The following is a 1,104,646-nucleotide window of genomic DNA, read 5'->3' as shown; positions in this document are numbered from 1 at the left end:
CTTCGCTCAACACAGGGAAGAGCGCGCTCAGGCGCGGGGTGGGGAAGCCACAATCAACGCTACAGGCTCACTTTGGGGCCTGGCTGTCTGCCGTTATGAAGAGCATCTTCTTGTCATTTTCCAGCTAATTATATTCCTCATTAAAGAAGTAGGTTCTGGCTAGGAAAATGGTTCATGTCAGAGCCACTGTATATTCTTTTCATACAGCTCTCCCGGTGCACTGGAACCCAGGATCCCTGCCAGGCGTGTACTGGACTACTTCTAGTCCAGGATAGATTGGATTGAGACATTTACTTTAGTTATACAACAAATTCTACTTCTGATTCCAGCAGTTACTGCTTCAGCTACCCACCTCAGTACTCCCCTTTCATCTCTTTTTCCCTGCGGCTGACTCTGCACCTATTTCTAGGTTGCCCCTTAAGCATGGCCTGTCTTCCAAAATCTATTTGTCTTGCTTTCACCTCATTCGGATTACTCCTATAACCAAACTTCTGCAGCAGTCTCAAACATTTAAAAAAATCACACATACAACTGAGCCAGGTGGTGTATCCTTGCCTAAACTGAATAACCCTACAGTCATATTTCTGTAGCCTGTGTCCTTCCTTGCGTCTCCTTCTTGCAATCTTTTATTCTCCAGTTTTCTGTTAACTCCAAAATGCCAGCTCTGTTCACTCTCCCAGAATAAATCCTTTAATCCAGTGGTTTGCAGAGCACTTGCTTATAGTCCATGGAGGGCTGACAGATCACATGGCTTTCCTCCTTATTAAAAGACAACTAAAATGCATTTAAAACTTTATTACTTTTCCACATAAGCAACCCTTGTAATTGCCAGGGGGATGTTATGTGAACAGGAATGAGGCCCTAATCCAACAAAGATATTTAAGTATGTGTTTAACTTCAAGCATTGACTTCAGTGGACTATGCACATGCCTAAAGTTTTATTACTAGATCAAAGCTTAAGAAAGGAGGCAATCTGCAAAATTATGCATTGGAAGGGAGGTGGTCCATGACACCCTGTAATGGGGCATGGCACCCACCTCTCACAAGCATCCCTTTCTAGTCAGGTGTATCTGCAGCCTTTCAGTTTATGGTGACCCATCAGTGGTTTCTCAGGCAGTTTTTCAGTGACTCAGCCCTCCAGTTGAGTCACATACACTGTCTGTATGTGAAACAGAACAAACCCCTTCTGCGATATACAGTCTTTAACTTGTCCTGGCCCTGGTATGGGCCCATACCCTCAGCACTTCCTGCCTGGAAACCTTGTCTTCTTGTGGCTGGCCCTCCCTGGGCTCAGTCCTACTCAGTCCCAGTATTCAGAGAAGCAGCCGTGTTAGTCTGTATTCTCAAAAAGAAAAGGAGTACTTGTGGCACCTTAGAGACTAACAAATTTATTAGAGCATAAGCTTTCGTGAGCTACAGCATCCGATGAAGTGAGCTGTAGCTCACGAAAGCTTATGCTCTAATAAATTTGTTAGTCTCTAAGGTGCCACAAGTACTCCTTTTCTTCAGTCCCAGTAGTCAGCCAGGAGCTACTTCTTAGCTCCCCCAACCCTGTCGTCACAGAGCTGTCCATGGTCCCGCTGCTCTTTCAGCGAGCCAGGACCACAACCCTCTCTCCTCCAGCTCCAGGCAGCAAGGGACAGGTGCTCAGCTCCTTTTATTATAGTGTATGTCTACACTACGAAATTAGGTCGATTTTATAGAAGTCGATTTTTAGAAATCAATTTTATATAGTCGATTGTGTATGTGCCCACTAAGCGCATTAAGTCGGCAGAATGTGTCCTCAATACCATGGCTAGCATCGACTTACGGAGCGGTGCACTTTGGGTAGCTATCCTACAGTTCCTGCAGTCTCCGCTGCCCATTGGAATTCTGGGTTAAGCTCCCAATGCCTGATGGGGAAAAAACATTGTCGCGGGTGGTTTTGGATACATGTCGTCAGTCGCCCCTCCCTCCGCGAAAGCAATGGCAGACAATCATTTTGTGCCTTTTTTCCTGGGTTACCTGTGCAGACGCCATACTGTTACACCCCCGATGACCCCCTCCCTTAAGGAATTTTCTGGGACAGCGAATTAGCATTGTATATTGCTAACACTGTTGCTTGCATTGCAAAGCATTTTGGGGAGGGTTAGAGGTGTATGAGTGGGGTGTGGAAGTTTATTTTTTTGCAGGTGCGAGAGGCCAGGGGGGGAGAAAGAAGAGAGCAGAGAACAGGTTAACTTAACACTGCAGTTAGCAAGCTCAGTCCAAAGATAAGAAGCTGACTTCAGCCCAAAGCCAGCTGCTACCTGCCAAGACAGAAGGGGGAAAGTCCAGCCCCCCTGAACAGCCACAAGCAGAGAAAAACTAAGTGGAGCAAAGCTGCAAAGATAACAACAAGAACAGGGAGAGCAAATGAGACACGACAGAGAAGGCGAATAGAAGGGAAAAGAAAGTCTCTGGAGCTGGGATGTTTTGGGAAACCAAGAAGGCCACAGCAAGCTGGTTTGGACTGACATAAAGAGCACCAGAAACAGAAGTCGTGGAATGGAATACCCCCAAAGAAGCCCAGAACTTAAAACCCTTCTGAGAGCTGGAGCAATTTGGAGATCAGCAGCAAACCCAGACAGCCTGGGCCCAGGACAAAAACTCCCATCCACCCTTCCCACCCCCTTCTTCTGACTTTACACCCAGGCCTGGCCAGCCTTGGGTAGTGCGTATGTGAGTATGAAAGTGGGTTAGGGCTTGGGGCATTAACACTTTCTTTTTTCCCCTGAGTGATGTGGGAGCATTCCCAGCACTCGCTGCAGTTATTTTATTATTTTATCAATAAAGCTTTAAAATTTAGACACTTGGTGTGCCTCGTTATCTCCTCCCCAAAAAAGATCCTGTGGCCCTAGCCTGATCAACTGTGCCCAGGCAGATTGGTAACAAAAATCTGTCACAATATCACTGCAAGCCTGGAGCCCACTCAGCTCACCGCTGCTGTTGTGAGCATTGTAAACACCTCGTGCGTTATCTTGGAGTATGTGCGGAACTGGGCTAAGAGACGCCAGCATGAGGACAATTGTGATGAGGACATGGACACAGATGTTCCTGAAAGCACGGGCTGTGGCTATTGGGACATCATGGCAGCAGTGGGGCTGGTTGATACAGTGGAACACTGATTCTGGGCCCAGCAAACAAGCATACACTGTTTTGCAAGTATGGGATGATTCACAGTGGCTGCAAAACTTTCACATGCATAAGGCCACTTTCCTTGAACTTTGTGAGTTGCTTTCCCCCGCCCTGAAGCGCAGGAATACCAAGATGAGAGCTGCCCTGACAGTCGAGAAGCAAGTGGCGATAGCCCTGTGGAAGCTTGCAATGCCTGACTGCTACCAGTCAGTCGGGAATCAATCTGGAGTGGGCAAGTCTACTGTGGGGACTGCTGTGATCCAAATAGCCAATGCAATCACTAACATTCTGCTATCAAGGGTAGTGACTCTGGGAAACGTGCAAGTCATACTGGATGGCTTTCCTGCAATGGGGTTCCCTAACTGTGTTGGGGGTGACAGATGGAACACATATCCCTATCTTGGCACTGGACCATCTTGCCAACCAGTATGTAAACCACAAGGGGTACTTCTCAATGGTGCTGCAAGCACTGGTGGGTCACAAGGGACGTTTCAATGACATCAACATGGGATGGCTGGCAAAGGTGCATGACGCTCGCATCTTTAGGAACTCCGGGCTGTTCGAGCAGTTGCAAGAAGGGACCTACTTCACAGACCAAAAAATTACCATTGGGGCTGTTGAAATGCCCAAAGTTATCCTTGGAGACCCAGCCTACCCCCTGCTCCCATGGCTCATGAATCCGTAAACAGGTAGCCTGAACAGTAGTAAGGAGCAGTTCAACTATAGGCTGAGCAAGTGCAGAATGGTGGTAGAATGTGCCTTTGGATGTTTAAAAGCTCGCTGGCACTGTTTGCTGACTAGGTTAGACCTCAGTGCAACCAACCAATTCCCATTGTTATTGCTGCTTGCTGTGTGCTTCATAATATCTGTGAGAGTAAGAAAGAGACGTTTACGGCGGGGTGGGAGGTTGAGGCAAATTGCCTGGAGGCTGATTTTGAGCAGCCAGACACCAGGGCGATTAGAAGAGCACAGCTAGGTGCGCTGCATATCAGAGAGGCTTTGAAAACCAGTTTCATGACTGGTAGGCAGACTGGTGTGACAGTTGTATGTATTTCTCCTTGCTGCAAACACGTCCCCTTTGTTGATTTTAATTACCTGTAAGCCAACCACCATCCCCCCTTCAGTCAGAGCTGGCAAAGGAAATAAAGTAACTATTGTTTTGAAACCATGCATTCTTTCTTTGTTAATTTTAAAGAAAGTGAGATAACTGACAAAGTAGCCCAAGTGGGGTGTGGGAGGAGGGAAGGACAAGGCCACATTCCTTATTGTAGCCACACTACAAATCAAAACTGTTTGAATGACAGCCTTCTGTTGCTTGGGCCATCCTCTGGAGTGGAGTGGCTGGGTGCCTGGAGCCTCCTCCCCCACCCCGTGTTCTTGGGCGTCTCAGTGAGGAGGATATGGAACTTGGGGAGGAGGGCAGGAGGTTATACAATGGATGCAGTGGGGATCTGTGCTCTTGTTGGCTTTCCTGCAGCTCCAACAGATGCTTCATCATGTCCATTTGCTCCCCCATTAGCCTCAGCATCACCTCCTGCCTCTGCTCTTCACGCTCACTTAATGCTTTCCTGGCCTCTGCCACTGAATGCCTCCATGCATTAAGCTGTGCCCTATCAGTGCTGGAGGACTGCATAAGCTTGGAAAACATGTCATCGCAAGTGCATTTTTTTCGCCTTCTAATCTGCGATAACCTCAGGGACGGAGATGATAGGGGGAGCAGAGAAACATTTACACCTCGGGGGAGATAAAAAAGGAGAGTAAAATTTAAGATGATACATTTCTGAGAACAAAAGGGAGACTCTTTCACAGTGAATCAAGCAATTCACAGAAGACAGCTCATGTGCTTTAGGTACAAGGTCATATTTTGCCCTTTATATTGAGTGCCTGCCAGTATGGTGACACATCACTAACAGAATTCGGTTTCCAGGCAGCCTTGGTAAGCCTTTTGGTACACGGGATTGGCTTCTTACACCTTCATAACATGTGGAAATGGTTTCAAACTGCAGCGCCATCCTTTCCCATAGCAAGCAATTCCGGTTGGGGTTTCACATTTAAAAGGAGGGGCTGTGGTTTTCGGGTGGATGTGCAGCACACACCTCCCTCCACCCCACCACGTGGGTATTCTCTGGGATGATCCCTTCACCCCTCCCCACGCCACATGGCTATCCTCCGGGATGATCCCTCTTAGCCAAGTGCAAACAACCTAGCATGAACGGGGTCCTTTTACAGTTCCCTTACAAAAATTCCCATATTTCAACTAGGTGACCATGAATGATATCACTCTCCTGAGGCTAACTCAGAAAAATAAAGACCGAATGTTGCTTGAATGTGACCAAAACCCAGGACCATTCGCTGCCATGCTTTGTGCTGCAATGATTCCAGACTACTTGGTACTGGCTTGGCGTGGTAAAGTATCCTACTATGGAGGATGAAATAAGACAGCCCTCCCCAGAAACCTTCTGCAAAGGCTTTCAGAGTACCTCCAGGAGAGCTTCATGACACGTTAACAGACTTTTCCAGTAGCTGTACTGGCCACAAATGCATCCCAATTCTTCAGGGCAAATCAAACATTAAACACTATTGCTTTTAAACCCTGTACTGTAGTTACAAATGTGCACTCACCAGAGCTGCCTTCTCCGGCTTCAGGGTCAGGGATCCTGCCTTGGGAGGTTATTGGCTCCAGGGTGATGAAAAGGACCTGGCTGTTGGGGAGAACGGATTCACCCCTTGCCTGCTGCACATTCTCCTCCTCCTCCTCCTCTTCATCCACAAAATCCTCCTCCTTGTTGCGTGAGACTCTCCCCTTGCAGGTGTCCACGGACAGTGGTGGGGTAGTGGTAGGGTCCCCCCCACAGAATGCCATGCAACTGATCACAGAAGTGGCTTATATGTGGCTCTGACCCGGAGCAACCGTTTGCCTCATTTGTCTTTTGGTAGGCTTGCCTGAGCTCCTTGACTTTCACACGGTACTGCTGTGTGTCCCTGTTGTAGCCTCTGTCCACCATGCCCTGTGCAATTTTGGCATATATATTAGCATTTCTTCTTTTTGATTGGAGTTCGGCCTGCACAGATTCTTCTCCCCATACAGCAATCAGATCCAGTGTCTCCCTTTTGGTCCATGCTGGAGCTCGTTTGCGATTCTGGGGGGACTGCATGGTCACCTGTGCTGGAGAGCTCAGCACGCTGACCAAACAGGAAATTAAATTCAAAAGTTCCCAGGGCTTTTCTTGTGTACCTGGCTAGTGCATCGGAGTTCAAAGTGCTGTCCAGAGTGGTCACATAGGAGCACTCTGGGATAGTTCCCGGAGGCCAATACTGTCAAATTGCGTCTGCACTACCCCAAATTTGTCCCAGCAAGGTTGATTTTAACGCTAGTCCCCTTCCTGGGGAGGAGTACATAAGTCAATTTTAAGAACCCTTTAGGTTGACGGAACAGGGTTGGTTGTGTAGACGCATTCATTTTTAAGTTGACCTAATGTGGCTAAATTCGACCTAACCGCGTAGTGTGGACCAGGGCTATGGCTCTTCTGGGTCCTGATTGGCTGCTCCCTGCAGCCTCTCTCATTGCCTGCTTCCCCACAACCATTCTAGGCTGCTTGCAGGACATCTCTTCTGCTCCTCTCCGGGTTGGAGTGTGGCAGGACCCTGAGGCCTCCAGTGGGGAGGCCTCTGGACCTAGCACACCCCCTCACACACTATTAAATTGCAGTCTACTCTTGTTTAATTTAAATATCTATTTTGGAATTACAAGAGTAGCTGAAAATGACTAGCTAAGGAGGGTCCATATAATCATTTATGTTTTTATATACATAAAAACACTGTAGCAGGAAGGTCTAATGACCAGATGCCATAGTGGTCAGCTCATGGCCTTACAGTTTCTGTCAGCCAAATCATCCCAGAGGGGCTCCCACTGCAGCCTCAACCACCCTCACTTGCTCCAATTTCTCCTCAGAGCTATCACTACAAAAAAACAGGGTGGTTAAGATAGGGGGACCCAGGGCCTCCCCTTCCACTGAGTTCAAATCCAGGGCCCTAGGGGTTTATTAGAGTGTCCATCTGTGACTGGGGTTCCAGAGGGGGCCAGCTGAGGTCACTCAATTAGGGTGAACTACAAAGAATGGGGAAGATAATCCCCAAAGCTGGTGGATATTTTCAATACTTAGATTTACCAAGACAGCAAAAAACAGCTTCTTTATTACCTCACTGGTTGCCCAGAAGCCAACAACACAGTTCCCTTGAATTAACCCAGCCTCAGGCTTCCATTCAGGTACCCAAGTCAAATATGATGAAGATTTCTGAAAATCTTATTTCATCATTTTAAAAAAAAGGTTCTACCAATCCCAAAGGGTTGGACACATTACCTCCCAGGTTAATGAATATTCCAGATCTTACCCAAATACCTGCTTAGAGCCAATTCTTATTAACTAAATTAAAATGTATTAAAAGGAAAAGAGAGAGTATGGTTAAAAGATCAATATACACATAGACATGAGTTCAATTATTGAAGTGCAGATACATAGCAGAGATCGTGAGCTTTGTAGTTGCAAAGAGTTTTTAGAATTTAGACCACATGTTATAGTCCAATGTCGAGTATCATATTCAGGGTGTTTCCAGCTGAATTGGGACCTCAATCTTGCAATTCAAATTTTCCCTGATGAAGCTTAAGCAGATCTGAGATAACAGGATCAGGACCCAAGGATCTTTTATACAATATCAAGCCTTCTTTGACAGGTTGGAGTCCCTCTGGGAACAATAGCTAATTAGGGTGACTTTGAAGTAGGTCCATCACTGGTACTTAACTATACAAATTAACATAAGGCAATTGCCTGTTCCTCCACCATTCACAGGTGTTTTGCTATACAGAGATAAATACAGCGATATCCCATGTTTACAATTAATTTAAATGCTAGAATGTTCTTTTGTTCTCTGAATTATCAGAATACAGCATAGACAGGGACTGTTTATTACATTGTTGACCACTACCCATATATATGTAAATACACAAAAACACAAACATTATCTCCCCATATGTCTTTAAGGGTTGAATTTGAATCATTCATCTGCAGGATGTTTAAGTCTTTGGGATGGTGTGACCATGACCACATGACCAGAGTTACTGAACTGCGCCCAAACTATGTTTCCGGCTGGGTCACGTCCTACCAACTCAGAAGCAACTCAGTTTTAGGTATGATCACTGGTTTAGCAGATTCTCCTCTGTCTCTTAGTGTTCTCTTCAGTCAATTACTCTCTTTTAAGGCTTTCAACTCTCCAAGAAAACAGGGTGGGGGAATGTCCAGGTCCCTATTTCTAAAGCAACCCTCCCAAACCTGTTGACACTCCTCCCACAGCTCTCAGCATCAACTTTGCTTCCTGGTGCCACATATAACTCATTCTCATTTCTCCTGGGCTACCTGTGTCCTTTTAAACTGCTCCTCCACTAGGAACATGTACTGCACCTCGTAAGGGGTGGAGCCTTTTCTGATGCTGGCAGACCAGGTCATATCACAGTGTATTCAGGCCAATTCACTTGTGTATTAGCATAGATCAAAACAATGGTTGTATAAGTGTACTGAGTGTTTAAACTTCATAAAATTAATGTAATGTTATGTGTATTGTTTTCTCTTATATGTATCCTCTTATGATGCAGCAAACATTTATATTGTAATTTCTCCTGTAACTAAATAACTCAGACATCAATGCAGAATTGGGAATGCTAATGAAGGACTTTATCAGAAAAATTGCTAATTCCAAAGCAAATGGCCATTGTGTTTGATGACTGAAGGTCAGAGACTCAAAGTGAATTCCTCACTCATCAAAGGAAAAACCAACATGGTTAGAGACACTGTCAGCGTGACTTCCATCAAAAGAAGATATAACAATGGATTCTAGGAAAAATCCTTCATCTCTGGACTGTTTACTTTCTCTTACAGGGAAGTGTACCAGATACAAAGTGGAGAGTACCAGAAACAATCTGGATGCCCTGGAAGACTTCGGGGAAATTAGCAGTTTATTACATCACTTCCACCATTTAGAATTACAAACTATGATTCACCTGTACATATATTTTACCTGCTTTAACCTCTGAATAACTCTTATTTCCTTTTCTTAGCTAATACCCCTATATAATTGGCTGCCAGTATTGACTTTGGTATGCAATCTGGAGTATCAACTGGTCTGGGGTATGTGTCTGGTCTCTTGGGACTGGGACCAACTTGATGTGGTATGATTTTAGGTTTAAGTGACCTTTTATCACAAAGCCCAGTTTGTCTGGATGGCAAGATAGGCTGAGAGTCTAAAGAGACTGTCTAACTCCATGGTGAGACTGGCATAGTGATCCAGGAGTTCACATTTGTCACTGGCTTGGTGAAATCTAATTACAGAACACACCACCGCTTTGGAGTGTCTACCCTGTTTTCTGACAGTCTGCCCTGAGATAGGCAATCACAGCTGTGAGCCACTCCAGACAGTGTGACACCCCCATAACCCAGTATTGCTTTACTCCCCCACTTCCTGCTTCAGTGTGGTTCCTGTAGACCCCCATCTCTCTCACACACACACACTCTATAATAAAGGAATGGATGCCATTGCTCTCATGCAAAGTATTATAAGATCTAATTTTGAACTAACGATAAAAATATATACCTGCTCCTAAATCACACTCTCAGATTAGAGTCATTTGCATGTATAGCTAAAGGAAGATTCACATTAATATAGTCAAATGTAAATAACTTTGTAGCCCATTTTTCCATAATGTAATACATGTAATCTTTGTTCAATATTCAAATGTATTACTAGCATACAGAAGAAAAAAATTTTTAAAAGTTTCCTTTAAGCAGACAATGTGCATGCACATTAATCACCTCAGTCAAGAATAATTTACATGTAGTTAACTTCCCCACTTGTGTTCCTCTGTGATTATTTTGAAATTACATACATTAAGCAACTCAAAAACGGTTGTGTTTAACAGCACAGAAGACTACATGTTCAAAAACTTGTGCATGAACAAATATTTATAGGCACAATATTATAAAGTGCAAGTGGGAAATAGGCATGCATGGACTTTCCTAAAGGGTAGGCTGCATTGTAGACATGGCCTCTGGGATGGGCAGATGCAGCCTGTTTTCAAAATTGCACAGTACTGTCTGGGCCAAAGCTGACAGAATGAGGATAGTCATGGTTTAGGCAGGTGCAGGTCCAGAAGTACTGGTGGAGATGAACTCCTATCAGATAACAATTGCTTTGATAGCCGCCCACTACAGTTCATAAAAGAAATCAGCAGAGAGACACTGTTAAATAAAAGGCAGATTCACCAGTACACCAAAGCAGAACAAAACTGTCAGAGCATACCAAAAACAGTTAAACTGACCCTCATCATCATCATAAGGGCAGCCAAAAGCAGCCAAATGGAACTGATTGCTCTGGCCCTTAATTTGTAATTGGTGTGTTGACTTAGAATAGATGGTTGTGTTAGTGAGACTCGTGCAAAGAGAGAGGGGACAGGAAGAGCCAAGTTCCTGAGTTCATATATCTCAGTGCTTTAAGGTCTTCCCCTGAGCTCCTACCTTAATTCCCCCAGCAGTGCAGCCTCAGTGCACAGCGGGGTTATGGCAGCAGTGCAACATATAGCCATGGAAAGCTGTGGCAGCTGGGCCAAATAACCTGGCAAGGAGAACCAGGGCCAGATTAACCTTTTCTGGGCCCCAGCACCAAACATATTTGCTGCCCCGATGTAGTCGTGGGCTCCAAGTATGGGTCTGGCAGTGCCATTGTTGCCATAGTATACCCGGTACTGAATCTCAGACACATTTTTCATTTTGATCACACACCTCTGCTGGACTATATGCATTTCCATACCCAGCTCCCTCAGCCCCCAATTTTTCTCATTGATCTGTACACCTATGTGGGTTTACCAGTGTCCACAGTGAGTAGAACTTTCATAGTGATCAGGGAAACTCCCCACAGATTTATCACCTTCCTCATTCAGACCTTCTATAGCCATGTCTCCAGTACCACCCTATTTCACCAGCCACAGTATGTGGTCCTAGTCTCAGCTCAAAGTTCCAAAGCCAGCAGATACCTGATCAGTTCTGACAAATCCCTTCCTCAACACCCATCCTGCCATTTGAGCAAGCCACTTACAAACACCATTTCCCCAAGGTGAGGACTAAGCCCTTGGGAATCTGAAGACACCAGCTTTTCTCCCTCTGCTCCCAGCTACATGCTAGTCTACTACCTGATCACTGCCACCTCTCCCCATGCTTGTTTCCTTTCTATTTTGGACATGCTCCCCAGCCAGCTGGGGCTATTCTCCCACTGCAAGCCTGATCTGCTTCCTCTTTCTCTGCTTCCCTTGACATTCCTTTCCTACTGGTGACCTCTGTTTCTTGAAGTTAATTCCAGTTTCTTTATCTGCTCTAGCTTAATGGCCCCCAGTAGTCATAGAGCCACCTGCAGCTTCTCTGGCTATAGCCATGGAGCCAATTGCCAGAGGCCAGCCTTAGATAGCTGTAGCTACTAGTCAAGGGAGGGGTGGCAATTCCAAGGCTGAGCATGCTTGAACCTTTCCAACGGCAGCACTAGGGACTCTAAATCCTCAGCGCTGGCCCTAGACAGCTGCAAACTCTGGAGTTAGGCGCTTCCCTCCTCTAGGCCATGGCTTTAAGTACCTGAGATGCCCATCAGCTGCAGCAGAGGCCACCAATTCCCACACACCCCTCAGTTAGCACATAGTCATGCAGAAAATTCAGCCTGAATGATTTTGGAGGCTGGGGTGCCAGGAGGTTCCCATACCTGAGCAGCAGCTCTGCAACAAGCTCACATGGCCCCCCCTCTGCTGTGGGACCAGGACCCTGTGAAGACAGTAGAGTTACCCTGTGTATAACCAGTTCTGTACAAAGCCTGTTGAAGTGAGTGGGAGTCTTTTCATTATCTTTCATGGGTTGTGTATAGAAGCAAAAGACTCTATTCTAGACTCTAGGAGCAAAGTGCATTCTATGCTGCACTGGTTTACTATTGTAACAGGAAGGTCTCACATTACCTAGTGAATAAGCAACACCTCCTACAGCACCTAACTTTTTCTGAGAGGCTTCCCACTCAATTACTAAATGTAAACCTGCTTTGCTTACAAGGGCTGAAAATATCAGGTAGCATGGTCACAAAAGCAAGGCACTTCTGAAGTCAGTAGGAATTTTGTATGTGCATAGAACACAGACAGGACTGGTTCCCACATGGTTACAGAACTGCAGTAAAATGGAACAATTTTCAGATTCTGTGATTGGGGATATCTGTATCCATATTATAAGACTGTCCTACATAAATGAGGAAAAGCTGAGGTGCCTTTCTTATTCTTTTGTTCCACAATTTGTTTCTATGGGGAATTTGCCAGTGGAATAGTACTGTCTTCCTTTTAAACACAGGAAACTAAAAAAAAAAAAAAAAAAAAAAAAAAAAGGGGTAATGGCTGTTGAAAATAGCAATTCCAGCCCTAGTTAGCGCTGGAGAGATGCTAGCATTTGTTGCTCAGTTTTACCCTACTTTTTCTACAGCAAGTTACAGTGGATCAGCATATTTGATCTGGAAGAAATGAAGTAACAGCAGCCTAAATTGAGCTTGAGCACTCCTGAATTTTGAGAGTGTTCAAATCTGGAAGGCAGGTGCTAGATTCCCTTTCTGAATATTAGATAAGCCTGGAAAGGAAAAGCCCATTTCTGCTTCCATGGCTCAGACACAGAAATCCTCCTATGTGCCTGGTTCTTTATCTAAAGCTGCCCAGGTCCTCTAGTAGAGCCTTCTCTCCCTTACTTTTCATTTTAACTTCTGGTGGGATCCACAGGCCTCCCTTGCTAGACTTCAGATAGAGAGGTGCACTGTCCATTTAGACCACCCAGTTCCTTCTTTGGGGCTTGCCAGGCAAGGTCACACCAGCATCCCTAATCCAGCCTGCGGAAGTCTTCTGAGGGTGATATCTGGGCCAAAGCCTTCTACTCCTTGGGCATACTTGTTCCCCATTCACAGTGCCACCCCATTCTAGCAGCTGCTCTCCATCCACAGCAAGCTGCTGCACATGGGGTCTCAGCTTCCCCACTCCCTCTCCTGTTGAGAGCTGCCAAGGGAATGCTGGGAAATGTAGTTCCTTCCCTGCGCCAGAGCCAGCTCTATAGGCAGGGAGCTGGCCAAGGAACTACAACTCCCACGCTGGATCCCTGCTGCTCACTCTCAGAGCCTCTGCTTCTGCAGCACTGCGAGAGGGGAAGAAGTGAGTGTTATGGGTCCCCTTCTGAGCTTGGGCCCGGCGCTATGGAGCCATTGGCACCATGGTAAATCCAGTACTGATGAGAACCCTTAAGACCAGTGTCTAGTCTCCCTCATAGTGCTGAGTCATTACAACCAATAAAATTGTTTCTGGCAAACAGTTATAGAGGAAGAGTGATAATTGGTTGAGTTACCTCTGATGTCACAATGGCCCCACTTAAGAGTTACCCTGAGCTGTTGACCACAGCCTGACTGTAGCCTATATAAACATAGCAATTAGCTATACTAAGTAATTAATCACTTCCTAATTATAACCTACTTAAAATATAGCCTCTGCAAGAAACTTCAATTAATTTTAAACATACGGAAAGTTTGAAGTTGAGTTATTCCACTGTTAAAGATCACACAGGACAAAGAAAAGACTGACACAGATTCAAAGTTTCTTAAAGGGCTCAGCTTTTAATTAATTTTAACCCAAACTAATTAACAGATGTACTTATACATTCTCAGAAAATTCATTCTGTAGTTGAAGAGTAAGTGCACTAAATTTGAGGATGATATGCTGTATTTTTCTTGCAAAACAGAAAGGTCAAATCCCTGTCTTAAGTGTAAAATGGAACTCCCCTATGAAGTTGTGAACAGCACCTCCATAATTAACACACTGGAATAGTTTCAGTGGGCCAAATTGACTGTATGGAGTTACACCAAAAATGAATGTTGTGCCAACTTCACCCAAATATATAGTATAAGGGCCTCGTCCCGTAAGTATTTACCACCAGGTAAAGTGCTTATTACCCTAGTTAATTCCTTAGAATTCAGTGGACTTAGTCATGGTAGGAAGCACCTAGTAGTACTTGTATGCTTGGGCCCTAAGAACTCATTTTGAGTCTCAGATTATGTGTGTATGTCATCAGAATATTAAGATAAAAAAAAACAGAGTGATACAGTATGAATAGTTTTGTTGAAGTTGTTTGTAATACTCAATAACATATATAATGTGTAAAGTTGCAGGGGAAGGGAGGCAATAAAAAGTGTATTCAATTTTTTCAGGAGTAACAAATCAAGCAAAGCCACTGTTCTAGGTCATTCAAAAAGCAGAAATATCACAGGCACAGAATAGCGGGCTAGGAAAGGGTGTTACTCAGTCTGATGACAGCTGCAAGCACACACCTGGCAATTGCAGTTTGTTATGCTTTTAAAAATTCACAGAATCTTGTTCAGGCAACAAGGCAATGTGCCGCCTTTATTTAAAATGTCAAAAGCAGCATATGCTTACACTCACACACGTACACAAAAGGTTCAGCAGCTGGTGTTATAGTTACCAGTCCTTATTGTTGCCCGAGTCAACCTAGTGGCCAACTAAACTGAACACAAGGAGGGAGCCAGGCTTCTGTTGGACACATACTGATGCTCTGTTGTTATTGCAGAATGTACCCAAAGCCTCCATGCTCTCACCCAGCTTTTATAGTAGTTGATCCCCATGTAAGTCTATGGGTCTTGCTGTGTCATAATTGGATCGTTAATCATAAACTGATTGTTTGCAGGACCATTCTCCATCTCCTTATCTTGTACTTTGTTCTTGTTTTTGGGAGGATACCTTAACACTTTAGGGTCGTTAATCTTCACTCTTCGGCCATCAGGACAAGATAGTGGCATCTTCATTTCTTCAAAAAGAAAAGGAGTACTTGTGGCACCTTGGAGACTAACAAATTTATTAGAGCATAAGCTTTCGTGAGCTACAGCTCACTTTCATCCGATGAAATTTTCATCCTTTTCTTTTTGCGAATACAGACTAACACGGCTGCTACTCTGAAACCTTTCATTTCTTCACTACCTCTTTTGTGATTAGGCCCATCTGCTGCTGGCATCTCTTCTTATCTACTCACATACCTCACTCACCCAAGGAACAGTCTCCTAACAAGCAAGTTTGTAACAGAACAGAGTGATTTCATATTACTAATTTAACTTATAAAACAAAGCAACTAGTAAATTAACAAATCAACAAAATCAAAAAGGTTTGGGGTTCTTTGCTCACAAATTCACATATAATGAAAAGTTCAAATACGCTGGCATAAGAAATCCCCTCAGGATCCAATTGCTTTTGTGGAGGGTGGGGAAAGTGAAAATTCAGCTCCCATAAACAGCTCACAATCCAGCAATAATACTTAAAGTGCCAAATACACTTAGAAACCAAACTGAATTTAAAAGAAAACCCAATGCATACTATATATAAAATGGCAAACATCTCTATCAACCTAGATTTCTGGAAGTTAGTATTCCCCTTTGGATGGGCTTCCAGCCTGAATGACATGAGGTCACATACCAACAAAACCCTGTAGATGATGGAAGTTCCTAAAAATGAAATAAATTAAAACCTTAAATTGAAATGGAAAGCATAGGTTTGAGGGTGCATTAAGGATATTGAGACATTGAGGTCTTGGGTCAAATAGAAGATATTATTCCAAATCTAGTGGGAACTGAATGTCTAATAACAAATGGGATGACTTTTGACTCCTAATTGTTTAGGAAAAAACAACATCTGATCATTCATATACCAGTTGAGAATCTCTGTATAATCTATATATTCCATATAAAAACTATGCTAAGAGAATATTATGGTTACAAAGTTAAGCAACAATCAGGAAATACCAGGTTAAGATTGCAAATACAACCATAAATCTTCCCCCTTGTGCATATGCATTACAATAGAGCCTTTAATCACATGAAACATTCTTCAGAGGGGTGTTAATGTCCCAAGACCCTTTACAGGGAAACAGAGTTCAGAGTAGCAGCCATGTTAGTCTGTATTCGCAAAAAGAAAAGGAGTACTTGTGGCACCTTAGAGACTAACAAATTTATTAGAGCATAAGCTTTCGTGAGCTACAGCTCACTTCATCGGATGCATCCGATGAAGTGAGCTGTAGCTCACGAAAGCTTATGCTCTAATAAATTTGTTAGTCTCTAAGGTGCCACAAGTACTCCTTTTCTTTTTGCGAATACAGACTAACACGGCTGCTACTCTGAAACCTAGTTTTTCAAGTCTTAGTAGGAGGGTCAAGATTTTTAAGTCCAAAGAGGGTTGCCAGCACAAAAAGGTTGAGAACCCCTGAGTTGGAGCAATGCTTTCAACCCACAACATATAGAAATGAACAGTGAAACAATGGAACCAGGGCAGTTCACCCTCAGTGGCTTTATTTATACTAAGAAGACTGAGGAAAACCAAAAGACAGAAAAAGGAAAGGGCAAGGATTTTTCCTTCCAAAGAAACTATTTTTTTAAATGAAAAATTTCATGAAAAATATTGGAATGAAACAGCTCCCCCCCTCCCCCAAGAAATATACCTACTTTGCTTTTACCAACTCTAGTCAATACCTGTAACTACATAGTCAATTCAGCTAGTGACAATCTTAGATGAAGGAAATATTCAAATTTGACCCCAGGTACAATTATAAATCTGGCAGGAAAACAAAACAACCAATCCTTCAAGCAATTACCATCAGCAATTGCTATTCTCCACAAAGGCATTTCTACATTGATATAATCTAAGAAGGTGTTGATATAATCTACATAGAAAGATTTTCTTACTCACATATAATACACACTTTTTTGTAAAGGGATTTTGTTAACCAGACATTGATCTACATATCCTGTCTGTTTTCAAAGCCACTCTATGAATACTTAATCTATTAACAGTAATCAAAATAATGTTAAAGAAACAACCTCCCACTTTAAAAAAGTGAAGGGGAAAATGAGCTGAGTACAATGGCAATAACAGTGATTTCTGGAGAATTCAGTGTCTCTGGGGAAAAAAAAATCCCTCCAGTTTGTCTATTTCAAATTGATTATGCAAATAAACACTTACTACTAGCTATAGTGCTTCTTCATGGGAGTATTCTCACTGTCACTCACCAGTGATCCAGGTGTTCTCATTTAACATTTTATTTTCAGATGTTTTCAGTTTAGGCTTGTCACTCTTACTGACACTCAAAATCTCCGATGAAGATGAAAGATCACCTGATGAAGTGAGCTGTAGCTCACGAAAGCTTATGCTCTAATAAATTTGTTAGTCTCTAAGGTGCCACAAGTACTCCTTTTCTTTTTGCGAATACAGACTAACACGGCTGCTACTATGAAACCTGTCAAAATCTCCTCCCACTGTTTACTAAAGATACTACTCTGGATGGAAATGCCAAAGACCTTAAGGTAGTATCTTACTCAGTGGTACTGCTTGAGGAATAAGGTACCACTCCCTTTGAGCAGGAGTATCAGAATCAGACCCTAAGGACTTTTCTGTGCACACCACTTTCATCAGTTTAATTAAGCCAGTTTAATTAAACAGGCATGTGTGTAGAGGTTTTTATTTCAGTGTCAAGAGTGTCTTATTTTGGATTAGCTTAATCCCAATCATAGAATCATAAAATATCAGGGTTGGAAGGGACCTCAGGAGGTCATCTAGTCCAACCCCCTCCTCAAAGCAGGACCAATCCCCAATTAAATCATCCCAGCCAGGGCTTTGTCAAGCCTGACCTTAAACCTCTAAGGAAGGAGATTCCACCACCTCCCCAGGTAACCCATTCCAGTGCTTCACCACCCTCCTAGTGAAAAAGTTTTTCCTAATATCCAACCTAAACCTCCACCACTGCAACCTGATATCATTACTCCTCGTTCTGTCATCTGCTACCACTGAGAACAGTCTAGATCCATCCTCTTTGGAACCCCCTTTCAGGTAGTTGAAAGCAGCTATCAAATCCCCTCTCATTCTTCTCTTCCACAGACTAAACAATCCCAGTTCCCTCAGCCTCTCCTCATAAATCATGTGTTCCAGTCCCCTAATCATTTTTGTTGCCCTCTGCTGGATGCTCTCCAATTTTTCCACCTCCTTCTTGTAGGGTGGGGCCCAAAACTGGACACAGTACTCCAGATGATGCCTCACCAATGTCGAATAGAGGGAAACAATCATGTCCCTCAATCTGCTGGCAATGCCCCTACTTATACAGCCCAAAATGCTGTTAGCCTTCTTGGCAACGAGGGCACACTGTTGACTCATATCCAGCTTCTCATCCACTGTCACCCCTAGGTCCTTTTCTGCAGAACTGCTGCCGAGCCATTCAGTCCCTAGAGGTACATGGGATTCTTCCATCCTAAGTACAGGACTCTGCACTTGTCCTTCTTTAATCTCATCAGATTTCTTTTGGTCCAATCCTCTAATTTGTCTAGGTCCCTCTGTATCCTATCCCTACCCTCCAGCGTATCTACCACTCCTCCCAGTTTAGTGTCATCTGCAAACTTGCTGAGGGTGCAGTCCATGCCATCCTCCAGATCATTAATGAAGATATGGAACAAAACCAGCCCCAGGACCAAATCTTGGGTCACTCCGCTTGATACCAGTTGCCAACTAGACATGGAGTCGTTGATCACTACCCATTGAGCCCGATGATCAAGCCAGCTTTCTATCCACCTTATAGTCCATTCATCCAGCCCCTACTGCTTTAACTTGCTGGCAAAAATACTGTGGGAGACAGTGTCAAAAGCTTTGTTAAAGTCAAGGAATAACACATCCACTGCTTTCCCCTCATCCACAAACCCAGTTGTCTCATCATAGAAGGCGATTAGATTAGTCAGGCATATCTTGCCCTTGGTGAATCCATGCTGACTGTTCCTGATCACTTTCCTCTCCTCTAAGTGCTTCAGAATTGATTCCTTGAGGACCTGCTCCATGATTTTTCCAGGGACTGAGGTGAGGCTGACTGGCCTGTAGTTCCCCAGATCTTCCTCCTTCCCTTTTTTTTTTTTTTTTTTTTTTTTTTTTTTAAAAAGATGGGCACTACATTAGCCTTTTTCCAGTCATCCGGGACCTCCCCCGATCGCCATGCGTTTTCAAAGATAATGGCCAATGGCTCTGCAATCACATCCACCAACTCCTTTAGCACTCTCGGACGCAGCACATCCGGCCCCATGAACTTGTGTTCGTCCAGCTTTTCTAAATAAGTCCCGAACCACTTCTTTCTCCACAGAGAGCTGGTCACCTCCTCCCCATGCTGTGCTGCCCAGTGCGGTAGTCTGGAAGCTGACCTTGTTCGTGAAGACAGAGGCAAAAAAAGCATTGAGTACAGTAGCTTTTTCCACATCCTCTGTCACTAGGTTGCCTCCATCATTCAGTAAGGGGCTCATGCTTTCCTTGACTGACTTCTTGTTGCTAACATACCTGACGAAACCCTTCTTGTTATTCTTCACATCCCTTGCTAGCTGCAACTCCAAGTGTGATTTTGCCTTCCTGATTTCACTCCTGCATACTTGAGCAATATTTTTTTATACTCCTCCCTGGTCATTTGTCTGATCTTCCACTTCTTGTAAGCTTAAAGTAAAACTGCTCTTAAATTGAACTAACGGTGTCTACACACATTTGCATCACTTTAAATCAGTATTCTGCTTTTCTTTTTAATTAAATAAAACAGGGACAGACCCTCAGCTGGCATAAATCATTGTACCTTCACTAAAGCAAATGAAACTACATTGATTTACCCATGCTGAGGATCTAGCCCACTGTGCTTTATTACAGAAGGCTAAAGTCATTCTTCAAGTAACTCCACTAAGTTCAAAATTCCTAGTAAAAATTCTTCCAAACCCCACATCATTATAACATTTGTCCTAAGATGCTGCAGATGTGAGCTAATAGAAATTTCAAAGCAAAGAAATTAACAGTTTACTTACAATTTCACAGTAAACTCTATTTTGAAGTACTCTTTTTATATTGTGCTATTAAACTGGGTGTATCCTAACTCCACCTTTAGGTATACCATCCTGTAGTGGGGTGGCTACCTGCTCTAGCCCTGGTAGGACTCAGGCCAGCCCTGGGAGAAGGCTGGGGCTGTGGGGAGAAGCCCAGGCTGATTAAGGGAGCAGCCGCATCTGTGGCCAGCTCAATCAGGCCCAGCTGTCCCCTACAAGAGGCTGTGAGCCAGAAGCCTAGTCAGTTTCCCTCTGCCTGGTGAGTGAGTGTGACTGACACTCTCTCTCTCTCTCTCCCCCCCGCCTCCCCCCCCCCATAGGTGCTGAGCAGGAAACCCAGATTGAAGCAGGGTTGTGGAACGGTCCTAGGAGCTCCAGCCTGGAAAGTCTCAGGCTGCAGGCCTGACTACAGGCCAAATAGGTGCAGAGTTGCAAAGGGGCAGCCCATGGATAGGCGGAGGCAGCAGGTCCAAAACCCCCTTTTCTATGATGAGTGGCCTATATACTGTAGTCAGCCCCTTGTATCGGGGCAAAGTGGGGACTGGCAGTAGCCCAGACTGAGATGGGATCAGAGGGTGGGGGCTCCCCTGGGTGGGGAGACCCAAACCTGAGGTTGGGGGTACTGCTGGAGGGGTAGCACCCCAGAGAAAGAGGCACTGGGTCCTGGGAGGGATATGGGGGGCCAGCGGTAATGCGGATCACTGGCCCACAGAGGGTGCTCTGGTGGCTGGATGAGCTAATTCCCATCTACTGTCACCAGGAGGTGCTGCAGGGGTGAGTCTAAACCTTTGCACATCCCCTCATTCATAATACTGTACATTTTTAAATAAATAGTAAGCTATTGACTGTGCCCTTTAAAGTCTGAAGTAGACCTTGCTACCAGGCTGAGCAAACGCACAAAATAGAGCACTACGTTTGAGATGCTGCTTTTGTAGTTTCCATTTTGGTTTTCTATCTGAGATTTTTCCCATCCACCAATGGGTATCTTTGTGCAAGTCAAATTAATCAAAGCCAAAGGAAAGCTGATAAAGACTAATTCCAGCTCCTCAATGAGAGGAAAAGAGAAGTATGGATGCTAGGTAGGAAGGAGCACGGGCTGAGGAAATTTCACTTCCACATGTTGTCCAGACAACAGTTTGGGGGAGACAGATAATCTGGTAGAAGGCAGCAGAGCAGAAACAAACAGGTCAGTATGCTAGCCAGATATTCTTGTTGCATACACAACAGCACCTTTTATTTTTTCTAGAAAAAATCATTTGTAATGAATGTCAGTTCCTGGGAAAGTTCTCAGTTGACAACCCTTGAGACAGAAGTCCAATATAGGCACAGTACACAAAGAATGGGCAGCAGAAATGTAAGGCTACCCATGAGTTTCAATTAACCCTGATATGGTGGGATCTCCTATAGGATAGAGAAGTCAGTTTAATCTCCAGAGCCTTCTGATTCCAAAGAGATAGACATACTAAAGAACCTAAACGGACTAGATTGTCCAGAATATGTTCTGGACAATCGATTGATATCCTCAAAAAATGCCAATTAGTTTCAACTGTCATGATGTGGACAACTATCCACTGGGACCTATGCTGAATATTGAGACCATCATATTTCATAGAAGTTATTGAGCAGCCATGAGATGATAAAGCTTTTGTTTTTTTTCTGACTGGAAATTAACTCGGAACAATTCCCTAAAGGTGAAAAACTCCATCTGCCCTGATCAGTCCCTGAAGCCAATCCAGTGCCTCAATGAAACCTTTCTGGAAGAAGATGTGAATTTGAGAGCAGATGAGAATATCTGTAAAATCAAAGGCACTTGAATCTGTGGTTTGACTAAGAAGGGATGGCACTGGGGAGAAAGAGCTCAGCCCCTAATGATTCTAAAAACTGTTAGCTCCTATGTATATTGGAAGTTAATGTTGGGGGAGGGGGTTATTTTGATTTGTTTTGGGGGGGGCTTTTGAGGGGAGGGAGATTTGTTGATATTTTGGGTCATTAATATGATATGACAATTACATGGTCTTGACACGTATAGGTACATATGTTAATACAGAATTAACAATATTAAGCAACATAAGGTATGTGGGGCATTCACAAAGGAAAGATTCAACCATATGATCAAAAGGAAAGTTATTTGAGAAGAACATTTCAATGTACTTTTTTCTAGAATGAAGATATTTTGCAGAAACAGAAGACCAGGATAACTCAGCAAATGGACAGCAGGGTTCCTGAGCCTGAAAGGCAATAGTGGTGGGCCCAGGTAGCCCTGCCCATACAGGTCTGCTGAGCATGCTCCAGCTGGAGGAATGGGTTACAAGGAGTGCTGAAGCCCACATTAGGAGCGGTGGATAGGTTGCAGGAGAGAAGCCTCTTTCTCCAGGAAGCCAGATAGAAGGGGGAGCCTGAGAGGGGATCACATGTCAGGTAAGGCCACTGACAGTTTCTTGTCCAACCACCACCCCTTTCAAGGCGGGTCTTGCCCTGCTCATTTGAGACTTTGTTTGAAATATAGGATCCATACCCAAAACTGAAGGGGCACTTAGGTAGGAAGTAACTCAAGGTGGCAGATTTAGGCTCTGTATGGTGAAGAGTCTGGCAATGTTACTTCCCAAAGGGCCCTGGGCTGGGACCTGGTGGAAAGGGACAGCCCTGGTCCCCCTACTATGCCCCACTTATGGGCAAAAGCTCAAACACTCACATTCTGGGGCAGGGAGCAGGCACTGCTACTGCTCCCTGACAGAAAGACAAGGGGGTTGTCATCTGAGTATCCTACAATTACTGACTCTCCTTTCTCACTCCCACCCCTCCTCCCCAAAAAATTAGACAATAGTCAGATTTTTGTATTGGACTTCCAATTCTTGTACTAAAATAGTTCAACTCTAAAATGCATCTAGATTACATATCCAAAATTACCTTGAAGATGTCATTTTAATATGTACAATTTGTTTATAACTGACGAGTACAAGTCAGCATGTTTTCCTTTGGTTTATGCAGTCCAATGGTCTACCCCAAAATAAGACTAGACAAGAGTCAAAATATTGTCCCTGGTTCCCTCCCTGCTTGGAGTATGGGTAAGTAAACTGAACCAGCTCTGAAACTGGGGTGGATCACTTCCCCTTCTGTGCTTGCTCAGCTGAAGGGCAAGTTGTAGAGGTGGAATCAAAACTCACCTTCCTCCCTGCCCTGTCAACTCGAGTGCAGGAGGGGGAGCACGGCTCTGTGGAGGCTGTTCTCCCCCAAGATGTAAGATGCCCATGATTTACGGGAAGTAGGAAGCATCTCACATCCCCTATAATCCCCTGGGCAGAAATGTAGGGCAAGCCACAATCTCACCCTATATTGTAATTTACCATCTTCACTGACTTGCAACTTTTTTTTTACACCATCAGTGAGTTTTCCATTTCTTTGCTTACTGATGTTCAGTAAATCTAAATAAACACACATTTGATACAAAATATGCTGACAGTGAAGAAGAAACCAACTCCAGTTCTTCAATGCACCCCCAGTACCAACATTCCAAAAGATGTCAAATTAAGGCCTGGGCATGCTGTGGCTGCCAAAGATCCTGTGTCTCTTTTTTGCAAGAGCAAAGTTGTAAGCTCAGATTTCTTAGTCAAATTCCACATTTGCAAATTAAGTTTTGTCTCCCTAACTTCTACCCATCGTTTTTAACTGGACCCAATACGTGATATCTTGGCCACATTGAATTAGTGGCAAAACTCCCATTAACTTTGATGGAGCGAGTATTTCATCCAGTACTAAAAATACATTGACAATGGAGTCATGCTGCCAGTCACTACCCTGGGTCTAGATTGTCCCCTGCAAACCTAGAAAAGGGGATTCTCAATGGAATAACCTCTTAACCCTGTCCTAATCTTCCCCTTTTACCCTCAACCTCTTCACAGATCCTGAACTCTTAAGAGACACCTGTGAGGTCTGGAACAGTAAGACTGTGCCCTGGACATGGCTGACAACCCTTCTGTGCAGCAGAAGGAAGACCTGTTTACAGTGGGGACCCTGCATATATTGATCTGGACAAGATCATTGTCTCTTCTGTTTATTCGCTCTTGCTGTTGTATGAGAACTCCTTCTAGGTAAACCCTATTTGTGACTAAGGGTGCCTGCCCTTCAATCTCATTGTCAGGGCAAATTAATTTTAAATTTTCAATATGCCCAAGTGACTTGGCGCCTAAGTGCCATTGCTGTTCACTAAGACTTAGTCCTAACCATCTATATCACTTTGGAAAATGGGACTTAGGCCTCTAAGTTATTTGGACAATTTAGAAAACGTTACTCATTGTGTCTTACAAAACTCAAACAGAATGTTAAAAGAAACATAAAGCAGTATCCCCTTTCCACAGGTGAGATAAGAGTCTTGAACATGTGGGTACATCTTACTATAGCATGGTAATAGCATGGTAAGGTGGATAGACGGCTGGCTAGATCATCGGGTAGTGATCAATGGCTCCATGTCTAGTTGGCAGCTGGTATCAAGCAGAGTTTCCCAGGGGCCAGTCCTGGGACCGGTTTTGTTCAATATCTTCATTAATGATCTGGAGGATGGCATAGACTGCACCCTCAGCAAGTTTGCAGATGACACTAAATGGGGAGGAGTGGTAGATACACTGGAAGGTAAGGATAGGATACGGAGGGACCTAGACAAATTAGAGGATTGGGTCAAAAGAAATCTGATGAGATTAAACAAGGATAAGTGCAGAGTCCTGTACTTAGGATGGAAGAATCCTAAGCACTACTACAGAATAGGGACCGAGCGGTCAGGCAGCAGTTCTGCAGAAAAGGACCTAGGGGTGACAGTGGACGAGAAGCTGGATATGAGTCAACAGTGTGCCCTTGTTGCCAAGAAGGCCAATGGCATTTTGGGCTGTATAAGTAGGAGCATTGCCAGCAGATGGAGGGATGTAATCGTTTCCCTCTATTCGACATTGGTGAGGCATCATCTGGAGTACTGTGTCCAGTTTTGGGCCCCACCCTACAAGAAGGAGGTGGAAAAATTGGAGAGCATCCAGCAGAGGGCAACAAAAATGATTAGGGGACTGGAACACATGATTTATGAGGAGAGGCTGAGGGAACTGGGATTGTTTAGTCTGTGGAAGAGAAGAATGAGAGGGGATTTGATAGTTGCTTTCAACTACCTGAAAGGGGGTTCCAAAGAGGATGGATCTAGACTGTTCTCAGTGGTCGCAGATGACAGAACAGGGAGTAATGGTCTCAAGTTGCAGTGGAGGAGGTTTAGGTAGGATATTCGGAAAAACTTTTTCACTAGGAGGGTGGTGAAGCACTGGAATGGGTTACCTGGGGAGGTGGTGGAATCTCCTTCCTTAGGTTAAGGTCAGGCTTGACAAAGCCATCCTGGCTGGGATGATTTAGTTGGGGATTGGTCTTGCTTTGAGCAGGGAGTTGGACTAGATGACCTCCAGAGGTCCCTTCCAACTCTGATATTCTATGATACATATCCTCCAGGCAAGTACCTACCTTTTATGAGTCATTCCCCTTCTCCAAAGCAAAACAGATGTATCTTACCACACATACAGACACCCCACTATTTCTCTCAATTACTTCTACACAGATGTCTGTGTGTTGTTGGTGTTACAATGCACTGATTTAAAAAGACACAAATCAAATGTATCTGGAAGGTAGAATTCAACCTCAGCTGTTGTGTGTCAACATAGCTGCAAAAACATCTTTACATTTTGTTGGTTCTGTGATATGACTCATGCTGGTTAACTTTACCACAAAATATGCCTTCTACACACTATATAGTAGCAAAAGTCATAGCAACAAATAGCTTTTAGTTTAAATATAAAGCCTCACAGTAAAATTGGGGACACTAGTGATCATTCACGTTGTCAAACCACATTTTTCCACAAGGGATCATTCATCTTGGAAGGTGGGTGTTTAACAGAATGGGAATACAGGAGGGAATAGTTTTTGTTTTCTTTTTTATAAAGATCTTCAATGTCTCAGATGCTCTGTAACAAACAGCGCAGAACAAAATTCTACTGAACATTCTAATGAATAAGTGCTCAGACTGAACAAATGAGAGACAATAAGGGAAATCAAATGCAAGAGACATGATGATTATTTCCTCTTCCAGTCATTCTATTTGACTTTATGTAATTTTATTTAAGCAGGAATATTGTAGGTAGAGGGTTTAATATTGTTTTAATTAAATATGCTCAATTAGTTTGTGAAGAAACACTTCCCTGCAAAATTCAACTGTGATGCTTTGTGAACTAATTCTTTCCCTAAAGCTACAATCAACTTTAATAGCTTTCCTAACTCTAACAAAACCTTTATGTAACTTAATAAAGGCTGTTTAGAACAACTGCAATAAATGAAGGTTGCAGAAAGAAGGTAAGTTGTCTTCAGGGTGCACTTACACCAAAAATGGGAAGAGAAAGGAGGCATGTCTTTGGAGTCTGCAAACTACTGCAGTTTATACATACAACAGTGAGCCTCAAAAGAGTCTGCTGGTTGCAGCTGGCTGAAGTCTCAGGATTTGAGTATTTTAAGGCAGCAGGAGCCTCCTTTTTATAGTTTGGGATGTATGAAATATTTCTATGTTTTGTCATTTTGATATACCCTAAGGGAAATTCACTTCATCTGCACAAAGCCAGAGTCACTTTGCTCTATGTGGACTAAGTGTGGATCTCCCCATTCCCATCCTGGCAACTTCAGACCCACCAACCTGAGCTCAGAAGTATGCAAGGCTTTAGAAATTTTGAAGGAAGGACTAATTAAAGATATGGAGGAAAATGGGATGAAATGAAACATTTACCAAAGGTAGATCATGCCAGACTAACCTGGTATCTTTCTCTAATATAGCTGATTCACTAGAGAAGCGAAAGGTGGTAGATCTAATCTATCTGGACTTCAGTAAAGCCACATGGGAAATTATTAGTTAAACTGGAGAATGTGGAGATTAGTACAAGAATTGTAAGGTGTGTAAGGAACTAGATAAAAGGGGAAATGGGTTTGCTGAGAGGGGAACTATCAGGCTGGAGGGAGGTTACCAGTGGAGTTCCTAAAGGATCAGTCTTGGGACTGATCTTATTTAATATTTTCATTAAAGACCCACACTTTCTGGACTCCTTATGCATGTGCACCTACCCCCTAACACACACACGTGCATGGTAGCTTGAATTTCTGCCCACTTTACTACAGCGGTTCACCTGCCACATTGTCGTATCTTGACAAATACCGATTCAAAATATGCCTTTGGAGTGCTACATGCTCATGCTGGCTTATGGAAGCAAAGGGGGAATGCTGACAGCTCAAGGCTCCCCAGTCAAGTACGGGCCACAAATCCTCCGGCTCCTAGAAGCCGTACAACTCCCCTTGGAAGTGGCAGTGGTACACCTCTTGCAAACAGCAGATACGCTTCATGTTTAGCAAATTGGAATTCTACCAAATCTAGTTTCATTTTCTGCTAATCCAGAAATGTTCATTATGCATATAGTTCACAAGTATGCCAATTGGACTCAATTTTGTATCCACCTGTTTCCAAAAGTATTACCTTTGTTTGAGCTGGGAATAAGGATTCCAACTCTATAAAAGCAATACTTCAGTACATAACTCCAGGCAGCAACTTAATAGCCAATTGCCTTAGCTTTGCTTGGAGCCACAAGGGCTTTGTGGGAGGTCCTTGCAATAGAATTTGAGGAGCACAAACTGACAGGCTAACAAGTCACTCCCCTTCTCTTCTGCTTTCCTACCTCTTCTACTACAGAATTGGCCCTTGTTTCTCTTCTCTTTTTTCTCCACACTCTCTCAGGCCTGGTCTACACTACACAGTTAGGTTGACATAAGCCACTTTAGCTTGAGTTAATAATATATGTGACTACACTACGAGTCTCTTCCACCTACCTAAGTGGCCTGTAAAGTCAACTTCTGTACTCCACCTCCAGGAGAGGTGTAGCACTTGATTTGACATCCCCGGGTTGACCTAGGGATAGTGTAGACACTGTGTTTTGTAATTTGAATAAATTGGCCTCTAGGAGGTGTCCCACAGTGCTCCTCTGTGACGGCTCTGGAGAGCGCTTTCAACTCAACTGCATGTCAGCCAGGTACCCAGGAAACAGCCGCTTCCCTGTTAAAGCCCTGTAAACTTTTGAATTTTCATTTCCTGTTCGATCAGTGTGGAGAGCTTGTCAGCACAGCTGATCATGGAGACTCAAAGCCGCAAACTCGCTCCAGCATGGAGTACACAGGAGGTGCTGGATCTTATTGCTGTGTGGGGAGAAGAGTCTGTGCAGGCAGTGCTCCGATCCAGCAGACGAAATGCTGATATATATGCCAAAAATCATGTGGGGCATGGGGGAGAAGGGCTCTGCTGTGACACACAGCACTGCCACTTGAAAATAAAGGAGCTTCAGCAAGCGTATCAGAAGACCAGGGAAGCAAACAGTCACTCTGGTTCTGTCCCCCAGACATGCCGCTTTTATGAGGAGCTGGCTGCATGCGGTTCTCAGCTGTGATCACACCACTATCCCAAAACGCTCAATGGATACCTCCCAGGAGCCCCAGGGCTACTCAAGCAACAACGAGGAAGACATTGAGGAGGAAAATGCCACGCAGGCAAGTGAAGGATCCATTCTCCCTGACAACCAAAAACTGTGTTTAACCCTGGAGCCCATCCCTTCACAGGATCAATTGTCGATGGAGCAGGATTCCAGGGAAGGCACCTCTGATGAGCACACATTTTCAATCAAACTGTAGGGGTTACATGCTATTATTTGAAATGTTTAATCAGAACAAAAAAATAGATGCAGAGGGTGCTCTCCGAAAAAGTGTGTTTATGTGCATGAGGATGGCCTGGGAATCCTCCATGGAGATCTCTAGGAAGCTTTCATGGAGGTACTGTGCAATCCTTTGCAGAAGAGTTCTGGGAAGGGCTGACTTATTTTGTCCACTATGGTAGGACACTTTCCCGCACCACTCCAGTATTAACTCTGCTGGCATCATTGCAGCTCACAGCATTGCAGCATAAGGACCAGGTCTGTATGCAGATGCTTGCAGCATCTGCTCCCTTGCCACTGCTGTTACCCTCAGGAGAGTGATATTGCTTATGGTCACCGAGGGGAAATGTGGGAGCTTTTAAATTCTAGCCCTTAAACCGCAAACAATTCAGCACGTAATCCACCCATTTGGTGAAATCTGTGTCACACAGCCACACTTTCCCAAGCATTCCGTGGGTGCAGTTGGAAGGGATCACCGTGCATTGCAACCAGCATTAAAAAAAGGAGGGTGCCAGCTTCCTGTTGTCTCCCTTCCCCCTCCCCCCAACCCGATGCTGCTTTTGTAAAGATCAAACTAGTTGTGTGTCTTTACACCGGTGCCTGTCCTCAAGCACCATCCAGGTTGCGAGGAGGATTTTCTGAAGTTTCAACCAGGGATCCCAAGGAGGATGGCTTCACAAAAGCAGCAGCACAAGACCCCTCACCCCTGCCTTGTGGCCTTACTCACCGTGGCTGGAGCAGCAAACCGACTCTTGCCGTAGCCAACAGTTGTGATTACATTGTGGCTTGCAGGGAAGTGCATTTGAGGGGTGGGAGGAGAAGGGGGGTTAACAAAAAATTAACCTTGCACCAGAAACAATGTATGCACTGTTAGTGCTACCCTTGTGCTTTGTGTTCTTTGCAACTGAAACCTTGTCCGTCGGCGCATCCTCCACACCAGGACAGAGACTTTCCCAGATTAGAAGGCGGAAAAAGAAGACTCAGGAGGACATGTTCAGTGAGTTAATGAGCACCTCCAAGAGTGACAAGATGGAGCTCAGCACATGGAGGATTACACTGTCTGAGAACCTGGACATGGATGGAGAGGATAGGAGAGCATGCAGGGAACAAGAGCGAGCCACACAGGAAGAGATGCTGCAGATTATGAAGGAGCAATGAGACATGGTTAGGTGTCTGCTTGAGGTTCAAGAAAGGCAGCTGGATGCTAGAGTCCCTCTGCAGCCTATGTTGAACCTGCTGCTATCATCACCCAGTTCTACATCCTCCTCCCCAAACGTCCTATGAGGGAGGGTGCGGGAGTTCGGTATCCCTTGCACTCAACTCCAGAGGAGGGTACAAGGACAAGAAGGTGCCCATTCCCCCACCTTTGATAGTTATTGCAGTGCAAGTGTAAGCAAGCTGTCCTTGTTTCTCCCTCCCCCTAATGTTATCAGCCCTTTTGCCCCAGGTTATCTTACTTTTCTTTGCTGTCTCTGGGCATTTGTGTGCATAGTAAAACTCAATGGATTGAGGAGAAGAGACTCTTTATTCATTCAGCACACGGTGGTTGGTGCGGGTGGAGTTTACAGGGGAGAAAATCCAAGGAAGGGGACAGCTTGTTAAGGAACAACACAGATAAGTGTCACATTACTCTGGCTCATTGCTGAAACTGGTTTTCAAAGCCTCACGGAGATGCAGAGCCCGACGCTGTGCTCTTCTTATTGCCCTGGTGTCTGTCTGCTCAAAACTGGCTGCCAGGCGATCAGCCTCAACCCCCCACCCTGGCGGAAATTTTTCTCCCTTTGTTTCACAGATATTATGGAGCACACAGTAGGCAGCAATAACAATGAGGATATTGCTTTCACTGAGGTCTAACCTAGTAAGCAAACAATGCCAGAAGCATTTTAAACGTCCAAAAAGGCACACTCCACCACCATTCTGCACTTGCTCAGCCTATGGCTGTACTGGTACTTATTGCCGTCCAGGCTGCTGGTGTACGGCTCCATAAGCCATGGAAGCAAGGGGTAGCTGGGTCTCCCAGGATTATGATTGGCATTTCAATATCACTAATGGTTATTTTGCAGTCTGGAAAGCAAGTCCCTGCTTGCAGCTTTCTGAACAGATCAGAGTTCCCAAGATGCATGCATCATGCATCTTTCCCAACCATCCCGCATTGATGTCAGTGAAATGGCCTCTGTGATCCACCAGCACTTGCAACACCATTGAGAAGTACGCCTTTTGGTTTACGTACTCTTTGGCAAGGTGGTCTGGTGCCAGTTAGAGGGAATGCGTATCCCTATTGCCCCACCACGGTTAGGGAACCCCATTGCAGCAAAGCTATCCCCTATGTCTGCATGTTGCCCAGAGTCACTATCTTTCTTAGCAGAAGTCTATTGATTGCCCTGCAAGCTTGAATCCCAATAGACCCCACTGTGGATTTATCCACTGTGAATTGATTCCCCACTGATTGGTAGCAGTCTGACATTGCAAGTTTCCACAGAGCTATCACCACTTTCTTCTTCACGGTCAGAGGAGCTCTCATTTTTGTATTGCTGTGCTTCAGAGCTGGGGAAAGCTCTTCACATAGTTCCATGAAAGTGGTCTTACGCATTCGAAAGTTCTGCAGCCACTGCTCATCATGCCATAGCTGCATAACGATGTGGTCCCTCCAGTCACTGCTTATTTCCTGGGCCCAGAAGTGGCAATCCACTGTGTCAAGATGATGCCTGACTGTCATCAGCAACTGGAATTGCTCCGCTCCATGGCTTCCAGCAGGGCTTCTTGCGTGGTATCACATTGTTCCATGCAGCAGCTCCTGCTTCAGCTGAGTAAATACTGCAGGATAAGGTGCAAGGTGTTTGTAATGCTTACAACAACAGGGTACAGCTAAGTGGTGTCCATGCTTACTATGGCGTCTGCGCGGGTAAGCCAGGCTTAGGGAAAAAAGGCATGAAAAAGGCTTGGTTTCTTTGCCGTTGATTTCAGAGAGGAAGGCAAGTTTATTATGGGAGGCTAATGCCACGTTCTCATAACCACCCGCACAAATGTTTTGTCCCATAAGGCATTGCAAGCCCAACCCAAAATTTCACTCTGCTACATGCATTATAAGACAGCTATCCACAGTGCAGTCAATGCAAGCCCTGTTAGTGAGGATGCAGTCCACCAACACAATGAGCATAGTGGGGACACACAAGATGGACTTGCTTAAATCGGAGGCTTGATGTCGACTTACATAAAATTGACTTAACTCTGTAGTCTAGACGTGCCCTCAGTGAACTCAGCCATTCTATAGTTTCAACCACCACCTGTATGCAGACAATTCCCAAATCTACTTCCCTACGCTGACCTCTCCCTCTCTATCCCATATCCCATCTCCAACCATCTCTCAGATATTGCCCTTTGCCCTATCTGTCTCCTTCATTCAGTTTTGTGCCTTTGTCATTCTGCTTCTTAGGCTTGAAGCAATCTTCCTTCCCTTGTCAGCCAAGCACTCACTCTCTCCTTTAAATCCTTAAGTAAATTCCAGAGATCCTTCCTACCTTGCTCTCCCCAGTCTCTCTCTCTCTCTCTCTGTGTCACCCGTGTCATTTTTTGTTGGCACAACTCTGGAAATAATTATTTTCAGACAGTAAAATATTTTTAGTGGGTATTTAAAATCTCATTGTCCTTTTTCTCTTGCCTCTTTCCTGTCAGTCATCTTATCTATTCACAATAATTTACCTACAATTTTATATTCATTTCCCAAACCCTTAGAATTCACCAGCACCCTGCCATTCCCTTTGCAGCTTTACAAGCTCTTGTTCTATATGTAGAGGCCACCTTAATCTTCCCTGGAACTATTCATCTCTGCAGATGACTTATCCTTCCTGCCACTGATTCACACTTTCCAGGTGCAATGTATTTGCACAGTGTAGTCATCAGCTGAGTTTCATGATGGTACTTTTTATAACCTTCGCTCTCATTTTTAATCTTGCCTGCTTTTTTTGTGCTGCTTCTCCTTTCCTTTTTATCCTGCTGATAGACAGCCCTATTGCAGAATTCTGTTCCATATGAAACTCTCTCCACCTCAGAGTGTCAGAATGCAAACTTTTTTAAGATTAGTGCATAATTCCCTAGACCCTGGTGAGCTATGGTATTGAAAGAGATTCATATCCCAAAGGTTTCTTATTCTTTCCTGTACTCCATGCTAATCAATCTCTTCCAGCCCCTGAGGTCTCTCTCTCTCTACGGATAGCTCTTTGTCAGTTTTTGAAATCTTTTCCTTTCCCCATTACCTTATCCTACTGTTCTTACATTCATTTTCTTTACTCACTAAAATATTTAAAGGCAGTATCCCTGTTGTTGCAGGATTAAACCAGCCCTTTGGAAAAGGGGATGGGGGGGGAGGGGAACAACAGGAGGAAAGAAATCTGACAATGTTTCTGCTGGCAAGAAGAAAAGGAGTACTTGTGGCACCTTAGAGACTAACAAATTTATTAGAGCATAAGCTTTCGTGAGCTACAGCTCACTTCATTGGATGCATTTGGTGGAATTCATCCGATGAAGTGAGCTGTAGCTCACGAAAGCTTATGCTCTAATAAATTTGTTAGTCTCTAAGGTGCCACAAGTACTCCTTTTCTTTTTGCGAATACAGACTAATACGGCTGCTACTCTGAAATCTGCTGGCAAGATGTGCTTAAAAAAAAAAAAGTCACGGCTAAGCCACAGAACAGCGTGGGCTACAAGATCCTAAGAGCATATACGTGCTTCTAGAAGCAGAGCAAAGAAGATATGGATCATGCATTGGTTCAGCTGGAAAACTTTGTATTTCCTGAATTTTGGTGATTTTGTACAAGGATAATAAACAGTCAAGGAAAATAATAAATGACTCCACAGCTGAAGCAGCATTGTTAGAACCTAGCTCACCATTAATGCACTTTCAGAACTACTTTCTGCAATGTAATGTCAGTGTTACAGAACCAATTCTCAGAATTACATCCACAAGTTTTAAGAAAAAAAATTGTTCAGTCTTTATCCTCCTATTTTTCCCCAGTTTTAAGCTCCTACTCGTTCTTCTTTCACTTTGCCAGCTCCATGTCTCTTTGCCATCTCTTTTTATCTTGATAAGAATTTTCATGGATATTTTTATATAGCTCCATTCATTCTGCTGACATAGAAGTCAGTGTTCTTCTTGCTATTGGTTTCTGCACAATATTAAACGTACTAAACCAATTTTAATACAGAGAGAAATTTTAATCTATGTAATAACACACTATATTTGTATGTATGTCCATTCCAAATATATGTGCACTGTTCCCCTGTAGCAGAGAGAATGTATAACCTGCTCAACAGTGTAGCTTACACATAGTGTGAAACATTCAGCCTTGTGTTCCTAACACATACATATGGAGCATTAGTAATACCTCTGATAATATAACCCAGGTTCACCTCACAGTTCTGTCATCCATGCTACTCAGGAGATGGCACTTTCATAGTCTAAAAGGTACTTCTAAATGAGCATTATCAGTATATACAACTTAGAGAGTAAAAAGAAAAGGAGTACAATGAGCTGTAGCTCACAAAAGCTTATGCTCAAATAAATTTGTTAGTCTCTAAGGTGTCACAAGTACTCCTTTTCTTTTTGCAAATACAGACTAACACGGCAGCTACTCTGAAACTTAGCTAGTGTTAGATTCTTAAACAATACCTGTCTTCTCTTATAGTGTGTTGAACCTGTGAGACCCTCTCTCTGGCTTGAAGGTGTGTTTAGTTTCACTGTCAATTCCTGCAATCTTCCAAGTTTTATTCTTTAGTTTATTTCCTTTTTCACTCGTTTCACTCCACCCTTTTTTGGCTTGCTATTAATTGGCACCAAAAGTGTCAGTAACAGACCCCAAAAATACCATTAGCTATGCAATGTTATCTAGTTATTAGAATATGTGATTGTGTTGTATTTGAGCTTAAGTATTTTAATATGGGTTTTCTGGATATATAGGGTCATATACACAAACAACAGATTTCAGAGTAGCAGCCGTGTTAGTCTGTATTCGCAAAAAGAAAAGGAGTACTGGTGGTACCTTAGAGACTAACAAATTTATTTGAGCATAAGCTTTCATGAGCTACAGCTCACTTCAGCGGATGCATTTGATCCGATGAAGTGAGCTGTAGCTCACGAAAGCTTATGCTCAAATAAATTTGTTAGTCTCTAAGGTGCCACAAGTACTCCTTTTCTTTTTACAAATAACAGAGGTATATAAAGCTACCTTCACTGTGACCTTTAAGAATCCAAAAATGCTAAACCGTGTTGAAAGAACTCGGATGAAAAATAAGAGCAATAAAGAAAACTAATATCCAGTGTCCCTGATGCAGGAAAGAATTTTCTGTAGTATCTGGCTGGTGAATCTTGCCCGTATGCTCGGGGTTTAGCTGATCGCCATATTTGGGGTTGGGAAGGAATTTTCCTCCAGGGCAGATTAGAAGAGGCCCTGGAGGTTTTTCGCCTTCCTCTGTAGCATGGTGCACGGGTCTCTTGAGGGAGGATTCTCTGCTCCTTGAAGTCTTTAAACCACGATTGGAGGACTTCAAAAGCTCAGACATAGGTGAGGTTTTTCGTAGGAGTGGGTGGGTGAGATTCTGTAGCCTGCATTGTGCAGGAGGTCAAACTAGATGATCAGAATAGTCCCTTCTGACCTTAGTATCTATGAATATTTGTAAGACAAGGCTTTATAGCAGTTGTTTTAACCTTTGACTTGTTCAGGACCTTTGCATCTATCATATGCCCACAGTATTAACTTTTCTCTTGAAAGAATTCACATTTGGCCTGGTTTTCTCTCACCTCATTTAGTTCCTGCCTCAAAATACCCTGCTCAGGTTTTTCTCAGTGTTGTGTGTGAATTATCCTGTGACACAATATCTAACACACACCATGTTCCAGGGATTCCTTCCAACTTCACAGCTCTTTGGCATCTTGCAGGAGTTGATGCTGCTCCAAAGGGCAGCCTAGTAAACTGGAACAGCCCCCTAGGAGTATTTACTCTGAGTAGTACATGAGATTCATGGCTCTATCTGTAAATAAGCATGAGTTAAGAGCACGTATGTGAATTTCTGCCTCCCTGCTCAGCAAAAGTGTCTTCTATATTTCACAAGGGGGATTTGCCAACTCTTAATTAAGTGAGCTGTAGCTCACAAAAGATTATGCTCAAATAAATTTGTTAGTCTCTAAGGTGCCACAAGTACTCCTTTTCTTTTTGTGAATACAGACTAACACAGCTGCTACTCTGAAACCTCTTAAAACAAGATCATTCATCTGAAATTACCCGCAGATCCTTAAATCTTCATTTTTCATGGCAATATTCACTTTGTTCTACCTTATTCACAATCCCTTCACACTTTCATGGCTCCAACCCGAGCTCAATTTTTGTTCTGAAGGCATAGGATGTCTTTCTGAAGCTTGGCTGGCCTCCTTGTTTCAGTGTTCAGGAGGCTCAGGTTTCCTTCAGCTTATCATTAGTGGTGTGATTAACACTAGCATGCTTTTGCAGAATTTATGTAACGTCATTTCCACGGCTGAGAACTCTGTGCTGTGGAATGACATAAAAACACTGTCACTTGAGCATGGAGCCATTCCTTCACAACAGCAGATGGCTGGCCTGCTCTACAACTAGTCATGATTGACATTTCAATCTGCAGGACTTCTACCAACTTTATTTCTTTTTTGGTGTACATCTCACACTAAAATGCAGTATAAATGAGTAGCATGGCTCAACGCGGTCTTTCTTCAGCTCTCCTATTCTTCAGCTAAGACTGTTCACCCTGGGTCCACTTGCATTTTTAAAGAGACTCCACCTTTTTCAGTCTTATCCAAACAAGATCTGAGCTTCTCTGGCATTTGCTTATTTTGCATGTATTCATAGTGGCTACATGAATACAGTCACTTGGCAAATATGGCATTAATTTGCTGTACATCACTCTTATGCTGGGCCATTTCTTCTACGTCTTTTCTCCACTAACACAGCATTATTCACAACGTGGTAATATGTAAGACCAATCTCTGTCAGTCAACATTTCTGTAAGATTTCATCACTCAGACCATACACCAAACGAAAACTCAAAATGTCATCCAAATTTTCCTCAGATTCACAGCATTGACTTTACTTCAGTTCTGTCACATATGTGCTTATGGACTCCACAGGCTGCTGGGTCTGCTAATGGAACATTTCTGGTTACATAATGACAAGAGGTTTTTGAAGACAAGGGCCTTTGTAAAATAGCTATCATTACTTTAGAGTTATTCTTTCTGTTCTAGTACTGCTGCAACTGTAACAGGCACAGGTTTTACTTCCCGTAAGACACAACTAGGATCATACCTTTGTTTCCTGTTATACTATTAGCATCAAAAAAACTATTCCAGCCTTTTGGTATGCGATTCCCAGTCCTTACAGGATCCATCATAGGGATCTGTGTTTCCAGTAAACCCAACCATTATGCCTGGACATAAATAAAAGCTTTAGGGCCGATTAGAATAAAGTTTACAAAAAACTCTCTCGACTGACCAAGGAAATAGCAACTTAACCAATCCTGTTTGTGCTGACAGCTGGGTTTGAACCTTGCACGTTCAGTAATAAGCCTCTACCTTTTGAATTAAATGACTAAATACTCTAGTTGATAGAACTATTAGACACAAACTCCTTATGCAGTCCAGTCATCAGGAAGGGACAAAGATCCACACTTTCCTTGTGTGGGTTACATTAACAGAGACTGATTATCCAGGAATCCCATCCCCATCATCAGTTTGTGGCAGTGTTATGCTTTCCTGAAGAGAAGCTACAGCATGAGGCATGCACACATATACACCCACACCACCTTGGATTCCTTCCTGAACTAAGTTTATTAACAAGAGACAGGGAAAACAGTCCTGTACACAGAAAATACTGAAACTTGCCATAACTATAGACACACCATTAGAGGGAGCTCTATTACTTATTCCAATATCTTACAAAATTAACATCATTTGTGTCACTGGCAGCATAGAAGCCAATTATCAAAGAAACCAGTTTCCCTCCAGCTTGAATATTGGACTAATATCAGAAGAGGACAATTTGTTAATGAACTACGTTTTATTGATTAGAGAGTTATTCCTATTGCTAAAGCAGCCTGGAAACTGACAGTCCATATGTTACACATAACAATTAACAATATTATGACCCTCTCCAGCAGAAGTCTCAGCAATGCCAAATTTAACTACAGTCTTTAAGTTTAGCATACTGATTAGCTAATGGGATCGATAATCAGAAACAGAGCCTTTCATGCCAACGCTATGTATGAAATGTGCTGGAATGCTAGGAATTTTAGGGCTTCTCTACGATTGGAAAAACTTACCAAAATAATTATTCCAGAACAGATATTTCTGTATAAGCCCCCCATGAACACTTGTACTGCAAAATAATTAACGGAGGAGAGAAGGCAGAAAAGGGAATGCAGAAAGGAGGCTGTGACAGATATGGTATTTTCCTGCAATATCCTTGGGAGACCTTATTACATTAAGTTTAAGTATCTTTGGGGCTCATTGTATTAAATGAATGGTTTATGTATTATTGTGGGCTGGGACTGTATGTAACCTCTGAAGGGATGAGATGTGACAGATGAGACACCTGGTGGCTTCAAAGGACTATACTGAAAAAAATTCTAGAGAAGAAGGGATTTTTTGAAAATAAAAAAAAAAGTTAAGTTGATTTCCTGGGGAATATCTAGGGGAGGGTAAATGCAAATTCCCCATCTCTCATTATGCAAATAACCAGTCTTTTGACGCTATGCCCTGCAGAGGGACCACTGGCTGCTGATCACCTGTTAAATGAGGCCACTATCAAAGGCACAAGCTGCATAGAGGAAAGACTAAACTATTCATGGTTGTTCTGGTTCTGAATATAGGCAGTCATGAATTTGTAATTGCAGGGAAAACCTACTTTGAGTTTTGAAGGGCTGACACCTACCAGAGACTGAGGTTACAATTGGAGTGACCTTTAGTAAGCTTATTATGGGTGTAGTTTCTTGTATTGTTAATATGTTTTCCCTGGACTGCTTTCACCTTCAGAATAAATGTGATTGCTTAGAAGTTACCAGACAGCTCTTTGTAACGGTGGGCAATACACTGGACATAGCCACTGGAGAGAAATCAAATATCAGGCACTGGCCTTTTAGACATTCTGATTTGTTGGAGATATCACAGTGAGGGCAGAGAACTGGGGAATGTAGGTGCAGTTGCCAGAACTGTGACAGAGGCACTAGAGGAGAGGGTGTAAAAAAAAAAAAAAAGTTCTTGGTGGTTCCTCTCACACAGGGCGAGGGAACCTGACCACACCCAGTTATCTACATCTGGTGGTCACGACACAGGCCCTACTTCCCTACCTCTTGCAAGGCAGGCTTTGCCCTTTGTGGGCTTACTTAAGTTTCTCTGGCTGGCGAATCAAAATGAAAGTCACAAACCCCACCCATTCAAGATGCTCCTTCCCGGCAGTCCTAGCAAAAAATAAATAAATAAAATAAATAAATAAAAGGGGGGGAAGAAGAGAGAAGGTGATGAGTCTATAGTGATACTAACAATCCAACCCCAACGTAATGGGTTTGGGGAAATTGCTCTTGCTGGATCTCTGAGACAGGCTCAGCATGTCTGACTTACTCTGGGAATCCGCTGTACTCTCCCTAGGGTTGGAGTGAACGTTTCCTGCCTAGGAGTTCCCAAAACAGGTTTGGGAGTTGCTCCTGCAGTCTGCTGCTTAGGGCAATCCATCTCCTTTCCCCCATGCTAACTGCAGTTTCCCCCTTATCAGGCATGATTGACAGGGCCAGAGAGGTGGGCTAGCCCTGCTGCCAGAGACTTTCTGGCCCCTGACTCATCCATGTGGGGCCTAATCACTCCCTCACAGGGGGAGTGAAGTAGCATTGCAGAGAGTGAATAAAGGCAGATTGTGGACCCTGGTGGTAGAGCAACTGTGGGAGGGTGGAGGAGGATCTAGGAAGATGAGGAGAGATGGAGAGGCTGGAGGACCGAAGGGATGAGGTAAGCCATTACTAGAGGGAGGTGATCCAATGATCAACTCTAGTATTGTTTAAACAGCAAAATAAATCTTATATGTAATGAAGTCATCTCAGGAGAATGCTCTTACGCCTCTAAAAAGGCTATTACTAGACTAATTATTATTTCCGTAAAATCAACAATGATGTCCTCACAGTACTTTTCAATCACATTTGAAAACACCCAACACAAAGGGAAGAAACCCACATTCAGGTTCTGCAGGCACCATCTGTTAAGCAGGGACACACAAAAGTACTGAAGGCTGCCAGCTGGCTGGCCATTCCTCACTCTTTTCAAACAAACATGCAACATGTTTTCAGTAAATTCTGAACATTACAACTTCTCTTTCTCCTACCTCCCTTTCTCACTTACAGCATAATAGAAATAGGGTCAGAGCACTATTTGTCTCAGCCATATTGTTCTTTCCCAGCAGGATAAATTTCCACTTCAGAAGATTAGTTCATAAAACAGGCTGCCCAGCCTAATATTCATTACTCATTTTATGAACTGTAAAGGGAGTTATTAGCGCCTTGAATGAGGCTAAAGAAATAAGATCTACTTAAAAGATCTCTTTTCAGCACAAACCTTAATTACTTCAAGGATATTTTAATTTTAGAGAAAGATTTTCATCCCAAAGCACTTTTGAAATTATATAAAGAAATATATAATTATTTGCTAACTCTGGCATGAGATGTGGCAACTAGGTAACTGCACTGCAACTTGTTTGGGCCAACAAATGCCTTACACAGTTATTGGGGAAGCAGACACCCTCCCAACACACAATTTGACTAGGACATTAGGGCTAGCACCCCAAACTCTTGCTAAAAGTCCCATAGGATCTTTAATAACCTCAAAAAGGCAAGACCTCAGTTTTACTTCTCAGTAGATGCCAATAGCCCCTCTTTCTCCAGTCAATATCTATCTAGGAAGCCACCAGAAAAGCTGGTGCTTGCACTTTAAGTGGAATGGAAGAATCAAATTAGCATGGTGAAAAGGGGCTTGCAATCCCACCACATGCCCATGAGCAGCTGAAATGCCATGCCCCACCTTGTCCATGTGTACCTATATATTTTAGGGTATTATACAGCCAACCATCCCCCTAGCATCTGAGTGCCTTCCATGTAAAGTCAACTGTAATTTTGGAGTCCCTAATTGGATTGGCTCTTCCCCTTTCTTAATATCTGGAATAACTCCACTAAAGTCAGTGCAGTTATTCTGGATTTACACTAGCATAACAGAATTTTGTCCCAATACTTTGTGCAAAGTACTGCTTTACCTCTTGCATTGAAGGTTTTTTACATTTTTTAAAAAATGTTGCAATTTAGAAGATGAAATATAGAATATCTGTGGTTGTACTCTGTTATGTTACAGAATTATCAGCTTCATGTTGTGTTTCTTCTTCCCAAAGAATGCTTCAGACTACACAATTAGCCAGGCTATAGATTCTTGCAAGTAGAGGGCAATGTGCATGTACATTGCCTAGCATAAAGGGTTCATGATTCCCAAGTAAGACCTGAAGGGTCTATTGCAATGTAATTAATAATAATCAGACACTCAAATTATATACAAGTAATTAGTAAGAGTTTTAATTGAGTACCAACAGTTAATTCTATGTCAATTACGGAGCTTTTTCTCATAATAAGCTAAATTTCTTCATCTGGAGTCAAGGCCCTTTTCCTTCATTTATCTTGTTCTAGATTAGCATGGCTTAGTTTAAAAAAAAAAAAAAAACACCCCAGTACACCACTCACAGCAATGGCCTGATCCTGCAAATATTTGAACATATGAGTAACTTAACTCAGACAAGCTATCCTATCACTTTAGTAGCACGACTTATGTGAGTAACTTTACTCACATGCATACATGTTTACTGGATCAGGTCCAAAATTAATGCCAGGAATGGTTTCACACTACTCAATAGCATTTGCTTGTTTTTATTTAGACGATACAAACTCCTGTTTCAAATTTATTAGACACTAGGGTCCAAATTCAAAGAGGCATTTAGGCACTTAACTCCCACTAATCTCAGTGGGAGTGAGGCATCTCAATACTTTTGTGAATCTGGGCCTAGAGGCTTGATCCAAACAAAGCCCAGTGTATTCCCATTTACTTTATGATGCTTTGGATCAGGCCATAGGGCACTTACATTTCCAGTGGGAGCTAGCATTTAACAAACCAAAAAACAAAACAAAAAAAACAACATTCTATCAACTTTTACACCTCCTAAAAATCTGTTAAGAAAATTTCAGAATATGCTTATTGCCTTCTGGTGAAGAAAGCAGTAATGTTAGTGGGAGTTTCCACTGAGAGAATGTAGGAGATCCACCACAATTAATTTTGTGGCAATGCCAGAGCCAAAACCCCCTCCAAATGTATAGGAAGGAAATGCAATTCACTTGAATGGCTAATTCCATTGTAAGAAATGCTTCACATGCTGACACTCCTGACACTGCAATTATATCCTCATACAACCTAAAAACATCAGGAAATTACATACCAAAACAAAAAAAAAAAGTCTCAAAATACCTCAGGATGGACTAAAACAATTAAATCAAGGAAATTCCATGTGAAGGTTGTCACTGCATCTTACAAAGCCGTAACAATATAAGTGTGTATAAATAAACTGATACATAATAAAGAGTAGATTTGCTGCACTGCACCCCACACAACTCATATCCTGTAGCATTATTTCCTGTCATTAATTACATTGTCTACATCAAAAAGTTATCAGCAAGCCAATTGGAAACAACTTAATGAGCTACATTTCATACTCTGGGGTCAAGTTCTTTCTCCTTCATTTGTCTTCATTAGCAGCCTCTCTCCAGGCTTTCTAAAAAGAGAAGACAGAAAATTAGTCAACAAATTTTAAAATTCTGTCTCAAGGATGCTCAGAAATTAAACATAACAGTTTTTAGGACCAATTTTGGATTGTTATTGTTGAATATGACAAAAACTGCACACCTTTTCCCTACTAGTTATTTACATTGTTGATATTAATGGTAAGGATCTCACATTTACTTAGTACCTCTACCCTCAAGGATACCAAAGTACTTTACAGAGTAGCAACCGGGTTAGTCTGTATCCGCAAAAAGAACAGGAGTACTTGTGGCACCTTAGAGATTAACAAATTTTATTTGAGCATAAGCTTTCGTGGGCTACAACCCACCTCATCGGATGAATGCTGTGGAAAATACAGTATATACAAATATATATATAAAATCATCCTACTGTATTTTCCACTGCATGCATCTGATGAAGTGGGCTGTAGCCCACAAAAGCTTATGCTCAGATAAATGTGTTAGTCTCTAAAGTGCCACAAGTACTCCTGTTCTTTCTGAAAGTACAAAAATCCTAACCAGCTGACAAGCTACAGCTAGAATATTATTTCCTACATAGGCTATTTCTGTGTAGCGGAATGGAAGTTCCGAGATTCCTCTCAGTTTCCTATACATTCTTCCACTGATGGAGGGGAGGGTTGCCCCTCTCCAGGGACAAAGTAGGTTCAGCCCCTTCAAACCAGTGAGATATCCCTCAATATCTGCACAGATATCAGGAGATCCATGAAAGCACGGGCCATCTGCACACTGATCCTGTTTCTTCACATTAGCCCCCAACCCCTTTCTGTCTCCTGTCACTGTTAGTACAGCAGGAGCCATGAAGACAAGAGCTCCTCCGCTGGACCCTGCACCACATGAAGGATCTGTATGGGGGGAAAAGTGGGTTAGTTAATGGTGACAGGGTTAGCATTTGTTTGCCTACAAAATTCCTATGGGGATGGAGGTACATAGGGGCTGCCCATCCCCTCTCTAGGAACAGACTCTGACCCCACAAGCCATCCACTGGAGAAGAAGAGGGGAAAGCAATGCCACAGAGGCAGCCCTTCTGTGTCCAGTGTCAGAATATGTTTGATACTCATGCCCTTTGCTCACAGCACTTGAGGATATAACAGGGCTTTATACTCAGAGGAATTATATCATACATCACCGAGACGCATGAACATGCGAGGTGAAAATGTGGCAGCTGTTTAAAAGCTCACTGCAATAGATAGAGACATACAACAATTTAGGACAGAAAGTGAAGGACATCGGCATATCTAATTGGAACTGCAGGGGGAATTTATAGTAGGTGGATGGAGTATGGAAGGAAGCCAGAACACCAGCATTAAATACCCTCCTCTTACATCAACTACCAGGGGATCTCTAATGATCTCAAGTGGCCAGGACCTCAGATTTGCATCCCAGGTGAAAGAAATAGTTCCTTCTATACTAAATAAAAAAGTGTTTACACAAAAGAGAATTTGAACTATGCATTATTGTTGTAGCTGTGTAAGCTCAAAAGTTTGTCTCTTACCAAGAGACAACAGAAGTCGGTCCAATAAAAGATATTACCTCACCCACCTTGTCTCTCTAAGGTTGCCAATAGCCAGACACCTGCTCTTTCATTTGAGCAGAATGGTAATTTACCCACAGGTATGAGGAAAGCTGCAAAGGATCAAACAGGTACATGTACAAAAAAAAATATACATCTCAAATCATCTTTTAGTGCAATCCTCTCTACCAGTAATGCAGCAGAAAAAGGAATTGGCAAAGCCATTTGAGCACCTGCATATATTATAGGCAGCAGGTTCATCACATGGTTTCTTCGTTGAGAGTCAAAGATTTGTCTGCTGGGCATTATAGAGTGTGGGAAATTTTCTAAACCTGTGAAGAAAGAGTAAGTGTTAGAGTGGTCAGACCAGATCATTGGGGGGTCTGATTCCTAGGTTCTATTTACAGCTCTGCCACTGACTTGCTGTATGTCCTCCAGCAAGTCATTAAAGGGGAATTTTCAATGAACTTCCTTTGCGTGTTCTGTAGGGGCCCTGCAGATTCAGAAATGAGGGGGCACCTCAAAATAGATTGTATAATCTAATCTTGGAACACACTCTTTCCATGGCTCACCCAAACTATCTGGGTGTGTAGGCCTGGGCTGGGGGCTAAGCCTCTGCAATTTTCAAAAACACATTGATATACGATGCTCTCCCCTCTTCACCCTCTGTCACTCTGCTTCTAAGGATCCCAGGTTCCTCTCCACCTCCTAGGCCAATGAAAACACTTCAGCAATCCTTGCATAGGATATCCCTGGCCTACCAGAACAATGCAATGTCAGAATCGGCCTTTGAACTGGTAGAAAAGACTCAATAGGTGGGACCAAAGGGAGGCATGCTTATGTGACCAATGGGTGCAGGGTGTAGAAAGTTCCTGCCAGGCTGCTTTGTCTAGGAAGCTATGTAAATCAGTCATAAAAAAACAGTTGCTTACTTTCTCGTAACTGTTGTTCTTCGAGATGTGTTGTTCACGTCCATTCCACATTAGGCGTGCGCGCGCCATGTGCACAGGCGTCGGAAACTTTTTCCCTTAGCAGCTCCCGTCGGGCCAGCGGGCCCCCCTGTGCCCCGCATATTATACCCCCGCCGGCCCGACCCCCTCCAGTTCCTTCTTGCCGGCAACTCCGACACAGGGGTAGGAGGGTGGGTGGTGGAATGGACGTGAACACATCTCCAAGAACAACAGTTACGAGAAAGTAACCATTTTTTCTTCTTCGAGTGCTTGTTCACGTTCATTCCACATTAGGTGAATTACAAGCTTACCTCTGGAGGAGGGTAGGAGTCGCGGAACAACTGCTCAGAGGACCGCTCTGCCAACTGCCGCGTCCTCTCTGGCCTGCTGGTTGACCGCATAGTGGGTCATGAAGGTGTGCACCGAGAACCAGGTGGCTGCTCTGCCCTATCTCTTGGATCAGGACCTGTGCCAGGAATGCCGTGGAAGTTGCCTGCACCCTGGTCGAGTGGGACATGACCACCGGGGCCGGAACACCTGTGAGCTGATAGCATGCCTGGAGGCAGCTTGTAATCCAAGATGAAATCCACTGTGCCAACACTGGGAGGCCTTTTAACCTCTCGGCTACAGCCACAAACAGCTGCACAAATTTGTGAACGGGCTTGGTGCACTCCAAATAGAACGCCAGCACTTGACGCACATCCAAGGTGTGCAAGCTGCGGTGACTTGGATCCGTATGGTGTTTCGGGAAGAACACTGACAAACAAATGTCCTGGCCCAGATGGAACTGGGACACCACCTGAGGGAGGGATTTGGGGTGTGGCTGGAGCTGCACCTTGTCCTTGTGAAATGAGTGTATGGTGGCTCAAAGGTGAGGGCCCTCAGTTCGGACACCCTTCTGGCCGAGGTAATGGCAACCAGAAACGCCACCTTCCAGGAAAGGTGGGAGAGAGAACAGGTAGTGAGGGGCTCGAAAGGGGGTCCCATGAGTTTAGAAAGGACCAGGTTAAGGTTCCAAGGAGGAACTGGGGGGCGGGAGTATGGGAACACCCTCTCCAACCCTTTAAGGAACCGCCCCACCATTGGGTGGGAAAACACCGAGCCCCCCCCTCCCCGAGAACCCGGGATGGAAGGCAGAGATGGCCGCCAGATGCACTCTGAGTGAGGACAGGGCTAACCCTTGCTGCTTGAGGTGCAGGAAGTACTCCAGAATGGCCTGCACCGGGGCCTGGCCCGGCCGCACCTGTCAGGGTTCACACCAACACGAGAACTTTTTCCACTTGGCCATACAGGCCACCCTGATAGAGGGCTTTCTACTGCCAAGCAGAATCTGCTGCACAGGAAGGGAGCACTGGCTCTCCCGGGCATTTAGCCACAGAGCATCCATGCCGTCAGGTGCAGTGACTGCAGGTGGGGTGGAGAAACCGCCTACTGTCCTGTGTAATGAGGTCCCAGTGTAGGGCAGGACTACTGGGGTGTCCATCGACAGCTCTAGGAGCTATGTGTACCAGCGTTGGCAGGCCCAGGCTGGGGCGATGAGGATCACCGCCTCCCTGTCCCTGCACATCTTGAGCAGGACCTTGTGCACCAAGAGGAGCGGGGGGAAGACGTACATCAAGCCCCCCTCCACGGGATCGCAAACGCATCCACAAGTGAGCCCAGGCTGCGGCCCTGGAACAAGCAGAACCGCGGGCACTGGGCGTTGGCCCTGGTGGCAAAACAGATCTACCCGGGGAAACCCCCACCTGCGGAAGAGCGAAAGCACGACGTCCGCCCTGAGCGTCCACTCGTGCATGTGGTATGACCTGCTGACGGAGTCTGCCAGCTCGTTCCGCACCCCCAGGAGATAGCCCGTGCAATTCACCTTGAGGCATCCTATGCAAAGGTCCCAGAGGAGGACAGCCTCGCGACAGAGCGGTGAAGAACGAGCTCCGCCCTGCTTGTTTATATAAAACATGGCAGTAGTGTTGTCTGCCAGAACTGTCATACTGTGACCACTCAGAGTGGTGTGAAAGGTCTGGCAGGTGAGAAAAACCGCCCTGAGCTCCTTCACGTTCATATGGAGCGACCGCTCTACCTCAGACAACAACCCCTGCATCATGAGGTCCTCCAGGTGAGCACCCCATCTGTGGTCTGACGCATCCGTCACCAGCGTCAGGTCCGGAAGTGGGGTGGCAAAGGGGATGCCTTTGCAAATGACAGGCTGGGACTGCCACCACAGCAGGGAGTCCAGCACATCCCTTGGGGCTCTCACTACCAAGTCCAGGGGGTCCCTGCCTGGGTGGTACACCCAAGCGAGCCACACCTGCAGAGACCAGAGTCTCAGTCTGGCATGCCTGACCACATGCACGTGTACTGCCATGTAGCCCAGCAGCCGCAGGCAGCACCTGGCTGTTGTTGTTGGAAACTGGTGCAGGGAGGCCACTGCTTGTTGGATAGCCCGGAATTGGGATACCGGAAGGCTTGCCCTGGCCTGCACCACATCCAGGGCCACCCCTATGAATTTCACTCTCTGCGTGGACTTGGGGATGTTGAACAGGAGCCCCAGCTTGCGGAATAATCTCAGGGTCACCTCCACATGGTCCCGCACCTCCACCTTGGATCAGCCTGCCAGGAGCCAGTCGTCGAGGTACTGGTACACCCGGATTCTCTGCCTCTGTAAGAAGGCTGCCACCATCGCCACGCACTTCGTGAACACCCTTGGGGCCGCGGTTAGACCAAACAGGAGAACCGCAAACTGATAATGTTCTCGGCCCACGGTAAAACGTAGGAACCACCGATGTGCTTGGAAAATGGCGATATGAAAGTACGCATCCTTCATGTCGAGGGCAGCGTACCAGTCCCCCGGATCCAGGGAAGGGATGATGGTGCCCAGAGAGACCATGAGGAACCGGGCCTTCACCAGCACGCACAGGTCTAGGATTGGGGGAAGGCCCCCTTTGGCCTTGGGGATGAGGAAGTACGGGAGTAGAACCCTTTTCCCCTTAGGCTGTGAGGCACTGCCTCTACCGCTCCCACCCATAGCAGCAAGTGGACTTCCTCCTCTAGGAGATGCTCATGAGAGGGGTCCCTGAAGAGGGACAGGGAAGGGGGTGGGAGGCGAGGAGGGAGGCAAACTGCAGGGAGTATCCATTCCGCACCGTGCGTAAGACCCAACAGTCCAACATAATGGTGGACCATGCACGGGAGAAACAGGACAGGCAGTTCAGGAAACAAGAGGGACGGATCCGGTGACTGGTCTGGTACGCTGTTCTCGAGCACACCTTCAAAAGCCTGGCTTAGTGCCTGGCTGGGGTTTGTACTGGCCCTGGTTCTGGCCCGGCGCATTATTGTTATTATTGTTTTTGCACCGTTGCCTGTTATCCCTGCCTCACCTACGGTAAGGCTCATGCCTATGGCGAGGCTGGTACTGGCATTGAGGGGGAGGCTGCGGCTTAAAGGGCTTCCTCTGGGTCGCCGGGGTGTGCATACCCATTGACTTGAGCTTAGCCCACGAGTCCTTGAGGCTATGCAGCCTCGTGTCTGTCTGATCCGAGAAGAGCCCAGACCCTTTGAAGGGGAGGTTCTGGAGCGTATTCTGGATCTCGGGGGGCAGGCCTGAATCCTGGAGCCACACCAAGCGCCTCATGACCATCCCTGACGCGATTGTTCTAGCTGCCGCATCTGCCGAATCCAAGGAGGCCTGGAGAGAGGTCTTGGCTACTGCCTTGCCCTCATCCACCAGGGCCATGAACTCATGTTGGGAATCTTGCGGGAGGTTGTCCCTAAAGCTTCCCCACCGCCGCCCAGGAGTTGACATTGTGCCGGTTGAGGATGGCTTGCTGGTTAGCAATCCTCAACTGAAGGCCCCCAGATGAGTACACCTTTCTACCAAAAAAGGTCCAGGCGTTTCACCTCCTTGGTCTTAGGGGCCGGGGCCTGCTGTCCATGGTGCTCCCTTTCGTTCACCGCCGAAACCACTAGGGAGCATGGACTCGGGTGGCGGACTAGGAACTCATAGCCCTTAGATGGGGCAAAGTATTTAGTCTCCAGTCCTTTAGCCGTTGGAGCGCTGGAGGCAGGGTCTGCCATATAGTCTTGCAGTTAGACTGAATGGTCTTAATGAGCGGGAGCGCTATTCTGGATGGCCCTTCGGGGCTCAAAATGTTCACCATGGGGTCATCCTGCTCAACCGTCTCCTCGGCTTGCAACCCCAAATTTTGGGCAACTCTGCGCAGCAGTTCCTGGTGGAGTCCAGAAGGGACAATGGCCTGGCGGCCCCCATTGAGATTGCCAGCTCCCCTGAGGGTCCGCTGTCTGGGCCCTGGTGCGGGTAGCTATAGCGGCTGGAGCCGATGCCGAACTGCAGCAACGCCAATTGTGGAGGCCATGGTGGTGCCAATGATCTGCGCTGGCAGGAGAATGAGTGGCTGAGCAGGAGCGGGACAGTCTGTGGGAGACCTCTGGTGAGAGCTGTCTCAACTCCTCCCAGTGTCAGTCTCTGGGCGGTGCCGGAGAGCAGTGTGCCCTTCCTGGCACTTCTCCGTGTCGACCTGCTGCCGGTGCCACAACCTCCTTCTGGGCCGCTAGCAAGTGCGAGTCCGCGGAGTCGGAGCTTGACCGGGACCAACTGTGGGAGCGGTGCTCGGATGGTGTCTTCGATTGTCAAACCATTGCCAGCTTACCCATCGACGGCACCCGAGGCATGGGTGCCAGGGGGTTCTCCCCATACAGGAGGGGGCTCACCGCCGACAGCTCAATGAGGTCCTTTGCGGCCTCAAAGATGCCAGGCATAGAGGGCTGATCCGTTATGCCCTTGAACCCATCGCCCACACTGAGCTCACTTAGGTCTGGGCTCAGTGGGGCTTGTGCTACCGGGACCGCCTGTGTCAGTGCCGGTACCGCGGCCTTCCTGCTCTTGTCGATGCTCGGTGCCTTGGAAGGCGACAGCCTCCTGTGCGGGGAACGACCACGCCTTCCTTTAGGCTGCACCGGAGGCCGCACCGGGGAGGACGATCAGTGCCGGGCCCTAGCCTGGCGCTTTGGGGCCAACAGTTTACGGTGCTTCGCCGGTGCCGGGTCTCCCAACGGCTCTGGGGCACTACACACTGAGGAAGCCTGAGCCGGCATCGGGCGCTCGGGGCCCAGCGGCAATGCAATGCAATGCAGCCTCCATCAACAGTTGCTTTAGGCAAAAGTCTCTTTCTTTCCTTGTCCTTGGTTTGAATGCCTTGCAAATCCTACTCCTTTCTCTGTCCCCAGGCAACGTAGACACAAGTCCTGGGGGTCACTAACTGGCATAGATTTGCGGCACATGGCTCAAGCCTTGAAGCTGTGGGCCTGCGGCATGCCCTACAGCCCAGGGCCAGCGCTGGAGGCCTCCAAGCACCTAATCACTTCAGTGTTCACAATCTATATGTGAACGAACTGATAACAGCTACTCTAAAGGCTCTCTTCTACGAGAGAGAGAGAGAGAGAGAGAGAGAGAGAGAGGTTGTTCCAACGCTGCCACGGGTGGTAAGAGGGAACTGGAGGGGGTCGGGCTGGCGGGGGTATATATGCGGGGCACAATGGCACCACTCAGGGGGCCTGCCAGCCTGACAGGAGCTGCTAAGGGGAAAAGTTTCCGACGCTCATGCACACAGCAAGCACACACCTAATGTGTAATGGACGTGAACAAGCACTCGAAGAACCACCAGGGAGATGGAGTTGTCGTCATCTGACTCTCTCTTCGGATCTAGTCATTTGAGTGGGGTCAGAAGCGGTTTTCTCACCCTGGAAAAAAACTTCCAGGATTTCAAACAAACTCATCTCAAATCAGAATGAAAAGTCAAAAATCTCCCACCAATAAACAATCCAAAAATAAAACTGGATCAATGTTTTGTTTAGATAATTTTAAAATGTTTCAATTTGTCCTCAATTTTTCCCCCTATCATTAATTTAAATTTCAAAATAAGTTTTCAAAATGAAAATTTCATTTGAAAATGTTGAAACATCCCATTTTGACCATTTCAAAACTTTCAAAATTTTCTAAACTAGAAATGTGTTGAAACTGACCTCTTGCCACAAACAGGCTTTGCTGGGGGAAAGGGTTGGCTTTGTTTTGACAAATCAGCATTATCTGATGAAAAAAACAGTGTAAAAAAATTCCTGATCAGCTCTACTAGTCAGACCATCTGTCAGAATCAGGACAAAAGTTTAAAGGGCATGTCTGGTAAATCCTGATGCCCCATGCATAGCAGTGAAGCTCAGTGACAGGGGCACTGCCTGGTAGGATCAGCCATCACTCCCCACCACCACCACCACACAGATTAATTTACTAAGAAATGTCCAAAGGGTGACAACATTGTCCCATCAAACAAGGCTAATCAAAATGAGTTTCAAATTATTCATACCTGGACACGTCCTTTCATCTTAAAAAGGTTCTGGTCTGCTGCTGTGTCAATTTTGTAACCTCGGAGTTTTGAAAACCCCTAATCAGTTATCTTTATTCAAAAAAAAAAAACCCCACACCTCTGTATCTGTCAGTTCTGCTAATCTAATCTGTTGTTTTGTTCAAGCCACTGGGCACTTACACTTCAGGGACAGCAGAGGACCTTCAATACTCAGCTCCCACTCAAATCCCAAGATGAGAGCCAAAATGGATATTCCCCTCCACCCAAGCTTTTAAAAAAATGTGGGGTTAGCCTCTCTCTACCTTCCTTTGCCATGACACAATAACCCTGTTTAACTTGCATTAAGGCAGTGTTTCCAAAATTTGGGATGCACCTCCCTACTGCCCCCTGGGGACATGAAGGACCAGCTTGGAGGGGGAGCCAGGAGGCTTTAAGAGCCGATGCTGTCATTCTCCAAAGCCTCTGCTTTATGGATTTTTAATTAAGTCCCTAACTGTTATAGTTGCAGAGAAAAACCTTCAAAATGGGAAGCAAATGCAACTGGTGCAGTGAAGTCTGCTTGAGTTTGCAGACAGTCTGAACCAGTAGTACTGAGGTCTGAACGTCATCCATTACAACAGATACTGACCCAGATGCCAATGACAATACTTTAAATATCAGCATTGTTAACTATTTCACTACTCGTTAGTGTAAGAAAGGGGGCATAGGACCATATTACAAAGTGTTTCATCAAGTGTTTGTGGGGGTGGGAGGTGCAGGAGGTGTACTAATTAAGAATTTTAGGCCTTCACCACCACATTTCAGGGTTGAAGAATGGATGCCATTGGTTTCATTTTCCTGAAAGAAGGCTCAGCCTTCAAAAATTTGGGAAACACTGTAATAAGGCCTGAATTCAGGCCAATAGTCGCATGGCCCCTTAATGATGCATAACCAATTGTGCTTCAGGCTGACTGATCCTGATCACCACTAAGCCCCAGGTAGAAATGGAGCTGAGGAACTCTACCTGCTCCTGGTCAGGAGACACGTAAGTGAGCAGTAAATTGATACAAGAGAGTCCATGAGCAGCCCTCTCTTGCTCCCTGTCCCTTTCTTTCCCTGTACTTGAATCATTATGGTAACAGCAACCCTAGGGCTGCAATAACTCCTGCATGGGCACAGGGGAATGTGGGGGTGGGAGCAAAGGAGCATCTATAAATAAACTGTTTCCTGACAATTCTCTTATGATCCACTTAGGACTCTGCAGATCCCAGCCAGGCTTCATAGCTCCAGCCAATTTTGCAGTAAAGAGACTCCAAAGGCCAGGATCTGGCAGAATAAACTTAATTCTGTATGGCTTTAGTTGTGGGCATAACTGATAAAAAGAAAAAAGTTTTTTAAATAAACTAGAGTTGGTGGATAACAGTCACTCATTTCACATGCAATTCCTTGCAACGACAGTGACTTGAGTATGGAGATGTAATGAGTCTCGTGCACACATGTTCTTTTCCCACTATTTCTAAAATCATTGCCAAAATGTATTATTTAAAACTGGCTGTGTGTAGAGGGTTAGTCTGAATGAATTGGCATGTGTTTGAACTTGGTTCCACAGTCTATGAAATTGCTGTTCTACGGGAACAGAATTTGCAAGTGAGTTCAGACAAATTCCTAAAGAAAGCGACAGTTTCAGTTTTCAGAGTAGCAGCCGTGTCAGTCTGTATTCGCAAAAAGAAAAGGAGTACCCGTGGCACCTTAGAGACTAACAAATTTATTAGAGCATAAGCTTTCGTGAGCTACAGCTCACTTCATCGGATGCATTTGGTGGAAATTAGTTTCAGTTTTGTCACTTTCCCTGAGGAGGTTGCAGGGATGCATGGAAATGGCCTGAAATGGCACAGGTCCTTCCTCTCAGACCTCAGACAGGGTGTTATGGGCAACTGTTGCTCAGCCTCCAGAGTCCTCACCTATAGAGTCCCATAGGGCTCAAGGAAAAGGAGTACTTGTGGCACCTTAGAGACTAACAAATTTTTTTGAGCATAAGCTTTCGTGAGCTACAGCTCACTTCATCGAATGCATTCAGTGGCCCAATTATTGAGAGAGTTGATGAGGAAACTGATGGAGTTCCAGCAGGGGACAGATGACATCCAGCAGTTCTGTTTCTCATTTAAGTCCAATATAAACACCGCTGCCTCCCAGCACTGCAAACATAGCACCAAAATCAGACCTGCACCTAGACAAAGCTGAATCCAGGCAAGACTGAGGTGGTGATGATAAAAAAAAAAAGAGAGAAGCTCTTCAAAGGACTAGCCTGCCCCAATAATCTCTCCCACTGTCACTGGCAGCAGTCCTCAGATTATCAAATCAGCCCACAACACTGGTGTTATTTTTGACTCCTCAATGCTTTTGGAGTCAAAAGTTAGCCATGTCAGAAAAACTTTCATCTGTAATTGGCTAGAAAATTAGGTCTGTGTCTCAAAATCTGAAAAAGCTCCAAGTTGTACAAAATGCAGCAGCCGATCTGATTGCTAACAGAGGTCTTCATGAACACACCACCCTTGTAAACCACTCTGCACTGGCACACCCCATTGAACATGGAGTCCTCTTCAAGGTCTTTCTCCTGATACAGGACTGCCCCTGGCTACCTAAGAAATTCTCCTTCCAGTGCAGTGCTCTGGCATGACAATTCCACTCTACTGGAATCATGAAATAATCAAACAATAGCAGGAGGTTCATGAAGGCAGGAGTCAGAATTTTAGTGGGAAAAGGACCTATACCATGGAATTCCCTCCTGCAAGAAACAGGAATGACCACTGTTCTCAGCAAGATCAAAACAAAATGCAAATATCACTTGACTGACTTTCCCTCCACATATTTTTTCATCCACACTAAAAAAAATGAAATAAAGGAGCTGTAAACCAAAAATTACTCAAACTACTTCTCCAGCAGGCTGGGAAGGAAAAAGGAAAGAGATTGTCTTTATTTTTAGGCACTTGCAAGGTGCCCAGATGCCATGCTGATGAGGCTACATAAATTCCTAAATAGAGAAAGTAATTTATCCGATTTAACTCTGAGCTGCAAAGGAAGAGCTTGAAAGAACTATAGGTGTGAAATGTTAGATACACAATTGTTTCTGTGAAAAGCAGAAGCTGAATTTGAACATTAGGTCCTAAGTGGACTTGCTGAGTGATATTACAAAGCCTTCCTCTTTGAGAAAGCCTTTCTACTATAAATGACAGTCACACTTTAAACATCCCTTTATTCCCAAATCCATACCAACTCCCACCCCAAAAAAACTCCTACCCCAAGCAGAGCTCTGATCCTGTAATAGAAATGCCAAAGACTCTAAAGTCCACTAAAGACTTTGCTGTTGCTATTGATTTCATGAGGAAGGCATTCAGATATTATAGGTTTCAGAGTAGCAGCCATGTTAGTCTGTATTCGCAAAAAGAAAAAAGGAGGACTTGTGGCACCTTAGAGACTAACACATTTATTTGAGCATAAGCTTTCGTGAACTACAGCATCCGATGAAGTGAGCTGTAGCTCACGAAAGCTTATGCTCAAATAAATGTGTTAGTCTCTATGGTGCCTCAGATATTATAGTGATGGGTGGGCAGTATAAAACCCTAAGACAGAATGGCAGAAGTCTGTTGCAGAGCCTGATATAGAGGACAAAGGCATGATCCTCCACTGCCTTGTAGTCATTTATGTCCACACAGAGTGAGTGTGGACTCTGACATGGGTACAAGTGAGTGGAAAGTTCTGTTTCAATAGCATTTTGCAGCCACTTTGCACAAGTTTAAATGACTAAACAAAACGCAAAGGGGTGGAGAATCAGGCCCCTTGCTTTCAAACCTCTATGGACTTGCTCCAGCCTCCCAAAGTTGCCAACTCACAATTTTATCACAAGTCCCACAATATTTGTTGTTTGCATTACAGTCCCAGCTGCCGGAGTGACATGATTAAAAGAGACTCTCAGCTTTGTTTTTAAAAAAGTTTTAGCCATTATGGTTGCAAAGAAAAGCTTAAAAATATGAAGGTTTCTAGAGGCTCAGAAGCCAGAAGGCAAAGAAAGGAGAATCCAGAATTTGTTAGTTAGAAGCATCTCATAATTTGGAGGAAGGGCTGACTGACTAATTTTGAATGCTCAGGCAATACTGAAGCTGTGTCTATAGGATACCCTTTTTTGTCTCCATCTTTAGACTGTACAGCCTTCCCGGCAGGATTGCAAGCACAGAACTAAGAAACAGAACCCATAACAATGGGGCCCTAGGTCTTTGAGTGCTACCACAAAATAAATACTACTACTACTACTAATAATAAATCAGGTCTAATCCCACACATACCTAATATTGGCCTCCAATGTCCATTCACATATTCTTGCTATTCTTGGTGACAAAGCCTGCTCCTCTGCAGTTATTGCTTCTTGGAGCAACCTCCCTCTGCCTCTGCTCATTGATTTGCCATTTCTTTTCAGACCTCCCCACAATTAATTTATCCTGCTGAATAGCACTCCACCTCTGGCATTATTTAGCTCTATCATTGTGATGTTTGACTCTAAGCGCCATTTTGGGGTAGTTTATATGACAGATGCTAAAGCCTATTATGTAGGTATATTTTATTGCTCCTGGGGCTTCTGCTTACATGCTGCATTAGAAAGAATCCACACATGCTGCTGGGCTCACTGTAAGGATGCCACCAGCTCTGTTTTCACCCATTTCAGTAGGGCTGGTAACAGACAACACTGGAGCTGTTTTAACCCCTCCACAAGATTAGCGGATTAACAGAGACAACAGTAACACTGATCGGCAGGAACCCACACCTCCTGAATAGTCAGGAATCCCTACTCATTACACTAAGACTTCAAGAACTTTACACCCTCTATTTCATTAAGAAGGGAAATGGATCATTCACAGCTACAGAGCTAGCAGCTTTCTCTAGACAGTTTTGTCCACCCTAACACTAAAGAAACACACCTAAAAACCCCTGCAGGGGCAAGTGCTGTTATCTTTACATATACTGACTCATCCCAATGAAAACCAACTAACAGTACATAAAAATTAATGATTTGCCTGAACAAAAAAAAACAAAAAACAGGCAATCCTGCTCCTGAATTCTCTGGTTCTTCCTCAGTTTAAACTAAACCAGGCTTTTCAATTTGCTGTGACATGGCTAACAGATGCGGGGGAAAACTAGTAACTCCAACCATCAGCAGTGTGTTTAAGGGAATAGGAGCAGGAATTGCTCAAGGACTTGCATATATGACTAGTTTTTCAGATGAGGACAATAGATGGCCCCCAGAAATGTGCAAAACAGCTGTAACAGACCTAAGTCTGGCCCAATGTGTCCAAAACTGAATTTCTCATCCTTGCTCCCATAAACAATCTTTTCCTTTCCTGCTCTGTCACTATTGACAGCTTCATTATCCAGGCTGACAACTTCAGAGTCATTTTCTACTCTTCTTTCTTATCCTACATCTGGGCATATGAATATTTGCTGAAAGACTTGGACTTGACAATGTCCAATCACAGTTGTGCTGTAGCAATTTTCTGCATAGTTCACACCACTGTTTACACTGTCCAGGTCCTTCCCATAACAAAATGAGCGGGTCACTATTCAACATGATTCATGAAAAACGTAAGGCTTTTCATCCTTTGGAAATAATGGCAGCCAGAAGGGAGAGCTCCTATGTTATAAATGGGTGATGGTGTCATTTTGTATGGTTCACCAGAAGGAGGCAATATATTCAACCTGATACAATGGGAGAGCATGACGTTTTGCAAAAAGCGCGATATGGATATCCTAGTGCGTGACTTACAGTTTCCTTAAACTGATAGCCAAGTCCCAGCTCCCATGGCTCACCAACTATCCAAACTGGATTCAGGTACTTTAACATTTCATTAGCAAAGTCTAATTGGATTCATTATAGCAGCATTTGCATACATTAGCACCACCAGCAATACAGAGTAGAATTATGATGTAACTGTTCTCATTTTCAACAGGCTGTCAGTTAACCACCTACAGGCTTGGCAGAGCACGTTTTGTTGGCACAAAGACTATTCCAACCCCTTTCTACTGTCATTTGACAAACATGATGGTACCATCCAGGTACCTTAGCTATCTGCCACCATGCTGACAAGCATCTGGTCTATCATTAAAGGAAACCTCCAAAAAAAAATGATACAGACATGATAAAATGTATTTTAGCAACTCATTAACCAAATTATATTCTGAGCAAATTGAACATATATTTTTCCATTAAGATATTCTTTCCATTTTCCAGGTGGTGATAAAAAGGACTAGGATAAGCATTATGAACTGCTCTCTACTATTTTGTATCTGTCTTTAACCAAAAAGGGGGAGTTTCAGCCAATTTTTCTAACATCAATTAACCATTTTTTCTTGAGAATGGCAATCCCTATATCAAAGTTGCTTAGCCAGTGTGGTTACTCACTGATAGGAGTTGTGATGGGACTTGGACAAAATATTGATGCTACTTTTAAATTTTTCAAAAAAAGTAGTTAATACATTTTGGCAGTTTCACTTTTCCCAGAGAACAAATTCAGAGGCTGAAGTTCCTAGCAACCTGATGTAAATTTGAGTATTGCAAATGACATCTTCATTATGCACCCAGAATGAGGTCAGTCTTGTTGATAGCAGAATAACTAGGGAGTATTTCTTGGCGGGGCGGGGAGGGAGAGAACACACCACAAGCTTAAATTAACTACTTGATACAGTTGCCTGGAATGCTTTGAATTTAAAATTCTCTCGTTTCTAAAGTTATTTTTGTTTTAGTAAGAGACATTGTCTTGTATTACACGTTCTGCACATTCACTTGTGTTACACTGAAAAAAACAGTGTTAAAGGACTGAAAAAAGCAGATAAGCATAAATTTGGCCTTCAGGGTCTGGGTGAACAGTATGGATAGTGAAAATACAAAGCAGCTATTAAGCCTGTGAAAATCTCTATTGCTTTGTAGAGAAGCAGCTTCCTTCTGCAACTGAAGACTTCATTTTAAAGCACTGGAATTCTAGAGACGCAAATAATTGACAGTCACACAAACTGTGTGCCTGATGAGTCTGTGGCCTCTTTCCAAGGTTTGGCACATTTGTCACAATCTTTGTGATAAGCACAAAACAACCCTTGATTTTAGTATCGCTGTGGATAAAATCAGTGATGGGGAAATAGAGAAGGTATGAGTTACTGTCAAATACCTGTCAAAGCAAAACACAAGCGTCATTTCCCAGACAGTGTTGCTGTATTAAATATGCACTCCGAAACAGTACATTATGCAAAGCAGGCACAAGATGGAGAGTTTGGCAGAAATTCAGTTACCTCAGGCGGGCAGATTCCTGCCAGTCTGTGTCGGATAAGTATTTTGCTAATTGATAGGAAAATTCCAGTGAAGAAACCTGTATGCCATGAGCCAAATGCAAATCTTCTCTCGATTAGTAGGACCTACCCCTTACTCTACAGTATGGGAGGCACGTAACAACATACTGTCCACTAGGAGATGTTTGGGGAAAGGCTACTTTCAGCCAGCTTCCCTCTCCCTTCAGACACAGCAGGATTCATTTGAGGATTCCATGCGACCATGCGTGACTCACTCTCCCAGGTAGGGACACCTCCTCTGTCATTCCATGGCATGTGCTACCCTTAAACACTACTCCTGTATTAGATCCCTACTTACACTTCTATAACACCTTCAGTCTAGCAGAATCCCAAAGCATTTGACAAGCTTTGTACAGAATTCCCTTCACTCAGAACTGAAGTGCAGTCACCTGTGGATTGTAATACAGCATTCTATCAGGTTAGGACAGGAAATGAGGAATTTCTTACTCAACTGATAATACAGGGATTGGTTTCCTGATTAGACTGATCAGGACACCCTTCTAAATATTCTGGAGGCAGGTATCTTCATGACCACAAGTGGGCAGGATCCTGTTTTTCTCAGCCAAAAGAGAATGCCACCAGCATTACAGTGCAGCCTAACAGCATGCATGTTGCTGCTTCAAAACTCACTCAGCAGTAGAGCTAAGCCTATTGGGAAAAAAACTTGATCAAATATTTTAATGAGAGTTTTGCAAAATTTGTCCAATAATTTATTCAGCCAAAGTATTTGCAATTTAGTCCCCCAGCTCTGCAATTTGGGCAAATAAGGAGAAGAAGTGTGTTGAAAAATAGCAAGATTCCTCATGATACTTCACAAACTTTAGTTATATGGATTAGCCCATTTACCAAAGTCAGACACTAAGTGGATAACAATTTCTGGTCACTGATTTTCACAATACAAGGAGTTTCTTAAAATAAACCCATAGTTCCTTCTTTGATTCTAGATTAGAGCCAAGATTGTAGGAACAAAAAATGCTGCAAGTTTTTTGTTGGAAGAAGGTGGATTTGAACTCTAGGGTGTACTGTTTTCCCCAAAATCCAGCTCTTGAGAACATGAGATTATAGAAATAAAGAAGTTGTAGCCTGTCTCATCTCCAAGATAAGGATGACTAAATTCATCCAGCAAGTTCCATTTGTTTGGATTTACCAATCCAAAACTTTTATTAAACAAGTATGACTGAGGCACAGAGAATTTCCTGGGGATTAGTGACAGACTAGGAGAGTTGGTGACTCAGGATGAATTAATTAATCCCAGTGTCATGACCTGCACATGGGTGAAGTGCAGAAGGTGGGGGCCCACAAGGCTTCTAAAAATTAATACTGGCCACTCCAGGCCAGTATTAAACTCCCAAGGTCAGAGCTTCTCTCTGACCTTGGATAGGTAGATGCTGCCACCACCCAAGTGCAACCCCTATCCCCTTTTGAGAACCCAGGAAGGAGCATTTAGGAATTCCTTCCTGTGGGGTACCCTCAAGCCCTTTCACCCCCCCCTTTGGGGAAGAGCTGAGAAAGAAAACAAAGGAAATCAGCTGTTGCCACCAGCTAAACAACATATGCACAAACCTCTTGGGACAAAAAACCCAATCCTGTTCTTAAAAAAGGTAAATTTTATTAAAAACAAAAAGAAATACACATCTGGAATTTTAGGCTATTGCTAGATTTAAAGAAGCAAATATAATAAGCATTAAGAATGGTTTTCTTGAGGTCTACCTTAATGGTTAGAAGCAAAATATAAGCATTTGGGGGTTAGCACAGAGGAGTCCACAAGCCAATAAGAAATAAAAGAAATAACCCTAATCTTCCTAGACATTCCCTGATTTACTTACATATCTGGGGTTTCACATAAGTAGTTCTAGGTACGATCTGATGATTTTCCATACCTGGCTTAAAGCTTCCTATAGCATTGCTGAAATGTGTCTCCTCTCCCCAGAGGAGAGACAAAGGGAAAGCTTTTTCCCCCAATTTTAAAAAGTTCTACCCCTCCCATTAGCTCTTTTGGTCAGGTGCCCACTCACTTCCTTTTACCTATGCATGTAGCCAGACTTTTTAACCCTTTACAGGTAAAGCAAGTAGAGAACAGTTACTAACAGGGATTTTATAGCTAACTGGCTGGCTGTGTGTCCATAAAAGGGAGCTCCCCACTTCATTTATCACAGGTGGTCTGACTTAGCGGTCAGAGCAGGAGTCAGGCTAGATCTGATACTAGGAGATCAGCATCCAAGACAGGTCAGAGGGCAAACTGGGAATCAGGTGTCAGGAGACAGGCAGCGTCAGGTTACTGGGAGATTGGGAGCAGGTATCTGGGGGAAACAGTCCAAAGCAGGGAAAACCTAGGTGCACGGACAACTTCCTATCCTGTGCCATGTTTATACAGAAGCTGACGCCCAGCATTCTGCTAATTGGAGGGGTCCTCTGTCAAAGTTCTGCTCCTATTTTGATCATAGGTGCTGCAACTAGTAGTGTGGGGTGTACTACCGCACCCACCTGAAGTGGTTTCCATTATATACAGGGTTTACAGTTCGGTTCAATGGCTCTCCGCACCCACACTATACAAATTGTTCCGGCACCCCTGATTCTGATAATAGTTGCCAGGTTGCTTATTAGCCCCAAAGAGCCCTGTGGCTCAACGTTTAAGACCCCCAGTCCCTGACACGCAGACAATTAATTCCCAAAGCACTGACTTTGGCTGCGGGCAATGTTATATATGAGAACACATTTTTAGTGTAGCAGGAGCAAGTTTGACTCATACTGCTGCTGCACTGGGCATATTTAGAGAATGGACACCCATCCAGCAGCCAATGAAAATTTTAATTTCCTTTTTGAGGATGGTCATCAAGGCATAATTTGTTTCAAAGGGAGATTATCAAGGTGGCTGAGCTTTAAAATGAGTCTGTTTTGACAGATGCCACATTTGGTAAGATTTCACCAAAAGCTAAACCTTATTCTTGGAGAACTAAATGTAAAAGTAAATCCAGCTTTCTCTGTATCACATAGAAAACAGCCAAGGCAAGCATAGTATGACACCCTCCCCCAAAAAGGAGAAGTTATATGTTCACTCCTGGTCCATAGTCTACAATTCTTAAATTCAAAGATACCAACTGGAGACAGTGTCTTTTTATCAGTTGTTGCTGAATTTTCTCTAGATAAATGGCATGTACAGTAAAATGTCAAGTGTCTGGAAAAATCCCAGCAGCAAGGGTCAGGAGTTATGAATTTGGTTGTTAGGAGAAATACATTCCCTTTTTCTATCCCACTGCTGAGAACTTTAGCCGAAAGCTATTTTCGCAGAGAAATTATTTCAAAACAAAGATGGAGAGGAAAAGATTATATGCAACTGTGAGGCTGCTGGGTGGACTCTTAAAAAGAAAGCAGCATGGGGGAGATCTGGCTTCATGTGTATCAGTAAATGTCCTTAGCTTTCTCTCTTCGAGATCCAGAAACACTCACTTCTGAACAAGTAAAATCCCAAACAAAAGATTCCAAGGATAATCTCAGCAACTAGAAACATTTAAAAAAAAGGACTTTGTCCTTCAGGATCAACTCCCATTGATTACCCAGGGAGTGTGGGTCTGAGCACAATGGGCATCATTCAGATGTTGACATTTACCATTTGAAAGTAATTCCTGTTAATTATGGTATCACATGTATTCTCTTTACTTATTATGGGTATCTCAGGAGTACCTGTAATACCACAGCAACAGTAACTACTGCCACAGGGTGACTGTCAACAACTTAAAGGCAACCACCATAAGAACAGCGCGTTCAGCTCACAAAGAGCATCTTACAGCATCAAATGAAGGTGACTGTTCTTTTCATATTTTTAAAAACCTGTGAAGCCCACAGATAACAGTTGTTATGGGCTCAAGACAAGACTCTTGATAGACAGACTCTCAGTTGTGAGACTGGTATCAGATCAACTGCAGGGTATCTGTGAACTCTTCAACTTTCTCAGTGAAAGCCCATGTACTGAGTTAGAACAATTTCACATTTGTTAAGTGCAAGAAAGAAAAATGACTATCTAAATATAACACCTTCTTACTCAAAATATATACTCCCTCTTGTTTCTCACAACCACATTTCCCTATTTTCTTACCAAACAAGTTTTACTGGCCAGCGCTGCAAAGCCAATACAGTGGAATCCAATGGGCTGGTCCTGTTGTTCTGCTTTGTGCATCAAATTGTGTGATAGCTTCTGACTGCCAAATTTGTTATCAGAATACAATCTGATTTTCAAATCCAGCCTGAGTTAGCAGGGTTGGCAATTAAAAAGACATCTTTTGGTTGGTGAACTGAGCAAATAGTATATGAAATCCATCATAAGAGAATAAATATGGAACCCACAATGTCATTTTTCTGACTACAGTCATGATTTAAACATTGTCTGTTCTGGGGAACTGTTGGAGGCTTGGGAGGTTGTTATTGGACTACAAAGCCTCTTAGGTCACCAGTTCAAATCCAGGCTAGATGGCATATATGAAATGAGTTGGTGAGCTCCTTCTACTTTGGATGCAGAAAGTATCCATATTACAAAAATCACCATCAAAACTGGCATCTTTCTTCACAGAGTCAGTCAATGACTGATTGGGCACAGAGACAGAACTTTTCCCACTCACTCCAGAAGTGGTCCCTCCACTCAGGGTTGAAGTGTGCTGGCAGAAAGGAAAGGGAAGCTTGTACTGCAATTGCATATGCTGTACCTATCCTATGGATAAACAAAGCAATTCAGTTGCTAGGGCTGTCAGGCCTGCATCTTTTGCCAGCACTAGAGGACCAGAGTGGATAAAAATGGATTATTTTTAAAAAATTGTATTTAAATTTAATACTGGCTTTTAAAAAAAAAACCTATTTGAAAATAGGACAATATATATTAAGCCTTCAATTTACTATAATCTATTAAAATATTTTTAAAAATAATATTAAGCAGTATCTGTTTACTGCCATGTTTTATAGAAAGTGAAACCACTGAACTGGTGGAAGTCATTGGCTAAGCACCTGCAACCAGAGTCTGACGGTGCTAAACCAGTTTTTGAGAGCAATATCCCCTTATGCAGGTACAGAGTTTTTTATTTCAGTTTGTTCAACTAGTTCAGGTCAATCATTAGTACATTCAAAGTTAATAAAAACTAATTGGAGTTGGAAAAAAAAGCAAGAACGCTTGTTTTCATCTTCCAATCCATGAAGAAAAACGAGGCATGAGAGTTACTAGTTCTAAAATCTTGAAGGACATGGCAACCTAGAAACAATCAATTCACTGCCTACAGACAATGCTTCCTTTGTCTAACAAAAAAGTTTTATATGCAAAACATGTTGATAAACTTTAAAAAGTCTTTAAGTATCCAGTACAAAGGCAATTGTTTAACAAACAAACAACTATTTTAAAGTTCCTATGCATTGACTTGAATTTCAATTTCCAACCTAAATTTGACAAGTCACAAGTTAAAAAAAAATAGAACCTAGTAAAAATAAATGCAACATTCACCATTTTCTAACAATGTAAATTAAGCAACTACATAGCTTAAATGTTTATATAGTATATCTTCCTGTTTACCAAAAAGCAGCACCAAATTAAGTGTAACAGCTATATTTAATTCAAATCAACATTTTAATGGTTAACACCGAATGAGAATCAACTTTTAAGAAAATAACTAAAATACACAAATACAAAACCAGATTAAATCAGTTATTTAAATCAGTTTCTTGCTTAGTGATTTAAATTGTTTTGATTTAAATCAATTCATTCTACTAAAAGCTAATCTACATGGGAAAGTTTTCAGTTTAGTTTATGACGGTTTGGAAGTTTTTGTAAAGGACTACTCAGTGGACAAGAATCACACTTTACTTACGGTACTGAAGGCTGGGAAGTGATGCTATATACAGACGGGGGGGTGGAATAAATTAAACAGGAAATAAGGGAAGTGTGGAGCATGATTCCAACCCATAATGCTCTGAGTCACCCAATTAACCTTCTGATGACCACCGTACTACAGAAGTAGTTCAAGCTAAACACAAAAATAGCCACTATTATTCCAGAATAGGCATGTCCATACAGTGTAGTACAGTATAACTATACTAGTGATATTATACCAATATAACTGGCAAAAAAGTCCTGTGTAGACAAGCCCTAAGTTAGCTAACAATAAATCAGATTTAAGTTAATAACCATCTTTGGCCTGTTTGCAAGTATATGGAGGCACAGGACTGGGAGAGAGAAGGCGGATTGTTCTGCTGTTGTGCAACTCTGCAGAACAGAATACACTTAGAGTCACATTTTGAACATAAGGTTTTTAGGAGATGCAATCAGGCTTTCACCCATGTATTAGTGGTGCCAGGAAAGCTGATGATACATGTAAGGGACTGCGGAAGACTTCGTTACGGCCTAGCTAGGGAATTTCCGCTTTCTCGAGCCGAGAGGTTACTGTAGGACATAGATAGTTACTGAAGGACACAGAAACATAGATAGTTACTGAAGGACACAGGAAAGCAGCTGGGACTGGTCCCCCTCTTGGGAAGTACCTAATTCTATATTCATGAGCTGTTTCTGTGTAGTGCTTATTAACGCTGATTGTCTGCCCCACCATTGGACTCCGTCCCAGGCAGACGGTGTGCTGGGTTCCCCGCCTTCGTGACTGCAACGCTTGGAGTCCCCGTTGCGGGTGGGTCACTAACGTTCAGTAAAGCCAATAACTCACAGCTGTGTGTAAGCCTCTTTTTTCTCAGAGTACTCCTGCCAGGCCTGTGGTGCTTCGAGCACCTTGGCCCAGAACAATACAGTACTATTTTTCTGAGAAAGTGGGTGGAGCTTCCAAATCACAATTTCAGACAACTTAATTTCCAAAAAATTAAAAAAACTGGTTTGGGATGGGGAAGGGCTTTCAAAGTTTCAAGACTGCATTCTCTCCCATCTTGATTTGATCAAATCCTTAATAAGGTAGCAGCCAGAACACCATTTGACAGCTATGAAGACTGAGTGTGTCCAGGTTTCAGAGTAGCAGCCGTGTTAGTCTGTATTCGCAAAAAGAAAAGGAGTACTTGTGGCACCTTAGAGACTAACAAATTTATTAGAGCATAAGCTTTCGTGAGCTACAGCTCACTTCATCGGATGCATTTGGTGGAAAAAACAGAGGGGAGATTGATATACACACACAGAGAACATGAAACAATGGGTTTATCGTACACACTGTAAGGAGAGTGATCACTTAAGATAAGCCATCACCAGCAGCGGGGGAGGAAAGGAGGAAAACCTTTCATGGTGACAAGCAAGGTAGGCTATTTCCAGCAGTTAACAAGAATATCTGAGGAACAGTGGGGGGTGGGGTGGGGTGGGGGGGGAGAAATACCATGGGGAAATAGTTTTACTTTGTGTAATGACTCATCCATTCCCAGTCTCTATTCAAGACTAATTTAATTGTATCCAGTTTGCAAATTAATTCCAATTCAGCAGTCTCTCGTTGGAGTCTGTTTTTGAAGCTTTTTTGTTGAAGGATAGCCACTCTTAGGTCTGTAATCGAGTGACCAGAGAGATTGAAGTGTTCTCCAACTGGTTTTTGGATGTTATAATTCTTGACGTCTGATTTGTGTCCATTCATTCTTTTACGTAGAGACTGTCCAGTTTGACCAATGTACATGGCAGAGGGGCATTGCTGGCACATGATGGCATATATCACATTGGTAGATGCGCAGATGAACGAGCCTCTGATAGCGTGGCTGATGTGATTAGGCCCTATGATGGTGTCCCCTGAATAGATATGTGGACAGAGTTGGCAACGGGCTTTGTTGCAAGGATAGGTTCCTGGGTTGGTGGTTCTGTTGTATGGTGTGTGGTTGCTGGTGAGTATTTGCTTCAGATTGGGGGGCTGTCTGTAAGCAAGGACTGGCCTGTCTCCCAAGATCTGTGAGAGTGATGGGTCGTCCTTCAGGATAGGTTGTAGATCCTTGATGATGCGTTGGAGAGGTTTTAGTTGGGGGCTGAAGGTGATGGCTAGTGGCGTTCTGTTATTTTCTTTGTTGGGCCTGTCCTGTAGTAGGTGACTTCTGGGTACTCTTCTGGCTCTGTCAATCTGTTTCTTCACTTCAGCAGGTGGGTATTGTAGTTGTAGGAATGCATGATAGAGATCTTGTAGGTGTTTGTCTCTGTCTGAGGGGTTGGAGCAAATGCGGTTATATCGTAGAGCTTGGCTGTAGACAATGGATCGTGTGGTATGATCTGTATGAAAGCTAGAGGCATGTAGGTAGGAATAGCGGTCAGTAGGTTTCCGATATAGGGTGGTGTTTATGTGACTATCGCTTATTAGCACAGTAGTGTCCAGGAAGTGGATCTCTTGTGTGGAGTGGTCCAGGCTGAGGTTGATGATGGGATGGAAATTGTTGAAATCCTGGTGGAATTCCTCAAGGGATTCCTTTCCATGGGTCCAGATGATGAAGATGTCATCAATGTAGCACAAGTAGAGTAGGAGCATTAGGAGACGAGAGCTGAGGAAGCGTTGTTCTAAGTCAGCCATAAAAATGTTGGCATACTGTGGGGCCATGCGGGTACCCATCGCAGTGCCGCTGACTTGAAGGTATACATTGTCCCCAAATGTGAAATAGTTATGGGTGAGGACAAAGTCACAAAGTTCAGCCACCAGGTTAGCCGTGACATTATCGGGGATACTGTTCCTGACGGCTTGTAGCCCATCTTTGGGTGGAATGTTGGTCTATGGTCACCTACAAGATCTCTATCATGCATTCCTACAACTACAATACCCACCTGCTGAAGTGAAGAAACAGATTGACAGAGCCAGAAGAGTACCCAGAAGTCACCTACTACAGAACAGGCCCAACAAAGAAAATAACAGAACGCCACTAGCCATCACCTTCAGCCCCCAACTAAAACCTCTCCAACGCATCATCAAGGATCTACAACCTATCCTGAAGGACGACCCATCACTCTCACAGATCTTGGGAGACAGGCCAGTCCTTGCTTACAGACAGCCCCCAATCTGAAGCAAATACTCACCAGCAACCACACACCATACAACAGAACCACCAACCAGGAACCTATCCTTGCAACAAAGCCCGTTGCCAACTCTGTCCACATATCTATTCAGGGGACACCATCATAGGGCCTAATCACATCAGTCACACTATCAGAGGCTCGTTCACCTGCGCATCTACCAATGTGATATATGCCATCATGTGCCAGCAATGCCCCTCTGCCATGTACATTGGTCAAACTGGACAGTCTCTACGTAAAAGAATGAATGGACACAAATCAGACGTCAAGAATTATAACATCCAAAAACCAGTTGGAGAACACTTCAATCTCTCTGGTCACTCGATTACAGACCTAAGAGTGGCTATCCTTCAACAAAAAAGCTTCAAAAACAGACTCCAACGAGAGACTGCTGAATTGGAATTAATTTGCAAACTGGATACAATTAAATTAGTCTTGAATAGAGACTGGGAATGGATGAGTCATTACACAAAGTAAAACTATTTCCCCATGGTATTTCTCCCTCCCACCCCACCCCCCACTGTTCCTCAGATATTCTTGTTAACTGCTGGAATTAGCCTACCTTGCTTGTCACCATGAAAGGTTTTCCTCCTTCCCCCCCCCTGCTGCTGGTGATGGCTTATCTTAAGTGATCACTCTCCTTACAGTGTGTATGATAAACCCATTGTTTCATGTTCTCTGTGTGTGTATATCAATCTTCCCTCTGTTTTTTCCACCAAATGCATCCGATGAAGTGAGCTGTAGCTCACGAAAGCTTATGCTCTAATAAATTTGTTAGTCTCTAAGGTGCCACAAGTACTCCTTTTCTTTTTGAGTGTGTCCAGTCAGTGATCAGTGGATGGAAGGAAGACCAACTGATGTAACCCTGGGAGAAAAGTAGGGAGCCCTTATTTGTACTTGTTAAAAATATAAAGGGTGGGGGTTAAGAAGCTCTGATTCAGTACTATACAATCCTTTTACCTGTAAAGGGTTAAGAAGCTCAAGTAACCTGGCTGGCACCTAACCAAAATGACCAATAAAAAGACAAGATACTTTCAAATCTGTGGGATGGGGGGCGGGGCAGGGGTGGGAAAAGGCTTTGTCTGTCTGTCTGTCTGATGCCTCTGCCGGGGACAGATCAAGAAAGTAAGCAACCCAACTCCTATAGAGTTAGTAAATAATCTAGCTAGAAAATGCATTAGATTTGCTTTTGGTTTTGGCTTGTGAAATTTGCTTTGCTGGAGGAAATGTGTATTCCTGTTTTTGTGTCTTTTTGTAACTTAAAGTTTTGCTTAGAGGGATCTCTATGTTTTGAATCTGACTGCCTGTGAGATTATCTTCCATTCTAATCTTGCAGAGTTGTTCTTTTATCTTTGTTTTGTTCTTCTAATAAAGTTGTTTTTTAAGAATCTAATTGAGGTTTTTATGCCCTAAAAAACCAAGGCTGGTCTGTGCTCATCTTGTTTATTCTCAAGCCTCCCCAGGAAAGGGGGTGTAAGGCTTGGAGGGTTATTTTGGAGGAAGATGTCTCCAAGCGGTCTCTTCCCTGAGTCTTTGTTAAATCGCTTGGTGGTGGCAGCATACTAAATCCCAGATATGGGAAATTGTGTGTCTTGGGAAAGTTTTAACCTAAACTGGTAAAAATAAGCTTAGGTGGGTCTTTCATGCAGTTCCCCACGTCTGTACCCCAAAGTTCAGAGTGGGGAAGGAACCCTTAACTGTACAGTTGCCTGAATTCTGACAGATGACAACTGGGTTTTACTAGTGATTTTGTCAGGGGATAAATTCCATTTAGTTAAGGCAGAAGAAGCTGGAATGCTGTTTTGAATTTTCTCAACAGTAAATACACTGGGGTTTTTTGCTAATGAGATTTCTCCCCCTTTAACGGAGTAATCTGAGCACTGACTACTTTTAGAAACTGCAAGATGTAAGCAAGCCTGACATTTAATCAGAGATTTCACACTTAATAATTTTAAGGTTCATTTAATTTCAGAAGAGTTGTTCACTCAGTAAGGGTATAAAATTATCAAGCAAAGAAATGACACATGCCCCGCCTTTCTTACTGAAGAACAAATAATCCCTGTGTCTCTCACTGCTATGTTGGTCAAAAATGTGAAAAAACCCACATGCCTAACCCACAGAACTATGCCAACAAAACCCGCAGTGTAGACAGAGCTATGCCAACAGAAGAGTGCTTAGTCACCACAGCCAATGTTGTTCAGGGAAGTGGTGTGCCCACAATGGCAGAAAAACTCCATCTGTCAGTGCAGATTGCATCTATGCTAGGGAGCTATGCCAGTATAGGCTCTGTAGTGTTTAAAAACAAAACAAAACAAACAAAAAAAACCCCTTAGTTCAAAGCCTGATCTCAGTTCTTCACTCTCTAGTCCAGGTGCAAGGGGACTTTCTGCTAATGCCCTGGCAGCCTGCACTGGCTGATCTATGCGGGAAGCAGTGTTCTGAATGTAATCTCGTTTCCCCCCTCAGTAGCACAATGATCTCATGGCATGGCCCTGGGATTGGGAGAAATATTGTCCTGCCATTATCTAGTGTTCCTCCTTGTTGGGCATGAGCAGTCAGCAATGAGAGAGGAGAAGTTTAAGGGAGGAAAACTGCACTGCACTGCCATTGGGGTGCAGCTTCAAGATACCTAAGACCTGGCTTTGAGGGAAACTGCTATAGAGAAACTATTTCACATTTAACACCAAATCTAAGAAAATATTTAGATACAAAACTCAAGAAAACAGTACATAAATACCCAACAGCCTGAGTCAGAATTTAGGGTGGTGCATTGTGATCAAATACCCATTTTTCTGTTTTTGATCAGGGTAATGTGTTGATTACATGGGCAGTGTCAGATTTAAGAGATTGTGTTTTATAAGTACTAAGTGATGTTTAAAAACTTGATAGCTAGTGGGACGAAGGGACTCTACACAGGTTCTGAAAGAGAAGGAAGTAAAACTCTTCCCCCAACAGATGGGAAGGTCAGCAGATGCCCATCACCATTCCTGTTCAGATTCTCATTGGCAGAGAGCTGATTCCCTGAGAGGTTGGGTATATAAGTCAACAGGAATGGAGGTGGGAACAAGAGGAAGGTCTGTATAAGGTATACATCTACGCTTCTGCCTGTAGAATAGCTGAAACAAGTCTTTTTTCCCCTAACTCTCACTTACATTAACATGATCAGCTCATATGTTTTCAATCATAATTGTCTGTGTCCACAGTAGGTGCTAAGTGGTGTGAGTTAAAATGTGTTAGCTGACATATTAAAATCCCAATTATTTTCCCAGTGTAGAATAACCCAGTGGTATCACTCCAGTTTTGATCAGCCTCTCTATAGTGAATAGTTCCTAATGTTCAGTTTCTCCTGTGTAAGACAGGGACTTTTCACTCTTGAACCATCAAAATTAAATGCCAGGTTGTCAATGTACATTGAAATTTCCACTCCACCCTCACCCCTCAGATAATGTCATCAATGTGAAGTTTATGTTAGAGCCAGGTATCCTTGTCACGCTGGTGTAAAGAAAGCAAAATGACTTCATACTCACAGTATGACCACTGCCACTGTGCCCTGGAAAGTGTTCCCACTGTGATGAACATACATGTACACCACACAGCAGCCATCAGAAAAACACGAGTGCTTCTGAGTTGTACATTGAGTGACTTGTACTGCAGATCCTGAGTAGCACTGAAGGGTTAACATTTATTTTGTTCATGTGCTGTAAAGCTCCCTAAATTCACTCAAGGACATTGTTTGAATATCCAGCATATTGCTGGAAAGCCCATAAATAGCTCCTCTTCAAACAATGCTGAAAGCCCAAAGTAATAAAAAGAGAAGCAAAACATTTCAATGCTGTAGTGCTTATTGTATTTTTTCAGGCCAAAAGCTGCAATGGCTGTATTCTGAGTTTAAATAAAAGCCAAAGTATTCAAGTGCTATATCATTCTTAAAAAGAAAAGGAGTATTTGTGGCACCTTAGAGACTAACAAATTTATTAGAGCATAAGCTTTTGTGAGCTACAGCTCACTTCATCGGAGCTGTAGCTCACAAAAGCTTATGCTCTAATAAATTTGTTAGTCTCTAAGGTGCCACAAGTACTCCTTTTCTTTTTGCGAATACAGACTAACACAGCTGCTACTCTGAAATATATCATTCTTGAGACTCTTAAAATGGGGCCATTTTCCTTCAGGTATCAAAAATACCCATGGAGCAGTAAAGGTTAGGATGTGAAAACAGCATAGATGAGCGGGGCATATGCAGTGCTAGACACTTAAACCAGGATGGAGGTTACAGCCAGCTGTTTCAAACATGGATACCTAAGACCTTGTCTACACTGGCAAGTTTCTGTGCAGTAAAGCAGCTTTCTGCGCTGTAACTCCTGAGGTGTATACACTGCCAAGCCACTTAGTGCGCAGAATCTGCGCAGTTGCAGCGCTGTAAAAAACTCTGACGAGAGGTGGTCTGGTGCCAGAATTGGAATATGCATGCCATCTATCGCCCCTCCGCAGTTAGGGATGCCCATTTGTGCAAAGCCATCCACAATGTCACGCATGTTGTCCAGAGTCACAGTCTTTCGGAGCAGGATGCGATTAATGGCCCTGAACACTTCCATTAACACAAATCCAACGGTCGACTTTTCCACTCCGAACTGGTTCGTGACCAATCGGTAGCAGTCTGAGGTAGCCAGCTTCCACAGAGCAATCGCCATGCGCTTTTCCAACGGCAGGGCAGCTCTCATTCTCGTGTTCTTGCATCGCAGGGCTGGGGCGAGCTCATCACACAGTCCCATGAATGTGGCTTTCCTTATCCAAAAGTTCTGAAGCCACTGCTCTCATCCCAGATGTGCAGGACGATGTGATCCCACCGCTCAGTGCTTGTTTCCTGAGCCCAAAAGTGGTGTTCCACTGTGGTCAGCACCTCCGTGAATGCCACAAACAATCTCATGATGTAGTTACAATGCGTGGTGAGATCAATGTCACACTCCTCTTGCCTTTATAGTTTAAGGAATACCTCCACTGCCACTCGTGAGTGTTACTCAGAGCAAGCAGCATACTGGTCAAAAGGTCAGTCTGCAGGAATGGATCCCGAAGAGGAAGAGCGCACAGTTCATAAATCATTGAAAGATGGTGCCAAATGCCGACGGAAGCACTGGAATTGCTGGGGTGCGAAGCAATGCATCACGAGGCATTGGGACAGGACCTACAATGCCCTGCGACCCCCTCCACCTTCCCACAACTCTTGGCAGCAGAAGAGAAAGAGGTGCTCCGTGGTATAGCTGCCCAGAATGCACTGCTCCGAATACTGCTGCAAGTGCCGCAAATGTGAACACGCTATTGCGCAGGCAGCTGACAGTGTGAACACACAACAGCAGTTTCCCTTCAGCGCTCTCTGAGCAGTACTAACTGCCAGTGCTGTAACTCTGCCAGTTTAGACATACGCTAATACTAAAGCAATGGGTACTCAGAATCTGTGAAATGCTGGCAACTTTTAATTAGCTTCTCGGAGGGTGGATGCTCAATACTTGCTTAAAATCAGGCCCCTTTAAGGCATCTCAAGTGGGGCACTGAAAAACAGAAGCATCCAAAATCACTGGTCACTTTTGAAAGTATTGATTTTGTTCTTTTATATGCCATTTCACAGGTTTGCACAGCCCCTATTATGACTACTTAGGAAGTCTGAAGACAAAACAAACCCTTTGGGAACAACTTTCCTAGCTGGATTAGAGTTGCTCACATGCAATTCATTCAACACCTGTTTCATTCAACCACCTGAACCAAAAACTCACCAAGTCTATGATGACCCAAACACTTTCAAGCTTTCAGAATGAAGAACGGAGATGGAGCACAGAATGATCATTTTCTTTGGATTTCTTATTTTGGCTACACCCTTCTGATAGGTTTCTTCAGACACTATCTTCCAGTGTTCAGAGTAGCAGCCGTGTTAGTCTGTATTCGCAAAAAGAAAAGGAGTACTTGTGGCACCAAATTTGTTAGTCTCTAAGGTGCCACAAGTACTCCTTTTCTTTTCATCTTCAAGTGTGCAATTCCATGGCTCTAATCTAAGCCTAGGCAACCAAGGGGATAGAGAAAAGCTATGTCTTCATGAAGGCCTCTTACCTTTATTTTAATATATTGCTTAACTTTTACCACCCTATACAGGTTTTATATTATAGTTATCAGAATGCAAAAGAGGCATATTTTTGCACTCCTGTTACTTGAAAACATGCAATAGAATGTTTTTGAACATCTGTACAACTAGCGTTAATGAGTTATTTGAACTAGATTACAATTTAGGGAGTGGGGTACTGGCACAATACTTGTTCACTTGCCTCTAGAAGAGACATTTTTGGCTAGACATCTGACTTGGTAATGCCTCTGTAAACATGTAGGCATCTGTGGCCCTCCCTTGCTGTCAATCTCCAAGGGGAGGCCATGCCTCTTGGCTATCACACCCCTGGAACAACAGTTTTAGACTGGGGGAAGTTTGATCCTCAAGGCTCAATCCCTCTGGTGGGGTTGAGCAGTAAGTGGTCCAGGGGCCCAAGCCTCAGACAGGGCAGGGCACCAACAGACTAAAGCCCAACCCTCAGGCAGGGCAGAGCTGTGAATAATCTAGGGACCCCAACACTCAAGCAGAGCAGGGCTCCAGCAGTCTAGGGCTCCAGCCCTCAGGCAGGGACGAGCACCCAACACAGTCTAGGGAGGCTCAGGCAGAGACAAGCACCCAACACAGTCCAGAGTCCCAGCTCAGCAGACAGTACACTCCCACAGGCCTCCTGACTGAAGGTGGGGTGGGTGCCACCCGAGGGGTGAGGGGATAGGGAAACACAGGCCCATCCAACTCCACTGCACTCCAGCCCAGGGCCCTAACAGTGGCAGAGTCGTCTGCCACTGGGTCAGCAGGGATCCAGCTGCAACACACTGAACCAGACTCAGGCAGCAATCCAGCCAGACCATAGTCAGCTGTCCCTGGGCCACTTCCTACCCTTCCCTCAGGGTGTACCTGGATCTCTGGGTTGTCCTCCATCTCCCTTGGGTACATTGCAAGCAGTAATCCCAGCCGCTCCTGAGCACCAGGCATGTCTGGTAGCTCAGGCAGTTTGGATAAGTGCTCAGGACAGCAGAAGTCCTCAGCATGCTCAGGCTCAAGCAGCCAGGTGGCAGCATCTACCTCACCCAGTGACTCCCTTTCCACCCCCCAACTGAGCTACAAGGCCTGGCTTTTATACTTCCTGTTCATGTCCCGCCCCTCTGCTTCCAGCCTGATGGGTGTGCCTTTCCTGGTTCTGCCCACCAGGAGGCATCTGGCCCTCCCTCACTGTCAATCTCCCAGGGAGGCCACGCCTCCCTACTACAGCCTCACGTTAATATACGGTTATATGTATCTAATTAACGATTTTCATCTAGGCCCTGATCCAGCAAAGGCCTTAAACATATGCTTAACTTTACAATGTGACAACTCACATGTTTACTCTATGGGATTACTCATGTGATTAGTGTTGAGTAAATCCTTAATTGCTTCATTAGATCAGAGCCCTAATTGGAAGCCCACTTCCCTTTTCTGTGTGTTTGCTTTTGGGAAGGCTAGAATCTCTGTATCCCACTCACCTTGGAGTGGACTCAACTAGGAGAGATGTATTTTGCTCAGTTTGGCAATGTCTGCTGTAAGTGTTAAGTAGGTTGTGGGACTGGCAATATCAGAAGGAGAATAGCTCTGATGATGCAATGATAAGGTACTAGAACTCCCTCTTGATGTGTCAGCTAATGCACCTAATCTGAGGAAACAATCACACAGGAGTGAAAAACTGTCAACTTCAAACTGCTAACACATGCATAACTTTGACAGAAGAGGATTGAAGTCTGTATTGTGCAAACAATTCCTTTCTTAACCCTTTGTATTATCTCTGCTATGACAGGGTACCATCCACTAGAGGGAGCATGTGGCCCCTTCATAGAATAAGGTTCATTCATAGAGCTTCAAGAAAAGAATATGGTTAATCTTATCCTGAAGTGTGAATAGTATTAATCATGAATGACATTAGGAGCAGAGCATAAGATTTTTTCCCAGGTGACCCAGAGTGAAGCTGACATCCCATTGCTTCAGGGAATACATTACAATAAGTAGTAACTTGCAGTGTGAAGCACACTGCAATCTGTGTAAATAAAACTTACATCCATAGATGTGGTGATACTATCTTCACTTTGTGGGAAAGATACAACCTCTCCCCTCTGCATCAACTTTCGGTGTTATCTGAAATCTCACTGCTACCCAGGTCAGTGCCTTCTGACTCACTGAACTCTTTGTTGTCCCATTTACTTTGGCATTCAGCACTTGGATCTAGACCTTGTACTTTGAGACATTTGTCTAATTCCTGATACTGTTCTCCTCTTTCCACCAATGGTTTGAATGGTAATTGTTTAACAAGGGGAATGTTTCCTTCATCCTTCCGCTATATCTATCACATTTGACACTTTATTTTAAGAAGATGAAAACTTGTGTTTTGAGTTTTCAATTTAGTTCTCTTTTTTGGATTTTATCCTGTACTGTGACAGATTGGCCAACCAATTTAGTCAAGGAAAGTGCTAGATTTCCAAGTATAATTATTATATTTATTTGTATTACTGTAGCATCTAGAATTCATACTCGTGGACAAGGAACCCTTTGTGCTAGGCCCTGTACAAATCAGAACATCCCTACCCTAGTGGGTTATACAGGTACAGAAAGCTCATGATCAAATATCACTTTATGGCCATTTTCTTCCTTCCATAACGCCTAAATTCAATTTCCTTGCCAAGAGCCCTGATATTTGTATCTAATCATTTCCCTGTGATTTAGGAAATTGGGTGGTTTATTTTATTTAATTTCAAACATACATATAATGCTAGAGCTAAAATTTAGGAAAATAGTGAACTAGGTGGTCCTTAAACAAAGATTGGGGCATATTCTCAGCAGGTGTAAATTGTGACCTCTCCACTTTGTCAATGGCGCTATGACAATTTTCACCAGCTGGGGATCTCTCTCTAGTAGTCTCTGAACCATCAAGACTATTGTGCTCTTTGGACATGCATATTACAAAGCCCAGAATCAAATTTGTAAGAGCTGAGGACAAACGGGGTCTGACTGTAGAACAAAGTTCCAAAAATTAGGCAAATCCAGAATCTGACCACCTTTAGGAATTGCTGGAAACACCTTCTATCTGACAAACCTTTTCCACCAGAACCAGACCATCAACCGTTCACACACAAAAGAAACCCCATCCCAAGTAGAGCTTCCCATTACCCAAAGAGGGAGAAAAGCCAGAGACTCCAGTCTATTTTATATGCAAGGTATTCAGATGCTACAATGATGGATGATGGTATGCTTAAAGGATCAAAACTGAGATTTCATTGGTTTCATCATGACTCAGATTGAGGCCTTTTCAGACACTAGCCTAAATTCAGTACCTAATTCTGTCTCTTTCTCCCTTCTTTATATCATGTTATTTGGTGGAGCCCATTCCCAAGGTTCAGTAATTAGTCATACTGGCCCCAAAGGAATAGATTTAGTTATAAAATTGCATTAAGAAATCAGAGCTAAAGATCAATCTGCCTCTTTGCCGGGATGGAGTCTGATAGGTTACACTCCCAGTCTCAGAAAACAGGCTAAGCTGTTGTTGATGTCACAAGCAAATTAGAATGTCTCAGAGTGCCCAGAGACCAAGCAGTGGTAAGGTGGGGGAATAAGGCTGGAAGTTGTTAGAACAGCAGTACAGAAAAGGAATCCCCAACACGCCAATGTGGAAATGGTGGGTGAAGAGAGAGCATCTTAATAGTGGTGATATTAATAGCTCATTTGCAATTTTTTACTAGAATCTATACACTTCAAAAGCTCAGCTTGGGGACAGAGGTTTTTCAACAAAACATTAGTCTCAATTAACTGAATGTAACTAAGATACATGAGCTGAAAGAGGAAATTGAAGCAGATAAAATCTATGAGGCCATTAAATCCATAAATGCAGAGAAGATGCTTAAACTTGGAAGGCTTCCCAATAGATTCTTCCAAAGTATTCCAAAGCAGGGTCAATATGAAGTGCAGGGGGCCTTCTTAGACAAATGATAGTGAGAGCCCAGTATTGACACAGACAGCTGAATAACAATGTAGTTCACAGCACTAATTGTGCATTATGGGGTTAGTTCCTGCTAAGAAGCTTTGGGTATTTGAATGGGTTAGTCCAACAACATGCAAGCATGAAAGTGGAACTGGCACATTCCCAATATTTCTAAAGAGAACCACCTCACTGAGAGAGTGAACACAAAATCTAAGACTAAGCCATTATGCCTTCTGGGGAGACCCAAAGATGACTATAATTGAAGTCTCTCTGCTTGACCATGATCTGCTTAAAATTATGCATGTGGTTAGTGCTTTGCTGGATGGGGACCAAAAAGTAAACAAACTGAAAAAAATAAAGGAATATAGTTTTTGCTCATTTCTGGCAGTGACATCAATCATAGGTGTTGCCAATAACTAGAGCAAGACTAATATTTTCAGATAGGCCATTATATTATTAAATTGACAGTACTCCTTTAAGAGGATATTGTCTGATGTCTTCAAAAAGATCAGTATCCTTGTCTTCTGGCCCCAAGCAGGTAAAAAGTCACACAAGCAATATCTTTGAGAAGGCAGGTTCTGCTCCTACGAAGTATTGCTGAAGAATCGGAGAGTACGTTGAGGGCAGAGTGAGTAAAATGATCACCAGGGAATAAGGGTCATGACAATGCTCAGCTGCCTTTTTTGAAATATTTGCAATAGGTTTATCATCCCAGACACTTCCCCCAGGAATCATTATACCCTCAGCAGAAGAACTGCAGGGGTCCAGCAGATGGCTATTGGGTACCTCTTACTGTCTGGAAAAGACAGAATAAAAAGGATGTGCCACAGAAACAGCTGATCTCTTAATAAAAGAATGATCATGTTTCCACCTGAAGTCACGGCAGGCTGAAAGGAGCTCCTGAATCCAACAGGATGTCAGTAGGAATGTGTTCTTTGCTCCGCTAAATATACTACGCTTTAGAATCAAATGGAAGGTGAGTATATTAAACAATGGTAAATTGATCAACTTAGCAAGAATCACAGACTACTGATCCCATTGTGAGGATGAAAGATGATTACATGTGTTATTCCCTGAGTTTAGTGTATGATAAACCATACACTGTTATTGTCATGTTTTTTTTTAAAATGACGGAATCTCTCATTGCAGGGTAGTTTGATTGTTTTCATTATGTTTTAACCAGTTTTTTATAATGCTGGATCTTCCAGGAAACCTAATAAATGTGTCTGATGGCTGGTGTATGCACCATATGGTGCACATTTTCAGACAATGAAATACCCACTAAACTGTGTATTGACTCTTTGTCACTGCATGTAAAACCCTTTGTTTTTTACGGGCCTTCAGAGAAAACCCCAAAACAAAAAACAACCTCTCTCCAAGCATGTCTAAACTGGTGCAAGAAGTATGACCATCTGAGGCACCCACCCAAGCACTGGAAAAATACAGTACATTTATAAGTGCTTTCAGATGGTGCCCAACATAAGCTCTGAAGAAATCACTGTAAAGCAACTAAACATTAAAAAGAGCAGATATGCAAAGTATTCCCACCCCCCCACCCCCGCAACAGACTTGTAAATGGTGATGTGCTCTTAGCTACTTAGATAAGAAGTCATTATTTTCGGCAGTATACAGTAGATCTCTTTAGAGATAAAGAACAAGTTGAAATATCTTTCCAAGGTAGCTTCAAAAGTCTTTCAGTGTTTCATACATCAGTGGCTTCCTTTAATTTTTCATTTTGAAAATGGATATTGCATAACTTATCTAGGTAGATTTCTATTATCTATTCATACATTTTGAATTAAACAAGACTTTTTACTTAATGGAAAGTCATCTCCTGTGTTCCTCACTGAAGAGAGTATCTGTTGTCCCAGAGGCAGACATGAATAATTGCTAGGTTACATCTCGTATTGTGCTTTGTTTTTTTACCATGAGTCTATTCCCTATGCAATGACTAATTAGCTGTTGTGAAAAGGAAAAAGTAGACTGAGTGTCGTGTTAGACCATTCTCATTCCTAGCAGATTGTCCTTATTTCCACATGTCCCAGTCTCACACAAGCTAAATCTCCATTCCACTATCTCATTTAGCAAAGGATTGACCAGCTGTTTAGGCCCTCTCAGTTCAGCAATTATGTTGCTTTGTACCAGTGTCCAGGGCAAATAACTATTCCCCTCAGTTAACACAGCTGAGATCTGACAACTGGATCAGGGGCATTCCAGTTACATCAATATGCTGTGGCAATATTGCCAAGCATTTATCCAGAAATAATCTGTTTGGCTACTGTTTTCACATCAGAAAAGAATGTAAAATAGGCCCAAATTGGAACTTGATTCCATTCTGTCCTACTTAGGTTCTCATACTATTCTCATCACTGGAGTACTAGAGTAATGGATCTGTCCCCCCCTCCCCCCCCCACCACCACCACCACGTTAGGGAAATTTGGTTTCAAATCAAAGTTCAGATTAGACCTTTAGAATTTGGGCATATTTCTAATGCAATAGTCACCATCAGGCAGATCTCAGGAAAGAATCTGTCCCCATGTATTTGCATGAATATGGGTATGTTCAGAGTGAATACTAACTTTAGAATGGTTTCAGAGTAGCAGCCGTGTTAGTCTGTATTCGCAAAAAGAAAAGGAGTACTTGTGGCACCTTAGAGACTAACAAATTTATTAGAGCATAAGCTTTCGTGAGCTACAGCTCACTTCATCGGATGCATTTGGTGGAAAAAACCTCTGTTTTTTCCACCAAATGCATCCGATGAAGTGAGCTGTAGCTCTAATAAATTTGTTAGTCTCTAAGGTGCCACAAGTACTCCTTTTCTTTTAACTTTAGAATGACTCTCTCTTGAGTTCATTAAAGTCTTACTAGGAAATTGAGGGAAATATTTTAAGCAACAACTTGTTTGATGTCCTATGAAGTCTTTTCCAGCCCTTTTCCCTATGATTCAAAATCAAAATCCTGCTCACCGTGAACTCAGTGGGAATACTCAGGTGAGTAAGTGTAACAGGATTTGGCCCTCATTAAGTATCACTTTTGGGTCTGCAAAAATCTACACCATTGAAACCTGTAGACACATGTGCTCTCCATGGGCCTGATACAAAGCCCAGTGAAGTCAACAGGAATCTCTCCATTACTTTCAATTGTCTTGAAGGAGGGTGGTGGGAGGGGTTATGATATGATAGAGGTCTATAAAATCATGACTGGTGTGGAGAAAGTAAATAAGGCAGTGTTATTTACTTCTTCTTATAACACAAGAACTAGGGGTCACCAAATGAAATTAATAGGCAGCAGGTTCAAAACAAACAAAAGGAAGCATTTCTTCACACGAAGCATAGTCAACCTGTGGAACTCCTTGCCAGAGGATGTTGTGAAGGTCAAAACTATAGCAGAGCTCAAAAGAGAACTAGATAAGTTAATGGAGGATAGATCCATCAATGGCTAATAGCTAGGATGGACAGGTGGTGTCCCTAGCCTCTGTTTGCCAGAAGCTGGGAATGGATGACAGGGGATGGATCACTTGAGGATTACCTATTCATTGCCTCTGGGGTACTTGGCATTGGCCACTGTTGGAAGACAGGATACTGGGCTAGACAGGCCTTTGGTCTGACTCAATATGGCCATTCTTGTGTCTTTTGATCATGTCCCATGATTACCAGAGTTTTCATTGAGCAGTAACCTTGCTATACTAGTAGAATAGTACTAACATTAAAGTTCCCTGGTCAAAGATGGTTTTCTACCTGAACTGTGCACTTTACTGGGAAAGTGCTGATTGCCAATCACAGAATTCTTTCTCTAATGAAAAATAAGCTAAAGTGAACAATTGTGATTTCATTATTCAGGCCATTAGCACAAGTATGGTAACTTCATTTTAAATGGGTGCTGCATACAGTGCCAGCAGACCAATCTGAAGTGTGTCCTAGCAATTTGAAATATGACACATTTCAAACATACTAGAGGAAACTAGAAGCAGAAGATTCCATTCAAAGGAGGCAGAGGGAAGCAGGGAAACATAAGAAGAAAGGTAGATGAAAGAAAGACAGCTGTGAAAAATAAAAATGTGAACAAATATAATTGTAAGCAGAGATGGCAGTGATGCCTGTAGCTAAGGTTGCCTCTCACTTATCATAAAACCCTGTTTCAGTTGCTTAGAACATTGCCAAATTTTAACCATTCAGACTGAAATTTTACATGTTGGATGTCTGCCTCAAGCTAAATTTGTTTAGGTCCAGGCTGGCGCGGGAGAATTGTGCATGATTATGTAATTAAAGACTATCATAATGCATATGCACAAATTAAGGTTGAACAGGTAATTGTAAATCTGGCAATTCCTAACACTTGAGTGCTGAAACCATACCATTATTTTACCATAGTTTTTGTATGTAATAGTATGTAGTTTTATGAGCTTTAGCCAAATAGTTGACAAGGCTCCCCAGGAACTGTGTCCCTTGTTGTGTTTCTGCTTCATTGTGCATGCTATGTGTGTGAGAGAAGGAGAGAATGAATAAGATATTAAATAAATGTTAAAGGAATCATTTTATTTATGTTAAAATGTATATAATCACTGGTTTGGGTAGTTGACTTTTAGAACATTAAGTTGTTAGTATAAGAATGGTTCAGAGAGGGGATTGTGATGTGTCAAAGAGGGTGCCATCTAGAACTGGGGTATCACTGAGACCCCCTGACCTACCAGCCTGGGCTCTTTTTACACTGTACTGTTGTGACCAACCTAAACTTTCACCAGCACAGATATAGGTAGGGACACACTCAGCTGCAGTTACATGCAGACATTGATCAGCTCTGCATGGGAAGGCTCCAGCTAAGGAACTTCCCAGCTACTCAGGCATACGCACCTTCCTGGAGTGTAAACCCAAAATTATACTGTCTTGTACTGCACAGGGAACTGTACAGCGTAACTCATGAAATTCACCCCCTCCCTCAATATGGAAGGGAATACACAACAACTTTCTGCCCCAATTTATGACTCCCACACACTGATTTTAGACAAAGCAAAAACAAGTCTATTAACTACAAAAGATAGATTGTAAGTGATTATAAGGGATACTAAACAGATCAAAGTAGATTACCTAGCAAATAAACAACAAACACAAACTAAGCTTAATATACTACATAGGTGAGGATTTGCTATTCATATCTGATCTAAGTGATGATACAAGCAGGCTGCAGATTCTTAAGGGGCAAGCTACACGAGCTTACAGCTTGGAATCCTCAGGTGTTCCATTCACAGGTTGACTATGCTTTGTGTGAAGAAATGCTTCCTTTTGTTTGTTTTGAACCTGCTGCTCTTTTCGGCCACAAATCTCAAAGTGTTTTCCAAAGGTGGGTCATGGACATCATCCCAATTTTACAGGAGGAGGACCTGAGGTTAAATAATTTACTAAGAACTCAGAGTGGCAGAACTGAGAATACTGTATAGACTAGTTAAAGTGGTTTCAAAGCAGTCTCCAAATATGCCTTAATTTTATTGCTTGCATTTGTGTCCCTGTGATAGGACTAATGTGGTTTTAGATACTGCAGTTTCATTTATATTGTCTCATTTAAAATGTGCAACTGATTCACACTCTTCAGGAATCCATATGGTATATTGCACTTGGAAAATGAGAAAAGATTTGTCGGCGAGGGGGGGCAAAGGGATATCTTATGTAAATTATTTCCAGTGGGTAATTTGTCACCTTTATAATTTACAAAGGAAGTTCAGCATCTCTATCAATTTTGTAAATACAGATTAAAAACTGCTTTCTGTTCAAAAGAATGGGTTGACTTAATTCCAGAGATGTCTGTTCCAGTGTCTTATTGGAAATGTACAATAGTCTATGTCATTTATATCTAAATATATAACCTCAAAGTTGTCTCCATCATTTTTAGGTTTGCAAAATACTTGAGAGATTGACAGAGAATCATTCCTACCCCTTACACCGAGATGAGCCCTACTGGTCTGGTTGAAGACTGAGCCCAGGGAGGGTTGCTGAAAAGGACACCAGCTGAGGATACTGAGATGGGCCCCAGCAGGGTGGTTGAAGAAGGCAGTGCCTCGGGGAAGAAGCCTAAGAGCTATGGTCCCATACCAGGGCTGTGATAAGAACTCGGGACTGTATACCCCAGAAGGGGGGATAGTGGGTGTGGCTCTGCCGGAGTGCTGAGCTGCTAAAGACCAGCTGGGGTGTGTTTGTGTGTGTGTGTGCTTGCAAGAGACAGATGCAACCCTGATGTAAGACCAAAAAAGAGAAGCAGGCTCATACCTAACTGAGAAAAAGGGGGCCATCCGTGAGAGGTCGGTGTCCCCCATTATCCCCATGAAAAGAACTGTGATTGCAGGTATATCACCCAGAGAAAAGGGGGTGCTCATGAGAGGCAGGTGCTGATCCTGTTACAGTTACCCCTTTGTGAGTAGTATAAATTGGACTCTGACTCTATGGATTTTGTTCAGCAGCCTTTCTGTCACAGGAAGTCTGAGCAGAGACAAACTTGGACACAGAAGTTTATCAGTCAGCATCATGTTGCCAACAGCATCCTTATACATAGCCTCCAAGAGGAAGCAGAGAGCCCTGCAGGGCAAAGCAGGATATCTAAACCCAAACTGAGAATGTAGCGTCTCAAAGGAGAAAAAACAAATAGTATCCTAGCTACTATGGTGGCAGTGGCTGCTCTGAGTGTGCTCTGCCCATATGTCTGCTTGGTCTGGGCATGTCCTGGGCTCAGTCTCCTAGGCTCAGCCTGCCTGCACTGACCGTTTCATGGGCCTGCTGCTATTCTATCCAGCCAGCCAGGCACCTGGTCTTCAGCAGTCTTCCCTGGGCTTGGTGCTGCCCAGTGAGCTCTCTGCAGTGAATTGTCCATAGCCTGCTGCTTATCTAGCTAGCCAGGCACCCAGTCCTCCCTCCCTCTGCTGCTTGCCTTTTATCTGGCCCTTCTGGCCCCTTTTTGGCCACTCCTCTGCAGCCACTGTAGACTGCATGGAGGACTTTTCACTGCTTTTTTTCTGCGCGGTGTGATGCAGAACCATGAGGCCTCCAGTAGGGGGCCTCCGGATCTAGTCCACCCTGCCACAGTAGCCCAAGTATTTGTGTCTAACATTCTTCCCGTTTGTCCACTAACTCTCCCATTTTGGAGAAATGTGTTGGATTATGTACAAAAAGTACAAACAAAACTAACAATGAGTTCTTCTTTATTAATATTTAAATCAATCAGTATTACTGGAAAGGCTCATCTCAGTTACATGTCAATCACAGGGTGGGAAACATCCCAAAAATTAACTTCTGATTTGTGATACCCTTTTGATTTTGAGTTAGAAGATACCTAGGCAATGCTACTTATTTTCATTGTACTTAAAAAACCCACCACAGCTAGCTTTGATTTCCTGCTAGCATATCTACACTCCAGAGCACTTCTCAAAGCAGAGCAGTTAGGATAGTAGGCTTCCAGTAGCCAGCTGTAAAAACTGGTGATACTTCTGAACAATACTAGTTGTCCATTTTGCTTTCTCCACCTTGAATTGAACTGCTAAAACACTGTGAGTTGTGGTACAGATAACTTGCATTGCCTAATACTACATGCACACACACACACCCCTCTTCCAACAAATATGTTCTGCAACCCCATTAATGGACAAATGTATAAAGAATTCAAATTCATTGGAAGGAAAGTAAGAATAGTGGGTTATGCTCTGAGTCTGTTGTAGTGGGGAATCATTAATACACCAGTACTGTGAGACTGTTCTCTCCCTTTGCAACAACTTTCTCTTCAAAATATGCTTCTGCCTATCTTTTTACTAATGCCATATATTAATGATTACCCTTTGTGTTGGGCAGTGACTGTTCCAGGTTCAGAACACACAAAACAGCACTTGATGTGCTTAGAGAATGGGTTGGAAGGAAGCAATTAGAGAAAGCCGCTCACAATATAATTATTGAATCATTTTATTTCTGACTGCCATTCTCTCTCTTTCCCACATGCAGACATATTTCTACAGTTTGCTCCAGTGATTTAATTAAGTATTCTCTAGGCAAGCGAGTTAGTTCACTGAGTGGATTTTCCCCACATCTTGCCCAGATCTAGTTCATGTAATGTGGTTCTATCTCTTGCCAGCGTCAGATCTCACTACTACTTTGTATCGAACATCCATAGTTTTGTACAGCATGATAAGCAGTAGGGGAAAGTCATCCAAGAACAAAAGTTTATAGGTCAAACTGAGGTCATGTCTTTCTCTGTCCATAATAAACAGCCTTCCAACATGACAGCCTAACTTCTTTCCAGATGAAAAAGCTTATTTTTATGGCTATCCTTTGTTTCCTGCTTTGTACCCAATTATCAGTCTAATGAGCCAACTTTCCACTTATTCCATTACTCTTTACTGTAGGTGTTATACTGTGATGTGAAGCTTTGCCAAATGCTTTTTAAAAAAAATCCATTGCATTCCCTTTCTATACCATAGCAAAAATATCTTCAAACAATTTCAATGCATTAATGAGCTCTGACCTTTCTTCCCTAACACTATGGTTGCTTTCCAGTCTTCCGCTCCTGGCTCTGTTAGTTTCCCATCACTTCTTTATTTCTCTCTTTTTCTTACAATAGTTTGTAAGAATTTCTTGACCACTTGGATTGGGAAGTTATAGATAAAGGTTTTCAATCTTTCAAGAATTCAATTTGATCAGTACTGCAACACTTCCTGCATTTGCAGTTACAGATCAAGTCCAGCAGGTGGCACCACGCTATGCAGCACAATGCAAATATAATAGCATTCCAACTTGAAACTAATTAATCAGATGCCATTTTCTTTTTAAGACAAACTGATTTTGCTAAGATGTATTATAATTATCAGTACTCAACATCACAGAACACTAAATAATCCCATTTCAAACTTTGCTGTCAAGGGCAATGTGTTCCCTCCCCAATGGTATCATTCAGCCAGGGATTTTAGGGTATGAAGGTGAGGGCATGGATAAATGGGCAGGGAGTCAGTAGAGATGGACTGGCAAGCACAGGAAGAAGTGGCAGAGCCCTTTTCTCAGAATGAGCACTATACAATACATACAGTAACCTTTAAAGTCTACAAAATCCTCATAAAAAGAGGCTTAAGACATAGCAAGCTGTTGGTACCTGGGTATCAGAAGCGGGCACTCTAGGAATGTGCTGGTAAGCTATATTTATTATCGCTCTTAAGACTTGCTGTAGTCAAGTCACAAACTATGCAAGTATAGCCAAAGTTTTACTGTATTTGTGTGCCATATTGTATCCTGCAGTGCTTCCAAACAGCAAGTCTAGGAAGGCTATTTACTAACCACTCCTAGAATGGAGTAATCGGTTTCAGGCCAATGGATGCCTAGCAGGATGCCAGTGCAGTAGAGGGCTTACTCCTCCTTACTCCTGCTGGATCCAGCAGGTTTACACAGCATGGCGGCTGGCTGGTTTGAAGGAGTAAGGGAAAACACTCCTCTGGGGTCAGAGGCCTGCAGCGGACCTGGCTGCCTGCTCAGCCCACCCCCTGCACATAAGAAAAGAGGCGGAATTGTATTAGTGGACCCTTATAAAAGAGAGCAGCAGCAATAAGGGGAGTGCAACATCCCCTAGGAAGTAGAAGTATTTGGGTGGGTGCCCCCAATGGACTGCCACCTGGGTTACTGCTGAAACCCCAAATGGACAAGAGGGGAAACTGTTTGGAGAGTGGCTTGAGGGTCTTCATGGCTTAGGTGGTCCCTGCTCTCTGACAAATGTGTTTTGTTTTTAATTAAAAATAATTTAGTGGCACTTTTGCCTCAGTTGAGAGGCCCCTTCTCTTGTTGCTAACATCGGCATTGGGAGCCTTGCTCTCGTGTTCCTCAAACCCTGAAGAGGGGTCAAGAACTGCTAACTAGCCTGGGATCAGTTCTCCTTTCTATATTCAGCCAGGGCAGATACATAGTCGAGAGGCAGGCAGCACTTCATGTGTGACGGCACTCCCAGCAGACCAGTCAGTGTCAGGAGGCAGCTGGGGGAGCACAATGCTGAATCTAAGGCACATCAGGAGAATTACATGTTTTGGTGGTTGTTTCCTGCCCAGAAAGGGGAGGGAGAGAAGTTGAAAATGATTTGACAAGATGGGAGAAAGAGTGTACAGGAGGGAGCGGAGGGAAGATGGGCAGAGAGAGAGAGTGATAAAGTGGGGAAAGGAAAGGCAGGATGGGATGGAAATATAAACATCAAGGGGACAGAGGGCAGGAGGACAACTTCATTTCCCTTTACCTGTTTCTATTAAGTGTTGTAGAGTTTAAATTTACACTACATAAGTAAAACTGACTCAACCATTTCACAAAAACAACATAAAATTAGCTAGTAAATCTACAGAGATTATCATTGCTATTGTTACCTACCAAGAAGGGGTGTTCTGAAAATATTTTTAAAATCAGAAATTAAAGAAAATTGGTTATTCAGCTGAAACAAACTACTAAAGAATCATCAACTGTGGTCAATTTCTTATTCCCAAAGTAACATAATGATTGTGATGTACTGAGGACTGTGACAGAATTGCAAGCTAGCACTTTAAGAAGGGGGGAAGCATCTTGGAGCAGTCAGTTCTGGAGCTAGTCAGCTTTAAGCAAGGTCGTGGTGAACTGTGGCTCTCTGCCTTAGGAAGTAGCCTTTCTTTCTTTTGGGTGTTTTGAATTCCAAGAAATAGAGCAGTGTTACGTTGCAACCTTCCAGCAAGAATATTTATATTTGCATCAAACTTGTGTGTATGCTGTGAATCTAATAATAATTGTACACTTCTAGCATTATGCCAGCATGAAGATCAAGAGACAGGTGGATTCTGAGATGACAAGATTTTATTTGAAACCGAGTGAGCTGGGTGTTATGGTCTTTCATCCACACACACCCTCCCTTTTCCACTTTGAAATCAGTGTTGAATTCACAAATCTCTCTCATTCATATTTGTTTTTCTCTTTTATTCCTTGTGCAGGATTGGGCCAATGCTGGTTTTCCTATATGGTGATGCTGCAGACTGGGAAATCTCTGTGTACATGTAACTGAAATCCTTTTCTTCTGGAATAAGCTTCTTGGCTTAGTGAGAATTTCTATATTACAAAACAAAAGGGAAGATTAAAAGCATCCCCCTAAATGTATATCTTGTCTTCATCCCTATACAGAGCTTGTGACTGATAGAGACCATTTAAGAACTTTTCCTCATACCTTTCTAATACTTTGTTTTGTCACCTTGCAAATTCAATTATTAATGTAGGACATAGGCTATGCTCTTTGGGCCTGAACTCATAAGGTGCTGAAGAGCAACTAAAAAGTGGTGAGGGACTTCAACTCCCACTAAAGTCAACAGGAGTTATGGGTGCTCAGTATTTTGGAAGGTCAGGACTTCTTAATGAAGATGCAGATCAAAACAGGCTTTGATACTTCTGCTATTTTCTTATTTTCCCATCAAATCCCTCAAAGTTAAAACTTAATTTTTCTCTTGACAGTCATCTTCCTAAGCAGTAAACTCTGGTCCAAAGATGTTACTTGATGCACACTTATTTTCTCTTACCATTTGTTTATTTGCTTTTACTTGCTATTTCTAGACCTCTCTCAGATCTTCCAAACCTTTCACACTTTTGCTATGATTTGAACTTTCGATATTGTTTCCTACTGCTTTGTTGAACTTGTTTAATAACTCTGGTCATTTCTTGATGCTCAATCACACACTGGCCTGAACATGCAATAATATAATCATTGCCACTCCTGATGATCTGTTTTGACTAAGCTTTGCTTTTCATGGTAGATTTGGGGTGGTGAGATAATCATTCATTTCTGCTTTTTCATCTTTTCCTATAAATCTGGACATTGTGAAGCTGTTGTTTTTGAACTTTGCTAAATGTAGCAATCCCATTCACCAGGCACCCTCCTGTGGCCAGAGGTGTTTCTGCAAGGCCCTCCCTCTGCTCCCTCTCTTCAGAACAGGTCCTTGGGAACACAATATAATCTTTCTAGGGCTAACACCAGCCCTCCCCTGAAACAGGCACTTGATTTTTGGTCCTGGCCAGAATCAAGAAGTGCAGAGAGATGAAAACATGTCAAAAGTTGGCTTTTTAGATCTTATAACCCACTTTTGTAATACAGTGTTAAATTTACTCTACAGAGGCTGATTTTAAATTCTTCTGCAGGAAAGGAGTAGAGAATTAAAAAGTTATGCTAAAATAACTTTATGATAATGGATGACCGTGAAGAATTTCCGTGCGTTAATAGACATCTGCTTTGCAAACACAAAAATTACCAAGGTGGTCTCAATGACACTCCAAACACCACTGCTACATGGATGATTTCTCCACCATCCTCATCTTTCTGCCCAGTAAAAATGATGTATTTACAAACTCCATCCACTCTAGCCACATCTAATCCAATTGCTCAAAAAGGGGGGGAAAACTGAATACAACAGTGAAACTAAAGTGACAGCAAACTCATTAGGGAAAAGACATAGGCAGTTAAAGGAAAGAAAATCAATTTCTGCCTTTGTGGTTCATATTAATAATAACCATCAGGCCCAAAAAATTGTCAGCTTAGCAACAGCAGATGTGCTTTTAGGCTTTTCCACTGATAGTTTTGGTTTATGAAGGGTTCAAAAGCAAAGCACATCATCCAACTAATACAGACACAAAACTCTTGGGACTGAGAGACCCTGCTCCTGCTTCTATTGAAATCAAGGGAAATTAGGCCTTTGAACTCATTGGGAACAGGATCAAGGCCAAAAAGTTAACCTTCATCTCTTGCACTCAGTGCAGCATCTGAGTTCACAGCAAGCAAGAGGCCCAAAGGTAGCACATGTAGGCATAACCAAACTAGCTTTGATCAAGCCATCCACCTCCTCAGCTTTCAAAGCCTGGGCTCCAGTTAGGGTTGCCAACCTTCCAGGATTGTCCTAGAGTCTCCAGGAATTGAAGATTAATCTTTAATTAAATATTATGTCATGTATTGAAACCTCCGGGAATACGTCCAACCAAAATTGGCAATCCTAGCTCCAGACCAAGCCCAGACATCTACACTTCAATTTTATGGCCCTGCAGCCTGAGCCTGACAAGTTTGTCAGCTGGCTAGGGCCTACCGCACTGTGTCACAAGTCTTTTATTGCAGTGTAGACAAACCCTTAGTCACAGACTGTATTGTGGGTATTTTTGTTTTGTTTTGTTTTGTTTTTAAAGGCTGGATAATTTTGAGGCCTCTAGCAGCATGAACTTATCTAATTTTCCAATTTAAGCAGGGATTGGTGATAGGCACTGCATAAAAACCTAAGACAAATAGATCAGACAGAAATCTTCCAAATCTGACTTGTGCTGGACTGATAAAAGGGTCTTTTGTCATTGATTACTAGCAGGCCTGCCAACAGCAATGGGAGCTGCGAAGTCTGCACTCGGGGCTGGGGCACAACGAGACCCGCTGCCCCCGCCCCCCAGGGCCACAGGGACATGCTGGTTGCTTCCGGGAGCGAGGGCGTGCAGGAAGTCTGCCTTAGTCCTGCTGCACTGCCGCTGCTCGGGGCCCCTGGGCCCTTTTAAATTGCCCAGGGCCCTGGGCAATTGCCCCCTTTGCTTTCCCCCACGCACCCTCATCGGCGGGCCTGATTACTAGGGTTACTGTTTTACATCAGCCACACTATCAGAGGCTCATTCACCTGCGCATCTACCAATGTGATATATGCCATCATGTGCCAGCAATGCCCCTCTGCCATGTACATTGGTCAAACTGGACAGTCTCTACGTAAAAGAATAAATGGACAAATAAGACGTCAAGAATTATAACATTCAAAAACCAATTGGAGAACACTTCAATCTCTCCGGTCACTCAATTACAGACCTGAGGGTGGCAATTCTTCAACAAAAAAACTTCAGAAACAGACTCCAACGAGAGACTGCGGAATTGGAATTAATTTGCAAACTGGATACAATTAACTTAGGCTTGAATAGAGACTGGGAATGGATGAGTCATTACACAAAGTAAAACTATTTCCCCATGTTATTTCTCCCCCCCACCCCACCCCTCACTGTTCCTCAGATGTTCTTGTTAACTGTTGGAAATAGCCTACCTTGCTTGTCACCATGAAACGTTTTCCTCCCTCCCCCCCTGCTGCTGGTGATGGCTCATCTTAAGTGATCACTCTCCTTACAGTGTGTATGATAAAACCCATTGTTTCATGTTCTCTGTGTGTGTATATCAATCTCCGCTCTGTTTTTTCCACCAAATGCATCCGATGAAGTGAACTGTAGCTCACAAAAGCTTATGCTCAAATAAATTTGTTAGTCTCTAAGGTGCCACAAGTACTCCTTTTCTTTTTGCGAATACAGACTAACACGGCTGCTACTCTGAAACCTGTTTTAGTCCCGCTACATATATTTTCATCTGATCCTCTACCTCAGTGCCTCATAGAAGACAGTATTACTGAAACATTGGGCTTATGCTTTGTAACCCTACCTGCACCATAGTCCACGTTCGGTTGCCCAGTGATATTCTGGAGAGGGCAAATCCTACCACTACTCCCATTATGGCTGCTCTTAACATCTAGCAGAATCTGCACAGCCAGAAGAGACATCCATGGACCAATGACTGCAACATGGGAGCCTATTGGGATACTTGAGTAACTTTATCCTATGTTTGCACTCCCTGGAGAAAGCATAATTTCCTGCCAAACTGCTACTAGCCAAAGGGTCTATCTGTATTAGGGCCACGTCTTCACTGGCAACGTTAAAACACTGCCGCGGCAGCACCTTAACATGGCTTGTGTAGCCACAGCATGGCATGGGGAGACAGCTCTCCCAGCGCTCTAAAAAAACCACGTCCACGAGGGGAATAGCTCCCAGCACTGGGGCACTATCTACTATCCACTATCTGGCACTTTACAGCACTGAAACTTGCAGCGCTCAAGGGGGTGTTTTTTCACACTCCTGAGCGAGAAAATTGCAGCGCTATAAAATGCCAGTGTAGACAAGCCCTGAGACTGAGATAGAACACAGGAAGACTGTGGCTTTGGAGGAATAGGTGGTTGTCAGATAACAAAAGTCATCATCTTGATTGATCTAGCTACTTGTCTGGAGCAGAAAACACAGGAATAATTCATCTGTCATGATTGGTTAGCAAAGTGGAGTAAAATAACCCATAGAATCCTATACACTAAATCTACCTGAATCAACACTTCTAAGAGGCACTGGCCAGGGGTGCCAGGCATATACACTCTACCTCCATCATATTGTCATTTTCTGTTTCAGAATGTTCCCTGACAAAACATAAAAACCTATTTAGCCATCCAAAACAATGACTGTAATTGTTGATTTCAGCCCCACTCAGGAATTGGGATTTGTAGACAATCAGCATCACAGATGTGTGTGCATGCATGTCTCAGCATATCCCTTCACTTTTCCTGGCACCTTCATTCTTGCAAGCGGGCAAGGGGTTGAAATTGATAGGATTCATGCTCTCTAAAGCTGGGACAGCAGGAATCTCATTAGTTTCATTACTCTCTGGACTCCTAAGAACAGAACCAGCTTGAGTACGGAAGACAGAAGAATAGCACTGTGTGCATTTAAGATTATGTGACTGAGACAAACTACTGTGCTGTGTCTGCTAATGGATTTGAAAGTCTTGGTGCTGGGATTTTAAGGATGGTGTATTTCATAGTTTGGAAGGCCTTTTAAACACGCGTGAACAATGACATTGTCTTTAATTGTGAGGGAGTGTAAAATACAGGGTCTGTCAGTGCTGAGTTGATGTACTGTAATATTCTGCGATAATGGAACAACCAAAAAAAAAAAGACTAATCCCAGTGTATCTATGTAGTTAATCAGTTTGGGCCAGATTCTGCTACCCTAATCACACTGACTAATAAATTCCTCTATGAAGAGATCCATAAAATCAGTGGAACAAACCCACAGAGTCAGGTACTACTTAATGTGAATAATGGTGGCAGAATTTTGAAGTGCTTTGAAAAAGAAAAATGCATCATTCCAGGTCTTAACATGGATGTAGTGAATGCTGGATGAGCAATTTAGGTACTGTATAGCTGCCTATCCAATGTAGAAAAACTCAAAACTAATAATTTAGTTTAGTTCATGAACCAGCCTGATTTAGCAGGATAAAAAATTGTTCCCATCTAATGGATGTTTGGTAGCCCCTGCATGAGACTGAGGGAATACAAGTCCAGCTGCCATGGCACAAACTCACCACGGTTTGCTAATTTATAATTTCCTTGGAGTAGGGACTGCATTTTGCTATGTGTTTGTACAATGCCTAGCACAATGGGAACCCAGTCTCACTTGGATCCTTTAGCAAGAACTACTGCAGCAGGGGCCAAAATCACCTTACTCACTAACAATGTTGCTAGCCTTCACAAATTTAAATTGGCACATGTACTTTGTGGGTGAACAGGTAGAGTTAAAAATCAGAAGAGGGCAGTGGAGGTTGTGTTAAATCTGCAAGGTTGATTTATGTTTGAACTTTTGTGGCTGGCATAACTTTGAACCTCCAGGAAATCAGGATAATACATGATGACTCTTTACCCACCAATTATTACTTCAGTTCCAGGCTCCATTGGCAGTAACTCATCCAGAGCTGGGAGAAAATGATACAAGCCACCTGCAAACCTCTTTTTGATGAAAGATTCAGAGCCAACCACCACAGACTGAAAAGGAATACCATTGCCTTGTTCCAGAGAAAATCCCAACTTCGAATGCAGCTGAAGCTATGAGTACAAAGGGGATAGAGGAACTGCATCCTATGCACCAGTCAGAGTAAATCTGATCCTCTATTATTCGTCTGACAGCTTTGTTGCTGTTAAATTTGACAATAGCAGATCGTCGATGCATGAGATCTGTGATAGTACAAACATAGGATCTTTGTTCCATTGTCCTGGAGAATTATGAGAGAACTCTCACTTTTCTGGCATCAGTGTCATGGTGAGAATTGTGTACAGAGTTCTTCGTTAACTGATTACTGAATTTGATCTCAACTTTTTCCAACTTCACCTCCACACAGAATTTCATCTTGGCACTACATTTTTCTGTTAGAAAATGCCTGTTTCTGTCCTGGATTTAATGGCATTCTCCTGGCACAATATTACCATTCTACCTTTCTTAAGGGAAAATGAGCTACGTTTCTTCATGGGAGGCTACAGCAATTAATCTGATGAGGAGAGAGAAGAAAAACACAACTACTTCCTGAAGGCATTGTTTTATCAGCAGTTCTCAAACAGTGGATTGTGATCCCATTTTAATGGGGTCACCAGGGCTGAGGTTAGACTTGCTGGGGCCCAGGGCCAGGGCAAAGCCCAAGCCCCACTGCCCGGGGCTGAAGCCCGAGCCCCGCCACGCGGGGCCAAAGCCCAAGCCCAGGGGCTTTGGCCCTGGGTGATGAGGCTCAGGTTACAGGCTCCCTGCCTGGGGATGAAGCCCTTGGGCTTCCTCTTTGGTCCCCGCCCCCACACACACACCTGGGGTAATGGGGCTCAGCCTTTGGCTTCAGGTTTCAGTCCCCTCTCCTGGGGTCGTGTAGTAATTTTTGTTGTAAGAAGTGGGTCAACACATTTCTAAACAAAGACTTGTTGACACCTATTTGGACTCTATTATACAACTGAATCTGTACAAGTGCAGAATTTACCAAACACATATTCATTATGGTAATGACCCCGTTCACCTAGGTAGTTGTGTGACTACTTCTATCTTGGGAATGTTTATTGCCTTCTTATCAGCAATGGATTGTGATCTAACAGATGATGTTGATCAACTAAAAGCTCAACAAATACATTTGTTTATTACCGGCAAAGAGTCCTGCAGCATCTTATAGACTAACAGATGTATTGGAGCATAAGCTTTTGCGGGTGAATACCCACCTCATCAGATTGGTTTATGAAACTTTAATAAGCAGAAAGTCGCAATGCAATTCCCAGTACTGGAGCAGCACTTTGTATATGTGTTTAGTAGTGTTAACAGTAGTGGGTTCTTCATACATATAACTGAGAGTCCTCTTTTTTTCAGCTGACATCTACATCATCTTCTGAGATACTAACTAGGGCAATGAGAGTTTTATAATGACTCCTTAGCTCTATGTCTATTCATCATTTCCTTCCATAGATAAGCATCTCTCAATAGCAAGAGGGTAACTAGAGTCAGAGCAAGACATTGCCAACACCACAAGGAAGCAGGTTCTTATGCAGTTCTTTCAGTAACAAGAAAGCTGCCTGCATTTGATTACAAATGAAAGAACTGATTTGGCTGTACTATTCTGTACTGGGATGTGCAGGGAATGGCTTATATATAAAAAACTATTCATCCAACTCCCTTTAGTTTGTGTTTATGGTGGGGGGGCATGTTAGAGAAAAGGTATATAATATTTCTATTACGTATATTGAGTATATACAGAAAGAATATACAAACCCATCAAAATCATAAATAATCTGTTCTTTAATCTATCTAATCTTCCTGTAAAAATGTGTTAATTATGAGACTGTTTTACTGAATGACAATTTTTTTAAATATAGGAAAAAATAAATACCCACTTCCTTATTTATTGTTTGAGAGAAGATGGGTACATCTCAGGATACTTGGAGAAAGAACATCTGCATAATGCCAGAGTAGCTTGGCAAGAACTTTCATAGTGCCAGCTACAGATGTAGCTACTCCTCTGTCCTCACAGCCAAATTAAATGATAGGAACCAAAAAAAGAGGGATGATGCTTCAACAGGTGGGCTGTACAAAGCAAGGGTATTCTGGGGCCCTGAGAGTTCCTTCAGCAAAGACTTATAAAAGAAAAAAACATAGTCAGTCTAACATATCCTTTTCAGCAGCATATAAAACTTTCTTTAAAAAGACCTAATGGTGGCAGTGCCATTACTTTAGTTTCTATTTTCAGCATAAAGTTTAAGACACTTTTTTTTCCTAACTGAAAAAAGGCACTACCAAAAAAGAAAATTGAAAAGATTAATATAATTGACCTCATCTTGCACCCAACAAATCAGACACAAACCTCCCATTGACTTCAGTGGTATAGAATCATGCCTTTAATGTCAACACTCAAAAAATAGAAGGTTAAAACAAACCATCAAGATATCTGACATTGTTCTTCAGTACTTGTGATGTTATCTGATTAAAATATAACCCCATAGATAATTGTTGCAACCACTGTTATATATTTGCAGCAAATATTGTACAAAGGTTGTCAAGTAAGATGTCTATGAAAAGGTTATGAGTTGCTGGTTATGATTATGTTATCTGTATGCATGTATCATTTTTGTATTTAAAGTTATAAGTATTGGTTCTATACCTGGATTTCAAATGTTTGTTCCTGGGGTAACACCCATGAAGTAATTAGCCAAATATGCCATGTAAGATATCTGCAAAGATATCATAATTTACCAGATATGATAACCTTGTTTATGTTTCTATCACCTTTTTATTATGCTTTATAGATATGCTATGCTTCTGGGTGACACCCCCATTCAGTTTGGCATCAGCACTGCCTATCCTGCTTGATAGCCCATTAAGGATCATCAGCTATACAATTGACCCATTGAGAAAAGGCAGATACATCTTATGACTCAGCAAGGCATGCAGGAAAATGCCTATGGAGAGAACTCTAAGGCTTCCAAGGCACGTGCTGGGCATCTTGTGTTTGAAACAGGAAGCCCAGGCCGCATGGCAAGAGACTATAAAAGGCAGCTGCATCGTCTCCATTTTTTTCGATCCTGCTTCTTACTTCTGGAGGAACTTTGCTACAAGTGAACCTCTGAACAATGGACTGAATGACCCATCCAAGCTGTGGATGTACTCCAGAGACTTGACTTAAGCCAGCAGTTTATTCCATTACTGCTACAAGCCTGAGCCAAGAACTTTGCCATTACTGTATGTAATTGATTCCTTTGACCAATTTTAACTCTCACCTTTCTTTCTTTCTTTTTATAAATAAACCTTTAAATTTTAAATTAGTTAATAAGAATTGGCTGTAGCGTGTATTTGGATAAAATCTGAAACATTAGTTAACCTGGGAGGTAATGTGTCCGATCCTTTAGGATTCACAGAACCTTTTATTTTATATGATGAAATAAGATGTACAGAAATTTTCATCATATTTGACGTGGGTACCTGGATGCAGGCCGGATCACTTTAAGGGAACTATGTTGTTTGGACTTCTAAGTAACCAGTGAGGTAATAAAGAAGCTGTTTTATGATGGCTTGGTAGATCTAAGTATTGGAATATGCACCAGCTTTTGGGGGCTTGGCTGTCCCATTCTTTGCAGTTCACCCTAATTAAGTGACCATAGCTGGCTCCCCACTAGGACCCAGGTCTCAGTGCTGTTCGTCTCAGTTCTGCACCCACACTAGTTTAATATGTTGCAGATTTGTACATGTATTTTGCCTGAATGTCTTTATTTTAGGAAATGAATAAGAGTTTTTTGTTTTTAACATGTAAAAAATTATAAGAAAGCTGCCAAAAGAAATAAGGGCTGGGGAAAGACAGGTCAATGTTTAAGTTTCATTTCCTCCCTAGATATAAATGAATTATGAAAAATATAATCTCCCAAGAAAGCTGTATTCTTTTTCAGACATCTTTAAAGTATGCAAATGAAGATTGTGTTCTACCTGCAAATCTTCATCTGATAGGCCATCACAAGTCTCTGCTCCCATTTCCACAGCAACCTCCTCCAAAAAAAACCAACATATTACTCACACCAAAGCTAAGGGACAGTATGATTTGTGCTCTTGACTTCAGCGCTCAGGATCTGAGAGAGAACTTAATGCTCTTTTCCCCTAGGTTAAAGCAGAAATTACTCAAATCTTGCAGCTGACAGAAAGCCTGCTCCAACAGCATACAACGCTGTTGATCTAATATGTTGTTTTCCTGAGCTGGAACAGCCACATATTCCACATATCAATTAACATGGAACAAGTCTCTATGTAAAAGAATAAATGGACACAAATCAGACATCAAGAATTATAACATTCAAAAACCAGTCAGAGAACACTTCAATCTCTTTGGTCACTCAATTACAAACCTAAAAATTGCAATTCTTCAACAAAAAAACTTCAAAAATAGACTCCAGCAAGAGACTGCTCAATTGGAATTAATTTGCAAACTGGATACAATTAACTTAGGCTTGAATAAAGACTGGGAGTGGATGGGTCATTACACAAAGTAAAACTATTTCCCCATGTTTATTTCCCCCCTACCCCCCACTGTTCCTCAGACGTTCTTGTCAACTGCTGGAAATGGCTCACCTTGATTATTACTACAAAAGGTCCCCCCCCTCCCCGCTCTCCTGTTGGTAATAGCTCACCTTAAGTGATCACTCTCATTACAGTGTGTATGGTAACACCCATTGTTTCATGTTCTCTATGTATATAAATCTCCCCACCGTATTTTCCACTGAATGCATCCGATGAAGTGAGCTGTAGCTCACGAAAGCTTATGCTCAAATAAATTTGTTAGTCTCTAAGGTGTCACAAGAACTCCTTTTCTTTATGGAACAACTGTGATTTCTGAATAAAATTTTTAAATTAAGTGTTTTTCCGTTCATTAAAGTTTTAAAAATAAAAAGCTCATTGCAAAAAAATTACAAATGTTTCAGCCCTTCATGCAGAACCCCCCAAGAAGTGCTGTAAAGCCTCATCATTAATAAACTTCTGTTAGGGATGCTATCTTGTGGTAGAAGCTGGGATTCTAGCATATCAAAAGCAAATGTTCACTTGGAAAACACCATTTCTGCAGAAGTCATCTTATTTTACCATTAAGAGCTGTTTATTATGCCTTTACAGGTCATTTATGGAAGAAAAATGCCCGTGAATATGGTTTCCTAATACCCTATATGTCTAATTTTTTTATGTCAAAAAGAAAAGTACACAGGAAGAATGGTGAAAATATTGCCCTTCTCTTGGGGGATTAGGTCCCAAATATTAAAGGACTGTTTATTTTTCAGCTATATGTATGGGACTGCTCTGCAGTGCTGACCTCTTCTAGCAGTTTAATCATTGTAGAGTTTTGCGCTGTTAAATAATAGAATACCATTTATTTAAATATTTTGGCTGTTTTCTACATTTTCAAATATATTGATTTCAATTATAGAACACAGTACAAAGTGTACAGTGCTACCTTTATATTTATTTTTATTACAAATATTTGCACTATAAAAACAAAAGAAATAGTATTTTTCAATTCACCTAATACAAGTATTATAGTGCAATCTCTTAAGTGAAAGATGAACTTACAAATGTAGAATTATGTGCAAACAAATAACTGCCTTCAAAAATTAAACAGTGTAAAACTTTAGAGCCTACAAGTCCACTCAGTCCTACTTCTTGTTCAGCCAGTTGTTCAGACAAACACGTTTGTTTACAATGGCAGGAGATAAAGCTGCCTGCTTCTTGTTTACAATGTCACCTGAAAGTGAGAACAGGGGTTCGCATGGCACTGTTGTAGCCAGCGTCGCAAGATTCATATGTCCCTTCATACTTCAACCACCATTCTAGAAGACGTGTATCCATGCTAATGACGGGTTCTGCTCGATAACGATCCACAGCAGTGCAGACTGAAGCATGTTCATCTTCATCATTTGAATCAGATGCCACCAGCAGAAAGTTGATTTTCTTTTTTGGTGGTTTGGGTTCTGTAGTGTCCACATTGGAGTGTTGCTCTTTTAAGACTTCTGAAAGCATTCTCCACACCTCGTCCCTCTCAGATTTTGGACAGCACTTCAGATTCTTAAACCTTGGGTTGAATGCTGTAGCTATCTTTAGAAATCTCACATTGGTACCTTCTTTGCATTTTGTGAAATCTGCAGTGAAAGTGTTCTTAAAATATACAACATGTGCTGGGTCATCATCAGAGACAGCTATAACAAGAAATATATGGCAGAATGTGGGTAAAATAGAGCAGGAGACATACAATTCCCCCCAACAAGTTCAGTCACATATTTAGTTAACTCACTATTTTTTTAATGAGTGCCATCAGCATGGAAGCATATCCTCTGGCATTGTGGCTGAAGCATGAAGGAGCATATGAATGTTTACCATATCTGGTACATAAATACCTTGCAATACCAGCTACAAAAGTGCCCTGAGACTGCCTGTTCTCACTTTCAGGTGACATTGTAAATAAGAAGCAGGCAGCATTATTGCCTGTAAATGTAAACAAACTTGTTTGTCTTAGCTGAACAAGAAGTAGGACTGAGTGGACTTGTAGGCTCTAAAGTTTTATATTGTTTTGTTTTTGAGTGCAGTTACGTAACAAAAATATACATTTGTATGTTGCACTTTCACAATAAAGAGATTGCACTACAGTACTTGTATGAGGTGAATTGAAAAATACTATTTCTTTTGTTTATCATTTTTACAAATATCTGTAATAAAAATAATAATATAAAGTGAGCACTGTACACTTTGTATTCTATGTTGTAAGTGAAATCAGTATATTTGAAAAAGTTAGAATAACAAAAAATAAATTTCAAATGGTATTCTATTGTTTAACAGTGTGATTAAAACTGTGATTAATCGCGATTAATTTTTTTGAGTTAAACGTGTGAATTAACTACAATTAATTGAGAGCCCTACAAACAACACATAATTCACGGTTTGATTTTCACTATCACTAGATACTAGGAAACTTGACTATTTGGGATGAGGATGGTGGTGGAGCCACAGAGACAGAGGGCAGAATAGTCGCATCTGGTTGCGAATGGGAGGTGGGGAATAGGATCCCAGAGTTCTTATACAGGGGGAAGGGAATATACAGTTTTCATTTTAGTTTAGGGTTTGGAGGCATTGGTTTCACAGTGTTGATTCTGGCATTTTTAATGTTTTTATAGTTTCCATATGCAGCTAATGGGAGATGCATGAGAGTGTTTGGAGAGCACTGTGGTTTTACTGGGGTTTGGAGACATTTATTGATATTTTAAGGGAACTTGAGTCCCACATATAGCTTATCCTAATACAGAATTTCAGTTCAGTGCCTGGAGAATGATGCCATCTGAGGTGCTGAGATACCACTGAGCCCACCTGTTCTGCCAGCATTGGCCCCCTTTTTACCTGTCTTGCTGAGCCAGGGTCTTAAGCCTCCTCCAGCACACGCACAGGCAGGGCCACACCCAACTGCAAAACAACACAAACACTCAGATCAGGTCTGGGAAGACTCAGCTTAAGGGACTTGCCCCAGCACTCAGGTGTTCTTCTCCCTTGGAATGCAGACCCAAAGGTATATTATGAAACCCTCCTCCCTCAATGTGGAGGAAGGTATGCACAACCTCTTATCCCCCTTCCCCTCCAATTATGGATTGCACAACCTGGGTTATATTATAAACAAGAAATAAGTTTATTAACTATAAAAGGCAGATTTTAAGTGGTTAAAGAGATAGCAAACAGAACAAAGTAGATTATTAAGCAAATAAAACAAAACACATAAATTAAGCTTGATTCACTAAAGAAGCAGGTTACAAAATGTAATTTCTCACCCTAAATGTTGAATTAGGCAGGATGCAGAGTTTCTGTAGCTCAGAATTTCCCTGTCTCAGTCTGGACTCACCCCTGCCTTTCCCTTCAGGTTAGTTCCTTTGTCACTCCAGGTTCTTTCAGCATTCCCACTTCTTGGGTAGGCAATGGAGGAGAGTCCCGTTTGCCTTCCTCCCCACCCTTAAATAAAATTTACATAAGGCGGGAATCTTTTGTTTCCCAAACTTGACCCCTCCCCCTCTCCTATGAGTGGAAAGTTACAAGATAATGTTTAGTATCAGGTGACAAGACCACCTGACCTAGTAATGTCACAGTTACATCCTAGGATGCCTCCCAGGAGGGAGAGAGATTAGTATCGTCACAGTCTTGTTGTTTCTTCCTAATGGCCCATCAAATCTGATGGGCTGTCGTCTGGTGGGTGCCTTCCCAATACACACCCAGTTGTAATTGTTACATAGTCCATATTCCTAACTTTAGATACAGAAATCATACATGCATATGAATTGGATAATCACATTCAGTAAATCTTAAACTTTCCAATGATGTCTTACATGAGCCATCTTATATAAAGTACATCTCAGTTATGTCATATCCATATCATACGCATATTTTCATAAAGAATATGGAGTGTAATGTCACAGAGAATACTTACTTTGTTTTGATATTAACTTTTAGAGTTAAAATATTTTAAAATCTAACATGTAGGAAATGCTCCTGGCCTTTCAAAATTTTTAGGGAAGACCCTTTGATTCCCCCACCTTGTGCTTCCCTTCCACTTCCCAGAGCTTCCCTATTTGGACTTGACTGGCTACAGGCCTGGGCCTCTTTTGATGCATTTTTTATTGTAAACATGAAACAATTTTTCAATATTCCACATGTAGATTATTTCATAGACAATGAGTTGAAATGCTTAGAGGTATGGAACAGCTTCCGTATGAGGGGAGATTAATAAGATTGGGACTTTTCAGGTTGGAAAAGAGACGACTAAGGGGGGGATATGATAGGGGTCTATAAAATCATGACTGATGTGGAGAAAGTAAATAGGGAAGTGTTATTTACTCCTTCTCTTTACACAAGAACTAGGGGTCATCAAATGAAATTAATAGGCAGCAGGTTCAAAACAAACAAAAGGAAGTATTTCTCCACACAACACATAATCAACCTATGGAACTGTTGCCAGAGGATGTTGTGAAGGCCAAGACTATAACAGGGTTCAGAAAAGAACTAGACATGTTCATGGAGGATAAGTCCATCAATGGCTATTAGCCAGGATGGGCAGGGATTGTGTCTCTAGCCTCTGTTTGCCAGAAGCTGGGAATGGGCGACTGTGGCACCTGGCATTGGCCACTGTCGGAAGACAAGATACTGAGCTACCTGGACCTTTGGTCTGACCCCCAGTATGGCTGTTCTTAAGTTAGGTTCTTATGAAAGTAGCTGTTGGGCCACATACTGCAGCTGAAAGGGAAGCTAGGCTCCTGGGCAATGAAGTAGGAGAGAAGTGGTCTAAATAGTCCAACAAACTTTAAAGCACATGGTGAGAAAGGGTTAGAAAAAATAATCAATAACTGTATTCAACACAGAAGACAACATTTTCATATCCATTGTCCTACTACATTTCTTGTTCTTCTATTATGAACTATTTTTCAAAATGAAAGGATATAAACCATCACAATATATATATTTATAATGAAATGAGAGACTAATGAGCCATACTGTTTAGGAATAAGTCAGGTCAGAGACTGCATTAGTAGACTATTAGCAAGTCTTAAATGATGGAAGGAACATGGCTAAACAAAACCATTAGCTTATTAAAAAGCACAGCTGCTTGTAGTTTACTGATATCTAACAGCAAGATGGAAATAGGTTTATAGTGTCTTATGTATAGCCAGCATCCCTTCTGATATGATTACAAATTTTGTAAATATATAAATCATCAAATTGTTCCATACTGAGATGGAATTCATAGATTATAAGGCCAGAAGGGCTCATTGTGATTATCTAGTCTGATCTCCTGTATCCAACACAGACCATATGACTTCTCTGAATTTATTCATCATGTTTGAACTATTGCAAGTCTTCTAGAAGTAATCCAATCTTGATTTTAAAGTTTCCAGTGATGGAGAATCCACCACAGTCCTTGATCCAGTGGTTAATTATCCTTACTGTTTAAAATGTGCATCTTGAATCTGAATTTGTCTAACTTCAGTTCCAGCCACTGGATCTTGTTATATCTTTGTCTGCCCAATTAAGAGTCTTCAGTAATCAAATTACAGATTGTGACCAAGTCCCCCCATAACCTTTTCGTTGTTAAGCTAAATAGAATGAGCTCCTTGCGTCCATCACTAAAAGGTAAATTTTCCAACCATTTAATCATTCTTGTGACTCTTCTATGAACTCCCCAACTTATCACTACTTTCTTGAATTGTGATACCAGAATTTGACACAGTATTCCAGTGGTCCAGAGGTAATAAAACTTTCCTATTTCAACTCAATATTCCCTGTTTATACATCCAAGGATTGCATTTGCCCATGCCAGCTGACTTGGGCTCACTGGGCTCAGGCTAAGGGGCTGTTTAATTGCCGTGTAGACCTGCAGGGTCAGGCTGCAGCCTGAGCTCTGGGACCATCCCACTTCACAGAGTACTCAAGCCCAGGCTCCAGACCAAGCTCAAACCTCTACACCACAGTTAAACAGTCCCTTAACCTGAGCCCAGCAAGCCCAAATCAGCTGGCATGGGCCAGCCACAGGTTTTTAATTGCAGTGTAGACATACCCTTAGTCACACCTATTGCACTGGGAGCTCATGTTCAGCCAATCATCCACTATGATCCTCAAGTCCAGAGTCACTGCTTCCCAGGATAGAGTCCTGTAAGTATGGTTTATAGTCTTTGTTTCCAGATGTAAGACTATATTTTCCCATATTGAAATGCATAGTTTGCTTGCATCCAGCTTCCCAACAGATCCAGATCATTCTGTATCCGTGATATGTCCTCTTCAGTATTTATAGGCTTCTCATAATTTGATTTTTTTAAAATCATTTCAATGGATGGTACCGATGCTTATTTTTAATCATTTTTAAAGATTTGTATTACTTTCATTTTTCACAGTTGCAGGATATTATTGCAGGGAGGTCAGACAATGATTTAATGACAGCAGATGTTGAGCTTCAAAAAGTTAAACCTTTATAACCATTAAAGCACAAATTGTCATCATCACATGTCTTAATGTACAAATAAGCTCTCAAGCAGCATTTTCTTATTTTGCCTATCTGTAAATTTTGATTACTGTATTACTAATGGAAATACGTTTTCAGCAGTTTGTGTGTGTATGGTGAAATTTTGTGGTACCCACAAAAATCTAATCCTTCTAAGCCTAATTATGTACCACTCCTCCAATCTTTGTGTCAGCTGCAAACTTTTCAGTCATGATTTTATGTTTTCTTCCAGGTCCTTGATAAAAATGTTAAATAGCACAGAGCCCACTAATAACACAGCCATTCAATTCCTGATCTACAGTTACATTTTGAGATTGTCATTTAGCCAGTTTTTAATCCTTTTAATGTATGCCATGTTGATTTTGTATTGATTTGGAGGATGGGACTATGCTTGTTTTCATAGCAATACTTTATTTCAAATGGAAGAAATCTAAAGATATTCTAAGTATCAGTGTCACAATTTGTAATTAGAACACTGGGACCACTATTTTCCATGCTAGGTAATTGATTTTATGAAGTGTGGGATACTCTTACAATGAGAAAAATATATTCCCATTAAAAACACGGGAAATGTTCATTATTTTGCTGTTTAGTTTCATTTTATTAAACATGCTGATATGTAAGCAGCTAATTCATCTATTTAATTATCCTTTGTTTAATGACTTCCCTATGTAACTCTTATTTAAGCCTTGTTCCCTGCGTTTCATACTTGTAATCACTATCTTAGCCCCACTCTGGTTCCCACACCTACTGCTTTGTGCCACTCTGGCCAACCACAACAGCCAGAAAGCTGGCTTCAACAGCTCGCTGGGAAATGATCTCAGAATCAGATTTGGGCTCTACATCACACTCCTCCCAGCTGCTAATATAGAGGACACAGGGAGGGAGAAGAGGATACAGTGTGTGGTCATAAGTCACCAAGGTCCAGCCATTCACAGCTGCTTGAATGGACCCTAAAAGCCACTGGTAGCTGGGCATAAATTAGAGCAGCCTTTGTGCTGCTATAATTGATGCAAGAGACCACAACAGGCCCAGAATCTGGTGGCCACAAAGGCAGCAAAATGGAAAGGGCTAAGAGGGTAGCATTAAAGTAATATAAGTTAATAAAACAAACAAAAATGATTGGGAGAGGAAAAACCTGTTGTATGATTTCTATTACTTTCTCTGTATGATATTTTTAGACTCAGTTTTTCAGAGCACAGCATCCAGCATGTTTAGGTTCCAATCCTGGCCAGGGCCCCCAGATGCTACTATAATACAAATAATTTATTTTGTTGAAGTGCCTTGCACACTTTTGACCAATATGGAAAAACATAGTAAAATTTAATCCTTTGCTCTTGGCTGAGGCTCCTAAGACATGTGCTAAAGTTGGTGGCTTTTGTGATGAGTGTATCTGTCTACCAGGAACCAGATAGAGACTGGCAACTCATTTCAAGGCCCATTCAACAGCTATCAGATTACAACAACTTTTGGTCACTACTGACCTGGGCCAATTTCAGACCGGTGACCTTAAAACAAAACATTCCATATCACCTGCATCATTCATTTCCCATAAGATTGTTTAAGAGCAACCAGTTCCCCTCCACAGATAGTAAATAGATGAGTGGGGAGGTTAAATGGGAATGGATTTGCTCATTATTTTCACATTGATTGTGAACTCCTCAAAGAAGAAACTTTTATATGTATACAGCACCATATAACCTATTGTGCAATATAAATACATTTAGATACATTTTGCATACTGCTAGTAATTTTTTATATTCTTCCTCCAATAGGGTGAGAGATTTCTTTTACTTCACTGACACACACAGATATTCACTACTAGATCATTTAGCATACACCCACTATTCAATAAGTCTGAATAGACTGCTTATGCGGGCCATATATTTCAAATCCTTTTATCACTATGAGAACTATTCTGAAACCATAGTTTACTTAGTAGATTTCATTTAGCTTTAGAGCATATTGATGAAGGCTTGACAAGTAAGACATAGCTGGGACTAAGTTATAAACTGCATCTGATGATTATGATAGCATAGGCTGAACTTTAGGTACAGTTTTGAACTATACTGTATGTTTGACAGTGGAAAAAACAGATTTGTCAGGAAAATTTAAAATAGTTGATCTCCCAATATTTGTTGGGGAAAATATATAGTGAATAGGAACAGCTATGTAGACAGTACAGGGAGAGTAGAGAATATAGTGTAGTTGAATAATTCTAACACTTACTTATGTTCTTGATGTTCCTGAATAATGCAGAGTGGACATTTTTTGGAAAACTGATTAATGTTCTATAGAAACAATTCTGCTAAAATATCACAATTTTTATAATATATACATAACGTCATGATATATGAAAACATCTGCATTTTTATTACTAAGGACATTCAAATGAAATCAGGACTGCCCCTTAGAAATTCATTTGCTTCTGCTGTTCATTCTTTTACTCAAGTCTGGTATCGCAGGTAGTTGCTGATAACAGAAACAGAATGAAAAGGAGTACTTGTGGCACCTTAGAGACTAACAAATTTATTAGAGCATAAGCTTTCGTGAGCTACAGCTCACTTCATCGGATGCATTTGGTGGAAAATACAGACTAACACGGCTGCTACTCAGAAACAGAATGATGACTTAAGGTGAGTTATGAGCAACTGGTCAGTTCCCAAGCAACACAGATCATATTTGCATGCAAATATTCATAGGTAAAAGAAATAATATAAATACAGACATTAATAAGCAGAACTCTTACAACAATTGTCCTTTAAAGTTCTCCATGAGATAGCAGTGGGTCAACAGAGGCTCATCTACACTCAGAAGTTGCAACAGTTTAACGAAAGATCTGATGCTACACCAGTTTAGGGAAACCAGTGTAACTTTACATGTGAACACTCATACACTGTGTAACCCTGGCTTACATCAAATTAACTTCCAACACCACACCTTTATTTAAACCACTGCAACTTGTGTGCAGTCCAGGCCCAAATAGTATTGATATTGTCCACATCACAATGTTGATGTTATGTTTTCCTGCAAATACTGTAAGTATATCATTTTCCTGGTAAAAGTAAAAAACAACATTATTGCATAGCACTAATAGTGCAACACAGTATTTGTAACACTAAATATGTTTTGCTATACCTTGCATGAAAGTGTTAACACATTGGATTGTTTTTTTAAAAAAATGAGTGAATTTAATCCTCATGAAAGGTATTGGACAGCTTGAGAAACTAATTATTTAAGGCTATGGCAACACGCCGAGGCTTTTAGCAACATAGCATGCAGTGTAGCTGCTCTTTGTCGGCACGAGACTACTTTGTCCTGCCAACAAAAAACTTCCCCTCTCCCCGAGTGGCAATGGCTTTGTCGGCAGGAAAGCGCCCCTACTGACAAAGCGCTGTTCACTCCAGCGCTTTTCATCGGTAAAACTTTTGTCGTTCGGGACAAAAAACCCTGAACAACGAAAGTTTTGCTGACAAAGTTCCAGCATAGACAAAGTCTAATAGTTATCTATTGCCAGGACAGGTTTAACACAGACAGTAGCTGAGGAAAGCTCCCCAGGCATTGCCTTTATGTCTCTCTATCTTAGCCTTAGAATTCCAAGTTTGAGGCTACGTATTCATTAGAAATGCTGCAGCTGCACTGCTGTAGCACTTCAGTGTAGACACTCACTCTAGCAATGGGAGGGGTTCTCCCATCTCCCATAATTAATACACTTGCTTGAGGGGCAGTAGCTAAGTCAACAGAAGAATTCTTCACACCCAAGTGCCATAGGTGGATCAGCCTAACTTTTTAGTGTATACATAGCCTAAGCATGAGATAATTAAATGTTCAGTTTAATCCATTTCCAAATCCATTCAGTTCTTAACCTCTCCCAGTGCCAGCTCTGATTGTGTTCATATTACAAGAACTGTCATCTAGGAACCAGACAATTTTTTCCCTCAATAATCAATCAAATTTGAGGTACTTCTGTGAGCTTTGAAATATTGGTGTTAGCCACACCACACTAAATCCTTCTGTATGTTGTACATAAAATATTTCTCTTATGAGCATAGTTCAGCTGTTGTCTGATTCCCTTATAAATCAACTATACCACTCGTACACAGGCCATTGACTTTTAGCCTAATGCTGTTTAGATTCTGTTTTCCTTTGCTCTATTGTTCATTAAATCAAGTTTCTTTTCTTAGATACTTTAAACCATAACGTAATAGTGCGTAATACTCATGAAAGAGATGGCAAACAGCAATGGTCTGAGTTTCAGTGCTGCAACCACCCCACCCTATCTTGAAACATCCCTATTAGCTTACTGCAGTACAGGTTTTGTAATGAGCACATATGGTAAGACTATCACATTTATTGTTACTTGGGACCAAAAGGAAGAATTCAAACTCAGAGCTTCAGAAGTGAAAGGGTTGTCGTGCACTAACATGATGCACTATCAACCCTTTTCAGTAATAAACTCGTACTACCTTTTTCTAATCCCCAATGATGTACTGCATTAAATGCCAGCATTTAGCATTTCATCACTTATTTTTGGGCCTCATTTCTAAAGATAAGAATTCAAAACATGATTCAAGCATTACTGTGGCAAAAAAATGTATGTGCGATAAAGCTAAAAACAGCAGAAAAAATAACCAGAGATATTCTGAAAAGCTATTAGAGAATAGCAAAGGAAAGGAAAAGAAAACTACATATTACATATGCACACATAACTTTGTAGTGGGATACACCTTTAATATACATGAGAAGCTATTATTTGTAGTATTTATCATATAACATATACAAACCATTCTTGTTTCAATCAGCTTATAATGTGCTTGGTGACAGTATATCGTAGCAGGTACTTAAACTTTACCCCTTTGATTGCCAAATACAATCTACAATTAGTAGATATATGGTAATCTCATCTAAGACAGTTTTGCACTTTGACATCCAGACCTATTATTTTTGATGCAAAAAACCTATTAAACCTCTAGTCATTAGCTGATACAGAAAGGATAACTTAACCATGTGACCTAAAATAGATTGCCTTAGCAAGGATGGATAAGGTGCAGTAGCATCCAATTTTAGAAGCTTTTTAAAAAAAAAAAAAAGAAAATTTGACTCAATCTTCGGCTATTCATTTTCTGTGGCTTCTCAGTTACACAAAAATCACGGGGATGACATGAAACTAAAAGTAATTTTGAATATCCCCAGAAGCTTGGGGGGGGTCCCGATCACAAACATAAAATTTGAGAAAAAGGATGGGAATTCAACAATTGAATATTTTAATTTACACTTATTCAAGAAGGCTTCTGATATTACTATCTTCTACTATTTGGTAAGATGGTGCAATAAACTTGTGAGCTCAAATAGAAAAGCCTCAGCAGAGGCTAATGGAATTTGCAAGCACATTCAGGGAAGAAATATGCTTTAAAAGGTGATAATAAAACATATAGGCTGGAGGCTAAGGCAAAATACTGTCCCCTATGGCAAGACAAAAAAAATGTTTTGACAGTGAACAAGAATACGTGATTACATAGTCAATACAAAAACAATATATATAGATAGAACATATTAAAATATTGTAGGATTGTATGGATAATAAGATATAGGTAATTTAACTTCAAGGATTCCAGTTTAAATATATCCAAGATAAAGAGAAGATGAAAGCTGTTACTACACCTGAAGGCTTTTCAATGCCCCGCGTGAGATTAGTTTAATGTTTAACTAAATTCCCAGTGAAAAGTATTCACTGCATATACTACACAACAAAACAACTGTAGCACTTGTTAGCAGTTTCAGACAGGATTATCCTTTCACCTTAAAAGTGCTCACTCCCAAGTCAGGATTGAGGAACACTGCCAGGGTTGTGTGGGGAAGCATGCACTACTGCATTTTTTCTGTAAAAGAGCCCCTCGGTCTCTTGGGCTTTCAAAGAAGAACCGTTCACCTGCATTAGAATTCTCACATGCATGCAAAAAATTTTAAAATCAATGTTAAAATGTTTTAGCTGAACATGAAAATGAGAAAGTATACTCAGAATATAAACTTGCCAAAGACTTTGTGTACTATGCATTTATTAAAACATGACTTTTTAGTGAAGAAAATATTTAAATTGATATAATAAACACCAAGTAAATGTACTTAGAAAACGTTCATAAACTTATTTTGTATTACAGTTTCTATATGTGCCATCATGACATTCACATCAGCAGCACAGATCTGATGTTTCTGCTTCTCGTTCTCTTTCAATGTCTTTAACAGGCCCCTATGGACTGGAGGCAAAGGACTGTAAGAACTCAGCAAGTGAAGCTGACTTAATGGACTCTGTTTTATTTCTGCAATCCTCAAAGCCCGCAAGATAGCAGGTGCAAACTTGGAATAATGAGCTGTAGATGAAATGATAACTGGACATGTTCTATCCTGTAATCGATCTGCAACTACTTTAGCAATAGCCGTGTGTGTGTCCAAAATATACCCTGTAGTACTGTATACAGAGTGGATAGCAGCAAGACAGTCCTCCTCAGAGCACCACCCAGCTACCAAGTCTTGCTGAAGCTTCTCAAGTAGATCTTTCTGCAACTGAAAATGACATTGCTTTTCCAGGTCACTAAATAATTGTGTCACCAGCTGTCCATTACCACTAGCAATCAGGTGCAAATGTCGTTCAAGGTTGGAAGATTTCAAAATATCTATTGCTGGTGATGAAGTCTGCATTAATCTTCTTCCCCTTAAATCATAAAGACCTGTTCTTATGAAATCGGTCAAAACATTATTTCCATTGGATGCACAAATACATTTTCTGATAGGGATTCCCATTCTTTTTGCATATAATGCAGCTAATATGTTGCCAAAGTTTCCTGTAGGAATACACACATCTATTGGGCTTCCAAAAGTAATAATATCTTGATGAACAAGGTCAAGGTAGGCAGAAGCATGATAAATAACTTGGGGAAGTAGTCGAGCCCAGTTTATAGAATTTGCTGCACTTAAAGCTGTTCCATATTCTACAGTAAGAAAACCAGAATAATCAGAATCGGTAAATATTTTTTTTATAGCTGTCTGGCAAAAATCAAAATTAGATTTGACCCCCACTGACCACCCATTTTCTCTTTGGCAGCCAATCATTTGTGATTTCTGAATCTGGCTTACTCCATCCTCAGGAAAGAAAGTGACCACAGCAATTCTTTGTTTGTCAGTATCACTTAGACGACTGAAACCATCTAGGACAGCACTCCCTGTGTCTCCAGAAGTAGCTACTAGGACCAAATAATTGCATCTTTTGGGAACACAGTATGCAAATAGATGAGGCATCAACTGTAACGCCAAATCCTTAAATGAGGCTGTTGGTCCATGAAACAACTCAAGGAGAAACTGGTTGCCTGTCAGATACCTAACAGGGGCAATTTTAGAACAAGCAAAGTTTTCTCCATAAGCAATCTCAACAATTTCTCCCAGCTTGAAAGCAGGTATATCAGCAGGATGTATAAATCTTTCCAATATAATCTGAGCTCTTTCAACATAAGTTGCTTCTACTAAGTTTTGCCATTCTCCAGCAGTGAATGTTGGAAGCCCCTTCTCAGGAACAAAGAGTCCACCATCGGATGCTAGGCCCTCAACAACAGCTTCAGTGAAATATTTAACAGAGCCTTTTTGCTCACACATTTCAGACCTTATATGTCTGGTTGAAATAAAGGTTTCTGATTCTGAGTCTTGATATCTCTTAACTGCATCAAGTACTTTATCTGCTACAACCTCTGCTGTAAGTCCACCTTCACAAAGAACACGGATATCGTACCATTTTTTATAAAACTGCTTCCTAAACTGAAGTATGTCTCTCATAGAAATTCCAGAATCCTGCCCCACAATACGATCCACTTTCATTAATTCCAGCCTATCTATTATGTCTCTTGTGGGTACATCCAGATACACAACAATCCCATTTTTCTTCACATGCTGCATGCTGGCAGCATGCATTGGATTCGACCCAGAAAGGGAAATTACACTTCCAGATGCTGAAAACTTTAACAGGGCTTTTCCTTCCTCTTCTATAAATTGCTGACTACCAACATCCTGCAATTTTTCTGACACACTCATATTCCAGGTTGTTTCAAGGACATCATCATCCACATCTATGACACGACAGCCAAGTTTGTGACCTACTATTCTCCCAACTGTTGTTTTCCCAGCTCCAGGAGGTCCCATCAGGACAATATTCTGGTCTCCAACAAGAGAGAGAGTTGAGAGCCATGACTTCCACAGTTGTACAAATGCAAGAGTTCTTGGAAAAATCAACTTTAGATGTACACTAAAACCAATGTTCTGGGTTAATTTTAGATGCTGATACCGGACAACATGAAACATCTTCTTTCCAATGCTTTTTCCAGCTAACTTGACAAGTAACTTAAATACTATAAAGAGAAAAAAAAGTAATTAATAATTCATAGAAACATACCTAAAAAACCTTGGAGATGTGAAATTTAAAAAAACCAGTCCCTTAGAATACAAAGCTAATTATGAGAGTGTCTCTCATAATGCCACAGGGGTAAATATTTATCAGTGAAATAATACATCCTGACCTTTTACAGAGTACCATCTCACTTTTAGTGACAAATCTTTCAGCAATGCAAGACTTTAGTAAATAATTTCCCCCCATACTATACCTGCATACAAAATTTAGTTTATTTTTTTTAATGGTGAAATGTTGCAGGATTTCTAAAGATGTTACCAGACACCCAAAACTCAATTTCTCAGATCTGATGTCTTTTTGACAATGTTCCAAAAGGAAGACGATCTGTAGTACACAACATAGAGGAATGAGTCTCTTTCTGCGTGCCCTAACTCCATCAGTAGGCTCAGCTAAGGGTTGTAAGCTGAACTACTCACAATTAATTGCAAAACGGTAGGTGTTGGATTGACACTCAATATTAACTTTTGAGGCCGATATCCTCAGGATAAATAAGAATTGTTGGCTGTTAAAACCGCCCTCAAAACCTAATGCTATAATGCTGAAACATATACTAACACGTTTATTTGCTACTTGTTAGTATATAAATATTCAACGATTGTTTCCTTAATAGCATAGATTTATTTTTAAACACACACAGCCCCTTATTCACAATGATGGCTGACTAAATGTTTATCTTTACACAACCTAAAAACATGTTATAAAATATTTGCCCTATATGTAGATGTTTGGGGTTTTGTTTTGTTCTTTAAGACAACAAAGTAGGGAATGCTACACAACCCATTTAAACTCATAGTAAACTCATGAACCTGCTGTAGGAATTCTGGCTCTAGCTCATCCAATTCCCTTCTAGGTAGACATGATACTGATCAAACAGTATCTCAAGTATTCCTAGGGTGGAATCATATTTGTTTTTACATTTGATGTAGATTGAACAGAATTAAAGAAAGAAAATAGAGTGAAGTGGAGGTCACAGAAGTGACTTTACTCTCAGAATAACCTTGGTGTGAGAGATAAATACTGATAAATCAAGCTGTTCTCAATAGCAGCGTCTATTTTGCTTGTTTTGGGAAATCAGTGCCAGTGTCAACATGAATTGCAGAGCAGAAATTCTGTGTGATGTTTAGGGATAGTCAAAATCTGCACACAAGAGGAAATGATCACCACAAAACTGCACAAAAGCCTTACTGAGCCTCTTTCCATTTTATACATGAAAAAAAATCTGCTGCTCTGTTACTGTTATTTGCTAATGGATATCAGCTAAAAATTATTATTTAAAATAAACAAGGTTGTCACAGTTTCTTTGGGAAATTAATCTATAATGAATCTAAAAAATAATCATTTACATATTGATGGTTACTAATGACTTTTTAAGGTCATTCCTGCCATGCAAGACAGTGGCCATACTGGGTATTTACAATTGCTATATCATTGATTATGTTTGGGATAGCAACATTAAAACTGCCAAGAATATTTTAAAATATAACTACAAAATGACCAGTGTTTATTTTCCAGGCCAAAAATTTAACTAACTTAACTCAGGATCACATTTTTAAAAGTTATCCATAACCTGTATACAGTAAAAGCCATGAAAACAAAAAATCCTCAAACCTACATAAAACAAAAATAGCAATATTTTAAAATATTTACTTTTAATTGCTAAAAAACCCACTGTGCTGGCATAGGATAGGTGGGTTCAGCTGTGGTTTTTTGGAAGGTTTTTGCACAGATTTCTTGACTCAAAAGCAAAATTAGACCCCACTGTTCCTAATAATTAGATTTTAAGTATTCAGTCTGGATGTCAATATTCTGCCTACTTGCTTAATAGCATTATATTTAAACACTTCATTAATTTTCAGACTACTAATTTTTGTGCCTTTGCATAATCTAGAATGCCAGAAAATTTCAGATGAAAATGATGCTTTACTATTACTAACTAATAAGATGGTTTCAGAGTAGCAACCGTGTTAGTCTGTATTCGCAAAAAGAAAAGGAGTACTTGTGGCACCTTAGAGATTAACAAATGCATCCGATGAAGTGAGCTGTAGCTCACGAAAGCTTATGCTCAAATAAATTTGTTAGTCTCTAAGGTGCCACAAGTACTCCTTTTCTTTTTAATAATATGGGGAAATAGATATAGTAATAAGTTCTAGTCCTGAACAAAGACTTCATGAAGGCAGTTAAGACGGTAATAACAAATTATAAAATCAGGAACCAAACATACTAAAACGCTGTACCTGAAAAAATTAAAAAAAACTCTAACATTTGAAACTCTAGAAATTCAAAAAATAAAGTTTACACAAACAAGTTTATTTCTGATCTTATAACCTATCACAAACTGTGAATCGGCCATTTTGTGGCTATAATAAATACTAAAACTACTTTTCACATTTTAAAATAATTAACAATTAAAAAGCAATACATTGCATGCACACAATTCCCCACTGTCCTTCACACACAACAGGCAAAGTTGCATAGCATACATTGCCTGTTTTACAGAATGAGATACTCTGATCTATGCCTAGTATTTGTAGACAGGATGAGGTCTGAGTTGGTATCTGTTGTAGGCAGATGACAACACTACAGATCTACACAGAGAAATAAAATTAAGTGTAGGGAGTTTATTTTATTTAAACCCACTATTCGATACAGAGATGAGCAGATGGAAGAGTTTTAAATATGTTGCAGACAGCTGCTTTGACTCTGTGACATATAGTGAATAGTAGACAGTAGTAAATGTTTGGAGATTCATTGTTGTGGATTAGATATAAAAATGTATATCAGTTACAAAGAGCATGGAAGACAGATAACACAGAGAGCCACATGAATGAGGAGCTTGTAAAATGTATTAGCTCTATAGAATCAAAGAGATTCTTTGTCCTGGTGGCTGTCTCTCTCTTTCAGAGTTTATAAGAGCCTAGAGTTCTCATCCTGGGTGGCATTCACTGGCCCTGATGGAGTCAGCTGATTTTATGTACTCACCCAAAGTATACAGCAAAGTTCAGCTGGCTCCCAGAGGAAGTCCTCGAGGGTTAAATAAAATGTAGTGTGTCACTCAAAAATCATCCCCATTTTTCAAAAACACGCAAGCCACTAGTCCTAAATGAGACCAAATGAATAAACAACCCAATGTAGAATTTCTAAATACCACATCTGGATGTTTGATTTGAAGTTAATTATTTAAAAAAAGGTTAAGGGATGACTTGATTATAGTCTACAAGAACATACAGGGAGAATAAATATTTGAGACTGGTCTCCACAATCTAGAAAGATATAACACTATCCAATGGCGAGAAGTGGAAGCTAGACAAATTAAGACTGGAAACAAGGTGTAACTTTTTATCAGTGATGATAATTAGCTAGTGGAAGAATTTACCAAGGGTCACGTGGATTCTCCATCATGGGAAATTTTTAAATCAAGATTAGATGTTTTTCTAAAAGATATGTTTGAGGAATTATTTTGAGGAAGTTCTATGGCCTGTATTATACAGGAGGTCAGACTAAATAATCATAATGGTCCCTTCTGGCCTTGGAATCTCTGAATCTATTGATTGTTTTTCCTCATTTTTTTAGTGCGTAACTTGAGATACTGGTACCTGATTTGCAAAAGTGCTGAACACATAACTGCAATTGAATTCAATGGGAATTCTGCTCTGAGCAAACAAAGTGCTATAGAATGTTAAATACTCTGAAAAAATCAAGCCTTAGATGTCTGAAATTGGACACTCACTGTTGGAAGACACTTCTGACCTTAATCTCTGCGTGCTTTAGTTCGTTCTTCATCCGTAAAATGGGCATAATACCATCATCTTACCTAACCATGGAGTTGTGAAGATAAATTTATCAATGTTTGAGAAGACTCAGGCCCAGATCCTTAAAGGTATTTAAGTGCGTAACTCCCATTGATTTCAATGAGAGTTAGGCACCTAAATACCTTAGGTTCCGGACCTCAGATACTAAACGGAAGAGCACCATAACAAAGCCCATGAAGAAATTAATAAATATGTTCAGTGCAGGCTATGAAGGGTGTGCAGTATATAAGCCATGGGGTCATACGCTGAATGGTCAGAATGCAACCAAATATTGAATAGCTACCTATTCAATGAGCACCATTCATCCTGTACATTGAATGAGGCTGGGGTCCTGTGGAAAAAATAATACATGATCATGAAATTAAAGACGATATCACAATACATACGCACAAGAGGGCCGAATTAAGGATGCACACACAACCTTAATTCTGGCACTTGCTAACTTCTGAATACTTGATGTTGCAACCTTAATTTTCTCTGAACGTAATTTTGTTGTATGTAATTATATATATCACTACAGGTTTATGTGATGTTTTACAGTGACACATAAAAGGATGAGGTCCCAGTGCTGAGGAGCTTTTCATATTCTAAAGAAAGATCCATTACAAAATGTCAACAGATATGGAAGGGAGCTGTAAAGAAAAAAAGAGGGAATGTAACTCAGAAGGGTTTTATCATCTCCACTGAGAAAAAGGCAGGAAATGGATACAACATAGATTCCAGGCTACACTTAGGCGTTTTTTCATTTTTCAATATACTACAAGCAGCAAACTATGTTTCAGAGAAAAATTAGAGTATATAGACCTAACTTCTTCAACCAGGCCTACCAAAGTTTTCTCTACTATTACTATGAAATTGAATGTATAATAAACAATGAGATATTGAGCACTTCATTTTAGACCTAATGGGGATGGGGAGAAAAGGCAGCTGCCCTGCTGCAATGGGGACCTCCCCCGCAGGGGGATGGTGGAGATACGGCTGCCCCCTCACTGCAATGGGGGCCTCCCCTTCAGGGGAATAGGGGATATGGCTGCCCCCTCACCGCAGTGGGGACCCCTCAAGGGGCGGAGGGATATGGCTGACCCCGCACGGCCAGAGGGACCCCTCAAGGGGCGGAGGGATAAGGCTACCTCGTCACTGCAACGGCTTTCGAAGACGGGCAGAGCCCCAGTAACTCAGTAGGGGCCCTAAAACGAGTCACTACGGATCAAACGTACCCGGGAGGGGCCGGGAGCGCGGCTCAGAACCCAGACTTGAACCCCACCGCAGGCAGAGCAACGCGAGATTCAACAGCCTATCCCGCCGGGCCACCCCTCGGCACCGCGCCAACCGGCTCCGGGGTGCGCATGCGCAGCACGCGCTCCCGTCGCCTCCCAACGCAGGGCAACAACAGCGCGTGAGCAATCGTTTCTCAGCATCCGTCCCACGTCAGCGCTCGTGCGCCTGCGCAGCCACCGGGGCGCTCGCACCGTGCCTAGCATAGTGCGCAGCATCCGTCTTCCCATTCTTGGTGTTGGGTACCGCCCGGAAGTCGCTGGCGGGCTCAGAGAGACGAAGTGAGGTCACAAATAGCCCCACCCCTCCACACAGGCGTTGCTAAGCAATAGTTTCCCATAGCAACTGAAGAGACAACAGCAGGCAAATCCCTAGCAGCAGCAGCAGCAGCAGCAGCAGCATCTTCTCTGAGCCGAAACCAAGCGCAGCAGGGTGAGGGAAGGAGGGAGCCCCGGGGACGGGTTGGGCGGAAGCGAGGGGTGATGGGGATAGGAGGGGAATGAGCGGAGAGGGGGAATAGTGTGCTGGGGAGGCGGAGGACTGAAGAGAGGGAGATGGTGTGGGAGAGGGTCGTAGGAGAGAAAGGAGGGAGCAGGGGAAGAGAGAAGGGCTGGAAAGAATGAGAGTGGCGGAAGAGAAAAGGAGGGAGTAGTGTGGGGGATGAAAAAACCAGAGGGAGAAAGGGAGGCAGATAAAGAGGAACTGAGATTCCTCAACAGTTCATACAGTGTAAATGTATTATCCCCAGGGGCACCATCAGGCCAAGGATGACAGCGCTGTGTGCCCAAGAGAGCATATATAATCTCCTACCCCGGGTGGAGGAGAAGCCTATCAAACTACCAAGGTACGTGGGTAAGAAAAAATCAGTTTGTTCTGTGACTTTGTCTTATACACTCCAGTTTTTATTAGCTCCCATGGGGAATATTAGCTCCCATGGGGAACTGATATGGCGAAGCTGTAAATATATATCCAGACAACACACTTGCTATGACTTATTACTAATCATTATTATATAAAAACAAACCAAATTTAATACAACCTTTTGCGCACTCCTTTTATAAAATAAATGGAAGTGTTAATGAGTTACCAGGACGAACATGTCCATTCTTTGCCCAACTAAGGGGTTCACATTGCTAATTTGTCACATTCCTGGGTTCTGTGCCATTAATATATGAAAAATGGAGCATGTTGCAGGCCCCTTCATTTTTCATTATTTATTATTTAATGTATACCAACAATGCTCTTGGCATTATACAAAATAGAGAGGAAGGTGTTTCCTGCCCTGAGGAGCTTTTAATTTAAATTCTGTTGCATTACTACCCTCAATAGCCCATTGTCTGCATCCTCCATAACTGAAAAATCATTTCCTTCACTTTGTCTTGTACGTTACACAAAACATTTAGCACATTAAAAGGGACTTGTCTAATTCACATTTGGGAAGAAAGAGAGGGAAATTCAATGACATGGTATAAGAATAGTCAAGGAGAGAAGCTAGCCTAAGACCTTTCTCCTTCTTCATGTCAAAAGATCTGCATTTCTTTTTCATTCTCCAGTTTTTAAATTGTATGAGAAGGAAGCTCTATCTCCTACCCAAAGTTCAGAGACCATAACCTCAATGTCTGGACCTCAGTAGATTAGCTTGCATGATTGAAGAAGGAAAGCAGATTCTTAAATGAAAAACCCAACAATTCTGAAAAATCCTGTCATCAATTTAGAGGAAATGCTAGGCATTTATTATTTACGTGATCAAAAACATACGGGACCACTAGAGGAAGGAAGTGGAAATTCACTTTAATTCTAACACCACTTTCTCTGTCTCTGGTTTTACAAGCTCTGAGCCATGGTAGTTGCAACCTGTTCTATCCATTCACTTTTATTCATGATCTGGTTGTACCTAGAAGACAACTGTACAGGATTCCACCGTAAGTCACACAATCGAAGTATTTTTCAGGCAAAACAAAATAGTACAGTACAGTACTATTTATCTGAAATCTCTTGAATCCCAGTCTCCCTGTTAACCTGAAGGTGATTCGCTGTCTTTTAGATCACCCACATCTAAAGACTGTAATAAAAATAAATGATCTGTCTGACACTTGCAACACTTTTCCTTCTGTGCACATTTTCATTAATGCTGCTACCATGACTCCCATTCAGCTGAACTTGTTTAACCAAAGTAATTCCTTCTGTTCTTTTTGGTTAACTAAATTGTACTATATATATTATCTTTTTTTTGCCTTTACCATACTTGAAAATGCATCACAGACTGTTGGGTAACAGCTTAGGGTTTAGCCATTTGGGAGGACTGCACAGTTCTGTGACTTTGTCTGATACATTCCAGTTTTAATCTTAATGTTATTATTATGTATTATTATTAACAAAAACAAATTGTGGGTACTACAATTTGATATCACAAGGGATCCGTATCTTGAGAATACATAGATGTGCCAATAAATCCACATGTCTTTTTTTGTTGTTGTTATCGTTCCTTTTAGGTTTTGTCACACAAGTAAGCATCTCTTTGAACAAACTAAGTTAGGGTGCCATTCTCAAGGAGAATAACCTTATTGCATTATAAATACCATGTCCAGAATTATGGACATATAGTATATAAATTCTTCCATGCCTTAAATCTAAATCTGCACTCACTGAAGCCAATGACAAAATTGCCATTGATTTCAGTCATTCAGGATCAGCCCTGTGCCATATAAGAAGTCCAGTAACTCCTTGCTTAATGTTGTAGTTATGTTCCTGAAAAATCCGAGTTTAAGCAAAACCATGTTAAGCAAATACAATTTTCCCATAAGAATTAATGTAAATGGGGGGTTAGGTTCCAGGGAAATTTTTTTCACCAGACAAAAAGCTATATATATATATATATATATATATATATATATATACACACAAACAGTATAAGTTTTAAACAATTTAATACTGTACACAGCAATGATGATTGTGAAGCTTGGTTGAGATGGTGAAGTTAGAGGGTGGAAGAGGGTGGGATATTTCCCTGGGAATGCCTTACTGCTAAATGATAAACTAGCATTCGGCTGAGCCCTCAAGGGTTAACACGTTGCTAATGTAGCCTCACACTGTACAAGGTAGCATGAATGGAGGGAGGGGAGACAGCATGAGAGACAGAGACACACACCCTGTGTGCGGGAGAGAGAGAGAGATGCCCATTGCCCCTTTAAGTACGCTGACCCCACTCTCTGTACACTGCCTTTTTAAGTAGATCAGCAAGTTGAGACAGCAGCTGCGGCCAGCAAGCTCTCTCCCTCTTGAGCCCTGTCTGTCGTGTCCCCACCCTGCTCTATATGGAGAAGGGGTGGGCGGGGGGAGGGGGGCACCCTGACATTAGCTCCCCTCTTTCCCCGCTCCCCCGCACAGCGAGCAGGAGGCTCCTGGGAGCAGCTGCAAGGCAGAGGGCAGGAGCAGCACATGGCAGTGGGGGGAGGGACAGCTGAACTGTGGGCAACTGATAGCCTCCTGGGCAGCTATGCACAGAGAACTTATGGGAGCGGGGAGCTGATGGGGGGCTGCCAGTCCAAGCCCCCACCAGCTAGCTGCAACGGGCTGCTCTTCCTGCAAGCGGTGGACAAAGCAGGCAGCTACCAAACAACATTATAAGGGAGCTTTGCGCAACTTTAAACGAGCATGTTCCCTAATTGATCAGCAATGTAACAACAAAACAACGTTAACCGGGACGACTTTAAGTGAGGAGTTATTGTGTATGATATTGAAACATAGAACTTGCTGTACTGGCTCCAACCAATGGTCCTTTTAGTTTAGATTCTGACATTAGCCAGTACCAGATCCTTCAGATGACGGTGAAAGAAACCCTGCAGCCAGGGGACAATTACAAAATAACACACCCATAGGAGAGGTTTCTACACAACCCGCATCAATAAGTGGTTAACATATGTTCCGAAGCATGAGGCTGTGTATACCTTTATAATATAATTTTAGCTTATCTAATGTAACTATGGATGCTGTCGTAGTCAATATAAATGTCTAATCCATTTTTGAAAAATAGCAAGTTTTTGGCCTCAATATAAGTGATTGCAATATCATCTAAAAACTTGTACAGTGCCTAGCATAGTGGGGTTCTGGTCTATGCCTAGGGCCCCTAGGTGCTACAGCAATACCAATAATAATAATTAATAATAATAATAACTAATAATGTGATTCTTTGCTCTGTCCATTGGCAGAAGCTGCCTTTTTTGGAGGAATGCTAAGTAAAGTATGTATTGTATATTGTGGCTTGCTCTCTCCCTATACTGTATATGCTCAACTCTGGAAAGTCCTATGAATGTAGTGTAAGTCTTCATTCAGAAACACTGTATGCATATTTTGAATGATCTTTGAACAAAGTATAATGAAGTTGATGTGCTAATCCTGCTGGATTGAAGACCCACAAGAAAATGTTATTGTAAGGTGCAGATGATTTAAAAAGAAAACCAAGCAATGTGTGTAATGCAAAATTATGCCTTAATCTCACAAAAATGTTGCTATAATGTCTTACTTTTTGTATTCAGTATCCAAAGCATTTTTGTGGAGCCACAAAATTTATTTGAATATTAGCTATAGACAAAGAGTGCAATATATATATATGTAATACTTTCTGACTTTCAACTACTTTCTGGTTATTTTTTTAATATTAAAGATATATATCAACATTTAGACCATCTGTGAAACATGAAATAAAAGAAAATAGAGCTCCATGGAAAACTATGGGACCACCAAAAATTGAAGTACCATCTCCAAAAAACTTTCTTCAGAAACATTCAAAGGAACCGAAGCTCCCACACAGTACGTTTTTGGCATAAATATGTGAAAAGTAACGTATGTTTCTTGTATTTTTAGGATTTGTATCAGTATTGAAAGTGAACCCATCAACCTGAAATCTAGTCATATTTATAAAGTTTAAAATAGTTCTATATAATATGAGTGCCCTTGTGTTCTCGCTAGTATTTGCGGTTTAATAATCATTGTTCTGTTTTTTAAAAAAATGTTTTTCTCCCTTCTTTTGCTATGTAAAAGTCATTTACAAACAACAAGGGAAAATGACTAACTAGCTGACTGGAAAACAGTACAACTGATTATGTAAAGAGCACTATCAAATGCACAAAGCAAACTGAAAATAGAGAAAAATAATTAATCTCTTTTGTTTACAGTAATCTAAGATATTAGTTGTAACAATAGTAGGTTAACAAATTCTAACAAGTGTGATTTTAAGGTTGATGTGTTTTATGTAAATATTTAATTTAGATTATACATCAGCCATTTTATAAATTGGTCATTAATATGAATATTTAAAATCAAATAATACAAATTAGAAAGTTAAAAACAATTTTTCACAAGAACAAGGAAATTACATATTGAAGTTGTCTCAACGCAATGATTTTAAAACTTGAAGAGATCTGGGGAAAGTATCTATGATTTTCTTAAGAATACTATCACCATGGGATTTTCACTCTTTGATACTTGCTCTTGGATCTCAACCTGTAGTGTGAGACTGTCTTGGAATACGCAAAGCAGAAAAGTTTTGGAGGGTTGCATCCTACAAAGCCATCAGTAAGTGGGATATTCAACTTTGAGAGGGTTTTAGTTTTTTTGTTGTTTTTTTTTGCCAGCAATCTGGCTTTGTACATGCACCCCTATCGTTGTTAGAGGGATATTGCAATTTTAGTCTCCACTCTCCTGACTAGTTGTGCCAGGGCAGTTAATTTACAGAGACATCATTCTCAGTGCAACCAGACTGCTGTAAGTGTGTCACTGTCAGAATTTGCTGTGGCATTGTGAGGTCTCTGGATGTGTCAAGCCTTGAGAAGTGAAAAGGTTCAGTGTACAGTAAACAATTGTGTCTGGGAGCAACATGGAAGTCCAGCATCTGGACCTATCTGGAGCGTAGGAGCAATTTTGGCATTGAAAATAGCTGTGGGGCTGGAAATGCAGCTTGGGAGTTTGATGACTCAGAAGTTTGGCCCTCAAAGCCTCAGAGTAGACATTGGTGACCTCAAGGCATCTGGAAATGACTTCAATGCAGCGACCAACTGTGAAGCCTCAGAATAAAACTTGGAACAGCTTTAGTAGAGTGTGGTGTGCATCAGAGTTCAGCACATTGGAATGTTGGAGCTCATTGCAACAGCACCTGACAAGTTCAGTGTATCATGCCTCAGAGCTCAGGACCTTGGCATTTTGGCACAGTGATGCCTCAGGATAGGCCTTAGAACAGGTGTAGGTATACTTGTACTTCAGGGCAGGCCCTAATGCCTTTTTTAAGGAATAGCACTTCAGCATGACTGTGCACTCTTATTGTTTAAGCACTTCAGAATAGCTCCAGTGCACCTATCTTACTGAGACATGACACCTTGATGCCCTATGAAAGCATGTTGAATCATAACCTCATGCCACAAGGGGCCACAACAGTGGTTCCCTTAACTCACCCAGCAGTATTGTTAATCTATCCAGCTATACTCTTAGCCCAGCAGAAGAATCTGTCCTATCTCGGGGCCTCTCCTTCTGCCCCTTCACCCCCATGAACATGATACAGTTCTGTGGAGACCTAGAATCCTATTTTCGATGTCTACGACTCAAGGAATATTTCCAACATACCTCTGAACATCATATTAACCCACAGAGACATTCCTACCAACACTACAAAAAGAAGGATTCTGGGTGGACTCCTCCTGAAGGTCGAAACAACAGACTGGACTTCTACATAGAGTGCTTCCGCCAACATACACAGGCTGAAATTTTGGAAAATAGCATCACTTGCCCCATAACCTCAGCCGTACAGAACACAATGCCATCCACAGCCTCAGAAACAACTCTGACATCATAATCAAAAAGGCTGACAAAGGAGGTGCTGTTGTCATCATGAATAGGTTGGAATATGAACAAGAGGCTGCTAGGCAGCTCTCCAACACCACATTCTACAAGCCATTATCCTCTGATCCCACTGAAGGTTACCAAAAGAAACTACACCATCTGCTCAGGAAACTCCCTGAAAAAGCACAAAAACAAATCCACACAGACACACCCCTAGAACTCCAAGCAGGTGTATTCTATCTGCTACCCAATATCCATAAACCTGGAAATCCTGGACGCCCCATCATCTCAGGCATCTCAGGCACCCTGACAGCAGGATTGTCTGGCTATGTAGACTCCCTCCTCAGGCCCTACACTACCAGCACTCCCAGCTATCTTCGAGACACAACTGACTTCCTGAGGAAACTACAATCCATTGGTGATCTTCCTGAAAACACCATCCTACCCACTATGGAAGTAGAAGCCCTCTACACCAACATTCCACACAAAAATGGACTACAAGCCGTCAGGAACAGTATCCCCGATAATGTCATAGTAAACCTGGTGGCTGAACTTTGTGACTTTGTCCTCACCCATAACTATTTCACATTTGGGGAAAATATATACCTTCAAATCAGCGGCACTGCTATGGGTATCCGCATGGCCCCACAGTATGCCAACATTTTTATGGCTGACTTAGAACAACGCTTCCTCAGCTCTCGTCCTCTAATGCCCCTACTCTACTTGCACTACATTGATGACATCTTCATCATCTGGACCCATGGAAAAGAAGCCCTTGAGGAATTCCACCATGATTTCAACAATTTCCATCCCACCATCAACCTCAGCCTGGACCAGTCCACACAAGAGATCCACTTCCTGGACACTATGGTGCTAATAAGCAATGGTCACATAAACACCACCCTATACCGGAAACCTACTGACCGCTCCGCCTACCTACATGCCTCCAGCTTTCATCCAGACCACACCACATGATCCATTGTCTACAGCCAAGCTTTATGCTACAATCGCATTTGCTCCAACCAATCAGACAGAGACAAACACCTACAAGATCTCTATCAAGTGTTCTTACAACTACAATACCCACCTGCTGAAGTGAAGAAACAGATTGACAGAGCCAGAAGAGTACCCAGAAGTCACCTACTACAGGACAGGCCCAACAAAGAAAATAACAGAACGCCACTAGCCATCACCTTCAGCCCCCAACTAAAACTTCTCCAGTGCATCATCAAGGATCTTCAACCTATCCTGAAGGACGACCCATCACTCTCACAGATCTTGGGAGACAGGCCAGTCCTTGCTTACAGACAACCTCCCAACCTGAAGCAAATACTCGCCAGCAACCACACACCACACAACAAAACCACTAACCCAGGAACCTATCCTTGCAACAAAGCCCGTTGCCAACTCTGTCCACATATTTATTCAAGGGACATCATAGGGCCTAATCACATCAGCCACACTATCAGAGGCTCGTTCACCTGCACACGTACCAATGTGATATATGCCATCATGTGCCAGCAATGCCCCTCTGCCATGTACATTGGTCAAACTGGACAGTCTCTATGTAAAAGAATAAATGGACACAAATCAGACGTCAAGAATTATAACATTCAAAAACCAGTCAGAGAACATTTCAGCCTCCCTGGTCACTCTATTACAGACCTAAAAGTGGCAATTCTTCAACAAAAAAACTTCAAAAACAGACTGCTGAATTGGAATTCATTTGCAAACTGGATACACTTAACTTAGGCTTGAATAGAGACTGGGAGTGGATGTGTCATTACACAAAGTAAAACTATTTCCCCATGTTTATTTTCTCCCCCTACTGTTCCTCACACATTCTTGTCAACTGCTGGAAATGGCCCACCTTGCTTATCACTACAAAAGGTTTTTTTCCTTTTCTGCTGGTAATAGCACACCTTACCTGATCACTCTCGTTACAGTGTGTATGGTAACACCTATTGTTTCATGTTCTCTGTGTATATAAAATCTCTCCACTGTGTTTTCCACTGCATGCATCCGATGAAGTGAGCTGTAGCTCACGAAAGCTTATGCTCAAATAAATTTTTTAGTCTCTAAGGTGCCACAAGTACTCCTTTTCTTTTAACCTCAGAACAGTCACTGTCCCCGTACTTGAGTTTGGTGCTTCAGGGTTCCATGGGGTCCAAATGCTTTGGTATCTCTTTGGGGTGTCTGTATATCAGTGCTTCTGAATAACCACAACACAACAGAACCCCCACTGAGGCTCAGTATTTGTTAAGAACTCATCTGGCTCTGGGTGCGGTTGCCAATGAGCTCCACTGGTCCAATAAACCCTCACCAAGTGTCTGTTCCCTGATTGGACAGAAGGGTCAACAGCTCACCATTTAAGCCTTTGTACCAATAACAGCGCTGAGGCTGTTCAGCATGTTTCACATCTGCATCTGCGCCAGACCTGCTTCCTTTACCAGCCCCTGCTCCTGCTCCAGCCCTGGTCCCTACCTTCCTCAGAACTCCTGACTCTTGGCTTTGACGAATGGCTCATCTCCTGCCCTCTGATTTTGCTCCGATCAGTAGGCTAGACTCCTGTTCCAACCAGTAGGTCCAATCGCCTACGCCCTGGGTATGACAGTATTTCAGTGCTGCAGTAAGGATTCCCTGGGATTGATATGTCATGGCCTCAGAATTTCTCAGCATCTTTATTAGGCACCAGTGCATTTATACCTTAGGGTGGACTGCAAGCTGAGGGTATGATTCCCAGCTCAAGGAGATATACTTGTGCTAGCTTTCATTGAGCTAATGTGCTAAAAATAGAGTGAAGCCCTAGGAGCATGAGCAGCAGGAGGACTTTCTTCCCCAAGTACATACCTAAGATCTCTGACCGGCTTGCACTCAGGGAAGATAGCCCCTCCCACCACTTGCATTGCTGCAGCAAAAACATTCTAGTTTTAGCACGGCAACTCAATGAGAGCTAGTGCAAGTATGTCTCCTAGAGCTGGTATTCACCCCGAGCTCAAATTGTAGATGTAGCCTTTTAAAGATTATGGTGCTTAGGCACCTCCTTTGAGGTATGGCACTTTGGTTCCATCCGAAGGCAGCAATGGTTCAGTTGTCTGCATTGGATCACAGCACTTTGGCCAATAGCTCTGTCACTTCTGTTATTGTTTGGTGTATCAGTGCCTCCTTTGGAGACCTGGTTCACTACTTTTAATGAAAAAGTGGGCAGTGGGAGATAGGGCTTTCTACAGACACAAGCAGTTAAGCCCTTCATTTTGCTGCAGGTGCAATGAGATATTGTCCTTCTTAATAGAGCATGATCACTTAGTACTTCCTTGTGGACAGTTGGGTCCATAATTGCCTCCATCTATACTTCTGGGCTTGCACTGATTTTGACTCTTTGTGCCAAACTCAGTTCCTGGCTGAAGAAGTAGAGGACTCCAGGAACAGCAACTCCATGTCATTGTTCTGAAAATGAGGGTGCATGCACTAGGAGCCTTCAGAGACGTGGTGTCCCAAAAGGTCCTGATTTAAATGGACAGTCAGATTATCATATGTATATAAACAAACAGGGAAGCAATGATTCATGCCTTTTCTGTTGGCCTTCTACGCATGTAGGAATGGGCTCTGTCCCATATTAAATTCTTGGCTGCTACTTACCTGCTGGGGAAGGAGAATATGATGTAGACAGATTTAAGTCAAACCATAATAGATCCTCCTGAGTGATCGCTGGAGCAGGAATTTCCTCTGGTGGAAACACTAGAGGTGGATTTTTTTCATCACTTATCAGCACAGTAAACTATTGATTTTCTGCTAATGGCAAAGATAAAAGAGCACACTAACAACCCATGGTTTCTCTGTCCTTTGGAGAGAGAGACTCATATATGCCTGTTCATCAGCATGTCTGGTAACAATAGTTCTAACTTAGCTCTGCAGAGACAGGCATAATCCCATACTATTCTAGACCAGTATGATTTTGGGCCCTTCTATTTGTGTCAATTAGTCATTTCAGACCAGGGGTCTGGGTTGGGCCTCGGATGTTGGCAACATCCCAGCCCAGGAACAGTGTCCTAATAGGGTAGAGTTCTGGAAACATTTTTTTTCTGAGTAGGTGTCTCAAATTTGGGTTTATTGGTAGGAGTCTTCCATAAGCATTTATAAGAAAGGTGTGGTGCCACACAACCCCCTTGATCACCTTCTTCTTTTGTCTGATTCTGGTCTTCAGACAAACTAAATCCTTCATTCATAGGAAACCTACTTCACCCCATCTTATTCTAGAAGAAAGGTCAACCATTATTTCCAGAGCACTGTATGTAGTTAATACGGGAGTTCACACGCTGAGAAACCTCTCAATAATAACTCCTTATCCTGTGGACTTTCAAGATATTCATAGTTCCAGGGTACTTAGCCTCATTTATGAAAACTGACTATGGCTTTCATTTGTGCAGTGAGAGGAAGATAGTCCTCTGGTTAAAGCCTGGACTGGGACACAGGAGATCTGGATTCAGTTTCTGGTTCTGCCACAGACTTTCAGTGTGACTTTGGGCATGTCACTTAAGGCTTGATTTTCAGAGATGTTGGAAGACCTCCAGCTGCCACTGACTTCAGTACAAGTTGTAGATCGGGGTGGGCAAACTACGGCCCACGGGCCGCATCTGGCCCTTCCGATATTTTAATCCAGCCCTCGAGCTGCTGCTGGAAAGTGGGGTTGGGGGCTTGCTTCACGCGGCTCCTAGAAGTAGTGGCATGTTCCCTCTCTGGTTCCTACACGTAGGGGCAGCAGGGGGCTCTGCACACTGCCCCTGCCCCAAGCGCCGCCCCTGCAGCTCCCATTGGTCAGCAAATGGGGCCAACAGAAGCTTCAGGGGTGGCGCCTGCAGACGGGGCAACATGCAGAGCCGCCTGGCTGTGCCTTCATGTAGGAGCCAGAGTGGAAATATGCTGCTGCTTCCCGGAGCTGCTTGAGGTAAGTGCCGCCCGGAGTCTGCACCCCAACCCCTTCCCCAGCCCTGATCCCCCTCTCTCCCCCTGAATCCCTCAGTCCCACCCTCCTGCACCCCAGAGCCCACACCCCCAGCCAGAGCCCTCACACCCACACCCCTCCTCCAGCTGGAGCCCCCTCCCGCACCCTGAACTCCTCATTTCTGGCCCCACCCCAGAACACACACCCCCAGCCAGAGTCCTCACCCCCACCCCAATCCCCAATTTTATGAGCATTCATGGCCCACCTTACAATTTCCATACCCAGATGTGGCCCTTAAGCCAAAAGGTTTGCCCACCCCTGTTGTAGATACTCAGCATAGACATGTTATGAAAATAAATTAATTATTAGGAATCACTTGGCTGCTATAGCAGTAGGGAACATAGAAAGTACCTTGTAATGGGATCTACAAACCCCATACTGAACAAAGGCAGAAGGGGGGGAAGGGGCGTCTCTCCTGCCTACAGGCAAGCAGCATCACCACACCTCCATGTAGCTGCCACAACTGCCAATCGTGGAGGTAGGCACTCAGCTGCAACCAATAATAAAAACAAGACCTGCTGTAAAAGGAGAGAGCTCAAAGAAGGAAAGGAGTCAGAAAGGCCTGGAACAATAAAGGGGTCACACCCCTCTACCGTGCTGCCTCCAAAAATGCAGCAGATAGGTACTGAAACAGACCACTAGGCCGAATTAGAGGCCAGAAGCCAAAGAGTGTCCTGAATGGGGGCTAACCAAAGAAAGCCGGTCAGGGAACAACAGAGACCCCCTGAAAGACTACAGCAAGGTCTAGTGACATATCTTGACAAATAAAAGAAGGTGAAACAGCCAGTAGAGTTTGAATGTGTCTAAATTTTCAATGTTCAATAAGTGCCAAAGCTTCACCAGGCCTGGGTGCTGGTCTTGGTGAGATGCTTCTCCCAAAGTTTGACATCAACACATCCTTGGGGTTCTGCGTAGAGCAGATTTGAGACAGTTGAAGTCATAGAATCATAGAATCATAGAATATCAGGGTTGGAAGGGACCCCAGAAGGTCATCTAGTCCAACCCCCTGCTCAAAGCAGGACCAAGTCCCAGTTAAATCATCCCAGCTAGGGCTTTGTCAAGCCTGACCTTAAAAACCTCTAAGGAAGGAGATTCTACCACCTCCCTAGGTAACGCATTCCAGTGTTTCACCACCCTCTTAGTGAAAAAGTTTTTCCTAATATCCAATCTAAACCTCCCCCATTGCAACTTGAGACCATTACTCCTCGTTCTGTCATCTGCTAGTCCATCCAAACTCTTTGTTTTTTCCTAACAGTTTCTTGAGTATTGTTATTAAAAGAGAACATGAGTAAGGATTGCCTATTACTAGGGCCCTGCCAAATTAATGGCTGTGAAAAATGCTTCATGGACCGTGAAATCTGGTCTATTGTGTACTTTTACCTTTATACTATACAGATTTCAGGGGTGAAAACAGCGTTTCTCAAACAGGAGGTCCTGATCCAAAAGGGAGTTATGGGGGTTTGCAAGATTATTGTAGGGGGGTCATGGTATTGCCACCTTTACTTCTGCACTGCCTTCAGAGCTAGGTGGCTGGAGAGTGGCAGCTGTTGGCCAGGCACCCAGCTCTGAAGGCAGCGCGGAAGTAAGATTGACAATACCAGACCATGCCATCCTTACTTCGGTGCTGCTGCCTCCAGAGCTGGGGAGTGGCAGCTGCTGGCTGAGGGCCCAGCTCTGAAGGCAGCCGTGCAGAAATCAGGGTAGCAATACCATACCAGGCCATCCTTACTTCTGCGCTGCTCTTGTCAATGGTGTGCAGAGCTGGGCTCCTGGCCAGCAGTTGCCGCTCTCCGGCTGCCCAGCTCTGAAGGCAGCAGCGGCACAGGAGTAAGGGTGGCAATACCAAGGCAATACCTCCCTACAATAACCTTGCCACCCCTGCCCAACGCCCTTTTTGGTCAAAACCCTTATAGTTACAACACCATGAAATTTTGGATTTAAATATGTGAAATCATGAAATTTATACTTTTTTAAATCCTATGATCATGAAATTGACCGAAATGGACCTTGAATTTGGTAGGGCCCTAATTATTACCATCTCTTATTAATATGATCTGGATAGTTGGTTCTTAGACGGTCACATCCTGTCTTACACTGTCAAAAGTAGATCAAACAGCTTTCGTTATGAACCTCAGGGATGCAGGTAGACAAATGCAGGTAGCTACGTGACCCTCCTGGCTTGCATTTATGTAGCTTATGTTTCTTGTGTCCTTCTGCTACCAGTAAATCCTTCATTGGCTTCCTCGGCCTATACCTCTGAAGTAAAGAGGTGTGAAGTCTCCCACTATTTAGAATTTTTGTTTCTTTTGTACTACTCCTTGTTTAGGTTGGCAAATTTTCTTTTTATTGGATTCAGTCTGGAAGATCTTTGTTTTTTTGTCTGATGTTCTTTGGAGGTCCCTGATCCTTCCTTTCCCTTACTTAAAAAAAGGAAAGAATGGAAAGAAACCTTACTAGTTGTTTATGTAACATGGATTGATATTTTCATCACTGCTGGATACAGTGTGTGTACTTTTTAGTAGAAAGGACAATCCCTCAAACTATGTGCACTATGAGAGTGAGAATCCTGGATGATGGTATCTTTAAAGAAGGAGAAATCACTTGCATTGTAATTCTGCTTCTTTACTGATACAATTTCCCAGGATTTTTACTCACTCTTCCACCTCCTAACAGTGTTTGGGGTTTTCAGTTCTGAGGGATTTTGCCTGTATGGATGTACTTAGTTGAATGTTTCACCTTTTCGCTCCAAAAAGTAATGACAGTTGAGTGCTCCACTGTGTTATACCGCTCGTGCTGCTGGAGAAGAGTGTTATACCTGTTGGCATTGGTGAATGGGTTTGGTAAGAGTGCAACCCTCAAAAACTCCTTAGTTTTGAGAGTTCCCAGTCAGTCTCTGTCTAAATGTATGAGACCCCAGAGTGAGAATCCTGTGTAATGATCAATTCAAAGAAGCAGAATTACAAAGGTGGTATGTACTATATGTGCTGCAGTGCCTAAATGTAATATGTCAAGAATTGAAGGTATTACAAATAAAACAGCTACTCTCTTGAATGATCGTACCTCCCAAAAGTTTTACAAAAGCTACTTTTACTGTTAGCCTTTTACCACATAATCCATTGCACAGAAACATACTTTTATTAGTTCTCAAACTGTGGTCTGTGGCCCACTAGTGGCCCTCTGAACACTTACTGGTGGCTCACAGAGAGCTGGTTGGTTAGTTGGTACTGCCTCTTCTCCTTGCTTCCAGCCGCCTCTGCAGTTGTAAAAGCAGCTGAAAACAAAGAGGATGAGCCATTACTACAGTTTTTACTAGTCGGCTGCTGTCACACAGGAGGAGGAGAGGAAACAGAAGCTACCTTCAGTGACTAAGGCTCCCAGTAGGACTAGAACTGCAAGCTGTCTTTCCGTGAGAGAGGGAATGAGACAACTTGACAGCATGTTCAAGCGAGAAGGAAGCCAAAAGCATGAGCAGAATGTGTAGGGAGAGAGGAGGATCGGGCAAGCATTTGCATGGGTTTAGGAGGAGGTAGAGGAACAGAGCGGATAGGAAGGTAGATGAAATGAAGAGCAAAATGAGACCATTTAGGTAATTTATTTTTAAAAAGACAAAACGGATTAATGAGAGCTAAAATATGTAAGTATAAACATTTAATATTTCTCTTCCATGTAAAGTAATGCATATGTTTAATTTTATAAAATATTATACATATTTTAAAAATATTTCTTTGAGGACGGTAAAACATAAGTTAAGTAGTATAATTCTCCTACAGCTAGCAGAAAAAATATGGATCAAGTCTTACACAATAGTACTTTTAAATGGATTTTACAGTGTAAAACTTGATCAGAAGCTATGTAGATATTCTGTAGGTTTTTGGTCCAACAAACTTTAAGTAGCTTTTCATTACAGTAATTCCCCAAGCTATTCTTATGTTGTTAACCAAGTTGATTTTCATTTAAGAATAACTCTGTACACGTTTTCTTTAGTTGTTTCTCCTACTTGAGATACTGGAGAATGCTGACGTTTGAAAATTACTTACTGCTTTATATTAGCTACAAGGATGTTCATATGCTTAATTCCACAGGAAAAAGAGATGAAGGAAGAAAGAAGTTACTAACAATACCATCAGTGCCACATGTGACAGATCACCCACTTATGGGAATTCGGAGTAAAAAGAATTTCATAAATACAAATGCAGCAGATGTTATCATGGGAGTGGCTAAGAAGCCTCAACCTATTTGTGTTGACACAAGACAAGGAAACAAATATCTCCTTGAAACTTCAGGACTTGTCCCAAAATACATTAATAAAAAGGTATGTTTTGTTAAATTATAGGGTTGCCTAACACTTTTCATTTTAAAAGATGCATCTGACTTTTTCTGAGAATTTCTAATACTCCATTGTTTGCAGCAGACATTCGAAATTCATCAGGGAGAAAGCCCTAGGACCAGAGAAGAGCCTTTTCTTTTACCATAAAATGTTGTTCAGGTTTGGATCAGATATAAGCTTTTGAATAGTCTCCTTCTCTTGTATTGTCAACAAATTAATAACCAATTTAATAACCAAAATAATAACCAACTATGAACATTCTAAAGAGCTAAGTGAAATTGACATGATTCATGTCATCTTCTGCCACTGTAATCCCTGAATGGCAGTCCTTAAAGAGAGTAGACCAGGCAGCAGTGAAACTCAGAAGAAACATATGAGAAGATGCCATGACTTCCAGGGTTTGTGGCTCCAGGGCAGCCTCACCATACAGACTGTCCCAGAGCTGTGGGCTCCAGAGCTTCCAAACTCCTGGGCCAGCTGGCCTTCCAAGCTGCCAGCTTCCACAGCCACTGGAGCCAGCTGGCCCAAGAGTCCAGTTCAGGACCAGAGAGTCTTAGAAGCCCTGAAAGCCCCAGCTCAAGTTGGGGCTCTCAGGGCTTCTAGGCTCCCTTGCTGCAGTGCCATGTGACTCAACCCTGACAGTCAGGGATTGAGCTGGGGCTATCAAGGCTTCCAGAGCTGTCAGGATCTTGACTTGAAGCCTGAGTAGCAATGACTGAGCTGGGACCTGGGGCTCACAGGAATTCCAGGCTCCCTGCTGCAGGTTTCCATTTGTTTTTGTGAAACATTTTGGGATCCATAGATTGGCATTTTCCAGCTAAACTGTTTTGTTAGAAAACTTCCAACAAACTCTAGTTACAAGCTCCCTAAGGGAAGAATTACAGTGGCTGAACTCACTCAGGCCTGCTGAGTAATTGTGGGAGATACACAAGGAGCTGTAACCCCAGGATCCTGGCCTAAGAGTGGGAGAATTGTGGGGCTCCACTTCAGGACAAAAAGAGGGTACAGAGTTGCAGTTAGTTCTCTACTGTGATAATCAGTTCTGGCATTTTCTACCTGTTGAGTGCATGACCCTGAAACCTGCATAACATTTTTTTTTTTGGAGGGAGTTGTATGTAATATTATTAATGACAGGGTTGAGATTTTAAATTATTTGAAGTAGAATGGGCATTGCTATGCATACTAACAAGAGCCATATTTTTACAAGGACTATCACCTAACAGCTGACAACATATCTTCCAATATGGACCAAATTCAAAAATAATACAATGAAAACTCCATTTCTAGTGAAGCAGAAATGAAAATCCTAAACTTTTTCAGTGTATTGCAGTGCATATTGAAACTCCTTTATTGTGAAATTCCATTTACAAGGCCATATCCTTGTGCAGCCTCCATTGGGCTCCAAAGCAGCTAAAAAAAATTCTAGTCCTGATTCTCCAGAATTTTGCACCTTGACTAGTCATTTACAACTGTGTAGTGAGGGTATAAAGTGCTATCAAATCAGAAAGCCAAGACTGCAGTGGAGTAAATGGCTGACTACTCAAAGTGCAAGTGAGTGAAAAATCAGGCCCTACATGATGACTGTGCAGAAGGAAAAGACAAGCATCAGACACTACACAGAGGGACTGTGATGGGGTGTATAAACCCCTCACTGACTGGAAAGGGGTCTGGGAGAGTCTGTGTACTAAGGTTGCTCTGACCTTCCAGCCCTGCCAATCATGAATGGTAGGGAGAAGGGTTTTAAAAGGAGGAAGCTGCAGTCCGCAAGGGAGAAAGCCCCAAGAAGGGAAAGTAGAGTGGCTCCTGAAACAGGAAGAGGAGTCCCTATGCTCAGAGTCCTGCGCAGATACAAAAATGTGGATCCACATCCATCAGAATCGACCCGCGATCCGCTATCCATCTTTTATGTGTATCTACACCTGCAACAGCAACCCGTGTCACAAGGGCTAGCGGGGTGAGGGCAGGGAGCAGAGATGAGTGAGTTGAGGGGTGGGGTCTTGCAGGGAAGAGGGGGCGTGAGGGCAGGGACGGGGGGTAAGGTGCGGCGTAACGGTGGGGGTTTCGACGACAAGGGGCAGCATGGGGGCAGGGGCTGAGGGGAAGGGGTGTCACATTGCATGTTGCTCCTGGGGGCTCATGAGTAACGCACATGCTACGGCAGCACCAATGAGTGTTGCATCACAGCAGGGTAGAGGGGTGGGGTGCCAAAGCTCACCTCCAATCCCTGCAGCTGTGGGCAGGCCCTGTTGCCCAGGAGCTGGCAGGCTGGGAGCGCAGCCAGTGCTTCTTAGGCGGGCCAGGCCATGGTGGGGACATTGGTGCTGCCCCAGGGGCCTGAGCTGCTGAACAGGAAGCAGCACAGCGAGCGGCTGCTGGAGAGCCCCGACTCCGGCCTGCCGCCCAACCACTGGCTGCTGGCCACCAGCTCCAAGCACACTGTGCCCCCCAGGCTGCCCAAACCAGGTGCCACAGGCCAGGCACTGCCGGTGAGTAGAGCCCCACACAGTTGTATCTTCATCCAATCCACTATCCACAAAAATGGTCCACATCCGCGGATGAAGATATGAAGCGGATATCCACGGATTTGCAGGGCTCTGCTTGTGTTGGGGGTGTGGTTCCCGGCCTGCACCGCTTCCTGCAGCTCCCATTGGCCGGGAAAGGCAAACTGCTACCGCTGGGAGCTGAGGGGGACCATGCCTGCGGATGGTCAACATAAACAAAATGTCTTGTGGCCCACCACTGGATTACCCTGATGGACCGCGTGCTGAAGGTTACTGACCACTGTCCTATCCAGTCATGCTAGGCAGAGACTGGGAACACTTCAGCGAGATCTTTTCAGAACAGGCAAAACCCCAGCCTTGGAATCTAGGACATGCCGCTACAAAAGTACAGTGGGTTAGGGTAATTGAACTTGAAGACCCTGATGAAGGACCTTCAGACTGGGGGTCTTGCCCCTTACCCCATTCTTACTCCTCACCCAAGGATGAGACATACAGTGCCTGGGCCAATATCCTTGCCCAAGACACCAGTTTTGTGAGGGAAGAGCAGGTAGATCCCACCCTTTTGTGGATATCCAACAAATTAGCTACAGTCAATGTGGAGGTAGTAGACCCCAGAGGGAGAGAAAGTGGCCCCACTTCAAGCTATGAGGGGAATGGCTCTATCACAAAAAGCAAAACAGGGTCCAGCTGCTAGTCCCTAACATTTTTCATTGGGAGGTACTAGGGTTGGCCCATGAGGTCCCCTGTGCAGGACATTTCGTGAGGGAGAAAACCTTTGACTGCTTCACAGGATACCTTTGCTGGCACGGAGCATTTCAAGATGTGCGGACTATTGTGCTTCTTGTCCGAACTGCCAGCTGTCTAGGGTTAAGGTGGTCATCCCTCATTCCACTGCTCCTAATGGAAACCCCTTTTGATAGGATATGATTGGATCTAGTTGGCCCCTTAAAAAAGAGTTCAGTGGGCCATCAATATATTTTAGAGGTAATTGGTGTATGCAACATTACATTACTTGGAAGCCATTCCCCTGTGATCGATTAACAGGAGCACAATAGTCAGTGAGCTGATGAAGGTGTTTGCCAGGGTAGGCCTGTTGTGGGAAAGCTTGACAGATCAAGGGCCCAACCTTACATCCCAGTTGATGCGAGAGCTGTGTAAGCTTTTGAAGATAGAGAAATTGAAAATATCAGTCTTCCATCCCTAAATAGACCACTTGGTGGAACATTTCATCAAAACCCTCAAAAAGATGTTGAGGAAGTTTGTCACCACTAACCCCATATGTGGGGGGATATGTGACGGAGCAAGGCCAGATGGCTATGGAAGAGTAGTGGGAGATAGATATATTAGCTCCAGGCTAAACAAATCTCTGGTACCAGGATAAGTGAAATGGCAGCTGCTACAGGTCAATTAAGACACCTGGGGCCAATTAAGAACTTTCCAGAAGGCAGGGAGAAGGCTAGGTTGATTGGGACACCTGAAGCCAATCAGGGGCTGGCTGAAACTAGTTAAAAACCTCACAGTTAGTCAGGTGGGAGTGCATGTCAGGAGCTGTGGGAAGAAGTTGCGCGGTTGGAGAGGCTGAGTAGTACACACCATATCAGGCACAAGGAAGGAGGCCCTGAGATAAGGATGAAGAGGAGCTTGAGGAAGTGAGGGCTGCTGTGGGGGAAGTAGCCCAGGGAATTGTACATGTCATGTTTCTAAAAGGTCAGCTACCATAGCTGATACTATTAGGGTCCCTTGACTGGAGCCTGGAGTAGAGGTTGGGCCCAGGCTCCCCCCCACCTTTGCCCCCTGATTAATCACTGAGACTGGGAGACAACAGAGACTGTGCAAGGAAGGATAACTTCTCCTCACCTCCCTCGCTGGCTTCTGATGAAAATGGCTCAGTAGACTGTGAACCTTGTCTCTAGAGAAAGAAGAGTTACGTGGAGGGTCACAGTGAGCCTCTGAGGCTAGCGAAATCCGCCAGGAAACACGGGACCCATGGAGGCAAGGACAGAGCTTTGTCACATTTGTTATAGGAGTCATGGGAAAACCGAGAACCAGAGGCAGAAAACTTGGTGCAATATGTCCTCCAGCTGCATGAGCTTATTAAAAGGTTGAAGACCTTCACTTGCGAAAAACTACAGAAGGCCCAACAATGTGAGGAGGCAACCTGCAACCAAGAAGCGGGGCTACACATGTTCAAGCCAGGCAACTGAGTAGTCCTACTGCTGTCAAGTTGGAGTCCAAGTTATTAGCCCAATGGCAAGGGCCTTTCAAGGTACTGCATCAGTAGGCCCCTAGATTATGCGATACAGCATCCGGGGAAAAGGATAGAAACTCAATCTATCATGTCAATTTACTGAAGGCCTGGCATGATCGATCATGTCCATTTACTGAAGGCCTGGCATGATCTATAATGTCAATTTACTGAAGGCCTGGCATGATAGGGAGGCCTTTTTAATCACTCCCCTTACCACAGACCCTGAGCTGGGTAGCAAGATCCCGACAATGGAAAGGACCAGTTCTGTCGAAAAGGGGGAGACCCTAAGGGCATATCAAAAGACTCATCTGGACCTGTTAATACAAGCATTCCCCCAGGCATTTTCAGTCCTTCCAGGACATACTATCACATTCAGCTGGAACCTGAATGGATGGTAAGAGAGATTGACCTTTACCCAGGAGGATGTGGGACACCATCAAGGCTGAACTCCAAACTATGCTGGACTTGGGCATGGTGGAGGAGTCACACAGTGAATAGTGAAGCCCCATAGTTATCATCCCAAAACCCAGTGGTATGATGAGATTTTGCATTGATTTCCATAAAGTCAGTGCAGTTTTCAAGTTTGATGCATGCCCCATGCAGAGGCACCAATTTTGTGATTTGCCGGGGGGGTACTCGACACTTGCCCCAGCCCTGCCCCTACTCCACTCCATCTCTCAAGCCCCCACCCCACCTCTTCCCACTCTTGCCCCACCTCATACTGCCGTGTTCCACCCCCTCCCCTGAGCATGCCCAGCCCCCGCTCCTCCCCTTCCCTCCAGCACCTCCTGCATGCCACTGAACAGCTGATCGCGGCGGTCGGGAGGCACTGGGAAGGAGGGGAGAAGCTGATCCATGGGGCTGCCAGTGGATGCTGAGTACCTGCTATTTTTTGGAGCACCCACAGAATAGGCACCTATGGCCCCATGCCTAGGATAGATACACTATTGGAACATCTTGTGGCAGCAAGGTGCATATATACAATTAATCTCACAAAAAGGTGTGGGGTAGATTCCATGGACTCTGGAGTCCAGAGAGAAAACTGCATTGGCCCACTAGTCAGGCTGTACCACTCTTGAACAATGCCATATGGGCTACGTGGAGCTGTGCAACCTTTCAAAGACTAGTGGGCTAGGTACTCCTCCTATGTGGGCGATAAGCCGCTGCTTATTCAGATAAGCTATTGCTATAATTATGTATAGCCAAGATTTGGACAGCCATCTTAACCGTGTTACCGAAATATTGCAGTCAGCCACCAGCAACAGCCTAACTGTCAACCCAGCTAAGTGCAAGATTGGGAACTCTGACGCCACCTGCTTGGGAATATGGTGGAGGTGGACATATATGCCCACTTGTGGACAAGATACAGGCTTTAGCCAGCTATCTGAGGCCAATGACCAAGAAGCAAGTTAGACAATTTCTGGGTTTGCCTGGATATTACAGGCACTTCATGCCAAACTTTGCAATCACCCAGCCTCCCTCACAGACCTGATGAGGGATGGGAAACCACAGAAGATGCAGTGGTTTGATGCTTGCAGTAAGGCCTTTAGAACATTACAAGAGAGCTTATGATGCAAACAGATACTCTTCAACCCACAGTTTTCAAACTAATTAGATGGACACAATTAATGTGGGGCTTGGGGCAGTACTCACAGGACATCGGCGGAGAGGAACACCCCATACTGTACCTGAGTCAAAAATTATTTCCACGTGAAAAGGCATACTCAGTAATCAAAAAGGAAACTGGGTATCAAGTGGGCCATGGATACTTTACATTATTACTTATTGGGGACCTCCTTTTTGCTGATTATGGACCATGTATCCTCTGAAGGCTGCACATAAGGAAAGACGCAAACACGAGTATCATGCATTGGTATCTAGTTCTACAACTGTACAGATGTCTCACAGAGCAGGCAAGGCTCATACAAACGTGGATTTCTTTTCTCAAGGCACAGACACTACAACTGACAAGGACAGCATACTCAATGCACAACATGAATCCCTGGTGTCATTTTTGAGTGGGAGGGTATGTGAAGGCATGTATAAACCCTGCACTGACAGGAAAGGGGCTTGGGCTGCTCTGTGTGCTAAGGTAGGTAGCCCCGCCCCGCTAGCCCTGCCAGTCACGCATGTTAGGGAAGAAGGCTGTAAAATGAGGAAGCTGCAGTATGCCGGGGGGAAGCCCTGAGAAGGGAGCGACTGGAGTGGTTTCTGAAATAGCACAGGGAACCCTCACGCAGAAACACTCCCAGTGAACCCCAGGGGCAAGCCCTATAGAGAGAAATTGACTTAGCTACTCAACCATAAGGACATCTGACAAAGCTGCTGCCCGGGCACCCCTGAAGTAAGGTGGTGCCACAGACATTTTTGCTTTTTATTGACGCCAGGAGGAGCTTGTTTTGTGTTGAATCTGAACTTTTGCTTTTCCCCCACCTGTAAACAAAGTAAGCAAACCCACAAGGGCGGGGCCCGCTGCCAGGGACTAAGAGTCTGTGGCCTGTACTGGGCCAATCCCGTGGTGGGAACTGGACCTGCTGAGTGGCCCTAGCCTCACTAGGGAGGTGCCCCAGAGACATTCCTTTTACAAGGACTCTGCACAACTATGGATGTCACAGAGCATTGGCTCTCAACCTTTCCAGACTACAGTATCTCTTTCAGGAATCTGATTTGTCTTGCGTATCCCAAGTTTCATATCACTTAAAAACTACTTGCTTACAAAATCAGACATAAAAATACAAGTGTCACAGCACACTATTACTGAAAAATTATACACTACAACACACTATTACTGAAAAATTGCTTACTTTCTAACCTTTACCATATAATTATAAAATAAATCAATTGGAATATAAATATTATACTTACATTTCAGTGCATAGTATATAGAGCAGTATAAACAAATCATTGTATGAAATTTTAGTATGTACTGACTTTGCTAGTGCTTTTTATGTAGCCTATTGTAAAACTAGGCAAATATCTAGATGAGTTGATGTACCCCCTGGAAGACTTCTGTGTACTGCCTGAGGGTACGTGTACTCCCAATTGAGAACCACTGTCATGGAGGAGATCTTTGTGGTATATCACTGCATCAAACCCCAATCATGGAGGGAGAAGAGTGGCCAGCTACTTCCCCATATCCTATAGTAACATCCACGTCCTAGCTGCTTGGACATGCTTACAAGTCCGATTTTCAGCTGTGTAACATTTTAGGGTGTAGCAAAGACCTTTTACTCATCTTTGCTCCATTTCCCAGGGTTTGGCTCTGTAATTACATTTTTCTATGTAAATTAATTTTCATTACGTTTTCACCAAAAACAAGCTTGAAATTTGCACAACATGCTATTCTGTGGAGTATCAGGGCATGTCTACACTAAAAAGGTAAGTCGACTTATGTTAGGTCAACTTACAACCACAGTAGTAATAGCGAGCCCAGTTGCTGTCCGGTGTCTCCCCGTGGGGAGCATGGCAGCTGCCCCGAGACTCCTGATCCCCACGGGGAGCCCGGTGGCTGTACTGAGGCTTCTGGCTCCCATCAGGAGCTGCCCAGACTCCAGGCCCAGAGCTCCCCTCCGGGTGCTAAGCTGCAGTGGGGAGCTGAGAGCCTGAGGGAACAGCCGAGCTCTTAGCGGAGAAGAACTGGGAGCCTCCAGGCAACACCAGGGCTTCTGTGGGGAGCTGGGAGCCTCTGGGCAGCTGTCCAGCTGGCAGCAGGGAGCCAGGTGGGCACAGCCCAATGGGAAGCCGGGGGGAAGCCAGGCTCTAGCTAGAGCCCCTCACTTGCCTCCAATGACAGCCTGACTTTCTTGTCAATTTCACAGCTTCAGCATGGAGCTGTGAAATTCACAAGAATGATAGTCAACAGCCAATGTAAGTAACACAGTGTCTACACAGACATTGCATTGCCCTAACTATACCTACATAGGCCCTATGCCTCTCATGGAGGTGGAGTTATCATGTTGATGTAATAGGGCAGTTACATCAGCAGAAGCAAAACTGTAGTGTGTACACCGACCTGATTAGGTCAACATAAGCTGCCTTACATCAACCTAACTCTGTAGTGTAGACCAAGCCTCAGAGTTGACTCACTCTCACTTGTCTCATAGGCCAGCTAAGGAGCATTGCAAAGGCAGTATGCTCAGTCACTGGGGAAACAGCGCTTCATGTTGCTCTGCAGTGACCCTATGCCATTTCAGGAGTGCTGTTGGTAGGCTTCTGAAAGAGCCCAAACTTTCCATTCACTGGATGGTCATTGTGATATGCAGCTTTGGGCCAAAGTGGGGGAGGAAATACTACAAAAAAGAAAAGGAGTACTTGTGGCACCTTAGAGACTAACAAATTTATTTGAGCATAAGCTTTCGTGAGCTACAGCTCACTTCATCGGATGCGAATACATTTTTGTGAATACAGACTAACACGGCTACTACTCTGAAACCCGTTATATGTAAGAAAAATATCTGGGATTCTCAGCCTTCAGAGGACCCTGAGCCTCCAGTGTAACAAAAAAAGCTAAAATTGAAATATTCATTGGTTCACTAATTGCAAAATTTCTACAAACTACAGTTTACAATCCACAATGTTACTGGTATATGTCTCCTCCTGATACATTTGCCTAGTATCCATAAATATCAGCTCACATCTAAATCATTGGATCTTTATGAAAGATGACGTGAACACTGATTAGGATTAATAATACCCTTATACTGTTATCTGCAAAAGTTAGGTAAGACTGAGTAAACTGCTGTATGCTGTCTATTTTACCCAGCCACACACTTTTCCATACAAATGAGCACCTGTTTTATGTCCAAAAGAGCAGCAATCCATCTTCAGATCATAAAGCTTGCAAGAAATGCAGAATTGCTGAACAGAACAAGATACTCATTTGAAAAACCTGACAAAATATCACAAAGGAAATTGTTGGAGAACACTTCAATCTCTCTGGTCACTCGATCACAGACCTAAGAGTGGCTATACTTCAACAAAAAAGCTTCAAAAACAGACTCCAACGAGAGACTGCTGAATTGGAATTAATTTGCAAACTGGATACAATTAACTTAGGCTTGAATAGAGACTGGGAATGGATGAGTCATTACACAAAGTAAAACTATTTCCCCATGGTATTTCTCCCCCCCACCCCACCCCCCACTGTTCCTCTGATATTCTTGTTAACTGCTGGAATTAGCCTACCTGCTTGTCACCATGGAAGGTTTTCCTCCTTTCCCCCCCCCCCCCCCCGTTGGTGATGGCTTATCTTAAGTGATCACTCTCCTTACAGTGTGTATGATAAACCCATTGTTTCATGTTCTCTGTGTGTGTATAAATCTCTCCTCTGTTTTTTTCCACCAAATGCATCCGATGAAGTGAGCTGTAGCTCACGAAAGCTTATGCTCTAATAAATTTGTTAGTCTCTAAGGTGCCACAAGTACTCCTTTTCTTTTTGCGAATACAGACTAACACGGCTGCTACTCTGAAAAAAGGAAATTGTGTTCATTGTTCGCTTACCCACCAATTTATGCAGAATTTTACATGTGAAACTACACTAGTACTTATGGCAGATTTGAAAGATCCATTAGAAAGTAAATTTTAGTCTGTAAAGCCACATTCCAGTCAAGGGAATTTTTGTCTGTTTTGTATATTACCTATGGAATTCATAGGAACCTCATGCCCAGTAGCTGGGCAAGTGAACAAATACAGAGGAAGGAGCAAAAAACATTCCCATCCCTTACACTACCTATGCAATGGCCAAGCACGGTCACTGTCCCTCTCAGCACCCATTGGGTCACAAGACACCCCAAAGATGGTGGGGAGGACGTGAGACTTTGACTGCCTCCTCCAGCAGATTTACCTGGGTGCAATGGGAAGACTACAGTGCTCTAAAGGATGATGTAGTGGGTGTGTTCCCCCTGCACATCTGGGACCTTCTGAAGGAAGTGTACCTCCTTGAAACACAATCCTGCCCAGAGAAACTGCTGAGGTTGAATATCACTCCTAATGCAAAACTATGTCTCTCAGGCATAACTGAGACATTCTGCAACACATTATATTAAACATTTTGACTTTTTTGTATGGAATATAATGTTATAACAAAAATCTGTACACATGAAAAGCAAAGGAATGCACATTTCAAAGTATGGCATTTGATGTCATGAAGTATTGATATAAACTAGTTGCACTATGGTTAACTGGTCTAAAACTGTTCAATAGGTGAGTCTTCTATCAATCCTTAGATATGGAGGTTTCCATTTTTACTTCCATCTGGTTCTGAGGCCTTATACATAAAATTGATGAGAATCATTTTCACAGTCTTTGGACAGACTACAGAAGAATCAGGCTTGATGCTTTTCAGAAGATGGCCCTGACGTGATTTTTATTGTTCAATAGTAATAAACCATATTCAAATCTACCTTGATAGATTTAAAATACCATTACTGATAATATTTATATCATATTGTTTATTGATTTCTTCTTATAAGTTTCTATAGGGAACTTTTCCCTTGACGTTTCAGGATTATGGTCTTACTCCCAAATATGTAATTAAACGAAGCGAGGAAGTAAAGAGAGCCCAAGAAGAGTATGATGCGTATGTCAAGGAGACTCTGAGGCAAAAAGCCATGAAACGGCTCTCTGATGAAGAAAGGGAAAGTCTTCTACAGGTATGCATTTTGATTTAGGTTTCATAGTGGTAAGTACAAAAGACAAATTAGATTTGTATTTCCATATAAGGAACAGGAAAATATACAGTGTATCAAAGTACTATGGTGTACAAGAAACAATGCATTTGGATTGGCTAGCTTTTCACTAGATGGAGCTCGAGAATAATTATAGGTAGGGCTGGGCAAACAATCTGATCTGACTCAAATTTCACAGGTTCAGGATGTTCTAAAGTTCAATTTTACAAGTATCTCCCATCTGGGGCTCCAGTTCTGGATCCCTTCCCCCAAAGCTCCAGTGAAGTCAATGAAGCTCCAGGCAGCTATAGGGATTCAACACCAGGGATCCAGCTGCAGGATTAGTGCCTTTTGAGTCTTAGATAAATACAACTTCCTCTTTTTTTCCAAATTCATGACACCCCATGTTTAATGTGTAATGAATTTCATACAACATATATTCCAAAATGTTTTCCAGTGTTAGATAATATAGGGGAAAGGGTTAGATAACAAATAATATCAGAGGAAGAGAGAAATAAAGAGGTATAGGCAAGGAGAAAAAGAGACTTTTTCAGCTGAGACTTGAAATAAGGTGTGAGGTGGAGAGATACAGACAGAAGACTGTCAGAGATATCAGGAACTGTCAACAAGAAGGCTTTCGCACCAATAATGGCAAAATTGTGTAAAGCAAAAGAGAGAAGGCCACTACTATTTCTCAGTTTGCACCATGGATTGTGAAAGTGTTGAGTCTTTTATTTATAACCTCACAATAATAGTTATAGAGGAAGCATGTTCATTGTAAGTGCCTATTTATTGGCCCTTTGTAACATTTATTTGGGGGGAACCCTATTATCTGGGATGGAATTTCTCTTGCTTATTCTTTTTGTTTGATAACATTCTGTTCTGACATTTTTCAGATATCAGAGTGTGACGAAAGAAGTACTTTTAGCTAGTTAAGAAATTTTCAGATACTTATTTTATTTGGATAATCCAATATCTTCTTTTAAATTCTTTATGATGTCACAACAAATAAATGGAAATAATTAGGGACAAAAATCTGAAATTTCTTTCAATTTGACTTACTTTGGGTATACTCTTTATGAGGAAAAAAAGAGCTTGAGAATAGATTCAGTTTATCTCAGTGATTCAGAATTCATAATTTTTTATATAGGGCTAGGTCATCAGTTTACAATCTAGCCCATAAGAAGGATCAGTACATTGTTATGCTGCCCCTGCAGCAGCCCTGGAGGGAGATTGTGGAGGGAGATTGAGGAGTACTTGTGGCACCTTAGAGACTAACAAATTTATTTGAGCATAAGCTTTCGTGAGCTACAGCTCACTTCATCGGATGCATGAATACAGACTAACACGGCTGCTACTCTGAAACCTGTCATTCTTCTAGGAAGGTTTCAGAAATCCTGTATTCATTTTCATATTTAAACACAAAACAGTAAAGAATGCCTCATGTCTGCTGAATTACTACTAGCTTCATACACATATTTTACTGCCTTTGATTGTAAAGAAAAATAACATTACAAACCAGCAACTAAACAGGCCCAAATTCTGCCTTTAGATGCACATGCTGCCATAGTCTTTTTTTTTTAAAATCATTTACAGATTACATTACCAGATTATCATTAAAGATTTTGAAAATACCCATTACAAATAAAACACAACCATGTACAGACAAATGCTACAAGTACACAGATAAAGCAAGTCTTGTAATGCCAAATGTAGTCACTTTAGAATACCATTTTAAATCTGTAATATATTAACGTTCCATTAAAATGTAAGCATTGCTTAGATCACCCTACTTATTTTAGGACATCAGGCCAAATTCATCCTTGCTATTACTACTTTTAAGAAATTAATAAATTGTGCCCATTTATTTGGCCCCATTAAATATCCAGATATTAATCAATTATTTTAACTTCTGTTGATTGTTATTGGGAGGTGAGCACATATCATAGGGCAAAATGTTTGTTAATATTGCTAAATACTTTATATAAATATAGCATTTCAACAAAATAAATTATTCTCATAAGTTTTCTTTTCATATAATGCATTTAGGGTCTGAAAAAGAATTGGGAAGAGGTACATCATGAGTTCCAGGGCCTTTCGGTAGACATAGACACCTTACCAAAGAAGATCCGTAAAGAAAGGCTGGAAGCACAGATGAAACAACTGGAGCATGACATTAGTATAATTGAGAAGCACAAAATTATCTATATTGCAAATAAGTAAGAACTGCCTTGCAAAGAATTTTTTTTACCCTGAGAAGAAAATGTAGATGCCTAGAAGAAGGAAGTGAAATAAGTCCACCTTATTCAGAGAAAGAGAAATAGCTAATTTATACAAATATAATAGAATTTTAGCAAGTTCTTACATTTAAGGAATTTTTCATCTATATAATTCACATATTTTTTCAAATAAAATTCTATATTAGTTTAATTTTCAGTGAAGAAATATGAGTTTTATTTGTTATTAAAGTAAATCTCTTTTATCTAGTTTTCCTATGAATGTTATATAAAAGACTGATAAAAGACACAGATAAAAGACACCCTAACCTGTTGGTCTTCTTGTCGCCCAGTGGGCTAGTTTGCCTTTGTTATATTCACTGCTACTGTAGCCCAGTAGGCTAAATTGCCTTTGTTATATTTACTGCTTTGCATTATATTCTGCTTTGCATTATATTCAGCAGTAATGCAAGAAACCTACAGGCCTATATCCTGTAAGACATTAGCTTCTGCAAGTTAGCATAAGGCTTGAGGCCTATGAACTTTGAACAGATAAACTTTGCACAGATAAACGGTCCAATGGAAAACCCCAAGTATTTGGGGAGCTGAAGATAGAGTTCAAGGGAAAGTTCTGACCACAGGTACATAATTCAACCGCAGAAGTGTCCTGGTAATGAACTGACATATATAACACATACATGAGATACATCTAAGGCTAGCCTGCTTGCTTCCCTATATATCTTTTCTTATAAGTTTCTTATTTTCTTATAGGTTTGATTATTTGTTTTATTATAATAGGTTTACAGGTTTATATTACAGTATATTTTGACTGTAACACAAGGGGCCTGCAGGTTACATCTTGTATGTTGAACTAAGGCAAAGTTAGCATACATATGTTTGGGACCTTTCACCTAGATAGATGGTGATGAGCTAAAGCATAAGGTCCATGCATGGCTGCGACCTTTAACATATAGGTCAGACCATCCACCCCCCAGTCATGACAGTTAGAAAGCTGCTAATGTACTCTTTAGGTCCTGATTCTCATTTTATGCTAAAGTCACTAGTCTGGCAGTGAAAAGGGGCCTTAATGTGAGTGAAAATTATAATTCTACTCATTTTAAACCCTGGTCCTGTGTTAATTGGACACGCAAAACTGCCCTTGAAGTCTGCTGTGGGAGTTCTGAGTGTGCAAGGAATATAGGATTGGATCCATTGACCTTGTTTTGAAGCAAGTATGTTTATTAATGGAGGATATCATATACCTTGCAAGGTGCCAGCAGCTGTTCAATGTGTAATTTACATCTACTTTTTACATAATTATTAATACTGTATATTTTAACAGAGAGCATATGCTATGGCAATGACTCAATGAAGTGACACATTATTTCTGAATTAAGTACACAGGCCTTTCTCAAAAAACCACAAACTTTATGGTTATTGTGGATGCTTCTAGTTTCCTGAGCGAAACAAAAGTAGTTTCCAATCTCGGGAGGACTGTGGAGGAACTGCATTCCATCCCAACTGCCTGGAGCATTGGACTGAGCTGGGCCACAGATTTGGATTTGGGTACCCCATTTGGCAGTACATTGGGCGGCCACTAGTCTGTTTGAGCAGCCATAATTATTTTATTTGTATAATCCACAATAGCACTTTTGCATACAGATTGTTGAGACTTGGAATATTCTCCTCTTGAGGAATGTGCATAGCTTCTGTAACCATACTGAGAGGATATAATCTTTCCATTCATTTACATGTATATTTTATGAGTATTATGAGAACTCCTGAGTGTAGATAAAATGTTATAATGAAAACCATTGAAATTACAGATAGAAGGAAAACAGTATTATCCTTTAACTCTCTCCAGCAAGTTTGACAAAATACACTTTGAGAATCCAAAGAATGTAGCTCTGTATTAATATGTGCAGGAAGTGCCAATGATTGAAGCTGCAGTACACTTGAATCAGCTTTATATGCACTGTCAGTGTAAGTAAAGCTAAAAAGGCAAATAAACTTCAATTATTGTCTCATTAGAATTGTTCCTTTATAAGTGAACAGAACAGAATAACAACAGTAGGAGAGAGGGCTGAGTTATTTTTATAGGTCAATCTGTTCTCTGATCTGTATGGCAGATCTTGATTCCAATAATCTGTTTGACATGTATGGAATTCCCGAGAGCAGAGTCAGGAGCTAGGATTCATGATGTGATGGAAAGACTGCCAAGACTCATCAAGCCCTCGGATTGCTACCCCTTCCTGCTTCTCCATGTGGGCACCAATGATACTGCCAAGGATGACCTTGAGCGGATCACTGCAGACTATGTGGCTCTGGGAAGAAGGATAAAGGAGTTTGAGGTGCAAATGGTCTTCTCATCCATCCTCCCCATGGAAAGAAAAGGCTGGGTAGAGACTGTCGAATCGTGGAAGTCAACGAATGGCTACCCAGGTGGTGTCAAAGAGAAGGCTTTGGATTCTTTGACCATGGGATGGTGTTCCAAGAAGGAGGAGTGCTAGGCAGAGACGGGCTCCACCTAACGAAGAGAGGGAAGAGCATCTTCACAGGCTGGCTCACCTAGTGAGGAGGGCTTAAACTAGGTTCACTGGGGGAAGGAGACCAAAGCCCTGAGGTAAGTGGGGAAGCGGGATACCGGGAGGGAGCACGAGCAGGAGCATGCAAGAGGGGAGGGCTCCTGCCTCATACTGAGAAAGAGGGGCGATCAGCGAGTTATCTCAAGTGTCTATACATAAATGCAAGAAGCCTGGGAAACAAGCAGGGAGAATTGGAAGTCCCGGCACAGTCAAGGAATTATGATGTGATCAGAATAACAGAGACTTGGTGGGATAACTCACATGACTGGAGTACTGTCATGGATGGATATAAACTGTTCAGGAAGGACTGGCAGGGCAGAAAAGGTGGGGGAGTTGCATTGTATGTAAGGGAGCAGTATGACTGCTCAGAACTCAAGTATGAAACTGCAGAAAAACCTGAGAGTCTCTGGATTAAGAAGTGTGGATTTTAGAAGTGGGACCAACAAGGGTGATGTTGTGGTGGGAGTCTGCTGTAGACCACTGGACCAGGGGGATGAGGTGAATGAGGCTTTCTTCCGGCAACTCACAGAAGTTACTAGATCGCAGGCCCTGGTTTTCATGGGAGACTTCAATCACCCTGATATCTGCTGGGAGAGCAATACAGCGGTGCACAGACAATCCAGGAAGTTTTTGGAAAGTGTAGGGGACAATTTCCTGGTGCAAGTGCTAGAGAAACCAACTAGGGGCAGAGCTCTTCTTGATCTGCTGCTCAAAACTGGGAAGAATTAGTAGGGGAAGCAAAAGTGAATGGGAACCTGGGAGGCAGTGACCATGAGACGGTCGAGTTCAGGATCCTGACACAGGGAAGAAAGGAGAGCAGCAGAATACGGACCCTGGACTGCAGAAAAGCAGACTTTGATTCCCTCAGGGAACTGATGGGCAGGATCCCCTGGGAGAGTAACATGAGGGGGAAAGGAGTCCAGGAGAGCTGGCTGTATTTTAAAGAATCCTTATTGAGGTTACAGGGACAAACCATCCCGATGTGTAGAAAGAATAGTAAATATGGCAGGCGACCAGCTTGGCTTAACAGTGAAATCCTTGCTGATCTTAAACACAAAAAAGAAGCTTACAAGAAGTGGAAGATTGGACAAATGACCAGGGAAGAGTATAAAAATATTACTCGGGCATGCAGGAGTGAAATCACGAAGGCCAAATCACATCTGGAGTTGCTGCTAGCAAGAGATGTTAAGAGTAACAAGAAGGGTTTCTTCAGGTATGTTAGCAACAAGAAGAAAGGGAAAGTGGGAGCCCCTTACTGAATGAGGGAGGCAACCTAGTGACAGAGGATGTGGAAAAAGCTAATATACTCAATACTTTTTTTGCCTCTGTCTTCACGAACAAGGTCAGCTCCCAGACAGTTGCACAGGGCAGCACAGCATGGGGAGGAGGTGACGTGGAGAAAGAAGTGGTTCAGGACTATTTAGAAAAGCTGGACGAGCACTAGTCCATGGGCCCGGATGCGCTGCATCCGAGAGTGCTAAAGGAGTTGGCGGATGTGATTGCAGAGCCATTGGCCATTGTCTTTGAAAACTCATGGCAATCGGTGGAAGTCCTGGATGACTGGAAAAAGGCTAATGTAGTACCCATCTTTAAAAAAGGGAAGAAGGAGGATCCTGGGAACTACAGGCCAGTCAGCCTCACCTCAGTCCCTGGAAAAATCATGGAGCAGGTCCTCAAGGAATCAATTCTGAAGCACTTAGAGGAGAGGAAAGTGATCAGGAACAGTCAGCATGGATTCACCAAGGGCAAGTCATGCCTGACTAATCTAATTGCAGTGGACATACTGTTCCTTGACTTTAACAAAGCTTTTGACACTGTCTCCCACAGTATTTTTGCCAGCAAGTTAAAGAAGTATGGGCTGGATGAATGGACTATAAGGTGGATAGAAAGTCGGGCTCAACGGGTAGTGATTAATGGCTCCATGTCTAATTGGCAGCCGATATCAAGTGGAGTGCCCCAAGGGTCCGTCCTCGAGCCAGTTTTGTTCAGTATCTTCATAAATGATCTGGAGGATGGTGTGCATTGCACCCTAAGCAAGTTTGCAGATGACACTAAACTGGGAGGAGAGGTAGATACGTTGGAGGGTAGGGATAGGATACAGAGGGACCTAGACAAATTAGAGGATTGGGCCAAAAGAAATCTGATGAGGTTCAACAAGGACAAGTGCAGAGTCCTGCACTTAGGATGGAAGAATCCCATGCACCTCTACAGACTAGGGACCAAATGGCTCGGCAGCAGTTCTGCAGAAAAGGACCTAGGGGTTACAGTGGATGAGAAGCTGGATACGAGTCAACAGTGTGCCCTTGTTGCCAAGAAGGCCAATGGCATTTTGGGATATATAAGTTGGGGCGTTGCCAGCAGATCGAGGGATGTGATCATTCCCCTCTATTTGACATTAGTGAGGCGTCATCTGGAGTACTGTGTCCAGTTTTGGGCCCCATACTACAAGAAGGATGTGGAAAAATTGGAAAGAGTCCAGTGGATGGCAACAAAAATGATTAGGGTACTGGAACACATGACTTCTGAGGAGAGGCTGAGGGAACTGGGATTGTTTAGTCTGTGGAAGAGAAGAATGAGGGGGGTTTTGATAGCTGCTTTCAACTACCTGAAAGGGGGTTCCAAGAGGATGCATCTAGACTGTTCTCAGTGGTAGCAGATGACAGAACAAGGAGTAATGGTCTCAAGTTGTAGTGGGGGAGGTTTAGATTGGATATTAGGAAAACGTTTTTCACTAGGAGGGTGGTAAAACACTGGAATGCGTTACCTAGGGAGATGGTGGAATCTCCTTCCTTAGAAGTTTTTAAGGTCAGGCTTGACAAAGCCCTGGCTGGGATGATTTAGTTGGGGATTGGTCCTGCTTTGAGCAGGGGGTTGGACAAGATGACCTCCTGAGGTCCCTTCCAGCCCTGATATTCTATGATTCTATGAGTCTGAATTGGGAGCTACTGTGCAGATCAATGAGCAGAATTTGCTCTTTCCTTTCTTTTTTTTTATAAAGAACTATGTACAAATACTAATGTAGTAATAAAAATGTAGGACCTCAAACATTTCTAACAGCTCATTTCAACATCAGAGTACCTCCTGTGGTTCTCATTTGCAGAAAAATTAATATTCTTCAGTAGGAGCCTGCAACCTGACCCATCTTGGGTACCAGTATGATATTCCGACTATTGCCAAGAATGTTAAGAGAGAAAGTCCACTGAGAGTTGTGAAGAAGATCTTGAATTCTGTGTTGGTGATGGGCTTTCCTGAATGACATATTCATCCGAGGAAAAGCCTTAAATGTGAAATTCTAAACCCACTGAAGTCAGCAGGAATCTTTCAAGTTATCTTTGAATGAAGCCTTAAAAGAGCAACTGACAGGATAGTTAAAAAAAATACACTCCAAGAATGATAATTAAGAGCTTGAAGACTTCCAACAGGTGGCAACTTGGTTAGAAGGAAAAGATGTAATTGTTTGTTTGATGCTACGTTTGGCTTTTCAGATTAGCTTTGCCAACTGCGCCCCACTTATTGCACAGGATAATTGAATCTTGTGCGGTTGGATGGGGTGGAGGTTCTGGGGCGGTCAGCGAACAGTGGGGGTTGGATAGGGTGTGGGAGTCCCGGGGGGCCTGTCATTGGGTGGGGCTGTGGATGGGGTCGGGGCTGTCAGGGGACAGGGAGCGGGGGGGGTTACATAGGGGGTGGGATGGGGGGGTGATTTGAGGTGGTGGGTCCCAGGAGGGGGCAGTCAGGGGACAAGGAGCAGGGGGGGTTGGATGGGTCAGGGGTTCTGAGGTGGACAGTGGGGGCGGGAAGTGGGAGGGGGTGAATGGGGGTGGGGGCCAGGCTGTTTGGGGGGCACAGCCTTCCCTACCCGGCCCTCCATACAGTTTCACACCCCAATGTGGCCCTCGGGTCAAAAAGTTTGCCCACCCGTATTCTAGTGGGTGAGGGGAAATGATATAATGTATGTGTACAGTAGTATGAATGAATAGGGAATGAAATAGTATTTGTAATTGTGCTGCAGTCATCATGTGGGTGTAGGCCAGATCCAGAAGATGGCTTTTATGAATTTGTATTATGCATTTTATATATTCAGGTCATGTGCTTCATCATGCAGTTTGATTTACTGTGATGGCATGGGTGAAAACTTTTATGCAGTTTATAAAAACTGGCCATGTACTTAAACACACAACTTAATTGTGATTAATGTTTTGAAACTAATGGGGTTTTATGCATGTTATTTAAACTGGTCATGTACTCCAAGCACAGCTTATGGATTACTGTGATCAAGTTCCTCTGAAGTAAATGTAATAAATCATGATAATACTACCTTGTGTGCATATGGAATGCTTTATTTGTAAATCATCATGTAATAGAAATTCACCATGTTAAAAATGTGATAGGCAGACCTGCTGCCAGCAAAATTTACAATACAACAAACAAAAACAGTACAAAGCCCAGTGAACAGTGGATATGAGGAAATGCAGTGCACAGTGGTACAAAACACTCAAGCTCTGTTCAGTGCCTCTCAATAACTATTTTGGGTGTTGACTGTCTCTGTTCTCCTTGGCTCTTTCAGTGCGTTTTGCACATGGGCTGCTGCTGGACTGACCTGGAGTGGAGGACTGCAGGGGGGAACGTTTGGCCATTCCAGTGATTGTTCCTTTCTTCTGAGATAGACCACCTCAGTATTCTCCAAATAGTGCATGGGCTGGAGGACATGGTAACATGGAGGGGACTCTGTATGTGGGGCTGGAACAGGAGGAGCAGCTGGAGCTGGATCCTGCAATCTTGTTGCCATAAGCACAAGCATCCTCTCAAACAGTTCTTTATGCTGTGCTCTACCTTCCTCCCTCAACCTGAATCCCTGCTCCAGAACTGTGCTGTCAGTCTCTCTTCACGCTATCCGGCCTCTCTCTCTTTCTTCTTGTCTTGCATCTTTCTCTTTGGTATTCCAGCTCCTTGTTGGTATTCTGCAAAATCTCATTTACTTTGTCATGGACCCACTTCCTCCTTGCCTGCTGCGTCACAGTTCACAACCCAAGGCTATTGGTTGCCTGTGTGTGCCCCCTAGAGGTGGAAGGACCTGCCAAGGCAAATGAAAATGCATTGTTGTCTGAGTGTGAGACAAGAATTACATTGCATCTGCTGCACAGGCAGGGGCTGCCACCACTTTAAGGTCAAAAGATGTTACTCTTTATCATTGTCTTGTTTTTTTCACACACAAAAATTCTTACCTCAGTCAGTCCTGTGAGCCCTCCTCAGCTGCAAGACTTCAGACATCATGGTAAGATGCACTTTACAAGTTCAATTTAAATTATTTATAAATACCCACCATTTTCCACTGGAACTAGTTTTGTGGGGTGGGTTCCATTCATTATTCTTTACTACCTATGGTTTTACTATCCTTTTAGGCTGAGCAACAACTACAATATTACAGTCCTGGAGATTCCAGACTGGCAACATGACCTTCTCTTTCAAGCCACTGGAGGTCATCCATCTATGCTAAAGAACTTTTTAAGCATTTGGTGACTGACCAGCACATCTCTAAACAGAGGGAGCTCATGAGCTGCAGAGGTGACCTAATAAGTATGTTCTGCCCCAAAATCTAACCATCTGCCTGGAATTTCTACTCCATGAGAAGTACGCAAGCATAAGCAGTCAGGAGTGGGTTAAAATCTGTGGAGAAAATCAATAAGATGCTGCTTTAGGCTGGAGACATATTTAAGCCTTCTTGAAAGCACCCTGCATTCACTCACATCCACGGACTACATACAGCCCCCTTGAAACAGTTTGGATTCATACTATGGAACCCATGGATTACCTAAACCCCCATCCTAGTACAGTTAAGAATACCCAGACAGGCAGGTTGGGACAATACAGCATGGCCAATCCCTACAGTGTGGCATACTAGCAGTGAAGGCATTGTAAAGCTCTTAAATTGGTTGCCCCCAACTTATTTTGATAATAATTGTAGTGTTTTGGGTAAAAATTTCATGATAACTGTTTAACTTTTGTTTTAAGTTCCCAAGATCTGTGGTAATTATTGGGGTCACTCTGTACCCCAAATCCCTAGGGTTCCAGTAGCATGCTGAAGTCTTTTGAAAAATTTGAGACAGAATGTTTCAGCCATTTCTGCAAATGAGGCTAAGAAAAAATATTTTGGTTTGCCCATGTTAAAAAATTTTTGATATCTTTTCTTTGACCAGATCTAGTATCCCCATGCTTTGGAGCAGGGATATGAAATTTGGCAAGGAGGTGGCCTTTGTGTCAATGATATACCTTTTGAAGTTTCTGTGAAAAATCTGTCCAAATATGACCAAGTTATAAACCTTTAAAAAAATCGCAGTTCACACATACTCAGAGACTTACTAGAACGTACCAGGTAAAAACTCTGAAAACTCTGTCCTCTCTGAGTATGCTCGAGCCTCTCACAGCTCTGAGTGCTGACCAGATAGTCCATGCTCCAGCCCAAGGATCAGAAGGAGTTTCCTTATAACTGCTGTTCTAAGTTGCTCTGGGCTGGGGTGAGGCTGGATATGGAGACTGAGAATCTTTCTCCTGTGCTCTGAATGATGCCTCTAGGCAGCGTGGGAGAGGAAGTCAGCTGATTCAAATGCAGAGGGGACAAAAGCCAGAACACGGGGAGGGAAAGGAGTAGATTAGGGGAAGGAGTGTGGTGAGTCTGGGACTGAAGGGGATGGGGAGAAACTGTGACTGAAAGTTGGTGGGTCTGGGACTGGGATCTGGGTCTGGGACTGGGATCCAGGAGGTGAGAGGGGAGGCTGGGAAAGGAGACGAGGACTGGGAGCTGTGGGGAGGGACGACCGGGACTGGTTGAGATAGAAGATGGGGATGGTGTGGAGTGTAGGTTGAGACTGGGAGCCAGGGAGAGAAATGGTGGGAAGACTGGAGACAGTTGGCTGGGCAGGGAACACTGAGATTGGATGAGGAGCTGCAGGGGATGAGGAGAACAGGGCCTAGCTGAACAAAAAGCAATAAGGGAACAAGGGAGGATTGAGGGGAGATTGATATTAGAGGTGGATCCTGGAGTGTTAGAAACCGGTGATCTTGCCTGGCCGTCACAGCTGGACTGAGGTGTGCTCACCAGGGATAGGAGTCACCAGGCTGGAGTTGGAGGAATTGCAAGGCCAGGTCCCATAAACAAGAGTCAGGGTCAGAGTCAGGCCAGGGTCAGAGATTAGAGATCAGAAGCAGTACCAGGTTGGGATCAAGAGGCAGGAATCAGGGTCAGAGTAAGGCCACAGTCAGAGATCAGAAATCAGAGGTAATACTGGGTTAGAATCAAGAGACTGGAATCTAGGTCAGAGTCAGGCTGGAGTCAGAGATCAGGAGACGAGGCAAAGTCTGGCATTGCAGCAGACTGAGATCTGTGTGATTGCCCAGGCAACCCCTAGGGTTAAGTAGGGGCACTTAGTCAATCAGAGGATGGCAAGGTACTGTCTCTCTGAGTCTCCTGGGCAGTACTTCCTGCAGTGTCTACTCATTGCTCCCTGGATATGCCTCTGCATGACTTCCTGGTGACACTATGGGAATATTAGCTTCCCCAGGATCTGCAACCCAGGCTCTGGTCCCTGGGTCCTTATGTAGAGAGGGAGACTAGGCGTGGGAAACTTGGAGGAAGGGAGCTACAGATCAGATGAAGAGCAAGAATGGGAGAACTGAGGCTGGCAAGGAGACTGGGAATGTGGGCAGCAGGGGGGATCTGCCACAGGTGGCAGGGGGGACCCAGCAGCAGGGGGAATTCCCGCTGCTACCAGCCACCATGGGCAGTTGGGGGGACCTGGTAGCAGGGGGGGGGGCCCACTGCTCCTGGCCGCCGCAGGCAGCAAAGGGACCCTGGCAGCTCCCAGCTGCAGCAGGCGGCAGGGAAGATCCCCAGAGCTCCCGGCTGCCACGGGAGGCTGGAGGAATCCCCGCAGCTTTGAGCCACCAGTGGAGAGGGACTCTCGAGCTGCCAGCCCCTCCCACTCCCCACAGCTGCCCAGGCTACCCATTTTGTCATGGGTATTTTTAGTAAAAGTCAAGAATTGGTCACAGGCTTCCGTGAATTTGAAATTTCATTATTGCCTGTGACCTATCCGTGGCTTTTACTAAAAATATCCATGACAAAAACTTAGCCTTATTTATAAATTAGGGAGAACAGTGTATGAAAAGTGTAAATAGTTCTGTCATAAATTGCACAGGACTAACTTTATATTTGTAATGTTACCAATGAATATCTATTTTCTAGCATCTGACTAGAAATAGGATGGACTTGAAAAATACAGTTTTCAAGCATTTGGGCATACAATGTATTAAATAATACTCTTGTCTGCATTACTAATTTTGGTTTCAGACCTACTAAAATCTTCTGAATGGCAATAGCGAATGGGAAATGCTGTACATGCCACACACATATGAGGTATTTTCCTTAGTAAGTTACTTTTGTTATTGAAACATTGGTGCATGTTTTCTTTTTGTCATAAATGTAATTGTACAATGGAAATAAAATATGCAAAATTAATTGGCACTTGAAAATGACTCAGCTCTTGTTCTTTATTCATATACAGCCACATGAGTTATTTCTCTTAAAATATATTCAGCGTTATTTTCTCAGTAGCTTGATATGTGCATCTTTGCAAGGGATTATGCTCTGTAAGTCATTATACTAATAACAGTACACTCTGGAAAGTCATAATCATTTTTACCAAAATTTCTATTTTATCTGTTTATGCCACTGACTAATATAACCCTCCTTCATTTGAGTAACCCCTACTCATGTGAGTAGTTCCTTTGACATCAGTGGGATTACTCACATGAACAATAACTTCTCACGTGAGTAAGAGGTTGTAGGAGTGGGTCCCCATCTTCCATTATCTGGGTTTCTTGCCATTCATGTTCATAGTGAAACCTTTTCCCAGTGGACACTATACTTGTGTGACAGGATAAGGTCACTCACTTAGTCCCTGTTCAAGATTTTCCTATTTTGCAACAAGGCTAGTCTCTTGGGGACCACATTCAACACAATCAGATGCCAAGCCAAGCTATGCAAACCTTGTGATAAGCTTTAGTTTACTGGCTCTGTGGCAGATCACCATACCTGGTGGCAAAACCGGCACACTAAAAAATTCTGCAACAAAAAACCATGTTCATGACTGCAAGCTGTGGAGCTGCCCAACTCCAATAACTGCCAACATCCAAGACTGTTCATCCTACCAACTGATGGTGTGCAGCTACTAATGTTGTTGGGTCACTCTAGCCCAGTGGTTTCCAACATGTGGTCGTGGACCCCTGAGGGGTCCGCAGACTGTGTCTAAGGGGTCCACAAAAGGTTGTCATTACCATAAAACAATGGTTTTCAACCTATGGACCCCCGGGGGTCCACAGACTATGACTAAGATTTCCAAAGGGGTTCAAACCTGCATTTGAATGTTTTGGGGGTCTGCAAATGAAAAAAAGGTTGAAAAAACCACTGCTCTAGCCTATCATTTGAATCACTTCATTACAAGGTCTTGGGTAAAGGCGATGAAAACTTGTGGGTCAGATTTAAAAAAAATTAGCTGGAAGAGAGAGGGAGGCTTCTGCTCGCACTGCCTTCTTATCAGCAAAGTGCAGTATGTGGCCTCCATTGCCTCGATCACTGTGGTGTTGTGTTGGAGTGCTCCCTCCTACTGCTAATCACTTTTTTGGAGAGTATTGTCTTTGAGACAAATCATCTCTTTCACAGTGACCTATGTGAAATTGTTAGACCAGGAGAGCCTATTAACTTTGGGCCATGCTCCCTTTAGAAATTCCTACTTCACTGACTGATACTGTCAGGAGAAAACAGCCAAGATTTTCAGAAGTGTCTAGTGATCTGGGGTGCTTAACTGGAGACATGTTAAAGCAGGGGTTTTCAAACTGGGGGTCGGGACCCCTCAGGTGGTCACAAGATTATTACCTGTGGAGTTGTGAGCTGTCAGCCTCCACCCCAAACCCAGCTTTGCCTCCAGCATTTAAAATGGTGTTAAATATATAAGAAAGTGTTTTTAATTTAAGAGGGGGGTTGCAGTCAGAGACTTGCTATGTGAAAGGGGTCACCAGTACAAAAGTTTGAGAACCACTGCATTAAAGGGATCAATTTTTTGGAAAATGCTGATCACCTGCCCGCTGAAGATCAACCACCTTTAAACTGTTTCAGACCTGGGCACTCAAAATCACTTGTGACTCTTGAAAATCTTGGCATCTGTGAAGGAGATGTCTGTGGCAATTCTTATCTCTGCAGCAGTTGAATTTCAGGAGGTGGCCACCACAAAAATTTAATATAATTAGATTGGACCTTTTAAAGGAGGATACATTGGGCCCGATTCTGCCCTCCAGGCAAGCATATCCAGGCTGTAACATGAAGAGCTGAACTACAGTCTGGCATAAAATGAACCCTTATGCTGCTAGTCACATGCTTCTTTAAATGCTTCATATTCTTATACTTTGGAGATTTTGCAGTTACAGAGTCTGTTTTGGAAAAAAAAATTTAAAAAATCAGATTAATAAAATAATCCGTAAAAAATCTCTAGCAGTTACATTCAATACATAAGGTCTGACCCATAACCTATTGACAATTTCCTGATTCTGTTTTTCATGGCCATACATGATTAATTTGTCATGGGATTTGGCAGGAACAGCTTTTTATGGAAATAACACTTCATCATTCAGATTTAAATATTTTTCTCAAAAGCGGAGAAAAAAATTGTTCACATAATATTGTTATCGGAAATAAATGCAAACAAAATAGAGTTCCTTTATTATAACACAAACTTTACATTTCAGCTAAAAGAACATTATATTAATAACATACAAACATGGATAGCAAAGCAATATCTTCAGGAGCCAGAGACCTGCCAAGTAAGGCTGTCAGTCATTCTAACCTAGCACAGTGAAATTAATAAAAAAAAATAAGCTAGCTTTGTATTAAAGATGCTTATCTTGGACCAAATAAGTCCAAGATGAAAGTTTTGCCAAGCAGTCTATAATATTCAGATTTAAAGGTCAGACAAAAATTTGTTGACATCTGAATGTCAGATTTCAACCTTCTATTGCAGCAGCTGTGCCATTGTATGATATAAGGCTGGACTGTGCAGCCTTTAACTAGGTTGTTGAGCACTGATACACACACAAGTAGCTCCATTGACTTCAGTTGAATTGCTCATTGGAGTTAGTGTTCATCCGTGAGAGTAAAGATTATACGTAACTGCTAAGTATTACAAATCTCACCTGTAGATTTCAGATGTAGTAGTTTTGCTGCAGTCTGGAGTTGAACAAGGTGTCAGGAATCCTCATCCTAGGCTGCAGAGCCACTCTATAGCTGATATCCTGCAGTAGCCACACTAACTGCTGCCTCCTCCCTTCTGTAAGTGGTAGGAGGTTGTCCAGTCCATCTGCCTAGTTGGACAGTTCTGCCCAACACCCCTCTGTGCTGCTAGATGCAGTAAAACTTCTTGGAGCACTGTTCAATGGTCTGCAGCGTGTGTCTAATCCTCTACCACAGTGGGACATTGGTTTTGATGCATTCAAGGTCTTCAGCAACCACTTCTGTGGGTGCAGGATTTGCTGCATAATTAATATAAAATGTTATCCCTATAATAGTTCAGAATTCTGTGGTATATGACAGCTAGAAAATCTGAAACCATATCTAAAATTACTGAGTTGATTATGCTGATATAGCCTGAAATACTGAACCTAGTACAGTACTTATTATTTTACATCTTATTTTTTATACATTAATTACATCTTATTTTTTATTTTATTCAGTGATTATTTTGTATGAAACCACCAAACTAAATGTCTTGGTCAACAACAATAATGGGATTTACCTGCTTTTCCGTGGCCAGGAACTACATGATGTTTTATAAACAGTAAGATTACTTTCTGTGCTGATGCCCCCAATAAATTAAGAACAGAGTTTCAGCTTTGGCCCTGAATTTCAAGGCTTTTGCCATTTTAAGCCACACACTTGACATACTCTGGATTTTCCTGCTTTCTTTATTTTTAATGCTTATTTAAAATCCACAAAGATAAAACATAACCTTTATTCATGTTACATATTGAAATGGATTTTTAAATATTTGTAATACATACTATTGTCTTTAATGCATAGATTCAAAGGTTACAACCTGCTTAAAATAAGAGGTTTTAATGGAAATGCAGAAATTAATATATTGTGTAATTATTTTTGCCTCATACTTTTATTACTGAAACTCCTCCTCAACCTTCTATCTTTCTTTTTTGCCTTGAGTTATGGCTATGAATAGATGGATCATGTATGCATTGCTTTGTGACCTTCATTAATAGGGCAGGAGGGGGAAATGACATTTAATTCAAATTAAACAGTTTGTTCTGTGAGGATCCATGAAAGAATTCTTTTCATAAGGGCCTCTCTTACAATACTAGCTGTATTCTTTGGTCATGACTCTGCTTTGTATCTTGTTTCCTAGTATGTATATTTTTCCAACTACTTCTTGTGGTTTTGGCTATGTATCGAGATCTTCTTTTTGTATGAGTTCACTGTTGTACTCTCTTCTCTTTATTCCCTTTGATCATATCCCATGATTGTGAATCTACTGGCAGTGTTTATTCTTTTCCTCCTCTTTCTAGCTTGTAAACAGAAGGTAAACAGAGAAAGAAGACTAGGAAAGAATCTCTGGAACTCCTGAAGATTTTCCAGACTTAAAGGTAACCATCAACAATCATGCTTTGGCTTTTATTATAAAAGGTATTGATGACTTACAATAAGATCATTGTACTTTAGCTGACAAATTAATTAAAGGTCATTATAAATTTTCCTTTCAACATATGCCTAACCATAACATAGAAAATCTTTGGCAGCTTTCAGTTCCTTATAGAAAAAGTGCATCATAAACACAGGGCCAAATTCACTCTTGTTATTATTCTGTTGGCTTCTGTGGGCTCACACATGGGTGAATTTGTACCATTGAGTTTGTACGCAGGCTAAACAAAATGTATTTATTACATAATATAAAACGTAAGGCAAATATATTGCCATAAATAAACTGAAATGGAAAAAATGTGATAGCCTAGACTGGTTATCCCTGGAGATAGCACTACTCTTTAAGCTGTACTCAAATTATGCTTAGCCATGACTCACTAGTTTTCTATTTCCATTACTCTTATTTTCTGGCATTGGCGGTACTTGACACAATTCAATACATTTCTGAAATGAACCCTGTTTGTAAAATTGTCCTGGGAAAGAACACTGAGGGGAAGACTGACAGAACATTGCCAGTTACCAGACCTTAAAGGAAAGAACAAACACTTCTTGCTTACATTTGTCTGCGTAGTGGTACTAGACATTTATTTTTTATTCTCTTTTCATGGTAATCTTGAGAGCTCTGCAAATCCACAGATATCTGCATCCATGGATGTGGATATCTGCAGACCATTTTTTGCCAATCACGGATCAGATGTAGATACAAATTCTGTATCTGAGCAGGACTCTAGTAGTCTCCTCCAGCTGTATTAGCCTTCTATCTTTGATTTACTGTAGCTAGAGAAAGGATGATCTCTTGTGCTGCTCTATGCCAGAAGTGGATCTTGTAGTGATAGTGTAAAGCAGGAAGGACTAGATTAAAAGGATAAAAAAATTTCTTTGAATTGCCACATGGTCCAAACAAGCTGAAGAAGAGATTCATTTGGTTCCAGAGACCAGCAGATATATATCAATGACCATATTTAATTGCAATCACAGGTGTAATTCAGCAAGCTTTGAATTTGAAAAGCCCAGTTCTGTGACAGAGAAAGCATGGGAGTCATGACATGGACACAATTAAAACATGAGTATATTAGATTTAAGGAGGAGTACTGAGGCTCTAGACTGACTTCTCACGTGTTTCTGGTCTATAAGAACTGAAAACCATATAAGTGCCTATGGATTTGGATCAGTGATTTGATTCAAAAATTTAAATTAAACAGATTTTTTTCTTAGATTAAGATTTATTGACTTTCTTCCTGATTATTTGCAGGAGACACTGACAGGAAAATGAGAATCCAGAGATCTGATGGCTTTTTATACATCTCTAATTATTAAGAAATATATTAAAGTACATATGTTTAAGAGGTGGGCACTTACTTGATAATGATACTGTGTCTGTGTTTTTTAAGTGACTTTAGTCTTGTGAAAGGTGGTAAATTGACAGCTAGCCTTGTAAACCCAGAACAAACACAGCATAAATAGCAGCAGTACAAACCTCCCTAAACTGGAGGGACCACTTTCAAGGATGAAAAAACCACAGTTCTGCTTCCACGCTCTTTCAACTGTTGACATCACTGCTCTTTCAGCCTACTACGGTGCCACTTGTGGTGGTATTTTTTATGTAGATATTTATCCATTAAATGGATGAAGACTACACATTTATTTCACACAAACCACCAAAAAAATCATCAAATGGTAACTTTTAGTCACTATACAATTGGACCAGATTTTAATCAGAGACCTTCATCGTGAAAAATCTTCATTGATACCAGCCCCATAGGTCAGCCACTCCCTCATATTTTGATAGTGTTCTCTGTTGAATGTCTTATGTTTATTTTCATTACTTGCTACTTTTTAAAAGTAGTGAACCAAATTAAAAATGCCTGTCTAGTCTGCCATTGGGGATCAGCTGTCAGGCCCATACCTTGCTATGGACCAATCTGTTATCACATACCAGTTCTTTTTCAACTAACCTACTAGGACTTGTAAAATTCTACCAGCCACACATTTATAAAATAAGTAATATTTTATAAATGAGCAAGTCATAGTTTGAAAAACCCACTTGACTCATTGCTCTGGGCCATTAGAAATTTTACCCAGAAGATTGAGTGGAGTGGGGCTGTCTCTTCCTCTGGATGGCAGGGTGGAAAAAGGGCAGAGCAACTCAAAGTTCATTCTCTTTTAACAGGAAAATTAGAGATAGACAGTGATCAAAGTGGCCCAAGAGGAGGATGCTCCTTTTCAGGAGAAGGGAAGGGCTGAAAGCAGAGCAGTTGTAGCTGTTACAGTTTTCACAGGATCAGAAGAGAGAAGGCAGGGAACAGAATGGCTCCCGAACTGCTGCCCCTTAAGAGGGAGGACAGAGAGAGTGAGGAAGGAAGACCCTAGGTGGAGAGAAGGAGCTGGGAGGCCAATGTCATTTTCAACACACCTGGATGGAGTAGAGGCAGAAGCAGCACAGGAGCTCTTCAAAGATGGAAGGCAGCATTAATTGATCAATGACTGCAACCACTTGCTATCTGGCCTCCCTGACACCCAAGTTGCCCCCGAGTCTAAACAAAAAGCTACTGCTAATATTATACTGCTTATCCGTCATTCTGACCATGTCACTCCATTTCATCTATCCACTGACTTCCCTTCCTCCACTACATCAAATCCAAGCTTTCTCCACAACTCTGTCCTTATCTGTCTCTTTTAAGTTGCCCCTCCTGTTCACTCTGCCAATGATGCCAGGTTTGACGCATCATTTAGTTGCTTCCCACGATGAGCTGCCCAAATCTTAATAACCGGTTCCCTCCTCACCCCACGAGACCCCTGCCCCATCCACCCCCCTCCCCTGACTGCCCCAGAACTGGGCAGGAAGGGTCCTCGTGGGCCACCGTAGTGGGTGCCCACTCCACCCACCCCTAAGAGCCAGAGGGACCTGCCAGGGGGTGAGGGGTGTGCTACAACCTCCTCGTGGGGTGAGGAGTCCTGGCAGTGCTTACCTGGGGTGGCTCCCAGGAAGCATCCGCAGGTCCCTCTGTCTCCTAGGGGTGGGGGGACGTAGCTGGGGGGGAGAAGGAGGAGTGGCCGCTCCCCCCACTGATCACATCAAAAGTGGCGCCTTAGTGCCAACTCCGTGGGTGCTCCGGGGCTGGAGCCCCCACGGGGAGAATTTGGTGGGTGCAGAGCACCCACTGGCAGTTCCCCACCCTGCACCCAGCCCCAGCTCACCTCTGCTCCGCCTCCACCCCTGAACGCACTGCCCCACTCTGCTTTTCCAGCCTCCCCACTTCCCACCAATCAGCTCTTCGTGCGGGAAGCCTGGGAGGGCTGAGAAGCAAGTGGCGGCTTCATGCTCAGGCCCAGGGACGCGGAGGTGAGCTGAGGCGGGGAGCGCTTCTCCTGTACGCCCCCCGGGTTACCCCTCCTTGCGCCCCCCCCACCCCAGCTCATCTCCGCTCCACCTCCTTGGGCCTGAGAGTGAAGCCACCGCTTGCTTCTCAGCCCTCCCCAGCTCCCCACGCAAACAGCTGATTCGCAGGAAGCGAGGGGGGCGGAGAAGCAGAGCGAGGCGGAGCGTAACTCAGAGGCGGAGGCGGAGCGGAGGTGAGCAGGGGATGGGAACGGGGCAAGGAGCTGCCGGTGGGTACTTTGCACCCACCAAATTTTCCCCATGGGTGCTCCAGCCCCGGAGCACCCACAGAGTCGGCACCTAAGTCGCCACTTTTGGCCGGTTGTTAAATTTAGAAGCCTAATTAGAACCAGTTATCCCTTGCGGGACAACCGGTTCTAAAAGGGCTTCTAAATTTAACAACCGGTTCCAGCAAACCGGTGCAAACAACCGGTTCTAAAAGGGCTTCTAAATTTATAAACCGGTTCCAGCAAACCAGTGCAAACCAGCTCCAGCTCACCACTGCTTGCTTCTCTTATTAATCCATCTCCAACTTCTTCTCCCACACCCTGTGCATGGAGCAGACATTACCTTTTCCTTATTCAAGTCTGTTGAAATGACCACTTCCACCATGACATCTACAAATAATTGTAAAAGTTACAATATTTGGGATTGTCTATATTCCCTATATAAAAATAAAAAGATTGTGTTATTCAAACTCTCTTATCAGGACATAGCCAATCATCATCTTGCCATCTGACCTGTTTGGTGTCCCTGTGATGGTTCTCAGAGTACCCAGGACTGAGAGGCACCTTGTTACCCCCAACTCTAGTGTGAGGGACTCTTGCCTGTGATAATTGGGTGTTTGTTCCCTAACACCACCAGTCTTTGAGCCATTCAAGCAGGGGTGAAAGTAACACAGAAGACTTACCAATCTGGGGGCCCAGCTCTGGGCTCCTGGAAGGGGCAGGTCCTCAGGCAGAAAGGGCGGAGCTGGGGGGGGGGTCAGCCTTCCTCAGCCAGACCATCCGCGCTGCCTGGTCCACGCCGCCCGAGGCTCTGGTGGCAATTTAAAAGGGCCCAGGGCTCTGGACACTGCTGCGGTAGTGGCGGCAGTGGCTGGGAGCCCCGGGCCCTTTTAAATTGCTGGGCCCTGGTGCAGCTGCCCCTTTTACCAGCCTCCCCTCTCCCTGTTGGTGGCCCTGCCGGTAGGCTCCCTACTGGCAAGGCCGCCAATGGAAGGTGGGGGAAAAGGAGTAGCAACATTAAAGCGCTGCCACGGCAGCTGCATATGAGCCGGTACCAGCGGCCACTTCTTACCAATATCCATACTGGCCTACTTTCATCCCTGCACACAAGCATTTTCTTTTGGGCTATGCCAGCCCTGTCTTGCTTGCAGGTTAACAAGAGGTGCACCCCAGTCCCCAAGTCACTTTGAAGTATTCCCCCATGATATCCAGCCCCTGATACTTGCTACTCACAGAAATTCAGATCCTCTGCCCCAAGGGAGAAGTGTACCCCAGTTTAGCAGTTTTACCTTAAACCACCGCTCCTGTATAGCACACAGCTCTTTTAATTAAACAAAAGAAAGTTTACTTAAAATATAATAGAGATTCCACTAGAAACAAGAGAATGATGGAAACAAAAGCTTACAATTCAAAACAAAATAGTAAAATGTGAACTAGGGCTTACACTTATTAATAGTTACCATTTGTATCTAATAAATTAGGTTTCCCCCCAAATTTCAGACTGCTGCAGAGCTATCTGGCTTCACAAGAACCAGGATACAATCTTTCATGAAAAACACCTCTGTTCAAGATGTCTCCTCAGTGAATGGCTCCAGAGGACCTCTCCTACCTCTGTGTTATACTGAAACAGTCTTTTGTCTTTATGAATAGACAGGGTGATCTGCTGTCTGTTATAATGTTCCTTTTTACCTCCACATGGTGTTAACTGTTTGCACTTGTCTTTGATGGTTTTTCCTTGATAGAAGAGTAGGCAATTGAACCATACATTACATAATTGGCTAGCTAGGGAGACTGAACATAATTCCTTCCCGTTTGAATAGGTCATCACCAAGACAAATGATTCACTGGTGACTACTCTTTCCTCCATGGGCATAATTGTCAATATAGTTATATTATTTCTTAAATATTGCCTGTACACACATCTCACAATTATTATGAGTATTGATAAGTTTCAAGTTTTCAATTAAGACCTTACATGTTATCCTTTTTGGACAAATACCCTGTAAGCAACGTATTTGATGTATGAGTTTGTCAGGCCTGAGGCTAGAGTTGTTTGCAAAGAACAGGGCCTTTGTGTCACACTCGCCCTCTCCCATATTCTGTGACTCTCTTTTATCTTTTCTTTCTCAGGCTATAAGCTCTTCCGGGCAGATAACTTCTATGTTTGAAGTGTTTGATGTACCATGAGCATTAGTGGAAACAAATAATATTTAGTAATAATAATTTAATGGGAATTGAAGCATTAATTAAAGGCATGATTAATTATTTGGAGATGCACAATTGACTTACGGGTGGGCAATAAAATATACCAATGGAAATTAAATATACATGACATTTGGAGGGTATAGCAGCATGGGTCTAATTTTTCATATGAAGCCCTATTGTAAGGAACTGAAATGTCAGGGTATAGAGCAGTTTAAGTACATTTGTGACATATATTGTAGCTTAATAATAAAGCTTGCTGACTGGTGCTTGTATACGCCTAGCACAATGGGCTCCTGGTCCATGAGTAGGCACTACAGTAACACCAATGCTAATAATATAATACCCCCAGACTCCAGAAATGAATTCACAGAAAGTCAATTTGTGTTTGCTGGAGGCTTTTGCTTGTAGATGCCCAAGCATACCCCCAAGGCAGATGTAAAGGGCTGTCAATTGTTTCTATCTTGGCACATACACAGTGCCTGCTCGCTGCCACAGCCCCTGAGCCTGAATTCATTCACTGCCATCAGAAGGGATTGTAAGTACGTCCCTCTGGATGGGCAGGAGTCACGTGAACACACTATTTTATTCCAGGGAGCCTATTTCCTATGCTTGGGGGGATGAAGCCCCAGTAGAGTTAGCCCCACACCCCACTATGTTGGGGTCTCTCTAGCAGAGGCCACAGGCTATATATGATAGGTTTCAGAGTAGCAGCCGTGTTAGTCTGTATTCGCAAAAAGAAAAGGAGTACTTGTGGCACCTTAGAGACTAACCAATTTATTAGAGCATAAGCTTTCGTGAGCTACAGCTCACTTCATCGGATGCTATGCGCTAATAAATTTGCCAGGCTATATATGCACACCTGGGTGGGGATGATGCCCCATCGCCGATTGAGGGGCCTGCAAGCGGTACGCTGGGGAGGGGGGTCCTCCGTGGGACCAATGCCCCACCCTCCCTCTGCATGCTGAGCGGGGCGCTGCCCCTTGAGTGAGGAGCCGCATCCCGCAGGCTTAGCGAGAGGGATGGGGAGGGGTCTCCTCAGTCGCGAGGGAAGGAAGAGCAGTAGCGGGCCCGGGCCCGCTGAAGGGGAGAGGCCCGGCGGGTAACACCTCCCCGCCGCGCAAGGGGGCCCCCAATCGCGGAATGCGGCGGCCCGCGCTCCCTGCAGGCCGACGCCTCCCCGCTCCTAGCCCCAGCGGCTGCAGCGGTTCCGCGCCGCTCCCCTGGCCACAGCCTGCCCTGCGTGCGGCGAAGATGGCCGGGCAGCGCGGCGGCGCGCGGCGCCGCGGAGAGGCAGCGGGGTTGTTGGTAAAGGAAAAGCCCCCACCCCCAGCCCAGGGAGCGGCGCTGCCCGCTGGCCCCAGACCGCTGGGTGGGAAGGGGGGGCTCCCCATCATTGCCGCTCCCCTTCCCGCCGCGGGCCCCAAGCAACTGCCCCCTGGCCTGGGCAGGGCACCGACGGTCTCACCCCTGGCGCCTCTGTCATTGTCTCCTATCACCCGCCTCTTTATCGCACCCCGGCTTCCCCAAGCGTTCGTCTCCTGGCCGCGCCCCCCTCCGCCGCCCCGCCGCTCATGGCCCTGGGTACCCACCCTGTTCTTCCGCCCCTGTGCCTTGATCGCAGTGCCCCTCCCCGCCCCATCGACTGGCCATGCGCCCTCGCCCGTCATCGTCTCCTCCTCACAGCCTTTGTGCCCTGACCCCCACTTCGTCCCCTCGTTCCTCCCTGATCTTCCCCCCTGGGCCCTTCTGCTGCTGCACCCTGGCCCCGGCCCCCCACATCTTTCTCCACACGGCCTTTGTGCTTTGGCCCTTCTGCACTATACCCTGATCTCTTCCTGTCCTAGGCCTTGATTCCCCTCCTCTTCCCTGGTCCTTTTACCCCTAGCCCCCATCTTCTCTAAACAGCCTTGCTGCCCTGCACCCTGCTGGTCCCTCATCTCCTCCCTTCTGCCCTGTTTCTGGTCCCCATCTTGTTCACTCAACCCTTCTACATCTCAATACTCCGGCTTTGCCCTGATGTCTGCTTCCCGGCTGCCTCCCCTGACTTGTACTACTTACTCCCATCTGCTCTGCTGTGCCTTAGGCCAACAGTTCTGAGATTCATCCTCCACATCTCACTCTTGCCTCCTCACCCCTGCTCCATTGACCCAATCCTGTGCTCTGTCTTTGTATCTCTGAACCTACTCAGCCGCACACCATATTCCACTCTTCTCACCCCTCCCTGTACGGAGTATTTGTGGGTGGCTGGTTGCTGGAGAGAAGTCCTAGCAGCTCACCAGGAGCTGGGGAAGTTTGATTTCGTGTCTGTGCCCTCTGGCTGCAGCAGTTATGATGTGTGTGTGCCCTGGGTGTGGTGGAAGCAAGCTGAGCAGTGACTAGCAAAATTGGCTTGTGGATTTAATTGTCGAATTACATTTGCTGGAGAAACAACCTAGTGATAAAAATGCACTGTTGGGCTGGTTTTATTTTTCATCTTCTGTGCACAGAAAGTGGTAATGAACTGTGCAAACTATGTTTTAGAAAGCACCATGAACATCTGTGGAGCTTTATAAGTTATGATAATAGCAAATGAATAAGCTAAGTTTTCAAAAGGGAAAAATGGATATTTCTTTGGGCTTATCCACATTGTAAAAAACACTTTGATATACTTTTATTTTACAGTATTCTTGTGACCGATCAATATTTTAACCAAGTTCCAGAACAAGAGTGGGGACTATTAGCTGTGATTTAACTAAAACTTTGGACAAGTCCTGTGTACACCACAAAACTGTGAGGGGCTACTGTGTTATAATTGTGTCCCCTGACACTTGTTTTTACAGTTTAGAGGTAGGCCCTAAGTGTACTTAAATTAAACTAATGTTGGCCATTTAGATGGTAATCTCTGTAATAAATGCTATTACAAAGCTGATGACTTTGTTAGCACTGGAGCAAAGTGGAGACATTTCAAAGGAGATGAGCTCTTAATGACTTCATTTCTTCTCTTCTATACACACATGAAAACAAAAAAAAAATCATAATGCAACATTATGACTGAATTTAAATTTATGAAAGATAGAAAATGTTATGGTTCTTATATTCATCTGGCCCGATCACAGAAAATTACATGGAAACAGAATTGGATCCTTATTACATACATAAATTAAAATTTAAGAGAGAGCCCCAGTTTTTTAAACAATATTACCATTTTTCCATTCCCTTGTGAAAGTTCTTTCAGTCCAGCGTATCTCAGTAGATGGGGATTATAAGGTATTTTCCTGTTTTCACCCCAGATGTTTTGACTGATAGCTTTCAAATATTGCTTTATGTGTTTCTATTTTTAGTCATTTATTTCTCCACCAACTTTTTTCAGATTTGGCACAGTATTTGTTCCCAATATGAATTCTCTACACACATTGATAGGTTTGTTAGGCCTTCTGCAACTGTGTTATTGTGAACAGGACTTGCCCCCTACTGAAAAACCTTGAACTTTTGAGGCTGTATGTAATCCCTTGTTCCTGTGAAAATGTGGAATGATATTGAGTACCTTTTTTTAATAACTGGATCCAAGCCTATTGCAGTCAGTACAAAAACTCCCATTGACTCCAATGGTCTTCAGGTCATGCCCTTTATTGTCAGGTTTTAAATATTAATTGGAAGCAAATGATGATTTTGAGCCAGGCACATTTCTCTAGGAAGTTGATGTTTGTGCTGCAGCTAAGTAACCATTGTTAGACAAATAATATTTCTTCAAGGTGTATTTTAGCACCACTATACTGGTGCTAGAGATAAATATACCAGTGCATGAAGGTAGAATCCGAATAAAGATGCTAATGTAGTAGCATAGGTCAGCAATCAGCACATTAGGCAAATTATTTGTGAAGGATTTATGATTCTTTATTCTAGTAGGTGAATCTGCTTGCAGTAGTTCGTAGTGTTTACTCTTTAGTTGAGGATTCTGTGTAGCAGAAATGTACACTGTACCACTTCAGAAGCAGTTCTCTCACCATTTGGTTCAGCCTTCTTGTTGATATTCATGTGTTTGAACAATACAATACTCCTGTGGGAATTCTGTGCCACTGCACATACGCAGATTTGTTGTCCCCCCCATAGATTTTTTTGCTTTCCTGCAGAAAAATGACTTCCTGATGGGACAGCAAAGGGAAGCCACAAGAGCGATCATGCAACCCTCCCCAACAGTATGTTTTGGGTGCCAGCAGAGAGATAAATCACTGTGAGGCAGGACTGGGGAAGACTGGGCTGGTGGCTCCAACCTGGCTCCAGGCTCAGCTGCTAGTCTCAGCTGGACTGGGGAGGGCGGGACTTCCTCTTCCCCTGCACGGCATCCAGGGCCGGGTCTGACCCACCCCCAGATTTCTCTCCCAGCTGCAGGAAGCTCTGCAAACTCCCCACCCCAACACACTTCCTGCACCCATTGCTCTTCAGGTGCAGGGGGAGGGATTCCTATACAGGGAGCGGCTCCCTCATGCATCCAGAACCTCTCATACCCAGACCCTCCCGCTAAACCTCAGCCCCCCTGCACTCAGATCCCCCCCCAACATGAGCCCCACTTGCACTGCACTTGGACCACCCAAGTGAGCCATGTGCACCTGGATCCCCACCCCACCAAGTCCCAACCAGCTACACCTGGATCCCTGCCCCTCTATCTCAGCATCTGAAACCCCCACTGAACCCCCCCACCCAGACCCCCCTGCCAAGCTCTATCCCCCACACACCCAGGCCACCCCCCCCCCGCCGTTGAGCCCCAGCCACCTTCACCTGGAGCCACTGTGCAAAGTCCCATTACCATTGCACCCAGAACCCCTCAACAAGCCCCTGTGCATCCAGATCCTCCCTGCACCCAGATCCCCCACTGAGCCACTCACACCCAGATTGCCCCACACAGAATCCTCTCAACCCACACCTGGATCTTTCCTGGGTATCTGGCTGGTGAATCTTGCCCATATGCTCAGGGTTTAGCTGATTGCCATATTTGGGGTTGGGAAGGAATTTTCCTCCAGGGCAGATTGGAGAGGCCGTGGAGGTTTTTCGCCTTCCTCTGTAGCATGGGGCATGGTTGACTTGAGGGAGGCTTCTCTGCTCCTTGAAGTCTTTGAACCATGATTTAAGGACTTCAATAGCTCAGACATGGGTGAGGTTTTTCATAGGAGTGGGTGGGTGAGATTCTGTGGCCTGCGCTGTGCAGGAGGTCGGACTAGATGATCAGAATGGTCCCTTCTGACCTTAGTATCTATGAATCTATGGATCCCCCACATTAAGCCCCTCCAGACTTGTCTCCTGCCTTGCTAAGCTGCCTGCTCACACAGAGAGGCAGGGCCTGAGGGTGTTTCTGGAGCAGGCCATGTCCTTGAACTTTGTTAGGGTGCAGCCTCATCACTGAGTCCGTGTCCCAGTGAGGGAGCTGCACAGTGATCTCCCACCTCTGTGCAGCCCAGTGGCCTGTGCTCCCCAATGCCATGCTGGAGCCTCCACATTTATTTGACAAATAAAATTTGCAGAATTTTAAAATATTGTGTGTAGAATTTTAAATTTTTTGGCACAGAATGCCCTCAGGAGTAAATACAAGTGTAACCCTTCTGCCCGTCAGAGTTGGCAGCAACAAGGGCCAGGTTCAGTATCTAGGGGTTCCATTCCAATAACACAATGCAAAACCGAGTCGAGCCCCCACCTCTGCTGGGCGCCTCCAAGAGGCAATACTTCCCCTCTCGCAAGCACATAGTCTGAGTGTAGCAAAAAGCCTTTTAATAACAGAGAGAAACAATGTGGCATTATGTTGGGGAAACACCACCAACAGAATGAGCAAAAAAAAACCCACCCCAAGCAAATTGGGCCGTGTCCTTTCCCTTTGGTTCTTGAGTCCAGCAACCCAAAATCACCCAAAGTCTCAAAAGTCCAACAACCCAAAAGTCTCTGTCCCTGGTCAGGGCAGCCCCAGAGTTTGAAAGTTTATCTGCAGAGTTTTGCCTCCCAACCTGGGTGGAGATGGGGGGGCAGGTTAAGGGGCACCTTACGTGGTCCAAAGCTGATTGCCCCATCTCTCCATGGGGCTCTGCTGTGCCATCCGCCCCCATGAGCTGCTCCAGGCATGCGACAAACTGCTCTGCTTGCCGTCCCACAAACTGCAATGCTCTGCTCTGCTCCACAAGCTGCGCTGCTCACCGTCCCGCAAACTGCTCCGCCTTATATCTTCAGGCTCCCCCACTACTGAACACAACGCTCAGTGATTTCAGCTCTTAGTAAGTTTAGCTCTTTTGTGATTTCAGCTTGTAGTAGGGGAGCCTCAGTGCTGGTGCACCATTAGCCCAAAGTGAATTCAGCTCAGCAGCCTGTAACTAGACTCCTAATGGAATCAAAATTAGCTCTGATATTCCTCAGTGGAGAGAGGAGGAATTGCAATTAGCATGTAAGGCCCTCACCAGGGGGCCCATGCCACCAAATATTAATACCTGTCTCCAGCCTCTCTCTATTCACTGGGTTTTGGAACCCATGACCCTTGCCTAGCGAGTACTGCTTTGTTGATGGTGAGTCCCTCCATCATAACAAAAGGCCGAGTACAGTTCCACTGTCCTTGATTCACATAATCAGGATAATAACAGTTTATTCCTGCCCCAATAACAGAGAAACTGGGGCTACTACAGCAGCCAAAGTGACCATCTAGGCAGGGTGGGTGTGCCTATGAAATGAGATCAGCCCCTGAAGTTCTTTTCCACAACCCACCATGACTTACCACCAGATGTCAGGGTAGAGCTCATCCTGACTCTGCTTACATAAGGAATAAAGACAAGATGTTGTGGGTACATATGACTGCAAAGACCATTAAGAAACCCGTGAGGTGGCACTCTTTCCTCAAAGTCAATATTGAAACAAAGCTCCAGTATGGTTGCAAGAAGTCCTGCCCTGTTGGAGGTGCTATCTTTACTATGGAACTGTTGTAAAGCTTGTCGAACCATTTCCATTACAGTCCCTCCTTTTTACATCTTAGAGCTTTCTGAAACATGGCCTTTTGAACTGACATTTGTCCTGCTTGATTTCTGCCTGACATTTATAAAGTTTTTGATTTCTGAGATTTTGGTATTAATCCAGTTCCTGGTTTTACAGGTGGATGGATGTGAAAAGCAGTACTAATACACATTTAAAAAATTCTTTAAAACATTAATCTTTTTTCTGTAAATATGTGGCTGTAACAGAGCGAAGACTCACTGGCACGGCACCTCCTGCTGGTCATCCAGGAATTAGCTCTTTTCCAGCCCCAGAGCGCCTCCTACTGGCCGGTGTCTCTCCTGCCTCAGGCCCCATGTCCCTCCCGGATCCCAATGCCCCTTTACCTCGGGGTTTTGCCCCCACAGTACCCACACACTCTGGGTCTCCCCTCCCAGGGGAACCCTCAACCCTCTAAGCCAGAGGTGGCTAACCTGTGGCTCCAGAGCCACATGCAGCTCTTCAGAAGTTAACATGCAGCTCCTTGTGTAGGCACCGACTCTGGGGCTGGAGCTACGGACGCCAACTTTCCAATGTCCCAGGGGGTGCTCACTGCTCAACCCCTGGCTCTACCCCCACTACACCCCTTCCCACACCCTCCTCTGTGCGTGCCATGCCCTTGCTCCTCCCCACAGCCTCCTGCATGCCATGAGGCAGCTGATCAGGAAGCGTGGGGAGGGAGGGGGAAGGCACTGATAGGTGGGACTGCTGGTGGGCGGGAGGCACTGGGAGTGGAGAGCTTATATGGGGCTGCTGATGTATTACTGTGGCTCTTTAGCAATGTACATTGGTAAATTCTGGCTCCTTCTCAGGCTCAAGTTGGCCACCCCTGCTCTGAGCCCACTGTGCCTCAGTGGCTATTGCCAATCATCATCTAGCCCCCTCTCACTAGGGCAGATTGCAATCTGTAAAGGCTACTCATCATTGGCAGGGGGTCAGACCAGCTGCCTCTGTAGCTCTAGTACCTTTTTAGGCCTTTAACAAGGCCTGCAGCCTGGGGGTTTAACCAGGCTGGGGCTCCAAGCTCCCTTTGCCCTTCCCCAGCACTGTGCCACTTCTGGTACTTACTCCCAGACAACTAGCCCTTCTCACTCCAGGGCTAGAGTGAGACTCCTTCAGCTCTTGGCGCCCCCAGCCCTCTTATCAGGGCCAGCTGGGCCCTGACTGAGCTGGCCACACCTGTGGTCAGTTGCTCTCACTGCTTTTCTCAGCTGCAGCCCTCTCCAGGATTTCTTTTATCCCCTGCCTACTGGAGTGGGGCAGATGCTTTTACTTTTAAGGGTGCTTAGAGAGTTAGATTGATGGAAGTAGACATAATGCACCCATGATTAATAGGCACAGGTGAAGTGGTAAATTATCATCATGTATTTTTGATTACATGACTCTGGAGTTAATCACATGGATATCACCATATATGGGAAGGGTGTGTGCATAGGGCTGATACAGCTAATAGTAGTTGCTAATAATACTGTCAAATCCAATGTAAAAGGACATAGTCTAACATTCAGAATATAATAACTTTTTATATTCCAAATACAATGAAGTGTTCTAATTATACTACCCTAATTTGCAGATTTCACTCAATTGGCTAGGCTACAGTTTGGATTTATTCACATATCCACAGCACTACTGTGGAGATCTGGAATATGTGCTCATACCTCATGGTATTATTGTTGACAGGTAAGAGTGCTTTGAATATTACTATATAAATATTTAACAACATTTTGTATACTTGTTATATAGACATAATTGGATACTCACAAACAATGTATATATTAAATTTCATACAAAAGAACTACTCTCAAAGAATATTATGTAGGTTTCAAAGGAAAGTACTTGAAATTTGGGAAATGCCAGATTTCCAGTAGCCCATGCAGCCTTAATTCTGCCACCTTATGGCTGAAACTCATCGTGTTGCGAGAGATCAAAACTGCTGAAAATTCTTGTAATGAGAATTACAACTAAATGCAGTCCATATTTTATATATAAACTGGGGCTTAATAAATCCCTGTCCGCACTGGAGTTTAAACTCTTACAAAATATTTTACTAAAGTAATCTATATAGTTTTGATTTGTGAAATACTTTAACATAATTAATTCCTTTTCACTCTGATCAGTTAAATTATGTTAGTACCCTGCCAGTAAAAATGAAGGTTAAACATTTTTTCCTGAAATAGTTTGAATTCTAGTGTAGGGGAAGCCTCAGGGACAAAATGTCAAGGTCGTTTCAAGTTGGAATAATACATGATACAAAGTATACAGTCTTGGACACCAAAGCTGGGGGATGAGATATTTAAAGAATCATTCAGCTTTTATTTCTGTTTCTGTCTACATGCTTGAAATGTAGAAGTGGCCTAAAGCCACCCATTTCTTTACCAGATCATCAAAATGTTTTGAGTATCTAGCCTAAAAAGTTGTGAAAAGTAGTTTTGTTTATGTCCACCCAATTACACAAAACAACAAAAACCCCTAAGAAGTTTAAAAAAAAATTAAGAAGGAAAAGGAGAGGGGGTGGGCAATTTATAAACAGAAGGCCAGAAAAAATATATGGGTAGACACAGATCACTAAGTGTCTTCCCTCACTGTCTCTGTGAAAGGCTTTCCCACAGTTTCAGACTTTCCTTTAGAGGAGGTAATGCTGAAGAAGGAGGAAGAAAAATGCAATTACCTCACTATTCGTGCTATTTTTACATAAACACAAGAGGAATTTAAATGTATTTGAGATCAGACTAGATGATATAATGGTCCCTTTTTACCTTAAAATCTATGAATATTCACTCTTTTGATCTATTTTTGATATATAGAATTTATTCTTTGTATTGCATAGATATGAAACTGAAAGAAGCTTTGACCTTTTTAAATTATAGCTAATTTATTGTTGGCTATAGAAATAAGAAAAACTAAAAGAAATATTGTCTTCTTTGGACTATATTCTTCCCTTACACATGCCATGCACATATAGTAATATCCAATGATTTTTTTGTGTGTGTTTATGCAGAGAAAAATGGACTCCTATGTCACTGTTAACCAGCAAAGAACAGTTTATAGCACAAATGTGGTAGTGAGATCCATATGATAAATTACAGAATCATATAATGAATTGCATTTGGCCTACACCTCTGATTTCCTCATTTGCGCTCTGGCCACTAGTCCATCTTTATTGGGACTACACTATAATGCCAAGTAGCTACTGTTTTGTAAGCGACCTGACAAAAGGTTGTTTTTCTTTTCTTGACAAAGTGTAGCATTTTTCCTCAAAATTACACTGGTCTCAGGTACAGAATGGCACTCTTGAATCTTGGATCAATAAGATATTTTCAGATGGGCTTACCAAAATATGAGGTACCCAAACTCACTAGTTAGTTTTGAAGATTTAAGCCAAGAACTTTATCCCACATAAAAGCTGGGATCTTACTCATTCTAATATGCCGCATCCTGTTGACAAAGGAGACACATTGTCAATAAGAATACAGGTCAGTAAATTATAAGATATTTAAATCCTCAAAGTAATGAGTAAATAACTCTGACTCTTCCTGTCTTGCTGTGTGACCTTGGGCAAGTCACTTAGCTTCTCTGCATCTAAGTTTGTCTTGTCTGCAAAAGGGGGATAATGATTTTATCCTTTGTAAAGTGCTTTGAGATCTCTGACTAACACTATGTGTTGCTTGTAAGTACTTTCATTTATTTTACTAAAATGTAAGTTTAGCTTTTTCTTTAGTCTGTGAGTTTATATAATTTCTGGTGTTTTTCTTCTTTATCTTGCACTTAAACCATTTACTCTTAGCCGTTTGCGTAACAAAGTGTGTGATCATAGAAAGAGATGTTACATCAGGGATCTCAAACTTAAATCACCATGAGGACCATATGAGGACTAGTACATTGGCCCGAGGGCATCACTGACACCTTTTCATACAAAGATACAAAAGCCCCCCGCTCTGCCCCTGGCCCTGCCCCCACTCCACCCCTTCTATGAGGCCCCGCCCCTGCCCCACCTCTTCCCATCGCTTCCGCAACTCCGCCCCCTCCCTGCCCCTATTCCAACCCTTCCCCAAATCCCCGCCCTGGCCCCGCCTCTTCTCTGCCTCCTCCCCTGTGTACGCCGCGTCCCTGCTCCTCCCTCCTGGAAAGTCCTAAGTGCCGCCAAACAGCTGTTTGGTGGCGGGAAGCACTGGGAGGTAGGCGGAGGAGTGGGGATGCGGCGCACTTAGGGGGGAAGGGGTCATATGGCAGGCCACAGGAAATAACTCCGTGGGCCTCATGCGGCCTGCAGGCTGCGTGTTCGAGACCCCTGCTTTACATGAATATGGGATGCTGTGTAAAGCTGATGACCTAGTTTGCTCAATCACCCGAAAAGTCTCCTTTATAATATTTATTGCAAACATTCTTCCAGTTGTGTAATCCAGGGAATGTGTCTAGTGATAATTCCCAATCTGTGTTGTTATACACATTTTGAATCTTGTATTGATCAGATTTCTTCTTGTATCTGCCTGTTGTGCAGCTGATCAAAAGCCCACTAAAGTCAGTGAGGGAGTTGAATGGGCCATGCTTTAGATCAGGCCATGCATGATTTCTAGATATTTTTGTATAACTCCATGAAAAACTTATTACATGATAATTATCCTTTATTTCAGGACAGAATGCTTGGCCAAAGGCATCATGCAAGACATTGGAGACAATAACATTGTGGTTCTCTGTGTACTTAAAGGTGGCTACAAGTTTTGTGCTGACCTTGTGGAGCACATTAAGACTCTCAGTAGAAATTCAGAAAGGTCTATCTCCATGAAAGTTGACTTTGTCAGACTGAAAAGTTACCAAGTAAGTCAACAGTTCAATTTTATAGATTATTTATAAATTAAATAGTAATTTGATTCCAGTAATAAAATAGAGATTTGTAGATGAAGAATTTAAAAACATTTACAATACATTTTACAAAAAGTATCAGTTTGAAAAATTCCTTTGTTTAAAAAAAAAAGTTTTCCTTTTTACCTATAATGCATTAAACATATGATTGTACTAACTTAATGGATAAATATGAGAGATGTATGAGACATCCTAAAGATAATTATTTTTCACTTGTGCTGTTTTCATTTCTGCATTCAGAAATTGACTCGAGCATCGAGTCATATAATCTGTCGGTCAGCTGTGGCTTTTTAGAAAATAAACGATTTCACATTCTTTCATTTCCCTCCCCCCTCCAGTAATTCTAAATCTTCCTTGATTTTTGCTGTTAGTTAAAGAATAGGAAAATTACTGAAATGTTTTACTCAGTGTGTCATAAAAATGGATAGTGTATATATTATAGTAGTCTACACCACTAGATGATATAGTGCTTTGTTGTAAAATTAAATAAGACATTTGGTCAAGTCCTGATGTCAGAGGCTAGAGCCTTCATTAACTTGAGAGGGAGTTACATAATAGTGATCCACTGATTTCAGTATGGTAATACTAGTAAGGGGGCCTATTTGGAGCTACATCCTTTTTGGGGACATAGTATGATTTCCATTTTTATAAGCTGCAAATTTGAATTGCATCCTGCATTTCATTATCTATAGTATGAGCCAAATCCTAGAAATAGTTTACAGCTCAAGTGCCAGAAGCTGCACACTAGAGATCTCACAAGGGGGGTTAGGATGAAGTAAGAAATACTTTCCCCTTCCATTAAGGAGTGGCAGTAGAACCTCTGTGACCTCTGTGCAGCCTCAGGGTTCAGTAACCCCTCATAATACCTGTGTCTCTATTCCATGGGGAATTATTGGTGCATCAGCATAGTCACAGATCCAGTGATGTCACCCCTTTTCTGACCTACCATCCCCATCCTGAACACTTGCTGCAGTAGAACACTGATTCCACTAGGTGACCACAGTCCTAGTGGGGTCAAAATTTGGCCCTCAGACTGTAAGTGGAATTTTCCACATGAGAACCAATTTGAGACATGAAGCACATGTATAGTAAAAAGATGTTACCATTTTCTGACTATTTAGGAGTATGCAAATGAAGTCTGTGAATTAGCTAAAAGCAGTGGCGGGAAAAAACTTTCTTATTTGAGGGCACATAGAAATTAAGTGAATTTTCAAGAGGGCTATTTACTTAGTTTACACGAATACTAGATTAATATTGAAGTACTGATTGTTTACATTGATTTTTACTTTAGAGGGGCACCTGGCAGTTGTTCTGTTGGGCTGCCCTTCATCATAAGAACATAAGAATAACTATACTGGGTTAGACCAATGGTTGATCTAGCCCAGTATCCTGTCTTCTGACAGTAGCCAATGACGCGTGCTTTGGAAGGAATGAACAGAAGTGGCAATCATCAAGTGATCCATCCCTTGTCATCCACTCCCAATTTGGCAATCAGAGGGTAGGGACACACAGAGCATGAGATTGCATTCCTGACCATCTTGGCTAATAGCCATTGATGGACCTATCCTCCATGAACTTACCTGATTCTTTTTTGAACTTCACTATGGTTTTGGCCTTCACAACCTCTCCTGGCAGCGAGTTCCACAAGTTGACTGTGCATTGTGTGAAGTAGTACGTACTTTCTTTTATTTTAAACCTGCTGCCTCTTAATTTCATTGGGTGACCCTTGGGTCTTGTGTTATGTGAAGAAGTAAATAACATTTCCTTATTCACTTTCTCCAATTCTCTATTTACAATTTTATAGATCTCTATCATATCGCCTCTTAGTCATCTCTTTTCCAAGCTGAAAAGTCCCAGTCTTTTTAATCTCTCCTCATGCAGAAGCTGTTCCATACCCTCAACAATTTTTTCCCTTCTCTTTACCTTTTCCAATTCTAATATGTCTTTTTTGAGATGCGATGACCAGAACTGCATGCTGTATTCAACTTGTGGGCATACCATAGCTTTATATAGTGGCATTATGATATTTTCTGTCTTATCTGTCCCTTTCCTAATGGTTCCTAATATTCTGTTAGCTTTTTTGACTGCCGCTGCACATTGAGTGGATATTTTCAGAGAACTGTCCACTACGACTCCAAGATCTCTTTCTTGAGTGGTAATAGCTAATTTAGATCCCATCATTTTATATGTATAGTTGGGATTATGTTTTCCAGTGTGCATTATTTTGCATTTAACAACAGTGAATGTCTTCTGCCATTTTGTTGCCCAGTCAAACAGTTTTGTGATATCCTTTTGTAATTCTTCGCAATCTGCTTTGGATTCAACTGTCATGAGTAATTTTGTATCATCTGCAAATGTTGCCATATCACTGTTTACCCCTTTTTCCATATCATTTATGAATATGTTAAACAGTTCTTGGCCCAGTACAGATCCCTGGAGGACACAACTATTCACTTCAGTGGATTCTGAAAACTGACCATTTATTCCTACCCATTTGTTTCCTGTCTTTTAACCAGTTACCAATCCATGAAAGGACCTTCCCTCTTCTCTCAGAACAGCTTACTTTGCTTAAGATCCTCTGGTGAGTGACCTTGTCAAAGGCTTTCTGAAGGTCCAACTGTACTATATTGACTGGATTACCCTTGTCCACATATTTATTGATCCCCTCAAAGAATTCTAATAGATTGGTGAGGCATGATTTTCCTTTATAAAAGCTGTGTTGACTCTTCACCAACAAATCATGTTCATCTATGTGTCTGATAATTTTGTTCTTTATTATAGTTTCAGCCAATTTGCCCTGTACTGAAGTTAGACTTACTGTCTTGTAATTGCCACGATTGCCTCTGGAGCCTTTTTAAAAAATTGTTGTCATATTATCTATCCTCCAGTCATCTGGTACAGAAGCTGATTTAAATGATAGATTGCTAAAATTATAGATCACCTAAAAAGAATAGCTCGGGTGTCAGAATCTCCCTCACATTCTATGCAGTGAAGACCAATGCAAAGAATTAGTTCAGCTTCTCCCCAACAGCCTTATCTTCCTTGAGTGCTCCTTCAGCACGTTGATTCTCTAGTGCCCCCACTGATTGGTTGGCAGGCTTCCTGCTTCTGATGTACTTAAAAAAAAAATTGCTATTAGTTTTCAAGTCTTTGGCTAGTTGCTCTTCAATTTCTTTGGCCTGCCTAATTATATTTTTACACTTGACTTGCCAGAGTTTATGCTCCTTTCTATTTTCCTCAGTAGGATTTAACTTCCAATGTTTAAAACTAGCCTTTTTGCCTCTAACCACTTTTTACTTTGTTATTTAGCCATAGTAGCACTTTTTGGTCCTCTTATTGTGTTGTTTAATTTGAGAATAGATTTAATTTGAGCCTTTATTATGGTATTTTTAAGAAGTTTCCAGTATGAGTTTCCAGTTTCATCAAGTATGAGAATACTCCTATTCTGTACAATTATTATCTCTCTTCTGTGACAGGCCATATCTGGTTAGTAACATGAACCCAGAGCTAGTGAAGGGCCCTGGATGTAAAAACTTCACCTACCACTTCCACATAACAGTGCAGGACAGGAAGTAAAGAATATTGTATCTATTTGAGACTGCAGTGGAAATGTTGATAGGCAGCACCTTCTCCAGAACAGTGCCCCCTGCACCACTTTCAACTCAGTAATTAACTCTTTGATTGTAAGAGGGTCAAAATTGTGATGTCGATGTACAGTGCTTGGCACAGTCATGCCCTGATCCTTACAGTTATGTCTGTTCACAACTGCAGTATAAGATATTAAACTGTATTAATGTTTGGCCACTGAATCACCAGTACCACTTCCTACTGTCCTTTTGGGTTTCTGGATATCACCTGAATGTCTTATATCCAAATCCAAACAGTGTTGGATTCTGTAAAATTTGAGATCACAACCCTGCATGACACAGTTGTATTTAAAATATTTAGGTGAGTGGTTAGCTCTTATTAGCTTGAAAGACCCAGTCTCCTATCTTGGCAGTCATACATGCAATTCCCAAATCCCCATATCAGATTGCGTATGGACTTCATTAATAGTAGCATCACCTTTTTTGAGTCTATTTACTCCTCACCAGAACTTTAATTACTATCTTAGATATAAACATCTACTTGACAGAGAAAAAAAGTCTTTATGTTTAAAAAAAATAAGGTCAGTCAGGAATTCATCCCCTTCATCCACTGAGTGCAATAAGGAATATGGTAGGTAGGAGAAAAAAATCTTTTTGTGTTTCTTAGTATGCATTTCTTTCTCTGCCACTTTTTCCTTGCTCACTTTCTCCATTTTATTTGCTGTTGGATTTTCATTGTTCTCTGGTTGTTTTACTTTCTCTAATTCACGCAGTCTCCACACACTGTTCTTCTCACATAATTAACCCTGCTTCCTTTTAACATTTCTTCATTAACTGTTCCCTGTTTCACTTCTCCTCAAGGGTACCCTGTAGTTGTCACTACACTTTCTTCAGCTGTGTCCTTCTTTCTGCTCAATTGTCCAAATTCAGTAGCCACTTTCAACTCCTGTAAAAACAGGTTGCATTTTGATGAGTTGTCTTGTTCTAACTTCAGCACTAAAAGGTTGGTCAGTTCTAGACATTATAGGTGGAAAGGGGTAATTTTTAATTGCATTGCAATTTGGGTTAAGTTTAGAGGCGAGAGCAATAAGGGTGATGTCGTGGTGGGTGTCTGCTTTAGACCACCAGACCAGGAGGATGAGTAGATGAGGCTTTCTTCGGACAACTAACAGAAGTTTCCAGATCACAGGCCCTGGTTCTCATGGGGGACTTCAATCATCCTGACATCTCTCTGGGAGAGCAATTCAGCAGTGCACAGACAATCCAGGAAGTTTTTGGAGAGTGTTGGGGACAACTTCCTGGTGCAAGTGCTGGAGGAACCAAGTAGGGGTGCTCCTCTTGACCTGCTGCTCACAAACAGGGAAGAATTGGTAGGGGAAGTAGAAGTGAGTGGCAGCCTCGGCAGCAGTGACCGTGAGATGGTCGAGTTCAGGATCCTGACAAAAGGAAGAAAGGAGAGCAGCAGAATATGGACCCTGGACTTCAGAAAAGCAGACTTTGACTTGGGGAACGGATGGGCAGGATCCCCTGGGAGGCTAGTATGAGGAGGAAAGGAGTCCAGGAGAGCTGGCTGTATTTTAAAGAAGACGTATTGAGGGCGCAGGAACAACCATCCCAATGTGCAGAAAGAATAGCAAATATAGCAGGCGACCAGCTTGGCTTAACAGAGAAATCTTCGGTGAGCTTAAACACAAAAAGGAAGCTTTCAAGAAGTGGAAACTTGGACAGATGACTAGGGAAGAGTACAAAAATATTGCTCAAGCATGCAGCAGTGTAATCAGGAAGGCCAAAGCACAACTGGAGTGGCAGCTAGCAAGGGATAGGAAAGATAACAAGAAGGGTTTCTACAGGTATGTTAGCAACAAGAAGATGATCAGGGAAAGAGTGGGACCCTTACTGAATGGAGGAGGCAACCTAGTGACCAATGATGTGGAAAAAGCTGAAGCACTCAATGCTTTTTTTTTTTTTTTTGCCTCGATCTCCACAGACAAGGTCAGCTCCCAGACTGCTGCCCTGGGCAGCACAGTATGAGGAGGAGGTGAGCAGCACTCAGTGATGAAAGAACAGGTTAAGAACTATTTAGAAAAGCTGGACAAGCACAAGTCCATGGGGCCGGATCTAATGCATCTGAGGGAGTTGGCTGAGGTGATTGCAGAGCCATTGGCCATTATTTTTGAAAACCTCATGGTGAACGGGGGAGGTCCCGGACGATTGGAATAAGGCAAATATAGTGTCCATCTTTAAAAAAGGGAAGAAGGAGAATCTGGAGAACTACAGACAGGTCAGTCTCACCTCAGTTCCTGGAAAAATTGTAGATCAAGTCCTCAAGGAATCCATTTTGAAGCATTTGGAGGAGAGGAAGGTGATCAGGAATAGTCAACATGGATTCACCAAGGGCAGGTCATTCCTGCCCAACCTGATTGCCTTCTATGATGAGATAACAACTGGCTCTGTGGATATGGGGAAAGCTGTGGACGTAATATATCTTGACTTTTTAGCAAAGCTTTTGATATGGTCTCCCACAGTATTCTTGCCAGCAAGTTTAAAAAAGTATGGATTGGATGAATGGACTATAAGGTGGATAGAAAGCTGGCTAGATCGTCAGCCTCAACGGGTCTAGTTGGCAGCTGTTATCAAGCGAGTGCCCCAAGGGTGGGTCCTGGGGCCGGTTTTGTTCAGCATCTTCATTAATGATCTGGATTATGGGATGGATTGCATCCCCAGCAAGTTCACAGGTGACAGTAATATGGGGGAAGAGGTAGATACACTGGAGAGTAGGGATAGGGTTCAGAGTGACCTAGACAAATTGGAGGATTGGGCCAAAAGAAATCTGATGAGGTTCAACAAGGCCAAGTGCAGAGTTCTGCACTTAGGACGGAAGAATCCTATGCACTGCTACAGGCTGGGGATCAACTGGCTAAACGGCAGTTCTGCAGAAAAGGACCTGGGGATTACAGGGTATACACAGCTGGACCTGGGGATTACAGCTGGATATGAGTCAGCAGCATGCCCTTGTTGCCAAGAAGGCTAACGGCGTATTGGGCTGCATTAGTAGGAGCATTGCCAACAGATCAAGGGAAGTGATTATCCCCTCTATTTGACACTGATGAGGCCACAACTGGAGTATTGCTTCAGGAAGGAGAGGAGGGGTTGGATGGGGTGGTGGGGGCAGTCAGGGGCGGGGAGTCTGGGGGCGGTCAGGGGAGCATGGGGTGGTGGATAGGGCAGTCCCAGGAGGGCCGTCAGGGAACAGGGTGGGTTGAAATGGGTAGGAGTCCCAGGCAGGCGGTCAGGGGGCGAGAAGCAGGGGGGTCAGATAGGGATCGGGGGCCACACCACGCCTGGCTGTTTGGGGAGAGACTGCCTCCCCTAACCGGCCCTCCATACAATTTTGGAAACCCGATGTGGCCTTCAGGCCAAAAAGTTTGCCCATCCCTGTTCTATGAAAATGGGTCTAAATAATTTACACCTAAATCTTTTCTATTTTGGTCAGTGAAAATCCTTGTTGAGTTTGTTACAGTTAAGGGTCAGCAGAAGAGTTGGTTGGTGTGGGGAGATAGCAAATTGGACCAAATTGTGGTGGTTTGCCAAGCTGATACTACTTATTTTGCAACCTGTCTACTATCTTACTCCTGAAGGTAGGCATTTTTTTAAAATACAAAATTAAAACCAGATTTTCAGATTAAGAGCCTGGAGTTAGGCACTTGAATCCATATTTAGATCTCTAAACAGAAATGGATTGATTTTTCAAAAATGCTGAGCACACTCAACTGCTATTGACAGTAATGGTAGCTGCAGGTATTCAATACCTCAATTAAATAAGGTAGTTTTTATTTAAGTTCCTAAATATAGATATTTCTGCCTAACTTTAGATTCCTAGTTTGAAAATTTGGGCCTTTAAGGTTGTAAAGAATACGTTTATACAGTGAACTCCGTGTAAATCTATGTAGTTATGTATACATGAGTTTATAAGCAGACTGAATGAAAAAATAGCTGTGTGTGACCTGGCCTGTTCATCAAAATGAGGTACAGTATATCAACTTCGTTAACCTTTTCATTGTTGACAAAAACTTGCAAGAAAAAGGTAGGATGGTAATATTACGAGGATCTTTGCAATCTTCTGTGAGTGGTGGTTTGTTTTAGCATCTCAATTTGGTATATCAGGAGCACAGAAATTGGTTTGAGGGCAGAACTTTGGAGAGTACTAGTACTTCCACCCCCCACCCCCCCATATTCAACCACTGAGTATAGGAGACAAAGCTGAATCTAACAGAGGAAACTGTAAATGACAGCTAGTGTTGTTATAGAACTTATTTACTACAGAACAAAATACTAGTTTTTGATTATATCTGTAATGTTCCAAGTATTAATGAAGTTACGAAGTGAAGTTCTGATTTTGGCTAAAAGCATATTTCACTCCCTATGTATTGAGCAATATGTGCTATACACAGCTATGGCATTTTACACTTAGTGCCCAAATAGTTAAGAGAAGTTACATACCATTTAATCTCTTCTTTAGTATGTACAGGGCTTGTCTACACTACCACTTAAATTGATGTAATTTACGTTGCTCAGAGATGTGAAAAAGCCACCCCTCTGAGCAACACAAGTTACATCAGCTTAAAGTGGTGTCCACACTGCACTACATTGGCGGGAGATGCCAGAGGCACTACAGTGGCACAGCTGCATCAGTGTAGCTGTGCTGTTATAGTGTGGTAATGTAGATTAGCCCTCAGATGCAGACCATATAGAAATAGATTAGACAAGCTTCCAGTTGTAAGCAGAAATTAAATTTGCAAATGTAGAAACATACTTTTGACCAAGAAAGAACTGATTGAATTAGTATCATTTACATTTGGGGGGCTTTATATTCAGTAAAAGTCACATTTGTTGAGTTCTTACAGTTACTAACCATCTGATTATCCAAATTGCTGTGGTACTAAGCATCTCAGAAAATCAAACCCTAAGTAAACTGCCTCCAGAAAAAACAAATGTTTTTAACATCATCTACCTGTGATTATCTAACTTCTTTATTTCCCTAAATTAAATCCCCAGTATTTTTTCCAGACTCCTTTGAAATTATTTTTTTCCTTTTTAAAAAAGTTTTGTGCTGAATACTTTTTTTAAAAAAAGAATAAATGTTGGAAATTAACATTATTTATAGAGAACCATATTTTAGCCTAGTGTTTTACAGGCAAAAATAATAGTGTCCTTTCACCAATGTAAAAGTTAGAAAAACCCAATGAAATAACAAAAGAACATTGTAGGAGAGGAGGTGGAATGAGGTCATAGGAAAGCAACAGTAAACAGAAAGAAGGGATTAGAGGGTGTGGTTTCCTATAGACTTGCAAAGTGGTATATCTTGTTTTGCCTATTTCTCTTATTTTTTTAATTAATTTATTTGGATGATTGTCATTGAAAGGTGCCATATAAGGAGGCTTTTAAGCAGGAATTTGAATAGAGGCTGTGTGGTGACTTGAACACATTCCAAGCATAAGGGACAATGTGGAAGAAAGGATGATGGTGAGAGTTAGAAAAGGAACTGAGAGGAGTATAAAGAAATGATGAGAGATGTAAGTGTAAATGGTGCGAAGAGCCTTGAAAATGAGGACTAATTAAACTGATGCAGAAGACAAATAGAGGCCAGGGAAAGGAGTTTGAATATAGGGCCAGCAGATCGGGCTGGGGAGAGAGAAATTTTGCAGCAGTGTTTTGGATGGATTGGAGAGGAGTGAGGCAAGAAACAAAGATTCTTGAGCGGGGAAGGCTGCATTTGTCTGAGTGAGAGATGACCAAAGCATGGGCAAAGTTTTTAGCATTAAGAATGAAGAGACAGCAATGGATTTAGGAAACATTGCAAAGAAAGAGCAAATTGGATTTGGTGACAACCTAGATGTTGGGGTAGAAGAAAATGAACGGAATTGAATGTGATACTAAACCTGGGTAGTGGAGAGGATAATGGAAATAGTGACATTGATTGAGAATGTAGAGCTTGAGGATGCAATCAGTGAGTTTAGTTTTTACCATACAGAATTTGAACTGTGATAGGACATCCAGGAGATGTCAGATATGTGAGACTAAACAAAAGGAGACCGACTTTGAAATTACTGGTGTAAAGTTGGCCGTTGAAACCATGAGAACAGATGAAGCAATTCAGAGATAAGGTGTTATGGCAGAAGAATAAAGAGCTTAGGATAGATCTCTGAGAAGACATTGACATTAGGGGGAGAGGGAAGGAAAGTGGAATTGAAGGTCTTTAAAATTGTTGATGGGATCATTGGTAACCTTGGTAAGAGCAGTTTCAGTGGAGTAAAAACCTAAATTGAAAGAAACCCAAAAAGGAACTACAAAAGAGGAAGCTGAAGCAGTAAGAATATAATATGTACTCAGTCATCTTGAAGGCAAAGGAAAGAGGGAACTGGTGTGATGATTGGACAGTTTGGTTGGATCAAGAAAGAGATGTTTAAAGATTGTGGTTAACAGGGTGTGGTGGGGCACCTGCCCCACGCTGGCAGAAAAGGGCTTAAAACAACCCCAGGAAGGTTGCGCATGAGGCAGCCAATTAGAAAAGGGCTTGTGGAGACAGCCAATTGGGAGAAGGGTTAGAGAGACAGCCAATCAGGACCAGGCAGGATCATATAAGAAGGGCTGCTGAACAAAGCAGCTTGAGTCACTCTCTGGAGTTCGAGGAGGGAGGACTGGCTGCCCAGAAGAAGGGAGAGGAGACAACACCATGGTCTGAGCAGTGCTGGGCAGGGTCAGGGGAGCAGGAGTGAGCTCCCGGCTGACCGCTGCCAGACTGAGGCCCTGATACAAGGGTGGAGAAGGTGCTAGGGTTGTGGGGAAGTGGCCCAGGAAAACAGACGGCAGGGGTTGGAGATAACGCAGCACATGACTGCTGCCCCCCCCTTTGTCCCCAGTTGCTGTTGATGCAGGTGGCTGGACGCTGGACTTCAGCCTGCCACTGAGGCAAGTGGCTACACAAAGAACTGCCACCACTGCCCATTACACCCTCCCCCCCCGAAGTGGGGGAGAGAAACAAATGGGGAACAGCCAGAGGGCTGTGTCCAGAAGAGGACACTGTGGTCCTGTGAGCAACATGGGCCTGGGGACAGAAGTGACGGTGGCGAGATACCCCTAGATGAAGACGCACTGGTAAACCAGAGATAATTCCCAGGATGGCCAGCAGGAGGCGCCGAAATGGTGAGTCACACCTGGTTACATAGGGCATGCTGAAGATTTAAAAAAAAAGAAAGAAGGAAAAAAAAAAGCTAGGTAAGAGAGTGATTGAGGATGAAGGAGAAAGAGGGAATGAAATTTGAAGTGAGAGAAGACGGGAGTCAAAGGGATGGGCTGAAGTGAACAGGTTGCTGAGTAGAAGACAATAGTGAGACCACCTCAAAGTCTAAGATTTGGGTGTCGGGAGTAAAGGATGAGGGGAAAGAGGGGGTCACGATGATGAGGCAGAGATAAAGGAGGATGAAATTATTTCAGATTCCTTCCTTAAAATTTAGCAATTTCTTGAGTGGAGAGGGTTTGAGTGGACTTAAATAAATACCAGAGCCTCCAGTGGTTGACAGCACAAGAGTCAGTCCAGGAAGACAAGTAGAGCAATCTAGCAGGGAAGAAAGTTGAGTTGGAAAAAAACGTTTCAGAGGAAAGTATGCAAAGTCCCTAGATTTTCTCCAAAGATGCTAAGCAATCACATGAATTTCCCTTCCAGTTCATGATCAGGTTTGGAGTTTGGTAGGATGGACAGAGTGATAGGATGGTGAACTGAAAGATTCAGGAGTGGTGGTGAGGGTGGAGTTTGAAAGTGGAGAATATGGAATTAACAGGTTTGATGGGCTTTCTGCATCCTCTGTTAATCTGTTTCTGATGAAGAATTCAGTATTTCTTTATCAATATCTGGAGCTGTTCAGTTTTCTCTCATTATATGATACAAGGGAAACTGTGCTAAGCATAAAAAAAATCTCAAATTTGTTGATGAGATTTTTGTAGGTATTACAATGACATGATTTTATGCAGTGAAGAAATATACAGCACTGGCTAGTAATGAGGCTGAGAAAGCTCTCCTTTCCCTACATTCTTTTCTAATGATTTTAGTTTAATCTTGTTCAGATCAAAATGATAGAAAGTGACCTGCTGATAGTTTTGAAAACTCTGTAGTTTACTCTGATTGGACAGCAGCTGAATTGCAATTTTCAGTACATATTGATGCATGTAGACTCCTGTTTATATTCAATTGCAGGTTACTGGGATGACTTTGTATTGTCAATTTGATACCTGAACTGCAGATTCTGAAAACATATTTTTCAGCTGCTGGTGGAAAGAAAGAAAGTAACCTTTTAAAATTGTCTCTGAAAATATAAATAAACTTCAAAAGGAGTGTTGTTTTGCTAAAGTATAAATCATGTGGAGGAAATTGTGGAGGATTATGTGGATTGAGCCACTTCACTTAAGCCTTTGAAATTAATAAAAAATATTTATGGCTTCCAGAACATAACTGATTTAAAAAATGTGACCTCTGAATAGCAATCCAGACACAATAGTCACATTGATGTGTGTACACCAGCAAATACATTGACATTATCTGTATCCTCTTCAGCATCCAGTTGTTTGAAATATATTTACAACTGTTTATTAATGTTGGCATAAACAGAAGCATTTGTGCTACAAAACCCTGAAAACAACAAAACAGGCACTGTGCTTTACACAGATCTGAATGTTGTAGTCCATATGAGGCCATTTCAGTAAATGGTTTTGGTAAATCTATCTGCTGTAAGAGTATAGAAGCACAGACATTTTATATATGTTTTAATGCAGTAATGGTTAAATTGTATGCCAATTAATACAAATAGTAAAATTTATATTTTTCTACCCTGTAATTTTACATCTTTTATTATCACTCAGTCCTTACACCTTAGAAAGCTCAACAATCTACATTATTAAAGTATAATCATAGTAGAAATGTATATAAAATAAACATACATGCACTGTGTAATAAGCAATGACTGTTTCTATACTAGATAATATCACTGGAATGGAGCTCTTTCTTTAAAAAAAATCAAGACAATACTTGCATATGAAAACAATCTTGTCAGATCTAGACAATCTAAGAAAAATGAGTTGTATTTGTCAGTGCTTTCATTTATTTAACTAAAGAAGCTCTAAAGAACACTTTTTAGGTTTAATGATCCATGGCTGCATCTAGACTGCACACTAAAGCTATAGTTGTCGGGCATCCACCCACATGTGGCATGGGAAATAGAACTCATGACCTTCTGCTTCAAGAACACATACCTCTTGAGATAAGGGAGATTCTCCTTTTGTTCAAAGGGTTAGAGGGTTTTTATTTATATATATTTTTTGAGAAGGAGCAGAAAGTTAGGAGTTCTGTTCACTGTGTCTCATACATATGGTTTAGTTGATGTGACTGTGTTGTCTTCATTCAAAGTATGTGACCATGGATTAATTAAAGATTGGCGCCTGCCTGGTGGAGTGAATTCCTGCAAACCCTGAAGCCAAATTTTACACTTATTTAAAATGAATGTAATAGGGTTGCATGAGGGGTAAGTCAGTGCAGAATTTGGCTGTACATATTCCAAATCAGCTCTACAGCAAGTTCTACCTTTAAAGTAATTTGCAAATAAATATTATTGATCTTAGCAAAATGTGTTGTTGTTTTTTTCTGGATAGAAAAAATAGTAAGTAGAAGAGGCCATTCAATACCCAACTAAATTGAATGAATGTAACGTCTTAATTTTTACTTTGGGTCTGCCACTGTTGTATGGTGTGGTTTTTGTTTTGTTTTTACTAAATTTCACACCTTTCAAAGGGCTTCCCCCCCCATTTGATTTTATAAATTTTTTAGAAAACCTTTTCAGGTGCACAAGTGGGCCCAATACTATCTGGTGATAAGCATCTCCTGCAACTCAGTATTGCAGGATTATGTGCTTTCTTAGTTTCTCATTTTCCTCACAAGTTAGTGCACAACACTTTTTTTTTTTATGCTTTTATGTGATTGCACTAGTCCACAGAAGCCACTGTGTCATGAAATACTGGACTTTAAACCTGTCACAAAGCCAGGATGAAATACTGATCAATGTGTCTCAGTCCAGTGCCATTTTGTAGGAAGAAGGAAACATTTTACGAGCATATTTTTTAAATGGCAGCTGTTGGAAGCAGCTAAGGTTTCTGAAATGTTAAAATACGTTGCAATGGAGATGGGGATTAATAGTGAAAAGAATAGATGAGCCATCAAAGTGCATGGTAACCTCCATGTATTAATATCTACATGAATATATTCATATGAATATATTGATATTACATACAAAAGATTATATTAAAATAATTTTGCAGTTTTAAAGTCAAGCACTCAAAGGTTGAGAAATGCCAGAATTTAGCTTGCCTGTGCAACCACAATATAGCCCACTTGTACATATACATTACAATGCAGTCTTGTTTTACATCCCATAGAAATATTGTAGTAGAACCAGGAATAGAAATTGGCACTCCTTGGCTCCAGTTCAGTTCTTAAACACAAGAGGATGTCTTTTCCTTCTTGCAGTTTTCTCCCACATTCACTCTCCGTCCTGTGCACTGACTGAAGCAAGGGTCTTGTAGATCAAGCATGGGATAATGTAAGTAAAGTCTGTATGGTGTTGCATGTACAAACAAGAGCTGTTGTATGGGCAACCTTCTTTTTGGCATTTCTGAACTCTTGAGAGCTTGATTTTGCAGCTGTCATGTTTTTACCCAAGTATTTTGTATGTAACTTTCTTTGCTTTTAATAAAGCAAACTGAAAAAATCAGAAATTCTGTTTATGTGGAACCATAGTGATCTGCAGGTTTTGACCCCAGCAAAGGCCTGTACCTTTTGAGCTAAAGTAGTAGTCTGTTATGCTTTTATGTGGATCAGTCACTAGAGGGAGATGACACACACTCCTGATTAATTGTTCATTCAACTATTTGCTAGACAGCAAAGAATTGCTGGGAATCATTATTCTGGGGTTGAAATCATGGTTCTGGAAAGAAATGTGGTTTTGGGGTACAGACAGCACAGATAAGCATATAGATTTTGCACATTCAGCATGAAAGGCTACATAGGTGAGACTTAGGTCTGCCATATTAGAGAGAGAGAGAGAGAGTGTTCTATTACCAGATCTACCAAAAATGAACCTGTGCAACCTTTCAGGTACCTCATCTATAAAATGGAGGTAATGGTACTTGCCTGCCTCCTAAGGTAGAGTTGTGTGGCTTTGCTCAATAAACAGAGCTCTGAAGTGTCCACAATTATTAACATTACTCATTGGAAGGTCTCCTAGGCCAAAGGCAAGGATGCGAGTGGTGCATGTGTCTTATCTGAAGCTCTAGTTGTTTGCATACCATGAGGGAGCAGATTGGGACCTGGAGCATTCTCAGTGTGGATGACGGAACTGGACACGTACTCAGGGCTGAGTTCAGATTTTAGCTGTCTCTAAAAAGCTTTACTGAGCATGTGCAAATATTGATTTTTTCCATAATTTGGTAAATCCAAGCAGATTTTCACATGAAGAGCAAAAGACACCTCCCTGACCTCAGTACTAGCTGACTGAAAAATTTTGAGTTTCTTCTCCAAATCTTAGAGGAGCTCAGGCTCTTCGAAGAAATGACTGGAAAGTCTTTTAACAGTGGAAATTTTACCTGTTTTCTCTAACCTTATTCTCAGAAGTGGCCATATGTCTTTGCTAATACTTAAGAAAAAATCCGCATGAGGCAAAAACCAGACATGGAAAAGTTCAACCCAAACCGTTCAAGTGTGGCAATGTTATAATGCGGGGTGGAGGGCAGGGCAGGACAAGGAGGAAGAAGAAGGATATAATGTAAAGTGTTAAGCAACTTTAACCATAGGATGCCAGCTACATCTATAATACTACAGATATGCATACCTGCTGGTTTGGTATAAAGATTTTGTGAGAATGGGTGTGGGATGGCCACATCACAAAGTGGCAAGACCTCAAGTGAGTTGTGTAGGTCATCCCAAAGCACTGAGAGTAAATGCTTTATACCACACTGTGCTATTAGTCTGAATATGCTACACCGCCAAAATTTTCAAACCTGGGGTTCTTGAAATTAGCTGTCTAAATTCAAGCAGCCTAATTTTGAAAATGTGGTCACCACTAGCAGCATTCATTGATTTCAGAAGGATTTGTGGGCGCACAGCATTGCTGAGAGTCAGGCCACTTACATTTAGGTACCTACATATAAATTTAGGGGGCTAACTTTAGGCACCCTCATTTGAAAATGTTTACTGTTGTATATTATTGCTTACTTAGATTGTGATAGTGCTTGGAAAGTGACAAATGACCCCAATACATAATAAAACACGGTTTCTTCCCCAAAGAACTTACAACCTAAGAAGACAAGCAATAAATGAAGGTAGGTGAGAAAGATAAAATATACAAACAATATTTTAAAAGGACATCAGGTATCCCCAAATGAAACTCTCCATAGCTTTTATTAGTTGTGTAATTTCTTCATAATTTCATGGTAGATTACATAGGAAAACAATATCAGAAATGTTTTAAAAAATAATATTGATGCTATTTTTCATACCTCTGTCCATAAAAATAAATATATTAGTTACCATGAGCCCAATAGCGTGGGCCTCAGAGGAGAAGAGAAATTACAATATATTTGAGAAATTTCTTTTAAAAATCCTGAAATAGCTTTATTACACATAATAAAATGTGATTTTAAGGTTCAGTGGCTTGGGATTTAACAAGAATAGAAACAAGTGCCACTAAAAATCTTGAAATTTCTTCTTTTCAATGATCAAAGCTCTCTTATGATCTTGTAGTCCTTGAAGAATTATGAGATATGGGAATTTAAATTCAGCACTGGTCCAAGACTGAATGTTGCCCATGCTGCACTTCAGACTAAGTGCAGTCTTGAGGGTAAAGAAGGAAGGATATAGTTCTGCAGAACTATTTTAATGACAACTGTTGGAAGCTGCTCAGAGGTTTGGAATATTAGAAATACTCCAAGTGGAGATGAATTAGTGGACATAGTGCAGATGCGGTGATCACAAGTGTATAATAACTGCAGTTTACAATCACATGGCTCCACGATTTCATCTTCACATATGGAGATACATATGTTATAGATATATAATGAACCCACACACAGTATATATATATTTGGCAGCCATCTGAATTCTTTATGAATATTTTTTTCACAGAAGGAATGAGTCAGTGTTTCAGTGACTCATATGTGAGATTTTTGGGGAAGTTGAACATAGATAAGGCAAGGCAGAACTGCATAGGAAGCAGCAGCTTTGATTTCTGTGGGGGCAGAATGAATAGAAGGACAGCAGGAAAGGCAGCATGACAGATTAGAAATTATTGGGAAAATCAGTATATCATACTCCCCTAGTAATACCAAAGTATTGCCTAGAGCTACTAGTGTGCCCATTAATAATAGTGGCATGATTAAGAAACCTTTATTTTATGTATTATTTTCAATTAGTGCATTGCTTATCTGTATAGTTGAGCATTTTTTTTTCCAGCTTCAGAGTTCTCTTTTTCTAAATTGTTTGTTTTTCTTGCTTTCAGACTCTTAACATAGTTTTTATTAAAATATCTTCTTTGTAATATTTGTTGATATTTTGTGCCTCCAAATATCAGGTCTCATGCAAACTCCATTATAGGCTCTCTAATCTTCCATGGTTTAGAATTTTTTTTATACATTCTAATATTATTTTTCAAAAAACTTGAAAAATAGGTATGCTCACTGTAGGTAAGATTAAATACTAACCTCTATTCTAAAGCCAATTTCTTTAAGGCTGAAATGTTCCATCTTAGACCAAAGGGGGCATTTTACTTGTAATTCTGAGGAAACTCAAGCCATTTTGAGGGTTTTTTTGTGTAGGTGAAAAATTACTTTTAAAATCAAAACTACAAAAATAACTGAAAACCAACTGAAGCTAGAAAGGTCAAACTTGGCTTGTACTGTGAGTTCTCAGTGAGGTCTAAAGTGTAAGCCAAGCTTAAAATAAATTGTTTTATTTTTTAAATTATAAACTTCTACAGTAGGAAGCTTTATGTACGTGCTATAGAATTTTTACTCCTTGTAATTAAGTAATCTGTTGAGACAATTGACCATTTGGGACTATGTACATTCATAGATGGACCAAGTTTTAAGGACAGCTATGTTCAGGGCTAGGGAAAGAAGCATTCAGGAAGTGTCCAGCTAAAAAATTCCCTATCAATAAATTTACAAATTCCAATGAGATTTTTTTTGTTTGGTTTTTTAACAGGAAATTCCATACCACAGATAGCATTTATTTTATTATTTATGTATTTTGATGTTTGCAAACTATAACAAAAACACCAACCAACAGTCAGACCACAGGGTCAGTTACCTCAAGACTTTGTCATAGAACAACAATTTATCATAAAATATCTAAAATATTAAAATTAAATGTTACTAAAATATTTGACTTCATATTTTACACAGTGTGATATAGCTACTGTAGATATTCAACATTATACAGATGGGACTTCTGTTCTTACCCATATTTTGAGTTCTGTGTATGTAAATGTAGAATTTTTCAATGCTGTGGAACTAAGAACTTGTCTAGTCAATGGCCAGAACATGAGTGGTGTTCATTCTGTTGTTTAAATAAGACTTGAGGAAGTACGAAAGCACTATGACACGTTTATATATTGACAAAATATCACCTGGTTCCTTGTTCTTATGCTAATAACACAATTTAAAGGGCATTTCCTTTAATTAAGACTTGAAAAGGAGGATAGTTAATCAAAAGAAGCCCAGGGGCTCTAATTTTCCCAAGGAATTCCATGATGTGCTCTGTTGGCATCTCTTAATCCCTGTTGCTTAAAACAGATCATAGCATTCGTCATGTTCAGACAGTGCCACACCCCAGCAGTGCTGGGAGGAGTAAGACAAAACAGAATACTTTGCTGCTTAAGAATGTGGCAATGCCATGAAGTGTTGTTGTTGTAGCATGACACTTCCCAGTTGTGTGTGCTTGTGATTCCAAGCACAGAATGTCTTTAACATTACACCATTATACTCAGTAAATAGCAGTTGGCATACTTTATGGCAGTACGAATACAACTTTTATCCCCACTGGTTTTCATGTGAGCAGACAAACCATAGCACAGCTGGGATTCTCATTAAACTACAAAGGAGGAAATCAGGAATTTCCCTAGTGAGCATAGATTACTAGAGCATACTGTTTTTACACTTGTATGGGATATGACTGTTTCTTCCAGTGTCTTGCTTTACTGAAATATTTTCAAAGGACCTTGATGGTAAATTCTATGAATAAGTGCTCACTAAGAATACATACGCTGTCAGAGCTTAATAAACACCAGATGCCTACTAGCCACAGGATTAAATTTTATAATAGGGGGCAGATATGAAATATGCGGTGATGCCCACCACTGACCTGTAGAGGCCATGAAAAGCCCAGCCCTTGCACCCCAGCTGTTGGAAAGGGGTAGAATATTGGGATTTCTAGAAGGCTGGTCCCACTGGAACATGCTTTGGTGTATTATCCTTTGTATCAGCCTCTGGCCATTTGCTTATTACATTTGAAAATGAGACTTTTGTCTGTCTTTTCAGTGCAACCCAGATCCTCCCCACTTACTATTCTAGCTTTCCCCTACTCTCTAGCAGATTGTGTTGTCTAGTGGCTAGAGGAAGCTCTGAGAGACAGGAGGATTCTCGGTACAAATCCAGACTGAGTCACAAATTCACTGTATAATCTTCAGGATGACCAGTTAACTTTTGTGTGTGTCTGGAAATCTAGCTGAAAAAATGGGTGAAAAGTAGATGCTGTACCTGAATTAAATTTTCCAGAGTAAGAAAATTAAAATGAAATTTAAGTTACAAGCTCTTTCCCAGAAGATCTCCACAGCAGCACTGGTGTGAATCAAGGACATGACATTATGTGAGTTTGACTGTGGTTGTAGGGTGAGCTAATAATGGTAATCACAATTAACTTTAATCATAAATTGGTATAATAGAATATAATTGTAAAAATGTCCAGGTGTGCATAGAAATACATATTTATACATAGAATAAATGATCAGAAGACCATTTCAAAGAAAATTAATACAAGAATTCACAATATACTGGAAATTATATATTTGCTCCAGTGTTCTCTTTAGATAGAATAAAATAAAAATTACATGTTTGTCTCTTGGGCCTAAATTTTCAAAAATTAGTGATTTTGGATACCTGAGTTTTTGGCTACCCAATTTGAGACATGTTTAAAGGGGCCTAATTTTTAGAGAGCAGATGCTCAGCACTTTCTGAAAAACAGTCCTCTTTAAAGCTCCTCAGTTCGGACACTCAGAAATTGAGAAACGTGCGTACCCCACCTCCCCAAATCACTAATCACTCTTCAAAGTGTAAGCCAGAGATCGGCTACCTTTTGGCACGTGGCCCATCAGGGAAATCTGGCTGGCTGGGATAGTTTGTTTACCTGCAGTGTCCGCAGGTTCGGCCGATCGCAGCTTCCACTGGCCACGGTTCACCATTTCAGGTCAATGCGGGCTGCGGGAAGCGGCAGCCAGCACATCGTTCGGGCCACGTCACTTCCCGCAGCCCCCATTGGCCTGGAATGGCGAACCACGGCTAGTGGGAGCTGTGATCGGTCAAATCTGCGGACGCTGAAGGTAAACAAACTGTCCAGGCCCACCAGTGGATTTCCCTGATGGGCCGTGTGCCAAAGGTTGCCAGTCCCTGGTGTAAGCCCTTCTCTTTACATATCCCATTAATAGCTCAATGGAGTGCTTAAATTATTTTAAAATGAATTATTAGAGAGTGCTAAACATACACAAATTTAATTATAGGAAAGAAGCAATTGTCCTGTAATAAGCCTAAAATGTGGTTTTCTTGTTTTACATTGTCCTATATAGTTATTAAAATGTAAAATTACTGTTTCTTTCTAAAATATTAGTTTACATTAGAAGTTCCAAATGAATAACATACCTCTTGCTGTAATGTCCTACACACAGTACAAATGTCATGAAGTCAATAGAAATGAAATCCTGGCCCTACTGAAGTCAATGGGATTTTTGCCATTGACTTCAGCAGAGCCAGGATTTCAGCCTAGGAGTTTTGCCTGTGTATTGAATGTAAGGTCAGGCCCAAAGCTATATCACTGTTAGTGAAATATGTGTGCAACAAAATGTATTTGTGCTTGTTTTTGTTTTCAACTACCATAGTATGGGGGAGTTATTTGTGGGGCCAGAATAAGACAAGACCTGGCCTTCTGAGGGTTTCCACTCCTGCATGGTAGAAATACAGCATGAAAACTGGGCCTCACACTATTTCAGCCCACCGAGGCAAAAAAACAAGAGGGGAAAATGAAGATCACAAATGTACATACAATACAGAAATATGCAGATTTCTATGGGGACTACATGCACAGCCCTAAGAAGTGATGTTACCTTTTTGGATCCTGGAACATAAAAACATTTTAAATTAAAACAGCATAATTTTATTTCACCATATAATACAAGACAATCCCACACTAGAGTTCTTGTGACAGCCAACCTGAACTTTGCTGTTATGATTTATGATGTCACTAGAACCTCTCCATGGAGCTACATTATTTATCCTTGTTTTAAAGGATTGCTTACCTCCTCCTTTCATTAAGGATGTGTGTGCTGGGTCAGTCTAATTACTTCAGTTTTAAATAAGGTATAAAATACCCCAATGAACTAATAAAAAATAAATATATAACAAGTAGTTCTGGAAATCATTTATCCTATATGGAAAGGAATGCATCCGATGAAGTGAGCTGTAGCTCACGAAAGCTTATGCTCAAATAAATTTGTTAGTCTCTAGGGTGCCACAAGTACTCCTTTTCTTTTTTTTTTTCCCTATATGGTCTAGAATCCATAATAGCCAAACTCATTGAGCTAAATTCTGCTCTCATTTACACTAGTGTAAATTTGAAGTTACTCCATTAGCTTCAATGGAATTACTTCAGATTTATGCCAGTGAGATCAGATTATATGGTTCAGTTATTTCAAGGGGAGTTTTATCTGCATAAAGGCTATAGGATTGGCCAATGTATGCTGTCATATCATTAAATATGTTTCAAAAGTACTGTAAAAATGTATTCAATAAAATAAATATGTAAAGGCTTTAGATTATATAGGTTTAATGATTTGCCCTAAACATATGTTTCTTAGTAGTAGAGATTCCAGATCACTCCACTTTTCAGCACAGAGTTCAGAAATGTATGGTTCACAGCACAGTGTTACATTGCTGTCCTCGCTGACAGATAATCCTGATTCTCCTCCTCTTCATTCATGTAATGAAATGTGGAGGTTAAATCTTTGCTACTAATGGTTGAAGTGCATTCAGAATGCTCTGTCTTCTTTCTTCTTTGCAAGATGAAACTGCTCATACAGTGATGTGAGGGGGTGGAAGGTTAATCTACAGTAGAGTGGAGAAACACAATATAACATTGTTTCAGTAAGTATACTGGTCAGTACAATTACAACAAAGTGTGATGTTTTCGAAAGATGAGTTCTTTAGCATGCAAGCTCTCTGTGAATAAGATTAAACTGTAGTTATCTAGAAGAAACCCTAGGAATAACATAATAGTTTCTCTGCAGAGGAGATAGTGGTTGAAAAAATGTATTAGATCATCCAGGCCATATCTCTGAAATGTCAGATTGCTTCCTATTATAATAAGTATAGTACTGTTAGGTAGACTTTTTTCCTTTTTGAGATTTTAGCATTGCATGAAATGTTAAATTTTCCTCTAAAGGCCAGTATTAGTGATACTCTGTAGATCTTTTCAATACAATTAGTTTCTATTCTGCCATTTAATTTTTTTAACTATGTTTAAGGCCACAACAAAACATAGATGTCTGTACAAGATGGGACAAAACAGATTTGTAGAGCTCTTGACCAGGAAATAGGGTCACCGGCAATTTCAACAAAAAACCCACTTAGAAGTGAATTTTTAGCACCTATGTAGTAAGAGAGAGAAACTCTTGGGGTAATGCTAAAATGTAATTATAATGAAATATAGTAAATGCACTAAAATAACAATTGAAATAGTAAAAAGAAAAGGAGGACTTGTGGCACCTTGGAGACTAACGAATTTATTTATTTATTTATGCTCAAATTCATTAGTCTCTAAGGTGCCACAAGTCCTCCTTTTTCTTTTTGCAGATACAGACTAACATGGCTGCTACTCTGAAAATTGAAATAGTGATCACCAGACACATTTGGAGTGAAATTTACCCATTGTGCAGAGGTCCAGTGCAAGACTCTACATCACTTAAACTCCCATAGAGGATGTGCTGGGAGAGTGCTAACAAAGGGTGGGTCTACAAAACAAGTGCTATGGCTCTAGTGTAGATACTTGCTACAGCAATGAAAGGGGTTTCTCAGTAAATTACCTGCTCAAGAGGCAGTAGCTAGGTTGACAGAATAATTCTTCCATTGAGCTAGCTGTGTCTGCAGTAGGGGTTAGGCCAACCTAACTATGTCACACAGAGTGTGAAATTTTTTACAGCCCTGAGCAATGTAGCCATTCAACCTAAGTTTTAGATGTAGGCCAGGCCAGAGGATTCACATAAACATTTCGTTCACCCTGTTGCTGTGTTAATGTGTGCAATGCAGAAGATTAGCGTATCCAAAACAAGAGAGAGGAGCTTACACAAGGCACTAGTGAAGAAGATAAATAGCTAAAATAATGTAGTGCCAGTAAAAAAAAAAAAAAAAAAAAAAAAAAAAAAAAAAAGCAATTCCTGAATTATGCTACCTGGTGATAATGTATTTGTTAGAACAGAAAATATGTGAAATGCTGTAAGTCTTAGTAACACTTGTTGAACATATTTTTCCATTTTTAAAATGTTCCATTTTTATTACAAGGCACTTCCTCCTCGCTATTACAGTCATTTAGAGATTTTATGCTTGTGGTGTTTACTTGCTTACAACCAGCAAAGAAAGAAATATCATTTCAGTATTTTTCTATGGAGACAGTGACTTGATTTTCAGAAGTGCTGCACTCACAGTTCCCATTGATTTCAACATGAACTGTGTATGCTGAACACTTCTGAAAATTGGGGCCCTAAAGTCCTAATCTTACTGACTCTTTCCTGGCCCACCTCATCCACTAATCAGAAACAAAATCATCTGTCACAAATCAGACATCAAGAATTATAACATTCAAAAACCAGTCAGAGAACACTTCAATCTCTCCGATTACAGACCTGACAGTGGTTATCCTTCAACAAAAAAACTTCAAAAACAGTCTCCCGAGAGAGACTGATGAATTGGAATTAATTTGCAAACTGGATACATTTAACTTTAGGCTTGACTAGAGACTGGGAGTGGATGAGTCATTACACAAAGTAAAACTATTTCCCCATGGTATTTCTCCCCCCCCACCCCACCCCCCAACTGTTCCTCAGACATTCTTGTTAACTGCTGGAAATGGCCCACCTTGCTTGTCACCATGAAAGGTTTTCATCCTCCTCTCTTCCCCCCCCCCCCGCCCGCTGGTGATCACTCTCCTTACAGGTTTCAGAGTAGCAGCCGTGTTAATCTGTATTCGCAAAAAGAAAAGGAGTACTTGTGGCACCTTAGAGACTAACAAATTTATTAGAGCATAAGTGAGCTGTAGCTCACGAAAGCTTATGCTCTAATAAATTTGTTAGTCTCTAAGGTCCCACGCGTACTCCTTTTCTTTTTACTTTTACAGTTTTTTTTTCCACCGAATGCATCTGATGAAGTGAGCTGTAGCTCACGAAAGCTTATGCTCAAATTTGTTAGTCTGTAAGGTGCCACAAGTCCTCCTTTTCTTTTTGCAAATACAGACTAACACGGCTGCTACTCTGAAAAAAATCTGTATAAACCATTTAGCTGTAGACAGTTTGTGTCTTGGCCTGTCATAAAATACAAATGTATAACTGAGATCAAAATGCACCCTACAGCTTAATACTATGATCTGTTGAAATATCTGTGAAGTGAGAAGATCAACAACATTTCAGGATCTCACATGATTAGACCAGTTTATAGTGCTTTAAATCAGACTTCAGGCTTAACTCCCAACATGACAGTTGTACACTTGCATTGCTTTTGTATATTATATTTTCTGTAGACACATTAAAATAAGAATCATTTCTAATGACATAACAGCATACATTGGCCAGTCCTATAGTCTTTATGCAGCCAAACTTCCCCTTGAAATAATTGAATGATAATCTGATCTCAGTTACAGTACCATAAATCTGAAGTAACTCTATGGAAGCTAATGGAATTACTTCAGACTTACATTGGTATAAATGAGAGCATAATTTAGCCCAGTGTTCAGTCTTCAAACAACATTTTCAAAGTAAAAGGGGTGTATTTTTTTTTAATGACAACATGTTATCCATTACAATGCTATCTTTTTTTGTAGAAGCCAGTGCAAGAAAAATTTTCTGTTTTAAATATGATGGGTAAATAAACTGCATTTCCACAAAATATTCATCCTGAAACTGCAGAGAACAGATATCATCTTTTTAAAATATTGAATTTAAGTACTTTTTTTTTAAATCAACATTTAAGTCTAAATTTAATTGATTTGCAAACCTAGAGTGGAACTGTGCTTTTGCTGTAGCCCCTGAGCAAGGGGCAGCATGTGGTTGCACTGCCCTTGGAGCAGACTGGAAGGCACATGGAGGGAATTGTACGCTAGAGTTTTTACCTTGGTTAATTGATGGCGATTGATTTTTGTTAGCTACCTCTAATTAATTGGAAAATCATAGAATCATAGGACGGAAGGGATCTGAAGAGGTCATCAAGTCCAGTCCCCTGCACACATGGCAGGACTAAGTATTATCCAGGTGTTTGTCTAAACTGCTCTTAAAAATCTCCAAGGATGGAGATTCCACAACCTCCCTAGGCACTTTATTCTAGTACTTATCCACCCTGACAGTTAGAAAGCTTTTCCTAATGTCCAACCTAAATCTGAATTAACTTGAAATAAAAATGGTAATGTAAACAAGCCTTGAGAGTCACAATCTACTCTTTGGGTTCCCCTTCATTTTGTGGGAGAATCTATACATGGTAGAGATAAAAAAAAAAAAAAAAGGCGCCATCCGCTTGTACTCACCCGGCGGTGCTCTGGGTCTTCAGCGACACTTCGGTGTCAGGTCCTTCACTCGCTCCGGTCTTCGATGGCACTGAAGGACACACACATCCCCGCCAACGAAGTGCCTCCGAAGATCAGAGCGAGTGAAGGACCCGACGTCGAAGAGCCACTGAAGACCCAGAGTGCCGCCTGACCGGCCACCTAAGACCCAGAGCACCGCTGGGTCAGTAAAAATTAAAAAGGCGCCAATACATTAAAAAAGCACCACTTGTGCTCGGTGAGGGAGCGGCTGCTGCCCCCTCCCCCACTAGCTATGCTACTGAATAAGGCCTGTACTTTTAAGGCATTGTTCATTTAATGGACTCAGTTTACAGGAGAAGTGCTAAATTATATCTGTTAATGTCTATGGTTCTTGTAAGATTATTGCCAATTTTATAATTGTTTCCAGCACTCTGGTAATTTATTTTTCATTAGTTGTCCTGAAAAACAGCATCCAGTAGATTATCAATCTGCATTTTATGTTTTTTATTCAGTTATATCCATATCTAAGAAGGTAGATCATGGCCATGAAGTAGAAGATATTGTAGCTATTTGTTACCATATAGCACACAAAGCAGAAATATTTATATTTGTACACACCTTTGGCACAGAAGTAGCAATCTAAATTCATAGAAAACTCTCAAGCAAATCAGATTTATTTTTTTTAATGTAGAGAGCCCATACAAATTTTCAGTTAAAGCTGAGAATCACATATAGGTAATATTCAATGAGTGATTTAAAAAAATAGTATGGAATGGGATCTGCCTTACACAGGCAGTTTGCTTTTGTGCTTCCATGTTTGAAAGACAGTGACTTAAGTAACTTATCTACATTTCTGTTTTGATCTAGCTTTGGATCAGAACAGTACAGTGTTGTTTGTTTTTTAACAGAAAAAAATAACTGAAGGATATTGTAGGATCTTTCCAGCTGAATGTCAAGTATATAGTTCAGTTCACCCTCCTTGTCATTCAGGAGAGTGTATTCTAGCCATTGTATTTGACTCATCCCTCTCTCTAGAGTAGACCCATATATCCAGGCCACGTCTAAGTATTTTCACTTCTACCTACATAATTCAAAAGAGTCAACATTTTCTTTCCATCGAGATTTCCCAGGCTCTTGTTCAGCCCTAATCATTTAGTGCCTTGACTAATGTAATCCCCTCCTTTCTGGCCTGGACCCCAGCCATATTGCCCCCCTGAAGTCCATTCAAAAAGCAGCTCTTCTAGGATCTTCTTTCTAGCTTTATCACTATGACTACATTATCCCTTTCTTTGGTCCCCTCCTTACACAGTATCAAACACAATTTTTTGTTTGAGTGATTGTCCATATAGATTTAATCCTTGGTTTACATGCACACCATGCATATGAGATCAGATTCGTTTGGGTATCCACTGGAGCCCTGCCTGTACCCCACATATCCTGTGTTTCCCCACACAGTGGCATAGGGTTGCTGTGTAACCCAGGAATGTATGTTCATAGTTCAAATTATTCCTTCCAATGTGCATTACTTTGTATTTGTCAACAGTGAATTTCACCTGCCTTCTTGCAGCTGATTCACTTAGATTTGTTAAGTTCCTCCAGAGCTCCTCATAATTTTCTTTAGCATTCACTAACCTAAGTAATTTTGTGTTGTCTGCAAATGTTGTCACCTCACATCCACACTTTTTTCGGATCGTGAATAAATATAAACATAGCAAACAACCCCAGTCTTGGTATGGGTTCGTGGGGCCACCCAACTGTTAACTTTCTCCCTTTTTCCTTCTCACAAATTTCTCTGAAGACAAAATGTCACCCACCCAGCTCAACAGGTGGGAATCTTAATAGGATCTGCAGGGTGCTTGACAGCCTCAGAAGGAAGTGGAGTGGAGGGTCCTCCTCCCCAGGGGCTCTCTGTCAACCATTGGCCAGCTAAAGGAAGATGGGAGCTCATTGGCTCTTTGCTCTTTACAGGGGGTTGCTGCCACATGTTTCAATTCATCTTAACTTGCCCTCCCTCCCCATAGTTTCGTATAAGAGCTGTGGTTTTTAGGATGCTGAGGGTTTGACTGGTTGCCTGCTTTGGGGGTTAGGAAGGATATTTTCCCATTGGGGCCAAATTGGCAGAGGCCTGGTAGGTGTTTTCACTTTTGTCACAGCATCATGAAGGCAGCATTTGGTTAAATAAGAATAGGACTTAGAAATTAATATTAGTAATATGTATGAACATTTTGTTTGTCATGACTTGTGGCTGGTGTCCAGTACAGATAAAAGGGGGGTGGGGGGGAAGGCCAGAAATAAGAGACCTGTGATTTTGCTGGTGTACATGAGTGTGATACAGGAGGGCTAGAGGCTAACCCATCCAGCACCTCTGACAGACCTGATAAGAGCTCGGGGCCTAGAGATAGTTAAGTGGACTGAAGCACAGAAGAAGCTTTCACAGACCTAAGGACGGCCCTTTGCAATCATCCAGTGTTCATAGCCCCAGATTTTAAAAAGGAATTCATCCTACAAACAGACACCTCGGAGGTAGGACTTGGGGCCATCCTTTCCCAGATGGTGCGGGATAAGGAGCACCCAATCCTTTACTTTGGCCAAAAGCTCCTGCCCAGGGAGCAATGATACGCCGTAGTAGAAAAAGAATGCTTAGCGGTTAAATGGGCCATGGAGATTCTACGGTACTACCTGCTTGGGCGGCAGTTCACCCTCGTGACAGACCATGCCCCACTCCAATGGATGCACACAAACAAGGAGAGGAATGCACGAGTGACTAGATGGTTTCTATCCTTACAACCTTTCCACTTCTGGATACAGCATAGAGCCTGAAGCCAACACGGCAATGCGGACAGCCTGTCATGACAACACTGTCTCTCGTCCCAAGTAGCCCAACCTCATGGGGATATGTGATACAGGAGGGCCAGGGAGCAGTGGGAGAGTGCTAGAGGGGAAATACATAAGCTCAAGGCTAATTAAGGTGTGGTTCTCTGTAGACTAGGGAAGGTGGCTGCAGGTTAATTGGAGCACCTGCAGTCAATTAAGGCCCTGTTAGGAACCTAATAAAACCCCTTGCATCAGGCAGACAGAGGAGGAGGAAGGAGAAAGGACTGAAGCTTGGAGGTGGGTTGAGAGATTGGGAAGACTTGAGAATTGAAGTAAGCGAGACTCCCTTTCCCCCAGCATCGAAGGACCGAGGGTAAGAAACCCACAGGGGTTGAGAGGTGCTGGGACTCAGAGCAAGGAGCAAACCCAGACCCCTTCCCTACTTCCATCCTCTACCACCTTCCCGGGCTAGTAGCGGGACCCTCGGCACCCAAGAGCAGGGGCAGAGTGGCACCTTAGTTCCCCGTCAAGAAAAGCGCAGGACCCACCAGACTAAAATCTGCCATCTTGCCACAGTGAGTTTATGGGGAAAATGGGAGCCCTGAAGACTTTGCAGTCTGAGGTCCCTCTTTGGTATTTTCTGTCCCCTTCACAGTGGGGAAAGTGAGAGGATTCAGTAGAATCAGCTGAATCCTAAAAAGATGTTGAGAGTCTACACTGGGTTATGGGCTACATGATGGGAATCCTGAAAACCCTGCACTGGACCCACTTAAATGGCTGGTACAGGGAGCCAGGGCAGATAGCTCCCCTCTCCAGAATTGAGTTAATAAAGTTGCGGACTGCTACTTATATCCATCCTTGTTCTCATTCACCTGTGAGTCCTAATGAATTGGTGCAATGTCACAAGTGCACACCTCTCTCTCTGTCTCCCTCATTTTTCCCTAATCTTCTCTATCACCCTTTCTGCTCTTCACTACAGTCTAGGACTCCTAAGTCTCTTACTTCCTCTTACCTTCACTTAAATTTAGTTTATATTTACCACTGGGATATTTTAGACATGCACGTTTACCCTTTGGTTTCTCTGCGATTCCACCAGATGAATTTTCTAAAGATATAACAAATCTCATTCTTTAACCCATTTATCTTCAGAATAAATGTTTGTAACCAGCCTGTTTCTCTCATTGTACAGAGACAGATGATGCAGTTGTGGATTTCACACTTAGCTAATTTTTGGGAAGATTTTCCTTTGGGGCTCAAATTTTCCAGATTTCGTCTCTGCCTAGAGGCAATTGTTTTTAAAATGTATATTTTTTTTTAAGATTGAGGAAAACTCATTCAACCCTTTTTGAAGAGTTAGGAGGGGGGACTTATTTAAAGCATTTTGAGACAGTTTTACTGCTTCTTCCTTTTTGTTTGTTTGTTCAATGAACAACCTACAAACTTTGAATGTAAATCAGCCTTATTGAGGAATCAATCATTAGTTGAGGTTGGGACAAAAGTTAAAAAGTAAAATATTATAAGCAATTACAGTAAGGAGAAGCACTTGTGAGCATGCTCATTTGGTCTCTGCTAAGATTTTAGCAGAGCCTAGAAAAGGTGGTAAAGTGTAAAACACTTTTGGGTACTGCATTAATAATTTTAGTTACAAATTTTCTTGTTTTCAAAGCCCTTCAGGGAATTTAGCCACATCTCTCCCATTCTTTTTAATTATAATTATAAATTGCTTTGAAAAAAATCAGTGAAAAGCTATGCATAATTGGATATTTGTGTACCAGTAAATTAAGATCACAAACAACCTATAAATCTTCAAATATCAAATACTACTAGCAGGTCTGTGACTGCAAAACCACTGCTTCATCATCTATCTCTACAGAGGAAAAAAAGTTTCTTTTAAACATCTAGTCTTAAAATAGTTGGGAATAAGAATGAAATTTACTTTATCTTCATTAAACTCCTCCACATGCAATTCACCTAGAGAAAATAGAAACCTTAGGGTAAACATGCAAGCGAAATATCTTGTGGTAGAAGGGAAGTGTTGGGAAAGTTTCTTCAAATCAGTGCCCAGGTACGGGAGACTAGATAGTTTTGGAGTTTGGTAATGAGAAACAGTCGTTCATCTGTCTTCTCATTTGGCCCATATTAAGAGTAACAGTCACTTATATCAGAGGGAGATCAGTGGTCTTTGTGAAATACATTGGTGGTCTCTGTCCAGTTCTTCCTGAACACCCCATTACAATAGCAATAGCATTGACCACAGACAATAGCTGTGAATCTTAATGGAAAGGGAGAGGGTGAGGACTGAGTGAGCAGGGAGACTGAACTCTCCTCTCTCCCCTAAGGGTGGACTCATTAGGCCAGAAGGCTTATTGGTGGTGTGCTGCTTGTGCTGTACCTATTGTGGGGAAAAATGGAGGACCTCAGGGCTAGCTACCCTGCTGTGACTAAGATAAGTGACTTTTACTTTTCACTTCCCTGATCCTGGGGCCACCATGGAGCCATCCTTAACCCAGCATAATTTAGAGCAGCCTTGTCAATGTTCTAACCTACATGTAGCTGTCTGAAGTCCCAAGAGGTAAGCAACAGACCACAGTGTTCCACTGACCCCCTGCTTTTCTCTGCAAACACCCCCTATGCCAGGAGATGGGGAGCAAAAAGGCAAAAACTTCATTGGGGGGAATCCTCAGCATGGCAGATCTGCCAGATTTGCAGCTGCTTTGCACTGCTGGAGGCGCACAAAGCAAGTGGAATAGAGGTGAAGATCTGGCTCTGCAATCTTCAAGGCAGTGCATTTGGTGCTTTTTATGAGCACAAATTAATTGACCTTTGACCAGAAAATATGAACTGTCCAGGTTACAGTAAAATGGAATACAATAAAGTTATAATGTCTCCATTTTATAATGCAAATTTTCACTTGAACTGATTTGCTAGAGCTGTCTTTTTTGTCATGATTAAAGTATCTTTCGTTCTGCAAGTTACAGTATTAATGTAATCCAGATTCCATTCATTTAATACAGACCAAAGATGTGCACTGCTTTGTGCAACTTTCTGGTGAGCATTGCTGTTTACAAGACATTTTCCTGAGACCACCCAACTCATTTCACTTGTAGCCTGCACTAGATCCAAGCACTGGTCTCTAGAGAAATAAAAGAAATGTAGTAATTCACTGCTCCACCCAGTTCAAAAGACATGACTTAATACAGAAGAAATTTAAACGACTGTACTGCCAGTCAACATCGAAGTCAAACAAACTGTTAACTTGCAACTCTGAGAAGTGAAGGTGGCAATAGATATATTTTTGTTTCTTTCCCAAGGTCCTCTCAGCATCTCAGGACACACACTGAAGGGTTTTGTGTAAAATAAAAATGATAAATCAGTATTGAATAGATGAAAAAAGTTTAGAGTATAACCATGTCCTAATGTTCTACTGCTAATGTTCCTCTGTTTTGACATGGGTAGCCTTTTCTCCATTTCCTTATATTTCAGAAATATTGGCAAATAACACTGAATCACTAGTTCAGTCTTTGCTTTGTTTTTGTTTTACTTTGGCCTACATTAGTGCTATAACAAATTTGCTTTTCTTTGAAGCCAATTAAAATTTTGCTTGAGCAAAAAAACAGAGGGTCAGCTACAGTAATAAGGAACTAGGCCATGTTGAGTGCAGTGAGGAGCAATACCACTCTGAAGGAATTTAGGGCTGGATGACTGGCTGCTGTACCCATCATTAGAGCTGGTTGGGAATTTTTAGACAAATTATTTTTTTTTTTTTGGTTGGAAAAATGCTAATTTGTCAAAACTGAAACTGCATGGGACAGGGTCGGGATCAATCAATTTCACCATTTGAAAAAATGTGTTTTTAAAAAAATTTTGAAATTGTCAATATTAAATGAAAATTTCTGGTTTGAGACAATTTTTCATTTAGAAAATTAAGCTAACTAGACTGAAAAAGTTAAAATGAAAAATGGTCAAAATTGAAACAAAGTGTTTCAAAATTATTGATGTGAAACATTTTGATTGACTCAAAATGGGGGGATACATTATTTTTCTGTTGTGGATATTTTCAACTTTTCATCCTGATTTGAGATAGGAAAAAATTTCAAACTCAGCTATTCATAGGATGGGAAAATTTATTTTCCATCCAGCTCTGAGAACTAGTGTGGAAATGGTACAGGGCTATGGCCTCACCTCTAGACCATTCCCTGCAGGCTGCTCTTCAGACCCATTTGTGGGGTTCAGAAAAATGAAGAGCGTTCTTGCACCCTTTCTCTTTCAGTCCCTGCACATCCAAGCACAGGCCCTGAAAGATTAGCCCCTGTAAATGGCAAAGCAAGAAGTCCTCTTTTCTCTGAAATTTCCAGAATAGATTTAAGATTCTTCTGATTTTGTATTTTGTAAGTGACAGGCTATTTAGGGGTGTGTGTGTCTTGAAAGATGGCAATGAGTAATGAGAAATGGCAGTGGTTTTGTGTTTAGAGGAGGTACCCTGAAGTACCATAGGGATAGAAAATGTCTTATTTAACCTCTTCATTAGTGCTCTGGAAAAGATAATAAAGAGCGTGTGCATGACATTCCCAGATGGTCCTATTTTGGGGAGGAGTTGTAAACCTCAATTAGAACATAGGCGTTATAGGAAGGTAGCTAGTGAGATTAGAAACATGGGCTGGAAATAACAAAATGAGATTCCACTTGGAAAAAAATAAATTTAATAATTTGGAGAAAAGTAATCTGAAACATAGCTATTAAATGGGATGAAGCAAAGCAATCTGGGAAGCAGCATGCTGAAAGAGGCCCAAGTGTAAGAGTGGACACAAATTAGACATGACTTTGCAATGTGATAGGTCTGCTGAGAGAGACCAATGCAGTTTTGATGCTGCATAGACAAAGGCAACATGTCATATAGCAGAGATTCTTTGTGGCCACCTGGCATACTGCATTCAGATTTAAGCACCACTTTGCCAGAAAAAGTTTAATAGACTGGAGGAAGTTCAAAGAAGACCAGATATTGGGTGGGCTTGAGGGCAGGGTGGGATTGACTTAAATCAAAACAATTTGAATCACCAATTTTAATCATGATTTAAATCAACAAACAGGCAACCTGGATTTAAATGATCAATTTTAATCGTGTTTTGCGTTTGTGCTTTTTAGTTATTTTCCTAAAGAAAATTTGACTCATTGGTTGGTAACCATTCAAACATGATGATTTGCAACTAAATATAGCCTGTATACTAAATTTCTGTTGAATGATGTAATTGTTTTTTTCATCTCTGACATCTATGATTCTCTGACTTTTTGATGCTTAAGACTTAGTGCAATGTTAATTTGAGATTCCAAATCCAGAGAAGTCAGTCAGAAAATTCTGAAGTGAAATTCCTATGGTAACCATAACTCCATGCCTTTCTGTATGCATTATTATTTTATTATCACTATTATTACAAGTTTATTTTATGCTGTGCAACATCACTATTTGTCAAGTATTTGTATTAAAGTATGAGTTAGCCATGTATGAGAAATATCTTTTATCAGACTTTTGTACTGAAATGGAATTTTCCTAACCACTGGATGATATATAGATACTGATGCATGACTGTTTTTTCATGGTTATGCAATTCTATGTACCCAGATTGATTCTGGGTGTCTGAATTGCCTACTTACTGCATGGTAGTTCCCAATAGCCATACTGAATACTTAGTCTTGTATTCTGACATCAATTATCAGCTAATCAGAACACAGATTTACATAACTGTTTACAGTTGTGTCACAATAGCTAGACGTTGAAGATGCAGTTCTCTTTCTGATTGGCTACTGTAATCCCTGTACTCTAAATGGCTCTCGTGTTCAGACTTACCAAACTGTTTGCCAGCAATGAATATGCTGCTCCAGCGTCTTCCTTTCGGCTGAAGCCAAAAATACCAATACACAAAGGAAATGATGCTGTGAAATTGCTGAAAGGGATTTTTTTTTAAGTTTAAAAGTCCAGTCTTTCATTAATCTCCCTCCTCCTGGGTATGTTTTTCTCCTTTTACTTCAACCCTGAAGCCAGAAAGGCTCTGTTCCCCACAACAGCTGTTGTATATTTGTGTTTTATATGGGAGAATCCCGCCCTCTCTAGTTTGGAAACACAATGTAAAAATGTTATAGTTATTCTGGTGAGATAGGTCTAATATGTGCTAGAAGTGGTTCTCTTACTTCTTAGGTTCCCATACTTGACTTCCAGTAATGTAGGCTTTTCCATAAGGTGCTTCTATAACATTTGGTGCCAAAACACCTGACCTGTAAGTACTGAAACAGAAAGTAGCATTTTGCTGCTTCAAATCATAGCAATATATCTATCTTATACAGATTGCTTGTTTTATATTCCATCCATCTCCAAAGGTTCAAAATTTCCCAGGAACCTATTTGAAATAATTTTTTATGTTGGGTAGCATTGAAGAGGTTGTTGGAGGTTGCATGCTATAACTGGAAGGATCATAAAAACGGGTACTGAAAGATTTAATCCAGATTGCTGTTTTCTGTTCATATGGATGTATTGTGATGTGAAATTAAAACCTGCAAAAATTTCATATATAGTCTTTGTTCTTAGAGTGCTTGCTCATGTCCATTCCATTGTACATGTGTGTGCTCGCCACATGCACTGGTGCTTGAAGTTTTTCCCTTAGTGGTATCCATAGGGGACCTGCTCTGGCACCTGCACTGGTATAAGGGGTCCGCTGGCTCCTCCCTCCCTCAGTTCCTTCTTACTGCCCGTGATGGTGCTGGAACGTGTCCTTGCCTTTGCAAGCTTTCCTATCTCTGCTGTGCCTAGTAATGAATTTGTTGTATATAGTTGTTTTAAAGTTGTATAGTTAGTAGTTCTTTAAATGTTGTTAGAAACAGTTAGTCCCGTATGGGACTTAGCCTTCGGACAGGGCATGCCTCAGTCTCGAGCTTCAAACCTTGTGACTGTTACAAAAAACTTATGCCAGACAGTGATCCGCAGTGAAGTGTTTAGGGAAGAACCCACATGGGTGACAAGTGTCGCATTTGCAAGAGCTTCAGGCCGCAGACCAAGAAGGAGAGGGACATTTGACACCAAGGACTCCTTATGGAGTTGGCCCTCACACTAGCCACGGACCCGACAAGATCGGACTCTGCTCCAAGCACTGCGGCCTCGGTGTGGAGCGTGCCACTGGCACTGATCTCTGACCGACACCAATCCACATCCCCGGTACTGGCTAAAAAGCAAAACCCAAAGGGGACGTTCTCCTACATCCTGTAAATGGAAGAAGAGAGCCAAAGGAGAGCAAAGACCCACGCAGGGCAGCTCTTCCCCTCCAAATGGTGGCTAGGCTCCAACTCCCATTGAGCTGTCGAGTCCACTTCAAGTCCCTGCTGCCACCCTGTGAAGCAGCAGAGGCACTCAGCACTTGGCGCTGTCCGCATCAGAGGCCTTTCAGACTGCTAAGGACATGCTGTCCCTTCTGCTGCTGCCAAGCCGGCCACTGAGGTGCCCTATTCGAGGGGTAAACCTCCCCGGCACCCTTCCGGTAGTCTCCATCATTGTGGCACCGCTTCCTGCCACCAGTGGGTGCTCCACCAGCACTTGCCTGACCAATGCCACCAGCCCCCGAACGTAGGTCTGCTTACCTTCCAGACTTCCCAGCATCTGTCCCCCGACTCTAGACAGCATTCCTTGAGATCACGGTGACAATCACTGGCGGTCTGGCGCAGACCTGCAGAGGCATGGCACCAGTTCCCAAAGCATCCAAGGCATTTTCCCAGTCCACAGCACTGTTCCAGAGGGTCGAGACGCTGGTCCCTGGAGCCCCGTCTCCAGATCGGCATTACAGATCACTACAGGCACATTGTTGGTCTCCAAGACTGATCTTCTCGCTCCCATTCCCGTCCTGGTCTACGAAGCGACACTGCTCTCTAAACATGAGGCATCGATCACCGGGGTAACGTCGCCAATCTGCCAATCACTGCCGCCAGTCACTAGAGTCACAGCACCGAGAGCCATCACCCCAATCAAGGTCCCCAAAAGAGGTCTGTGGACAGAGCCGACAGGATTGGTGTAGACAGGCAGCCTCAGTACCGTCCTGGTCCCCCAGACAAGTCTCTCCCTCCTCAGGCTAGGACAGCGAGAAGGAGAACCTGCCCACAGGTTGCCCACCGGAGGTGTTGGCATTCCCCTCTAGTGGCCCAGAGGGGACCTTGATCCCCCTGGCAACTATGGAACCCCTGGGGGTTTCCCCACCCATCACAGGGGCATTGGTCAGTCTCAGGGGCATCTGAAAGATGGTCAGCGACAGTCTCCCGCCCACCTGCTGGCTCGGACGTGGAGTCAGAGCAGACTCTCCAGGGACAGCCAGATTCGGCTGAGGCTCCCCTAGCAGAAGCGATAGAGTTGCCAGACCCACCTGTACCTGCCTCATCATCATCTTCGCCAGGTGAGGCGATAGTGGGGCCCTCTCATATGGTCTGCAAGGATAATGCAAGGCCCCACCAGGAGCTTTTGAAGAGGGTGGCATCAAACATGGGGCTGGAAACCAAGGCACTGGCGGAGCCCACGAACTCCCTGTTCGATGTGCTAAGTGCAGCAGCCCCCTCCAAGATGGCATTGCCAGTACACGAGGGAGTGGTGAAAATTTACTAAGGCCCTATGGCAGACACCCTCCTTTCTGCCTCCTATCTCCAAGTGGGCGGAAAGAAAATACTTCATCCCTGCCAAGGGGTTTGAGTATCTTTATAGCCACCCTCTCACTGGTTGTGTTGGCAGCCAATGAGCATGATAGACAGGGCCAACTGGGATAGAGACCTAAGAATAAGGACACAAAGAGGCTTAATCTCTTTGGTAGAAAGATTTATTCTACGTACAGCCTCTAGCTGAGAGTGGCCAACCATCAAGCCTTACTTGGCCGTTTTGACTTTAATATCTGGCAGTCCGTGGCCAACTTTGTGGCCTAAATGCCAGAGGCCCAGTAAGGAATGCTCAATGGCTATCCTCAATGAGGGCAGAACTGTGGCCAGGGCAGCCCTCCAAGCAGCCTTGGATGCGGCAGGTTCTGCGGCCTGGATCATGGTTTCAGCCATCTCTGAGGTGTGTGTCCTGGTTGCAGTCATCGGGCCTGTTGGTGGAGGTTCAGCAATCCATCCAGGACCTCCCATTCAATGGCCTGGCACTGTTTTCAGAACAGACAGACCGTATTGGGACATTGTAAGCCACTTGTCAAGCTCTGGGCCTGTTGATAAACAAACAAAAATTGAAGTTGATCCTGGTCCAATGGATAAAGTTTATTGGAGTGGTACTCTACCCGATCCAGAGCATTCCTGCCAGAGGCCAGGTTCAGAGCAATGTCAGATCTGATTGCCAGCATCACTGCCCACCCGCTCACCACTGCCCAGGTCTGTCTCAGATTATTGGGGCACATGGCAGCATGCACGTACGTTGTCTGACATGCGAGACTCAGACTACACCCACTCCAGATGTGGCTGGCATCGGTCTACTCCCTGGCCAGACATCACCTAGACAAGGTCGTCATGATCCCGCCACAGGTACTTACCTCCCTGCAGTGGTGATCTGACCTGATTCTGGTGTTGGAAGGTGTGCTGTTCTCAAGACTGCGACCCACAGTCTCCCTGATTTCAGATGCAGCTGACCTCGGTTTGGGAGTGGATCTCAGTACACTGCAAACTCAAGGGTTATGGTCTCAAGAGGAGCTCACGCTTCATATAAAGGTCAGGGAGCTCAGAGCCATCTGTCTGACTTGCAGAGTCTTCCTTCCCCAACTGTCTCTGGTAGGATGGTGCGGTGTTGACAGACAACCCGGCCTCCATGTTGTGTGTCAACAGACATGGGGAGCTCGTTCATCGACTCTGTGCCAGGAGGGCCTCTGTCTGTGGGACTTCTGTATTCAGCATGCAATCACCCTGGAAGCCTCGCACCTCCCTGGTGTCCAGAACACTGGCGGATCACCTCAGCAGGTCCTTCTTCTCTCGCCACAAGTGATCCCTTCACTCAGAGGTCGTCAGAATGCTCTTCCAGAAGTGGGGAGCTCCCCAAGTGGACCTCTTTGCCACCAGACAGAACAGAAAGTGTCATCCAATACCTCAGCTGAGGCTCACTTTCGTTGCCTTTCTCCTGTCGTGGTCAGAAGACCTGATGTATACATTCCCACCATTTCTGCTCATCAGCAAAGTCCTCTCAAAAATCAAGAGGGACGAGGCACAGGTCATTGATTGCCCCAGCATGGCCTTGCCAGCATTGGTTTGGCATGCTCATGGACCTGCCCATAACAATCCTGTGGCCATTTCCCAGCCACCCAGACCTACTCTCGCAGGATCACGATTGGCTCCTACACCCAAAACTTGCCCCTCTCCACCTCATAGCTTGGATGCTGCATGGCTGAATCAAGAGGAACAAACCTGCTCTAGTCAGGTACAGCAGGTTTTCTTGGAGAGCAGAAAGCCCTCCACTACCAGAGCAACTTACCTGGCAGAGCAAAAGCATTTCTTCTGCTGGGCATCAGAGTGCAATATCCCCCCGACCCAGTCATCTCTGCAGTCCATTCTGGATTACCTGCTTCACTTAAAGCACCAGGGCCTCGCCTTCTCTTTTGATCAAGGTGCACCTGGCAGCCATATTGGCCTTCCATTCTCGCATCCAGGGTAGATCGGTATTCTCGCATGAGATGTGGATCAGATTCCTGAAAGGCCTTAAAGACTTTTTTTTTTTTTTTTTTTTTTTTTCCCCCCCTCTGATCCGAAACTTGGTTCCCCAAAGGGACCTCAACCTGGTCCTCTCCAGGCTCACAGGTCCACCCTTTGAGCCTATGGCTTCTTGTTCCCTTCCCACTTGTTGTGGAAGGTTGCATTCCTCATTGCTATTACCTTGGCAAGATGTGTCTCCGAGATTAAAGCCCTCACTTCAGAGCCCCCGTACATGGTATTCTACGAAGACAAGGTCCAGCTGCAGCCCATCCGGCCTTCCTGACAAAGATGGTATTGGACTTCCATGTCAACCAGGGTATCTTCTTCCCAGCGTTTTGTCCAATGCCGCACACGACCAATGAGGAGAGGTGGCTGCGCACTCTAGATGTCAGGCGTGCCATTGCTTTCTACCTGGAGCGCACCAAGCCCTTCCACAGATTGACCCAGCTTTTTATCGCAATAGCTGACAGGACAAAGGGTCTTCCGGTGTCCTCTCAGAGGATTTCAAATTTGATCACCACCTGCATCTGTACTTGTTATGAGTTGGCGCAGGCTGTGCCTCCACCAACAGTGTAGTCTCACTTGACTAGGGTGCAGGCATCTTTGGCTGCCTTCCTGGAGCATGTCCCTAACTAGGACATCTGCAGGGCCACGACATGGTCTTCAGTACACACGTTCATGATGCACTACGCCATCACTCAGCATGCCAGAGAAGATGCTGGCTTCGGCAGAGCTATATTGCAATCAACATGTCGAACTCCTACATGCCCCTGGTGGTACTGCTTGTGAGCCATCTATAATGGAATGGACGAGCAAGCACTCAAAGAAGAAGAGAAGATTACCTTTCATAACTGTTGTTGTTCGAGATATGTTGCTCATGTCCATTCTATGATCTGCCCTCCTTCTGTTCTGTCGGAGTTCCAGCAAGAAGGAACAGGGGGGTTGGGGAGGGGGGAGCCGGCAGTACGCCATATGCACACCACTCCAGAGGCACCAGAGCCAGTCCCCTATGGATCCCACTGATGTAAAAACTTCCAGCACCAATGCTTGTAGCAAGCACATACACCTACAATGGAACGGACATGAGCAACACATCTCAAAGAACAACAGTTACGAAAGGTAGCTGTCTTTTTCAGTAATCAAGTCCTTAGTAGTGTGCAGATAGGACTCCAAAATAGCTTCTGTGTTTTCATTTAATTTTCAGATGAGCAGTTTGTTTGTTTGTTTTTTTTTCCAGAAAACTTGTATAGTGTATCACAAGGCTTTCTCAGCTTTTGCAACCAGAAGAGTGATTAAATTCCACTTACAATTCTAGTTCATTTCAGAAATTTTCAATGTCTTTGCCTTTATATAGCTGTTTCAACCAGTTCACTGGATATTTTTTTTTAAGGGCTAATCTAATTTGCTCTAGGCCAAATAGTTTGTTTCTGATTATTTTTTTTCATATGAAGAACTTATAGAAAAATACATATCTTTTTTTTCCATTTTGTATTTAGTATTAAAAAAAAAAAATCCTTAGGGGACACTTTTTTTTTTTTTTTACTTTGTTCTTTAAGAAAAAATCACTCAACTTTTTTATTTAAAAATGTAAGGGGTGCAATCCTCTCCCCACTGTCTCCCTGTTTCTCTGGCTAAAGGGGCTGGAGCAGCATAAAGGGGATCTTAAAAGCCCCCTATCCAGCTGGGGAGAATTTTCCCAGCATAGGAACTGCAAAGACAGCTGTAACACTGTCTTCAGAGGGCCCTCTCTTGCATGTCCTGATGTAGGGATGAGGCTGGGGGTCTGACCCATAAGGTAGTCTAGGAAGGCAGCTGTGATTTAGATAGGCACTTAGTCTGAATTATGCCAGCCTAAGGTCAGGAGGGTGCAAAAGTGGGTTGAAGCTAACATGGTTCCTCCACTTGCACTGCAAGAAATACCTCTCTTTGAGGTGCACCACAGAATCTCACACAAGGCATATAATGGATATAAGGTCACATGGAATATATCCATATTGTTGATGGTGAAGAACTGCAGATAAGGGATGTGTTGCACTAATTTATAACATAAAATGTCTCTAGTAAACTCCAGCTGAGGATATCGGATGAGTATCCTGCAATCTTTATACCCAGTACTTTTGAAAAACAGAACACCTATACAGGTGTTTAATCATGGACTTAGAAACTGAACTGGAGGCACCAATTTTTAAAATAAAGCATGGTCATGTGGTTTTAACAAGTAACTTTATTTCCTTTAAAAAAAATTTCTTCATTTTAAAAGATGATGATAAAAAAGAAAAATGTTCAAAAATTGCATTTTGTCATTTTTTCATAGCTGTACAGTTTTCTGATGTTACTAATTAGGTCACGTTAAGAAAATACTGGTTCTGCAGCTGTTTCTTAAAGTTAGATCAACACACTCCCTAAAATTATGCAGTATTAGCTGAGTGCCTGTACTGACTTGACAAAAACTCTATCAATTATTTTTATTTAATTGGGAAGAGTGTACTTCCTCAGCAGGCCTAGAATTACTTTTCTGTGTTTTTTTTTTTTTTTTACTTTAATCTGTCTTACTCATTTATGACATCTGTGTACTTTTTCATCAAAAATTAAATTTCTGTCCTGATTTATGTGATTCAGTCCTTTTCTACTGATATTAGAGAGTTTTGACTAGAGGTGCTTGGAAAACTTCAATCTGAATGATTTTCTGATGAAAAATGCAGTTTCCACAAAAATCAAAATTTACCATGGTATAATCAAAATGAAATATTTTGTTTCAGGTCACTTTGCCCTGAATCAGAATATTCATTTTATTGAATTGACCTGACACATTTCATTTGAATCCGTTAAAAGAAGATTAAATTGCATTTCCCTATATGTGAGATTAAGACGCGTCTAGACAGGGATGTCTGCAAAATCAATATATCCTTTAATTTTTTCAAAATAAATTAAGTGCATTGGTTCTTAAATAGGCTAGCACTCATCATGAGTAACACCTGTAGGTGCGTTCTATCTATATCCATAGTGATTCTGCTAATAAGAAAATGCACTAGAGGTGTTTATCAAGTGGTGATGATTTCTTGGTTTTTTCCCTTTCTTATTGTAAGAGGTGCGTGTGGCACATTAAGGGCAAAGATACTGTTCCACACCAGTCAGAATGAGAGAGAGTGAACAGGGGAACATCACTTCTCTGGAAAAAAAAAATTAAATACCCTTAGTATTTGTATATATTGGTGAGAGCAGAAATATAAATAATCTCTCATGCAGATAGAGACAAGTTGAGAAAGAAAGCTTCTATTAAGGAGAAGATTGTCAGGCCAAAAGAGACAAGCTTATAGAATGATTCTGCCATACTAGTGCTAAAACTTGACATAAAAATAATGGTAATTGGAATTAGAGGAGCCAAAGAATCCAAAACTATTTATTTTTTTCTGTTCTAACACTTACTTTTAAATTGTATTTAATGATGTATTATCTATCTTCTTTCAGAATGATCAGTCTACACAAGATATGCAGATAATAGGAGGAGATGATCTTTCAAAGCTGACTGGAAAGGTTTGTTAATTTTAAATTTTGAATAGAAAATTAAGTAGTACATCAACTAAGAAGCTGTTGGGGGGGGGGGGAGGGGAAGGGGTCTGATTCTATATGGAAGAAGAACACAATCTGTATTAGCTGTACATTTGGAAATGTAACACTTTTATAGTTTAACCAATTCATTTAAATGAATGTGGTTTTATTTCATTTTTTTGTAAACAAGGAACAAAGTTCTGTCCTGTTATGTCTCTGTAACTCCATTACGTGTAATGGGATTGTAGGGGTATAACTGGGGCAGAATGTAGCCCATATTGAAGATTCTAATATTTTGTTGAATTGTAAAAAAATTTAATTGTGGGATTTGTAAGTTGCTTAACTGAATCAGATAGGATATTTTCTTTCCAGTATTTGGCAATCTGAAGAGCATTCTGTATGACTGAGTTTCCTTTTCCACTATGGCTGAACATACTGATGATGAAAGAGAAATAGAGATCTGATTCATTGAAAAGACTGTTTTGATCCAAGCATAGCTATATAAAGCAGTACTTAAAGAGGAAGGAAGAATGATTTCATTACGCAGATGGTCTATGTGGAAAATAGGCAGAAAAGTAAGCTTAACTGTGAATTAACACAATATAATACCCATTTTGTTATTTACACTAAAAAGGCAGTTATTCTTGTATTAATTGGCCTTGTATAACATCAGTTTCCTCTGCAAAACAGATTAAAATGTGGCATTAATACGATCATTCATTTTGTTGTTGTACTATCTCATACTAAGAAAAGGGAGTAGAAAACCGTTAAAATAATACATTAATATTAAGTAGATTTTGGTGCAACTAGAACTTGAATGACAAAGTACTATATTCTAAGATATTTTAATAGCAGATATGTCCTCAGTTGGCACTCACAATTCCAATTCCCCAGATCAAGCCCTTAGTGTTAGTCATGTTCGTGCCAAACATTATTTTATTTAGCACTTTCTAGTTAATCCAGCATTGGAGATGCAGTTTTTCTGAGTGATGGTTTTGTGTGTGCGTGTGTGTCTCTCCCCCTCTCCCACCCTCCCAGTTATAGGTGAGGCTGGTAGGTTGCCTGACCCTTCCCATTTTAAGACCCTATTTTCAATTACTTTGTACAAATTTTAACCATTCAAGCTGAAATTGTTCATGCTGAGAGAAACTTGGAGTGTGGAGGTGAAATTAAAACTCAGTGAGCCCAAAGTGGCAGAAAATGATCGGCTGTGCCAGGGGATTGGAATTGGGATGAGAGGCCTGAGGAGTGGAGACTGGGACTGGGGAGGCAATGAGAATGGGACTAGGACAAGGAACCAAGAATGGAGAAGAGACAAGACTGGGACAAGGATGAGGCAGAAGCGGTCATGTTTTGGAGAAATGAGCAGACGAATTTGTGTCTACTAGAGCACGCTTGCTTCCAGAGGGCCACACCCCCACTTGATTCCCGGCCAATGGGAGTGCGGAGCTGGTGCTCGGGGCAGCACATGGAGCCCCATGGCCCCCCACCTAGGAGCCCAGACCTGCTGCTGGCCGCTTCCGGGGCTCAGCGCAGTGTCGGAACAGGTAGGGACTAGCCTGCCTTAGCCGGGCAGTACCGCCGACGGGACTTTTAACGGCCCGGTCACCAGTGCTGACCAGAGCCACTGCAACCCACTGCCTTACTTTCCATGACCCAGTAGTGGGTTGAGATCCACCATTTGAAAACCACTGGCTTAGCCAATACTCTTACAGGTTGTTTCCATTAGGTGTAGAAATTGATAATAAAATTACGTATATTTTTATACAGTGTTGTTTACAGAGAATATATACTAAATTCTATTTCCCTTTTGAAAGCAGTAAGAAATCTAACAATAGTTTCTCTGCTCACAGTTAGAAGCCTCTTACTAGCCAGCACTCTGCCAAAATAATTCCCTCTTCGCTCTTTCAGAGCAATATTATCAAGTGCTTTTCTTGCCTCCTTAGCTCTTCTGCTGCCTTCTCTGTCGGCTTCTGCTGGCAGACACACCGATGCAATAAAATCAATTCCCCCCCATTCACATTGTCAGACTCCCAGGAAACCCCTTAATCTACATGGTCCAGCCACCCAAGCTTGTATGCAATTTAGTCCTTAGGCAATGGTTTTCCATTGTTTCAGCTATCGCTAAAGAAATGGGCATTTAAATATTCGCTCATTTAGCTTAAATGCAAGATGACCATGTCCAACAGCCTCATGCCAACCCCCAGCATAACAATAATGCATATGTGAAAGGGGGCAGAATTAAAGTTGCTAGCATTAAGGTTACTTGTGCATTTCCTAACTCTTGGGTGCTTGACTTTTCAACCTAAAAACTGTTAAAAGAACATTGTTAATGTGTATTATGTATATATGATGTATCAATTTAGATATATAAATATAGCATCTTTGATATTTCTTAAAGAGCAAGCTTTCATAATCCATATTTCTGTCACCTCATTTACAAGACACTTATAAACCTGAGTGACCTCAGGTGACATGATTATATAAAGGTTGACATTTCTGAGGACAAATGTTATGTGCTTTTTTTTTTTTTAAGATTAAAGCAATTTTTTTTTTTTATGTTTAGGAGACTGGAAGCTTTCAACGACCAATTTCTCACTAGTACATAGTGTTCAGAATATTTATCTTTGGCTATATTATGAACAGCCTACTATAGCTTTTGAGCACAATACTCCCAGTTGAATCTCTCCCATCTAATTGCACTACCTGCTGCTATACCCCTTCGTGCGTAGATGGCAAGCTCTGCTGCCTGTCACACAGTTGGGGAGGGCAATAGCCTGTGAATGCTGTGCCTGCAATTGGGGCTGTCTGTTGTTCAGGCCATAAAATAATAGGGAGGCTGTTTGTGCCCCAACCTGTTGCACAGCTGCACAAGGGCCCTAATTCAGCTTTAACGTTTATTTTTTATAAATGCTTATTTTAATTAGCATATATTATGATTCATTTTGCATTACTTCTTGTATACAATCCTATATAACTGAGTTTCTTTTGTTTTGTTTCAGAGTGTGTTAATTGTGCAGGTAAGGTGTCAAGTCATATAATATACATAGATAATAAAGTCCTAAAATACTGTCAGTGATAATGTTCACCCTTCATGATGTGGGAGGGCAATAAAGAAAGAAAGCATTTTATTTGGGTACTGACCCCTCCACCATCTCAGATAGGCTTACTGAAGACACCATATTTGTGCTGCTCTCATGGGTTAGTGCAGGATCCAGTCTCATGTGCCTAGGAAACTTCCTGGCTGCACCACCTGTTTTTTTTTTTTTTTTTTTTTTATTGATGGCATCACACATGGCTGCTTTCTTCTGCTAGTGGTTCAGTAGTTTGGGGGACAGTAGAGGCTGTCCTAAGCTCCCTGATTGCATGACTTTGGGATGGAACTGGTAAAATGATATAGTCCTGGATATCCCTCACAGCTTCAGTGCTGTGTATGTCTTTGTTCACAGACTGGTTCAGACTGTCTTTCTTTGAAGTGCCCATGACTGATTATCAGCACTGTTCATTCTGGAGTGTTCCATCATGCTAGAACTTCAAAAGAAATTGGCTAGTCTGAAGCCATGATCTTGAGAGAGAGAGAGAGAGAGAGAGAGAGAGAGGTGGTGGAAAGAAGATATTAGCTGGAAGGAAATGCAAAAGCTCTGTCTGTATCTGTAGTTATCTTTAAATGTAGCATATACATTACAGGGAGGAAAGCCACATAGGCCATATTTGTGAACACATCCGTATGCGATTAGCATACCAGCTAAGTCTGCCCATGAGGGGAAGAGTTGTGAGGGTAAGCAGCATGGAAGGTGACATGAGGGAAGTTAATAGTGGGCAGGATTTTGAATTTGTCAGTGTGGAAGAAAAAATCAAAGTAAAGAGATCCATTGATTGTATGAATGATAAAGTAGGACCCTTGATATTGTGTAGCACTTGTTTCTTCAACAGTGATTTAACAGTCCCCCCCATACTAGGGAACCCCACATGGCCAGGCGTGGCATTGCAGCTATCTCACTGTGCTAACATCCCCAGCCAACAGTCATCCAGTGCTGTGGTGGTTTGTTTCTTAGTAACCCATCCAGTCAGCCCTTCAGCCAGGTATCAGTCTTTGATCCTCCCCATCTGGGTTCTCAGTTGTCCAAAACTAAAAATCCAAAAATCTCTTAACACAACAGAGACTTCCGCTTTCCTCTGGGGCAGAAAATTCTGTCAGGGTCTCTCCCAAGCCTTCCTGCCTGGAGCACTTTTCCCTGCTGACTCTGAGCTGCTTCCTGCCTTTATAGGAACCTCCCTCCAGCTCTTTCCCCATCTGGGCTTTATCGCTACTTAACCATGGGTCCTTTTTACACAAGAATTACCTGATTCCTCTCAGGTGAGGCCCATTCTGTAATCAGGTTGGTTTAGCCCCACACTCTCCCAAAGGATTAAAAAAAAATCTGCGGCAAATTATATTAAAATGGGTAGATATTGTATATAATGATTTTGGAGTGGCTTTTGACTCAGTCTCACATGACAGTCTCATAAGCAAACTAGGGGAATATGGTCTAGATTAATTTACATAAGGAGAGTAGATAACTGGTTGAAAAACCATACTCAAAGAGCAATTATCACTGGTTCGTTGTCAAACTGGGAGGATGTATTAAGTGGGATCCAACAGGAGTCTGCCCTTGGTCTGGTAGTATTGAATATTAACATTAATGACTTGGATAATGGAGTGAAGAGTATGCATATAAAATTTGTGTATGACACCAAGCTGGGAGGAGTTGCAAGCACTTTGGGGGATGGGATTAGAATTTAAAACAACTTTGACAAATTATTGAATTTCATCATGTTAATTTCAGACCAATTCTCCAAAGTATAAAGCATTTAACTTAGGAATGAAAAATAAAATACATAGATACAAAATGGGGAATAACTGGTTATCTGGTAGACCTGCAGAAAAGGATCTGGGCGTTATAATGGATCACAAATTGCCTATGAACCAACAATGTGATGTGGTTGTGAAAAGGGGTTCTTATTCTAGGATGTCTTATCAAGTGTGCCATATGTAAAACATGGAAGGTAGCTGTCCCGCTGTACTTGACACTGGTGATGCCTCAGCTGGAGTACTATGTCCAATTCTGGGCACCACAGATTAAAAAAAGATGTGAACAAATTGGAGAGAGTCCAGAGGAGAACAATAAAAAAAAAAAAAGATAAAAGGTTTAGAAAAGCTGAGCTATGAGGAAAGGTTTAAAAAAAAAGGCGTATTTAGTCTTATGAAAAAAGACTAATGAGGAACCTGAAATAGTCTTCAAATATATTAAGGATTGTTATAAAGAGGATGGTGATTCATTGTTATCCATATCCACAGAAGGTAGGACAAGGCATAAAGGGCTTAATCTCTAGCAAGGGAGTTTTAGGTTAGATATTAGGAAAAACTTTCTAACTATAAAGGTAGTAAAACTCTGGAATAGGCTTCCAAGGGAGGCTGTGGAATCTCCATCATTGGAAGTTTTTAAGAACGGATTAGACCAACAACTTTCAGAAGATATTTTTGGTCCTGCCTTAGAGCTGGACTAGATAACCTCTTGAGGTCCCTTCGAACCCTACATTTCTATGATTACATGACAAAATGCTTCTTAGGGCTAAATTCTGTCATTGGATGCACAAGTGATGAGATACTATGATCATGGGCTTGATATAAGAAATCTGATGGTTATGTGTATGCAGTGCCCACTGAAGTCAACAGAATCCCCACTAATGCATCCAAGGGAAGAATTTAGCCCTTTACAGTAGAAAGCAGGCAATCCTCGAACCAGTTTGTATTTCTCTTGAATTGTATCCCAGTGGGGAGGGTGCCTCATTCAAAGAATTGAACCGCTTCTCCAACTTTTTCCGGATATTACTCCCGGTACATTAGGGGAAGAAAACAAAACCATAATTTCCCCAGAAATAAAAATATGAAACAGTTCTAATTTTACTCAAGTTTCCTGTTCCATGATTATTTTTTCCTTTAATATATTTTTCATGTTTTGCAAAGGATATTATTGGAACTGGGAGGACTATGAAGGCTCTGCTTAATAACATAGAAAAATACAAGCCAAAGATGATTAAGGTGGCAAGGTGAGTAAAATATTCACAAAAGTCATCTTTAACTATTAAAAGAAAATAAATGGTTACTCTAATGGTGGCACAACATGATTTCCTGTGGAGGATCAAGTCTGATTTAATCTTGTTGCACTACACTATCTTTCTGGGAGCACTACAGAGACAGCTGTCTGAGTCACTAAGATGGGGTGGAGAAAAGGAGAAGAAATCCTTTTGTACTGTTTTGCAGTTAACCCATTAACTATTTAAAGAGTGGTGGCACTGATGGATTTTATAGGGAAGCATGCCTATCTCTTCTCTGCTAGGAGGACGTTGCTTCTCCTCTCTAGAATATCAGAAATGGAGTGGGAATCCTTACCGTTCTGAGATATTTGGATAAAATGAATATATTTTTTTAAATGTAAGTTCTCCAGACAAATCCAACTTTTTATATTAAATCTTTTTTTTTTTTAATGATAGTTTGTTGGTGAAAAGAACATCCCAATCTGGTGGGTACAGACCTGACTGTAAGTGCTCTTGTGAGAATTTTCTTTACATCATGATCCAATAATATAACATAACTCTAACAGTAGCATTGTGTACTATTCTACCACCCCTGTGCAGGGTTTTATCTTCTGCAGTAAGTAATCTCCTGGCCAGTGAGACTAGGGACTGCATAGTCATGATAGAGACTGCTGCAGTTTGGAAGGTCTGACCTCATTAGTATACCCTGGCTACTAACACCCTAAACAGTTTTTTTTCAGTCTGGTATTCCCTGCTGAAAACTTTACAAGAAAATCATTAATTTACCTATGACAAGCAAGTGCTTTCGCTTCTATCTTTGGTAACAGTGTGGGTTAGCAAGTCCTTTTCTTCCCACTCCTCATTATGTCCTTAAAAGAGCCACCAGTTTCCTTCTAAAGAGAAAGTTATGTCTCTGCAGCATCGTTATTTGCAAGCTGTTGAGTTTGATGACAATAACGAAACAATTTTGTTAAAACAAGTATCCTTATTTAAAGCTTAGTTTGTTTATTTGATAGACAGTGATAATTATAAGTAACCTATCAAAAAGCACACGATTTCCTTTTTTTCTTTCTCTGATCATTTGTCTGCCGTTTGCTGCTCTGCTGTCAGTCAGCATGCACTTCTTTGAAGTGCTGATCCCCCGATCGACCTTATTATTCATAGTGTGGTAAGACGATAGGGGAGAAACCAAGCTACTACCATGATAGTAGGCTCCTTAGAGTAAAGGACACAATGAATGATAGGAATGTGAGCTAAAATTTGAGGGGCTGGATCTGCATGGAGAAGACCCACCAGCACTTGCTAATGAGGAGGAGAATAGGTGTCTGTTTATTCAGAAAAGGAGAAGAAAGGGGGTCTGCCTGCACTAGGTAGATGATGAAATGAAGAAGAGATTTTTGGAAGGAGGGTAGGTGAGTGTCTTGAGGAAGTGTGATGCTGTCCATGGGAGGATATTTGTTTGGAATTTGGGGGAGAGAGAGGCTATTGTGGGATGAAATATGCTTGGAGGTCTGACATGGACTGCACTAGGGAGAATGCATATCTGCTGTGACCTGTGTTTCTAGCATAGTTTCCTGGTCTACGACCAAGTCATTCCAATCTGAGGCACTTTCTATACATCATTTTGGTTTCTTGACTCTCTTTTGATGTATGGAATTTGGGCTGTGATATTAAGTATGTATTTCATGGGACTCACTATGGTTAAATATGTAAGTAAAATATAATCTTCAATAAGACACTTCCCTAAGGAACAACTTAAACATGTATTTTAACATATTGTTAAAAAAAGGTATGTACATATGACAAACTTCAAGTAAAAAGTAACAAGAAGCAGATATGATTTGTTCTCTTATTAATTTGTACTGCTGGAGTACAAACCCCAAGAGTACAAAATATTTGGGGTCACTGTCTCCTTAAATCATCCCTAGTGCTTGTGTCAGCTCTTCCAGTTAGCTATATTTGCTCTTCCAGAGGTAGTGTTATCCACAGACATTAACAGGTGCAAACCCTCTTTATGTGTATGTAACATTTGTATGCCCACCTATTTGTGTGTCTTGAAGATTCTGGCCTTATTTTTTAAATTGTGAGCAATATGGAGAAGGGTCTAGATCTTCCTATATGGGGCTGATCCCGTACTAAATGCCACACTTACAAAGACTTACACTTGCGCTTAGCTTTCAGCATGTGAATAGTCTCATTCATGTAATGTGTCTATTCACATACTTAAACTTAGGCATGTGCTTTACTCGTTGCAGGACGGGGGTCTTAGTTTATACAGCACCTGGCACATTTTGATGCTATTGTAATATAATATTAGTTGCTGTTCCCAAAAGAGAATACATAGACTCCTATATAGGGCTATAAATTATTACCTGTGAATTATTCACTAAAAAGAATTTTTCTTTTCCTCTGTAATGAAGTATAGATTGGCTTTACACATTCATGCTTAAGAAGCTGCAACCCAATTTGGGCTAACTTTTCTGCCTTGATTCTGGCTCTTTCCACACCTGGAACCACAGAGGGATATCTTAGGGCAAGATAATAGGGGTACAAAATTGCAGTGTATTATGCCAGTGATCTGACAACTGCCCCTGTGTATCATCTCCTCCCACCTGTTGGCACAGATCATTCATGCTCCAGACTCAAATAATCTGTGGCATGGGGCCACAACTGACCAGAATTAAATCTCACATTAGTGATAATGATATGTACCTCTCTAAGGGCCAAAAGTTAACATAGCCAGAATTTGGCTCTGTATGTATACATTTTCTTATTCAGAGAACTAGTACATTAAGTAGCTTTGTTTGTTTGTTTAATGGATATTTACTTTTTATTTTTTCCCCATACAGATTATGGATTTGAAATTCCAAATTTATTTGTGGTAGGTTATGCCTTAGACTACAATGAGCACTTCAGAGATCTAAATGTAAGTGTTTTCAGCTATAAACAAAATTTTTTTTCAGTTTGTTGGAGCCTTGAAGAGCCTGTCATTTTCCTCTCCCTTGAGGCTTTGTTATGGCCATGGTCCTTCCAGCAGAAGAGAACTAAATAACTCCCTTCAGAACCTCAGACACCATTCCTAGAGGAGTCATTGTTAAGCATTGTGAGCAATTCTTTCCTACCCCTTTTCTTGAGATCTCTTCCCCCAATCTCCCAAGAGCTGAATGGGTCACTTCTGCTACACTACCATCTTCTGTGAGCCTGAAGAGTGAGGTCTTGACTATACTAGGATTTTTCAGATCTGTAATTCCCAATAAGTGAAGCTCAAACAGTGGAAGCTGTAATGTAGATACGGTTCAGATAGCTTAGGTGTTTTACTACTGTGTCTTCTATCCCTGTTCTCAGTGAATCAGTGATAAGAGGCCTGAGACTTGTCTAGCACTTCTACTGGTACTAATTTTGGGAATTAGCCCAAAAATTCCTAGTGTAAACACAGCCTGAGAAATTCGGATCATGACTCAAATCTAGGTCTCTAAAGTGCAGAGTATTACTCACTAGACCATTTAGATGGTCAAATTAAATATATTTCTAATTAAAGCCGATTCAATAATGTAATTAATTATACTGTTGCAATCTGTGTTGTGTTGTTTCAGCATGTGTTATCAATGACAACGGCAAAGGAAAATACAAAGTCTGAAGTAGTAGCATCCTAGCCTGAAGATCTGTAAATTCAGTGAACTAGAAATTGGACTACAATCCTTGAAACTTCTCTCTGAAAACTAATTTAGTAGACTTCTATGTTTCTTTCATCTCAGTATAAAAAGTGGTTTCCTCTAAGGATATTGACTTTGGTATTCAAAAGTGAGTGCTCTTCTCTAAATATGAAGCATTGGGCTTTTAAATTACAACATACTGTGTCTTGTGACTAAACTATCTTCCTATAAACTTGTGAATACACCTTTTCTACATTTAGTTGGTCACACTAAATCATTTGTTGTTTTTACAGTTTGTATACCTTGGAATGTCGTATACAGTTGCTCAGCCATGCTGCAAAAATATATTTTATTCAAATAAAATCCAACACTAATGTGCAGTTTTAATTCATACACTGTTAGGTTTCAAATGAATTTGTGTGTTTTTGTGTATTTCTGACAGACCACTATTATCTGCTCCATTAGAATATTTTGAACTACAGTTTACACTGAATCTTAATGATGTTATGAAATAAACCTTTAGAGGACATTCTCTTGATTTGAACTTTCAAGATGCAATGATAATCGTGTGTCATATGTATGGATGTACTCAACTGTGTTTTAATATACTGAATTCTTAATTGAAAGAAAACAATGGTGGTGAGGTTTCAGTTTCTAAACTGCGTCCTTTTATTTGTATGGGACATAAGTCACAGAATTAACAATGTTTTCAAGGGCATATTTCCATAATTAAAAATAATAAAGTACAAAAGTTTAATGTTTGCCTGGCAGTTATTCCAATATAAGTTTGGTTTTCATAAAATTTTTACAAAGTTAAGACATTTCTATAGTAAATTGTCCTATTTAGAAATGCAGAAATCACTGTTTAGAGGAGTCCTATAAAAACAGTAAATATTTATAACAACAACGCATTATCATAAAAAAACAAGTCAGCATCATAAATATTGCAGACTCTAGAGACTTTGTTTTCCTTAAACAGCATTTTTGAAAGAAGTTTAATTTACCTGTTGTTACTTTGAAAAATGTAATTATGTGCTGCATTCAACTGTTCTCAATAACTTCCTGAAGGAAGCAAATGCCAAGTAAATAACTATAATAACAACTGCTTTGTTTTGAACTGTATGAGGTATATTGTTACTAGGCTCTAGTTTCCTTTAAGCTAATAAAGAAACGGTAAGAACACTTATTACATTACACAATTGTTTATGATTTTTTTTACTGCTTCAGTATTTTTGTACACCCATTAACATCCCTTTAAAAATTTGTATTTGAACTAGTAATCTAAATACCCTATGTACATAACCTGTGGCATAAACTTTTCTTAACTGGATAAAATCCAGTATGTTAATGATACAAAATAGTATAATCATAGGAATTATTGGGGGGTGGAAGGAAAATGTTTTAGCACTTCCCCTCCCTGCGTCAACAACTTGTTTATGTTCATATGGATTCTTGTTGAAAAAGGGTTTCCTGCATTTAATATCTTTGTTCAGTTTGCAAAAGAAAACAAACTATACCCAGCTATTCCAAGGGAGAAAGTGTTGCCTCTCATTTTATTCTATACATTTACTAGTATTGGGATATTTGATAGCTAAGCATGGTTAGGCTCAGTTCTAGAGTTACCATAACACATTTTACATAATATTTATCTTAATTAAAAACACACTAAAACAGGATTTGCTAAATACTAAGTGCAAGTATTTAAAATGGAAATAATCCAGATTGTTGAAAATCGTTTTTGTATAAAAAGTCATTGATTGCAAGATCAAAGTTAGTAACACCTAGGAATTGTCACTGTAACAGAAGAGATTGATTCACTGGAATTTGAGAGATGCATGTTGGTTTTGTGGAGAATATATTCTGGTAAACTTGCGGAATGAACAAGTGCAGTTCACTTTTCTTGCTCTTATTTCTTGTTCTAACAATGAATTTGAAAAGAATGCAAACAAAGTTACCAGAAAAGAAGTGTGCTCTTTCCTTTAACAAGACTACATTCTGTCTAAGCATTGTTTTTAGAGTTGGGAGACTATCACAGAATTTACTTGCTGGTCAGAGGTTGTGTGTTTATATTAACTATATTTTATATCTTCTCATTATAGAAATCCTGCACAATTGCTGCATTTAAAATTGTTATAAATCACTAGGTAAATTTCAGTAGAGCATGTAATCACTGAGCTAAAAGGTATTGTCCCTCTTAATTTCATACTTGAATTTTATTCCAATGAACATGTCCAGACATGTCCCTTGCCACTCCACACCTAACCAATGCATTGTTCTTTCTGTCTGCATAAAGCAATTTCATATGAAGAATTCATTTCCAATTACTTTCTTTAATAATCTGATTCCACAATACTGCCTGTGGACGTACACCACCGACTGAACTGTTCAGTAAAGTATATTTCTTTGATTAATGCTGATTTCAGTTTCTGCACAGAAGGATTGCGTTAAATGTGCACAGACTTTTAAAAGAGCATTATTCTATTTCTATAGATATCTTAGTTTAATAATAATGTTTGTTCCATGTCTCACAATGTGCTTTAATTAAAGAGCCAATAAACATTTTTTCAACTGTGGTTGCACCCTATGACTCATAAGCTCCTTGTATTTTTTTTTTTTTTTAAATCAGTTCAACAACATCTGGTAAGTTTTATATAAGAAGAGAGGATGTTCTTTACAATCGGTTATTTTTCTGGACAATATGTTTCAGTATTTGGCAGACACCCATTTTTGTCTGAATTTTTCTTCTTGTACATACCAACATTGGCACCCTTTCCCCTGCTGCCCCCCCAACATATAAACATACTGCAGATTAGCATATGCAGTAATTATGTTTTAAGTTGCATAAACTTTATCAATGGTCAGTTTTTAGACTTCATTCAATTCATTCATGCTCAACAGTTGGTCCAGTCCCAGAAAATCTGAAAGTAATTTTCTGATAAAGTAACAGTAGGAAAAACCCATATCCTGTGACTAGCTTTAGAACTACATTTTTTTTTAATTTGTGATTTCACAGTATAAAATGCAAAAATATTCCAAATATTTAGCAATTTCTGCTTAAGGGAGGATATTTAAATAATGTGTCTGTATCTAAAGTTTCGATACAACTTGCTGCTACATCCCTTTCTGATGCACAATTGTGCAAAGTCAGTATAAAATGTCTATTTTTTTTTTTCCACTGCTTGCTAGTAGCTTTATCAAGATTATTTAAACTTCCATTCTCGGAGAATTTTAACATGAAATTCTTAAAGTAATTTGAAAATTCAGACATTTGCCAGGTAGTTTCTGATCTCTCTGAGCCAAGTTAGTTTTATTTATGCACAATATAAGGCTTAACTAGGGATTTATTCATGATATGGGCCATTGTTCTACAACTGGAATTACATTAATTTAACTCAAGATACTGCACTTGTAATTTGTGCTATCATTTCTTTGACTAAGGAGGATAAAGTTAAGCCAAGTCACTTACTCTGCATCTGTTTGCCTTTTCATTTTCTCCAGATAAGATACTATGGGAGTGAAAAACTGTATTGTAATCAAATTTGGCAGGCATGAAGATTCTAATTCACTCCAGATATCTAGAGGACTTAATTCAGTTTTAGTTAAAAAAGGAGAGAATAGTGAAATCAAAAATATAGTAGGGCTGTTGTCCAGCAGACTTTAATTTGTCATTTTTTATGACAAAGTAGTTGGCTAATTAGATTTTTTACTGTTGTAGTGCCACCCTCTTAGTCACTTTGTTTAAGGTTCTGCCAGTGTTTCTGTTATCAACCTTTTGTTGTCAGTGGTTTGTTACTTGGTGCTAATAACCCAGTCTGGACTGGGTGTTGTCATACAAATTCTTAATCCTGAAGCAACTTTTTAATTATTACTATTTTAAAACAAAATTTAAAAATTGTACTGGCAGTTCTGTTCATAAAAGTTTTGCAAATACTGTATAGAAATATGAAGTTTATTGGATCAAGAACTTTTTTTTTAAACAGTTGAATAATGTGATACGATATTGAAATTGGCAAGCAACTTTTGGGACCTAGTAGCTCTTTCAGTGGAACCGTCCTATTCTCTTTGCAGCATTTGATTTAAAGGGTGTCATAGTTATATCAGGGAAAAGTTTTCAAATGGGAAAAGTGGGAAAACCTGCAGTTGGTTTGGCTAAATGATGTGAAAAACTGACTGGTTCCTGAGAGTTCCAGATGAAACTTGTCAGCCGGGGCCAAGGGTGTATAAAGAAAATAATGCATCCGATGAAGTGAGCTATAGCTCACAAAAGCTTATGCTCAAATAAATTTGTTAGTCTCTAAGGTGCCACAAGTACTCCTTTTCTTTTTTTTTTTTTTTTTTTTTTTAAAGAAAATAAAAGTACCTTTTGAAATGAGTCACAAGAAAATGCTACATTAATGGGCAGTGACCATTTACACCCACAGGAAAAGTTGGGAATTTTTAACTCTTGCATGCCCAAAGCCATTGTGTCATGGGGAGAGGTGATTGTAGTGCAGAGACAGGTAATTGAGAAAGGCAGAGGAGAGTACTGCAGTGTTGAGGGCCCATATAAGTATTTTGAAAGAAAGATGGGCATGAATGAAGAACGTGAAAAGGGTAAGAAATCAGTACTATATCTCCTCAGTTACTGCATTCTGGTCTGCTCATGTTTGCAGCAGAGTAAAAATGTCTGAAATCCCAGTCTTGGGAGTGCCTGTACAGAAAGCTTTATGGACTGGGAAGTTAAGTGATTTTCAGCCTTCTGTAAAAACACAAAGATGGCTGAGCAGTAGTATAGTACAGCACAGAAATGGAAAGGACCCAGGAAAGTGGGTGACTAGGATTTCAAATCTTTTTGCTGAAACAAGAGTAGCAGGGGTCTTGCAGTGCTCTTGGATAAGAACATAATACACCAGGACAGAAAATACATAGTTTATGGTCTTTCTATAGACTAGGGAGAGATGCTAGTTTCTATGTTATAAGTAATATTTTTTTTCTGGAAGGTTTGAAATAATACAGACAAGTTGTATCAGGGATATGAGAATTTAAAAAAATGAGGTGCAATTTGTGTTTAGAAGGTTTCTTTCCTTGTTTTTAGGGGAAGGAGGCTTGTCATCTCAAAAGTGGTTTGGTCTAGAAACTACAAATTTGTTGTATTCACTTATACTTGGAAGACTATAATGCTTTTGACTAGGTTTGGACAGTTCAATGTCAGACTGCAGTAAATTATTAACAGCAGGAAATCCACATACAGCCTTCTTGAGAATTACATAGCTTTGGTATGCCTTGGAACACTTGCAAGCTACTGACTTTAAAAGTGGGGATTGAGCCAGGATTTCAAGTGATTGTGTGCATGTGCAATGATGTTTAGCAAAGTCAAATTAATATTAGAACTGTGCTAATAAGAACTAGTCTAAACAAAATATAATTTTGAAAAGCTTTGGTGCAGGATGTCCTGTTTTTTTTTTTTGTTTTTTTTTTTTTTGGTGCTAAAATAGAGAAACAAGATGTAACAATTCGGAATAGAAGAGATTACTATACTAGCTATTTCACACCCATGAAAAATGAACCTATGAAGAAATCCCTACTTTGGGAATATACTTAAGAGTTGTCTCTAGAAGCAAAATTATCCAACCTCTTAATCTTGGCCTAAGAAGAAAGATTAGATAGCACCTCATAAAGTTCTACTTAAGAACCTTTCTTTCCTCAGTACAGAAAAAGACCTAAGCCTGAAAGGTCTAGATTCCAGTGGTAAAAGGGGAGAATACCCTTTCCATTTTCTAAGGTCCAGAAATCTAAGTATTTTGAAATGGGGGGGAAACTTTTTTTTTCTATTCTTTCCATTAATAAATAGAAAAAGATTCCCCAAGGAATGGAACTTTCCAATTCTTTATATACAAAACTTCAGATGAATGCGAGGTCTGGGACTAGCTGCATCAAAGCATGCTAGGAAAGGCATCTCCTACTCTTTTCCTTATTAGTGGGATTAGATAATTTTATGTATACAATGTCTCCTACTCAGACAGAAGGTACTTCAGTCAGTGAATGAGTGAGGCTCTGGTCACTGATCCCTCTCAGGCCTATGACTGAAGTATTTGTAAGCCATTGGTTCTTGATTAATGGGCCTGAACATGTGAGAATTAAGCTCCTTCTTTGAGTAGTGTCCCCTACGGGTACTTCGCTCTGTGTGCTAGTGCCCTTTGTGCCTTTGATAAGAGATTTCTCATAGTAGTGTCTGTTTGGCTCGGGCATGTGTGCTTGTCAGTCTTGTGGACCATGCTGCTGCTGTTATATAGCTCTGCATGGGCGAACAGCCTCAGTTCCACCTCAGTCTGCAACAGGGCTCTGGCAGTTGTCCCCATTAAGATTTCCTCAACTTTGTCCTCCTTTTTTTCTTATTCTAGTAGTTACTTTTAGTAGCTCTTAGCATTTGTCTAATTGGTAGTAAGCAGTAGTAGTTTTAGCTTCCTATTTTTAAAAGTTTTTAAAAAAAAATTTTCTTGTATTATAATTAGATACTACTTGGTAGGTCTTGTTCACTGGACGGTTATGCCCATTCTCCAGGCTTCAAATGTTGTCTGTCCGTGCCGGGAGGCAACTGCAGTAAGTGATGGGCACTTCTGCTGTATCAATTTGCCTCAAGGATCACATGTTGCCCAGCAGTGTAACTTCTGTCTGGCATTGAAATTAAGAGTCATAAAAAACAGATAAATCTTCATCTCCTCCTAGATCTCTCTATGCCCAGCTTCTGACCCAGGCTAAGGGACACCCCCTGTATGCTGGTCTCCAAGCAAATCTGCTACCTCCATGATATTTGAGCCCCATCCCTCTAAGGCATCTGAAAGAAAGACACAAGACTCCTCTCATAAGTCCTCAAAGGACCATGTCCCTGGCTCACAAGGTAGGGAATCTACCTCAAAGAAGCTGAGGTCATCCATGTCTTCAGCTACTCCAGCACCATCTGCTCTTCAGTGAGATACCCAAGAGGCTACTGGTTCCTCAGGTACGTAGGCCACTGTTGGACCTAAAGATGGCAATGCCCTGGTCCCAGAGAGATCGTCAATACTGTTAGCAGACCAAGGCGGCAAGAACTCTTCCTCTCCTTTCTCCGTTCCAAAGAAGCCTGCTTGGGCTCCAAACGCACTTGCCTCGAAGCACCCGAGACCCATGGTACCATCACCTCGGTGCAGACCATGGACTCAGTACTGATCATACACTCAGTACTGCAGCAGTCCTGTTTTCCCTGGGACCTGGCTGTATCTGAGACACCTGATTCTCTGCTGCTTGGCTCCAACAAGCTGACAGTACTAACAGTTTCACTTCAGATCTCTCCAAGTGCTCCACCATTCCAGAGGTGAGATTGAGGAAGAGGATTCTGATGAAGACCTTGCCTCAGTGTTTCAAATATCAATTCAGGGACCTCCCCCCTCACTCATATAGTGGCCCCTTTCCAGAAGTCTCTAATGAGACTATAACTACTAGTGGCCCAAGATTGCAAACAACATCTCGGTATATGAGCACCCATAGGTGCCTCCTCCTATGCCTTATGCACCCTCTCCTTGGCCATATTGGGACCTTTGGGCAGCCTATCATCAACAGTTCTCCAGGGTGTCAAGCACCTCACGTTGCAGAGAGAGGCAACCTGCATCATCTGCTCCCTCCAGGAGACCTGTCCTTCAAGAGGAATCCTTCAAGAAGCAGGAAGCTTGAGCCGATGAAAAGGTCTCTCCTATGGCCAACATCTCCTCTTCATTTCCAAATGAAGCTGCCATGCTGCCTCCTCTGTCCTTGGTGGATGATTTTAAGCAGTTCCAGGATCTGGTCAAGAGAATTGCTCAGTCTTTGCAGATCCCTCTCAAGGATGATAAAGAACCTCATCATAAGCTGCTTGTTCCCCTCCATTCACCCTCCTCTGCCCGCATAGTTTTGTCTGTCAATTAAGCCCTTCTGGACCCAGTGAAGATCGTCTGATACAGTCTAGTTACTATTCCACCTAAGCGCAAGAGAGCGGATAAGAAATATTACGTCCCAGCAATGGACTTTGAATTTTTATTTTCTCTTTCCCCTCCTAACTCCTTGGTAGTTAGTGAATGTGGAAAACAGCAGAACATCTCTACAAGACTCTCCCAATGCCACTGATAGTGCTGCCCATTCAATCACTACAGCGGTAGTTATGAGAAGGGCTTCCTGGCTTCAACTCTCCAGATTTCTGAAAGAGGTCCAGAATATGGTGAAGGACGTTCCTTTTGATGGGTCCGAGTTATTTGAGGACAACACGGATGAATCTCTGTGAACATTAAAGGACTCCAGTGCTACCTTATGTTCTCTTATTATTTATACACCCACCTACAAAAGAGAGCTCAGCAAGACCTAGACAATTCAGAGATCCCATCCTGCTCAATTCCTTACCTCTTGGCGGCCATATGAACCACATCAAAAGAGAGACATTCCCAAGAAAGAAATGGTTCACTTGTCAGCCTCCCATCTGCATCCTTCAACCTCCAAGCAGCAATTTTGAAGAAACCCTGATAAATTGGAGAAAGGGGTTGGTTTGTCTTGGAAAAATGTGGCTGCTCCAGAGAGTAGTGATTGGAGCTGGAGTCTATAGCTAGGAATAGGAGCCGAGGCCAGATGCCAAAACAAAGGGTCAGAGCTGAAGTCAGAGGCTAGATGCCAAAGCTAAAGGTCAAAGCTGAATCGGAGCTGAGTTACCTGAAGCAAGAAAAGGCAGGGGCAGGACTGGAACGAGATGTGAGCAGTGGTAAATGCTTTTGAGTAGCTGCCACATAGCTGCTGCTGGGCTTAGAGCTGGTCTGCTGATTTTTTCCCAGTTCCCACCAATCAGGTTGTGTAGCCAGTCAGGCAGCCTATTACGGGCCAGCTGCCCTTGTAAGGTTTCCCAGAGACTGGCTCTGCTGCAGGCCCTGATTCCTGACAGTTAAGCACTTTAAAAATTCCACTAGGTCGTCATCTGCACCCTTAGATACTAAAATACGTTTGAAAAACTGGCCTTTACCATCTAAATAATGAACTGGATGGACAAGTGAGGATATAATTTAGAGCAGGAAGAGGAAGTGCAAGGATAAACAGTATTTACAGATATGCTTGTATCATTACTCAGTTGAGGCATACATGTGTCGTGTTTTTGGTTGCTTTGGGATTTTCTAAAGTGTTGCAGAAATGGTTTGACCTAAGATGTGTGGTGATAACAGATTTTGGAAGAGAGAGCATTAGGCTCTTTGCACAGAGATGTTTGAGAGGAAAGGACACAAATGGTATCAATGGTTGGTGTCACTGGTAGAGTAATCAGAAGAAGATGTAAAAGGAGACCATGATACAAAGTCTTGAAAATGATGACAAGAAGTTTGAAAACAGCAGAATAAGAACTAGTGAAATGACTCAGAGGGTGGAGAAGTGTATGTTTGGAGGAGAGGAGGACATGTGGTTGAAGAGACAGCAAGACATCAGCATTTTGGACAGATTAGAAAGGGTCAGGTTAGTATCACAAGACCCAAGAGGAGAGTGAAATAACAGAAGTGGGAAAATGATTAGGAGATAGAAGAGCAATTTATCTGTTAGAATAGTAAGGAAGGGGTTGAAATCCTTGTAGAAGCAGCAGCTCTGTGACTTACTTGCAGGCTGGATGTGAATGGAGCATGAGAAGCAGTAGCTGAACGTGAACTCCTGGTTATGAGCTTGAGTAACAGAGAAGATAATGATGATGTGTGTTTTTAACCCCAATACAGAATAGAGGAAGTGGAAAGAGTTGAGAAAAGATTGTGAGCTCACTTTTTGCCATGTTGATATTGGGATGACCATGAGACATCCAAGAAGAAATGTCTGACATTGATACATAGATTTGGAGTAAAGAAGTGTAACTGAGTGGTGTCAGCACACCTCTGGGAGTAAATGAACTAACCCAAGAAGAGGGAATAGCAGAAGAGGGTGATGGGGCCAAAAACAAAACCATAAGGGACTCCCAGCAGAGAGAAGTATGACAAAGTCAAGATGGACAGCTGTAAGAGAGTGGTGAAAGGCAAGTTTATATAAGCCCTAGAATGATAAAGGCCCTTTCCCCTATAAGTTGAAAAGGGGTTACCCCAGGTCAACTAAGGACACTGAAGTCCAATTAAGGGCTGCCTGAAACCTTTAATAAACCTCTCCACTGGTCAGAGTGAAGGAGAGCAGTTGCTGCAGGGCTAGTGGCAGCAGGGAGAAAGGCTTCTCTGGGGTGAGAGGCTGCTCCCCTCCCTACAGGGAAAGCTATCTGACTGTCTGCCTATTTAGGGGAAGGACTGGCAGCACAGATCCAATAACAAGGCCAGACACCCCCCAGGAGGGGGTAGGAAAAGGTATTCCCCTTTGTTTTGTCCTGTGAATTTGTTTGTTTGTTTGACTCCGGCCCTTACCTGGGTACCATTGAGCCTGGTACAAGACGAACCGTCAGCACTGGAGGGGCTGCACGGCACCAACATCATTGCAGTGCTGTCTATGCTACAGGTGTTTGCTGCCACCAGAGACCTGCAAGCACTCTTAGCACTGCCATCGCTAGCAGTACAGGAGTCATCAGTGTAAGTGCCGGCGAGCAGGAGGGAGCACATAATCCACAGCTACCATTTGGCTCTACGATACCGTTCAGAGGGAAACCAAAGATGTTGGCCCTGATGCAGACCTCCTCACTTCAGTACTGTTCTCCAGCACCAGTGGGAACCACACCTCTGTGGTCACCGGAGGAAGGCTCGTTGTCTGACTCGGCGGTTGGGTTGTCCTCCTCTCAGCCGAGGAGTCGCTTCCGTTACCCCTTCAGTTACATCCCTATTCTGCCATGGACCCTGGCACAGGAGTGCAATCGAGTATTTAGCCTAGTAGTCACTGGCCTATGCCAATGCAGTGGTCCTTTTGGAACCTGGAAGTTTCCCCCAGTCCTGGAGTCCCATTTGAGTCGCTCATACTTGGTGGCTTCCAAGAGAAGGGTGCATCCATCCCTTTGGGCAGTAACCAATCCAGACTCTGGTACCAAGCCCTGTGCCGACCTTCAGGAGCCAGCTCTGCATGATTCTGTTGGTGCAGAAGGGGCAGAGGAATACCCTCAGCTGATGCAGGCTGCCTCCTCCTCGGATAAGGCCGTGTCTGGGGCAGGCATGTTGCCTCCCCAAGACAACCATCAGGCGCACCAAGAGCTACTGAAGAGGGTAGCCTTGAACTTGGGCTTGCAGGTGGAGGTAGTGAAAGAATCCTCCCATAGCCTGGTTAACATTCTGGCCACAACAGAGCCATCAAAAGTAGCCCTGCACCTCAATGAAGTCAATATGGATCCTGTGAAAGCCCTGTGGCAAACCCCTGCTTCCCTTCCCCCCCAGCCCCCCACCTCAAAAAGAGGTAAGAGGAAATACTTTTCGTCCAGGGTTGTGAGTTCCTTTATACTCATTCCACCCACCCACCCCCAGATCCGTAGTGGTGTCTGCAGCCAATGAAAGGCGGAGGCAAAAACTGCAGGGTACAACTCCTAAGGGACCATTTTGGTAGAAAGGTTTACTCTATGGGGAACTGCAGCTTAGGATCACAAACCCAGTAGGTGCTTCTGGGCAGATACAACTTCAGCATGTGGGACTCCATGTTGAAATGTAAGAACTCGCTTTCCCAAGAGTCCAGGCAGGTGGAGGAGAATAAGTCAATAGCCAGGGCTTCATTGGAAGCTGCCCTGGATTTGGCAGCCAGGTCCAGGGCCTCCATGGTAGCCTTGCATAGGAGTTCATGGCTTCAGTCCTCTAGTCTCCCGCATGAGGTCCAACAAACCCTTCAGGACCTCCCCTTTGAGAGAGCTTTTTTCAGAGCAGACTGATGCTAAGCTCCATGGGCTGAAGGACTCCAGAGCAACCCTCAAGTCCCTGTGTTTGTATACTCCAGTGACTTCGAGGAAGCACTTCAGGCCTCAGAGGTCCACTCGATACTTGGCCCTGCTGTCCTGTCAAGATCCACAGAGAAGATGGAGTAGGGGTTTTAAGCACAGACCGCCACCCCCTCCTCCCTCGTCATCAATGCGCGTGCCCTGCCTAGACACTCGAGGCTCTAAGCAGGCCTTTTGATGGGATGCTCAAGGTGGTTGTTTCCAGATCCAGTTTCCCCTTTATTTTTGGACTACCTGTCCTCCTACTTCACAGCGTGGTCCCGTATCACCATAGACTGTTGGGTGCCTAGCACTGTGGAAGTAGGATATACCCTTCAATTCATTTCTGCCCCCCCACCTCCCTCTCCATTTCTCTTCAGGGACTCCTCTCACAAGCAACTTCTAGTACAGGAGGTGAAAACTCTCCTTTTGAGTGGGAGCCGTGGAAGACATTGGAACATAAGAACGTAAGAATGGCCATACTGGGTCAGACCAAAGGTCCATCCAGCCCAGTATCCTGTCTACCGACCGTGGCCAATGCCAGGTGCCCCAGAGGGAGTCAACTTAACAGGTAATGATCTACTGATCTCTCTCCTGCCATCCATCTCCATCCTCTGACAAACAGAGGCTAGGGACGCTATTCCTTACCCATCCTGGCTAATAGCCATTAATGGACTTAACCTCCATGAATTTATCCAGTTCTCTTTTAAACCCTGTTATAGTCCTAGCCTTCACAACCTCCTCAGGCAAGGAGTTCCACAAGTTGACTGTGCACTGAGTGAAGAACTTTCTTTTATTTGTTTTAAACCTGCTACCCATTTAATTTCATTTGGTGGCCCCCTAGTTCTTATATTATGGGAACAAGTAAATAACTTTTCCTTATTCACTTTCTCACTTTAATCTCTCCTCATATGGGACCCATTCCAAACCCCTAATCATTTTAGTTGCCCTTTTCTGAACCTTTTCTAATGCCAGTATATCTCTTTTGAGATGAGGGGACCACATCTGTACGCAGTAGTCAAGATGTGGGCATACCATGGTTTTATATAAGGGCAATAAGATTTTCTCCATCTTATTCTCTATCCCTTTTTTAATGATTTCTAATATCCCGTTTGCTTTTTTGACTGCCACTGCACACTGTGTGGATGTCTTCAGAGAACTATCCGAGACTCCGAGATCTTTCTCCTGATTAGTGGTAGCTAAATTAGCCCTCATCATATTGTATGTATAGTTGGGGTTATTTTTTCCAATGTGCATTACTTTACATTTATCCACATTTAAATTTCATTTGCCATTTTGTTGCCCAATCACTTAGTTTTGTGAGATCTTTTTGAAGTTCTTCACGGTCTGCTTTGGTCTGAACTATCTTGTGCAGTTTAGTATCGTCTGCAAACTTTGCCACCTCACTGTTAACCCCTTTCTCTGGATCATTTATGAATAAGTTGAATAGGATCGGTCCTTGGACTGACCCTTGGGGAACACCAATAGTTACCCCTCTCCTTTTATTCCTACCCTTTGTTCCCTGTCTTTTTACCCAGTTCTCAATCCATGAAAGGATCTTCCCTCTTATCTCTTGACAAATTAATTTATATAAGAGCCTTTGGTGAGGGACCTTGTCAAAGGCTTTCTGGAAATCTAAGTACACTATGTCCACTGGATCCCCCTTGTCAACATGGTTGACCCCCTCAAAGAACTCTAATAGGTTAGTAAGTCATGATCTCCCTTTACAGAAACCATGTTGACTTTTGCGCAACACTTTATGCTCTTCTATGTGTCTGACAATTTTATTCTTTACTATTGTTTCAACTAATTTGCCCAGTACTAACATTCGACTTACCAGTCTGTAATTGCCAGGTTCACCTCTAGAGCCCTTCTTAAATATTGCTGTTACATTAGCTATCTTCCAGTCATTGGATACAGTATCTGATTTAAAGGACAGGTTACAAACCATAGTTAATAGTTCCGCAATTTCACATTTGAGTTCTTTCAGAACTCATGGGTGAATGCCATCTGGTCCCAGTGGCTTGTGACTGTTAAGTTTCTCAATTAATTCCAAAACCTCCTCTAGTGATACTTCAATCTGTGACAATTCCTCAGATTTGTCACCTACAAAAGACAGCTCAGGTTTGGGAATCTCCCTAATATCCTCAGCCGTGAAGACTGAAGAAAATAATTCATTTAGTTTCTCTGCGATTACTTTGTCTTTTAAGTGCTCCTTTTGTATCTCGATCGACCAGGGGCCCCACTGGTTCTTTAGCAGGCTTCGTGTTTCTGATGTACCTAAACATTTTGTTATCTTTTGAGTTTTTGGCTAGCTATTCTTCAAACTCCTTTTGGGGTTTTCTTATTACATTTTTACATTTAATTTGGCAGTGTTTATGCTCCTTTCTACTTACCTCACTAGGATTTGACTTCCACTTTTTAAAAGATGCCTTTTTATTTCTCACTGCTTCTTTTACATGGTTGTTAAGCCACAGTACCTCTTTTTTAGTTTTTACTGTGTTTTTTTTAATTTGGGGTATACATTTAAGTTGAGCCTCTATTATTGTGTCGTTGAAAAGTTTCCATGCAGCTTGGAGGGATTTCACTCTAGTCACTGTACCTTTTTAATTTCTGTTTAACTAACCTCCTCATTTTTGCATAGTTCCCCTTTCTGAAATTAAATGAGTGTTTGGGTTGTTGAGGTATTCTTCCCACCACAGGAATGTTAAATGTTATTATGTTATGGTCACTATTTCCAAGCGGTCCTGTTATAGTTACCTCTTGGACCAGATCCTGCACTCTACACTAGATCGAGAGTTGCCTCTCCCCTTGTGGGTTCCTGTACCAGCTGCTCCATGAAGCAGTCATTTAAAGTATTAAGAAATTTTGTCTCTGCATTTTGTCTTAAGGTGACATGTACCCAGTCAATATGGGGATAATTGAAATCCCCCACTATTATTGAGTTCTTTATTTTGATAGCCTCTCTGATCTCCCTTGGCATTTCATCGTCACTATCGCTGTCCTGGTCAGGTAGTCGATAATAGATCCCTACTGTTTATATTCTTATTAGAGCATGGAATTGCTATCCAGAGAGATCTTATGGAACATAGACAAAGTGGTGCTGAGAACTCCACAATTTTTTTTTTTTTTTTTTTTTTTTTTTTGCACAGTGAACTCTTCTTTCTATGCCCCTCAGGAGATAATTCTTCCCTCATCTGTCCACAACATCTGACCTAGAAACTGTGGCACACCTTAAACTTCAGAAGAGCACTAAAGATTTATTCTAAGTGTACAAACTCCTCTAGAAGGTCAGGCACACTGTTTGTCTCCTTCCATCCAAAGAGTGAAGGACTCGCAGCTTCCAAGATCTTCATTGTGGAGACCTACAAGGTATCAGGCATCCCTATTCCAGAATGAATCAAGACCCACTGCACAAGTTTTATAGAAACCTTGTGGGCTGAATAAGCAAGTACTTCCACTGCTGAGATATGCAGTGTGACTACATGGACATCAACTAATACCTTTATCAGACACTCTAAAGTGGACATTCTGTCTTCCACAGAGGCCTCCTTCAGCAGGAAGGAACTGCAGGTGGTGGCCCAGTAATAGTATTGTTTTTTGAGCAAGCTTCATTGGTGGGGGATTCCTTTTCTATCTCATTTGGTTTTCTCTGTATTCCTCTCTACTACTGTTTCACTGTTCGCTACATCCCAGATGTAACAGAATCTGGGAGAACTGGACTACAGAATGGAAAAATTCTTACCTGATAATTTCTAATCTGCTAGCAGCATGTCCCACAATTCTATTCATCCTGAATGACTCATTAGCCAAGGGGTCAGCTTTTTATTTGGACAGTTACTATGCAGACAGTTGCCTGCTATACATAGTTAATGAGTTAGCATTTGTTGTTAATAATTTTCTACAAGTTTTACACAGCTTTGGAATTACTCATTTTGGCCATAAGCAGGAGAAGAAGCATGGCCAGCACACATGGTGCCACACCTTCAACTGTCTCTGGAAACTGCAGAGTGGAGGAGAGCAACCCAGATGTAAAATAATTGTGGGAGATGCTGCTAGCAGAAAGGAAATGATCCACTCTCCCACTTCTTTTCTTTACCTTTTGCTCCTTCCCCCTTGATTTTTCACCCTGTTCCTTAGATCCTCTTTTACTTCCATTTCTCTCTACTCTCTCTTGGTCAGCTTTGGATGGAGGTCAGATCAGGGGTTCTAGTCACCCTAGAAATGCAGATGCTAAGTGCATTGTGGGGACTGAATTAGGTGCAAGGAGTATAGGGAATAAACAGGAAGCATTGGAAGTATTCGTACATAAGCTAAATTATCACTTAATTAGCATGACAGAGACATGGCAGAATAAGTCTCATGACTGGAATATTGGTATAGAGAGGTATAGTTCATTCAGGAAGGACATGGAGGGATGAAAGGGAAGAGGTGTTGCATTATACATGAAGAATATATACATTTTTGTTCTGAGGTCCAGAAGGAGGTGAAAGGCAGACCAGTTGAAGTCTCTAGGTGAAGGTAAAAGGGGGAAACAAACAAGGGTGACGTCATGGTAGTGGTCTCCTCTTAACTACCAAATCTGAATAAGGTGGTAGATGAGACATTTCTAGAACAAATACGAGAAATATCCAAAACACAACACCTAGTAATAATGGGAGATTTAATTACCTAGATAACTGCTGGAAAAATAATATGACAAAACACAAAATGGTCCAGCGAGACTTTGCCCAGAGAGACTTTGTGGCCCCAGAAGAGGAAGGACTATAGTAACCTGGCTGGAGGGCTGAGTCACGAAGAAGGAGCACCATGAGCTCTGGAGAGAGAGGGGCCACAGTGCAAGGAAGGGGCCATCCAGCCTGAGTGGAGCTAATCTGTCTGGACCCAGGAAAGATTTGTCCAGAAAGATGTGGACAATTGGAACGAGTCTAGAAGAGAGTAACAAAAATGATAAAAGGTTTAGCAAAACAGATCCATGAGGAAAAGTTGAAAAAACTGGGCATGTTTTAGTCTTGAAGAAAAGAGGGGTGACCTGATAATATATTTGAAGACCTTTAACAGCTATAATTAACAGGATGGTGACAGATTGTTCTCCATGTCCACCGAAGGTAGGGCAAGAAGTAATTGGCTTAATCAGCTGCAAGGGAGATTTAGGTTTAATATTAGGAAAAGCTTGCTAACTAAAAGGATAGTTAAATACTAGAATAGGCTTCCAAGGCAAGTTGCAGCATCCCTGTCATTGGAGGTTTTTAAGAACAGGTTAGACAAACATTTCTGTAATTCTATGTTTTTATGATTTTTGTGGGTTAGTTGGCAGCCCTGGAATATGTGAAACCCCAAGAGCAGCAGACATTGACATTTGTTGCTCGTGGATTTTAAAAATAGAAAGTGAATACTTAATTTAATTTGAAAAACCTTCTGGTTTGTTTCCAAAAATATCACAGTAGAGAGGCTAACTGGCTTGCAAGGCATACAGAAAGGAACTCTGTGTACCCACTAACATGCCCAAACATCTTGGTTTGTTCCCACAGCAGAGACAACAGCCCTGCTATGAAATAGCTGTGAGCTGAAGAGTATTCTGGCTATTGACAAGCAAATGAGCACACCAAATATCTCTCCTTGCTGCAACATTCCTAGCTTGACTATTCTGACAAGTAGCTTTTAAAATGGAGTGGAGTTTATGCATGTCAGGTATGAAACTAGAGATGCCTGGCATTCCATTAGGAGTCGTCAACATGCAGCAGTCTAGCCAAAATATATATCAGATATTTTTATATTTTCTCCCAAAGGTCACAAACCAAAGTCCAAAACTAGTAAGTATTTTCCTGACTGTTACATTTATTTATGGAAAAGAAGTCAAATACAAGAATACATTTCCTGAACAGAAAGGAAGAAGGAAGTCTAGGTACGTCATGGTAATGCTTCAGGATCTCAGAATTATTTTTACTGACTGTATTCACACAGGCATAGAGGACAGTAACTGATGTTGTTATACATCAAACTGTGTTTATAATATTTAGGTTTTGGCACCATTTAGGGGAACATGATGACCTGTTTTGTTGTTTAAAAGTATGCAGGCACGAAGACAATAATATTTTGAACATTAAAAATATCTGAAAATGTAAAAACAAAGGAAAATAAGGAATGTGCATTCTCTGTGTGAACCTGGAAATAACATCATAGCAACATCAGTGCTGATCCTTCAAAAAAGCACATACTATTTGTCAATGGGACTATTTATACGTTTAAAGTTAAGCACATGCTTAAGCCTTTTCAGGATTCGGCCCATAGTTATTAGTAACTAAGGTAGTATTTATAGCAATAATTGTACTTTTCAATGTGGCTATTATGGTACCAAACAATCTTTTACCCTCTTGACACTGCAGCACCCACATAAACAAAGAAAAAGCTTATACTGTTTTATGTTAAGCCTGGGAGCTTAAATCTTTGCATGGCATTTACAGAATTGCTAAGACTCTGTTTTCTATAGTACATATGACCATGCCACAACGTTTGTGGGTAAGACTCAATAAAAGAATTGCCATGCACCGGCATGTATCTCTGCTACTTTTAGGGGCTTCCTTGTTATAAAATGGCTTGCCTGTTTGGACATAAAAATACAAGGTGTTATAACCATTCTTGGGAATTTTTGTAGCCTAGGACTTGATCCAGGCAGAGTACAATTCTTCTAGGCTTCCTAAAATCTGCTAACAAAAAAAGAGGAAGTCAGGACTTAGAATCACAGGGTTAGTAGGGACTGCAAGGGTCATCGAGTTTAACCCCCTGCCAAAATGCAGGATTTGTTGTCTCTAAACATCCAAGACAGATGACTATCCAGCCTCCTTTTGAAAACCAACTTATTGTTAATTTTAAAAAATAGCAGAATTTAAATAATAAAGCATAAAAGAACAGTAGCAGACATACGTTTTTTAATTCACCCATAATTAATACAGCACCTTTCATTCACACAAAGCTCCACAGAGTTTCACAGACTGGGTACCAAACCATGATCTTGCTGAAACCAGTGGTAAACTTCAGTGGGCCCAGGATTTCGCCAATCACTAAAAGCAGCCACTTCTATGGTAGAACATGGCAGCGATTCTGTACCAGCCACACTCGACGTAATAGGAGAAGGGATTAACTTCTTCAGCTGAAATACTAAAGAATGTAAAGCCGTCATTTATTGGTATAAAATATACATTGCAAAAGTGTGCTAGGTACTATACAAGCATACAGGAATAACATAATTCAATTAAAAATGGGATCAGGATACTGCATCATCGCCCTGTCATTGGTGCGGGGGGGGGGGAGAATGACATGGTCTGTTTAATGACCATTGTCTCAATTCTCCGTATGAGCTAAAACAGAGCCACCCAGCAGCACAATGCTTACTCATTTAGCACTTAAACTACCGTAGTTCATGAGCTAAGAGAGAAGATCGCCATCCACTAGGACCTCAGTGTCACCTCCTGCAGTTTCCTGGGTTCTTTCTTCTAAGTATTGTCCAGGCCCAGCCATGCATCAGTTTAAAACTATATGGATGTAGAGTGGAACTTTTCATTGAAAACTGATTACAAATAAAAAACCATAATCAATACTTCTGAGTTAACTTATTTTAACGCTGCTGCCTGTGCATTCTATTGCAGGTAGTCATCAAGAGTTGCATCTTTTCTACCCTTATTTGGAATCAGTCTTTTTAATTGAGGGGGAGGGATAGCTCAGTGGTTTGAGCATTGGCCTGGTAAACCCAGGGTTGTGAGTTCAATCCTTGATGGGGCCATTTAGGGATCTGGGGCAGATACTGGGGATTGGTCCTGCTTTGAGCAGGGGGTTGGACTAGATGATCTCCTGAGGTCCCTGATATTCTATGATCATCTTTCATTACCTCTTGCGGGATCATACTGACTAAGTCTTTTCTCGTGGTGCCTTTTATTGCTGCTTTGCTAGAAATTTTACATACATGCTGTGTACGTCCTTGACTCTGACTTACTCAACTTTGCACTGCACCTTTGCAGCTTACCCTTTATAAAGGCATTCCTGACTGGCATTATAACACTTTAAAGCATCATGACTTGGATATTCACCCATCACTCCAATGGAAGTCAATGGGAACTGTAGGTGTTCAGTGCTCTGAAAATCATGCCCCATGTGACTTGCATACTTGATCTTAATCACCAATTAAAACTCCAGTGTCAGGGCACTTTATTACTGGGAAGCTAGAGCTGGCCAAGTGCCATGTATCTTCCTTCCACAGTCTGAGGTTGGCCAGCTGGCACATGTTTTTCCATCGGGTAGCTGTTTGTGTCATATGGAGGGGGCTAGCCAAATTGTCTTATCATGTAACAAAGCGGGGGGAAAATCCCAAATTATTAATTTTTCCTTTTATGTTTTCTTTCCAGATTTCCCTTTTAGAAGTTGTCTTCTGCTCTGTTCTAACATACTTTATATCAACAAAGATTCTCAAAAATATTCTTCACAAAAGTCTTTTAGCAAACTCTGCCAATAAACACAAATAAATTATGGTTTTGATCTCTAGTTTTCCCCTCAGACAGATGTCTTAACAAGTCCTATGAAATTTCCAGTACTACTTCGAGTCCAGTTCAATTCAAATCAGAATAATAATCATACCAGACTTGCCCTTAAATGGTACATTAAGTAAAACATGGATTTAATCATTCATTTCTCACTGTTATTTACCAGTACTAATTGTCTTGTGTAAAACATTTATAAAATTGCCTATTTCCATAATAAGAATAATAGATAATCATCAACACAAATATACATGTATGACATTTCAAAATAAACTGTATTTTTGCGCATATTTCCATAAAAATTGTGCAGGGGTGTGGTTTCTTTAATGCTGATGAATTAAAATCCTTTAATTCTCCATGTCCTCCCCTCTCTTCCCCCCCCCCCCCAAAAAAGAAGGTTTTAAATAGGCATGGGTTACCAAGTTCCTGAATTCTGCATTCTGCCCCCCCTGGGTTTCTGGTCATATCTATTTCACACATTTTCCTTTTTTGACTTTTTTGAAGATTTCCTTAGATATGGGTTCTGAAGTTTGTTTTTACTTCATGAGACTGAGTTTTGTTCCTTACTAGTAGGTTGTTTATATTAAATTTAGACCTACTGGAAGGTCCTGGTTAACACGCTTGTCAATCTTAAATTTAGTTTCTTTTGTTTATATATATTTTCCGCTTTCTCATTAGCTCCTGTATCACCCCACCAGGCTAACTTTCCTTTATTTCTGTATGCAGAAAATAATGTATTGTACCTTAGTAAATGTTTCAGATATTGAGTTATAATATTTCTGATTCAATTATGACTTAATCATCCAAGACTAGGAGTACTTGTGGCACCTTAGAGACTAACAAATTTATTAGAGCATAAGCTTTCGTGAGCTACAGCTCACTTCATCGGATGCATTCCACCAAATGCATCCGATGAAGTGAGCTGTAGCTCACGAAAGCTTATGCTCTAATAAATTTGTTAGTCTCTAAGGTGCCACAAGTACTCCTTTTCTTTTTGTGAATAGAGACTAACACGGCTGCTACTCTGAAACCTGTCATCCAAGACTGATTCTCAGTTACTCTGAAGCCACTTCATGCCACTCTAGCAGCATAAAATAGCCTTAAAGTGGTAGAAATGGGATCATACACCTTGCATGGCAAGTATCCCCAACTAGGGTAGAGCCTAGTATAAGATCTAGATTGGTTTGGGTCCCCAGCCCCTGTGGATTTGGTGGCAGTTCCAAAGTGCACTAAACCACAGCTATTCTTTGTTTCTCAGGGCTGTAAGGGTGCCATGGAAAGCAAAGCATCAGTTAGAGAAGCCTGGAGATTGCTCTCTGAATAGGGGCCGGCCAGGATTATACACAACTCCAGGGACAAAAAGGTGGCATAATGTCAACTTCAGTTCCATCCCCCATACTGTCCTAAGCACAGGAACATTGTAACTGAGGATCAGGACTTGGTTGTCTTGGGCCCAGGATCTAGAAGAAACAAAGTTGTTTTTAGTGTTCTTCACCAATTTTTTTTAGAATGTTTTTCTGTCTCTCCATCTTTTCAAAAGCAAAACTTTTTTCCTGACAAAGCCAGACCCTTGGCTCAATGTCTCTCTGATATTAGTAGAGATGGACTTAAACTAAAATCCCATAACTGAACACCCTTGAATTTTAAAATGTACATCTGGATCTGAACTTCTGAGACTTGAGCCCAACTCCAGCACTTTGCAGTATTCAAAATTAAGGAAGGTGAGAGAAGATTTCCCTGCCTCAGAGGTGTTCTTTTTTGCCTTTAATTGCATCAGATGGCCCAAATTTCAACAGTTTCCCTGGGGCAGATATACTTAGCTATTTCTACTCGTGCTTTATCTCCTAATCATTACCTGAAAGTTCTTTAAGATTTTGGAGTTTGCTCAAAAGATATTGGTAGGTGCAAGAGCCACAGGCAATCTGGCCCTGCTGAGGCCTGTCTCTGATGACAGAGTCATAGAGTTTAATGCTAGATAGGACCATGGCATCATCTAGTCTGATTTCCTGTATATCACATGCCACCAACACCATCCAGCACAATAGGGCTATCTCCCAGATAAAAGCAAAGTTCCCCTTTTGCCTCATCAGTGATTCAGCTGTGCGAGACAAAGCAGCAAATCCCAGGTACTGATGTGGGGCAACGTAGAATCCAAAATCTCTTTGTTGAGTGTTGAGGCTGTGAAGGAAGGTTGGAGGAGAAGGGTGTAGTTTGGAGGCATATAGAACAGCAGCCGTGAGCAGATGGATAGATGTACAGTACAGGTTAGGCTACTTACTGGCTGCTATTTGAGAGTCTTATGTGGTGCACCATGGAGGGAGACGGATCCCTGAGCTAGCTCCTTGCCCTGTCTCTTGTCCTTGGCTTTGACAACAGCAGCAAGCTGACCTTACCAGCTGTTCTTCCAGTGGTATGTATGCATGAGAAAACAGGAAAAAATGAGGAAGTATGATTCAGCCACTGCTGCTGTCTTTACAGGAGAAGGCAGGGTCTGGGAAATGGAAAATGAAATCTCTAGTTATTGACTAATTGAAGGTTTCAGAGTAGCAGCCGTATTAGTCTATTCACAAAAAGAAAAGGAGTACTTGTGGCACCTTAGAGACTAACAAATTTATTAGAGCATAAGCTTTTGTGAGCTACAGCTCACTTCATCAGATGCATTAATTTGTTAGTCTCTAAGGTGCCACAAGTACTCCTTTTCTTTTTGCGACTAATTGAAAAGTAAGAAACAAACTGGGCTTTTACTCTACAAGTAATATTAGCAAGTTTCCCATCTTACGTGGATATGAAAGTTACTTTAAGTATTTTAGAAAATACTTGAAGTCGGGAGAATGGTGCCAGCAATGAAATCACCGTGAGTGTTCTGGTTTGCAAACCCTTCCAGATGCTTAGAAATGCACGAATGAGGCAAGCTGTGTAGGAACTTTAAATTATCTAGAGCTTTGATTTAGGCCCAGGTCAGCTCTGAAGAGCCTCCAGCACAGAACGATGTTAAATACAAGTAGCCAGCCAGGGGATTCAATTGCTGGGAAGGATCAATTCCTCCCAGAGAGGAAAGCTTTCAAAGGGCAACCCAGGGAAACCATAGGGCTTAAAATTGCCCTTATACCTACTTGTTCGCCTGCCACCCTGTGAATTTATTTAGGATATTTTATATTTTATTGCAATCACCATCTTGTGTATATATGGTATTTCCTTCATGCCATCCCTAGTAAAGACTTATATTAGACTTGAGGGTGAATCCTTAATAGGAACCCCCTAGATGCTATAGTACCATGCCTTACAGCTTCTCCTTGTCTTGATGCTCCCCTATGACTGTTGTCACTGGCTTTAATGCTAGTTCCTTCAACCACATCCATTTGCAGCTCCCCAGCTTCTGTATTGTCCCATTTTGGATCTCTGCTGTTCCCCTTTCTTGCTGCCCCCTACCTCCTGTTCTAGATGACCCTGGGTATGAGAAAAGTAGTGATTTGTATGGAGTCACTATTGATTGGCTTCCAAGAGTACTAGGGGAGAAGAGCAACAGTGACTTACACTAGAAAATCCCTGTTTAAGGCATGATCACATTCTCATTTCACTGCTGCATATAAAAAGGTGAATAGTGTAATATACAGCAAAATCAATCAGCTTTTATTAAAGACAGTTTTGTCTGTGAAGGTGTAAACACAGAAGAGAGAGAGGGATTGCTTAGGATTGTCCAACAGGAAATAACTGGGCGTAATGAGATGGAACAGAACAAAGGAAAACTACAGGAGGCTGAACATCAGGAAATATATCCTGACAGTGAAGTCTATTAGACTGTGGACTAATTTCCCGAGGGAAGTGGTGGAAGCTCTATCTCTTGAGTCGTTTAAAGCACAAGACAAAACACTGAATAATATAGTGGAGGGAACAGCCTTGCTGCAGTTGGAGTGGGATAAACTAGATGTCTTAAAAGAACTTTTCAATCTCAATTTATTTTATTCCACAATAAAATATTATGCCTTATTAAGGGCCAATTCAGACAAGACTGGCAAACTGGCAGCTGCAGAGGATTCTCCCTACTTAGGGACAGGTTGAAATGCTAATATAATGTTCACTGATCATTCTCCAGTGCTGTGTAGTATGGAGTATAAGCTCTTTCGTGCTGATTTAGAGTTCTGTGGTGATAACTTGAGCCTGTTAGGGAATCTGGAAAGCTCCCCCTTTATTGCAGCCCTGGTTGGGATAGAGCACATGTTCTTCCTTTCACCAACAAGCTCACCAATTCCAGACACATTCCCTATTGTTTTCCCTGCTTCACTGAACCTGTTGGCCTGAGCCCCACACATGGCATAGTTGAGAAATTTGGGGAAGGTGTGAGATGTGCTGAGTCTTGGACCTCACAGAGTGGTAGGGACTGGGGTGGGCAGTTTAATGGTTTCACTGAGGGCCTTGCATTTGCTGGAACCAGCCTTGACTGTGATGATTTACTCCAAACAGTATCTGCCTTTTAGTCATTTGGGGACTAAGCCCTGGTCTACACTAGGAGTTGAGGTCGAACTTAGCAGCGTTAAATCGATTTAACCCTACATCCATCCACATGACGAAGCCCTTTTTTTTTACTTAAAGGGCTCTTAAAATTGATTTTCTTACTCCACCCCCGACAAGGGGATTAGCGCTGAAATTGGCCTTGCTGGGTCAAATTTGGGGTACTGTGGACACAATTAGACGGTATTGGCCTCCGGGAGCTATCCCAGAGTGCTCCATTGTGACTGCTCTGGACAGCACTCTCAACTCAGATGCACTGGGCAAGTAGACAGGAAAAGGCCCACGAATTTTTGAATTTCAATTTCCTGTTTGGCCAGCATGGCAAGCTGCAGGTGATCATGCAGAGCTCATCAGCAGAGGTGACCACGGTGGAGTCCCAGAATTGCAAAAAAGCTCCAGCATGGACCGAACGGGAGGTACGGGATCTGATCACCGTATGGGGAGAGGAATCCGTGCTATCAGAACTACGTTCCAGTTTTCGAAATGCCAAAACATTTGTCAAAATCTCCCAGGGCACAAAGGACAGAGGCCATAACAGGGACCTGAAGCAGTGCTGCGTGAAACTTAAGGAGCTGAGGCAAGTCTACCAGAAAACCAGAGAAGCGAACGGCCGCTCCAGGTCAGAGCCCAAAACATGCCACTTCTATGATGAGCTGCATGCCATTTTAGGGGGTTCAGCCACCACTACCACAGCTGTGTTGTTTGACTTCTTCAATGGAGATGGAAGCAGATTTTGGGAACGAGGAAGATAGCTCACAGCAGGCAAGCGGAGAAACTGGTTTTCCCGACAGCCAGGAACTGTTTCTCACCCTGGACCTGGAGCCAGTACCTCCCGAACCCACCCAAGGCTGCCTCCCGGACCCACCAGGCAGAGAAGGGACCACTGGTGAATGTACCTTTTAAAATACTATACATGGTTTAAAAGCAAGCATGTTTAATGATTAATTTGCCCTGGCATTCGCTGCTCTCCTGGATGTACTCCCAAAGCCTTTGCAAAAGGTTTCTGCGGAGGGCAGCCTTATTCCATCCACCATGGTAGGACACTTTACCACTCCAAGCCAGTAGCACGTACTCATTGTAGAACAAAGCATTGCAGTGTATGTTTGCTGGCATTCAAACAACATCCATTCTTTATCTCTCTGTGTTATCCTCAGGAGAGTGATATCATTCATGCTCACCTGGTTGAAATAGGGTGCTTTTTTTAAGAGGACATTCAGAGGTGCCCATTCCTGCTGGGCTGTTTGCCTGTGGCTGAACAAAAATGTTCCCCGCTGTTAGCCACGGGGAGGGGGGAGGGGCTAGCCACGCGCTGGGGGGAGGCAAAATGTGACCTTGGAATGAAAGCACATGTGCTATGTATGTAATGTTAACAGCAAGGTTAACCGTGAAAGAGTGTACCCATTGTTCTATAAAATGTGTCTTTTTAAATACCACTATCCCTTTTTTTTTTCTCCACCAGCTGCATGTATTTCAAGGATCACAGGATCTTGTCCTTCCCAGAGGCTAGCAAAGATCAGAAGGTGAAAAAAACGCACTCACGCTGAAATGTTCTCCTGAGCTCCCACACTGACAGAGCACAGACGAATGCGTGGAGGCAGACAATGTCAGAGTGCAGGAAAGCACAAAATGACCGGGAGGAGAGGTGGTGGGCTGAAGAGAGTAAGTGGCGGGCTGAAGAGAGGGCTGAAGCTGAAAGGTGGCGGCAGCGTGATGAGAGGAGGCAGGACTCAATGCTGAGGCTGCTGGAGGATCAAAGTAATATGCTCCAGCGTATGGTTGAGCTGCAGGAAAGGCAGCAGGAGCACAGATCGCCGCTACAGCCCCTGTGTAACCAACCGCCCTCCTCCCCAAGTTCCATAGCCTCCTCACCCAGATGCCCAAGAACGCGGTGGGGGGGCCTCCGGCCACCCAGCCACTCCACCTCAGAGGATTGCCCAAGCAACAGAAGGCTGGTATTCAATAAGTTTTAAACTTTTAAAGTGCTGTGTGGCCTTGTCCTTCCCTCCTCCACCACCCCTCCTGGGCTACCTTGTGATGAATTAATAAAGAATGCATGAATGTGAAGCAACAATGACTTTATTGTCTCTGCAAGCGGTGATCGAAGGGAGGTGGGGAGGGTGGTTAGCTTACAGGGAAGTAGAGTGATCCAAGCAGGGGGTTTCATCAAGGAGAAACAAACAGAACTTTCACACCGTAGCCTGGCCAGTCATGAAACTGGTTTTCAAAGCTTCTATGATGAGCACCAGGCCCTCCTGTGCTCTTCTAACCGCCCTGGTGTCTGGCTGTGCGTAACCAGCAGCCAGGCGATTTGCCTCAACCTCCCACCCTGCCATAAACGTCTCCCCCTTACTCTCACAGATATTGTGGAGAGCACAGCAAGCAGTAATAACAGTGGGAATATTGGTTTTGCTGAGGTCTAACCGAGTCAGTAAACTGCACCAGCGCGCTTTTAAATGTCCAAATGCACATACTACCACCATTCTGCACTCTCTCAGCCTGTAGTTAAACAGCTCCTGACTACTGTCCAGGCTGCCTGTGTATGGCTTCATGAGCCATGGTATTAAGGGGTAGGCTGGGTCCCCAAGGATAACTATAGGCATTTCAACATCGCCAACGGTTATTTTCTGGTCTGGGAATAAAGTCCCTTCCTGCAGCTTTTGAAACAGACCAGAGTTCCTGAAGATGCGAGCGTCATGTACCTTTTCCGGCTATCTCACGTTGATGTTGGTGAAACGTCCCTTGTGATCCACCAGTGCTTGTAGCACTATTGAAAAGTACCCCTTGCGGTTTATGTACTCGCCGGCTTGGTGCGCCAATGCCAAGATAGGGATATGGGTTCCGTCTATGGTCCCACCACAGTTAGGGAATCCCATTGCAGCAAAGCCATCCACTATGACCTGCACATTTCCCAGGGTCACTACCCTTGATATCAGCAGATCTTTGATTGCATTGGCTACTTGCATCACAGCAGCCCCCACAGTAGATTTGCCCACTCCAAATTGATTCCCGACTGCCCGGTAGCTGTCTGGTGTTGCAAGCTTCCACAGGGCTATTGCCAGTCGCTTCTCAACTCTGAGGGCTGCTCTCATTTTGGTATTATTGTACCTCAGGGCAGGGGAAAGCAAGTCACAAAGTTCCATGAAAGTGCCCTTACGCATGTGAAAGTTTCGCAGCCACTGGGAATCGTCCCAGACCTGCAACACTATGCGGTCCCACCAGTCTGTGCTTGTGTCCTGAGCCCAGAATCGGCATTCCACAGCATGAACCTGTCCCATTAGCACCATGATGCCCACATTGCCAGGGCCCATGTTTAATGTGCTCCTAATTGCCAAAGTGATCCGAGTGGGCTTCAAGCTTGCCGTGGTATGGCGTTTGCACAGAAAAAAAGCACGGAACAATTGTCTGCCGTTGCCCTGATGGAGGGAGGGGCGACTGACAACATGGCTTACAGGGTTGGCTTACAGGGAATTAAAATCAACAAAGGGAGTGGCTTTGTGAGAAACTGAATGGCCCCCTCAAGGATAGAATTCAAAACCTCAAGGATAGAACTCAAAACTGGGTTTAGCAGGCCATTCGTTTCACGGAGGGAGGGAGGAGAAAATGAATACAAAACAAATCTGGTCTATTTCTTGTTTTGAGCCACTTCATTTATCTTTATACATTTTGCTGGCAGCAGACTGTGCAGTACGACCGCTAGCCATCGTCATCTCCTGGGTGCTTGGAAGAAGATGGTGCAGTATGACTGCTGGCCATCGTCTTCTGCTGGCTGCTGATTAAAAGACAGTGTACTGCCAGTAGGACTCAGTCGCCATGAGACGAAACTTAAAAGAGAAATGACCTTGCTGAGTCACTCCCATGTTTGCCCAGGTGCCCCTGACCTCATCGAGGTCAGTTAAAAGAGCACCCAGGACTATGTCAACGATGGCTACCAGTCATACTGCACTGTCTACTGCCAAAAGGCAATAAACTGCTGCTGTGTAGCAGTGCAGTAACGCGTCTGCCAGCACCCAGGAGACATACGGTGATGGTTAGCTGAGCGGGCTCCATGCTTGCCATGGTATGGCGTCTGCACAGGTAACTCAAGAAAAAAGGTGCAAAACGATTGTCTGCCCTTGCTTTCACGGAAAGAGGGAGGGAAGGGGGGAGCTGATGAAATGTACCCAGAATCACCCGCGACAATGTTTTAGCCCCATCAGGCACTGGGATTTCTACCCAGAATTCAAATGGGCAGTGGATACTGCAGGAAATGTGGGATAGCTACCCACAGTGCAACGCTCCGGAAGTTGACGGTTGCCTCGGTACTGTGGACACACTCCGCCGACTACATGCACTTAGAGCATTTTGTGTGGGACACACACAATCAACTGTATAAAAACGCTTTCTACAAAACCGACTTATATAAATTTGACCTAATTTCCTAGTGTAGACATACCCTATGTCTACTCTCAGTGCAGTCAATGCAGCCAGGGTTGGGACCCAAAGGTGTGTTGTTTCACAAAAATGACTCTGATTGAAGTTGAAAGCTGTCAGTGTGGGCCTGCTGAGGAAGCAGGGCATGCCTGCCCACAGTGTCATTCTCTAGCAATCACCATGGTTCAGCTAGGCATGGGATTTTTTCAGCTCTGTTATTTGGTATGTGTAAATACATGAAATGAAAGGGCAATAACAATGAGAGCACATAGACACAAATATTTAGAAATCTGTGAACAATTCCATGTGATTTTCTTGCCTGTTGGTACTTTCTGAGGCTTTTGCTATGTGAAAAACTCAACTCTTCTTATTAGGAATGTTTGGCCCATAGAGTTTTATTTCCTGTTATTAACTGAAATTAACAGTAATACATTTCCTTCTTCCAGGCTGAGATCCTGAGGAAATTTGTGCAGTGCCAGAAAATTAAATAGAATACTAATCTTATGCAGCACATTTTGTGGATCTGTTTTCTCTGAAATCATACAGGTAAATTTCCTGCAACCCTTAGTGACTGCTACAAGTTATTTGACCTTTGTTATCTCTAGAACAGTTTTTGGTCTTTCACAGTTTGTAGAAGAGGAAGAAGGGACAGTGGCTCTTTGTGTGGTGACAATCAGCACTGACACCATGCAGTTTTCACGAGGTATTATTTTACTGGCCAGACACATGGACTGAATGTTGCCTGTCTTGCAGCCAGAGGCATAATAAATAAACTGCTGTGGTTGTCATAAAGGAGGAAAGCAAATGGCTTCAGAAGCAAGAGAACTGCTTTGGGTGATTCAGAGAGTCTGTTCCTCTTACACACTTCTGGATGTAAGTGTAGATGAGTGAGTGTTACTACCCAAAACACCAGCAGGGTGTAGAGTGGCCAGAAAGTCAATTATTTTACCCATGTTACCTATTGGTCTCCATTTCAGGTAGAAAACTGTCCCATGAACTTTCTTTCCTCTGACTTGTATAATTTTACACAGTTTATTTGTTGAAGAATTAATTCTGTTATATCAAGAGCCTCGTTTATTTTTTCCCCCAACAAAGAACGGCCACATTAACTTCTGGCATCATTTGTTTTACCTGTTACTTCCATCTTCTCTCTTCTATTCCTTTTAATAATTTTAACATTTGCCTTAGTTTTCTAATTTCCACAGGTGGCCTCTCTTTTTAATTTTTCTTCAATTTACATTTTGTTAATTGCATTTTGCTTCATCGTTTTGTCTTCTATTATCTCATAACTTGTTTTCATAACTTCTGTATTCCTCTTGATTTTCCACAATACAGTTTGAGTATGAAATATTCACTTTGAAAAACTTCCCTCACATAAAGATCAACAATAAGTGAGCTGAAAATCATCCTTATATCATTATATTTGGCAATAAGAAGGGCAGCTTTTAAAAGATCTCCACCCCACAGCTGCATCTCATCACTAATCTATTTAAATGTATTAATCTAACTAGAAGGCATATGTTTCCCATTACAAACTGTCTGTAAGTGATATCTATGAGCTAGTTTTAGGAATAGCTCTTTGTAATTGAACTACTTTGGAGATATCAGGAAAATATATTCTTCTGGTTCAGTGCTAAACAGCTATAAATCTTTAGTTTGAAATATCTGAGGCATATGCTCCCTTCTCCTTACAAGTGTGTAAAGGAAATTTGGATCCATATAATTTCAAAGAATGGTCACTAAAACCAAATAATGTGACTTTAAGGGTTATGTATACAATCAGAACAAGTGGAACAGGAATAACTCAGCTCCTACTTCCCATTGTGTGGATTTTCTACAGAGACAGAAATAAAATTGTTAGGAACAGTTTGGATACCTAGTCTGGATTCCTAGTCTGGATGCAGTTATACTGGTATAAAGGTGCCTTATACTAGTATAGCTTATTGCCCTCCCTGTACAAAAATAGCTATACTGTCATAAAGCACCTTTATATCAGTATACGTGCATCCACACTAGGGGAATTGTACAGCTTTAACAATAATGGTGCAGTGAAAGTGGTATCACTTTTGTGTGTAGATAAGCTCCAAGCAATATATATACTTGGTGTGGGAAGGTGTGCCTCCCATGGACTTGTTTTGAAGAAAAGTCATACTTAGGGCCTCTAAACTCTTCAGCACATTGGACCTAAATCCTATAGGAAGACCCCCTGTTATCTTCAGCATGCCATTGCTGAATCATGTGGCAGAGTGGAATTTCAGTGGCAGCTTTAGATAAGTTAAACAGAAGGATTTTTGTAGAATTAAATATAATTAATTAATTTCTATGCTAAATCTCCATTTTAGAATGTCTATCAGTTAACGCTTTCCATAAACTTTCAATTTCTAGTGTGCAGCAGGATTTGTATTGAGAATACATAATTGTCAAGGTAGTCCTGAACAAGTTTGGAGCTTTAATAACGACATAGTGGGCACTCAATAATGGGTTGAGGCTGTTTGGCTTCCTGGAACCCAGGCTAATTTGTGGCTTTTGTGAATGGAGAGGAGGATGTATCTTACCTCCACCCCTGCCCACAAAAGGAGAGTGAACTTGAGATTTAAAAATCTGTTAATGACCTCTTCACCTATGATGGCCCTCATGTGTGACCCATGATTGAATTCAGCAGTGGTGAATACATTTATTTGATAGATGTTCTGTTAAAATGATCAACACTTAACATTAGGCTTCAGAGTTATAGATTCATAGATACTAAGGTCAGAAGGGACCATTCTGATCATCTAGTCCGACCTCCTGCACAGCGCAGGCCACAGAATCTCACCCACCCACTCCTATGAAAAACCTCACCCATGTCTGAGCTATTGAAGTCCTTAAATCATGGTTCAAAGACTTCAAGGAGCAGAGAAGCCTCCCTCAAGTCAACCATGCCCCATACTACAGAGGAAGGCGAAAAACCTCCAGGGCCTCTCCAATCTGCCCTGGAGGAAAATTCCTTCCCGACCCCAAATATGGCAATCAGCTAAACCCTGAGCATATGGGCAAGATTCACCAGCCAGATACCCAGGAAAGAATTTTCTATAGTAACTCAGATCCCATCCATCTAATATCCCATCTCAGGGGATTTGGCCTATTTACCCTGAATATTTAAAGATCAATTACTTACCAAAATCCCATTATCCCATCATACCATCTCCTCCATAAACTTATCGAGTAGAATCTTAAAACCAGATAGATCTTTTGCCCCCACTGCTTCCCTTGGAAGGCTATTCCAAAACTTCACTCCTCTGATGGTTAAAAACCTTCGTCTGATTTCAAGTCTAAACTTCCTGGTGGCCAGTTTATACCCATTTGTTCTTGTGTCCACATTGGTGCTGAGCTGAAATAATTCCTCTCCCTCTCCTGTATTTATCCCTCTGATATATTTATAGAGAGCAATCATATCTCCCCTCAACCTTCTTTTAGTTAGGCTAAACAAGCCAAGCTCCTTAAGTCTCCTTTCATAAGACAAGTTTTCCATTCCTCGGATCATCCTAGTAGCCCTTCTCTGTACCTGCTCCAGTTTGAATTCATCCTTTTTAAACATGGGAGACCAGAATTGCACACAGTATTCTAGGTGAGGTCTCACCAGTGCCTTGTATAACGGTACTAAAACCTCCTTATCCCTACTGGAAATGCCTCTCCTGATGCATCCCAAAACCGCATTAGCTTTTTTCACAGCCATTTCACATTGGCAGCTCATAGTCATCCTATGATCAACCAATACTCCAAGGTCCTTCTCCTCTTCCGTTATTTCTAATTGATGCGTCCCCAACTTATAGCTAAAATTCTTGTTATTAATCCCTAAATGCATAACCTTACACTTCTCACTATTAAATTTCATCCTATTACTATTACTCCAGTTTACAAGGTAATCCAGATCCTCCTGTATAATATCCCGATCCTTCTCCGAATTGGCAATACCTCCCAGCTTTGTATCATCTGCAAACTTTATTAGCACACTCCCACTTTTTGTGCCAAAGTCAGTAATAAAAAGATTAAATAAGATTGGTCCCAAAACCGATCCCTGAGGAACTCCACTGGTAACCTCCCTCCAACCTGACAGTTCGCCTTTCAGTAGGACCCGTTGCAGTCTCCCCTTTAACCAATTCCTTATCCACCTTTTGATGTTCATATTGATCCCCATCTTCTCCAATTTAACTAGTAATTCCCCATGTGGCACGGTATCAAATGCCTTACTGAAATCTAGGTAAATTAGATCCACTGCATTTCCTTTATCTAAAAAATCTGTTACTTTTTCAAAAAAGGAGATTAGGTTGGTTTGGCACGATCTACCTTTTGTAAAACCATGCTGTATTTTGTCCCATTTACCATTGACTTCAATGTCCTTAACTAATTTCTCCTTCAAAATTTTTTCCAGGACCTTGCATACTACAGATGTCAAACTAACTGGCCTTAGTTACCCGGATCACTTTTTTTTCCTTTCTTAAAAATAGGAACTTTATTAGCAATTCTCCAATCATTCGGTACTATTCCTGAGTTTACAGATGCATTAAAAATTCTTGCTAATGGGCTTGCAATTTCAGGTGCCAATTCCTTTAATATTCTTGGATGAAGATTATCTGGGCCCCCCGATTTAGTCCCATTAAGCTGTTTCAGTTTCGCTTCTACCTCTGATATGGTAATATCTACCTCTATATCCTCCTTCCCATTTGTCATGCTACCATTATCCCCAAGATCCTCTTTAGCCTTATTAAAGACTGAGGCAAAGTATTTGTTTAGATATTGGGCCATGCCTAGATTATCTTTAACCTCCACTCCATCCTCAGTGTTAAGCGGCCCCACTTCTTCCTTCTTAGTTTTCTTCTTATTTATATGGCTATAGAACCTTTTACTATTGGTTTTAATTCCCTTTGCAAGGTCCAACTCTACTCGACTTTTAGCCTGTCTCACTTGATCCCTACATGTTCTGACCTCAATTAGGTAGCTTTCCTTGCTGATCCCTCCCATCTTCCACTCCCTGTATGCTTTCTGCTTCTTCTTAATCACCTCTAAGATGCTTGCTCATCCAGCTTGGTCTACAACTCCTTCCTATGAATTTTTTCCCCTTTCTTGGGGTACAGGCTTCCGATAGCTTCTGCAGTTTTGATTTAAAGTAATCCCAGGCCTCCTCTACCTTTAGATCCATAAGTTCTTCAGTCCAATCCACTTCCCTAACTAATTTCCTTAATTTTTGAAAGTCAGCCCTTTTGAAATCAAAAACCCTAGTTGCAGATTTATTTTTGTTAATCCTTCCATTTAGTTTGAACTGAATTAGCTCATGATCACTTGAGCCAAGATTGTCCCCTACAACCATTTCTTCTATGAGGTCCTCGCTACTCACCAAAATTAAATCTAAAATGGCATCCCCTCTAGTCGGTTCAGCAACTACTTGATGAAGGAATCCATCAGCTATCGCATCTAGGAAAATCTGAGCCCTATTATTATTACTAGCACTGGTCCTCCAGTCTATATCTGGGAAGTTAAAGTCTCCCATGATCACGCAGTTTCCATTAGTATTTACTTTATTAAAGACATTAAAAAGGGCTGTATCCATATCCAAATTAGATCCCGGAGGTCTATAGCACACCCCAAGCACTATCGTAGGAGAGGCTTTACTAGTTTTCTTCCCCAATGTAATTTTTGCCCAGACAGACTCTGTCTTATCCATTGCATCGCTTCTTATTTCTTTACATTCTACCTCATCATTGATATACAATGCTACTCCACCCCCTTTACCTTTGTTTCTGTCTTTCCTAAAGAGCACATACCCTTCAATACCTGTAGTCCAGTCATGACTACTCTTCCACCATGTTTCTGTTATCCCTATGATATCTGGTTTCACTTCCTGCACCAGTAGCTCTAGTTCCTCCATTTTGTTACCTAGACTCCTCGCATTGGTGTACAAACATCTTAATTTTTGCTGTTTGGCCTCGCTCACATTTTGTACCCTATTAGGCACAGTCATTCTACAGCCAGTATAACCTATTAGACTAGTATCCACACCGCCCTCACTCCTTATATACATTCTCCTACCCACGGCTGTATCCATTCTTACTTCATCTGCTTCCCTCTCAATGCTAAAATCTGGCGTGGAGATTTTCTGGACATCTCTCATCCATCTCCCCCCAATTCCTAGTTGAAAGCTCTCTTTATCAGTTGTGCCAGCCTCAATCCTAGAAGTCTATTTCCTTCCCTACTGAGATGAAGTCCATCCCGAGAGAACTGACCTCTGTCCATGAATGCCTCCCAGTGGTCATACATCCTAAAGCCCTCCTTATAGCACCACTGCCTAAGCCATCTGTTGACAGTCATAATGTGGTCAGACCTTTGTTGCCCTTCTCTAGGAACAGGAAGGATCCCGCTAAAGATCACCTGAGCCTCAATTTCCTTAAGCGTCTTCCCCAGCCTAGCATAGTCTCCCTTAATACTTTCCAGCGAGAATCTAACCGTATCATTTGTTCCCACATGAAGGATAATTAGGGGATTCTTTCCCGCTCCCTTTAGGATCCTTTTCAACCTCAGGTCTACATCCCGTATCTTAGCACCCGGAAGACAGCACACCCTTCTATTCTCAGGATCAGCTCTAGTTACAGGCCTGTCTATTCTTCTCAATAAAGAGTCCCCGATCACATAGACCTGCCTTTTCCTGGTGACAGTGCTATTCTCCAGTGTCTCCCCTGTTCCCTCTGGCTGCAAGTTCTTTCCATTCCTATTTTCCCTTACAATCTTCTTCAACCCATCCTGTATCCTCCTGGGGCTCATATTTGGTGTAGTCTCCCTTGACTCTTCCCCTTTTTCTATAGGGCTAGCCTCTCTTCTCTTCTTCCTTACCCTTCCACCTTCAACAAGTACCTGCTGAGCCCCTTCTTCGTTTTCCAACTCTGCAAACTTGTTCCTAAGCTCTATTTCTCCTTCACTAGCTCGTCTTTTTCTCTGCCTGGTTCTTTGAGTCATATGTTTCCACTGACCACTTTCCTCATCCAGTCTCTCCTCAAAATTCCCCAGCCCTGGTTCCATCTGTGAGTCTGAGCTTTTCCCTTCAGATACCTCATATCTTTGCTCCATCATCTGCTCAAACCCCTTCCTAAACTCAACCAGACTTTCCACCTGCATCTCCAAACCTCGGATCTTTTCCTCCATCAGCTCTATCAGACGGCATTTCATTCAGACAAAACTCTTACCGGTTCCCCCCTCCAGGATCATGTACATACCACAGCTTCCACATCCAGTCATCCTCAATGTGTCTTTCACTACAGGAGTCACTCCCACAGCTGCCTCTGTATCTGTCATCTCCTTCCCACCTAAATCCTGTTAATCTGGGAAACACAAGCCACACCAAAAAGACCACACCCCCCCCCCAGCAAAAGCAAACCCCAAACAAGCACCACAAGCCAAACTCCCCTGTTTAGAGCTCTGTTTGCTAGCTCCTGTGCCGCTGCAGCTGTCTGTGCCGCTGCCTGACTGGCTGGCTGGCTGGCTACCTTTATAGGGCCCCTAGTCAGAAGCCCCACCCCCTAGGCAGGGCTCAGCTGCTCTCTCAGCACAAAGCCCCACCCCCTAATCAGGCTCAGCTGCTCTCCCAGCACAAAACCCCTACACACACACAAATACAAATACTAAAAATACAAAACCAAGTACAACTACCTTCTCCTCCAACAGAACTCCCACTCAAACTCCCCTGTTTAGAGCTCTGTTTGCTAGCTCCTGTGCCGCTGCAGCTGTCTGAGTTAACACCCAGCTGAGCTAAATGGGGTGGTTCACACATCACAGAGCCATTGTTTCATGCTCATTATTTGCAGTCTCAGGAAAACAACTACAATGATTTAAATTCAAGTCACATTCTGAACTAGGTTTCCTTTGCAAACTTAAGGGCTAGAGAGTTATCTTTTTAATGAACACATAGATTCCAGAGCACAATCCTATGACAGGGATAGAGTCTCCATCTAAAGAATCATGGAAAACAACTGCCTTGCTAATTTCTTAATGTAGAGTAGTTTGGAGAGCAGCTGTATTGCTTACCGGTAATTATCTGCCTATGGGGCAAAAGTAACCTTCAATAAAGAGTATTAGGAACCCATCTACAATTTAAAAGATATAGAACAGATTACCATTGTCTAGTGAAATATGCACAAAACAACTTATCATATGACCCATAGATTAGATAGTATAATTAGACAAAAATTTGGTTTCAATACATTTGGCATATATGATATACTGGATATAACCACTTACTATTCACCTCAGTGGAGGTCAGTTTATATACATGTTCCAATAATTTCATTTTATCTCGATTTGTGCACAGACAACTAATATGTTCTCTACAAAAGTTTTTCTAATTACCTTTAGAGCTGATGGACAACTCTGCCCAATTCTGTACTACTATTGAATAGACAGTACGCTGAAATCAATGAAAATCATATGTACCAGGCCGATTGGTAGCAATCAACAGCTGCAACACATAAACAGTTCTATACTCTGATAAATGGGACCATATTGAAAATCAATATTTTTTTTTCTAAAGCACTGGAGAAGTATGCATTTTGAGGATCTTGATCATTACAAGTATTACCCCCAGCAAAAAACTTAACAGAGTTACAAATTCTGCAGGAAATAGAACCCTTATAAAAAACACTCCAAAAGAACATTACAGGTTTTAAAATTCTAAAGCCTTAAAGCATGGAAATAACTCATTACATATATATATATATATATATATATATATATATATATATATATATATATATACACCCAATACAGTTCACACATTTGGTTAATGGCAATAAGAACAAAAGAAAATTTATTGTATACATTCTGGCAGCCTTATCTCTAACCCATAAAACAGTTATTTTTCGATATGGACATTGTTAATATATGTATATTAGTGATGATCCACGGCTTGCGCTCATGTTTATGGTTTTATGGTGGCAGTAAAAGGTTCTAGACACCGTGCCCAGGCAACTCACCAACCTACCTGACTCCACCAGCAGGGGACTGCTGCACTCCCCAGGCAGGAGGCTCTAAGAAACCATGAACTGATGATTTGAGTGAGTGTTTAGTTTGTGCTGGAAGATTTGTATTGACTTGTGTAGTTGGCTAATGAGGGGGGTGTGCTATTGTGATGGGCTATGTGTGTGTGAGGTTATTGTGTGCGCTGGTTGTGTTGATGTGTCTGGGGGATTGTGCTGGGGTTTTCTGTGTTGGTTTGTGTGTGGGTGGCATTGGCGAGTTTGTGTTGAGTTGTACAGGTGGCAGAATCAGCCTTTGAAGAACTGTTGCAGTTGGACCAAATAGTCCACTATCTGTGCCGTGTCCCTCATATCACTGACTCATTACAAGAAATGAAATTTTTACATGCAAATTAGCTGCAGAGTAACAGTGGTGATTGGTTGAATTATACCTCTAATATCACAATGGTCTAGGGCTCTTGGCACAGATGCATATATAGCTTCTGTTTTAGTATGTATATATAGATGTTCAATTACGTCATGCAGCATTGCGGCAGGTTTCAGAGTAGCAGCCGTGTTAGTCTGTATCCGCAAAAAGAAAAGGAGTACTTGTGGCACCTCAGAGACTAACAAATTTATTTGAGCATAAGCTTTCGTGAGCTACAGCTCACTTCATTGGAAAAAGTGAGCTATAGCTCACAAAAGCTTATGCTCAAATAAAGCAGCATTGCAAAATTGTACTCCTCCACTCACCCTCGGTGTGTAATATCTTGGCAGGGGCTAAAGTATTACTTTAATTGTAGTCTTCATCAGACAGATAGATTTTGTAAGCAGGCCAGTACATTTTCATTTCAGTTTTGCAAAGCTGATGTAAAATGTATAGGCTTCCATCCTGCAAAGGCTCCAATGTGCTTAACTTTACTCATTGTGAGTGGTCCCCTGAAGTCAATAGGACTACTCCCTGTGTGTAAGGTTAAGCATGTGCATAAATCTTTGCAGGATTAGGGCCATAATGGCGTATATATTGAAAGAGTTTGTAAGTTTGTCTTGTGGGTTAGAGATAAGGTTGATAGTTGGATACGTAAAATGAATTTTCACATTTGTGAATTATAAGGCATATTTCTTTAAATTACCCTGGCTATTTCCATACCCTTTAAGGCTTACAATTCTGAATTATAACTTTCTTGGCACATTCAGTGTTTTATATAAGGTTTATATTTACTCTAGCAACCTGAAATCTAAGAATAGGAAGTTGTTTGTATGGGACTTGTATTAAAAATGAATATACCTAAAATGGATCTAAAATGGATATGACCTGGTGTAAAGTAAAGTTCTGTGCTGAGCACACATGGCTTTCTGTGCCATCAGGGTCCTACACTAGGTGTTTTGTAAAAAAAAAAGAAAAATATTAAGCACCAGGAACACACAGCTTTCTATATCTGAATTTTTTTGTGTCCCCAGACTTCCAGGAATTAGTGTTGCTGAGCTCCCTGCCGTCACACCTGCAGGAGGAGATTCTTACTGCAGCCAAACTTCTAAGGTTTATAGCAGCTTGTAGAGGTAAATTAATTTAAAACTCAGACAGATTAGTGCTGAAGTGCTCAGACTTCTGTGCATAACTTTAAGAGTTAAAGCACTCAGTGAATGTTAAGCCATGCTGGGAATGTCTACATTGCAATAATACACCCACGGCTGGCCCATGTCGTCTGACTCGGGGTCACAGGGCTCAGTCTGCAGGACTATAAAATTGCAGTGTAGATGTTTGAGTTCCAGCCCTAGCCAAGCCCAAACATTTACATTGCAATTTTATAGCCCAAAGGCGGCCACGCAAGGCTGCTGTAAACTAGAGCAGCCATCTTGACCTATGCCTCTTAAGAGGTATAGCACAGAATCTGATCCTTACTGTTGTAGAAGCAAAGTTGGTTTACAGGTCACAGAGTTAAGTGCTGAGGTTTTATATGTGGAAAATTTGATGTATTTATTTGGATGAGCACACTTGGTTTACTTAGAATCATAGAATAGAAGATTAGGGTTGGAAGAGACTTCAGGAGGTCATCTAATCCAATCCCCATCTTAAAGCAGGACCAACCCCAACTAAATCATCCCAGCCAGGAGTTTGTTAAGCTGGGCCTTAAAAACTTCTAAGGATGGAGATTCCATCACCTCCCCAGGTAACCCATTTCAGTGCTTCACCACCCTTCTAGTGAAATAGTTTTTTCTAATATCCAACCTAGACCTCCCCCACTGCAACTTGAGACCATTGCTCCTTGTTCTGTCATCTGCCACCACTGAGAACAGTCTAGCTCCATCCTCTGTGGAACCCCCCTTCAGGTAGTTGAAGGCTGTTATCAAATCCCCCTTCACTCCTCTCTTCTGCAGACTAAATAAGCCCAGTTCGCTCAGCCTCTCCACATAAGTCATGTGCCCCAGCCCCCTAATTATTTTCATTGCCCTCCGCTGGACTCTCTCCAATTTGTCCACATCCTTTCTGTAATGGGGGGTGCAAAACTGGATGCAATACTCCATATGTGGCCTCACCAGTGCCGAATAGAGGGGAATAATCACTTCCCTCTATGTCCTGGCAATATTCCTACTAATGCAGCCCGATATGCTGTTAGCCTTCTTGGCGACAAGGGCACACTGTTGACTCATATCCACCTTCTTGTGCACTGTAATCCCCAGGTCCTTTTCTGCAGAACTGCCGCTTACCCAGTTGGTCCTCAGCCTGTAGCAGTGCATAAGATTCTTCCGTCCTAAGTGCAGGACTCTGCACTTGGCCTTGTTGAACCTCATCAGATTTCTTTTGGCCCAATCCTCCAATTTGTCTTGGTCACTCTGGACCCTATCCTTACCCTCCAGCATATCTACCTCTCCCCCCAGCTTAGTGTCATCCGTGAACTTGCTGAGGGTGCATCCATCTTATCATCCAGATCGTTAATGAAGATGTTGAACAAAACCAGCCCCAGGACCAGCCCCTGGGGCACTCTGCTTGATACCAGCTGCCAACTAGACCTTGAGCCATTGATCGCTACCCGTTAAGGCTGATGATCTAGCCAGCTTTCTATCCACCTTATAGTCCATTCATCCAATCCATATATTTTTAACTTGATGGCAAGAATACTCTGGGAGATAGTATCAAGAGCTTTTCTAGTGTCAAGATATATTATGTCCACCGCTTTCCTCATATCCACAGAGCCAGTTATCTCATCATAGAAGGCAATCAGGTTGGACAGGCATGACTTGTCCTTGGTGAAGCCATGTTGACTGTTCCTGATCATCTTCCTCTCCTTCAGGTATTTCAAAATGGATTCCTTGAGGACCTGCTCCATGATTTTTCCAGGGACTGAGGTGAGGCTGACCAGTCTGTAGTTCCTCGGATTCTCCTTCTTCCCTTTTTAAAAGATGGGCACTATATTTGCCTTTTTCCAATCATCCGGAACCTCTGTCGATCACCACGAATTTTCAAAGATAATGGCTAATGGCTCTGCAATTACCTCAGCCAACTCCTTCAGCACCCTCGGATGCATTAGATCTGGCTCCATGGACTTGTGCATGTCTAGCTTTTCTAAATAGTCCTTAACCTGTTCTTTCACCACTGCAGGCTGCTCACCTTTTCCCCATACTGTGCTGCCCTGTGCAGCAGTCTGGAAGCTGACCTTGTCTGTGAAGACTGAGGCAAAAAAAAGCATTTCAGCTTTTTCCACATCATCGGTCACTAAGTGGCCTCCACTATTCAGTAAGGGCCCCACACTTTCCCTGACCTTCTTCTTGTTGCTAACATACCTGTAGGAACCCTTCTTGTTACCCTTCACATCTCTTGCTAGCTGCAACTCCAATTGTGCTTTGGCCTTCCTGATTACACCCCTGCATGCTCGAGCAACATATTTATACTCCTCCCCAGTCATCTATCCAAGTTTCCACTTCTTGTAAGCTTCCTTTTTGTGTTTAAGCTCACCAAAGATTTCTCTGTTGAGCCAAGCTGGTCGCCTTCCGTATTTGCTAATCTTTCTGCACATCAGGATGGTTTGTTCCTGCGCCTTCAATAAGGCTTCTTTAAAATACAGCCAGCTCTCCTGGACAATTTCCCTGCCTCATATTAGAGTCCCAGGGGATTCTGCCCATCAGTTCCCTAAGGGAGTCAAAGTCTGCTTTTCTGAAGTCCTGGGTCCATATTCTGCTGCTCTCCTTTCTTTCGTCAGGATCCTGAACTCGACCATCTCATGGTCACTGCTGCCCAGGTTGCCAAGCACTTCTACTTCCCCTACCAATGGTCTGATGGTCTAAAGCAGACACTCCCCACAACATCATCCTTGTTGCTCTCACCTCTAAACTTAACCCAAAGACTCTCAACAGGCTTTTCTCCAGTTTCATACTGGAGCGCTGAGCAGTCATACTGCTCTCTTACATACAGTACAACTCCTCCACCTTTTTTTCCCCGCCTGTCCTTCCTGAACAGTTTATACCCATCCATGACAGCGCTCCAATCATGTGACTTACCCCACCAAGTCTCTGTTATTCCAATCACATCATAGTTCCTTGACTGTGCGAGGACAGCGACAATACTTCTAATAGATTGCCCCTTTTAACTGATGATCTCAAAACACTTAACAGATGTTAATGAATTTAGCCTCATTATGCCCCTGGGTGGTGGATAACTATCCTGGCCTACAGTTTACATAAGGGAAAATTGAGTCTCAAATTTTCAAAAGTGGCTTCTACTATTGATTTCTTTAATTTTGAATTCAAAATTGAGATGCCAAAAATGCTTAAAAATTTGGGCCTAAGTGCCCGGCTTGAGGCCACAGAGGAGTCAATGTCAGAGGCAAGAGTAAAACCCAAAAATCCTGACTCTGTGTTGTGCTCTAACTGCTAACCACCGAATGCATCCGAGGAAGTGATCTGTAGCTCACGAAAGCTTATGCTCAAATAAATTTGTTAGTCTCTAAGGTGCCACAAGTACTCCTTTTCTTTTTGCGAATACAGACTAACACGGCTGCTACTCTGAAACCTAACTGCTAGACAACACAGACCCCCCCAGCCAAGTCACTGCTGGATTCCTTTTAGATTTACCTGTCCACAGACCACTGTGATGGTTTATACAGAACAATCGTGTAAGTTTCTTTTCCTGCATATTCTAGTACAGTGGTGCATACATGCTGCAGTAGCTAATCCTAAGTAATAAAAAATGTGCATACGGCATTTTTTACACATGAACTGCAGAAAGAAGAGAAAGCAGGCTCTGGCCAACTTAATGTGAGTCTCTGTGGAGTCAGGGGGGAGTGGAAACCCCATCTATGCATTGCCCCAGTCCATGGGCTGGTAAGGTCCTGACACAGTTTGGAGCGATTTTTAGTAATGCTCTAAATTGCACCCAGCATCCTATAGCCTGAAGAGTGGTGCTCCAGCCATGCCCTCTTTGCCTAGCCATGCACCCTACATACCTCCTATGCCAGATACTGCAAGGGATGGGTAGGCTAACCAGAGAGCCAGCATAATCAGCACTACTGCCACAGGGAGATTCCCTTATACTGGGAGAATCCTTAGGAGGCTGGGTAAGCTGTCTTTGTAGCCCCTTTTGCCACCAGAGCAACACAAAGGGTCTGGAGAACCTGGTCCTTTATGGTCTAGTTTTGTCACTGGTTTTTGGGCACTCATTTTCTATAAAAGGTGTGTGTTTGTTTCTTTTTTGTTTTGTGAACTTCTCAAATGGATTAATTATTTGACATATTCTATCATGTGAAGTAGCATCACCCATGGACAAGAAGGGTATGATCCTGCGAGGTGCTTGGAGCTGAAGTCACAGAACATCTTGCAGCACTGGACCTTCTAGTGAATAGTTGCATGGTGTGGAGCTTCACTCAGTTCAATACAGGTTCCCCCCACAAAAGCTAGCAGCTGAAATGGCCCTCCGGCACTAAAAGAGCTGAAAACACTTGAATCTCATACATCTGTTTTTACCTCTGTTTTCAAATGTATTTAGACTGTGAAGATATTGCTGTAATCTCTGTTTCTTTTCTTTCATTCTTTTTGCTTTCCTGAGGCATGTGACAGTTCAAAAGGCAACATCATTAAATATTAACAAACTGTTTCTTATTGTGGTGTTGGCAATGTTTTAGCCACTGCTTCTTCTTAAAAGAAAGGCAATAAATAAAGGAAAGAAGATTAAATAAACGTAGAGGCTGTCAACACAGTAAAACAGTCTTGGTGAACAAAAAAGGTTGACAAATGACGATTAACACAAATCTTGAGTCACGTGTTCTCTGGCTTTTATCAAGATATTTTTAAAAGTTAGTGATCTTCTGCAAAGAGGAGCCATGACTTTAGAGAACTCTGGGGGGTGTAGGAAGGGGAATAAATTCCTGCAGATGGCAGAGAGCAATATGAGGAGGTTGGTGCCTTAACAAGCGGAACAGGAGTACAGATGAGAATGCAGTGAGGAGTATGGTACTCCCTCCAGATTTCTGTTTTATATTAATTATGTGGATTAATTTAATTTTGTACAATGTGTACAGTATTTCTGGCCTCCATCCCGACAGTTCTTTGCTCCTGGAGTCTAACAGTCTGTCTACACCTCATTAAAAGCAAAGACCACTCTTTCTATATCAAGAAACTGACATTTTATTCTTATTTTTGACTGTTGAAGAAAAATGCTTTGGGTTCATCCATGCTTAGAGTTTTGTACAGTTTTTAGGCTGATGATCAGTGGCTGCCTTAAGTGTTAAGTTAACTTCAGTTGTTTCTCCTGCATCCCTTTTAATACTTTGGTCTGCTGACTATAAGGCCTTGATCCTGCAATAAACTCTTGGGTGGACAGACCTCTGCACTCACATAGGTCCTGCTCCTCTAAACAGATCTAAGTTAGGAGTTGAGATGTTATGATATTGTACTCAAAATAATTCAATTTATTTAATGAGTTAAAACATTTTGGCTGCTGCTTTCTTCAAAGAACAAGCATTGTTCAAAAGAACATCCAAGGTTGTCTCATTTAGCAGAAGACTGCTGAAAACATTTTGTTAATGTGGCTTTGTTTCTCAATTCACTATCTTCATTTCCTCTTCTCAGTCAGTGTTATGTGATTGCTGATCATACTTCTGGGTTGGTCTGTTTTTTTTTTAATCAACGTGCATTTGAAAGTCTATAGCATATTGACATAAACTGGTGCAGAGTGGTAATAATTAATTTAGTCACATTATAAGCACATTATGCCCATGCTTTAATCTCTGGCAGTTCAAAAGCACATTTCATCTTTATATACTGCAATCTGCATTGGCAATCCGTATAGCTAGTTTTCAGAGATGAAAATAAAGCCACATTTCTGTTCATTAAATGCACTGATCTGCACAGCTGGGCTTCCACACATGCTTTTTTCTTACAGGCAGATGAGTCACTTAGAACTTGCCAAATATTGGTACTTCTAATTCCTGCTGTTGCCTCTGTCAACCCCTGATGCCAGACATTCTATTCCTGTTAGGCTATTAATTATATGAGCTCCCCAACATTAGTCTTCAGAAATATTTGAAAAAGAGGATTATCCCAAATAGCATCACTAAAAATAATGGTCCTGATTCTGCTCTGCCTAGCACCTTATATCTGGATGAAAGAAAAATTGGTCTGGAGAGAACAAAAAAGAAATTAAAATACCGAGATGAGTGAGACAAGGAGGGGACTGGAGCGAAACATGATTTTGAGGCAGGGACTTAGGGGAACAGAGCTCATATAGGCGTGCCACATTTGGGGGACCCTATGTCTACTTGTCCTGGAAATTCTGGCTGAGGCTGTAGTGAGTTAGGTAGATACACTACTTATGCTATGGTGATGAGTACATTATAAAACTTAGACCCCCGATTCTACAGACTGATTGAGAAGGGTAGCCCCATGTGCCAATCCAAAGCCCTACTGAAGTAAATAGGTCTGCATTTGGTTGCATGCGTGTTCTTTCAGGGATCTGATTGTAGGGTCATGGACATAGATACTTAAGCATGTAAAATAAATCTGAGATAAGAAAAGAAGAGTGCTGCCATTTATGTAGATAGGACCTTGACAAGTTATGCTAGTAGTGGGCTAGCTGTTTAAATCAAATTAAACAATTCACCATCAAGGCTAATTCCCACTAGAGGTCACAGATCCACACATGGGAGCTATTACTTCGGGAGGGAGACGTAAAGTAACCCAATTGGTCCTGTTTCACTATCTGAACACCTAAACCTTTTCTAACATGACTGATTTTTAAAGAGAATTAAAAAAAAACAGTTCTGAAGAGTAAATAAATGTAAAATGCTTTACATCAGATAAGTCTCACTAGTTTTCTAAAGCAAACTCATCCTCATTTAACTGAATATCATATCATTTAACTGAAAAAAGTTAATAGACCCTCAGCAGGACTGAAGCTGTTCACTTATTTGTTAGGCTACAGCCTCTTTAATTAAACAATGGAGGGAATTTACAGATATTATACTGGCCAGTGGAGGGCTCCTCACTGTTATGCGAATGCACTAGAAACCAAGAGAATTACAATGAAATATAATTACTACAAAAAGATGGATATAAAGGCTATAAAAATAAAATAATGTGTATTCCCTAGTTTGTACAAACTTCTAGAACCATGGAAAAATGTTTTATCTAAATGTACACTGTCAACCTAGTTTTTTTTCCTTTAGTATCCTTTAAATAGAATATTCTGAAGATTTTTTAAAAAATCCTTAAACAATACTCTAAGAAGAGTATTTTTGTTCCCCTGTTTTAAAGATTGTCCTGTGGGTCCCCAGGCCTGCAAGTCACAAAGCATGGACAGACCCCACCTTGCATATGGAGACTCACTGATTGAATGGGGAAGTGCACACATGTGGAGATCTGCCAATATGCTTCAACATGTATGACTGGGGCCTTTTATCAGTTTCTTCCTTGATGGATGTCTTTGTACACACGCAGTTTCATTGTTTCCCTATAAAATTCTGTCAAAAGCACAGAGTAAACAACAGACTCAAAAAAATAGAGAAATTGAATTTTGCTTGCTAATTTCTTTCAGCTTTAGCAATTTAAGAAGTTATTTTAACAATAGTATGACACTTTCAGAAACAAGTATTATTTTCATGTTGATGATGTCCTGTTTATCTTACTGTGTTTTCTTTCAACAAAATATGAAAAGTAAGAGTTTTGTTTATGGTGACAGAGTGGAGCAGTAAATTTTCCTTTTCCTCTCTAGAAATGCAAGTCAAAATTAAAATTAGTTCTGATTGGCACTTTCTAGTCCCAGTTTGTGCATACTATTGCTAGCTAGAACGTTATACTGCAACCAACTCATCCCAGTACACCATGTAATATGTGTTTTTGTCTGTGGCTGGTCTATATGGTGAACTCCTTGGAATACGGATCATGTCATATTTGTTTGTAGAGCACCAAGCTTGCTGTTGGGGCTCAAATACTGATATCGTAAACCCCATTTAATCTCGCACACCCAGAAGTCTTTTCTGTACAAAGGCCCAGACCATGAATGGAAGGGATGGTCTTAGTTAGGTTGAACAGTAGGGGCGCATTCTTGTAAAAGGTATGTACTGATGTAATTTTACTCAGATGGGTAGTCTCACACGGACACATCTGGGGTGGATTTTGGTGGGACTATGTGAAGAATTAGGTACCACTCAGTGTGAGTGACGGAGATAAATTGGGCCCTGAAGATCCCTCTCAAACTGCCATTGGAGGCACCAGAATGCTTTGCATTCATTTGAGAGAAAGCTGTCTGTCTGTTTCAAAAGGACATCATTTGGGGTTAGATAATGAAGTAGCAAAAACCCCTGAAGTATAGCAGTATAACTTTATGTGTACAACAGTTAGTTCTTCTTTGAGTGCTGTCTCTGTGGTGCTCCATTTTAGGTGTTCATGTGCCCCTCTGCTTGTACTCGGAGACTTTTGGTAGTAGTGCCCGCCCGGTTGGGTCGCACATATGTGATCCCCATCTCGTGCTGCTTCAGGAAGTTAATTGACGCTGTGCGACCAACCCAGGCCGAGTAAGTCCTGTTAATATTTCAACATGCTTCATACACTTCAGAAAAAGTGCACATAAACTGGGCATATACATTGTGCATCTTGGGGAAAGATTAGAAAGCCATACTACATGTTCACATAATGAGGTTTGAAGTCTTGCAGTAGTGCACTCTATTGTGTTCCCCGCAACACTCAAAGAAATAATTGTTGCAATTAAACTAAATAAAATACTAGCTGTAGAGGATTTGTTCTGGCTAGACCATGTGGGGAAAAAAGGCTAGTGAGGACAAACTCCTTTTTATAGTTATCATAAAACCAACCCTACTTTTGATAAAACTAAAAAGAAAAGGAGTACTTGTGGCACCTTAGAGACTAACAAATTAATGCATCCGATGAAGTGAGCTGTAGCTCACGAAAGCTTATGCTCTAATAAATTTGTTAGTCTCTAAGGTGCCACAAGTACTCCTTTTCTTTTTGCGAATACAGACTAACATGGCTGCTACTCTGAAACCTTTGATAAAACTGTAATTACTGCCTAACCACACCTGTTTGTTTTATGTAAAACTAGACTAATTTTTGCTGAGGGTTATTTTTAAGGTTCAAACTTATACCAGCTTCACTAGTGATTTAAACATTTGTCCAAATTATCTGCTGTAGTTTGTAGTTTAAAAAAAGAGTTCTGATTGATTTTAGTATAAAATCTTAACAGCCCTGGTTTAAAGAGGGTTTCTTGTAACAAACAGATTGCCAAAATACAACTCCTTGAACTGTTATGTAGTTATTGTAACTATATAGAAGCAAACCTTATGTACTCAACAGGAAAAAGGTTCTGGAAACATTTTAAATGCAAATATATCTCATTATACAACCAAATATGATGGGCCAAATTCATCCAGGGAATGACTTCATTGAAATCAGTGGACTAACTCTAGGGATGGTGACTCAATATATATTTCTCATGTTTGAATAAATAATTTAAAAGTAATCTATTTTTGATTTCTTGGATTAGTCTAATGTATCTGATTATATTTTTAATTAGAAAGTCTTTAGGCATGAGGAAAGTTCCATTCTATTGCTCAAAATGGAATAAATGTGAGTACACCTTAGGAGGTTTGTATTGGTACACGTGCACAAACACACATTGTTAAAATTTTAAGATGCTGGGGACTAGATGAATTGTTCAGGGAATTGGTAAAGAGACACAGAGCCTTTTGGCTCCAAGCTGCCTGTCTGCATCCACCCCAGTGGCTTACGTTAAATCAGTTGGTTGTTTCAGTGCAATTCAAAATCAAAACAACACACAAAAATCATTGTCATAGTGCATGATCCTGCCACTCTTATGAGTAATTCATAAGACTACTTGTGTAAGAGATTATTCAGATATCATGGAGATGGGTGTGTTCTACTCAGTAGAATTGAGTAGTTCTCCCTGTGAATAATAGTGGCAGAATCAGGTCTGTAACTGGCACCATAGTTGGTAGTTTTGGTAAAGTGACAAAAATAGAAATGGTGTGGAGAATGAATTATCCTCTCACTTCTAGAAATGATTCCTACAGAATTTGGGCCAGGGTAGTGTGTGGAAACTTGCAATACCATTGCCCATTCCACACATGTTCTGTGGACAAAGAACTTAAGGCTGGAGTGCATGCATTTACAATCACACTTACCTATACAAAGAAAATAAAAACTGAGGTCTTTTCTATGCTGTGTTTTTCTGCACCCATGTAGCTACACTGATATTGCTCCACTGATGGATGTTGCTCACTGATGTAAAAGAGACTTTCAAGGCACTAGCAATCAGGCCTGGAGTTTATTTGTGTTGAAATCTGCCTATTAAAATAGTTTGAAAACTTCCAATGTAGATACTATGATAATTTAGATTTGCAGTTAGTATCGTAGCTGCTGTAGCAGAAGTTACTATAGTGCATATGCACAAACCTGAGAGGTTTTTAAACACAATAGATTCTTTTGAAAATTAGCAAAGTGATTAGTTTGTAACCTTAAAATAAAAGAGTTGTTGTTTTTTGTTTATTTTGTTTTAGGATAACAGCATCTTAACAGGAAAAGTATTTTTTTTTCACCCTTGGAAAAAGTCAAATGCTTAACTTTATGCACATAAGTAGATTCATAGAAGGGACCATTCTGATCATCTAGTCTGACCTCCTGCACAACGCAAGCCACAGAATCTCACCCACCCACTCCCATGAAAAACCTCACCTATGTCTGAGCTATTGAAGTCCTTAAATCATGGTTTAAAGACTTCAAGGAGCAGAGAAGCCTCCCTCAAGTCAACCATGCCCCATGCTACAGAGGAAGGCAAAAAACCTCCAGGGCCTCTCCAATCTGCCCTGGAGGAAAATTCCTTCCCGACCCCAAATATGGCGATCAGCTAAACCCTGAGCATATGGGCAAGATTCAGTAGTCCAGCTGAAATCAATGGAAGTGCCTAAAGTTAAGCACCTGTATGAGTTGTTGCATAATTAGAGCCCAAGGTTGCAATCTAACCCTAATTGCAAGGAGTGCAACCATCCCTTATAATATTTGAGTTTTGAATTAAACAAAGCCTGGTCTACCTGGATATGAAAGATCCTATCCCACTTTTTGTAGGAGAGGAGTTTTGATCCATGTTCTCTTTTTCAGAATTTCCCATTTCCTTACTGTTGTGTAACATGTTTAGTTGGTGGTGATGGCTGTATTTCAGCGGTGGTTCTCACCACCAACCCATATGAAAGGGGCTTCTGCTTAATTAATGGGAAAAATCCTCTTGGGGAGATTTGCATAGATGCAAAAGGAGTCAATATATTGATAGTTAGAAATCTTTCCCTCTGGGTTTGGACTGAATAGTGGAGACACCTTTCTTGGCATTCTGGATATATTATCAGGAGGAGCAGATATTGTGCGGTTGAGAAGAACAACTGTCTCTTCTGTGGGGCCCCCTAGATCAGAGCGGGAAGAACGTTATGTAGGGCACAAACACTCAACTAAGGAGACTCTTGTTTGCTTAGAAAGATGAGGAAAAGGTGGATTTAGAGAGAGAAGAAATCAACACTGAATGATTTTGGAAGTGGAGAAAGTTTCTGTCTTCTCACCTTTAAAAAAAAGTTAAAGCAAAGGCCTCACGCCTTTCATTAGGAGAATTATGAGCCCTATTGACCCACTATCACAAAGAACCCCATAGCATGGGACTTGAGGAGCACCTCCCCGCTAGAGATTATTACACAGATATGGTGCAGCTGGGGGGCAGAAGGTCTGTTTCCAGGAGCGATGAGTGATTGGTAGGGAAAGGGAGCTGGGGTACTTACTGTTTCCGGATTAATTCACCTGCTCTTGAATGCTGGGCAGGAGGTTTTAGCATCTCTCCAGGACCGCGGAGAGGGGAGTATGAGGTTTATTGTTACCTGTGATGGGAATTTATAGCTAGTAAACTGTGAAAGAGGGCCCGGGCCCTAGTGCTGTGTCTGCTCAGAAGGCAGATGGTGGCTTTAGAGGAACTTGTGTCTTTTAGAGGAGCTGGTTCCCTGGGTTGTGAGCCCAGGTTAGGCGGCCTGGAGGAGAACTTGGAGTAGGGTCTAGTCGCTGCGTTTTTAATGTCTGTCCAGGGCAGGCAGATCTTGGAGAAAGAGCCTGAAAATATGCGGGAGAAGGGTGCCTGTGTCTTGCTAGCCCAAGCCGTAGGACTGGGCCGCGGATAAGAGCGAGTTGGTGCGGGAGGAAAGGGGCAGGAGTGGGGGGGGGGGGGCTACTGTCGTTTCTGTTGCCAGCCCTGGGCGTGAAGAGTTTTCCACGGCTCCCTCTGTTGGCTCCGCCAAGCCAGGAGAGGCTCTGAGGGTGGAGCGGCTCAGGGAGGCATTTTCTGACGCTACAAGGGGCCCCTGTATTGTTCTCTCGGGCTGAGCTCGGAGCTCAGGGTCCCCTCGCCGAGCGGTGGCGATTTTGCGCGGGAGCAGGAGCCTGGCCCCTTCCGCGTCAGGCCGGGTGCGGGAACCCTGCTGCGAGCAGCGGGTGTCGGGTTTGGGGGCAGGTCCCGCTCTCGTGACCCAACGAGGAGCTGGGGTTGCGGGGTGGGGAGTCGCACAGTGTCCTGGGACTTGTCCGCACCGGGCAAGCGCGGGTGTGTTGGGGGTGGGGGTCACGCCGTGCCGCTCTGGAGGGGGGATGTGTCGGTGGTCTCAGGGGAGCCCTCGGTCCCCGAGGCGGCGCTTGTAAATTTCAAGAAACCGCTTATTTAAAAATATAAAGCGACGTGGAAAAATACCCTCCCGGGCAGCCCGGGAACGCAGCGCCCAGCTGGCGCCGATCTGGGCGCAGCTGGCACCAGCGGCGCGATTGCCCTAGGCACCGCGCTGGGGGAATTGAGTGCGAGCCTGGCTTTCATTTGCCAGGCGGCACAGACCCGTCTCCCCGGAGGGGGTCGCTCAGGCGGCTCCAGCTCCTGCTAGGGACCGTGCGCGTGCGTTCAATCTCACCGCGTGCGCGGGCCGCTCGGGGCAGGAGCGGTCGGGTGGGAGGCGTCTGTGCGCGTGGCTTTGATCCGGAGTAGCTTCAGCTAATGCAGAGAAACGGGGGGGGGGGGGCGTTTGATACAAACTCCCACCCCGTCACAGCCCCGACTTTGCTAGGCGTCTCCCGCTGTAATACGCGGGGTGTCCCCCCCCCCGCCCCCCTTTGGGGCGGCAGAGGGGTTGTGGCGGGGACGCTGCAACTCTGCAGCCAGCTGGCCTAGCGGCCCCCGTCCCCACCCTGGCTGGCGGGACGGGAAGCTCCCTGCAGCAGCCTTTGCCGAGGCGTTTTTCCTTCTCTCCGAAGTTGCTCAAACTTGGTGACTTTACTGCCTCGGCTCGGCCAAGAGCGCTGCCCCGCCGTGCCTGGGAGGCGGGCTCGGTGGCCAGCGGGATTTCTTTCCACACCCCTGGGTCGCGTACCCACCCCCTCCAGCGGCACGGCCGATTGTGTGTAGCGGAGGCGGTAGACGCTTCCCGCTCCCCCCGTGTCTGGGGCGCCGGAGAGGAGGCGGAGGAGGAAGAGGAAGATGACGAGCCAGTGCAATTAGCCTAACAAGGGACGGGTGGCGGCAGCGGCTTTGCCCCCGCACTGACACATCGCCCCTCTCTCCCGCGCCAGCCATGAAGGTGGAAGCCGGGGAGTTCAGCTGAAGTCCAGGGGGATCGCCCTGCCCTGCCCCATGGCAGCTCCGTGAAGCCTTCCCTCCCCCCCCACCCCCCGTCCCCGGCGCGGGGCCGGCTCGGGTTGCTGCGGGGCGTTGGGCGGGCGGGCGAGCGAGCGTGTGTTTTCCAATGAGGGCTCCAGAGGATTGGCTCCTCCTTTGTAACCGGGAATGAAATAATGGCGACCCGATGGGCAGCGGCGCCGCCCGGGGCAGATGGAGGCACCGAGCCGCCCGCAGGCAGCAGCCGCCAGGTAGGAGAAGCGGGGTGCGCGGGGAGGGGGGCGGTCCCGTCAGGCGCGCGCGGGGGGGGGGCTGGGCGCGCCGCGCTAGGCCGGCTGGCGCTGAGCACCGGGAATGGCTTAGCGGGAGCTGGTTTAATGGCCGCCCCCCTCCCTGCCTCTCCCCTTCCTGCCCGCCCGCCTCAGCGTGGGACGCTGGGAGCCAGGATCTGCCGTCCCCGGCAGCGGGAGGCGCCGCCGCCCCTCTAGGGGGGATCGCCGCAAAGTTTAAGCGGCTCCTTCCGCCCCAAACACACGCTCTTGGGGTGGGGGCAGCCGGGCCTCTCCCCCAGCTTTCGGATGTTGTCGGGGCGAGGGGCAGCCTAGCCTGCCTGACCCCCACCCTCCCCCATTACTCCCACCCTCCCTCGGGACATCAGTGGCTGGGACAGCCTGGCCTGCCGGCTTCTTTGGAGTGTAATTGGTGTGCGGATCCCCCCTCTCCTTTTGCAGGCCAACTCCAGCACCTTCCAGTGAGAAATGTTTGGGGGCACAGCCTTGAACTCCTGGATATGCTGGTAGCTTGGTCCCTGAAGCCCCACGAACCTGGTGCCCTAGGCTCCGGTTTAAATGTCTGTGTGGGCGTATTTATACCTCCAGGGTTGTTGGTAGAGAGTTCCTGTGTGTATTTAGTTTAAAAAAACTGTGTATTAAATGCCTAATGGTAGTACTGCCTGTTCAGAGTGGTAGTCCTGGCTTGAAGGGCCCCCACCTCAAACCCTTCATTCTACACTCTGTATTATGCAAAAAGAAAAGGAGGACTTGTGGCACCTTAGAGTCTAATGACTAAGTCTCTCAGGTGCTACAAGTCCTCCTTTTCTTTTTGTAGATACAGATTAACACGGCTGAAACTCTGTATTATAGCATTCAGTGCCCCCCAGTGCATCATAATTAATCAGTGCTGGGCATCAAGAGTGACTTTATTCAGATCTTCTTGTATATGGCTTCAGTTGAACTATCTTAATTCAGAGTTCAATAAGAAAATCAACATACTGTATATCTATTATACTGCAGCCTGCACAAATTCTAGCCTCTTTTTCCTGCCTGTTGTTGATATTAAGGAAGAACCACCCTTACTTTTGAATTTCAGCAGTAACAAGAATGCTTTGTTTCATTGAGGTCACCTGAAATCTTGCAATGTAAAGATGTGGGGTTTGTTTATTTTTAATACAACTGTTTCTAGTCGGCTGCTGGCCTTGATTCACTCCAGTGCCTTGATGTAACAGCAGCACCCATGGTATTGTAAGATCATCCCAGTGTTGAGACCCCTGTAATATCTTAGTACAACAGGTTGAGGTTGGGACAAAGTGTTTAGTCTTAATTCAGAATATGTTTACTTTAGTTTTGTTAGTTAAAACCTTAGTGGATAAACTGTGATGCTTGTGCAGGGTGGTGACAGTGTTAATTCCATTGATGATTTTAAAAAAAAAGTTATCTGCATAACTGAAAGCTTGAGAATTCTTGGAAAATGCATCACTTCTCTTTATGGGAAGAGAAGAAACTATGCTTTTTAATGCACAAATGAAACTACTTAGTAATTCAGCTCATACTGATTCTATTGGATCTTTGGCACTGAGGTTTACATATAATCCACCCATTATTAGCATGGAAAACCATACTGAGTCCTTTGGAGTTGTTAGTCCATCATGTTAAGGACTCTTGGTAACTGTTTAATATGTACACTATTACCAAATGAACTAATTGTTATGGTTAAATATATGTGAAAATATTTTTAATCCTTCGATTATAGACATGATAGTCTGTGGTAGCTACATTTTACAGGCAAATTATCTGTTGAAAATAAGCATTTATAGTTGAGATTCTCCACTACCGCAGTCGAATCATCAGTAGTACAACTGTGGATAGCATATGTGATGACTGAACAGATCCATCAAAGCATTTTAAAGTTAATGCCATTTACATGCTGCTAGATATTCTAGAAGTAGGAGTTTTTTGCTAGACTCTAACTTTTACAAAATATAATTTTGACCTAAGGCTGCCACAAAAGCGATTAGTGTTTCCAACCCTGATATTCTATGATTCTATGATTCTAGTTTGGGACCTCCTCCCTTATATGGCTGGTTGAATTAGGGTTGTGTACAGCATTTATTAGGTATAAATGGAATTAAGCTCTTTAAAGTGTGAATTACCATTTGATTAGCAAGGCTGATAATTTGCATTGGGATATTAAGAAAACTAACAATGTCTTAATGTCTGTAATAAAAGGTATTTTAAGTTTGCAGAAATTTTATAGATTGCAGCTAACAGTGGGTCTCTTTCACAGTGTGGTCATCTTGACACAAGACAACATGACAGTTATGTGGACTAGATGGTGACAAACACTGTGTCAGTTTGGGACATGATTACCGATGTGCAATTTCTCTTCGCAGTTCAGTATTACACATGTACATTTAATAGTTGGCTGCAAATCGATTTACATGCAGATGATGTTGGCATGATGTGAAGTCCTCAAGCATAGCCTGTGCTCGCTATAGGGAGAGGAGTTGAGTTTGAGTTGAAATAAAAATTACAGGGATATAATTCCTAGCTAGTTAATAATACAGTTCCAAATCCTGTGTGACTGTCAAGTCTTGCTTTCAAGTCTTTGGCCTCACCCTCTGTAAGCAAGGTAATACGATTTGATTGTTATACCAAGAGAAGAAATACCCCATGAGAAGGGTTGTATCTCTGTGTCCATGCACACACAAGTGGGAGAATGAGGACACGCATCTTGGCTGTTTGAGCAGGTACATACTGTATCAGTAGTCTCCTGCTTTGTTGGTAGTTGGGTGCTCCACTTGTTCTGTTATGTCCCTGCACAATTCCTATTATTTCTTAATATTTTTAATTATCCATATTTTTCTCCTGTTCTTTAACAGTTTTTCTTCTTGTCTTGGTTTTTAATTGTGTGGTGGCTTTTTCCTCTTTGCTTTTGCTTCCCCTTGCTGAAATGATTGTTTTGAGAGCAGAGATCAGAAACTTGAGCTTTTAGACTTCTGCCAGAATTTAAGGAAGCTGGTTCTATGGAGAGCAGTACTGGGAGCTGGCAGAAAAGGGAAGCGATTTCAGTGAAAGGGCAGCCTGCCACTCTTCTGAAATTGTAGAAACAGAATTTCAAACTGGGGCAATGATCACTGAGCTTTCTCTATTACCACTGATCCTTCACTTTAAGGCCCTCTCCACCCCCCCACACCCTCTCTTGCATGTAAGGGAACACAGCATGTTTAAAAAATGGAACTGGTATGGTACAGTAGAACTTCAGAGTTAAGAACACCTTCGGAATAGAGGTTGTTCGTAACTCTGAAATGTTCGTAAGTCTGAACAAAATGTTATGGTTCTTTCAAAAGTTTACAGTTCACCATTGACTTAATACAGCTTTGAAACTTTACTAGGCAAAAGAAAAATACTGCTTTAAACTATCTTAATTTAAATGAAACACACACAGAAACAGTTTCCTTACCTTGTCAAATCTTTTCTTTTAAACTTTCCCTTTACTTTTTAGTAGTTTACATTTAACACAGTATACAACATGTGGCTTTTCTGGCTCCAAATGAGGAGTGTGTTTGACTAGTATGTTTGTAATACTGAGGTTCTACTGTATTATAAAATGTCCAATAATCCACGCTGGGGTTGTCATCTTGGATTTCCTCTGAGAAGAAAGCATCCACACCACCATTTTCATAGCTTAAAAAGCTTCATTTTTATTTTAAATAACCTTACTGCTTCTATATCAAATGTAATACAGGTGTGTACTGTAATTATTTGTTTACTGCATAGAAAATAAAAGGCAAAGATGCTATTTGATGCACCACAAGCTCAGTATTGGAGAACAAACGTGTATTCCATTAGTATTCTTGCTTAAGTAAAAGCTATTAAGCACAGCTCTGAACTCCAAAGGATATTATCACAGGCCTTTTTAAAAATATCTATTCGCTACCTTTCCCCTTATGCTAGCTAAAGATTTGATATGCTGGAGATATAGAGCAAGTAATGCATTACTTAGTTATGTTTCTTAGAAATAAAATGTTTGCACTAAAATCTAGAGATAAGAGGTCTCAAAAAGATAAGTTTCTGTTCAGTTTAACTACCAGCTAAATTGTTAGGAATAGCTATCTTGGAAACCTTTGAAAGTTTTCTAAGTGGGGAAATAAATGCTCGAATAGGGCTAGGTATCTGGAGGGTTTCTGTCTATGAAGTCTGAAGTACAGTGGTAAAATTAAAAGGAGTACTTGTGGCACCTTAGAGACTAACAAATTTATTTGAGCGTAAGTTTTCGTGAGCTATCCGATGAAGTGAGCTGTAGCTCACGAAAGCTTATGCTCAAATAAATTTTAGTCTCTAAGGTGCCACAAGTACTCCTTTTCTTTTTGCGAATACAGACTAATACGGCAGCTACTCTTAAAGCAGTGGTAAAATTGACAGCTAATCAGAGTGTCAAGTCACAAAATACTGTGTATACATATTAGTAAGCTAAGGACTGTGTGTTTGCATAATATTTAAAACTTTATGGATGTATTTGTGGTCAACCCTTTAAACTTTCTTTGAACTTATTACTTTGAAAGCACCATCTTTTCAGGACATCGGTGAATCTGGGACTGTAAAGGTTACCCAGTGTGTAAAAACCATTAAATAGATTCATAATAAGTTTATGAATGCATGGACAGAACTTTGTCTCTTAGGATTAGTACTCATTTCAGTCAGTGTGTGTAATTTGTGGTGCTATGGAGTTGTGCGCATGTTTCAATCAGAGAATAAGTACGTATAATATAAATTCCAAGGTTACCAAAAAGGGTGGTGGCCAGCTTTCAAAATGGCTGGGTCAAGTTTTACTCTGTCATGCTAGAATAACGCTGATTTCAAAGGAGTTATTTTTGACCTACACTGGGGGAAAATAGAGTAGAAGTTGGAACTCTCTTTGTATGGCAGAAAACATTACTGGTTTAGAAATCTAAACAATTTCTATTTTGGTACTATCTTGGGCTAATATAGATGAGGTATAGGCAGAGCCTTCTAATACAGCTATGGATAACAGGTTAGGCAATCCCCATCTCCACCAAGCCTAGTTGATGGCTATCCTTAAGGATTTTGAACCCTGTGCCATGCAAGGGGCCAAGTAGAGTACTTAGCACTTTTGTGGGAGGCATTTAGGATCCATTCTGCAAGATCACTAACCTCTCTGAATGCAAAATAACTTAGTGTGTTTTTTCTAATGTGTGCTGAGCACAGATCATACACCTGTACACACTGCAGCAGGAGATGTCTAAATAGTTACTGTGTTTGTTTTTTAACTGGCTTGGTGCAAACAAAGTTTGAGGCCCAGTCTGGACAGGGTTTGTGTTCACTTTTGTAAATCTATTTAATCTGAAATTTACCAATTAATGTTAAAATGACATTTCACTGCCATCTCTGCCCCATAACTTTTTGTTTATTCCAATTACCTTTCTTTCTGAAAGATGATTGAGGTGATTACAGGGAAAACTTGTTCCGCTGAAATGGTTTATATATTTCAGGATTATGCTTTTTTTTTTTTTTTTTTTTTTCTTTTTTTAAATGTGTAAAACATCCTCGGTGGTTAGATACTTCTTGTAGTTTAATGGTAACAGAAATGGCTTTGAAAAAGTAAAAGCTGTCCCATGTATTTTCTAACCATTTGGACAACTCAACCCAGTTCCCTGCTGCTGGTTCTTTTCCCCAGTGATAAGAGCTGGAAGGGGGCAGAAAAGATATAAGCTTGTTTAATAGATACCGTTCAGTGACTTTTTTTCCCTACAGTTTTTGTCTATTTTATATAGTCTAGAAATAGAATTACCAGTAATTTTTTTAGGAAACTGTTGAATAAAAATGGATTTAAGCCATTAATAACTTGTCATTGTTTTGAATAGAGCAATAGCAGGACTTATTAATATGAGCTACTAGCTATGCAATATACTTCCATGCAGGGGTTTTAAGTCCATATTTTGAGCTTAGTTCTTGCTTTGGTGGCAGAGTGCTATTCACCTTGTACAGGTAGTGGCCCTCATTTATTTGGCTAGATTGAAGGGTCCATGGGGATAATTGTCTTAGTCCATCTGTTTATAAAAACCAAAATAATATATATTTACCTACTTCCCCCCTCCATGCCCTTTTCACAGGTCACTCCTTAAAACTTACGCTCTTTTTGGAAATGGACCTATGTCTTTGTGTGAGTTTGTTCAGCACCCAGTACAATGGGCTGTGATCTTGCTTGGGGCCAATGAGTGTTACAGCAAAGTAAGCATTAAACAAGACTTGGCTTTTAATGTGAACATAACCAATGTATCATTTTGTACATGAATGTCTAAACAGAGAATCCCTTCTTCACTCCCAATTCCATGCTGATATAAATATTTAATAAATGTGTACAAAACCCATAAAACCACATCAAAATACACTTTTTCCCAGAGAGGGGGTGCATTTTGGTTACATTAGCCATTATAGGTTTCAGAGTAGCAGCCGTGTTAGTCTGTATTCGCAAAAAGAAAAGGAGTACTTGTGGCACCTTAGAGACTAACAAATTTATTAGAGCATAAGCTTTCGTGAGCTACAGCTCACTTCATCGGATGCATTTGGTGGAAAAAACAGAGGAGAGATTTATATACATAATATGTTCTCTGTGTGTGTGTATATAAATCTCTCCTCTGTTTTTTCCACCAAATGCATCCGATGAAGTGAGCTGTAGCTCACGAAAGCTTATGCTCTAATAAATTTGTTAGTCTCTAAAGTGCCACAAGTACTCCGTTTCTATTAGCCATTATGTCAATGAAATATGCACTGCATTGTGACTTCATCTTTGTTCTTAAGGTCAGAAAACTATTAGTTTTATTTTTGCATTGTAAGATGCAATGTTAATGCTCTCTCCAAAAGTAAGATGTTTAGAAAGTTGCTTCTATATTTTCTTAGTAGCAGTGCTGCGTCTACGTTTTGAGTATATTGCTAAGCTTTCCTTTTTTCTTTTTAGATCCATGTCCCCCTTCTCTCAAAGCTTCCTTCTTCAATTCCTTAGTTTTTGGTAGAGGAACTGTACAAATAGTGCCACTGCTTCTTTCTGGGTTAGTCAGTGGGATATAAATGAATTGCTTTCAGCTGAAAGCAAACTCTGTTTTTGCCTTATATTGTCTGTCTTTAGTTATAACAGCTTGTGTACTGTGAGCTCTCTTATACAAACTACATTACCCAAAGCATTGTGGGCTGTCACTAGACTGAATAGGCATTGTAGTTTGGGGAGCTTGGTATGGTCAAGCTGTTAGTAAATACTTTGTGCTTGACATGCAGTTCAATGTCAGCACCCTTCTTTAATTCTGAAAAATACGAACAGCTGTTTAGGTTTTGAATCTTGCTTGCAGTCATGAGTTTACACCCTTGGGAGGATAGGTAGTGGACCTATTTTTGTTTCCAATTTCTTTATTCCCTTTTGCCAGCTGCTACTGCTTCACTGAGGGTGAATGAGGTGCCTCCTCTGAGGCCGGTACTAATTATGGATAGTCTATTTGCTTTTATATATACATCATTTGCATAATGTGTTGGGGGGATACTGTATGGTTTGCACAAAGCACTAGAAAATGTACTGTAGGGAATAATTCTGCACTAGCATCTGGGGGTGGACTATATGTTCTAATCTTTCTCATTTTTTTGAAATTTGTGAGATCTTACTCTTAAAAACCAAGTAGAACTCATTAAATTCTATCAGAGGGAGACTCTTAATTGGTTTCTGTTTAAACAGTTGCAGTCTGCCCAAATGAAATGAAAGGAGAGCCTTGACCCTGCTTCTAAATTTAATCTTGAATTTGTACTTTCCTCACTTTGTAGTCATTGACTGAAATGGTAATATAACCCAGTGATACTGGAAGAAAAACTTGCATATATTCACACTTTAATGGACTAAACATTAATATTCTTATTTTGTTGAATTGTTAGGGTTTTTTTTTAACAATCGTCCTTTTTTAAAAAAAATCTAGCAAGTCCTTTAAAGACAATGGTGTGGTGCTTTTTTTGGGCAGCTTCTACTGCTTCTCTAGTGCAAGGATTTCCTTGGACGGAGGAGATATTGGTTTAGTCGGGTTGTGTGGATAAGTGTGAGTGTCTGGGGTTCCATAATCCTGGCTTGTCAGAAGGGCCATTGGCAGCCAGTGTAAATGAGAGCGGCGTAATTAGTAACTTTTACCTTGGGGGGTAACCCAAGGTGCCTGAGGAGAACCGTATGACTGGAGGAGTGCAAAAATAATTTAAGCCACCCTTGTGGTCTCAACACACCCAGCGTTGTGCAGATTGCTTCTTGGCCACAGCGGAGGATCTGGGCTAGTTTATCATACAATAAATGTAGATGGTGAATAAAAGAGAAACCTACTTTTCTTAAAGTATGTCTATCTATGGGAATAAAGAACAACCCTAAGTGTATCTCTTAGTTCATTTTGGTTTGTAGTCATGTGTTTTTCATGTTGCCCTTTCTCTGGTTGCTGGTTTTCTCAAATCAAAATTTTGATGTGAGGTTGGTTTGGTGGGTGGTTTTTTTTTTTTTGTTTTTTTGTTTTTTAAGGGATGCACACTTTACTGTTTCTTGACTACTGGTTGTATTTAAATCTTTAATATTTCTGTGAAATAATTCAGATGAAATAAAAAGTGGGTGCTGATTTTTTTTTTAATATTAAGAATCTGGGAAGGATGTGAGAGAATGGGCAGGCTTTTTAAAATAAAATAAAAATAGGTAGTCCCCTTGGGAGGGCTGCTTGGGAATAGTTGGGGCATAGAAGTTGTATATATCCAAATAGCTTAAACGGTCCATGAGATTTACTGAAGAAAGAGTAAATAGTGTGCAGGTGTGTATATATTAAAAAAAAATTAACTTTGAAATTTTCCCTGTTTAAAGGAACATAGTCAAATACATGTAGTGAACTTATTTCCCCTTTTGAGGATCAACATTTGGCAACGTGGCAGAACCTTTCTTTGTATTGGAGCAGGCCTTTTTGGCGCCACCTACGCAGATCTGGGAACTGAGTTGAAGAATAATGTTTAAATTCACAGTAAACATTGTTGCAGCTAAACTGGTTTCTGATTTGGTTTGGCTGATCAGCATGGATGGGTTCAAACCTTCTTAGAACATGGCTTTAAAAATTATGTGATAGCCTAGATAAAGGCATAGGCTAAATATTTTGAAATTATTTCTAATGAGGTTTTTACGCAGTTTGGCCAAACTTTTAGTCCATCTACAATAATAATTCATTTGTATTAGTACATGGTTGAAATGTGGTTCTCTTGCATAGTAAATGGGTCTAAGCTGTGCTGTAACAATGTGCCTGAACTCTGCTGGTGTTCAAGGCTTTCATGTAGTTAAGCACCATTTACCTTGTGGGGGCACTGTGTTTTAACTTTGTCTTGGGACTCTAAGACATGGCTGTGTTGGTAATTTTAATTAGCACCTTAAATAAGTTTGTCTGAAACAATGTTTAAACACTGTTCCTTAATTCAACTTGCAGTTCAATGTAGATGGACCCGATTTGAACCTAGCTGTGTCTTCATCTTTTTATGATTCAAAGGGCTAGAGTTCATTATATACCTAAAGGGGGTGCAACACTGTGGCCACCAGGGATTTTCCGTTTGCACACAAACAAAAAAGGTGTAAAATCTTTTCAGAATTTGGGGTGAGGAAGGGAAGATCAGATTTGGAGATGTTCACCCCTCAGTCAGTAGCTCCACGTGCTTTTACCCTTATCTTTTAGCACTGGTTAAGGGTCATTTGGAGGAGTTCACCTTTTGATAGGGATCTCCTGGTGATAAGCAGTCTTGTCACATTACTTCCTTTCTCTTTACCTGTGGTTACAGTTCAATCCATCTCTTAATTCCTTTCCTGATAAATAGGGACCTATTATGATTCCAGTGACAAGTATTTCCATTGTGCAGCCACACAGGCTTTTCATCCCTCAACTGAGTCTTGCAAAATTCTGCTTGTTTACTCTTGCAGCTGTTTGTTTTTTTTGTTGTTGTTTCATAATCATTCACCATGATAGAGGGAAGATAAATAAACTTTGTGCCTGGATTGGTAAATTTTTATGCCAAATTTACTAGCCTTTCACTCCATTCCATGTATTCAAGACTTTCCCTTACTGATACCCTCTGAATAGGGTCGAGCATTTACTGTGTGTTCTCACTTGTTCAGGTGGTCTTTCAGAGGATGCTGAAGGAAGAGGATGTATGATACAGGCCAACTGGTGAAGTAGTGAGCCATAGTAACTGACTTGTAGGTGTGTCGTTCATGTTTTTTTTTTTTTTTTTTTTTAAATCAACAGCACTCTTTTTTTGTCTTTTTTTTGTGATTAAAAGCTCAAAGTACATACTATAAAGAATATGAACTTGTATCCCACTATATAGCATAGTTAAGTGAATTAGGCCTTGTCTACACTACACATTAGGCTGACATAAGGCAGTTTATGTCAACTTAACTGTGGAGGTATACACACTGCAATGCCCCTCCCACCAATCTAACTCACCTGCTATTCTGAAATAGTAAAACCACCTCCAGCAAGAGGCATAGTGTTTATGGCAATGTAGTTAGTGTGATGCAGTGTCGGCGTTGACACTGAGTAGCTTATGTCTCCCTAAGTGGCCTCCAGGAGGTGTCCATCATGACCACTCTGGTTACCAGTTTGAGCTCTCTAGCCAGATACACAGCATGCACCCCTCTCCATTTGAAGCCCTGGGAGTTTTTGAAATTCCTCTTCCAGTTTGCTCATTGTGGAGAGCTCACATTGCATCTATCCAGCTAATTATGCTGGCTTCCCCCAGCATATGCACTCTTGCCTGGAGTACACCGGAGTTGTTGGATCTGATGGGTATGTGGGGAGAGGAGGCTGTGCAGTCACAACTCTGCTCCAGCTGCAAGAACTGATTGCTCATGACATGCAGGAGAAAGGGCAGTGCCATGCCAAGATCAAGGAGTTGAGGCAGTTGTACCAGAAGGCAAGGGAGGCCAATCATCAGTCTGGTGTGTTGCCAAAGACATGCTGCTTCTACAAGGAGCTGCATGCCATCCTCGGCGGTGACCTCATCTTCACCACCAAGAGCCCGTGGCTACCTCAGTAGGGCTGGAGACAGTGGCTGGTGGAGTGAATTCTGAGGACACCGTGGCGGATGTGGAAGTGGAGTGAAGGATGGGGGACAGGTGACAGGGATGTGCGGAAGCATGGCAAGCCAGGAGCTCTATTTAAGTCCTGAAGAGTCCAGCTAGTTTTATGCTGTGGCATGCCTGATGCAGAAAAGGGGAGCTCCAGTAAGTACTCATTGAGCTTTGATACTGCAGGGAGACATGAGGTAAATCTGTGGGTAGAAGAGGGGTTGAAATAACCAACACAGGCACTGTTTATATCTGCTTCTCATTCCCCTAAGTAGCTGGGCAGAGGAGGCCCTGGGAAAAGTTTGTTGATGCACACCAGGATGCCCTGGGAGTTCTCCATAGAAATCTCTAGGAAACTTTCCTGAGCTACTCTCCAATCCTCTGTGCTAGTTTCTTGGGATAGCAGCCAGGTTTCTTGGGAGAGCAGCTTTTTCTTCCCTTGCTGTAGGAAACTTTGCCACCCCAGTTGGCAGTTATTTCTGCAGGTACCAAAGCAGCACACAGTGAGCAGCATATGGACCTGGTCTGCAGTCATGCACAAGCAGGAACTGCACCCTTGCATCCTTGATTATCCACAGGAGCGAGATATCGGCTGTTATCACCCTTATTTGTGGAAAATGGTGCCAGTATTCAGAATAATGACCTTAGGTACTTGTAGATACCCCTCCACCCTTAGTTTTATCTTCCCCCCTCCCCCCCCCCACGCTGAACTCACTGTGGCTGGGGCTTGCACCATGCTGTGTGCCTGCCAAGGGGAAGTGAGAAAGTGGTGTTTTTATAACTTGTTTGAATCAAGGCTGTGAGTGCACGCTCAATAGTGCCTATGTCTGTTTCTTTAGCTTCTGCAGATATGCCTTTAATGGTCTCCTTTTGCACACAGACTGAGCGCCTATGTCAGATAAGAAGAAGAAACAGGAGGTTTAAAGGAAGACCTGTTCCAGGAGGTGCTGCAATCTTCTAATTGTAAACAGAGAGGCTATCAAGGAGAAACTGCATATGGATAGCCAGGAGGGAAATGGGCAGGATACAGCTGCTTCAGGACCAGACAAACATCCTGAGGTTCCTGATTGAACTGCAGATAGAACACCTCTTTGCTTGCCTCCCCCTGCAGCTCATGCAGAACTGCCTTCCATGCCCTCCCCACGCTTCCCGGCCACCCAACATTCCTCATATGTTCTAGGGCTGTCTCAGTACCCCATGCACTTCACTCTGAGGGACATGTATCACATGTATACCCAACTGTGAGTGCCTCATTTGGAAATATGCTCTTCATTTTCATGTCCCTTTTAGAATAGTTATGTTTTTATCACTGTTTGAATAAAAATGTACTTATAGAAAGCTAAGGAATCTTTATGGGTCTCCCACAAATGGTGATTGCTTCTGAAATTCATATACAGGGGCAATTGGAGCATTTTCATTGTAAAACACCCCCCGCATCTCCCCCCTCCCCAATCATTACAAGGTTCATTCTATGCTGCAATAAAACAGTGCCTAGGTAAATGCATTACCCACAGACATGTTACTGGGACTCATTGTCAAACTGCTCCTTCAAAGCCTCACTGATTCAAATGGCCCCCTGTTGAGCTCCATACCAGCTCTGGTAGCTGGCTGCTCAACCCTTGAAAAAAATCCCCCAGCTTCACAAATGTTATGCAGAGCACAGCAGGCTGCTATGACTATGGGGATATTTTCCTCACTGAGTTCTAACCTGCCAAAAAGGCAGGGTCCCTGACCCTTTAATCAGTCAGTCATTCTGCACCTGCTGAGTCTGTTGAAGCGCTCCTTGCTGCTGTCAAGGTTTGTGGTGTAAGGCTTCATGAGCCACAGGGGCAAAGGGTAAACTGGGCCTCCAAGGATCACTATTAGCATCTCTACATCCCTGACTGGAATCTTTGGTCTGGAACGAGTCCCTGCTTGCAGCTTTCCAGGTCCATATTCTTGAAGATGCATGCGTCATGCATCTTCTGTGACCGCTGCATATTGATGTCAGTGAAATGACCCCAGTGATCTACCAGAGCTTGCAATACCATAAACAAGTAGCCCTTTCTGTTGATGTACTCCTCTGCAAGGTCCTCTGGGGCCAAAATGGGGATGTGTGTGCCATCTATTGCTCCCCTGCAGTTTGGGAATCCCATTGCTGCAAAGCCATCTTCTATTTCTCTCATGTTCCCGAAAGTGGCAGTCCTTTGCAGCAGGAGGTGATTTATGGCCCTGCACGCTTGCCTCACTACAACCCCAACAGTGGACTTCCCGACTCCAAACTGATTTGCCACTGAATGGGAACGGTCTGGAGTTGCCAGCTTCCACGAGCGATCGCCACTTTCTCCTCCACTGTTAGGAAAGCTCCCATTCTAGTGTTTTTGTGCCACAGTACTGGGGAGAGCTCTGCACACGGTTCTAAGAAGGTGGCCTTTACACATCCAAAGGTTTGCAGTCACTCCTTGTCTTCCCATACCTGCATAATGATGCAATCCTACCACTCAATACTTGTTTCTTGTGCCCAGAACCAACAAAGCAGCTGCTCCGTGCATGCCAAAAACAATCTTGAATTGTTTCTTTCCATGGCACACAGCAGGGCAGACACCACACTGTCATTTAATTTGTAGCTTATGAAATACTACAGGATCAACCATGTTGTATTCATAACGCTTGTCACAAGCCTAGAGAGCAGTGCAGGATGCATGCTTTGAGATAGAGATGGTGGGTGTTGAAAAGCAGCATGAAATGTAATTGGAACCCCATGGAATGATGAGACAGAGAACTGCATTATGGGGCAATGAGCCTGCCCCCATGAGACACTGGGAACCCTTCTCAGAACACCCAGTGGCAGATGGTGGTGAGTTGCACAACGGGATAGGTACCCATGGTGCACTGCTTTCTCTGTCGATGCCGTCATTGGCTATCGCTTGATATGGAGCTGTCTGCTGGGGGGAAAAGTCCTTGCTGAGACTTAAGGTGGCTGAGGAGTCAAATTTTTGCTCTACAGGTTTTTCCACATGTGACAGGTGCTTGCTTGGAAAGAACAGGATGCTGTACCCTTTCCTTCCTTCCTCTGCCGCTTCTCAGCCTCTTGAACAAGGCGATTCTCTTCAAAATTGGCTGAGTCTTGATGTATGATGGGATGCCATTACAGTCTATTGCCAGCCAGCTCTTCCAGTTCATGGGGTCAATGTCTCCCTTCTTAAGAGTTACTTTCACCGTGTCCTTGTAGTTTCCTCTGACCCTCGCAGGTCCTCTTCTCTTTTCTCAACTTACTCATGGTGACTTGCTTCGGAAGACGAGTATTGGCCATCTGCGCACAATGACCACCCAACAAAGTTGATGTTTCATAATCTTTGCCTCAAAACTGGTGATGTTAGCTGCAGAGAAAACATTGGTTTTGGTGCAATGGTGTTCCTATCTGATATGGAGAATCTTCCTAAGACAGCACTGTTGGTACCACTTCAGATGCTTAAGATGGCTTTAGTATGTCCTCCATGTCTCACTACAAAAAGAAGAGTGAGGGTAACGACTGCATTGTAGACCAGGTTCTTAATTTCCATCTGCAGATCTCTGTTGATAAAGATATGATGGAGCAACTTTCCAAAGGATATGCTGGCACAATTAGTCCTATGTTCAATCTCCACATCAAGATTGGCTGTCTGGGAGAGGTGAGAAATGCTCCTTTTCTAGGGGTTCACCACCAATCACAATTCTGTCAATGCAAGATTGCCAACTGTGGATGTGCTCCATCATCACAAGGAGTGTTGTGTGGCTGTGCAAAAGAGGTTTAATTACAGCAGAGGATGACCGTCAATGTAACTAAGTTGACTTAACTTTGTACTGTTGACATGGCCTTAGTCAACAAGCAACTCCATTTTCTGCAGTTGTCATAATTTATAATATGTAGTCATTTTGCCTTTTGAAAATGTTGTGTGAATGAACTTCAGTTTCAGTTGAATGATGGATATTGGATTAATGGACCGTCAAATGGAAAAGAACCTTCTGCTTGGGAGAGCAGGTAAGGACTTGTTAGTGGCCATTAAGATTTCCCTCACAAAACATTCCCATGAGATTGTTTGTAATATACTATGATTAGTCTGGGCAGAGTAACATACGTTACTATTGTTGTCTATCATTGTCCTTTTTCCAGTGTGATGTCTGAATAAGCATTATGTAGTCACTGTTACAGGAATAGAAACAGTAACTGGGGAATCAGGAGCAACTGCCTTGGTTTCTGGATTCCAGAAGGTCTGAAACTCCTGGCATTTTGTATTTTTTTTCCCCTAATTCTTCTTGATTTTTAAACTTTCCCAGAGTAATGTATACTTTCATTGATTTAACTATTCAGCAGCTGAGGCCAGTGTCTTTTACGTGGCTGGCTCTTAGAATACACCTGGTGAATGAAAACTTTTTTGTTAAAGTATGTTTCGATAATTCCTTAGTTAAACTCCTGCCTTTGCTACAACACTTTATTTTAATTAGGGTTTGTAGTGTGCTTAAACTCAGCTATATTTAATTGTTAGGATTGGGAAAACTATATTCTCCTTGTCTTGTAAGTAGTTCCTTGCTTCAGAGAACCTTTGTTCAAAATATTTACTGAGCAATATGCAGAGCAAATGATGATGATCAGAACAATTGCTGATAAGAAAATGCATAGATATTGTCATTGAATATAGCTGATTTAATTCCAGGACAATTCTACATTAATAGTAAACATTTCTTTCTGCTACCAAATTGATGTAATTTATTTTATTAAAATGGAGGCCTGTTAAACCTTCAATGGCAGTGTTTTTAATTGAAAGTGAGACATATGCTCAGGGAGGATTTGATTTAAATCATGATTTAAATCACTAGTCAGAAGACTTGATTTAATCATGGATTTCTACATAAAAGTCCATTCTTGTTGGTTATGACTAATACATATTCTTCACAACTCAGATAGATGTAGGTTTCATTTTTAGAAGGTACACACTATACATTTTTAAAGGGATTTATTTTGAAAACATTTCTGATTAGTTTTACAGCTATCTCAGCAAATGACTGGTTATTTCATTTACCAAAGGTAATTGAAGTAGATAATTCACCTCCCAGTGACTTCATAAATATCTCCAATTCAACAGGTTAATCATTAATATTTGGAGGATTTTCTTGCCATGCTGTATTAGGAGGAGAACATCACCAGATAGACATTTACATTGTTTTATTTAATTAAAACAACAACATTATGTATTCTGGATTTTTTTTCTTCAACAGCAAACATATAATATTTTAACAAAACAAGCATATGACTCTTTGAATTTAAACATTCAAGTTTTTTAAAACCAGGTTTGTTTTTGTTTAAAATTATTTTGAACTAAAATAGTTAAATGAAATATTTTAAAATAACAACAACAAAAATTAAATAGATTGTCAGCCAGGCCAACATGAGAAACTCTTCAGCAGTTAAGGTTTGACCCGAGTATTGAGAATATTTTGCAAGAAAATGAGCTACAGATAGTGCTTGTCCCATTCATTTTTTGTTCTAATGCTTGTAATTTAACTCTGTCATTGCATATTTCTCTCTTTTTAAGATCTCTCAGTTCCTTTCAAATTTCAACAGCGTCAGCAATAAAACAGCTATTTCCCCGCATTTTGTTCAAGGCTACAGAAATAGGCTTCAGGGTACTCGGCATGTGTTCAACATTTCTCTTATGCCCAATGTTGAGAACTTTGGCTGTGACAGTGCCATCCATTTTTTCACAATTTTGTTCACAAACTGTCATCAGATTAGGCCAGTTCTTGATATAGTGCTCAAAACAGTCCACTACTGAGTTCCAGCGCACGTCTTGTGGGAGAATTAGCTTGGTTCCTCCCACTTTTTTCAGAGCAGCTGCTGCAAAGTGGTTGTTACGGAAGTATTTTGCAGTTTCAACAGCATTAGCCTTTAGTTCTAGAACACTGAAGTCTTTGGCTAGGAGGTGCATCAAATGAGCATTGCAGCCGTATGTTGTTAGCTTGGGACTCTTCTAAATTTCTTTTCATCTTGGATACATTTGCCACATTGTCTGTGACTAAGCTGCATACTAGATATTTTTTTTTTCAGTTTGTTGTTAGCATTTATTACTGCTACTTGTAAGTATTCTGCTGTGTGTGCATTTCCTGATGCATCAATTGTTTCTGTAAGGAAGACATTCTTCCTCCCCCCCCCCCCCACTCCCCTTCTGTTGTCACAGAAGCACATGCAACAGGATTGTTGTGGACATTGACCCACTCATCAAGACTCATGTTAACAATTTCACCCTCTAGACTTTTGCACACTGTTCAATTTCTCTTTCATACACTTTATCCGGCAATTTGCCTGTAACATCTGCTCTGTTGGGTGGATTGTATCCTGGTTTAATGATTGAACCATGTTAATGAAGTGTGGATTCTCAATCATATGGAGAAGAGAGTTTGCATAAACAAACCGGGCAGTTTTTTCATCAGTTACCACTTTTTGTAATCTGCTGGTTCTTATCACAAACTTATCTATGGTTGTTTCTGGATGATGGGGAATTTTTTAAAAAAAATTATTTATTTATTTTGCTACAGGTGATGTACTGTGGCTATGTGACATACATGATGTGACTGAAACACTATCACTGGCAGATAACTCTGAAACTATAGAAAATGATGGTGATCTTTGAAGGTGGATAGTCTTCGGAATTCTGTATGTTGAGGATGGATTCTCCTAAACAAAATAAGTCAATGCTGTTATTTAATTATTATTACCATACAGCTCATTTAGTATTACTCCTTGCATTCACTGACACTCAGTATTATTTTAAAAGTGAAACTGTAAAAGGAAAATCTTATTTCAGCTATTTTTTATCACAACTGCATCTAAAATGATAGTACCATAGAGTAACAACTGTATTTTTTTTTTTTTTTTTTTTTTGCTCAAACATGAGAATTCAAGAATAGTTCAGAAGGAAGACAGGCAGTCCTTAAGAAAGAAGTATGAAATAAAAAAGTTTACCAACCTGAAGATCCTGCATGTTCAGACATGTTCCTTTCATCAACGCAGCTTCCTCCTGAGAAGGAACACTTCTCATGATGATGATGTTTCATTTGGGCAACCAGGCCTTGCATTTCTTTGTTGCACTGTTTGCATTTTGCATGCATGCGTGTCTTAGCCACTGGTAGAGGAACTTCATTAAAATATTCCCAAACTGGGTCTCTCTTATGGTTTTCCCTTCTAGTGAGGGAATGGTACGGTAGATCTTGAATCAATGAAGGATATGCTCAGAAAGGCCTGAAGACTTCTGGAATATGCTGCTCAAACAATTTCACTTTTGTTTCTACTGCCTGTCCCTCCCATCTCACGTTTATCTCCAGACTTCTTCTCCTTGTCCAGATTTATTCAATCCCCAACAATCTTCTATTCATTGAAGTTTTTGAAACTTTGTACTTTGATAGAGAGGTAAGGGATTGATGCAAATTGTTCACAAATTTGCAGAGGGACAATAGGTTTGAGGTCTGTTATTTCTCACCTCTATATTATTTATTTTTATTTAAAAACATTTTTGTTGTTATCTATGGAGACACAAATCCTCAGTTTGAGAACTGCAAAACTAAGCATCTCAGATAGTGCTCAGTCTGGAAGATACTGAGTCCCATTGGGTAGATAGAAAGATTAAATTAAATAATCTTTACAGAAGCCCCTGGAACCCCATAAAATTGGGTCCCTAATCTATGAACTATTGGAACTCATTTACAAAACTTTTCTTAAACATTACATGAACATATTTTCTCGTACTATAGAATTAGAATTTATAATCCCTATTCCATGATATCTTTGAGCTATAATGTATCTTTAACTTTAAATAGGTGTTTTTTCCCTCAAAAAACCTTTTTATAAAAAAAAAATCCATTTTTTGGGGGGGCCGGGGGTTGGGTTATTTTTTAAAATCATTGATTTTTATCCACCCTGCATATGCTACTGAATTGCTAAGTATGATACTATCCCAGTAGCAATGTTCATGTTTAGTTGTGGAGAGGCACTCTAATTCTCAGATCCCCTTTTTGGCACTTGTGATTTCTCTAGAAAAATAACCCTTTAGGCTACTTCTTCTCAAGTTTATTCTCCTCCTAAATACGTTCATAGATTCTGAAAGTCTGCCTGACTGCTTTTGAATTATCACTCTGACCACAAAGGTGGATTTTAAGTTTTGAATTCACTAGTTACATAGCTTGTATATCTAAATCTCAGTATGGTGCAAGAAATATGCTGACATATATTAATCATTACATGCATAGTGCATTTTCTTCAATGTGCAGTACCTATTGTTTTCAGATGGAGACCTCCTTTTGGCCATCAGTGCCTTCATTACATCTGAGTTTGACTATTGTAAGCTCTGCCTAGGGCAGTGGTTCTCAACTCGTGGCCCAATCGGCACACATCTGTGGCCCATGTGACATCCTTGGGGCCATACAAGTAGTGTATGTATTGTGTGGATACGGCCCACGTTAACACAGAGAGAGCGATATGGCCCACAATGGTAAATAGGTTGAGAACAACGGATGTAGGGGAAACTATGAAATCCCTTCAAAAGCTCCACATACACTCTTCTTCAGAGTGAAATGAGCGCTGTCCAGAGCATGTCATATCTGTTTTGTTATCTCTGCACTGGCTGCTCATAATGTTTTGGGTGAAAACTATGGTGCTGTTCACTTTCTTCAAAGGCCAAAAAGCGTTGGTGCCAAGTCATCGACAATTTGTTCTGTCGCTTTTGATCTTCTCTGAGAGCTGTGGCTCATCTAAAACATTGGCACTAACCCTTCCTAAAGGTGAAGTCTGCAAGAGCTGTAGGCAGAGCATTCTTCTGGAATTATGTTTAATCATGAACTTAGCCACATGTAGAGTTACAAGAGCCATTTTCACCCACATTGTTGACTGTGGGTTACAGAATTCTGGATGCTTAGTTGATTATCCTAATCCTTTCTTCTGTCTTAAAGTTGTAAGCCACAGTGTTCTGCTCCTTGTATTTGGAAATACTAACGACCCAACTTAAGTCATGTAAAGTGTGCACTGATACAGTTGCGGTGAGAGCCTTATAAATGTGTGTTAAATATGTATAATCACTGATAGCTGCAGAATACTGGCAGTGTATTTTTTTTTCGGAGCTAAGGCGTAGTTACACTATGGGAATTCTAACTTTAAATTTCCTGGCGCCTCTGGGGAGACATACTTACCAAAAACTATTGGTTATTTCCCCCCCCCCATTTTATTTGAAATTTTTATACCTCACTGAGCCCTGGGTACTAGGGCATTTGACCCCTTTACCGTCAATGAAGAAAGCCATTCAGAATTCCAGACTGTTTCAGACCTGTCTGATAGAGAGCCTGTATGAAGCACAGTCGTATGCAGAGATTGATACTTACGAGCAGCAGTAGTAAACACCAGTTGTCAGTTCAGGGGAAAAAAGCTTGTTTAGCATTTCATAAATTCATGCCTCCAAGATTCATGCTTAATATTATATTTGTATAGTATCTTCAATACTAAATTTTGCTTCTGAAAATATGTAAATTGCTTTGACACCATCGTGCTAATAATGCTCTTCTGTGATTTTTGTTATTTGTGACCTATCACAGATTAAAAAGACTTTGTTCCCCCATTTGCACAAGACCGAACAGTATCATATGCCAAACCTTTTGGAAATGTTGGTGTAGCTGTTTTGTTTTGTTGTTCTCTTCTGCTTTTTCATGCCTATTGAACCCATATATCCCTCCACTGCTTAATGCTCTTATCCTCATTTTCAAGTTTTACAAAGGTTGCAGCTGTTGGGTAGCACACTTGATAAGGGCAACACAATCACTAGACATCAAGACCTAGTGAGAGCAGCTCATCCTGCTGCTGCTGCTTCTGAGTCCTTCTCACGGTTGTTCTGGAGCAGCTCCTCCACTTCTATTCTAGTACCTCTACTCCAGCCGAGCCCACACTACCCTACCAAAGGACTGAACTCTAGGGGAAGAGCGTTAGAGATCCTAATGAGCGTCCTGTCTTGGTCACCCATTTGTGAGAGGAATCCAAGCCTCTTTGCTCTGGATCTTCTGGGGTGTGTTAAGCTTTTGGAGCCTGACTGGAGTTCTGCCACTGTCCCAGTTTTGTGGGTCCCTAGCCGCACTCATGGCACAGACCTTTCTTTCTTCCCCCCCCCCCCCCCCCATTCTGAGTGTTGGAACTTGCTGTCCAGCCACCTAGCCCCTCTGGCCGCAACGCTGACCCTTCAGACTGTACTTAAACATGCCCCTCTCCCTAAAAAGTGTGAAACTTCTGGATGTAGTTCAACTCCCCCAGGGCCACGCAGCAGTTGTGAAATAGTCAACACCCACACATACCTTGTTCAATCTAACATTATGCTCTTTACTTAACAGGTAAAGTATAGATCCTGCAAAAACAATAAAATATCCTAAACACGATGTCCCTCACTACCTTACCCTCCCTTGGGAGTTCTTTTGGGGGGGATCGGTCCTGTCAGGCAGGCATCGTCCTCTGCCACTTACCTACCCTGTCCTTGCAGTAGCCATCCCCATCTTAATCTGGTTCAAAATGTGTCTCTTCTACAGTTCCCTCAGTGACAACTCCTCCCCCCCATCCCTTTTCGGCTCCTGCTGAGGTCACCTGCTTCTTTTGGTCATCTTTCATTACTCCCAAGCCTACCTATCTTCAGCCAAGAGTAAGTGTCTTCTCCCAGGTAGAGAGAACCAGTTGTCCAAGGGGGTGTTGTTTTGAACAGACTATCTTTTGAGTGATGATCATTCACCATTGTCTCTGACCTGGCAGACACATGACACCATCTTTCTTCCTCATGGGAGATCCATGTACACGTAGGCTTTCCATGACAATGTAATTTCATGATAAAATTTCATAAAATGATGCAAAATTCAGAAGTGGTACAGATAGAACCCCAGATCCTTCACAAAGGGAAGCAGCACTTCAAGAGTATAGGTATACTGCAGGTAAACACCTGTGACTGGCCTGTGTCAGCTGTCTCAGACATTTGGGCTTGGGCTGGAGCCTGAGTTCTGGGGCCCCAAGGTGGGAGGGAAACCTGCCCCTGCTACTGCTTGGGTCTGCAACTCACAAAATGCCTGTAAATAATCCCATTACTCAAATAATTGTGGGGGTTGCAGAGTGATTTTTTGCTGTCTTATGCAGGTGGTGGATTCAAAAATGATAAGAACTGATACTTTACACTACTCTTGGCTGGCCATTTTTTAAAAACCAGTATCCAAAAATATTAGGATGCCACACAGGAACATAAAGACACGGTCACTGCTTTGAATGACACATGACTTGATGGGGACAATAATACTAAGTTTTCTAGGGCAGTGGAGAAGAGGCAGAGTAAGATGACACAAGGTGTATACAATAGAAACAAATAATTCCCGCTAGGCAGAATTGCTTAGAATACATTTCTCATTCCTCTGCTACTGATAGAGTAGTGCATTTGTATATTTCCTCTATTACAAATTTTAAGATAACTCCTGATAAATTATTGTGGGCTTACTTTAACATTTGATATTTTAAAGCCTCTCATGATCTAGATGCCAGTATTTTCAGACCCTGTATTATCTGGTGTGTGTGTGTGTGTGTGTGTGTGTGTGTTTAACACTCCCATCCTCCAGGACCCCTCTAGGCATATCAGTCTCTTCCTCCAACTCCTGGACTAGGAGAGTGTGACTATAGCTCCCTTTGGGAGCTATCAAATACAGTGGGATTGTCTGTCCGAGGGTTCCTTGACCAATATAAAATGTTCCCTGGGTGGACAGTGTTGTATCTGCAGCCTTCTTGGCACCTCTCACCTGGGAACCTGAATGTTGGAAACTGAACTCTGTCCATATCTGTCAGCCTTAAAACCTGCCAGTGGGTGGCATGAGCTGTCACAGTGTAAAAATCTCAGAAGTGTGGAACATTTGTGTTCTTTTTGTGTGTGGGGCAATAATTGATGGTTTTTTAACTTGACTTAAAAAAAAAATTGGGTCACTCTGTCCCACAACCATTTTTGCAGTCTGTTACAGACAGAGCGAGAGATCAGATTGCTTGGGAGTGGGGGTAAGGTGCCCGGCCTGAGTATCTTGTGTGGGGACTAAGAATGGCGGCTTGGGAGGAGTGAGGTCTATCCCAGCCCAAGGTTGACCTCCTTTTCATTAATGCTGCTGCCTTCTCCCTCTTTAACTAATTTAGCTTGTCCCTACTTTACCAGGGCTCCCTTACTACTGCTGCTGCCCTCTACCCATTTTACCCACTTGGGACCCAGAAGTCCTTCAGTTTCTGCTTCTTAGGAATAGGCCTCCTACTCCTCTTTTCCACTTCCTTCTGGTGATGGTGGTTTGTGTGTATGGGGAGGGGAGAGGGATGAGAATACCCTACAATCTGTGTTAGAGCACAGCATCTCAGGGCCTAGAAACAGCAATCTGCTCCTGAACAGCATGGCTCCTTCCCTCAGAGGGGTTCTCAATGCTGATTGCAGGGGAGAGAGGAGCTCCTGGAGGACGGTCTGTTCGTTCTTTCACGGTTGCCAGGTTGCTGCTTGTCTTCAGAACATCACTTTAGTTGTGGAATCTCAGAACATGAATCCACCGCAATGCGGAATGTACTGAGAAACATGGGACACCGGAGGGCTTGGATTTTCCTTTTGTGGCAGAAAGTTACATTGCTATGCACCATCAATAGTGTTGCCATGCTTGAGTAAGTGCTGTATATCCATTTATACCTTATTTCTTTCCACCTGCTACCACAGATCTCTACTTGAGAAGACTGCCGTGTCACTGAGCAGCAACATAGGCCCTGCCCTCTTACGTTTAATGCCACAAATGCTCTGCTTAAACAGGGAAAATTCTTTCCATTTTAGAATTAATTGAAAGAGATGTCTGCATCCCTGTATACTGCACTATTCTTTTAAAAGATCTTAACTGGAATTCTTTTAAAATCTAGATTTTACTTGTTTGTCTTTAATTTAACCTTGATTTTTAGTTACGGTGTATTTTTTCCATACCACTATCCTATTGTGTGGAGGGACTGTATTGTACTGTTGCACTATTTGTACTTTGGCATTCAACTACATTAAATCTCTTTATGTATTAAAACAGCTGCAGTCTATGATGCTCAAAATTCTTGGCTCCTGTTGGAGTGGAATGACTTTAGTATGGAAGCTTTCAGACATTGCTGAGAACATAAATGTGTAGAAATATTCTATTCCAAGATGGCCTATGTGAATAAGTGTATATCTTTTAATTGCAACCAGGGTGGGACCATCTTTAATATTACGTGACTCTCAATATTGGATGAATATTTTGAATTGCTTTCTAAAGTCCTTTTAAAAATTGTATAAAATCTAGGCTTTTCTTTGTAAATTAATATACCGAAACTAGGTCCCTTGACCCAAAGGCTCCCATTGACTTCAACAGGTTTTCTGTTGTCTTAAATGGGCTCTTGGATCTGGACTTTATTCCCCAAGACAGTTTGTCAGCATTACATTAGCTACTAGAATAAAATGTACGTAACTCACAACAATGACCTTACGTAGGCTCTGCTTTTGTTGATGTAAAGCCAGTTTTGTGCCCAATGAGCATAAGACTGGTCAGACTTGGTCAGACCAATTAGCCATCTATTCCAGTATTCTGAGTTCAAACATCTGGCCAATCAGAGGCTAATGACACCCAAAGCATGGGATTGTATCTCTGACCATCTTGGCTAATGGCCACTGGTGGACCTATCCTTCATAAACTTATCTAATTCTTTTTTGAATCCAGTTATACTTTTGGCCTCCATAACATCCACTGGCAATGAGTTCCACAGGTTGACTGTGTTGAGTGAAGAAGTACTTCCTTTTGTTTTTTTTAAACCTGCTGCCTGTTAACTTCATCAGGTGACCCTTGGCTCTTGTGTTAGGGGTAAATAACACTTTTTCTCTACAGAAGTCATAATTTTATATATCTCTATCATATCCCCCCCCTTAGTCATCTGTTTTTCAAGATTAATAGTCCCAGTCTCTTAAATCTTTCCTCATATGGAAGCTGTTCCATACCCTTCATGGTTTTTGTTGTCATTCTCGTGTATCTTTTCCAATTCTAATACATTTTTTTGAGATTGGGTGACCAGGTCTGCATGCAGTATTCAAGGTGTGGAAATCCCATGGATTTATATAGTGGCATTAGGATATTTACTGTCTTATTATCTATCCCTTCCCCAATGGTTCCTAACATTATCTCTTTTGACTGCCTCTGCACATTGAATGGATGTTTTCAGAAAACTATCCACAATGACTCCAAAAACTTTCTTGAGTGGTAACAGCTAATTTAGATGCATCATTGTGTATGTATAGTTGGGATTATGTTTTCCAGTGTGCATTACTCTGCATTTATCAACATTGAATTTCATCTATCGTTTTGTTGCCCAGTCACCGAGTTTTGTGAGATCCCTTTGTACCTCTTCCCAGTCTGCTTTGGATTTAACTGTCTTGAGTAGTTTTGTATTATCTACCAACTTTGCCGCCTTTCAGTTTATCCCCTTTTCCAGATAATTTAACTATGTTGAACAGTACTGGTCACCGTACAGACCCCTGGGGGACACCACTATTTACCCCTCTCCATTCTGAAAACTAACCCTTTGTTTCCTATCTTTTAACCAGTTACTGATCCATGAGAGGACCTTCCCTCTTATCACATGATTGCTTAGTTTGCATAAGAGCCTTTGATGAGGGACCTGTCAAAGGCTTTTGGAAAGTCCATGTACACTATAAATTAACTGGATCGCTCTTGTCCCCATTTTTGTAGACACCCTCAGAGAATTCTTATAGGTTGGTGAGGTATGATTTCCCTTAGCAAAAGCCATGTTGACTCTTTCCCCAACAAATCGTTTTCATCTGTGTCTCTGATAATTCTGTTCTTTACTATTGTTTCAACCCATTGGCCTGGTACTGAAGTTTAGGCTTATCACCCTGTAATTGCCAAGATCACCTCTGGAGCTTTTTAAAAAAATTGGCATCACATTAGCTATCCTCCAGTCATATGGTACAGAAGCTGATTTAAGTGATAGTAGTTCTGCAATTTCTTATTTGAGTTCCTTGTGAGCTCTTGGGGGAACACTATCTAGTCCTGGTGACTTATGACTGTTTAATTTGTCAATTTGTTCCAAAAACCCCTCCGAAGTGTAGCCACTTTGTAAAATGTTTCTTCTCTATATTTCCAGCCTTTTTATTGTAAAATGTTCTTTTGCATAGGTATGTACACTGATTATTAATATCTCTAATTATGCCATGTATAGTACCTAAAAGGTTTCTTTATAACTAATTGTTTTTTTTGCAATGCCTCAACAACACAACAGCAAAGCATTGTAAAATGGGGGTACTTTAAACGCTAATTTTCTTGAACTATATATATCTGAAGCAGAGTTTGAAACTTTTTTCCAGAAAGCATCATCTCTTCCTTTTCTCCCCTCCCTCATTCACTGAATATCTGATCTTCTGTAGAACATCACAGTTGGAAGCTCTGTACAAAAGAGCAGAAAGAGTAGCAGGCAGTTCTTGATTTGCTTGATGCTTTGGAAATATTCACACACCTTAATTAACAGCTAGGTTTCCAATATACAGTCACTTACTTAACTGGCAACTGTAATTCTTGTATCTTAGGGATATTAAATAAAGCCTTGAGAGTCAGAGATAAAAGGACATCCACCGATATTCATCTAGTGTCTTGATTTTTTTTTTTTTTTAAATAGTTGAAGTTTAACATTTTGAATAGCTATCTTGACAGATTCCTGCATTTCTGGAATGTCTGAAAAGCAAGTTAGAAACTATGACCTAGGCTACACCTAAAACATAGATTGACCTAGCTATGTTGCTTAGGGGTATAAAAAATTCACACTCCTGAGAGAGGTAGCTAAACTAACCTAAGACGTGGTATAGGTCGACAGAAGAATTATTCCATTGATCAAGGGGGTAGATTTACTACAGAGACAGGAAAAACCCCTTCCTTCACTGTAGCAAATGTCTGTGCTACAATGGCATAGCTGCTGCACCACTGTCTCATGTAGTTTAGATGTGCCTTAGTATATGATTGACTTGGGAAATTTACTTGATACCTGCTAGGCAGAATGCTAAATGTATTACCCTGAGGCCAATGGAAAACATAGTGGTGAGTGGGAAGGTAGTAAAATGAAGCTAATGGTTTGTTGAGAAACCTAGCCTGCCCCTCCTTGTTGCTGAGAATTGTGAGAGTACAAGGATTCCTCCTAGGATCTTGTGTGTCTACTGAAAGAACTCCATTTTCATATTGGCTTTGGGCTGATAAATTGAAAACTCGCACTTCAGTGCTTTTAGTTGCTGTAAGGCATGTGTAGTTTCTTCTTTACCTACCCCATTACCTTTTGGATGGGAGGGGGATTGATTTTCCCCCAGCTGTTGAGTGGGAGGTGGTCTGTTACACTACTCTTTCCCAGTTTCCATTTTTATGTGTGTGGGGAGCCTTCTTGCTGAATAACCTTAGCAACTGCCTCTGCTGTCTTCTCCTTTTCTGAAGTAGCTGCTGTCTGAAATGGATATGATTCTTGTTGGTTTCACATCCGCAGGCCAGGAATAGCAGTGATGAAACTAATCAGACTGGTGTTAACTTCACTCAATTGCTGCTTTTGACAAAGCTGTCGACATTATCAGAGAGCAGGTAGTGAGGCTATTCATAAAAAGATCCTCAGCAAAACATGGACATCTATAGGTGTTACAGCACTGTATGTCTGATAGACTTGGGAGGTACAGCATTATGTTAGGATTAGATGTTGAAAGTTTTCTTCACTGTAAAAATTAAAACTTTTTGTTGTTAAAAGGACAGCTTAATTTATGCAGAAACTGATTTAACCCTCCATTCCCCAAGCTGTCTCTACAATTTCCTACTTGCCGTTGACAAGAGTTTGTGTATCTGCCAGCAGTGAGAGCTTGCTTGATATAGCTAAACCTGGAATGCTTGCCTTCTAGGGCACGCTATTTAAATGGTTGTGAACCACTTCAGCCTTGACTTCAGAGACAGTGGCTCCTTCTGATTGTTTATAGTGCAGACCTATATAGCCCAGACATTTTGGGGACATCAAAACACTTCATTAAAATGGGGGTTGGATAAGGAGTTGGGGCCAACAAAGAATGAATCTCACTGTGCTATAATGTGCAAATGCGTGGTAGCAAATAGTCCCTGCCCCAGAGAGCTTACAATTAAATAGGTAAGACAGATACCGGGTGGTGGAAAGTGTTCGCTTTGCTTGTGTTATATCCCCACTTAATGTGATGACAGCAAGTGACATGTTAGTTCCACAAAAAGACTTGTTCGGTCGGGTGAGAACACCCAATTAAAGGCAACAATTGTAAAGCTGATTAGAAGATGCAATTTACACAAGTTATGCCTTCTCAGTGGGTCCCTTAGGTGGTTATTTAAGGCAAAAGCTTAAGAAAAGGGTACAGTGCTTATATGAAAAACATTTCACAGTCGAATTAGATGGGGGTGGTAGAAGAAAGGGTATGGGCCCTGGTATTGTAGGTCATAAACTATCCACAAAGCACACATGACTTCCATGAGACTTGGTTGTCATGCCACTATAAATCCAAAGTACTCTCTTGTCTGAATAACATTTATTTCCTGTTCCTTAAATAATTTATCCAATAGGAACATGAGAACTGCCAAATCAGATAAGAGATCTGATTGCTCAAGTCAGGGCCTTAATCAGGGTTATAATACAGTGGTAAAAATGTCTGGACCTGGCCTACTGAGGGTTTCTACTAATGGTGACATTAGTGTAGCTGAAATAGTGCTGAGAAAACAGGTAGCTATGTTCCTATTATAGAAAAGGACTAGGATTAGAAAGAAGTATCCACCATAGTTTGTTCCATAATCGTCTATTTTGGCAATTCTTGTACTTTGAACTCTGGCCTGCTATGGCTCTTCCTCCTATTGAATAAGTGATTTGAGACAGAGTAAGTAACTGAACTTAAGAGAGAAAGAGTTTGATTGGGGGCGGGGTTAGATATCCTGTATAATAGGAGGGAAAATGGTGACACCATTTGAGATATCAGGCAACAGATATCAAAAGCAGCAAAAATAACTTTCATAAACTTAAAAAGATTTGGGGAAGTAACATGTTTTGGCACTGATTCAGATATGAATTTTTAGAACTGGTGTCACGTCTGTTCACCTGTATGGAGCAGAGTCATGGAAATCTACAACAGAAATTGGTAAAATGATCAACTCGTTCCAAAGTAAATGCCTGTATGAAAGATCTTCATGGCTCATTGGAAACCGTTCCTTGCAATATGTGAGATTCTGAGGGGAGCAAACCAATCTCAAACATGGTAAGAGGATGCTGATGAACATATTTAGGACATGTTTCAAGAATGTTAGCAACACGACTTCCATGTCCAGTGAGAACATGGACTCACTTTGGAAGAGAAAGGGTGACCTAGAGAAATATTATGCAGAACAAGAGAGAAAGAAGCCACTCCATGAACATGATTCTCAGAAGCCCATACAAACGAGCATGAGACAGAAATAAATGGCAGGAACTCGTGGATGCCCTATGCACCTGAGGGTATGGGAAAATGAAGAAATATGGAAAAACGTAATTGAGTAAATGGATGGAGTTCTCCACAGGAAATGTAATCCAGAATAGCTTCATTTAAAAATGAATGCATAAAATAACATTTTTCAGAATATTAGAAGCTTTGGAAAATGTTTATAAGACTCTGCACGGACCATTTTTATTAAGAGAATGTTTCTGGTTTACTTTGTGTTTAAATATATGATACAATATGTACAAATTTTAAAATCCTGGTTAAAACAGATGAGCAAAGATTCCTTCTCTCAGTCATCATTACATGTTGACTGAATCCATGGCTTATGTCATGAATTTGACATGTTTGCTTTTGGACTTGGTGGTTAGATGTATTAGCATGGTAAATCTCCTCATCAAACCTTCACAGAAGCATTAATTTGAATCTTCAGGCATATAGAGCCTATTTGAAACAGTTTCTTTTTGGAACAGTTGTTTGGTTTCAGCTACTTACAAATTCAGGAAATTAGCTCGGGTGTGGGGCATAATTTTCCTCCTTCAAACAAAACATTATCTGGAACTGTGTGTGTGTGTGTGTGTGTGTGTGTGTGTGTATATGTATGTATATATATATATATATATATATATATATATATATATATATATATATATAATAAATTATGCTTTATGCACCTTGGGTTCTGCTTTGGCTCATATTTATAGCATGTCGGTCATGGTAGTATCTAGCTGTTGTTTTCTTGCTGGCTGATCTCATGGTCTAGTTGTTGTCTTTTGATTCCCATCTGTCAGCTCAGCAGTGATGATAAAGTTGAATGAATTCTTTCCAACACTTCCTGTTTTGTACAAGGTTTGTGGCTTTGTTCATCTTTAAACCTTTTTGTTTTATGTCACTCTTCACTTGTTTATTCAATGCCTCCTCAGTCTTCCTCTATTTCTGGTTCCTTGCACTGTGGTATGTATTGCCAAGTGTGATATCTTTTCCTGGTCCATTCTTGGCACATGTCCAGACTAATGCAGTCACCATTCTTTGTTTTCTTGTTACTTCGTTATTTATTTTCTGTAGTTTTTGAAACTATCAGTATTCCCCCTCAGTTCATTTCTGCAATCAATATCTTTCATTTGTTGGCTTTCCTCATACTTCAGGATTCCAACTAGTACAGCAGTATCATCATAACAGTTTTCATATATGCTGATTTTTCATTTTTTATCAATGTCTTTAGCCTTCCAGACCTTTGATTTGGAAAATTGTAATAGCTGCTAGTCTGATTCTTCTTTTTGTCCTCTTCACAGTTCAAGTTGTTCAGTAGGCCTCTAATGTACACATTTTTTTCCCACTTCTTCTAGTTTTGTCTCTGAAGTTATAATTCTGCTTGTCTTCCAATTGCCATAATTTTTGTCTTTTTCCATGCTGATTTTTTGGTTTGAATTTCCTGCCTTCTAGGTATACCTTGTCAGTTTATTCTCCAAATCCTCCTTGGTCAGTGCTGTGGGGTCAATATTGTCTGTCTTCTCGCATAACATGACTCCTCTCATTTAATCTCTGTTACAGCCATTACTGCTTCCAGTAACAAGTGGAACAAATCTGGCAATAAATAAATAAATAAATAAATATATAAAATATACTTGTCTCACTCCTATGGTTGTTCTAAACCATTCTTTTGGCTTCTTGTCTACTCTCACTGCATTCATTGATCTTGCTATAGATGTTTTCTATCAGTTTGATCAATTTCTTGGGGATGCCATAGATTCTCAAGACTTGCCATAACCTTTTTGCCAGCTACTGTCAAATGTCTGTTTGAAGTCTATAAAGTTGTTTCAGAGTAGCAGCCAAGTGAGCTGTAGCTCACGAAAGCTTATGCTCTAATAAATTTGTTAGTCTCTAAGGTGCCACAAGTACTCCTTTTCTTTTTATAAAGTTGTTGTAATGGGTTTGGTTGTGTTCTGTGTACTACTTTGGTATCTCTTACTACAAATAGCTGATCGGTTGTACTTTGTCTGGGTGTAAACCTGGCTTGTGCCTTTGCAAACACAGCTTCTGCCTACCTCTTAATTCTCCTCTGCAGTGTCTTGGTGAATATTCTTCCTGGCACACTCACTAAGCTGATTTTTCTGTAGTAATTGCTTTTTTTTTAAATATAAAGATTAGCACTATTATTGGTTTTCCACTGTTCACTTGGTGCTTGCTCTTGTTGGTAAATCTTGTCAAATAGCTTGTGCATTCCCTTTACTGTGTGTTACCCACTGAGATGCTGCAAACAAGTGAGGATGTTGTAATTTCTCACTGTCTTTTTCTCTCTCCCAAACTTTCTATCAAGATCTTTACTAGTATTTCTAAGAATTCTGGTACCTGCTCTTTCGTATGTATGGGGGAACATCTTCAGAATCATTTCATCTGTTGTGTTCTCTTCCTAATATTTTTTCCATTACTTACTCTTTACTTGTATGCCCTTATTTGCCCTTGCTTGTCTCACCACTGATATCAACTCATGTGTCCCTCTCATTTATCTTATTTTGCAGTACAACTCCTGTCCTCTTTCTCCGTGGGTATTTTTCTGTTTCTTTACATTGTTCACTTACATAGTTTGTCTCTATTTGCTTTCTGTTTTATCTCTCTGGTTAACCTATTATACTCAGCTCTTAGACTTGCTTTTTCCATTTTATTTTCCTTAAGTTTCCTCTGTCACTCACCTGCAGCACTTCATCTGTTAGCCACCTTGGTTTCTTCTTTTTGGGTTTGTAGCCCAGCAACTCTCTCATAATACCATTTTTTCCCCACACTGTTCCATGTCTCTTCAGTGTTCACATCTTTCACTAGACATGTTTTTTTTCCCCCCTCCCCTCCCCAACTTCTTTGTATTATTTCCTGGCGTCTGGCTCATTTAATTTGTCCATGTCCTAGATCTTAGTTCTTGGCCATCTTTGGTTGCTCTTGTCCCCAACTTCATAGAGGTCAGTGCTGGCATCAGTGACAAATGATCTGCACGACTATGCACTCAATTTCCACCTGCAGTTCACAAATATGAAGTCCTGTCTTGGTCTTTGTTTGGCCATCTGGTAATTCAAGTCCACTTGCTCTGCAGATTTCTTCATTGAAATAGCATGTTCGTTGTTACGGGGTGAGTTTAAAAGGTAGTACCTTTTGTATAGTAGACAGATGCACCCGCAAAGCGTGGTTTGCTTGCAGTTGGTTCGGTGACTCATTCAACTCTCTCACCATTGGTACTATGTAGTTGCATGCTTGCTGCAGCACCACACGTTGGGTCTTTGTTACTATCTAGTAGGGTGGATAAAATTTTCGTGATTTTAATTTTTTTTAACTATTTTTTTTGTTTTAGTTGCTAGTTTAGATGCTTCTCATTTTGTAGCTTTCTAGCGATGCTGCTAACAAGGATGTTTTATAATTTAGTTTTCTACTTGTTGGAAGAACTTCAAATTTTATGTATTTTTTTTCTACAAAGTTCTACACTTAATGTTTGACACCAAAAAAGGCAAGTCCCAGGATGTCTGGTGTCCTGTTGTGGAGAACAACAAAGTCAGAAACACAAAGCTCCTAAGTAAATAGGTCATGTTGTATTTACAACTGACTCTGCCTTCTGATACACTGAACTTTTACAAGTCAAGAAAGCTGAAATTCTTTGACCGATTACCCTACTCTATTGGGGTTTACAGTGGCTGGACCTCTCCTCGATTAGGTGGATTAAAAAAAGACTAAATGTTCTTTTAGAAACTATCTTTTGTGTGCAAGTATTGAAGGGTGGCATAATGTTCACAACAAACCTATTATATGTTCTGTAGGGTGGAGCCTGTTGACTTGTGTGACAAGCGTGTTTGCCTTTTGGATGTCCACATTTGACTATTTTGTGTGTGTATCGCACACGCACATTCTATCCCGTATCTTTTGATTGTAAGCAACTAATTGAGACAAACAGTGCAGCCAATATGGCTAAAACGGGGGAGGTTTGCAAGAAGATCATATAACCTATAGCTGTTGTGTGCTTTTTCTAAATTTGCTATCAGTTGTTCCACCCTAACAGATGCCTTAGCTACGGTTGGTGGGTCAGTGTGTGTCTGTATTTAGCTGCTTTTCTGTTTTGTTGCCTCCTCATAACTCCTCCTTCCTGTGTGTGTGCTTTCCTTCCCTTCCTCCTCTTCTTCTCCCCCCCCCCCATCTCAAACAAATCCATATTCCTACATCAAAAATTTAATGCTTGGGTTAGAAGCCTATGATGGTTTTACTTGTCTTGACTGAATAAGACTTGAGGCAGAGTACACACTACTTTTGTTAAATTAAGGGTCATTGTGTCTGTATCCTAACCCTAATTAGGAAATCTACATTTTTAAAGGAACATGTTAAAAATATTGCTGCTTTCTGAATTCCTACAGTTAAAGTACACCTATTATTATTGTATTGGAACAAAATGTTACAGAAAAATTTTTCTGTACATGTTATGTACTATGTGTATTGAACAATACTTTCTTTAGTCATTTTCATTGTTACCCCATGTAATGTAGTAAGCAAGTCGGTCAGATACACTGTGGGTCTTTCACTGTCAACAAGGGACAGCAACATTCCTAAACATAGGAACATACGATTGTAAAACTGCAACAGTTGGTTGGGTTTTCCAGGGGTAGGTGTAGTACCTGAAACTAACTCTAGCTTCTCTTTTGCTGTTGACTAGATTCCTAGTTCATAGTGCCACTTTGTTTTTCCTCTCCCTTGCCATATCAGGGTTGTTTTGCTGTAGTATTATGTGTAGCTAATTATGCAAGATGCAGCAGCTGACTACAATTACAATCTGTGCTGTTACTCTTTTTCTCTCCGTAATCTTTTTTTTTTTAAGGCATAGTTTTTCATTTTATTGATGTATGTATTATACCAAGAAGTAAGTATGTGTATTGTTAGGTTTATACCAAAAAGGGCACCTATGCAAGCTCTGGGAGCCCTTTCCATAAATTATGAAAACAAAATTTATATCTGCAAAACACCAGACTGTCCCCTTCCTCAAACATTTGATTTTTCTCAAAGGCCCATCTCCACAGTGGCATGTGTAAATAGAAGTTGTGCAGTGTGCGCTGAAGATTGGTAGCCGTGGGCTATTTTGGACCAAAGTGGGGAAAGCCTGATAAAAGCTGAGGGCCCTTCACGGACAAAGTATATTTAAGTTATAGTTCCTGTCGAGAAAACATCTGTATGGGATGGGTACTCTGACCCCCATTTTAATATCTTAGTCCAGTGCAAGGGTTGCAGAGAAGGGTGGTACATTTTCCTGGTGGTGGTCCTGGTCCAGTCTGAGTTTTAGTTTGGGTATTCTGGGAAAAGATTAGGTCATGTTGTTCTCCCCCCCCCCCACCTTAGCTTTAAAGGACTACCACTGAAATATGATGAGGTGCATTGGTAGCAAATTGTTCTGAAGCTTTGTCATTGAGCTTCTCCATCATGATTTTTGCCAAAATGGAGCAATGCTAGTTGCGCTCATTAGTACTAACTGTAGAAAGTCTAATAGGGTATGGCTGTAGATTTAAAAAAACAAAAGTATAACATGTTCTCTTTACGTGGCTTCTCCATTAGTGTTGGGAGTTTTGTGGGAGTTGTACTTCAGATCAGCTTTTGAGAGGCTCCAGATAGTGAATACCACAATCCGACATTGTAACATTTTATTGTACATAAACTTAGAGGCCAGTGGTCATTCTTTTGTTTCTCTCAGGAGAATGAAAAATATGAAGAGAGGGAAAGTAAGATGAAAATATAGACTGTTTTCAGATTCATCTTTTTAATAATTATGAAAAGATCTGTCGTCTGTAGTATCTGACTTTGGCTTAGGGTGGTAAAGTTAAGCATGTGCGGAAGTGTTTTGTGGGACTGGAGCCTGAGTAGTTCTGCTGAAATCCATGGCATTATTTGGGGTAGTAAAGTTACAAACCTGCACAAGTATTTGCGAGATCAAGGCCTTAAATAGCACTTTTATGTACGGTGGTGTGATGGGAGTACTCCTAAGATTTATGAATGAGTTCCATCTATGATGTAAGACGGTGGTTCTCGGCCAGGGGAATGTGTACCCCTGAAGGTACGCAGAGGACTTCTGGGGGTATGTCAACTCATCTAGATATTTGCCTAGTTTTACAACAGACTATATAAAAAGCACTAGCAAAGTCAGTGCAAACTAAAATTTCATACTTGTTTATGATGCTCTGTGTACTATACATTAAATGTAAATACAATATTTATATTCCATTTGATTTACTTTCTCATTTTTACCATATAATTATGAAATAAGCAATTATTTAATAATGTGTTGTGACACTTCTGTATTTTTATGTCTGATTTTTTTAAGCAAGTAATTTGTAAAAGGGGAAACTTGGGGTATGCAACACAAATCAGACTCCTGAAAAGGGGTTACAGTAGTCTGGAAAGATTGAGAGCCACTGATGTCATATGCCCTTTAGTCTGGGTTTTTATTGTAGACTTACGTAGTCCTCTGACAAAAGGAAAAGCCTGTTCTTTTACATTGTTTTATGTCAATTTTGAGTTATTTAGGCTTCTGCTGAAAACTGGTTTTTAAAAGTGCATGTAAAGCAGTCTGTTTGTAAGTATCTTATTGGTAGCACAAGCTCTTGTATAGTGTCTCAAAATGTAGCCTTATATTGTTGAATTGGAAGTGTAGACATGATTCTATTTTGATTATTTCTGAAGAGTTGCTGATATTTCTGTTTAAATCCAGAAGTGTTAAATAGAAGCTATTAAATATTACGTTATCAGTTAAATTAAGAATTAAAAAATATAATTCTGAGCTTCATAAAAAATATTATGATGGGCTATCAGGGGCACACACTGCCCGTGAGGTACCGAGTCTGTTGACTTCTGTGGGCTTTTTGCAGTTGGAACCAAGACGATATTTCTTCTTAGCACAAACCACTGAACATTATCTTGGCTTCAGAATTTAATAGAAATCTTGAGGAAGATATTTTTTTTCTTAAGCCAGATGACGACGCCTGGAATGTAATGTGGCAGAGCTTTTAGTAGATGAAAAGGCCGGTCTTTAGTTTACCCATAGCTTTGTTTGTATCTTGCATGGGTTTTTTGCTCTCACAAAATGCTTGTCTGTCACCCCATAGTGAGAAAATACAAGAGACTTTTTAAAATTCGGGTACAATACAAGCATTCAGTATCGTGTGGAGTCTCTTTCATGCTTCAGATAATTGCCTATTATATAATGATAAATTTAGCCACCTGGAACTATATGTACAGCAGTTTCTAGGTTTTTGATCATTCAGAGCTAGATTAGAGTAGAATATTGTTTTTACAGAGTTTTTCATACACTCAAAATGCTCTATAACAAATTAAATTAATGAATGAAATTCTGGTAGCAATGCAATAGCTTTGGGGTGCACTTTCAAAGGCCCCAGTAGCAGTTTTATGCTCAGCTCCCATTGAAAGTTAAGCACCTAACTGCCATTTGTGACTTTTGAAAATCTCCTCTCTGCAGACCATAGAATAAACAGCAACACTTAAATATTAGAATTTACTGTGCTGTGAAAGTGTTGGTCAAACAACCTGGAGTTCTTCAAAGAGAACTGTATATGGGTAGACACCTTCCCCAATAATTTTATTTTCAAGATTAGGGTCTTAATCTCTCCTCTTTCCAAAATTGCCATGGGAATTCCCCCCGCTTGAAATTCTGTTTCTCTTTGACAGATTTACATGACCGTATCATGCTCGAAAGATTTTTTTTTTTTTTTATTTTATTACTACTACTAGAAACACTAGGCACTAATTTCAGTTTAAACTCTTTTGAAAAGTTAAAGGAAAGCATCAAGGTTCTTATGTATATCTGGAAACAATAATTTCAGAATTATGTAGAAGCCTAGAGAGGAAGGGGAGTGGGTGGAGTTAATGCTTGGAAAGAAGGGTATATCTAGCTGGAATAACTGTTATTGAGTATTGAAGAAAGGGTAGTTGGTGTGATCATTGAGGGGTAGGGGTTGGATTGTTGGAATCTAGTGGTTTCTGCAAGGGAGGGAACTACATCTTGTGTGGTTCTATATAAAGTTAGCTAGCTTGCCTTATACCTTCACAGTATTGAATATACTAGGCGGTCTTGTGCTAACTGGAGGAAATATAAAGTTGCTGATCAACAAGTAAACCGCTAATTAGTATTCAGTGATTATCAAACGTCTATGAATTTACCTAATACAAGAATTCATGCTTCTCTCAAAAGTGCAGAAAACTGATTTCTTTGCAGGGTGTTTTTTTTTTTGTTTTTTGTTTTTTTTTTTTTTTTTTTTTTTAGGATTTGCTGTGCCTCTGAATGAATATTTAGTGGAAGAGCAGAAACTTGCTCAGAGGAAGAAGGCTTTGACTAAAACAGCGCACATTCTGTGCAACAGAATAGCTCTACATTTACAGTAACAACTGAATGAGGAAAGTTGTGGAGTGAAAGGACTACAGGATGACACTACTTTGCAATCTCATTGGAAATCTGGTTTGAGCTAATTTAGAACAAAGAACTGAAGTCACAGAAGGACAAAAATAGAAAAAGCGATTGAAGGAAATTGTGGAATTTTTCCGTTGCTTAATCAGCTGACTACATCCAGATAGAAAGGGCATCAGCTGATCCCAGAACAGAAGGGAGAAGCTGGTAGAATGTAATCCTCAATTTCTCCTTTTCTGCCAGTGAAGATTAAAGATCCAGATTTCTATCCTAAATCTGTATTTGTGAATAGGGCAATGTATTGTGTGTTTTTTTTAAAGCAGGGGGTTACATTTTGATTGGTTTGATCAAAACTCCACTAGGCTAGTTGTCAAGAAAACAAGTGAGTTGGTAAATTTTGTCAAAAAGGACCAGTACAAAGCAATGGTAGGCCTACCTAGTTATCAGACTGAGTTCTTGTGTTTTACTTACCTCTTCTGCACCCTGTTGAGAAACCCAGCCCACATGTCACACTTGGGCAGGATGATGCTTCTGCTGAGTGCTGTGGCTGTGCCCTCTTTGGGGGCACTGTGTTTTGTCTAGTCTCTGGCTAGTTAAATGTTTGATAAATTGTGGAGTTTTGACCCATTCTAACTTTGGGGATAGGGATGTGGAAGCTACAGTGTTTTTAACTGTCAAACACCGCCCCCCATGGGCCCCACCACACCTCCCTAACAAAGTAGAAATTACAATGTGGAAGTGAACTATATCACAGAATTTCATTGTTAAGGAGTAGTTTAAGGTCTAGTTTTGTATGTTTTCTTGTGAACAAGGAAATCTGTACAGAATAAAAATATGTGAGAAAAATGATGCTCTGGCATTTGGGTTCCCTACTTGGGTAACTTTAAAAATGCACAAGATTCTTAAACAATGACCTCTTTTGATATGTTCATAGTGATTTCCAAATGTAACTTTTAAAACTATTTTGTTTTGCTTGAAACATGAACCTTGGTGCAAATTATTTTTTTAAGTGAAGTGTTCAAACTGTAATGAGTAATGCAATGCTAATAATGCTCTCTCTGTAGGAGTTAAATAACATCAAAAATGCTGAAGTGCCGTTCATGCCTTAATTTATGAGATTACAGGTAGGGAATGTAGAATGCAGTTCCAAAGACTTAAATGAAGCAGTGCTTTGAGATCTCTTGCAGCATGGGTCAGACAGTTCAAAGAGAATGTTTAGCATTCCTGGGAGTCTCATGATTGAATGTGACTGCATTCAAAAACACAGTTAGCTGTGAGATAGCTCATAGCTATTGCTAAAAAAGAAGCTTATAGCGGTGTGTGTGTTTTAGGTAGTATGCTTATGGGCTCTATATAATGTACCATTTCATTTCTTTATGCAAGAACTTCTAAAACACACACACACACACACACACACACACACACACACACACACACAAAATGACTTTGGTATTCTGCATTTCAAGAAGTAAATTTAAAGAAAATTCACACTTTGATTCTTAAATCTTATTAGAAAAATTTTGAAGAGCTATAGTGTAGTATTTTGTGTACCGATTATTTTTCTTCCTGGCCCTGGGCTGGGTTGGGGGGTGTGCATGTGCGCATCAGTACAGGAATGGACATAGTGGGGAAAATTATGAATACCTTTTTGTTTTCCTTGAAATGAAAATTGGAGTCAGGATTACAGCAGTGGAATGCAGTTGTTCAGGCTGTTTCTTTAATTCTTTCTTGCTGCAGATTGTTGGAAGAGCTGCAGGAGTCAAAATGAGCTCTGTGTTAAAGTAATATTTTGTAGGGGTCATTTATAGGAGTCCAAAAAAGAAAATAGCACTACTGTCATTGGTTTATGAGCAGAAAAGTAAAAATCATTTAAAAAAGCCTGACATCCACATTGCCTTACTTCTAGACGTTATCCTCTTCAGGTTATGTTAAAATTGGAAAATGACCTTGTTTTAACCCCTTTACTGATGAGCAATAGCTGATTTACATTTTTCAACTTAAACAATTTTTTATTCTGGTTTTCTTGTTAATGATATTTAAATGCTATTTTAAAAGAGAATAAAATTACAAGTTTTTTTTAAAAAAAATTGTTTATAGATGAAAGTGACTGCAGTTTAGAACATGGTTACATGGATATACAAGCTGCAGGGCAGATTTTGGCACAGACAGAGAACAGTGACTGAAGCTGAGTGAGCGAGAGAGAGGGGAATTGACTGGCTTTCAGTGTATTCTGTTTTTCAGCATATTGAATGAATAATAGTCACATTTCCAAATCTGGTCTAGTTTTTGCTGTTTTGTACATGTACATTTCTTAAAGCATTCCATATTCTTATATAATGGTGCTCTGAATTTGTGACTGATGTCTTTGGCACTCTTGAGGTTATTTTTGACATTAACACATTTTGAAACATGTAGTTAAAATCTATATTAAAATATATAGTTAAAACTATAGTGCAGATGGCTCCATTTTAGATTTCATAAAATTGCAGAAATGAATTTACCCTCCAGATGGTCAATTTCATTTTAACATGTGTTTTTATAATGATCCGTGTTTTTTCTTTAAAAACACCCCCACACACATTGGAAAAAACCTGCTTTTCTGAAATTGTAAGATTAAAAAATTGACTGAATAGCTTTTTTAATACTGCCAGGACCCAAGTTTAGGTCTTTGCTTTTCTTGTGTTATTGTTAATGCCTAAAGCAGAGTAGGGAGTTGTGCTTGATATACTTCAATAGATGGTCGTGGTGATGCAAAGTGTGACATGGGGGGGGGTGTAAATAGGGTCTTGCCAGGCATGCAAGTAAGAAAGAGAAAAATGTTTCATGTAGTTTGACTAGACTACCACCTGTTTTTGCAGTTTACCTGTAAGGCTTGACAATGTGCTCTTCATTCATTGTGTCATCTTCCTGCCACTCAGTAGGCTGTCCAACCTTTGGCGGGTGGGGAGAAAGGAAAGGACACTTTTTTCACAAGTTTAAAAAACCTGAATTTCTTTTTGTGGCCTGATACCCTGATTTATTTTTAAAAACTCACCTTTTCTTCCCTCCAGCTGGCATCAGGAGGGGCCCAATAGGTTTAGCTGCTTTTCAAGGGTGGTCCCCATTCAAAATTTTCAGTGTTGTAGTATAGCAGGTCAAAAAACTCCCTAGAGTGTATGAAATATTATCTGAGTGTGAGATCTAATAAACACACGGGGTAACCCATTTAAAAGTTTTAATGATTTATTTTAAATTGAAATACTGTAGTACAGTTAGACTTGCGTATGCTGGCAATAATCATTTTGAATTTTGCTTGTTCCTATTGTTTTGCTTTAAAATATCAATTATTGCATTTTCCCCCCAATTTCCTTGCTTTTTAATGTATTTAAGCACAAGCTGGTTAGGAAATTTAGGTAGGGTTTTCATAGCAACCATAATGCTATTTTACACAAGCATTAAGACATTAAAATTCCATCATATATAGTAATACAAATTATCATATATGTAGCTATGTCAGAAATAGGGTGGCTGTAGGAACCATAACACTGAATTTTTATTTGGGTATTTAAAAAATCTCAGCTATATAGGTTTGCAATAAAATGGTGGTGGTGTTGATATGTGGTGGAAAATTTTACATCTAATACATGTTTGTTAATTGATTAGCAGCGATGTGAAATATTTTTCATTTGAAGATGATACACTGTTGTAGTTTTGTTACCCCTGCTGTTGAGTTTGACTTTGTTCCTGTGAGAGGACAGTCTCAAGAGTGAGTGGTAATTTACCCTGAACATAGCTACCATGGAGAATATCTCCAAAACAAAGAGTGCTAGTTGTACCAAATGAAAGGCAGTGGATTATGAAATGGTTTAGCTTTAGATGTCAGATTGAACCCCCAGACATAGAATTCCAGTGCCTTTATTTCTTAAATCATTAATACTTTTTAAGAATAAAAAAAGATGGTGAATATCCTAGTTGTTTCACTCCAGTGATGCAAATCATATGTATACACCTCCTAGTCTCTGTATTTAGAGAAATTGAGTTGATTGTTACTCCCCTGTACCAATCTGAATTCTCCTGTATATGACGGATTGAATCCTTGAATGAGACATGGTGTGCATTTAAAAAGCTGCTTATGCCTCATGGAACACTTCATAATACCATTATCTTTAAGAACTATTCTGCCTATAGAGTGTCATATTTCTCTAGTTTGTTTGTTCTTTCATTTTTTTTTATTTTTTTTGTAAGAGATGTTTTCATGATCAGGTTCTGCTGTTTATTACACACCTTGAATCAAAATGAAAGTTTTCATTTTGACTGGGAAACTAAATTCTGCAGTAAGAGTCCTAATTTGTGAGACATTTTTGGTGCAACAGTTGGGAAATTCTGTAGCAACTTCATTTATATTGAAAAATGAATTCAATATGAAAAAATGTTCTTACAGTAATTTTGTTAACTTCAATTTATTTTATACTATTGCCTACTTTCATTTTTTTAATATACGAAAGAGTTTTGTGTTGACTGTATGAAACTGCATTGTAGAATTTGTCAGGGTTGAAACTGGTTGTTTTAGCAGTTTAGTAAGGGGTAGTTGGGGATTTTGGCAATTTGGGAGGTGTAACCTTTATGTTAAGATGTTCCTAATTTAGTATTAAGTTGTTAAAGATAAGTGTGCAGTAAAACTCTACTTTGTTTTAAATTAGAGCTTTTATGTAGGTAGATCTAGGAAATAGATTTTCTGTAGGACTAGTAGATGACACTTTGAATGATGCAACTAAATTTTATTCAAAAGAAAAATGATTCGTTAAACAGGCATAAATTATTGCTTACACAATACTACAGTTGTACTTGCATTTAAAGATGAAATAACATATTAATGGGTGATTAGTTTAGTTTATTGACAGAGTGAAGTAGAGCCTCATTCTGGAACCAGAGTAGCAGCTGTGTTAGTCTGTATTCGCAAAAAGAAAAGGAGTACTTGTGGCACCTTAGAGATTAACAAATTTATTTGAGCATAAGCTGTCATGAGCTACAGCTCACTTCATCGGATGCTTATGCTCAAATAGATTTGTTAGTCTCTAAGGTGCCACAAGAACTCCTTTTCTTCATTCTGGAACCTAACACTACTTTTTTGATATTAATTGGAACTTCCTTGCAATTTAGCAATGCTATTTTTTATACTTTATAATAATAATAATTAGAATTATAGTAAAATGTAGTTTATTTTTGCTACTTCCTTAATGGCTCTTTTCATTTCACATTATTTAAATAATCATCTGCACTAATGGTTTTCCCATACTATTAATATAGATATTTTAATAAAACATTTACAGTTTTTAAAACACTTTGCTCAAAGTAGTAATAACTAAAACATAATAATATAATCCTTGGTTATGTCTTTGCTAACTCTTATTTTTTCATAACGTTTTGTTTTTAACTTATTTTAACTTTTTTTTTACACTTGTAATTTCAGGTTTTTTTATAGTTTTCTACATTTAGCCTCACTTAGTCCCAGAACTTAACTTTTGCTTCTTTTAAATCTAAACTTGCCAACCTATACATAAGAGTGACTGCTCGCATCTGAGTTGTTTCAGGCTGGCAGCTGGACTTGGGAATACAACAGCATTGATTTGTACTCTGTACCTTTTCAAGGTTTTCTGCAACCATAAGGGCTACAAACATATTTTTCAGCCTCAATTAATGGAGCCCTGATTTTATTCAAGAGAAAGAAAAGGAAACCAGTAAATAGAAAGGAAGTAATTCAGAACTCGGATATACAGGAAAGAGGTACCTTTCTCAACTAATAGAGCTACTGCAGCCAAAATGTAGGCTGAAAGCCAACCTTGGATCTACATATGTGTTCAAATGGACCTCTGAGACTTTAATCTTTGTGGGCAGGCTGGTGAGTTTCAGCACCGAATTCAACGTTATTACACTGCTCCAGTAGAGGCAGATGTTAATGCACTGTGTGCTACTGGAAAAAGGTGCCAGTATGATTTTGTTTGGGTATATCTAAACTAGAAAACCGTATACTTGTTTTCTGTGTTCCAATGATGCAGCTGCACTGTTTACATCGGCAGTAGTAGTTGAATATTTCTCAAACCCTCCCGTTTATGAGCTAAAAGGTGTAGAGGAGATAATTGGTTGTCCAGATCTGACCATTCAGTTGTTGCCTGTTAACCAATCACTCCATAAATAAGATACATCTAAGGTGGTAGGTGTATGCTGCCAGGTTTAGCTGTAGCAGAGGTCTCTGAGTGGAAGTATTCTATGAAGGCTACGTATTATTATTTAATAGGTGGTACTTGTCTCTGAGTTACTGCTGGTCCTGACAATTTGGTCAATTTGTGATCCAGTGACATGTTTTGTAGAAGTAGAGATGGCTGACACTGATGTTATGGATGGATAGTTCCAACTTGAATTACATTTTTCCTACCAAACCTTCCCCAGCAGTTTCCATTTGGAAATTGTATTATTCACTCCACAATTGCCACATTTCACTTCAAGTGGCTGGCTGAATTGATTCCTGTGTAGAATATGTACATCTGTTTGGAATCCTTTAGGATGAACATCTGTGACACACAGACCTCTGGATGCCAACTGGCAGAGGGCACAGGGGTAGATGGGGCTACAGGGATCCTTTGGGTGAATGCAGTGGATGTTGTATACGGTCTCTAATGAAAGCCTGTGTCACACGTGTCATCCAAACGTTGCACGCCAGGTACAGATGTTGTGTAAGGTGTGTGTGTGTGTGTGTGTGTGTGTGTGTTACTGAAAACTGTTCTTAATGTCTGTGACTTGGGACTGGTCACTAGAAAGGTAAAAAGCTGGTTTTCTTCAGGCAAGAAATGTCTGTCTGTTTACATGTCAGCTAAGTATTTATAGTTCACAATGGGCATCCCTTTACAGTCTGAGCTGAATGCTAATGAAGGATTGTGAAATCTTCAGAGGAAATTTACAGGAAGAAGTTAACAGGCAGATGAGAACCTTGCTTACAAGTAAGGATAATGAACTTTAGGGGGTATAACTATAACTAGTGAGTTTGCTTCATGAAAAAGGGATCTCAGCCAGACTTGGTTGAAAATGCTGGGAAGAACGTTTGAGTGAGAGATCCTCCTGTCTACAGAAGGATATAATTTGTTACAATAGAACCTCTGAGTTATGGACACTTCAGGAATGGAGGTTGTTCATAACTCTGAAATGTTCTGTAATTCTGAACAAGATGTTAGACTTCAGCCATAGGGGTGTGTGCGTGGGTTATGACTCTTGGGGCACTAGGGCTTCTGGATGGGGGCACTAGGGCTTCTGCCCTGCAGGAGCACCGGACTTTAGACCCGGGGGGGGAGCGCTGGGGCTTCAGCCCTGCAGCTCTGTTCCTGGGTTCTGGCCCGTGCGGGGCTTGCAGCTTCCCATGGCTCTGCTCCTGGTTTCAGCGGGGGTTGGGGCTCGGGGCTTTAGCTACTGGGGGAGCGCTTGGGCTGAAACAAGCATTCCCCTCATAGCTAAAGCCCTGAGCCCCGGCATTCCAACAGAGTCGCGGGGCTGAAGCCCCAAGCCCCAGCACTCCTATTGGGTCTAAAACTCTGAGTCCTGGTGCTCCTGAGGGTCAGAAGCCCCATACAACCCCCACCCTGGCCTGGAACCCTGACCTCCCCCATGGCTGCAGCTCCAACCCCCTGTGACTGAAGCCCTGAGCCCCAGGGCTGAAGACCTGAAGCAGTACAGTCCTGTGTGTGTGTGTGTGTGTGTGTGTGTGTGTGTGTGTGTGTGTGTGGTGGGGTGGAGGGGTTGGTCTCTGCTGCTGCCTGATGGTGTCTGGTTGACCGGTAAGTTAGTAACTTTAGTGTTTGTATCTCTTAGGTTCTACTGTAGATAAGTTTATTCTCAAGAAAGCATGTTTTTATTTTGTTTTATATGCAACCATTTGTTCCCATCTCCCACTGGTTTTTATTTGCATCTCTGTTCTTTCTTAAGTTATAAAACAAAAGAAAATTTAACTTGGGTGCAGTTCGTAATACAGGAATGGTGGTCTAAGGTAAAATTTGGTAAAGTGTTTGTACGCTGTTCCTTTGGGAACAGAGGATCTGGGATTTCTGTGGGCAGTCCGTGATGATGGGGCTGGACACCACAGGGGGACACTTTTTGAAGGGACTTGGGGCGGGAGTGCATCTGTCGTCAACCTGGGAGACACCGGGCTTGTCTATACTGCACACTAAGTATGCTGCTGTGCTCGATGCAGCCATGTCAATTTAGTGGGTCTGGTGAAGATGTGATGAGTCGATGGGAGAGCACTCTTCTGTTGACTTCAGTACTCCACCTCCCTCTCCTGCCAACATAGCATGGTGTAGACACTGTGTTAGGTTGATGTAAGCTACATTGTTCGGGGGGTGATTTTTTTCACACCTCTAAGCGACATAACTTACATTGATCTACACTGCTGCTTAAGTCAGGACAAAGACCGGACTGGTGTAAACCAGAAGAGCTTATTGGAGTGGGTAACAAGCTTGTTGTGGTGGGGAGCTAACATCCAGCTAGCACAGGCAAGACTCCCTCATGGGGGAGACAGATGGTAACAAGATAACTTTCAGCCTTGGGTGCCCCAAGAAGTGTCACAAGACCTCTTTCTGTAAATATAAGACTAGTATTACCATTTATAGAAGTTCCGATGAAAGATTAGATAAGTGATAGGCATACTGTGAAAGGTTCTCTTAGGAAAATCCTGCCTAATCTTTGCGATCCTTTTTAACCTCCTGGAGCCTAGATATAAGGCTGATACTATCCTTTGTTTGTCAGTTTTTAGATATTATTGATAGCTTGTGCTTTTGATCTAGAATAGACCATCATTGCTGAAGTCCTTGAATCCTAAGTTTTGGGAAATGGAATTTACCTTGATCGATTTTATTTATTTCTGTATTTGCATTTACTCCCCTCAGAACAATTTGCATTTACTCCCCTCAGAACAATTAGGCCGCAAGCCTGCAATTTATAACACATGGACAGATCTCTGAATCTGCATGGAGAGCCCCTAGAAGTGAGTGGGGCTCTGCACTTGTGCAAGTGTTTACCCACACTTTTTGTAAATTGCAGGATTTGGACCTAAGAACATAACCAAACAATGGTTTCTCCTGTGTGTCATAAGTGACTTTCTATTACCCAACTTTCTTTTAAGTTCACACCCTTCTACTCAGCAGAGAAGTCCTCTTTAATGCTCCTGCTGGAGGTCTGGGCCCTTGAATGTCATCTTCCCTCTCTTTGGGCAAGGAGTCGTTAGATATTCTGCCCTCTGGAGCATAACAATATTGATCCTTGTGTCATCTGAAGGGGTCAGTCTATAGCAATGTGAATTCTTCCTAGATCATGTTGACCTAGGACTTTATACCCAAAATTGACTCTCTACGTGGCAGCATGTTTCTATATCTACCCAATCAAAAATTCTGCACATTTTTAAAATTAAAATTACTTCACAATGCAGATCACTCAGGTTTGATTTGTTTTTGTATTGATAACTTTTTCAGGGCAGGATTAACTCTTGATCTGATCTGTTAAAGTGAGGGAATGACACTCCAGTATGAGAGCTATCATTTAAAGGTGGCTTTGTAAATTTATTCTGTGTCAGTAGTTGCCATGCCAATAGGAACTATAGATAGAAAAGATTTTAAAAAAAAAATCATCTTTCCAGAGGTACAAGGTTTGGTGAGATGTTACATGGGTATTTGAAAAAAGACCTAGATAAGAATCGGGGAACTACAGACTGGTTAATTTCAGTTCACCTGTATATCGTGAATGATTCTCAATCTGTTGGGGACAAGGTAAAGAAAACAAGTATAGGCTAGTTAGAGATGGCCAGCGAGGGCTTACAAAACGCAGGCTGATTATTTTTTTTTTTCCCCCCACAAATTTAACTGATTTATTTTTTATTTATTTTTTTTTAGGACATGGCAGTGGGGGAAAGTGGTTTTAGTTTGAAGCAGTTAATATAACTTACTGTCTGTTTAGATCCATCTCTCACTGTAGTTTTTTACCTCCCACCTGGACTTCAGCTCGTTATGGGTGGGACTCACAAAAGCTCAGTGTTGTCCTAACTTGCGGGTGGCCAACCTGAGCCTGAGAAGGAGCCAGAATTTACCAATGTACATTGCTAAAGAGCCACAGTAATAAGTCAGCAGCCCCACCATCAGCTCTCCCATCCCGCTCCCAGCACTCCCACCCACTGGCAGCCCTGCCAGTCAGCGCCTCCCTCTCTCTCCCCACACCTCCCAATCAGCTGTTTCGTGGCGTGCAGGAGGCTCGGAGTGGGAGGAGCGAGGGCATGGCAGGCTCAGGGGAGGGGGCGGGAAGGGGTGGAGTGGGGGCAGAGCCAGGGGTTGAGCAGTGAGCACCACCCAGCACATTGGAAAGTTGGTGCCTATAGCTCCAGCCCTGGAGTCGGTGCCTATACAAGAAGCTGCATATTAACTTCTGAAGAGCTGCATGTGGCTCTGGAGCCACAGATTGGTTACCCCTGTCCTAACTCTCCTCTCCTGTTGAAGTAAATTGGAGTTTTAGCATTGACTTCAATGGGAGCTTAAATAGGCCAATTCTGATTACTTTTGAAAGTTTCACCCTATAGCTATATATCGACATTGAGTTAAATTCACTGTATTTAAGAACCTCTTGGACAAATAACTGAAGTGTCTAGGTATCAATGCTGCATAGGAATCTGATAGTTCAATTTTCAGTTGGGTTGAAAATAGATTTCAAAAGAGATGTCAAAGATTGATAAGTTGAGGAGAGTTATTTATCTAGTTTTTGGAGTTCACCAATGCAGTTGGGACAAGTCTAACCCTTGAACTAAACTTTTTCATGTTATACAGTGCACTAGAAGACTTGAGTATTCAACAAGATTTGAAATTTTTCAGTTGATATGAAAGTAGGAGGGCAGATCCATACAAGGGAAAAGTGGGGAGGAATGTAGAGGACTGGGGGAAAACCCAAGGGCCTAGATGATAAGTAGGCTATGAAATTTAAAATAAAAGGTGCAGTTTTAAAAGAGGAAAGCATAAAGTGATAATGATGAGACTGACAACAGCCACAAACAAAAGAAAATTATGGTACAAAGTAATCTGGGGGGAGGAAAAAAGAAAACATCAAGACCCCCAGACCCCCAGAAAATCTAAACTGATAGCATTTTCTCTCCAGTGTTCATTATGTGCAATAGGCCATATTTCAGCAAAGATTTTTAGCATCTGCAGTAAGTTTTCCCTGTGCTAGCATCCCTCTTTGCCAGTATTTTAAAATTCTAATTTCTTTCTCACTTCAGCATTTATTCCCTAACTGTCCTGCCTCCTTCACTCTTGGCTTCTTTTTACAGTAACTTCACTTCTAGAAGGACCTTCCCAAAATCTTCCTCCAGGTTTTCTCAGAACTTGGTCTGGCTATGATGTCTGTCATCTGGAAATGTAAACTTGTCCCACCTAGCAATAGTTGCTAAGTGGGACATTGTTTCTAGCCTCCTGTCTGCATAGGCTGTTAAATAGATACAGAAGGTTTCTAAAGAACTTGAGCACCCAAACCTTTAGCTTTTTTCTCCTCTATACTTTTCCCAGAAGCACTTATGACTGCTTTGACAAAAAACACCAATGTGCACCAAAACCTAAAAAGATAGCAGTAAGGGGATGTAATTCTTGCAGTGCCATGCCATCCTGCCATCTAGTACACATGGCTGGGTTTTTTAGTGCTAAAAACATTTCATACCCAGCAATTTTCAGGGTGCTGTATAATCTATGCCCCATATGCTTCCTGTCAGAGGCCTGGACAGACTTCTGTCAGAAAGACCTCAGCCATGGTAATCTTGGTGCTTCTGAAAAAGTGATGAATGGGTGCTTGCCTGAACTCAGGTGTTGAGAGCATTGGTAGTCAAGTTTAGAAATCAGAATGGGGTATTTTAGTGTACTAAGTAAGGCCACATCTATAATCTTGTGTACAAAGCTCCAGCTACCATTCAGCTAAGCTTTTTTTTTTCTTGGCTCTGAAGCATAAATCTCTTCTTGACATATATTTTCATGGACTCTGCTTTGATCCCATTGGTTCTTTCTCATAGCTATGGCTTCTGCTAAACCACGGGGTGAATCTGTCCCTGCAACTCTTCATGTTTAATATTTAGATAAAGAAGTCCTCGGCCAGGCACAGGGATTCTTCCTTAAGGCAATGCACTGGAGATATATGAGAATGTTGACCCCAATCTCTTCCATATCCTTTCCTAATGAGGGAAGAACTGGGGTTGGAGACAACTAAAAGTGGCCTGAACAGAGGATGCCATTTCTACAAGACTGACTCTTCATGTTTTCTTGGCTTACCAGCTTCAAATAGGTTTTTTTTTTTTTTCCCATTTTCAAACCTGAAGGGAGAAGGGTAGATGCAGGATTGACTTTCTTGGAACAGTAAGATGCATGGCTGCCTGTGGTAGTTGCCCAACAATTGTGATTATCATCAGTCTGCTTGGCTGCTACAGCTGCATTTAACAATCTCCTTTTTCCATACCTTTCAATTTATCAAAACTGAGATTTTCTCATTCTCTGGCAACATGGCAGCCACCATCCTTCTGGCTATGGAGAACTGGGTACCCTTTGGAACCAGTCAATACCAGTTGATGATTTACTAGGGAGGCTGCTATTCAACAGTATGAAGGAGAAATTTGGGATAAGTAAAAGAATTTTATTAAAACTGAGTATATTTTGAGTTTCTAAGGTTGGTGACTATTCTGCTAGGTTTAAAACAATAGTATTGGAATTTAAGGTTCCATGAGCTCACAAAAAGCTTGTCTCTATTGTTTGAATTTTAAAAAATGTTTGGATACATACATGTTGTTAAATTAGGTATGATTTGTCATAGCCAGAAGGCTGATACATTCAGATTTTTTTTTTTTAGTAGACAAAAAGGAAAAACGAGAGAACCTCTCAGGATTTATTCTAGTGAGATTTCTTAAAATTATCTTGCTTCTGCCCCCCCATTCCTTTTTTCTAAGAATGTATAATTTAGATGTACCAGAATATATTTTAAGTATACTAAACAGTTCTGCCAATTTGCTATCTTGCTGACTTGACAGATGGGGGAGGGAGGGGGAAAGTCCTTGTTCCTGAATCTCATCACTGCATAGTTCTGATACTGTTCAGTACCATATGGACAAAAGCTGAGTCAGAGCAGAGAAGCAATCTGCGCTATAGGCAGGCATGGCCCAGTTCAGGATTTTAGACTGCATGATCAACCACAACTGGAGTTTGATATGTAACCTGTATTGTGCTTGGAGCGGTCAGGTTTGTCTATTCACTATATTTAACTATTTATGAAGAGAGGATTTTATTATAATTTTGTCAAAAAGAAAAAGCTCCAAACAACCTTCCCCTCCTTGTTCCCCAAGAATCCTGTTAGAAACATCTACAAAGTAAGGTTTACCATAGAGTAATCCTTTGTAAATAGTAAATTGTTGTGTGTGGCGTATGCTTTCACTATAATTGCTTGATATTTTTTTTTTTAAATTCTTAAAGTACTGACTGTAAACTGTCCCTGCAGAGGCTTCAATTTTGAAGGTTAACTTTGTAAATTGCAGGAAAGAATACAGCATGTAAAGTATAGCTCAAGAAAGAGGGGAAATACAAAACAAAAACAAATGCACCCCCCACCAAAAACATTTTTAAAAGTGCTCTCTCTCTTTAATTTACTATTCTAACATGACTCTCTACTTCCTTGACTATTTTGATAAAGGGAAACGCTGCTCTCTTCTGTTTGTTTGTTTGGGATAGAAGTGCCTGTCATTGCAAGATGAAGTTCAGATACACATAACTATGTTTTAAAAGCACATAAGCTAAAATAAATGAACTTCCCCAGGAGACCGTCTGGTTTTTAATAGGGACAGCATGGAGCCTAATAGTGTTCTTTATGGCAGAACTGAGGAGAAGCCGTAGATTGAGTTTTGGAAGATATGTTTGTTTATATAGAGAGTGCAATTTTTCATTATTTAAAATACTGCTAGCCAGCTGTCATAATATTTTTCAGAGCAGTCTATATTTTACTTTGATTATGCCCAACAGACTACATGCAAGCACTGAAAATAGGACTCTAGGTAATGCACATATTTCACGATCATTCCTGTATAATGTGGGGAAAATAGTTGCTATTCATTTGTATAAACCTTTTACTTAACTTTCTAGTTACCTTTCTGGTTCAAAAATAACTCTCAGGCTTCACTAGCTCCTTTCAGCTCCTCTTTTAAAACTATAAACTCTTGAACACCTTATTTATACGGGTATACTTTTTAATTAAGCAAATATATTGTTGCATGTAAATTAAATCACTTACTTTTTTTAACTGATCCAGATTTGTGCAATAGCTGTCAATATCATCTCTGCTAATGTATTTTTAAAGTCCAATTTTAGAAAACTTTTAATATTTGCAATTAGCTTGATTAGTTGCACATCTGATTGTCTAGTAATTTGCAGTCAAAAATGTAACTTTGTTGCTTGCTCTTCTGCCTCTCCAATAGTACCTTTTTACTAGTTTTATTTATTTATTTATTTATTTATCTTATTTATTTATTTAAAGAAGCTGCATCATAGGTGGGCTTTTTGCCACAGGACACTGAGTTTTCTCAGGAGATTGTCCTTCATATTGTGAGGAATTTCAAGGAAGGGGAAACTTCAAGCCTTATGGTTTCAAAGGCACTCGAGTGAAAAAACTAATGTTTACATTATAGTAGTAATGGATTCTAGGTGCTAAAAGTGACAAGAAATGACAAATGTTTCTATTAAGTTAAAATATACACATAAATGGGCCTCTTTTCTCTTTGGTTCTCATTATATTTCCTACAGTGTCTCATTACGTTTCTGAATGTGTTTTTGATTTCTAATCTAGTTTGCTTAGAGATGGCAAGAAATCACCTGCTTAGAGTTCAGTATGAAACACAAAATCAAAGCTGACAACTGCTACATGTATTCCAGAAACCAAGAAGACTAAAGAGAAGGGGTGGGATTGTGTCACATGGTTTATTTAAACATTCTGAATAAAACATAGGTTGATCTTAATATGTACAAACTGTGTGGGGATTAGTTTTTATGACTGACAATAGAGAAAAGTAAACAGAATAAAGCAAGCAGGGATTCACATAGCTGACACAAAGCTAGAATCAGGCTAATTTTAATTTATTGCCCTATTTTACAATATTTTTCTAAAGCAAATTAGGCCTTTATTTTGAAATTTGAAGTAAGATGCTTTTATTAATTAAGCATAACTAATATATGTATTTAATTGAGAAATACTGCTGAAATGCCTTGTCTCGCTAACTTTATTTAAAAAAAAAATATGGAGGAATGCTGCATAGCTTTTCCCATAAGTAAAATTAAAATCCCTTTGTCGATGGCGCATTCTAGTGAGCACTTGTTTAACAGCTTTTCTCTGGGCCTTCATGTTTATTTATGGGTAAATAGTCTTTTTTCCTATGGATTTGGATGGTCCCAACTACAGCTAATGACAAACAGTATGTGTGGCGGATGCTTAGACACCCTCAGACAGGTACCTACACCCCCTGTTCATTGTGGAGCCAAGTTCTGTTCAAGCTCCCTTCTTCATAGTGTTTAAGGAGGATGCAGATGAGAAAGGAGACGGTTGGGGGCAGGATTAGTCTTCTGGACTGTGGCTGTATGTATCTACCAGCTATTCCTCCCACACCCTGTGAATGGGGAGCACAGCACAAGTTTGGGCTACTGTAGCCTCCATGACCAGTTCTGCAGCCTAGTGTGATTCCATTGCCCCTGGCCCCAGTAGAACTCCAGAGCAGTTCCTAATTACATAAGCTGTGTGTTGGCTGTAGGTTTGCACCTTTTAGGGAAAATAATATTTTTGTTCTGAATAGCCACTTAATACATTTTTGATAGAAAAAGAAACTTGCTAGGTTAGTAGTAAGTATATGCAATTACTCATTAATGTAATGGAAGAGACATCTGACCCCTGGAGGCCCTTTTTTTCTATTACAACACCCAGAGTGTGTGTGTGTGTGGTTCCCCTCCCCCCCCAAGACAGGAAAGTACGCTAATATGAGAAAGGCAAGGGATATTTTCTGCTCTGTACTGGGTGTCTAAGATTTTAAGAACAAGCCTTATGGTCTTATCAAAAATGAAAGTTAGTGTAACTGGGAACTACTGGGTCTTATGTGGATCTGTAATTGTTTTTACTTTTGTTAGGTTATATATTCTGACTACATAACGTGTGTGTTTAAAAAGTTACATTTTAAATTTATGTAATGTTTGACACTAATGTAAACCTATAGGGACAAATCCTTCGCTGATATAAATATGTGTTGTTCCTCTGACTTCAGTGGGTTAGGGTTTTAACTGCAAGCCCTGTGGGATGATGACAACAGTGTGTTTCCCAGGGTGCCACCTATATCTTCACTTGAAAGCTGTCACATCTCATTTTTAATTTAATGTAAGATTAGGCCAAAACAAGCATTTTTTTCTTTCACTTTTTTCTTCTTTATTGGGCCACATTTTGGCTTCTCCCCCATTCTTTCTTAAAATCACCTCATTTCTCACTGTGTGCTGAGATCTCCTGCTGCTCCTTTCTTGCATCATGTCTGACTGCATCCATCTCCAGGGAGATGGGTAGTTTCAACAGTGGGAGATGCACAGACTGCTTAAAACTTCCACATGATTGCGAAATTTAAGGATTAGTTAAGGGGGGGTAGCAGATGGCAAGCTTATATCATGTGGGAGAATTGTCTTCTAGAAACCGATTTCCATGCACGCCTGTTTGTGTTTGTATGCATCTCCAAATTGTCCCATCAGTATAATAGATTATTAATCCCAATGTTAACAGATTTGAGTCTTTCTGATAGGACTAATTATTCTCAGTCTGTTTTTTGAGGATTTAGCTTTATCTTTTGAAAATTATTTTAAAATTCAAAATGAACTGAGAGTGTTGTAAGAAGTTGGTGTACATAGACTTGAAATCTCAGAAACAAAAATCTGAGTGAAGTGTGACCTAAAGAAGCTCTTTCTTTTGGCAAATGTATGGAAAATAACAGCACAAACTGTACCTTTTACTCAGCAACCTTACTTGGTTCTTTCTTTAACATGGAGGTGGAGGAATTCTTCCTCCATGGCTTTTTATGGAGCTTTGAGGATACATAATTTCCTCAGCCTTTAAGACGCATGCATACATACCCTTGAAGGTGATTCTATCCACTTTCTGGCAAAGGTGAACTGCATAGACCAAGTATTTGTGAGTCGATCAATACCTTTTCTGTAGTTGATCACAGGGGTTGTTTTGAGTAAAGTAAGGCTCTGTTGTTTTTCCTCGCTCCCTTCACAGACATTCAAGAGACCAGGAATTGAATCCCACAGCAGTGAAGAACACAGCCCCCACTAGACCATGAGTCTCCCTATATAATAGCTTTAATTAATTTATTGAGGAGCAGAGCTTCTGAATGTTGTTTCCATCTGTTTGGAATTCTTCACTGTAGCTAATCACATGGCTTCATTGTAAAGAATAGGCCTGGGTGGAGTAGGGTCTTTATATACCTACTTCTGCATATACTGTACTAGAAAGGAGGTGTGTTATGCTCATGTTATAGGTTGGACTAATGCATAGACTGTTGTAGCTTTTTAGTGTAAAACAGATTGACAATATAATAGTTCTGTTCATTGTCATGGTTTTTTTTTTTTCATATAAAGTACTCCAGATCCCTCTGCTTCCGAATCTTGTAAAGCAATTTTGGGGAAAGAGAATGAAACAGTGCAGTAGCCTAGCTATCACATTGCATACAAGCTTCAGAATGTAGAAATGCTGCAGAGATTGCTGCACTGCAGCGCTACTCTTCTTTAGGAGAGTCTGTAAACATTAAAAGAAAAGGAGTACCCGTGGCACCATAGAGACTAACAAATTTATTAGAGCATAAGCTTTCGTGAGCTACAGCTCACTTCATCGGATGCATTTGGTGGAAGGCTTTTTCCACCAAATGCATCCGATGAAGTGAGCTGTAGCTCACGAAAGCTTATGCTCTAATAAATTTGTTAGTCTCTATGGTGCCACGGGTACTCCTTTTCTTTTTGCGAATACAGACTAACACGGCTGCTACTCTGAAACCTGTAAACATTAAAAAAGCTTTACCAAGTTAATCATTTCTCAGTTAATCTAAAGGATAACAAAATAACAAGGATGGTTAAATTCCTTTTGGGAATGATTTTGCAGTTTTTACATTTTGCATTGGATATTTTCATACAGTATTCATATTTTTGCATTCTACCTCCCTTCTCTTCCCCAGGAAAACTATGCATAATGCATTTTCCTCTTTCATTAGTTGAGGGATTTTTGTTGTTTTAGAATTTTTTAAAAAAGGCATAAAATTATTCATTAAAGAAAACAGTTGATGGTTGAATTCCCTGTTGATGGATATACCTGTTACAAAAAGTATTATTTGATTTTTGAAAATACTGGAAAATAACTTGGCAGCAGTAAGCAGTTAAAAAAAACAGTGAAAGCCATGCAAATACAAGTAGACTTAATTTATATATGTTAAATATATTTTATTAATACCGTTTTCTGTTAAAATAGACAGTCTTTCCTGGCCTGTGTCCCAAGTGTAGGTTTATCCGTCTCTGCATTGTCTGCTATTAATTCCCCAGTTTGGGAACCACTGCCTTAGGTAATATACTTTTATGTTTTTGTGGCCTCTGATTTTGTTTGCAATATTCTATAAGGACAAACTAGCAAAAGTTGTTTCTGTTTCTCCATCCTCTATGTAGAGAAGTTAGGATGGCTGTGTTTTAGCATAGTGCGTGGTTGTTTTAACTTAGTCTTTGTATACCACATCAGCTTGTAATGGAGTGCCTACTTGGTGAGCACAAAATGCCTGTTTTTGTGGAATGTACCTAATTTTGTCTTTTGTATGTATGGAATTCTTTAACCTCTTAATGTGTAATCTGGAAACTTTCCTATTGCATTGTACATTTATGACAGAAAATTTTTTAAAAATGTAACCTTTAAAGAGTGTTTTATGTCTACAGTTTTACACCTCAGTGTTTGAGTACAGTACAATTCATAGATTCCAAGGCCAGAAGGGAGCATTGTGATCATTTAGGACCCAAAATAATTCCTAGAGCATATCTTTTAGGAAAACATCCAGTCATGACTTAAAGTCATTAGGTTTACAGTGTTGTTGATTAAAAACAAGCTTTAATAGGCTGGCTTTTTTTGGCTGTTGGGGGGTCTAGGTGTTAGTCTTATTCCCTTAGCTTTCTTGTTGTCTCAAACATTATGTTCTCAACATTTGGCTAAAGAATTACCTTTTTCTGGAATGTTTAGGTTTGAAATGGAAAACCTTTCTATAAAATCTGTTATGTAGTTTGTTCTGAAAGCTCTCTTTAGGGGCCAAGTAAATCTTTTGACCGTGGAATCTAAAAAGCTGAAAGAATGGCTCAAAGTAGCAATCCAAGATGGTCCCATTGTTAGGATGTTAACTTGGACTTGAGAGACAGATTCTGTTCCCTGCTCCATCACAGACTTTGTGACCTCATGCAAATCACTAAGGCCTGGTCTATATGCTGGTTTAACTAAATTGTTGCAACTTTGCATGTTTAATTTAACAAGTGCAATTTATTTGTGTATACAAACCCTTAATGTGTATGTGGTACAATTTCCTATTTGTAAAAGGGGAATAAAAATACTTCCTTACCTCCTAGTTGGTGTGTGGGTAAATAATTAAAGATTGTGAGACGGTCAGTGCTACAGAAATGGGGGCCAACACGAGTACCTACTATAGGTAGGTAGACAAATGTCCACAACTATTTTATAATTTTTGTAGAGGAAACTAGATGCAGAGTCCATCTGTGCTGTTGCTGAAAGCAGAGTAGAACTTCTGCTCAGTGTTCTAACTGTGCAATGAATTGCATTAGAAATAAAGTCCTAGGTTAAGGATGCTGCCTTGTTTTCCTCTTTTTGGGTAAGGAGTTGTGGTGAGGCATGGTCTACTTCTGGCAATGCAGCCAGTTGGGAGACATCTGGGCTCTGCTGCTGGCTCAGTATAAATCATTGTGGCAAGACATAGCCTCAGGCTATGATGATGAGACTGGCATGCACAGAAACAACGCTTGTACTGCTGACATCACTTGCTATTTAGTCTGAAGGTGGTTCTGCCTGTGGTTAATGAAGCGGAGTTACTCTCCTGAAGGCCAGGTGGTGTACTGTACATTACTTCTGATTAGTTGTTTGTGGTTGTGCAAACCCGTCTCAGATGTGTAACAGTGTACTTTAATGGGCTTTGATGAGAGTATAGTGGGAGACGGAACGTAATGGATGGCTTGGCCCCATTCTCAAAGACCCGGTCATTTCAAGAAGGGAGCCTGTCTATCTCCTTCATACCTTCTCAGCAGCCATCTCACCTAGGAGAATTAATATGTCTTTTTCAGCACTTAGGAAGTGGAGTGGTGCATGGAAGAGCTGTATGGGAGAGTGTGGATCCTCTAGCTGTCCCTCTGGCACTGGAAGAAAGAGCTGGCAAGGCAGTGATTGGCAGCCCTCTAGGCAAATCATTCGTCGTTATTTCTGTTGAGCCACTGGGAAAGCTTTTTTTAGCTCCTCTTCTGAGGGTTTTATTCCTTTTCCTTCTCCCCTTCCAAATCTTATTGCTGGAAACCTCTTTTTTGACACTAAGAATCCCCATCATGCAGTGATGTTAGCTGTTCGTAACAGCTCAGCCTTCACTAATAAAGAAGGTATTTAACCAATTTAAGCTCACATCTGACAAATTTTGCTGTTGATATGCTACCAGCCCTGCAGATGTTTCCTTTCTTTCCAATTTGAAGAGGATGTAGCTGTTAAAGAATGGAGGCCTCTGTTAATTAAGCTATAATAAAACAAGGAAGCCCTTAATTTCTTTTTGTTTAGAATTTTTCTGACCAGAATTAGATGGAATTTTTATATTTTTAGTACTGTGATCATAGAATCATAGAATCATAGAATATCAGGGTTGGAAGGGACCCCAGAAGGTCATCTAGTCCAACCCCCTGCTCAAAGCAGGACCAAGTCCCAGTTAAATCATCCCAGCCAGGGCTTTGTCAAGCCTGACCTTAAAAACCTCTAAGGAAGGAGATTCTACCACCTCCCTAGGTAACGCATTCCAGTGTTTCACCACCCTCTTAGTGAAAAAGTTTTTCCTAATATCCAATCTAAACCTCCCCCATTGCAACTTGAGACCATTACTCCTCGTTCTGTCATCTGCTACCATTGAGAACAGTCTAGAGCCATCCTCTTTGAAACCCCCTTTCAGGTAGTTGAAAGCAGCTATCAAATCCCCCCTCATTCTTCTCTTCTGCAGACTAAACAATCCCAGCTCCCTCAGCCTCTCCTCATAAGTCATGTGCTCTAGACCCCTAATCATTTTTGTTGCCCTTCGTTGTACTCTTTCCAATTTATCCACATCCTTCCTGTAGTGTGGGGCCCAAAACTGGACACAGTACTCCAGTACTCCAGTACACAGTACTCCAGATGAGGCCTCACCAGTGTCGAATAGAGGGGAACGATCACGTCCCTCGATCTGCTCGCATCTGATCTGGCATTGGTCTGTAAAGGGACACGTTAATGACAAGACATAAACAGAAAAACTGAAAAAGATATTTTTGTTGTGGAGGAAAAGTCCATCAATGGCAATTGCCAAGGTGGTCAGGGGTGCAACTCCATGCAGTGGGTATCTCTAAATCTCTAAGTGCCAGAAGCTGGGACTGGACTCCAGGGGATGGATCACTTGATAAATTGCCCTGTTCTGTTAATTCCCTCTGAAGCATCTGGCACTGGCCACTGTCTGATGGCAGTATACTGGGATAGATGGATCATTGGCCTGATTCAGTATGGCCGTTATGTTCTCATGTGTTGGGATATCCTGTTCTCTCATGCTTCACCTCCATGTGTGATTTTTTTTTTTTTTTTTTTTTTTTAAAAGCAGTGTTCCCTGAAATCTTCTGTTATGTGATGTATAGGGCCTGATCAAAGTTGCACTGATTTAAATAAAGTTAGTATAAATAGTTGTTTAAACTGATTTTAGTTAAATTGATTCAACTTGTGTGTGTCAACCAGGCCTAATCTGCTACTTAAAAAATAATAATAAAAAAAAAACCTTTTATCTCCTGTGGAGAAGGAGATCCACAAATGAAAAGGGATATGTCAATATCCTTTTCTGGTATTAAGTAACATTCATTTTAGAGATGAAACAAAACTCCTGACATTTCCTGAGATTATCCCCCTACAGATTAGAAAGACAAGATGTGTGAAGTAATATCTTTTGTTGGACAATCTTCTGTTTGTGTGAGACACAAGCTTTAGAGCTACACAGAGTTCTTCTTCAGATCTGAGAAAGGTACTCTGAACCTGAAAGGGAATACAAGGTGGAACAGATTACTTAGCATAGATAGTTAGCACATATTCTAAGGGACCATGCAAGGCGGAGTGCCCTGTTAACACCTCTACAGTCATTGGACAAAATCCTGCAGGTTGTCAGAAGTCACTGTAAGGTCTTGTCTACACTGCCACGTTACACCACAGCTACTTTCTCACTCAGGGGTGTGAAAAAATACACCCCTATGCACTGCAAGTTTCAGCGCTATAAGTTTCGGTGCTGTTTTTCAGCTGTAAGTTTCAGCATTGATTTTCTCACCCCTGAGTGACCAAAGTTTTACTGACCATAAGTTCTAGTGTAGACATGGCCTAAGAGTTTAGTGGAGATGTTGAAGGCAGGAATAATATACTAATTTAAATCATCCCCATTCACAGTGGAAAACTTACTAGCATGCAAGTGACTCCCTCCTTCCCCCTCCAAGCACTACCATAGTTCTCTCTTTCTGAAATTTCATGGAAGAAACTGAAACAGAGGGAATGTTCATGGTTTGGATCTTATTGCATTGTTTCTTTTTGTGACTTGTTAATTTTTTTTGTACACTGTAGTCAGTGAGTTGGCAATTAATTAATTAATAATTAATTAACCGAACCTTTGTAATAGTGGGAGGCTGACTGACTCATTTGGCTATTCCAACTTCATTTCTGGGTGGCTGCTTATTCTCTGTTGCACTGTAACAAGTTTCTGTGCTCTGGATATATTAGTCGAGCAGTATAGCCCAGGTAGAAGTCGCTAGTTGCCACCTCTGGTCTTAGTTACACATCTGATTTTGGTTCCTGAACAAGGAAGAGGGCAAATCTTTCCAATTCTTCTGTCATTTAAAATACCTTGCTAATGAGGTTAGGTATCGAGCTGCTTGTGCTGGAACAACAGTGTAAATAAGATGATGTGATGTTAATCTGCAGATTTTATGCTCACTGTGAGCTAGATGTTTCCAGACACCTGAGTGGAGATAGACAAGGGAGCATGATCCTACAGCTGATTTTAAAATAAATAAATAAATAAATACTGCCTTCTCTGTACACACACCTGACTCCCGCGTGCTTTTTAAACATTTCTAATTAGGCTTACCAGAATTCGATTTTTATTTTTTTATAATTTTGATAGATCTGTTTGTTTGTAAGCATTCTTTAGAATTCTATCTTCTTAAAAAATTTTCAGTTATGGGAAATTATGAAAAGATCAGACAACAGGGGTGAGACTGTAATTATTTAATGACAGACGTTGAAATTCAAAAAGTTAAAGCTTTATAACAGTTAAATTGTCAACATCACATATTAAAATATACAGAGTAAATATCCTTAAATCAGACTGTAAGTTCTCAAGCATAGTTTTTCTTTGCCATCTGTACATTTTGATTATTATCGATGAAAATATTTTTTTCATTGGCCTGTGGGTACGTAGTGAACTTGACATTTGCTGATTAAAAATCTAATCTTTCCAAGCCTATTTATAATCTTTATCTTAATACAAATGAGCAGTAACAAAGTGCTTAGAGGGGAGACATTTAGGAAAACGCCTAACGTAGTAGTTTACTTAAAGTATGTCTTTATTGCAGAGTTAACCAAGGTTATTTGGATGTTACCCCTAATTTGGCTTCTGTCCACACCCAAAACATCTCATTTGAGTTTTGGTGGTGATTTCAACCCAATCTAGCTAGCTGTTTTGGGATTAGCCAAAACCTGAGTGCTGCTTTCACTTGTGCTGGTAACCCACCCACTTTGCAGTGGGAGCAGAAAATAAACAACTTAAATGCTTAGTCCTTCAATATTTGCTCACACTTTCCCCCGTGTGCCCAGGAGGACAGACAAGTTCTCCCACAATTCACTGGGAAAGAATCAGAGTGGTTCAACTTTCTGCAGGGCTAAGAGCCGTGTGATGTGCCTCAAGAAATGCTAGCAACACACATGGTTGAGTGAAGCGCCAGTGAGGAGACTAACTCAAGAATTGCTTTGCTTCTCTTACCCAAGCTAGGCTAATCCAGATGCTCAGACCTTGGTGCCAATCACCCAGATGAACTCCATTGAAGACATAGTTAAGGCTATTGCTGTCAGTAATAAACCCTATTAAATGTTTCAACTTAATTTTGGGGGTGATTTTGAAAGGCACAAAGGGCACTTGGAGCTCAGCTTCCATAGAAAGTAAATGGAAGTTGGACACCTACCTCCTGTTCGTGCCTTTTAAAAATCTTCTCCTGTGTATGTATGTAATAGACCAGACATGCACATAAAGAATAGGAAATATAACTTTGGATTTTCTCAAAAAGAAAAGGAGTACTTGTGGCACCTTAGAGACTAACAAATTTATTAGAGCATAAGCTTTCGTGAGCTACAGCTCACTTCATCGGATGCATTTGGTGGAAAAAACAGAGGAGAGATTTATATACACACACACACACACACAGAGAACATGAAACAATGGGTTTATCATACACACTGTAAGGAGAGTGATCACTTAAGATAAGCCATCACCAGCAGCAGGGCGGGGAAAGGAGGAAAACCTTTCATGGTGACAAGCAGGTAGGCTAATTCCAGCAGTTAACAAGAATATCAGAGGAACAGTGGGGGGTGGGGTGGGAGGGAGAAATACCATGGGGAAATAGTTTTACTTTGTGTAATGACTCATCCATTCCCAGTCTCTATTCAAGCCTAAGTTAATTGTATCCAGTTTGCAAATTAATTCCAATTCAGCAGTCTCTCGTTGGAGTCTGTTTTTGAAGCTTTTTTGTTGAAGTATAGCCACTCTTAGGTCTGTGATCGAGTGACCAGAGAGATTGAAGTGTTCTCCAACTGGTTTTTGAATGTTATAATTCTTGACGTCTGATTTGTGTCCATTCATTCTTTTACGTAGAGACTGTCCAGTTTGGCCAATGTACATGGCAGAGGGGCATTGCTGGCACATGATGGCATATATCACATTGGTAGATGCGCAGGTGATATTCTTGTTAACTGCTGGAATTAGCCTACCTGCTTGTCACCATGAAAGGTTTTCCTCCTTTCCACCCCCTGCTGCTGGTGATGGCTTATCTTAAGTGATCACTCTCCTTACAGTGTGTATGATAAACCCATTGTTTCATGTTCTCTGTGTGTGTGTATATAAATCTCTCCTCTGTTTTTTCCACCAAATGCATCCGATGAAGTGAGCTGTAGCTCACGAAAGCTTATGCTCTAATAAATTTGTTAGTCTCTAAGGTGCCACAAGTACTCCTTTTCTTTTTGCGAATACAGACTAACACGGCTGCTACTCTGAAAACTTTGGATTTTCTGGTACTATATTTGCTTGTACCTTCATTCAGAGAATTAATTTACAGTGTAAGAAGTCCCCTGTAACATTTTACTGTTTATTACATAAACCAAAATGCAGTCGGGTTGTGACCTGCCCATCACACAATATGCTACAATTTGTTGACTTGACTTTGTTGACTTGGTAGACTCACAACCTAAGTGACTCCCTCAAATCTCAATGGGAGTCACAAAATTTATCACAAATGACTGAAGATTTCTCCATGGTATTTAAACTTTTATACCAGCAGCTGTATACTTGACTTGCAGGGTTGTTCTGAGGATTAATTGGTTAATGTTCATCCTTGAATGTAAAATATGTTGGATATTTTTAAGGCAACTGTTAATATATTTGTTTATGTTTAGTGGTGGTCAGCTGATCAGACAGTGTTAGTTGTACATAGAGAGAGAGAGGTGTATTGTGAGTATGGGTAGGAAGCCAACTGGAAGATTTCTCAGAATTTAGGATTTTTTTGTTGCAGTTATCCGTGCCTTTGTCACTTCCAGGCCAGACTATTTTGTTGCACGGGGCTACCCTTACGAAGCACACAGAAGCTTAAAGATAACCTGCTAATGATTTGTGAAATATTGATTTGGATTTGTGAACTTTATTTGGTCCACTTTATGTTGTATGAAGATGGTCTGAAAAGTTGTGTATATTGTCTTTTTATGTGAAAAATATTTTATTTAAAAACATCAAGAATGTCTACTAATCTTATTTAGTTGGAAGGCTCTCAGGATGCTAACATATTGTTAAATTAAGTTCAAGAGTCTGTCCTGCAGTCTTTTTACTGGATTACTTCACAGTTCAGAAAACAGTGTTTATTATTAAATGCAATATTCAAGGCAAAGTATTTACTGTAAATTTCAGCATCTCATATGTACAGTAACTCCTTAAAGTCGTCCCGGTTAATGTTAATTGTTAAACGAACATGTTCTCTAATTGAGCAGCAATGTAAAGTTGTGCAATGCTCCACTCTTGCATTGTTTGGCTGCCTGCTTTCTCCACAGCTGACAGCCTCCCTACACGCCCCCCTCCTCCTCCCCACAGCGCCTCCTGCCCGCCGGCAGACCCTGCAATTCAGTGCCTTCCCTCTTCTCCCCCCACCTCCTGCCTGCAGCAATCAGCTGGCTTGCGGCGTTTTGGAGGCAGGAGGGAGGGGGAAGGACTTGGCGCGCAGGCTCCCCCTCCCTCCCCTGCCTCTGGAACACCGCAAGCCAGCTGATTGCCCTGGGCAGGAGGCAGAGGGAGGGGGAGCCTGCGTGCCAATTCCTCGCTCCTGCCTCCAAAAGGCCACAAGCCAGCTGATTGCGGGAGGCAGGGGAAGGAGTGGGGAGGTGCGCTGAGTCCTTGCTCCTCCTCCCTCCCTCCTACCTGGGGCAATCAGCTGGCTTGTGGCATTTTGGAGGGAGGGGGGAGGAGTGAGGACTTGGAGTGCAGGCTCTGCCCCCCCCCCCCCCCAACCTGGCAAGCCAGCTGATTGTCCCGGGCAGGAGGGAAGAGGGTGGGGGGAGGAGTGAAGACTCAGCGCGCCTGCCTCCTGCTTGCGGCAATCAGCTGGCTTGTGGCATTTAGAAGAGAGGGGGAGTGAGGATGCAGCATGCGAAGTAAAGGGGGAGGACTCTCTGACTCCATCACCTCAATCAAGCTTCATACTCAGAAATGATGATTGTAATATTAAATTGTTTATTTGAAATGTGTATATAATGCCGTTTGTCTGGCAAAAAAGAAAATTTCCCTGGAACCTAACCCCCCCCATTTACATTAATTCTTATGGGGAAACTGGATTCGCTTAACATCGTTTCACTTAGTCGCATTTTTCAGGAACATAACTACAATGTTAAGTGAGGAGTTACTGCATTATGGTAACTACACAGAACAGGAAATGGTGTTTTGAGATTTGAAAAAAACCTCCTTTCCCTCAGGACTTCTAGAACTGCCTCCTGAATTCTTTTTAGGTAAAGTGTACTTTAAACTTGGATTGTTCAGCTCCTGTCTAATTTTGATGGTTCAGTTTCTGACTGTGATCTGATAATCCACAGAGATTCAGGGATTTATCTTCTGTTTAAAATGAAACGGAGACACACATCTTTACTAAGATGTATGTTACAAAACAGTCTAGTTTGTCAGAACTTACGTTTAGTAAAGATAAAGTATTCATTATGTAACTAACTACATTTTTCATGCTGATGAAATGCAAGTGAAGCCTCTTTAGAGAGAAGTAAATTTAGGAAATGTGTATTCTTCTACGTGACTATCATATTCAGTTCACAAGTAAAAGTGTGTAGGAGCTCTGCCCTCAGTAAGTCATTCTTGTCTATAGAAATCAACATTTTTCCTGTGCATATTTTTTTTTCTCGTACATCATACAGCTTCATTTTATATTGGAAAACTACTTCTTCTTTTCCTTCCAAAAAGCTTTTTCTAAAGAGGGAGGTTTTGGTGGATAGGGTGTGATTTTGTGTGTTTGTCTGGATGGTTCATGGGGTTAGTAACATGACATGGAGTTTTTAACTTGTAACTAATTCAGATCCTTCTCTGGTCACAGCAGTAGCTGAAAATTGCTGCCATCTGATGGCTATTCATTGGGTGACATTAAACAAATTGTACTTTGTGACATGAGTGCTGCTGTCATTATAATTAATACTTTCAGACCCATTGTTGGCAGTCTCAGAGAGCTAAAGATTGAAGATGGAGAATTAACTTCCCTGTACAGATTTCAGAGTAGCAGCCGTGTTAGCCTGTATTCGCAAAAAGAAAAGGAGTACTTGTGGCACCTTAGAGACTAACAAATTTATTTGAGCATAAGCTTTTGTGAGCTACAGCTCACTTCATCAGATGCATGCAGTGGAAAATACAGTGGGGAGATTTATATATAGAGAGACAACATGAAACAATGGGTGTTACCATACGCACTGTAAGGAGAGTGATCACTTAAGATCTATTACCCCAGCAGGAGAGCCGGGGGGGGGGACCTTTTGTGGTGATAATCAAGGTGGGCCATTTCCAGCAGTTGACAAGAATGTCTGAGGAACAGTGGGTGTGTGGGGGGGTGTGTGTGTGTGTGTGTGTGTGTGGGGAATAAACATGGGGAAATAGTTTTTTATTTTGTGTAATGACCCATCCACTCCCAGTCTCTATTCAAGCCTAAGTTAATTATATCCAGTTTGCAAATGAATTCCAATTCATCAGTCTCTCATTGGAGTCTGTTTTTGAAGCTTTTTTGTTGAAGAATTGCCACTTTTAGGTCTGTCGAGTGACCAGAGAGATTGAAATGTTCTCCGACTGGTTTTTGAATGTTATAATTCTTGATGTCTGATTTGTATCCATTTGTTCTTTTACGTAGAGACTGTCCAGTTTGACCAATGTACATGGCACAGGGGCATTGCTGGCACATATCACATTAGTAGATGTGCAGGTGAATGAGCCTTTGATAGTGTGGCTGATGTGATTAGGCCCTATGATGGTGTACATGCTCTGTGAATAAAATGTCAATCTAACATCTTTCATAGACTTTAAAGTCAGAAGTGACCATCGTGATCATCTAGTGTGACCTCCTGCACATTGCAGACCACAGAACCTCACCCACTCCTGAAATAGACCCCTAAACTCTGGCTGAGTTACTGAAGTCCTCAGATCATGATTTAAATACTTTTTAAGTTGCATAGAATTCACCATTTACACTAGTTTTAAACCTGCAAGTGATCCATGCCTCATGGTACAGAGGAAGGTGAAACCCCCCCCAGGATCTCTGCCAATCTAACCTGGGGGAAAATTCCTTCCTGACCCCAAATATGCCAATCAGATTCTGAGCATGTGGGCAAGACCTATCAGGCAGATACCTGGGAGAGAATTCTCTGTAGTAATTACAAAAAAAAAGAGTACTTGTGGCACCTTAGAGACTAACAAATTTATTAGAGCATAAGCTTTCGTGAGCTACAGCTCACTTCATCGGATGCATTTTCTTTTCTTTTTGCGAATACAGACTAACACGGCTGCTACTCTGAAATCTGTAGTAATTGAGAGTCCTCCCTATCTAATGTCTCGTCTCCAGCAGTTGGGGATTTTTGTTACTGGCAGTCGCCAGTGGGCCACATGCCATTATAGGCAATCTCATCGGTGCTAAATTTTGACATAAATTTAAGTTGATTCCTCTACAATTTTAACTTTTAACTCAGTGTGGATCAAAAGCTTGTCTCTCTCTCTCACCAATAGAAGTTGGTCCAATAAAAATACTACCTCACCCACCTTGTCTCTTAACTCCAGGGTCATTATAATCTTAGGTCACTCAAATTGCTATGTTATGATGCTATTTCAGGTCTTATAGGGTTTTTTTTTAATCTATCAGATTTCAGTTTCAGAAGAATTATATGCACGGTCGTTGGAGATTTTCCCTTAATGGTATTTGTAGGGTCGGCAGTGGTGCCCCTTGAGTGCTGTTCTCGTGCGTCAATATATGAGGCGACACTGACCCTCCACCCTCTCAGTTCCTTCTTACTGCTCATGGTGGTTAGTCAGAGTGCCTTCCCTTGCATTGCAAGGACTAGTGATTTTTGCCTACTGACTTAGAGCCTTGTAAATAGCTTGTGTATAGTATTTAGTGTTAAGTGTAGTTAGCAGCTAGGGTCCCAGCGGGGACTTCGTCCCAGGTGGGACATGCCCCGGTCTCCCAGGTTTAAGCCCTGCGCATAGTGCAACAGGCCTATGCCTATAAGTGACCCCCATAGCAGCTGCCTCAAGTGCTTAGGGGAGGCGCAAGTTTGGATTTGTAAAATTTGTAAAAACTTCCAGCCCTGCATGCAAAAGGAACGAGATGTTTGCCTACAGGTTTGTCATAAATATAAAGGGAAGGCTAACCACTTTTAAATCCCTCCTGGCCAGAGGAAAAAACCCTTTCACCTGTAAAGGGTTAAGAAGCTAGGATAACCTCGCTGGCACCTGACCAAAATGATCAATGAGGAGACAAGATGCTTTCAAAGCTGGAGGGTGGTGGTGGTGGTGGGGGGGGGCAAAGGGTTCTCTCTATCTATGTGTTGCCTTTGCCGCGACCAGAGCAGGAAGGCAGGTCAGAACTCCAGTAAAGAGTTAGTAAGCAATCTAGTTAGATATGCGTTAGATTCTGTTTTGTTTAAATGGCTGATAAAATAAGTTGTGCTGAATGGAATGTATATTCCTGTTTTTGTGTCTTTTTGTAACTTACGGTTTTGCCTAGAGGGTTTCTCTACGTTTTGAATCTGATTACCCTGTAAGGTATTTACCATCCTGATTTTACAGAGATGATTCTTTTTCTTCTATTAAAATTCTTCTTTTAAGGACCTGATTGCTTTTTCATTGTTCTTAAGATCCAAGGGTTTGGGTCTGTGTTCACCTATGCAAATTGGTGAGGATTTTTATCAAGCCTTCCCCAGGAAAGGGGGTGTAGGGTTTGGGAGGATTTTTGGGGGGGAAAGACGTTTCCAGGCGGGCTCTTTCCCTGTTATATATTTATTAGACACTTGGTGGTGGCATCAATAAAGTCCAAGGGCAAAAGGTAAAATAGTTTGTACCTTGGGGAAGTTTTAACCTAAGCTGGTAAAAATAAGTTTAGGGGGTTTTTCATGCAGGTCCCCACATCTGTACCCTAGAGTTCAGAGTGGGGAAGGAGCTTTGACAGGATTTTTCTCATGGAGTCTGTCCTGCATGTGGCCTCTGTGCAACCCCATCAGGACTCACCAAGTACCTCGGCCTCACTGTGCAGTGTGCCCAAGGCCTTGGGCTCCGCCTGGCACCATTCCTCAGTGCCCAAAAAGACCAAAAAGCATGGATCCCTAGCACTGGGCAAAACAGGCCATGGTCACTGGGCCGCGCACTCATGCCTCCCCAGTCAGGTCTTTAGCCTTGTGAAAGGTCCACCACTGACTCCTGGGATTGGCATGGGACCAAAAAAACCTGATGGCACTGACACCTTCACAGGCTCCCTGGTGCTGAGAGCACAGGTCTCAGCCCTCACCACCGATGCAGCATGTGCCTCAGGAACTGACAAAGGCTCCCCATGAGGGCAAGCCAGCCACTAAAACCCCTCAGGGATCAGTGGAGTGCCACTGTTCCCCCAAGATGAAGCAGCACTCTCCATCTCCACCGCTGATCGCTGGAGTCGCAGCCCTGACCCTCTGGGGCTTGCCCTCAATCGCTGCAGTCTTGACATGGATCGCCCAGAGCAAGACGTAGGTCTCCATATTACTGATGCCACTCACCTTCCTCCTAGTTGTCATCTCAGAGAAGGTCCTGGTCGCCTGCCTCGTGGAAGTGCTCCCCGTTGCGTCTCTGGTCCCCTCGATACTGGCACCGCTGACGCTCTGGGCACTGGTCTCCGACAGAAATGGTCAGCAAACAAACCCAGCCATTCATGGCCCCACTGTGGTCACTGGAAGGGGATTCCTCTGGCACAGAAGCCCAGTTCAGTCCCTCGCTTAGACTGCACTGGTGTGAATGGGCACCCGAGGCCACATCAATGACTATGGTGCTGATTTGGTAGCACGGCCAGTTCAGTGGCTTTATTGGTGCGTGTGGGGAACATTGGTTATGTCAATGCCCCCTTCACATCACTCATTGGCTGCTACCTTGTAGTGACAGCTGGCGGCACCGACGGAACCAGGCTCAGTGCAAGAGGCACGCTCAGTGGTAGAATCGGGGGGAATTGCGCCCACCTCTGAGCCTCCCTCTCCTGTGTGGAGAGATGCTCAGAGCTTCCCCCAGATGTGCAATCATCATCTTCATCCCTGGATGAGGTGTTTGCGGGACATTTGAGGATTAGCCTGCCAGACAATTTAAAAAAACACCATGCCCTGCTGAGTCAAGTGGCTGAGAACTTAGGCCTGGAGGTGGAGGAAATTGCTGAGCAGGCAGACACATTATTTAATGTCCTGTTGGCCTCTACCCCAACTTGTGTTGCACTACTGGTGCATGATGGTGTCCTTAAAATTGCCAAGAGCATCTGGCAAACTTTCCTCCATTCCTCCCTCCTCAAAAAGGTCTGAAAAGAAATACTTTGTCCCAGCCAAGGGATTTGAATACCTCTACACCCACCCTCCCCTGGACTTGGTAGTGGTCTCTGTGGCTAATGAAAGAGACAAACGGAGGCATACCAGTGCAACCCCCAAAACTAAAGAGGCCAAATGATTGGATCTGTTTGGATCTTCTCTCCTGTTGCGTTCCTGGTGGCGACTGCATCCACCCGCACTGTGTCTGAGATCAGGTAACTTGCGATAGAACCACCCTATATGGTATTCTACAAGGACAAGGTCTGGTTGTGGCCGCACCCAGCCCAAGGTAGTCTCCCAGTTTCATACCAGCCAAGATATTGTCTTACCGGTCGTCTTTCCAAAGCCCCATGATTCCAAAGAGGAGGTGCAGGTTGCATGCCCTTGATGTCCGGAGCGCGCTGGCCTTCTGTATTGACAGGACATGGCTTTTCTGTAAGTCAGCGCAGCTGGCTGTTGCGGAGGCAGACAGGATAAAAGGTTGCCGAGTGTCTGCTCAGAGGATCTCATCCTGGCTCTCAGCTTGCATCCAATACTGTTATGAGCAGGTGAGTGTGACTCCATTGGCGATAGTCAAAGCACACTTGACTAGAGCGGAAGCATCATCAGCAACCTTCTTGGCTCAGATGCCAATCCAAGAGATCTGAAGATTTGCCACCTGGTCATCTCTCCATACATTTACATCGCATTACGCACTTACCCAGCAGGCCCGAGACAATGCTGGCTTTGGTAGAGTTGTATTGCAAGCTGCATGACCGTGAACTCCGAGCCCACCTCCATGAAAACTGCTTGTCGATTCCATTCTAGGTGACTCACATGAGCAAGCACTTAAAGAATTAAAACCGGTTACCTACCTTTCGTAACTGTTGTTCTTTGAGATGTGTTGCTCATATCCATTCCATTACCTGCCCTCATGCCCCTTTGTCAGAGTTGCTGGCAAGCACGAATTGAGAGGACATAGGGTCGGCAGTGCCTGATATACTGGTGTATGAGTGCGGCATAAGAATGGCCATATTGGGTCAGACCAAAGGTCCGTCCAGCCCAGCATCCTGTCTGCCGACAGTGGCCAATGCCAGGTGCCCCAGAGGGAGTGAACCTAACAGGTAATCATCAACTCGAGGGGACGTCACTGCCAACTATACGGATACCACTAAGGCAAAAATCTCCGTGCATGTGCATGCGTGCACACCTAGAATGAAATGGACATGAGCAACACATCTTGAACAGTTACGAAAGGTAGGTAACCATTTTTTTTCCACTAAAGTTGTGGGGCTGTTCATGCTAACTGAAAAAACATGAGTGATTACTAGGTCAAATACCCAAAGCAGACACAGAACACTGGATCCGATTTGGAGGGCCTCTCATAGGTTTTCACATGCTATTTTTTTTTTAACTTATTTTGACTTTAGCTTTGAGGTAAATAAGCATGAAGTGGCATTGGTTTGGAAAATCACAATGCCTGAATATGCCGCTGGATAAAGGGATAGGATATACAGTTTATTAAAACTTTATAATTTGAGCTATAGTTGTATGAAATCTACATAAATATTTGGGGTTCTTAAATACATGCTTTTTGTTTATGCTTGGGAGAATAGGGTGTAACAAGATGGAATTTTGACTTTGCTACTTGTATAATTTTGGGCGACATTGGCATACTGAAACATCTTGGGGGTGAATCACTCTACGAATGAACTCAAAAACAAAGAGGTAGAGTCAATATTTCCTTGAATAGCAAAGGATTAAACCTCTATCAAGAAGCCTAACAAATGAAATGCCTTTCTCATTTCCATTGTCACATTGCTCTAAATGTTGTTGTAAAGTAGAAGTTGGATTTACTTTTTGTCTATACCTTGTGTAGTTCCTTTTCAGGGACAGAACATTTAACTTGTGAACCAATTATGGCTGAGCCTTTACTATATGTGTCAGTTTTGTCAGATGGAAGGTGATTGTTGGAGCGAAGTAAAGAGGTTAAAAAGTAAAAATTGATCTGGTTCAGCAGCTGCTGCTCTCAGAATACCAGTTCTGAGCGCACTATATAGTAAAGAACAGAATTATCAGACAGAAAGATGCACACAGTATGTTGGGGAACAGTTAGTATGGCTTTCGTAAACGGAAATAATGCCTCCTCAATCTTTTAGAAATCTTTGAGGGGATCAGCAAGCATGTGGACAAGGGTGATCCAGTGGATATACTGTACTTGGACTTTCAGAAAGCCTTTGACAAGGTCCCTCATCAAAGGTTTTTAAGCAAAGCAAGCAGTCATGAGATAAGAGGGTAGGTCCTCTCATGAATCAGTACCTGGTTAAAAGATGGGAAATAAAAGGTAGGAATAAATGGTCAGTTTTCACAGTGTAGAGGGGTAAATAGTGGCATCCCCCAAGAATCTGTACTGGGGCAAGTTCAACATATTCATAAATGATCTGGAAAAAAGGCATCAGTGAGGTGGCAAAGTTTGCAGACAATATAAAATTACATAGTTAAATCCAAAGCTGACTGTGAAAACTGACAAAGGAAATCTTACAAAATTGGGTGACTGAGGAACAAAATGGCAGATGAAATTCATTGCTGATGCATTATTCTGAATTTGCTGGAAAACGGAATCCCAAATGTACATATAAAATGGTGGTCTCTAAATTAGCTGTTACCATTCAAGAAAGATCTTGGAGTTATTGCAGATGGTTCTCTGAAAACATATTGCCAATGTGCAGTGGAAGTACACAAAGCTAACAATGTTAGGAACCTTTAGGAAAGGGCTAGTTAATAAGACAGAAAATATGCCATTGCTATATAAATCCTTGGTACGCCACACCTTGAATACTGCATGCAGTTCTAGCCACCCCATCTCAAACAAGATATATTAGAATTGGGAAAGGTACAGAGAAGGACACCAAAAATGATTAGGGGTATGGAACAATTTCCATGCAAGGAGAGATTAAAAAGACTTGAACTATTCAGCTTAGAAAAGAGATGACTGGGTGGAGGGAAATATTAGAGGTCTATAAAATCACGAATGATATGAAGAAAGTGAATAGGGAAGTATTATTTACTCCTTTCCATAACCCAAGAACCAGGGGTCACCCAATGAAATTATTAGGCATCGATCTAAAACAAATATAAAGAAATACTTCTTCATACAATGCACAGCCAACCTGTGGAACTTGTTGCCAGAGGATATTGTGAAGGCCAAAAAATATAGGTTGGCTAAAAAAAAAAATTAGATAAGTTCATGGAGGTTAGGTCCATCAATGGCTATTAGCCAAGATGGTCAGGGGGACAACTGCATGCTTTGGGTTTCCCTAAGCTTCTGATTGCTAGAAGCTGGGACTGGTCGATGGGATGGATCACTTAATAAATTGCCCTGTTCAGTTCATTGCCTCTGAAGCATCTGGCACCGGCCACTCTCAGGTGATAGGATACCATTGGTCTGACCCAGTTAGGCCATTCTTACGTGAATTACAGGCCAGGACAGAATGGTCTATATGTATGTGTTTGTGCTGTGTAAATATCTGAAATGGAATCCCGGCAGACACCCAGGAAGCATCTCAGTATTTGTACATGAGTAAATTGAGTCAGACAAGATTTGCAATCTGTTTGGATCTCCCTGGATTAGTTCAGTACACAGTATTAAACTCTAGCACTTGATTCTTTTTTTTTTTTTTTGGAACGGTGACTTTCTGACATACATACAGCTTCACTTACAATTTAAAAATAACTATATTCACGATATAACCTGAGATTTAATCTTTGCTGGAACAAGTCTTAGTGTATTAGGCAGATTTACAGCTTGATGATATGATGATCCTGTTTGTTTATTTTGTCTTGTAAATTTTGTTTCTTGAAGATGGGTTGTCTCAAGAAGAAAAACAAAATTGCAAATTCTATATTTTTTTTAATATAGCACTTTTTTCTAATCTATTTTAGGTATCAAAACATAAAGATGGAAAAGAGCAGAGTGAAGTTGTATCGCCATTGGAGGAAGAAGAAACATTCTCTTGGCCTGGTCCAAAAACAGTTGTGTTAAGGAGGACGTCTCAGGGTTTTGGTTTTACCTTAAGACACTTCATTGTCTACCCTCCCGAGTCTGCTGTTCACTTTTCTTTTAAAGTAAGTGAAATGAATGAGGGATATTTTTCAAAACACCTCCATGTTTCAGACACAGAGCATTATTGTGCTTTGTTGGGTTTTTGTTTTCTTTTTTCTTTTTTTTTTTTTAACTCCTTAGGAATGTGTGGCAATTAGGAAAAATGCTCCATGTCAAAATAATAATCTCTTTTAAGATAATAAAAGCTTTCCTGTTTCCATGAGTGTAAATCTTACACTGATGTGAAATACCTTCATGCGTACTAATAAATGTCAAGCTCATTTGCTCTCTTCTTCAGTACAAACTCTTGATCTGCTTTATTCTCACAGTGTATACTTCCTTAGATAGATTATTGTTGCACTACTGCATCCGATGAAGTGAGCTGTAGCTCACGAAAGCTTATGCTCTAATAAATTTTAGTCTCTAAGGTGCCACAAGTACTGCTTTTCTTTTTGCGAATACAAACTAACACGGCTGCTACTCTGAAACCTACTCTTCTCACTTAAGTCACAGACCAAAGTCTTTCTCCTGTTTTTAATTCCTTCCCTTTCAAAATACTACAGCCCATCAGTGTGGGCCAGAGACTTTATTTTTGAATTGACTTGACAGAAACTGAAAATAATTACATGAAAAGGATAATTTAAAGATACTTTTATTTTAAAAAAAATCTTCTGTTTTAAAAACATTTTTCTTGATTACTAAGAATAAGTGCAGTAATACTTTGTTACTGTAAAACTTGAATGTATTGCTGCCAAACTTGGCAAATTTTTGACATAAAACTATTGACACATCTGTCTGATCAGATTTAAAAAAAAAATACAGTTTAATCAAAAGTGTCCGTATCACAATGTCACGTTTAGAGAACAACTTGGAAAAAGAAGTAAACAATACAAGGTAGGAAATCTGCTTCACTTTTCATTCAGTTTACATCTGAAGTTAATGTGTGCTATAAAGACAGTTTTCATGATTCTTTTATTTATGTGTTATCTACTGAAAAGGGCTAGAGCCTTTCAGTTCCCAGTTAGCCAGGAGAGACACAAGATATGTATTTGTATATTCTGGAAAAAGTCTATTTTACAGTATATAGAAACAAAAGCTCACGATAAGTTTCCTGCTTTCTTTAAAACAAGTATGAAGTAAGAAATCTCTACGTTGGTTTGTCTCAAATGACATGAATTACTGTCTATTGCTGTAACATTCTAAGTGTTCAGTTGTATTCAATGGGTAAAAAAAAAAGTGTGGTTTATATTGATAGAAAACAGTGAGACAATTTTGGTGATCTAGTTAGCATTACTTTATTCATAAAATAACATTTTTGTTACTCTTCCAAGGATATGGTTTCACATAGTGCATGCAACCATTGGGTGTTCCTCCTGGCCCTGTCTGCCAGGCAAGGAGCCAGGCAAGAACAAAAAAAGCTTTGGCTTCCAGTTCTCTGTTTGGCTCTTCCTAGACTCTGCTCCCCAGTTGTTTCCTGCCTCCCTGCACAAAGGTAGCTGGAGTTTCCTGGCTGAAGCTTTCTTTTGTAACTGCGTGCCTTGGGTGGCTACCAGACTCCTTATGGAGTAGAAGAAACTGAGCAGGAAAGCTTTGCCACTCTTGCTCCAAATCACTATAGCAGTCTGTTGTGGTTTGCATTCTGTGCCTGAGCTCTTCCACTGACAGACTTGTTGAAGCCAGCCAGCAGCAGAAATTGCTAGCTAGTCGGAATCAGGTGATCATAACATGTTTCCCTGTTCTGCAGTACAGAATGATCAGCAGGGGGTCAGCCAAGAGATTTCTCTGGATGGATTCCAGTTTGAAGCAGAGGTAGAAGGGAGTGAGGAAGTTTTGGCTGTGCTGAACAAGGTTTATGCAGCCTTGTTGCTTCCTCCTGATAGAGAATATTTCTGTAGTCTCCAACAAGAAACCTCAGCAGGTCACTTCTCTTCACTTATCCAGCCTCTCCAGTCTTCTCCAGAGGCTCTTTTGGGTTCTCTGTGGGTTATTAAACATATGCTTCCAAGGTCATCCCAGAGGAAGGGGAAGTGGACAGATCTACTTTTATCCCACTCTTCATCTCCTTCTGCCTTCGCTTCCGACAGCTTTTCGGAGAGCCAAAGGAGTGTGTCCCCCACTGGAATGAGCCATTCTGGCACCTCACATCTATGGCTCTAAATATTATTTCAGTGGAGTTTGAGGCCTGAGTTGAGATGTTAGGATCCCCGTGTTCCTGCAGCAGGGCTGTTAGGTACTCATCTTCCTTGATCCTTTTCTGTCTTTGAAATGATGGAAATGGTTCCATCCATTCCATTATGACTCTTGCTTCAAACAGGAAATTATGGTATTAGGGGGCATTTACATATTTATGGCTGCCTGCTTATCCTCTTCATTCATAGTGGCCATTCAGTTGTTGACTGAGGTTCAGTCAGACAAACTCACGAATTGATCTGCAAGAATCTCTCATGCTGACTTTTGGCAGGCAACAGCCTAAATGACCTGGCTCAGGACTCGGAGTATGAGCCAATATCATGGTTTCCTCTTCCATTCTGGTTTTGGTGAAGTGGCAGAAGGAAGAGGAATAAATCTTTAAAATCTCATACATCTTATCTTTTCTGGAGACCCAAGACTTCTCATAGACCTCTGTGTCTCCCTACCCCACTAGAGATTTATAAGGTTCTTAATGGGTCACTTTCACTTCCAAAATATCCCTCTGCCAGTCCATCTTATCGACATCCCCTGCCTAAACCTTCACGGAGATCATGGTGGTAATTTCAGCTGCTCTCACGCTGGAAGGCTTCTTTATGATCCCATACCTGGATAACTGAGTCATTCAAGCCCAGTCCCTCCAAAAGACCATCCAGGCCCCTTGGGGTCAGGACCATTTCTTTGTTCTGTTTGTACAATGTCTGTCACAATGAGGTTCTGGTCCATGAGTGCAGCTCCTAGATGCCATCGTAATACAAATAAATAGTAATAACAAGCAGTGTCCAGATCTCCTCAGGTCATGTTCAAAACCCTGGGATTTGTGTTAAACCTGCATAAGAGCTCACAATCCCAATCCCAGAGGCTGACCCTTTTGAGTGCAGTCATAAACAGGAAGGAGGCAAAAACGTGAACATCCACAGAAAGGATAGAAAAGCTGGAAACTACCTGACCTGCAAATAGAGAGGTACTAGGGGCTGCCGGTCTTGTCATGATCCGGTTCCCTCCTCTGTTTCTGTTAAATCGTGTCAGTTCCTTATTCCTCCTTCAGACCCTTGGGGGAGTGCTGAAAGCAAGCTACAGGTTCTCTTGGCAATAAAGGCGTCACTAACCTGGTAGCTACATTGATCCAGTTCCCTAAATTATTCCCTTCTGTAGGTGCCACTCAATCTTTCCATTATCACCAGTGGCAACCTGAACTGGTGAGCACCCACTTCCCTTCTAGATTAGTGCAGGAGGAGTTGTTCCCTGGGAGAGGAGAGGTTTCACATTGACTTGCTAGAACTCAAAGCAGTTAGACATGTCCTGATATCCCTGAACCTTCCAACAAGTCAGCATGTCCTGATCAGATTGGACTACTCTGTAGAAGCTGCTTTTGTAAACTGTTGGGGAAAACCAAGGGTCACTTCCTAAGGGAGATGGTCTTCCATTATTGAGCAGAGAGGAAATAACGATCCTTAAGGATTCCTTTCATCTCCTTAGTTCTTTCAACAATCATTCTGCCTGGTTCATCCACATGCTGGTCCACCCCAGTGAATGAATTCTCCACAAAGAAGCTTTCCAGTCAAGAGTTGCACTGTTTGACATTTCTGGCGTAGTCACATCCAACCTTAATTGTTGAACCACCACACTCCCTACCTCTGATATTGCAGCAGACATGTGGACTCTGGTATCCTACCTTAGGACTTGTTTGTGGTCAGCTTTTTTGGGCAGTGAGTCCTTGCCTCTTCCATCCTGATCTCTACAAAATAAAATCTAGAAAGCCATGAAAGGAGACTGGGAACGAGGAACAGTCTGGGTCTGTGATGGCTTCACCACATCCCAGATTACAAATGATGCTAAGAGTGTTGTTTGTTTTTTTTCAAAAAGTTGTTGATTTAAATGTAGTAGCTGCAGGAATGCAGACAGGATGTTGGAAATGACATTGGCAAGATACCTTGAAAACACCATCACATGTGCAAGGGTTGAGTGATCTAAAGGCAGATAATTCTCTTGCTTACGCTTGCCAATGTAATGAGCCAGTTTTACTTGAATATTTTCCAGGGTGTCCATACTAGCCAAGTTGTGCAGTAAGAAGAACTGAAAGGCAGGCTGATATTGTGACATTTTCTATTGTAATAGATTTGAGGAGTTAGGCACTTCCTAAATAGCACACCTACTAACGTGTGCTGGGTGTTTATCATCAAGTCAGATAAGCTCATTCTGTTTAGACCCACTCTGCTGCAATCCAGCAGTTTCAGGGCACCAAATTCACTTCAGTATCTTCAGCATTCAGATGTTTGAAGTCTTAACAGAATTGGGGAAACTAGGCATAGGATATGGGTTGGGATTGCCAGAGAGCACAGAGGGCCTTGGTTAAATTAAGGCAGTGTTTCTCAAACTTTTTATGCTGGGGACCTCCTCTGGTCTTAAGAAGAAAAAATCGTGACCCCTCCCCAAAAGCTTCAAAAGGTAGGAGACTGAAGCTGACCGAGGCACCCCCTCTGAGCGTCACGGCTCCAAGGTTGAGAAACACTGCATTAAGCTATAGTCAATTCCAACCAAGTAGAGTGTCTCTTAGTTACAGTATAAAAAACCAGCACTGCTTAGTAATAACTGTGACAAAGGCTCTTTTGTCCTAGCACATAGCCAAAAAAATGGAGAAAGATATGATAGAACCAAAATGTGACCTTCCATTATTTATTTATTTGTTCCTACTAAACTTTCCCAAAAGCAAGCAAAACTTTCTAATGTACCCCAATCTGGAATAGCCTGAGAAAATGGATGAGATTTGCAATGTACCATAAGAGCCAAGAGATTTGAGTTGGATCAGTGATGGAAGTGAGCTCCAGAGTTGAGGGTTCCCCACTAAAAATATTGTTCATTCTTTCAGGTCTTAGTCGTACAACTCTAGGGTCAGCCAGTTCAAGTGCCTCCATTGACCTCCCTTATCCGATAAAGAAAGCAATTAAGGCAGTTTCTAAGGTAACAGAGACCCTAACCATAGCTCAGAACAAACAGCCTGAATTGCACTGAAAACCAAATGTGAACCTTTGCAGGGTGGAGCACAGGTATAATGCTCTGTGGAACACATGAAATAAGCTGGCAACTGTATTAGTTTGGGTTTCAGTAAATGAGAAGTGTAGCCCCAAGTAGAACACAGAGTGGTAATTTAGTGAAAAGGTGACAAATCCATGGGTCACTTTGGCAAAGGTCTGCATCCACAAAGATCTTTTACAGCTTTCTAGTCAGCTGAAAATGTGGTGGTGATGGTTGGGGAGGATATGGGGAGAGCAATCTTGGCTACTGTTATCAGGACAGTCATAAGTAGCACATTTATTAACTATAATTCACTACACTGTCTCTATTTTCGTTCCATTTTATTGAATATAATGTTGTAATACCTGAATGTGAACAGTAATGGATCAGTAGTATTTATGAAGTATTATTGTCATTTTACATATATATTAAAGTTGCACCAGAGGCCCCAGTCAGGATCAGGGTCCCGTTGTGCTAGTGCTGTACAAATGCACATAAAGACATGGTCCTTTCCCAAAAGAGCTTTTATCTGAGAAGGCAGATGACATGTAAAACAAGTGGGAGACGGATAAATCCAACACAAAATTTTATATACTTCTCTCTCCATAATATATTGTTGGAGAGATTGGGCATCAACTGTTCTCATCTGCTTCCCAACTAGCCTTTATTTATCTTATTTGCATCTGGCAATGGCTGGTCTTGAGGAAGTGTATGGTAGCCTTATGGATCAGTTCAGCAAGGGCATTCCATGTGTTAAGGGGCAGTGTGAGAGGAGATGTAAGAAGCTAACAAATGGGCAGGCAAGGCTGGTATCATTGTAAAGGTGCCAAGGGGCAACATGATGAAGCAGAGAAGAGTATAATGAACATTCTAATCTGTTTCATTTTTACTAGTGCTAAGTAGCAACAGAAACTTACTTTTAGAAGTGTAGTACTTTCTGCATGTCTGTATTGTTATGAATGGTGTAATACAACTGAAACAGTACACACTAAAAAATTTTGCAGCGTGTCTGTGAGGTGAATGTAAAAATGCTTTTAAAAATTCAGAAGCACTTGCGTTATCAAGCACTTCATGTACATTTTTTTTTAAGAATTGAGATCATTGCCTTGATATCATACAAAATCCATTTAATATTAATCTTTTCCAGCTGTTTTATGACTGAGCTGTATGTGCCAGATGAGGGATTTCCAGTTCTTCACAAATTGATACCAATTTTACAATTGGTAATCTATCAGTATTGTGTTTACTATATCCTATATTAAACTGGTCCCTCTTATAGTTTGGACCCATACTTTTATAGCCTTGGAAAATGAGAATCCAAATATTTAAAGTCTCAAACATTTTTTTGTTTTGTTTGGTTTATTGTTCAATGAATTGGGTAGAAACTAGATAAATACAGATTGCCATTATGCAATTTTATGCTGCAGTCCTTTTGGGTGATCATAGTTCAAAACATGTTGAACTGTTACAGGAAGCAAGTGCTGTAATAATGACTTTTAACACTAGTTGTTCTCTGGGACAGTGTTTTTACTGAAATACTGAACAGTCCGTATTGTACAAAAATGCAAAGGTATACACTTGGCTATTCTCAAAATTTGCCTAATTGATACAATTGTTATAGACATGTGATCCTTACTAGCTCAATCCTTTTTAAAGTTAAATTTTTGTGTTGAGGTTTTTAAAGCTTCAGCAAACTCATTGGTAACTTCTGTGCTGTAATGACAATGTATTGTGATGCAGCAATTCAGTATAATCTGCATCACAATGAGGTGTGTTGTAGCTAGAGGGACCTTTCCCTGGTCTATATTGTACCACTGCATATTATAAACTTTCAGGCAAAAAAATCATTAACCTGGAGTAAAGGTTGGGATGAAAAGCTGTCATTACAGGAAAACCAAAATTAATAGAAGAAAGATGTAGTTTTTTTGTTTTTAATGGAAGCAGCCTGGAAATTTGGAACTAAGGCTCCACTTAAACAGATTACACAGGTAAGATTACCAAATAACTTTTAGCTTTGCCTTCACTAGTTCACCTCATTCTGAATGAGGCCATGTCAGCCAAGCAAAGTAAATTCCTAAGCCAGGCTGCTTTAAAAAAAAAAAAAAAAAAAAAAAAAGAGAGAGAGAAAGTTAATAGACTTTTGAAGGGGTTGGAATGGGTTTTGGTTTTTTTTCTTTATTTTTCTTTGGCAGGCTGGGAAGAGACCTCTCATGGTCTTTTTGCCTTAAATTTTCCAGAAAAGTTCTACTTCATGACATGTAAGGCCATGTCGGTTTCCAAATTGGCAGAAGTTTGGTGAAGTCATGGAGCAGATAAAATCAGCCTTAATATAGAATAGGAGGTTGACCTTAACTGTGGAGTTGCTACTGAATCTCCATATTGACTTTATATCATGATTCTAGACAGAAAATTAACTATGTAAAAAAGGGAACTACTTATTCAAATTCTCCTTCATATTTTCAAGTTATAGCTGCGTACTTCACTGATGCAACTCTATTTTTAGTTGTTAATATTGAAAAGTCAGTGCAAGTATGAGAGAAGGAGCATCATCATCAACCAATTTGTTACCTAAGCTATTCTAAGTGTAGAAACTTATCGATGATATTACAGATCGACAAAGCTTGATATTTAGATTTCAGGTGGAGTTTGCAGGATATGCGGTTAGGAAATACTTCCGACTTAAAGTGAACCAATTTTATGATGAGTCATTGATAGACAAAAAATATGGAACCTGTCCAATTTTAGATGAATTGCACATTTGCTGTACAGCTCTGCCTTTTGGTATGTTTTCTTGAATCAAATAATGCCATGTGACTGCTGCTGTGTGACCTATCAAGGAAGTAAGGTGAGATTTGTTTGTTTAAATATACACCTTACCAAGATTTTCAGTTATTAATGTCTAATTTTAAAAAGTGCTAAACATCCAGCCACCGTGAACATCAGACCACTTACTTAGGTGCCTAAGTATGGGTTTGTGAGCCTAACAAGGCACTCATTTTTTTTAAAACTTTAAAAATATGTGTTTTCTTCCATCTGGTAAATTTTACGTTTTAATTGTATTTTGTTTGTTTGGCAGGATGAAGAAAATGGAAATAGAGGAGGTATGCATTTTCATTTTTTTATTTTAGTATTTCTTATTTATCATTCATCAATGTAACGGGTGTGCATTGTAATGATCTCTGACTTAAAAATTGTGAGACAGTGCAAGTGTTTTTATTGATCCTCACACAGCTTTGGAGCAGAAGTCCATTAAGCACAAGAGGCAACGTATTCTATCACCCCTAACTCTTTTTAACTTGAAAAAGCAGTGTATTCTGTAAGTATAGTGGCTATGCTATGAAGTGTACTATGTAAACTTCATGGAATAAGTGTAATACTGTAGCTCTCATATGAGTACTTTGTGAGAAACCAACTGGCTTAGCTTCTTAATGCTTAGGCCATGATCCTTCATTATGATCCACACAGATGCAGTCCCGTTGACTTCAGTAGCACTCCACAGAGGTACAGTATATAAATCACAGTGCAGGACTGGAGCCTGATTGTGTATACAAACCATTTTCTCTATATATTGTGGGCAAGTAATAACTTTATGGCTTCTGATCAGTTTGTTCTGATGAAAGCAAGCCAGCACTTGGAGAAGTCAGAATATAAACCTAATGCATAACATTGGCTGGGATTGAAATAAAATACACTTACCCACAAATGTGGCATGTAAATTTTAGAAAAATAGCTGCCAATAAACCTAACTACATGCCCCTCAGAATTTTAACAGCATTAATTTGTCTTCTCATCAGCTCTAGTATTCTGCTATTCTCATTTTTCATTCCCTCTGAAATAAGACCTGTTGAACATAGTTTAGAGAGATTCAAGAAAATAAATGTATATGTAAAAGATTATACGCTGCACTTAAATTGGAGGAAAAAACCTCTTATCCATTTGTTTTTCTGCCCAGTTTCCATTTTTTCCAGCCTTGTGTGTAATTTTTTTTGCTCTCCCTTTATTTAATTGCAAATATTAACTTATTTTAGAAACCAGAGCAACATCTCATTCCTGCTTAATTTAATTTTCCCTTTGGCACTTACTGTTGTCTATTCCCAGCTCCCTTCTTCCTCTATTTTCTTTCTTAGTGATAAGTGGTTTTGATCTGTGTGAAAAATTTGGCTTGCAAATTAAGGGGGCCTAATCAGGCTTTCTTTGCTCACCTATAACTCCCATTGATTACTGAGGGATTTTAGGGAATGCAAAATATTTATGATTGGGCCCAAAGCAAGTGACTGAACATAACATCAGGTGTTTGGATCATTATTGAGTTTAATGTACAAATGTGGCTCTCTGAAGATGGGCACATTCCAATACAGATCTCTCTGGAGAGAAGCATACTTTGTTTAAAGAGAGTTAAAAAGACAGGATCTCAAATTGGTATTTTGTGTGTTTGTGTCAGTGGTGCCTCAGGAGCAGACTAGGGAAGGAATTGTGAATCTCCTTGGATCTCCTTTTCTTCTACTGGTCAAGAAGATTATTTCCTTCATCCTCCCTCTTACTCCCCCCCCCCCCCCCGCCAGCTCAGCTGCATTGGCTAGCATGTTATGGGGTGGAGCCAAGCCTGTGCTCGGTCTCTGACCACCTATTCCCTGCCAACCAGTGCCAGAAAGGAAGTAACAGCCATATGGAGACTGTGCTAGGGTACACTGGACACACTGCCTGCAGAGGAGAGTACCACCCCGTTACTCCCTTGGCACAGGCGTACACAGCAAGGAATATCCTTGCCTTTGGTGCTGAAAGGAGTCAGTCCCTGTGCATGGAACAAGTACAGAATATACAATAACAAATGAACCACCAACCTGAAATTAAATGCATTTGTTATTGACAAGGTGCTGCAGCACTCCCCCATGTGGTCATAGGGATAACCTGATCAGCTAGAGGCTTAGATGAATATTTGGATGAACAAAATTTGAGGTAAATAAATAGCCTCCTGAGATCTATTTCTCAGTGGCCCGTACCTAATGCTTCGGAGGGAAGGCAACAGCCCAAAATGTACTCAGCCCATTGTATAATGTGGTACAAGGTGGGGACAAGATTCCTTTCCTGAAAGGATTGGTTAACAGTTTACACTAAAGTCGTAAGATTATTTATTTCAGCAACTTAAAATGTACTAGGTGTCTTGCAATACACATCAAAGACATGAACCCTGCATTGGGAAGATATGTAATATTAGAGATAGTATAACAAGGAGTAGTAAGATGGAGTTGATAGAGAAGGAAAGGGGTAGCATCAGTAAGATAACATGGTTCCTCACAAGAACCAGTGTACAGCATAGTGAAGATTTGTGTGTGTGTGTGTGTGTGTGTGTGTGTGTTTAAGGAATAAAAACACCTGCAGGTCTCACTGGGTAATTTCTTGTCTACTTCATGGATGAAATGGGCCCCTAAGAAAGGACTTGAATCAGGATAGGGGAGTGGCTTTACAGAGATGCTCAGGGAGGTTCTATGTAGCCAGGGACAATGGCTTTTTTGGGAAATGGTTTTGTGTAATAACTGGATGCATTGGATATTGGAGCTGGCATTGTAGTTGGGGTAGAGAGTAGTAAAATAAAGACAAGATTGGAAGGACTGTGGGACGTTATTGACATGATCAGATCAACTGGCAAAAGCGTGTATTCTAAACTATCCACTTTGCATGGATTATGGGGTGGTGATGTGGGAATCAGAGTGGGTGGATACAGTAATGAAGAAGGAAAACAATGAAAGCATGCACAAGAAGTTTGTTTGAACTGAAAGAAAAGGTTGGTTATAAAGAATTAGTGGAGGAAGCAATGACAAGATTTGGGTTGTCTGGATGTATGGGGCAAAGGGGAGGCCTTGATGAAGATCCATAAATTGTGTGCATAGCTTTTATTAAGAGTGGGGGGAAAACAGTGCTTTTGAGAGAAGATGTGTAGTGGAAGAAGCCTGTGTACTCATGGAATTTTCTCAGGAAGCATTCACCAGTGCAGAAAAGAAGGCATCAAATACTTGGGATGAAGCAAAATAAAGGTTAAGATCGGTGGGATGGCCTTTGGGAGAGAACGGCAAAGGAATCAAAACTGAAGGGGAAGGATTTGACTACAGAGTCAGAAGTGAGGAAGGGAAGTGAAAATAGCAGGTCATGAATGGTGATTTGATGATCACAGAAGCAGTACGGGCAGAGTGGGTGGCATTAAATATGTTTGAGGTCACGATTATTTTTTAGCAAAAGTCAGACAGATTGTAGGCAATAAACAAAAATTCAAGGAAGCCCACAACCAGTTCATGGTGGGGCTGGCCGCCGGGCGGGAGGCTGAAGCCTGAATCCCACTGCTTGTAGGGATATGTGTGTATGTGCTTATAGCCCAGAGCTTTGCTGCCTGGGGTGGGGTGGAGGGGTGCTGACAACCCGGAGCCCTGCCACTGCAGGGCAGTCTGACAGCTCAAGGCAAGGAAGTTATGGAGGTACATTAAAGTCACGGAATCCGTGACCTCTATGACGAAATCATATCCTTCAATATAAGTGGTGGTCGGGGCGGGGGGAAGAATGCAAATGGGGAAAGATTAGAGGAGGGGCAGTATTAGCTGAAGATAAAGTTAAGGTGAATAGCCAGGCTTGCTTGGTTTTTATCTTAATATGTGATAAAGTGTTCATGTTCATACAGTGTTGCTAGAACATCCTTTAGTACCCTAAACAGTGTAAGGCAGGACACTTGGTCCAAACAGCAGAAGTGTTGTTACTATTTCAGCATATTCTACACTGGTATGACCTTAGACTTCAAGAAAAGCAAAAGCACATTGTAGAGATCATCCTCGATCGTATTTGGTTTTTTTTGGATGGGATAGTCAAGGTTAAGATGTTGGATCTGCTTTCACCCAGGGTGCTCTGAAGTCTTGCTGCAAGAAAACTCAAGGCTGCCTGGAGGTGGACAAGCAGGTGGGTGCAGTTGCCAGAGCGAAAAAGGCTTCTGCAGTGGTGCTGAAGCCATTTCAATTTTATGTTACCAGTTCCCAAAATAGGAGAAGAGCTAGCATGCAGGGGCCCAAATCAGGACGCCTACACCCATACACTGTTTGCAATGGAATGAATTAAACAGTTTCATTTAATGTCTTAAAGTAGAAATTAATAGCAAGTTTCTGTTAGGCAAGCTTTAAGCACGAAAATAATGTTAGTTTAGTAAAATTATGATGTGCCGAAATTAAGGTGTGCTTACATAGGCCTTTGTCATCGTAAATAAATGGCCTACCTAAGAAAGAAGGTAACTGAACATGGGAAGTTACCAGAAGTTGCTTTTGCACATGCAAATTGACGCATGTCTGAATAGTGGTAGGCTATCCCATCTGGGGATCGCTCAGATTTGTTGTTTTATGGAACAGAGTTATTGGGAAATATGTAACACAAAGGAGCCATCTAGTGGCAACTTCATTAAATAGGTTTAAGCTTAAGGAAGGGTTTTTTGTTTTATATTAAGGCAGTATCACTTATGACTTTGCAGTAACATGCTTGCTTATTTTTCCTTTAGCATGCTTAGATTGCTTGGCAAGGTAAGTTAGCAGAGTAATTTATAAAATACTTTTTCCAGAATTGGTGTTTTTAGGTTTCATGAGTATCATCAAAGACTTGAAAGGGATTAGGGGAGCAGCGTAATTAACATTTTTTTTGGTTGGGGTGGGGACAGGAAAAGTTAGTATAAAAACTTAGTGCAGAGGTTATGTAGATAGAGTACAGTATCACTGATTTGGAGAGAAATCTTTTTAAAACTGAAATTGATTAGAGTTCAATATCTTCTGCATGAAGATTTGATTTGTAGTTTTCTTAATTTAAAGAGTTAATAGTAAATATGAACTTTTTTGAAGCATTCAGGTAGCATTTTCACTTGAAGCTTAACTTGATCAAAAATTAACCTAATGCTATATAGGGGGTCCCCAGTATACATCGGGGTTGTGTTCTTGAAAAGGGCAATGGATACATGGGGTCCCTGGTATACGTCTCCCCCTTATCTGTCGTTTCGCGTATCCATCACTCATCAATAGGGGAATGTGTTCCGATTCACGTCAGTCCCGATCCACATATCCATCATGTCACCTTTTGCATAGCTTTTCTGTGGGTGCTTAGAACCACCGGCAGCCAGCACACCCCCAGCACCTCCTATCTGCTAAAGGCCCTGTGGGCCACAGATCAACTCCTCCCCATCTGTCCCAGCGCCTCCAGTGTGCTGCGAAACAGCTGTTCCACTGTGTTCAAGAGGCGCTGAAGGGAGCGGGACAAGTTGATTGGCGGCCCGTGGGCACTGTCTGGGAGAGAGGGTGCTGGCTGTTGATGGGTGCTAAGCACCAACAGAAAAGTCACACAAAAGGTGAAGCAATGGATATGCAGATCAGGACCGACATAAATCAGAACATGTTCCCCTATTGATGAGTGATGGATATGCAGAATGATGGATTAAGGGGAGATGTATAACAGGGACCCCCTTTAGTAGCTTTTGTTTCACTTATGCGAAGTGGATGGGCACCTGTGCAAAACTGTCACATTGATTGTTGGAATATTTTTTTGGAATGGAGGTCCTCCAGTTATTCACATTTTTTCTCCATTGTCAGGTCCCATCATCTTTTTATAAATGAACAAAATAACTTCAGAATTTTATGTCTTGGCGGTGTTTAGCACTCAGGGATTTAACTATACAAGACTAGGAGTTGCTGAGTACCATCAGTGAGGAGGTGAACACCCTCAATTCCCACTAACTTTACTAGGAGTTTAGGGTGCACAGCACCTTCCTGACACAGATGAAGTATTGGGAACTCAGAATAATAGAAATTTAGGGCTGGAAGGGAAGTCAGCTCCAGCCCCCTGCTTTGTGGCAGGACCAAGTAAACCTTGACCATCCCTGAGAGGCGTTTGTCCAACCTATTCTTAAAAACCTCCAATGATGGGGCTTCCATAACCTCCCTTGGAAGCCTCTTGCTGTGCTTAACTACTGCTATAGCTTTTCCTAATATGTGCCTAATCTCCCTGGCTGCAGATTAAGCCCATTCCTTCTAGTCCTAGTTTCAGTGGACAATTGTCCTCTTTATAACACCCCTTAACATATTTGAAGACTGTTACCATGTGCCCTCCCCATCATCTTTTCTCAAGACAAAATGTGTCCAATTTTTTAATCTTTCCTCATCAGTCACATTTTTTAAGATGTTTGTCATTTTTGTTGTTCTCCTTTGGACGTTCTCCAGTTTGTCCACATCTTTTCTAAAGTGTGGCACTCAGAATTGGACATAATACTAGAGCTGAGGCCTCACCAGGGTTTAATAGGTCAGGACAATTATTTCCCATGTCTTACATACAACACTTCTATTAATACACACAAGAATATTAGGCAATTGCAAAAAACCACTTACATTATTTGCTCATATTCAATTTATGATCCACTGTTACCTCCCAGATCCTTTTCAGTGAAGTATTTTGTGCTTATCTTTATTGAATTTCATCTTGTTGATTTCAAACCAATTCATCAAGGTAATTTTGAGTTCTAATCTGTCTTCTAAAGTGTTAGCAACCCCTCCCAGTCTTTTGTCATCTGCTGACTATAAGCATATTCTCCTCTCTAAAATCCAAATAATTAATGAAAATATTGAATTATACCAGACCCAGGACTGCTCATTAGATATGCCCTCCCAGTTTGACTTTGAGTACCGTCTTCCAACCAGTTGTGCACCCACATTTTAAACTAGACCACATTTCCCTAATTTTCTTATGAGAAGGTCATGTGGGACTGTGCCAAAAGCCTTACTAAAATCCAGGTACATCACATCTTCTGCTTTTTCCCCCATCCATTAAGCCAGTAATTCTGTCAAATAATTTGGTTAGGGCTCTTTAATACACATCTGGTGATTGCCATTGTTTTGTTAGCAACATGTTTTGTTGAGGATAGAGATAGGATGAGACAGAATGGCAGCTACTGTGTCAGATCATGCCCTGGTCTTCAAGAAATTCTTTTCAGAGTAGCAGCCATGTTAGTCTGTATTTGCAAAAAGAAAAGGAGTACTTGTGGCACCTTAGAGACTAACAAATTTATTTGAGCATAAGCTTTCGTGAGCTACAGCTCACTTCATTGGATGCATGCAGTGGAAAATACAGTGGGGAAATTTTATATACAAAGAGAACATGAAACAATGAGTGTTACCGTACACACTGTAAGAAGAGTGATCAGGTAAGGTGAGCTATTACCAGCAGGAGAGCTGGGGGGGAGGGGATGGAGAGGGAGGCTTTTGTAGTGATGATCAAGGTGGGCCATTTCCAGCAGTTGACAAGAATCTATAGTTGCAACAAAGCCCGTTGCCAACTGTGCCCACATATCTATTCAGGGGACACCATCATAGGGCCTAATCACATCAGCCACGCTATCAGAGGCTTGTTCACCTGCGCATCTACTAATGTGATATGTGCCAGTAATGCCCCTCTGTCATGTACATTTGGTCATACTGGACAGTCTCTACGTAAAAGAATAAATGGACACAAATCAGATGTCAAGAATTATAATGTTCAAAAGCCAGTCGGAGAACACTTCAATCTCTCTGGTCACTCGATTACAGACCTAAAAGTGGCAATTCTTCAACAAAAAATTTCAGAAACAGACTCCAATGAGAGACTGCTGAATTGGAATTAATTTGCAAACTAGATACAATTAATTTAGGATTGAATAAAGACTGGGAATGGATGGGTCATTACACAAAGTAAAACTATTTCCCCATGTATATTTCCCCCCCACTGTTCCTCAGACGTTCTTGTCAACTGCTGGAAATGGCCCACCTTGATTATCACTACAAAAGGGTTTTTTTTTCCTCTCTTCCCCCCCCCCCCCCCCGCTCTCCTGCTAGTAATAGCTCACCTTACCTGATCCCTCTTGTTGCATCCTATGAAGTGAGCTGTAGCTCACAAAAGCTTACGCTCAAATAAACTTGTTAGTCTCTAAGGTGCCACAAGTACTCCTTTTTCTTTTTGAAGAAATTCTTTGTTTGGTTCAGGATAGCTTTGGACTTTCACAAAATTACCATTCCATTCTTAAAGATGTTACCCTTTACAACACACATGTCCCCGAAATGCCAAATCCATTCCCCATGTTAGTCCTCTATTTCAAATGGAGGGAACGATCCTGTGAATGTATTCATCTCAAAAAGCCTTCCACGTACCCCACTAGAAAACAGAAGTTGTCGTCATAAACCATACTGTCTGTTGGCTAATGATTGTGCATAAGAATTTATGGATTTTTAAAGACAGAAAGGACCATTAGATTATCTAATCTGAACCTTTATAACACAGGACATACAATTTTCCCCCTCCAAAATGCCCAGTAACTTATGTTTGGCTAAAGCCTGTTTTCTAGAAAGGCAACCAGTCTTAATTTTGAAGATATCAAGAGATGGAGACTGTCACTTCCCTTCAAAGTTTGTTCCAATCATTAATCATTTTCACTACTAAAAATGTGTGCTTTATTTCTAATATGAATTTGTTGGACTTTAATTTCTAGCCATGGTGTCAAAGTTGTGCCTTTCTCAACTAGATTAAAGAGCCTGTTAAGTACCTGATATTTCTTCCTGTGAACTATAAATACAATATAATAAAATCACCTCAGTCGTCTTGTTGATAAATAAAACAGATTGAGCTCTTTAAATCTCAGTGTAAGGCATTTGTTTACAGCCCTCCCTACTCTTTTGTTTATACATCCAAGGATTGCATTAGCCACTTTTGTCACAGTTTTGCACTGGGACCTCATGCCTAGTGCTTAATGCTTTTCAGGGTCACTGATTTCCACTATGCCACCCCATATTCTCTAGGTATGGCCTGCATACTTTGTTTCTAGATTTATAACTTTGCATTTGGGTGTATTAAAATTCATTTTGTTTGAATGGGCCCTGCTTACCAAATGATCCAGATTGCTGTATCAGCAACCTGTCCTCTTCATTTGTTGTCATCTGCAAATCTTGTCAGCAGTGACTTTATATTTACTTTCTGATCATTGATGAAAATGTTGAAAAATGCTGGGGCTAACACTATTCCTTATGGAACCCTACTAGAAAAGCCGCATTCTATGATGATTCCCCATTGACAAGTGCTTTTTCACATCTATCAAGTATCTATTTCTTAATAGAGATGTCTGGAGGACAACAGATTTGTTTTGAGGTGGCTTTTATGGTTTCAAAATTATTCGTTTCTCATTCGTTCTTAATCCATTTAATGTGTTTTTATAATATTCTATAGCACCATTTTTTTTAAAATCCGAACATTGTGTAATATTAAGCCAAGTGCCTTACAAAATTAAGTATATTACATTTATGTAGTTCCTTTAATCAACCAAACATCTAATTGCATCAAAAAGTGAAATCAAGTGTGTTGGACAAGACTGACTTTCAATAAAACCATATTGATGTCAGACGAATGAGTTTATAATTACCCAGGTCATCCCTCTTTCTCTCTTTGAATATTGGCACAACATTAATACTTGTCCAATATTCTGGAATTTCCCTCGTATGAAAACTTTTTTTAAAAAAAGTTGGAACTGGACCAGAGATCTCCTGAGCCAACTTTAAGGAGTCTTGGGTGGAAGATATGCAGGGCTGCTGACATAAAAATTCTTATCCACAATTAATGTAGTTTAATGTCCTCTTTAGTCGGTAATGGAGTTCACAGTGGTTCATCATCCTCATTATGAGTAAATCATCCTGCTTCTTTCCAAATACAGAACAGAAATAACTGTTTTCCTTGAAAATCCTCAGAAAATTCAAGCTTTGCTCAGAGAATGTGCTGAAAATTTGCGGCAGATACAATGTGTGTTCTTTGGCTTTTATTTCTTTAAACAAAAAGTAGAGGTTGATTCCCGCTTCAAATCCCTTATCAGACGTTCCATTTTCTTATCCAGGATTGGATAAGACTAACATGCCATGTCAGACTAACATGCCTACAATTACCCGGGTTACCTGATTTGCACTTTTTAAATATAGGCACAACAAGTGTGAAAATCCAAAATGGTAGCAGAGAAGTAGTAATATGCTCCATAAATCTTTCAGGATAAAGCAAAATAACTTTGGGGATCTCTGAGTGTGCAAATAATTCAGAGGTACAGGATCATTCCCTGAAATCCATTTTATAGCTTCTCCAGAAATAATCTGAACAGTGTCTTCTCACACGTGGGTTTTGATAAATAGGAAATGCAGATTGAGTCTGTGATTTCATATTGTTGAACGCAATGGCCCTTGCTCTGAGGTTAACCGCCACCTTCATTTACATTTCCAAGGCTTCAATCACATTTGATGGGTCAGTGTAATTACAGAGGTATACATGATACAAATTTTAATGTAATAGCACACAACAATCCTTCATTAGTCTTCATAAAGTTCACACATCAAGTAAAGTCTCATTTTAGTACCAACACACACTTTTGATCTAGGGTTAATTAATTACAGGGTACACATAATGTAGAAGTATTGTAATAGCAAACTACAGATGAAAATAATACAATCAACATCTTCTTTAATCTTTATCAGCATATGAGTGAATTAGTTTGAATGTATACTAACACTTCTTTGATATTCCCATACAAGTGAATTATCCTGAAACTCTGGCACGTGCTGGCATCTAGCCTGTCAGCATCTCATTGTGGAGTGACCCCGCTAAAAGAGCTGGCTGTTGCATGGGGCAGGGAGAGGGTGGAAGATATACTGTGAATTAAGATATGTAAGACTTTAACAACATGCTATGGGATTGGATGGTAATAGGCATTAGTTTTCGTTTTCCTGAATAGTGTGGGACGAAGTCACCTTTCAAAAGTTTGGAAATCACAATGCTAATCCATACTATAAGAACCTCAGATATTGTCAGCATTGTCAACTTTTTATATCTTTAAGAGAGATTTGCTGATTTGGCATTTGCCATCCCATGTTGATTAGCTATGGTTCTATCCACTCTTAAGTAATGTCATTGTGTGTTTACTATGGATACAGTTAAAATCAGTAAACAAGGAGTTTAGCAAGTGGAACACTACTCTGTTGATATCTCTGGAGTGCTGGGGTATGTATACGCTGCAGCTGGGAGCATGTCTACCAGTCTGGGTGGGCAGACATGCACTAACTGGTCGAGTTAGTATGCTAAAAGTAGCAGTGTGGATGTAGCATGGGTGGCAGTACAGGCTAGCCTAGTGGTACTCAGCCAGGGATAAGCAGAGGTCTTCCAGGGGGTACATCAACTCATCTAGATATTTGCCTAGTTTTACAACAGGCTACATAAAAAAGCACTAGCGAAGTCAGTACAAACTAAAATTTCATACAGACAATGACTTGTATTGCTCTATATACTATACACTGAAATGTAAGTACAATATTTATATTCCAATTGATTTATTTTATAATTATAAGGTAAAAATGAAAGTAAGCAATTTTTCAGTAATAGTGTGCTATGACACTTTTGTATTTTTATGTCTGAGTTTTTAAGTGAGGTGAAACTTGGGGGTTTGCAAGACAAATCAGACTCCTGAAAGGGATAAAATAGTCTAGAAAGGTTGAGACCCACTGGATTAGCCACCCAAGCACAAGCCTGCCTGACTCCCTGGGTATATGTCAGTACCGCAGTGGCCACACTACTTTTAGTGCGCTTACTTGACCAAAGGTAACACGTTTGTCTGGCTGGGCTGGAAAGTACGCTCCCAGCTGCAGTGTAAATGTACCCCTGATGTCAGCTGTAGCTTTTATTTTTCTATATTTTGATGGGATGTGTAAGCATCTTATTGTGTGGGGGACTAGGCAGGGTGGTTATTTTTTGAAAACTTCTGATATTTAATTTTCTGTCTACAAATAGTCACAACTTTATGTGATAGCAGGGGTGTGTGGGTGTGTACGTATGAAGTAGAAATACAATTTAATATACTTAGTGGCAGCTCTCTTAGTGTCTGGGAGTCGTATGTTCAGTGCTTCTTACTACCTTTTTTCATATGCTGTTCATTAGAAAACGATTAAAATGATTCTATCCTGAATTCACACTGTGACTGAAGTAATTTAGTGCAGTAACTGCTGTGTGTGACAGGAATGACTAGCAAATATTTATATTATCCTTGTTCATTCACAACGGAAGTGTTTGAGCACAAGTTTCACATGTTTAATTCACACAAGAATTCCTTGGAGAGTTCACAGAATACTCATTGTCTGTTTGTACTCAAAAATTACTCCCCTGGGTTGCATTAATCCATAAATGTTTCTAAACAGGATGTAACACTTTTTGAATTATTATTGCTATATACACTATAAGATTTCATCAGCTATACGCAGCATATTGCAGTTGCTGGATGTATTAAGTTCGGGGAAACACAAGTTATGTTCTGATATCTCTACCAAGAGGACAGAATGAGCATCTTGATTTTCTCACTTTAATTTTGGGAAGAAGGTCAGATTTGTTACCTTGGACTAATGCTAATAGAAGCTGTAGTTGATGAGGGAACAGTGTAAAGTGTCAATGCATGGATACCTAGGATATTTCATTTGAGGTATTCCACTAAAGCTATTCAGTATTTGGTTTTCTTTCTTTTACCTAAAGTAATACTCCTTTGAAACTATTTTGAGATGATTGGCTCATAAATTATGAGTAAATAGTGATACATGATTGGTCTTTCTACTGAATTCCTCCTTTAGCCTGAGAATTGAAAAAAACTTATTTCAGTGTATTGCGTTATATTATGGCACAAAAAAAATTGAGGTTGGAAATTTAATTCCTACAAGATATTTTCGGTATTATAGTTCATGATATTCCATTTTCTCTCCTATTTTTGTGTAGCAGTATCCATAGCAACTGCCACAAGTACTCCTTTTCTTTTTACCATCATTTCAATTTCTTATCTTTCCCTAACAGTGAATGCTACCTGTAATATGTGAACTGCTCAGTTTCCTCTCTTGTAAGGGAACAGAAACTGACGAGCTACTATAAGACTTCATGTCTTTGATCTCCTTGGGATCTGTGGGTGCTTAGTACCCTAAACATCAAGCTACTTACTTAAGAACCTAATTATTGATTTTTAGGTGTCTACATTTAAGGTATTTAAGCTATAAAAATTCTAACCTGATATTTTAAGCCTGTGTTTTGGCTTTGGGCAGGTTCTGGTATGATAAACGAGAGAAAGTTGAGCGTTCTTTCTTGTTGGGAATATTGGTCTTCTGTATCATTTCCTGTATTTTCTTCTGCAGATATAGAAAGTTGACTTAAGTTCATTCAGAACAAGAACTGCCACTGAATTCCACCCCCAAACGTTGTGGTTTTGCATTGATAGAATGCTTTTAGAAGTTAACCCATTGTATACTGTGCATGAACAAAAGACAATGGTGGTGAATGTAGGGGACAGAACACTGAGGAAGAATTCATTATGTGGGAGTGAGTAAGTGAGGGGGAGTGCCCCTTCTGGATAGAAAGGAACTTGGAGTCTAGGAAAGGGGGAAGATGAGAGAGGATGATCACGACTTTATCCCAGGAGTTAGAAGACGATATTAGCCAGATGTGTTGCCTACGTTTTTGAGTGAATTTTTTATGTGCATTTAAAATTTAATTTTCAGTCTGAAAAACCCACACGCCATGAGATTGGCTTTTTAATCCAACTCATGATTCTTGAATATTTTAGGTTGACAATTCTGGAATAGGGTTACCTATCTGCGTGTTCAATCTACATTGCCAAAGCCATCTTCCACTGGTTCCAGTGCTTAATAATACTTCAGTCTTTTTTTTTTTTAAAGATATTTATTTACAAAATGTCGCCATTTTTTGTAGCAAAGATTGTCCTTCTGTATCCTGATGGCCACTACTTGTCATGTGAGGGGCTATGGAATATCAACCAGAGGTCATTGATAGCTTTGCGTTGTCTTTGGCTTTTATTAAAGGTCTCATTTAAAAGCCTTATGATTTATTTCCACACAATGATTTTAGGTCCCAAGCTCATCCTTTGTAGAATTGCTCTGTTTGAATAGAAGAAAAAGAAAAGTAGGTTTCCAGTTTTATTCTTGCCCCAAAGCTGAACTGCACATTCTGGAATGTTCAATATTAGGGTTATATTTAAAACTCTGAGAGGAGATGGCCTTGGGCTTCAAGTATCAAAGATATGAGAACATTTATTTTGTGGTAAACTGGGGTATAAATCTACCCCGCACTGGTCTGTCGCACGCTAACATTCCATGTGGACCCTGCTGATGTTCACTAACAGCTAGTGTGGGGTAGATTCCTACCCTGCCATTCTTGCCACAAACTGAATGTTTATGTAGACAAACCCTGTGTCATAATTGTAACATGTACACTTTATCTTACAAGGGAAAATAAATTTATTGTTTAGAGAGAATATCTGTATTTAAGAGCTCAAAGTGTGGAACATGGGCAATTCTCGTGGAAAAATCAAAAGACCAGTGCCATACAGATGCCACTTTAATGTGAGAAAAGATTTTTGGGGAGTGTTTGTGGGGGAAGTCTGTTAGGTATGCTATCTAGCAGCATAGTAGCAGAAGCAGAGGGGAAGATCTGTAACAAAAAATCAAGCTCTTAATTTTTTAAACTTCATACCGAAAATATTCAAAACTCCAAATCTGGCTTGAATCATAATAGAATATATTCACTTTAATGTCTGTCACAGAATTGGCATAAAAAGTTTTCCTTCAGAATCATTTAAATGCTTTTTTTAACCTATGAAATCTTCACTTATCTTCCTATTTTAGGGACCTATCCCTTAGAGGTTATTTAGCCTGTGGCGCCAGGGCTTGGGGCTATGGGCTTCTGCCCCGCAGGTCCCCTGAAACTGGCTTGCAGATGCCTGGTTGAGAACTGCCACTCTAGAGGGTGCAGGTGTGGATACATTTCAGAGGTGGAGTGCAGATGGCAGGTCGGATACAAATTAAGTATCGTGGATGCAGATCCAAATTTTTGCATCTATGTGGGACTCTCCCCATTTTTCCAGCCTCCATGGCCTGATTAGAATGTGTGCACAGATTACAATCCAAGCGTTTTGATCTGTCTGGATTGTCTTACTGAAAAGAGAATAGGCTCTTAACAAAAGTGTACATTGCTGGGTATGAGGCATTAAAAATGAATGTCCTTGGATATGGTAATAGGCATGCGTGCCAGTACATCACTGATGAATAAATAAACAAAGAATAATCTTCTTTTTCCACTGATGATGAAATAACATTCCTATGGCAACTGCAGAAATTGCTTAGATAGAAAAGTAATACAAGTGTCTTCAATCTATTTTTAGCTTTTTAAATGTAATCTAGTTCTTGAAAAATAAGGAATACCCACTTGATATCCCTCTGCAGACCACCAGCAAGTGCTCCCATAGACACTGCTGGTCCTCAGGCTGCAGTGTAGGAACCGTTTACTGAACAGTTCACTATTACTCTTCATTTGCCAAGTAAGCAATTTTGTATATGATTGCAAACATCAAGAGATCAATAACTGTTAAAACATGCATAACTGGAGGACTCTATAGCCCTCCACTCATTGGATAAAACGCAGCTTCCCAGGAGTCAGTGAACTCTGCGATGCCAGACTGGATGGGGTGCAAGCTGCATAGAGCCCAATTCTGCTTGGCAGTATGCTTGGGGAGGAAGTGAAACTGGAGGGTCCATTTGCATAGATTTGGTTTTTTTTGTTTTTTAAATGGCTCTCCCTGAGTCAGAGGATTTTTTGCATAAAAGCCCAGGTAGGCTAATTTAGCTATGGGACTTAAGTAGGCTCTATGTATTTGGCCCTATGCCAAACTGGTCCCAATTGAAGGTCATTCCAGATGTTGCTTTATAAACCTTTAAAATCCTCTGTTCTCTTGCAGGTAGTTTACCTTTGTGATACTTTTTCTTTGGCCAGAAATAAACTTATTAGAGACTAATTACAAGGCAACTCTGTGAATCAGATGACAGCGATAGCACAACGTATGGTTGATCCTGTTTTACATCTGGCATCTCAAAAGATGGCCCTGTCCCAAACAGTGTACCAAGAAAGATTATCCTTGTTGTCAGGATTGTGACTGAGCAATGTGAGAAATTAATTGTCCGTTGTCTGGTGGTGAAGGAAGTGATTGCTGGTAGCCTCAGCTGATCAGCTCATAGATAATCTATGAAGTTGTTAGATCAGGTAGGGTTACAGGAAATATTGTTTTTAAAAAAAACTTCCAACCTAATCTTAGTTGGCTCTCATCCAAACCAAGGTGGCTGACTAATTCAGGAGATACAAAAATCTCATGGTTATTCCTTTAACTGTGGCCTCACTGTAATTTAAGGAAGGCACTAACAAATCTTATGAGATTGAAGATTCCCAATTAGTCTGTTACAAGACTTGTGTAAAATTACAAGAGAGAACTTCACAGCTTTTCCTAGAAAGGACTAAGTGGATCCTCTCACTTGTCAACATAAGCTGTTTTTCTGTGTTGTTTGTCCCAGTCTTTGTTACAGACTTTATTCCTTATTTCAGAGTAGCAGCCGTGTTAGTCTGTATTCGCAAAAAGAAAAGGAGTACCGGTGGCACCTTAGAGACTAACAAATTTATTAGAGCATAAGCTTTCCGATGAAGTGAGCTGTAGCTCACGAAAGCTTATGCTCTAATAAATTTGTTAGTCTCTAAGGTGCCACCGGTACTCCTTTTCTTTTATTCCTTATGTTTCCTTAGGTTTCTTTTCCCAGCTCTGGTCATTTAATGTGTCTTTTTAAAGTGACTCCCCTGATGTTATGGGAATCAATACTATACTTATTAAGCAAAAGAATCCTTGTTGAATACCTGTGACTCAGTTTTCTTGGATTTTATTCCTGGTGGCATTTAACCCTGTCATTAGAATGAGAGCATCGCAGAATGATTTTTCCTCCATAAGGGCTCCTCTTCATGCACTGTCAGCTTGTTATCTACACTCAGTTAATTCTTCTGGAGTTTAGTGTGGGCAGTCACAATGCAAAACAAAACTTGAGCAGTGCAGAGCGTTACGTATTAGAAGCATAAGAAACATGAGTTCTCACTGCTGTATTTGCTCAAGTGTCAGCAGCACTCAGGCTACAACCTACACTATCTGATGGGTCAGTTGGGTCCAATTTAAAGCACCATTTAACTTGAGCTGGAGATTTTTGTTTGGCCAGAGTTGGGTTGGGGGCAATGCTTGAATTAATCTACAGGCTAATGCTGCCATGAAGGTGAGCCCTGACTGAGTCAGAGGGAATGCAAATTCAGCACACAGAATCCTTGGACCGCCCTAAAAGAGAAGCCATCCAATTATGATGACTGAAAATCCAATTAATTTTAAGTTGTCAGTAGTTTGTAAGAAGATCCAACTTTAAGGCTCTGTCATGAAGAGCAGAGAACTAAAAGTTGCGTGCTCAGAGGGAGCCAGGGTAAACTGGGGTCACGCTGCTGTCACACTCCAGCAGAGGGCATCTGAACTCAGGGAAGACGAGGGGTTGTATAAGATATGTCCATTGTGATGCTGGTGCAAGGAGCAGATCTAACTATGAGTAAGTAAGGTTGAGACCAGTGAATGCCCTCTTTAAGCTAATTTTTTATTTCTCTAAAGAAACTGATTTTTTTTGTCTGCATATTCTTTATAAACTACCAGCTTTTCAAGTGCACTACAGTTTCACTACTGTGAAATGCAGTCTCAAAAATGTGCATGTGATACTTTGAAAAATGTAATTTTTTTTTTGCTCTGGGAATAGGAGTTAAATAAAGGAAAACAACTGCCATTCATGTAAGATGTATTGAAACTTTGATTATCTTGTTTATGGATAACTGAGTAACTTTAAACTTCAAACAAAAAGAGCAGAGAACTTTGATCTGTGGTACAGGAAGTCTGTTTTAGATGACCTAGCGTAATTGTATGTGTGGGAAAAAGAACAGTATCAATTTACCTATGTTAGGCACGTGACTTTTTTAATGAAAAATAAGGAAGGGGAGCACGTGAAGGAACTGGAATTTAAATGTCTGACACCTAAATTAACCTTGGCAAACAGTTAAAAAATGGATTTGGTAACCAATACTTTCCATGAAGGTCTCTTGATATATGTTTGTACATTGTCTTTTAAGGTTATCTTAAATTGAAGCTATTGTTTGTCGGTCTTCACTGTGCAGGCTTTCATCTGATTTAATTACTGCCCTATAAAAGTTCAGAAAAATACTTTCCACTCAGCTGACTCACTCTTGCAAACAATTTTATTCAAACTATTTAAATAAGGCTAACTTTAAAAGCCAGTTTCCGCATAGTTTGACCTTCCGAAATCATGAAGGGGCAGGAGCCTTCTAGTGCATTTGCTTGCTCTGCTTTTGTGATAATTTGTGGCCAAACTCAAAATTGGGACGGTAAATATAATTATTTGGAGGATTTTTGCATATCAAAGCAATGCAAAGGCAAATGTGGTAACAGAAAAATAGTTGTCGTATTCAAAAGAAAAATGTATACATTTGTCCAGCCAAGCTCAGTTCCTTTTTACTTCTGTATTTTTATAACCCATGATATATTGTTCAGCCTCAATGTATCAAATGAACAGTTTTCAAATGACCCACATGTTAAAAATATGGTTCATGCTGAGGGGTTGGAACCATCTAGAAAACAGTGACTCACAAGTACTCTCACTCTCTTGCAGGTTTGAGTGTTCTTTGTGGAGACTTGTAAGGGACAATGACTCCAACTGCCCTCGGTTCCTTTTTACTATTTATGTGAGGTCTTGGCAAAAGTGGGGAAGGATGTTGTTAAGTGTGAATGTGTAGCGGCAGTACACTCAGACAACTCCAGTAACAGGTGAATAGTCTTTCTTTCATGTGACAACAATCAATGTACCTAGTGCCAGTTTGAAAAATTGTAAGAGAGTTTGCATTAGTCTTTGCTACAGGACAGATTGTTCTTAATTTGTGGATGCGGGAGGGCAGATGGAGGTCCTGCTAGAAAATCCTTGCATCTAATATACTGAGAAATTCTGTGTGCTGCATTACATGGCGTGAATTATATTTGCAAACCTTTCAAGACAGTGAGTCAATTGTGAAATTCAGTGTTTTCTTTTTTGTGCTTTGATATCTTAATGTTCGCTTGGAAAGGGTCAGTAGTACTTACTACAAGTCCTGTAGCTGAATTACTTAGTAAGAAGTTACTTGCCTAGTTCAGCCTAAATGGACAGTGTAAACACAAACCTGTAATTTGGTTTATAACACTAAGTGCTTTCACATTTTTATAGTTTAAAAAGATACTTAATATTTATCCCTTTCATTTGATTTGGTGAGTTAGGATTGTATCTCCAGCTATTTCTTAAAGAAATTCTGTATTTCTAGCTTTGTTAGGATTGTAATTTAAAATGCAAACATACAGTATTTTGAGGCATACACTTCCTGCAAAGCTCATGCCTTTTACTAATGGGATGCAGTTTTCGTTTGTGTCCAAACATATAGCAGACTAAAGAGAACTGAAAAGTGTGCATTTCTCAGTGTAAGCCTGGAAAATGTACAACTTTCTTTCGTCTCTAATAAATAAAGCTGTGTATTCCTGCTAAGTGTCCTGTGTATGAAGCTACTGCGTATATTAAACATAGCAATATATTTACAAATTAAGATCGATTTTTGTAAATTTTCAGTAGGATTGCCAATTTTAGTTGGATGAGAGCATCACATGACATAATCTTTAATTAAAGATTAATTCCTGGAGACTCAGGGCCAATCCTGGAAGGTTGGCAACCCTACTCTTGAGTGTTTCTCAAATGTGGCTATCGTGGCTCCATGAGGCCACCAGGGGCTTTTCTTGAGGCCACAGCTTTCTGGGTGGTGAATGTGGCAGGGGGGTGGGCAGCAGTGTCCCTTCCCCCATAGCCACCAGCAAGGGTTTGGGCCTTGTTCCCGCTGGAGGCACAGACACTGGGGGAGCAGGCAGGCAGTGAGTTCCCCACCTTCCTGGGACGGTGGGCTCGGGCTTCAACCACAGGGTGGTGAGTGGCAGGCTTCAGCTGTGGGGTTCAGGCTCCATCTCTGGGCCCTGGGCACAGGGCTTTGGGCTCTGTTGCTCGGCCACCCAGTGGCAGGGTCCAGCCTGTGGGGCTGCACGGCAGTCGGCTCCAGCCCTGGGCTCACCACCTCCTGCCACCCCGATGGTCCCTGTTGCATTTCCTAGCCTGCCATCCATTCCCCCATCATCCTTGGCCCCACTGCCTCCCTATCCGCTTTTCCATCAGGGTTTAATTTGTCCCCCAAGTCTGCTGTGAAAAGAGATATTTGTGTGTTTGTTAATATCACTTTCACAGCAGACTTAGTAGCTAGCTGCGAGGCTGTGAAAAGTGATATTAACATACAAGCATCACTTTTCACAGCAGCAGACTTACTAGCCAGCAAATTTAAAAAAAAATAAAATGAAATAAAAAGCAACCCAAAATGCAAAAGAAACAACTAGAACAAAAGACAAGAACGTGCAAAGCATCTTATTTGTGTTTCTATTCTGTTTAGGTCCAGTAAAGAACCAAGACAAGTGTACATTATTTTTGTTGTTGAGTCTGAAAAAAAAATCCCAACCCCTACATAAATAAATTACAATGATTTGGACATGTATATGTGCATATTTGTTTTTCCTAAAGTTAATTAAACATTTTAGGAAAAATTGTCAGAGCAACCACCAGCAAGAGTTGATGGCCTCACTCTGAGGCCACCAAAAATTTGTGAGAACTCCTGTTCAGAGGAACTATTTAGTGGTAACATTACCTAGACAATTAGCTCTTCTACCCCCACCCCCACCCCCGCATGCCTTGTAGAATGCTGTAAATATCTTGTTCATCTGTGGTATCCTGATATTTAGTCTTACTAAATTCTTACTTAAAGCAGAATACAAAGTAACTTTGGGTCTCTTGTCGAACGTTTTTTCCCTGTGAGATCTTTTGGTCTTGTTTGGATTCTGAGGTTCTGTGATCCTCTGGCTTGTTGTTATGCATTATTCAGTATGTCTTCACTTCAGGGAACTTTCTGGTGGTGCCTTGTAATTGACTTTATTTAAATTATTTTTCCCCAGACACAAAAAGCCACGGATATTTCCATGTTCATGTTCTCCCTCCCTGCACTTCCTCTCCTCACCCCTCCAGTCTGTTACTTTAATTCAATGTCTGAAAGCACCCCATTGTGATTTGGGTAGTCTTTTACTGAATCTTGTTGTGTTAGAGCTGCATGAGTTGTGAAATAGTTACTTATGCCATTGGATTTAGTATCACAATCTCTACTATTTTGTGTTTTTATGGAAAAGATTTCATATTGTGGATAGCTTAGAACATGAGGACAGTTTTATTCGTTGCAGCATAACCTGTTGATATTCTCCCACTTAATATATAGGCACATTTTACAGGTTCCAGTAACTTGTTGCAATTCAATGAGTCTCATTTCTGGAGGACCCTTATCCTGACCTCTGTCTTGGGTGCAGATTTGGTGGTGGCTTTTGGAAACTGGGAGCCAGTGTACCTTTTGGTGTCAAGTTTATGCTTCAACCTGGCCTATGTTTTGCCTTACAATTTCAGTTAAATGCAATTTATTTAATGCAGTTCTTTTACAAGTGTTGAGTTTATGGAATAGGTTTTCACTGCTCTTTCCATAACTTCTGCCACTAATGTCTCGGACATTTGATCTGCTTGTTATATTTTAACCTACAGTTTTAATATTGTCATTAGATTCTCATTTCATAGCCAGAGCCCCGAATACTCCTTGACACAGTGGGACCAGTTTTCTCAATGGCAATATTAACTTATTTGTTTGCAGCAAAATTTCCATGTCTACAAAAATAGACAGCTATGTCTTGTTGACATAAAATTTCATGATCAGTGTTTTCACCATGACTGTTTGAAAGGATGTTTTTTGTTATGGACTTCAAGCAGCATAGTTCAACTCTTGAGGCTGTCCATTTCAGAACCTCCTTCTACTCATGTATTCTAGGGAAGGGAGGAGCTTATAGCTGGCTTCAGCACCTTCTATATGCAGGCCTTGACTGACATACTTTTCTTCAGGTGACTGAGGTGGCCAGCCTATACTTGTCTCTTCTACTCCCTAATTACAAGCTGAACTTCAGTTCCCACTCCCCAGTGTCCTACTGCCTAGCTCCATGGAATAATGCATATAGAATGGACTGTAGCCCATCACATTCCCCACCCTCCCCACAAGGAAACCTGCAGAGCAAGCATCAGCTGCAGGCAGGTCCTAGCACAGCAGGGAGCTAGAAACCAAAATGTTGGGCACATGGCTGCTGAAAAATGGTGGATTCTGTGGCCGAAGTGCTGAATTCTGTGACATCTTGGGGAAAAAGCTGGCTAATGCTGGCATGTAATTATGGCATCCATAAGCCCTGGTTTGAAATGAATGGGCCAAGTCGCACTTCTCAGAGCTGTTGTTTCAGGTTCTCTGCAAATGAGAGATGCTTTGGTTTATGCTAGTTCGCATTTCTGGCCTGTTTGCTACAACCAAAAGAAACTTTTTTAAAGAACCCACTGGAAACTTTTTTGAAAATGGAAGTTGAGTTTCTGTGGTGAATTCTGCAGCAAATTCCACTGATCAAGGAATACTCAGGTAGGTACCTGACCATTGATGGAAAAGAATGTGTGACTTCCTTTTACTATGTTAGCCATTCATAGACCATTACAAGGTGAAGGCTTCTTAATCCATGCTAAATGATAAAGAAGTACTTTGTTACAAATTTCCAAGTTCCCAAAGTGCATGACTTTGGTAACCCAGTGTGGTCTTGCCTAGTTAACTTACCACCCAAATTAAACCTGCTAAGGACTGCTTGAGAATTACTTGGGTTTCTGTTATCAAATGAGATACGGACTTTTAAATACGAACTGCTAATTTGCTTGGTGAAAATTCTTTTAGTTCTGACTTTCATGGTGCTCAGTCAAATAGTCTGTTGTTTTGGTGTCTATTTGTAGAGTTTAGATTTCATACTGTATTTATTAGGGTTTGATTCACTGGAAGATTTTTCTTTTCTCATCACTGGGATCTATCCATGCCTACCACCAATCCAGTCAAGACGACACATTTCAGCTTCCAGCCTCTGATAAAGGAGAAGTGGATGGTATTACCTTCAGAGCTGACCAGTGCCAGTCAAAAAGTCTTTTAATGCAAATTCTAATCCCCCCCCCCCCCCCACTGAGAGGTATTGAAATGCACTAGTAGAGGGAATATGCCCACTTGTTACTGGATGGGAATTGCATGCTTGCATTTTAAATGACTTGTCTTTAAAATGGACCTTTTGTGTTTTCAGTGGAAATTCATTGAAAATGGAAAGTCTGCTTTTGTGTAATTGATATTTTTTTAAGTAGTGAGAATGTTGAGCTAGTTGGATTAACTGGCTGAGAGTGCCAATGTCTCTTTCTAAGGAAAAAGTTGGTTCATGCATTGTGGAAGCCTACAAACCCTCCCATGATCTCAGTTGGAATAAGGAGTTGATCTTTTTTTTTATTTTTGTTTTTTAAAGTTTCTAAATATCCTGCAGGGGCAGACAGTGAGTTTATTATTTGAGAATTGTCCTCTACCCTTGCTATTTATTCAGGTTTTCTAAAGGCACCCATCACTGTAGTTTCCAACAACCTCCCAAAGAGTTAAAAACCAAACATGCAAATGCTACATGGCCTAATTTTATTGCTTTATCCCCTCTCTGCTCTCCTTCTACTCCGTATCCCCTTTCTTTTTTCTTCTTTTCTTTTTTCTCTAGTTCCAATTCCTCTCTTCTTTGCTGTTGGGAATATGGAAAAGCTAAAATGAAGAAGAGAGTTTTACACTTTTCTGAAAGCCATCAGATTTCTGGTTACTCTACTAGGTAGTAAACTTCAAAGCTTTTGCCCTCTTCCTAGGAGTCCTGTCCTCTCTTCTTACATCCTTCACTCTTAAGGATGACCGCTTTCATCGTTACTTCTTGATTAATGTAGGTACTGAGGGAGATTACTACTCAGCTAGTTTCTCAATTATTTTGATCAAGAATGGGAGTTTGGATGCTGGAGTGGTAATTGACAAGGCCTGAGTCAAGAGAAGGTTTAAAAATATGTGGCATTAAGACATGCTCTAATCAAAGGTGCCCTCATTAAAGGTGGCACTTGATGATTTTTACCAGTGAAGGTGCCAGATGCTCCAGATGCATCTTATCACCACCACAGTGATCATGGGTCTGTGTGATGGGTGTACCAGGCTCAGAGGCCCGCTGCTGCAGGCCTCAGGGTCCTACCACACCCTGTCCCCAAAAAGGAGCAGTGGAACTGTCCTCCAAGTGGCCTAGAGAGGCTGTATGGGAAGCAGCCAATCAGAGGGAGGCTGCAGGAAGCAGCCAATCCAGGCCCAGAAGGCCCATACAAAAGGAACTGCGGTACAGAACAGGAGGCTGTTTCTGCTTGGAGCCATAGGAACAAGGGTGGTGTTCCTGTCGGGCTGAAAGGACTGCAGAACCTCAAACAGATCAGTTCCTGTCAGGGACCGGGCGAGCAAGGAGGAGCTCCTGGCTGGTTGCTGGAACTTGGTAGCTGAAGCCCTAAAGTAAGGGTGAAGGGGTCATGGGGAAGTGGCCCAGGAAATTGTAGCAACATCGTGACTAGTTAAAGGGTGCAGCAGGTGGCTGATATTTGTAGGGTCCCTGGGCTGGGACCCAAGAATGGTGGGGAGACCCAGGTCCCAACCAGCCACAGTGGCGGAGGGGCTAAATCCTTGAGGAGGAGAACTGATCCCAGAGAAGGGATTGAAGACCTTGAAGAGGGTCAGTGATATTGGACTTTAGCGGACTTTGGTACATCCCCAGAAGGGGACCTGAACTGTTTAGCGACTCAGCTGGAGAACTGGGGTCAGAGAAGGGGCCCAGAGAGGGTGAAGATGTCTTCAGGGAGAGAGCTCTGAGGGCACGGACCCATACCAGGGCCAGGACTGTTTAAAGACTGAGCCCAGGGAGGGCTACAGGAAGAGCCGTTCCACCCGAGGGATACTGAGAGAGGCCTCTGTTGGACTCTTTATCCTGGAAGGGGTTTGTTTTGTTTATAGACTGTGTGTAACTTGGCTGGAGGGCTGAGTTACAGAAGACATAGCACAATTAGAGACTGAGTGGAGGCACATGCACTTGGCCAGGGGGCAGTCGCAAGAGGTGCATGCCACTCTGTTATAGTGTGAATCACTGGTAGTGATGCAGATTTCTTCCAGCACTCTAGTGTCTTGCTCAGGGAAAATACTGAATTCTGTAAAGAGGGGAGGTTCTGTCTTAGCATGTGACTGCTGCTGCCTGGAGAGGGCATGCGGGATTTATTTGATCTTCTCCGAGAAACTTGTTGATAGTTATTCAGATGGAGTGGAGCTGGCTTCTGTGTTTGTGTGGATGCAGTCTGAACTGAGACAGTCATTCACAGACCATTAAAATTCTGCAGTGCAGGATTTAGCTGCTGCAGTGGCAGAAGAGAAGAGAAAGATTTTAGTCTCAGCTACAGCCATAGCCTAAAGAAAAGGAGTACTTGTGGCACCTTAGAGACTAACAAATTTATTTGAGCATAAGCTTTCGTGAGCTATAGCTTACTTCATTGGATGCATTTGGTGGAAAATACAGAGGGGAGATTGATACACACACACACACACACACACACACACACACAAAATATGAAACAATGGGTTTTATCATACACACTGTAAGGAGAGTGATCCCTTAAGATGAGCCATCACCAGCAGCAGGGGGGGAGGGAGGAAAACCTTTCATGGTGACAAGCAAAGTAGGCTATTTCCAGCAGTTAACAAGAACATCTGAGGAACAGTGGGGGTGGGGTGGGGGGGAGAAATAACATGGGGAAATAGTTTTACTTTGTGAAATGACTCATCCATTCCCAGTCTCTATTCAAGCCTAAGTTAATTGTATCCAGTTTGCAAATTAATTCTAATTCCGTAGTCTCTCGTTGGAGTCTGTTTTTGAAGTTTTTTTGTTGAAGAATAGCCACCCTAAGGTCTGTAATCGAGTGACCAGAGAGATTAAAGTGTTCTCCAACTGGTTTTTGAATGTTATAATTCTTGACGTCTGATTTGTGTCCTTTCATTCTTTTACGTAGAGACTGTCGAGTTTGACCAATGTACACGGCAGAGGGGCATTGCTGGCACATGATGGCATATATCACATTGGTAGATGCGCAGGTGAACGAGCCTCTGATAGCGTGGCTGATGTGATTAGGCCCTATGATGGTGTCCCCTGAATAGATATGTGGACAGAGTTGGCAACGGGTTTTGTTGCAAGGATAGGTTCCTGGGTTAGTGGTTCTGTTATGTGGTGTGTGGTTGCTGGTGAGTATTTGCTTCACATTGGGGGGCTGTCTGTAAGCAAGGACTGGCCTGTCTCCCAAGATCTGTGAGAGTGATGGGTCGTCCTCAGGATGGGTTGTAGATCCTTGATGATGCGTTGGAGAGGTTTTAGTTGGGGGCTGAAGGTGATGGCTAATGGCGTTCTGTTATTTTCTTTGTTGGGCCTGTCCTGTAGTAGGTGACTTCTGGGTACTCTTCTGGCTCTGTCAATCTGTTTCTTCACTTCAGCAGGTGGGTATTGTAGTTGTAAGAACACTTGATAGAGGTGTTTGTCTCTGTCTGAGGGGTTGGAGCAAATGCGGTTATATCGTAGAACTTGGCTGTAGACAATGGATCGTGTGGTATGATCTGGATGAAAGCTAGAGGCATGTAGGTAGGAATAGCGGTCAGTAGGTTTCCGATATAGGGTGGTGTTTATGTGAGCATCGCTTATTAGCACCGTAGTGTCCAGGAAGTGGATCTCTTGTGTGGACTGGTCCAGGCTGAGGTTGATGGTGGGACGGAAATTGTTGAAATCATGGTGGAATTCCTCAAGGGCTTCTTTTCCATGGGTCCAGATGATGAAGATGTCATCAATGTAGCGCAAGTAGAGTAGGAGCATTAGGGGACGAGAGCTGAGGAAGCGTTGTTCTAAGTCAGCCATAAAAATGTTGGCATGCTGTGGGGCCATGCGGGTACCCATCGCAGTGCCGCTGATTTGAAGGTATACATTGTCCCCAAATGTGAAATAGTTATGGGTGAGGACAAAGTCACAAAGTTCAGCCACCAGGTTTACCGTGACATTATCGGGGATAGTGTTCCTGACGGCTTGTAGTCCATCTTTGTGTGGAATGTTGGTGTAGAGGGCTTCTACATCCATAGTGGCTAGGATGGTGTTTTTAGGAAGATCACCAATGGATTGTAGTTTCCTCAGGAAGTCAGTGGTGTCTCGAAGATAGCTGGGAGTGCTGGTAAGGTAGGGCCTGAGGAGGTAGTCTACGTAGCCAGACAATCCTGCTGTCAGGGTGCCAATGCCTGAGATGATGGGTCGTCCAGGATTTCCAGGTTTATGGATCTTGGGTAGCAGATAGAATACCCCAGGTCGGTGTTCTAGGGGTGTGTCTGTGCAGATTTGTTCTTGTGCTTTTTCAGGGAGTTTCTTGAGCAAATGCTGTAGTTTCTTTTGGTAACTCTCAGTGGGATCAGAGGGTAATGGCTTGTAGAAAGTGGTGTCGGAGAGCTGCCTAGTAGCCTCTTGTTCATACTCCGACCTATTCATGATGACGACAGCACCTCCTTTGTCAGCCTTTTGATTATGATGTCAGAGTTGTTTCTGAGGCTGTGGATGGCATTGTGTTCTGCACGGCTGAGGTTATGGGGTAAGTGATGCTGCTTTTCCACAATTTCAGCTCGTGCACGTCGGCGGAAGCACTCTATGTAGAAGTCCGGTCTGTTGTTTCGACCTTCAGGAGGAGTCCACCCAGAATCCTTCTTTTTTTGTAGTGTTGGTAGGAAGGTCTCTGTGGGTTAATATGTTGGTCAGAGGTGTGTTGGAAATGTTCCTTGAGTCGGAGACGTCGAAAATAGTATTCTAGGTCACCACAGAACTGTATCATGTTCATGGGGGTGGAGGGGCAAAAGGAGAGGCCCCAAGATAGGACAGATTCTTCTGCTGGGTTAAGAGTATAGTTGGATAGATTAACAATATTGCTGGGTGGGTTACGGGAACCACTGTTGTGGCCCCTTGTGGCATGTAGTAGTTTAGATAGCTTAGTGTCCTTTTTCTTTTGTAGAGAAGCAAAGTGTGTGTTGTAAATGACTTGTCTAGTTTTTGTAAAGTCCAGCCACGAGGAAGTTTGTGTGGAAGGTTGGTTCTTTATGAGAGTATCCAGTTTTGAGAGCTCATTCTTAATCTTTCCCTGTTTGCTGTAGAGGATGTTGATCAGGTTCCGCAGTTTCTTTGAGTGTGTGTGGCACAAGCTGTCAGCATAGTCTGTGTGGTGATCACTCTCCTTACAGTGTGTATGATAAAGCCCATTGTTTCATGTTCTCTGTGTGTGTATATCAATCTCCCCTCTGTATTTTCCACCAAATGCATCCGATGAAGTGAGCTGTAGCTCACGAAAGCTTATGCTCAAATAAATTTGTTAGTCTCTAAGGTGCCACAAGTACTCCTTTTCTTTTTGCGAATACAGACTAACACGGCTGCTACTCTGAAACCAGCCATAGCCTAGGATTTTAGAAAACCTTGTTTTGGAGTTACCAGCTTCTGATCAGGTTTTCAAATATTGCTATTTGTTTCCTTCCCTCCTGCGTCATCTGACATCAGTATCTGAGAACTAAAGAGATTTAAGGGTCTGAAGGTATCAATGTGTCTGTCTGGCAATGGCTCATGCATGATCCAAGTTGTACTAGTCTTATTTACGTTAAATCCATTTTACATTGCTCTAGCAGTGTAAAGCAGCTTTAGTGCAAATAAGGATCAGGCCTGTAGCATTTTACTGGGTCTTCCAGTCTTTGGCTCTTCAGTTGTATATGGATTTTATTGAAGATGCTCTGGAATTTATCTGGGACCATAAATTTACAGGGGCAGACCATAGTTATAGTCCCTTCTTCCAACTTGTTTGCCTGCAGATTGATCTTGATTTGAAGGAGGTGGTGACCTTCCTGGGAAAAGGGGTGAGTTTCAAATATTTCCTATTTCCATTTCTAGGCCAAAGAATTAATCCAGTGTGAGACCAACTTTGTGAATTGATTCCAAGAATACCTGTGTAGCCCAAAGTGGAGTGCTTGTGTGTAGAAGAGGCGGTTTTTGGCTGCCATCCGGGATACTGTCAGTGTAGATGTTAGTCCCCTGTCATGATGAGCTTTGGGGACTCCACTATTGTCAGTCAAACGCCAGCTCTCCAGGGAAGCATACAATCTCTGTGCTCTGAAGATTAGTATGTAATTATCTCCACTGATTTACAGATATGGTGGATACATGCGAAGGATTCTGTTTTTCCAAGAAAAAAGAAAAGGAGTACTTGTGGCACCTTAGAGACTAACAAATTTGTTAGTCTCTAAGGTGCCACAAGTACTCCTTTTCTTTTTGCGAATACAGACTAACACGGCTGCTACTCTGAAACCTGTTTTTCCAAGGGATCCTTCTCTGCATTTGATGCTGAATGGGAGTAACATGGCTGGTTGGCCCCTTGTTTTGTGTATTCAGATAGGGACAATGTATAGGGAGGATGGGGTGAGCCAGCATTGGGCCTCTGCTGCCAACTAGGAATTGGTAAAAAAGGACAAGATGGATAAAAGGATGTGGAGGTCGGATCTTGTCTTGTCCTTGTCTGATAAAAGGATGTGGAGGTCAGATCTGTTGACTACTGATGTTTCATCACATCATATGAATTTCAGGTCTGAGCTATTGGCTGTGTTGGTGTGTTATTTACCTGACGGGGTAGTTGAAAACTGAATGTACTATATTGGTAATAAGTATCTATCTGGTTATTTTCTTTAAGTGTATGTTGATGTTTCCAGCATTTGTTCTTTTTTTCTTACCCCAAGTCACATAATCCGATAACGGAGAAGGGAGGAAAATGGCAATACTGATGGTCATGGGATCTGACCCTACAAAAGATCACCCGTTTATAGGTGTTGGCCCCTATAAGTAGCTGGAACAACTTGTTCGTGTCCTTACCTTGAGCAAGTCAGTCTTTGCCTTGCATTTTGAGCATGTCCAAAATTGAAGTATTGGTGTCTCTGAATGGCCATAAAAGGTTTAGCAATGTTTTAATGTCTGTATTTTAAGGAGGAGGTAGAAAAAGCCAGATGTAATATGTATTTCTCCATGAAGACTCTTTCTTGTCAGAACTTTAGAATGAAATGTATTTTAGCTGTATCTTGCAAATCACATCATAAAGCACTCCAGGAATGATCAGCAAGTTGGACTGCTTGACTTCTGACATAATCACTTTATATATAAAGTGATCTCCTTTCATAGAGCCAACTTTCTTGATTGTTCTATGGCAACTTAAGGTTTTATTTGTGGTTCTGCTATCACTTATAGTTGTAATTGCTTTTCAATGGGAGTTCAGGGTGCTCAGCAGTTTGCAAAATTGGACAGTTAGGACTTGTTTGTTTGTACACTGTGGGCCAAATTCAGAGGCAAGTCTAAGATGATGTAATTTACTATGTTTCACTCCGGCTCTCTTGATATGTTACAGTTAAGACATAAATGGACTCCGACTTGCATCTTATAGATGTAACTTGCCGTACACTCCATCTCCTTATTTTGATTTATAAATGCTAGTCAGTGTTTCCTGCTGCGCCCTTCTGGACCTAGTATGACTATTGCTTCTTAGACTGACTTAGATTTGGAGGACCAAATGCAAATGTGATGTGTAAGAGGGGAAGGAGGTGAGGGATTCATGTTGTTTGTGAGTGTGCACAGTGAGGAGGCAAGAAGGCTATAAATTTCACCAGTTTAGACTCTCTGAAACAAACCTGTGACTATCTCACTAAGTCTGTGAACGTATAATATATGTATACACACAATCACTTGATATGCACCTTGCTTTTTGAACTTCCATCAAAAACAAATTTTCAAAGATCTTTGGTCAGCTTGGCTCGGGGATCTGAGAGTTGCTGTTACAGAGTCAGTAGTTTTGGGTTTTTTATGGTGCTCTCGGGATACTACAAAGTCTAGCCCCTCTTTTGGAGAAATGCCTCATTTTTTTTCCAAGTTATAGTACTGTAATTCTGATTGTGATTTCAGTTAGTGTGGTTTCATAAACCTGCCAGATGGGAATCTGAGAAACAAGTGATGGCCCTTATTGAATGCCATGGTCACCAGTCTGAGGATGGAATACTGATGAGATGAAAAAATAAAGCTGAAAAGTGTCAGTTTTCTCATATATTCATGTGCTACAATTTTGGAACTATAGTTTTACAGACAGTTCAAAGATCTTCAGTCTAGCCAAAAGAAAGCAAATGGTTTCAAATAGAACAGATGTTAATGCTCTGTTTGCCAAATGAATTAAGAAATAATTTGGATCCTGATATTTAATATGAAGATGAATATGGCATGATTGTTTTTTTTCAGAATTTTTTTACAATTCAGCATCATAATGCAGCTTAATAAAATACCTTTCCAAACTTTGTGCTTTTCTTTAGGGAAGCAAAGAAACAGACTGGAACCGATGGATACCATATTTGTTAAACAGGTTAAAGAAGGTGGACCTGCTTTTGAAGCTGGATTATGCACAGGTGCTGTTCTTTTATAGTGCTAATTTAATATAAAAAAAGTTATAACTTTTCTGCAGCCTTGTTGTCTTGATTATTGCACTTTCAGGACTCTCTTACTCTCACCTCTCCCTCTGTGGACTGCCCCAAACACTGCTACTATAGTCTTCTTTCGGTCCTACCACTCTGATCACGCAAGTCCACCCCTTTGATTATTTTTTAATGTCTTCCTGTCTCCCCACCACAAACTCATGTTCCTTTTCCTTGCCTATAAAGTGTTACATAAACTTGCCCCCACCTTAATCCTGGCTCCTGTTTTATATTGCTTCCTCTCCCACGGTCAGCTCTTCAGTTCTCTGTTTACTCCATTTTTACTTTTTTCACAATCTTTTCTTTTATGATGTCAGTCATGCTACCGCTCCACCTATTCATACTTCGAGCATTGTCACCAGATTTATCCTCTAAGTCAGTGGTTTTCCAACTTTTTATTTCTGGGGACCCAGTTGAAGAAAATTGAAGTTGAAGACCCAACAGAGCTGGGGCCCTATTGTAATAGGTGCTATACAAACTTAAAGGAAAATGTGAAGAGCTTATAATTTAAGATAAGAGAAGGGACAAGTGAGTGTGACAAACGAGGGAAAGGTTGAGGGAGGACAGGACTTTACATGTGGTTACATAGGTTATGTGCATAACTTGATGGTTCCAAATCATTTAACCCTCCATCTTCCCACTCCCCATCTATTTTAAAGCAAATAAATATGAACAGTCCCCATTTGGCCCTCTACCTAACCATTATTTTGCTTGTTTTGTCTGTTTTAGTCCAAAAAAATCTTTGAAACAGAGAATGCATCTGTTTGTAAAGCACCATTTAAAGTGCATTACAAAGGCTAGGTCTGCACTAAGAGGATTTACCCCTAGGTATACCAGTATACTATGCTGGCAAAACACTCCTGGTCTGGATGCAGCCAAAGTTGCACTTTATACTGATGTGGTAAATACCCCCAGTCCCCACAAGCAAAACAAGTTATACCAGGATATAACTCTTGTCTGCACTACAGAATTCTGCCTGAATGCCGAAGTTGATCAGGCTCTCACCTTTTCGCACCACTATGGTGGCACAAGTCTGGTATAGACTTAGCCTAAGTTTTGTAATAATTTGTGGTTCTTTATTTAAATTCTTCAAGAAAAGTTTTTAGAAGGAACAATCGTACAAATTATACAACTACAGATTAGGTAGTTGGATACCATTTGTAAATGAGAATTTCTATCCTTAAAAGCATGGCAAACACTATACTACACAAAAGCAATACATGTGAGTCAGAGAACACTCCTGACCTGGCTGTTGAGATTTTTTTTTTTTTAAATAGTGTACATGTATTAATTGCCTGGAATAGGGTAATATTTTTCAAAAGAAATATGAAAACTCTAGGGCATTTATAAATTTAAAAATCACAGCACTGACTTTCCAGGTTCTGCAGTACATCCCATTTTTTCTCCTCGCTCTGGTATAGTTTTACAGTAGCAAGCATTTTCTGAGCAACCATGGCATCATTTGATGCTAGTGTATAGAGAGAAAGGTTTTGGCTTAATAAAGTGCAACATATGTTGAAGTTGTACAAAGGGAGCACGTTACTTTTCTGACCAAAGATGAAATTCAATATTTGCCATACTGAAAAGGATAAAATCAGTACAGAGAATATTTTATTTTCAGGCTTATAAAAAGGTAGAGAATAATTATAATTTTTTTTTTTTAACTTGCCCATGTGTCCTTTTAAGGAGACTACTGATAGTCATTATAGCTAATTAGGTCATGTTGCTATTTCTGTTAAACTTTAGATTGAAATGTATTATTATGGCTATGTCTTGGAAATCATATTATAAAGCACTCAGAGAATGGTCAGCCAGTTAGATGGCTCAGCTTCTGACACAATCACTTTGTATATAGTGGGTACCTCATTTTGTGGAACCAACTTTTCTTGGGTTGTTCCATTGCAATATATGGTTTTATTTCATTTTATGGTTATGCTAAAGGGGTTAAAACATTTTGAAATCTAATATGAACTTTAGTTACATTTCATTATTTTTTTCAGTTTGTATTTCATTGCTGCAAGGCACTTATTTTGTATTATTGAATGTCTCATTCACAGTTTGATTGGACAGAAACACCCAGTTTGCAAGGGGATCAGTTGCCTGGAAAAGCTAAATGTGGCATGCTGTAATATAGAGACTTGTGATAATCTTGTAAACTTGAATGAAAGGATATCCTAACTGCAGAATGATTTAGTTTAAACATTTTTCATAGTTCTATGTAGTTTTGTATTCATAAGTCTAATTGGGTTGTTGCTGAGTAGGTCCATAGTTCCCATGTTTGACACTCAAAGCATTTTACCTCAGAGATCACATCTGAGAATCCCAAACATGGTAGAAAGCAATTACAATATCTATAAATATAATGGGCCCGATTCTCTTTATGTACACCTATGCAAAGTGGGTATAAGACTCTGTCAGGACAGCATTTTGCACACACTCAGCACAAGTGTAAATGACTCTACAACATACAAGGCAGGGGAGAATTGGTACCAGTGTGTTCAGATTGAGTCACAGTGTTGCCAAAAAGTATAGAAGTGGGTTTAATCATTGGATAACTGCAAGAACAACTTTCACTTTCTTCTTCCCACAATAAGCACATTCTCTCCTTCTGTCTACCTATGACAGAGCAAAGCCCCTTCCACCTTATAATCTTCGTTCAATCACTCCATTCCTGAGGCTGATTCTGTCTTCAGTGCCACTTAAACTTCTAGGCAATTCCTTTTCTGATTCATTGGGCGTTTGATCCAGGCTGACCCACATCACTTCTTCTGGTTCCGAGTCTGAGAGCTGAATTGAAAATCATGGGAGAGCAGGCTGGAACCAGAAACTCCACAGGAAGACAGGTGATATGAGGCAATATAAGGATGTTCATCATTACTCAATATTCCTATGTGAAAACAAGAAGTACCAAATAAGTGGGCAAGGTTTGAAGCTATAATTTAAAAAAAAAAAAAATCAGTTCCTATTTTCAGTTGCAAGAGGGAAGGATCTGATGGTATTTGGAAGAAGCCTTGCAATATGGCTGAACTTCTTAGAACAGGATTTAAAACTTCTAAATATGTAGCTCTTGGCCTAAATTATGACAATTTTTATCTGTAAATTTTTTTTTTGTAGTTTGAGAATGATTCAAGCATTCCAGACTAAACTGTGGCTTCAGAAAAATCCAACACTTCAGTGAAATTAGGTAGGGAATTCACTACTTATCTGGAGTTTGGCTTTCCACCAGCCAAGATTACTCATCGGTCATGTGGATTATCAGCCGCCAGGATGTTTGGCATCAAATTCTCTTATGTAGTGTTGCTTATTATTCTTGCTCAGCTTTGGGAAACTACTTTATCCAGCAATACCAGTTCAGCAAAACAATCAGCTGAAACAAGGACCCAAATGCATTGTTCACAAAGTTTACATTTGTAAACCTCCAGTGTGTGATCCTTTGTTCATCATGTGTTGAAAATCATATGTACAGTCTAAACCAGTAAAAAGAGGAACTATTAGGTCCATTTCTGGATATGGAACTCAGCTGGGTTAGATCTTCCTACTGAGGACAAAGTTCTGCATGATGCCAGGAAGCAGGAGAGGTGATCGCTCAAGAGTCTTCAGAAGTCATGTATTCCAAAGAGTTTCCAGTATATATCTATAACTGGTTAACCTCTTCTACAGAGTATTTGTATAGGGAAGATTCTATCTAAGAAAAATAAGAGTTCTTCCTCTCTGTATTGTTAGAAGAGTTCAAGTAGTCTTTTCTCCTGTTTCAAAGCCTCTTATATGTTATTGTCCGTCCTTAAACATTTTCTATTTCTTTTCTTCTTTTGAGAGAAGACCAGGATGTGCACATGATTGCTTTATAATTCCTGTATTGTGTAGGGGGTACAGCCTCTTTTAGCTTTGTTGTGATAGTCATGAGGTTAGTTTCTGTTTCAAAACTGAAAAGGAGACCACAGTACATAGATCTGTCATGTTTCCTTTATGTTAAGTTGCTATCTATCTGTGTGGTTGAAGAGTGAGAGAAGATTATAATCAGTAGGACACAACAAAACTACCTAGAGAGGCTCAAAGAAACGGCAGTTCAATTCTAAATTTGATCTAGGTGGCAGAGAATTAGACCACTGCACCACGTGGATAGATAGATTGGACATCGAAAAGCTGAAAGTATCATATAAGTGACACTAGCATTTTAAGGAAAAGAAGGAATTGGAGCAGCTTTAGAAACATTCTCTCCTTATTGCTATCACTGCTACATTTTAGAACAAAAGAGTATTGCAGTGCCTATTGAAAAGACAGGTGCTGCTGCTGGAGGTGTTCTGAATCCAAAATTACCAATTTTTTAAAATCTCTAAACAAAAGTTTACTTGTAAATATTTTTTTAAAAAAAACCAACATATTTCAGTATAGAGAAGTATTCCTCAAAAGTTGTTTTGGAGGCCAAATTTTTAAACTAGCCTCTTCTATAGTTTGTGCCTGCTTGTGTGTTTAAAAGAACATTTGTATGAGCAAATGAGTTGTTTAAGGGGTGTAATTTGGGAGCATAGAATTAAGTACCACATAGGAATATTTGGCTGGGAAATTTTAATTTTTGTTTTTAATATATGCACTATATCTACACAAAAATATTTTTAAGTAGCAAAGAATATGCTTGTAGTTTGTTTTCAAAGCAAGCTAAACTTTAATCAGGATCACTAACGTAATGAATTTTTGTAAAGTACTGAACCATCCTTTTAAAATGGATGGAGAAGAATCCAAAGAACTGGAATAGAAACAAATATGCTGTATGTTTAACTTTTTATTTATTTTTTTCCCATAGGTGACAGAATTGTAAAAGTTAATGGAGAGAGTGTTATTGGGAAGACATATTCCCAAGTAATTGCTTTAATTCAGAACAGGTAAGATGTTTGTAAATTAGTCCCTTTTGAGTGCCAGCTTAATACATTGGAGCATAGGGAGGGATGACTGCATTATTCTGCAAAAGTGTGTCAACCACTGGGTGTGCAAGTGTGTGTGTGTGTGTGTTTATATACTGCTTGCTGAGGTGGGAGGGATTTTTATATTCTATATAGAATATAAAAATTCCTCCCACCTCAGCAAACAGTATTGTACTCATAGGAATTGTTGTACTGTATTAGACCATGGTCCATCTAAGCTAGTATTTGTCTTTAATAGTGGACTACACCAGATGCTTCAAAAGAATAACGGAATAATAGTGTAATCTTCCCCTCCATGAAGGTCTCATTCTAATCCCTAATATTTGGAGATTGATTTAAAAAATGAAGCATGAGGTTTTATATCCCTTCAAAATTTTTGTTAGGATTCACTGTTATAATTCTGGATATTATTGTATACAGTGCTGTTGTAGCTGTGTTGGTCCCAGAATATTAGAGACAGGGTGGGTGAGTATCTTTGGTCTGAAGAATAGCTCTGTGTAAGACCAAAAGCTTACCTCTCACCAACAGAAGCTCGTCAAATAAAAGAAACTATCTCACCCACCTTGTGTCTCTAATCCTTTTTTGAATCTTATTAAATTCTTGGCCTCAATTATATTCTGTGGCAATGAGTTCCGCAGTCGAGCGGTTTTGGAAATGGATTTTATTTATCAGTATTGAAAGTGCCACCTTTTATTTTCATTGCATGTCGTCTTGTTCTTGTGGTGGTAGTCAGGGAGAAAGAAAGCTCTTGATCTACCTATTTTATTCCATTCATTATTTTATATACTTTCCATGTCTCTTCTTATTTGTTTCCCGTGTAAAGTACAGTCCCAGTCTTTTCAGACTCTTTATGGAGAGTTTTTCCCATACCTTTATTCATTCTAGTCCCGGTCCCTTTCTAATTTTGATTCCAGATATGCTGTACCTTTTTTGAGTTGATAGTTAATTTAGACCCCTATGAGATGTCTGAGTAATTGAGATTTTTCCCTCTGGTGTGCTTTACTTGGCATTTATTAACATTGAACTTAGTTTTCTATTGTATTGTTGATTCATGTAGTTTGGTTAGGTCCCTCTAAAGTTATTCAGTCTTCTCTGCACTAGACTAACCTAAATAACTGTCATCTTTAAATTTTGCAACCTTGCTGCTAATTCCACTTTCTGTATTATTATTAAATACATTTGAAACAACACATTTAAAGTTGCCCTGTCGCTTTTAATGTTGACATTCCATTTCAATGCAGTAAACTTCAATTTTTCCAGTAAATGTTCATCAGCCATAGTTAAGTCACATAAGATAGGTTGTAGATCAGCTCTAATATCATTGCATAAGAGAGTCAAGATACACTATAAAACTGACTTGGAATCCATTCAGCCTGTTGTTTTAGTGTAGAGTGCCTTCTCTGATGCCAAGATAAGGATTTGTATCAAGATCTGTGCACACCAGAAAATGCAATGAAGACTCTTAGAGTACCTCTACCCAGCAAAATAAAACAAAACACCACAGCAGTGATTCTGAGCTCAGGACCACTGATTTGGGCTTGTGCTAAAATAGCAATGTAGACACTCTAACTCAGGGTGAAGCCCAGTCTCTAAAATGAGGGTCTCAGACCCCAGGCTCCACCCCAAGCCCGAATGTCTACGCTGCTATTTTTTTTGCCCTGCAGTGTGGGCCCTAGTCAGTAGCCCTGGGTTCTGAGACTTGCTGCTGCGGATCTCTTTTTGTGGTGTAGAGATATTCATGGTTCTTGAATTGCCTTAGTTTTTGATAGAGCTCATTGACCTTGTTTCCAGAATAACATGTTCATAGGATTTGCCTTTGTTTGGGGAATATGAAATTACTGGTTCACTCCAGGTAACTTCTGAACGTTAGTTATGGACTAGCTGCATGGATTACACTTTTATCATTTCTGGCTCTGTCTGATCCATCTTGAATCAATTTTCAATGTGCATTCCAGACCCATATATGTACCTATGCTTTCTGAAACTGGTGGTCAGTTACTTGAGACTACTTTATGTATGTTCTTCCTGTGGGTTTAGTAATCCAGATATAAAGACTATAGCTTGACATGAGATGCCAACAAATAGCTGGCAGTTCACCCATTGTCATATGTCTCTTCTGAATGACTGTACAAGTTTTAGCTGATTCCTCCAGGATGAGGTTGAAGCACGATTGGATTGGATGGGGATGCTTGCCTTGCTACTGCCTGTACTCGGTCTTCTCTGCCAGTTTTCAAGACCCCTAAATTAACTTTCTTAAGACAATGGAGAGGGGGTAGTTTTACTTGTATTCACATATTTGCAACTTCAATTTTTGTCCAAGACATCCTAGGCAGATACCATAGATCATAGATATCCCACAAAAAGCAGATTTAAAAAAAAAGATAGTATAGGTACCTTAGAAACACTCATAAGTGGCAAGTTGCTGTGCATATAAACACTCTTACCTGCTAGCCAAGTAAGCTATGATCAGATATTCTGCTTAACCATCCAGAAGATGGCCAGATTGTTTAGCTCTCAAGCTAAATATGGCTTTTTTATAAAGGTTGCTTTTGAATGCAAAAGAAAAACTTGAGTCATGTGATATTGTGAGGGCCCTACCATCCTTGCTCCAAATTCCTTAATAAGAGAAGTTTATTTTATTAAAGATATTGCATTGTATAATGTAATATTGAAGCAGGAGTATTTAATTCTGTTGAATCTGCATGGTATAACATATCTCTTATGTTTAACGTATTGCATATACAAACAAACCTTGGTAAGTAAAATTCAGTGTGTAAAGGGGGGAAAAGGAATGAGTTTATTGGTCATGTTATGATTGCCATTATGATTTCATCTCTAGTGAAGACACTTATTTGAAAGGCTAAGCATGTTTTAACTTTTAAATGGCTTGACAAGTTCTGACATGGGGAAGCAAGCAGACCATATCTTAACCAGTGTCATTCTCTTTATATTAACTGAACTTAAAATCCCCTTTTCAAAATCATGAGTAATATATTCTATTGTGTTTCAGTGACTGCATACTGGAACTTAGTGTTATGCCTAAAGATGAAGACATCCTTCAACTGGTACGTTGTGTTTCTGAAAATGAAAATAGATATACTATTGAAAAAACCCGTTGATTTGCCGAAAATATTTGAACAGTGTATGCTGTTTTCTGAATACTTTAAATCTTTGAACATTTGCTGTTAAGAAGTGGTTGGAATTTCAACATTTATTTTTCTATTACTCTTTAACTCCTACTCTACTTGCTCATTATCTTTGAAATTTCAGAATGTGAAAGCACCAGTAGTAGTTTTTAGGACAGGAGAAAAATACCTCCATTCATAACATTTTCCACTATGTTAGTAAAATACTGAAGCTATACTAAAGAGGTATTTTAGAAAGCACAACTCTGACACTTACAGTTGTCTGACTTTATTTAATGTAGGTTTCTTAACATTAGAACTTGAGAAAGGGCTATTTTAAGAAAATTGCTAGATTTTGTGAAATTTTTTTTAAACAGAAAGAACTTACTTGCACTTGATACAGAATTCAGTTCCAAGTCAGAGGTACTTCCAAATTTGAAGAGAAGTATAATGTTGCACTGTGTAAAGGATGCAGTATCATCTGTAACAAAACAGTGAAAATTTCCATGACAAAATGTAGCAGTTGCATATAATTTGAACAAGGAGAACTATATGGTTTTGAAAATGTTACTATATGTACAGTACTGCACATCTTTCCTCAAACTTGTAAAGTTTGCCCCAGACAATACTGTATATAGTTACTTATTTTTTAAACCAAATAATTTTCCAAAAACTTTTTACTCAAACTGTTGTAAATATTTTTATGATGAATCAAAACGGAGATTGAGGCCCCACTGTGCTGGGGACTGTTAAACAGAGGTGATGATCCCTGTCCCAGAGGGCTTACAGTCTGAACACCCAAGAGCTGTGGGTAATATGCATGTGAATGAGCCTGGTGAGAAGAATTGGCACAGCCTTGTAAACTACGTGTATTGGAGTTTGTGTTAATCGGGGCTATAACTAGGGAGTAGGAAAAGGCAAAAGGTCACAAAAGACTTGGATAGCTATTGACAGCAGCAGGGCTTTTGTAGGCATCACACCATAAGCAAATCTAAATTTGAAGGATGCTTCATGTGGTCAGAGCAACGAGTCAAGCAGATCATTTTCGGAGCAGTGTTTTGAATAGACTTGAGGGGAGAGTAAGGCTACAGTAGTCAAGGCTAGGAAAGAGGAGACTTCAATAGTGAAGACATTAGATGATGGATATGGATGGGAGTTTTTGCTTTGTGGACTGAGAGAAAAAGATGGATTTTCGGGATTATGTTGTGTGGGAATAGTGGCAAGATTTAAAAATGGCCTAAATGAGCATATGATGCCCAGGTTATGTCCTGGATGACTCGGAGAACAGTGACAGCGTCCATAGTAATAGAGAGAGGTTGGAAAGGGGGGAGAGGTGCAGTGAAGAGTTTAGCTGTTAAGTTAAACTCAACATAGGGCAAAAACTGGACATCTGTGAACAGATGCCAAGCTGAGACCCTCAAAATAACAAGAATGGATGGTTCACACCACAGACGCATCCTACAGAATTCAACTTACTTTATTTAAAAAAAATATATTTTAGGTAAATTAAATCTTAAATATTATCCATAACTCATGTTCATTTAATTTTATTTTACATTTGCTAGTGCAAGAATGGAAAAACAAAATCTTTCCAAAATTTGTCAAATATAAAGTTACATTAAGATTTCACTAAAATGAAATGTTGAATGCTAAGTTTCAAACCAGAGGTACTTCATAGCATAATATAAATCTTACACTAGTTAAAGACGTTGTTTCAATTTTAAAACCCTTTGTTGTAACACACCCTGCACTATTGTAATGGAATTTGACTTTGTTGTTTCTATTTGAGAGGGGTTTTCTTTTAAGTTAAAAAAATATTTAAATAAGTGTTTATTCTCTTAGATTTGTGTTCTGCTAATGTCCATTTTTCTTAGTTACTTGAGGCTAAATTTCTAACCAAGTCCCTGATCACTGTATTCTGTAACAATTTATCAGTTAACTTTTTTTTGTATACAGTTATCAAAAATATCTGTGATTAACAAAGACTTGTATAACATGCTGCTGGGGATGCCCACAGCTGTGAGCTACTCTTACCTCTCTGCCTCAGTAAGAGTGAGAGTTGCTGGTGATTAGATCGCGTATCAGCTCCTGGCCACACCAGTCTTCCTCACCAGCATACTTCTCAATGCTTTCCTGGCGCAAATCTTGCCTAGCAGGTAACAATCGGAGAACTCCAATCCGTGAGCGCCTTAGACATTTCTCTGCAATGCACAGCCTCTACCACTGTACATTTGCAGAAGATATTAAGTTTGTTGCTCTGTTAGTCGGTACATCTCGGCTTGTTAATTTAACTGGAGTAAATATGACCGTCCCTTCAAACACAGAACTTAATTGATTTATAGTAGAAATAAAACAAGTTTTTTAACAAAAGAGCAAGGACTAAGAAATGGTATCAAGTAAGAGATAAAGGATGGTTACAAGCAAGTAAAAATGAAAAATATGCATCTGAAAGGATAAAACTTAGCCTAGCAAGACAGTCTTTGTTCAAGATAATTTCTTTTTACCCAAGTTTTCTTTCCAGTTTTTTAGTGGCTGGGACCATCAAGGAGATAAAGCAACCAACCAATTTGATTTCCTTAAAGTAAAGGATAAAGATGAAGTCTCTGTTTCTTATATTCTCAAAGGGATTGCCTTTGTTTTACAGATCAGGAAGGTCTCCTGTGTATTTCTGGGGTGCAGGAGCCACCTTAAATCTCTGTCTCAGGTTCAGGAGCAGGATAACCCCCACTGGTTTAGCTTGATAGCTTGGTTTACTGTTAATATGTAAATAGAGGGTAAACCCACTTTCCTTTGGCTGTCTTGTCTTAAACATGTTATAACAACATCATACAGAGAGAATTGGTAACTTCTCATATAACATTAACACATGCACTTTACAATATTAATAACCGGCTTGTTAGCTTTCATATACCTCCCAAGCCATATTTTGTACAGATATTATTGCAGCAGTGTGTAAGGTGTGAATACAGGGTGCCTAGGGTCACGACTGGCAACAAGTGTAATATAGATTATAAAATGTAGGAAGTTACCTTGATTCTTGGACGGATTTCTTTTGTGTGACACACAAACCCAGCCCATTTAGAGTTCTGAGTTTGAATTTTTTTTGTCAAGTGTTAAGGATTATGTGAACTTTTTGTTTAGTTCTCTCTGGAAGCCCAGTGTGACTATCTGAGAATCTCTGTTATTCCCCAGGTCTTTATGGTGATCTCCGAAACCTCTTGGGCCAGCCGTCCTGTCAGGGTAGGAGAGCAGAGTGAGGCTTTTTTCAAATCCATCAACACAGCTCAGATGTTAGGTCCCTGTCTGTCTTTTTCTTGTACTCCTCACCCTGACACTTAAGGTATGCAGCCTTGCCTTTGTAGATCTCCCAGGCCAGTCATCATGACCGTTAGAGTTTGAATCTATACCACTGGATGTTGGCAGGCTCAGCAGAGATGCCAAGAATTTCTTAGGCCATGGAGTCTAAAATATCCTCTTGCCCCTAAAGTCAGTTCCTTCCATGTCAGGGTTGAAGCATGTTTATAGTCTGATTGTTCTATCCTTCCATTGACAATGTTGCATCTGTTTGGTGGATAAAAGAGGGCTTGGGTCTCCAGTACTGTCAGTACTGGACATCATTTACCAGAGGTCTTACTAGAGAAGCTTCCTTTTCCATTGCTCCAAGTGCTCCAAAGCTGAGCATTTTGTTCTACCACTGAGCACCAGGCTGGGCTACTGAAAGAGACTGCTAGTAGGAGCAGTTTGCTAACCAATCAGAAATGTCGGATCATGGTAAATATTTCCACTATGACCTTAATTTATCTGAATGAAAACTTCAGTGGGACATAATGTTATAGCTTTGTTGAAAGAATTTCTGTGCAGATACTAAAAAATGATTGTGCTATACCAGAAATGGGTTGGTCTTTTCGTACTTCACAATTTTTTTTTTAACTTTTAATATAAATGTCTGTGTGTGGCAGGAAAACAATCTCTTGAATGAAGGTTAGTAATAAAATGATTAGTTATTAATTTCAGGAAGTTTAGTTGATGTAACTTCAGCCTTCTTTGAATTAGGTTCCTATAACATCAGCGATTTAGATATTTCTTTTGTGTTTCTTATAGAGATGTTCTTTTGCCCCAGCTCCCAGGTTCAGTGAAGGACCTTCCTCCCCTCTTCCCAGAGCAATGCACTCTGGGGATTAGAGCGTAGTCTTCTTCAGAATAACAGAACAAAATGGAACTTCCTTTCCTTTGTCTATGGGGAGACAATCTCTGAATGAGTTTTTGAGTTGAGAATCTGCATTGCCTTTCCGACTTCTAAGAATTGTATTTGAAGATGTTAAGTAACCTATTTCTTTAAGTTGTGGCAAATCAGCCTTTATGGTTAAAATAAAAAGTAAAGTTCAACCTCAGAATTTGAATACAGATTCTCTAAATTTTTCTTTACTGCACACAGAGGGTTTGAGTTGACTTTTCGCTCTGAGGTAGTTAATCAACAAATTCCATGATGCAGATCTTCAGGTGGCAGTGTTTTCTTGCATCAGAAGCTCTTGTAAACTTTTATAATTAAACACAGGTATATTTTGTAAGAAGCTTCAGAGTTAATGGTTGATGGTGGAAAGTTGATAAAAGGTTCATTGTTTATCTGTAAAAAGAAAGAATGGATTAATTATATTCTGAAAATAATGTTGGTTGTGGTAAACATTAGGGTGCTTGGCAGTCTCATCAGTGTGCTGATGACTGGTTACTGAGATAAGTATTTGAATAATGAATGTATCATTGTTTTTCTGTTTGAATACTATTTTATAAACATTGTTTTAAGTCTTCAGAAATGTCCATGGTAGTGTGTGAATGTAGATTTTTTTTTTCATTAAATTTATTTCCTGAAAACAGGACTTTGAATAATCCATTCACCAGTAGCAATTTGGAAGTTTTCCAAAGCAAGTGTTATCAGTTTCTGTGGCATGTTTTGCTTTCCTTATTTATAAAGGGAATTAAGGGTGAAAGCCTGGCCTTCGTGTAGTTCATGACAAAACTTTCATTGACTAGGAGTGAACAGGAAACCGTTTTTCCCATCTGTGACAGGGTGCTCAACTCACCTCACCCACTTCCTGGTCACTCTGAGGAATAGCTCATGAAGTTGACGCCCCTTTTTGTGGTTGCAAACCATCTCTCCATCTCTCTCTCCCACTCTGCAGCCCGTCTCTCACTCCATGAGCTACAGCCTCTTTGTCACTTGGCCCTCTGGCCAGGTCACTCTGTATATTTTCGCCTTCTGAGATAGTCTTTCAAAGTTTTTGCTCGGCAGTCTTAGGCAGTTTTCCCTTTCAACTCATGGTGCTACTCCCTCAGCAGGTAGTAGGGGAGCCAGGACCCCTCCCTCAACTCTGGGTTCTGTCTCAGGGACCCTCTAGTCAGCAGCCAAGGTCCATTCCCTTCTAGATCTTGGTGCCTTTCCCTGCCATTTGGCACTCCCACTTTTTGGGTTTGCCAGCTTTCCCAACTCACTCCTCCTAGGGTGTAACTGCAGGCTACCTGCCTCTGCAGCCTCCAAACACTCCTCCCTTCTCACAGGGAGTGACTGCAGCCTGTTTCCCAGCAGACTCCGATGCTGCCAATTTCCTAGCTTCATAAATCTGGCCCAGCTTGTTCCTCCTCAGCTGGGTTCCCTCACTGAGTTGGGATTGCATAGCCACCTGATTTCCCTTAGCTGTGGCCTGCTGGGTTATTTAGCACTCGTCTCAATCTACATTAACCCCTTCAGGGCAAGTGTGGAGTGAACTTCATCACAGAAACCTACAAAAATTTTGAAGATTTTAAAAAACTGTTCCCATTCGGGACAGAATTCAAAATCTCAAACTTTTACAAATGGACAATCCCAAAACAATTTATTTGAGTCAGTCAAAATGTTTTGATAATTTTTAAACATTTCTCTTTGATTTTGACTGTTCTTTTACAAGTTTAAATTTCAAAACAATTGTTTTGAACCAAAAATCTGATTTAAAAAACAGAAAGTTGAGATGGGACCTTTCCACAATCTCAAAACTTTTTTCCCTAAAGTTTTTGAAATGAGATTTGTCAAAAAAACAGCCCTTTCACATGAACAAATTTGGTTTTGAAAAATTAGCATTGTCTCAAAAAAATTTTTTTTGTCAAATTATTCCTGATCAGCTCATTGATTTCAAGAGGGGCAAGATTTCTAGTCTCTATGGTTATAATGTGAACTGAATGAAAATTGCTGAAATTTGTTTGCCTTAGTTTGCAAACAGCTTCCAAAGCCTTGTCTGTTGCTGGTAGCTCTTTTCAGGCTGCATCAAAATTAATAACTGAAGGAAAGAATGAGGGAAAATGCTTATGTTTAGTCTTCTGGTAGAATCCTCTGTGTTTGGAAGACCTTTCTGGCTTATGAATGAGGGAAGTGAGATGGGTAGGAATTAGGTGTTTTGAGTATGAAAATATATGTGGGAGAGTGGTGAGAGGCGGAATTTTTTAGAAAAGAGAAGCGAGGGAGAGGTATGAGTGTTTTGTTCTGGGGGAAGAACTGGGAAAGACTGAAAACATGGAGGAGGAGGTAAAACATGTAATGTAGACCTAGAAAAGGACATATACTCTATGGGGTAGAGGGGAAAAAAGAAAGATACAGAAAACAAAGCAGGAAAATATAAACCTTGGTTTGATATGGGAAAGAAGGTATAGCTAAAGCAAGAGAAAACTAGTAAATTACATTCTGTACAGTTTATTAAATAGAAAACTGAGAGCATGAGACACATTCTAATCCTTTTTTTTGGTTTTCCACCAAATGCATCCGATGAAGTGAGCTGTAGCTCACAAGAGCTTATGCTCTAATAAATTTGTTAGTCTCTAAGGTGCCACAAGTACTCCTTTTCTTTTTGCGAATACAGACTAACACGGCTGCTACTCTGAAACCATTCTAATCCTTGTTTTTAGTCACTTACAATTTATTAACTGTTCCAGACTGTAATTTTCTAGATTGATCCCATGTTAATCTAATTTATTTATTTTGGCATGTTGTAGGAAAACTGGTTGATCTTCTTTTTTAGTAAAAAGACTTGCCCCATTATTTAAAAATAAACAAGTATCTTTTGTAACTAAAAAAAACCCTCTATCAAAATTGCTTGGTGAGAAAGCTAAAATGTAGCATAGAAATAGTCCTTATTGAAAAGAACTTTTGAGTGTTCTAGGCAACATTATTTTTTTTGATTTAGCTGTGAGCCTTTGAAAAATCATTCTGTACACTTAGTACAATTGGTTTGTATTCTTAGGATTTAAAAACGTGAGGCAAAGAGAAAAATGTAATTTAGGCATGAACAAAAAATTATCTGTGTAGTGTAAAATACAATAAATGTGTGGTGAATGAGTTAAGGCTTTATAAAAAATTCTACCATCTATTCACATCTTGCAAAGTATAAGATGCACTGCTCATAAGGGTTTTGGAAGAGGGGTTCTCGTGTGAACTTCCTATGGGATACAAGTGAAGAGATCCCCCCTGTGGACCTCAGTGTGCATAGCATAGGTGTGTTTTGTCTAAATAGTTCCACAGCTTCATTATACTGTTGCCTCTTCTTTAATTAAATATGATTATTCAATTTAAGGTTGTTTTTTTTTAATTTTATAGATGGAACTTTTTCCTGTATTTGGGTTTTCTAAAGTATCCTAGGAAATTCTATTTTTTAAAGAAAAGTACATATAGAGAATACAAGGTTGCATAGTTCAGCACTAAACAGTCAGGAAGTGACAACGTTGAGGTTTCACTTGCAACCTCAGCTCTGCATCCTTGCAGTAGGCTTCAGGTACCTGTTCACATGAAGCAAAGTAAATCATTCTTACACAATATACTGGAACAGAGAGTAGCAGTCAAAAGTTGCTCTCCCATACAGGCCACTTAATTTTGGAGCTAATTTAACAGTTAATTGCCTCCAGAGGAAGACTGCAAAGTGTTGAAGAAAATATTTAGCAAAAGTCTGCGGAATAAATTATAAGAATGCGTTCCTTAAATACAATTAATTCATTTTTTAAAATAGCCTATATGTGGGATTTTCAGTGGCATCTAAAGGAATTGGGAGCACAAGTCTGACTGAATTTTATTTAAGTGGACAAGTGTCACAACAATGAAAAACGTGTAATTATACAAAGATGACAAAAATATTGCAAACTATTACATGTCTCTAAAAAGGAGCTGTTCTGTTGGATAGATGAAGAGGAGAACCAGAGGCCCAAATAGAGGTGCTTCTGTGGGCATTGGAAGGGAGGAAGGCCTAGCAAAGACAGGAAGAGGATATGTAACTATACAGGGAGAAATCCACTTCCCAGAAAGCAGCAATGAAGCCAGATGTAGTTCTGGCTGGTGGCTTCTGTGTAACAATTCAGCAGCATCTAGAGGAAGTGGGATCAGAACAAAGCCTCTGATGGAGACACTGCCTGATCTGGGCCCCTTCAGCCCTTTGCCCATAAAAATTGCCCAGGTATGCATCTCACTTTGTCCCGTAGCAGTGTCCTTAACCATGATATTCAGTTTCAGCAATTGGCACAATTGACAATTATTTTATTAATTAGAAGGAATTAAATCTTTTGAAAACTAGGCTAGAGCATTGTTAAAATATCTAGAAACAGGTATCTTGCACAGTTGCATTGAATTTTAGAGCAAATTCTAGGCAAGACAGATGCTGAACTGAGGCTAGAACAGAAAAGCTACTCAGTGAGTGAGTATCTGGCATGAAATATCAGAGTTTAGCTATACTCCATGTAATCAGAAATCTATTTTTCTTTACCCTAAAAGTTTAAAGGACAGAAGCACAATTGTGTGTCGCTATTTTCTTTACTAAAAGAAGCTTTTTAGAATAATTTGTAACTTTCAACTGATGTAACAATAATCAATCAAGTGCACTGTGAAAGAAAGCTATATTTATAAAAATGTATATGATTTAACACTATACATTCAAAGTGATATCAATGGAGTCAAACAGTGTTTAGATGGCCCATTGAGTTTTCTTACATAATTCATCATTCTGCCCTGCTACGAAATGAAGTATTTAAGCTCATTTAATGTCTCCCTCAAACAGCTATGGTTGGAAGCTATTGTGTATAACACTGGAGATAATTTTCTAGCAAGAGCAGAAAGTAGACTGTTGGAAAAAATATACAACCTTTTGCACTTAGCTTGCCGGAAAAAAGGTGGGTATGGGAGGGTCTAGGTATTAATACATGTAATCTTCCTACTGTGAAATTCCTTTTTAAAAGGAAAGCTCCATACATGGCTGCAGCTGCTGCATTTTTCAAGAGCTGCTGCTCCCTGAGAGTTGACTCTGACATCTGCACTTATTGCCAAAAGACACAGACGTACTCTCTTCCCATAGATCTGGACTTTTTCCCAGAATTGACCAGTTTTGTATGGTATTGTATAACGGCCGAATTGGCACTTTTCCCCCCAAAGACCATGTTTTATTTTTTCTGTAGGCAGGAGGGTGGTGGCAGGCTTGTATCCATCTTGGAGTCCTAAGGATCTCCATATTATATTCTCTCCAGCCTTTAAAATCTTATTGTAGCAGCCATCTTTCTGTCATTTCTCAGCCATGGGTAGTTATTTTCTGTCATGAGGCACTCTTCATGTATTTTGGGTGTTATGGCTCTAGCACTCCCACCATTTCTCATGTAAAGAGATGCAAGGACTTCTGCCCTTTTCTTTAAAAAATGAAATAAAACCTCAGTTTCTTGAATAACCCATTCAGCTTTTTTTTGAATGATAGGAGTGTAAAAAAATAATTTGATGAGATGTAATCTAAATATCTTCCAGGGAACCAGTAATATGTTAACTTCTAAATCCAGTGATACTTAATGGCAGTGGCTTTTTCTTAAAGGGGCTAATCATTCTACTTTATGAGGATACCTTCAGGAAAGTTAGTGACAGTTAAGTTTTGTGTTTTGTTCTTATGCTGATTCCATCCGTTTACTCCTCTAACACCGTTAGCCCTCCTTTTGATGAGATGTATACAGTTTATAAATTGTTTCACCACTCCCATGGTGCTTTAGTTCCATTATTAGTTTTCCCCTTCTGTGCTGGAACACTAATATATAAAGAGCACAGCAGCAATATATTGATTTAAACATAATAGCACAAACAAAACCACAAATATTACCCTAAATCTACTCTAAATGCAGTAATAGCAGAAGACAAACACTTCATACTTAGACATAGATGTCTCATATAATCCAGCCCTTTTAACTATTACCCAGATTCTCAGACTTTCTTCACAGTGAAAGTTTCACTCCTTATCAGGGCTTTAGAGAGTTTAGAGACCCCCATTTTTCATTCTCTAGAGAGTCCATCATCAGCTGCAGAACTCAAAAGGTCATCTCTTCTGGTTGCATCACACCTCCAACTACCTTACTTTATTACTTTGAAAGATTCAAAACGGTCATCTCCTCTTGGAAACTAGCCCAAAAGGGAACATAAATGTGTACTTTGGCAACTTGTAGATAGTTTGTGTTTAAATAAAACCACTGAGGTTGGATTCAGGAAAAGATCATTAAGCTATTTTTCAGTTGGTGTCCCATCAATAGCAATGTATTATCTGAGCATTTGAAATAAATGGCAGCATGTTACAATTTGCTGTTCCTCACAAAACTGACTGCATTGTACTTTTTGAGAGAGAAGAGTAATTTATTTATTTGTAATGTGGTTTAATCTTGTTTTCTTTTTTAAATTAAAGGACTTGGACTTTCAGAAAGCATTAGACACGGTGCCTCGCCAAAGATTCTTAAGCAAAGTAAGCTGTCATGGGAGAAGAGGGAAGGTCCTCTCATGGATCAGTAACTAGTTTAAAAGATTTAAAAAACGGATACGAATAAATGGTCTGTTTCCAAAATGGTAGATAGTAGTGTCCCCCAGGGATCTGTACTGGGACCAGTGCTGTTCAACATATTTATAAATGATCTGGACAAAAGGGTAAACAGTGAGATGGCAACATTTACAGACTATAAAATTACTCAAGAGAGTTAAGTCCAAAGTAAACTGCGAAGAGTTATGAAGGGATCTCTCAAAACTGGGTGACTGGGTGATGAAATTCAGTGTTTATAAATGCAGAGTAATGCATTTATATGCATGACTGCATATAAAAGCTATGACTGCTAAAAGCTGGGAGTTGACAACAGCTGATGTATCACTTGATGACTGCCTGTTTTGTTCATTATTTCTGAAGCACCTGGCATTGACCACTGTCCAAAGACAGGATACTGGACTAGGTGGACCACTGGTCTGACATAGTATGGCCGTTCTTATGTTCTGATGACGTGCAATTTAATCCTTCCCGAAACTAAAAATTGTGAGATTTTGAATTTGAATTTTGGTATTTCGGACATGGGTCATGGTGAGCAGAGATGCTTCTTTTGTCAAGCTAACTATTGTTCCAAATGGTCCTGTATGTAGTCTGGGAAGGAGAAAACCCAAGTAACTGCCAGCTGAATGTATCCAGATCTTAAAAATATACGTCTAGCTTTACATACTTAATTATACCAAGAAGAAATAAATTGCTTTCAGCCCCAAAACAGCTTTCAAAATTCAAAGTCCCTTGAACACACCCTTTTTTCTTTTTAATTCTCTCATGTTTTGAGATCAAATTTCTCTTTTAATGAACTGGCACTCACTTCCTGATTGTCAACAAGGGGTGGGAATAAGGACTCCCCAAAATAACAATTCTGCTGCTGATTTCTCCTCTGCTGGTGGTGGGCCGACTCCCAGCTGTTACTCTCCTAGTCGTAGAGTTTAAGGCCAAAATGGAGGTAATCTAGTCTGACCTCCTTTATATCACTGGCCACCAGTGCCACCCAGTTCCCGCAACTAAACCCAACAACCAAAATTACAGCCCACAGGAGGTTAAACTGTTATGTGCCATGGGCAGAGAATAGGTGGGATCAGGGTGCATCAATGCCAAGGCATTAAATGAGAGAGACCCAGATAATACTAGCAAATCACCAGCATGCTGTGATGCAGAGGGAAGGTGGAAAAAAAACAACCCAAGTTGTCTCTGCCAATCTGACCTGTGGGAAATTCCTTCACAATACCACATACGGTGATTTAGTCCCTGGGCATGTAAGCAAGAACCAGTCAGCTAAGCACCGGAGAGAGAATGCTTGGTGCCACCTCAGAGCTTTAGAATGCACTGTCCAGTGTTCTGTTACCAGCTGTTTCTATCTCTGATGCTTCAGAGGAAGGAGACTTAACAAAAAAACAAAAAAAAACACAACCCAAGAATACATTTGGTTATGTGAAACTGAGGAAAGATTTCCACTTCTCCAACCTACTTTTACTAAGGCTGTAGATACAGTAACAGCATCAAATCCAAGGAAAATTTTTGGGTTGTGGAAGAGGAGCACTAGGGTATCAGATGACCCTCGAGGCTGTCAATGTCCTTGAGAGAGGGCCAACAAAGAAATCAATAATTTCAATCTGCGATGGTGTTTTTTGTGGTGCAGACCTAATCTGTCAATTTATTTCACATATACATCTAACTATTATTGGATTGTGATTTGTCTTCAGTCACTACCCACCTGGTGCTGAAAGTCTGTGTACTTTAGTAATTACCTGAATCATGTAGCTTTCCTCAAACTAATGGTCCATATTGATCTTCCATGGCATTTTATCATCCTTTCAAACTATGAAATATTTTGTAATCAAGTATATTTAAACAGAAGTTGTATTTTGACTGTACTCTTGGGGTGTTTGGTTAATTGAAGCTTTTAGCTTTTGAATTAAAGCAAACATTTATTGCCCACAGAAGTTAATGTAAAGCTTTACCAGTAAACACTTGGGGATGGGAGATGTTGCAGGTATTATGCCCAAGGACTAAGGAGATGAAGAGGATAGAAATATATATAGTATTAACCTGCTCAGTAAATCCTGTTTTATGGCATTGAGAAATGATATTTAGAAAATATAATTTCCATCACATAAATGACCAATTTAAAGAGACATTGATTTGCAGTAAAAAAATTCCTTACACTGTTTATAATTTAAATGAAATTTCTTGGGTTTAAGATTTAACTATTTAAACAAGAATTTTCCCAGTATTCACCATTGGAAGGAGAGAGGGTAGGTCAGTGTACAATTGTACAATATCCTATGAAAACATCAGTAATATGTTGGGGCTTTTTCATTTAAGTGAACCCCCTTGAGTTGTGGTCTTGGCACAAATAAATTAAACAGTGATGCTGCAAGATGAGTGACAAGATGTATCCCTCTTTTAAAAGATCTGATCTAGTGCTCCCCTGTTCATGCAGAATGGTGAAGGGCAGGAATAGGCAAGAGCACAATTAAATGGGTTAGTAGAGAAATGAAATCTTAAGAAAATGCAACTGGCTGGGGAGGGAAGAAGCCATGCCAATGGCTCAGTTCTCCAAGGGGATACCTGAACAAGCAAAGTACTTTAAACATGTGCTTACCTTAAAGTGTGCAGATGGTCCCATTGAAAAAACTCAGACTTTTTATGTGCTTAAAGTTAAATATGTGCTTAAATGTGTCTGTGGATTGGGGCCAATGGGCACAAATTCTCAGGATACAAAGTTTACCATGATGATCTTTGAAATCACTTATCCCAGCATGTTGTTTTAGATGTTTCTGAAATGGAACTGTGTGGTTTTTAATTTAAAAATTGACCTAGTGTGGTGGCTGCAGGTAATAACCCTGGAAAGAAAAAGAAAAACTGGCTTTGCATTTTAGTTGTTCTAATGCCAAATGGCAAAAAAAAAAAAGTGAAAATTACAAAAATGAATGATCATCTTATGTTTAGTGTAATATGAGTTGATAAAACATTTCTTATTTACTTAAAATAGGATGAAATTTTCTTATTAGAGATCCATTGTGTTAGGTACTGTACAAATACAGTCTCTATGCTGAAAAGTTTTGCATACAAATATACAAACAAAAACAGGCAGAGGATGAGGGAGAGGGATAGAATTATAGTGTTTTATGATGTAGATTATTCTTACTCAGCTTGATTAAAAACGGGTGTTTTTTCTAAATAATGGCTGCATTTCCCTTTATCTTATAAGTAGAGCACGGTTTCTCAAAGTTCATTGCACTGCAACCCTCTTTTGACACCCCCACCCCCCCCCCGAAGAAATTACTACATGACCCCAGGAGGAGGGACCGAAGTCTGAGACTGCCCAAGCCCCATTACCCTGGGTGTGGGGGGGCCAAATCTCAAGGGCTTCAGCCCCAGACAGGGGGCCTGTAAGCTGAGCCCCACTGCCCAGGACTGAAGCACTTGGGCTTCAGCCCTGCATGGTAGGGCTCAGTCTTCGGCCCTGGGCCCCAGCAAGTCTAAGCCGGCCCTGGCGACCCCATTAAAATGGGGTCGTGACCCACTTTGGAGTCCCAACCCACAGTTTGAGAACCTCTGAAGTTAGGGTGACCAGACAGCAAGTGTGAAAAATCGGGATGGGGGTGCAGGATGTTAGGCGCCTATATAACACACAGCCCCAAATGTTGGGACTGTCCCTATAAAATCAGGAAATCTGGTCACTCTAGCTGAAGAAGAGCAACAGATTTACAGGGGAAGTATAATTATAGTTCTACAGCATGCTTTCATAGAACTGAATCTTTTTATGGGAAGTAGGAATGTATACAAAGTTGCAATTCTTTTGGATCATTAAAAAGAGAAACTTTGTGGGTGCCTGGAAATAGCCTACTTTGCTTGTCACCATGAAAGGTTTTCCTCCTTTCCCCCCCCCCCGCTGCTGGTGATGGCTTATCTTAAGTGATCACTCTCCTTACAGTATGTATGATAAAACCCATTGTTTCATGTTCTCTGTGTGCGTATATCAATCTCCCCTCTGTATTTTCCACCAAATGCATCTGATGAAGTGAGCTGTAGCTCACGAAAGCTTATGCTCTAATAAATTTGTTAGTCTCTAAGGTGCCACAAGTCCTCCTTTTCTTTTTGTGAATACAGACTAACACGGCTGCTACTCTGAAATTTGTGGGTGCTGTGCTTCCTAAACTCTCAATGCATTCCTATGTGTTTGGCAGCTCTTGTCATCAGGGCCTTAAATGGGGTAGCGCTTTTAAAAAGTCAAAAGGTCATGACTGTAATTTAAGCCAAACCACAGTGGTTCATTTTTGTAAACACATCTTTTAGTGCAACAGGTTTGAAGCACTATATTAGTCTTTCACATATTAAACTATTAAGAGGAACTAAAAGACTGAAAAGAATATGCAATTTTTTTCCCCCAATATATTTTCAGCTGTATGCAAATGGAGATATGAATGCCAGAAAATGTATATTGATGCATGTAAGATTCTTGAACCTATTTTTTAAATTCATCATTGACTGGCTGATTAAAGCAGTTAAAATTTTTCAGACTAAATAATATTACCAGTATCTCATCATTCATTTCCTCCGCTTATAGTATTATTGGGACAGTAATAAAACGCAGTGCTTTCACTTCATTAAATGTTACAGTATTTCTGTGCAGGCCCGTAACTGGGATTATAAAAGGAAGGATTTAATTAATACAAATGTGGAAACTCCTCACTCTGTGTTTTTTTTTTTTTTCCCCCCACTGAAAATGAAGCTTGTACTGAATTAGCTCATTAGGGAATTCTGCCAATCCCTCAGAGCCCTTTTTAACCAACTCTCCTTTCTTCACAATAGTGAGCCTGCTCTGCACAGATATTAAGCAGCTGTGATCATAAATGCATACCTTTGTGTACATAATATGTTTTAAAAAAGAAGTATCAGCCCTATTTTGAGCATCATAAGACAATTAGTTCTCTTCTGAAGCATATTGTTAATAGTTCAACATCCAGGTTTTTGTCAGTACATAATTATTACATTTCCAGTCATTTGTAATTTGAGGCATCTCCAGATCTTGTCCGTTTAGATCTTAGCATTTTTTTTTCCAAAGTTCATGAAGCATTGTTGATGGGGTCTTAATTATTTTGCATGATAATAGTCTGTTGTTTCATTTTCATGTTTCTGGGGGGTCCTTCCTTCCTTCCTTCACATTTCTTTTTAAATTTTATTGGGAGCCTGTCAAGATCATATATAGCCACTTGTATAAAAGTATAGAAATACAGTTTTTATATTCTGCTATAGGGAAAAACATATAGATAAAAAACCTACTAGGGTGCAACATGTAATGGAAACACAGCTTGTTCCTGTTTTGTGAGGGGTGGAAAAAAATGAAACCAATCACATGGGGAGGATGTTTCTGCAGAATCATCCCTCTAATTTCAGATATTTAGTGTGAAAGCAGCTGCAGTCAGCTGACAGCTTGTGGTTATATTCAGATATATGTGGGGAAGGGGTGCACTGTTTCAAATGCATAATGAAGACCTCATTTCGTCATTTGGAAGCAGGGATGGTAGCAGCTCAGGGGAGATGAGACAGTAATGTTGCTCTAGTGGAAGGGAAGCCTTGTTACACATAACCAGAGCACTCTGCATGCAGCAGTAAAGATGCACCAAGACAACATGGCACAAATGTATTTTGCTTTCCGGAACGGGTAGAGAATAAACGCAAGAAGCAGGAGATGGACATGTCCGCAAAGAACCTGAAGTTATTTTTTTATACTCCACTGCCCTTTACCTCTGTTGGTACCTTCCACAGAAATTGGTATTAGATGTATTTTTAGCTTGCTGTATCCAGAATCAGTATGACAACATAATTCTGTCTTTACATCTGTAAGCAGCTTTTACTATATTTTCCTATTTTCTGCCAGCTGCAGTTTACAAAGGATGTCACAGCACTGGTAAGAAATGTACACAGTAGCCGTTTCTCAGATTTTTGTAAGGCATGTTTTTCTTAAGATTTATAAGAAGCCAGAATATTAAAACCTGTGAGATACTGGAAATGAGCTCGAGATACTGATCAGCTAAATTCCCTTCATAGCGTATAACCCTGTTAATTTGTAGAGTATGCCTGTGTTACTTGGTTGATTTCTTTTCAGTTTGCTTTAATATTCTGCACTTAACTAATGCTCAACATAATGTTTTTTGCAGCAGTGTTTTTAAGTGCCTCGCCCTCCCCCTCAGTACTTTGCTCTCTGTCTTATGTTTATGGCTGCACTATGGCTTTTACAACCTGTCTAATGCTAAGACAAGTCACGTTGATTGTCTGAATTGAGCGTGTTATGATTTGAGCAGGAAATGCTGTAATATACCACACCTAAACTGTATAAAAGATCTGGGAAATCATTTTAGTCATTTACTGATTGGCAAGATTGGAATTGTCAGCTCTCTATTTCATCACATTTTAACTAAACCAAGTAATGCTAAAGTTTTAAAATAACGTAGTAGTGTTTAAATTATGCTTGATTTTGATTTTGTGTATATGCTGTTGGTTTTGCAATGATTACGGAAACGTCTCTTGATGCAAAAGGGAGACTGATGAAACGTGCAAAATGTAATCTAACCATTTTTCTTAGGAGTCAGGCTCTTAAACACAAGGTAAGATGTGAATTATTTAAATGTACACAGCAAATTAATTTGAAATTTTAGTTTGCCTTTTACAGTAATGGTGTATAGACAATAGTAGGTATGCATGTATTTTCATATTTATATCTGTCAATTTAAGCAACTAATTTTATAATAGTGTCATTTATTGAATGTCTTCTATAACATGTAAGATTATTTAAAGGGTGGTGGGTGTTGGCTGGCAACAAAGATGTTATCAGTCACTCTAATTTATTCATTTTACATTTAGCAACAGTGCCTTTTACATATGAGAATCTATATTACAGGGAGAAGTAGATAGCATTTGTATATAATCTTTTATATGGCAAGACAACAGAGAATATTCTAGTGCTGGTTAAATTTATTATGCAGTCATTTAACCTGTCGATTGCTGTGAAATCCTAGCTCTCAGCATCAAGAGGCTTAAAAGAGAGGAATATTTGAAGTAGTATGGTTGGAGGAAATTGGGGATGGGGGGGATTAATCCTTTAGCTTGTGCTCACAAATCTTGGGAAATGTCTCATCTACCTGCATTGATTTTTAGAAATATTTAATTCATTTGGTTTCTAAAGTGAGTTTTTTGGTTTTTTTCTTTTCTGTAGTGACTTCACATGTTAAATTTCCAAACAGCAAGGAAGCATTAAGGGAAGAAATGTACTATTTTTATACATTTTTAAACTGTCCTGTTGTTTAAGATCAAGTGTAGTATGAATTTAATATCCAAGCTGTCTTCTCTCTAGGGACTTTATCTTGCAGTTGCAGGAGAATGGACTCAGTGTGGTGGTCTTTCCATCTCTGTTTTCTGTGAATTAACACTTCTTTTAATCATCCATCCACAGGCATATTCCCAAGATGCCTACCTGAAAGGCAATGAAGCTTATAGTGGCAATGCTCACAACATTCCTGAACCACCACCAATATGTTATCCTCGACTAACATCCACAGCTTCTGTCATGGCACAGTCTGTAGACATACCGCCTTCTGACTCTTCGTTGAGCAAGCAGCAAGCCAGTAGACCAGTACGAACATTGATGCAACCAGACAGGGCCTATAGAATGGAAATACAAGTGCCTCCATTGCCAACAGACATTGCAAAATCAAATACAGCTGTGTGTGTTTGCAATGAAACCATAAGGACTGTTGTTGTGCCTTCTGAGAAGGCTGTAGATTTGCCATCCTGTAGAACCAATCATGCTGGTCCATCACACAGGACGGAGGAAGTGAGGTATGGCTTAAAGGATCAAACCACTTTAAAAACAAAAGCATGGACCACATCACCACCATCTTCAGTGTCCACTGCCGTTGTACTTCCTCAGACTCCAATTACAAGGCCAGTAAATCCCACTGGAATGACAAGTAAATCTGGAAATTATGGAGGACACCCAGAAGGGATCTCAAGCACTAGACCTCCTGCAGGTTCTCCCCCAAACTCTACTAATCACTATACTTCTCCAAACTCCCACCAACACATAGACTGGAAAAACTACAAAACCTACAAAGAGTACATTGATAACAGACGTTTGCACATGTACGGCTGCCGAACAATACAGGAAAGATTGGATAGTTTGAGAGCGGCCTCTCAGAACGCAAATGATTATGTGGTGCCAAATCACACTATTTCACAGGTACGACGAAGAAGCACCTCTCATGATAGGGTTCCACAGTCTTTTCAGATCCGACAACGGAGCGTGTCCCAGGAAAGACTTGAAGATCCAGTGTTGATGAAAGAGTGGCCAAGAAGTGCTTCACAAGATGCATTAACTTCGCCATCTATTAGTTCTAGGAACCACAGAACTCAGTCGTGGGATTACCTTGGCAAGCAGGGTGAAACAGAAAATTTTTGTGCTGAGAATCTTGTTGCAGATTCAAATGGAGACAGAAAAAAGACTTACAAGTGGACTGGATTTACTGAACAAGATGATCGGCGAGGTATTTATGAAAGATCTAGACAGCACGCATTTCATATGTCCCTTCGAGGTCCCCATTTTTCTGTGGCTCCAGGTGCTTATAATTCAGACAGGCGAAAAAGCAATAGAGCCTCTGTGTCTGCTTCTCAGTTCCAGAAAGTTCCATCAGATGTAAAAACACTGCAGCCTACTAGGGATTTTCAAATAGCTGGTGGCGCTTCAAAGCCTACAACCACTTCACAAGAGAGACTGTCTCTTGTGACAGACAGAAGTTCTAAAAGTAACTCTTTGAAGACCTCTGTTCCCTATGCAGAAAAATCTTCACTTCCCATTAATCAGAGCCTGGATATTGTGGCCAAAGACCAAAGAGCAGTAAATCACTTGCATCAGAGTGGTCTGTTAAATCAGCAATCAAGGATCCAAGGAGAAGATGCCCCAGACCACAAAACAGAAATTGGCAAGTGCATCCAACCCCTCACTTCAACTGCAGCTTCTGCCAGACTTGTCCAACAGATGAGCGAGAGCTCAGCTACCTCTGATAACTTAGATGTTTCCTTTAGACAAACAATTCAACATTTTGAAAGGGAAAATGCACAAGAGCCTGAAATTCAGCAACCAGATGTTCCGGAAAATGACACAGAAACAGTTGTCTTGCGGGAAAAATCTCTTTCTGGTCACCAGACTCCACAGCCTTTGAGACAACAGTCCTACATCCTAGCAGTAAATGACCAGGAGGCTGTCTCAGACACTACCTGTTGGTTACCTAATGATGCACGTAGAGAGGTGCATATAAAAAGGATTGAAGAAAGGAAAGCATCAGGTTCCAGCCCACCTGGCGATTCCTTGGCATCTATTCCATTTATAGGTGAGCTAAACAGATTAATTGTATCAATGTAATATGTATAAAGTATATTGTTTTACTGCTTTGTCTCTAATTTATAGGGTTTAAATCAAGAGAACAGCATTCAGGTGGCTAATTAGAATTCATTTAAACCTTCCCTCTGTGTGGATCTTTTCCAACACTACTTAACCAAATAGATATTAGGATGGTAAACACTGGAGCATTTTTTCAGAAGAGGAAAAATATTTCATTTGTTGTGTGCTGTATAGTATGTCTAGGAAAACCCATTGTTGTCCAAAATGTTTCTCTAGAATTCAATTTCTTACACAACTCCCAAAATTACATACCCTCTTCTGGTTTTTACTCCACGATCTGATCTGATCTTCTTTGCAGCAGAGCATTGTGCATGTGATCATTTTTTATTCATTAGAAATAATTCAGCAGAATCAGTGTTTATAATGCTTTTCAAAACACTGTAAAATATAAGGTTACTGCCCCAAGGACCGTTAGTCTTTCTTAGAAAACGATTAGTGGTGTGGTGATATGGGTGAGGAGAATTGTAATAACGATTTGTGAAAAAAACCTCGTCTTAAGGGATTTGGTTTATAAGTGGGGGAAGCTGTTCATTGCCAGGACTTGGGGAGGGAGGAGTTGTTCCAGGTATAAGCGGAGGAACCAAAGATGGTGCAAATCTGCAAGCAGGGAACAATTAAGAGGATGGAGTAAAAGTAGGATGAATGGAAGATCATGAAGATTGTCATGGCAGAGCATAAATGGGGACAGAGTTGTACAGAGCCGAGAAGGTGAGAATAAGAAGCATGACCTTGGTGTGGAAGGAAAAAGGACGCCCATAAGGGACTTAAGAAGCAGCAGGTAAAGAGCTATGCAGTGTTCTGGGTAGATGAGAAGGCACAGAGCGAGTTACAGAGAAGAGGACATTTCAGTATCGAGGGTGAGATGCGTTTCTGTTGTGTTCAGGTTAAGTTGCACTCATCACCATGTCATCTGAGTTGTGGTAGTTATGCTTATTCTTTAATCCATTGGAAACCTAGGCTCTGCAGACTTTTTCCCACACATGCTGATTTGCATCTGGCTGCATCATCTTGAATGTAAACATGCACAGTATTTTCCAAGTAGTAAATATCAAGCTTGGCTTTCCAGGTTAATTTAGGTGAAGATTAATTAATTGACATTGCTTGAGAGGTTGAATGATGCAAGGGAGTATCAGATGTATTTCATGCAGCCCTCTTGGGTCATGGGTACATGGCAACCGATTTTGTCTAGAACTAATAGGTAAACTTCCCAACCAAGTTGGGAGTCGCTTCATGATATCTAACATGAAATAGTGAAGAGAATTTTTGTGTATTGGAGGGAAAAGGTCTCTCAGAGAATGCATATTATTTTCTTCTTTAGCTTTAACAGATGAACTTTCTCTGTGAATGGACAGATAGTATTTCATATTGTCAAGTTGGTATAGAAAGCATATGAGTTGTTTGTTGATTGATTGGTACATCCTCACCATTAATTGTTACACAAGCCCACGTTTCTTCTCAGTGCATTAGCATAAGACAGCAAGGCATGTAACCAATAAACATTTATTGTGTGTGGGGGGAGTATATTTTGTATCTCAAAAGCTTAGTGCTCTTCCATTATTAAAGGTCTATAAAAGTTTGTCACATATGCAAGTTTTACATGAAGTCTGACTTGGGTATATTAAGAGGTTCTTTATGGTTTTGTACATAGATTACATATATTTTGTTTGAGTGGTTAAGAATTCTCTAACCACATACAATTTAACAGTGTAACAATTTAACAATGTAACAGGCAAATAATGCCACATTACGATAAACGATTGTGTAAAAAGGGTTGGGTTTAATTTAAACAAAAAAGATTTCCTGAGAACTTGTGACAAATGTGTCTTACTTCCAGATTTTAAACAGGTATGAAGATTAAAATCCAAAGGAGCTTTAAACTATGACAGAGGTATTTAATTTTGGTAATGGCTCTGCAAGATACAAGAAAGAGTTGATAGGGGTTTTTTTTGTCTGCTCTCTCAACACCATGTGATCCTGTGAGGCTTTCATAAGCTATGCAGCTGTATATTGGATGCGAGACCTCCAAAGAACATGAGGAAGTGATGCTATTGATTCAGTAGGGGGTACATCCTTGAGTCACCTAATTATTACACATGATACTAGGAATCTATATGCTGCTTTAAATGCAGTCTTTTGGAAATGATTTTCTACTGAGGCTCCTGCTACTTTTGTTCATTAAAGATCAAATGGCACTTTTTAAAAGAGTAGAGAGGTATTAGTTATTAATAATATGCCTTGAATAATTAACATTCTGTCAACCCTTGAAGTTGTAGGTGGGTACAATATTCTTCACTTCTGTTTTAAACCGTTGTGTGGTGTTGCTACATTTGGCCCCAATGGTGACTATATTTCAATGGATGGAAGAGTTACCTTGTTATATTCTGAATATAATTGGTTAAGCATTTGTCTTTTTTGAGTAAAAGTTACTTGGAAAATCTAAGGGATTTTCTATTTACTATACGATGGAAGAGAGAATATTGATTTTGTGTAAAATTTTATCCTGGTATTGGCATACTGCTTCCTCAGGGCTTTATCTGCAGAAGTATGTACACTGGTATCAACTTGGTATAAAATACTGATCTTGTTAGTACAATGGAACTGGGTTCCAGACTACCTAGGTGTATTATCCAGACTTAAATGCCTAGGGAATAAAAGCTTGCTGATGTTATGTAGAGTTGACGTTTTAAATAGATAGATAGATTTTGCTCCTTTTATTATTATTACTTTTCTGTTCCTAAAACAAAATAAACATGACCAGTTGTTCTAGATGACTTGGTTAGATTTTGGTGAAGATGGGGGAAGATTTGACAAGGAGCAAAGTACTATTAGCCAACAGGCAGGGAGAATGGGTTGTTTTCAGGGTATTCTCTGGGATCACATCTTACTGTTTTGCATCCTTCACAGAAATCCAACCAAACTTTCCTTCAAACTAATGCCTTCCAGTTTCTTGCTACACTAGGGATGCTTGGCTATAGCATGCCTCGTAAAAGTATTCCTTTCATAAAATTGGCCTCTTGAGGAAGGTGGTTTAATAACTGATTTGAATCAGTAAGAAAGATACCTTGCTTTAAATAACCTATTTTAATCTTGCTTTCCATTTGTTCTCTTTAGTAATTTTCCTAAAGAATTATACCAACCAGTAAGTTGATTCTTATTGGTTGGTATAATTTGGTATATATTCACTATATCTGCACATGTTTGTTTAAACAATTATATAGCTTAACATAATTTTATTCAGATTCTTAATTTGTATAGTGTTGTGTTAAATGATGAATGATTTTTTTTTATATACTAGATAATTCATTTTTTTACTTGTGATTTGTATCTAGCTGCATTTGGATGGAAATTGGAATTTAATTAAAAATGCACAGAAACAGCCTTTTACATTTTTATTGGTTAAATAAAGCTACCTTAAATGTTCAGGATACATAAGAAAAAAATATGCTTATCAAAACATGATCTGCATTTAAAACTGATTTATTAAACAAAGAAGTGCTATCAGTAGTTAATCGGTTGAACTAATTGTTCCTGGTCACCATGTCCTTCAACATTTTAAAACTAGTAGATCTCATCCTCCCACCTCATTTTTATCCTAGTCAGTTTCTCAAGCTTTATCTCGAGCATATCCTGCTTTTACAGTCCCAAATGGTTTCTCAAACTCTGAATGAATGAGGAACCGAACTAGTTAAATAAACTGAATTTAAGAAAATATTTTCAGCACCTGCAAAAGAGGCTACTAGGGTCAAAAGCCTGATGAGCACTTCAACAAATTATGGCATCAGGTGCTTAGACCGGGAGTGATTTCCAGCAGTTTAGTGGTTTGACTTTCTTTAAAACTTCAGCAGCAACACTGTACTAAATTAATAATATTTTTTATTTAATGTAAATTATTTGATAAGTTTGAAGATTGCTTAAAATTGGAGGAGTGGTAATAATAAAGAGGACAGTCACTGATTCAGAGAGATCTGGATCACTTAGTAAACTGGACACCAGCAAACAATATACATTTTAGTATAGCTAAAATTAAATGTATACATCTTAGAATAAAGAATGTAGGTCATACTTTCAGGATGGGGGACTCTATCCTGCAAAGTAGTGACTCTAAAAAAGATTTGAAGGTCATGGTGGGTAATCAGCTGAAACATTTAATTTCCAGTGTGAGGTTGTGGCAAAAAGCTACTATGATCCTGGAATGCATAAACAGGGGGAGAGAGGTTATTTTACCTCTGTATTTTGCATTGGTGCAACTGTTGCTGGAATACAGTGTCCAATTCTTGGGTCCATGATTCAAGAAGGATATTGATAAATCGGACAGGGTTCAGAGAAGAGCCACAAGAATGATTAAAGAATCAGAAAACATGCCTTTTATGAACTGTTGATAGTTTTGTGGCTGCATTTTTATAAATAATAAAGCAAACTCTATTAGGAGTTTAATAGTTAAATTACACCTAAAAAGTAAGATAATTGTTCCTTTTGTGGGAATTATTTATGAACTGAATTATGAGGAAACAGTAAGAAAACATTTGAATGTAAATGTTTAATTTGCAGTAGATGAAACTGATCTTTTGCGTATTTGCAGTGATTGACTAAATTATACAAGTGTGTGCCATCCCACTGCCAGAAAAAACTTCTGTGGCTGTATTACTACCCTTCCAATGAAAAAGATCTATTTTTGTTGTCGATTGTTTGAGTTCCTTGTGCTTTGCCAGCATAATTTTGTATTGCTCACCTTGCAGTCTTCCACGAATTGCCACCACTCCCTTTACAAAGTGCAGTTCAGTGTTGTAAATCCACAAGACTGATGAGTAACTGATTTACACATAAAAAGAAAATGAGTACTTGTGGCACCTTAGAGACTAACCAATTTATTTGAGCATAAGCTTTCGTGAGCTACAGCTCACTTCATCAGAAGCTTATGCTCAAATAAATTGGTTCGTCTCTAAGATGCCACAAGTACTCCTTTTCTTTTTGCGAATACAGACTAACACGGCTGCTACTCTGAAACCTGATTTATACATGAATTACCGTGGGGACATCTTAAAATAACCAAAACAAATACATGTATACTATCAGGTGTGGATTTCATAAATCCTGCAAAGTTAAAGAAATACAATTTTCCCACCTCCAATTTGTTGTTCTGTGGATTTGAACACGAGTATAATTATTTTGCCTGCTATCTATGCTCTCATTTAGTCCTCTGCTTATAAACCAAATTAAAAACACTTTTAAAGGTCCATCTATACACAAATACATCATTAAAAATATGGCATATTTTAAAGCTTTAGATCATGTAATAGGCCTTGTTTAAATTATATACTTGTTAGAATATGCTTCATGACCACATATTAAATTATTATCCCTAATAAATGTTATAAAAATAACATGCTTTATAATGCATTGAGATGGAGCTGCATTATTTAATAATATTTGTGGATGAATTTTGTAGTATTGAGATACTGATTGCAATATTCATAGAATCATAGAATATCAGGGTTGGAAGGGACCTCAGGAGGTCATCTAGTTCAACCCCCTGCTCAAAGTAGGACCAATCCCCAACTAAATCATCCCAGCCAGGGCTTTGCCAAGCCTGACCTTAAAAACTTCTAAGGAAGGAGATTTTACCACCTCCCTAGGTAGTGCATTCCAGTATTTCACCATCCTCCTAGTGAAGAAGTTTTTCCTAATATCCAACCTAAACCTCCCCCGCTACATCTTGAGACCATTACTTCTTGTTCTGTCATCTGCTACCACTGAGAACAGTCTAGATCCATCCTCTTTGAAACCCCCTTTCAGGTAGTTGAAAGCAGCTATCAAATCCCCCCCCCCTTCTTCTCTTCTGCAGACTAAACAATCCCAGTTCCCTCAGCCTCTCCTCATAAGTCATGTGTTCCAGTCCCCTAATCATTTTTGTTGCCCTCCGCATTCATTCCAATTTTTGCACATCCTTCTTGTAGGGTGGGGCCCAAAACTGGACACAGTACTCCAGATGAGGCCTTACCAATGTCAAATAGAGGGGAATGATCACGTCCCTTGATCTGCTGGCAATGCCCCTACTTATACATTTCAAAATACCATTGGCCTTCTTGGCAACAACGGCACACTGTTGACTCATATCCAGCTTCTCGTCCACTGTCACCCCTAGGTCCTTTTCTGCAGAACTGCTGCCTAGCCATTCGGTCCCTAGTCTGTAGCGTTGCATGGGATTCTTCCGTCCTAAGTGCAGGACTCTGCACTTGTCCTTGTTGAACCACATCAGATTTCTTTTGGCCCAATCCTCTAATTTGTCTAGGTTCTCTGTATCCTATCCCTACCCTCCAGCGTATCTACCTCTCCTCCCAGTTTAGTGTCATCTGCAAACTTGCTGAGGGTACAATGCACACCATCCTCCAGATCATTAATGAAGATAATGAACAAAACCGGCCCGAGGACCGACCCTTGGGGCACTCCGCTTGATATCGGCTGCCAACTAGATATGGAGCCATTGATCACTACCCATTGATCCCGACAATCTAGCCAGCTTTCTATCCACCTTGTAGTCCATTCATCCAGCCCATATTACTTTAACTTGCTGGCAAGAATACTGTGGGAGACAGTGTCAAAAGCTTTGTTAAAGTCAAGGAACAATATGTCCACTGCTTTCCCCTCATCCACAGAGCCAGTTATCTCGTTATAGAAGGCAATTAGATTAGTCAGGCATGACTTGCCCTTGGTGAACCCATGCTGACTGTTCCTGATCACTTTCCTCTCCTCTAAGTGCTTCAGAATTGATTCCTTGAGGACCTGCTCCATGATTTTTCCATGGACTGCGGTGAGGCTGACTGGCCTGTAGTTCCCAGGATCCTCCTCCTTCCCTTTTTTAAAGATGGGCACTACATTAGCCTTTTTCCAGTCGTCCGGGGCCTCCACTGATTGCCATGAGTTTTCAAAGATAATGGCCAATGGCTCTGCAATCACATCCACCAACTCCTTTAGCACTCTCGGACGCAGCACATCCGGGCCCATGGACTTGTGCTCGTCCACCTTTTCTAAATAGTCCCGAACCACTTCTTTCCCCATGCTGTGCTGCCCAGTGCAGCAGTCTGGGAGCTGACCTGTTCGTGAAGACAGAGGCAAAAAAAGCATTGAGTACGTTAGCTTTTTCCACATCCTCTGTCACTAGCTTGCCTCCGTCATTCAGTAAGGGGCCCACGCTTTCCTTGACTTTCTTCTTGTTGCTAACATACCTGAAGAAACCCTTCTTGTTACTCTTAACATCTCTTGCTAACTGCAACACCAGGTGTGATTTGGCCTTCCTGATTTCACTCCTGCATGCTCGAGCAATATTTTTATACTCTTCCCATGTCATTTGTCCAACCTTCCACTTCTTGTAAGCTTCTTTTTTATGTTTGAGATCAGCAAGGATTTCACTGTTAAGCCAAGCTGGTCGCCTGCCATATTTACTATTTTTTCTACACATTGAGATGGTTTGTCCCTGTAACCTCAATAAGGATTCTTTAAAATACAGCTAGCTGTCCTGGACTCCTTTCTCCCAGGGGATCCTGCCCATCAGTTCCCTGAGGTTGTCAAAGTCTGCTGTTCTGCAGTCCAGGGTCCATATTCTGCTGCTCTCCTTTCTTCCCTATGTCAGGATCCTGAACTTGACCATCTCATGATCACTGCCTCCCAGATTCCTATCCACTTTTGCTTCCCCTACTAATTCTTCACGGTTTGTGAGCAGCAGGTCAAGAAGAGCTCTGCCCCTAGTTGGTTCCTCCAGCACTTGCACCAGGAACTTGTCCCCTACACTTTGCAAAAACTTCCTGGATTGTCTGTGCACCGCTGTATTGCTCTCCCAGCAGATATCAGGGTGATTGAAGTCTCTCATGAGAACCAGGGCCTGCAATCTAGTAACTTCTGTTAGTTGCCAGAAGAAAGCCTCGTCCACCTCATCCCCCTGGTCTGGTGGTCTATAGCAGACTCCCACCAGGACATCACCCTTGTTGCTCACGCTTCTAAACTTAATCAGAGACGCGCAGGTTTTTCTGCAGTTTCATACCAGAGCTCTGAGCAGTCATACTGCTCTCTTACATACAGTGCAACTCCCCCACCTTTTCTGCCCTGCCTGTCCTTCCTGAACAGTTTATATCCATTCATGACAGTACTCCAGTTATGTGAGTTATCCCACCAAGTCTCTGTTATTCCGATCACATCATAATTCCTTGACTGCGCCAGGACTTCCAATTCTCCCTGCTTGTTTCCCAGGCTTCTTGCATTTGTGTATAGGCACTTGAGATAACTTGCTGTTTGTCCTGCTTTCTTAGTATGAGGCAGGAACCCTCCCCTTTTGCGCGTTCCTGCTCGTACTTCCTCCCAGTATCCCATGTCCTCAGGGCTTTGGTCTCCTTCCCCTGGTGAACCTAGTTTAAAGCCCTCTTCACTAGGTTAGCCAGCCTTCTTGCGAAGATGCTCCCCCCTCTCTTCGTTAGGTGGAGCCCGTCTCTGCCTAGCACTCCTCCTTCTTGGAACACCATCCCATGGTCAAAGAATCCAAAGCCTTCTCTCCGACACCACCTGTGTAGCCATCGTTGACTTCCACGATTTGACGGTCTCTACCCAGGCTATTTCCTTCCACGGGGAGGATGGAGAACACCACTTGCGCCTCAAACTCCTGTATCTTTCTTCCCAGAGCCACATAGTCCGTAGTGATCCGCTCAAGGTCATTCTTGGCAGTATCATTGGTGCCCACATGGAGAAGCAGGAAGGGGTAGCAATCAGAGGGCTTGTTGAGTCTCGGCAGTCTCTCCGTCACATCGTGAATCCTAGCTCCTGGCAAGCAGCAGACTTCTCGGTTTTTCCAGTCTGGGCATCAGATTGCTCAGTCCCCCTGAGGAGAGAGTCCCCGACCATCACCACCTGCCTCCTCCTCTTAGGAGTGGTGGTCGTGGAACCCCCATCCCTAGGACAGTGCATCTCATATTGCCAACACCAAGTGCTCACATCATAAACCAGGCTGTAAAAATGATTGGCATGAAATTGCTAAAAATAATAGTGGGGTTCTTTTAATTTGCTCTCTGGTATTAGGGTTCATGCCTTCAAGCTTTTCTTTGCAACCATGAGGGCTAGAGATTTTGGGTACAACTACACCAGAGAGTTTAGAGCAGTGCAGCTGCAGTGGTACAGCTGTCCCACTGTAAGCTTTCTAATGTAGCTTCTCTAAGCTGATGGGAGAGAGCTCTCCCATTGGCTTAAGCTGTCAAGCCCTTGTGAGTGGCAGAAGCAATGTTGGCAGCAGCATCTCTCCCGCTGACATAGCTATGTCCCTGCCGACGCTTATGTCAATGTAACTTGTATCACTCAAGAGAGTGATTTATTCACACCCCTTTGCGACATAAGTTATTCCGACATACGCTGTAGTGTAGATATAGCCTTTCTCTTTTAATGGAGGCTGAGATTCTCACACTGTAAAATGAACTCTGGACTGCTGGGGTGTTAAATATTAACTCCAAATTTTCCATGAATCACGATAAAATTGCAAGTTAGCTTTGCTGATTGTTGTGGGGGTGGGGCGAAAATGATAGAGCTGTATTTTCCCAGCCGGAGTTTCTTGGAAGTGTGCCTGACTCAGGCACACTCTCTCCAGATGCAGCAGGGTTGCACAAGCCAGAGTTGACCCTACTTTACTCTCTCATAGGGTGAATGGCTTCTTGCTGCTGCCTCACAATGGCCCGGTCCTCCTAACATCATGTGCCAGTGTGTGACTGCAGCCTTCCCTACTTGCCCCCTGGGGAAAGCCAGTTAGGGAGTGTTAGGGAGCAAGGCTATCTCCACCATGTTTACTTGTGCAGAGGTGGTCACAGACTAGCCCTTTATGGGTATGTCTACACTGCACTGCAGGCCTGTGCCTCCCGACTCAGGCTCAGGTTAAGGGGCTGTCTAATTGCCGTGTAGAGGTTTGCGCTCAGGCTGAAGCCCAGACTCTAGAATCGTGGGAGGGTCCCACAGCTCGGGCTGCAGCCTGAGCCTGAAGTCTTCACATCAATTAAAACAGCCCCTTAGCCTGACGCAGGCCAGCTGTAGGTTTTTAACTGCAGTGTAGACATACTCTAGGACTAGAAATTTTTGCTAACCTCAGTCAGAGTTTTTAGAGAATTTGAGTTCAGTTCCTGGCTCTGCCAAATGATTCTTGTGTAATCTTGGGTAAATTAATATCTGTGCATCAGTTCCCCATCTGTAACATGGAGATAATTATATTCCCTTTCTACCACCCTTTGTCTCATCTGTGTGTAAAGTTAACTCGCATGTAAATCTTTACAGGATCAGTCCTTGAGGCTTTCAGCTCTTTGGCAGGTACTGTCATTTACTTTCTGTATGTCCATTGCCTCGCACAACAGGTCCCTGATCTCAGTTGAGTTTCCAGGTGCTATTGTAATATAAATAATCATTTGTTAATTAACACTGGGTACTGAGACAGTTAATTGAATTGGAAAAGTATAATTGTTCTGATCTTTTGCAGGTTTTGAATCTCTGGTTTAAATTGTATTGCATCTGTGTGTATGTTCACAACACTTACAGAGCACCTTTCCTTTGTATAAAGGTTTTTGTAATGTAAGACAGTGCAATCTTGTTTTAAAAAATCAAATATGCTTGTCATGTTTCTTGTTGAAACATGTTTAACAAGAATAGCTGCTGTTTCAACATACAGCTTGTCACATTGTAATCTAGTTTGCTTGCTGATTCATTTTCTCAGTCTGTCTCTAATGTCACTGGGCAGACAGTGACATAAAATAGACTTTAGCCATATTTTGTTTTTAAATAAGGAGACTGGTTTTAATTTTTTAATCGGGTAGGTTTGACCAGTTATCTGTAAGTGCTTAAAAGGATACTGTCAACTGGAAATCCCATTTGTACTTACTGTTACAAGTAACCACTGACTTTACTGTAACTGAAACAGAAGATATTTTTTCTTTAATTATTCATGTTTGTTTGCTTTGTGCATTTGACAGCACTTTGTGTGCAGGCATTTTCATGGTTATGCTTTTGATGCACACCCTTCCACAGGCTCTGCAAGGAGCTGCTTACCAGTAACAGCTGCAGCAAAACTGAAACTGAAGGGACAGTTCTGTGCACAGAGAAAAAAAATAGGAGTATGTGTGGTAGGGGTGATTTCAGGTCTGAGAAAAATACTTATAAAGATAAAAAGGAGAAGAAAAGCCCTTTGTTAAAGGAGGGAAAACGTTTTGTGCCTGTTTTTCCCCAGTCTTCTGATCCTTTACCAAAAGAGGGGCTGGAGGTTGGGGGGGAGGGACTGGGGGGACAGGAAAGCTTTAAAATAATTAACAAGATTGTCACTATCAACTTGTTTGAGATTTTTTTCCTACTCTACATTTTTTTTTACTTAAAAACAGTTTGTGGGTTTTAAATAAAATCTACATTACGGTATTAAGCTAGACTGTCACTTTACTGTAGCTTAAAAGAAAAGACAAAAGAGAGAATGGTTACCTGACAACTTCATAACAATGGGAAGGTTTTGATATAGGCTGACTTAAAAGCCTTTTTGCCTTGGGGATAAACTTTAAAATACAATAAAGTAATTAGGGCTATACACAGTTTGCTACAAATGAGATTACTTAAGTACTGTAAATGTCTAAAAGTAGTTTAATTTTGTCTGTCTTAGAAAACAAGATGAATGGACAATACACAGCTTATTTGAATAAGTGATGCCATTTTTAGCTTTGATCAGGAAGTAAGGAAGGACATTTTGATTAGGTGTTGGAATAAATGAGTAATGTTTGCACCATTATTTTTAGAGAGACAATAGTTTGCATATTACAGATTTCCCTGTTTCCTATAAACAACTTTTTAATGAAGTTTTTGAAACAAAAACATCACTTTTTAAAAATAAATATTTCTCCTAATTACCCTTCCCCATTTCATTTGAGTAGTGCCAGATAATTGCTGCAAGAAAAGAATAAATATTTTACTCCTCTCAATAAAGCTGGCATTCTTTTCATGCCCGGATCTAGTAATATGTTTTTGCTTAACCAGAAAGGTATAGTTTCCTTCCCTTTTCCCTCATTCAAGTATGGGAATGCCACTCTTGTGGAGAAGAGTTCAGACCATTTTTATTCTGATCTTCAAGCTGACAGTATTGTAGCTATGTACTTCACCCCCAAATGTCATGACGGACACCGGGATCTTTATCAAATCTTTGTTTTTCTTAGTTATTTTGTTGTTCCTTTTTTTACATTTTGTGCAGGATATGGTAGTACATCATGTTACAGAGATCATTTGTTAGGGAAGAGTCAACATGGCTTTTGTAAAGGGAAATCAGACCTCACCAATTTATGAAAATTCTTTGAGGGGGGTCAACAAAGTTGTGGACAAGGGGGATCCAGTGAATGTAATCTACTTAGACTTTCAAAAAGTTTTTGACAAGGCCCCTCACCAAAGGCTCTTAAACAAAGTAAGCAATCACGGGATAAAACGGAAAGTCCTCTCATGGGTCAGTAATTGGTTGAAGGATAGCAAACAAAGAGTAGGAATAAATGGTTTGTTTTCAGAATGGAGAGAGGTAAATAGTGGTGTCCCCCTCGGGTCTGTACTGGGACCGGCACTGTTCAACATATTTACAAATGATCTGGAAAAAGGGGTAAATAGTAAGGTGGCAAAATTTGCAGTTGATACAAAACTGTTCAAGAGAAATAAGTCCAAAGTAGACTACGAAGAGTTACAAGGGATCTCACAAAACTGGATGATTTGGCAACAAAATGGCAGATGAAATTCAATGTTGATAAATGCAAAGTAATGCACGTTGGGAAAGCATAATTCAAACTATACTACATACCAAATGATGGGGTCTAAATTAGCTGTTGCCACTCAAGAAAGAGATCTTGGAGTCATGGATAGTTCTCTGAAAACAGCCACTCAGTGTGCAGTGGCAGTCAAAAAAGCTAACAATGTTAGGAACCATTAGGAAAGGGATAAATAAGACAGAAAATACCAGAATTTCTCTATATAAATCCATAATATGCCTGCACTTTGAATACTGCGTGGAGATCTGGTCACCTCATCTCGAAAAAGATACGTTAGAATTGGAAAAGGTAGAAAGAAGAGCAACAAAAATGATTTAAGGGTATGGAACAGCTTCCATATGAGGAAAGATTAAAAACACTGGAACTTCTCAGTTTGGAAAAGAGATGACTAGGAGGGGATATGATAGAGGTCAATAACATCTTGACTGGTGTGGAGAAAGTGAATAAGGAAATATTATTTACTCCTTCACATAACTCAAGAAGTAGGGGTCACTGAATGAAATTAATAGGCAGGAGGTTTAAGACAAATGAACGAAAGTGCTTCCCCTCTCAACGCATAGTCACCCTGTGGAACTCGTTGCCAGGGGATGTTGTGAAGGCCAAAACTCACGGAGGATAGGGCCATCAATGGCTATTAGCCAGGATGGGCAGGGATGCAACACCATGCAATGTTTGCCAGAAGCTGTGAGCTGACAATAGAGGATGGATTACTCAATGATTGCCTGTTCTGTTCATTCCCTATGAAGTGCCTGGTATTGGCCATTTTTGGAAGATGGGATACTGAGCTAGATGGATCGTTGGTGTACCCTAGCTGTACTACACCCCTGTTTTCCTTCTTCCCACATGTCTTCCCCACTTGTCAGCCCCAAGGGGAAAGAGTTAAACCACCATAAGAAAAAACGGCTAATTATAAAATGTTCCTCCCTCCACCATGTTAGGAATTTGTTTATGTATTATGGTAGCATCTAGAAGTCCCAATCAGGGCCTGTTATGCGAGGCACTGTACACATACCTAACAACAACACAAATCTCTGTCCTAAAGTCTCCTTTTTTCTCCTGGGAGAGAGTAAACTGAGACAGATCTGACCATACTGGTGTAATTATGGCCCCAGGCACGTTGTGGAGGCAGAAGCAGTGCTTTCCCTTCTCCCGGGCCCAACCTGTCTGCACAAGGTGGAGACTTAACATCTCTGTGGAGCCTACTTCCTCCCCCCCCCCCCCCAAACACACACACAGGAAGCAGTGGTACGGCACAATGGTGCCAGGGATTAAAGGGGTGCATTACATCCCTCTACTGCCTTGCTCCAGTGCTCCGGATGGCAAGCAAGGCAATTGCCTAGGGCCACAGGGGGCCCCGCAAAGCTGAGTTATATGCTTCAGCCCCAGGTGGCAGGGCTAGGGCTTCAGACTTGTGAAAGGGGTACAATAGTTGGGAAAGGTTGAGAACCACTGCACAAGACTATAGCAACACCTTCCAAACATACAGTAAAATGATTGTTGTCAAACAATTGAGGTTTGTGAGTTACTTCAGATCTCCTTAAATAACACAAACAAAGAGTCAGATTGAAGGGAGGTGGGATTCCACAGGGATCTGTTCTGGCTGGGTGGTATTCAACATTGTTACTAATGCACTGAATGTAGGAATACAGAGCATATTGATCAAATTTTCAGATGACACAAAGCTAAGTGGGTAGTGCAAACACTTTGGAGGTTAGAGCTGAAATTCAAAGGGATCTTGATCAAATTCAAAGGGAAATTGGAGAACTGGGCTATAGAAAACATGAAATTCAACAAAGACAAATGTAAGGTGCTACAGTTGGAAGAAAAAACAAATGCACAAATACAGAATGGGGGATAACTGGTTTGACAACAGCACTGTTGAAAAGGATCTGGTTGTTGTTGGATCACAACCTCTGCATGAATCAACAATGCAATGCTGTTGCAAAACAAAATAATAAAAAAAATGCATTTTTAGGTTGCATTAACAGAGGCATAGCACGCAAGTCACAGGAGGTGATGGTACCACTCAATTTGGTGCTGGCTAGGCCACAGCTGGGGTACGGTGTCCAATTTTGGTCACCACTGTATAAAAAGGATGTAGAGAAAATGGATCTAGAAGCGAGCAACAACAATTATCAAAGAGAGGGAATGCAAGCCATATGAGCAAAGGCTGAAGAAATTGTTTGGAAAAGAGGCAATTAAGGGGGGACATGATAGCAGTCTTCAAATACTTGAAAGGCTGTCATAAGAAAGATGGAGAAAAATTATTCTCTTGCCACAAGGCAGAACAAGAAGCATTGGGTTCAAACTACAGCATGGTAGATTTAGATTAAACCTCATGAAAAATTTCCTAACTGTAAGAACAGAAGGACAATGGAACAGACTGCCTTAGGGAGGTTGTGGAAGCGCCTTCACTGAAATTTTTAAAAAAGAGGCTGGATAGCCATCTGTCTTGGAAAGGTTTAGATACAACAAATCCGGCATCTTAGCATGAGTTAGACTAGATGCCCTTCCGATCCCTCCTGACCCTATTGTTCTATGATTCCCCCCTACGGTTTTCTCACTTTGTACATAGGGGCATGTAGATGCATTTAATAACACCACAAAAATCTCCCAAGAATGTGTCACTACTCTGTGAAGTGACATACAGAAATACTACAGTGGTAAAATAAATGCCAGCAGTATTGTGTTAGTACTGTAAGTAACAAGTAGAATGCAGCCAGATATCCCATAAGATTGTTCTTAGCCCAGTGGAGAGGACAGGTTTATATCGTATGCCCTGTATTTATATAATTGCAAAATTTCTATGAATCCTGAAAAAGTAGGTAAACAAATGGTAATTTTGTATTTGAAAAATTTCCTTTCTTCATTCTCTTCACGTATTTTGCCCTTTCTGCCACCATCCCATCTATTGACTTCATCAGCCACAACTTTATAAAGTAGCCACAGTAAAAACAAGTGCAACAGTTCTGCTATGAACATCTTGGACTAAATTAGTAATACTTTCATTGGAGGCTGAGTGGATCAACTGATTGCTTCACACTGCACTTCCAAAGATTACAGATGTTCCCATTTTTAAAAATTATGTTGCTTAGTTTTAGCTTTTAAGATTTATTTTTGTAAAATAACTTACAATTATTTCTCGTGGTAGTATTTCGTCGCCCCTTGAATTGGATGTTTGAGCCTTTTAAGGTTAGTAAAGTAAATCGTAAAGAAAGTTGAATTAGTATAAAAATCAGAGAAGTATGAGTCGTTGCTGCCATCTCAGGAGCTTTGTGGCTTGTGAAGTGTTTCTCTTCAACCTAGTTCATGGGTTAAATAGCACATACTGTGGGAAATCATGTATCATCCTGAGTATCAAGTAACACTCTAGTATTTGCATCTTGTGTGGATTTATTCCAAATGCCAGCATTTCTAGCCTGTTATAGCAGGGATTATTGCATTCTGACTGAAGTCTGTGGCATAAAAATAAAAAAGCTGCAAACTGAACACTCCCAATTTACATGTTAAGAACCAGTTAAATGAAGCAGTGCTGGAATTGTTCATTTCAAAGTGTGTGTATCCTTCAGTCCAAATTAGAGTATGGGATTTTTCAGGATTTGCTGTTGGAAAGGTTGATCAAAGCATAGCGAAAATGAAAATAGGACCATGAGGGACTGCTGTAGTTCTGAAAATAAAAATGTAATTACTAGGTTTCTCCCCCCTCCACCCCCCACAACTACAGTAGAGAAGTAATTTATTAATATCTCTAATTGCTGCTGTGGAAGTAGGTAAACATTTTAAATTGGTTAGATAAATATTACTTTTAAGGAGAATATCTTTTACTTCAAAATGTGTTGTAATTGCAGAATTTTAGATTGCATTGGCAAGTTCTGCTGCTGCCTTTTATATTAGTAGAACAGAACAGCTTTTTATAATGGACATCCGTCTTTTAGTTTAAGACATTGCTTCAATTTTCATCTAACATACCATTGGTGACATAGAGCAGAGGGGCTGTATAAAATTATGAAACTTGTAGTAGACTTTTCTACCATTTAAAAAATGTAAGTGTGCAACCAAAATATGATGGTACAAGCTGACAGTTTTGAACAGAACTGTTAGTGACTATTTGAAAAGCGCAATGCATGCAGTTATGTTCACACAAAGCAAAGAATAAACCTCTGTTTGTGAATGTTCATGGATTTCAACAGGCTTTTTCAGAAGCTCTGCATATTAAAATTCACAGCACTTAAAATACATACATATTAATTATAGCAGTACAGTTCAGCAACATGTGCATGATCTGGTTCTCCATCTTTCTCCTGTACTGGAATAAGAAGTATTTTCCTACTGTTCCTAGTATATTTTAGGAGATGTTTATATTCTGTCACTTTGACAAATCTGTTGTGGTTGATTTTTCAACACTTTTCATCTTGTAAGTAGTATATAAAAATCATGGAATTGCTTCAGCTTTTTTGGATTACTGCATGATGATCCTCATCGCTTTTGAGACTGTGAGGTGTTGGGCACATACAGACTGCAATTGTTTATATGAGCAATTAGTGGAAGATATAATTGGTAGGTAGTACTAGCAGCTTATGATGTATGAGCAATTTCTTAATTCCTTCCATTTTTTTTAAATGGGGTTTGGCTATCTTTTGTATGTTGCCATTTCAAACATTGCTGTTTGAGCTTTTTTTTGTGATTTTTGTTTAAAGTTTAATAACTATTTATTGAGGTTTTATGCAGTGAATATACATTTTGTACATTTTAATGCAGTGAATATTGTATTCCATTTCTCTTGCATTTAGCCTTCTTACATATCAGCAACTGAATTTAGAAGTATAGTTTTCTGACCAACAGCATGCTGTTTAAACAGCATACCATTTAAACATAGAAATTCTATTGTGACAGTTGTATGAACGTTCTTTAGACTTATCCCAAATACGTAACTAATGTTAGTATGTCCATGGGATATAGCACCAAATTTCCTTAATAAAAATATATGTTTTAACAATGTGAATTAACTGGATTCATAATGTTTGAAAGGCTGGATGTTTAAGATATTAGTTTCTGATATTCTAATGAAGAGGCAAGTTCAGCCTGCTATTTAGTCTAAGCTTTTTACTTAAGCGTTTAACATGCTAATATATTGCATATTGCCTTGTAGATGAGCCAAGTAGCCCTAGTATTGACCATGATATTGCACACATTCCTGCTTCTGCTGTCATTTCTGCATCTGCCTCTCAAGCTCCCACTATAACAACAGTTCCTCCCAGTCCCACATCTTCAGTTCCTTTAATTCGACGTCAGCTATCCCATGACCATGGTAAGTTTTATTTTGTTTTTAAACAAAACTTTTTTCTTTTAAAATTTTGTTTTCTTTGCAGGGAAGATATGGCAGCTTATAATGTTTTATTGCTTCAAACAGTCAAAACATAAAATGTCATTGAAGCTGATTAGTGTTTGATCATTTTGATTGCCTTGCAGAATCTATCAGGCCTACTATATTGGATGGTCAATCTCCTGCAAAAACTGAGAGATCCAAGTCTTATGATGAAGGATTGGATGACTATAGAGAAGACGGGAAATTGTAAGTCCTGAACAAATCTGTATGCGCGCGAACAGACGCGTGCACTTTATTAAAAAGTATACAAAATGTTCATTTATAATACCTACTTTTTTCTCCCAACAGGTCTATTAAACATGTATCTAGTTTAAAGGGAATCAAGGTTAGTAACATATTTAACAATATTATAAGAGTTATGTTTGCTAATATGAGTTATATAAATTTTAAATTTTTGTGTTGGATCACATATGAAATTCATGGCAATTTGTTTACCTATCAAATCATTCTAAAATGGCTTTTTGATGCCAGATATTTTTTTTCCTAAAAGGCACCATACTGTGATAAGTTGGTAAATGTGAACTGCTCCTCTTCAGTTTCTCTACTATTTTTTTTAAAGGTACTTTAAAATGCATTGTTTTATAGCTGAACAAAAGGCTTTTTTTTTCATTTTCTGCAGCATCTCACATCTGAGCAATAATATATGATGCACGCAAAGACAAAAATATCAAAATAAATAAAGGTGGAATGTCTCAAGAATTACATAGGCTTGAATTGTGGTGAATTCACAGTTGATCATTTTGTACTAATGGAATAGTAGAAACCTTCATAGCCTGATAAGTATTTCCTTGCACCATACACTGAGGAAACCTTCACACAGAGATGGGGAAGGGGGGAGAAAAGAGGGGAAAATTACCTAAATATAGACTTCTACTGAAAAATCTATTTAGAGGACCTCTTGATATTCTGACTCTTACTTTTCTTTAGGTCCCAGACAGCCAAAAATCTTCAGAAGACTCGGGATCCAGGAAAGATTCCTCTTCAGAGGTCTTTGGCGATGCCTCCAAGGAAGGATGGCTCTATTTTCGACAGCTTGTCTCAGACAAGGGAAAGGTATTGTGCTTTCTAACATATATAAAAGATAAATATAAAAGCCACAACTGAGGATAAGAAAAGTCAAGCTGTAGGCAAGAGATGTTCCTTGTAAAGCTTTCTTGTATGTAGTAAAACATTATGTAATGGTCACTAGCAAAAGTGACATTAAACATTTAGCTTTAATAGAGCAATTTCTGCATGTTCTTTCATAGATTATCTTCATAGCTGCCTTTGTTTCTGTTGGTTTAAATTTAGAGCAATAGTGAGTAATTTCACATCTCAAACATAGTTATTTAGTGCAAATAATCAACTGCTAGAAAGCTGGGAGTGCAGATTTTTCTTATGCTAACAGTGGAACAGATTTGTTTGTTTATATCATTTTTGAAGTCGAACGAACCTCATGGACCTGCTGGAAATTCAGAGGCCAAGATTTTCAAAGATGAAAGAGCCTGATATTCAGAGGGGAAGGGAGGTGGCTCAGCACTTCTTACAATCAAGCCTTTCGAAGGTGACATAAGTGGGGCACCCAGTCACTTGAAAATATTGGTTATAATGCTTGCTAATTCTGTAATCATCCCTTAAAATTTCTGATCCTTTTGCTACTGTCACATTTGCACACACACAATATTATATGTTCAGGTAGGAGGGACAGTTGCCCTTTCCCTTGGTGCAAAGTGGTCAGTGACTAGTACATTTATTATACAAAAGTTGAGTGTTCTGTGCCACCCTGTGTTCAATCTTTGTGTTCTAAAAGTTTTATATGTGGCTTATAACTAGGTAACGATAACGGGTTTTACACACAAACACAAACAAACTGGTTCATATTTTCCAGCGAGTTGGTGGCAGCATTCGGCCATGGAAACAAATGTATGTTGTTCTTCGAGGTCATTCGCTTTATTTATACAAGGATAAAAAAGAGCAGACAACTCCATCTGAAGAAGAACAACCTATCAGTATCAATGCGTGCTTGATAGATATCTCATACAGTGAAACCAAGAGGAAAAATGTATTTCGGCTTACCACGTCAGACTGCGAGTATCTATTTCAGGCTGAAGACCGAGATGACATGTTAGCATGGATTAAGGCTATACAAGACAATAGCAACCTCAATGATAAGGTAGCTATATAATATCTGATGTACAAACTTACATGCTATTTTTTTCTATTGTTTTTTCTTTTAATCATTAGACTTTTTTATTTATAATAGGACAAATATATTTTTCTGTTTTTGGTTGACACTAAATTGAAATATGCATTAGGGAGTAAACGAAAAACAGCAGTGAAATTAGATACCCATATAACTACATCTATTTACATAGAAGAATAAATTCTTAATCTGTCTTTTGAAGTTTAAATATCCCAAAGAATAATTGAGCTAGTAAAAAGCTGGCATTTTAATAATCTGATGTTTAGTTAACCTATACTTAACTTTAGAAGTCGTAAAATAAGTTTTGCCCACTGAAAAGTTGTTGTTTAAAAATCATTGTTAATTTAACTACAAATATATTTTAAGTTACACTGTACAATACCTGTTTAAAATCCAATGTAATCAGATGGAAGCAGTAATTTCTGCCTATTCTGTCACAGCAGACTCCTGTTGGGAAGTAGCAGTATAGGAGCAGGTATCGGGGTAGCCGTGTTAGTCTGTATCCTCAAAAACAAACAGGAATCCAGTGGCACCTTAAAGACTAACAGAAAGAAGCAGTTTTCACTTAGAAACTTTGCACCATTAAATAGTTACATAGTGAAACATTGACAGGTATTTCAAAAAACTATTTGGTAACTTTCATATTCATTTAAATAAATTACAAGAAACATATTAGAAGACAGAGCATGTTGTATGCACACATGCATATTCTATGTAAATGTTGATATCTGTCTCTATCCATATTGAATTTGTAAAACATTTTTTGTATGTATTTTTGATAGGTTTACATTTTTGTTCTGGGAAGAAAAATACTTCCATGATGCTTTTTAATTACAGCTGTTTGAAGCTGCTCTGTTTTAGAATAGTTAGCCTAGGGAATTATAAGCAGAGTTTTGGTGAGGTGGTTAAAAGCATTTGTTAAGTAGCCAGCCATGTGATAGATTGTAGAACTTTCAGTGCCACATATGTGGGTAGGGCGGTATTGTATGTGTATAGATTACACATCTGAGATTTTCAGAAAGTGTCCGGAATATAGTCACACATCTTCTATTAAAATGGAAGTTTATTGAAAATCTGTGGCTAAATCCTCTGCACTTCTTTGAAAACACCTATCATAGCAGTTACTTATAACTGATCACTGCAGCTTTTCTTTAATCTTTCAAACAATGTCTTTATTTTTTCTTTTGAAATATATTAGAATATATTTTCTATTCCTAAGAATATCCATTACATTTTAGCTGTACTGGAATTGAACTCGACAACTACCCAGTGTATGTTATCTGATTATGGGAATAGTTGTGTGTATTCTAAAGGTGGTTAGATAAGCTTTTGCAATGGCATTATCAAAACTAGGATTATAAAGTAGATCTCAATTGATTTTACAGGATACTGGTGTCACTAGTAGGGACCTAATTAGCCGGAGGATTAAAGAATATAGCACAATGATGAGGTAAGCAATCTATATGCAGCTGGCAGGTTTTTTTTGCCTGGTACTTAGCTTCTCTGTACCAAGTAATGCCTTATTTCAGTTCTTCCAGCAGCAAAACAGAGCCCTCCCCCAAAACACCTCGCCAGAGTCTCAGTATCAGGCAAACATTCCTTGGCACTAAAACAGAACAAAGGACCCAAAGTCCTCACTCTCCCAAGGAGGAGTCAGAAAGGAAGCTGCTCACTAAAGGTGTGTATACTGCATACATTATTGTTGGCTAAACCTATAAAAAATTAACATTTGTAGAAGGCCAAATGTTCAGGACATAAGAGTTGCTTTAGCCCATTTCTTCAGATACGTGAATATACAGATGCAAACAAGCATTAACTAGTTTTTTGAGCTGTATTTATAATCACTGACAGTCTGTGGGCTTGTCTTCACTACCATGCTACATCAGTGCAGCTGCGCCGATGTAGCACATGTGGTCAAGACATGTTATGTTGATGGGAGAGCATCTCCTGCCAACATAGTGCAGTGTAGACACCGCTTTAAGTCGATGTAACTTATGTCACTTGGAGGTGGTTTTTTCAGGCCCTTGAAGTTCTGTATTGCACTCTTCTTTGAGGTAAGTCTTGGCTCTTTTCCTGCAACTGTCTATAGTGACAACAGCAATAGAATACACCAGTGTTGTGCTTCTCACAACTAAGCTCTACCAAGCTTGTGCCTTGCTTCAGAAGATTCTTATCTAGCACTAGTCTTTCCCTCCCCTGATTGACCTGCAAATGACGAGGTAGAACCATTTTTAAACTATTACTAAGAAAATGAAGTTTTTCTGTAAAACCTTTTATAATGGTAGAGGATTTTCTTGCCCCATGGATTTAAAGTACCAAAAGGAAAACATATTATTTTGGATGGGAAAAGGTATTTTTCCAAGAGCAAGAAATTAAACTCTGCTGAACTCTTTCTGAGGTGCCAACATATTAAATTTCACAGATGAGTGAGCTGCAACTGTAAGTGTATATCAATAATTGATCTCCAATTGATCTCCTGTATTATTGAGGGGAACCAAACATTGTGCATATGATTGAGTTTTAGCAATTGATACTGCTTCTGTCTAAGGGTAAAATTTTCAAAAGCATCCAAGTCCCATTTTCAAAACTTACTTAAGCACTTAGAAGCTTGAGTTCTGTTGATTTTCAATGAGACTTGGGCTCCTAAGTCATTTCTGAAAATGAGACTTGGACGCTTTTCCCATTAGCATAATTAAGTCACATAGTGCAAATCACACGTCTTCAGCTGTTTCAAGCCCTAAGATTAGAAAAGTGGTGGTTCTTCGAGTGCTTCCTCATGATGATTCCATTCTAGGTGTGCGTATTCCCACATGCACAGTCATTGGAGATTTTTGCCTTGATGGTATCCATAGGGTCAGCTGTGATGCCCCCTTGAGTTCCACACTCATGCATCGGTATATCAGGCGCAACCAGCCCTACGTGCTCTCAGTTCCTTCTTACCGCCTGTGGTGGTTAGCCAGAGCGCCTTTTCCTTACACAGTAAGGGCTAGTGGTTTCGTCTCTTATGACTTTGAGACTTACGGCCTTGTAAATAGTTTGTTTATAGTAGTTAGTGTTAAGTACTTGTTAAGTGTAGTTAGAAGTTCGAGTCCCAGTGGGGACTTCGCCCCAGGCAGGGAATGCCCCTGTCTCAGGTGTTTAAGCCCTGCTCGGACTGCAACGGGCCACCCCGTTAGTGACCTCCCACTGCAGTTGCCTCAAGGGCTTGGGGGAATCACATGTGAAAGACAAGTGTTATGTGTAAAAATTTCGACCCAGAAAGAGTGCAACATCTGTTTGAGGGCCCTCCTCATGGAGGCTGCTCTCCACCTGGCTTCCAAGCCGTCCCGGCTGGACTCTACTCCTAGTACCTTGGCCTCGGTGCATAGCATACCCCCAGCACCAGGATCTGCCCGGCATCATTCTCCATCACCAGTCCCCAGAAAGCAGACCAAGAAACATGGCTCCCTGGCACCAGGTAAGAAAGGCCATGGGGTATCGGACAAAGGACTCTGTTCGGGCCGCCCATCCACACTGGAGTCGTATGAACATGCCTCCCTAGTCGGTGACCTTAGTCCCCCAAAGGATCTACCGACAAATCCCAGAAGCAGTAGGGGACCCAGTCTTGTGGCAGGATTGACGCTTTCCCAAGCTCTCCTGGCACCTAGAGAACAGAGGCCTTTACAAGAGCTGCTGGTACCACGTGGGCTGCAGGAAGCAGCAAAGGCTCCCTACAAGGGCAAGCCAGCTGCCAAGACCCCCCAGAGGCAGTTGAACACTGCTGATGTCCTGAGCCAAGGCAGCGCTCTCCGACTTTGCGCCGCAGATCTCTGGCTTTGCAGCTCAGATCTTCAGGGGCTTGCACTAGATCACGGGCACTATGTTCGTGGTCTCTGCCCTCTCAATGCGAATCACCTAGGGGGAGGCGCCAGCCTCCGTGTTATGGGCACCATTCACCCTCCCGCCGGTTGTTGTCTTGGTACGGGTCCCCATCACCTGCTCTATGGGAACGATCTCCATCATGGTACCGGTCCCCGGGGCCCCAGCACCAGTCTCCAGCGACGATGGTCAGCTGTCAAATGCAGGCATCAACGGCTCCACCATGGTCACCAGAAAGGGATTCCTCCGGCATGGAAGGGTAGATTAGCTCCTCACTGAGGCATCACTGGCGCAATTGGGCACCGGAGGCTGCGTTGACTTCTACACCGCCACCTTGGCAGCACAGCCAGTGGCCAGCACAGTGGCCCTATTGGCGTACATGGGTCATGCCTGTGATGCCAATACACCCTTCACACCACTCATCGGTCACCACCTCAGAGCAATGTTGACGGCTCGGAGGTCGGGTTACAGTAGCCAGTGTCCACCCCAAAACCCGCTTCCCCATGGGGGATGATGCCCTGAGATATGCCCCGGTGTTTCAGGCGTTGACCTCATCCACAGATGAGGCAGTCGCAGGATCCTTGAGGGCCAGCCCGTTGGACAATTTTAAAGAAGACCTGCACTTATGGCCGTGCTTCGATGGGTGGCCGAGAACTTGGACCTAGAGGTGGAGGAGGATGGCCAAGCAGGTGGACGCCTGGTTCAACGTCCTCAGCCTCTATCCCTGTCACGCTACCAGTGCATGACAGGGTCCTCAAAATTGCCAAGGCCTTCTGGCAAACCCTGTCGTTCATCCCTCCCACCTCCAAAAGAGCTGAAAAAAAGTGCTTTGTCCTGGCCAAAGGGTTTGAGTACCTTTTTATACCCATCCACCTCCAGGCTCACTGATCGTTTCTGTGGCCAATGATAGGACAAGCAGGGGCACACCCAGTTCAACCCCAAGAATAGAGGCCAAAAGACTGGACCTTTTTGGGAGGGAAACTTGTTCAACAGCCAGCATGCAATTCCAGGTGCCGAACCACAAGGCTCTCTTGGGCAGTCACAATTTTAATTTACGGGATTCCCTCTGAAAGTTCAGAGTCCCTCCCCCAAGATTAAGCCCCAGAATTTGGCACTCTGATGGTGGAGGGTACGGTGGCAGCAAGGGATCTCTTCAAATGCCGTTGGCACCTGAAGCTCTTCGAGCAGCTCAAGAGATCCCGACACTCCTGCAGTACCTTGGTCTCAGGGAAAACCCGTGTTGGGACCTATGCATATGTCTCCATCGAGAGGGATGTCCTGCCAGCATTCGCCTGCCCGAAGCAGTCATGCCTCGGGCCTGGAGAAGCAGGCTCAGCGGTCAGCTCTTACACCGCAACCTCAGGTCCCTCCACCTCTTGGCATGGATGCTGTGTGACTGAACCCGGAGCAGTGGACCTGTTCGGAAGGAGTCCAACAGGTCCTCCTGGAAAGTAGAAAGCCCTCAACTACACTGACTTACCTGGCTGAGGTTTTCCCCTGGGTGTCCGAATGGGGCACCTCTCCCTTGCATTCCTCCATACAGCCTTTTCCTGGACTACCTGCTCTGTTTGAGGAACCAGGGCCTGGTGCACGCTTCCATTAGAGTGCATCTTGCGGCTATCTCCACTTTTCACCCGCCAGATTGTGTTCTCCCATGACATGATGGTCAGATTCTTGAGAGGGTTGGAGAGACTCTTCCTACAGGTGTGGGCTCCCGTCCTGCAGTGGGATCTTACTCGATCATCTGTAGGCTCACTGGCCCGCCCTTTGAACCGCTGGGTTCCCGCTGCCTTTCCCATCTGTCAGGGAAGTTCTCATTCCTGGTGGTGGTGGTGTCGGCGAGATGGGTCTCGGAAATTAAAGCCTTGATCTCAGAACCGCCATACATGGTCTTCTACAAAAATAAGGTTCAGTTGCATCCCCACCCGGCCTTCCTGCCAAAGGCGGTCTCCACCTTCCATATGAACTAGGACATCTTCCTCCCGGTTTTTTTGTCCCAAACTGCACAACACCAGTGAAGAGCAGCGTCTTCACGCCCTGGACTTCAGGAGGGCCTTGGCTTTTTACTTAGAGCATTCGAAGCCTTTCCGTAAACCGACTCAACTCTTCATCACTACAGCGGATAGGATGAAGGGTCATCTGGTGTCCTCACAGAGGATTTCCAATTGGATCACCTCATGCATAAAGACCTGTTACAACCTGGCAGAGGTTCAGCCACTGCCAATTGTCAGAGCCCACTCGACGACAGCTCAGGCATCTTCGGCAGCCTTCCTGGTGCACATCCCTATCCAGGACATCTGTAGAGCCACAATGTGGTCCTTTGTCCACATGTTTGCCGCTCGTTATGCCATCACTTAGCATGCCAGGGATGACACTGGGTTCGGCAAAGCTGTGTTGCAATCTACATGACTGTGAACTTCTACCCTCCAGGGATACTGCTTGGGCGTCACCTAATATGGAGTAGACGTGAGCAAGCACTCTAAGAAAAGACAGTTACTTTTTCCATAACTGGTGTTCTTCGAGATGTGTTGCTCATGTCCATTCCATGACCCGCCCTCCTTTCCCACTGTTAGAGTTTCCGGTAAGAAGGAACTCAGTGTGTGGGGAGCCGGCTGTGCCCCTTATACCACGCCATGCGGGCGCCACTTCAGGAGGTGCCAGACTAAGTCCCCTACGGATACTGCTGAGAGAAAAACTTCTGGCATCAGTGCATGTGGTGAGCGCACACATCTAATATGGAATGGACATGAGCAACGCACCTTTTCCATAAGTGGTGGTGTTTGAGATAACTGTCTTTTTCTCAGTCTCCCCAGCCTCCATCCTCCCCTCCCCAGATCCGGGAGACTGGTACGCCACCCTCGATTTGAAGGACGCTTATTTCCATATTTCACAGTCACAGACGCTTCCTCTGTTTCATGGTGGGCGGACGCCATTTCCAGTTTACGGCGCTGCCCTTTGGCTTCTCATCTGGCCAGAGGGTGATTACAAAAATGTATGGCACCAGTGGCTGCTTACTTGTGACATTGATGGCTCCAGGTCTTCCCGTATCTCGATGATTGGCTCATCAAGGGCAGATCTCTGGAACAAGTGCAGAGTAGCCTCGTTCTGGTGCACTCCACGTGCCACAACCTGAGCCTGTTGTTAAATGACAAAAAATCTACCTTAAGGCTTGTGCAACGGAGTTCATTGGAATGATTCTCGACTCCATGTGGGCCAGAGCCTTCCTTCTGGGGGTGCATTTTCAGGCTATGTCAGACCTGATCTCCCATGTGAAAAACCACCTGCTCACCACGGCTTGCATCTGCCTGTGGTGGTTGGACCACATGGCCGCATGTACATATGTGGTCAGTCATGCCTGGCTCCATCTCTGGCCTCTGCAAACATGTCTGGCGTCTGTCTACATTCCCAACAGACATGACCTAGACCGGTTATTTGGGGTGCCGGATCGTATCTGGTCGTCGCTGAATTGGTGGTAGGACCCCAGGTTGGTATCGGAGGGAGTTCCCTTCGTGGCCCCATCCCTGTTGCTGATTCTGGTCTCTGATGCTTTGGACCTGGACTGGGGAGCCCACCTGGGCGAGCTCAGCATGCAGGGCCGCTGGTTGCAGGATGATCTGACCCTCCACATCAAGGTCAGGGAAGTCAGAGCAGTTCACCTGGCCTGCCAGGCTTTCTAGCCCCACCTGTAGGGCAAGGTGGTGCAGTACCTTACGGACAGTGTAATATATCAACAGGCAGGGCGGAGCCAGGTCATTGGCCCTTTGCCAAGAAGCTCTCTGCCTGTGGGACTTGTGTGCGGCATGCCATTCATCTGATAGCTGCGCACCTGCCTGGGACCAGGAACGTATTAGCAGATCACCTCAGCAGGACCTTCTCGTCTCACCATGAGTGGTTGCTCCATCCATGGTAGTCGGCACAATCTTCCAGAGGTGGGGAACTCCTCGGGTGGACCTCTTCACATCCAGGCAGAACAGGAAGTGCCATGTGTTCTGTTCGATCCAGGGGATGGACAGGAGCTCCCTGTCAGACTCATTTCTCATCTCGTGGTAGGGGGCTCTGAAGCACCTTCCTGCCAGTGCTGTTGATTTACAGAGTCCTCCTGAAGATCAAACAGGACAGGGCGAAGGTTCTCCTAATAGCCCCCGCGTTGCCTCACCAGCTCTGGTTCAGCACGCTGCTGGACCTTTTGATAGCTACCCCTCTGGCTGGATCTGCTGTCCTAGAACCAATGCAGCCAAAACTGGTGGCGCTACACTTGACAGCATGGCTACTGCATGGCTAAATGCGGACAAACAGGAATGCTCAGCTTAGGTTCAGCAGATCTTGTGGGGTAGTAGGAAACCCTCCACGAGAGTGACTTACCTGGCCAGTTGGAAAAGGTTCACTTGCTGGACCTTGGAATAGCGTATCTGGGCCAAGCAGACCTTGCTGCAGAAGATTCTGGATTATCTTCTGCACCTCAAACTCCAAGGTTTGTCCCTGTTATCGATCAGGGTCCACCTGGCTGCTATTTTGGCTTTCCACCCTTCGTTCCAAGGCAGGTCAGTCATTGCTCATGACATGATGGCCCGGTTTTTGAAAGGTCTGGAGCATCTCTACCCACGCATCCAGGATCCCGCCCCTCTCTGGGACCTGAATCTCGTGATGTTGAGGCTCCTGGGGCCTCTCTTCAAGCCTCTGGCTTCCTGCTCTCCCCTGGAAGGTTTCGTTTTTAGTTGCGAGAACATCGGCCCACAGCATGTCTGAGATCAGGGTGTTTGTTTCAGAATCGCCCTATAAGATATTCTACAAGGATAAGGTCCAGCTTTGACCGCAGCCAGCGTTTCTGCCCCAGGTAGTTTCCCAGTTTCAAACTAGCCGGGACATATACTTACTGTCTTCTTTACAAAGCCTCATGCATCAGAGGAGGAATGCAGGCTGCATGCCCTGGACGTCAGGAGGGCGCTAGCCTTCTACATAGATAGGACAAAGCTGTTCTGCAAGTCAGTGCAGTTGTTCATTGCTGTGGCAGATAGAACGAAGGGTTGCCCAGTGTCTCTGTTCAGAGGATTTTGTTCTGTATTACTGCCTGCATCTGCTAATGCAACGAGCTGGCAAATATGCCTCCGCTGGCAATTGTGACAGCACACTTGACTAGGGCACAGGTTCCAATCCAAGAGATCTATAGGGCCACTACCTGGTTGTCTGTCCACACATTCGCATCTCATTAGGCACTTACCTAAAAAGCTCGAGACGACGCTGGCTTTGTCAGAGCAAGCTGCACGACTGTGAACTCTGACCTGACCTCCATAGACACTGCTTGTGAATCACCTAAAAAGGAATCAACATGAGCAAGCACTCAAAGAAGAAAACTGTTACCTTCCTTTTTGTAACTATTGTTCAAGAGGTGTTGCTCATGTCCATTCCATTACCCAACCTCCTGCCCCTCTGTCAGAGTTGCCGGCAAGAAGGAACTGAGAGGGCATAGGGCTAGTGGCGCCTGATATACTGACGCATAAGCGCGGCACTCGAGGGGGTGCCACAGCCAACCCTACGGATACCGCTAAGGCAAAAATCTCTGGCAACCGTGCATGTGGGCTCGCACACACCTAGAATGGAAGGGACATGAGCAACACATCTCGAAGAACAACAGTTACGAAAAGGTAGGTAACTGTTAGGTTTTTTTTCAAGTCATGTGAAGAGACAGAAGTGTGCGGTTTTTATATAGCCTAAGGGAGGCTGGCAAAATCCAGTCACACCCTTTCAGTAGAGGCCAGATGCCTGGTTTTCTCTGAGAAACTCTGCATATTTACTGAGTGTGTCTGCAGGGAGTTCGGACAATGAAAGTGGTGAAAATGCAGCAAATCATGAAAGACTAAGTGGTTGGCCTTTTTGGTTTGACAGGTGGTGGGAAAATAAAAATTGACGATAGTGAGTGCCCTTTTAATGAAGACAGAGATTGTTTCTAACAAAGACTGTGGACATGTCAGAGAATCAAATGAGATCTTACTCATTGCTCTATTTTGAGGTGCCCTATAATACATGGTGGTGAATCCTATTGAGCAGTATACTACTCCCTTCTGCTGCCTTTTTCTGAGATAGTGCATGCTGCAAAGAGTAGTAGCTTCAGAATCTAAAATCACTATTCACAGTGGTAATGCGCAAGCTGAATGGGAAGCTGCTTTCAGTAATGGAAACCAATGGGACTGCTAGAAGGAAGAGGGTGAGAGAGAGAGTAGGAAATACAACCGTTGTTAAATGTCCACACTTTCAAAGACACAATAATTTTGTGCTTGTGATTTTTGTTGCCTTTAATCAGAATTGGTTTTGATTGTATGACTTTAACATTTCCATTTTCTCCCCACTTGCTTTAAATTAACAAAAAGATGAGACAAGCCCACCAAAAGACAAGGGAACATGGCGAAAAGGCATTCCAAACATCATGAGAAAGACATTTGAGAAGAAGCCATCTGCTTTAGGAACCTTTGGCGTTAGACTTGATGACTGTCCCCCAGCTCACACCAATAAAGTATGAAAGTACAATTTTTCTTTTCGCTTCAGTTTGAAAATACTTGTATGTTCTTACTTGTGTACAAGACATTTTGAAACAAAACCAACAATCTTCCCCCCCCCCCCCCTCCAGAATATTCCACTGATAGTCGACATATGCTGCAAACTGGTTGAAGAACGAGGCCTTGAATACACAGGTATATACAGAGTCCCTGGAAACAATGCTGCTATCTCAAGTATGCAAGAGGAACTCAATAAAGGAATGACTGACATCGATGTTCATGATGATGTAAGTTGGTGTTTGCTATACTTCCATTTATTATAATCTCTTCTAGAGAGTTTATTATGATTATAGCAGTACAGAGTCTTTGTCTGTCTCTCTTTTGAATACATAGAAATGGCGAGACTTGAATGTGATAAGCAGTTTACTGAAATCCTTCTTCAGAAAGCTCCCAGAACCACTTTTTACTAATGGTGAGTTGTCTTCCCTTTTGAGCTTGTTTTAGGAATTTTTTCGTCAAATATTAATCCTCATTTGGGCCTTCAAATGATTGAGAGAAAATATTAAGTGAAAACAACCTAATGAAATAATAAATATCTACATTTCTTTATTAAAAAGGCTAATGATTATGATTAAAATGGCTTACATGTGTGAGCTGACAGTAAATTTTTCTCTAACTGCCCAGGAATCACTGTAAATTGTTCCAAAACAGAAACATACTTTGTTCATGTCTACATTGCATTGTATGTAGTAGGTTAGAATACAGTTAGTATCCTATAATTTTAGACCTCTTCCAAACTAACCTAACTCCATTTTCCTTCCTCCTTGCCTCCCTGATTTCCTCATGCTTCTGAAGTAGTTTGAAATAATGTAACCGTGCATGTCTGGATGTGTGTGTAACCACTATTCAACTTGGTAGCACAGCTATGGCCATGGAATTTGTTGACTTTAACTGCAGATGGAGCATATTTTTATTCTTTATAGGTTTAAACTTTATAGGTTGAATATAAATAGTGGGAGTTTTAAAAAATTCCGTTTAAATTAGTAGTAGGTTAATTTTTATAACCGCAATCCAGTGAGATTCCCAATCAAATTATTAGAATTTATCAATTTAATTTGACATAAATTCTTTGAGCTATTTTTCAGTTATAGCTGCTTGACATATTATGTAAAAGTTGAAACAGGTTCACTTATGTTTTCTATAAAACTTATCTCTCACATGCAGTAAAACAGATTTTTTTCTTTTGTCAGACAAATATGCAGATTTCATAGATGCCAATAGAAAAGAAGATCCTATTGAGCGGCTGAAAACACTTAAGAGGCTGGTATGCTGATGTTGAATACATTTTAAATGCAGTACAATTTAGCACTAAAATACTTTAAACTCCATACTAAGATTTTTTGTTTCAGATTCATGATTTACCTGAACATCATTATGAAACTCTCAAGTTTCTTTCTGCACATCTGAAGACAGTGGCAGAGAATTCAGAAAAGAACAAGGTATCAAACCAAATATACAAGACTTCTTGCTCCATTTTACTTATTTAAACAAATTTCATTGTGTAGGATTATTTCAGGTGATAAACTCATCTGTGTCTACCCAGCATTTATTGGTTAAGGTCGGTAAAGTCAACATAAGGCCCTTTGTTGTGTTGAGGAGCTTTTGAATGAGACTTGTCTGTCTACAAAGTGTGTACTGGTGTAACTAAAATTCATTTTTATTTATTTGAAACTGGGTACAAACCACCTGTGTGGGCACAATTAAGTTGGTTTACAATTGGCTTTATATACATATTGTTTAATTCTGTAACTTCAACTTAAGCCAGTTGTAAACTGATTTACATGTGCCCATGCAAGATTTCAACTAGTTGAATTGAACAGTTCAAAACCAAGTTTAGTTAAAAGGGTACACATTTTCTGTGTAGACCTGAGAAGTCTGCTCTGTCTGTTTACTGTCTGATAATTAACATTAAAGATCTCACAAAAATAGGGGTCTGCCATTATTTCATTTAAAAAATGTCTTGTTCTCCCACTGCTGTGTAGTATGTTATGCTGTTACTTGATTTCAATGTTCTGCAGTTCTCAAGATTGGGCCAATACTTTGTATAGTGCTTTAGGATCCTTCAGAATAAAAGACTCTGGGTAAAACTTAAAAACCGCCTAAGTCCTATAGTCAAATGTCATTTTGGTGCTAAGTGCCTAAGTCTAGTTAACTTTCAGTGAGACTTAGGCTCCCAAGCACCTATGTCACTTGAAAATTGGACTTAATCTCCTAAATCACTGAAATAATTTTGAAAATTTTACCCTCTGCCTAATTATGTATGATCGTTTGTTACAAATAATTATCAGATTTTGTGGGTAAATAAAAGCAAACCTGTAAGAAATGATGATAGCACAAACTATAATATACACTTTTGTACAATGCCTAGAACGCTGTTCAGGGTGTTGTCTGATAATAATTAGACCTTATGATAATTAGACTTTATAAAAAATTTCAACTAATGAACCCTCATAGCATAGAGAAGTAGTGTGGTGGTATCCCAGTTTTATAGAGCAGTGATCTGACTTGCCCAAGGCAACACACTGAGTCAAAGCTAGGATTAGGACTCAAGACATCCTGACTTGCAGTCTTGTTCTCATTCTTGTGGACCATGTTACCTCCCATTTATTATGAGTTTATTCCATGTCATGAGAATGAGATGATAAACTGTAAGCCACAATATATAATAAAACATAGTAGAAGTGCTGTGCTTCTACTTAGAATCATAGAAGATTAGGGTTGGAAGAGACCTCAGGAGATCTAGTCCAACCCCCTGCTCAAAGCAGGACCAACCCCAACTAAATCGTCCCAGCCAGGGCTTTGTCAAGCCAGGTCTTAAAAACCTCTAAGGATGGAGATTCCACCACCTCTCTAGATAACCCATCCCAGTGCTTCACCACCCTCCTAGTGAAATAGTTTTTTCCGAATATCCAACCTAGACCTCCCCCACTGCAACTTGAAACCATTGGTCCTCGTTCTGTCATCTGCCACCACTGAGAACAGCCTAACTCCATCCTCTTTGAAACCCCCCTTCAGTTAGTTGAAGCCTGCTCAAATCTCCTACCCCACTTCTTTTCTGCAGACTAAATAAGACCAGTTCCCTCAGCCTCTCCTCATAAGTTGTGCCCCAGCCCCCTAACCATTTTCATTGCCCTCTGCTGGACTCTCTCCCATTTGTCCACATCCTTTCTTTAGTGCGGGGCCCAAAACTGGACACACCAGTGCTAATGGACAAGAATACGACTTGTGCCTCAGACTTCTTTATCCTTCTTCCCATAGCCATGTAGTCTGCAGTGACCTGCATACTTGCTTATGATTTTTGTCGTAAAGTGCAGTTTAAAAAGCAGATGATCTATAGAATCAGTGGTTTGTGTGCTGAGGAGATTATCTGATACATTTGGGTGCTTAAGTATGATAGACCCACATAAGGTCCCAAATGTTTGCTGCCTTCTCCAGAGGTGAATGGGAGTGGAATGGGTTCTGTGCATCACAGGCTAGGGTGTGCACGGACAGTGGAGATTTCCATACCTTTTGAGAGAAGTGTTTGATTAGTAGCTGAAATTCTTCCCTGGTCGAATAAAACGCTTATAGTTTGGAAGTTTCCCAGGAGTTAGGGTGTCTAGAAGATGCTGAAATATCTTAATTAGAAGGCACTGTTTGTTTACAGAGTTAGTATTTTTACATAATTTAATTTTTATGTAAAATCAATAACGCAGGGGGAAGATATGAGAGAGTCCTTTTTAATTTAGCTTTTCCCTGGTTATATACAACAGTTTAGGTTCTGAACTGCAATAAAGGAGTATATGTTCCACTGTACAGAACTCGACCAGGTTTTGTATAGAGGCATCTTCATCTTTTTATCTGAAATGTACATTTATAAAAGGTTTAATGTAAAAAAGTGATGTATCAGACTTCCGAGGATGATAATATGAGCACTACTGAAAATCTTTTGAATGTCATTAGTTTAACTGGCTTCAAAAACAACAGCAGTAATAGCTATAGACTGGTTGTTATGCATTGCACAAATTAAGACTAAGTTAATTAGGAAGCCTCAATGGTGCTTAGTGTATTTTATTGTAATGGGTATTTATTGTATATCCCTATTATAAATCTGTAATGCAGATCTACTTCCATTACTTATTAGATGGAACCAAGAAACCTGGCTATAGTGTTTGGTCCAACCCTTGTAAGGACATCTGAAGACAACATGACGCACATGGTTACTCACATGCCAGACCAGTACAAAATTGTAGAAACACTTATCCAAAAAGTAAGTGAATTCATTTCATTATTTTAAAAAAAAATGTTTTTTACATGGACAGACCTGCTTTCACATATTGCACAAGTTTGGCTCTGAGTTTTGTCCCCGGAGTTGTTTTCTCAAAACTGTCCTTTTTAGTGCTGTCCACATTTGATTGTGTCACTTCCTACAGGGTTTTCACTTTTTTTATTTTAAATTGTAGCATGACTGGTTTTTCACAGAAGATGGTGCCGAGGAGCCTCTTGTAAGTATTGTTCCTTAAATATTTGTGTTCTAATTCATTTTAGTTTAGAACACAGTCCAGATATCCTTAGAATGCATAATATTTCTTGCTGCACCATTGTATGCTTTGCTCTTCAGAAACACCTTTCTAGCTCTCCAGTCTCTGCAGTAATGAAAGAACTAATAAGAAGTTCCATGTGTTTTTGTTAAAAGCAATAAAGCAATATGGAAAAATTAGAGCTCATGAGGAAACTGTGTCCTCAGGTGAAATAGTGCTGTTTCTAAATGCTGTTGAATCATAATGAACTAATTGTGAAACGATGATGAAGAGATCTTTGTTTATTAACTGTAGACAACAGTTCAGGAGGAAAACACTGTAGAATCTCAGCCAGTGCCAAACATAGATCATTTACTCACCAACATTGGAAGGACGGGAGTATCTCCTGGAGACGTATCAGGTAACTCTTGCCTGGACAGTGTTAGTCCGTAGGCTAGAATAACCTACTCTGTTAATTCACTGTAATTTTCTATATTCTTTTACTAATAAGTTGGTTTTTCTTCTAAACAATTATGAGTATTTTTAAGTGTCTGTACTGGTGTTTGTATGCAGTGGCGTTGTCGCTGTGTTGGTTCCAGGATATTACAAGGGCAAGGTGGGTGAGGTAATATCTTTTATTGGACCAACCTCTGTTGGTGAGAGAGACCAGCTTTTGAGCTTATACAGAGTTGTATGATCTTTTGGTCAGCAAAACTTTCCAATCTATAAGTGTAATCATTGAAAGACCGAGGGCCAACAAGCATGCATGCACTGTTTTATTTATTCACAATTCTCCATGGAATAATCATCACAGGGTCAAATAGATATGTGCTGCTGTATAAGTGGTTGCTGTGATGGCAGAAAGTTTTACCTTCTACACGGTTCTAAATAGATCTTCATTCCAAAGTTAGGAATGCAGTTAAAACTTGTTACTTTGCTTGTCAACAGATGACATTTTCATAAGTATACTGCAATATTTTTATATTAAAGCTGATTTCCTTCTGTTTATCAATTGCCATCCTGTCGCTTTGGCTAAATACTAGCATTGCAGGCGTGTTCCTGGTGACTTTCTTTTACCCCCCACGGTACTGTTGCACTAACCCAGCATGTTGTTTCCCACAAAAAGGTATCCCTTTGTCTCTAGCATTTCTTTTAGTTTTTCAAGGGTTGTTCAGCACTTACTGAAACAGTCACTCTATACTGATGTTGAAACAGGTGAAGTGGGAGGAGTCTATCACACGGTGATGTCACTAGTGGATTCTGTGATGTCACTGATGGACAGCTGGAACTGTAGGAAGAAGGAGGACTGTTGCCCACATTGTAGCTGCCTTGTCTGCAGAAACCCCCGTTTCTTGTAAATGCAAAAAAAAAAAAAAAAAAAAAAATTGATCTGTGCTGTAAATTTTCTTTTAAGAGTATTTTAAACAGATCAATGCTACTTTTTAAAAGTCTTTCTGCTGTTTCTTGTTATTTCTGAAGCAGACCCTGAGGAGGAATAGCATGGTATGGTCCACTGGTTTTTCTAGTCATAAAGCATTAGCCATGTGTCAAAAAGGGGTGTGGCATGGGGCTCAGCTCTTTAATTCTGGGGGAAAAGTCCCACATAAGTTGGAAAATGTCAAAGAAAACATGTTCTGGTTATTGTGCTAGCCCTTTCTTACCCCCTTTATAACTGTATAACCTCAGTTTTTGCTAGAAAATAAAATTATGGTGTTCATTTTTCATTTCATAATAACGCTTGTTATAGAGAAATACAAAACTGGTAGCTGCTGTACTCTAGCTAGGTAAAAGTAAAATTTCACCTATATGTTACTCAGAGGAGAATACAGATGTAAAATTGGGGTTTAAAATACAGCACAATGTTAAAATGATACTCCTTATGTAAATTACTGTTTGACAAAACGAATGCAACCGTGAGAACCTCAATTTGCAGTTAGGGCAGCCAACAATATTAAGATGTTCAGTTTTGTATCGTGTATCACATCAGTCACAGGAGAGTACCCAGGACAATCCTGAAAAGGTCTCTCAGCTGCAGTTTTGCAGGGCTGTACACTTAAAACATGGAATAAACATTAGCATTTCTGTTTTTTATTTAGAAGAACAGGGCTCCTTTGCCATTCCTGTCATTGAGCTGGTTCTGCCTACAATTCACAGCATCCTTTCATGGCGGTGGCTTTCTGTGGTGCAGCTTGCATCTTTGTGAGCTCTGATTATCCACTCTGTTCTGGTTTTTATTTGCTCTCACATTTTGGTCTGTGCTTGTTTTTTTTCTCTCCCCCCCCCGCCCCCCATAAGTCCAGCATTGTCTGTAGCAAAAACAAATTTTGCACAGAACTGACCATATTGTAACTGATTTTTTCCACAGACTCGGCTACTAGTGACTCAGCAAAATCTAAGGTAAATCTTTTGTGAAATTATAAAGCAAAATTTCTAATCTACTTTAGATCTTTGCATTTTTTTGCATTGGTTGTTTATACATGGATACATATGGCGTTATTTAAGATTTTATTGTAAACACGGGTGCTATATTCAATATTCCTTCTCCAATTAATTTTGGAGCATGAAAGTGGAAAAAGTCACTCAGTTGTAAATATTGACTCTCATGAAGGGAAGCTGCAAACTCTGAAGCAATGTTTGTTACAATTAGGGTCTATATACTATAAACTACTATTTATTTATACATCTAGTTTAGGTTGTATAGTATGTTCCTCTCCATTGCTTGCCTGCTGTTGATACTCAGACTAGTGTAACAACTTTTGCATGTCTGTCTCTATTTCAGTCTGTAAAGTATGTGTAGAATACAAGGGCAGCTTCTGCTGACGGTCATGGATCCTAGCTCCATAAGAAGCCAACTGGTATAGCCAAAGATTTCTCTTCTAAAACCAATTAGAAAGCATTTTTGAGGTAGGGAGGGGATGGTCTTGTGGGTATGATACAGGTCTGGGACTCAGGAGCTTAGATCCAATTGCAGGCTGAACCACCGACTTTTTATACATATATCTACATTGCAGTTAAAAACCTGCAGCTCGCCCAGGCTGTGGGCCTATTTAATTGCAGCGTAGACATCCTGGTTCAGGCTGGAGCCAGCCATAAGGACCCTGTGAGATGGAAGGGTTCCGAACAACTACCCTGCCATTAAACAGCCCCTTAACCTGAGCTTTGCAAGCCCGAGTCAACTGGCAGGGACCAGCCATGGATGTCTAATTGCAGTGTAGACATACCCTATATCAGTGGGTCTCACCGCGAGGTCTGGGGCCCCCTGGGGGGCTGTGGGCAGGTTTCAGGGGGTCCTCCAAGCATGGCTGGCATTAGACTTGCTAGGGCCCAGGGCAGAAAGCCAAAGCCCCTCAGCGCAGGACTGCAGCCGGGGGCCCCATCACCCGGGGCTGAAGCCGAAGTCTGAGCAACTTAGCTTCCCAGTGTCCCCTGTGGGACGGGGCTCCGGACAGTTGCCCTGCTTGCTACCCCTTAGTGCCGGCCCTGGCTTTTATATGCATAAAAACAGTTGTTGTGGCACAGCTGGGCTGTAGAGTTTTTATAGCATGTTGGGGGGGGGGGAAGAGACTAGAAATATGGATAGTTAAATGCAAATAAATGGCACCTACAGGTCTTGTTAGGAGCAGATTGCTCAGCCCTGGAAATGCCAACCTGCAAACTTCAGAGTCTTGCTATTTTAAAGCTTCCCTGACTGATGTAAGCAACTGACTTACCTTATTTATGTAGTCATTTTTTTTTTGTGGTAATGCCTACAGTCTGCTAGACCATGGTCATGCATAGGAGGGGCTTCGCCCTTGCCCCAAAGAACTTATGATCTATAAAGACTGAACAAATAGAGAATATGAGTGGGGGAAAGAATACTTATAAGAAAAGTGACCTGGTAATGATGACAATTACTGAAAATATTTTCTTATTATTAAGGTGTCCTAAAAAGGGGGACAAATAATTAGGCTCTCCCACCCCCTGCCCTTTTTTTTTTCCTGCTTTGTGATGTACAAAGGCAGACTTAAATTTGTGCCTATTTTTTACATTTGCTATTGTGATGTTAGCATTGTATTGCGTCTCCACTCATGAGTCTTCCAGTCTAGACACAACCAGAGTTTGTAAGAGTGTGAGCTGGGTAGTTCAGAGGGAGAGGAATCGTGAGCCAGACTGGTTTTTTTATCTACATTGACCAGTTAACATTTGGAACAAAGGAAGACTTTATTAAATAATCAAACATTACCCCTTCAGTTGATTTATTAATAGTAAAAATTCTCAGAAACCTCCACCAGTGGCCCTTCAGTAAAACCAAAGAAGACTGAACTTGGCATTGTTTTTTTTCCCTAAGACCTGGTCTACATTTGAAAGTTTTACTGGTATAACTTTGGGTTAGGGATGTGATTTTCTTTTATAAGCTAAAATAGTTATACCGGTAAACATCATAGTGTGGATACCAGTTTATACCAGTGAGACTGGAATAAAAGTGACTTATATTGGTATAGTTATTCCCCTTTGTGTACAGAAATTGCTCTACCAGTATAAAGCACCTTTATACTGATAGAACTGCGGAACAACTGTCTAATGTGGACAAGGCTTAAGATAATTAAGCAGAAAAATCACTTAAAAAACGAAACATGTACCACCTAAAACTTTCAGGCTGCCTTTTACTAAGAAACAAAAACAAAAAGGGTGTAAAAAATTTTAAGGAAAATCTTCTGGGGAGCACCTTTAATTGTAGTAATGATGAAAACCAAACAAACAAAATATTGTCCCTAAGCACCTCACCACCCACCTTGCCATAAGCAGCCCATTAATGTTTTGTAGAAGTCACATTGAAAGTGGGCCCTCAGGATGGACTTGAATATGGAGAGGCTAGTGGCCTTGAGGACAAGTTCAGGGAGGGAGTTCAATGCATAGGGAGTGGTCTTGGAGAAAGCCTAGGGATTCTTGTGCAGAAGCAGACAGATGGAGGGCTGAGGTCAGTGGGATTGGAGTCAGATGGAAGGGCGACACAAAAAGATATAGAGGCAGAGCTATACAGGACCTTGAAAGCAAGCACAAGCGGCTTGAATTTGATGCAGAGGAGGAGGGGGAACCAGTGAAAGGATTCCTAGAAGGGGTACCATGGACAGATGAACAGGCAAGGAAAACTATCTTAAACTGTGTATTGCATGCCGTGGAGGGGAGTAACTGGTGAGGGAGGCGTGAGAAGAGGTCACACAAATCTAAACTGGAGATGAGGGCATAAGCAAGAGCTTTAGCTAGAGAGAAGGAAAGAAAAGCTGGATCTCTTGAGTGCCTTGGAAGCAGAAGCAGAATTTGAGCCGGGATTAGGTAATACGGAGCAAGGGGAAAGGAAGAGTCAGATATGACCATCTCGCAGCTGAATAACGGGGAGATTTGTGGTGGTGTCATTAGTGACGGAGAACATGGGGAGCAGAGAATGCTTCATGGCCAAAACAGATCTTCCCTGTATTAAGCTTAAATTGATGATGATACATCCAGGAGGCAATCTGAGAAAGAAGGGCCTAGATCTGGGATTGGATGGATGGAAACAAGTCAGGAGTGGAAAGGTATATGTAAGTCTTCAGGATGGAGATGGTAGCTGAAGTTGTATGAGATCACTCAAAGAAAGGGTGTAAAGTGGGAAGAGGGAGGGACTGAAGTTCGAGACGCGCAGAATGTTCTCCGTGAAACAGATCACACTAGATTCTGATGTTGAAGAGGGTCTTTTTAGGCACCCTGGAGTCTCCTTAATTACTTAATATAGCACCCAGTTAATAATTGCAGTTGGACTGTGGCAGAGGGACCCTGCTGCAAAGTAGGGAAAGGGTGGATGTAGGGTGCCCACTGTGGCAGTGCAAGCCACACACACAGAGCAGAGCAGTATTCCCTGAAGAAACAGGAGTGAGCACTATGGCTTTGGAGACCAGAATATCCACATAAAATCTCAAATCAATGACATGCTGGTACATGTTTTAACTGCTAACCATGTTCCTTGATTTTTGTTTAAAACAGGGTTCTTGGGGATCTGGAAAGGATCAGTATAGCAGGGAACTGCTTGTGTCCTCCATCTTTGCAGCAGCTAGTCGCAAGCGGAAAAAAACAAAAGAAAAACCACAACCAAGCAGCTCAGAAGATGAGTTGGATAATGTATTTTTTAAGAAGGAGCTTGCTGAACAATCTCATGGTGATGTAACAAAAGAGGACACAGCTAAAGAGGAATGTGTGAGAGAGAGAGAGATGGCAGAAAGAAAACCAAGGATGTTTGTTCTGAAAGAAAAAGAGAACAGTATTAAAAAAGACATGATTGTTGCAAAGGATGAAAAGAAATCATTGAGGAAAGAGAGCATCCCCTTAGAGGAGCCTTCACCACCTTACCAACAAAAATATACAAAATCACCGAATCTCAGCCACCGGTTAACGGTACAGAACGATAGTCCTAAAATGCCTATTTCACAAGCCTCATCCCAGGTTGAAGAGACAGTGTCTGACTCTGGCACTATGCTTAGCACTTCTTCCCAGGCTTCCCTGCACAGATTTTCAGGCAAAAAATTAGCCAGCCCTGAAATTAAATGCATTGAATTTTTAGCTGCTGATGTCAGTTCTATCACCTCGGATTACTCAACCACTTCATCTACTACATATGTAACTGGTTTAGATTCTAATATGCTGAGCCCTGAAGTGCAATCGGTGACAGAAAGCAAGGGGGATGAGGCTGATGATGAAAGAAGTGAATTGATCAGTGAAGGTCGTCCTATGGAAACGGACAGTGAAAGTGATTTCCCGCTCTTTGCTACAAGTTCTGCTGCTGAAAGGATATTCAGGGGGAAAATGCAAGAAGTGCCAAAAACAAATCGGAGGAACTCTGAAGAAAGCGAAGTAAGTTGTACTGAGGGAAGTTCAACACCAAAGTTAGATGGCCGCAGACTGTTTAGCTCTCACAAACTTATTGAATGTGATACGCTATCTAGAAGAAAGTCGGCCCGGCACAAAACAGATAGCGAAGGATCAGGGGATGTCAAGAATGAGAAGGAGTCGCCTGCAATGACCAAAATGTTTGATATAATGAAAAAAGGAAGATCAACAAGCAGTTTAACTACATCAACTAGAAGTGAAACTGAAAAACAAGAACCTACTTGGAGACTTAAAATAACAGACAGATTAAAACTGCGTCTCAAAGCATCTGCAGATGATATGTTTGGTATAGGAAATCAAAAATCTAGCTCTGCAGAGACCTCAAAGAGAAAAAATATCAGGCGAAGGCATACACTTGGAGGGCAGAGGGATTTTGCGGAAATAAGTGTTTTGAACGCATGGAAAGCTCAAGAACAGGGTCAAAGTAGAGAGAGAGAATCTGAGCTTTCAGCTGTGAATCGGTTGAAGCCAAAATGTCCAGCCCAGGACCTCTCAATTTCAGAGTGGCTTGCACGGGAACGTTTACGCACTAGCACAACTGACCTTAATACGGGTGAAACTGGAGAGCCCAAACTTGAGAACACTAGCTTAACAGATGTATCAAAGGCAGATCTGCCTTTATCTGCAGAGATGCAGGCAGATGAAGGCAGTTCTTCTAGCAGCTTGACTTTGATCAATAGAACACCCCCTCTGTCAGGACCACTCCAGCCTCCTGACCAGGTAAATGGTGAAACTTATCAGAGCATGAACAAAAGCAGCTTCAGTGCAGCAGTTGATGCCCATCCTCATAAACTCTCTGGGACCCAGGTGGTTAGATCTCGATTTTACCAGTATCTTTGAAATGGGGAAAGGTCCACTACAGCTTACTGTTACACTTCCCAATAACTCTGTATATATTTTCCTGTACTGTTGTTTTTATGCAGCCTTCGTTTGGGCTGGTTTCATCCATATGCACTGTGGAAAGTCTTTCACAGTGCATTACTACAGCCAGAAGAACATTTTAAAAAAAAGTTAAAAGTATATATCTATTTTAAGGAAAAGTATATTTGATGGCTGCATACAAATGTTGAACAAAGCATCTGATGCAACGTGCTATGTAGTGTGTTTATGGTTTTATGACTGAAAGTTGGTCTGGCATTAGTATGCAGAAAAATTGTTCTTTTGGGTTAGTCACTAACAAGTGCCTCATCATAAATTCATTTGGTTTGTTAGGGTGCCATATTGTTATTTGTTAAATTAGGGAAACATACTACAAACAAACGAACACATTTTATTGTTAACAAATTTCATTACATTTTACAGATTTTAACACAGGTGGATACAGAGCTTCCATTCCTTAGGCATTCCAGTTGGATCTCTGAGTTTTGTATTCCAATTTTAATACAGTTTTTGTGTTTTATGTGACTTAAATTTTTAATCTTTCTGTAAAATAAGTAACTTAAATGTACATATTACATGTGTATCTTTTCTTCAGATACCAGATTTGATATAAATGTTGTAACATAGGCGTGTAGATAGTGGATCCTGGATGGAACTGGTTTCTTTTATTGAGAAGAATATAATTCTGCATGAAGACTTAATGAATTCAAACTTGTATCATGCCTGTGTGCATCTACTTAAACACTGGAAATAAAATGGTTTTTGTGACTCCTTGAATGGCCTGAATTTCATTCTAATGAATAGTTCTAAAATGATTGCTTACAAGTTGCAATCCGCAACTGCATCCAATATCAGAAAACCTGCAGTTATCTGGAATGAATGACCGTCTCTGTGTGGAAAGAGGCAATTCAAAGGTTTTGGGTTGCAGAGTGTAAAGAGGCTATTATTATAAATGTGTGAATTATTCATAAGTAAAGGACTCTAAGGTTTTCAAACCTTCCGTGTCTATGGGACAGTCCCACAAATATAGCATGTGACAGAAAGATTCAGATGTGTAAATTTCTTTATTTTGATTTTTAAACTCCATTTATAATCTGGTCCTATATCATACACCAAATTAAGTTTATTTGGTTAGGTGGTCTTTCTTCAATGTGAAGTTTCTGTGATACTGAGGAAAACATGAAAATATCAATAATCCTTCAGAATCACAGAATCCTGAATATCTTAACCCTTATATCTCTGGTGTTTTCCATACCACCAGCCAAATCAGTGCTGTCTTTCATAATTCATTGTAAAGACCAGCTGATGGATTGTGAAAACTCAGAAAAATTTCTATTTACAAACAATTCTACCTACATGTTATACTTGGTTTCTCCTCTTTTATTGCCTAGCATATTTGTTCCTTACTTTGTCCACTGCTAGGTATTTGCCCTCTAAGTCACAATCCTCTGTTGGTGACATGAAAGTTAATTGCTCTAAAGAGGGTAACAATAATCCTGTGTCACTCATAAGTGGGGAATGAGCAGCAGGAGCACAAAAACTCTGTGCAACAAAAATTCTGTTTTCATGCACATATTATCAGTACAAACAAAGTGCGATGTGTATGCAGGCTTGGTTCCATATAGAGCCTTTTTCATGTTGTTCAAAATGGCTGTAATAATTCTGTACTTTATATCTACCTTACTTTTCGCAATGGAAATAAATGTTATTTCTTCACAAGGAACAGTATCTTCTTTGATGATGTTCCATGAAAATTCTCTTTACTGAAATTTTGTGTATATGTCTGTGCCCAGTAGCAATTGAAATAAAAATTATTTCCGTTCTTATTGTCCCTCTAACAACTTTTAACTATACCTTTTCCAGATATACTGTGGTACTGGTGCATAAGTAGCATCTCCATTTGAAATATAAGGAAAAATCAATCTTTGCTAGCTTCTCAAAGTCAGTAGTTTGTTGGCAGTTTAATTTCACTCTTCAATCAGGACCAAAAGTCTCCTTTTTAAAGTGCATTTCAGAAAGGGACTTCAACACCATGGATACTATGTTGCTCTGATATCCACATAATAAAAGTACATGAAAATATGAATGGAGTGCAAGTGCCCTTTAGACATCTTTTCACAGGTGAAGCAGATTCTCTGTTAACAAGCAAAGTGCATTCTAATACCTGTGGAACATGGGAGACCCTCCACAATTCATACTTCCTAAATAGATACTTGAATTGATTCAGCAGTGATCAAATGGAAAGAGGACTGCTCTCTCAATGGGAAATAAAGAAAAAATGGACATTCCTGGGATAGGTGTGAAGAGATGAATAATACATTTTTGGGGTTTGTAATTTTTGACATCTCCAAAGCGATGTTCCCCTTTAAATGGGGTAGTGGGGGGACTCAGTTTGGTTTGAGAGCAACCGCACACCTTTCCTTCCAACCTTTTAAATTAAACTACTCTTGAATGTTGATTTCAAGCAGGACCTTCTGTGACATTTACAATGAGCACTAATCTTCAACCACCTTTCTGCTTTTCTCTCTCGCTCTGAGGCAGGGAAGAAGCCGAGGGCCACCACCAGGGCTCCCTTGTTGCTGACCATCCTGTGGAACTGCAGTTGCCCTTAGATGATGCGATTCCTCTGGGTCTTGGTCATTTGGAAGGTAGAGTGAGAGATGGGCACCCTTTGGGTCCAGCTGGAGATGGAGGCTCCATCTGTAGCATAGTGGCAGCCCCTCTGCTCCCTTTGCCCAATACACAGTAATGTTCAAGCATCATGGGCCTAATTAAAATCTCAGGTTTTTTTTTTTTTTTAATCTTCCGGGATCCCTACCTCACACTTAACTTTGCTTTGATTCTTTTATCGTGGGGGGAAGCTGCCCAAGGCCAAAGTGAAAGTGCATTTCAGGTTCAAAATCCACTGTGCAAAAATGCTGGGCGGGGGCTGTCTCCCTTCTGTTTTTCTAAGGGTTGGTGCTGTCTCCTCCCTCATTCAGAATTTCTATCCAAGCTCTCCTACAGTCTTTTTCTTCCCCATGCTTTTATATTCACTTTCCTCCTTGTTTCCCTTCATCTTAATACCCTTCCTCTATTGTCCATATTCTCCTGCATGCCAGCTTGCTTTGTCACATCCTACCCCTAACCTCACCCCTTTCCCTGAAAGTGAGATGGTAGCCTCCTGTACCATACGCTGCTGTGAAAGGTCCTCTTTCCTACACCCCCCCATCCCGTTTGTGGTGTTCCTTCAATGTTGCTGCCCCTAGCAACTCTGCCCCTCTCTCTCATTCAGGCTCCTGAGTGCTGTGTCTCCTGCCCCCTTCAGCCTCATAGGGTTTCACCACCTGTTCCCCAACCACCATGTGCCACAATCTTCTTTAAGGGCAACCTGGCTTTCAGTAGGGTTACTATACATCCATATTAGCCCAGACATGTCCAGCTTTTTGGTTCTTAAATGGCCAGCTGGGAGGAAGATCTAGAAACATTGGGGATTTTGCCATTATTTTTCCCCAAAGGAGAGTTGATCATTCACAAAAGAGAGTGAATGTTGATCAGCTGAGAGTGTGCCCACTTTTTCTGCCAGTGCTTGCGCTGCAAAACAGCTGTTTTGCGTGGCTGGGAGGGAGGGGGAAATAGGGTGGGCTCAGGGGAGGAGTTGGGGTTGGGGGTGCATGAGCAAATACCTCCCACCAGGGGACTGTACTCTTTTTTGAATGTTCAAATATGGTAACCCTGGCTTCAGTCCTACAGAAAACAAGCTCAGGTTCATGACCCTTGTAAGGACAGCCTCACTGCTGCAGGGAAGGCTGGAGGCTACTGGTTCCCAGACTTTAGGAAGCTGATCCCTCTGCAATAAGAAAAGGAAGCCAAATGCACCTCCTTACCCTAATATCATTTTCCATCCTCCCTTTATTCCCCTCTCCATGCACCACAGCCCATTTCAGTGAGGGGTTGGGATTAGTAGCCCCTTCTTCCTTTGGTGGAGGTGGTGGGTAGGCACACTGGTGAGGGATGATGGGAGGGGTCCTGCTGCAAAATTTTGGAGTAGGTTAACATTCCAGGGCCGTAGATGGGGAAAGGACTTCTGCCCAGCTCCAAGGGGACTGGGACATGGTGGCAAATTAAAATAAATTCATGTCACGTTTACCAAAAAAACCCACCTCATGAGAGAGATTCCAAAGTTGGCAGGATAGGTATGAGACCTGTTCCCTAGAGAGAGCACCTGCTGAGCCATTGAGATACTGTTTGGTCAGGAATTCCTTTTGCTAGGAAGTGAGTGAGTCATAGGAAGGGTGGCCCCAATTTATGAGGTACAGCCACTGCACTCCAGTTCCTTGATCAGAGAAACATGCATAACTGTGTTCTTTTTTTGAACCAAAAAAAGGTAGTTCCAGTTTGCCTAATCTGTAGTCCGTGATTTTTTTGGGGTAGCATGAGAGTTTTGTGTTTGGAAACACTCATTTTGTCATCAGTTCCCCAAGCGATGCTGTGTCCATTTTGTAAATGATAAATTTTGCTTAAAAGACAAGTGGGTCTTGTATATACAGCCTTCATTTTCAGTGCTCAGCACAGGGAGAACAACTAAACAGACACATTGGCTGAGAGTCTCCTATCACTTTAGACAACTCCGTGGAGAGGTGACTAAGTAGCCTTTAGCTATAGAATTCATTTTTCCTCTGCACCTCACAGGAGGGTACGAGAAGGCTGCTGGGGCTAGTACTGCAGCCATCACCTATGTATTTCTGTGCTGCTGCCCCTGGCTCAAATTGGGCGAGGTGTGTGTGGTGGGCAGGGTTGGCATTAAGGCAGGGACACAGATTAGCTGCAGTGGCACCTAGTGGGAGGGAATGCATGGTCACGGCTGTAGCCCAGCAGGAGAGATGAGGCACCAGTGGCAATGGATGACAAGGTGACAGATGGTAGTCCGGCATAAAAGTACATTTGTCAGTGGATTACTTCCGTGTAACACCTATGACTGCACACGCCTTAGAGGCAAGATTAGGATTGTCTCAATTTTCAGTTTAGTATTTTATACATGAATATATAGTCTGAGGGAAAACAGCCATGTCTAAAAACCACAATTAACTAGCTACTTTCTTAGGTTTGCACAATGAATCATTTACCAAATATGAGGCAGGCGGGGGGGGGGGGGGGTTGACATGTTTTGTAAAATGTAACCAAGCTCTGTTTAGATAAAGTGTCCCATCTTGGAGAAGACTTTGGTGTTCTGTTCATGTAGTCATGCTAGTAACAAATCATCAAGCCTCTGTGTAGGTGTGGGAATCTGTCATGGGCTCTTGCTTAGCTTATATCAAGTTTCTCTTACTAAGCAAACTGAGCATCAATGCTGGAAACTGTGTGTTATTTTCACTCTCACCTAATATTATTAAACCCTTTTCATAAGTGTCTTTAGCAAAAGCCTAACCAGTACGTTATCGAAGATCATGTAACTTACTTGGATGTGGAGATCTTTTAAACATTAACCTAACTCCCACCCAGACAAGATCTCCTCCTGCTCGGACTGACAGCCAGAAACAAATGTGACATTCAGTAAATTAGTTTTAGGCCATAATTTTGGGAATGGAAATGCTTTGACAGCAAGAGCACTCTTTGTGACAGCGTAAAATCTTATAGCAGCAGTCTTAATAAAAGAGTGGATAATGACTTTGTGCTGTCTTTAGTATGGAGCAGAAGTTTCTAAGGCTTCATACAAAGAATAAATCCACTAGAGAGTTCCTCAAGTGCATGGAGAAGAAAACAACGGGAGGGAAGAGGGAAGCATCAATTGATTAGAGGAGACAAATTAGGCAGGGGACAGTACCGAAGTTGCTTATGTCCTTGCCTGCAGAGTAACCTTGCACAAGGCAGTGGGTGTGTCTGCAAAGGCAGCTCTGATTAACCATCATGTTGACAAGCCTTGCTGCTGTCTCAGTTCTAATCCAGAGCAGCTCTACTTGAGCCAGAGTTGGTTCGGGTATTTATATTGATACTGGTGTGATTGCTGAAGTCTAAGGTTTCCACTGACAATATTACTGCTGCACGGGACTCCATGAGGGATCAGGAGTCTTTTTGTAAGGGATCAGGACCTTCAGCCTCAAGTAACAGCAACTTTGTGGGGGGGGGTTTTACAATTCTGTTCTTGAAAAAAAATAATACACGTAAACCAAATAGAAAGAGAAAAGTGGTTTCCTCTTTCGCTGTTTGGCCAAGTAACTCTTCAATGGCATTAGAAGGTAAGAGTCCAAATCTCAAAGAATTACAATTTTGCTCATTATGTCAGACTTTACATTAGAAGGTGAAGATTTTGAACCACCATTGTAAAAGTTATTAGTGACAAAATACAAAACCGTAGCATGCAGCCCTTTATTTTTGTAAAGTTCTTCGCTTAGCATAGTGCTGTATATTACATTAAACAAAGAAATTTATTTACAAAAACACTAGTTATGCAAACGTTTTGCTCTTTTACATTTGCTCAATATTCACCTCTCCCCATATATATATTTTTAAAGCATGCATAAAAATTAATTTTGGTGTAGTAAAACTACTCTGTGCCCAGCCACATACAGTATTTATTTTTATGTATATATTTATAGATATGTACAAAAGGTTGCCAGTATACATAACAGTACAGAAGTGTACACCTTAAAATCCACACTGCAATACGAGTTACCAGGTCTCCATAAAACAAAAGAAAAATGGTGGATTTAGCTAAGAATAAAAGTAATCAGCAAATACTTATATGTAAAAACAATTTATTTTTGTTGGATTGGCAAATTATTAAATATAATTTGAATGGCAGTGCAATATGTTAAGTTACCTCATACACACAAATACCAGTCTTATTCTGTTTCTTGTGTAGAGGTTTACTGTCCAGCATAACACTTTCAAATGTACATTATAATAGTATCAAAATGTTTTGGCAAAAAGATCTTGAAAGGAACTATGATGTTTTGTTGACAAAAATAGAAATCTGTAACAAAGCTAAATAACACTAAAAGAAAAGAAAAAAAATTTCAGTTCAGTTTTACATTTGTGTATAATCACACTTCAGTATATCTCTGTTCATTTGTAGTCCCCATAATGAAAATAGCTTTATACAAAACAACTTACTACAATTTCTGGAACCATACATTGTTTTTTCCATGCTCTATATGTTTCTGCGCACACACACCCACACTCACACACCTTCTGCACTTTTTGTAACAGGTGCTAGATATAGAAAGAAAATGCTCTATTATCATTAACAGCAACAAAGTTTTACAAAACAGCTTCACTCTAGTCTATTGTATTAATCCAGTACTTAGCACATGTTTAGTATTAAGTCTCAAATAATAAAACAAAATGATACATTCCCTTGCTAAAATATTGGTTGCAGATTCATTGATAATAAACAGAAGCTGTGGTGAAGTTGCGCATACTAGTGTTTAGCCTTTAAGTGGTCTCCTTGGCTGAGGAGGTGAGTTTGCTGGCGTTTCCATTCTGTGACTTGTAGCTGGTGAAGCTAGGTGTATGGATTGTCCTGATGCTCTTCAGGCCTTGGTTCAGTGAAGTGGGAGAGGTAGACGAAGGGGGGGAAGAGGAGGAGGAAGGGGGGGATGGCCGGCCATTTTGAGTCTGTAGTGAGAATGAAAGATGGTGACCTTTACCTGTGTAAGCGGGGTTCTGAAACTTTAAGGAGCCATTAGAGACAGAAGGAATTAGAGAGGTAGAGTGGGCAGTGCGACCTGTTTGAGGACTCAGAAGGTTAAAGGAAGGAATAGATATTTTAGTAGGTGGATTAAGAGGGTTAGAACTGTCACCACTAGAAGCAGGCACAGAGCTGTTTTTCCCAGAGGTGGGAGAAAAAGCTGGGATTTTAGAAGCAGGTAGGGTAGGGGAAGTAGCTTTATAGTCCCCACCAGCTTTCTTAGCACTTCCATTAGCCTGTAAATAAAGATGGCAGGAGACAGTTTGTCAGAAAGCCAGTAACATAAGTAAACAGGGCCTGGGAAAACAGCCCTACAGAAAATAAGAATGAACTGTTCAAGGGCCTGAGCTAAGTCTTGCAGCTGTGGACTGGACCTGGTACAATCCCCAAAGTGCACAACAAAGAATGCATAGAGAGCAAAGAGAGAGAAAGAACAAAGCTTGTGCAAGAAGTCACATCAACCTACAGACTATTCACTACATTGGTCATGCTTCGGGATTGTTAACGTGAGGATGGATGGAGCATTAATGTGGATCTAATGCAATCCATTAAACCAGAGGTTCTCAAAAACTGGGTCAGGACCCCAAAGTGGGTCGCAATCCCATTTTATGGAGTGGCGAGGGCTGGCGTTAGACTTGATGGGGCCCGGAGCTGAAGCCCGAGACCCACTGCCTGGGGACAAAGCCAAAGCCCAAGGGCTTCAGGGCTTGGGTTACATGCCCCCTGCCCAGGACTGAAGCCCTTGGACTTCAGCTTTGGCCCCTTCTCCCTCCCCGGGCAGTGGGGCCCCCAACCCAGGGCTGCAAGCTCAGGCTTTGGTCCCCACTCCTGGAGTCATGTAGTAATTTTTGTTAGAAGGGGGTTGCGGTGCAATGAAGTTAGAGAACCGCTGCATTAAAACACAGATTAGTATCCGTTGCTTCCTTTAAAACTCTTTGAACAGAGGATTTCCTAGCTGTCCTGATGAATCACGTTTACCAATGGGAAGTAAACAGGTATGGCTTCTTAAGCTGAACATTGGAGTAAAAAGCAGATGTTTCATTGCAGGCATGCAAAGTATGGTGAAAGTGTAATAAGGATCATAAAGAGATTTTCATGCCCCCAACATCCAGGATGTCTAGTTAGATCTCATTTGAAAGAACAAATCCATTATTTGGTATAATCTACATCAGTGACTTGACTTACATTTTTTTAAACAGCTTTAAATGTCCATCCAAAGATTTGGTTTAGGGTAAAACTACCTGTCTGTATTGGCGTGGATCCTGTAGCTTGTGCTGTCTGCCTGCTTTATCCAGGCTTCCTTGTTGTCTACTTTTTGTAGCCATGGGTATTGGCATCCTGCTGGTCTGTGGAGTGGTGCTTGAGCCCTGTTAAAAGGATTGTAGGGGCACGGGAAAGACAAGGAAATCACAGTGGTAAATAGGAGTGCATTTAAAGAGGGGAATCACATACCATGCACAAAGAAGCTTTGTGTGAGAAGCCAAAGTACTACATGCAGGGTGAACATCAGAGATTCACGTCATGAATCACACCACTCTTGTTAATTTCAAGAATCAAATGGAGGCATCTGCTCAACTACTGATCAAACTGGATTTAATGTCAGTGTCATTTCTTATTTCACACAGCAGATTATTGACCCAGCTTCCCTGCATTGCCCGTCACCAAACAGCAGCAGAGATAAAACAATCTATTAGCTGTTAGACACCTAGTGTGGAGACCAAACAAGCCACCTGAAAGGAAGCAAACAAATCATAAGACACCTCTTGCTTAATGGTGATTATTGCAGATTTTAGAAAGCAGCTGGAGCTTGATTTCTCCTACTAAGGTACCTTACGTGAAGCAGATAGGCTTGACGAAGGGGATTCTGCACCAGCATGGCTCTCATCCAATACTACAAGTTCTCTGGGTGCAGCCTCTTGTGTTATATGGGACGAATAGGATGCACTGCTTCTTACAGAGGCACATGCAGGTTCAGGGACAGATCTTGGACTCATCTCACTGATGGTATGCTCCAGCTGTTTAATGGTCTGCTCAAGGCTGTCCAGAGTCCTGTATGTATTCTTTCGAATTTCATCAGTCCTAGAACTCTGTGCTGACGTCTCAGGAATGGGATCTTCCTTCCCAGAACCATCTTTGGTAACATCCTCAGGTTGAGACCCTGTGATTTCAAATCTTTTGGCCTCCTTGTGTTGCTTTAGAGTTCCATCTTCTTCCTCCTCCTCTTCATAAACCACCACCTGCAAAGTCTTCTTTCCAGTTTTGGTTCCTGTACGTATTGCTTGAGTCAGAGCAGCCAGCTGCTTTTTAGGGAACTTAAATTTAAATTTTTTCTTAGCATCCTGCCTGCTTCCAAACTGATCAGGAGAGTCCAGCTTCACTTCTGAATTTAGACCATAAATTTGACTAAATTTGTTAAAACCGGTCTTTGCAATTTCTTGTTCCTCAGGAGTTTTTGCTTCTGTAGAGTCAGAAGGAGACTGAAGTTTAAATTCATATTGTTGCTCAAGCCCATGATTTGCTAAATAATCTGTAGTAGCCCTTTCATTATTAATTGTCTGCAGTGCTTCAGTCTGTATCACAGGGATTTCAGATATTTCATTTTCTTCCTCCTCTTCCTCTATTTTCTCCTCTGTCATCATTTTCTCTAACTCCTCATCACATTCCTCAAATATGGTTGAAAGTCTTTTATAAGCTGATCTAATATCCATTGGTTCTTCAAAGATTATGATGACTGGTTTTTTGTCCAGACAAACTACTGGTGGTTCATTCTCTGTACTCTCTAGCACACTTTGTTGGGCTGTCTTGTCCGTTTTGGCATCTATATTAACTGTTTGTACATCTCCCCCCTTCCTGCTTACTATATCGTGAACTTCTCCAGTCGACAGAACCTGGACAGTTGTCTTGGTAATCATAAAAGCAATGTTGTCTGTTGGTGGGTTTTCTTCACTAGGAGAGCTAGCTGGAGACTCTGTCTCCTCCGTAGAGTTTACATTGATATTTCTAGATACTTTAGGCCTTAGCACAACCTGACTGTAGTCAATTACAGGCATTTCTTGCTCCTCTGGTGAACTGGAAGCTTCCTGAGTTTGCAACTCTGTTTGCCTGACAAGAGGTGAAACGTTGCTCATTGGGACACATTTGCCTGTACACTCTAGTGGTTTGTTCTGAGGCATGTCATAATCAGTGTGTCGCAATATTCCATATGTCAGCTTTTGTTTTCCAGTTTCAATAGTTGGATAATGCACTCCTAAGACATCTTGACCCCCTTTTCTTCTGTCATTTTCTGGCAAGCTTACCCTAGAGACGTTTGTGCTGATATTATGGGGGTTCTTGTTGGAATAGTCTTTATTCCCTACAAACAAATCTTTACTGAGCACAGAATTTTCATTCATTGAAAAGCTACTTTTATTTTCAGATATGCTGGAAGCGTCAGAACTCATCTGGTCTTCAGTTTTCCCTTCCCTCTTCTCCTTAGGGTGGTGACTATCTTTTGGAGATCCTGTTGTTTCCCCATATACCTAAGGGGGAAAGTTGGATTATTTAGTTAATCAGAGTTGTTATTTGTAAAGATTTTTTTCTCCAGTTAATCACCATATCCTCAGATGAAGTGAAGACCTTGTGAACTCACTGCTCTGTACATTGCTGCACAGCCGTGTCTATAATAGTCTTCTGATTTCTGTACCTCTTCAGGGGAAAATTCCAAATTCTGGTAGGACAGGGTACAATGTATTACTGAACAAAACTATGCATGTGCTCAACATGAATTCTAACCAGACTGTCCTTTTTATAAGGTCTCCAGAATGTGCTGTGCAAAAGCATAAGTTCTCTATCTCCAACATTGTTTTACCTTGACATGTTTAGACACCAGATTTCAAAAATTCCTTAGTTTGCATAAGACTGAAGCTTGAACTAGATACAGTATTTGACTAAGATTTGTCAGGAACAAATCAAACCATACGTGAGGGAGGCTGACTGCCACACCAAAGGGACTGATTTGTAACTGCGAATATTGACTATCCCTACAGCCTGTAGGCTCACTGGGACTGTTTCAGTTACACCTCCCTTCCAGGGGTCAGCACCACCACGTTGCACGATGGACACTTGAAAAAATTACTGTACTTAATGACCAATATTGGGGGGGTTGTGTCATTCCGTCACTCAATTTTTTTTCTCCTGTATTTATCCCTCTGATATATTTATAGAGAGCAATCATATCTCCCCTCAACCTTCTTTTAGTTAGGCTAAACAAGCCAAGCTCCTTAAAGAAAAGGAGTACTTGTGGCACCTTAGACACTAACCAATTTATTTGAGCATAAGCTTTCACTTCAGAGCAGTAAGCAGCAGGGCAAGGAAGTTTTTTGTTTTTTTTTTTTTTTTAAACAGCAGATATTTCTATTCCAGCAGAGTGACAAATCCCTGTGAGAAGGCTTGCCCTTCATCATTGATTTGTTGTTACTTATGGTTTTTGCTGTGAGCACTGGGGGTGAAGAGGCAACTTGATTATAACTGATATAAAATAACCATTTTACAATCAGATTTCTAGTAAAAGTATTGACAGGACAAAAGTGTGAATAAAAAACATGGTTCAAATACATTAAAAGAACAATATATTTATACTAGCAACAAACTGCTGGATCCAAGCTGCAAACTATCAGTCATGAAATTCAGTCTCCAACACAGAGGATGCATTAGGATAAAGGTACAATAACTTACTTAAGTGAAATCATTTAATGGACTTCAAGTGCACACTGTCTCTTAGTGCATGCTTCTCAGTATTATATATAAAGCTAGAAAGAAGAAAGCTACCAGTGGGCTAGGTTCATAGTTTAAAATCTTTACTCAGCATGCTCACAGTTTGTTAGCACTAACAGAGATTATGCATTGAGGACACAAACTACTGAACGGTTTGAATAGGGAGGAATTATCATGCAAAACAACCAAAGGCAGAGAGGAATTGAAATTCAGTGTGATGCTCCAGCCACATTTCACATAATGGTTTGTGTGTCAGAAATAACATGTCAGCTTTTAAAGAACAAGTAAGGGCCCAGACCTGCAAGTTGCTAAGGGCCTTCAGCTCCCATTACAATAAAGGGCTCTCAGAACTGGGGCCCAATATATTTAATGGCACTTTTTATAAGAGTGGGGAGGTTACACCTGAGGCTCTGGCTGCATTTCACATAAAGTGATTACATTCTACCTTCCTCCATTCCCCTGGATTTTCAGTTTTTCCATTCTACACTGCCTGTCCCAAACTTTGGTATAGTGTCTCTAGGCATTATTAAACAGCCATGCACTAGATCCCAGAAATAGCTGCACTCCTCTGGGAAATGAAGCGATACTTGTATAGTTTGTATACCAGTTGGGTTGAAAGGTGCCAGTGAATGTCATGCAAGATGTAAGCTCAATTAACTTTAATTGCTGGGAGTTTGCAGTTGTCACAACCATTATTACATTGAACAGTATTTCTGAGTCAGTTCTTTGGAAAAAAATGTTTGCACTATACTTTAGAAAATGTGCAATAGCTGAGTGCTGACTGACAGTACAATCATCTGGCCTTTTCAAAACTGAATTTACACTGCCAAAGAAATCTGACAAAATTTCTCCCAAAGTCCTCTGTCACACTTAACCTCAGGATTTATCCGTGCAATGGAGAAAGCCAAAGGCCAGGTTGAAAAGCTCCCCTTGAGCTTCAATGTTGTTTCTAGATATTGCAAAGCTCACCTCACTTGTCATGTGATGTAAAATTTGTATTACCCTACCTGCTGCTGTAGGTTCACGAGTTGGGACCAAAGAGAGAGAAAGTGCTGTGGACAAAACTGGGCCTTCATAGCCTGGTTTTCAGAGGTGCTCACCTCTAGCTTCCACTGATTTAAATGGCACTTTTGAAACCCAGGTGACAATGCTCTAAGCTACCACCTGGGATGTGGGTTTTAATCCTTAGGCCTCGCCACTCCACTGGGCAGTGGTGGTGTATTATAAAATGAGTCTGTCAAGCTCTCCTCAACCAGAATTCTTATGTAAATGTTGAAGATGAGCTGATCCTCAACTTGGGCACGTGCACAAATATAACTCCTGTCTGCCAGCCTTGGGGGTAAAAACAAATAAGCCCCTGAGACGGTGTTAGAGGGGAAAGGACACACATGACACAAATTTAGTCTTGAAGCAAGGAAAAAAGGTTATGCAAAGAGTGGGTGGCATGTTTGTAAGTGCCACTTGTTACCTTCTTGTCCTTGTGGTGTATTAGAGCTCCAGGCCTTGTGTCTTTAATGTGTGTGTCATTTCTGGACTGTTCAGCATGACTGTTTGAATTTACATCCATAAAAGAGCACTTCTGAAAAGCCTAAGGAATTAAAATACTGCAAGTTAGCAGGACACCCAGTTGGCTTTTTACAGACACCCCAAAGGAGTTCTGCTTCAAAGAGGGTATTTGTAAAGCATGAGATTTAGATCAGCAAAACAAAAACCGAGGTTTAATTTATTCCTGCTACTACCCTGAACGTCTGAGTGAAATGCTATTTTCAGATTAGTTAGCATCTCCTAGCTGTCAAGCTCAAACTGCATAACAAATAATGAATTTGTTAAACAGTCTCCTGATTCCCATTTTACAGATGGGGACTCTGTGGCACACAGCGGTGAAAGGAGTTGCCCGAGGTTAAACAGGAAGACCATGGTAGATCTGGGAACAAAAATCACAGCTCCCAAACCCATGTCATAACCACAAGACTGTCCTTAATGAAATGACTTCATTTCTCAGCATCCCTGTCTTTAACTTTCAGAGTAGCAGCCGTGTTAGTCTGTATTCGCAAAAAGAAAAGGAGTACTTGTGGCACCTTAGAGACTAACAAATTTATTAGAGCATAAGCTTTCGTGAGCTACAGCTCACTTCATCGGATGCATTTGGTGGAAAAAACAGAGGAGAGATTTATATACACACACACAGAGAACATATTATGTATATAAATCTCTCCTCTGTTTTTTCCACCAAATGCATCCGATGAAGTGAGCTGTAGCTCACGAAAGCTTATGCTCTAATAAATTTGTTAGTCTCTAAGGTGCCACAAGTACTCCTTTTCTTTTTGTCTTTAACTTGTATGCTTAAGCCTAAACCTGTAGCATCTGACACAAAACTAAGCTTTCAATTAAAAAGGCCCCATGCAAGAGAAAGATGCTTAAGGACATGGCTGCACTGCATCAGGGAACAGACCTTCCATCCTGGGTCCACAGACCCATGGTCTCAGGGCTTGTGCTAGCTCTGTAGACATTGTGGCTCGGGCGCTGAAGCCTGGTGGGGAGGGAAAGGGGAATGGTCTTGAGAGCCCAAGTTCCAGCCTGAGCCACACTGTCTATACAGCAATTTTTCGAGCACTACACAGGGCCAGATTAACTTTTTGTGGGCCTGGCTTCAAACATATTTGTGGGCTCCCTGGGGAATGATTGTAAAAGGGGCTGGGGGCAAAAGCACAGTGGGCTGTGCCTCCCCGAACAGCCAGGTGTGGCCTACCCCTTCCCCATCTTCCCCCCCACCCCTGCTTCTTGCCCCCTGACCCATCCAACCCTCCTATCCCCCCACGGCCCCTCCAACCCCCCTGTCTCCTAACGGCCCCCCCGACCCCTGCCCCATCCAACCCCTCCTGTCCCCCGACGGTCCCCCCCGATTCAACCACCCCTTCTCCCTGACATCCCCTGGAACCCCTGCCTCTGACTGCCCACTGCCGCCCCATCCAACCCCCCCCTTCCTGACTGCCCCCCACGAGACTCCTGCCCCCACTCAACCCCCATTCCCCGCCCCCTATCCATGCCCCCTGACCACCACCCCAAACGCCCCTGCTTCCTGCCCCCTTGCTGCGCTGCCTGGAGCACCCGTGGCTGGCGGTGCTACAGCCGCGCCGCGCAGAGCATCAGGACATGCAGCCGGCTGGAGCCAGCCACGCAGCACAGAGCCCCGGGTCAGGCTGCGGCTCTGCAGCTGTGCTGCCCGGCAAGAGCTCGCTGTCGCATTGCGCCAGCAGCACAGTGAGCTGAGGCTGCGGGAGACAGCAGGGGAGGGGCCAGGGGCTCAGGCGGCTGGGCAGGAGGGTCCTGCGGGCTGGCTGTGGCCTGCGGGCCGTAGTTTGCCCACATCTCTAGGTGGTGGGATAAGAGTGATTGTTGCAGAGCCTTAGGCAGGTGTGTACAGAGAATGACCAACACCCTGTCTCCTCGCAACTGATGGCCTGGGCCCCTCCCCTTCAAGGTGCCAGCTGAAGGTGTTGGAGAACAAAGAGATCAGGCGGCCTCCTGGCCCAGGAAAGAGACAAAGGACAGAGGAGGAGCTGGAGGGGGTTGCAGTTTGGAGCTGGCTGGGGAAACAGAGGGAGATCCAGCACTGGTATCTGAGCTCCCTACCCCACAAGACAGACCTGACTGAGGGGTCCTGTTTTCCATACCTACAAGCTCTGCTTTGACTGTGTTCCTGTCATCTAATAAACCTTCTGTTTGGCCGAGAGTCACGGTGAATCGCAGGAAGTAGGGGGTGCAGGGCCCTGACTCCCCCGCACTCCGTGACATCCAGCAGCAGCAGGGCAGGTTCTCTTCCAGCCCTCTGGGGTGGGCGTTGGGAATGGGAGGAGCGGAGGCTAATGTGATTAACCAGACTGTTAGTTTCCAGTCAGCACTGCTAACCAGACACCAGGTCCCATTTTCTACTGGAGTTTCCAGTCTAAAACTGGATACCTGGCAACAGGGGTGCCAGAAAAGCCGGGAGGAGGGGGAAGCGGAGGCAAGCAATCATTTTTAGAAGTGAGAGGGCTAAGCCTTAAGCGGTGGGAAGCAAGGGGTGGGTGGGTGGGCTAGGGAGTGGAGAGGAGCTAATGGGCAGGGCCATGTCTGCTGTACTGCCCAGGTAGGTTGGAGACTGTGGGGATCAGCTGACACAGTATCCTCAGCCCAGGTGATGTGACAGCCACTGGTGGATTTAGAGTTAGTGGGGCCCCCCCAGCCCTGTGCTCAGCTTCATTTTTGGGGTCCCTCCTTGGGACCCAGCCAAGAAAAAGAACATTCTCTCTTATCTTCCCCCGCCCCCGTTTTTCATTCTTTTTTTCTTCATCCTCCTCCTATAAGTAATAGCAAGTAAATGAAAATAAAGTGAGGTACCTTGATTGTTCTTGTAGTCTAACTTATTTTTCCACAGACCACTTGAAAATCGTGGAAGGTCTCAACGGACCACTTAATGATTTTTCCAAATATTGTAAAATAATGCTGGGGTGCGGCCAGAAGCTAAGGTGAGGGAGGGAGTTCAGGGTTGGGGCAGGAGGTTGGGGTGTGGAGCGCTTACCTGGGGCAGCTCCTGTTTGGTGCGAGGGGTGCAGGTGGGAATGGGGGTGGGGTGCAGGAGCTCCCGTTTGGTGCTCAGGATGGGGGGGGCGGTTTCAGGAGTCAGGGCATGGGGTGTGGGGGGAGGTGCAGGAGTAAGGGGAGGTGTGAGAGGATTGCAGGGGGTTGGAGGTGTGGGGGGGTGCAGGAGTCAGGGCAGGGGGCTCGGGGATGCTCACAGGTATGCCCCGATTCCAGCCCCTTCCCCAAGGCCCCTTCTCTGAGGCTTCGCTCCTCCACCTCTCTCCTGCTGGCAAACAGCTGATCTGCAGCACGGGGGGGGGGGGGAAACGTAGCACACTGGGAAAGAGGCCGGGGAGGAGCTTGGCTGCTGGCAGAGCCTGTCCTACATTAGCAGGAACCGGCAGCACCAAGCTTCTGCCCCCATGGGGCAACTCCTTGTTGCTATTCTCTCTCTCTGTTTCCTCAGATCCCCAGTTTCTTTCCCTCCTGAACTACCATCATCTTTCTAGTCTGCTGTGGTCCAGAGTATAAAATTCCACATACACACCCGGAGTTCTCATTTTCCACTCATTCCTTCAGGACCCAATACATGGCCTAGCTAACAGCATTTCCACTGCCACAAAACTCTCAAACTTGCACCCTGTCACTGTCCTCAGTGCCCCCAAATTTGTTTCTCTTCCCCCTCACTGTCCCTGGTCATCTGCTTCCAGCACTCCAGGCCCTGGCCTACTCTAGGCTGTGGCTTCTTCAGGCTGGTATCAGCCACACTACAGCAACCGTACTCCAAGGTGGTGAGGACTAAGGAGTTCAGGTTCCTGAGGGCCTATGGACCCTATATTTTCCTCCTGCAGCAATACTCTGGCATAAGTAAAGACCTAGGAGCCTGGGTCTTCTATTAAGTTCTCCTCCTACTGCACCGCAGAGTGTGGGCTCCACCTTACTGGGCACAACTGGTTTCTCACTCATTCCTTGGAGGTCCAGCCCAGCTCTCACACTAGCTCCTAGTTCAAGGGGAGGGGCTAAAGGCCATGAGTGCCAGTAGCTGTACAATGTACAGGTGCACAATGCCAACAGCAAGTCCTGGTGTAGCACACTAGGAGTTCTACTGACATGCACTTGCACGCTGTGTTATCAGTAAGGTAAATCAGGAGTGCTGTGGAGGAAAGATGCATGCCAGGGAGAGAGTGGCAAAGAGAATTAATTACACCATTGCAGGTAAGAATGTGATATTGGTGTGGCAAGTATTGTGGTAACGATATAATTAATTTATCTCACAATCATGCAATTTATAGCATTAAATACAATAAATAAGTCAGGCACTTTCTCCAATATAACATCCCTCCCCTCTCAGTCTCTCTCTCGTTACTCCCTTTCCAAATTATAAATAAACATAGGAAACTCACAGTGGAGGACAGGAGCAGACACTCCCAGTCATTGTCGTCTTCTTTTTTAAACAAAGTTCTCTTTATAGACCCCTCTTTTTACTTAGATTCATAGAGTTTAAGGCCACAAGGGACCATTAGATGATCTACTGTGACCTGTATATCACAATCACAGACCATTCAACGTCATCCAGTTACACCTGCATGGAGCCCAATAACATGTTTTGCTAAAGCATATCTTCCAGAAAGACATCAATAGACGAGAATTCACCACTTCCCTTGTGAGTTTGTTCCAATGGTTATTCACCTTCACTGCCAAAATTTGTGCCTAATTTGATTTTGTCTGGTTTCAGCTTCCAGTTCTGCTTTTCTCTGCTAGATTAAAGAGGTCTTTCTCCCCATGCAGGTACTTATACACTGTAATCACATTACCTTTCAGTCATCTCCCTGATAAACTAAACAGATTGAGCTCTTTTAAGTTTCTGACTAAGGCATTTGCTCCAGCCCTCAAGTAATTTTTTGGCTATTTTCTGCACTCGCTCTCCAATTTTTCAACATTCTTTTATAAATATGAACACCAAAACTGATTGCGTTATTCCAGCACTAGCCTACCAATGCCTTTTACAGAGGTGGAACCACCTCCCTACTCCTATTCAGCACTCCCCTCTTTATACAATCAAGGCTTGCATTAGCCCTTTTCGCCACAGCTTCACCCTGGGAGCTCATGTTCTGTTTGCTTATCCACTGGACACCCAAATCCTTTTTAGAGTCACGGCTATCCAAAATACAGTTGCCCATTCTGTAGGTATGGCCTTCAGGTCTTGTTCCTAGATGTAAAACATTGCATTTAGCTGCATTAAAACATGTTTTGTTAGAACAGACATACCATCAAGTGATCCAGATCACACTACATGATTGCCAGGGCCTCATCATTATTTACCACTCAACCTTTATGTCATCCACAAATTTTATCGGCCTGATTTTATATTTACTTCCAGATCCTTAATGAAAATGTACGAATCCCTAAAAAACCCAAATAAAAACACCCCCAACTTGATGATGATATCCATTGACAACTATTTTCTGAGATCTGTCAGTTGGCTTGTTGTTAAGAGAGCTGAGTGGAGGACAACAATTCTCTTTCACTGCAACTTTCGAGTTCAAACTTTGTTTTCATTTTGTATTTATTAATCCATTTAATGTATGCTCTTTTGATACCATGTAGTGCCAGTGTCTTAAATCCGAATGTCATGCAGTAATAAACCAAATGCCTTTAAAAAAAGTCTAACTGTATACAGTTTTATCAATCTAACGTGTAATCTCTTCAAAGAATGAAATCAGGTTTGACTAGACCTATTGTCCATAAAAACAAATGGATTGTCATTAATTGTATTCCTATCCTTTAATTCTTTTAATTGAATCCCATATCAGCTTTTCCATTATTTTGTCACGCTAACAGACTGGGTCATCCCATTTGCCCTTTCTGAGCATTGGTGCAACATTAGCATTCTTCCAGGCCTCTGAATTTCCACAGGACTCCAAGATTTATTACAAATTAACATCAGTGGACTAGAGATCACCTCAGCCAACTCTCAGGACTCTTGGGTGCAAATTATCTGAACCTGATTTAAAAATGTTTACCCCTAGCAGATATTGTCTGACATCCTCTCCTTCAGTACCCTTACTCTGACTTTCCTTCCAACCCCCATATTACCCATGTCCCCATTAACCCTCCCATTCACAGCCTATCAGAGGAAGAGCAGTGTGGCAGCTGGGCTGCCTAAAGAGAGACACGAAGAAGAGGAGAGGCAGCCAAAAGGACACACAGCAGGGGAAAAACTGCTCTCTACCTGTGGCTGTAGCTATCTAAGATGCCAGTGGCTGATGCCTGAGAGGTGCGGAGAGGCAGGATATGTGAGGGTCACACAAGATGCCTATCAACTGGCAGGCCTGTCTCATGTATTAGAAGGATTTTAAGGACATGCTATACCCAGTGCTATAATGCTTTTGAATACCTGAAGTGCTCCATAGAGCCTGTGTATTATTACATAACTCCAGTCTGTCCTAACCCTAATCCAAACCCCTATTGTTCAACCTGTTTCTCCTACCATAGTATGGAGACAGTACCACATAGAGCAGTGTCTCTAACCTTTTTACGCACAAGATCACTTTTTGAACTTAAGATCAACTCAGGATCTAACTCACCCTTTCCCCAAGGCCTCGCCCCGCTCTCTCCATTCCCCCCTCCCTCCGTCAATCGCTTTCCCTACCCTCACTCACTTTCACCAGGCTGGGGCAGGGGACTCGGGTGTTGGAGGGGGTCCAGGCTCTGGGCTGGGACCGAGGGATTCAGAGTGTGGGAGGGGGCTCCGGGCTGAGCCTGAGGTTGGGGTGCAGGAGTGAGGGGTGTAAGCTCTGGCAGGGAGTTTGGGTGCAGGCATCATATGGTCACACGGCACCTAATCTCATAGAATCCACTGGACATTTCATGAGTGTTACTTTTTATTAGTGTCATTTGTGGTTTATAGATCCAAAATCCTTCAGAGATTGTCACAAATCAGTGTAACATTCTCAACTGTGAGGTGTGCAGTGGCTGAGCTTGGGACAGGGGGTTGCGGTGAGGGGTGCAAACTCTGGGAGGGAATTTGGAGCAGGAGGGGGCTCTGGGCTGGTGCAGGGGATTGGGGTGTGGAAGGGGGTTCGGGGTCTGGGAGGGAGCTCTGGGCTGGGGTGCAGGACGGGGTGTGAAGTGCAGGCTCTGTCCGGGAGGCGCTTACCACAGGCGGCTCCCAGAAGTGGCTGGCTGCTGGTACATCTCTTCGCACAGCCCCTGGGAGAAAGGTGGGTATGAGGCAGCTCTGTGCGCTGCCCATGCCTGCAAGCACCACCCCCACAGCTCCCACTGGCTGGTTCCCGGCCAATGGGAGCTGCAGGGACAGTGGTGGGGGCAGGAGCAGCATTCAGAGCCGCCTCACCCTCCTCTCCCTTCCCTTCCCCCAGGGGCTGCAGAGACATGCCAGCAGCCAGCCGCTTCCAGGAGCGGCTTGGGACCATGGCAGGCAGCCTCTGAGCCCCGCTGCACCGCCGGACTTTTAGCAGCCCAGAGATCTCAATTGACTGGACGAGGCTCCAGGATCGACCAGCTGATCGTGATCAATGGATTGGTGACTACTGATATCGAGTGTACAGCTCGGAACTACTGGAAACTCACTGACTGCAGTTTTAATGTTTGGTTTTTTACTACAGTGTCATTGTCAGTGATCTAAAACAGTTCCATCTACTGCAAAACAAAAGATCACGGAGTGAGCATCTCTTCTCAGAAACTGCTGCCAGAATGATGCATTCCATTATGGAAAGCTAAATTTTGTGATGCATCAAGACCTTAGACATATATAAAAATGAGTCTAGAAAGGGGACCAAGGTCTAATGTGTATGAGCCCAATCAACCCTGTAAGGGGCTTAATATCCTCTGTTCCTATCAACTTCCACAAGAGCGGAGGGCACCAGGCACCATGTAGGCCTGGGCCATACGTAACAAACTCAGGTCAATGCTGAACACATTGAATATGTATAGCACAGCAAACCTATTTGTGTATCTGTCATGGAGGATTTGTCCACCAGCAGTGCCAATACCCCTGAATAATGAGCCACAGAAACTCTGCTTTTCCAGGCCAGAACAGTGTGGTGGTTGTGTTATGTGGATACATATTCACAAAGGGGATTTGGGTGAGACCACCACGCTCATTTTCCTTTGTGATCTTAGCTAAGAACAGAAGCAAGGTCTGTAGAAGAGAGTGAGACTGTATACATATATCCATGTGCAACTCAATGTGCATACCTGCAATTCTGCCATTATTCTGTCTCCTTCCTCTTCCTCCTCGTCCTTTGTGGCAGATGCTGTGACAGGCAGTGGTGCCCGGGATGAGGCTGGATCTTCTTTAGGTACTTTGGACTGTGCTGTTTGCCCAGCATCTTCACTGCTTTCCTGAAAGGGTGAAGAACCACAGAGAGCCAATATATATGTAAACCCTTGGGGTTTAGAGAGCATGGCCCCTTTACATCTTTTTCCTCAGGGGGGAGGGAGAGAGTGAGAGAAAGAGGGAAACTCCAAGTGGGGTGCTGGAGCTGGAGAGAGAGAGAGAGAGAGGGAGGGGCTGCAGCAAGCAGGCCCTGCCAAAGTGAAGCAGGAGAGTCCCTGCCTGAAGCCTGGGACGGGCGGGGCGGCCGATCGGGGACACGCCAGGACAGGAGCCAGGAGGCGCACTGTGCCAGGGGGAATCGCCTGAGAAGGACAGGCCAGAGCTGGACCCACTGTCACTGCTGCCCAGGGCTGCATGGGGCTGTGAGTACTGGGGCTTCTGACTCCTCATTGGGAATAAGGGGGGAGGCTGCCAGCTAGTTAAAAGGGGAGGTGGTCGTTCTGTGTGGCTTTGCAGAGAGTGGCAGAAGAGGGCACTGGAGGGGTTTGTTGGGGAAAGTTCACTGGCGCCGAAGACGACCAGGAGCACCCAAGACTCAGCACTGGACTGGAACTTTGCTCAGGCTTCCTGAACGCTGTGTGCAGACACATTGCTCCATGTCTGCCCTGTCAGACTGTGCTACCACTGGGTCTGTGGGGCCTTGGTTTGGATGCAGCTGTTCTACTGCTCCCCCTACATTTCCCCTTGTTGTTTTTCTCCTCTCATCCCTCTGTAAATAAATATCTCCTTTTCTTATACCCATTAAACTTTTCCAGTGTGTGTGTGTGTTCACTCTGGGGGGTTTGGAACAGGTGCCCTTGGGGTGGAAGGGATTTTTCCTGCTGCATTCCTGCGCACGCCGTCTCTTGGCCAGAGTTGCCTGGAGGAGCAGGCTCCATCTTGGCCACGAAGGCTAAGGTTACATATATAAACAATGCTAGTGCAAAGCAAACACAGTAAAGTTAATAATAATGCAACTCCCCCTACTGCAAGATTTCAGGAGGGGCTGAGTTGTTTGTTTGCTTGTTTAATGTCATGTCTTAGGACCTCACTTTTTTATCAACTTAAAACCAAAAAATATGATGCTAGATCAATATAATCCTGATGCTATTGATATAATGTGTATGAGACGGAGAGGCGTCCCCATACTGCCTCCTTTCTTTTTTATTTCACTTCAAATGTAACAGGTGGGTAAAGTAAGCAACAAGAAACTCTTAAAATGTTTCTGTGGAAACTCTTGACTCTCTGAGCTGATCTTCCCGATCTGCGTAAAATGGGTTTTTTATTTTTAATCGTCTTATGACACCCACTGGATGAAAACCGCTTGTAATTTGCATCTTACATTGTTAAAGAGATAAGTGAAAGAATAAGACTCATGAAAAGAGGACTGGACAAATCCTATTGGTTGCTTTTTCTGATTAGTAGAATTTCCTGGTGACCAATTAGTCACCTCTCTGGCCATGGCCCTGTCTCAACTTTTTCTATGGTTTAGACAAACAGCTGAAGTCTGAGAATGTTTCATGTGCCAGCCATTAGTCACTAAGTCAATTAGCTATTGCCTGAATCATCAAACCTTGACAATGGCGGTCTCTTTTCTGACTGCATAGATGACATCTCCTGATCTTGTTGTGGTAAGGCCAGATCCTGGCAGGTAGCTGCGACGTGGAGGTGGAGGAGGTGGCGACTTCACCAGCTTGTCAGCTTCCTGTTCTGCATCGGGAGCATCTTCTGCAAAGTAACACGGCATCACAGAATGATCATTGCTGATGGGGAATGGCTCAGTTTTTTGCACCTTCTACTCCACATTAGAGAAAAAGTCTTGCTGCTAAGAACTGTGCGACCATTAGCACATTCGAGTGCTTCAAAATGTGCTACTCCACAACTCTGAAAACACCTGCATTTGCACAGAGAAATCAGGTCACTCCACATGGAAACTTGCAGTGATATCCTGCTTCCATTAAAGTCAACAGGGCCAGGATTTCACAGGAGGTGCAAAGGTTAGGCTGCATGACGTACCTAGGTGCACTTCTAGCTGGCACCTTTTTGTAAGTACATGTCTGCTTACACAAACTATGTGTTCGGGGGGTATTTTTGCCATTACACTGCCTCCCTTTGAGCCCTCCTTTGAAAACCAGTGAGAGATCTGAGTCCTCTTAGTAAGGGGAGGGCCCGGGAAGTCCAGCTCACCAACTATACCCTCTCCCCAGCAATGCAACTTTCATTTTTAATTTTAGTTACAATTAAATGTTTCAGTAACACACAGGTTTGCCCTGAAATTAAAACATACTGGCTCTAATGCGAATGCTATGCCACCAAGAAAGAGTTTCCAACTCATGGCGGATTAAAGCATAATCCAATAGCTCAGATGTGCAACCCCTGCATTGTGATGGGGGCTCCTGAGTGTTCTGAAGGGGACACCAGTTTCCCCAACCAGACACCACCACCCCTTACAAACTGCTACCCCATAATTCATTCCTATTTGAAGGTGTATGTTTGCACACAAGCCAAGAAGGGAACACACTGCAGCAAGAAACATGCACTCCGAGTTTTTTTTTTCTTTCCTTCTTATTTACAAGCTTCATTTTCAAGAAAATAGATGGCTGTTACATAAATAGATCAAATAGATATGTACAAGGGAGTTAAAACCTCGTGTTCAGGACTACTAGCTGCTTGGGGTCAAGAAGGAACTTTCCCCATGGACAGGATATTGCATAACTGTCAATTATGGAGATTCAATGCCTCCCTCTGAGGCATCTGATAGTGACCACTGTCAGAGACAGGATACGGGACTAGACAGAGGTTGGTCTAATCCACAATGGCAGTTCCTATTTTTCTAATGTGAATAGCCTTGTCTTTGTTCTCTTGTTAGCTCAAATGTTCTTCAGAAAAGGTTAAACAAAGAAATGTTCTATTGTATTATGTAAGTCACCTGTCCCTCCCTAGTTTTCTGGCACTGACTCACAGGGTTACAACAAAAGTGAACTTCCAGATATGTTTTACATTAGAGCTTTTCTCTTATCAGCACATACCATTAAGAAGTATGCTTGTAATGAAATCTGTGTATATTTCTACCAGGGCAACTAGGAGATTTTCTTGAATTCCAGGCTAAAGGAATTAGAGTCATTCTCTTATCCCTACACATGACATACAGCAGTTTGGCTTCACAAACGCTTACAACTAATGGGTGATAGGTCCTGTGGCTTGTCCAATCTGCCAGCCTTACAAATGCAGCAATCCTAACTGCTAGAGCACCCAAAGTTTTCCCTGCAGTTACTGAAAATAAGAATGATGAAAGAATAGGAGGCATTGAGGGAACGGAGGCAGATTGATTTCTACTGTGTAACCCACACCAGTGCCTTCCCTATCTTTAAAACTGGAAAATAAAAAGGAAAGAGGGAACCAGGAGGAGGAAAAATTGAGGTGGTAAGTGTGACAGGGTGGAACAAGGGGTTAATGTGAGATCAGCTTCCACACCTCTCTTTGCATGGGAGAAGCTGTAATAGAGCATAAGACTAGGTATAACCCAATGCCGGGTGTTCTTCTCTTTTCTCTATTGAAGTTATTTTATTTTTGTTATAAACCTTTGGGGAAACAGCTTCGCTCAAGCATTTTTTTCCCTTGCTGAGTCATGCTGCTAGAGTGCAGAGGAGAATAAGGAAAAATAAGTATAATTCAATTTGGCTAAGGTTATTAAGAGTGACCAGTGATTTTGGGTTTGAGACACTTCAACAGGTCATGGTTTTCAGAAGGCAGATGCTCAGCACTTTGTGAAAAATCAGGCCCCTCGAGGGCGTCCCACATTGGGCACCCAAAATTACGAGTCATTTTAATAATCTTGGCACCTTTTGTGTCAATTCTTTCCCATCAGGTATAGCAACAGATGAAAGATTGGAACTGACTGATGATTTCGCTTTATACCGCCACTGGAAAAAACTAGAGACAACTGTTTCAAAGAAATGCTGAATAAGAATCTCAAAAATACATAGAGCCAAGATTTCAAAATCAGATGCCTAAAATCAAGCCCATCTCCAAATTTAGACACCCATGCAAGGAATTTACTCCAGTGTAAGATGTTGTTTGCTCAGCACTTTCAAAAATTAGGCCACTTATTCAGGTGCACTAATTGGATATAAAAACCTGACTTCAAGCATTCATTTTTTAATTAATTAATTTTCCTAATTTTCCAAGAATAAATATTTCAATTTCTTAATCTGTTCTGGATGGAGAGCAATCGAGACCATGTTTTCTAGCAACATGATCCATCTGTGCTCTGTGTAAGAGCATGCAAAGTACTCTATTAATTGGTTGCTAACATACTCTGTGTACTGTATTAGTAAAGTAGGTGGTCTGTCTTCCCATAAATCACTCATTTTTCTAGCCTAGAGTAGGCAGTAGCATGTTGAAACTTTCTTTCTGAACAGTGAAAGATTTGGGTGGAATGTGAAATGTTTAATCGGAATTAAGTAAGGAAAAGCTTTGTTATTTCTTTAAGTTATGTGACTATTATAGGATTCATTATGCAAAACAGAAGGGAGATGTCCTATTGTTTCATCAAATTTCTCCATAAATCTGTTAGCTGGACACCATGCAAATTCTTATTCTATAAATGAATTAGCTAAATATATGTGAGTAACAAAAGCTCCTCTTTATTATTATCTTTTGCACTTTCTCAGAAATTGTCACAGTTCAGTGCACCCATATAATATTTATTTTCTCTGATTCTTTCTGTGCTGTGCCATTCACTACAAAAGCTAATGCTGTTAGAAGCCAGTCATCTCACTGAACTGTGCGCAGGAATTCTAAAATGATTTTTCAACATAAATATTAAACTCTCATGTTAATAAATGCTCAAGAACAACTACTGCCACAAACTATTTAGTGTTAGAGCCTGAAACAAAATGCTGGCTCTGAAAACACCTCTCCATAATTCTGTGAAAGTTTATATAACTATCTGAATCAGAATTTTGCAGCTGATCCATTTCCAAATATGGGATGTACCAAAATCTTGGATGAGACAACTCTCTCTAAACTTTGGAGAAACTTAGATATGGATTTGTATTTTGCAGCTTTGCCTATTGTAATGTACCGTCTATAACAAATCCATGTGCTGCTGATGAGACACACCCTTACTAGATAAATCACACATGCACACACACACACACACACACACACACACACAAACACCCTCTGCCCCAGATACATGGGATTACGTGGAACTTGAATGGCACACAGGCCACTTAACGGTGTGGGTCTTTCTGTGGACTCACCCAAAGTTCATACTCTGTTGTATATTCCAATTCAGAGAATGTAAGGGTAGAAGGTGGTGCGTGGTATGTAGATAGGTCAGGGTGAGGCGCAGGGTATGGATTTGTGGTGAGGAGTATGAAGGGTGTCTGTGGGAAGGCCAAGGAGCATGCAGGGGAGTTGTGTATGGGTGGGTGGGGTGCAGATGTGTGTGCATCACACACTAGTCCCTGTCCCCACCACCAGAGAGAGGTGATTCGCTCTGCAGCAGCTGCCTGAGGAGCCTAGCCAGGGTCTTGGGGGGGGAGGGGGAGGGTTGGGGTGGTGTCAGACTGCACTTCCCTGCGGCTAGGGGTTTCAGACCACCCACCACCACCCCAGGAACACCCAGGAAGGGGCATTGGCTGCAGCTCCCTCTGCTCCCACTTCCCACTGCGTCCCTGGAAACACTGTGCCAGGTGTGTGGGTAGGCTGGGTCATTGGTATGTTGGCCTGACTGGGCTACAGCTCTGCAGCCTGCACTGCCCTGGGCTGACACGGCAGAGCCCGTCCAGGCCCCTCACCTGAGCTCTTGCACAGGTGCATCCCGGAGCCACCACTCCTTCCCAGCTGAGCTCATCCCCATCTGGAAATGCTCCCAACTTCCCCAGAGCAAGGAGGTGAGGGGGGCGCACATGCCGTGTTAGAGGGCAGTGGGACCAAGGAGAACAGGGTCACGCCATATCCCTTCTGGGGCCGCACTGAGGAGACGTGAGCAGCAGGGATTCTGACCTGCGCCATATACACAAGACTGCTGCATCACCGCGCAGTTTACAGGAAACACTGCTCACATTCGCCCTCTTCACTACAGCATCACCCCAGGAGCTCAGGTTTAGCTGGTGAACCAGATGACCGCTGCATCCTCTACAGAGTCCCTGCTTCCCAGGACATACTCCCCCATTCTGTCTCATAGGGAAGGGTTGGATATTGATAAAGGTGCTAAGTAAATATATAAAATTAAATTATCGTTTTAATAAAAAAACCCTTCTCATTTAATTTTCTCAAAGACACAAACTCTCAGTTCAAAACTGCAAACCTTACCTGAAACTTCTAATTTATCCACTGCCTCCAATTTTGGCAAGGCTGTGGACTGCGGAGGCATCTCTAAATTAGGGATTGACTTCATGATATTGGCCTGTGCCTCTTCTAAGAGTTTTTCAAACTCCTTTCCATTATAGTGATCAAGGTTCTGTCTTTTCTCTTCCCATTTCTTTTCTGCTTTCTAAAGAGAAGTATAGTATTCAGTTAGTGTTCTGATTTCATCGGTCTCTACTCTGTTACTTTTAAACATCCAAATATAAACATTAAGAATCAAAACCGGTTAGATTCTCTCAGCAGTGATCTGTAATAAGGTAATAGAAGTTTCTGATTTCTATTGGTTCCTACCTAGGAATATTTCACATCAAATATTCACTGCTTACTGTTCAGCACACTTTAACATACTACAACCTTCTGCTGCTCTGGCCTCCGGAACTCAGCTAGCACTATCGTTTCCTACAGAGCACTCCTTGCAAGTCAAATCAGTCTGAGAAAACTTACATTCTGTATTACCTTCTACAGGTTTCTTTCTGAACTACTGTAGGCACAAAACATTTACTCAAAAATTGAAGGAAAGCTATTATTTATTGCTGTATAATCGTAGTGCCTAGGGAGTCCTAGTCATGGACCAGGACTTCATTGTGCTAGGCACTGTATAAACCAAAACAAAAAGATAGCCTCAAAGAGATTAAAATGTAAAGGAGCAAGGGTAAATTAAATAAACAACATAAGTAGCTTAATGTATTGTCCATTTGCAGTCCAGTGATTAAAGTACAGGACTGGGAGTCAGGAGATTTGCATTCTGCCACACATTTGCTGGATAATTCTGGGCAAATCTCAATGCCTCAGTTTCCTTATCTGTAAAACGGGGATAACAGTATTTTATGTTTAAAAAGAGACAATGCCTGTTACATATTGTTTTAAAAACACACACTACAGTTATCATTGTGCCCACCTTGTTGTAAGCATTTGGGGTAACATGTTGCTAGGTACAACCACAAAGAAAAAGTGTTGAGAAAACTCCATTCGTGAACAATAATTGTTTTTTTTTAAAAACTGCTGAAAAATGCTCTGGCTTTAGATTAATTTACTTAGTTCTCTGTTTATTTTTGTTTCACCTGACTTATGATGGAGGCTACACTTACTTTACTCATTGCATCAAAAAGTTACCTACCTGCACTGTAACTTATGTAAGTATCTTTTGTGACTTCTTATAACAATACACAGCAGATATTGACCTACAGGTAGGGTCCTAAATATTTAGCCACTGCTTAAGGAGAAAGCCCTTAACAGCATGTTGTTCTTTTCCTCAACAGCCCCAAATGGAAATTCCATGTTAAAGTGACACAAAAAATCATCAATCATTAGAAAGTCTGGAAATATGCAGTGCTAAGGTCACCCAAACATCTTTAACTCTGCTCCTGTTTCTTCCCAACACGGAGCCACCATAAGCCACAAGGAAGTCCTAGACATGCTGTGTATCATCTTCCCATCAGTGACTCAAAACTGAGAGGTGACCTAACTGGAATTCCTTACTCAGGTCGATGGACTGATCAGGCACACCTGTAGCATTTAATGGAAAGTGTTGTTATGGAGCTACAGCAAAATACTCCAGCCATCTTTAAGACCAAATGCAGTGAAAGGAAAAGGAGAGGCCTTTAAAGATCTTCATCAAAAGACCACATTCTGGAAGATTGATCAAGACATCTCCCAACCCTAAAAGTATACAGGATTTCAAATTTAGAAGTGTGGCTACAATGAACTGCCTGCCATGTTACTGGGAGACTTAACAGACAAATACTTTTAACATGGTAAGGATTGGATTCAAATTAGGGAGATTACACACCTGGAGCACGGGATGGTGGGGGAAATCATAGTTGTGTATCACAAAAATATGAAGGGCCAGAGCCGTGTATTATAGAGTTCCCCAACTTCACAAAATTCCAGTTGTTTGGATGACCTTACTCAGCATTTCCATACTTTTTAATATATATATATAAAATCTTACCGAGGCATTTCCAGGCTGATGTTAAATCCCCCACTCCCAAAAAAATCCAACTTTAATCTCTTAAAACCTGCCCAATAGGAATAGATGGGATTTATAGGTTTCACTCCTGGTTAACATGATTTTTAGTTTGGGTTTTAAAAGAAAGTAATCATCTGGCTCTAGTAATCATTTCTTCAGTGTCAACAGAGCACTCAGAAATGGCACCTTGGGCTTTTTTTTTTTTAAACACATCACTATATTTTGTCTTGGTTCAAAATAAGGGGTAAGATTTTCAGAAGTGCCTACGGAAGTTATGGGCCCAACTCCTATGGACTTTTCTTTGGAAATCAGACACCTATCTCCACTGGTATTTTGAAAATCCTATCTAAGGTCTCAAATGCATGCTGGCAGATCCCAGTAAAGTCAAGCTCATGCCCAAAGCCAGTATCACTGGTTAAAGAGAATACACTGTACCTCAATTGATACAGCTCGGTTCCTGGTACTTGCACTGTGAATTTCTTCAATAAAAAGGCTTTGCATAATGGAACCATTGACCTGCGTTGACTGAGAAGTCTGGGATTGCTGGGTTGCTGCTATAGACTCCGGTACAGTCACTGGCATGGTGGGGGTGTGATGGCTTGTTGCTGACAAACCTACAGAATGGCTGGTGACCAAAGGTGAATTTTGGGTATGGCTGACCAGTGCTGAAGAGTGCTGGGATTGATGTATGACTACAGGAGAGCTCTGTACATGATGAACTGTCATTGTAGAGAAGGGCAGAACTTCTGACTTGACTGAGGACCCTTGCAAGTCTGCTGTAACTCCAGCTACGTTTTGCTGTGGGTATCCATGGGCACGTGTTAGCTGTTCTTGATTTTTCAGAACTTCGGTTGCTGTTGCCTTTTCCATGGCAGTGTACTGCACAGCTTGAGAAGGATCCACACCCTTCAGCAGACCTTCTGTAACATGTCTATCAAAACAAAATCACACACATCATCATTCATTATTTATTAAATTAGCATGTAATTAGTCCAGCCATTTGCTATATATTAACTTTATTGGCTGTAATCTGGATACAAAATATACTTTTGGCAAAAACTTATTTTTCCCCACCCAGCTGGAAACAGAAATCAATTTGGCAATTTTCAAATGAAAGGAAAGTAGAAATTAAAAGGTTATAGATGTGACGTTGCACTCCATAAGTTTTATGGAAATATGCTAATGAGTGTAAATATAATGTAACTGGAATATGCTTCATGCAAAAGGTCTCCTGTAAAGTATCATTACAAATCTTATAATCTACTGAGTGTGTTCATCCTATTTGTATGTATGTATCATTCTTGTGTCTAAAGCTAGAAATATGAAGTATTACTCTAAAGTCCTATTGTAATTATGCAAAGTGTAGGCCATTAATAATGGCTTGGAATCTTGATGGCTCCCATTAACCAGGACAATTGGTTGTAAATGGCTCTGTTTACTTGTAAGCCTTTCTGTGTTCGTGTAAGTCAGGCTGGGAAGAATGGAGGCTTGGAGTCTCACAGGACATGTGACCATGCCACCTGGTACTGGAATCCATCTTAAAGCTGGTGCTTTTCCATTTAGAAGAAGGAGTGGGGACTCAGAGAGACAAAAGATTCCCGCATTGTGCCAAAGCTATAAAAGGGGGTGGAACAGAAAAAATGGGGCTGCCAGTCATGAGAAATCCCCTAGATACCACCTGAGCTGGAACTAACAAGAACTGTACCAGGGGAAAGGATTGGGCCCGGACTAAGAAGGAGTCTAGTCTGTGAAAGAAGCTTATTTGAACATCTCTGAGGATGAGATTTACCTGCATTCAGTTTCTTAAATGTTTTAGGCTTAGACTGGCGTGTTTTGTTTTATTTTGCTTGGTAACTTACTTTGTTCTATCTGTTATTACTTGAAACCACTTATATCCTCCTTTTTATACTTAATAAAATCACTTTTGTTTATAAATTAACCCAGAGTAACTAATTAATACCTGGGGGAGCAAACAGCTGTGCATATCTCTCTATCAGTGCTATAGAGGGCAGACAATTTATGAGTTTACCCTGTATAAACTTTATACAGAGTAAAACGGATTTATTTGGGATTTGGATCCCATTGGAAACTGGGTGTCTGCATGTTGGAGATAGGTGACTTGCTGAACAATTTTTGGTTAAAGTGTGCAGCTTTGGGGGTGTGGTTCAGACCCTGAGTCTGTATTGCAGCAAACTAGCATGTCTGGCTCAACAAGACAGGGTTCTGGAGTCCCAAGCTGACAAAGAAAATGGGTTCAGAGGTAGTTTTAGCACATCAGGTGACAGTCCCAAGGGGGTCTCTGTGACCGAACCCATTGCAATAGGTATTTTCAAATGTAAGCATGGCGGAATAAATTAATAGAATCAGAGAAATTAGAATAGAAAAGACAAGTTAGATGAGCTAGTCCATCCCTCTGCCAATACAGGAATATCTCTTCTAAGACATTTTCTAGAATAAAGATGCTAATCTTAAGCCTTAAATTCATCTCTCTCTCTCTCTCTCTCTCTCTCACACACACACAAGGTAAATGTTTAACTTAGATTTTGCTATAGCCTACGTGTTTAGCTGAAAATTACTGAAATAATATACTTTGATCCCTTGGTGCTTGCTATTTCAGGGTGTCCATTGGCAAGAAAATTTAATTCTCATTACTTCACAAAATTAGCATTTGTTTGCTGTTCATGTTTTCTGACAAACATGGATAATGGCTGTACTTAGTGGTTGAAAAATCTCAAGTATGGCTTATATGTTTCTGTCACATCCCTCATTTCCAAAGCCCAGAGTAAAGAACTCTATGAAATCACTGGCATACCCAAAATATTTGCAATTTGTTTCCCTTTCTCTAGTAAAAACCAAAACTTGTTAGTGATGCTAATATCATGCTAGCGATGCTTTGGCATTCAAGGAGTTATGGCATTTCCTGGCATTCCAAGAAATGTTATTTCTTGGTGTTATATTTTGGGAGATTCATGCTGTGCACTCAAAGTGTGCCTGATCTAACACTGATTGTTGAAAATTTGTCTACAACTGACTGGGTTAGAGATAGGCACAAACACACATTGTATGGCTCCTGAGCCAAACGTCCCCAACATTGAGAGGTGTTTTGGTCAGGGGGTTTGGATTCAACTCATCCCTAGTTAGGGCCTAATAGACTATTGTAGCTGCTTTAGACAAAGACTCTACCTGGAACAATTGGAATCATGATTTTCAATATGTGGTTAGAAAGTTCTAAGAGGAATCCACATGTAACCCCCAGCTCTTGGTACTCCAGACTGAACCTCTAGGAGCCCTTACAGAAGGACTACAACAATAATGGCTAGCAAGATCCTCTAACCTCATTTCCCAGCGTGCTTGAAGTTAGGGGTTGGGACAGAAGGAATTAGAAAGCCTTGTTGGTGCGGTTTGGACAAGAAGTTCACTGGATCAACAACAAGCCAGAGCTATACAGCCCCCAGTGAGGGCGTGGCCTGACTCTACACCAATGGACCGAGTTTAGTCTCAGTTTTAGTTTGGAAGCTGAGAGAGACAGCACAGCTCAGGGACTTCCTGCTAAACTCTCACTCCTCACTAAGGGAGATTTTGCACTGCTATAAGACTTCAACTGCATGGATCAGGCAGTTCCAGCACTGAAGTGACCAGCATCCAGCAGAGTGAGAGATACACAACCTGGCACTGGCTACTGAGAGCCAGCCAAGACCCCAGGAGGATTCCAGACCAGGGTACAGCAAGTCCAACTGGAGTCAGGAGAGGACCCTGCCCACCCAGGGGACTTCAGTCTAAGTTGACAAATGCCACAGCATGGCAACACTCAGTCTCAGGACATTCAACATCAGCCCTACTATCTGCATCAATGAGGTGCCTAGGAGGGTGGCAGAGGTTGCTGAGTGCTAGGAAATGGAGAACTGCCTTATTCATAAATGTATTAGTTAACCATAACCCTTTCCTTCCCCTATTTTCCTGTTCCCAGGCCCTCCCCCCCTTTGGTAGGCTGTTATTTTTGGTCTGTTATTTCTTTGCTGGGGTTTGTTTTTATTTATCTTATTATCCCTACGTACATGGCTTTTACAATGCTTTCTCTTCCTTCTCAAGGGACAGCATCCTGTGTATTGGCACACTGAGGAGTCACCAGGCGCCAGAAAAGAACCCAGGACTGAGTGCATGCGAAGAGTGGGAAAAAGTTGCTCCAGGTATTGGTGATATCAAGCACTAGGGAGAGAAAAGCTATGCCTCAGGGGAGGGGCTACACATACAACCCTATAAACAAGTCATGGCTCGGAAAACCTTTTGACTCTGAATAGAAAAGGCTTTGCAGCGCCCCTTACTAGAACTGTTCAGAGTTCTGAAAAACAACTCACCTCCTCAGCGTGGTAAGGATATCTGTCATACTGCGGACTCGTTTCAGCAAGCTGTCTAGTTTATGGGGCTCCTCCTTCAGAAACCTCACGGCTTCCACTTCAATGCGGAGGATTGCCCGCATTTTATTCTGCAATGTCGGAAACTCGCCTGCGAAAACAAGAACCACCAAGTTCAAGAGAAAGCGACAAATGCTATTTTTTTTAAAAAAAGAGTTGGATATACATGTGAGAGATGCACGCAGCGATCACACACTTAGACCCTGAAGACCTTTAATTGGTTTTTTAAAGAAGGCAAAGATCAAGTCTCAGATCAAGACGCAAACCTACATCACTGCCAAGTGTTTGAACAAACAAACAAAAATAAAAGGGAAACTACACCTTTGAGGGTGGCGACAGCTTCTCCTACTTGCCGCAGAAGAAAAGCCCCATCTTCAACATCTTTCAATGTCACTATCTTGTTGGTGGCAGTAGAGTCCTTCTTCAGCTCTTCAACAAAAGCTTCTAGCTCACTGTTTAAAAAAACAAGCAGAAACAGAACTTGAACTGAACTTCCATATTAGAGTTTTGTTTTATGAAAATAGTTGGAATCGAATGGACAAATCTGCACCAAAAATATCACAGCACCTTAAAAACTGCTACTGACCCCTTGGTCAGCTTGATACTGAAAATAACGAGTGCTTAAAAGAAGGTTGTGTGAGAGAGCTAGAACTCCAGCTTCCCAGCAGGGCGACTTGCTCTCAACACACTGGGGTTTTGGAATATGCTGAAGATAATAAAATACACAGAGGCAGCACATGTTATGGGAGGTTTTGCAAGGAACAAGCCACTATGTGAATAAGCTGCCCTGACACCAGGGGGCACAAATGACAAACATAAGCTGTAGCACTGTGTGACTACCTCACACAATATGTCATAAATATTTGTTCTAATAAAAACCTGCCTTCATTCACACCCACTTCGTGACCACTTTCAGTGAATATTTTAGCTAATGGGTTTACTAGCAGGAATATTCTCAGAAACTGCAAATGTTATCTTAATACTAGAGAATATCCTGAATACAATGAACTGATAAATGTAAGTAATCACACCTGACTCCTGAGTCTAAGCGTACGTCTTCACTATCCGCCGGATCGGCGGGCAGTGATTGATTGATCAGGGATTGATTTATCGTGTCTCATCTAGACATGATAAATCAATCCCAGAATCTATGCCTGTACTCCACATCAGCAGGAGGAGTAAGCGGAGTCGACGGGGGAGCCGCCATGGTCAACTCGCCGCCAGAAGGACGGCCAGGTAAGTCGAACTAAGTTACTTCAACTTCAGCTACGTGAATAGCGTAGCTGAAGTTGCATATCTTAGTTCAAACCCCCCCAGTATAGCCCAGGCCTAAGAGTTTCACGCATTCAGCGAGCAGAAACAACAGCATGTGACTTACATGTCCACTTAAAACTGACACCAGAACTTGACTATCAAATACATGCAACAAACAGCTCGCTAACAATCCACAGACCAAGGCTATTTGTACAAACTATTTGTCAGATAACTGCAAATACCAAATGTATCTGAGAAAACCATAAGCTGCGCTTGGACAATTCAGAAACAGGAGTGGATATAGATGTGTTGAATTCAGCATTCATCTATACATGCCTCAGTTTCTCCATTTGTAAAATGGGGCTAATGATACTTACCTATTTTGTAAATCACTTTGAGATCTATGGATGACAAGTGCTATTTAAGAGCTAAGTAATAACAACAACAATCAGTGATTGTATGCGACAGCCAGGCACTTAGATATCACAGTGATGGGCATGATATAAATACCTAGATAGATATAAGAGAGTCGTATTACACTGTTCAGTTGTCAAGAAAAGGGTAAGGAAATTGCCAACAGATTGAAAAAGGCACAAGCAACCCAACTAATTAATTATGGAAACACAAATAACAAATAGCAGCTTTTTGGGATTCCAATACCTGTGTCCTGCACTCTCCTTTTCAATGCATGTCTTTGCTCCACAATGTTTCTACACTAAGGACTAATCCTTGGGGCAGGCTATGGCGAGTGACTATGGCAAGAGTGTGAACTTAGCAGTGCTCCTCTTAACTTCCATCCGGTCAGCACCCAACCGTTGTTATATAGCTGACACTGATGAATGCCTCCCACCAGTTGTTTGCATTGCTGCTGTAGCGGCCTGAAGAAGAGAGCCCTGTGTAGCTCGAAAGCTTGTCTCTTTCACCAACTGAAGTCAGCCAATACAAGATATTACTTCTCTCCCACCAGTTGCACGCTCTTTGGATTCTACATTAGGGGCAGTGCTGTGCTTTAGTCACATTTTAGATGCTGAGAGCTAACTAGAGCTCATTATCCCTAATAAGGGTTTACTTGCTCCTTGTGAGCAGGCATCGTCTGAAATGTACAAAAATGCTGTTTTTACAAAGATCTGGCGAGAAGGATTTGTGTTATTGCAATCTGCCTACATGCCAGAATGGAGCAGATGTGAATAAGGCACACCTAACCTGAGTGATCTCACTTTAGGACCACCAGCCTGGAAGGTCTCCCAATACAAATGCAGATGAGAGAAAGTATCTTGCTTATTAACATAGAGAGGAGATATCACAAAAGGGGCCACTAGGTGGCACCAACTGAACGATATTCTTCTGCTTTTACAGGGAACAAGGCAGTCACATTTAAAATCGCTATCACACATATCCAGGGGTGAAAGTAAGTTTAAGGACTTACCTGTACGCCGGAGTCCTGAGCAGGAGGCATGGCCTCAACTGGAAGAGGCGTGGCCTGAACTGGAAGAGGCAGGGCCTTAAATCCCCAGGCCCTTTAAATCTTGATTTAAAGAGCCTGGGGCTCCAGCTGAGATAGTGGCGGCTGGCCAGGCCCTTTAAATCACCCCCGAGCTACCAGCTGCAGAGGTGGCTGGGAGCCCCGGGGCTCGGGGGCGATTTAAAGGGCTCTGGGCTCCAGCTGCCGCTACCGCAGTGGAGCCCCGGGCCCTTTAAATCACTGAGGAGTCCTGGGGGCTCCCAGCTGCCACCGCTACCACGGGGCTCTGGGCTCTGGCAGAGCTTTAAAGGGCCTGGGACTCCACTATAGTAGTGTCTGCCGGAGCCCTGAGCCCTTTAAATCCCCTCCTGAGCCCTGCTGCCCGAGCCCTGGGGTAGCGGCAGCCAGGCTCCATCAGGGATTTAAAGGGCCCCGGGGCTCCAGCCGCCACTACCCCAAGGCTTTAAATTGCCTTATGGGAAAGCCGGTCCCGGTACGGCACACCGGCTTACTTTCACCTCTGCACATATCTACTTCTCCTACATTTGCCTTCACATAAAGACGACACAAACATCAGGATATCATCTGAAGAACAGAGCCAACACAGGAAGGATTTTGCAAAAAACCCTCAGCTTTCCATCATCAAGCCCAGAAAATGTTGCTGTGAGACCATACCCTCTGAGAGGAGGTTGCTCCACAACCAAGGACCATTGATAGCTCTGTCACGAGCACCTGTGAACTTCATCTTGGAGAACAATGGCTTCAATGGCCCTGATACACCCAGCTATCTCTGTGAGTCAGGAATAGAAAAGCAGCTTCTCTGGAATCTGGGCCCTATGCTGCTGGAGACCTCAAAATTAGGACTAGAACTTTGAATTGGCTCCTGGCCTGAATGGGGAGACAGTAGGAGGCATGGATCAGGATAATCATCTTTTGGCATGTAAGGGACACTGTCACATAGATAGGGATAGGAGACAGACATCTAAATAGCAGGGGATGGTGTCTGTTTCACTTTTGTTCATAAAGTGAGAGTTCTTTCCAGACTTTGGTAAGAAAACGTGGGTTTCCAGATAGTAACATATAAAAGTTTTTTCTAACTACATTAGGAGACATTATAATAAACATTTGAACATAACCAGGAAATTTAGAATACATTTTAAATATATTTTTACATGTGGGTTGAAATAATATATTCATACCAAATATGGGGATGCTGGAACAATTTTTATAGTGGGGGTGCTGATATTCATTGAACCAAACAAGCCACACAAACCCTGTATATGATGGAAACCACTTCAAGCCAGGGGAATGCAGCAGCACCCCTATTTCCAGCACCTATGACCAAATTTGGCAAGTGTGTGGAACGCTGGGAGAAAATACTGATTCTCAATCTACAGTTAATGAGAATGCAGAGAAGAGGACATTTTGTCAGCACAGATAATGCTAAGGATTGCCACCTTGCAGGCTGATGGAAACCAGATGTCCTGATTATGCAAATATGATTTTTTTCCCCTAGAAAACCTGCCTACTAAAGGTAGAGATTCCAAGAGGCTATTCAGCAATGCTGATGACACCTACTCCAATTACAGATGCAGGATGCTCCTAGACAATGCCGAATTGCTAGCGTTCTTCAAAATTATTGTAAAATCATAAATACAAGTATTAAATTCTGATTCTGAAATCTTACTTTAAAAAATAATCTGAGCACTTTATTTTTGTGTCTGTTTGAAATGTTCCAGAAGGGGAACGATTATTCTATTTTACTGTTATTAGAAGTGCTGTCAGCTTTCATCTATATTTTGTGTTCTAACTCTGAGAGAGAACTTTGTACAATATGGACGGCATACCATGCATTGCTTTCACCATGTAAAGCATTGGTAACTAATACATTTTTATTGGATACATCTGTGCATTGTGGCTATCACAATTTATAAATAGATTGCTTATAAGTATGGTTTATAACCAACTACACCACCTTCTATTCATGTGCTTCTAACCATCTATAAAACATACGACTCATGTCTGCAGTATGCTTATCACCTCTATCAATCATATATTAGCTTTTCATAACCTACTTATAAATGTAACCTTCACTTAACATGTGACTGACATATCATATTATCCCAATTTGCCTTTGGTACGTAGCAAACTTTGAGGCTGGTATTTGGTAACTGACATCCAAAAAAGGTATTGTATCACCTCTTTGGCTTAGATCCAATAGAATTTACTAAAAACTTCTGCCTGAAAGTACAATCATTAGGCATGCAAAATTATCTGGTTTACATGGAGTGCGCTTTCTGCATGCCTTCAAGGCAGACTATCTAAGAGTGCTCCCTGGACTTCACTGGATATCTCTATTCTCTGAGTATCAGAGGGGTAGCCGTGTTAGTTTGGATCTGTAAAAGCGGCAAAGAGTCCTGTGGCACCTTATAGATTAACAGATGTATTGAAGCATAAGCTTTCGTGGATGAATACCTACTTCGTCGGATGCGCATCCGATGAAGTGGGTATTCATCCACGAAAGCTTATGCTCCAATACGTCTGTTAGTCTATAAGGTGCCACAGGACTCTATTCTCCGAGATGAAATTGAAGTCCGAATCCTCTTCTGACATAAATGGGCACAGTTCTACAGATGCCAACAGAAACATACTAGTAGTGAATTTGATTTAAATTGGTTTGTAGAAATCTCCTTCATTTGTAATATGAAATTGCCATGATTTTTGTTTTTCCAACTGGAAATATTCCTCAAAGTAGCAGAGAGGAGAGTTAAACCAAGAATCAGAAAAGTTGGAAGAGTTTTTCCCTCTGTTCCTTCACACAATACTGAAGTTCATATTCCAGGGCAATTAATGCATTTTACAAATGTAGCTGAATCCCTGAAACTCCTTGACTCTGACGAGGAAAGTCTGTAGGACTATGATTTGGAAGAGGTCAACAGGACAATGATTAAAAGTCTGAGAAATGATAATTTTCATGTCCTGTTACTGTGCATTTACTTATAGGGCTGAAGTGGTATCAGTTGGAAAGCTTCTATATAGAATGTTAACCTTTCTCTGATGTTACTAACTGACATTTGAAGTGTAATTTTATGATGTATGTCCTGATAGCACCACTAAGTTCCTCTAGGCACTGTTATGAACAAAGAACAAAAAGGGTATCTCTACACTGCAATTTAAAAACTGCAGCCGGCCTGTGCCAGCTGACTTGGGCTCATGGGGCTTAGTCTAAGGGGCTACTTAACTGTGGTGTAGATAATCGGGCTCAGTTTGGAGCCCATGCTCTAGAACCCTGTGACGTGGGAGGGTCCCGAGCCTGAATGTCTATACCGCAATTGAACAATTATTATACAAACCTGCTGCCCCTGACCAAAAGAGAACTCCAGCCCCAGAGTGTACACAGTCTTAGCTAATACACAGTGTGCAAATAAACTGATGAACAGGACAGTGGTGGGGGGACAGCACTGTCTGTAGCTCAATTAGGATTATGAGTTAGTTTATAGCAATATCCACCAGTATATAACACTGTAAATTCACAATCTTGCAGAGAAAACACAAATTCCTAGATTAATATTATTCTTTATAATCACAGGTGCGATACTTTTGTAGTAAATCTGAGTCATTTGACAACACATATATTAACATAGAAGATTGCTTTCCCTCTTTGTTTATAAATATCAGAACTGCTAGTATGGTAGAGTACCATGATTAATGTTTGCAGTGAGAAGCTGATTATAAAGTTTCTGTGTACATACAGGAGCAATTTTTCAGATGTGGTCAGATATAAATTTGGATTAGCAATAAAAACTAATTAATTAAATAGTAGCTTACAAAATCTCGGCGTTAGAATTATTTAGACCATTTACTGATTTCAGTTTGAGCGAGACCCAATTACATCACATTTTCAAAATCGGGGCTGCACTAAATCACTGGCCATTGTCAATCTCAGTAAGCCAAAGAATTGAGAAAGAAGCCTCTTCTACATAGTCTTCACTATGCTGCCCATCCTGCAAATACTCTTATAAATATAGGGGTGTGCATGGAAGATCCCAGCACAAAATGGTTAGAGGAACACTTATAGATTCCAAGGCTAGAAGGGGTCATTAAGATCATCCAGTCTGACCTCCTGTATAACACAGGCCATAGGATTTTCCTGAACTAACATAACTGACATAATTTATTTTAATTAACCTTTATTTTTCCTTTTTAAGTCTCCCACATCCCATATCATCAGTGCCCATTCCATGAGATACATAGCATGCACTATGGAACACTGTATCTATACATTACTTAATGCTAAGAATATTATCTCCCACTGCACCTCTTTCTCTCTTGAAGAAAATTTAGTCCCTCCTATTCTTTCCTTTTAAAATTACACCTTATTTAATATCTGTTATATGGAGGCCATAGACAGCATCTGAGATTGAGGGGTCATGTTTGTTGTGGGTATATGGATGGGGAGTTCTGAAGACAGAACCTAACCATCATCACTTAGCTAAGAACCATCACCCAATTAGAGGCCACCGATTTACACTATGTACGCTGGTTGAATTTTTTTTTTCTGGAAAATGAAGATTTGGTGACACCAATGTTTTTTTGTGAAATTTGTGTTGATATTACCAAATTATTTCAGTTAAAAAAAAGGCTACAAAAATTGAAATGGTTTGCTTTGACGTTTTAAAAATGAAATATTCTGATTTTTGGTTCAAAATTAATTGTTTCAAAATTTCTTTGAAATTTTATTTAAGAAACCAACCAAAATGTTTTAAAATGGTTGAAATCTAAATTAAATATTTAATTCAAACCCAAACATTTTTTTCTCTGTCTTCTGATTTTTTGAAAATTTCAAAATAAATAAATAAATAAATTGGGTTTTGGTTTGTCCCAAATTGAACCACCCCCCACCACTTGTTCAGTAGTGCCAGCAAACCAAAAACTCTGTTCTTTGCCCAGCGGTACTTAGATATAATTTGACAACCATAATCAGATGCTCCCTGCTCTCTTTCAGCCTATGAGAGGGCATGGAACTATGTAAAGGAGAAAAAAGTGTGCAGGCTAAGTAGCACTTACCCACATGAGCAGTCCCACAGTGAAGTCAATATTCTATCAAGGGAAAAGCCAAGCATGAAGAACACGCCAGCTCAAAGCACTAGGAGAGGTTTTCCCACCCACCATAACTTCTTCACAATCTTTTCCTCTTCGTGGAGGTATTTCTGCCTTTCTTGCTCCACCAGGATGCGCTGTCGCTGCACAGGATCCTCCAGCCTCTTCACTGTTTCAATCACTTTGCCATTGATTTCCAGCTCAGCTTTCTTCATCATTGCCCTCAGCATCTCCTGGTTCTGCAGCTGTTGCACAAAAGAAATCAACTTCAATTTTCCTGCCTGACTAACATCCTTGGCATCTGAACACATTGCAGCACTCAGAAATAGGTTTGGATAAACAGCCCTACAGCTGAATGAACATACTCCCCCCACCCCTTTACTTTATCCATAAATGTTATTTCAAGGAGAAGGGGGAAAGAGCACAAATTCCATTAACTTCTAAAGCGTGTGTCTGACTTACAGCAGCAAGCTGACAAACAGAATGTGTAGACTTCATTATAATGTACTATGTCTGCCACCAATTTCACCACATACTTCTGCAGGACTGAAACCTTTCTACAGCATTCAATGTGACATTAGAAGGTGTTGTGTAAAATATCAATGCTAAGCTTCCTGTCTTGTGCCGTGTAATAAAAGTGCAGCCGCTCCTCCAGGAGCTGTCACACTAAAGGGCACAATTCCCTTCTGTATATGCCTCTTACTAGTCCTTCATGAACTTGCTGGACCATCATTTGAAAATATCACGAAAGCTGAAACATAATGCCATTCTTTGAGGGTCACTTTTCAGTGTTACAAGCAGTTGATACACCACCCAATGTGATGGAATGAAAGACATACAACTAATTTGCAATATACATCAACAAGAAAGACTTTGAAAATGTAGTTTTTCTCTAAAAAGTGACTATTTAATAAGGAGACCTTCTTTCTCCAGAGATCTGCTATCTATGCATACTCAGCCACAGACCTTCTCACTTTAGTGGGCAATGTAAGCTGTAATACCTTTTATTCCCATCAACCTTGCAGAGCCAAAACAGTTAGAAGAGAGTGAACTGGATCATACTTCTACTCGTGCATCAATTGTGCACTGAATTTTACCTACAGGGCCAATCAGTTACACTTGTACAAAATGGTTTGAAGGCACTGGGAATCCTCAAGTGTCACTGAGATCATAATCAGAAGGTAATCAGGGTGCACAGATATTATTAAATACCTACTTTGGCCTGGAGACTCTTCATTAGTGGGAAAAGGAAAGAACCCACCTTGGTTGGACTGTCCAGGATAAGCTTGCAGGGCTGGCAATTAAAAAATCCATCTTTTTACTGTACTTGCAAACCTATCACTTATTCCTTTAAAGAGAGAGCATCTTTTAGAATAGAACTGCTCTTTAAGATGTAATTTTCCACACTACAAGTAAAAATCTTCTATTAGAAGATGTTGCAAATTACAAGGCCATGGGTGACTCGTATATAGGCACTGAGCAAGTTCATCCTATATTGCCAGTGAGCTGAACACTTTTTATATGCTCTTTCACAAGTATGTTTATGAAATTCCAACCACTCTTCATTGGGCATGGAGTGCTGGAGAGAGGAGATGAAGTATCTATTTTTAGGTTCAACACTGGGGCATTATCTTCTGTCTCAGCAGTAAACATTTCTCAACACTATTGCAAATAGAATTCCAACTGTAACTGCCCCCTGGAAGGCCTGATATTACCAACTTTCCATGGCTAGGGTCTCCTACTTTCAGTTTTATTGAGGTCATAACGTACAAAGTAGTAAGTGAGGCTCTGTCCATTTAGCACATTTAGGGTCTGTGTGGGCATGAGAATGATTCTGTGATCCTAGCAATGTTCTAGATACAGGGTAACGTTTTCAAAAGTGTCTTAGGAGCCTAGCAACTTACGCACTTCCCACTGTATTCCCAAACCTTTTCTGGATTTCCACCTTACTGAACAAAAACATAAAAGTTTTCATAAGAGCATTAACAATATGACTTGAAAAGAAATGCTGCTGCCTCAAAGGACTGGCAATAGTCACCCAGTCTTGCAAAGATGGTAAAGATGCAAGTGGATTTTCAAGACAACAAAACCCCTCAGAGGCTGATTTAGGAAGACTGTAAGAGGAAAATAGAAATCAGAAATAGAAAAGGCCTGTTATGTCACTGTTCATCCTTCCAGTCTGTGAAGGAACTAAATAGACAAGTCAATACATCGCTTCTGGCTTTCCAGATTTGTATGATCTAATCTGTCCTCTGCTATGCACTCCTACTTCCCCATTAACATGAGTGGGATGCACACTGAGAGGAAAGTCAGCTCTTTAGTGATAAGACTCTGGGTGTCCAGTGTGTTTAGGCTGTGATAGGCAGTAAAGCACTATTTCAAAACTGTTGGAGGAAAAACAGAGCTGAATGCACCAGCTGCAAGATTAGTCAGAAAAGCAGGGAAGTATTCCTTTTTTTTTTTAAATTGTATGGAATTCTAAAAGTTTGCAGCTGCTAAATTCCATACCAAATCATTTAAAAGGCATTTTGTATATGTAATTGCTCAGTGTGGGATCAGTGTTTTGATTTACATTAGTGTAGGCCAGCATGGTGGTTTGAGACACAAAAATATGCTGTGGTGCAAGGCATCCGGACTTGGGAGCTTGTCTCTTTATTCATAGCTCATATACACTTACATATCTGAACCCTGAGGTCGGCGCAGAGGTCAAAAGAAGGGGAACATAAATAAATACATAACTATATATAGCCTATATATAATACCTCTTTTATAGCACTTTTTACCACAGGTCTCAAAGAACTTAACAAAAGAGATAACTATCATCTTACAGATAGAGAAACTGAAGCACAGAGGTGACCTGATATGCCCAAGGTCACCCAGCAGGTCAGTGGCAAAGTCAGGAATAGAATCCATGTCTCTGGAGTCAAAGTCCAGTGTTCTCTCCACTAGATCACATTGCCTCAATGATAAAAGCAAAACAATGAGGGAAACGGAAGGCGCATGTCATGTGAGGTTTCATATTTTTTATTATCATTACAGGTGACACAGATAATGACATGGTTTGTTAAGGCTGCCCAAGACTTCCCATTATAAGATCCTGTTTTCAGTTGCTTATAACTCTGACAGTCTTTTACCACTGGAGCTATAGTTCCCCATGCTGGATGTCTGCCTCAGGCTGAATCTAATAATTTATTTATTTAATGGAACGTTCCAGCTAAAATAGTGCAGCCATTTTTGAGAACAAGATTAGAGAAAATAAATTATTTCGGCCTTCTTAAACAAAAATTCTTACAGCTGTTTTGTTGAGAAGCTCTAGTACCTTTATGCTTTGGGCCAGGGTCTTTACATTTGGCCAGAAGGGACACCCTGGTGCCACTGATGTGTCTTTAACTATCTAAAATTTGACCAAGTAATAAACTATTGAAAAATCTCAGGTCACGTACAGTAGAAACTTGTTAGAGTCTGCTCTGAGCACGCTCCATCCCAGAGCTGCAGGGGCTGATCGAGGCATGGTCTACATTACGAAGTAAGGTAGCTTACGGTGACCTAACTCTGTAAGCGTCTACACTGAAATGTAGTTCCCACCGATAAAACTCGCCCACTATATCGACTTAACTCCACCTCCACAAGAGGCATAGTTCTTAGTTCGATGTAAGTTAGGTCAATGCAGTGTCGTTGTAGACACTGTGTTTCTTTCATTGACTGTGGCTGCCTTTCAGAAACCATCCCATGATGCCCCACACTGATCGTTAAATCAATGCAAGTGCTCCTAGTGAGGATATGCACCGCCGACACAAGGAGTGTCGTATGGATCTGTAAAACCGATTCAATTACTGCAGTGGCTGTAAGTCAACGTAACTTAGCTCAAATTAATTTTGTAATGTAGACTTGCCCCAAGACTTTCTCTGCAATTGCTCATCCTGGCTGCTAGGGACAGCAAGGGCACTGCACACAGAGACAGAGCCTCTCCTCTGTGCTCTCAATGTTCCCATGGCTGGTGCCCAGGCAGCAAAGAGGAGAAGGAAGAAACATCTGAGCTGAATGCAGAGGAGTAAGAAAGGAATAAATGAGGGTGCGGGGAGGCATGAAGGTTGCAGGAGCCAGAGGACAGGGTGTTGGAGCAAACGGGGAGGGAGGAAGGAACTGAGTGGTGATGGAGCAGAAGGAATGAGGAGCAAAAGCTGGAGTGTAGGGGGATAGAGTGAATACATACATGCAGAAGGGGAAGGAGTTGATAGGTGCAAAGAAGAAAAGGACGCAAGCCAAGGAATGGGGGGGGGTGGATAGGCAGAGCCCTGCATGGATATAAAATTTTTATCCATGAATGCAGATATCTGCAGATATTAATCAGTATCCGAGGAGCTGCAGGACAGTTGGGCCGCCGCTCCCAGGAGCCAGCACCCCGTGCTGGCAGCTCCTCTGGTGTGGCTGTACTGCCCCAACCCCTCCCACTGCACTGCCACTGAGCCTGGTGCCCGCCCCAGTGGGTGGGGCTGGGGGCAGTACAGCAAAGCCAGAGGAGCTGCCTGTGCGGGGCGCTGGCTCCTGGGAACGGTGGCCCGACAGGCTGCTGCTTTCGCAGCTGCAGCTCCTGGGAGAGCCCTGAAACTCCATGGATACTGATTTATATCCACAGGCACAAATTTTGAATCCAAGCAGGGCTCTATGGATAGGAGCAGAGTGGGACAGAAACAGGCTATGGGCACAGGAACAGAATAGCTTATAGCCACTACAGCACTATCCCCTCCAAAACCTGGAACTGAACGCATACGTCCCAAGTCTCTACATTCCTCTGCTGTCAGCAAACAGCTGTGAAACCCACTGGCAAAGTATATGGCTCATCCTGCTCTAGTGGTTGGCTGTAACAGGTACTCCATTAACTCAAGCGGTAGAGGTCTATGCTGTGGTTCTGAATCCTCCTGATGCCCCAGGCTGGCGGGTCAATATGTGTCCACATGAAAGAATTCCTGTATTTCAAGTTTGCTTTAAAAAAACCCCAACAACTTTGGAAATTACATTAAAAAAACCCCCATGTTAAAAGAACATTAAGGTTTCCAGGGGGACCTGGATTCTGGCACTTCCTAATTCTTGATTTCACAAACTTCATGTTCTTTTAATATAGCTCTTTGGATTATATCACACAGGTTTTGTTTCTTTTTAACTAGCGTGGAGGGCAGAGGTGGGGTGAGGGGAATGGCTGGAGGGGATGAGTTAGATTCAAAGATCCCGAGAGAAGGAAGAAGACAACAGACTCTGAGGAGAAGGGGAAGCGGGAGGAAAGGATGGAGAGGAGCATGAAGCATGAAGAGAACAGGTCTGGTGGCAGAAGGTCTGTGATAGAAAATGGGGGTTGGAACAAACCACCAGTTTGTAAAAATAATAATAATAAAATATTTAAAGGCCACATGTCAAGTTACAGGTCTACAGTTTGACACCCCAGGAACATGGGGGTTGCTGTGGCTGTTCCCAAGTATGAGCCCTTCCCCTGCTCATGCTGCTTTTTCTCCTCCATCCCTCACAGTTCGAGAGGCTGCTGAGGCCTTTTGTCCAGGCGGGATAGGTCCTCCCTGACAGCATCTGGACCAAGAGGACCAGCCAGGCCTCAGCCCCTGCACTGCTGCTGCCGCCGCTCTTGGCTCTTGCTGGGGAGTTTCTGCTGCTAGCCCAGGCTTTCTTTGTGCCCCAGGATGCCAATGCGCTAGGAATTAGCAGGAGGAGAACCCACATGGGATAACTGCAGCCTTCTACTGAAACAGCTCCTGGATCCACCCCAGGCTGCATCTATGTCAAAGTATATTTCAGCACTTCAGCTCCAAAAATGAAAGGCACATCCACAAATAGGATTTGGCTACAGCTTGGGACTTTCATATGATTTAATTATCTAATTACTGTAGTTTGCTGCCAAGCACAGATTTCACACAGTTTCACCACTTTTATAACACAGTTGAAAGCATATTTGAATTTGTAATTCAATTTTATACTTGTGATACTATTCTAGTGAGTACCATATACCACTATAACAACACTAGTGTCATTGAACTTTTTTTGCAGGACTCATTTCCCTGCATGTAACAAATTTACTGAAGGAAAATACACACACACAGACACACGCTCCCTGTAGCTTAGTAATGTTTTTCTTTTTAAACAGGATGCATGAATGAAATTCTCTGAAGGTAAGCATGGGGGTGGGGGGAAGAGATCACAACATACAAATGAGCCAACAATGCTTTATATTGTAATGAACAAGCTGGCCATCAAACTGTAGACCTGTAACTTGACATGTGGCCTTTAAATATTTTATTATTATTATTTTTACAATTACTTTATGTAATTATATGGTTGTTTGTTGTTCGAGTCATTGAGGCAACAAATACAATAGGATCCAAGCTGTGGTTATAGTTCATTTCCTGGCATTGACAATAGAAATCCCGCTGTTCCTCTAACACTGAACTATTGTTAAAATAGTGGTAACTACTTGCAGAATAGAGCCTGATTTTCAGGGGCACTGAGCAGCTGCAAACCCTTGGACATCTATTGGAATTGAAGTTGCTGAGCAGTTCTGAAAAATCAGTCCCTTAGTGGAAGAAGATATGGCAGTAGTAGGAAAAATATCTGACTTTAGTCAACCTTTGATACAAAAATCACAATTTCATTAATGATAGTTAATCCCTAATCAGTGGGCTGACACAGCCCTGACCTCAGTTTGCCTGTGACTATACTTACTGCTAAACCAAGTTCTGAACCAGTTACTCACAGTCACTGTTAGCATTGGATAGTTCTTCCAGCATAGACAAGGTGTCACCATCTCTTGGGTGGTTTCAGCTTCTCCTGACTCACCCTCCTTAGTCTGCTCTCACTCAGGTCAGTATCTGGACCCTCACCTTCAATTAAGTCTGCTTGGCCTTCACTTTTTGGGCTTGCAGTCTCCTGGCTGTTTTCCTGAAGATGATCTGGTGCAGAGCTGTCACCAACTTTCTGCTCCTTTTCCTTCTCTGTGCTTTCCCTTTACAGCAGGCCTTGTTTCCTCTATCAGTCACAGCTGTAGGGGCCTGCCTCCATGATTGGCAGCTGCATGGAGTTGTGATCAAGCTGCTTGCTTGTAAATAGGACAGACTTTCCTCACTACCACCATGCCTATGTTCAGTATGGGGTTTGTAGACCCCATTACACAAGCCTTGTGTGGATTAATGGGTCTTTTTCATCTCCGATCGCTAGGATTCCATTATGCTAATTAATGGTACCTTGAAGACTAGATTCTGAGTTGGTGGTGTACCAATTTTTTTAAAAAATTGGTACACCAAGTACTGCATCTGTCCCTGAGTCAACATGCCAATTTTTGTGCTTGTGAGATGGTAAGCTCTTGGCAGCAGGGACTGTCTTTTTGTTCTATGTTTGTACAGTGCCTCGCACAATGGGATCCTAGTCATGACTGGGGCTTCTAGGTGCTCTGGTAATACAAATAAATGTTATTTTTTCTAATCCTTCAGAAGTATTTATTTTTATGTTGCTATGTGAAAGACTCAGAAACAACAGAAGAAATTGACTGACTGTACAGCAGAAATAGTGAAATTGACAAAACATAAAGTGCTGTCAAATATATGAACAAAACAAGTGGGAGAAAAAGAGAAAAATACTTTTTTCCTTTGATGTCTTTTCAGGCAGAAGTATGATTTGTAAACAGAGGGTGCCTCTTTGGGTTAAACCTGTTAGCCCTGTTTAAAGAACATGAAGGAAAAAACCTGATGCATTGAGTGAACTTAGGACAGAGAATCTCCCATTATAGTAATTTTAAAATAGTCTGTGTGAACAACATATAGTGCATCTCAAACACAGGGTCTCCCAGGATTGTTAATATGCCCAGTCGCTACTGGAGTGACCACCAAGAGAACTGCAGGTGCGTCATCACTGAAATAAATGGAGGGGGTAACTTGTCATAAGTGGCTGTGGACTCCTAGAAACCTTTCTCAGAGGCTGCCCTGGAAGGTACACAGATGCTAGAATAATGCAAATTTACTTCCTAGTAGAGAGACTGTGAAGTGTAACACAACGTCCAAGTGGGCATACCAGATAGATTGATATCTGAATATAGGTGGGCAACACTACTAAGAAACATATTAAAATTCATTTGTATTCCAGGGATTTATTCAAGCCTAAATGAAAGAGTAAGCACATGGATATAGCAGCATCCACAAGATCACCTGCCTGATCCCATCTCCTCCTCTCCAGCAAGCAGAGCAAAGGATATAGGACCACCTCTTCATTCACAGGCGCACTCTCTTTACTATTATTAATCTGACCCTCCTGTGCTCTCCTCAGCTAGTAGTAACCAGTACTACACTTCCCATCTAGGTAAGAGGGCAAAAGGCAAAGCATACTGTGTATTCTAATCTGTGCTAGTATCACTCTGTTCCATAATAATAAACCAGAATTGCAAAAGGCTTGAGGTCACTTTCAAGGCAGGGTGTCATGCATTGCGGAATGTTAGCCGGTTGTTCCTCTATCCAGAGTGATTTACAAGAATAAATTTTACATTTTCTGTGACGAAGTATTTATCTAATATATATATGCCACATTTGTCCTTCAATTTCCAGTTAGGCAAAGGACTGAAGAATTGTACCAATATTTCTACAGCGTTTGGGGTGAGCAGTATGTATTTTCATACTGTACAGTGTGTGTGTGTGTGTGTGTGTGTCATATAGCCTGCTAGGACTTCTGAATTGAAATCTGCAGTCATCAGTAACATTTGAGAATCTCTCATCGCCTCTGTAGTGCTGACACTGTGTAGGTCATACACACTTACAGTGTGTATGATAAACCCATTGTTTCATGTTCTCTGTGTGTGTGTATATAAATCTCTCCTCTGTTTTTTCCACCAAATGCATCCGATGAAGTGAGCTGTAGCTCACGAAAGCTTATGCTCTAATAAATTTGTTAGTCTCTAAGGTGCCACAAGTACTCCTTTTCTTTTTGCGAATACAGACTAACACGGCTGCTACTCTGAAACCTGTGTAGGTCATGAAAGCATTGGTAAAATACAGACATACTATAACAGAAAGAGTCTTCTCAGCTCCTACTACATTATTCTTTTTCTTTTTGTCCTAGAGGAGGTTGCCTACTTCTTTTGGTCTCTGAAAATCAAAGGCCCTAAAAATTGCACCGCTCATTCACAGACCCAAAATTATTATTTGGCTTCCTCACATGTGAAGTGTTCATTCAGGAGGGTGAAAAATGCTAGATGGTAAGATCTTTAGCAGGGCATAGACTGTGTCTTCATACATGTTTATGTATAGCACAATGGGGTCCTGATCTACCTGGAGACTTTTGACACTACTGTATTATAAATATTGAATTAATAACTAATAATAATAGGCAGGAAGTTATTTTTCTGGCTCTAATCAATACTATAAAGTGAGATACTTTTCTTGTGAAAGATGCATACGTTATAACAGTTTGTACCTGTGTCTTTTTGCCTTTTGCTTTTCCTTTTTCTCTATAGCTGTAATACTTAAAACAACATTTACACAAGCAGCAAAAAAAAAAAAAAAAAAGAAAGGCACTGAAAAGCAAAAATGTCTTACACTCTAATCCACAGGAAAAGGCTTTCAAAATCAGGACATGTGCTCATGCAAATGAAGGGATGTGACCATACCTGTAGCTGCTTCATCTGACGCAGCTGCAGCCGAAGCTCAGACACATTGCATCTCATATCATGTAGGCTGACTTGCATTGCTGGGGAGCCAACAGGTGCAGGGTGATTGATGATGGTAGTTGAGTCAGTAGTTGCTAATGAATTCTTTCCACCAGACATGTGAGCAGCTCCTGCAAGTAATGCCAGCAAAACTCTTTAGTTTACGAAAAGTGAAGATCCAGCTGCATTTTCCTCCCCACTGCGAGCACAGCAGATTCAGCTTGTATCTTAAATGGATGAAGATAGCTAATTGCAGACTTCAGTGCTCATTATCTATCCAGTGGTTGTGATTTCCGCAACCAACACACAACTTTGTAGTGAGATATCTGAGGGCCTAACTGTGTTGCAATTTCAGCCATGTCAGAGGATCTGGTTACCACATGGTTCCATTTTACAGTATGGCTGGGAGATTAACTGTAACTGCAAGTCATGCTGACCAACCATTGGACCATTCTCTACCAAACAGAACTGTGCTGAATCCAGGTTTGGAGATAGCTATGCTCTAACTGGGCCCTCCCAACATGGCTAAAATTGTAGTGTAGGCAGGCTATTCGTTCAGTTTAAGCCAGATAGTCCTTCTTTTAAAAAATATAATTTTGTCCTCTGTCTGGTACAAAAATAAAAACTGGACATGGTTTTATGTAGTATCATGAATGGACAATGCCATTTTGAAGAGCTCGCTGCTCTGCCCTCCAGCATGACCACGTGAGGTCATGCTGCCAGGGATGAGGCAGCACACTCTTCAAAATGGCATCCTTCATGCAGCGTGACCATGCATGCAAGGTCATGCTGATGGGGGTGGGGGACCCATGCAATTCCTGGAAGTATCGGAGAATCCAGCATTCCAGAGATGTGGCAATGCCCACCTTATGTAGGGCCATCTGAGACTGACTTGATCAGTATACACAAAGATTCTGCACTACCTATTTGTTGACTGATTAGCATGGGAAAGAGATTTAACCAGGCACACAGGTGTGTGGAAAACAAGCACAGGAAAACATCCTAGTCGGCTACTCAATTATCAGTTACATGTTCCCAGCTAGCAACTCCACAGGCTTATTCTTAAAAAGTATAAAAAGAGTAACCACCATATTCCCAAACCAGAAATAAAATGGTGGCACAACAGACACTATCCAACTGTATGCTGCCCCCACTAATCTGCCCAACTTCTCATCTTCGATTGCCATCTGTACATAGAACTGTATTTAAAACCAGCACTGGTTGTGCAGGACTCTACAAATGATTTTTAAAACAAACAATCACAAAAAGCTGTGAAACTATGTTCTTAACAAAACATTATTCCTTGATCAAGCTATCAAAGTTAGGCCAGTTCTTTTTACATGCATAGTAGTTTTCTTCATGTAATACAATCAAATCCGAAATCAGCAGCCAGTATTCACATTACATCTGCATTTTGAGATTTCTCACTTTTAATTGTCATCTTAGTGTGTTTTCCCCCCTGAAACAGGCAGACTGAGAGACTGTAAGCAGGACCTGCCTCATTTTTTGAATAACTCCATAGTATTATGTTGCCTTGCACACCCTGCTGGTCACAATGGCAAGTCAGTCCCTTGTGCACAGAGTAAGAGGACAGTATGTCTGCAGGTTTCCTGTCTGTTATACATTTGACACTCCCATTCCTCCTCACTCCAACCATCTCCTCCACTCTCAGGAAAAACCTACAACCTGCATAAACTGAAAGCAACTTGTCAATGAAGGTGGGAATCCTTCCTGTGCATAGTAGCTTAGGGTACTATTTCCTTCACCCAGGCCCCACTCAATGACAAGTTTAATGAAATCAAAGCTAAAGGTAGAATTGCAAGCTTTGCTTTGCTTGTTAAGGATAAATCCTCAGTGTAGAGAGGGACACTCTGCACACCACACCCACTGCATGAAAATGAACCCTGTGGACTTATATTTACACCCAGTCCACTAATCATTAGTTGGTTGAGTCAACTAGCAAAGCATACAAAGATAAAGCACAGCCTGCTGCAAACACGTTGTTCCTTTGGCAACAGGTGTATGTGCCTTATCACGTTATTTCCTCAAATCCTTCCCACACGGAAGATGTTTGAAAAAAAGGCGAACTGTCCATTTTCTGATGTGTGTCTTTGTTTTCATTTAAAAAGAGGCTGGGGGATTTGTAAAAATCATCTTTATTGGTTTATTTAAATATGTAAAATCAGGAAACAAAGCAGCAAGTCCTGTCCATAAAAGCATATGCATGATGGACTGCATCCATGCAGTACACTGCTGTACCATACCATCGACTTCCTGATACATGAAGAGACAAAAGGCTGTTCTAACCCACGGCTTGAAGCTGTAATGCTATACCTTACTTAAACACACTCCAGTTGGATCTTAAATAACTTAAACAACATCATCTTCATTTCATTGGTGAGCAAGCTATCACATATTTTTGCAACACTTCAGCATCATTCAATACTCACTTACCTTCTAAGGAGCTCCTTTACAAAATGCAGTGCTTGAGAAACAAGCAGCCTTTGTGTTTATTGCTATCCTGTGCACATTTCACACTACAGTCTAATATACATCAATACTTATCTATGCATCTGCCAATATGTATGATGCAGCTTTCTTTGTAGGGACATCTCACTTTCTCCATCCCATATGCACCATTTTTTCATATTTTTTTAAAGAAAAATATTAAATTCACAGACAATACAGACAGGATTCAAAAAAAGTTCTGAAAGCTGTTCTTTAACAGTTCAGATTCTTAGCCACAATTCTGGGCTTTTTATTTTTTTAAAAAGCCTACCCTTTTAATCCCTGCCCCAGGCAATAGCTCCCACCGTTCAATCACCAAACCAGTGATCAGACAGGCAGGCATATGCCTTGTACCCATAAGCACTCCCAAAAATCCCCAACCAGTACATATACCTCCCACACTTGCCTGCCCTCCTTGTAACTAGAGCTGGATTGTGATTCGCTTCCCAAAAAGACAAGTGTCTACCCCCTGCCCAACCTAATCTCCCTTCCTGCCACTTGGCTGCCATTCGCTCTCACAGGTAGGTCTTTTTCTTGTTCTCTGGAGTGCCACTCCAACCACTGCCATGAGCCTGCACTAGCCGCCTGTTAGCCATGGTATCCATTCAGAGGTGAAAGTAAGCTGGTACGCCCCGATACGGCTTACCGGTAAGAGCCGGTGTGCCGTACTAGGACCGGCTTTCCCAGACAGCAATTTAAAGCCCTGGGGTAGCAGCGGTGGGGCTCCGGTGGGGATTTAAAGGGTCCTGGAGCTCCAGCCACTGCTATTGCCCTGGCCCTTTAAATCATGCCAGAGCCCTGCCGCCGAAGCCCTGGGGTAGCGGAAGCAGGGCTCCGGAGGGGATTTAAAGGGCTGGGGCGGCGGTAGCGGTTGCTGAAACCCTAGGGCCCTTTAAATGCCCACCAGAGCCCCGCTGCTGCTACCCCAGGGCTTGGGCAGCGGGGCTCAGGAGAGGATTTAAAGGGCTCAGGGCTCCGGCAGGCGCTACCACAGCGGAGTTCCAGGCCCTTTAAAGCTCTGCCAGAGCCCAGAGCCCCAGGGTAGTGGTGGCAGTCAGGAGCCCCCGGGGCTCCTCAGTGATTTAAAGGACCTGGGGCACCCAGCCGCCACTACCGCAGCTGGAGCCCCGGGCCCTTTAAATCAAGATTTAAAGGGCCCAGGGATTTAAGGCCCTGTCTCTTCCGGTTCAGGCCACACCTCTTCTGGTTGAGGCCACGCCCCCTGCTCAGGACTGCAGCGTACCGGTAAGTCCTCTAACTTACTTTCACCCTTGTATCCATTGCTTTCTCAAGCATTACAGGGAAGCTTGGAATATTGAAACTTGGAATATGAAATATTAGTATAGGGCAGGCTCTCAGCAAGCGTGTGAGTACTCTGGTGATCAGTAGTTGGTTTCCACAGATTGGCATTTCATCAGAAAAGAAGAACAAGACAGCTGAGTGAGAAGATAGTTGGTATGGGGAGTGTAGTTCTCTCTCTTGGAAGCAGGCCTACGCTATAGACTGGTGATTAGAAGGCCAGCTAGGCAAGAGCGAAAAGACATTTAATACAAAATATACTTTGCACTTCTATAGTGGTTAGTATTGAAAACCTCCAAGTATTTTACAAAAGTTAGTGAACAAAGCTGAATAGCTGCCCCATTTTTAAACCAAGGTACAGAGAGGTGAAGTATTTGTAACATGTTCAGGACCAGATAGGTAGTTTGTGGCTGAGCACGGAATAGGACCCAGACTTTCTAACTCACAGTCCTTTGCTATAGTCACAAGACCATCATTCTCCTTCCATTTTACTATCCTTCAGAACACATTTATCTATCTATCCAGGCCACTAAAGGAGGTTTGGGTTTGATCCAGGCTAGACTGAAGAGAAAGATAAGGCCAAATACAAAGATTTTTCGAACTGGGTTGCCCATCCACTCATTAAAAATAGTCCTCTTGTATTCAAACATCACTAGGGAATACAGTGTCACAATCATTTGAATCTCACAAATACTGGAATAGAGTCCACTAAACAAAATAAGAACATTCAAAGTTAAAGCTGCAACTTCACCACTAACAAGCTGTGGTTCCCAGATTTTGAAAGGTTCTCTAAAGAGCACATCGTCTTACATATATATATACACATGTGACTTTGCCCGAGTCAACCAGGGTGCATTAATGATCATGTTTCATTTGCAAGAGTCAACAGAGCTCGAAGCCTGGCATAGTCCACTTTCAACAGGTGTATCCATGAGAGAACATTTTGAAGACATAGCTCATTTTATAAGGAATTCACAAAGGGCAGGTTCTCCACTGCAATGCACAACCCACCAACAGTGATGGATTAAGACAAGTTCAAACAAAAACATTGTATGTATTATGGTCCATCCCTCCCCAATAAATAACAACTTATTGAAGTACAGAAAGAAATATATTCCACCTCTTTTTAGGAGATTCTCAAGGCCCCTTCCTACCACCCTTCCAGGGAAATAGGCAAGTGGGATTGGGCCTGTGGTTCTTTGACAATCTGTGCCTTCTCTATCTCGGCCACTTGAAAAGAAAAATAGGGGGGAAAAGAGTGTGGGTGGGTGGGTGTTTGTTGGCATGTGTATGTCTGGGAGAGATATAAATCAATAGACAGAATATTTCTAATATGCTTTCTATTTCTAATATTCTAATTTCTCTTGGCTTTTGGAGGTTGAAGTAGTTTATAGGGACATAGTTATAGGATTCCCATTCACATCAGTGGCAGTTGCACAACTAAATTTGTGGAAGATCACTGTTTTTTCACCCTTTTGTGCAGTTTATTATCATTTCTGTGATGTGTGTAACAGAGTTCTGTGAAAAAAACAGATTTGAGTCTAAAGGAAAAAACCATGATAAGCAGACTTTATGACCGTAACAGTCTCATTTTATTTGTTTAATATTTCAAGCTAAAGGACCCAAAATGTTGGCAAACTAAAAGGATACTGCTTTTTGGTTTTCATGAAATACCATATTCGAGATAACAATATTAAAGCACGGACAGGTACAATTTAGAAGGTTTGAGTTTGTTTCCAATCAGCCTTTCCTATATTATTTCTGTCTGATCAAATCTCCTGTCATCAGGATATGTGATGTACAATATAATGTTGTACTATATTTCTGAGTCACTTTTTATCTTCCACAGCTGTTTCTTTGTTAAGGATGGGAAGCAATTCACATTTCTGCTTACCAGTGCTCTAGAAGGGATTGCTCAATCAATGTTTTTCTATAACTCTGTTTTAAAGTGTTATTTGAAATGACTAAAGATGATGGCTATGTATGCTGTAGTTAAGTGGAAGTGTATATTTTAAGAGGCCATTGCCTAATGGCCATACCTAATCCATGTCAGGGATCGGTCAAAACCAAATGAGAGTCAACAAAACTGATTTTGGAGGGTGAAGGTATGTTAAAATTCCAATATGTCTGGAGAAAAATAAAGGCATTATTTAGCATAAATTGACAAGCTGAGCAGAGCTATAAAGGAAATAGGAGCTCGAATTAGCCACATACCATGGAACATGTAATGCCTTGAACACAGGCAGTCCTTGCTTGGTCAGATCAAAGATTATTGTACTATGTAAAGTTTTCATATATAAACATAATTTATAACTCAGTAACTAAGCAGAGCTTTTTTTGTAGAGTGTATTTTACATACCCTTTTATTTAAGGGGTCCCCCCTTCTTTATTACTACCCTATGCGAGTAAAATCTGGTTTCATTTAAGAAAATAGGAATTGGGACTTGGGCTTAGGTAGCAACCCTCACTTGTGGGTGACATGCATAAACCTGACTGAGGGGGAACTTAGTGACAGTAAGTAGCTGCATGAATACAAGGTCTCAGGCATGGCCTGGGTCATGATCTCCATCCCTGAACAGTGCTGCAAAAAAGGTTTGTGTGAGTTAGTAAAGGCACAGGGAGAGCCAGAAGACCTAAAAGGTACACAGTGCCATTATAACAAATGCAATACAAAGATGGGCAGATTTCAAGTTTCCAGTTATTATAAATGCTTTTTTAATCTGCATGTGCTATAATATCAGAAACAGAAACCTTTCAAATTGTTCAAAATATAGGATACATCAGTCTAGTGGGAGTGGGCACAGTATTGGCTGCCAGAAGAGATTCAGTCATAAGACTGGTTTATGTGGTCTTGGGAACATCTCCCTACATCAGTTTCACCATCAGGGAAAAGAGAATAAATAATACTTGCCATGGCTACCTAGTACAGGCATTGTGAAGGTTAATTAGTTATTGTTGTTAAGGTGCTTTGTATTTGACAGGATCTATGTAACTGCAAAATATTATCTATTTTTATCATATAATGACAATGAACTGGGGAAGATAATAGGAATGTTATTGAATATGATCCTATTGCAGTTCCTAGAAAGACAGATTATTTTTCTCTAAATTGCCTGAAAGTATTGCACAGCCATTTTTTTCTTTACAAACTGTACTGTTTTTATACCAAAGAACACTGTCCTACCTATTTAGGGCAAGATCCTGACTTCAGTGGGGTTCCATGCAGGCTCAAGGGTTCAACTGGAGGGATCTAGTTCTAGTATCAGGCTCTTAAATTGTTCTCTGCTGCATATGTTCAATATTTTCTAGTACTGGTCTGTTTTTCTATTGGCCATGTTCAATCTGAGGTCACACTGCTATTCTAGGGAAACAGAATTCTTGGAGCTGAATTAACATCACCACTGGAATGGCTGGTGAGTGGTATAATAGATTTGCTAATAAACTGTAGGGTTGGCAACCTGTATTTCATTTCCAGACCAGAGTCCTCTTAGCTGGAACAGTGTTGCTAGCAATTACAGAACTGCTTCTGCTTGCATTCAATCCAATGCAATAGACACACACACAGGCCCAGAAAGAGACAAATTAATGAATGCTGCTGAAGACTGTCAGAGCAACTGACACTTGTGCAAATAATTTAAAGAACTGTAGTTGCATGGGTGCTTATATTAGCTGGCATGTTCTTTTGTAATATCCTTATGCCACCCCTCAAAATTGCCCAGAACTGTGACTCTAAATATGACCTAATCCTGACATGTGCTGAGGAACCTCAAATTTTATTGGCTTCATAGGAACTGATGACTATCCAACACATTGTAGGAGGATGCCAATAGTTAGTAACAGATCAATGTGGCTTAATAAGAGAAAATGCTATCTTGCTGACTGCTATGTTTCTTAGCATCATTATAGCTATAGCATCTTATTGCCAAATCACCCTTACAGAAAAATCCTATAGAATTTAATAGAGATGAAATCTATAGGTTTCTTTAGAAATGTAATAGGGGTCTGTAGCAAGTGACTAAAAATCTATAGAATTTAATTTAGAATTATACCTGGTCTGTAGGGCTGGTTCGTTTGCTTTAAATACCACCAATACAATTCTACATCAGGGCTAGAATTATCGATTTAATTCTATAGGAATGCTTAAACATACTACAGAAAGGTTGTAATTCTCTATTAAATTATATAGGATATTTCAACAATGGATAAAAACCATTTTTTCTCTTACTAGTTGACAATTTGGATAGGTAAAAAGGTATTCAATAATATTTTAAACCATCTCAATATGCATAAATAGAGTTTTAGTAACAATGCAAGCAACAAGAGCCTGGTCTGCTCTGGAGCTGAATGTAGGATCATAGAGTCTCCTCACTGACTTTACTGGCTGCTGCTCCTCTCTCTGCAGGAGCCGGTCTGCACACTCAAGCCCACATCACTGCATTGGTTACATTTGGGTCACATTTTCAAGTTTTCTTTCCAACTACAAGGGACAGAAGCAATTTTTAAAAATAATGTAACCAAGATGCTAATACCCTTATTTGACTCAGAACTATAGTCAAGGCAAGTTCCTATGTCTTAAACCTGCCTTGCCTATAGCTGTATCTAAACTCTGCAGAGGGAGGGCCCAGCAGAGCACATGCGATCATATTCTTAATATCTGCACAGTCTGCTGTGAGTGCTGTGGGATTTTGGTACTTCACATAGGAAGAGTTTGTCTTGGGTGGAGTTTGTGAGGATACCACTATTTTTTTCCCCCAATACAAGTCCGGATTGGGAATATGCATTATAGGAGATATGCATATGCAGTGAAATTCACCCCTTTTCAGAGAACCAGCACAGGGGCTATGCCTTACCTAAACCTTGTGCTGGCTCCCTGCATAGGTGTGAATTTCAACTTTGAAAGAAGAATAAACCCTGTCCCTTTAGAGTAACTACTGGTAACAAGGAACTGATTGGTTCTCATATCCTTTGCCTATAGCCTTGCTTCTGACACTGTAATTACAGTTGAATTAGCATTCCCATACGATGTTAATATCTACAGGACTCTGAGTTACGGTGTAGATTTGTGTATTCTGTACAATTAAAAAAGAATGGTCTTACCTGCACTGTCAATATTGCTTTTACTGGACAGGGTTTTCACCATCTTCTCACTAAAGAAAGAAAAGAAAAGAAAAGAAAAGAAAAGAAAAGAAAAGAAAAGAAAAGAAAAGAAAAGTCAGCTTTAGAATTTCCAAAACGGAATTTTTCTTGCAAATAGCTATTTAAGCAACTTTCAAGGACTAGTTTTACTGTAGATTTGCAGCGAGGTTTATCAGAACTAAATAAAAATTATCCTGTTGACCATACAAACTGGGTTTTTGTTGTTGTTGTCAGGATTTTTTTTGTTTTTTGTTTTTAATTTAAATTGCTGGTGGACTGTAGATTTGTGGGGTTTTTGTTTTTCAAAATAAGCTTTTAAGTACAGGTTAAGCAAAGGGGTACATTTCCAGCACTAAGCACAGAGATTTAACCATATTATTCCTATTAACATCAACAAGAACAATGCAGTTAGATCTCCATTCATTGGCAGGAATATTTTTCCCACTCTGCCTAACAATCCAGCTCTTATCAAAAATGATAAAAAAGTTTTTAAATGTTGAGCATTCAGTCTTCTGTTATTACATTAAAAGTTTAATTTTGCTGATTGATCATTAACAATAATTACAGAGAAACAGATTTAATGAATTCTTTTTTTTTTACCTAGAAGCATCTTTGCTATTACTTGTATTTGGCCCTTTAAAAAGCGCAGACTGAACAAGACCAGTTAAACTGGCAATCTGTTTCTCCATGGCTTGCATCCTCTCTCTGTAAGACAAGAGAATCGTTTGTTAAAGCCAGATATATTTGCTTTCAGACTCATTTTTCTAGATGAATGATTATCCCAGGATTGGAAAGATGTTTGTGCAAAGGCTCATGGGTATCAATTTGCATACACCTTGTTAAAAAGGCTGGCCACATCCTGGTTTTAGACAAAGTGTCGTATGATAACAAACAGACAATACAAAGACATCTGCATGGGATAAAAAACAGATGATAAAAAGTATAGATTTAATATAGTGATCTCATGAAAAAGGCACTTAGCTCATCAGCTAATAACTCCTGGAAACTATTGAAAATCATCCTCCCCAGAAACAATTCTGCAGCTATATATATATTTTCTTGTGTTTTTTTAATCTCCACTGGGACTAGAGTTTTACCTGAGTATAAGGACTATACGATTAAGGACTTCAGGCTCCTTGTTGTTAGTATTTTAACTATGCACAAAACCAGAGTCTTTGTTTCAGAAGCATTTAATTTGCTCCAGCTGCCTGCTTCCCACCCAAAATCAGAATTCTTTGCATTTGACATCATAGCTATCTGCTGTGAAAATGATTGCAATGTCACAATCACAGGCATAGGACTTCAGGTGAAGCAAGAAGACATTAACTCTAAAATAAAGAGATCCCATTGTCATGCAAATGTCCTAACTAATTAAAAAAAGTAGGTGAAAAGAAAGAGAGAACAAATATGGTACATAAGGGCTATTGTCAATATTTTTCTTGAGGTGCCAGTCTGTATTAAACAACAAGGACCACGTTTTTGGATAGGAAAGCTGGAGGTCCACACACAATTGTATATCTATTTTTGCACTTGTAGTTAAGAGAAGCGTACATAAAAATCAGGTAAATGCCCTTGCGACCAGCTCAACAGGTTCCAAAATAGCCATTTGCACACAGAGTTCCTTGATTTTCACATGTCATCATGGTAACTGCCAGCCTGTAGACACATAATAGTGTAATCCTCAAGTGTGCCTTTCTGAAAATTTGGCCCTAAATATTTAATACATTTAATGTTTTACACATGTATAAAATGTGGCATGACACTATATTTTTATCTTTACTTCCCTTGAGAAATCAGTGGGAAATCAGACTAATGCCATTCCAGAACATGCTAAGAATCATCCAAAAAACAAGATGACCAGTAACAACCACTTTCAAAAGATGAGTGGCCTGATACAGCAGTAGCAATCATACTACTTTGCAGAAGATTTTCACAAGAGAAATTGGGACGTTCATACTCTGGGCCATTGTAAACTAAATGGTCAGGGGGGACACATTCAGAGTTAGGTTTTTACTACATTACCACATCCACATGCCATCTTACAAGATATTAGATGGATGGGATCTGAGTTACTATAGAAAATTCTTTCCTGGGTATCTGGCTGGTGAATCTTGCCCATATGCTCAGGGTTTAGCTGATTGCCATATTTGGGGTCGGGAAGGAATTTTCCTCCAGGGCAGATTGGAGAGGCCCTGGAGGTTTTTCGCCTTCCTCTGTAGCATGGGGCATGGTTGACTTGAGGGAGGCTTCTCTGCTCCTTGAAGTCTTTGAACCATGATTTAAGGACTTCAATAGCTCAGACATGGGTGAGGTTTTTCATAGGAGTGGGTGGGTGAGATTCTGTGGCCTGCGCTGTGCAGGAGGTCGGACTAGATGATCAGAATGGTCCCTTCTGACCTTAGTATCTATGAATCTAAGTGAGCTAGGCATATATCAGTGCCTGCTCCCAGTATCAGGTCGCAGTACCAGCTTCAGGTTGGTTCCATAAAGAATACTAGTTGGTATGGGAAAGTCAAACATGGGTGTCAATAAATGGCTGAAGCTAAATGAAATGATTGAAAGGATGCCACCACCTCTGCCACTAGTCACCAGGGGTCGCCTCACACCTACTCTGGACATGAAATTCCACTTTGTTGGGAAGCAATGAGCTGTGGGGAGCTGAGAGAGATTCTGCATCTCTGAAGCCTCCATAAGATGATGTCAAGGAAACAGGACACCAGAAACATCTGTGACAGATAAGATCCTTACTGAAGGCAAAGCAGACACAAAGAAGGAGAGGGCTCAGTCAGCTGGCATCAAGGGATAAACTCTGGTGTGTCCGATCATTGCTTTAACCCACACACACACACACCCCTTTCATTTTCAAGCAGAAAGACCACTTTAAGAGCACCCTAAAATGTTAATGAATCTGACCTAATTTATTTTAAATTAAGAAGTATGTTGCATCATTTCTGTTTCCACCATTATTGATTTCAGAACTAAGAAAAGTGCTTTGGACTACAGTAACCTTTGAAACCATCTAGTGGAACAAAGAGCAAGCACTACACGTCCGAAGTAAAACTATTCTAACAAACTTTAATGCGTGTTCCTGTCACTTAATAATGAAAGCAGTTTTCAGGTTATCACCAAAAAACCTTTTTGGATCCAGACTGAACTGAAAGAAGACTATCTGCTTTACTAACATATAAATAACACTGTCTTTCCATCTCACACTTGACAATCTGGAAACAATTTTATTGTTCAAATTAAATTACAGCAATACAAAACTGATAATGAAAGGTTAGGAAAATACATTTTTATGAGAGAGGGGGCAGGCTGAGAAGTAGATGATGATGAGGAATCAATTTGTGCGATCAAACCAATAGCCCATGTTATTGTCACATGGTAAGAACATTAAGGATGCTAAAGAATGCTACATACAGCCCAGAATTCTTTATTTTGCAAAAGACCAGGCAGGACTTTTTTAAATGGTTCCATTCTTATGTCCATTAATTTATTATGATCATCTAAGCCAAAAATGTCTTAAGTAGGTGCCTAAAATTAAGCATCTAAACTGATATTTAGTCAACACAATAAAATTAGCCTGATTTTCAGAGAACTCACAGTTCCCAACGAAGTCAATGAAAGTTACAGGACCTTTGAAGATCAGACTACTTTTATTATGGTGCTGAATATGAAGTGCCAGAGTTTGATAATTTTTCCTTTAATCATTAAATTCTCAGAATAAAAGATTGCCATCAGACCTTGTCACAGGATTGTACATAAACATTATGACAGCTGGGTCTAAACAGACCAGATGATCTATAGCCAGTGATGCCTGTGACTGTAAAACCAGCTACGGTCTGGAAAAGAAGAATATGCTTTGGTATCCTCTCCCCCTCCTGTCTCCTACAGAGGGAATGTGCTGGCAAGCTTTCCTCCTGAGTCAGAGGGGGGTTAGAAATAATGTGCTATTGAGACCCCAGTGGCCGGATGGGATGCAAAAAAACCCCAGGAGAGGAGGAAAGAAGAATGTGTTGCACGGGAGCAGGAAGGAGAAGAATGTGCTGCCACAGCCTTCCTGAGGACCCCTCCAACCGTCTTAGCATGAAGGAAGAATGTGCCCTCATCACCCCATGTCCCAAGATTAGCCTCCATCTCCCCCGCAGCAAGGGGAAAGGGGAGGGTTGCTTGTTTTTCAGTGTTACCAAAGCAACTGCACATTTTGACTGTACAAGAATAGAAAGGAACTTGCTTGCATTGTTTGGTATGATTTTCACAGGAACAGGAGGGCCAGTTGTTGTGTGAGGAGAAGGGCAGGGCAAAGACTAACGTACACCGGGTTCCAACAGCTTTCTCAATCATACTTGGCACCTCCTGCACAAGCAGCATGGTGTCTCAGCAAAGCAAAGTACTGCTGGAGAAACTCCTCAGTTTTATTCTTCAGGCAAGCAGTTTATAATTCTCTTCCTAGCCAGTTCAGAAAAAAAAGACTGTCACAGCCTCACCAGTCTCACTCTCTGAGAGAAGCACAACTAAACCAAAACTGTGTCCTTCTGGAGCCCAATCGCTGACAGCTCTGAGGCTTTAGATTCTATCATTAGGTTTATTTCTTGCGATTCAGTTGATCTTCGTGTGGAACAAGTCATCACCTGTATTGTAACTGGTTGGGGGTTGTTCTGTGCTGGGCACTACACTCTGCTACAGTGATATTCTTTTCCCCCTGGGAAATATCCAAGTATTACTTGCATGTTCCTTCCCTTTTCTGGGGGTATCTTTTATGTTCACACTATAGAGGAGCTGCTTCATGCCTGGTACAAGCACAAACTAGAAATTCAATCATGCAATCATTCATTTATGTTCATCACCTACCCTAGGCTATGTGTGCACACCACTTTGAATACTCATATTCAAATGGCTCTTCAGATACCACAATTAAAGAGATGTTTGATTTCCGGTGTACATCATCATACATCTCAATCATCTTATAATAAAACCAGAATCAAACTCTCTCACCTACACGGTAAATTAAAAGGAATGCTTTTAAACATTACTGAGTGCAATAATCTTTGCCAATTCTTATACATGAGCAATTATCCCACATCAGCTATAGGAAGTGGAATGGCTTATCTTGATCATATTCCTTAACTAGCAGGATGCCAAAGTGCAAGTGCCATTCCCCTGTACAAATCATATGGGTTCAGCCACTTGGCTTGGCTTTCACTGGATGAACTACATGCAGAGAAACTATATGTGATTCTGCCCAAACACAAAAAGAAAAGGAGTACTTGTGGCACCTTAGAGACTAACAAATTTATTAGAGCATAAGCTTTCATGAGCTACAGCTCACTTCATCGGATGCATCGGATGCAGTGAGCTGTAGCTCACGAAAGCTTATGCTCAAATAAATTTGTTAGTCTCTGAGGTGCCACAAGTACTCCTTTTCTTTTTGCGAATACAGACTAACACGGCTGCTACTCTGAAACCTGCCCAAACACAGAGAGATATCACTGCTAGCATTCTTTCTGGAGCCACCCAGGATACAAATTAGCACATGCCTTTTAAATGGGTGTAGCCTGCACTGCCTTCTGTAGTTAGCCAACTCTACTGGCAGGTATGGGGACAGGGCTGTGGAACTACATCATCCCACTCTTTTTGGACAGGCTGGTGCTAACAAGTGGCAATAGCATGGAGTAGCAGCTCTGCTCCGCACCCTACAGTCCCTGCGCAGGAGCCTAAGGTAGGGAGAAAACTTCTTGGAGACTTTCCTATCACATCGGGTGAGAGCCAGCCACAAGCAGGAGCCACCTACCAGAGGCTTTTATGTGTGGAAGCCAAAAGTGGAAGCCTAATCAGAAAATACTCTTAGCACCAGTAAAAGCTTGCTTATAATTAGATACTCTACTACATTTGATTGCAAAGTGTAAGACAAGGAAAGACCCCCAGGATGCAAATCGGACTGGTCAGTTATCTCAGGTCAATTTTGTCCAAAGTTATCCTGTAGCTAGAGAGTCATCTGGCTATAGGGTTGGGGGATTGGGCAAGTTTGCAAGATCTTTAGGCCACATCACTGTAATACTTCCTCATAAATGCATTCCTTATTGCATTAGTGACGCGGCTCCCACTGTCCACAACTGTGCTGAGGACAAATTAGATAAACAGCTTTTCTGGTTCATTGCTGGAGCTGCCCATACTCAGTTGTGTCATCCAAAACAGTGGTTTTATGATGGGAATGACATCCAATATGGCCTTGGATAAGGCCATCATACTTAGCTTACTATCTAAACACAAGCTGCAAGATGTGAAATGTGACTGCATTAACTAAGAGAACCACTAGCTACTGCTTTTTTTTTTCCACTTGACCTTAACATCCATCAGGATTCTTAGGTGGCATAAAAAGGCAAAGGCAAAAGTTATGAGTTCAGAAAAAGTTTAATAAATCTCAGAAAACTGTATTTTTATTACAGGGAAAATGTGTTGCACAATTAAATTGACATTTCAGTATCTAATAATAGTTGAGTAACAGCACTAATTATTTATATAGTAATATTAAATATACTGGAATTTTACAACACTTAAGTGTTGTTTTATAAGCAATATAAAAAATAATAATGCCCATTTAATCAAGTTAATTCAGACTAAGTTGAAAAAATCAACTTCACTTCCAATCTCTCAGGATTCATAGATCTGCACTGCCTACAGTAACCTCAAGAGTTAGCCACCATGAGCCAGACAAATGCGCCATCCAAAAAATATGAAGCAAATCATCTTTAAAATTGCACATGGCCACTCACTAACAAAGTCAATTATTCTTCTTCTGAGCCTCAGATTTAAGGGCTCATGATTCCTTAAAGATAAAACAGTTCAATCTGTTACAGTGTTTCCATTACAATCAACATAGTAGGAGACTTTTAATATCTCTTTTGCATAAGAAAATTCAGACATTTTAATTATTTTAACTTCCAGATGACACTTGAACCTTTTTTGCATCATTGTAAAGCAGAGTTTGTCACACAATTGTTTTGATAAATGAATTAGTCCAAGAATGAATTAGGTGCTCAGGTACCATGGATGGTACCAAGAGATGCCTTGTGTCAAGGTTCCTTCCCCATTCTGAACTCTAGGGTACAGATGTGGGGACATGCATGAAAGACCACCTAAGCTTATTCTTACCAGCTTAGGTTAAAAACTTCCTCAAGGTACAAACTTTGCCTTGTCCTTGAACCTGATGCTGCCACGATCAAGCGTCTTAAACAAAGAACGGGGAAAGAGCCCACTTGGAGACGTCTCCCCCCAAAATATCCCCCCAAGCCCTACATCCCCTTTCCTGGGGAAGGCTTGATAAAAATCCTCACCAATTTGCATAGGTGAACACAGACCCAAACCCTTGGATCTTAAGAACAATAAAAAAGCAATCAGGTTCTTAAAAGAGAATTTTAATAAAAGAATCACCTCTGTAAAATCAGGATAGTAAATACCTTACAGGGTAATCAGATTCAAAACATAGAGAATCCCTGTAGGCAAAACCTTAAGTTACAAAAAACACAAAAACAGGAATATACATTCCATTCAGCACAGCTTATTTACCAGACATTTAAACAAAAGGATATTGAACGCATTTCCAGCTAGATTACTTACTAACAAGTTCAAATGCTCCATTTCTGTTCTGGTCCCAGCAAAAGCATCACACAGACAGACAGACAAACCCTTTGTTTCCCCCCCTCCAGCTTTGAAAGTATCTTGTCTCCTCATTGGTCATTTTGGTCAGGTGCCAGCGAGGTTATCTTAGCTTCTTAACCCTTTACAGGTGAAAGGGTTTTGCCTCTGGCCAGGAGGGATTTTATAGTTCTGTATACAAAAAGGTGGCTACCCTTCTCTTTATATTTATGACACGTCCCCCAAATCACAGATAGGGTAAAACACAGGCTGTGATTTCTTCCTGGAGCTCTAGGAGAAAACAGAGTTAATAAGACACATGCACCTCTAAATATAGTGCCAAGTGTATAAAGACTAACAATATTTTCCACTTCTCAAGGATGATTTTAACCAGTTGATTCTAGGAAACTTTCATGGGAGAGTGCATCAGCCACTTTGGTAGAAACTCCTGAGATGTGTTGGATGTCGAAATCAAAATCTTGGAGAGCTAAATTCCACCGAATAAGTTTTTTGTTATTTTCCGTGGTGGTATGAAGCCACTATAGCGCAGCATGGTCAGTTTGCAGGTGGAAACGCCGTCCCCAAACGTATGGGCGTAGCTTTTTCAGAGGGTAGACAATGGCATAACATTATTTTTCACTGACTGAGCAGTTGCTTTCCCTCTCGGATAGTTTTTTGCTGAGAAACACTACAGGGTGGAATTCTTGATCTGGTCCTTCCTGCATTAAAACATCCACACCATGCTCGGACACATCTGTGGTTACTAGGAACAGTTTGTCAAAGTCAGGGGCCCTTAGCAGAGAGTCAGACATGAGTGTTGCTTTAAACTGGTTAAAGGCCTTCCGACTCTCTTCGGTCCACTGAACGGCATTTGGCTGTTTCTTTTTGGTTAGGTCTGTCAATGGGGCGGCAATTTGGCTGTATTGCGGTACAAATCGCCTGTAATATCCGGCCAAGCCTAAAAATGATTGGACCTGTTTTTCTTGATTTTGGGACAGGCCACTTTTGGATAGCATCCACTTTGGCCTGTAGGGGGTTGATAGTTCCTTGACCCACCTGGTGTCCAAGGTAAGTCACCCCGTTTAGGCCTATTTGACCCTTCTTAGCCTTAACAATTAGTCCTGCCTCCCTTATGCGCTCCAAGACTTCTTGTAGATGTCCAGGTGTTCTGCCCAGGAATCCGAAAATATGGCCACATTGTCAAGATAGGCAACTGCATATTCTCCTAATCCCGCTAGGAGACCATCTACAAGTCTTTGGAAGGTGGTGGGTGCATTCCGCAGCTCGAAAGGGAGTACATTAAATTCATACAGCCCAACATATGTGGTGAAGGCTGACCTTTCCTTGGCGGATTCATCTAGTGGTACCTGCCAGTACCCCTTGGTTAAGTCCAAGGTAGAGATGAACTGGGCCCATCCCAGTTTCTCCAATAGTTCATCTGTGCGTGGCATTGGATAGTTGTCTGGGCGAGTTAAAGCATTTAGCTGATGGTAGTCCACACAAAAACGTATCTCCCCATCTGGTTTGGGAACTAGAACCACTAGAGATGCCCATGCACTGCCGGAGGGGCGGATTACACCCCTCTGTAGCATATCCTGCATCTCCCATTCTATAGCAATTTTAGCTTGAGGAGACACCCAGAAAGGTTGGACTTTAATTGGGTGAGCATTACCTGTGTCAATGGAGTGGTATGCCCGTTCAGTCAGTCCTGGGGTGTCTGAGAACGTCTGTGCGTAGCTAGTGCACAGCTCCTGGCTCTGCTGTCGCTGCATATGCTCAAGGGTCATGGAGAGTTCACCACTTCCATGCCACCAGCACTTTTCCCTTCATAGTAGACACCTTCAGGCCACTCAGCGTCATCTCCTCCCTGGGCTGTAAACTGACAAACCTTTAATTCTCTGGAATAAAAGGGCTTTACAGAATTAATATGGTACACCTTAGGCTTTTGGTTGGAGTTGGGGTATGCTATGAGATAATTAACAGCTCCCAGGCGCTCCTGGACCGTGAATGGCTCTTCCCATGTCGCTTCCATTTTATGGGCCTGGAGCACCTTTAAGACCATGACCTGGTCTCCTACTTTGAAGGAATGCTCTCTGGCATGTTTATCATACTAGGCTTTTTGCTCTTTTTGAACATCCTGTAGGTTTTCTTTAGCAAGGGCTAGAGAGGTTCGGAGGGTGTTTTGTAAGTTGGTTACTAAGTCATGAATGTTAGTCCCTGGAGAAGGTGTAAACCCCTCCCATTGCTGCTTCACCAACTGCAATGGCCCCTTAACTTCGCGGCCATATACAAGTTAAAATGGTGAAAACCCTAAACTGGATGTGGTACAGCTCTGTAGGCAAAGAGCAACTGCTGAAACACTAGATCCCAATCATTGGAGTGCTCATTTACAAATTTATGTATCATGGTCCCCAAAGTTCCATTAAATTTCTCCACCAGGCCATTTGTTTGATGATGGTAAGGGGTGGCAACCAAGTGATTTACCCCATGAGCTTCCCAAAGGTTTTCCATAGTTCCTGCCAAGAAATTAGTTCCTGCATCTGTGAGGATGTCGGAGGGCCAACCAACCCTGGCAAAAATGTCTGTTAGTGCCTGGCACACACTTTTAGCCCTGGTGTTGCTTAGAGCTACTGCTTCCGGCCATCGGGGGTGGCAAAATCCATGGAAGTCAGTATGTACTGCTTTCCTCTAGGTGTCTTTTTTAGAAAAGGACCCAGAATATCCACAGCTACTTGCTGAAATGGAACTTCAATGATGGGGAGTGGCTTTGGCTTTGACTTGGTCTTGGGGTTTTCCCACTCTTTGGCATACCTCACAAGACTGGACATAGGTAGAAACATCCTTGCCCATTCCCTCCCATTGGAATGACCTCCCCAAATGGTCTTTGGTCCTGTTCACCCCAGCATTGCCACTAGGATGATCGTGGACTAAGCTCAAGAGCTTTATCCAGTAGTTAGTTGGAACTACCAACTATCTCTGAGGATGCCAGTCTTCCTGGTGTCCACCAGAAAGAGTTTCCTTGTATAAAAGTCCTCTTTCTACAACAAACCTGGATCGATTAGAAGACCTGAGAGGTGGTGGGTTGCTCCGTGCCGCCATCCAAGCTCTCTGGAGGCTTTCATCTGCTTCCTGTTCGGTCTGGAACTATTCTCTTGATGCTGGAGACATCAGTTCCTCATTGGATTGTGGACCTAGGCTTGGTCCCCCTGGAAGCGATGCAGGTGATAGGGCTGTTTCCATTGACTGTGAACCACTCTCTGCTGGTGCACTATGTTGGGGTTCAGGCTCCGGGTGAGCCTCTCGTGTAGGGTTATCTGCTCTGCCAATGCAGGTTCGGTGGGGCCTGCTGGTGTTGGGGTTGCAAGTACTGAATTCAGTGCTGGCAATGGTTCTGGTGCTGTGACTAGCTCTGTCTGGGTCTCTGGGACTGGATCCACTACTGCTGTTGCAGACGTTGGCATGGGGTCCAGTTCCTTTACCTCTGACCGGGTCCTTGTAGAAGTTTCCAGAATAGAGCTAGGTGTGACAGCTTGCTTAGCCTGGCTGCGGGTGACCATTCCCATCCTCTTGGCTAGCTTCACATGATTGGCCAAGTCTTCTCCCAACAGCATGGGGATGGGATAATCATCATAGACTGCAAAAGTCCATGTTCCTGACCAGCTCTTGTATTGGACAGGCAACTTGGCTGTAGGAAAATTGAAAGAGTTGGACTTGAAGGGTTGAATTGTCATTTGGATCTCTTGGTTGATTAAATTGGGGTCCACTAAGGAAGCATGGATAGCCGACACTTGCGCTCCAGTATCCCTCTTCGCAGTGACCTTCTTCCCGCCCACACTCACAGTTTCCCTCCCCTCCGAGCGTATCTGGGAGGTATCTGGGCCTGAGGACCTCTGGTGTGATTCCGGTGCAATGAACTGTAATCTTTCTTAGGGCAGTTGGCCTTTATATGCCCCGGCTCATTACATTTAAAACATCGTCCAGCTGACGGGTCACTGGGGTGAGGTGGGTTGCTGGAGAACGGTGTTGCAGGACAATAAGGTGTCTGGATTGTTCCTTGGTATGTAGTTGCAGTGTTGGGCTGCCCCCGGTAGTAGAGTGAGGTCTGAGGTTGTCCCTTCTGGTATCCATTCCAATTGCGATCAGTTTTTTCTTTTCTGCCACCTCCACCCATTTGGCTCCAATCTCCCCCGCTTCGATTACAGTTTTGGGCTTCCCATTTAGGATGTATCTTTCTATTTCCTCAGGAACACCCTCTAAGAACTGCTCCATTTGCATTAGGAAGGGCAAATCTGCTGGAGATTTAACACTTGGATCCAGGCATCCCAATGTTTCACAATTTGGTAGGCATGTCAGGTAAATGATATGTCTGGTTTCCACCTTAGGGCTCTGAACCGCTGATGGGAAAGCTCGGGTGTTAGCCCCATTCTGACTCTCGCCTTGGTTTTAAACAATTCATAACAATTCATTGTTCATGTGTTCCTTAGGCATTTCAGCCACCACCTCTGCTAAGGGTCCACTGAGCTGCGGCCTCAGCTCTACCATGTACTGGTCTGTAGAGATGCTGTACCCAAGGCAGGCCCTTTCGAAGTTTTCTAAGAAGGCCTTGATATTATTGCCTGCCTTGTAGGTGGGGAACTTCCTGGGATGTGAAGCGGTAACTGGAGAAGGATTGCTATTCTGCGGAGCCTTTGCCTTCTCCATCTCCAGTGCATGCTTCCACTCTTTTTCCTTTGCCTCCATTTCTTTTTCCTTTTCCTCCATTTCTCTCCTGTGGGCAGCCTCTTTGGCTTTTTTGCCTTGGGTTCTGTCACCTTAGCCTCTCTATTTTTAACTAACTTTACACCCGAGAGTTAAAAAAAACAGGCTTGTAAATTTTTTGTGTGTGCTGTAATGTGATACCTATGTTCTCTGATAGCTATTCTCAGCCTACAGAAAAATCCTTTGTCTCCAGGCAAATAGACAGAAAAACCCTCTAGTTGCTCTTAGCTTAAAAAAAACAACAACCCCTTTTCAGGTCTGTGAAAACTTGTGAATTTCCCTGCAGGAGGTTAACTACCCTGCCTTGAGGTAGAGAAAACTCCAGCTCAAAAAAGACAAATCCCTTTGTTACGCTTGCTGCTTTGACCCCCAGGCAGAGACAAAAAAACTTTAACTGCTTTCAGCTTAAAACCTGCTTCCAAGCAGCCCAAAGGAAAAAAAATGTCCTTTTAAAATCCTACTGTGCTTCTGCTTCAAAATGATAAAAAAAAAACTCAAAATGATAAAAAAAAAATCTTAAAATGATCCCACCGCTCTGCCACCATGTCAAGGTTCCTTCCCCACTCTGAACTCTAGGGTACAGATGTGGGGACCTGCATGAAAGACCCCCTAAGCTTATTCTTACCAGCTTAGGTTAAAAACTTCCTCAAGGTACAAACTTTGCCTTGTCCTTGAACCCTATGCTGCCACCACCAAGCGTGTTAAACAAAGAACAGGGGAAGTGCCCACTTGGAAACGTCTCCCCCCAAGCACTACACCCCCTTTCCTGGGGAAGGCCTGATAAGAATCCTCACCAATTTGCATAGGTGAACACAGACCCAAACCCTTGGATCTTAAGAACAATGAAAAAGCAATCAGGATCGTAAAAAAATACTTTTAATTGAAGAAAAAGTAAAAGAATCACCTCTGTAAAATCAGGATGGTAAATACCTTACAGGGTAATCAGATTCAAAACATAAAGAATCCCTCTAGGCAAAACCTTAAGTTACAAAAAGACACAAAAACAGGAGTATACACTCCATTCAGCACAGCTTATTTACCAGCCATTTAAACAAAAGTAAATCTAAAGCATTTCTAGTTACATTACTTACGAATAAGTTCTAATACTTCATTCCTGTTCTGTTCCCAGCAAAAGCATCACACAGACAGACAGACCCTTTGTTTCCCCCCCACTCCAGCTCTGAAAGTATCTTGTCTCCTCATTGGTCATTTTAGTCAGGTGCCAGCGAGGCTATCCTAGCTTCTTAACCCTTTACAGGTGAAAGGGTTTTGTCTCTTGCCAGGAGGGATTTTATAGTTCTGTATACAGAAAGGTGGTTACCCTTCCCTTTATATTTATGACACCTTGGAAACAGCCGAGATAAAAGAGATAGAAGAAAGAATTATCTATAGCAAGCCAAACATTAAACCCCAAACATTAATCTTGACAAACTTATTAGTTAGGAGATTGATTTCCACAGCATATAATCAACATGGGAAACTCCAAAGGGGGAAAGATGGGAAATATCTTTGAATACCTTTTCTTGGCCCCAGTTCCATCCCTGCTGACATCAAAGTCCCAAAAGCAAACGCCCCATTGTCTTCAGCAAAAGCAGGATATGGTTATTAGAGGTCAAACACACACAACTTCCAAACAAGCTAGTGTAGCACCAGTTTCTTTCTACCTTCTCATTTCATCCCAGGAAACAGAATAATTCAAGGAGAATTGCAGGGGAAAGAGAAAATTCTATCCACGTAAATTTCTTCTCTGCATTTATGCTTAATCGATACATTTTATCTGGCCAAGAAACAGCTTAGAATAATATTACTTTGAGATAAGTTCTAAGAATAGGCAGTGTAAATCACACTTTTTTTCTTTTTAACACAAATTAGATTGTACAGTATTAAGAACAGCTCTTAGATAGCTGGTTTGAGGTTTTCAGAGGCCTCAGACCAATTCTAGTCATTTTAAAGGGGTCTGTTAACTACAAAATATCTACATAAAAGATGACGAGACCACTGAGGCCTCCACTGCCCGGTCCCTTAGGAACTGTTTATATATGTACAAAATGAATGTAAAATGCTACCATTCTGATGTGGCAAGGCTTGCACAGGTGTCAATAAGCACACAAGGTACATGGCAGTGCAGAATCTCATCCTCCAGACAGATTCAGTCATCAGGTCCCCAACCACTGAAGTTAGGGTTGCCAACTTTCTGATTGAAGAAAACCGAACACCCCTGAAACTGAACCCACGCCCCCCACTTTCTCCATCTCCCCACCCCCACTTTCGCTCACTTGCTCATTTTCACTGGGCTGGGGCAGGGGGTTGGGGGGGGTGAGGAAATAAGGGTTCTGGCTAGTGGTGCTGGCCCTGGGGTGGGGCTGAGGATAAGAGATTTGGGGTGCAGGAGGAGACTCCAGGCTGGGGCCAAGGGGTTCAGAGTGTGGGAGGGGGCTCCAGGCTGGAGTAGGGGGTTAGAGTGCGGGCTCTTGGGTGGAGCTGGGGATGAGGTTTGGGGCGCAGGAAGGGGCTCTGGGCTGGGGCCACAGGATGCAGAATGCAGGAGGGGGATAGGAGGTTGGGGTGTGGACTTGAGTGAGTTGGGGGGGCTCGGGGCTGGGGCAGGGGTTGGGAGCGGGTTCATGGTGTGGGCTTCAGCCAGCGCTTACCTCAGGCAGCTCCCGGAAGTGGCGACATGTCCCTCTGGCTCCTAGATGCAAGGGCAGCCAGGGGTCTCCATGCACTGGCCCTGTCTGCAGGTATCTCCCCCGCAGCTCCCATTGGCTGCGGTTCCCAGCCAATGGGAGCTGCAGAGTCGGTGCTCAGGGTGGTGCCTGTGCCACAGGCAGGGGCCGTGCATGGAGCCCCCTGGCCGCCCCAGCGCTTAGGAGCCAGCGGAGCAAGCTGGCTGCTTCCAGGAGCTGCATGGAGCACACCATTGCGGCCACCTGGACTTCTAGTGACCCAGTCAGCTGTGCTGACCAGAGCCACCAGGGTCCCTTTTTGACTAACTGTTCTGGTCAAAACTGGATAGCTGGCAACCTTAAGTTCAGCTGACTTCAATTGTTTTTGCTTATATGGGTGAAAGTCAGTCCCATGCAAAGGGCTGGCATGAGACCTGTGCATCACTTAAGTCCCACATAAACCCTCACCAAAGGACTTATGTAGAACTTAAGCACTGTGTAAACCTATGAATTTTGCCACATGTGACTCAGGCCTAGTCTACATGGGGGGTGGAGGGAAGCTAAGTCGGTCTAAGTTACACAACTTCAGCTACGAAAATAGCATAGCTGAAGTCGGCGTACCTAGAGCTACTTATCCCAGTGTCTTCACTGCAGTAGGTCAACTGCTGATGCTCCCTCGTCAACTCCACTTACATTTCTCATTTCGGTGGAGTACCGGAGTCGATGGGAGAGTGCTCGGCAGTCGATTTATCACATCTTCACTAGATGTGATAAATCGACCCCCGCTGGATTGACTGCTAAGGAGGTAAGTGTAGACATACCCTAAGGACTGAAGTATCAGGCCTGTTATTTTATTTTCTCATTTGATAGTACCTGTCTTGCTGAAAAAACAAGTGGGATTTAGACACCTTCTGATTAGACGATAGCTGTGCTATCTCCCACTGCCAGATATAAAGATGCTTCATCGCTTCCATTATAATTATTGCCTGTCAGCTGTTTATAATTGAGCTGTAAAAATTCAGCTTAAACTGAAACAGAATTCAGCATCCTGAGCCAGGAGGCACTTTGTATTATTTATTTCATTTAATACAATTGCAATAAAAATTGGATTTACTGTTTATGAAATTATGAAAGGATTATTTTAATAAGTCTTAAGGCTCTTCATAGTTGTATAACTCAAAAACATCATTTCCTAAAGTAACATTTCAGAGGTTAGACAATAGACTAATTTGCACTGATTGCTTTTGGTATTTAGTATGATTTTTTAAAATAGCCCAGACACTCAAGGTTTCAAGAAACAAAATAAAACATGAGCACTTTCCAGTGTAAGTAATAAATAGTGGGTTGAATTTTAAATACATGTATATATTTAGAAGTGCTATTATGCAAATATTGTATTCATAATTTTAAATGCACTTTAGGGACAATACTCAGATTGCTGGCACAGAATTATTTGTAAATTCACTAGTGTGTATGTGTGTGCGTGTGCACACATGCATGTGTGGGCATGCATGGGATTACACTTGGGGGTATCCTTAAGTCTCATGCCGCATTGATCCTCTCTCTAGCTAATTACAGTTGGAGGAGACTCATTCTGAGCCTGTCAATCAGATGTGTGGTAGAAGTCAGCTCAGGCTTAAAGCCCAAACTGGACCCAAACCAGGCTGGAGAGTGTTGAGTTGTTTTCAGACCTGACCCAAACCTGATATTTCCCCCTGAGCTTGTGTCAGCACCAACCTGCTGCCGACTCATCCTTGGGGCTCAGCCTAGTGAGGATTTCCTGCTTCTCACACCCCAGGGATATGAGCTCTGCAACTCGTCAGAATGCTCACTCTGTAGCATACACAGCGCAATAAGGTGGCAGTGGCCAGCAGCAGTTGGGACACATAGCCACCACTGCACCAACCCTACAGGCAGGAGGAGGTGATTGGAGAAAACCTGAGCAGGTCGGGTTGCTGTCAGACCAGATTCAAACTTGACACTCTCGTTGGGTTCTGTTGGGTTCCCATTGGGCTGCAAAACTCTACGTAGTGGGGGCACTTAAGAGAGATGCGAGGCACTACTTCTCCCCAGGGCTGAGTCATTAGTTACCTTTCACAGCCTTTAGCCTTTGAGAGCCTAGTGTTGTCCAGCTAGCCTCCTTCAATTCCCTAATGAGTTCTGTAAAAGTTAGCAGCACAGACAATAGCCTATCATTAGTACAACTGTACTGGTATATCTTAGCCAACTGCCAATATAATCATCTTTCTGCCCAAGGGTAGGGTCTATGCCAGCAGAAGTCATCATAAGACCTTTGTGCAAATCTGACCCTTAAGAAGACAGGAGAGATCACCATCAGGTGATAACTAACAGATAGGTCATCAATTAACCATTTGTTCTGCTAGAAAAAATCAGCAGAAAGAACATTCTTGTTTCAATTTCTTCAACAGGATGGACTTGCTGATCTCAGCAATGCTCCCCAAAGAGTATATTAAAAACAAACTATTCTATTTTTATGCAAATTCACGTATTACAACAGATAAGACAACCAGTGATAAATTCTTCCATTTCCTCACACTAGATGAGAAAAACTCCACTTCATAAAGAATAGAAATTGTAATATCAGAGTGTCATTCTGAACAGGTGTGAAATATATTCCCTTAACAGCACTAGCAGTATAACATTTGTTCTTGTAACATGATTTACTTGTCTGAAAAAAAAAATCCGTTAATCATTTTATTTTTTCAAATGACTGAAACATACCACTAATTAATATGATCCTGGATTACCATTAGGAGGCAACACTTTTTTGGAAGTAAATTTTGTTCTTTTGGTACATCGGCCCCTTTAAATTACTTACTGCCCAAATAGTTCCCTAAGGACCACACCCTAGTATACTGGGCTCCAGTGTATTAAATGAGTTTATGCACACAGATCAGGACTCTCTCTCATTTACATACCTTACATTCTTGCTCTGTCTTACCTTGTCTCTTTGTCTTTGGGCACCGCAGCTGATCCATAGCCAAAAACCTGTTTGTCAGCCGCAGACGGAACTACCTCGACCATGCCAGGTGAACCCATAGTATTCCGTGCTTTAGTTTCCACAAACATCGGAGCTCCTGGTTCTTTTTTAAAGGACTGGCGACTAGGAGAAGACCTGTCTGGCTGGACAACATGAGGAGGCACGTGAGTGTTATGCTGAGTATGAATATCAATCAGTCTCATGTCAGTGACTCTGTGAGGAGAGGCAGGAGGAGTTTTAGGACCAAGAGTTGGCAAATGGCTGTCAGGGTATTTTCTTGGTTTTTGTCTGTACAATGATTGCTCCATCATTTCAGGTTGCAGAGAGGGGCTACAGTAAGTGTTCGAGGACCTCATTGCACTGCGATGATAAGCAACAATGTGATCAGGAACGTCAAGAGGGTGTCCAGTATGGGGAGCAGCAACACTCATTCTCCCCTCATGATACAGGTAAGGGTCGGCATATAGCCCTTCATTTCGAAACAGTGCAAGGTTTTTGTTACTCAGGTCCTCATCTGGTTTCACGTCCCTTCTTTCCAAAATGGCACTAGGGCTTGGTGATATGGATCTTGATGCTGGCACACTTGAAAGCCTGTCTCTGGGAATTGTTGCATTGCCTGGCATGCCCACGGGCCTGGCCACACCATAAGGAATTCTGGATGGAGACGGGGGCATAGAGTGGGGCACAGGTGTAATGGGTGATGAGCTTGGAATTGCATGAGAAGGATGTGTAGCAGATCCTGGCCGGGGAGCATTTGGGCCGTCTCGGCCTATGTAAGCAATTTCTCTTTGCATCTGAAATAAAGGAAAACCATATGAGACACATCTTTACTCATTAGCCTACACACCATATCAGCTGCTGCTTAGATATCAACTCCAGTGAAAAGAATTTAACTTAAATTTCTTTATCATATATTTAAATAAAATAAACTCTTTTGAGACTGCAGCTCCTAATGAAAATAGGATCTGCAGAAGGTAGGAAAATTGACCCACATTAATAGAATATTAGAGAATTTTCTAAATTCATTTACTAATACAAGAAATATATTATGAGCATTCTCACTGTTTATTTGCACTACAGTAGCACGGAGAAGCCTGAACTGAGATCTGGGCCTCATTTTGCTAGCTGCTGGACATGCTCATAGTGACAACAGTCCCTGCCTTGAAGACCTTGTATATCTGTTTGAAACAGAAATACAGCTATGAATGATTGATTCTAAATTTTGTCAGTGGCCATCAATAGTTTGCTGGTGCTTTTACTTATGTATCAAAAATGAAGTCTGAAGAGGTATGCAGAGTGATGCCTGCAGCCCTTACTCAAGCAACATAAACTCTTGTAATCAATGGGACATTTGCTTCACTGGAGGATTTGTTCTTCTGATAATATCTTGCCAAGATCATTACTTTTGTGCAGAAATCTGAAAATTATATATTGAGTGTATGTAGCATTGTTGTTGAGTGTAGGTAATTTCTCCTAGAGTTTTGCTGATACATGAAAATTAATCTGCACAGAACAGTTTTCTGATATAAAGCACGTATCACAGACCTTCTGTATCACATGGCCAAAGATACTACAGCGACTATTCATGGACTTTGTTTAAAAAAACAAGACACTTACAACCACTTCCAGCTAAAACTGACATAAAAAGAGCTGCAGTAATTGCCAACAGAAAGGTGGGAACAAACAGGAAAAAGAAGGGGAACACGTCTTTTGAAGGATGCGTTAGTCTTTCGCTAGCTGGCTAAGGGCATAGCTGAAAACTTTGCAGACAATGGTATGCTCATCCGCTGCAGGGAATAGAACATCTCACTCTGCTCAGCAGGGACCTCTCCAGATGACTGAGTATTACTATTGACAGGCACAGAAGGGGATCTCATTGCTGCAAGCTTAATTAATGCCTCTGATGAGTCTTGAATGACAAGTAGGGGAGGTTGAGGATCAGCTGGGATCCATCAAAGATGCAGGGGACCTCATTTCCAAAGGAAAAAAATCTTTACTTTGCTTTAAAATGTATTGTCCACTCAATATGGGTATGTCTACACTGCGTGTGGGGAGCCTCCCAGTCCAGGTCCAGAGACTCACGCTAGTGCTCTAAAAATAGCTATGTAGACATTGTGGCTTGGGCTCTGAAGTCAGGGGCGGGGAGGGGTGGTGGGAAGCTTGAGAGACTGAGCTGCAATATCAAAGTGGCAATTACACAGCCGTTTTTAGTGCATTTGCATGAGCCCTGCTACCACAAGTCTGAGGAACCAGGCTGGGAGGCTCGCTCCAAGATGCTGTGTAGACATGTTGACATCACACCCCATCATTTACATGGGATTCCAGCAAAAAACCAAATTCATCACCAAACTAGAATGATCGCTACCTTAACTTGTTTAGCAACATGCGACCCACGTGCCTTGTTACGCACCATCTGTTTGAAATCCTTGTCCAACGTTTACTCCTTCATGTTATGATAATGTGGCTGGATTTGCAGCAATCACAATGCATGCCAGTAGTGAAGCAAGGGGTTACATTCTCTCCCTATCCCACCAACAAGATTTTCCATTGTTAAGGAAATTGCCATGCCTGTATATACAGTACAACTGTTCCTCTCACAGAGATGCCACACTTTGGAATTACAAAGGACTCTCCCTAGGACTGGAGTTCAGGGATTTGCAACACCACACAGCAACAAAAAGAAAGGAGAGGAGATAACCTGGTGGCAGCAGCAAAAATACAGAAATAAATAAAACAGAACAAAGAAGAGCACAAGGATGGGCCGTGAAAACCACAACAAACTCCAAGCCAGACTGTTTCAGTCACAAGGAGAGACATGGACAATTTTATCATTTGTTCAGTGAATTGGTATAATTTTGGATTTTAAATAGAAACACTGTACAATAAAATTTAACATGCACAATCCCTACTGAATAAAAGATAAAATGAGATGACTAACATTCTACATACACAGCTGTCTGTCCTGCTTTGAGAGACAGGGCTAGCCTTACAGGTGGGCACCATGGTCAGGGGGATGCTGTGGTCAAGCAGATGCTGCAAGGTAAGAGGCTAGCGCTCATCACCTGGGCTCTGCTCTCCACTTGTGAGTGGCTTTGTTGCTGGCGTGGTGTTCCGGCTTGGCAGAAGGGGCAGGAAGGTCGGGCTGGCTCCCAGCTGGGGGAGGGACTAAAGTTGCAGGGGGCGGAGGAGGTTGTTTCAACTTGTGGCTTGGGAGGGTCTGCCCTGGGGTGAGCTGCAGGAGCGCTACTGGGCCTGGGAAAGTGCCCTGCAGGGCAAGCAGGGGCCAGGGCTGGCCTTTCCCCTGGGGCGATACCATGCATCAGTCTGTGCTGGGCTGTGGGGAGAGCTGCTTCTGCCAAATGTCTCCTCTCTCACCCTAGGCTGCCTGGCGCAGCCCACCCACCAGGGTAGCTGCTCACTTGCCCCCAAATGCCCGTGGAGCAGGGGTGTATGGGGCGCGCCCAGGCTGGTGACAAGAGCTCCTGTGGCTGCACAACGGTGTCCAAAGTTGGGCGGTGCTGAGGAGTGGAGGGGGCAGGGCTCCCTGGACAGGTTCCCAGCAGCTCAGGGAAACAGACTCTGTGTTGGGTGTGTGCTGTGCTGGTCTTCAGTTTGTGCCTTGCTGCACTCCTATCCCTCCAGCACTTTGCACGGTTGCCAACCCAGCATTCTTGCCGCAGCTGCCAGAGGCTCGGGTGCTACATCAAGCCAGCGCTGAGTGTACAGGCTGCCCAGGCTGTTTGCAGGGGTCTCTGCTATAGGTTGCACACAGTCCTTAACATAACTTAAAAGCTTCTCCTGTAAACTCAAGGTGTGTGACCATACTGTGTATCCGTACTTAAGCTCAAAGAAAGGGTCCCAAAATATAAATATGCCCATGGTGCCATTTTCCCTAAGGCCAGCCCTGTTGAGAGAGACAGCCACACACTGTGCTGTGTGTCTTCTGAAGCCAGATGCTATGCACAGGCCTGATCCAAAGCTCACTGAAGTTAATGAAAAGACTCCTGCTGACTACAGTGGGCTTTGGATCAGACTCCACAAGTGTAAATCGGACACGTGGCAATGGGTGCCTGTGACTGTGAGAGCAGGACTGAGACCAAAGTCTATAATCATTGTGCACAATAACAGTCTTCCAAGGTGAAGAAACATAGATGCTGGGATTCCCAGGCAGGCAGACACATGAGAAATTTGATAATTTGAGGCCAAGAGGAGAAAAGTGTCAATAGGAAACTTGAAAAGCCCAGAATTAACAGTGACAGGTGTAATATCCCCTAGTCAATCCAACACTCATGCTGAATGGTCATTCATTTCTCCTGAGGTAGAGGACTCATTCAGCACAAAATTCCTGTTTTCTGTTTGGATGCATGAAGACATAAATGAAAAATTCACACAGGAACTGGAGTATTGTTCAAAATAGGACTGGCCAGTACTTGGCATTTACAGTCCTTACCCCATATCCATTTGTGCCAAGTACTGGCACATTTATTAATATTTATTCCCTATTTGTACTACAATAGTACACAGAGTTCTCAGTCAAGACTGGGGCCCCATTGTCTTGGGCATGTCACAAACACAGAGAAAGACACTGTCTCTGTCCTGAAAAGTTTATAATGTAATTGAAGACATGACTTAAAAAGTGGGTGTAACAATCAGAAGAAGGGAATGGCAGGGGTAGAAAGAGAAGGAGGGAGGGCATGGGTAACAGTGACAGGAACACAGGGTTATGTAGACAGGATACATGTACAGCTTGGCAAATTGGAGTCATACAATTTTTGTGTGTTTGGATTATAGCTTCTGCTTTCACCTGTCCTGTTTCTTTCTCTCCTGTTGTTCTGTCTCTGTTCCAAGTACCCAGATTTTTTGCCCATGAGTACTTTAGGACTGCATACAATGGTCTCTTTTTTCCTTCTCATCTCTGTTCTAACTTTTATGAGTTTCTACTCTCTCCCTTTTTAATTCTTTTTTGCTCTCTCCTTTATCCATCCTCCTTCTACTCCCCTCCTCCCATACACTACTGGCATACACTGGGCCTCCTGTTCTGATGTGAAAGGCAAATGCCTCAGGAACAAAGTAAAGAGGAGACTGAGCTGGCCCAAGCCAATATAAGTGATCTCCTGCCACAGCCAGCCTGCAGTAAGGGTGTGGTAGCGATGCTCCTACTGTAGCCGTAATGTAATGTCCCATGCTTCACAACTGCAGTCACACTAGGGTGACTAGATAGCAAGTATGAAAAATCAGGATAGGGTGGAGGGTAACTGGTGCCTATATAAAAAAAAAAGCACCACCACAATCTGCCTGGCTCTCACACAGTTGCATGTTATGGAATGGAAGCCATAAAAGAGCCTTTACTCTTCCTTGCATAATGCATGTATGGGCTGTGCAGAATTGCAGTCTCTGTACTCCGTGGAGTGCAGGGCCTGGTCCATCCCTATGTCCCCGAATCGTGTGGCACCCCAGAGGAGAGGATGGAGGCCTCATGGACAGCAGAGGACAAGCTGCAATTCAGCAAAGGGTGCAGTAGTAGATGTGGCATGTTTCATGATGCATTTTGCCTTCCAGTGCTCCAGTTGAGACTGCCCTGCCATGCTGCTCCTTACACTAAACTGTACCTAAATGACACTATCTAGCCCACATCTTTTGTATTTTTCCCTTGCATACAAATAAGAAGGAAATGTTAAAACAAAGGACTGATACTCTGAACTCTGTTCCTTGCTCTACTATCAACTCACTGTGTCCTTAGGCAAATCACAGTTGGTTTACTCAACTGTAAACTGGGTTTAATTATAACCAATATTTTTCCAGGGCTTTGAGATTTTTGAATGAAGATGCTATGGAAAGTGCTAAGTATTATTACAAAAATGATTAATATATTTATATGTAAATAACTTTTTTAATGAATAGGTTCTGAAATCACTCCACTAGAAAAATATTTTATTACTTTGTTAATCAAGTGAAATATTTAATTTAAAAAAGACAAATGAATTAGTTAATTTATTCCTTCATCAGAATAAAATTAGAACCAAACTGTGCTAATTAACCTGAAATCTTAGTTGTAGTAGTTGCATTATAATAGAGTTTCTATAGCTGAGTTACTGATCTTCCATTCTGGCTTTGCACTGCTGAAAGAATAAGTCAACTTTACTAAATTTTGCAAATAAATGTCAATATAGTTCTGCACTGGCTGAAATAATTTAATCTGAAATAAGAAACAGTACCTCTGAAAATTACAGAGTTGGTAAATGGTTTGAAAAACACCAGTGGCCTCTAAGCACAACCGAACATGTCACTAGTGCCTATAAAAAGTATTAATTTACTGGCTCCAGTGACAACCCCACATTAGAGTACCTAATCGACTGGTCGCTGTAGATTGCAAAGTAGTGGTTTCTCCTCCTCTGCCCATGCTACCATTCCATGTTTCCATTCTTCTTTAATCACCAACCCTGCAGTCTGCCAATGTTAATCAGTACTTTGGATGTTCCAATTTATTGTAAACGAGTTAGCCTTCCAACTCCCCTGCTCTCTGTGCTCACAAACCCTATGTAGGGCTCACTTCTAAATGGGGGTGAAGTGGGTGGGTTATAGGAAGTAATGGGAGCTGCTCAGCTAAGTGCTGAGCTGTTCACTACTCTGAAAACATTGAGGGAGGTGTTATGGTGCATAAGCTATAATCCTTCTACTAGCAGGACAACTTGTTTTCCTGGACAGTGGCTACTGATCACCCTCACCTTCATACTGTGGCAACATTCAGTTCCCATGGCCCAACACAGACCTTCTTCAGTGCTATGCGTCCATATCAAAAGGGGTATGGGCACAAGTACTAGCTAGCCATGAGAAGCATAGTGCACTTTTTCAATGTACTGTATGGTTGCTGCCTGCATGCTGGCTGAGGTGGTGTGTGCAGCTTAGCTGGTACACCACCTCTCCTTCCGTATGGCACAGGATCAAGCACATACTTAACATTTTTCTTGATTATACCCAGTTCTTTCATGTACACCTGCACATAAGCCTAGCCTCTACAGCTATACAAATGTTTATCTCATGGTATTTTACATGTTTGGCTACATTTACATTTACATTTTACATGATGTTGCCCTTAGAGATCCCTGCTTACACATAAGTTTAATTCACACAGTATCCTAAAAGTCCTATGGGGCAGCAAAGAATACCTATTTAACTTTTTATTGAATATAGAGCAAATCTATAAAACTCCAAGCTAGCCACAAAACAAACTTAAGAGCAAAAATAATGGCTGACTGCTTAAACTCATCTATAGTCAATGTGTACATTAACCATGGCGTCTATAAACATGTGGCAAAGATTTTCAGGAAATATTTTAGACTGTCTGTTCTTTCAGACACAAATTTAAAAAATATGCTTAAGTACTCTACCTCTAATCCATGTATTTATGCCTACTGTTCTGAGACTGCTATTAAAAACAATACTACTTTTTTAACTAGACAACATTGCAACTCAAAGACAAATAAAAATATCCTTGCTAAAGGTTTTTATTCTGAAATAATTAAAGCCACTTACTTTTACTTAGGGAAATCACCTGCATGGATACAGCAGTAAGAAGAACATTTGGTTCCACTTCATAAAATACAGTTCGTTTACAGCCTTGAATCTGAATCCTCAGTCTAGAATAGGACATTTTAGGCATCCAGCCTTCTTGGAAAAAGATTTTAAACCTTAAAAAGGCTCCTCATTCCCTCTGCTCGCAACAAGTATGGGCCATCTTGTTTTACTGGATCATCCAAACAGTGCTGCTTCAAGAGACGTGTAAGTACTTTTCCACAGGATAAGTCTGCAATTTCCCCTCCCCTTAGAAATTAGTCACTAAATAACCTTTGTGGCATGTCACCCAGCCACAAACTGTGCATCCTACAGCTATGTAATTCAATCACTGAACAATTTCTTTAATGTGTGTGTATAAAATATAAAGAAGAGACTAACATTAAAGAATGAAGCAATGCAGAGTCTTGCAAAGGAGTGAACCATAAATAAAACAGCAGGTAACCTTTATTAAGGGAAGAAGGCTTATTCTAAAAGAAAACAATATGAAATACACATGTTAATTATTCAGTAAGAACTCAGTAAACTCAGCATTGCAGAAAACTTAGGAAAAAAACAGAACACACTGATTTGAGCAACTTTTAAAGTAATCAGATTGGTAGAGACATTTAGGGGAGTGAAATATGAAATTCTCCCTAAGATACAGCACCTGAGCAAAACAGGAGGCTGTCTACTAATTAACCAGTCACCTTAACAGCTTTACCAAGCTGAACTTTGGGACCTTTGTAAATCAATTTCATTGCTATCTCGTCAGAACATTGCACACGCAATTAAGGTAACTTTTGGAAAAAAAAGAGACAATTAAAAAAAGCAACTGTCGATTATTTATTTAGAATGATTACAGGAAAACGACCTTCCCTCCGACCCCCCATGCCCAAAATATCCAATAACGTTGGAAATACGTTTTTAAAAATACAGTACTCACTCAGTCGGAGAGATGGAACTGAAGGGACACTGGGAAACCACACAGCATAAGCACATTACAGCACTGCAGTTATCTGCTGCATGTTTATTGCTAAAAAATTCTGCCTGTGTCATTAGAACGGGCATTTGTGGGCTAGATCTAAAAGGGATTTAGATGCTTAGCTGCCACTTTCGGTGCCCAAAGCCAAAATCTCAAATCCCTGCTCAGCTGCCACCTAACCCTGTAGGTGCCTAAATTTCCAGTGGTGAAATCCCCTAGCTGCCTGAATTTCTGCCAGGGGGCATGTGCACAGCTGCCTAAGCCCTGATGCCAAGGCCCCTAAGCCTCAATGGAATTCACAAACTAGGTGTCTCCCTGCCTATCTTGCCCGCGGGCCCCAATCTGGTAGGCATGCTCTGAGCACGCCTACTGCATTGGGCCTTGGACAAAACACAGCTGGAAGAGGATGAGAAGATAGTGGTGGTGCTGCCCCCTTTCTAACTTTTGCCCTGTGGCTAGAGCCCCCCTGCAGGATGACCCAGGTTCAAATCACTCCTGTGCCTAATGTGGAGCAGGGATTTGAATCTAGGTCTCCCGTTCAAAGAGTGCCCCTAATCACTGGGCTATAGGGTACTTGGGCAGCAGAAATCTCTCTCAATCTGTCCTGCTGAAGCTGTTCCACTTTATATAAACAACTAGTCATTGGAACAGGGATTGGGGCCTGTCTTTTCCACATGCTAGCTCAGTGCCCTAACCTCAGGGCTATAGAGTTTCTCTCACATTTGCCCTGGCCCAGTGACTGTTAAGTATTTTAAACAAAGTGGAACAACTTCAGCAGGAGAGCGGAAGAGCCCCACCGCAGAACACCCTATAGCCCAGTGGTTAGGGCACTTACCTGAGAGGTGAGAGACCTGGGTTCAAAGCAGGCAGAAGGGGAATTTAGAGAGGGTTCACAACGGTGATGCCTGAGCAAAAGACACCTCCCTCCAGCCTAAACTTAGGCACCTCAACTCCCTCTCCTTGGCATTCTTATTGGCTGGCTTAGGCAGCTCCCCACTCAGCATGCTGGCTTTTGTGAATCTCATTGTTAGGTGCCTATCTCTCCCCATACATTGCATAGGAGCCTGGGCACTGAACTCAGGGCTGTGGATTACAATAGATGGCACAGCACCTAAAGGAGCTGTCCATAAAAGACAACACACAGGTTTTGGTGATTTTCAAGACCCACACACCCTTTGTAATGCTTGGTAACACTGAAACAAATGCACAAACTTAAGGACCCACCCAGGCACCCCCTTAATATGTTACTTAATACATAGACAGCCCCAAGCATTAGGCCTTGCAATACTGAATACAAGTCCCCTTTTTTTGTGGTCCTAGCCCTGTGGGTTTTTTCAGCTGGAGGAAAGGCATAAAGTGTTCTTGATGAGAAAGGGAAGAAAGTGAGAGCTGTACTAGCACAGGGAAATTTGCTGGGTTACATGTATGGGGTTATATGACTGACATCTACTCAATGTGCAGAGGCAGTCAAAAAAGCTAACAGAATGTTAGGAACCATTAGAAAAGGGATAGAGAATAAGACAGAAAATATCATAATGTCTTTATAAAAATCCATGGTACGCTCACATCTTGAATACAGCATGCAGTTCTCGTGCCCATCTCAAAAAAGATATATTGGAATTGGAAAAGGTACAGGGAAGGGCAACAATAACGATTAGGAGTATAGAACAACTTCCATAAGAGGAAAGATTAAAAAGACAGGGATTTTTCAGCTTGGAAAAGGGATGACTAAAAGAGGTATATGACAGAGGTCTATAAATCTTGACTGGTGTGGAAAAAGTGAATAAGGAAGTGTTATTTACTCTTTCACACAACACAAGAACTAGGGGTCACACAATGAAATTAATAGGTAGAGGCTTAAAGCAAACAAAAGGAAGTACTTCTTCACACAACACACAGTCAACCAGTGGATCTAGTTGCCAGGGGATATTGTGAAGGTCAAAACTATAACAGAGTTCAAAAAAAGATTTAGGTAAGTTCATGGAGGATAGGTCCAACAATGGCTATTAGCCAGGATGGGCAAGGATACAACACCATGCTCTGTGTGTCCCTAGCCTCTGTCTGCCAAAAGCTGGGAGGGGACGATGGGATGGATCACTCAAAGATTGCCTGCTCTGTTCATTCTCTCTGAAGCAGATGGCATTGGCCACTCTTGGAAGACAGGATATTGGACTAGATGGACCTTTGGTGTGACCCAGTATGACTGTTCTTATGACTCTGTGTGTATGTGTTTTAGTGGGGGGTCATCCATGATGGGATGTGATTGGAATAATACTTTTCTATTCCATGGTGCTTTCCCCAAAGAACTTTGCAAAAATTAATTTAGCTTCACAACACTTCAGTGAGAAAGGTATTATTACAACTGTTTCACAGATGGGCAAACTGAGGCACAGGATGGTTAAGTGACTTGACTACGGTCATGGCAAATCTAGGAACAAAGTCCAGGATTTCAGACTCACAGTCTCCTGCTCTAATCAATAGAAATCATTTCTGTTTCAATAAGCAGATGGAAGAACTCGTTCACATTAGAGACAGCTTTGGTATGTTGTGACACATGCACCATTTTTTTAAAAAAATGCACAAATCACCACCACTGGTTTTGACTAGAATTTCACAGTATTTTCACACAACATACTTAAATTTTTTAAAAATAATAGCTTGATTAAATATTTGCACTAGAAATATATTAAGAGAATGTCATGGCATAAAAAGACCATTAAATCCATTTATTTTTATTTTGAATTTAATCAGTCAGGGTTTGTTGTTTCTTGTGGCTACAGGAAGCAAAACATTCTCTACCATTGAGGCATCTGGCAGCTTTAGCTAGCCCATCAAGCACTCACTTTTTTAAAATGGGGATTTGGATGCTTGATTTAGTTATAACTAAAGTCAGAAATGCTAACCAACTGGACCCCAGAAACATCAAAAGTGGAAAACGGACCAATTGTTTAATACATATTGATAACACAGGTGCTTCCTAACAAGTGCAGTGTACATTCTACCAATAGCCTTTTAAAAAAAGTTTAACAACCCTGCAGTACGAAATCCCATTAATATTTTTATAATATGTAATATATAAGGGAGTCACTATGTCTTACTGTAGTTGATCTGCAATGAATTACAAACTGGTAGGGTGTACATAAGAACAGCCATATTGGGTCACACCAATGGTCCATCTAGCACAGTATCCAGTCTTCCGACAGGGACTAACACCAGGTGCTTCAGAGGGAATAGACAGAACGGGCAGTCATTGAGTGGATCCATCTCCTGTTGTCCAATTCCAGCTTTGTTTTCCATAACTGGACTCTAGCATAATAAAGTATACCCCAGAACACCAGATATACTGTGACTGGGCTCCTGGGCATCAGACGCAATATACAATAAGCTTCAAGTATGTCCGATGCACAGGCAGGCTTTTATTACTTAAGGAATGAAGCCTTTTTTAATTTGAAAATATGTCATAGCACAAATTTATAAATAATGCATGGACATGTCATTATCAAGGCTGCAATTCAATATCTGGGTTGTTATAATACACACAAACCACTCAAGCATCACTCTCCATTTTAATTACTTTATCAGAGCCCTCAAGGCTTGTCTATCTTGCCATGCCTTATCCTGCTTTTACTTGGTAGCTATTTACTTGTTTATAATGTTCTGTTCTTTTTCAGCTCGACAAACAATACACAAAAGCGCATGATCCTGAGAGGTACCGAGCTCCACGCTTCATCAGGATCAGGCACAAAATTCTGGGCTATTTATTGCTCTAAAATCCATGTTAGTGAAAGGCTGAAGTCACCATTGGGCACTTAGCTGCACCACTCTCCCTCATTTTCTCTAAAATACTAATAACTTCATTAGTCTCTTGGAGCTTTGCAGGTATTTTCCCTTCCCATTAATTTCTCTCTCTTTTTTATTAGTTGAAAAAATGTTACAGACACAAGAGAAAAAATACCATTTATAAAGTTGGACAAGATTTTTTTTAAAAGACCTATTTCAGTGTGTGTGTGTGTGTGTGTGTGTGTGTGTGTGTGTGTGTGTGTGTGTGTGAGAGAGAGAGATAGAAGGGTGGTTCCATTTTATCATCTGACCATTCTGACAATTATTCCTTTTCTTTTAATATTTTTATAGCTGGAAATAGTTACATAGCTAGTCTCTTGTTTTCATTTCTATAAATAACTGTTTCCTTGAAAAAAACGCAGACAAGCTGACTTACCCACTAGAATGTTTATTACTAATTTAGAGCCTGAACCTGCACTCCAGGACAAACTTTGCCAGAGTATGGAGTCAATGGGAGTTTTGCTTGAACATGACTAATACAGTCCCACAAAACCCAAAAACTAAGGTAATTTGTCAGAGATGTTTTCACAGATAAATACCAAGGAAAGTGTTGATTTCTGCTGTTTTTGCCAATGAGGTCCTCATGTGAATACCAAAAGCTCCACCATATACTAGCTAGCGTAGAGTCTAATCCTGATCCAAGAAATTAGAAGTTACAGATGACAAAGTCCTGTTATAACATCTAGATCAGGGGCTCTCAAGTTGTGGGCTAAGGTCCACAAGGACTGCCAAGGGGGTCTGTAGCACCCATCTTTCTCAACTTAGTGGAGCACCAGGAGCCTATATGTAAGGCAATCTGCTCCTTGTTCTAAGAGGAACTGATCCCCAGATCTGTACCCTTCCATTCCTCAGTAGAAGAGGGAAGAGAAGTGCTAATGGCCAATTCTGACAACACACATCATCTTTTCTCCTTCCAGTGAAAAACAAGGGATAGTAAAGGGTAAGCACAGGCAGCTGGTACTCAAGTTTATATGCAGCTAGCAGAGTGGAACAAGCCAGCACCATCTTTATGCTACTGTATACTGTGAATTATTTCCCATAAATTGGAACAAACTTTAAAATTAGTCTCAAATTTTCTAAAGCAGCCCTCCAGCTAAACCTCTATATTTATAGCCACATAGATTTCTGTGGCATCTCCAAAAAGATCAAAAAATGGACCCGTCAGAATTCTTATTTGAATTCTGATGGCAGATTCAGGTGGATGGGGAGGTAAGAGACTAGTTCTAGCAGTATAAGGAGGCTTAGGCCTGGTCTACAACGGCATGGGGGGGTGTCGATCTAAGTTATGCAACTTCAGCTACGTTATTCACATAGCTGAAGTCGACGTACTTAGACCTACTCACCGCGGTGTCTTCGCTGTGGTGAGTCAACTGCTGCCGCTCCCCCGTCAACTCTGCCTGCCCCCTCTCGCAGCAGTGGAGTACAGGAGTCAACAGGAGAGCGCTCGGGGGTCGATTTATCGCGTCTAAACTAGACGCGATCAATCGACTCTCGCTGGATCGATCGCTGCCCGCCGATCCGGCAAGTAGTATAGACATACCATTAGAGTTGCGACAGTCACAGATGATTTAGCTTCTGCGCTCTTAGTGTACCTTCTGATTTGTATTACCTCTTAACAGGGTCTTCAAAGATTCCTAAGGCACTCGCTAAAGCAGAGTATGTCCTGTGGTAAACACAGGTGCTGTAAAGTTCCATCACCTTATATTCATTCCAAATTTCCTATTTCTTTTTTTAAATCACTTAAATATCAACTAGGGTGAACCACTGTAAAGAGCTCTGTAGTACTTGTGCTTCAGTACTGGCACAGAAGGACTTCCTGTAGAAGAGATGGTTCTTACAACATTAGGTAAGCTGTGTCTGAACCCACTGACCCCCCATGCACCTGAATCCCAAGCCAGCATTTTTTTTTGTGGAATATATATTTTAAATGTTTTAATATTGTAGCTTAAATTGTGTGCTCAGTCCTTTGGTAGTGGCAGCATTTCGGAAGAATCAAGAATTTCACATGATTAAACATTTATCAGAAATGAAATATAAGCAAGTAGGGGTGGGTGAATCTTGTGGGGGATGAAGGTTCTGCAAGCCTTTCCAATTATTTCTGGGATCACAAAATTAGGGTCAATATAACAAGCCCTTTTCTGAAGCTGCATGAGCCAGGGACTATGGGCTCGGCTATTATTTCAAGCTGCAATCCTCTCACTCCCATGTAATTTAAACCTCACATTTTCTCCCAGAGGTGATTCAATATAAACAAACATGTTTTTCTAGCTAAAAGGAAGTCATTGGTACACACACACACATATGTATGAAAAAGCCTCCCCCCCAAAAGCTAAGCTGGCACCAGTGGCTGTGCTAAACTATACACATCTACAATTGTGCTGATTTCATTGGCATTTTTCTCTTCTTCCCCACCTGTTACATCTCTCTGTATAGGATTCTCACTCAATCTACTCTCTGCTCCATTTTCATCTTTTTTTCCATTGTCTTTTTTCTCTGCCCCAACACTCGAACCAAGATGATATAACCAGAATGGGATACTCACAGCTTCTTCTGCCTTCCTTATTAGCTATCCCACCTCATTTTTGAATCCCATTCTTCCTCCCTATTTCCTAGACAAGACCTTGACCCCATCATACACTAGCCAGCCCTGGGAGAGACAGCAAGACAATAAGGGAAGAGGAAGGTCAGCAGAAGAGGGCCGGGGGCAGGGAGGGGCTCCTGTGGCTTGCACATCCAGAGCTCAGAGGTCGCAAGAGAGGGGGCATGAGGAAGGAGAACATAACACTTAAAGGGGTGACAATAAGACTAAATGACCTAACCTACCCATAGGAGAGAGACTAACAGGTTTAAGGCCTATGAACTCTTACCTTAGAACTATAGGGAAAGGTTTTAAACCTCAGACAGCTGCAGCGGCACAGGAGCTAGCAAACAGAGCTCTAAACAGGGGAGTTTGAGTGGGAGTTTGCAAGGGGAGTTTGGCTTGTGGTGCTTGTTTGGGGTTTCTTTTGCTGGGGGGCGTGTGGTCTTTTTGGTGTGGCTTGTGTTTCCCAGATTAACAGGATTTAGGTGGGAAGGAGATGACAGATACAGAGGCAGCTGTGGGAGTGACTCCTGTAGTGAAAGACACATTGAGGATGACTGGATGTGGAAGCTGTGGTATGTACATGATCCTGGAGGGGGGAACCGGTAAGAGTTTTTTCTGCATGAAATGTCGTCTGATAGAGCTGATGGAGGAAAAGATCCGAGGTTTGGAGATGCAGGTGGAAAATCTGGTTGAGTTAAGGAAGGGGTTTGAGCAGATGATGGAGCAAAGATATGAGGTATCTGAAGGGAAAAGCTCAGACTCACAGATGGAAGCAGGGCTGGGGAATTTTGAGGAGAGACTGGATGAGGAAAGTGGTCAGTGGAAACATGTGACTCAAAGAACCAGGCAGAGAAAAAGACGGGCTAGTGAAGGAGAAATAGAGCTTAGGAACAGGTTTGCAGAGCTGGAAAATGAAGAAGGGGCTCAGCAGGTACTTGTTGAAGGTGGAAGGGTAAGGAAGAAGAGAAGAGAGGCTAGTCCTATAGAAAAGGGGAAGAGTCAAGGGAGACTACACCAAATATGAGCCCCAAGAGGATACAGGATGGGTTGAAGAGGATTGTAAGGGAAAATAGGAATGGAAAGAACTTGCAGCCAGAGAGAACAGGGGAGAGACTGGAGAATAGCACTGTCACCAGGAAAAGGCAGGTCTATGTGATCAGGGACTCTTTATTGAGAAGAATAGACAGGCTTGTAACTAGAGCTGATCCTGAGAATAGAAGGGTGTGCTGTCTTCCGGGTGCTAAGATACGGGATGTAGACCTGAGGTTGAAAAGGATCCTAAAGGGAGCGGGAAAGAATCCCCTAATTATCCTTCATGTGGGAACAAATGATACAGCCAGATTCTTGCTGGAAAGTATCAAGGGAGACTATGCTAGGCTGGGGAAGACACTTAAGGAAATTGAGGCTCAGGTGATCTTTAGCGGGATCCTTCCTGTTCCTAGAGAAGGGCAACAAAGGTCTGACAAGATTATGACTGTCAACAGATGGCTTAGGCAGTGGTGCTATAAGGAGGGCTTTGGGATGTATGGCCACTGGGAGGCATTCACGGACAGAGGTCAATTCTCTCAAGATGGACTTCATCTGAGTAGGGAAGGAAATAGACTTCTAGGATCGAGGCTGGCACAACTGATAAAGAGAGCTTTCAACTAGGAATTGGGGGGAGATGGATGGGAGATGTCCAGAAAATCTCCATGCCAGATTTTAGCATTGAGAGGGAAGAAGATGAAGTAAGAAAGGATACAGCCATGGGTAGGAGAACGTATATAAGGAGCGAGGGCGGTGTGGATACTAGTCTAATAGGTTATACTGGCTATAGAATGACTGTGCCTAATAGGGTACAAAATGTGAGCGAGGCCAAACAGCAAAAATTAAGATGTTTGTACACCAATGCGAGGAGTCTAGGTAACAAAATGGAGGAACTAGAGCTACTGGTGCAGGAAGTGAAACCAGATATTATAGGGATAACAGAAACATGGTGGAATAGTAGTCATGACTGGACTACAGGTCTTGAAGGGTATGTGCTGTTTAGGAAAGACAGAAACAAAGGTAAAGGGGGTGGAGTAGCATTGTATATCAATGATGAGGTAGAATGTAAAGAAATAAGAAGCGATGCAATGGATAAGACAGAGTCCGTCTGGGCAAAAATTATATTGGGGAAGAAAACTAGTAAAGCCTCTCCTACGATAGTGCTATAGACCTCCGGGATCTAATTTGGATATGGATAGAGCCCTTTTTAATGTCTTTAATCAAGTAAATACTAATGGAAACTGCGTGATCATGGGAGACTTTAACTTCCCAGATATAGACTGGAGGACCAGTGCTAGTAATAATAATAGAAGCTCAGATTTTCCTAGATGCGATAGCTGATAGATTCCTTCATCAAGTAGTTGCTGAACCGACTAGAGGGGATGCCATTTTAGATTTAATTTTGGTGAGTAGCGAGGACCTCATAGAAGAAATGGTTGAAGGGGACAATCTTGGCTCAAGTGATCATGAGCTAATTCAGTTCAAACTAAATGGAAGGATTAACAAAAATAAATCTGCAACTAGGGTTTTTGATTTCAAAAGGGCTGACTTTCAAAAATTAAGGAAATTAGTTAAGGAAGTGGATTGGACTGAAGAACTTATGGATCTAAAGGTAGAGGAGGCCTGGGATTACTTTAAATCAAAACTGCAGAAGCTATCGGAAGCCTGTATCCCAAGAAAGGGGAAAAAAAATCATAGGAAGGAGTTGTAGACCAAGCTGGATGAGCAAGCATCTTAGAGAGGTGATTATGAAGAAGCAGAAAGCATACAGGGAGTGGAAGATGGGAGGGATCAGCAAGGAAAGCTACCTAATTGAGGTCAGAAGATGTAGGGATAAAGTGAGACAGGCTAAAAGTCGAGTAGAGTTGGACCTTGCAAAGGGACTTAAAACCAATAGTAAAAGGTTCTATAGCCATATAAATAAGAAGAAAACTAAGAAGGAAGAAGTGGGGCCGCTTAACACTGAGAATGGAGTGGAGGTTAAAGATAATCTAGGCATGGCCCAATATCTAAACAAATACTTTGCCTCAGTCTTTAATAAGGCTAAAGAGGATCTTGGGGATAATTGTAGCATGACAAATGGGAAGGAGGATACAGAGGTAGATATTACTATATCTGAGGTAGAAGCGAAACTGAAACAGCTTAATGGGACTCAATCGGGGGGCCCAGATAATCTTCATCCAAGAATATTAAAGGAATTGGCACCTGAAATTGCAAGCCCATTAGCAAGAATTTTTAATGAATCTGTAAACTCAGGAATAGTACCGAATGATTGGAGAATTGCTAATATAGTTCCTATTTTTAAGAAAGGAAAAAAAAGTGATCCGGGTAACTACAGGCCAGTTAGTTTGACATCTGTAGTATGCAAGGTCCTGGAAAAAATTTTGAAGGAGAAATTAGTTAAGGACATTGAAGTCAATGGTAAATGGGACAAAATACAACATGGTTTTACAAAAGGTAGATCGTGCCAAACCAACCTGATCTCCTTTTTTGAAAAAGTAACAGATTTTTTAGATAAAGGAAATGCAGTGGATCTAATTTACCTAGATTTCAGTAAGGCATTTGATACCGTGCCACATGGGGAATTATTAGTTAAATTGGAGAAGATGGGGATCAATATGAACATCAAAAGGTGGATAAGGAATTGGTTAAAGGGGAGACTGCAACGGGTCCTACTGAAAGGCGAACTGTCAGGTTGGAGGGAGGTTACCAGTGGAGTTCCTCAGGGATCGGTTTTGGGACCAATCTTTTTATTACTGACCTTGGCACAAAAAGTGGGAGTGTGCTAATAAAGTTTGCAGATGATACAAAGCTGGGAGGTATTGCCAATTCGGAGAAGGATCGGGATATTATACAGGAGGATCTGGATGACCTTGTAAACTGGAGTAATAGTAATAAGATGAAATTTAATAGCGAGAAGTGTAAGGTTATGCATTTAGGGATTAACAACAAGAATTTTAGTTACAAGTTGGGGACGCATCAATTAGAAGTAACGGAAGAGGAGAAGGACCTTGGAGTATTGGTTGATTATAGGATGACTATGAGCTGCCAATGTGATATGGCTGTGAAAAAAGCTAATGCGGTTTTGGGATGCATCAGGAGAGGCATTTCCAGTAGGGATAAGGAGGTTTTAGTACCGTTATACAAGGCACTGGTGAGACCTCACCTAGAATACTGTGTGCAGTTCTGGTCTCCCATGTTTAAAAAGGATGAATTCAAACTGGAGCAGGTACAGAGAAGGGCTACTAGGATGATCCGAGGAATGGAAAACTTGTCTTATGAAAGGAGACTTAAGGAGCTTGGCTTGTTTAGCCTAACTAAAAGAAGGTTGAGGGGCGATATGATTGCTCTCTATAAATATATCAGAGGGATAAATATAGGAGAGGAAGAGGAATTATTTAAGCTCAGCACCAATGTGGACACAAGAACAAATGGGTATAAACTGGCCACCAGGAAGTTTAGACTTGAAATCAGATGAAGGTTTTTAACCATCAGAGGAGTGAAGTTTTGGAATAACCTTCCAAGGGAAGCAGTGGGGGCAAAAGATCTATCTGGTTTTAAGATTCTACTCGATAAGTTTATGGAGGAGATGGTATGATGGGATAATGGGATTTTGGTAAGTAATTGATCTTTAAATATTCAGGGTAAATAGGCCAAATCCCCTGAGATGGGATATTAGATGGATGGGATCTGAGTTACTATAGAAAATTCTTTCCTGGGTATCTGGCTGGTGAATCTTTCTCATGTTGTCAGGGTTTAGCTGATTGCCATATTTGGGGTCGGGAAGGAATTTTCCTCCAGGGCAGATTGGAGAGGCCCTGGAGGTTTTTTTGCCTTCCTCTGTAGCATGGGGCATGGTTTACTGGAGGGAGGCTTCTCTGCTCCTTGAAGTTTTGAACCATGATTTAAGGACTTCAATAGCTCAGACATGGGTGTGGTTTTTCATAGGAGTGGGTGGGTGACATTCTGTGGCCTGCGCTGTGCAGGAGGTCGGACTAGATGATCAGAATGGTCCCTTCTGACCTTAGTATCTATGAATCTATGAATCTTTTACCCGAGGTTGCAGTAGAAAGCACCCAATGCCTGCTGGATCCTTGCAGAACCATCTTGGAGAGTTGAACTTTTGTTGACATGACCTAGGACTGCTAAAACACGCATGTTTTGAAATTGCTCAATGTTTTCTTGTTTTCAAGTTAAGTTTGTTTGGGTTATAGGAGCTACTGGAAAGCTCTGGAAGGCCAGCTGTGAAGAGCCTGGTAGTTTTCTATGGACTGCGAAGTGTAAAACCTAGAGCTCAGGTCTGCTCTGCTTTTTGTCTGTTTGGTTTGTGTCTGTCCTTTTTATGTGTTTCCTTACTCTTCCAAGTCATGGGACTGAACTGGGACTAAATCATGCCTACTACACCTCAGCCCATGGTGCTTCGGGGATTTTCTTAGCACACCACAGCCAGTCCTGGATTTGATTGCTGCCTTCTCATTTGATGCCAGCCCACTGGTTCCAGACACTGAAGTCTTATCTACTCTGGCAGCAGTGTGTCGGGAACACGTAGCCACATGCCACAGTGAAAAGCAGGCTGTACCCATACTGTGCTGTGTAGCTACAAATGGCAGCGAAAAGCTCAGGTGGAGGGGCAGCCTTTCTCTGCTGCCTCCCCTCGCCAAAGCCCTTCTCTGCTGCCAGAGCTTTACACTGCAGTGGGGAAAGGCTCTGGCAGCAGAAAGGCAGCAGAACACTATGCTGTTAAAAACAGCAGTGTAGACGGGGGGAGGCATGTAGACAGCTATGAAAAGTACATTCCCTAAGGTTCTGATGTGTCTTTACTCTACTACCCACAGCAGCGCCTCACCGTTTACACTGCTATTTATACCCATGCTAGAGGCATGCAGTGCATGTACTCTACATACCACTGTTAAGTGTAGACACAACCTGTCCACTAGCTGGACTTTACCTTGATCCACCTTCCAACTTGGCCTAAGGTCTCTGCTTGCCCAGGTAAAGAACTATACCTCTCTTCTGTAGCTGACAACCACCATCACCCAGCCACCAGCAGACCAGAAAAGATTCACCTATTTTCCTGTTTCCCTTCTCCTATCTTCTCTTTTACCCATGTTTGTCTGCTTGTGCTAGACTTGCCAAAACTCCCAACACTGTAAATAAACTGAGAAAGTTCTGATTGTTATATCATCAGTATCATTTCCATCATTGAGGAAAAACAACAGTTTCAGTAACATGCAATTTTTACTACAGGGTTAGTAATTAAAGCAGGAGGATAAATGTTACATGCGGTTATCAGAAAGCTAAAGAAGGTTAAAATACAGCAGCAGCGATGGGGTGCAGAGTAATATCTAAATAATCCATAAACCATGATAGCAGGGAAGGAAGAGTGAAAGGAAATGCAGTGTGGGGGTGGGAAGTAGGGAAGCAAGGCTGGGAAACTATGGAAGGAAAAGAGAAAGAAACATGGTAGGTAGTCTGTGAGAGAGACGGAAAGAGAAAGAGAATCTGGGGGTAAAAAGAGCCTAATGGGCAAGTCAGGAAAGGGTTAACAGATTGTGAAGACAGAGGTACAAAAATAAGATTAGGCCTTGGAGAGAGAAACAGTAAGACTCAGAGAAAGAGAAGAGAATGAAGTATGAGAGAGAGATTCTGGGGAAAAAAACAAAGTCAGAAGGTTACAATGACAAAATGGAAGGTGAGAATGGAGAAACCAAAGGAGGGGGAAAAGCAAGAATGCACAAAAATGTTCTTGAAAGCTAGGAGATTTTGGTTTATTGACTGCAATCATAATTAATTATATTGTACCTACCCAGCAGAAAATAACGGGTAGGTGGAAGGAGAGGAAGAGAGAAAGTGTGTGTCCAATTTAAGCCAGTGTGTTTAACCCAGCCCTGGGGGCAAATGCTTCAGGCTCTTCCTGGCCTGAGAGTAAGGGTGTGGGGAGCAGGGACACACCAACATTCTCTGCTGCAGTTTGAGCAATGCTCTAGCTCCTTCTGTCCCTTCACACTTCTGTAAACCAGAACAACAGTGTTTGAGTTGCGCTTTCAAAGCTACAAATGGCCTCCAAACTAAGCATAACGAGCTTGTCCAGTTCTATTGGGGAGGAGGCTTGAGAGGGAAAGAGACATGCTCCCCTTGCGAAACAACAGAAAACAGTGATGTCCTACAAGTTGTATTTCAGTGCAGTAGACCAGAGACTTTACATCTGGGTACAGTGGGAACGGTTCCCAACTGGAAATGCTGAAACAGATGTTCCAACATGTGTACAGGCACTTGTGGTTAAGTGAATACGCAACTGCTAATCCAACTCTGATTATTCCTGGAGGACTTCAAAAGGTTCCAAGGTTATACAATGGCAGGATAAGCTCTAACAAACTCTGTGTGTGTGTGTGTGTGCGCGCGCGCGCGCGCGTGCGTGAGGAGTGGCAAGTCCCCATCTTTTGCAAAAATGGTTGTGTCCCATGCCACTTCCAAAATACAATCCAATTCCAGACCCACACATACATATGATCACTGTCCCAACGGCACTTGTGGCAGCTTGTCCTTGTCCATCGTCCCACCCAATTGTTGTTCCCACTCCTGTAGACCAGATTCCTGGGAATACAGTTGTTTCCTCAGGGTAAAACAGGAATCCAATCTACAGTTGAGGGAAATGCAGCTGGGTTGCAGGAACATTTAAAGCAATGGATAACAATAATAATGATGCTAATACATTTAATTTCTTACCTAAATTGAGTTCAGCTTGGAAGGTATATTGGTCCGGATACAGGTAGAAATGAGGGCTCTAAATTTCCACTAGGCTGTTCATATTTTCCCTGAACCCATTTGCACATCCTTAGCTGTCAGTTAATGTAGATTAGTTTTCAATGAAATAGCTTCCTCGGTATGCTTGTGGAGTACTATTTAAGGTGAGAGAGAGGAATGAGGATGAATTCTTCTGTCGCTTTTAGCATCCATCTAAGACACTCCAGTAGGAGCTTCTGGTCTAGCCATGCTTAAGACAAATGGAACACCATGTTCCAAAGACACTGATACATGTGTGAGATCCAGAACATTCTGCACCAACATAACCACACACAAGCATGCCTGAAGTCAAAGTCTGCCTGTGTGGGGTTTTCTCTCTCATCACCAATCTTAATTTTGCCGCACAAGCTATCTCCCTGATACCAGACTGCATAATTCTACTCCGATCACAAAAGCAAACATCCAGATCAGCCAGCTTGTCATGAGTTCACATCTGAGTGTTTATGAGCATGTTTCATGGAGCTGTTTTCTTTTTTCACAAATAAACAGAATGTGAAAGTAAAAAGAAAAAACCCACCTCATTTTAAACTACCAAATTTATCAGAAGGAAGTTAACAAAGCTCTCATTTTCTTCCTTAGTGCACTTTCCAGACAAAATAGCTTGGATGATAGCAAGTGCATTTCAGCCAAGATATGTCAGGGTGTCATTGTGAATGAAAAAAACACAAACACATTGAAACATAGCATATTTCTATCCTGAAAAGGTCAGTTTTACATAATTATACCATTGGTTTGCCAATATCCACATTTAACTCACCAGCATACTTTGGCCCACCCAAACCAAAAGCTTTTATTCTCTTTCGACTGAACATATAAAAGTTGTCACGGATTTTTGTAGAATTAAGGTAGGGGCCCTTGAAATAGCTGGGAATTAGTGTTACAAACAAATAGCTCTGTTTGTTTGTTTGATTTACTTTTGTAGTGTTGCTTTTAGATAGGATTTTAAGTACATAAACAAAAGTTGCCTGCTTTGTGCAGATGTAACAAGCATTTCCTTCCCTTTCCCCTTAAGAGATCAAATGCATTGTCAAGAAAATGCATACAGTCGCTATCAACCTTGAAAGCCAAATCCTTAAAACCATTCTCGATTCCAGCACCTCCTTGGGGCACTGCTGAACTGATGGATTCATCCATTTTTTTCCCAAAAAAGGAATAGTTTCAAGCATATATAGCTCTGGTACAGATCAGCATTTTTATTTGGTTTAAATATGCTGTATATCAGATTTCTACTCTTTAAAAAAAAGGAGTCCTGTGAGTAACTGATCTCATAAATCAAAATAAATGCATGGCTTCTTGACGCTCTGATCTACTACTCAGCTTTTATTTTTGTTCCATATTTGTAGCTTTTCCTACTGTGCCAAAGCCAAATAGAATTGAACAACTTCTTATGATTAAACAAGAGTATGGAAAAACATAACCTTTAGTCTCATCTGGAATTATCAAATGACTGAGTCAAAACATGTTTTCTATTACAGGAATATGGAATATGTTAGGATATAAACAGTAAAGAAACAGTATACAACATAGTTTGTCGTTTAAATCCTACGCATATTTACACCTGTAACCCACTGTTACCGCTAAATAAGAATGCAGCAGATAAGGAAAACATTATGTCATAAGTTTTGCACCCAGCACTATCTGCAGTCCTCATCTGTAGGAAGGAAAGGTCAGTGGATGAGTATAACAATGGATCCACTAGCCCCTTCCCTCATCCCACACAACAGTGCATAGGGAGCCCCCATGCAGCTGGGCTTTGTGGCATATGCTATTGTGAACCTGCTGCAGAACTGGTTTGCTTCGTTGTGGGCTGAATTTTCCACTCCTATAAAGAGGACAGCGGGAGTATTTGCATTAACACCTCTTTTACGACATTAACATAATTGCTATCACAGTCTCCAGAGTAATTGTTCTGTTCCGTGAACATTTATTCTCTTTCAACTTTACTTCCTTCTGTTCAACCTTTGACAAATGCAAAGACAATCTAGCGATCAGTGTAGCAGGACAGAGAAGTAATATAATGAGACATGGGGGTCTCAGGGCTCAACTAACTTGCTGAGTGTCTTAAGCTTGTTAGAGTTACCTATAAATACAGGGAAACCTGAAGTAAAGGCCACCTGTAACCTGCAATCACTTTGAAGACTGAACAAAATTGTATTTGAAATCTTGGCGATACTTAAGTTAGAGACCAACTCTTCCAGGCCACACAGTTTTGGTAGTTCATTGAGTGGTGACTTAAGATAGGTTTCATTGTATACAGAATGAGCTGTTGTCACTGGCCTAAGGAGAGAGCCACCTTTGACAAAAAACCTGTACTTGGGAGGTTTGATTCCCATAGGTCCTTCCTGCCACTGTCTGAAACCATGTTGTGTAAACAGTCTAGACCACAGGATCCAATCAGAGGCTATTAATAAGAGGACTGTTTGGGCTTCCTGAATTACGTTTACCATAAAGGATGGATAAAATGGGGTGTGTTGGAGGAATGAGACATACATCCATCAAGAACATACTGCAGTTTAGCTGACTGGATGCAAAACAGCTTATTTGGCTGAAGTAAATAACTAAGGTTAAAAGTAGGGATCCCCAGGGTAGAAGTTATCCACTGTGATTAAAACTGAGTGGTTGAGGAACCAAAGTTATCCAACAAACCTTTTGGCCTGTTCAGCCACTTAATTTGCATGTTAAACTTCAATCACATGCAAATTGTCCTAAAGCCTAAAGATATGTTTCTGTACATTAAAGAAAGAGACAGGATTCCAATACCACATACTTTTTCACGGTGCCCTTTTGCCAACTGATTTTTGCAGCTGTCTTGTTTATGCCAACTCGTATTATTTTTACCTCAGATCTTACGTGTATCCAAGAAGGGCTGTTCATACTGCTCATATTTTCAGGAGTCTAATCAGTTTTCTTGACTCCAGATTAGAACTGACACCATCTAATCAAAGACCACAGCTGTGTGTGTAGATTCTCCAAAAAGATCAGGAGTTGGATCTCTTTTCTGCTTCTATAGAAAAAAGAGGATGAAGACAAAGTAGGCCTTATCTCCCTTATGGAATCTGGCCCTTTGGCTGCTATATTTGCCTAGAGGAAAGCAATTGGTTGAACAAAGAACTGAAGACTCAGCTATGAGCAGGGAACTCAGATCCTGTACAAAGAGTTGTACTTCCGGATAACGTAATACGGAAGGATGCTAGGGAAGGCTAAAGTAAAGTCCTGATTAAATAAAGCAATGTCAGGCTTAAAGAAAGAAGAACTGTTCCTTCCAACCAGGCTGGTGTCACAGAGAACACAATAGACTAAATTAATCTCAGCAAGGTGATTTTTAATCTCTGTTGAGGTAAGAGCCGATGTACAAAGCTGTATGGAAGACTGAAAGTCATCTTTGATTCAAGTGCTATCTCAGAGCTTACGGGGTCTTCTGAATTCTCTTAAGCTTCCTTATTTACTAGGGAAGACTGGTTTCTGACAATGGCGGACATAGCCGTGAATAGCAATGTCTGACTCTGCCAAATACTTCGGAAATAGCGATAAATAGCCACACTATTGCAAATTGATTTGTCAAACACAAGGGCTGTGAAAGAGTAAAACATCCGAGGAATAGGAACCAGGAAACTTTCTGTAAAAGTATGTGGATTAAGAATAAAAGAAGCAACTAACAAATAATAAAAATGGACCCAAACCCAATCCTCATGTCCTTATTCAGGGAAAACTCCCATTGAAGCCAATGGGACTTTTGTCAAGAAGGCAAACTTCACAATTGCACTTTGTGTTAGAGGCTTGACCTCCAGACTCAGTCACAGGCCAACAGAAAACTTGAGTTGCTCTTAAATAATTCTATCTGGATGACCCAGAAGGTGTACTGACATGCTCCAGAGCAAGCTGCTTGCAACCCTCAGCCAGAAGGAGAGGCCATTAGAAGGAAATAAAAACACAATTAAAGTGAGTGTATCATGAGTGTATCATGGGAACATGGATCTATTTCTTCACAGAAAATGTTACTGGGGATTTCGAGATGACAGGCTTGTGATATCTTAATCTAAAAAGAGAGTAATATGTAACTGGAAGACTCCTGGTATTTGCAGAGTGGGTGGGGCATACTCATATTCCTAGATTGGTTGATGTTAGCTAAAATACTTTTTTTCAGATCAAGTTTGATATCATTTAACTTGAAAATAAGTAAGTAGAACTGTTTTAACAGATCCATTTTATTCTTTGGCAACTTTTAAAAGTGCTACTTTTAGATTGTTGCTATATTACAGAATCTATATGATTACATAGAACATGAATGATATTTTTTTCAAAAATAAATATAATTTAACAATAGCACATTACCACTTAATTATTTTAAAAGCCACAATGAGATCTCTATCCAAACATAGCTTAGGATCTGTACATTTAAACAGATCATTATGTGTGTGATACTTGAGGTTTATATTTTGTTTTATTCATAGCTAAAAACAAAAATTAACTAATTCTTAACCTTCTAGCCACCTTCTCAATAATCTAGATCATTTATGGGGTAATTTTTATAGGATATGAAAGACACATGAATGAAAGAGCACAGGTACATTTATTATATTTCATAACAGTTTGATTAGATACAGCTACCTCTCAATGTCTTCTTCCCTACAGCAGCATAAATAATTGGCAGCTTAGTAATAGCTCATACATTAAAAATAGTAAAACTCATGTCACAGAAAAAATCCCAGACCATCAGATACTATATTTGAACTATATTTGATACTATGTTGAACTCTCAACCAGATTTCAAATGACAAGTTAGAAAATAATCAAATTATTACTTTCAATACACAGATTTTAAACTAGACATAAAGACTAGTTTTGCTAGTCAACAGGGGAATAAAACATTTCTTTTTTTGGAAGATTTTTTAAAAAAAAATCTAGTTTTGATCTCTGGTTTAAATCCCCAGTTAATCTAAAAATATCCTTTAGCCAAAAAGAAAAAGGAATTCCATATTCACTACGAATAAGCATCTTACCTTACATCTTTTGGTGAACTCCTTTTCTAGAAGCATTTGGCAGGTATTAGAACACAAAAGTACTTTCAGCTAAGCTTCTCTTTACATTTTCTTAAAACTAAACTTCTTTGCTTTTGTTTTGCTAGGAGAAGCTCTAAGACAAAACATGTGGTCTAAAACAGCAGCAGCCTCTCTGTTCAAGAGATTTCATGGATATTCACAGGCTTCCACTGTCCGAAAGTTAAGTCTGAGCAAAAAAGGCATTTTTCCTGTCCCGGAAATCAGTATAACCAAAACCAATGCTGAGCTAATGAGAAATGTTTCTTCCATGTGTTCTGCTTGGCAGACTCTGCAAGTTATATCAAGGAAACACATGATGTTTATAAATACAATATGGCTCATGTTGTCATAACCTCTCAATGACAACAAGAGCACTAGAAAAAGCAGGCAACAAAACAGCAGGAAAAATGATATTTGTATCATTTAGAAGTTCTGTATCAAATATACATACATAGGTTTTTTTTTTCCCTAAAGAAAAAGTTTTATGGTAGAGGGATCAGGAAGGCAGTGTTTGGCACCTTATAAACGTACTATGGGTATTCCTAGCATTATCATGCATTCAAACAACTACGTGTTTAAATATCTGCTCTGAGTTTTAGGAGTTACACTCTAAGCGGATGCTTATTGCAGTCACAGGGTGTGATTACAGTTCAAGTAAACATACCCAGACTAGCTTTCATTTAGCTAGCTCAAGTCCTGGAGCATGGAAGCTGCAACAGCGTGCACTTCAGCTTGGCTGTACAAGCTGCCCACGAATCACTCGCAAGTCTAGTGTGCTCTGGAGCACTAGCTGCCACAGCTTGACTGTTCTGGTACCTGTGCTGTCTCAGCCTGCTCCGAGCAGTTGCCCCTTTTAAACCCTCCCACCTGTCCGGTTCCCAGGGGATGCGTCAGTGTCACCATGCTGGCCCCTTGTCCCCTTTTTGCAGTAGTTTGACCTTTCCCCTTAAGCTCCCCCAGCCATAAAGTATTGTTCCCTACTTTCGGCCAGCCAGACAAATCCCCCTCCCTGCCCCAAATGGTACGGTGCAATCATTCTGGTACCTGAGCTAGCTAGATTAGAGCTAGCTCAATATGTCTATATACCTTGTGATTGCAGTATAGACATACCCTAAAACAGTTACAAAAATCAGCAAGTGGTCAATAATTTTGGCAATACTTGTATTTTTACTTTTTGCGTTTAATGACCTGAAAATTTTTAACTTGAACACAATCCAATGAAACACCGCTAGGAATCTCCCATAATCTGGATGCCTTTGTTTAAAGTATCCAAAGAACTCAAAAGGATGATCTTGCATTTATTATCTCTATGTCTTTCTTACAAAGGTTGTAGAGGGTTTTTTTAAACTAAGGACTAGGGGAAAGCTGACAGATGCAGATGAGCACACGGTGCAGGCAGACACATCTCATAGGGATTAATTTATTAAAGAAGGAACTCTATATTCTCACAAAGAGGATAGAAAAGAAGTTGGTAAAGTAGACCTAGGAGCTAGAGAGGGACACTCATCTTTAAATGGGATACTTTTACATGAAGGAAAGCAACTGAATATTGACAAAATATACAAGTCTAAATACTAATAGGAGAACTACAGTGCCTGTCATTAAATGAGGATATTGACATAGACATCACAGAAACTTGGGGGAATGAGGATAACCAGTGGGATGAGTAATACCATGGAATAACATACTAGGTTGCATTGATGGGGGAGTGCCACTATATGTGAAAGAAAGCATAGAGTCAAATGAAATAAAAATCTCAAATCAAACTGTGCCATAGAATCTCTATAGATAGAAATTCCATGCTTGAACAATAACAGTACAGCAGTAGGAATGCATTAAGGACCACCTGACCAGTATGGTGACTGTGATTGTGAAATACTCAGGGAGATTAGAGTCTGCAAAGAGAGAAAATGCAGTAATAATGGGGGATTTCAACTATCCCCATGTTGACTTGGTACATGTCATCTCAGGACAGGATGAAGAGATAAAATTTCTTGACACCATAAATGACTGCCTCTTGGAGCAGCTTGTCCTGGAACCCATAAGGGGAGAGGCAATTCTTGAGTCAGTCCTAAGTGCAGCACAGCATTTGGTCCAGGACATCAATATAGCTGAACCACTTGGTAATAGCGACCATAATATAATTAAATTTAACACCCTTGTATGGGGACAAATGCCAAAGAAGCCCACCACAGTAGCAGTTAATTTCAAAAAGGGGAGCTACACAAAAACGAGGAAGCTAGTTAAACAAACATTAAAAGGAACAGTCACAAAGGTGAAATGCCTGCAAACTGCATGGAGACTATTTAAATCTACTGATAGGCAAAGTAAGAAAAATGTAGCTTGAGAACCTATTAGACTTTGATTTAAGGATATTAACTTTGTATATTTGGATATGTGATGTTGGCAATCTGCGTTTTAATGGCTATAAAGCTTTAACTTTTTGAGTCTCAATGTCTACTGTTATTCAATAATTATTGTCTGATCTCCTCCATAATTTCCCATAACTGAAAATTTAAATAAAAATAAGAAAAAAGCTTTAAAATAAACATCAGTATTATCAACCAACATTATAAAAAATAAACATCAAATTCTGCCAACCCTAAGTATAACACAAAAGATGTGTGATAAGATCTGCCTTCGTACAGCATTGATTCACATTTCAAAAGTAATCTCCTTAAAACAGGACAGGCAATAATCGCTTTATCCCTAGATTTACTGAAACAGATGCTAATGCTAAGCACTGTGTTTACAGTAATTACTCCGTCCTCCCCTCTCATTTTAGTATAGTTAGTTTCAATTTATCTAAGCACCATGGTGAGGGAAGGAAGACTGGAGTGATATCTTTCCCACCATCCAACTTCTTCCATATCCTACATCTGTCTGCCTCAATGCAGCTGCAGAACGAATGCATTCTTACTCTTGGGTTCTCCCTGTCCACCATATATATTCATGTGATCACATATATAAGCAACAAAACATAAAATCAGGTGATTATTTTCAGGCTTCTCCATGCTGCCTCACCAATATCCTGAACTCTGACTTGCAGGGACTTCCTCTCAAATTGAAAAGGTAGTTAAGTCACCCATCCAAGAGTTGACCAAACCCAACTCTGCTGAGCTTGTGAGATCTAACAAAAACACATCCCCAGGTGAGCTGGCTACAGATCTGGAAATAACTATTCTTGGGAGATGTGAAGATTTTGAAATGCCACCTCTGGTAAGACACACACAGAACCACCTCAGAGAGTAAAGTGGAACATGGTAAAATAATCACAGAATCGTAGAAACGTAGGGCTGGAAGAGACCTTAAGATGGCCCCTAGTCCAGCCTCCTGCGCTGGTACAGAGGGAGCCACCTTTATTTTTGAATTATCCCACTTTGGCCAGAGGAAGGGAGTTTAGCCATACTCAATATGTATATGTGGGCATAATCTCAGTTGCACAGTTTTATATTTTAATGTGAAAAATACAAATTTTAACCACATTTTTACAGAGAGACAACATTTGTATTTGAAACAACTTTATTAGATAGTAAATATCTGACACAGGGCCAAAGAAGTAATCCAGATTGCTGATATTTTGATTTTGTGTACACATTAGCAAAACATGTCTGAATACCAGTCCAGCACACAACACACAAAAAAGTTACATTTAGCCTCCCTTTCAAGTGGGACAACAACAATTTAGGCCTAATGATGCAATGTCAACGCATTATTATTACAATGGTTAACATTACTATAGGCACTAAAAATGTGCCCTGCCCTAAGATATTAATGATATATTTCAGATACATCCGGTTACTGCTCCACAGAAGTCAATAATATTTCAGGATTCTCAGCACCTTGCAGGAGACACATAGCAATTTATCAGATTGGCCCCTAAATTAGCTGCTATCACTCTATATACACATTTTTAGCATGCAGTGAGGTGAATAATCAGGTAATTGGATTTTCTGACCCATCAGAGAGATTGCTTTATGGTGTTTTAAAATTCAAATATTTAAATAAAACAATTATAGGAGACATGGTTGAAAATACCGCAGGAAACTGAACAACTGCTACAATTGTACTGAAACAACCATGCCCTACACCATTACAACTGCAAAAGTACTTAAATATAATTAAACCAAAAAAGCAAAGATCTGTGGCAGATGCAAAAGAAATTGTGAAACCAAGAACCAGATGCACAATTATAAACTAATATTTTTACAGGAGTTCCTCAGAACATTTGACATCCGCTTTGGAGCATGTGTAAGTTACTAAAAAACAAGCAGCACACTTGTTAGTAACTGTATCCTTCTTGAAGGCTTAATATGATTTTATTATTTCCTATATAATATATTTAAACAAAAAAGAAACAAAGGGAGTAAATTTCAGAACCTTTTTTGACAAATTCAAAGGCAAAGTTTTCACCTTAACAAAGGTTACTATATTTATGGTATTTTTGACAGACACACAAAAATTGATGCTCTTTTCAAAACTGCAAAGCATTTATTAGTATTTTGAGTCTGAGATAGCCATTTATGAAGCACATCAGGAGACACGGAGCTCAACTGGAAAGCTTTTGAAAATGGCGTTGCGAGTTGCACTACTAATAGAGTAAAGTTAAACCATATTCTGCTTTGTTGAAAAGAAGAAAGCGTTTGGTGCCCACTAATGAATGAGACTTTAAATTAAAATCTGAAACAAATTACTAAAACGTTGTGCTGTGATTTTAGTTCTTTAATGTGAATGAATAAGGGATCAGAGAGTGTTAGAGTAAATAGTGACAAGGAATGAAGTAATAGATCAGGGGTCGGCAACCTTTCAGAAGTGGTGTGCCGAATCTTCATTTATTCACTAGAATTTAAGATTTTGCGTGCCAATAATACATTTTAATGTTTTTAGAAGGTCTCTTTCTATAAGTCTATAATATGTAACTAAACTATTGTTGTATGTAAAATAAATAAGTTTTTTAAAATGTTTAAGAAGCTTCATTTAAAATTAAATTAAAATGCAGAGCCCCCCGGACTGGTGGCCAGGTCCTGGGCAGTGTGAGTGCCACTGAAAATTAGCTTGCGTGCCGCATTTGGCACATGTGCCATAGGTTGCCTACCCCTGTAATAGATCAATAAATGAGTTAGCAGCATGGATCAGTGTAGTCCCCTTGCAGCATGTGTGTATTCACAATATATATGTTAATTTTGCACATGGAAAACTGCAGAACAAATAAAAATGAATATAAATCAACTCTGGCACTTACCCTTATATCTCCATTTACAGTTCTGGATGCATGATTAAATGCATGCACAGGATCTTTGTTATAAACTTTAAGGAAAGATCTGTCCTGAATGTTCCTGGAATCAAAAACATTGAGAACGATAGTAGATGAAAGGAGTTTTATTTTAGACATTTCCTTTGCTTGCCCTAAGGATTCAGGCAACAGACATCAACCACCATCATGATATTGCTGCAACTGACCAATAAAAAAAACCCTACTGCTATAAAACAGACAAACAAATAACAAAATCTATTTCAGTTCTCTTTCCCCTGGAAAGTATCATTCTTTCAGCACAGCTCCACACCCATAAAAACCAGGTGGTACTGAGTTTCTTTCAAGATCCCCAGCACAGAGTGAAAACACTTTGTAAGATAATAAAGCTGCTATATTTACAATGCACCCAAAAGGGTTTAAGTTAATATTTAAATACTTTATTGTGTACTCTACACAAACACATGAATATCTGCTATTCTAATGAGCACAAATCAAAAGAAAAATACTCTTTTGAAATTATTCTTGAGGCAAATGTAACTTCAGTTTTGTGAACAAACGAAAACATTCCATAGTGATTAAGAACACATCAGCAAACGTAAAAACTTTCAAGCCTCCAATCTTTCATAAAGCTTTTTTTTAAATCAAAAAAAGCACAGCTTTGATAAAAGCAACTACAGAATTTTGATGCAAATTGTTAGAAGAGAAAGATTTTTAAGATTAGCACAAAGAGCCTTGTCATTCATGAGTCTTTTTATAAACTGACTCATTCAGACAACAATCAGACGACAAATGTTTTACATTAGTCTCAAAACCTACTTTACAATAATTTCATAGATTAGAAATCTGCACCGAGTCCTGCTGATTTCTTGTTCAGGACTAATCAGCAACAATCTAATTAACGGCAACAATCTAAACACACTAATGTCCTTTCAAAACTGTGATTCCTTTCATTTCACAGTAGTGATTTCAAGAGAATTTGCACAGAAGACTGAATTCCTTTCCTCCAGGTACAGCTACAAGTTTAGTGGACTGATCTTACTCATTGGGATTATCATTTTAAAAAACTGAAGTGAAGCATTCTTGGGCTGGTCTAATTTCTTTCTTTTAAAGTCATATTACAGTCAGCAATTGCTTTGAATCTGTAACTAGTCAGAACTTGCACTGCTGCTGTAGACTTCAAGTAGTCTATTAAAAAACCACATAGCTTTACAGACAGATCAGTCCCATCTGTTTAAGAAATGTATGGTTAATGAGAAGTTTAGAGTTGATGAGAGTTAACTACGTGTAGAATGTACAAGAAAATACCTACCCTGTAGCAAATTTAGGTTCTTAATTTATTTATGACAGCATAAACTCTTTTCTGTCTTACTAATATGGAATTTAAGATAATATCAATATCTAAAAAAGGTGACAGGTCTACGTTTAGTTAGTGAATTATTTGGGAACAATGTTTACTGTCTGTAAATTAAATATTATTCAGTGCCAACAATGCAGATGTTACAAATAAGGTAAGGACAAAATTCTGCTCAGAGATCTGCATGAAGAATCTAAACTACAGAATTCTGCTCTCCATATGGACATGGAATGATTCTTGGTTAATGTATTTTTCAATGCAAGGAAAGTTCTCTCATTTTCCAGTTCATTCTTAGCTCTCACATGATGATGGCATATACAGAGGCAAGGTGGGTGAAGTAATATCTTTAATTGGCCCAAACTTAATCTACTCTCTTTTCTATCTCTAAAATGATGGTTGAGAGAGGTTACTCAACTAATGTCAAGTTTTGTTTAAAAATAATCTCCATAGCTATCTTGTAGAAATATGACAGCTTGAAGTAAAATAGAGTGCATTTGATTTCTGAATTGAATTGTATTCGCACCATAACTCCATTCCACTCCACCTGAAACTTTTCTGATAACAGGTACACATTTGTGCATTTTTTTATTTGCACATCTGTTTTGCATTCACTATTTGACGGTGTTAGAGCTGAACACTTTTCCTTCTGTCACTCCTTCTCTTCTGCTTTGCTCTTGTCATTTTGTGTCTGTTCTGGAATTTATCATATACTATCTTACGAACAGTCTGGTATAAATATATGCCACATATCCATGAACTATTTTTTACACCATAACAAATCTGTGGTCAGCCACATGGTTGTAACTGCTGTGCACGTTGGCCATTGGGAACTTCTTGGTGGTTATGGGTTAACATTCCGATCCTTCTGCTCCAAAAGCACAGATACCAATTGGTGTCAGAAGTTCAGGGTTTAAGAAACATGGTTGAGCAGCTCTGATTCCATCCAACAGAGGACACACACACAAACCAGGTCTTTACAATATTCTTTGTATGCAGTATTGGCTGAGTTCAGAAGTATTTTTTATTATTATTATTATTATTTGTATTAATGTAGCATCTAGGACTAGTGGCAGGTATTTAGTTGCCCAGTCCTGATGGAAACTAGAGCAGCAGTGGGTACACTCCAGCCTCTGCTACTGGCATAACGGATTGTACGTTGGTGGTAGATCATAAATAGTGGAGCTCTGCTCCATGATGCTCCCGCCAGCCCACACTGTGCCCCAAAACACCCATGATACTTCCCAACCACCCCTTACATCAGACTTTCTGTCAGCGGAGACAGGGATCTGTTTTAAGGCCACTTTGTGAATTTGGCCTACATGTTTATTTTATGCTTAATATTTCAAATATACATATTTTGGTAAAAACACAATAAAATATTAATTGTAAAAGCTAACCAAACTTATCTGTACTGCATGAATATTTATATAAAGCATATCATACATATACGGCTTGTGCAACAGATGTGGTACATATAGCTTAAGGCATGTGTCAAACTGTGAAAACTCCAAATTACTCAGACACCACTGAACTTGCCTTAATGTGTCAGACCTGATATTTGTTAGATATTTATCAGCTTTACTCTTTTTCATGCTATCGATGCACTGCAGAAAAAAAACAAACCAACTGTAATGCCATGTTTACCTACCTTACATCATTTAGTTCATAGTATATGTTTCTGCTCTCGTCCTTGATGTAAATGGCAACACTGGGAGACTCCAGCATTTTCATTGTCAGCTGCTGGGGGAAGGCACTTACGAAGAGGGCACGAATTGTGTCTGTGCTTGTAATTTCATTCGGCATCCTTAACTGTTTTGTTTCATCTCCATACTGAAGATATAAAACTCCTAAAAGCAAAATACAATTGAAGATTTTTTTTTAAAAAAATGCATGGAATAAACCTAGACTCCAAAGTCCACATAGGAAAACACATCAAATATTTAAATCTATACTAGACTAAGCAAAGCTAGATGTCTCTGTCTCACACACACCATATCTTTTCACTACAATACTAAATGAAGAATAAAAACAGTCTTATGGATATTGATTATTTGTTTCTATACCACAGAGTTTTCCCAGAGCAGCATGTTATTACAAGGAATCTATTTTTACTGTTCTTTAGTTAGATCAAAAGTTTACATTAAAAAGAGTTAATTTAAAAATACTACTAAAATGAACCCATACCAGAAGGAAGGTGCAGGTAACTCATGGGAAATTTTCTGTCAGCAGAGGGAAAAATTAATCCTTGTATCACTTAGGTTCTTTTAAGTATAAACTCTTTGTTTTAACTTCACATTTACTCAACAATGGGTTTGATTTTCAAAACCAGCTCCCCATTTTTTCAAGCATAATTTTATGCCCACAACTGATTTATCAGTAATGTATTTATTTATAAAATGATAGGTGAAATTCATAGTAAGAACAAAGCTGAAGTCACTAAAAAGCACACCTAGCCTGAATATCACCCACTTTAATTTTTAGTGTTTCTGTGTGAAATGGTTTGCAACCTTAACAGTAATCTCTAACACATTATGGTATAGGATAGTAGAGGGGAACAGAAAGAAAGAATCTGAGTCACATATCAATAGATTTATAGATTTTAAAGCGAAAAAGGATAATTCTCATAATCTAGTTTGGCTTTCTGCATGACACAGACCAACAAACCGCCCCCCCCAGCAATTTCTGCATTAAGCCTATAACTTTTGGTTGAGCTTAAGTACATCTTTCAGAAAGGCATCTAATCTTGATTTAAACATTTCAAGTGATAGAGAACCATCATACGTAGGTAAGTTGTTCCAACAGTTATTTACCATCATGGTTAATATTTTGCACTTTATTTCTAGTCTCACTTTGTCTAGCTTCAGTTTCCAAAGGCTGGATTTTGTTATGTCCTTTTCTGCTAGATTAAAGAGCCATCTACTATCAGAAATCTCTTTTCTTATGTACATACTTGGGGACCATGATCAAGTCACCTCTTAAATTTCTCCTAGATAAACTAAATAGATTGAGCTTCTTAAGTCTCTCAGTACTAGGCATGGTTTCCAGACCTATTTTTTTCTCGTCAAAAGTAAATGTCAATATTTTGCAATTATACACTGCGGTGCCTTTCATCAAAGGATCTCAAAACAAACAGACTTTAATTATGTCCAACAATATTCCCCTGAGGTAGGCAACTATTGTAATATATTCATTTTACAGATGGGCAAATGGAGACACAGAGGCAGTCCTCCCCTTGTAGATTCTCATATTTTCTCCCACTGGACCTTGCTCACTAGGGGTGAGATTCTCACTCCAACACCATCCCCTTTTGACAGAGTAACATAAAAGGGCATAAAAAGCCTTGGAGAGACTGGCCAGGGGAGAATTCCCGCAGTGTAGGAACTGAGGAAGACAGCCACAGACTATCCTGCAAGACCTGACATCTGGGCCATGCCAGGGGTGGGAAGGACATGTCGGGGTTGGGGCCCACAGCCTGCCTATAGGCAGGCAGAGGACAGGCTGATATGATGTTAGAGAGCCTTGAGAGGCTACCTAAGTTACACCAGTGGCCTCTTCAGCCCCCGAATCAGGAGGTGTCATAAATATAAAGGGAAGGGTAAACACCTTTAAAATCCCTCCTGGCCAGAGGAAAAATCCTTTCACCTGTAAAGGGTTAAGAAGCTAGGATAACCTCGCTGGCACCTGACCCAAATGACCAATTAGGAGACAAGATGCTTTCAAGCTTGAGGGGGGGAGAAACAAAGTGTCTGTCTGTCTGTCTGTGTGATGCTTTTGCCGGGGACAGAACAGGAATGGAGTCTTAGAACTTCGTAAGTAATCTAGCTAGATATGCATTAGATTATGATTTCTTTAAATGGTTGAGAAAATAGACTGTGCTGAATAGAATGGATATTCCTGTCTTTGTGTCTTTTTTGTAACTTGAGATTTTGTCTAGAGGGATTCTCTATGTTTTGAATCTAATTACCCTGTAAGGTATTTACCATCCTATTTTACAGAGGTGATTCTTTTTACCTTTTCTTACATTAAAATTCTTCTTGTAAGAAACTGAATGCTTTTTTCATTGTTCTTAAGATCCAAGGGTTTGGGTCTGTGGTCACCTATGCAAATTGGTGAGGATTTTATGAACCCTTCCTCAGGCAGGGGGGTGCAAGGTTTTGGTGAGGATTTTGGGGGGAAAGACGTTTCCAAACAACGCTTTCCCAGTAAACCCAGTCAAACGTTTGGTGGTGGCAGTGGAAGTCCAAGGGCAAAAGGTAAAATAGTTTGTACTTGGGGAAGTTTTAACCTAAGCTGGTAAAAGTAACCTGAGGAGGTTTTCATGCAGGTCCCCACATCTGTACCCTAGAGTTCAGAGGGGGGAAGGAACCTTGACATGGTGGCAGAGCGGTGGGATCAACTTGAAATCATTTTGAGATTTTTTTGAACCAGAAGCACAGATTTGAAAAGGAAATATTTTTTTTCCTTTGGGCTGCTGGAAAGCAAGTTAAACTGAAAACAGTTAGAGGTTTTGGGTTTTTTTTGTTGGAGCCAGAGCAGAGACAAAAGGGTATTGTCTTTTGTGAGGGGGAGCTTTCTCTACCTAAAGGCAGAGTAGTTAACCTCCTGCAGGGAAAGTCACAAGTCTTCACAGACCTGAAGTTTTTTATTTTTATTATTTTTTTTTACCTAAGAGCAACTAGAGGGGTTTTCTGTCTATTTGCCTGGAGCTAAAGGTGTTAAGGTTTTTTTTTTCAATTTTTCTGTAGGCTGACAATCACTATCAGAGAATATAGGTATCCTATTACAGGACAGCAAAATTTTACAAGCCAAGTTTTGTTTGTTTTATTTCTAACCCTTAGGTGTAAAGTTAGTAAAAAACAGAGAGGTAAAGATGACAGAAACCGAGACACTACACAAATTGGAGTTAGCCAGAATGGAGGCAGCGAAAGAGGCAGAACAACACCGAGAGGCTGCTCACAGGAGGGAAATGGAGGGAAGGGACAAAGAACTGGAGGAGAAGGAAAAAGAGAGGAAGCATGCACTGGAGATGGAGAAGGCAAAGGCTCAGCAGAATATACCAACAAACCCTAGCAATCCTTCTCCGGGTACCACTCGCCATCCCAGAAAGTTCCCCATCTACAAGGCAGGCGATGATAATGAGGCCTTCTTAGAAAACTTCGAAAGGGCCTGCCTTGGGTACAGCATCTCTATAGACCAGTACATGGTAGAGCTGAGGCCACAGCTCAGTGGACCCTTAGCTGAGGTGGCAGCTGAAATGCCTAAGGAACGTATGAGCCAGTGTGAACTGTTTAAAACCAAGGCGAGAGTCAGAATGGGGCTAACAACCGAGCATTCCCGTCAGCAGTTCAGAGCCCTAAGGTGGAAACCAGACGTGTCATTTACCCGACATGCCTACCACATTGTGAAACATTGGGATGCCTGGATACCAGGAGCAAGTGTTAAATCTCCAGAAGATTTGCCCTTCCTAATGCAAATGGAACAGTTCTTAGAGGGTGTTCCTGAGGAAATAGAAAGCTACACCCTAGATGGGAAGCCCAAAACTGTAATCGAGGCAGGGGAGATTGGAGCCAAATGGGTGGAGGTGGCAAAGAGAAGAAAAACTGGTCACAGTTGGAACGGATACCAGAAGGGACAACCTCAGACCACACCCTACTACCGGAGGCCACCCAAGGCTCCACCTACCCCCCAAGGAACCTCCAGCCACCTTATCGTTCCACCACACCATTCTCCAGCAACCCACCTTGCCCCAGTGACCCATCAGCTGGACGATATTTTCATGTAACAAGCCGGGGCATGTAAAGGCCAACTGCCCCAAGAACCCCAACAGATTACAGTTCATTGCACCTGAATCACCCCAGAGGTCCTCAGGCCCAGATACCTCCCAGATACCCTTGTAGCGGAGGGAAACTGTGAGTGTGGGCAGGAAGAAGGTCACCACGTGGAGGGACACCGGAGCACAAGTCTCGGCTATCCATGCTTCCTTAGTGGACCCCAATATAATCACCCCAGAGATCCAAGTGACGATTCAACCCTTCAAGTCCAACTCTTTCAATTTGCCTACAGCCAAGTTGCCTGTCCAGTACAAGGGCTGGTCAGGAACGTGGACTTTTGCAGTCTATGATGATTAACCCATCCCCATGCTGTTGGGAGAAGACTTGGCCAATCATGTGAAGTCAGCCAAGGGGATGGGAATGGTCACCCGCAGCCAGACTAAACCAGCCGTCATGCCAAGCACTGTTCTGGAAACTTCTACCAGGACCTGGTCAGAGGTGATGACACAGACCCCAGGCCAATGTCTGCAACAGCAGTAGTGGATCCAGTCCCAGAGACCCAGACAGAGCCAGTCCCAGAACTGGAACTGGCGGAACAACCAGTACCAGATCCATTGCCAGCACTGAATCCAGTACTTGCAACCCCAACCCCAGAGGGCCCCACCGAACCTGAACCGGCAGCAGCCGATAACCCTACACAAGAGGCTCACCCGGAGCCTGAACCCCAACATAGTGCACCAGCGGAGAGCGATTCACAGTCAACGGAAACAGCCCCATCCCCTACATCGCTTCCAGAGGGACCAAGCATAGGTCCACAAGCCAATGAGGAACTGATGTCTCCAGCATCAAGGGAACAATTCCAGACCGAACAGGAAGCAGATGAAAGCCTCCAGAGAGTTTGGATGATGGCACGGAGCAACCCACTGCCTCTCAGCTCTTCTAACTGATCTAGGTTTGTTGTAGAAAGAGGACTTTTATACAAGGAAACTCTTTCTGGTGGACACCAGGAAGACTGGCATCCTCAGAGATAGTTGGTAGTTCCAACTAAGTACTGGATAAAGCTTTTGAGCTTAGTCCACGATCATCCTAGTGGCCATGCTGGGGTGAACAGGACGAAAGATTGGCTGGGGAGGTCATTCCAATGGGAGGGAATGGGCAAGGATGTTTCTACCTATGTCCGGTCTTGTGAGGTATGCCAAAAAGTGGGAAAACCCCAAGACCAGGTCAAAGCCCCTCTCCAGCCACTCCCCATCATTGAAGTTCCATTTCAGCGAGTAGCTGTGGATATTCGGGGTCCTTTTCCAAAAAAGACACCTAGAGGAAAGCAGTACATACTGACTTTCATGGATTTTGCCACCCCCGATGGCTGGAAGCAGTAGCTCTAAGCAACACCAGGGCTAAAAGTGTGTGCCAGGCACTAACAGACATTTTTGCCAGGGTAGGTTGGCCCTCCGACATCCACACAGATGCAGGAACTAATTTCCTGGCAGGAACTATGGAAAACCTTTGGGAAGCTCATGGGGTAAATCACTTGGTTGCCACTCCTTACCACCATCAAACAAATGGCATGGTGGAGAAGTTTAATGGAACTTTGGGGGTCATGATACGTAAATTCATAAATGAGCACTCCAATGATTGGGACCTAGTGTTGCAGCAGTTGCTCTGTGCCTACAGAGCTGTACCACATCCTAGTTTAGGGTTTTCACCATTTGAATTTGTATATGGCTGCGAGGTTAAGGGGCCATTACAGTTGGTGAAGCAGCAATGGGAGGGATTTACACCTTCTCCAGGAACTAACATTCTGGACTTTTTTCAGAGTAGCAACCGTGTTAGTCTGTATTGGCAAAAAGAAAAGGAGTACTTGTGGCACCTTAGAGACTAACAAATTTATTTGAGCATAAGCTCAATGATGAAGTGAGCTGTAGCTCACGAAAGCTTATGCTCAAATAAATTTGTCATTCTGGACTTTGTAACCAACCTACAAAACACCCTCCGAATCTCTCTAGCCCTTGCTAAAGAAAACCTACAGGATGCTCAAAAAGAGCAAAAAGCCTGGTATGATAAACATGCCAGAGAGCGTTCCTTCAAAGTAGGAGACCAGGTCATGGTCTTAAAAGTGCTCCAGGCCCATAAAATGGAAGCGTCGTGGGAAGAGCCATTCATGGTCCAGGAGCGCCTGGGAGCTGTTAATTATCTCATAGCATTCCCCACCTCCAACTGAAAGCCTAAGGTATACCATATTAATTCTCTAAAGCCCTTTTATTCCAGAGAATTAAAGGTTTGTCAGTTTACAGCCCAGGGAGGAGATGACACTGAGTAGCCTAAAGGTGTCTACTATGAAGGGAAAAGTGCTGGTGGCATGGAAGAGGTGAACCTCTTCATGACCCTCGGGCGTATGCAGCGACAGCAGATCCAGGAGCTGTGCACTAGCTACGTGCCGATGTTCTCAGCCATCCCAGGACTGACTGAACGGGCATACCACTCCATTGACACAGGTAATGCTCACCCAATTAAAGTCCAACCTTTCTGGGTGTCTCCTCAAGCTAAAATTGCTATAGAACGGGAGATCCAGGATATGTTACAGATGGGTGTAATCCGCCCCTCCAGCAGTGCATGGGGATCTCCAGTGGTTCTAGTTCCCAAACCAGATGGGGAGATACGTTTTTGTGTGGACTACTGTAAGCTAACTACTGTAACTCGCCCAGACAACTATCCAATGCCACGCACAGATGAACTATTAGAGAAACTGGGATGGGTCCAGTTCATCTCTACCTTGGACTTAACCAAGGGGTACTGACAGGTACCGCTAGATGAATCTGCCAAGGAAAGGTCAGCCTTTACCACACGTTAGGCTGCATGAATTTAATGTACTCTCTTTCGAGCTGCGGAATGCACCCACCACCTTCCAAAGACTTGTAGATGGTCTCCTAGCAGGATTAGGAGAATATGCAGTTGCTTACCTTGACGATGTGGCCATATTTTTGGATTCCTGGGCAGAACACCTGGAACATCTACAAAAAGTCTTGGAGCGCATAAGGGAGGCAGGACTAACTGTTAAGGCAAGAAGTGTCAAATAGGCCTAAACAGAGTGACTTACCTTGGACACCAGGTGGGTCAAGGAACTATCAACCCTCTATAGGCCAAAGTGGATGCTATCCAAAAGTGGCCTGTCCCAAAGTCAAAGAAACAAGTTCAATCCTTCTTAGGCTTGGCTGGTTATTACAGACGATTTGTACTGCGATACAGCCAAATCGCTGCCCCACTGACAGACCTAACCAAAAAGAAACAGCCAAATGCCGTTCAGTGGACCAAAGAGCGTCAGAAGGCCTTTAACCAACTTAAAGCAACAGTCATGTCTGACCCTGTACTAAGGGCCCCAGACTTTGACAAACTGTTCCTAGTAACCACAGATGTGTCCGAGCATGGTGTGGATGTTTTAATGCAGGAAGGACCAGATCAAGAATTCCACCCTGTAGTGTTTCTCAGCAAAAAACTATCCGAGAGGGAAAGCAACTGCTCAGTCAGTGAAAAAGAATGTTACGCCATTGTCTACTCTCTGGAAAAGCTACGCCCATACGTTTGGGGACGGCGTTTCCACCTGCAAACCAACCATGCTGCTCTAGGGTGGCTTCATACCGCCACTGGAAATAACAAAAAACTTATTCGGTGGAGTTTAACTCTCCAAGATTTTGATTTCGACATCCAACACATCTCAGGAGCTTCTAACAAAGTGGCTGATGCACTCTCCCGTGAAAGTTTCCCAGAATCAACTGTTTAAAATCATCCTTGAGATGTGGAAAACATTGTTAGTCTTTATATACTTGGTAGTATATTTAGAGGTGCATGTGTCTTATTAACTCTGGTTTTTCTTAGAGCTTCAGGAAGAGATCCCAGCCAGCGTTTCACCCTCGCTGTGATTTGGGGAGCGTGTCATAAATATAAAGGGAAGGGTAAACACCTTTAAAATCCCTACTGGCCAGAGGAAAAATCTTTTCACCTGTAAAGGGTTAAGAAGCTAGGATAACCTGCTGGCACCTGACCACAATGACCAATGAGGAGACAAGATACTTTCAAAGCTGGAAGGGGGGAGAAACAAAGCGTCTCTGTCTGTCTGTGTGATGCTTTTGCCGGGGACAGAACAGGAACGGAGTCTTAGAACTTAGTAAGTAATCTAGCTAGATATGCATTTGATTATGATTTCTTTAAATGGCTGAGAAAATAAGCTGTGCTGAATAGAACGGATATTCCTGTCTTTGTGTCTTTTTTGTAACTTAAGGTTTTGCCTAGAGGGATTCTCTATGTTTTGAATCTAATTACCCTGTAAGGTATTTACCATCCTGATTTTACAGAGGTGATTCTTTTTACCTTTTCTTACATTAAAATTCTTCTTGTAAGAAACGGAATGCTTTTTTCATTGTTCTTAAGATCCAAGGGTTTGGGTCTGTGGTCACCTATGCAAATTGGTGAGGTTTCTTATCAAGCCTTCCCCAGGCAGGGGGGTGCAAGGTTTTGGTGAGGATTTTGGGAGGAAAGACGTTTCCAAACAACACTTTCCCAGTAAACCCAGTCAAACATTTGGTGGTGGCAGTGGAAGTCCAAGGGCAAAAGATAAAATAGTTTGTACCTTGGGGAAGTTTTAACCTAAGCTGGTAAAAGTAAGCTGAGGAGGTTTTCATGCAGGTCCCCACATTTGTACCCTAGAGTTCAGAGTGGGGAAGGAACCTTGACAGGAGGGCACAAAGGTACTTGAAGAGAATGACAGATCTGTTCAAATGTGACTATGTTGCTCTTTCTTGGTTAGTCCTCAGAGGATATAAGCCACAATACTAGCAACTCATTTTCTCCTTTAAGTCAGCTGTTTTTTGGTAAGGGAACAGAAATGCCTAAATATTATCTCTACTGATGATCATGCAGTCTATGGGGCTACAGCACAAATTACAAAACCTATTTAGATAGTGATAGCTTGGTTAAAGTCAAAATTGGTTATACCACCAATGATGGGGTGGTGGAAGGGTTTTATTTTATATATTCATGAGCTACCACCAGTAACTAAAAGTTTGTGCTAAAGTCCTGGGACATGAAGCCATTTACTGAAAAATATAGAAGACATATTAATATAAGAGGAGTTTTCTTTATCCTCAGCTCTTATGATCTTACTATGTTGCCCATAATTGCTATAAATGAGTGAATGCACATTTTGGCAGGTGTTCCCACAATCAGTGAGTAGATAATTGTACCTGGAGCAAGAGAAGACAGAACATGTTAATTTTTATGCATACTAATCAGACTCCTCAACACCAGCTGATCATTATTTAATATTAGGCTGCTTTTAAAATGACACTGTCAGTACCTTTTCTATACTATTATAAATGGATGATATTGTTACGAGGTGGGTTAAACCTTGTTATGGGTTGAATTACAGCCTCATTGAAAATGAGGTGTGAACATGCCCTTCAATTAAGATAGGTGTAAGACACAGTTAAGGGGCCATACCTAAAACATTGACATAATCTAGTTTGCCCAGTAACTAGCAACACGTGGGTGGACGGTTCCACTGGACATTGTTCTGACCAGATGCGCTTGTGGCATAGGTGCTGGAACTAGGGGGGCGGGGGTGGCATAGAAGAAGGTGCTGCAGCATCCCCTGGCTTGAAGTGGTTTCCATCATATACAAGGTTTACAGTTTGATTCAATGGCTCTCAGCAACCCCAGTAAACAAATTGTTCCAGCACCACTGGTATGTGGGGAAAAAGTCTAGCTGGAGAGGATAGTCAAGAAACAGAGAAACCCAAAGGCAGCAAGAAAGCCAAGCAGTAGCCTGTAACCACAGCATGACCCTGAAAAAAGCCTAGAAAAAGGGTTCTGGGTCAGGGTTGCTGGATGAGGGAAGATTGGGCCTGTAAACTAAGAAACAACTCCTTTTGTTTCTGGTTCTTCCTGTGTTTGGAGAAGCAGGACATTATACTTTCCTTGTAAATGAATAAGATTGCATCCAAGAAAATACAAGACTCCATCATCAGTTTCTACTTCCAGCTGAAACATCCCCAGGGTCCTGAAATCAACTAGCTGCTCGGGTCAAAAAGGTGTAACAATATCATCCTGTGTCACTAAGGTTGCACTCAGGTTCCATTACAAACTCTATTTTTAACCTTTTACTTTGGCAGGCAAAACTAAATTGACCTGAAAATTGCCAGATTTACTCCAAAGGTTTAGGAGAATTTTTCTGAAAGTTTTTTTTTTTTAAATGGCCTATACCTCAAAAACTGTTAAGGTTAATTTTCTTTACTCTGAATTGAAATTATGATTTTTTTGTTAAACATCCTTGAGAACTCACGTAGTAGATATATTTGAAGAAAATAGGCTGTAATTAATCAACATTTTAATGACTATATCTAACCCCCATATTCACTGTTCTTAAGCAAACAAAAAGTTTTTGTGTGTGATTACTTTCCAAGTATATGAGAATTTTTCTTTGAAGGTGTTGTTCAAACTATTTTTCAGTTGACAAAAAAAGTTTAAAATGACACTTTAAAAATATGGTATCGATATATCACTTTTAAAGAACTCAGTAAACAGACAAAAAATGTTGTTAACTTTAAACTAAGTTTGCTACTAAGTATTTATGAATATCAAGAAATAATAGTTTAAAACAAAACAAAAAAACCCCTCTAGGGGGTTAAAGGGTTTGGAACATTCCCAAACAGCCTTAACTCTACCCTTCCTCACGCACCCTCAACCTATATATCAGAAACTCACTTACAGTTGTTTTAATGTAGATTTTCCAAATAAACTTGTATCTAATCTGGAATGATTGTTCCTTAACAATATAGAGGTTTTATGTAGAAATCACAGAGACCTTTGGTCCATAAATTTATTAGCATGGGAAAGAACATTTTCAAAGGTATTATGGTAAATTCTCCTTCTCCTATTCTCCCTTATATTACATACTTTTAAAAAGTCACTGCCTTCTCCATTAAGTTGCCTGATCCGTGTCATAATATAGCAGTTGTCAAGGTTCCTTCCCCACTCTGAACTCTAGGGTACAGATGTGGGGACCTGCATGAAAGACCCCCTAAACTTATTCTTACCAGCTTAGGTTAAACGCTGCCACCACCAAAGTGTTACGCAAAGAACAGGGGAAGTGCCCACTTGGAAACATCTCCCCCCAAAAATATCCCCCCAAGCACTACATCCCCTTTCCTGGGGAAGACTTGATAAAAATCCTCACCAATTTGCATAGGTGAACACAGACCCAAACCCTTGGATCTTAAGAACAATAAAAAAGCAATCAGGTTCTTAAAAGAGAATTTTAATAAAAGAATCACCTCTGTAAAATCAGGATGGTAAATACCTTACAGGGTAATCAGATTCAAAACATAGAGAATCCCTCTAGGCAAAACCTTAAGTTACAAAAAGACACAAAAACAGGAATATACATTCCATTCAGCACAACTTATTTTATCAGCCATTTAAACAAAACAGAATCTAACGCACATCTAACTAGATTGCTTACTAACTCTTTACAAGAGTTCTGACCTACATTCCTGTTCTGGTCCCGGCAAAAGCATCACACAGACAGAGACCCTTTGTTCCTCCCCCTCCAGCTTTGAATGTATCTTGTCTCCTCATTGGTCATTTTGGTCAGGTGCCAGCGAGGTTATCTTAGCTTCTTAACCCTTTACAGGTGAAAGGGGTTTTCCTCTGGCCAAGGGGGATTTAAAGGTGGTTAGCCTTCCCTTTATATTTATGACAGCAGTACTTTAGGGTATTTTCTGTTTGAGAAAATTTGCTGTTCATTCCAAAAAATCCCCCTTTTGGCATGATAGAAGAAAAAGGGCCTTTTCAGATCCATTATTTTAAATCATTCACATTGTTCCATACACACATCTCGTCAGGCTGAACCTGGGACAACTGGCAACACCCTAACGCCCAGCTTGAGGGAAGCAGCTGCACCCCTACAATCATTTCTTATTGTCAACTAATAAATTACTCACATTAAAACTAAAGCAAGAGGAAATAGTGTCTAACCCTGGTGCAGCTCTCATTAGGACAACAGCATAGCTGCCAGCAAAGCCGATGGAAAGGGAGCCAAAGGAAACAAATGCTAATGTTTTCATGCATCCTAATGCTCCTTCTGCACTTACTCTTCTGTCACAACAGATTTGCCAGAAAGATTAAGATTGTGCTGAGTTTTTAGAAACACAAAACAAACAAAGACAATAATGCAGCATGTAATAGGCTTAACTTCAGGAGGACAGGTAACATTTATGTGAATAATGAAGGCTATAATATATAGCACATCTTAAAATAGTAACTTGAGTCAAACAATGCTACTGCTGCTAATTCTAGGCATGTCTATAGCACCTTCAGTTTTAGACCTTGTCTACATTTATAGACAAACTATACTGGCAAACACCCTCCTAGTGTAGACGTAGCTTATTCTAGCAAAAAAAGTCCTTTTGCCAGTAAAGCTTATACCAGTTTCCCAAGTGAAATAAAGCCATGCTGGCAAAAAGCCTTTTTTTGCCAGTTTAACTGTGATTACAGTAGGGCTTTTGCTGCCCCAGCTATGTCAGCAAAAAATCACACCCCTAAACAACACAGAATATGCTAGCAAAACTTTTAAGTGTAGACCAGGCCTTAGGTTTCTTAAAGCATTTTACAAACATTATTTCATTAAAGCTTCATAAACAACATTCCTGTGAGGTAGGAAAGTGCAGTTTACAGATGGGAAAACTGAAGAACAAGGAGATGAAGTGATTTGTCCAAGGACACAAAGAACAGCTATAAAAAAGCTAGAAGTAGAAACCAGGTCTCCCCGATTGCCCTATGATCTAATCATAAGACTCTCCTTTCTCCACATATAGATCTCTACAATAAATGAGATCCTAATTCTGCTTTTCCTTCTAAGAAGGTTCAGTTAGAAAAAGGTTTTCAAAAAGTTCATCCTCTGTCTCAGGGTTGGTCTAAACACAAATTTTCACCAGCTTAACTTAAGATGTGCCATCAAACTGATTTTATTAAACCAGTGTTAGATGAGGCTTCAGTGTGAGGCCATGCTTATATGCAAGATAAACAGATCTAAACCAGGTTTAAACCAGTGTAAGGGTATCCACTAACAAAGTTGTAAATCAATTTAACACCACAACTTTACTTAAACCAGCACAACTTTGTGAATAAACCATGCATCATCAGGCTTCCAAATCTCTCTCTCTCTCTCTCTCTCTCTCTCTCTCTCTCTCTCTCTCTCACACACACACACACACACACACACACACAGAGAAAATATGCACAAAGTTGAATCTAGACAAATTCAGAATGGAAATAAGGTGTAGATTTTTTACTGTGAAGATAATTAACCATTGGAACAATTTACCAAGGGTTGTGGTGGATTCTCCATCACTGATAATTTTCAAATCAAGATTGGATGTTTTTCTAAAAGACATGGTCTAGGAATTATTTTGAGGGAGGTGTATGGCCTGTGTTACACAGGAGGTCAGATGATCACAATGGTCCCTTCTGACCTTGGAATCTACGAATCTATGAAGTAGTGGAGAAAAACAAGTTAAAATACTTGATAAACCATTTAAGAATAATTAATAATTAAGAATAAATAATAAAATAATAATAAGTAATGTCAACTTCAAAGCACTTCACAAACATTAGATAATCCTCACAATATTCATTTTCAAGACGGTAAGTACTATTATCCCCATTATACAGAAGGGGAAATTGATGCAGAAGAGTTAACCAACACTATAGAGGGAGCCACAGCTAAAACTGGAACTAGAACTCAGGAATTCCTGTTTCCATTAAATCACATCTCTGCCTGTCTCACTAAATCACTGTGTAGTCGGACATTTTCTAAGGCTACATTTCTGACACCCCTACTGATGTTGAGCAGCAGCTTACTCCACAAGTGGTCTCATTGACATCAATGTAACAACTATTTAATATCAATAAGGGTGTCAGAATCTGGCCCAAAGTGAATATTGGAATATTGGTTCTAATGCTCCACAACAAACAGATCAGATTTCACCATGAATGTTATCTGAGACAAATATAGTATAGTATTTAAGGGTGCAACAGAGGTCAAAACCCATATTATTGTTCTTAGACATGTATCAGACAAATAGAGATAACACACATTGGTGTCCTTATCAGTGAATTCTGCAGACACTCACATAACTTTGCTACAGCAACACTTCTTGTAATGGAGAAGAAATTCCTTAGTATGCAGTTGTTACCTATCCCCACACTCAACACTAGCCTTTCCAGCTATACAACACATTCTTTCAGAACTAGTCTGAGGTCATTGCCATCATCCTTGTGGCATTTCTAGCCTGAAGCTCTAGTACTATTTCCTTTAGCTACTCTCTGCTGATAATATCAATCCTCTACATTTAAAAAGGGGTCTCTTAATATTCTTAGCTACCTTCACAGAATCAATGGGCACAATCTGTGGCATGAAATAAAACTAAAAGTATATGTTTAATTTAATTTTCTTTCTACCAGAATAGCCTGAATAGTTTTGTTGAAGGTTCTTCAGCTGTCTGATCGGGTTTTTCAGTAAAGATAGAAAAAATGTCGGGTTTAGTTCCCTTAAATCTACATACTGCTAATCTGTCCATACTCTGTTATTTACTGAGACTAGCTGTAATAGGTCTGTTTCGTCACGAAAGGAATACACAGGGAATGCTAAGGTTATATATTATTTCTACCAGTATATTCCATGAAGTTGGGATGTGTATTCCATGCACCACTCAAATAGGAAAGATTGTAGAGTTTTACAAGTGCCTACTGCAAATGGATGAGTTTAGCCTGGATCACAGAAAAAAATTAAAATAAAATACTAGTACTTTTGCTTAGAGAAGAATGGAAGAGAATCCAGGTGGTCACATCTAAAACCTATGATGCTTAAACTGTCATCTTTTTATATGTGAAAGTTCACAACTCAGTTAGATGAATGGGGCAGTTCATGCTTCTCAAAACCATTGTTTCAGGCTGTCAGATTTTGGACACCACTGCTTCAGTTTACTCAGCAAATTCTAAGGTATCAAGGAATACAAACGGTTCTGCTTATTGCCATAAAGGACAAATATCCATGTTAATACTTTCAGATCTCGTGGCAGACTTCAGCACCGTTGGTGGTAAGGAGGTGCTGACCCATAAGACCTGGCATGGGACTGGGCTGCACAACCGCAATGCAGTTTAGCTGGAACAGACTGGGAAAGCCACGTGTAGGCTTCAACCAGGTCAGCATTCAGCAGCCCACCTTCTGAATGTGACAGATTAACAAGAACATATTACACAGGGGCTAAGCATATTACAATGGGTCCCTGATGCCAGATATGATTCAAGGACTTGTTAACTAATTTTTAAAACACTTTATGCTCTAGTAAGTGGTCTGGATACCAGTGAGAGACCATCCCTCACTCTGCATTTTACTGCAGAAGCAGCTATGGGCAGGGACATTAAAGCTGATGGTCCCTCAGACCAAAATTCTTAGGGGCTTGCAACAGGTATTGCTTGGGGATAAGGAGCAGTAGGGAGTTCAATAACCACGGGGCTCTCTCTGTCATGATAAGCTCCATCTTTTCCACATTAATAACTTTGGACCACTGTGCTAGACTTGCCACTTGATATTAAACATGGAAGGGATGTTAAACATGGATATTTGCATGTACGGTGGAAGGTAGGATTTGGCCTATTTTTATGGTTTTTCAGTGGTTATCCATAAATAATTTGCCAATTTTACTGTACAGGTGTGGATAGAGCACTGGACTGGAAGTCAGAAGACTTGGGTTCTAATTCAGGTTCTGCTACCAACCAGCAGTTCAACCTTGTACCAGTCACTCCATTGTCTCTGTGCCTGTGTTTCCACCCATCCTCTCTCACCACGCATTTTGGTCTTGTTTGTTTAGATCACAAGCTCTTCAGAGCAGCAATTGTCTCTCACTACATGTTCATATTTTACCTAGCACAATAAGGCCCGGATTTTGGGTCAGGATCCCGTGGTACTACTGTAATACAAATAAATAACAATAATGAAAAAGTCTTGCTCAAGAAAAACAGCAGGGGAAATAAACAGTCCCAGAAACGTGCCTATGTAGCTACATTTCAAGCTAAACCTGTCTCCGAAGGCATGCTCTGGCTCGGGGGCCTGATTCTCCCCTCCATTTCAGCAGTTTTACACCAGTGCACCTGCACTGAAACCATTTCAGACTTACACTTGACACAAACTGTTGTACCAAAGAGGAGATTCAGGCCCCATATCATTTGACCCACAGTATGCACTGAGCCTATCATGTAACGGTTTTCAGCACAATGTGTATGTGCCGAGGCTGTAATGCTAGAAAAGATTCTGGCTCCCTGGAACAACTTTTTTATTCCTCAGGTGCACACAAGAGATATCCGCTCACACATAAAGGAAGAATGGATTAAGTAAACACCACATGTGATTACCCAGCTTCTCTTGGGAAGGAGTACATTTCACTCTTCCCCTGGGTATAGTCCAAGAAAATGTGTCAGTACAGTAAATGGAGCATGAAAGCTTTTATGGACTAGCATATACTGGTATGGTTGTTTATCTCGTTTTGTTTTTTCTGCTGCAAAATGTTTCAAGTAAGATAAAATATTTCTTTTGAAGCCCAATAAACGTCGGTCATGATTTTAAACTAAAGAAGGAGATGAAGTCTAGAAAGAACTGACCAGAAAAACTAGAGTTACCTTAGGATATTTTCATTTCCTAGGATTCCTGTTTCAACCCCATAATTGAAACTGGTTGTTTCAGGCTGTTTTTCCTGCAGAACTGCCAGCCAACTCTACTTTTTCTGACTGTGATAGCAAATAAGTACATGTTCATTTTTGCACGTTGATGTGCTTTTCATGCATTACAGAGTCAATAGACAGAACGGGGAAAATGATTTGAGAGGATTAACTACATTAAAGCCATACACAGTCCTTAATTTGAGATGCAATTCCCAACATCTTCCAGCAGAGTCTAAGGTGCCACAAGTACTCCTTTTCTTTTTGCGAATACAGACTAACACGGCTGCTACTCTGTTCCCTATGGTTCACTAACTGTATGATATATGGCCTAAAGGCAGCGGTGGATTAAATCTAGAGGCCTAATCCAAAACCCAGTAAATCACTGGGATTTGAATCCAGTCCTCAATGGGGCTCGATCCAATCTTAGCAGAAAAACCTCAAAAACAAATCAAGGGCCTCCACCCCAGAATGACCATCTGATGAAGTGAGCTGTAACTCATGAAAGCTTATGCTCAAATAAATTTGTTAGTCTCTAAGGTGCCAAAAGTACTCCCTTTCTTTTAGTGATGCTAAGTAACAATTTATTAACAGCCATATCACTTTTGATTTTAAAATTTTATAGAAACCTGACAACATACATTGCATGCACACACACACACACAGCGCTAATCCCAAACATAAAAGTACATAATCCCAGTTAATCACATAGGATGGAGCACTAAACAGAATCAGGAGACCTGGGGTCTATTCCTAGCTACACCACTGGCCTTCTGGGATACTTCAGGCAAGTCACTTCCGCCTCTCTGCTCCAGTTTCCCCATCTGTAAAATGGGGATAATGATACTGACCTGCTTTGTAAAAAAGTTTTGACATCATGACAAAGTTCCTCCTCTGCCTTGGTGGGTCCTGCGCTTTTTGGCAGATTTGCTCACCTCAGAGGTTAATGGCAGCCTGCAGTTTGGCCGCTTCTCCACAGTCTCTGTTGTCCCACCTAGTGGGTCGGGGACAGGCCAGATCCCTTTCCAATTAGACCTTCCCTTCTGGTGTTGCTCACAGACCAGATCAACTCCTCCTGTGTCTGATCAGGAGCTGAGGGTATAGGGGAACCCGGGCCCACCCTCTACACTGGGTTCCAGCCCAGGGCCCTGTGAATAGCAGCTGTCTATGTCTCCTGTATCAGCTGCATGATAGCTACAGCTGCAACTCCCTGGGCTACTTCCCCATGGCCTCCCTCCAGAACCTTCTTTATCCTCACAGCAGGATCTTCCTCCTGAGGCCTGATCCCGCTTGTACTCCTCAGTCTTCCAGCAGCACGCCTTCTCACTCCCTGATCCTTGCATGCCTTCCACTAACTGATGGGAGGTCCTTTTTAAAATCAGGTGTCCTGATTAACCTGCCTACCATAATTGATTGTAGTAAATTCTTAATTGGCTCCAGGTGTCTTAATTAGCTTGCCTGTCTTAATTGGTTCTAGCAGGTTCCTGATTGCTCTAGGGCAGGTCACTTTGGTCACTCAGGGAACACAAAACTATTCATCCAGTGGCCAGTAAATTTTAATTCTACCAGACTCCTGTACCCCACTGGTCTGGGTCTGTCACATAATCTGTATGCATTATTGGCTGCAAGGGCTAGGTGTTATTCAATTAGTTATTATAGAGCTACATATTTATGATGATGATGATGATGACTGAATTATGTGGCAGTGAAATCTTTACTCAAACCACTGAAATCTGTCTATCCGTACTGAAGTAGAAAGTCATGAGATAAAACATTAGGGAAGATTTTAAAAGTCCAGTCCCCCACTGTGCCAATACTTAAGCATGCGTGTAATGCTACTCTTATGAGAAGTCCCACTGAAGCCAACTGAAGCTTAAGTCCTGGCAGGATCAGGCAGTTTCCAGTTAAAATCACTGCTGACAAAGCCAATTGACTACTTAGGTGAGCAGGCGTAAACACCTCTCACAGTAGGGTTATTGTGTTATAAGTCAAAATACATCCAAGGGTCACCCTGTCCCAAAACTACCGACCAAGATTTAGTAATGGTCTGTCACCGTGGTGGTATAACTCAATATAGCTCTTAAGACATGAAAACTAGCATTGGTAGTCAGTATAAATGGCAGCTTGACATCTGGACATGCCAGAATTGAAGCAGTCATAAGTCTCCTTTCCAACTCTTCCAAAGCCCATTGACACTCTGGTGTCTACTTAAAAGGTACTATCCTAGCCCTTCTTTTTGGGCTTCCCCACTAGCTAATGCAAAGGGCAGGGGATCTGTGAAACTTTAGTAGTTACTCATAAAATTGAGCATTTTCCTAACTTCAGTCAGACTCTGTGGTCTTGGCCAATTTTCGAGTGCCTTCATCTCTGGACTAACAGCAATTCCCTGAGCCAACACCACATGTCCCAGAAATTTAACTTCGATACTGAGTAATTTACATTTAGTAGGTTTCAACTTTAGTTTGTGTTTGACCAACGTGATCAGAACCAAATCTAATCACTCCAAGTGTTTGTTAAAATTCTGCGAGAACACAGAGTATATTGTCTAAATAAATTAGGAGAATCTTAAACACCTGATCTCTTCATAGTGTCTCCAGCAATCTTAGTAAGGTGGATGGAGCATTACATAAAACAAAGGGCATGTGAATACATATACACAGTCCAAATGGGTAGTCATGGCCATTTCCCCAAAATCTGCAGGCCCCATAGCCACCTGGAAATATCCAGCCATTAAATCAAGGGTTGAGAACAGAATGGCTTGTCCCAATGCATCTAGTGATTCCTCTATCCTTGGCAATGGATAGACATCCTTCCTTGTCACCATGTTCAAATTCCTGTAATCACAGCAGAACTGTATGCACCCATCCAGATTTCTGATGATCACAGAAGGAGAAGCCCAAGGAAGTTTTTCTGAGAATTCCTTGAGACACTAATTGTTGTACATGGTTCTTGAATTCCTTGTACACATAGGGAGAAACTCTTCTATGTCTGTACTTTATGGTACTGCATTTCCAGTGGGTATATGATGCACCACTACTTCAATATACCCGAGACCACTATCAGATTTGGAAACACATCTTTATGTTTCTGGAGTAGCTCTCTTAAATATTGTTTCTCAGTAGGACTCAACAGTTCCCAATCTACTTTCATGGGAACAGTTTCTGTCTTCTGCTCTTTTTTCCTGAGCCTCTTGAACCCTCACTACAGCTCCTTCTTGTCTATACTCCAAGATTTCTGGAGGCTCTATCCTGACTGGTCATATGATCTCAGCCCCCCAGGTCCAGGGAGATAACCAGGCTGCTCAGACACTAGCAATCAACAATCAGACTGGCACCACTCCTTCCTGAGATTTTGCACTGCACATGAGTTAAGACAACCCCTCTGGTAAGCTTGTCATCATAGTTGGAGTGATTAGAACTTGCCCTGAGGATAGTCCCTCTGGGTGAAAACAATGACCTTGCACCACTCACTCGTAAGTGGAATTGTGACATTTTAATCCCAGCTACTTGCACATGTCCAATCTTCCCTGGCCGCCAAATCTTCTGACACTGAGCATTTACTCTCGCCCAGATGTGTGACCCTCTCCTTGTGGTACAGTCCTCCTGAAAGCTGCAATAGGGTCCAAAAAGTCCATCTAAATCCTTCAGGATGTTCCAGGCCAGAATCCTGGGAACTCCAATCACACTGTCTTCTGGACTCAAATAATCATCCTGCACAATGAAAACACACTTCTGAGACAATACTTGCCCTAAACACCGAATATCTGCCTCCAAACATCCAATTACCAGAATATCTAATCTATTAGCTGCCTCAATTTTACCCAGCTGGCATCCCCCAGAGCATTAGGTCTCTCAGAGTTCTTATAAATGTAATTTGCCATCAGAGTGGTGATTTAACAAGTAAACAAATGTGTCTTCATGTCTCCGATCTCCACTTCCACAATGGGGCTGGCTCCAAAAGCTCTGGCCCTCTGTTTTTCTGTCGATATATATAAACCCATATATAAACCCATTCTAGGTGAAATATTGCGTGTCTCATCCCCCTTTCAAGAGTCTCTTCTGCCCTGACTTGAGTTTCACACTTCAACTGTCTGTCTATCAAGAGAGAAAATTCTTTCTTGATCATTTCAGTTACGTGGTCATTCTCTCCAGATGCGACTGGACTCACGGCATCCATAGCAAACCAGGTTGACCTGGCCATCTTGTAATGGAGACCTCTTGCAATTTTCTGCCCCTCAGAAAGCACTGTTTGCTTTTGGTCCAAGTGAAAGGTTTGGTTGATGCTCTTCTTATTGATCACTAAATCTTTGCACTGCTTTGTACAAACTCTCCAAGACAGTAGGGGTATTCTCCAAATCAGCCATGAAGATTCAGTTGACTACTTCATTTTTTCCTCTGTAACTACTTTTATTTGCAACTCCTTCCAAATTCTTTTCATCCTCCTCAGACCACTCAATGGTTGCCCTTAACAGGTCAGGAAAAGTCAATGTAGGCTGCTCCTTGAATCTCTTCATCATTTCACATCATCATCCCTCAGTCCTATCACTAGTTGATCCTTCTGGATGGCATCTGGGTCTGTCACTTGGCTCTTATCTCGATTCTGCACTTTGGAGAGTCTCTCCTGTAGATTGTAGGCAAAATTCCTGTTTCACCCTCTTCCTGCTTTCTCTCATGAAATTCTCACGAGCGATTCCCAACAGGAGCCTTGTCCCCATACACACGAATCAGTAACTTGAAAATGTTCTCTGTGCTCTCTTCTCCAGAGGAATAAGGTACTTTACTCTGGCTTTTCCTTTCAGATGGTCCTTAACAACCTCAGTGCCTCAGGCAGAGAGGACATTTGCCCTGTAATTCTGGGCTCTTGCTCAGTCAACAAGGTCTATAGTGCTTTAAACTGTGCCTGTAGTCCCTCCATGATGCATTCTGTTGACTCAGAGATACCATTCACTAGTCCAGAGATAAAGTTACTGCAATACTCAACTCTGGTCCCTTACACTAAACTGACGTCATCTGTTTGTGATGCCAAACAGATGTAAACAGTCTCAGTTTAGGATTATAGTGTTACATTTGAAATACATCCAAGGGTCACTGCATCCCAAAACCATCGATCAAGATTTATTAATGGTCTGTTACAGTGGTGGTTTAATCTACTCAGCAGGTGAGAGCTGGGGGTATGTTACACCATAATAAAAGGTTATTTAATGGTAGCCAAGATAATACAACTAGTTGTCAAAAAACAACATAGTAGGGACTCTATTTAAACCAGAGCAAACAGAACTGGATTCTACCTACCTACAATAAATCAAATAGATTAAGAATATATATATATCATAAAAAATATGGATATATAGATATATATATATGTATATATATATATATACACACACACACACTGTAACTTACTACTGAGTGTACTTAGCTAAATATAATCTCTAAATACAGAAATATATCTATATCTCTATATGCACAGGCTAGTACCTTATAGCTTATTTTTTTTCTAGTTCAAGGTTCCCCTTTCCTCAGCTACCTCACTGGGTGCTGTCTGACACCCCGGTCAATTTTTGAGTCTCACATGCTTCTTGTGACTTCCTGAAGATATAGCCTTAACTCCAGTGATGCTTGCAGCAATGCAAATCAAATCAGACCCACTAGATCTCAAGGCCCTTGGCTCTCCTGTTCTGGATCTAGGGAACCACATGGATCAATGATAGGAGATGACCGGAACCAATGGTCAGGAACACACCATCAAACATGGACTGACTTAACCAACCAGCTTTAAACGAAAGGGACCCTCTTCTGCGCATCTGTTTGTCCTGCTCAGTCTCAGTCTCTCCACTTACTCTTGGTTTCTCTCAGTCCTGATTTTCCTCTGTCCCTCTGGCTGCCCTCTCATCCTCTGCCTGTTTCTCTCAGTTTACTTATTGTTTCTCTCCATCTCTCTCTCACTGGCTCCCCCCACCTGCCTCTGTCCCTCAACCTTCCCCCTCTTCCCCTCCAGCTGTCATTTCCCCTCCCACTGAAGGTCAGGACCACCTCCTATAAGTTTCTCAGAAGGATGGGCTAACCTCTGTCCATAAAAATATGCATTCACTCTGAACATCCACTTCCCCCAAATGATATATCCACACATAGGGTCAAGTCCTTTTACCTTTATTAAAATAAGTTATGCAATGTGCTTATGTGTTTGCAGAACAAGGGCCCAAATAAAAGGACCAGTGGATTTTTAAAAGACATTTCAGGGAAGAAACTTCTCTGAATGGTCCACTTCAGCTGCTCTGGCTCCTTCTCCCAAAGCAGGGAGCCATGAATATCACCAGTTATTGTACACCAGCTTTCCAGGCAGGCAGGCTGGCTGCTGGTTGTCCCTCTTCCCTCAGATCCCAACATGACCTTATCCCCAAGGGCAAGATAAGAATCAATCAGATCCCATGCTGGGTCTATCTGTTGTGGCATGGCTGCCCAACAGAAGTGAGTGGGAGAGTCCACTGGGCTGGGCAGAGAGGGAGATGGGGTGTGTGAAGTTGCCCCCTCTTTTGAATGCCTACAGACTGCAGCCAGCTCTCAGTGGAGATACCATCAGGTGGGAGTAAGGCCAGGAGCCAGCTATGCAATGGTGTTCTTGACCCCCTCTTCAATTACCACTCTCTCCTGTTCCCAAGTCCCCATGGGAGACCCCAACACTCTTTGTCAATGCCCTCCTCCAATGGCTCCTCAGATTCAAGCCTTTGTGTGTCCATGTACCCCCTTCCCAGTCTGGTATCCAGAGCTATGGATTCTGCCTTAATCCAACCCTGTTTATAGCGCCCAATCCTGAGAACCTGCAACTCCCATTGTCTTTAGTAGAAGGTGGCAAACACACAGCACTTTTCAGAAATAGGCCTGTACAGCCTGATTCTGTGAAGTGCCTAGCATCCTCCCCGCCCCGGAAGTCAAAGAGGACTGAAAGTGCTTGGCACCTGACAGAGTCACATTTCACTGTTTGCAAACCACAAACATTTGTCAGTCTGCATGTCTTTAGAGAAGCATTAAAACAATGACATCAGTGCAATCCAGCACATACTGCTGTTTTTGACAGGTTGCATAATATAATTGTGTACTTGTCAATTTTTATTTCCTTTAGGCAAATTGCAAGTGACGTTTGTTGAGAGCTTTCGAGCTTTGTCCAAGTTTAAGATGATTCTTGTTCTGACAGTTTTGCTAGAATTTCCCCTCCCCCTTCCCCCGCCACAGTTACCAAGCTGGAAGAAATCCCAGCTTTCAAATACATATTTTAAAATATATTTTATTTTGTACCTTGTGGAGGATTAATTCATTTTAATGTTACAATTTGTCCTCAGGTGGCATACTGATGAGAAATGTGCTGATTCTGATAGACCCTTTTGCCAAGAAAGACCTTAATTTCAAGAACCAGGGCTAAAGTTTAAAATGGATACAGAGCTGGAATGTCTCATGCACTGGCTCACCATGGCATGAATTGGAGCCTGGCATGTCATAATGACCCACAGTCATCATTAGTAAGGCTACGTTTTAGTCACGGGTATTTTTGGTAAAAGTCATGAACAGGTCACGGGCAGTAAACAAAAATTCATGGCCTGTGACCTGTCCATGACTTTTACTATATACCTCTAACTAAAACTTGGTCAGGGGACCGCAGATGCTTTGGGAGGGCAGTCCAGGGGCACTGCAGGTGCTGGGGTGTGTGTGGCCTGGGACTCCTGCTGGTGCTGGGGGAGCGGGGGGGGGAGAGGAGCAGTGTGCAGCCTGGGACCCCTGCTGGTGCTGGTGTTGGGGGGGGGGTTGGCAGGCTCCCTACCCAGCTCTGCATGTCCCTGCAGCTCCTAGGGGGAGGGAAGGCCAGGGTGGCTCCGCACGCTGCTCCTGCCACAAGCATCAGCTCCACAGCTCTCACTGGCTGGGAACCGCAGCCAATGGGAGCTGCGGGGGCAGGGCCTGCGGGCATGGACAGCACGCAGAGCCCCCGGGCCCCTCCACCTAGGAGCTGCAGGGACTTGCCGGTGGGAGACAGGGAGCCCCCCACCTCGAGATAAGCACCGCCCCGCATCCCAACCCCATGTCCCTAGCTTCCTCCCACACACCTAAACTGCTGCTGCTGGCCCAGGGGCTGCCCGGCTCAGGCAGCCCTTGAGCCAGCACCAGCCACTGCAGAAGTCACGTGACCGACACACAGCCTTAATCATTTGTACTGACTGACAAAAACGTGATGCCTGGATAGCCAAAATGCATTGCCACTATTCTCATTCATTCCACCTCCTAATAGACATTTGTTCAGTCTGTATTTTGAAAAACAACCTGACTCAACTAGACTTGGAAAAATATGAATGTCTATGACAATAACATATTTAAAAACAACACTGTTAAGTTTATTAGGCTTAAACCCATAAAAATGATCATTTTTCCTGTGTCTTAAAAGAATAGTGTTCAGTAGTTTAGGATTAATATGTAGGTTTTGTTTAAAAATATGTAAGTTTGGGTGGAACGTTCAGGCTCTACCTTCAAAGTATCCTGCATCAGACCAACCTGTCCTTTCCAGCTGAGGTGGATGAAGCTCCCCATGGAGTCCATCTCCTGGCTTTGGCCAGAGTGGCCCACTGAGGAGTGATGTGAGCCACTCTCTCCCCCATCCTCAGATTTGTGTGCTGCCGTTTTTAGCACTGCTAGTGTCTTCTGGCTTGGAGAACCCTTTTTAGTTCTGTTTTCTATTTTTTTAAATTTGTTCTGTTTATCAGATATCAAAACACCCTTGACAGAAATTGCCTTGGATCACTGAGGAATAAATAAACCCCTGTGATCAGTTTATGAGCTCTCTGTGATCTATGGTGCAGCCTTTGGTTTATAAGAAAAGGAGTACTTGTGGCGCCTTAGAGACTAACAAATTTATTTGAGCATAAGCTTTCGTGAGCTACAGCTCACTTCATCGGATGCTTATGGCAATTCCATTCCCCTGTAGCTCACGAAAGCTTATGCTCAAATAAATTTGTTAGTCTCTAAGGTGCCACAAGTACTCCTTTTCTTTTTGCTAATACAGACTAACATGGCTGCTACTCTGAAACCTTTGGTTTATGTCATTCTGCATGTAGGGGAATGAGATCCTACAGAAAAGAAGCAACATTTCAGGTTATTACCCTTGAGAAACATGCCTTCTTCATCAATCTGCATGCAAGTTATGCTGTCTTCCAACAGCAGTCTACCTGCCCTATGGCATTATTCTTAAAAAAACTAGTTTCTACTTGTACCATCCATCTGTTGAGAAGAGAATCTCTCTAAGAAGAGTAAAATCTATTGCAAAACCAATTCTAGTTTAAAATTAATTTTGTGAACAAATTGGGCTAAATTCAACCTTCAGGTGTAGGGGAATTCAAATTGCAGTAACAGGAGGAGCAGCTTCCCCTGAGAAGAGCCCCTTCTAGGGGTGAAGGGTGGAATTGCTGTTGATTGTGCCTCAACTCAAATCTGAAGGCACTTCCTGGAAAGAGTAGTTCAGTCACCATGTCCATTCAAATCCCTATTCTGTTTACAAAGGCTGCCATAAAGGATTCCAGAGGTAATGTGAATACCATCCCTTTTCAATACTAATTGGACCACCATCAATCAACCATCAGACATTAATCATTTTTGCTTATTACAAATTGGGCTGGATTTGAACATGTAATATACAGACGAAGGGCTCTGTATCTCATGTCTAAATTTAAGGTCCCATCTTGTAAAAACTCATCACTTAGTGCAGTGTTTACTAGCACATAGAAAGAATAATACTTGGTAATATGTATTTACAAGATTGGGCTGAGATTGTTAATAGACTCTTCAGGGCAGGGTCCACATCTGTTTGTCTGTCTGTCAAGTGTCTAGCATGCTTTTGGAGACTGCAGTAATACTCTTACTACCACTTCCCTGGGCCATCCAGTACTCCACACTGAACTAATCTGAAAAGAATAAACTGGCAGTGTTGCAGAGGAGTGCCTGTCCTGTAGCACCTCCTGCTGGCTAAGTGTGGCGCTGCTGGTGCTCCATGTCTCCCTTCTTCCCCAAGTCAGGGCTCCTTGGCTCTTCACACACCAGTCGGTGCTGGAGAGGTGGCTTAGCCCTCTGGCCAAGTCACATACAAACCTAACACAGGGTAGCAAGAGTCCAAACTAAAAAGTCCCAACAAACAGAGAGGTTCTTTTGCCCTTTGGGGGCTTTCCTTCAGTCTGATTTCTGGGCTATCTTCAAGAGTCTTTCTGGCTCTGGGATAGAGCACTCAGCCCCCAGGGTGGTTTCCCTGGAGTACAGTTCTCAACCTCTTCTGGGATATGTTCCTTATGTCCTTCCCTGCTCCGGTATAGAGCACTGGGGCCCTGGGCTGGTTCCCCTGGAGTACCCCGCCTCCTGCAGACCCTGGCTAAGAGCCTTCCACTCCCTGTGGTACCACTTTCCAAAATGAACTTTGTCAGCCCTCTTTAAGGCCCAGGTGTCCATTGACTACCAAGTGAACCTTTCATCCCACCCCCTCAGACTGGGAAGCAGCTAATAAAAATTATGGAACAGATACAGCTCGCCCCCATTGCCCCTTAAAGGATCCAGTCTCCTTGTGACATGCAGTAACAGTAAGGTGCTGCAAATATCCATATTTTGTTAACCCCAAAACACTGTAAAGACAAATTTTTATTTGCAGAGAACACAATGCCAAAGTTACAGGCCAAGAGCAGAGCACTGAAGGATCCTGGAAGATATTTTACCTAGTGATCTCTCCTTTGTTTGGTTCGCTGACCTCACCACTGGAAGGCTTGCTCGTGTACGGCTGCCTCTGGAAAAAGGAGTTGGAGAATCTCCCTCAGACATGGCTTCTAAAGAATCGGCAGATGCTTCGGACAGATGTTCTGCCTGGTCTCCCAAATTGGGCTGTGGGCTTTCAGACAGCTTTGGGCTCCTTGTCTGTAAAAATAAAATAAATATATCATTATTATATTGCAGATGTCACTAGGAACATCAAGATCCAACTGTCTGGAAAAAAAATCAATGAAAAAGCATTCATTCAGCCTCTAAATGCAGCATTCTGCAAGGCCTTGTGTGCTCAAGGTGACTTCTATGTAAGTTATTTTAAAATATACCGTCCCTGGATATTCCATTAAGATTTTTATTGCTGTACATCTACTGTACAAATTTCATTTCTAACAATGACCTGAGGCTGACATATTATAGGTGAATGTATGGGAATTCCATTCCCCTGTTGCTCAGACAACTGTTAACATTGGTTGTGACAACAAAGGTGCACCACACACACAGACACACAGAGCCTCAACCTGTAGGATTAGAAATTCATCCAATAAGTTTTCTTAGATCTGCTCTCAAAACCAGTGAGTGAGTTCTGTAAAGAGGGAACTGGCAGCTGAGTAGCATAGAAGTATTTACATTTTTGATAACTGAAATGCTATTATTAATAATTAAAATCTCTAAAATGTTTCACTTACCTTGAGGAGTCTGTTGAGAAAAAAGTCCTAAAAATAAATTTAGCAGTAAAGCTGTCAGAACTCAGGATCAGAATTGCTGCTACATATGCTTTGAAGAGTAAGGGTTAGCAAGGCCACAATAGCAGTCTAAAATTTTTATCCAACATACTAAAAAATTATGAGTTAAACTCTGCTTTCATTTATATCAGCATAAAATGTGGAAAAACTCCACTGATTAACTGAATTACTTATAATTTCCAATACATAACACCAAACAGAATTTATCTGCATACAATTAACTGTAACTTCTGTTAACTGCTAGATACTGTATGTTAAAGATAAGTCTACCTAACCATCTCTGCTGGTACCAATCCAGGGTTTTATATTTGCTCTTATTATTGGAATTTCTTGATAACAAAAACTCACTCAATAGGAAATGCAATGTCCTGAACATTTTCATCACTGACTTCAAAAAGGGCTTTGTGTTTTGTGAAAGAATATATTAATACATTTTACAACTTATAAGGGAAATTGCATTAACAAACATATAAGGGTTCCGTTTTGTCTGTTGCAGAGAACAACATAAACTTCTGCCACTATAACTCAGACTGAACTAGGGTAGTAATTTTCCATAGTTTCTCAAGCAAACGTTACATCCAAAATAAATAGTATACCTATCCTAAGTACAGCAATAGAAAACAAGAAAGGATTTTCCCCTCAGAACCTACAGTGGAAATATAAACTTTTTAAAAATAAAGTCCTAAAGACTTGTCAGTTTATATTCCCAGGCATAAAATGCCACATATCATATCCGTCTTTCTTTCCTTTCTCATTTAAAGGTCAGATACTTATATTAAAAATACCCTATAGTTAGGCTAAAAACAACTCCCATACTGGGTTTGAAAAATCAGTCAAATTAAAGACAAGTTAAAAAAAAAATAAAAAAGGCCAAAACAACACATTTTGCTGACATGTGACTCTTTCAGCAGTTTCTCGTGTAAGATGGAGAGAGCTTGTTGCAGCAATGGCATAGATCATGTAATACTCCCCATGTGACCTTGAATGTAAACAACAACTCTTAACTTTTATGAGGTTTTCATTAGACTGCTCTACATCCCCAACCTTCTCTGCTGCCAGCCTGTCCAGTTGCTCACATATTATAATAAGTTAGAAATATCTAATGAGAAAGCTAAATTCTCTGGAGCTTTGCACTTATGAAAGGTTAGCTATTATCCAATGTTCTGCAATGAAAAGATTTTGAAGCATTGAATTTTTCCAGGAATTAAAGCTAACAACATTTATCCCTAGCAAACCAAGGCATGCTTTGAAATGCCTCTGACATGATCAGCTCTAGTCTACAAAGTTGTAAACACAGAGACTGGTGCATGTACAATACTGCCTGAGAATTTACAGAAGTAACAAGCGACTTGCTAACATGAAGGATTTCAAGAAGTCAGTTCTTCTTTCATTCAGTTATCTGAAATGTCGCTTGGCAACCATCATTGCTAAAATATTTTAGTTACAAAGGTATGCTTGTTAGAGGATGTTACCAAGTAATGTCAGTGTAAGTTAACTCATTGAAAATAAAGGGAACTAAAGCACATTATGAAGCTCAGTTTATTGTTCTATTAATAGAAAAAAACATAAAGAAAATATAAAGCAAGATGCAATATAAATGAATCAAGATAATCCGGTAGAAACACTTCATGGTTTAAGTTTGCTTTTTGAAAAAAATATTTTGATAAACTAATTTGCTTCATGTTTCCTCCTGTTACATTTGGTTCCATTGCTCTTAAGACAAGCAGGATGATGAAGTTTTATATGTGCAGTTACCAATATCTGTTAAGTTATATTCTTGTTTTGAGCAATTCTTTAGCATTTAATGTAAAACAACTCAGATCCCCCTCAGGATTAATGCCAACTTCACAGTGATTCACACACACTGGCTAGCATTGCTTAATCAAATCACTGCAATGCTAAGAGGCTTACAAAGACTAATTAAGCAATGGTGACTCAAACAGCAGATTCTGTAAAAACAAGAAGCCTGATTCTCCTTTTACATGCCATTAAAGTAAGTCTGGAGGGGCTCCACTGAGGTCGATGGAGTTACACAAATGTAAAACCAGCAGCAGTGAGAAGTGAATCTGGCTATATGCCCTGTAGAAAGCCTCAGGCCATTTGTGGCACTTGACTAATGTAATATTTTTAATTTTAAACAGATAAAAAGAACTATCACTAGGGAATGGTGGCCATCCAAATAATTCTGAGATATCAGTGCATATAAGGACTGGGGTGCAGTTTTCTTTTTGCCAATGATGAGCACAAGTTTGGATGTTACAGTGACAGTCAGAGCAAGTTTCTGGACATATCAGGTATCTGAATTGCTTCCTAGAAAAATTGCCCCCTTAAGGGAAAAAGAAAAAAAATGACCCTTTCCATGTCTATGGAGCCATAAACTACTAGAACCATTGTGAAGATAGCTGGGGAGGGCAGTAGGAAAACTGGCAGTAGTATTTCAGTCCAGGTGTCACCAATAGGCATGTTGTTGCCAGACCGAAGAAAGGAAAGCAGATAGTAACCGAGATGACAGAGAAATCTGTATAGAAATGACACTTACAAAGGTTTATGTTTGCAAACCCCCCATCCCCCCAGTCAAAATGTATTTACAAGTTACTTAAATACTTAATGACAGGTTTCAGAGTAGCAAGGCAGTATATAAGAATGGGCTAGTATCTCTTTAAATAGCTTGCAAGCCCTCTAGTGGAGATCATTGTGTTCTGTGTTTTAGAAGCTTCCAGAGCCCAACTAGAACCGTGCTCCTATATAACTAAGCCTTACATATTATGTATACTCAGTAAAAATGATACAAATTTACATCAGTAATGATCAGCTAATAGCTTGAGAGACATGATGGTTCTGTGGCCCTAAACATTACTTGGGTCTGACTGTCCTGTCTGACTGGTGCTCAGTCAGTGCTTCCTGAGTCTCAGGCAAATATGAGGAATGCAAATCACAGCAACACCCCCATGTTACCTGAGACATGAGTAATTAAATAAAGCATAGAATGCAGTGTAACTGGATCTGCAACACAGAAGCTATGCAGAACTTTTCATGCTCCAAGGAAGAGAGAAAACTAAGCCACAGGAATTTCCCACTTAGGTAAGAAGGGCGACTCTCTTCCCATTTAGTAACCAGGATGGGAAGATGAATTTATGCAATGATGTCAAATTGTCATAGGATGATGTTACATTAAAACTTGATAATGTTCACTCACAATGTCATGTCACCATATAACCCATTACTAATGCAATGTCATGAAGGAAATGTCAGGATGCTGCATGGAGTAATTATTTTATGCATCTCTGCAAATCTATTTGAGGGTGAAGCTATTCTCTGCTTGTTGAAGGTCTATTAACACTAACTGCATATTTTCTATTGCTGACCCCAACTTTTTTCATCTGGCTTAGACAATATGTTTACTCAGATCCCACAATTTATCATTTACATTTTTAGGGTGGAATTATATTCAAATCATCCTAAAAAGCTGCAGAATTTTCCATCAGCCTTCAGAGCTCCTACTCATGACTGGCTTTGTTGTAACCAGCCAAAAATATATCTTGTAATTTGACTGCTGTGAAGAAATGAGCTTGAAATATGCAGGTTAGTTATTCCTACTCTCCCTTCTCATCACCACAGACTTATCGGGGTGATCTTCATAGTTACAAGTGAAACTTCTTTTGAGGCTCCTATATAAATCTGTCTGGTCAGTTCAAACCTGGGTGCCTAAAGTTAGGCACCTAAATAAACAAAGCCAGATTTTCAGGGCTGTTGAGTGCCTGGAATTAACACACTTTTGAAGTCGATGGGAGCTGTGGATGCTCAGCACTTATTACCACCAGGCTCTTATTTAGGTCTAATTGGAGATCCTGAAGTTTAAAAATGTTGTCCTAGGGAACTTAGCAACAGGCCTATCAGCAGTTTTCATCATGACAGACAGGTCAGGACTGAAATATTCAACATACTTATAAATATTTAAACAAATCCTCAAGCAATCAAGGAACCCTCTATTTTAAGATTCCTCCAAAAAGTGCATGATGGGTGGATGGTGCCTCAGTTTAATTGAAATGGCACACTTTCCCTCCTCCCCTATTATCCCCCCAAAGAAATTCCTATTAAGAACAATGGGATGGAGAGCTTAAAAAAGAGAGTACTCGAACATATACATATTAAACTTTAATAATAGCTCTTAATCCATGTATGTGTAACCCCAGGTTTTCTATTGCCACAAAGGACAGTCTGGGATTTGGGGAGGTAATACACAAAACTAGAACAAATTCTATAGGTAATATTTTAAATGTGGTGGCTGTAAAAATACAGAGCAATGGTCCACCTTGCTATTCTACCCAGTGAAGAATTCTGGGATCCCACCACATTTGCTCATGGCAGATAAGTTTTACAGTCTTCGTCATCTCATCCCAGGTGGACTCAGGATTACTATCTGCTATTTATTAAGGTGTCCATAATTTCCAACTTGGATTTTACACAGGACTTATCTAAATTCTCACCATAGTTTCAGTTGGAACTTATTTATTTTCCTAAAAAAAAAACATGCTGAGGTGTATTCATGGTGCAGAATGACATGTTCCATCCCATAGGTGGCTGCAATTCCCATCTACGCAATCTGGGAAGTGCTGTGGGAACTCTAAGGATGAAAGGGATAATTTAAATAAAAGATGACATTACACCTATTAAAGGGAAAAGATACTCACCCACCCAAGTAGCCATAAAACCACAAGCAAAAAGAAATACTTAAATATATAAATAGATGCCTAAGTGCACCTTGGGGATAATGTGTTCTGATCCAAGGGACAGATTACAGTCTCACCCCTCTCTCCATGCCACAACCAAGGAAAATAAAAGGAGTTTCCACACCTTTGGTGTTGCCCACCAGAGCTAATGAACAAGCCGTGGATACTCCCAAGCTGTCCCTGTCAGACCTATTTCAGTGGGTTCTAAAAGGCTGGAAAGAATTTTTCCATGTGCTAAATAGTTGTGGGGGGGGGGGGGAGACAACAATCACCAACACTAAGTTGCCTTGTAGGTTAGCGAGCTCTTCAGGGCAGGTGTGAGCCGTGGCCTTCTGTGTTTGGAAAGAATCTGGTGGCACTACCAGAAATAAATAAATAGATGGGGAAAACAAGTATAATAAAGAGCATTGCATAGGGTCTTAGGCAGCACTTCACTTACATCTGTCTCCTTATTTGAGACTCTTCCCACCCCATGCAAATAGATGTGCATCGTTAAGGGCCTCTGAAATGTACATTTGAAAGTATTATCAGAACACCTATGAAAAATTACTGGGCTGGTAAAATTTTGATATTACAGTAGGGTGACCAGATGTCCCGATTTTATAGAGACAGTTCTGATATTCTGAGCTTTGTCTTATATAGGCATCTATTGCCCCCCACCTCCATGTCCCAATTTCTCACACTTGCTATTTGTTCACCCTATATTACAGCAGCTCCCTTTCTCCTCTCGTGCAATTTGTCACTCTTCCTCCTCGCTCCCCTTTCCCTCTCCTGCTGTCCTATGGGCATCTCATTGTTGAATGAGAAGTAGGCTGCCCCTCCCTTTATCTTCCTCTACCCTTCTGCTTCTCCCCCTTTTCCTTTCAGTCTGCTTTCTTTATTTATTTGCATATTTAACTCCTATTGGTGGAAATAAAATGAGTCGGCAAATGGCATAATATCAGGGACAAACAGACAAACAAGGCTATCATGCACTGTACATAGAGAAAAAAGGAATATCCCTGTTCTTATCCCTGTAAAAAAGAACACAGAGTGTGATCACTCTCAAAATGTTTTGTTTCTTACCCATGGAGGGTAATATTTATGGGACTGAGGGATTATGCATTTGACTGCAGCATAAAGCATTCTGGGACACCCTTTAAATCTGCATTCATATATGAACCAGACAAAATATGCTGGCAAAATAAACTATAAAGATGTAGTTGAAACACCCATAATTATATATGTCATATACAAAGTGGAGGAAGAGCTCGATGGAGGGCATAGAAATATAGGGTTAACTTTCTAAGTGTGAATCTTTTGTGTGTGTGTGATTGTGAAGGCCATGGTTTAGTCATCTCAGGGTACTCTTGTGAATATCTTATATTTCTCACTAGTAATTTCAGGGATACATAAACTTACATTTTTCTAACTCCATAGGATCAAAAAGATTAAAATTTTGATGAAAGTGATCATGAAAAGAGAGATTTCATGATTCCAAGGAAAGGAAGGAGTGAGAGCAGCAGAATAAGAACAATGGATTTAAAAAACCAAACTCGGAAAAATAGTAGGTAAGGTCCCATGGGAAGAAAATCTAGGGGGAAAAGGAGCTCAGGAGAGTTGGTTGTTTCTTAAGGAGACAATATTAAAGGCACATCTGAAAACTATCTCAGTGTGAAGGAAATATAGGAAGAATAGTAAGAGGCAAATATAGCTCCATTAGGAGCTCTTTAATGACCTGAAAAATCAAAAAGGAGTCCTACAAATAGTGAAAACATGGACAAATTGCTGAGGAGTACAAAAGAGTAAGCACTAGCAAGCAGCAACAAAATCAAAAAGGCTAAAGCACAGAATGAGTTACATCTAGCAAAGGACATAAAGGCGATAAGAGGCAGCTCTTTAAATACACTTGGAGCAAGAGAAAGATGAAGAAAAGTGTAGGTTCTCTACTTAGCAGTGAAGGAGAGCTAATAATAGATGACACCAAGAAGACTGAGCTGTTTAATGCCTATTTTGCTTCAGTCTTCACTAGACATCTGAATGGTGACCAGATATTTAACACAATTAACAATAACAAAGGGGAAGGGACACAAGCCAAAACAGGGAAAGAACAGATTAAAGAATAATTAGATAAGATAGATGTATTCAAGTCACCAGGGCCTGATGAAATTCACCCTAGGGCACTTAAGGAACTAATTGAAGCAATTTCGGAATTATTAGCAATTATCTTTGAAAATACATGGGTGAAGATGGGTGAAGCCCCTGAGGACTAAAGAAGGGCAAACATAGTATCTATCTTTAAAATGTGGAACAAAGACGATCCAGGGAATTATAGACCAGAGAGCCTAACTTCGATTCCTGGAAAGATCCTGGAACAAATTATTAAACAATCAATTTGTAAGCACCTAGAGAATAACAGCGTTATAAGGAACTGAAGCATAGATTTGTCAACAACAAATCATGCCAAACCAACCTAATCTCCTTCTTTGACAGGGTTACTGGCCTAGTGAATGTGGGGAAGCAACAGATGAGATATATCTTGATTTTAGTAAGGTTTTTGACACAGTCTCACGTGACAGTCCCATAAACAAACTAGAGAAATGTGGTCTGGATGAAATTACTATAAAGTGGGTTCACAACTGGTGGAAAGACCATACTCAAAGAGTAGTTATCAATAGTTTGCTGTCAAACTGGGAGGACATATCTAGTGGGGTTCCACAGAGGTCAGTGCTGGGTCTAGTACTATTGAATATTTTCATTAATGACTTGGATAATGCAATATATAAGATTATACTTATAAAATTTGCAGATGACACTAAACTGGGGCGGAGAGAGGATTTGCAAGCACTTTGGAGGACAGGATTAGAATTTAAACCAACCTTGACAAATTACAGAATTGGTCTGAAGTCAGCAAAATGAAGTTCAATAAAGACAAATGCAAAGCACTTCACTTGGGAAGGATAAATCATATGCACAACTACAAAATGGGAAATAACTGGCTAGGTGGTGAAACTGCTGAAAGAGATCAGTGATTATAGTGAATCAAAAATTGAATGAGAGTCAACAATGTGATGCAATTGTGGAAAAGGCTAATATAATTCTTGGGTGTATGAATAGAAGTACTGTATATAAGACATGGGAGGGAATTGTCCCACTCTACTTGGCACTGGTGAGGTCTCAGGTGGAGTTCTGTGTCCAAGTCTGGGTGCACACTTTAAGAAAGATGTGGACAAATTTGGAGAGTCCCCAAAGGAAAGCAATAAAAATGATAAAAGGTTTAGAAAACTGACCTATTAGGAAAGATTAAAAAAACTGGACATGTTTAGTCTTGAGAAAAGACAACTGAGGGGGGACCCGATAACAGTCTTCAAAATATGTTAAGGGCTATTACAAAGAAGATGGTGATCAACTATTCTCCATGTCCACTGATTTAGGATAATCTGCAGTGAGAGAAATTTAGGCTAGATATTAGGAAAAACTTTCTAACTATGAGGGTAGTTAAACTCTGGAGGCTTCCAAGGGAGGTTGTGGAATCCCTATCAATGGAGGTTTTTAAGAAGAGGTTGGAAAAACACCTGTCAGGGATAGTGCAGGTTTGCTTGCACACAGGGCAGGCCTTCAGGAGTTTTCAAGGTCCCTTCAAGCCCTAGATTTCTATGACTCTATGATGTAACAAGGGACTATGAAGTGGCACAAACGTGAGGAGGACTGAATAAAACAGATGAACGTGAAAATCCAGTATGGAAATTGGGCTGGGAGCCATTGGAAAAGAATAAGTATAGTTCCCATTTCCTGTATCCCTCTCTATACGCCACCCAATTGGTATGCTCCATAAGGAAGTCCCTCCAAGGGGCACAAAAATCTAATGCCCTATTAAGGGACATCCCTATAACTTTCAAAACCACAAGAAAGAGCAAACTACATGATAATCATCCTCATTTCCACAGGTCAACTTTGCTGCATCTGTTTGCTCTCTCAATTAATTCAAAACCAGAAAAACCCTTCAAATATATAATGCTATATAGAGAGAGAAATCAGCACATTTTAAGGTGGTTATTAATGTATTGGGGCCACATTCTTCCCTCGACAACATGCACTCAACTCCCATTGAGTTGAAGGAGCTGGGTGCATCTAACCAAGACAAGAGCGTGGACATTTATGCCTAGCATGCCATTAGAGGCAAACTCGGAAATTAAAACAATGTCAAAGGATGCACATGCATCAGATTGCTGTACCCATTTTGCTTGATGTGAACCATACTTCACCACGGTGGAATACAAAGGGAAAAGCATGCATGTCCAGATTTACTGAAGGACACTGACACTAATTGTGAGGTAAACCACACACAGTTAAAAGGTAACAGGCTCAATCCAAGGCAGAATGCAGAAAAAGGAAGTACAGTACTAACTCTCTGAGAGGATTCAATTTTCATCAAGTACCTTTGAATGTCAAGTTCTGAATGAAGGGAGACCAACATACACTGCAAAGCCTGTGGATCAAAGAAAGAGACAGAAAGAGAAAACTGTTTAAAGGAAAAATAAATCAAAACAAAACAAAAAGAGAATGGCCTGTGCATAATGAAACTGTACTGCAGCATATCAGCAGCGGAAAAGAAAGATGAGATATATATTGAAAAAATACATAGAACAAAAGGCAGCATGTACACAGTGAGCAATATAGTCTTATCAATCAGTAACACAGTTTCACTTCTGTATTCCAAGAAGCAGTTCTATAGCATTGAACTCAGAAGGTGCACTAGGAACTGGTGAGTTGTGAATGTTGACAGTGATCTTACTATAACTCAAGTTTAAATGAAGACTATGCCATCTTGTTAGCCTGTCACTCCCCATAGCGTCCAGCATCATCAGTGGGGAGTGACAGGCTAACATGATGGCATAGCTCTTCTTGATCACACTACGAAGAGCATTGCCTGATCTCGTGAATTAACTGTGAGTCTCATAATAGTTGGAGTTTTGCATAAAGCTCCAGCTCCCAGAGTCATAGGATTATGACTTTAATTTAAAAATAAGTTTCTAGCCTTCATAGTTGTGGAGAAAATCTTGAAAATAGGAGGCTTAAGACCCACAATACAATAAAAAGAACCCCAAATGTAGTATTAACAACAGCTCGTGATTTTAGGGGGCCTGACATCATTTTTGAACACTTGGAGTTGTAAATGTAATGCTACATGTAATTTGAATATAATTTAATCTTTCGTTTGTTTCTAAGAAAAGAAAAGCATTTTACTGTATTTCTAAATCTTCTCTCCTTTCAGCCTGTGTCAAACTGCTATTACAACTGTTACAGTGCTTAATTTGTGCCAGGGCTGGCCACGGCACCTCTAGGCTTGACAGTTCATATCCTGGGCACCCCTGGGCTTGCCGCATCAGTTATGAATGTAAAAAAAATGCTTGAGCCCCAGCACCTCTTTCATTACAAATTAAGCACCGCAACTGTAATGACCCCGCTATTGCCTATTCTATACTTTCTGCTATTAGTATGAGCCAAAGTGCAAAACTAAGCTGAATGGATAACTATTAACTACAACAAATATCTTACTGAGCAAGTGAGCACATCATATAGTGCCAATACTATAATTAAGACAGTAATTCAAAGCATCTTTCAATTCTTGTACACAAAACCCATGACAGACATGATTGTATGATATCTGATTCCAGGGGCAAGCCTATTAGTACACAAATATTCTATATTTTTCAAGATTTAGTCAACTAGATAATGTTTTTGTGTGTTTGTGGAGGGGGGGGGAAGTTATACCTCTTTTTAAAAGAAAACAATAGAACACTTCCCACCAACAACAAATATACCATTTAGATTTGTTCAAGTAAAATAGGATTTTTACGAGTAAGTTATTTGTGCAAACACAAATACATACTAACTGCAACCTTGAAGCACCAACTGGATAACTTCCAATCCTGATCCCAGCACAAAGGCACAGACAACACGGTCAGTTGCCATGGTCTCTGCACTATTGAAATCATGTCAGCTTTTGCATTTGTTTCTGAAGTCACCCTCCCTAACACACACACGCTCCAAAAGGTTTTACTTTATTTTTAATTGAGAAATCATTCAGATAGAAAACTCCATCACATTACTTCATTTTTTTACATCAAAGTGCTAAATCCCACAAGGCAAAGTAGCTGGATTGTGTGAAGGGCTTTCCATGGGAAGGAATCTCTCCCATGCTGCAGAGCTTCCCTGAGGTTTCTGTAGCTCTCATCATGCACAAGACCCTAATAGTGTAGCGTGCAATGATCCATATACTGGCAGATTCACCAGCTCCACTCACACTCTGACCTCCAGCTCTTATCCAAGCTCCACAGAACAGGGTGGAGTTGAGTTCCATGCCCAATGGGTTCCTCAAATCCTGTCACCCCACACAGTGAAACCAAACTGGTGTCACTGCCTCTGGAGCCTTCCACATCACAAAGGAAGGGGCGGGATTTAACTCCAAAGTGTGTCTCATTATTAAAGTTAGGAAGCCACTTGAATAGTGTATCTTTTTAGGGGGGGAATTTCTCTGTTATTAAATTAGTCTTTTAAAAATAATCAAATTGTTATGTAAATTCTACAGCAGGTAGGCAGGTAAGAATACAGTTAAAAGCGATCTGTCAATTTCATGGACATCTAAAAAACCCTCTCCTCTTAGTATGACGACATATTCTCTGCCCCTCAATATCATATGTCATAGCATGTGCACCAAGGATTGGAGCTAGAAGTCTTTGAATAAACATAATCTGACAGAGAAAAACCCCCACACAAAATCACAACGTGGACAGTCATATAATATAGGAAGTCTCCCAATATAGTAGACAAGTTAGTGCTATAAAGGCACTCCGCAGAGAAGACTTCAGATCATATCAAACTTCAGTAACAGGAGAATACTTGGACAAGGTAATATGAGAAGAATATTACTAAAACTACCTTTAAATGCTGTGATCAAATATCAGGGCCTCACTAGAGGTGAGCCTAGAACAGATTTTGAAGAAATTCATGTCGGAATCCAAACTTTGAGGCTTGGACCCATCACTAATATTAACCTAAACATTTCTCAGGTATCTATATGCCCTCCGCTCCCTAACTCATCACCATAGCATCCTGAGTACCTCAGAAATATTTTAAAATATAGAACAGTACTCAACTGTTCCCTCCCTCCCAGCCTGTAGGAGAAACAGCTTGATTTTTATTTTATTTTTCATGTGTAGGTACAGTATGTGTGTGAATGTACACAGACCATAGAGAGGGAAAGCTAAGTTGAAGAGATGAGCTCCATATTATAGTTCTCAATGCAATGAGGACTGTAATCTTTCTTTCCTGTTACAGGAAGAAGTTTAATAATGTAGGATCAGCATCTGTGAAAGTTCTCTCTCACACACACCTCCTCCACTGGTTGACCATTTCATTTGTCCACACTGAAATGTAGCTGTCATGGGACGTCATGGCCATGGAGAAAGCAGCAGCCTCTCAGGTAGTTAGGGACAATCCCATGGACAATTTACACTATCAGAAGAGAGATCTTGAACCAGACTCTCTATTTAATGGAGAGCCAGTACAGAGAATAAAGCACGGGATGATGCGCTCACAGCAACCTGTATTGTCAAGCAGATGAGCTTGAATACACTGATCTATACTAGGTGAGGATCTGGCCCAATGAGTTTAAAGAATTTATATGTGACTACAAGGAATAACACACGCTCTATCGCCCTAGACCCTCAAAGGAGAGTAGCTTCTGTTGAAAAGTATTGTGCCTCTAGCAGCTGAGAAAGTAAATAACCCATAAATATAAAGTGTTATGTCCTGCCAATGCTGGATTAGCATAGAAAAGGATAGCTGAACACAAGCTATAAGGAGGCAGTAGAAAAAGCTGCAAAAGGAAAACAATTTCTAATGGGAAAATGTGGAATGTGTAAAGAAAGAACAGAGAAAGGAGCAGTGTGAGATACTGAATATATAGTCAGTAGAATCAAATTTGGAAAAGCTATGGCTATAGACATATTGAGACACACTAACAGGCAAGTATGAGAAGGATTTACTATTACATGGAGAAAAACGGATTTCAGGAGCCAGTCTTTACTATGATGAGAAAGGTAATAGGAACAAAGGAAGCAGCTGTAAAACATGCTGGTTTTGAACTGTAAACAGAAATGGAGACAGCAGTGGCCTTGAAAAAGTGTAGAAAGCTGAGACTCAAAGGAGGAAAGCAAAGATGCCAGGAATGTGCTGACACTCATTAACTGGAGTCCTGAAAAACATCTAATGCATGCAAGTGGCAAAATAGTATCCAAACGATCAGCATGCAGTTACTTAGGGAGAAAAAAGTTAAATAACTTAGTGCTGAATGTATTAGTAATTATCCCAATGCCTGAGTAAAGAGACTGAATGAAGTGTAAGACCAACTTGCGGGATCAGCTTGCTTAGTAGACCAAGGGAAAGTATTCACTATACTAAGCAGGATCAAGCCTTCTGAGCACTAAGACTCTAGACTCCAAAGAAAAATCCAAGTGCTTCAGATGCTGCTGTTGATTCAGTAGGAGGCATCCTTCCTTCCAGATTAGTCTGAAGCAATGTTGCAGAATGGTGTTAGGAATGCATTGTACAGTTAGAGGATTTCTGGAGGAAAAGTAACACTGCTTTTCTTACTGGCTGTGGTCATTAAAATCTGGGTGGAGCTTTTCACTAAAGAGTGGGTGTTAACCTCAGTTCCCCAGATCACAGGATAACTGAGAAATCACACAGAATGTTAGGGTTTTCAGCATTTTCAATCCACCTCAAATTTAGGTCCTTGTTTTATGGTTTTGGAAAATTTTAGAAAGGAAGCAAGTCCTTACAAAGAGAACAAGTTGAATTTATAAAGGTCACCTAGGAAAATTACAAGGCTGCTCAGATGTTTTACAAGAGATTTCTAAAGCCAGGTCTAGAATATACTACTAAGTATGAAGCAAAGACATGTTAGCAAGAAGGCTGAGGTGCTATAAAACAATTATGGAAATTGAATGTGCTTACAATCTCTTACCAACTACCCTTTTCCTGATCATGCAGAATCATGTCATAAAGTCAATACCGGAAGGAAACAATAATGGGAAAGCAAATGGCTGGATATGACTATGTAGATGATAATATATTACTGGGAGGGTCACTGACTCATATGTCCTCTTAAAGAGCTTAGAACTGAAGGAAGGAAATAGGGATCAAACATCGATTTCCTGCAGACAAGGATTTTGTTGGGAGTATGTGAGCAAGCCAGGATGGGAAAAAGTAAGGATGGCAGCATAGCTGGGTTTGAGCCAGAGAAGCTGTTCTAGTAGTAATTTAAAAACAGCAGAAATTTGTCAGACAAGGAAAATAACTTACTTAACACACATATCAAGGCAGAAAAGGTGATCTCCAATGATTTGCAAGAGGTATGCAAGATAGCCATTTGGGCAGCTTATGTTGAAACAGGGATGGGCAATGACAAATGGTTTGAAAGTAATCATAGAGACAATAAAGTCAGCCAAATGTAGATCAAAAACGTAGACAGAGGGAAGAGAACAAAGCAAGAATACTACATGAAATATTCAGATTCAGAATTTGATATTCCAGGCTCTAACCAGCATATTTTACCTGTACAGCATCATACAAAATGCATATGTTCTTTGGCTGTTTGCTTATTTAAAAAAATCACAGATGAGAACTATGTATATATGCTACCTTAGCAGAAACAACTTTTACCTAATTACCAAACAAAAAGAAACATGAAAGAGTTAAATTCTCCTCTTCTCTCTCAAAGTTATTGCTCTCTCAATATATATGTAAAAATAACTTGTACTGTCAACAATTCCTTATTATAAAGAAAGTAACTAGAAAGAGCTAAATCTGAAAGTGTCTCTCAATGGAATTCAGCGAATGCTCCCTAATATTTTTTATATATACATATGTAGGTGGTATTAGGGGGCATTAGCTATCTGTGTGTGTGTAATTTATTTAAAAATTAAATTTTAAAAGAAATGTTAAACCAGTGTTCCCCAAACTTTTTACCTTGCACCCCCTCTTACAGCATCCATGCCCCCGCCCAGTTGGGGTCGGGACTGGAGCCGTAGCTGTGGGGGGGACAGGATGGGGGGGTGGGACAGATGGGGTAAGGAGGCCGAGGCTGGGGCCACAGCGGGGGGTGGGGCTGGAGCCTCGGCCGGGGCTGAGGCAGGCAGCCGACACACCAGATGCAGAGCCCCGGCGGGTGGGGCCAGCAGCCAGGGCCACAGGCGCAGGGCTGGCAGTTGGGGCCAACAGTCAGGGCCAGGAGCAGAGCTGGGTGGCAGCTCCTTCCCCATCTGGCCTGGGCCCCAGCCATACCCCTCCCTCCCAGCATTTCTCCATGCCCCACTAGGAGGGCGTGCCAACAGTTTGGGGACCTCTGTGTTAAACAGTCTGGAAATAAAAAGTGAAGGGATCCAACATGTTCCCCAGGACCATATATTCCTTCATCTTTCACTATCACTATACCCCCCTTGTTTTATCTCTAATAGATATAAGCTAATGGATATACACTATTGATTACGTATCTGGGATGAGGGAAGAGAGTTTCCAGTTCCCCTTAGAAATGCTCCCCAGCTTTCTCTTATTGATCCTTCGAAGTGTTGAGTGCTCTGGCCTGATCCTGCCAAGCACTTAAGTACAGGCATATCTTTAAGAAATCAGGGGGACTACTAACATACTTGAAGTTAGGCACATGCTTAATTTTTTGGCTAGAGTGTGAGGCCAGAATGCTCAGCACCTTGTAGAACTGAGCCCTATATCCCTGCTCGATTGAGTCCTAGCCAGCCCCTTCCCCAACCATAAAAGATGACAGAAGTTCAATGAAGTGAGAAGTGTATCTTACACTTTTACTTGTTTGTCTTCTCTACAGTTATTCAAGCACCATCTTGAACAATGCAACAGGCCAAACCAAATTCTTTGTGCCATGCTGGAACAAACTGATTGGGTATAGTTCATTGAGACTAATGTAAATCCAGTTCAAGGAGCTCTCTTGCACAGGAAAATTCTGCACACAAGAAAGCTCGCAAATTATAGACATATAATATGGCATGGAAAATTTTGAAAAAACACTGTCTAAAAATGTCAAACATGGATGCCTAAAGTGAGTCATGTAAATTCACATTCAGGCACCTAATTAAACAGCCTGATTTTAAGAGGGGCCAAGCACGATTGCTCTCAATATTAATACGATTTGTTGGGTGCATGGCAACTGAAAAATCAGATTCTTTTATTTATAAACTGATTTATATAAAATGTTCAGCTGCCTAGACATGGATTTATGGCCCTAACATTAGCAAGTTTGAAAATGTTAACAAATCTCTTTGGAGAATGTTCTGTCCTGATTTTCTGTATTTCTCTTCCACTTTTGTTTTAATAGCTGGGACGCTTGCACAAACATAGATTCTTTGTTTTTAAGAGTCCATCTGTTCCTGTTATTGATTCCCTACCTGAAGTTATTATCCTCTCAACATCACAATTTATTACTGAGAAAACCATTGTGATTCACCATAAGAAGATTATGATTTATGGGAAGAAAGAAGCATGCAGAGATAAACTGTAAAGAAACAAAGATCATGATTTCATGGAAATGTCCCCAGTAGTATAAAAATATAGGGAAGATGAATAAAACAAATCATCTCTCTCTCTGTGTCTCCACACACACACATGCGCGCGCACACATACGTTTTCAATATACAATTCATCCCTTTCATTTTCCTCTGGTGTTTCCCTCTCAACATTACATCGACAATTGGCTGACCTGGTTATTCATATGACAATCAGTAGTATATGGCACATTACAGAGTACATAGTGATTACTTATGGCCTAATGTGAACACCATCTTTTGAAATACTGAACACATACCTTGTCATTTTCCATTAGTTATATCTATTTGTAATTGATCTTCCATGAGTTCTTTCTCCTTAGACTTCTTTTTTACCTGCACTGTTAATTAAATGGCCATTATTTTCTTGTCTATGATCAGCTCATTCAGATAAATCTGATAAAAGCTATTCAAAGTGATGGAAATAAAAATGTGAAGATTGGGTTACTTGCAATTCAAATTGTACCATGTTCCTGTAGTTGTAACAAAAGAGGGAATGACTATGAGATAATTATTCAGAAAGAAATGAAGAGAGATGCCTAACTATACACTGTAACATGGTTCCACCTTTATTCTGGTCTCCCATGTGTGGCTTTAAGAATGCTAATGTTCAGATTTTCAAAAGAGCTCAGCATCCAGCAACTCCAAATAATGGCATCTACAGAGCGCTAAGCTTGTATGGAAATCTGGCCACTTCAGACGACTAAACGGAGATTGAGCTCTTCTGAAAAACTGGCTCTAGAGAGGCCCAATATAGCCCTACTGGTTTCCCATTTAACATGATTTGGTAGGCTGATCCCTGCACCCATGCAGAGCCCAGAGGTTGACCTGCAAGGAACCCAGTGCAGGATTGGGGCCCAAAGGGTTAACTCTTTTCATAGGTTGCTGTTTTTCTAGCTATCACATCTTCGTATGCTAATGAGCTCTCATACAAGCATTGTTATTCAGAATCCCCTATATCATAAAGCAATGAATTAATAAGCCTGCTTGCTCACATTAAAGCATGCAAAATATCCTTCTTCTGACAGCATTCCAATCTGCTCCAAAAACTCTGTTTAATCAGCTCTACAAAGAAATCTAGGCATAGAGTTCTACAGATTGGGAATCTGGAAGTCCTGAATCCCAATACCAGGCCTTGATTAAGGCACTCTGCTTCTGTTGCCCTATCTCAAAGTAAAACATAGTGAATGATATCTACCTAGCTCAGAGGAGTTCTTTAAAGATGAATTAGTTATTGCTTTCCAGCTCTTTGAAGATAAAAACTGCTATATAAAAACTAATTTTTATTGTGTCATATTAAGCTTGTTTTAAGTATCACAGTTGTCCTGCTATGGTAAGTTTTATATCAAAGTCTCATGTTTTTCTCCGAGGGAAAAAATATTTCAGTTAAAACAGGAATTAATTCAAGGATGTCCTATGGCTTGTGTCAGGCAGGAGGTCAGACTAGATGATCACAATGGTCCCTTCTGACTTTATAATCTATTAATTTAAATTCAGACTATATCACCAGGGAAAACAAAGCACATATATAAAATAGCTCCTTTTAAAATAATCAGACGTTTACTGGTAAGGACCATTCTTCCTACTGTTTTCTTTTCAAGAAACAGTTCTGTTGTCTCACAGTGAATTATTAATTATTATTATTATTATGAATTTCAATGCCATTTCAAAATATGCTGTTGTTTCAAAGGTTATATATCAGCATAGATGAGTATTAGTGCATCAAATGCAAAATGGTGCATCACATACTATGCACTATCAAGATACATAACAAAAAACCATTTTTTGGAATACAACGATTAGCTAATAAATAAACAAACAAACAAATACTAGTAATAAAATCACATTCTAGCTACTTCAACACAAACGTTAGCTCAAATGTACTCCAGCCAGAAACACCACAGGGATGCTACTGGCTTCATAAAACATATAAAGCAGGGGCAGAGAGCTAGACTTGAAATTCAGGAGTTGATGTCATAATTGTTCAGCAGCCAAGTCAGGACTATAAAACCAAAAAGAATCTGCAGCATATAAAGCAGTTTCAACTTATAAAGCTTCCAGCACCTTTGCCAATGGATAATAACTTGCTATACAGTTCCCCCATGCACATTTTAACTACAAAGGATGTAAGTGCAACTATGAAATATGTCTTAAAAAATCTCTTTCTTTTCTGCTCCTGTTGCTATTTTTTCCCTTCATAATTGAAGATGTTTCTTGCATGGGGACCATCTGCTTTTTAACAACTTTGATTTTCAAAAGTCTCCTCCTTCCCCACTTTCAGTGATGGCACCACCACAGCTAACAAAGTTTACATCGACTAGTAGTCTACCAAACAAATCAGCTTTCAGCAGTGTCAGTCGGTATGAAGTAGACTGGTATGTGGTTTTCCGATGAACAGTAAAAAGATCACATATGCCTCAATATCCCTTTCATTCTCTCTCAGCTGATGTACTGCTGTTTTAGCATATTAAGCACAGGTGGTCTTAGAAATACTGAAAATATACAAACATAAAGGTTAAAAAAATCCCTAAAGTGACATGAATATTTTATACACACCACCAGATGAACACACATTAGCCTCTTCTGCATAACCCACCCCCCAAATTATTCCCCGTCTACACTGGAGCACCCCATATTCTTTAATCTCTCTGCCCCGTCAACAAAAAGACGTCTGTGTTTATTGGAGCAAGGAAAGTATATAAAAATAATCTATGGAAAGGCTGTGCTGCGACAGTCTCCTAGACAGCAGGGCACAGTTCTTACTACTTGATAAAGTCCACAGCCAGAACATGATGAAGGTTTTATTCTTTGCACTTACCTGTTTGCTTGGTTTCTCTGCATGACAGAAAGAAATCCTGGCGCACTGAAGTCAATGGGAGTTTTGCCTTTCACTTCAATGGTACCAGGATTTCATCCACACAGTCTTATTTTCCATTATTGAAATTCCTTAAAGTGGGAATTTGAAAGATTCCATATGGAGTGCAAAAAATTGTATTCCAACATATTGTTTCCCACAGGAAAGTTTCTCACAGTAATTTATTTCCCAACAGCTGCTGTTCTATTGAAATTAGTTGTAATACTTAATCACTTTTAAGAGAAAATACACTAATAGCTGTATTGGCCACCTATTTAGGGGTCTAAATATAGACTGAGGTATCTAACTTTTATGAGGAGGGTGGCCACAGCCCTTGCAAATATAATAGTGATATTTTTGCAGAAGTTTTTACTAATTTGGTAAGAAAGGTGACTTGGAAACTGGAAGGAAAGACTATTTCTCATCTTCTGGTGCTGGGGCAGAAATTACACCCTTTTCTTTTGTACCTATTTCTCAAAATTAATCCATTTAATTTTATTGACTAGAATGCAGGAAGTTACAGCAAAATGTACCTCTCCCATTTCCCAAACAGACAGATCTCCACCCCGCTGCTCTAATTGCGAGCGGTGAGAATTCTGTACTTGAAATTTACAGTAGCTAAGCATTAATTCCATAAGTATATTGCTTTGTTTTCCTTCAGTGTCCTGGAATGCATGTCTTCTTACATGCTTAAGTAATAAGAAGTAGCCAAATTGTCAGTTCCGATCAAGACAAATGAGCCCCCTAGGCTATCTTCAAAGTGCTATGGTGTTAGATATTTTGTTCACTGCAAAGATTGATGAAGTAACTTGGAACAGCTATATTTGGACTCAAGAATGTTCTCTGGATTGACTATCTTCAGGATATGGATATCACTGTCATTCATGCAAGGAGAGATTCTAGAGAGTTACCATCTTGTTGAAGATTTTAACCTAGATACCACCACAAAAGAGGCAGGGAGAAATAGCTGGAGTCTTCTGCAGAGATCTTGAGGTTCTCTCTCTGACCATCAAGGTTTTAAAACAAGAATATTCTAATATTGTGGAGCTCCTCCAGTTTTGGGAAGAAACTAAGATCTATAAGAGGAGTTATGTAGCTCTTTACAAAGACAAGAAAATATTTCACACTTTTAATGGCTCATAGAAGTCTTCCCCCCGACCCCCATTAAATATGTTCCTTGATTACAGTCAGTCATTCACTGATTACAGAAATTCCCATCAGAATTTTAATTTCTTCCGCTGTAAAAGTAGTAACTTGCTGAAGAAGGAGGGCCATAAATTGCTGTTAACAAAGAGGTAATGCTTGAATCCAAAAACTGGTGAGCTTGACCAGGGGACTGAAGAGAGGAAAGCTATCTTCTGCTCCCAGCTGCACCACTCACTCACTATGTGATGCTTGGCAAGTCTCTTAACCTTTCTGTGCTTCATTTTACACATCCATAAAATAGAGATAAGAATACACTGCAGGGTTGTTGTGAGGCCTAACTCATTAATGTTTGCAAAGCACTTTGAGATCCTTGGATGGATGAAGCTATAGAAGTACAAAGAATCTAGTAGTAGTAGTAGTAGTAGTGAAGATGTACAAATCTGCATGATTTTTCATTTTCAGTAAATACATTAATTTATATGTCTGTAGAGAGACGCTAACCTTACATGCCAAAAGCTTTGTTGCCTCATTGATCTCAGAGGAGCACCAGGATATACCTGGTGGAATGGGTAGTCACGTAACAGTGTAATTGCCCCAAAGGAACTTTTCATAGGCTGGGGGAGGGCGGGGGAAATAGTGCAGATCTCTCAGGGGGTGTCTTTACAGTAGCTTGGAGCTAGCGCATGTCTGCCTACCCAGACTGGGAGGCATGCTCATGGCTGCTGTGTAAACATGCCCCCATCGGTACTGCAGCCCCATGGTGAATCTCCTATGGAAAGCTTATACTTTTAGGAGACTGCCACTGACTGTTAGCATCCTGTAGCACAAGAGTTATGTTCTTTTGAGCAGCCCATCCACATTCACTTAATTAAGTGAAGTTGTAAGAACAGTTCTGTAAAGGCAGAAACTAAAAAGAGTTCACCTCAAGTTAGCTAGTGTAAGAAAGCCAAACTTAAAAAACTAATATACTACTCTACCAGATCTGTTATCCATTGATTGAGCTTTCAGTTTCCACTTAAATCTGGAATTTAATAAATGGTGAGTTATTTTGAAAATATCTGAAAAGGGAATTGCGTCCCAGACCAGTTCTAAATTGCTGTTGAATAGAACAAAATTATGTCTAGCTAGTCGTAATTTGTGCAATATTTTGTCTGAATGCAAAATTCCAAAAAGAACTACTTGCTTGATATTTTCCTACAGTATTAATAATCTCATGGTATTTGGTTGTTTTGCATCAGAAAGGTCTAGTGAAAACAGTCATGAAAATAGAAGGGCATGACTAACATTTTGGTAGCAGCAAGTACCAAAATGCACTTCAGAGTCTATTGATGTAGTGGAGGAAAATTTTTCTTTCTATTCTAATCATAGTAGAGCTTGGGATGCAAATAGAGAGATTATTTGTTTATAAAAAGAGAGGGAGCAGTTTTCTTCCAAGTATCTGAAAATATTTTACTTAGACCTGGGAGTTCTGGAGAAGAGAGATTTGGAGAAGAATGTAAAAGGTTTAGCCTCTAGGGAAATTCTTCTACAGTAGTTTTGGACAATAAATAATACTCCTCGGCATTAAGACAACACCTGTTGAAGTTCAGAAATGGAGTGTCTGCAGTCTGGAATGCACCCCAGGGATTCTTGCAGATCATAGAGAAGTGAGGTTTGCTATCTCTTATCTCGAGAAGTTACTGTTTATAATATGTTATCGTAGATTCTATTACTTGGCCATGGAAACTGTTAGTTGTATAAACTGTTCAAGTCCTGGGAGTGTTCATACCTCACTGATGGTTAAAATTATTCCTGTACTGTATACATTTTGTAAAGTGCTTTGCGATTCTTCTGGATAACAGGCACTATATTATAAACATAAGATCATGTTCATAAAGTGTATTGCCATTAATCCTTTCTGGCATCCACATAAAGATATGGACTTCCATTGTCTCTCAATGAGAAGCTGAAGATAATACTTCTTGCATGGAGTTGGCCTTTTTTGTAGAGCCTTCTAAGCCACCACAACTTATAGATCAGCACCTAACAACTAACTAGTCTCAATTTTCCCAAATACTAGTTAATTTAACCTTGAACAGCAGGTATCTGCTCTGGACTGAAATTGGGTTATTTCTGAAAATGTCATTGGGTCATTTCAATACATAAACCAGCATATAATCCTTTTTTCAAGAGAGAATTATGAGGTGGCACATTTTTTTCTCAAAGCCAAATGAGACAATGGTTTGCGTTGTACTAGATCAAGAAAATGGCAGGCTGATCCAGCCATAAAAATCCATGACCCACAAATAAACCATTTAAAATAATGTTTGAATGATAAACTTAGTTCTCCCAGTCCAGAAGCTATGTTGTGCTGTACAAAAAAATAGATTAGGAAACTCAGAGGTATCTCTGCAGCAGCAGTGAGTAGGACTGTAAAGATCCACAGAAAGTAAATTCTGTGTATTAATGAGGGAAATCAAAAAGGTTCCAACAACATGAGTGAGAAGAAGGCAAAGAGTTGAATAACCATGGAGAAAAATGTGAGTGAGCAAGAAATCAATTTAGGTTATTTTGCAATGCAGAGGGCTCTAATGTTATTGCATGAAATAATATGAATTGGAAACACTGTTTTTATTGGTCTCAACATTGATTACAATGGCAGTTGATTCTAGAAGATGACATCATCATATACATGATGAAGCAGACAAAATTTAAACTAAATGCAGACAAATCCAACCTGATTTTAGTCCTTTCAATAACTGAAGAATATTCAGAGAATTATTCCTCTAGATTAATGAGAACCAATATAATTTTCAGCTACAAGCTAATGAAAATGAAAAGAAGTTTCCATAGCATAAAAGTACAACAGCCATAGGTCACTTAAAAACATAATGCTAATTTGGAAGGTTGCTGTCTCATGTTACAAAGCCTTTCAATCTAGGTAATAAAACCTTTTTATTTTGTTTACATAAGACATTTAATGGAAACTTGGGGAAAAAAAACCTGAAAGTAGCATCTCTCTGTTTATACCTTTTAAAATACCTGCTGAATAACGAAGTATGGCTTAAAATGGATTGTGCCTATCTAAAATCTAGACACTAAAAGGTGGCACTGACCCTCTGAAAGCTTTTACCTGCATTATATTCACACCCTGGGTGGAGGGGGAGCAGAGAATATTAGGCTATGAACTGCTGTAACAATAATTAGAGTGTTTGTGTGTGGGTGGAGGGAGGTGTGTAAGGAGAGAACATGGGTTTAAATAACAGGAAAAATAGTTGGCAAACTTCAACTACTTCCTCAAACCTAATAAAAGACACTAAGAGGGTCATCAAAATGTTGAACTCCAAGGTTTATCAACTGCAGTTTAGAACCGGGGTTCTCAAACTTTGTAATAGTTTGGACCACATCTTACTAGAGGGAATGGGCCAGGATCCTCAGCCTGCAGAAGGGGAAATGGAATAAAGGTGGCTGTATGTCAGTTTTACATGCCCCCAGACTCCTGGTCCTGAGGCTGGTAAGGGGCCAGTTTGTGCCCCAACAATTTAGAGAAGGCTCTGAAGCTGCCCCAAGTTGCACCTGGCGGCAACAACGCTCAAGAAGCATTTCCAGAGATCACCAGAGTGCAGCAACACCACAGCCACAACCCTTCTCCAGCCAGAAACCACACACACCTTCTATAGAAGGGGCTATGAGATGGGGATGGGTTGTGTAGAGCCATTATACTGGCTGTAGCCTACCTTACAATAGGGAAATCCTCAGGTGGCCACTCCTGCTGGCTTTCTGGCTGCTTTGTGCCACAGCCAGAGGTAGGCAAACTAGTTGGGGAGACATGATCTAGACCTTTTGCACTGTGAAGCACCTGCCTTCCCCTTCGCAATCATTTCCCCCATTTCCTCTCCCATTTGCAATCACACAAAATCCTTGTAGTAACTTGAGTAATTGCTTAAATGAAAAAGTAATAAAAGGACAGTGGTGATTTTTAGCTTCTTTTAAGATGGAAATATGAAGAGCCAGGACTCTCCAGATTACCACCAAGTGCTCCATTGATCATAGTTAAAGAACATATGCATTTTCTTCATCTGAACTTAATACATTATGCAAAATTTCTCTAGAGTTTTGAATATTTGTCTTTCTTGCTATAAGGAATAATGAAGTAGTAGTGTAAAAGTGCAATCAGAAAGTATTATGGCACAGGAGCAATATTTCTGGGGCCCTGTTCTCCTCGCATAACATGTAAGTAGTGGGTCTTCCAAATTCGCAGCTGTGAAAATCATGTAATGGACTTGAAATCTGGTCTCCGGACACCAGCTCTCAAGACAGAGCAGAGAGCAGCAACTGCTGGCCAGGCCCCTAGCTCTGAAGGCAGTGCTGCCACCACCAGCAGCGTAGAAGTAAGGATCCCAATACTGTACCATGCCACCCTTACATCTGTACTGCTTCTGGATTGCCACCCTTACTTCTGCATTGTTGCTGGCAGTGGCACTACCTTCAGAGCTGGGCTCCTGGCTAGCAGCCACCGCTCTCTGGCCACCCAGGTCTGAAGGCAGAGCAGAGAGCAGCAGCTGGTCTCCGCGCTGGTCAGGCGCCCAATCTGAAGTCAACGCTGCCACCAGAAGCAGTGCAGAAGTAAGGGTAGCAATACTGAGACCGCCCCCTACAATAGGCATGCGACCCACTTTTGGGTCGAGACCCCTGGTTTGAGAAACACTGTGGAGAAATCACACATTTTTCATGGGTTGATCATAGCCTAAATAGCAGTTTTCGCAGATGTGTTACACATCCACTAGATTTGCTATTTATGCTGTGATCAACTCACAAAAAAAGTGCGATTTCTCTGTGATTTATGTAGACCTCTGTATATAAGTAGCACTTTTGAAGTCAATGGGAGTTATTTATAAACTGAGGCTCTGGTGCCTCTGGAATCTTTGTCACTTCAGTCATTGTTATCTTAAACGTCTTATTAGTTCATAGTTATAGTTCATGTAGAATACTCAGTGTATGCATGCATGTGTGCATGGGTTTCTCTCCCCCTTCCTTGGGATTGCATAATAAAAGCAACTCTTTTCTTTGCCAGAAAAAGGGGTCTTCCCTTTGATTACTAAAACTGCCAAAATGAAAGAGCAATGATAAAAGGAAAATGAGGCGACATTACAGAAAATTCTATGCAAATTGCTGCAGATGAAGTCACACTCTGCCACCTCAACATGTTAAAATCATAATGTATCAGTCTGCTGAAAACTTAGTGCCAATTCAAACCACCGTGGTTGTTTCCATGTTAACACCACCACCACCACACTTCCAAATTGTCTCTCTTTCTTATACGCAGGCTTTCAGGGCCAGGCTTAATCAATCAGGCATTTTCGTTTTCCACTCCCTATCGGAAAAATAGAAGAATCACAATAAACATTTTTAGGGGGTATTATTGGGAAGGCTAGAGGCAAGAGATCGGATAAAATCCTTTAGACTTCTTTGTGGTTCAAAATTAGCAAATTGAAGGAACAACATCTAATGCAACAGAACATGCTTACCTCATTTTAAAATGTTATTTTCTGGTTAATAAACATAATATCTATAACACGTACTATAGCTTTAGTAACATATAAAAGCAATGTAATTTGGAAGACTTGGATTTTGGTAAACCTACTGGCAAAATACATGTTTTTTTCAAAAATAAAGTATGCAACATTTACCAATATAGTGTCAGGGTGTACTTTTTTTTGTTTTTGTTTTTCATATATAAACTTAAGGGGTTCAGAAAAACACACACAAATGCATTCTTTAAAGCAGACCATTTTGATGGAAGGAAGATGCATATAGTTGAATGTAGTGAAAGAGCTGATGTAAAACCTAAAGCACTAATGTTATACTTGTATAAACTTTAAACAAATACAAGGAAGCTTTAAAATAATGTAGTTTTAAGAGTCTGGGTCCTGAAACCAACGAAACCCAGAAACTTTCAAGTTTGCTCTGATTATTCATTCTTTCTCCTGTACCACTGAGAGCAAAAGAATGCATACCCAAAATATTGTCAGCCATAACTTGTTTTTTCTGCACATTGGTCATTTTATTCAGACCCTGGGCTTTTTCAAACAGAGTTGTTTGTATTAAGTTCCTTTTTAAGGTCAGTGAATGGATCTTATTGCAGGGATCAGTGACCAACTGTCTCTTGTCTGCAACCCCTATGCTTCCCTAATCTGTCAATCAATACACGCACTAAGGAGTAATGTGAAAGGGCAGGGCCCAAATCTTCAAAACTACACCCACACAGGAAGAATTAAAGGAATTAAGATGCATAATTCTTTTATGCTTACAGAATCCCATTGTATTGGACAGGATTCTCTATGAGTAAGCCATGTGGTGGATCCCACTGCAGGACTGGGGCTAAAAATTAGGCAATTACTGTGATTATGCACACAGAATATGTCCATGCAGTTTTGCACATGCAGCAGGGAACAAGTTTCTCCTAGAGTTAATGTATGCAAACAAGTCAAAAACTTGCTGAAATCCCTTCAATGAAAAAACAAACACCAGTACTGTAATTACATACAGAAAATAACAATAGCTATCAGGGCTGTGCATAGGAATAAAAATGTGATGGCTTTTGTAGAGGCATATTCTTTGCCCCAGCCACACCCCTGAGCCCGAAGGTGCTCGATCTCCCCGCTGCAGCCCTGGGGTCCAGAGGAACTTGCTCTCCACACCGCAGCCCCAGGGCTGGAGGAGTTCTGTGCCCCTGCCAATTCCTGGGGAGGCCCATGCCCCTACTTGCCACTACCACCCGTGTGCACACCCGATAGCTATATTATTACCTCAGCACATAAGGCCTGATTCCACTGTCCTCACATACATTTGAGGACTCATTACAGTCAATGGGAGCTGTATCTGTGGAAAGACTGAATAACTTGGTCAACAGAGCTTTTAGCACATGCAAGCGGTGGTACGACAAGAGTCAAGGTTTATTCCATTGCTTACTTTCATGAAATGCCAGTCTTGTGTAGCTTTCAAGGACCAACCTGCGAGAACAGCTTTGATAAGAGTGGAAACCAGTTTTTTAAAGTCCTGTTCTCTCCTTCCATTATAAAGCTCACTTTAGTACCAATCAATTGCTTCTCACCTCCGTTCCCCACGAGGCTTTACCTGCTTCCAGGCCCTAGTATAAATATAAACCCAAAGCTCAGGTTCCCTGTAGAAGTCATAGCTTACACCAGACAGACTTTACAAAAACTAGACAAGCCATTTACAACACACACTTTGCTTCTCTACAAAAGAAAAAGGACACTAAGCTATCTAAACTACTACATGCCACAAGGGGCCACAACAGTGGTTCCCGTAACCCACCCAGCAATATTGTTAATCTATCCAACTATACTCTTAGCCCAGCAGAAGAATCTGTCCTATCTCGGGGCCTCTCCTTTTGCCCCTCCACCCCCACGAACATGATATAGTTCTGTGGTGACCTAGAATCCTATTTTCGACGTCTCCAACTCAAGGAATATTTCCAACACACCTTTGACCAACATATTAACCCACAGAGACCTTCCTACCAACACTACAAAAAGAAGGATTCTGGGTGGACTCCTCCTGAAGGTCGAAACAGCAGACTGGACTTCTACATAGAGTGCTTCCGCCGATGTGCACGAGCTGAAATTGTGGAAAAGCAGCATCGCTTGCCCCATAACCTCAGCCATGCAGAACACAATGCCATCCACAGCCTCAGAAACAACTCTGACATCAAAATCAAAAAGGCTGACAAAGGAGGTGCTGTTGTCATCATGAATAGGTCAGAGTATGAACAAGAGGCTACTAGGCAGCTCTCCAACACCACTTTCTACAAGCCATTACCCTCTGATCCCACTGAGAGTTACCAAAAGAAACTACAGCATTTGCTCAAGAAACTCCCTGAAAAAGCACAAGAACAAATCCGCACAGACACACCCCTAGAACCCCGACCTGGGGTATTCTATCTGCTACCCAAGATCATAGAATCATAGAATCATAGAATATCAGGGTTGGAAGGGACCCCAGAAGGTCATCTAGTCCAACCCCCTGCTCAAAGCAGGACCAAGTCCCAGTTAAATCATCCTAGCCAGGGCTTTGTCAAGCCTGACCTTAAAAACCTCTAAGGAAGGAGATTCTACCACCTCCCTAGGTAACGCATTCCAGTGTTTCACCACCCTCTTAGTGAAAAAGTTTTTCCTAATATCCAATCTAAACCTCCCCCATTGCAACTTGAGACCATTACTCCTCGTTCTGTCATCTGCTACCATTGAGAACAGTCTAGAGCCATCCTCTTTGAAACCCCCTTTCAGGTAGTTGAAAGCAGCTATCAAATCCCCCCTCATTCTTCTCTTCTGCAGACTAAACAATCCCAGCTCCCTCAGCCTCTCCTCATAAGTCATGTGCTCTAGACCCCTAATCATTTTTGTTGCCCTTCGCTGTACTCTTTCCAATTTATCCACATCCTTCTTGTAGTGTGGGGCCCAAAACTGGACACAGTACTCCAGATGAGGCCTCACCAGTGTCGAATAGAGGGGAACGATCACGTCCCTCGATCTGCTCGCTATGCCCCTACTTATACATCCCAAAATGCCATTGGCCTTCTTGGCAACAAGGGCACACTGCTGACTCATATCCAGCTTCTCGTCCACTGTCACCCCTAGGTCCTTTTCCGCAGAACTGCTGCCGAGCCATTCGGTCCCTAGTCTGTAGCGGTGCATTGGATTCTTCCATCCTAAGTGCAGGACCCTGCACTTATCCTTATTGAACCTCATTAGATTTCTTTTGGCCCAATCTTCCAATTTGTCTAGGTCCTTCTGTATCCTATCCCTCCCCTCCAGCGTATCTACCACTCCTCCCAGTTTAGTATCATCCGCAAATTTGCTGAGAGTGCAATCCACACCATCCTCCAGATCATTTATGAAGATATTGAACAAAACGGGCCCCAGGACCGACCCCTGGGGCACTCCACATGACACCGGCTGCCAACTAGACATGGAGCCATTGATCACTACCCGTTGAGCCCGACAATCTAGCCAGCTTTCTACCCACCTTATAGTGCATTCATCCAGCCCATACTTCCTTAACTTGCTGACAAGAATGCTGTGGGAGACCGTGTCAAAAGCTTTGCTAAAGTCAAGAAACAATACATCCACTGCTTTCCCTTCATCCACAGAACCAGTAATCTCATCATAAAAGGCGATTAGATTAGTCAGGCATGACCTTCCCTTGGTGAATCCATGCTGACTGTTCCTGATCACTTTCCTCTCCTCTAAGTGCTTCAGGATTGATTCTTTGAGGACCTGCTCCATGATTTTTCCAGGGACTGAGGTGAGGCTGACCGGCCTGTAGTTCCCAGGATCCTCCTTCTTCCCTTTTTTAAAGATGGGCACTACATTAGCCTTTTTCCAGTCATCCGGGACTTCCCCCGTTCGCCACGAGTTTTCAAAGATAATGGCCAAGGGCTCTGCAATCACAGCCGCCAATTCCCTCAGCACTCTCGGATGCAATTCGTCCGGCCCCATGGACTTGTGCACGTCCAGCTTTTCTAAGTAGTCCCTAACCACCTCTATCTCTACAGAGGGCTGGCCATCTCTTCCCCATTTTGTGATCCATAAACCTGGAAATCCTGGACGCCCCATCATCTCAGGCATTGGCACCCTGACAGCAGGATTGTCTGGCTCTGTAGACTCCCTCTTCAGGCCCTATGCTACCAGCACTCCCAGCTATCTTCGAGACACCACTGACTTCCTGAGGAAACTACAGTCCATTGGTGATCTTCCTAAAAACACCATCCTAGCCACTATGGATGTAGAAGCCCTCTACACCAACATTCCACACAAAGATGGACTACAAGCCATCAGGAACAGTATCCCCGATAATGTCACGGCTAACCTGGTGGCTGAACTTTGTGATTTTGTCCTCACCCATAACTATTTCACATTTGGGGACAATGTATACCTTCAAATCAGCGGCACTGCAATGGGTACCCGCATGGCCCCACAGTATGCCAACATTTTTATGGCTGACTTAGAACAACGCTTCCTCAGCTCTCGTCTCCTAATGCCCCTACTCTACTTGCGCTACATTGATGACATCTTCATCATCTGGACCCATGGAAAAGAAGCCCTTGAGGAATTCCACCAGGATTGCAACAATTTCCATCCCACCGTCAACCTCAGCCTGGACCAGTCCACACAAGAGATCCACTTCCTGGACACTACGGTGCTAATAAGCGATGCTCACATAAACACCACCCTATATCGGAAACCTACTGACTGCTATTCCTACCTACATGCCTCTAGCTTTCATCCAGATCATACCACACGATGCATTGTCTACAGCCAAGCTCTACGATATAACTGCATTTGCTCCAACCCCTCAAACAGAGACAAACACCTACAAGATCTCTATCATGAATTCCTACAACTACAATACCCACCTGCTGAAGTGAAGAAACAGATTGGCAGAGCCAGAAGAGTACCCAGAAGTCACCTACTATAGGACAGGCCCAACAAAGAAAATAACAGAACGCCACTAGCCATCACCTTCAGCCCCCAACTAAAACCTCTCCAACGCATCATCAAGGATCTACAACCTATCCTGAAGGACGACCCATCACTCTCACAGATCTTGGGAGACAGGCCAGTCCTTGCTTACAGACAGCCCCCCAGTCTGAAGCAAATACTCGCCAGCAACCACACACCACACAACAGAACCACTAACCCAGGAACCTATCCTTGCAACAAAGCCCGTTGCCAACTCTGTCCACATATCTATTCAGGGGACACCATCATAGGGCCTAATCACATCAGCCACACTATCACAGGATCGTTCACCTGCACATCTACCAATGTGATATGTGCCAGCAATGCCCCTCTGCCATGTACATTGGTCAAACTGGACAGTCTGTACATAAAAGAATGAATGGACACAAATCAGACATCAAGAATTATAACATTCAAAAATCAGTCGGAAAACACTTCAATCTCTCTGGTCACTCAATTACAGACCTAAGAGTGACTATCCTTCAACAAAAAAGCTTCAAAAACAGACTCCAACGAGAGACTGCTGAATTGGAATTAATTTGCAAACTGGATACAATTAACTTAGGCTTGAATAGAGACTGGGAATGGATGAGTCATTACACAAAGTAAAACTATTTCCCCATGTTATTTCTCCCCCCCACCACCCCCCCACTGTTCCTCAGATAGTCTTGTTAACTGCTGGAAATAGCCTACCTTGCTTGTCACCATGAAAGGTTTTCCTCCTTTCCCCCCCCCCTGCTGCTGGTGATGGCTTATCTTAAGTGATCACTCTCCTTACAGTTTTCAGAGTAGCAGCCGTCTTAGTCTGTATTCGCAAAAAGAAAAGGAGTACTTGTGGCACCTTAGAGACTAACAAATTTATTAGAGCATAAGCTTTCGTGAGCTACAGCTCACTTCATCGGATGCATTTGGTGGAAAAAACAGAGGGGAGATTGATATACACACACAGAGAACATGAAATAATGGGTTTTGGAATTAATTTGCAAACTGGATACAATTAATTTAGGCTTGAATAGAGACTGGGAATGGATGAGTCATTACACAAAGTAAAACTATTTCCCCATGTTATTTCTCCCCTCCACTCCACCCCCCACTGTTCCTCAGATATTCTTGTTAACTGCTGGAAATAGCCTACCTTGCTTGTCACCATAAAAGGTTTTCCTCCTTCCCCCCCCTGCTGCTGGTGATGGCTTATCTTAAGTGATCACTCTCCTTACAGTGTGTATGATAAACCCATTGTTTCATGTCCTCTGTGTGTGTATATCAATCTCCCCTCTGTTTTTTCCACCAAATGCATCCAATGAAGTGAGCTGTAGCTCACGAAAGCTTATGCTCTAATAAATTTGTTAGTCTCTAAGGTGCCACAAGTACTCCTTTTCTTTTTACCAGACAGAAAGCGGCAATATTTTCCCATATGAAATTCTTTAATTAGTACTTTATCACAGTGAAATTATAAACCAGATGGAATACTGGCAACTAAAAGCCACCATTCTGATCGCAAACCATCTCTCAGAGAGAGAGAGAGAGAAAGAGAGAGTACTGTTATTGTAAAGAAAAACTCATTGTAAAATAATTGAAATTAATAAAGGTAGCACTGTGCAGACTAGCTGGAATACTATTCCAGTGTTGCTACAGGAGGTGTGCACCTCCCCCATGAAATTAGGGTGTCTTCTATGGTGCCTATAAGCAATTAACCAACTAGCTATGACCAGGTTAGAAGGGCAGTTGGGAGGGGTGGATGTTTGTTTATTTTTAATGGTATATTTTGATTTCAAATATAGACTTACCTCTTATTTTATTCTCCCTCATATGTTGTCTTCTTAAATGATAAGTTCTTGGGGACAGGCCCTGTCCCCAACCTAGCTACCAAAACACAAATAGGAAAAGCTTTCCACAGCTTTATAGGTGGCTGTTGCTACTCACAATTAATCAAGATTGTTCTGAAGGGGCACTGAGAGTGAGATTCTAGCCATTGGAACCAGCAAACAGCCACCAGTAGCAAAGTGAGCTTCAGTTCCAACAAACAAGAGCTACCATTTTATTTCAGGATTCGCACTAGCTGCTGGATGAAGCATTCCACAAATTTTATACATGCCAAAATATTTTAGCTTAATTTTGCAGCATCTAGAGCAGTGATTCGCCACATATTTACCATTGTGGGCCGCATATGCAGCTCTCTCTGTGTTATGTGGGCCACATCCACACAATATATATACTACCTGTATGGCCCTGAGGAAGGGGTCACAGCTCTGTGCTGACTGGGCTGCAAGCGGCCCAGGGGCTGAGAACCACTGATCTAGACTAAGAGGAGGGATGGCTTTATGGAACATTGTTGTATTAGTTACATAAGAAGGGAAATAACCTATCTAGTCCTTGTCTGACAGATTATTTCATGTATATTTGAAAGGAAAAACTGTAATTTGAGAGAGAAAAAAAGCAGAAATGGAAAACTATATAAAAATACCAATGAAATACTTCAGACTTTTAGCATGGCTGGATTATCCTGTTCTCTACCCCACAAATATACCCCAGTATATTTAGTCAAAGCTAGATATCCCTTTGGCCAAGAGACAGTTCTAAATTTCAAAGCTAAGTCAAATACCAAACAATTATTCACTTGGAATTCAAGTGAGAGTGTAAGCACAATAGAGAGTAGATTTCACTGCAGACACTATTGATCTAATCAGCATAAGCTTAATTGCATTTGGTTTTGCAACTAGAGTGGTGCAGTCAAAAAGGAAAGGGTTAAGGTTCTCGCAGAATTTCCAGCTATAACAGAAAAAGGTTCTCCCAGAGTTTCCAGCTATAACAGAACTATGTATATAACTATTCACACAGCTCAAAGCAAACTCCACTCAGGCAGTCGGTTGTCATAATATGATCATTTGGAATTGCAAGTCCAAACAAGGTGATTATTTTTGGAGATATATATGATTTATTGCACTGTTGAGGATCTGGACACCTTCTGTGTCATAAGAAATGATGAGGCAATGAAGATTTGTGAAGCGATTTGTTTAAAAGCTTAGGAAATTTATGAATAAATAATCTGTGCTAACCTTTCAGTAGTCACTTTCCTCTCACAAGATAAAATATATTATTTCAATACCACTAGCTCTGTTGTGAGGCTATCTCTGAGCTCCTCATCTCCTATATAGGCCTGACACATAGCAGCTGCATTCTCAGGTAAGGTTTGAAGATTGCCTTTGCTAATTACTTTTATAAACCTGAGACTGTAAATAAAATGCAAATAGCTCTTTATATTCATTGTTAAGAAGGGAAGTAATTCCACTTTTCTTTTTAAAATATGGACGTTGAACTTTGCTAGCTTCTTGCAAGTGAGACTAATATCATCAACCTAGTACACTATTACCACCATGTTTTGATCTATAAATCTCAGAAGGTTTTTCACCTTTAAGTGTCAGTCATAAAAGCAGGAGGTCCGGTATCACTGACATACTGCAATGTATTACAATAACTTCTATCAATTTCAAGAGTTGTAAATAAAAATTGCATAAATTATAAGCCTGTGATCATCTTGTCTGACCTCCAGCATAATACAGGCCATAGGACCTTCCTAGATTAATTTCTGTTTGAAGTAAAACATATCTTTTAGAAAAACATCTAATCTTGATTTAAAGAAGATTTCCAGTGATGAAGAATCTCCCTCAACATTTGGTAAATTGTACCAGTGATTATTTACCCTCACTGCTAAAAATGTGAGCGAGCCTTATTTAGAGTCTGAATTTCTCTAGCGTCAACTTCCAAACATTACATCTTGTTATACCTCTGTCTGCTAGACTGAAGAGCCTTTTATTATTTCTGTTCCCTATGTAGGAATAGAAAATGTACTTATACACTGTGATCAAATCACCCCCTTAAATTTCTCTTTGATAAGCTAAATAGACTGAGCTCCTTGTGCCTTTCACTGTAGGGCATGTCTTCCAATCCTTTAATCATTCTTGTAGCTTTCTCCAAACCCTCTCCAATTTCTCAACATCCTTCTTGAACTGCAGACAACAGAACTGGATACAGATATATGTCCAAAGATCGTGTTCTATGGGTTCTCAAACTGGGGGTCATGACCCTTCAAGGGGTCGCAAGGTTATTACTTGGGGGGTCACAAGCTGTCAGCCTCCACCCCAAACCCTGCTTCGCCTCCAACATTTATAATAGTGCTAAATATAAAAAATGTGTTTTTTCATTTATGTGGGGGGGTCACACTTATCGGCTTGCTGTGTGAAATGGGTCAACAATACAGAAGTTTGAGAACCACTGCCCTTTTGGCCACCATGTCATGTTCAACTGATTATCCACCACAACCCTCATGTTTTTTTTCAGTCACTGCTACCCAGGAAAGAAGCCTCCCATCCTGTCAGTATGAACTACATTCTTTTTTGCTAGATGTCTGGTGTTACATTTGGCCATATTAAAATGCACAGTTTGATTGCGCCCACTTTACCAAGTGATCCAGACCACTCTGCATTGCTGAGCTGCCCTCTTCATTAATTACTCATTCTCAATTCTTTGTGTCATCTGCAAATTTTTTCAGTAATGATTTTTTATTCCAGGTCACTGATAAAAATGTTAAATTGCATAGGACTAAGAACAGATCCCTGCAGAACCCCGCTAGAAATACACATGCTCAGTTATGAGTCCCCATTTATAATTATATTGTGAAACCTACCAGTTAGCCAGTTTTTAAACCATTTAATATGTGCCAGGGTGATTTTGTATCATCCTAGTTTCTTAATCAAAATGTTGTATGGTACCAAGTCAAATGTCCTATTGAAGTTTAAGAATACTACATTAACACTATGACTTTTATCAATCAAACACAAAATCTAATTAAAAAAAGATATCCAGTTAGTTTGACAAAATGTATTTTCCATAAACTATGTTGATGGGAATTAATTATATTACCCTCCTTTAATTCTTGATTAATTGAGTCTACTATCAGCCAATCTGTTTTTTGTGCCCAGGATCGACATGAGGCTGACAGGCCTATAATTACCCCAGTCATCCTGTTTAGTCTTTTTTTAATATTGGCACAACACTAGCTTTCTTCAAGTCTTCAGGAACTTCCCCAGTGTTTCAAGACCTCTTAAAAATCAATATTAATAGTCCAGAGAGCTTTATGGAGTTGGGATAATTGGAACTTCATCTACATACTGGTCAGACAAATTCTCTGAAACATCGTATCAATCCTAAGCACAATGTCCACTCGTTTGGCTCTCAACTTTGGGCTTCTTCCAATAGGCATATCAAAATTATGTAAAAAATTGTTGTCACTATCCTACCATAAAATAAAAAAAACAAACAACGTATCCTGTAAGAGGTCTATAGACATCTAGACATCATTCTGTGTGTGCATGGTTTTTGTCTGTTTGGATGGGGCAGGGACAATAAAAATGTTCAGATACCATGGTGATGGATATAGAACAAAATGGATATAGAACAAATAGATTTTTCTGTGTTTTGTAGAAGCCTGAGTACACTGTTGCTGCTTAATAATAACAATTAATAATAAATAATAATAATAATAATGAGAAGAGCAAGCAGGAGGATAAAAATAACCAAGAAACGAAAGATGTGCTTAATGTTGCCTTTAAAAATATTCGATTGGCTGATACAGTGGCGTGTCTACCAAAAATGTCTCAAAATAGGCAGAAGCGATAAGGATCAAATAATCTGGTACCACATCTAGCCTCAAATTAGAAGCAAAGTACTAAAACATGCACTTTTAAAAAATGTTTGCTGTTGGTTCAACTCAATAAGAAAAATCAGGTTCCAAGATTAAAACAATGAAGAAGTGTAAAGAAAATACTGTATATGGAGGAAAGAAAATAGTTAGTTATGATGCCTGATTAGCACATCTTTGATGTATATGTGAAGGTTTTGGAATAGACTTAAAATGTGAGTGCATTAACAGTGGTCTCTGCTCCCCTCCTTACAACTGTACTGCAGCAATATATAAACTCCCTTCTTTTTTCTATTTCCATATGAAACACTAATTAATTTACACGGCTCTCTACAGCAATTTTTTATCAGACCAACAGGGATAAAGATACTCTACTAACCTTATTAGACTAATGAAGGAATGATCCCAAGAATCTCATTGCTATAAAAAGAATGCATATATGCATATATACTAGTTTAGTATAATTTTAAGACTTTCTGGAACAGAAAACACATCAATGGTATGAAAGCATCCACTACATGTCACACACACGGTCCATTCAAATCAGCTGGGTTTCAAGAGGATTATTTAGGGAAGCTGGCACCTTTCTGCAAGCCAATGGACTTTTGGGAAGGCCAGTGATTGCTCTTGGTCCTAAATCCAGCAATTTTTTGGTATAAATTTATGGTCCGTTTTTGTTAAGGACTGTAAACTTGCCAATATATAGATTGCAGTCAACACCTCAGCAGTATAATCATCTTATAATGAAGATTTTACTCAATTAAAAATGAACCGCCTAAAATTAAGTGTTTCTGAGTGTACAACCATTACCAATTCCTTGCTGAAAGCTTTGAACTAAAATGTTCCAAGTTCCCCTAACAATTCATTAAGAATAAGTGTTGTGTTTCAGAATCACAGACCAGCTGCAATTAATCCCAGTTCTAGGGCTCTACTTGAGCTCCGCTATGCCACTGAAGTCTCATTTAAGCCATTAATACAGGGCTTACAGAATGCTGAAATCCTTTTGCTATCCCTTTGCAGCTGGATGAATTTCACTCACAGGGAATATAAGTTTAAGGTCTTGATCCTACAGTTGGAAATGCTAATTTTGACTCCTGCCCCCCAATGGCCCTATTCCAAATCCACGAGTCCAGGGGTCTGCTCTAGCTGATCTGATTGCAGGACTGAGAGGCCTTCTTCTGGGAATTAAATCTATGTTTTTGGACAAGTGTCAAGATATTAATATCAACCCCCTCAAAGTCGTATTTTTTCACTTGTGTATCATCCGTAACTTTAATTTGACAGATATTTTGATCATATTTCACACCTTAGTCTCTTTGCCATGACTATCAACAACATACCCTTGAAAAATGTCTACCAGATGAGTTAAGAATGACACAAAATGTTGAAAGGAAAAGTTCATTTGACCAAAGCAAGTTCAGCCAATTCTCCTCTCTCTACCCCTCTCTGCAAAAAGTTGATCTTATCAAAAGATCTGCCTGACATGAAGATGGGTCATTAATTATAAATCCATATATGACCTTGTAATGACTCCTTTTCTATATGTCTTACTACATAGCAGGTCAAATGTTATTTTTTTAACCTATTCCAGACAGATTAGCTGGGAAGTTAAAGGAACTGCTAAGAGTTTCTGAACAAAACTTTCTGCTTCAAATCAACATTTCAAAATCATTCCCAGCTGTTAGATCTGAATTCTTAATTGTACATGAATGGCTGAGGAGAAAGTAATCAGCAGTTGCGCTACAATTTGTTATATAGAATGGATAATCATAGATAGCTGAGTTATGGTTTTCAACCATTTTATAGAGATATGGGGACCAAATTTATTCTTCCAATACTATTATCCAGGCAAAAATATTTAATTACAGATTCCTTCACACTTTCTATAGAAGAATACTGAGTTCAGAATGATATGTTTCAATTGCTGAAGCTTTCACTCTTTCAGAATGTGAAAATCAGGGATATGTGGTGAAAATTCAAAACAGTTTAAAAAGCTTAAAACCAGTTATTGGCCCCGATACTGTGTTCTTCCCCCACCTGATATATTTGGAATCTCAACCAAATCTAACAATAATTAAGGTTTAGATTTAAAGTAACAAAAGCAGGAAAAATTCAGAGTTTAGTCTGTCACTCCTTTTCCACATCATTGTGCTCCACTCCTATATTGCAAAAGTCTCAGTTTAATGAATTAAGATATGTTCTACATGTGCTACAAAGTGCTGGCTGACTAGAGACAGTTAAGAAAAAATTCAAGCCTAACTCTTAGAATGTTCCTCCATTTGAGATCTTTTAATTAGAATATCTTCCAACTTGCTTCCAAACATATGAGCTTGAATACATGTTGCAGTGTTTCCAGATGTGCTGAAATACATTGGGTCTTAGATGTTTAGTACGTCCTTGATGTACATGTGAAGGACAATGGCATGGACTTAAAAGTACATGAGTGCATGAACAGTACAAAGCATAGGTCTAACATAAGTGCATATCAGAGACAGAAAAAGTGGATATTTAACACAATAAATTGTGTCAATTCGTAACATGGAAGCTACTACGATATGGGTGAGATGTGGACTCTATTAAAAGACATGATGGAAAATAAGTTAAACACATACATAAATCATCCATTTGGCATTTCTTTTAAAAACATTGGAAAGCATCAGACACAACCAAGATTAAATGTCTGTAAAATTTATTTTTAAATGAGACATTTTTTCGCCAGGACATACAAGAACAAAGCAGCACTTAAAACCTCAACAAAGAGAAGCTTTATTGCTGCTGTCTAGAAAGTTTAGACCCAAGCCTTACTTTATTTTTTTCCTCATGACTGTGGTTGGAAACTACTGCAGTTTACTTGGCATGAACTGTATCCGTTCTGGCAAAATATTCAATGAGGGCTAAAGGTGCCAAGGAAGTGCAGCATTGTGAAGCTCTCAGTCCAAAGCTCTAAACATTTTAGGGATACATTGATAATATCATATGCTTCATGTGAGGTACTCCTCCATGACTGAATAATATACTACATATTTGAGGCCCAGTTGTCTCAGATGGATCAGCCTTAAAAATATTATATACAGAATAATATTGACCAGTAACCACAAAATACCAAAAAAAACTAATGCCAAGATGTTACATTTTATGTGGAAGAACTTAAGTCTCAAAATGCTTTTTAAATTATTTCTCTCATTAAATTATTCTAATGGTCACTAAGATATTTTTTGGAAGCTATTAGAACAAGAAATATACATACACATGTATTATGTATTTATTCTAGGACATTGATTCAGTTAAACTTTAGTGATGTGTTTTAGCTGAAATGGCTACATATGGAAAGCAGATGAAGCGAGTTGAAATTATTTTGGTAAGTTAAAGTTCTAATTAAAAACATACATTCAGTAGAAAAGCAGTTAAATATATCTTCTGTTCTTCAGGGAACCTGTGGGATATTTCTCTGACCATGTATACATTTCTGAGCACTGAACTAAGATAGAAATCTGTAAGACTACTTAAATAACTATGGTATATAAACTCCTCCAAAGGCACTTTGTTTATAATAATTTATAGTTCTAACATTTTCTAGACTACACAATGCTTGTAGCTTAACATATTAGCCAAACTCTGGACTTCAGACATTTAAAACAAACACAGCACAATGATATTTTAGCGTGGCAGTTACTAAAAATAAAAAAGGGCCACACAGTGAGTAGCATCTCCTCCACAACATCTTAACCGCTCAGACAATACTTTAACTGAAGATGCCTTAAAACAACTCTGTTAAAAGCAGAAGGAATATGAGACTAATGGGTAAGGGATGTGAAGAGGTGGGAAAAAGAAATTTACTCTTTCTAGTCAAAATTTGAGTTTTCTTTAATAATCCCTTCCAAGGAGGATCCTTGAGATTCAGGAAGGAAGACTCTAGGCCCACACTATCCTGTTCCAGAGAGTATGTCTTAAAGACAGACCTGTAGGACAAAGGAAATGACCAATGTGAGAGGAAGAGGTCCAAGGATGGCAATTTGTGGTTTGAAACAGAACCCAGGCTTCTAATGCTGTCTAGAGATTAGCACCAGAGTCTTGGAGGAAGGACAGAACATGGCTCCTTCTCTCTCAACCAGAAGGGATCCTGCGAAATGTAGTCCTAGGGGCTGCTCTGGATTTGCAGACCTTCCCAGGAGGGGATGTTGATAATAGAAGCAGAATATAAGCTTGGAGGGAGGGAACTCTACACAGGGCTGCCAAGCACCCACCATCTCTTGTGAGAGTCACGCATTGCCAAATCTCAGCTAGATTCTCATGCACCTAACTGACCGCGGGAAGGTAGCAGTTCTCCTTTGTGGTCACTAGGGGTTGCTTATGCTCCAGAAAGATAGGTAGTAAGACAACTCCTCTGTTTCCCCTGCTGGATCGGATCACAGCTCCCAGGTGCTGGGAGGCCATGGCAGTGCTGAGGCTGCAGCACTAGGTAAGGGGCCCGATAAAGATCCATGATACCCTGGCACATGTCCCTACCTCCCCTGCAAATACCCAGCCTCTGCTATCTGAACAGCCCCCTGCACTCCAGGAGTCCATGCACTCCAACACCCATTTACCTCCCAACCAGGAGTCCTCTGCACTCCAGGAGCCCTAACAGTTCGTGATCTCCCCCAGAACCCACCTACTCCCTCAAAGAGTTCTCTATCCCCCAGCAATACTGACCATCCCAATACTACCAAAAAAGGCAGGTCTATGTGATCGGGGACTCTTTATTGAGAAGAATAGACAGGCCTGTAACTAGAGCTGATCCTGAGAATAGAAGGGTGTGCTGTCTTCCGGGTGCTAAGATACGGGATGTAGACCTGAGGTTGAAAAGGATCCTCAAGGGAGCGGGAAGAATCCCCTAATTATCCTTCATGTGGGAACAAATGATACAGCCAGATTCTCGCTGGAAAGTATCAAGGGAGACTATGCTAGGCTGGGGAAGACGCTTAAGGAAATTGAGGCTCAGGTGATCTTTAGCGGGATCCTTCCTGTTCCTAGAGAAGGGCAACAAAGGTGTGACAAGATTATGACTGTCAACAGATGGCTTAGGCAGTGGTGCTATAAGGAGGGCTTTGGGATGTATGGCCACTGGGAGGCATTCACGGACAGAGGTCAGTTCTCTCGGGATGGACTTCATCTGAGTAGGGAAGGAAATAGACTTCTAGGATCGAGGCTGGCACAACTGATAAAGAGAGCTTTAAACTAGGAATTGGGGGGAGATGGATGGGAGATGTCCAGAAAATCTCCACGCCAGATTTTAGCATTGAGAGGGAAGAAGATGAAGTAAGAAAGGATACAGCCATGGGTAGGAGAATGTATATAAGGAGCGAGGGCGGTGTGGATACTAGTCTAATAGGTTATACTGGCTGTAGAATGACTGTGCCTAATAGGGTACAAAATGTGAGCGAGGCCAAACAGCAAAAATTAAGATGTTTATACACCAATGCGAGGAGTCTAGGTAACAAAATGGAGGAACTAGAGCTACTGGTGCAGGAAGTGAAACCAGATATTATAGGGATAACAGAAACATGGTGGAATAGTAGTCATGACTGGACTACAGGTATTGAAGGGTATGTGCTGTTTAGGAAAGACAGAAACAAAGGTAAAGGGGGTGGAGTAGCATTGTATATCAACGATGAGTTAGAATGTAAAGAAATAAGAAGCGATGCAATGGATAAGACAGAGTCTGTCTGGGCAAAAATTACATTGGGGAAGAAAACTAGTAAAGCCTCTCCTGCGATAGTGCTTGGGGTGTGCTATAGACCTCCGGGATCTAATTTGGTTATGGATAGAGCCCTTTTTAATGTCTTTAATAAAGTAAATACTAATGGAAACTGCGTGATCATGGGAGACTTTAACTTCCCAGATATAGACTGGAGGACCAGTGCTAGTAATAATAATAGGGCTCAGATTTTCCTAGATGCGATAGCTGATGGATTCCTTCATCAAGTAGTTGCTGAACCGACTAGAGGGGATGCCATTTTAGATTTAATTTTGGTGAGTAGCGAGGACCTCATAGAAGAAATGGTTGTAGGGGACAATCTTGGCTCAAGTGATCATGAGCTAATTCAGTTCAAACTAAATGGAAGGATTAACAAAAATAAATCTGCAACTAGGGTTTTTGATTTCAAAAGGGCTGACTTTCAAAAATTAAGGCAATTAGTTAGGGAAGTGGATTGGACTGAAGAACTTATGGATCTAAAGGCAGTTGAGGCCTGGGATTACTTTAAATCAAAACTGCAGAAGCTATCGGAAGCCTGTATCCCAAGAAAGGGGAAAAAATTCATAGGAAGGAGTTGTAGACCAAGCTGGATGAGCAAGCATCTTAGAGAGGTGATTATGAAGAAGCAGAAAGCATACAGGGAGTGGAAGATGGGAGGGATCAGCAAGGAAAGCTACCTAATTGAGGTCAGAAGATGTAGGGATAAAGTCAGAGAGGCTAAAAGTCGAGTAGAGTTGGACCTTGCAAAGGGAATTAAAACCAATAGTAAAAGGTTCTATAGCCATATAAATAAGAAGAAAACTAAGAAGGAAGAAGTGGGGCCGCTTAACACTGAGGATGGAGTGGAGGTTAAAGATAATCTAGGCATGGCCCAATATCTAAACAAATACTTTGCCTCAGTCTTTAATAAGGCTAAAGAGGATCTTGGGGATAATGGTAGCATGACAAATGGGAAGGAGGATATAGAGGTAGATATTACCATATCAGAGGTAGAAGCGAAACTGAAACAGCTTAATGGGACTAAATCGGGGGGCCCAGATAATCTTCATCCAAGAATATTAAAGGAATTGGCACCTGAAATTGCAAGCCCATTAGCAAGAATTTTTAATGAATCTGTAAACTCAGGAATAGTACCGAATGATTGGAGAATTGCTAATATAGTTCCTATTTTTAAGAAAGGAAAAAAAAGTGATCCAGGTAACTACAGGCCAGTTAGTTTGACATCTGTAGTATGCAAGGTCCTGGAAAAAATTTTGAAGGAGAAATTAGTTAAGGACATTGAAGTCAATGGTAAATGGGACAAAATACAACATGGTTTTACAAAAGGTAGATCGTGCCAAACCAACCTAATCTCCTTTTTTGAAAAAGTAACAGATTTTTTAGATAAAGGAAATGCAGTGGATCTAATTTACCTAGATTTCAGTAAGGCATTTGATACCGTGCCACATGGGGAATTATTAGTTAAATTGGAGAAGATGGGGATCAATATGAACATCAGAAGGTGGATAAGGAATTGGTTAAAGGGGAGACTGCAACGGGTCCTACTGAAAGGCGAACTGTCAGGTTGGAGGGAGGTTACCAGTGGAGTTCCTCAGGGATCGGTTTTGGGACCAATCTTATTTAATCTTTTTGTTACTGACCTTGGCACAAAAAGTGGGAGTGTGCTAATAAAGTTTGCAGATGATACAAAGCTGGGAGGTATTGCCAATTCGGAAAAGGATCGGGATATTATACAGGAGGATCTGGATGACCTTGTAAACTGGAGTAATAGTAATAGGATGAAATTTAATAGTGAGAAGTGTAAGGTTATGCATTTAGGGATTAATAACAAGAATTTTAGTTATAAGTTGGGGACGCATCAATTAGAAGTAACGGAAGAGGAGAAGGACCTTGGAGTATTGGTTGATCATAGGATGACTATGAGCTGCCAATGTGATATGGCTGTGAAAAAAGCGAATGCGGTTTTGGGATGCATCAGGAGAGGCATTTCCAGTAGGGATAAGGAGGTTTTAGTACCGTTATACAAGGCACTGGTGAGACCTCACCTAGAATACTGTGTGCAGTTCTGGTCTCCCATGTTTAAAAAGGATGAATTCAAACTGGAGCAGGTACAGAGAAGGGCTACTAGGATGATCCGAGGAATGGAAAACTTGTCTTATGAAAGGAGACTTAAGGAGCTTGGCTTGTTTAGCCTAACTAAAAGAAGGTTGAGGGGAGATATGATTGCTCTCTATAAATATATCAGAGGGATAAATACAGGAGAGGGAGAGGAATTATTTAAGCTCAGCACCAATGTGGACACAAGAACAAATGGGTATAAACTGGCCACCAGGAAGTTTAGACTTGAAATCAGACGAAGGTTTTTAACCATCAGAGGAGTGAAGTTTTGGAATAACCTTCCAAGGGAAGCAGTGGGGGCAAAAGATCTATCTGGTTTTAAGATTCTACTCGATAAGTTTATGGAGGAGATGGTATGATGGGATAATGGGATTTTGGTAAGTAATTGATCTTTAAATATTCAGGGTAAATAGGCCAAATCCCCTGAGATGGGATATTAGATGGATGGGATCTGATTTACTATTGAAAATTCTTTCCTGGGTATCTGGCTGGTGAATCTTGCCCATGTGCTCAGGGTTTGGCTGATTGCCAAGTTTGGGGTCGGGAGGGAGTTTTCCTCCAGGGCAGATTGGAGAGGCCCTGGAGGTTTTTTTGCCTTCCTCTGTAGCATGGGGCATGGTTGACTGGAGGGAGGCTTCTCTGCTCCTTGAAGTTTTGAACCATGATTTGAGGACTTCAATAGCTCAGACATGGGTGAGGTTTTTCATAGGAGTGGTGGGTGACATTCTGTGGCCTGCGCTGTGCAGGAGGTCAGACTAGATGATCAGAGTGGTCCCTTCTGACCTTAGTATCTATGAATCTATGAATCTACCAGTTTCCTACTCAGAGTCTCCTCCCCATGCACACCTGACCCAGCCAGAGCTGCCACGTTTTGTGTAGCATCATGTCCTATTTCTCCCCCACTGTGGGGGCAGGGTATTTTGATCATAAGCTTATGTTTATGACTATATGTAAATGACTCAAAATATGTAAATGAACCATTAAATAATTTGCATAGAATGTCACACATGGAGCAACACCAAATGTCCAAGGCTTAGCATGGAGGGACTTGGAAGTGCTAGCAATGTCTCCCAGTGACTGGGAGAACTCCCCCTGCTTACATTCATCTGTAACTGCCAGAGTTCCAAGAGGACTTTGGAAGCCCAGCAGTGATGCCTGGGAGAAAGATGCCCTGGAAAAGGGTTGCTTTGAACTTTATTACAAGACTATCAGGTTGTTTGGACTTTGGCACCAGACCTCTGGGGACAATCAGGGTTCTTCAGAAAAAGTAATTCCTGAGAGTTGGGGGGCGGGAAAGAGCTTCATTGTTTGTGTTTTAAATAAAGAGAACTCAGTACCTGTGCCCTTCAATGGATGTTAGAATCATAGAAGATTAGGGTTGGAAGAGACCTCAGGAGGTCATCTAGTCCAACTGCCTGCTCAAAGCAGGACCAACCCCAACTAAATCAATACCAGCCAGGGCTTTGTCAAGACGGGTCTTAAAAATCTCTAAGGATGGAGATTCCACCACCTACCTAGGTAACCCATTCCAGTGCTTCACCACCCTCCCGGTGAAATAGTTTTTCCTAATATCTAACCTAGACCTCCTCCACTACAACTTGAGACCATTGCTCCTTGTTCTGCCACTACTGAGAACAGCCTTGCTCCATCCTCTTTGGAACCCCACTTCAAGTAGTTGAAGGCTGTTATCAAATCCCCCCTCACTCTTCTTTTCTGAAGACTAAATAAGTCCAGTTCCCTCATCCTCTCCTCATAAGTCATGTGCCTCAGCCCCCTAATCATTTTTGTTGCCCTCCGTTGGACTCTCTCCAATTTGTCCAAATCCTTTCTATAGTGGGGCCCAAAACTGGACACAATACTCCAGGTGTGGCCTCACCAGTGCTGAACAGAGGGAAATAATCACTTCCCTCAATCTGCTGGCCACGCTCCTACTAATGCAGCCCAATATGCTGTTAGCCTTCTTGGCAGCAAGGGCACACTGTTGACTCGTATCCAACTTCTCATCCACTGTAATCCCCAGATCCTTTTCTGCAGAACTACCGCTTAGCCAGTTGGTCCCCAGCCTGTAGTTGTGCATGGGATTCTTCCATCGTAAGTGTAGGATTCTGCACTTGTCCTTGTTGAACCTCATCAGATTTCTTTTGGCCCAATCCTCCAATTTGTCTAGGTCACTCTGGCCCCTATCCCTACCTCCAGTGCATCTACCTCTCTCCCCATCTTAGTGTAACCTGCAAACTTGCTTAGGGTGCAATCCATCCCATCATCCAGATCATTAACGAAGATGTTGGACAAAACTGGCCCCAGGACAGACCCCTGGGGCACTCCGCTTGATACCAGCTGCCAACTAGACATGGAGCCATTGGTCACTACTCATTGAGTCCGACGATCTAGCCAGCTTTCTATCCACCTTATAGTCCATTCATCCAATCCAGACATTTTTAACTTCCTGGCAAGAATACTGTGGGAGATCGTATCAAAAGCTTTCCTAAATCAAGATATATCACGTCCACTGCTTTCCCCATATCGATAGAGCCAGTTATCTCATCACAGAAGGCAATCAGGTTGGTCAGGCATGACTTGCCTTTGGTGAATCCATGTTGACTAATCCTGATCACCTTCCTCTCTTCCAAGTGCATCAAAATGGATTTCTTGAGGACCCGCTCCATGATTTTTCCAGGGACTGAGGTGAGGCTGACCGGTCTGTAGTTCTCCGGATCCTCCTTCTTCTCTTTTTTAAAGATGGGCACTATATTTGCCTTTTTCCAATCATACGGAACCTCCCCCAATCACCATGAAGATTTCAAAGATATTGGCCAATGGCTGCGCTATCACATCAGCCAACTCCCTCAGCACTCTTGGATGCACTGCATCGAGCCCCATGGACTTGTGCATGTCTAGCTTTTCTAAATAGTCCTTAACCTGTTTTTTAACCACTGACAGCTGCTAACCTCCTCCCCATATTGTGCTGCCCTGTGCAGCAGTCTGGGAGCTGACCTCGTCTGTGAAAACCGAGGCAAAAAAAAAAAGCATTGAGTACTTCAGCTTTTTCCACATAAGCTGTCACTAGGTTGCCTCCCCCATTCAGTAAGGGGCCCACACTTTCCCTGACCTCTTCTTGTTGCTAACATACCTGTAGAAACCTTTCTTGTTACCCTTGATATCCCTTGCTAGCTGCAACTCCAATTGTGCTTTGGCCTTCCTGATTACACCCCGGCATGCTTGAGCAATATTTATATTCCTCTCTAGTCATCTGTCCAAGTTTCCACTTCTTGTAAGCTTCCTTTTTGTGTTTAAGCTCTCTGAAGATTTCTCTGTTAAGCCAAACTGGTCGCCTGCCATATTTGCTATTCTTTCTGCATATTGGAATGGTTTGTTCCTGTGCCCTCAATAAGGCTTCTTTAAAATACAGCCAGCTCTCCTGGACTCCTTTCCCCCTCAAATTAGCCTCCCAGGAAATCCTGCCCATCAGCTCCCTGAGGGAGTCAAAGTCTGCTTTCTGAAGTCCGGGGTCCATATTCTGCTACTCTCCTTTCTTCCTTTTGTCAGGATCCTGAACTTGACCATCTCATGATCACTGCTGCCCAGGTTGCCACCCACTTCTACTTTCCCTACCAATTCTTCCCTGTTTGTGAGCAGCAGGTCAAGAGGAGCACGGCCCCTACTTGGTTCCTTCAGCACTTGCACCAGGAAGTTGTCCCCAACTCTCTCCAAAAACTTCCTGGATTGTCTGTGCACTGCTGTATTGCTCTCCCAGAGAGATGTCAGGGAGATTGAAGTCCCCCCATGAGAACCAGGGCCTGTGATCTGGAAACTTCTGTTAATTGGCCTGCTATATTTCTTTATGTAGTCCAGTTTCTTTATGTAGTCCAGGTTTCAGAGATGACTTACTGTTAGTAAAATTAGCATTAAGGGCTTTCATGACTTAGCTGCTCGTTGCCTACTTGCTATTGGATTTTATCACATTATCCTTTCCCTTCCTCCCAGTAACCTCTGTTCTGCCGATACTGTTTATTTGTCCACTGCTCCTACAAGCCACTCCCAACTTTCTTCTCTGCTTCCCCTTACCACCTTGCAACGCCAACAGACCTTCACCCACAACAGTCGTCGCAGTGGGCGGGATCAAATCTGGAACCTCGAAGCATGAGCTAAAAGCCTACTGGCTGTTAGCTAAGGCTGTAGAGCAGACTCATTTTATATCTCTCTCTAAGTGGTCTCGGTGCCACTAGATGGGACAGAGCACCACACCCAGGAGATGTGTGGGTTACACCCTCAGCAAACTAGTCCATAAAGCCACATCTCACGTCCTCTTTCAAATCCCTCAAGACAGACTTCTACTATGAGAACTACCAATTGATAATGACTAGTCTGGTGGCTTTAAGAATAATAGACATTGATATTTCTTGCTTATGTATTTATGATTTTTAAAGACCTACTAATTAATTGTCCAGTCAGCTGATCTAAACATGTTCTTATCATTGTTAGCCTCAACCTCCCCCCAATCCACTTTGATCCCTTGCTACATCCATTGTTGAGTCTTGTCTTAAATTAAATTGTAAACTCTGTGGGGAGCAATGATGTTTCTCTCTGTTTTTGCACAGTTCCCATCACAACAGGGCACTTGAGCACTACTGGAATACAAATAATACATCAAAGTCCAGGCTAATGAGAGAAAAGAGTGAAGTAAACCAGGTGGGATAAATTGTAATGGAGGCGTACTAAGGCAGAATTCCACTGGGACACTTACGGATCCATACTGCAGAAGACTCCTTGTATTTACTGCCAAAAGAAGTAGCCCATATTCCATCATAGCCTGCCTGCCAGAAGCCAGAGTAATATGCTCGTATAGCATGTATGAACATCACCCCCCTTCATTAGCCACTTCCAGTGAGGATAACCCTGTTGTTTAACAACAACTAAAGTAGTTAGTCCTTTAGCATCAACAGTAGGTGAGATTTTGCTTTTGATGCTGAAGGTTCCAGGTTTGAAACCCACTGAGCACCTGAGTAGATATATGTTTTTAGCAATGGCTCTTTATCCTGGAAAGTATGCAGAAGGGACTGTACCCTGTCCATGTCTCTAACCCATCTAACCACACATTCATTGCAGCATGAAGCTTCAATAAAGTGAACAACAATGCTTAGGTAGCACTCGCGCCTATGCTTTGCATGAACACACTGTTGAAGGGAGATAGGAACAAAGAACACATGTGCAGGACAACCCAGAATTTAGTCTTAACTGTATGACTGATTACTAGAATTTTTGAAGGCTGGAGACATGCTGTTGAATTGGGCACATTTCTTAGACGAAAGACAGACATTTAGGTCAGATATTTTCTAAAGAAGCAAAACATGGTTAGAGCAGTTTGAAGTTTGGGAAACCTCCATTAAAAATGGCCTTCCAAATGTACTAGATGCATGGGATTGAGCAAGATTAGACAAAAGGGCATTTAACAGTTAGAAGGATAAAAGAGGAAATAAAAACCTCCCTTACTGCATTATATCATTCTGAAAGAGGCAAGAATCTGAAGAGGTGGGTGGCAATCATCACTAGCATGACAACAGCTAGGAAATACCATGACTGAACTGCAGCAAGCAACAGAAGACTTGGGGAGATTCTCATAGGCACACAGTTCACTTGCATGGACATTTGTGGCTTGATAAAAGTATGTTCTCTCACCATTAATTACTAGTCATGCTACAAAAACAAAATAAAAGAAAAACAAACAACAAGAAACAGCTCTAACATATGTCTTTTATCAGTAATCTACTTAAGGTGAAATATTGGACTCTGAGGACAATAGCCATGTATAGCAACAGTACTATCCTGTTATTTGTGACAAGGAATTCAGATCTTCTGTTGCACTATTTGACTCATGTTCACAGGATTCCTTTTGCTTTGAAACACACAAAATACTGTTGTTCTGCTCAGTGCTCCACCTCCTTCCTGTTCATTGCAGTCACTAATCCATTCTGGGCCTCACCACATACACACACTTATTAAAAGAAAAGCATATTTAGAATGAGATCATGCTGAAGATATTGCATCAGGGGGATAAGACATGAAGTCTCTACTCATCATCAGAAAGATGGTTTAGTACAGTGTTTCTCGACCTTTTTGATACCAGGGACCAGCTTGCTAACTTCCTAAATGGTGATAGGGAGATCTCAGGGACCAGCGCTGGTTGCTGAGAAACACTGGCCTAATGGATCGACTGGGACTCAATTTATGGCTCAACTGCAGACTTCTTGTGTGACCCTTGGCAAGTCACTTAATCTATTTTGTGCCTCAGTTCCCCATCTGTAAAACAGGGATAATACAGGGGTGTTGTGAGGATAAAAATCCATTAACGATTGTGAGGCACATAGGTTCTCTGGCAATGAGGACTGGATAAGTATCGAGATAGGCAAAACACTCATTAAAGCTAATGGACACTTTACCTTACAAAGAACAAATTACAAAACCGAATAAGGACTTCAGAATTTGGACCCTCTGGCTTTAAGTTTAGAGAGTTTAGAAGGGCTTGCTGTTGGTCATGTCACTCTATATAGAACACTGGAAAGGACAGCTGAACATGAGCTCTCAGTGCAACATTGTAACTACGAGGGCAAGTGTGACCCCTGGATACATAAGATAATGTTGGGGGAATTCTGCACTGAAAAATTAAAAATTCCATGCACAATCTTTTAAAATTCTCCAAAATTCTGACTATTATATTTGTGAAAATAACAATATAATCATGCTAGTTTCAGTTATCTTGGTCATTTATTTCAAAATAACTGTCAGCAACTATGTCTGTAACAATACAGACTCCAAAAAAGATTCAGGACAAATAGATTCCTTACTAGGCATATCAATACAGAACTTTGAGTAATGATTCATTTAAACTACAATACAGAAATGTATTTCTAGCACCCCTCAGAAGCAGTGCGAAGGCTTGGGTGAGTCAGGGGTAATGGAGGAACTGATGGAGAAGGAAGTAATTGCTAGGAAGGAGCCTGGGAGTGAACCTGAAGGGATGCTGACTGTGGGTGGGAGAAGTATGAAACAGATTGTTTTTTGTGGGGGAGCAATTATTAGGAGTTAGTGAGCCTCCCCCCATGCAGACCCTGGCTGACCCCTAACGTCTCTCATTCAGTCAGGCACATCTGCCCCGTCCCCATGTGTCCCTGCATCACCTCTTCCCATCGCCATGTGTCCCTGCACCCCTCACCCCTCCTCCCCATGTGGCCCTGCATCCCCATTCCCATTCAGCCCCTGGCTCAATGCTGTCACCCCACTAACTCCTGTACCCCCACCCCAGTCTATTCCTCCCACTAGCCTTTCTGAATCGGAGTCTGAGAGACCCTCAGCAGCACCTTGTGATCCACTCTGTCCATCCCCCCATTCCCTGCATCTCCTCGCCTGGCCTCTTGGGCAAGGTGCTGTGAGGAAGGCAGAGGATATATAAGATAGGAGGAGGACATTTCATTGGCTCTGTACACGGGGTTAGTGAGACCGTTACTGAAATACTGTGACCAGTTCTGGTGCCCCCACCAGCAAAAAGGACGTTAAATTTGAAAGGGTTCAGAAAAAAGCTAAAAGAATTATTTGAGATCTGGAAAGCCTGTCTTACAGTGAGAAACTTAAGAAACTCAATTTATATAGTTTATCCAACAGAAGAATAAGAGGTGACTTAATCCCATCAACAAGCACCTACATGGGGAAGAGATTCCTGATAATAGATAGCTCTTTAATTTACCAAAAAAAGGCATAATGAGAATCAATGCTGAAAGCTGAAACTAGACAAATTCAGACTAGCAATAAAGCATAATTTTTTTTTAAATAGTGAGGGTAATTAATCATTGGGACAGCTTACCTAGGTCTGTGATGGATTCTCCATCACTTGAAGTCTTTAAATGAAGACCAAACGTGTTTCTAAAAGGCATGCTCAGACTCAACCAGAAATTATAGTATTGATGCAGATATTGCTGGATGAGATTTCTGCCGGAAGAAGTCAGACTAGATTATTATAATGGTCTATTTGAGCCTTATAATCTATGAGTTTATATTTTGTAGGTGAGATTTGTACTTATGGAAGTAAGGGACTGAAGTGGTCACCCGGTAAAGATTCAGGAATTCAGTGCAGCAAAATCAGGCCACAAGGGGACAGCAATTCTCTCTCACCCATTTTGATCAGACAGAGATTTAGAGACTGATCAGGCAACTATTTATTTATCATTATTAAGTCTGATTGTCATGGCAAGAAGATAAAAAATATATATCTTTAAAAAGGAAATCAGGGAATAAAATATTTATGTTCGTCACTGGAAATGGAGAAACATCAAATAATTATTTATTTTACAATAAAATTGTTTAGTATCTCTTAAAAATGCTGAATTACTTATTTAAAAGCTCGATACTCCACTGGACATATCAGGACACTTTAGTATATTTTCATGGAGGAGACAGTGACAAAGACCAGAACTTTGTATTAAATTATTTTTTGGTCATGATTTTTGTGACAAAAAACTAATGATTTGGGGCCAGATTCCAACCCACCCCCTTCACACTGTATACTACCTTACCAGGGAAATTGTCCAAGAGAGGTCAACAAGACTATTTGTGGAGAAAGGGAGAACTCAACATCGGTGCTAAACTTTTTACCTGTTCTACTTTGCAGATTCATGGCAATTAAATTATGTTATTCTTCACCCAGCTGGATTTATTGTGGGTTTCTACAGCAGATGGGAGGCTCTTGCTACCTCGCGTTCTCTTGGTTTGCATCAAGTTCTGTGAAGTAAGATCACTTCAAGGCTTAATCTGAGCTGGAAGTGCCAAAGTGGAGCTAAACAACTATTTCTCTTTGTATCCTGCTCACTCTGTTTTTCTTTTCATTTGCACCATGAAAATAGGCCTCTATGTAAACAGAGCTGAAGGCAGTCTACAGCTTGGCTTTATTAGGAATTGGTCAGGAGCTAACAGGTCAGCAAGGGTTTGTTTTGAAAACAGAGGTTTGAAGTTATCTGTGTTTTAACAGCTTTCTGCTGAGGAATGAAGTTATCTTTCTGTTGTTCATATGGTTAAATTACTTTTAGAAAGAACCCTAGATCTCCCTCCATCCAAAAAAACCAACAACCCCCAACAACAAAAAAGGACTGTGAAATCTATGAATGGATAACTAAAGTAAATACCAGTCAATAAACCACAAGAATCATTAACCAAAGCACATTTATAAAGATAAAACTTTAAGGAGGGAAGAGATATTTGTCCAGAGAACCAGCTTCTAATGTTCCAAGATCACTTGGCTTACAAAAGCAACAGACATACAGGGCAAAAATTGGCTCTCAGTTCCATGTGTCACCCTGTTGACTTCAGTGGGATTGAACAGGTGCAGCTAAGGGCAGAATTTGGCCCAGAGAGATAATATGAAATAATTTCTGCAGGTGATGTGCAAAAAGAGTGATAAAATGGTCTCCTACTAATCTTATTTCTGCAGCAGTTTATCCTGCATGAAAAGAATGAGACAGACTTCACACTTGAGTTCACAGCAAAAGGCCAAAATTGGCTGGTAAACTCAGACAGTTTGAACAGTAAAGCACACAAACATTTCTGTGTATGATGCATATTCTGTTGAAATGGTCTGTGGATGTACCTTGTTGTCAGTTTAGTGAGTTCTCCCTCACAGTATTGCACTGCAACTGCTGTAACAGAGCATTTACTCTCCAAGCAACCCAACCCTTATAATTCTGCAAACAACAACACTATTTTAAGACAGAAATATCTATGTCTAAAAGCAACCAATTAATAAATACAAAATACTGATTTTTGTCTTCCCTAGCAGCCCAGGATTCCACATAAAAGACAGCTAAAAACACAAAGCCTGAAGTTGACTCATCTCTTCTATGAACCGAATAGTGAAATCTCCAAAATATAATGCAACAGACTGCCTGCTGAGAAGAGGCTAGAGGGATTAAAAAAAAACCCTATGAAATGCCTCTTTCTACCTTACCCAGTATTCATGAACCCCAGACTCTCTGCTTCATGTTTGAAACTCTGTTTAGGCCAAAGAGGATTAAGGACAGCACTGGCCCATGACCACAAAGGCATCCAATCCATTCGTGATTCCCAGTCATTTCACTGAAAATGTCCACTTTAGAAAGCCATGTCAGCATTCTATTGGAACTTTTATTGCAGGGCCAAATCCCAGCTCCTGCTCCATTCTCACTGGCTGCTCCAGTCCAAAGGGGATGTTAAGATAGCTTAAAGAGCTAGCTGGGATTCCCATGCATAAAGCTGACACATCAGACTCTCTCGGTATTATTTGCTCCAGGTCCACACAGTGTAGAAGCATTCTGAGGACAGTTGGAGACTCAAGTGTGCTATGGCCCACGTAAGCTGGCAGAGCAGTCTTTAGCAGACCATTCCTGCCAAGTGCTCCCTGAGGCTGCTCTAACTTGCAACTGGGACCAAACTGGTCCCTGACTGCCACCAGTAGGAATGCTGCTCGATATAATGGGAAAGAACTATTGTCGAGTTTAACCAGAAGGAAGTAGGAAACAGCATCAACCTTGATTTCCCCCAGATATCCAAACTGCATCACACAAATTACCAATGAAAGACCCAAAAATAACATTTTTTTCTGACAGGGCTTTTGTTCTATCTCCAAAATGGAGTTTGAAATGGCAAAATAACAATACATGATCAAAGGGAGTTATTTCAGAAAGACAGAAGTTATTTATAGTTAAACATTTCCCAAACTACTCAGTCTGCAAAACACCTCACTGTATTATCTCAGTGAAAAGTGAACTTAAAAAAACCCAAGACCATTGCTCCTACAATGTGGCATCAGAGTTAAAAAAAAAAAAAAGTGTTGTGGCTGTCAATGTAGCATTCTGAAAGAATTTTCTTCCTGCCCACACAAATAGTACTGCAGATTTATGCACATAGTTTATCATTATCCTCTCATATAAAGAGAAGTTTGGGCCTTAAAAGGACCAAAGTAAGATTGACAGTTTGGACCTATGGATAGTCAAAGATTTGTTTCTTTCCTGTTTAAACATAGCAGTTTAATCTATAAAGCACTACTGAGACACAATAGACTATATGATAAAGCACTTTAAAACAGAGACAATATTAAATCTGCCAGTCTTACCCAGCGTTTATTCTATGCAGATGCAGGTTAGGGAGTCTCTCAGTACAGGGGAGCTATGGTTATAGAAGGTGCATAGAGAAGCAGGGAGTGAGAGTCCCCATCCTGCTCTTAAAAGTACTGTCAGTCTAGACTGGAATTAATTATTTCACAGTAGCTTTAAATGCTATATGACAACCTATAATTTCCCCCTAAAACTATTTTTTTTACACCTGCCTACTATATAATACATATTAAAAATATGACTTTGCTTTATGGAGGCAAGAGCTTAGGGATTTATGAAAGACAATCTGCAAGGTAGGGCTAAAAACAAACAAAGATCTCAGATCCAGGAAACTTAGCAAGAAGTACATGAACAGTTTGGAGGAACTGCATCAGGAAAAGTACTAGCAGCAGTGAGCAGCACATATCTTCCCCCATCCTCGGTCCACCCTGCGGACAGTGGCAACACAACCATCATACAGCTTCATAGATGTGGTGTAATCTTTGAATCCTCTTTCTTTTTTCCTGGCGCTGAGGACCAGCAGGACTCCTGAGCCTACTCAAAAGATCACTGAAGTCAGTGGGAGTCTTTTAATTGATTTCAGTGGCCTGTGGATCAGGTCTTAAGCGATACAAATCCTAAACTAAAGATCCCAAACTCTACATACCCATTTAAAAGATGCATTAATTTAGCATGAGGAGAACAACAAACAAAAGGCGACAAATTGGCTCAAAACCTATTGCCTTACATATTTATACAGGTTTATTTGGTCCTGCCTCAGCACAGAGGCTGGACTTGATGTAAACAAGTAAGGCAATATATTCCAGAGACCTCAAGCACCAAATGAATCTTCAGTGATGCCTCATTTATCTTCCACTGCAAAACATAATACCAAATAGACTGAACGGTTCCTTTTCTGCTGAAGTGAAGAATGAAGGAACACACAGTCATGTTACACATTTACGACTTCAGCAGCAACAAAAAGAGAAGATAGGCCTTTATTTCATGTTGCACAATGAAACTAAGATGCATGTTTATCCACTATAACTATGGTCCTTGTGAGTTAATGCTTACCTTTATAATGTGCATTTACTTCATACAGAGATGAGCCAGAATTCAATCCCCTAATCCATTACGTATAGGTTTTATTGGCTACTTCTTTAACCTTTCACTTGTGTTTCCCCAACAGGAATTGCTTTGTTAAACCTCAAAAAAATCATGATAAAACGCAGTAAGTCAAACAGGAATTCTAGCAACCAAGAAACCTTTCTGAATGAGGACTAGAGAAAAATTAATGTGTTATATCATTTATTTGTACTGAATCAGTACCAACAGGCTCCAGTCAGAGATCAGGGTCCTGTTGTGCTAAACAGTGTCCACACAGTCTCTGCTCCAAAGAGCCTGCAGTCAAAGTAAATGACAAGTGAAAACAGGTGGATACAAGAGACAGATGTGGGGAGCACAAGTGATCAGCAAGATCATTATGAGTGGTTTAACAAGCAGCAGTCACCGTGAACTAGCTGCACAGTCACTGCTGAATGCTGTGTAGGCATCATGACAGATGTGAGTTTTAAGGAAGGATTAGAAAGAGGATAATGTAGTGTCTTTGCAGATTTTTATGAGGAGCTTCTGATAAAAGTGGGAGGAAGTTCAAAAGCTTTTGAGGATGCAAATGTCCTACCCTGGGGCCATTCAGCATTTGTTACAGCCACCCTGTCAAATCAAACATAAGATGGAGGAGTATGAGACATACCAGAGCAATGTCAGTGTGTATGATTTTGTTGTACAGTGGACTGAATGTTACTTGAGAAGGTAATTATGGAACCCTTAAGTGGCTCCAGAGTGAAGGCTGTGCTGCTGCATGCAAAGGGACTGATTCAAAACCCACAGAAATCAATGGGAGTCTTTCCAGTGACTTCAGTGAGCTCTGATTCTTAAAGCAAGGGTTCACCTTTTCTCCCATACTAATTCATTAACATTTTTTAAAAGTGTTAATAAAATAGACTTGAGTTTTTTACCCAAAAAGTTATGAGGTCATAATTCAGGCTGTGCATCTGAATGCAATCATGAGGAACTGGATGTGTGTATTATGAATGCTTAGATTTTGGAATTCAAAGTGAATTTTTGCTGGGGAGCTGAGCAGTCTGAGTCTCTGCACAGAAGGGTGACTGGGAGATAAGGCATGTGCATAGACCCTTGTACAGATATTAGTTTTTGCTTAAGGGGTGATTTCTTTGATTTTTAGTGATTGTGTTGTATGGACTCTAATTAATGAGTTTGTGTGGGTGGGTGCATTAGATAAGAGGAAAGCATCACTCCTGCAGTGCTTGGTATTATGATGCACTGAGGATACATGCATGTCTACAGTATCCAAAATTCATCCCTTTGCCTAGCAGTTTCCTTTCTTTTATTCTTAACAAGGAATTAACCTTAACCTCAGCTTTCTCCCAGCAAGACTGTTTCTAGAGTGTCCCCTCTGCAAAATCTCCCATCTCACCCCATACCCTCTCTTCTCATATTAGAGATGCCTCATCTTTTATCCTCCTGAGCTGGGATCTAATGAAATCCACCCATTCTGGGTGGTGGATAAGTCAGCAGAACAGCAGTATCTCCATGCAGGGATCTGGAACCTGACATCCTGTCACATGCACTTTAAAAAGATCTCCCTGGGCACCAGGCAGGAAGGAAGGGAGATTGTTTATATGAGCAGCTGTTCAATGGTGTTCCAATAATCCATGAAGAATCATTTATTGAATCCATGTTTATAAAATGTAGGACTCATTGCTCAAACGCTTCATTTTTGTTTTATGGGACAGTTTGACATGTTCAATGACTTCACTTAAACATTCATTTCAAAACTGTCATCAACTGCCAAGTGCTACACTAAATGTACTAGGTTCACTACTGTAACAGGATTGAATTAGGAACTCTTAGAGCTGAACATGTGATGATGAACCACTGAACAGATAACATCCACCTAAATGATGAGCCATTCTAAGAAAATAAGTCAAATGGATTTTTTATCAACAAAGGCTAAGTATGCAATTCTAGGAAAGTATTGCCAAGCTTGAAATACTGCCAAAAAAAAAAAAAAGCAACAGCCTTCAAATAGATGGCTTTGTGGCTATGCTCGTGTGAGCACAATATTACTGCAAGGGCCCTTACATATCTAGCTGCTTTCAGTGAAAACTTGCTGGCCAATGCACAAAAGCCTGAGGACAAGCTTCTGTAGTCAGAGTTTATATGAAAATGGAGTAAAAATGAAGAAAACACTTTCAGTGAAGACTTGCTACAATCTCTTCTATTTAGAATTCCCTCTGCAGTTTCAGTGAAATAAAATATACATACCCATGTAACATATATATGGTTATTTGCAATGATTTAGCCTGTAACCATGAACTTTAGCTTACAGCCAATACACCTACCCTAAACAGACCAGGGAGATGTGCAAAATTTGGTAACTTTACATAAGGTTGTTGGGTGTTTGGAACTGGATGTGTGTATTGCGTCAGTGGAGGTAAGGTGCCTAAATACCTTTAAAATCTGACCCTTAGACTCAGTGCCTAAGTTCCTCCTATAAAATAGGAATAATTTCCAACCTCACAGGGACGTTGTGAGGATAAATACATTAAAGGTTGAGAGGTGTTCAGGAACTACGGTAACTGGGGCCATATAAGTATCCGAGATACAGAGTCTATGATAGGCACTGAGTAAACACAGAATAAAAGATGGTTCCTGATCCAAAGCACTTTGTAGAGCTAATTGGATCCTTGTAGACGAAAGGTAGAGAAGATTCAATAATTTTAAAATCTCCTTGTTATATGAATCTCAACCACAATTTTATATATTTTAGAAACAAAGGTACAGTCTACTATGCTGATGAGAAAACTGGAAAGGTTGGACATTATCTAAGAAGAGACTGAATACACAGGGAAATAGAAGTAATGGTGTCATGGTCTGAGACATACTTAATGCCTTAATATCTCAATCTGAATTTACTGCTGGGACTTATTGCTTTAATGGGTCTCAGCAACTGCCAAACTTGGAGTGGTTTAAAATCTGCATTTGAATTTCAATGGTTGGGCCCATTTTGAATTAGATAAGGGGAGATTAAAAAGGAACGTGATTAAGGTGTATATATTACGAGTGATAAAGAATGGAAGAGAATGGAATGGAAGTTACAAAACCGATAGAGTCAAAATTAAGAGAGTATGAACTGAAGTAAAGAAAAGGGCTGGTATTAAGGGAATACAAGTACGATATCTTTATGAAGGTATCATTGATGTGGAAGGGGCTGTTTGTTATGAGCTGCAGCAGAAGGTGAATCTGTGAAGATATTTAAGAGAGAATTAGACAAGCAATTAGAGACAATAATGTTTACAGGATATGAATGCCAGACTGAAAACTGGATGGACCAAAGTTTGGTTATATGATCTCCTTTTGTCTGCAATTAGCGTTTCAGCTTTCCCAAAAATCTGATAAGAGTAAACTTGAAAGTCTCTCCTTCAAAGAGAAAAAAAAATTACCCAACTCTTCTCTTTAACATAGAGACGCTAATTTAAAATTATAAAAGAGAATCTTATGATACTAATCATGTGGTGGTGACTCACCTCATTATTACCAAGTGTGTTGTTATTTCAAGACTTCTCATTTTCTTTGATTCTAACAAGAAATACATACTGTAGTTCTGAAACAGCTCAGTTCGTCTTGGCCAGCAGCAACTAACATTTACCACTGCTTGTTAGAACACCAAGGAGGCAGAACACCAGTACAGTAATTGGCTAACAGGGGTGTGGCTACTCTTCCTGGAGCACAGAAACTATTCCCGTAATACCTTCCAGGCAGAAGCAATTGATGTGGAGTACAGTACTCATTGTATATGCTTTCTGTGTCTGAAATACAATGAATATTGAAACACTGAGCAGGAAAGAGCACTTCAGGGACAGAATGTTCATGTTTAGAGAAAGCATCACATAACTATCTAATGACCCCCCTTGAACTGCAGCTTGCCTTAATTTTCTTTTGATCAATGTATATCTGTATAACCATGACTCTTCTGATTGTCCATTTTATTTAATTCAGAGTCTGAAAACCAACCTCTGTTCTTTTATCCTAAGTCCAGGTACATTAAAAAAACAAGAACATTGCTTACGAAGATAACCAATGCCAATTATCAACTCTCCTCACCTCTTCAACCTTTGGTCATATAGCCATCTAGCATCTAGCATAACTATACTATAGCCATTGCGTCCAAGTGTCTAATAATGAATATTGCTTCCCCTTTAACACATTTGGGACTTGTTTACATTAACTCTAAAGTTGATGTAACTATTGTCGCTCATGGGTGTGAAAAAACCACACTCCTGAGTGACCTAAATTACATCAACTTAAAGAGGTGTCTACATCATGCTATGTCAGTGGGAGATGCTCTCCTGCTGACATAGCTTCCACCTCTCGTTGAGGTGGAGTGATTACGTCAATTATGTTGCGCCGATGTAGCATAGTAGTGAAGACAAGCTTTTGGTTAATACTCTTAGCCTTGCTCCTGTCGACACTTACACAGGTGCTTAACTTTTAAGCGGTAGTCCCACGAGGCCGATACTGCTACTCTTGCTTAAAGGTAAGTACATGTGCAAGTGCCTGCAGAATCAGAGCCTTAGACAGGACTAAGACAAAATGGGGAGTAAGGGAGAAGATGCACTGTAATGGAGCGTTGTGTAGAACAGAATATTCTTCTCTCATATGACAACACTTGAGGCAAAGTCTGCCCTTTTTTTTTCAAAACTATATTGCAGTTTTACACAGGTTTTCATATTATTTTATGTCCCAAAGGACACTAAATGAACTCCCATTTGAAATACATAAAAATGGAATAGAAATACATTTTGAAAGGAATATATCTGCTAAATTAAATCATTCAATCTCTATACAGTAATAATAAATAATTATTCTTTAGCTTATGAACATTAGTGTCTATTTCCCTTTAACTAGTATATATAACTCCAGTTAGCTAGCATTAATGAAATTCACATCAGCATTGAAAACAGTATGTCCCTTAATGTACATTAAATACAGTAAATCAATTATTCCCATTCTTCTGGATCCACAAACAATGCAGACCTCTAAAATGAATGCTTATTAACGGAAGCAATTATTTTATGACATTTGTCAGTGTTCCTCTTGTACAAGAGAAGGAGATGAAATCACATGAAACAATACTGAAGTAAAAAAAATCAAAATAAACCAGAACACAGACTTGTGGCATATTCCAAACGTGACAGAAGGGGTAACAGGGGAAGGGGAGCAAAAGTAGAACAGTCACACTTAGAGTGACATCAGATTGGACACGACCTACACTGTCCCAGGAGTTTGCCACAGCACCAACAATTCTCTCTTAGCTGAGGAGGCCACACATCCCCGACTGCCAGTGGGGAAGGAGGTGTGTCACTAGCTCCTGAGGGAGGACTGCCTGCATTCCAAGACGTGGAGGCCAGCCAGTCGGAGACAGACCCCAACACACCGACATGGGACGTTACCGAGAGGGGAGAGACCAGAGAACCCCAGAGACTTGGGTAGGAAATAACCCAGGGAAGTTTTGCGAGGAAACAGTTATAGAACTGGACCAAGGCTTTGGTGTGTTTTGGTTGGAGCCCTGGTGAGCTGGTAGCAGGCAACCCCACATCCGACTGGGACCTAGTGGAGAGGGCGGGCCCAAGTTCCCTTATCCTGGCCACCACCCACCCCGAGGTGGTGGCCCCACTCATCATTATTATTGTCTCTGGCTGCTAGGCCACGCTGCCCTGAGAGCAAGGGCTGTATCACTGACTCTGGCATTGGGCTGCTCTACCCCGACAGCAAGAGCTGTAGTATTGACTCTGACCATTAGGCCACACTGCCCTGAGAGCAAGGGTCATAGTAAGGACTAAGGCCAAGAAGCTGTGCTGCCCTGAGACGCAGGGCAGCCCTTCCAACTTGACCATGGGGTTGTGCCGCACTTCTCCCCCACCCCCAGGGGGTGAGGGGGTGTATCAGGCTTGTATTACGTTCCAAACATGGAATCCTGTACTCATTACTTGACAGGTAAGTAAATGGTACTAAGTACATTGAGGGAGAAAGCACATCCCCATTGAATTTAGTGGAAATTTTGCCATTATCCTTAATGGAGCTAGGATTACACCCTAAATGTTTAAACCATATTTTGTTATGTCTCTCTTTTCTGAGATCTCAGTATGGGATTTGTAATGATTATAGTTTGGTACACAGCATGTCACTGGACTTGTTGCCTCATGTTTAATTTTTAAAGTCTGAGTCAAATGTATCAAAATGCCTTGAGGACTAGTATTAAGCTCCCATGAACTGCAGCTAACAATGTAATGCAGATGTGGAACAGCACTACTGTATACTGGCCTCTGCCTTCAGTTATGGATGCACAGTTCCCATTTACTTCAATGAGAACTACTTAGGTGTATCTGAGGATGGAATTGGACAGTTCGATTTTATGTCTGAACAAAGATGCTTTGCAGCTTCAAACTAGGGATTTCAAAGTGTGTTATAAGTTTCAGAGTAGCAGCCCTGTTAATCTGTATTCGCAAAAAGAAAAGGAGTACTTGTGGCACCTTAGAGACTAACAAATTTATTTGAGCATAAGCTTTCGTGAGCTACAGCTCACTTCATCCAATGAAGTGAGCTGTAGCTCACGAAAGTGTGTTATAAATATTCATATGTTTTGCCTCCCAAGATAGATGGAGAAACTAAGGCACAGAGGGCAAGATCCTAAGCTGGCATAAGCCAATGAAGCTCCATTGAAAACAAGGGGACTAAGCGGACACCAACGCAGGATCTTGGCCAGAGTGATTAAGTGACTTGCCCATCATCACAGAGGAAGTACAAGTTAGAGCTGGGAACAGAACCCAGATTTCATGACTGCCAGTCTTGTGCCATCCTTCCTCCCTTAGCAACCATATTTATACAACTGTTAGCCTTGAAAGCTTTCCAATTTTTACTTTCTTAATTGGATAATAGTGCCCTTAGTATTCAGGGTATTCCTTATAATAAGTATGGTTAGTATTGTAAAAACTGAAAAAGGTTACTTGCCTACAAGTTTTTAATGGTGACCAATGCGAACGATAAGATAAGGAGAATTAAATATCTCAGGCATTATGGCAGAAGCTAATGGTACAGATGGCTCAGGCAATTCTACATTCAGAATTTTGAGTGTGAGATTTTCTTCATGGCCCTAACATTTTCCTCCTGGGGGTGAGGGGATTTTTGCACACAGGGTTGTATTAATTTTTTTTTAAACTTTCTCAGAGCATGCATTTGTCTGTGTGCACACAGAGAAACAGAGCTGAAATGGAGAATGGATTTGGAAGAGTTTATTTATTCTGAAAAGCAGAATGATTGCATTCATTTGATCCTTGATGTATCAGGGTTAAGCTCTGTGTTGCAGGGTTTTTATTTCTGCATTATATATATATATGTAACTATTTCATATTGCTTAAAGTAAAAATACCAAATATCCAACCCAATAATAAAATTTGTTCATTTAAAGTTGATGGAGAACTCAATGCAAATGCCTAAAAATGTTAACGACCCTTCTTGTTTATTTTTATGTATACAAATTTGTAGCACAAAGTATTTCCTCAGGCAACTAAGTGCTCCTGAAAATACTTTGCATATGTAAAATATGACTGGGCCCACTCGACACCAGATCTGGTTTGCTAATATATTGGTAGAAATTTTTGACATTTTTAAAGGGGTCTATAATTTCAGAATGAGACTTACTTATGGCATGTTCATGAAGATCTGTAAACATCTGTGCTCTTCACACCACACATTGTGATTGTTCTGTTCTTATGAGGCATTCAGAGGCAGAGGACTTGAAACATGGAAATTCTACTATTGGAGAACCGCGGCAGAGCGGCGGTGTGACTCACACTTGTGTCAGAAGTACATATGTGCCTGCAGTCACAGAGAAGCCAGATACCTTGGCTCTCTCATTATAGGCTCCTACAGCACAGTAATGCAAATTTTATCTCATTTGCAGATCTGGTTTTGGACAACTATAGAATGCAGAAGGAAGCCTAAATAAAACTATGGTAAGTATAATGGCCTGCAGCCACACACCTCCAGTGATCCAGTCAGATTCTAAAACTAAGCAGGATTGCACCCGCTTACAATTTAGCTGACGTTAACAACTCTTGAGTTTCTTTGGGAAGTGGTACTGGCTATCACACTAGGTGGAACCCTTTCTCCCCGCTGGTATGGAACAAATGCCCCTGACATTTGGATGCCCTATTCTCCCTGAGGTGCTCTCTTCAAATGAGACATAAACCAGAGTTAGAAAATGCTACCAGATGTCAACTAGCAATGACACTAAATCCATTTGCCAGAACAGGGATGGGCAAACTCTTTGGCCTGAGGGCCACATTGGGGTTGCAAAACTGTATGGAGGGCTGGGTAGGGAAGGCTGTGCCTCCCCAAAAGGCCTGACCCCACCCCCTATCCGACCCCTCCCACTTCCCACCCCGACTGTCCCCCTTAGAATCCTCCCCATCCATCCAACCCCTCTGCTTCTTGTCCCCTGACCCCCCCCTCACAGGATCCCCTGCCCCTATCCAACCCCCCCTGCTCCCTGTCCCCTGACTTCCCCCCTCCTGGGACCCCCCATCCCTAACGGCCCCCTGGCACCCCATCCCCTATCCAACCCCCTTGCTTCCTGTCCCCTGACTGCCCCCTTCCAGGGCCCCCCACCCTTAACCAACCCTCCCATCCCCTGACTGCCCCAACTGCCATCCACACCCCTGCCCCCCCAACAAGCCCCCCCGGGACTTCCATGCCTATCCAACCCCTCCCCATTCCCCATCCTCTGACTGCCCCCCCCCAGAACCTCCGCCCCATCCAACCGCCCCGACAGGCCCCCTAGGACTCCCACACCTATCCAACCACTCCCTGTCCCCTGACTGCCCCCCAGAACCCCCAGCCCCCTTACCATGCCGCTCAGAGCAGCATGTCGGGCAGCCACACTGCCTGGCCAGAGCCAGACGCGCTGCCCTGCAGGAGTGTGAGGCCCCGCCGTCCAGAGCTCTGCCCATGCAACAGCATGGCTGCGGGGAAGGGGAGACAACAGGGGAGGGGCCAGGGGCTAGCCTCTCCAGCAGGGAGCTCAAGGGCCGGGCAGGACAGCCCCGCAGGTCAGATGTGGCCTGCGGGCCTTAGTTTTCTATCTACCTCTGGCCCAGAGGTGGGCAAAGACGAGGAGAAGTGGCATTCTTCTCCCCATCAGTGAGGTCTGGGTCAGTGCCCTGATTGGAAGTCTACCTCACCCACCAAGCTGCTGGGAAGAAGGAGAATGTGGTGATTTTTCCTGGAAACTTCATTAGTTTCAGCCTCTGACTCACAGCTGCCGGATATGCATGAAGTGCTCTGAGGAGCTTTTTCTCTTCTTCCTATTACAGTACTTGTAACAGTCAGGAGACCTGGAGAGGACAGATCTCCCATACTCTATCTTTCCCCCATGAAAAACTTCAGTGCTTGCTTCTACTGCTGTTTAGAACTTTCCTAAGTAACAAAAGGGCGAAACTGACATGATTCCTAACTGTTTCACTGCTGCTTGAAGAATTTTGGAGTGCAATAGTGAAACTAACCAAGTTTGCTAATTTCACACTTTTGTAACTTGCGAAGTTATGAAGAGCAGTCCTGGCAGTGGAGCTGTGTGTCTGTTTACTCAGGAAGATATCACTGTGTCAGCTTACATTTGAAAAGTTATCTTTGTAACCATAAGAGTTAGAAACTTTGTTAAAGTGACAAATTCTGTAGAAAGTCATGCCACACTTGCCAGAGAGATTTTCCTACTCATCACTTCAGGGGGTTTTTCAAGCCCTGTGTAAAACCAGGTAACAACCATTTGTGGCTACTAAAGAGCCTATGGCACTTTTCACAAGCTGGTGTCTTGACCAAATTGAAATACAAATAATTATATTCTAAATCCCCCCTACAGTTTCATTTGGATAAGGTATTCTTTACCTTCTCCCTAAATGTTGTAAAGTGTTGCTGTGAAATTTTGAACAGCTATAATGTTCCAACTCAGTGAATGCTTTTCTCTGGTGGATGAAGTGATTTCTGTGCATCTTTGCCCCATGGGATCTTTCAAGAAGGAAGGAACTACAGGCATGATCCAAAACCCACTATAGTCCAGAGAGGTCTTTCCATGAGCTTAACAAGCCTTGGAGCAGTTTAAGATATAATACTTTAGAGTATGTTAAATTTTGGTATGGCAGTGGTAACTTCCATATAAAATGTGTCCAGGGCTATATATCATTTTGATTAAATATTGACATAAAAACTAAGGCTGTTGATTAATCGCAATTAACTCAAATATTAATCATGATTAAAAATTAATCACACTTTTAATTGCACTGTTAAACAACAGAATACCAATTGAAATGTATTACATATTTTTGGACATTTTTAAATATATTGATTTCAATTACAACACAGAATACAAAGTGTACAGTGCTCACTTTATATTATTATTACAAATATTTGCACGGTAAAAACAAATATTTTTCAATTCACCTCATACAAGTACTTTATCATAAAAGTGCAACTTACATATGAAGATTTTTTTTCTTACATAACTGCACTCAAAAACAAAATAGTGTACAACTTTAGAGCCTACAAATCCACTCAGTCCTATTACTTGTTCAGCCAATCGCTAAGACAAACAAGTTTGTTTACATTTACAGGACATAATGCTGCCCGCTTCTTATTGATAATGTCACTGGAAAGAGAGAACAGGCATTTGCATGGCATTTTGTAGCCAGCATTGCAAGGTATTTACGCGCTAGATATGCTAAGCATTCGTATGCCCCTTCATGCTTTAGCCAGAGGACATGCTTCCATGCTGATGATGCTCATTTAAAAAAAATGCTTTAATTAAATTTGTCACTGTGCTCCTTGGGGGAGAACTGTACGTCTCCTTCTCTGTTTTACCTGCATTCTGCCATATATTTCATGTTATACCAATCTCAGATGATGACCCAGCAGATGTTCATTTTAAGCAGATTTGATAAAACAAAAAGAAGGTACCAATGTGAGATTTCTAAAGATAGCTACAGCACTCAACCCAGGGTTTAAGAATCTGAAGTCCCTTCCAAAATCTGAGAGGCATGAGGTATGGTGCATGCTTTCAGGTGTATTAAAAGAGCAACACTCTGATGTGGAAACTACAGAAAAGAACCACCAAAAAAGAAAAACAACCTTCTGCTGGTAGCATCCGACTCAGATGATGAAAATGAACATGTGTCAGTCCCAGCTTTGGATCATTATCAAGCAGAACCCGTCATCAGCATGGATGTGTAACCAATGTGCCTAATAGGGAGATATCTCTTTAAGAGACCTGTTGGGGGGAGGTAGGAGAGAGTTGTGTCTGGGATCATTGTGGGGTTTTTTTTGTTTTTTTTTTTAGTTGAATTTTAATTTATTAGGCAGACAATACAAAGAGATTCACTTAGACTTCTGACTCTGTGTTTGAGCCTTCAACACTTTCACAACAATCTTCTTTTCCTCAATAAGGAAAGCTCATTTGATTCTGTCACAGACACATTTAGCACATATAGAACTGCCATAGGCTCTGCTAACATGCTTCTTTGTTTTTGACAACCTCATAAGGATTTTAGGGCCCACAGCACAAACATTGTGAAGTCTTCCTGGACACACACCATATGCAGACTTTGGTGCCTTGCGAACTTTCTTAGTGTAAAGGTAAACAATCCTGGTACCTGGTATCTGGGACAGCCTTGACTTTTTAGAGGCTGTGCTGCAGAACAACCTACGACAGTGTGTCAGACGCTGAACCAGTTTTTATTTTGTAGGCAGATTTAGCACTCCCTATCCAGAAACTTCTTGAATTGGGTGTGGTAGTTTTGGGTCTGTTCCAATAGGTTCCCTGTTGCAGGAGTCAGACTCCATGAGGGCAAGCAGTCAGGGCAGCTGCTTTACTATGGGTCAAGTATCTTGCGTGAGTTGAGAGAAGCTGAGCCCAGGAGCAGAGCAGGCTGTTATCCCTAACTCTGAAGCATTTTGCAGCAGGTTAGTGATATTGTTAACTCTCTAACAGGGAAGCATGGGCAATGTTAATTATAGCAAGGAGAAATTGGGAGAGAAAAATAACTTGTTTTAATTGTATGCTTTGAATGTTGTTTTGATTTTAGCCAAGCTGTGCTAGTTAAATTGTCTCAAATAATATGATTCACCAACTTTTCTTTAAATATAGTAAAGGGGAAAGAGTCATTTATATTTTGTTGTTCTCAATTTTGTGTTTTCTTTAAATCTATACACTTGTGACTTAACTGAGTGATTGGTTAATCAGTTGGTTAATCAGTTAGTTGACAGCTGGCTAGCAGTGATTTCAGCAGAGGAAGAGTCTGCATGGATTCCAACTGAAGATTCCTACAAGCAAGTGGAGGAAAGATGTTTTAGACCAGGGGTCTCAAAGTCCCAGCCCGTGGGCATCTGCAGCCCGAGAACCTCCCCACTGTGGCCCATGGAAACTTTTTTAAAAGTTCTTTCATCCAGCCCTCATGGCTGCCAGCTGAGGGCAGGGGGTGGGAGGGTCATGCACTCAGTAATATGATCCTTCCCCCCAGAGTCTCATAATGAGCAAAGAAACACAACACAGGTTGATGCCCTGACTGGCACTCTTGTTAAAGGCCCAGCTCACCCTCTCACAGGGTAAAAATTAGAGCAGCCAACTTGGCAAGGATCACCAGAACCTCCCCTATGCTGGAGAAAGATGGGGCTCAAGCGCAAGTCACTTAGAGCATGTTACATAGGCTTTCCATCTCCTGTGGACTCTCCTGTGCAAGGGGGATCCTCATCAGCCCCTTTGGGACAGCTTTAAGTCAGGCAAAAGGGGACTGGGGCCAAGGTCTGTAGCATGAGAATGTTAATGCTGTAGAAAACAATACAGATTTTATATGAAACCCCAAAATGTATGGCTGGGTCAGAAAGCAGCAAAGTCCAAGCGGTGTGTGGTTAAGGCTGCCACAAGGCTTGTGCTTCAGCATACCACAAGCCATCATATATCAGCCACAAACACAGGACAGGTGCTTAGATAGATCAGACAGACAAATGCAGCATTCATGGTCCTCTATCAGAGCTTTCTGCAACACTGGATAAGCTTCTTGAAGAGCAGGGGAGTGCTAAGTTGCCTATCATGAGACTGAGTCCATCCAGATCTCTGTTCCAACCCAACACCTTCCCACCTACATCAGATAATCTTCATGTAATCTTCGCTTTGGTGTCTGATGAAGGTGCATTCCAGGATGGCTCACAACTATTCTGGCGAGTACTTCAAAGGAGGAAGAACAGGAGTGTGTGTGCCTGGATGTGGGGGCAGAGGCCTGCAATATAGTTGAGCACTTTTTCAAATCAGAAGTGAAGACTGTACATGCAGGGTACAATTTAATAACCTGCCTATTAGGACTGTAACCGAAGCAGCCAGCAGGAAGGAGTGGATGTGTAACACAGCTTCTGAGTGGCCTTCTGGGTCCCATCTTGAAGTTACTGCCTTTAAATGTCAGTAGCCAGGCGTACTGATGTCACCCCTGAGCCAGGGCAGCAAATGTAAGTAGTTCCAAGTCTTTGAAAGAGAAACAGACCTTTGGCCTACATACTTAAGCCTTACAGCATGCAGGGCACCTGCTCAGAAACGGGATAAACAGCCACAAATTCCTGGGGATACGGGTTTACAAACAGAGCACTAAGCAAGGTGTGCATTTGAAGGCAACAGCTTGGGTGCATTGTGGGGCATGAGGCCAAAGACAACAAGGCCTTCAACTGCTTGAGGAGTGCACCAATGACCTACATAATGCAGATTCTACTGTGGGCTTATTACTACTATAAAAAGAATTCTCTCTATATATATTTGTTAAAAGCACTTTATCACAAATTTTATCTGAAGATACAAATTTCCATTTTAAATGGTACTTGCTGTACATTTACCATGGACGCTGGCTACACTTGTCAGTTCTGTGTTCGTGGTATTTCCCACTGGCAGGGAAGACCATGGTGCAGTAAAATGTTGTTTTAAATTCACCCACTGCATTCTTCCATTAAGGACAGTATTTGCTAGTGAGTAGACAAGAGGAAACAATAGGGAAACATTTATAAACACTTCCCACTACTATTTTGAATATGTTTACTGATAGTTTAATTATTTAAATGTCTTTTTTTAGGAGACCCTCTCCTCCCTCCATTCTTTGGTCCACAAACTGTGGCTGACAGAGGAGCCCTGGTTCCTGGAATAAGTGGAGGAAGCAGCTTTAAATGAGACATTTTTTCCTCTCCAGCAGCCCCCTCCCTCCCTCCCTTTCCATCTAAAATAGTTCCTACTTCAAGCAACTGAAATTGCTGAACTTAAATCAGCTCTGTACTGTACGTTATTGTTTATATAGTGCGAGAGGTGTTTTCATTTAAACGAAGCCCTGTTACCTACAGGAGTGCTGCTAAAAGTTGCAGCCAGGCTGGGAAGGGAAGCAGCAGTTTCCCAATGCTTCAAAAGGTCTCAACTCAAGGGAAGGACAGGAACGGGTTTGGGGGAGGAGGATATTTTTAAAAAGCAAAATTCCTCTGGCAATGTTGTTAATGGGGAGTAGGTATGAAACGTAGTTATTCTCCATTTCTTTTAATCTGATACAACGGTCATAAAGATTTTCTGCTGTTTCTTCCAGCGATGAGGTCCAAGCTATAGTGTCCCCAGTGATGAAGTCCTGGAAATGAGATGCTATATAAATGGGTGGTTATTGCATTAAATGCACTATTAAAAAGCTACATTTACAGTGATGCAAGAGCTAATCTACAGAGCTGCTGGGATTTCCCAAGATCTGATATGGGAGTTAATTCTTTTCATATTACAAAATTACACAAGTTCTTTTTCATTCACACTGTTCTCTTGGACCTCTTCTGTGAACCTTAGTGAAACCTTATCAAAGCATCTCTTATAAAACAGCCCTAGCAAAGGCAAGTTGTTTTGCAGAGTGAGTATCTGAAATGTATAACTGTGTTCAAAAAAGATTTAGATAAGTTCATGGAACATAGGTCCATCAATGGCTATTAGCCAAGATGGCCAGGGATGCAACCCCATGCTCTGGGTGTCCCTAATCCTCTGACTTTTAGAAGCTGGGACTGGATGGCAGGGGATTATCCACTTGAAAAATTGCCCTGTTCTGTTCATTCCCTCTGAAGCATCTGGCACCAGCCACTGTCGGAAGAGAGGATACTGGGCTAGAGGGACAATTGGTCTGACCCAGCATAGCCGTTCTTATATGAGAGGGCATCAGTTCAAGATCATCAAAAAGGGAAGACAAAAAAGCATAATAAGAACACCAAGCTACATAATCTGTTTTCAAGTTGGACCTCCAGGAAACCAAGTGCAGCTCTTTATACACCCTTGAATACCAACGTTCTTGTACATAGCTTGCTACTTTTATTGTGTAGACATAGCTGAATCCCACCAGTCAACTTCTGTATACGATTACATGCTGCTAAAAGCATAGAAGATATGTTTCAACTAAAGTTGAACCATATATCAGCCTACTGTCAGTTTAACATATTTTATCTTACTTAAGGTTTGACACAATGTTTTTAGTCTTCAAGAGCCAAATCCTATGCTTACTCCCCACTGACCTCTGAGCAACCCCTTTGGCAGTAATATAAAGCAGTGCGGAACTTGCTCACAGAAGTGCAATTGCAATTCAAACACACTCATTTCTTGATCTGCAAATCAGCAGAATCTCAGACAAAGTCACTCAGAAATAAGCAAGCCACAACACACACAGACTTCATGCTCTTTGGCTAAGATTTTTAAAGGAATTACTAGGCATCCCAGCTGACAGAGTTATCCAGCTACCAGTGTTCTTTGTGGAACATTGAATAAAGCATCTCAAAGGAAGACACAATTTAGACATAATAAAGGAAAAGAGATGATATTTCAGTCTTTTGCCCATTATTTTGTTTCCTGAGATGATTGACCTTCTGTGACCAAAATAATGGCCCTATTTTAAAAGAAACTTGCAAGGACAAAAAGAAAAGCAGTACTTGTGGCACCTTAGAGACTAACAAATTTATTAGAGCATAAGCTTTCGTGAGCTACAGCTCACTTCATCGAATGCATCCGATGAAGTGAGCTGTAGCTCATGAAAACTTATGCTCTAATAAATGTGTTAGTCTCTAAGGTGCCACAAGTACTGCTTTTCTTTTTGCGAATACAGACTAACACGGCTGCTACTCTGAAACTTGCAAGGACAAAGTAAGTGCTGAAAATCCACCTATCTGGTGACACAAATTTCTCTGACACGCTATAAAGGCAACTGGGTATATTCTGCACACCAAGATCTTTTTAAAAGCTGTATTTCATTTACATTTCTTAGGCTTTGATATCATCTTGATCAATCGATTCATCACCCCTCACAGAGAGAGTACTGATCACATTCGTGTTGTTCTAACCAGTCCTTCAGCTTACCCGCTGGCCAGGCAGTCTGTGGCACTGGACACCTGATTGGCATAGTGCACAGCCCAGAACCCCTCAGTGATCCGCCAGCCTCAGACTCTCAAAAATAGCTGGGATTACAGGCACGCATCACCTCGCCCAGCAGGCTTTAATATAGATTTGATTAAATAGTTGCAATTGTGTGAGGAGAGAGAGATGCTTTAAAAGAGAAATCCTACTGGCATACATTTCCATTCTAAAATCAGATAAGAAAGAACTGTCAACTCATATAGTCTCTTTAGCATTAAAAACTACACAGATTAATTAGTACAAACCAATTATTATAAATTGACCTACTTATCAATTATCTCTATACAGGCACTCAATCTAAATCAGGAACCTTCTCTCTTCTGACAAAGATTTCAGTAAAATGTGAGAAAAGTAGTTTTAGGTATAACACCTACCCGTGGGTTGCCCTGCCAATTTCTTTGGTTTTATCATCATATTTCCTATGTAAAGAAAAATAATTTTCTCTCCTTACTGCTGTATCAAAGAGCCACACAAATAAAAGAGGAACTGACTAACTGCACAAGGGAAACAGTAAAGATATCAAATGCAGAAAGTAAATAAATGGAAAAGTAGAAAAATATTTTTCTCTAATCTCTTTTAGTTTGATAATCTCACATGTAGTTGTAACACTAGGTATACCCCTTCAGAAAGAAGTAGAATTTCTTAGTTAATGGTGTCCCTTAAAGTGCAGCAGCGTCTCTATGTATGATAAAAAATGTGTAGTAGGATGGCCAACTTTAACATACCCCCTCCTACTATGCTCCTCTCTTCCGGCCCTTGACATTTAAGTTACAGCAATTCAGTCTCAGTAGGCCAACTTCAGAGGTGATATGTAAGAGGGTTACATGTCAGTAAGTGGGTGAGAGTCTAAGTTAGTGTGACTTACATACTGAGTAAGGGCACTGGAAGTAAATTTAAATTACGCTTTTTAAATACTCCCTCTATTCACTTACACCCCGGAGTCTCATGTTTAGGAGAGGGGGCTGCTGAATTCCAGCAGGCTTTCCTTTATATTGCAAATCAGCTATTGTCAAAAACCCACTTGCCCAATTCACAGAACCAGGGGACCAAAGAACACTCAATGCCTAATACAAAAGGCAGCTTGTATGATGGGAAAGGGATGGCATGGGATGGCAAATTTTTTTTTTTTTTTTTTTTTTTTTTTTTTTGGTAGAGGAGAGCTAGTTAGAACCGTATTTGTGAGGAGAAAAGAAACACAGTATGGCTGAGGTTTCAAACAGAGAGCGCCAGATTTTTTGACCTTCCTGAGTTGTGGATGGTGCAAGATTGGGGTGGCAAAGTTAAAGGTTTCCTTATGTCCTTTTTGTAGCCTCTCCCCCAATCCTGGGATCATTTTTCATGGTGGGCTAGTCCCTAGGGCAAAGCAAAGTAGCCTCAGAATTGCTCTAGTTTCACTTTTGTAAGTGGTAAGATTCTGTAATAGAATTAATCTCCAGGAAATGTGTTTAAGAGGAGGAATTTAACAATGATACTTATTGTTGTAGTTAAATATCAGTGTAATAAATTTATTACATTTAATGACAGCCTCATATGTCTGTTACATAATGAGATCTTAATAAATGAGTTTATTATGAAGGTTGATTATATATTAAAACTTTTACACTATTACATGCATTCAGGACTCTTAAAGGGGGTATTTTACTATAAAAATTTCTAAACATACAATATTCAATATATAACTGGGTTTGTAAATTGGTCTTGACCTAAGCCACCTAGAAAAATGTATGTCCATTCATTTATATGCCACCTTTTGAATGGTATAATTCATAGCTATAGTTTCACATATGTACATATCCTTATCTGGATCCTATTAAAACAAATATAAGTGTAAATAGTCCTCAGTAAACACCAAACACATCTACCGGAAACCATGATTACTATAAAGAGATTGGTTTCAGAGTAGCAGCCGTGTTAGTCTGTATTCGCAAAAAGAAAAGGAGTACTTGTGGCACCTTAGAGACTAACAAATTTATTAGAGCATAAGCTTTCGTGAGCTACAGCTCACTTCATCGGATGCATTTGGTGGAAAAAACAGAGGAGAGATTTATATACACACACACACAGAGAACATGAAACAATGGGTTTATCATACACACTGTAAGGAGAGTGATCACTTAAGATAAGCCATCACCAGCGGCAGGGGGGGAAAGGAGGAAAACCTTTCATGGTGACAAGCAAGGTAGGTTTCAGAGTAGCAGCCGTGTTAGTCTGTATTCGCAAAAAGAAAAGGAGTACTTGTGGCACCTTAGAGACTAACAAATTTATTAGAGCATAAGCTTTCGTGAGCTACAGCTCACTTCATCGGATGCATTTGGTGGAAAAAACAGAGGAGAGATTTATATACACACACACAGAGAACATGAAACAATGGGTTTATCATACACACTGTAAGGAGAGTGATCACTTAAGATAAGTCATCACCCACAGCAGGGGGGGGAAAGGAGGAAAACCTTCCATGGTGACAAGCAAGGTAGGCTAATTTCAGCAGTTAACAAGAATATCAGAGGAACAGTGGGAGGTGGGGTGGGGGGGAGAAATACCATGGGGAAATAAGAAAAGGAGTTTTCTTTTTGCGAATACAGACTAACACGGCTGCTACTCTGAAACATGGGGAAATAGTTTTACTTTGTGTAATGACTCATCCATTCCCAGTCTCTATTCAAGCCTAAGTTAATTGTATCCAGTTTGCAAATTAATTCCAATTCAGCAGTCTCTCGTTGGAGTCTGTTTTTGAAGCTTTTTTGTTGAAGTATAGCCACTCTTAGGTCTGTGATCGAGTGACCAGAGAGATTGAAGTGTTCTCCAACTGGTTTTTGAATGTTATAATTCTTGACATCTGATTTGTGTCCAGGCTAATTCCAGCAGTTAACAAGAATATCAGAGGAACAGTGGGGGGTGGGGTGGGAGGGAGAAATACCATGGGGAAATATTTCAGAGTAGCAGCCGTGTTAGTCTGTATTCGCAAAAAGAAAAGGAGTACTTGTGGCACCTTAGAGACTAACAAATTTATTAGAGCATAAGCTTTCGTGAGCTACAGCTCACTTCATCGGAAGAAAAGGAGTACTTGTGGCACCCTAGAGACCAACAAATTCACTAGAGCACAAGCCCCCGTGAGCCACAGCTCACCCCATCGGATGCATCCGATGAAGTGAGCTGTAGCCCATGAAAGCCCACGCTCCAACAAATCTGCCAGTCTCTAAGGTGCCACAAGTAAAAGTCTCTACGTAAAAGAATGAATGGACACAAATCAGACGTCAAGAATTATAACATTCAAAAACCAGTTGGAGAACACTTCAATCTCTCTGGTCACTCGATCACAGACCTAAGAGTGGCTATACTTCAACAAAAAAGCTTCAAAAACAGACTCCAACGAGAGACTGCTGAATTGGAATTAATTTGCAAACTGGATACAATTAACTTAGGCTTGAATAGAGACTGGGAATGGATGAGTCATTACACAAAGTAAAACTATTTCCCCATGGTATTTCTCCCTCCCACCCCATCCCCCACTGTTCCTCTGATATTCTTGTTAACTGCTGGAATTAGCCTACCTGCTTGTCACCATGAAAGGTTTTCCTCCTTCCCCCCCCTGCTGTTGGTGATGGCTTATCTTAAGTGATCACTCTCCTTACAGTGTGTATGATAAACCCATTGTTTCATGTTCTCTGTGTGTGTGTATATAAATCTCTCCTCTGTTTTTTCCACCAAATGCATCCGATGAAGTGAGCTGTAGCTCACGAAAGCTTATGCTCTAATAAATTTGTTAGTCTCTAAGGTGCCACAAGTACTCCTTTTCTTTTTATAAAGAGATTGTCTTTCATTGCAAACAGCTGTTTATTAATAAACAGCCACAGGAGAAGCCCTTGAAGGAAATGCTGTAGGAGAGAAATGGTCTTTTCTCTCTGAAGAAAAGTAGCATGTAACTAAAGGCATTGTGGAACTGAAACCTTAGATCTTCTTGGCAAACTTCCCAGCTACCACTTAATTCTATGTCCGGTGTGAAGTTTTACATATCTTCCTATTTGAACTAACCAAGCCATATTTTGTTTCCTTGTCCTACTTGTTTTTGAACTACTGTCGCAATGGTGTTACTACATAAAAGAAACATGTCATACCATAGTGGTTCACACCTTCTATTAGTAGTCTGACTGAGGGCTGCTTTTTCTAAATCTATAATTTATCTAAAGAGACTGGCTGGTGCTTCAGTATTTTGTCAATTACACAGGACAGAAATATGACTTGGGTCATTGGAACTAGTAAGAGTTTGGAATTTTCAGCTCAATTTCTGTAGACCTAATGTAACCTTGGAATACATGTAGCTTTGGGGAGGTTCGACCCATATTAGAAATTATTACAACTGTAATTAATTTATATTACAGCTACATTCCACAATTTGTTAGGTGCTGGCCAAACAAATAGTAAGACAGTCCCTGCCCCAAATAGCTCATTGTTGAAGAAAAGCAACAAATGAATGATGAAGAAGAGGGATAAATCATACAATCAAAGGTTTCTGGGTTGTAGTCCTCCCCCCCCAAAACAGATGGCAACTATCTCCAACTGGCCACTATTAGTTCATGAGGGCCCCATGGTTGAAGTACATCTTGAGGATGGATTGGAGCAGGAGAGTGTACACTGCAGCCCGGGGTGCAATTTCCATCTTGGGTAGACATACCAACGCTAATTTTGATCAAGCTAACATGCTAAAGATAGTAGCGTGGTTACAGCTGTGCAGGTGATAGTACAGGCTAGGCATGTGAGTGCATACCGAGAGGGTCAGGCAGCTAGCCTGTGATGCTTTCCTGATATTTTTAGCATGCTAGCTTGCGTGGGTAAGTCTACCTGAGCTGAAAATTACACCTTAGGTTACAGTATAGACACACCTGTGATGCTGGCAGACCCAGTGCCAGGTCATGCCAAGGCCCAGGGCATTGCTGAACACTGACAAATGCATAGCTGGAAACCAGTCTATCTTACCTGGGGGTTAGTATAGTTAAAACAGCTATTAGTGTTATAAGAATGTGTTCAGTGTTTAGACTTTACAGAATGCTTGTAGGATGCTGCATATATTAATCCTACTTACAGTATTTGTATCCTACGGTATAAAGTTAAAGTCATATTGAGTGTTTGTATCATAAACCTTTGTAATCCTGACAGGTTTCAGAGTAGCAGCCGTGTTAGTCTGTATTCACAAAAAGAAAAGGAGTACTTGTGGCACCTTAGAGACTAACAAATTTATTTGAGCATAAGCTTTCGTGAGCTACAGCTCACTTCATCAGATGCATCCGATGAAGTGAGCTGTAGCTCACGAAAGCTTATGCTCAAATAAATTTGTTAGTCTCTAAGGTGCCACAAGTACTCCTTTTCTCTTTGTAATCCTGTAACTCTCCAAAGAGGAAAAGAATGATTTACTAAGGTAAAGCCTCTGTCCTGCACACAAGATGGCCCATTGAAGGCAAATGCGGCATTGTTTAGCATCAAAGGACAGAGAACTTGTTAATTGCATTCCTCATCCTCTCTATGAAGAGGAGGCCTGTGCATGAACTCATCCCATCAGCTTGAATTCTGGGGTAAGGGGGTATAAAAATCCATGACAGGAGAAATTTGGTCTCCTTGTGCTGGACTCTGAGGGGCAAAGATTCCTAAACATAACAAGAAATCGCCATGCTGCTTGGCATGGGTCAGCTCTAAAGGACATATAGAGCTGCTTATTATAGAAGTTTGTTACCTTTTAAAATCTGAGACTAACTCATTTGGGTGTATTATGTTTCCTGTTTGAACCTTGTAAATAAGTTTCCTAATTCTTTTCTAAGTTAATAAATCTTATGCCAATCCTGTAACAAACTAACTACTACTAACTCCGACTCAAGGAATATTTCCAACACACCTCTGACCAACATATTAACCCACAGAGACCTTCCTACCAATACTACAAAAAGAAGGATTCTGGGTGAACTCCTCCTGAAGGTCGAAACAACAGACTGGACTTCTACATAGAGTGCTTCCGCCAACGTGCATGGGCTGAAATTGTGGAAAAGCAGCATCACTTGCCCCATAACCTCAGCCGTGCAGAACACAATGCCATCCACAGCCTCAGAAACAACTCTGACATCATAATCAAAAAGGCTGACAAAGGAGGTGCTGTTGTCATCATGAATAGGTCAGAGTATGAACAAGAGGCTACTAGGCAGCTCTCCAATACCACTTTCTACAAGCCATTACCCTCTGATCCCACTGAGAGTTACCAAAACAAACTACAGCATTTGCTCAAGAAACTCCCTGAAAAAGCACAAGAACAAATCTGCACAGATACATCCCTAGAACCCCGACCTGGGGTATTCTATCTGCTACCCAAGATCCATAAACCTAGAAATCCTGGACACCCTATCATCTCAGGCATTGGCACCCTGACAGCAGGATTGTCTGGCTATGTAGACTCCCTCCTCAGGCCCTACGTTACCAGCACTCCCAGCTATCTTCGAGACATCACTGACTTCCTGAGGAAACTACAATCCATTGGTGATCTTCCTAAAAACACCATCCTAGCCACTATGGATGTAGAAGCCCTCTACACCAACATTCCACACAAAGATGGACTACAAGCCGTCAGGAACAGTATCCCCGATAATGTCACGGCTAACCTGATGGCTGAACTTTCTGACTTTGTCCTCACCCATAACTATTTCACATTTGGGGACAATGTATACCTTCAAATCAGCGGCACTGCGATGGGTACCCGCATGGCCCCACAGTATGCCAACATTTTTATGGCTGACTTAGAACAACGCTTCCTCAGCTCTCGTCTCCTAATGCCCCTACTCTACTTGCACTACATTGATGACATCTTCATCATCTGGACCCATGGAAAAAAAGCCCTTGAGGAATTCCACCAGGATTTCAACAATTTCCATCCCACCATCAACCTCAGCCTGGACCAGTCCACACAAAAGATCCACTTCCTGGACACTACGGTGCTAATAAGCGATGCTCACATAACCACCACCCTATATCGGAAACCTACTGACCGCTATTCCTACCTACATGCCTCTAGCTTTCATCCAGATCATACCACACGATCCGTTGTCTACAGCCAAGCTCTACGATATAACCGAATTTGCTCCAACCCCTCAGACAGAGACAAACACCTACAAGATCTCTATCATGCATTCTTACAACTAAAATACCCATCTGCTGAAGTGAAGAAACAGATTGACAGAGCCAGACGAGTACCCAGAAGTCACCTACTGCAGGAAAGGCCCAAGAAAGAAAATAGCCATCACCTTCAGCCCCCAACTAAAACCTCTGCAACGCATCATCAAGGATCTACAACCTATCCTGAAGGATGACCCATCACACTCACAGATCTTGGGAGACAGGCCAGTCCTTGCTTACAGACAGCTCCCCAATCTGAAGCAAATACTCACCAGCAACCACACACCACACAACAGAACCACTAACCCAGGAACCTATCCTTGCAACAAAGTCCGTTGCCAACTCTGTCCACATATCTATTCAGGGGACACCATCATAGGGCCTAATCACATCAGCCACACTATCAGAGGATCGTTCACCTGCGCACCTACCAATGTGATATATGCCATCATGTGCCAGCAATGCCCCTCTGCCATGTACATTGGTCAAACTGGACAGTCTCTACGTAAAAGTATAAATGGACACAAATCAGACGTCAAGAATTATAACATTCAAAAACCAGTCGGAGAACACTTCAGTCTCTCCGGTCACTCGATTACATACCTAAGAGTGGCTATCCTTCAACAAAAAAACTTCAAAAACAGACTCCAACGAGAGATTGCTGAATTGGAATTAATTGGCAAACTGGATACAATTAACTTAGGCTTGAATAGAGACTGGGAATGGACGAGTCATTTCACAAAGTAAAACTATTTCCCCATGTTATTTCTTCCCCCCCCACCCCATCCCCCACTGTTCCTCAGTTGTTCTTGTTAACTGCTGGAAATAGCCTACCTTGCTTGTCACCATGAAAGGTTTTCCTCCTTCCCCCCCTCCCCCCGCTGCTGGTGATGGCTCATCTTAAGTGATCACTCTCCTTACAGTGTGTATGATAAAACCCATTGTTTCATGTTCTCTCTGTGTGTATATCAATCTCCCCTCTGTATTTTCCACCAAATGCATCCGATGAAATGAGCTGTAGCTCACGAAAGCTTATGCTCAAATAAATTTGTTAGTCTCTAAGGTGCCACAAGTACTCCTTTTCTTTTTGCGAATACAGACTAACACGGCTGCTACTTGGAAACCTGTTCAAATCAAGAAAATCTTTTCCCAAAATCAGGGACTAGGAGTACATCATGCACCTGTGGCAACATCACCACAAATGAAGAAAGGAAGTTTCTTATTTCAAATAAGAAGTGTGTGTAGGAACTGGAGGCCAAAACAGAAGTCATGAACCCAATTCCACCTCCACCCCCAAAATGAAAAGCAAATTAAAAAACTGGTGCTTCAGATAAGGGGGACCCAGATCTCAGCCATTCCACTTTTGTTTTTTAAAAAGTAAAACAGCCCCTGGTTTTGCCTAACCCTAGTTCAAATCCTGCAAGGTATTTTCAGAACTACTGTTCCAAGGTTTTTATATGGTCATTGTCATCATCATGCCTTAAAAGTTTAAGCTCTGTGCCTCAACTTTCCAGTCTGTAAAATGGGAATGACAACGCTTACAGGACACAATCCACACGTCTGGCCAAACTGTATTCATCACAAGACATGAGTGGGGAAGGAGCACCTCTTTGCTCCCCAATACACTCTTCTGCTAGGGACCACTTTAGCTTCTGGCACAAGTCAGCTCAGTGTGGGTGTTGCTGTAACTTATATTAGCTAGTAACAGACCATAAGAGACAGTCCAGGGATTGCTGGAGCACAGTAGCACTCCAGCCAGAATTCCTCCCTTGCTGGGCATACTCTAATACACTCCCTATGCTGGTGGGAGAGCCAGGAGGAAATGATGTAGAGTTGGCTACACTGGCTCTATATATCAGGGGAATTTCTGCTGCCTCATCAAAGCAGCTTTATACCTTATTGTCATTGCTACAGCAGTGGGCCAGTATCGGGCCCCCAGGCTTAACACACATAGGACTGTTTGTACAGGGCTCTGAAATATCATCTCAACAGTGCTGCACACACTTTACAGGTTTCCTAGTGATCTCAGGTGAAAAGCTGAGAAAAAACTCTCTCCTATCTGACAGGAAACCTTGCAGTTACAATTGGCCGCATATGGAAGTCCTTTCCCCTCCCATGCAGAATTCCATAGGTCTCTGTAGGCGTATCATCCTTTCATTTTACTTATGTTAGCTTTGTAGATAAAAGAATGTGGACATCATCCACTGCTAAGAATCTGTTCTATTTGTGCTATTATTTCACAGAAGGCTATTATACTGAGATTTATCAGCTGAAAGAACATTAATACTAATACCATTGACCTTACAGCCAACAAAACTTACATTAATAGCTGCAATATATGTGGCTCTTTCTACATACGGAACACTAAAAGATTGTATAAAGTTAGTTACCACTTTTTAAGTGGCACATAAAAGCTATTAAAATCCTCAAATGATTCCCTGTCAAATTCTCTGTGATTTATACCCCATATAAATACCTCATTGTTTTGAATTTGCACGGGTTGTAAATTAGAGCAAAATCTGGTTCATTAAGGAAAGTGTATGGATTAAAATCCAATTAGCTTCAAAAACAATGGAAGCTGTAAATATAAAGAAAAAACATTTGTTACACTGATGCTCACTAGACAGACAGCTCAACTTCTGTGCTATTGAGATGTGTGTGTGTATATAGCTCACACACACACAGATTTTCATGCAGTTTAGTTTAATTGAGGGTTATGCTGCTGTGTTTCCCTAGCTTGCAATGCAGTAAACAATACAAAGTAAACACTTTCTAAAGTTTGTTTCCTATAATAAGTATGATTTCCTGTCTTTATGTGTTTAGTATAATAAAGGCCACTCACTCCAGGTACAATCATGGCCTGTGAAGTTAGCCTAATATGGTAAAGTTCTTGAACAGTTCATTTTGCCTACTACTTTCCTGCTTTATTTCAGTCTTATTAGAAAGATGAAAATATTTTTGAGGTCACAAATAATTTTTTTTGTTGTTTAGTTATTGCAACACCAGAGCAGACAGACATTCTTTCAGATAATTAGTGTAGTATGTAATAATGTTATACAAACCCTAAACATGTATAATCTCAGCATTTCTCAACCTTTTAATATATGCCTTTATTACCCAAATAGCAAAATGGTTTGTGAATTTTGGCAGCTTCCTCATTTATGTACTATGTGACTAAAACTGACAGGTCAAAATCCTGCCCCCTGTGTACACCACTAACATAGGAGAATTCCACAAGGATTCAGTGGAAGAGATCCTACCACAAGAACTCAGAACAGCAGCAGCGACCCTGTGATTTGCACCCCTTTCTTCCTCCAGCCAACCGCTACTCACAGAGAGTTCCCACACAACACAGCTCCATTTTATTCAGGGAGTTCAGACCCACTAGAGAGGACTCACTGCTCAGCAGACAAATCCTGGTTCCACTGAGTTCAGGGGCTTCTACATGGTGGGATTTGGGGGGCAGCAATTCCCCATTACAATTTTTAAAGGAGCTTAGAAAAGTAGCTTTGTTTTTGCATGGAGATACTTGCATTTCATTGATAAGTTCAGCAACATATATTAAATAAATGTCAGGTTTAGCCTCTTGCTCTGCCAGGGGCATGGAGCGCTGCAAGCATTGAGACACAGAGAGCTCCTGCGAGGGAAGGAAAGCCTTGCATCACTTAGTGGGATGAAGGAATCACAGCTAAGAAGTGGTGTTAACAGATGCCAGAGATAGCCCTGTTCAGTCTCCAGTTAGGGGGATGCTGACTGCAGTGCGGTGCTTTGAGAATAGTAAGAGGTAACAGGAGAGATTGTGAAGGTTCTGCAAAGGTAAGATCTTCAAGAGCAGGAGAAAACATTAGCTTCTCATTCTAGTGCGTCTTCAACATGCTTTTTCCAAGGAGTTTCATGTGGTCATTTCCTTTTCCCTTTCCACTCCCTTTCTATCGCCTACCTGACTAAAAGGCAGTTTTGTTGGGGGCTTTGTTACACCCCCCCCAAATTCTATGGCAGACTGAATTGTACAATGTAATTTTTAAAGGTATTCCATCTGCATAATATTATTATTAACATGTCTATAGTGCTATAAATGCATTAGAAATGCATACAATACAATGAGTGTAGGGAGAGAAATACAGAACTCCCTGACTGATGGCATGATGTCATTTTGATTTATTTCTTAAATAATTTAGTAGTTGATTCCATCATCCATATCATAGTAGATTTATTTTTATCTGACTGCCCTGTAATTGCTGTTAGTGCAGCTAAAAAAGTCTATGCAGAAAAGCATTCAACTCCAGCAGAGAGTGTAGTATACATGAAGCATACAGTTTACTAACTAGCCTCTTCCCAAGACACTCTGTTTTTCTTGTAATTATATCTTTCACAAAAGGTGGGAAGCTTTAATACTTTTAAAGTGAACCAACACTTGCACAGTTCTTGCAAATTTGATGAAAATCAGTTTCCTTAATTCTTCGTAAGTATGACAGAATGGCTGATTGAAAAGGAAGTTGCAGGGACATATAAATATTATGTACAAAAAGAAGACACTTTAAATCACTTTTATCTTGAAAAGAAGAGCAATATATTCCTGTAATTGGAAGGACATAAATACAGCAAAATATACCTCTTCTTTTCCAGATAAAAGTGATTTAAAGCATCTTTTTTTGTATATAATATGTACATGTCCCTGCAACTTCAGATAATTGTGATTCAAAGTATCTTCTCTTTAGGATTCCAAGTTAGCAAACATTTTATTGAATGCTAGATCCACAGCAAATGAAATGCCAACAGATAATAGAAAATGGAAAGACCCAGTTCTCCTCACACGCCTACTGAGGAATAACAGTTTCAGTGGATCAATCTTAACAGGTTCACAGATTTAGTTCAGGATTCAGAATGAAAAAATGTGGATTTTTTTCACCTAAAGCTTATCTTTATCTTTGTGGCCTAGAAATTAAATTGGATATTTTTCAAGACCAGACTCATTTGCAATAATTCTGGTATTCCTGCCTTTGGTTAGAATGAGAATACTATAACAGAATGAATCTGAAGAAGTGGGGTTTTTTTTACCTATGAAAGATTATGCCCAAATAAATCTTAGTCTTTAAGGTGCCACCGGACTCCTTGTTGTTTTTGTGGCTACAGACTAACATGGCTACCCCTCTGATATATCTCAGAATACATTATCTCACAGCATTTCAGAACTTCTATTTCCAAAACCAGGAAGCAAATGGAAGTAAAAATTAACAAAAACAAACAGAAGTTAATCACATTCTTTGAACATTAAAACAGGTCCAGCCTGAGTTTGCGGCAAACTTTACATTGGCTCTTATTCCAAGTGAACTGGTTCACTCAGCTATAACAGAAATTGGAGAAGAAAAATTTCTCTGAATTCCTAAGAGTGACAGTCCAGATTTTTAAATTAATATTTTCCTCAACACACACACCTCTGTGAAAGGTCCTAAACTGAGAAACCTGGAGACTAACCCTCTCTCTGCTCATTCACAGAGTGAATACAATACTGGCCACGGGAGTATAACCTTCTCTAAGGTACCCCAGCTGGATCATGGAAAGACCAAACCCCGGGAGAGAGGCCATTCATGCATGGCCCCTCTGCTAAGACTAATAGTTAGTCCGATAACTATGGTTGTGATATGGACATCTATCTAATGAGACCTAGACTGAGTCCACTAAATTCATTTTACACAGGCCAACAAGAAGCCTTCACGTGCTACCAAAATCTGGTCATTACCAATCTGGGGTTAATTTGAAATGAATGCCAAGACAGATAGAGAAAAAGAGAATGGCGAAAAAAAGAGAAACCTGGAAGAAGATGGTATAATTAAACAGTAAATTTAGAACTGTCTATATCAAGCTTTTCCTTCACATAATCTGAATGCACAGTTCATAAAAAATGTAATGTGTGTTGGATGGTTTCAATAAAGCATGCTTTATGATAAAAATATCAGCACACATTTAGTTAGGGTTAAATGTATTTTGTAAATAAACTTTCTTGATTCACTCTGGAATAATCATCAAAAAATATTTCCTCTGCACGGTAAGGGAGAAAGTCACACCCCTTCCCTCCCCATCTCCATGTGTGGCTATACAGAGCCCCATTTCACCACATACAAGAGATGTGGAACACTCTGAACACAGTTCCACAGCTACCCATCCTGTGCAGCGGAACTATGTTTCCTCAGAAGTGGAGGCCCTCTGTTGCATCTACACTAGTGGGTGGGTTTCACACTAGGTGCAATATAGTCTCTCATATAACAACTTATCCTTCCCCAGCCCAAGCCTAGTATCCCCTTATTCTTATATTCAGTAGGACAATTTTGAGAAGTACTTCTCTTTATTCCCTTTCAAAACTACATATACCTCTGTGAGATCCCCTCTTCTTCTAGTAAAAGAACACGGTGAGATTAAGTATAGATCATTGCGGTTGCCTTGTGTTGTCCTGTCAACTTGTTTTCATAACTATTTTACATACTTTTCTGAAACTAGAATTATCTTCTGTCTGGGACTTGCAGTCTCTCCGTGGTAAGCGCAGTGTTTCCCTTTTCTTGTTTCTGACCTTCTCTGGAACCAATATTCCTCATCACTGAACTGCATAAGCCACTTATCTTTCCTAGCTCTTTCTCTGCCTGAGTCGTTCTGAATTTTATTGCCCTCCTTCTTTATCCTGACATCCCTTCCCAGTTTTGTAATATCAGTAGATCACTATCAATTTATTACATATTCCATCTTCAGGACCTTATTGATACACATCGGAACCTTCTTTAAGTGACACTTTTCCCCAGAATAACTTCACTATGGGCTAAATCCTGATCTCTGAAGTCCATGGCAGTTTTCTAGTGACCTCAAAGGAATCAGAATTTGGTCACATAAAGAGAGGTTTTGTATTACCATGTTTGTATTTTACACACTACTGTGCACTGAAACAACGAGAAATGCTACCTTACATAAATAGAATTCCAGTATGGGGCATATCCTAAAATCCTTAGTTTGGCAAAGCTCTCATTAAAGTCAATGGGGATTTTGCCCAAGAATAGATTGAGTAGGGATTTAAGGATCTGGATCAAGAATGAGGTTTCACTGTACAAAGAGTGTACTCAGACTGAAAATTATTTGGGGCGGGGATTATTTAGATAGTCTTTGTGTGTTTATAATGCCTAGCACAATGGGCCCCAATTCCTGATTGAGACCTGGAGGCACTGCTACAATATAAAACAACAAAAAGATAATAAATAAATAAAAAATAAATAATAATAATGAAATAAAACAAATTAGTTCTAATTTAGCAGTCCACCAGTCACACCTTATCCTATCCCAAATTTAAAATTAATCTCTGTTTCAAAGCGTTAAGGCAATTCTTTCTCAGGTAGCTCATTCTCTTCATAACTCCGTATATACTAAGCTTAGATCCTAATACACACACTTTTAAAAAAAACCTGAAAATTGCACTTTTATTAGGTGCTTAAATATGGATATAGTTGTTTCTCTATAGGCACCTAATACTGAAAAATTTTGGTCTGTATTTTGTTGTATTAAATGCTTATCAAAGGTCCAAATACAGCATATCCATGGCTATTAACTGGTTTTGTTACTTTATATTAATAAAAAAGTAATTAAGCAGCTAGAACTATGGTTTCATATTAACAATTGCAAACCTCAGCCACACATAGAACTGTAGTTTCAACCTATTTTATGATATGTATTAAAGAAATTATTGTGATATTCTTTACAAGGCAAGATTCCTAGCCTGTGCCTATGGGCCAATGAAGAACAGCACTCCATTTTGTTAGGCACTGTACAAATGCAGAGTAGTAGATGTTCCCTGCCCTGAAGATCTTACAATCTAAACAGACAAAACAAACAGAGGGTGGAGGAATGGATATAGCACACAAGCAAAGTGAACAATATGAGAGCAAAAAAAATCATATTAAATCCATAATTTGCAGAAGGGGGGAGTTAGGAGGGGATCAGCTCAATGGAAAGAAAAGGGAAGGGAAGGGAAGCGGGGAGGGAACAGGGCAGAGAAGAAGATGGTAAGAAGGGCAGGTGAGTGAATTGGAGGTATAGAAACTGTGAGGGTGGAGGGACTGGAGCAAACAGCCAATCAGCACAGGGAGGAGAAAGTATAGTTAAAGCTGTAACAAGTTCTCTGAATGTCTGAAATATGTTACAGTACCAATATAGGCTACATACAGAAATTGCTACAATTCCTTAGTTCAGTGAAGTGGTTCAAGCACAGAATACTCTTCCAGATTTCTAGTTCTCTGAACCCTCAAGTTTTTGTAGATTGTTGGACCATTAACTTAAAATGTATTTATTTGTGTGGTTGCAGTTCCTTTAAAAAAAATCTTAAACACATTTTAAAACATGAAATGAGTAATGGGATATTGAATCTTATAACTTCTGGATGTATTTATTTTCCACCAAATCAATCTATGCTTCAACCAACCAAAAACAAAAACAAAAGAACAGGGATCAAAACCTGCAATGATCTGACAGCCTAAAAATAAACAAACCAGGGCATATATACTATCTCCTATCACTGCCTGCATGCACTAGTTTGTTTAATTGTTAGGCTGACAGACAGTTACACATCATCTTTTTGGTTATATTAGCAGATGGACCCTAGCTCTTTAGTGAAAATAAATCCATTACTGGATTCCAGAAACTAAGCTCTTCCAGTTGGGGTCATTGTCCAGGTAAGTTATTTCCCCCCCCCCTTCCCCTCAATTAAATAATATGGGACTTTCCCTTCAACATTAGGAACTCTTGAGTATCACCTTATGGAGCTACCTCTGCACTCTCCAAACTCCACACAATCTCAGATTCCACTGATAAACTTAAGCTTTGATCCCAGAAGGTATCAGACCCTCTATTAAGCTCCCTGATCATCCCCCACCCACTCCTTGACACAACAGCTCCTGAAGAAGCCATACATTTGAAAGTCTCTCTTTGTGGCCTATGTTCTCCCACACTTTTGGTTCATCATTCATGGTAGAACTGGAGGATGGGGAAATGGAAATTACACTCTCATCATGGACCAATGTTTACCATTTTGTGTATACGAGGCATTGGACTTGTTTAGATGGTCCACCCTTGAAGGTTAATTTATCCCAAAACCTTCTAGAAGGTTTTTGGGGAAGGAATTTTATTCCCCTGACAGATTGCTTGTTTGATAATTTACTAGAATATTATACTCAACTATCAATACAGTGGTCCAAGGCAGCTGCTTCCACCAGTTTGTCTTCACAGATTGCCATGGTTTTCAGGTGACTAGTGGTAGATAATACAAGGGGAAGACAACTATGACACATTAGCAGAAATCCCATGATGAAGCCAACCAATTGTGTTAGAAGATTTTTTTAAACTCCTATTCTGTGGCTGTGCAAATGGCAAAGGAAAGTCTGATTAATCCAAGCTGCTTGGAGTAGGACTGAACTGTCTATACCTGAAGTAGCATAGCACTATGTCAAAGGCACAAATGTGAAATTCTCTTTTCTTGATTTTCAGATTGCTGAGAGGAAAACTGTTCCACATCCTTCCTGCCTGGTGCAACCTGGCCGTGCAGTACTACCTTTGCTATTCCTCCTTCAAAGAGGGCATGGTGGCTGCTGTCCTTTAGGAAGGGTTGGTACCAGCACACCCTTTGCTCAAGAAACCCTATCTTGATCTTTGCAATATGGCCAATTATTAACTTGTTTCAATCTTCTCTTTTTGGGTAAGATTGCAAAGAACATGGCAACATAACTTCTCACAATATCTAGATGCCTCAGCATTGCCTTGCCTCTAGTCATTCTGGGTTCAGGCCTGGGTATGGTAAGCAAACCACACCTGTAAATAATAGCCAATGTTTTCTTCCTGGCAATGGATGAAGATTAGCATCCATACTGATAGTTATATCAGTGGCATTTGATACCATTTATCACGAGACATTATTAACTCACTAGTGAAGGCTAGCAAGAATTAATGAGGTCAATGTTGTGTTCATACTTTCCCTTCTTTTTGAGACCTCCCAAAGAATAGTGTTAGGTGGTTAATCTTATGCCTCAAGAGCTCTTTTTTTGAGCCCAGCATCGTGCCACCCCCTTGTTCAATGTTTATATGGGGTTCTTAGGAAAATTAGTGAGAAAACATGGGATTATGGTGACTTCAGTACGTTGTTGACATCCAGCTCTGTGTTTCCATCTTGAGGCAGTTGACCATCTTACCTAGTGGATGATTGAGACTGAAGCCTGGATGGGAACAAGCTGGCTGAGGCTCATCCAGACAAGACCAAAGTGATATTGGTAGCTTGAGTGAGCTAATCAGAAGATATGGCAGACATTACCTCAGCCTACCGGACTGAGTGGGAGCACGTTTGCTATCTGTATCCTCAGCTTCTATTAGGTGATCAGATGGCAGTTGTGGAAGATTGCTTATTACCATCAGTTTTTAGGCAAGTGATTTTCCTTTATTTTGCAAACTAAGGAGCATTTGTCACCTTGAAATTGGGCGACTGCATGGCACTATATATGGGGCTGACCCATAAGACAATTTGGACAAGCAATATAATGTGTGCAATATAGAAGCCCACTTGTTGACAGGCATATTGCACTAACAGCACATTACACCACAGCTCTGTAACCTGTTAGTTTTCAGGTGGAGATTTTTATGCTGGTTTTGATTATAAAGACTTAAAATGGTCTGACACTTGGCTATTTCAGAGACTGTCTCTGTGCATATGTGACACTGCCATAGCTGCAAGCAGAAGACTCGCTCAAGCTATCAGATGCCAGTTTAAAAGGCAAGGTATTTTCCATGTCTAGTCCCTGACTTAAGGATTCACTCCCCACATTTGGCATGGAATAGATGAATTTTAAGAGCATATTACAAGATGCATCTATTTTCCAGGGTTTAGCGGGAGGATAGAGAGGCAAGGGATGACTCTGGCCTTTGGAGAAGGTAGGGCATTTTCATTTTTGACCGACTGGTTTGTTAAGTGGTTTGAAGGAGAGAAATCAAACTGGTTTGGGCTGGCTGTTTTAATTTTTATTGTACTGTATATTTAAATATGTACATAAGCCTAAGGTTTTGGCATATATTAAAATAAACTGTAAAATAATAATAGAGTATCACCCTGTACTTGTATTGCCTCAGTTATTATTATTTTGAAGAGGAGAATGGTGAATGGGTTTTTTTAAAGAACTCTTTGAAAACCACAATATCTAGATATTCAAGATGCCTTTAAAGCCCTAGAAAAGATAAACCAAAAGCAAAGCAAAAGTGGCTAGATAACTAGCTCCTTAAAGGCTTGATAGTTCTTGTAAATTGCTAAACAAGAAACACCGCAGACAAATGTTGTCTTGCTCGACACCAAATACAACATTCTAAAAAACACTGGACAGGTGGTAGCTGAAAGCACAGAACAAAACCAGAATGCATTTAATTCCTTTATTGCAGAGGCAGAGCTAAAAGCTCTGTGCTGAAAGAGAAAGATAATGTTTATTGTGCTACTACACAAGTTATTGAATGATTGTCTAAACCGAATTCAGACTGCTAGGTGGCAATTGCCAGTAAACCTGCAGGTGAACATTTCTCATTAGCTACAACCTGCAGTAGCTTTGGTTTGATACACTGAAAGTGCAGCTCAACACCACCACCTAAATCAAGAGGCTGTGTATGCCTTGGAAAAATAATCTTCACAATGACCATGGTACAGATTAAAATGGTATCTTTCTTTCAAACTACATTTGTAGTTGTTTAATTTAAAAGGATTGAATTATTTTTTCACTTTGTATAAGTGAAACTTGTGTCACTGTGATAAATCAAAAGGGCCTAATTCTCCTTCTACAAGTGTAACTCAACAATATCAATTGGAGTTAAGGCAGGAGAATCTACCCCCAAAATATTTAACAAAACAAATGTCTCTCACAATTTTTTTTTGAGTATTTGTAAACTTTTAGTCATAATCCCCTTTTTCTTCCTCTATAGACTACAAAGAAGTTGCCCAAATTTCAAGCTGGGTTTGCCAATCTATAATAGTCTCAAAAACACATCTTCCAGACATACTGGATGCACAGTAATTCTTGGCAAACTAACATCTCCTGTGTGGCTGGCTTAATTAATGCAGAAACAAGATTCAACATGTCAGTTCACAGTTTCTTTTAATATAAAGTGATATCTGCTGGTATGGCAGAAGAAGGAAAAATCCTCCAAGTCAAAATATTATAGCAGTAGCAACAACAAAAAAGAAAGTTATATATATATAAAAATCAAGCTTCAATGTTTAAGTGATTTAAGTGTAGAAGACTACAATTTTCTAACCATTTTAATGATATCTTCAATTCAGAAGAAGCCCACAAACTACCAATTATTTCAGTTATGGAAGATTTCCAATAAATGGTGTACACCTTTCACAGGAATGTTTTCGATAATGAAAAGAACAATGTGCCTTTGGTTTTGTTTGGTTTTGTTTGTTTATTTAAAATAAAAAAAATGACAGATTCTCAGAATCATGAGATGAAACTGAACCATAATGTAATATGTTCAACAGAAGTTTTTCATTCCAGACTACCAACCTCTCTCTCTCTCTCTCTATCGAGAATGTATATTAAATACTGTAACACCCAAAGGTTCATCTCATATTTTAAAAAAAGTCTAGAAACTTTAAATGCTTTTGGTTTTTATTTCAAACATTCACCTTTTGTGGGAAAAACCTTTTTGGATAAACTAATCTGGGTCTCAGGTATCCATTAGTTCCACCAACATAATTGAAGGGAAAATAGACTCTTGCTTTCTATCATACATGTACCTGGTTTATCTGAGATGCACCCCAGGAACAACAGAGAGATGAGAAGCTCCTCTTTCTCTTCTTGTTTCTGATAGTGGAGAATTAATGGGCTGCTCCATGTCAAAATCTGTACCCTTGCTATTAAAATTTTCTCAAACCCACTAGTGCAGCTGAGTCACTGTTTCTCCCCTGTGAAGATTTTCCAACTGCATGTCTATACAGTACATACAGGGACGCTGGTGTAAATCTAGATGTAAAAGTTCTTGCAAATCAGGATGTGATTCATAAATAAAAAAGACCAGTTTTTCATGGGTGCATACTTACATGTGGGTGGGGTTTAAATTAATACTGATTCAAATATTAGGTACAAGCAAAGGGAAACTTGTCCTTTTGTGCCAGGATTCATTTCTGAAATATATAAAAGTGGGGTACCATTCAGCAATGAATAGTAGCTTTCAAATCTGAACAGTTAAAGGGCTATGAAAAAAGTGGATCAGAATAATTCAGTTAATACCCCGGTCACAAATGCAATGTAATTAAGCTTATGTTTCCTCAGTTACAACCAAGCATCATACATTATCTTCTCAATACTCCTGCACAAAACTACATTAACATTAATGGAAGTTACACACTGGTATCAAGAAAACCTACCCCTATACTACACTAAAATCCCAGCCTCTGGATGAGATTAACCCAGTTGTCCAATTACTGGATTAGAAAAGTATCCCTGTGAAATCATCCTTCTCAGCAGCATCTAGCAGCTGAAGAAAGGATTGGAGAAGGAGTAAGGCTCCTTAGTGACTGACAGCAGCTGCCGCAGGTGTGTGAAGGAACTGAAAAGACAAAGGGTGGGTCACAACACCCGGTGCATATAGGATTTACAGGATAAAAATAAAATAAAATAAAATAAAAGGAAAGTACACATGAGCCAGGTTTAAAATGCTATGTCTGACGTCAGAGGAAGGGAGCCTGTCAGACAATCTATCAGGGGCCTGATCCTGCCTTATTGAAGTCAATGAGAATATTACTATTGACTTCAGTGGGAGCATGATTAGCACTAAAAGGACCTTGCGACTTGACCTGCCTCTCCTAATTTTCAGCTTCTAACATTCCCGAAGACCTGAGCACTATACTGACTTCCAGAAGCCCTTTTGCTGCTGTTTGTTTGTTTTACTAAAATCCGAAGAATTTTTCTATTTTAAATAAAAGTTGCAGTCATATAATTGGTTGGTACACTGCACTAACCATTTGCACTTAGATACTATGGTGATAGGCACAATATAAAGACCTATGGTAAAACAGACAAGATAGATTAGACAGAATATACATCCTTCTTATTCCTGCTCTCTCACACAGGGGCAATCAGGCTGGCGGAGGGTCCCTCCAGCCTATACTCCAGGCTGTCAGGTTTTGTGGTGGGTAAAAAAATGGCAATTTCTGTGCACAGCTGAAAAACTGAGAAAACAAGGATGTACTCCATTAAAAGTAATTTGCCAACAGTTACTTCCACATCATGATATCAGAGATACTACAATAATTCCCTCTTCTAACTGTGGGGGAACAATGTCATGCTCTCATATCACTGGATAGTAACTGTTGAAATAATGTTGGCTTTTTAATGGCAATCACTGTAAAAAGATGATTGTACTGGGAAAGCTCTTATGCATAATTAATGTGAAATGGGCCTTTTTCATAAAAGACTGCACAATGAAAGCACGAAAATTAACACAAATCATCTGTGCATTTCTTTAAGTTGATTCTTTAAAGTGCACAACATATCTCACAACATGTACTGTGAAGATTTGCTGAAATGGGGATTTATTTATTTTTTAAGAAAATAGATTTTTAAGATCTACAGTAAACATTACCTCTGTCTTTGTGCTACAGTTACACACTCCTTAATGGAGGTGTTTAAATTATATAATTTTAAACATGTCATTTCTTCACATTCCAGCTAAGGAATTGAACAATACAAAATGAGTGTTATTTAAATCAACCTTCTTATGTCATCCAATTATGTATTTATTCAGTCCATGAAACATAAGTGGCACTTATTTTTACTCATTCTAATCAAAGTCAAATATTTGTTCCTTCTGAAAGTAATTTTATTATTACTAATTACAACAGACTGATGTATGACATTATGTAGAACAAAAAAAACAGGGGTAGGCAAGAATAAATGGAGTTGAAAAATAATGTTTGCAAGGACCGAGAAAAAAAAAAAACAACTCAGGGCGTGCACACATGCCCAACCCTCACGGTATATTATTAGACTTTACACACTAGCACCAGCATGTCCACAAAATAGCTGTGAGCTGGAAGGACATTCTGGTTATTAGTTGGCAGGAAGTACATGAAGAAAGCCACAGAATTTCAGTCAAGTCATCATTCCTTTGAAATACTGAGCTTCAACCATTTTATTATCAGCGCCTAGATGCTATGGTGACTGACATGTTACAAGTATGACAGGTAGATAGATGCCTCCTTCATAGGGACTCCATCCACTTAACTCTAAGCAGGGGTACAGTCTTCTGAGTAGCAGTCATAGAATATCAGGATTGGAAGGGACTTCAGGAGGTCATCTAATCCAACCCCCTGCTCAAAGCAGGACCAATCCCCCATTTTTTGCCCCAGAACCCTAAATGGCCCCTTCAAGGATTGAATTCACAACCCTGGGTTTAGCAGACCAATGCTCAAACCACTGAGCTATCCCTCCCCCTAAATGTTGCGGCCTCCCTGTCAGGGAATTGAACCCCGGGTCTCCCACGTGACAGCACCAATGTGGACACAAGAAAAAATGGCCACCAGGAAGTTTAGACTTGAAATTAGACAAAGGTTTCTAACCATCAGAGGAGTGAAGTTTTGGAATAGCCTTCCAAGGGAAGCAGTGGGGGCAAAAGATCTATCTGGTTTTAAGATTCTACTTGATAAGTTTATGGAGGAGATGGTATGATGGGATAATGGGATTTTGGTAAGTAATTGATCTTTAAATATTGAGGGTAAATAGGACTAATCCCCTGAGATGGGATATTAGATGGATGGGATCTGAGTTGGGATATTAGATGGATGGGATCTGAGTTAACAAGGAAAGAATTTTCTGTAGTATCTGGCTGGTGAATCTTGCCCATAAGCTCAGGGATTAGCTGATTGCCATATCTGGGGTCAGGAAGGAATTTTCCTCCAGGGCAGATTGGAGAGGCCCTGGAGGTTTTTCGCCTTCCTCTGTAGCATGGGGCACGGGTCACTTGAGGGAGGCTTCTCTGCTCCTTGAAGTCTTTAAACCACGATTTGAGGACTTCAATAGCTCAGACATAGGTGAGGTTTTTCGTAGGAGTGGGTGGGTGAGATTCTGTGGCCTGCGCTGTGCAGGAGGTCGGACTAGATGATCAGAATGGTCCCTTCTGACCTTAGTGTTTATAAGCCTATCTATAAGACAGGTGGGGATACTTACCACTATACTAACGAGGACTAATTAGTCCTTAGGCTTTAAGTGGTAGACAAAAGTCCACTGGAACCTCATGGTGTCTCTCCAGGAGGAGAAGTCCAGTACTAGATTCAATAGACTAGACAGTGGAAACAGCCTTCGTACTAGTGAGCGTAGCCTCCCCAGGAAATTTTACAGAGAAACCTCCCACACACCCCTGTTCACATAAATTGGTTACATTTGTCTGCTGACATCTCAGGTGTCCAGGGATCATGAAGATCAGGAGAAGGGAGCAAGAAACCACCGCTGAGCCTTTCTGTCCTACTAGTGTTGTTCCTTTCAGATGTTCCTCAAAAGAGTCTCTGCTATTCCTAGAGGATAACTCCAATGCCAGGAGATTCTCCTCTGCTTGGGCAGGAAAGAAGGCGTGGTGTCCTGGAAGAAGACCCTTTGCAGGAGGGGGCATCCTTACTAGGCTTGGCCTTCAGTGTGGGCAGGGAGCCTCAGTAGGGCTTTTCCTTGCCCCATTGCTTATGGACATTGCCTTTGAGCAATGTGAACCGCTCACTACCCAACTCATTTCTAGAGCTGATCAAAATGTTTGTCAGGAAGTATATTTTTATTTTGGGCATCAAATAGCTTTTCAAAGTATGTGGAACTTTTTTTTTATTATTCAAAATTTTCCAGTATTTTATCAAAAAACAAAACATTTGTTTCTATTCAAAGTGACAATTGTATTGCTTTGTTGTCCCTCTATCCTTTTCTTATTTTCCCCCTTTCTAGTCACAAAATGAGAGGAAAGGAGAGGACTTCCAAAGTGAAATATTTTCATTTTGATTGGAATTAAAGTGAATCGAAATGAGCATTTATATTCTGAACTGAAACAAAATGAAATTTTTTTTTTTTTAACAAAAATACTGTGAAAAATGTCAAAGGAAACAAAATGTTTTTGTTTCCTTTTAAATTTTTCAGAGGAATTAACTGCCATATTTGACCATCTCTACTCATTTCCCATATAATAGACAACCAAATAGCCATCAGATGCACAGCAATAACTTTCATTTCCAACTTAGACTGTACTTGAGCTAGCAGTGGAGAGATTAAAAGCTCTATATGGTCATTACCCATGAGCTAGCGCCCCAACACATGCTTCCAGACTTGCCTTTTCTGACTTGTTTTCCCTCAATACTTCTGTGCTTCTCCCAGTTACTTTCCTTTCACACTCTCTTTTGTGGTTCACTCCATGGGCTTGTCTACATGGTCAGATAGTGCGCGGCAAGCTGGGGTGTAAAGTTACAGCACTAGCCAGATGTGCACTAAGGCCACGTCTACACTACCACCCGGATCGGCGGGTAGTGATCGATTTATCGGGGATTGATTTATCGCATCTAGTATAGACGCGATAAATCGATCCCGATCACTCTGCTGTCGACTTCGGAACTCCACCAGGGCAAGAGGCGGAAGCGGAGTTGATGGGGGAGCGGTGGCTGCCAATCCCATGCAGCGAGGACGCAAAGTAAGTGATTCTAAGTCGATCTAAGACGCGTCAACTTCAGCTACGCTATTCTTGTAGCTGAAGTTGCATATCTTAGATCGATCCCCCCCCATAGTGTAGACCAGGTCTAAGTTACCATGAGAAGGATGCTACCATGCACTAGAAGTTCTGTAGTGCACTTTGACTATTGCTGTTGCAAACAACAGCAGAGGAGAGTGTTGTACATTCACAGCCTAGCTGGCTGTGCGCTACTTGACCATGTGGACAAGCCCCATGTTTAAATGCTACCAAGTGGAATGAAGTAATGTTTTAAGTTAGAAGCTGGGATGAAAAGAGAAAACATTTTCCCTTCTATTAAATCACTACATACCACTTGCAGCACAGGTGCCATACCCTAGAGCAGGGGTGGCAAACTATGGCCCGGGGGCTGCATCCGGCCCTTCAGACATTTTAATCTGGCCCTCGAGCTCCCGCTGGGGAAGATAGCCAGTGCTTGCCCTGCTCCACGAGTACCGTGGCTCCACGTGGCTCCTGGAAGCAATGGCATGTCCCTCCTCTGGCTCCTACATGTAGGGGCAGCCAAGGGACTCCGCACACTGCCCCCACCCCAAGCTCTGCCCCCACAGCCCCCATTGGCCGGGAACCACAGCCAATGGGAGCTGCAGGGGCGGCGCCTGCGGACGAGGCAGCATGCAGAGCTGCATGGCCACACCTCCACGTAAGGGGCTGAAGGGGGAAATGCTGCTGCTTCTGGGAGCTGCTTGAGGTAAGCCCAGCCAGGCGCCTGCACCCCTGAACCCCTCCCATGCCCCAACCCCGATCCACCTCATGCCTTCCGAACCCCTTGGTCCCAGCCCAGAGCCCCCTCCTGCACTCAAACCCTCATCTTCAGCCCCACCCCAGAGACCGCACCCCCAGCCAGAGCCCTCACCCCGCCCCACACCTCAACCCTCTTCCCCAGCCCAGAGGCCCTTCCTGCACACTGAACTCCTCATTTCTGGACCCACCCCAGATCCCTCACCCCCTCCTGCACACCAACCCCCAATTTCGTGAGCATTCATGGCCAGCCATACAATTTCCATACCCAGATGTGGCCCTTGGGCCAAAAAGTTTGTCCACTCCTACCCTAGAGGTTTAGATTATTTAATCTAAATATGAACACAAAAAATGAGATAGGCTAGTAATTTCAAATTCTAAAGAATCAGGTCTAATGCTACTGATAAACACATACAAATTATATCTAACATAATAGAAGGAATCTTGAATGTTCAAGGATAAGAAACTAGCTAGGAGACTGAAAGCAAAGAATAGGATGAAATGGCCAATTTTCATTATGGCAAAAGGTTTGCAGTGGGGTGCTTCAAGGTTCTGTACTAGGTCACATGTGGTTTAATATCTTTATTAATTATCTGGAAATGGTGAATAGGAAAGCAAAATTTGCAGGTGACAAAGTTATTGTGGTTAGTTATGATCAGAGAGGACTCCGAGGAACTTCAGAGACACCTAAACAACCTAAGTGAATGGGCAACAAAATTGCAAAAGAAATTCAGCATAGATAAATGCAAAGTTATGAACATCTGAGAGAAATATTTAAATTACTTATACAACTTACAGGGCTCTAAATTAACTGTTTCAAGTCAAGAAAGAAAAAAATGGTTACTTACTTTCTCTGTTGTTCTTCGAGATGTGTTGTTCACGTCCATTCCACATTAGGTGTGTGCGTACCGCGTGCACTAGCATCGGAAACTTTTTCCCTTTTTCCCCCCGAGTGACGCCACTGCGCCCCGCATATATACGCCACCGGCCCGACCCCCTCCAGTTCCTTCTTGTCGGCGACTTCGACAGAGGGGTAGGAGGGTGGGTGGTGGAATGGACGTGAACAACACATCTCAAAGAACAACAGTTATGAGAAAGTAAGTAACCATTTTTTCATCTTCGAGTGCTTGTTCATTCTACATTAGGTGAATTACAAGCTTACCTCTGGAGGAGTGTAGGAGTCACAAAACAACTGCTCAGAGGACTGCTCTGCCAACTGCCGCATCCTCTCTGGCCTGCTGGTGATCGCATAGTGGGTCATGAAGGTGTGCACCGAGGACCAGGTGGCTGCTCTGCAGATATCCTGGATCGGGACCTGTGTCAGGAACGCTGTGGAAGTCGCCTGCGCCCTGGTTGAGTGGGCCGTGACCGCCGGGGCCGGAACACCTGTGAGTTCATAGCACGCCCAGATGCAGCTTCTAATCCAAGATGAAATCCACTGCGCTGACACTGGGAGGCCTTTTAACCTCTCGGCTGCAGCCACAAACAGCTGTGTGGATTTGCGAAAGGGCTTGGTGCGCTCCAAATAGAACGCCAGCACTCGATGCACATCCAAGGTCCGTATGGGGTTTTGGGAAGAAGACCAGCAGACAAATGTCCTGGCCGAGATGGAATTGGGACACCACCTTAGGGAGGAACTTGGGGTGCGGCCAGAGCTGCACCTTGTCCTTGTGAAATATGTGTATGGTGGCTCAGAGCTGAGGGCCCTCAGTTCGGATACCCTTCTGGCCGAAGTAATGGCAACCAGAAACGCCACCTTCCAGGAAAGGTGGAGGAGAGAACAGATAGCGAGGGGCTTGAAAGGGGGTCCCATGAGTTTAGAAAGGACCAGATTAAGGTTCCATGGAGGGACTGGGGGGCGGTAGTACGGGAACACCCTCTCCAACCCTTTAAGGAACTGCCCCACCATTGGGTGAGAAAACACCGAGCCCCTCAAGAACCCTGGATGGAAGGCGGAGATGGCCGCCAGGTGCACTCTGAGTGAGGACGGGGCTAGCCCTTGCTGCTTGAGGTACAGGAGGTACTCCAGAATGGCCTGCACAGGGGCCTGGCCCGGCCGCACCTGTCAGGGTTCACACCAACACGAGAACCTTTTCCTCTTGGCCATATAGGCCACCCTGATAGAGGGCTTTCTACTGCCAAGCAGAATCTGCTGCACAGGAAGGGAGCACTGGCTCTCCAGGGTGTTTAGCCATCAGGTGCAGTGACTGCAGGTCGGGGTGGAGAAGCTGCCCGCCGTCCTGTGTAATGAGGTCCCAGTGTAGGGGCAGGACTACTGGGGTGTCCACCAACAGCTCTAGGAGCAATGTGTACCAGTGTTGGCAGCCGCAGGCTGGGGCGATGAGGATCACCGCCACCTTGTGCCTGCATACCTTGAGCAGGACCTTATGCACCAAGGAGAGCGGGGGGAAGGCATACATTAAGCCCCCTCTCCACAGGATCGCAAACGCGTCCACCAATGAGCTCGGGCTGCGGCCCTGGAACGAGCAGAACCGCGGGCACTGGGCGTTGGCCCTGGTGGCAAAACAGATCTACCCGGGGAAACCCCCACCTGCAGAAGAGTGAAAGCACAATGTCCGCCCTGAGTGTCCACTCGTGCATGCTGTACAACCTGCTTAGGGAGTCCGCCAGCTCATTCCGCGCCCCAGGGGCATAGGACGCCTCGAGGTGAATCGCATGGGCTATGCAAAGGTCCCAGAGGAGGAGAGCTTCACGACAGAGTGGTGAGGAACGAGCTCCACCCTGCTTGTTTATATAAAACATGGCAGTAGTGTTGTCTGCCAGAACTGTCACGCTGTGACCACTCAGAGTGGCGTGAAAGGTCTGGCAGGCGAGACGAACCGCCCTGAGCTCCTTCACGTTGATATGGAGCGACCGCTCTGCCTCGGACCACAACCCCTGCGTCATGAGGTCCCCCAGGTGAGCCCCCCATCCATGGTCTGACATGTCCATCACCAGCGTCAGGTCTGGAAGTGGGCAGCAAAGGGGATGCCTTTGCAAATGACAGGCTGGGACTGCCACCACAACAGGGAGTCCAGCACATCCCTTGGGGCTGTCACTACCAAGTCCAGGGGGTCCCTGCCTGGGCGGTACACCCGAGCGAGCCATGCCTGCTGAGACCTGAGTCTCAGTCTGGCATGCCTGACCACGTGTGTGCATGCTGCCATGTGGCCCAGCAGCTGCAGGCAGCACCTGGCCGTTGCTGTTGGAAACTGGCGCAGGGAGGCCACTTCTTGTTGGATAGCCCAGAATCAGGATACTTGAAGGCTTGCCCTGGCCTGCAGCGCATCCAGGACCGCCCCTATGAATTCCACTCTCTGCTTGAGTACGAGCGTGGACTTGGGGATGCTGACCAGGAGCCCCAGCTCGCGGAACAATTTCAGGGCCACCTCCACATGGCCCCGCACCTCCGCCTTGGATCGGCCCACCAGGAGCCAGTTGTCAAGGTACAGGTACGCCCGGATTCTCTGTAAGAAGGCCGCCACCACTGCCATGCACTTCATGAACACCCTTGGGGCCGCGGCTAGACCAAACAGGAGAACCGCAAACTGATAATGTTTTCGGCCCACGGTGAAGTGTAGGAACCGCTGATGTGCCTGGAAAATGATACGTCCTTCATGTCGAGGGCGGCATACCAGTCCCCCGGATCCAGGGAAGGGTTGATGGTGCCCAGAGAGACCATGCGGAACTGGGCCTTCACCAGGAATTTGTTGAGCACGCACAGGTCTAGGATTGGGCGAAGGCCCCCTTTGGCCCTGGGGATGAGGAAGTACCGGGAGTAGAACCCTTTTCCCCTTAGGCCGTGAGGCAACACCTCTACCGCCCCCACCCACAGCAGCAAGAGGACTTCCTCTTCTAGGAGATGCTCGTGAGAGGGGTCCCTGAAGAGGGATGGGGAAGGGGAGTGGTGGGGAAGGGAGGCGAACTGCAGCGAGTACCCATTCCGCACCATGCGTAAGACCCAAAGTCCAACGTAATGGTGGACCATGCATGGGAGAAACAGGACAGGCAGTTCAGGAAACAAAAGGGACAGATCCGGTGATTGGTCTGGTACGCTGTGCTCGAGCGCACCTTCAAAAGCCTGGCTTAGTGCCCGGCTGGGGTTTGTGCTGGCCTTGGTTCTGGCCCGGCGCATTATTGTTATTATTGTTGTTACGTCGTCGCCTGTTATCCCTGCCTCGCCTATGGTAAGGCTTATGCCTATGGCAAGGCTGGTACTGGCGTTGGGGGCAGGGGTGGTGGGCACTGCAGCTTAAAGAGCTTCCTCTGGGTCACCGGGGTGTGTATACCCAGTGACTTGAGCGTAGCCCATGAGTCCTTGAGGCTATACAGCCTCGCATCTGTCTGATCCGAGAAGAGCTCGGACCCTTCGAAGGGGAAGTCCTGGAGCGTATTCTGGACCTTGGGTGGCAGGCCTGACTCCTGGAGCCACGCTGAGCCCCTCATGACCACCCCTGACACGACTGTTCTAGCTGCCGCATCTGCCGAATCCAAGGAGGCCTGGAGAGAAGTCTTGGCTACTGCCGTGAACTCCTGTTGGGAACCTTGCAGGAGGTTGTCCTTAAACTTCCCTACCGCCGCCCCAGGAGTTGAAATTGTGCCTGTTGAGGATGGCCTGCTGGTTAGCAATCCTCAACTGAAGGCCCCCAGATGAGTACACTTTTCTACCAAAAAGGTCCAGGTGTTTCACCTCCTTGGCCTTAGGGGCCAGGGCCTGCTGTCCATGGCGCTCCCTTTTGTTCACCGCCGAAATCCCTAGGGAGCATGGACTTGGGTGGCAAAATAGGAACTCATAGCCCTTAGATGGGGCAAAGTATTTACGCTCCACTCCTTTAGCCATTGGAGTGCTGGAGGCCAGGGTCTGCCATATAGCCTTATAGTTAGACTGAATGGTCTTAATGAGCGGAAACGCTATTCTGGATGACCCTTTGGGGGTCAAAATGTCCACCATGGGGTCCTCCTGCTCAACCATCTCCTCGGCCTGCAACCCCAAATTTTGGGCAACTCTGCACAGCATTTCCTGGTGGGCTCTATGGTCTATTGGTGGAGAGCCGGATACCTCTGTACCCGCCACCACCTCACTGGGGGAAGAAGAGGAGATTAGCTGCTGCTCGACCCCCTCTGGTTGGTCCTTCTGATCCCCATCTCCCATGGCAGGGGCCCCTGGCTCAGGCCGGGGTGGGAGTCCATGGGACGGCACCAGGCTCGGTGCCGGACTCTCTGGTCTAAGCTGGGGGGATGCTGGAGGCCTGGATACTGTTGCCTCCAGCACCGTCTGGCATCGGTGCAAGGACTGGGACCACTGCACCAAGTAACTTGCCCTGGACAGGGCCCCTTGGCGCTCCCGATAGGCCCAGGGGATCCAGAAGGACCAAAGGCCTGGCAGCCCCCATTGAGGTTGCCAGCTCCCCTGAGGGTCCATGCTGTCTGAGCGCTAGTGCGGGTAGCTATAGCGGCCGGAGCCGGTGCCACACGGTGGCGACACCGATCGCGAAGGCCATGGCGGCGCCAACAATCTGCGCCGGCGGAAAAATGAGCGGCTCCTGGCTGAGCAGGACCGGGAGTAGTACCGGAACCCCTGGGACCAGGACCGGGACCGGTGCCGGCATTCCCTGGACCGGGACCGTCTGTGGTAGACCTCTGGCGAGGGCCGTCTCAACTCCTCCTGGTGCCAGTCTCTGGGCAGTGCCGGAGAGTGGTGCGCCCTTCCTGGCGCATCTTCGCGTCAACCTGCTGCTGGTGCCGCAGCCTCCTTCTGGACCGCTGGCAAATGCGAGTCTGCGGAGTCTGAGCTAGACCGGGACCAACTCCAAAAGCGTTGCCAGGACACGCGGCACACCATTGCTGGCTTACCCCTCAACGGCGCCCGAGGCATGGGTGCCCCATACCGAAGGGGGCTCGCCGCCGACAGCTCAATGAGGACCTTTGCGGTCTCAAAGGTGCCAGGCGTAGAGGGCTGATCCGTTATGTCCTTGAGCCCATCGTCCACACTGAGCTCACTTAGGTCTGGGCTCGGTGGGGCTTGTGCCACCAGTACTGCCTGTGTCAGTGCCGGTACCGCGGCTTTCCCACTCTTGTCGGTGCTCGGTGCCTTGGGAGGCACGAGCCTCCTGTGAGGGGAACGACCCCTCACACCTTCCTTTAGGCTGCGCCAGGGGCCGCACCGGGGAGGACGATCGGTGCCGGGGCCTAGCCTGGCGCTCTGGGGCCGACAGTTTACGGTGCTTCACTGGTGCTGGGTCTCCCGTCGGCTCTGGGGCACTACGCACTGAGGAAGGCTGAGCCGGCGTTGAGCGTTCCAGGCCCGGCAGCTGCAATGCGGCCTCCATCAACAGTTGCTTTAGGCGAAAGTCTCTTTCTTTCCTTGTCCTTGGCTTGAACGCCTTGCAAATCCTACACCTTTCAATTTGATGTCTGTCCCCCAGGCAATGTAGACACAAGTCATGAAGGTCACTAACTGGCATAGGTTTGCGGCACGTGGCACAAGCTGTGAAGCCGTGGGCCTGCGGGATGCCCCGCAGAAAGAGGTTGTTTCAACACCATCCTGGATGGAAAGAAGGAACTGGAGGGGGTTGGGCCAGCGGGGGTGTATATGCGGGACGCAATGGCGCCACTTGGGGGGCCCGCCGGGAGCCGCGAAGGGAAAAAGTTTCCGACGCTCGTGCACGCAGCGTGCACGCACCTAATGTGGAATGGACGTGAACAAGCACTTGAAGAAGAACCTGGCTTACTGTAAACAGCTCAATACAGACTTCTGCTCAATGTATAATTGCAGTCATAAAGACTAACAAGATGTTAGGATGCATGAAAGACAGGATAGAGAATACTACAGAAACTTATATTATGTCCTTATATAAATCAGTGGTGCGGCCTCATCAGGAATAGTGTGTGCAGTACTTGTCACCCAATCTCTAAAAGTATATTGCAGAGCTAGAGGGGTTTCTGCAAAGAGCAACAAGAATGATCAGCGGTGGGAAAAACGCTCATATGAAGAGAGACTGAAAAGACTGGGATAGTTTATTTTAGAAAAGAGATGCATAAGAGGAGACAAGATAGAAGTATATAAAATAATGAATGATAATAGAGAAGGTAGATCAAGAACTTCTGTTCTCCTGTCTAATAGCACAAGAACAAGGGGACAGTCAAATTAAAATGTGAGAAATTCAAAACTATTAAAAGGAAATACTTTTACACTCAACATGTAATAATACTATGGAACTTGCTGCCATAAGAAGTTGTTGAGATCAAGAACTGAACAAGATTCAAAAAGGGATTGGACATTTATATGTGAACCAAGAAAATCCAGAGTTGTCATAATGAATAATGATACATTTTTGGAAGGAATATTAAACTTTATGGCTTCGGGGTTTAAGCCAGTTTCTAACTATGAGCAGGGCCGGCTCCAGGCACTAGCTTTCCAAGCAGATGCTTGGGGCGACATTCAGAATGGGGTGGCAGCCCATGTCCCATGGCGGCAATTCAGCGGCAGCTCCGCCGCTGTTCCGGGGGTGGCGGCAATTCAGCAGAGACTGCTTGGGGCGGCAAAATTGGTAGAGCCACCCCTGACTATGAGAGATTATGATAACTAATGTGGGGGAGAGTATTCCATCTGCCTACTCTGGTGTTTTCATGGCTTCCTCTGAAGCACCTGGTACTAGCCACTGTCACATACAGAACATTTGGGTAAATGGATCTTGGATTGGATCCAATATGGCAATTCCTGTGTTCAAGTATTCTTTAAAAGATTCTTTAAAACAAACCCCCCAAACCTTGAAGACTCAGTGGCAGTACATCAGCCAGGCAGTGAAAACCTTTCAAAACTACAGTTAACTAATGTGTGTTTGCTCAGTGATTACTAGGAGAATAGGTTTTTGCTGACTGAATGGGGTCCCTCGGGTCTTTCAGGAGGGAGACCACACAAAATGCAGAGGTATGGAAGGTACTTGCCCAATGGTGCAAACAAACGGTATCACTACCTCCCCTCAAAGAGCACCCACATCAAAGCACAATGCCTTTGTTTGTTTGGTGTGCTAAGATGCAAAAACTCACTTCATTTCCAATTCTGTATTGGTGCAATCAATCAAGCCATGCTCTTAAATCTGAGAGAGTAAATGCTAGAACACATAGTACTGGAGAGGCTACGATTGCCCCAGTAGGTGATGAATGCAATGTTTAACAGTAGTGTTGTTTCAGCTAGCCTATTCATGAGAAGAGAAAGGAAACTGAAAATGCTCTTTCACATGAGATTTGCTTGAGTTGTTTACTTTCGCTGTCCTAAACACAGCTCTGAAAAGGTTTTTTACATCACAGGGATTAGGGTAAAATTGAGCTGGATGCTCTGGTGAGTCCAACTCAACCTGCCTTTGTTTAGAAAAACAAATGAAAAATGTTGTTATACAATAATAGTCAGAAGATGTGTGAGGTATGTTTACTTTGCTAATGACTGATACGAATACATGTCCCACTCCCATGTGATCATATGAGAAGAGCATTAACAAAAAGGTCCCCAGTGTAAGGCTAACGGGACTACTCGGGTACAAGTTACGCACATGCATAAGTGTTTGCAGGATCAGAATCAAAGATACAGACAATGGTCCTAATCAGTAAAGACTTTACCTTTTTCAATATAGTCAACTTTCCACCTACTAGCTCAAAAAGGTTTTGTATCCCATGCATTTCAATTTAATTTAAAGCGGGTTCCCTATTTTTCCCCATATATGACTGTGCTAAAAGCTGTCCAGTGTTGGCTGCCATGTTCTAGATCCGTGGTTCTCAACCTTTTTTCATTTGCAGACCCCTAAAAATCACATCTGAATATACAGTTGAATTCTGTTCAGACAGTTTTCAGTCTAAGACTTTCTCAGACCCCTTAGACGGGGTCCACAGAACACAGGTTGAGAATGGCTGTTCTAGATAGGTAAAGAACAAGAGTTTGTTTTTTTTAAAGGTTAATTGCAAATGCAAAACATCAAACAGCCTCCTTTTAAATAGCTGAGGCTGCTTGTTCAACAAGTAGCTCACAGTGAAGTTGAATGCTTCTAGCATAAAAAGTCCTTCCTGTTATCGCTCTTTTTATTCTTTTCAGGGCTACTTCTTGTTTGCCATACAAACCTAAAGAGAAATTAAACTGTTTTACAGTATGATTTACTTTGAGGGGAAACAACTTTATTAATACTTTTTCCTGCTTTAAAAAAAGGAACAATTACTTTATCACTTTCAACTGATAAATATAAAGAAACCACATGGTATAAATATTATGCGGCAGAAGCTATTTCTACATCAGTTAAACTCCACTTATACCACTCATGATTTTATTGCTAATAGTTTAACATGTTATAGAGCAGTGTACATTTGCTCACTACTTCAGTCTCTTACTTTTACAGTATGAGTGAAATTAAAACACTTTCCACTCATGCATCATATTCAACATTTTAACCCATCAATACACAGTAAATCCACTTCACGACACGAAGAAAATAATGCTTTGTTCATATTAATGATTTGTACATATGGGACAAAGGGAGATGTGCAGAAGCTGCATGGATTCCATCTTTTCTCCTGAAACGAGTGGAAGCTTCCTCCACAAGTTTGTGGCTCTGTGAGTTCATAGGGTCATACATTGGCCAGAGGGGGTAGGACTGACTGATCTCTGCATTATCCCTTTTAGTGTGTGGAAATGTATTGTGCAACATAATGCTGCTCCTCTCAGAAATATGTGAGTGGAAACAATCTCGATGCTTTGAAAGTGCTCCACCCACATCTCAAGGTGGTGTTAGGAGGTAGGCATTGGTGGAGATCTCATGACAGCCCAGCCTCTAATGTCTACTGCACTGTAGACCCAGGTCTGTGGAACCCAGGATTATGGACTGGGTATTTACTAGCCTGCACTTAAGCATCCACATTACACTGTAAACCTGGGCTTACAATTGCTGGACCCAGATCTCACAGATGTGCTAACATATCCATACTGCACTACACAGACCTTCTAACTTGAGTCTGTGACCTGAGCGGCAGCCACACTGCAAAATGACAGACATTGGTCTCAAGTCAGAGTGGGACTCAGCTCTCGCCTCCCCTTCCCTCGCCTTGCAGAGTTCTAGGACTCGGGTCCTGAGTGCTCGCTGACCGAAGTCAGACTGATGTGTGTGTGGACAGAAGCGGGACTTAGGCTCAAATCTGAGTCAGACCCCAGGCTTAGTGTGCAGTGTAGACATACCCTAAGAGGGATCAAACTGTCAGACTTCTTTACCACAGTAGGTACTCCATGCTGGGCAAGCTTAAAAAGACCAAAACTGCAACTATAACTAAGATATAAATTAGTAGGCTTTTTTTGGTTAAACAAAAAATAATAATCAGCTACATCAAAATCTGTCAGACAAGAAAAAATGCTAGAAAATGCAGCTGTTATACATCCCAATTAAAAACATTTATTCTTAACACCCACAGTATTTATGTTATAATCAAATGCTACTTTTCTACATATCAGTTCAGACCAAAAATCTATTTACATAGCATGAGCAGCGCTGAATCATTTTTTTCCATACCCTTTCCACATCATCAACCAGCATCAGTGTAATTAATGCAAATATACTAATTCATTTGACATATTGTTCAATAGTACATATTTTAAAAACTAACACCAGAGGTTAAAAAATGTGTAGGCTGCAAATTAATTCAATAATATCCCATTAATAACTATTTCTAAAGATTTTACTGAATGAAAAACAAAACAGCTGTGTCATGAACTAATGTATATAAGTATACATGCAGTTAAAGAGATCTCTTCCCTTTTTTACTCCTCTCAGACTCATCCCTACTTACTTTGGTAATCAATATTTGTTAACGGCAAGTTTATTTTAACTTGCATGATCAAGTAATGCAGAATGTCAAGCGTTCTTATACACTGGTTTTTCAGCTGGAATTAGATAAAGTGTTTAAAACATTGTGCAGCCTGCTCATTTGCTAAATCCTACTGAGGGTTTACATTGAACTGATCAAGTTTCTATCCTGAGCTTACATTTCACAGGTGTTTTTAGACTGAACCTATGATCTTTCTGGTTTCAAATATCTATGCTTGGATATTAATTACTCAAACCCCACCCTTTCCTACCTTTAAGCTAATCTTGTAGATGTAAGGCTGCTTCAAGTAATTTTATTACAGCAGTGTCAATGAGGGAACCTTTCCCTGATTATAATTGTTTACTTGGTGTAACTTGCTGATTGATGTAAACACAATAGTGGTTACAGCTAAGCACAAAGAGATTTTTTTTTTCTTTCTTAAAACAAAGTAGAAAATTCAACAGCCTGGTTTTATCCCCAAAACCACAGAGATAAAGTAGAGTTTACTTGTGCTGTTGGATTTCCGCCCCAAACACTGTTGTCTACTTCCTACCAGATCTGCGTTTATCCAAGATGAGCCTTTTTTTAAAAATCACACTCACAAATTATGTTGCAATATCAGTGCATATATTTATAAAAAGTATTTCACTGACTGATTCTATAATCTACTAAAATAAATGCTTCTGCATTCTGCATATTTGAAATGCTGGAATAAATGTAGTTATAATTTTAATGTCTTGTTTTAGCAGTTAAAGGAGACACATCTGGCAATAATCTACAAATAAATAAAGTGTCTCTGTTCTTGGTTTCTCCTCCAAAACACTACCTAGAACATTTTTGCAGCATTATTCATATAATCAGCATAATGCATTACATTGCCTTTCAAATTATTTAGAATTCTCACTTCATTCAAAAAAGAGCTTGTTTTAAGAAAAGAAAAGAAAAGAAAAGAAAAGAAAAGAAAAGAAAAGAAAAGAAAAGAATATGCCATGCCAGAAAGCTCAGTCTATTGATTCAGATCTGCTGCCAAGAAGAACAATGCACTAAAGCAGACTTCGGCATTTCAAAAATGTTTTTACAATAAGTGCAAAGGGGAAAAAAAGAGAGTTATATTTACCTAAACCTAGAATTCCACAGGTGAGGCGGGAGATAAGTTATGGAATCCTTTTTCTTTAGTCCCAAAAGTTTTAGTTTAGAATGAATTCTGTTGTAATCCTTTACGGTTGTCAGGTAAAATGCCCTCCATGTCTCTGCCGTGTTTTCTTTTGCCCTTTTGCAGCAAAACTCTGTCATTTGCATAAAACCTACTTCTAGCCTATAAGAGTTTTTAAACAACTACATGTTAAATTAGCTGTCCTGACATGCTCTTGCAAGCATGACATCATAAATATCCATAGTTACCTTAACCCCACCTGCCTGCATGCTGCCAAAGTTACCTGTCAGGTTCAGACCTACCACTTTGCTTCAACTGTACATTTTTTAAAAGAAGCAACCCTATTTTGTAGTTATTCTGAATTGCACACCAACAGGTTTTTTTTTTAAATTAAAAGAAATCTAACTTCATTTGCAAATGGATTAAATTGTTCTTCAGAAAACACTAATTAAAATGCTAGGCATTGCTATCTGCCCCTCTGACTGCCCCCTGTCTAACAATGTACGTGATTAGTTAAAGAAAAATCCTACAGTGCCACATGTCTCAGATTGTACTCTAAAGTTACACGAGAAACTCAGCTTTTGAAAAGCTTCAACTGATATGGCTTCTACAGGTTCATTTTCCTTCTCTCTCTTTAAAAAACTTTTTACTGGTATAACTTGTAAAACAGGTTCACCTCAGGGATTTTTTTCCCTCCTCCCCTTTGAAAGAAGTTTAGCATTTTTAACCTTTTAACTGCAAATACTTTTTCATCCTCAGACCCATTGTCCTTGTTTATATACTTTTTCCTGGCCCCTACTAACCACAGTCGCTCCCCCCAAAGCAGGAAGCAATGTAACTCAATGGGCTCATCTGTAGAGCGAGTACTCCAGTGTCATATGTTTGGCACCGCACTCTCATTGGAGGATAAACACACGTCACTCCAGAGCTGGAGAAGGTCCTTTCCTTTCCTTTCCAACCTTGTTGTGGACCTTTTTAGTCCCTCACTCTTATGAGCATGGAATATGGTCTCGACAAAGGCATGATACATGTAGGTATTGCAGAAGTTTCCACTACACCTCTCTGCTCTGTTAATATACATAAATCCTGAGCTGCAACAAATTCTGGCTACTGTACTATTCTTGAGACTATTAATAAAAGTAGTATCTAGCTCTTACACAGCTAACCATGCAAACAATTAGAATGAGACCACTCACTATTATTTGTTATTTCTGTTACAGCAGAGCCCAGGGGCCCTTGTGCTAGACACTGTACAAACAAAGACAGGCAGCCTGTGTTGGTGAGCTTTCTGTTTCAAGACAAGACACAACAAATGGGACGATAAGAGAGAGAGGAATACACAGTTATAAAGACTATGTGCATAGCTGGGAGTTTTCAAGTAATTAAAAATTATAAGATACAATTATAATGATAATTATACAATGAACAATAGATCAGCAACCCCTCTAGCTTTTTACTTAGCCATTTTTAGGTGGTATTTTCCTGTAGACATTATGGAAGAATTTACAAAAGCAGGGCAGTGGCTTTAAAAACTGCTTCAGAGAGGACTTTCTATGCATAAAGCCAGCATGGAAGAAAGCATTAAGACACTGTGGAAAAAGCAGATGATCAGCCAAGGCTGGTATCATTCGCAACGTTGAGGGAACAACATGACATGATCATCAAAACTCATTTTCACCTCTAATGTTTCACCATAAACAAGAGGCCAAATTCTCTATTGTACACATCTCCTGGCTGCAGTGAAGAGCAAGAGAGAAGGCCCAGAAGAGAGACAATTAAAGCCTCTTAGTTATCTGATCAGTTCTATGTTGGTCATCACCCTGGTAGAGATTAGAGCAAACTAGGAGCTGCTCCAAACTCTGCCATCTGATAATGGTCCCCAACAGACCACCTACCGACTGGGAATATCTGGAGTGTAATATAGCCTAACCATGTCACTTTGACATTGGGGTTGCCAGGGATATGGTGGTATAGTATCTGGGGCTAACACTGCAAGGGACTCCCCACACACATTGGAGTGCAACCGTAGTCAAGTTGGATCATGTAAACATTCTAAGTCTTCATAGGTGTAATAACCCATGTTGGTATTTTGTATATATAATCTATGTTTGTGTATATAGTACTTAGCTCTTATATAGCATGTGTGCACATAGTGTATGTACCTTGTAAACACAGATGGTACACACACACTGAATATTTTAAAATTATAATATATACACACACATACATAAAGGCAAAATTGCATTACAACCTTCACTATGGAGCTGCTAACATATTCCCATTACATGACCGTGTGCATACACTCACAAATGGTAAGGAATAAAAATTAGCTCTGAATTGTGTGTCTGAGATTATAACAGACTGTTCTGACATATTTCTATTAAAAAGTTGCTTACTACCAAATAGATACTTATTTTTGCATGTTTTAATGTGGTTCTTTGTTTGGTTTATGGATGTTTAAAAAAACAAATGACGAATGGATAAGATCTCCATTCCTGAAAGCACCCAAGAAATGTGGCCTGATGTTTGATAGTAATTTCAAGATAATTTTGTTTTAAAGTTTACCCTCATTACAGATAGTACGTATGTCTAATCATCAAAAAAATAGAAACAGGCTATATTCACATAGATTTCATTCCCAATAAATTATCAAATATGACACATTTTAAACAAACAGTAAGAATGGTTACTGCATTCCTTCTGAAATTTATTGGCTTCAGAGAGAGATCAAGTTACAACTTGTGTAGGATGTCATGCTGTGTAGGCTGTTCAAACCTAGGTTTGCAGTGTCTGCACCACTGGAACTAAATATTTACATGACTCAAAAGATCTTATCTTAGGTCTCCCCCTCCCCCTTTATTTAATTTGTATGCTATCTTTATCCACCACCCAGCACATTCCACAAAACCATGAAAGTTCATGAAAGAGATAAAAAGTATAATCACTGAAAAAAATCCAAGACTTTCAAAGGAAGGAAGAGGCCTGTATAAAAATAGGGCCTAAATCATACCAGTTAATGCTGAGGACATAGATAAATCTGAGCTCATTTTCTTTTCTTTTACCAACAATTTTATTTTGAAGTACTGGAAGACTATGATCCTAGATTCCTTGGAATAGATGGGGGTGGGGGGAAGGATCAGAGAGAAAGAGGAGAGGCCTCAATTTTCAACACTATGTGCTGACCTCCAAAATGGTAGGACTTTGAAAATGTTGAGCAAGAATCTCACATACATTAACACCCTAAGCTAATAAAGAAGAGGTAGCTTATACAATAAGTACCTTCCTCATCATAGGCACACAACATGAGGGGCCTTTGAGGAAGAAGTATTCACAGGTGTGAAATAAGAAATGTCTCTATATAAAACACGGAAAAGCATATGAATCCATGAGAAGTCAAATCACAAGGACTACAAATGTATTGCTAAATTATTTTGATTTTTACTCTCGATTTGCTGGTAGCTAGTGCTGGAAAACCTATAAGCAGTAAGAAAAATACCTTTAAAAAAAGGTGGCCTCCCATCATTTGTCAGATTGAGCACATTGGACACAATGTTTTTTTTCCCCCACTGAACAGTACCCTTTCTCCAGGTTTGCCAGCCTCTGAATTTTTCAGCTTACTTGGCATTTAACTACTTGGACCATAAATACAGAGTTAGGTTTTGTTGTTGTTTTTTTTAATTAAATCCATGTAGTGAAAAATTAATTAGGGAACAAAAATGTTTATTTTTCTGTCACGTTTATTTACAAAGTTGAATGCTGTACTCAGCAATAGAGCACATCACTATGTCCTGAACAGTTTCATTCACTACATTCTCAGTGTTCAAAGGTCAGCATGGCAACATTTTCAACTTGTCCTGAGAAATACATCAAGATGACACATCTTCTATGGGCCCCAAATCTGCTTCTCCCTGCTGAAAAGTCACTGCATGCAGCCAAGAAACAAAGCAGTGTGAGGCACATTTCTTAGAGACCAGTACCTGCCATCAAGATAGTTTGGAGAATGCGGATACTTGAGGATGAGTCCACTTCATTCGTGTTAGTGGATTCAAAAGCAGAAAGGGCAGCAAATAAATGGGTAACAGCCATAGAGGCCAGAACTAGAGGTGCTGCTGCACCCCCTAGCTTGTAGTGGTTTTCATCATTTACAGGGTTTACAGTTTGGTTCAGTGGCTCTTAGCACCCCCACTATAAAAATTGTTCCAGCGCCCCGGTAACAGTTCCAATGGAGGTAAACCTACACTGATGACAAATAGAAAAGGAGTACTTGTGGCACTTTAGAGACTAACAAATTTATTAGAGCATAAGCTTTCGTGAGCTACAGCTCACTTCATCGGATGCATTTGGTGGGAAAAAAAAGTTGTTTTTTTTTTCCCACCAAATGCATCCGATGAAGTGAGCTGTAGCTCACGAAACCTTATGCTCTAATAAATTTGTTAGTCTCTAAGGTGCCACAAGTACTCCTTTTCTTTTTGCAAATACAGACTAACACGGCTGCTACTCTGAAACCTGTCATTATGATGACAAATGTTTTCTTTTCTGCTAAGCTTGGCTTCCCAGGCTGAAAATATAGCTAAAGCTAACAGCTAGTCCCATATTTTTAGGCAAGATGGTTAGCTGTCACCTGAAGAAGAGATAAATGTTCTCTTTGACTATTCTGGTTTCATTTTTGTCCTGCTAGACTCTAACATATAAACTCTTTAGAAAATTATTCATTTCAGTGAATGGCACAAAAATGGCATCAAATAGTCATACTCTTCCCCTTTAAAAAAAATCTAAAAACCAAAACAACAAAGCCAAACCAATTACATTTGTTTAGGGTCTGCTACATTCATATTTTTTCTAACCATTTAACATTGAATTTTATAGAAGTTAGAAATATGTTTTGTTTTTTTAAACAAAAAACAATAAATTATTTTGTTTTCATACCTGATCTCTCAGCCTTTCTTGGTGTCCCATTATTGCTGTAGCGTGATGGGGATATTTCTGCTTCAGATGTTCCAGAAAAGCCTCTCTCTTTCTGTCCATTTCTGATGTCTGCATTCCCAGTATTTCTTTAGAACTGCGAGGTCCACCTACAGTATGTCTGCGAGGGATGTTGCGGGTAGGCTTTGGATTGGAAGTATTATTGTTTCCAGTTGCAAGGAGTTCTTTAGATCGAAGACATTCTGCATCATCTAATGATGTTACATGCAAATTGTTTTTTTCCTGGTCTGAAAAAAATAAAAGAGTATTATAAGAACATAACCCCAACAGTCACATTTATAAGGAAAAAATATAGTGAGGTCAATTAAAAAAATATAGTAGTATACAATATCCTGTTCTTCACCAACAATGGGGAAAGACGTGTTATTAAGCTTTAATAAAATACACAGACAGAATTGCTTATACCAGCTGTATTATACAGTACTTAATGCCTCACAGAAAACTGATCATTTAAGAAAGATGTCCCTTTATATCATTCTCACTATTGTCTGAAGTAAAAAGAAGATATGGCAAAGCCTTTACTCCCTAACCTTTAAAATCTAAAGGATGCTTTCCACAAGAAGAAACAGTTTTCTTCAATATGTTCCAGTACATTTAATGAGCCTGTAAGTAGTCTCCTTAGGGATACCAACTGATAAAATTTCATTGACAAAGCAGATTTGAAATCCTTAATCTTTTCAAAGTATGTTTTCCATATGCTCTGAAATGCCTATGAAATAGTAAGAGAAGCACTTGGGTTTTGTTTCTGTTTTCTGACTGTAGCCAGGTTTTAAATTTCATGGATCTCACTTCGATTTTATACCTCTCTGAGATAGCAGATTGGAAAATACAGTATCGCTTTTTCAATAAACCACGCCTAGAGAAATAAAATAAAAGCAAGTTTTATGTGACAGAAGAGAGGAAAAAAGTCAGATAAATTTTACAACTTTAAAGTCTTCTTTAAGACCAATGGCCATGGATACTTTTGCAAAAAGATAGCTAGACACAGAGGGCGTATTAGTGCTAGCTTATCTGAAGGTAACTATGTAACTTGAATCCTCTGGTGCCTGAAGAAGTGTAGGTTGGAGGTTTGTTATCCAATACCTATGAAAAATCCCCCTCTCTTTTGTCAGCAAAGGGGAATAACAAACAGCAGCATTGAAAAGGCCTCCTATGTCCATTTGTAGCCTTACTCACCCTTGTTATGCACCCTTGACTGTCCTTATTAACATTAAAGAAAAGGAGTACTTGTGGCACCTTAGAGACTAACAAATTTATTTGAGCATAAGCTTTCGTGAGCTACAGCTCACTTCATCGGATGCATTCAGTGGAAAATACAGTGGGGAGATTTATATACACACACAAAGAACATGAAACAATGGGTTTTATCATACACACTGTAAGGAGAGTGATCACTTATTAACATTAACTCTTTATAGACTTTAAATGTTCATCCCTTTAAATTTCTTGCTTCATTTATCTCTATATACTGCTATTTCACTAAAAGTTATTTCACTAAAAGCACCCCCAGTAGATCTCTAAACACATCTCTTTGCATGTTACTGTATTTTGGGAATCGATACATTCTCCCAACTTTCATAGATTTATCAATATTAAGGACAGAAGGAACTATTAGATCAACTAATTGGACCTTATGTTTTATGACCTCCTGCCCACAGGTCACCCAGTTGTTCCTGATACCATTCCCACTTGTCTGACAAATCCACCATTTAAGTCCTCACCATGCAGTAAGATCCAGGTTGGTGGACCCCCATTGATTTCACCTTAGATTGCACATTCTTCAGAGGAAAGGACTTTTCTGTGAGCTATCTAGCACAGTGGTTCTCAACCAGGGGCACGTGTACTCCTGGGGGTACACAGAGATCTTCCAGGGGGTACATCAATTCACTCATCTAGACATTTGCCTAATTTTACAACAGGTTACATAAAAAGCACTAAAAGTCAGTACAAACTAAAATTTCACACAGACAAAATGAGAAAGTAAGCATTGTTTCAGTAATAGTGTGCTGTTACACTTTTGTATTTTTATGTCTGATTTTGTAAGCAAGTAGTTTTTAAGTGAGGTGAAACTTGGGGGTATGCAAGAAAAATCAGTCTCCTGAAAGGGGTAGTACTCTGGAAAAGTTGAGAAAAAATGGTTACCTACCTTTTGTAACTATTGTTCTTTGAGATGTTTTGCTCCATGTCCATTCCAAGTAGGTGTGCGCATGCCACATGTACAGTGGTTGGGAGGTTTTTTCCCTAGCAGTACCCATCAGGTCAGCTGTGGAGCCCCTGGAGTTGCGCTTTCATGGTGATGTATATAGGTCCCTGCCGACCTGCTGACTCCTCAGTTCCTTCTTGCCAAAATACTCTAACAGAAGGGAGGCGGGTGGGTCTTGGAATGGACATGAGCAACACATCTCAAAGAACAACAGTTACAAAAGATAGGTAACCGTTTTTCCTTCTTCAAGTGCTTGCTCATGTTGATTCCAAGTCAGTAACTCCCGAGTAATTCACCCAGTCGCAGACTGCAGCACCGCTCTGCCAAATGCTGAATCGTCTCTAGCCTGCTGAGTAATGGCGTAGTTGATGTAAAGGTGTGGACTGATGACCATGTTGGTGCCCTGTAGATGCCCTGAATGGGGAGCTGTGCCAGGAATGTCGCTGAGGATGCCCACATCCTTGTGGAGTGTGCTGTCAATACTGGGACAGGTATCTTTGCTAAGCTGTAGCACGCCCCGATACAGGCCATGATCCATGACGAGATCCTTTGGGAGGACACCGGGAACCCCCTCATCCACTTAGCAATAGCAATGAAGAGCTGTGTTGACTTTCAAAACGGCTTCTTCCTTTCAATGTAAAAAGCTAACACACATCTGACATCCAGGGAGTGGAGCATCCATTCCTGGTTTAACTAGCATGTGGCTTAGGGACGATCACTGGAAGAAAATGTCCTGATTTGCATGGAATTGCGAAACTATCTTTGGGAGGAAGGCCAGATGCGGCAGCAACTGTACCTTGTCCTTATAAAAAGCAGTATAAGGGGGCTTGGACGTCAAGGCCTTGAGCTCAGACACCCTTGTGGCAGAAGTTATGGCCACTAGGAATGCCACTTTCCAGGAAAGACAGAGGAGCAAGCATGTTGCTAGGGTCTCAAAAGGAGGGTCCCATCAGCCTTGAAAGCACCAGGTTGAGATCTCATGGTGGGCTTGGCTGTCTTATCTGAGGGTACAGGCTATCTAGTCCAGCGGTTCTCAAACGGTAGGTCGTAACCCCAAAGTGGGTCATGAGCCTGTTTTAAAGGGGTCATCAGGGCTGGTGTTGGACTTGCTGGGGCCAGGGCCAAAGCTCAAGCTCCACCGCCCAGGGCTGAAGCCCCAGGGCTTCATGCCTGGGCAGCGGGATCAGGCTTCAGCTTCAGCCCTGGGCAGCAGGGCTTAGGTTACAGTTCCCCTGTCTGGGGCTGAAGCCCTTGAGTTTTGGCTTTGGCCCTGAGCCCGGAGTGGAGGGGCTTGAGCTTAGGCTTTGCCCCCATCTCACCTGGGTTGGAGGGGCTTGGGCAGGCTCAGGCTTTGGTGCCCCCTCCTGGGGTCATGTAATAAATTTTGTTATCAGAAGGGCCCACTAGGAATGCCATTGCAATGAAATGTGAGAACCCTTAATCTAGTTCTTTGAGAAAGCAGCCAACCATAGCGTTAGCAAATACTGACTGGCCAGCAGAACCAGGACAAAAAGCCAAAATGGCGGCCAGGTGCAACTTTATCGATGATACTGCCAGGCCTTGCTGTTTCAGATGCAGTAAATAGTCCAGAATGAAAGGAATCAATGACTGCAATGGCAGAGTGTCTCTTTGCAGAGACCAGATAGGCAGCAGGAAACCATTCACTCGAGCCACTTAACGGAGTCTGAACATGCGAGCTCCACGCTATGCGGTGCAGAGTCTCTAGATTGGGATGCTGGAGGCGGCCATTATTCTGCATGATCAAGTCCAGGACCAGGGGCAGTGTTATAGGTGTTCCACAGACAGGTCTAGAAGCGTGGTGAACCAGGCCAGGCTGGCGCTATCAAGATCATTGATGCTCCCTTTCTTCAGACCTTCAGCAGGACCTTGTGTACAAGTGGAAAGGGTCGGAATGGATACAGCAGGTGCCCCTTCCAAGGGAGAAGAAAGGCGTCTGCAAGCAAGCCTGGGCTGTGATTCAGGAAGAACAGAACTGCTGACACTTCCTATTGAACCATGTTGCAAACAAGTCTATCTGGGGAAATCCCCACCTCTGGAAGATGCTGATTACGACATCCGGGCAGAGGGACCGCTCGTGATTGTGAAAGGACCTGCCGAGATGATCGGCCAGTTCATCTGGAGAGCCCAGAAAGTGCCAATGCCTGCAGATGTATGGAGTGGACAATGCAGATGTCCCACAGCTTGAGAGCTTCCTGGCACAAGGGAGAGGAGTGAGCACCTCCCTGTTTGTTTATATAGAACATCGCTGTATTGTCTGTCAATACTGATAAACATCTGCCCTGCAGATGGGTTTGAAATGTCTGGCAAGCAAAGCAAACTGCACATAGCTCCCTGACGTTGATATGAAGGGATAGTTCTGCCTGGGACCATAGACCCTGAGTCCTGATTCTTCTTAAGTGCACCCCCAACCTACTGCCGACGTATCCGTTACTAGAGACAGGGCACTCCTGCACATACCACTTGCAGGTCGAGTCACCACCTGAGGAACTCGATAACTAGAGGAATGTATATGAACAACTTGTCTAGGCAGTCTCAGTTCGGCCTGTACACCAAGGCTAGCCAAGCGAGAAGGGAATGGAGCCACAGTCTGGTGCGCTGTACTACATATGTAAAGGTGGCCATATGGCTAAGCAGCTTCAGACAATTTTGCACCATAGTGGTGGTGTATTGCCTGAAATCCTCTATGATGGCGCCCATGGAGAGAAAGCAAGTTTCCGGAAGGAATGCCCTGGCTTGACCAGAGTCTAGGAGAGCTCCGATGAACTCTATCCTCTGAGTAGGGGTTAGGGTTGACTTCGCCATGTTCAGTATCAGACTGAGCCTGTGGAACTTCATCCGAACTAGGCTCACATAGGCCTCCACTTGGGCCCTGGAGCGGCCTTTGATTAGCCAGTCGTCAAGGTATGGGAATACTTGCACCTGCTGTTTCCACAGGACGGCTGACATGCACTTGGTGAACACCTGAGGGGCTGCCAAGAGGCTGAAGGGGAGAACCATAAACTGATAGTGTCTCTTGACCACAAAGCGGAGTAACAGGACTATGGACTTATGAAAATACGCGTCCTTCAAGTTGAGGATGTCATACCAATCCCCTGGATCCAGGGAAGGGACAATGGAAGCCAGGGAAACCATGCAGAACTTTATCTTCTTCCTGAATCTGTTGAGGTTTCACAGGTCTAAAATAGGTCTGAGTCCACCCTTGGCCTTCGGGATTAGGAAGTATTTGCAATAGAAACCCCTACCCCTGAACTAGGGACCTCCTCTACCATCCTGAGTAGTAGCAATGATTGCACCTGAGAAGAGTCTTTGAAGAGGCATGGGGAAGGAGGGTGGGAAGGCAGGAGGGAACAGAATTGGAGAGAATATCCCAATTCTACCATGCTCAAGACCCATTGTTCTGAGGTGATTTGTGCCCAGGCATGGTAGAAATGGGATAGATGGTTCACAAAGGGAGGGGAAGCATCCAGGATCTGAACTGGTGCATGACCTCTGGGCACACCTTCAAAAGCTGCTTCGCTGAACCCTGGCCCTGGTTAGAGGAGGACTGGGAGGTCCTCGGTCTATTATTCCTGCCCCACTTCCTGCTGTAGTCCTGTCTAGGGGGAACAGGGTAGAAGCGAGTGGCAGGCTGTGGCGTAAAATGCTTCCTCTGGGCAGGGTTGGCATATGAAGCACCAGAGACTTCAGAGTCTCCCATGAGTCTTTCAGGCTGTAGAGCCTAGAATATGTTTGCTCCAAGAAAAGCCCTAAACACTCAAAAGGCAAGTCCTGAGTTGTCTGCTGGACTTCATGCAGGAATCCCGACACCTGAAGCCATGAACTGCTTCTCATAGCAATGACTGTCGACATAGTACAGGCTGCCAAGTCCACCAAATCTAGGGAGGCTGTAAGGAGGTCCTCGCAACTACCTTGCCTTCCTCAAGGACAGCAGCAAATGCCAAGCGGAGTCTGCCGACAGTAACTCCTTGAATTTGGACATGTTCAAAGCATTAAAAATGTAGCAGCTAAGGACTGCCTGCTGGTTGGCAATGCACAGCTGGAGCCCCTTGGTAGAATACACCTTCCTACTGAAGAGATCCAGCTTCTTTGCCTCCTTGGACTTAGGAGTTCATCCTGGTTGTCCTTGCTTTTCCTTTCCTTTTGTTTGGCAGCATCCACCACCAGAGTGCCCGGCTGAGGATCAGTGAACAGGTACTCATACCCTTTTGAAGACACAAAGTACTTTCTCTACACCCATTTGGCCATGGGAGGGAAGAGAGGTGGGCATTTGCTACAACGTTTTAGTAGTGTTATGGATGGTCTTAATGAGGGGTCCCTCAAGGGACCTTCAGGCACGAGAATATCAACCACTAGGTCGGTCTCCTCCAACACCTCCTCTGCCTGCATTCCCAAATTCTGTACCACCCTTCTGAGCAACTCCTGGTGGGATCTGTTGTCCAGGGCCAGCAGTGTGGTGGATGTGCCCACCACTGCTTCATCAGGGGAGGATGATGCCCGTGGCAGCACCGGGTCTTCCTGATACTCTGGCTTGCAGGGATCCCCTCTGCACTGAACGACCTGCGTAGTGCTGGGAGCGGTGCTGGTTTCCAGGCCCATGCTCATCTCAGTACTGGTCCCGGTGCCAGGTCACACTATGTTTTCAAGACGTGCCAGCCTGCATGCCCATCTCTTTGCCTTGTGGAGGTTCCCAGACTAAAGACGATGATGATGGAGGAGCCCGGGCTTCCGAAACCACTGACAAGAATCTGGACCCCAACCCTTGGGCTTGGTGATAGGCCCATGGGGTGCAGAAAGGCCACAGAGTCAGCACCTGCCACTGTGGTGGCCATGGAATCTTAGACCATGGCTGTCCTTCCTCTTGTCTGGAGCGATGCTGAGAACAGTGCTGGCTTTGCATAGAGGCATACGACTCTGCCTTCAAGTATGATGAGGACTCCGACTTTGGTGCTAAGGCAGCGCATAGCGAGATGGTGCTGGGGAGCAGAGCGGAGGTGAGGGCAAGCAGTGTCGCATCATCACTGGCTTGCCCTTAGAAGGCACTGTGCCCCTTTGTGATGCTGGTGCCGGAGCCGGTGACCGTATGGGGGACTGCACCGTTATTGCTATGAGGTCCCTAGCTGCCTCAAAGGTGTCTGGCATAGAGGGAAGGTCTAAGTCCTCCTCCCGACACTCCCACATCAGGGATTCCACTAGAACTGGACTCGATGGACTTCCCTGTGAGTCCAGAGTCGACGATGCTGGCTGAGCCAGAGCTGGAGTAGGGTGTCCTGGCATGGGACACCCCACTGGTGCCTCCTCGTTTCACTGCTCTAGTGGGAGAGCAACCTCTGTCAGTCTGTCTTTTGTGTGGGACCGGCGAATGGGAGCGGTGCCGGGCACTTGCACTGGAGGAGGTCTTTGGTGCTGGGAAATGATGGTGCAGCGGGTCTCTGGAGCCAGAGTCCTTTCTCAGCACCATGGCCTCTCTTAGCCCTAGTCTACACTATGAGTTTAGGTCGAATTTAGCAGCGCTAGATCAATTTAACCCTGCACCCATCCACATGATGAAGCCATTTTTGTCAACTTAAACGGCTCTTAAAATCGATTTCTGTACTCCTCCCCGATGAGGGGATTAACGCTGAAATCAACATCACTGGGTCAAATTTGAGGTACAGTGGACGCAATGCGACGATATTGGCCTCCGGGAGCTATCCCAGAGTGCTCCATTGTGACCGCTGTGGACAGCGCTTTCAACTCAGATGCACTAGCCAGGTACACCAGAAAAGCACTGGGAACTTTTGAATTTCATTTCCTATTTGGCCAGAGTGGCAAGCTCATCAGCAGAGGCGACCATGCAGAGCTCATCAGCACAGGTGATCATGCAGTCCCAGAATCGCAAAAGAGGTCCAGCAGGGAACCAACAGGAGGTAGTGGATCTGATCACTGTATGGGGAGACAAATCCGTGCTATCAGAACTCTCTTCCAAAAGACAAAATGCCAAAATATTTGAAAAAATCTCCAAGGGCATGAAGGACAGAGGCTATAACAGGGACCTGCAGCAGTGCCACGTGAAAATTAAGGAGCTCAGGCAAGCCTACCAAAAAACCAAGGAGGCAAACAGCCACTCTGGGTCAGAGCCCCAGACATGCCGCTTCTATAATGAGCTGCATACAATTCTAGGGGGTGCCCTTACAACTATCCCACACCTGTATGTGGACTCCTGCAAGGGAGTCTCATGCAACATGGATGAGGATTTTGGAGATGAGGAAGATGATGAGGAGGGAGAGATTGAAGATAGCACACACCAGGCAAGGGGAGAAACCGTTCTTCCCGACAGTCAGGAACTGTTTATCACCCTGGAGCCAATACCCTCCCAAACCAGGCTCCCAGACCTTGAAGGCGGAGAAGATACCTTTGTAAATATAATACACAGGTTAAAAGTAAGCACGTTTAATGATTAATTTGCCCTGAAGACTTGGGATGCATTCGCAGCCAGTACAGCTACTGGAAAAGTCTGTTAACGTGTCTGGGGATGGAGCGGAAATCCTCCAGGGACATTATTAAGGGGACATTCAGAGGTGGCCATTCCTGCTGGGCTGTTTTCCTGTGGCTGAAAATAAATCATCCCTGCTTTTAGCCACGCAGTGCAGGGGGGGGGGGCGTTCACGCTGAGCTGTTTGCGTTTGGCTGGCAGGGATCTTCCCTGGTACTAGTCACGCGGTGGGAGGAGGGGTGAAGTGATCATCCCAGAGAATTGCCGGGGGAGGGGGGTTAGTTGGGTTTCCGCTGCACATTAACCCGAAAACCGCAGCCCCTCCTTTTAAATGGCCAACCCAACGGGTGCTTGGTATGGAAAAGGAGGGTGGTGCTGTTTGAAACCATTCCCGCATGTTATGAAGGTTGAAGAAGCCGAAAGACTGTGGTTTACAATGGCTGCCTGAAAGCTGAATTCTGTTGCCCGGCGCCGGGAGTGTGATCTCTCACACCAAACTGGCAGGCCCTCAATATAAGAGGCAAAATGCGACCCTGTACCAAAAGCACATGTGCTATGTAATTTTAACAGCTTGGTTCACCATGAAAGAGTCTACCCATTGTTCTCTAAAAATGTGTCTTTTTAAACACTACTTTTCCTTTCTTTCCTCCCGCAGCTGCAAATGTTTCAATGCTCCCCCATCATCTCTGTCCCAGAGGCTAGCACAGATAAGGCAGTGAAAAAAATGCACTCACGATGAAATGTTCTCTGAGCTCATGCAGTCCTCCTGCACTTAAAGAGCTCAGCAGAATGCGTGGAGGCAAACAATGGCAGAGTCCAGGAAAGCAGAAAATGAACACGAGGACAGGAGGGACAAGCAAGACGAGAAGTTGCAGGAGCAAGAGAAGAGGTGGCGGCAGCGTGATGAGAGGAGGCAGGATGCAATGCTGAGGCTACTGGGGGATCAAACGGATATGCTCCGGCATCTGGTGGAGCTGCAGAAAAGGCAGCAGGAGCACAGACCGCTCCTGCAGCCCCTGTGTAACTGCCTGCCCTCCTCCTCCTCAAGTTCCATAGCCTCCTCACCCAGACACCCAAGAACGTGGGGGCCCTTCTGGGCAACCAACCACTCCACCCCAGAGGACTGCCCAAGCAACAGAAAGCTGAAATTCAATAAGTTTTGAAGTGGCCTTGTCCTTCCCTCCTCCCCTCATCCACCACCCCACCCGGTGCTTCCCTCCTCCCCGACCCCTCCCAGGCTACCTTGGCTATTATCCCCCTACTTGTGTGACGAATTAATAAAGAATGCATGATTTTGAAACAACAATGATTTTATTGCCTCTGCAAGCAGTGATCGAAGCGGGGAGGGCAGCTGGCTTACAGGGAAGTAGAGTGAACCAAGGGGGCGGGTTTTCATCAAGGAGAAACAGAACTGTCACACCTTAGCCTGGCCAGTCATGAAAGTGGTTTTCAAAGCTTCTCTGATGCGCAGCGTGCCCTCCTGTGCTCTTCTAATCACCCTGGTATCTGGCTGCGTGTAATCAGCGGCCAGGCGATTTGCCTCAACCTCCCACCCTGCCATAAATGTCTCCCCCTTACTCTCACAGATATTGTGGAGCACACAGCAAGCAGCAATAACAATGGGAATATTGGTTTCGCTGAGGTCTAACCAAGTCAGTAAACTGCGCCAGCGTGCTTTTAAACGTCCAAATGCACATTCTACCACCATTCTGCACTTGCTCAGCCTGTAGTTGAACAGCTCCTTACTACTGTCCAGGGTGCCTGTGTATGGATTCATGAGCCATGGTATTAAGGAGTAGGCTGGGTCCCCAAGGATAACTATAGGCAATTCAACATCCCCAATGGTTATTTTCTGGTCTGGGAAGTAAGTCCCTTCCTGCAGCTGTTCAAACAGACCAAGGTTCCTGAAGATGCGAATGTCATGTACCTTTCCCAGCCATCCCACATTGAGGTTGGTGAAACGTTCCTTGTGATCCGCCAGTGCTTGCAGCACCATTGAGAAGTACTCCTTGTGGTTTACATACTGGCTGCCAAGGTGGTCTGGTGCCAAGATAGGGATATGCGTTCCTTCTATTGCCCCACCACAGTTGGGGAATCCCATTGCAGCAAAGCCATCCACTATGACTGCACATTTCCCAGAGTCACTACCCTTGATAGCAGCAGCTCAGTGATTGTGTTGGCTACTTGGATCACAGCAGCCCCCACATTGGATTTGCCCACTCCAAATTGATTCCCAACTGACCAGTAGCTGTCTGGCATTGCAAGCTTCCAGAGGGCTATTGCCACTCGCTTATGAATTGTGAGGGCTGCTCTCAGCTTCGTATTCTTGCGCTTCAGGGCAGGGAAAAGCAACTCACAAAGTTTTATGAAAGTGCCCTTACGCATGCAAAAGTTTCACAGCCACTGGGTATCGTCCCAGACCTGCAACACTATGCAGTCCCACCAGTCTGTGCTTGTTTTCTGGGCCCAGAACCGGCGTTCCAAAGCATGAGCCTGCCCCATTGCCACCAAGGTGTCTAAATTGCTAGGGCCCGTACTTTGAGAGAAGTCTGTGTCCATGTCCTCATCACTCTCGTCACTGCGCTGCCATCACCTCCTCGCCTGCTTTTGCAGGTTCTGGTTCTGCACATACTGCAGGATAATGCGCGAGGTGCTTACAATGCTCGTAACTGCCACGGTGATCTGAGCAGGTTCCATGCTTGCCATGGTATGGTGTCTGCAGGAGAGCAGAGTTGCAGCGGAAGTGGTGGAGGACGATGGTTAGTACCGCACACATTTCCTAAGGAAGAACACACGTACCCAGGAGCCCATGACAGACAACATGGAGAAATTCGCTATTGAGACAATAGCAGCAGAGCAGAGTTGCAGCAGAAGTGGTGGATGATGATGGTTAGCAGTCCTACTGCACAGTCTGCCGAAAGCAGTATGGCGTCCCCACGGGAAAAAAAGGCGTGAAACGATTGTCTGCCATTGCTTTTCATGGAGGGAGAGGCGACTGACAACATGTACCCAAAACCACCCATGACAATGTTTTTCCTCATCAGGCACTGGGCGCTTAACCCAGAATTCCAAAGTGCGGCGGAGACTGCAGGAACTGGGATAACTACCCACAGTGCACCGCTCCGTAAGTCGATGCTAGTAACGGTAGTGAGGACGCACTCCACTGACTTAATGCGCTTAGTGTGCATATACAATCGACTGTATAAAATCGATTTCTAAAAATCGACTTCTATAATATCAACCTAATTTCGTAGTGTAGACATACCCTTAGTGAGACTGGTGTGCTCCACACCGAAGTGCTGAGCTTGGGGTCGGACACTGCCTGTGCTGGCTGGGGATGAAGGGCTAACTCCAAGAGGAACACTTTCAGCCTAAAGTCCCTCTCCTTCTTAGGCCTCGTCTACACTACTGCAGTAAGTCGACCTAAGTTAGCTACGTGAATAACATAGCTGGAGTTGATGTAGCTTACGACAATTTACTGCAGTGTCTACATTACGCTGTGTTGATGGGAGACGCTCTCCCGTCGACTTATCTTACTCCTCTCATTCCGGTGGAGTACCAGAGTCTACCAGAGAGCACCCTTCGCTTGACCCACAAAATCGACCCCCGCTGCATTGATCACAGGAACATCGATCCCCGGTAAGTGTAGATATGGCCTTAGTCCTTGGGCAGAAGCCTCTACAGATTTTGCACTTCTCAGTCTGATGTGCTTCCCCCAAACACTTTAAGCAGGAATCATGTGGGTATCCCTTTAGCATAGGCTTCTGACAGGACCCGCATGCCCTGGTCCCTGGGAGGGAAACATGGTGGGGGGAAACCCCCAACTAAAATGTATCTAAACTAACTATGAACTACTAGAACTAACTAATGCAAAGTTTCCAACTATTTACAGGTACAACAAGAAAAGTCCACTAGGAGATCGCTTGCTGTAGCAAGAGAAGAGCTGTTCCAACGACCGTCACTGGCGGTAAGACAGAAGTGCGGAGGTGGTGGGTAGGCACGGATCTATATACACTGCCACGAAGGCGTGACTCCAGGGAGCGCCACAGCTGACCCGATGGGTACTGCTGAGGGGAAACCTTCCGATGACTGTGCATGTGGCACACACACACACACACACACACACACACCCCTACTTGGAATAGACATGAGCAAGCACTCAAAGAACCACCACTGATCTAGCACACTTGTGGACACTATAGTAATAACAGTGTTCCTTACTTATAGATCATTATACCTACTATAGTATAGATAGGCCCGAAATAAAAGTCCAAATCCAAATGTCATCAAACTTTGAGAAGTAAGAATTAGGCTGCTCTCTCTGTGACAGGCTGAACCTAAATCTTGAACCCAAACAGCTCCACACCCATCACCATACTCTGAGTGTCCCTCTGTTTGCCAGAAGCTGGGAGTGGATGACAGGAGATGGATCTCTCGATGATTGCCTGTTCCGTTCATTCCCTCTGACACACCTGACATTGGCCACTGTCAGAAGACAGGATAGTAGGCTAAATGGACCACGAGTATGACCCAGCACAGCTGTTCTTACGTTTTTAATGTTCCTAACCCTGGAGAAGTTTAGATCTGCATCCAAATTCAAACTTTTTCGTAAAGAGAAACACTAGATAAAAACTACAGAAAGATAATGTGCTGCAGACTCAGAACATCACACTCCTTCATAGCAATAAACTTTTTTTTTTAAACCTGTCTTGCATACATGTTGGGAACTGGCAATACACTTCTTCTGTAGGAAGCCCTAGAGTTCAAAGCTAGACTTTCATACTAAATTTGCCTCCTTAATGTGTTCCTTTAAATATGTGCAAAACCAAAAAAAACACAATCAATGCAGTTTTTAAATCTTTAGCTGATTTTGAGCAAACCAGCATTCCTAAAAGTGTCTCCAACATCAGGACATCAGAGCTGCAGCCACACATGTTGAGGTCTATTGGACAACGCAAATTTTCCATGTGTAACTTAATTACAAAAACTCCCAACCTCAATAACTTTGTGATGATGCTTTCTGAAAACTCAGGGAGAAATCCTACTACCAGATGCACTGAGATTTGTTTGAAAGAAGTGGTAAAAATGAGTATTTTGTTTGCAATAAAGAAATGTGCCTATTCCAAATGCACCAATGGTTCAAAAGGTTTCTGTAGGCTGTGCACCCACATCAATGGATCTCCAGTAAGAGGGATAATCTGGCATTGTTAATCCATCACACACTAAATATAGATATTATATTTCTGAACTTGTTGAAATGGAAGTGCCAGGCAAAAAGACGTTCTGTATTTCGGTTGAACAGGGGCCATCTCAGATGTCTGAGTAATAGGCGTAAGCATGGCTATGTATATACCCCTCACACACAAACCCCCTAATGTAAGGTCACAATAGCAGCTGTGAGCACTTCCTTGAGGATACAATACAGGCCTTTTCTACGTTTGCTGTGGCATGTAGGGCATGTGTAGCTACATGCCACAGTGAAAAGCAGGCTGTGTTCACACTTGTCACTGTGGTGTGTAAGTGCATGCAGCAGTGAAAGCTCTGGCAGCAGGGAAAAGCTCTAGTAGTAAAGACTCTGGCAGCTCCCCACCTGTTGCCTCTCCCACGCCAGAGCTCTTCCTTGCTTACAGAGCCTTTCACTGCAGTGGGGAAAGCCTGTGGCTGCAGGAAGACAGTGAGAGACTGCACTGCGAAAAACAGAAGTATAGACATGGGAGGCACTGCTTGGACATGTAGAGAGCTGTGTTTCATACATACCCTAGGGTTCAGGCATGTAGGGCACTCTACTCACCTAAGCTGTCCCTCACTGTCTACACTGTTATTTATACCGATGCTATCCAGGTGTGCAGTGTCTGTACTCTACACACTGCCATGAGTGTAAATCTACCTTAACCTGTATAACACAAAACACAAGAGAAAGTTCATTAAATTTTGTAATCCTGCTCTACATCTCATGCAAAACCTATCCATGCTCCGCACTTGAGTTCTTAAGAGATATCTAAAGATTCATCTATCAGCATGAAGAGACTCAAACACCAAACCAAAGTGTTTTATCATTATTTATTATATATGGAGACTTCAAGAAGGAACCAAAAGACATGGTGCTATGTTAGCCTTTTCTAGCACTGCATGTGAGAGAAAAACACTCAATTCCTAAAATTATCCAAAATGTAGCAGTTTTTCCCACACATAACTGAAAAGAAACAAATGCAAACTAATTGTTACCTTGCCATGTCTAGGTTATGTTATTAATATATATGTTACGTGACACATTCTTTTCATGGCATTGATAGACATGTAACATACTACAAAACACTGCAGTCCCTACTGCTTTCTTTTGGTGCACAACTTACATTGATTAGGAATCCGGCAAACTAATTTGGATAAAATATTCCCCCCCTCCACCCGCCTGAAATTGAACCAAACTGAACTCTAACCCTTTCTGAAGCTCTGGAATGTCTGCCTTACAGATCCCCTTCTCAAATCTCCTCCTAAATGTACTTCCCTTGCACTTCTTACCTGGTGGCAGGTCACCTTGGGGGAAGGCAAGAGCAGGGATTGTGAAATACTACAATGCACACTGGGGCATTTTAGCTCCAGGTGCATGTGAAGATCATAGTATCAGAAGCAGGGGAATCCAACAGCAAGTTTCTGGATCCTGCTACTACTGAGTGGCAGAATGGGCAGGCTATCCACACCTTAGAAAATACATTTGGGATGAGAGGGCATTGAGGAAAGAGTCAGATTAACAACCATCCCCCCAGAAAACTTTCTAATGGGTAAAGGATCATCTGATTGTCCCTAGAAGACTGCATGGGTTGTAGGCAGGAGGAGGATAAATGTAGCACCCCTTAAAAAGGGGTAGGTGAGAGAGAATGCTCTGAGGATGCCAGAGGTACGAATATGATAAGCCTATCATGCTCTTGAAGGGGAGACCTTTTACCTAAGAAATTAGTGGTAGTTGCTGGACCTTCCTCTAAGAAGGTCTGCTGTCATGGTGGATGGAGGGAGGACAAATGGCATGTGTTGTATGACTGGATAAAGGCTTTGTGGGGACTGGGATAGTGCTCAAAAGGCTTGAAAATCTGAACTAGGTGCTTATATGAATTAAACCCAAATTCAAAATATTCTGAGATTCATCCATCACTACAGGAAATATAATTTAATGAAGAAAACTTGCAGGAAAAAATAAATTTAACTTAATTTATGATAATTTTTTGTATTAATTGTGACTTGGATCTTCCAGTTTCAGGAGCTGGTCCAGACATACCTCTTCTTTCTACCATCACATGAATATCAATACATTTTACATGGGTAGTATGGTAATAGCATGTTATTTCTTTTTGCAATTCAGGAACACATTTTAGTGAAAGTTTTGTTCTCCGTACACACAAAGGTGCGTGAATACACACACCCGAACGATACGGATGGACTACGAGTTACCCATTGCTCACATATTTGCTATGATCTGGCAGAATGTCAAACAGTACTAATGACCACATTAGAGTTTTGTTTATTATATGCTTTTTCCGAGTATGCCACATATTCACAGATATTACTGACTTTTAATACTGTGAAATACCAAAATATATTTTCAATTACCATTTATACCCAAATATATTATGTTTATTTTATACAAACAGAGGAGCATATATGTTTCACTGAAATCTGCATGAGAAACACAATACAACATGCATGTGTATTGGAAGTGTTCAAAAAGCTACCATGATTGGTGTTCTATAAATACTTATAAGAGATAAATTTAGATTAGATATCTGTCATGCCACCTGAATGTTTGTACAAAGTGGAATACCCTACATAAAAATTCATCAGGAAACTGTTTGCATTAAGTTTCAGACAAAATACAGTGCAATGGTAATTGTATAAATGCATCACAGCTGACCTTACATGAAAACCATGCTCATAATTTCTTGGCTTCATTCCAAACTCAATCCACCTTGTTTCACACAAAGTAAATTCATCTCATGACAATCTACTGTAGATCTGTGTGTTCTAAAATAGGAATTGAAAAAAAAAACGTAATCTCAGTACTGCTTCTATAAAATGAAGTGTTTCTCTGCTTCTGCTGTTGGAGTATAGAGAATTTAAAAGGTAGCCGATAGTATTTATCCTTCCTTAGGGAAGTAACGCACTCCATATCACATTGCTTAGTGTGTCACAAAATGTGACATCAATATACACTCTGCTTTAGCTCTTAAATAAAAATCTCTCCAAAGAGAAAGTTAAACATAAAAATCCCCAACGTATCAGGCAAGCCTTCAAAAGTCACATGCACAAGAAGCACACTTTTTATTTCCTCTATCTCTAGTTATAAAAAGCAGCAATGAGGGACATGTTTAAATGTAACTCCATCTTTGACTGATTCTGTTACTTACCCTTCATCTGTCTGCTGTCTGTTGAACAAGCCAGGCACAGCTCAGATTTCTGGCTTTCATTTTCCTCCATTGTCCCTGCCTACTTCACAAGCTTTCCTTGAAAACTTTTAAACTGCAGGTTAAAAAACTACCAGAAGCAGCCCCCAGGAGAAAAGAAAGAAAACTAGCCTTCTCTACAGTACAAAGTTCCTTTCAAAAATGAAGTGCATTCCAGAAGTACAAGTATCCGTTATGGAATGGTGGGCAGTACTTTCAGAGGCTGCTGCTTTTGCTGCTGGAATAGTCCCTGAGCACTTCTCAGTGAGGGCCCCAACAGGTGATGGTCTTTTCTGCGGGAAAGACTCTAGCCGGCTTGTATTCCACTGCTCCCAACTACAGATATACTGCAGCCAAGTAGCATTATGAAAGGGAACATTTCAAACAAGATTATAGGCCTGAATCTCAGCTGGAATCTGAATCCTTAGCTTTCTAAATCTCTGTCATGGGACAAAGCCATTCCACAGAATATTTTTTAAACACATAACCACTGAGCCCACAAACATCCTGATAAATGCTCCGGTGTCTTTTTTTAATGTGCAGTTTAAAAGTAATTCATTATGTAAAAACTGAGGGATTTTTTTCTGTTGAATACTTTCAAGCTGCTCAGGAACCAAGCAGAATGTAATTAAGATATATAAATCCTACATTAATGAAACCAGTAGAACTGAGTGTAAACCACAGCGAGCAATATATAAAATGGAAATCTGACTTAGATGGAATTTGAAGAGGAAAGTCAACGATATATAAATAAATATCAAGTGATTATTTTTCAGTAGTTCAGAAATTAGAAGCCTGTATGAGATAGGGTAGAAGCACTGTGTCATGAGGCAGTAAAGGAAATTATTGAGGAAGATAAAGATGTTGCATCAGTCTCCACCACAGTTAATTTTTGGGAGTATACCAAACCTGAACCTACTCTTTTAAGGTAATAAAACAGAAGTGTTGTCAGATATTGAGATATGAAAAGACAAGGTGCTGGAACAACCTGATAAATTAAGGCACAAGCAGCCAACAGGATCAGATGGGAAATCTGTCCAAGAGTTCTGAAGGAATTTAAGAATGAATGGGGGGCTGAGGTGCTAATGAAATGCAATCTCTCAATAAACTCAGATACTGTCCTGGAAAAACAGAGGCTAGTTAATGTTGTAGATATCTAGTACTGATTTGTAGACACCTCATCTCAGAGAGTTTAGAGAAGAAATTGAGGTGGTTCTGAGATGAATGATGAAAATTATTACAGATATGGAAAAACTTCTCTATGAAAACAGATTGAAAAGACTGGGCCTACCTATTCAGTTCGGAGAGGAGACAAATAAAAGGATGGGATAAAGATATGCAAAAGAATTAATAGAACACAGAAGGTAAATCAGGTGGTCCAGTCTACTGTCTCTTGAGGAGGTATAAAGGCAAAGCCCATAAAATAAATGGGAAAACTCCCATTGATTTCAATAGGCTTTAAGTCCATGAAACGGAAAGACAAAAAATGTATTATTAAAAAAAAGGAATGCTTAAATATAAATATATATATATAAAATAAATAAAAACCGTGGGGAACATTGCCACAATACATCACTGAGACCAATAGTTTCACAGGATTCAGAAAAGGACTGAACACCGATATGGATAGGGTGACCAGACATCACATTTTTAAAGGGACAGTCCTGTATTTAAGCCCTCCTGCAGGTGTTCTGACTTTTTCTTAAATATGGGCAAATTGTCCTGTATTTTCTGTCTCCCCCTAATCAGTACTGGTGGGTCCTGCTGCTGGCCGGATCCCTGCTCGCCAGCCACCCGCTACCAGCGGTGAATGGAGGGCTCCAGTGGCTGACAATGGGGGTGGGTGTGCAAAGCTGGTGGTGGGGCGAAGATGCAGCACGCGGGGCTGGCCACTCCCCCGGTGATGCGCCAGCAGGGCCCCGCCCCCGTTCCGTTTCTGGCCCACGCTGGCTGCGCGCTCTGAGCTGCGGTGGCTGGTGAGTGTGGGCAGGCGCCAGGCAGCGGCTGGTTACGTTTTGCCTCTGCTGCCCACCCATCAGCCCTCTTTACATGCTCCCCCCTCACTGCCCTCTCCCTACTTCACCCCTTCATCCCCCAGAGCCCCACTGCTCCTCCATATCCCCCCTGGTAGGACGCATCCCACTCCTAGTGTTGTGCGAAGAACCAGTCCCTGGTCAGAGCACTCAGCTCACCAACAGCCTGGCTGGCAGGCCCCTTCCTTCCCGCACTGCCTCTGGCTGGGCCAGCACCCCGGGAAAGCCCAATACCCTCTGGCCTGAGGTGTTGGCCAAGAGAAGCCAAGCCCTGAATGTGCCAAAGCCCTACACAGCACTGGCATGGGGAAGCTTCTCCACTCCTCAACTAAGCTCTGGAGTGGGAGGGGGGAAGCGATTTCCAATCTATTCACATCCCAAACCTGCAGGCTTCAGAGCAGCCCCCGGGGCAGGGGCTTAACACCCTCTTCATCCCTCCCCCGCCCCCCCAGGTCCTGCCCGCAGAAAGCACGGGGCTGCTCTATCCCGCAGACACCCTCCCCTGCTGAGCCACCTCTCTGGCTAGATTTGCTGAAGCCCCTGCAGTCAGGTTCCCTGGCCTTGGTGCACAATGCTTCCTTAGGGCTTAACCCCTTCCTGCTTGCATTGTAGCTGGAGGCAGCCGGCTTACGCTGGTGGCCAGCAGCAGCCTGGAGGTGTTAGCTGCTCAGAACCATTGTTTTTTTTTTTGTTGTTTTTTTTTTTGTTTTTTTTTTTCCACCAAATGCATCCGATGAAGTGAGCTGTAGCTCACGAAAGCTTATGCTCTAATAAATTTGTTAGTCTCTAAGGTGCCACAAGTTCTCCGTTTCTTTTTATAGAACTAAGGGTAGCCTAGAATTCTTCCTTACCTGTAAGGGGTTAAGAAGCTCAAATAACCTGGTTGGCATCTGACCGAAAGGACCAATGGGGAAAGAAGATACTTTCAAATCTGGGTTGGGGGGAAGGCTTTGTTTGTGTGTTCCCTGGGGAAGCAGAGAAGCAACAGGTCAGAAAAGTCCTTCTCCTAAAATGAGTCTCAAGATTGCAAAAAGAATAAGTAAATAAGGCAAGGCGCCTTAGATTATCTTTTGTTTTTAGCTTGTGAATTTTCCCTGTGCTAAGAGGGAGATTTATTCCTGTTCTTTTTATAACTTTTAAGTTTTGCCTAGAGGGGAATCCTCTGTTTTGAATCTGATTACCCTGTAAAGTTACCTTCCATCCTGATTTTACAGAGGTGCTTCTTTTGCTTTTTTTTCTTTATAATAAAGTTCTGTTTTTTAAGAATCTGGTTTACCTATTTGGTTGGAAGGTTATTCTCAAGCCTCCCCAGGAAAGGGGGTATAGGGCTTGGGGGGATATTTTAGGGAAACAGGAACTCCAAGTGGTTCTTCTCCTGAATCTTTGTCTAACTCATTTGGTGGTGGCAGCAGTACCCATCCAAGGACAAGGAAGAATTTGTGCCTTGGGGAAGTTTTTAACCTAAGCTGGTACAAATAAGCTTAGGGGGTCTTTCATGCGGGTCCCCACATCTGTACCCTAGAGTTCAGAGTGGAGAGGGAACCCTGAGAGCTGCCTTTCAACACTGTGTGGGCAGGAAGGAATAAGCTGCTTCCAGCCACACTGGAGTTGTGGCGGGAAGAGATGAGTTCTGCAAAGACATGGGCCATGTCATCCCTTCTCCCCCTCCTCTTCCTCTGCGCCTGGAAGCAACTCCTGTCCCTTCCCTCCCGCACAGTGCTGAATGGCTGATGCTGGCCACATTCTGGTTGAACCCTGGCAGAAATCTGGGAAGCGGGGGGGGGGGGAATGTGACCCTGCGTGCCCTCCCCTGCCAAGTGTTGCCTCGGGAAGATGTGGTGCCAGGTACCAGGAGAGGTGGGTCCATCCTGGGGGCCCAGCCAGGCATGGAGGGCGGAGTGCCTGGCAGGGAGGATCGGGTTGGTCGGTCACCCCCCGTGTGAGAAAGGTGCACGTGAGGGTGTGTTTGTGTCACCTCTCTCTGTGTGAGCCCTAAAGCCTTAAAGATAAGAAGGTAAATAAAAAGAATCAAACTACGCAGTATTTCTTTTTTTACAGGGGCTCAGACAACTTGATGTTAATTTGAATGTTTGCACTGCAAAGTTCTGATGGATTGTCATTGAACTCACTTGAATATAAATAATTTTACCAGGTGTCCCATATTCAGCATAGGAAAATATGGTCACCCTAGATATGGATAACTAGAAAACCAACCCACAGTTACATTAAGTGGGCAAGTTCTTCCTGAATAGCCCACTTCAGGATCTGTTGCACCTTCCTCTAGGCGGCTAATACTAGTCCCTGTCAGAGAAGACAGAACAATGGAATAGATGGATCACTGCTCTGATTCAGATTAAAAATGTTTATGTTTCAACTGTGTGAACAGTGTAAATGTCAGTCATGTATGGAAAACAAATTGCCCCATTCCAACTGAAAAACAGAGAATCCTGTTCCCAAACCCAACAGATCTAAGGTACCTGGTCAAATTACAGGCTGATCTACATTGGCCCTGCATCCCTCTGCATCCCCTCCTATCACCCACTGGGAGATGAATTTTTAAAGCATCTCTCACAGGACTTAGCTTCCTCTGGAACGTCCTCTTAAAGATGATTCCTCACCGCGTGTAGATTTCCCAGACGGGACATAGTCCCAACTAGAGAACCTTCTGCAAAGTCTGAGGAAGGTGATGTGAAGGAGACTGACATCTCTATATCCCTCAAACCAGAAGAGATTTGCTCCTGGAGGTTCTCTTCTGTATGTGTATCTGGGTGAAAGGGTTGAGCTCTCAATTTGGATTTTTGTACACTGAAAATTTTTAATTTTTTGAAAATTCAGTACAGAAATTAAAATAACACAACTTCTCCACTCCCCATATCCAATGGTCCCAATCATAGTAAGAGAAACTCCAAATCCTTTGAGTCCATTACTATTAACAACTGAAAAATAATCAAAACCACTGTCCTTTATATGCTCTGGATTAGATCAGACACACATATTCTCTTATTAAAACTACCTACAAATATTTATTTTGTTCCTTACCAATAACTTTTACTCAGTTTTGGAAAGTGGCAAAGTTCCCAGAAACTCAAAGTAGCCCACAAAATGTCCATAAAGAAAAGATGGGGAAAGCAATCTAAATGTTTGTGCTGCTATTTAAGATTTCCAACATAGCATACTAATTACTCTGAATAAAATTATTCTGTAGCAGCCCAGCAATTTAAAGAAAACATTTAGTGGGATGTACAGTATATCTACTGTAGTATTTTTATTGACTCCAAGTTATACTCCGCCTACTCTGATTTTTGTGTAAATTAGGCCCAAAAGTTATGGCTGTCCTAAGCAACTCAAGTTGACCTGTGTTTTTAAATCACATATTGAGGGTACACCTCCTGTACACAAGGAGAAGATAACAGAAGTCCAAAAGGGGCAGATAACGTGGGCAAGAGGGAAGAATTAATCAAAGCAGGCAAGTTCCACACACACAGAATGGAAAACTTTAACAGCATTGTTCTAAACTTCAAGTTAGCAAGATGAATCTTCCAGCAAGTTAAATTGGCCCCTTGACAACATTAATATGCAGAGTTGGACCTACACAGCAAATAAGCCAAGGTCTCACTGACTTTGCAGCAGCATTACCTGGCAATCTACATACAAGGATGAGCTGTTTTGTTTTGTTTTTAAACAATCCTGCCATGTTCTAGGTACAAACAACAGACTTTCCTTCAGCTTTGGAGGTGCATGTAGTCTTGTTCTAATTTCCTTTTAAACAAATATATCCATTGTAATCAATACCATAAAGTTCAGCTCCACAATTTTTGAATGCATCCCCACAAAGTTTTTGTCATAAATATAAAGGGAAGGCTAACCACCTTTAAATCCCTCCTGGCCAGAGATAAAACCCTTTCACCTGTAAAGGGTTAAGAAGCTAAAGATAACCTCACGGGCACCTGACCAAAATGACCAATGAGGAGACAAGATACTTTCAAAGCTGGAGGGGGGGGAACAAAGGGTTCTCTCTGTCTGTGTGTTGCTTTTGCCAGGACCAGAGCAAGAAGGCAGGTCAGAACTCCTGTAAAGGGTTAATAAGCAATCTAGTTAGATGTGTGTTAGATTCTGTTTTGTTTAAATGGCTGATAAAATAAGTTGTGCTGAATGGAATGTATATTCCGGTTTTTGTGTCTTTTTGTAACTTAAGGTTTTGCCTAGAGGGATTCTCTATGTTTTGAATCTGATTACCCTGTAAGGTATTTACCATCCTGATTTTATTGAGGTGATTCTTTTACTTTTTCTTCAATTAAAATTCTTCTTTTAAGAACTTGATTGCTTTTTCATTGTTCTTAAGATCCAAGGGTTTGGGTCTGTGTTCACCTATGCAAATTGGTGAGGATTTTTATCAAGCCTTCCCCAGGAAAGGGGTGTAGGGCTTGGGGGGATTTTAGGGGAAAGACGTTTCCAAGTGGGCTCTTTCCCGGTTATATTTTATTAGACGCTTGGTAGTGGCAGCAATAAAGTTCAGGGACAAAAGGTAAAATAGTTTGTACCTTGGGGAAGTTTTAACCTAAGCTGGTAAAAATAAGCTTAGGGGGTTTTTCATGCAGGTCCCCTCGAGTTCAGAGTGGGGAAGGAACCTTGACAGTCTTCCTCCTCAGAACCTCAGTGCAGTGAAACTCTATAGGATCCTTTTCCAGCTAATATCTGCATTTTGGGATCAGTCCTCAAAACTCAATTACCACAGAGAAGCTTGTAATAATCAGAATAACCTTCACCATTTGTTCTTTTGTCTGCATATTTACACTGATTTCTTCACATTGGCATGTAACGATTTCAGTGTTACACCTACGAGTCACCTCTCAGCATGCAGCTTATAAAACATCAAAACCAGCAGCATAAAGACCATTAGCATGGACTGGACAGATTATTATACACAATGAGCCGCTCTCAAACAAATAAATTCCTGTGCAAAATGATCTTTACTAAGCACAATGTAAAATGCAGAGCACATATTAATACATTCATCATTTCCACATTTAGGCAAAACAAGGTACACTTCATTCATATTTGAAATTTTCATTTAGGTAGCACTCAGCCAAGCCAGTATCTATCTCTGTGTTCTTGTTCGCTAATATTCTACAGCCAATACAGATGCTCCATGTGGAAGTAGAGTTTTGGGCATTGTGTCAGAAATAAAACCTGCAGCCCTGCAAACTTCTGATGATATTAGGAGGATACCAAGGTAACTGGAGAAGATGTAGATTTGGAAATTTTTATAGAGGTGTTCCTGAAAGCTGACCAGGCAGAGACCACTTGGTTGAGGTTAGTGGTGTCTGGACTAGACCCACGGGAATTTGGGGCTAACCAGCAACCTTTATTGGCCTGACTTGGAAAGGAAATGGTCATACTGTATTAATGGGGAAACCGCTGTCACCTGGAACAAGCGCTCAGTCAGCTGAGTTGCAGGCTTTGACAGCTGCCTGTTGGTATGCTAGAGGGAAAAGAGTTAATATTTATTCTGACTCCAAATGGCTCCGGTGGCGTGACACACTCCGAACGCATATTTAGCCACTGCAGCACCATACATATAGACATGGCCTGAGTTGTGCTTAAAATTCCACCCAATTCTGCCAAAAATCTAAGAAAAGGATACATTTGGTTTTTCCTGGATTTCAAAGAATAAGATGTGGATAACATGTAAAATCTGGACATGCAATGATAAAGTTTCAGGTTAGCAGGTGTGGTAAACTTTCAATATAGCATGTGTGGCATTAAACACACCATTCCTGTTAAACATGTATCTCCTATTATTAAATCTCCAAATACAATAGCATGCTGAAAACGTACCCCTCAAACTGTTAAGCACAAACCATGTGTCATCTACCAGTAAAGAGAGCTATGAAATAAAACCATAATGGCAGATAATGATTTTGTGGTCAAGTTTAAACTATTTTTGACATATCGAATTACTATTTTTGATAGTCAAGTATCGGGGGTAGCTGTGTTGTCTGTATCCACAAAAACAACAAGGAGTCCAGTGGCACCTTAAAGACTAACAGATTTATTTGGGCATAAGCTTTCGTGGGTAAAAAACCCACTTCTTCAGAGTTTTGATAGTGTAACTTAAATAAACTCCCCACTACGATGATCACTAATCACAGACAAAATAATCCTGATTCATCAGTTCACATCATGCAGACAAACTTTGTTTATCTATAGGACCTACACTAAAAAGCAATTCTTTTAAATTACTGTATTCCGATCTGGGGCTGTCATTATAAAAAACAAAGCATAGGCCTAATTAGGAGAACAGAATATTCATCTTTAATTATATTTATATTTAGCAGTCCAGAACTTCTTTACATAAAGTACTTCTATTTTAGTATGAACATAAAAGCAACAACAACAAATGCTGATGAGCTCAATTAGTAAAATGTATCTTATGCAACATTGGTTGAAGTGATTACTCACATCTGAAAAAACTGGAGAGTTAACTATCAATAGCTATATCACAAGATATGTTGACATCACATAGACACCTCAATTTGAGTGAAATCATGTAACTCTTGACAAATATATCGTATAATTACTCAAAATTAACTAGCACAACATAGCATAATCTGCACTAGAGAAACCCAATCAACAGTCTACCTTTCTGGGTAATTTACCACTAAATTTGAGAAATCCTGTTCTTTTACCCTTTTTGTACAACATACAAGTAACATACATTTAAACTCAACATTCACGCAAACTAAAACATACCCAGTATTTGGGTTTGAAAAGTGCCTTTCACATGTTATTTATTTCAAAGACACAAATTAAATTTGGTAAGGCCTGAATCTGTGAGAAGTCTATGGGAGATGAGGCCAGTCACTTTGCAAGATCAGATCCTTGCTGCAGTGTTCGTCTAGGCCATTAAACAGTCAGCAGTTGTTTCTACATAACCTTGAGGAGTTGAATAGCTGAAGAGAGATACAATTGGATACTGAACCCTTCAACTCTAGGGGACTGATAGAAATCTAGTCATTCCTGGTAGTAAACAAAAGTCATTCTTACCTGATTGATTTGGTAGATTAGATTAAATATGAGAGAAAACAACTTTCAGTAACTATAATAAATTGGACTAATTATAGAATCATTCTGCAAAAACAATGCGCATATTAGCACTAATTTCTACCTTGATTAATAATCTCTGCAGAAGTGCCTGGGGCTGAATAGGCTTCGAGAGTAAACTGATCTCATATTCCTAGAGGTCATCTTGCCTGCTCAGTGCTGAGGAACATTGACAAGCAACATGCGGATGTTTATATGCTGTGGTACATACTCTATGGTTTGGGAATGAACTTCAGTGGCCAACACTGTCTGGACCTAAATTCATTCCTAAAAGAAAATGACTGTGTTCAAGTAGTGTCCATAAAGTTATGGGAATTAGCTCACACAAGCAAAACAAAACAAAAACAAAATCAAAATCAGTAAAGTTTATTGACGTTAGGTCACCAACAGTATTGCAAAGGAGAACTGATTTTTTTTTTTGCTACTGTTTTAGATTGAACCATTTCTGGTTATGAGATATACTACAGATTAATAGATTTTAAGGCCAGAAGGGACCACTGTGATCATTTAGTCTGACCTTCTGCATAAAACTGGCCATAAGACTTTCCTGAATTAATTCCTGCTTCTAATTCCAGTAAGTGTGCTTGAGCTAGTGCATATATTTAAAAAGAAAAAAAATTCCAATCTTGATTTTAAAATTCACAGTAATGGAGAATTCACTACAACCTTTGGTATGTTGTTCTAATAATTAATTGCCATGTCTGTTAAAAATCTACACATTACTTCTAGTCTGAATAGGTTCAATTTCCAGCTATTGAATTGTGTTATACCTTTGTCTGCCAGATTGAAGAGTCCTCTGTTATCAAATTTTGTTCCCGATGTAGGTACTTACAGACTGTGATGAAATCACCCCTTAACCTTCTCTTTGATAAACTAAATAGATTGAACTCCTTGAATATTTCACTATAAAGCAAGTTTTCCAATCCTTTCATCAGTCTTGTGGCTCTTTTCTGGACCCTATCCAATTTTTCAACATCCGTTTTCATGCGAAGACATGAGAACTGGACAACAGTATTCCAGTGCCAGATACTGAGATAATATAACTCCCCTTGAATATTCACCATTACTACATCCAAGGACCACACTAGCTCTTTTTGGCAACAGCGTTACACTGGGAGCTCATTTTCAGCTGATTATCCACTATGACCCCAAGTCTTTTTCAGAGTCACAGAGTCCTCCATTCTATATGTGTAGCCTCCATTCTTTGTTTCTAGATGTTTGACTTTATTTTTGGCCATATTGAAACACGTATTGTTTGCTTGCAAACACCTTACCAAGAAATCCAGATCTCTATCAGGGATATGTCCTCTTAATTATTTATCATTCCCCCAATCTTTGTGTAATCTGCTAATTTTATCAGTAATGACAATGTTTTCTTCCATAGCATTCATAAATATATTCAATATAGTAGGGAAAAGAACTGATGCCTCCAGGACCCGACTAGAAACACACCCAACTCTATGACGATTTCTTATTTACAATTACATTTTGAGATCTGTCAGTTAGCCAGCTTTTAATCCATAATATGTGTCATGTTAATTTTTTTCAACATGCTAGTTTCTTAATCAAAATGTCATGCAGTGCCAACTCAAATGCCAGATTTATAATTACTTGGGACATCCATTTACCCTTTTAAAATGGCACAGCATTAGTGTTTTCAATCCCCTAGGACTTCACCAGCGTCCAAAGATTTATCTTTAAAAAATCAACATTAAAAGTCCAGAGAGGTCCTTGAACTGCTCTTTAAAAACTCTTGGATGGAAGTTATCTAGACCCACAGATTTTAAAACATCAGACTTTAGTAGTAGTATTTTAACATCCTCCTGAGTTAATTTTGGAATAGAAAGTATTTCATCATCATCAATCACCAATCACCTGACTTTTTCCCAGATACAAAACAGAAATATTTAACACTTCAGTCTTTTCTGCATTATATTCTTGACAATTCTAGAATTTCGATCTAGTAATGCATTAATCCCATTATTAGGGTTCCTTTTGTTCCTAATATCCTCCTTACTGTACTTAGCTCAGCCGGCCATCGATTTCTCCTTGTGTCCCTTATCAATTTTCTACAGCTTTTGTCTAATTTGTATTCATTGTGATCAATTTTTTCCTTTTGACCACTTTTTATCACATTATATATTTTATTGCTGCTTTCACTTCCCCTTTAAGCCCAGATGATTCATAGCTGGTTGTGGCCAGATTGGTTATATGTTCTATCAATACTGCCTATCTAATGTTGAATCTAAAGTCTTTGGGTCAGAGACTCTGTCTCTAAATTACATACAGTGCTGAGTGCTCTAATGTAAATATGGTAAGAGAACCTGACCCAGTATGGGGATATACAATTTAGGGTGTGTTCAGGATGAATGTACTGTCATTGTTTTATGGAGAGGAAGTCGTCCCTCCCTCTGAGAAAGTGGAAGGAGGTGACCCCTCCCCTCAGAGGGAGGGGAAATGACAATTGGAAGAGTAAAGGAGAAGAGTTGAGGGACAGAGGCAGGCAGCGGGGAGCCTAAGAGAGAGAGACCCAGAGGACCAGAGTCTGTGAGTAAACTGTGAAAAAGAGGGAGCGCGTGACAGGACAGCTGGAGGGAAACCAGGACTGAGAGAAACAGAGTAAGTGGAGAAACTGAAACTGAGTAGGACAGACAGACGATCACAAGAGAGTTCTTTCAGTTTAAAGCTCACTGGTCAAGTCAGTCTGTGTATCATGGCATGTTCCTGAGCATCTATTCCTGTTTGTTCCTGACCATTGGTTCCAGACGTCTCCTGTCATTGATCCATGTGGTCCCGGAGATTCGAAACAGGAGAACAAAAGGCCTTCAGATCCAGTGGGTCTGCTTTAATGTGCACCTGCACAAACAGGCATCACCAGAGTCAAGGTCACCTCTTCAGGAAGTCACGATTGGGGCTTGAGGCTCAGAGACTGACTTGGGCATCAGACAGAACCCAGTGTGATGCTTGGGGAAAGAGGAACCTTGAACTAATAATAATAATAATAATCTATAAGAATTTCCTGTACATAAAGAGATACAGATTTTTTTATTTAGAGGATTGTATGTAGTTTTACAGTGTGTGTGGATTCAAATGTTTTTTTATTATATATTTTCTTTGTATACTTAATGTTATCATAGGTAGGTGAAATCCAGTTCCATTTGTTCCAGTTTAAATAAAATCCCTGTTATGTTATTTTTGACAACCAAATGTATTATTTTATCTATCACTAAATAACCTTTTATCGTAGTGCAACACACCCCAGCTCTCATCTGCCAAGTAAATTATACCACCACTGTGATAAGCCATTACTAAATCTTGATCAGTGGTTTGGGGACAGGCAGGCCCTCAGATCTATTTCAAATTATAAACACAAGAACCCTACTCTGAGAGGTCAGTTACACAAAGATCGTGTAACAGTTCAATAATACTTCTGAAGCCAATATTCGATAGTGCCAAACCTTCCCCTATTTTTGCCAGTGTCATGGGGCTATCTGAATACATTTGTGTACCACATGTACGGAACCATATTAAGAACCAACATTTTTTTGAGAAATATTAGTATTTACTGAGGTACTGGTGATATTGTAGCTGAAAACTAAAATAAAAGAATTCAAAAAAATAAGCATTCATTATGAGCTTCTTTGCACGATTCTGCAATGGATCTAAATCATGACCCACTACACCTCCAGAATTTAGTTTCTTTAGAGCAGATTAGAGGCTGTTAGTTGTGCCAAATTATAAGATAGTTCTTAAAATCACAGAAGTTAGTTATAGAAAAATATACTGGAGCATTGAATCCAACTCCCTGCTAAACAAGGCTCTAATTCAAAACCAGAGTACATAAAAAGATACTGCACTGCAACATTTCTGCACAGAACATTCTCTGATTTTTACGCAATTGTAACATGCACTGTTATTGGCAATGAGATCATTCAACTTATCTTCCTGCTAAGGCAGGAGAAAATGAAAGGAAGATTGATCAGTTTTTTCCTATGGTCATGTGTGACTCTGGATCTGTAGGCAACCATAGTTGATTCACTAAGGCCTTGATCCCACAGATCATTTTGTGGAGCTCAGCAGGTTCACAAGATGGTTATGTCTTAGTACAAGTTCATGAAGAGGCTATATGTGAGTGCAAATATGGTTAAACTCTAGGTGAAATCCACTTCACTGAATAGGAGACTCAATCCCCTTGCACACTGGCTCCCTTACTCACAAATGTGCACTGCAGGGGTGCCGGAACAGGGAGGGCCAGGGAGCCATGGCCCTCTCACTTTTTACTGGCCGTGAAGGCAATTGACGGGTGGGAGGAGAGTGTCTTGGGGAACAGGTGATGTGGGACCGGGCTTCGGGGGAAGGGTAGGCGTGGGAACGGCACCTTGGGGGAAGGGAAGACATGAGGACAGAGGCTTGGGGGAAGGGACAGTGCGGGGGGGTGTGTCCAGTATTACAGCTACTATTAAAAAGGGTGTCTAGGTGGTTCAAGATTTGATTTTATCCATTCAAATAAAGTCTATGTGCGTAGTTATCTGTACTGTTTGGTTGCCTAAGTGGAATGATTTGGTGGTCTTCCTCCAATACCGAGAACTGAGTGGTTCTAATCCATCTCCCTGCCAAAACAGGACTGCAAGTCATAGTGTTCTCCCCAGGCAAACTTGGAGCTTCCTTCAGTTCCTTGCCAATGGGGCTTCCTTCAATTCCCTTGGAAGACTATTGAACAAGTTGATATTCCTCACAATGAGGAAGATTTTCTTGATATTCAGCCTATGTTTTTTCGTGTCTGAATTTCAGGATGTGCGCCAAATTGTGTGAGGGGCTTTTATGGACGGACACCTGAAACCGCTAGTGAGTAAACTGAGACCCCCAAATACTTTTGTATGAGACCGTGAGGCAGATTTTTTTCAACCCACACTTCAACCCTCATGGGTTTGAAACAAATGATGCAGCCTTAAAAACAGTAAACACTTGTGCATGCTGTTTGTTTATTCACAGAAAAGGTTTCAGTCATCAGGAATCAGCATTTCTACTTGACCTGAACAAAAATTACACAACTCATAGCATAACAAATGTTCTATTTCCTACTTAGCCTTATCTCCCTCAATAAGCCTGGACAACATCAACAAAGCTAAACTTTGAAGCACTGTAATAAGGGTTTTGTTTTTACGGTAAAATAGAACAAAGCTAAATTAAGATAATTAAATTACATTAATATCTTTGTAGCATAAGGCTACCGTTAATTTGGTTTTGTCTTCATGTACTTCTATGACTCTGAACTAGGATTATATTACTGCATTGCTGCCACCACTAGGACAACACTGTACTCAAAATGCGAGAGAGCTGCAATTTCTCCAATCTTTCCCCACCCATCAGCTTAATTGAATTTTCTCTAGTTCAGTTCAGTTTAAAAATACAGTAGAACCTCAAAGTTACAAACACCTCGGGAATGGAGGTTGTTCATAACTCTGAAATGTTCACAGCTCTGGACAAAACATTTTGGTTGTTCTTTCAAAAGTTTAAAACTGAACATTGATTTAATACAGCTTTGAAACTTCACTATGCAGAAAAATGCTACTTTCACTTTTCTTTTTTAGTAGTTTATGTTTAACACGGTACTATGCTGTATTTGCTCCCCTCCTCCCGCTGCCTGATTGTATACTTCTGGTTCCAAATGAGGTGTGTGGTTGACTGGTCAGTTTGTAACTCTGGTGTTTGTAACTCTGATGTTCTATTGTACACAATTCAGAACAAGTGTTAACTTCTGCTTTTGTAGACACCAACAAATGGCTGTAGAAATAAAATGACCTTTTGTTTTTGGCAGTTGCAATAAGTACAGTTTAATCAAATAAAAAGCTGTCCCTGGGTGGGAGGGAACACAGCGTGGGGTTGTTCTTGGGGGAAGCAGGGAAACGGAACTTCTAGCATTTGCAAAGTGTTTTATGTATTTTTCAACTTGCACATTTAAGGCAGGGAAAGGGAAGGTCACTTTAAAATCCATCTGCTGTATCTTCAAATTCTATTTTCCCCCAATGTAAAGCATTTTGGTTTTGAAACATTCTCTTTTGGAAGAACTGCAAGACTGTGGTGAGCTCTAAGGGGTCAGCTTTTGGATAATGCTAGAACAACAGGCAATTTTTGAAACACAGGCTAATTCTGGCTTTACTGATGTCAGCAAGATCTGTTTGCAAATGTACTTGCAGGCATGCTCTAGTGATCAAAGGTAGTGAGTCCATCTCTATAAATTACAATTACATTTGTAAAAAATCATGACAGACTGTTTAATGCAGCTCTTATGAACACCACATGGAAGTTATGAGATCGTCAGAAGATGGCATTTCTCTTCAGGCACAGCCTGAAGAATATCTCTTGAATTAATAAAATATAAAAGTATACTTTGATGGCCCTTGGATCTTTAAAAAAAAAAACAAAACAAAACAGAGATCAGTCATGTTCTCACTACTGTGCTAATATGATTCCATGTTTTAACTGTCTTCTGCTTTCTAAGCACTAGGTCCACATTTTCAAGCTTTTCACCACAACCAGGAGGGCTAAAAATGTACTTTGTTTTTAATAAAAGCTGAGATCCTCATGCAATCATTTGACTCCAGGAGCTGTGACTTTAAGTAAAATTATTAAATATTGTGAGACTCATGATAATATCATGAGACTCAGCAACACTGTGCTAGATTTAATGTCAGTAAGTTAGACATTATTTTAAGTGGTCTTTATTGTAATTTCTCTCTCATTCCTATTCGGAATGATACATTGCAAATGATAGAAAAAGAGGATAAAACTTTTGAAAGGAGACTAAAAACTAGGAGAACATGTCCTTACAGATCTGATTCCATAAGGATCCGATTTTAACCCAGTTTGGAATGTGACAGGGGCAGATTCTGGCCTCATATAAACAGATGCAGCCCCACAGGCTTTCATTTATAAAAGTTCCCTTTGTATTCTTTATAGTGCATGGACTCCATCAAAGGACAGAATGCTACTGCGCCTCCTTCCTACTTGTAACTGATGGCTTCTCCCACATTCTGCACCTTCGGTAAACTTCCAAAAGAAAAAAATTGCCCTTTGAACCTTCCCACTCTATACTGATGCCATCATTAAACTAGTGGGAAAGCAATCGCAGCTGACAATAGAGGGACTCATCTTCAGTTTAAATGCTACTATCTCTGATTTTTAGGGATACCCACCTATTTTAAATAGTCAGCCCAGACATACCAAAACAGTTCAGTATTTAGAATTGTCACAATCCTTATTTTCAGATTCAATATATCAACATGAATGAATAAATTACCAGGAATTACCTCTGAAAACATTGGCATACAGCAGGGCTAGCTGGGTGGTCTTCCAAGAATCATAGAATCATAGAATCATAGAATCATAGAATATCAGGGTTGGAAGGGACCCCAGAAGGTCATCTAGTCCAACCCCCTGCTCAAAGCAGGACCAAGTCCCAGTTAAATCATCCCAGCTAGGGCTTTGTCAAGCCTGACCTTAAAAACCTCTAAGGAAGGAGATTCTACCACCTCCCTAGGTAACGCATTCCAGTGTTTCACCACCCTCTTAGTGAAAAAGTTTTTCCTAATATCCAATCTAAACCTCCCCCATTGCAACTTGAGACCATTACTCCTCGTTCTGTCATCTGCTACCATTGAGAACAGTCTAGAGCCATCCTCTTTGAAACCCCCTTTCAGGTAGTTGAAAGCAGCTATCAAATCCCCCCTCATTCTTCTCTTCTGCAGACTAAACAATCCCAGCTCCCTCAGCCTCTCCTCATAAGTCATGTGCTCTAGACCCCTAATCATTTTCGTTGCCCTTCGTTGTACTCTTTCCAATTTATCCACATCCTTCCTGTAGTGTGGGGCCCAAAACTGGACACAGTACTCCAGATGAGGCCTCACCAGTGTCGAATAGAGGGGAACGATCACGTCCCTCGATCTGCTCGCTATGCCCCTACTTATACAACCCAAAATGCCATTGGCCTTCTTGGCAACAAGGGCACACTGCTGACTCATATCCAGCTTCTCGTCCACTGTCACCCCTAGGTCCTTTTCCGCAGAACTGCTGCCGAGCCATTCGGTCCCTAGTCTGTAGCGGTGCATTGGATTCTTCCATCCTAAGTGCAGGACCCTGCATTTATCCTTATTGAACCTCATTAGATTTCTTTTGGCCCAATCCTCCAATTTGTCTAGGTCCTTCTGTATCCTATCCCTCCCCTCCAGCGTATCTACCACTCCTCCCAGTTTGGTATCATCCGCAAATTTGCTGAGAGTGCAATCCACACCATCCTCCAGATCATTTATGAAGATATTGAACAAAACGGGCCCCAGGACCGACCCCTGGGGCACTCCACTTGACACCGGCTGCCAACTAGACATGGAGCCATTGATCACTACCCGTTGAGCCCGACAATCTAGCCAGCTTTCTACCCACCTTATAGTGCATTCATCCAGCCCATACTTCCTTAACTTGCTGACAAGAATGCTGTGGGAGACCGTGTCAAAAGCTTTGCTAAAGTCAAGAAACAATACATCCACTGCTTTCCCTTCATCCACAGAACCAGTAATCTCATCATAAAAGGCGATTAGATTAGTCAGGCATGACCTTCCCTTGGTGAATCCATGCTGACTGTTCCTGATCACTTTCCTCTCCTCTAAGTGCTTCAGGATTGATTCTTTGAGGACCTGCTCCATGATTTTTCCAGGGACTGAGGTTAGGCTGACCGGCCTGTAGTTCCCAGGATCCTCCTTCTTCCCTTTTTTAAAGATGGGCACTACATTAGCCTTTTTCCAGTCATCCGGGACTTCCCCCGTTCGCCACGAGTTTTCAAAGATAATGGCCAAGGGCTCTGCAATCACAGCCGCCAATTCCTTCAGCACTCTCGGATGCAATTCGTCCGGCCCCATGGACTTGTGCACGTCCAGCTTTTCTAAATAGTCCCTAACCACCTCTATCTCTACAGAGGGCTGGCCATCTCTTCCCCATTTTGTGTTGCCCAGCACAGCAGTCTGGGAGCTGACCTTGTTAGTGAAAACAGAGGCAAAAAAAGCATTGAGTACATTAGCTTTTTCCACATCCTCTGTCACTAGCTTGCCTCCCTCATTCAGTAAGGGGCCCACACTTTCCTTGGCTTTCTTCTTGTTGCCAACATACCTGAAGAAACCCTTCTTGTTACTCTTGACATCTCTTGCTAGCTGCAGCTCCAGGTGCGATTTGGCCCTCCTGATATCTTTCCTACATGCCCGAGCAATATTTTTATACTCTTCCCTGGTCATATGTCCAAGCTTCCACTTCTTGTAAGCTTCTTTTTTATGTTTAAGATCCGCTAGGATTTCACCATTAAGCCAAGCTGGTCGCCTGCCATATTTACTATTCTTTCGAGTCATCGGGATGGTTTGTCCCTGTAACCTCAACAGGGATTCCTTGAAATACAGCCAGCTCTCCTGGACTCCCTTCCCTTTCATGTTAGTCCCCCAGGGGATCCTGGCCATCTGTTCCCTGAGGGAGTCAAAGAGTGCAGTATAGTGCTACATGGGGAAAATAAACTCAGGTCCCAAGCTCAGAATCCCACTCTCTCCCCAGCTGGGACAGGAAGTACTGTGGAGAAAGCACCGTTGGCCCCTTGGGGAATAGGAAGCATACTTTATACCAGGTGGTCATGGGCCCATCCATCAGGCACTAAGCTGCACTGACGGGGCTTAGAAAATGCCACTTTCCATTTTTCCTCTATTGGAAGGAAGGTTCCTATTGTATAGGGCTTTTGTGGATGGGCAACAGGATAAACGGGGAGGAGCAGGAAATTTAGAGGGATCCACAGAGTTTCATGAGGAGCACAAAGGATCTCCCAGGATGGGGGTCAGTGGTGGAAGTCAGAATAGGTACATGGTGAATACTTTCAAAAATTTCAAACCATGCCAAAATATACCAAGTAAATATTCTTTAATCAAACTAAGCTTTAAAGTAGGATTTTTCTTACCTTGCCTATCTGTAAACTTCAATTATTATTGATTGAAATATTTTTTCATCAATTTGTGAGAGTATGGTCAAATCAACATTTAACTGTCTTTTACTGATAATCTAATTCTTTTAAGCCCAATATGAATAACTGTGAATTTTAAGGCTATTTATTCATTGAGGAGGTGACATCTCAATAAACCATAAGCATAAAGTTCATCTACTTACAGACAATTTAAGAGCCTTCCATTCACCATCTATTTTTAAAGTGTGCAATATATGGCTACACATTTAAACTAAGAGTGTATTTTTAAATTTTCATTTATTTTTTTATCCTCTGTCCTGCTTCCTCCTTCTGCAATAATGTATCTTTGTTAATGCCTGTGCTAATAGCCATATCATTTTAAAGTTTAAATCGTTCATGTATTAAAAAAGCTAAATCATGGGATGTTCAATGTTCTTGCAATTCAGCTTCTTTTTTAATAAAAGAAAGTCGTATAAAAAAAAAGTGAGGCAGCCACATGGGGCGGAAAGCTTTTGAAAGCTGCAGCTGCAGCTAACAGCTGATTTTTTAAAATCAGCCATTATCTTATTTTCTAATCATGTGAGCTCGGACACAGCTTTCAATAAACCACAAATTTACCCACACAGGCGCTGCCACTTATAACTCATGTTTTTTCTTGAAGGAGCTAAAATAGGAACTGTAAACACTTCTTCTTGACTCCAGAAAGCAGTATGTGATAATCCACAAAGGGGCCATTAGCACATTGCAGGTGGACAAGTGAAGCCTGATACAAGTGGAAGGGGTCAGTGTAAGATAATAAATACAATTAATCCTATTTGTGTTATTTCTACATAGCACATTGTGTCAGATAAATAATGACAAAACCTTAATGCAGTGCTGCCCTTGGGAGTACTTGGAACAAGCAATCCATGGGGTCACCAAGGTAGCAGGAGAATTTAAAGTGCAAACTCTCCCATTTCTTATGCCATATGGGACAGAACTGAAGCTCTAAAGCTCATTGTTCTCTGGCCCTGCCTTCTCTAATATCAGCACATAGGAGCACATACATTTAAAAAAACAACTCAAAACCCAAACAAAACACTACGAGTGCACACACAATTCTCCCCCGGGGAGAGGATATGAGAGAGAGAATGAACCACATATGACAGATGTTAGCCATGTCACTTAATGCACTACTGAAAGATAGTGCACTGATGGTGGTCAATATAAGAACCTATGCAGAATAGAAGAGAACCCAGTCTTGAGGAATGTACCTGGGAAGGTAATGTGTTCACCCACTGATGATTCAAATTGTCAACTCTTATTTGAGAAATCTCATCCACTCAGAAAAGGTGCCTAAAGATAACTTCTCCTCCCCAACTCAAACTTTTAATCACAGGGATTGGACTATTCCGGGGATTGATTGGCAATAGGGCTTCCAGGTCTTTCACTTCAGAGTCATTCAAATCATAAAACATTAAAAGGCTTCAGCCTGGTAGGTACCGAGTATGGTAGTACATTCACAACCCTTTCATCACAGAGCAATACTCCATGTTCCAAAAAGTTGGCAATTTAGATAAGCCCCTTTAAAAGTTACCATATCTGCATTTCTGCTTTCCCACCAACCCTGCCAAAGTAAGTCAGGCAGAAGGGAAATTAAACTGATAAAATAAAATAAAAATCCCAACTTTAAAAATAAAATGGTAGTTCTTTTAAACAAACATGTTCTCAGTCTCCTGCAGGCATACAAACTCAAATGGCTTTGTGGAAATGCTGCCACCACACACAAGATTGTACCTGTAAACACTAGCATGTGTGTGACAACATACTCCTAACCACTCACTTGCATGTGGTGTACTTTGTTTGTAAATTAAGGTGATAAGGAAACCCAACTAGCTTAAAAAGCACTTCAAACAAAAACTGCAAATCTAAAGCAGTTTCCCATAGGTACTGTTCAGCAGAGATACAGTAAATACACACACACACAACTCTTGTTTATCTAAAACTCTGTTATCCAAACCTCTGCATTATCTGAATCCCTTCCTTGTCTGTCATGTATCTCATGCTGGGGGATAAGAAAGGGATTCGGATAATGTGCAGTTCAGATAATACAGCAGAGACCCTGGCCAGGACTCTGAGGACGATAAGTAGCCCCCAGCTATGGGGGAGGCCACCCGTTGCTGAATGGCTCCTAGCAGCAAAGGGAGCCCTCCGCAGCTCCGCTGTCAGGGGAGTGAGGGAGCAGGGTCATGACAGAGGAACTGCAGAGGACTTCTGATCCCTGCAGGCACAAGGTACGGAGAAGTCTGCTGTCTTGGTGGGGCACAGTCAAGTCCTGGCCAGGGATCTCTTCTCTGCCTCACACCTTGCCCTTGCAGGACTGGGTATCACCAGCCCTGAGGCACTGCAAGGAGCATTCTGCAGTCCTGCGGTCACAGGAGTGAATGACCCAGACAGAGAAGAGAGCCGGCCAGGACTGAGAGAAGACAAAAGAGCCCCAAGTCATAGGGGAGGCCAACCCACTGCTGAATGGCTCCTGCCCTCTCGATTATCTGAACTCCCTTACCTGAATAAATACCTTGTTGTTTTTACTGAATAAAATCTGTGTCCCTCATGCTATTTGGATAATTGGGAGTATAATGTGTACATATACAGAGTTTTGTAAATTTGCATTGCTTGTTGAAAACTCTGTTCTAGCATCCTCTTTTTAGTTCTTGTTCCACCATGAACACACAACTAAGATGCATGCTCTTACTCTTGAAACACCATATGTTGTGTTCCTGAAATTCTCCCCCGAATTAATTTGCCTTCCTATTTCCTCAGCTTATTGTAGCCAAGGATAAAAGATCTCAAATATATTTAGGATATAGAGATGAAATATATGCATTCATTAAAGTTGTAACACAGGTCCTACAGGCCTCAGGCCTATAAGATATTCAGCTTAGCCATATAAGGCCTTAGATCTGAAACAGGCTGACGTGTAGTTCACTGAGCAATAACCCTGTATCCAAAAATTGCAAAATTCCAGTAAAAGATGTGTTAACTGCTGATGTTTCGGCCAATACGTTGCAGTGACTCAGTTAATATCGCAAGATGATTGGTAGTAACATCTTGAAGAATTTTAACTTGACAATTTGTTATGGTAACTGTTTGATGTAACTGTCAATGAGTAAAAACATAACTAATGAGGTAGCCTAGGAAAAACAAGGCACCCCAAAATTAGTGGGGTGTGAAAGTACGGATAAGGAAAAAGGGGCTGGAATCCTTACGCACGAGTCTGAGTGGAGGTAAGGATAACTCTGGATATAAGGTATTGCCCAGCCTGTGTGCTGGGGGACAATGCATAGGGAGACACCAGAATGAGAACCCCAGGTGATGATGACATCGATGATGAAAATGAAGAGGAAGATAATGACTGACACTCTGGGGCTCCCCAGTAGGATATATGAGTGATGCCAGTCATAGAGCTAAACACTTTGCACTAGCTCTCTGTATGTTATTGTATTTCAGCTTTTATGGCATTGTCTAGTCTATCTGCTTAGGGGATTTGTGATCAATTGCTATTGTTTCTCCTGTGCTTCTAGGGCCTCTCATTGTGATGATAGCAATAATAATATTCCTGGTTTCAGAGTAGCAGCTGTGTTAGTCTGTATTCGCAAAAAGAAAAGGAGTACTTGTGGCACTTTAGAGGCTAACAAATGTATTTGAGCATAAGCTTTCATGAGAAGCTTATGCTCAAATAAATTTGTTAGTCTCTAAGGTGCCACAAGTACTCCTTTTCTTTTTAATAATATTCCTGATGCTGTAGCCCTCAGGAGACTGAACTTTTATTGACCACTATCGTCTAAGATTAATCAATCAATCAAACTAAATCAATTAATTAATCAATCAAACTAGGCTACATTATCAAGTTTTCTAATTTACTCCCCACTTCCCTTTTCAATAAAGTTTTTGTTAGTCTAGAGGTTGTGGAAGGGCAAAGAACAATCATGTTTTATTAAGCAACTATGCACAGTAAAGAAACTTTTACTAACAATTTTTCAATAAACGTTAGGACTGGCTGACTTGAAAGAGGCCTATCCAGAATATTGGCATCAGATTTTCAAGTTCTTTAGAAAACCCTTTACACTGAATTATCGGACGTGCAGGAAGCTGATGGGAGTTTAATATCGGCGATTATGTAATGTACTTCCACTTTAATATGGAAGGCGATCAGACCAATATGGAACATTGTGTGTGGGGACCTATTGTCACCATAGACATCTTTATCTTAAAAATAATGGTTTCCTCAAACTAGGGAAATATGGGATCTACTGGGATAAGAACATTTGCAATCCATTTATCAGTGTGACTAAAGATTGGTTTCCAAAATGTGGTGCGTATCACATCATTTTATGTGACCAAGTATCTCCACAGCTCCATTTCTTTATTACCTCAAACTGAAGAAGTGTTTATGTTCGCTGGAATACCTAACAGCGCCAAACAGGTGCAACCAACAAACCATGTAATTTCTTCCAATGGCATTGACTGCACGCTGCTGTGTGTTCAGAGCAGCCAAACCTGCACTCTGCTGGAGGTCACTGCACCTGAACACAGATCTGAACCAGGGGATGTGGCTGCAGGAAAAAGGGGAGGTCCCGCTAAAGCAGTTTACTCGTTGTCTGCAGTACTGACAGTGCAGATATAAAGAAAATTAGAGAGCTTACATCTCCATAAGGGCAGGCTGGAGAAACTTATGCTCAGAAACATCTTCCCCCCTTGACCCTAAGAGTTAAGGCACTATTTAATTCTGAAGGGACAGGAAGGTAGATCAGATCACTTACCCCTCAATTGAGCAATGTACTGCCCCTTGTCCTCCTCAAAAACTTGCCACAGGGGTGGGGAGGTGGACAGTCTCTGGGCAGTATAAAGCCTTCTTCATGTTTTAGGGTAGTATATTAAAACAAATATTTAAAATGTTATTTTGCCCTCCCCCAGACATTGGAAACATTTCCCTGTATTTTTAGACTGCAGTATGATACGTCTGCTGATTCCAGCATAGATCATCTTCCTAAAGAACCATGTATACATTTGACCCTGAAAAGACCTGCATTTTTAGGGTCACACTATTTACTATACCATGCTTTGCAACTTCCATTGCATTTCACTCTTTTAATACCAATTTGCTTTGCAACAAACAGAGACAAATCATTCTTCATTAATTCTTTTTTAAAAATATGTTTCTTTCTAGGAGGAGGAGCCCCCAGACATCCTCTGTGTAGCTATCCAACTCAGAGCATATGCCAGAGATGCCATCATCACCATAAAGCAGAGAATTTACAAGGACTGTAGGACCTTCACCTCATTAGAATAGATTTCTGTTTCCAATCCAATAGCAGATGGAGCTGAAGCGTTTCAAGATTTACTCTCATGACTTTAAAAAATAGAACATGAAACCCACTCAAACTTCTGTTTGAAGCACTTCAGAAACTCACAGTCAGGGCTGTGCTAAATGTAAGGGGACTATTGTCCCCTTACTAACATTCGGGTGGGGGTGTTTTGGTTGGCTAGCTCCCAGTACTAAAAGGGGAAGGGTCTATGGGAAATCAGGACCCTGAGACTGACAGCCCCCAGGAACAATGGGGAGAGGCCAATGCTCCAGGTCAGCCTGAATGACAGGGCGGGCAGGCTAATCAGGGAGTCAAGAGGCCAGGGAGGTCCCGTCCTCTGTGTGAGCTGGATTTGCCTGGGTCAGACAGAGCGGGGCCGAGCTGAGGAGAAAGCAGGGGCCCGAGCTGTGCTGGGGAGCAGAGCTGGGCCAGATCCAGAGGGACCAGAAAAGCAGCCCAGAGAGAGCAGCCGCTGTCCTGGGAGCAGAGCTGCAGCCCCACAGCCAGAGGCACAGCCCAGAGAGAGCAGACCTGTCCGGGAGCAGAGCTGCAGCAACCAGAGCCAGAGGGGCCAAAGGAGCAGCCCAGGGAGCTGGAGGCAGAGCAGCAGCAGCAGCAGCAATGCAGAGACAGAGTGGTGGAGCTGGGGCTGGAGCAGTCTGGAGCTGGGTGCGGTGAGCAGCTGGGGAGAGCGAGGGGGACTTTGGGCAGCAGGCCCAGCACAGGGAGACACCTCAGCCAAGAGGCTCTGCAGGCCAGGCTTGGATCATAACCCCTACAGGGCGGGGGTGACACTGGGAAGAAGGGTCCTACCACTTAGAGCCTGAGAGCGTGTGGCCCCCACCAGAGCGAGTGTCCAACCCACAGCATCCCTGCAGCACAGCCAGGGCCTGAGAAGAAGGCCTGGGACTTCCAAGAACAGACTGTGAACTGCCCGGACATTCCAGAGACACTGTTTGTGATGTTCCCTGCCACAGAGCGGGCTGATGTGTTTCCTTTAACCTTTCCCGTTTTTCCTTATTCTTTTTAAAATTAAATTGTTGATTAAATAACTTGCATTTGCTTTAACTTGTATGTAATGGTCAGTGGGTCAGAGAAGTGCCCAGTGCAGAGAGAGTACCCCAGAGTGGGGACACCCTAGCCCCTTTCCTAGGTGACCACAGCAGGATTGGGGGTCGAGCCCCCCAGGAATCCTGGGCCCAGCCTTGTTGGGGTTACGAGGACTCTGCCAGACAGGAGCGTGAAAGGGGAGTCCTCAAGGGCAGGGAGGCCACTGGGTAAAGGAAGTGGGAGCGAGGACTCAGATCCTTTCACTAGCCCACTTCACTGGGGTAGTACGGAAGCCAGGACAGTTCCCCACAATAGCGGGACTATTCCCCCGCTTACATAAAGGAGGTGCAGACAGTACTCCCTTCCACACTAAGGGCATGTCTACACTGCCCCATAGTTCAGTAATTCCCCCATGTGGACGCTGGAGGCATGAATTTAGAGGTCCTGAGTGCACACTGCTAATTATACCTGCTTAGTCCAAACTGCAGGGCACTGTAGATATGCCCTTAGACCCTGATTCCACAAGCTACTTCATTCAGATGGATTCCTGTACTTTCCCCCACTAAGCACAGCAGAGCCCTTTGGCCTATACAGGATATGGAATCAGAAAGGACACTGCTCATCCAGATAACCACACCCAACCCCCCACCTCTTCCCGCCAGCTCATGAGTTGGTTCTCTTCTCCGGTTCTCTTCTCATCTCTCCGTTCATTTTCTAAAATGTATTTTGCTGCTGACACTGCCTTCTTCTTCCTCAGACACCTTCCAGCTCCTGTGTGAAAGTGGTTCATCAGATGCTACAGTGCTTTATACATAACTGAAGAGACGATGAAAGATAAGAAGTGGCCAGGGGTTCCAGGGGTGAAGAGGAGGAGGTGGTCACAGGGGGAGGCAGGGGGGAGTTGGGTTGGGCCTTAGGGCTCGTCTTCACTGCATTATTAGTTCAAGGTATAACTCAAATGCTGTCCCAAACTGACTCCACTCTGCACACAAAAATCTCTAGCTTGAGTTAAACATTGGTGCTTTAAACATGAGCGAGCTGGCCTGCCAGGGGACGTGGGTTGAAGCTCCAGTGCTGCTGACTCTTGAGCTAATAGTGCACTGGGAACACAGCTGCAAGCTGCAGACTTGAGTGAGTACAACTCTTCAGCTGCTGATCCAATCACTCCATGTAGCTTGACTGTTGTTTGGCTAGTTCAAGTGTATTAACTCAAGCCAAATGTTGCCGTGAAGACAAGCTGGTTAGGTCATAAGTCTGGGAAAGCCAGCTTCTCTCTGCAAAAAAATACGTTTTGTTTTGTTTTTTGACTCAGGTTAGCTAAACTGAATTAGCTAATACTGGTTAAAATAGCTGTAAAGACACAGCAACCCATCTTTTAACTCCAGTGAGCAGCTTGAACTCAACCATAGGCTCCCTTATAGGCTTTAACGCAAGCTGCTCACTCAGATTAAAAGCCGAATTGTCATGTCTTCATGGCTATTTTAACCAGCGTTAGCTAAGTCAGTTTAGCTAAGCTGATTTAATAAAAAAAAAAAAAAAAAAACCTCCACTTTTTGCATTGAAGACATACCTTGGGGTCCATGTCTGCTGTCTGCATGCTCCTGCCAAGCCTTCAAGCTAGCCATTTCACCATTTTTCCCCGTACTATTTTTCACAACTATGTCTACTTTGACAGTAACTCCATGCCATTTCCCCAAAGCTGACACTTAACAGATCGATACAGTTCTCTCCTGCTTTGAGGACAAAAGGATATATCTAGTCTCTTCCTTGGATCTTGAAAATATAAAATACTAAAAAACCTGAAAGCAGCAGACTGTCAAAATGACTTTCCATGACACGCAACAAAACCCACTGCCAATCACAAGCAACTGCAGTTTAAGCAGAAAATGGTGTAAGTACCACACAAGGAGCTAAGGGAATTAATTCACATTTTATTTGGTTTAATATTGATCCCTTCTCTTTTGCTGTGTACTAATCCTGATGGTATCACTCTTTAGTTTCTACCAATAAAATAAACTTCTTTTATAAAAACAAACAAAAATCTCCTATCCTGGAAAGTCCCAAAGCACTCAGAGAAAACATGTTGGCCTCCACCCATTGTCTGCTTTAAAGCTTCCTTTGCAGCTTCAATTTACAGCACTCTAATGGAAATAAGGGGAAATCAGCTGAACAAAGATGTCAGATTTCAGCCATAACAATAATACTCAAAAACCCCAGAGTTGTTTCAAAACCAAGAATCTTTTTGATGAATATTTCTCATCTCCAAAAACACAAAAGAAAGCATACATAAAACTAAAGTATATTCTACTATTTCCCCCTCTGGCTATGAACGATGTAGAAAGATGGGCTGTGAACTGTATCTTTGAATACCTTCTAGAAACTCAGCACCATGGCTTATCAACTTGTGTAATACTGCCCTCTACTGGATGGAATACATCTCAGCTTCATATGAACGTTTAGCAGTTTCCTCTTGGGGCTGGAAACATCTGCCCCCCTCCACATAAATGTGCTTTGCAGAGAGGTTATTATTTATTACTGAGATAATGTCATAGAGGTTCATGGCATTTTACAAAATCAAGTGAAGATAGAGTCCTCACTTCAAAGAGCTTAGATTGTTTAGACTGAATGACAAGTCAATAGTTACTCTAATTGAGTTACTCAGCAATAAAAACAGATCTCCTGAAATTATGATCACAGATGACATTATTGCAGAGTTACACAAGACCGGGGGTATCTCAAGATGCATCAAAGCAGACAGAAAAAGAGTTGGTTCCAACAAAGAGACATGTTGAGCGCCAACAGCCAGTGTCCTAGAGCCTTTTCACTGCCTGTATTTATAAACTGAGCTTTCCTATCATGTCTCTGAGAATATCCACAATCCAATAAAAAAAGAATTCATCAGGAACCAACAGGAAAAATATTCTCCCAAAATAAACCATCCCCACAAACCTGACCCTCCGATGCTAACACATGCTCAGAAAACGTTTCTTTCTGTTTTTCAATTTGTATGCTGTATTGAAAAAAAAAAAAAACAGCTGCCGCCTTGCACTTCATTCAGTCTAAAGGCCAACAAGCTCAAGTTCTGTCAGACCAGTAGGGGAAATGAATTCCAGAGAAATCCAGTTTCCTGATATTTAAATGTAGGACCTGTTAACTCTACACCCTGAGCTGCTACTGCAGTGCATGGGGACAGAAGCAGTCACTTAGGTAGCCAACCACATGTGGTGCTTTATCGATCAAAGTGAACATTTTGATTTAGCAAACAGAGAGTTAGTGCAATTCCTAGAGAGCTACTGTGATATATTCCTTGTTTCCCACACCATCTAACAGCCAACCAAATTCTGTTCCGGCCCTAGTTTTGGGACAGCCAAATGGCTTTTGGAGACAGCCCCAAATAAAATGCATTGCAATGATCTAGTCTTGAAGTCACAGAGGCGTTGAATGTTAAGGCAAGATCCTGATCAGAAAAAAAATTAAAAATTCTCAAATTCTTTATGAAACTTGGATGACTCCTAGGCATGGCCACTCTGGGATAACTGATATGGATGCGGAATATAATAGCTCACCCTCCCAATTGTCATCTTCTTGAGCAAAGAAAGGTCAAAACTTCTCTATAAGGGGGGCATGACACAACTTTAGAATACCTCCCCTCCCTGTTCCCTAGAATCCTCTGTATCTTCTCAGGTTTCAGTCTCAGCTAGCTCAACCTCATCCAACTTCCAACTGTGGCTAGGCACTAAGGGTAGAATTCACCCCTGTGCTGAAGGCCAGCACAAGACCTATGAACCACTTATGTCCAGTGATCTTGATTACTTGGTTATGTGATTAAGGCCTTGTGTCTGGCTTCTCTACGGGGGTGAATGTCACTCTATTACAGCAGACACTTATTTGTTCTTTACTCCTGGGGGTATTCTGCGCCATGGCACAATGCAGAATTTTGCAGAAATTAATGTTGGGCACGCAGAGTTTCCTTCCCCCCCCCATAGAAATGGGCTGCAGAGATGTTGGCCACCACTAGGGGCTGCTGAACCCAGCAGAGCCCAGCTCACAAATAGAAGGCAAGGCCAGGGACGGGGGAGGGAACTGGAGGGTTCCCAGCAGCTGTAATTCCCAGCATGCCCTGAAGGAAGGAAGTAGCAGTGTGCAGGAAACTCCATGCAAACCCAGGACTCAGCAATTTCTCTCTCTGAACCTCTGGACTCTAGGATGACAGGGTCTCTAAGTGTCTGGGGCGGGGGGGGACGTGCAGCTGGCCTCTGGGGGGTAGCGGGGGTTGGGACTGTGGGTATCTGGCCCTAGGCTCTGGAGGGGAGGGGGCAGAGAAGCAGGAACTGAATTGTCATAGGGATTTCATTAACTCTCTACACCTGGGGGATTTTGTGTGCGTGTGTCTTCACTGTTACAGTGATACTTGCTGATAAGTATTTTGAAATAAATTACCAAAATAATTGAGACTGGCGTGATTATATAGTGTTATGACAAATAAAAATTTGCAGAATTTTAAAATACTATGTACAGAATTTTTAATTGTTTGGTGCAGAATTCCCCCAGGAATAGTTCTTATACCCCCATTTATGATGCATATTTCATTTTCAAACACCACTTGTAATGCCCTCAATATGAACTACGAAGATCAACCTTTAAAGAGACATTCAGCTATTTTTGTTACTTTCTTTGGATACTGTCATTCCCCACTGGTTGAGGGTAAAAGTTTTTAATCGAGCATCAAATATAATGGCAGCTACAACATAATGCAAAAACAATTTTGAATTGCACATGAGTTATTCCTTATATATTTCATATCATGTTTTAACCTTACTCCATTTGGTTTTCAGAGATGTGTATAAGTTTAAATCCCAAGAGCACAGTAGAGTTGCCTACGGAAGGAAAAATACTCAAGGAATTTATGTCTGATATGCAGAAAAAACCTGGCAAAGTCTTCATACATATTATATAAAGGACTTAGAAAACAGATGCTCCTTCTTCCTAGCAGCCAAGATCTTCTAATATCCCAACAACTTGTTAATCAACCAACATATGGTACCATTTTGCAAAGTAATACTGGTGTGTTTTGCTATTTACATGGTCTTTTCCTAAGGAACTGTTGTTAAAATCCAGCCATTGATGTGGAATCGTTTGATAGTCATTTTTCATTCCCACATTTTTAAATTTATCAGGAAATGCAGAAGTGACTAGAAAAGTCATTTTGATTTTTCAAAAGGTTGAAAAGTCTGTCCCACATTTAGATACTTATCAAAACCACATTTTCATAGAGCTTCATACAATGCATGAATTTAATTAAATATATTTTTATAGGAATTTGGTGATTTTTTCACCACTGAAAAGTTGCTGAAAGTACATTAGAATTCACTTCAAAACTACAACATTAAAATGTTGCTAAGAGTTTAACTGTAACCAGATAAATTAATAATTCAGGTCAAATCTCCACAATCAAGGCAAAATTTTATGTAGCTGGATAGATGGTGCCCCATTTTTGAATACACAATAGAGGCTAGATACTAAACTATTAATTTTTTCGCTTGTACTCTAAAATAATGTAAAATAAATAGCTTTTTATTTCAAATATATTTTTATAAATGTGAATTTTGAACAATTGGACCACCTATTATCCATATGGTAGACCATACTGTCTCCTGAAGAGCCATTATAGTTCATCTGTAATATGATTCTTGTAACATTCATCTAGTGAAGAAAATCATTTCTTTAATTAATCCTAGAAATATATTTAAATGCTAAAATAGCATTGCTTATGCTGATCTTGCCTCCCTCAACCCTCTATCTGTATAATTTACTTACATCCGTTAGACCTTAATGGCTTTTGATATTGCTGTCCGACTTCAATATAGCTCTATTCCACATCCACTTTGTTGTATCCATATACCGCACACTTAGTAGATGGCATAATCTCTCTCTAGGGTCTAAAGTAGCTCTTTCAGCTACATTTATTTTGTTCGTTCTGCCCAGTGACTAATGGAGGGAAAATGCTGAGATTTTTCATTTAAAAATCACTGTGAATAATTTTAGGGGTAGGAAAAATCACCACGATGGACACCCAAGCGTGGCAAGCAGAGGGGTTTTAAGCTATTTTTTTAAATTGAAAGAGCCAGAGGCTTTCATATTTTTAATGAAATCTTAGGTTAGATGGTATAAAAGCACAAGAACAAATCCACACAGATACACCCCTAGAACCCTGACAAGGAGTATTCTATCTGCTACCAAATATCCATAAACCTGGAAATCGTGGACGCTCCATTATCTCAGGCATTGGCACCCTGACAGCAGGATTGTCTGGCTATGTAGACTCCCTCCTCAGGCCCTACACCACAAGCACTCCTAGCTATCTTCAAGACACCACTGACTTCCTGAGGAAATGACAATCCATCGGTAATCTTCCTGAAAACACCATCCTAGCCACTATGGATATAGAAGCCCTCTACACCAACATTCCACACAAAGATGGACTACAAGCCATCAGGAACAGTATCCCCGATAATGTCACGGCTAATCTGGTGGCTGAACTTTGACTTTGTCCTCACCCATAACTATTTCACATTTGGGGACAATGTATACCTTCAAATCAGCGGCACTGCTATGGGTACCCGCATGGCCCCACAGTATGCCAACATTTTTATGGCTCACTTAGAACAATGCTTCCTCAGCTCTGGTCCCCTAATGCCCCTACTCTACTTGCACTACATTGATGACATCTTCATCATCTGGGCCCATGGAAAAGAAGTCCTTGAGGAATTCCAACATGATTTCAACAAATTTCCATCCCGCCATCAACCTCAGCCTGGACCAGTCCACACAAGAGATCCACTTCCTGGACACTATGGTGCTAATAAGCGATGGTCACATAAACAGCACCGTATACCGGAAACCTACTGACCGCTATGCCTACCTACATGCCTCCATCTTTCATCCAGACCACATCACACAATCCATTGTCTACAGCCAAGCTCTACAATACCACCGCATTTACTCCACCCTCTCAGACAGACAGAGACAGACACCTACAAGATCTCTATCAAGCGTTCTTACAACTACAATACTCACCTGCTGAAGTGAAGAAACAGATTGACAGAGCCAGAAGAGTACCCAGAAGTTACCTACTACAGGACAGGCCCAACAAAGAAAATAACAGAACGCCACTAGCCATCACCTTCAGCCCCCAACTAAAACCTCTCCAACACATGATCAAGGATCTACAACCTATCCTGAAGGACGACCCATCACTCTCACAGATCTTGGGAGACAGGCGAGTCCTTGCTTACAGACAGCCCCCTAACCTGAAGCAAATACTCACCAGCAACCACACACCACACAACAGAACCTCTAACCCAGGAACCTATCCTTGCAACAAAGTCCGTTGCCAACTCTGTCCACATATCTATTCAGGGGACACCATCATAGGGCCTAATCACATCAGCCACACTATCAGAGGCTCGTTCACCTGCACATCTACCAATGTGATATATGCCATCATGTGCCAGCAATGCCCCTCTGCCATGTACATTGGCCAAACTGGATAGTCTCTACATAAAAGAATAAATGGACACAAATCAGACGTCAAGAATTATAACATTCAAAAACCAGTCGGAGAACACTTCCATCTCTTTGGTCATTCTATTACAGACCTAAAAGTGGCAAGTCTTCAACAAAAAAACTTCAAAAACAGACTCCAATGAGAGACTGCTGAATTGGAATTAATTTGCAAACTGGATACAATTAACTTAGGCTAGAATAAAGACTGGGAGTGGATGTGTCATTACACAAAGTAAAACTATTTCCCCATGTTTATTCTTCACTGTTCCTGTCAACTGCTGGAAATGACTACAAAAGGTTCCCCCTCGTCCGCCTCCTGCTGGTAATAGCTCACCTTACCTGATCACTCGTTACAGTGTGTATGGTAACACCCATTGTTTCATGTTCTCTATGTATATAAATCTCCCTACTATATTTTCTACTGCATGTATCCAATGAAGTGAGCTGTAGCTCACAAAAGCTTATTTGTTAGTCTCTAAGGTGCCACAAGTACTCCTTTTCTTTTAAAAGCAGAGAGATTCACCAGACCTTTCACTGAAGTGAGCACACACGTAGAAATTGCCATTAACCTGCCTCAATGGGTGGGAAACTTGATGGGCCCAGCAGCAACTGGGACAGCCTCAGGGTCTAGCAACTCATTGGCTGGCTTGGGGAGGAAGGAAGCCCCCCTCTTTCATTAATTTAAGCCCTAGCCCAGGCCATGTGGGTCCTCTTTTTGCTCCATTCCAGCAGCCCCACCCTGTACGAATAGCCTCAGACTGTGTTCTGGAGATGCTGCACATTTCACCAGTCGCCTGTTTTGGGGTCAGGAAGGAATGTTTGCTTCCCATAAGGGCCAAATTGGTGCAGGCCTGCACAGGTTTTTGCCATCCTCACAGCATTTAATAATTAGTGATAGTCCTTGGTAAGGATGTTAGTTTGTCACAACTTGCAGCTGGTTTCCAGTGCAGTTAAAAGCCACGGCTCCAGAAGTAAAAGACTTGAGATTTTAATGATAAGCCTTGTGCTCATGGGATAGGAGAAGACCTTGTGGCCTTCACAGGTTGAGGTCCCTCCTTTTAGTATCCTCTGTCCCCCACTTGAGATTTGTGAGTGGTAGGACTCAGAAGAATGAGCTGAGCCCTACAGCTAAGTTAAATAGAGTCCCCTCCAGTTATGTTTATGGTAGGAGCCCTGTAACCTGTGTAGTTGAACCATTTAAAATGCCTGGTACTTGAGTCTCTGGGTGATGGGGAGGTAGCACTCCTCCCCTGTGTTAAGTTTAATAAATATGTGGCCTGCCCCTTAAAATCCATCCCTCTGATTGTTCTCATTTGCCACTGTCTACATCAACATCTCTAATGCTGGAAATTATTGGAAACCTTTTGCCATGGTAGAATCAATCCTATGTGTTAGTTCTCATTGAGGATTAAAATATGGAACAGATTTGACACTTTTAGGTAAAGCAATTTTTGAGTTATAAATGGACAACTTAATGTTAGAACAATTTTCGGAAGGTAAAAAACACCAACTTTTCAAAGTCTCATAATTGGGAAATAGCATGTCCAATTTAACTCTATTTTTAATTGTTTTTTGAGCCTAAACAAAAGAAAAGAAAAGATGTTCTTTCAGTTTAGAAGGTCAAAATAAAAAGGCTGGCTAATAATTATAATTACAGCATCACTGTTGGATTGTGTCCGCTTAATGTTAAAATAATAAACATTTTCTGCAAGATTATGAAATCTAAACAAGAGTTCTAATGTAGAAGTTCTCAAACCTCCCATAACATCAACAGTATCTTAATAGAGTGAGAAAGAGTAGTCTGGCTACCTATTTGCAATCTCATAACATCCCTGTAGCAACTACTGCAATTACTTATATGGAAAAGTAACATTAGGAAAATACTGGATATGTTTTTAGTGCTCTTTAATTCATTATTTGTTTCATCTCCATTTTTCCATCTTTTCTGATGCACTCGGTTGGAAAAAAGGGGAATGAGCCAGCACATGTAACCAGCCTGTCCTCCACGGACATCCAGCAAATCCTCCACAAACTTCGGTGTGCAAGCTTCTGCTCTAATGCATCCGAGTTTTGAAACAGCAGTACAAATGAAATTAAAACATTACTAAGTATTTTTAAAATCACAGCAAACTTATTTTAGATAAGACTGTTGGTGCAGTAACCTTGTTTTACACCCACCTATAATAGGATGGCAGATTTTGGAAAGTACACTTCAGTCATCCTGATGCTAGGTGGTTGTGTAACCCGCACATCTTCTGGGTGTGGTGTTCTGACCCATCTAGTGGCATCAAGACCACTTAGAGAGAGTTAAATGAGTCTCCTCTACAGCCTTAGTTAAGAGCCAGTTGGCTCCAGAGGCCCATGGTTCGATCCCACCTGCCAATAACCGGGGTCTGTCAGTGTTATACTTGCAACCCTGTATAGAGAGGTAGAAGTATTTTGCAGACAAACTCTGGTGTTAATTCAGATGTGTAAATCCAAACAGCACCAATCTTGGAGAATAAAAGGGAAGCTTAACAAAGAGAAGGTTAAGGGGTGACCTGATCAATCTATAAGTATCTACATGGGGAACAAATATTTGATAATGGGCTCTTGTCTAGCAGACAAAAGTCTAATAAGAGCTTATGACTGGAAGTGGAAGCTAGACCAATACAGACTGGAAATAAGGTGTAAATTTTTAACAGTGAGAGTAAATAACCACTGGAACCAAGAGTCCCGTGGATTCTCTATCACTGGCAATTTTCAAATCAAGATTGGATGTTTTTCTAAATGACATGGTCTAGGAATTATTTCGGGGAAGTCCTATAGCCTTCGTTATACAGGAGGTCAGACTAGATGATCAGAATGGACTTTTCTGGTCTTGGAATCTGTGAATATATGCAGGGGTTCTCAGGACAAATTTTTTGGTGGCCTCCAAGTGCAGTCACCAATTCTTGCTAGTGGCCGCTCTTGCACTTTTTCCTAAAACACTAAATTAGCTTTAGGAAAAACAAATAAATATGCGCATACACCAAATCATTGTAATTTATTTATTGTTAGCTAGTAAGTCCATTGTGAAAAGTGGTATTAACAAAAATACAAGTATCACTTTTCACAGCAGACTTACTCAGCCCTGGCAAGCCTAGGGACAAATTAAGCTCCAGATGGGGGATTGGGGGAGGCAGCAGAGGCCAGGGGCTATGAGGATGGGTGGGTGGGGAACCAGCAGGGGACTAGAGCCTGAAGCCCGATTGCCAGGAGACGGGGCCTGGGTATGGAGTCCGAAGCCATGTTGCTGGAGCCTGGAACCTATCACCACACAGCTGGAGCCTGAAGCCCCATGGCCAGAGCCTGCCACCCCACAGCCAGAGCATGCCACCCTGCCACCCCAAGGCTGAACCCCAAAACCTGAGCCCCACTGCCCCTGGGAAGATGGGGAAATCATGGGCTTCCTGCTCCTCCAGTGTTGTGCCCCAGGTGTCTCCAGAGCGGTGGGGGCGGGGCGGTGTGGTGCATCCAGAAGCAACAGAAGGGGAGGGGCTGCTACTTTATCCCCTTCCCACAATCACAACCCAGGAGGCTGTGGCTGCAAGAAAAGCCCCTGGTGGCCACATGCAGCCACAGTGGCTGCATTTGAGAAGCACTGATATAGCAACGAAGTATAATAATTCCTTCTTAGTAAAATGTTTAGTTCCCATCTAAAGAAATTCCGTCATAAATCTTGTTCAATGTCCACATGAATGAACCTGTATCTGTCTAATAAATATAGTACAAATAGTCTCTGACACTGGCACACATGCTACAGCAGCCTTTCAAAGCAGCTGTTTGATGTGCAAGATTAAAAAAAAAGTCTCGTCAGCCATGCTTGGTTTTAGTTTATTTTGTGGGGGGAGGGGAGAAGAGAGAACTCCATTTGCTGGCTAACATGCGAACAGTGATAAATGTCAGAGGGCAGCACACTGGCACATAAGAGCAGCTTCAATGTGTAAAATAAAGACTGGCAGCTTGAAGACAGGTTTCAAAGTAGCAGCCGTGTTAGTCTGTATTCGCAAAAAGAAAAGGAGTACTTGTGGCACCTTAGAGACTAACAAATTTATTTGAGCATAAGCTTTCATGAGCTACAGCTCATCCGATGAAGTGAGCTGTAGCTCACGAAAGCTTATGCTCAAATAAACTTGTTAGTCTCTAAGGTGCCACAAGTACTCCTTTTCTTTTAGCTTGAAGACAATGTCAGAGAATGTTCTGATAAATTACCTGGCCTAGTTTGTTTTTTCAATCTCACTTTCTCTTATTTATTTATTCTGCTGCAACCAGAAAAGACAAAAAGATCCCTACATTCACAAAACCTTCAAAGGTGCAGCGAACTTATACCTCCCAGAGTTTAAACTCTCTGTGTGTGTGTGCAGCGAACTTATACCTCCCATAGTTTAAACTCTGTCTCTGTTTGTGTGTGTGTGTGTGTGTGTGTGTGTGTGTGTGTGTGTGTGTGTGTGTAAAAAAAGAGAGAGAAAGAGAAAACTTAATGATAAAGTCACAGGGATGAAAGCAAATGTCATACTGACAGGCAAGGAGGAATGCAGAACTGAGTGCATGGGATTTGAGACCTGTTCTGATTTTTACCAAAGCTGTTTACCTGCTCACACTGATAACAGTACAAATTGCTTATCCCATTAGGATAGATATTTCTGAATAAGGTCAACAATTTTTATTCATTTATCATCTTGCTAGTTTTCAATTAAGCTAAGAGAAAAGTACAGCTATGTGAACACTAACTTTAATAAGGTCTCATCTAATCAGTTATCCTGGGCTTGCTTAGAGGGATAGGTATATTGCACCAACTCTTTAACAGATATTTGAACAGAAGCATCTGACTCACCCAGGCACCCAAAAAGAATCTGAACAATCTAAGAAGAATGTGGATGTTATAGGTGCAGAGTAGTGATATTACCCATCTCCTTTCATCCTGGATACTGAAGCATATTCCAAATGTCTCAGCCAAGCACCTAGGCAGCCTGTCTTGATGTTTTACATTAAAAAATGCAGTTCATGTGCAATAGGTGTATTTTTTCATAAAATGGTACACCATTCCCAGATCCCCAAACTGTTTTTCTACTGAGTTCACTGTAATTATACACAGTATTTGCCACACCCTTGTTCCCCAAGAAAGCAGGTAAATCATTTTAGATTTACAGCTCAGGCAGCTTAATTTGCAGATAAAATCAAGCTGCACAGAATCAACAGCTACATACTGAACTGTTAACTTAACTATCATCCTTCTCCAGCAAACCCTTCTCCCCCAGCTATCAGCAAGAAAAAGTGAATTTTCTCCTTTTTAGACTATTCTTGACACTGACTTCAATAAGTCTTCCTTTTCAAGTTAGCCTTCAACAGCAGCAGGAAGCTAGTTTCAACCCTACAGTCATCCACAGGCAGGAACGATACACACAGACACACACACACACAAACGTACGTACGTTTTTGGCTGCAGCTTCTCTACAAGTCAGCATAGCAACAGAATTTAGGAAAGAAGATCTCTGAGCTTTGAATAAACAGTTTCCAAAACACTTCACAACTGCAGAAGTATGAAGTTAGGGCACAGTACTCACTCTCCTTTCCTCTCAGGTCCAGAAAAGGTCTTTGTTGAGATCAGTTTTAATAAGGAAGTCAGTCTTCCCTGACCTGTGGATGCATACAACTGCACTCTTATAAATCATTCCTGATAAATAATCCAGCATCAGTTCATGAAGGGTAATAAGGGAGAGATTGCCTCATCTTCAGAATGTTAATTAAACATTAAATTAAGCTAAAACAGCTGCATCTACACTGTCAGCTAAAGCCTCCCACTATTGCATGAGCAACAGTGGTTAATAAACAAAGGACTTGGGTGTTTTTATCTCTGTATACTAATCCTGCTCAAAGAAGGTCTCACTGCAGGGCAAAGCAGGAAAATATATTCCACAACCCTTTTAACAGCTGGCTTTAAAATCTGAACTACACAGTTGAGAGTAGCCTTGATTTTAAGAATGCAGTGATGTGGAAACCCAGTCAACCTCTAAACAATCTACTGGACTCTTTACTGTGGGCAATATTCATCTTTATGTCTGAGCATACACAACTGTCCAGCTCTACAGGAAAACGTTTAACATTTCACATGAACTGGCAATTCATTGGTTTCAGAGTAGCAGCCGTGTTAGTCTGTATTCGCAAAAAGAAAAGGAGTACTTGTGGCACCTTAGAGACTAACAAATTTATTAGAGCATAAGCTTTCGTGAGCTACAGCTCACTTCACCGGATGCATTTGGTGGGAAAAAAAAAACCAATTCATTGTGGCAATTCTGGCAATTCATTGTGTCTAGTAACAGAAAAATAGGGGTGTCCACCTACAAGCAATGCACATAATGATCAGCATTTTATTCTCTCTCCCCCCATTCCTCGAAATCCTCTCCTCTGTTAAAAGATGAAAGGGGGCTCTGTAGGAACAAATGTCCATGAGGATCTTCTAATGGAGATGCCCCCACATTATACAGTAACTTCTCTTGTTCCCTAGAAGAGAGAGCCATAGGGCACATTTGCAAATCTGGTGTAACCCAGGAGATGGGGGAGGCCATGGTCACTTGTGGAGAGGCTCTGTATCTCTGCCCTGGTATTTGCCTTTTCCAGCTCCACTAGAGCTGTGCTATGAGGGAATCAGGCCCAGCCTATATGGACCAATCCATACCTTTTTTTTCCAGGGATTTTCTGCAGTGTTTTTCCTCCTCTGGCCTGAGCACTCCCCCTGCTACCTCTATCTTTTTCATGTCTTTCCTATGGGCATGGACCTGAGAAACACAGAGGGTCATCCAGGAGATGGGAGGGCAGATGAAATGCCACAGAGGTAAGGAATCCATGGGGAGAAGGAGGGCACCATCTGCGGAGACAACCCTCCATTTATAGCTCTATGACAATTTGACCCACTGAACTCTAAGATACTTTGAGAACAAGCTAAATTGAAGTTGATCCCTGAATCAAAGCTTCATTCTAAGAATTACTTTTTAAAATGGAAAAATGCAGAGTATATAAGCAGATGCTCATCAAGCACAGAGGCGGTGATAAACTAGAAACAGAAACATATAGAAACAAGATATACAGGCAACCCAGAAAGAACCGCACTATTATCAATGTTATGAAGGAGAGAGAGTTGCAATTAAAAGATACTTTCTACACCATTGGGGAAAATATGAAGAAATACAGGAAAGATTCTTCCTCAAATTATCTGGCAAAATAAAAAATCTTCCACTAAAGAGCAAGGAAATAAAACTGAGCATACTTCTAGGACAAGTCAAAGAGACAGCAGAAATGACTTGACAATGTGTGACAACCAGCTATCTGTTTTGCATGAATGCTACTACCAAAGGGACTCAAAGTACAAACATTCACTGATGCACTGAAGCCTTATCCTGGGCTGATACTTGATTGTACTTTATTTAACATTGGCAACACTTGTATCTCTCATAATCTCAATCAATTCAGATTATGATTGTTATTTCATCTGAGAAAAAGAGGTTACACCTCAGGCTAATTTGATTTCCATACTAACATCAAGGATTTTCTAAATATTGTGATAAATGCCAACACATCTAAATCTAAGATATAGGCTGCACCTAAAATCCTATATAAAAACTGCAATTTAAAGCAGTGAAATTATATTTCAATTATGTCCTTTACTAGACCCTGGCTCTACCAATCTTGTAAACTGTGCCATTAAGGTACATCAAAGGATTTATGTATTTATTTATTAATAAAAGCCATAAATAAATAAAGGAGATGTGTTCTTAGCAAGTTACCAGAAAACTTAAACAGACTCATTTAGTATAATATAGGGTTTTCTGCCGTCAATAAGAAATATTCACTGAAGTCTCATAGTATTAAAGACACACTTAGATAAAGAACAAGAAAAATAGAAAAAAAAGATTAAGGGCCAATGGCCAAAAAAGCCTATTTTATAGTATTTACAATGCTTTTTAGCCAGTGAGGTAAACAGAATAGAATTCTTACCTAATGGAAGACAGACTGCTACTTTCTCTGTCAGAAAGTTTACCAATTGTTTATCTAGGAAGCAGAGGGAGAGGGTCGCGGGAAAGAGAAGGAGTTACTATACCCTGATATGGAATTATTCTTTGAAGAAGTAATTCTGCAGTCTACAAGAAACCTTAAACACTTTCACAAGTATCCTGTACTGCACAGGAAATATGTAAGTATCATCGTAACAACCTACATCTATTTCAGTACATTTCAATTAATTCTTTTCTTACCTAAGTGTTCATCTTCTGATAGCAGTTCATTTTTTACACTTCTGGTTTCCATCCTCCTTACAATATGCACAGCAGTATATTTATACAGCACCGAAATCTGTATTTTAGACATGTGCTTACATATTTTATAGTATAACACAAGCAGTACTTAGATTTTGACTAAAAGAAAAGGAGTACTTGTGGCACCTTAGAGACTAACAAATTTATTAGAGCATAAGCTTTCGTGAGCTACAGCTCACTTCATCGGATGAAAGTGAGCTGTAGCTCACGAAAGCTTATGCTCTAATAAATTTGTTAGTCTCTAAGGTGCCACAAGTACTCCTTTTCTTTTTGCGAATACAGACTAACACGGCTGCTACTCTGAAACCTAGATTTTGACTGTGAACCAGAGGACATACATACTGAGTGCACAGATAAGGATTCAGTATTCTACAATCGTTATGTCGTCAATCGCAAGGGTCATTATCCTGCCTAAGTATACATACTCATTATTATTATTTGCTATTTGTTTATGGCAACACTCACAATGTGCTACATGCTTTCTATACATTCAGTCTGCTCCAAAGAGCTCAAATCTCATACCAGACAGAGGAAGGTGGAAGGGAACAACAGGAAAATTTCACACACATCAACTCAATTAATTGCAAATTGAATGGCTGCAGTGGGTCTTTAAAAGGGATTGTTTAAATGTAGACAAAATACAGCCCTTGCAGGCAGATGAGTTCAAGGAGCTACCTTGCAAAAGAGAGCGCATGGGCGAAACTGACAAAGGGGAGGACAAGCCTGAGAACATGGGCAGACCAGTGAGGGGGAGAATGATGCAAAGCATGACAAGGGAGGTTAAGGAGAAAAGAGCTGAGACTTGTAGAGCTTTGAAGGCAGTAACAAGAAATGTAGAGAACAGTGGAAGGAGGAGTCAATGGAGGGATTCTGAGTGGGCGGTGACATGATCTAATTGATGGGAAAGGAAGATGTCCTGAAGATAAGCATAAAGCTTAGGTCACAATTAGAACTGCACCATAAATGGAGTTTCCAATCCAGACTTCTTGGAATTTGGGGGGAAGCTTCATGAATTCCCTAATCTGACCCGGACTGTACTGTTTCGGTTTTATGATGGATTCAAAATCTGAGAGGGTTCATTTTTGATAATGCTTTGTATAATAATTGCCATCTGTTTCTAGCAGTGCCCACAATGCTCTAGACATCTTACAAACACAGAAGGAGGTACAACTGCTGCACTGAAAAGCTGACAGTCCAAAAAATCAAAACGGAGCAAGCGATAGAGAAATGAGAACAACATAAAAGTAACATGGTCAGTTAGGGACTTGCCATGTTCTAATAATAAACAATGTATCATTTTAATATGAAGATTATTTTATATATATTTATCCCTGAGTATCCAACAACCTCACTGAAATCAACCAATTAGCTACCTGTAGGAGTCACAGTAGAAATTGGTCTTCAGGCAGGACTTGAATGCAGGAGAAAAGCGGTTCAACACAGGTGTTCACAAGGATGTTCCATGTGATGAAGGAGCCATAGAAGATGGACACCTTGGGAGATTTTGGCTATTATTTAGTGCCAAAATTTCACAGCTGTACAACCTGATTTGGGCTCAGACCCCAAACCTATCCTTAACCTATTATGAATCTGAACCTCACTTCCTCATCCCATTGCTACTATTTATTCTATAGCACAACGGATCTGCATAGCATTTTATGGACAAAGTAAAGTGACAGGTCCTGGCCCAGAGAAACTTACAATCAATATTAGGGCCTGCTCCTACTGTGGTAAATGGAAGTTTTCCATTGACTTCAAAGAGAGCAAGATCAAGGACTAATTTAAACTGAGGACACCCAGGATGGGCAAAAAAATGTGTGCGGCGGGGAGAGGGGAGGGAGCAGGAAGAGGATGGAAAAAGGAAAGAAGTCACAGTAGAAGAGAGTTACAGTGAAAGTGTAACAAAGAAGTATGCCTTTGTGATGTACACAAATTGTTGGGAGGATATTTTAAATGAGTATTTTAACATAATATATATTATGTTAAAGGTTTGAAAGGAGCAAAGACAGGCAGGAGTGGGAAGGAGAGTTAGTGGTAAAAGGCTGATCACCTGTGAGCTGCAGGTGTAAAAATTATCACTTACTTTAAGAGTAGATACAAGTCATGCAGGTATAGGATGAAAAAATTAGGGGACCCTGGATTCTTGAGGCACTCTAGCAAAGTGGAAAAAGAGCAGGAACAGCCCCTGAGGGAGCAGAATCTGTGTCTGGAGCAACAGGAGGCAATGAGTCTAAGTAGAGAACTTAAAAATCCCAGGAACTATTTGGAAAGGGATAGATAAGACAGAACATAACATAATACCACTATATAAATCTATGGTAGGTCCACACCTTGAATACTGACAGAGAAGGGCAACAAAAATGATTAGAGGTATGAAATGGCTTCCATATAAAGAGAGATTAAAAAGACTGGGATTGTTTAGCTTGGAAAAAGAGATGATAGGGGGTCTATACAATCTTGAATGGTGAGGAGAAAGTAAATAAGGAAGTGTTATTTACCACTTCACATAACACAAGAATTAGGGGTCAGCCAATTAAATTAATAGGCAGCAGGTTTAAAACAAACATAAGGAAGTACTTCTTCACACAACACAAAGTCAACATGTTGAACTCTTTGCCAGGGGATGCTGTGACAGCCAAAAGCATAACTGGGTTCAAAAAAATTAGATAATTTTATGGAGGATAGTTCCACCAATGGCTATTGGCCAAGATGGTCATGGATGCAACCCTGTGCTCTAGGTGTCCCTAAACCTTTGATTGCTAGAAGCTGGGCCTGGATGACAGAGGATTCATCACTTGATAAATTGCCCTGTTCATCCACGCTCAAGTATCTGGCACTGGCCATTGCTGGAAGAGAAGATATTGGGCTAGATGGACCATTGGTCTAACCCAGAATGGCCATTCTTATGTTCTAAAGAAACAGAAGAAGGAGTCTAGTAGTAATTAAAATACCGTATTATATTCTCAGATATACTAGGCATACTGGAGATTAGAATTTAGTCTCCTACAATAGAATTCACTCTAAACCCGCATGCCTTCATAATATGCAGTGACAGGCACTCTTCTTTGCAGTTTCAGATGAAGGTCTACAGACTGAATTGGCAACACGCCTAAACAATCTTCTCTACTCTGCTGGAAAAGTAATCCCCTGGTGAAGCACAGTGGCACAAAAGTGTTGAAAGTTTGCACTGTTGCTGCCAGTGTGATAATGGTTCTGTGACAGTTAACCTCCAGTACTATTAATCTAATATCTTGTGAGACCACTAACATTAACTCTGAAAACATATGGGTCTGATCACGTTGTCTTTTTCCCTTTTTTTGTGCTCTACAATATTGATAATGTACTTCCATACTGGGCAATAATTTATAATCAGGGTTTTAGTAGAATAACAAAGGGAAGAAACAACTTCAGAGCCCTAAGAGGAGCAAAAGGCAAGTAGTCAAGCATTAAGGAAAAAGAAACCACAAAAAATCTAAAAATAGAGGGTCCAGTAGGAAGTTCCTGTGGAGAGATTTGATCTGCTATTGTATTCAGATCCTGGCATTACAAGTGAAGGTCTAGAAGAAGTCATCATCTTTAATACATCATCTCCTTCCTACTGTTCCTTAAAGCAAAGAAGCTGATTAAACATCCTGCCACACTCTGGTAAACCTAACAGTACATTTTTTCATTTCACACTGTAAAAGGTCAGTTACATGTTCAATTGCTCTTCGCTTTGTGAATTTACAAAACTCAGTAACAGTTGCACTTTTGGTCTTTTCAACCAACCATGAAAGCATTAAAATATAGCATCAGACAACCACACACACACACACACACACACACACACACACACACACACGTTAGAAACAAATATTTGCCTCTCTTTAAAGAGCTTGACTTTTACATTAATTTAGTTAAGCAGCAGTTCTTCACATCTCCACATCTTTTCTTTCTTTACACCCACATGGAGATGAATGAAGGTGAGATCCTATTATAAATATTTAACCTGTCTTGATCTCACAGCTTTGTTAAATAGTATAAAGAGCAGATGATGTAGACAGGGATCTTAGTGATACAGTGTTACATTTCCTTCAAAATGTAATTTTAAATTTGTTTGTTGAAAAAAAGTATAGGGCTTTTAAATGGAAAGACTGAAAACAATATACATTTGAAAGCATTAAGAATTTAACTTCTATTAGCATTTATTTTCCTCTGAGAGCCAATGTTGCTCCAAACACACACATTTATAAGCACCTAAATTACCAACTGGAAAGAAACCATTTACAAGCCTCTGCCACGTTAAACGTGCAAAAATGTGTACTTTTTTTGGTATATTTTATGAGAGATAAAAGTGCCAACAACTAAATACTGTAGGATCTCTGCTGCAGTGCAGTTTGTGAGATCCCTGGCACTGCTTGTGGGCTCTTTACAGACTTTTCTGCAATTTCCTATTAAGTAGTAGTTCAAGTTCATGGGGATGTTGGGGCTAGGTCATTTGTGGGTTCACATGACTCATCTGCTGGAAATAAATGGGACTCAGGCAACTCTGCAAACTCCTAGTGCAGACAGTGTGGTCCAGTGGATAGAGTACTGAACTGGAGAGTCAAGGGACCTATGCTTTATTCCTAGCTACACTACCCTCAGCAATTCACTTCAACTCACTGTCTCTCAGTTTCCCTATCTGTAAAAAGGAGGTAATTATCTTTAGCCTGCATTGTGATATATTTTGAGATGTACAGATGATCTGCACCGAGTATCATTACTTTTCGTTGTCCATCACAACTCATACACTTCACATTCTGTGTGTGTGTGTATTTTACACACAACCTGAAACCTTGCTTTTTTTAAAATGTTTTTAACCAATTGTGGAAACTAGGGCTGTAGATTAATCACAGTTAACTCTCGTGATTAACTCAAAAAATTAATCATGATTAGTCACACTGTTAAATAATAGAATACCAATTGAAATTTAATAATTATTTTTGGTTTTTTTCTACATTTTCAAATATATTGATTTCAATTACAACACAGAATACAATGTGTACAGTCCTCACTTTGTATTATTTTTATTACAAATACTTGCACTGTAAAATGATAAACAAAAATAGTATTTTTCAATTCACCTCATACAAGTACTGAAGTGCAATCTCTATCGTTAAAGTGCAACTTACACATGTAGATTTTTTTTGTTACCTAACTGCACTCAAAAAACAAAAAAATATAAAACTTCAGAATCTACAAGTCCTCTCAGTCCTACTACTTGTTCAGCCAATCGCTCAGACAAACAAGTTTGTTTACATTTATGGGAAATAATGCTGCCCTCTTCTTATTTATAATGCCACCTGAAACTGAGAACAGGCATTTGCATGACACTTTTGTATCCGGCATTACAAGGTATTTATGTGCCAGATATGCTAAACATTTGTATGTTCCTTCATGCTTTGGCCACCATTCCAGAGGATGTGCTTCCATACCGATGATGCTCATTAAAAAAAAAAGTGTTAATTACATTTGCGACTGAATTCCTTGGGGGAGAATTCTGTGTCTCCTGCTCGGTTTTACCCGCATTCTGCCATATATTTCATGTTATATGATGTCAGATGATGACCCAGCACATGTTGTTCATTTTAAGAACACTTTCACTGCAGATTTGACAAAACGCAAAGAAGGTACCAATGTGAGATTGCTAAAGATAGCTGCAGCACTCGACCCAAGGTATAAGAATCTGAAATGCCGTCCAAAATCTGAGAGGGATGAGGTGCGGAGCATGTTTTCAGAAGTCTTAAAAGAGCAACATTCCGATGTAGAAACTACAGAACCCAAAGCACCAAAAAAGAAAAACAAACAACCAGATGGTGGCATCTGACTCAGATGATGAAAATGAACATGCATCAGTCACAACAGCTTTGGATCGTTATTGAGCAGAACCCGACATTGGCATGGACGCACGTCTTCAGAAAGGTGGTTGAAGCATGAAGGGACATATGAATCTTTAGCGCATCTGGCAGCCAACAATGCCATGTAAACACCTGTTGTCACTTCCAGATGACATTGTAAACAAGAAGTGGACAGCATTGTCTCCTGCAAATGTAAACAAACTTGTTTGTCTGAGCAATTGGTTGAACAATAAGTAAGACTGAGCAGACTTGTAGGCGCTAAAGTTTTACATTGTTTTATTTTTGAGTGCAGTGATTTTTTTGTACATAATTCTACATTTGTAAGTTCCACTTTTATGATAAAGAGATTGCACTACATTATTTGTATTAAATTGAAAAATACTATTTCTTTTCATCCAAAATAGTTAAATAAATGGTGTTCTATTTTTCTTTAACAGTGTGATTAATCATGATTAATTTTTTTAATTGCTTGACAGCTCTAGTGGAAACACCTGTATTTTCAGATGATCATGCTGGGATGTAGTCAGAGTACATTTCAAGGAGAAAGATAAATAATAAATAGAAAAATCCAACTTCATGTTCCCTCCTGCCTTAGTGATGGAAAGCCCACTATCTGTCTGGCAACAGTTCAGAGCACTTTGACTGAAACTGCTCCCAATGAAATTAGAGTTTTGTCATAATTTTCAATGGGAAGATGTTCAAGAAATGGACCTACTGCCTCAGGCCTCATGTCTGTCCCTCCCACATTCCACAGGCAGGAAGAAGTTAGCAGGCCCCTCTGTAAACTGACTGGTGGGGAAGCAGGCTGGCCATAGCCTCTTCCACCTTTACTAAGGATTCCTTTAGTGTAGTGTAGAACCCTCCTCAGTTGGTGCAGGGTAGGTAGTCCTTGTTGCAGACCCTGCGCATAAGGGGCATGTTGAGGTTTAGGCCAAGCAAAGGGGGGGGGGGCATGGCCAGAGCACTATTCCTGATGGTGGAATGGCCACTTGAGGATCAAAATAACTAGGCAAAACTTAGAGCAGTCCCAAGGATGCTCTAAGTTGCTCTGAGGACTGTAGCAGCTGGCATTGCAGCAGGCACCCATCCCATGTCAGCTACATTGAGCAGAGTGAGGCTTCCTTCACTGAAAATTGTCAACTTGTGGAGCATAAGCCTGCAAGGATTCTGTAGCTCAGCTTGATGTTTTAGTAATAGGGAGGGAGGGAGAGAAAGGTTTAACCACAAATTCCATTGGAAAACTCTGAAATGATAAATTTGAGAAAATACATTTCTATATATTTCAGAGTAGCAGCCGTGTTAGTCTGTATTCGCAAAAAGAAAAGGAGTACTTGTGGCACCTTAGAGACTAACAAATTTATTAGAGCATAAGCTTTCGTGAGCTACATCCGATGAAGTGAGCTGTAGCTCACGAAAGCTTATGCTCTAATAAATTTGTTAGTCTCTAAGGAGCCACAAGTACTCCTTTTCTTATTTCTATATATCATATCAGAAAATTAAGCAATCATTTTTCCGTTCTTTTGGGTTTGTGGCAATATTAATCTGCTTTGAGTTAGAGCAGTTCAGTGCAAGTGTTATTTGATGTTGCCCCTGGAGGAGACACTACAAAAAGCTCTAGAGTTAATGTTTGAGCTTTTCTGCAATAATACACATAAGCATGCATTAAGTGTGCAGCAGTGATGGCAGGCAGCAAAAACCCTATACAACTATGGATTTACCTCTGCTTTCCTTTAGATAGAGCTGGAGGACTGGGACACTTGGCCAGTATGTACAGTTCTTCCTGGCTTATGAATTTGAAAACATGAACATAAAGTAAACCTATCTATATTCATTTCTCAATTACTTTGGTCTGTTGAACAGGGAGGATGGTAAGACAGGGATTGATGATTAGGACATCTATGTTAACAATTTCCAGCACATTTTTATTTATTACTACTCAGCTCATGTCATTATACAGATTTTTTTTATTTTATTTTATATTTTACTGTCAGTTTGTATTCTGAAATGCTTGGTTCTTTACTAGCTGTTTTATTAATAAATAAATAAATAAAATCCAAAGGATCTGACAACAGTCCTGACTCAGGTCTGCATTTTTGACTGTTTACATTTAATCTGTCCCATCTTGTCTCCTATCTTTGTTGATTTAGTGGTATTCAGGCCCAAAAGCCGGAGCACAACCTTCCCAAATTGGCAGTCATTATGGAAGGACTAGGTGGACTCTTTTTCATTAATGTTAGAAATCATCCAGGCTTAACTCACATAGCCCATGTCATCTCCATCCCTGTCCAGTACACTGTCATCTTACTTGGTCCACCCCGGTCCTTGGAAGAGATGTTTGAAAAGATCTGTTCACATGCCAAAATACATCAGTATGAAATATATCAACATAAAGTCCACTTTTATGGTCACACTTTCCTAACAAACTGGTCCAAGAGAAAATCCTAGACCAGTGAGCTCAGGCTTACTGTATATGTCAGTGATAACGTCTTCCTACTGTTTCCCATTACTTTCTAACTGTAAATACAGAATACGAAAAACATTTCATCTCAATTCAAACTAAATGTTTACTATTCCCTAGCATTATGAAGTGCTCAACCCCCTGAAGACTTCAAACTAGAAATTGTCATACATTGTAATAATAATGATGAGTACAGTACGCTATATTTGAATATCGTTTTCAACTAGAAGCAATCTAAAACATGTATAATATCCTACGCTTTTCATAGAAACATAGAATATTTGGGTTGGAAGAGACCTCAGGAAGTCATCTAGTCCAACCTCCCGCTCCAAGCAGGACCAACCCCAACTAAATCATCCCAGCCAAGGCTTTGTCAAGCCGGGCTTTAAAAACCTCTAAGGATGGAGATTCCACCACCTCCCTAGATAACCCATTCCAGTGCTTCACCACCCTCGTAGTGAAATAGCGTTTCCTAATATCCAACCTAGACCTCCCCCACTGCAAATTGAGACCACTGCTTCTTGTTCTGTCACCTGCCACCACTGAGAACAGCCTAGCTCCATCCTCTTTGGAACCCCCCTTTAGGTAACTGAAGGCTGCTATCAAATCTCCCCTCACTCTTCTCTTCTGCAGACTAAATAACCCGAGTTCCCTCAGCCTCTCCTCATAAGTCATGTGCCCCAGCCCCCTAATCATTTTCATTGCCCTCCGCTGGACTCTCTCCAATTTGTCCACATCCGATGAAGTGAGCTGTAGCTCATGAAAGCTTATGCTCATATAAATTTGTTAGTCTCTAAGGTGCCACAAGTACTTCTTTTCTTTTTGCAAATACAGACTAACACGGCTGCTACTCTGAAACATCCCAAAACTGGACACAATACTCACAATTTTTTTCTGAATACTCCCCCACAGAAATGCAGTGACCTCTGGGTTGCAATGTGGCCACTGTTCTGCGCTAGATTCACTGTACAAAGTATTTTAGGAAGGGAAATTAATAATAATACATAGTTATATAGCACTTTTCATTAGTAGAGTTCAATGCACTTTACAAAGCGATTCAGTATCATTATCCCCATGTTAAAGAGGCAAAATGAAGTGAAGTGACTTGCCCAAGGTCACCTAGCAGACCAGAGGCAGAGCAGCCATGTGAAACCACAGGGGGATTTATTCGCTCTCTCTATCTCTCACACACACACACACACACCACGTATGCAACCATGTAATTACCCAGACTGGAATTAGGCCAGGGCACCAGCATTAAAGTACCATGGGAACTTTAATGAGGAGTGGTGAGGGACTCAGTTTTAGGTCTGACACAAAAGGCAATTGTAGTTAAAGCCATACTATTGAACGTACAACACAGGTTAGCTAAAAAAAAATGCAATATATGGAAGCAAAAAATTCTACTATTAGGTCCTATTTGCAGCCTGTGACCCTGGCTCATCCTGGAGTTCAAGTCCTGATAATCAATGTGCTTGAAGCTCATCCTAGTGGATAACAGAAATTTCTGCTCCATTTCCTCTGGGACTTCATGCTCATTAGTCACAGCATACCAATTAAAAGCTTTGTTAGAAAACCAGAGGAATGTGACATAGCACATGTACTGACCAGGAAGCTTCTTTCACATATAACATGGATGAATGGCTTTGTATGGAACGCCGAGCATCACATTAGTAGGTCGTGTGCATCAGCATGCAAGATCAACAAAAGAAGCACAAGAATTTTTAAGTCAGCACTCTTAGTAAACAACTGTTTTAAATTCTGACTGATAAGAATTCAAATATTTTCTGCAGTCAACATCTTTCTTCTCGCCAAAGCATTGTTAAAGAAAATGTAAATAAAAAAAAGCTTTCTTATGCACATTGTCACTCGTGATAATCTTCTAAAAATTATTAAACATGATCTCTGGCTATTGACCAGATTCTTTTTTTAGCCATCAGAGGTGAAGTTGGGGTTAATGTCCTGGCAAACTGCTTATGAACTAGAACAACAACTATTTTCAAAAGGGATTATTGCCATTATAAACCATTGTCAAGTATTTGTAACAGCAATTCTTAACTAAGAAAATATCAGGACTCAGCGTCTGTGCTCAGATCATGCAGCTAACAACTGACTCTGCCTCAATCAAAACACAGAATGGAATACAACACACACGCAGATTTATTTTTATAATGATTTGTGTTTGAGATCTAAACTAAAACATTTAATGTAAGAATTTAAAAATAACCATTGGCAACAGCTGCCAAAAATTTACATTACATTTTTATGAACCCCTGGATTTTATTTCAGCATTTCCCTATGGCAAATCAGTTGCTTCCAGAGAGGTCTTAGGGTTAACATCTCATATTGGCAGTGTGCTATAAACCTTAGTGGAGGCAATAAACTCCACCTTTCAGCTTATATTTTCATTTCTACAATTCAGAGGCAGGATAATGGTGCTGCTTTGCATATTTTTATACTACAGACAGAATATTTTGTAAAATATTCCATATGTGACAGATATCACCACAAATTATGCTACTACACCTTGAGAGGTGCATCACAAAAATATGCACAAATAGAAGCTGATTTTGTAGCATGAGAGGGCCTTCAAACCTCTGGGGAGGGTGCAGGCAGAAAGGCTGTGCAGGGGACTCTTAGAGCTGGCTAGTGTCTAAGGAGGGTGCTGGGACTGGCTGGGGCAGGGCTCCTGGATCCACAAAACTTCCACACATAAGCTCTGGAATGGTGGTGAATGCTATTCTAGTCTGTTGGTTGTAAAAAGGAGGCTGTAAAAAGGCTTTGCTATCTCACAGCCTGCCTGAAGAATGGGGCAGAAATTCATTCCCTGCTCCAATCTTGACAAGATCCCACACTTTGACTGTACTTCTCATAATCAATGCTTAACCTAGCAGCAAATTCAATCAGAACAGTGACTCTATAGATTAATGCAGTAGCCATTGTGTTTTCAGCAGTAGGCCACAAAGAGCCTTGGTTGTTAGTCAATTTGAGTCTGAGGATATGCCTAACTCTTTTCTCAAAAGCCTCATTTATAAATGTGCCTTAACTTGGCCCTTTTTTTGTTCCCTCTAATAACTGTGGCTGTAAATGAGTGTCCCTTGACTATCCAATTTGCTGGTGCCATACGGTAATCATTGATAGGTGTGAAACAGAGAGGTCCTGTTTAAAATATTGGGCCTGAAATGTTCACCTGGATGTAGGCAAAAAGTTATCACAATTTAATGTGAAGGGCAGTTTCTTCCACACCACAGCACACTCCTCAATGTGCAATGCCAGTATCTAAGGAGGTATTTAAACTACTCAATTCAGTCTTTACTCTGGAGCCTACATAATACCACACATTACCACAGTATCAGAATGCTGTTGCATTGCAAAACTTTGCTTGGCAATAACAGGGATTTCTTGACAATTTTGAATTTGACAGTCCACTACCTCAATCCCCAAGTGTCAGAAGAACTATGCAAGGCCCACCACTAAACAAATGAAAATACAAAGGAAAGCTGCTAAACAGGCAAAGTGAGTGGCTGAACGGGTAAACTTAACCTCTGCCCCCATGCCATCCCCCACAAAAAGACTTGTTTTCTCATATTTTCTTCAGACCCAGACTTTTTGATTTTGCGATGGTAAAAGAACAAAACTGCCTTTGCAAGAGCTAAAAAACGTGACTACAAAATACCAGGTTTTTCACTTTTTGTGACTCCAAAGAACAGTGTGAAAGGGCACACCATCACACTGGTCAGGAGGAGGCTAATGAGCTCTTCTGGGCCTGTGCTACCCTAACGAGATGCATCTACAAGGCCTGTTCAGTAGGAGAAGGAGCTTAAAAGGGGAAACTTGCCACAGGAAAGGGTGGTGAACAAGAAGTAGGCTGCTCCACCTAGAGATTGAGGGTAATAGAGTCCTGTGGAGACAGCTGTGGGATACACCACTGTTGGAGCCGTCCTGGCTGACAGCAAAGCAATATGCCCCAGGAAGAGGAGTAGAACGTAAACCCCATAAAGGGGCAATAAACTTTGAGAGACTAATGCCTGGTCTACACTACAGAGTTAGCTGCCTTATATCAACCTAACTCTAAGTGTCTACACTATAATGTTGCTCCTGCCAATGTAAGTCGTCCACTACACTGATCTAATAACTTCACCTCCATGAAAGGCATTGTACTTCGGTTAATTATAGTGCCCATGTAGACATTGTGTTGCTTACATCGCCTGTTGCTGCCTTTGACAGCCCAAGTCCCACTGCCCCAGAGCTGGTCAGTGTTGCTTGGGCTGTAAGCCCAGAGAGGGGATGGGGGGCAGGGCTTGGGTTGACAGTGCCCCATAATACCCTGCTTAAGTCAGTGCAAGCGCTCCTGGTGAGGATGCGCACCACCGACAGAAGGAGTGTAGTGTGGACACGAAGAGCCAATTTAATTACTGTGATGGCTGTAGATTGACCTAACTTAACTCAACTTAATTTTGTAGAGTAAGCCTATAAAGCCCTAAGCCTGTAAAAGCTAAACAAACAGGGCTGTCTGAGAGACTGGCCCTTGTTCTAGCCAGATCCACATCTCTTGCAAGGGGAAAGGAGGAAGAAGAATCAGCCCTCTGCCTGGGTGCAGTTGCCTCAGAGAGCTCCCCGGGTGTTACCACATGGGGTAGAAGAGAGCATAAATGACAGAGAATAGGACTTTGAGGGTGGGTCTAGGGAGACCACACACACACACACACACACACACACACACACACACACACACACACACACACACACACACACACACACACACACACACACACACACACACCAGGATTTGGGTTTTCTGGGATTTGGGGTTTGTTTGTTTGGCTTTTTTTGCCAGTTTTGCAGCTCTCTAACTATAAATCTATATCCTGGTGTGGGACTGGAATCTACTGCAAAGTGCTACAGTAGTGGCTAATACAAGTGTTCATAAATTATGAGTCTGGGTCCCCAAAAATATGAGAATAAACATTAAAAATTTTATTTGCCTTTTGCTTTCTGAGCCTTTAGGCTATAGTCAGGTCACATTTTCGAGCTCTTCTCTGCAACCATGAAGGGCTAGCAACTTACTTTTATTTTTAAATGAAACCTGTGATTCTCATGTATTCACATGACTGTAGGAATGGGGGCTTTAAGAAAATCAACACATGTTGCAAGACTCATGCTAAAAATCACAAGGGCCTCAGTATCAGAAGGTTCTCTTTATACTGACGTTTGTGAAAGAGAAAGCAATAAAAATGTGCATTTTCTTTGACTGACTGTAAAAGCCATAACACCTTGATTAGCACTTTAGTTTAACTTTCCAATGCACCAAGATGGACAAAAAACACAGTTTCTAGGCCAGCATGATGGCAGCTAGCAGCATCTTTACTGATTTTTAAGAGGTTGCAGTGAGCCAGTTGCTGGTTAGTGCTCAACAGAGCAAGCCACAAACAGATACTGAAAAGTAAATGCATCAAAACTTTAAGAACATTAAAGACAATTTGGGTTGCATGAAAGGAACTGAAAGCAGAATTTGATGCAGAATCTTGAGGGTACTGAGTTTTCACTAAATAACATATTAGCAATTTTTTTTCATTTTGGGTGGAACTTGAGTTTTTTCATTATTTTGTTTCCTAGTGAAACAGAAAGCATCTAGCTATATTTTTAAAAGATAAGGCAAAAAATAGACTTATTTAAAAAGTGTAATAAATACTAGATTTAAAAAAACCAGCAGAATCACAGTGCCCTTTTGAACAGGTATCTTGTATTCCTAGTGACATTTATCGTCACCCAACTCGTGTTATGTTACAGCACCGTGTGGACATTTGGAGCAAAATAAAACAGGCCTCTGAAGTTGTGTGTGTTAAAGAAAAACATGTGGAGGATTTCCTACTGTGGACTCCCCACTGAGGCACAAATTCAAGGGGGTGTGGAATTCACTTGTTAAGGCTCTCTGTCTGCTTGTATCCACAGTACCGTGTCTAGCAATGAATGGATGAGTTGATTACCACTGCTCTTCAGATAACTTTTAATATCACCCCCATCCTTAAAAAATGCTCATAACAAATATGGATAACTGGGGAAAAATAGAGAATTAGCTTCGTCTGTCTTCTAATGTCGCTAATGGCAAGTGGATTTTTTTTTAAGATCCCATTTAAATTCATAAGAGCAAAAGAAATGTATATATGTGTTGCATGCAGATACTGAGCACAGCCATGTGTTTCTTTTTTCCTCTCCCGCAACCTCCTTGCCTCTGCCTCCTTAGCTAAGATAAGCAGCCTCAGGTTACACACACAGTACCTTGTAAAAGCATGGTCTGGAAAATTAAATCATGAAAGGATTAATGTCTTTTTTCTCCCTTCACAAATACGTTTTTGCTTCCAGAGACTACATTTCAATTTATGAACCGAAGCCACTGGCCACTTTGGCATAGAGGAGCACCTAACATCCATACAAAACGAAAGCTACACAATCATACTCCAGGGATCCTTTATCTGCCAAAGTAACAGTAGTATGGTTGAGCTTATTGATATAGATAAACATGCAGAAAAGTAAATAAAACAATTCCTTAAATAAAATAAGCTTCTGAAAGGCACTGTCACATTTTTAATGATTTTTAAACTGGGTTCTTTCACTCTCTATTCTTTGTAATACTAGTTAGGCATTTGAAAAAAAAATCCCTACTACTTTCCTTGTCCCATTTTCAAATGGTGAACATTGTTGTTCTTTTGTGTTTTGAATAGATATGAAATATAGGACTATTCAACATATTAGAGACTGGAAGTGTTTGGTTTTTTCCTCTGCCCTGCCCCATCTCCAAAAACCAGCCACCATCAAAAAATTCATAAGTAAATTAAATACTACTTTGTGCTGTAGCTCACGAAAGCTTATGCTCAAATAAATTTGTTAGTCTCTAAGGTGCCACAAGTACTCCTTTTCTTTTTAAATACTACTATGAGTCAAGAAGGAAAAAAACCTCTCTTTACATGAGGTCTTAAACTATGTTAAACTCAAACCTGGTGCATCCCATAAGTTCATGACGTGAGAAAATGGAACCAACTTCCATAGAGCCAAAAGGGGCTATTTTGTCTCTCTTGTAGGTTCATAGTTTTCATGGCTATCATCTAATCCAACCTCCTGTGTAGCATAGGCCATAGAACTTCCCTAAAATAATTCCTAGAGCAGATTTTTTAGAAAAACATCCAATCTTGATTAAAAAATTGTCAGTGATGGAGAGTCTACCATGAACCTCGGTAAATTGTTCCAATGGTCAATTACCTTCACTGTTAAAAAAATTATGTCTTATTTCCAGTCTGAAATAGCCTAGTTTCAACCTCCAGCCATTGGACCAGGTTGTGGCTTTCTCTGCTAGAGTGAAGAGCCCATTATCAAATATTTCTTCCCCATGTAGATACTTTTACATTCTAATCAAGTCACCCACATCCTTCTCTTTGTTAAGCTAAATAGATTGAGCGCTTTGAGTCTATGTTTTCTAATCCTTTAATCATTCTCATGACTCTTCTCTGAATCCTCTCCAATTTATCAATATTTTTTATGAACTGTGGACACCAGAACTGGACACAGGATTCCAGCAGTGGTTATACCAGTGCCAAATACAGAGGTACTATAACCTCTCTATTCCTACTTGAAATCCCCCTATTTATGCACCCCAAGGATCACATTAGCCCTTTTGAACACAGCAGCGCACTGGGAACTCATGTTCAAATGATTATCAGTAAGGCTGTGTTTTACTCACGGGTATTTTTAGTAGAAGTCATGGATAGGTCACAGGTGATAAAAAAAAAATTCATGACCCATGACCTGTCCATGAATTTTACTATATACCCCTAACTAAAACTTGGGCCAGGGGACCACAGGTGCTCAGGAGGGGGCAGGCTAGAGGCGCTAACAGGTGCTGTGGGGGGGAAGGGTGGCCCGAGACCCCCGCTGGTACTGGAGGTGGGGAGGGTTGGCAGGCCTGGCAGGCTCCCTTCCCAGCTCTGACCCGCATGTCCCTTTAGCAGCCCGAGCTGCCCCTGAGCCAGGTGCACCATCCGCTGCAAAAGTCATGGAGATCACGGACTTCTGTGACAAACTCGCAGCCTTACTTAGAGTTGCTGAATTCGCTGTTCAAGAATTGTTATGCACCCCACCAACCATATATTCCTTTCTAATATATACAATTAAAGGAGGGTGGTCTACAGAAAACATACAGGATAGAAAATGTGTGAAAAAGGAGGTAACGAGGAAGAGAGAAGGAGAATCAGATACAATCTGGGAAAATGAGGAAAAAGGAGAAGTTAAAATGGCAGAGAAACAAAAAAGAAAGATGCAGAAAGCTGAATGGAAAAGAGTAAAGAGGGTGAAAAGAGTTAGGAACACAAAAGAATGAACAAAGCAGAAGTGAAGACAAATTTAAGAAAAACAAAGGAGAAGATAAGGAGACTATTTTACAAAATTTGAACCTTTGAATCCCTCCCACAGTTTGTGAGCCATCTAAAGACAAATGAAACATTATTTCAAACCTATATACATACATACTTCACTGGCATGGCCATTTTCTGACATTGGCTATTGCTACCCCTTCTGTAGAGTGTTAATGCTAATCTGATCAGAGTTAGTGACTTAGGCAATTCACGGCTGCTACTCTGAAACCTGTCATTAGGCAATTTGCTGTGGATTTCTGTCCAGTCCTTCCCAGGACTTCCAGTAGTATATTATAGATCAGATTCTGATCTCAGTTACATTGCTGTAAGCCAGGAATAACTCATCTGAAGCAAATGCAGTTGCACTGATGTACCCAAGTTCAGAGTGATGTCTGTGTATGTAGAACAGGACAATTCACTTGCAAAGAAAACACTAGCATAAAAACAGAATAATCCAAGAAGAGGAGATGCACAGCTTGCTGATATTCCATGCAATCAGTCATAAATATTATACTCTAGTGGGAATCATTCTGCAGTAAAAAAAAAAAAGATGAAAATAGCTTTGCTAAAATGCCCTTGCCATCAAACAAAACTATTCATAACAGTGACACTCTAATGCTTCCTTGTAACACATTTATTCTCTAAAATCACTCAAGGCTGTGTAAATTGCCATCATTTACCTAAAATGAACTGGATTAAAAAAAATTAACCAAACAACATCATACTCCTGGGGAAAAAAGCATGTCTTTATCTTCTTCCACAGAGGCTTTCTATCCTATCAGCAGCAAAGGACAGACATTCTAGGAGGAAAAGCACACCACAATGCCATCAAAGTTAAAGCTGTTCCTTTCACCCACAGTTCTGACTTCTACATTTCACAAAGCAAAAAATAATTTGAGCTATTTTAGATATTGGTCTTTTCCAGATCAATGGGACTTAACTCCTTAAAGCTGAAAAAGAAAATCCAAAAAACTGCATAGCAAAAATGACATTACAAAATATAGCCTGGGGCTGCAGATATTTTTTATGTGCATTGAAGAAAAGATTGCATTACTGAGCTAGACCAAAAGTCATTTCCAACAGAGTCCCTTCATCCTCATTTGCTCCATACATTGTTGCCATGAAAGGGATTACATTATATAGCACTGCACTAAACCCATTTATTCCCTATTTTTTAAATCATGCTATAAAAATAATCAGCTCAGCTCCTCATATCATTCATAGAAAGATTTATAAAAGATGCTATTCCTTTGCTCTGTTTTTTTTTCTATATGTTAATAGGACAGCAGTAAAGTTTATGCTCCCAGTAAGTTGCAAGAAAATGTATTTTGCTTCAGATACCTAAAATCAAAAGTAATTGCTGTTACGAACATATTGCAAGATGCGGTCACATTTGACACACACCAAGATTTTATATGAAAAATTCAGCATAATACCAGCTGCAATGTGGTTTGTTTCCAGATATATACTGTCAAAATCACTTGTGACGACTAACAGTCATGTGATAAATGAAGCCATAAAATGTTTAGAAATTTTAAAAGATTTTAGTTTTGTTTCAGCAAAAAATATCTGCATATTAACATACCTCACATTGCGAATAGACTCTCCAACTAAAATGCAGAGCAGTATTCAAAATGCAATTATTTATATTTATTTTTCTTTGAGGGATGAGAAACATATACAGCATCTATCTCCCCATCCTTTTTGCTCTTCCCCTTTCTCCTCTCTCTGAACACATTCATTTCTCAATTTAAATGGATATAGTCATTCTATTTACATAAATATTATTTGAGGTAATCTTGTTTCCTATTTTCTTTCTTGATTTATAGCTAATTACACATCAGAAACTTCACTTTAAAATTTTTCAAATTAAAGTTGTCGTCTAATTTTAATGCAACTTCTTTTGTGCTAAATTTTCTGATAATTAGGGTATTTAATACATAGCTCCTGGAATCTGTTTGTATGCACCAGCATGGTGACATCAGCATCACACCATGCACTGATCTGGAAGCCTATGCTGGCCCTTTTATTTCCTAAAACAGTATTTGATGCACCTGAATTGCTGATATCCAGAGATGAAAATATGACACAAGCATTTCTTTTTCAACATATTACATTAGTGTTTACAAATTATTTTCATCTTTTTTAAAAAAAAAACACATCACCACCACCGCATAGACCCAGCCAATAACTTTGGTCTTCCCTCCGTTCCTGTTTTATAATCACCATGGCTTCAGGCTGATTTTTGCCATCTAATAAAACCCAGCCAGGGCTCAAGCCTATCTTCAGACACTCTCTGGATTACACCAGATAGTAGCTGTATGTTCCCAATGCTCTCTCTAGTATTTCCCTCCCTAAATGCATTAGCATCTCTTTGCCTGCTTTCTACAACTATTCCCCTCCAACAGTCCCATGTCCCTCTCGCCTTCCGTTGCTGAATCCCGCAACTGAACCTGCACAACTCCACCAACAATCAGCGCCTGACATTATCCCTGTACCCACCATGAGCCTTGATAGAATGCACTGTCCCTGACTCAATGTCCAAACCAGTGGTTCTCAAACTATGGTCTGTGAAGCAATAATAGGTAGTCTGTGTTTCTGTCACAATAATGAAGTATCTGTCAGTCTTGAAGCAGTGATGCTTTCTGCTTTTTTTTAGCCCAAGCATCTTTTAGCATTTCCAGGGTGGCGATGGTTTGTGTTCATCAACTAAACTCAAAAAATCCAACTGCCTCGTGCATCCAACATGGATGCTACACTTTAACAGGGGGTTTCTTTGGTGTAAATTCAACTATCATAAATCTTGAGGATGAAACCTACAATAGATAGGGAATAAATACAGGAGGACAGAAGAAAACTGCAAAGTGACCTGAAAATATCAGAGTGGTGGAGGTGTGAAGATTACAAAGGCAGATTTTTTTTCCTAATAAATGTAAATCCACAGATGAAAACAAAAAGAATGTAACCAAGTAGCCATGCATTTTCCATTCTTTGCTTCCTGTGGCCAAAACCTTACACTGGAGTTGCTCAGGTTTTCAGTGTTGTATTTCTCTGAGTTTTTTTGTTGAAACTCACAGTATTGAAATTTCCCTCCTCACTTTCCCCCTTGGAGCAGTGCTGCCAGCTCTCAAGATTTTATCGTGAGTCTCACAATATTTGGTAATTTTCTTAAAGCCTTAGCTCCTGGAGCCATGAATCTCAAATCTCAGCTTTCTTTGAGTAACACACTTTATCTCATGGCTACATTGAAAAACTTGAAAATATTAATCCCAAAGGCTCAAAACAAGAAGGCAAATGAAAAGAATCAAACGCTTATTAATTCTGAAATCTCTTGATTTTTAAGATCTCAATTTTGTGGGGTATGACTGATGATTTTGGAGTGCTCTTCACTGGCAATACTTCTTGGTATTCATTTGGAGCTGCTAAATTTTCCCATGGAACATGTGTGTCACAGAGTTTCTTCAATGTTTCATAATCATCCTTCTAGTTTGGATTGTAGTCTGACATCATGAGACTGTCATCTGTCTCAGACACCCTCCCCCCCATGGTATAGGTGAGAAAATTAATAGTTTTTATTAACAAGCCCTGATGCAATATAGAACTGCTCATAAATTAGTATGCCCAAAATGGAGAAGAGATTATCAGTAAAAGGGTACATTTTGGGGGTGGATTATGGGAACCACTAGCTCCATCACCCTTTGAAAATAGTTTCTGTTCCTTTACAAACTCTTTGGGTACAATCCTGCCCCTGTGAAGTCAATAGGAGTTTTACTGCTTTGTTTTTTAATTTTGTTTTCTGCTGCTGCTTCTGTACCCATAAGGCATTTTCTGCACTCTAACCCCACTTCTGCTTTGATGCAGTTATTTCTCTCTATCCTGTGGGCCTATTTTTGCCCATCCTTTCCTGAACTGGGGCTTTTCTTGCCCTCTCAGCCCATCTCGTACCTTTATCTGCTCAGGCTGTTCTCTGGCAGTGCAGTGTGTTCAGGGGCTTGGGGTGAGGGTCGTAAACCCTTCTTTCACACTGCGGAGAAGGCTCACTTAGTCCATCTTCCTTTATGGCATTCCCTTTGTCCTCTGCTTTCTTTGAAGATGGGATCCCAACATTGCTCCTATCATGTCATGCTGTGGGTGCTGGCAGACAGAGAGAGACGTGTGTGGTTCCAAACGAATCATTTTATTAAAGATAACGCAGACGTGACATGGTGAGTCAGCACTACTTCCGGATATATCATCTCATCTCCCAGCCACCTGGTAGGTCCTGGTTCTTTCCCCACCACTCGGCTTCCTAATGGCTAAAAAATACCTTACAGCAAGTCCCAATCAACCCTGTACTCCATTAATTCCACATTAGCATCTTTCATGAGGGATGTGGCCACTGCTCCCCTCCCATCCCAACACAAGCCAATCTACCACAGCAGAAGTTGTCTTAGAGTGGCGAGTGAATTGATCGGATGCCCTTCCACTATCCAAAAAGCAATGCTGCAAGGAAGTTTGTTTCCTCTTCACTGCATCCCAGGAATACTGTTCAGAAGAAGTGGTGGATCCCACTCTTTTATCCTAGGATAGTGGTGACAAATATACAGCCCACAGGCTGGACCTGGCCTTCCTGATATTTTTTTTGTGGCCCACATAACATTCAGGTGGTGCAGATAATCAGCTTTCATTATAGGTGGTGTGGGTAGCGATGTATATAGTTACGGTTGCCTGACTCTTACCAATATAAGATTCTGCTTTCAGCTTGCTTATAACTTTGTCACACTAACAACTTGGGCTGAAATTTTCTGGAGTGGGCATCTGCCTAAAGCTGATTTTTTTTTTTACGTGTGGGGTTTTTTTTCTCCTAGAAAAAGTACTTCAGGTGTTTCTCAAAACAAGGCTGCGAAAAAACACACTATTTTATCCATGTTAAAAACCTTTTGTTTGAGAAGCTCTCATACCTCCTTGCTTTGGATATAGGACTTAAAATTTGGTAGAGACGCCCTGTGTCAGGGATGTGTCTTTAGCTGTCCCTATGAAAATCCACCCAAATTTGGCCATGTTATGAACCTCTGAAAATGGTGGTTGGCACATGCTCAGTTGAGATGTTAGAATTTGGGAGCTAAATCCTCCAAAGATTCTGTCTGCACTGAGCATGCTCCATCGCAGGGCTGCAGGGACAATTTCCCTGCAGTTGTTCCCCCAGCAGTCAGGGGCCACTGCGGCACCAGACTTGAGACATGACAGCGGGGTGACTGTCAATCTTGTTCTCTCAATCACTCAGTGTCCAACTCCCATTGGCACCAGTAGGATGCTGGGACTGGAATGTGGAGCTGAGTGAGGCAGAGCCTGGGACTGAGATGAGTTGCCAAGTGGAGAGAATGAGACTGGGATGAGGACAGACTGAAGAGGCCTGAGGACTTTAACTGTTCAAGTTCACTCACCTCTGATCCTGGAACAGAATCCAAAATTCCCGAGTCGCAAGCACAAGCAACCTTAATAATGGCATTTCCAAAATTTTGAGTGCTTGGCTTGTCAACCTTCATGTCCTGTTACTGTAGTTTTTCAATGTAATGTTTGAAAGCAGTAAGCTTCTACTCTTCATAGATGCAAAGAAAACTTTCAAAATTCAGACAGAGTAAACTGATGCAATGTTGTCTTGTTGAGTCTGCAGGCAGCCTGAACTAGCTCAGAGAGGTGTGAACTCCTTCATCCCCAATTAATCTCATTGGACAGTCAATTCAAATGATGACAAATTAATGTCAACATTAACTATTGCATTGATGATCATTTTAGCGAATGGAATGAAAAATGGGAGAGATGTCCAGGAGGGTGGTGCAGGAAAGGAAATGGAAGAACAGAGGGGATGGACAGATGGATGGACATACACAGGGAAGATGGAGAGAAATGTATAAAAGAGTACAAGGAAGAAAGAGAAATGAAGTACAAGAACAGTGGTGGCCCTATGAGGGGGTGGGGCATATTTTCCCACTAAATGATTCTGAATGTGACAATAAAGTACTTAATAATGAATACTAACTAAACAGTCACTATATTAGAGCCAGACTCTACCCTTGATCTATGTACAAACCTCTTGTTATCAGTGGAAACTTTGCTGTGGGTAAAGCAGGGCACAGAGTCCAAAATTTATCCTGCAGTCCACAGACCATAACTAAAAATGGAATTTGACCCTCTCCATTGAATGAGTTAATGCACCCCAGACCTACGAGCAGACTTGGGGAACCTACAGCACTTTCCCAAGCAGGAGCGGTTTACAGGGAGAAAGCTGTCTGGAGAGTAGCAGGGCTGGCCCAACTCTCCTATCTGGAGAGATTTCTGGGGGAATGGCAGTTTTCAGGTCTCAGACTGCAAAGTGGTCCACATAAGATTATTTTGTGTCTCTCTCTCTTTTTCTCATGCAGCGTGGACCAGTAGTCCCAGCACCATGTACTTCTGCATTAGTTCTCAGGCATATAACCAGACAAGAACACGTTCCTATGAAGTGCATGATTATTTTAATGCCAGTGTAATCACATTCCTTTAACAATGTTTGGGTGGCAGAAAACCGGTATTTGTTATTTCACTAGAACTGTGTTTAAAAAACAGAGATTATCCCTCCAGGGATACCCCATTGGATTTGCCTTCCTTTAAGAAATGGCACATCTGGACTACATAGATTGGCAGTGTTCCTTTAAAATAGTGTAACACAGAAAGAGTTCAAAAGACTTTCTTTGGAGCCTACTGCATTGGGAAAAAACATGAGAGGAATAGCACATAGTCTTTTAAAGGTAATATTCACAATACCACATTAAGAGGGAATCTTACATAACATACAGTTCTATGTTTAGATTCACCAAGCCACAAATTTTTAAACTAATGTTAGAGATAGTAAATATACCTTAAACCAGAGAGTGTTAAATTATTTTGACACCTTGAACATGTTGATACTTTGATGGTCAATGTTATTTACCATCATTAAGTAGATATCTCCTAGACAGACACATCCACATAAGTGTTAGTGTTCTCACCGTAGTTCCCCTTAGAGCTCATCAGTTGCTTGGGTTCCCGTAGGCAGCACTGAGGATGCAAACATAATTCATCCCTGCCCAAGGGATGCTATCTAAGATAAACCTTTCAATTCTTTCATTCCTCAGCCAGAGGAATTGATGTGTGCAGTCCTCAGGAGTTAGCTGCTTCATATAGAAGCACTCCCTGGCTGCTAACCTAATAGCAGCATTATAATAGTATTAATTATACAAGACAATCAGGTACTTAGGCATCCTAGTAAAGACAAATAAAGAGGTCCCCAGGCTCCATGAGGCAGATGAGATTGAGAGGAAAGGGAGAAACATAAAGGGAGGATGTTTGGAAAGTTATGTATATTGGGAGAAGCATTTTAGCAATTATTATTTTTTAAATCTTAATTCAACCACCAAGAAGTGCACATACCTCATAGATTTACAGCCAGAAGGGACCATTAGATAGATGATATAATCAGGCCTTCTGTATATCACAGGCCGTAGAATTTCACCCAATTACCTCTACATTAAGCCCAATAACTTGCGTTTGACTAGACCTCATTTGAATAACATGGGAATATACCGCTGTAACATATTCTTCCCTGTCTTTCAGTTTCCTGTCCCAACTCTCCATCATACCAAAAATAAGATTCCGAGATCTTTAAAGTAGGGACTGTTACTATTTAATTGTACTATGAAGTGCCCAGCACACTTTTGGGTGCTGTAAAATCAATAACCATCATCCATAATAAACAACTTCCTGTGAGGGATTAAGCTTTAGTACCAAAAGGAAATAAGCCCTGTTTAAAGTGGATATCAGTGTCATCTGACAAATAAGATTAGTTTTTTAAAGGTTGGGAATGGGTGTAACAACTTCACAGTACCCCACTCTTAGCAACATCCATCATCTTTCAAACACATTCCCTAGGTCACCATGCTCTCTAGATTCTTAACACAAGGGTGATTCTTAAGGGCTTTCTGAGCAAAGACCACATAATAAAAAATAGTTTTATTCTAAAGAAGGTGGTTGTGAGGGGGATTGAGTTTTTTGTCTATTTAAAAAACACTTGACCCAATGAACTGAGAAGTCTGTGAAAGAGGAAAGCCCAGGACTTGCACATATTTCTTGCTATCTCTGTAGAAAATAAAGATTTGTCTTTTCTCATTACTTAGAACAACAAAGTTAACATTTAGAAACATATTGTAGATCTATTATTGAATGAGTCTGGATTCAAATACAAAGCACACACATGAAAACAAACACCTCTTCTGGGAGGGGTGAGGGTGGAATCAAATCAGACCTTTAAAAATTATTCCAGACAGATTCTGTGTGTGCTTTGGGTGCTGGATACACTAATTGCACAATACTACTGATCCAGCCCTAAATGTTAACGTTCTAACACTATTTCATGCATGATTTGCTGGGTGCAGCAACACTACATTGACTTACCCCTAAAGTATTTTATTACCCTGATTCACTAGCAAAGAAATCAGGCAGTACATTTTTCCCCCCAATATATTTTACCCAGTTTAATTAATAATAAAAATGAAACAGTCCTGCATAAAGGCACATAAGACCATTTTAGGCTGCTGTTCCCTAGGAGCATCAGAACACATCTATAATTTGGCAAGATAACAATCCCATTCATATTAATACTCAATCCACCTTCAGAAAGATTAAAAGATTCACTACTGGCATTTTTAAAATGTATTTGTATTGATCTTTTGCATGAATAATGTTGCAATATCCATTAAGAGAGACATTACAGTATTTTCAATGCTTCCTACATAAACAACTTTCTTTGCACATTTGGGATACTTCCATCCTAGTATTATTGAACTCCTCTGTTTATATTTCCTCCATTAAAAATAGTAATATTTTCCACATATATCTCCTTTTATACCAGGATCTCAAAACACTTTACAAGGGGAGTAAAAGATCATTATTCCCATACTAGTGATGGGGAAAACTCAGGCACAGAAGATAAGCAACTTGCCTCAACTCACACAAGTCAGTGAGTCAAGCATCAAACAGGTCTCCTAATGCCTTTTCCTTTTCCTTTCCACATATATCATCTCTCAAAGATGATTCAAGAACCCCGCATCTTCCTCAGGAACTCCTCTCTATGTCTAGGCTGTACCCAAGAGATTATCTTGTGGCTAAACTCCTCTCCCATTCACACTCACATAATATCTCAGTAGCAACTACAGCAGTTGTTTATATGAAATTAACAAAAAAACCTTAAAATGAATCTGGCTACTTTTAATGCAATTTAGGTGCTGGAAATAAGGAGAACAAACACCAGCTCTCTGCAGCTCACAGACCACAGTTAGAAATCTCTGTCCTGACCTAAGGGACCCTTCACCCCATAAATCAGCTTCTTCAAAGTGCAAGTGCATCCAATTCCATTTGTGCACTTTCAGATTGTGTTGTTCCCTTACTGTAGTTGGACATAATGCACCTCCTGGCAAAAGACAAGATACCAAAGAAAGTCTGCTGGGCTATCACGCTAGAACACCACCAGAGAAGTTATTCAACAGACAAGCCTGTGGGGTGCACAGACTTTCTGTATGGATTTAAAATGATCATAACTTTTCACTATTGACTTTCCAATAAGCAGGCTTGAGTTTAACAAATTACAACATTGTATCAGAGTTAATTAATACTCTTTGGAGCAGCGCAGAACAACTTGGATAGTCACAGGTGTGATATATAATTATACTTTACAGCCACTAAACAACTATTGAAAAGATTGGGGGCCACATTAGAGCTAAATTAGATTCATAGATACTAAGGTCAGAAGGGACCATTCTGATCATCTAGTCCGACCTCCTGCACAGCGCAGGCCACAGAATCTCACCCACCCACTCCTATGAAAAACCTCACCCATGTCTGAGCTATTGAAGTCCTTAAATCATGGTTCAAATACTTCAAGGAGCAGAGAAGCCTCCCTCAAATCAACCATGCCCCATACTACAGAGGAAGGCGAAAAACCTCCAGGGCCTCTCCAATCTGCCCTGGAGGAAAATTCCTTCCCGACCCCAAATATGGCAATCAGCTAAACCCTGAGCATATGGGCAAGATTCACCAGCCAGATACCCAGGAAAGAATTTACTATAGTAACTCAGATCCCATCCATCTAATATCCCATCTCAGGGGATTTGGCCTATTTACCCTGAATATTTAAAGATCAATTACTTACCAAAATCCCATTATCCCATCATACCATCTCCTCCATAAACTTATCGAGTAGAATCTTAAAGCCAGATAGATCTTTTGCCCCCACTGCTTCCCTTGGAAGGCTATTCCAAAACTTCACTCCTCTGATGGTTAAAAACCTTCGTCCGATTTCAAGTCTAAACTTCCTGGTGGCCAGTTTATACCCATTTGTTCTTGTGTCCACATTGGTGCTGAGCTGAAATAATTCCTCTCCCTCTCCTGTATTTATCCCTCTGATATATTTATAGAGAGCAATCATATCTCCCCTCAACCTTCTTTTAGTTAGGCTAAACAAGCCAAGCTCCTCAAGTCTTCTTTCATAAGACAAGTTTTCCATTCCTCGGATCATCCTAGTAGCCCTTCTCTGTACCTGCTCCAGTTTGAATTCATCCTTTTTAAACATGGGAGACCAGAATTGCACACAGTATTCTAGGTGAGGTCTTACCAGTGCCTTGTATAACGGTACTAAAACCTCCTTATCCCTACTGGAAATGCCTCTCCTGATGCATCCCAAAACCGCATTAGATTAGAGCTATAGAATATCTAAAACTCTAACACCCTAAGCCTCTGCAGGTTAAAGTGATTTTCCATACAAAAAAAATTAAGTTAAGGAACATTAAGATTGCATGGTTAAGCACTCAATAATCAGTGCCAAAGTTAAGGTTGCCACCATCACAGGTTGCTACTATTTTAATAAGGGACTCCTACAAAAAATGTTCTCCCAAAAAGTGTTAGTATGAGGTCAAACTTGTGTACTGCATCTGGGACATCTGTGCTTACAGACAGAGAGGGAGAAAGAAGAGAGACTCTCACATGTATAAATTCCCACTCATGCTTTCAGTTAGAATTTATTATCTGATATTTGAGGGATATACCTTTCCTCCAGCTCTCTTTAAATATCTACTGTTTGTTTGAAGAGGCAAATGCAAAAACCTTTAACAAACTATTAAACTAGCTCACCTCTATGAATCTTTGTTAGTTACCTTTGATGGAATAATTATTCATAACAAATGCTAGAGAAGTGCTGTGAAATTTCCCACACTTCTCTTTTTAAAGTCTTCAGCTATGAGCTTGAGACAACTTCTGTCTTTCTCTAGGGGGTGAAAGATGATTTATTGTTTTTTCAGAAGTTATTTGACTGAAAAATATAATCCATATTAAATTACGTAAAATTTACAGTAGTTATGGAATATTGAACAGGAACTATTAAATTAAGAAGAAAACTAATGAACAACAATTTCAAACCTTGGTGCCTAAAGTTAGGCTCCTAAATCTACATCAAGGCATTTAAATAAAAGTGGCTCATTTCCAGAACTACTGAGTACCCATAAAGTTGTTTTGCTCCTGTAAAAAAACAAAAACAAAAAACACAAAATGCTAAACAGAAGGCAACCATTGTGTCTAACACCGACTCAGCCAGTGCTGAGTAAGCCCCACTGGAACCAAAAGGTTAACCACAAGCAGCTAACAATGTTAAGCATAACTTTTCCCTGTCTACATTGACTACACAGTCGTGCTTAGCATTGGGATAGCTTTCAAGACTCCTCGGAGTTGTGTTCTAATGCAAGAGGAGGTTACTTACCTGTAACCAGGTTTTTTTCAAGCTCTGTGGTCCCTATTTGGATTCCAAACATGGGTGTGCTTACACACCATGTGGCAGAGCCAGTAGGTTTTATAGCAGTGCCCGTTGACCCGCTTGCATTGCGCTTCATCTCATGCTCCTGTCCAACGTTATATTAGGCTGCGTAAGTCAACACCTGTCCAGTGCCCCTCTTACCACTGAATAGTCCAGTCCAAAGCAGAAGGGATGGAGGGTGGATATTGGAATCCAAATAGGGACCACACACCTCGAAGAACCTCCAGTTACAGGTAACCTCCTCCTCTTCTTCTTCGAGTGACGGTCCCTCTCTGGATTCCAAAATGTGGGTGAGTAGCGAGCAGTGATCAACATGGATGTGGGTGTGAGGATATGGTTGAAAGTGCTGCCTGCGGTACAGCTCAGCCTACTGTTGCATCCGCTGCCATCGCATGGGCGATGGCATAATGAGAGGTGAGGGTGTGTACAGAATGCCACGTTGAAATGCAACAGATGTCCTGCCAGGAGACCTCAGTGAGGCAGGCTGACATGGCTGCTTGAGCCTGGGTAGAGTTCTCCATGATGACATTAGGTGGCCTCACGTTGCTGAGTGTGCAGCATTCTTGGATGTACACAAAAACCATTTAGAAATGAGTTGCGAGGAGAGGGCATAGTCCTTGCATCATTCGGCAATCACTAGAAAGAGTTGGGTTGAGGTGTGGAAGTTGCGGATTCGCTGCAGACAGAATGCCAGCACAAGTCAGAGATCTGGGGAGTCGAGGAGTCTGTTTGCAGTAGAGACGTGGGGTTTGGGGCAGAAAACTGGGAGGTGGAACTTGGACACCACCTCAGGAAGGAATTTAGGGCGGAGATGCAAGGATCTTTGTCTTTGTGAAATATGGTGTACAGGGGCTCAGACATCATGGAGGCCAGTTCACTGACCCATCTAGCTGAGGTAACGGTCACTAAGAAGATTACCTTCATGGAGAGATGTGAAAGAGAGGACATTACCACAGGTTCAAAGGGTGGTTTCGATAGAGAGGTGAGAATGAGATTAAAGTCTCATGAGATTTTTGGACTGGCAGAAAGATGTGAGGCAGGCCTTTAGTAAGTACTGTGGTAGGGTGTGTGAACATGGAAGGGCCATCCATTGTTGGGGAGGGGGGAGAGGGAGGAGGAAGGCACTGAGTGCTGCCAGGTGGACCTATATGGAGCTGAAGGCTAGGCCCGAAGTCTTGAGTTCAACAAGGTAGCCCAAGACGATCGGTATGGATATCGTCATTAGTGGGTATTGGTAGTGGAGAGCCCAGGAAATAAAGCACTTTCATTTTGCTTGGTAACAGGCTAGGGTGTATGAACTTCTGCTTTGGTAAGGATGCATTGCACTGGGGTGGAGCAGGTCCTGTCCATGCTTGAGCTCCATCCAAAAACCAAGCTGAGGTGAAGAGAGATGGGATTGGGATGCCAGAGAAAGCCCCAGTCTTGTGTGTGGAGATGGAGCGGTATACGGGCAGACTGGTTCAGGAGGTCCATGAATGTGGCCATAATGGGGCTATGAGATCACCCTCACTTGATCCTGACGAATCTTGCGGAGGACTTGTGGGAGGAGGGGAAAACAGGAAAATCCAGGGGATGAGAAGGCTATCACACTGGGATAGCCACTGCCCCCCTGGAGCAATGAAGTTTGCGGTTCTTGCAGGCGGCAAAAAGGTCCCAATGTGGGGTATCCCACTCGCAGAAGAGGCATTGGAGTGTGGTGTCATGCAATTCCCATTAGTGGTTCATATAAAGCATCCTGTTGAGTGCATCTGTGAGGGAGTTTTGGGTGCCCAGGATGCATGTGGCTTGCAGCATGACCTGGTGTTTGCTGCACCAGTTCCACATGCGGATGAACTCTGAATAAAGGGAGGGAGATCTGGCATCTCCCTTTTTGTTGATATAAACCACTGCTGCAATGTTGTCGAAGAGTAATTGGATGTGCTTCACTTGGATGAGGAAGAGGCATGTCTGGCAGGCAAGGCAGATCGCCCTCACCTCCAGGACATATATATGCATCCTGGCCGATCGAGGCATCCATACACCATCTGCTATGTGACAATTCAGGTGAGCTCCCCAACCTGTGAGGGAGGCATCTGTTGTGATCACGTCTCGTGGTGTGGGAGAAGGGAAAAGGACATTGATTAGTACCTTTGAAGGTTTCAGAGTAGCAGCCGTGTTAGTCTGTATTCACAAAAAGAAAAGGAGTACTTGTGGCACCTTAGAGACTAACAAATTTATTAGAGCATAAGCTTTCGTGAGCTACAGCTCACTTCATCGGATGCATTTGGTGGAAAAAACAGAGGAGAGATTTATATACACGCACACAGAGAACATGAAACAATGGGCTTATCATACACACTGTAAGGAGAGTGATCACTTAAGATAAGCCATCACCAGCAGCGGGGGGGGGAAAGGAGGAAAACCTTTCATGGTGACAAGCAAGGTAGGCGAATTCCAGCAGTTCAGAGGCTCGTTCACCTGCGCATCTACCAATGTGATATATGCCATCATGTGCCAGCAATGCCCCTCTGCCATGTACATTGGCCAAACTGGACAGTCTCTACGTAAAAGAATGAATGGACGCAAATCAGACGTCAAGAATTATAACATTCAAAAACCAGTTGGAGAACACTTCAATCTCTCTGGTCACTCGATCACAGACCTAAGAGTGGCTATCCTTCAACAAAAAAGCTTCAAAAACAGACTCCAATGAGAGACTGCTGAATTGGAATTAATTTGCAAACTGGATACAATTAACTTAGGCTTGAATAGAGACTGGGAATGGATGAGTCATTACACCAAGTAAAACTATTTCCCCATGGTATTTCTCTCTCCCTCCCACCCCACCCCCCACTGTTCCTCTGATATTCTTGTTAACTGCTGGAATTAGCCTACCTTGCTTGTCACCATGAAAGGTTTTCCTCCTTTCCCCCCCGCTGCTGCTGGTGATGGCTTATCTTAAGTGATCACTCTCCTTACAGTGTGTATGATAAACCCATTGTTTCATGTTCTCTGTGTGTGTGTATATAAATCTCTCCTCTGTTTTTTCCACCAAATGCATCCGATGAAGTGAGCTGTAGCTCACGAAAGCTTATGCTCTAATAAATTTGTTAGTCTCTAAGGTGCCACAAGTACTCCTTTTCTTTTTGTGAATACAGACTAACACGGCTGCCACTCTGAAACCTGTGATTATGCAAGGCACTGAATTTAGCCGTATAGAGTGGAAATCTGTCAACTTCATGAAAAAACTCACACAGATACAGACAGACATCATCTTCCTCTCCAAATCCAAACAGATGGACATCATACCAAAAGGACTGAAGGTAAAAAATCCATTACAATCTACATACCACACAGACTATGCTGACAGCTTGTGCCACACACTCTCAAAGAAACTGCGGAACCACCTGATCAACATCCTCTACAGCAAACAGGGAAAGATTAAGAATGAGCTCTCAAAACTGGATACTCTCATAAAGAACCAACCTTCCACACAAACTTCCTCGTGGCTGGACTTTACAAAAACTAGACAAGCCATTTACAAAACACACTTTGCTTCTCTACAAAAGAAAAAGGACACTAAGCTATCTAAACTACTATATGCCACAAGGGGCCACACCAATGGTTCCCGTAACCCACCCAGCAATATTGTTAATCTATCCAACTATACTCTTAGCCCAGCAGAAGAATCTGTCCTATCTCGGGGCCTCTCCTTTTGCCCCTCCACCCCCACGAACATGATACAGTTCTGTGGTGACCTAGAATCCTATTTTCGACGTCTCAGACTCAAGGAATATTTCCAACACACCTCTGACCAACATATTAACCCACAGAGACCTTCCTGCCAACACTACAAAAAGAAGGATTCTGGGTGGACTCCTCCTGAAGGTCGAAACAGCAGCCTGGATTTCTACATAGACTGCTTCCGCCGACGTGCACGAGCTGAAATTGTGGAAAAGCAGCATCGCTTGCCCCATAACCTCAGCCATGCAGAACACAGTGCCATCCACAGCCTCAGAAACAACTCTGACATCATAATCAAAAAGGCTGACAAAGGAGGTGCTGTCGTCATCATGAATAGGTCGGAGTATGAACAAGAGGCTACTAGGCAGCTCTCCAACACCACTTTCTACAAGCCATTACCCTCTGATCCCACTGAGAGTTACCAAAAGAAACTACAGCATTTGCTCAAGAAACTCCCTGAAAAAGCACAAGAACAATTCCGCACAGACACACCCCTGGAGCCCTGACCTGGGGTATTCTATCTGCTACCCAAGATCCATAAACCTGGAAATCCTGGACACCCCATCATCTCAGGCATTGGCACCCTGACAGCAGGATTGTCTGGCTATGTAGACTCCCTCCTCAGACCCTTCGTTACCAGCACTCCCAGCTATCTTCGAGACACCACTGACTTCCTGAGGAAACTACAGTCCATTGGTGATCTTCCTAAAAACACCATCCTAGCCACAATGGATGTAGAAGCCCTCTACACCAACATTCCACACAAAGATGGACTACAAGCCGTCAGGAACAGTATCCCCGATAATGTCACAGCTAATCTGGTGGCTGAACTTTGTGACTTTGTCCTCACTCATAACTATTTCACATTTGGTGACAATGTATACCTTCAAATCAGCGGCACTGCGATGGGTACCCGCATGACCCCACAGTATGCCAACATTTTTATGGCTGACTTAGAACAACGCTTCCTCAGCTCTCGTCCCCTAATGCCCCTACTCTACTTGCGCTACATTGATGACATCTTCACCATCTGGACCCATGGAAAAGAAGCTCTTGAGGAATTCCACCAGGATTTTAACAATTTCCATCCCACCATCAACCTCAGCCTGGACCAGTCCACACAAGAGATCCACTTCCTGGACACTACGGTGCTAATAAGCGATGGTCACATAAACACCACCCTATATTGGAAACCTACTGACCGCTATTCCTACCTACATGCCTCTAGCTTTCATCCAGATCATACCACACGATCCATTGTCTACAGCCAAGCGCTACGATATAACCGCATTTGCTCCAACCCCTCAGACAGAGACAAACACCTACAAGATCTCTATCATGCATTCCTACAACTACAATACCCACCTGCTGAAGTGAAGCAACAGATTGACAGAGCCAGAAGAGTACCCAGAAGTCACCTACTACAGGACAGGCCCAACAAAGAAAACAACAGAACGCCACTAGCCATCACCTTCAGCTCCCAACTAAAACCTCTCCAACGCATCATCAAGGATCTACAACCTATCCTGAAGGACGACCCATCACTCTCACAGATCTTGGGGGACAGACCAGTCCTTGCTTACAGACAGCCCCCCAATCTGAAGCAAATACTCGCCAGCAACCACACACCACACAACAGAACCACTAACCCAGGAACCTATCCTTGCAACAAAGCCCGTTGCCAACTCTGTCCACATATCTATTCAGGGGATACCATCATAGGGCCTAATCACATCAGCCACACTATCAGAGGCTCGTTCACCTGCGCATCTACCAATGTGATATATGCCATCATGTGCCAGCAATGCCCCTCTGCCATGTACATTGGCCAAACTGGACAGTCTCTACGTAAAAGAATGAATAGACACAAATCAGACATCAAGAATTATAACATTCAAAAACCAGTTGGAGAACACTTCAATCTCTCTGGTCACTCGATCACAGACCTAAGAGTGGCTATACTTCAACAAAAAAGCTTCAAAAACAGACTCCAATGAGAGACTGCTGAATTGGAATTAATTTGCAAACTGGATACAATTAACTTAGGCTTGAATAGAGACTGGGAATGGATCAGTCATTACACAAAGTAAAACTATTTCCCCATGGTATTTCTCTCTCCCTCCCACCCCACCACCCACTGTTCCTCTGATATTCTTGTTAACTGCTGGAATTAGCCTACCTTGCTTGTCACCATGAAAGGTTTTCCTCCTTTCCCTCCCCCCGCTGCTGGTGATGGCTTATCTTAAGTGATCACTCTCCTTACAGTGTGTATGATAAACCCATTGTTTCATGTTCTCTCTGTGTGTGTATATATAAATCTCTCCTCTGTTTTTTCCACCAAATGCATCCGATGAAGTGAGCTGTAGCTCACGAAAGCTTATGCTCTAATAAATTTGTTAGTGTCTAAGGTGCCACAAGTACTCCTTTTCTTTTTACCTTTGAAGGGTCAGTCAACAAGGTAAAGGATGTCAACGCCTGCCGGGGATCAGGACTTTGTTGTGTAGCTAGTCTGTGTTTGGTCGGTGGAAGGAGAGGAGCCAAAGTTGCAGGCAACGTGTGTGGAGGCAAATGTGTGGTGTAACTAAGGTACACACCACCATGTTGCCAGCAGGGGAGAGACAGTGGCAGACAGTGGTTTGGGACTTGTGGTGCAGGTCCACAGTTAGGGTCATGAGGGTGGCAAAGCAGTCCATTGGAAGGAAAGCTCCTGCAGCAACAGAAAACAGCGAGGCCCCAATGAAGGCAATGGTCTGGGTAGGTACAAGGACCAATTTCTCCTTGTTGATACAAATGCCAAGAGAGGCGAGGAGAGTGCGGAGTGTGAGGAGGTGGTGAGGAGATTTTGACAGAAACATGTGACAAGGATAAGGGAAGACAGCATAGCCAAGATAGTGCATGTGTTTGGCAACAATGACAAAGACTTTGGTGAAGAGTCGTGAAGCCATCACTATGCCGAAAGGCAGGACCCTGAACTGGTAGTGGCTGGCTCCAATTCAGAACTGGAGAAACGTTCAGTAGGTCAGGTGAATATCGATGTGGAAATAGGCATCGTACACGCTGAGAGCTGCGAACCAGGCTGTGCGGGGATGGGATGGGATAATCAATGAGAGCATCACCATATGGAATTTGGACTTCCAAATAAAGCACTCTGAGGTCCAGAATGGGATGGTGCCCTCTGCCCTTCTTCAGGGTGATGCAGTAGGGGAAGTAGAACCCTCAGTCCCTGTAGGGAGGTGGGACTGGTTGTATGGCACCATGGAGTAGAACACTGACTTCCTTTTGGAGGGGCATCCGGGGGACATCTGGGGTTGGGGCTGGTGGTGTGGAAATGGGAGGAATTCTATGGAGTATCCGTGGCAAAGGACCTTCAATACCCAACTATCTGTGATGATCTTGCTCCAGTTGTGGGTGAATAGGGCAAGGCGGCCCCCAGAGACAGGAGCTTGGCGTGGGAGTCCTTGAGAGAGTGCAAGAACTCCTCAGTCTGTGCACTGAACAGCTTTTGGGCATCAAAGGGCAGGTCCTTTACAGTGGTCTGGACCTCTTTGGGGAATGCACAGGATGAAATCCAGGAGTCCCTCTGCAATTCCACTCCAGTAGCAAGTAAGCAGGAGGCCATGGCAGCTGCGTCCATGGCAGCCTGAAGTCCCACTTTGATGGCCCTTATCGTGGAGTGCCTTGGACAGCTACTGTTGGTTAGGTGAGAAGCAATCTTTAAACTCCACGAGTTTAGTATAATTCTTGAAATAATACTATTTTTCCAGGAGAGCCTGCTAATTGGCCATCCTGAACTGGGGGCCCACAAAGGAGTAGGCCTTGTGGCCGTACAGGTCCATCTTTTTAGCTGTTTCATCCAGTAGGGTAGATTTTTGAGGATGTTGTCAGGCTTGCTATTCTGTGGCATGGATCATGAGGGAGTCTGGGGGAGGGAAGCTAAAGAGAAATTCTGCATCCTTGGCAGATCTCCCAAGATCTCTCAGCCCATTTAGGAGTGGGGACATGGGAGGCTGAGGTGTGCCATACCATTTGAGCTGGCTGCAAGATAGCCTTGTTGATGGCAAGAGTAGTTCTCGAGGGTCCATGGCATTGGAAGATGTCCAGCAATTGGTATTGGGAGTCCTGGATCTCCTCTAACAGGAGTGCAAGGTCCATCACCATGCACTGTAGAAGCTCTTGGTACTGGCGGTGGTCATCAGACAGGGAGAGGGAAGTTGGGATGTCATGTCATCTTGGGAGGAAAAGGCCGCTCTGGGAACCAGCAGTACTGGTGGTTCTGGTTCCACTTCTCCTTCCTCCTCCTTATACATTGATGGCACTGGAAGGCACTCGGGGGACAGGTGATAGAAAGGCACATATTGAGTGGGGCAGGTCCAGTAAGGGTCCTAAGGCAGCCAATGGTAAAGGTTGCCAGCACCAGAGGGCCGTGTGGGTAGTGGTGCCACAGGTCTACAGCAGGGTTATAAGCCAAGGGGTGAGGAGGTTGGTGTCGTGAATCCTGACTGTGGTGGGGGGCCTGAGAGAAAAAGGGCTCCGGTTCCAAGAAATGCTCAGACTTGGAGGATGGTGCCGGGAATGACTGAGCCATTGGTACCATCAGGGTCTCCAGTAGAAGCAGTAAGGGTTCATCCACTGAAGAAGAGAAGACAGAGGTGACTGGTGGTCCCAAAAGCAGGGCGGAGGTTAGGGAGAAGTAACTCCTCAGTGGACAACAGTGAGTCTATGCAGCCGGCAGTGTGAGGGATCTTGCGGGACAATCCCAATTTCCAGGTAGCAAAACTTATGTCGCTCAGGGGTGTGTTTTTTTCACATCCCTTAGCGACAAATGTTTTGCCAACATAAGTGCTAGTGTAAACATGGCCTATGTCAGTCTGCCTCTATAAAGTTAAGAAAAAAAATCATTAGAAAAATGTTTCTGTTTCAGGCAGTATAAAAAACCAGGTGCTTTTTTCAGGTGAAGTGACAAAGTAATGAGTCATTCTTAACTTAACTCTGAACTATGCCTGGTGAACATCTATTCATGTAATTTTTTTTCCTTAACAATGCGTGATTTGACAAACATCCAAGGAGGAAATATTAACCTTTCTGGATTTCTCTTTCAGTCATCAAATTTGAGATTGACTATAAAAATACAATATGTAATGACAACGCTTTAATATCAAACAGCTTAGTTTTAGAATAGCCCTCACTAGTGTCCTATGGCTGACTTCTTCATTTCATTGCCATAGGGAATTAGCATGAACCAAATTTCAGGCATATTCTTGAAAGGGAGAAGGAAATTAATACACAGAAAGTTAATAGTGGGTTTAATCATGGACTGTTTAGTCCTCTGGTTTTCACATTCCCAAAGTCAGTCAGAGTAGTGACTTAAAACTGGGGTAAATTGGTCAGAATGAGTGTAAGAGGTTAAGGTATGTAACAAAATAATTTTGCATTCAGTGGTTGTGCAAAACCAGTTTAAATTTACACCTTTTTAGTTTTCTAGGGAAAAAGCCTAAACTCAGCCCCTGGTGAAGCAGGTGACCTCTAAATACAGGCAATGGGGCTGGATTTGGCCTAAGAGTGCTGGAAATAGTGTAGTTTAAGTTAAAGCAGAGGGCTTGCTTTATCATACACATTTCTATCAGTGGCTGGCAGAACCCACTTCACTTGTAAATTATGCTCATTTTGCATGCTCACTTAATGGTAAATCAGTCGGTCAGTTATTGTACTATTTTTCTACTTACAGCCTTCTCCTGACTTACTTACACCAACAGGAAACTTACACCATATTTACATCATTGCTGAATTTGTCCCAGAGACTTCCATGGGAGTTGCATCTGCTTATTCCAAGCTGCATGTGGCTGCATTTAGTACATGTTCAACAATTTAATCTACATTACAGGAGATTTTACTACCTCCATGCTGCTGCTACCTTTCAGCTCAGTGTTACTGGGTTACTGTCTGTCTAAACAACAATTTAATGGCACAGAAAACTGTAATGCTAACAACGAATGATGGGATGTCATTTATCCCAGTGATCAAGGTTATAAAAGGAGCTGTTGTGTAGGTAATAAAAAGTAAAGACATGACAACACATGGTATGAGCAGTGGCAGAAGAAGTGCTACCAACTCTTGTGATTTTATCATAAATCTCATGATATTTGGTACTTTTCATAAAGCCCCAGCTCCAGGAGTCATGTGAACACAAGAATCTCCACTTCCATTTTTAAAAAAAGTTTCTAACCCACATGGCTACGTAGAAACACTTGAAAACATGAACCAAGTGTATCCCAAAGATTAAAAAAACAGAAGGCAAATATTAAGAACCTAAAATGTTTTATTTTTCAAATCTCATGATTTGGGGGGGCCTGATACATGATTTTTTGAATTCTTAAGGTTAGCAATACTTCAGAAACTCCTATGGCAAACTTTGCCTACAGCGGGCTGCTGTCCTGACCCAGCTTGTGAGATTTAATAAATATGGTCAGTACTTAGCTGAGAAACTACCAAGAAAAAAAATCCCAGGTGCTGCTTTGAAACTGTGGTTTTGATTCAATATGTGGCACTCTTTCTTGTAAGTCAGGACTGAATCAATGCTCCAGCATGGTATTAAGTTTGTGGGTTGTGTGTGTGTATGTGGGAGAGGGTCACTGTGCTGATGAGGGTTCACCTTTCAGATGCAATGCAAAACTGGGCTCCTTAAATATCCCCACCATGCTATTTAGAAGAATATGGTGCTAGCCATAGAGATCTGGACAAATTTTAATTTCAGTAACTAAATTCCAGGTACTGTACTCCCTACAATTTCATCTGGAAAGGGAATTTTTCTTCATGTCCTAAACAGTTGTGCTGTATGCACTGTTAAAGGACTGCCATGTTCACAACCCCCTTAACACTGCTCCCTGCATCTCTGCTTCTCATCACTTCTAGATTCCTGCATCTAAGGTACAACAACCTGGGACACCTGGAATCCTGAACACACAAAACTGGACAGCTAGCAGTGTAGACTGAGCACCTGTACAGATTTCCCAGGACAGCTACCTCAAAAGACAGACGATCCTGGGGGAAACCCTGAACTGGTGGCAACCCGGTCACGTCCCATTCCTGTCTCTTGAAAGTAGCAGCTCTCAGAGGCCAGTTTGCTTCTCCTTTACCCTTCCCATGAAAACATCAGCCACTGCAATTGCTCCCCTCCTGGAAAAAAACACCACAAACAACAAAAAAAAACTGTTGGGCCTGGAGATGCTCCCCCCTCCTTCTATTTAAAGGAGCAGCAGCCTTGAGTTGCTCTGCTTCCTGTCTCCTCTCTCTGGTACTGAGTGTTAAGAGATGACCAGATGTCCTAGGGTTTTAGTGAAACTAATACACACACTCAGATTCACCCAGGGCTTAACTCTTGCATGGAGTTCTTCAGAAACAGCTATTCCTGAACAACTCCACGTGAAGACACTTATTCTGAAACAAGAGTGCCTTGTTCCTGTTTATTTTAACCCAACGGACTAACAATCCCTCCAACCAGGGCAAGCCCCGTAAACTGAGTCATCCAGTTATCTTAATTACACAGGTTAGCTATGCACACTTTGATGATTCCTAATAACTATGGTGCAGGAGTATTGTTTTTTGCTGGGTATCTACTGTACATTTTCAGAGAATAAATATATTTATATATATTTAATATAATATATTTTCTCCCCCCAAAAAAGTGATTATTACTTATTTTTTATATTTCCCAAATTCTTTCTTAGCTGGTCTGGTTTCTTACCATCTCTTTTCCCTCCCAACCCAATCCCACTTATTAGTACCATTTGCTGTCAAGAAGCCTTAGAATAATGGGCAACAATGTCTACTCAAGTTTGTTACTGTTACATGCACTGTTAATATTTATCATAACAGCACAGATTTAGATGCCACGCACTGCTCAGATATTCAGTTCCTTCCACACACAGTAATTTGAGAAAAGGCTTCCTTTTGTGTGATGATTTGAGATTTATATTTTCAAGTCCATGCAGTAGGGCTGCAAATGCTCTTGGAAATTAGGATTTAAAAAAATAGTTGAAGGGATTAGAATCAAAGAATTATATTTAGAGAGAATGAAAAAAATCCAAAAAGAGCAGACGTTTATATATAGAAGGTGGCCATTAGCAATTCTACCAGATAAGTGAACATACAAAGAAACATGTTGCAGTTTAAGTGTTAAAGGTGTTGTGGGTTGTTGTTTTTTATTATATTATTATTATTCTGGCACACTGTCCTTTCTTCCTTCATCAAACATAGGCGCATACTTCCTAACAAACAGCCAAGGTTGCCTAATAAACAGCCAATGTGGGTTAAACCTGTCCACTGCATAACAACTTGTTTGAGAGGTGCACAGCTTTTCACCACTACACAAGTAAAATTATCCAGAATGAACTTGACAAGTGATACTTAAAAATCCATTCCCAATGCGCGGTGCACTTCAACATCCAGTTAAGGTTTACAGAGCACTTAACATTGAACAAACCTGAAACTCGTACAGGGGAGGGAAGGGAGAGGATTCAAACTCCAGATCCAAACTGGACCCTGTGGTTTTGGTACCAGGAGAGAACCAAAATTAGCACGGGCCTAGATTCAGGTTCAAGTCTGGAAGGAGACTGAACTCTCAGGGAAAACATCTGAGTTTATGAGATTTCTGCCAGTTTGGGCTCAGATTTAGTGTCTCAAACCCAAAATTTATTTTAAAAATAATCCACATTAAGGTGGTGTTTGACTGATTTTTACTATATACCCTAATACTAAAATACAGTGGACCCAATTCAGACCTGGCAAAAGGGGATGCACCTACACAATATACAAAATTACTATAAAATTATACATAAAAATGTTGAAAACTATACAGAAATTATACACATTACATGTGTGGAAGTGATATCTATATGCTAAATTGCAGGACCATGTGGTAAATTTATCATGCACCTTTAAATACCTTACCTGCACTCTGCCCACCTATCCATCTGTCCATAATTATTCTAACATTTCAAACCTAGGACCAGTTTCAAACAGCCACATTTTTAAGATAACCAACCTACCAGAAGAATGTTACTTTCTTCTCCCCCCAAATGTGGCATTTCCATGTCTTACCCCTCCAAAATTACCTCTGCCTGATCAAGTTGTGAGGTAGCAACTGCTCTTCTACATTACAAGGATTATGGCTTGTAAATCCAGCATCATGGGACCTTATAGAACCAGAAATGGGTGCTTTATATCATTAGGAAGGGAGACTACTAATTTCCCAATGGGATGCATGGCACTCTTCTTGTAGTTCTAGGAGGTCCCAAGAGAAAAGATTACAAAGTGGATACATGTTTATGGTTAAAGTAAGAGTGGATGCTTTTGTGTCTCCCCCTGAGTCCTACACAGCCGGACCCCTGGTAACTAAGGACAATAATTTTAAACTTCAGTGCCTAAAGTTAGGCACCTAAATCTGTAACCTAATTTCTTCTCAGAAGTGTTGAACTCAATTTAAGAAATGCATATATAATCTCAAAGAGAAATATGTTCTCCTTTCCTCACTTCTCCGCTTACTCCAGATTTAAACCCATTCAACAATAGATATACAAATAAATTTATATTTTAGATAAAAATACGTTCTGCTTCAACCGCTACTTAACGATAACCGTCTCAACTATGCGATTGGAAGTTTCCTAAGTAATAATAAGACTCTTCCCCAGTTAAACAGTCGGAAACGCTTTTATCTAATGGTCTTTATATTTAGATAATCAAATATCATATAGACCATTTGATCCTCTTCCAATGTTAATCTTTCTCAAATAAAATTACTGATATTGTTGTGCAAAATATGCAATTATGTCTTGAGCAAGAAACCTTTAACACTTAAACTGCAACTGTCTTTGTGTTCTGTGTTTGTGCAGCACCTAGCACAATGGGGTCCTGGTCAAAGCCTGGAGCTGGCAGGTTCTACAGTAATACAAATAATAATCATGTTTGTTTATAGGGTACAACTCCTAGTTTCCTCACTGGTTCTTAAAATATTGCCAAATCTTATATAATAATGTCTCATAATAGCTGACTTTTTAAAGATCTCTGTACAAACTTCTCAGGATAGAAGTTTATGAATAAAATAGTACATAATGGCAATAAAATGCGAGGAAAGCTAAGAGGAAGTTTGGGAACTCCTGAATGTGTGTCTAGACAAGTGCTTATTAGAGGATTATCTGCATACAGTAGCTTGATTAATATTAAACAGTGTCAGAGAAACAAAAATACTGTAGGCTAAACATAAAAATTGTTGCTCCCTCATTCTTTTTGTAATGAACTTCCTCCAAAGGCTACCCTATAATCTGACATGCGTTCTGTATTTGTAGGTATATCTCTGTCATGAAATAGCGTGAAATAGAAATTCCTGACAGATGTAGAACTTGGCCTTAAAAATATCCACAGATGTTACCTGTACATCAGAAAGGGTAATTTTCTAATCTAGGCCAGGATTTAGTATTTCTTTATAAAAATGATAGAAAGGGGATGGTTAATTGCTAATGCACATGTACTAACTGACATTCTTATTTTGCATCCTATAAAAATGTAACAGAGAAGAAAAAAAAGTGTAGTCAGTAACTTGTTCAATTTCTTGCAGAGGATGTAAATGATAGTTCGGTACCAACAACGTGACCCTTCTTAGGCTCCTTTGGTTTAGACACCTAAGAATCAGAGATGGGCAAACTGGTTTTGTCTAAATGAGGACCCACTTGAACATGTGGATCCAGGAGTTTTACTCTGATGTTACTGGATTTGCATTCCAGTTAGTATAGATTACAAAACAAGATGCAGAGGAGAAAATGAGAATATGATAAAAAAAACTAGGGTAAAAAAAAGGAGCAGAGAGCAAATAGAAAAATAGAGAGACTATGGAATAAAGAGTAACTGGATATTCAAATAGCGTTACTTTTTTCCAATAGGATTTTTAGTGAAAACAATGAGAGAAAAAAATGTTTTCCAGTGTTTTATGTGAACTAACCTTGGGAATATATAATGTAAGCTGTATTTTAAGTGCCTTTCCAGCTGTGGCATGCCTTTCACTTCACTGACATTAAAGTTACACACCACAAGCCATTAAAGTTCTGGAAAACTTTTTTTTTTTTTAAACACAACCCCTTAATGCTAGTAATCATGACTAGCTGCAAGGTCCAGAACATGAGCTAGATGTTATTTGGTTTTAATGCAATATTTAACATTTGTCTTCTCTCTCTCTCTAACACTCACACTGGAGAAGCAGGTGATAAACTGTACAGGAATGTCACAAAATTGTAACTGTTGTAGCAGTGTTGTTGTAGCCATGTTGGTCCCAGGATATTAGAGAGAGAGAGAGAGAGAGACATGGGTGAGATAATATCTTTTATCAGACCAACCTCTGTTGCTGAGAGAGACAAGCTTTTGAGTTTACACAGAGCTCTTCTTCAGGTCTGGGAACTGTATTCAGAGTGTCACAACTAAATACAACAAACATTTTGTCCAAACCATGAAAACAGCCATGAGTACTAGGATGGCTCTCAAAATGACAAAATCTTCCTGGGCCACCTTGAGGAAGAATTTCTGGACAAATAGACCAAGAATATACCTGAGATACACTGATATTTTCATCCTTTGGACAGATGACCTAAACATCCTCACAGATTTCCACGACAACTTCAACAACCACCACCTGCCCATTAAAACTCTCTAGATATTCCCACACTGGTCACCACAATCAGCTTTCAACAACTGAACCCTACATTCAACTATATACAAGAAACCCACAGACCACCACACCTACATTCACAGATCTAGTACCCACCCCAGACATGCTAAGAAATCTGTTCTCTACACCCAGGTGCTCAGATATCACAGAATATATTCTGAGTACAAAGTCCAGTATATGCACCTTAACATACTCAAAACTCCTTCACCAAATAATGACACTTCCTCAGAGAAGTAGAACAGGCCATCCAAATACCACAAGAGAACCTACTTCCATATGGAAAGAAAACCCTCCAACTGCACACCCCACAATGGAACCATACAGGATATCATTAAACAATTTCAACCCATATTTGATGGGGACCACATCTTGAAAGAAATCTTCCCTGAACCCCCTCTTCTGGCCTTCAAACACCCCCCTCTCCAAACTCATTATCAGAAGCAAACTCCCTACAGACCACGATACACCAATTCAAAGTGACAGCAGACCCTGTCAGAACAACAGGTGCAAAACCTGCATACATATCTCCACAGCTACAATGATCAACCACCCCACACATACACAATACAACTTCAAGATCCATGGGTCCTACACATGCCTATCACAACATGTGGTATACCTAATCCAGTGGACTAAATAAAGAATCCTACGACCACAGCCTACTTCACTATACAAACCAGATTAATCCCCAGAGCAGGCCCATCCTGCACACTGAAGAAGGCCAGGGGGCTGTGGAAAAAGCAGTACGTGATCATGTAATTAAAGACAGTATCAAAATGCATACACACAATGAAGGGGCACATTAAGGTTGCACAGGCAACCTTAATTCTGCAAGACATAATTCTGAATGCTTGACTTTGCAACCCTAAAATTCCTTTAACACAGGGGTTTGTGTGTGTAATTTCCTATTTTAAAAACAAAAAAAATCCCGAAAAACCCCTCCATCATGTGGCATCTATTAACATCCACAAGGTTCACCAGCACGGATGGAACCTTATATCCAACATACAGATCTCTGCCACATGCGCTAAAAAGGTGAGAGATCACAGTCATAGGTGGTTGTTCTCTATGTGGATCAGCACTAGTGGGATGAGAGACACACTTTGCCAGTGGATTTCTCAGCTATTTGCTGACAGCAGAGGAATGGTGAGACTCTTGGGTTCTACTCTAACTGGTGGATGGCAGCGTGCTCTAGTGGTCGCAGACCCATCTGCCCCCATTTTCCTGAAACTCAATCCATTCTGCCTCTAGACACTCCAACATGTCTCTGTTCCAGTCTTGTCTCCACCGTTCTATGCATCTTGTCCCAGACCCACTCTCTTAAGAACAGCCATACTGAGTGAGACCAATGGTTCATCTAGTCCAATATCTGTCTTCCAACAATGGTACTAGATGCTTCACAGGGAATGAACAGAACCGGGGAATTATCGAGTGATCCATCCCCTGTCATCCAATTCCAGCTTCTAGCCGTCAGAGGTTTAGGGACACCCAAAGTATAGGGTTGCATCCCTGATCATCTTGGCTAATAGTTATTGATGGACCTGTCTTCCATGAACTTATCTAATTCTTTTTTGATCCCCGTTATACTTTTGGCCCTCACAACATCCCCTCGCAACAAGTTCCAGAAGTTGACTGTGCATTGTATGAAGGAGTACTTCCTTATGTTTGATTTAACTTGCTGCCTATTAATTTCATTGGGTGACCCCTGGCTTGTGCATGTTATGTGAAGGTGTAAACAACACGTCCTTATTCACTTTCTCCCCAACAGTCATAATTTTATAGTCCTCTGTCATGTCCCCCCTCCACCATCTCTTTTCCAAGCTGCAGAGTCCCAGTCTTTTTACTCTCTCCTCATAGAGGAGCTGTTCCATAACCCCAATCACTTTGTTGCCCTTCTCTGTACGTTTTTCCAATTCTAATACATCTTTTCTGAGACGGGGTGACCAGAACTGCACTCAGTATTCAATGTGTGGGTGTACCATGGATTTATATAGAGGCATTATGATATTTTCTGTTTTATCTCTCTCTTTCCTAAGGGTTCCTGGGATTTTGCAATTCTGTACTTGGACTGGTTCCCTCCTATTGCTTTAAGCACACCATCTGCTCCCTCAGGGGAATCCTACTCTCCCTGGAGCTGATGGTTGGAGTATATTCAGGAGCTTATGCATATTCTCCTGGAGGAATTCTACTTGGATAGCCAAGGTAGCGGACATACACCTCAAGAGGTCTTGATTTGCCTTTAAGTCCTTGGGTACCAAGGGAGAGGAAGATTCCAGCACAGTAGAATGCTCCAGGAAGGATGAGGAGGCAGTCTGCTGCATCAGTGATGGATCCTGTTCTTGTACAACTGCACCCAGTCAGAAGACCCATGTAGCACCAGAGGGAACAGACTTGGGAGCCACCATCAGAACCAGTGATCATGTTCTGGAGCAGGCTGAAGAACAGGTCCTCAGGGAGGCACATCTCACGGATTCCAAGGAGGCCACTAGGCATATAGATAAGGCCTGGGGCCACCAATGTCAAGAGCCTCTGTACCAACTGCGGGACAGATTTTGATCTCAGTATTGATAGTGATCCAAGGATGACCTCTAGCACTTGTCTGGCGAGGAGTGGGAGGACAACCCCAAAGTGAGTCTTAAAGAATCCTGGAGGTTCTTTAATGACAACGGGGGAGCAAGCCTTGATGGGGCAAACAACCAGTCAGATTCATCTGGAGACCAATAAGGAGGTGGCATCACTGCTGAAGAGGACTGGGGAACTGGCTCTGGTGGCACCAAATGAGACATGCTTCCACATAGTACTGAGGAAGGTGTCAGCTCCAAGGCCGGTTCCAAACCTGATGATGGGATCTGACACCAAGAAAATGATAGTGCCAAAGGATGCCCCAGCATCCAGGGGGCTGTCGGTGCCAGGCCTGGTCTTAACTCCATAGTCTGTAGCCCAGGCACTGTGAGCTGCTGTGCCAATGGACCTGGTAGCTCTGAGACACAGACAGAAGATGCCAAGGGCACAACATAGGATGAGCCAGTAGACACCATAGCACTAGAAAACTCCTGAAATGGTGGCAAGCCCAGAACTGAGAGGCAAAGTAGGTCTGCCTGGTAAGCCACTAGCATGGAGATGGTCAATGCTGGTGCCATCATCATCAGTACTGGATCCAACGGATGCCCAATGGCTGGAACTGGAGTCAACCGTACAGGCACTTGGTGCTTCCTGGAAGCGGTTTGGATGGATTTGCTCCATGCCATGTGCCAGAAGGAGTATGGTTCCAGTCAGCACTCCTCTTAGAAGAGGCGGAGGAGTCTCTCCAAGTCCTCAAATGATCCTGCGTCATTTTATAGGACCTTTTCCTCGCTGTACCAGAGGATCTGTGGGAAATGCCAGAGCCCAAACACGAGCAGCCTCATTTGCTGGGTCCCAAGGTGACCATGGATCAGACGAGGGTCTTGGTGCCAAAGTGAGCCTCATGGCCTGCTCCAGAAGATGCAGCTTCAACCACAAGTCTCTCACTAACAACTTTCAGATGGAGCACCCATCTTTAATGTGTCCCTTGCTGAGACACAACAAACATCTCATGTGAGGGTTGCTGCTGGGGACAGCTCCCTACACGACAGAATGCCTGAACCATCGTAAGACCATCCCACAGGGCAACCAACTACTCTAGCTAACCTAAACTAACACTTAATTAGACCCAAGGTTCTACTACTACTACATACAAGAAGGAGTTCTCAGGAACTGAGACAAATGTGCAAGGTGAAGACACCACACAGAACTCTGACTCTAGGCCATGGATGGTGAGAAGGAACTGAGGTGGTCAGGGAGGTGCCACATTTATTCAGCATTGACATGGACTATGGCCGCAGGGTAGGAGTGCCACCCCTATGGGTAATGCTAGGCAAAGTTTTCTGGCTCTGGTGTGCAGGCCGCACAAACGCACATAGAATATGTGGAGACCATCATCTTCCAAATCACCGTGGTCCAAACTCCATAGTCTATTGGCTAACACAGCCTTGAACACCACCAACCATATAGTCAGAGAAAATGAACATACCACACAGTTCCATGTACCAAACTCTCTCATAAGTATGAGTAAAAGGCATTGTTATTCAATGTTTTATAAAAAATAATTCACAGAAACATTTTGCTTAATTTAACCACATAATCAAAATTCATAAATCCATTACTTAACAGGGATTAATTCATGCTCCAGAAAACAGCAAGCAGAGTGCTATATATACTGAAAGCACTTACAAGATTTCTACTAGGTTTGTCTTTTATAGAAATCACATCTAAAATACTAACCAGTGTGTGCAGCCATTATTATTGCAGAGCATTATGTAGCCCCACAAACATTTCAATAAAACAGGTACAAACATGCCCCAAGAGCTTCATAAAAGTCACAACCCTTAAAAGGATCTAGTTAATATGCTGTTAAGTCTGTATAACTTCCTTTCTCAAGGCACCAAATAAATGATGAACAAAGGGGAAGGACTACTGTTTAAAAAACCCTAACTGTGTTTCTGTTTGCAGCACTGACTTTTAAAACAGGCAAAAACTGTAACCTCACAGTTACACAGGACATCTGGTGGAGTTTTTAAACTTTATAAAACTTTGTTGGGAAATATAGGGAGCATATTGTATCATCTACTGTAGAGCCAATGTACAGTCAGTTTAAGCAGAAAATATTGTCCCCCCCCCCGAACCTTAAATAAAGGTTTTAGCTCCTTACATACATCAAAAGATCGGAGAAGAGTTTCCACATTATACAACCAAATACACAAGATAGTCTCCAAGCGAAACCAGGAGTTTAAGCCCCCCCAGACACAGCTGTTACATTTGCTATTTCTGTCTTTTATCAAGTGCTTCAAACCCAATGTCCTTTCTACAGACGAACAGATCGCCCATCTCACTGGATAAGATGAAGTGTCCTTGCCTCTCTTTTCATTGTGTAATAATTAGGGCTGTCACAGTTAATTCATGCAATTAACTCAAAAATATTAATTACGATTAAAAAAATTAATCGTGATTTATCGCACTGTTAAACAGAATACCAATTGAAATTTATTAAATATTTTGTATGTTTTTCTACATTTTCAAATATATTGATTTTTATTACAACACAGAATACAAAGTGTACAGTACTCACTTAATATTTTTTATTACAAATATTTGCACTGTAAAAATGATAAACAAATTCACCTCATACAAGTACTGTAGTGCAATCACTTTATCGTGAAAATGTTACTTACAAATGTAGATTTTTTTGGTTACATAACTGCACTCAAAAACAAAACAACGTAAAACTATAGAGCAGAAGTGGGCAAACTATGGCCCTCCAGACGTTTTAATCTGGCCCTCGAGCTCCCACCGGGAAGCAGGGTCTGGGGCTTGTCCTGCTCTGGCTCTCCAGCTGGGGAGTGGGATAGAGGGCTTGCCCCACTCCGTGTGGCTCCCAGAAGCAGTGGCATGTCCCCCCTCTGGCTCCTACGCATGGGGCAGCCAGGGGAAACCGCAGCCAATGGGAGCTGCAGGGGCAGTGCCTGTGGACAGGGCAGTGCGCAGAGCTGCCTGGCCGCACCTCCACACAGGAGCTGGAGTGGGGACATGCCGCTGCTTCTGGGAGCTGCTTGAGGTAACCACCGCCCAGAGCCTGCACCCCGATGCCCTGGGCCCCAACCCCCTGCCCCATCCCAATCCCCCTCCTGCCCTCCAAACCCCTCAGTCCCAGCCCGGAGCACCCTCTGGCCTCCCAAACCCCTCATCCCCAGTTCCACCCCAGAGCCTGCACCCCTAGCCGGAGCCCTCCCCCCATGCACCCCAACCTCCTGTCCCAGACTGAAGCCCCCTCCCATACCCTGAACTCCTAATTTCTGGTCCAACCCCCAGCCAGAGCCCTCACCCCCTCCCGCACCCCAACCCGCAATTTCATGAGCATTCATGGCCCGGCATACAATTTCCATACCCAGATGTGGCTCTCAAGCCAAAATGTTTGCCCATCCCTGCTTTAGAGCCTACAAGTCCACTCATTCCTACTTCTTGTTCAGCCAATTGCTAAGACAAACATGTTTGTTTACATTTATGGGAGATACTGTTGACTGCTTCTTATTTACAATGTCACCTGAAAGTTATAACAGGCGTTCGCATGGCACTTTTGTAGACGGTTTTGCAAGGTATTTATGTGCCAGATATATGCCCCTTCATGCTTCGGTCACCATTCCAGAGGACATGCTTCCATGCTGATAATGTTCCTTAAAAAATAATGCATTAATTTTAAATTTGTGACTGAACTCCTTGGGGGAGAATTGTATGTCTCCTATTCTGTTTTACCTGTATTGTGCCATATATTTCATGTTAAAGCAGTCTCGGATGATGACCCAGCACACGTTCGTTTTAAGAACACTTTCACAGCAGATTTGACAAAATGCAAAGAAGGTACCATGTGAAATTTCTAAGGATAGATACAGCACTCGACTCAAGGTTTAAGAATCTGAAGTGCCTTCCAAAATCTGAGAGGGACAAGGCGTGGAGAATGCTTTCAGAAATCTTAAAAGAGCAACATTCCGATGCGGAAACTACAGAACTAAACCACCAAAAAAGAAAATCAACCATCTGTGGTGGCATCTGACACAGATTGTGAAAATGAACATGCACTGTTCCACTCTGCTTTGGATTGTTATCAAGCAGAACCCATCATCAATACAGAATCATGTCTTCTGGAATGGTGGTTGAATCATGAAGGGACTTATGAATCTTTATCGCGTCTGGCACATAAATATCTTGCAATGAGGGCTACAACAGTGCCATGAGAACACCTGTTCTCACTTTCAGGTGATGTTGTAAACAAGACTTGGGCAGCATTAACTCCTGCAAATTATAACCAAATTTGTTTGTCTGAGTGAGTTGCTGAAGTAGGACTGAGTGGACTTGTAGGTTCTAAAGTTTTACATTGTTTTATTTTTGAATGCATTTATTTTTTGTATACAATTCTACATTTGTAAGTTCAACTTTCATTATAAAGAAATTGCACTACAGTGCAATTAGTGTATTAGGTGAATTGAAATATACAATTTCTTTTTTTTTACAGTGCAAATATTTTTAATAAAAATATAAAGTGAGCACTGTACACTTTGTATTCTGTGTTGTAATTGAAATCAATATATTTGAAAATACAGAAAATGTCTAAAATATTTAAATAAATGTATTGCTATTATTCTTTAACAGTGCAATTAATCGCACAATTAATCAATTAATTTTTTAATCGCTTGACAGCCCTAATAATAATAAAAGTCATGTTGCAGAAAAAAATCTTTTAAACCTTACTCAGGCAAGAGCAATAGTTTGATGCCATGTGCCAATTTCAACACAATTATAAAGATTAATGTAGTAAAAACTTAGCTATAAAGACATCATAGTAACATTTCTTAAGCATATTGCTTAATAGGCCAATGAAAAATATCATAGCCTTATCAGCAATATTGCTATTGTCCTCTGAATAATTATTTCTTTATCTGTGAAAGCATTCATTTTTGAAAATGAATCCTTCTGTGGTGTTTCACAAGAAGCCATCTCAGACTGACTTGCTGGGACCTATAAACTGGAATTTTACCTACTATGTCAAAATGACGCATTCCTGCAAGGAATCAATCAAACTACTTCAAATTTTCCGATATTATTTTATAATTCTGGTTGTTGTTGACATCATTACTTCAAGATGAAGCTTCATATTAAAGAGTCACAAAAATTTAAAAGTACTTCTAGGCTGTAGAAAACATTCAATGATTTACTAGCCTTTGAGAAGTGTTTAAGAATATGTTTGTTATTTATTTTTAGATTGCATTTAGTAACAGTTACAGATGAATAAAAAATAAACTTACTATGAGTTTTTTTAGTTTATGAACTGTTAAACATGACTGAAGAATCTGTAATTCAGAACTATATTATTTTGCACATGCACACGTACAGTGGTGTTGTGAAGCATCCGATGAAGTGAGCTGTAGCTCACAAAAGCTTATGCTCTAATAAATTTGTTAGTCTCTAAGGTGCCACAAGTACTCCTTTTCTTTTAGTGTTTGGGTGTTTTTTAATGCCTATAACTTCAGGGTCATTTATTTAGAAGAAGGAATAAATTATTACCTTTCAGAATGGAAGACCTCCGACGAACAAGCACTTCTTTGGTTTGCACCTGCTGTTGCTGCTGCTGCTGTTTAACCAGGTTTCCTTCACTGCCGGCCCTCAAAATCTTTTCACCTAAACTAATTTTTCTCAATCTACTGTTAAAGTCTTCTTTCCTAGATGAAAGCAATTTAGATGACATATTAACTGATAACGATCTACCTGTGAGAGATGGTTTGGACATTTTGAATATGCAGAAATACTACCTGCTCCAAGAGCAAATTCTAAAAATCCTTTTCAGCTTTACTTTTCAGCAGGCAGATCCTGGAGTTACTGTATGCTGTGCTCCCGGCTTTAAAGTGATGTGCTGCCAGTTTGATCAGTTTTAAACAAAAGGCATTTGTGTGATCACACAGACAATTTACCAAACCTGTGGAATGGCAAATGTGTGTTAGGATAGAACTGATGACTGTTTTCCAGTGGTGAATTCTCAAAGTAGTAGTGAAGAACAGATGCTCTGTCATAGACTGTAAAAAGCTCCTGGCATGTAGACTAGACACTGAGCAGCATTAAAGTGGAACAAGAATGCCCCACCTACACAGGTAAAATAATAGAAAATAATCCAGATGTGAGGTTTATATTTCAGTGAAGTGTGTTACTGCATTCCATTTCCAGATGTTAATTTCAAACAAATACTTCCTGGGTTTAGCACATTTCTCTATCATATACTAATAGCTGACTGTTTAAGCACTATACTGTAACTGTTCAATGTCAAGAATACTTATTTCTCCTGCCGTTAAGCATGATAGAAGCTTGAACTGGATTAAAAGATGTACATCTTCCTACTATCATATCGACTAATTCAACAAAGTAAAAGAGGAACTGATACCGAATATCATCTTACATTTAAGTATGCCCCGGGTCCCTTATTATTAACAAACTAATGCTCACAATGATTATTTGGTACAGTAATGTCAATACCATCACATAGAAACTGTAATGAATGGAATTCCTTCATTGAGTTAATATATATACGCGCATACCCACACACACACACACCCTCAAAAATGTGACCTCTTCAACACCCAGGATAACCATTTTCCTCCTTTCCTCCCCACAGAAATCATTTTATGACCTCAAGCTAAGTTATTTCAAACCTCAACTGCTGGATATTCCCCTTTGAGACTGCCACGGGAAAATCTATATAAATGTCCTCAGCACATTCTGTATATGTGATTGGTGGCAAGGCTCAGAATGCGTGTGGTCAGATGAGCAGAAAATTGCACTCAAAACGTAAGCAATGTAATTTTCCCAGCACTCCTCAATAACTGTAAAACGGTATAAACCAGAGGTCACCACAGCTGTACTACTAGAGCTACAATAAAATCTACAAGCTACATCTGAAAATCTTTTCTTCAGAGCCACAAAGAAAGCCAATAATATTCTACCTCATCAGGAACAAGAGAACTGTGGACCATATTATTATACAACTAAAACCAACATTATCTCCCCTTGTGCTGCACTGCAAAAGTATTAGTGTAGGGTAAATATTTAACAAGTAAAAATAAAACAGTAATAGGAAAAAAAGCTGACTATGAAATGTGACTAAATTATTGTTGCTAAACTTAACTTCTGTATATTCTGACTTTCTGGGAATTCAGCAGTGCAGCCTTAATGTGGGGGTAATTATTTTTGCATTGAAATTTCCTGAATCACTTTTTTAAAAGGAAAGAAAATCGTCAATTCCCACAGTAAAGGGGCATTTATGCCTCCTCAATGAAACATTATTATTTCTCAGCACCAAACTCAGGCCTGTCAACGGGATGGGTCAAGGGGTCAATTGCCTAGGGGACAGGTGATTTAAAAGGGATGGGTTAGGTACATTTTTATTAATAAAAATTAAGATTTTAAAAAAAGAAAAATCTGATTTTCTGCTGCTCTGTACAAAGCGCCATCCCTCACTGCGACAGTAACAGGCTGCCAGAGCGCTGTTGCACCCTGCTGGTCTGGCAGAGCCTCAGCAACAGCAGCCTGGGAACCGTGGAGCTTGCTGCCTCCTCTGGCTGCTCCGGAGCCACTGTGCCTGCCGTGCTGCTTTTCCAGCTGCGGGGCTGAAGACAGGGAGACTTTAAAGAGGAACAAGCTCCCTCTGCACTACCAGATTTCCTCCCCCAGGGCTGCAGCCCCTCGCCAAACTCCAGCTAGCAATTTCAGCCACCCAATTAAGCCTCTCTAAGTTTGCCGAGAGGCAGCTGGATCTAGCCCCCCGTCCCCCACCCCCTTTGCTGCCGCTAGCACTGGCTGACGAGCTGCTATCAGGAGCGCAGGGCCACCTCCACTGCTTAGACAGGGAACGCGGTTCGGGTTTGCCCTCTGCCTTCCCCCCTGGTTGACCTTCCGTCTCCCCATTGCTCTGCGTGTTGATGTCCCACAGCACCAGCACTGTACGTTTTAACTTTGCTGGTCATATTCAGTTACATCTTGTATATCAGTTTCGACTTGCCTTTAGATTACACATGAATCAAAATTAGGTGTTTAATTAGCCTACTTGATACTTTAGGTGTTTTCTTACTTTGTGCTTCTTTAAATGTTTTATATATTAATTAATTTCATTCTATAATGTATTTATTTAATTTAAATATAAAATTCAAAATAAATTCTACATTTTATATTTAGGCTCACAATTTGTTTAATACTGGTGCTGTAACTGGAAAAAAAAAGATTAACTAGTAGTTAATGCAACTTATGCACAGTGGGTTCCAATGTGTTATCCATAGGATAAAAAGTAGCGTCCTAAACTTCAGCCATCCCTTTCTAGGGGACCCCATTGACTATTCTGCCCTGGGGCCCAGAATTGCTGTCCGCAGGCCTGACCAAACTTGTATGAAGCACTTTATATATACAGGCAGGCAAGCAAGGTTCCCCAGCCCTGAAGAACTCACAACCTAAACAGGCAATGCATAGATGTGGGAAGATAGCTGGGCCACATCAAGAGTGACTGATTAAATTGCAATGTGTAGCACATATCTTGATAGTTGTAATTTGTTGGTTTACACAAGTATGTATGCATTTATATATATATATATATATATATATACACACACACACACACACACACACACTTTCATTAATACAGGTGGAACAATAAGGGAGTGGGAAGACTAGGATGTAAAGACCTGGTGAAAGATGGCATTTCCAAGCATGGATTTGAAGGAAAAGAGGTATGAAGTATGGTGGTTGGGTCAGAATGGGCTTTCCAAGCATGGGGGTTCATATGTAAGAACCAAAAATCCAAAAACTCCACAGACATGAAGTCAGAGAATGAAGGGAGTCAGCCAGTCACATGACTAGAGTAAGTGAAGAGGATGGCAGGTAGCAAAAAGCAGAGAACTGAGAGGTGCATGAGAGCTAAATTGTACAGGGCTTGGAAAATGCTTTTAATGACTCTAGCACTGTGCATGGTTTTGTTTTAACAATGGATGGATCTCTGCGTGTAAGAGATATTGAAAGCACAATTTTATTTATACCTGATTAGAGTTGGTTAGCATTAAATAGCAAACACAATCTTACCTCTGTTTTCTGTGGAAGACGCCTATAAGGACTATGACTAAATATTACTTTTTCGTGATCACTCAGTATTCTAGCCAGTTTTGCAAGTGCAATTCCTTGAAAAGGCTTCTACTAAAGCTTGCAACAAGCTTTACAAAAATCAAATATTCAATGTTTAAGAATGGTGGTTAAATATTCCCTGTCTTCTATAGATTATACTATGTTTATCTTCCCAACCATAGGGCACATGCAGTCTGAAATCCAGTTCTGACTGACAACATAAAGGATAATGCTTTGATCTTGGAAATAATTAATGCTGAAAATATGAACATCTATTTAGATTAATATTGGCTACTGCATACACTTAAGATTCATTAGATAATATAGACATGTTTTCCACAAAAATACAGTATTTCAGCAACACACATTTACAAAGCTTAGATCTAAGCAGCCCGTCACGTTAAATTCTTTTTAGGTTGCAGGTAATTTCAAAACAAAGTGAGAAAGTCCTGTATTCTAATCTTCCACCAGGAGCTAGGTTTATACCCAGTGAGGATACAGCAGTATTGTAATGATGAGAGTTGGGGATGAGCTCAGGATATTAAAAGTGCGGTCTCTAGTTGCTGTCCATGCAGATCCCAAAGAGGGCATGGCACTTTTCAAAAAGTAAGATAGCACAACGTCCTGACCAACATGCCATCTCAAAATAAAACAGGCTCTTTGGTCCAAAGCTGAGCAACCAATATTGCCAAATACAAATTGGATACTTTGCTTAGGGCCACTGCACCAAGTGTCTGTATGTTCATTCTCTGCAGGGCACTTCAGGATATGCTGAATATTTCAGTCGTTGAGGGACAGATCTTTTAAGCTATTTAGGCACTTAAAGGTGCAGATAGGAGGCTTTTGGGATTTTCTAGCAAGCCTAGGTATCTAACTCCCATTTGGAGTAAAAAAATCTGGCCCAGACAGTCTGATACAGAGATTCCCTACACTTCTGCCTTGGTCTACAGCAGCACTTTATCAGCACACACTAGCTTTCTACTTATGGCGGCAGTGGCTTCACTTCTGTCCCTTACTCCAGCTACCCGTGACTGGGAAGGAGCTGGGGAGAGTTCTGTTCCTCCTCCCCAATGGGTAACTCTTTTCCCTTCTCTCCCCTCCGGGAGTGGAGTGGGACAATATTCTGTAAAGATCTAATCTTTTTTCAGAGATCAAGATATGTCACTTACATTAACTCTGACACTCACTTTTCTCAAATATGTAGCTGGTGGTCCCAGCTACTCATTAATGTCTTTCTCATTTCAGCCTTTCAAAAAAAAATTGTAGGCTCGTCAGCTGACATCTTTATATATTGGACAAGCTGAAACCCTTAAATAAAGCTTTATCATCTCATTAATGGGCCAAGAAAGCATTTGAGAGCGTGTGGCCAGAGTCATTTTCTTCTCCCCATTTCTTTCATTCAATGACCAATTTCTCTAAGGAGATGAGTGTTCCTTTCCAGCCCTGTCAAACTCACCTTTTCTCAGACCCCTCTCTTTCTCACTAAAGGGTCTAATGAATCTCCCCAAGCATTAATCTTCTTTCATCAGCTCCCTGAGTCTTTTAAAGCCCACGGGTTTTTTTTTCTTGAACTACTAAAAACAAAACAACCTCCATCCCGAAATGTTTCCCTTAGACCTTAGAGTTCTAATGCAAGCTATTTATGAGGTATACATCACATTGATGTAACATACCATTAAGCAACAAAGTAGTTCAGATTGTCAGGTTTACGTGAAGTATTGTGGGAAGTTTTCTATTGCTTTAGGTCAGTGAATAAGCTCTGTCATTGCTTTACTAACACAGCAGAACTAATGACAGAGGATTACCAATGCAACTTTTTCCTTCCAATAACCAAATGCATGTAAACAAGAAGTATTTTTAGAATACAATGTACTTTCCATATACTGCTTAAAACAATGTTCTATTAGTTTCAAAATGCAACTCTTCTTTCCTGCCTAGAAAATAAATTACTTCTGAAATATGACAACAAGAATTTGCTACAAGTTAGCTAACAGAAGGCTTTTTTACCATAGCATATTAAATAGGTTATTATAGCCCCATTAACTTAAGTACACGTTTGTGCCCCCTGGCTTAGAAGAAACACTACTGCAGATGCTATTAATCAAAGAATTTGCAAAGTTTTCTTTTTTGGATACTCAAAGATTCAGTTTATATTAGAACATAAGGGGTGTGTGTGTAGGGGGAATAGTTCAGTCTGGATCAGAAAAATGTAGCTGAACCCAGCTGCAAAGTCTATTATCTGGCATTTTCTGGTTCTCTAGGAAATAGACTATGCAAAAATGACCCTTCTCCTCTCTCACCAAACCCCAGCCAATACTTTGAGATGCATCTATCTGAAGAAGTGACACAAGCACACATATGACATTACTGTCTCTGAATATATTTTTCAAAATAATGACCTGATCCTAGAAGGCAGTGACAGCCAGCAATTGCTACTGAACCAAATATTGCAGGTGCTCAAAAGAATAGGCCCTATGTAAATGAAGTCTTGTCCACACAGAATTAAGTAAATAACCGGATGGCATAACATTTTCAATCAGAAATGAGAAATAAATGTGTATGTTCAGAAAGAACAACATCTATGATGAAAACAATATCAGATGTAAATCACAAATTGGCATGTAATGTAACAAAAAGCTTTAGTGTTTCAAAAAGGTACATTTTCTAGTAACTGAAGCAATGTAAAATTAGTGACAAGTTACTTTTGCAGATGTTGAAGCTCTCTTAAAACTATGTGGAAGTGCTTTATTTTTCCCTATATGATTACAGAAATGGTTGTATATTATACATAATACATAAGGTCTATAATGTTCCATATATTATGGCTCATTTTAAAACTTTTCACACACAAACTCAGATATTTTTCTGAGGAAAATAACCCATACAAAAAGCAGACAGTCATTCTGTGACATCACAACTCCTCCACCTCACCCCACAACAAAACAAAAGCCCTAATAAGGGCAAACAAGTTCTCTTTCATTTTGTCTAGCAAAATTTTGTTTGGAGTTCTGCTCTAATATAATATCTGCCTTGAAGAGGCAACAATAATTAAATCTCAGTTGCCATTTCTATCAGCAAACACTATTTTCAGAGATTTATTACTTAGCCCTAAAACTTCAATTTCAGATTCAAGACTAAAAAAAAATTAAAACAGATTTTTTTCTTAATTTGATTTATTTTTTGAACGTTCAGAAAATTATGTAAAAGTTAACTTAATGCTTGCCAAAAGTACAAGACTTACAACCCTGAATTCTGTGCAAAAATTGGTACAGTAGTGGAAGTGGCAGTACCAATTTCTCTTTATTAACCCACCACCAAGTTTCAGTCTTAACTTTGACCTGAAATATCATATCTAGAAGGTAATGCTGTAGATTTGTCTCAATACTCAGCCTCTTTGGCCTGGTCTACAGTTTTTGTACCAGTATAGCTATTTCCATTAGGAGTGCGATTTTTCCCCCCATACATTTATATTGATATAGCTTATTCCCCTTCCTACAGCTATACCATTATAAGCACATTTATATCGGTATAACTGTGTACACATTAGAGGGACTGTACCACTTTAACCATACCAGCATAGTTAAGGCAATACAACTTTTGTGCACAGACAAAGCCTACTATATGTGACCTCTTTGGGAAGATTGCTAGTAAGATTTTCCGTTAATGCCAACTGTGATAGGAGTTTTTGTGATGATACTACCCATTTAATAGTAACTAGACAAATCACTAAATAAGTTCACAAGGGCCATCAAATGGTAAAAGCCACTACAACAGCTGAGCATGCAATTCATAATGAATAGTTTGAGCAATCTGACCTTACTCTCTTTGTAAACTGCCCATAATCACATTGAAAAATTCACCAGTTTGTTTCTCAACTTTATTTACCAATCTCTTAAAAATTGTGCTTGGTAGAATATTTGCACTTTTTGCTGTGTTAGCCAGTTACATGGCATTGAAATGAGAGTAAAAGTGTTGAAATTGCAAAAAATTTTAGTATAAAGTATTTGTTAATTGAGGTTTTGATCAAATTAAATGAAGAAAGTTTATCACGGATCCCTATAAGATTAACTAGTGACAACTATGAGTCACTAAGTCACTAGTTATTAAACAATAGTAAATAGTATAAACAACATTACTTTGTATGCATATGGTGTGCTTCACCCGAGGAATCTGAAAAACAAAAATTGAATTTATTTTTAATAAAAAAGAAAACTGACAGTTCCATATATTTTCTGAAATTATGTAAGACAGAATATGTCTAAACTTTTCCAATGCTATTTCATGAGTTATTAGTCCTTAATGCCACTGGGAACTTGAAAGGGGGAGGGAGAGGAACCACAAGAAAAGCTGCACAGATGTTAGTAAAGAAAAATATTGCTTTCAAAAAAGTCAGTCTTTTGGTGTGGCTGTGGCTTCCCAGAGTTCTTCACCTACATCATTTTTAAACTACCACTCTAATAAAAAATAAAACCTAACCCTTGGAAGATTTCTAACATATCACTGCTACAGTGTGAAAGACCGGACAGCTTTATGGAAAAGAAACATGCCTTGTAGAAGCATTCGCAGTACTCAGCAACACAAAGAAATCTCTACACCTGGACTGGAAAGACTGTTGAGAGTGTGCCAGGGGAAGGATTGGGTTTGCCAAGAAAGAGACAAAACATGTCTGATAAAGTGGCGCAAGTGCAATTCTGTCCATGCAAATGATGCACTCGGGCCATTTTCACTGTTTCAGTATGCTCCTGTTTTACCCTGGTGCTCTGCTTTACCCATATGTGCAGAAGAGCTAAGTTAGGGGAGTAAGTGAAATAGACTCTGTTATAAGGGCCAGCCAGAGATATGCTTTTGATGGTTCCCATGAAATAGTGTCTCTTACAGCCAGCTGCTCATTGCCTCATGACTTACATTGAACCCAGTGTTCTTGCTAGCCTATCAGCCTGAAGCAAAACACAGCTCAGTTTATTTCATCTAATAGGATTATGAGTTACAATGTACCAAGCTCAGCAAACCTAGCCCTGGCTTAGGGCTTGTCTACACTGGCAATTTACAGCACTGCAACCTTCTCGCTATGGGGTGTGAAAAAACACGCCCCCTGAGCACAGCAAGTTTCAGTGCTGTAAATTGCCAGTGTAGACAGTGCACCAGCCCTGGGATCCAGGCTCCCAGCACTGGTAGCTATGCCCCTCATGGAGGTGAGTTTTTTAGAGTGCTGGAAGACCTCTTTCCCAGTGCTCTGCCATGACCACACAAGCCACATTAAAGCACTTTAGCATTGCCAGTGTAAACTAGTCCTCAGCATGACACACATCTCATCTACATCACCTCAGGAGAGACTGAAGTGAACAATAAGCTGTAAGAAACATTTCTATTTCATAACAGCTGTGAGTTTTTGCTCTGTTGCTTTGGTACATGTGACATACCTATTAGGTGTGCAGATGCATATAGGTATACACAAAAAGACAGACACACTTCTATATTTCCGTAGGACCCCTTGTAAGATGTACTTTACATTTAAATGTGTGAAATCTCCATCAGAAAGAAGAACACTGCATTACTTGCCAGGCCTTTTTCAGATTTATACAAAAAAAAGCAAAGAAATCAAAGCACAGGAGTATTAATACTTAATACAGTCACTGGCTAATTAAGTCTTCCATAGACTCATAGAACTGGAAAGGACCTAGAGGTCATCTAGTTCAGTCCCCTGCACTCAAGACAGGACTAAGTACTATCTAGCCAGGGGTTCCCAAACTTGGCTCACTGCTTGTTCAGGGTAAGCCCCGGGGGGCCGCGAGATGCTTTGTTTACACCTGAGCGTCCGCAGGCACGGCTGCTCGCAGCTCCCGGTGGCCGCAGTTTGCCAGTCCTGGCCAATGGGAGCTGCGGGAAGTGGTGGCCCGGCCCGCGCTGCTTCCTGCTGCTCCCGTTGGCTTTGAATGGCCAACCACAGCCACTGGGAGCTGGGAGCGGCCGTACCTGCAGACACTCGGGGAAACAAAGTGTCTCGCGGCCCACCAGGGGCTTACCCTGAACAACCTGCGAACCAAGTTTGGGTACCCCTGATCTAGACCATCCCTGACAGGTGTTTGTCCAACCTGCTCTTAAAAATCCCCAATGATGGAGATTCTATAAGCTCCTGAGGCAATTTATTCCACTACTTAACCACTCTGACAGTTAAGAAGTTTTTCCTAATGTCCAAACTAAACCGCCCTTGCTGCAGTTTAAGCCCATTGCTTCTTGTCTTATTCTCAGAGGTTAAAAACAATTTTTCTCCCTCCTCCTTGTAACAACCTTTTATGTACTTGAAAACTTATGTACCCTCTGAGTCTTCTCTTCTCCAGACTAAACAAATGCAATTTTTTTCAATCTTCCCTCATAGGTCACGTTTTCTAGACCTTTAATCATTTTTGTTGCTCTTCTTTAGGCTTTCTCCAATTTGTCCAAATCTTTCCTGAAATGTGGCGCCCAGAAGTAGACACAATTCTCCAGTTGAGGCTTAATCAGAGTGGAGTAGAGTGGAAGAATTACTTCTTGTGTCTTGCTTACAATACTCCTGCTAATACATGATGATGTTTGCATTTTTTGCAACAACGTTACACTGTTGACTCTTATTTAGTGATCCACTATGACCCCCAGATCCCTTTCCACAGTACTCCTTCCTAGGCAATCATTCCCATTTTGTATGTGTGCAACTGACTGTTCCTTCTTAAGTGGAGTACTTTGCATTTGTCCTTATTGAAAGTCATCTTGTTTACTTCAGACCATTTCTCCAGTTTGTCCAGATCATTTTGAATTTTAATCCTATCCTCCAAAGCACTTGCAACCCCGCCCATCTTGGTATTGTCTGCAAACTTTATAAGTGTACTCTCTATGCCATTATCTAGATCATTGATGAAGATATTGAACAGAACTGATCCCTTAGGGACCCCACTTGTTATGCCCTTCCAGCATGACTGTTAACCACTGATGACTACTCTGTGGGAACAATTTTCCAGTTATGTATCCGCCTTATAGTAGCTCCATCTAGGTTGTATTTCCCTAGTTTGTTTATGAGAAGGTCATGCAAGACAGTATCAATAGTCTTACTAAAGTCAACATATATCACATCTACCACTTCCCCCCATCCACAAGGCTTGATAACCTGTCAAAGACAGCTATCAGGTTGGTTTGACACAATTTGTTCTTGAAAAATCCATATTGACTGTTATCACCTCATTATCTTCTAGGTGTTTGCAAATTGATTACTTAATTATTTGCTCCATTATCTTTCCAGGTACAGAAGTTAAATTGACTGGTCTGTTATTCCCCGGGTTGTCCTTATTTCCCTTTTTATAGATGGGCACTATATTTGCCCTTTTCCAGTCTTCTAGAATGTCTCCCATCTTCCATGACTTTTCAAAGATAATTGCTAATGGCTCAGATATTTCCTCAGTCAGCTCCTTGAGTATTCTAGGATGCATTTAATCAGGCCCTGGTGATTTGAAGACATCTAACGTGCCTAAGTAATTTTTGACTTGTTCTTTCCCTATTTTAGACTCTGATCCTACCACATTTTCAATGGCATTCACTGTGTTAGACATCCAATTGCCACCAACCTTCTTGGTGAAAACCGAAACAAAGAAGTCATTAAGCACCTCTGTCATTTCCACAATTTCTGTTATTGTCTTTCCCCTTCATTGAGTAAGAGGCCTACTCTGTCCTTGGTCTTCCTCTTGCTTTTAAATGTATTTGTTGTGAATGTTTTCTTGTTACCCTTTATGTCCCTAGCTAGTTTGATCTCGTTTTGTGCCAATTCACATTCATGTCAGCTCTGTGTAATGGTGCCTCACATTGGGACAAATATTCCACCTCTGTGGTGGAAGAAAATAGCCATGAAGATTCACCATCTTGGTGGTGGGAAAAGTGGAGTTTTTCCTTTCCATGGATATGGCTATAGGACTTAGCTCCAAATCTGGCAGATACTCAGGAATGCAAACTCCATGCAGATCCCAGAGGATAGGTGAAGGATGCCAGGTTCCCCTAACACCAGCTCTCTGGTAGTGTAATTCCAGTGGAGCTGCACTTTAAAAAAAAAAAAAAAAAAAAAAAAAAAAAAAAAAAGACATCCTCAGCAGTAGTTGCCATCAAGAGAAGTGTAGGGGACAAGCTACACAGAAAAGATATCACAGCCTGAGGATGTACCATCTCCCTTTCAGGATTCTCCCCTACGGAGAATAAAGACTTCCTGGCCCCAGTCCCAGCTCATCCTCCAGTTTATCCCAGCGTCCACCTCTTCTGTGGCACAGTCTTCGGCTTTAGGTAAACACTTCACACACAACATGCACACACCCACACCCCGAAGATTCTATGACTCTTCATAGACAGATGTTAGGGCAACAATCCAGGCCAGAGACTTGTCAATTTCATTCTGCTGTTTCTTTCAAAAAAGCGATTAACAACAGCAGAGGTATTTAAATTGCCAGCAGATTCAGGAACAGAACACCTCCTTAATTCATATTCAGGTGATTTTCTTTGCAGCCACAAGGGAAACAAAACAAACAAAGAGAAAGCTTAAACTCCACAGCTAGGACTTAGCTACCCACCCACCCATAAAAAGTTTGCATGTGACTGAAATTTAAAAGTACCAACATCTTGGTAAAATAGTCTGATGTGTTTGTCCAAATGTTATGCTTTAGTTTCTTTGGACTTCCATCTTTCAGAGCAATAGAACTTATGTTTTCTTTCACATATTCCTATTTAAGATTGGTGTAGTCATTTTACAAATTGATTTTATTCTTTATACTATGTTGTTTAACTTAATGCAAGACATATTATGCTCCAGACTCTATTGTAAGGTAACTGATGCTAGATTAGATACTTTCTGTTGGGTAGGATACTATTAGCATCTTAGTGTCCTATAGTACTAAGTGTGATGGATTTGTAATGAATTAAGCATCTATAAATAGTTGGCTGTTTGATCCCTTCTGTCTGAGCATCTTAGCGCACACTGCAATAAAGATGGTTAATCAAAAGTAAACAAAAAAAAGTTCATGACAGTCCAGTTAAGATTAGCACAAATCTTTTAAAGACCAACCAATCTAAGTCCTCATGAGCATCAGCTATCTGGAAACCTATTTCTTATTTTCACACTACTCATACTCGTAAAGACTGAAGGTTCAGAAACCTATGGATACTATGCAGATTACTTAATGTCATAATTTGCCTAACTGATGAATACACATTACTTTATTTACATAAAATGACAGCAGATGTCTTGATTACCACAGTTTAAGCCTGATAAGGCTGCAGCATAGAATAATACAGAAATTGCTAACTTTCTGGCTGGCTCTGATATCAACTTGGGTTGGCATCTAGATAACTTTGGTGGCTCCTTGAGGCTTTGCCACTGGTTATGTCTAGTCCTTGATAAGAAGGGAACACAAACTAACTAGCAATGCAGCAAAGAAAGCATGATATTCGTAAGAGCTAAAATTAGATAAAGCAACTGATAGCAGCTAATACTAAAAGACAAGGATATATAAAATACTGTATTGATAACTATTTTTTGCAAGGGAAACCTAACTGGTCACCATACTGACTGAAATATATACACACTAAATGTCTTTAGAAAGGGAATTAAATTCCATTTGTGAGAAGAGGATAAAACTGGGAATGACACTAAAAGAAAGGAGAGGCTGTGTGCCTGTAGTATTTGGGCATACAGTAGCTCAAACTGCTAATGAAGATAGTGCAGATTTTGATCTCTCTGGGTATTTAATTTCCTAGACAACCCCAGTTAATTGACCTTTCAGTATATGATTAAAACAAAATTGGGAGATGCAAGTAAAATAGGCTATGAAGCTTTGTGCGATTGCTATACAAAGTAAATCAGAAAAGTATGCATGATTAGGAGGACAAAAGAGAACAGAAAAGGTTGGGGGAGAAGGCAGAAAATGGGAAAGAGGACAATAACCGTGCGAAACCGTAGTGCACGGGTAGTGGACACCTGACCACAAATCAATTATAAGGGAGGCTTAAACAAAAAAGATTGAAAATCGTGGTGGGGTTTTTTTATCATCTAATACACTCTTCTTAAAGCATTCCCAATTTTCATTCACATTTTTGTCTAAACTTTTCCTCCTACTCAATTTTGCTCATAATTTCCCTTAGCTTTGGAAAATGCACCTCTTTGAAGTATCGAGTACATATACTTGGTTGGGACTGTTCTCTGCTCATATTGAACGTTATCAGATCATGATCACTCATACTTCGGAAACCACGAACCTCCAGTCCAGTCATTAATTCACTCATTCATAATACCTTATTCCAAATGAAATTACACAGGGACTTTTGGGGGGACAGAATTTAATTATGCAAATCAGAATCTGGACAGGAATCAGGACTTAACAACTCTACAATAGCACTTCTTGCAAGGGTATGTTTAGCAATCTCAGTTGTCTTCTCATTATGCTTCTCTAATCTTGGTCCCTTCTCTATCCGAGTCACTGAACTCTCTACATTTAGGAACATTCTTTCACTTCCCCATCTATTTTATGATGCATCTAATTGTACTGTGTTAAATATATTGATGACATCAGCCAACAGTGACACTTCAGACAGGAGTGCTGACCTCAGACAGGTTCCCTGGGATAGCACTTCAACAGATGCTGTAATGGGGACAAGAACAGTTGGTTTAGGAAGGAAAGAAGAAGAAGAAAGCCAGAAAACAGAAGAGGTTAGGGATAAAGATAAAAGGATGTGGGGCAAGATTTAATACACACACACACACACACAATATAAAATAACCAGATTTTTTTTTAAGTAGGAGGCTCTGCATTATTCAGTCTGGGAGCTCCAGAAATTATTAGAGAAATGTATTTTGTGGCTATTTGAGAGATTTTTATTTGGCTTAGTTTTGGCTCCAATTCTCAGCTGCATCCAAGTAGCTGTGTATCCCACCACCATCACAACATAGCCCTGAAAGTCAAGGTAGTCAAACACAGGAGGCTTGCTGCTGGGGGGGGGATTTCTCTGGGAGTGTTGTGCTGGTTTAGCAGTTCCTACACTTTTTCCCCTCCACATGCCTAGCATCAAGATGAAGGACAAAAAGGGTGCAACCCAGGCTTCCTTCTACCCCTGTGATCCTGGGCTGCACCAATGGATTTTACAGTATGTATGGTGCCCCGAAGGTGCTCTAATTAATTCCTGAGGACCAGCCCAGAATCAAGGGAGCATAGTGGTGGTTTAAAAGGTACCTTTACACATGTACATTTACACACACACACACACACACACACACACACACACCCTCTCTTTCCAGTGAAGACTCCTTGGCTGCAGCCAAGAATCAGGTGGTTGGTCTTAGAATGTTGCCAACTGAGTGAGCTTTTAATTTTGGTTATTATGAAATAACCAAGTTGAGACCTGTATTAGCAAGTGTATGCCCAGTCTGCACACACCGGACAAATTTGGCCTGCAATATTTTGTACATTTTGAAACCAATTTTAAAGGCACATTTCTTTGTAGTTAATTAATACTATTCATTAATGAAACTGAGTATGAGTGACAGACATTTGTACCCATGACTATGTTATTATGATTAATATATATCTAAGTACACTATCATGTGAAGTCTAATTAACGCTCAGTGTTGAGGAGAAAAACTTTCCTAGTAATATTCCTGATAAGCACGAGTGAAAGTGCATCCTGTGGTGACAGTATATTACGGCCTTTTCTTTTTGTTCAGCAACAATAGGTGCAACTTACTTTTCTCAGCAGATTGACTTTTCTTCTGATAGTTAATGGTAGGCTGTCAGTTACATGTATGTCTGCATAGTTTAGGTTGCGTACAAGGAATTAAAAACGTTGATTTATTATGTGAAAACTTTAATTGCATCTGGGTGTAGAATTCAAAGAACTGTTGATTAGATCCTAAAAAACAATGTGTTCTTAATTGGAGGGGGGGAATCCAATTCCCATTATATGCACAATATAGCAATTAGTGTAAAAGACAGATCAATAGGTTTATATTTATTGATTGCTGTTATTCACCAAGTGGAATTCAGACATTTGGATAAAGAGTATTCAGTTTTTTCTTTCCTTAATTACTATTGGCTTACTTTTAATTAACTTCAAGTGTAGTAAGAAACAGTGGTGAATCTTTGGCGACACTATTGTTGACAGCTAACAGTGACAGAAGCTAACAGAAGCTAAGCATATTCTTTGTTTCATTAAAGACATCCATCTTTATACATCATTCCTACATCATAGCAACACACAAATCAAAGATCAAGGAAATAAAAGGTGGAAAATAATCTGTTTAAGTTTTAACTGAATCTATATAAACTACAGTTTTTAAAACCTTGGAGCAGGTCTCAAACTAATTCACAGTGCACATCAGAGTCTTAAAAAAAAGAGTAATGAAGTATGACAGATATACACTGACTGTATAGAAATGCATACAAAAATAAGACACAAAACCTACACTTACCAAAGAAAAGAGAAAAGCTATTGACCAGGACCAACATTTTATTCTATGTTGTGTGTCGTGATTTTCAGAAATAGTTCCAGGCCCTGCAGGTAAGCTATCCTGCCTCTGAATCTTTTGAACTGTAGTACATGTGGTAGAAAAATTAGGCACAAATTCTTATATCCCCAAAACAAATTATACAAAGCCCACTTTAGACGGAGAATTAAAATAAATAAAAAGCTTTTTAACACTGATTCTTCTCCTTAAAGGTTTGTGTTAGAGTTAGAGAAGTCTAGTATAGTAAAGTCTAGTAAAAGGCAAAACTCTCTGAACTGGTTAATTTGAAGACCTATGATATTTACATTTATATTTACTTTATGAGATAGAACAGAAGTGGGGATGAATCATAGAATCATAGAAGATTAGGGCTGGAAGGGACCTCAGGTCATCATCTAGTCCAACCCCCTGCTCAAAGCAGGACCAACCCCAACTAAACCATCCCAGCCAGGGCTTTGCTAATCTGGGCCTTAAAAACAGCAAAGGATGGAGATTCCACCATCTCCCTAGGTAACCCATTCCAGTGCTTCACCACCCTCCTAGTGAAGGAGTGACTTTAGCCTTAATTATCTGAGATGAAGAGACTTCAGCCAAAGATAGGATTTTTGCATTTAGGTACGGATGCTTTCTTAAGGCTTGTCTTCACTACTGGGGTAAATTGACCTAAGTTATACTTCTCAGCTGGAGTCGACATAGCTTAGATCGACTTACCTGCTGTCTTCACTGCGCTGCATCAACGGGAGATGCTCTCCGGCTGACTTATCTTACTTTTTTAGGACAGGTGGAGTAGTGGGGTCAACCGGAGAGCACTCTGCTGTCAATTTAGTGGGTCTTCACAAAACCCGCTAAATCGACACCTGCTGCATCAATTGCAGCAGAATCGATCTCCCTGTAGTGAAGATAAGCCCTTAGTCTTGGCAGGGAAAAAGAAGGGATTATCCAGCTCTAGCCATCTCAAAGCCCTTGGGTGTCAGAAAATGTAATTCCAACAGACAGAAGGAACCAAGAATCAGTTCCCCAGGGTGCTCAGCATCTCGTACCATTGAACCCCCTAAAATCCTAGGGTTTTACACAGAACTGAAATTCTTCAACTGTTGAAGGTAGTTCTTTGACTGCAGGTAAGGTGAAGGAGTGACTGGTGGTGGCTGGCATCCAATATCTCAGAGACCACTATATGCTATGATTTTATGTAATGGGCAGAGGGACTCAGTAATATTGTTGAAATCTGTATTTCATTATATTTGATAAAAATAACGTGTTTATTATGGTTGCAATGTAAGACTTACGATTCCTCTTACTAGCTCAGAGGTGGGCAAACGTTTTGGCCCGAGGGCCACATCTGGGAATAGAAATTGTATGGTGAGCCATGAATGCTCACAAAATTGGGGGTGGAGTGTGGGAGGGGGCTCCAGGCTGGGGTAGGGGAGTGGAGAGGGGCGTGAGGGCTCTGGCTGGGGCTGCAGGCTCTGGGGTGGGGTGGGGATGAGAAGATTGAGGGCTGGATTAAAATGGCTGGTGGTCCGGATCCAGCCTCTGGGACATAGTTTGCCCACCCCTGCACTAGCTATTTCCTTGTTTTTCAGTGCGTGGATATTGTAAATACAGTGATAGTTAATTGCATGGTTGTATGTACTGTTGTTGTTGCCGTGTCAGTCCCAGGATATTAGAGAGTCAAGGTGGGTGAGGTAATACCTTTTATTGGACCAACTTCTGTTAGTGAGAGAGACAAGCTTTCAAGTTTACACAGAGCTCTTCTTCAGTTCTGGGAACAGCTGAAACACTCTGAGTAAGTTTCTCAGACCTGAAGAAGAGCAGCTCCGTGTAAGCTCGAAAGCTTCTCTCCCTCACCAACAGAAGTTGGTCCAATAAAAGATATCACTTCACTCACCTTGTGTCATAAATATAAAGGGAAGGGTAAACACCTTTAAATCCCTCCTGGCCAGAAGAAAAACCCTTTCACCCGTAAAGGGTTAAGAAGCTAAGATAACCTTGCTGGCACCTGACCCAAATGACCAATGAGGAGACAAGACTTTCAAAACTGGAGGGGAGGGCAGGGGGTGAAACAAAGGGTCTCTCTCGGTCAGTGTGATGCTTTTGCCAGGACCAGAGCAGGAATGCAAGTCAGAACTCCTGTAAAGAGTTAGTAAGCAATCTAGTTAGATATGCGTTAGATTCTGTTTTGTTTAAATGGCTGATAAAATAAGTTGTGCTGAATGGAATGTATATTCCTGTTTTTGTGTCTTTTTGTAACTTAAGGTTTTGCCTAGAGGGATTCTCTATGTTTTGAATCTGATTACCCTGTAAGGCATTTACCATCCTGATTTTACAGAGGTGATTCTTTTACCTTTTCTTTAATTAAAATTCTCTTTTAAGAACCTGATTGCTTTTTTCATTGTTCTTAAGATCCAAGGGTTTGGGTCTGTGTTCACCTATGCAAATTGGTGAGGATTTTTTATCAAGCCTTCCCCAGGAAAGGGGGTGTAGTGCTTGGGGGGATTTTGGGGGGGGAGATGTTTCCAAGTGGGCACTTCCCCTGTTCTTTGTGTAATACTTTGGTGGTGGCAGCTTTTAACCTAAGCTGGTAAGAATAAGTTTAGGGGTCTTTCATGCAGGTCCCCACATCTGTACCCTAGAGTTCAGAGTGGGGAAGGAACCTTGACACCTTGTCTCTCTAATATCCTGGGAACGACATGGCTACAACACTGCAGTTACAGGATTCTCACTTAACTACAAAAAGCCTATTAAGGTTGTCGTTTTTTAAAACAGTGTTATGTTTGGAATAAAAAAAATCCACACATTTTAAAATAGTTTTAAACTTCCCTACACTTTTCTTTTAAACAGTATTTTTATTCTTCTTCAATTGTAGTTGTGAGCCTGTTTACATACATTTTAATGAAAAACATCTTCAAATAGATTTAAAAAATAATGCTTTTCTTTAGCTGAGTGTGTGTCTATTACACCACTTCTCCTAGAACAGGATCAGATACCAAACACCAGAAGATAATTTCTTCCCACGTTTTGAAGCTGTGTTTGTGGCTGTGAAGCTATCTCTGAATGCGTTGTATTTTTAGGCTGCTGATACATCTGGGCTGCTCTGAGCTCCTGGTTACCCATCATCCTTCAAGTCTGAGAAATATTTGTTGGTTTGGGATTTTGTCTCATTGAGAAGTCTTCCTGAAATTTGTGGATTATTCTGAAACACACATACGCATGCATACGCTGACTAACTGAACTCAAAACTGAAGAGACTGTGTAGGTTTTTTCCTACAAGGAATACTAGTTTAAATTAAATCCACATAAAGAGATTCATCTGTGTAAAATAATACTGAAACAGAAGTCAATTTTTGCTTGCCGCAGAGAAGTTCAATTAAACAAAGGGAAAAAACTTTGTAACTTCTTGTGTTCAGTGATTGGATTCTGCACTCTAAATATTTTGTTGAGCTAACTAATGGAAGTTTTCATACTGTGTATGTGAGAGAGGGTAAGTGTGTGTGAGAGTGAGAGGCAATATTAAAAGATATCGTCAAAATATGATTATCTTCTGCCTTTGACAAAATATCAATCAAAAACTGAGAATCTGATTCCTATATCAAAACCTACTGTGAACATCACATATATTTTGTAATTCTACTGCCATGAAATTTGCTGCAGGATCCATCTTGTTGTAAAATTGTGCTTCAGAATTGTACTGCACTCAAAAAATTACATTTCTTGTCTCCCTGGTTGTAAAGATATCTTAAAAATGTGAACTAGTATGTAAGTCAATCCATTGTTGCCTTCCTGAGTCTATAGACAACATCAAACAATAGCTCGGAGAAGCTCAGATCTTAGTAGGCTGTTCATTCTGAAACTTAATGATACAAATGTTGACAAATTATATCCCTATAATTATTAATTGCTGCTAAATTTATGTCAATCTCCAACTGCCTTCCCAGGTACTGAAATCACATTAGTTCATACTATATAGATGCCAAAACCTTTGCCTCTAACAATTTTAATCTGCAGCAAATTGAAAAGTGACCAACTCTGAGGACTGCATAAAATAAAATTAATTTAATAGCAAAATAAACAACATTAGGGCTACTGTACTTATTCATTTTCATACATGGTTCTATTAAAATGTCCATGTTTTAACTTAAATGGACCGTCACAGAATTTGGGTCCAAGTTGCTGTTGAGACAAATGTGCCTTCGGAATTTTGATTCTAGTATTTGATCTTTAGCTAAAAGCTTTTTAAAAAAAATCTAATATCATCCTGTATCTTTCAGATACAAGTGTCCCATTGGGTTTGCCCATGTTGCATGTGGATTAGCCAGCTTCACAAAATATCCAATGGTACTTGCTCGTAAATCTAAGAGCAGGATCAAGACCCTAAGGATATAGCATAGAGGATTATGTTTTCCTCCCAGCATATGAGCACGACTCCCAGTATTGATAATGGACCCAGTGTGAAAAATTAATGACTAGGTTACATCTGAAGGAAATTTAGAGGTTTTACAAGGCTGCAGATTAATTCAGTTTCCTGGGGAGTCTTCACAGGGTTTGCGGGAGAAAGATTTACATTTCCTTCCATGCCCAACCCTACCCATTCCCCAACCCTTCCCCAGTCACGAGTCCAAAACCCTGGAAAGCTTTCCACAGAATCCTGGAGCAGGGAGCAGGCCAAGGATGCTGCCACAGAGGCTGATTCTCCTCTCCGTGACTGGAGGCAGAGATCTGTACAATCTGTCCTGTAGTGTTTAAGGATTTTACAATGCTGTAATTTTAATGGCATACTGTACAATCTCCTCTTGTTATTTCACTTATATTCTAACACTTTTATCCATACTACTAGGATTGATGTTGTTATTAAAAAAAGCAGATGACCCTAAACTAACTAAATAAAAAGACTACAGATAAGAATGCAGTCTCAGTGCCATAATGATCTATAGTATCAAGTCAGAGCAAGATCGGATGGCTGAAGACTGCCATACAGATTATGTTTCCCAGCTAAACATCTGTCTTCAATCACACAGGCTGCACGTTCTTTTTCAGCATTATTAATTTCATGAAAGATAGTCATTCTACTAGACTCATGCACACTCCATTTAGCTGCTCAACATCATCTCAGGTGGTCAGTTGGACCCTGTTACACAATTGATACCATATGGGAAGTTTGGACAGACAAGTGATGTACAGTTTGGGCAAAGCTAATAAACACTAACTCTACTCAGACAGTGTGTTCAAACCTGAATGGTACAAAGGAAACTATGCCATTTTAATATATTCTGTGTTGACTGAAGTGGCTTGTATGAGGTTGGGCTATGTTTCTTTGGTACTGTTTTTAATGTATGAATCATAACACAGACTCTAGAATGAAAAAAACTTGTGGCTACAGTTCAGGTAGCCGACTGCTGATCTCCATGATAGGCAGCAACTTTCAATCAACTAAATGCCTTTTGGAGAAGTTTATCTTTATTGAATAGAAAAAGTGAGCTAAATCGTTTTTGGGATTATGAAAGGGAAGACCACAAAGCGTGAAACTGCAAGGGATAAGCTCCTTCCATGAGACAAGCAGCACCTCATAGGATCAGGCCCATAATTTGAAAGCCTCAACAGATGCATGCGAGTGTCATGGCTGCATGCCTGCTGCTGGTCACATCTAGACCATACCAGATGCTTGGTATAGTTCAGAAATTCTAATGGAGTCAAAATAAAATTTAGAACATATTCTATAAACCTGGAGAAAAAAGGAAATTGTGATATGACTGTTATTAAACAAAATTTATTAAATGGTTTATATATATAAAAAAAACTTTCAACCATACATTCTCACTACCCTGAGTAGTTTCTGTCGATAGAGAATAGGAATTGAAGGTGAATGGCACCATACAGGATTGGGCCCCAGAGGAGGAATTTGCTCTAGGAAATTATAATGTGAGAAGTTAGTGCTTTCATCAGCTTTTCAATATGCCTGTCTCTGGCAACCACCTATGGATAGGGATCTGGAGCAGTAACGTTAAGTATTATTATTAATAATAATACTGTACCTACCTATTATATAGCAGTTTTCACCAGGAGATCTCAAAGAGTTTTACAAAGGAGGTGGATATCATTATCCCCATTTTACAGATGGGGGAACCAAAGCATGAAGAGGTGAAGTGACTTCTAAGGTCACCCACCAGATCAGTGGCCAAATCGGGAACAGAACCCAGGTACCCTCAGTCCCAGTCTAGTGCTCAAAGCATGAGGTATGATATGTAACTCAGTACATATATGGCTTGCTTAATTCAAAGTTCAATGAAAACAGAACCAGATAAAGACAGTATAACTTTAGTTAGAGGAAGGGCAACATATTGATAAACATCAATGGAGAGTGAGAAAGAGGAGGATGAAAAGCATTGATTGCTGCCAAATGGACCCACAGGGAACTGATAGAGTGACCTGATGTATTAAGGGTAAGCAGGTAATCCAGGAAGCCGTGATCCCATTGGACTCTGGAGATAACTGGTTTTGTTGCTTCCATTTGGCTGAATGGCATCTCTTGGTGGAATCCTTCCTGCTCTGGCTGAAGATATGGTCAATAGTGATTCAAGCTGAGTGCTCTACATTGTATGCCCATCCAAATGCCAGGGCTTGAGTTGCAGTGGCTCTGGGTTGGGATGCCTGATCATGCCATTGTATTACAGATGCAGAAATGGTTGGATGTCAACAGGCAGACTTCCTCCTCAGAAAGTCCAAGAGACAGAAATATCTTGGCCAGTTAGGCATAATGAGGATAACCAGAGCCCTGTCATGATGGATCTTTCTCAGGATTTGTGATATCAATGGGATGGCAGGGAAGGCATACTTGAGGTGGTCCATCCAACTTAACAGAAGGGTGTTGCTCTTTGTGCTTTGGCCCAGAGCCACTCTGGAGCAGTAGAGGGGGATTTTTTTGTTCCCTAGCAAGGCAAAGAGATATCAATACTGGTCCGTGGTCATCCTGCACAAATAGGTCAGTTACCAAGTTGTGTTCAAAAGAGGAGTTGCGGCATCAGAGTTGAGCTGGGTCAAGATGCCAGGAGATCAAAGTCAGGTGCTGACTTGTACATGAGAGACAAGTCTCAGAGTCCGGGTTGACTCAGATAAGGAGCCAGAGTCTGGAGTCACAAGGCAAGGTCTGGACAGAAACAAGCATACAGTCTGCATCGTTGCTCAGAGAGCTACCTGGGATAACTTCCCAGTTTATATACCAGCATGAGCCAATCAGTGGGCTCCAGGCAGTACTTCCTGCAGTATCTAGCTTCACAGGCTCCCCCAGTGGAAACCTAGCCTGATCTTCCAGTGGCAATGTGGAAGTGTCGGCAGCCTGGACCACCCAGGTTCTAGTCCAACAGGTTCTTACAAGAGATACCAGGATGGTGTTCCCTTCTAATTAAAGTTCTCATTGAGAACAGAATCGTGAATCACACATTTGTGGTCTATAGCGACTGTGTACCTTCTAGAGAGCACTGTGTGCCTGATAGATAAACTGCTGAGAGGGTTATGTGATTTCTGATACACCAGTTCCAGAGGTTGACTGTGTCTACACACAGAGGGAGGGATCTTGTACCCCCACTGGTTTATGTAGAAATTGTCTGACATATACGATTCAGGCATATCCAGGTTGAGTGGAAGGAATGTGTTGCAAGCCAATCGACCACCCTTTATTACAGTAAGTTGATATGTATCCTGGTCTCCCAAGGGATCCAGATGCCTTGTGCAGTGTGATTGTCCATATGATGTCCCCAACCTAAAAAGAAGGCATCTGTTATTATAGTCACTTTGGGTGTAGGTGTCAGGAAAGAAATTCTCACCCAAACTTTCTCTGGCTCTGTCCATCAGGCAAGAGAGGCCAAAATTTTGGTCAGGAGCATGACTTTGAAACTGATATTTTTTATGGTGAGTAGGCTTGTAGGCACCAGAGATGAAGCCTGGTGAATGGTATTATATGAGTGCATAAGGCTACGTGCAGTGATGAGCTGCCAAAATCTTAACAACGGGTTCCGTCCTCACCCCACGAGGGGGTCGTTACCCCCACTCCCCAGGACTCCTGCCCAATCCAACCCGCCCCGCATTCCTTAACCCCCGAGGACCCCTGCCCCATCCACCCCCCTCCCCTGTCCCCTGACTGCCCCCAGAACTGGGCAGGAAGGTCTCGTGGGCCACCGTAGTGGGTGCCCACCCCACCCCTAAGAGCCAGAGGCACCTGCCGAGGGGCAAGGTGGGGAGTCCTAGTGGTGCTTATCTGGCAGGTCCCTCTGGCTCCTAGGGGTGGGGGAGCAGCTGCTCCCCCACTGATCACATCAAAAGTGGCACCTTAGGCGCCAACTTCCTAGGTGCTCCTCCTCGCACCCCCCCCCCGCCCCAGCTCACCTCCGCTCTGCCTCCCTGGGCCTGAGCAGGAAGCCGCCGCATGCTTCTCAGCCTGCCCCAGCTTCCCGCGCGAACAGCTGATTCACAGGAAACCTGGGGGTGTGGCGAGCAGAGCGGGGTGGCACATTCAGGGGAGGAGGCAGAGGCTGACTGGAGGTGAGCTGGGGCCAGGGGTGGGGCGGGGAGCTGCTGGTGGGTGCTCTGCACCCACCAAATTTTCCCCTTGGGTGCTCCAGGGCTGGAGCACCCATGGAGTCAACGCCTAAGGCGCCACTTTTGGCCGGTTAATTTAGAAGCCCTTTTAGAACCGCTGCGAACCGGCTCCAGCTCACCACTGGCTACGTGGCCTAGGAGTGAAAGACAGGTCCTGACTGGAGCTCAAGGTCTGAGGGTGGTCTGGTATCAGCTGGGAGAGGAGGGCCAGTGTGATTCCCACACAGATACAGATCATCTGCTGTATGGATCCATCAAGTCCCATTAAGGATTGACTAGTGGTGATGGAGTACCCCAGGCATCAGGTACCAGTGACCCCCTGATTATCTGTATTGGAAGGAGGAGGATGTTTCCAATACCTTCCATGGTCTCCAACCAGGCTTGCTTCCCTTGAAGGGAAAGCCTCAGATCTGCATGATGAAATGCAGATCTGTATGATGAAATGAAGTTCCTGTTCTACCAGCAGTGCCATCAGTAGGATGTTCCAGGTTGTAGATGCAGTAGGGGAGGACACTCTTCCCCTCAAGGTGGTTTCCTTGGGCCAGGGATGTCTCTAAGAAGACCTGAGCCCAATAAAAGGGGAGATTGTGGGTAGGGCAGAGTGAAGATATCCTCCAGCAAAGTGAATCCTTTGGTCCTCTCTGGTATTTGGGGAGCCACTGAAGAAGGAACTGGTGGGGCCAGCTCATCTGAAGGTCTAGCGTTCGGGGGATCCTGCTCACCGGAACCACTGAAAGGAGTCCCAACATTGAACTCCCAGACAAAACCACTGGGTACCACTCCGAGAGATCAATCTTGGAGATTTTGAAAATTCAGCCTTCCCTCTGTTGGCTTGTGTCAAGGTTCCCTTCCCATTCTGAACTCTAGAGTACAGATGTGGGGACTTGCATGAAAGACCCCCTAAGCTTATTTCTACCAGCTTAGGTTAAAAACTTTCCCAAAGCACAAATCCTTCCTTGTCCTTGGATGGGTACTGCTGCCACCACCAAGTGAGTTAGACAAAGATTCAGGAGAAGGACCACTTTGAATTCCTGTTTCCCTAAAATATTCCCCCCAAACCCCTTCACCCCCTTTCCTGGGGAGGCTTGAGAATAATATACCAACCATATAGGTAAACCAGATTTTAAAAATAGAACTTTATTTTTACAGAAAAAAGGTAAAAGAAAACCTCTATAAAATCAGGATGGAAGGTAACCTTACAGGATAATCAGATTCAAAACACAGAGGATTCCCCTCTAGGCAAAACTTTAAAGTTACAAAAAACAGGGATAAACCTCCCTCTTAGCACAGGGAAAATTCACAAGCTAAAAACAAAAGATAATTTAACACCTTTCCTTGCTTTACTTACAATTTTTGTAATCCTAGATCTTATTTCAGGCAGGGTTTTAAGAGATTGCTTTTCCTGCCCCTGGTTCCTCTCTGGCTCCAAGAGAGCCCACACAAAGAGACAAAGCCAAAACCTTCCCCCACAGATTTGAAAGCATCTTCTTCCCTTATTGGTCCTTTTGGTCAGTGCCAACCAAGTTATTTGAGCTTCTTAACACTTTACAGGTAAAGGAGGGATTTTATGCTACCCTTAGCTGAATGTTTATGACAGCTTGTTAACCAGAAAGAGAAGGCTTCTTGATTCTTACAGTTTGTGAATTTAAATATTTTAGCCTTATAGCTCTTCCCTCCCAAGTCGCCAGACAAATCAAGTGTGAACCTTAACTTTGTATCATGCAGCTTGATCCCATCAGCTTTGAATTAGGTCATTCTTAACAAGCATCAATTTGGAAAAGTCCCATTTAAATCAGCAATGTAAAAAATATTTGGGGTTATGCACATCACACACTGATGTCTGTGAGTACCAAAATAATCCAGATACATGAGACCACTTTCGAGGAAACTGGCGTAGTCTAATCTGGGTAAAAGGTCTTCAGATGACATTATGTCAAAGATTTACAGAAAGTTCACCATAAAAAAAACTAAAAAAAAAAAAGATTGAAAAACAAACCCAAGCAATAACCAGTCACTCAGCAAAATTAAAAATAAGTTCAAATTTATGATCAGTTTAATCATCTCTGTTTATTACTATTCTTGAAAACAAGGCATTTACAATAACCTTTCTATTTTGAACTGGGTTATAAATCAAACAGCTTATCTTCTAGAATCTTCATCTTCACACAGAAAAATTTCTTTAAAAGCATATCAAGATGAAACCCCTTTGAAATATAACATTTAAAATTTATATAAAGGTCTGTATACCATACAAGCTATTCCCCTCACAGTAGCATCCTGTACAATGCTGTCTACCATAGACTATACCCCAAAATATGCAGTATTTAAGATGTCCACAGCCGCAGGGCTGAGGCGACACATGGACTACAGTAGCAATGGTTCAAGAATCCATTTCCCAGGATTACCCAGGGTTCAAGACAGAGAGAACACTGGCAACCAACACTATCAAAACCATTCATAGGCCAGAACTCAGAGACAAAGGATTTGGTTTTACTTTCCATTTTGCCTATGTTTGACGTGTAGCACAGAGAGAAGCATCATAGAGAGAACCTTTCTACCCTCCACATTCCTGCCCCAGGGAAGACTCCAAGCCCTTTTGAGATTTCTGAAACATTGAACAGGGTCATCTCTGTAGAAACCAGAAACCCAGAAGGCTGAGAAGAAAATCAAGATGTGGCTACCAAGAGCGGCCTAACTGCACAGACCAGAGAGCCACAAGGACAATCTTACCATTCATGTAAAAAAATCCCTGTTTATTTATTTTGATATTGTGTTCTAACACAGTCACTGATTTCAGCGCTGCACCACCCATCAAAGACTGAACCTAAACTCAATATTTGTCTTAAAAGATTAAGGGAGGGAGCATAGGAAGGTTTGTACTGGTTGTTAATGTTGGAAAGAGTAAAGTTGATGTATTGTTGTCTTGTGTTTTATTATCCTAATCCCTTTTTTCCATTGTCCCCTATACCTAATAAAGCCCCATTACTGTTTTATTACTCTGGGAATTGTGATAGCTAAGAGGTTTCCTTAGATGGAGGCTCCAAGTGCCTGTCTAGCTGACCAATACACCTGAGGAGAAAAGGTAGAAGGCTAAAACCATACAGGGCTGGGTTACAACTGGTACCAAGACCCTTCTCCCCAAAAATAGTGTCCTGCCCGTTAAAGGACTAAGCCAAGTAACCAAGTCTTCCAAACATGTAGGGGGGGAAATGAGCTAGGTTTATCTTAGCCATCCTGATAGAACTAGGAATTGTTCTAGTTGAAAAGCATCCTCCCTATCTCTCTGTTCCACTTTGACAGTGACTGGAAAGACTCATGGATGCCCCATGACTGACCCCATCTTACTCTCTTGCAGATCCCTGCAATAAGTGTAGGCAGCTGTGGGTCTTTAGTAGAGAACAGGGTTAGTTAACCCATTACTCACTTCACCAGGAGTGATAGGCATCACCCTTCCACAGGCACTTAGATAAGATTTTCAAAGATGCTGAGCAATCAAAACTCTGACTCAATGAAAGCTGCATATTCTTATCACATTAGCCAGTCAGGTCACATATTTAGAAATGCCTAAGTACCCAATCCTGCAAGGTTCAGGAAAAACTTTTATTTCCATTAAGAGTGCTTAGCATTCTTAGTGCAGGACCTATACATGGATTTAGATGCCTAAATTTAAGCACCCAAGTATGAAAATTTTGGTTTATTAAAACTATCTTGTGTCCAGTCCCTTTACTCCTTTACTCACACACTCAATACCTTGTTTTTAGACCCTTATCCTTTAACAGTCAGTCATTTTTTGTACTCATACTTTTTCATGTCATAACTATTTCTTGTTTATGCTGTGGTTTTAGTAAGTCTATTTTTATCTTGTTGACTATCTGATGTTTACAACTCCTTCACCATAAACACTGCCCCTTAAATAATCTGCTACTGCGGAAATGATTGTAAAGATTACTGCTGATAATGAGTTCTTCATATGAATAATCAACAGAAGCAGCAGATTCATGACAAACAATAATAACCTGAAATAGGAAGAAGAATTGATATTTAAACAGAAAATATATTTATATTTTGGCATTATGGGGTGGGGATGTTCCTATTCGGCAAAATACTTAGTCTGAAAAAAGGGACAAATGCAGTGGTGAGCTGGAGCCAGTTTGCTAAAACCAGTTGTTAAATTTAGAAGCCCTTTTAGAACCGGTTGTTCCGCAAGGGACAACTGGTTCTAAAAGGGTTTCTAGATTTAGCTGGCCAAAAGTGGCACCTTAGGCGCTGACTCCATGGGTGCTCCAGCCCTGGAGCACCCAAGGGGAAAATTTGGTGGGTGCAGAGCACCCACCGGCAGCTCCCCGCCCCACCCCCGGCCCCAGCTCACCACCACTCCGCCTCCTCCCCTGAACGCGCCACCCCGCTCCGCTTCTCCACCCTCCCCCAGGCTTCCTGTGAATCAGCTGTTCGTGTGGGAAGCTGGGGCAGGCTGAGAAGCAAGCCGCGGCTTCCAGCTCAGGCCCAGGAAGGCGGAGGTGAGCTAGGGTGGGGGGACTGTGAGGAGGGCTGCCCGTGCTGCAGCAGGTAACCCGGGGGCGAGGGCGCGCAGGGGAACCGCTTCCTGCCCCAGCTCACCTCCGCCACCCTCGGCCTGAGTGGGATGCGGCGGCCTGCTTCTCAGCCCTCCCCGGCTTCCCGCAGAACAGCTGATTAACGGGAAGCTGGGGAGGGGTGCGGAGAAGCAGAGCAGGGCAGCACATTCAGCAGAGCAGTGGCGCGGAGGTGAGGTGATCTGGGGCTAGGCGCGGGGTGGGGGATCTGCCAAATTTTCCCCCCCCGGGTGCTCCAGCCACTTTTGATGTGATCACTGGGGGAGTGGCTGCTCCCCCTGCTCCCCCACCAGCTACACTTCCCCACCCCTAGGAGCCAGAGGGACCTGCCAGATGCTTCCTGGGAGCTGCTCCAGGTAAGCACCACCGGGACTCCCCACCTCACCCCCTGGCAGATGCCTCTCGCTCTTAGGGGTGGGGCAGGCACCAACTACGGTGGCCCACGAGACCCTCCTGCCCGGTTCTGGGGGCAGTCAAGGGACAGCGGAAGGGGGTGGATGGGGCGGGGTTCCGGGGGAGCGGGGGTGGGTATTGACCCCCTCGAGGAGGAACCCATTGTTAAGATTTTGGCAGCTCATCACTGGACAAATGGATAAGTGTAATTCCAAATAACTACCAGTCTGTAAATCGCATACATAGCATAAATTCTGATGAAAAGCATAAACACAGCAGGACAAATTCTGCTGTCACATATAAAACCATATTGAACTTTATAACATGATCACCAACTTTAATGAAGTTACATGTGTGTAGGAGAGTAGAATATATCCCAGCACAAGACCTCATCTAGAACCTGTGCTATATTCTGCATGCACCTACTGTCACAGTATAATGTACCAAAATCATCCCTGAGGAACAGGAAAATAAGTTATTGAGTAATGTCCTTCTCTCTATCAGAATGTTAATGGAGTGTGAACTATGCCAATGAAGAACATTCACTGCATATTTTTACTCAACAGCAGTTCAAACTATAATACATCAGGAAATGAAAATAAGAGGTGAAGAGAACATATTTTATTACATCAACAATCTAACGTACTAATGGAATAAAAACCTTCCCTCGTAAAAACACATTAGTCAATGCTGACCACACACTTTCCCTTTTCCCAAGATTGAATTCATACACAGATGAGTCTACTTCAATGCCCACAAAACGAAGTGATACCTGAAAACAACTAGTTCTCTTCCACTGTGTTTCTAAGACTTGTTTTAATACTTCTATTTTATGACATTTAAGTGAAAAGTATGTATCTATGGCAGATGACAAACATTCACTATATAACCTTGATCACTGTAGAAATTGTTTTGGACATTTATGGTCAAAAACTTTGCTAACATCTCTGCAGCACTGCATGCCTCTATTTTTCAGCAACCAGATGAATGCTATATAGTTGCTTAATATATTACCTATAAACTAAAATTCCAAGCAGCAATAGAAAAATAAGCCATTGCAAAACATGGAAATAAGATATTAAAAAATATGATAAGGAGTTGAAGCTCAGATATTTCAAAAATACAACCACTGCTATATAGTTTTGGGGGCAAAATCACTAGACCTTTAGGATATTTTTCACAAGTATGTTGAAGATCTTTGCAGATTAGGATTACTTAAAATTTTTCAGCGGAGCAGGTCCTTACAGCTGTATAAATATTAGTAGAATGTATGTGTTACTCAAACTGATACACATTTATTTTTTCTGTCATTTAGCCCTGGTCTACACTACGAGTTTAGGTCGAATTTAGCAGTGTCAGATCGATTTAACCCTGCACCCATCCACACAACAAAGTCATTTTTGTTGACTTAAAATCAATTTCTGTACTCCTCTCCGATGAGGGGATTAGCGCTGAAATCGACATCACTGGGTCAAATTTGGGGTAGTGTGGATGCAATTCGATGGTATTGGCCTCCAGGAGCTATCCCAGAGTGCTCCATTGTGGCTGCTCTGGACAGCACTCTCAACTCGGATGCACTGGGTAGGTAGACAGGAAAACCCCCGCAAAATTTTGAATTTCATTTCCTGTTTGGCCACTGTGGCAAGCTGATCAGCACAGGTGTCTGTGCAGATCTGATCAGCAGAGGTGACCACTCAGTCCCAGAATCACGAAAGAACTCGAGTGTGGACCGAACAGGAGGTACTGAATCTAATCGCTGTATGGGGAGATGAATCCATGCTATCAGAACTCCGTTCCAAAAGATGAAATGCCAAAATATTTGAAAAAATCTCCAAGGGCATGAAGGACAGAGGCTATAACAGGGACCCACAGCAGTGCCACGTGAAACTTAAGGAGCTCAGGCAAGCCTACCAAAAAACCAAAGAGGCAAACAGCCACTCTGGGTCAGAGCCCCAGACATGCCATTTCTATGATGAGCTGCATGAATTCTAGGGGTTGCCCTTACAACTACCCCACACCTGTATGTGGACTCCTGCAAGGGAGTCTCACGCAACATGGATGAGGATTTTGGGGACAAGGAAGATGATGAGTAGGGAGAGGTTGAAGATTGCACACACCAGGCAAGGGGAGAAACCGTTCTCCCCGACAGCCAGGAACTGTTTATCACCTTGGAGCCAATACCTTCCCAACCCAGGCTCCCAGACCTTGAAGGTGGAGAAGACACCTCTGGTGAGTGTACTTTTGTAAATATAAACACAGGTTAAAAGTAAGCATGTTTAATGATTAATTTGCCCTGAAGGCTTGGGATGCATTCACGGCCAGTACAGCTACTGGAAAAGTCTGTTAACATGTCTGGGGATGGAGCGGAAATCCTCCAGGGACATCTCAATGAAGCTCTCCTGGAGGTACTCCCAAAGCCTTTGCAAAAGGTTTCTGGGGAGGGCAGCTTTATTGCGTCCTCCATGGTAGGACACTTTACCACGCCAGGCCAGTAGCACGTAGTCTGGAATCATTGCATAAGAAAGCATAGCAGTGTGTGGTCCCGGTGTTTGCTGGCATTCAAGAAACATCCGTTCTTTATCTCTCTGTGTTATCCTCAGGAGAGTGATATCATTCATGGTCACCTGGTTGAAATAGGGGAATTTTATTAAGGGGACATTCAGAGGTGGCCATGCCTGCTGGGCTGTTTGCCTGTGGCTGAAAAGAAATCATCCCTGCTGTTAGCCACATGGTGGGGGGAGGGGTGAAGCGATCATCCCAGAGAATTGGGTGTGTGTGGGGGGGGGGCAGGGTTTAGTTGGGATTGTGCTGCACATTAACCCAAAAACATCAGCCCCTCCTTTAAAAGGCCAATGTGTCTTTTTCAATTTTACTTTCCCTTTTTTCCTCCCGCAGCTGCAAATGTTTCAATTCTGCCAGTAGTATCTCCGTCCCAGAGGCTAGCACAGATAAGGCGGCGAAAAAAAAACACATTCACAATGAAATGTTCTCTGAGCTAATGCAGTCCTCCTGCACTGAAAGAGCCCAGCAGAATGCATGGAGGGAAACAATGTCAGAGTCCAGGAAAGCACAAAATGAACGCAAGGACAGGAGGGGTGCACAAGAGAATAGATGGCTGGAGCAACAGGAGAGGTGGCGACAGCATGATGAGAAGAGGCAGGATGCAATGCGGAGGCTACTGGAGGATCAAACTGATTTGCTCCGGTGTATGGCTGAGGTGCAGAAAAGGCACAGACTGACTCTGCAGCCCCAGTGTAATCAACCACCCTCCTCCCCAAGTTCCATAGCCTCCTCACCCAGATGCCCAAGAACGCGGTGGGGGGGGGGGCACCCAACCACTCCACCCCAGAGGACTGCCCAAGCAACAGAAAGCTGGCATTCAATTAGCTTTGAAGTGTAGTGTGGCCTTGTCCTTCCCTCCCACCCCACCCAATGCTTCCCTCCTCCCCCACCCCTCCTGGGCTACCTTGGCAATTATCCCCCTATTTGCGTGACAAATTAATAAAGAATGCATGATTTTGAAACAACAATGACTTTATTGCCTCTGCAAGCAGTGCTCAAAGGCGGTAGGGGAGGGCGGTTGGCTTACAAGGAAGTACAATGAACCAAGGGGGTGGGTTTTTATCAAGGAGAAACAAACAGAACTGTCACACCGTAGCCTGGTCAGCCATGAAAGTGGTTTTCAAAGTTTCTCTGATGCACAGCGTGCTCTGCTGTGCTCTTCCAATCGCCCTGGTGTCTCGCTGCGCGTAATGAGCGGCCAGGCGATTTGCCTCAACTTCCCATCCCGCCATAAACATCTCCCCCTTACTCTCACAGGTATTGTGGAGCACACAGCAAGCAGTAACAACAATGGGAATACTGGTTTCGCTGAGGTCTAACCAAGTCAGTAAACTGCACCAGCGCGCTTTTAAACATCCAAATGCACATTCTACCACCATTCTGCACTTGCTCAACCTATAGTTCAACTGCTCCTGACTACTGTCCATGCTGCCTGTGTATGGCTTCATGAGCCATGGCATTAAGGTGTAGGCTGGGTCCCCAAGGATAACTATAGTCATTTCAACATCCCCAACAGTAATTTTCTGGTCTGGAAAGTAAGTCCCCTGCTGCAGCTGTTCATATAGACCAGAGTTCCTGAAGATGCGAGCGTCATGTATCCCTTGTGATCCACCAGTGCTTGCAGCATCATTGAAAAATACTCCTTGCGGTTTATGTACTGACTGCCTTGGTGCTCCGGTCCCAAGATAGGGATATGCGTTCCATCTATCGCCCCACCACAGTTAGGGAATCCCATTGCAGCAAAGCCATCCACTATCACCTGCACATTTCCCAGAGTCACTACCCTTGATAGCAGCAGCTCAGTGATTGCATTGGCTACTTGGATCACAGCAGCCCACACATTGGATTTGCCCACTCCAAATTGTTTCCCGACTGACCGGTAGCTGTCTGGCGTTGCAAGCTTCCAGAGGGCTATCACCACTCGCTTGTGAATTGTGAGGGCTGCTCTCATCTTGGTATTCTTGCGATTGAGGGCAGGGGAAAGCAAGTCACAAAGTTCCATGAAAGTGCCCTTACTCATGCGAAAGTTTTGCAGCCACTGGGAATCACCCCAGACCTGCAACACTATGCAGTCCCACCAGTCTGTGCTTGTTTCCCGGGCCCAGAATCAGCATTCCATGGCATGAGCCTGCCCGATTGCCACCAGGATGGCCAAATTGCCGGGGCCTGTGCTTTGAGAGAAGTCTGTGTCCATGTCTGCATCACTCTCGTCACCGCGCTGCCGTCACCTCCTCTTGCAGGTTCTAGTTCTGCACGTACTGCATGATAATGCGCAAGGTGTTTATGTGCTCATAACTGCCGCGGTGATCTGAGCAGGCTCCATGCTTGCCTTGGTATGGCGTCTGCAGGAGAGCAGAGTTGCAGGGGAAGCAGTGGTTGGATGACCAGTTTTGCAGACCTACTGCACCATCTGCTGCCAGGACACAACAGCTGAGTGGGCTGCACGCTTGCCGTGGTATGGCGAGAGAAGAGCAGCTGAGCAGAGTTGCAGCAGAAGTGGCGGATGACGACAGTCATATAGAGGACCTGCGAGACCACCAGGAGAGCAGAGTGGCAGTGAGCTGAGAGACCTGCGAGGTGGATTCATAGCACCAGGAGAGCAGAGTGGCAGCGGAAGCGGTCGTTCGATGATGATGGTTTGAAGCCCTACTGCACCGTCTGCTGAAAGCAGTATGGCGCCTGCATGGAAAAAAAGTGTGAAACCATTGTCTGCCATTACTTTCACAGAGGAAGGGGCAACTGGTGACATGTACCCAAAACCACCCACAACAATGCGTTTGCCCCATCAAGCATTGGCGGCTCAACCCAGAATTCCAATGGGCGGCGGAGACTGCAGGAACTGTGGGATAGCTACCCAGAGTGCAATGCTCTGAAAGTCGACCCTAGCCTCGGTTCTGTGGACGCACTCTGCCGACTTAATGCACTTAGTGGGGACATACACAATTGACTATAAAATCGCTTTCTAAAAAATCGACTTCTATAAATTCAACCTAATTTCGTCGTGTAGACATCATAGATTTCAAGACATCAATTCTGCAACAGGAACTGCAAGCTTAAACCCTTATTCTAAAAACAGAGCCCTGCTCACACTAACAGGACTCTGGGCAGAAATAAGAATCCATGCTTGTGGATCCCTTTGAAGAATTAGGACCTGTGTTTCCATTCTGCTCCCTACACACAGCACAGATAAATAGGCTCTATACAGTGAAATTCTGCAAAGCTTAAAGGGCAGAAATCCTAGCTATACTCTACCATATGTAGAGAGGTTTGACCAGTTGGTCTGCACTGTGAAGGATCCATAGGCCATGTACTTAACCCTTGCATGAAACTTCCATCCACTCCAGGGTGGACTGATCCTCTCCATCCTCCTTTCCCCATCACCCAAATGAATCTTTGATTCTCCTCTCTCTCTTTCTCTACACACTCTTCATGCTTCCCCATTGATACAGTCTTTTTTCATTCTCCTACAGATCCCTCATGTTTTCTGTACTCTCCTAACCTCTTTCTTAACTCTGTATTTCTTTTCTCTGTTCTCCCTTCTGCTTATTCTCACTTCCCTCAGCAAACCCAGTTCTTCCTGTCCACCTACAGCAACTAAAGTGTTTCACTATAGGAAACGACTTGCATGGGCTGCATGAACCAACCTTTACTATCTGCTAACTCCCAGTCACACTGCAGCATTACTCTAGAGACACACAAGTGAATGAAGACAGACAGACACAGACATGAATTTTAAGTGGCAGGCCAAAACTTTATTAAAATTTAACTGCAGAGAGAAGCCCCAGGCCAAGGTTTAAATAAATGATTGTGGGAATAAATAAATCATCTCACATTTCTCTGGCTCACCAATGGGCAGCGGAGAAGCCGGGGGAGGAGGAGCCTACCCCTGTGTACACTCCCTCTTTTATCTTAAGGCTGTCTCGCACTTTGTAGCTCCAATCAAGTTTCTCATCTCTTAAATCAGGGGTTGGCAGTGCTACAAAGAGATAATCACTCAGTAGTTACTGCAGCCTACTGTGGGAGGCACAAGATTTCTCACGCACAAACACACACATTCTTGTTTTCTTCTCTCTCTAGGTTTGGAAGGTGAACAACCCTCTGTATGAGCAGGATTACTATTCTCTTGAGTCTGTTTAATGGAGGGTCCATACACTAGATCTCTCCCTCCACGCTCTCCCTACCACACACACGCACATTGGCAGTATAAAGGTTTTCATGTGAGACTAGGCAAGAGAAAGATACGAGTCTCACTCCCACAATGTAGCTGAATTGACAGAGCTGAATCACTATATTTAATTCCAAATAGCATGCTGCAGAGATATTTTACACACACACACACACACACACACACACACACACACTACAATGGAACAAATTTAAACATAATTGTATAACTAAGAGAAAAAATGTAGAATATTAAAACTTGGAAGGTGTGTCAAAAATCCAAATATATGTGAACTTACATTTTTTTTAAATTACAAAAATTAACTTGCAGACTCTTCTACCCTACCTATTTTATGAGCTACAAAAGAATATCAAGTTACAAGAAAATGAATTGTGTCATATGGATTAATTTAAAAAAAACCTATCCTTATGTAATACAATATTTGGCAATCTTTACAATTGGCCTTCAAAACACATACAGCCACAGAAATGGTATGTTGTGAACTTTTTAAAATATGCTCGACTTACTTGGGATGTGCACAATGAATTTTAAACTATGCCTGAACCAAGCAGTTCTGGAGTACAACCAGCTCTTCTCTCTCTCCTTAATCCTATGACAACTTCTAAGGCACTGCTTTCCTACACCCACTGTCTGAATGGGACACTATTAAGGTTCACTTAAGCTCAAAATTTAATCTAAACTAAACATTTTAAAATGTGTCTTTATTCCAAAAGTTTGACCAACTTCTTCAAACCAAGAGCTGCAACACTGATAAAAGAAGAAGTTAGCTACCTTACATTAACTTGAGTTCTTAGAGATATTTTGTGCCTGTGGATGCTCCACCATAGCATGTGCACACACCCATGCATCCTTGACCAAAAATGCAATGCAGTGTCTGTAGGCCCATACCTGCGCAGAACAATGCCTCCTGCCTTCAAAGAAGGACATCTGAGAAGGGGTGGACCCACCGCCACTCAGTTCCTTCTTGACTGCAAAATACAGCTTCCACAGCCCAGGGGAAGGTGAGCAGGAGGTGGAGAGCTCATCGAGACAAAACATCTTCAAGAACTCAAGTTACTGTAAGGTAAGTAATCTCTCCTTCTTGAAGTGTAAGTTCCTATGGGTGCTCTGCTGTAGAAGATTCCTAAGCAGTAACTCAATAAGAAGGTGGCGCTAAGGAGGCAAGTCCAAGACAGTTCAGAGAACTGCATCACCAAAGCAGTACCATCCCTGGAAGCAGGCAAGATGGCGTAATTCTTGACAAAGGTATGAATGGAAGACCAAGTTGCAGACGTATACTTTTCTGTTAGGGGAACATCCTTCACTAGAGCTATAAATGTGGACTGACCTCAAACACAATGGGCTGCATCCTTGTGGAATAACAAACAGGTTAAAATGCACCCTGAAACCCACTTTGACAGTCTTTAAAGTGGAAACAGGTTGATCATTCATCCTCTCCAAAAATGATGCAAATAGCCTAAATGAGGCCTGGAAGCTCTGAGTCTTGCCATGGTTGAAGGCGAGAGCCCTTCTGACATCTAGTGCACGTAAGCTGATCTCGTCTCTGGAGGCATGATGTTTTGGGTAGGAAAGCAGCAGGTGAATCTCTTGATTAATATGGTATTCTGAAGAGACCTTCAAAAGAAAGCGAGGATGGGGATGCAATCTAACTTCGTCTTTATAAAAGATGATATTTGGCAGGTCAGTCTTGAGGCAGAGGTGGAGAACAGGTAGCCAACAGTTCAAAAAGAGATTTCTTCAAGCCATTGAGGTCCCACTGGCAGTCCAGATTCCATATGGGGTGGGGGGGTGGGAGAACAAGTTGTGTAAATCCTTAAGGAATCTAACTAACTGTCATAGGATTGACAAAAACTGAGAAGCCCTCAAATGGGTGAATGGAGGGCTGTGATGGCGCCAAATGTACTCTGAGTTCACGGATAAATCTTGCATCTTTAAATCCAACAGGTAGTCTAGGATTTGGAAAACAGAAATTCTGAGGCTTGGGAAGAGAAGAGAACACCAGGAGCAGAAGTGTTTCCACTTCTGAAGGTAAGTTTTGCGAGTAATATGTTTCTTACTAGATAGGAGAACTGACTGGACCTTATCCAAACAAGTTAGCTCCATACTTGAGAACCATCTCGGAACCATGCTCTTGGGTCCAAGGTGGAGGCATTGGGATGGATCAGAGTCCCTGAGTTCTGTGACAGGAGAGCCTTCCTGAGAGGAAGTCAAAGAGGTGCTGCACAGAGGCCCCAGCCAAGATTGGGAACAGATTGTCTGAGGTGCTGTACAAACACATGATAAGAAAGAATCCTTGTCATGAAGAATGTACAGTCTAAAAAGAGAATAGATGATGTGTGAGAAGGGAAACACACAGAGAGGTCTGATGGTCCCACAGCAGGTCAGTGCCAAAGCCAACAATTGAACGCAAATATCTTGAGTCCCAGTTTAGGGGCCATGTCCACTAGATCACTTTAGCTCTATTAATATATGGAGCATATTATTTATACATATATACATACATTTCCAAAACTGTTTCAGTTTAGAACCCAGACCAGGGGTATTCTGTCTGCTACCCAAGATCCATAAACCTGGAAATCCTGGATGCCCCATTATCTCAGGCATTGACACCCTGACAGCAGGACTTTCTAGCTATGTAGACTCCCTTCTCAGGCCCTATACTACAGCACTCCTACCTATCTTCGAGATACCACTGACTTCCTGAGGAAACTACAATCCATTGGTGATCTTCCAGAAAACACCATCCTGGCCACTATGGATGTAGAAGTCCTCTACACCAACATTCCCCACAAAGATGGACTAGAAGCAGACAGGAACAGTATCCCCGATAATTTCACAGCAAACCTGGTGGCTGAACTTTGTGACTTTGTCCTCACCCACAACTATTTCAAATTTAGGGATAATTATACCTTCAAGTCAGCGGCACTGCTATGGGGTACCTGCATGGTCCCACAGCATGCCTACATTTTTATGGCTGACTTAGAACAACGCTTCCTCAGCCCTCATCCCCTAATGCCCCTACTCTACTTGCGCTACATTGATGACATCTTCATCATCTGGACCCATGGAAAAGAAGCCATTGAGGAATTCCACCTGGATTTCAACAATTTCCATCCCACCATCAACCTCAGCCTGGACCAGTCCACACAAGAGATCCACTTCCTGGACACTACGGTTCTAATAAGTGATGGTCACATAAACACCACCCTGTATCGGAAACCTACTGACCGCTATGCCTACCTACATGCCTCCAGCTTTCATCCAGACCACACCACACGATCCATTGTCTACAGCCAAGCTCTACAATACCACCGCATTTGCTCCAACCTCTCAGACAGAGACAAACACCTACAAGATCTCTATCAAGAGTTCTTACAACTGCAATACCCACCTGCTGAAGTGAAGAAACAGATTGGCAGAGCCAGAAGAGTACCCAGAAGTCACCTACTACAGGACAGGCCCAACAAAGAAAGTAACAGAACGTCGCTAGCCATCACCCTCACCCCCCAACTAAAACCTCTCCAGCGTATCATCAAGGATCTACAATCTATCCTGAAGGACAATCCTTCACTCTCACAGATCTTGGGAGACAGGCCAATCCTTGCTTACAGACAGCCACCCAACCTGAAGCAAATACTCACCAGCAACTACACATCAAAAAAAAACGAACACTAACCCAGGAACCTATCCTTGCAACAAAGCCCGCTGCCAACTCTGTCCACATATTTATTCAAGGGACACACCATCATAGGGCCTAATCACATCAGCCACACTATCAGAGGCTCGTTCACCTGCACATCTACCAATGTGATATATGCCATTATGTGCCAGCAATGCCCCTCTGCCATTTACATTGGTCAAACTGGACAGTCTCTACATAAAAGAATAAATTGACACAAATCAGACGTCAAGAATTATAACATTCAAAAACCAGTCAGAGAACATTTCAATCTCCCTGGTCACTCAATTACAGACCTAAAAGTCCCAATACTAGAAAAAAAACTTCAAAAACAGACTCCAATGAGAAACTGCTGAATTGGAATTAATTTGTACACTGGACACCAGTTTAGGCTTGAATAAAGACTGGGAGTGGATGGGTCATTACACAAAGTAAAACTATTTCCCCATGCTTATTTTTTCCTCCTACTGTTACTCACACCTTCTTGTCACCAGCTGGAAATGGGCCATCCTGATTATCACTACAAAAGGTTTTGTTTTCCTCCTGCTGATAATAGCTTACCTTAACTGATCACTCTCGTTATAGTGGGTATGGCAACACCCATTTTTGCATGTTTTCTGTCTGTATATATACACAGATCTTCCTATCGTATTTTCCACTGCATGCATCCAATCAAGTGGGTTTTAGCCCATGAAAGCTTATGCTCAAATAAATGTATTAGTCTCCAAAGTGCCACAAGTACTCCTCGTTCAGTTTAACATGTGCCTCTCACTGGTTTAATCACTATGTGGAAGAAAGTCACAGTAAGCATAACAACAACAAACTATATTTATAGTACTTTTGATGCTTTCTAAAAGTATTCTTCTCTGTCTTGTACCTTTGTAGAAATGTCATGTACATTTTTTCCTTGAATGCCCAACAGGAAAAGAAGTGTAAATTTATCTGCTCAAGGTGTGATCTTGTGAGGCACTGAGGAGGAGCTGACAGTGTAAAATACAAAGAGGAACTATAGCCAGAGTCATCAGTGACTGTGGAAATGCACTTAGTAGATGAAAACAAACCAACGAACACAAAACAAATACCCTTTTTCCTTGTACAAATGGTAGTCACATGCTGAACATTTTTCAAATTTAAGTGCACCCTAGCTGGCTGTATTTCAGCAGAGCAGCAATAAAACAGCGGCTTGAAAGACATCATACCCACGCTTCAGCTATTTCATTTGCTAACAACTCCCCAGCTCCTTAACCGGATACAATTAACTCCTTTCCATTTTCACAAAGGGTATTGAGTCTCAAAACGAAAGAGAAAAATGTCAGCTCAGGACTTTTTGATTTTTGTATTGTATTTAGGCCAAACTGTTTAGTGCTTAGAGCACAGGACTGAGAATCGGGACCCCTGGGTTTTATTCCTAGCTCTGCTACAGATTCAGTGCATGTCCCGGGGCAAGTGTCTGAACTCCAGCATAACTTTTGACAGTGGGGGCACTTATTTTGAACACAGTCCCCACAAGAAATAAAAATATAAACCCTTGCAGAAATCTTGGGGGGGAGGGGGCATGTGACCCTGCATGCTCTCCGCACACGTGCCTCTTCTTCATGGTGCCTACATTTCCCCATCTGGCTAATGGAGATGATACTTATCCACTTCACTGAGGCATTGAGTGATTGAGTGTCTTGTTTGTGGAACACCTTGAGAGAGTCATTTTGATTCCCCTTCCCCAAAAAGCTGCATCATCCCAGAGAAAACAAGGCCAGAATGCAAGAAACTTTTAAAAAAATACTTCTGGGGCTTTATTTAATTTAAACTAAGGACTGATCTACTGGTAAAAAAGTTCTATATTGGCGGGCGGGGGGGGGGGAAATTTGTCCCAGTGAGTAGATTTTTTTTTTTAATGCAATGATGATTTAAGCTGCTCAGAGGTCTGGAATGTAACAAGTATATCCAATGAAAATGGAGTAGTACACAGAGTGCAACTAAGGTTGCCAAAGGTGCATGATAAATATACAGCCCATGTTCTGCATGTTATCATATCTATACGTGTGTACACAAATACACACACAAACACACTTCAAAAGCAGGTCAGATTTTAACAAAATATGCATGGTTATATCCATGCATTCACCAGAATTACTAGTTATCTACTATTATGTTTTAAAAATGAAAAATCTTATTTTGTGCTGCATGACCTTCATGTTTAGAGCGTCTCTAACTTCTCTTTCTTGGTTGGCCCTTCAGTACATACTGCTATCTGCAACTGTTTTAATGCTTTATGGGAATATTGCTTAATGCCAATTTAAATATTTTTCTTGTTAACTGGGCTGAAAAAAAAAGCGGTGAAAAAGGCCACATGAGGTATAATGAATATTAAGATTTACATCTGGTGAGAACTATTAAAAAGTAATATAAACTAAAGGTGGCATAATTGTTATGTTACAGCTGCCAAGACACACAGATAAATAGTCTAAAATAGAACACAGAATTTTAAAGAAACTGTATTTTATAGGGTTCTGCTGAAGTCTGTAGTGACCCATGAAAATTCCTATCTTTAATATATTCTAAGGAATTTCAGATAATGATTTCCAGTGAAAATTCCACAATTCTCAAGAGTATCTATAAAAATCTTCTGTATTCTAATACTTGTCAGAGTATAATTTCAGTGTGATAGAGTTCATAATGCATTATAACCTTCTAAAATTATAATACTCTATTTTAACCTGTTAGTGCTAGGTGCTTTCGCCAAGCAAAGTTTGAATTACTGCGATAACCCTTTTTTCACCAGTTTTACTTTTTTCTCATTGTACACAACGTTATGAAATGACTGGACATTTAATCAAGTTTGATTTAATTTGCATTCACTATGTACAGCATTTTAGGCTTTGTTTTTAGAATAATATTTTATAGATGAATAATAAATAAGATGCATCAACTACTGAGCTGTTTTAAAGTTATGTTCACTACTTATTTTTATATTGTATTTGCTATTTTTAGACCCAACCTTCATTTCTCAGTTATCTGTTACTGATGTCACCATCATGGAAGGAGCAAGCAGCTTTAAGTTTGTAAGAGATTTTTATATAGTTTTGTTTTTTGGAGTGCGTTTACTTTTCATAGATGACACTCGGATACCACATTGCTGGGTGACTTGATAAAAACCTAGAGACAGCTATGCCACTTAGCACTTCAGTGCAGACGCTCACGGTAGCAACAGAAAGTTTTTTCCCATTGCTGTAGTTCATCCACCTCCCCAAGAGGTGATAGCTAGGTCTTCAGAAGAATTCTTTCATCAATCTAGTGCTGTCTACACTGGGGTTAAGTCGTTTTAACTACATCACTCAGGCGTGTGGATTATTCACACTGTTCAGCGATGTAGCTGGGTCAAGCTAACTTTTTAGTGTAGACCTGGCCACCCAGTGGCTTTCTGTAATATCCTCACATATGCTGGGAAGGCAGATTGTAGAGATGCAGCTAGATTTACCAAATGGGGAGAAGAACAGGTCAGTTTTGCAACATTCAGAGTGTGCACCAGCATAGACAGGACACCACAAAGAGTGAACCAACTATATATCTATGTAAGCCTAAATATGCCACGGCTGTGATTTATATAATGGTATGTAAACTGGTATACGCTGGTATACAAACAGATGCAGTGCAATACAGATTAATGCATCTCACTTGTTTGCCACGTTCTCTGGGTTAAAATTATGTGAGAGGGACAGGGGACGATAAACAATGAGAGTAAATCCTGTTTTTCCAATATTGTGTTGCTGGAGATGGTGGTGTTCATTTTAAGAGTTTCCTGACTATTTTATATCCTACAGGGTAAGAAATAAGAAAATTTAAAACAAATTTTAAATGTTGTGGAGGGCAGTTGCAACTTCCTGTGCTGAAGGAATATGGGTATTTATCTCATTCATACCTCTCTAATTATATTTTACTTGTAGTACCCTGGACAACAAATATTGTTTTGTTCTGCACACCATATAATTCTTAATAGATTAAGGATTCGTGGATATTTGATCATATAATCAGAAAATTATACTGCAGAAGATTCAGTAGTTAGCATATGTTAATATTAGAGGAGAATTATGGGTTACACTGTGAACTAGGTGATTCAGTTATGCATCCCAGAAATCCTCATTTAGTGTAGCTTTAGAAAATATATGCAATACATATGACACTGTTTCTCACGGATTTTGAAGTAATTTATCATGTAAATATGGATTAACCTTGATTGTAGGTACAGTACAGAAATAAATTAGGTCTCAGTTTTTGTCACAAATATGACAAAAGGTAGAAAACAGGAGGTAGAAAATGTTTCCGAAACCTATAAAAACTCATTACATATTAATTTCACCACTGACGTTCTGTAAAGCCATTTACAAATTCTGTTGTTTCCTACGGGGGTTGACTAAAAGGAATTTTATTAAAACTTACATATTTCTCCAATGTTACTGATTAAAACAAAAGAAACAGATTTTAGTCTAACCTGTGAATTCTACCAGGTATCTGATTATGAAATTGTAGTGCCTTGGGGCAGGAACTGAGTCTTCTTTTAAATCTGATATAAAGCCAAAAGCAGTGCTGATACTTAAAGAAACAATAAGGATGAAAGTAAGAACAGAGGTCAAAGCAAGGAGGAAGGGATAGAATAGCACTGGTATTAATTAATATTGTGGCCGCTCTGCATTCAATAGTTTAAAATTGGAGGGGAAAAAACAGAAAAATACACCAGAATACATACAAAACCAATGATCTGATGGAGAAGGCTTGCAGGGGTTTGGCGAACTTCTTTGTTGAAAAATCTGCCACCAAATTAAAAGTTGGAGTGATTTCCTTGGCTCAGATGGAATCAACCCCTCTCTGGGTATTGCAGTCATCCTTGCCAGAAATGATTTAACCCTAGGGCTCATGAAAAATACTTCAGTAGAGCAAATTTCTTGCCTTTGGAATATTGAGTCAGGTAGCAAATATTTTCAAAAAAAGTTTCCCCTTGACTTGCCCACAGGGTCTTAGCCTCCACAACCACCTTCTTCAAATTCAGTGTTATGCCATGCTAACAACATGCTCAGTGCACTATTCAGGAATTAAGTATAAACTTTTCCACCAATTGAACTTAGTATAAGTATGGTTTGTCAATTGGAATTGCATCTTGCCTTGGTTATTGCTATTAGGAAGCATTTTTGCTTGAATGGGAAGTTGAAGTGTCCCCTCCCCCACACACCTCCTTCCTGCAGCACATGGACCCCTGTGACACGGAATTTAGCAGAGGGTAAAGGGGAACATTTTTGTGGGAATCCATTATTAAATTAGCATAATACTGCCCAAAACCATAGCAGATAGAGGCCTGATGGACCTTCAACCCATAGCTTAACGGGGAAGTCTCACTGGAAGAAAAATTAAAATACTGCAACTATGCACAGATCCCACATTTTTAAATTTAAAATAGCTAAGTTGCAGTTTAATTAGGGACCTCAAAGAATCACATCCATCCCTCTCCAAAATTTTAAGGCTGACCATGTCCTCACCTATATAGGGCTATGTCACCCAGTCACTTCCTAGTCAGTTATGCAGTTACAAGTCTCCCAGATGTTTGGAGTCCTACATGACTGCATAAATGGTGTACACTTGAGGGAAACACCATAGACAGACATGATGGGGTAGTACACAGGTTGGGGGTAATAACAGATTAGTAGATATTCAGCTTTGTATTTTTTGAGCTCCTCCTCAAACCTGATGGTGGCCATTATCACACTGCACTTAACCAGTCTAGTCCAGTTAGCTGGAAGGGGAAGCAAGCATTACAGAAATCATAATCACTGTGCTAAGAACGCAAGAATGCTGGATGGAATTATGAAACTGAAAAAGGTGGGCTAACAGTTTTATAGTCAGAGTTTAAATGGGATGCAGCCTGTCTAGTAGTTGGAGAAAGGAGCAGCCTGTCAGGAGACGGGGTTCTGTCACTGATTCTGCTGTGGGCTCATTCTCTGTCCTTGGACAAATCACGTAACAGCTCTGTGGCTCAGTCTCCCAATCAGTGAAATCTTAATAGTAATGATAATTACCTACCTTACACAACTAAGCCACTGATATTTCAATACCATTGTGATAGGTACGGGGGACAAAGGGATTTATAAATCACTGACATTCTCAGGTGAAAGAAGCTATGCAAATGAAAAACATTACATATATCAGTTAGGATTCAGCAGCAAAGTGAGAAAAGAAAGAAAGAAATAATTCATAGTTAGACTGAAAACTCTTTGGGACAGGCACCATCTTTTTATTCTGCACATGCACATTGACTAGGAAAGTGGGGCCCCAAGCCCTGGCTGGGATCCAGGTGATAATGCAATACAAATGAATAAATAAGGAATAATAATCCTGCTTTTCAATTCCATGTCAGAAGAGTGGTGGAAGCTTTTTGAAATAGTAAAGTAAAATATTAGTTCTAATGTAGCAAAGATACCTCCCTTGAGATAGATAATGTGGGTATTCACACACGCATGCAGAGCATTCTTCTAACAAAAAGAACTCAGTATGGCATTTGTCTTCTTTGCGTCTCCATGTTTGCCTGAAGGTTTTGATAATTTTTTCCACAATAACTTATCCATCTCGTCCCTGGTCAATATGATACATCACGTTTCAATTTAGCAGATGTTTCCTCTTTTATTCTTTTCTTTAAGATTCATTATTTATTCTACATTAATCTGTATTGCACTGCATCTGCCATCTGTTAACCTAGGCACATAAAACAGCTATAATCTTCTGAATTTGTCTGAACTGTTCCTCAGAACACACTGTTTCTTGTAGCTGAATGGATTGGATCTTTCCCTTGGGCACAGATTTGGGAACCCTTAAGTCAGACCGATTAGTACTTATTCAGGCAAGTATTCCTTATGAGTTTACAGTAGCTCAAGACTATTCAACATTAGTAGGGGTTGCAGAACTGGACCCTTAATTGAAGTGTTCTTTTCATGTTTACCTTCAAGCTCCCTCAACTAAAAGGAAAAAAGTCTAAAGCAGAACATAGTGAAATACTCATATTTTGTCAGGCACTCAAAAACAGCAATAATGTGCATGGCATTAATGTCCGGATGACAAATAATATAAATTAAAGCTTCTAATCTAATTGAAAAACTATTACAATGTGGGTTGCCTTACTATCATGGTTCCTAGTTTTCGAACCTTAAGAGTTCACATAACTGGAAAATTTATGAACCCCACTGGAATATCCGACCCCCAGCCAGCCAGTCTTCTTCCACACCCCCCATCTCCGTCACCCAAATTGGCCTCTCCTCGCTGCCAGAAGCTCCATGTCTCCCTATTCCCAAACACCACAACTCCTATTTGCCATTTTTGTCTCCTGGGCTTGGTGGCTCAACCAATGGGTCTTTTGGGAGCATGGTGGATAGAAGGTATCAGAACTCTAGTCTCCCATTTTATGTCAATTCCAAAAATAAGCTGGGAGGACAGGAAGCCTAGCCCCTCTCCCCAACCATATGACTTTGGAAACCCTTCCTGTCCCACTTCATTGGTTCCTCACTAACCTGTAGGGGCAAGCCCTACAAGTCCTAGTGCTAAGCATAGGAGATCCTCCAGGGTTACAGAGCCACCATTCATTGAGAAGTGAAGCTCCTTAATTACTCGTGTATGGTTGCTAGGAAAACCTTGAAAGGTCTCGAGCTACTGTATTAGACCTTGTGGTATGACAGCTTGCCCTGTGACTTCATGCAGTCAGATGCAGCGAGAGAGGAAAGGTTTCCTTTTCCTATTATGTATAAGGTTGTTCATTAGCCCTGAGAGAGCAAACATGTCTAGCTGTCCGCAAGCCTATCCCACCCACTCCCAAAGACAGCAATAGTAATAGATAGACCTTGTGGTTTCAAGTGGATGATAAAGAGGAGGAAAGAGTGGGTAGGATAATCTGCTGGATGTCTTTGACCTCAAACCTCCAAGCAAACATGTAGGGTCTGGGCTGCTGCCAGATCCTCATGAACCAAAGCTACAGGTTTTAGCTTGCAAACACCTTTGCACCAAACACTGCATGGTTCACACAGCTCTAAAGAAGAGTTTTCTCAACAGAAATTCCTAAAATGAACAGTATGCCACTAGCAACCTCTTACCATCTGGGGCATATAATATTTGTGGCTAGTGCATTTTGCTGAGTGAAAACAAAATTTGAGTATCATCCCAGAGGAAAAGGAGCTGAAAGTCAATTGGTAAATTCCAACTGCTGCTTTTAATACATTTGTCCAGACTCACTGTTAAACACATGATGATCAGCAGAGCCCACATTCAAAATGGGAAGGCCAGGAGAAGGAAAAAAAGACATGAAGCAAAGCTCAGTGTGAAGAACTTGGCTGGGGAGGTGGGGGAAGGGGGAAATCAAAGTTAAGAGGCTATAAATTACATAAGTAATTTAAATTAAGTTTAAAAATGGTTTATGATGAAGTACGGGGAACAAAAGATTCATCCCCAAAATAATCTATAAAAATCGGAACTAAAAAAAACACAAGGAGGTCTACAACCATGCAAATATATAGAATTCAATATGGCTACCCGTAGCCTATTGTCTCCATCCAAAAAGACGCACACAGAAAATGTGATTTCAATCTGAATACTGAAATCAAGAACTTTATCAAGATTTCTAGGCTAATTTCTCGAACAACAAAGTGATAAGCAGTCTCTCTCTCTCTCTCTCTCGGTGTGTGTGCATGCATGCGTGTATGCATTTTCATTGTATTCCCTGAACACTAAGTGATGACACCTTGAAAACTAGAAGTTTAAGGTTTCAATCAAAATTTAAGTTATAATTCAATCAATCATTCTTCTGTGATGCTAGAGTTGAAATATAATATATTTCAAGCCATGTCAATATTTTAAGAGCCTATTTGCATTATCAAAAAATAAATGAATTTCAGATGTTGTTTTTCGCAAAGTAGTCTTTTATTCAATTTTATAAAAATGAAGTCTCCAGAGAACCAAAATTGTGTTTGCTTAGTTCTCCAATTTATAGCTACAATTTTATCTAGATAGCTGAATTTGTGTATCTGCAATTTTGCATTGTATAAGTAAAATAATCACTGTAAGAGAAATAAATCCACAACACGTGTCAAAATCCCCAAGTCTTTTCATAAATTAAATGCATAAATATTTCCAATAGGTAAAACACAGCTTGAACCATCAGCTAATTAACAGAATAGTGAATAAAAACTAGTTCTATAGGCTTTGTTCCTCTGACTCAGCTGCAAACTCCAAAGAGTGTAATTGTTTATTTACCAAAGATAAACATGGTAGGCAATTGCTATCCTCACCTACTACAGAACTCCCTTACTATAAAAGGCTTCCTGTTACATACATAATCCTTATGTTTCTTGTTTTCAATTCCATTAAAATGAATCCACCTCAAAACAATCACCTTCATATAGCACACAACAACTTTATTTTTCATTAGACTTAAAACAAAGAACCACCATCTTTGGAATGTTTCTGATAAACCTCGGCAAAACCAAGATAAGTTTACTCTGCCTAAATATTAGAACCTATCTAAACCTTCTCCAAGAATAGGAACCATTTTTTTATATGGTTCAAAGAGCATTTAGTTTTTAAAAATGCTCCTCTGTCTGCACTGGGGAATTTCCAGGGTCAATGAAGATTAAACATACTGCAAGACGAATGTGCTTGGCCTTCTAAAAACTTGAGTGCAAAGGGAAGACAGTCATTCATACTCATCTTGTGTACGTCCTGGCTTGGTCCTGTACTGAATGCACATATTTTAGCCTTCATAGAGACTTTCTGTTCCACCTTCCAAAATGTAGATAGCAAATACAGTCCTTCAGAAGTCCTGTAGCAGGCTGGAATATCTAACTCCAAATGATCAAGTGCATTCAATATCATGGAAACATATAATGAAAGCAGCAAGTTTTAAGGAGGAATTTGAATGTAGAGGTGACAGTAAATTGGCATGCACAAAGTGAGAGTGCATAGAAGTGGATGTGCAAATAGTGGAAGAACCATTTTAAAATGTGACACATTCAAGAGGATCTGTCCTCCATTTTCTATGTTTCCTTCACAAAACTGGAAAAGAAAGTCGCTTGAATATATGACTATATGAGTATACTCACAATGAAGAGTGTTAACTTGCTTCTATCACCTTTTGGTCATGAGTTTTACTAATTCCTTTACAAAAAAGTAGACTCCCACCAAACAAAATTGTATGGGGATGAAACAATATCAACAAGAAAAAGACTGAAGAAACCTAAATTGAGTTAAATTTTTACTGTATTGGAATTGACAGAGTTCACCCTAATGATGTTTCTATATACATAAGCAGAGTTACAGGATGTGCTTGTGAACTGTTCTGATTGTTAATAAAGATCATTCAAGACTGGCTCAGTCCAAAATCTGGCTAATGTAGCATTAATCTGGTGTCCCCATATCTCAAATTTCCTGGGCTCTGGCACTCTGCACCCCAGAATGCACTGAGACCACAGGATCTTAGGAGATTTGAAATAGGAAAGGTTCATAGGGACTCCAGCAGAGCTGTAAACTCCCATACATCTCAAACCCTCTTCAACCTGGTTTAAAACAGGGTCCCAACATTATTCCCTGGCTCCTCTTTCCCACTGGATCTCATGCTCCCTAGCTGATTTATAAATACCACAACAGCACATCTGTCAGGGTTCCTTCCCCACTCTGAACATGAAAGACTCCCTAAGCTTATTTCTACCATCTTAGATTAAAATTTCCGCAAGACACAAAATTCCTCGTATCTGGGATTCAGTATGCTGCCACCACCAAGCGATTTAACAAAGAATCAGGGAAGAGACCACTTGGAGATGTCTTCCCCCAAAATATCCCCCCAAGCCTTACACCCCCTTTCCTGGGGAGGCTTGAGAATAAACAAGATGAGCACAGACCAGCCTTGGGTTTTTAGGACCCTAAAATCCCAGTTAGAGTCTTAAAAAACCAGAACTTTATTAAAAGAATAAAACAAAGATAAAAGAACAACTCTGCAAGATTAGAATGGAACATAACTCACAGGCAGTTAGATGCAAAACCTTAAGTTACAAAAAGACACAAAAACATTCCCTACAGTGCAGCAAATTTCACAAGCCAAAAACAAAAGAAAAACCTAACACATTTTCTAGCTATGTTTCAGAGTAGCAGCCGTGTTAGTCTGTATTCGCCAAAAGAAAAGGAGTACTTGTGGCACCTTAGAGACTAACAAATTTATTAGAGCATAAGCTTTCGTGAGCTACAGCTCACTTCATCGGATGCCTATAGCTATTTTCTAGCTAGATTACTTACTAACTCTATAGGAGTTGGATTGCTTGCTTTCTTGATCTGTCCCCGGCAGAGGCAACACACACAGACAGACAAAGCCTTCCCACTCCCCAGATTTGAAAGTATCTTGTCCCCTTATTGGTCATTTTGGTTAGGTGCCGGCCAGGTTATTTGAGCTTCTTAATCCTTTACAGGTAAGAGGATTTTATAGTACTGTATCAGAGTTTCTTAACCCCTTCCCTTTATATTTATGACAACATCCAATAAGTGCACATAAGTTAATTCTTATATTTAAATGATTACACACTTCATAAAGGGACCATTGTGATAATTACAAAGAACAAGTCTCTTCCTCCTGGATCAAAAAACCTGTGGTAGCTTTTTTTTTTTTATGGTTTTGTTTTATTTATTTATTTAAATCCCAAAGGAAGAGTAAATTTGTTTTGTGGTTATTTGTTTTCCCTTCATTTGGCCATTTCATTTGCTGACCTTTTGGAAACTTGCATGTTAAGTCTCCACAACAAACACACCTTACTATTAGGCTCTGATCCTGCCCATTGGAGTGAATGTCAATGCTTGCATTGACTTCAGTGGTGCAGAATCAAGCCCTAGCAGTCTTTTGTACACATCAGATGTTTTTGATCATTTCATCAGATACCCCTTTTCATCAGATAACCCTTTATATTATATATATATAGCTGGGAAAAAAAGAATGGAATAGTAAGAAATTACCCATCCATGACATACCTAAAAGTGGAAACATTTTGCATAAATATCTTCTCATCATTTCTCCAACCCCACACAACTGCTTTCAGGGTTGGTACACACAGCAAAGCTCACCAGGCCAAGTCAGGAACTGCATAAGAAAATACGCAGCTTCAACCTCTTGTAGTTTCATGACAGGACAATTTTCCCTTCAATATCCTCATCCATCATTTCACAGAAAACTGTTCCTGCCTAACAAAGCAAACCACCAGCTCTCCTCGAGGAATATCCCAAGTCCCTCCTGCATAATTTTTCCTGTCATGTAAAACATAAAGCATACGCTATACATTATATTAATAGTAGTCCTTGTCTAGTGAGGCTAGGCCCAAACATTACTTTAGAGCTGACTCAAATTGATGTATACACTTTACAGTTATACAATTAATCCAGTTATAAAGTTTAGAAGATGCATTTTAAATAATATACTATACACAACTGTAACAGTCAGTTTATTGACTATCAGATAAATGCACATACAGCTGGATTGGAATGCAGTCACATACACTGGTAGAATATGAGGAAGTATTCCTAGAAGGGACAAATAACCTCCCTGATTATTGGGTGTGAATTATACTTTTCAGAGAGAAAGAGACAAGATTGTCCCTGGTGCAAAGAACTTTCAATCTAACTAGCAGTAACAAGTTGCAGAAAGAGAACGTCAGTCAAGGGAAAGAGGAACTTTTACACAAAATAACAGTATGAGGTTGGATTTTTTTAAAAAGCAAAGTATACATTTAAAAAAAAATTTGATTTAGTAAAACTATATTGGACTAGGGGCACTGTAGGGTCCAGACCAGAGGTGGGCCACATCCGGCCCAAGGTACCCTCCTGCCCAGCACCTGAGTTCCTGGCCCAGGAGGCTAGCCCCCGGCCCCTCCCCTGCTGCTCCCCACTCCCCCGCAGCCTCAGCTCACTGCGCCGCCAGCGCAATGCTCTGGGCGGCGGGGCTGCGAGCTCCTGGGGCAGCACAGCTGCAGAGCCTGGCCTGACTCGGGGCTCTGTGCTGCGTGGCGGCGTTGCTGGCTCCAGCCGGGTGGCATGGCTGCCTGTCCTGGTGCTCTGGGTGGCATGGCTGTAGCAGTAAGGGGGCAGGGAGCAGGGGAGTTCAGGGTGGTGGTTAGGGGCGGGGGTGTGGACTGAGGTCAGGGCGGTCAGAGGGTAGGGAACAGGGGGGTTGAATGGGGGCAGAGGTCCTGGGGGGAAGTCAGGAAGGAGGGGGGGGTTGGATGGGATAGCAGGGGGCAGTCAGGGGCAAGGGGTCCAGGGAAGGTTAGGGAAAAAGAGGGGTTGGATGGGGCAAGAGTCCAAAGGGCAGTCAGGAATGAGAAGAGGGGTTGGATAGGGCAGTGGGGGGCAGTCAGGAGCAGGAGATCCTGGGGGGCCATCAGGGGACAGGGAACAGTGAGGGTTGGATGGGGCAGGAGTCCTGGGGAGCCATCAGGGGGCAAGACGTGGGGGGGAGGGGTCGGGGGTTAGGCCACACCTGGCTGTTTGGGGAAGCACAGCCTCCCCTAACTGGTCCTCCATACAATTTCAGAAACCCGAGATGGCCCTCAGGCCAAAAAGTTTGCCTGTCCCTGCCCCAGACAAATCCCGCCACTTTTTGCTCTACAATTCTTCTCCAAGCTGACAGCTAAAAAACTTTTCCCCACCTCATTCGTTCTCAGCCTCAAATTACCATAAATTACACCTTTCATCTCAAAACACACACACACACACACACACACACACACCTACCTCCAATCTATACAAAACATTGCTGCTGTAATCATTTTCCTGTCACATCAGTATGATCATGCTGTGCCCCTCTTTGAATACCACCACTGACTTCTCTCACCTTCTGTATTAAATTTGTGCTTCTTCGCACAACACCGGCTGCTTACTCTCATTTCCCCTACTTCCCCTTCCGACAACAGGCACACCTATAGAGGGAGTTGAACAGGTCATTCCCCCACCTGCCTTGCCTACATTTTAGACAAGGTTTCCTGTCTCATTACCTGCTTTTGAGAAGGTCCATTGCTCATATAAACTGCCAAATCCCGGCCTGCATGGCATAAAGGATTCTGTCCTGGCTACGCTGCAATGTAATGAATGAAGTTTCTTTTGCTTCAAAGTAGCCTGTGCTTGGGGAAAAATAAAAGCTTTGAAGCGGGCTGTGCTTGGGGGGAACGGGGTGGTTAATTGATTCCGCTTTCTGCTCCTAATGTTTATTCTTTTCTGGGATTTTCTTCCATTTAATATTTGTTTGTTTTGTTCATTCTGTGGCAAATAATAGCATCAGCTTTTGAAGGGTCTTAACATTTTAGTTCTAATAATCTGGCAGTATTACAGAACAAGAAGTAGCAGATACAGTGTGTGATCTGCTTTTTCATGTAAATTTGCCATAAGAAAATCTTAGAAGAAAAATCCACTACAGAACCAGCAACATGCTAGGTGGACAGTAGTGCACAACCAAAAAAGCACCAGGAAGCAGCACCTTATATTATTTGTGCACTATATAACGCAGCATGCACACCGGGTGACAACAGAAGTAATGACAGGTTTCAGAGTAGCAGCCGTGTTAGTCTGTATTCGCAAAAAGAAAAGGAGTACTTGTGGCACCTTAGAGACTAACAAATTTATTAGAGCATAAGCTTTCGTGAGCTACAGCTCACTTCGGAAGCTTCAGATACAAACCGCAGTACTGATAGAATGGATAAGGATGAGGATGCATTTTGCGATTGGTCAACAAATGTATCTATTTAAGAACATAAGAATGGCCATACCGGGTCAGAGGACCAATGATCCATCCAGCCCAGTATCCTGTCTCTGACAGTGACTAGTGCCAGGTACTTCAGAGGGAATGAACAGAACCAGTGATCATCAAGTGATCCATCTTGTCGCCCATTCCCAGCTTCTGGCAAACAAAGGCTAGGGTCACCTGTCTGCGCAGGTCAAAAATATCCCTCTTGTGGAAAGAGTGCCTGAATCATCTGGCTATTTGTAATGTATATAAGGAGAAACTGGACTTTAATGATAATTTTTAAATACCAAAGGAGTTTGTCCAAAAAAGTGACTCCTAGCATGATACTGTTGAAAGTGTTCAGCTAGAATTTCAGAGTATTAATGTAATAATGCTTACCATTTACTGAACTATTTTTGCTTTGCTTTAGTATTTTTAGTATAATATATTGAAATGCCAGCCTGAATGACTAACTGCACTGAATTGGATGCTGTAATTTGCATTTGTTTTACCACGAATCAGTCCTTCATGCATTACCCTTGGAAGTTTTTTATGGCACAAGGTAGGTCTTCACTACTCCACACAATCATACCTTCATGCAGGGGGCCAGTATAGCACATGATGGTTATCACTTTATCAAACAGTCAATCCTACATACACTTCTTGTAGGACTGTATGATGAAAAGTAGATCTCATACACCCTTCATATGCACAACTGCATGAATCCTTGTGGGCCTTATATAGTTCCTGAATGCAAATATTTGGCATTTTGTAAGTCACTGCAGATATTTTTCAGCAAGTTTTTTAAATACCAGGAAAGAGCCATTTAGTCTACAGGACAGTTATATACATTTTTTTCTTTATGCAAGGTTTTAAACCTAGTATGAAAACTGGTGACTACCATGCTCTCTCTCTCCACCCATTCTCACTCCCCCAAACATTTGATGTGTCGTGCCTCCACCTAGATAAGCCCTTCCCAAGCCTCCCTTGTATATCCATGCCATTCTCTGGGAACTCCCTCCCATTCCTTTTATTTATTTTTTTTTAACCAATCTACCACCCCTCTTAATTCACACTTCTCCTTAAAACTCATTGAAACATTTTAATAACAGTCCACTAAAAAGGAAGACAATTTAAAACCAACCAAACAAAAGCGGACGAGACTGGAATCTAATCTATTGTACAGCATGATTGTCTGAACTGATCCTTCTGATCAGGTCTTAGGAACCAACATTCCATTTTCTCTCCATGAACATTAGTGATTCTATGATATGTCTGGTGAGAGTAGTGGCTTACCAGAGTATCCTTGGCCAAGTGTATGGGCCCTGACTGAAAGTTTTTGGTAAGTGAGAGCTTAGCTTGGCTTAGAAACTATTATCTCCTAATAAAATATATTTAAATGGAGGGACTCACATTGTATTTAAAGGACAAAGTCTTTACTTACAGGCCGCACACAGGAAAAGCATGCAACTTGCAAGGATAATCCTATGAGCGGAAGGAATTTCTATGATATTTGGGTAATGATGATGTAGTTTACTGTTGCCACGGCAGCAAATGCACCAATTCAGAACATTGTTAAGCAGACACTAGTATAGAAACACACAGTTCCAGAGTGATCTACTTATCAGCATCCAACGTGACAATTGGAGAAGTTATCAATAAAGGTGAGTGCAATTCTGCACATGCTCTAGACGCCATTTGAAAATCTGGCAATCAGGATTTCTTCTTCTACTATTTATATTCAGTGCTTTACATTCACTTATGCTGGACTAAAGAAATGGTTATTTCATAACACGTAACATTACCTACAACAAACAAACTACGTTTTTGTTTCAGTGAACCAGAAAGTAAATAGTTTTGAAATACTTATACTAAATTTAGCATTGGTTCTTGAACAAACAGAAAGGCAGATACATTGTATTCATTTTTCTCTTTGATGTTTGTTTTGATGTCTGCAGGCATAAATCTATGAGAATTCTTCATAAGCGCCATTTTCTGCTGAAAGGCAATTTTTTTTGTTACCTCCTCTCTAGCAGAAAGTAAAATTATATTTTCACTAACCATCAATATTTGCTCAGTCAGCACAGTGCAGTTAATAATCGACCACTGCCCAGTGACTCCCTCTATCTAGGGCTCCCGCTTCTGGTTTGATTCCTTGCAATCTGAAAGAACGCTGTCAGCCTCCTCTACTTCTCTAACTAAGAAGACGAGTTCTTTCATAACCCGTACTTGGAAAGCCTTCTAGGGTGAGAGACTGCACTCACCACAGACAGCAAATTAGTCAATAAATGAGGAATGTTGTTTGCAGTTTCATGCTGGTCCCAGGATATTAGAGAGACAGGGTGGGTGAGGTAATAATCTTTTATTGGACCAACTTCTGTTGGTGAAAGAGTCAAGCTTCTGTGCTTACACAGAGCTCTTCTTCAGAAGTTGGTCCAATAAAAGATATTACCTCACCCACCTTCTCTCTAATGAGTGAGGAATACAATTTGGCTTTCTGTGATTTGGCCTGAAGCAGAACAGACACTGAGCTCTGCATAACAGTGCCCTCCTACCACAGGCAGGAGAGCAAGTGCATACAGCCTGAGAGCAAGTGAAGGGGGAGGAGGCAAATGGGAACTTTTGATCCCTTCACCCACTTCTCTGAAGGGAGAGCTTCTCACAGAAGTCCATTTTTAAGCACCTTGCAGTTAAGGGCTGTATCCTCAGGTATCTGCACATTCAGCCGATAGTGTCTAACCTAGAGAATACTGCACAACAGCTTTGCAAGGCCTGTCCACTGACACTTCCCCCTCTGGCGCAAGAGGTGGCTGTAGATCTAGTGGAGCAGACAATAAGTCTTATTGGACTGGGAACTTCTGTAGCACTGTAAGCCTCTGGGATAACAGATTTGACCCCTTTTGGCGTGATGTATGTGGATACACTGAGGCCTTTCCTTGATACTTGAAAGAGAACACAAGAGGATCCATTCCCCTGAAGGTGTCATCTGATCTGTCCAAGGACATCTTGGGCTTCAGAAAGGCCTTCAGGATGTCCCTGGTTTGATCCTTCCTGGTACAGAACACGGAGGTCAACTCAGAAGGGAAGTCTCCTATGTTATTTAAGAAAACCATTAGAGACTGCTACAGTTAATATATTTTGAAACAAGTTGCTCTCTGAGGCTATCATCAATCATGCTGGAGGCTAGTAAAGGTGGGGTGAGTGATTACCAGATTACTGCTTGTGGGCGAGGAAAGGGAGTGACATGTCTGCTCACAAAAGGTTCCACTGCAAACCCTAAAGTTTTAGAAGGGCAAAGCAACCTCAAAGTGATTGGAATCATAATATCCAGTTTCTTACTGTGCATCTACATGAGAGTTTAGTCACTACAATTACGCCATGATATGCTTTCGGAACAGATGTTATTCTTATTTATCCCTGCTCACAAATAACTTTAATGTATACTATATCATAACAGTCCTGTGGAGAAATCAAAGAACACCCATTTAACTTTTTATTATTAAATGTAGTGCAAAAGTGCAAGCCTCAGAACTACAGTAGCCACAAAAGAGAGATACTGACATAAAAATAAGTTACTACTTTAATTCTTTTGTAGGTCACTGAACATATTAATTTTGAATCCCACAAACATGCAGAGTAAATTTTCACTACAGATTTCAGACTGTCTGCTTTTCCAATGCATTATTTGAAATGTATGCATAGTTATTCTAATACTTTGAACCTGAAGTTTCTAGACTACTGTTAAAAAAATACTATCTTTTACTACACTATGCTGCAATCAGAAGAAAAATCTAATTGTTTTCTTCCAACTTTTCATGCAAAAAAATAAAAAATAAAAGCCACTACCTTTTACTTATGGAAATCAGCTGTATGAGAGTTGAAGAAATAGAAAAATTGAAGTCACTTAAAATAACAGTTTTTTTTCTTTTCCACTCTTGAATTTAAATATTCAGTTTGAATATGGGATTTGATGTCACTTTGTTGGGAAAAGATGGAAAAAAAAACACATCCAAAGTTCTCCATATTCTCCCTGCTCAATGACATGCGTCATCTACTGAAAGCAATGTTGCTTCAATCACAGTCTGAACTAGTTCCCCCCCGCCCTACACAAGCCAATTTCTCTACCCAGTATAAATTAAATAATTAATAACCTCTTTGCATGTCAGCCAATCACAAACTGTTTATCATATATGACTCAATCCCTGAACAACTGAGTCTTTTAAAATAAGCAACCCACATTAAAGTCTGAAACCTCAAAGCATCTTGCAAAGTGATCAACTAGAAAAAAAAGTGATTAAGGTAAATGGGTTTGCATTTTTAAAAGAAAACAATATCAAAAACCCTCATGTTACAGACACTCTATACACTACACAGATTGGACACTATCCATACTACAAATTGAAAGTCCTCTGCATGATTGCTTCAAGGCAGACAGCACACATGCAAGCTTCCTTCTTACCTGTAGGCAAGCAGCTTACTCACCTATGCACTCGAAGGTGCTTGCGTACGCATGGTCATTATTTTGCTGTAAAATTGCTGGAAGGCTAAAGGAAATACAGAGTAATTTGAAGGACGTGAAAAAGACTCCTTTATGAAAATTTAGAACTGAAGGTCATGCCTTTTTCAGACCTGTTTACAAGTGACTTTTTAGGCCTTGATATATGTAGATTTTTTTTGAAAGTCTCATGCAAAGAGTACTCTTATTTTTAAAAAGTTTTAAAACAAAGTTATTAGAGATTATTCATCATTCATATTCTATTTATCCCACAATATAAAACAAAATTAGACCCCCATCCTACAAATACATTAATAATCCTACTGAGTTTATGGATAAGGTAAGTAAATGAAATGAAGTCTCTGTTCACGAGAGGTTCCTTTAGAAACTCAGAAGGTGGAAAAGGGAAGATAAAATAACATTTTCTACACTAAATGCTATGCTTAAATTTTTTTATGCCAAAAGTCTATCATCAGCTATTTCCCAAAAGATCATGCAGGAAGAGGAGCAGGAGAGACTTGCAGAACACGGTGCCTGCTCTATGGAAATCCAAGCTGTTCAGAAGAAAGGTTCCTGGTCTGTCATGATAAATGGCATCATAGACCTTCTTAAAAAGGAGGTGTTATTAAACAAAGCTGCCACAACTACAGACATACCTAGCCTTTCACAGTCAGCTGGAGTTCTAGCTTCATCTCCCTTGTTTACCAAGTACTACATCCTATTTGGTACGGTATACAGCACATAGCGGCTGAATCATATAATTAAATACCACAGTGGAGCTCAGGTACTGCACTGATGAGGCACCATCCCATAAGCATCTCAATGGGAAGCATTTGAAGGAGGCTCAAGCTATTGAAATCTTTCCATGTCCTGTCTACGTATTTTCTATTGTAGCCCATTTTTCAAATCCTTATATTTATTTTATTTTTAAACATTTTTTCACACTCAAATGTTGCTGAACCACAAAGAACATTGCTAGAGTAAGTAGTATAGTGCATTTATAAAACACATAAGAACACTACAACTAAAAGCTAAGCACTAAAAGGATGGAAGTGACCACTTAAGGTAATTTAAATATATACGCTGCTACTCTTACAGTTCATATATTCTCTTAACAATATAAAGTACTAATTTCACATTTCATATAGACAAATATATATCTATATCTACCTGTATGTATAAATGAAAACGGACACTGGGCCAGATCCTCAGCTGGGATAAATCAGCATAGCTCCATTTAAGTTAATGGAACTATGCCAGTTTAACACCATCGGAGGATCTTCCATACAGTTTGACTTGGTAGATGTCAAATTACACCTCGCATCTGCCTTTTGAGGCAGATTCCCACTGAGTCAGCTTTTTACAACAAAGCTCATTATCTAGAATTCCCAATACATTGAAAAATACTACATTTATTATTTCAGAGTAGCAGCCATGTTAGTCTGTATTCGCAAAAAGAAAAGGAGTACTTGTGGCACCTTAGAGACTAACAAATTTATTAGAGCATAAGCTTTCGTGAGCTACAGCTCACTTCATCGCATTTACAAATGCATCCGATGAAGTGAGCTGTAGCTCACGAAAGCTTATGCTCTAATAAATTTGTTAGTCTCTAAGGTGCCACAAGTACTCCTTTTCTTTTTACATTTATTATTAATACTGAGCCATAAGGATGCCAAACTACTCATTCCTGTTGAGCGTGCAGGCACAGTAAATCCTATTTATGACACCAATAATGTTTGATCTTCCCCAGAAATTATCCGCATGTATTGTTAAAACACCACATTCCTGAAGAGAATGAGAATGGGCCAAATTCTGAGTGGTGATGAACACCCAGAACCCCTGCTTACACTGGTCACTCAGGGCACATCTACAGTGCCATGGAAAACCCATTGCACCAAAGCTCAGAGTCTGGGTCAACTAACTTGGGTTCACGGGGCTCGGGCTAAGGGTCTAAAAATTGCAGACATTTGGGCTCAAGCAGGAGCCTGGGCTCAGACCCTCCCAACTCGCAGGGTCCTGTAGCTTGGGCTCAAGCAGGAGCCTGAATATCTACACTGCAATTTTATATCCCCGCAGTACAAGCACCAAGAACCCAAGTCAGCTGACCCAGGCCAGCCACGGCTATGCTGTGAGTCTTTTATCTCAGTGTAGACATACACTTGGAGATTCATGTGCTCAGTAATGGCCTGATTTTGGAAAAAAACAGCAAAACTTCCATGGACTTCATAAGGGCTGAATCCTGCAAGATCCTGAGCAATCTGTCCCTGATCCAGCAAAACACTTAAGCATGCTTTAAATATGTGAGCGCTCTTAGTAACTTCTTCTTCTTGTATCATGCAGTATTGACTTCAATGGGACTACTCGCATACTTGGAAGAATTTTGCTGGATCAGGACCAGATAATTATGTGCACTTTACAGGATTAATCGTTATGCTCTGGATGTGTTTATTCAATGTTACCATATCAATCCATGCTGAGAAAGATTTTTAATTTTTCTGGGGTTTATTTCAATACCTCTTTACATGCATTTCTAATGCATTCTTCACTGTGCTATCTAACAGAGAGCTTAATCACTTTATATTCTGTATGATACACACAAATACATATCACAAAACTTTGTAAATAGGACGCTGAAGGGAAATACTAAGCTATAAGGCTCTGTCAACTTAATAAAAGTGCCAAAGAGGCTGATTCAGCAAGGTATCTAAGTATATGCCTAACTTTAAGTGTGGGTAGTCCCACTGACTTCGCTTCAGCTCTTCACATGCTTACAGTATGCATGTACTTAATTATTGAATCAGGGTATAAATGCCAAAAATTGGTCACATTAAAGTCAATAGCAAAACTCCCACTGACTTCAAGAGGAGCCAAATTTGCCCTAGGCACTTTTTTAGTTTTATTTTCTCCAGTTCTTTACTGTGTTAAAAACTGGGCAATTGAAGTCTATTTGAAAATGCTGTGATATTTTTCTGGTTCTTTAATTATACTTTTTGCATGAGATTGGGATTCACGAAGCCTCATGGTCCATCTTTTTCACCTAATATCAGAGGATATTTTTCACTACCATGGAGATGAGAATGACAACTTGCATAATATCTGGGGTATACTGTTGCCATAATCTTACTTATGTATGTATGGTATGTGAAGCACATAAAGGAGCTTTATTTTTCTCTTTACAAAATGACTATTTCCTGCATTATTTTTGTGCAACATCAAGCCTGTAATAAGTAAAGAGGAATAGCCAGTAGCTGTATTGAAATTAGCTCATTAACAACAACATGAACCCATTCATGAAAAAGAACACTTTTTAAAAAAAAAAAATCAAAGAGCATTTCATGAACAGACAATAAAAAGACAACTTACAACTCTCTTTATGAATAGGACTCCATACCATATGTCAGCATATCAATTTTAACAAGAATATGGAAAATGTTCGTTGTACTCTGGTGTCATAGCAGTATTGCTCATATTAATTCAGTACTTATTATTTTTAAGCAGCCAAAACCTATACACCAGTCTGTACATGAAAAGGTAATCAAATTATCTGATCAAATGCTTTCAAAATTGTGCTAAGTAGCTTGTTTTCACTTTGCATTGTAAAGGCTTATTAGAAAGCTTATCTGAAGTACTAACCATCAGAGCTTTTTCCTCCTCAAAACGTAAAATAACTGATGTCAGCCAGAATCCTGTGAGTTTTGAATTGCTTTCAATATCTACAGACACAGTAAGTATTTGTTTCACACCAGCCTAATCCAAAGTACAGAAAATACTGATGTAATTTTTAGGGCTGTCAAGCGATTAAAAAAAATTAATCGTGATTAATCACACGATTAATTGCACTGTTAAATAATAGAATACCATTTATTTAAATATTTTTGGATGTCTACATTTTCAAATATATTTATTTCAATTACAAACAGAATACAAAGTGTACAGTGCTCATTTTATATTTATTTTTGATTACAAATATTTGCACTGTAAAAAACAAAAGAAATAGTATATTTCAATTCACCTAATACAAGTACTGTAGTGCAATCTCTTTATAATGAAAGTTGAACTTACAAATGTAGAATTATGTACAAAAAATAACCGCATTCAAAAATAAAACAATGTAAAACTTTAGAACCTACAAGTCCACTCAGTCCTACTTCAGCTAATCACTCAGACAAACAAGTTTGGGTTACAATTTGCAGGAGATAATGCTTCCCACGTCTTGTTTACAGTGTCACCTGAAAGTGAGAACAGGCATTCTCATGGCACTGTTGTAGCCAGCATCACAAGATAATTACTTGCAAGATGCGCTAAAGATTCATATGTCCCTTCGTGCTTCAATCACCATTCCAGAAGATGTGCTTCCATGCTGATAACAGGTTCTGATCGATGTGGTGTCCCTTAGCTAGTGCACTAAATGCTCCAATAACTATGTGGGTAAAACCAGACAAACACAGTGCTCTTGAAACAATTCACATGGGAAAATAATAAAAGAAAGACACCATATCACCTGAGGATGAATACTTTTCACAAAGCAATCACTCTGTACCTGACCAATCAGTCTTCAAAGGAAACCTGCCCAACACTTCCAGAAGACAAGCCTGCGAGCTTAGTGTCTAGCAAAGTTATGAATTTAACAATCATAGTCTAATAAAGACACTGGGTTTATGGCATGAAAAGATGGGAGTTGCCTTACCAAGTTAGCACTGACCCCGCACTTGGTAAGGCAACTTCCATCTTTTCATGGGCTGTGTATTTATATCTACCTACTTATTTTCCACTCCATGCATCTGATGAAGTGGGTTTTAGCCCACTAAAGCTTATGCCCATATACATTTGTTAGTTTCTAAGGTGCCACAAGGACTCCTCGTTGTTGTTGTTTTTAAATATACATATTTTTTTAAAAACAACAATCTTAGTTACTTATCCACAAACCCTCACTTTTAAAAACTGGATATAGGTGGTCCCAGGCATACTCTAATAATGTTAAACTTTCATTTCCTTCAAACATAAGTATGTTTATTAACAAAAAGGAAAATTCCAATAAAAATTATACTTATTGTTTGGATGACTTATAAGAACATAAGAATGGCCATACTGGGTCAGACCAATGGTCCATCTAGCCCAGTATCCTGTCTTCCAACAATGGCCAATCCCAGATGCTTCAGAGGGAGAGGCCAGGCCAGGGCAATTTATTGAGTGATCCATCCTCAACATCCAGCCCCAGCTTCTAGCACTCAGATGTGTAGGGGACACCCAAAGCACGCATCAAAACACTGCATTTTTAATGCAGTCTGCCCTGCAATGTTGATTCCTATTTCCACTCCTCATTGTGCCCTAGCCTGCTGCTAACCGTATAAAAGTTGGGCTCTAGCAGAGAAACCCACTTCAAGAAGAGGTGTGCCAACCAATCCGTTAAGTGACTGAAACTATAACTTGTTAACTGCTGGAATTAGCCTACCTTGCTTGTCACCATGAAAGGTTTTCCTCCTTTCCCCCCCCTGCTGCTGGTGATGGCTTATCTTAAGTGATCACTCTCCTTACAGTGTGTATGATAAACCCATTGTTTCATGTTCTCTGTGTGTGGGTATATAAATCTCTCCTCTGTTTTTTCCACCAAATGCATCCGATGAAGTGAGCTGTAGCTCACGAAAGCTTATGCTCTAATAAATTTGTTAGTCTCTAAGGTGCCACAAGTACTCCTTTTCTTTTTGCGAATACAGACTAACACGGCTGCTACTCTGAAACCTGAAACTATAATAGTTCTCTAGTGAGAAGCTCAGAGCAAGAGAAAAAAAAACAAGCCCCTAATTACTTTAAGAAACCTACAGGAAAATGTGGGGGGGGAGACTTTTCCATTAAAAAGAAAAAGATTTATAAAAAGAAAAAAAGTGATGAAACTATTAAACAGTTTCCTAGTTAACAGCCAGAATATATTGCACACGTGTATCCCAAAAGATACATGGGATTATGTATTTTGTGTAAATTAATTATATATCAACTACCAAGTCTGCTTAGCACATCTTTGGAAAACAGAACAATGGTATAGATGACAACTAGTAGTATTATGGTTAAATTTTTAAATGAGCATAAAAAAATTAGCAGCCCAAACTCTACTGAATTTCAATGAAATTTGGCTGCCTAATTCTCTTTGGCTCCTCTGAACATTCCCAGCCATAACATATGTAATGTTTCTAGAATCAAATTTAAGAGACAAATATATTCATTAAAATAAGTGAATCTGAGGGACTCCTTTGGTAACATTCAGAAAAAAATTCATTATTAACATAAACTTTGCTTCATTTTGAGATATTAAAAAGAAATTTGTTAGCAAGCCATGTAGTTACATGTTAGCACTTCAGAAGACTGAATGTTAACCAGAAAACTATGATGCCCCAGATGAATTACTCATCAAATCAGATCCACCAATCCAATGTTGAGAGATTTCCTGCCCCACATCAAAACAGTAAGCAGAACAAGAGACATGTAAGAATTTTTCATTATACCTGCATCAATCATCATTATACCAGCTCCCTCTCAAAACACCCTCTCAGGTGACAGAGTAGCAACCATGTTAGTCTGTATTCGCAAAAAGAAAAGGAGTACTTGTGGCACCTTAGAGACTAACAAATTTATTTGAGCATAAGCTTATGAGCTCTAAGGTACCACAAGTACTCCTTTTCTTTTTCCTCTCAGGTAAATATTCTTTGCCATAGAGAAAGTTGACAAAGCACAGCTTTCAAAGGGGAAAAAAACAAAAAGAGCATACCTGCAACTGGATTGGTGGATCTCAGCAATAGAAACCAGACACCCTGATAGCGGATTAGTCCTAGTAGTACAGATCAACTTTGGAGTCTACATAGTATAGTACACAAAAGATTATTGGAGTAGATACAAAACTATTCAAAAAGCTGTCTCAATCCTTCTCCTATCCCTGTTTCCTAGGAAGAGGCTAAAACAGCATGCAAATTTGCCAGTTTCCATATCATACATATAGTGAAGAAAGGACTTCAAGGAGATTCTCTATCATCTCTTTTGCATCAAGGGAAAATAGATATACGAGAAGACGACGACATAAAGGACATGTGCATGTAGCGTTCACCTACTCAAGATTACTAACACGTTTGAGAGAAGGTTTGGTAAATATCTATTTCTGAAAAGATCTTGTAAGGAACGATATTAAGCCATGTATCTGACCTACATTTAACGACTCTACAGAGGAAAAAGTTATAATGGCACTGATTTTGACTATGATAAACTCAATGGAATGTTTCTCTATTGTAACATACATGCATTCACATTTCCTACATGGTCTGTGTACTCTGTTCTTGCATAGAAAAAAATAAAGTGATATTTACAAAGTTCTGCTTTTAGAGCACTTAACGCTTGGATCACTGCAACCTCTCTTCCACAGATCTAGTCCTTAGTTAAACCTTACATCTTTACATGTTCTTTTATCCATTTCAAATTATTATTTCCAGTATCTTCCTGAAGGATGAGTCCAAGATTGCAAAAGAATTACCATTTCATAGATTATTTTTAATTGGATGCAGTCATGGCCGATTAGTTAAAATTGTAACCTACCAGTTTGTATTATATCAGGCACATGTATGAATGTAATATAAATGTGTGTATTATTGTTTTCTATTGTGTATCTTCTCATACATAGGAAGTACCATGAAATGTCCAAGGATCCTATATTATTGGACATTCATGTGACACTACACCTCATATTCTTCATAGTGATATTAATGTGATATGGTATAAGCATAATTATGATGCATTTTATGCAAGATAAGTCATGTGAGGTGTCATTGGAAGTTATGATTTTCTGAATATGATTATCCTATTTGTATGAATGTATCATTTTTGTATCTGAAGTTATGAATATTGACTATGTATCGCTATTTCAAACGTAGTTACACCTGGGTAATGCCCACTAGACAAGATGCTTTCAGTCTAGATAGTGGGTGGGGAAGAGCCTATTCAGGACAATGGGGCTTAGGAAAAAAAAAGTAGGCCTTAGGAGAAGCTTATCTCCCACCTGGGGAGCCTTCCTGAGAACACTACAGACAGCCTCCGAGTAATGGCTACTATGATTCTACAAGAACATGTGATGAGACCACCTGTCTCTAGACTCCATCTTGAGATGTCAGTATTTTTCCACAGACTGGTCTGGGAACCAAGCTTTGGGAACATAAGCACCTACCATAAGCAAAAGCTATATAAGGCAGGGAGTGACATCACTTGGTGTTCTTCACTCCCTACCCAAGAAGACTCCTGGAAACACCTAAGGAAAAAAGACTGAACTGGGGGAAGTGCTGGACCCAGGCTAAAGGGATTTCTAGTCTGTGAATTCCAAACTGTAAAGCAAGTGCAGCTTGCCCCTTAAGAATCTGCAGCTGGTTTGTATCATCTCTTAGGGTGAGACTCTGCTAATTCATAGCCAATCTATTTAGTATATTAAGCTTAGTTTGGGTTTTTTGTTTATTTGCTAGGTAATCTGCTTTGATCTGTTTGCTAGCACTTATAATCACTCAAAATATGTTTTATAGTTACTAAATTTGTTTTTGCTTTATCTAAAGCAGTGAGCTGGAGTGAAGTGTATGGGAATCTTAGCTCAGGGCAGAAGGCTGTTGCATATTCCTCTCCACATTGAGGGAGGGGACAAATTTTATGAGCTTACGCTGTACAATTCCCTGTGCTGAACAAGATGTTATAATTTTGGATTTATACTTCAGAGGGGGGGTGTTCCTGAGGAGCTGGGAGTTGGCCTTAGCTGTAGTCTTCCTATGCAGGGTCTGATCAGAGAGCCTGCATGTAACTGCAGCTGGGTGTATCCCTACCTGTATGTATGCTAGTGAAAGTGTAGACTGGAGGGTTTTGCAGCTTGTCACAGTAGTATAGTGAGAGAGTGCGCCCAGGCTGGTGGATCAGGGGGTCCGTGATATCCCAGTTCCAGGTGGCACCCCAGGGGGAATCCATCAGAGTTCATATGCTCATCTCATTTATTACTATTATTTATATTTTGCTACCACCCACATTGTGCTAGGCACTCTCTAAACATATAAGGAGAGACAACCCCCAATTAAAAACATTTTGAGCAATAAAAAAAGTGGATGATGATGGGGTATGACAAGGATATACCACAGAAGCGGAGCAGTTAGAATGATGCCTGGCACACATTATTATTTCCAGTGTTTTGGTGTTTGCAGGCAGCTGGGGGGTTGCTTTTTATATGCATAAACTATCAAACTGCTTTTCTATCTAGTGAGTATTAGCTGGCTAATTTCTTGTAGGCATCAAGGCAGAAGTAGATTTCAAGGAGATATTTGCATTGGTCCAAATGCCAATGGTGAAATATTTATTCTAAATTTCATACTGTACATGTCTACTTAGAGATTGGCTGAGGAAGAGGTGCCAATGGTGAATCAAATATTTATACCTCTGCTGCATCTCTTTCAATACGAGGACTCTCCAACAGGTTACTTACTTTGCAAGCATCATAACCATGTTTATGTCAGAAAGGCTAGGGATGTGCTTTGTTGAAAGTAACATAGCTGTTTGCATGAACATTCTCTACACATAAAGAGAAAGCCAAGACCCCCTGGTGCTTTCTTTGTGAAGCCAATCTGGAGCCAGATACACTAACATTCTTCAATACATTTCCATTTATGTACAGGAAAATGAGGAATAATCCTCCTGGTGTTTAGAATTACACAGGAAAAAGCAGATGAGAACCTCTCATAATAGAGTCAAAACAGAGCAGTAAGTAGCTGATGGAGAATGAATTAATTGTTGAAAATAAATCCATTTATTCATGTCTGAATATCACTGACATCACAGCAGAATTTTCTAAAGCTTTCATGATCAATCATTAGTGATGGGTGGAATGAAATTCCCTGAATTCCTGTTCATGGTTTTGGTTTGATGGACAGCAAGGACAACAACTATCTGGATTATTGAAAGCTACAATTTTTTAGGAACTCGGCTTTTAAAAATAAAGATTTGTGTGTCCCTGAAAGGATTCTTTAATAAAACAAAATGACAAACTTTCTGAAAAATGAAAATTTAGCTGGGCTTGCAGCTTTTTCAATTCTAGCTCTTAAGAGTAGAAGATATCCATCTAGACTTTATCCATTTGTCTCCAAGCCCACCGATGGTACCATTTCACTGGAGCAAGTCAGAAATTTCACATTATTTACACTCTCCATTATGAATCAATGTCCAAAATGTATGTTAAAACGAAGATAAAAAACAAGGCAGACATGATCCACCACACAAGTGAAACAATACAACAGAAGCCATCAGTAGGACATCTGTCTGCTGCACTGAAAAAATAAGCTATTGAAGCCTCCAAACAACATGAAGATTGAAGGTGACAATACAGTTTGATGGAAAAAAAACCACATATTTAATCATATATACAGTCTGCAAAGTGAATTTCTATTCAAAATGTTTAAATTAAGTTTTCCAATGTTAAATGAAATAAAATCACTATCTAGAACATTGAAGTAGCATGGTTTCAGGGAATTTTCTGTTTATTCCGAGTGATGAATAATTAAGGTGAAAAACACAAGTGAGTCTAACTATAGCTAGGATGTTTGAAACCTTTAAAACATGCATGTGCACACATGCACACGAACACTAACACGCACACACCCCCGGTGATAGTGGAAAACAACAGTTACTCAATTCTGAAACCTGTACCACTATTAATTGAAAGTGGGCAGATCATGTAGACATCAAGTTGGGGGCAGAAAAACAACAATTTCTGCAAAAAGTGACAGATGGAGTAAGACAGCAGGTCATGACATTGAATGCAGCAGCAAACGCTTAACCACAATGATGGTGCACGTACAAAATCTTAACTATAAAGATAAACAAGAGCAAGGAAACGATGGAGAGAGAGAAAGAGAAGCCGCCGCTTAGGAACAGCTAACAAGAGCTGCTGTCACAAATCATTCCCCCAAGACAACCCGTCGATGTCTGGCCATCAGAAGCTGGACACTGTCCATTCAGCATCACCTCTGATTGTATGTAATTGCGATTCCGTGTGCTTCTAACTTATGGCAATAAGGATTTTTGTGTTAGTAAAAGGCTTTGTGTGTTTGAACTGTGTGTGTCAACCACTTGTCAGATGGAGGTGCGGGGAATTCCCAAGACCACACTTGCATAGTGAAACCCTTGGAAGGGTAACACGAGCAGCATGTTATGGTCTCACCAGAAAATCCCCTACAGTAAACAAAGTTACTTTTCTTTTGCACTGTTCATTCAGTGCAAAATAGGCAAAGTATTCATTGATTCTCTCTTTTAATCACAGAGTCCTTGAGGAACTATCAGTTTTAGCTGAGAAGTCTTATTTTAATATTTTGTAATTATTTTCAATATATTTGTCAGTATACAGTCCATTTATCCCATTATGCTTTGTCAATGTGAGTATTATTGTTTCCCAGGAGAATGCAAGCAGACAAGTGATGCACATCTTTATGAGTTTTTAATTTAAAGGTTGTTCTAGTGCACACATGTGCATGCATGCTTGTGTGTGGTTATGAGGGAGCCAAACAGTCATTTGCAAACAGGACTCTTGCTCCCCAGGCAAGCAGAAAAATCATAACAAAAGATGACTCACTTAGATTTTCCAGATGTACTTTTAAACTCAACAATACTCCTGATGGATTCCCTTGTTGACAAAAATAGCCCCACTGCTTATTGAAATGATCATTTTATTACTGTGTAAGCAGTAAGAGACATTACAGATAACCAACGATGGGGAAAAGAATCTCAAACAAGCCTTTCATTATCCAAGCCAATATAAAGTTACATAAAAACAAAGAACCACTTTATACTGATGTTTTTACATATCAAACCACAATGAGAATTATTTTTAATAAAGAATGTGCACTAAAGTACTCAATAACAATGTCGGCCTTATCCAGCTAATATTAAAGTTTCTCTTCTTTTAAACATAAAAACACATTTATTTGCAGGCTATCTATTTAAAATCTTCTCGCCAAGAAGATTGGGCCTGTACATTGTAATGAAAAACATTTTTTGCCTTAGGATGACATTTTTGGATGGTGATTAATACCATTAGAAGAGTTGTTACATACTTTAACCAACTTTCTGAGATACTGCTCATGATATTCCTTTGGAGATGTATACATCCAGAAGGACATGAGTAGTTGACTATTATTGCTGGGTTTGGTATTTTTGGTTTGTTTTTTTTTAACATGAGTACAGATTAGCCATAATATATGCTCTTTCGAAACAGTCTCACTACTGAACAATTAACAAGAAAAGACAGAAGAGAAACAGAGGGGTAAGAAAAAGAAAAAAGATGGGAGAAGGGGAAATACAAAGAGCAGAAAATGGAGAGAGATAAAATACAGGAAAAAGCAGGAAAATGGGGATTAATATTGTGAAAAGAGTATTTGCATGGAAAAGAGTTTTTATATGATGAAGTTTTCAATCTGTTACATATTTCTCAATGCATCTATGTTAACTCAAAAACACATTCTCCACTTCTCATGAGAACATCTGATCTGCCATGAAATACAAAGATAAAATCACCTGTGTGATCACTACATTTTTGACTTTGATTCCAGAGTCAACCAATATCTACACATACATTTTATTGCTTATGTTTCTGTTGTCATTTTAGATGGGCAACAGTAGCAAAAGGGGCTTACTAATTCAGGAGTATGCACAAATGAGTGGAAGTTACAGAGATTCCTTGCAGGCCGAAGGACACAAAACAAATTTCAATAAAAGATTTAAAAATCCTAAAACATTTCTGAAATAGTTTTTTCTGTAAAATATTATTTACAAAGAATACCAGTTGGTGTGCTGTGGTATAGGCCTGTGTAATGGGGTGTTCACCCCAGACTTGCTCTCAAAGGGTTAATGTACGCTAAAGAGGGGGACAATTAACCAATTAGGCCACAGCTGAGAGGAATCAGGTGGCTAAGCAATCCAGTGACTCAATGAGGGAGCCCAGTTGAGAAGGAATCTGGCTGAACTGGGTTTATGAAGACAAGAAATTGGCAGCAATGGGGTGCAAGGAAGTAAGCTACAGTCTCTCCCTGGGATGAGGGAGGTGTGTTTGGGGCTACAGAGACAAGTAGCCTACAGTTACACCCTGGGATGAGGGAATTGACAAGCTGACAAACCCAGAGCAGGGGAGAGAGCCAGAAGGTAAGGAAACGGCTCAGGGAAAGGCAATAAGGTCCAGGAAAGAACAGACCTTGGCTGGTGACTAGAGGGTCCCTGAGCTGGAACCCAGAAAAAAGGGTGGGCCTCGGTTCCACTGCCAGCCATGGAGGATGTGGCACCATGGGGCAAGTGAACTTGAAGACTGCTTGGGACTGCTGGCAAGGAAAGACTGATACCCTGGAAGAGGAAAATGTGTATGGTGACTTGACCAGAAGGCCCAGCCATGAAGAGGCTACAGAGCTTGGAGTGAGAGAGAGGCCACACAAAGGGACACAACAGAAGGGAGAGACGACCAGGAGAGGTGTCAATCCTGAAAGGAGTTAATCCCCAGAGCAGCAGGAGGCAGCACACCTAGTGGCGAGCACCCCACTCCCTGTGACAGCCTCTATTCTACTTAAATGCCTTGATAATTCTATCCCAGTTCAGGTAAGCACTTTAGTGTATACTTAACTAAATAGTCTATCCTATTACTCCTGGGTGAATTCTGTGCCACTGCGCACACAAAGAATTCAAGTCCCTCCACAGATTTCTTTGCTTCCCCGCAGAAAATTATGGGGAAGCAAGGGGAAGTCATAAGAGTGGTCAGTCAACCCTCCCCAGCAGCTCGGGTGCCTCATTTCTGGTGCCTGGAGCAGCCAGCGGAGACATAAATCACAGCGGGGGCAGGAAGGCGGCTGGGGCTGCCTATGGGCATAGTTGGAGGGAGCATTGCTCCCCAACAGAGGTGAGGCATAAAGGAGCATGTGGGGTCATGTGCCACTGCCCCCCGCCCCAAATTTCTGCAAGAACAGAGCTACCTGGCAGCCCTGGCTCACTGACTCTGCAGCTGGATGCGGCCTCCTGGGTCCTAGAGCCACTCAGCTTCCTCATGTGTGTGTGCCAGGCACCCTGTTTTCTGTACAACGGTGAGGGCCCATGGTGGGGTGGGGCAGGGCAAGGGGGAAGGGTAGGGAATGAAGGGGCCATTGGGAAGAGGCAATGGGGAAGAGAAGGAGATGGGGAATAGGAGGGGAAGTGAGAGCCTTGCATGCAGCATTTCTTCAGCAGCAGCAGCAGCAGCTGGGACTCCCCTGTTAAGCAGGTCCATCAAACCACCAGCCCAAGCCCCATCCTCCTGTACCTGGACCACCCCAATGATCCCCTCACCAGCATTGGACCCCCACCCCACTGAGCCTCAACCAGCTGCACGTGGATCCCCACTCCCCCACCACCTTAACCCCGCACTAAGCCCTCCATACCCAGATTCCCCCCTCTGAGCCCCTTCCTTCCATTCTTGCCCCGCCCTGCAGAGTCCCATTTCCACTGCACCTGGAAAACCCAAATGAGCTCCTGTGCACCCACATCCCCCACTGAGCTGCCCACGCCCAAACTGCTCCACACAGAACCCTCTCACCCACATCTGGATTTCCCTACACTAAGCCCCTCCACACTTAGATCCTGCAGGGCTGAGCCTGCTTGCCCACACCTGGTGCACCTAACACAGAGGGGCAGGGCCCCAGGGTGTTTCTGGGGCAGGTCTGGTCCTTGCACTGTATCTGGGTTGGGTGCAGCCTCATGGCCGAATCCTAGTCCTGGAAGGATTAGGAGCTGCGGGATGATCTCCCACCTCTATGCAGCCAGTGGCCTGTGCTCCCCACTGCCATTCTGGAGCATCCACATTTATTGATTGACAAATAAAATTTGCAGACTTTTAAAATATTGTGCACAGAATTTTTACTTTTTTGTCGCGGAATTCCCTCAGGAGTAATCCTATATAGGTTCTTCTACCGCCTTCATCACAGTAGTATCCAAGTGCCTTCCAACAGTGCATTAAGCAATGTGTCATGTGTGGTTTGTGCTCTTTCATCCTCCCCACAGGGGAAGAAATGTGTATGCAGTGTAGCATTTTGTTTTGGTTGTGTTGTTTGTGATATTTTTTGTACTTAACTGCTGTCCTGAATAGCAATAGCTTTCCAGAACCATGGCACTCTTATGGGATTACCTGCATAAACAAACTTTAAGACTGCCATCTATGCATAATACAAGCATTCTGAACTCATGCTGATCAGAACTTTACCCCACCATTAATTTATCTATTATGTGTGTGCATACATACACACAGTGTTTTTAAACAAAATACTAAAACACTACAATGATTTAATTTATACCAATGCAGCATGTTAAGAATGTCCTTGAGCTTTATGGTGTGGGTATACCTTTGAACGTGAGCTTATTGATCTGTCGCCAAGTTCTAACAAGGTACTTGAAGGACATCCGGTTTGTTTATATTTAGTTAGCTAGTGAAATTAGTCATACCACAGAAAGCAAGCCATGCTAGCTTTATCTTTCTGCTGCTGCTCTCTAGTGAGCAAGTTGAAAATTAAATAAAGTTCAAATGCCCATATATTGGGTCATTTTAATTTGTTTTTAAATTTTTAGTCTCGTCTAATTTTTTTTAAATCCTCAACTTGACACATTTTCCATGTTTTATTGTGAGCACCAGATTTTTGCAATTGCTGTTTCTGAATTTACCTTTCCATAACTTCAAACATTTAGACTGGAAAATGCATTACAAAACACACTGGAACAATCCTGCCCTACCGAAGAGATGGACTAATTGACATTTTTTCCAGAGCTACTCATCTCTTTTCATCCTACGGCATGTGCTGTGGGGAGGGATTTTTGGATTGTTTTGGAGTGGGTTTTTTTTGTTTATTTTGTAAATATAACCTGCTATGTACCACACTAAGTGCACACATCAAAAGAATATTTCCCATCACAAGGGACTACTCATCCTTCTTCCTTAGAACAACATGCTAGGAGAACAGACAGAAAATTTTCAGGTATAACTGTAGAAGCTTTGAATATTTTGGTATCAACAGTCAGAAGCAGCAAAAGATGTTTTACACTAACTACAGGGGGTAAACAACATCCAGGGCATCCTATGAAGGTTACCATATTATCACTGTTTTTTCATTCTCTGCCCCACTCTTAGCTCTTTCCCTGTATCTTTCTGAGGATTAAACAGATGGTAAACAACAGCTAATGCCAGTATAACTCCCCATCTGGCTCATAGATGTATTTTTGCATAGGCTCATCAGAATCCCTGTTCCATCCCAAATCCTCCATGACACAGGTTCATCTCCATACACATCTTCATAACATAGTTAATAAATGTGAACTACAAATACTAAGTAGCAGCTCATTTGGAACATAATAATGATTTTTAACTAACCAAAATACCAGAAGTGGGAATAGACCCAAGTCGTCTCAGGAACAGCTCCCCCATTATTTTTCTTGTTTTGATATTTGCCTTTTTTAAATAAAAATCCAGTGATTCGGCATTTTCAAACAGGTCTCACAAACCAGAAAATTGCTGATCATAAAAAGGTAAATCATTAAAAAGTGTATAAAGACAAAAGCTTATCTGAGGTACAGCTTAACTTGCTACATGAGTTATTACTGAGATTCCCAAAAGCAAGAGGAAGAGTGACAGGGCCAATTTTTTCTCTTCCTAATCAACAGCATTAGGGCTGTGTCAGTCATACACCATTTTGTTCTACTGTCAATGTCAAAGAGTACTAGTCAGAAAATTCACAACAACTTGGATGATTTAATCAAAAGGTTTAAGCATTGGAATCAGTGGAATCTTAGAAGGCTGATAGGGACAAAAATACATCAGATTATGTGAAGAAATCTAAGGCAATGGGTTGAGGAGAGGACATATTGGCATCCAAGCGAGGGCCAAGAATGCTAGTCATGAATGGTCATTAGTTCATCCAGTTAGTGTCCTCAGATCTTCTAGGTATTTGTGAATAACCAAACTGATAAATGTACACAAAGGCTGCAATGAAGGATAAATCTGTTAGAACAATAACTATCACATAAATGAACATAAGACATTAGAATGGCAATATAAGAGCATGAAATTAAAGCTAAATCCTGGTGGAAAGCCAACATAACCAACTGACTGGGGATTCTCCCTGCATAGGAGAATCTAGGTAGTGTACGGCTACAGCCAGCTCGGTGCCATCACCTTCCTGGCCACAGCATAGGGGCTATTTCAGTGGGGTAGCTGGAGCTCTACTGTGCTGCAGTGATCCCCAAACACTGACGTGGCCCTTGACAAGCCATATCAGCCAATGCACATTAAAGCAGTCCTGAAATTATTGTAAGAGTCTCCTCGGGGATAGAACAGGGGCAAGCAAACTTTTTGGCCTGAGGGCTGCATCGAGTTTCAAAAATTGTATGGAGGGCTGGTTAGGGGAGGCTGTGCCTCCCCAAACAGCCAGGCGTGGCCCGGCCCCTGCCCCCTATCCAACCCACCATGCTTCTCGCCCCCCCGGGACCTCTGCCATATCCACCCCCCCTACTCTCTGTCCCCTGACCACCCCCGGACCCCTTGCCCCAACTGCCCCCTGCTGCCCCATCCAATCTCCCTCTCCTTCCTGATTGCCCCCCCGGGACCCCTGCTCCCTGACTGCCCCCCACCGCACCATTCAACTCCCCCTCTCTTTCCTGACTGCCCCCTTCCCGGGACCCCTGCCCATCCAACCACCCCTTCTCCCTGACTGAGAACCCCTGCCCCCATTCAAATACCCTGTTCCCCACCCTCTGACTGCCTCAACCCCTATCCACACCCCCACCCCCAGCTTCCCCACTCCCTGCCCCCTTACCGCGCTGCCTGGAGCACTGGTGGTGCCGCTCAGCTGGAGCCAGCCATGCACCGCACAGCACAGGGCACCGGGCCAAGGCGGGCTCTTCAGCTGCGCTGCCCCAGGAGCTCACAGCCCCTCCGCCCAGAGCACTGCGCCAGCGGCGCAGTAAGCTGAGGCTGTGGGGGAGGGGGAACAGCAGGGGAGGGGCCAGGGGCTAGCGTCCCCAACCAGGAGCTCAGGGGCCAGGCAGAATGGTCCCGTGGGCCAGATGTGGCCTGTAGTTTGCCCACCTCTGGGATAAAAGGACAAAAGACAGCTAGCAGAGAGAAGGGAAGGAGACCACTGAACTACTTCTGGGAGAGGAGTGTGCATGGAATACAAAGATTAGCCTTTGGATGGTTACATGTGTCATGTGAAGACAGGCAGTAAGGAGGGAAGAAAGAGCTGGAAAGACAGCCAAAACACATGAGGGAGAGAAAAGCAGCCACAAAGGCGAGGGGTTTAGGAGAAGGAAGCAGAAAGGGGGAAACTAGCCAAAATACTGGAATGGGACAGAGTCGGGGAAATCTCAGGGTACATGGGAAGTCATAGGTGCAGGTGGCAAAAGGTAGAAGCCATGGGGATAGAGAGGACCAACACTTTTCAAGCATTGATTTGAAAATCAGCCATGGATGTGAGACAAACTTATTTTTTTTCTACATAAAATCCATCCAGAATTGAACATAACCCCTGCCAGCTTTCAGACGTCTAGCTTATTTAGAAAATTGATCTTGGCAATACTCTTCTCACCTGGACAGCTATATGTGAATAGTTCCTGCTCATGCGATTAACCCTACTGATTTACATGGGATATTTTACATGAGCAAAGTTTTACAGGCTTTAGCCCTAAATCTGTTTAACCTGAGTTTTTTATTCCTCCATTTGTGCTTGCACGCTGGCTTGGAAGCACAGTGGTTTTGCTCATGAGTACTGAGCTACTGGTATGAATAATGTTTTAAGAGCACTGACATATTCACTTTGAAAATAAACTATGTCAAGAGCCACATGAATTATGCAAATATTTGAAAAGTGTTTTGGGGACCAAATTTGGGGCCTGATTGTGCAAGACTGTGTGCCCTCATCTTCAATTGAAGATGTTACTTGTCACAGGTGCTGAGAGCCTCACAGGCTTGGGCCCTTTTTATTGTTCTCTAAAATTTACAAATTTACTAAAACTCATAATTCATGACCAATCCACTGGTCCATTTGAAAACATTTTCTTAAACATGACAATGTATTGCTTATTTTCACAATTCAATGACAAGCTACACTGCAAGCTGGGTTTCCAGTTGTCAGAACTCCCTCGCCAGAAAAATCAGAGGGTATTGTTGGCCTCTCTTTTACAAAGCTGATCATTAAAGTCTCCAGGGATTTTTTCCAGCACTGCATTGTGTGCTGATCTGTGAGCGTGAGCAGAACTCGTCATTGGCCATCAGCTTCATGCTGCTCTTCAGCACAAAACTTCCAAAAAGCACCATGAAACTGATAGCCAAGGGTGCAATGATTAAGACCAATGATTTTCTCAACTCAAGACCCTTAGAACTGGAACTCTATTTCAGTAAGCTTCTATCAGTATCTGTCTACTTATACCTAAACTGGAAGTTTTAGTTACACACCATGTTCCCCACCCCCCATTCACTCCAGGGTCTATACAGGCAGAAGCCAACACAGACCGCAGCAGAAAAAACCTCAAGATAAAAAGTTTGCACGGGGGGGAAAGGGAGGGTTTAGAAGCTTCAGACACTCATATTCTTGACTGTCAGGGGATCCACAGAAGACCAGCAGACACAGAATAGGGTAGCACTGCCCAGGAAACTGGCATGCCTCGAGCAGTCAAGGAATGTGCTGATTCAGCACATCACTACTGCATTTTCCTTTGGCCAGCTTCCAATGGAGGTCCAAGCAGAGATTTAAATTCTCCTCAATCAGCATCACTGGGGCTTGTTGACACAAAGAGGCACTGTGCACCTCCCTGCTTCAGAGTCTGTGAATCTGGAAGGATACATAGAAGGATTCACTAGCTAAACTATGAAGACTTAAATAGTGTTTACAGGACAGGACTAGCAATATTGCTAATCCTCGTAATATCCAGCCATTTTTTATACAAAATTATACGACTACAAAATCCTCACTAGTGGCTGTGCACTCAATCTAACAATGAGTTCTGCTCCTGCATTCTTAGGATTGCCACTTGTGATCGTGTGTCTAATGAGATAAACTCAGGAACACTATGGCTTCATGCAGTTACAATACACGATATTTTGGCACACCCCACAGGTCATCAGAACATCACACCATGGAAAAACTGCACTCCACCACCTTGATTCAAATGTGGGTTTTTTTGGAATGTAGTGTTGTAGTATGATTTTTTATATTTTGGTACCTTGCTTCCAGAAACCTGGAAAATCAAGAAACAAGCACCTATGACAAGAGACAACTTACGTAGATCAAGATTGAAAAATGTACTCAATACTAGACCAGGAACCAAAATTTCTATTTTATGGGAAATTCTACAGTTTTGAAATTTTTGTGGCAAATCAGAATGAAAATAAAGAACTTAGAAATTTCTCACAAAACCATTTTGAAAAACGTATTAATTTCAGCTCAATCAAAACATTTCAATTTTGATATTTTAAAATGTTTTATTTTTATGCAATATAAAGTAACTTTTGAAACAGTAATTTTGATACAAAGAATTTAAATATTCTATCTTTAAAAGTTGAAATGGAACATTCTGACCTTATCAAAATGCTTTAAAATCCCTCCCCCAATGTAATGTTGCCAAAATCAACCGGTTCCTACAGTAAGTTTTTTGGATTTAACAAAACCATCGAAAATTTTTGGAACAATGTTCCACCAGAACACTTTTGACCAGCTCTGTCCACTACCTATCAGCATGAAGACTCAGCCCACTAGCCAGGGTGAAAAGTTTTTGGACAATCACAAATTCATAGACTTTAAGGCCAGAAGGAACCATCACAATCATCTAGTCTGACCTGCACATTGCTGGCCACAGAACCTCACCCACCCACTCCTGTAATAGACCCTTAACCTCTGGCTGAGTTATGATCATGCTCTCCAAAGCCATATCCATGGCAATTTCTAGGAATAAAACAGTTGCATACTGTTTATTATATAATTCCAAGTGCCTCTTTTAGCACTTTATTTTCTACTTCAACACAAATGTAAAAAATGTATATTTCCCAATTCTCTTAGTTCATTCATAATCTCCTGCATCTGAGTTGGGCTAAACTGCCTAAGCCATCTGGCATCATTATGATCACCCCTTGCAGAGGGAAGTCTGGCAAATCTTCCCAACCCCTTCAAAATAGGGCATGATCCATCACTGTTTCTCTGTTGAAGTTTTTGAAATGTTTTTCTAGAACAAAACAAACCAAAAGGGTGAACCACTACTTCCAAATGAACTGCCAAAAATACAGCCCACCAATTTACAGCCCCTAGCATGAACAACACTGTATGCTTTATGAACGGTCTATACAAGCTTGGGGATGAGGGGAGGGGGGAGGATAATGTCATCCAAAATTTATGTGACAGACTCAAAGACAACCACAATTTGTTTAATTCAACACATCTTATCCATCAAACAAAAATGTACACCATTATCATCCTGAAGTTTCAAAAATTACAAATTACCATGGAAGTAATAATTATGGCTTCTGTGGACACTTCTTCACATTAAACCAATATATCCAGATACATGTGCTACTGCATACATGTCAATTGTCCCTATTTAGGGAGGGCCAATTCCTATTTTTCATTTACTATCCCTCCATAAAACTCTTACCCCCATGTATTTCAATGGAGGTCGGTGATGTGTTCTATTTTACAGATTTCAATTCATGGCAGGTATGTAGATGCACCACTCTCTGGTAATATAAATCTCCTAACTCCACATATTACTATTACTCAGAAGCATTATAGGGAGTTAGAGCACTCAGAAAGCTCTATTTTTGTTTAACAAGTTATAACATTTTAGGGTATGCAGTAAATAAACTTACTCCCACATTTTTCAAGATATTTTAAAAGGAACAGGACTTAATTTCTTCAGCACAGCATTCTGACATTTCAAGAGGAAAAAACAACTCAGCATGAATATACTCAAGTTTACTTAAATGTACTTAGCATAACTTTTGAAATGTCAGACTTCTGGGATGAACAGCATGGGCACAGTTTTCACAATTTAGATTACTACAAGGAGCAGAAATACAGTAATATGAATATATGTTTTATTGTGCATCAGCAAATTCCTGCACCGTGCAGCATATTACATGTGCTGTATATGTTAATGAAACAAAAAGGAATGTTGCATACTTTCATTCAAGGCATGCAGCTGAGATGTGCTGTGCCACTACTACCTTTGACTTGGGCCACTAAACAGGTACAAGCCTTGATTAGTATGCCATAAAGTGAGAGGTACGTCATATACTTGTGTTTTGGTTGCAATATGCCACCAAAGAGCAGCACCATACTACAGTTTAAGTATTACACCCAACCTGAAAGCAGGTATTTGACATGCTTTTTTATTACATGATACACAACTCAAACCCGTCTTAAGGAATCTAACCTCCTGATGACCATAAACATGACTTGACATAGAACCCAGTATATGGAGTTACTTGAATGTTTGTGATTTTGTGGCATGCAACTTGTAGAAAACATCCATAATAGAACCACCTCAAAGGGCAAAATTTAGACCTAAACTAGAAAAAAAAAAGATCATATATAATGGAAAAATCATTTACCATACACAGCATACAAGGAACCCACTTACACACACACACACACACACACACACACAGTTCTATTTAAAAAAAGAAATCCCTTAATCTCCACAAATTGTTTCTGACCAGTTTCCTACTATTAGGAGAAGTCATTCAGTTATCAAAAAAAAATCTGTATGTTATTTCATATGCAGAATATATTCATTTTTATGACAAAGTATTAAATCATAAATATGTTTTAGATTAGTTATAAATTATGGCATTAGTTTACTTTTAAACAAATATAAATAGTTTGGTTTTAGAGAATCATTACAACAGAAAAATCTTCAGTTCTAATGACAATATTGCCTATAGCAATGCTTATCTTTTTCATTTTTATTCAGGCAGAAAATCGACATTTGAATGGTTTATTTTTAAAGGGAATGCAGTATCCCCATTAAAATAAACTCTTTCCACTTTTTATACAAGTACCTGCAATGTTTCTTTGAACATATGGTAAAAGTGATTAACTTTATTAGTAACTATATATAAACTAAACATTTTAGCAAGAAATTGGGAGACAAGTTTCTCAAGCCTGGAAGGCACTGAAGCACTATCATATAAAGGAATGCTGTGGAGACCTATAAGATAATTTGTGCAAGAAATTTGTAGCAAGGTTTAAATAAAGGAGACATTTGCTGACCTTTTGAGCAACAGGTAAGGCATTGCACACTGCAAAGGTGGAGATATTCATAAGGATGAATAGAGGCAAGGAAAAAACTTCAGTCTCTTTGTGCCTAGCCAGTACGACAATAAAAAGCTGCTTTGGAAAAGAAGGATGGGAGGCAAAGGAAGAGCCATAATGAACAAACTAGGGGTGAGGGTGAGCACAAAGACAATATATTGTTTCATTTACTGGGACAAATCTGTGTGTCTGTTGTTTTTGACTCAATTTAAATGTTCGTTTTTTAGAGCCCTTTAGAATCAGTATTTAAATTGCATCAGTCTGTCTTTGAAATTAACACAACCTTTGCTGATGATATTGATTGCTTATCTGCAGACACTTTTCTGTAAGACTGGCTTAGCTGAGCTACAATACATTTGGATCAATCACCTAGTTATGGAAACAGTCAGAAGGAAAGAATGAGGGACGTGATTGTTCCCCTCTATTCGACATTGGTGAAGCCTCATTTGGAGTACTGTGTCCAGTTTTGGGCCTCACACTACAAGAACGACGTGCAAAAATTGGAAAGCATCCAGTGGAGGGCGACAAAAATAATTAGGGGACTGGAACACATGACTTATAAGCAGAGGCTGAGGGAACTGGGATTGTTTAGTCTGCGGAAGAGAAGAATGGGGGAGGAGGAATTTGATAGCTGCTTTCAACTACCTGAAAGGAGGTTCCAAAGAGGATGGATCTAGACTGTTCTCAGTGGTAGCAGATGACAGAACGAGGAGTAATTGTCTCAAGTTGCAGTGGGGGAGGTTTAGGTTGGATATTAGGAAAAACTTTTTCACTAGGAGGGTGGTGAAACACTGGAATGTTACCTAGGGAGGTGGTGGAATCTCCTTCCTTAGAAGTTTTTAAGTTCAGGTTTGACAAAGCCCTGGCTGGGATGATTTAGTTGGGGATTGGTCCTGCTTTGAGCAGGGGGTTGAATTAGATGACCTCCTGAGGTCCCTTCCAACCCTGATATTCTATGATTCTATAACATTGCACAAGTATTCCCCCACCCATGGAGATTTTTCCCCAATTCTTCCTTCAGGGTGTATAGGAGAGTAAAAAAAGGCAACAGATCTGGGATGAAATCTTGGCTCTACCAAAGTCAATGGAAAAAACTCCCACTGACTTCAGTAAGGTCAGGATTTCATCCCTGATCTCCAAGCCCTGTGGACACCTGGAGTGAGATCTTTACCCCTAGTTCTGGCTCCTTTACACCAGGTAAAATGACTGCAGTTGCATCAAGGGAGCCTAAAACCTCCATATCCTCCCAGGAGAGAATTCACCTGGTGCAGGCTCTGCAGAGACAGCCATAATGCTGCCTTCCAAGGATCCCCTCACAATCACAGGCTTAGGGGCAGTGATGGCGTTGGGAAGGGTTTGTCAGCCAGCACCCAGCACTGCAGAGATTCCCAGAAGTGCTGCAGCGCACAGGGCAATCCTGAGAGGCTGTTGTAATTTAGGCAGCACTGTGGGCATGTCTAAGTTACATCCAGGGCTGTGGAGCAGCCCAGAACCAGGCAGGCATCAAGGTGGCTAAAAACTACCTCAACCTCCCCTTCTCCCAGGGCTGAGAGTTCTGTGCTGCACCTCTTAGAAGTGCAGCACAGAACAACAAGGACCAGGTAAAATGGAAGGAGGATCTACTGAGGACAGAGCCATCTGTTCCTCTATACAAACTCCAGGGTCCCCTACAGCTCCCGGCAGCAGACAGGGAACTGTAAATGAGGAGCAGCCCTCGTCTCCCTTTAAGATGGTATCCCAGTACACAGGGGACTCAGCACAAAATAAAGTATGGCACTGGATTACCTTTGGCACAGTTTCCACGGGACCTGGGAGGGGTCTATTGTGCATCTTCCTGTTCCTGATCCCAGCTTTCCTCCCCACACACAGGTCTGAGAGATAGTCAAACCTTTCCCCTACTTTCTATGCAGAGAGATCTGTGTGAGAGTTCTAGAAGAATGATCACCCTCACCCAAGAAAGGATATAAGGAGTTTAGACCATGGCAATAACTGTTTGTTGTTTCATGTAAAATTACAATCTTAGTTTTCAGAGGTCTGTGTTATAACTGTAAAACTTAAAATTACTAAAAATTCTGCTGACTGATTATTTAAATTAATTTTCTGTTTACATGTTGATAGATCACAGGTGTTTCAGAATTAACTACAACATCAAAATGCATTAAGGGTTACATTTTCCATGCAGCTCTGGAAGATTTTACCATACAACTTCTATTAGCAATAAGGATGATTAGTGGCTAAAATCCTGTGCAATACACTGGAACTGTAACCATAATCCACAGAACTTCTTATACATGCAGTTGGATTAGCCTGTTTTATAAAACTACGAAGTACCGATGGGCTGTTTGTTTTAAATTAATACTGCAGGGGGACAACTCTGAAACAATACAGGAAGTACAATAGCAGGAGAATCACAGAGAAAAATCTTACTTTTAAAATATTTTGGTACAAGACCAACTTTTAACAAGTGAATATCTTGATATGGTACCCTAATGCTACATACGTGAACTCAAATATTCCCAGATCTATAGTACAACAGTTAATAGCAGTAATTGTGTACCATAAATATCTTTAGGTAATGACAAAACTTTGAGTTACAATCTTCCATGAAGAAAAGGAGTACTTGTGGCACCTTAGAGACTAACAAATTTATTTGAGCATAAGCTTTCGTGAGCTACAGCTCACTTCATCGAATGCAGTGAGCTGTAGCTCGCGAAAGCTTATGCTCAAATAAATTTGTTAGTCTCTAAGGTGCCACAAGTACTCCTTTTCTTTTTGCGAATACAGACTAACACGGCTGCTACTCTGAAATCTTCCATGATAGAGACATACTACTTTATGATAAAAATAATTGTATCTATGGCAATAGGAATTTAAAAAAGGAAAGGGAAAACCCATAAGCTTTGTGAAAGCCAATTCCTTAAAATTACTATTTGTATTACATCATCAACTTGAAGGTCCAACTGAGGTTGGGGCCCCCATTGTGCTAAGCAGTGTACATACATATAGCAAGAGACAGCCTTCATCCTGAAGAGCTTACAATATAAATTCCCAATCCAGCAAAGCAATGCTGACAGGAATCTGCCTACATGCTTTACTTTGCAGGACTGGGGCCAAAACAGATAAGAAGGAATAGATCTAATATTACCCTCATTTATCAGGTGGAAAATTGAGATACAGAAAGATGACGTAGTTTTCCCAAGGTCACACAGTAAATCTGAGAAATGAATCCAAATCTACTGAATCTTAGTCCATTGCCATAACCACAAAACCAAACCTCCTTTTTCTTTAATTCAGGAAACACAAATCAATCCACTGGCAACAATTATCTTAAATCCCAAGGAGTTCGTAATCCTATAGTTTCTCCTTTAAAAAGCAGAGTGCAATTCCCTTACAATATAAACAATAACTTCTACTGCTAGTACTGATAGCTTATTCCATATATTAACCACCATGTAAAATAATTTTACCTGAATTGCTTGTACACTAGCTCCCTTCCTCAGCACTGGTCCACAACTTTTGCTTTTCCAAATAGTTTCCTCAAACATTCTAGTCACGACAATGTGTTCCTTCCAGAAGATTTCCCCTCCCAGAAACCTATACTACTGAGTCTCTTTCTAACTTATAAAGGCCAAGACAAGTAATCTTGTCTTTATAGTTCATACTCCCAAACCCTGACTTATTTTGGATTCACATGCTACACTTTCAAACCGTGTCTATAACATGAGACTTCAAAAGTTTTGTTTGCTGCTTTAAAAAAAAAAAAAAAAAAAAAAAAAAAAGCTTGGGTACGTTAGGAAAGCCATATACATTTTATAACCTTGCAACAGCATTCCCAAGAACTAACCATTCTAATGTTGAGTAAATAACGGGCCACAAGAGTCTGTGGTTTACTTCAACAAAATATAAGTGTTGGCTTGTCTCTGCCTTCCACCAATGTTGTCTGGTTAATATATTTCATAGACAGTTAAGGTTTACCCAGTTTTAAACATCCTCTCCCTCCAAAATTAATCTAAATGGTTTCACTGCTTGAAAAGGATTCATGAAAGTACTTGCAACCTATTTTTAATAAGCTTCCACACCTCCATTGTTTTCAGCAGCCCTGAAAATTCAACAGGGACAAAGCCTCAAGGCTAGAGAAGAGCATGTTGGTTCTGCTATGAAAAGTGTTGGCAGCATGTCAAAATTTTAATTGATCATGAATCCCTTCTTTGACCAGCATCATGCCCAGACCCATCGTATAGACCAGGGGCCCATCCCACCCCCTGGAGGCACCACATGTGGAAGCTCCTGCCCTTACTCTCAAAGACAGGAGAAAACAGAGAGATGTGCTAGGCTCCTTTCATAAACCCGCGGGATGAAGTACATGGCCCTAGTAGCTCATCCCCAATTGAGGGCAAGATAGAGGGGAAGAGTCACCCATCTCCTCGGAGGAGTAAAGAAACAGACTGACTGAGTCAGACCCAGTCCCACCCCAATCATCTCCTTAGACTCAGTAGCCCATTCTCCCCACCCCACCCTAATTGCCTTCTCCTACTTTCAGCAAATGCAGCTAGTCCACTAGCTGAGATGGTAGTAGTCTGTGCTGCAATGTTGAAGGTTTAAAACGAGACGGCTGATGCATGAAGGAAAGGACTTGATTACAATTGCTATAGGAGGTTTTGTGGGGGGTTTTTTAAACTTTTTTCTTTAGGAACAATCTAGAGATTACTACAAAAATACATTAAACAAAAAACTTTGGTTGCAAAGTCAAGCACTTGAAAGTTAAGAAATGCCATATTTATGGTTGCCTGTGCAACCTTAATTCTTTCCTCTTCTGCATATGCTTTACAATAGAATCTAATTACTTGATGGCATTTTTTCCACAAGACAACTGCCTCACTCAGCGCACAGGATATACAGACAAAGTAGTAGTAGTAAAGGGGCATGGGCAACTATAAATATGGCATTCCCTAACTTCTACAACCTAAATAATTTCCTTTGTTTATTGGTATGTAATTGATATATAAACAATGAAATAGTGAACTGTTAGAGCAAACCAAATTGCACATGCATTATTTTTTTAACATGCTTTCCAAGCATCTCTTTTCCTCATTTTACACAAGAGCTACTTTAAGAGGATCACAAGGATATCTAAAGCACAAACTATCTCAGTACAGTGATATCATTAGAATTCTCTTCCCGGCTGAGCACTCTATCTTCAGGTTCCTGTGTATCCAAAACAAAAAAAAGAAAAAAAAGTTTATCTGAATGTTCCATCTGATGGAAATTAAGATGCTCAATTCTGGGGGGGCTTCTTATAAAATAAAATAGCTGAAATCAGAGAATCTAAAGTTATTTTGTATCCAGTCTACAGTACCGGAACTTTTCTTGCAAAAAATAAGACATACTGCCAATGAAAAAGCTTTAAGTGCACAAGACTGTTGACTATGAGAGACTTTCATGACAATAAAAATTAACATATGTATGGGTGTTTCACTACAGTTACCTCTATGCACATTTTGAAGTCACAGTGACCCAAAAACATGTTTATTTCTAGTGTGCAAAAAGGGTGAAATATAACAAGTCATAACTTTAAAAAAACATTAATTAATAGAAAAAATATAGTCCACCCTCTAATTAATTATCCAAATTTTCAGCCAAAATGTGTCTTTCCTTTTTTAAAATCAGAGGATAAAAAAGTTGGGTTGATAACAGATCCTACATTTGCATCCACAATTGCATGGGCAACCATAATTGCAAAGAGCTGACAGTCTCTCCACAATATGAAATCATCTTGTAAAATCACATTTTGGCTGTTGGGGTTTACTGAACAGATTTTAAACCTTTTTTCCTGTTTGTGTACTCTGTACATTGACTTGGCATTTGTATATAGTCAGTTTCACTGTTCATCCTCCTCAGTAATTAAATTTCCTCCTATTGTTGGTGTGGTTCTTCCACACAGCAACAGGATGAGAAAAACATTTGTAAAAAACAGGAAAAATTATTATAAACCAACAAATAAGCAGCTGGTCTCAGAGGCACATTTAATACCCAACAGTACTTTAACTAATTTTTTGAGAATAGTTACATTTGCACTTCATTGTATCCCTTTAAATATTATCCACCATTCCCCTAGAGCAATTACAAGTACTGTCAGCATCTTTTCTAAACAACTTGTCCTGAACTTGAATCCACACAAACATTCAACATCCTTTTCATCACAGAGTTCTAATTTAGACATATGTTCATTTTGGTAAACATCCCTACATTAATTATTAACCTCTTATGTGGAGATTTATAAAACAGTTTTTGCCAACCAGAGTATATGAAGCAGACAACATTCCAGCTTCCCAAGCAATAACAGCCTCAAAGTTTAACCAGTGAGTAAAACTGGACTTGTCTTGTATAGTCAGTCTGCTTGAGGAAGATAAATGTGAATGGTTATCCTATGCCCAAATAAGTGCACACCATACCCTGCAGTGCAGCTGTCTGACAATTTCCAAATGTATAATTTACTAAGAAAACGACAGGACCATTGCAGGAATCGTGAGACTATTCTGTTATGTACCACAATCACAGAACATTTCTGAAGACACAGTGCACATGTGCTACAAAAGTACTTCTGAAATTCAACTCTTACCTACCCTATTAATTCTTCCCCTTCAACTCCAACCCAAATCAATACTGCTTTTCCTAAAACTATGTTGACTACTCTTAATGAAGCTGTGGTTTCCTAAGTGTTCTCCTATGTGATCTATTAAAACAGTTTTTAATAGTTTGCATACAATTGAACTCCTGTAATTTCCTGATGCATCCTGGGGCTGTTTCTTAAATACTGGCATTCTGCCGACTCTTTACAAGTCTTCAGGGATCTCTCTGAAGCTAAATAAGCTTTTTAAAAATGGTAGCCAAAGCAGTCCCCTTAACATTTCTTGATTTAGGTTGTACATTGGCTGCTTAGTATTAATTTGGGAAGGTGAGAGAGGTGATTGTCGCTTTTATATTTTTATCTTTTCCAATTAATCTCATTTATAAGTTAAAGGAAGTGATCCACCTCCTCAAACTCCATCCCTTTATTGGTAAAATAAAGTCTAATATCTTTTGTTTACATTCAAATTATCCACTATTCATCTTAAGATGATAAATATTTTTCCTAAACATGTTATGAATAATTTCTTAAACACAGCTATTATGAGTTTTGGTTCCTGCCTTACATAATTATTTTCTCTTCATCTCTTTACTTGAAATTAGCTTCAAAATATTTTAGAAAAGAAAAGCAACCAACTCCGACATCAGTTGAGAAACCAAAAACATGACATTTTGTCAAACTGATTATAGAATAATCTCTCACAAGGTTACAAGAGTGGGCTCCAGTTTTCTTTTGTTTGTGTGGGTTTGTCTGGTGTTTTTTGTTTTATTTGGGTTTTTTTTGTATTTTCCTCTATACAACACTCACATATTAAAAATGACAGGCACTATATACACCACTATCTTGCTAACAGTACAGAACTTAGAACAGCAATACTGCTTTTCTTCTCTTCAAATATGAAATGCAGAATTTTTCTGAGCTTCTTGGTGTTAAAAAAAATTGGTGCCTAAAAATTACTAGGTAAGTTAAAATCCTGAAGGACAGATCTTTTTTGCAGGCTAATCAAAATGTTGATTATTCTTCCAATATGTACAGTATAAAATTATTACTTTTTAAAAAGGACTATCTTTTATTTGCCTTAATTTGTGTATTTATTTCAAAACAACAAAGTGGAATTCATCCTGTGAGCCAGAACTTATTTTAACTGATTAAGATCTATTTTTATGCATCAAGTATGAAACAACATCCATAATGTGTAAATTTCCAGGATTTTAGTCAATCAAACTAGAGTTTGGGGCTCAAACGCTGGCTGTAATTAAAAGATAAACTGTTCTGGAGGACACTGAGTTATAAGTGTTCTTCCAGTCGATTCATCATTTTAAAATTATTTCTGCACTTTTTACTTTAGTAGTAACACATGATCATAAAGAGTTAAATTCTCCACACCCACATTATGGCCATGTAATGAGGCTATAAAGACGAAGTGCATGGTCTTCTTGGGAGAAATCCACCTGCCCCCTACAACAACTGCCCCACCCCATGTATTAGAAAAGCTGACATAGTTCCTCGGTACCACTTGTTCAGGCTGTTGGAATTATTGAATCAGCACTCTGAATCTTGCGACCCAAACCTTGTCCAGCACTAACCTCCATCCTGGCCTACGTAGCACACCTTGAAACATGCACGGGCTGTTGAAGTCCCTGCTGCAAGACTGCTACTTCCCATGATTCTCCCAGAACACTCATACCATGGGGTTTAAACTGGCCCTAATATGAATGTCACTCAAAATGACTTACCATTACCAACAACTCTGGTTCTATGGCATCTTCTCATTCAACCTGTCTGCTTCCTGTGTGCATCAGCTCACTTTAATGACAAAATGTTTTTACTGCTTTGTAACCCTGTCAGCACTGCAGAACCAACACAGCAAAAAGAGAGTGAGCTAATCTAGCTCCTACATCACAAATTGAACCAAGGTCACAATTTTGCTTTCAAGAGCATCACTGTAACTTTAGAATTAACTCAGTGAATTTGATACATTACTACACATTTAAACTGATGTCCCAGAGTGGAATTTGGCTCAGTACTGGGCCAAATCCTGTCCTCAGTTACACTCTGAAAATAGTGAGTTTCCACAGGTATAACAGAGAAAAATTTGTCCAGAGAAACGTTTGCCATTTGAAAAAGTGATTGTTGCTCTTGCAGAAATTAATCTAGCACAATTTGACTCTGAAATCTTAGGACTAAACTGGCAGGGCTGGCATTTAAGGGGGGGGAAACCCTTTTTTAACTTGTAAACTGGCCAAATTTGATCTGACAGTCATTGGCAGACAATTAACATGAAACTTCATATTTTTATTAAAACTTTTCAGAGCATGGTCACATTTTAACTGGTATTTTTAGGACTTTAGGGACCAATCTGGAAAATTAAATATCGACTCAGCCCTAATCAGCAAAACTTTTCATTTAATAATTTTACTACATGTTTAAGAATAAAGAGGATACATTTGCAGTAAGATTTACACAAAGCATTATTATTGAATAGAGAATCAGTAATATAACAATTAATTTCTTTTCCACTCTGCAAAGGGGAATATAAATTCATATTTTCACTATGAATATATGGAGGTTACTTACCTGTAACTGGAGGTTCTTGTGGTCCCTATATGTAATCCACACATGGAATAGGCATGTGCACTATGTGTCTGAGTCTAGAATTTTTTGCAAGCAGTGTCCATTGGCCCACACGTGCGCTGTAGCTCTCCTTGCATTCTGAACCAGGGGCATAAAAGGTGGTGGCCAATGCCTCTCCAGTTTCTCAATCTTAGCACAGTTCCAAGGGGATGGAGGGAGGGTAGTGGAATACAGATAGGGACCACAAAAGAGCTTCCAGTTACACATAAGTAATCTCAATTTTTAGTTTGAGTTATGATCCCTATGTGTATTCCATGTGGTAGATTAACAAGCAGAAATTAGACAGGAGGTGGGTGCAAGGTCACAGAAGTGATAGATGACTGTAGTGCTGCTTTCCCCACAGTTGACAATTGGACCAGAGCATAGTGTCCCATGAAGATATGCAAAGAGCTCCAAGTAGCTGTCCTATATATCTCTAAGAAGGGTACATCTCAGTCAAATGCCAGGCCCTAAATTGCAGTGGTCCTAGATTGGGGTGTTTGAACCTGCCCTTGTGCTGCATTAGAAAGTGTGCCAATGTGGGGATGTTCACGGGTGAGTGAACAGAGAGCTTCAGCAGACCCATTAACCAGACCTGTTTCGGCCAGTTGGGCACAATCAGGATGACTCAAGCTCTGTCTTTGCAGATTTTCCATAGAACTTGTGGTATCAATGGGATAAGTGGAAGACATATCCTAGGCAACCCTTTCATGACACCAGTAGAGCATCTCCCATCTACCCTAGAGCACTACTAAGGAAGTTTCCTGATCTCCCGTGAGGTGAAATATGCTGCTGATGGAGTTATGTGCTGGCTGATGCACCAATTCCCGAGAGTGACTGCCTCTATGCAGAGAGCGAGAGATTTCACTCCCTCTTGTTATATAAAATACCGTCATCATGTTGTCTGACACTATTTAGATATGTCTGGATTGGATGAGTGAGAAGAAGGTGTAGCAGGTTCAATGCCTGGAGTTCTAGTAAACTGATATGCATTCTGGACTCCCATAGGGTCTAGACGCCTTGTGCCATATGATCATTCATGTGAGCACTCCAAGAGGGAGGTGTCAGGAATGATGGCTGCCTCAGAAGTTGGTGTGAGAAGGGTCCTCACCCGAACCTCCCCCGGTTATGTCTGCCAGCTGAGAGAGTCTAAAACTTTGAGCAAAATTGTCACCTTGCCATTAATGTTGTTCTTTTCTGGCAAGTACACTGAGAGAAGTCAGGCTTGTAGGCAGCAAAGGTGAAGCCAGGAGAATGGCACCACGTATGTATGAGGCCATATGGCCACAAAGAGGAAGACAAGTTCTGACTGATGTCCTGGGTCTGATAGTGACCTGATGTATGACAGCGCACATAGCCCAAAGTCTCTCAAGAGGTAGACAAAGTCTTGCTGTAGTTGTAGTCAAGCCCAACATCATAGAATATCAGGGTTGGAAGGGACCTCAGGAGGTCATCTAGTCCAACCCCCTGCTCAAAGCAGGACCAATCCCCAACTAAATCATCCCAGCCAGGGCTTTGTCAAGCCTGACCTTAAAAACTTCTAAGGAAGGAGATTCCACTACCTCGCTCGGTAATGCATCACCCCTATCAAATTTATGAATCTCATGGGGTCAACATGGATTTTTTTTTTGGTGATTAACAGAGACACTGAGGGAAGGCAGAAGCCTGAGCAGAACACTGATTGCCCACTGGACTTCCTTATAGCAACTGCCCATCCCAAACCAATTATCAAAGAGGAATTTATAGCCTTCCCTTACTTTTCATCCCAACTGCCACTACTGAAAAACTTTTATAAAGACCCTAGGTGCTGTAGCTAGACTGAAAGGAAAGACTCTGAATTGGCAATGCTCTTTATTGAAGAGGAACCTCCTGTGGAGTGGGAGGATGTCTATATGAAAAATATGCATCTTTCATGTCAAGAGCCAAGAACCATGTGTCCTCCTCCTTACTAGTACTTTGAATGCTACCATAATATAAATATTTACTTCTAATAAAGAGAAATGCTGAGGGGGAAAAAGTCACATGAAAACCATAAATTTGCATGCAGTAAGTCAGCAATAAGTGAAATGAATATCTGCTCAGTCCTAAACAAGGCATAGGTATCAAATGTACAGAAGAATCATGCTTTAAACAATAAATTTCATTTCAACTGCCTCCACAATCCTATAAAGAAGTCCCTATGCCTCTTTTTCCTGTAGAGAAGATACCTGCAAATAGAACTCACAGAACTGTTATTGTACTGAACTCAGGTACAGCCCCCAGCTATTGTAGGCAATCAAATCACTAGGTATGAATAAAGCTGTTACATATGCAGAAAAATATCAAAAGAATCGGACAACATAAATCACCTTCATTCTCTATTTAAGAGAATCACTCATATCCATCGTGACCTTCCACAAATTTGTTTTGCCAAGTCAGGGTTATCCAGCAAGTAATCTATTCTGAACAAGCCTAACAGCAGCAGTACCTGTTTCTATAAATAGGCCTATCTGGTAAAGCAATCTAATCTTTAACCTTACTGTGTGTTTCTGCCCAGACTGACTGGCTTCAGAACAAGTATCAGACATGATTAAAGAAACAAGGGCAGTTGAGATAATGATGAAGCATTGGAGTCTTACCCATCATTGGGGTCAACTACCTCTGTGTACCACAGAACCACTGATTGATGCTGACAGCTTTGTAACTAATCATCCTTGAAACATGTAGTGGGCTAAGTTTACAGTACAATGATAGACTATGTTAAGCATCTTAGTATAACATTTTTGTTTAATAAAAGTATGAAGCACTTTCTGCTTCACAAAGGAATGGTAAACACAGGGAACAAGATAACTCTTTGCCTTTAAGTGGTTGAAAATTAGAGGTACAAGAAACAAAATCTTCAGTTTTCAGAGTAGCAGCCATGTTAGTCTGTATTTGCAAAAAGAAAAGGAGTACTTGTGGCACCTTAGAGACTAAAATGTATTAGAGCATAAGCTTTCGTGAGCTACAGCTCACTTCATCGGACCGATGAAGTGAGCTGTAGCTCACAAAAGCTTATGCTCTAATAAATTTGTTAGTCTCTAAGGTGCCACAAGTACTCCTTTTCTTTTTGAAAATCTTCAGTATTAGTTTTTACTATATATTTATGCATTCACAGCTTGTGCAACCCCAAAAATATGTGGAGAAAATGCTATACATTTCTAAGCATGCACACACATTGTATTTTCAATCATCAAAACTTGTCACCAGCACTGACCATTGATAAGGCCATTTGGGTATTTCAGTTCAGAGGGATTACATATCTTAGAATCCTCTCCTAAATCTCCATCTCGCCTCTCTCCATCTACTAACAGCCAGGTACTTTACCTCATCATCTCAATGTGGACAAAGGCAGCTAGTTAGTGAAACAGCCTTTCCATGGAGGTAATACATTGTTGGTTTAGTGGTCCCTGAATTCCTACTTATCACACACTCCTAGCATTTAACACACTTCCCAGAATCCTCTTGCAACGTAGGGGCAGCCATAATGACATTTCCTAAAATCCATCGGTCAAGCACCAGCTAAGGAGGCACTATGAGACAGCTACTTTGACATCCCAGAATGCACAGATTATGGGTACAAACAGTGTTGCCAGGAGTGTTGTGTGTGACTGGAGTATGCTTCTACTAGAAAACAGCATGACTGAATGGAGTCACTGTATTAGTTAAACCCCCAAAATCAATTTCAGAAACAATTGTTTGAAATCCACAAGAAAATATCCCATAAATCCATATGAATATCTCAGAGAGGCAACTTGGAAAATACAAGTGAGAGACCTTTAGCTCATTAATAAGTGCTCAAATGAAACTGATAAGGGTAAGTGCAACTTTTAATATATACAGATAGCAAAATTCCTTCACAGGTTAAAAAATATAGTTCTCTGTCAGCCTGTAAAATGAACACCACCACCATCCCTGAAGAAAAAAACTACCTTGCAATACCTGAATGCATTAAATTTTGAAATTTATAAGCCCACTGAGCCTAACTTGCTCTGTATCTTGACAAATCTGGTATGGCATGCACATGTGTAAATGCACTATTGGATTTTTTGACACATTTCGGTAGATACCACATACGAGATTGCAATCTAGCCCCAAATATGGAGTAGCATGTGGTTGTGTGATGCTGAAAATACAGTTATAAGTTTGAGTGTTATAATATGTACACATCAAGCATAACTATTTAAAGCAGCCCAAAATGTAAAGTTTTAAATATGATTTGAAGGAACTGGAAAGGTGCAGAATGATGCTCTGTGAAAAAAAGGCTGGTAAGATTATGATCACAGTCAAAATACCCCACCTAAATACAGCTGTACCATCTACTTTCTCAGAAAAAAAGCAAATAATTATTATGTACCAAAAAAAAGTTAGACCTATTTGGAAAAAACTCTCTGTTCTATTCTCTACATCACAGAAGAAAGTAAATAAAATAAAACAAATAAAGTATCCACAGCACTATGAAAAGCAACACCTATGAAATTCAAAGGGTGATAATGTCTGTCCATCCTTTGTGAGGAAAGAGGTGAACAAGTCAAGGGAAACAAGTTGCAATTATAAACAGAGGAAAGAAAAACAAAAAGCTTATAACAATGCCAGTTCCAAGAAAGTGCAGACAGAGATAAAGGGAGTCAGTCGGAGCCATCTGATGAAGATGAAACTATTTCAGAATCTGTGCTTAGCACCCTTTTCTCAAACATTCATTTTCTTCTGAAGTTCCTGTGCAGAGAACACACATCAAAACAGAAAAGTCTTGTTGTACATTTCTCTCATATTGGCTGGAAACAAGAAAAACGTTGTTCATAGATGCTTAAAAAAACATTAAATATTTTCCTGCTTTAGTTTCAGTACTCAAAGAAGGAAAAAATGGATGACGTGTTGTAAATTATTTAATTTAGAAAAACAAAAACAGGATACAACACTAAAATTATTTCCCCGTCTCTGGAATCAAAAAAGTGACCATGACATTAAATCTGGAACAGATTTACATACACCCCTTTAGGGTTTTTCCTACCTTCTGAAACAAAACATTTTGACACAGGCTCAACCTTGCTATCCAGATCCAGAGAAGCACGAGTTTCCTACATTATCCAACACTTGTGTAGGATTTTTTCCTAGCTAGAATTCCGAAGTTCTTAGATATAATTTTGTTTCAAGTTGTTTTACATACCATACAGCCCCCTTTCTGGTTTAGAGGTCCAGTTGTTCTCTAACAATATTTTTTCCACAGTCTTAGTTATGCATCATAAAAGTGTGTCTTAGCATTCGTTCAATGTTTTTAATTTTTTCAACTGACAGAAAGGGAGTGGTCTAAAGTTCAAGTGAATTAATTATTCAATAAGAAAATGTTCACTCTTTCTAAATAAAAATCATCATGCCAAGGCAGTGTACCTAATGTGGCATAATGAAGCAACCTTCAGCATACTTCAGCTACCTCAAATGTCAATTGTTATTCCTGGGGGAATTCTGCACCACTGGGCATGAAGTCCCCCAGAATGTGTGCCCCCCACAGAATTTATGTCCCCTGCAGATTTCTTTGCTTCCCCACAAAAAAATGACTTTTGATGGGGAAGCAAAGGGAAGCCACAAGAACGTAGCATCCAAAAGGATGTGCTCCATGAAGCCTGGCCTGAAAAAATTTATTTCCACTCAAAAATGCCCCAGGAGCAATGGCCTTTTCGCTACTTCTATAGGGTCACAAACTAAAAGTGCACAAGCATTGCCTGCTCCTTTACAGCCTTTGGCCCCATAAAAAAAGTGCAGGCCCTGGCTATAAAAATCCAACCAGGCCTTTAAAAAGGCTGCCTCTGGAACTGGGTAGTCCATCACAACGTATAAAAAATGGCTCCCGCCAATAACACAGTTAAGCGGTATGTGCCAACTACATCCTCCAACTATCAGCACATATAAATTGCAAAAAGCAACACCTGGCAACTACTGCCTATAAAGCCCCCCAAATTATTTTATATATATAAATATATATATATACACATACATATATATATACACATACATATATATATACATACACACACACACACACACACACACACACACACACAAAGCAATGCTAGGCCGCTTTTATAAAATAAATCAACACAAAAAAAGACATCAAAATACGCCCCCACTAAAGTACACGTGTTCACCAACACCTCCGTGTGTGTTTAGAGGACCACCTACCCCAGAGTGCCCCTTAAATTGCTGTTGCACTCTCAAGCGCAAAAATTTTTGGTGCTTTGGATGGCGGTTATGCAAAATATAATTAATATTTCTAACTATACTGCGTTTAATTTTTCATAAATTATGCCCAATATGTTTCTTCCATTAATGCACACCCAAAAACAACTAACCATGTTCCAAAACAAATGCCTCCTACTTTACAGTGGTGCAGCAGACATTTAATCTAAAAAAAGCTGCCTTTACCATAGCCATCCAAATGGGGCATCTATGTCAACAAAAAATGTTACTAATAAAGCCAAAAGCCACTACTGGCTAATGTATGCAATTATTGCCGCCCTAACAATTTTATTTGTGCTATAAAACCAACAGTAACACTAGCCACCATAAAAACAAAACAAAAACCTAAATGGTGACCCCGCACAACAAAAGGTTAATTCGGGGGCAAGGGGGGGGAACGTCACAATATAACTCCCCCCCACCATGGAGACCCCTGGGTAAGCAGTTTAGTATTACATGTTGCTAGCGCTTGTATCTGTGGTAAAATGTATTGTGGGAAGGGTTGCAGGTGTGAGTGAGGAGTGAAAGGTTCCTTTGAAGGTTACGAGAGGCCGTAGAAGAGAGGAAAGGAGAAGAGACTGGGTTAACTCGATGCTCCAGTTAGGTCCAAAAATAAAACGTTAACTCCAGCCCAAGGCCACAGCACACAACCAACTCTTGGCTGCCTGCCCAAAAAAAAAAAAAAAATGGGGGCCTAAATTCCAACCCCAACCAGCCATTAAAAAACAAAAATCAGCTAAAACAAAACTGCAAAAGCTGCAAAACTAGTAAAACAATAAAAGCCAGCAAAAAAACACAAAACCCACAGTGTTGCATCCCTAAAGCCGGTGTGTTTTTAAAAAGCTAAAAAAGCCACAAAAGGCCAGTTTAAACTAGTACAAAAAGTACAAAAAAACAAGTCCCTAAACAAAACGCCCCCAAAAAACCCCAAAACTTAAAACCCTCCCAAAAGCTAAAGCAAATCAAAACTCAACAGCAAACCCTAAACAGCCTGTGCACAAAACAAAACTCTTGTCCACCCTTCCCCTCTTCTTCTAATGCTACACCCAGGCTTGACCTGCCTCGGGTTGTGCGTGTGTAAGTATAAAAGTAAGTTAGGACACGGGCACTAACACTTTCTTTCTCCCCCTGAGTAACATGGGAAGCCCAAGCATTCACTGTTTTATTAATAAAACTTTAAAACTTAGTCACTTTGTGTGCTCCTTCATCTCCTCCCCTAACAATCCTGAGGCCTCAGCCTAATCACCTGATGCCTCAGGCAGGTTAGTAACATAATACTGTCACAATGTGTCCCTCCCCAGCAATATGTTTCAGGTGCCCAAGGCAGCCGGCAGAGAGGTAAATCACTCTGGGGCAAGGGGCGGGATTGGGCAAGACCCAGCTGGTGGCTTCAACCCTGTGCCAGGCTCAGCTGCTAGTCCCGGCTGGGCAGGGGAGGACAGGACTTCCTCTTCCCCTACACAGCATCTGGGGCTGTGTCAGACCCATCCCCAGATTTCTCCCCTAGCTATAGGAAGCTCTGCAAACTCCCCTCCCAACACTACCTTCACCCATCACTCCTCAGATGCAGGGGGAGTGATCACTGTACAAGGAGCTGATCCCCCATCGACCCAACCCCCTCGCACCCAGACCCTTCCACCCAACCCCCCCACGAGCCCCACTCCTCCTGCACTTGGACCACCTCAATGAGCCAGCCGCACCTGGATCCCCACCCTACCAATCCCCAACCACCTGCACCTGGATCCCCATGCTACTGAGTCCCACTCTGCCAGCATCTGGACCCCCCCCACTGAGCCCCTCACACCTAGACCCCCTTTCCGAACTCTATCCCCACCACACCCAGGCCCACCCGCTGAGATCCAGCCACCTTCACCTGGACCCCCCTGTAGAGTTCCATTACTGTTGCACCCAGAACTCTCCAACAAGCCCCTGTGCATCCAGATCCCTCCCGCAGCCAGATCCCCCACTAAGCCACCCACACCCGAATCCCCCCCACACTTAGATCTTGCCTTGCTGAGCCTGCCTGCCCACACCTGGTGTACCTGGCATGGAGGGGCAGAGCCCTGGGATGTTTCTGGGGCAGGCCCGATTCTTGCACTGTCAGGGTTGGGTGTAGCCTCACCGCTAAGTCAGTGTCCCTGAGGGGAGCTCCACAGTGATCTCCCACCTTTGTGCAGCCAGTGGCCTGTGCTCCCCAATGCCATGCTGGAGCTTTGTAGAATTTTAAAATATTGTGCGCAGAACTTTTAAGTTTTTGGTGCAGAATGCCCTCAGGATTAAATTGCATAAATGACAATGATTGCTAAAGTAGCAGCCACATTTAATTAAGAAGAACACATACTGTCTGTATAGTTTAAAGTACTTACCCTGTTCTTCAAGCAGAATTCCAAAAAACCGAAGATTAGTTTATGGAAATGAGATAGTCATCTGAATATGTAACTTGTCATACCAATTTTACAGTTGCTGATGAGAAATAACTTGCTAAAACATTTTTGTGAGGAAATGTAAATGCAACTTGTTGGCAACTACCAGTTTTAAAAAAGTGACAACACTTAAATGTACTAGGCTTAAATTCCAAAGTTGCCCCAAACAAGCCCCTAATTTGCACACTGGAACATACAAATAACAAAACTCCTTTTGAAAATTCATCCCCATGTGTTACAAAATAATGGACACATGATTTATATGAAATATATATCTGTAACATATGGAATGTAAATACTGTCTATCTGCAGAGGATTCCACAGAATTGATTATTATTACTGAAACAAATGACTAGAGTATATATTTTAGCATGGAGTGGCCACCATATTTTTCTTCCCACTTTCTTTGCCTTTGGCTATTTGGAATCAATTTAATATAATTGTAGAAGTTCATTGATGGACTCCCTACCTTTAAAATTATGAACCTCCTACTGACATTATACACACAGTCTGTTGTGTTCTTAAGGTATCATTTAACCTGAAGTCTCTACACTGCCTTTATTAAGGTATAATACAACAAATGTTACAGATTAAGGCAGATTCAATATCTCACCTCAAAGAACGCTAAAGATGTTTTCATAGATTCATTTCATTCATTCATAAGGTCAGAAGGGACCATTGTGATCATCTAGTCTGATCTCCTGCACAACGCAGACCACAGAATCTCACCCACCCACTCCTACAAAAAACCTCACCTATGTCTGAGCTGTTGAAGTCCTCAAATCGTGGTTTAAAGACTTCAAGGAGCAGAGAATCCTCCAGGAAGTGACCCGTGCCCCATGCTACAGAGGAAGATGAAAAACCTCCAGGGCCTCTTCCAATATGCCCTGGAGGAAAATTCCTTCCCGACCCCAAATATGGTGATCAGCTGAACCCTGAGCATAAGGGTAAGATTCACCAGCCAGATACCCAGGAAAGAATTTTCTGTAGTAACTCTGTAGTAACTAAGATCCCACCCCATCTAACATTGTTCAATTTCTTGACCTTAAATTACTAATACATCAAATCTCCACTAGATGCGAATATATTACAGTAGGATATGTTATTTTGTAACTTCACTAAACTATTACTTCAGATTGTTTAATTTACCTCATCAGAATTTGGGTTGCAAAACCCAAAATACATAGTTAGTTTAAAAAAAAAAAGTTATGTCTCTACAATTTAAGAAATGTTAATCTAATCTAAACCTGAAAAAGTGTACAAACAGCTCCTCCTAGAGTGCAAAGGTAGGAACAATTATTCAATGCATTAAAGGACTGAGCATATAATTTTTGATTTTTCAAAAAAGGAAATGAAATGACCACCAGGAAATATACTAATACAGCAAGGCATTTTTCAGAATACAAAACTAGATAGTCCAACAAAACTGAGTGACTAGAAGTTGATCAGTTCAGTATTACTTTGGATTTGAAGTGGAGATCTCCTTTGAAACAGTGACTATGAAGACATAGTATCTACTTATTCTTAGGCAACCAGTCATATCAGTAAACTTCAGTGACAAAATAAGTTTTTACTGATTCTCACAACTATTAGCACTGCTAATAGCCATGAGAATGAGAGCTACATTTGATACTTTCTTGCGCCTCATCATCGGAACTGATCAAATTCCAATCACTTATTCTTATGCAACTCCATTGGCTACAGTTGGTTTGCACAGGTATTGCAAAGGGCATAATATTAAGTGACTGGGATTATTACATAGATGTCAATGAGTACATAATCAGTAATAAATATTCTGCAGGTGAAATTATATAAGTAACAAAGCAAAAACCCAGCTTGACTCTCAGATTATAGATTGAGTTTGCAGGGCTGGATGTCAAACACACATTTTTATTTCTAACCTGAGCAAAATTTCAAATGGAAAGCATTCAGACACAGTAAGCATGAAACTCTACAATGTCATTTTTAATCAATTTTCAGAGCAGAAAAATACTTTAAGGATATATATATATTTAGAAGGCATTTGAATCAAGTCACTCAACGTCCTAAGGCAGAGGGTGGGGAGGGGGTAATTCAAATTATTCCAGAGTAAATTATGTTCAGCGTGACACACAGTTACCAAATTATACTTTGATGACAGTACTGTTCTAAAAGAACAAGGGAGACCAAAAAAAAACGTGCACGTGTCCCAAAGCTTAAATCTGAACTATAAAACAAAATCTGTTTTCAGGAGGAAAGGGATAGTGAAGCGAGAAATGTCCGCAATGAATCTCAAGCTACTGAGGAGGTAGTGTTTCTGTCTGTCACACACACACACACACACACACACCCCAAGGTGAAAGACCACTTATGCAACCAAGTGGAAACAACCTCTGCAAGAGTTTAACAGTGAGGCTCAGGAAAAGAAGTCCCATACACATTCAGAAAATGCATTTTCTTTTTAATAAACAATCTTGAAGTCCCCCACAGCTATGCAGAGAAAATTATAACAGCCCTAGTGGAAGATGCAGGAGAGGTTCTCATTTAAATTAACTTCCCATCTTTCAGCCAGCACTGCAACTGTGGGCAATTATTTGAGAGTCATTATAATCTCTCCTCTGTTTTTTCCACCAAATGCATCCGATGAAGTGAGCTGTAGCTCACGAAAGCTTATGCTCTAATAAATTTGTTAGTCTCTAAGGTGCCACCGGTACTCCTTTTCTTTTTGCGAATACAGACTAACACGGCTGCTACTCTGAAACCTGTGATTATTTCTGAAGGATACCAACAGGAGGAGACATCATTTAGGGAAGTCTAACTTTTCAGCCAAATAGGTTGCCCTGCCATGGAGTCACTCTCTACAACTCTTGGAATCGCTGAAGGATTGGCTTCTACTCTCAGGGCTTGTCCGTACTTGATGCACTGCTGAAGCTGCACAACTGTAGAGCTTCAGTGTAAACACTACCTATGCTAATGAAAGAACCACTTCTGTCAACCTAACTCTGTCTACACTGGAAATTAGACTGGATTAACTGTGTCACTCAGGGAGTATGAGATTTTCACTCCCCTGAGTGACGTAGCTGGGTCAACCTCAATTTTTCACATAGACCAGGTTTCAGTGTTTTGGCCAATGCAGTATAATGGCCGAAGCAACTAGGCTTCTACATACCTTATGAGACAATTCCACAACCTACCAGACATCTCACCATTTAAAAGTTCTTCCTCATTTCCCACCCCCAACAAAATTGTCTTTTTCATTTCATTTACTCCTCATTGTAACACAGAGATTAAACAGGGAAGGGGGGAAGGGAGAAGCTGCCACAAAAGAAGGGAAAAGAGCAGAGACAAACACCTACGTCAAGGAAGCATAGGAGACAGTTAGTAGTCACCAACAAAGAGGAAAGGAGAACTGAACGGAGCTATCCAGGGAGAAGAGAAAGGGAAAAGGAAGGACAGCAGCCAACAAGACAGGAAGAAAGTGAAAGCAGAAGCATCAGCAGGAAATGGGATGTTGTGAGAGTAACACAGGTAGCATTTTACAATCCCTCCCTGATCCTGGATAGAAGCTACTACTCAAATTTAGATAAAATAGTAATTCTAAATAGCAAGGGCTAAATATGAGTAAGGAAGGAGTATATCAAAGCTTACATAGACTCAAGTGTATAAACCTGAGTCACTAGTGTAACACTGACGACAGAACAAGATGCGTAAACTAAATGTTAGTACGAACAAATGCACATGATAGGTATTTTTTTCCCACACCATGAATCACAAAGATGTAGAATAGCATGCAGAAAAGGTTCAGACACAGAGGGAAACAGAAGGGCAAAACTCAAGTATATGGAGTTTTTGTAATTAAAAACGAGTTATAAGTAAATGAAAAAGGACATCACAGATTCATATTCTGATACAAACAGAAAAAGATTGAGAATTTGATTCAAAGCCCAAGTAGATTCTATAGCACTCCATATATTTTCCTAACATTTAATTACAGCTTTCAGTAATCATATACATTAGGACTATTTCTTAACTTGAAAAAGCATATACAGTATTATGTAATAAATAAATAACTGAACATTTGACCTTTTCCAAGATTTAAAAAAACATAATACCATGTTGTCTTGTACTTTTTACGCCATATAGCACATCACTTCACATTTGCATCATCATTTAGTAAACATTGCCCTAGTAAATTAATAAAAATTCTCTCATAGTTGAGGCTGCACAGAAACAAAGCTGACCACCAACTCCATAGGAGCAGATTTGATAACTACTTTGTTTGTGTTTTAGAATTACTCTCAGAGCCATGTCGGAGGGCGTTTTATTATTAACTTTATTGCTCAGCGCCAAAGAGGTCAATTGTAGTATTGAACTAAGAGGTCATTTGCTTTATTAAAAATAATCAGTTTTAAAGACAGATAACATACAGAACACAACCAAAGTATTTGACAGAGTCCCTTTAACATAATTACTTTTCCAGAGACCATTTTATGCATTGTCTAGAGATCAAGTATTTAAATTTCATTTTTTAAAGAATTTACTGCATTAAGTTTGGCAGTTCAATGAGTAACTCACCTTTCCCCTCTGCAATATGACTCTGAAAGGGAAGCTATATGAAAAGAGTTTGGGTAGCATCAGTCTCACTCCTTGTGAAAGAAAAAATAATCCTAAACTAAGCCCAGTCGCAATAAATTGCGGCTGTTGTGCCTTGTGCAGATGCAAAACGCCATCCATATTCTACCCTGAAGGTGACTGAACTTTAGTGGCTGGATAGGCTTATTTGCAATAAATATCTTTCAGAGGCTGAAAGTCACTACATAAGTGTCTTAACATCCGGCTAGTGTTAAAATAGTTTATATTCACCTGGCTCCACTATAGGCACTGAAAACACCTGACAAAATCATCTCTCGTCACTCTGACCATGTCACCCTACTCACCTGCTGCCCACTGTGCCAAGTATCAAGTTCAAACTTGTCTTTGCTTTAAAGACTTTATATCAAGCAACTCCCACTTACTGCTCTGACAAGGTACTCTGATCCTCCCTATGCTGGCAATGATGCCAGCCTTGTTATCGCTTTCCTCTCTTTCTCTTCAAACATATCCATGGTGCCTCTTATGCTAGGAATGCCCTTCCAAAAATCTATTAACCAATCCTCCCGTTACATCTTATTACAATTACTCCTAAAAAAAGCTCACAGTAGAATTAATTAAAAATAAATAGTCACACTTTAATTAAACTACAGCAGCATTTGAACCTCCAGGGCATATGCCTTCATAAACTGAATAACAATACAATCTTATTTGTGTAACCTATGTCCTTCTTTCCCAGCCCCCATCATGTGGTCTAGTAGAGCCTTGCATATCTGTTAAGTTCATAATTTAAGGCCAGATTCAGCCACCCTTACCCGTGACGAGTAATACCTTACCTGTGCAAACAGCCCCTTTGCTTTCAATTTTGTAAAATAAGGTATTACTCAATGAATAGTAGCAGAATCTGTCCCTTGGAAAAAGCTCTGGAGACACACAAGCTGGAGCTCCCTATGTACAGGACAGGGAAGGAGGTGGCAGCTGACAGCGCATTTTCCATGGGCCGTTTGACTTTGGAATTCATACACCACAGCGGCCCAAAATAACCCAAATCTGTTTATCTTCAGGGCACACTGCAAAATTCAGCTTTTTCAGCAGGCATCTGGGGAGGGCTCAGGTGGCCAGCTTTGGGAAACGTGAGGGTAGAGAGATTTTTTATTTTATTAAAGTATCTTTTTTCTGCCTAATAACTGCACACATGTGGGAGTGTTCCTGTTTTGGTTTTGCACAACCAGGTAGAAATCAGATATTGTCCAGATGATTCCTAATGTTAGCTGACACACTGAGCAGGGCATATATAGCATCAATGACTTCAGGGAAGGGGAGCAGGACACAGTACAGCATGTTAATGGATTCAATCTCCCAGTTTCAACAGCAAAGCTGATGGAAACCAAAGAGGGTATAGAAGAGGACATCCAATTACAGGCAGTCAAGAAAGCAATTCTGGAGAGCACCCAGAAGACAAATGCTATGTACCAGTAGGAACAGAACCATATTTTCAACTTAAAGATGAGCTGAGTGTACAGGATGGAATCATATTTCAAGGACAGTGGAGCTGCTGTCCCCACCTTGTTACATAGGGATGTCATGTAAAAAATACATGCTTCACACCTGGGCATTGACAGTTGTGTTTACTGTCCAGGAATAAACACATGCCTCCATTGCTTAATAGAAGGTGCAGAGGGCAAAGGGGGGAGGTCACCTGCTGGTCATGTGATCCTTTTCTTTTTGCCAGCAGAAAGAGAACTTTTTTTAAACCACATGAGCTGCCCACACATCCATGGGGAAAGGTAGGATCAAACTTATTTTCCTTTCATGAAAAGCAGTGCTTGATTATGGTGGACTACTATTCAAATTTTTGAGAGGTTGATGCCCTAACTCAGGGGTGGGCAAACTATGGCCCATGGGCCACATCTGTTCCATCAGATCATTTAATATGACCCTCAGCTCCTGCCAGGGAGCAGGGTCACGGGGTTGCCCTGCTCCAGCACTCCAGCTGGGGAGCGGGGTCGGGGGCTTGCCCTGCTCCGCGTGGCTCCCATGAAGCAGCCAGCATGACCGCTCTCTAGGGTGAACAGATGTCCCAATTTTATAGGGACATTCCCAATATTTGGGGCTTTGTTTTATACAGGTGCCAATTACCCCCCCATCCCGGTTTTTCATCCTTGCTATCTGGCCACCCTACCCTCCTCCAGCTTGACCCCCCTCCTGGCCCCTATGTAGTACACGGAGGCGTGGCCAGGCGGCTCTGCGTGCTGCCCCGTCTGCAGGCGCCACCCCCACAGCCAGGACCAGCTCTAGGCACCAGCAAAGCAAGCACGTGCTTGGGGCAGCGCAATTCCAGGGGCGGCATTTTGGCCATCCCCCCCTTTCTTTTTTGGTTCCCAGCCAATAGGAGCTGCAGGGGTAGTGCCTGAGGATGGGGCAGCACACAGAGCCACTTGGCTGCGCCTCGGAGCTGGAGGGAGGACATGCTTCCGGGAACTGCTTGCAGTAAGCACCACACGGAACATGCACTCGAGCCTCCCCCCCGCAACCCAATCCCCTGCCACAGCCCTGATCTCCCTCCTGCCCTCCGAACCCCTTGATCCCAGTCCAGAGCCCCCCTCTTGTACCCCTGATCCCCAGCCACACCCTAGAGCCTGCACCCTCAGCCAGAGTCCTCACACCCCTACCCCTAACCCGCCTCCCACCCTCTGAACCCCTCAATACCAGCCTGGAGCCCCCTCTTATTAAGCTGGTATTAATATAAAGTAATCTCATTGCCACAACTTCTCAGGCCTTGAGAAGTTGTGGCAATGGGACTACTCAACCAATGAGATGCTAGCAAACGTCAGATAAGGTGTTTGTGAGTGGGCTCATTAGTACTAGCATACTAAAAGACATGAAAAAGCATCACAAAGCTACCCACGTGAGACTGGTTCTTCTAGAGCAGAGGTGGGCAAACTATGGCCCACGGGCCACATCCGGCCCACAGGACGATCCTGCCTGGCCCTTGAGCTCCTGGTTGGGGAGGCGAGCCCTCAGCCCCTCCCCGCCCAAGCAGCATGGTAAGAGGGCGGCAGTGGCGCACGAGGCGGTGGGGAGGGGCTGGGTAGGGAGTCCTAGGGGGCAGCCAGGGGACAGGGAGAGGTTGGATGGGGCGGACGTTCTGGGGCGGTCGGGGAACAGAGGGGGTTGGATAGGGCATGGGAGTCCCAGGGGGCCTCTTGGGGGGGAGGGGAGGTGAATAGGGGCCGGGGGCCAGTCAAGAGATAAGGAGCAAGGGGATTGGATGGGTCAGGGGTTCTGAGGGGGGCAGTCAGGGGGCGGGAAGTGGGAGGGAGCAGATAGAGGATAGGGGCCAGGCTGTTTGGGGGGCACAGCCTTCCCCACCTAGCCCTTCATACCATTTCACACCCTGATGTGGCCCTCGGGCCAAAAAGTTTGCCCACCCCCGTTCTAGAGCTTAGAAATTGGAAGTTCTTAATGCATTATGGTAAAAGAGGATGGACTGATAACACTGGAGTCCTCTATTTAGCAGGTTTCAGAGTAGCAGCCGTGTTAGTCTGTATTTGCAAAAAGAAAAGGAGTACTTGTGGCACCTTAGAGACTAACAAATTTATTAGAGCATAAGCTTTCGTGAGCTACAGCTCACTTAGAACAAGAACAACATAAGCCATGGTAAGATAAGAGTGCCCCAACTCTAACCTAAACCACCACATTAGGCCCAAAATGGCAGTGCAATCTCCACGCCCATTTAAATCTGTGATGTCTACTGAGAATTCCAGCAGGGATGCCAAATATGGCATTTTTTTTATAATGTGGAAACATGTCCACTAGAAATTGGACTGAGACCAATAGTTCATTTTTCAGACCTCTAACTAGTTTTTTTCTGATAATGGTCTTCAATCACTACAGTCATGGAGTGAATTTAAACTAGTGCCCTAAAAGAAAATAATATCATTTCCTCATTATCAATCTCATCACACCATCTAATTCTCCTCAGAGCACTACATAATTTTAAAGTATAAATATCTCTATACCTCAGTCTGTTGCTAACAACAGTAGGTCTTATATTTCTTCGGAAAGATGCTAAGGAAATTGGACTCTTGATCCTCATCTTAACTATTACTTCCGTATCTGCTATACACTGGACCCTCGCTAGAACACGCATCTATACAACGCGAATTTGGATATAATGCGGTCGCAGCCATGGATCCCAAATTTAAGTACTGAACAGTACAATTTTTTTGAGTATAGACGCGATAAATCGACCGCTGAGTGCTCTCCTGTCGACTCTAGTACTCCACCAGAACGAGAAGCGCAAGCGCAGTCGATGGGAGAGCATCAGCTATTCACGTAGCAGAAGTTGCATATCTTAGATTGACCCCCCCGCAGTAGCGTAGACAAGCCCTAAGACAATTGCTGTAGGCCTTGACCACCATACAAATGTAACGTAATAAAAATTTACAGATACAATATTTATCCTTAGAAAGATGTCAAAAATGTTGGGCAAAAGGAAGGATTACTCAGTGCAGAAGAAGTTGGACGCTATTGAATGACTTAGAAATGGCAAAACCCAGGCAAAGATTAGCTGCAATATTGGTATTAACAAGTCCACGTTTCCTGGATGGCTAAAGAATGCTGACAAGCTCGGAACTTACATTCATAACCTGAATGAAGAGCATGGCCTTCAAAGAAAACGAGCCCGTTTAGCGAATGATGCCGATCTTGATTCTGCGGGGTACACAGGGTTTGTGCAAGAACAGCAGAAAGGCATTCCGATCTCTGGTCCGCTTATAGCTATGCAAGCGGAAAAATTCGACTGCGAACTTAATGGTGAATTCAACAATTTTAAGGCGAGTTCGGTTGGCTATGGCGATTTGAGAAAAGACATGGAATCTCTCAGATTGCCGTTTCGGAAAAAAAAACGCTCAACTGACGCCGACGTCACGCAATCGTACCCTGCAAAGCTGAGGGAAATTTTACAGGCTGCGGGTTACTCGGAGGAACAGGTTTACAATGCAGATGAAACAGGAATTTATTATAAAATGTTGTCCGATAAAACCCTGGCTGTCAGAACAGATGAACATAAGAAAGAAAGCTATAAACAGGCAAAAGATTGCCTTACTTTATTGTTTTGTGTGAATGCAACAGGCAAGCATTGAGCATTGGAAAGTCTCGCATGCCTTGATGCTTTCATCACGTAAATGTGAATTGCCTGCCGTTTTCATACAAGAACTCCAAAAATTGCTGGATGACCAGAGAGATTTTTAATAATGGTTCTTCACCAAATTTGTCCCTTCTGTGCGAAAGCATTTGCAGGCAAAATGCTTAGAAGAAAAGGCTGTTCTTTTGCTAGACAACTATCCAGCACATTCTCTGGCCAAAAGACTCAGAACCCGTGACAGTAAAATACAGGTTGAATACTTACCTAAAAACACGACTTCCAAAATCAAACTGCTTGATCAATGCGTTATTGCCATTTTTAAGCAGCACTATCAACAGAACTTGGTACAACAAATGATAGAAAGCGAGTTGCCAATCACCGATTTTCTGAAGAAGTTGACTATAAAAGACTTTTTACATTAGCAGCGATTCCTGGAATTTATTACGCGCTGAAACAATAAACCACTGTTGGATGGTAGGACTGAGAGAGTCGTTTGGCCACCCGCTCCTGGAAGAAAATGAAGAAAGCAGATCACAGTCTGACGAGGAATTCAACTTTGAGGGATTTACAGAGGAGGAAGTTGGAAGAACGGACATGGAGTGGATGTCGGAGCTGTGCCAGCAACTGTCCGGGTTTGGGGTAACTGTTCTGCCACAAAATATCGAGTCCTGGATAAGAGGCGATGATGAAGCAGAAGAATTTTGTCCCATTGCTGAAAGTCTAATGGATGACCACATTCTTCAGGCAGTACGACCAAACAACATTCCAGAAGCGTTGGCCTTCGCAGTGGAAGGAGGAGGAGGAAGATGAAGTGGACGTCATTCCAACGTCAACTGCGACCGTAGCTGGCTTAGAGACTGCTTTGAGATGGTTTGATATGAAAGACATTGAGCCTATAAAAAATATGCAGCAAGTAGTCTTTTACAGTTTGCTAAGCGGAAGTGGCACAGCAGCAAGAAGCAAAAGCAACCCACCGACTTTAAGAAAAATAGGCTAGTTTATTGTAATGTTTATTTTAAATCTCTAATAAAGCAACACTTTTTTCTCGTTTATTGTTTCCTTCAAGTAGAAGTTTATTTTCTATACTTTACTGATGTGACATTTACTGTATACAGTAATTTCATTTTAACGTGGTCTCCGCTATAACACGGTACTTGGCATGGATCCCAAATTCTAGCAAGGGTCCAGTGTATATGACTTAGACTAATACTCACAGAGGAAGCCAGGTTAGAGTTTTCTACAATTTACTTTTAGAATCTGGGCACTGTTCCAAAGTAATTCCCCCATTTAATATTTAATTCTTTTTTGAAAATTACCTGCCCTTTAATTTTAGGAAAAACCATTTGAGATAGTTATTCAGGTATATAAAGTCATTTTGCTTCACAATTAGCTCTCAACGTTATCAGATGTGTCTTAAGGATAATTATGTTTTATGGTTATAGAAGTTAGCATCACGAGAATGCAAAACTATTTTAAGGATAAAGTAGAGAACATATAATATAACAGAAGACACCTCTCTAAAACCAATGAAGTAAAAGAATTCCATTCTATAAGTCAAAGAAATAACCTGCCATAGAAATTATTAATCTTATAACAAATTAATGCATTAGTAAATGTACATCCAGGGAAGAATGTGTAGTGTTTCTTTATGCCAACAGACTATTTCTTGTTACATAGATTCATTTTTAAGAGCACCCCTAGATACTCACTTTCATCAATTAGATGGTAAACTCTGAAATAAAAGACCTGGATATTGTTGAAACAGATTGCACAGCTGAATTTTTGTTTGTAACTGCACAAATGAACTTTAAAGTTTGGTCATCCATATTATATGTATTGGCGACTTAGTGGGACACTGCTGAGTTGAGCCCTGATTCAAGAGGGCACAACTGGCTTTACTGAAAACATGTTCATGAATATCATAGCTGAATTTAGCCCTCAAAGAGTGCTGTGTACTTAATGGGTTACTAAAATCCCTGATCTAAGAAAGCAGAGCATTCCCTCATTGGCCAACTGGTTACAAGAGAAAAGAAGGGAAAATACTGAAGAATATGCTAACATTTTATATGTACATATATACATACTATCAGAGGGTGTCTCTTACGATGTGCCATCACATGACGAGTATGTGTGAGAGAAGAAAGTGTAGCTGTGTTTTTGGTATATGTGCTGGAAACCAGAGGAATCTCAGAGCTACCCCTGCCAGTAAGAATTAAATTGATAATGCTGCTCAGAAAACACAGTAAGAAAATAAAAATAGCCATACTGGGTCAAACCAATGGTCCCTCTATCCCAGTATCCTGTCTTCCAATCTGGCCACTGCCAGATGCTTCAGAGCGAGTGAACAGCACAGAATAATTTATCTAGTGATCCATCCCCTATAGTCCAGTCCCAATTTCTAGCAATCAGAGTTTTAGGGACACCCAGAGCCTGGGTTACATGCATGATCATCTTGACTAATGGCTCATGCCATCTTCCATTAATTTATCTAATTATTTTATGAACCCAGTTACATTTTTGGCATTCACAATATCCCTTGGCAATAAATTCCACAGGCTGACCATGTGTTGTGTGAAGAATTACTTCCTTATCTTTGTTTTAAACCTATTACCTTTTAATTTCATTAGGTGACCCCTGCTTTGTGTGTTGTGATGCAGTAAATAATACTTTTTATTCACTATCTCCATTCCACTCATAATTTTATAGATAGATCATATCATATAACCCCTTAGTCATTTCTTTTCAAAGAAAAGTCCCAGTCTTTTTAATCTCTCCTTATATAGAAGTTATTCGATACCCCTATTCATTTTTGTTGCCCATCTCTGTACCCTTTTCAACAATAATGTATCTTTTGAGATAAAGTGATCAGAACTGCATGCAGTCTTCAAGGTATGAGTGTACCATGGATTTATATAGTGGCATCATGATATTTTGTTTTATTATCTATACTTTTCCTAATGGATCGTAGCAGTCTGTTAGCATTTTTGACTGCCACTGCTCCCCGAGCAGATGTTTTCAGAGAACTGTTCACAAAGACCCCAAGATCTCTTTCTTGAGTGGTAATACCTAATTTAGACTCCATCATTTTGTATGCATAGATGGGATTATGTTTTCCAATGTACATTACTTTGCATTTATCAACACTGAATTTCATCTGCCATTTTATTGCCCAATCACTCAGTTTTGTGAGATCCCTTTGTAACTCTGCTGTCAGCTTTGGACCTATCTTGAGTGATTTAGTATTGTTTGCAAACCTTACCACCTCACTGTTTACCCCTTTGTCCAGATCATTTATGAATATGTTGAACAAAACAGTTCCCAGTACAGATTCTTGGGGAACCCCATTATTTACCTCCCTCCATTGTGAAAGCTGACTGTTTATTCTTACCCTTTGTTTCATATCTTTTAACCAGTTACTGATTCATGCGAGGAGCACCCCACTTATCACATGACTTCTTATTTTGCCTAAGAGCCATTGGTGAGAGACTTTGTCAAAGTTTTCTGAAATTGCATGTACACTATATCCACTGGATCACCCTTGTCCATGTGTTTCTTGACTCCCTCAAAAAATCTAATATATTGGTGAGACTTGATTTCTCTTCACAAAAAGCCATGTTGACTGTTCCAACAAACTGTGTTCATCTAGGGGTCTGATAAATCTGTTCTTTACTATAGTTTCAATCAATTTGCCTGGTACTGAAGTTAGGCTTACCAGCCTGTAATTGCAAGAATCGCCTCTGGAGCCTTTTTTAAAAATTGGCACCATGTTAGCTATCCTCTGTTATCTGGTACAGAGGCTGATTTAAGCAATAGGTTTCGTACCCGAGTTAGTAGTTCTGGAATTTCCAAGAAATCTTGTGTGAACACCATCTGGTCCCTAAGGCTACGATTTTGTCCTGGAGGCTGTGCAAGTCACAGAATCTGTGACTTCCAGAGACCTCTGACAGTTCAGCTCATGCACCTGCAAGCTGCAGGGTCCCCTCACCCATGATGGCTTGGAACTGCAGAGCACCCGCCCACCTGGCAGGGTGGGGTGTGCCCCGTAGCTCCTGCCCATAGGGTGGGGTGTGCCCCACAGCTCTCAGCCACCGCGGGTGGGGAGGGAGGTGTGTGTCCCACAGCTCCAAGCTAGGGCCACCTGCAGGCAAGGTGGGGACCCTGCAGCTCCCCAGTTTGTCATGCATATTTTTAGTAAAAGTCAGATAGGTCACAGGCTTCCATGAATTTTTCTTTATTACCAGTGACCTGTCTGTGACTTTAACGAAAACTATGCGTGACAAAATCTCTTAGCCTTACTTATTACTGTTCCAAAACTTCCTCTATTGACATATCAATCTGCATAGTTCCTCAGATTTTGCAGCTAAAAAGAATGGGTTAGATGTGGGAATCTCCCTCACATCCTCTGCAGTGCAGGCCAACACAAAGAATTCATGTAGCTACTTCACAATGGCCATGTCTTCTTTAGCACCTCGATTGTTCAGAGGCCTCACTCATTGTTTGGCAGACTTCCTGCTTCTGATTAACAGCAAGCATTTTTTTTTAAGTTTGTTTGTGTCTTTTCCTATTTGCTCTTCAAATTCTTTTTTGGTCTACCTAATTATACTTTTACATTTGACTTGCCAGAATTTATGCTCCTTTCTATATTCCTCAGTAGCCCTTTAAAAATTGGAAGTCTTTTTGTCTTTAATGGCCTCTTTAACTCTGTTTAACCATGGTGGTGGTTTTTTGCTCCTCTTACTGTTTTTCTTTTTTTTAATTTTGGGTATACTTTTAATTTGAGCTTCTATTATGGTGATTTTTAAAAGTTTCCATGAGGCTTGCAAGCATTTCATTTTTATGACTGTACCTTTAATTTCCATTTAACTAGCTTCCTCATTTTTGTGTAGTTCCCCTTTTTGAAGTTAAATGCTACTGTAGTGAGTTTTCTTGCAATTTTGCCAACTGCAAGGATGTTAAATTTAATTACTTTATGGTCACTGTTACTAAGCAATTCAGGTATATTCACCTCTTGGACCAGATCCTGTGCTCCAACTAGGACTAAATCAAGAATTGCCTCCCTCCTTATAGGTTCCAAGACTAGCTCTTCCAAAAAGCAGAAATTAATGGTGCATAGAATTTTATGCCCACATCCCGTCCTGAAGTGACAAGAATTCAGTCAATATGAACTCCGTCAACCATCTTAGTATTTAGACTTCTAGCATTTGTATACAAGGACATATAAAATTTGTCAGTATTTAGTTGTCCGCCTTCATGTGATGTAATTGAACGGAACTCTTTTTCATTTGACTGTTTCTCTCCAGTTCCTATATGTACTTTATCAACTTCTATCCTTTCCTCTTTACTGAAATATAGAGTATCCTCTTAATAAATCCTCTCCCAAGGCATGTGTCTGTGTGAATTGTGTGCTCCTCCGCACCTATGGCTCCCTACCCCCCAGCCCTTAGTCTAAAAACTTTTCTACAATCTTTTTAAGTTTACATGCCAATCTGGTACTGTTTTGGTTTAGGTGAAGACCATTCTTCCTGTGGATGCTTCTCCTTTCCCAAAAAGTTCCCCAGTTCCTAATAAACCTAAATCCCTCCACTGAACACCATTACCTCATCCACACATTGAGACCCTGCCATTCTGCCTGTCCAAATGGCCCTGTGTGTGGAACTGGAAGCATTTCAAAGAATGCTACCATGGAGGTCCTTAAGCTCTTCAGGACCTCTGCTACCTTCCCTTATGTCACTAGTACCTACATGTACCACAACCACTGGCTCCTCCTCAGCACTGCACATGAATCTATCTAGATGTCTCAAAAGGGCAGCAACCTTCTCACCCAGCAGACAATTCACCTCTGGTTCTCCCAATCATCACAAACCCAGCAATATATATTTCTAATAATCAAATCCCTCATTACTATTACCTGTCTCTTCCTAACAACTGGGGTTCCCTGCCCCAGAGGGGTATTATCAGTGCAAGAAGATACAATGACATCATCTGGAATGAGGGTCCCAATTATGGGATCGTTTCACTCTGCTCCAGCTTCATGGTTTCCTTCCCTGAGACTTTCATCCTCCTTATCAGCACCGAGGCTGTCAGACTGGAGGAAGGACTGTTTTATTGTGTCCCAAAAAGTCTTGTCTATGTACCTCCTGGTCAGGGGTGAAACTAAGTCGAGTGACTTACCGGTACGCTGGGGCCAGCTCTGGCCCCTGGAAGGGGCAAGGCGAGGGGAGTCAGAGCCAGCCCCAGCCCACCCTGTAAGGTAAGTGCCCCCGCCTTCTCTTCCTCCCCCCCCAACCAGGGGTAGGTAGCAGCTGCAGCCCAGGGCTCCGGGGGCTATTTAAAGGGCCCAGGGCCCCCCTACTTCTACTGCCCCGTCCTTTAATTAGCCACCATTTCAGAGTAGCAGCTTTGTTAGTCTGTATTCGCAAAAAGAAAAGGAGTACTTGTGGCACCTTAGAGACTAAAATTTATCTGAGCATAAGCTTTCACGAGCTACAGCTCACTTCATCGGATGCATTCGGTAGAAAATACAGTGGGGAGATTTATATACACACAGAGAACATGAAACAATGGGTTTTATCATACACACTGTAAGGAGAGTGATCACTTAAGATGAGCTATTACCAGCAGGAAGGAGGGGGGAAAAGGAAGAAAACCTTTTGTAGTGATAATCAAGGTGGGCCATTTCCAGCAGTTAACAAGAACATCTGAGGAACAGTGGGGGGGAGAAATAACATGGGGAAATAGTTTTACTTTATGTAATGACTCATCCACTCCCAGTCTCTATTCAGCCCTAAGTTAATTGTATCCAGTTTGCAAATTAATTCCAATTCAGCAGTTTCTCATTGGAGTCTGTTTTTGAAGTTTTTTTTGTTGAAGGATAGCCACTCTCAGGTCTGTAATCGAGTGACTGGAGAGACTGAAGTGTTCTCCGACTGGTTTTTGAATGTTATAATTCTTGACGTCTGATTTGTGTCCATTTATTCTTTTACGTAGAGACTGTCCAGTTTGACCAATGTACATGGCAGAGGGGCATTGCTGGCACATGATGGCATATATCACATTGGTAGATGCGCAGGTGAACGAGCCTCTGATAGTGTGGCTGATGTGATTAGGCCCTATGATGCTGTCCCCTGAATAGATATGTGGACAGAGTTGGCAACGGGCTTTGTTGCAAGGATAGGTTCCTGGGTTAGTGGTTCTGTTGTGTGGTTGCTGGTGAGTATTTGCTTCAGGTTGGGAGGCTGTCTGTAAGCAAGGACTGGCCTGTCTCCCAAGATCTGTGAGAGTGATGGGTTGTCCTTCAGGATAGGTTGTAGATTCTTGATGATGCGTTGGAGAGGTTTTAGTTGGGGGCTGAAGGTGATGGCTAGGGGCGTTCTGTTATTTTCTTTGTTGGGCCTGTCCTGTAGTAGGTGACTTCTGGGTACTCTTCTGGCTCTGCCAATCTGTTTCTTCACTTCAGCAGGTGGGTACTGTAGTTGTAAGAATGCATGATAGAGATCTTGTAGGTGTTTGTCTCTGTCTGAGGGGTTGGAGTAAATGCGGTTATATCGTACAGCTTGGCTGTAGACAATGGATCATGTGGTGTGATCTGGATGAAAGCTAGAGGCATGTAGGTAGGAATAGCGGTCAGTAGGTTTCTGGTATAGGGTGGTGTCACAAAGTTCAGCCACCAAGTTAGCCGTGACATTATCGGGAATACTGTTCCTGTCTGCTTGTAGTCCATCTTTGTGTGGAATGTTGGTGTAGAGGGTTTCTACATCCATAGTGGCTAGGATGGTGTTTTTAGGAAGATCACCAATTGATTCTAGTTTCCTCAGGAAGTCAGTGGTGTCTCAAAGATAGCTGAGAGTGCTGGTAGCATAGGGCCTGAGGAGGGAGTCTACATAGCAAGACAATCCTGCTGTCAGGGTGCCAATGCCTGAGATGATGGGGCGTCCAGGATTTCCAGGTTTATGGATCTTGGGTAGCAGATAGAATACCCCAGGTCAGGGTTCCAGGGGGTGTGTCTGTGCAGATTTGTTCTTGTGCTGTTTCAGGGAGTTTCTTGAGCAAATGGTGTAGTTTCTTTTGGTAACCCTTAGTGGGATCAGAGGGTAATGGCTTGTAGAAAGTGGTGTTGGGAGAGCTGCCCTGGGGAAGCAGTAGGGCTCCAGTGGCTATTTAAAGGACCAGGGCGGCAGAGGCAGCTGGAGCCCCGGCCCTTTAAATAGCCACCGGAGCCCCCGCTACCCCAGGGCTCTGGAGGCTATTTAAAGGGCCTCCGGTTCCCCTGCTTCTACTGCCCCGGCCCTTTAAATAGCCCCCAGAGCCCTGCAGTAGCTGCAGCGGGGCTCCAGCGGCTATTTAAAGGACCGGGGCAGTAGAAGCAGGGGAGCCCCGGGCCCTTTAAATAGCCACCGGAGCCCCACAGTCGCTATCCCAGGGCTCCAGCAGTGGGGCTCTGGAGGCAATCTAAAGGGCAATCTAAAGGGCCTGGGGCTCCAGCCACTGCTGGGAGACCCAGGCCCTTTAAATTGCCACCTGGGGAAGCCGGTGCACCAGCTCTTGCCTGTATGCCATACCGGAGCATACTGGCTTACTTTCACCTCTGCTCCTGGTCTCCCTTAGCTCCTCCAGTTCAGGCACTCTGGTCTCAAGAGCCCATACTCGGTCTCTGAGAACTAGGAGTTGCTTGCACCAAATGCATGTATATGCCACCTGCCCACAAGGCAGATAGTCAGAAATGTGGCATTCAGTGCAATAAATTTGATAGCGCCCACTCTGCTGATGGAATTTTGCCTGCATTTTTTTTTTACTCTTGCATTGTTTTTGTTTGTTCATTCTGTGGGGGGTGGGGTTCTTTGGAAGGGGGGTGGTATTGGCCTAAATTTAGAGAATGGTTTATTAAGTGTATCTGGCTCTCATGATCCCTCTCTCAACTCCCTCACAAAACTCCTGTTTGCTAGCTCCTGGTTGCTTATCATCTGGCTTTTTAACCCCCTGTTCTCCTTGAGTTAACCCTGCCCCTTTATCAAGGTATGCTAAAGGAATTAGGGATCAAAGGATGGCATCCTAGAGCAGGGGTGGGCAAACTTTTTGACCCGAGGCCCACATCTGGGTGGAGAAATTGCATGCAGGGCCGGGACAGGTGATTGGGGTGCGGGAGAGAGTGCAGGGTGCAGGGTCCAGGAAAGGACTCAGGGAAGGAGCTTGGGGTGCAGGAGGGGTGCGGTGGGGGCTCAGGGCAGGAGGGATGCAGGGTATAGCAGGTGGCTCAGGGTAGGGGGTTGGGGTGTGGGATGCAGAAGGGGCCCGGGGTGTGGGCTCCGGCATGGCAGCAGCGTCCACCAGGGCCACAGAAAGCTGCGGTTCCCTGTTCCCGGCCAATGGGAACTTCGGGGGAGGTACCCACAGGCAAAAGCAGCGCAGAGCTCTCTGCCTCCTCTCCCCAAGGGGCCACAGGGATGTGGTGCTGGCCACTTCCTGGAGCAGCACAGGGCCTGCAGCAACACGGGGGTGGCACCCACACGCATGCATACACCAGCAAACTAACAGACAAACTTATCCCAAGGGTCATGTAGTCACCCCTCCTTCATTTGGAGAACTGCCTTGCAAAACTCCCCTCTTTGTTGCTCCTGTTCTCTAGCTCCTCTGGTTGCTTATGAGCTTTTTAAACCTCTGTTCATCCTGAGTTACCCCACTCCTCATCAAGGGATCCTAAAGGCATTAGGGATCAAAGGATGGCATCTTTGAGCCTCATTAGGAAGCTCTCAGCCTTCCCTAGCAGGACACTAGGCTCAGAACACAGCTCCCCAAAAGGACCACCTATAAACTTCAATCAAGCAGGCACACAGCAAGCAAGCAATCACACATCCTAATTTTTTTTAAAGGAGAAAACAACTCTGCTATAATAGATCTTTTCTCTAGGAGGAAAATAAACCCTTACATGAGTTAATCAGGATCACCCAATATTCCCAGAATTGCACAACATTTTCCTTGTGCTTCACTTACAGTAACTTCCCAAAACAACTTCCAGTAAAAGCAGTTTTGTTTTAATTTCTCATCCACCTCAAACCCCAGATCAGCAGGCCGTTCTTCAGCATGAATTGAGAAGTGCTTTATACGCTAAGCTTATTGGAATAAGCTTTTGGTCATGCCATAAATATTTGAACATATTTGATTAAAATTTTAAAATGAAGACAAACATCAGAACAATATAAGAAAACAGTTTAGTAGACCAGAACTACATTTGGTATTTTTCAGGAAGCAGGATTATAAAACTGACATTCTGCATATAAAAGGAAGATTTTTTCATAATGCTTTACAATAAATTACAGTAGATTCATAGATACTAAGGTCAGAAGGGACCACTCTGATCATCTAGTCCAACCTCCTGCACAGCGCAGGCCACAGAATGTCACCCACCACTCCTATGAAAAACCTCACCCATGTCTGAGCTATTGAAGTCCTCAAATCATGGTTCAAAACTTCAAGGAGCAGAGAAGCCTCCCTCCAGTCAACCATGCCCCATGCTACAGAGGAAGGCAAAAAAACCTCCAGGGCCTCTCCAATCTGCCCTGGAGGAAAACTCCCTCCCGACCCCAAACATGGCAATCAGCCAAACCCTGAGCACATGGGCAAGATTCACCAGCCAGATACCCAGGAAAGAGTTTTCTATAGTAAATCAGATCCCATCCATCTAATATCCCATCTCAGGGGATTTGGCCTATTTACCCTGAATATTTAAAGATCAATTACTTACCAAAATCCCATTATCCCATCATACCATCTCCTCCATAAACTTATCGAGTAGAATCTTAAAACCAGATAGATCTTTTGCCCCCACTGCTTCCCTTGGAAGGTTATTCCAAAACTTCACTCCTCTGATGGTTAAAAACCTTCGTCTGATTTCAAGTCTAAACTTCCTGGTGGCCAGTTTATACCCATTTGTTCTTGTGTCCACATTGGTGCTGAGCTTAAATAATTCCTCTCCCTCTCCTATATTTATCCCTCTGATATATTTATAGAGAGCAATCATATCTCCCCTCAACCTTCTTTTAGTTAGGCTAAACAAGCCAAGCTCCTTAAGTCTCCTTTCATAAGACAAGTTTTCCATTCCTCGGATCATCCTAGTAGCCCTTCTCTGTACCTGCTCCAGTTTGAATTCATCCTTTTTAGACTGTTCAGTAGATGAACAGTCTATTCTAATCAGATTCCCATACCAGAGTATCTCCTCACTATCTGAGATTCTTACTAGAGGTTACTCCTGGGGGAATTCTGCGCCATGGCACAATGCAGAATTTGCAGAGAATTAATGTTCTGTGCAGAATTTCCTTTTTCTCTTGTAGAAATGGACTGCAGAGCCGATGGTTGCCACTAGGGGCTGCTGGACCCAGCAGAGCCCAGCTCTCCATCTCTCAAACAGAAGGCACTGCCAAGGGGAGGGGTATGGAGCTGAAGGGTTCCAGGCATATGCAGTCCCGGCATGCCCTGAAGGAAGCAGGAAACTCCATACAAGCCCAGGACCCAGCATCAGACTGATTCTCCCTCTGGAACCCTGGGCTCTAGGGGCAAAGGGGTGTGGGTGTCTGGGCTGGGGGGAGCACCCTGTGGCTGGGCTCTGGGGGCAAAGGGGTGCAAGTGTCTAGGCTGGGGGCAGTCCCATGGCTGGGTTCTGGGGGAGAGGAGGTGCAAGTGTCTGAGTCAGGAGGGCCCCATGGCTGGACTCTGGGGGAAGGAATTGTGAGTGTCTGGGCTGGGGGGTGCCTTGCAGCTGGGTTCTGGGAGGAAGGGTGTAGGTATCTAGCTCCCCAGCTGGGCTCTGGGGGAGAGCAGGCAGACAAACAAGAACTGGGTTGTCATAGGGGTTTAAATCTCTACTCCTGGGGGAATCTTTTTTGTTGTCTGTATTGTTACAGACAAAGTTACTGACAGGTATTTTGAAATAAATTACCAAAATAATTGAAAAGGAGTACTTGTTGAAACTGGCATGATTATATAATGTTATTTTGACAAATAAAATATGCAGAATTTTAAAATATTGTGTACAGAATTCCCCCAGGAGTACAGATGTAATCAACGTTGTAAATCTAAAATAAATTGCACTGGACGGTTTCTGCCAGCATGCTTACTGCTATGAACAGGGAGGAAAAAAGCACTTCAAAAGAGACAATTTATTCCCATTACACAGTTTTGTCATGAAAATAAGTGTCTTAATTCACTGAAAATTAAAGAAGGCTAATCTCCAATACATCATTTCACATTTTTAAGATGCATAAATACAGCTTTTATAATAGGCTCATGCAGCTCACAGCTTTTATAGCATACTGCCAACTTCAAACATTCAAAAACCATGAGATTTTTAGAAAATAAATGTTGGGTGGTTTTTTGTTTTTTGTTGTTTTTTTTTTTGCTTGCAGTGTTTGAGCTTTAGGGTTCATGTTTTCAAGCTTTTCTTCCAAACCACGAGGGCTAGAGATTGACTAGTTTTTAAATCAAAGCTGAGATCCTTACATAATCACAGGATTCCAGAAGCTGGGGCTTTAGAAAAAAACTCCAAATATTATAAGACTCATCATAAAATCATGACAATTTGCAACATTAGCATGCAGGGACACTCTAGGACTCCTTTTCACTCCATCTCCACCCCACCACCAGCATTGGAGGGGTCCACCTCCTCCTCTCCATCAATTGCAAAGGGGTCTTCTATTGCCCCCAGAAGCAGCAAGATAATAGCAACTGCACTTTACTTTGCTGTCCAGAAGCCTCAAAGAACAGGTCAGCTCCTTGTACAATAGCAAACCTCTGCACATCCTCCATTCCACTAAGCCTTCTGTTCTCTTACCTTTGCTACAGCTAAGTTAAGGACGATGGGGAAAGGGTGACAAACTAACTCTCTTGGAATGTAGCATTTATCCCCAACCAGCAACTGTAGCATGAAAATTCACAATGGGCAGAGTGATACTCCAAGTTCCAATCCCTTCTCTCCATCAGACAGAGGGGGAACTGAACCCATATCTACTAATACCCAGCTAAGGCTTATAAGATGAGGTAGTGGGTCCTCCTTGAGTCATTTTGTAAATCCTTTGTTTGCTTTTGTAAAAGAGCCTAAAATTCAAAATCAATTTTTCATTTCCTTTCATTTGTTACCAATGACTCTTTTGACTTGGTGAACTCAACACGAATAGTTTCAGTTGACCTGAAACTGCATTTTTGGGCAAATAATGCATTTGTCTGAAAAACTTCTCCCAGACACACACCACCGTAAAATTAACGTGGGAGAGCGGTGAACCTGGGCTTTCATCTAATGTGCTTTTCTTCAATTTAAAAAAAAAGTGAGAACAAGAATTTTCATGACACAAGGTAGATGAGGTAATATATTTTACCTCACCCACCTTGTCTCTCATGGCTATAACACTGCAAACAAGAACTTTCATATATTTTAGCTATAAATTTTACTACTAACAGGGCACTTAAGGTGATTTTTTGAACTGGGGTATTAATTTAATTATCTGGGTAAACAGGGATAAAAAACCCCACACAGAATGAAGGTTCAGTATTTGGTACGGTCAGTCTAGAACCTCAGATTCATTGCCAAAGCCTTATTTCTTTACAAGTCTTACTCTTACAAGTAGTGCCACTCTATCACACATCAAAATCTGAAAATATTGCTACAATATTTTGTGTATTTGAAAAACAATATACTTACCTTCCAGAAGGGTACGAAGTGTTGCTTCCCCATGGACATGCTGGCCAGCACTAAGTTAACACCTGAATAATTTGCCTAGAAATGCATTTCCCTACATGCACACTGATTGCTCTTGGAGAAGCTTTGGAATGTTGCCCAGTAATGCACTTTAAGTAAAATGAAAAAAAGTTGCAGGCAATATTCTGATTACCAGCTAGTGTGAAAATGAAAATACACAAAATATACTGTTTCCTTCATTTTCTAGTTTTACAATAAAATAATGGAAATTACTGTTAGCCATTTTATTAAAGTACAAAACTGTTTAGTCCTATAAATTCTTTAAAAATACATTTATACATTGTTCTTTTACTGTTTTGATATAAAGTGGTCAAAAAATGAAATGTAGTGTATCGTATTTCGTTGACAACATAATCTTAAAAATTATCATGTGAATTTCAAAATCTTTTCTTCCTCCAGATTTTATTTAGGAATATCTTTTAAAAATCTTTTAGCAGCCAGAAATGGACAAGAGCTGTTTTATGCCAGCTATTTCAACATTCTTTGGCTACCACATGGGGCCCCTAATGACTTGTGCAACTAGTAATTATTCCTTTTTATTTTTATTTTTTTTTGGACTAACATGGAAAACTCTCCTGTGAAGTGTCCAGCATCCTGCTACGGTAGAGGGCTTTAAATCTGTCCTCAAATTCAAGCCTCCTGCAAAGCTGTTGACTGATGAAATTGTTTCTAATTAAAGAGCCTATGATCTAATAACTTACTTTTAAAGTAACATTTTCCATGCCATTCCACTTATAAGAGTCTGCAAACCTTCAGTAAAGTAAGAAATGTAAATTATTGGCTAGCCCTAATTGGACCTAAAATATTAAGTTGCTTGACAGTGTATGGCATAGTAGTGAGATGGTAATTGGAAGTATTTTTAACTGTAATTGTGACTTTATATCAAAAATATGTTCTCCTTAAAGTCAAGATTATTGTACAACTGTTCACGATATTGGGCCCAATATCACAAACACTACTGGAAATACAGTTTTTTCTACATTTTGGCTACATCTACACTGCAACCAAGGGTGTGATTTGCAGTATCCATGTTAGCTGTACTCTAGCTAGATTGCTAAAAATAGCAAGGAGGACACAGCTGCACAGGCTGTGGTACAGGCCACATAAGTGAGTATATACCTGGTGGGGGCAGGCGGTCTTGTGCAGCCTTTGCTGAAACCAGCACCACTGCGTCTTCACTGCTCTTTTTATTCTAGCTAGCTAGAATAAAGCTAGCACAAATAAGTCTACGCGAGCTGCAATCACACCCCTGTTCCAGTGCAGATGTATCCTTAGTTCTATTGAAGTTAACACAACTATATTTAGTAGTGTTTGCTAAATAAGGCCATAGATTAGTTTTAAATAAACAAGCTGTTTAAGAATGTTTAAAATAAGTTTATTTTAAACATGTGTCTGTTTTTTGTTCGGGTTTTTTTTTGTTTGTTTGTTTTTTGGTATTTTTAATATTAGCCCTTAATGAAACACAACCAAGGAAGAACCTGATTTTTAAAAAAATCATATCAGGGACCCCCAGGAAAATCAAAGAGCACAAAAGAAGGGTAACCTTTTGATCTAAGGATTCCTTATATTTTAAAACAAATGTAATCTCAAAAAAATCAAAAACTTCTAAACTGAAGTGCACATTTCTTCAGGGATTATAAAATAATTAATTTCTTGACATTTAATACACTTTTATTTTATAAATAACGCATGTTGCTCTGCTTGAGGGAGTCGAAACAGCAGTCTTTCTGATAAAAAATGCAAACATCCATCCACTTTTCTTTAGACTAGTCTTTCACTTAGCAGTGAACTCACCACAGTATCACAGACAACAAATTTTTGTTTTTGGAAAATATTTTTGAGCAATATAGGATGTTGCAACTATTAATGTGAAAGATTAAAAACAAGAAAACAATCTGTTCCTAAATATTTTATTTTGCCTCACATCTTAGGCCATTGAGTGTTTGGAGGGGGGATATACAGCAATGATCCTTCAATTTCCCCCCACCCCTTTTTGTAGAATGACAGTCAGGCTTCCCTAAAATCAAATTCTTATAAACACTGTTCCTTCATCTCCCTTCCCCATTCACATAGTATTTATTCACTTTGCTTGTTCACTCTTTCACTTTAAATCTAATCCAATTATCCTCACTCCTTCCCTCTCTCCTTTCGGTCTCCCCCCCCCCCTTCATTCATTCAGCGATGGCAATTCTTGCAATTTTATCATGAGCCTTGGGTTACGTGATGTGTTTCTTAAAGCCCCAAACTTCTGGAGCACTGCGAATATGAGAGAATCATATAAAGCTTCATTGTAAGGTCACGGTGGCTTGCCCTTGGGCTGGAGAGTTAGGGCTAAACCAACCCTGATTACTCACAGTCGGGGCTCCTGCTGTAATCAAGTGATTCCTGTACAAAAGGAGCCAGGATTCTATGCTAACAGGGCTGAGCTGCAGGGAGCAAGAGGGCTCCTGAGTGAAGAGTTGTCAGAGCAGGAAAAAAAGCTCACAGCAGGGAGGAAAGATGTCCAGACAGGAAGGCCTGGGAGGGACCCTGACTAAACAGGAAAGAGACTGGGAGATCCAGAAGGGGTGCAAGAAGCACTGAGATAGGAAGGCCTCAGGGAAAACTGCAGCACAGGTAAAGAGGATGGATGGATAAAGTCCTAGCTGTTTCAGTACAGAACTCTGGGCTAGAACCCAGAATTGAGGGTGGGACTAGGTTTCTCTACCAGAGCCAGTAAAGGAAGCTGCAGGCTGACCTTTGACAACAGGCTGAGGAACAGCCCCAGAGAGAGCACAAGGATCTGTTTTGCATTAAGACACTTTTGGGACTTTTTATTTGGACAGTTGTGATCCCAAAAGGGGTGGTCTAAAGACTGTGACCTAGCTGGAGGGCTGAGTCACTGGATGATATACTGGCAGAGAAACCCCCACTGCACCAGAGTGACCATCACCAGGGGGCACTACCTCTGTAATACCATACCTGGCCAGGAGCGGGTGCCTAGTAGTGAATGGACTAGTTTACATTCATATAAATATAATAATTTTAAAAAGTAGTTTTCTAGCCCTCATGGTTGTGTCTACAACTCTTGTTATTCCCTGCTATCTTCTTTCATTCTTCTTCTGCAGCTGGAAGAAGGTAGAAAGAAAAGTTGATCAATCAAGAAAATTATAAGATGCTAAGAAATGGGCATGCAATACATGCATCTGCAATGAAGGCAGCAAACAGACTAGGGTGGGAATGGGCAGGCTAGTTCATATATATTGTCCCAAATTCAGTACTTTTGCCTCTGTGCTTCCTGGCAAGTGCCACCATAATGCTTGGTGTAAGGATCCTTTTCTACTGTATGATGAGGATACAGTGCTGTCAAACTTGCAACTGAACAGGGCCCCACCACCACCAGTGACAAATGGCTAGTGTGATATTTTCTGCTCATGCGATGGTATGACTGGTGTGGCCCATGAGCTGATTCATGCAGACTGAGCTCCATGGGGATAACTTGAGCCTTTGGGAAACCGGGATCTTTCTGTCTGTCATTGCAGTCCTAGCTAGGGTACTCACAGGCTTCCCCAGCCCTTTGGTTTAAAAGGAAGATTTCAAATCTCTCCATATGTACTCTCATCCTGTACACATACCTTATTCTCCCACATTCCTACTTCTGTGGATTTGAACCTCTCCAACAAACAAAACAGTTGGTATTAGATGGGCAGAAGTGGTAAAAGTTGCACCCTGAATATCTGTCTGCAAATATGAAAGTGAGTCCCAGTAGAATGGCTTCTCAGCAGACCCACAGATGTGTCTGAGCAACCCTTGAGGAGACATGTGAGAGATAACCAATTGTGAGGTTTTGGTGGGGGACTCCTTTCTAAGTAGAGGGTGCCTCTGACTTTAGAGAATCTGTCAAAGGAATTAAATGCTGTACTACATTGTTATTGTTAAAACATTTCAGCTTTATCAATACTTTGATTTGAGATTTCTAACTCAGAACCTCTTTTGCAGTTTTCATAGAATGGTTAGTGAAAACATAGTATAAAATTCAAAGCAATTTGTAAACTACTTTTGAAGCTAAAAATAATTTCCTTTGCTGATTCGAGTTACAGAGACTACAGTAAACCCTATTTCTCAGAGCAAAAAAGATGTGTCAGCATTAAGTAGATTAAATAGGCTTTCGGTTTTGGGGTTTTTAAAAAAAAGCTACTTCTGTAACACTGACATGCCCAGGTGCGCTGTCAGTAGCAGGGACTGAACCTTGGAATCTCTTAATACATGAGCCTCTACTGCCTGCACTTGAAGGCCAGTCTTTCTGAGGCCTTGTCTACACTCGCAGTGGCACATAAGATATGCGTAGCGTAGCTACATGCTGCAGTGAAAAGCAGGCTGCGTCCATGCTGTGGTGACGTATAGCTACACACAGCAGTGAAAGGCTCTGGCAGGGGGAGGCAGCAAGGAAAGATTCCGGCAGCTCCCCACTGTCGGAGCATTTCCCTGCTATCTCCTCATTGGCAGAGCCTGTTCCCGCTGCCCCTCTACTGCCAGAGCCTCTCCCTGATGTGGAGAAAGGCTCTGGCATTGGGACACTACACTGCTAAAAACAGCAGAGTAGATGGGGGAGGGGCTGTTTGGGCACATGGAGAGCCATGTAGAGGTAGAGAAAGGTTCAGCAGTGTCTTTTCTTGCCTAATCAGTGCCTCACCGTCTACGCTACTAATTATATTCATACTGGGGGGAGGGGGAGGCATGCAACATATGTACTCTACATGCAGCCATAAGGCATGTGCAGCTTAGACATACCCTTAGCCAGGGCTGTAGCAGGCTCATCAATCTCTAGTTGGCCTCGCCACCACTAGAGGGAGACAGAGTGCTACACTGAGTGGGCATGGCTTATATTCCTGTCACTCCCCACCATACCGAACTGTGGTATTTAACATGCTGGGCAGAACACATGTAGCACAGCCACGAGGTGCACTGCCAGGAGAGTTTTGGATGGCATTCAGCTTCATAACACCCCTTGGAGTTCCCCAGCTGTGCTAAGGAGGGAGAAAGGAGTAATTCTCTACAGCCTTCAGAAGGGACAGGAGTTTGGCTAGCATGTGGGGGAGGGAAAGCTGCAGCTCTACCTATTCTCTGTGGTATTAGCTTCTGTGCCATTAGGAGCTGAGATTCCCAGACAGACAGTCTGGGTGGGACGCTGTGCAGCTCTTGCTGTTATGCACAACCACTTGGGACTACACAGCATACAGCAGAGCTGTTGCCAATCTTGGTGATTTTGGATACTTTTGAAAGGCCTTGATGGCACCAACAACAAAAATGTTTAACCAGTAACAGGTAACCTTTGGGGCTACAAATTACTTTCCTGTGGCAAAATTGGGGTGATTTTTCTTGGAGTCCCACTGCTCCCCTGTACCTGTTTCTTTGCTGCCAGCAGGTGGCCTAGGGTTGCCAACTTTCTACTCACACAAAACCAAAACCCCTTGTCCCGCCCCTTCTCTGATGCCCTGCCCATGCCCCACCCTTTCTCTGAGACCCCACTCCCTCTGTCACTCGCTCTCTCCACCCTCACTCACTCATTTTCACCAGGCTGGCTCAGGGGGCTGGGGTGGGGCCAGAAAAGGAGTTCAGAGTGTGGGAGGGGGCTCCAGGCTGAGGCAGGGGTGTGGTTTCCAGGGAGGGGCCTGAAATGAGGAGTTCAGGGTGCAGGAGGGGGCTCCGGGCTGGGGCAGGGGATTGAGGTGTGGGGGACTGAGGACGCCAGATGGGGATGTGGACTCTGATGAGGGGCTGATGTGGGGCTGGGGATGAGGGATTTGGGGTGCAGGAGGGGGCTCCAGGCTGGGGCTGAGGGAGGGGTTCAGAGTGCAAGAGGGGTCTCTAGGCTGGGGCAGGGTTGGGGTATTGGGGGAGTGTGAGGGCTCTGGCTGGGGGTGCAGACTCTGTGGTGGGGATGAGGGGTTTGAGGGTAGGAGGGTGCTCCGGGCTGGGACTGAGGGGTTTGGAGAGCGGGAGAGGGATCAGGGCTGGGGCAGGGAGTTGGGGCACAGGGGTGAGGGCTCCGGCCAGGGGTGCAGACTCTGGGGTGGGGATGAGGGGTTTGGTGTGCAGGAGGGTGAACTGGGCTGGGATTGAGTGGTTCGGAAGGCAGGAGAGGGATCAGGGCTGGGTCACAGGAAGGGGGGCAGGGGTGCAGGCTCCAGGCAGCGCTTACCTCAAGCAGCTCCCGGAAGCAGCACCATGTCCCCGCTCTGGCTCCAACGTGGAGGCGTGGCCAGGCAGCTCTGTGCACTGCCCTGTCCACAGGTGCTGTCCCCACAGCTCTCATTGGCCACGGTTCCCAGCCAATGCGAACTGCGAAGGTGGCGTTTGGGGCAGGGGCAGCATCTAGAGCCCCCAGCTTCCCCATGCATAGGAGCCGGAGTGGGGACATGCTGGCTGCTTCCTGGGCCCATGCAGTGCGGAGTCTAGCACGGTGCCACCAACTGTACAGTCAACAGCCCAGTCAGCGGTGACCGGAGCCACCATTCCATCTCTCAAAACGTCAAAACCAGACTCTGGTCACCCTAAGGTGGGCTTTCAAATCAGAAGCCACCAACACACATGTGCAACAGGACCACATCCATCTCCCCTGGTGCAGGGTTGCCAATCCTCCAGGATTGGCCTGGAGTTTCCAGGAATTAAAAATTAATCTTTAATTAAAGATTATGTCACATGATGAAATCTCCAGGAATATGTCCAACCATTATTGGCAACCTTAAGCAGAAGCCACGTGGCACATGTGCTATTGGAAGGAAAGCCCCACTGGCCGCAGCATAGTGGGGCTTCCTGTTGGCCACGGGATGTATCCAATCAGGCAGAGAGGCAGCCAGTGGAGTGGCAGGGTATAATCCCAGAAGCAGCCAACAAGTGAGTGACTGTAGCTGCAGTACAGCATTGCCAACTTCAGCAACTTCTTTTGAAACGGCGAAAATTCAGGTTTTTTGAAGCAATCTGTCATTTTTAGGCTATTTTTTACATGCAGTTAATAAAACCTGGACCTTTCAGGAGGCTGGCAACACAAGCACCTCAAGTACTCAATGATCACTGATCACGCCACTCTCCACTCCCTTTTCAGTAAATTGCTCCCAACGGAGGAGCAACTCAGAAGCAGCCTTTATGCTGGTTTCTCAAGAGGTTGTGGGGGATAGCTGCTTCTTCCCTTTCCTTCCATTGCAATTTAGCCTGCAGAATTTCAAATCGAAGGCCTGACTCTGCAATCCTTACTTGCAATGAACAACAATAAAAGATTACTCAATATGAGCAAACGTTAAAGAAGCAGGCTCCTAACAACCTTCAAGGAATCTTTTAAGGTAGTCAAAATATTCATGTAGCAAACAGTTATCTTCATCTTTATAAAACAACTCCGATATAATAATATTACAATACTTTAATAGTAATATTTTATTTATCTAATTATTAACACCACCACCACCTAGCTCTTGTATACCATTTTACATCATTAGGTCTCTAAGTGCTTTACAAAGAAGGTCAGTGTCATCCACATTTTAAAGATGGGGGAACTTCAGTCCCCCATTTTTTAAAACTTTGGCCATTTTTTTAAAATTACGGTTCCATTTACTCTGAACTATGCCAAAGACCATTGACATAATAAAGAGTTTGCTAATTCCATCTCTCAAAATGTTTATTATATTAAACAAGCAATGTGGTGCTATATAGACCGTGAATCCCCGGAAGTACCTCTATTTTAACAGCACCTTTCCAAAAGCATGCCCATCTCCCCAAAATCAAATTTTACAAACTCTTGCTCAGTATTAATTTTGCATGCAACCAATTCTTTCAAGAAATTTATACTGATTTGTTATAAGAATTACATTTATGAAAGATGCCTGTAAGTTTCTCCCCATTATTCCCTCCTCCACTCCTTTCATCCCAAGATCATAAACCTCAGTTTTCCTTTCTACAGAAGCCCAGATTTTTCATTAATATTTTTAAGACAATACAGCACAGATCTTTGGCAGACACACCCTAGAGAGGTCTAAAAGAATACATAAAGGGAACCAGGTTAAAACTTTTTAATAAATTAGTCTGAACATGAATACTCTACTAGACACACACAAATGCAAAATCCATTTAGCTTTCTGAAACTGCTAGCCCTTAATAAATTATTATTGACACTCATAGCATACTCTTATTGTTAATAAGGAAAATATGTTCTGAATTATTAACAACTTATTATATGTTCTAACTTAACTAAACTAGCTTAGTGACATAGAGACAACATAGGAAATCCAATCTCCTGAAGGAACTTTTTGACTTACATGCTGGGCTAATAGAGACCTGGAAATAACCTTTCAAATATAGAATACACACACACACACACACACACACACACACACAAAACTAAATGGCTATTTTTAGCATATGTACTCTCCATGCACCACATTGGAAATCTACCCCACACTTGCCCCAGAGATGTGGCATTCTACCATGAAGTAGCTAGGTCAGTTCAACACTATACTCTCCCCAATGGTTGACCTTACTTAGGCCTGGTCTACACTATATAGTTAGCTTATGTCGACCTGACTCTGTAAGCATCTACACTAAAATGTAGCTCCCACCAATGTAACTCGCCCACTACACTGAATTAACTCCACCTCTGTGAGAGGTGTAATGTTTAAGTGGATGTAGTTAGGTTGACACAGTGTCAGTGTACACACTGCGTTGCTTATATTGACTGTTGCTGCCTTTCAGAAACTGTTCCACAATGCCCCACACTGGCAGTTAAATCGGTGCAAGTGCTCCTGGTGAGGATGTGCACCTCTGACACAAGAAGCGTAGTGTGGACGTGTAAAACCGATTCAATTACTGCAGTGGCTGTACACATCGATGTAACTTAGGTCAACTTAATTTTGTATGCATCCGACGAAGTGAGCTGTAGCTCACGAAAGCTTATGCTCAAATAAATTTGTTAGTCTCTAAGGTGCCACAAGTACTCCTTTTCTTTTTGCGAATACAGACTAACACGGCTGCTACTCTGAAACACTACAAAATTAATGACAGGTTTCAGAGTAGCAGCCGTGTTAGTCTGTATTCGCAAAAAGAGAAGGAGTACTTGTGGCACCTTATAGACTAAAATTTATTTGAGACTTGCCCTTAGTTTTACTTCATGGTAAAACTGCAGTATCTTGTCTCCACCAGGATTTTACAGAAGGATAGCTAACATGTTTGTTTCATCTGTGAAGACAAAGTCTCCACTGGGGAGACTGGAACTGTGAGGCAAACTCACAGCCAAACCAGAGCTGCTCACTCAGCTGCTGCAATGAGTCACCACTCAGCAGAGCCTGCAATGAGTCAGCCCTCAGGCTTGCAGCAGCAACCTATCACTGAACAGAGCGTGGATCAGATCACCCCAGACTCAGGTATTTCCACAACACCAACAGAGCGGCAGATCAATATGTGCAACAGTGCTACCCAGCCAAGACCCCTTGCTGCTGCCTCTCAGTGCACCAGACTCCAGTGACTCCCAGCCTGCTCCTTGGCCCAACCTTGCCTGAGCCCCATCCTTGCCCTGCACTAGCCTCACTCCAGCCTTGTCACTGACCTCCTCCAGCCTTTCCTCTGGATGCCCCCTAAACCCTCAGACTGACTATCCAGTTTTCTATCTTTGGCGGGTATCTGGACCCTGGCTTCAGTCCCAACTTGGCTTGTCTTTGAACTCTGACCACCTGGCTTCAACCTCTGGCCTGCACCTGGACTCTGACTGTGGTTCTGATCTTGGTTTGACTACGGACACTGATCTCAGTGTTGATCCTGGCCTGTCCCCAGATCTCGATTCCAGGACCATTCTTGGCTCAGACCCAATCCTACGCCTAACTGTGATCCATGCTCCAACCACTAGGCCAGATTATTGGAGGCAGTGCCTGACAAAAAGCTGTTGTTCTTGTGAGCAACCACAAGTTATAGTGTTAACACCTCTCCCCTCCCAAAAAAATCACCACCTTATCAATAGGAAGTTGGGCATCACAATAGCAATAGTCACTAATCTGCACAGAATGAACTATTGTGCCCCTAATAAAGGATTAAAGAACTCCACTGAGAAAGAGATGGCTAGGTCAGCTCTGAATAAGTAAGACACAAAAACACTCAAGGTTAATCTTAGTCAACACTGAATATTTATATAAAAATATAATGTTGAAATGATAAAGTAGGGCTGTAAGTGAGACAGGCAGCACTTTAAATGTATTGAAATTAAAATTTAGACATAAATTTCTGCTGGTCTTCGACAAAGAACATATCTCAGCAAAATGTCACCAAGTACAGACTCTCAAAGGCTACTAGTTTGTATCTCCTCCTTAGCTTTCAGTCCTTGTGAGAACTACTGGGATAGAAGCCCAATAAAAGCAAAATCAGCATTAAGGTTACCATTCTGAAATGAACTCATTATTGTGCCTAAATGTTGCAACACATATGACTGTTTGCTGTTCCAAGACCACTCCTGCTCAGAGCTCACTTCACCACTTTCAAAGTACAAAGTGACCAACTTAACTTGAGTAATTAAGAAATTCGAAGTTAATATTTTGAAGTAATTTCTATTTAAACAGAAAAAAAAGGTCCAGAAAAGGACAACAAAAAATAGAGGAATTGTGACAGCTCTGGAGGGGCTTCCACACAAGGAATAAAATTACCAGGATTATTTAGTTCATAAAGGAGAAGAGTAAAGTGAAGATATAAAAATAGCATATAAAATACACATTGTATAGTGAAGGACCATTGAGCACTCCCAATTTACAGCAATGGCCATTATGAAATTAAAGATTTTTTTTAAATGCACAACATATTAAGCTGTGGAATTTAACACCTATACTAAAGAACATATTTTAGAAGGGACCACAGAAGGCTTAGACATCACAGTATCTGCAATTATTATGTAGCTAGGATAAAAACTGCAAGGGGTACCCCACACTCATGCTTCAGGGCATAACACGATTAATTGATTGAGTCAGGAAGAAGCTTCCCTATAGACATAGAATCATGCAGCAGATTTTGTGCCATCCTCTGAAATATTTATTATAGGTCTGTAAATTAGTGAAGCAACTCAATAAAAGTGATAATTATGGGGTCAGCCAATCACATCCCTTTTCTCAGGGACAGCTTTATATAATCAATGGCACAATAATAGTTAATAGAGATACCAAGAATTCTTTAAAAAAAAGCTTACGTTGTGTTTGTGCAGGAGATAAAGGTTTTGTTGCCTCTACTACAGAGTTTGCAAAATCACAAACAGCACACTATCCCAGGTAAGAATAGCTTTAATCCAAGCTGCTTGCACCTGTGCTGAGAGGAATTTGTTTATTTATCTTGGGGATAAAATTGTTCATGTTTGAATGTTGCTTCCTGCATCCAGAGCTGCAATGCAGTGTCTCTAGGGAACAAATCCAACGTTTTCTCTGAATTTCAGCCAGTGATGCTCATGAATGTTGAAAGAAAGCACTAGGGAAGTCCTTACTCAAGCAACTGTCATTTGAAGTTAATGACCTTGCTGGTTATATACTATTACTGACTACCTCACTTTTGGGAAAGATTACCGGGAAGTGGCCAAGCAGCTATCGCAATATTTGCAGTCTTCAGATTTCCTAGTCGATCTGGCTTTGAACCCAATTATGGGACAGAAACTAGACTAAAGGTATTAGCTGGTGATCTTCTGGCTAATGATGTGGATGTGTCCATGATGATTGTTAGATCTGCCAGCTGTCTCTGATAGAGTTGATCATGAGATGTTGTTGAAAAGACAGTAGGCTTTAGACGAAGAGGATGGAACTGCTTTGAAGTGGCTTTTCTCCTCTGCATCTGGGAGGATGCAGAGGGTGATTTTGAGTGAACCTTTGCCCACCTCAAACACTTTTATGGAGTGCTGCGGGCTTCTACTCTGTCCCTACTCACACTTAATGTGTACTTTTAGCCTGTAGGAAGTTTAATAAGGGGACAGTAAGCAGACTATACTAACTTTTTCATATCCATCACGGCCAATCCATCCAATGCAGTGGGATGAATGAAGGCCAACTGGCTCAATCTAACACAGAGAATATTTATAAGTAGGGAGAAGCAGTGAGAAGATTTGGCCAGAATTATACAAGCACCATTAACTGATGGTGAGCTGCCTTTATTTATTAATCAGGTTTGTAACTGACAGGTCTTTCTAGACCTGGGCTGCTGCTGGATGTTATGAAGAGTGCATTTTTAAATGTGTACATTGAGGCACCAAGTGCGACATTTTGTTTTGAATGTGGTCCTTGCTATGCTTATCCATGATTTGTCACCTCAAGGTTAACCATCTATGCTCTACATAGAACCACACTTTGGGACCATTCATAAACAGATATTAAAACTGCGTGTGGCTACCCATCTGGTAAGTGCACTTTTCATTGGGAGCATATTAACATTGTTCTCTGGGAACTGCAATGGCTGTCTGTGGGCCTGCGGATGGAATTCAAGTTGTTGATTTTTGACCTTTAAAGCCCTAAATGGTTTGGGTCAGAGTTACTCAAAGGACTGCTTCACTCCTCATTCAAGACTGTCATAATTGCTATCTGCAATAGAATTCAGGCTGGAGCACCATCAACAATATGGGGAGCTGTCAATAGGGAGTTTTCTGTGAGGCTGCTAGTCCTGGAATGCATTTCCCCTTTAGTCTGCCAGTGTCTGAATTTGTTAAGCTGCCAGGCATTTTTTGCACACACGGTTGTGAGTTCAATCCTTGAGGGGGCCATTTAGGGATCTGGGGCAAAAAAAAAATTGGGGATTGGTCCTGCTTTGAGCAGGGGGTTGGACTAGATGGTCTCCTGAGGTCCCTTCCAACTCTGATATCCTATGATTCTATAACCCCTCCCAGCTGTCTTTTTCGCTAGGTTAAACAAGCCAAGCTTTTGGAACCTCAAAGACTCAAAAGGCAGTAGTAAAGAGAACTCAACATTTTAAAAATCTCATGATTTTTAAGCTTCATGACTTTGAGGGACCTGATTCATGAGTTTTTAATACTTCAGGTTGGCAGTGTAAGCTTGAGTTATTTACCCAACATTTGCCAGAGACTTTTAGACATAAGATTTCAGGAGAAATTAAACCATTAGTATGCTTCAGCATGGCAATGCCTATGTCCATATACTTTATTTTTAAATACCCTTTTTGAAGTGGCAGATTTGTATTAAACAAAAATCTCAAAAAAATACTAGGAATGTTTTAGGCTGTTTTAAGGACTTTAATTCCTAACAGTAATAGGAGACATTTTCAGAGTAAAAAGAGACAGCCCTCCCAAACAGCCCTCCAATTAGCACAGCACCAGACTCCAAGTTCTATCTCACAGGTTCACTTTGCATGAGTGAAAACATTTCATAGTCAACCACTAATGTAACAGTTCCATTAAATTCTTAACAGTTAATAAGTGTTGCATTACATGTCCAACATCAGTTTCACCAATATGCTACTGTGCCTGAATACTACACACGTGTTATATGTCAATGAAAATATGTCATGCTCCCAGAGATAAGGATTCCAAAAAGCAAGAGACAAATACTACAAAAATGTATACCCTACATCAGCCACATTTGGAATCTGTTATGGAACATTTAATCACTGACCTTTTTCGTCATTTACTATGAACTCTTTGTAGGCTCCAGTTTTATTTTCAATAAAGAGACTGTCTCAAGGAAAGGAAAAGGGAGGGACAGGGAAAGAGTCTTCAGTTTTGCTGCACAAGTTGCTCTTTGCTTCTTGTTTTCTCAGAATAATTGATGCAGATGTTTTTAATTCACTCTTTTTAGTCCAATCCATGTCCATGACTAAACTTCCTGCTCTCACTCCCATTTTCTTTCTAGTTAACCATCTATTTACAATTCTGTGATCTATCATTCATTTTACAATGTACACACTGAAAAATGCCTTCGCTGTCTGTCATTTTTCCCTAGGCTAAAAATTATATTCAAGCCAGATGCAGTCCCAAATAACCAAGTCTGACTTGTTAGGAAAATATATCATCTGACTCTCAAAAGTACTTCAGTTTGCACACTACTGAACTCAAACTGCATGAGCATTTTTCCAATGCAGAGTATTTCTTACCACAAGTGTGGTTGTTGGGCATTCATATCCAATTGTTCTTTTGTACTTTGGAGCTGCAGGCCTGGTCCTTCTCTACAGAGCTTCAAGAATGGAAGGGTAACATGGAAAAAAAAAAGAGGAGAAAAGCGAGTACTATGTAAGAAACTTCTACTGAAGTCAAACTGATCCAGTGAACCCAGGACGTGATTGTATTTCAAAGGAGATGAAAACGTTATCACACTCAAAATAAAAATGCCATGAAAGGGCAGCATTAAAGGAACACTATTGGGCATGGACCTGCTTTGGTGATTTTCCCATATTGTAAACTTCTGCTTCAAAATTCCTGCACTGAATTTTTTTAAATCTCATCTTCAGAGTAGCCCAAAATGTTTAAAACAAAACCAAAGACACTAGACCTACTGAGTGCCCCAACATAAGCAAACAGGCACATTTGCACTCTCTGCTATCATAGGAAAAACAATATATTTGAAAATTGCTCGAAGTCATGAAAAAGCCCTCAGACCACATACATTTGATAAATGATAATAATTTGTAATGCAATCATCTAAAATTATGTGCTGAATACCCCAAACAGCAAAGGTAAGAGCAAAAAAAGCACAAAGTATTATAAATTTTCCTTCCAACCCCCAACACAAGTTCTCTGAAGTTCCAGCTGTCTCCTGCTCCTCTGTGACAACCCAACATGTACCATGCTCTTTTGCCTCAGCTACCAGGCTTATAAAACTAGCCTACAGAATGGTTAGGTAAGTTGTGTTTTTCACATTTATGGCAAGGTTGTACACTTACCCGATTCCCTATAGGAGAATTCCATTCTCCAGTAGGATTGCCTAGTAGTTCTGACAACACAGCATAGGGCATGCTTTGGTATCAGAACAGACCAGTTGCTGGCTAAGTGTGACTTCATGAGACCTACAACAGGGAAAACTGAGTTTAGAGACAAAGTGCAGAATGCCCCTCTTACATTGGTGTTTAGAGCTTTTCACACAGTTTTACCACCACATTTTAAAACATCATAGGTTAATGATAATCAAGTTCCACTAACAATTTTATATATATTTCTGTCCAACCAAAAAAAAAAAAAGGTTAAGATTGAAAGTACATGTCAACAATTTAATGGTGAAAAACATTACCGTAATGTTGTAATACTCCCCAAACCAAACATTATAAACCCATTAGTGATATCCTGAAATAACTATGCATTATGATTAAGGCACTTTTGGTATTTGTTTAGTATTTACTTTTTTTTTTTTTTTTTTTTTTTTTTTTTTTTTTTTAAAAGGACAGATTTTTTTTTCTTCTCATTGTTTTACTACTGGGCAGAATTAAGGCTGTTTAGGCACCTTAACATGTTTGGATTTTTTTAAGTGTAATTTTAACTAGGGCTGTCAAATGATTTTAAAAAATTAATTGTGATTAATCGCAAAATTAAAAAATGAATTGCAATCAATCAAGATGTTAAACAATAGAATACCATTTATTTAAATATTTTGGATGTTTTCTACATTTTTAAATATATTGATTTAAATTACAACAGAATACAAAGTATACAGTGCTCACTTTATATTTATTTATTACAAATATTTGCACTGAAAAAACCAAAAGAAATAGTATTTTTCAATTCACCTAACACAAGTACTGTAGTGCAATCTCTTTATCATGAAAGTTGAATGTACAAATGTAGAATTATGTACAAAAAATAACTGCATCAAAATAAAACAATGAACCAACTGCTCAGATAAACAAGTTTGTTTCCATTTGCAGGTGATAATACTGCCCTCTTCTTGTTTACAATGTCACCTGAAAGTGAGAACAGGTGTTCACATGGCACTGTTGTAGCCTGCCTTGCAAGATATTTACGTACCTGATGCACTAAAGATTCATATGTCCCTTCATGCTTCAACCACCACTCCAGACGACATGCGTCCATGCTGATGACTGGTTCTGCTCCATATACTATCAAAAGCAGTGCGAACCAACGCACGTTCATTTTCATCATCATCTGAGTCAGGTGCCACCAGCAGAAGGTTGATTTCTTTTTTGCTGATTCAGGTTCTGTAGTTTACGCATCCCAGTGTTGCTCTTTTAACACTTCTGAAAGCATGCGCCACACCACATCCCTCTCAGATTTTGGAAGGCACTTCAGATTCTTAAATCTTGGGTCGAGTGCTGTAGCTATCTTTAGAAATCACACATTGGTACCTTCTTTGCATTTTGTCAAATCCACAGTGAAAGTATTCTTAAAACGAACAACATATGTCGGGTCATCATCTGAGACTACTATAACATGAAATACATGGCAGAATATGGGTAAAGCAGAGCAGGAGATGTACAATTCTCCCCCAAGGAGTTCAGTCTCAAATCAGTCTCAAATTTTATGAACACATTTTTTTAAATGAGCATCATCAGTATGGAAGCATGTCCTCTGATTTGGTGGCTGAAGCAAGAAGGGACATACAAATGTTTAGCATATCTGGCACGTAAATACCTTGCAATGCCAGCTACAGAAGTGCTATGTGAATGCCTGTTCTCACTTTCAGGTGACATTGTAAAAAAGTAGCAGCATTATCTCCCATAAATGTAAACAAACCTGCTTGTTTTAGCAGTTAGCTAAACAAGAAGTAGGACTGAATGGATTTGTAAGCTCTAAAAATTTACAGTTTGGTTTTTGAGTACAGTTATCTTAACCAAAAAAAAAAATCTATATTTGTAAGTTGCACTTTCATGATAAAGAGACTGCACTATAGTTCTTGTATGAGGTGAATTGAAAAATACTATTTATTTTCTATATCATTTTTACAGTGCAAATATTTGTAATAAAAAATATAAAATGAGCACTGTACACTTTGTATTCTGTGTTGTAACTGAAATCAAGATATTTGAAAATTGTAGAAAAACATCCAAAAATATGTAATACATTTCAATTGGTATTCTATTATTTAACTGCAATTAATCATGATTAATTTTTGAGTTAATCGCATGCATTAACTGTGATTAATCAACCACCTTAATTTTAACTCTGAATTTCCAGTGTTTGCAATGCTTGGTTCTGGGATAATTTCAACATCGCTATATTTTTCACGTCTAAATTGCTGGTATGTGCATCTAACCTCAACTCCAATTGTACGGATTTTTGTCAGGGAATTTAGACTCTCAGGCCTGGTCTACACGGAGGGGGGAGAGGGAAATCGATCTAAGATACGCAACTTCAGCTATGAGAATAGCATAGCTGAAGTCGACGTATCTTAGATCTACTTAGAATCACTTACTTCGCATCCTCGCAGCACGGGATCGACGGCTGCTGCTCCCGTCAACTCCGCTTCCGCCTCTCGCCTTGGAGGAGTTCTGGAGTCGACAGCAGAGTGATTGGGGATCGATTTATCGTGTCTACACTAGACGATAAATCAATCCCCGATAGATCGATCACTACCCACCGATCCGGTGGGTACTGTAGACGTGGCCATAGACTTTAAGGTCGGAAGGGACCATCGTGATCATCTAGTCTGACCTGCATATCACAGGCCACAGAACCTCATCCACCTACTCCTGTAATAGACTCCTAACCTCTGGCTGAATTACTAAAGTTCTCAAATCATGGTTTAAAGACTTCAAGCTAGAGAAGAGAATTCACCAATTTTCATCCTTCTTTAAGTTATTAATTTCATTCATGAACAGTAAACAAGAAACCCAAGAATGCTACAATGTGATATTTTCAATTATTTGAAAATATGAAGCATCAACCTTAAAAGTTGAAATTTAATAAAAGAGCAAATTCATCAGTACATCAAAATCAATGAAAAGTAGCCAGAGTGTACCAGTTAATCTGGGTTTACAGCTGCTTTGAACTGCCAGAGCAGTGGAAAGAAGCTGAAGCACAGTAGCGAATCGGACCTTTAATTTGCAATTGACTGATTGGTTTAGAGAGCTGTTAGTGAGATTGCCACTATGTGACTGGGAAGAGAAGGGGACAGGGAGATTCCAGTCTCTGAGGCCCAGATTTTGAAAGCTATTTAGCCATTGCTGCACTCAGGCTATGTCTACACCATGGTAAGTCAACCTAGGCTATGCAACTGCAACTATGTGAAAAAAGTAGCTGGAGTTGATGTTCCTTAGGTTGAGTTACAGCAGGGGATCGACGGGAGAAACTCTCCCGTTGACTTACCTTACTCTTCTCGTCGGGTGTAGAGTACAGGGGTTGACTGGAGAGCAATCTGCTGTTGATTTGGCGGGTCTTCATCAGATCCTCTAAATCAACTGCAGGTGGATCGATCTCAGATCCAGGCTGTAGTGTAGACATAGCCCGAGTGTCACGAAGCATAAGGGATTTAGGCACTTAGGAGTGAGATTTCCCTTTTGAAAATAAGATTTAGGCTCCTAAAACAGGTGTTGGGAAGCTGAGCACAGCAATGCCTGAATAGCTTTAAATAACTGGGCCTGAGTCCCAATGTCTCTGTGCTTTAATTGCACTTTCTGCCTTAATTTCCCGTCAGTAGTGCCTCAATGAACAGTGAAGCCAAGGCAGTAGTGCCATGGAGAGCCTTTCAAAGCACTGATTCAGCCACAGAATCTTCAGAGAGCAATGACAATTGAGTCAAGTAATCTACCATGGAGACGTATCCAGTCTTCCTTATACTACTGAGTCATTACAATCAATACAATTTTTGCATGTAAATTAGCTGTAGAGGAAGGGTAGCAATTGGCTGAGTAACTTCTGAGGTCATAATTGCTCCCCTTAAGTGTTACCTAAACAGTTCACCTGAGACTGACTGTAACCTACATAATCATAAATATTAGATTCAACTAATTTATAAATTATATTACAGCACAAATTCTTCAAATATAGCCTATACACAATATTTCAATTAACTTTAATATGGACAGTTTGATATGTCTGAGATATTCCACTGTCAGAAAAGAGACACAAATGCTAAATATCTGAACAGACCATTTTAAATTCTCTGTAACTGAAATTAATTAATACAGTTACAGAAGATTCTATTTAATAGCAACATTTTGCCAGAAACCAATTTTTCCCCTTGTCTTTCATGCTAATAAGATTTAAGATATTGGCAAGGGCATGCCACTTATTAACTTTGGGGAGGGGGTGAAGAAAGTGAGACACACACACACACACCCCTTAACCCCCAAGCTTCAGGCTGGTTTGCAAGGTTGCAGACAGGGAAAGAAATGCTGGGATCTGTCTTCCCTGCCTGCAGTCCCAGAAACCTGCCTGTCACTGTGCACAAGGATGCACAGGATGTCAGAGCTGTGGGCTGGGAGGGGAGAGAAGGGGATGCTGTGGGCAGGGTAGTAGTGGGAACTGGGGCTGCAGCCCAGAAGCCAGAACTGCACGGTACAGCTCCATAGACTGCAGGGAAAAAAGTACTGGGGCACACTGAGCCCCAACACCTCAGAGAACATAGTGAGAGGGTACGGTGCAGCCACAAGGAGTCCCAGCGCTTCTGCTCTGCGTAGAAAGCTCCAACCCTTGGGCTGCAGTTCCCCCTCCCCATAGGCACATCTGTAGGGCTGCAGCCAGGGAAGAAACGTCCCAGTGCTTCCTTCCCTGGCTGCTGCCTCACAAACCTGCCTTCCGCTTATTAGCAACAGCCGAATAACAGCAATTTTTTGCCGTCATCTGAGGGGTTACTAATAAGCAGAATCTATTGTTCCGGTAAATTCTCCAAAAAAAAGATCATTCTGTACTCAAAGAGTAATGCTGTAAATTTAAGGCAGACATGCTGTATTTTTTCCATACAAAACAAAAAGGCTGAATCCCCTTTGCAGTGAAAACTGGAATTGTGATTTACCTATGATGTAGTGACTACCACCTGCATAATATATTACATGTATACAAACAAACTTACTCTTCTTGTTGAGAACTCATAATGATACCTATTAAACTTTGAAAGTGACCTACAAAGGGAACCTGAAAATTGAATTAACTATAGAAACATGTGATGGGGGGGGGAAATGCCTTTTAAAAAAAAACAGCAAGTGGTATGATTTTTACACAAAAAGGAAGTATTTAATTTTTAAGTAACAAGTGCAATATCAGCAGTATGCTTTGCAGTAATGTTAGCATATTAACACTAACAAAGATTATCTTTGTTCCCTATTAACTTAAATTTTTTACAGATGGTTATTTATGTAAATTTAAGCACAGAGGTATAAGGTTATCTATGGTCATGTCATAGTAACAAACAGCTGCTTATGATTTTGGTTTTGTGTTTGCATGCTGTTCCTGAAAAAGCAACAGCTTTCAATAAATACCAGATGTAACCAAGTGTTCACAGTAAAATGCTAGTAGTTCTAGTACAACAAAAGTTTAGTGAATAAACAAGACCTGCATTAAAAACATTTTTCTAAATATATAACCAAAGCAACTAGCTTACTATTATTTCCATTGATTATTCTAAATTATTTTTAACTTATCTGAAAAAAATTGTGTGTTTATTTTGTGTACTACTAAGCTAATTATTTCTCACTTTAGAAACGACACGATTGCAAGGGGACAACCATGAACTTAGTTTGAACTTAAAAGCAGAAATGTTATGTATTTAATGAAGTGAATCAACCTTTTGCTTTGGTGCAGTGGGGTTTATGCAGTAGCCTTTAATCTCAAAAGACAGGAGGTCAAATATACAAGCAATGGCAGAGCAAGTGTACTAGTCTCCATTTACTCTCTACCTAACCTCACAAAAATACCACACTACTTTTCAAAGTACAGAAAAGGCCAGGTCGAACAGAAAGGCGTTTCAAAATGAAGAAGCCCAGGGGAAGCTGTATGAAAAGTTAATGTAGTTTGGACCAATACTGTACTGTTTTAAACCCTCTGCAACCTCAGTGAAATCCATGGGATTGAATAGTGTATAAAATATAAGTGAGTACAGAACTTGGACCAATCTGTCCATAATATACTTGGTTTTTTTGCCAACATCATGAGCCTCCCACTTACATAATTACCGAAACTCTTAAATATATAATTCAATGTAAAAGTGTCAGAAATTATATAGATATAAATGTAACTATATGTATGTCTCAGTATACATCAGAGTGTGCGCGTGTGGGTAACAGTGCCTAACATAATGGGGCCTAAATCTCTTTACCAGGGCATCTAGGCACCAATGAAATAGAAGTAGTAATAATAAAGCTGAGAACAAAACTTGAAATCAGAGAGTGTTGTCAGAAACAAAAGAATATAGTTCTTAAAGAGTTTAAATACCTTACGAATATTTTATAATAAACTTGTTTACTTTTTTTTAAAATCATTTTCATGCATACATACCTCACAGGGACAGTTAAAATATCAAGCAAGTTTTTAATCACAAAAAAGGATCTGGAAGCGTAATTTGTAACAGAAATTCCAGTTTTGGTTTTGTCAGAAAAAAATGCCTTGTCTGTTTCTCTGTTCACAAGCCTTAAAACGAATGGAGTCTATGATAATCAGATAAAGTTTCTAAAGGTTTGAAAAACTTAACACAAATATAACCATGTGTCCTTATGAATTAAACCTCCAGCACTAAGGATGACCTGATTTGGGGACTTTCCTTCAGAGACTCATTATGAATAAGAATCTTGGATAAAGAAAATATGATAGCTCAGAATTTCTCTGCTAGTTTTGAAAACTGCCCTTCAGGTGAGCTGCTCATACAAAAAAATTGTATACAGAAACACACTTCACATATAACCCCAATAAGTTTTCAAAGGCCCATAATGTCATGTCAGCTGGCTCCTGCTCCTCTGTGACAACCCAACATGTACCATGTCAAGATTCTCCAAGGGCACTCACTGACGCAGCCTGGCTAATTCCCCAATATATTTTATCACATGACCATATCCCAATTCCAGACCCTATTTTTCTGTTTTTAAAAATTAGTTCATAGATTAAATATAATACCAAACTGGGAAGCTGACAACCCTAATAATGTTTACAGTAAAACTGTGACATTCACAGTACTTCACTGTTAACTGCTGCTACTAAATGCTCTTTCGCCTTTTTATGGGAGCAGCATTCAGTATCACCAATTCCATGCATTCAAAATCATGAGCTCGGTTTAAAAAAAAAAAGATGACTTTTTTAAATACATTTTGATTTTTTAATTTGCCTTTGAGCCCTTAGGGTTTACATTCAAATCATATTTTCAAGCTTTCTTTTGTTATCATGAGATCTAAAAAACTTAAAAATTAAAAAAAATGAAAGTTGAGATCCTCATGTAATCACCTGATATCAGGAGTTTTAGTTAAAACCCCAAATATTATGTGAGACGTGATAAAACCATGAGAGATGACAATACTAAGCAATCACGATATAAATCTGGGTCTCTACATTGTAATCTTTAGACTTTAAATCAATTATGCTACTACAAAAACAAATGACCATCTATTGCCCTCTCCCTAGATTTAGATCTACTTGCAGACAGTGATGTCTAAAAAGAAATTGCCCAACATAAGCCTCCCTCACTTTATACTGTAAATTTTCCATTATTCTACATCCGACTCCTCTCTAATGTATTCAACTTCCAATTTATTTAATATTTACTTATCATTTTCTTCTCAAACCCCAATCAACAGATTACTACTTTTTTCTTAACTAAATCCCATATCAGCATTTTGCCATGTCACAGAGGTCCTAGTAACTATGTAGATATTTACCTCATATAATTGACTGAAATTAGATATACATTTGTATGATGCAGGTGCAATTAATTTTAAAAACAGTAAGAGGATGATGGCCAAAGAGTGTTCCAGTTTTCCTTATACAAACAGACTGTAAAAGGAAAACAAAAATATAACTATCTTAAAATCATTAAGGCTCATGATAATGTTTTAAAAGCAGATCTTGTAATCAAATCCTTTGTCTCTCAGAAAGGCGGGACTTCTTCTCTAGGAGCACCTTCCTTTGTGACTATCAAGACTTCATAGTATGTGTTCATCCTCTTAAAGGAATCTTCCCCAGTGTACGCTTTATGTGAAACAAAAAATGAGGTGGAGAGCCCAAATCAGAAATTTAAGTCCTTTAATAAAGAAATGAGAGGGATAATCAAATGAAATTCAATTCTAAATTTTTAAGCTTCCTTTTGCACCGCAGAACACCAGCTTCTCAAAGTGTTGTGAATTTCACTATAAATTTACTGTTGGGCAATACAGCATGTTTCCCTTCTCATATTCCATCAAGTGCACAAACATTTTAAAAATTCTCAATAAGGCTCCTAAAGAGGAAGATTGAACCACCATCGCCAAGCTCAAAGGCATGAGGTCTGTGTCTTGTCTGAACCAGAGTGAGAATGGTGTAGTTTAAGGGTCTCTCCCCCAACCCCAGGTGGCTATGGTGGGAGGAGGACTCATCACCTGATATTGTGATCTGGCTGGTGGGACTCAGGTAAGCTACTGGCCCCAGAACAGCTAGGGGAGGGTATATAAACCTGTCCCTCTGGCCACCCCCATCCTGTGGATTTATGGCTCCCCACCCTGGGATTAGAATGGAACCAGGTTATTTGGTCCACTGTGGGCACTGCATTAGTGACCTTTTTTGGGACCGCGAAGAAATTTTTCCCTCAATACCAAATTGGCCAGGGTGCAGTGGATTTTCCCCACAGCAGCTCAGGGATCTGATGGGCTAGGTCAGTAGGTACAGTTCAAACCGTTGCAATTTATGAGTCAGGTGTCCCCCGGGGGGTCTGATTCTCTGATAAACTAGAATTGGAAGTGTACTCAAGGGAAGGAATCCCTTCAAGAAGCTGGGGAAAGAGGTTGCAGCTTCTAATGTCTGGTACAGTGAGGAGATAACCCCTTTTCCTCAGCCCTTTAGCCCTCATACAAGGGAAGGACAGTGGGGTCCCAGCAACAGGCTTGGGACCAAGTGCAAAGGGGCGAGGGTAGGTGAAGGGGTTGATGGCAGCATTCAAACAGGTGGAAATGATTAGGAAGGAATGATGATCTGCCTTGGGTTACTTTCAACAGTAAAATACCATTTGACAATACTGTAACCATCCCTTCTTTTATATAAAATATAAAAACATTAACCTGCAATTCTTACTGAAGTATTTTATATCTATAATAGCCTTTCTTTAAATTGTTTTTAATAAAAGGCCACCTTCATGAATTAAGTTACTACTTTTATCTTTTATATGAAATCATACAGAAAGTTAAAAAAATTGGGCAATCTAGTTTTTCCATTCAAAGGAAAATTTCATCAAAAATATGTCTTCCTTCAGGATTATCTCCTGCTAACATGGAAAATATCACAACCGATGGAGAAGAAAGGATAAATGGTATTACTGTTTTAATATTTACATAATCACATTTACATATCTGATTCTAAACCATCTTGAACTCATTCAATGCCCTTCACAGGTATCTGTTCAGAAATTTTAAAAGCGCCATAAAAATGCCTGTAACAGTAAAACTAGAAAAATTAGACTGTCATTCATTAAAAGTTGCTAGCAACTATTCAGCCCTAATACATGCTGTCAGGCAGTGCAAGAAAGAGACTGCTGTTCCTGCCTCAAACATAGCGATCCTGCTCCAAGTAGCCTTTAAAATTCCCTTGAATGCAGAAAACAATGTTGAGCTCAGATCACTGAGAAACAGTCTCATAAATAGGAGAGTGAAAGCCACACAGTGTTCTGTGAAGGCCAAATCCTGCTTCCTGCACGCAACCCAAGTAAAAGGACATACACAGGGGAGGTCTGTGAGGGATGGGATGGAATGGAATGCCTACGCTATACCACTAAGGGCAAATACTCATTCTGCTCCCACTACTGAAGCCTCAGGGTTGCAGTAGCCTCTGACTTTGTTGGGCCCCTTCACAAGGTTGGAGAAGGTTTGAGGCCTGTGGAACTACGTCATGAATTCCCCCCTCCATCGCCTCTGCATTCAACACGGTGTACACTAAGGGAGAACAGCTCATCTTTAGCAAGTGATAGTGGATCTCATGCATGGGCTCCTGCAATTTGCCTCCCCCTCCAAAACAGAACTCTACTAGTTCCACTCCCTATCTGGCCTTCTACGCACACAGATGATGGATGGGAGCAGGATTTGCCCTCTGCATGAGCAAAAGAATTTGAATCAATCCACTGTCTCACTAGAAGCCAGTGAATGGCCTGCACTATTAAGAATGATATGTAGTCTTCAGAGGTCTTGTTTCCACTGAGCAGTCAAGGCCTAGTTTTATGCTAAGTAAATATCATTAGGAGAATTAGTGCGACATTCTATAAAACAATCAATTGCAACCACCTAACCAGGCAAGTATGAAATCATAGGCTAGCAAGTCCCAGAATGTTGGCTAGAAAATATTAGTGGAAGCCTTAAGATACTCTACACATGGTAAAAAATTACTACAATAATAGGTATATACTAACCAATAGCTTGAGGCACAATGACTAGAACTCTTGAAAATAAGAGAAATAGAACTACCAGTAACACAGAAAAAGCGCAATAACCTCAAACCAAAGCAAACCAAGAAGAAACAAGTCTGCATTGCCTCCATTTTAAATTAAATGTGGACATCATACATATAAAAAAAATCAGAAGACCATTTGAGCTTGACACATTCATTGTACGATATGAAACATCTTAACTAAATATAAGGTTTCAGGCAATATACTTATAAACCTAGTATGTTATTTCACAGACTATAATGTAAATTATAAAAATATTAATAATATTACAGCAGCATCCAGAGGATCCAGTCCAGACTGAGACTCCATTGGTAGATGCTATACAAACACTACTCCTGGAGAAATCCTGCGTCACTGCACGTGAGCAGAATTCATGGCCCCCACAGATTTCTTTGCTTCCACGCAGAAAAATGACTTCTGATGGGGAAGCAAAGGGAAGCCTCAAGAGTGGCCACACACCCCTCCGAGGCAGTGCAGGCAGGTCAGTTTGGGTGCCCAGAGCAGCCATAGACAGGTAGAGACATAAATCACTGCTGGGATGGAATGGCTGGGCAGTCATGTGCGTGCGTGAGAGAGAGACACACACACACAGTCCCTCTCCCTCGCTATTGCAACACGCTTGGTATGGAGGGGCAGAGCTTTGGGGTGCTTCTGGGGAGGCAGGCGTGGGGCAGGTTCTGTCCCCTCAGGCAGAGCAGAATGTAGCAGCCTACCTGCTCAGTGAATTGTTCCCATTGTTCTTAGTGAATTCCCCCAGGAGTATAGAACAGGTGTAAAAAATTTAAGGCTCCTTTACTTTGCCAGAGTGGTGTAAAGAAGCCTTATTGTAAAGGACAGTGGGGCTTTATAAACGCTTATGGTGCTTTTGTGATTAGAACTAGTCTAAGCTTTTGGACTGAAAAAAGCTGTCAAAATGTGCTCCATGAACTGTTTGCAAATGACCTTTCTGGGGATGATCAGTAACCAATATAAATTGTGAGTTTGAGTCCCCAGCCCTTGCTTGATCTTCTGTTGCCTAGGTTGTAACCCTGAGCATATGGCTGCATATATTTGTTGACTAATAACTAGAAGTAAAGGGTCAATACTAGCTACATTACTATTAGAAGAGGGGTTGGGGACTTTCTCCAATGCTCCCCACTCCCATTCTTCATCAATTGTATTGTAGTTTAAATAAATTACTGAAATAATTGATTATATTGTGTTATTTTAATAAATAAAATATATAGAATTTTGTAGAATTTTAAAATAATTGTGCACATAATTTTTAATGTTTTGGTGCAGAATTCCCCCAGGAGTAAAACATTAAGAGACTGACTCTCAGACTTTGTCTGCATTGGACTTTTTCTTAAAATTCCCACCATTGCCTCTATTCCACCAATAGTAGCAATAGCAGGAATGCTAGCATAGAAAGTTAGCTGGTGACCCCTGGCATTTTAAAAGCCATGTGATCTACCTGCTTTGTGCAGGTATACTACTGTTCACACTCTTACTACTACTAGTGAAGCTTCACCAGTGGTAGCAACAGTGAGAAATTCAGAGAAATTCTAATGTAGACACAGTAGGATTGCCAACTTTCTGATTGCAGAAAACCAAATATCCTTGCCCTGCCCCTAGGCCCCATGCCTAGCCCCTCCCACCCCCCCAGTTGCTCGCTCTCCTGCACCCTCACTCACTTGCTCATTTTCACTGGGCTGGGGCAGAGAGTTGGGGTGAGGGCTCCGGCTGGGTGCAGGCTCTGGGGTGGTGCCAGGGATGAGGGGCTTGGGGTGCAGGAAGGGGCTATGGGGTGGGGCCCAAGGGGTTTGGAGTGTGGGAGGGGACTCCAGGCTAGGGCAGGGGTTTGGGGAAGGGAGGGTTGAGGGCTCTGGCTGGGGGCATGGGCTCTGGTGTGGGGCCAAAGGGTTGGGGTACAGGATGGGGTGAGGGCTCTGGGCAGCATTTACCTCAGGCGGCTCCTGCAAGCAGTGGCATGTCCCTGCTCTGGCTCCTAGGCGGAGGCGTGGCCAGGCAGCTCTGCACACTGTCCCATCTGCAAGCGCAACCCTGGCAGCTCCCATTGGCAATAGGAGCTGTGAAACTGGCACTTGGGGCGGTGGCATTGCACAGAGCCCCCTGGCTGCCTCTACACCTAGCTGGAGGGGGGACATGATGCTGCTTCCAGGGCTGCACAGAGCCACGGCAGGCACGGAGCCTGCCTTAGCCTTGCTGCATCGCCAACCAGATTTTTAACGGCACAGTGAGCTGTGCTGATCAGAACCACCAGGGTCCCTTTTCGACCGGGCATTCTGGTCAAAAAACAGACACCTGGCAACCCTAAGACACAGCCTAAGAGCCCGGGATTACATCTCCAATTTCACAGAATCATAGAATATCAGGGTTGGACAGAACCTCAGGAGGTCATCTAGTCCAACCCCCTGCTTACCAATCCCCAATTTTTGCCCCAGATCCCTAAAGGACTGAACTCACAACCCTAGGTTTAGCAGGCCAATGCTCAAACCACTGAGCTATCCCTCCCCCCCCCCCCGCTCCCCAAGAGCACAAGGGGTCCTGAGCTCAATTAAGGCATATGTGAGCTACTATGTTATAATTAAATAAATAATAATAAAAGGTTGACTCCATGAACAGTTATGGAAACTTTAAAGAAAAAAAATTAAAGTTTCAAGTTGTACCATAAAATGCATCATCGTTGGAGGTAGGGGGTAACCTAAACAACTTTAAAAGTGAATATCATATTGGCATGTAACTATATTCCGTTAACACCTTATTGCTTTGTATGAAATGAAAACTGAAAAGGAGGATAGTAAAGCTGGGAAACTAACCTGGCACAGTGTAAAATACTCTTTGTCTTCACCAAACCTTTGTCTAACCCCGAACAAACTACTGAACAGATTCTACTGGACAGCTACCAGATCACAGGCCACAAAAATGTTTAGTGGACGTAACAAGCATATGTGTTTGCAAAATTACAGCTCTGTGCAAAGCCACAAAACCCTAGGCTCAATTTTGTTGTTTTGTGTTAAACATTAACTTTGCTAAATGAAAAGATTGTGACTCTTTGCAAGACTCAGAAGCATGGAAACAATGTTGCCTTTACCTAACTATCTACTACATAACAGCTGAACTTTAGTTCCATATCAGCTATTTATATCTGCTGTTCTTGGCCCCTGCTGATTTTTGTATCCTCTTGAAATATTTGGCCAGGACCTTGCCCTATTGGCAAGTGCAGACTGGAAAGAAAATATAGCTCTTAGCCAATTATGTCTCCTTGTTGACCTTGCCACCATATATGAAACTTGCAAAGACAGTTGTTCCTGATGACCTCACCATGAATAAAGCTTTCAATAAAACAAATGCAAATAATTCATGATTCTTGGGGGCTGTCATAAATGTAAAGGGAAGGGTAAACACCTTTAAAATCCCTCCTGGCCAGAGGAAAAACCCTTGCACCTGTAAAGGGTTAAGAAGCTAGGATAACCTCGCTGGCACCTGACCACAATGACCAATGAGGAGACAAGATACTTTCAAAGCTGGAAGGGGGGGAGGGGGGAGAAACAAAGGGTCTGTGTCTGTCTGTGTGATGCTTTTGCCGGGGACAGAACAGGAATGGAGTCTTAAAACTTAGTAAGTAATCTAGCTAGATATTCGTTAGATTATGATTTCTTTAAATGGCTGAGAAAATAGGCTGTGCTGAATAGAATGGATATTCCTGTCTTTGTGTCTTTTTGTAACTTAAGGTTTTGTCTAGAGGGATTCTCTATGTTTTGAATCTAATTACCCTGTAAGGTATTTACCATCCTGATTTTACAGAGGTGATTCTTTTTACCTTTTCTTATATTAAAATTCTTCTTGTAAGAAACTGAATGCTTTTTTCATTGTTCTTAAGATCCAAGGGTTTGGGTCTGTGGTCACCTATGCAAATTGGTGAGGATTTTTATCAAGCCTTCCCCAGGCAGGGGGGTGCAAGGTTTTGGTGAGGATTTTTGGAGGAAAGACATTTCCAAACAACTCTTTCTCAAAAAAAATAAACCCGGACGTTTGGTGGTGGCAGTGGAAGTCCAAGGGCAAAAGGTAAAATAGTTTGTACCTTGAGGAAGTTTTAACCTAAACTGGTAAAAGTAAACTGAGGAGGTTTTCATGCAGGTCCCCACATCTGTACTCTAGAGTTCAGAGTGGGGAAGGAACCTTGATAGGGGCGTTCTCCAACTTTTGATACAGTGGTATTTTAATAATATACTATAATTATCCTAAAAAAGTGAACTCTTTCAAAGTAAGAAGATACTGTATGTGTAATATAACCTATCAATTGTTCTCCATGTCCACTGAATGTAGGACAAGAAGCAATGGACTTAATCTGCTGCAAGGGAGATTTAAGTTAGATATTAGGAAGAACTTTCTAACTACAAGGGTAGTTACACTCTGGAATGGGCCTCCAAGGGAGGTTGTGGAATCCCCAGCACTGGAGGTTTTAAGAACAGGTTGGATAAACACCCCCTAGGGATGGTCTAGGATGGATTTGATCCTTGATGCTGTCACAATGCAGGGACTTGGTCTTGATGACCTATCAAAGTCTCTTCTAGCCCTACATTTCTATGATTAAAATATATTATAAATGTAATCAATACAACTATTATATCTTAAACTACAGCTTTTTTGTTTTTATTCTAAACAAACCATTTTTTCCCAACTATAGCTACAACCAAAATAGTAATTATATACCACTGGTCTAACTAAAGTATACATATAATCCATCTCTGCTGATTCTGACATAATGTGATAGCTAATTCTGCATGACCTTTCACAACATACTGTAAGTTACAAAGTAATATCCAAAACAGGTTTTATACTAGTTAAAGATGGAAAAGACCTATTAAATCAGAGTCCATCCTCTTGGCAGACAGAACACAGGCCTTCCAAAAGAAGGTACATCACTTACGGAAGCAATATTACATTTAATCTTAGCTTCACAGGCTGCTTGTTTTCCGCTTTATGTGGTCTCAAGGAAACCATGTAGAAATTTTGAATTTTTTTCCCCCACAGAAAAGTACCCAATGCCAGCATAATGCCAAACTTCAACATATTTGTACAAGGTTCAGTTGGATAAATGCTTTTGCTATTTTGTGTAACATGTAGGCAAATGCTTTTAAAATCAGGAAGTAGTTACTGTATCAGTAAGAAAACCCTGCTCCACTGCATTTCACTATTAAGAGCACTGTTCGACCCAGATGTTGTGCACAATTCATTAGTTTCTAGAGCAATTAATAAGTGCTGTACTATTCTGCACATTGGACCTAAATTATGCAGCACAACTCCAATGAATTCTAGGGCAAATAGGGAATTACGTGGCCATGTTAATCAAGCATTAACTTATTCAATAGCCTTCAATGTTACTGAAATTCTAAAAATGCATCACAAATTGAAAAATAAATTAAAGCATGTTATGCATCACAAATTGAAAAATAAATTAATGCATGTTATTTGCACTATAGCAGAGGAATACCTCTGATCCCTGGATCAGGAGTTCCACAGGAGACGAGCCCGTCTGAATTGCATGTTCAGCTATGGGAATGGGAAGGTGGAGCAGGCATCAGCATTAGAGTCAGAAGGACTGCAATACTGTGTCTGGAAAGGAAGACTTGAAAGAGGCACTACTTTCCAGAGCTCCTGAGCTACATAAGATCAGAGCATGATTTTTGCAGAGCAAGGGGCTCCTATGCTGCACTATCCAAAGCTATATACAATAAGAGCAGGGCTTCACTCCTTCACAGGTACACAGTGAAGAATGGTGGTTGCCGTTTAGAGCATCTAAGCCCCACAAGAGTGCTTCACTTCTTTGTGCCTGCTTTCCAATTAGAAAAGAGTCATTAGACCAGTTGAGTTCATCTTTGTTTCCCTATGTCAGAAAGAATCTCCCTCTGGCTGTCCTCTTGCACTGTCCTTTAAAGGGCATGGAAATAGACACAGGAAACTCACTGAGTTCCCCTATGTGGGGAATCACAGAAAAAACAGAAATGCAAAAGGCAAAGTAGTGGGCAGACAAGGTGAGCAGAGGAAAAGTGGCAGGAAAATGTCAACTTGTGTAAATTTATGCAACACAGATTTAGATGGCATCTTAAAAAGATAAATTATGTGGCCATTTATGGTGTTGCATCATCCGATTATACACAGGTCCCTATTAATAAAGTTTGTATGAACTCCTGTAAATTCCAACATTATAAAACCCACAAACCTTTGTTAGCTTAGTGTTAAAATTGCTAAAGTGTATTTCATCTCTCCCCCCCCAGACACACACATGCTAAAAAACAAGGATATCACAAATTTAAGCAACATTCACACTCAACACAATACCCACCCCCACGCCTTATCTCACTGCCATCATGATACTCTCTTTAACATGTTCAATTAATTCAACAGTACTGTTGCCCCAATGCTCATATAAAAAAGTGATCACACTGCCACACACATCTTTACCTTCCATATGGTACTTTGTGAAAATTATTTATTTTTATATATATATATATATATATATATATATATATATAAATAAAAATCACTCATCCCCCATGCTCGCCATATATGGGGTGGCCCTGTTCCCAATGGCTCCTGTCTGCATGCTGTGTCAGCAAGGTTCCCATGGAGCTGTGCTGACGTTCTTGTAACCCATAAATCTCTCCTAGAATCTCTATAAGTAGACAGTTCCTCAGAGTGAGGGGGTTTTGCTTAAAACTGATACACAATTCAAGGTGCATTACATTTTAAGCATATTCTCCACGTGGTTAGTCGGAAGATAATACATGTGCCATTTTGTCCCTCCAGACCTGTCCCACACACAGATCCACAACCTTCACATGACCCCCCCAGAGGGTCCCAAGAAATAGGGGACAGTGCCATGGAGGCAGCTACCCCTTGGGTGAAATTATGCCCCACCCACCCTGAAGTCAACACTCTCATCGACTTCACTGGGCCAGGATTTCACCCCTTGTGTACAGAAGGGGAAGACTGATGTATGGATCTCAGATTAGGAGCCTGGGAAAAGTAACACCTGGCCCTAAAATCAGTAAGAACTACACGTTGCCCTCAATCTGTATGCTGTACCACTTGTATTTACATCAGTGGGAGTTGCAGCTCCAGCTAGTTTCTGGCTCTAGGTAAGTAAACACAACAGAGAATATGATTTTAGAAAAACATAAAAAAGCTTCATTAGAGAGATTCAAATAAGAGCTTTTCATAGGGCAGGTGATGAATACACAGGTCATATTATATGAAAAAGCTATGACACTTAAGCTAATATTTCATAATTGTTTTTAAATATATAGATTTTTTTTTTTAACAGTGAACTTCTGCATGTGAACGTCACAAAGTAATTCAAACAAATCCTAGTTGTTCAATTCACCCCATGCTGAATAGAAAACATTACAGGTTTTCACTAGACCCCTTCAGAGTGGGGCTTAAGTTTCTTTTCTTTTTCTTTCTTTCGGGGTAAAAAGCTAGAGCACCGTAGCATCCCCTCCTAACCAACTTCACTAGTCATTCAAATGGAATAACAGAAATTCCACATTTTAGAGAGAATTTTTTATGGATTAAGCTTTTGTATTTTTTTTTTGTTTTCCTCCTATCAACCCCCCTAGTCACCAAAATAAGTAGCAGTCTAAAGAAAAAAATATGACTATTTTAATTATTACCTGTGGGTCTTACCCCAGCCAAATTCAGTTGGAAGAGAGAGGAGGAGTGGGCAGGCACACACACACCTCACCACCTAGCTAGTTTGGTTTCAGCTCCCCTCCCAGAATCTCACTGGTTCTTCTGCTACTAGTGCCCATAATCCTAGTGTCTACAGAATTGCTAACTGAAGATCTGTGAACAAATCCCAGATTTTACAGCAAAGATATCAAGGCTTGTCCGTATCTTTATATGCTTATTTGGTGGTTTTTCATTAGAGGGTAGTTAAATTAATTACAGTCTCAGTAAATTCCCAGAAAAAATACTGGAAGAGAAGCTAATACCAAGTCCAACTTGTAATAATTAGAAAATGGAGTTGCACAGTATATCGTATAGTAATAGGTCTCAGACAACAGAATATGGTTGATATAATAGTTGTATCCACAGTCTCGGGAACAATTAAATATTAAAACTAGTATAACTGACTTAGAACAACGCTTCCTTAGCTCTCGTCCCTTAATGCCCCTACTCTACTTGCACTACAATGACAACATCTTCATCATCTGGACCCATGGAAAAGAAGCCCTTGAGGAATTCCACCAGGATTTCAACAATTTCCATCCCCACCATCAACAATGCCTAGACCAATCCACACAAGCGATCCATTTGCTGGACACTACTGTAGTAATAAGCGATGGTCACATAAACACCACCCTATATCAGAAACCTGCTGACCGCTATACTTACTTACATGCCTCCAGCTTCCATCCAGGACACACTACACGATCCATTGTCTACAGCCAAGCTCTATGATACAACCGCATTTGCTCCAACCCCTCAGACAGAGACAAACACCTACAAGATCTCTATCATGCATTCTTACAACCACCTGCTGAAGTGAAGAAACAGACTGACAGAGCCAGAAGAGTACTCAGAAGTCACCTACTACAGGACAGGCCCAACAAAGAAAACAACAACAGAACATCACTAGCTGTCATCTTCAGCCCCCAACTAAAACCTCTCCAGAGATTTACAACCTATCCTAAAAAATGATCCCTCACTCTCACAGATCTTGGGCGATAGACCAGTCCTCGCTTACAGACGGCCCCCCCAACCTAAAGCAAATACTCACCAGCAACCACACACCACACAACAAAACCACTAACCCAGGAACCTATCCTTTCAAAAAAGCCCGTTGCCAACTCTGTCCACATATTTATTCAAGTGAAACCATCAAAGGACCTAATCACATTAGCCTAATCACATCAGGGGCTCGTTCACCTGCACATCTACCAATGTGATATATGCTATCGTGCCAGCAATGCCCCTCTGCCATGTACATTGGCCAAACCAGACAGTCTCTACACAAAAGAATAAATGGACACAAATCTGACATCAGGAATCATAACATTCAAAAACCGGTAGGAGAACACTTCAACCTCTCTGGCCACTCAGTAAAAGATTTAAGGGTGGCAATTTTGCAACAGAAAAGCTTCAAAAATAGACTCCTATGAGAAACTGCTGAGCTTAAATTAACATGTAAACCAGATACCATTAATGTGGGTTTGAATAGAGACTAGGAGTGGCTGCGTCATTACACATACTGAATCTATTTCCCCATGCTAAGTATCCTCACACCTTCCTCTCAACTGTCTAAATGGGCCATCTTGATCATCACTACAAAAGTTTTTTTCTCCTGCTGATAACAGAATAAGGTGCCACAAGTACTCCTGTTCTTTCTACCTAAAAAGAGCACAACGCTTCTAGTCAATTGAGCCCTAAGACCCAGATCCTGCAAAGACTTGCATATATGCTTAAACTTAAACGTGTTTGTAAGTCTATATAGGATCAAGACCTAAGATACTAACTTTTTTGTTCGGTTAGAGGGATGTTCATAGTTGCTGAAATCATCAGAGCACTATTTCCTGTTATCAAGTACAACACATTTAAGGAAAGGCAATTTATTTTCTGCATAATTAAAGAACCACTGATGCCTCTTGGAAAACTGAAAACGTTCTGTTTAAGGAGAGTGGATGGCTCAAAGGATTGTAGTAGGTTAAAAGAAAAGGAGTACTTGTGGCACCTTAGAGACTAACAAATTTATTAGAGCATAAACTTTCGTGAGCTACAGCTCACTTCATCGGATGCAAAGAATGGAACATATCGTAAGAATGAGTATATGTATTCATAGATATGTAGCTCACGAAAGCTTATGCTCTAATAAATTTGTTAGTCGCTAAGGTGCCACAAGTACTCCTCTTTTTTTTTTTGCGAATACAGACTAACACGGCTGCTACTCTGAAACCTGTCATTAGTGGGTTAAAGAGGCTTTCAGCTTTAGGTCAGGGATTCAAATTCATCCCAGGCTGTTAATAAGCGAAAACAGTTACTGTCTCATGGCTGTCTGAAAGCCTGGGTGAAATGACTTGGGTGATTTCAGTTCAGTTTCCAAGAAACAGGTATGGCTATCACCCTTCTAAACTGTCTTAGCAGAGAAGGAACTATCTTTTCACCAGAGCTAAATTTGAGGTGGGCCTGTAATACGATGTTCCTCCCCAAGCTTGAAATCCTGTCCACCAAGAACACAGAACTGTTTGCAGAACCTGCATTGAGGAGGGTCAGTAAGATGATTCTTTCACCCTCAAACAAGTTAACTTACTTTATTTTATGTAAAAGAGGGCTATCCTATCATCTTTGGGAAATCACCAGCAGTCATGGATATAGTAATGGAGCTGGCAGCCAGAGCTGAGGTCTACACATCTTCCACCTTAACTTTTTTCTCCCCCAATTCTTGTGAACTTTAAATTATTTTCTATCTTTTTCTCCAATTTTTAACCACAGAATTCAGATTAATATTTCCTAGGTAAATATAAACAGATGTTCAAAATAGCCTCCCATTTCATTCCCCAACATTTGCAAAGATAAAGGACATCTGGTAGAGAAGTACACAATATGACAGCACAAATCAAGTTAGATTAAATTAACTAACCTAAAATTGTTCATTTTCTTGCTTAGTCCCTTCTCTTATGTCTGACCCATTCTGTACATTTCCATACCGTATTTTTTCTAATTTATGTCTATGAAATCAAAGAAAACAGTCTGTATTCTCTCTCTCCTTCCTCCTTCAACAAGCAACCTCTCCTTTCCTAAACATGTATTCCATTCCACTGGCCTCTTCCCCCATTACATTTGCTCTAAGCCCTTTCTCCTCAATTGTTCTAGTCCCCCTGCATCTTTTGTTCACTGTATTACACTTTTTTGGTACTATTTGCTTCCATCTGCATTCTGTGGTCTCCTCATTGTCTTCCCCATCACTAATAATTGATAATTTTTAAAGTATATAATGTTTTGGAAACTAATCAGTATAACACCTATCAAATAAGCAAGTTTTATCCCTGTTTTACAACAGGAAAATCAATCTAGATTGTAAACTCTTCAAGACAAGCACTCTTTCTTTCTATGTTTGTATTATAATAAATAATAATAATAACTTGATATAGTGCTTATCAGAAGATCTCAAAGCACTTCACAAACTTTTATGTATTTATTCCCATAACAGCCTTGCGTGTGCACATAGTGCCCACAAAACTGGGGCCCCAATGTACTGTAAATAAGAAGAAAGGTAGTGACTTAAGCAGACTCAGGGTCAGAACTAGAAGTAGAGCAAGTAGAGGCCTTTTGCTCTCAATTTTATGCTTAGTCCACTGAACCACACTGCTTCTTCACAAAGGAGAACAGTCCCCTTTTCTTGCAACCAGAGGCCTCATTAGGTGCTCAGCAGAGGAGAGAGCTAGCTCCCAGCAGAGTATGTTTGCAAAGGCCCAAGCACCATCAACAGCAACCTAGGAATTCCCCACCCCCAGCAATGCCATTGCCCATGCTTTGCCTGTTATGTGGACAGAAGACTTCAGTCTCCAGGGCTGGCAAAATGGGACATTCCAGGAACACTAAATTCACCCTAAAATAAAGTAAGTTGTTCTATGTAGAAACAATTCTACTTATGTTATATATTAAGTTTTCTTTAATTGCTCAGGAATATTTGCATGAAAATAGATTTTTTATTTTTCCTGAAGTCATCTCTTCCTACCACTTAATCCTAAAGTCATAATTAGTTATGTTTGTGACATAAACATTGTAAAGTCAAACAGAATGTTATGATTTCAGGTGAGGGACACCCTAGAAGCAAGCTTGCTTTTCAGAAAAAGACCTATTTTACGAAGAGAAAAGGATTAAGAGAAATGCATAATACGTATAATGGCAAAGGCCCACTGACATTTGCTGGAAAACAGAAAAAATTCTAACATCTACTACTTTTTCTTGAAGGCTGTCTTGATTGTAATTTGAAATCATCTAGAACATGTAGCCAGTTTAACGTACAGCAAATTAGCAAAACAGTTTTTCAATAATTCATTAGCAGTGCAAGTCAGGACATATTTTCAGGCATAGTGGCATTAAAAATACTCCATGGCAAGCCTAATCCTATAATTGGTAATGATCTGCTGATAAAGTCTGGCTGAAAACCAGGAACTTTAACAGTGATCTAACATAATGTATACAAACTTTGGGCCCGGGCCCAGTCCCAGTATGCACAGAATGCAGGATCAGACCCAACATGTCCCAATCCTAAAGAGACTTATACAGGTGCTAAACCTTAATCATGTAAGCACAGGTACAATGAGACTAGTTTCAGGAGTATAGTCTTTGTAGCCTTTATTAGGAATCCTCTTGAGGACTAGACTTACTCAAAGACCAGAAAATGGAGGTAAACTAAATCTTGATTAAGTTCTACTTTCTTGATAAACTCCAAGTATAAAAAGTTACAGTATTTAGCCACTGACTTCCCTAGTTTAGTCACTGGATACAAAAATGTGGCTCTTTAAGACATATCTTTGTTCTCTGATCAAACTAATACCCAATTCTATGTGGTAGAATAACAGTCACTGTATTTAATTTTACACAGTTAATGAGGTCAGAAGAATGACAAATAATGTGGTTTTGATTCTTGTCCCTAGATGTCTCATATTGTTCAATGTTTTTATTTTAACTACTATTCTCACTACACTTTTGCTAATGAAAATATTAATACTAAGTCAGTATACCTGAGGTCAGGAAACAGGTGAACCTCTTGAATGTCCTCAGATATGAGAATAACCATCCAGTAATTAATCTGCATAATATGTAGTGATTTTGTACAGCATTCAAAACAAGTAGTATTTTTGGAGTGTGTGTGTTGAACTATGAAGGAAAAAGTGCAAGAAAACAAGAGTTGATTCTTTAAATGCTCACATACCATACAAAGACAAAGTTGAGAACATGAAATTTAAACTATGAAAAGTAAATGTTAATATTATGTAGCACCACCCGTACCCACGACTATGAATCCTAGGTAAACTGTAGCACACAAGGAAGGGCCCAATTCTGCTTCCATTCACGTGAATGGCAAAACTCTCATTAACTTCAATGGAAGCAGCAGAAAATTCAGTTCAATGTTAGCAGTTAGTAGTAGAAGAACCTACCTCTGTCTATACAGAGAGACAGCCACTCATAAATCTGCACACTACCCTAAAGGCTTTTCCTCACTCAGAGAAACTAAATACCAAACAACCATCTAGTCAAGGCTTGAAGCCATCAAATCCTGGGGTTACTCAAAGAAGCCTTGCTCGCTATTCTGAGAGCGCCTCCAAATTTCAAAATGAAGTTTGTTCCTTATGTATATATGAAAAAATACTTTATAAAAAGCAGAAGTTAGGATTACAAAGCCTTTCAACGATGGTCAAAGTGTGCAATACAACCTTCTTCTATACATGTCATTTTTGCAACAATCTGCTTTTACAAAGGAGGAAAGCCGTTTAACCTTGCATGCATGTAAAAAGCAGCCTAACTATTCAGTTCTCAGGAACAGCCTGAAAGCCTGACCACAATGACTAAATTGTTTTCAATTCTCAAGGGTAACCAATTAACTCTTTCTCAAAAAGCCTAGTTATAACTAAAGGCTACATTTCCTACCACCCGCCCTGGTCCCCTTCCTCAGTCAGGGAGCCAGCTGGGGAAAACAGACTACCCTGGCCCCCTGCGGATCTCAGCACTTATCCGTGGGGCAAGCGGCAGCGCTCACTGCAGCGGGAGCCAACCAGCGAGCCCGCCAGCTTTGAAGTTTGCCCCTCAGAAGTTTGGTCAACTTAGCAGCACCACGAAGCCGCAGGCAGAGGCTGAAATCCCGCCGCCCGGGGCACAGGAGGCGGCCAGCGGGGAGTCTCTGGGGTTCGAGCCACTGCTAAAGGGCTTGGCCAAGTCAGCAGCCCAGCCCCACGCCGAGCGGACTCCCGCACACGCCCCCGCGGGGCTCGCCTGCCCCAGGCGCGGAGCACCCCCAGGTCACCTGCCCCAGGGCCTCCCCTCCCGGCTGGGTCCGGCGGAGGGGACAGGCTCCTCGCGAGCCCCTCACACCGATGCTCTCCCCCCTCCCGCTGTGCCCCTGCTCCTGACCCGCCAGCCCCGGCGACATGAGGAACGGGGAGGGGGAACCAGGCGCAAACTTTCGGTGCCACTTACTTGGCGGCTCGCCGCTGCCTCCCCCTGCCGCGCTGGCGAGCCTCTGGGCGGGCGGCGGCTGGACGCGGGCTAGCGGGACTCCCTGCGCTGCAGACATGCCCCGCGCAGCGGAGCGGGAGCGGCTCCGGCTGCGCCACGGTAGGGGGCGGGGGCGGGGCGCTGCGCGGAGGAGGGGAAGCGCCCGGCTGGGAGCGGGCGGCGCGCTCCGCCTGCCCCAGCCGGTGCCAGGTCTGCAGCAAGCCCGGCAGCCCGCCTCCTTCCCTCCCCGCCGGCCGGGCGACGACTTTCAAGTCACCTGCAGGCGGGTCGGGCGGGAGCGGCCGAGTGGCCAGCGCCCCGGCCGGAGGTGGCCCCGGCCGCCCCTCCTTTCCCTCTCGCTCGCCCGGGCCGCTCCGCAGCTCTCCCCGGGACTGCAGTCATTGCGTCACCGCCATCCCCACCCTCGCTGCGGGAGCTGTGCCGGGGTAAAGGCCGGCGGGGGCCGCGGGCGCTGGCCTTGGGGTGGGGAGGCCGAGCCCCCGGCAGGGGAGCGCTGCGTGGGGAGCTGATGCCCCGTGCAGGAGCCGCTTCGCGCGCGGCTGGGGAGCCAGGGCTCCTTGCCTCCGAGGTGCGTCTTGGGACGCGCAACGGGCTGCGTCTGTGTCAGCGGCTGCCCCCGAAATCTCCTGTGGGATGAGATCGCTCGCAGCCGCGGCGAGTAACCAGGGGCCCGAGCCCGGGCTCTTGTTCAGCCCTCGCAGGATCGGCCCCCCGCGGGGTCCTGCCAGGTTCCCTGGGAACAGACAAAGCCCAGAACAGTTCAAACGCTTGGCTCCCACAGGGGCCGGGTGACCGGGGGCAGGCAGCAGCTCGTGTGGAAAAATCTCCCAGAGCTGGAGCCGCTGACAGCACCAGCTTTCACCCTGAAAAGACAGTCTGAGCAGATATGTACTTTAAGGGGTAGAAGTTTAAAGGGCCCTAAAGAGGCTCGGCCTTCCCTTCCCGTTGTGAACAGATGCAGAGGGGAGGGGGGCTTGTTTGGTCTGAGGTTTGTCGGTTTTGGGAAGAAGACAAACCTCTTCCTTCCTGCCCCCTCGCCGAGCGGCCACTGTTTGCATTTCCAACACCACTTTCTACAAGCCATTACCCTCTGATCCCACTGAGAGTTACCAAAAGAAACTACAGCATTTGCTCAAGAAACTCCCTGAAAAAGCACAAGAACAAATCCGCACAGACACACCCCTAGAGCCCCGACCTGGGGTATTCTATCTGCTACCCAAGATCCATAAACCTGGAAATCCTGGACGCCCCATCATCTCAGGCATTGGCACCATGACAGCAGGACTGTCTGGCTACGTAGACTCCCTCCTCAGGCCCTACCTTACCAGCACTCCCAGGTATCTTCGAGACACCACTGACTTCCTGAGGAAACTACAGTCCAGCGGTGATCTTCCTAAAAACACCATCCTAGCCCCTATGGATGTAGAAGCCCTCTACACCAACATTACACACAAAGATGGACTACAAGCCGTCAGGAACAGTATCCCCGATACTGTCACAGCTAACCTGGTGGCTGAACTTTGTGACTTTGTCCTCACCCATAACTATTTCACATTTGGGGACAATGTATACCTTCAAATCAGCGGCACTGCGATGGGTACCTGCATAGCCCCACAGTATGCCAACATTTTTATGGCTGACTTAGAACAACGCTTCCTCAGCTCTCGTCTCCTAATGCCCCTACCCTACTTGCGCTACATTGATGACATCTTCATCATCTGGACCCATGGAAAAGAAGCCCTTGAGGAATTCCACCAGGATTTCAACAATTTCCATCCCACCATCAACCTCAGCCTGGACCAGTCCACACAAGAGATCCACTTCCTGGACACTACGGTGCTAATAAGCGATGGTCACATAAACACCACCCCATATCGGAAACCTACTGACCACTATTCCTACCTACATGCCTCTAGCTTTCATCCAGATCACACCACACGATCCATTGTCTACAGCCAAGCTCTACAATATAACCGCATTTGCTCCAACCCCTCAGACAGAGACAAACACCTGCAAGATCTCTATCATGCATTCCTACAACTACAATACCCACCTGCTGAAGTGAAGAAACAGATTGACAGAGCCAGAAGAGTACCCAGAAGTCACCTACTACAGGACAGGCCCAACAAAGAAAATAACAGAACGCCACTAGCCATCACCTTCAGCCCCCAACTAAAACCTCTCCAACGCATCATCAAGGATCTACAACCTATCCTGAAGGACGACCCATCACTCTCACAGATCTTGGGAGACAGGCCAGTCCTTGCTTACAGACAGCCCCCCAATCTGAAGCAAATACTCACCAGCAACCACACAACAGAACCACTAACCTAGGAACAGAGTAGCAGCCGTGTTAGTCTGTATTCGCAAAAAGAAAAGGAGTACTTGTGGCACCTTAGAGACTAACAAATTTATTTGAGCATAAGCTTTCGTGAGCTACGGCTCACTTCATCGGATGCATTTGGTGGAAAATACAGAGGGGAGATTGATATACACACACAGAGAACATGAAACAATGGGTTTTATCATACACACTGTAAGGAGAGTGATCACTTAAGATAAGCCATCACCAGCAGCAGGGGGGAAAAGGAGGAAAGCCTACTTTGCTTGTCACCATGAAAGGTTTTCCTCCTTCCCCCTCCCCCCCCCCCCCCCCGCCGCTGCTGGTGATGGCTCATCTAAAGTGATTTTTGCAAAGTATGATACATTGCATTTAGTATTATGCCAAGTAGTATTATATTATTTCTGCTATAGTAATGCCTAGAGACTGAAACTGAGGTTGAGACTCCATTGTGCTGGCACTGTACATACACACAGTAAGAGAATTCCTGCCTGAAGAGCTAGACAGACAAAGAGTTAGACGGGAATCAGAAGCACAGATAAGTGAAGTAATTTGTCCAAGGTCACACAGGTCAGTGGCAGAACCCAAGTCCCCTGACTCCCAGTGTAGAGTTCTATTAAATAGTCTGCACTGTCTCTAAACACAAACTAACAAACAAAACCACAATTAAGAAAATTACATGTACAAAGTACAGTTTATGATGTAATATTTCATTTTCTTAGTGCCTACATTTGTGATGTTTTACTTTCTTCTTGGGAGATGCTAAACGCACTGAACTCCCACTGACGTTAATGGAATTTGCAGGTGTTTGGCATCTTGCATGATGGAGCCCAAATTCTGATCCCAATGGAGTTTTGCAAAGTACTTGTGTGGTACTTAGATTTGTCCCGTAGTTGCTAACTTGCAAAATTCATTAATTTACAATGGGTGTCCCAGACATTGGTACAAGATAGTAAAACTGTACTGTAGATACTTATAAGAGGAATAATATTTGGAAGACCACAACGAGACAGGCCATTTAACTTAAAATAAAAATCTTTATATATATTTGTATAACTTGTACTCTGGAAGTGACAACAGCTGCACTAGTCATAAATGTTTAATTTGTGCTACAGTTCTTAATTTGAATTCACTTTAAATATAATTCTCAAGAGTATCTGTTTTGCTTTTGTTAAGTTTGTAATGCTTGCAGACACATAGCTCCATTCAAATGAGCAGATGCGTCATGAGCAATCATTACACTGATGAAATTGGCCCACAGTGCAGAGCAGTTTTATCCCAATATCAAGATTGAGGTGAATCTGAACAGAGGTATCCTTGTAAGGTATTTTTACAATGAATAAAAGCATGAAATATAAATAGTAAATTAAATGGAGGAAATGTCTTTTGTCTTCATATTTAATAAGATATAGGAGAGTTAAGTATATATAAAAACTCTACATGTGCAAACAGCTGATGAGAATTGGCTTGATCTTTTTTTTAAAATGATACACAGTGTGGCTGAGACCAAGCCTGGAAGATTCTTCCTAGAAGGAAAATAAGTGAGTGAGTGAAACCAGGACACTATAATGGAAATATCTTCTCAGATCTACAGTGTTAGCTACCATAAGGACTTAATACTCTAGCAAAGAACTTCTGTAGCTACTCCCCAGCTGCTGAGTGACCTCTACTCCCATTGATTTCAGAGTCGAAGTCTCCTTGAACCTTACAGGAAGCACTCTGTGTGTGTGGATCAGAATGCAGGACCGGGGCATTGTAAATACACATACTTGCACTGTCTTAGTTAAACCACTCCAAAATCATGTGCAGGCACTCATTTCAGTTTAGCTTAAATCTGTTCCTAATCATTTTAAGCTGAACCGAAGTAAGTGTCCACCCAGCCTTTTGCCTTAACTAAATTTGGTCAAAATAACCCCTTACATTAAAATGGTGCAATTCTATGTGTAGACAAGCCCTAAACTGGGACCTGCTCCTACTTCTATTGAAGTAAATGTCAAAGCTTCCAGTGAATTTACCAAAAACAGGATTGGAGTCCTTGCAAAGGAGTTAAGCAATACTTCTGCTTTGTTGAAGTGGAATTCTTCAAAAGGAATCATCTTCTTGAGAAGCATGTCTGTATTCGATACATCCTTTGTTAGAGAAAGAAGCTCTATATAAACTTGTACGTCTGTTATGGACAGCAAGATTCTATATTGATATATAGCTATTCTCAAGGAGAGCACAGTAAGCAATAAGTTAAGAGGACTGGAAACTGGTACTCACCTAAAGATCAATGTTTTTAAAAATGCTTTTTAGATGTGATATGCCCCTACTTTTTGAGGCTTGTGCTACATTAAAATTTTTCATTTATGAACCATTTCTGATTCTCAATTATCAAATGTAGAAATGGAGGAAAGTATTTAGATATACTGTCCATAAAACTTCTGTATCTGGATTGCTGATTTAATTGCTCTGCTTTTGCTTTAATTAAGTTTGCACTGCATTGGAAGCAACTTAAATCCTTCAGCATTTGGAAAACATGCCCAAAGGAACCCTTTTGCACTGTGGGAGAAGAGGAAGTGATGGGGAGGGTAGATGAGAACTACCAAAAGTTAAATTTTTCACACTTTGACCATTTAAGAACAGTTAGAAATAATATGATGGAAGACTCCCCTCACATAAGAACGGCCATACTGGGTCAGACCAAAGGTCCATCTAGCCCAGTATCCTGTCTTTCGACAGTGGCCAGTGCCAGGTGCCCCAGAGGGAACGAACAGAACAGGTAATCAAGTGATCTATCCCCTGTCGCCCATTCGCAGCTTCTGGCAAAAAGCTCACTTTCCTCCTCCTGCTGTCCCAAAGGATTTGCTGTTACAGTAACACTATTTTTTGTGAATAAGGACCAGAACGCACATTTGCTCTGTTTCTGAAGTTGTGCAGTACTGATCATTCTGTGCAATGAAGAATTTGTAAATCACCTGAATTGATTAAGTATAGTATTGCACTGCTGCAGAATTACTTAGCAAAGGCACTGTTCCCAGAAAGCACCATTTACAGCAACGCAGAGCCACTGCAACAGAACAAAAACCCTGTGGAGGTCAGGGAGCTTGGAATTCAGACTTTGAGCCAAATTTATCCCCTGGTGTAAGTCATCCCAGTTTTGCAGTCAATGGAAAATTAGTTTAGCGCTCAAAGTTTTCTCTGGTCATAGACATCTTGGGAGGCAGAGAGCGGGATGTTTTGTTTCTTCCTTTTGAATTTCTCCCATAGATAGATCCTTTTGTATTTTGTTGGACTTAACTTCAGATCTCCACAGTGAGGAAAAATTGCAGAAAACTGTCCTTCAGCAATTCCCCAATTAATGTCTGCAACGGAGGGAGAAGAAAGGAGTACTGCAACAAACTACAGTTCATCCTAGCAACAATCTCTCTCCTTTCAGAACACAACTCTTCACTAAAACTACTATCAGAGGAAAATAATGTAATTAAAATGGCATATATGTAAATATTTATCTCAGGGGTTTATAATATCACCCATCATCACAGTATCTAATCTCTGATGGAAATAATGCCATAAGAATGCAAAATTCTCTCTCTATAATAAATGTAAAGAAAAACTGTCACAAATTAAGAACAACACATTTCTTTACATGTATAACACCATGGATTATTAAAACTGAAATAATTTAAAAAATAATCCAACTTCAGAGTTTATGGTATTTATCTTTTTCTGTTTTATCATGGTTGGACAAGAAAATTAGTGATCTGTTAATGGTGACCTATAAAGGGAACTAAAATAGATTTGTGTTTTGCCTCATTAGGATTTAAAGAAGAACTGGGAGGTTTTTCTGCCTTTTATAAACTTTTGGAATACCATGAATGTTGTCTTTTTTCTTTCCTGGCTTTATGGAGGTCTCCTTTAAGGATCCAGAGACGTGGATTGGGAACTTTCCTTGCTCCAATTGATAGGATGAGAACAAAAATACTTTTTTTAACTGTTTGGCAAAACCAATTTTAGATGGTCTAAAAAAAAAATCACTTTCCCTTTCAATCCAGTTTCACTTTATACCTGTAATGTAATTCATTTATACCTGTAATGCAACTGGATTAATGAAAAAACCCAAGCAGATTGTTATTGCATTACAGTAATGTTAATTCTGCCAAGTACTGTATATATGAAAAGCCAATTCCTTCCCCAAAGAGGTCATTTCACCTTATTTACAGTTTAACTTTCTGGTTCTCACACCCAGTCAACTCACTGTTGGAGTGGCTGGGCTTTCACATCCGCAAGATACCCTTGACACTTTAAAAATGTTTTGGTTTTGAATTATGAATTACGAAAATTCTTAAGAATTATAATTTTTTTTTACACAAGACTAATATTTTTGGTCTGAACTACCATACTTCACAATAAGAGACAAGATGGGTGAGGGGTAATATCTTTTATTGGGCCAACTTCTATTAGTGAACGAGACCAGCTTTTGGACTACACAGAGCTCTTCTTCAGGTCCATGTAGCTCTAAAGTTTTTCTCATTGTACCAACTTCTGTTGATGAAAATTATATTACCTTTTGCCCACCTTGTTGCTCTAATATGCTGGTATCAACACAGCTACCACACTGCAAACATACTTCACAATGTCCGTTTAATTATTGCTGAAAGCATAGAAAGCCAAAGCTTTTTGTTACCCTTTAGGGTGGAAAATGGAAATGATTTAGCTTGCCAGTTAACTCTGAAATGGAATCACTAACCCAATATCCTGAAATTCTGTTCCAAGCCCAATTTAAACAAGACTACCATTGTCTACAAAAAAGTGGAATTAAGTCCATTATGTATAACTGAAATGGGAAGAGTAGCAAAAGGACTTGTTTAGTCAATCAGATTTATTTAGCAAGCCATTTAAAGATTGTAGTTATCACCTACTCTTTATAGACAAGGATATGGCATCAAGTTGCCCCTACAGTACTACTAAAAATATCCATTGCTGTCAATGTGCATAAGTGAGCCAATGCTGAACATTATTTAACAGCAACTGTGGGCCAAATACTATTCTATAATGTGGACAAGGTGACAGAAAAAGAGAAAGGTGTTTGTTTTAGAATATAACTTGCCAAGAAAGGGAGATTGGCTGAACAGCCATGTAAGACAGGCTCAAGAAGAACAGTACAAAATAGACAGAGCATCTTTTCCCACCACCCACACACAAATACTACTTAGTACTTCACAGTGATCGATCTCAGTCATCGTGCTACCAGATTTCTTGGATGGTGACAGCTAGGAACCTAAATCCACATTTGTGTGCCTGTTTTTAAAAAGGCCTGATTTTCAGAGGTGCGGAGCACAGCTACACACATACTCTTAAAGCAATGAGAGCTGCAAGTGCTCTGGAATTTTTTTTTAAGTCAGATCACAGGTTTGTTTTAGGTGCCTAAATATGTATTTAGGTATCTAACTTCAACAATTCAGTTTTAAAAATTGTAATTCAGAGTTAATATTGTGAAACCAAGGGCCCATTTTATAAGTCTTGAAAGTAAATTACATGCCTGCTGCATTCGTTGAAATTCATTAATGCAAATGGACAAGTTATACAAGGAAAAGCTAAGTTTTGCTGGGACCTCTCAAAGTGTTCAAGAGCCCGTCTGTGTGCTGTGGACCTGTTTGTGAACCTCTGACTTAGTATTTCAGATCCCAAGTCTCAAAGTTTACGATTAAAATAGATAAAAATTTTATTGTCCCATCCCTACAGTGAGAAATAAAATGCAACGTACATCTTCCTTTTACCTCAAGTAACCTCTCTGCCTCACCCACAGAACGAATTTGCCCTTAGTGCCAAGCACTAATTTCTTTAATCCAAAACTAAACTACACGGGAGAATCTCTCCAAAAAGGACGCAAACAATTCAGTTCAACAGTTGCCTTCAGGTGAACAGCGATTAGTCCACAGTTTTGTTGTATTCTCCTGGACTGAAGCACAAATGCCTTCCTTCCTCTCCATTCCCTCTCCTCCTCCCAACCCCAAACAGTGGTTATGAAAGTCAATGTAATTCAACCATCACATAAGGTACTTTTAAAAGATGATTTTCCAATTCAAACTAAATATGTTAAACAGTGACTCTACTAAAATCTAAATCTGAACCTTAAAGACTTTATTAAAGTGTTCAACTACTAACCTCTCTATCTTCAAATCATTCATTGCCCACAAACCAATGTCCTATTTTGAAAGTAGTGGATTCCACGTACTTTGCTACCCTAGACAAATTGGAAGATGTCTGTTCCTTGTAGCCTCTGAGTTAAGCAAACTATGGCTTATGAAACTGGATATTCCCCCCAGATAATTTTTTGTTTATTTTTAATCTAGAATAGCCCCTTAATAGTTTAATGTCGCTGCCCCAGAATTCAACTATTCCACTGTCAGTATAAGCAGTCACTAAATATTTTGCTGCCCCTAATATTTTGTTGCTGTAGATGACTGCCTGCTTTCCCTTTATGGAAAAGGCTCCTTATGTGGTATCATGACATGGACATGATAAATTATCACCCCAAACAGCTGAAGCAGTGCAAGAATTTATTTGGAAGCATTTTTAATTTTATATAATTTAGTACCTGTGAAAGGTGCCAGATTTTCAGTGTCCAGAGCTATCACTTTCCATCCATAGAATAGATACTGCACATTTGGAGCAATAAGAGCTCCCCAAATATGGCCCACTGAGTGCCTCAGCCCTGACCTGGAGAGATTACATTTAGGACTGATAACATAGTCCAGTTACCATGACTACTGAATGCTTCATGTCTTCTAATAGTGCCAAGTACACCAATTAGTTCTTGTAAAAATAGTGATTTTTTTTGTAGTGTGGACAACTTTCCAGAGATTTTAGGTGAGAAGGTATCATTAATGATCACCTACTCTGACCTCCTGCATAATCCAGAGCACCTCACCCAATAATTCCTGCATAAAGCCCATAACTTCTGATTGAGCTAGAGCGCTAGAGCAGAATGCACTGAGATCAACTCATATCATAAAGACCACTGAATGACCATCAGAGAATAATGTCTTTGTGAATCTACTCCAGGTTAGTAATAACAATGGTGACCTAGATATGTAATAATCCATATTCATTTCCAATCCCCAGGTCCATTTCAGAAGCTTCAGAGGCAAGTTTTAGATTATATATGTGAACCACTAGCATTTCCATTCTAAGGATTCATATGAACATCAAGGGATTCAGTAAATGATCAAGCAGAAGCAAATTCTGGCTTTGTCTACTCCAGCCGCTTTCGGAAAACCTCCTATTACTTCATCTCCCTGATGGTACCAATGGCAGTAGCACTTATGTAGACACAGCACTGATGTTTTTAACCACTGTTACATAAACCTGCCACCTAGACAATGTGGTAAAAACACTGGTACCCTGAGAACGCTAACTCTCCAACTGTTGCTATGATCAATGCAGCTGCGCCAGTGCTAGTGAAATGGTGGTAGACTTCCCAAAGAAGGATAGTGCAGACCAAGCCTTTGCAAATAGTCAGGGCATTCTTTTGCAGAGGAGCAAGTTGAGCTGGAAAATCTAGAGAGGAAAATAAAAGCATCTGAAAAAGTAAACATTATTTTGATAAATATTATAATTTTGATAAATATTTTGGTAAATATTATATCTTAATATTACAGTAAATATAATAGAATTGTCATTCCTGTATCTTGTTAGCATAAAGGCTTTTAAAAGCACTTTTATTTGCTAAGTCTATACAATTACTAGAATATGCCAAAACTCTATGAAAGAACATTTCATACACAGGAATAAGAATAACTATTACAAAATATGCTAAGAGTATTTCATTATGGGCAGAGGAAAGAATTGTTTAAAAAACTCCCCTATTTTCCATTGTAATATACATTTGAGTCAGAGTGTGAAATATTCTCCATTACACACTGGTTTTAGGTTCTCTGAATTGGTTACGTCTGCAGTGTACTCCCCCAAGGATTCCAGCTGTCTGGCTGCCTACAGAGGAAAAACTGAGCTTGAGGAGTAAAAAAAGAAAAAAAAACCTAAAATTGCCTGTTTTGCTTGAAGTTTATAGTCAGGATAAACTATTTTGGTTGTGCCCAAGGATCTGCAAATAACAAAATAAACAGCACAATACAGAACAGAATATAGCAGCAAGTACATAGCATTGTCAATGTTCTCTTGTGCACTGGATATAAATTAATTGTTTACATACATCAATCATGATTTGCTACAGGGTATTTCTTGAGTTACTACATATTTTTAATACAAAGGAAAAGAGAGAAAAAGAAAACAGCTATTTCTATCTGCTTATTTCTGTTTTGTTGGTTTATGACGTTTTTAAAACTAAGAATAGAGTTCAACTTGCAAAGCTTCAGTAAAGTGAAATGATTACAAACTCGCCTCCCTGATATCCAAAGTAGGGTGCTTTTAAGATTCTCTGGACATTCTCAAATCTCATTAGCACACCACAAATTGCAGTGATATAGCCAAATATCCTTAAGGGAATACCGAACATCATTTAAACTCCCCATTCCTTTAGAATTTTGCCATCTATCAAATGTCCAAAATCCACTGTAGTGGCGATTTCTCAGCATTATCCATCCTAGCACTGAAAAAAAAAAATCAACCAACGTAATACTGCATGAAATGAGATTCTTAAAAAAACAAACCAAGCTGTTCACACACTCTGGTCCCATCCTATACCTATTCTGTGTGTAGAGCTCTCCCTGAGTCAACAGGACTTCCAAATGCAGAGTCCCTCTAGTCCTGATGGAGAGCCACTCATCACAGCATAACTAAACATGCACTTTTCCTGGGGAATTATATCAGATGATACTTCTGATGTGAACACAAAATAGATAAAACAGACAAACAGTGTGGTTGAACACAGGGTGGATTTGATTTAAATCATAATTTAAATCACTAGTCAGGAAGACTATTTAATCATGGATTTCTACATAAAAGTGCATTCCTGTTGCTTGTTATAACCTTAATACAGATATATCAGAAAATGAATGATTGTTTGGTTATTTCATTTACTAAAGGTAATTGAAGCAGATATTTATGAAGTCTTTGGGAGATGAACTATCTCAAATTCAACAGGTTAATCATTAATATTTGGAGGATTTTCTTGGCATGCTGTATTAGGAGGAGAAAATCATCGGACAGACATTTAAATTTTATGTAATTAAAACAACATTATGTATTCTGGATTTTTTTCTTCAACAGCAAACATAATATTTTAACAAAACAAGCATATGAATTTTTTAATTTAGTTCAACATTCAAGTTTTTTTAAAATCAGGTTTGCTTGTTAAAATTGTTTTTAACTGAAATAGTTAAATGAAATATTTTTAAAAACCACCAAAAATTAAATCGACTGTATCAGCCAGGTCAACAAGAGAAACTTAAAATATTGGCTTCTGCAACTAATTCAGTCATCTTCACCTTCATTTTCCTGTTTTCAGAGTAGCAGCCGTGTTAGTCTCTAAGGTGCCACAAGTACTCCTTTTCTTTTTGCGAATACAGACTAACAAATTTATTTGAGCATAAGCTTTGAGCACAGCCCCCCAACCTGAAGCAAATACTCACCAGCAACCACACACCACACAACGGAACCACTAAAACCCAGGAACCTATCCTTGCAACAAAGCCCGTTGCCAACTCTGTCCACATATCTATTCAGGTGACACCATCATAGGGCCTAATCACATCAGCCACACTATCAGAGGCTCATTCACCTGCACATCTACCAATGTGATATATGCCATCATGTGCCAGCAATGCCCCTCTGCCATGTACATTGGTCAAACTGGACAGTCTCTATGTAAAAGAATAAATGGATACAAATCAGACGTCAAGAATTATAACATTCAAAAACCAGTCAGAGAACACTTCAATCTCTCCAGTCACTCGATTACAGACCTGAGAGTGGCTATCCTTCAACAAAAAAACTTCAAAAAACAGACTCCAACGAGAGACTGCTGAATTGGAATTAATTTGCAAACTGGATACAATTAACTTAGGCTTGAGTAGAGACTGGGAGTGGATGAGTCATTACATAAAGTAAAACTACTTCCCCATGTTATTTCTCCCCCCCACCCCACCCCCCACTGTTTCTCAGATGTTCTTGTTAACTGCTGGAAATGGCCTACCTTGCTTGTCACCATGAAAGGTTTCCCTCCTTTCCCCCCCCCCGCCGCTGCTGGTGATGGCTCATCTTAAGTGATCACTCTCCTTACAGTGTGTATGATAAACCCATTGTTTCATGTTCTCTGTGTGTGTATATAAATCTCCCCACTGTATTTTCCACCAAATGCATCCGATGAAGTGAGCTGTAGCTCACGAAAGCTTATGCTCAAATAAATTTGTTAGTCTCTAAGGTGCCACAAGTACTTCTTTTCATTTTCCTGTTAGTTCATAATCTGGAAAAGAAAAAAACAAGTTTTCCTGCTTTTTCAGGTCCCAAACAATTTTTCAATTTGGAATGAATTAATCCAAAGGAAGAAAATATTCTTTCTACACCAGCAGAAGAAGCTACTGCTGTTAAAAGTGAGATTATCACTTCAACAGTCTCTGAATCCAAGTGCTTAAGTGACTTCCACCAGTTCACTGGTGTGACTTTCTTTAAAACATCCTCAGCAAACATTTATTTCTTGAATGGTTTACCCTTAGCTCTGAAAAAAGAAAAGGAGTACTTGTGGCACCTTGGAGACTAACAAATTTATTTGAGCATAAGCTTTCATGAACTACAACTCACTCTGCTCAAATAAATTTGTTAGTCTCTAAGGTGCCACAAGTACTCCTTTTCTTTTTGCTAATACAGACTAAAACGGCTGCTACTCTGAAACCTTAGCTCTGAAGTTTATTATAGTTGGCATTATGGAGGGATGATTGCTGGATGTCCATGTCATAGCCAACTCCTCTTCTTCAGCAGTTAAGGTTTGACCCCAGTACCGAGTATTGAGAATATTTGCAAGAAAATTAGCTGGAAATAGTGCTTGTTCCATTCATTTTTAATGCTTGTAATGTAACTCTGTCATTGCATATTTCTCTTTAAGATCTCACTCAGTTCCTTCCAAATTTCAACAGCGTAAGCAATAAAACAGCTATTTCCCTGCATTTTGTTCAAGGCTACAGAAATAGGCTTCAGGGTACTCAGCATGGGTTCAGCATTTCTCTTAAGCCCAGTGTTGAGAACTTTGGCTGTGACAGTGCCATCCATTTTTTCACAATTTTGTTCACAAACTGTCATCAGATTAGGCCAGTTCTTGATATAGTGCTTGAAACAGTCCACTACTGAGTTCCATCGCATGTTTTGTGGGAGAGTTAGCTTGCTTCCTCCCACTTTTTTCAGAGTAACTGCTGCAAAGTAATTGTTACGGAAGTATTTTGCAATTTCAACATTAGCGTTTATTTCTGGAACACTGAAGTCTTTGGCTAGGAGGTGCATCAAATGAGCACTGCAACCATATGTTATTAGCTTGGGACTCTCTTCTAAATAATTTCTTCTCATCTTGGATACATTTGCAGCATTGTCTGTGACCAAGCTGCATACTAGACATTTGCTTTCTTTTCAGTTTGTTATAGATTTTACTGCTACTTCTTGTAAACATTCTTCTGTGTGTGCATTTACTGATGTATCCTCATAAGTGTCGACTCCGTGGGTGCTGCGGAGCTGCAGCACCCACATGGAAAAATTAGCTCCCCACCCACCAGCAGGAATATGAACGATGCTAGGCAACTCTGACACCACTTTCTACAAGCCACTACCCTCTGATCCCACTGAGGGTTACCAAAAGAAACTACACCATTTGCTCAAGAAACTCCCTGAAAAAGCACAAGAACAAATCCGCACAGACATACCCCTAGAGCCCCAACCAGGGGTATTCTATCTGCTACGCAAGATCCATAAACCTGGGAATCCTGGATGCCCCATCATCTCAGGCATTGGCACCCTGACAGCAGGATTATCTGGCTATGTGGACTCTCTCCTCAGGCCCTAGGCTACCAGCTATCTCTAAGACATCACTGACTTCCTGAGGAAACTACAATCCATTGAAAAAAGAAAAGGAGGACTTGTGGCACCTTAGAGACTAACAAATTTATTTCAGCATAAGCTTTCGTGAACTACAAAGTGAGCTGTAGCTCACGAAAGCTTATGCTCAAATAAATTTGTTAGTCTGTAAGATGCCACAAGTCCTCCTTTTCTTTTTGCGGATACAGACTAACACATCTGCTGCTCTGAAAACTACAACCCATTGGTGATCTTCCAGAAAACACCATCCTAGCCACTATGGATGTAGAAATGCTCTACACCAATATTCCACACAAAGATGAACTACAAGCCATCAGGAACAATATCCCCGATAATGTCACGGCAAACCTAGTGGCTGAACTTTGTGACTTTGTCCTCACCCCACAACTAATTCAGATTTGGGGACAATTTATACCTTCAAGTCAGTGGTACCCGCATGGCCCCACAGTAGGCCAACATTTTTATGGACGACTTAGAACAATGCTTCCTCAGCTCTAGTTCCCTAGTGCCCCTCCTCTACTTGCACTACATTGATGACATCTTCATCACATGGACCCATGGGAAGGAGGCCATTGAGGAATTCCACCAGGATTTCAACAAATTTCCATCCTACCATCAACCACAGCCTGGAACAGTCCACACAAGAGATCCACTTCCTGGACACTACAGTGCAAATAAGCAATAGTCACATAAACACCACCCTATACTGGAACCCTACTGACCGCTATACTTACCTACGTGCCTTCAGCTTCCATCCAGGACACATCACACGATTCATTGTCTACAGCCAAGCTCTAAGATACAACCGCATTTGCTCCAACCCCTCAGACAGAGACAAACACGTACAGGATCTCTATCAAGCACTCTTAAAACTACAATACCCTCCTGCTGAAGTGAAGAAACAGATTGACAGAGCCAGAAGGGTACCCAGAAGTCACCTACTACAGGACAAGCCCAACAAAGAAAGTAACAGAATACCACTAGCCATCACTTACAGCCCCAACTAAAACCTCTCCAGTGCATCATCAAGGATCTACAACCTATTCTGAAGGACAATCCCTCATTCTCACAGACCTTCGGAGACAGGCCAGTCCTCGCTTACAGACAGCCCCCCAACCTGAAGCAAATACTCACCAGAAACTACACACCACAGAACAAAAACCACTAACCCAGGAACCAATCCCTGCAACAAACCGCGTTGCCAACTCTGTCCGCATATCTATTCAAGGGACACCATCATAGGACCTAATCACATCAGCCACACCATTCACCTGCACATCTGCCAATGTGATATATGTCATCATGTGCCAGCAATGCCTCTCTGGCATGTACATTGGCCAAACCGGACAGTCTCTATGCAAAAGAATAAATGGACACAAATCAGACATCAAGAATTGTAACATTCCAAAACCAGTAGGAGAACACTTCAATCTCCCTGGACACTCAATAACAAATTTAAAAGTGGCAATTCTTCAACCGAAAAAACATCAAAACCAGATTTCAATGAGAAACTGCAGAACTGGAATTAATTTGAAAACTGGACACCATCAAACTAGGCCTGAATAAAGACTGGGAGTGGATGGGTCACTCACACCTTCTTGCCAACTGTTGGGAATGGGCCAGGTCCACCTTGATTGCATTGGCTTTGTTAGTACTACAAAAGTAATTTTCCCTCTGATATTCCCTTTTTGATTAATTGATATTGATTAATTCCCTTCTTGTCAACTGTTGAGAATAGGCCACTTCCACCTTAATTGAATTGGCCTCATTAGCACTGATCCCCCACTTGGTAAGGCCATTCCCATCTTTTCATATGCTGTAATATATATACTGCTTACTGTATTTTTCATTCCATGCATCTGATGAGTGGGTTTTAGCCCATAAAAGCTTATGCCCAAATAAATGTGTTAGTCTCTAAGGTGCCACAAGGACTCCTCGTTGTTTTTGTTCCAGTTCAGTACTACATCTGAGGCTACATATCTGAAACTCCACTTATTGGTCAAATTTCTTCAGTATAAATCCTTGCCAATTTCCCTCAGGGTACCAATTAACAGTAAATGTGGCAGTTGTTTCATGTGGATTACCAGACAACTTTCAGGTGGTAAAGACTTTTTGACCCTACCAACTTGGACTGAATTTGAGCCAGTACCCTAGAGGTGACAGGCACTGTACATTATTACCAATTCCTTTAATACAATTATAAAAAGAGGACTGGGTGGTTATCAAAATCTAGGCAATTTCTACACAGGAAGTTTTTGGATTTTGGCTCGAAGACAAAAATGTGATTTTAAGTCTCCAATCCAGGATGCAAATGAATCAAGAAATGAATGTGCTGGGGACATATTATGTGACAAGTAAAGATGAATAAATAAAAATGATGGGGCTACTAATATATTTTCAGTTCTCCAGTCATAGGGTATGACCTGCCAAGTTCATGGATTCATTAAAAAATCCTTGTGTGATGCACGGCCAGAAAGGATTAAGCATCCTGCAAAATAAATGACTCAAATTCAACCCTTAAAGACATATGGGGAAAGCTTATGCTCATGGAAGCTTATGTTATGTATAATGAAAAGGAGTACTTGTGGCACCTTAGAGACTAACAAATTTGTTAGTCTCTAAGGTGCCACAAGTACTCCTTTTCTTTTTGCGAATACAGACTAACAGGGCTGCTACTCTGAAACCTGTTGTTATGTATAATGTTTGTGTTTTTGTGTATTTACATATATATGAGTAGTGGTCAACAACGTAATCAACATTCCCTGTCTATGCTGTATTCTGGTCATTCAGAGATCAAAAGAACATCCTAGCATTTAAATTAATTGTAAACACGGGAAATCACTGTATTCATCTCTCTTTGAAATGTAGAGCAAATCATCGGTGAATGGTGGAGGAACAGGCAATAGTCTTATGTTAATTCGTATAGCTAAGTACCGGTGATAGACTGCTTTATGTTAATCTGTGTGAATAATTAACAATGATGTTTAGGAAATAAGAGCCTTTTGTTCCCCGAGGGACTCCAACTTGTCAAAGAAGACCTGAAATTGTATAAAAGATCCTTGGGTCGTGATCCTTTTAAATCTCAGATCTGTTTGAGGTTTCATACAGGGGAAGCCTAAGCCACAAGGACTGAGATCCCCAGTTCTGACTGGACCGCCCTGAAATATAAACATTGGACAATAACTTATTGACTATTTCTGAAAGAACTCTTTGCAACTACAAAGCTCACCATCTCTGCTATTATCTGAATCTCAAGAATTGAACTCATGTCTGTATGCATATTGATCTTTTAACCATACTCTCGCTCTTTTCTTTTTTAATAAATTTTAGTTTAGTTAATATGAACTGGCTGTAGCCAGTTTTATTTGGGTAAAATTTTATTTGGGTAAAATCTGGAATATTCATTAATCTGGGAGGTAATGTGTCTTATCCTTTGGGATTGGTAGAACCTTTTCTTTTATATGATGAAATAAGATTTTCAGAAATCTTCATCATATTTGACTGGGGTATCTGGATGGAGGCCTGAGACTGGATTACTTCAAGAGAACTTTGTTGTTGGCTTCTGGGCAACCAGTGAGGTAATAAAGAAGCTGTTTTATGGTGTCTTGGTAAATCTAAGTATTGAAAATATCCACCAGCTTTTGGGATTATCTGCCCCATTCTTTGCAGTTCACCCTAATTGAGTGACCTCAGCTGGCCCTCACTGGGACCCCAGTCATACCTTGCCATTGGGCTTACAATTTCATGTGCCAGTTCCTTTAATGGTCTCGGATGGGAGATTATTCAGGCCCCTTGATTTGGTCACATTAAGCTGTTTGAGTTTGGCTTCCACCTTGGATGTGATAATTTCAACTTCTGTATTCTTGTTCCCATTAGCCATCCTGCCACTTCCCCCAAGCTCCTCATTACCTTTATTCAAAACTGAGGCAATTCCAAACCTCCTCCAAATTCAAATCCTTGAGTTCTTCAGTCCAATCCTCATCCCTAATTTCCTTAATTTTTTAAAGTTTGCACTTTTAAAATCAAGGATCCTATTCGCAGACAACTTTTGGTTTATCCTTCCATTTAGTTTAAATTGAATTAACTCATGATCACTTGAATCAAGTTTGTCCTCTATAACCAGTTATTCTATGAGGTCCTCACTACTTACCAATATTAAATCTAAAATGGCATCACCTCTTGTTGGTTCAGTGACTATTTGTTGATAAAATCTGTCAGCTATCACATCCAGAAATATCTTGGTGCTACTAATATTAGTAGCACTTGTCCTCCAGTCTATATCTGGGAAATTAAAGTCTCCCATAATCACACAATTCTCAGCAGTATTTATACACCGTGATTTACCTTTTTAAACTTGACTGCCTCCACAAGGTTCTGAGTCTCAAAAAGTGCCCTTTAAAGGCTGCATGTTACAAGCCTTTACAAACTGCAACACACTGCCTCTATCAGGGTGATTTTGCAAAGATCTACTAGTCAGCTAGTAACTACCAGCACAACTAGTAAGCTTTAGATGTAGTGAACTGCTCTTGCTTATTTTTGTGAATAGACATTTTAAAAATTGCAATTCCTGTCAGAACTATCAAAAACTGGGCTTCCTGGTTAGAGAGATTCATGAGAGCTACAGGTAGCATTTATCACTAAATCACCTGCAAAGTATCTGGGGCCAAATGTGGGGCCCTTATTTACTGCTTTGCACTCTCTCCTGTGCAGACACAACCTAGATGATGTGAAGGTATCTTTAAGCCATATTTTTTCCCCTTCTGCAACTGCACTTTCCAGGAGGCAAAGCACAGAATATAGCCCCTGGACTTTTCAAGGTGATATTCGTAAAGATAGCCTGGAGATTCAGATTTATGATTGTAACGGGGAAATGTTTTAAGGAAAAGTAGGAATTTTCATGATCCTGTTACCTATTCAGCAGCTCTGAATGCAGCAGAAAAATAATTAGTTTACTAACAATTAGTTAATGGGGTTGTGATGGGGTTCGACTCACCACGCTAGCACCTCCTCCTGGTCATCTTGCGGATCAGCTCCACAGGTCAGTATGTCAACTCTTGGTGGTGTCTCGCCCGCCATCACTTCTTCCCCTGGACCCATGTCACTCCAAGAACCTCGGTATCCTCTTCAGGACACCACCCTCTGGCTGTGCCACATTCTGGGCTCACACTATTGCAGTCCAATGATCCAGTCACTTCCACAATGGCGAGTGGTGTCGGGGGGACCCAGGCCAGGGACCCTATAGATGGCAGCCACATGCTGTGTCCTCTTGAACCCCTCAGTCTATTTTCCTGGGCCACTTCCCCGCAGCCCTAGCACCTTCTTCACCTTTATCTCAGGGCCTCAGCATGCCAGCCTTAGCAGCCAGCCAGGAGCTCTCTCTAGCTTTCCTGGTCCCTGCTGGCAACATTGCTCTGTCCAGGGTTCCAGAGCTCCTTCTTCTTGCTAGGAGCCTGTTCTTCCCCCTCGAGCTCCAGGTAGCTACAGAAGCTGCTCTGCCCTGCAGCCCTTCTTATATGGGCTGGCACAGCCCTGATTGGCTGCTCCTCACAGGCCCTCTCGAACTGGCTGCCTCCTGCACAGCATCCCTAGGGCTCGATTATCTCTTATGGGCCAGTGTGGGGCAGATGCCCCATCACGGGGATCTAAAATACAAATCATATCAATTCTGAACTTAAATTTCCCTTGGAAACTTTCATTGAAAAATTCATTATTGCAGATATCTGTGCCTTCCTTTAAAGTTTTAGGGCTAGATCCATGAAGGGATTTAGGTGACTCACTGCCAAATCCTCCTCTGGTTGATGTGGTGCAGGGATCTGAACTCAGGTTTGCCCCCTCCCAGGTGAGTGCCCTTACTCCTGGGCTATAGGGTTATTCTCATGCTTTCCCTGACCCACTGATCATTAAGTACTTCATACAAAGTGAAACAGCTGGAACAGGCAACACTGAGGGAGTCAAACTCCTGCCCTGCTCTTCTTGGGACTTCCACAAACCAGAAGGGCATCATAGTAGCAGCCAAAGTTAATCTCTTGTCCCTCCATTGCTATATAGATGGTGACTGACAGGACAGCTGATGAGAAGCTACAGTAGGGAAAGGACAACAGAGCTGCTGCTAGGGAGGCACTGTCATATACCCTTCCCTTTAGACATGGTCTACACTACAAAATTAGATGCCTGGCATTGACTTTGTTGTGCATGGATCTAAACTTAAATTTGTCTCCCACTGATGTAAGTGCTCCATTATGGCAACGCAGTAACACCACCTTTCTGTGCAATGTTGAGCCATCACTGATGTACTCAAATCGATGAGGCACAATTGTAGACACTGTGTGACCTATGTGAACCCTAACAGTCCTCCAGAAGCTTTCCCACAATGCCTAATACTGATCACTCTGCTCACAATTGTGAATTCCACTGCCCAGGGGTCATAGGAACAGAAACCCCACCTCTACCACCTTTAAAACCCTGCAAATTTTTGAAATGCCTTTTCCTGATTGTTCAGCTTGGTGAGCATACCTAGCAGCCCTCCACTGTTGTGTGCAATTGCCCAGCTGACCAAGCCAGCTACATGATCCAGATGCATTCTGGCTTGGAGTAGACAATACATATTTGATCTCCTGGGACTGTGGGGAGAAGAGGCTGTGCAGGCACAGCTCCAGATCAGCCATAGAAATATGGACATCTGTGAGCAGATTGCATGGAGGATGCAAAAGAAGGGGTATGACAGGGACCAGCAGCAGTGCTATGTGAAGGCAAAGGAGCTGTGGGAGGCATACCAGAAGGCCAGGGTGTTGACACACCAGTGCCAAGCTTCAGACCTGCCACTTTTACAAAGAACTACATGCCATACTTGGCAGAGACCCCACCACCACCCCGCAGACCACAGTCAATACCTCCGAAGTCCAAGACACAGATCACTGGTGTGAACAGTGATGAGGAGGGGTAAACGAGGAGGATGGGAGACATGCAACCAGGGATCCATTGATGCTGTGAGCAAGGACCTAGTATAAAACTTCAGAGGAACTAAGTTGTGAACCTTAACTTTCACTTCCTGTTGTGACAATATGATGGGGGTGTCCACCCCACACAAGGCCTGAAGGAATTAAGGTGGGTAGGTGGGCCAATTATCCACCTAATCTGCACCTGAAGGAGAAGCCAGGGAGTGAGAACTAATTAGAGATGAGGCTCAGCTGGACAGGACCAGGAGGGGCCTGTATAAAGCCCAGTAGCCGAGTGTAGAGGGGGGCTGCAGAGAAAGAGGCTACAGTCTCTGTTAGGGTGACAGAAGGCAAGATAGAAAGTAGCTCGGTGATTCAGCAGTAAGGGATACAACTGCGCAGACCTTGACTGCTTGTTGTAGGGGCCCTGGGCTGGAACCCAGTGTAGAGGCAGGCCTGGGTTCCCCTACCAGTCACTGGACAGTGGCGCAGTTCGGGGGCAGTGAGAGGAAAGACTGCTTGGGACAGTGGGTCCTGAGAGACTTTGATACCTCAGAAGGAAAGGACAATGGTGACTTGGCCAGTGGGCTAAGCCACAAAGTAGAGGTGCTGTAGTTCTAGACCAGCGAGAGAGGGGCCACAGAATGAGTGACTGAGGTAATGGGCTGAGTGACCACTAGACAGGGTGCAGACAATGGCAAACTAATTCCCTAGATGAGCACAAGGAGGTGTCACTGAGCGGAGAGTGGAGCGAAGCCCCTGACAGACTATATTGACATGGTACGACTGTTTGTTTTATCTGCAGCTGCTGTGGTTGCGGCCTTGAGGGATTCCCAGTCCACACCCATGGAATGCATGAGCCAGATAAGGAGAAAGAAAAGGACTTGGGACAAAATGTTCAGCAAGATTCTGCAAGCCAGTGCTGCATCGGACCACAAGCAGAGGGCCTGGAGGGTGAATACTGCAGATTGTATGGAGAAGGAAAGACCAGACAGAAGAAAGTCCCAGCAGAAAAAGGAGAGGGAGATACTTCAGGACATAATGGGCTTCTCTAGCAGCATATACAGACGCTGCAGACTCTTGTGGACCTACAGATTTAACAATCCCAGGCTTACCTCCCTTTGCAGTACACGGAGAACTCCATTTTAGCACCTCCCGACACCCGTTCTTAATATTCCACATGGCATCAGAGGCCACATCCCTATCCTTACTACTCCACCCCAGGGGACAGTAAGGACAGCCACAGCTTCGCATACAGCAACTGTGGCCTTTCACAGGTCAGTGTATGTAGAGCCAAAATGGACATGAATGTTCCTTCCCCTTGTTAAGTTAAGTTTTTAATATATTTTCTTTTAAATTGCACAGAATTTTCTTTGCACTGGTTTTGTTAGTCAATAAAATTAAATTCTTTGGAAAATAACTCATCTTTATTAGTTCCCTACATATGCTGCAGAGTGTACAGCAGTACTGAAGGTTCTCACTTGTTACCATACAGTGTGACGCAACCTATAGGATCAGTGGCAAATAGTGTAATAATCATAAATGTACAGCAAGCACCATAAAATTGATAGGTACACTGACAGTGTGATATTCATATGTACACCAAGCACCACACAATTTCTAACAGGCCCCAAAACTGAAGGGTCAGTGTGATGGGGCATGCATGCCCCACACTGGGACAACAGGGGTAAAATCCTTTCTTTGGGCCGAGGAGGCCACATCCCCTCAACCCTGCTGGGTGTGCTCTGGCTGGAGGCCAGGTATAAAAGGGAGCAGCCCAGTTCATTTGGGGCTGACCACCGGAGAGGAAGGAGGTGTGCTGCAGGCTCCTGCTGAAGGACTGCCAGCACTTCACGATGTGGAGGCCAGCCAGATGACAGCAACCCATGACCCCCAGGCTCTGGATGCCATAAAGGGAGGAGAGAATGGGGGAACCATGAGAACACAAGCAGCGGAGAAGCGGGTAGGAAGTAATCTGGGGAGGTGGTGGGAGAACAAGAGACTAGCTTGATGTGGTTCGGACGGATCCCTGATGAGCTGGTGGCGGGCAACCCCACCATCGATAGGGCCATGGGTTGGGACCTGGTAGAGAGGGAGGGCCCAGGTCCCCATATCCTGGCCGCTCCCCACCATGGGGTGGTGGCCCGTTTCACCAGCTCTATTGAGTCTGGCTGCTAGGCCGCATAGCCCTGATTGTGAGGGCAACTCTGCTGACTCTGGCTGCTAGGCCACACAGTTGTGAGAGAGATGGCGGCGAGAGGGACTCTGACCGTTAGACAACACCGCCCTGATAGAGAAGGTGATAGATTGCCTTTGGCTGTTATGCCACATTACTCTGAAACCCAGAGGGGTCACACAAACCTGACCGTGGGCCTATAACAACCTGTGCCCCATCCCAAAAGGTGACAGGTGTGAATTACACGCGACAGCCAGATAGAGCACAGTCCACTACATTGCAATATTGTGGCTCACTCTTAAAGTGTTCTTTCAAGGCCTCCCTGCATTCTATAGCTCTGCACTGAGCTCTTGTAATAGCCCTTGTGTCTGGCTGTTCAAACCCAGCAGCCAGTCACTCCACCTTCACCCTGGCTGAAATTTTTCCCCTTTGCCTCACAGATATTATCCCGGAAGCATATTATTATTACAGCAGGCAGCTATAACCATTGAAATATTTTTCTCACAGAGATCCACTCTTGTGAGTAATTAATGCCATTGTCTCCTCAATCTACCAAAAGCACATTCAGCTATCGTGCACCTGCTGAGCTGGTAGCAGAATATTTTCTTGGTGCTCTTGAGGTGACCAGCATCTGGCTTCATGGGCAAGGGGTAGGCGGGGTCCCCTAAAACCATTATTGATATTTCAATATTGCCAATAGTAATCTACTAGTTGGGACAGAATGTCTCTGCTTTCAGCTTTCTGAACAGACCTGACCAGCCAACACTGAAGTCAGTGAAGCATCTCCAGTGTCCCACCAATGTTTGCATAATCATAGGAAAGCAGTGCTTTCTTTTTATATACTTTGGGGCAAGGTGGGCCAGTCCCATAATAGGCAATCTAGCCTTGCAAGTATAAATGCGACCATCACTCACTTCTCCACTGTCCGTGCTGCTCTCATTCTGGTATCCCTGCACTGAAGGGCTGGGGCGAGCTCAGCACACAGATCCAGGAACATAGCCTTTCACATCTGAAAGTTCTGCAGTGACTGCTCATCATCCCAAGCCTGCATTACAGCATGATCCAAGCAGGCAGTGCTCGTTTCTCCGGACCAGAAGTGGTGCTCCACCATCTGCAGTTGCTCCGTGAATACCACCAATGACCTTGAATTGGTTTTCACTATGTCACAGAAATCTGTACTCCACAACATAGTCATGTTCCCCACTGACACGGTTCTTCTTGCTGCTCTGCCAATACTGGAGGATGGTGTATCCTATGCTTGAAATGCTCATGACAATAGCGCAGAGCTGTGCAGGTTCCATGCTTCGGTGAGTGATGGGAGGCAGAAAGGATGGCTGGGCAGGTACATGGGATTTTTAAAACAGGTACAAAAATGATCGGATATGGATGACATTATAGGATGGAGAAAGTTGCATTAAGTTGACCCCTTGCTCCCAGCCCTGAGTGACTTGTTTCTGCCCCACCATGTACCACCAATACTTCTCAAAAACAGTTCACCGGACAGTGGTGAATTCCACACTGGGATAGCTATCCATGATGCACTGCACTGTTCAACGACACCGGCACTCCTGGTGAGCATGTGCAGGGCCAACGCAAGGGGCCAAGTATGCATGCACATGAGCGATATGCTAGCTGCGGCATCTTTATGTGACACACTTTGTATTAGCCAAAGTTTATAGTGTAGACATGGCCATAATGATTGGGCTTGTTCAAATATTCCATTTACAAATTGCAGGGCATGCCTCAAAAAACTTCTTTTCAATTTTTAATCAAATAGAAATTTTCTTCCTAACACAGTCCCCATTGAGGGTCACAAGTGGGCCCTGGGCCACAGGTTGGACACCATTGATTTACATGCTTGATGTGTGCTTGTTTCACTAGTAAGTTTCACCTCAGCTGTCTAGAAATAATTGACTCATTAAGTGGTTAAATTCTGAGATGGGAAAATTTATTATGCTAGTTCATCAGGGCACTACTTTAATAGGAAACTGTTTAGATACAGCACAAAAGAAAGCATTCATGGAGCAACTAGAGAACTTTCAGATATCATCATTGTCACTTTGGCCCAAGCAGTCAGCCAATATTTGGGGCCTTGCCAGGTTGTATCCTGTAGGAAGAGAAATTGATTATGCGAATCAGGTATTTCTTTGGTGCAACCCTGTTCCCTTACAAAGCCTGTGCACAAAGTCCTGCTTCCATGAACATAAAAAAAAACAACAACCAAACATCTAAGTCTTCCTTTCCAGAGAGTAACGTCCCCAAAAGATGCTGTGTCTCAGCTTTCTCCGAGGCCCACATACCACTGTTTCTCTTGCTTTCTGCCTCACACAACTACAACCAATCAATCCCCTAACCACTGCATTTTGCAATTCATCACAGGGAAACCCCTCTTATTCTCCCTAGATAAGTTCTTGCTCAGGCCTTACCATTTTAAACTGGAAATAAGGTGTAATTTTTTCTATGGTGAGAGTAGTTAACCACTGGATCAATTTACCAAATGTTGTGGTGGATTCTCCATGACAATTTTAAAGTCAAGATTGGATGTCCTTCTAAATTACCTGCTCTAGGAATTATTTGGGGGAAGTTTTATGGCCTGTGCTATACAGGGAATCAGACTCGATGATTACAAAGGTCCCCTTTGGCCTTAGAATCTCTGAGGCCCAGTGACTTGGACAGTGGGTTGTATTTCAGCTATCACTACATAAAGAGCAATTAAATGCCCCTTCTATTTAGCCTGATTGAGTGAAGGATGATTAATACACCCATCAACTTTAATCAGATCTGTGACTGATGGCAGCCATTAACACCTTGCAGCATAAAAGTACGATTTGTGATATCATATAAAGCTGACAGCATCTCAGTCAAGAGACAGGAGTATTCATTAACTCAGCTCATCAATTCATGAGTTTACACTGTTTAAACATTTGATTAAAGTAACGACTCATTAAGGACATACTTCAGAAAAAGAGTTGGCTATGAATTATTGTCTCAGAAGGCAATTTTTAATTCAACTGATATTTCAAGATTTAATTCAGTTACTGTTTAAATGTCTACATTTCTAACTTTAGAATTACTTTTGGTTTAACTATCATTGAAAGTCCCATAACCTTTTAGATTGCTAGACAGCTTGACTGGCAAATTAATCAAGACCTGTATTAGGCAACAACAGTTTCATATCAGTACCAAAAAGGAATAGTAAACCAAAAATTTTCTCCTGTGTAATAAGACTTTGAAAATTGTCATTTGACGTAAGTTCTAGAATTCTACATAAAATCATTCATTTAAACTTTGCAAAGAATGTTATAACAATCTTTAAAGACAAATAAGAAATTACTTAAAATAAAATATCTGTTTCAAATAAATTGTAGCCCCATGCAGAGTGTATTACAATAGTCAAGTCTTGAAGGCATGGATGATGGTAACAAGATCTACATCTGAAAGATAAGGCAGTCAAATCAGATGTAGCTGACCAAACACTTGCTTGATCACAGATACTTCAGAGTAAGGTGACCAGATGCCCTTATTTTGTAGGGACAGTCCCGATATTTGGGGCTCTTTTCTTATATAGGCTCTTATTACCACCCACCCCCATCCCAATTTTTCACACTTGCTGTCTGGTCACCCTAAGCCAGACCCCAGGTTATAAATTTGGTTGTCAATGGTCGTTGAGTGTCCCCAATCTTAGGGGCAGATATAATCTCTACCATCTCTCCCAGCAATTGCCAATTGGAGAACGTGGTCCGTGCAACTGCGAATGTGAAGGAAGGTAATCCACAAGAAAGTCTCTGTATTAAAATGTGATACACACTGAAAATTATTGAGATCTAGATGTTTTATCTTTAAGCTGTCTATTAAATAAACAAAAACTCATTCATTGCAAAGTGAAACCCTGTGGAAGATCTTTAGAGTCCATTGGGAAAGAGTTTCCTGCTACATCAAAAATTCTAAGTACAGCAAACCAACCTAAAGCCTCAAACATTGTAAGACAATAACAATGGACATATTTATACTGCTTTTAACATACTGCTAACATGAATTTCTACATCAAGTGATAATATGGACACCACCCAGGGAGAGAAAAAGAAAGCAACCTAGAGAAACATTATGAAGAACAATAGAGAAAGACGCCAAATCCATTAACATGACACTTGGAAGCCTGAAGAGACCAACACAAGACTAAAATAAATGGCAGAAACTGATGGATGCCTTATGCACCTGAGGATGCAGAAGAATAAATATAAGAAAGAAGACTTAAATAAACAGTTCTAAATTCTTGTGTAAAAGTTGTTTCACATTTTCCAGTCTATCATAATTTGAAGGTCTGAGATTTTTCTGATATTTATTAACTATTTATAGGTTCTGACTCTGTCTTAACCCTTGGCTCTGGCATTCAGACCCTGACTTCAGTTCTGACCTCTGGCTCTGGTCCCTGGCTCTGACTCCACTTTGACCTGGTATTCTTGGCATTTGGACTCCAACCACTAGGCCTGACTGCCTTTGACCTGGTGGCCTGACACCAGGGAACTTCCATTCTGGTGAACTTAGCATAAGATATCAAAATGACTGCTGCATACCTATATTTTTATTCCAAAACAGTGAATCTCTAGCCCCTCTTCTTGCAGAGAGAGAGAGAGCGAGTGGGCTTAGTATAGGCCAATCATATAGGAGGATTAGTTAATAGATAAGAGATTATTTTTCCCTTAAAAGGCCCTTTGGAGGAAGCCCAAGGCTCCTAAGATTCATGAAGGTAGGTAGGTGGATTTAACTAATGTCTTAAGGCTCATGTAATGAGTCAACAAGCCTTTCAAGGCTTGCTGGGGGTTTGCATCTCTTGCAGATTTGATACAATCTACAGGAAGGAGGGGAGTGCTCTATGCCCCCACCCCAGTTCTAACTTAGTCATCCTGCTTGTGGACCTCTTGAGGTCTTCTGTGGCTTGTACCAGTGGGACTTCTCTCTGCTAAACTGGATGGAGAAGACAGAGAAGTGATATTGCTCAGAGTGTCCCATCAGCATAAGGCCTAAAGAGGATGACAAGCCACTACAGCTTGTAGGGATTTGTGTAACCTGACATCTTTCATAAGACTTCTCATGGGGCTTATTCACTTACCCAGATATAGCTCTATTCTTTTTCATCTGCTCATGTCTTCAGGAGATGAGCTCCCTTCTTCCAGATCTAAGGAAGTCAAAAAGTTGGAGTGTGGGAAGCACTTTGCCCACCACCTTAGCCATCTTCTTCACTCCTTGGTACCAGATTATGACAATTTTGTAAAGTAAAAAAAATTTCTACACAAATCACTTCAAAGGAAAGTAGAAAGTTGTAAAGGCATGAGAGCATATTTCTTTCAAGAACATTAGAGCTAAAAAAAGTAAATATTAGAACCCCAGTAAAGTGAGAGTCAAGGGTGCATTTCAAAAAGGCACTCAATAGACCTTAATTCCGCTCTCCTAGTACTGCACTGAAATCAAAAATTAACACTTTGCACATCCATAATAAACAGTTTTATTTTATCACAAAAACTAGAATGTCTCACTCATAACCATAGAGTGGATGGGCTGCTTTAGAGTTGTATACAGTACGCATACAATAATTTGAGATTCCTTATGAGAAAAATAACATACTAAAGGCAATCGTTCACACCCCCTGCCCCCAAAACACACATTCTTCATTAAGAGCCCAATCCTGCAAGGTGCCAAAGGCACTCAGGGACAGATTTTTAAAAGTATTTTAGGCACTAACTTCCACTGATTTCAAATTTAGGCACCTAAATACCTTTACAAATCTGGCCATCAGCACCTCATCAGAGATTTACAGCACCTCATAGAATCAGTCCCTATGATTTCATGTGACAGCCAATTCTCCAAAGAGCTAGCATGTCTCCATATATACACTTCATATGCCAAGATCACACATTTAATTGTTAATTAGATGAAAAATCACCACATTTAATATCAGACTAGCACATAAAACAAAATACAAAATCTATGTGCTGTGATACACATTTTCAATACTCAGCATGCAAACAAAGGAAAATGGTAGGCTAGCGTATCCTTGGAGGCAGAGTTTAAGTTTGGGTTCTTTGTTTGCAAAAGGCAACCTTAACTCTACATGTCCTGGGTTGCTCACATTTGCAGTTCAGAGTCAATTACATAAAATACTGTTCTTCATAAGAAATCAATGCTGATTTTCTTTTGTGGATGGAAACAGAAATGCCAATTCACTGTTTGGAGCAAAAAATTGTCTCCTCCTGAAGGAAATAATGGTTGGGCTTAACTTGGAGAGGCTCAGTAATAGTTACAAAATAAATCAACATGCTATGCTTGGCAGGAGAAGAGTAACTGAAGACAGCAGCAATAAAGAATAGGAATGAGTGAATGAAGATGAGACTGGGTGGAACAACACATTAAATACAGTTGAGATCTCAGAAAGATATTCCAAACAGAATATGTAAGCAACAGAAACTAGTTAAAATACAAATGAAAAGGCAGCAAAAGTAAAGAGTCAAAGCAGAAGAGTAGGACTGGAAAAGAAAAGATGCTCAATGACTTACTAACCCTGCCAAAGCCAGATTCTCCTCTGCAATGTCATTAAGGCCACATATACTAACAATTAATCAAACAACATTAATCCTGAAAAGATCTTCATTATACAAAGCAACATATCTATTGCACTTTAACAAGCAAAACTTAACTGGAGATAAGTCAAAACTGGTAATTCATTAGTGGATGGTTTTGAATGTGAAGGCTTAAAAAATGATACAAGCATTAAACAAAAAAATCGTGTAAAATACACTTTATATGTTGGACTTTAAAGTTAAGAGCATGTCATCATGTATAGAATGAAAGATTCACATTTTGTATCTTCTGTTCTGGCTATGTATTTCAGTTTGGGTGTTGCAATAGCTGCCTGCATGGATGCTAATATTATATGCAGTAAGGAGCAAACAGCTACATAGCCATTTATATGTAGATAGCTATTGTAATCATAATTTTAAAGAAGTGGAGCAAGTTTAAAAAGTTTTTTAAGCTTCTCCAACAGTTAATGACAGGGGGCCTGGGCATTTGATACAGAGAGGGGAAGGATGGGTACTACCCTAGGACCGAGGAGATCCCTTGCTCTGCCACAGCCTTCCTATGTAACTCTGGGCAAGTCACTTAATCAGGCTGTGCTTCCATTTCTCCTCTGCAAAGATGTGGATAATAGCACTTCCCTACTTCACAGATGTTATGAAGATAAATACATTGAAGAGCATGAGGGGCTCAGAAACTGTGGTAACTGGTGTCATGTAAATACCAGAGACAACGTCTAACTGAGCACTGAAGCCAAGCAAATCCTTGGAACTGCTACTTTGCTTTGAATTATAGATACTGTTGTTTAACTGGTTTCAGAGTAGCAGCCGTGTTAGTCTGTATTCGCAAAAAGAAAAGGAGTACTTGTGGCACCTTAGAGACTAACAAATTTATTAGAGCATAAGCTTTCGTGAACTACAGCTCACTTCATCGGATGCATATGGTGGAAAAAACAGAGGGGAGATTGATATACACACACAGAGAACATGAAACAATGGGTTTATCATACACACGGTAAGGAGAGTGATCACTTAAGATAAGCCATCACCAGCAGCGGGGGGGGGGGGAAAGGAGGAAAACCTTTCATGGTGACAAGCAAGGTAGGCTATTTCCAGCAGTTAACAAGAATATCTGAGGAACAGTGGGGAGTGGGGTGGGGGGGGGAGAAATAACATGGGGAAATAGTTTTACTTTGTGTAATGACTCATCCATTCCCAGTCTCTATTCAAGCCTAAGTTAATTGTATCCAGTTTGCAAATTAATTCCAATTCAGCAGTCTCTCGTTGGAGTCTGTTTCTGAAGCTTTTTTGTTGAAGGATAGCCACTCTTAGGTCTGTAATCGAGTGACCAGAGAGATTGAAGTGTTCTCCAACTGGTTCTTGAATGTTATAATTCTTGACGTCGCCACAGTATGCCAACATTTTTATGGCTGACTTAGAACAATGCTTCCTCAGCTCTCGTCCCCTAATGCCCCTACTCTACTTGCGCTACATTGATGACATCTTCATCATCTGGACCCATGGAAAAGAAGCCCTTGAGGAATTCCACCATGATTTCAACAATTTCCATCCCACCATCAACCTCAGCCTGGACCAGTCCACACAAGAGATCCACTTCCTGGACACTACGGTGCTAATAAGCGATGGTCACAAACACCACCCTATATCGGAAACCGCTATTCGTACCTACATGCCTCTAGCTTTCATCCAGATCACACCACACGATCCATTGTCTACAGCCAAGCTCTACAATATAACCGCATTTGCTCCAACCCCTCAGACAGAGACAAACACCTGCAAGATCTCTATCATGCATTCCTACAACTACAATACCCACCTGCTGAAGTGAAGAAACAGATTGACAGAGCCAGAAGAGTACCCAGAAGTCACCTACTACAGGACAGGCAAAACAAAGAAAATAACAGAACGCCACTAGCCATCACCTTCAGCCCTCAACTAAAACCTCTCCAACGCATCATCAAGGATCTACAACCTATCCTGAAGGACGACCCATCACTCTCACAGATCTTGGGAGACAGGCCAGTCCTTGCTTACAGACAGCCCCCCAATCTGAAGCAAATACTCACCAGCAACCACACACCACACAACAGAACCACTAACCAGGAACCTATCCTTGCAACAAAGCTCGTTGCCAACTCTGTCCATATATCTATTCAGGGGACACCATCATAGGGCCTAATCACATCAGCCACACTATCAGAGGCTCGTTCACCTGCGCATCTACCAATGTGATATATGCCATCATGTGCCAGCAATGCCCCTCTGCCATGTACATTGGCCAAACTGGACAGTCTCTACGTAAAAGAATGAATGGACACAAATCAGACGTCAAGAATTATAACATTCAAAAACCAGTTGGAGAACACTTCAATCTCTCTGGTCACTCGATTACAGACCTAAGAGTGGCTATCCTTCAACAAAAAAGCTTCAGAAACAGACTCCAACGAGAGACTGCTGAATTGGAATTAATTTGCAAACTGGATACAATTAACTTAGGCTTGAATAGAGACTGGGAATGGATGAGTCATTACACAAAGTAAAACTATTTCCCCATGTTATTTCTCCCCCCCACCCCACCCCACCCCCCACTGTTCCTCAGATATTCTTGTTAACTGCTGGAAATAGCCTACCTTGCTTGTCACCATGAAAGGTTTTCCTCCTTCCCCCCCGCCCCCCGCTGCTTGTGATGGCTTATCTTAAGTGATCACTCTCCTTACAGTGTGTATGATAAACCCATTGTTTCATGTTCTCTATGTGTGTATATCAATCTCCCCTCTGTTTTTTCCACCAAATGCATCCGATGAAGTGAGCTGTAGCTCACGAAAGCTTATGCTCTAATAAATTTGTTAGTCTCTAAGGTGCCACAAGTACTCCTGTTGTTTAACTTGCTCCCTCGTGGAGTCATTAAGTTGAGGTTATTAGGGACAACATTAATGCCTCTGGAACAGGTGGTGTGATTGTTCAGGAACACAGTGTGATTTTAGGTTAACATTAATTTATTTTAATAAGATCTTTTAATTTTGTGAACTCATCTTGCACCCATGCCGTAAAGAGGAATTAGCTGATTATGTAGCTCTTAATTCAGATTTTTGCGCTAAACATGTAGCAAAGATTAAAAACCAGTAGCATTTAATATACAGGGGAAAAACACCATAATCTTCTGCAGCATGTGTGTGTATTAATATATAGTTAGTTTGCTTGTGACAGCTACCGCTAGCAAGCAAACCTTCTACATACACCGGTCATAAACAGTCACTTACAGCAACAATCTGGGGCACTATTTTTTGTTTGTGTTCTTTTAAGAAAAAAAATGTCCAAAAGTGCCTAACTAAAAACAAACAAATCAAACTAAACTCAATATGGGCCAATACCTATATAAAGACCAATGTCTTCTGTGCCGTGTTATAGCCTTCCTAATTAATCTGTTGACATTTTCATTTCATATTTTTACTACAGATGTTGTGCATTCATCCAGCCTTATATGACAGAGTCAGCGTGTGTAACGCAATGAGTCTAAATCAGTGGTTCTCAACCTTTTTATTCCTGCAGACCACTTGAAAATTGCTGAGGGTCTCGGCGGACCACTTAGTGATATTTCCAAATGTTGTTTGTACTGTTAGCTAACTATTGTAAAGCACTTTGGATAAAAGCGCTATACAAAAAAAACTTAGTAATAAATGTTTTTATTTCTACAAATAAAAACACATAACTCCTAATTTAATATCAGTAGTCTTACCTTTCTAATGTGATGGATGGGCCCTCTCTCCCCTGCCGTGGCAGCCCCTGAGCTGGGGCTGGGAAGGAGGGGGGTCTCTCCCTCTCTCCCCCACTGCAGCAGCCCCTGAGCTGGGGCTGGGAAGGAGGGGGGTCTCTCCTCCACCACAGCAGCCACATTGCTGTGGCTGGGAAGGAGGGCTGTCTCTCCCGGGCAGCTGCAGCCCTGGAGCTGGGGAAAGTCACCTCTTTCTCTGGCCGCTGCAGCCCTGCATGTCCCAAATTCCCCCCACCCCCTGTTTTCACCCCACTGCCCCCTCCCACCTATTCCCCCCAAGGCCACCACCTCACCTTACATGTGCATCTTCTCCAGGGTCCAGGCAACTAATTAGTGGATCCACACCTGTGCGGCTCCACTAATTAGGTGAGTGGGCCTTCATTTTCTTATGTGCGGCCGCCCAGGTGCGCACCTTAGAGGGAACTATCCACGGACCACCTGCATGGAGCTTGCAGACCCTGGTGGTCTGTGGACCACACTTTGAGAACCTCTGGTCTAAATGACCTATCTGGCTATTAGTTTAGCAGTGACTACTGCTAGGGACTGGAGGAATTATACATAGTCATTGACTAAAAGAATATTGCTCAAGAAACCCAGACCAGCATGGTTCGATATTGTCCAAATCAGTCCCCTTTGCCGTCATATCTATTGGGGGATTATTTTACATGAAGTCTCTGATAACTGCTTTTGTGTATCTTATAAGCAGAGATAAGACATTATAAAAATCCATGTGATACACGTTAGAAGGATACAGTGACACTGAAAGAAAAAACTTAATGGGAGTTTTGAAATAAGAAGCAGCATTTTAAAAGGACAGTAGAATATTCCATCAGGAGCTGAGACGTTGCTCTTTGTATATTCTCAAAATCTGCAGGACTTGGCCATAACTGACCCACAGAAAAGGGGATGAGTAGTACTTGTGGCATCTTGGAGACTAACAAATTTATTTGAGCATAAACTTTTTTGGGCTAAACCCACTTCATCAGATGCATGCAGTGGAAAATACAGTAGGAAGATATATATCTACACAGAGAACATGAAAAAATGGGTGTTGCCATATCCACTATAATGAGAGTGATCAGTTAAGGTGAGCTATTATCTGCAGGAGGGAAAAAAACCAAAACCTTTTGTAGTGATAATCAGGATGGCCCATTTCCAACAGTTGACAAGAAGGTGTGAGTAACAGTAGGGGGAAAACATAAGCATGGGGAAATAGTTTTACTTTGCGTAATGACCCTCCACTCCCAGTCTTTATTCAAGCCTAATTTAATGGTGTCCAGTTTGCAAATTAATTACAATTCAGCAGTTTCTCGTTGGAGTCTGTTTTTGAAGTTTTTTTGGTGTAGTATTGCCACTTTTAGGTCTGTAATCAAGTGACCAGGGAGATTGAAGTGTCACCCGACTGGTTTTTGAATGTTATAATTCTTGAAGTCTGATTTGTGTCCATTTATTCTTTTACGTAGAGACGGTCCGGTTTGACCAATGTACATGGCAGAGGCGCATTGCTGGCACATGATGGCATATATCACATTCGTAGATGAGCAGCTGAACGAGCCTCTGATAGTGTGGCTGATGTGATTAGGCCCTATGATGGTGTCCCCTGAATAGATATGTGGACAGAGTTGGCAACGGGCTTTGTTGCAAGGATAGGTTCCTGGGTTAGTGTTTTTGTTGTGTGGTGTGTGTATACAGGTAAGTGAGTGTGTCTTTCCACTGTGCATCTCTGAAATGAGACACACTAACACGATAATCTTTTATACTCTGCCTTAGCAATTCAGGCATCATTAACTGAAGAATTCTGCTAATATTAAACTTTGTCTGACAGTTAGGAACTGTTTAAAAAAAAACTTTATTCATTCATTTCCCCCTACCCTTCTGTACCTTAAAATAAACATCTTTTCTGTTATCCAATCCGAAATTAAACAGATTATTCTGTCCAGAGGAAATATGGTTAGTATTTTTGAAGGGTTCATTTTCTCTCGTCTTCAGTTCTGGAAGAAGGCAGTAGGAGATGAGGGAACTAATTGTTGAGTTGCTGGTTTGATAGGGAGAGAATACTGGGTCCAAAATTGGCCTAGCACCAAGAGAGGCACAGACAAAGAGGGAAAGAATGTTTAACCTTTTACCTCTGTTATTCATTTCTCTATTGGGGAAAAAAGTCAAAGCAGCATACAGATGTACCTTCGGCATAGTGATCACACACCACAGATGCTGCATGAAAGCACTGTACACTGTGAACTATAGCTGAAAAAGTCAGGTTATAATTCATGGTACACAACAGTTTCATGGGTAAGTGAATAACCCAGGAATCTGAAAAACAACTGAAGCATAAGGGGTATGTTTTAAAAAAAATGTATCCTGACATTGCTACAATAGGACTATCAACAAAAATGTTTGAGGCAAATCCCTTGGTCTAGCTCAGTAAGACCTGTGTAGGACCTATGGTCTGTGCTCTAAAGGGGGCAAGTCTATTTACTGTTGCTGAAGAATCTGACTTAGATAGATCTTGCCTTTTTTGCCTTGTGGGTTTTGTTGTTAAGCCAATAATATTTCAGATTGGTGCTTGTGTTCGGCTAGAGGCATTTATCAGTATTTGTGTCTTTTCTTCCCCAGCATCTCAAACATTACTACAAAAACACCCAAAACAAAACCAACATATTATGCATCAGAATTGTGGAACCATAACTCCTCTTGACAGCACTGAACAAACCAAAAACCATCATTATTCTACGTTTTTAGTTTGTTGTAAAAATCAGACTTTACAAAGTTTTTCTATCTATCTATCTATCTATAGCATCTCTCTATTCAGTTTAAATGCATGAAGTACTTAAGAATGTGTTGGGGGCTTTTTTTTGCAAGACTGCCCATGGAAAAAAAAATAGTTACAATTTACTGGATAACTCCATGTCATTTAATCTAAAACTGACTAATTCAATTCCTCTAAAGTAATTGTCCTGAAACTATTATAGGAGGAATATAAAAATGCTAAAAACCATTCAACTCTCTGCAAACATGACAGAATAATACAGCCTTACATTTACCAGCCATCCCTTATACTACAGAATGCTTACAAAGAAACTCACTGGTTATATAATGTTTCAGTGGATGTTTGCTTCTTTCTATAAATCTAATTAGGTTTTGATAGATGCATCCATTTTCACTGGAATTCTTTTTGGTGGATTCTAATTGGTTTTTGCTGTGATTTGGCAGCCACATAACTGATCATATGCCTGTTTAATCCACTCATGGGTTATTTAACAAATTGTTAGCTATTTCACTGGTCACTGAAGTGTGGCTGTAACAATTCCTTTTTCCTACTATTGGGACCATTACAATAGCCTTTATGATTTATTTTGTGAAACAAATTTGAAATGTTGCAAAGACAACAGTACATCATCATCTTCCCTCAAATTGTAATAAGGCCAAAAGATATCCTCAAGATTGTACAAGCAAAACACTGACACCTTCATTTCCAATTTATTGACAGTATTTTGACTTAATATTTTATGGCATTGGAAGTCCAATTGCAATGAAATAGTTCTATGAACACTCAAAATAAGCATTTTAGGAGGAATATAGGCCTAGTTATCAGATGCTTAAGCTTCATATAGTGCAGCATACTATAAAACAGCTTTAAAGCACATAAAAACATACCTTTTATGTAGCAGAAATGCTCATCCTGCTAGCTTTGATAGGGCAGGAAGCAGAGGAGACATCTTCTGCTTGGGAAGAGATCTCAACTGGGAGCAGCTGAGACAGTATTCTGCATTCTCCCTCTCCCCACAACCCCTTCAGTTTGTGGGGCCTGTTTTTCCCTCCTCTTTTCCTACTGCTTCATGCTGCAGGATGGTGGAGGAAGGGGATGGGGTCACATGCTACATTTAGGCCCACGCTCTGGACCCATCCCACCCATTTCTGCCGCCATTGGGTGGTGGGGTGGGTGCCTGACTCCCATTTGTGTGAGGGAGACTGTTACAGTTCACTGTCTAGTTAGGACGACCATTGTGGATTTCCTGTTTCAGCCACACCCTTCCCACCATAATTCTGGTATTGGATCTCTGATGATGCCAGTGGCTTTTCAGATCTCCAGTTTGGGCGTCTGAAAGGATTTCTCCCATATGGCAAAACTGGCAAACTGCTGTGTGAGTTATTTCACCTGACATCCGTAAAGTATTAGGGGATTAAATTACAACTGTCACAACTTTGACAGGGTCCAGTGGACTGCCTGGCATTGGTCTTGGGCATTGGTCTTGGCCACAGCCTACCATGGTGAGAGAGATGGCTTCTACGCCTTGCTCAGCTTGCGGCCACCATCATCTTAGCTCTTCTCTGTCTGGCTAAGAGGAGGTGAACAGGCCAGGACTATGGCTTCCAATTAAGCTCTTTGGGAAGGCCTGAGGGTATAGAGGAGGCATGGCTCCACAGAGGTTTTTAGTACACCAGAGGCCATTTGATGCCAGTTGGAGCCACACTGGAACAACCCTTCTGGGTAGTTGGAGTGGTTACTCTAGTTAGTTAATAGTTTTAAATAAACTTTTTAAATGCAGAGAGCACCACACCATTGTGTCTGTCTCATTGTTTCAATGTCCACATAAATAAATATGGTGTTATACATTGTAAGAATAATTATGTGAACCATAAAGTTTATGGATTAGGCATTTAACATGTTGCAAAGCATGAAAATTAAAACATGTATAAAGAGTAATCAAATATACAGCACCAGGTGCTTAATTTAGGTTTGGGGTATTTTTAACTGGTGCTTTGATACTACAGTGCTAGACACATTACAGTATCATACAGTAGACAGAAATCAGTGCAATAAAAATAGTCCTTTACAATACATTGTATTGGCCAATTTCTGCTCATTTTAGGGCTACCTGCATGAGTAAATTGACTAGAATATGGTTCTATCTTTCCAAAATTGGCCAGTATTGGTGTTTGAGGAAATGTACAAGTTAATTGGCATAGCCTGTGGTGGTTCAACATGTAGGACTCCCCTGATGCCCAAGGGAATTGTATGTATGGAACATATGTAAAATACTGGTGATCTACCAGAGTGTGCTTTTCCCTCCAACTCAGCACTACAGTTTCCAGTATAGTTGTCTGGATATATTTCAGCAGCACTAAACTCACCAGGTGGGTGCTACGGCATTGTGCTGCTATAGATGCCATCTTTGAGATAAAATATAAAAACAAGGTCCTGACCACTGAATTTCGTATGGCAAACTTTGCAAGAGTAAAAGGTTTTAACCCTGGTGTCTTTCCCATATTCCAGCTCAGGTAGTTCTGTCTACTTAATTGCCCCTGTTAGCTAGAGGATCCTTATTGTTGCCTTCTAAACCTATGTGTAATGTTGCTGCATTCCATTCCAGAAGTAGCATCATTTCTAATGGAAGCTGAAGTGATCCTTATGCATCTTTTAATTAAATCAAAGTAATCATGTTTGTAAAATGGTGTGAAAGTTTTGGATAACAGGCATGGATATGCAAAATATTATTAGTTTCTGAATCAAAATGTCAAATTCTCATAATAAACTTAAGGTTGCCACAATATACCAGGGGTTTGAGTGCCTAATACTTTTCAAGAATGTCAGAATTAAAAAACTAACCATAAATATTAGCAACTAAGGAAATGCAGAGTTAAAGTTACACTTCTGAAACCAATTACCAAAACTCTTCTTATTGGCTTTAGAAGTTTACAGACATACAGTAACTCGTGAGTGCATATTTTTCATTAAGTTGGTTCCACAAACTCAGATCTCACACCACCACTGCGTAGTTGGTGGGCCAGCAACAAATTTGATAAAGGAATTCTCAACACTATTAGGGATGACAGACCCAATCAGATTAAGCCATGATGATAAGGTCAGTGGGGCTGAAACTTGGCTAATGATGTCATGCCCATGTCAGCTTGCATTGGCGAAACACATTGATGATCTAGCCAAAAAACGGTTACGCACCTTTTTGTAACTGTTGTTGTTCGAGATGTTGCTCATATCTATTCCAGTTAGGTGTACATGTGCGCTGCGTGCACGGATGTCGGAAACTTTTCCCCTAGTAGCTACCTGTTAGGCCAGCTGTGGAGCTCCCTGGAGTGACGCCAATACGGTGCTCTATATATGACCCTGCCGGCCCAACCCACATTCAGTTCCTTCTTGCCGGCTACTCTGACAGAGGGAAAGGTGGGACAGAATGGCATAGATATGAACAACACATCTCAAAGAACAACAGTTACAAAAAGGTGAGTAACCGTTTTTTTTTCTTTGAGTGGTTGCTCATATCAATTCCAGTTAGGTGACTTCCAAGCCTTACTTTGGAGGTGGGGTCGGAGTCAAGAAATTGTAGACTGGAGAATCGCCCTGCCAAAGGCTGCATTGTCACGTGATTGGTGGACGATGGCATAGTGCGATGTGAAGGTGTGCACTGAAGCCCATGTGGCAGCCCTGCAGATTTCCTGGAGGGGTACATGTGCCAAGAAGGCTGCTGACGAGGCCTGAGCCCTCGTGGAGTGAGCTGTGACAACAGGTGCAGAGACCTTTGCTAAGTCATAACAAGTACAAATACACTCCGTGATCCAAGAGGATATCCACTGGGAAGAGACCGGCAAACCTTTCATCTGCTCCGCTAGAGCGACGAACAACTGGATTGTTTTGCAGAATGGCTTTGTTCGGTCTATGTAGAAGGCAGGCGCCCTTCTAACATCCAGCGAAGGCAGCTGCTGCTCACAGAGGGTGGCGTGAGGCTTTGAATAGGAGCACCTGACTTACCGGGTCCAAACAGGCGAGCTCTGCTTGGTTCAACCACGGATCCTCCAGGCCATGAGGTGAAGTGACTGAAGGTCCAGGTGGAGGAGGTGACCGTGATTCTTCAAGATGAGGTCAGAAGTGAGAGGTAGATGGATCAGTGACCCGATCGATAGGTCCATGAGGGTGGGGTACCAGCACTGGCGAGCCCAAGCTGGGGCCACCAGGATGATGTCCGCCTTGTCCCTGCGGACCTTGAGAAGTACCTTGTGGATTAGAGGAAATGGCGGGAAGGTGTATAGTAGTTGATCGGACCATGGAATCAGGCGTCTGCAATCGAGCCCGGGCTATGACCCCAGAAAGAGCAAAAGGTTGGGCACTTCCTGTTGGCCCATGTGGCGAACAGGTCGATTTGGGGAAAACCCGCAGCTGTGGAAGATGGAGTGGATGACGTCCGGCTGAATTGACCATTTGAGTGTGAGGAACCACTTCCTCAAGCTGTCCGCCAGTACGTTTTGAACACCCGGCAGGTCTGAGGCTTGGAGAAGGATGCAGTGGGCTAAAACAAAATTCCCAAAGAAGGAGAGCTTCCTGGCCAAGAGGAGATGACCGGGCTCCGCCTTGCTTGTTTATGTAAAACATGGCCATGGTATTGTCTGTCAGCACCACTATACAGTGGCCCTGCAAGTGGGACAGGAACGCCTGGCACACGAGGCGGATTGCCCTGAGCTCTTTGATGTTGATATGCAGAGACAGTTCCTCTACTTGCCATAGGCCCTGAGTCATTATGCTCCCAAGATGTGCTCCCCGATGTGCTGATGCATCTGTTACCAATGTCAGAGTGGGCTGGGGGGGTGGGGTAGAACGGTATCCCGGCGCTTATCATGTGGAGGTCCAGCCACCATTGTAAGGAGTCGAGGGTATGTCCCGGAATGGTCAGCACCACGTTCAGACTGTCATGACCCAGGTGATACATGGACGCAAGCTATGCCTGAGCCACAACCTGGCATGTTGCACCACGTAGGTGCAGGACGCCATGTGGCCCAGCAGCTTGAGGCACTGTCTCACTGTGGTGGTGGGAAAGTTGCAAAGCCAGTGATTACATGCATGAGGGCTAGACAACGGGCCTCTGGGAGAAACGCTCTTGTCTGGTTTGCATCCAGGACTGCCCCAATGAACTCTATTGTTCATATTAGGTTGAGAATAGACTTGTTGACATTCAGAATAATGCCTAAGCGGTCGAACGTGTCCGTGACGAATTGTACCTGTGATTCTACTTGCTGGCAAGACTGGCCTAAATGAGCCAGTCGTCTAGGTACGGGTAAACGTGCACATGATGGTGATGAAGAAAGGCTGCCATGACTGCCATGCATTTGGTGAAGACGCTGGGAGCCGTGCACAGGCCAAATGGGAGAGCCGTGAACTGATAATGCCTTTTGTCTACTACGAAATGGAGAAAACGTCTGTGAGACGGGTTGATTGAAATGTGAAAATAAGCGTCCTTCATATTGAGGGTGGCGTATCAGTTTCCTGAATCCAGGGAGGGGATGATCGTGCTCAAGGAGACCATGCAGAACTTTGAGTTGACAATGTGCTTGTCGAGTTCCCTTAGGTCCAGAATGCGCCGTAGACCCCCCTTTGTCTTGGGAACAAGGAAGTAGCGTGAGTAGAAACCCTTGCCTATGAGCTCCCAAGGTACCTCCTCCACTGCTCCTAGAGCGAGGGGGAACTGGATCTCCTGAATCAGGAGTTGCTCGTGAGAGGGGTCTTTGAAGAGGGATGGGCAAGGGGGCTGGGAGGGCGGGAAGGAGCAGAAGTGGATAGAATAGCCCGCCTCTACCGTGCGGAGGACCCACTGGTCCGATGTAATAAAGGACCACGCACGGTAGAAGCGGGATAGACGGTTCAGGAAGAGAGCATGACTGGCTGGGATATGGACTGGTAATCTGTCCTTGTGTGCATTTTCAAAATGGGTACTTAGGGCCCAGAGGGGGCTTGGACTGTCGCTGGCCCTGTCCAGAGGGAGGATGCGATGGTCTGCACCTGGTGTATCTACTCCTCCTGTGGGAGAAGTCCTGCCTGGGCCTAGCGGGGAAAGACCGCTGCTGAGTGGGCTGGGCCTTAAACAGCTTTCTTTGAGTTGCTGGGGTATGCATGCCTAGAGACTTAATTGTGTTCCTTGAATCTTTCAGGCTATGCAACCTAGAGTTGGTCTGTTCAGTGAAGAGCCCCTGACTGTCAAACAGAAGGTCTTGGATAGTTTGCTGAACTTCCGGCAGAAGACCCAAGGACAAGTCAGGTGCTCAGCCACATGATGATACCAGATGCCAATGTATGCGCCACCGTGCTCGTGGCATCCAGGGAGCATTGAAGAGCAGTCCAGGCCACTAGTCTGTCCTCCTCAGCAATGGCTCCCAGTTCCTGCCAAGAATCAGATGGGAGGAGCTCCTTGAACTTTTGAATAGCAGACCAGGAATTATAGCTGTATCTGCTAAGGATCACGAGCTGATTAGTGATCCATAGGTAGAATAAACCTTTCTCCCAAAGAGGTCCAGAAGTTTCATGTCTTTTGATTTAGGGGCAGGCCCCTGCTGACCCAGTCTTTTTCATTTACCACATCCACCACCAGGGAGCATGGGGCTGGGAGGGAGCGGGAAAAGGTATTCGTACCCTTTAGTGGAGACAAAGTACTTTCTTTCGGCCCCTTTGGCCATGGAGGGAATGGAGGCCGGAGTTTGCCAGATTGTTTTGGCATTTGACTGAATGGTCTTTATAAACAGGCAGCGCCACCCTAGAGGGCCCTTCTGGTGTCAGAATGTCCACCATGGGGTCCTCTTCTTCTACGACCTTTTCCACCTGGAGATTCACGTTTAAGGCCACTTGCCGTAGGAATACCTGTAGCGCCCGATAGTCCATGGGTGGGGTCTGGCTGCGGATGTACCCGCCACCGCCTCATCAGGAGAAGATGAGGAGGAGGCAACCGGCAGGATTGGGTCCGAGATAGCCCCTTGGTCCACTGGTTCCAGTTCCTCCTGGGCACTGGGTGTAGCCTCCACTGGGGGTGGGGCTGGATCCAGGGTTTGTGCGGGGTCTAGAGGATGATGACTGATAGTTGCCTCAGGAATATGGGATGGTGTACAGAACATGATGGTGGGGGGACACCTGGAGGGGCGCCCTGGGCTTGGTGGTACGCCCAGGGAGTCCAGAACTGCCACTGGGGCTGCCAGTGAGGCATTGAAGCATCCCGTCCGAGATTGTCTGGAACTAATCGGGGTGCCTCCGATGCTCCCAATGCCCTACCCGACCCAAGGGAGCGGGACGGCCAAGGAGGGGCAGTACACTGTGCTAGGGGAGGTTCCATGTGCCCTGACGGGTGGAATGGGTACCAGGTGGAGTGGCGAGATCCAGATTGTGATCGGCGCTGCCATTGTATGGGCCAGTATGGGGAGATGGACCGGCACTGAGATGTTGGACTTCGCCTTGGTGGACAGCGGCCACGGAAGTGCGACCGTGACCAGTGCTCTGCTGGAAAATGGTGCCGTGCCGGTGAATGGACCATGATGGAGAGCAGTTTCACGAAGAGATGCGGTACCACGATGGAGAGAGGTGCCGCTGTGCAAAACCGTCTCGGTTCAAGCGGTACTGTGAGGTCCCAGACCTTGACCTAGACCTCAAGCGGGACCACAACCTGTCAGCCGATGACCATCTTGAGTGGGAGCGGCTTCGAGGATTGGGGCTGTGAGACCAGTGCAGTGAGTGGGACCAGCGCTGCGAGTCCGATTGGCGCAGATCATGGGTAGGGTGCCGGGACTCAGAGTGGCGTGGTGATGCTGGTCTGGGGGAAGATGGCCCAAAGATTGTCGGTTTGCCTCAACAGTGCCAGGGCTCAAGATGGTTTAGGCCTCGAGACCGGAGACTTGGGTGCCGTCATCTCAATGAGCCCTCTGGCGGCCTCAAAGGTGTTAGGTGTGGAAGGCAGCATGACCTCCTCCACCTGCAGCTGCAGGGAGTCCGACGGTATGGGGCTTCCTGGGGAGGCAGGGGCTCACGGAGGACGAGGCCTACTGGAAGGTCTGTTGGCCTTATGTCCCTAGTCCACACCGTGTCCTGTCGGGGGTGTGACTACCACCTTGGGCCTTTGTTGGGGCTTCTCCATGGCCTGCTTCTTATGGGTGACTGGGGAGTGAGAACAGTGCCATGGAGAGTGCTTTTGGGCCCCGGGAGACCGCCAGGCCCTAGAGGGGCATGCCAAGTCCTTTTTCGGCGCTGTAGATGGCACCACTGGAGGAGTGCTCCACACCGAGGTGCTCGGGGCCGAGTGTTGTGGTGGACGGAGAGCAGACTCCATGAGGAGTTGCTTGAGTCTAATGTCCCTCTCCTTTCTAGTGCAAGGTTTAAATGCTTTGAAAATCCTGTACTTATCTGCCTGATGGGCTTCTCCCTGACACCGAAGACAGGAGTCCTGGGGGTTGCCTGTGGGCATAGGCTTGCTGCAGGAGTTGCAAGGTTTGAAGCCCTGGGACAGCATGCCCAAAGCCCCGGAGGGCACTCATTAAAGGGGAAATGAAACCCCTTCAAGCGTCAATGACTATACTCAACACTAAAGATAACACTTAACTATATATAGAAATAAGTAGAGTAGCTAGGGAGTAGTGGAGCACTTGTGAACAGGAGATCACTGTTCCAACAACCGTCACTGGCAGGGTGGGTGTGTCCAAGCAAACTAGATCAGCTCCTGAAGACTTTTTCCACAGCTCACCACTAGATGTCAGGGAAGAGTTCATTCATGCTTACACATACAAATTCACATGCTACCAAACTGCATCTTTGTGAAGGGCAGAGACCTCCCTATACCTGATGCTTCAGACAAGCAATCATCTCCGAGATCCCAGTTGCCTTGCAAATGTGCCAGCTGCACTTTCTATCAAATTGTTCTTCTTTTTGGTCAACTCTTGATGAATAAATGTTTAAGGGAGTTCATTCTAGTGGCCCTCAGTCATTGTAGGATTGTTTTCCATGTAAGCAGGATTGGAAAAAGAATACTCCTTTATTACCTATGAAGCAAATATACTTCACACTTTGCAGCTATGGTGAGAGAATATTGGATCATATTCCTCTTCTTGCCAAGATCACCCCCATTGCTTCTGAATAGACACAGGGCTAGATACTAGGGAGCTCTGGTTGGAATAGTTGAGGAGAGGAGGGGAACAAAGGTGACATATATAATGCCTTTCTGGGGTTTAGTTGTCTAGAAATCAATTTTAAAACATATGATTAAAATAAAACCCTAGGGCAATTTCCCCAAATTTACTTCTAAAGACAGCTTAGCTCACTGAGAGCACTGGAATCCAGCAGAAAGCTTGGACTCTAACAGAGCTCTTAGTGCCAGTGATTATGAACAAGGAAGAAAGATCCCAGCCTGGCACCCAAATCGCAGATTTACAATAGGGTGGGTAAACATTGATTTTAAAACCTGGATTTTATTTGAATCACCTTTTTAATTTAAATTAAATATTTCTTTTTAGAATAAACCTGTTTGAAACTGGCAACCCATGTTGAGGCCTAACCTTACTAGAATCTATAAAAATCATATAAATAAAAAATAATTTTTAAAAATATGCTGCATCAATGAGCCCTCGACACATTTTAAGGAAAGGGTGCTGCATTTTTATTAACTACAGAATCAGGGGGAAAACCATCTTTAATTGTTGAGGTCAAGTCTAGCTTTATAAATATGTCCGTGTCACATACTGCATTAAGTATATATTATTTTCAGTGGAGTGAATGCTGGTACAGTAAAAGCTGTGTTATCCAAACACTCTACCAACCATAAAGCTCTAGAAACCGGCATTTATGATATCTCCATTAAAAGTACAGTTGGCATGGGGCTGGCAGGCTCTCTACCTGACTCTGCATAGCTCCCTGGAAGCGACGACATGTCCCTGCTACTCTGAGGAGGAGGAATGGCCACAGGGGCCCTGTGTGTGGCCCCTGCTCCACTCTGCCCTGCCCTGAGCATTGGCTCTGCAGCTCCCATTGGCCAGGAGGCTTAGTGGGATTTTCAAAAGCACCTAAGCAGGCTACTTGCCTAGCCCCCACTGAAGTCAATGGCAGTTAAGCACCTAACTTCAGGCATTTTTGAAAATCTCACTGGGCACCTATCTGAATTTTAGACAATAAAAACCCAGCCCATGATTACCAGAAACAATCCATTAGTTTATTAACTACAATTAATACTTCCTTTGTTTAATAAATCTTTCAGTTCTATATGCAAAACATATTGTGATAAATGTTTTTCTTAAGTATCCAGCACATTTAAAGCAGTTTCATTTAACTAATAAAAGACAACTTCAAAATGCTGTTCTGGGGCATTTTAGTTGAATTCCAATTTCCATCCAAATTCAGTTTGATGCACTTCATGAGAAAAAAAAATCTAGTAAATAAGAAATGCATCATTCACCATTTTCTAACAAAAATGTAAAAATTAATAATCTGCATTTCCCCTCACTCTCCACCCAGAGCAAGGAGAGAACCAGGAACCAGACTGTTCCTCATTCTGGGTCTCTGTTCCTTGAGCCGTGCAATACATGCTGCCCCTTGCAAAGGCTTCAGACAAAGCCATAATCTATTCCTTAAATGGTAGACTCCTCAGTGCATGACATGTCTGTATGTTTATTGGACAACACGGAACATGTTGTCAGTACTAATTAAATAAAAACTGATCATCCACATCAGAATGAAATAGGTGCCTATTTAAAGAATATATTGATAGACCAAAAAGGCTGTATAGATAATACTTAGAACAGACTCTCTCTAGTTGTCACCATAGCACTTAATCACCAGCCCAATTAGGAATATAGTATTAATTTATATACTGTATTAGAGCTTCTTGTTATGGTCTTTGTGAACCTCTCAAGAAGGATTTAAGAATTTTGGCAATTAAACCAGTGGTTCAGAAACACCAGTATGCCGAGCTGTTTGTATATTTAAATATCTGCATCTGTCAGTTCTTTAAAAAACAAACAACCAAAAAACCCAAACCACACACCTCTGCCAGATATCTGAAAACAATTTGCAGACTATGATGCATTTTTGAACCTGCACTTTACTTTGCTAATTAGTGTTAAACTGTGACCCTTACTGGGCCATTTGCTAGTAGAAAAAGATTGTCATATTAAGTTATTATGAAATATAGCCTCATTCATATTCTGATTTTAGTTTGCATTCCTCCAGTGAGGCATACAAAATAGGAGTTTTCTGTAATTAAAGTGAGCACTCAGAATGCTAATGAACATTTGATTCTGCTTAGACATTTTTATAAGTCTGACATTTGGATTGCACTGACAAAAAGTTAAGCAGACAGCTGATTTCCCCTCATATCCCACCATTCAAAATAAGCAAACACAAAGTATTATATTGTTAAAAATTACAACAATTATTGTTCTAGTTGTTCAGAGCCAGAAAGAGGAAAGAAGGGCAGAGTAGGGGTCACAGCAGGCATACATGCATTCAAATTTTGTTTGATGATAAAATATTTTATGAGAATTAAGGTTGTGCTGCCTATACGGGATTTGGAAGACAAAAACGTGTGGGTTACTCATTCATGCAGCAGTGTAGTATAGGAATTGAGTGAAAACACAGTCTTTTCTTTATGGAACAGAACACACGATAACCTGATGCACGACACTGAGGGCTTTTGCAATGCAATAGTACATCATCATCACTTAAACGATTTTGTATTGGGCAAAACCAAAGTCATTCAGCCCGATTGTCCCATCTTGTACTTTGTATAATCAGGCCTGCTAACAGCAATTCTGGGCCCCAGGGCAGAATAATCAATGGGCCCCCTAGAAAGGGATGACTGAGGTTTACAACACTACTTTTTATCCTATTGATTACACATTAGAACCCACTATACACAAGTTGTGGCGTTGCTTGATGTAGTTAATTTTTTTTTCAGTTACAGCACCAGCATTAAACAAATTGTGAGCCTAAATACAAGATGTAGAATTTGTTATTTTAAATTAAATTAAAATACATACATTATGGAATGAAATTGGAGAGAGTCCAGTGGAGGGCAACCAAAATTATTAGAGGGCTGTGGCACTTGACTTATAAGGAGAGGCCAAGGGAACTGGGCTTATTTAGTCCAGTGGTTTTAAAACTGTGGGTTGCGACCCAGTACTGGGTCGCAGAACGTAAGGCACTGCGACACAGCGGCTCTGGTCAGAACTGCTGACCGGGCCGTTAAAAGTCCTGTCGGCAGTGCTGCCCAGCTAAGGCAGGCTAGTCCCCATCTGTTCTGACACCATGCTTGCGCCCTGGAAGCAGACAGCAGCAGGTCCAGTTCCTTGGCCGGGGGGCGGGGGGAGCACATGGCTCTACGCACTACCCCAGTCCTGAGCACTGGCTCTGCACTCCCATTGACTGGTTCCCGGCCAATGGGAGCTGAGGGGGAGGGAGCTACGTGGAGCTGTTTGCGCACCTCCACCTAGGAGCCGGACCTGCAGCAGGCCACTTCTGGGGTGCAGCATGGTTCACGGTGCCAGGACAGGCAGGAAGCCTGCCTTAGCACCACCGCTGACTGGGAGCCACCCAAGGTAAGCCCATGCACCAACCGCAATCCCCTGCCCCAAGCCCCACCTCAAACCCCTCCTCCCAGCCCCACTCCAGAGCCTGTTCCCCAGCCCAGAGCCCTGACTGCCTCCTGCACCCCAACCCCTTGCCCCAGCCTTGAGTTCCTCCAAAACCCAGAGCCCCTTCCTGCACCCCAAACCTCTCCTCTTCAGCCCCAACCTAAAGCCTGCACCCCAAGCCCAGAGCCATGACCCCCTCCTGCACGCCAACCCCCTGCCCCAGCCTAGATTCCCCTCCCACACACTGAACCCCTCATTCCCAGCCCCATCCCTGCTCCAGCCCTGAGCCCCTTCCACACCCTAGACTCCTCATCCCCAGCTCCTTTGGGTAATGGGCATCAACAATTTTCTTCAACTGGATCGTCAGAAAAAAAAGTTTGAAAACCACTAATTTAGTTTGCAGTAGAGAAGAATGGGGGCCAGGGAGGAAATTTGATAGCAGCCTTCAACTACCTGGTATGAAATTAATTCCTTATAGGACATGAAGGATCACATACAGTACATATGCTATGGCAGAGGAAGTTGAAATAAAACATACAACACAAATTGTCATTGCTAGGAAGAATATTAGACTTTAGCTGAACTTGAGAGGAAAAGTAATTTGTATCTATGTGCTGAATGTGGGGCTTTGTATCTTTGGACAGAGACCAATGTTAGAGAGTGATATACTGAACTGCCTGAAAACATCATTTCCAAAGATGCCTTCCTGAATATCGTTAGGTATTGTTTTAAGATACAAATATGTGAAGTCTTAATGGCATTCACTGAATTGTGTGTGCACGCACGGTGCTGCACCTGTGCTGGCTGATGCCCAGCAAGCTGCTGCCAGCTGCGCTTCTGGGCATGCTCTTCTGGCACAGCTCAGGCTTCCACATGCCCACCCGGCTGCCTTTGCCACTGCTGGCACCATCCTGCGTGTGCCTACGAGCCCTGTGGCCCACCCAGGAGATTGCCCCCTCCTGTTGGCAGACCTGTGTATAATGATTTACATTGTGCAGAGTGAAAATGTTACTAAATCAGAATAGTGGTGCTTGACATTTGCTTTGCTGGCACAGGTGCAAACTACTATGCAAGATGAAAAGCAGGTGAGATTCAGGCCATCATGTTTTGCCTTTCAAGTGGCAAAACCAAAACTACTTATGGCTTGAATTTTGGATTCACAGCCTACAGGAATATGGTGCATTTTACACACACCAATTTTTTGCTTCTTATGCATCTCATTATCAAGCTAAAATAATCTCTCCTCTTCATAGGATTCTTGACCTGGTATGGAACTCAAAAGGGAATAAACTGAAGTTACATTATAGATCAACCTACTATGTACAAGCGTGCATTAAGGCAACCTCAATATTGCCAAAATATAAACAAGCAGTAAACTAAAACACCCTTTTGACCTGGGATGGGCAAGGAATAGGGATGAAATCCATTCTTAGGGATGGGTGAACAGGTTGAGATGAAACAAGAACTGACCAGAATCTTTACTCAAAGCTTAAACCAAATTGTTCAAGGTTTTTTTTTAAAAAAAAAAATTCAGATAGATGTATATTTTAAGTGCCTTTTGCACTTCTCCTTCCAACTGGAAGGAGAAGTACCAAAACACCTCGAGAAAAGCTATTCTTGTGTTATTTCTGACTCTGCCCGAATCGAGCAGCACCAGAATTCTTGAAAGAAAGCTGGGGTCTCATGCCAACATTTAGAGCAGAAACATTTGCATAAGTTCCACTGAGATTCAGATCTGAATTCAACTAAAGTTTGAAATTTGTTCAGCACTAAGCCATATAAACATAGTTTGCCTGGCTGCTGCTGGTTTACACTGGTTTTCAGTTAGAAAATGATGAATGGTATTACTTGCAAAAGAAAAAGAGGGGAACAGTTACTTAATCTTTATGTCAGGCTCAGACTTGATTTCATAGTATGGCAGTGAGGAAAAAGTCCAGTAGGGTAGTTCAGCTCAGTACTTGATAAAAGTAATCATTTGCATTCAAAACAAGTGACAGAGATTGAAGTTTTATGAACGGCTATATTAGCAGGAACAAGTATTCTCTTAAATCACATTTATAGTGGATAACGGGATGCTAATTAGTGAACTGCTCAGTATAAAGCAAAGGTGTATATTAATGAATTGCATTATTCAGATCACAAAAAGAGTATCACTTTCTTCATTTGTCTGATTAGTACGATGTTAGTGTACATGTGCAGAACTTGGTACCTCATATATGTTCCTGCGAGACAGATGTATAATAGTCCAAGACAAAAACTGTACAATCTGCATGCAAATAATGGATGGACAGATATGAACTTCACTGAATGCTTTATTGGCCATCTGCCAGTTTTGAATGGCAGACTATGAACACGTTTAAGGAGTAATCAAAGTCAGCATTAATGCTGCTGTCTAAACAGCTTAACTGTCTTCGATTCACTTCTCCCAAAACTACTTCTGCCTGTATCTACAGATAAACTAAAAAAAAAAAAAAAAAAAAAAAGGAGGTCGCTCATCCTGAGAAGTCTCTTAATAATTAAGGGCTCAAGATGTTTAATAAATGCACATTCTTCTGTGTCTGCTGCCAAACAAATGTAAACCTGTGACATCTTGTAAAAATAAATAAAAAACCCTGAAGGGTTCTGCTAATAATCTAAATATGGAACTGGAGATCAGAATGAGAATGAAACTCTTAATTACTCGCCCACCAGCTCATACTTGCTGTAAAAATCAAATCTAGCTGCAATCAACTGAAGTGTGAGACAACCTTGCACTTCATGTAATCTAAAACTAGATTTTAACAAAAACCTTACCAATGCTATTTATGTGGACCATTTATATGAGGCATAGAATTAGCAGGTTCTGCTATCCTAAATAAGGCCCTCAACATTTAATTAAATACTTTACATTGCAAACGTTTTAAAGTGATTGTGCATAGCTAACAGCTGATCCTGCCAAAAGGACATCCTTTCTCCATCAGGTGGGGTGGAGGAGTGGGGGAAGGAAATCACATTTCAACTCTTTAAAGTAATTTTAAAAGCAGAATGTCATCATCATTAACTCACCAAAACAGAGATTCATTAAGCAGTACTGCTGACCAAAATATGCAATACCAAAACGTAGCAAATGACTGAGGAGCTAAACTTGCCAGTAGGCCACGGGTCGATTTATTACAATACACTGGTGTCAGCAGTGTAGGTTCATATTACTTGTTTCTCAGTGTCCTTAGCGGTTCATTTTGGATAGAAATAGAGAACTCTGAGCCAGTCCAATACTTCCCCTGCACCTATCCCAACCTGACCAACAATTATGATCTATTTACCTTAAATGTGTTGTAGTCTCATGCCTTCTGGATTTTGAATATGTAGTTTTAAAGAAAATCCACCTGTTTTATTGCAATCAATTATCTAGAGTTATATATCATTTAGACGTACTTATACTGTAGCTCACGTCTTGTGGAAATTGTCGGTTGGAAATTACAAAATATATCCACATTTTACTAAATCTTTATTTTGAAAAAAATCATTTCAGTAATGTGCCATAACTTTTGTTGCTGCAGAGATATAACAAATTATATGTGAAACCAATAGACCTAATTGAAATGATTGTCAAAATATGCTAATCAATCATTTAAATTGCACTGGGCTGCCGTAATGCCCAACCGGGATAGTGAAATTAATTGCAACTAACCAAGTACAGGATGACGTGGGAATCCACAGCCAGTACTATAATTTCACATACAGTATTGACATAGTGTGGACTACTCAGTTTAAAATTGGAGTGACCATGCTAGCCCATATTATCTATACTATGGGCGTTTTGTATTATTGGCGGGTCTGGTAGTCCGACACTTCCCATTATAAGACACTGTTTTCAGTTGCTTATAATTTTGCCAAACGTTAGCCTTTTGGGCTGAAATTTTCCATGATCATAGAATCATAGAATCATAGAATATCAGGGTTGGAAGGGACCCCAGAAGGTCATCTAGTCCAACCCCCTGCTCAAAGCAGGACCAAGTCCCAGTTAAATCATCCCAGCCAGGGCTTTGTCAAGCCTGACCTTAAAAACCTCTAAGGAAGGAGATTCTACCACCTCCCTAGGTAACGCATTCCAGTGTTTCACCACCCTCTTAGTGAAAAAGTTTTTCCTAATATCCAATCTAAACCTCCCCCATTGCAACTTGAGACCATTACTCCTCGTTCTGTCATCTGCTACCATTGAGAACAGTCTAGAGCCATCCTCTTTGAAACCCCCTTTCAGGTAGTTGAAAGCAGCTATCAAATCCCCCCTCATTCTTCTCTTCTGCAGACTAAACAATCCCAGCTCCCTCAGCCTCTCCTCATAAGTCATGTGCTCTAGACCCCTAATCATTTTCGTTGCCCTTCGTTGTACTCTTTCCAATTTATCCACATCCTTCCTGTAGTGTGGGGCCCAAAACTGGACACAGTACTCCAGATGAGGCCTCACCAGTGTCGAATAGAGGGGAACGATCACGTCCCTCGATCTGCTCGCTATGCCCCTACTTATACATCCCAAAATGCCATTGGCCTTCTTGGCAACAAGGGCACACTGCTGACTCATATCCAGCTTCTCGTCCACTGTCACCCCTAGGTCCTTTTCCGCAGAACTGCTGCCGAGCCATTCGGTCCCTAGTCTGTAGCGGTGCATTGGATTCTTCCATCCTAAGTGCAGGACCCTGCACTTATCCTTATTGAACCTCATTAGATTTCTTTTGGCCCAATCCTCCAATTTGTCTAGGTCCTTCTGTATCCTATCCCTCCCCTCCAGCGTATCTACCACTCCTCCCAGTTTAGTATCATCCGCAAATTTGCTGAGAGTGCAATCCACACCATCTTCCAGATCATTTATGAAGATATTGAACAAAACGGGCCCCAGGACCGACCCCTGGGGCACTCCACTTGACACCGGCTGCCAACTAGACATGGAGCCATTGATCACTACCCGTTGAGCCCGACAATCTAGCCAGCTTTCTACCCACCTTATAGTGCATTCATCCAGCCCATACTTCCTTAACTTGCTGACAAGAATGCTGTGGGAGACCGTGTCAAAAGCTTTGCTAAAGTCAAGAAACAATACATCCACTGCTTTCCCTTCATCCACAGAACCAGTAATCTCATCATAAAAGGCGATTAGATTAGCCAGGCATGACCTTCCCTTGGTGAATCCATGCTGACTGTTCCTGATCACTTTCCTCTCCTCTAAGTGCTTCAGGATTGATTCTTTGAGGACCTGCTCCATGATTTTTCCAGGGACTGAGGTGAGGCTGACCGGCCTGTAGTTCCCAGGATCCTCCTTCTTCCCTTTTTTAAAGATGGGCACTACATTAGCCTTTTTCCAGTCATCCGGGACTTCCCCCGTTCGCCACGAGTTTTCAAAGATAATGGCCAAGGGCTCTGCAATCACAGCCGCCAATTCCTTCAGCACTCTCGGATGCAATTCGTCTGATGATAGATGTCTGCTTCAAGCTTTATGTTTTTGGAAAGTTTCAGCCAAAATTGTATAGCCCGTAGCAGAAAAGAATGAGGCTAGGGGAAAAATAATTTGTTTTGCCCATATTAAAAATTTCCAGCAACCTTTTCTTTTAAAAGGCCTGCTGATCCCATACTTGCAAGCTGGGACTCAAAATTTGGCAGAAGCATCATGCCTTTTTTTTGTCCCCATGAAAATCCAAAATTTGACCAATTTATAAACCTTTGAAAATAGCAGTTTACATAAGAACCGCCATACTGGGTCAGACCAAAGGTCCATCTAGCCCAGTATCCTGCCTTCCCATAGTGGCCAATGCTAGGTGCCACAGAAGGAATGAACAAAACAGGTAATCATAGGGTGACCAGATGTCCCGATTTTAGGGGACTTGTCCCATGTCCTGACCTTACATCAGTCGGGACACCCTTTGTCCCGATATTGGGACCGACCAGACTGCAGCCGTGGCACCGCCACTCACCGCTTCCTGGGGCAGCTCCCGGCACCCGCCAGCCAGCAGAAGTGCTGTGTGCTGCAGGGGTGGAGCTTGCAGGCGCTGGGAGCGGGCAGACAGCCCTCTGCCTCCCCCTCTCCCACCACCCTCTACCTGACCCATGACCCTAGGAACCAGAGGGACCTGCCTGCTGGATGCTTCCCGGGACAGGAGCAGCCCCAGATAAGCCCCGCCGGGACTCCCCACCTTGCCCCCTGGCAGGTCCTTCTGGCTCTTAGGGTGGGGGGGTACTCTGTGTGCTGCTGGAGCCTGCAAGCATCGCTCCATGGCTCCAGCAGTTCCCATTGGCTCTTTTCCCAGCCAATGGGAGCCACAGAGCTCGCACTTGTGGCGGGCGCAGCACGGGGAGAGTCTGGAGCCAGAGACCTCCCAGGAGGGCTGGTGAGTGTGGCCAGGGAAGGCGACAGGGTGTGATGGTGAGTGTCTGGGAGGTGTGTGTGGGGTGCTGGGCTGTGAGGGTGTGGAGGCTGCTGGGCAGTGGGGGATGTTTGTGTGTTTTGGGGTGCTAGACAATGGGGGCCTGTTGAGAGGTGCTGGGAAGTGGGGGAGATCTGTGTGTGTCAGGGCACTGGGGGCCTATGAGGGGCATTGTGTAGTTGTGGTGATGGGCTGTGGGGAAGGGCACTGGGAGGGAGGGGCAATCTGTGCATATTGGGAAACTAGCAGTCGGGGGTTCTGTGTGGGGATGCTGGGCAGCTGCGGTGGGGCTGTGCACAGGGGGCACTGGGTGGGGGGTGTGTTTGTGCACAGCACTGTGCATTTGTGGTGGAAGGGTTGTAGGGGGTTCTGGGCATAGTGGATCCAGGGGGCCCTGTGCAGGGGAGCTGTGTGGCACAGCATGGGCCCACCCCCAATAGAAAAGGGCATGCTGGTAGCACGGGACCAGGCAGACCAGTGTGCCTCTGGCTCTGGGGTTTGGGACTATGCACTTGTGTCTGTCTCTTCTCCTCCTCCTCCCCACCCCCACCCGCTCCCCCAATGTGTACTGATATTTCACTCTTGCAATCTGCTCACTCTAGGTAATCAAGTGATCCATCCCGTCGGTCATTCCCAGATTCTGCAAACAGAGTCTCCTGACACTGTCCCTGCCCATCCTGGCTAATAGGCATTGATGGAACGGTCCTCCATTAAATGTATCTTGTTCTTTTTTGAACCCTGTTATAGTCTTGGCCTTTACAACATCCTCTGGCAAAGAGTTCCACAGGTTGACTGTTCTGTGAAGAAGTACTTCCTTTTGTGTGTTTTAAACCTGCTGCCTATTTATTTCCTTTGGTGACCCCTAGTTCTTGTGTTACGAGGAGTAAACAACACTTCCTTATTTACTTTCTCCACACCAGTCATGATTTTATAGACCTCCATCATATTCTCCCTCTAGTCGTCATCTTTTCCAAGCTGAAAAGTGCCAATCTTATTATTCTCTCCTCATTCAGAAGCTGTTCTATACCCCTAATAATTTTGGTTGCCCTTTTCTGAACCTTTTCCAAAATATATTTTTTGGAATTAGGGAGACCACATCTGCATGCAGTATTCAAGAGGTGGGTATACCATGGATTTATATAGGCAATAGGATATTTTCTGTCTCATTATCTAGCTCTTTAACAATTCCCAACATTGTTAGCTTTTTTCCACTGCTGCTGCACATTGAATGTTTTTAGAGAACTATCCACAAATACTCCAAGATGTTTTTCTTGAGTGGTAACAGCTAATTTAGACCATCATCCGATATGTATAGTTGGGATTATGTTTTCCAGTGCATTACTTTGCATTTAGCAACATTGAATTTCATCTGCCATTTTGTTGCCCAGTCACTCAGTTTTGTGAGATAACTTTGTAGGCTTTCAGTCTGCCTGAGACTTAATTATCTGAGTAGTTTTGTATCTGAAAATTTTGCCACTTCACTGTTTACCCCGTTTCCAGACTCATTTATGAATATGTTGAATAGGACTGGTCCCAATACAGACCCCTGGGGGACACCACTATTTAGCTCTCTACATTCTGAGAGCTGACCATTTATTCCTATCTCTTGCTTCCTCTTTTAAACCAGTTATCAAGCCTCAAGAGGACCTTCCCTCTTATCCCATGACAGCTTACAAATTCTGACAGTTTGCAAATTTAGTAGAGACTTCAATTTTTAGCAGCTAATTATCTCAAAAGATTCTATCTGTATTGAGCATGCTTGAGCCTCTGACAGCTTCTAGGGCTGATGAGACTGTGTACACTTCACCCCTACAGAGCAACTGAGCATAGTTGGTTTCCTCACAGCTCCTACATGTGACAGGACTGCACACATGCGATCACCACAGAGCAAGTGAGCATGCTCCAGCCAAGGGTTACAGGTTGAAGCTGGACTTTCCCTATTATGGCTGTTCTAGGCCAGGGTGGGGTGAGATGCTGGAAATGAGTAGAGAACATGCCTCTCCTGTGCTCTCAGGGTATCCCAACAGTGTAATAAAAGACCCAGGAGTGGCCTGCGTCAGCTGACTTGGGCTTGAGCTGTGGTTCTATAAAACTGCAGTGTAGACATTCAGGTTTGGGCTGGAGCCTGGGCTCTGAGACCCTGCAAGGGGGAAGATCTCAAAGCCCAGGCTCCAGCCCAAATGTCTACAGTGCCATTTTTAGCCCTGCAACACAAGCCCTGCAAGCCCAAGTCAGCTGACCCAGGCTCCGAGACTCAGTGCTGTGGATACATCAATCACAGTGTAGATGTACCCTAAGTGACCACTCTGCAGGCACCTAGTCAGTGTAGAGGAGGAAGCAGTCTGCAGAGGGGACAAAAGTTGGACCGGGGAGGGACTGGGACAAGGAACCAGAGGATATGAGGAGGGCAGGGGAGAAAGGGAGATCAGATGAGCTGAGAAGGGAGAGTTGGACTGGCTGGGCAAAAAGACTGGGGACAGGGTGTTGGGGTGGGAGTTAGGGAGCTAGGACTGGATGGGATAAGGGGGAAAACTGGAAGCAGAGAGGGAGATTAGGACTCAGACAATGGGATCAGAGCAGGAAACTAGGTTAGGTTGACAAGGAGACTGACTAGTCTTAGAAACCTGAGTGGTGAATGGAAGTGGGTAAACAAAGAGAAGCAGACAGGCAACCTTAATTCTGGCATTTCCTAATTATTGCATGCTTCACTTTGCAACCTTAATAATGGTTCTTTTTACAGTATCATAATGTGTAATAGTTTATATGTACTATTGTCTTGTACTAGAATGGTCCATTCAGCAACAACATGCTTTGATTATTGCAACACAGGACACTTTAGCCAACAGACACATCTGTGTGTATTTGTAACATCCTGAATGGATTCTCATTTCTTTAAATGAGTCTCAGATTTACATGGCAGTCATTTTAGGTCTTGGTCTGCTCCCTCCCTATATTCCTTCTTCCCTCCTGGTTCTGTCGTCACAGTCTACCTACCTACAGGTTCCCCCACCTGCTCCCTCCTGGTGCTGGGATCTTTTGTTGATAGTGGTTAGTAGTTTGAGAATCAAAATCAGCATCTGACAATGGCCACAAGTCCCAATACCCAACAAATGCAAGATAACCTCGGTTTATCACATTCTTAGATATGACCATTTAAGCCGTTTGTACAATTTTTGGATAAGGATGCAGGAAGAAATAAAAGCAAAGGATAAACTATAATGCAAATGTCAGTCTCCAGGATGGGAATATCAGAAGAATGAAAATGTCCTGGGACTAATTATTGTGAAACTGAGGATTAGCTACCTTGTTAGGTAACAATTGCATCCAACCATGTTTCAACTCAGAGATTTCCTATACAGAGGGTCTGTGGTGGGGTGTATCAGCCCTTTGCGGACCACTACTGGAGACCCAGGTGCTCTGCTACACCCTGCCCCAGACAGCAGTGAGATGGGAGGAAAAACAACAAAGATGTGTCATCCAGGCCTGCTTAGAGAGGCCTCACTGGAAACACCATTGTGATGCTATCTAACAGATTGCCAGCTCAGCCTGGGGTGGGGGTGTGTGTGTGTCAGTCAAAGAAATGCTAAAAAAGGTCAGTGTGTTCAAGCCAATTCACTTGTCAGACTAGAACAAGGGTGATGTTATCCCATTACATTTACATGGCCTATGCCCTGATAAATACGTTTGCAGTAAATTAATGAAAACTAGTGAAATGTTAATGGCATTGTCTTCACTTATCTATAAACCTGTTTACTATCACATTTAATTAAGTATGGGGTATACATAATGTAATCTAGATCAAAACTGTACGCTAGTGAGAATTTACTTGATGTGGAAACTTCATGAAAACTAAAGAAAGATCGTTTGCTGTTGCTCCTCAAAGAAACCTTGTGCATGTAAATGAAGGAGGTTAACTTCAAAGCAAGGGCCATTAAGCAACAGTGGGAATTCAGACTGTCTGCACTGCTTATTCTTCCTTAAATAAAGGATCAACATGGGTTAAGGGACCTGAGAGCATCACACACACACAAGCTTAAGGGAATGATCCTGCATCTCTGGACTGAGGGGGAATCCTGAGTGATTGGACAGTTCCCCAAAGCCATTTTGGGTAACCCTGAATGAGTTATGGAAAACTAGCAGATATTACATCTCTGCTATCATTTGGACAGCAGACTTAGACTCACCTATAATGTATTTTTCTTGCTTTAGCCTCAATAACTCATTTTTCTTAGCTAATAAATTTTTAGTTAATTTACTAAAGAAATTGGCTAGTGTTGTCTTTGGTGAGATCAAGAGTATCCACTGACCTCAGGGTTGGGAGTAACCTAATGAGTGGTGAATTTTGGTTTTATTAACCTTTCATCACAAAGTCAAACTGGATGGTAAAGTAGGGGCTGGAGAGCCTACGGGGGACTGTCTATGGCCCCAGGGTAAGACTAAATATAGTGATCCAGGAGGTCAAACTTGTTATTGGTTTGGTGAAATTTACCAATAGAATACACTACCAGTTTGGGGGTGCCTGCTGGTTTTCTGACAGTCTGACCTGAGATTGGCACTCTCAGCATAAACTGTACCAGACACTGTGACAGCCATCTTGGAAGCTAGAGAGACCTGGTCCTCCAAGGGCTAGTGACAGCCAGTCAGAGTGCAGCAGGCCTTCACAGGTCAGTTCCTGGCTGGGACCAGAGAGGTGAGGAAGGGTGCTCTGACCAAAGGAGTCTGCCACTCAGCGTTTATGGTGGGCTGAACAGAGATTACAGAAAGAAGAACCTGAGGATGCTGGCCCTCAGGTAAGGCTCAAGATACAACGGCCCCTAGGAAAAGGTCACAAGAAATAGTAGTAACAGATTGAGGGAAGTGGAATCTGAAGTAGTGGGTGGACCTGGGTTCCTCTACTAGGCACAGGTAAAGTGGCATAAACCCCAAGAAGGGGACAGGGCTTATTTGAAAGTCTGAATAAAGGACTGATTTTAAAGGGCCCAGAGGTGAGGCTGAAGGCAAAGGCAAATAGACTATTAGTTATTGGACTCTAATATCCAGAAGGGGTTCACTCAGACTTTGTGACTTGGTCAGAGGGCCAAGCCACTGAAGACCCACCAAGGTTGACTAGCAACCTGCAGTGGGCACTAGGGCTGAGAAAAGACTGCTATATCACATCCAGTTTCTGGGGGCACTCACCTCCAGAGTGCCTCTTAATACAGTCCACTTACGTTCTCTAAGTGAGAATATGCAATCAGTAGAGAAGGCATCTTGAATCTAATTCTTCTTAAGAATTTATAATGAGAGTAAAAAGGAAATATAAAAATTATGGTGCCAACCATACTGTTAACACTTAAAAGGATGGTTCATATAGCACAGCAGTACTGGAATAGTAGAATTGAATAAAGCATACTTCAAGGAATTATAATATCTACTATACCTGCAAACACATAGTAATAGTCCTACTTAAAACAATTGGACTAAGCTTGAGGGTAAGAACCACTCCCATGAGTAAGAATTTGGAGTACTGTGGCCCAGATCCACAAAGCCATTTAGGGAATCAATGGAAGTTAAGAGCTTAACTAGCTTTGTGGATCTAGGCCTATGCCCTTAGTAAATGTGGTCAAAAGTACTGACTATGGGATTTGGCCTGCTCTGTTTAAATAGATGCTAGAAACTATTGCATTTGTTTTCTCTAAAATTCTTTGAAAAAAAAGTTTTAAAGTCATGCTCTTTTCCAACCATTGTTTTAAAATAGTCTGCACTAATGCAATTGGCTTTTTGTTGCCCATTCTTTTCACTTAGTGGCTGCATTTTTAATGCTTAGTAAGTATACAGGAGAGAAGTCACTACATATTCTAAGTACAAAAACATTCAGCTAAGTCTAACTTCTCAGGCTGCTAGAAACATCTACTTCAAACTGGGCATTTTCAGAGACTTAATACATTCATTATCATAGCCATCTTATACTGGCATTAAGTTACAGAATATGGATAGCAACTCCCATAGTAGTAAATGGGAGTCTACCCTTAAACTTTGTTATTAGTGATAGCGGTGATAATAGTTGTGCTCACTTTTATCTTTGAAGTATGGATTCTCTCCCCCATCTAGACAAATCCAATCTTTTCAAACTTAGGGGCGTGTCTTCCCTCCATTCTTGAAAACTATCATCGCTTCCCACTTCTCCTTTAGTGCCTCCTCCCATGATATTCCTCTGCCTTTTCTGGTGAGTTAGAGTCACTTTAGCATATTATTTTTCTAACATGCAACTAACCATTCTTACCCTGGAAATGAAAGAGGCTTTGTTTCACTGGAATGTACATCTGCTTTATAATGCATACTCAGGAAAGCCAGAAGAGAATCTGTTTTCATATTCTAGTCATTATTCATTTAACATCGGAGTTTTCCCTATCACTCCCAATATGGAGCTTTAAGACTATTCTGCATATTAGAGGCATTTCCCACCCCCAAGTTTATTTTACCTTTGTTCTATGATATTACTCTGTTCATCTTGTTGCTGGATTAAAAGGGGGAATTGCCTATACAGCTCATTACCGTTTATTTTCTGGCTCAAAAGGCATTAAGAATTCTTTATGTATATTAATTTAAAGGAGGCTCATATTGTTCCTGATTTGATGTCTATTTATAGGAGAAGTCACAAGCTAAGGATGTGCCGGTTTTGCTAAACAAAATAAGAATACACTATGTTTCCTCAATAGGCAGGGGAATGGCACAAAGCTTAGAAGGATACGTCAGATGTGCTTAGTCATTACCCAGCGACAACACTGTCTATGTAGGCTTCTATTCTGGTCTCTTACTCTTCCTAGTCTCTGAGCTGATCTACACTGAAAAGTTAGATCAGCATAGCTACGTCTCTGAAGGGAGTGAAAAATCCACACCCCTGAGACATGTGGTCAGCTGACCTAACCCTAGTGTAGACAGCGCTAAATCAATGGAAGAATTCTTTCGTCACCCTAGCTACTGCCTCTCAGGGAGATGGATTCCACAGTGATGACAGAACCCTCCTGTCACCGTTGTAAGGGTCTACACTAAAATGCCCTAGTGGTGTTTTAAATGTAGACATATCCTCAGCTGGTATATAATTAAATCCATAGGGCCAAATTCTGCCCACAGATACCATCACCACACTTAAGCTTTCCAGTAATTATTTTGGACAGCTAGACAAATGCTACCATGTCTGCTCTATTCCTTAGGCTATGGGGAATACCTAGAAAAACTAAAATTCTTAGTGTTGGAAGTAATCTATAACAATTGCAAAGTTTAAGGGTGACCATTTTCAGCACACAATTCCCATTTACTTCAAGGGAAGTGGGGTGGTTTTATCTGAAGGCTAATGGCACTATAGGTTATTAGAATCATGTTATGCTGCTACCAGTGATTTTAAAAGTATCCCACATTACGCAGATTCAGACATCCAGTAATAGTCTGTTTCATGAAATATAGATTAGGTAACTTCTACTGACCTTCACATTTTCTAGCACAAAACAGTGATTATATATTAGCTTTAGAAGACAGATTCTGCCATACAGTGTTTGTGCTGGCTGTGAAATGCTAGCAGCTGAGGGTGTATTAAATGAAGCACTAAACTAGATTTACACTTGTTTAGAGGTGAAAGTCAACTGCAGTTGCTATTACAGCAATCCAATCTTTTTTTTTTTTTAAAGCACGGTAAGCCTCCACTGACAAGTTTTATACTCTTTTAATGAACTCTATATGCTAAAAAAAATTTGTTTGAGATTAAGAGCGAGTTTCATGCTAAACACGCTAATTTTGTTCTGTGACAAAGCTCAGTCCTTAGCTCTGTGGGTCCTGCATTTCCTGGCAGATTTCGCTAGCCTTAGAGGCTCACTGTGACCCTCCACGTAACCCTTCTCTCTAGAGACAAGGGTCACAGTCTACTGAGCCATTTTCATAAGCCAGCAAGGGAGGTGAGGAGCAGTTATCCTTCCTTGCACAGTCTCTGTTGTCTCCCAGTCTCAGTGATTAATTGGGGGCAAAGGGGGGGAGCCCAGGCCCACCCTCTACTCCGGGCTCCAGCCCAGGGACCCTAATAGTATCAGCTATGGTAGCTGACCTTTTAGAAACATGACATGTACAATTTCCTGGGCTACTTCCCCCACAGCAGCCCTCACTTCAAGCTCCACTTCACCCTTACCTCAGGGCCTCCTTCCTTGTGCCTGATATGGTGTGTACTACTCAGTCTCTCCAACAGCACAACTTCCTCCCACAGCTCCCGACATGCACACCCACCTGACTAACTGGGAGGCTTTTAACTAGTTGCAACTAGCCCCTGATTGGCTTCAGGTGCCTTCTGGAAAGTTCTTAATTGGCCCCAGGTGTCTTAATTGACCTGGAGCAGCTGCCATTTCACTTATCCTGGTACCAAGGATTTGTTTAGCCTGGAGCTAATCTATCTCCCACTACTTTTCTATAGCCATCTGGCCTTGCCCCATCACAGTTCATATTCATAAACCCTCAGAGGGTCCATTCCTACATTCCACATGCAAACTTCAGTTTGCTGCATACGATTTCCCTACTTCATTAGATATATACAAACAGAAAATGGGATGTCATTCTGCATACAGAATACCACAACTTGGACCTTGCCTCTAACTCCCCACCCATCTGATACTGGGCTTTTCTTATTTCTTCAGTCTCTCCTAGCTTCAGCTGTGGACTGCTCCAAATGCAAGAGCTGCAGTGGAGGAGGCTTTAGCACCAATGTTGCCATTTCTTTTAAAGTATAAATTTCATTATATATATATATACACACACACACACACACACACACACACACATTACTACTTCCTTGTCTATGCCTCTCCATTTCTGTCTCTTTGCTATTTAATTATGTAGCATGTTTACAGATACATGGTAAAATTCTTAAAATAGAGAACCCACTCAATCTAAGTTATAGACAGTCAAATAATGTGATCTGTTATTTTTAGAAACTATATACAGTACAAGAGAAAGATCCTTTCCCTTATTGAAGGTATGAAGTGTATAGAACATTTAAAAAAATATACAGTCCCTCATATATAGAGGGCCACCAACAGTTCATGGTCAGGGTCAAGAAAGAGACCTCATCAGGGAAGATTTAAGGAGATACTAAGTTACTAGTAGCTCACAAGAAGAAGAGTTTATCATGTCACTGGGGGCAGCACATATAAGAGCAATTTCCCAGCTAAGGAAATTCTATAGGAAGGGAAGCAATGAGGAGTGGGTGGGGATCTGAAAACCAGGAGGGAGAAGTTTTAAAATCAGCTTCAGAAGTGTCAGAAGCCATTGACAATGCTGGAGGTTATGTGACCTATTTCAAGAGTAGCCTGGACGCTGTATTATGCAAAAACTGTAAACAATAAGAGAGAACTGCAGTAGTCAAGACATCTAGTGATTAGACACAATTAAAGATTTCAGCCTAGGTAGAATCAAAGCAGGGATGAAAACTGGCAAGGTTCTACACATGACTAGCAGAATTTCAGACACGTCAGAGGGAGGTGGGGGAGGGAGGCCCACAGAGCGGACTCCAAAATGTCTGCCTTGGGACTAAAGTTAAAGTAAAAATCTTGTTCAAGAAAAAGTGAGCAGACTCAGGAAACAAAGGAACTTTTCCATCAGGAGAAGCATAGTCCAGCACCTTCAGTAACAGGAAGCTCTGCTGTAGGCAGGGAGCTGACAGCGTCAAGACTGGTAGAGAAAGGAGAGGAATAGGGATCTGACAAGAGGGGTCACCTGCATATAGATGCTGTTCAAGCCAGCATTTCACTATAGTGCTGTGCACTCCATTCTGAGCAGCATTAACTTTTAGAGACCTGAATAACTTCTGAAACAATGGCTTGTTGCATTCAAACTTTGTGCTGCACAGTACAAGAATTACAGTGGGAATTAGAGATTTGATTTTCTCAGTGTTTTCAGGATGCAGCTTGGAATGCCATCAGCTCCTTTTACCAAACCAATATTTCTTCTAGTAGCAGCTATATTTCAAATAATTCTAGCTTGCTGGACTCCATTGGATAACACAACTCACTCACTTTTCCCTGAACAAGAGCGGAGCTAAATGTAGCTAAGAAATATAAGTGAGCAGTGTTATTGAACTATTATTGAGAATGCAATTCAGCACGAGTTTGCTTAAGTAGCTGTACTCCAATGGGCTGCCAGTGGCCCATAGTTTAAAAAGTGGTCTGACAGGTTCCTTGACAAAAATGGAAACTGTATTGGCCATTAAATTCTGAATGAAATAGTTCAAGGGGGAATCCAAATCTTCCCTGCTCACTTGACATTTTATAATAGCCTATTTTATCTTTGTATAATTCCTTACCTTATCCCTAAGTAAGCTCTCCATCACTACAAGTTTCCTCTGGTCAAGAAGACTGCTGGACTCCTTTTTGATCAATGATCTGGAAAAAAAATAAGAGATCATGGCCAATAACATTTGCAAAGGACAAAGACTGGTGGAGTGGTAAGTGAGGACAAGCCACTAATACAGAGTGATATGGGTCACTTGATAAGGTAGGTACAATCAAATATGCTCTTTAATACAGTCAAATGCAAGGTCATACATCTAGGAGAAAAAAAAAAAAAAAAAGGTAAGCTATACTTGCAGTCTGTCATCCAACATCCTGGAAAGCAATGACTCTGAAAAGGACATAGGCAACATTGATAATCAACTGAACTCCCTGTGACATGCAGTAGTATAAAGAGTTACCATGATCCTTGGATGGACAACCTGGGGTTATTGAACAGAAGTGAAGAGGTGATGTTGACGGTTTATGGAATGATACAGTCTCTTGTCTGACGCTAGACATGCTGCGAGAGAGATACTATGGCCTTTTTTGGAGTTAACAGATATCACCCTAAAAAGAAAATGAGTACTTGTGGCACCTTAGAGACTAACAAATTTGAGCATAAGCTTTCGTGAGCTACAGCTCACTTCATCGGATGCATTTGGTGGAAAATAGAGGGGATATCAATCTCCCCTCTGTATTTTCCACCAAATGCATCCGATGAAGTGAGCTGTAGCTCACGAAAGCTTATGCTCAAATAAATCTGTTAGTCTCTAAGGTGCCACAAGTACTCCTTTTCTTTTTGTGAATACAGACTAACAGCTGCTACTCTGAAAGATATCACCCTGTTATCATGATTCAGCAATTATCCTACATCTTACTAAAAGGTTCAAGCACCTGCCATTCATGATTACTTCAGAAGAATCTTGCTTTCCTTTACAGAGTCTTCTGTTACCTACATCTCTCCCTATAGCAATGCCCTGGACATGCCTTCACTCTTTTGTCCTCCTCTGCTCAACCCTTTTTACACTCCATTTCAAAAAAGTTTCTTGTTCCCTGTGGTTCTTGTTTCCTCAGATACATGTTTCCTCTTCTATGGTAAGAATGATGTTTCATGACCCCCTCAATACCTTGAAGCTGAAACACCATGAAAGTCTCTCCCCAGATTGACCTGCCAGGGTTATGAGTGGGTCACGCTCTCATCTGGTGTCAACATATCTGATCCCTTACTTCTAGGGAATTACAGAAGAGGTATCTGTCCAGGCATCATGCTGAACACAGGTGATCTGAATGCATTCTGCTGCCTGAAATAGCTCTGTTCTGACTAAGCTCTCCTGCATTAAAATGTTTAAACTCCTGCACTCCAAGTTCAGTAGGCCAGATGCTATCACCCTTTCTAGCATCTCTGCAAAGCCATAGTCCACAAAGGGACAGAATTTTTATATGTGCTTCTGTTCACCATAAAATGAAAGTCAGAAGGGCTGGTAGCTGCCCTGTAGAGTCTGCTTGAATGTTTTTGTACTTTTTGGTTCCTCCTTTGCAGTTTCCAGTTCCCTTCATTTTATTCTGATGGTTTCCTCTTCTGTTCCACTGACTGTCCCTCAGCTCTTGGGTGGAACTCTGCTCATGATGCTCTCTGATGGCTTAGCCTCAGGTAGTCCTCTATTTGCTGCAGTGCCTCTACCAGAATGCTGGCTTGTGTTGGCATACCTAGGCCTGCAGCTTCTACACAGAATTTCCAACTACTAACACTATGCATGAGCAGATGGTGCTTCTACCTACTCTGAGCAGAATATGCACATCACTGTTAGCTTGGTTGTAATGAACCTGATGCACCTGCCGTTATGACTTGGCAGTAGTTACCTTTCTACTTAATACTATGTATACACTATTTTTTTCAGAAGGGGGGGGGGGAACAACAACCTGAAACAGAAGCTGGCCATGTCAGAAGTTTGAGAAATCATGTAACAACTAAAATGGCTAAGAAGGTAGGGGAAATCTTTAATTAAACAGAAGGGTTTCTGTGCTAACTCCTCCAGTGCTATTTTGACCTATCTTAACCTTTAGTAGTCTAGTTGGCTAATGACCAAAAAGAGGGTAAGAAGTTAGCACAGAGTATGAAGGTGACTGTGGCTTCTAATGTGCAAGATTAGCAACAAGGATTTAGTGATCTTGAGATTATTATTATCTGGTAACATGGACACAAAGGAAGATACTTTGATCTATGGTTCCCATTTAAAGAAACCTAAAATTAGCTACAGTATATTTTTGTTACCGAACGTATCTCATACACCACTGAGCCAGTCTGTAATTAACTTTGCTGTTTTGAGTGCACAAGGACATGCGATTGATCATCATCTAAACAGGACTGGAAAAATGCAGCTCTGTTGTGGATATATAATTCTTGCTGCTATTTCTAGCTCTGTCATATTCACACTTTGCAAAATACTCTTTTTTAAAAGATACTTGTGTTAGCAGCTTATTCACATTTACAGTGAATCAAAATGCTTTTGGGGGAGAAAACACACCACTGAGCCCTCGTGACATCTGTGACAAAGCCCTGTGCCACCACATCAATGTCAAGGCCTTCAGCCCATTCCAGCTCCAGGCAGCATAGCTCTAGTGTAGGTGAGCTACAAAGCAATCTCATGAGTGGCTACTTATCAGACCCCTACCCTTTAAGGAGGGAGCTCTACACCAAAGGTATAAAGCATGAGGCTGTATTCCTTTGCCTGTATTCACTTCAGGGTTTTCTTTGTAGGGCTGGATACAGAAATGGATTTGCACCCCTCTCTGCATCCCCCTCCCAAGGTTCAGAAGTAGGGAGTGGGGTATCAGAGATGGCTAATGACCTTTCAGTACAGGCTAGGAAGCTCAATCCTGGAGGATCCTTTACATGAACTGATCTGAGGGAAGCATCCTGCCTGTGTGTCAAGTAGCATGAAAGCTTTACTATGTTTCTGACAAAGCTGTCTTTGAGGAAAAAAAAAGGAAGGGTTAAAATATATAGTTCTATGTATAATACCCCAGTTCTCATAACAAAGTTCAATATTAGAATGGGCACCTTGTAGCATACACCAATTTTGATTCACTTTACTGTGCTTAGTCCCATTAAACTGAACATAGTTGAGAAACGTTCAACTACTCCTGAGTTTAATATTTCATATATATATATGAGAGAGAGCGCACATGCCACTAGGTGGCTCAAAATCAAACAGCTGAAATACATCTCACTATATGATCAAAATACACAGTTTAAAGATTGATACTACTTCTCATATTCATATTAGTAGTAAATACAAAGATTTAGAAGTAACTAATCTCTTGAGAGGGCAGAGCTGTCGAACAATCTTAAACAAGCACAGTCTGTCTGAAGGAAGTGTATGGGGCAGATGGTCAGACAGAAATGAATGTCGTACAAAACCAATTGCTCTCCATGTGAAGTCTCTACCTAACAGGGTGCTTTGTTGCACCTGAACAGCAGTCTCAGTACTGCATTATATTTTAGTTTACTTTAGGTATCAGTGATTTGCTATTATATCACTATAAGTCCTAAATAAATGTAACTACTGAGAAACAAAACAGGTTAGATTTCAAGCCATAAGCTACTAACTTTCCATTATACACTGCTTTAGATGGGGGACAGATCTTGCAAATCAACACAGTCTTTACTTGAAGTACCTTATAGATACCTCTGTCCCCAGAGGCTAGCCTATGTCTGCAATCAGTCAGACCAGTTGGCTTTGCTCTTTCCAGGTCAAATAAAATAGGAGACATTTTCTTTTAGAACTTTAGAAAGGTGGGTTTCTTATTTGCTGACTTAGTCAAGCTACATCCTACCATTGATCTGTGTGGAATTCCTAGTGAATTTGAGATTGGGTGGTGGGAGGCAAGAAGTGAAAGTAGTCAGGAAAGGATCTATATTTTGCACCAATCATGCCTTCTATGCAGTTCTCCCCATTTCCATACAAAGGGGAGATCTGCCACCTTCAGTGTATTCCCGTCAGTGCTGTCTCTGTACCACATGTCAGAGCTGGGGATATATGTGTGGGGAGGTCATGTGTACATGTATGCACAATCTCTGCCAGCCCCACAGAGAATAGGGATCCACATCTAGGAATGAAATCTCAGTCTCTGAAGAGCTCCAGCTAGCACAAAATTCAGTAATCCACCTGCCCCCAAGACTGGTCACCAGGATCACCTTGCCCTGCTACCCTGCTCTCTTCACTAGCTCCCCATTGAACAGAGTCTGGTTCAAAGTCTTTCTTCCTATATTCAAAGCCAGAGGTATGATCCTGTCTACATGACAAACTCCCTCTGAGAATGGCTTCCCAAGATAACATTACACTGGAAAAATTAAACTATTGACCAACAGGGGGAGGCTTGTGACCAGAGGAGACAGACCAAAACTATGAAAACTAGCTGCCAGAGGAAATGTGTCCACTAACCACCCTGCATTCAGATGCACCAAATGCAAAATCCACCTTTTCATTCCAACTTCCTGCATTAGTACCCTATTCACACCAATATTCACACTCCTGTATTTAGTTATAAGAAATTGTATAGCTTGGTGGCTGGGAAGGGAAAGTGAGAAAGATCTTTGTTCTAGTTCTTACTTGTGGGAGGTGCTCTGATACTATGGCAATGACAGGTTTCAGAGTAGCAGCCGTGTTAGTCTGTATTCGCAAAAAGAAAAGGAGTACTTGTGGCACCTTAGAGACTAACAAATTAGAGCATAAGCTTTCGTGAGCTACAGCTCACTTCATCGGATGCATTTGATGGCAATGAGTATCAACTAGTGCTACCTTCAATTCTTGCCTACTGTTCTATTTCAACCTCATTTGCTTTTATTTTTTGAAAGGCTGACATTGTCTTTGCCAGTAAGTGACCAAACAAAAGCTATGTTTATTTGCTAAGTTTCTCTTCATTTATAACTAAGCTCTTCAGCTCTGAAGTGTGTATTTTTAAGTCTTGTAAATGCTACACATGTTGCTATGTCAATTATTATATCCCTGACTCACAAGGAATAGTTTTTTGGATGTTATTGTTTGTTTTGAAAGCTTGGGTAGGGGATTTGAAAAGGTATGTTTCTTCAAGGGAGAAGCACTTTTCCCCCCCCAAAAAACCTAGAGAAATCTCAGGAAGTGTGATTCAGGGTAGCCAGTGTACTGAATGGCAGCCATGGATTTGAATGGATATTGAAATACACCCAGATGCCAACATACACAGTCATTACTGAAGAGATCCTTATGTCAAAAGAATTAGACAAGATAACATATCAATTTCTTTAACACAGGCTACATTTTCTCTAAAGTTAAACAATTGTGACTGAAACATGTAATTATATGTAAAGAATAGAATATATGTAACAAGATGGTTCATTTAATGTATTTATGCTCTGTACCAGTAAGTTTTATGACCAGTTTGAGTACAATAATACTAGTTGTTTTGATGGGTAAAAAGTTGTGGCAAGTTATCTACAAAAAGGGTCTGAAATACATTTCTCCATGCTAATCCATTTCTTTAAGGGACACTTTTTCATGAGACTATTTACAATTTAACTGATATTTTCTAAGCCAAACAAAGTTCCACTTTACATATTAAACATATCCTGGAAATGTTAAGTGTTAACTGAGCAAGCAACACTAATTTCTTCTCTCCCTGCCCCAACACCACATGCACCCAGGAACACTGGCAGTTACTTTCCAGAAGACAGAATTTTAATAAAAGGATATTAACTACCTTAGATTTGTTTACATTCTGTAAATAGATTGAAGTCAATAGGAATAAGTTATGAGAACAATCATGCAGGAATAATGTCACTGAGAGCTGGGTGAGGCCCTTACAAGCTATATAGCAAGACAGTTTGCTGTTAATCACTGTGTGAAATCCTGCTCCCACTGCAGTCAATGGGAGTTTTCCCACTGAATTCAATGGGGCCATGATTTTACCCACATAGTTAAAAAAAAACAAAAAAAACAAACAAACAACAAGAAAACCCTGAGTACTAAGAACTAAAGTTCCGATTCTCTGCTGTCTTGCAGTTAGTGTAGTAATTTACATCTGCAAAGTGAGTGTAAAACACCATTTTCATTGGTAGCATTTTACATGCACCTTAAACAGGCAGAAGTGGCTAAACATGGTGGAGATTCAGGCTGTAAGGCATTAAAGTATAATCAACTGTATCCAAACAGAGTTGTTGTTCATGGATCTAAACGGAACTATCTTAACTTCAGAACTTTTAGGGGATTAATCCTACAAATCAACGCTACCACATTCACCGATCATCAGGAACAGTCCCAGGAACTCAGTGGTGCTACTCACAGCAATAAGTACTATATCTAATAGTAAATGTTTGCAGAATTGTGAACATGCTGTCATACACTTCCATAATCCCAGGATTTAAAATCCCTACTACAGTTTCCTGTCTATAAAGTTTTATCCTACTGTGCTGGAAGAAAGTGACTTAACACAGATTCTATTGCTGATCACATTCCGATTTTTTTTTTGGCACATGCCAATATATACAAAATTCTCCAATAGCAGCATGAAAATAGATTACAGTAAATACAGTATATGGTTGCCAGTGTTACCACACTATTTGTTCCACATTTAGGGCCTGGCTTCTAAATTATGTTCCATGTGCATAACTCTCATTAAACTTAAATGGAAGTGACATCTCTCATCAGGCTCTCCATGGCAAAAGGTAGAATGGATTTTGTTTGTTCTCTCTAACTTGCATTAAAAAACCTGCATGTGTTTGAAATGAAAACTAAGGTTTATTTTACAGTTAATCAAGAAGATGAAGATCAATAAATCAATGTTTTGTTGTGTGACAGGGTGGATTAGGTTCGAAGGCCCCGGCTCACTCTGCCCCAGAAAAGAGCAGAGAAGTCTTCCAGGAGGCCAAGATGGCTACAGAGAAGCCACCAATCAGAGGGGCTGCTGCAGCAGCCCATCAAGGGCCAGAAGTGTAATATACAAGGAAGCAGCAGAGGCAGAGCAGCCAGTTGCTGCCTGGAGCTTGAAGAGGGAGCACTGGGTTCCTGGCTGGCTAGAAGAGCAGCAGGACTGCAGGCAGTTCTGTAGGCAGGCTGAGCTCAAGGGACTGAGCCCAGAACCTAGCCAGACTGGGCAAGGGTACCATGAAGGGCCCGACTGGTCTGGTTGAAGACTGAGCCCAGGGTGGGCTGCAAAAAAAGGCCATACCAGCTGAGGGTACCGAGAGGGGCCCCTATTGGGCAGTGCCTCCAGGAAGGAAGCCTTGGTGGTATGGCCCCATACGAGGGCCATAAGAACTGGAGACTGTATACCCCAGAAGCAGGGACTGAGAGAGAGACTCAGCCAGAGGGCTAGGTCACTGAAGATCTGCTGAACAACCATTGGGCTTGGAGGGGTGGGGTGGTGCTTGAGAGAGATGAGTGCCACCCCACTGAAGGAACTGAAAGAAAAGCAGGCTCACACCCTATCAGAAAGGGGCGCTCACAAGAGGCAGGTGCCAATGCTGTTACAATTAGCAATTTCCAATGTTAAAAAAATAGATATTTACAGTAAGTGTTGAAATGTCTGTAGTGGCAATTTTAGCATTTTCTTCTTAATAGAATAGTTCGAGTTTCATTCTACCAGGGGCTCTCTTAACTATCCAGTACAAAAACCCCAACATCATCAACACAGTATCTAGGTTTCAGATTCTTTTCCTCCCAGCTGGTTTTCTGACCAACATACACCTCTACCCCGATATAACACGGTAAAGCCGTGCTCTGTAGGGTGGGGCTGCACGCTCCGGCGGATCAGCGCATCAGTGTATCTGGCTCTGACAAGCTGCTCTGAGTGGTGTTAAGGGTGCTGGGCCGGGGGGTTGGATAAGGAGCAGAGAGTCTTGGGGGGGCAGTCAGGGGACAGGGAGGTCTCTGGAAGGGGCTTAGATGGGGGTGGGGTCTGTCAGGAGGCAGAAAGTAGGTGGGAGTTTGATAGGGGGAGGGGCCAGGCTGTTTGGGGAGGCACAGTCTTCCCTGCCTGGCCCTCCATACAATTTTGAGCCCCAATGTGGCCCTCGGGCCAAAAAAATTTGCCCACCCCTGCATTAGGCGATCTCATCTCTTACACCTGTTTTAATCTCGTTTCTAACTTGTGAGCAGTATAGACTAAGCTTAAGTTGTCTCACTAGTTGTATTTTGGAAACATTGCAACTCTGCGCTGATATTTTCTAAACAAATAAAAAAATTGTTAGCATTATTACAGAATTAAAATACCATTGACGTGATGGCAAGTAGTTCACAGCCACGGAAATGAAAGGCATGGACAGTCAAAGAAAAATTGGAAGCTTTGGACAGACTGAAATCAGGAATGAGCCAAGTGAAGGTCTCAAAAGAATTAGGAGTGGGGAAAAACATTAAGAGGGTGGATCAAAGATGAGGAAAAATTACAATCAATGCTAGCTGAACTGGATGAAAGTGAAGGCCTGGAAAGGAAGCACCTAAAAACTGCCAAGGATAACCAACTAGATAGAGCAGTATTTATGTGGTTTACCCAAGAACACTCTGACAGCATGCCAATTTCCAGTGACATAAGGAAACAAGCGGAGAACTTGAAGGATTTCAATTTTAGACACTCTGGCAATGATGCTTCTGCACATCAAGGTAACAAATTTACAGTAGCATTGAATGGCTTAATCGTTTTTTAAAGTGTCATGGCATTTGGCAAGTCACAATTTCAGGAGAGATGTACTCCACACATAAAAGCTTGCAACGAATACCTGCTAAAGTTACAAGAGATCGAGAGTGGCTATGCTCCGGAGCAAATCCATAACACTGATGAAACCGGCTTATGTTACCGTATGCTGCCGGATAGAACACTTGCTTCTAGGACTGAAGAACAAAAGGCTGAAGGTTTTAAGGTGATGAGACAATTTTCTGCGTGAATAAAACCGATTCACAAACTTAAACCTCTGTGCATAGGCAAATCCAGGTCACCTAGGGCTTTCCACCATAACATGGATTTGCTTTTTCATTGCCATTCAAAAAATGCCTGGATGACATTGGATATTTGAGGAATGGTTTAAGAAATATTTTGTACCAGATGTCCAGAGCCACCTGTGCAGACAAAACCTGGAGCTAAAGGCATTGCTCCTACTTGACAACTGTCCCACCGACCCCCCAGTTGAGACCTTAACCAGCAAAGATGGGAAGATAAAGGTGAGCTATCCTTCCTAAGAACACAATGTCCAAAATACAGCCCCTCAATCAAGGCATTATAGCCACATTTAAAATGAGCTATTGTAAAGCCTTAGTAAAGAAAATTGTTGAGGACAACAGTAGCATAATGGATGTAATCAAGAAATTGAATTTGCTGAATGTATTTAACTTAGGCAAGACAACCTGGCTAGGAATCACTCCGTCAATGATAGAGAAATGTTGGCATTGTGGTCTCAAAAGTGCTTTGTCACAGAAAGCAATGACAACCAAGATAACAACTTTGAAGGTTTTACGGAAGAAGAGGCCATAGAGGCAGAAGGAGTCTACAGGGAACTTATGTCTCAAACTGGGATAGCAGATATTCAAGTGGATGGAGGTGGATGCTATGATTCCAAACTATGAATGACTTACAGATGTAGATATAATTCATAATGTTGCCTCTCAACCACCTGGTGCCCAGAAAATGTGTGTAACCCTGAGGATAACGATGAAGAACCCTCAGAGCCACCGCCCAAAGCTGCTGATGCAGTTGTAGGGTTAGAGATTGGTCTTAAGTGGCTAGAAAGCCAGGATGTGGCTAGACTGCAAATACTGCAGTTAAAATCCATAATTGACCTGCAAAGAAGGCTCGCAATAGCATGAAGCAACGAAGTATAACAAGTTTTTTTTTAAATTAACAAAATGTTAAGGGGTGCATCTTAAATAAGAAAGCATCTTATACCCCCAAAAAAGGTATTTGCCATTTTATCAATGTCTCTAAAACTTGATTACTTTACCTTCATTTTAACCTTTTCTATAAGTAAAAACTCCCATCTCTAAAATGTTTTCAAACTACAGTGTATTTAATAGTTAACAGTTCATATTACAGTACTTAGCAATCTATGTATAACATAGTTGGCTAAGTGACAGAGTGGCCCATGCTCCTATTTCCTAAAATACCAAAATCCTTTTTTACAACAATTTGTAAGGATGTGTCATTAAAAGCATTTTCTGATAATGTGAATTTTGCATTTTCCTCTAAGCATTACATGCAGATCGAACGACTGATGTATGATGAAACCTAGCCCACATGGTTGCATTTGGCAATGTTTAGTACCCGTGTTAATAAACTGTATCTTTTAAGTAAGCTTATAAAATAATTGTTGTAATTAAAGAGAGGAGATATATATTTACTGCATACACCATGTTAGTTCTAACAAAAATGATTTGCTGACTATTAATAACGGAAATGCTTGAGGCCAAAGGAAGTTTGATATAACATGGTTTCACCTATAATGCGGTAAGATTTTTGGCTCTCAAGGACTGCGTTATATCGGGGTAGAGGTGTACCAGTGAACCAACTGAAGCACACCAGATGCCTGGAGGAAACCCATCAAACTTGGACTGGAAAGCCTGTCCATAAATAGGAATGGCTTGGATACCCCATTTAATCAAATTGGAGTATAAAAGAGTCATTCAGAACATTAACCCACCTTCAACTCAGACTTGACTGCTGGAATTGCAGTTCTGTCCCTTAATGACATCTCAGAGATCCATGAACACCTGTAACTAGCCATTTTTCAATACCTTTTAGCAGAGCAGCCAGACGTACAGGGGGCTAATAACTATAGTTGAGAATATGGTTAAAATACTTTAGGAAAATTAGCATGTAATTTTTACCACTGTTTGCAAACAATTTTATGCCCATCAAGTTTCACTTCTCTATGAAATTCAGCATAATTACTGTTTCCACAACACAAACCTACAAAAAGGTATAATTTCAAAAGCTAGCTTCAGAACCAGAAGTTTACTTGGAATAGTTCCATTTTGGTCAGAACTGGGTTCATTACTCAGGGGTGAAAGGGCTATTTTGGAGCCAACAACAAAGTGTGAGGTTTCTTTTTTTTTTTTTTTTAAATGGGGTTTGTGTTTCAATTATGACATATACAGCCTCCCTCCCATGAGTAGATTTATCATTTGATGAAACATTTTGCATATCTTTACTATCAATATATTTTCAAAATATGACCCAATTACTTCATTTCCAGTTTGAATGTAGGCTAGTTAACCAGTGATCAAGTGGTGAATTCTCCATCACTCCAAGTCATTACATCAAGATTGAAAGTCTTTCTAAAATGTATGCTCTAGCTCAACAAGATGTTATGGGCTTGTTGCAGTTATTACTGGGAGGAGGAGGGGGGGGGGGGAAATCTATAGCTTGGGTTTTGTAGGAGGTCGGACAAAGTGATCATAATGGTCCCTTCTGGCCTTACAATCTAAAAAGAGTTATCAGCTGCTAATGGCTGCTTGGTGATTTATTGAAATGAGTTGGTCACAGTTCAGTTTCTAATGGACACTTGTCCCCATCACAAAATCCACTATCACAGACAGAACCCTTGTTGTCAGTTTCAAACAATACCAAAGACCAATTTAAATATTTTATTTGGCTAGATCCTCAGTGAAAAATGAGTGAGGTGAGCATATTACACACACTAGAGCACAAAGCAGCAATGTATCCTAGTAGACAAACAGATATTGCTCAGCTAGAGATTTTAAAATATTTGGCAAGACAAAGCCTGTTGAGATCTGTAAATAAGGTATAAATGCCAAAGCTTTAAGGCAAAAGGCTAGAATAAGCAGATACCACTAACACTCTTAGCGTTAGAAAGATATTAAGCTTTCCTATCCAAGTAAACTTTTGTTTAGGCAATAGAAAAGGCCCCAAACATGTCTCTGCCTCTCACTGACATTCCTTGCATCCAGAATGGTAAAATGGCCTTCAAAGCAAGTGTCAAGTTTGATAAAAGTTCTTCCATAGAATATATAATTGTACATATGTTAAATAATAATCTATAGAATGTATACTACCTTAGAATATTAAACTTTGTCATGGAATTCAAAACTATCTCTGGCATTTAAGTGTCATGGTGAGAGGTATTTACTGGAATTATTATGGAAGAGAAATATATTCTTGCACATGACTTAGCGGTACATGTATATTAATAAATAGAAAAGGAAAGGTTTCAGAGTAGCAGCCATGTTAGTCTGTATTTGCAAAAAGAAAAAGGAGTATTTGTGGCACCTTAGAGACTAACAAGTTTATTTGAGCACAAGCTTTCATGAGCTACAGCTCACTTCAGTGGATGCATTAATAAATAGTAATTCATATGGGAGTCCTTCTAGTCAGGTTCTTATATGAACCAGTATAGTATCTGAGCCTCTTCCAGAGAGCATTAAGTGACATGACTATGGGCCTGATTCTCCAACCAGGACACACAGGCAATTCCACTAATTTCAGTGGGACTATTTGCAAGAGTAGGTTGCAGCACTCAGGTCTTTATAAATACAGCCATAATGAAATGCTGCCAATTCCTCTGCTAGCACCATTGTTCACAGATTCATACTCATTACAAGGGCAGAAAGGACCATTGTGACATCTAGTCCATAACACAAGCCATAGAGCTTCCCCATCATTTTAATTTAAAAAAATGAATCAGTGATGGGGAATCCATCACAATCTTTGGTAAATTGTTTCAATGGTTAATTACTCAGAGTAAAAAAAAAATACACCTTATTTCCAGTTTGAATATGTCTAGCTTCAATTTCCAGCCACTGGATTGTGCTATACCTTTTTCTGCTAGATTGAAAAGCCCATTATTAAATATTTGTTTCCCATGTAGGTACTTGTAGACTTAAATCAAGTCACCAACTTCTTTGTTAAGCTAAATAGATTGAACTCTTTCAATTATAAATCATGTTTTCTAACCCTTTTATAATTCTCGTCACTCTTCTCTGAACTCTTGAGAATTTATCAGCTTCCTTCTTGAATTGTGGACACCAGAACTGGTCACAGTATTCCAGCAGCAGTCACATCAGTGACAAATACAGAGGTGAGATAACTACTTGAGATTCCCCTGTTTATGCATCCAAAGAACTCATAAGCCCTTTTGACCACAGTTTTGCACCGGGAACTTGGTGTTCAATACTGGTCAAGGACATCATAGACACTCCCTGATCTTACAAAAAAGTAACCGATCCTTGGCATCTACTGAGATCAGACATGACCTCAGCTCAAGGGCACATCTAAAAGTCTAAGAACTTGGCAAAAGTAGTTGTTTTGCAAAATCTGAACCCACTGCAATATAACATGAACAGCATTCTTCAGTGCTGGGCAAGGGCAAACTAAGTTATAAAAGTGTCTGTTTCAATGTTAACATAAATAATGAGAAATTCATATAAGATACAAAATCCAGGAGGCATCTCTACAGCATTATTTTTGTTTAATTTCAAATGCCTCACCATGTACAATAGAATTTAAATAAGCATAATATTTTTACATAAAGTTAGAAGATCACAGTATTGACCAGTAATGGTAAAGCTGCATAGTCTAAATTGCCATAGTGGTCTGACTTAGTCTGTGTTTATATAAACATCCACCTTAAATGATAGGGTTGACTTATTAGGAGCCTCATGCTTGACTATATGTCATCATTTGCAAAAAGATATCAACTTGCATAAATACAAAAATGAAATACAACCATTCCACTCTATTATTAAAAAATAGATCTTACCAGAGGCAAAAAAGCCACTAGCATCATATTGAGCAATATAGCGGTGTGAGACTCACCACCATGGCACCTCCGGCTGGCTGTTCTGGAATTAGCTCAAGTCCTTCTGCAGGGCACCCTCCTCCACTGTCGTCTCCTTCACCATTACTCCTGCTTTGCTGTCTCTACCACTCTGAACTGCATTGCTCCCTGGACTGTGGTGTCCTCTTCTGGGGGAACCAACAGTCTATAGTCCAGCCATTCGCCTCAGTGGCCTGCTACAGTCACCAGTCTAGTCCCTTACTCCAGGGGCAAACTGCAGTCTGTGTTGGCCACTTCCCTCAGGGCAAGTGGGGGCATCCCTAGCACCTTATATGCCCTTCCTCCAGGGCCTCACTCTGGCAGCAGTGAGCCAGAAGCTCCTTCTAGTCTGGCCATGGTGCTTCTAGGCAGCCAATCCTCCTCCCTAGCAGGCCAGGAAAGGAGTGCTCTCTGCTCTGTTGAGCAGCCCTTTATATATGGCCCCTGCTGGTCCTGGTTGGCCGCTGCAGCAAGCCCCCTCCCAATTGGCTCGCTTAGGGAGCCCTCCTCTAATTGGAGGGTTCTGCACAGGCCCCCTCTGACTTGTTTTAACCCTTCCTCTTCCTGGTCTGGAGCAACTGCCCCACTATAAGCATACATAATCGATTAAAATAACATCAATACTTAAGATAAATAGTCTGTATTCTGTGTGATATTAATCAGAGAACACTCACTGAACAACAAAGATCATTATATACACAACATTGAAAACAGTCTGAAGCGTAAGCAGCAGTAATAGGATAAAATGAATGAGGAAATTTGCTGGAGAAAGTCAGAGAAAAAAGGCTTGGATGCACTTCATGTCACTGCTGATTATGATCGAGTTGCCCAGCTCACCCCTGATGACAGAGGTCAAATAGCACAGAATTTCAACACCGACAAGGGAAGAGAAAAGTATACCATAGAAAGTTGGTTTTGTCCTCCCTATGCCCTTCCACCCTACCATCCACAATCAAAAGAAGTATAAGCTTGCATCAGAAAGCTCTAGCACAAAAAGGATTTTAAGAATTAAATAAAACGTTAATTATCTCTACATGGCCCATGTGTCTGAATAGTAACAATTTGGAATTGGGGTCCCAATCCTGCAAACTGCTCCATATAGGCAGAGCTGTCTATGGAGTGCCAATGATTTCCATGTGATCAGACCTATGTTGAAAGCTTGGAGGATCAGAACCTAAATCAACCATACAAATCCAATTCAGATATTTTTTTTTAAAAAAGAACAAAAAAATGTAACATTGATTTAAGATGCCATTCTCAATTGGAGCCTGATCCTGCAGACATATACAAGCAAATAGTCCTCCCTTGGATGAATAATCTCATTGAAATCAATAGGGCTAGAATATGTAAGGATTTTAAGAGGAGAACAGTTAAAGGTATACTCCAATGCAAAAGGGAAAAAAATGGGTTTTGCCCCACACCACTCTTTTATATTGTATGTAGATGTCCTCAAACTCCACCCCCGCCCCTTTAAGTTTGTGTCTATCACTATTTTAAAGCAAGTTTCCTCCAAACAAGCAGTGGCACTAGTCCTTAATGAACACTAAGTCCATAACAAAGCCTGAAGTTTTAAAAAGAAGCCATTTCAGTTATCCAAGGGCAAAGGCAACATTGGAAAAGGGTCTTGCATTTTTTTTAAAGCCCTCCCAACTCCCTACTCCACACTTGGGTCTTTCTCAAGTAGAATTCTCTCTCTAATTAAAAAAATTCATCTCTGAGCCAATAAGCATAAGTAATTTCATATTCAAAGTGGTGGGAGTTTTGTTTCGAAGTCATAAATACTTGGGAAAATAGAGTTTTATGACGGAAGTGCTATCTCAGCCTTAACTACACAGTCCCTGGAGTGGTACTAAAATGGCTTTTTTTTGAGAAGGGGATGATAGGGAGAGAAAAAAGTACCACCCCATATTTGGTGCAGAAGTATAAACTCTTCTAATGTGCAGCTAAGGAGGTGTAATCTGGGAGGCTTTTAAAATTAAAACAAACAAACAGAGAGCTAATTGCTCAATATTGCACCAGACATGGGGCCAGGTAGTGGTAAAAGAGCATAGGCAGAAATGACATTTGGACTCATGTCCATATGATCTTTTTACATGCTACCCATAAAAGTGTTCTGAGCACTTGGGTACACTCAGCTTTCTCCACCAAGATGTCTTCCTTCTGCAGGCACAGGCTCAGTCACAGCTCTCCAAACAACACACTTTAACTCTCAAGTCAATTGCTAATGTCATGCCGAGTCAAACTGACAGGTGACCTCAAGATTAAGGTGTTTCCTAATATCAAATCTTTGATCACAGGAATGATAAAACACCACATTGTGTGTGTCAGTCCCCCCATTTCAAAGACAGAATAAATTGTGCTACAGCCAATAGGTTCATGCATCTGTAAGCATTAACTCTTAGTATTAGGCAATGTACAGAATTCCAAGATTCAAAGAAAAAAAATCCTCAGTACTCAAAATTCACACACATATTGTGACAAGTAAGACTTTAAAAAAAAACCTTACTCTTTTGTTCAGAAATTGAGCCAGTGTTTAAAAAAATACCCAAAGCTCCAGTGTACTCAATTAGCATTATGAGTGAAATGAAAAATTAGGACCCAAATATCAAAAATCAGCAGAAAAAAAGATTGACAAATGTTAATTTAGACACAACATACTTTTTCACCATCCATGTTAGGAAGTCAAGGGAATAAATTAGCAAAAGCAGTCTTCATATACTATATTTGATTAGTATTTTCCTTCCCTATGTTGTATATGGCTAGAACAAAACAATAGATAAAGATGTTTGGTATTTATTTTCTTTGGCCAGAAATGTTGCAGCTCCTCCGGAATATTGTGTAGCAGTTCTGGAGAACAAGGAAATCTGTTCATTTCCCAAAATATTGCTAAGTAGAATGTAGTGAATTTACCTTTTTAGTTTAGGATGCTTGTGTAACATTTCAGATTCTCCCTCCCTCTTCGCCTCCCCCAACAAATGAAAGGTGCAAACGAATCCACAAAGTTTATACTCAAAATGTCCCCAGAAGGAAGATTTTGCATACGTTGCTATGAATTCTGATAATTAGCTCACCGTCAACTTTTTATGCACATGAAAGATCCCTTAATTTACTTCATTCTAGTCACCACAGGTGGGTGATTACAAGATTGATTAAGGATTCCCCCCTTTCTGTCAGTTAGTTTGGCTGCAACTTTGACAGATTAATAGTACATCTTTCTGATTTTGAAATAATAATGTACTGGTATGGTCAATTGAAATGTCCCTGGAGCAAACAAAATGGGCATAGAATGTGCAACAAAACATCTTCCTGCCTGGCATGTGAAAATATATTACCTTCACTGCAGTCCACAAAGGATTTCTGTCCAGGCCCTGTCCTTCAGCTTTTCCTGACTACTGAGAAGGAAGGAAAATATCCTTAAAAGACTTGGAGTGAGTTTAGTGACAGGAAAGAAAGGTTGCTTATCTTATAGTAACTGGGGTTCTTTGAGACGTTCTGTCCACATGGATCTGCCTAGGTAGATCCCATATTCCCAAGGCATGCGAGATCTGAATGTTTTAACCACTAATGTCTGTTGGGGCCATATATGCACCCTGCATGCCCTTGTGTTTCCCCTGACCCAGGGCATAAAGGCCAGAGCAACTGCAACTGCCATTCAGTCCCTTTGATGTACAGAAACCATAATAAACTTACTCTGTAGCAGCAGGGAAGGAAGGCAAATGTGGGATTCATGTGGCCAGAATATCTCAAAGAACTAATTACTGTAACTATTCTTTCTTTGGGTGTCTGTCCAGGTGGATCCCATTCTTGGTGACTGGCTAGCAGTTAACCTCCTAAAGAAGTGGGGAGCTAGGAATCTAACCAAAATAAGTATAGGACAGCTCAGTCAAAATGGGCATCAAATGTAGAGGCTGATACTAGAGACTACTGATTAGTACAAGTATGAACTGAGCTCCAAATAACTGTCCTACAAATTTCATCTACAGTAACCCTATTGATGGATGCTCTGGAACTTGCTTGAGCTCTAGTGGAATGAGATTTAATCAGAGAATAAGATAACAACCAACTACAACTAATTATGCTAAACTATGCAACAATCTGCTACAGAGAAAGTTGATGGATACTGAGGTACTGTCTCGTGCCACAGGCAGTAAGAAGGAAATGAGTGGTGGCTGGGGTCCGTCTAACCATTATGCCCTCTGGGGGGAGGCAAGGAAGGGGAAGCACAAGGGCACGCAATAGCCCTAACAAACACTGCTGGTTAAGATTTTGATCTCATGCACATGGGATGGATGCATGCACACTAAGAGTGGGATCCACATGGACAGACCCTAGTAATCACTACTTTTTCTATTAAATCTTGTGACAAAGTTCCTGCGCTACCTTGGTGGGTCTTGCGCTTATTGGAGGATTTGCTAACCTTGGAGCTTCCTGGCAGCCCTCAGCTTGGCCGTTTTTCTGAATTCACAGTCCAGGCTGACTCTTCCTGTGTCTGACCAGGAGTTGAGAGGATTTGGGGGGAATCTGGGCCCGCCCTCTACTCTGGGTTCCAGCCCAGGGCCCTGTGGAATGCAGCTGTCTAGAGTGCCTCCTGGAACAGCTGTGTGACAGCTACAACTCCCTGAGCTACTTCCCTATGGCCTCCTCCCAACACCTTCTTTATCCTCACCATAGGACCTTCCTCCTGGTGTCTGATAATGCTTGTATACCTCAGTCCTCCAACAGTCCACATTCTCACTCTCAGCTCCTAGTGTCTCTTGCTCCCAGCTCCTCTTGCTCGCACGCACGCACGCACACACACCACAAACTGAAGTGAGCTCCTTTTTAAAACCCAGGTGCCCTGATTAGCCTGCCTTAATTGATTCTAGTAGCTTCTTGATTAGCTGCAGGTGTTCTAATCAGCCTTTCTTAATTGTCTCTAGAAGGTTCCTGATTGTTCTGGAACCTTCCCTGTTACCTTACCCAGGGAAAAGGAACCTACTTAGCCTGGGGCTAATATATCTGCATTCTATTACTCTCCTATAGCCATCTGGCCCAACCCTGTCACAGTCTAGAAAAATAAGCTACTTTACTTCTTGCTCACTTATCTTACTTTAAACAAGTAAACCAAAAAGCATTTTATTCTTTCATCTTTTTTTCCCACTGAACATATAATTGTTTTCTACACTAGCCATCCCTATAGCTGTAATTCACCATCAGTGCAAGACAACTGGTGGCAGCAACAGCAGAAGCTGTAGTGTGGATAGTGCTCAGGCATTTTACCAGCATGGCCTCAATCCTGCTAATATTTATGCACATGAGTAACTTCACATGTGAGTATTTGCAGGATCAGGGCCTAGGTCCCCTAAAATCTTAAACATCTGAGCCTTGTCTAAACTATTGCCTCCACTATTTCTACCACCAATGATGAACTACAAATATTACATTTGCTAGCATAGGCGCAGCCCATGGGAAGTGAGGGTAATAGGTGATCATCTATATTTCCGCATCTCAGTCTCAGTACTGCCAATCTGAACAATTTAAAGCTGAAGGAAAAATAAGGAATTTTTTTATTCTCCAAAGAGGGCAACTTCTACAGTTTAATAAGGATTCCTGAATTTTTGAAATTTGAATGTAATTTGTTTGTTACAAGCAGGCATGAAACACATACACCTAGCCAACTGCAGACATTAAGAATGTTAATTTTAAAATGGCTTTATGAACAAATATTGTTCTAATGCTCTCGTGTTATGCATGTTTGTGAAGATTCAAGACAAATGCCTTTCTCTCAATCTAAACATTCAGAATGTTTAATAATGCTATGGCTTTTCCTGTCAGTTCCAATTAAGATATTAGATAGTGCCCAGCATATCCCTATAAGTTATTTTGTAAAGTGACATATGAAAACTGAAAGTATTACTTACTATGATTGACATTTCCCCGTCTCCCGATTAACAAAACAAGTTTCCAATTACACTATCCAAACCCCTGAAGAAATACATTTATTAGCCACAATAGACAGTCACACAGTGTGATACCCTGTTAAAGAAAACTTCAGGTTGCCTTAAGAGGCCATAACTTTAGAAGGCCTTCTGATTTCCATTAAAGAAATGCAGTCAAATAACAGCTTTGTGATTCTATGAATTTTTACGCTAAGCAACTAAGGATGTACCGCAGTGAAAATTTCTAAGACTAAAACCCACACATAATTTGAATGCTTACAAAACTAACAAAAATACAATAACTTTCCTTCTCTCTTACCCTCTGCTATACTGAACTGCTTATTTTAACAAGAGAAATTGTGTTTCTTCCCATATCCTCCTAAATTTGAGCCCTGATTTTCTGATTTATTTCTGTTGTTGAATGTTTTTGTTTTAAAGGGGTAGCAATTAATGGACTCCTCAAGACAGACAACGATTTTCTAATGCTAATTCATTATGCAACACTTTGTCTACATGTGGCCTTTTGTTTAAACAACACAAATAGGAAGACCTTTAATGATAATATGGATTTATCCATAGCATGCAGGAATGGACTTAAACTATAGGACTTTTACCTCAACCAAACATAAAAGCCATTTTATGAAGAATTGCAATTCTGCTTCAGTTAAACTTCTGTGTTATCTGGCATTCCCTCTGGGCCACTAGAGACCTTTAAGTCAAAGGTTAATTCTGGCATTTATGGTTCTACATTTTTGTTTATATGAACATGTAACCACATAAAAACAAACCTGCTTCATTTCCACATTTACTCATAGCAACAGCAGTTTCCAGCTAGCACTTTATATATGCAAGACAAATGTACTGTTGTTATTACTCAAAATATGGTGATGATAATGAGTTAAATAACCTTTTGAGCAGATGCATTCTCAACCTGTAGAAGTTAAATATGTTCAGGTTTTGTGTTCTTGACATTAACGTACCATTCCACTAAATTAAATGTACATTCTGAGGACTTATTTATCCCCTCAGAGTTAGTCTCCGCTTCATCACTCAGAGTAAGAAAATAAAAAAATGGCCATTATTCTGCTTTGACTGTAAGCTAATTCTATGTGATAATGAAAGAAATCCTAATCCACTGGTCTGCTGTGATAAGCCTTTCCCTAAACTGGTGAGAAAAGCAAAATTCATTTACAAATACATCTACATTATTATACCTTTACCCCACATGCCCTACTTTTGGAATCTGTTGATCTTTTCAATCTTGATACAAGGTTTTGTTTATTTACTGAATCATGCTCTTTGTAACTGGTTCCTCAATGCCCACTTGAATCATGGAGAAAGAGTTTTCAGAGTAGCAGCCGTGTTAGTCTGTATTTGCAAAAAAGAAAAGGAGTACTCGTGGCACCTTAGAGACTAACAAATTTATTTGAGCATAAGCTTTCGTGGAATGCATCCGATGAAGTGAGCTGTAGCTCACGAAAGCTTATGCTCAAATAAATTTGTTAGTCTCTAAGGTGCCACAAGTACTCCTTTTCTTTTTTATGCAGAAAGAGTGGCACAGAGGAGAAAGAGAAGTAATATAATTTTAAGTAGGATGTTTTCTCTGGACTAAATTGCTAGGTCTTTCGTTTGTACTTCTTACTTTCCTTTTTCTCTTCTCTGTTCTCCCTTTCTTGCCTGTATTACAGGGCATGCACTTAAAGGTGCACTTACTGTGATAGGTTTCAGAGTAGCAGCCGTGTTAGTCTGTATCAGCAAAAAGAAAAGGAGTACTTGTGGCACCTTAGAGACTATAGCTACAGCTCACAAAAGCTTTTGCTCAAATAAATTTGTTAGTGTCTAAGGTGCCACAAGTACTCCTTTTCTTTTTACTGTGATAGGGTATATCATCATAATGGGGTATTCCATCATAATCAGTAGAATCTTTCAAGCCAGTGGAACTTGAAAAGCACCCCCTAGACATGGAGTTTCCTACTCAAGCATGTGTTCTCTTGGACAACAGGAGAAAGCAGGGAGAGTTCACATAGTGATGGATGAGTGGAGGGAGAGGGAAAGAAAGGGAACAAAAAAGTAAGAGGAGGAGAACCAGCCTTGAAAGAAAACAAGCACTGCTTACAAAAACATTTTATTTAAGTTGTGCTCAGGGGGCTAAATAAGATGGGGGCAGAGGGATTGCAGTTTCCCTGCTTCTCTGTAGCTCAGGCCCACAGCTTTTCTTCCTCTTAAGCTTTTGGCTGGTGAAGCAAGAGCTCCCTCTCCTGTTTCAATCTACTTTAACCATGGCAGTGCTTGAATCTCTCTAGGAGTGTATTTTGTTTTCTGTTATTTATTGCTCTCCTCTGCAGACTCCCATATAAGATCTCCCTCACTCTGAAGATTTTGTTCATTATTATCTGTTCATGCAGCTCAAAGTTAAAACCACATTACATTTATTTTTCTCCTTACACAGCTTATTTTGTATTACAAAATGGGAAACATGCCCAGCCTACTCTCCACAAAGACACAAGTCTCATCCCTCTGGTTGGCAACCACTGTCGTAGTCAATGCAGACAATACCCAGCCATTCATTTAGGTGTGATGGGGAGACAGCTGGCCAGCTTCTTCAGAAAACAAGGGGAGACCTTTATAGGTCAACAGGGTTTACCCACACTACACATGCAGCCATGTTTGTGTAACCAGTCTGTGTCACGCATCTGATCCAGTTACAACAATTGTGTTTCAGTTGTGCCCCTATAGCAGCTTCTTCAAAATACAACCATATGTCAGCAAAATTTGTGGATCCACACCTAGCACACTGCATAATTGTTTGTACTGGTGCCTTCTGGACAGATTTTTCATCCTGCCTCTTAAGGGATATAGAGGGCAAGGAGGAGGACATGCACAGAGTGAGGAAGCCAAATCAGTCAAACTGATTGCACAGGTACAGCAGGGGGGTTCTGTCTGCAAAGCAAAAAGAAACAAACAAACAAATAAATAAATAAAAAGCAGTTCTGTGAGCAGGTTATCAGAAGACAACAATGTGCCAGCCTAGGCTGATGTCCAGGGCAATACCCCGTGGGCTACCACTATTATTGAGGCACACCATGTTGGGTGTAGACACATTTTTAAAGCAAACCATGTTACAAACTGCTTACAAACTTGATTAAAATTTGTAATATAAATATAGTGCTCAATTTCACTTCCATTGAGCATGGATTTCCATGGTCTAGGTCCTGAAGTAGGGTTTCCAAAATGCAAAGTAAAAAGAAAAATACTTGAAACTAAACTTATTTTATCCATTTGGATTCCACCATTTCCTTTCTGCCAATTTCTCTTCCATTCAGTAAGTTCTCACATGCACTCTGCTACCTATATGCTGTTGGTTTCAATTCTTTTTCTTGTCATCACTGACATCACCACCTCACAACACACATCATTCTCCCTGTCACCATTTAACCCCTGTCTATCCCTTGGTCTTGATTCCTTTCAGTGGCATATGACATATTCTCCAACAACAGTCCATGGTATTCTCTTCCCTCTTGGATCTTTTAATTAGTACTTGCTTTCTGCTAGCTTATTTTCTAACATTTATTCATAGGTGCTGGAACTAGGGGTGCTGGGGATGCTGTCGTACCCCTGACTTGAAGTGGTTTCCATCATATACAGGGTTTACAGTTTGGTTCAACAGCTCTCAGCACCCCACTATACAAATTGTTCCAGCACCCCTCTATGTACCCATCTAACACTTACATACCTTTTCTTTTCACTTCTTCAGAGCTAAACACAGACCATCTCATCTACATGTGTGGGAAGAAGCAGCCAAGTAGGATCTACTTAAAACACACAAGCATTGTCTGAACTTCTTAAAGCCTTAACAAAATGAGTAAGAGTTTTCAGGATTGAACCTCAAGTAAGAAAAGAAGAAAGCAAGGGAGGCTTGAGTCAGAGCAGAGATATGGTTGTTTGGGTGCCTTTTGATGCCATTTGGCTGTCCCAGGTCAACACAAGATTGCATAGCAAGCAACACGGATTGTAATTTATAGTTTTGTCATCTAACCTTTAGTTATCATGTTTCCCCTGATTCTTTTTTCTGATTTTATTTGCACTAAAAATCCACTTTTAAAAGTTTTTAAAATTCAACAAGCTATCAAATTCAGTTTTCCTCTACAGTACTCTTATAATCAAAATCCTGTCAGTTTTTGCCATCGTTCAGGATATTATGAAATCTTAAGTTATGTTTCTCTGTCTTCACTGAAGATATTAAACCACTAAAGCTTTAAAAATGCCTTTTAAACAACGTAATACATCAATAAGCTCCGATTTCACGTAATCTTCTCATTTGTAGGCTAGTTTTGCCCTTCTAGTAGCATTTTAAATGCAAGTATACTATTACTTAGACATTGCTTAGAGATTTTTTTGCAAAGGAAAAAATCATCACATGATAAACAGAATTCCTACTATGATGTTTTTGTTTGCTTAGTGATACATGCACCATCCAACAAGTAGGATCTTGAAGGAGATTCCAGACAAGAAAAAGTGGCAATGCTCATGCTGATGAGTTACCGTACCTCATCAGTGTTCTGGTACCATTTGGGATTCTCCTTCTAAGCTGTTTAATATTGCAAAGAAGCAACCTTTAATTTTGCCTTTTCAACTCAGATGACTGGCAGCAATCTATATATACAATCTCAGCAGATAATTCCCTAACTTTTTCTTGTAAAAGATTATTTGTCTATGCCACAGTTTAAAAGGGAAGCACCACACAGGGGACCATTACAGAAGTAGCAGGGATCCAGTTTTGACTAGGGCACTGGCAGTTGATACCACAAGAACCTTTGTGGGCTGCCCCAACCACAGAGGCGGTTACCAGTTTGCAATCCTTGTTAAAACGCATGCTTGTGTGCTGCCATCAGTCCCTGTGTGAGCTCTTCCAAAAATAATAAACTGAGTACAAATATGCTGTACTATTCAATTTTTTGTCTTCCGGGGGGGGGGGATCATTATTTAGTAATTGTGTGGGATGTAGAAGGCAGCAGGCACTGACGGATTTCTAATAGTAGACTGTAGAAGACTGTCCAACCTGGTTCAGAGGAGAGCTCATTTGAAGTTTTTATTTCAGGATATTTGTGGATCTATTAAGATAAAAATCACTGAATTTTGATTTTGGAACATGTAATCATCTTCTCAAAGGTATATTGACCTACGGTGACATGTTGGTCCAAGCTGATCTGATGTCTGTAAAGGATCCAATTTTGAAAGGGGGGGATGTCTAAGTGTGTACCCAACATACCCCAGCACAAGCTGAGATAGCTATTAATTTTATTGTTAGAACATCCTCTAAATCCACCCAAGCACCATTTGTCTGTTTTGTTCCTCTGTTACCACTTATCTGGCATCTATGTAATCTCTCTGAGACAGACCTCTCTCTGACTTCTTTATTACTTGTCTGTACAGTGCCTAGCACAATCATTGACTGGGGCTTCTAGGCACTTCTCATGCTATCTGGCATGGCTCACAATTGTGAGTGCCTACCTTAGGGCAGACTGTCCCAAATAGGGCAGACATCCCATGCTGATGGTATGTTCTATAATTAGATTTTACCAAGTCAGTAAAAAAAGGTGAACTCCCGGATCACTATACCAGGTCTTGCTACATACAGTCCCCTTAGACTCTCCTGTCAATCTTGCAACCCAGACAAACAGAACTTTGTGATAAAAGTTTACTTAAACCAAAAATCACACCACAGGAAGTTGCTCCCAGTCCTAAGAGACCAGTGACTTACCCCAGATCAACTAGTATTCTAGATCTAACACCAAAGACAATGCTGGTAGCCCATTCTATAGTAAACTAAGTAAAGGTTTATTAGCTAAGAAAAGGAAATGAGCATTACTGAGGTGTTAAAGCAGGTAAAATATATGTGAGTCACAGTTTGTAATTCCAAATGGTAGCAGCGATGTGGTTCTCAACCGGGGGTTTGACAGATTTGACAAAATGCAAAAAATGTACCAATGTGAGATTTCTAAAGATAGCTATAGCACTCGGCCCAAAGTTTAACAATCTGAAGTGCCTTTCAAAATCTGAGAGGGACGAGATGTGGAGCATGCTTTCAGATGTCCTAAAAGACCAACACTCTGATGTGGAAACTACAGAACATGAACTACCAAAAAAGAAAATCAACCTTCTGCTGGTGACATCTGACTCAGATAATGAAAATGAACATGTGTCGGTCTGTACTGCTTTGGATTGTTATCGAGCAGAACCTGTCATCAGCATGAATGCATGTCCCCTGGAATGGTGGTTGAAGCATGAAGGGATATATAAATCTTTTGCGCATCTGGCACGTGAATATCTTGCGATGCCGGCTACAACAGTGCCATGAGAATGTCTGTTCTTACTTTCAGGTGACATTGTAAACAAGAAGCGAGTAGCTGAACAAGAAGTAGGACTGAGTAGACTTTCAGGCTCTAAAATTTTACATTGTTTTATTTTTGAATGCAGTTTTTTTGTACATAAATCTACATTTGTAAATTCAACTTTCATTGTAAAGAGATTATACTACAGTACTTGTATTAGATGAATTGAAAAACAATTTGCAAATACCTGTAATCAAAAATAAATATAAAGTGAGCACTGTACACTTTGTATTCTGTGTTGTAATTGAAATGAATATATTTGAAAATGTAGAAAACATCCAAAAATATTTAAATAAATGATATTCTATTATTGTTTATCAGTGTGATTAATCACACAATTAATTTTTAATCGCTTAACAGCCCTAATAATTAGTAAATAGCATAGACATGTAGAAACACAAATGTGTCTGTGTAATCTGAAGTTGTGTATATGCAAAATCAATTTCAAGGTGTACACTCCGGTGATTGTGTAACTAAGTCAGAAGTGTGAAAGTGTGTGCTCTTAGACACTGTTTGGGGATCAATCTCCTCTAGTAGATGTAGTATACCTGCTGATATTGCATTTGTTCCCCCTGAGAGAACAAGGTTCACTTGTAGACGAAAAGGTATTCAGCTAAAAGTAATGGTTAAAAGAATTCTACAATTAGAAATGTTATTCCTTTGAGAACTTGTGTGAACGCTATAGAGGCTGGTTTTTGGAGGGTTCTTGGGATGGAAGCAAATCAACCCATCCAGGTTCAGCTTTGAGGTTCAAGTTCAACAATCTCTGTCTCTCAAGGGAAATCACTCACTGCCAACCCCATCCAACTCCCAGCAAGCTCTGGGATCCCCTTCTTACCTTAGTTGTCTTCCAGGGAAAAGGAAGCAAGGGGCCTGTCTTTCTTGTGGCTTCCTTCTGGGCCCTCCCATGGACTGCTCTTCCCAGCACCGATTTCAGAGGATTACTCGATATGGGGTTGCTACATTCCCAAATCAAAGGGGAGGGGGAAGAAAGATATTCCCCCTCACACAAAGTAATGCGTCAGGAGCATAGGAACATGCTCCTGCTCCCACTGCTGGTTCTCCTAACTATCACTTACAGATGGCACCATTAGCCTTAGTGCAGTAGCTACGGAAACACTAGAGGTATCTTACAAAGATCATGCTAGGCAAGATCCCTCAATCTCTAGCATGGGATTGCAAGATAATTACCTAGCTCCTGCACTAGGATTATGGGGGTTTCCCTCAGGCTCAGGTTAGCAAAGCCAGTTGGTAGCATTCCCCCTGCATTACTGGGATACAGTGCACTTTTCCCCTCCCCCAGAAGATCCATTAAGAACTGGAGGGATGGGGGAACAGTGGACCAGATACAGGGTGCCTTCCCACCCTCACAGCCTCTGTGGTGTGAGACAATGCCTCCTCGAATACCCAAGAGGTGAATAAGGGACCATCTATCCCCATACAGCAAAGAGCAGAAGGTGGGAAAGTGTCTAGGCCTCAATGAAGCTAAGAAGAGAGTGAACTTTTTCAAGCCTGGGGGCTGAGATTCATGAGTGGAGGATCCTCAAACCCAGGGGTGAGTGTGAGCTGGGTTGAGGCTATGTGTGACCATTTCACATCTCCTCAGTGAAACGGTTACATTCCCCTTTAGCATGGGGAATTTCTCAATACTTTTTTTTACCTCCATCTATGCAATACTGGCTTGGGGAATCCAGAACTGTAAGTCACACAGTTACACCTCAGCCTTAGCAAAAGAGGGATTTGTTGGTGCTAAACTGTGTGGCAGCTCCCTGCCTCCCCTGTCTGTTAGCTAGCCAAACAACTCTATTCTGCCAGTCCTAAATTTGCCTTGCAGGTTAACCCTTGGCATACTTCAGTTCCCTAACTCTCCAGAAGCATCTCCCTGCAGCATCCAGCCCATCACTGGACTTTCACAGAAATTACCAAGACCAGTGTCTCTGAAGAGACACTGTCTCTAAACACCCCAGTCTGGTGGCTCAGTTGGGGATGCACACCTTACTGAGATTAATTTATAATAAAACAAGAACAAATGTATTAAAAAAGAACAGAGATTTAAGTGACACTAAGCAGAGATAATGGAAACAAAAAATGGTTACAAATAAAACAAAAGTATAATCATGCTTCCTAGTGATTAAAACTTAACTCCACAGGCCACAATCCTTGACTAAGATAAGTTTATTACCTAAAGCAACCTTTTAGCGTCACCCAATTCACACTGTTAGGGATTCACGGTTCATGAAATGCAAAGAGCATTCTTTGTTCCCTCAGTGATGGATAACCAAAATGTCTTTTGGCTTCTCCTTATATTCCCCAAAGTTTATTGTGTTTGACACCAGTATCAGTATGAACCCTTGAGGTTCAGCCCCCAGCGTCTTCCCATGCTGATTCACATCCTCATGTTCATTTGGTCCTCATGTTTACCTCCTATGCAAATGAACTGTCCACTATCTCTGGCATCACCAAAAAGAAAAGGAGTACTTGTGGCACCTTAGAGACTAACAAATTTATTAGAGCATAAGCTTTCGTGAGCTACAGCTCACTTCATCGGATGCATTTGGTGGAAAAAAAAAGTTTGTTTTTTTTTTTCCACCAAATGCATCCGATGAAGTGAGCTGTAGCTCACGAAAGCTTATGCTCTAATAAATTTGTTAGTCTCTAAGGTGCCACAAGTACTCCTTTTCTTTTTGCGAATACAGACTAACACGGCTGCTACTCTGAAATCTGGCATCACCGTGCTCAATTTACATTAGAGATAGGGAGATAACTATCCTCCCTCTTGTCTGGAAGAAAACCTGTTTCTCCCTTTGTTTGGTTACAGACTTTAAAGTATAAAGTATCCGTAATTCCTTACATAGTATTAATATAAACATTTCACAGTGACATTAATGAGCAGTATGTCACCAGCTTTCATCTGATATCTTATATGACATTCTTTATCGATAGATATCATCATACCAAAGCGTTAGGTACAGTGAGTTTGTCAGGCTTGATAGGAAGTGCTGTTACATTACATTGAACTCTTTGCCAGTAGGCACTGATGGGCTCTATGGTCACAGAATTTCTCAGTTTTTTTACTTCCCCCTATAAACTGTAAAATAGTCACTAGATGTTTTAATAGCTCTTTCCGGGCTTAATGCTGCAGAGCCTCATTTTGGCTTCTATGTCTCTAAAGTTGACAGTGATGATTGTTTAGAAAGGGAAATTGTTGTGCACTTCAGCAATTTTAAGAAATCTCTTGCACAACACTTCATTTTAGGTCATATTTTAAAAATACTGTACACACATGGTGTGATTCAGAGTGTAATTTTAGGGCATAAGCAACAATGAGCTACTGAGAAATGCAACATGGAAATAGTTACAAAATGAGGATAGGTTTTGAACAGTGTATTCCTTATCTTTTAAGATAAAATAGAGCAGAAATGTGTGAGTGACACCTTTTATTGGAACAACTGAAAGCAAAGACTGACAAACTTTCATCAGACTATGACACTGATTATTTACACAGTAAGGTCTTGGAGCAATCCTTATGTCTGAAATGTCTAGCACACTGTTGATGCTATAGAAAACAAAAACAACAATGGGGTATGTCTACGCTACAAAATTAGGTCAAATTTATAGAAGTTGGTTTTGTAGAAAGCGTTTTTATACAGTTGATTGTGTGTGTCCCCACACAAATGCTCTAAGTGCATGCAGTCGGTGGAGTGTCCACAGTACCGAGGCAATCGTAGACTTCCGGAGCGTTGCACTGTGGTTAGCTATCCCACAGTTCCCGCAGTCTCCGCTGCCCATTTGAATTCTGGGTACAAATCCCAGTGCCTGATGGAGCTAAAACATTGTTGCTGGTGGTTCTGGGTACATATTGTCAGGCCCCCCTTCCCTCCCTCCTTCCGTGAAAGCAAGGGCAGACAATCGTTTTGCGCCTTTTTTCTTGAGTTACCTGTGCAGATGCCATGCCATGGAAAGCATGGAGCCCGCTCAGCTAACCATCACCGTATGTCTCCTGGGTGCTGGCAGACACGGTA

The 1,104,646-nt window shown here is 41.6% G+C and overlaps 5 protein-coding genes, 4 long non-coding RNA genes and 1 pseudogene across 42 annotated transcripts; 4 read left to right on the top strand and 6 right to left on the bottom strand.

The window, feature by feature from the left end:
* Positions 1-41,477: 41,477 nt before the first annotated feature.
* On the bottom strand, positions 41,478-60,959 carry LOC119851644. 2 transcript variants are annotated; one of them, XR_005291317.1, is made up of 3 exons: positions 60,856-60,959; positions 44,520-44,618; positions 41,478-42,748 (listed from the first exon to the last, which is right to left on the bottom strand). It is a non-coding gene; the product is annotated as an uncharacterized LOC119851644 (long non-coding RNA). The 2 variants fall into 2 exon arrangements; XR_005291318.1 differs by having other exon boundaries at positions 60,802-60,947.
* A 49,451-nt stretch (positions 60,960-110,410) lies between these two features.
* Positions 110,411-119,398, bottom strand: THNSL1 (threonine synthase like 1). 2 transcript variants are annotated; one of them, XM_038390903.2, is made up of 3 exons: positions 119,176-119,398; positions 118,242-118,289; positions 110,411-114,090 (listed from the first exon to the last, which is right to left on the bottom strand). In XM_038390903.2, the coding sequence occupies exon 3, from the start codon at positions 114,041-114,043 to the stop codon at positions 111,824-111,826; it is 2,220 nt and encodes a 739-aa protein (XP_038246831.1). In that variant the 5' UTR covers positions 114,044-114,090; positions 118,242-118,289; positions 119,176-119,398; the 3' UTR covers positions 110,411-111,823. The 2 variants fall into 2 exon arrangements, with proteins under 2 accessions (XP_038246831.1, XP_043365413.1); XM_043509478.1 differs by lacking the exons at positions 118,242-118,289; positions 119,176-119,398 and adding an exon at positions 117,877-118,218.
* Positions 119,399-119,522: 124 nt separating this feature from the next.
* Positions 119,523-151,316, top strand: ENKUR (enkurin, TRPC channel interacting protein). The gene is made up of 6 exons (XM_038391151.2): positions 119,523-119,665; positions 119,982-120,077; positions 123,897-124,042; positions 135,149-135,378; positions 146,646-146,792; positions 148,857-151,316. Exons 2-6 carry the CDS (start codon positions 120,001-120,003, stop codon positions 149,028-149,030), a joined length of 774 nt encoding a protein of 257 aa, XP_038247079.1. The 5' UTR covers positions 119,523-119,665; positions 119,982-120,000; the 3' UTR covers positions 149,031-151,316.
* A 19,997-nt stretch (positions 151,317-171,313) lies between these two features.
* On the top strand, positions 171,314-235,273 carry PRTFDC1 (phosphoribosyl transferase domain containing 1). Its single transcript, XM_043507135.1, has 9 exons — positions 171,314-171,478; positions 178,701-178,828; positions 181,780-181,963; positions 224,705-224,770; positions 227,788-227,805; positions 230,793-230,875; positions 231,320-231,366; positions 233,713-233,789; positions 234,457-235,273. Exons 1-9 carry the CDS (start codon positions 171,314-171,316, stop codon positions 234,514-234,516), a joined length of 828 nt encoding a protein of 275 aa, XP_043363070.1. The 3' UTR covers positions 234,517-235,273.
* Positions 235,274-286,331: 51,058 nt separating this feature from the next.
* Positions 286,332-475,054, top strand: ARHGAP21 (Rho GTPase activating protein 21). 5 transcript variants are annotated; one of them, XM_043509476.1, is made up of 26 exons: positions 286,332-286,350; positions 287,910-288,206; positions 362,950-363,132; positions 371,388-371,412; positions 402,740-402,832; positions 407,700-407,778; positions 410,828-410,882; positions 421,649-421,705; positions 429,231-431,163; positions 449,175-449,333; positions 449,495-449,597; positions 449,700-449,736; positions 450,339-450,464; positions 451,279-451,563; positions 452,979-453,043; positions 453,123-453,271; positions 461,817-461,959; positions 462,074-462,229; positions 462,336-462,414; positions 463,193-463,266; positions 463,352-463,441; positions 466,126-466,251; positions 466,445-466,486; positions 466,817-466,922; positions 468,867-468,898; positions 472,499-475,054. In XM_043509476.1, the coding sequence occupies exons 2-26, from the start codon at positions 288,132-288,134 to the stop codon at positions 474,236-474,238; spliced, it is 6,012 nt and encodes a 2,003-aa protein (XP_043365411.1). In that variant the 5' UTR covers positions 286,332-286,350; positions 287,910-288,131; the 3' UTR covers positions 474,239-475,054. The 5 variants fall into 5 exon arrangements, with proteins under 5 accessions (XP_043365411.1, XP_038246198.1, XP_038246202.1 ...); XM_038390274.2 differs by lacking the exons at positions 286,332-286,350; positions 421,649-421,705 and adding an exon at positions 427,659-427,688 and having other exon boundaries at positions 287,222-288,206; XM_043509475.1 differs by lacking the exon at positions 286,332-286,350 and having other exon boundaries at positions 287,235-288,206.
* Positions 353,418-357,212, top strand: LOC122459024. The gene is made up of 3 exons (XR_006279440.1): positions 353,418-353,430; positions 354,158-354,162; positions 357,024-357,212. It is a non-coding gene; the product is annotated as an uncharacterized LOC122459024 (long non-coding RNA).
* A 5,754-nt stretch (positions 475,055-480,808) lies between the features above and the next one.
* On the bottom strand, positions 480,809-1,008,969 carry KIAA1217 (KIAA1217 ortholog). Of its 28 annotated transcripts, XM_043509473.1 has the most exons (21): positions 1,008,587-1,008,969; positions 734,059-734,342; positions 617,580-617,775; positions 589,954-590,152; positions 586,940-587,033; positions 553,830-554,662; positions 536,409-536,513; positions 535,770-535,819; positions 526,827-526,996; positions 517,247-517,422; positions 509,683-509,813; positions 509,305-509,452; positions 505,385-505,880; positions 502,927-503,107; positions 498,176-498,330; positions 496,482-496,628; positions 488,167-488,286; positions 485,575-485,652; positions 483,776-485,464; positions 483,188-483,313; positions 480,809-482,182 (listed from the first exon to the last, which is right to left on the bottom strand). In XM_043509473.1, exons 1-21 carry the CDS (start codon positions 1,008,681-1,008,683, stop codon positions 481,691-481,693), a joined length of 5,967 nt encoding a protein of 1,988 aa, XP_043365408.1. In that variant the 5' UTR covers positions 1,008,684-1,008,969; the 3' UTR covers positions 480,809-481,690. The 28 variants fall into 28 exon arrangements, 26 of the variants coding, with proteins under 26 accessions (XP_043365408.1, XP_038247976.1, XP_043365392.1 ...); XM_038392048.2 differs by lacking the exon at positions 485,575-485,652; XM_043509457.1 differs by lacking the exon at positions 485,575-485,652 and having other exon boundaries at positions 480,809-481,873.
* Positions 615,572-616,051, bottom strand: LOC122459023. Its single transcript, XR_006279439.1, has 2 exons — positions 615,915-616,051; positions 615,572-615,687 (listed from the first exon to the last, which is right to left on the bottom strand). It is a non-coding gene; the product is annotated as an uncharacterized LOC122459023 (long non-coding RNA).
* Positions 686,034-686,764, bottom strand: LOC119852140 (annotated as a pseudogene).
* A 25,179-nt stretch (positions 1,008,970-1,034,148) lies between the features above and the next one.
* Positions 1,034,149-1,101,638, bottom strand: LOC122459022. Its single transcript, XR_006279436.1, has 4 exons — positions 1,101,463-1,101,638; positions 1,074,549-1,074,627; positions 1,037,206-1,037,271; positions 1,034,149-1,034,202 (listed from the first exon to the last, which is right to left on the bottom strand). It is a non-coding gene; the product is annotated as an uncharacterized LOC122459022 (long non-coding RNA).
* Between the last annotated feature and the right edge of the window lie 3,008 nt (positions 1,101,639-1,104,646).

Source organism: Dermochelys coriacea, chromosome 2 (assembly GCF_009764565.3).
Source record: "Dermochelys coriacea isolate rDerCor1 chromosome 2, rDerCor1.pri.v4, whole genome shotgun sequence".
Classification (NCBI taxonomy): Eukaryota; Metazoa; Chordata; order Testudines; family Dermochelyidae; genus Dermochelys; species Dermochelys coriacea.
The sequence above is the reverse complement of the archived record's forward strand: the minus strand, read 5'-3'. Positions and strand labels throughout refer to the sequence as shown.

Coding starts and splice junctions, on each gene's coding strand:
- THNSL1 (XM_038390903.2), bottom strand. CDS start 114,043: ATGTTTCATGTTGTCCGGTATCAGCATCTAAAATTAACCCAGAACATT.
- ENKUR (XM_038391151.2), top strand. CDS start 120,001: ATGACAGCGCTGTGTGCCCAAGAGAGCATATATAATCTCCTACCCCGG. Junction 124,043..135,148: donor GGAACCGAAGCTCCCACACA/GTACGTTTTTGG, acceptor TTAATTCCACAG/GAAAAAGAGATGAAGGAAGA. Junction 146,793..148,856: donor AAAGGGAAAGTCTTCTACAG/GTATGCATTTTG, acceptor TAATGCATTTAG/GGTCTGAAAAAGAATTGGGA.
- PRTFDC1 (XM_043507135.1), top strand. CDS start 171,314: ATGCGGCGGCCCGCGCTCCCTGCAGGCCGACGCCTCCCCGCTCCTAGC. Junction 181,964..224,704: donor TCAGACTGAAAAGTTACCAA/GTAAGTCAACAG, acceptor ATCTTCTTTCAG/AATGATCAGTCTACACAAGA. Junction 231,367..233,712: donor TGGTGGGTACAGACCTGACT/GTAAGTGCTCTT, acceptor TTCCCCATACAG/ATTATGGATTTGAAATTCCA.
- ARHGAP21 (XM_043509476.1), top strand. CDS start 288,132: ATGGCGACCCGATGGGCAGCGGCGCCGCCCGGGGCAGATGGAGGCACC. Junction 462,230..462,335: donor ACATCGATGTTCATGATGAT/GTAAGTTGGTGT, acceptor TTGAATACATAG/AAATGGCGAGACTTGAATGT. Junction 468,899..472,498: donor GTGACTCAGCAAAATCTAAG/GTAAATCTTTTG, acceptor TGTTTAAAACAG/GGTTCTTGGGGATCTGGAAA.
- KIAA1217 (XM_043509473.1), bottom strand. CDS start 1,008,683: ATGTCTGCAGCGCAGGGAGTCCCGCTAGCCCGCGTCCAGCCGCCGCCC. Junction 554,663..586,939: donor CTGTAAATGGAGATATAAGG/GTAAGTGCCAGA, acceptor CCTTTATTTCAG/ATGCAAAGAGAAATTGCTTA. Junction 536,514..553,829: donor CCCAAAGACAAAGAGACAAG/GTAAGACAGAGC, acceptor CTTGTCTTACAG/AGAGAGGATGCAAGCCATGG.